This window comes from Heliconius melpomene, chromosome 9, assembly GCF_056956725.1.
Source record: "Heliconius melpomene rosina isolate 202511_hmr_F chromosome 9, ASM5695672v1, whole genome shotgun sequence".
Lineage (NCBI taxonomy): Eukaryota > Metazoa > Arthropoda > Insecta > Lepidoptera > Nymphalidae > Heliconius > Heliconius melpomene.
In genome coordinates this window covers 536030-1689462 of record NC_140397.1, presented here as the reverse complement: position 1 = coordinate 1689462, position 1153433 = coordinate 536030, and the positions used below count along the sequence as shown (strand labels likewise).

The 1153433-nt window shown below is 33.2% G+C and overlaps 41 protein-coding genes and 1 long non-coding RNA gene across 93 annotated transcripts; 19 read left to right on the top strand and 23 right to left on the bottom strand.

Annotated features, from left to right (window-relative positions):
• Positions 1–57462: 57462 nt before the first annotated feature.
• Positions 57463–58752, bottom strand: LOC146536132 (uncharacterized). The gene has a single exon (XM_085190418.1). The coding sequence runs from the start codon at positions 58750–58752 to the stop codon at positions 57463–57465; it is 1290 nt and encodes a 429-aa protein (XP_085046544.1).
• A 26280-nt stretch (positions 58753–85032) lies between these two features.
• On the top strand, positions 85033–169839 carry LOC146536131 (uncharacterized). Its single transcript, XM_085190279.1, has 3 exons — positions 85033–85858; positions 147996–148309; positions 169095–169839. Exons 1-3 carry the CDS (start codon positions 85708–85710, stop codon positions 169239–169241), a joined length of 612 nt encoding a protein of 203 aa, XP_085046405.1. The 5' UTR covers positions 85033–85707; the 3' UTR covers positions 169242–169839.
• Positions 169840–186668: 16829 nt separating this feature from the next.
• Positions 186669–188773, bottom strand: LOC146536130 (uncharacterized). The gene is made up of 4 exons (XM_085190510.1): positions 188540–188773; positions 187682–187798; positions 187014–187118; positions 186669–186818 (listed from the first exon to the last, which is right to left on the bottom strand). Exons 1-4 carry the CDS (start codon positions 188771–188773, stop codon positions 186669–186671), a joined length of 606 nt encoding a protein of 201 aa, XP_085046636.1.
• A 1250-nt stretch (positions 188774–190023) lies between these two features.
• Gas8 (Growth arrest specific protein 8) lies at positions 190024–195122 on the top strand. Its single transcript, XM_085190190.1, has 6 exons — positions 190024–190706; positions 190789–190976; positions 191543–191661; positions 191956–192067; positions 192469–192611; positions 194174–195122. The coding sequence occupies exons 1-6, from the start codon at positions 190046–190048 to the stop codon at positions 194256–194258; spliced, it is 1308 nt and encodes a 435-aa protein (XP_085046316.1). The 5' UTR covers positions 190024–190045; the 3' UTR covers positions 194259–195122.
• Positions 194849–210006, bottom strand: tipE (temperature-induced paralytic E). Of its 2 annotated transcripts, XM_085190191.1 has the most exons (4): positions 209837–210005; positions 202069–203229; positions 201633–201676; positions 194849–200496 (listed from the first exon to the last, which is right to left on the bottom strand). In XM_085190191.1, the coding sequence occupies exons 2-3, from the start codon at positions 203031–203033 to the stop codon at positions 201649–201651; spliced, it is 993 nt and encodes a 330-aa protein (XP_085046317.1). In that variant the 5' UTR covers positions 203034–203229; positions 209837–210005; the 3' UTR covers positions 194849–200496; positions 201633–201648. The 2 variants fall into 2 exon arrangements, with proteins under 2 accessions (XP_085046317.1, XP_085046318.1); XM_085190192.1 differs by lacking the exon at positions 201633–201676 and having other exon boundaries at positions 209837–210006.
• A 7014-nt stretch (positions 210007–217020) lies between these two features.
• Teh2 (tipE homolog 2 phospholipid transfer protein) lies at positions 217021–221193 on the bottom strand. The gene is made up of 2 exons (XM_085190035.1): positions 220427–221193; positions 217021–219704 (listed from the first exon to the last, which is right to left on the bottom strand). Exons 1-2 carry the CDS (start codon positions 221191–221193, stop codon positions 219653–219655), a joined length of 819 nt encoding a protein of 272 aa, XP_085046161.1. The 3' UTR covers positions 217021–219652.
• Positions 221194–221789: 596 nt separating this feature from the next.
• Teh3 (tipE homolog 3 phospholipid transfer protein) lies at positions 221790–223094 on the bottom strand. The gene has a single exon (XM_085190033.1). The coding sequence runs from the start codon at positions 223092–223094 to the stop codon at positions 221790–221792; it is 1305 nt and encodes a 434-aa protein (XP_085046159.1).
• Positions 223095–232493: 9399 nt separating this feature from the next.
• LOC146536125 (B2 protein-like) lies at positions 232494–234097 on the top strand. Its single transcript, XM_085190200.1, has 4 exons — positions 232494–232643; positions 233091–233201; positions 233292–233406; positions 233765–234097. The coding sequence occupies exons 1-4, from the start codon at positions 232599–232601 to the stop codon at positions 233893–233895; spliced, it is 402 nt and encodes a 133-aa protein (XP_085046326.1). The 5' UTR covers positions 232494–232598; the 3' UTR covers positions 233896–234097.
• Positions 234098–236351: 2254 nt separating this feature from the next.
• Positions 236352–239635, top strand: LOC146536124 (B2 protein-like). Its single transcript, XM_085190338.1, has 4 exons — positions 236352–236480; positions 237703–237813; positions 238849–238963; positions 239332–239635. Exons 1-4 carry the CDS (start codon positions 236436–236438, stop codon positions 239460–239462), a joined length of 402 nt encoding a protein of 133 aa, XP_085046464.1. The 5' UTR covers positions 236352–236435; the 3' UTR covers positions 239463–239635.
• A 2351-nt stretch (positions 239636–241986) lies between these two features.
• LOC146536123 (odorant-binding protein 10-like) lies at positions 241987–243979 on the top strand. Its single transcript, XM_085189801.1, has 4 exons — positions 241987–242110; positions 242362–242487; positions 243018–243132; positions 243692–243979. Exons 1-4 carry the CDS (start codon positions 241997–241999, stop codon positions 243826–243828), a joined length of 492 nt encoding a protein of 163 aa, XP_085045927.1. The 5' UTR covers positions 241987–241996; the 3' UTR covers positions 243829–243979.
• A 28890-nt stretch (positions 243980–272869) lies between these two features.
• Positions 272870–369469, top strand: ss (aryl hydrocarbon receptor spineless). 2 transcript variants are annotated; one of them, XM_085190081.1, is made up of 10 exons: positions 272870–273806; positions 328124–328314; positions 357410–357504; positions 358366–358455; positions 363460–363669; positions 364084–364271; positions 365202–365308; positions 365425–365566; positions 365791–366472; positions 368105–369469. In XM_085190081.1, the coding sequence occupies exons 1-10, from the start codon at positions 273670–273672 to the stop codon at positions 368105–368107; spliced, it is 1845 nt and encodes a 614-aa protein (XP_085046207.1). In that variant the 5' UTR covers positions 272870–273669; the 3' UTR covers positions 368108–369469. The 2 variants fall into 2 exon arrangements, with proteins under 2 accessions (XP_085046207.1, XP_085046205.1); XM_085190079.1 differs by having other exon boundaries at positions 365791–369469.
• A 3463-nt stretch (positions 369470–372932) lies between these two features.
• On the top strand, positions 372933–378481 carry LOC146536121 (uncharacterized). The gene is made up of 2 exons (XM_085190368.1): positions 372933–373123; positions 377213–378481. The coding sequence occupies exons 1-2, from the start codon at positions 373088–373090 to the stop codon at positions 378302–378304; spliced, it is 1128 nt and encodes a 375-aa protein (XP_085046494.1). The 5' UTR covers positions 372933–373087; the 3' UTR covers positions 378305–378481.
• A 14-nt stretch (positions 378482–378495) lies between these two features.
• On the bottom strand, positions 378496–380297 carry LOC146536120 (uncharacterized). The gene is made up of 3 exons (XM_085190369.1): positions 380064–380297; positions 379410–379613; positions 378496–379258 (listed from the first exon to the last, which is right to left on the bottom strand). Exons 1-3 carry the CDS (start codon positions 380295–380297, stop codon positions 378971–378973), a joined length of 726 nt encoding a protein of 241 aa, XP_085046495.1. The 3' UTR covers positions 378496–378970.
• Positions 380298–384244: 3947 nt separating this feature from the next.
• On the bottom strand, positions 384245–435461 carry mtg (mind the gap). Of its 2 annotated transcripts, XM_085190078.1 has the most exons (8): positions 435164–435461; positions 391449–391571; positions 389007–389146; positions 388030–388291; positions 387525–387864; positions 386875–387049; positions 386254–386476; positions 384245–385838 (listed from the first exon to the last, which is right to left on the bottom strand). In XM_085190078.1, the coding sequence occupies exons 1-8, from the start codon at positions 435216–435218 to the stop codon at positions 385042–385044; spliced, it is 2115 nt and encodes a 704-aa protein (XP_085046204.1). In that variant the 5' UTR covers positions 435219–435461; the 3' UTR covers positions 384245–385041. The 2 variants fall into 2 exon arrangements, with proteins under 2 accessions (XP_085046204.1, XP_085046203.1); XM_085190077.1 differs by having other exon boundaries at positions 387525–388291.
• Positions 435462–444422: 8961 nt separating this feature from the next.
• Positions 444423–495766, top strand: LOC146536118 (uncharacterized). Of its 14 annotated transcripts, none has more exons than XM_085190072.1 (20): positions 444423–444616; positions 459067–459242; positions 460519–460542; positions 472531–472733; positions 473710–473748; positions 479907–480001; positions 480338–480358; positions 481575–481658; positions 484524–484661; positions 485361–485501; positions 486034–486107; positions 486334–486423; positions 486639–486728; positions 487427–487595; positions 488020–488134; positions 489112–489250; positions 489500–489709; positions 490077–490520; positions 491129–491257; positions 491767–495766. In XM_085190072.1, exons 1-20 carry the CDS (start codon positions 444556–444558, stop codon positions 491974–491976), a joined length of 2652 nt encoding a protein of 883 aa, XP_085046198.1. In that variant the 5' UTR covers positions 444423–444555; the 3' UTR covers positions 491977–495766. The 14 variants fall into 14 exon arrangements, with proteins under 14 accessions (XP_085046198.1, XP_085046195.1, XP_085046191.1 ...); XM_085190069.1 differs by having other exon boundaries at positions 484524–484685; XM_085190065.1 differs by having other exon boundaries at positions 481575–481727.
• Positions 495767–496083: 317 nt separating this feature from the next.
• Tk (Tachykinin) lies at positions 496084–536735 on the bottom strand. Its single transcript, XM_085190417.1, has 3 exons — positions 536599–536735; positions 497437–498181; positions 496084–496639 (listed from the first exon to the last, which is right to left on the bottom strand). Exons 2-3 carry the CDS (start codon positions 498164–498166, stop codon positions 496599–496601), a joined length of 771 nt encoding a protein of 256 aa, XP_085046543.1. The 5' UTR covers positions 498167–498181; positions 536599–536735; the 3' UTR covers positions 496084–496598.
• Positions 536736–540292: 3557 nt separating this feature from the next.
• LOC146536116 (uncharacterized) lies at positions 540293–545851 on the top strand. Its single transcript, XM_085190509.1, has one exon. It carries the CDS (start codon positions 540293–540295, stop codon positions 545849–545851), a length of 5559 nt encoding a protein of 1852 aa, XP_085046635.1.
• Positions 545852–549446: 3595 nt separating this feature from the next.
• Positions 549447–550456, top strand: dod ((peptidyl-prolyl cis/trans isomerase) NIMA-interacting 1 dodo). Its single transcript, XM_085190059.1, has 2 exons — positions 549447–549588; positions 549801–550456. The coding sequence occupies exon 2, from the start codon at positions 549808–549810 to the stop codon at positions 550276–550278; it is 471 nt and encodes a 156-aa protein (XP_085046185.1). The 5' UTR covers positions 549447–549588; positions 549801–549807; the 3' UTR covers positions 550279–550456.
• Positions 549447–574898, top strand: LOC146536113 (COMM domain-containing protein 4). Its single transcript, XM_085190061.1, has 7 exons — positions 549447–549588; positions 557982–558038; positions 568595–568622; positions 568866–568988; positions 573498–573537; positions 573866–574069; positions 574570–574898. The coding sequence occupies exons 3-7, from the start codon at positions 568620–568622 to the stop codon at positions 574767–574769; spliced, it is 570 nt and encodes a 189-aa protein (XP_085046187.1). The 5' UTR covers positions 549447–549588; positions 557982–558038; positions 568595–568619; the 3' UTR covers positions 574770–574898.
• LOC146536114 (uncharacterized) lies at positions 550989–560860 on the bottom strand. The gene is made up of 2 exons (XM_085190058.1): positions 560785–560860; positions 550989–552348 (listed from the first exon to the last, which is right to left on the bottom strand). Exons 1-2 carry the CDS (start codon positions 560787–560789, stop codon positions 551358–551360), a joined length of 996 nt encoding a protein of 331 aa, XP_085046184.1. The 5' UTR covers positions 560790–560860; the 3' UTR covers positions 550989–551357.
• A 627-nt stretch (positions 574899–575525) lies between the features above and the next one.
• nopo (TRAF interacting protein no poles) lies at positions 575526–582998 on the top strand. 2 transcript variants are annotated; one of them, XM_085190057.1, is made up of 9 exons: positions 575526–575791; positions 575944–576069; positions 576393–576605; positions 577209–577367; positions 577933–578034; positions 578425–578538; positions 579714–579876; positions 581893–582015; positions 582465–582998. In XM_085190057.1, exons 2-9 carry the CDS (start codon positions 575957–575959, stop codon positions 582771–582773), a joined length of 1296 nt encoding a protein of 431 aa, XP_085046183.1. In that variant the 5' UTR covers positions 575526–575791; positions 575944–575956; the 3' UTR covers positions 582774–582998. The 2 variants fall into 2 exon arrangements, with proteins under 2 accessions (XP_085046183.1, XP_085046182.1); XM_085190056.1 differs by having other exon boundaries at positions 575527–575795.
• A 1900-nt stretch (positions 582999–584898) lies between these two features.
• Positions 584899–601129, top strand: LOC146536111 (C2 domain-containing protein 5). 2 transcript variants are annotated; one of them, XM_085190038.1, is made up of 22 exons: positions 584899–585500; positions 586993–587149; positions 587628–587768; positions 588784–588944; positions 589223–589334; positions 589989–590055; positions 592745–592935; positions 593489–593635; positions 593924–594083; positions 594631–594716; positions 594922–595045; positions 595117–595208; positions 595659–595774; positions 596157–596282; positions 596913–597003; positions 597235–597350; positions 597432–597530; positions 597650–597787; positions 597889–598071; positions 598866–599021; positions 599222–599326; positions 599642–601129. In XM_085190038.1, the coding sequence occupies exons 1-22, from the start codon at positions 585321–585323 to the stop codon at positions 599690–599692; spliced, it is 2799 nt and encodes a 932-aa protein (XP_085046164.1). In that variant the 5' UTR covers positions 584899–585320; the 3' UTR covers positions 599693–601129. The 2 variants fall into 2 exon arrangements, with proteins under 2 accessions (XP_085046164.1, XP_085046163.1); XM_085190037.1 differs by having other exon boundaries at positions 590471–592935.
• A 203-nt stretch (positions 601130–601332) lies between these two features.
• Positions 601333–625601, bottom strand: Ms (neuropeptide receptor myosuppressin). 2 transcript variants are annotated; one of them, XM_085190040.1, is made up of 3 exons: positions 625510–625601; positions 602510–602706; positions 601333–601979 (listed from the first exon to the last, which is right to left on the bottom strand). In XM_085190040.1, exons 1-3 carry the CDS (start codon positions 625518–625520, stop codon positions 601891–601893), a joined length of 297 nt encoding a protein of 98 aa, XP_085046166.1. In that variant the 5' UTR covers positions 625521–625601; the 3' UTR covers positions 601333–601890. The 2 variants fall into 2 exon arrangements, with proteins under 2 accessions (XP_085046166.1, XP_085046165.1); XM_085190039.1 differs by lacking the exon at positions 625510–625601 and adding an exon at positions 609763–609908.
• A 1250-nt stretch (positions 625602–626851) lies between these two features.
• Positions 626852–635607, bottom strand: LOC146536109 (chymotrypsin-1-like). The gene is made up of 2 exons (XM_085190508.1): positions 634721–635607; positions 626852–626939 (listed from the first exon to the last, which is right to left on the bottom strand). The coding sequence occupies exons 1-2, from the start codon at positions 635605–635607 to the stop codon at positions 626852–626854; spliced, it is 975 nt and encodes a 324-aa protein (XP_085046634.1).
• Positions 635608–636061: 454 nt separating this feature from the next.
• Cortactin (cortactin) lies at positions 636062–652541 on the bottom strand. The gene is made up of 12 exons (XM_085190055.1): positions 652310–652541; positions 651364–651503; positions 647976–648062; positions 647605–647714; positions 647111–647265; positions 646750–646915; positions 646345–646466; positions 645653–645826; positions 645262–645330; positions 644864–645118; positions 644332–644505; positions 636062–638666 (listed from the first exon to the last, which is right to left on the bottom strand). The coding sequence occupies exons 2-12, from the start codon at positions 651501–651503 to the stop codon at positions 638583–638585; spliced, it is 1536 nt and encodes a 511-aa protein (XP_085046181.1). The 5' UTR covers positions 652310–652541; the 3' UTR covers positions 636062–638582.
• LOC146536107 (uncharacterized) lies at positions 652431–653576 on the top strand. The gene is made up of 3 exons (XR_014878247.1): positions 652431–652569; positions 652798–652931; positions 653437–653576. It is a non-coding gene; the product is annotated as an uncharacterized LOC146536107 (long non-coding RNA).
• LOC146536106 (acyl-CoA synthetase short-chain family member 3, mitochondrial) lies at positions 653184–662908 on the bottom strand. Its single transcript, XM_085190054.1, has 12 exons — positions 662699–662908; positions 660162–660312; positions 659553–659697; positions 658872–659016; positions 658448–658544; positions 656813–657012; positions 656216–656447; positions 655712–655871; positions 654880–655027; positions 654374–654519; positions 653880–654111; positions 653184–653703 (listed from the first exon to the last, which is right to left on the bottom strand). The coding sequence occupies exons 1-12, from the start codon at positions 662811–662813 to the stop codon at positions 653426–653428; spliced, it is 2049 nt and encodes a 682-aa protein (XP_085046180.1). The 5' UTR covers positions 662814–662908; the 3' UTR covers positions 653184–653425.
• A 6984-nt stretch (positions 662909–669892) lies between these two features.
• On the bottom strand, positions 669893–679070 carry alphaSnap (Alpha-soluble NSF attachment protein). The gene is made up of 6 exons (XM_085190052.1): positions 678850–679070; positions 677825–678021; positions 674127–674206; positions 673535–673720; positions 672567–672740; positions 669893–672213 (listed from the first exon to the last, which is right to left on the bottom strand). Exons 1-6 carry the CDS (start codon positions 678939–678941, stop codon positions 672064–672066), a joined length of 879 nt encoding a protein of 292 aa, XP_085046178.1. The 5' UTR covers positions 678942–679070; the 3' UTR covers positions 669893–672063.
• A 1261-nt stretch (positions 679071–680331) lies between these two features.
• Positions 680332–721716, bottom strand: lap (phosphatidylinositol-binding clathrin assembly protein lap). 18 transcript variants are annotated; one of them, XM_085190472.1, is made up of 17 exons: positions 721441–721716; positions 711946–712088; positions 704628–704703; positions 697209–697229; positions 695806–695908; positions 694647–694814; positions 694199–694337; positions 693551–693696; positions 693048–693225; positions 691848–691913; positions 690658–690835; positions 688852–689049; positions 687895–688179; positions 686914–687025; positions 685815–685908; positions 684816–684887; positions 680332–684229 (listed from the first exon to the last, which is right to left on the bottom strand). In XM_085190472.1, exons 1-17 carry the CDS (start codon positions 721589–721591, stop codon positions 684119–684121), a joined length of 2241 nt encoding a protein of 746 aa, XP_085046598.1. In that variant the 5' UTR covers positions 721592–721716; the 3' UTR covers positions 680332–684118. The 18 variants fall into 18 exon arrangements, with proteins under 18 accessions (XP_085046598.1, XP_085046599.1, XP_085046602.1 ...); XM_085190473.1 differs by having other exon boundaries at positions 688852–689046; XM_085190476.1 differs by lacking the exon at positions 684816–684887.
• Positions 721717–721963: 247 nt separating this feature from the next.
• On the top strand, positions 721964–728381 carry LOC146536103 (uncharacterized). The gene is made up of 2 exons (XM_085190491.1): positions 721964–722468; positions 723586–728381. Exons 1-2 carry the CDS (start codon positions 722235–722237, stop codon positions 725443–725445), a joined length of 2094 nt encoding a protein of 697 aa, XP_085046617.1. The 5' UTR covers positions 721964–722234; the 3' UTR covers positions 725446–728381.
• A 1096-nt stretch (positions 728382–729477) lies between these two features.
• Positions 729478–801404, bottom strand: LOC146536101 (IDLSRF-like peptide). The gene is made up of 6 exons (XM_085190367.1): positions 801302–801404; positions 775277–775310; positions 741311–741431; positions 735739–735867; positions 731471–731623; positions 729478–731248 (listed from the first exon to the last, which is right to left on the bottom strand). The coding sequence occupies exons 3-6, from the start codon at positions 741423–741425 to the stop codon at positions 731055–731057; spliced, it is 591 nt and encodes a 196-aa protein (XP_085046493.1). The 5' UTR covers positions 741426–741431; positions 775277–775310; positions 801302–801404; the 3' UTR covers positions 729478–731054.
• LOC146536102 (uncharacterized) lies at positions 750393–755951 on the bottom strand. Its single transcript, XM_085190507.1, has one exon. It carries the CDS (start codon positions 755949–755951, stop codon positions 750393–750395), a length of 5559 nt encoding a protein of 1852 aa, XP_085046633.1.
• A 5428-nt stretch (positions 801405–806832) lies between the features above and the next one.
• LOC146536100 (uncharacterized) lies at positions 806833–808286 on the bottom strand. The gene is made up of 2 exons (XM_085190306.1): positions 808165–808286; positions 806833–807297 (listed from the first exon to the last, which is right to left on the bottom strand). Exons 1-2 carry the CDS (start codon positions 808187–808189, stop codon positions 807020–807022), a joined length of 303 nt encoding a protein of 100 aa, XP_085046432.1. The 5' UTR covers positions 808190–808286; the 3' UTR covers positions 806833–807019.
• Positions 808287–810437: 2151 nt separating this feature from the next.
• On the bottom strand, positions 810438–819338 carry LOC146536098 (transmembrane protease serine 9-like). The gene is made up of 7 exons (XM_085190506.1): positions 819235–819338; positions 818270–818453; positions 817548–817803; positions 816855–817149; positions 811881–812055; positions 811056–811311; positions 810438–810765 (listed from the first exon to the last, which is right to left on the bottom strand). Exons 1-7 carry the CDS (start codon positions 819272–819274, stop codon positions 810460–810462), a joined length of 1512 nt encoding a protein of 503 aa, XP_085046632.1. The 5' UTR covers positions 819275–819338; the 3' UTR covers positions 810438–810459.
• Positions 813119–815573, top strand: LOC146536099 (achelase-1-like). Its single transcript, XM_085190346.1, has 4 exons — positions 813119–813209; positions 813381–813525; positions 814130–814385; positions 815248–815573. Exons 1-4 carry the CDS (start codon positions 813167–813169, stop codon positions 815488–815490), a joined length of 687 nt encoding a protein of 228 aa, XP_085046472.1. The 5' UTR covers positions 813119–813166; the 3' UTR covers positions 815491–815573.
• Positions 819339–850576: 31238 nt separating the features above from the next.
• Positions 850577–853871, bottom strand: LOC146536097 (transient receptor potential channel pyrexia-like). Its single transcript, XM_085190447.1, has one exon. It carries the CDS (start codon positions 853869–853871, stop codon positions 850935–850937), a length of 2937 nt encoding a protein of 978 aa, XP_085046573.1. The 3' UTR covers positions 850577–850934.
• Positions 853872–877233: 23362 nt separating this feature from the next.
• smash (smallish) lies at positions 877234–1029126 on the top strand. Of its 8 annotated transcripts, none has more exons than XM_085190364.1 (18): positions 877234–877395; positions 914574–914606; positions 949016–949191; positions 983495–983695; positions 987253–987392; positions 1014456–1014588; positions 1014819–1016276; positions 1017983–1018285; positions 1018940–1019260; positions 1020966–1021130; positions 1022692–1022745; positions 1023020–1023477; positions 1024669–1024789; positions 1025272–1025382; positions 1025807–1025839; positions 1026214–1026389; positions 1026835–1026932; positions 1027051–1029126. In XM_085190364.1, exons 3-18 carry the CDS (start codon positions 949093–949095, stop codon positions 1027236–1027238), a joined length of 4059 nt encoding a protein of 1352 aa, XP_085046490.1. In that variant the 5' UTR covers positions 877234–877395; positions 914574–914606; positions 949016–949092; the 3' UTR covers positions 1027239–1029126. The 8 variants fall into 8 exon arrangements, with proteins under 8 accessions (XP_085046490.1, XP_085046484.1, XP_085046487.1 ...); XM_085190358.1 differs by having other exon boundaries at positions 1014819–1016450; XM_085190361.1 differs by having other exon boundaries at positions 1014819–1016450; positions 1025272–1025383; positions 1025811–1025839.
• Positions 1029127–1029881: 755 nt separating this feature from the next.
• On the bottom strand, positions 1029882–1032993 carry wtrw (ankyrin repeat domain 61 water witch). Its single transcript, XM_085190357.1, has one exon. It carries the CDS (start codon positions 1032979–1032981, stop codon positions 1030075–1030077), a length of 2907 nt encoding a protein of 968 aa, XP_085046483.1. The 5' UTR covers positions 1032982–1032993; the 3' UTR covers positions 1029882–1030074.
• Positions 1032994–1038162: 5169 nt separating this feature from the next.
• On the top strand, positions 1038163–1075036 carry unc79 (UNC-79 domain-containing protein). 6 transcript variants are annotated; one of them, XM_085189805.1, is made up of 52 exons: positions 1038163–1038398; positions 1038479–1038592; positions 1040932–1041051; positions 1041594–1041755; positions 1042033–1042203; positions 1042571–1042663; positions 1042949–1043134; positions 1044201–1044360; positions 1044485–1044557; positions 1044695–1044777; positions 1044956–1045087; positions 1045473–1045598; positions 1046058–1046179; positions 1046646–1046835; positions 1047059–1047158; positions 1047430–1047585; positions 1048300–1048402; positions 1048724–1048872; positions 1049237–1049342; positions 1049656–1049756; positions 1050107–1050274; positions 1051572–1051652; positions 1052655–1052792; positions 1053403–1053549; positions 1053857–1053993; positions 1055638–1055977; positions 1056313–1056523; positions 1057047–1057217; positions 1057353–1057469; positions 1057738–1057870; positions 1058242–1058373; positions 1058835–1058940; positions 1059250–1059550; positions 1059821–1059902; positions 1060556–1060661; positions 1061089–1061181; positions 1061776–1061855; positions 1062396–1062502; positions 1062806–1062883; positions 1067183–1067315; positions 1068102–1068193; positions 1068478–1068703; positions 1068837–1068946; positions 1069240–1069341; positions 1069884–1070171; positions 1070483–1070610; positions 1070925–1071545; positions 1071710–1071888; positions 1072418–1072559; positions 1072866–1073081; positions 1073427–1073549; positions 1073963–1075036. In XM_085189805.1, exons 2-52 carry the CDS (start codon positions 1038532–1038534, stop codon positions 1074200–1074202), a joined length of 7722 nt encoding a protein of 2573 aa, XP_085045931.1. In that variant the 5' UTR covers positions 1038163–1038398; positions 1038479–1038531; the 3' UTR covers positions 1074203–1075036. The 6 variants fall into 6 exon arrangements, with proteins under 6 accessions (XP_085045931.1, XP_085045928.1, XP_085045930.1 ...); XM_085189802.1 differs by having other exon boundaries at positions 1068466–1068703; XM_085189804.1 differs by lacking the exon at positions 1038479–1038592 and having other exon boundaries at positions 1068466–1068703.
• A 318-nt stretch (positions 1075037–1075354) lies between these two features.
• LOC146536093 (uncharacterized) lies at positions 1075355–1086215 on the bottom strand. Of its 3 annotated transcripts, none has more exons than XM_085189808.1 (7): positions 1086104–1086214; positions 1085962–1086003; positions 1082405–1082904; positions 1079367–1079570; positions 1078989–1079088; positions 1077506–1077939; positions 1075355–1077267 (listed from the first exon to the last, which is right to left on the bottom strand). In XM_085189808.1, the coding sequence occupies exons 2-6, from the start codon at positions 1085990–1085992 to the stop codon at positions 1077524–1077526; spliced, it is 1251 nt and encodes a 416-aa protein (XP_085045934.1). In that variant the 5' UTR covers positions 1085993–1086003; positions 1086104–1086214; the 3' UTR covers positions 1075355–1077267; positions 1077506–1077523. The 3 variants fall into 3 exon arrangements, with proteins under 3 accessions (XP_085045934.1, XP_085045937.1, XP_085045936.1); XM_085189811.1 differs by lacking the exon at positions 1075355–1077267 and adding an exon at positions 1078663–1078688 and having other exon boundaries at positions 1077851–1077939; XM_085189810.1 differs by lacking the exons at positions 1075355–1077267; positions 1077506–1077939 and having other exon boundaries at positions 1078727–1079088; positions 1086104–1086215.
• Positions 1086216–1091773: 5558 nt separating this feature from the next.
• Positions 1091774–1103540, top strand: LOC146536092 (ribosome biogenesis factor Nop53). The gene is made up of 8 exons (XM_085189958.1): positions 1091774–1091988; positions 1092197–1092371; positions 1092608–1092821; positions 1093549–1093730; positions 1094733–1094852; positions 1101513–1101736; positions 1102690–1102886; positions 1103294–1103540. Exons 1-8 carry the CDS (start codon positions 1091867–1091869, stop codon positions 1103461–1103463), a joined length of 1404 nt encoding a protein of 467 aa, XP_085046084.1. The 5' UTR covers positions 1091774–1091866; the 3' UTR covers positions 1103464–1103540.
• Positions 1103541–1103856: 316 nt separating this feature from the next.
• On the bottom strand, positions 1103857–1149172 carry LOC146536091 (uncharacterized). Of its 2 annotated transcripts, XM_085189956.1 has the most exons (7): positions 1149092–1149172; positions 1148272–1148352; positions 1115795–1115874; positions 1110515–1110561; positions 1110132–1110294; positions 1108730–1108845; positions 1103857–1108227 (listed from the first exon to the last, which is right to left on the bottom strand). In XM_085189956.1, the coding sequence occupies exons 3-7, from the start codon at positions 1115865–1115867 to the stop codon at positions 1104673–1104675; spliced, it is 3954 nt and encodes a 1317-aa protein (XP_085046082.1). In that variant the 5' UTR covers positions 1115868–1115874; positions 1148272–1148352; positions 1149092–1149172; the 3' UTR covers positions 1103857–1104672. The 2 variants fall into 2 exon arrangements, with proteins under 2 accessions (XP_085046082.1, XP_085046083.1); XM_085189957.1 differs by lacking the exon at positions 1149092–1149172 and having other exon boundaries at positions 1148272–1148375.
• Between the last annotated feature and the right edge of the window lie 4261 nt (positions 1149173–1153433).

Here is a 1153433-nt window from a genome sequence, read left to right as displayed (position 1 = left end):
GCTACTTCAAAACCAAATCACGCAGCTTTGATAAGACATGCAGATGGAATTATGATCTGGACTTGATTAGGCCTACAGTTTGTAAGCCTTTGTCTATTACTAGTTCTGTCTACATCGATTTGTGCTAAATTGGCGTACGTCTGCTTAGTTAGCGGCATTAGGGAGGGTAGTTAGATACAAATTAGTTACTAATGGTTACGTGACTTCAGTGTTATAATCCTAGTGCTGATTCAGATTGGTATGGCTGTTAGTGCTGTAGATTCCGTTTAGTTTAGGAGTATTTATGTATTTTATGTCCTTGCTTTAAAAAGGTGTTCAGGTGGACAGCGGAAAATGGAGATTCTTGATATTAGTTTCCGTAGTGGCGCCACGGCACAAGGGTGTGACTGTAACGCGACGGTTGAGGGTTCGATCCCCACTCGAGGAAGTGAAATATTTATTTACGTTTATATTTCCATTTCTTCACTCTGATATCGAGGCAAAATGCGGCGTTGAGTTCTGCCACTCAACATGCAATACTTCCACAATTCGGTAGAAAGTGGGGAACGCAGTGTTTTAACACCAGGTTCCTTCTGCCTTGCTAGGACTTGCAGGACCTTGCTATGTGCGGGATACAACGTTAAGCTAATTGATTTTTGTTAGTTATCCTCCGTGATCCTGCCATATGCGGGATAATGCAGATTATAGCTTGCCAGATATTGATTTAATATACAGAAAAAAAATGTTTACCAAATTACATTATAAATAATAATAAATATATTTTTTTAATGTATTTATGACATTTATATATTAAGCGCCTAATGAACTAAGAAAGGCAAGATGAAATCTTTACTTCGGTATCAGATCATCTTTGTAGGCGTTTAAAACGTAAGCTCTAAACTTCTTATTCACAAGTCCTTATAATATTTATAAGGTAGCGCATAAATGTTTATTATAAATGCTTTTATTTTTCAACTTTACGCTGTATGTAGAAAAGTAATTAGTAGTCGCGGCGTTCAGTTTCGCCACTTAATTAATATACAATGTGTCAAAAATTGAGCGGGAAGTAAGAGACGGAGTGTCTTGACACTAGATTCGTCCTTCCGTCGAAATCTCAAGGCACTGGGTGTTGAATAGCGGAACTTAATTAAGCGCTGCCTCATTACCATAACATGAATTTAATTTGAAAATATATAATATTTCATTCTCCCCAACGGTATTCGATCCCATAACACAGTCAGTGCCTCAAATACTTTTAACGTAGAAAAGTAGCTTAAATCATCAAGAATAGCAAAGAAAAGCCGCGGGGTATCTATTAGGCAAAATTATAAACCCCTCGATCCTTTAAACATCTTGAATCAACATACATTAGTTAAACGACTAATATATTTAAATATTCAATTGATATACAAATAAAATAGCTTGGAGCAAAATTCACAATTAGTGGATTGGCTTTTGAGAATTATATTTAATTTGCATAAAGTTTTAAGACAATATTTTGAGTTTGAAGGGACATTTATTTTCGTTTAAATTTTAACGATGGCGTCTGACTGTAAAAAATGTCATGGTTGTAAGTTCAAATCCTACTCCAGGTATTAGTTACTCATCTCTCCGTTTTGGTGACAAGACAAAACACAGTGTTGAGTACCGTCACTCAACATGTAATGCCTGAACAAAATATTGTAACTTGGAGAACGGATTGTTTCAAAACTAGCTTGCCTCTACCCACCCTAATATGTGGAAAAAAGCGTATTTTTTTTTTTATTTTCAATATGAGGGGACTAAGAAATATTTTCACACATATTTCACTTCAGTGAATAATGAAGCTGAAATTCTAAGTTCAGAGGTCTTTATTTAGACACCTTTGTTATTTCGTCTTCAAAACCATGAATTAAATGTGCCGTGTGATTGTAAGCACGTGACAATGTTAGTATACACCAATGTTGTAAAGAGTAATGAAATAACAGAGAAATAAAACTACTTGTATACGAGTATATTAAAATTATACTATTTGTTTTGTTTAAATATAATGTAATTATATATGAGATAAAAACATAGTAAAATTATATTGACAATATAATTTTTTCAATTAGAACAAGTTGTTCCTGAGGTTAGCGCGTTCAACCAAACAAATAGTTTTTTGTCGCTTCACGCTATATTTGGCACATAGCGGAGTATATAGTGAGAAGTTAGCATTAACACACTCTATTCCCAACGAAATCTTGTTATACCAGAGGAAATAAAAATATTAAATATTTGATTCCCCCGAACGGGAATCGAACTCTCTCTCTCTCGAACGAACGAACTAACCAAAGCGAACTCAACAAACTTGATATTAATAATATAGAAGAAATCTACAAAAGAATTACTCTATAATACAAATGAGTTGGGCGCGGTGACAAAACTAATTATTGTTATGAAATAAACGACTTCCTCTTACTTAACTTGAGGTTAACGCATCATTATCATTATTTTCTATAATGAGTAGGGTTTAATTATTTTTGTTCTATAATTATTTACTATAGGTTTTAGTCGAAAGTGAGATAATTTTAGAAATATTTAAGAAATTGTTGTTTAAAATGTGTTGAGTGGTGGATTTTCTCTCAATTTTTTACAATATAAACTGTATTGTAAAAATTATACATTCATATGACGAGGTTTGTACTAGGTTCAAATCCTGTTAATTAGAAGTCAAAAGATTTAAATTGCATACTGTACCTACTCTATTACAAACAATTCATAAGATAGTAGCGCCTAATATTATTTTTAACACATAGGTGCTATTCCACACTATAAAGAATATTTTTGCTTTCCTACAATTATTAAAAACTTTTCACTTAGCGGGATTTGAACCCGCAAACTAACGATCAGAGAGCTTGAACGGCTTTTTTTCCACTTTCTTGAAAGAAAATGCCACCATCGGCTCAAAAGGCAGTCTACAAACGCAACAGTTGGTTTTTTAAAATGGTAATGCTATAATTTAGTTCGTCCTCCATTTTCCGACCAACTTTGGAATCATTTTTCTTGAGCAGAACTTAACGCCGTATCTATGTTGTTTGTGCTCGTATTAAAAAAGCTACAAAAATCCTTAAATCTATTTACATCTCCACATAGTGTAAATTAGGTCAAGTAACAATTCAAGTATTTATGCTCGTATAAGATACTTGACCTTAATTAATGCTATAGTAAAAGTATGTCGCAGTTCACTCCGCACAATGAAGCCCTATAGCCCTACTCTACCAGAGTTGTTGTCATTTTACAACTTAATAAGCTCTTTTGATGTTCTAATATATAAAAAACTGGTTAAGTGCGAGTCAGTCAGGAAAATTTCATTTTTCACTCTGCCCTTTGACGGTCCCAAATATTACATATTTAAATAAAGAAATTATAAATTAAATATCTTTAAAAAAATAGAAAATTTTGCGGTGCCTGATCACAGAGTGCCTTAAAAGCAGAGCGGAATGTCTTAACATCCTTTTATTAACCCCACATCTTTCCCTTTCATCATTTTCATATCATGGTCATGGAGACTCTTCCGTTGGAAACATATTCCCAGGTTCCCTCTGCCTACCCTGCTATATACAGAATATAACGTAAAGCTAAAAAATAATATATTTATAGCAATCAAGTCCCAAAAGCACATGAAGTCACGAACTAATCAGAGATCATAAAATTAAGGCAACTATAAAACAAGGTCTAAATCCTCGATGTCGTAAACCAGATGAGGGCATTCGTAATCCGATGGGCAGATGAGACAATGTGATAAATCTTACAATTTGCCGAATTTTGTGTGAAAACACTTGAGTCATAAAAATCTGGTGATTCTAAATGGGGATGTTTATATTGCATACTTTTTTGACTTAAAGCTGCATTTTTCCACTCGGCGATGGTACTGACTAATCATATTTTTTATAGCTGCACTCTGTATTCTCCACATTGCAGAGAAGACAGAGGAAACCTGATAACCTAATGTCAAACCCTCCGTTCCCATTAAGAAACATTCGTTCCCCACTTCTCACCGAATCCTGGGATTTTACATATTTCATTTCCGTGAATGAGAATCGAATCCACACCTGTCACATCCATGAACCCATCCTGTCACGTCTAAGATTCTGCCCCTGTACCACGAGTGGCCTCAATTTATTGATATTTTACCAATAAGAAACCTAAAGTTTATACCAAAAAGTAATTAATCAAAAGCCCACAACACTAAAAGAGTATTACAAAGAACATTTTCTCTTTTCCCCTGTAAAAGGGAACCAGAATGGTAAAATTATACCCCAGTCTAGATAACTCTCATCAGCGAGACAATAAAGTATTCCAGATTTTACAGCGAAAATTTGCATGAAATTCATCTGGGCAGGATTTATGAGTGGCTGTAATTTGAAGTCCTCGCCAGCATATGCAATATGCATATCAGTTGGGAGACGGTGCTTTGGAGGGCTTAGTTTTAGCGATTCCGCTTGATTTTTTTTTAGTATTGTAATAGAAATGTTGGAAGTGAGAGTTTTTTTCTGGTGGGGGATGTGGGTTTAATCCGCGGCAAATGATTATATCGGTTTTTTTCCTATTCCTATTTGAATAGCACAAAACGTAATGTTGAGATTCACATTGGGAAAAAATAATTGATTTGGGGCCAGGTAGGTTCCACTCCCATTCGAGGTAATTATATTTAATATTGTCATTTCTTCGCTCTGGTAATTTAGTTGAGTTTAGCCACTGCCTCCAGAATTTGGCGGAGAATGTAAGTACTCTTAATGAGAACAAAATGTCTTAAAACAAGTTTCCTTTGCCTACAAATTCCTAGATTTCTAGATTATATTTCTAGATTTCTGACTTCCCTGTATGCAGTTTCTTTATACTACTTAAAGTGTTAAGTTAAACAATATTAAAGTTCACATTAATTATTTTCGAAACAATCCGAAATATCATTATTTTAACATTAAAATGCTTAAAATCTTAAACTTTCGAGTTAATTTTATTAAAAAGTATATATTTTCACGCATTTTATCTAAAATAATTATGTACCATATAACCAACAAACGTGTTAACATTAACACTTAATGATACAAAGTACAAAGTAAACAATTCCTAAAACTAATTCTTCGAGATTTACGATAAATTGTTAACTTTCTTATTAGTTCGTTACCAAATTTGTCACTGAAATTTCACGCTTATTATTAAAGTGATAAGGTAAAAAATTGCTTAAAAAATCTGAAATAGGGTGCACAGTATGTGAAGATTCAAGGATTAGGGAGCAAAATGCATTTGATACGTTTTACGAGTATGCAAATATAAAGGAGAATTGAACGATAAAATGTAAGCCTTGACTTATTACTGGTGCGCTGTAAAACTGAGCTCCTCTGTCAACAGTACGGTCTCTAAAAATGCATATTTTCTGTTTATTCTACAGATTATAATTGTATTTTAAATTTTATAGGTTTTAATAGTTATAATGTGGGAAGGTATTGGATGAAATTTTATGATAAAAGTGCAATATTGACAGTGATAATGGCAATGATACAACGTGGGGTGTTGAGTTACGCCACTTAACGAGCAATGTCTTGAAAATATTAGTGAAGTGAAGAACATGTCTTAGAACTAAGCTCTTTCAACCCATATGTTGCTATGCTACTGCTAAACAGCCAAACAATTAACGAAAGTAATAATTGCAATTTGCTATTAAAAGAAAAATATTTACGAATATAATTCAACGCATAATTAATTTAAATTGTCAATACCATTTTAAAACTGAATATCGTAAAACTTCTTTAATTCTTATTTCAACTAATATAAAGTTAAAAATACAAAATTTCCTTACTAAAATCCAATTTTAAAAAAGGATGATTTTTCATTTAGCCCATTATTTTTGTTCCATTATATCTAATATAGAACTTAAAACTACAGTAGTAGAGTTAACTATACTTTAAAACTATAATCGCTAAAGTTTTAACTTTGAAAGCTCAGGTGCGTAACGAACTAATTAATTTCAATGTCCACATTTGATTATACAAATCAAATAGTTTACACTCATTGGGGGGTTGATATGAGAAATCACTAAGAAATTTAGACTGTCACGTTGCCCGTACTTCCGGTTGTTTTTGTAGGTGGCTATTGAAAGGACAGGGGTTTCGAAATTATAGATGTTGTTTTTAAAAGAAATGCGTTTTTATTATATTTTTAAATATTTTCTTTCTTTTAGCTTCTATTTGTATCCTGCTTATAGCAGTGCAAGCAGAGGGAACCTGGGAACCTTGTGTTAAGATATGTGTTCCCTTTAACACTAGAAGCGCCGCCGTCCCATTTTTGACCCAAACGCAAGGTTGATTGTATATAACTTTTTTATTTGTTAATTTATGTAGATGATTTTTTTTTACTATTACCAATTTTACACCTTTATTTAATTAAAAATATAAATAATTTTATAGCAGTCATACTTTTTGAAAAAAAATTAGATTTACCTAGAACTGCCGCTGGGTCATTTTTGTCCCGCCATTATTATTTTATTATTTGAGGATATAGTTTGACATATTTTCATGGAAAATGGGGGGGAAAGGGCAATGTAGGGGCCGGAAAAAAATTTAATAGTAGGTTTAGCAGTCAATGCCTAAGTTTTTAGGGTTCTGTAGCTTTTAAGGAAAAAAAACCCTTATAAGATCATTTTTGTGTCCATCCGTCTGTCTGTGCCTTTATCTCAGGAATGCTTGGAGAAATCGAGTTGATATTCATATGAGTATATGAATATGAACTATATGACGAACTACAGTCCCTTGATTTCCTGAAAAAGCGCCCTTAAAAAAAGATATGACTATTTATATAGTAAAAAACATGTATTTCGACACTATAAAAGGAATCAAATTAATAAGGTACTTTCAGTTAACTTAGAATTATGAAATTTGGCAGCTAGCATCTGCATGTAGTACTAGTACAGGAAAAAATCTGAAAACTATAAATTTATGTATAAATCTTTAAAAATAATAGCCTGAAAAGTGGGGTAAAATTGGTGTCAATACTAAATTTTGCCGCTAGTCCAAGTGAGGTATCAGATGAAAGGATGAGTAAGCTAGGCTTGAATTTCAGAAAAACACTTGATACCAAATGTGGGCAATTGTAGGGTAGGTGGAGGGAACCTGGGAACCTAGTGCTATGCACTCCGCTGGCATTTTCCGCCGAATTCTGGAGGCATTACCACGCAATGTTATAAATCATCTGTGATGTATCACTGATGAAGAATATATTAATGCATTACTTGGCCTAATAATAATATTAACTAATTTCAATAACTTATAATTTTGTAAGAGTTATTCAGTTAGTTGTCACGCCCTTAGAACGTATTAGAAATATTTGATTCTTTTTTTGTATTTTATTTTTTGGTACTTTTATGTTTGTAAAAGAATAAGAATTGATTATTAAATATGGTCTACATATTTTACGAATTATTTTAATAATATTTTTTTTGTATTATACCAACAATCAACGTAATAAGTAGAATGGGACAAATTTGTCACGACGGCGGTTCAAGGGGGGTATCAATCTTCGGCACTTCTAGTGTTAAGACACTTGCATTCCCCACTTTTGGCCATTTCTTCAGAAGTCATTCTTCGGAAGTCATTGTATGTTGAGTTGCAAAACCTAAAGAAGTGCTTTTTTGCTTTCTTTCTCAAGCCTGCTGTTATATGCAATACAACGTGAAGCAAAAGAAAAAAAAGAAAAAAGTAAATAAATAAAAATATCATAACTCTATGGCGAATCGTTGCCCCACAGGTGTTGTCGTTTCACACGAGCCCACCGCCTCTATGGGCAATTGGGCATTCATTATTGTGTCCAATAATTATTAGATGGGCACCCACAGTTATGATTATAACCAGTTGGTCATTGAGTAAAGTATATATTATAAACAATAAATTGCTACGTCCAATTTGAAACGTTAATTTTATTGGTTAAGTCAAAATATGCAGGTGTTTTTATTGATTTTGAGTTATTTTTGTTACGTTTTTGTGTTGTTTGTAAAGTTTTTTATTATAAGAGTTATTGATTTCAAATAATATATTTTTTTAGCTTCTCGCTGTATCCCGCAAATAGTAGGGTAGGCAGAGAGAAATTGAGAACCTAGTGTCAAGACACTCCGTCCCCATTAAGACACTTCCGTTCATTAATTTTCATAATCTCTCTATTTCACCTGTCGCACTAAATTAAGTCGCACTTTAATTCGTCATAAATGACACTATTTGTTTATCAACATATTTTATTCCTTATTCCGTCTATAACTAAATATTATTTTTTTTGTATATACTATGAAAATAATGATAAATAAGCAAAAATACTATTAATTACTATAATTATAATAATTAAACTGATTTCCCCTTGACCATCGGAAGTAGTCTATTATTTACCGTATTATATTGTAACTGACCAGTAACAGCGATAATTGGGTGAAAAACTGTTTGTGGTTTACTTGTTGTTAATTACAACCCTTAAATATTATTTTTTAATATATTGTAAACAGAATAATTATGTTTTTTATCTTACATTTAAATTCTTTATTAAATAATCTAAACAAAAAAAACTGATTCACGCTGTATCCCGCACACAGCAGGATAGACAGAGGGACCCTAGTAATAAGATACTCCGTTCCCCACTTTCTGGCGAATTCTGGAGGCATTGCGTGTTTTAATATTTTCATATCCTCGCTCTGGTAAATAGGCAGAGTGTGGCGTTGAGTTACGCCACTGAGAAACGAAAGTCTTAATGTGATCAGAATGTTTTAGCGTTACTCAGGTTCCTTCTACGATGTAGCGTGAAGCTAAAATAAATATATGAAAAATATGAATATAATTTTTCCTTTATGTCAAAAAATAAACATGTGAATAAAACCTACGATCTTCCCCTAATTTCTTTTGTGGTTTCACAGCATTTATGATGCTATAATATACTGAGTAATTATTTTTGTAACAAAATTCAGTTTAGATATTATAGCATTTTCGTTGCGTGTGTTAGATAATTGTGTGAAATTAGTGGTTCGGGGGCAACTGGTCAAGCTTCGTTTTTATTGCCATTAATATTTAAATATAACAATTATTGTTACTGACCAGTATTTATTATTACTAAAAAATAAAAAAATATCAACTTCACGCTGTATCCCGCACACAGCACAATAGGGAAAGAGGACCTAGTGTTAAGATATTCTGTTGTCCACTTTCCACCGCATTTTGGAGGCATCCGCTCTCATTGGCCCTTATTTATTCTCTCTGGTGCCGAGGCAAAGCGGGGCGCCGAGTTCTGGCACTCAACACACAATGCCTCCAGAATTAGGCAGAAAGTGGGAAACGGAGTACCTTAACAATAGGTTACATCTACCTACCCTACTAAATGCGGGAAACAGCGTGAAGCTACCCAAAAATAATTAGGCATACACCTAACACTCAACCTGTTACGTGATTACATCAAAAACATTGGTCCGACGATACGCTTTAATTAAATTAATTGTCAGCAGTTGCTATATAAATGACCAGCTATGAAATGCGGGGAAAAAATGTTGATACTAAAAGATAAAAGTAATAATAAAGCATTTCCCCCCCACGTGTAGGGGCTGGCTTGCTATGCACGTTTATTTGTGTGTATTTTTATTATTTTTTATTGGTCAGAAAATCTAGTAAACCCCTTTCTCCACTTTCATTCTAAATAAATATATTATATGTTAGCTGGCGGAACTCAACGCCGTACATAAGGTAACTAGTGGTACCCTCAAATGTACTCAAATGTCTAAATAAAGTGTAAATAAAGTGTAGTGAATATCTCGAATATAAAATAAATTACACAAAATATTGACAATTCCAGCCATCTTGAACTTACGACAGTCGTTTCAAATTGTATTTGAATTATTTTTTTTTCTTATATGTCTAACTACGAAATCCTATATCTATATATATAAAAGGACTTGTCCTCGCGTAGAAACGTGGAATATGGACAGATGTTTACTTTCATAATCTGGACATCCACTAAGAAGGGATTTTGAAAAATTTCAACACTAAAGGGGTGAAATAAGGGTTGAAAGTTTGTATGGAAAAAAAAATAAATCGGCACCGATTATTGTAAAATTTAGAATTTAGATTTTTAACACTATTTAATTGAACACGTATTTCATCGTTTTCTTGAATTCACCCCCTAAGGGTGCAAATAAGGGGTTGAAAGTTTGTATGGGAAATTCTTTAAATCGCCACCGATTTTTATAAAATTTGAAATTTAGACTCTTAAAAATATTTCATCGAATACATGTTTCATGGGTTATTAGAATTCACCCCTAAATACGCAAGCGAAGCTGCGCGCGTCCGCTAGTCTTTAAATATAAGGCCTGTTGTGACAAAGGAGCACAAGCGAGCGGCTATAAACGCCACAAGTTGCGGGTTCGATTTAGATTGCAGAAAAAGAAGGAAACGAATATATTTAATAATTTTATATCTTCTTCCTGGTAACGAGAGAAATCACTGCGTTGAGCTCCAGAATTCAGCAGAAAGTGGGAAACCGAAATGTCTTAATGAGATCAGAGTGCCTTGACACTAGGTTCCCATGTTCCTTATATCTGATATGTATTGGATATAGTTAAAAACTAATAAAAAATACAAAAAATAAGAAATATATATCTCAATATTCACAAAAATCATAGTAAATGATACCAACAAGCCCGCACCCAACCCGCATAGATGCGTCGGACACTGCACGTGTATAGATGCCAATCATGGCGTGCCACCCCTTGTGGGAAGTGCTAGAAAATATTTTAGCTTTTTTATTATATAATATACGAATCTGATATAAATCACAATGTTACATTATGTTTTGGAGTTATTTACAATCAGGTATAATATGTAATTAATAAATTTATAAAAAAATACTCTTAATATTAAGTAAATTGAGTTAAAAATGTAAAATGAAAAAATTCTGTTTTTTTCGTCCCCATAAACGATGTGGGTTTGATTCTTAGTTGTGAAAATTATTATGCTTTAATCACTTATTATGTTAGACAAATGCGGTGTAAATTTCCGCCCCATAATACACAATTTCTCAAAAATTGTTTGAAATGTGGGGAACTGCAGTATGTTAAGACTTTTAGTTTCTATTTTCTAATAGAGAAAAACAATAATATGGACTATTACAATTATTTTCAAAGTAAACACATTTTTAAAGAAAAACTAAACACTAAAACAAGTGTTACTGACAAAAAGGTGAACATTAAAACAATTATTTGCATAAAACGAAATTAAACAAACAAAAATACCTATTTTTCTAACACAATACAATATACATACAAAAATAAAGCCGTAGACAAGACATTAGTGAAGAAAAATACTTCACAAAGGATCCCACCCTCTGAATAAATAAAATCTGTCAATTGAAGTATGTCAGTGTTTGCCTTTACTAAATTTAGTATGACGCAAAAGTTCAAAAACTCTATTTTTAAGAGTTAGAGCTCAAAATTGTATGAGTTTTACTTACTTAAAGTTTAGTTTAAGTTTGTTTCTCATACAATATGTGAGAAGATGTCATTTGCATCAATCTACGTCGTGTTAACGAATATTCGACGTCAGTGTTACTTAATATTGGGTGTGGATGAAAAATTACTAACTTTACTAGACGTATGGCACCTAACTATTATGATTTGGCACTTACTTATAAGTTTAAAATATTTAAGAATATAGGCCTCTTAGAATAAATAATGTATTGTGCTAAGAGGCCGTCCACGTCTGACTGGAATCTGATTATGGGCTCGTTTCCCACTCGTTTGAATTGTCATTTCTTCGCTCTGGTAGATAAAGCGTGGCGTTGGGTTCCGCCATCCAACATGCAAAGTCTTGAAAATTGGCTAAAAAGTGGGGAACGAAATGTTTTATGACTAGGTTCTCTCTACCCTGATATATCAGGAATATAGTGAGAAACTTCAGTGAATTACATAATTTAGATGATTGAAAAAAAAACAATTTTTTGTTTTTTTTTTCAATCATCTAAATTATGTAATAATATCTGTTAAAGACAGCTAAAAGTAAAATAATGAAATTTAACATAAGAATATATCGATCAGTTATATACGAATACACCTTTTCTAGTACTCAAAACGATTTAACTATAGAGTTTGTATTTCACATGAATATTTCAGAAATTAGTCAACGGTGTGGCACAATTATTTGGATGACTCATACAGAAATTTTCCAAAATGAACCTTATTACACGGTAATAAAAGCTAATTAATTATTTAAAATTAGTATCATCGGTCGACTGGCCATACAGGTTAGTGCACAAAGAACGGTTAAATGCAATAGGTACTTTAATTTTTCCGGTTAATATCTCATTAACTTTGTATTGTACATTTTTTTTAAATTTTATTACTTACTCATCACCGAAATTAGTTTCAATTTAGTTTAATAGATAAAATTAGAAAAAAATATTGCTTAAATATAATAGTAGAGGGAACCTAGTGTTAAGATACCGGGTACACTAACTTAAGACACTTCTGTCAATTGAGACATTGCTTGTTGAGTGGTGGAACGCAAGGAAACGGGTTCAAGATTTTGTTTTAGTTTTATCTTGTTTCACGTTCAGTTTCAAATATTAATATATAATTCACTATAATTTTTTATACTTTGTCTCTATCCCTCTGTCTACCCTGCTATATTCTGCACAGATTAAAATAAAAAAAACTTATAAAAATCTCCATGAGACTTGAATTCACTACCATCGCTGATATAGTGAAATATATACAAAAACGTCTGAAAAGCGACACAATGAAGACAGTTTACAGAAATAAAGTATATTTATACTAACTTTAAATAAAAATAGAACCAAATGAATAATCTTTAAACGCCAACACACTGTTCTTCCTTAAGTGTGGAACATTACAAGTGATTATGATAAATACAGTAATTGCAGCTATCGTGAAGAAGCAAGAAAAATGTTTCCCTGTTCGTAACGGAAGTGAGTAGTTAATGGTTAGAGGTGTTTAACTTTATCCCGGATAGAGCAGAGAGATGGCGTATCTCAACGCCGCGTTTTTTCTTACTAGAACGAATAAAATACTTTTTTACAGAGTCGGCAGAGGGAACCCGAGTTCTGCGTATTAAGTTCTCATTAAGATACTTCCTTTCTCCACTTTTCGCTAAAATCTTGAGAAAATGTGTGTTGAGTAGCGAATCTCAACGCCGCACTTTGAGTTTACACCAGAGTTTATGTTTAAGGTTAAACTTTGTGCCCCTTACACGACTGGTCTCGACTTACTAATAAACTAGAGTACATCCAAAATTTATTTAAATTTTATGCACCACCAGTATTCTATATCAAAAAACAGATCAAACACTTGTTCATAGAAACAAATGTTGTCTTTTTACAACAAATTATGAGAAAAATGTTGTTTACGGTCAATTTGGAAATTTATAGCCGCTGTAAAAACGGGCGCTAAACTTTACGCGATACTAATTAGAACTATTAGTCTTCTGTTTTATATTACCTTATTACCTTAGTTGTTTTGATAAATTATGTATGTTATAGTGCACCCCATCGTGGTGTAGGGGGAAAGCGTCTGTCTGTGCGACGGTTGTGGGTTTGATTTCCATTTGAAAGATTAAAAGATGATTTTCTCTGCCTATACAAGGTGGAAGAGGCAGCGCTCCTTTTACTGAAACTGCATATAAAGTAAAATATTTCAAACCCAGAATTAAAAAAATTAATCAAGGTACCTCAACAGTTTGGACGTAGGATTTTTTTTTCATTTCACGATTTTTATCCATATCTGTATTTCGTGTGACGCACACATACGTAAGCGACGTTGCCGCTTTGACAGGTAAGTGTGTGCGTGCTTATGTGGTACTTTACAAATGGCGTTTTATTTTAAAAACCATAATTTTATTATTTATTTTGTTTGAAAAAATAACTTTTTCATCTTTGGGAATTATTTTTTTTCTGAATTATATTAGGCTTTTATAGAGTAGTTAAAACTGTGGTTTCATTTAAAGTGGTGCTGACAATTCCACCCTGTATATACTATATCTCGTATAGGTTAGGCAGAGAAAATCTACTTTAGTTAATCTTAGACAAATGTCACAATCCTGGCTCAGTGGAAACGCGTTGAGACTGTTCATCTATCCTCAAATTTGGCCTCAGCATGATCAGAAAATTTAACAGAAAAAAATAATTTCTATTTCTACAGGCGTACTAAATTACTGGATAACTTTTGTACTTAACAAAGTAAGACCGACCAACTAAAGACTGTTTACAACTTCCATTGTTATTTCAATCTATAATATTTTACAACTTTATCGGCCACTCTGTCACAGAAACTGTTTTTACAATAACTTTTAAAACGCCGACTTACGTGTGGTCTGTAGGCGTGACCAATTTGAACGCAAAATTGTGCTTAACATACCTTTTATGTTATAGCTAATTTATGTCTCAACTAAATAGTTTTTTGTTGCTAATATTTTCATTTATTTACGCAAGTATTTTGTAAGGTAAGAAGTAAACTTTGTTAAACGTTGCGTTGCACTGTGCATACTGCGAGAGGGAAACCTAGTGTTAAAACACTCCATTCTCTGCTTTTTGCCTAATTATAGAGACATTAAATTGTATAATAGAAAAAATAATTGACCCTATCATCTGTAATCTCCAGACCATCTCGAATCCGGAGAAAAAAAGAGAGATAATGTTACACATATTGTGTACTAGTAGTACGTAATTATGTTACGTCAATACGTCAAAAAAATGTAGTTAAAATATTATTTATTTGGTATTTATTGAAATGAGACGGAATAAAAAAATACCATTTTAAGGATTTTCAAGTGCTACAAGATTAAACAATAAACCAGAGAAGAACAGGCTGGACTACGCTTTGTTGGGTAAAAACAATTAGAAACAACTTCCTGTTTCACCTGTATCAGTTTATTGATTTGTTAATCACACGTATAGATTACATAATAATATTACCATTTAAATTATAAAAAAAATCTAATTATTCATTATTACAAAACCTTTAAAAGCTCCAATCTAAAGTTCTAATAGAAACCAAAATATCCATAAGAGCTTTACAATAACTATAACTGAGCTTTTTGTATTTAACGATATTTATTCAACAACCCTAAAAAAGCTGGGTAAATAGCACTAATCTTACACTAATCCGTGTAAAAATAACAAGGCGGCCAAGATCACATGTGCTCTATTTCAACCACTTAGCTCCCCCAAAGTATACAAATTTAAAAGGAAATTTTTAAATCCGCAAAACCATCCCTCGTAATTCACCCTTCAGTTATATTGTAGAGATTGATACTTTGTTTTTGAGATTTTTTGTGTTTAGTATTAAATTGTATTTAAATATTTGGTAAATTATTAATGATTATAATTATTATTTATCGACGGTTGTGTGATCGATTGCCACTCAAGGGCACAAATATAATATTTTCATTTAATTTCATATAGCAATTAGATGCTATAATTTTAAACTTCTATTCTCCATTTTCCGCCAATTAGAAGACATTGGGTGGTGAATCTGAACTGTTTCCCTAACCTGATTAGGAATTGGGACTATTATTCTGTGAGCCTAATCTCCTATAAATTGTTTTGTTTCCCCGCTTTAGATTAGACAAAATGCAACGTTAAGTTTTGCCATTCAAGATGCAATGTTTGGAACTTGGGCAGAGATGGAGGAGAAGTGGAGGTGGGATTATCTTGTCATTAGATCATCTGTTTTGCTCGAGCTTGAATCTGAAAAATATTAGGGAAAGTAAAATATTATACCTATACAAAAATATTTTGCGAGAAAATCCAACTATATACACTGAAATTGTTAACTGTAGACTGAGCAGTTTCAACCATACCATCCATTAATCAATTTTTATCAGAAAACAATAAAAATAATATGTCCATTTCACCCCATTCATGTAAATATCAGTCAAAGTCAAATCATAATAACAGGTGAGCTTATTACGAATTACTTACGGGCTATTTACGTGAAACGCCATCTGTTGCGAGAGATTACGATCTATTCAATTGTGAGTCATGCATTTTTGCATAATTATCTAATTATGCTATCATATGCGTGGATTATTTTTTTGATTTTCATATCACGCTGTATCCCGCACATGTTAGAGTAGGTAGGAACCTGGGAACCTAGTGTTTACACTTCGTTCCCACTAAGATACTTTTCTTTCCCATTTTCTGCCAAATTCTGGTGGTATTGCGTGTCGAGGGGCTCTACTCAAGAAGTCCTTTGCCTCGTTAGCAGAGTGAAGAAATTTAAAAAAATTTAATTTTTTAGATAGGAATCGAACTTTAATATAAAAACTAAAAATACTTTATCTAAAACGACCTTGACAGAAATGGTTTGCTATTTTCATAATTATAAATGAGTATAATTCTTTTTCTTTTTCATATTTCTAAGAGAAATCTTACTTAGACAGAAATATTCCAAATCACGCCTATGCGTCCATAATCTTCAATATCATCCTATATATCATACAATGATTTTCTGTTAACTTATTTTGCCTTCTTATTCGATTATAGTACAGAAGCATTAAGAAACCGCAAAGTCATTCAACTAACCATTTCTCTTCCGCACTTAGGTACGGACCCCAAAAATTCACTCGCAGAATTAGTCTTCATAAGTCGTGATTAATTCATATATATTCATAGGATGAAATGAATCAGAAAAATATTGAAAATCTTATAGTTATACATAAATACTTTTTTTAGCCTGTTTTTTTAACTGTGTTTTTTTTTTGTAGGAATTGTCTTCAATTAACACTTTCAGGGGAATGATAATATTCAAACTATCATTGCCCAGATTATTATTTTTATTTCTCTACTATTTTATTTTCACTCTGGTACACAAAGAACGGCGTTGAGTTCCATTACTGAACACATAGTACCTTGAAAATTGGGCCGAAAATAGAGAACGGAGTGTTTTAACACTAGGATCAATATGTCTACGTGGCAAGTCAGAGAAAAGCGTGAAGCTGCAGTATATTATATATTAGTATATTCTCACTTTTAAATTAAGATCGATTGGACCTTTTATCAGGAGCATAGAAAATAAATTGCTTAAGTCACTTAATGATTGAAGAGTCATTACTTTAAGTGAATGTCCATGCTTTTCTTCATAGGTTTAACATTTAAGTTCATTTATAAATTTATTATCTTAAGAGAATAAACTGTTATCTATGTTATCAAAATGTAAAAAATTGGAACTGCCTATAACATACCATTATCATTATCTAATTACAGATATATTCGGACCCTACAACTTTACTCATTTCCGTGGAAAATCACATTAAAACCAATAACAAAAAACAGAACAAATATAAAATTACAAACCATTTGACATCTGACACCGCGAATATTCAAATTAATGCATTATCGATACGAGCAAAGGTGCATTTGAGTGGAACAAGGGATACTTTATGACACCTCAGTGCTGTACACACCACGCTACTATAACAGAAATAATGCCACAGCTTAAAAAAATACTATACAAAAATAACATAAACGATCAGTATAACAATATTAATAATAGTTAATTTTTTAGGCTGTGACACAAAAAAGGGGAGGTTGGGGTAGTATGAACGTGCGGGTTATGACACGTAATTTACGCGTAAATCAAATTTGACCGGTGGGTGTGCTCACTTGTCTCGCACATATGTCGATGTTTCTATACAACGATTGTTTTATTTCTAAGTGCTTTCGTGTGTCCTGTTCGTGATGAATAGATATAAAGCTTATGTTTTAGCTTAGGCCACTTAGAGGCACGCATCGGTTTGTATTAGAGTATTTTCTTATTGATGGTAATTGTTTGCTAGATTATAAGAATGGTTGGAAAAGTGATTTTGATTGACTAAAATCTGTGGTTATAAGAAAGAAGATTTTTGTATATAAAAAACAATAAAAAATACAAAATTTTTGTTTTAATAAAATTATATATAAAATATTTATAATAACGTGTTTTTTACGGATTTCCCTCATTTTGCACAGTAAGCAGTAAATACTGAAGGCAAGATCGCTTCTATAAAGAACATTTCATTACCATTTATCTTTTTTCAAAAACAAATTACATAAAAATAGAGTAGAGCATACTAAATAACAATATTCAAACTTTCCTTTTGTCAGCTCATTCATACAAAATAAAAGACTTAAGTCATTATAATGCTTAAAGGTAGATTATATAAAATACATAATACAAACTAAATAGTCACTATTAGAGTCGGTTCGCGTTTAACGCTGTCATAAAAACCAACCCTAAGTTAAGTCAAAACGAACACCTGTGCTGTTCACATCCAACTTGTGTAATACGATGGGCTGCCACTTGTATTGTTATCCATTCGTTACAATGAGATGCACTTACAATTACTTACATATACGTACAAAATAATTATTTTTCTATGTTTTTTGTTTTTTTTTTTTCATTTATTTTGATTATTATTTTTTATTTTGCAAATAAAATGTATGTTTTTTTAAATTTCACACTGTACGCTACTCCTCTGCTTAAGTTGATATGTGCAAACTTGAGAACCTACTTTTAAGACTCCGTTCCCATTAATTAAGGCTCTTTTGTGCTCTAAAGGCTCTTAAGGTGTTTGTGTTGTAAGGCTGTTTTGTTTTGTTTTGTGTTGTCCACTTTCTGCTGAATTCTGACTGACTTCTTCAAATTGTGTAACGTATTAAATACGATTTTAAATTAAAAAAAGCTATTAAAATAATTTCACTAATTACGCCCCAATATATTTTGTATTTTTTTCTTTCAATCAACAGTAAAATTTAAACCAATACACCACATTCATACACACGTTTTAATTCCACCCCCTGTCGAAATTGTAACGAAGAATTATTGTTTCTGGCGTCACACCAGTATTTGTATACACCCATGAGTCCTTTTATTCTTGACTAATCACGTTTGCACTTTTGACTTGTTTTTATAGGTGCTATACAAATTTTAAACAATAGTTATGTTAGTTTTTTTGCAAAACGGCACGTATATGGTTTTTGCAATAATTAATTTTTAAAGACAGTCAAACTAATTTATTTGCAATGTGTTTGAATTTTTGGAAAGAGGCATGTATGTTGCTTTTTTTATATAAATATCGGTATGACTACTAGTAAAATATTTTTAGCCTTGACTACTAAGTAAAAAATATAAGTGCTAACATTTGTAAAAAAATATTTAATTTTTACTTGTTTTTTTAAATAACGAAATTCTTATAAAAATAAACTTAAATATATTTTAATTATATAATTTAAACGAATATAATAAAAATCATCAAATATCTAATGAAGCATACAAAAATTCAATAGAAATTACTAAGCCCATGCATTACATGGTAAAAGTATGGCGACCAACATTATCTACCATGACTGGTGATACTGCCCCCTTATAAAGAAGGCTGACAAATAAATCATTGCTAATGCCATTTTACTATAACATATTTTACCCCGACTTCCCCTTAGGATGACTGCGTGAAGAACTTCATCTCGGTATCTTTAAATCAATTTATATGAAAGATTTCTGTAGTAAATTTAAAAGGACCATAAAAACTAAAGGCAGTACTATTGATATTTAGCAAATAGAGTATATAATATAGTTTGTATATGATAAGAAATAGTAAATTTATAATAGGATATGAAATCATAAGTAAGTAGGAAACGGAAGTACTTTTAATGGGAACGGAGTTTGACACTAGGTTCCCAGGTTCCCACTGCGTACCCTGCAGTGTACAGGATACATCATGAAGGTAAAACAAACATAAAGTCAGACAGTATATACATATGTAGCTTGTATCTTGTTTACAAGCTAGCGGCGATATGAGGTGCATTAGCTGAATCAACAGCGTCTTGCTTAATCCGCTCTCCCTATGATCAAAACAAACACACCCTGTAGATTGAATATGTATGGAAAATTATATATAGCTGTTAAATTTTAGATGTCATTGACAACACCAGATCGTCGGGGCGCATCGGCTTAGGCTTTGATTGTAAACGTGGCGGTAGTGGGTTCAATTCCCATTCGGGGGAATGAATTATTTATATTTAACATTTTCGTTCGTTTCGTCTAGTCTGCTATTTGTGAAATACAGTGCACAGCTAAAAATATGATTATATTTCAGACGAAGAAGTGATTTGCGAGGAGACTTTTATCCTTAAGAGAATATATGAGAATATTAATAATTATAAAAAATCATAGAATTAAAATTCGCTATTTCTCAATAGGTATATGCATTCTAATGATTCAACAAAAACAATGAATTTTCACTTTAAAATAGAGTCAAAGAGATCAACACAATTGCTAATGGAACAGAAATTGATAGACATAATTACAAGCAAACTGAAATCTTCTTTGTGTTAAATATTTTAATGTCTCTAAACAAGTGAAAAATGTGATAATAAATAAAATAATACGATATATTTCACATTTTTTAAAATTTAGATTATGAGAACGATGTTTGGTCATTTTGAAAAACTTTATTATTATATTTTTATTATAAGCGCAGAAAATCACACAGACTCAAAAAAGTTGACTAAAAATATATATTATTTTATTATCATTTAGGTAAATGTAAAAAACATATTTACAATAACATATTAATATATATTACTCTTTACCTAAAGACTATGACTTACTGATCGACATAGTTATATTATAGTAATATTTCGAAGCCTAGGTCCCAAGTAAGCTCTACTGAAATACGGTAACTGCAAACATATGGATAGGAGCTTCAATCGTGCGTACTGTACGCTGATAAGTGCCTTTGTACTGTTAGCCGGAAAAGTATTCAAATATAAGTTTATTTTTCAAACTTCACGCTGTATCCCGCATATAGCAGGATTGGCTGGAGGTACCTTGTGTTAAGACACTCCGTTACCGAATTCTCCGTGCCGAATTTTCGGGATAGCCGCCGAGCTTTGGCTTGTTACCAGAGCGAGGAAATGAAAATGTGAAGAAATAATAGTGTGTAGACATAACCCCCGTGTGTACATAACCCCCAGAAAACTTACATTTCCTAAAAATTACCATATACACATATCTGAGAAAGTAAAATAAATAAAAAAAAATAATTGAAAATTACATAAATTAATAAATTAGCTTAGCACTTTTGTATGCGACAGTACCATAAGCCTGCTTAATATCGGTTTGCTTACTTTGATATTTGTACGGAAGCTTAGCGTGCGGACGTATTTGCGGCGGTGTTCAGCTCAGTCAAAGGTTTGATTTAAGGCGATCCACTGGTCAATTATTATGCATGTGCAATGTGCATTGTGCATGTTGACATTACCAAATCGCTTAATTGGTAAAGATTTGGCTTTCTCAGCTGTTATGGTATATTGGGTATTATAAGATTTGTGCGAGTCTTTAGTTTTCTCTCTCTCTCTGTTTCACGCTTTATCTCGTAAATAGCAGGGAAAACTTAATGTCAAAACATTTCCTTTCCAACGTTTTATCTTGTTATAAGATCAAATAAACGGAAACAATTGTCCTGATCGATAGTCGAACTCCCAACTATCACGTTTAGAGTCACACTCTGCGCCAATGCACTACAATGGCCTCGATAATTATATTAAAGAGTTTACTATACTCCTGCTATTTATTTACACGAACAGTAAACAAAATATTACTCAAGAAGCAAAACAACTAGAAATCATACAACTATAACCCACTTTACTATAACTATACTACTCTATACTTAAATCATAATCATCCGGATTCATCAAATTGATTTATTAAACATGCATCAAAAGTGCATCACGGGTTGCTGACCTTAGGCAATTGTTTCAGCTAATGCGCAATAATCGATGCAACCTATTATAAGAGATGCTGTAATCTGTGGACCGGTCGCGAAGTCACGCCTATTTCTATACAGGATGATTTATTTTAGTGAAACATCTTTTTAATGATATATTTGAGGCCGCTGTTTCAAAGAAGCACAGCGGTTGCTAGGGTTGTGGGGTTGACTTCCACTCGAGGAAATGACATCAATATTTTCATTTCCTTGCTCTAGTAACTAACAAGTAACCCTCCAAAATTCAGCGGAAAGTGAAATAAATGCACAAGGTTCCCAGTCAATATAGTCAGTCAATATAAAAAAAACTTAATAATTAATGCACCTGGTAGTTATTGGTTCAAATTGTAATTATTTAATGCTATGAGTATGGAAATCTGAAGTTAGATAAAGTACAAGAAATATATATATTTTAATTCATTTCACAAATAAACAACAGGCTGTATAACAAAAGTTAAATCAGGGCGTAGGTCCGTCATTTATCATCGCTGAGATTAACTGGCCATGTGTGCACTTGTTCTATTTGAGATGTACTCACGAGTACTTTCACGTTTGCTTTGTTCAACTTCAACTTCAACTTTAAATATATTTTTGTATTATCTTCACGCTGCATCTCGCACATGGAACCTGGGAACCTAGTGTTAGAACGACGTTCCCTGAAGACACTTCTTTTCCCCACTTTCCGCCGAATTCTCTAGGTATTACATGTAGAGTGGCGGAACTCATCGTCCCTTTTGCCTCAATCTATTCGACCCCCTAAGCGACGACGGCCTCAATTATTATTTTAATAAGAATTCTCCCAATTATTATTAAATAAGAAAAATCCTTTTGATACATGGAACTTAACATATCCGATTAAAAAAAATGTTTCTGTTTTCAATTTCACAAAATTTCCCATACCACCCAAAACAAAAAAATATCATTACAATAATTAGGTGTCAAAATTTCGATCCATATATTAATTCAATATAAAACCGTAACCAAAACGAGGAAATATTAGTAAAGCTCAAACGTACATTTCCTTTCTTAGTTAATAATTATAATTAAATCAATTATTCTTACACTCTCAAAACAACTTGTTTCCAATGATTCAAAGCCAAATGCTTCCTGTTAAAATAACAATCATTCTGTCATAATAAATAAGATACGGTCTAACGCGTTATGGTGGGGTCAAAGAGTAACCGACTTTTTCTAATACTTGCAGGTCAAAGGGCTCTTTGTATGGAGATGTAATGGATTTTGTTTGTTTATTTGATTTTCTTATCTTATCTGGTAGGTTATTTGTAGATATGTGGTCACTTTTAGGGGTTCATACTTCAAAAGGTAAAAACGGAACGTTTATAGAACGATTTTGTGGTCGGTCTGTCTACATCATTATCACACATATCCCGAGATTGCTTTGAGATATCAAGCTAGAATTAACATAAATATCCCAGGTCCTATGATCCCTGTGCCATATGAACGATGGAACTAGTGTCAAGACACTCGGCTTCCCGAATTAGCAAAATAGCTGTTGTTGAATAGTGGGGGAACTCAACCCCTTGTATAGTCTTGCCATATCAAACAAACAAAAATTCCTCCATTTTTAGATATGAACTTCTAACCCCATAACAATAATAACAATAAACGATTTTAACTCAATTTTGCGGTTTTTTTTCGCAATTAGACCCCAAAAAGTCAATAGGCGTTATGTTATAAGGGTAGGTTTGTCAATGTTAAAATATTTTACGTTTTTATTGACTTTAATATCGTGAGAAATACGTTTTTTAACAATTTTCGTGTCGTAATGATGACATTCATATTTTATTGTGCAATTGTAAGTTTTAAGTTAATCCTTTACTCTGGGGAATTGATATGTGTGTATTTGATTTATTTGATTTTGTATTTTTTGAAGAAGCGTGAAATCTGTTTTCTGCATATAGTAGGGTAGATAGAGAAAACCTATAACTAAAACACTCCGTTCTACAGTTTCCGAAAAAAAAAAGATTTTCTGGTCTCAGTGGAATTGAACCTTCTCGTTAACAGTTAGACGCTGTGGTGCTGGTACAAGGCTTGAGTCTTAAAAACTTTTATGTATAAATTATGTAACAAAAATCAACCTAATGATACGTTCAACCTGAAGTCGAGACATTACACATTAATTGGCGGAACTTAACGCCGAAAATTTTTAAATTCTATACATTTCCTAATTATATTCAGTTTCAATATGTCAACCACCCACTAACTCCATCTTTAAGATAATGATTATAATAACGCTAGCACAATACTAGCTGATGGCAGTCACAGGCTATTCAAAGTACAATTACAGCTTTAATAGAATAAATGGAATAATCAAGTCACTTAGAGAGACTGGGTTAGGTTAGTTATGTTAGTTATAGTTATCTATAGAAAATGCTGGTAATAATTGTTAATAATGTGTGTTTTACTTTGTGGTTAGTGTGTGACTTTTTTTTTTAGTAGTGAGTTCGAATTTTCTAATTAAATATCTATATATATTATACTAGCGGACCCGGACGCGGCTACGCCTGCTTGAAATATAAGAATATAATTTCTATAGAAATATAATTTCAATCTAGATGAAATGCTAAAAGTGACTATTATATTTATTTTCATAAGGATGAATATCAAAACGACGCGGTAACGAACGCGGTCGCGTAGCGACGACGGTTGTTATTAACATGGCAAAATAAATTGCATGTCAAATTAGAAAGTATTTTAATTTATTAGTATATATGTGTAATGTAATATTATATAGCCTATAGCACTTCTGAAGAATGCAGCTTTCATACAAAACAAAAACAAAGTAAATCTATCCAGTAGATCCAGAGATCTTAGCGTTCAAACAAACAAACAAACAAACAAACAAACAAACAAACAAACAAACAAACAAACAAACAAACAAACAAACAAACAAACAAACAAACAAACAAACAAACAAACAAACAAACTCTTCTGCTTTATTATATTAGTATAGATAGATATTTTGCCAACTTAAAATACCGATCAGGAAATTCTTTCTTAGAGCTCTCTTACACTCTTCAGAGAGAAAAAAAACTTTAACCCACGATGTAGCTCCATTGTTTTGTTTTCCACATAAAAGTGTAGGCAGTAAACCCTTGTTTTAAGACAATCCGTTCCGCACTTTTCGCCTAATTTTTAAGACATTGCTTGTTGTTTTATCTGGTTACCGGAGCGAGGAATTGCAAATAATTTATACCCTCGATTGGGTATCGAACTCATAACCGTCGTATTTTCGTTTAGATGCTATACCCCTACGCCATGACTGTCTCAATGCACGGCGCATTTTATTATGATTACAATATTTGTAATTAACTGAAATAATATAAAAATTCGAGATTGCATCTTATATGTTGAAATTTACCCGCCAGAACTAATTTAATTAATTTAACTATAATCATCAATCCAAAGAGAATCAAACTCGCAACCATCAGGTTCACGACGAAACACAGCCCAACTAAGCAACAACGGCGTCAAAGCTCCAACCCAAAAGTATCAATTACATTTTATTTTGACGTATAATTTAATACGTCAAAATTTCGATCTCTCACAATGAAAAGAATCCTTATTAAAGGTTCCAAAGTTCGTGACACGCTATTATCTATCACCCCATACATCACTGTAGGTTCCCTCTAGGTAATAAAAAGGAATCTAACAAAAGGCGAAGTTTACAAATTTTTAGTGCGACATATTAAAATTTTGTTTTTTAACATACCCACTTTTTAGGCTCGCCTTTATATTCATTAGGGGTAATAAAAAAGTAATGCTGTATTGTAATCGATTGATGAATCTTTAAGATGATTTTGCGATTTTATTGCCGATTCTTGTACTTTACGATGGGTTCTTTAGCGGTTTTGTGTTCGTGAGAAATGCGTAATTGTACCTACATACATACATACGGACGTTAACGCCAGATGGTTTGGGTTTATTTGGTATTTTCAAACTGTGCCCTTTGATTTTAATCAAGATGGAGGTAATAAAGTGGTTTATTTAGTTTTTGGTTCAGACTGTACTTAGTAAGAGTTTTGGGTTGAATTTACACTCTTATATCTCAAATATTTTGATATATATATATATATATATATATATATATATATATATATATATATATATATCAATATGTCATATACTTTGAGGCTAGTCGTACAAGCGTGCGACTATAAGCTCCACGGTCATTAGTTCTATTCCCTTTAGAGGGAACTATTTAATATTTTGATTTCCCTGCTCTAGTAAAGAGGCAAATGAGGGAAACGGAAGTGTCTTAATGGGAACCGAATTGAGAAAATGAAAATCATTTATTTCCCGAGTGAAAATTGCACCTATAACCGTCGCGTTTACAGTCTGATGTTGTCCTCTTGTGTCAAAACGGGATCACATATAACCTAGTGTTAAGACACTCCATATCTCAATTTCCGCCTCATTGAATACATTATGAGTTGAGTAGCAGAACTCAACGCCGCGTTTGGCCTGGACACCAGAGCGGAGAAATGAAATTTAAATATTTCATTTAGTATAATAATAAAAAACCTACTATAACACCTAGTTAAAATGCAATAACATACATAAAACGCCCGCACAAAATCAATTTAACTTAATCACGGTTAAGAATACAGTTATGTTTGAACTCATAATAGTTAAAAACCATTCAACATACTTATTTTAACTAATTTATGATACTCACACACGATATGTAACGTTTTGTTAACATGATATTTGTTAACTAGATAGGCCAGTGGTTTAGGGGCACGCACGAATTGTGGTTTTAAATGCGATAGGTTGTGCGTTCTATTCTGACTCGAGGGAATTAATTAATATTGTGATTTCTTCGCTCTGGCACCATGGCAAAAGAACGGCGTTGAATTTTGTCACTCAACACGTGATGCCTTGAAAATTTCCGCTGAACGCGAGGAATGGAGTGTCTTAACACTGGGTTCCCTCTGCCTAACCTACTGCGTGCGAGATGTAGCGTGAAGCTGTATTATTAAATGATACCATTTCCACCAACAAAGGGTTTTGTATTTTTTTCCTAGAATTGCGAGAGTTCAATTCAACTCTATCTGTTCGCTCTGTCTTTTCCGCCCGACTTGTTATTGATGGAAATACAAGTATTTCTTATGATTGATTTATTAAAAATATTATTCATATTTAAAATAAACCAAAAGCTATTTAAAAATATCAGTTTCTCAAATGAGAATCGAATACACAACCGTCACGTTTAAAATCGCACGCTAGTTCCTCTGCGTTACAATAGTCTAAACAAGACTAATCTCATAAAAAATGTATCCAGACGGGCAGTTATGTTAGAAAGAGTACTTAGCAAGCGGACACAACAAATTAATTTTAACTACCATCATTTAATAAATTAATTAATAGACCTCTTCGTTTACTGAACATTAGAAGAGTTGTTATAACACCTTTTGATGTAGAAGAGGGATTTAAGTTTCATTGTTATTTTCTGTTTTTAATTTTACGCGGTATCTCGCATACTGCAGGGTAGGCAGAAGGAACCTGGGAACCTGTATAGTCTGGAAGTGATGGAATGAAAATCGAACTCACAAAGAATGAGTTTATTCGCGCTACGTCTAACTAATATTAACTGACCTTACTTACTACTATTATAAATCTGAAAGCTTGTGAGGATGGATGTTTGTTTTTCTTTGATGCAAAAACTACTAAGCGAATTCCGATAAAACTTTACAGTAATATGTAAGGATTTTTATAATTTAACTATATTTTAGCATTAAGTTAAAGCGGTCGAAGCCGCGTTCTGATTGCTAGTATAATTATATTTAAGATACTGATATTGTATATTCTATGAAACATATTAACATTCTCACATTTCTAATGTATTAGTAATCCTTTAAAGTTTTACATGTAAAATTCGTAGAAAGAAGGTTAATAAGCTACGAGTAGTTGCAACTTGTATTATGTTTCATGAGTCAGTTTTATTGATTAAATATTTTAGTGGACTATGTCTAAGTGGCTTGGCTTACGACATTCATTTTTTTATAGTGTAATTGAAAAACTCTAGCTATTTCATTTTGAATACCATGAAATAAAATTCTATATGTAAATCATGGACCCGCCAAAGAGACATGGGCTTAAATCCCGGTAGTAATATAGAAAATCCTTTTTTTACGATACATATTTATTTAATATAGAACGTTTATTTATCGTATAACGCAAAAGTTATTGAGTTTCTCCACTCAACACGGAATGCCTCCGGAATTCGGCGGAAAGTGGAGAACGGAAGTGTCTTAATGGGAACGAGTGAGAGTTTGTCTTTGCCTACCCCATACTGGTTTCGAATTAAAAAAAAAATATAATTTACTATATAATATTTAATCAATATCAGTCTATTATTTTTTCAGTTCAACTTTAGTCATATTACAGGAGGTTACTTTTACCACCTTACAAATATAGGAGTTATGTGAAAATAAAACAAATATATGATATAAAAACATTTATTTTTTATGAATAAAATAAGTACTAATACAATTAAATATTAGAAATATTTCTCTCCTTTGACTAACGATGTAGCCTCATTATTACTTCTGTACTTGAATCGTAATGATAGAAAATTGTTTCTGCCATACTCTTTGAGAGATACTATTTCAATCAGCGCTATTACAGAAGTCACTTGCAATGGAAATAAATACCTAGAAGTATTCGTTTTTTACTTTTTTTTATAAATCAATAATAATAATATTTTTGTTTATAGCAACATTTTTTGTTACATTTTATTATTATTATCCTCCCTTTATCACGTAACTTACGTTACGTTTTTTTGATCTTAACTTACGATGGCACAAAATGCAAAAAATAGAGAGATATAGAGTTTAGACCCCTAATTTGAGAATGAATTGTGTGACCCTATACTAAGTAAAATATTATTTTAAAAAAATATTCTTAAAAATAAGTTTCATAGATGTTTTTGTTTTTATAGTGTACTGTAATTTATAAATAAATCCCTTTCATTTGATACCAATCAGGTGGATTGTGCAAAAAATTGTAATCTGCCATCTTGTTGCGGCGGCCATTTTGGATTAATACGAAAATTGATTATATGAAATTTCATTGAACTGGCAATATTGTCATATGCAGGAAAAAACGTGAACCTAACAGCGTGAAGAGTAAATTTTAATTTTTCAAAATTAATTTTAAATTACTTGAACTTTTAATTTCATTTTTTTATGTACAAAATCCCTCAAAGCTACGATTTCCATTGGCATTTCTGCGATGATGCATCTACGTCGCTTAAGGAATTAAAGAGAGGTATAAATATAATCTTTTTGTATTCCTTAGAATACTCAGTAAATGATACTAATTGAGCCCCGCAGTAATACTTAGTAGCGATCGCGGTGAGCTTAGCGTATGTTGACTGTAATTTAATGTAGAAAAAGAAAATGGAAACAAAAGACTGGAAACAGAAGACAAAAAAAATGGAAGAAAAAGAAAATGGAAAGATTTTAATAGAAAACTATTACTGTTATTATAAGAATATAAGATTTTTGATGCTAGTTACTTAGAATATGAATAAAATTTACGTAGCGGGAATTGCGGGAACCGTCCAAGAGGAGCGGGTTTAAATTCACGCTACGTTTAAACGAATTCAGCTTAAAGCCATTTTTAAAGAACTGCATAATTTTAGATTGAATGAAATATTCATATTAGGTTAATTTAGATTAACAACATTTTTTTTAAATTATATTTTGCATATAAATGTATGTTCATTAAGTTAACATTACGTTAATATGTTCATTAAGTTTAAGCGGGCGAAGCCGCGCTTGGATCGCTAGTATAACTATATTTAAGATACTGATATTGTAAGTAGAGCAGGGTAGACATGGGGAACTTAATGGAACGAGGAAATAAAAACAATAATAAATATTTCAATACCTCGAATGGAAATCGAACTCACAACCATCGCATTTAGAGTCTGACCACAAAGCCCTAAGAAAAACAGAGACCCGTTTATTTACGAGACTTAGATCTACTTATTAAATTTACTTGCAATAATCATCTCCATACAAGTTAGTTCAAAGGAAATGACGTCATAAGCCATCAAATAAACATAGTTTAATCAAAACCTAAAACATTTGAATACAAATTACATAGAAAGCGTTTCCCATAGCAATGTTCGTGTTACATTTTAATATAATGTGTGTTCTCAGGAAATTACACTATATAGTAAGAGCTTTTGTTGTAACTTGGAGCTTTTCGCTTTAAATTCTGATTTGTAATACAGACATGGAATTGGAATTTATTATTATTGAAATAAATATAAAATATACATTTATTATAATATACTGGACACTTTCGAAGTTCACGAGAAATGTTCTTTCATTAAGTGGTAGTCAGAGGGTACTTAAAAACATTCCGTCCCCATTAAAACTCTTCCGTTCTCTAGTTTCCGCCGTTTTCTAATGGAATTGCGTGATTAGTAGCGGAACTTAACGCCGCGCTTAGCTTTGTTATCAGTGCAAGGAAATGAAAATATTAAATATTTCTGGTTATATTATGAATTATAAATACGAGTATACTATCTAGTTATTAATAACAATTTGGGCTGTTTTCTGAGTATTATAATTTAAAAGTGTTTTTAACGATTAGAAATTATTAAAAACACTGACTTTTTATTCATCTGTGTATTTATTCTGTAAAATAAACGTAATACTAAAAATAAAATATATACTAAAGTGTTTTTCTATAAAAAATTGTAGTAACACAAAGTTAAAATAAAAAGTAAGTAAGTATAAACGAGGAGCAAATAACCTCTAACCTCTGATTCCACGTGTACGTACAGTGGGCTCCTGTCAGTTATGTCAGTTGTCAGATTTAACAATACTTCTATACTACAGTCACAGTTAAAATAGCTTAAACTGTCTCATTCATCCATCTCACTTTTTGTTGGAATAAATTGTTAAACCTTTTTTCGTATCATGCACATATCACGATAGACAGAGGGAACTTAAGGAACCTAGTGTTAAGACAAAAAAAAAAAGTATAAAAAAATTTTTAAGTTAAACGGTTTTATATTGCAGATAAATGTACTAAAAGCTAAAAAATAATTTCATAGAAATTATGATTACTAAAATTTAATCGTGGGGCACGTCCAATATCTACAATTGAAAGACATAGCGTGAGACTTCACCCACCTAGTGGTAAGTAGCAAGTGTCCCCACGATTTTATTTTAGTAATCATAATTTCTATGAAATTATTTTTTAGCTTTTAGTACATTTATCTGCAATATAAAACCGTTTAACTTAAAAATTTTTTTATACTTTTTTATTTTTAAGTTTTTAGTTTATATTTCTCATGCTATTCAATTCGTTGAAATGAGGCTCGATGTCTCATTATTGCAAGGTTAATGGAGAATGTTACGAACGACCCCCCCAGAGGTCCAATAGAGGGACAAGGCTATGTACAACAAGATGTGCCTGAATCTTGAGGGGAAAACGCTAACGACATATCATTTTTATCCACCTAGTGCCATACAGTTCTCGGCGCGCTTTTACCTTTTACCTTGGGTGGTACCCCTAGCGACGTATCATTTTTAGGCACCCTATAGCCACACAGTCCTCGACAGGATACCAGATCTTGACTTAGGTGGGAGATTCATATTGTAATTGTGTATAGTATACTGTATTATACTTACCAAGCCCTTTATTTTGATACCCATATTGATGGGATTGAAAACTACATTATCCGCCATTTTGTAGCAGTGGCCATCTTTGATTTTGATTTTGTATAGTGCACTGAATTCTACTTGACAAGCCCTTTCATTTGATACCCATATTGATGGGATCGGAAAAACTAACTTGTCCGCCATCTTGTAGCGGCGGCCATCTTGGATTTTGATTTTGTATAGTCCACTGAATTCTGCTTGACAAGCCCTTTCATTTGATACCCGTATTGATAGGATTGAAAAAAACTAACTTGTCCGCCATCTTATAGTGGCGGCCATCTTGGATTTTGATTTTGTATAGTCCACTGAATTCTACTTGACAAGCCCTTTCATTTGATATCCATATTGATGGGATTGAAAAAAACTAAGTTGTCCGCCATCTTGTAGCGGCGGCCATCTTGGATTCACAATAATATTGAATATGGATAATTGTATTGTCACCAGAATCAAAGGCGTATACCAAATTTCAGATCAATCGGTTAACGGGAAGAGGGTTAAATTTCAATTACTAAATTTGACCCAAACAAACAAACGGGGTGAGCTAAATAAAACCGTTTAAAAAATGTTAAAAATATTAAATATATCTTTCCCTTTAGTGGAAATCAAACCCACAACCTGTCGCGACTGTCGCACGCTTGAGCCCCTACACTACGACTGGCTTTAATCTAAATGATTTGTATGTCTGTTTCATAGACAAAAGCTACTGAACTTAACCTATGATTTTATCTTTCGTGTGAAATAAACGTTGTGCTTAAAATATTTTTTTATTTCAAAAATGATAATGATACACTTTTTGTAATTAAACGTATCAAATAAAAAAGTCGTAAAATTAAAAATCGTAAAATTTACGTAAAATATGAGTCGGTGTAAACGTTTTACGACTTCCGGAACTATAATTGATCTGTAGATTTGTGAGAGACATTATGACAACGGACAACGGAAATAGGGAAAGAGGTTCTTAAATACATATGCCAGAATAATAATATTGTTTCTTTAATATCGAAATGATAAAGGAGAGTGAGGGCGGAGTATAATGACACTACATTTGCTATATCTACCATGTCTACGGGATATAGCGAAAAAGAAAAGAATTCCTATAATTTCTAAAAAGAATTTCTATAGAAATAATCTTTAATATTAACTTTAAATTACTTATTTCCAACAATACTTTTTTGAAAACCTAATATCCCTTTCATCACAATATAGAATGCCGTGACATTTTATTTATACTTACTTCCCGTAAACCCAGACGCCATTGTCTAGATACATTGACCGTTGAGTCAGACCCATAGCGAATTAAAGTTAATTTCATCGTAATATTTTTTTTACTTTCACGCTGTATCCCGCATAAGAGTAGGTAGAGGGAAACTAGTGCAAAAAAACTCCGCTTCCTACTTTCCGATTCATTTTCGAGACATTGTGTGTTGAATTGTGGAACTTAACGCCACGCTTTGTCTTTTAATCGTAATATTGTTTTTATAATTGTAATGTTACGTTTTTGTAGAATTTTAGTATATCATTTTATCATAAATCAGCTTCACGCTTTACGTCGAATTCTAAAGGCATTGCGTGTTTGGTGGCGGAACTAAACGCCGCGTTTTGCCTCGAAACCAGAGTGAAGAAACGAAATAATAAAAGTAGATAAATATATTTCCCACAAAGCATGGCAGGCTAAGGGAATGTAATTTAAAGACACTTCGTTCCCTATTTTACGTCCAACATTAAGACATTGCGTGTACCACGCTGTTACCAAAGCAAAGAGAAAATAAAAATAATTAATCCCCTAGTGGAAATCAAACCCGAAACCCCCACGTTTACAGTTTCTCGCTGCGCTATAACGGTCTTTTAATAGCTGAAGGTATAAATAAATATTATTTGAAATTCAAAACTTGAACAAACAAGCCTCTGTTTTATCCAATTGTAATAAGAGACGAAGTTTTTATCTACAGTTTGCAGCGAGAAGTGATAAGAATCGTGTAAATTAGTCATTTTATTTGAGCATTTAATTTTATATTATTAGAATACTAAGAAATTTACATGTTTTTTTTTTGTTATTTGTATTAATTAAATTGTACTGTACCTACTGATTTTAGCTTTTTGCTCATTTAAGTTGTATATATTTTTTAATTTCACGCTGTTTCCCCTTGCATTCTAAGTAGGCAGAGCCTGGAACCTAACCTGGGAACCTACGACCTAACGTTCCCATTAAGATAACTCATTCCCCACTTTTCACCAAATTCTCGAAGCATTGCATGTGGGGGTGACGGAATTAAACGCCGCGCTGTGTCGCGTTGACAGTCGCACGACGGGCATCTTTCATAAAATTTTGTGAAATAATTTATTCTATTTTAAAATTATTGTAACCTATTGCAGGTACCTGCTGATTGTATCACTTAAAAATCCATAAAAATAAATCCATTCCATTTATCCACGGAAGTGAAACCGCAGGTTAAACTTAGTCAACATAGTCAAATCATCCTATATGGCTGTAAATACGGCAGGTTACGGGTTCAATCCCCTTCGGGGAAATTAAATATGAAAATTGAAGCTGCTACTTAACTCGCAATGCCTCTAGAATTCGGAAGTCGAAAAGTAGGGAACAGAAGAGTCTTAATGGAAACAGTGTCACAACACTAGGTTCCCAGGGTCCCCCCGCCACGTGCCATATAAATAAATTTAAAATTACCAATTAGTCGCACATATACAAGGTGACATTCGTATTTACTTGTATAAGGAAGTGCTACATTCAATTAATGAGAGAGAAGCGACTTGGCGACGCCTTTAGTTTATATTTATGGCATACAGTTTGCAAGTCAGCTTTATAAACTTGTAGTGTGTTGTCTGGTAATGTCAACTTTTAGGTGTTTGCTTACTATGTTTATTTTCAGCTCCAAATTCGTACTTGTATATATCAAATTCGCGTTTTTGTAATTCTTATTCATATTTTTGGTGATTTAATTGATATTTATACACTTTAAAACCAATTTTGTTATTTTAATTCTCAATTATTTACTTTTAATTCAATTATTGTTTTGTCTATTGTAATTTCACCTAAAGGAAATTTACTGTTCAGACACACCGCTCTATGTTCTAGATATTGCCGGTTGAATGGCGGAACCCAGCACTGAATTCTTGCTATTCTTAGGAGTTGTAACAAGAAAACATTTTTACAAGAACTATGAATCGAAAGGAACCGAACCCTAATAACAGTGTTATCTAGTCTAGCCGCTGTGCCGTGATTGGCTCGCGTTGTTTTTGATTCACGCTGTATCCCTCATATAGCAGGATAATTAGAGGAAACTTAGTGCTAAGATACTCTGTTCCCTACTTTCGTTACTTTTCATTACTATCCCATGGAAATTAGCATAATTTAACTCCATGTTATGTCTTTATCTGGGCGAGAAATTAAAACTGATTCGTTCTCCCTACTGGAATCGAACTCACAACCGTCGTGTTTTCAACCTTACTCTGTACCGTACTGTATAATAATATAATTATCTATAGTTCCAATAACATAAAGCATCTGCAATTATGTATGTGTTTCTTCAAACCACAAATGGTTCTTGGTATAGTAAAGCGATATCGGAAAGCGATTGTTAGTATGACGAATAGTGTGAGCGTAGGTTAGTAATAATATAGAGAAATTGGTCACTAATATGAAATTATTATATTTTTTCTTGTTTTTTTTTGTATATAATTTGTAGTATATATATGTATAATTTATTCAGTAGCAAAACTCAACGCCTCGTTTTATCTCGAGTGGAAATCGAACCAAAAACCATCGTGCCTATGGCCAAACACTATCTCTCCGCCACGACAGTCACTAATTCTTTATACTTCATTGAAAGACAAATAAAATACATTTAAATTTATTAAATCTCGTTCCATTAAAATATTTGTTATTGTTCTGCTAATAATTATTATTTTATTATTCAATATCCAAAGAATAATTTAATTAAAATAAACTATATTATGAAAAAAAAACGTTTAATGTTTAGTATAAAATTAGTCTGTATCACTCTCTAGACGCTATTATTTTAAAATTAAGGTTACACTGTCTCTATGCGAAATTAGTTTGTAGGAAACATTATAAAAAATATCTGTTCTGTTCTGTTCTTTCTAATATGGCGTTCCGAGCGTGCCAGTTGAGCACAAAATCACTTCGCCAATAAAAAATATCATGTATTTATAAGCTATGTCATTTAGTTTTTTTAGCTAGAAATTGACATTCACACTGTATTAAAATTTTTTTTAAATTATTTTTAGAGTCAGGGTAGGCAGAGAGAACCCAGTGTTAAGACACTGTGTTTCCCATTTTTGTGACTCATTCATTCATCATTTGTTTTTTTACCAGATCGAGAAAATGAAAATTATTCTGTCCACTGAATGGAAATGGAATCCATAACCGTCACGCTTACAGTCACGGTGTACCACTACACCACGTGGGCCTCTATGGCGAATAGTTATAATTTTTATACATAATATAATGACACTACAAAATTACCAGACACTAGTTTAAAGCAAATAGCTAGTTGATTGATGACTGTGATTTTCATGTAGGTACGATGAACACGAACTTTTTAAATGTTTTTGGGGTTCAGTACTTTTTTAATATTTTTAATCGATGAAAAATGGAAGTAGTTTCTTAGTTCACGTAATTTTTACGAAGTCGGTCGATTGTAATTATCATTTAATTATTTTGTATGTAATTTATCATTTAATTATTTTGCTCGTTGCTTTTTGTATAAAAATATTTACATATATCTGTATATTAATATAGTTAGTAATCACGTAAATTAAATAATCAATGAAGAATAATCAATCAGAGAAGAAGGAGGTCTTAACACAACGTTCTCTTGGCTTCTCTATGTACTATTAAAATTAAACAAACTCATATAAAAAGGAAACGTTAAAAAATATCTGCAATAGCACAAAAAAACAAAAAAAATAAACTACAGAACCCTCTTTTAAAATGCACTGTATCATAAAATCGTCGTATTATTTTTCCACAAATCGTTATACAGACTGGTATCAAATCTATACCCTTTTGTTCACGGGACACCTGCGCAATTGAGCTTTGGGTGCCCTTTCCTATAGCACAGACATTGTAAAAGCTTATATCTCATGTAATTAATAAACCAAAATATTCTTTAATGCCAATGAATAAGGTATAATTTTGAGTGTATAAATGATGTATTGTAAAGATAGGATGTTTAGCAAATAAGAAAAGAAAATTTAGCGAGGTTTCATTTTAATTTGATGAACAAATATGAATAATTAGCTTTTTAAATTTCAAAAAAATAGTTATTTTAGTTAATCTAGCGGGTAGCCAAAGAGAATCCTCAAATCCTCATCTAAGCTCTCCGAGGGGTCCTCATTTTTTTAAATGAGCTTGTTCCAGTATCATTTCGTATTCTGCAAGGACAAACCCCGTGCAATACCAATCTTGTTTATAAATTATTTTTCAGAGTTTCTCTTTCATTTCTTCACTCATTCTCTGAGCATGCTCAAACCACCATGCTCTTCTTCATTCTCACCTTGACATCCTCGGTAGTAAATGCCATTCTACATATCTCTCTTTATTGCATCATATCTCCACAGCATCCATCTTTCCTATATTCTAAACATACAAATAGATTTTGGAAACCACCTTCAACTATGGTTAACAGAAACCGCTACTTACGTAAAAATATCCATTTTAAGGTCTCTAAGATATCATAAACTATAAGATCTAGAACCTATAGATATTATAGAACAGAATCGCAGTCAGGTAGTTGTATGAAAGTAAACAAAGGTGACTCACATCGAATCGATATCGAAATGGATGTATAACTGACCCAGTGCCAGTTTGTCTTGTAAAAAAAGAAGTGAACCGGTTGGAACTTGGTTAAACAGAAAAGTCTACAGTCTGAATAAAATGCCGTTATTTTATTTATTATCCTACTAGTATAGAGGAATATGAAAGTTTGTGTTTTAATATTTGTTTAGAACTTATCCTAATAATATATAAGGAATATGAAAGTATGTATTTTAATATCCGATTAGAACCAAAAAAATATAGAAAATATATAAAAAAATTGGTTGCTAATAATAAACACAATAGTTGTGGGTTAGATTCCCATTCGGTGAATGAAATATTTAATATTTTCTTTTCCTTGCTCTCGTAACAAGGAGTTTTGCGAGAATTCAGCGGAAAGTGAAAACGGAAGTGTCTTAATGGGAACGGAATGTCTGAACACTAGGTTCCCTCTGCCTACCCTACTGCTATGTGCGGGATACAGTGTGAAGCTCAAATAAAAAAAATACATTCTTCGCAGTCTCTTTACATTAAATTAGGAAATCAAAGCATGGTACTGAGTTCTACCACTCAACGTGCATTGTAGGAAAGTAGGGAACAGCTAATCTTGATATTAGGTTCCCGAGGGAACCACTTCTTCCCAGAAATATCGTGATAATATTTTTTTTATTACTAAGAAATATATCAGAGAACAACGGCGAAAGAATGCTCGCTACTTCCGTTGTGGCGTCATCGCCTGACTTTTGTTTAACGTAGCAGGTTTGACCTGAATATGTTTTTAGTTTTGTTGTGGAAGAATAAATAGATAGTTAAGAATGTATAGATCTTGTCAGTCACTTCTTAAATATTTTTCGATGTTCTTTTAGCTAAGAGATCGATAATTTAATTGGATCCTAACTTTTATATCTAAATCGCTTCTTTACTTGGTTAAAAATAGCCTAATATTGAATTTCGTGACCCGGTGCGATATGAAAAGGTATCTGTAATGCACAAAAAATTGAAAAGCGTAAATATTAAAAAAAAAACAAAATTCAAAACATTTTTTTACTAAAATCTACACAGAATTTTTTTTTTTAAACACAACTATTATCTTAAAACCAGTTTTTAAATTTCATCGCAAATATCCCACAATAACCCGACATTTCGATATGCAAAACAAAATTCACTTTTTCAACTATTCCCACAATTAAAATTCGCAAAATTTGAATCAAAAATCGATATACAAACAATTTAAATCCTCACCTTTCCCTATTGTGGTTACCTGCCTCATTGACCATGAGAATATTCAAATGAGACTTCAACGTCATTATATTATTGAATTATATGAGAAATTAAAAATTATATGAGAATATCATTTATTTATATATTTTTATTTCTTATTTATATATTTTTTTTTGTTTTCCGCTGTATCGCGCTCAGGTGTAGGGTAGTTAGAGAAATTAGTTAAAATAGTTGATTCTCGATTTTTCACTTATATTCGATATAATACTATTGAATTATGAATTAATTAATAAGGTCGTTGTGATGTAGTGGCACAACGTGAAAGAAAGACTTGTAGGTTCTATTCTCATTCGGGGAATGAAGCTAAATGCGGCATGGAGTACCTGAACTTGACGTGCATTACTTTATCGAAAATTAGATGGAAAATTGGGGAACGAAGTGTCTTATCACTAAAAACCGTAACTAATAAAGAAAAAAGGCGTCAAGCTACTTCTTACAATTATCCCATTATAAATTTCAAACTGTAAACACCATTAAATTCATTAATAATAAATAATAATGTTTCAGAACTACGAGTTTTTTTACTTTAAGTTTTTTTTCTCTAAACAAACTTCAAGAATGTCAATCTCCATCATTTCTACATTCAAATTAACCGCTACTGTCATTTTCACATCATAATTTTTTATAAATTTGAATAAGAAATCAATAAATGCTTTCAAAAATGTATTTAACAAATAAACTACTTTGTTAGTATTCCAATCTCTCTACCCTCTTTATCTTTTACCTGTCTAATTGACCATGTGAAATATTTTAATGTAATCAACAGCTTGAAAAATTGCATTGCGAAGTGCTAAGGGTGTGTTTTGAATATTTTAATTTTTTATTTGTTAATAGTATTAGCAATATGTATTTTACTAACGATAATTTAGTTTTTATACTTTTTTTTAAAATTTCGAAGCATTTTTTTCTTAGCGGGTTAAGTAGAGTAAACTCTCCGTTATTCATATGTAAGGTAGGACAACGCATTGGCATTATATATAGCATTTATGGGTAGGGAACCTTAGTTCTTATCCATTTTATCCCGATGTATGTTTAACGATTCTCAGTGGTTTAACAGATATTTGAAAGTTTCTAATTTCTTGGATAAACTCGGATTCTTAGAGAAAATTGGCAAAGATAGCCCGACTACGCTTGTGACTTAGTTCTTCAATATAGCTAATGAATCTTGGAAAAAACATCGAAATAATAATCATTTTTCAAAAAAACGAGTGGAAAAAGGTAGAAAAGCTTACATTCTTTTATCTTTTAATAAAATATAAATTCCACTATAAGAATTATTTTTGTTTTTTAAATAATTATTTTTACCTGGGGCTTCGTCCTAATGAAAATAAATAAAATAATGGATAGTCGTATGTATGTCACACTTATACATAGAATTCCTGAGACACCAAACAAACTCTCCAAGTTAATAATATTCTTATATATTTAACTATATAAAATATCCAAAAGGAACCCGTCATATCACAATAACACTAAGTATACCGAAGTCTAAACAATACACGAACTATCCGTCAACTTGCATTCGCTGCAATATTCATTAGTAGACGCTATTAATACGAGCCAACACTGCAAGTTGATGCTATTGTACTAAGGTTTGTTTAATGTTTATGTAGGGCTGGTGGAAGTTTATATTTGAAAAAGTGTTTTTTTTTAAGGAGAGCCTAGTGTTAGGGCTCTCCATTTTCCGTTTTCCGTCTAATTTTATAAATATTTTGTGTTGAGTTCTGTAGGTCATCGTTGCGTTTTATCTTGTTACTAGAGCGAAGAAATCAAAATAATTAATTCTGTCGAGTAGGAATCGAATCCACAACCGTTTGGATTTACAGTCAGACCCTATGCATATAACATAACTTTGGACATTGTCACATAGCACCTAATTTCTAAATAGATAGAGAATCATGTATTTTTTTTAAGTAAAAATGGTGAAAAACCTCCACACATACAAACTAACATACAAAAAACAAATGAAAGGCAGAGTGTGTAAACTATTTTTAAATTTAAATATATTGGCACAGATATTAAATTCACGATTCATGATTCATCTGATCTTGACACCGTTGTTCGTTACGTCAATACAAAATTGTTATAGTACGATCGACGAGTCGTGGCCGCTGATGTTTCTTACTTTTTATTATTTCTCCCCGAGTTAACAATATACAAAATGGCGGCCAGGACTCGTCAACCGTACTATAAATAGGTATATACAGAATGTGGTCAACGGAGAAAGCTAAGCAGAGCGTTACGGCCGTGACTGTGTGAATCATACATAAAATTTTGCAATGTAAGTGGGTATTAGTTAAATATGTTATTAATCTTTTTAGAAAGGGACACTCAAATTGCAAGGATTCCTCACTCTAGTATCGAGGCAACTCACGGTGTTGAGCTCCGCCAGTGAACACACAATGCCTGTAGAATGTGACGAAAAGGGGGAGCGGAGAATCATAACTCTAAGTTTCCTTTGCTTACCTGAAACCTGAAAAAAATATATTTTTGCATTACATTAATACTAAATTAGGGTAGCAGCCCTGTTCCACATCAGCTTTTGTTCAGGACCGTCCGTGTAACCAATGATTAATGGCATCTATGAAGTCAGTAATTTTCAGTTGATTCCACTGAAAGGCTAAAACTGAAAACTGGTGAATTTAATTAAATATATACGAAATACGTCACGGACACAAACCACCCCTTTTGTGTTGACTATTTTTGTTGCTAATTGAGTAATCGTGGTTTTAATTTACTTGGTACCTGTGGTAATGTTAATTTCAATTTAAAATTTAGTTGTTCTCGTGGAGCAGTTATGGGTTCGATTCCCTTTCCGCTTTAGTAGATGAACGTCTTGAAAATTGGCGAAATATGTTGAACGCAAAGTTTAAGTAGGTTCCCTTTATCTCTGCCTATTATTTACTTGGATTAAAAAAAAATGATTTCAATGATAAATGATCTGTCAACTGATTTCCCACGGAACCTACAAACTGCTATATAACTAGCATTTTGTATAAAATAGTCATTTAGACACTGATCGAGCGTAAATAGCGTATACAATTTGCATGCGTATGCGCATCCAAATCTTGATAATTTAAATAATTTGAAATTGAATAATTTCATTCGACAATTGTGTACCTGCCGTCTTATATTTGTTATATTGATTTGCACTGTGTTATGTAAATGCGGTTATTGATGTACTTATGTAAATTAAAGATTATCATGTTATTTAAAATGTGAGAATATTTTTTGTTAATATTTCCCAAAGTGATTTTAAAATTTGTTTCGTATTTTATTTATTTACGTCAATAGAATGAAAAGGACGGAGTGACTTGTCACTTTGATCTCTCTGTGTTCTGTGTCTATATAATAAACTGACCCTTCGTGGTATAGTTCAGCAGCTCCAAACTGTAATGATTTTGAGATTGACCATTATTTTTAGTCCAATTTTTAGTCCAATAAATGAAGTAAATGTTATATTTTAATATTTTTATTCAACTTTAGTATAGTACCATTCAATGTGTTAGTAAAGGTGGAGTGGTCAAATTACTTTCATAAAACTTACAAAATATATTTAAAAAAATATATCAGAGAACGAAGTGTCTTAACACTATGTTGTCTCTGCTTCTTCGCCAAAAGCGGAAGTAATAAATTCTATAATCATTTTTCCTATCTTATATCCATACTAGGATAGGTAGAAGGAACCTAGGAGCTAGGTACACAATTTTTGACGTACATCCCTCAAAAAAAAAACATTTTCCTCAAACAAACATATTAACTAAAACCAAGAAATTTAAATATAAAAAGGCACTACCAACCAACACTAAGAAACAATAATCGTTAAAGTGCTAAGCGGTTGCCACAGGCGCTATTGTCTCACTATTGTTAGAAATTTACATTTCAGTTGAGAAATGAGACGCCGTTTATGAAGCTTTTAGGTTGCAGTTGCCATTAATACTAGTTATTACGGCATGTTACTTTTATATATTTATGGTAGGTTTATGTTTCTTACTGTATCCTACAAATGCCAGAGTAAGGCGAGGGAACCTGGGAACCTAGTGTTAAGACAGTCCATTCCTATTAAGACTAGCTGTAAGCGTGTTTCGCGTGGTTCGATTTTTAATCGGAGAAATGTTTGTTTATTTCATTTTTTTCTGGTAATAAAATAAGAGTTCTGCCACTTAACTCACATTGCCTTCTTTCTCCCTGATGATAAAAAATTATAATCTATGAAATCAATTCTAATACCCTAACGGTATTCAAATATACGATCAGTATAAAAGAGTCCAAGGATAGTTTTCTATTCAATGCAGTATTCATATAACATAATCTTTCTCTAGGTCATACACGTGTTTGTGCTATTCTATGTTTGTGAATTCTGGAGGCATTCCGTGTTAGTGGCGGAACTAAACGCCGCGCTTTGCTTCGATACCAGAGCGAAGATCATGTAATGTTGAATGGGGCCAGTCGTGGCGAAAGGGTACATAGTGCGACTGTAAATGCGACTGGTTGTGAGTTCGATCCCAACTCGAGGAAATCTCTAAGTACGTAAATAAGTAAAGATTCGTTAACTTCTATTATTCGTACCTTTTGATGGCGTTTACGTTTAAGGTGAATTTTTCTTCAGCTTGATACCTGTTCTTGAGATAAATGGCCTTGACTGATTGACAAACATACAAACAAACGGACAACAATCCTATGAGGGTTCCGTTTTTTTCTTTTTAGGTAAGGAACTCTAAAAAAAAAATTGAGATTTTCGGGTTTATTTTTGCGAATTTTTCACTTCGTCATTATCCTCATCACGCTTATCAGGATATCTTCAAAATTGTATGCACAAATACGAAACGTATTATGTTTAATAATACTAAGGTTATTTAGTTTTTGCATTAAAATCCTTTCGCCTCGGGCCAAATGCACAAAAACTTTTGCCCAAAGCAATATAACCTTTATAACCGATAATTAAAATTCAAATTTCTATATCATTTATAATTGAATACTAATCAATACACGAACTGTATTGAAATCAATCGCAGGTGTTCGGGTGATGAAGCTTTTTTTTCCAGACGTACGTGTTTTGGACTCATTGTGTGTTTACTATTGTCAACGTAAAGCTTAATTTATACGAGCTTTATTGTTATGTTATATTTTCTATGAAGTCCTTCAATTATTTATCCCTTTTCCTTTTTTTTGCTACACGCTGTATCTCTGGTGGGCAGAGGGAACCTTGTGTTAAGTACTTCATTTCCCACTTTCCGCCGAATTTTCAAGGCATTGTATGTTGATTGGCGGAAGTTAACTCTGATTTTCATCTTGCTTTCAAAACTAGGAAATGAAAATAACTATTTTTACTGAGTCGGAATTGAACCCACGACCGTGGTGTTAGCCGCTGTGCTACGCTGCGCCACGATAAATACAAATAATATTTTATTTAACTTCTACCTGCATTTAATTTAAACACGCATTAACCCGCATATAACGTATATACGAACAAAAACGACCTTCGAATCCATACAATATATTTATTCTATTGAACTAGTATTGACCTTGCACTACTATGCAGTTACATATTCATAGGGCACAATTTTTCCATACTACAATCCACGTGTTTCCAACGTACGTCGACTTTAGTACTTATATTGGAAATAGTATATGTAGAAAATGTGTATGTATGTTTGTGTTTATATTTATAGATTCTTTTGATTTTTTAAATTATTATTTTTAGTTTTCCCGCAAATAACAGGGTAGGCAGAAGGAACGTAGTGTTAATAGACTCCGTTTCTCTCTTTCTGGCGAATTTTCTGCCCAAATTTTAAAGTATTGTACTTTAAGTGGCGTAACTAAACGCCGCGCTCTCAAATGGAATAATTCATTCATGAGTGCTACTCGAACCCAAAACCGTGGCGTCGCGGACACTGTTCACACAATATTGGTAATTTAGTGAATTTGTGTTTTGGTAATACATAATTAATAATTTAGATTTTAAACAATTGTTTGTATGAAACTATATTTACTATCTATCTTTTAAAGATAATAATTAAAGTAAAAATTTAGCAACATTTTCGATTTATTTTTTAGCTTCACGCTCTTTCCCGCACACATCAGTGTAGACGAAATCGCAAGCAAACGCTATACTATACTACTATGTTTATTATGTGTATGATTTCACAATATTACGATAGCGAAGAACAGTTTTGCCTTGTAATACTTGTTTTATCTACATTTTCTCACATATAGCCCAGTGGTTAATAGCTTGGACTGTTATGATAGTAAATTCGATTCTTAGTCACAAATTAAGACGTTATATGGAGCAATAATAAAAAAGATATAATAATAATTTATATTATAAACTTTTAATTCCATCGTGTAGAAACATGCGAATAGTGATGTGATAATGGGGCAGTAGTGGGTTCGATTCCCGCTCGAGGTTACTACATGTTTAATAATTATTTTCATTTACTCGCTAGGTACCAAGGTACAGAACAGTGTTGAGTTTCGCCACTCAACGCAATACCTCAAAAATGCGGCGGTAATTAGGGAACTGTAATGTCGTAATGGAGAACGGAGACACTAGGTTCCCCGGATCCTGCTGCCTACCCTGCTATGTGCAGAACAGCGTGAAGCTAAAAAGCTATCAATATTTTTTTTGTTAGTTATTCGATTATATTAATTATTCTATTATATTAATGAATCTTCCTTATAATCAAAGCCGTCGTAACCAGTAACAGCGTCTTACTACAAACGCGACTGTTGCGAGTTCGATTCTCACTCGGGAAAAAAAATACTTTTTCAAAAGCGCGGCGTTGAATTCAGCCCCTCAATATAAAATTAAGTCTTCTATATAACTTAGTGAAAAGTGATGAATAGAATTATTGTTAACGCTAAATTCCTTGTAATTACCCTACTATATTTCAAATTATTTCTTTATAATTTAATAGATTTTAGCTCCAAGCCACACCTCCATGTGTTATCTTAACTCATTTGCTTAATGACGACTAATATAATATATGCTAATTGCAACAACACTAAGGACAAGTGTGAATCATATATTTAAAGTAAGCATTAGTTTTTTATGATTTTAATGGAAAATAATAATATCGTTTTCTTTTGTTCTATTAAAATGACTTGAGAAATAGTATAAAAAATTGCGACTTCACTTTTTTCCCGCATAGTGTTTAGAAATAATCTAGGGTTAGGATCGGTTCCCTGCTTCCACAATATCCCAAAAATAATTATGATTTGATCCCGAGCGTGATTCTAATCTCGGGATCCTGTGATAGTCCCGGGATTGTGGATAGGTAATGAAAACTCATATCAAAAATAGAAGTAAAAATGAACCTAAATTCGGAAAGTTCCTAAGTACATACATAATATGGATTATCACCCAAAAAACATCTCAATTCACGTCAATAGTTCCTGATATGAGAACGATTAACCAGACAAAAACTCTATTTTCTAAGCCTTATTAGTTATTACCTACATAAATATAACCAACAAACGCAATTTTTACAAAACCACACCATTTCAAAGTAATCTAGCTATTTTTCATATCGATTACAATTCCTAAAAAAAAACACTATTAGCCATTAGATGATTCAAATTTATGAAATGTCAATATATGTAGGTTCTATATACACTATAGTATGAAACAAAAGCGTCGTTATCTAAATATTTCTACATACTAACAGGCTGTCGCCATAAAAATTACATACAAAGAAGTTTTTAATAAAATTCGATAGAGCTTACCTATTTATAATATGGTGTAAGTTGTAAGCGAATGTGGAATTATCGGAATGATAATTCTATACAAAAAAAATAAAATCAAATTAAATCAGCTTCACGCTGTATCCCGCTCACAGCAGGGAAGGCAAAGGGAACCTAGTGTTAAGACACTCCGTTTATAATTTAAATAAATGAACCACTCGTTCTATTACCCACAAATTATTAAAAATATATTTTTTGTTTGTTCCTATAATTATGCCGGTGTGTGAAACCCAGTCATGGCGTAAAAAAATCGACTGGTAGTGGGTTCTATCCCCACTCGAGGAAAGGAAATATTTATTTAAATATATATATTTATTTCTTCGCCCTGGTGTCGAGGCAAAAGCGCGGCGCACTCAACACGCAACGCCTCCAGAATTCGGCGGAAAGTGGGGGAGTGTCTCAACACCAGGTTCCCTCTGCCTACCCAGCGTGGCGCTGATGTGTAGACCACACAACACTGTTATCTCCAGCAAACATTTGGTATACATCAACCGGTTTGTGGACACTTGACGTCTTTCGTCATACTTCATTAGTGATAAGGAATCTTTTGTTAGAACGATATCGGTCGATATACTTAAAATGAAATAGCTTTTTATTATAATTGCTCGCTCAGTGTTGTTAAAGTATGTGATAATAGTATTTAGTTGCTTATAGCATGGGGGCACGAGTAGTACGAGTGTACACGTAATGGTTGTGAGTTCGATTCCCAGTCGGAGGAATGAAAATTTTAATTATTTTATTTACTTACTCTGGCAACAAGGCTGCTACTCTTATTACCAGAACTGTTTCGCTCAAGAATTCAGCGGAAAATGGGGAATAGAAGTATCTTAAAAGAGCGTCTTAACTTGGTTCCCAGGTTCCCTCTGCTTGACTATGTTAATTTAAATCATCTAAACGTTTTATTTTTACCACCACCATTATATCATTTTTTTTATTTATTAGCATAAATAAAAAAAATGATATAATATATCTTTATACAGTCATACATACCCGTAAATAATAAAATAGTCATTTTAAAGCATAATAAAAATTTTGCTTACGTAAAATATAAATGTGAAATAAAAGAAGGTCTTTCATAAAAAGTTTCAAAGAATGAAAAAATAATAAAATACTTTGTAACTTTAAAAAATCAACCATTTCCCATCAGACAGTGTGTGTTCGTTCGTCAGAATTAACGTCTAAATGATTTAGGAGCTATAAAGTGACACTATTACGAGTTGACATTTTGAATCGTTAAATAAGGTATTATAAAGAATCACGTTTGGTCCGTTATTTTGTAAGTAATGAATGATTTAATGGCGATTAAGTTATTAAAGGTTATTTTTTATACCCCTTTATTGTGGGGTTGGTAGTGAATTTAAAGAAAATGACTAATCTCTCCGTTCTACACACTTGTTTTAAGTACGAGGAGAGAACCTAGTACCTATTGAGATCCCGTTCCACTTTTTCCTTTCGATTTTCGATAATGTAAGTTGACGGGTGGACATCAACGCCACGTTTTTTCTTCATATCAGAGCCAAGAAAAGAAAATAATCAAATTTTCCGAGTGGAAATCGAACCCCTAATCGTCCTATCTCGAGAAGCTGTAAAGTTAAAAAAACGTCCATCGCTTTCTGTTACACTTTTGAAACGATGAACTATGCCACAATAGCATTAGTTAATGTCTAATTTGTCATGTCACAATAAAAAAATAAGGAATGTTAACGTTCCTATATAATTATGTTTCTACGACACATATTATTATTTAACTTTTGTTATCATATTAACATTATAATGGATGACATGAAATGATTAATATCGTTCATTTGGAAAATATTTTTGTTGTCTATTTAAAAAAAAAATGTGACGACTTTTAGTATAAAGTTGACCATATTTAAAAAAAAAAATACATCATCTAGATATAATAACGATAAGAATTAATTATTTTAATTTTCCCACTTCTAAAACAAATCCTGACGTAAGTCGAAATTCAACGCCACGCTGTTATTGTTATCAGAGCTTAAAAATTATTATACCTTTACATTTTTCTAATATATTTTATATGATATTATATCTATATTATATATATATATATATTTAATACCGAAGGGGAATCGAACTGCAAACTATGGCGTCACAAGACCCCCTGCACCAAAACGGCAAGGAAATAAGACATAATAAATATAATGTCGATTGTTAAAGTCATCATTACGTAAAAACTGTCCTAATTATAAAATGAATCGTTTAAATGTTAAATATTTTCGGTACAAAATGAAAATAAAAAAATTTGTTTGAAGACATCGTCTGGAGTTTGGTCAACGCAGTAAAAGAGCAAAAGTTCTGTAGAGTCGATTCTTATAAAAATTTGCTAATTTATAATTAAATATTATAATAGAAAATATATTTTTATAAGTTTAATAGCTTTTATAAAATATTTTTTATAAAAAAAATAATTATTATGAATTTAAAATTAATTTAATAATCGTGGTAAAATGAAGTGAGAGAACGCTTTAAGTAAGAACATTTAAAAATAATTATAAAATTGCATAGAAAAACGATTGTATAGAACTTTTTTTGTTGCAAGTGCACTTGCACAGATATTATCCATATTTTTGAAATTATCGTAGTTTTTGAGAAGTTTAGTTTCATAAATTTTACATATAACATACAAAATTATTACAAGTTATTCAGAAAAAAACAATATTTACAAAAATCTTTCCTATTTATTAATTAAACGATCATTTAAATACACAAATTATTTTAACCCCACACTTGAACCCCTGCTAAAAACAAGAAAAACTACAACCAACAACACATAAAAAAAAATCCGCAAAATATCACAAAAAAAATACCAAACTTATTATAGCTTAATATTCTAACAGCATCTCGTTATACGGCCTTATCTTGATGAGTCACACAGTGCTCGGCGCGGGAAGGCACGGGAAGGCACCGTGAAAAAAAAATATCTCATCAGATTACACTATGACTCACCGTTACTAGGCCGTTACTTAACTTATAGTACGGCCAACAAGTCGTGACCACTTGGAAATTAGATTTTCTGAGTTTAAAATTTAATGTGCGCAGTCATCTACAACTAACCTCAGCGGCCATGGCTTATTGGCCGTACTATATTGAGATGGAAGCTCGGAACGATGACTAGGTCTCATTGTCTTTGGACTTGGGGGTTGAATAATTAAGGCTTTAAAGGGTTGTGTAATTGTGCTTTTTTGCAAGCTTTTTTCGCTATAATATGTTTTGCCTCTGAGACCAGTCGTGGCGCAGGGCCAGAAGTTCGAGACTGTAAACGATTGCAGAACGACCTGTGGGTTCGATGCACAGACGAAGGAATAAAATATTTATTTTTTATTTTTATTTCTTCGCTCTGGTGTCAAGATGAGTTCTGCTATTCAAAAAGCAATGTTTCAAGAATTCAGCAAAAAGTGGAGTATGGAGTATTTTAACACTAGGCTACCTAAAAAAATAATTTATTTCCCTGAATGGGAATCGAACTGACATCCGTAACGTTTCTGTTACGTCGTACCAAGAAAGCAATAATATTTATATAATTTTTAATATTTTTTTCTGTTGCATTAATGTTAATTAACAAAAAATCAATTCAATTTAAGTTCTATTTTTTTCTTTTATCAATTTGCAGCTTTCATATTTTTTATTTTAAATTTGAACTATTAAGCTCATATTCTGTAGAAATTAATTATTTCATTCCTATATTCTTAATCAAAATCAAATTAAATAAAATATGAGGAAGTTTCATGGAAAAATATAAAGTTATATAATATGTAGGTACACTAGCACATCAAATGCTCTCATTTAATAAAAAGATAAGATAAAACCAACATATACCAGAAAACTAATTACCACTAATTTAAAATCGACATGTATAGCAACTTTACAAACATTTAGTAAGATATAAAAGATAAAATAGAACCAATATACATACAGAAATAAGATATAAAAGATAAAATACTCTACTAGAGCAGATGCACTCTTCTAATTTAACCCGAGCACACACTGTCTAGACCTGTCAGTGTCTGTGTCAACTAACCGTAAACGTAACAGTTTACTACAGTCCAGATAGAAAATAATTAAAATTGTTCGATTGTACCTACTTTTATATATAGCAGGCAGCATATCCTTTTGCCTACCCTACTGGTAGGCAAAAGGATCTGGGAACCTAATGTCAAGACACCCCCATTAAGACAATTTCCCATTAAGACAATTTTAGAGGCATTATTGTTGATAGAGGAAACTCCACGCCGCGGCGCGGTTTACCTCGTTATCAGAACGAAGGAATGAAGATATTAAATAATTTATTTCCTCGAGTGGGAATCGAACCAAAAACCGTGTGTCGCGTTGCAGTCATGCCCTTTTACTACTGTGCCGACTGACCTTAGTGGGTTATTTTTAGATATGTGATAGTAGCAATAGAATATTTTACATAATAAGGTAAGTTGATTAGGTATGATTCAATACATTGAAATTTTTATTTGAAATCATTTTTCTTCAATAAAAGTTTATTTTAGATAAAATCTATTGAAAATTATTTTTGTCATATACGAGTATGTATATGTATAGTCATTAATTAAACGAATAAAATATTTTAATTTCCTCTTTCTCTTTTCCCTTTTCTCTTTTCCTTTCGCCACTCAACGTAATGTCTCGAAAATTTAGGTAGAAGTGAACAACACAATATCTTATAGATCACACACTAGGTCCCCTAGGTTCCCGAGGCCTCCCATCGTGAAGCCATATTTTACATTAAAAATATTACAAGAAATCATTATATAATTAAAATAAAACTCGTTCACAACCTGTATCACGTAACATTGATATTACAATTTCATCAGCCCATAGCTATTCCCCGTACTGCGCCGGCGCATGAGTCACTCGCTTACAAAGGAAGGAAAAAAAATGTGTTAGAATTGACCGACTATTTATGCGCATGTTAATTATATTACTGTTACATGATAATGTTTTAAATTTGTATGTATTTATTTTATATATATAGGTATACTAGCGGCCCGCCCGCGGCTTCGCCTGCGTGAACTACATTATTATTAATTTCTGTCTCCATGAGTACCTATGTCCTATAAGTGACGTCCATGCAAAATTTGAGACTCCTAGCATTTGTAGAATAACGAAGTTTCATATAAACTTTCGACCCCAAAAACAACCCCTTAGAAGTCGAATATTGCAAATTCCCGTCTTAGCGAGCACCTACAGTCCTATAAGTAACTCCTATGCAAAAATTGAGATTCCTAGCACATGTAGTTACTGAGATTTCGTGATGAGTGAGTGACCTTTCGATTTTATATACAGGGTGTCCCAGGAGTCAACGATAAAACGAAACCAGGTGATAGACCAAGTCGTGACAGTTATGAGAAAAATATAAAAAAAAATCTTTGTCATGTATTTTTCATATTATATTGATTTTAAAAAATATCGGAAAAACCGACACCCTGTGATGGTTTTTCAAGTCCCAGGACTACAAATATTACTCTTTCTTCATTTTTTTTCTGTAATGTAATCATAAGTAATCCTTCTGTGAATTACAGTTTAAGATTGAAACATACCTGCATCAGTTTTCAATAAAATATCGTGTTTTTGCCAAACATTAAATTCAAAATATTTAGTACACCCAACTTTAACCGACTGTACTGTAAAAAAAATATACTACACTGTTTTTGCAAGTAACTTTAAAAGTTGGCGCATTTAATCTGGATTCCGAAATGATAGGATACTTGCTGGATTACTTCTTTGTTGAAGAGAGAAAAATCGAAATACACGATAATCGGGGTGACATTGAGCGTTTTGGTAACTTTTCCGGTACATTCTAGCTGCAGCATTTGCGTTACATAACCATTCTCCATGAATGAAATGCATATTGGCAATATGTCAAAGACCGAGTATATGGCCTGCGAGAGCCCGGACTCGAGCACTGTCCTTATAAGTCCTCGGCCAACCCCTAAGTCGGATAAGTGTTGCCTGGGCTAAGTGGCGGGAGGTCACTGGTGTGGTCTGTGATCACAGGATACCGTCCTAACTCTTATCCGGCCAAGGAGATCGTGATCGATGCCTCCAGACTCGTGCATGACGGATCCAAGGTACCTGAACTTTTCCAAGTACAGTGAAGAAAATGAAGAAAGAGTAATATTTGTAGTCCTGGGACTTGAAAAATCATCACAGGTGTCGGTTTTTCCGATATTTTTTAAAATCAATATAATATGAAAAATACATGACAAAGATTTTTTTTATATTTTTCTCATAACTGTCACGACTTGGTCTGTCACCTGGTTTCGTTTTATCGTTGACTCCTGGGACACCCTGTATATATAGATTATACATTTTTTTTGTTTCACACTGTATCAGAGTAGACAGAAAGAACATAGGAACCTAGTGTTAAGAAGTGTCTTAACGGTGTGCCGTTCACAAATCCAGACATTTTTCACTATTCGACATCTTGAGGTTACCAGGAAAATATTAAATATTTTATTCCCCCTACTGGGAATCGAACCCACAACCGTCGCGTTTACTAACAGTCGCTTGTGTAGTGTGCTACGATGGGCTCACGGCTGTCTTTACATAATTTGTATTGAATTAATAGTTTTAATAAGCTTTTAAGCTTTATAAGAAGTGAAGTTAAACGCCGCGTTTCGCCTTTTAAAACCATTAAGGCGAAAATATTCTGTTAATAATATAAAAGAAACAAAAGCTATTATAGTTTATTATAAAATATAATAATTAGTCTCACAATCAATACCTGTACTATGGTAAAAAAAATATTTTATATTGTGGTCTCTTATAGCAGTTTGTGGTTTTAATTGATATGCTACCTAGAAATTGACATGTAGGTAAAAAAACATAGATTCGTAGAATAAATATTTTAAAAAATTTGAGAAATAAGTTGTTGAAAACAATTATCATAGTTAAGAAGTACAAGCATGTGACAGATATGGGTTCGATTCCCACCCGAGAAAATTAAATACTTAATAATTTCACACCTTGTTCTGATAACGAGGCCAAGCGCGGCGTTAAGTTCCACCAGTCAATACGCAAAGCCTCCATAATTCAGCAAAAAGTGGGAAACGGAAGTATCTTAATAAGAACAGAGTGCCTCAATACAAAATTCTCAGGTTCCCAGAGCCTACCCAGCGAGAAGTTAAAAAACACTTTAAACCATTCCACTTCACACAAAACGGGGTCTTCTCTTACAAAGCTAATTGTGCTTTTAAAGGACATATGTATGTACAAATGTCAGGAACACTTGTTCAAATATTTAAAACGTCCGTTTGTACGTCATGATATGTTTGTTCGGTGGAAAGCTTTAAGTTTCGATGTATCTATGGAGCTTAAATAGTAATTAAATTAGTTAATGTATTTAAAAAAACGTGGGTGTGACTGTAAAGCGACGAGTGTGGGTTCGATTCCTTTTTTTTATTTCTTCGGTCTGGAATTAAAGGAAAAAAGCTCGTTGAGTGCTGTCATAAACACAAAATGCTTTGAAAGTGGGAAACGGAGTGCCTTAACACTAGGTTAGCCTTTTTCATTAAAATATATTAAAACCCATAAAATTAACAGTTGAATAAGTAATGCTGTCTTGTTAAATAACTAGTTGATAGTTCAAAAAATATGTAATATAAAAAAATTGGATTGAGGCTTCAGAACTGTCTGACTGTAAGCTTCGTAGTTGGGGATACGATTCCCATTGGAGGGAATAAAGAATTTTCATCTTACCACTTTAGTTGAAGAAAGCGATCTACAAAATCAATGATTATATTTAAAAAAAAGAATTAGAAGAAAAGAAAGAAAGAGAAGAATAAATTAAATATAACAATCGGTCAACACAGGCGTCGGTTTGATCCCCGAGGTATATTACAGACATTACGAAAACGGAATCGAACTCACAACCTGTCACACCTTGTACCTTGTATTTACAGTGACACCTTGTACCCCTGCACAATTGACCTTTAAATTCTTTTAAAACTAAATAAACAGCCCCGATCCATCAAAAAAAAATTAAAATACTTCAAATATAATTCGTCACTAGTTCTATTCAAATGTAAAATTTAAAAAGCCGCGCCCAGGTTCCCTATAATGAATCATCAAACGATCGCCAACAAACGCTAAGTGAGTCATTTTATTACATAATATAAAACGTTAATGTCATTTCATATTTTTGTTGCTAGTTTAAAGAAATTCTTCATTTGGTCGTCGCCCGCACCTTTGTTTACTTTAAGGCTTAAAATGAAATAATCCTTGAGGAAAAGAAATGTTCAATATTGAGGTCGTCCAGCAGCAGGCCCAGTGGCACTTGGGTGTGACTGTAACGCGACGGTTGTAGGTTCGATCCCCACTCGAGGAAATAAAATATTTATTTATATTTATATTTTCATTTATTCGCTCTGGTGTCGATGCAACGACCGACGTTGAGTCCCGCCACTCAACACGAATGCCTCCAGAATTAGGTGGACAGTGGGGAACAGAGTGTCTAAACACTAGGTTTCCTCTTCTACCCTGCTGTGTGCGGGATACAGCGTGAAGCTAATTATTATTTCTTCGCTCTTCGGCAAAGCGTTGTATTGAATTCATAATACAAAATACAAAATGGAATTATCTTAATGGGAACGTAGTGCCATAACACTAAGTTGCCAGTTTGTTAAGCTATAAAAAATATGTTTTGGTTTCTTCATCTTTAATAATACAGTGTCTAAAAAGATTAAAATTATTTTACTTTAGATATACATCCTTCTATTAAAATTATTCGTATATTATACATACGAACAGACGGACTCTATAATATGCTACAGTATTAAAATTGCCTTAAAATAACTAATAACAATTTTTATTTGTATAATAATATGATTATCTTAAAAAGAAAAGAAATTTCTAAGGCTTCGATTTTAGTGCACAAGATAGAGTAAATGCTCACAAAGTTTTACAAGGCGTTAACAAAATAATTTAACATAAGATATTCTAATATGTAAATAAAGACGAATATTTTTGCTTATTACCCACCAAAGATACTTCCATTTGCAATTTAAAATAATAAAAAATCTATTAGAATCATTACCCACCATCCTTAAATAAAAAAATATTGCTAATTTTATCAACTTCACGCTGTATTCCGCATATTGCAGGTTCATCAAAGGGAACTTAGTGCTAAGACACTCCGTACCCTACTTTCCACCCAATTTTTCGAGGAGTTACGTGTTGAGTCGCGGTACTCAAGATCGAGATTTGCTTTGTTGCCAGATCGAACAAATGAAAATATTAATTAAAATTAATTAATTTCTCCGTGTAGGGATCGAACTCACAACCATCACGCTTACAGCTACACACTTGTACCATTACGCCATAAAGGTATTTAAAATATACTTGAATTTAAATAATTTTACCAATATTTTCCATACATTTGGAATCAATATGAACCCATCGATAACATTTGATTGTCATTACCGGTACTTACGCGGTTTTATCGAAAAGACCTTGCAATATATCGCGTTGCAGATAAACACTAGCGTTGTTTTGCATCAATTTGAATAAATTAACCAAACACATATATTGGTCATATATCGTTGCAATGCTATTAGATAACGTTATTTAAAATGTGATATTAATAGGTTAATTCGTGTTTAATGTAATTGTAACTGATGGTTGTGGGTCACTTGGGAAAATATATATTTTTTAATTCATACTTTCAGGTCTTATCTAATCGCGCATGCAATTTCTCGTATAATAATCCAGACGGAAAGTAGAGTACGAAGTGCTAAAGCGAAGCTTCTTTTTAGCTTCTTGTTGTCATACGCATACCTACACCAAGATAAGTAGAAAGAACCTCGTCCCGTCGAATCCGTCGCGAGCTAGGGGAGAGCGGGATTCAATGCCACGTTTTATCCCGTTGCCTAAGATAGGAAGTAAAAATATTAAATATTTAATTCCCCCCACTTGGAATCGAACCCACAAACATCGCGTATTTTGTATTTTGTCATTGCAATAATTAGGTAACTTTCACACACAATTTGTATCTTCTAGCAGCAAGTTTATATAGAAGAACTGACACGACATTTTATCTTCTATATAACAGATCGATGGGACGTGGCTTTAAACTTCGTAAAAAAAATGCAAAAATGCTAAGAAATTTCTCTAATAATCATTTCTTTAGCAAAGTTTAAAAAGATTTAGTTTTCCCATGAAAAAGAACAGAACAATACACGAACAGCACAAGATCCTTTTAAATGTCCTGATAACGATACTTATTCACGCTCATGGACCATAACGTGTAAATTACGAATGTCAAAACCGCACTAATAATTACAATGATTGTATTTGAAAATCTTTATATATAAACAAAAAATACGAATTCGAACCTGTTGCCTTGAGATACAGTCCATTTTAGAACCACCTGAGCCTTGGCCACGTGACACGCAAGTAGTGTTAAGCGAATATCGCAAATGATGATCTCTTCTTGGAATTGTTTTCTCTGCTTGTTTTTCAACTTGGAAGGCTTATTCTGTTTATAATTTGTTGTTAATATTATACATTTTTAATGTCTTATACGTAAAGAAGGGTAAATTACCTAAACAATTGTAAGTAATTATATATGTTTTTCTATAACTTACTAATTAGGATGAAAGATTAACGAAATTAAGCTGGTTTTAAAACTTTTTTGTGGCATTTTTTTATATTCTTCGTAAAATAAGTCAGTAGATGAGTTGAAACTTATGATTGTTTTTAAGTGAAGTGAGTAGATGAAAATGAGGAACGAAGTGTCTTAACGCTAGGTTCCCTCAACGGGGTACATGAAGTTGTAGCTGTATGTAAGAGTATTTTATATTTTATACAATTGCATTTAATTAGCAACCGGCGAGACGCAACAAAAGAATAAATTAGGTATGCCAGACTCGTGATATATCACTTACCGTTCCACGCGTATTATTCAGAATAATGCACTTGTGATTCATTTACTACCTAAATTAATTTCAAATTAAAATGGTGACCTGGTTGTTTGAGGTGACTTTAGAAAGAGAAAGTTTATATTGTTTTTTTCTGATCTCGTCGTATTTATTTACGTTATTTTTTATATAATCAAAAATGCTTTTAAAGAGTCCAGTTTTGGTTATAAAAAAAGGTTTTACCAATATATTGAATTGATTTTTTAAGTTCAATAATAATCCTTGTAACACGGTTTCTTACAAGGCTTGTAGCTTCCCTCAGAACAGAGATAAGCGCGAATTTTCTTTGCCAAAGGACAATCCAACCTCCCGCACGGACCGTGCACGTCTCTTTTGTTAACGAACTGCCCATGCTGGTATTTACCTTTATGCGTCTCCCCATATATAAACTGATGCTGACTACCTCTATATTCCATCCTTTTAGGGCAATTAGTACCACCACAAGGACCTTTGGGGAATCCCATTGCAAGTATGGCCAACTCGCTAGCAGTAAAAGGGGCAACGAAATCATCATAAACCCTAGGTTCCTCTACGGGCCTTATAGGTTCACGAACTATGTCTGGAGCTCCAAAGAAATAGGCGACGGGTGGAACAGCGTCTATAGTAGTTTGTTCCCAATGTCTAACCACCTCAACGTCTTTTAATTTTAAGTCATCCGACAAGTATTTACGACCAGGCAGTCTCTCCATTTCTGGCAGCGCGATAAAATAACTTATGACCCTATTGCCCAAACACGTCAATCGAATGAAAAATTCGATTTCACCTGATGCTTTCAAGTCTTCCTCACATTGCAGGGGTCGGATCAGTTCTACCGTATTCGTTACCATTTCTGGTCGCGTAGTATCTCTGTATTCGGCTTGGTCCATGTTTACTGGATTCAATTCGGCAGCTTGTTGTAGGCAATTGAAAAATGACTCGTGCCATTCAACTATACAAAAGCCTACACAGTTCATCTCTTGATCTCTGTTCCAAACGGTTATGTAAATAGGGGTTTTTTTAAGGACTTCTTCTAATTTCGAAGGTCTTGATAGGAACATTATAGCGTTTCCGACCCCAAAGTAAGGTGGTTGCGGTAAGGGTTCTGATGGAAGGGGCAATTTAAATACAGGGGCTTTTTTACCTTTTTTACCTTTGGGCTTGGGGGGTTTTTTGCCTTTTTTTCCGGGTGGAGGAGGTGGTGGAGGTTCTACGAAGTTGTCATGGGCAACATAAAAATCAAATATGGGTAAACAATTTACTTGCATGGTGCATGTCTGCATAAACTTCATTTCTTCCTCCGACGGCATAGGTGGCTCCTTACCTTTTTTACCCTTCTTAGGTTTAGGTTTAGCTTTAGCACCTTTTTTACCCTTTTTTGCCGCCTCTGCAGCAGCTAATGCTTCGGCTTCCCGTTTTCTTTCCTCTTCTTCCATGCGAAGTTCATATTCATCTTTTTCTGGTGGTTCGATTTTTAATACAATTTTCTTTACAAACACTTCAAACATAAATATTTGTTCCATGGCTATCGATCTGTAATATTTAATAGTATTGTTATAGTTCTTTTAACAGAATAAATAAAATAAAGGTGTATAAAAATGGATCTTATTAACGAATTAGTTGGAATATGGATATGTAACTGTACTAAGGTTAAGAAAAGTAAATAAAACCAGCCAAGTACGAGACGGACGGACAGACGTACACGAGGAGTACCACTATCTACAAAATCGACAAATATAACAAGTTTCTTGCATTGAAGCCGTCTTAAATTTATTTTAATCTGTTTTTCGTATTTGTTATTATAGCGGCAACAGAAACATATCATCTTTAAATATGTTAACTGTCTAACTATCACAGTTTATTAGATAAAGCCTGGTGACATACGGATAGACAGCGAAATCTTAATAATAGGGTCCTGTTTTACCCTTTGGCTATCGTACCCTAAAAAAAACTAGATATCTCTGCTTACCTGCAAAATTAAAGATATATGTATGTGTAAACTTATGTAAGTATTATCTGTTAATGTAGCACAAACTATTATATATTTTCAGTTTATTGAACGTAAAATATTGCATATTTTTATATGGAAGCTCAAAAGCACTGATAATTTACTTTATTATTTCATTGGTAAATGATACGCAAAAATTTATTTACTTAAAAATTTTGACATTAAAACCATGTGGACTCGTAACTATGGCAATTATTTAATTTCAAATGTCACTTCTTACTAAGATATTTTGGCTCTATGGCTATAGCTAAACGAACTTGGATGTTGTCACTAGTTTATAAACATACAAGTTCTTTTCCTATAGTTTTACAAAAACTTAAATATAATTTTTTGTCATCCTTTTTCACATCTTTTACGGCTCTCCAATACTCGCCTCAATAATTTTTTTAAACGTTATACGTCGCGTACAATTGGCAATCTATTTATATACTTGTATACTGTTGTAGATATATTTCTGTAACTCTATTACATATTATATTTATTAAATTCAAAATCACAACAAATAGGAATCGAACCCACTTATCGCCACCTTCTAGCATACTATAACTATCTATCTATTTAATGTTCTACCAAATTCAATTAACCAGAGAAAATTAATAGTAATCTAACAACAATATAAAAAAATCCAATCAGCTACCGATTAACAATAAAACTACAAACATAAATACACATACATATATAACTGTATATAAATAAAAGATAAAAGAAAACTTGCTGCGTTGAGTTCAAATGCGAGGTCGCATTTACGCACGCGGGTAGTAGTGGGGAGGGGGGGGGAGGTGGGACGAGTCTGTTTGTGCTTGATGTAAAATGTACTAGAATCTTAAGTTATTTTATTATAAAACTGTAAAAAAATAAATTTCATTTCTAATTTCTTCTCTGTTATATATCTTCGTTCTGGGAAGAAGGCAAAGCGCGGCGTTTAGATCCATTCAACACGCAATGCCTCGAAAATTCGGCAGAACGTTCAGAATAACGTACATTGTATAAAAAAAATAACATTGTATATGAAAAAAAAAAGCAAATTCAAACTTTTTTCCTAATGTCAAGATAAGTACAGGAAATTTAGTAATGCTTAGCTTCCGCCCGTTTTTCGGGATAATGCGTGTTGAGTGGCGAAACTCAACGCCGCGTTGTGTCCTGTTACGATTCTGGAAATATTGCGAGTTGAGTGGCGGTACCCTCGTTTATTTCGACACCAGAGCAAAGAAAGGAATAATTTAAATAAATATTTCATTTTCTCGAGTGGTGATCGAACCCATAACCAGTCGATTTTACAGTGACACTGTGCGCCTGCGCCATGACGGCCTCTTCAAAATTAGATTTCAACCAAATAAAATCGCTTAAATTATCTCTTCCAGTCCAAAACTATAGCAACGATGCGCACGAGCACTCTCCCTGTCTCGCTCGCACTTTGATATTTAAATTTAGAATCGCGATGCACGTTGTACCTCTTGCGGAGTATTTAACTTTACACTACTATTAGGTATACACTTATATATAGGTACCCTATAGGTACCCTATAGATATATATGATACCTATAGGGTACCTTGTAACAGGTTATTTTAATGTAGATATATTATGTTGTTTTTGTTTTAGTTATTATTATGTGTTTTATAGTATTTTGTTTTATAGGTAGTAAAATCTAATATTTAGTAGTAAACCGTCGTGGTTCCGCGGAAATATAAACACGGTAAGTGTGGATTTGATTAATATATAAAAAAATGAGTTGTTGTCATTTACTTGCCCTGGTAGTTAGTTTTACCATTAGTATCTTTTACCATTTTACCATTCAAAAGTTTTACCATTCAAAGCTCAATGTTTTGTAAATAATATCGAGAATTTGGATACATAAGGTGGAGTGTCTAAACACTAGATTCCCTCTGCCTAACCTGCTACAAGCGGGTTAATTTACAACATACAGAGGGAATTTAATTTTAAAACACCCACACTTACCGTCCATTTACGTTTTAAGTTGCGGAACCTAACGCCGCATTGAAATATAAGCTTTAATATACAAATAAATGACTTGATAATATAAAACGTGTACGCGTACAAAGTCACGTAGCATAAGCAATTAATTAAGGAGCTTGCCGTGGACTTGCTGTCTGCAATAACTTGATATACCTACCTAGGAACTACTACGAGCAACCTATAACTAAAGGTACCTACTTTTAGTAGTAAACGTAAAATTACATACAAACGTATAAATTATTGTATTTATTTTTCCTCTATTGTTTGAAGTAATTTGATGCTATGCGGCGTTGAGATCTGCCACTCAACACCCAGTGCCTCCAGATTTCGTCGGAAAGTAGGAAATGGAGTGTTTTGACAACGAGGAAGCGTAAAGCTAGCTTTTTTACTGTAATGACAGTGAACGAATAAGATACTCCGTTCCCATTAATACACTACACGTTCCCTACTTTCCACCAAATTCTGGAGGCATTTCGTGTAGAGAATTCAACAAGGTTCGCCTCGTTACAAGAACGTGAAAATGTTAAATATTTCGTTCCCCCAAGTGAAAATTGAACCCATAACATGTTGCTTATACACTACTGCACAACTTATAGCTTCTTAAATAAGCTAATGTCAAAATAAATACCTATACAATACGGAAAATATAATTTTAACATAATAAGATTATCTAAAAACAACACTCCCTACCTAAGAAGATACCTACCTACAAACCTACCTACCTAACTATCTACCTACCTACCTACCTACCTACCTACCTACCATAATACAAAATACTGGGCCCAAAATCTCACATCAACAATCATTAAGTTGATCGTAATAAGAAAATGCTAGTTGAGTCGATCGATGCGCAGGAGCCGAGAACTGGTAGCTAGCGCAGCTGCGCTCTAAAGATACGTTTATATGGACATATTTAGTAGAACTATTAGTTATATGTATTTATTATATTGTACACTAACTATTTATTATATGAATTAATAAAATATTTTTATATAATTATTGGAATAAAATATTAAATTTATCGTTGTTTAGTGGAATAGCGTGTGACTGTTAACGTGACGGTTGTGGGTTCAATTCGAACTCGGGGGAATTCCTGCCAGACAATACACAATGCATCAAGAATGTAGAACAGAGTGTCTTAACACTAGAACCCAAAGTTCCCTCTGCCTGCTCTGCTATATGCGACATATAGTGTTGAGGTACTCTGTTCCCATTATGACACTTCCCATGTTAAGTAACGGAACTCAAACCCCCTAATTACCAGAGCGAGCGGGAATCAAGCCCATAACCATCACGTTTACAGTCTCACGCTTGTGCCACTACGCCACAACTAGCATCTTTAGTAATTATTCTAACTTTTTTTTCCAAAAATACAGTTAGAAAGTCCTGAACGGACACCGAGATATAAATGTATTTATTATTAGCAACAATTAAAGCGTAAACGAAGTCACGGTACAACTATAACATGTTATATCTAAATATTAAGTATTAACTCATGTAAATCACTCAATGACAGTGCGTTATTATTTTAATTCGAACCGAGCTCTTGTTACGAAGAGAAAAAAGCCTTCAAACCGTTGTCAATCAAAAGCTAATAGGCTTTATTAGAGGTAATAACCAATAGAATAATATAATAATTGCTTATAAATATATGATGGGTTAGATGTATGGGAATTTAATATGGAAAATACGTTTTTGCTTATTGTTTTGGGATGTCTCAGTCCGCCATGGCCCGGTGGTGGTGGGATTGTAAACACGACGGTTCTGAGTTCAATTTCCTTTTAGGAAAATTATATATTTAATATTTTTATGTTCTCGCTCCGGTAACGAGGCAAATCGCGGGGTTGAGTCATGCCACTCAACGCGATGACTCAGAATTGAGCGGAAAATGGGGATCGGAAGTGTTTTAATCGTAACGGAGTGTCTTACCACTTAGTTTCCCTCAGCCTACCTTGCAATTTCTTTCTTCTTGCATATTTTCTATTTTCTAGAGATAGAGGAACTAAACGCCGTGCTTTGTCTTAACTCAGGGCAACCTTCATGCCGAATCGAGGCCTCAACTGGAGTAATAAACAATCAATATGACCAAATAGTATGTAAGTATCAAAGCAACATCACTAGGGATGGGGAACTCAAATGTTTTAATGGGAACGAAGTGTCTTAACACTAGGTTCCCCAGAAAAAAAAAAAAAAATAGTTCGCTCTGTGGACAAATCTTTATAAAACGTCACAAAAGTATACTTATTACAACCGACGTTATACATTTACAATGCACTGATAATATGAAATTACGGTCGCTACTACGCTTAAGTGTTGATTTTAAACTTGTTTTTTTTACTAGAAAATAATTTAATATCTTCTTATTGTAGAGTAAAATGAAAAATAATGTATATTGGAGGGTATCGTGGTGTAGTAGGCGACGGTTGCGGCTTCATTTCCTGGATCTAGTCTAGAGAAACTGCATCAAGTTCTATCATTTAACAAGTAACACCTCGATAATTTGGCGGAGAGTGGAGAAAGGAGTATCTAGATTCTCTCTGCCTAACCTACGAGATACAGTGTGAAGTTATAATTATTCTAAAACCTTTACGTTTCTCTTACAACTGAAACATAGGAAACTCGTATTAATAACAAAAACTATGTGCTTTGAACCAGCAATCATAATGTACAGTAAGCAATACGGTTGAGACATGTTACATTTCCGATATACTCGTATCTTGTCTTCATACATTTTGAGAGAATTAAACGAATGAGAACATCGTGGAGGCACAAGCGGTAAAACGTGATGGATGTGGATTTGATTTCCACTCCTGGGAATAAAATATTTAATATTTTCTCGCTCTGATAACGAGTGACAAGAGAGTTTTGCCAATCAACACGTAATACCTTCAGAATGTGGTGGAAAGGGAGGATGGAAATGTTTGAATGGAGAACGGAGTGTCTTAACATTAGGTTCCCGACTTCCCTCTGCCTAGTCTGCAATGTCACGTCCACGTTCCTCCTTTAAATACAAAACTCCTACAACATTTTCATAATATTAAACCAATATTAAAGTTCATAAAAGTCCACAATAGACGTTTTTAATATAATAATATGCATATTTTTGTAATAAAAATGTAATATTCTTCTATTACACATAAACTCCACAATGTTGCTTTATAAAGAACTTGCAATGAATGTTGTTATAGTATGGTGTTTGTTTTGATTTCCTTTCCTTCTTTCACGGTTAGAGGAAATTAAAATTGTATCAAGAAATATATATGAGATAGAGGAAATGCGTGAAGCGTGATGCGTGGTAATGGTATATATAATATATGTAAATAATACATAATATTAATCTATTTTTTTTTTTCAGGCAGAGGGAATTTGGGAACCTAGTACCAAGACAAGTGGTGAAACTCTACGCCGGTCATTGCCTAGTTATCAGAGCGAAAAAACGAACATTAATGGTTTAATAGTTGGAAAATAAAAAAGGACGTATATCTCTATATTTTTTATTTTCTCTGCCCCTCTGTGCTTCCGCTTGTGTTGTTTTAATAAAAATCCTAAGAATAATTGAGAAAATGATTGCAGAAACTTTTGGTATTAAATAAAAATATTAATTTTATCGTAAATAAATTGCGAACATAGGAAAATCGTAATTTCAGTGTCACGCAGACGAAGTCACAGACATGGCTATTCATTTAAATATAGTTTTTTCCCAATTTGAGAACTGAAGCGGCAATTATAGCGTTTACGATCTCACTGCACTACAATGGTCCTATACTACCTACATAATACCAAAAATAAAAAAGAAAAGTTTTAGAATTTTTAAAATTAACTAACTCAAGCACAAAATTACGTATTTTGTTCGAATTTTTAAGTATATTTTCAACTTTGTCGTTTAAATTGAAATTGATGCGATCATATTATGGGTGAAACTTTTGAAAAACTTCAAAGTAAGAAGGATCGATTATATCGAAAATTTTATAGAAAAATTTAACCTCGTTTTTTTAATTTGCTATAATAATGTGGTAAACGTGTCATTTTGTTTACATTTTCCCGAAAGTTTCAACAAATTCTATTGAAAAAGGAGAATTAAATATTTTTTCCCCAAAATGACTTTTAAGTGTTTCTTGAATTATTCATAATAATCTTTTCAACTTATTGTTTTTTTAGTAATAACGCATCACCGAATTTTCAAGACAATGAGTGGTGGAATTCAACGCTGATTTCTTAAAATTTGTTATAATTTTTACATTTGAAGCTCTATGCTGTATCCCGCATAGCAGGGTCGGCAGAAGGAAACTGGAATTCTAGTCTAGAACACTCCGTTGAGTGGCGGAACTAAACGCCGCACTTTGCCTCCACACCAGAATGAAGAAAAGTAAATATTAAATATTTAATTTGCTAGTCGGGATCGAACCTACAAGCAGTCGCGTTTACAATCACACACTGTACCCCTACGCCATAACTGGTCTCATATATCAATCAAGAGTAAGTATAGCTTATTATTTCTTAAATTATTATATATATATATATATAACAAAAATGTTTTAGTAATATTTTATATGGCGCTGCCATACAATTTTGTATTAAAAACCAAAACACATGTTTCATTATAATAACAGTAGAACGATTCGATGCTTAAGATATTGATTTCATGATACAAAAAAAACTAAAATTTTTAGCTTCATATTTTATGCCGTGTATAGCAGTATAGGCAGGGGAAACATAGTGATAAAACACTCCGCACGCCCAATTCCGAACAATTTTTTGAGATATCGCCTGTGTAGTGACAGAACTCGACACCAGGCTTTCTCTCATTACTAGATCGAGGAAATGAAAATATTCCATTCCCTCGAACAGGAATCGAATCCACAGCTGACGTCCTTATAGTCAAAAGCTGTACAAAACGGTCTCAATAAATCGCTCTAGTTTGTGCCTTAGATCATAAATCCAGGATTAAACTGCCAAATTTATTAGGTATGATTGAAAATATTGTGCCTGAGCTCGTTTTATGTGTTTTCTCGCATTACGTTAACGTTCTTTGATGGCAAATTATACATTGTATAAATCGTGAACGTGACTTTAAACAATTTTATATGGACTTCCTTACTAAATTGAATGTTGGATTTTTGTTGAAGATATATATATGATAAGTTATGATTTTTGTAAAATCTATTTTTTTTATTAAAAAAATAGCGACCCACTCGCTGTTTCGTCCGCTTCAACTACAGATTTTTTAATTTAACAAATACTTACACGGAATTACGCCCACAGTAGGGAAGGCAGTGGGGAATCTGTTCCCCATTTTTTAACGAATTCTCCAGGCATTAAATGTTGAGTGGCGGAACTTAACGCCGCGCCTTGCCTCGACACCAGAGCAAAACGAAAATATAAATATAAATAAATATTGCATTTCCTCGAGTGGGGATCGAATTATTATTTTTTTAATATTAATTGAATTTAAAACACTTATTACATTTATAAATCCTTTATTTACTCATCTAAATATCCAATTCCAATAACAATATTTGGCTAGAAAACAATATACAGAAATAACTATTTAATTGACAGCCAAACGACCCTTCTGCAAAGTTGGTAACTTGCTGAGCGTATTGGGCAATAGTTCGGCTTGTATAAGCAAAGGTTGAATTAAATAAAGCTGGCCTTTTAGTATAGTTACGTGAAGAACTAATAACGATTAATTATGTTATATTATTTATTTCTGGGATTTTTTTTTATAAATTTATAATTTATTTTATAATTTTTTTGTTTTCTGATAACAATGATAAGAATAATATAGAAGGCAGTGTTACTTGAGATGGTGCGTATTGTGCGGAGGTTCCTCTCTCTGGAGCCCTAGCCACCGATGGCTTGTACCCTTGTCCCGCGGAAAGAGTGGTTTTTTATACTTTTAAATGTATTTTTTTATAATAATTTATATTTAAAAATGTAATATTGATTCACTAATTTAATAAAAGTATATTCTAATGCAATATTAAATAAAAAAAACTGAGGTAAATAAAAATGTTATTAACTAGCGGCCCGCTCGCGGTTTCACCCGCGTGAACTATGTTATTATTAATTTCTGTCTCCATGACTACGTCCTAGTGACGTCTATGCAAAATTTGAGACTCCTAACATTTGTAGTAACGAAGTTTCATACAAACTTTCGACCCCAAAAACAACCCCTTAGAAGTCGAATATTGCAAATTCCCGTCTTAGCGAGCACCTACGTCCTATAAGTAACTCCTACGCAAAATTTCAGATTCCTAGCACACGTAGTTTCTGAGATTTCGTGATGATTGAGTGACCTCTTGATTTTATATATATAGATAAACGCAACAGTTCTTGGTTTGAGTTAGTGGTAAAGACAACGCGGCGGTGAGTCCCACCACTCAACATTAGACATACAATAAAAAATAGGTTAGAAATGGGGAACAAAATATCTTTTAGGTTAACATTAGGTTCCCTCTGTTACCGGATACAGCGTGAACCTAGAAAAAGAGTAATAACTATCAATGTAAACACTCATTTCACGCGGTTCGAATACATAACAATCGTTGATTAAAATAACGTTACTTTGAACTTACCTCAAAATTAATATTAAACACTTGTCTACGCGAACGTGCTACCATCGCTTAATCAATAGTAAAAACACTTACTTCACTTTGCATATGCAAACAATATGCGGTTGGCATTATCTTTCATGACATATTAAATAAATGAAATTGAACTTTATATTTGGGTCATAGAATTGAATTTCGCTTGTCATTTTTTTATGTTCAAAGGCTAATCCTGATAGCTCTAATGTGTTAGACACAAATTGGAAAAGATGTTTTTTTATGTGATTTTTTAAAATGTTTTTAAATATTAAATATTATACAAAAGTTAGAGATGGCCTCATCTCTCAGTCCCGTCACAAATGCACAAGCATGTGAGTAGTAGTGGTTATGGGTTCAACTCCCATTCAAGGGAATTAAATTAGTTCCGCCAACACAATCAACACCCATCGGATCACACCTCCGGAAGCTTTCTCCTGCCTTCTCTTAGCGGAAAATTGAAAGTGAGGTGTCTTAACTGTAGATATCTTCATTCTTAAGAATTCTCAGGTTGAATCTGCTATGTGTCAGTTACATCGTAAAGCTAAAAAGAAAAAAGGAAAAAAAATAAGAAAATACAGAAAATTAAATTACAATTTAAAGAAATACATATTTTTTCTATTTTTATAATAATGAGATGAGATGTCTGTTTTAGTTTGCTCTGCACTAACTAATTGGTTATGCAAAATTTGAGTGGCCATCCAAGTCCGCTGCAGAATATCACCTCGAACACGGGGGTAATTGGGTTGGGGCCTCTCGAGTTTTTGTGGAGATTCTAAGTATATTATACTTGATTTTTTTTGTCTTTTTTTTTTAGTTTAATTTTATATTTTTGCTGCTCGTATCCTATATATAGCAGAGTAGGCAGAGACCTAGTGTTATTTTTGTGGAAGATGTCTATAATTTGGCGCACAGATAAAACAATGGATACGGGTTTAAATTTGCTTCAGGGATATGTTTAAGTATTATCTATTTCTATGCACAATAGTTTGAATTATTCTAATATGTCATTATAACTATTTTTCTGAAAGAAACCGTACGCAACGTTTCAAAGGCTGCTAGCACAGTGCAACAGTCTGACTGTAATTGCGACGAATGTAGGTTCGATTCCCACTCAGTTGAATTATTATATTCATTTCCACGCATCTCCTAACAAGATAAAGCACAACGTTGAGTTCCTTCATTCAAATTGGGCAGTAAAGAGAACGAAGTGCCTTAACACTACACCTACCACGCTATATACGGGATCCAGCTTAAATCCGTATCCATTTTAATAAATAATTTCAAAACTCAACCGAAATACGAAACACGTGCAAACAGACGTGACAAAATATAAATCACTATTTACAATCCTACACCGGCACCCGTCCCCCCACAAACAAATGACCGAGTATAATGACCCAACTATTGTGTTCTCCCTTCACCAAGTCTCATTTATTTTTACAACTCTATGGTTTTTTAACAGGAAAGTGAAATGATGGACATCGACTATGGTGAAATGTCTCGTAAATATGGGGATGATTCATTTTTTTGAGTGGTTTTTTTAGCTTGTTTTTTAATAGATTTATAATATAATATTGTAAATATATAGCAGGATAAGCAGAGAAAACCTAGGCTTAACACCCCGCTCCCCACTTTTCACCAAATTTCCGAAACTTAAAACATATTCATATTTAAATACGTTTAAAACGGACGGAAAGCTTCTTTATTTATATTCAACAAATTTATATTAATTTCGTTAAGACCTTTTTGATGATTGGTGGAACTCAACGCCGCGTTTTGTCTTTGTTACTAGATTAAAAAAAAATAATTTTCCCAAGACGAAATCGAACCTACGGCCGTTTTATAGTCAGACACGGTACCTAAACTCACTCATCAGTTTCAATCCTACAAATACGAATATATAAAGAAAAATGGTTATTTTCCATTTAATTTGTCCACAATTAAACCATCCCTACATTTCACTAACAATTCCCTGAAATACATCCCAATAACGGCGTTCAAACGATACCGTATATCGTTACATTAATTTTAACGATAAAACCCTAAGCTACACTTTTAAGGGGACGCCAAAAAGGGCCTATTTTGGCGTAACCATAAAAATGTATACAAAAATTTCTCATTCCACAATAAAGGCAACGGTAATTGTAATTCTTTCAGCGGAATTTTCTGTAGGTACAGCTCGTTTGACATTAAGATGGTTTTGCGAGAATTATTCGTTGCAATATGCTTACCCTTGTGGAATGTAAATCTTTCTATAAATGGAAGTAATGTGTTTAAAAAAGGATGGAGAAATTATGAGTGCTAGTAACACTTCAAAAATATTTTAAAAAAGAAGCTTCTCTGTTTTTTTCCTCTTTTTATTTAATACAAGGTTCTCTCTGCCTAGAGTACGCAACCTAGTGTTAACACTCTATTCCCCAAGTTTCACCAAATTTTGATAAATTTCTTGCCGAGTGGCGTAACTCATCGCCTTTATCGCGTTATTATAAATATTTTATCCGTACCGTCCCTTTAACCCTATATATTCTTTAAAGGCTATACAGTTTACCTTTACAACTAAAAACTAAAAAAAAACTTACATAGTTTGTTTCAACCGATACGGATGTAGCGCGTGTCATAATTAATATATGTAGCATTCATTTACAAATTGCCAAATCAACGAATCTTGTATGAAAACACTGATGAACCATATATCTCTAGTAGTAAGAACTACAATTCTATACTGCTACAGTATAAAAACGTAGAAGTTATCATTGTAATTAGAAGAAACGGTGTGTACGATGTTTTTATCGACAACAATAAGCGTGGGAAAATTCTTGTATAACTAACTGTATGAGGGAAAGCAAGAAATAGTAATTGTTTCATGAATCATAAGGTCCGTGCCCACCTAAGTATGTAGCTTGCCGCTTTCTTGATCGCAAAAGCGTATAATATTGTTATATTTATTATATTTTCCCGTTTTTTTTCTTTACTTTTCCATATATTTTTCATAGAGTCACTAAAGTATGTAGTGATACATCACTTTATTCATATATTTTGTAATAAATTACAAATTAGTAGCCGTCGTGACGCAATGACACAGGTGTGACTGTTGAACACAAAAAAAGGTAAAGGTTGTGGATTTGATTATTACTCAGAAAAATTGATATCAACACAAAGCGTGTCTATGAGATCCGCCACTCAACGTGCATCAAGCTTCACGCTTTATCCCGCAAATAGCAAGGAAGATAAAGGAAAGCTAGAGCTAAGACACTTTCGTTCTCTGCTTGTTCCAATAAATTTTACCAGAAAGAGAAAAAAGTGCAAATGTATATAATTATTTTCTATTTTATAATCATGCTTACTTTCTTAATGCAGTTCTATTAAATCAATATTATAATTGTATGCAAAATTACAATATTAAATAACCGGATGTTAGTTTATCGACGGCTAATTTCCTTTAGCCAAGTGCGGTTATCTAATATCCGTTATCAGGAGTGAATGTGCGAAGAGCATAATGGAGATTGAGTTGGATTGGATAATATTTTTATTGGGAATCTTTACTTAAATTTAAATTAAAAAATATTTATTATGTATATTAAAAAAAAAATAGGTAATCTTTATGAATGTTTAACATTTTTATTATCTTATGCATTTAGTAGAGAAAGTGAATAGTGAACAAAAAATACACACATTAACAAATACACTAAGCTTTATATATCCAAAGTTTAAGGCAAAAATTATAGCAAAAGCATTTTTTCTGATCACGCAGGACAGGAAGAAAGAGCAGTGTCAAGGCACTCCTCTGTTTTCGCATTAAGTGGCGGAACTTAACGCATCGCTTTATCACTTCAAAGAGCGAGGAAATAAAATTTCACTCCATTGAGAGGGGATTGAACTCACACACATTTCGTATACATATAACTTTACTTTTTATCATATTATTCATAATGATTCTCTTCTTCCTTATCTCTTACTTCTCTTCTTCAGCTATCCTAAGCAAATCAATAACCGAGAACAGCATCCTATTGTCAATATATTTAATTTGCTAATATTATCTCAGTTTCGAGACATTACGTGTTGGAGGGCAGAACTTAACGCCGCAGTTTATCTTGCCAGAAGTTGAAAATGAATTTAATTTATTCTTCTGAATTCCTCCTCTGGATTTTATTTTTTACTGCATTATTCATAATGATTCCTAATAACAGTAACTCTTTTATATATATCTTGAACTTCACGCTTGAATTAAGTGCGAATCTGAACTTGACCTGACTTACGATAAAAAACTGACGCTACAGTTCTTAATAGAAAAAGTTTCAACTTTATGTATGTAATAATAAAGGTTAAATTAGCTTAGGTAATAATATTTTCATATTGTTTATGTATGAAGTTTTTGTATGAAGTGCATACTAATTTTGCAACTTTTTGTATAATTTAAATGATTCTTGAAAATTATGTCTTTGGTGCAAGAAAATAATTAATTTTGTATGTCTTCTTATAATATTATCATTGCTTTGATTGTGTTTTTTATTTTCACGCTGTATCCCGTATATGTTATGAAATAAGACATTTTCAGCGTGAAGATTTTTTTTAAAAAACAACTTTAAAGAAATTTGAAAAGAACTTCCAAGAGCGTTACGTGTTGAGTTGCAGAACTTACCGCCGCGTCTTGTCTTTTACCAATGCGAGGAAATAAAAATAATTGATTCCCCAATTGGAACCATGACCTAATTAGTACTTTTATAAAATGCTTCTTTTGGCAATATTTTTTATGTAAAAATTATCAGTATTTACATCCCTAAAAGATAATAAAACTAGTAAAAGTAATAAATACATAATTAATAATTGAAAATAATCACAGTAATACTATTAAAATGGGGAACGGAGTGTCTTAACACTAGTTTCTCTCTGCCTATTCTGCTGTTTGCAGGTTAGAGCGTGAAACTGATTTTAATATTATTAACAATAGATTTTCAAGTCTTTGTTTAGAACTAGTTTGTTATTGTAATCACCAGGTTAATTATCTTACGAAATCTATCTCCTAATTGGGTTTATTGCTTGACAATATCTAATATAGATTGGTGCGCAGTTATTACTTGTTTTGGTTAAGTTGAAATATTTTGATTTGTTTGTTGCGAAATTGTTATATAGAAGCACAGTCACGGCGTTCGACTATATAGCAATGGTTGTGGGTTCGATCCCTACGCAAGGGAATGATTCTATTGGACGTGAAGAAAACGTTTGAAAAATATATTAAAAAAGCAATTAAATGTATTTTTTAAATTCTGATCAAATATATGTTAACGATAAATTTTATTTTATCAGATTTTTTTATATTTTCACCTTGTATCGCGCACATGTTGGGGCAGTCAGGTGGAACCTGGGAACCTGGTGTCACTCCTTTCTCATTAAGACACTTCCTTTCGTCACTTGTCTCCGAATCCTGGAGGCACCGCGTTTTAAGCGGCGAAATTCTTTACCTTGTTACCAGAGCGTAGGACTGCAAATACTAAATACTTAATTGCATCAAACCTACAACCTGTCGGACTTTTATGCCCCCACACCACAACCAGCCCCAATATTATTAACTAATTATCATTTAAATACCAGCTATAATAATCCAGATTGTAAATTAAATGTCAAAGCAAATAAATCCTACTATAATTAACGGCTACGATAAAACCAAACAACAGTTTCCACCAACAGTCAATGTTTTAGAACATAAAGTACCAAAATTAGAATTCTTTTGTCTCCATTTCAACCTTTATGCATAGTAAATCGTATGAGCTTTAAAATCAATCACCGTTGCCCATATAAATACAAACAAATTAAAGTATATTATGGGCACATTAAATCTTATGGACATTCTTAAGTAGCATCAAGAATTTTTTCCCCCCTCTCCTTTTTCTACATACTGCATCGTGGCCCAGGTGCATAAGGATGTGACTCGAAAAATTCCGCGGAAAGTGGAGAACGGAGTGTCTTAATTCCCTCCGCCTTTTCTGTTATATACGAGATATAGTGTGAATATGTATTCATACGTAATATGTTTAATACACATTAATTCAAAATATTCTTTATTCAATATGGCTTTTATCGTCATTTTTTTACATCTAGTTACATAAGTTGAGGCACAAGCCTGAAGCGTTGGGTTCTGCCACCCACGAAATGCCTCCAGAATTCAGCGGAAGGTGGGGAACTACTACTACTACTAGCTAGGTTTCCAGGTTCCCTCTGTCTACACTGCAATATGCAGGATACGGCGTGAAGCTAAAGAAAAAGCTAAAAAAATATTTAATGGTATGAAAGGTACAAAATTCTCAAATTTTCGTCTCGTCACCTACATCAGATTTCGCTGCTCAACCTAACGACCTAGTGGCGTATCACTTCCCATTTATTAAAAGAAATATATAATACACCCTATATTAATAACCATAAATAGAATTAATAATATAGGCACCTCTGAACGAAACTGTTATTAATAATAATAAAAAGGCAGTGTTAAATGTCACACCGTAAAGCTTCCTATTATCTTAAGTTTCGAATGAACCGACTTTAATTGCCGATAAAATGTTTAATACCGTCACGTTCAAGTAGCTAGATCAATGATACCCTGTTTTTTGATACTTCCACCACCATCGTAAGCTGGTCTCACAGATGTTGGATTTCCTATGGGGATAGCGCAAACATTTATAAACTTGTAATGTAATATTATTTTAAATATAAGCATTATTATGAAAATTGGAAGCAAGGTAAGGGTATAGGGGGAACAGGTGGTCCATGCCCAACCTAGGAGTGTTGTGCCCATCCTAAGAACAGTAACTCTAATTAATATTTCATTTGTCCACCCCAGTACAAAAAATGTGGCTGAATGTGGAGAACACTGGACTCTATTTATCCCACCATATTTGAGACATAAAGGGGGAAGCTAAGAAAAATACAAAAAAAATGTCTCAGTTCTGTCTTTAGTCTGTGCCAACCATCTTTGACAGGTCAACGGTCTATGTGAAATACAAATACATAGAATGTTTTTATGTTACTATTTTGAATATAGCGGCCTAAACGACACCCGGGCTAACAATTTATGGCGGCCGTGTTTCTTTAGACAATAGCTTAATTATATTGGGCTATAACTTGTTTGTGTAAAATATTAATTATTTTTTTTTGTTTTGGCTTTGCTTTACGGTGGTTTAAATGAAGATTTCTGATGATAATTCTTCGCGCCATGCATTTCAGATATAAATATATTTTTAGATAAATGTAATATAATAAATTTATCGTGGCGTTAGGTTACGTCGCTCGAAACACAGTGTTTCCAAGTGGCAATTGGCAATAGACGTTGTTTTAAAAACGTTTTAAAGTATTTTTATGTCTAACTCTTAAGTATCAATACACTATGTCATACTTAGAGCCACCTTGATCCCTTTATTGTTAAGCAAACACATAAAACTAAAAATAAGCTAACACATAAACAATGTGTTAAGAACATCTATGGAATAATATTGTCATTTTGAGCGTAAGGGGTACAGGCGTAAATGAGACGACTATAGGTTCAATTCCTATGGTATGAAATATTTTAATTTTTTTTCTCGCTCTGCTTAGTAAGTAGGTTAATAGTAGTAAATATTTTAGAGGAGGAATTTGCTGTATATTTTCCAAGACAATTTTTTTTTTGTTTATATTGACCTATTTTTGTGTGTTTTTTATTGGTGTTTTTATGATTTCTCAGTGTTTTTAATTTTAATGGACACCAGATATTTAAAGGATTATAAAATCAATTTTAAATAAAACTTACAATATTCTATATTACATAATATGTAAGTATAGGAACTCTAATGACACCTCCATGGGAAAACCAAAATGATTCCATAACAAAACCATGGATCGTTAGATTAACGATGTCCCATAATCGAATGTTCCATGCAATAATATAATTATTAACTGTGTCCTGTCGTTATATGAAATGATGCTTTTAAATTTTTTTACATATTTTTTACCTATAAATGTTGATATATCGAAGGGCAATATTTATCGATTTTTGTTTGATTTAAACAAATGTTATATATGTTTCGTATATCATTTTCTTTCTTTTTAGTTTCACGCTGTTTCCCGCACATAGCATGGTAGGCCGAGGGAACCTGGAGAGCTGGAAGTGTTATTTGTGAGAGGGATATAGATATATAATTTTTTTATCGATATCAATTTTTTTCAGTTTTAAATGTATTTCATGTTAAAATCGCAATTAGGCTGTAGAACAAATACAGACATTTTCAACGCCAAATTGATATCTTCCTTCAAATCGTTACAAAGTGTGTAATTTGAGGGGACATTTTGGTAGATTCCAATCTTGAATCTATATTAATCAGAGGTCGTAGTGGCACATTGGTACAAGCTTTTGACAGTAAGCGTGACGGTTGTGGGGTTCAGTCACCATTCGGAGGAATCTATACAACTGATCGCTATCTAACAATAGAATATCGGGATCGGGATACGGAATGTAGAAAACGGAGTGTATTAAAACTAGGTTCCCAGGTTCCCTCTGCCTACCCCCCTGCTGTGTGCGAGATTCAGCGTGAAGCTAAAAAATTATATATTCTTACCATTTATTTGGTAAAATACCTGAAACCTGTATAAAATGAGCATTAATGTAAATTTTGCGTGTTCCCATAGAACTTTTGTAAACAGTATATGTGTGTAGGTTTAGTGAAATTGAAATTTTGATTGTCTGTTCCTATTCGCAAACGCGACGGTAATGGTTTCGATTTCGATACGGGGAAACGATGAAATATATTAATTTCACGCTATTTCCTGTTGAACGTAGAGAGAGCGTAGAGATACGTCACTGGTGTTGGCTGTAGTGGTAGGTTCTTCTTACATACTTTTTAGTGACAGAATTAATTCAAAGCCTTGTGTATTCCCAAAGCGTTTTATTCATATTTTCATCATCATTTATCATTTCTACGCAGTATCCTACATATAGGTAAGCAGAGTCGACCTGGGAACCTAGTATCAAGACTCCGTTTCCATTAAGATCCTGTTTCCCCAAGTGGATATCAAACCTATCCTCTTCCTCATCCAGCCCTATAACAGCACATGGCTTTTGAGGTTGGGCACCCCAAAAATAATGAATATAACCTGTTAAAACAAATCATTATTGTATTACAACGCACAATATAAGGTACTCAGTTAACTTTCTCGACAGGATATGAGGTCGCATTTAGCTAACGACTCATTAGACACAATGTATAACTGAATTCTGTTTTATCGGCAAAGTAATAATTATATCCGGTTTGGTACGTCACTATTGTTTAGTATTTCGGTTTTTACCGGTTGAATTGTGGAGGGTATAAGATAATTGAAAGATGAATTACTCAGAACGATTAATTTTGATCTTACACAAGGAACTTTTTTGGTGAAATGGGAGATTGAGAATGACAAGATAGCGTGGAAGCGTGGAAGATTCTTTCAATAGAGAGTACCAGCATGGGCACGAATTTCAGCTATAAAGGCAAATTAAAAAATGATATTGGTCTTAGTTCACTCGCGTTCACACTGTATCCCGTACGTAACGGGGTAGGCAGAGAGAACCTGGAAGCCTAGAGTTAAACCACTCCGTTCTCATTAAGAAACTTCCTTTTTTCAGTTTCCTTTGAACTTTTGGATACGTTGCATAAGTCAAAACATAAAATATTTCATTCCCCCATGTGGGAATCGAACTCACACCTCTCGCGTTTATAGTCGCTTATTCCCCTTTGCCGCGCATGACCTGGCCTGGAGTGATGAATAAATAAAAACAAATATGCATGAATCATTTCTTGTATTAGAACATTATCAAAACAACAAAATTAGGGCATCCATGTAAATTCCCTTCAAAAACCATTACAAATTTTATTACCTAAATAATGTAAACGACTTAAAATCTAGACTAAGGTCCTCTAATCAACCTAGATTTTTGATTCATGATATTCCTTTGTTCTGGATCTCAAAGTGATCAGATTCTAATAACAAAATTATCTTTGATAATATTATTATTAACTGTATTATTTATTGTAACATATTGGCAAAATTCAGCAAAAAGTGGAGAGCGGAGTGTTTTAATACTAGGTTTCGTCTGCCTACCCTCATCATCATTTTGTTAATATTACAATTGTAAAATTTAAATTGCGCGTAAAAGTGAAATCTTCATTAGCCACTATCATCAACCGCCACAATAAGGAAATACATATTGTTTTTAATAATAGAAACTTATCTCGACTCTAATGGGGGCTGCCTTTATCTGTTAATAGCTTTACAAAGTTTTTTTTTAATTTTTTTTTTTCTTACATTTTTTTCATACAAAATCCTCGACACAGGTCAGTTTTTTTTTCAATATTGTACCTACTATTTACGCAGTAGGAAATAGTTTTAGGGTAAACGAGCCTATTATTGTATTCTTTTTTATTGTGTTTTTGTTTTATTTCTTCTCTGCCTATCATGTTATATGCAGGTTATATTAATATATAAAACTAAAAAAATCTATGACGGTTTTTATCTGTTAAGTTATCAGTTTGTCTTACCGTTAAGTAAGATATTTATTTTTGAAGATTATCTATTTTTATGAACAATAGACATTGTACAATATTTCATTTCGTGTCAAATTATATACAATTTTTTCCTTTAACTTACCATAGCTTCACGCTGTATGCCTAGCAGGGTAGAGAAAGAGAGCGTACTTTTTCCCTTAACTTAGTTTCAAATTATTTTATATCGTACTAAATACTCCTACTGTGCCCTAATCGCCCCAACTACCCTAAGTTTTAGCCACGGCCTGTCCAAACCTGAGCTCGGGTGAAAAAAGTGTTTACATTTTTTATAATGCCCAGCTGCGAAGATTAACCATTGGTTGCTCTTTATACCCGACCCTTAGAGGCAAGAAGTGTTATTTGTAAACACAAAATTATCGAAATGTATAAAATAGTAGCAAAGTCAAGCTGTTATTTTTAGAAAACAATAACTAAAAAGCTAAATACTTAGCTATTTAACTTGTTGTCATAAATATGTAAATTTAAAATAGAACGGAATATCTTAATAATAGGTTCTTTTTGCCTACATGGGACTGCTCGGGATACAGTGTAAAGTTGAAAAAAAATGGACAATCGACTCTCAAAAAAAATTTTTAAATCGAAGTAGTTCCTGAGATTAGTGCGATCATGTAAACAAATATTTCATTTTTAAATGATTTAAAATTAAATTATTTAAGTAACAGTTTCAATATTAGTCTATTGTCTAACATCATTTACCTTAAATCCATCTAAATCTTGTTCAAGCTTGTCCATTCGTGACAAATGTTCGCCTTTTTGTAGGTTCCCAACAAAAGGTTTACTTTTTCAAAGGTTTACTTTTTCTGTTTTTTGTTTACCCAAAACTGAGAATAGAAATGCTATTCGGATCCACACTCTAATTTAAAGTAGTCAAAGTATTTAAAGTATGCGTAAAACGATTGCTTAAATAAATATTCTTAGATCTGATAGGATTCTTATTTTTCATTGTAAGCGCGATGGTTGTGCTTTTTTATTTCCTCGCTGTGGTAACAACGGCAAAGTGCGGCGTTGAGTTTCGCATCTCTACAATCAATGTTCTGAGAATAGAGTTGAAATAGAAATTGAAATATTCTATAATTCATATAAGTTAAATTATTATTATATAATCTAATTTTAACACTAATATACCAATCAAAGTATGTTCAAAACAAAACTTTCATTGAAAACAAAAACTTTTACATTTCCCACAGACAACGCGACTAATGAAAGTCCGAGTAAATAATATGAATTTGAAATAACAGGTGTTGTATGACAATCTGCCTTCATAACTCTAGCGCAGTGGATTTTGTATGGAATGTATGGAGATGTTAAAACGTTACGATTTAAATAGCTTTTTTTTAGATTGATCTATCGTTGAGGGAACCTAATATGCAGATACTTTCTTATATTTGTGAGATATTGCGTATTGAGTGGCGGAACTCAATGAGCAAGGATATAAAAAATATCATTGTCACGAGTGGGAATCGAACAAACGTAGCGTTTAAAATTGCACTATGCTGCTGCGGCACGACGGCCTCTTCTTATGTTATAGATCTTTTTTTTACAATTTATTACTGTAAAACGTAATGGTTGTAAGTTAAAATAATTGATTAAAAATATTTAAAAATATTTTTTTGGTAAGAACCTTACATTGAGTACAAACACCGTGTATAGCATACATGCATTAGAATCCTAACGGGAAGTTAGGAAACCAGTGTAAGGACACTACGTTTCCATATAAATACTTCCTACCCCCACTTCCCGATTAAATTTGAAAAATAATAAAATATAAAATACTTCATGTTCTCGACTGGGGATCGAATCCACAACCTATCGCGTTTAAAATTACACGCTTATATATGCGACGACTGACTAAAAAAAACCTATATATTAATAGAAATGATCCAAAAATACTTTACCAGCTCTATATAAGCTCGGGTTTTCCAGCAAAAAGTTAGGATCTGTCGCTAATCTGGCAACGAATTGCTGCACGTAAGCTCCCGCTGTGAATATACTAACGTGTAGGCACGTCATGCAAATGTAAAACACTGTTTTAACCGACCCTATAGAAAAGAGGTATACACCTGGAAATTGATAAGAAACTTCTATGAATAAATTTTAAGAAAAAATATTTAAAAAGATATATTTGTTGAAAAGTGTACTGATTTTATTTAATTTTTATCAAATAGATTAAAATTGTTTTCACATTTTACTTTGCACCTTGTCATGTAAAAAGAGATCAATTACGTTATAATAAATAATAAAATCAGCTTCACGCTGCATCCCGCACACAGCAGGGTAGACAGAGGGATCCTAGTGTTACGACATTCCGTTCCCCACTGTCGAACTCTTGAGGCATTGCGTGTTGAGTGGCAGAACTCATACGTCGTTTCCTCAAATAATCAGCATATAAAAATATATAATAAAAACATAAAAGAAGGCCTTTTCACATAAAAAAACAAGTACTTTCATCAATATTCGTCAACATTTAATATGTAAACTATTAAAAACTGTTCATTTCACTCGCTATATTGGAAAGCATTCTGACTGCCTCCCCCTACATATTGCTTGTTTTAATAGTTTTTAATCCAGCTTCAATCCAGTGATGGGAAATTTGAATTTTTCATAAATCACGTATAGACGACTTGACAAGTGTTTAAACGCATCTGTGTCCGGATGAATAAATACTAGCTGTCATAATTTTTTTTATTAATTTTTTTATTTTTTATTTTTGCACAACTGGCCTCATTCTTAATAATAAATAGGTAAATTTGAAAATAAAATTAATATAAGTATTATGGTGCGATGGCTTATAATATAGTAGTTTGTTTAAGGCGGTATCCCTTAGAAGAATAATTATATTTAAATTATTTTTATTTCTCTGCTCTCTCTGTTCCGCAACAACAAGCGTTGAATTCGGGCAGGACTCAGAGAATAGAATGTACACAAGGCTCTCTCATTCTACATAAAACTGAAAAAAAATCCACAAATGGAAATCGAATCTAGATTCATCGTATAGGTACTTTCACACTCCCCAACTGCACTACATCAGTGTTTTTACGTAATATATTTATCATATTCGCTGAAACTGCATAGTGTTCCATACAATCTATTTAACTCAGCAGTCGCGCGGAAAATCGACGATACGATGAATTTATGATTTTAAAAGCATTTTTCATTTTGTTAATGTAAGCTATAAACAACTGGGTGCGTTAAATGGTAATATATTAATAATTTAAAATATTATTAAAATTCTATTTGAGGCTGAGATAGCTCAGCACAGCGTTTCACTGAAAAAGCCACGGTTATGGGTTCGATTTTCTTGATATTTCGCTGTAATAACAAGATTCCGTCGCAATTTAACATGCAATGTCTAGAAAATAGAGAGAAATCCGCAGAGAGTGGGGAACGGAGAGTTTTAACACTAGGTTGTCTCTGCCTACTCTGCTTTGTGCGGGATACAGCGTGAAGCTGATTTGATTTAATTTTTTAATCTATCTATACTTCTAATTAAACTGTACCTTTAAAAAATATTATTGGTGGTATTTAATAACTACACAAAATTAAAGTAATGATAATTAAAATTTGTTTCTTATTTCTGTTTGTTTTTTTTTGTTCACAGCTTCCTATGTTACTTATGTTACATACATATTATAATGGTCATATGTCATACACAACAAGTATGTAATTCCACTCCACTATACGGGCAAAGCCAGATTTGAAAGCTAGTATGTTTATATAAATTCATGCCCTGAGTAGGAACCAAACCCACACACTCGTCGTGAGAATCTGCGGCACTACAGCCTCTAATATGTTTATATTTCAACAATTTCACACCAAAAATCGTAATTGGCGTACCAATGCAATCATTTGCATATATCCATATCCGGTTGTAGTATGTGAAATTGAAAACGAATATTATGGTAATGGAAACCCCATAAATTAATTACTGCGAACACTCACGTCAAATGAGATGTTTTAACACGCGCATAAATCAAGTTTTCCTATTATAATAATTTTAAAGTGCTAATAGTGGTATTGGAATTTAAAATGTTTATTTACGAATTATATGAATTAATTAAAAAAAGTATGATTTTTTTATAATTTCATTGTATTGTATTAGTGGTACAGCATCTGACTGTATGAACGTCTGTGGGTTCAATTTCCATTCGGCTGAGTGAATTATTACCTAGCTCTAGTAACTGGACAAACCGCGACGTTAAGTTTCGAAAGGCAACACGGAATGTCTCAAAAATTTGGAGGAAATTGTTTTAACACTAGATTGCCTTTGCCTATCGAGGTATATGCGAGATACAGAGAAATACAAAAAAAAAACCATTAATTAAGTAATAAGTGGACTACCGTTTAGGTTAAATGGTTACGGCAGCGCCATCTATTAATACTTTTACCATCACTGTTTGTCTATTATATTAAATGGTAAGATTTTTGTGGTTACTTGTACTTATAGTTGGTACATAGAAAAATATATATTTTTTATATTTGAAATTTGATAAAGTTATAAAACGCAATGCCTCCAGAATTCGGCAGAAGTGAAGTGCAGAGTGACTTAACACTATCCTTCTGCCTACCTTGCGTGCGGGATACAGCGTGAAGTTGATTTTAATTTAATTTTTTTAAATAAAATTATATAAGTTTAATAAAACACAAGCACAATATCGGAATCGTTTACATTACTCATCGTTCCACTTCCAACAAAGCGAATTTACCTGAGACCAAGTCCCGTTGTACGAGTATGTAAGATGTAATGTTGCGTCATGTCGATTTGTTTTATGTAGAAATAGATTTTTATTATGTTATTTTATATAATTAATGTTTATGTTTAGATTTTTATTGATTTTTGTTTTTTTTTCTTCTATTTATATTTCTACCGAATACGGTAACTTAATTGTGTGATAACTTAATGTTTAGATTGAAGCGAGTTGTGCCGCTAGGGCACAAAATGTGTCTATAAAATAATCTACAACCAGTAGATTATTGGGTTCGATCCCCACTCGAAGAAATGAAATATTTATTTAAATATATATCGTAAATTTATATGTCAAGTGGGAATCGAACCCTCAACCAGTCGCGTTTATAGTTAGGTTAGTTACGTTATTATTGTTATAATACAGAATTTTGACATTTTGCATATATAAATATACCTAGGTGGCATATTATATTTATTTTTATTGAAAGGTTAGAAAAATGTAAATAATGGTCTGCATTTAAAAATGGATCTGTAGGTAAATTTGTTTATGCTCGAATGTAATTAACTTTTTTTAGTAATTATAAAATAAATTCTAAAACATCATATTATTATAGGATAAGTAATGAGTATGTAAGCGAATTTTTGTTTGGATCGATCATGTTACAATAATGAGGAATATGTGTTATTACTTTCTATGTTTCATAGTAAATTAAAAAATAATAATAACTTAATGCTGTATATTGCTAAAAGCACTGTTTACAGAGGAAACCTAGTATACCAATTTCTGATACATCACGTGTTGATTGGCGAAACTCAACGCCGCGGATAAGTAATGTATAGCTATATAAATGTAAATTTAATTTGTATCAATGTGTAAATATGTACTTGTATTTAACGGCAAATATACCAACCTGTGATGGTACCTGAAAAACATTAAAAAATTTCGTAGTTTTGCATACGTTTCTATACTTTTGTAGAATTGCGTTTTTTTTTTCTCGATTATGTTGAAGTGTGTATTTTATTTGATTTTATCTTCACTATTACGTTGCTTCATATATTTTGTGTTTTATAATTGACTGGATATGCGAAACTATATTTTTTTATATATTTGCAAAAATTTATCTAAAATCGAGTTAAATAATTCTAGTTATAAATCTACATTATTATTACTTTTAATTTTTAATTTGAAACACAATTATAAAAAATACTCTATTTTATATATTACACTTCTATCAAAAAAATCTTAAACACTTTTTAAAACGCCACAGAAAAAACTAAAATCGTCACAATTACGACATCACGAACATTTTTACTCAACCATTTACATCTCAAAAGCAGTTATCATTTTTATAGCCGTAGCATAAATCTAGACAAAGGTTCCCACTCGGTTCTAAACGCCAATAAACCCAAAAACACCTTCACAAACCTATCGATGGCAAAACCGCAACCGTAAAACAGTTTATACGAGAGCTCTACTACAAACATTAGTAAATTACTACTATAAATAGTACTGTAAAACGCACGCGTAATCTTGTCCTAGTATTGGCCTAAACTCACATTAAACCGGCTTACGAGAACAAAGAGCAGTTAAATTACGTCACGAAAATCGCTTGTAGAGTCACACTCGCAAGCTGACAGCCGAGTGAACGGCTCTCGTATACCAACCCCGTGCTCTACCACTCTGTCCTCACGTCACCTCACCCCATACGAAAAAACCAACCCCATTGGTCCATTCGCTTTGGCGCGCTTTCTTCATACAAAAACAAAAACCCTCTACCCACTCTCCATCCCTCTTGTTAAGGGATACCAACCTAACAACAGACTGAGAAAGCATATTTCAAGTTATTCTGTTGTCGAAATGATGTAACCGATTTGGAAAGAGATGCTAAATAGTCTAAAATATGAGAGGGAGAGAGAGAAAATATCGGTGTCGCAGTTTATTGTGATGGTAGAGTGCGAAGGGAACGTGCTACCGTGCGTTCAACTATTAGTGCTTACATTATCCACGCACACATGTAAAGCTGCGCGAGGCAATGATGTGTACGAAGTATTATCCCTTATTACACGATCCGCATCCGTGGAGGCCGCACGTGCAGAGTGCAGACCTCTTGCAGTCGAGGTGTCAGCTTGTTTACATCGGAGAGCTGCCCGTGCACGTCGTGCGTTAGTTAGCGCGATTGTGTCATCGACCGAGCGTCGATTATCGTTAAATTGCGAGTGATTCACGTACTATATTCCGTATTGTGGTCTTTCTGACTGAAAATATATGTGAAATTGTGAACTGAATTATTATTGCAAAGTGCATTCTGCTAGCCAAATTGAACTGTGAAGTTTATTCAATTTTTTTGAGCTGCATAAGTGTTTTTAATTATTAACGAACTCTATGTAGAGAAAATATTTTTTTAAAACATTTTCCTGACTTGTATTGTTTTGAAGATTTGTTAAAAGTTTTTCTGTGTCACTTGACCTACTCTTGTGAAAAATCCAGACGAGACGTAAATTGTACAAAGTAATCCAGTAAAAAATTTAACACAAAAAAGTGGACCATAAAAAACAGAAGGGAGTCGAAACCCAAACGCTCGCAAGCATTTATGCATACAAAACAAACCGCAATCTGTCCACGCTTCTTTCGTAGAAAAAGGCGTTGTGAGAAACAAAGATGGCTATAGCATTCAACTTGCCGAGCGAGAGAGAGGCTGCCGAGGAGAACTTTTCACGATTGAACCGGCTCCTTGCCGAGCTGTACGAGGTCTTATGCCACATCTTGGTTTCACGGCAACCTGGCCAAGAAGTTCAGGAGAACCGGCGAGGTGAGTGCCCTCGAGAGCCTTATATACCACCTTACCACTTAAGATGCAATTCGACCTACATCGTGAATTTGGTTATGGTAGTCGCCATCCTTAAAGTGTCTCTCGCCTCATCTCTCTTCAACGCGGTCAGATAAAAAGAAGACAATTAGATAAGTATTGTTAACGGTGATACTGCAAAGCAGGTCTGGACAGTTGTTACGTATTTTTAAGTCCAATGACAAGTTCTTTTGTAATTTTTTTTATTTCTGAGATGTTGTGTCAAACTGCACTTAAATTGTAAATGGTGGTCCGAAACGAATTAAAAATGAAAGAAATTATTCGAATCCCTTCATTTTTCGTTTGTTTCCGCATTTTTAATACATAATCGCGCTTTTTGATGACTTTGCTTCTCGATTCGTAATTTGAGTGAAGTTCGACAAAACGACTCTACAATTGTTTATATTATGATGGATATTGTAATAATAAACGTATCGTACGTAAGTTATACTATGCATTTAATAAATAGCTTTTATCATATTTGGAAATGTACTTAAAACCAATTTTTTTTTGTACAAAAAATCCAATTTGGTCCATTTCAAAAGTTCAAGTTCAATTGTAATTTATTCTTGTGTTTCTAATATTTTCATGACCGTTTAGTGTTGTTAAGTTTATGTATTTAGTTATTTCAATTTGATCTCTTTATTTTGTTTTATTTGTTTTTTAACTAGCGTAATTACTACTAGTTTAATTTATTTCAATTAAAAAACATTATTCATAGAGCATTTAATTTTTAATACTAAGATAGTAAGAAAATTGACATCCAAGGATCTCTAATTTTATATTAGTTCCAAATATTTATAGTCATGTCTATATATATTAATTATTAGGTTTTTTTTGTGCTATTGTTTCATTTCAATTAGACACCAAATATTAGTTGTATGGAATCGTTAAAAGCTTTTACGGATCTCGACACTTACGCCGCTTCTATAGCGCTAATTTAACTGAAATTGTAAATATGAAAAAAACTAAATTCTGACAATTATGTTAGAATCTAAAATTTGTTCAATTATGTTTTGTTTTAATTATAAAAAAAATATGTAGAAAAATAATTTTCATGTAAAAATGAAATGTGTAGTTTTAAAATATAATTTTGTAAATATTGCATTTTAAATTTTGTGATGCTTTTTGTAAGCAATTTCTACTCTACCCATTTAGTGTAAGCCGCATGTAACCATTTATAAATAACTAAATTGTGTTATACTCTACTCTATGTCCCTTGAGATAATTGTGAAATAAATTTATTATTTTTCAAAGCAATGAGATTTTTCATTGTACGCCTTTCTCGCCTTTACAAATATAAAGCTTCACCTACTTAGTATATATATTTTTAAATGTTTGAAGAGAAATCAGTTTAAAAAAAACATTTCTAAACTACAAAAAAAATTATAATAAAAAATTAGTTATTGAAAACATTTAAGCGAAATAAAAATATCACTTATAGCATCATTTATTAAATCTTCATATTTATTAAATTTATAACATAAACTGAAAGTCATTACAGTTTTTAAAAGATTCAGTACATACTCGAACACAAACACAAATAAAAAAATAAAAAATCAGCTTCACGCTGTACCCCGCACACAGTAGGGGTAGGCAGAGGGAACCTAGTGTTATAACACTCCGTTCCCCACTTTTTGCCGAATTATAGAGGCTTTGCGTGTCGAGTGGCAGAACACTAACTAATTCGTTTGATGTGCCCTTGCCCCACGACTGGCCTCATACACACACAAACAAATTTAAAAACAATATAATACAAATAAGATATAATTAGACGAATCATATAAAAGTTTACATCTCGCCAAACATAATTACCGTACACCCTTTATTAGTATATATGAAAACTAACATAAACTGTCAGGCGGTCGGTCTGTACGTCAATCGAGACGAAAATATCTTGTTTACTCGAGAGCCTCAACTTGTTTAAACATGTTCGCTGCAATAATTATTGTTTTAACAAAGCTTATTGTCTTTTTAGTAAGAGTTTACTAGGTAATAAATTGCAGAGACTTGCAAGATATAGAGACTAGAAATATGTCTTTTTTATGGCACAAGAATAAAAGTAATGAGTAAATAAATAATTTTTTCACTTGTAATAACGTTTTTAAGTAATTTTTATTTATATCTAAAAACCTAATATACAAAATGTTCGGTGATACTTAGTAATATAGCAGCTCTATCATTTTATTCAAAGTAGTACAGTGACATGTAAAAACGAGACGGTTACGAGTTCGATTCTCAGTCGGAAAAATGAATCACTTAATATTTTCCGTTCCTCGCTATGCTAATAAAGCCACACAATACTAAACGTAGCGTGGCGTAGAGTTCCTCTACTCAACGCGCAATGTCTTGAAAAGTCGGTGGAAAGTGGCAAATAGTGTTTTAGCACAAGGTTCCGTTTTTCACCCAAAAAAGTATTCTTTTTTTTCTTCACGCCGTATCCCGCAAATAGGATAGAAGATAAGGGCAACCTGGGAACCTAGTGCTAACATAGTGGCGAAATAAAAATATTAAATATGCCATTCCCCCCATGCCATTCCAATTTGTGGGAATCGAACTCACAATCGTCGCGTTTACTTTCATATATATAAACAATAAATATTTGTATAAATAGATATATTATATAATATATATTACGACAATAGAATCTCTTCAACCCAGTACCAGTAGTGTAACTCCTTTCCAAAGGACCAACGTAAACTAGTTCAAGCTTGAATTTAAACTTGCTCTGTTTCTAGTCACGAACGAGACAGCCCAAGTTCAATATAACAGCGGAAAATATATTTATCTATACTAAACATATATTTCTTATTTATTCTTCATGACTTTAGTATAAAAAAGTCAAAAAATATTTTTCATCAACGAATTTGCAAATATTGATAGTAAATACTGCTATTCTTTTAAGATTAATATATATTTTTAAATATATTTCATGAAACTCAATAAAATATTTAATATTTTCATTTCTTCAATTTGATAATGAGGCAAAACGCGGCGTTGAGTTTCGCCACTCGTCACAAAGCCTTCAGAGTTTATAGGAAAGTTGGGAACGTAAGTGTCTTAATGAGAACTCCCAGGTTCCTACCTCCTATGCAGAATAAAAAATACATAATAAATGCTAAATACTTGACAATGTTACGATAGTAAAAATCGATTATTTAGCGACCGTCGGTTACGTGAGTAATCCTTTAACTTGATACAAACCTCGGCTTTGTAGTGTAAAACGAGTCGACTTCGAAAGTAAAATCGATATTATACAATGTTACTTGGACAAAGAAATCGAAAACGAGTGAATTTCACTTACTACGTATTGCTATATGTATATATATATAATTATATTATATTATATGGTCATAAGGTCCGAAGGTTGTATTTCTTTTGTGTTAAAGGTCAAAGGTCAATTCTTATCTTAATTGATTTCGAACTTTTTTTGCTATTCTCTGGATCTACTGGTTTGATTTACTTTGTTTTTGTTTTGTATGAAAGGTGCATTCTTCAGAAGTGCTATAGTAAAATATGAAGGTAAATTTTATTGAAAATGTTTGTTTAATTAACTTTTAAGTAATAGGAAATTTCACTAAATCCTAATCGAACATAAAAAATACACTATAATAGATAGAACTTGTTTTTAAAATAAGTTTTTAGATTAACACATTATTATTTATTATATTAAAAAAAGAACAAAATAATCAAAACCAATATATACAATATCAAAAACTAAACTTACATTTAATGTAAAATAAAATTAATAAAATTTATTAATATGTGTAACATAATCCATTTATTATTAAAGTAAAATATAAAATAAAAAATCCAATTCGAATCGAGCTTCACAATGTCAATCGTAAGCAAAACTCATCAAAAAGCTGTGTGGTCTCTACAATTTTTAGAAAATAAGTTTTTTTTTTCTTTAGAAAATATAAAGAATTATAACATTTTCTACTTAGGCAATAAGGTGGAGAGTTTTAAGGTAAGTTTTTAAGGTAAGTTTGAGGTAAGTTAAGTAAGTCCTAACCGTGACTACGGTAATTACAGATCAAGTGGGAAGGGACGCTTCGGTAAGTCCAATGGGCATAATATTTTTTGTTCAACTATCAATTTTTAAATGTTTTTTGTTGATGGGACAATTTTTGATTGTAGAGCTTAAAAGGTCACGAAGTTTTAAATAGAAATTCATCATTTTGTTGTTAGAAATATATGTAATTGAATAAGAGGTTATCGTGGCGTAGTCGATTGTGGGTTCGATTCCCCTAAGGGAGAGTGATGGTATTGAATTTGTTTTCATTTTCCCGCTCTAGTAGATGAACAGTGGTGTTGAATTTGGCCACTCAATACGCAATTTCTCGAAAACTTGACGGAAATTTAAAAAAGGAAGTGTCTTGACATTAGGTTCCCTCTGTCTCCCCTACTACATGCAGAATGAAGCTAAAATCTTTATTTTAATGAGACAGATGTCGTTATTATAAAAATAAGGGTAATGATTATTTCTTGAAATAAAAGAAAAAAGCGGAAATAAGTTTTCCGTCGCTCAACTCGCAATGTCTTATGTTTAGGCAGAAAAAGGAGAACGGAGTGTCATCACACTATATTATGAAGGATAAAGGTGATGCTGAAAAAAAAATATTTATATATTATATTAAGACATTTACTTATTAAGTTTAATTTTAATTTTAAAGTTTATTTAGTTATTGAATCAGAATAAATATCGAAACTATATTATAAAAAGAACAAAAAGTAGGTACGAAACCTTTCGTCCACAAAACTGAATAGCACTTGACTGGATTTTTTTTATAAAAAAAAAGCTCCATACTTGATGTGAGGGGATAAAATATTTTAACACAGGTGTTGTTTCAAACAGGTGTTTGTATTATGATCGTTTAATAATAATAAGGCCGTCGTAGCGCAGTGGCACAAGTGTTGATAACGCGACGGTTCTGGGTTCAATTCCCACTCAGGGGATTGAATTATTATTTATTAATTATATTAATTTCTTCGCTCTGGTAACAATTAATCACACAATATCTTGAAAATTTTGCTGAAAATAGAGAACAAAAGTATCATGGGCTCCCAGGTTCCCTCTACCTTCCTACTTATCCTACCTACCTAACCTACTATGTACAGAAAACAACTTTTGACAGCTATAAAAATGTACGCCTAAAAAGTCTCATTGATAGCCTTATTTACTAAAAGAGCAAACGACCACGTGTACAAAGTTATTATAATTCTAAATATTATGTATTTACTTTAACTATATTTCAAATATACAGCAAAAGATATATCTATACAAATATTGTTCAGAAGTCCTTTAAATTCTTATCACGTACATATTTGGTTATTATTATTCGTCTCACCTTATAGATAAAAAAGTTAACCAATGATACCTTACTAAAGAACATGTTTGAACATGTTCATTTCATGGCCCATATATATCTAAAATGGTCATATTACAGTAAACGATGATTATAACTTCTATAAAGGCGGTGATTGTGGTTTTCTATATACTCCTGGAAACGAGTAACTTTCATTTGTTCGCTCTGGTAAGAAGACAAGGTGCGGCGTTAAGTTCCGCCATTCGTTTTTAGTCAGGTTTAATATTATATTATTAAAGGAATATATTCTGAAGTTCGAGAATGAATAACTAAAAAAATTTTTCAATTCGAACTAGTACTTACTGAGATCAATACGTTAAACCAAATCAACAATATATGTATATTAGATTTTAGTATTAAAATATGAGTACGAAATGACTTATGATGATAGCAACCCAAAACTCTAGCAAAAGCTCAAAAATTATGAGCTGTACGTCACAAGTGGAAATTTACAAGAAACCAACTCATATAAACAAACTTTAAGCTCATAATATTATTACAACAATCGTAAACATAATAATTTAGTCAAGCTAAACCACCATATAATAGGGATGTACATATACTAAGGCTCCATAATAAATTACTAAGCGAATAACGGTATTACGAAATATGCTCAGATAGTTAGAACGCCTGTTGAGAACTGGTTTTAGCTGCTGCTTTATGTTCTAGGTCTTATACGTGGTTGGTTAAAGTGAGTGTGAAATATGGTTAAATGTGTTTATTTTAAGTATTAGATAGTATAAAATGTTTTATTTTAAATGTTGCTACAATAAATGAATTGAAGTGCGAGATGAAATTGTGTGATGATGGTTCCGTATTTTTAACCGACTTCTGTAAGAAAAGAAGTTATTAATTTGACTGTATTTTTTTTTATCTTATATTTTACTTGAAAATTATAAATCGGAGTATTTAACTGTAAATCCGACGATTGTGGGTTCGATTACCAATCAGGGTAATTAATTATTTTCCTGGCTTAGGTAACGAAGTTGACTGTTTAGCGGGGTTGCACTCCGCCAATCAACGTGCAATGCCTTCAGAATTAAAATATGAAACATTTCATTTCCTCAAGTGGGAATAGATCTCACAATCAGTCGCGGTAACAATCGCCGAATGAAAAAAATGCTTGTGCCTCTGCGCCACGACTAGCTTCAACAAAAAAAACGGCCTCATAAAAAATATTATTTGTTTTATTCGTAAGGAACCCTAAAAAGAGTGTAAATCCTCTTTGAATTTAAATTAAATTGTAATTTTTGATTAATTTTAGTTCCAGTGCGTGTTGAATATCGGAATTCAGCCGACCAGAGCGAATTGCAAATAATTTAAAATAATCGTTTCTTGACTTGGATTCAAACCGACAACTACTGTGCTTTCTCCCATCTTGTGTATTAATTAAGCTACTACAAAATATTAAAATATAATAATAAATAATAATATTCCTTAAAACTTTGTAATAAGTATCTAAGGAGCATCACCTTAGGGTCGATGCACTAAAAGGTCAACAGTCTCTGTAAGGCAAAGAAGAGTTTTTAATAGGTTAGTATGTCATTTGATATTCCATAGTATATTTAGGTATTGCTTTGTGATAAGCAATTTTGTATGACGATTATATTTTATATCAATTTTAATAGTAATAAATTCAAATGTGGCTGTAATTGCAACATTCGTGGGTTCGATGCCCATTCGGGGGTTTGTAAATGTAGTTTCGTTGAACCAAGCCAAAAGGTTAATTAAAAATTACCTAGCTCGATTGGTCTGCTTGGTGCTTTTCTTTAGAAAAATTTTCATACACAGAAGAAGAAAATAAAATTAAAAATATTTTTTTAAATATTTAGTCTAAAACTGAGAATTCAGTGATTAATCATTCCGTTTTGTCTTATACAATGTCGAGTCACAGTCAGATCGGTACAATATATAATTCATATGGCCGTCATGGTGCAAGGCCACAAACGTAAAGTGGTTGTGTGTTCAATTCCCATTCGTTATATATAACGAGGTAAAGCGCGGCGTTCCACCCCTATACACGCAATGCTTCAAGAATTCAGTGAAAAGTAGATAACGGAAGTATCTTAGCACTAGGTTCCAAGGTTCCCTCTATCTACCATGATATGTGCGGGATACAGGGTGAAGCGAATAAAACAATATACGACGTCTGGCTAAAATTATTATTAGTAGACTGGTTTTAATTTATTTGAAATCATAACTAATAAAAGAAGGAATATTTACTTATTAATTTGCCCCAGGTTTTCTTTATAATATCTGAAGCTTCCTCATATACTCGATAGATGGCGCCACTATACAAAGCTATGATTAAATAAAATATGTTTAGCTATTTTCAATATAACCTTTCATGATTATTTTTTCTTTTAAAGATGTTGCTTTTTAACTAAACCTTATAATTACGGGTTTAAATCTTAACTGATATTGTATTTATTTTTAAATTAAATATAGTTATTTAAAAATAAATATGCTTCACTTTAAAAAAATATTTAGTCTATTTTCCGGAACGATGGTATTTGATATACATTATGGGTTTATAACCCATAATGTAAAAAATAATTTGAAGGTAAAAAATTACCTTGTATAATTTGGCGTATAGGTTCCTTGTGGAGTGTAAGGAAAACAACAAGAGAAGAATTTCCGGAAATTCTTACGGCTACGGAAAAATCTGGAACTTACGTTTTATAGTTCATACAAACGACGCGTGCGGGCTCAAACCCGTAAACACTATAATATTTATTTACAAATGAGCTTAATCAGCTTGGAGTAGCAGTCATAAAGGAAGTCAATCCCATAATAATTACCATTGATCTTAAATGTAAGTTGGTATTATCATTACTATTTCTAATGAACATCTATATATAATATATTTTATTATGTGATATAAAACTTTTCCGTTACTGATTAACTGTGTCCTGACAGAATCTAGTGTTAAGACAAGACTCTTTTCTCTACTTTTCGCCCCAATTCGAGACATGTGTTAAGTTTTAGCTCAACACCAAAAACAACACTGATGAAAATAAATAATATGATGATTTCCCTAAGTCAGATCGAATTGACAACCACCGCAATAACAGTCAAATGCTGTACCAATGTGGGGAGGGTAGGGGGATCCTGGAAACCTATTGTTGTTATGAGTAACTCTATTGCCATTGAGAAATTTTGCTTATCTGCCGAATTCCGGAGCCATTTCGTGTTGAATGGCTTGTTTCTGCCATGTGAAGAGGCAAAGCGAAAAAATATTTTAATTAAAAAATATAAAAATTGGGGTCCCTCAAGTGAGGATCGAACCCACAACCAGTGGCGTTACAATCAGTAATTTTTCCACTGTACCAGAATAATCACAATTATTACTCAATATTACTATATAATTACGTGGTATTACCAGATGCTTTAAGCTCGTACAGCTTAGCACGTGTAAGCAATTATGGGACAAAGGCTATACGTAGTGTCGTTCTCGCGGACATTAGGAGATATTACCGAGAAATAGTGATGGGCTCGGTTTGTTATGTTTATATTGTGATTATTATGCTTTATGTAAACTGGTTATAGATAAGTTATTTTTTTGTTGAGCCTGTCGTCTGGCGAGGACATAAGCGTTGTGGGTTCGATTACCATTGGACGAATGATATATTTAATATTTACATTTCCTCTTTCTTGTAATAAGGAAAAGCGTGTCGTTAAGTTACGGCAGAGGAAAGTGGGGAGCGGAGTGCCTTAACACTAGGTTCCCAGGTTCCCTCTGCCTACACTGCTATGTGCGGGATACTAAAAAAAAACTCATTAATTGCTATTATAAGCACTGTGGATAGTTCGCTTAGAAATTGATGGGAGTGCTGTTTTCCATTCTATAAATCGTTATATATAAAAGATTTTGCAATTGACAGTAGTCAACACGAGACTCGAACCCGCGGTCGCCCAATCGCTGGACTCAATAAGTCCTCAAGTTTTATGTACATTCTAGAAGTACATTTTGGATATAGAAATATTTTTAGCTCTACGTTGAATCCCACAAATAGCAGGGTACATCAGGGAACCTGGGAATGTTCAGACATTATTTACATGATAATTTCATTTAATTTTCTACAAATTACAGGAATTATTTATTCAAAATTTTACAATTATTGTTACTATTAGATAATTAACAGGAACGCTACTCTTATATCATACTATAAAGTTCCTACAATCAAATTATAATTTCTTATTTCATTACATATAGTCCAAATTACGTGGGAAAGACAGACATGCACCATTGCATGAGAAACTAATGTTAAAAAGTCTTTAAAGTCCAAATGTCTTCATTATAGCGCTTTGTTTTATTGACAATTAAACTCTAAAATGTTTTTGTTACTTAGAATCAGTACATAATAGTAGTTGTGTTATTTCATTTAATATGTTAAGTACGTCATTATAATTTTAAAGCTATTATGGCGGAGCGGAATAGTGTTTGGGTAATGGTTGTGAGTTCGATTCCCAGTCGACAGCAATGTTTTGTCTTTATTATTAGATTCACTCAAGTCTATCCTGGGATGCGGGAAAGAAGTGAAATGTTCTATTTTTGGTTTTAGGTTATACCCCGCACTTAGTACAGGCAGAGGGACCCTGGGAACCTAAAGTTCAGACACCTCGTTCCCATTAAGACACTTGCGTTCCTCAATTTCTGTTGAATTCTGGCAAAAGGCAAAATATTATATATTTTTTTAAGAAACATGCTTTGTTAGTAATACGATTAATGAAAACCGGAGTGTCATAACACTATATAAAAAAATCACTTAAAAAATTAAAAACGAAATAACAAAACGAAAGTTTTTACCCATATACAAACTTTTATGACGATTTCTTGTAAATAATCAACCGTTTGTTGTAATCAAGAACCGGTTTTTGAAGTATTTTTTTTATTATACTGATTTTGATGAACTTAATTTAGGTGTTCCGATTCTTTGGCCGTTTGGAGAATAAATGATTGTTTTTTTTACATTTTTTTTCTTTTTTGTATTTGCAATTTAGTCGGGTGTAGGCGACCGTCTGGCGCTCTTATGTTGGTTGATCTCTTTGTTTTCGGTTGTGGCGATTTAGCACTGCTTTTCAATTTATTTATATAATTTATTATTATTTAATACTTATATGTAAGCATAAAAAAATAAAAGAAATAACAACTATTTTACTTTATGCTAAATGAAAGTAGTTTTATAATATTTCAATTAATAGGTGAGTCTAAATGTTATGAATATATATTAATAAATGGAGTTTTTAATACTTATTCAATAATTATAACGTCAAGATATTTTTATAGCCTCACGATGGATCACGTTTAGAGCATGATAGACCAGAGGGAATGTAGTGTTAAGACACTCCGGTCCCCACTTTTCACCCAATTTACAAGACTGACTTGTGGAAGAACTCAACACCTAACATTCCCTTGTTATCAGAGTAAGGAATCTTGAATGATATGAACACATATTATAAGATTTCAAAAAAAAAAACGAAAAAATCGTGAATATGTTAACATATAGTTGCAATAAAAGTAAATTTTATAAGTAATAAAATAGATAACTAAATAATATATAATAAACGGATCATTTAATTATGTTATAGGACCTCAAATTATTAATGCGTGACCGTAAGATGTAATTTTCGATGTTTTCTTAGTAACCGCGTTTGATTTTCCTGTCGTCCTTCCGAGAATGATTGGGTCGTTTCTTAGAGCTATTAGTTAGCCTACTGTAAGCTATGTTGATTCTGATGACTTTCCATGTCCAGTAGTTTTGAGTTTTGAGTTTTTAAGCTCTCCTTTTCCATTATGACACCATTCCATTCCATTCCATTCCATTCTGTTCTATACTTTCCGCCCAAATTCTCGAGGCATTGCATTTTGAGTGGCGTAACTCAACACCGCACTTTGCCACGTTACCAAAGTGAAAAAAGGAAAATGTTATAATTATATTAATAACATTCTCGTTTGCAGTCGCACAAATGGATCTCTGCGTCATGACGGCCTCCTGGGTAATTACTTTTACCAAAATATTCTCTCGGAAGTATTTCGCATAGAAGAGTAGATAAAAAGGACCATAGTGTCAGGGCACTCTTTTTCCGCTTCCCAGTCAAATTCGAAAAATTGCAATACTTACATATAAATTGAAATACGATTTGGCCGAGTCAAAATTGAACCCACGAGTAGTCACCTTTATACTGTTCTACTGTGGCATGATAAAAAAATATTTAACAAAATATTTATAAAATTGTACTATTTTATACCTACTGATATCATACAATAATAACTTATATTAATTTACATTATTTTGTGTTTCAGGTAAGTCCGATTTGGTCGCTTAAAATTTACCATCTCAGAGATACTGGTGAGTAAATGAATAAAAACTATATTAATGTATATAACTATAAGATTTATCTTGACATCAATGATATTTGATAAACCTAATAGATACTTATACTCTCCAATTAGACAGGATGGATGTTTGTTTCACGCAAAAGCTACTAAATTATTTTAGATGAAATTTTACATTAATATTACATTAGAATAACACACATTTTATGTAAGAATTTTGCATAATTTGGCTGTAATATAAAAATATATATATATATTGGGAATTGAACCCACAATCGCCACCAGTACCACCAGTCCCACACTGTACCTACTGCTGTACGTCAGTTTTAATTTTTATTTAATAATTATCATAGAATAACTAACAACTAATATTTTAAACTAAAAACAGGTCGTACAATGAATTAAAAATAAGTCAACCATAAAGTTCAATCACTTTTTCTAATCTTATCATATTTTTAATCATTTTGATCATTATAGCTTGGTAATAAAGACTATTATTGAAAATTATATAGTTTAGTGTAGGACAATCGATCAAGTTATGTAAAACGTCAGATTAACTTTCTTCCACCCTTTTTTTTGTGATATGACACTTTAGTGAAGGTATTGTCCACTATATTAATAATCATGAAACGCATTCGTAATGAATTCAAAGGTAGTAGGTTCGTTTTTCTATGGAAAAAATAAATTAAATCTGGTTCACGCAGTATCCCGCACACAGCAGGGTAGGCAGAGGGAACATATTGTAAAGACACTCCGTTCTCCACTTTCCGTCGAACCCTTCGATACATTGCGGGTTGAATGGCGAAAATTAACGCCGGGCTACTGTCTTGGTGTGCGAAAAAAAAAATAATAATAATACACTACCTCGAGTGGGGATCATTATTAACTATTTAACCCAATTCTATCTCTTAACTAGTAACATTTCAGTTAAGTTCAGTTCAGTAGAACTTATAGTAAGCGTGACGATTTTCTTACTCTAGTAGGCGGCGTTGAACTCCACCACTCAACATACAATATTACAAAAATTGATCAGAAAATAAGAAACGGAGTCCTTAACACTAAGTTCCTTCTGCCTATCCCGCGTTACGGGAAAAAGCGTGAAGCCGATAAAAAGAAATAGTTCACCATAATCCAGTACAAAGCCCTACAGCCACGCTTCATTTAGCAAACGTATAACGAATTCATCTTCTATAGCCAGATACGTTTTTACTAAAATGTACTGGAATTTAATGGGAAACTTGATGTGTATAGAAATTAGTGTTTGGGTACGCTTCTTATGGGATATTGACAACATTGTATAAAGTTATTACAGGAGATATGTTCCTTTAACTTAAGAAAAGAAAAGACTTTTTATTTATACTGTTGTGGAACCTAACGCCCAGTTGTTTTCTTTTTCATCCAAAGTCATAGAGTTGAAACAAAAGCATATTTCTGAATGGAAATCGAACCCACAACTCTCCCTTTTCATCCAAAGAGTTAAAATTGGGAGCAGAAAAGAGCATTTCTATAATAATTTCGAAGAAAAGAAAAGACTTTTTATTTATAATCTTATGAAATATTGTCTGTTATGGAACCTAACGCCGAGTTATTTCCTTTTTCATCCAAAGTCATAGAGTTGAAGCAAAAGCATATTTCTGAATGGAAATCGAACTCACAACTCTTCTTTTTCATACAAAGAGATAAAATTGGGAGCCCAAAAGAGCATTTCTGTATTATTTCGACTGAAAATCGAACCTATAGCCTACAGCCTTTGAGCTTACAGTTCGACTCAAATCTGTCAATCAAAACGTAGAGCTTTTAACCACAATTTCTAATTTCAATAAAACATGTCACCCTATATATTATTGTCATATAAAACAATAAAAAGATAATGTAATATATGAACCACGCTTACAAAATCGTGATAGTTCATCAAGCTCAAATAAAAGCTCAACTTTATGATAAGACACTGATGCCACTGTCTTAGTCGTGACTATTAGCAAATGTCCAATATGGAGTGGACCATCTCTCCATATTTTTAATATGTAATTGATATTTTTTATTCCATTTCTTAATTGCTTTTTAGTTGGTGAGAAGGGGATGCAGGTTCGAATATAATGGGGTTAGAATATTTGTTAGAGTATTTAAATATTTGTGCTTACAATATTTCCATTCTTATCGTTCAGTTAGAGGAATGTCTCGAATGTCTCGAATGTCTCGAATTTGAGTGGTATGCACAGAAAGAGGTGTCTTGAGTCTGCCTACTGTAGTATATGGGGGTTAAATCTTGAAACCATACCTTAAAATTAAGACATATATATTTTCCTTTTTTACTTAAATTTGATTTTAAAACTATTATTAGTTATCAGGTATATCTACTTTTGTTTTTTTAACTCTACGCTGTATCCTGCATTGCGGTATGGCAGAACTCCACGCCTGGCTTTGCCTCGTGACCAGAGACAGAAAAATAAAAAAATATTAAATATTTAATTTCCTCAAATGGGAATGGAACAATGGAATTATAACTAATACATCTTTCATAATTTAAACAAAAAACAAAACAAATAAACTATCCAATCTAAACACATCCAGAATAAGCTAGCGCCATCACACAAAACCCATCAAATACAACCATATTATTACACAACCATTATATCTAACATTATATAGTAATAAGTAAGTTCTGACGTTTGTAAATCATCTATTCGAAATGCATCTAGGGCAACCATAAAAATTTTTACAAGTGACTTTTAAGCTTTTAAGTTCGTCTTCAATATTGTTTTTGTATTAATTTTTAGTTATTAATATGCTTTTTTCTGATTTATTAGTGTACTTAAATATTTTTAGTATATTTAATTTAATTTTTTACGTTGGTATACAGCGAGACATTTTCGTTTTAGAATTGCAACGTCTAAGTATTTTTTAGCTTCACGCTGCATCCCGCATATAGCAAGGTAGAGAGAGATAATTTTCGAGATATTATGTGTTGAGTGGCGTATATGAACGCTGTACTTTATCTCCCAACCAGACCTAAAAAAATAAAATAATGAATTTTTCGGAATAGAAATCGAATCTACAACCGTCGTTATAGTTTAAACGTCCCACTGTACCAAGACGGCCGTCATATAAAGATTATTTCTTTTATTATCAAGTGCCATCACCATTACATTAGCGTCTGTCACGATGACGATGCGCAGGCGCATCGTCGCGTGTGTTATTTTGTATTGTGGACAGTTGTTCAATGGTATGTTATATTTTTGGTTCTGTATAGTTAGTATGGGAATTATTTTAATTCTTTTTATTGTAATAATTGAAATTTAAAAAAAAATTGAATATTTTTTTCTGCTCAGATTCTTGCTAATTATTTTTTCAATTTCTTACTTATAAAAAGATGAATATAAATCTAACTTACAGATTTCATATTCACTACTTTATTCTTCATTTATAAAAATAATAATGATTTCATAAAATTAGAGACGTCAGTCTCCTTTTTCCAAAGAGTTTAATGTGTAAAAGGGAAAATTCTCTCATTTTTGCTTCTGCAGGAACTTCGAGAAATCCTTTCCCCTACACTCCCTAACCTACATATATTACATTTTCAACTTCTTAAGTACGGTACATTCGTCTGTCCATTGTCTGTCAATCACACAATAACGGAAAACTATATTTAATATATAGATTTTAAAATACTCATATAAAATATTACATGTACATCAATAATAAATCTACCCTACATAACAACCAGTATACACAAAAACGTTTATCCCATACAAAATTATAAAGTAACAGAGTTCATTTTACACTGGTCTTCTTCCTACGTCGTAGTAGACTATTATTAACAATAATCTAGGCTTAATTCGTTGTAATAGCTGGGCCTAAGTGCTAATACTTAGCTTAGCTTGTAATATAATCTTAGTTTTGTTGTGAAATTTTTTCCAGGGTTGCGTGTATATAATTATAATGTTTTGCGAACGTATTTCATTTAGTGGCTTATATTGCGGACGAAAGGAGGAAAAATAATAAAAAATAAATGTTTTTGGTGTCCATTACGTAGGTTAAAAAAAATATGTCTGCTTAATGAATATATTTGTGAAATGAATGTAGAGATATTAAAGTACTAAAGCATAAATATTACCTATATTTTTTTAAGTTTCATATTGTGTTTGTACAAGTTTATATTCGGATCTAGTGGATGCATTTGAATATTTTATTTGTCTTATAACTACACAGGACCAAAGTACAAAGAAAAGGAAAATATTACACTCTTTATTTTCTCTTTTCTTTTAAATGAAGTTAAAATGTTCCTTTAAAACCCTATAATGTCGGGCAATCTTCACTTGTTAAAATATTTAATTATATATTCGTCTCCCTAATCTAGGGTACAAATAAGGTTTTGAATATAGTAATAAAAAGCAAAAACACAGAAAAAATTCAATTTTTGTATAAACTTATCATTATGATAATGTCGCGTTCTGGTAAGACAATGGGCGGCGTTGAACTCTGTTGTCTGTAAAATTGGGATAAAGAATGTCCTCAAACTTCTCTTTATATATAAAAAAAGCATTGAATTAAAAATTTATCCCAACATTGTTAAAAAAATTAACCACAAAATATATCACGTATCTCACTTAAACTACACTACAACACAACAGTTAAATTTAACCGTTACTTAATGAATAAAGTTAACCATCGTTTAAGTTATGATTTATGTAGCCATTAGTATAGAGATAACAGTAAGAGAACTTTTAAATGTGGTTTCTGTGATGCATTGTGAAAAGTATGATGCAAGTGTTTAGAACACCTACACAGCTAGTATTTATGTTTATATTTTATACTAGCGGCCCATCCGCGGCTTCGCCCGCTTGAAATATTTAATTATAAATAAACAAATTCAAAGTTTTATATAGAACTAGTGGACCAGAACGCGGCTACGCCCGCTTAAGCTATACGAATATTTATTAAATATATTTATCAATTTTTTCAGTTTTCAATAGAGAGATGCGTTAAGCAAGCTCATTTTGGTTGACGTTTTCTAACAACAAACTTTGCAAATCGTTGCAACGGTCGACGTCGACGGTTGTTATTAACATGGCGGAATAAATTGCATGTCAAATTAATAAGTATTTTAATTTATAGTATGGTATATACCATCGAAAATATTACAAATATGAGAAAAAAAAGTATCCTATGTTCATCCCGAGACCCTCAAGTATCTCTTTATGAGTATTTTATCACAATTAAATTAGCGGTTTGGCCCTGATTGCGTAAAAGACAGACAGACAGACAGTGTTACATTCAAATTTATAATATAGGTATGGATACTATAAGGCTGTTGATGACATTTAATAAATTCTTTTCATTGCCTCGATTCCTGATCGATAAAGCCCGTCGTTGAGTTTCGCCACTTACACGCAACATCTTGAAAAGTGGAACAAAGGAATAAAGGAAAACGAGGTTTCAGATATCTACCCTAGAGGTTCCATCTTCCTTGCAATTCTGGAATAATTAAAGCTACAAAGTAAATAGAGATACGAAGATCTTTTACATACATAAGTAAGGTAAGGCAATAAATACAATAATATTGAATTACAACTGGTGTTACCGCATCGGCGCGTGCTCTGCTCTAATCTAACATCTCTTATAATTCAAAGGTATAAGGGATTGCTTTGTCGATGGAAATGTATCGATGTTTTTAGAATTATAGTTAATTTATTATTAATTTTCATTTATTTTTATGTAGGATGAGGTTTGAGAATTTTGTAAATGAATGTTTTATATCTTTATACATTTTGAGGTAAAAAAACTCAAAGTGGACCATCCATCCATACATCCATCCATCAGCCTTTTAACGTCCACTGTTGGACATAGGCCTCCCCTAATTCTCGCCACTCCGTCCGGTCCTGCGCCCTTTGAATCCAGCTTCTTTGAAAGAAGCACAGGCCGCCCTCCAACCAGGGGGACCGACGACCTTACAAAGACATCGCGGGAATCCGCTGGATTCAAAGTGGACGTTTCATTACCAGTGCTTGGAATGATTAAAAATTTTTTTTGTTTCCATAAAAGTAGGAAACAAAAAAAAAAGATTTTTTTCAAAAGTAAAATCCAACGGCATAACCTATATTAATTTATTTTGAAGACAGACAGAAGAAAAAGTAACACATAAAAAAACGATAAAATAATATTAAAACATCGATATAACATATAAAAACACTAACATCACTAAAAAGCTGTCTCAACAACGGTCTCGCGGCTGTAAAACATAATATTATGCGGTCAAATAGACGCAACCGGATCGCGGCGAGGAAAGTTAATATAATATTGGAATAGCTTTATATAATACTATTACTATAATATACCAGCTTGGAACAGTAGCATCAGGTTTTATGGTAATTACTGAGACCTTCTTCGTACAGCGTTTGGCTGTTAGTATGACGGTTGTGAGTTCGATTACAATTGGGGGTAATGAACTATTTTCATTTGGATGTTTTAGTTATGCCTTCACTTAACATATATTAGTTATCTTGAAAATTGGACTGGCACTCCCGTCGTGTAACTTAACGCTGCGTTTTATCTGGTTACCAGAGCGAGGAAATGAAGATATTAAATACTTCATTCATCCGAGTGGGTATTGAACCCTCAAACGCCTCTCACCCACTTCTGCCCCTGCGCCACGATGGCCTCAGTCATAGTCTATAGTCTCTTTCATCAAATGGACTATCCTAAACAAAATAATTTTTCAATTCGAACCAATAGTTCCTGAGATTAGAACGTTCAAGCAAACAAAGTGTTTGCTTATCTTAACTAATCTATAATAAACATAAATTTTAAACAAAACAAAGCTGACCTATCGATTTCAACATCTATATAAATCGTGTATCGACGATAAGCTTTTAATTTACAAATCAGTATAAAGTAAACCTTACAAATTATATTATATTATAGTTTGTTCAATAGAAAACCACTTGAAAGACTAATAAAGTGCCCTATCTGTACTTGACGTTTTTATTTATTGTCCCAACACGTGGGCAGCTTGTTTAAAATAACCTGTGTCTGTTTGGTTTTTTTTAGCTTTAAACTGTATTTCATACATAATAGGATAGGTTGAGGGAACCTGGGAACCTAGTGTTATAACAATCTGTTCCATTTAGGACACTTTCGTTCCCCATTTTTCACGAGTTCTGAAGTCATTGCGTTTTGAGTGGCGGATGTTACTTTTTTATTTCAATAAATTTTGTTTGCTTCTTGTACTAGTGTGGCACATGAGGATAAAAATATATTAATGAAACATATTATAAAAAATGATATTAAAATTACATTGACGTTAAATTACAACATGTAGTATGTTCTGGAACATTAGACGGAAAGTGGGGAACACTAGGTTCCCTCAGCCTACCCAGTCAAAAGTGAAATAAATTCAAATTCAATGTCATGTTAGAATAAAAAAAATGTAATTATTAAATTAAACTTGAGATGTCTACGACAGTTGTGAGTTCTATTCCAAAAAACATTCTAATATAAATCATATAATTATTAGTTCGTTTTTTGTGTTTTTTTTTCTTCATTCTTTTGGCTTTCAAAAATTAAAAACATAATCTAAAATAACTATTTTTTTTTTCTTAAATAACAATAAAATATTAATTTCCTACGTAATTTTAAGCATAAATAAAAGAGAACGTGGAAATAAGGTCGAGTGATCTAGCTGATTCATTTGTACAGGCTATACTGAAACGTCGTACACGCCTTTGTGTGGTTTCCTCTGATAACGCAATTTCAATTTACATTTTGTTTGTATTTAATTTTTAATTTAAGGCGTATATTTATTATGGTTTTGTTTTTAATTTTGGAGGAACAGCGGCTGGCTGGCAATAAGAAAATATATTGCGGGTTCGATTCAAGCTTAGGACATTGATTTTCTTTATTCTCTGCTCTGGTAAGTTCTGCAGCTTAACACAAAATGTTTGCGAAAAAGGCAATTCTGAAAAAGAAAAAGAGAGGGCGTTGACATTAGATTCTCTATACCCAACTTGATATACAAAGGGATAAAACATGGAGTGAAATAAGCTAATAGAGCTGTGGGTTCAATTCCCATAAAAAATTATATATTTTATGTAGAACAACTTGTCCATTGAATAAGAAAATAATTTTAACTTCTCCCTGTATCTCGCATGCAACATTATAGGCAAATTGAACCCAGCTAAAACTCCGGTCCCCAAATAAATGTTCGAGACATTGCATTTTGAATTGCGTAACTTAACGCCGAGTTACCAAAAGTTACCAGAGCGTAGAAGTGAAAGAAATAATTCCCTAACAAAATAAACTTACCCTTAACAATATTCAATAAAGCATAGTACTACACTTATCTCATTCAAAGTTATCACTGTCCTAACAATGTTTGTGCACAATACACGCGTTTATATATTTATCTCATACTATATTCTAATAATAAATATTATTGAATGTATGAACATCGTAGAATAACTAACTTATTCATATATATTATATATGAATCATATTGTTTTGAAAACATACTATGTTTTAAGGAAATTGAAGGATTTAACCCTTAACTGCTCGCACGAAGAAAATCACTTAACTGCTCGCACGGGGTCCGTGGTGACCCCAATTCGTATGGATAAAATTTGATGATTCCTTTTTTTTAATGAAACAAGCGAATAGTAATTATGAAAGTACTTTATTTAATCTATAAGACATAAAAAGCACACCTTAAAATAAAATCTTCTAAGGCATAAAAATAATTAAAATGTAAACTTCTACAATAAGGAACATTTTTGGCACAACATGAGATCATGCATTAAAATTTCATGAATATTTAGGAACTATGGCAATCATCGTTATTGCAGTTTTGGCAGTAAATAATGAAGTGCTCATTACACAAAAACTTTTTGCCTTAACTGCATTTTGTGGATACTTTTCGGTCACTCTTTTTCATGCACCGCACCGCCCACGCCCACGCCCAGCACTGCCCACGTTTAGTGGTAGGTAGAGCAGGTGGAGTTTCCAAACCATGTACTTCCAATAGCCGCGTGGTTCGACGTTTTTGATGATTTTCAACAAGTTCCGTTGCAAGTTGTCGCAAGAATGTTTGATAACTGAGGAATAAAAAAAGACCTATGTAAATAACATATTTGTACGAAAAATACAAAAAAAAAATTCTAAACCAGTAAAACGATAGAAATTATCATTCACTATAATATTTCATTCAAAGTTATATCAATATCTAATTAAAAACAATAGAATATAAAAAGCTTACCTTTCTCAAAAAAGTTACGTAAGTACTCGCACGGGGTCACGGCTCAAGATAGCAGAGGCTTAGCCTTCACCTGCAGCGGCCTAAACGGTACTAAAGTATGTTCTTTAGCGCATATTAAAAGGCTAGCGGGCGCGCGGGGAGGTTCCAACCGTTGCAAGTGCATTTTTTCGATATGCGAAAGTGCTTTGACCCCATGCGAGCAGTTAAGGGTTAAGGAAATAAAATAGAGTGATGATTTATTTTGTCTTTGTTTTGAATGAGCAGCTTCTTTCTTTTCTTGCATCTCAGAGAAGACAAAGAACCGAGAGATACTACTAAGTGGCGGAACTCTACGCCGCGCTTTATTATATAGGTACACCAGAGTGAGAAAATGAAAATAATGTAAATATAATTTACGTTCTTTGAAATGGGAACTGAATTGACAGCAGGGTAGGCATAAAGATCCTGGAAACCTAGTACTTAACCCATTAAGATACTTCTGTCTTTCAGTCATTTCGTGTTTAGTGGCTGAACTTAACGCCACGTTATGCGTCGTATCTAGAGCAACGAAATTAAAATATTAAATATTTCATTTTGTCAAATGGGAATCGAACCCAACATACCACAATATGTACTACGACTGGACTCAGGTATATTTCGTTTTCTTATAGATTATTTTACAGTTACCGGATCTTAAACGAATTTAATATACATAAGAATTTTCATATCTATTTTCACTAACATTATTTAGAATATGTTGTTCATCATAGCTTAAGCTTAGCCCCAGTTATGTTATACTAAATAAACAGAAATACACGTAATTCCTGGCGACCAGGAACCTTAAGAAATATCTCGCTTGAGGAGGACAGCTACTGTCTTTGTTGTGGTCTCAATTGTGGAAGCTAGCGATTTGTATTTCAGCTTTATTTGTACAAGCTAAAATCCCATGGTTTAATACAAGTTTGATCCTCATTTCGTTCTGGGGATTGTTTGGGGGAGACAATCATTTGCTTACCTTATTTCTGGTAACGAGACGTTGCGACATTGAATTCTGCTATTCAACTCTGGCAAATAACTTGAGAACTGTATGCTGCGTATAAAATGGAATATTTTAACACTAGGCTTACTCTGATTACCAGAAACACAGGGCGCTTCATAATATGAAATTATTTATTATAAAAAAAATCTTTTTCTTTTAGTTAGCAGTTAACTTGATGAAAACTAAAAGCGTTAGCACTATAAAGTAATAACTATAATAAAAAAAATACGAAAGAAAATAAAAATAGCCTTTTATTTATTTATTTATTTTTTACAAGAAGTGAAATAATGCATCACTAGGCTTCCTTTCCGCCTATAACTTACACCATACACCAGCTATAGTATTACAAACTACAGCCTGCAGTATACTACACTGTAGAATAGTATATAAGTTTTGCTGGCGGAGAAAAGGAGAAGCGGTTTTGAACCGGTTTCACGAATAGTGCACGTTGACTCGGAACAAAGTTGCCTTCGATAGTTATTCGTCATTTGCTATTCATTTCAAGGGGTTATTGTTAGGGAATAATATTAATTTGTGTATAGTTATTTTATTACGTATTTTTTGTTTAAAAATTAAATATTATTACAATTAATAATTCTAGAAAATTTCCCATATTATTATTACTAGAATTTGAAGCTCTGTATGAAGTCATTGAGATATAAACTCCCATTTTTATAAATTTATCTTCTATGCCCCTAATTTCACATTTATTAATTAATATCATTTTATCATAATAATAATTTTTAATTTTTGTTTATTTTAATCTAAATATAATGGAATATTATTTTTTGTTAAATTTGATCCAAACAAACAAACGGAGTGAGCTAAATAAAACCGTTTAAAAGGGGAATATGTTGTTTCGTTTATATGGTAAGTGCAATCAATATATATTGTAACTTACCTTAGCAAATACTAATAGTATTTGGATACTACCGCCAGATGCCAAACCAGGAGTTAGCAATCGCTATTGCTATGTCAACTAGAGATGCCTCCAGGCCAAGCATAAGCAACCTTGGAAAAGTAATCGATTTTATGTTATCTAGATTGGTTACATAGATAGATTATTTAATCTTTTTTTTATTTTAATACGTATCTATCTGTATTGGATAGAACGGAGTGTCTTAACACTATATGCTGCATATTTATTTATTTATTTATAAGGCCAACCAACAATTGATACAATTATTATATGCCATTATCCTATATCTTATAAAACAAAGTCGCTTTTTGTGTCTGTCTGAACTTTCTAACTCTTCTTCTTCTAAGCCACCCAACGGATTTGGATGTGGTTTTCACCATTAGGTCGAGTATTTCTCAGGGAAGGTTTATATATAGTTTATTATTTGTACATTCTTATGTAAATTAACATAAATACGATAAATGTGTATAAAGTCCTACCCGCTGAGACACTTTGGCGCATGCGCTGCTTTAATGGTAAATGCTACATAAAAAAAAGGTACTGGAGTATTGTTCCTCTTAATAAGATCTACAAAAAAGTCCGCGATGGCATATTCGTATCTTTTAAGAATAACGTGTAGTGATCATATTTCTGTCTAAAAATAGTAATTTCAATATATTTTTTATTGTGAGGGATTTCTCCATAATGGTATTAATCCTTATCCTTTAAAATACTTTATTAAATTTCTACGTTAAACGAGGATAAAATTTGCTTTTTAAACTATTTCGAAATTGCGAATAGTTTTAGAGAAAAACGCATTTAATTATTGACACATCACGCCGTTCACACATCAACTGTATCGAGTCAAGTTTCACTTATCCCTTACTCTCAGCATATAAATAAGTATATTAGTTACGTTGGCCATTTAATGTAGATCAAAATTGTCTTTTCTGTTTTTCATTTTAATAAGTACTTTAGAAGTTGTTACAATATCAAAAAATCCTTGCTGCGAAACGCGCCTTGCGACGTTATGCTTATACAAGCGAGTCCGCCGCGCCCGCCTGCCTTACACGCATCGGTGGTTCAGTGGTAGAATGCTCGCCTGCCACGCGGGCAGCCCGGGTTCAATTCCCGGCCAATGCATTCTATTTAATTTTCGTCACAGGCAGCCACGTAGTGCTTGCTTTTCATCAGGGACAGAATACCCTCTTCAGCTCTTAACCACAAGCTCGAAAAAAAAAACCCGCCTGCCTTTATAGCAACGAAGATTTAGATGAGCTTACACGTATTGGATAATTCGAGTTGAATGTATTATTTAATGTCATTTAACTATCTAAAAATAGTAATTTAAATATATTTTAATAAGTACTTGAAAAGATTAGTATCACAGATATAAAATTACGGTAGCTACTAAAAAATCTTTGCTGTAAAACAATTGGATAATCCTTATTGAAACTACGAAAATGCGGATTGCATTAGGGTTTAATTAATATTCACATTATCTTAAGTGCTTTGTAAACATACATTATATGAATAATCCAGTAGTAAAAGCGGGCGAAGCCGCAATAGGGTCGCTAGTCCTCTATAAGTGTGAGATAGTTAATGCTAATTTTTAACATTGTACGCACTTCGTATATATGGATATGTACACTTTTATAAGAATTATGAAACAATTGAAAAAAATCTAAAAATATTATTTTAGGGGGAAGAAATGAAAATAAATTAAATATAGAAAAACTTTAAATATTCCTGGGCCCTTCCCCGACTAGGGATTAAACCTACAACTGTTATTTTTACAGTCAGACGCTGTCAATAAGGCATAGAAGCTTGTCTGTTTAATACATTTTATTCTGGACCAGAGACAATTAAAAATTTGAATGTATCGAGAACCGCCTCTTGGAAACCGTCCTAGCTTAACGCATCTCCTACGCATAATAGGGTAGACAAAAATATAAAGCTAAGAAAAGGAAAATAAGTCTCATTAGGGTTCCGTACCCAAAGAATAAACAGACCATCACTAAGACTGGTCCGTCTGGTTGTCACCAGGTTTTATTTCTTTGCCTATATTCTATTTTGCTATTCGTTCTTTTGTTCGAGCTTTAGATATAGGCAAGTATCTGTTATTTAATATTCTGCAAGATCTCAAAAACACCCACAATAAGTTTATAATTATTCATAAGTATTAAAATTATGCAATATTTTGAAACGACAAGTGAATAATAATTGTAACTAAAACCAATTATATTAGATAATTGAGCTTTGTAAATTAATGAGTAAACACTAGATCAAGGTCTTGTAATTTAGAAGTAACTAATTGAATATAATAAATCTTACTTTTCATCTGAATGTATTAATAAAATCAACTAAAAATGTTTATTTTTTCGCTGTGGCACCAGCCACTCAACACACATTGCCTCGAAAAAATTGACGGAAAGTGGGCAACAGAGTGTCTCAACACTGGTAACCTCTGAAGAGTTTCCACTATCCAGGTCCGTCAACAGACTGGATAGAAATTGACAAAAGCATATTAATGTAATTATATTTCGTCATTTATTTCGAATATGTTATAACTGAGGAATAAGCCTTAACCTCTAAAGTTGCGTTCAGCTATCAAGATATCGACTCGAGAAGAACTCGAGGTTGGTTAGAAAAGGAAGACTGTTATTCTTTCCTCTCAATATAATAGCTAGTTCGTTCTTCTTAGTAACTCAGCACAAATCAGTCTCAAATAGTCTCAATGTTTAATTTGCCTTTAGACGTTATCCAAGATGTGCGAATTCAAATCCCGCTTCGGTCAAATGTTCATACGTTTTCTGAAACAAAACTTTAATGAACTCATGACCTTATTCCCTCACCTATTCACTTTGTTGCAACTAAGCCACAATGGTGTAACAATCCTCAGTAACATACAAAATAGGTTCCAGCTCGTGCCCTTGCGCAAGACCTGAGACAAACTTTAAAAGATCACGAGCAAAACTAATTTTCGACCTTAAATCTATAATTTTAAAGTCTAAATTAGTAATAAGTATAGTTTTTAAAGTTATATTTGGTTAATGCAAGAACCTAACTTGATATTTAACGACATCCACATAGTTTATGTATAGGAAATTAAAACTTATGGTTCTTCATGCAGACTATTTGGAAAGAGGAAAAATATATTTATTATATTCTTCTTTTGTTTAGCTTTTATCGATTTGACTTATAAATAGTGTTTATATATTATTTTCTTACTGGCAGTCGTAGTGCAAGTCTAAGCGTGGCAAGTAATGAGTTCGATTTCCGCTTGAAGAAATTACATATTTAATATTTTCTCTTCGCGGCTCTGGTATCGATATACGAGGCGTTGAATTCATCCACTCTACACGCAATGCCTCCAGAATTTAGTGGAATAAGGGAAGTAGACTGTAACTACTTAACATCAGGCTCCTATAAAAGTGTACATATAAATATATACAAAGTGCCTACAATGTTAAAAATTAGCATTAACTATCTCACACTTATAGAGGATATGAAGCATATAGTGTTAAGACACTCCATTCTCCACTTTCTATCCAATACAGATAGATACGTATTAAAATAGAAAAAGATTAAATAATCTATCTATGTAACCAATCTAGATAACATAGAATCAGCAAAAAAGTAAAGAATAGAATTTCTTAACACTGGATTCCCTCAGAATATCCTACTAAGCGGAAAAAATATTAAAGCTATTTACTTGCTGGCTGCTTGTAATAGGTAAACGATAGAGAAAGATGAGTCAATATAACATAGGAATATAGATATATTTTTCAAAGCTAGGCTGCACTTTAGCTTTGAAAAATATATCCAAGTAGGTATACCCGTTTTTTCTCTTCCCGTAAAACTTTTTTTTTATTTTAGAGAACAATTTTTTTACTACTTAAATTTGGGGGGCACTGCCTACCTGACCACCCCTCTTCCTACGTCTGTTTAAGCACTTATTATTTACTCGTAAAACTAGTATTTGTCTAGTATCCTCTCAAATAGGCTATGACCTATTTGAAGCAGTGTCGCAAATCTTAATCAGCATATATTAGAATGATTTGAATTCACATTTATTACACTCGTATAATTCCGGCATAAATTTAGACCAACGCAACGCCTTACCTACAGATTTGACGCGCTAAATAAATTTGTATATAATTATAAATCAAAATATTATTATATAATATACTAGCGGACGCGCGCAGCTTCGCTAGCTTATTTAGGGGTGAATTCATGTAAACCATGAAACATGTGTTCAATGAAATATTTTTAAGAGTAGTATTTCAAATTTTATAAAAATCGGTGGCGATTTGAAGATTTTTCCATAAAAACTTTCAACCCCTTATTTGCACTCTAGGGGGTGAATTATAAGAAAACAATGAAACACATATTCAATTAAATATTTTTAAGAGTCTAAATTTCAAATTTTATAAAAATCGGTGGCGTTTTAAAGATTTTTCCATACAAACTTTCAACCCCTTATTTACACCCTTACGGGGAGAATTCCAGAAAACGATAAAACATGTATCCAATTAAATACTTTTAAAAATCTAAATTTCAAATTTCATTAAAATCGGTGCCGATTTAAATTTTTTTCCATAAAAACTTTAAACCCCTATTTGACCCCTTTAGGGTTAAAATTTTTCAAAATCCCTTCTTAGTGGATGTCCAGATTACCAAAGTAAACATCTGTCCAAATTCCACGTTTCTACGCACAGCGGTTACGGCTGTGCGTGCGTCTTACCTCAGTCAGTGAGGACAAGTCCTTTTATATATATAGATTATATACTAATATGAAGAAGACGAAGAGTATGTTTTACACTGTAACCCCCATATAGCAGGGTATTTCTATCTACCAGAAGTCCAGAATGGTAAAAATGACAATAGCATCAGGTTAGGGAGTCAAACCCACAATCGTCGTGATAAACTCAATAAGTCACTACGTCCTTAATTTTTCGGCCAATTTATCGATAAATTCAATATATATTTTAAACTAGTCATTCTGGAGATTAGCTTGTTAAAACATACAAACTCTTTAGCTTTATAATAGTACTAGCGGACCCGGACGCGGCTACGCCTGCTTGAAATATAAGAATATAATTTCTATAGAAATATAATTTCAATCTAGGTGAAATGCTAAAAGTGACTATTACATTTATTTTCATAAGGATGAATATCAAAATGTCGCGGTAACGAACGCGGTCGCGTAGCGACGACGGTTGTTATTAACATGGCAGAATAAATTGCATGTCAAATTAGAAAGTATTTTAATTTATTAGTACATATGTGTAATGTAATGTTATATAGCCTATAGCACTTCTGAAGAATGCAGCTTTCATACAAAACAAAAACATAGTAAATCGGACCAGTAGATCCAGAGATCTTAGCGTTCAAACAAACAAACAAACAAACAAACAAACAAACAAACAAACTCTTCCGCTTTATTATATTATAGTAAGATAGTAATAGTAATAGTATATATAGTATAGATAGAATGTTATGATTATATTATGAAGTCAAATGACTTTGAGAAGTACTTCTAAGCTAGGCCTCATTTAATTCTACACACAGCTGTTTACACCTACTCTTTAGTGTAGGAGGTAACAGGTTCAAATCTACCGGTTTATACATATTTAATAGAGCAATTGACACTATTGTAGTAAATTTTATATGGAAATTGTATTTCATTGTTTAGAATATCAAGTATTTAATCTTTCTAGTGTAGTTTCATCTATATTTCTATACTAATATTATAAAACTGAAAATTTTGTTTGGTTAAACATGCTAATCTCATGAACTATTGATTTGAATTTAGACATTTATTTTGTGTAGGATTACAAATTTATCGAAGAAGGTTACCTATATGCATCGTGTTAATTGTTTAATTTCCAGAGGCCAATCGTGGTGCAGGTGAATTAAATGAGGCTCGCGACAGGATGTAGGTTCGATTCCCACTCGCTAAATTAAGAATTTAATAATTACAGTTTTTTGCTTTGCTTTGATGCGTTAAGTTCCGAAACTCAACTGGCAATGCCTCCAAAATTCGGCGAAAAAGGAGGAACAAGTGTCATTAACACTAGGTTCCCTCTGCCTACCCTGCAATGTGCACTAAAACAAATATTTAAAAGGTTATTACATTACATTTTAGTATTACTAACATTATAAATTAATCTAATATTCAAAACATAATATTAACTTTAAATGATGTTATTACAAGACGAATTTTGCAAATTGAAACGAATGGACGAATTAAGTAGAATACGATATTTCCTTACATAAAGTAATAGCGCAGTAGTTTTGCGAAAAAATTGAACGTAATTTACTTGTTCTTGACCTAATTGTAGGCATGCAAAATAATCTAGATTTCTTGAAGTTTGACTAAAATCAATCTTAATACTTTAAAAATAAGACGCAATTTGCATTAGCTTGGCGTATTTGTTAAGAAGTTGTTGAATATTTTAAGTTAGTTACTGTGACAGTTATAGGTTCAATAAACTACTCGTAAGTGCAATTTAGGCTTATCTGTTCATTATCTTGTTAAGGATAGAAGAGAGTGTTTTATCACTATGTGTTATATTTTTCCTATTAGGATTAGTTTACAGCGTTTAGATTAATATTAAGAAGTCCTTCATAATTACTTTCCTATACCTCTCAACCTAACACCAAGTTCCTGTCTTCTATGATAAGATAATTCTGTCACTAAGTAAAAAACAGTTTTATATGCAAGTTTATATATTTTATTGATTATATTACTTTATTGAGTTGCGACGATGAACCGGATGATGCTCAGTTGGCAATTCTGGTCTGGACCAGGTGGACCGATGTTCTGAGGTCATAGGATCTGGAAACGTAAGACCTATCGTGGTGGAGATCCTCTGGAAAGGCCTTTGTCCGACAATGCATGTCAAAAGGCGAATAATGACGATAATGATAGATGCTTACAATATGAAACCTTCAAATAGCATTAAATAACAAAGATGGACCTAAATGTGAAACATTCCGTTCTTCCTTAAAATGGACAGACCATTTTAAGGACAATGAAAAAAACTTGAAATGAACTTGTTATATTTCATGAAATTAAACTCTCGTTTGACCAGTTCTTGCAAGTTTTTACCGTTGTTTCAAAAAAGGCGACGCAATTATTGTCCCAGGTCGGAATGTCTGGAAATTGATGAGGATTTTCTCAATGAAAATTCAATTTTAATATTCAAGACATAAGTTTTAATTTTCTTTGGCGTTTTACGGTGCGTGATTAAGGCCTGTATCAATTTATCTTTTCATACAAAACTTTGTTTATTTAAAAACTGCTGCTTTTTCATGTCAGTAGGTGTATTTTTAAACTGTGGCTTTCGTTTTCTTTGTTGTTCGTATTAAATTAAGTTGAAGGGAATATTATTGTTACAACTTAACTTAAACTTAACTACCTAACTTAAAGTTAAATGTAAGTTACATTAAACTTATTTTAGACCATTTTGAACCGAATTCAAAAAAAGGTGATTAGATCATTAGATAAAATTGAAGAATTGCAATTTATTAAGGCTAGAGTATGTTTGTATGCTTGTCCACAAATTTAATGTTGAAACTAAAACTTTTGATTTAAGTCTGATATATTCCAACGAAGGGAATATTAAATACTAGCGGCCCGCTCGCGGTTTCACCCGCGAGAACTATGTTATTATTAATTTCTGTCTCCATGACTACGTCCTAGTGACGTCTATGCAAAATTTGAGGCTCCTAGCATTTGTAGTAACGAAGTTTCATACAAACTTTCGACCCCAAAAACAACCCCTTAGAAGTCGAATATTGCAAATTCCCGTCTTAGCGAGCACCTACGTCCTATAAGTAACTCCTATGCAAAATTTGAGATTCCTAGCACTTGTAGTTTCTGAGATTTCATGATGAGTGAGTGGCCTTTCGATTTTATATATATAGATTTCGGATGAAAGTCTCTCTTTGTTCATATGTATTTATTTGTAAGTGTATGTATGTACATATATTTGTAATGTATCTATAATGCCGTTAACTCCTAACATGATCAACGTCACGAAACCTAACGGTCCGCATTGATATTCATTGTTCGACACGAGCATCGAACCTAGAACACGGCCTAGGCTCAAACGTGTCTAGGTTACTAGTTACTATCGCTTATTAAGTCACGATCTATGGGAAAATAACTGGCCTATATAATGACTTTATCATCTATATATATAAAATCGAAAGGTCACTCACTCATCACGAAATCTCAGAAACTACAAGTGCTAGAAATCTCAAATTTTGCCTAGGAGTTACTTATAGGACGTAGGTGCTCGCTAAGACGGGAATTTGCAATATTCGATTTCTAAGGGGTTGTTTTTGGGGTCGAAAGTTTGTATGCAACTTCGTTACTACAAATGCGAGTCTCAAATTTTGCATAGACGTCATTAGGACGTAGTCATGGAGACAGAAATTAATAATAACATAGTTCACGCGGGTAAAACCGCGAGCGGGCCGCTAGTAATCTATATGTGTAATATGAGACGTGCATGGCGCAGTCGGAAAAGCGTGTACCGTAAACACGACTGGTTATGGGTACGATTTCCAGTCGGGATAGTAAAATATTTAATATTTTCATTTCTTAGTTAGCTTGTAACGAGGCCTAGTGCGGCGAAATGTTTTTAAGTATCAAAAATGAAACGGAATGTCTTAACACAAAAAAAACTGCTTCTTCCTCACGCCTATCAGAATATGTAAAGAACGTAATGTTAAAACACTACACCATTTTCCACTCAAATTATTGACAGTGCATGTTAAGGGATGTACCTCAACCCAACCATCGACCATCTACTAAAGCGGGAAAACTAAAATACTTCATTTCCCCGAGCAGAAATCGAACTCACAACTATGAGTTTACTAGAATCAAACACCGTTCCACTGGGCCATGATAACTTGATCACGGAACTATTATAATATTATATAAATTTTCAAACACTAAGCCTCTTAGAACACGTGTTGAAAATAATCAAAGTGTATTACAATTTAACGAACTATAAACATTAAATGCAGGTATCATTACAGAAATTGATAAATAATTGTTCTGGAAGGCGAAGTTCTGTTGATGCTGTCATGAATCGTGATGTCGGTACTAGCTTCTCATACTAAATGTTTAATCAGTTTTGCTTGTGTATTATAATTTACTAGATTATTACCTGCGGCTTCGCCTGCTTCGTCTAATGGTGATAGCTTAAGTTGTGATACATGAATGATACATGAATCAATTGAATGGGAAATGATAATATTAAATATTTAATTTCCCCCGAGTTGGCATCAAACCTAAAGAAAAAAAATTGGCAGATAATGAGGAACGGAAGTGTCTTATGAGGAACAGAGTTTCTTAAGTTTCAATGTCAATAAAACTGAAAATGGAAAGCAAAGTGATGTAGATACTTATGAATGCACGTAAATTGGAAAAAATATATATAACAGAATAAAACGTCTAATTTTAGTCTACTGGAAAATATATCTAAATACACTTCACAAAAAAGAAAGTGGAGAGATCGAGTGACGCGTCACTAAATTAGTCACTAGACGCATCAAGATTAAATTACCCAATACTACAATTACAATAAACACTTTTATTTTTAACTATCACCCGTGACTTATAAGCACGCTTCGTTCAGTTCTTTTTGTTTTTTATTCGATAGTTTAAAAAAATCGAGATACTGTGATTAGATAATAACCTTTGTCATTAAACTTTGGAAGCAAAAAGTTTTGATATTAGGGTTGCCTATAGACGAACAAAATATTATATCTAGTATTTCCCATGCGCAGGCAGGTGGGAACCTAGTGTTAAGTAAGACTCTCCTTTTTTTCATTTCCTTTAAGATAATTCACCAAAAAAAATTGCTTACGAAGAATATATAGAATTGAATATGTCGTGATGTCGGTACGGGCGTGTGTAAACCTGATGGTAATGGGTTTGCTTCCTACTCGAGACAATAAATGATTATAAATCTTGGATCTGATAGACTAAGTTCTGCAATGAGTTCCTTAAACTTTTTCAAATTTACACTACCTTAAAAACAGTTATTAATTGATGAAGAAATACACTTCTATGTAACAAATGTTTTTTCATATTATCGAACTTCAACTAGCCCAAATTATAAAATTATATATTTAGAATAATATAAAGAATAGAGTGGTAGCCCTAACCAAGTAGGCTAGCTACTGTGCGGTAAAGCAAGTCACGACTTAAGAAATAACTAATAATGATTGTAGTTTGAATTATCGTTATGTATAGCCCGCGGTTTGCCTTCGACAAATTTAGTTTTTTTGGACTTCTCATCCCAATTGGGGTTATATTTATGTGTATAACATATTTCTTTGACCTGATTTAAATAATGTTTGTAAAAAATGTAGAGCAAAGTAATAAAAACCATTATGTGTAATAAGAAAGAAAGTATTTAAAAATTAAAGGAAAATGTGGAAAGGAATATTTTAATACCAAACTCTTTCTCCCATAAGACCCAAATAGCATCAATTTTTAAGATGGCTTATTTTTTTCTTTTTTTTAGCTTCTTGGTGCATAACGCCAAGGGCAGGCGAAGGGGACCTAATATTAAGACACTCCCTACTCCGTCCCCCCACACGCCACCTAATTTTGGAGCGTGTTGATTGGTGGCAATCAACATTTCTTACCAGAACGAGGAAATAAAACTAACTTATTCTCTTGAGTTGGAATAGAACCTACAGTCCCCAGCCCCTTATACGTTTTAAGTAACAGTTACTTCCCTTTTAAATTTCCTTCCAAACCGCTTAAATGATCATAATAGATGTTAAACTATTATTAATTCAATAACAATAAGAAAATACACAAACTAATTATATTTCAATACGATACAATATCGTATTACAGATAACATCGTGAAACAAACCTGGGGTTTCTTTGGTTAATTAGGGACAAATTGAACGTTTACAGCCAACTCTCGTGTGATATGTCACAATTTATACGCTTAGGCGATTTATTACTAATCATTTTTGGGAAGCCATAAAATTTTAATTTGGCTGAAAAAACTGTCATTGTTATTTTATTTTAATTTGAAATATTTTATCAATATTAGTTTTAAAATAAATACATGTTATATACAGATACGAGTACGAGTACTCAGAATGTGTCACGGGTCATTATTTTCATCTGTCTGTCGAAACCATAAATAAAAGCTAGTTCCTATATATCACAAAATATTGTAGAAAAATTGTATTATAAAATAAATAGTGTTTTGTAACCTTAACCCCATACCAATGTTACTGAACAGTTATCACTATTCCATTATAACACGATAGCTAACAAAGTACGCGACCCAAACACCATAGGTTCCCACATACTATAGCTATCTCCCATATATTGTACCACAAAAACTCGCTATTAAAACAGACGTTCTCTTTGATAGTGCCTTGGAATCGGACACCACTCGCTTGGTGAACCGACTGAACTTTTACTGAAGTCATAAACGCTACTAGTGAGTATTATGTGAAAATCTTATTTAATATGTGTTACATATTTGTTATTGTTTTTTGTAATTTATTTCAAAAAAATTTTTAATAATATTTTTATTTTATTTTCAAGTCTGTGGCGACTTGAGGCAATCGAATATTTAATATTTTCGTGTTACTCGTTCGGGTAAAAAGGCGGCGTTAAGTTCCGCTGTTCAACACGGAATGCCTCCAGAATTCGGCGGAAAATTGGGAACGGAAGTGCTTTAAATTTCTCCAAAACGAATTGCGGCGTTGAGTTCCTCCACTGTCCAAACAAAATCTCAAATTAGGGTAAAAAGTAGAAAACGATTGTCTCTGCCCACTATATAAGATAACAATTAAATAATCAAATATAATTTAAATATCATGGAAAGTCCAAAAAATATTTAAGCAAATATTTCGTTCACAATCACTCCATTACTTCGAGACAAAAGCTAAAACAATTTCCAACATAAATAACAAACTGTAATAGACCTAGCTCCAGGCTGAACATAATTAGGTATCAGAACAATGGTAACATTAGACTGCAAGACCAACTTCATTACTCAAGCCACCACAGGTGTTCTAAACATTGTCTAAGCTCGAACATGTCAAGGACATGTCCCTTTTAAATATCCCTTAGGAAATAACTTTGTTTATTGAATATAGTATAGGGTGTTTTGTGGTCACTGATTGTAAATGTGAGGTTGGGAGTTCGATTTCCACTTAATTTATTAAAATATTTTTCAATTTCTTCTCAGTAGACTGACTTCTAATCAGCAAATATGAACCAAACATGAAACCTCCCAGAATAACCATCCAAAAAATTAAGAAGTTCAGCTCATACCATATATTTATGTATATAAAATCGAAAAGTCACTCTCTCATCACGAAATCTCAGAAACTACATGTGCTAGGAATCTCAAATTTTGCAAAGGAGTTATTTATAGGACGTAGGTGCTCGCTAAGACGGGAATTTACAATATTCGACTTCCAAGGGGTTGTTTTTGGGGTTGAAAGTTTGTATGAAACTTCGTTACTACACATGCTAGGAGTCTCAAATTTTGCATGAACGTCGCTTATAGGACATAGGTACTCATGGATAGTTGGAGACAGAAATTAATAATAACGTAGTTCACGCAAGCGAAGCCGCGGGCCGGCCGCTAGTATATCATATATATAGAATAACTGAACATAAAAATCCTCGTCATTCCCTAAAAAAAATGGATAAACAAACAAGTATTAAAAACACAGTATAAAACTATTACCTTATTTAAAACCAACCGCACCAGATGTTCGGCCGTACTTTTATAGCGTCGTACGGTACACGTGCCACCAAATGCATTATATTAGTGTAAATAAATATGTTTGGACCTTATGGCTTGTAAACAATGGTGTGCTTGGTTTCTGGAGTTATGGAGACTTTAGAGGAAATCTTAATTTTTGTTCTGCTATAGTTCTTTTTTGGATTTAATGTGGAGGTCAGTTGTTGAGTACAAGTACGGCTTTAAACGAGGCAGGTTATGATTTCGATTTATAATTTCCTCAATTCAATTCAATCAATATTTAATAATTTCATTTCTTTTGAGTTCCCCCACTCAACACGTATTGGCGGAAAAATTCGGCGGAAATTAAAAAGAGACCTAAAATGTGTTAACACTACGTTCCTAGGTTTCCTCTCCCTATCCTGCAATAAGGATACAGTATGAAGCTAAAAAATTATTTATTTAAAGAGACATTTGTAAGCATATTTTGAATCGTCAAATGAACTTAAAGCTACCAGCTGTTCTGTAGATCTACTCAGTAAAGCTTGTAAGGAGCTCTATAACAACTATTCCCAATATAAAATTGATATTTTCCTGCATGAAATTTAAATCATTTAATTGTTAATTCCGTATATTTTTAAACCTAAAGAAAATAATAAGCCTGATCACCATTGTTTTTACTATTATTTTAAGTGTATGTGCTGGCCAACTAGAAATCGAACCCATAACCATCCCATTAACAGACTGCACCACTACGGCCTCACATATAAGTTGTAAATAGTTTATTTTTTTATGACAACAAGGAATTTCTTATACAAACAAAATCATCTTCAAAGTGTGCCACACAACGTGCTATACAAAAAAATAGTAACGTAAACGTGACCTTTGTTCCACCGTAATATAAATATACGTATTTGAAGGGATAGCTCGTAGTTTTAATGAATTATAATTATACAGGCCAGTCGTGGCCTTGGGGCATAAGCAAACGCTACTGGTTGTGGATTCGATCCCCAGTCGAAGAAAGGAAATGTTTATTTAAATATATATTTTCGTTTCTTCGATCTGATGTCGAGGCAAAGAAGCTGCTTTGTTTTGCCACTCAACACGTATTGCTTCCAGAATTTAACGACAAAAAAAAGGAAATAGTGTCTTGGCACTAGGTTCCCTATTGCGTGATGCAGCGAAGACAATATTAAACATTTTCATTTTCTCGCTCTGCTGAGAAGGTAAAACGCGACCTTGACTTCCGCCATGCAATACATCCAGAATTCGGTGGAAAATGGAGAACATAACTTAATGGGAACGTAATCTGCTTTGTACGCTTTAAAAAAAATACATTCTCCCTTCTGGAATCGAACCTACAAACATCGCGTTTACAGACAGACCGTGTACTGACTGATAATATATTGGATATATCTGTACATTTGTGATAAATCGATTTACATTCCAACTTAGATTATTGTTTCACTTATATTAATAGAGCTGTCTCGATATGGACTGATTGCAACTGTCAATGTCTTTATATGGGTATGTTTTAATCAAATTTTGATATTGAAATTGGAGCATTTTCGATATTATTGAAATTGGTTTTGTATGAATTGTTATTTCTAGGTTCTCCTTAATGGTTATAGGTTAAATTTCATAAGATAATTTTTAATGAATTAAACATTCTAATTTTCAAGATTACGTTGAGAGTTTCATACAAAATGCATAAACATTCGTATATTTTGATTACTTTACCTTAGAAACTTATTTTTATGCTCTAACAGACTATAGGGCTAAATATTTGACATAATTTTTAGGCTTTATACGTCTTTAAAGACGATTCCTTACATTTATTTTAAGGTACTAAACACTAAAAAGTAAAAAGACGGAGAAATCCAACACAACGTTTACAAACAATACACTAAAAATAACATTTCAAATACAAATGTTAGGTATATACACTCAGTCAACGCGAAACTTAAATTAAGCCACTACCGTAATCTGTAATTGGGTCGTCTAAATATGGTCCTATAATGACTGTTCCTTGAAAATAGTGTTTGTAAATCTAAACGAACTATTATAATTTTCTTTTAAGTTCATCGTGGTACAGCACGTGATTATAAACGCGATGGTTCTGGGTTCGATTCCCTAATAATTAATTTTATTTCCTCGATCTAGACTAGACGGTCGGATGGACATGACCGTCTCCACATATTCTTGACATTTTTTTTCATCAGCCTATCGCCGTCCACTGCTGAACGTAGGCCTCCCTCATCAAGTGCCAACCCACCCGGTCTTGGGCTTCTCGCATCCATCCGGTGCCAGCCACCTTCTTTAAATCGTCTGTCCACCGTGCTGCAGGGCGTCCTACACTACGCTCCACTCTAGCACATATCGGCTCCATCGACCGTCGGTACGTCTGGAGAAACGGCCGACCCAGTTCCACTTCAGCGTGCTGATTCTTCGTGCAATGTCAGTGACTTTGGTTCTCTGGCGAATCGCTTCATTGCGGATTCTATCTGCCAGGGAAACTGACCATTCTTGTCATACGATAATGTAATCATACAAACATAACACACTACATAATATATGTATGTATATTCAAAGCTTATTACTTACAAGGCCGAGACAATTAAAATAATTATATCAATTATTATAATATGTACGTTTGTATGTAATATAGAAACAGGAGCTTCGACGTAAATGCTTATATGTGCAGTTGTCATAATTGTTGCTAACATATCAAGTTATTGATAAGGAAAAAGCTTTATAATAATATTTATTTATCTACAATTCTATATTAATGTTATAAAGCTAAAGAGTATTTTGGTTTGAGCGGGCTAACCTTAGAAATTGCTAAGTTAAAAAAAAAAACTGTTGGAAAAAGGGAACCTGGGAACCCAGTGTTAAGACATTTGATTCCCATTAAGACATTTCCGTTCCTCATTTTGCCAAATTCTACAGGCAGAATTCAACGTCGCAGTTTACATATTAATGATAATAAATAAATATATTCTTAGGGCTTGAAAGAATTGAATAGAATTGTCTATCCGATAGTTACCACTATTTATGTAAATGTAAAATACAACCATTATTCAGCGATTAGATTTGAACCTACTACCAATAAGTCCCTTTTAGATCTATCAATTCAACTAAACAATAATAAGCTTTATAGAACATTTACTTACAAACTTATCCAAAACTTTCCCACCGTGTAAAAATAAATATTTTATCTACAACTCAAGTTTGAACATTAAAAGAAAATTAATTTAAGCTAATATCGATTTAATCATAACGAATTAAAGGCTAAAATTGTATGGCTATATATATTTTTATTAATTTCAATATAAAGGGCTTTCGTCAAGATCTAATAGTAAGAGATTCTTTAATTAGATTTAATTTTATTTAAGTGGTAATACAATAATATTTGGAGTGGGCTTTCCCATGTCGATAGAAATAGATTTTAGTTATAAGTTACTTATAAGTTGTTAGGTTGCTGCAAACATTTTATTAGAAGATTGTTCTAGAAAACTTAAGATTACTTTGTTTAGGTATAGAGTATAGAGAAAATGAGAACTAAGCTTCAAAATAATATATAGATGACAAATATTTCTTATTTTAACATTGCCCACGTATAATAGTGTATATAGAAAGAACTGATGATAAGACGCTTTTTACACATATCTTCAATATTTCCATTTCTTCGTTCTGGTGACGATTTAAAGCGAACTGAGATCCCCTACTCAATATGCCAGACCACCAGAATTTAGCGGAACGGTGTCTTAATGGAAACGAAGTATCTAAATACTAGGTTCACGCTTTATCCCGCATTTATCAGGCACAGGGAACCTAATGTTCTCCCGAATAGAAATCGAAGCAGCAACCACCAACACATGGACTATATTCCAACCAGTTTCTGGCCTGCGCCACAACGCCCTCAACAGATATTTTAGTCCAATTTAAAAATCCAAAACTATTCCAAACATATCCATTAACCTATCCATTTCCATGCCACTTTGTCTTCTTACAAATTCCTTACATTACTGAGGAACATGACAAGTTATTTAGGATCCGGGGGAGTTCAGGATTGAAATTAAAATGTCCAAAAACTATGTAAATGTCAATGTCAGTTTTAAGAGAAACTGGCGTATATCTAGTTGGCATGAAACATTTTTCGAATTGGCATTTTTAGGGAGAGACTTTAAATAGAGTGGCCATTGACAGTTCAATGGTTAATTGGTTTCTAATTTTGTATGGGACGTTTTGTTTTTGTCGGTGTTTTTTTTTTTTTGGAGGTATAAATGTAGCTTTGTTTTTTTCGTTGGTGTGTTAAATATACATGTAGACTGATACGACTGATAAGGTAGAGAGACCAGTTGTCGCGTAGGGTTTGAAATTTCTGACTGTAAGCTCGACAGGTTTTGGGTTCGATTCCCACATGAGGAAATTAAATATTAACAATTTTCACTCCTGCGCTCTGATACCGAGGCAAAAGTGAAGTTAAAAAACCTCTTTCTTCACTTACTCCAGCTTAATCTAGCGAAATCTCATGATGATGGACGAAACTTCGGCCAAAGGATTCGTGGGACAGCGCCTAACTGAAAACGTTAGTGGGTTCGATTCCTATTCGGGGAATGCTAATGTTTAGTTTATTTTCATCTTACCAATCTAAAAAATCTCAAGACTACTCTATTTCAAGTTCAAAAAACTTATGATTTACATTGTGCATATAAACTAATTCCCATTACATCATTTCAACAGCTTGTTAAACTAATATAAAGCCGTCGAGTGATTCAAATATTTCTAACCCTATTAGTAAGAAGAAATAAATAGTAACGATATTTCAAAACGATCTCGAAAACAAAACGTTTCTATGACGAATGGGTCGATCCCCGAAATAGCACAATGAAAATGTGTATACTTCAAATTTGGGAACAGAAATAATGTTTTTTTTTTGTTTATAGCAATAGTAAAGTGGTTATGTTGTTGCTTCTCTAATTAAATATTGCGAATTCTATGTTTTATTCTCGTAATATTAGTCAGATGAAGAGTTTGCTTGCCTGGACGCACTAATCTCAGGAACTAATGATTTGAAGTAAAAACATATACTTTGGCGTGAAATAAACAGAACACATTTATAAGACGAATGTAATGAGCACAAAATTGATATGTTTACTAGCAGACAGTCCAAGGTTTTACCAGCTATCTTCTAATTCCATCATCAGACCAGCTCGATGGTATCGTTATATTGTCATCTTATCTACAAATAATTGCCAAGTTTCATGTATTAATCATATTCTTAGATTTTATTACATTTTTATGTTGCCATAGTTCCAGAGACAACGTCGCCAATTTAAGCGAAATGTAGAGAACGGAATGTTTCAACACTAGGCTCTCTTTTCCGATCTATGTACTCACAAAAGACGCCAGCTAAAAAACAAATCCACGGATTTCTTCCGTAACAACAATAAACTAGCAAGGGATAAAAAGATCTAATTTAAGAAACTTAGTTACGTCAAATTATAAGCTACCATAAGTCGTCAGTAGGAAATTGATGATACTTTTTACGCGGGGCTTCCCCTAAACTTTATATATATTTAGGTGTAATTATTTAACGACGTTTTGTTGAAAGGTAATTTGAGTTAAGAGCCATAGATTAGATTTATTTGGAAAACAATACGTTACAGTCGTTTTGGGGATTATTTGTGATAAGTTTGTAGTGTTGTGGCTACTTATTTTAAGTTACGATTTCAATGTAAAATGGTTTATGTGGTGATTATACTTTTTTATTGTATTGTATATGGAATTAGTATTATAATATACATACATTATTATTATAATTTTATTTTCATATTTAAGCTGTCGTTGCGCAGTGAAACAGCGTTAGGCTGTAAATATGAAGTTCATGGGTTTTGTCTCCGAAGAAATTATTTATTTTCATTTCATTTCTCAACTCTGGTAGATGAAGCGCTTAGCGCATTAGTTTCTCCAATCAATAAGCCGTGTCTTCGAATTCGGAGGAAAATGGGGAACGGAATTTCTTAGCTCTACGGTCCCTTAGAATATCCTACTGAGCGTAAACCTGCTTTTAATTCCATGAATTGCAAGAGCTTAAAGACGTTTCCAATGCATCTAAAATTCGGCGGGAACGGAAGTGTTTAATTGAGAACGGAGTGACTTAACACTAGGTTCTCAGGTCTGCCTACCATGCTTGCCTGTGAAGTTAAAAAATAAACTAAAACTTAAAATTAAAACGATCACGTGTCGAGAATATCTATTTTGCTTTACTTCTATCGAGAAAAAGATTTAATTATATTAAAAATTCAACCGTTTCCCAACGATAAGATTCCTGCAATAACCGTTGGAACGGAACACTACGAATTAATGGCGTTTAAAAGAACTTCAGTCTATATCAGCTTCGGTGGCTTTGCTAAGCTGCTTCTGAACAAACTTTAGTCATATTGATGTCAATTTAGTTGAATAGCTGTCGTTACATAAAATGTTATGGGGTTACTACGCGCAGATGCTACTAAATGAACGTTAAATTTTGGTTCATATTTTTCTAATATTTTAGAAATTATATGTAATTTTATCTTTTCATTTGAAAATCTTAGCTTTATTGTAATACATATATAAAGAAAAACCTGAGCCCTTCAATGCCCTTTGTTCTTTTAATGTCATCCATCGATTTAAAGGATTGTAGTTACAAAAGTTTTTTTTTAACTTCATGCTGCATCCCATATAAAGTAAGGTAGTTAGAGGTGAACAGAGTTAACATTAGGTTCCCAGGTTCCCTCTGCTTACCCTGCTATGTGCGGGACCTAGCGTGAATTCAATCGCCTAGAAATATATTATAGTGAATTTGCTTAGTATTGAACATTTAATTTCTAATAATGTATTTCAAGCCTTGGCCTAACCTTAAACACCAATCGTGATCACCGCGATTACCTTAACTACATATTAATTGGTTAATGTATGTACCTAATCTGTAATAGGGCTAACTATTAGATAATTTATTTTGTGACATATTTAAAGAAAAACTATAAGGCTTTTTAACTTCACTAGAGCAGCAGGGGAATTTTTTATGTTGAATGACGGATCTCAACGCCGCGCTTTGTCCTATTATCAGGACGAGGAAATGATAATATTAAATAATTCATTCTCATGAGTGGACATCGAACCCACCACTGTCGCGCTTACATTCAGTCACTGCCGCTGTGATATGAGGGTCTCAAAATTAATATCTATAACATATAAATGTTAGTCATACTAATATTATAAATATGAGAATGTAAATTTATTTGGTACGCTTTCACGTCAAAACTACTTAACCAATTTTAATGAAACTTTATAAGCATATTCTTAGAGTTATTAGTAAGTCCACTGGATATTTTTTTTTTAAATATTATTTTTAAGCTAAAACATAAAAATAAGATAAAACGAGCGAATCCGCGTTTGAATGTTTAGTAAATATTAATTTCACAATAACATTCTTATACAAAACAAAGAGATTCTCAATAATATTTGCAAAGGCCGACCTTAGTCCTTGAGACTTGTACAAAAGAAGACGTGAACAAAGGCTACTGCGGCGCAGTACGACTATGTTTTACTTGTAACGTGATGGCTATGGGTTCGATTTCCATTAAAGGTAATTATTTTTTTTAATTAAAATTAACATCAACATTTTGCGACAAATGTAAAGTTCTATAGGAATAAAATATAAAGTTATATTAAAAAAGCTTATACCCCTCATAAATATAATTAAACAGAAAACAACAATAATAGCATACGATAGGGATGTAGGTTCGATTTCCAGAAAAATATTTTTTTCATTTGCGTTCTAGTTACAAGATAATGTAGGGCGTTGAGTATCGCCACTCAACACATAATTTTCTCAAAATTTGGGTGGGGTGAGGAAAACGGAGTGATTCAATACTAGGTTCCCTATACCTACCCCGCAATTTCCTGAAAATTTAATGACAAAACCAAATCGAAAACTAATAGTATAATAGTTAATAATGCAATAGTAAAAAGATATAATTAAAGTAAAGTAAAAAGATATAATTAAAGTAAAGTAAAAAGATATATTATATGCATCTTAGTTTAATTGCATAAATAATAATAATAATATGCTTAGTACATATCAAGTAAAAAGTTGTATATGCATGTATGTGCATAATAATTTATGCTACTATTATATTATTATTATTGTTTAGTTGTTATGGTACAATAGTATACGATCTGGCTATGAACGCGATGGTCGTGGGTTTGATCCCCACATATTTAATGTATATTTTTTAAATTTCAGCTCTATCTATATATATAGCAGGATAGGCGAAAAAAATCAAGTGTTTATACACTCCATTTCCCATTTTCCTACGAATTCTTTGACTCAACCCTTTGGCTTGTTACTAGAGCGAGAACGATGTGATGGAAATATTAATTGTAATATTCCCTCGAACGGGAATCGAATCCACAACCATCGCGTTTACAATTGTCTCGCTAGTGCCTCTGCGCGACTACAGACTCAATAGGCAATTAGGTATATATTTGGAACTTAATTACGTTCCCCTGAATAGGAATCGATCCCAGAAACCAACTGCTGTCTTTTGGAACATAGATATATATGTACATATGTATGTATTAATAATTGAATCATACAAAAACCTAATAAACAATAATGCGTTATTAATGATATTTTTTATACATTACATATATATGTATTTATATAGAAATGTAAACAAATGTTAATACTCGAGATCCAACTTGAAGACCTTGGTTACTAGAACTATATAAAATTTTGTTTCGAAAACGATATAAAACGAGAAAAAAGTCAATGAAAATGTGACCTTAGACAATTGTTATAAAGTTCTTTTTTAATTTTCCCGTTAAAGAAGATACGTCTCTATGGTTTGTGAGAACTAGTGCACATACGAGGCTTATATCGAAACGTGTTCTTACTGAAAAGGGAAACTGGAAAATCGCTTAGCCGAATGCCCTTGACATTACTTGGATTGTGCATTGAATTATAAATGCTATTCGAGGCTGTAGTGGCACAGGTACGAGGGTGTGACTGCAACGCCGGTAACGACGATTGTGGGTTTGATCCCCTCTTGGTGGAATTAATTTATATTTATGAAGATTTTCATTTCTTTGCTTTAGCACCGTGGCAAAAGCCCGGCGTTGAGTTCCACCACTCACTACGCAATGCTGTGCCTAGCATGCTGTATGCGGGAACCGGGTACCTGGGAGCTGATTCTTTTAAATATATATAGCTTATCATCAGAAGAGACAAGAAATGTCTTTAAAAAACTCTAAATAAATTTAAAAAAAAATTAATTAAATCTGCACCGATTTTTATAAAATTGTAAATTCAGAAATTCTCTTAAAAATATTTGATTAAACACGTGTTTCATCGTTTTCTAGAATTCTCCCCCTAAGGGTGCAAATAAGGGTTGAGAGCTTGTATGGAAAAATCTTTATATCGCCACCGATTTTTATAAAATTTGAAATTTAGACTCTTAAAAATATTTCATTGAACACATGTTTCGTGGTTTAATAGAATTAACCCCTAAATAAGCAAGCGAAGCTGCGCGCGTCCGCTAGTCTCATATATACACAAACAGGAAGTGCATATGTCATACAAGCAATTGCAATCAAAAATACTTTATATTATTTGTGCATCGACGTCACCATATAGGGACCAGTCGCTACTGTATTTGAATCCTAATGATTCTTAGTACGAAATTAACGGAATTGGAGGTACGAGGTTCAATATTCGAAGAGTGTTTTTTGTTTATTATTATTTTGGTTCCCTTAACACATCAATTAACGTATCGGTCGTATATTCGATTCCCACTCAGAACAGTGAATTATTTTATTTTTTTCGATTTAGTAACAAGATTTTATGCGGCGTTGAGTCCCGCCACCCACCCTGCTATTAGAGTAGCTAATTTGAAGTAAATTATTTAAAATATATTTTGTTACTACAAGCTTCACGCAAATTCAAGCAAAAACAGGGTTCCTTTAGAAAATAATTTCTTTAAATATTTCATTCTATATAATAGAAGGCAATAAATACATTTCCCTACAGTATATGAACCGACAACCACCACATGTCATATAACGGGCCTAAGCTGTAATATATTTTACTGTTTATTTTCTCTTATCGTTTGTAACTTAAGCCGAAATCTTATAAACAGGTTCGCGTCGATCGCCAGTCTTTACGATTTGTTTACATTTTATTTTTAGCCTTACAACTAAGTACAAATTATAGTAACAGATACAAATATAGCTTTTAAATTTTAATAAACTTCTAAGTAAAGTAATATTGACTGAGACAGTTGTGAGTTCAACTAGTAATAGTGTTTTAACACTCTGTTTCTCTTCCACTGCGCCACGACGAACTTATCTCTCTCTCTCTCTATCTATATCTATACTAATATAATAAAGCGGAAGAGTTTGTTTGTTTGTTTGTTTGTTTGTTTGTTTGTTTGTTTGTTTGTTTGAACGCTAAGATCTCTGGATCTACTGGTCCGATTTTCATTGTTTTTGTTTTGTATGAAAGCTGCATTCTTCAGAAGTGCTATAGGCTATATAACATTACATTACACATATATACTAATATATTTTAAAGTACATTCTAATTTGACATGCAATTTATTCTGCCATGTTAATAACAACCGTCGTTGCTACGCGACCGCTACCGCGACGTTTTGATATTCATCCTTATGAAAATAAATATAAAAGTCACTTTTAGCATTTCATTGATTGAATTTCAAGATTGAAATTATAGTTTACTGTATAACATACTAATAAATAATTAAGGAGATGTCACTGATTCCAAATGACCTAGCCACCTAGCGGGCGGCACAGTATGACCGACGCGAACGGGCAGATGACGTTGACGGTTTTATAAATTTTCATACATTTTCGAACTTTATTTGTTGTTTATAATTAATTTAAAATACACTTTGATTCTCTTCTTATTTTATTTGATATTGCCCGCTAAAATTATCTTACTTAATAGAGAGAAATGTTTAGTTATTTCGTAGAGTCGATATCTATGTACGCACGTACGGAAAACTTTAGGTACTTTTTCTAATATTAAGAATACCTATCCTTTAGTTACTTTTAATCCTTTTGTTAGTTCATTTCAATAACTCAGATATTTTTTTCTAATAATGTGTATCTACTTATTATTCTTTTTGATTATTTGAGCTTATATTTTCTTACTAATTCTATTGAGAATTGAAAATAATTTCATGAATATATTTAATAAATATTCTTATAGTTGAAGCAGGCGTAGCCGCGTCCGGGTCCACTAGTCTTCTATATATATAAAATCGAAAGATCACCCACTCATCACGTAATCTCAGAAACTACATGTGCTAGGAATCTCAAATTTTGCAAGGAGGTTATTTATAGGACGTAGGTGCTCGCTAAGACGGGAATTTGCAATATTCGACTTCTAAGGGGTTGTTTTTGGGGTTGAAAGTTTGTATGAAACTTCGTTACTACAAATGCTAGGAGTCTCAAATTTTGCATGGACGTCACTTATAGGACGTAGGTACACATGGAGACAGAAATTAATAATAACGTAGTTCACGCAGGCGAAGCCGCGGGCGGGCCGCTAGTATTATATAAATATAAGTATATAAATTTTGATTTCCACCACGTATCACCGGTCAATCGCTCTGGCCGTAAATGGAAACTCCTGCACCAGAATACAAATGTGCATGAGAAAAGAATAAACTAACAAATATTTAACTAATACGCGTCAAATGTGTATGCGAAACGTGGTTTACGGGGCCGGCTTCTTGTATTTTGTTTTAGAATAGATAATATAGGTTTTTTTGGTAAGTAGTAGGTAGTGGATTCGAATCGGAAATAGGGAAATGTTTGAAATTTTTATGTTTTTTGATTAAATTTTCGTTTTATTTCGTATTTAGTAAGATAATAGGGAAAACCGTGTTGTAAATATGCCATTTGTAAATTTTCGAAGTTAGCCATATGGGCTAGGTGATCGAACTTAATGCTCTACTTTCGATTCTCAGCCTGCAGACTCAGTGACTCGGTGAAAATTGAGGAACGGAAGAGTTCTGGGTGTCTGGGTTCCCAGGTCTCATCTGCCTACCCTGCTATGTGCGGGATACAGTGTGAAGCTAGAAAAATATTTAAATCTTTTCTTGTTATCCTTCAAAATTAACACTAAAAATCATTTATAATATAAAGCCACATTCACAGAACGAGAAAGTTTACGTAAAAAAAAATAATACAAACAGTTCGCCAGATGTTCCTGACCTGCGTAACGTGAGTGTAAAGCTTAGTACACAATGACATATATTGATTTAGTTTATTATTTTTCATAGTGATGGTACTCTGTTCTCTACTTTTTACTTAGAAAATAATATTATAAAGAGATCCGATTAAAATGCTGTTTATTTAATTTGCAGCAAAAAAAATGCTTTACTCTTTATCCCGCACATAAAAGGACCAGCGGATGGAGCTTGGGACCTTGCTTGCAGCATAGGGTAAGCAGAGGGAACGTAGTACTAAAACACTACGCACCACCAGAGAGACGATTGAAGGAGAAGGCATATTAATGGCAGAAACTATGGCCAATAAAAATAAACATCTATAATCTACTATTATATTCAAAAACTAATATTAATAATTATTTACATTTCATATATGTACTATTCTCTATACAAACAGTTTAGCGCCGTCCGTCTATTTATATACTGCTCTACCATTTGTTCTGTACTTGTATAATTTTAAGACTAGTAGGTGCCTACTGTCTTTATATAGTATTTTACGACAGTTGACACAACCGTGTGACTATAAACGCGACGGTTGTGGATTCGATTCCTACTCGGTAGAGTAAAATATTTAATATTTTCATTTCTTGGCTCTGGTAACGAGGTAGTGTGCGGTGTTGAGTTCCGTTACTCAACATGAAATGCCTTCAGAATTTAGAGTAAAGAGGGCAATGAAAGTGTCTTAATGAGAACGAAATGTGTAGACATTAGATTCCCAGGTTTCCGTTAGCCTACCCTGCTATGACTGGACTGAATAGAGAAAGAGAGAGAGAGAGAAAGGACTCATTATCACCAACAAATTGGAATGCAGTTTGAGTCGTGTTTAATGAGGGAACTCCGCACGTTGTCGTACCAAATCGGGGAAATAAAAATAATTATTAATAATCATTCCCTCAAGTGAGACTCAAACCCGAAACCATCGCTTTAGCTATACACCCAACCAACTGAGCCACGATACCCTCCAATATGAAACGTGTGAGAAAATTATCCCAAGAAGTCCTCATGAATTATTCAAAACCATGAAAAAAACATGCATAATTTAGGGACCTGTTACAAGTAAAAAAATGACCCTTAGCTACCGAATTCAAATGACTTTTTTGCTCTTTTTCTTTTATTATAAAGATACTACTATTAAATTGTGGATGATAGATCGTTTTTTTATACAGATAACTAGTTTCTAGAAGCTAAAAGCTTGTGAATATTAATAATAGTATGTTTATCTAACTATTAATAATTGACGTACAAATGTAAACGCGCCGGTTGTAGGTTCGCTTCCCACTTGGCAAAATAAAATATTTTAATGTCTCGCTCTGGTAAAGCGCGGTGTTGGGTTCCGCAATTCAGAACTCAGCCTCGAGAATTCGGCGGAAAATGCCTTAACCTTAGGTTTCCATATTCCTTTTGTCTACGCTGCTAAGTGCGGGATGGACAGTGTAAAACTAAAAAAAATAAGAGAAAAATACTTAATTTTAGATACCAATAGAAAGAAACACAAAGAAAAAAATATTTTTTTATAACCAAAACTTTTATACTAATTGATTGTTTTCTTAAGCAATTAAGATTTTTTATCTTCATTTCCATATGAAAGACGCACATGTGTTAGAAATATGTATAAAATATGATAATAGTGTAATATTATACGGGCGAAGTGAAAAAAGTTTAAGAAGTTAAGGTTTAGTTGAGATAATTATAGATTTACATTTATTTCAATGTACGTTACGTTGTTAAATGAATTGGGTGTCATTTCTTAGGTGTCGGAGTCGGATATTCCCAAAAAAAAGCTTTTATTTCATTATTTACACAAAGGCAGGCAGAGGGAACCAGGAATTAATCTAATGTTAGGACACTCCGTTCTCATTAAGACACTACCGTATCCCATTTTCTGTATAGTTCTGGCGGTTTTGCTTGTTGGGTTGTGCTACGCTTTGCCCCATAAAATATTGAATATTTCTTTTCTTCTTATAGTCGCACACATTCGGTCCTCATACGAGGTAACGATTGTATATAAGTTATACATATTCCGAGTTACAGGCAAAGCGCAATCTTGAGATCCGCTACTTGACGTCTGTGTACTATGTTCCCTCGGTCTATCCTGTTATATGCGTGATACAGGATGAAGCTAATAAACTTTAAAACGTATTCAAATTACATACACAGCAAAGAAACGTTAGAAATATGTATCAATAATTATTGTGTAGTTACGGCGTAGCGTAGGTGCATTACGAAGTGAATACGATACGAAATGATAGGAACATGTTGTGTTAACCGATTTTGAACAAATGAGGGTTAATTTAACAAAAAAATAATATTTTTTTTTTGTAATTATGAAGTCATCGTGGCTCAGCGGCTAAACGTCTGACTGTATACACTACGATTGTAGGTTCGATGTCCATTTATTTTATTACTCTGGTAACGAAACGAAACGCGACCAAAGTTCTGTCACTCAACATACAATGTCTTGATGGAAATGACCCTAGTGTCAATACTAGGTTCCCAGTTCTACCCTTTTATGTGGAAAAAGCTTTTGCATTTTTTTTTTAATTAGGCAGGTATATCTTCTTTTATAAAAGTAAATTTGATTTTCATTAAATAAATTTTATTGAATTTTAGGAAAATTATAATACGAAATAAAAAAAATACAATAGTAGAATTTTAGATATCACTTATTCAAGAAATTATTTATTTTATTAAACTGACAATTACCTAATAACAAACTCGTAATAAACTCAATAATTTAATATCAGTCAAATATTAATCGACGTCTCTGTTACAATTTATTCAATATTTTTTAATTCTCGTCTTATCTATACAAATCTTTACAACTTTTGTACGAAATATGATCGTCGTTAATAGATGTTCAATAACTTTCACGTGCTTACTGGTACGGAACTTTTTTAAGGGGTTTATAATAGTAATATCATATAGAATTTAATTTTTATATTACATTGACCTTTGAGAATACAGTATCTATAGTACAAGATGGTCACGGGCTTCTCGGAGGGCATGTATGAAGAGGTGGATGACAGTGGACGAGCCGAAAGAGGTTTGTAGAGGCGGTTGCCTTTGGCTTTCTTTTCTCTCTTGCTAGAGATGAAGCTACCATTATGTATTTGGTTGCGATAAGCATCTATCTTAGCTTGGACGTTCAAATAAATAAAAAAATATATATATATATTTACATATTAATAATAAAAATGTAACTTATTTTGCACTTCCGACCGACTCTATTATAATATTTTATTAAGATGACCAACAGATCATTCTCTATTTTACTCTATTTGGGTTAAAAATAGAGTCTTCTGTCATTATTATAATCATCAACAATTTCACCCTTGGACGTCTACCAATATCAGTAAAAAAAAACTATAATCGCACAAAAAAAAAACACAAAAGTCGCTCCATATGTGGAAAAAAAGCCAGCAAATTTAGGGTCCTAATTTACTTCCCAACAATGGGATTACTGAACAGGTGTTCAATTTTCATTATTATTACAAAACATTAGTTTACGTACCTAAAAAAAAACCTACGAATCAAATCTGGGTACGACAATGATTGCTTTACGTTGAAGAATAACGCATCTATAATTATTATCAATTATAACTCTTAATACTTTATTATAGAGTCGAAATTTGATAATCTCTATAATCATATATACGGTGTTTTGATTCTGTGTGATTCTGAGGTCGATGGTACTTGGGGAAGCTAAGGCACAGGTGTCCAGCGTTCGCTTCAAGAAAGGGATGGGTATATGAAATTTGTATAAGAGTGAAAGGGACGCAACCAAAATAAACGTTAAACTTGTTTACAGATTTTTTTCTTTTTCCTCTCCCTAGCCTATGTTCGTGACGGTTTTTTTTTATTTTGTTTTGTTACTTTGCCTTTTTTGGATTAATCTTATGCATTTAGCTATATTTTTGACGATTTTTGTTTTTATTATAATTCTTTGGTTAATTTCAATTGGTTCAATATTGTAATAACAGCGGCGTTAAGTTCCGCCACTCAAGACGCAATGTCTCAAAAATTTGGAAGAATTTCAAGATTTGATCTCGCAATCCTTGCAAGTTGGGTAGCAGATTTCAAAGCGAACAGAATTCTTAAAGCAATGCGATTTTCCTATTTAGAAGCCTTTTTAGACATTTGGCCATTTGGTACAATAATGACGTATTTGCACTTTATGACATATTGCAGGCGACGCAAAATTTTCAAATAGTGATTCCGTATATATTTGAACTTTAACTTGCAATGTGGACAGAGGGAACCCACTCTTAAGACAGTCCAGCCAGAATGGGAAAAACATATTTAAGTATAATTATTTCTAAACTTCCCGGGAGACAATCGATCTCGTTACCACCATGTTTATAATTATCCGATTTCCCACTGCGCCATGACGTCTTCTAGTATTTTATTTCAGCTTCACGCTGTATCTCGCACATAGTAGAGTAGACAGAAGGAGCTTAGTGTTAAGACACTCCATTCCCCATTTTCCGCCGAATTCTGGAGGCATTGGGCGTAGAGTGGCGGAACTCAACGCGGCGCTTTACCTCGACACAAGAGCGAAGAAATAAAAATATTAAATTTCTTCGATTGGAGCTTCAATTACATAAAGAAAAAATAAATAAATGTTTATATTACAGCCATAAAAAAGAAAAAAAACAATAAAATTTCCCTTTTGAACAAGAATTATGCCTATTACTAGAGGATTAGCCGAGTTTTTGTCACCCTAATGACATTTCTAAGACAATCGCATTATAGAAGATTATATTGTGCCAGCTCTGCGATAAGTCGTGTTATCTTTGAAACGGAATAAAGTAGCTTGGTATATAATTAAAATAATTTTCGATTTTATATTTTATTGTACTACGATGGTTGCGGGTTCGATTTAGGTAGGAATGATTTATTTTAATTTTTCTTAGCTCCTCTACTCACCAAACCATTGGGAGAGAAGTCCAAAATCCCTTTGCTTATCGGGAAATAGCGTAAAACTGTTTTATTATGGGTTTATTAATAACCCTCCCAGTTTTGTACGGAACCCTAAGTGGGCGAGCCCGACTCGCGCTTGTCTGGTTTTTTTAAATCCTTAAAAAAATTATTACAAAGGTTCAAGTTTTGTGTGTTTTTATGCTTAAAGTACTTTAACCAACTATCTTAGCCATATATAATTTTACAAACAACAATCATCTCCAAAAACACTTCCTTATAGACAGACATTATTTCACAATTCTCTCTACACTATGGGTATAATTTCATACTAACTTTTTATAATCTAAGTATCAAATCATGTTACATTACACCCATACAGCCATACATACATACATACATACATATACATATACATATATATAAATATATATTTAAATGCACACAGAAGCAACGCGTAAGACCAGTAGTCGACCAGCTTATACGTAACCGAACGGTAATAATCGTGGCATTGTTGGGTAGCGTCAGCAAAATAGTATAATTTTAATATTTTGTTTTAGTGAAGCTATACCTAGCGTATCAGGGAAGACAGAGGGAACTCTATGTTTAGATATTCCGTTCTCCACTATCCATACAATTTTCAAGATATTGCAAATTAAGTAGCGTAACTAAGCGCCGAATACGAATCTAACCCACAATCATAGCGCTTAAAACTAGGCTCTGTACCCAGGCGCTGCCTGTCGCCACAATGACCATAATCTAATATTCCTATGAATATTGTTCTTATTTGCAATAAATGGGAAATAGTGTCTAAACACTAAGTTTTTTTTTGTTTTCAGTCGGTGTATTTGCTCGGTCATTGTTAACATAAAAGTACATTATTATATCACAAAAAACTATAATCCTTACTAAAACAATAACACTTTCACTTAAAAATTTTATTAGAAAATTACAATTTCATGCCAAAAACTTATTTTCTATCGGTACCGACTCGCCAAGTCTTGCTAGCGTCTCGAACACGTGGTACGAGAAAGAGAGAAAACATAACTCTTTAATTTATGCCACGATAGTACTTGTATCTCGAAAATAAAATATCATCTTATTCTTTTTTGGGTCACTGGCCCCTAGTGTTGCTCTCAAATTGTCGGGGATATATCGACTGTTAAAAAAGCTATAGTAGCTATAGTGATTTTTGTTATTGAAAAAATGTGAACTGACTTTGTAAATTCAAATTCAAATCTAGGAGATCCAGAATTATTTTTATTTCATCGCTTTGGTAACAAGAAAAAAGCAGCGTTGAGTTTCGGCAGTCAACACTAATTTCTTGAAAATTGGGCGGGAAGTGACAAACGAAGTGTGTTAACACTAACTTCCTTCTGGATTCCCCTGCTATATGTGAGGTACGACTGAAGCTGAAAATTAAAGGGATACAGCAAGCAAGCAGGTGTGTCTCTAGACACACCCATAGCTCCATAGGTGTATCTTTATTTTCGAATGATTTTTCATACAAGGTTTCTTTTTTATAATTTTTATGCCTAACTTCTTGTTAGGAAAGAATCTGCTATGGGCTTCAGACTAATCAGAGATGGGCGCGGACTACCTGGACTTCCTACGCCCATAGATACAGCAGTGACCAAATTTCATTAAATTCAATTCTGATCATAAAACACATACTAATAATAATTAAAAGATATTTAATAAAACTATCGACAGTATCAAACTCTCTACAACGGTAGCACCGTCTGAGCTGACACACGTTACAAATCACAACATAGGCTCTCGCTTTTGTATTTTATAACGATCATAAAACGCCACCAACCGATAACTATCTAAATTAATAATTCAATTGCTTTAAAATATTTCAGGTGAATAGAATTAAATTACAGCAAATTTATAACGTTGATAGTATTGATGATTTGAGTACATGTTTTGGTGCAACTTTGTATTGGTTAAATAAAAGTGGACCTAAAATTAAACCTTGCGGTACTCCGTAGAATTTTTTTTTAAACCTATCAATTTACTTTCGTAATCTAATTTCTAGATTTAATTCTTTTTTTTAGCTTTATAACTTATATTTTTGGTATGCTTTGTTTTTTTTACTTTTTTAAAACTTTTCTAAATCCTCGTAAAATTGATGGCTATGGAGGTCAAAAACCGCAGTTACTGGAATTACGCATAATACGGGCCCCGAAATGTTCAAGGTTGTAAAATTGCAAAATTCGGGAGCTGATTTGTGGTAAGCGTGGTTGATAACAATAAATTTAACTTAAAGATACGGGCAGGAAATTCAGCAAATAAAACCTTTGCAAAATTCCCACAAAATCACTACAGTATTTTTGACGACACTTAAGAACAATCTCGGTGCTACAAAATGATAAAGAAATATAGTTTTTGATATATCTGTCCAAATATAAAAATAATTTTAGTTTATTATAAATCTTCCATAAGTGCAATAGTAATATCAATTTCATTATCATATTTGAAATATGACGCCTTCGTAGCGCAGGGGCACAAATTTATTCTCAATCTTTGTACCTTTCTAACAGCAATGCAAAGCGTTAAACTCCGCCAATCAACACGTTATGCCTCCAGAATTCGGAAAGTGGAGAAGGAAACATTAGGTTCTCAGGTTCCTCTGCCTTTCGTGCTCCGTGCAGGATACAATGTGAACCTAAAAATAAATATAAAAATACATTTATCATTTACTACAATATAAGCAGAACTAAGTAATTTACAAAAAACAATTATTCAAACGCATCACACTAAAACTCCAATATGTCTTCTCAACAGAGATCATTATCTCAGTCACACCTGCCCCCCACAAAAAAACCAGCCAGTTCTGTATTTACGAGTCCAATGTTAAAACAAGTCCAAAGTAAAGAAAATCTTGAATACAATGTAACTAGCATTCACTGATGTGTTGAAGACGTTTTAAGCAATTATCATTTGAAAGAAGCGTAGTACGGTAGCCGGGGAACCTTTGTTTCCTACCGTTAAGGTAATCATAGTAGTTTTTTTTTTTTTGGTGTCTATGTGGCATTAGGAACCACTTAAAATACAGATAAGGTATCTGTGAGCTTCAACTATGAATATTTTATGTTGACCTGTCGATACATTAGGAATACTATGGGAACTAATGTTGATCCTTGTTAGACACGTTTACGTTTACTATATTAAATTAAAGCTTTAATTAGTATGCTTTTCTAGCTTCACGCTTTTTCCCGCACGTGGCATGGTAGAGAGAACCTATTGTTTTTGCACTTTCTGCCGAATAGTAGTAGTAGCTCAAGCCTACCACGCTTTACCTGATCGTCCAGCGAGCGAACGAATGAAATATTAAGCTTCATTTCCTCGAGTGGGAATCGAACCCACTATGTTTCCAATCACACGCTTATACCCCTGCGTCGTTACTGGCTTAATAAAATGGAAGCTTTCATAAAAAACAATATCATTACATATTTTTATGTTTAACTCTTCTTATTTTTGTGTCATTATCAATTAATATTATATTTTATTCAAATCTATCTATATATAGCCTGCTATAATATGATACAAAACATAAACAAACAAAACTAAAACATAATTTCCAACACTTGCCACGCTCATTTCTGTTTTACAAACCATTATTCATAGTGTGTAACGACAATAATTAATAAGTTTGGGTCTCGGGTATTATATTTGCATACAATAGATGTCAGAACGCGACCGCGTTTCGAAATGCAATGAGACTCTGAGAAATCGGTTACAAATTTACAATAATTACTTGTTTTGTTGAAAAGCTTCTGTGGTAGTGAAGCTTTTGTCATATTTTTTTTGGGTTTCGTACTTCCAAAGGTAGAAACGGAATCCGTATACTCGCTGTGATGTCCGTCTTTGATTGCGATGAGGATTGAAGATGAAGATTGCGTGGAGGTATCAAATTGAAATTAATATTTAGGTCTACGGTTCCTTGGAGCACAGAAAAATCAAGCTTCTTAATTTTATTAAGTCAATAAAAAGATACGAGCATTTATGCATTGATTTTGCTGTATTTTGTATGAAATTTATGGCAGACTCACCAAGTTATACTCTTAAACTGACAGACCAAAATGAACTAGGTAAGTTAGTGACAATTTTTTTTCAACTTTTTTAGAAGTACTTTTTCAATTAAAAGTAATAAAAAACAAAATCCTATAGTTCAGTGGTTAAACCTGTTACAACCCTACATCTTATTACTTGAGAGGCCAAGATTAACTGTACTCAAATTAACAAGACTTTTTAACTAAATAGTTAACTATTAAAATAAGTTAAGCTTATTTAACTGTCTGTTTAACTGGAATTGAACCGACTATCACCTTTTGTTATAGATACAGGTTCAATTATCCAGTTGGTATGATTTAATTATGTCGAGTCACTGGCAATGTAAAGGACAAATGGAATGACAAACCATTTCGTGATTAACTCCATAGAGATGCGGTGAGTTGTGCTTATGAGATCTGTGGGAATTGTTATTGACCGTTTCTTGTAAAAATTATTTAAATTGTACAGATAAATGATTTTTTTCAGCTTCTCGCTGTATGCTGCATGTACTGAATAGGCAGAGAGAAGCTAGTGTTAAGACACTCTGTTCTTATCTCCTTGATATTTTTTTTCATTAATTTCATGTTGATTGACGGAGCTCTTAGCTCTTTGCCTTGGTGTCACAACAAATAAATGCAAATACTAATATCAATAACTGACATCGATGTTGAGAGCGATCTTAAGTTCGATTCCCGGTCGAGGCAATTAAATATTTAATATGAAAGTACTTCTTCGCTCTGGTAACGAGGCAAAGAGTTCTGAATTCCGTCGCTTTGAAGTGTCTTAATGGGAAATGTCTTAACATTGTTTTCCCAGTTTCCCTCTTGTTAAGTGCGGGATACAGCGTGAAGTTTAAAAAAAGAGAAAGATATTATTATTTTTATTTCCACCATGCGTTCTACTTGACGCGGCTATCTCTGATCGATAATGATTTATGAGGGTCATAAACTGACCATTTATAGTCTTGCGCTTAATGTTAGCTAACCTTTGTTTATTTTATCATCTTTTGGATTTCTTTTGTTGTGCTTTCTCTTACGTTTGTGGTACAGATATTTAGTTTTATTAGTATTAGTAAGTAATATTTTAGTAGTAAGTATTTTTGTAAAATAAATTATTTTTTGTAAAGACAATTTTTTGTACTTTAAAGTTATCTAGATGACTTTTAATTGATTGACTTCCAGACTAGAACTTCCAAACTAGAAACCACAGATAAAGTTGTCAAAGTTGATGTTTTTTTATATCTTCACGCTATATGGCGCATATAGGCAGAGCAGGCAAAGGGAACCTGGGAACCTACTGGGTTTACAGACACACGCTCGTGTCCCTGCGCTGCGATAGCCTCAAAATTGTTGTTACATTATAAAAATAAAAAAATCTTCGGCTTCAATAGTTTTAGCTAACAATATAACTAACCATCTAGTGCAAGTCAAATTGTAATAACAACTAAAAAAACTTTTGGACGAATTAAAATGTGTTCATGTTCTTAAATTTAATCTTCATTTATATGTATATTTCTTAGTTACAACTATAGCATGAAAGTTATAGAAAATGAAATAATGATCTAAATTACAGTCATCCATGGTCCAGGTCTAAGATCCTGGTGTCATCCAATACACTTTCCAATCAAGGTCTTTAACAATCATAATATCTATCTATCTTTGAAAGCCGACATATCTTCTGATGCCAATAAATTACACCCTTCTTGTCATCTCTACAGAAATCCTAGGTCATTTTGTCAGATTGGCATATTAGTAGGCACTTTAGACTATTATATATAGACTGGATATCTGTAATTTATAGTAGTTAGATGATCTTTTTAAATTAGATGCTAGGCTATTAGATGATATAGAAAGTATACTAATAAAATGCAAATCTTGATCTTCAATTACTCTGTTTAATAGAGAAAGCCACATTAAAATCAGTTCAGTTTTAAATATCTAAGGTCGTTGTTGTACGCGAAAAGATAGATGATTGAAAACTTTAGTTATTTGAATTATTCTAAGTTTTTGTTAAATTTAATTTAAATACAGTTAGTAGGCTAGATAGGAAACCGGGAGACAGATAAAAATAACAGATTTAATGTTATTCTATGTTTTAGAATAAATAATTTATTATCTAGTAGTTTTTTTTGAAAACGAACATAAATTTTAACTGGACTCGAACCCGTGCTTCTTAAGACAGGGTGACCGAGTTTAAAGCCCGAGGGGAAATAGAGTTAGAGTTTTCTAAGATTTTTTTTGATATTTAATATGGAATAATATTTTCAAACTAATGAAAAATAATTGAATATCTATATAAATTAGATAACAAATACCTAAAACTACTATATAGTTTTAATATAAACATACAATTATATATAAAATATATGAAACAGTAAAAACTATAAATAATAATATTGTGTACTAGAACACCTGTGTTACGCATCCAGTGAGGAAAAAAAGCCTACTATTGTATTGTAGAGCATAATATGGACATGGCTACTGGTACTAGTGGAACTGTTTATCTTTAGTTCTTCATCGATTTGGTTTTTTTATAGTTTTACACTGTATTTTGCTTATAGGAGAGTAAGCAGAGCTAAGACACTCCGTTAACCATCTACCATCCAATTTTTGAGATATTACGTGTTGAGTAGTGAAACTCGTAGTCGCGTTCGACTTGTCACTAGAGCGCAGAAATAAATATAATTCATCCCCTAAGTCTGACGCGAACACTAAACCGTCACGATTATAGTCAGGTGGTGTGCCGCTGTACCATGATGTTCTCATTAATTGTAAAATAAAAATAATCTCATATTATGACACTTTCTTCTTAAGGTTTCGCCTCTTTTCGTGATTTTGGATGCTAAGTAGCGTTGTTCTTTTTGCTACCCATTATAGATATAATTTTTAACCCGAGTGAGAATCAAACTCACTGTCGTAGAGTTTCGTATCAGTTTTAATATTTTGCTTCTAAATTAAATGTTATATTTGAATTAATTAATTTAACACATGTATAGTATACATATAGTACCTACAAAATATGTTCGTATAAGATATCATTTTCCAGTAAGATAACATATTCATTGATAAAAAACTAAAATCAACTTACAAAGTAAATGATGAAGTAACAACATAATTATAGTACTATAATATTTACTATAAAATTTTCTTAGACCATGTTAAGTCACTTCAAGTTCACTGATAAGGGAGATAAGGCTAATGTACGTCGAACGTAAAAACAAGTGTTTAAGATAAACAATAGAGTTTCTATAGCATCACGTGCCATTATGCGTGATGTTATTATGCACTTATATGTTTATGTTGCAGTTTAACTCTGAAACAGGAAAAATATTTTTAGCTAATAAAAAAAATACATAAATTAATTAAACATATTTTTTAAAAATAGATACAAAGTAAAAACAAAAATCAAGACAAATCCAATGACATTCAATTTCATTTACTATAATCAGTTCTCTAGTTTAACGTTTAAAGTGAAATTTAATAGTTTTCATTAACCAATTAATAGCTATATTAACTGATCCAGTGGTTCAAATAATTTCACTAAAAGTTCAGTTAACTGATTGTAATTAAAAAAAAATGATACATCAAGCTCTTCTCAAATTCTTCCAATAATTTCGGAAAAAACTATTGTTCTTTGTAATTGTATATTTTTATTGAAAGAAACAGTTTTGAATACTAACGAAGTTTGACTGCGACGTAACCACATTATGTCTATCGCATCGTAATGTGCAGTTCCTTAATAATTTCTTGTAATTTTGTAATATGACTCTGACTTAGTACAGCTTATGTTTAATTACTAATTTGGTCATTTAAATCCTTTGTTTATATATATAAAAAAACTTTATTTGTTATATAGATATTCTATTGTTTATGTACTAAATCTTAAATGTGTATAAAACTCTTGGATTACTGAGTTACTGATAAACAAAATACAAGCGGAACAACCCGGCGTAGAACGCTGCAATTTCACATACATGCACACCACAATAATAAACGAAAAAAAACGGAATAATATTAAAAAAAAATAGAAAATTGTCCAATTGATTGTGAGTTCGAATACAAAATTATTATCATTTCCATCTCTTAGATAAATTAAATACATTATAACTAAAAGTTTTAATACAACTCTGATATAAACAATAAGTAAATAAACAAACATAAATGTATTTATATAATATAAATATAAAACGTCCACACTATGACCACCATCACACACATCTCTGACCGGTCCATGCACGTGTGTTGGACTCATGACAAAACGGGTTTCGCAGCACCACCGTGGGCTGTGGAGCTCTTGTAATATTAGTTAGTAGTTTAGTTTACTTTAGTTATATATATATGGGATATAGGTGGTATTTGACTAAAATGAACTATAAAATTGTAATTTAGTTTAGTTTAGGTATAAATTAAGTGGTTTTATTATTAAATTATTTAAGATGTCGGCGTGTTATGGCGCAGCGCTACAGGGTCTGGTAATCATGATGATTATGGGTTCAAGTCCCATTTTTTTAATAGAATTTAAATATATTAAGTTTCAAATACAACTAATATTTACAAAAATGTTACAAGTCTCCGGTCAAAAAAAACTAAAACTTGATTGCATAAACAGAAATGATACAAAAAAAAACATAAAATCTTTGAGAAACAAGGAACCGAAACGTATGTATATTTAATAGTTTCTTGAAAAGATTTAATTTGCGATTGGTTAAAGAATCAAAGCAGGCGTTGTAGAGATCAAATGTGCAACAGGAGATATGTTAGGAACAAACATACATACATAGGCCATAAAACACATTACCCTTCTTTGCCCCACGCAATCGAATAAAAAAGTAAATATAAACAAATGTATAGCATCGACTTTATGTAAATATAGCAAGTAGCTGCTACCTACTTATTCATACGAGGTGACACTACGGCGCTTTGTTCCCTCATCATTAATCTTACTTAAAGAAATACATTTCAAGTGTTGTTCGTAATGATTAATAAAAAATACTGTCTTAGTTGACGTTTTTAGTTTACTTTTTAGTAGCATAGTAGTTATTTTATTTATTATAAAAGAAGAGAATACATAATAAAAGAGAAAGGAGAAAAAAGTAAAAAAATAATTTTTAAATATCAACATACATAAGTACACTTTATTCATAATTTACGATTCCCTGAAAATGACTAACAAATTTCATTTCTCTTTCAGATCGTCCATACTCAGAATCGGACATTCCAAGACCATCACCACCACCACAGCAATGCAGGCTCTCCGCGTCATCACCGCCATTGACACTAAACTTTGATAGTGACTTAGAAGATGATGTGTTCACTAGGAGTGATAGTGGCAATGATAGATTTTCTACAACAAATCTAGAAATATTTAGATATGGTAGATCACCAGCTGGAGTGCTCTTGAGTCCAAGACGAGAACGGTCTTTCAATTTTTCGGTGACAAGTGAAAAACACTGGCGGGATAAGGGCGGGACGGATGTCGCTGATGGTGTGATCGATGCTGATGTGGTAAGTGCATATAAATTTATATAAATATACATAAATAAATATAAAATTGTATAATAAATATGTAATATTGATTTTTTTACGAGGTATAATATCAGAAAATAACTTAGAAAATCTTTGTAATGATTATAATTATAGAAGCTTTAGGCTGTATCCCGCATATAGAGTAGGAAAATGAAATTTACTAGTAAGACACTCCGTTCCCAACTTTCCACCTAATTTCTGAGATATTACGCCTTTTGAGACATTAGGGAAATACCTACCATATTTTTATACAAAAGCTTTTTTGAGCCTATTGAAAAATGGTCACGTTAGGTATACAGGTGAACCTGAAAAATGCATAAACAATTATATCACTAACATAGTTGTTAGTGTTAATTTGCAAATACGCTGTACCACATATTAAATACGGCTTTTCTAAAAAGTCACACGTGTCTCCTTTGTTCGCACAACAATGAATCATCACGGCAGTCGATGAACCGTATATCACTTGTGAAGGGCCTTTAGTTTACACTGTACGGCGCATCTAGAACGATTGTATTCAAGACATTTATATTTTAGAAAAGGTAAATTCATTTTGCCTCAGTGGCTTAGTGGTACAGAGAGTGATTGGAGACCCAACGGTTGTGATGTCCATTCCCACCCCAGGAATTAATTATTTATTCGTGTCATTCTTTGAATATTTTAAAACTCGAAAATTCGCCGGAATATGGGTAACGGAGTGACTTAAGTCTAGGTTCCCTTTGCTTATCTTGCTATTTCTATATCCTGCTAATCCGAAATTCAGCGTAAAGCTGCCGTGACTGGTCCTGTCATTTAAGTAATTCGTATCCCCGAGTGGGAGTTGAAGCCATAATCAATACATTTAAAGTCAATCGTTGTCCTACCACGCCACACGGCTCCTTATTATATAATAAAGCAATTTATAGTTTAAGAGTGAATTGCTATTCGAAACGATCAGGCGCTAAGCAATAATATTTCTAAGAGCAACATAAATAGAAAGGTACAATTATATTATATAGTTAATGTCGTTGTAAAATAAAAAAAGGCGCTGACTCTTAAGGAATTAAATCTTTCCAATACTAACGAATTTAAGTGCGAATAAAATTTAGTAGTGTTTTTGTTATTGCTATACCGTTATGGAGGCGGCTTTCTATATTGGTTTTTGTTTCTTATCGCATGTAACAAAATAAGTAGAGGGAATCTAGTAATAAGACATTCCTTTTCCCACGCAATCAATTTACTTTCCTTCTTATATGACAAACTTACAGAAAATATAACTTTAAATATTATATTTAGAGAAAATCTAATTCTTATAACAACACGGAAGCTTATATCAATTGTCAACCCACTTATTATTCTCGTATCGTGTAATACTAAAATTTATACTCACAAGTTGGCAGATGCGCGCGCGCAAGTTGGCGACGAGCCAATAAATGTTTATTTTTACTATATTTTTACAACTAGGACTGTGTCAGTGTTGAAATTGTATATACCAAATATAGAAAGAAATCAGTTGGAAAAATGGTTATTTTCTCGCTTTGGTTAAAAGACAAAACGCAGCGTTGAGTTTCGCCGTTGAATGTGCGATGTCTCGAAAATTGGGCAGTATGCGAAGAACCAAAAAGAACACTAGGTTCCCTTTGTCTGCTTAACTATATGAGGGATTATGAAAAAATCTTGCTCTTCCGTGTGAGATTTGAAGCTACTTCCATCACGTTGTCATATGGTATATTACAAATAGAATATAATCTCTATTAATTTAATCTAAGACTTAGATAATTCTATAGGATTAATAAAGTTATAGCGCATGCGTAACAACCCGAGAACATAGTACTGAAGTATATTAATTTGTTTTGTTTAAATGTAAATAGGTCAGCTATGAAATGTTTATGCATATTTACGTGTCTCTATACATAGCTTTATATGAAGGTATGAATGTATTCGAGGTGATGCTCTTTTGTAAGAGGGAATTTAATTGAATAATTGAATAAGAAATAATAAAAATGTGTATATAATTTGAATCTTACAGTCTTAGTAATAATTAGTAATGTAGGTAGATAAATATAGTACTTTATTAAAGGATAGGTTCAAAAACATAAATACAATTCCAATAATTTTTTTTATCTAGAAACATTTTTCTAGTTTATTTATAAACAAGAAGACTTTACCTATGTTTTCTTTGTGTTACTTTTTTATATAAAATTAAAGAATAATCTTTTTATACTGAATATAAAATGATGCAATTAATATTTTATTTTCATATTATTTTCTTAACGTTCTGCTAATTTATTACGAATATAATCAACGTATATTTTCCATTACTAAAATATCAACTCAGTCTTTATGTTTATTTATTTTGATCTATAATCTCAGTAGGTGTTATTTGAATAAGTTACTCCTAACTGCACCACAAATTATGTAAATTACATATTTCATGATGATGTAAGATTGCTATAGCTAATCTTCCATAATTCTTAAATAACAGCTTATATCACTATAGTAATAAGCATATACGAGTATTTTATAACAATAGAACAATGTTAATTAATGTTATTGAAATAATGCAAATAAAAATTGTCTGACTGTACCCGAAAGAATTACTTCTGGTACTTAAGACCGTATTTATAAGTATCTCTCAACTCTGAGATCGATCTTAAGATACCGTTTTCATACATAGATTATTATTTATAATTTATGAACACTGGCCTTAGAATTTGTCTTGAGTCATATACAATTCTTACTTGCATTCTTACTTGGGGTACAGCGTAAAGCTGAAGCAAACTGATATAAATAAGATCATTTTCTTTTATAACGGACCGGACGAATAAAAGTTATTATTATTTTTTTATTAAATAATATGCAACGTTACATTGAAATTTCAAATCCACCTACGATAAAAAAAAAACAAATAAAAAAAAAGCCAATTCCATGCAAAAACTAACGATGATTTTTGCTACCACTTGAAATTTAAGAGTGAAATAAACTTATTTTAGTATTTAGTATAGGATTAATTGCCCCAAACATTAGGGGATTCACGCATTATTGGATGGATCTGGGATCGCAGTGAGTCATTCTGAAGTAATAATGCTTAATAAAATGTTACGGCTACTGGTACTGTAATGAATTGTTTTAGATCTGTAAGAGATGAATGGATGGTTGGTATAGTATTTAAAAAAAAGGGGGGTGGAGGGGCTTGTATGAAGAGGTTAATGACAGACGAGGCGAAAGAGGTATGTAGAGGCCGTAACGTTTGGTGCTCCGTTATCTCTTACCCCGCTAGGGATAAAGCGTGAAACTATGTAAGTATGTATGTTAAGTTTTTCTCTCAAGTATAGAGAATTAAGAGTATTTCTGCACGATTTTAAGACTTGTGAATTGTGTAGAACTCAACGCCGCGCCTTGTCTTGGTAGAGCCAGGAAAAGAAAATAATTCATTGTTAAAATTGAAAGTCGAACTTCACAACCATTGATTGATTTTACCTTCTAAATGTGTTCTAATGCACCAGGATAAAAATTACAGTTTTTCATAGCAGAATAGACAGAAACCTGTTCCAATTAAGACACTTCCGTTTCCCACTTTCCGCCGAATTCTACAGGCATTGCGTGTTGAGTGGCGGATTTCAACGCCGTGTAAATATTAGTGTAAATAAACGATATTTACTACCATAATACGTAGTCTCATTAATGTGAAATATTCCTAACCTTCTAAGTTTTAATGTATGTATATTTGAGCAGTAATAAAGCGCACGCGCAACTGTCAAAACATCGTTATTCCGTTAATGGTAGAACTGACTACATTTGATAATATATGTTCTTGCAGAATATTGCTTACCACCCAGAGGTGTATTTTAAATAGTATTGGAATTAGATTTAAAAATAAAATTAAGTGGGATTTGAACCTGTGGTCCTTAGAATCTTTATAGTTTCTGCTACTTGTGCTTACTTAGCTACATAGGAATTGCCTAAAAAAATTTTAGTCTTATGAGTTCCTATTAATTTTAAAGAAAAATTTATTTCATTTTGCTTTAATTATAGAGTTATTTGTTGCTAAAAAAACATCTTAGCGGCCCAACAATATCTCATCAACTTAGCGGCGGAACTTAACGCCGTACTTTGTCCTACCGTAGCAGGGAAATGAGAATAATTTACCTCTAGGAATGGTAATCGAACCAACAACTATCGTGTTAATACTGCCGCAATGGCTTCAAGGCAGATTAATGGGTAAAATGGCAATAAAGAAACTTAAGTAAGTAAATAAATAAATTAAAGTGATAAAAGATAGTGTTAGAAGAGATAGATAGTGATAATTATAAAATATATATTTATATATTTCTTAAATTTTCTTAAAAAACAATAAAATTCATAATATATATTAAACGTCTGTATATTTGTAGAGGGAATAGTAATAAAATGGGAACAAATGCAACTGTCATAATATCAATACCACGTTAATGACCGACTGGTTTATAGGCGGTGTGTTTAGAATTGGTTGTTGTGTTATTTTTTTAATATACCCTTTTTCTCTCTGCTCTCTCATTTCTTTTTTGTCTTTGACTTTGTAACTTTGTGACTATTTGTTAAAATCTAAGAAAAAAAAACTGGTCTGATGATGTAGTCCCTTCGTGAAGTAGACATTTTTATATTATTCCTAAAATCGGCTAACTAAAAATTGTTTCGTATCTCAAAAGGAAAAAACGGAACACTTATATCTTTAGAAGATCTCTTTGTTAAATGTCTGTCCGTCTGTTAAGACCATTTATCTTAAGATTGCGGGGAGGTACCAAATGTTTAGGTTTAGGGCTCTAAGAGATTAGAGCGCAGAAAAAAAACGCACAACATAAATGAAAATTTGGTGAAAAATAAAGAAGGAAAGGTGAACAATAAAAATTTATAATAACAAATAAAACTTTTAAAAACTTAGGTATATTTGTAGTTCAATTCATTCACATTATTCACAAAATGAGTGAGCTCTCAATTTTTATAAATTGTACTTTCCATTAACCTACAATTCTGAATTTGGTACGGAACCCTTGGTAGACGAATCCTATATTCGTTGGTCGAGTCGTACACTTGTAAACGAAAACACCGAAAAAACCGTCTTGAAAATTAGGCGGTTCTTGGAGCATAGCATAGTTCATTATTAATAACAAATTTGCATTCAACCGATGCACGTATTGTTATATTCAAGGTCGCATACAAAAATACACCAACGTCCAATACTCAATGCACCTCGTATAAAACATAAATATACCTTATTAAAGTTACTTACGAATTATTTTAGTATGAACTGAATCACAGCGGGAGTCGAGTAAAATCGTAAAACGCAATTACAAATGCAACCTTGTCTAAGTAACTTGTGTGCGATTTTCAATACATTTCAGTTGAACGGTGTGGTGTGACACAGTCCTATGTTTTATTAGTCATTTTTGTCTATATGTATGTATATTTATGTTTGGGTTGTATGGGGCGCTATTTACATACGATTGTCGTGTTATGATTTAGAATATAGCTACTATATGTCTTTGTTTAATTTTTAAGTTCATATTATCCTACTAAAGTGGGAAAGTTTGTGAGGGTGAATGTTTGTTCCACCTTTACACAAAAACTACTGAATAGATTTGGATGTAATGTGCCTTTACATCAAAATAATACATAGAGGATAATTTTTGTAAAGATTATATAATTGTTATCGTATGATTGTATAATTTATTTATTTATATCTACAACAAATTAAACTATATATGCCGCGCTTGTCCTACATATATAGCAGGGTAGGCAGAGGGAATTTTGTGTTAAGGCACTCCGTTCCCGGAGAAAAAAACTTCAGAAAAAATTAGACATTTTTTCTTACTACATGAAAATAATTTCCTTACAAAGTAATATAATACAAAAGAATAGTTATAAAGCTAAAGAAATTTTTTGATTGACTCAGAAATTACTGGTTCACATTGAAAGATTATTTTGCATTAAATAGTCAATTTACCTATTGTCAAAATTAAAGTAAAAATCAAATCGTATATCTTATTTCCATAAGACCACACAAGCAAAACCGCATCTAAAATCTTGTATACAAATAAATAAAACAGAACGGTGTATAATTCACTAAGTCGCAGTAACAGAACGAATTTTCCGTATTACAGCCATCCACATTGTCCATTCACGAGATGGACAAAAGGGCACATTAAAATTGAAAATCTTGAGGACACTCTCAAATATTAAATGCAAGATCGCTTTCATTTTTTCTGTTTTCCCATCCACCAAAAATGTATTTCGCGTTTCGAGGATCACTAGAGGGTCTTTTTGTTAGCCGTGTTCCCCCCCAACCTCGTATTTCTTACTCTTTTAATATTCATAAGTAAATTGGTGGGATGATCCGACATAGATACTTAGATTTCTTTTTCCATTTATTTCCACCTACTTTAATAGGGCGTCTGCATCGCATTCGACTTTTTAGTCATTTGGGAGATATCCTTCCTTTTGGTCTCTCTTCCTTTTTGCACCTTGGTGTTGTTGGTTTTATGTGCTATGATGAAATGTTTATATTGAAATTGTTTATATTTCTTATTCTTTGAAGGTAAATATATGCATGTATAATGATATATTTCTCAATGGGAAATTCAATCAAATGTCATTATTTAATCCTCCACTTTCTGTCCAATTTTCGAGTGTTGAGTGAACACAATGCTGCGCTTTTTCTTGATACCAGAAGTAGAGAATGAAATTAATTCATCACTACAAATTAAATCCACAATCGCTTTTACAGTCAAAATCAGTACCCGAGTCACTAAGCCACGTCGGCCTCTGTGTTTAGATATCTAAATTATAAAATAATAAATGAAGTCAGAAGTAATACTTGGTTAACATAAGTTAGTTTTCAGGTTTCATAAACAAACATAACCCTTACTAATTTACACGTACTTATTAAAATTTTATAAATCTAGTGTGCATAGCTACTAGTACCTAGGTTATTTCACATTATTTCAAAAACACTATTTCTTAAGAAATCTTCAGACAAGTCTTGATACAATCTCAAGACAGGTAAGCTGACTCATTTAAATATCCAACGCGGTGTTAGGGTTTAAAAAGAGCATGGCACCACCAGACCACTTGAACGCGAAGCAATCAGCCGAGACGTTGGCAAAAAATGGAAAACAGCAAAAGAAAAACAAGACAAAATCAAGGAGGGTGGGAAAGCAAATGGAGAATTTCTGGATTATTTGATCACTGAAGTGCCTGGTGACAGATCTCGAGACGTCGCTTCTCATCGCATAAAATTTTGTATTTAATGTAAATTTTAAATTCTTTTAAGATGTTTAAAATTTTGATGTAATGCAGCTCTGAGGCAGTCATGGTGCAAGGGCACAAAGGTGTGACTGGGAAGGGAAACCCGATGGTTAAGGTTTCGATTATTTTTATTTAATTTGTCTTTCTGTGAGAAACGAGTGTCTTTACAGCTGATTCCTGCTGCTTAGACTGCTTCGTGAAAAAAGCAGGAAGCTGTATAGGAATCGCAATTATATTCTAAAGTATAATAAGAGGATTTTCATGACATAGTCGTAACTCTTGATTTCAAATCTAAAAATAATTGCAACATCAGTCTGTTTACTTGTTATTTGGGAACAAGTTTTGCCTACAATAAATTTTGAATTAAATGTATGTATTTCATAATGTATTTATATTATTGCATTTCGTATTTGTGGGTTAAATTTAAGTATTATGCAATTTGAGTTACTATGTGATGACAGTCGTCTCTCGGCAAACAGTTTTATATGTATAATTCTTGCTTGATTCATATAATATTGTGTAACATTTAAAATCCATTTTGAGGCCAGTGGTGGCGGACGGACACAAGCCTGTCACTGTTAGCGAGACAGGTTGTGAGTTCGATTCCCACTTAATGAAATTAAATATGTAATATTTTATTTTTTCGCTCTGGTGTCTAGGCAAAGCCTCCGGGATTCGGAAAAAACCCATTTAATATTTCTATCAAAAATTGAATAGAAAGTCATGTATAAAGCGTCTTAAGACCAAATTTTCTCTGTTAAACTCTCTCTCTCTCACTCACTTCAGCATTCCTACTAATGTAAATCATCAGAACTGAAACCAACTCTTAGACAGGATAATTACATCTAAAATTCCAGCCACAATATTACAAAGATCTTGATTGTTTCCCGTTGCACATTCAAAAGTTGAAAAACATTTTCAAGTATAAGGAGTTTCTTATATTACTATATACGGTATGTTCTAGTACTAGCTTTGTATTTGACTTTAAGAATGCTCTATAAAAGGTATTAAAACAAAAATACTCCACAAAGCCCTCGCCGATGAAGAAGCTGAGCTAGACGTTTTTACGGACTACAGGAACGGATCGAAAATAAAGTATAAAGAATCGAGACATCCCTACAAGAGGTTTCCAGCTTGAACCTTGAAGTTTTTGGCGGCTTTGTCTTACACCGTTGTAGAAGAATATTTAAATTTTTATTATTTAGATTTTTTTAGGTTTACACTGTATCCTGCTCATAGTAGAGTAGGTATAGGGAACCTGGGAAACTAGTGTTTATCTATATATATAAAATCGAAAGGTCACTCACTCATCACGAAATCTCAGAAACTACATGTGCTTCTTTTTTCTTTTTTGCAGCCCCACGATTTTCCCAAAAAAAAAAGGTTTTCGTATGCCATAAAAAGAAGTCTAACACTACTTTATTTCTAATCATACCAAGACAATACCATATCTATAAACATATTATAAAGCTGAAAAATTTGTTTGGTTCAGCACAATAATCTCAGAAACTACTACTTGCTTAAATTGATTTTATTTGTGTTGAAAGACCATTTGGACTGGACTATTTTATCCTACCCACTATAGTAAAAGCTAGTGATAATATATTATTGTCAAAATATTCTTTACATCAACATAAAAATGTCTATAGCGTCAGTCCTACAAGAATCTACCACCAGCTCAAAAGGCAGTTCTTCTGCAATCCCAATAAATATAAATAAAAACGGTGTAACAAACAGACAAACCTTTGTTTTACGTCTCTCGCCATACCGTATCATTAACTCGAAGTGGATGAGATTTTTTAGACTTTTTATCATTAATCCTTATATTGTTTTTTATTTTATTTTTTAACCTGGTGTCATCCGTCTTTGAGACGTCGAGGGGGTTCGCGCGAACGATAATATACGTTGATTGCGATATTAATTAGGAGCCTTTGAAATTTTATGAAGAACACGGCTTGTTTTGCTGTAATTGCCTTAATTTTAATTTGTGTTGATGAGAAATGAATGAAGGAATGAATGAAAAGCTTTTTTTTTTCTTAATTATAAGTGTTGGTTACTTGTTGCTAGATTTTGCTGGTTCTTTTATGATTATAATGACGAAAATAATAGAGAAATTATTTTTCTAGTTGAATATACATTGTTTATATGTTAAATATATGTAAATATATTTTTCAACTGTGAAAAAATAACTAAAAAGTAGGTACTATAAAAGTAATTAACTATTTTCGTAAATGGAGAAAAGAGTGGGGAGAGAAAAACATTAAGTTCTGTTTGCCTATCCTGCAAAAAATATCAAATACACTATAATATAATATAATATTATATTGGCACATAAATATTTTTTTAAGTTGGTTAAATTTCAAAACAGGAAAGAATGACAAAAGATGTAATTTCAAAGATTGTATTCTTCCACCCGATTTCATTACGATATATTTAAAAATATTGCAGGGGCTTGTTCTTTGTACCTAAACAGAGTTCATGAAGATTTTCTTCTTTATATTGAATGGTTCATTAATATATTACTTCTGGTTCATATTCTAATACTAAAAGTTCGTTGAGAGATGACACCGCCATAACGCAGTGGAAATACCTCTGAGTGTAAACGCAGCGATTTTGAGTTCAATTTCTACTCAAGTGAATGATTATATTTTAATTATTTTTATTTCCCTGCTCTGGTAGATAAATCACGGCGTTGAGTTCTGCCACTGAACATGCAATGTCTCTATGAGTTGGCAGAAAATGAGGAATATGAGCGGTTATATAATATCTAAGAAAAATTTTCTACATTTCCACGTACGCAATGTTTTGCTATATCAAATAGAAATAAATATATGTATGTAAAATCACATTATATTTGTACCCTCATATAAAACGTTTAAAGCCGTCGACTTCGTAAAACGTTTGGATAACAAATATAAGTAGAACATAAAATATTATTAACAATAACCCGCACGCGTACATCAACGAATCAACGCGTATGATCGTAAAACGCATGCTTAAATATTTGTATGGATTTAAAATTTTACATTTTGATACTTTTTTTCGTACAGGAGGAAAAAAAAAGAGAAGCCTCAAAACAGGCGAAGAGGACGTAGTTTTAAGACACTGTCACCCACTGCGGAACTCAACGCTGCACTTCGTCTACTAGAGCAGGCATTCGAATAAATTAAATATGATCAATCTCAATCAGGCTTTTTACCAGAACAGCTATCAAAAATATTTAATAATTATCTATATATATAAAATCGAAAGGTCACTCACTCATCACGAAATCTCAGAAACTACACGTGCTAGGAATCTCAAATTTTGCATAGGAGTTACTTATAGGACGTAGGTGCTCGCTAAGACGGGAATTTGCAATATTCGATTTCTAAGGGATTGTTTTTGGGGTCGAAAGTTTGTATGAAACTTCGTTACTACAAATGCTAGGAGTCTCAAATTTTGATAGACGTCACTAGGACGTAGTCATGGAGACAGAAATTAATAATAACATAGTTCACGCGGGTGTAACCGCGAGCGGGCCGCTAGTTTTTGTATAAAAATCACATTATGGATTTTTAAATTTTACTTATATACATACCTATATAACATACATATGTATGTTATTCCAGCTTATTTTAAAGACCCCCATACACGTAAAAATAAAGCCCCCACACACCCCATCGGCGTTATTGTAATCTGTGCAATAAAAAACGATATTAAAATTACTGCGTTTTTTTACAACGGCGGATGAAAAATGCGTTTTATATCAGTTGTTAAAAAAACTGGTGGATTTAGATTGTAACATATAGAGAAGGTATAAATTTTACCATTTTAAAAATAAAATGTGTACTATCGTCTTATCTTATATTTATAGTGTCAAGACACTCTGTTCCCCATTTTCCGCCGAATTCTGGAAGCATTGCTTGTTGCGTTGCGTAACTCAACGCCGCTTTGCCTCGACATCACGAAGAAAATGAAAATATTTAATATTTCATACCTTCGAGTAGAAATCGAATCCACAACGTGTCGCTTTTCCAGTCACTTGTGCTCCTGCGCCCTCAACAAGGAATAATATAAAATTAAAAAGAGAAAATAGTTTTTTTTCTTAGTAAAACACACGCTTTTCTCTACCAAGTAAGAATGAGACTAAACTAGACTATTTTACTAGTTACTTCAGAAAAGTTCCAATATTCATATCCTGGCTTCATCATCACACCAGTTTGTTGGTACTATAATATTGTATTGTCTTCTATTCCGTTTATCACGCACCGCCAAATAATCGACACATTGCGGAACCCAACGCCACTTTGATCTTTTTTACTAGAGCTAGGAAATAAAAAATAGTTAACTTCCCCGAGCGGTATTCGATCCTACAACCGTCACGTAACGTCACAGTCTAACGATGTAACCTTATATAATAACTAGTGGACCCGGACGCGGCTACGCCTGCTTGAACTATAAGAATATTTTCGCGTCGGTCATACTGTGCCGCCCGTAGGCTAGGTCATTTCGAATCAGTGACATCTCCTTAATTATTTATCAAACTTCATAAGGATGAATATCAAAATGTCGCGGTACCGGTTGCGTTGCGACGCGACGGTTGTTATTAACATGGCAGAATAAATTGCATGTCAAATTAGAAAGTACTTTAATTTATTAGTTTATATGTGTAATGTAATGTTATATAGCCTATAGCACTTCTAAAGAATGCAGCTTTTATACAAAACAAAAACAATGTAAATCAGACCAGTAGATCCAGAGATCTTAGCGTTCAAACAAACAAACAAACAAACAAACAAACAAACAAACTCTTCCGCTTTATTATATTAGTATAGATTTAATGATTCCCATAATAAAAAAACATCATTTGTTTCTTCATTTTTATTGTAAAGAAAAACAATTCTGATATCTCGTCTTTTGCAATAAAAAATACTTTCAAATGTTTTACGTTCGTTTTACTTTTTTACGTTGCTTTTTAAAAAACGCGCGATAAGACGTACCTATTTTGATGCGATCATCTCGAGAATAATAACAAAAACGTAATGGCCGCCTTTTATTTAAAGGAGATAACAAAAATTTAAACTCTTGTTTTACATATCTATTGCTTATGTTGGAAAAAATTGTAAAAAATTATCTCGACTATAAAAAGGTAGGCTTTTTCTACTCTGTATTCACAAATATTTTTTTAGGCAGAAGGAACCTGGGAACCTATTGTAAAGATATCCCGACCCCATTAAGATACTACGTTCCCCACTTTCTACAAAATCTAGATGCATTCTATGTCGCTATCGCCTAATTTTTAAATATTTTTGTGTTGCGTGGTGGAATTCAACACCCCCTTACGAGATATATACCTCAATCCTTACCGGAGCGTGAAAACGAAATAATTAATGGGTCCCCCGAGTGGAACTCAAACCCACTAAAGCCTTAAAATTTTTCAAGTATCATAAAATAAAATTAAATTTTTATAAAATATATTTAAGCCTAATTCGTCCCGTCTCGTTTAAACGTGTTTATTGACAATTTGAGTGTTAAATAACTACAAATGAGATACTTAAATTTTGAACGCGTTAATCTTTATGACTTATACAGTCTTATTAGTTCCGGTACTTTAAGTACAAAGGGACCAAAATTAGTTTTGAAAGTTAAATGAAAAAAAAAGAGAGAAAAAGGGTAGGTAAGGAACCTAGTGTTAAGACTAATAAGGCATCACTCAAATATCGAAATATTTCATATTGGGCGGTGGAGTTCAACGCCGCCCTTATTCCTGTTGACTGAGGAAGTGAAAGAAATACTATCCCTCATACAAGATGATAATCAAACGCCAATGACACTACGCCACAATAACCTTAAATATGAATTAGAAAAGTGAAAAGCGGATAATTTATAAGTAACGTCTCTCTGATCTCTGCTAATATATCTTATACTGTCTTTACTTATATAATAAAGCTGAAGAATTTGTTTGGTTGACCGTGGTAATCTCCGAAACTAAACCTTGTTTTAAGCCTCTCACTCTATATCCCTCATATAGCAGGATATGTAGAGAGAACCTGGTACCCTAGTGACAACTCCGTTTCCATTAAGACTCATCCTTCTCCAGTAAATACTAGTTCGAACTGAAAGTTGACAAGTTACAAAGCTACGACTAGAAATTAATGAAGTTAATGAAGTTACAAAGCTACGATTAGAAATTAATGTAGTATAGTACAATCGTCGAGTCGTGGCCACCTCGTTGTTAGGATTTTCCTTATTTTTCATCATTTTCCTCCCTAGTGAACAAGGCGCAAAAATTCCCATAGAAAAACCCAATTTCAGGGCGACCAATACTCACCAATCGTACTGTGATATACGAAGATTTATTTCGTAAAAACGATATAATTTGTTATTTTACGGGCGACGCGTGCGCATCTAAAAATAATGTTATAACTAAGAGTTGTTTTTACGATCGTATAAAATGAATAAGGACCCGCCCATTACCAGTATTTAGTGCAAATTATATTTTTTACTATATAATAAAAATTATTGTTATAGTTAACTTTATATGTAACAATTGTTATTTTATTTATGCCGATAGTTTATTGCTTATATGTTTATTAGTTGGATTATTTTTTTTCTTTATAAGACAAAGACCATCGTGGAGTAGCGGCACAGTGTCTAAAGGTATTGGGTTTGCTTCTACTCAGGGGAAATAATTATTCTGTTATATACGTTCTCGTAATGTAAGTTCTGTGTGTTTTAGTAAGCAATGGAATGTATATATAATATACTAGCGGCCCGCTCGCGGTTTCACCCGCGTGAACTATGTTATTATTAATTTCTGTCTCCATGACTACGTCCTAGTGACGTTATGCAAAATTTGAGACTCCTAGCATTTGTAGTAACGAAGTTTCATACAAACTTTCGACCCCAAAAACCACCCCTTAGAAGTCGAATATTGCAAATTCCCGTCTTAGCGAGCACCTACGACCTATAAGTAACTCCTATGCAAAATTTGAGATTCCTAGCACATGTAGTTTCTGAGATTTCGTGATGAGTGAGTGACCTTTCGATTTTATATATATAGATTTTATTTATTTATTTTTTTATTACAAAAAAATGTTTCTTTGGAATAACTTTTAATTTGAATTTAGAATTTACCTCATTTTAATCAAAATTGATATACCTATTTGTACTTTTTGAAATATTACAGGAAACAAAATTTGTAAATATACATAGAAAAAAAAACATTACAAACTTATATTTTGTAGTTTATTTTATACAAAATGATTGCACATGCCTGTACTTAAATTTGTAAATTTTATAAGAAGCCTTAGTGAGTCCAGCTCGCACTTAACCAGTTTTTTTACTATATGGTATATATAATAATAAAGATATTATATTAAATAAATATTCACAAAAAAATCTCATACAACTATACAAATAAAATATACTATAACTAAAAATATTGCTTCAAGTCAAATCGCACACTAAACTGCATCATAACTGAAATACTTTACGATATATTTACGATGAATGGGATCACAGTTTATAACTAAGCGATTAACCAATACTTTCTATGGTATTTTAACCGATTTGTAGAAAAAGATGTTATTATTTAAGGCTCTATTAAAAATTCTAGCTTTTATGTGTAAGGGTAATTTTGAAAGATTTGTTATTTACTTTCTCTAGCAGTAATTGAGATTATTTCATTTACGTATATATTTTTCGTAGTGACTCCATTAAAAATATTTAACCTTGAAAGTAGATGATTACCTATTATTTACTTAATAAAAAGTAAACTAAGTAAAGTAAGTAAGTAGTACTAGTAAATATTAAAAGAAAATAATTAAACATATGAACATACGAATACAATCTTTAGGGCAGTGAATATATGAAATTATGTGTGATTCTACGAGTCTACGAGAGCAAAAGAAAAGTCTACAGAATGATAAAAGAAACAAAACTAAAAAAGAGATTCATGCTTTTTACCTTATACCAAGGGGTAAACAGAGGGAAGAATCATTCCGTCTATTTTTAGACATTGATAGGCAAAACTCGACGTCATGCGGAAATGAAAGTAATAAAATATAAAACTCTCCGAAGAAAAAAGTTTATCAAACCCACAATCATCGTTTTTACAGTCAAACGCAGTTCCAACAAGCCACGGGTGAAAGTGAGAGTGAAAGAAAATCGTATATTATTATATTAAAATAAAACAAAAACATATATAATTGTTTGCTTAATAATACAAATAGATATTTAAACAAAAAAAGAAAACATTGCAAAATATGAAAAAAAAAACAAAATAAAATAACTCAACTTTTTATAGAGACAGACATTTATTTATAGTGATGCGACACGCGTCGATACGAGTCGATATTTTTACGATCGCATTTAATTTATATGATCGTAAACGTCAATGTAAGGCCTCGGTCGGCGGTGGTGCTTTTTTGATATTATTATTGACCCACGCGATTTTTAACGATGCATTACAAGATTGCTTGTGTGAGCGTTTTGGAATAGTTAATTAGAAATATGTATTCTAGTTAAATGTTTTTATGTGGAAGTAGAGAGGTTGCAATAATATATTAAAAGGGCATCAAAATTAATGAGTATATTTTGGCCATATTGAAGTTTTAATGATATTATTACATTTGCGAAAATGTCATTTAAAAAAAGTATCAATATTTTATCGATTTATTAATAAAACTTTAAGCATAATCGAAGTTTACAAGTTTCAACAAATCATACTTCTAAAAAAATATTACTAAGTATTTTTTTCTGATTAATAATTAACACAATATCGTAACGTACAGTGGACAACTGAATGATAATATAAGATTGCCGAGATCACTGCCGAGTTACTTGCCGAAATCATAGAAAGAAATTTAGGAAATAAATCTTTGTAATATTATTTATTTGTAAATAAGTATCTTTTGCATTTCTAATGAGCCATCCAAAGATATAAGATTAGCAATAAAAATACACATAAAACATTTACTTTTAAGTTCATTTAGAATTCATAGTTTAAGTGGTAAAACTGATGCGCTTGAGATAAAAATCTTGACGACGTATTGTCATTTTATTGTCAAATCTCAATGTAAACGGTTGAAACAATGTTTGTTTATTTATTATTTTCTATGTTTCTTTTTTAGCTTGTGAATGTAACGGCATTACACGACTAGTCATGAAGGTTATAAGTTCGATTTCCAGAAGCGTAAAGAAATATTTATTTCCGCACTCTAGTAAGGCACAAAGCACAGCATTGGCTACCGCCAAATTGCGCAGAGAGTGTTTTAACACTAACTTCCCTCTTCTTACTCTTCTTTATACTAAATACTGCGTAAGGTTATTTCTTTTCTACGCTTTTAGTAAATATTTTATTCTATATTTTATTTGTTTCTTATATATCTTTATAAAACTCTAGGTATATCACACAATAAGATAACAGCAACATTGTAAAATTCAATTTTCCACGATCAAAGATAAACGTATACGACCGTCATCTAGTCGCAATAGTCATATCGATATCGCAGTTTTACGTCACTGATTTATATTTTTCTTATGGTTATATTTATATTTCCTCATAAATGGAAAATGTTTATATTACTTAAGTTAAAGAGGTTGCAGGGGCACAAGCGTGTCACGAGAAGGTTGAGGGTTCGATTCTCACACGGGGGAATGAAATATTTAATATTTTCATTTCTACGCGTGGCGTAGAGTTCCGCCCCACAACATGAAATGCCGGGAAAATTCAGTAGAAAGTGGGGAGTGTCTTATCACTAGGTTTCACCTATATACAATAAAAACCGGTGAAGCTTAAAAAAATGAGTATTACAGTAAAATATACCTATGAAAAACAGTCTTCCAGTTCATTTCCTAATAATCTTCCAAGCCGTTCTTTGAACGGCAACGACAAAAGATCCTTCATTTCGTACATATTAATAAATAATTTATCTAATACACCTTACCTTTGATACTAAAAATTAATAACCAACTCCCAATCACATCCGAACAAACATTCTTTATAAGCGGAAAAAAAGTATTGCAAAATTAAATATAACTCATTTCGTTTCTCCTTTATAAAATCTTTTTTGCAGCGACACTGTAAATAACCTATCGAATTGTTTATATAAAATAAACTTAAACTTTCCAGGAATAAAGTTGAAATTCAATCGAAAATGACACAGCTTTTTCCAATCTCTTACTCTACATCTTATGTTCGTAGCTTTATATTTTACAATCTAAAATATATTTACACACAATGCAATAGAGTTCATTTTTGTTTCTTACATTTTTAAGTAGCAAGTTAGATATCGCGAAAATTATCCACCCCCCTATCTCTTTGAACCGATTTGTCGTAAGTCCTTTTGTTAGCTTCAAAGGTATTTTTTTGTGTACTTTATTATTACGCTTGCTCGCTCCGTTTCGATGCGATTGCGTGTATTTGAATATCGACAAATTGGATTAGATTTTAGATTTGGTGCGATTTTAATTATTGAGGAGGTAGACTGGTTGGTTTTATTGTTGTTTTGAGATGATAATAATGGTAGAAAATGATAAAGGTAGAGCATTTTACCTTCTTTTTGTGGCCAAAAGTTTTGCGGGTTCAATTTCCACCTAGGGAATAAATTATTTTCACGTGCTTCTTCTTGTAACGACAAAATGCTACTTTATATTCTATTTAAAGAACACCGCCAGGGTGATTGGGGAGCGCAGTCTCCAAGCACTATGTCACCTTTTTCTATTCTACTACGTGTGGAATATTACGGTATTAAAATAAATTTCAAAGAAATATTAAATTGGAAAACTTTTCATTTCAAAGTTTAAAAAATACACTGAAACTTAATAAAAAGTATAGATTATAATGAAAAAGATAAGATAAGATTCCAGATATTTTTGGTAACTAAATATTTTTTGTGCCTCCACCATTGCGAATACACCTTATTTGAATAAATGTAAAATTTGAATTCGCATACAAATAGACCCTTTAATATATGCTGTTAAAATTTACATTTTATCTTTTGTAGAAGTGATCTTTAAATTGGCTTTCTGTACCGAGATTCTAATTTGGGTTTTTATTTACTCTATGAAATGTATGGTAATGTTGCCATCAGCGGTTTTGGCACAATTTCGGGGAAAGTTATATTTAGAGTTGATTAGTTGGTTAAAATGTGCTATTAGTCTGTAAATATGACTGTTATGGGTTCGATTCCCACACGTAGAATTGAATTAATTTCATTTTCTTGGAAGCTCTTGAGCTTTGGAAGCAAATCAAAGCCGTTGTGTTCCGCCACACATAAAAATTGGGGGAAAAGTGGAGAATTGGGTGTTTTAACACTAGGTTCCCTCTGCTTGCTTTACTATATGCGAAATACAGCTAAAAGCTCTATAAATTTAAGGATTTTCGAGAAAAAACACCAACTTAATGAAGCTTCTAGTATACATCTAACCTTATCTTTCCCCCCAAACAGTAATTTATCGGTCGCGTATTCAATTTGGTTTAGAAAATTACGCGAGCATAATAAAATTATACAGATCACATCAAAAATGTAAGAGGATTTTACTTTTCTAATTTGGAGGGTGCATCGTACCTGCGGCTTGTAATCCGTGAAGCAGTGTTATATAAGTGACATCTGTCGATAAGCCTCAGGTTCAAATTAAGTATTATTAATTGTTAATAGTGACATCCCTCCATTGTGGGATAGTTGCAACCACGATAGTAAAAGAACGGCGTTGAGTTACGCTTATCACCATAGAATATTTGGGATTTATTTTGGATTTTGATATTGAATGAAGAAATAGTAGATGGGAATCGAACCCATAACTCATTCGTAGCCGTATAAAGAGAGAGAACGAAGCGCTAATGTCTACATACATACTTCTTTCATCTCATTCTCTGTCATCATTTATTTTAATTCTTGCCAAATTTCATAATTAACCCTATAGGTTTTGATTCCATGGTGAATTTCATACAAAATATAGCAAAATCGATGGTTTAATGCTCGTATCTTTTTATTGCCTTTCTTATAAGCTTGATTTTTTTGTTTATTGACATTGATGAGAGTACCGTTTCTTCCTTTTTGGGTACGGAACCCTAAAAAAGGTTAATGAAGCATTACAGAAGTTATTAACGTATAAAACCAAACTATTTCACGTTCATAATATAAATAGTATAGATTAATGCTATTAGAGCGTCCACAAAGTGCGCTTTTACAGTGTGAGATAAAACGATAGAAATGCGAATTAGATTTTATTAAAGGAATCAATGGTTTATTATGTTATTTCAACGGTGTTTTAATGGGTGCTATTTAAATTTTGTTGTTTTGAAGTTATATTTTTTATAGACTTTTATCGAGTAGGTAATTTTTAGGCTCGTGCTGTTACCCGTTTGTAGCAGAGTAGGCAAGAGAAATCTAATGCTAAAACACTCTTTTCTCTACAATCTTTTATTAAAAAAACATAAGAAATTTACATAAGAGTAACGGTATTTGAACCTGCGTCTCTTGGAACTATCATCCTTGAACTGTATCCAAAAGGCAATGGTTCTAATCCCCGATATCTTAAAATTCTTTTATAAGCTAACACTTATTACATATTCTATACAATTGATGTATATCTTTCCTTGGCAATAAAAACCCATTCAAATTACGTTCTCTACTATAAAAATAAACCGTATCACTCACTTGGATTACTTTTAATGGTAGCTTTATTATCGAATAACTTATATATTCAATTCTCATAGATTTTCCAATCCCCCTTTTAGACTAGTTCTTGAGGCATTTCGAGTCGAGTGGCGGATCTGAACGCCGCGCTTTGCTTTCGTTATCAGAGTGAGAAAATAAAAATATTAAATATTTCATTTTCTCGCGTGGAAATGGAACCCCGAACTTGTCGTGTCTTGTTAGAACATGTCATATATCATACACAAGTAGTAGAGAAGCCCAAGACCGGGTTGGTTGGCGCTTGATGAGCGAAGCCGCGTGTAAAAACTAGCAATTCATACAATTTACGAGGGCATTGTTTTATTAATATCTATAAAAAGTACTTTACTACAGCTTTAAGTCTTATAGGTGCATTTCAGTGTTCACAAAGTTTATAGATTCGCAAATTTTATTACTGTTATGAGTTACGTTGTTCATGCAATTATATATATTATGATTTTATTTCTTTCATTTATTTATATGGATTAGAATTTATCATTTAAGAATTGCTTTCCAAATTTCTGGTTATTGAGGAATTTAACTTGCATTCAACCAGACCGTACCTGATAAGGAGGGAAGGAGTACGATTCCCGCTCATGGGGATAAAATAGCAAGTAGTAAGATAACACGCGGAGTTGAATTCTGACACTCAATACCATGCAATGTCTCAAAAATTCAACAGAAAATGGAGAAGGGAGGTGTCTTAATGTCTAAGTGTACTATCTAAGTATTAGAGCATTAGGTACTCTACAAAATACAGGTGAATTTTAATTCCTGTAGCAGAGAAAGTAGATGATTTTTTACTATAACTAAAACTATTTAATTTTCCATTCCAGACTGACGCAGCGTCTCCAGCGTTACCAGAAAAGGAAGCATCATCAGAAAGCTCCATCTTCTCAATCCTACCGGACAAGCTATCTGGCTCAATTTGTACTGCCGTTCTGTTCATGCTTGGCTGGAAGCTACTCTCTAATAAGCGGTGAACTTAAAAATTGTTAAAATTGGCCATATTATATACAATTGTCAATCAATATAATTATATGTATATAAATATACTAGCGTCTATATATATGAGTTTGTATTGATTAGAACGCTAGCGGCATAACTCCTATAAAATAAGATGTGGGATATTTATTTTTTAATATAAAAAAAAATGGTTTTGGATTTAGATATAATTACGTTTAATTTAGAATTATATACAGTGTTCTATAATATTGTAAATATATAACGATCTCATATACATACATATATGTACATCATCTTTCCTTTCCAAATATATATCAACTTTGTAAGTTTGATATTTGATTTTGAGAATTGATTTTGAGACGTATATATATATTTTCGCCTAAAATGAAATATATTTAATATTTGTATATTCTCATTGAATATATTGGAGAACGGAGTGTCTTAACACTAGGTTCCCTCTGCCTACCCTGCTGTATGCAGGATACAACGCGAAGCTGATGAATATATTGTATTATATTTTAATGTATTAGGCAACGCACTTTGTAGATTTTTTCTAATAATTGATATTAAAATAAAATTAAAAGTTATTATTAAAAGAACAAGTACTAAGGAATTTACGGTTACACTAAATTTATTAAAAATGTGGTTAAATAAAAAAAAACGCACAAAATATATATCACATATAGACTTCTATAAGACTTCAATTAAAACTACTTTTAGAAAAATAAACTTGGACTTTTTATATTGTCAATTTACATTCCGCTTTGGATATTTTATAAGTAAATATTTAAACAAAATATATTATATAGCTTCGTTAATCAAAGAAAAAAGTATCTTCAAACATGTAATAGAGAAAAGTATCTCCAAACTTCTGTCTACTTTATACCTAGGATACTTTTTAGCCTCTTTGAATGGGGAAAAAAGTAACTTTGTGTCATATATTCTACTTACTGCCAATTAAATTTAAGTAATTAGTTTAATTGTAACCGTCTTATTAATATCGACCTACATTTATACTGCCAATACGTGAAAAGTGAAAGAAATATTTTTTTTAATATACAAATAATTCGCATTTAGTTAAGCTGTACTTCGATATAGATTTATAATATTGCCAAGTTTTTATACAGAAGTTAAATAAGGGTTTATAATAAAAAAATGTTTAAACAAATTGACCAGGTAGAGGTGTTATATCAAAATAAAGAAAAAAAAACCAGAAAATCATAGAAATTAACGTTTTCTACCCAAGAAATTGTTCCAAAGAGCTGCCTAAAATCTGTCATTGTTTGATCTCATTATTATTATAATATATTTTTTTATTATAATATTATTTTATACTCTTTAGTAAGTACATTATATATTCGTTTTGTTTATTATTATTCAAAAACGGTATATACATAGATACATATAAAGCTTATATAGTTATGTAAAGTAAAATGATTTTTTGTTTAATTACCTTCTAATTTAATGTGAAAGCTCAATGTGCTTAAACATGCATGTAAAATTTAAATTGTATTTAAATATTATCAGAAAAAAATGGACACAAATGTCATTATAATTAGCCAAAAAATAAAATTAAAACTTTTAAGATTTAATATTGAAATTCATAATTGTGACAATTTTAAGCAATTATGTAAAAGCTCCAATTGTTTAAATACATCTATAAAACTTAAATAATGCTTAAAATTAACTTTTAAACATTGTCAGAATAAATGAACACAAATGACACAACTTTTAAAATTTCAGGATTTTTTCATAATTGTTATTATTTAAAGCAATTATGTGAAAGCTCCAAATGCTTAAATATGTTAAATAATTATGTTAAAACATTACTTTATGAAAAATTAATGCAAACAAATGTCATAATGTGTAGCCAAAAATATTTAATATGGCCTTTTTAAAAAATTAAAAATTATCGGATATTTAGAAATATTTGTGAAGATTTATAATATAGCCATTTAATAATTATTTCTCATATATTATTTACTCAAATAATTATTAGTAAATACATGTAATCCTCAAGATATAAGTGACCTAACTCAAGAAGCAAGATTTTTTTGTTAAATCACTTTTATTCTTAGGGTGTGTTACATAATGTAAACATATTTGAAGTTTATTATAACTTGAATTTCATTTTATATTTTAAAATTTTAGTTGAAACATAATTTTATAGTATAAAAGTTAAGCAATTAGACTGTATGATGTAAATAAACAATAATATAAATTACATTGATAAAAAGAAAGCTAACGGCTTAGTTGGAAAAAAGTTATAAAATTTGCAAAAAGATTCGAATTCAATCGAATTCTCAAGTTCTTTTAAGTTTTAAGATTACATAAATACTCAAAAGATTTTCCGATATAAAAAAAAGGTGAATTCAATTTTCATAAAATATAGCTAAGAACTAACTCGATAAATAACGCTACGGTGATATAACTTATAACACTCATATTTTACCATGCGAGTTACATATATTTAAAAATATACAAACGTACATGAATGAGTTGAATTTTTGCAAATTCTATAGCATTTACAATACTTAATAAATATTATTGAAATTCTATTAGTTGAAATTAACTTCGTCCGTTACTAGAATAATTACGAATAGATTCTAAACTGGATAATTTATTTGATAGCCTTTTATCCATGTTTTTTTTAGTTTACGTCAAATATAATGGGATCAAAGAAAATAGGGAGCAAATTTTTTTTCATTTTCAAGATGTACGTAGTTATTATTTAATATCTTATTTTAGGTACGAAAATAAGTATACAGAAGGATGTGTTCAAATGTGATATGTATTTATTTAAGGAGACGATTAAATAGAAACAAAAAAAAATAAAGTTTTCCTAATGATCTCTTAAAAACTCTTCATACTTTTGTCGCTAAATGCTAGTAAATATAATATAATTTTTAATATTAAATTATAATATTATATCATAGACAAATTTAACTTTCCAGTTTTTTTTTCATGAGTAAAATTTAAAATGTTGTATCTGCTAGCAGTTAGCTTTGGAACTATATAAAAGAAGGAGAGTTTTGTACATAAATTCAAATTGGTATGCTTATTCTTTATAATTATATAACTATGCAAAAAAATCTAAATTTTCCTATTAATGCTTCATATTTACTACTAGCCATTGGGAGAATATGGAAATTGAAAATTTAAAATATAATTATTTAATGATTATAGAATATTTTAAATAATAATCATAATTTCACAATCAGAATTTTATATATAATAAATATTATGGGATATCCTTTCAATAAATACACTTGTTTGGTTTTCAAAGTATATTTCCATCTCCTCCGAATAATACCTACCAGTAAAAGCTTACGCTATAGTATAAACATTGTTACTCCTAATAATTCCAAATTAAGCAATATAACTGTACTCATAGTTTATAAGAAAAAAAAACTTTTTTATATTTCCATTATAAAGAAATTATAAAAATTTCAGTTTTTCTTTAGTATAATTTTTTTTCCATAAATATTATAAAAAAAGTATTATCGCTTAGAATAATTTCATGGCCTGTAAATTTTAGAATAATTTAGGTTAATTAGTCTTAATTATTTCGTACCATTTTTTTTAAACTGTGTATTCATTTAGATTATATTATTTTAATCAACTTAGAATTTTGTTTACTATATCTGTTTTATATTCTTTATTTAAATAATTATAATTTTATAAATAAATTTTTGTGTTTTATTTAACTATATGGTACTTTCCTTAATATTCGGTATTTCTTTTTTTATTTTCCATACGTATAAAAAGCCCCCCTCTATAAAAAATAAATAAAAAAAATGTATATAATAGTTTTACTATATTATTAATAGTACTATAATATTTTCTCAAGACTAATACTAAAAAAATCTGAATTAGATAAACAATAAAAAATAAAAGTAATAATTTAAGGACCCATTTAAGTTTTATGAGCGATCTTTGAGAAGATTTAATTATATATATAATCCCATGTATAAATCTTTTCATTTTTTTAATATATACTAACGACTTAGGATTAATTAGACTCTTATTATAAAGATTATAAACCTATATATTTCAAGATATATCATGTTATATCCCATACATATAAGGTAGGCAAAAGGAACCTGGGAATCTAGTGTTAAAACAATCCGTTCCCATTAGTACACTTTTGTCCTCCACAACAAAAAAAATAAAATAATACGGCTTAATAATATTTCTCTTTAGCTTAATGCTTTAAGTTTACAGTCCTCTTAACAATCCATTGGGAAAGGTAAAGCATCATAAATATACACCAATTAAGTGACAAATCACTATACTAAAAAGAACTACCACATTCCAAACAACGACGGCTATCCATAAATTTTCTATAAACATTAAGAATTTTACTACATTCATTGGAATAATTACCTAATTTGGTTCAGCTATATTGGTTTAGTGACATGGGTGGCTCCTTACGTCAAGTAGTTTTATTTTTAAAGTCATTGTGTGGTTTTAAATAGCTAGGACGTCTATAGGACGAATCTACAGTATGGGTATACAATTGCTTTATAAAGATTAAGTTTTTTTTTATATATATACTAGGTTCCCTCGGCCTACCCTGCTGTGTGCGGGATACATCGTGAAGCTGATTTAATTTTAATTCCCACTCGGGGGAATAGTTTATTGTGATTTGAAGAAGCGGAGTGCCTTAACACTAGACTCGTGCCTATGAGAAAATGTAAAAAAAAAATATAAACTTAATAAACTGTATAAAAAACCATAAGAAAAATTACGAAACTGAGAAGCTTTTGATAAACTTATAATAATTTATTGTTACCATCAAAACTAAAGTCAACTGAAGAAAGAACAGTTTCTGTCAGTCGTAAAACTATCAAAGTCACGTTAGATCCAGATACATCAGTGAGCACTTTATATGAAAGTTTGTAATGGGGGGCGTTACAAAGGTTATCTAACTGAAATGGGTAGTTTACACAGAAGTTTAGGAACGAATTTTATAAAGTACTCGAAAACTTTAACTTTGGGAAGTATATTTTTAAAACATTTCAAATTGGCAAAGTTTGGATTTAGTCATTTTAAGTTTAATATTTTTAGGGTTCCGTATCTTTTAAGGAAAAAAGGAACCCTAAATAAGATCACTTTATTGTAATTATGTTACTATTAGATTATAATAAAATAATATTATGTGAATTAGCGACTAAATTATTATACAATTATCTTATACTAATACCTAGTTACTCGTATATATTTCCTTTACTAAAAATACATTTCTTTATATTACCAATAAATTTCATAATAAACTATAGCGTAGGTATATCAATCAAAAATCGCGTCACCAAAATCTGGCATCCATCAAAAATCCAATTGTCAAACAAAAATTGGACAGCCCGTAGCAAAAAGTAATAACCCCACAAATAAATATTTTTGCATATGAAACATATTTCATACAAAAATTGTATGTAAATTTTAAATACAAATGTGGGAACAAGTTATTTGCATATAGACAAAGTGATCGATCACTAGACATAAAGAGTTTTCTACCGTCGATTAGATATGAGGGATTATTTTTTTTCATATATTTGTTATATTACCTACGTTAATATGACGTGTGAAGACGATGACTAATTTGATTGAATTGAAAAGAAATAATTTATCATTTTTTTACAGTATCTATAGGAACTAGTGGGTTCCGTACATGGTGTCTTGCTCGGAAAAGAAAAGACTATAAATATGATATTTTATATGTATTGTTTGCATTTTTTAATGCATGGATAGTTTTTTGGATGGCTCACTTCTACGGCTATATAATATATAAAATTCTCCGTTTTCTACATTTATTGCATTACCAATTAACTGCACAGACAACGCATAGATGAAATAAATGGACTTCGAAAATTTAAGGTAGGTAGAATAGGAAGTATTGGGGAATACTAAAACAGGTATTCTGAAAATTCCTACGAGAAAGGTAAAGTATGGATTATTCCAATTTACGTCCTAAAATTACGAGTAGCTACCGACTTTCTCGACAAGAAGATATTTTCATGCAACGCCTTGTGATTCAGGGAAAAGTTGAGGGTAGCAGGCCACGCGGTAGATCCTCCATGCGATGGACAGACCAAGTGAAGGCTGCCCTCGATGACCCTCTCTACGAGTGCACCAGGCAGACAGTCAACCGCGTAGAATGGCGTCGGACTGTGTGGCGCACCACCAACCTTTAAAAAAAAAAAGACAACCACGACCGCTCTGTCAAGAGCGAAACGACAAAGAAGAAGAATAAGACTTTGTAATATATAATTATAAAGCTATAATATATAATTACAGCATGAAAATATGTATCCCACGTGGATTTAATTACCATTTCTGGGATTGAATTAAAAATCTAAATAGATTTCTTCGCTCTAGTAATAATAGAAAGCGAAGTTGAGTTCCATTCTGAGCGCGGAAAAGTGGGAAATGTAGTGTCTTAACACTAAGATACCCCGCAATTTACGGGATAATGCGTGTTGCTGAAAAAAAATCATTAAATATGCGGAAAAATAAAGCATTCAGATTTCCAAAAAAGACAAAAAATCGTATCAAAACGATACAACAAAGGATGGCATTACGAACTCGAAAACGTCCAATACATATCGAATTTACCAAAGCGCCATACAATTCCTATGGAAATAAAGAAACAAAACATGGAAAGGGATTTTTGCAACAATATCAAAGCTATGAAAGAAAACGTGTTCATAAGCTTTCATTTTTAGAGTCTCGTCATTGAAAAAGAAAAAATAATTAGGTATATATGAAGCTCGTGCTCGTGCTTGTGCGACTGTAATCGCGACATTTGTGAGTTCGATTCTCACTTGAGGAATTCATTATTTAATGGTTTCAATTTCTTGCTCTGGTAACAAGGCAAAGCGCGAATTAGATTCCGCCACTCAACACGCAATGCACCAAGAATTCGGTGGAACTGAGGAATTAGGTGTCTAAAAGGGAGGGGAGGGTCTTAACCAGGTTCACAGGTTTCCTCTGCCTATCCCGCTATGTTGGGATGTTTAACAGTAATTTTCAAAAATAAACGAAAATATGTTTATTTGATAGTAACATAGTTAACGTATTATCATTTTATTGTTTTACCTTTTATCTATTGATGGGTATCCGAACAAGTTTCTATAGTATTTAGATTAAATATATTTAGAAAAAATACTTTATATATAACTAACATATCATAAGATTAGAACTCCTAATCATCGCGCATGTCGATATATAACAACTGAGCCACACCGAAATAACATCCATAAAAAACCCCTTCACGACAGTAAAAAGAGTGTATTCGAAATAATAAAGCCGCAAAACAACGTTTCATTTGGTTTTGTCGCGTCAACGTGACGGGTGTATGCAAAATTGGTATGAAATTGAAAAACAAATTTGTTACATATTGCTTTTTTGATTCGGGGTTGGTTAGATCGGTGGGGTCCTTATTCTAAAACTAGTTAAATATTTTCTTTTGGGTTCACGCTGCATCCCGCACATACTCGTAGCAGGATAGAGATACCTAGTGTCAAAACACTCCGTTGCTATTAGTTAATAAATATTTTAATTCTTCCAAATATTTCAACTCCAAAGAGTGGCGTTGTATTCTAATTTCTAACTCTACACGGAAAGTGGGGGACGGAAGTGTCCTAATAAAACCAGAATGTCTTAACAATGAGTCCCCAGGTTCCCTCTATCTAATTCGCTATCTAGAGGATACAGCGTGAAGTTAAAAAAAACAGTTAAAATATTATAATAAATATTCAAAAATAATTTAAGTAAAATATTTCGGAATATCTCAGTTACGAGTGTTTCATTGAAAGGGGTTGCGCCATGCGTTGTGTTACTTCATTACAGCGGCGCGCGTTACAATGGCCATCATGTTTTTTTTACTGTTTACTTTGTTTTTCTTATAGGATTTGTGGTTATTTTTTCGTATTATTTTACATAATACAAAAGTAGACGAGTAGATATAGGTTCGATTCCTAATTAAAGGTATGACGATACTTAAATTATTCTTCGAGAAGTGCGGAAAAATGAAACAGTGATCTTTTTTCTTTTAGGTGCCTATACTTTACATGTCTTTAAATGTCAATCAAAGAAAACGAAGCAGAATGGCTGTCTAACACCTCTAAAAGAGCAAAACATTTCCAAATTATTTTCACCTGCCTGGAAAAATATGACAATTAATTTAAATAGTATTATATATTAAATTAATTATTAAATATTATTATATATTATTTAAATTAACTTTATTTTTTTTGTCAATACAGCAAGTTGAGTTCAAATTGTGATAGATCATAATATCACAATTTTTTTTTATTTCTGAAATATGTTTAATGTTATTCCACGCTTATGAGAGAAGACTATTTTTCTAGGAAACGTATAAAAAAATTTACGTCTTTTGCTTTATAACTAAACCCACATCCGCTACGCCTATAATAAGTATATTAATTTCTGTTTCATATGTATGTATGTCCCACAGCTATATCTAGGAAACCTAATACATGCCTAAACACTAAACCCAACGTAAAGTCTAATTCGACACGTCAACGTACGTAAATTGCCGAAATCAATCATGACGCGTACATTCGCTTCTAATATCACTTAAACACGCTACTCCGCTTTAAATGGGAAGCCTTAATGATATTCCTGATGAACAAAGATTATGCTAATATGTGGATGTTGATGTTAAGTTACTTTGAGTTTGTCGGTTTTTGGATGGGTGACCGTTTTTAGGGTAATATAAAATATGACTTTCTTTCATCTTTCCTGCGGCAGTGTTTCCAGGTCGATACGACATGGGGGCCTTCAAAAAGCGCGTCTATCTCCCTTAAAGACCAGCAAGGCACCTTGTTTCTGTGGTGTGACATGGGATTTCATGGTGGCAATGATCACTTACCATCAAGTAACACGTACTTACGCGACTTTGCCTTGTTTTCCATAATTAACTTCATATTTATCCCGCAGGTGGCTGTTAAGTAACAGAGGAGTGCCTCTATTCTTCACCTTCCGATCGATCTCACCCAATGTCGAAGACGAAAATAACTGTAAACTATTTGTAATTCTTACAATATCTATTCTTATTTTAATTAAATTTATGCCTTATTGAGAATTATCAACCCAAATGCAGTACTCAAAACTTTTAACACAACCAACTATTTATTTAACTAACTTTGCATATCTAAAATATTAATCTATGACATGTAAGTCCATCTCCCGATTGTACCAGAGTACGGTGGACATTCAATATCGATGCAAATGTCTGGTAGGGGGGCTTCCATATTGATCATTGGTCATTTATGTAATTATATTAATATTGCGGGTTTATTTTGGTTATTAAAGTGGGTAGAGTGGAGAATTGAGTCACTAAGAATTATTGCTAGGTATGTGGCGAATGAGTAAAATTTCAATATTTTGCCATAGTTTTTTTTAATTCCAAGTTGTATCCCGCATATAGCAAGGCAGGCAAAATAAAAGTAAGATTCTCTTTTAAACACTTTCCGCCTTTTTTATTTCAAGATATTGCGTGTAGAATGGCGATTTGTCTTGTTACTAGAGGAAAGAAATGAAAATAATTAATTTCCTCAAGTAAGAATCGAATCTACAACCATTACGTATACGTATTGCAGGTTTTTGTCCAGTCCGCTGTGCCATTTAACATAATATAAACGTTCCCCTAAATATGATTAGAACCCACAACTAAATCGTTTAATCAAGGCTACCACACTAATGATACTAATATTCATTTTTTATAATAAATAATGAACTAAAAAATTAATAAATCATTAAACTATTAACCTAATCTCAAACAACAAAATGTTCCCACAATCAGTGTTTAGTGAAATGTGGAGAAAAAATTCACTATATTTTTGACGCGTGTCCTCTAATTGGTATTTTTTGATGAATCTACATGAAAGAGGGTAGTGTGGCTAATATGGTATAAAAGTAGGTTATTGATAATAATTTCGATCATATTGTTATATTAATTGAATATTAGATAGATCATCTTTTATATCTTGTATAAAAAGGGTGAAAAGAAATTTAAAAAAGGTGTAGTGAGGCTAGTAGTGGTGCTGGGGCTTAAGCGTGACAACGTGATATTTTCCCATTGGGGATAATGAAATATATAATATTTTAATTTCCTCCCTCTACGTACCGAGAGAAAACGCGGCGTTAAGTTCCGCCATTCAATACACAATTCCTCCAGAATTCGACAGAAGATGAGGAATGAAGTATCTTAATACTAGGTTCCCTCTGCTTACCCTGCTATGTACTAGATAGAGCGTGAAGCTATCTCATCTCATCCTAGAGTGTTCCTGAGATTAGTACGCTCAACCAAACAAATTATTCAATTTTATAATATTACTATAGTTTTCTTAAGAAAAACTACAATTAATTTCCAATGATTATATTCGAACAAATGGAAAAAATATAATATAAGTACAGTATCTAAAGAAACCATGTTTTTTACACACAATTCAACAAACATCCTTGTCATACCCCTATCTATTACAAATCCAATTTGGACAAACAATATAATGCGTACGGAAAAAATAATCACTCCTCCCTACTCCTCCCTAATGACGATATTTAGGAAATTATTACGAACCGATCGCTTTTGCTTTTCACTAAAGCCACGTGGCATACACGTGTCGAAGAAAATAAAAGAAAACTAGGAATATCTTATGAACTAGTATAATTTGATATATTTTTATTCGTTTTTCGTTTTTCGATTGAGCAGTATGCTGTTGGCCATATCGGCCTCTACAGCGTCACCGGGCTTGGGGAGGCCGAGCTAGACGAGCTCTGACCTTGGCATGGCTACCGTGGAAGGTACCAACAAAAGAGAACACAGTGGCGCAAGGGCGTCTCCTTTGAGACTCGGACCGCGACTTGCGAACACCGTTCGTAGTGGGGGGCTTTGCTTCGATCGGTTCGACCAAAGCCTACTGGGGAGGGCTCTTGATGCCCTATTGGATTAATGAGTGCGGGCTCCTCTCGCGCCGAGGCGCGATTGGGCCACAGTAAAGCTGGGACCTCGTCTCCACCGGCGGGGACGGTGTGCGTAGCGTGTATGTGTGCGATTGTGTGTGGCCCTACCTACAAATTTAGGGTCGTTCGCTTTAGTGATGGGGTCAGCATCATCGGTTAAGATATCCCGGGGTCGACGGCGATCCCACGGGCGACGTTTGGCGTAATTACACGAGTTTACCACCAGCGGATTCGGATGCGATTCGGCTTTAATGAAATAACTACTAGAGAGCTTGCGACAGTGCTCTTTTACTGAATCTAATTTGACGTCTCTATGGAGATCGGTATTACGCATGTACCACGGGGCACCAGTAGTATTACGCAAGAAACGGTTTTGAATTACTTGTAATCGGCTAAGGTCTGTCTGTGCGAACACAACACAGGCGTAGGCGAAAATGGGTCTGACGCATGCTTTATAGAGTCGGATTTTATTTCTAAGAGAGAGTTTGCTTTTAGCACAAATGAGTGGATACAAACAACTTAGGACGTAGGCCGCTTTGCGGCGAACATAAGTAATGTGGGCTTTAAAGGACAGTTGACTGTCGAGAATGACACCTAAGTATTTGGCCTGTTTGGCCTCGGGAATTATTTTGCCTAAAAGGCGGACATGTGGCAGGTAGTCTGTCCTACGAAGGGGGAAGTAAATGATGTTACTTTTATCGGGATTGACCTCTATGCGCCATTGGAATAGCCACTGACCTATGCGGTCCATGGACTTTTGGAGTCTGTTAGCTATGCAGACTGATACACGGCCGGACGTATAGACGGCGGTGTCGTCTGCGAAAAGGGCTAGGTTTGTACCTGGGGTTTTGGGGATGTCGTGGGTGTACAGATTGTACAGAAGCGGGGATAGTATGGAGCCCTGAGGGACTCCAGCTCTAACTGGCCTACTGGAGGAAAGGGTGCCTTCTACCCTATATCTAAATGAGCGGTTTGATAAGTAGTCTCGAATGATGTGCACGAGTCTGTCAGGTACGTCAGTCTTTAGTAGCTTGTAAATCAAGCCATTGTGCCAGACTTTATCAAATGCTTTTGCAATGTCTAAGAAGATTGCCGCTGATGGCATTAATTTGGCTCGGGATAACAGGAATTCCGTGAGGCGGTGTACCTGGTGTATGCTGGAGTGTTTGGCTCTAAAGCCGAATTGTTCGGGGGGGATTATGTCATTGGCCACGACTGCGGCTTGGAGACGAGTGAGGAGGATACGTTCGTATATTTTGCCCATTGAACTGAGAAGGCTTATGGGGCGATAACTGGACGGGGATGTGCGAGGTTTCTTAGGCTTGTGAATACCTATGACTATTGCCTCTTTCCATTGGTCTGGGAATGAGCACTCTTTTAAGAGCGTGTTAAAAATGGCAACGAGAAGCGTTAGAATGTGAATGGGAAGAAGTTTAAGGATCTTATTCGAGATGCGATCGGATCCTGGGGCTTTCTTTGGCTTAAGGCGCTTTATAATGTCTTGTACCTCTTCGACAGAGGTCGGTCTTATAGGTTCGCCCGCTGGTGGCAACGGTGCCCACGTTTCGACCTGTGTGTCCACCGCGGCGACGTGAATTGGATCACACGGTTGTTCCGAGGGGGAGCATTGACTTTCTAAGTTATCCGCTAGGCATTCGGCCTTTTCGAGATCGTCTGAGGCTAGTGTTCCGTCCGGACGGATTAACGGCGGTAATTCGACTACGGTGTCGTTTTTGAATGATTTAGTTAATTGCCAGAACGCTACGTGCGATGGCGTAAGCTCTGATAACCTATGATCCCAGATATATTTTTATATGGATTTTTCTATTTGAACCGAGATCAAGCTGAAATGGTCGAATTAAAGGTCATTATTTAAATCATTCGAATTTTAAATTAGCTAGAATAGTTCTTATAGCTTCTAAATTAAGGGCCAAAATGATCTAGAAGGAATATTTGTAGAAAAGCAAAGATTGGTTTGCGTTGAACAATATGACAATTCGTTTATACCGTCTATCTAAAGTGATATAAGTTGTATTTTATGAAAATAGTATTTAAAATATTTTTATAAATGTTCATTAAAAATTTCAATTCAAGAAAAAAACATTATTAAAAGACATCTTACGAACTCTGCTCGTACTTTTATTATTTATTTTTTCACTTTTTTACTCTTTTTCAAAAAGAAGCCGTCCTGGTACAGTGGCAAATGGGCTAGTTATGGATTCTTTTCCAAGTCAGAGGCATGAATTATTTGCTTTACTTCAATCTGGTAACAAGACAAGAAGTGTGCAAGAAGTGACAACAAGTGGCTTTGAGTTCCGCCACTCTACATGCAATATCTTGAAAAGGGTGAAAAATGAATGCTTTGACACTACGTTCCATATTTTTTCTCTATGCGCTGTAGCGCGTAGCTGAGCTGCGTTGAAGTTAAAAATAATGCAGGAATTGATCTTACCAGTCAATCAAACCTTTTTTACATACAAAATTAACAATATACATACAAAGAGAACAGTCAAATCACTCATTTCATAAAATACAATAAAATCTACCTCAAAAAATGAAATAAATGCAGTTACACCATTTTACATTTAAAGAACGTCAAACAACAGTTGATTACGAATGGTAATATCTCGTATTGTCGATGCAGTATTTGAAGGCGTTACTAGCTAAGCATGTTTCGTATATATATGTAAGTAAGTATAAAGGGTGTCGATGACAATGGTCTTATTTAAACAAATAGGAGGGTAATCACTGAGCTGTCAAAGTCGTTAATAGACTACAATTATGCGGCCAAAATTTGAATTTGTAAAATAAGAGTTTATTTTGTAATGTTAGTTTATATGGTTGTTGTTGTTATCGGTTGAAAAATAAAAAAATAAGAAATCAACTTCATGCTGTATCCCGCACATAGTTGAGGTCAGTCGTGGCGCAGAGGCACAGAGTGTGATTATAAAACCGACTGGTTCTGGGTTCGATCTCCACTCAAGGAGATTAAATATTTATTTAAATTTATATTTCCATTTCTTCGGTCTGGTGTAGAGGCAAAACGCCGCGTTAAGTTCTGCCACTCAACACGCAATGCCTTCTGAATTCGCCAGAAAGTGGGGAACGGAGTGTCTTAAGCTTAACACGAGGTTCCCTCTGCCTACCCTGCTGTATCAATTACTCAGATATTTACTCAGATTATTTAAGTTACTAATTTTATTGAAAACTAAAAATAATTTAATAAATATATTTAATAAATATCCATATAGTTCAAGCGGGCGAAGCCACGTCCGGGTCCGCTACTTAGTATATATATACATTTACATGTAGTAGAATCAGATATCAATTCACCCAGCATTAACACAAAAATCATAATCACCGTAGCGACCAGACCAGACCAGACGAAACGTGTCAAAGAATAAAAAAAAACAGAATGGGGACAGTGCCAAGTATAAAAAGACCTCTCAAAAGGGTTCGACGGTCTCAAATCTAACTTTTCTTTCACGGAAGATTGGAAGTTCTTTTTATACTGGCCTTGATTAATGATTGTGCCTCGAAATTTAATCTTTCACGCAAAAAGTATTGAATCGGGCACAAAAAGGGGTGTGATAAATGGATGGTTCTGGTCATCCTGGTATACGAGTACGATGTCCTTGATTCTTGATGTGGTAAAAATAAAATTTGGTTAGGTTAAGTATTAGAAGTTTGTTATAGAAGTATGTTGATACATTTTTGTTGTTTTTTTTTTTGTTAAATTTGGCAATGTTGGTGCACAGTTGACATAAAAAATGTTAAAATTAAACTAAAAAAACAACCAAAACAGGGAACCTGGGAACCCATTGCTAGGACACTGCGTTTCCAACTTTCCATTGTATTATTAAGACATCGCGTGTTGAGTAGAGCGAGGAAATGAAATTATTCAATTTTTAATTTCCTTGTAAACGTCGCGTTTAAAGTGGTACTCATTTAGATTTTTATTTTCATATAAAATTAAATGAGATTTCCCGCCTGTAAACCTGTGACCTATGCCATAGTACGTTACTCTCTACAAAATTGGCTTTTCGCCCATCTAGATGAGAATAGGATGTAGGTAGATAATAGATACATAGATATATTCTAGGCTATGTCTGTCTAGTGATAAATGATGAAGTTGTCAATATCGTCTGGATTGAAATTTAACGCGCCCTTTGGAGTGGAAACCAGATTAAATTGTAAATTACAAGTAGAAATTCAGTTTAAAATTTTAAAAAATTCGTGGACCCTGGCCACTTCATTAAAGATTTTTCGCTGTATCCCGCATATACCAGGGTAGGCAAAGGAACCTAGTGCCAAGACTTTCCATTGTCTACTTTCCGCTGAATTCTTGAGGCTTTGCATGTTAAGTGGCAAAACTCTACGCCGCGTTTTTCCTCCTTACCAGAGCAAAGTAATGAAAATATTAAATATTTCATTCCTCCTAGTGGAAATCAAACCCACAGCTATCACGTTATCAAACCACACCATACTAAAAAAAATCGCAAAAGACGTTCCCAAAGGGTACCAAAAAACGATTAGCTCCCAAAACGTATGGGCGTGCGGTCATCTATCATAAGTTGTGTATTATATTGTAATTACAGTGGAACCAGTGTTCCCGGGCACGTGCCTTTTGTTTGGTGAGGAACCAAATTATATATGGAAGGACGGGGGGCTTAAAAAATTTATACTTGATTTGTTTTTTATGTGGGTAGTTGGAGATTGAAATTCGATATATGATTTGGCTTTCATTATTTTTGGAGAATAAAAACATATATATATATATATATATATAGGTTTTTCTTTTTGTTCTATCTATTTCTTAATCATGTATATTCGTTTAAATACACTGTAATCGCAAAGGTTGTTGTTTCGATTCCCGCTCGAGGTAATGAAATATTTGATATCATTTCCTCGCTCTGGTAACGAGGTCAAACGCGGCGCTGAGTTCCGCCTCTCAACATGCAGTACCTTGAGAATTCGGTAGAAAGTGGAATACGATAATATAATAATAGGTACAGAGTGCCTTAACAGGTTAGGTTTGGTTTCCAGGTTCCCTCTGCCTTTCCTGCTAAGTGCGGGATATAACGTGAAGATATATAGATTCCAAGATTAAGTGGGAATCAAACCCACAACCTGCATAACATATACAATATATATATTTTATAATAAACACATCCAGAAGTGCTCATAACGCTACAGCTATCTCTTTGCCAGAACAAAAGATGAAAACAATTGAAACCCCCGACTGAAAATCGAACCCAAAACCGCCGAACTAACGTCTGAATGTTAAAATAAGTATATCAAACTTCCCAAGTAATAAATAAATAACTATATTTACTAATTCTTAGTTCACTGAAACAGTACTCCAATATACGTAAATACCACAAACGCGTACTAAATAGTTATAAGAAGCGTAAATCCGACAGATATTAATTTAATACCACACCTAATCTAAAAACTTTCATGAACGTCATTTTGAACTCTATTTCTTAGGCAATAGAGGTTTTTATAAAAATTTCCTGTGTATACTGGCTTAGGGTCGCTTTGATCTCGGTCACAGCGGGGTGTTTGTGGGTGCTGTGTGTGCGAATTTAATAATGCACAGTATTTTTATTAAGTATCTATAGGTATAATAGATTTATTGATATAAACTTCGTGTTGATACTACGTGTTGAGTGCTGGAACAAGGCCGTGCTTATCTTGTTACCAGAGCAGAGAAATTAATATAATTCCTTAATTGAAGTGAAACTCGAACTCACAACCATCGTATTTAAAGGCAGATACTGTGCCATTACAGCTTAAATTAATTTATAATGTAAATCACAATTTTGCTACAAAAGTACTTTTTTTTTTCAATTATCTATCAAAGCTGTACATATCTTATCATCCAAAAGCCGATAATAGCCAGACCTTCGTTAAAGTTTCTGTTCGCATCCACCCCCCACTAATAAATACTATCAGGGAATAAGGAGTTTGGGTGGGGGTTACTTTGGTAACTGTTAAGTTAATAAGATGCAAAAAATAGTACCTAACTTTCGTTAAATTATAAAGCTCAAATTGTTTTATATTTTCTTGGGAATAATACCGACGACCTGAAGAAGGTTGCTGACTTCGACTGGATGCGGAAGTTGGAGGATTGGGAGCTTTGGCGCACCCTGGGAGAGGCCTATGTCCAGCAGTGGACCCGAAAAGCCTGATTTGATTGATTGATTGATTGAATACCAGAAATTACGTTGTCCAATGCCAGACATCTAGCATGTTTGCAACCCACCTGTCAACAGTAGGGCCTGTCTGGCCCTACTGTTTTACTATTTGGCTCTCTCTCTCTCTCTCTCTCTCTCTATTAGTATTTAATCTAATAATAATAATAAATATTTTATTACAGACATAGAACACATCTAACCAAACATTTTATTCGACCAAAACACCAAAAAAACAACCATTTTCACATAACAACATTAAATATCAAGTTTCTCATCGCTTGGAATATCAGACATGGATTGTATATCATCGAGCAGTGACGTCATCGATAAGAGAGTGGAGTCTGTGAAGTGTATAGAATCACCCGCATCTCCTCTTTCCAGTTGATTCCTTGATGTGCCTAGAGTCTAGAATGTTAGAAAAGCTTATTATTACTATATTTATTTATATACAAGTCGTCGATTTATAAATTCGATATATAGAATAATTCATTTCCTCTACCACATGTCAGAAAATTGGGCAGAAAATGAAAGAAGTGTGACACTAAGTTCTCTCTGTATAGATGTCTATGAATAAAAGGCGAAGTAAAAAAAAAAACTTACATCAATTATGGCCAAATGTAGTACAGGCAAGTCGAGCCTTAGTGGTTTTATCTCCTGCGGCTCTTCATCCAGATAAGAATATTCGTTTTGTGTCTGCCAATTTATCTGTAAAATAGTTATAGTTAAAAATAAAATATATCTTTTGAAACTTTATTTTTGTTTTAGGAAATTAAGAAACCCTTGGTTTTACTTTACTTTTTATTACACATAAATTTTCATAAAAATCATTGTACGTCAGACATGGTTATATTGCTAAAAGAAATGCCAATAAAATATAGTAGTTCCACATTTGAATTTTTTTTTTACTTTTCAGTGTTAAAATACTCAACGTTTTCGAGGCATTGCGTGTTGAGTGACAAAACTCTACGCAGTTACCAGAGCGCGGAAAAGCTATTTAAATTCATTGACGAATCCTTAACCATCTCGTTTATAGACAATGCTACAAGGAATAATTCTGATTATTATACTAAATTATAATTAAATATTATTTATAATTAATTATACAGAAATTGAAAAATTTAACTCATTAGGTACTATTAACTTATATAAATTATTATCCTACTTTTTCCAAGTCACATTAGGACTTTTTAACAATATTTCATATAACTTTAAAGTTTTTCTATAGTTTTAAAAATGAAAAATGTATGTATGTATATTAAACTTTTTACACGTCTCAACCGCCATTTCTCAAGAAACTCGTTGGTCTGCTGCAACGCCTCCCTGCTCTGCTGCAGAAGATCATCAATTTTGTCTTTGCCGCGAAACTGTTTGTATTTGTTCAGAAACTGAAATATTATGATACTTCATTATTTTTTTGCAGCTTCACGGTGTATTCTGTACCTATATAGCAGGGTAGGCAGAGTGTTAAGACACTCTGTTTTCCTTTTTCCGCTGAATTCTGAATGCATTGCATGTTGATAAGCGGATCTCGACGCCGCGCTTCGCCTCGGCACTAGAGCGAAGAAATGGAAATATAAACGTAAATAAACATTTCACTTCCTCGAGTGGGAATCGAACCCACAACCATCACGTTACAGTCACACCCTTGTGCCGCTGCGCCACGACGGCTTATTATGATACTTCATTGTTTTGTATTTTTAATTAAATTTTAAACAATTATTAACTAACAATTAATTTAAATAAAACAATAGAGAGAACCTAGAGTCCATTTACCCTGTTTTTCGCTTTTTACGAAGTTTTTAGTTTTTTTTCGAAGTTTTGCGTTTTTTTTTTTTTTAATGGAAAAAGGACAAGGCAAACGAGCGTTCGAGTCACCTGGTGGTGATCACCGCCGCCCATGACCCCGTGCAGCACCAGAGAAGCTACAGGTGCGTTACCGACCTTTGAGGTGGAGATAGACACGCTTTTTGAAGGTACCCATATCGTACCGACCTTGCGTGTTCAATGGCGGTTCTTAACGCCGCTTACTAACTCAAATGTATATAATTTATTCCCACAACTAAGGATTGAAGCCACAACTACTACGCTACGTTAGTTTCACCAATATAAAACAAAAACCATAATACCGATATCGTCAATCCAAGCACTATAATTTCAACCACCAACAGAGGTAAATTAACATCATTCCCTATTTCTTGCAAATTTTTCTCTTGTTTCAATATTTTATGTATGGAACATACAATTTTGCATAACATCTTTCGGCAGGCGTCCACAAAACCGTTGCCGAGGAGGTAGTCGATGAAAATTAGACTTAGAAATGATAAGGTATAAAAGAACACGTTACAAGCTTCCGCTAGCATTTTGTTTGTAAATCTGAAAATAGTTTATTAATAAATTAAATTAAATAAATAATTTACATTTTAATTCATTATGAAACTTAAAATTTGACTGAATTGAGTGACATTGACTTATTTGAAGTTTGTTTGGGAAATATCGATTTTACAATAAATCTTGATGCAATAAAAATTGGGAAATTTTACAATGACATCTAAAACATGATAATTTCTTTCTAAAAATATTTTTAAAAGAAAGGGATGCGTAAGCTTGTTTGATAATTTATTTCTAGATATATCTGAACTGAATCGTTTAACCAAATAACATTAATTGATGATAAAGAATTAAATTGCTATTTTAATATTAGGTTCTGGGTTCGAATCGTGGGAATTAAATATTTATTGTTTTCATTTCTTCGCCCAGGAACTAGAAAAAATCAGCGGAATGAGGGGAACGGGAGTGTCTTAATGGGCACGAAGGTCTGGCTTCTCAGGTTCTCTCTATCCACCCTGCTATAGATATGGAATAAAGCGTTTCTAAAATATAATATTTTAAAACTTTTATTCTTCTTCGAATCGATTTTCACTTTACTTATCTATAAGTGTAAATAACTACGGTTGCTATGGTTACCAAATATATTGTAAACCCTGACAACGGTTGTCTTCTTTATTTTTATAAGGCGTCATTTGTGTCTTATAAGTTTTTAATTACTTTATTCTTATATTTTTAACAAAAATGGTAAGATATCTAAATTATATTTAAATTTAATTTACGTAAAATATATAACGTGTGTTTTATTCAAGCGCTATATTATTTTCAGGCGCCAAAAGGGGGAAAAGGTGGCGGTAAAAAGGCACCTGGTAAGAGTCAAATAGATTGTATAGTCATATAAAAAATAGGAAGCCTTCGTGGCGCAGTAGGATAGTGTGTAACTGTGAATGCGACGATTGTTGGTTCAATTTTCACTCTAAGGAATTAATTATTTTCTCTTCATCGCTTACAAACAAAGCACGAGTTCACTCGTTTATATGCAATATCTAGGTTCCCTCTCACTATCCTGCTATGAGTAGGATACAGCGTAAAGTAATACAAGGAAACGCACATTTTAAATTTTTACTAAGAAAAATATTTATTTATGACATTTATGCCATCAACCTACTACTTCTCTTTGATATTTTGTTTCGGGATTCAACATTTATATTTTATCTTGGAAAACGGTAATTATTCTATATGAATATTTACTTAACAACGTAATTTTTTTGTTAGCTATCATCATAGATGGAGTAGACACCTCCGAGATGACTCGGGAAAAGCTGGAACAATTCACACTGAGAGTAAAAGAAGAGTTAGACAAAGAAAGAGAAGAGCGAAATTATTTTCAATTGGAAAGGGATAAAATACGAACATTTTGGGAAATAACACGCCAACAACTGGAAGAAGCGAAAGCTGAGCTACGGAATAGAGAACGTGCTACAGAAGAAGCTCAAGAAGAAAATGAAGCACTTTTAGAAACGGAAAAACAAAAGATTAAGCATTTAAAATACGAACAGCAAGCTGCAGCAGCTGCTCTTAGAGCTGAAAATTTAGTAGCTTTAAAAGCTGCTAAAGAAGAACATACGGAACAGGAGTTGGAGCTATTAAATGACAAGAGAGCGCTGCGACAAGAAATGAGAGAAAAAGGTCTAGCAGCGCAAGATGAGCTTAGAAGGGCTAAGCTTATTCATGCCGAAGAATTATCTAAAGCTAGAGAGGAGTTTGAAGAACAAGCTCGACAAATCGAAGACAAAGCTGATAAGAAATTACATGAAACAATAGTGGAATTGACTGTCAAACATCGAACTGAAATCACTGAAGTGGAGGAGAGGAAAAATAAAATGTTATCTGAACTAATCGCACATCACGATAAGGCTTTCTTTGATCTGAAGAACTATTACAATGATATAACTTTGAACAACTTGGGTATGATTTTTTTTTATAAATATTAATTTTCAATTAATTCGTCATTGTTGCACCAAAAGAGCAACGTGTATTATAATTATAGGTCTTATAAGCAGCTTAAAGCAGCAAATGGAGGATATGCAAAAGGTAAAAGAGAGAGCGGAGAAGATAGCAAGAGATGCAGTGGCTGAAGCAAAGAATCTACGGGGGCCCCTGGAAGCAGCTATTGCCGATAACAAGGAATTCAAACGACAAATGTCAAATTATGATCGTGATAAGGCAGCTCTAGCTGTGAGTGTTGAATTGTAAATAAATATTTAAATTTATGATGACTCTATTAGCGTGCAATTGGGGAATGGAAAATGATGGCTTATGGCTTGGCATGAAATTATTTAATTTAATCTTTATTTTTTCGGCTTCACGCTGTATCCCGCACACTGACAAGAGTAAGCAGAGAAAACCTGAGAACTAAATGTTAATACACTCCATTTCCAATAACCACTCCTCTACTTTCTGCCTATCTCTGGAGGTAGCTCGTGTTGAGTGAAGGAACTCTACGCCACGCTTTTGCCTGGATGCCAGAGCAAGAAAATATTAGATATTTCATCTCCTCGAATGGAAATCAATTCCATAACTTAAAGTGTTTACAGTTATGCTCCTACACCACGACTGGTCTCAAATTTACTTTAGTAATTCTTTAGTATTTTTAATTCTCTGTCTTATTTGTAACTTACTTAGTCTTTGGTATACGTTACAGAAATTAACCGATGATGGTTTCGACAAGAGAGAGAGAGAGAGGTCGAAACCTTTCGAGTATATTTAAAACATTTAATAAAGATAATATTATTAAATTTCAGTCTAAAACCAAACAACTGGCGGTTTTAGAAGAACAATTTGGTGTTCTAAAGTGGGAGTATGAAGTGCTACAAATTAGATTTGATCGTGTTGAAGCAGAACGAGATGAATTGAAATTGAGGTAAATATTTTAAATGAGGCCGTCGTGGAACAGGGGTACAAGGGTATTATTGTAATGCGACAGTTATGGGTTCGATTCCCACTCGAGGGAATGAATAATTATTTATTAATATTATCATTTCTTCATTCTGGCAAGGAACGCAACATGCTACGCTACTTAATATCATGCAATGCCTCGAAAAATTCAGCAGAAAATGGGGAACGGAGTGTCTTAACACTAGGTTTTTATTATGTTGCCAAAGCTTTGATTTTTTTTAATTTCTTGCACAGAACAATAAAGAGTATGTAATTATAGATTCTCGAGGGCGGTCATGGAAGTCCAACAAAAGGCATCTTTGAAAACTGCACTTTTGGAAGCAAAGTTGAAGAATATGGAAGGACGAGATATGGGTCCTAGAGAAATGCATGTAAGTTAATAACATACTATTATAGTTGTATTAATAAGAAGTATAGATACTTTATTTTATAACTCTTTATTAATCATATTTAACTGCGTTTGAATTGTTTTCGAACTAGGAAATTTAACTCATTCATTATAATATTTATGTTTAAAATACATTCGTTGTCCCATTACATTAAAAACGTATAAAATTTTATTCATCTTTCATTTTATACATTATCAAGATAAAATACGGCGTTAAGTTCCGCTTCTCAAAAGTGCCTTAATAAGCCAGAGTTTCTTACCACTAGGTTACCAGATTCCCTCGGCCTTAACTTATAAAATCTGCCTACAGCAGAAATAATATGAATATTTTATTTTATCTAAAAAGATTCTCTTTTGTAATTAAAACAATATTAACATTTACAGGATCTTCTCAAATTAAAAGACACTCAAGTCGAGGACTTGAGATATGAAGCGGCGAGACTCAGGAAAGCTCACGATGATCTATTAGCCACTTACGAAGCGAAATTAGCTAAACTAGGCGTGCCACCTGAGGAACTAGGGTTTAAGTAAGTTTTACTATATTTTTGTACCAATTATCTATATATATAAAATCGAAAGGTCACTCACTCATCACAAAATCTCAGAAACTACAAGTGCTAGGAATCTCAAATTTTGCATAGGAGTTATTTATAGGACGTAGGTGCTCGCTAAGACGGGAATTTGCAATATTCGATTTCTAAGGGGTTGTTTTTGGGGTCGAAAGTTTGTATGAAACTTCGTTACTACAAATGCTAGGAGTCCCAAATTTTGCATAGACGTCACTAGGACGTAGTCATGGAGACAGAAATGAATAATAACACAGTTCACGCGGGTGAAACCGCGAGCGGACCGCTAGTTAGATATAAAACTAGCTTTGTGTTAACCTGTGGTTTTGCGCCGGTGGTCAAATTGAAATAACTAGGGACTGTGTGAATTCGACGAAAAGTGCTATGTACGAATATATATATATATATACAAATACGAAATACATGAGTAGAGCTAAAAAAAAAACTCTGTATGACATGTGACATTCTGGAGGAAACTCGAGCTGCAGGTACAGTGGTCATTGGTTAGTGGAGGAAGTGAGTACACTTACATCGATGATCGAAATCTTATATTGGTAACAAGTAATAGATTATTAAAATTATTTATCGAAGAAGACTAGGTATTTCCCGTTAATATTAATAATTTTTCAGTTTCAATCAATTGTTCCTGACATTAACTCTTTAAACCTAACAAACTGTTTTTCTTCTTCTATATAATATTATAGATAGATAAATGGATTTTATACTAATAATTAATAAACAACTTATTTCATATTCATGGAATGTTTTAAAATATACTAAAAATATGATATACAAAAAAAATTTTACTTTGTCATCTACATTTTTATCTTGGAACTAAACAGATTAAATTTCAATAAAGCGTCATCTAGTGTGGAAATTGAATACTAAATCACTTTTACTGTTAGTAATGATAACATTGTCGTACAGTGACATCTTTTGCCAAAGTAATTAACTTTAATAATATATGAAAAAAATAATTTCATATAATACTTTTAATATAATATTATTTACACTCTTTACTTTAAATTAAAATGAATTGAAATTCTCATATAGTCTAATTATAAAGTCTGAATTCTTTACGAATGTCACCACAAGATGGCGCTTATAAATTTGTTTTACAATCGTCTAAGCTTTTAATGTTTATGTGTTCAAAGATTTTACTATTATAGCATAATAGATACATATTTTTCTGTTATCTTTTGGCCTAATTTTCGAGACATCGCATGATAAGAGGCGTAACTAAACGCCGCGCTTGCCTTGTTGCCAGAGCGAGAACTTGTAAATACTTCAATTACTCAAGTGGGAATTGAATTCACTACCGTCGCTATTACAGTCAGACGCTGCTGCGCCACTACGGCCTCAATCATAATTTGGCTTAAATTTGGATAGAAAATATTTAAATGGAGGAAAATTGTAAGAATTAAAAACTAAAAGAGGAAAAAAGTAATTTATTCTTTATATATATATTTATCTGCATTTTGTAACATAAATTGAAAGTCATTTCCTATATTTTTTCTTTTCAGACCATTAAAAGCAGTTGCTGTAGCTGGCCTATCACCTGTTATCGGACAAGGCCCAGCTGGTCTTGTTACTAAGGAACCTGTATAATAAAAGAAAACAGAAACGAATCACTCCCTTTTATAAAAAGGAAAAATAACTAACCAATTACTACTTGTAGATATAAAATTTACTTACTAATAATATTTCAATATTTGTATTCATATTTTTGAGAAGAAGAAGAGATGAATCTGAATTTGAATCATGTTATATAAATATTTTAGTTAATAAAAACCATAGTTATAAATATATTTTGGAGCTTTTTTTATTATAGTAAGAGTTTTGAACAAATCTATAATAGACAAAGGAATCGTGGCGAAGGGGTAGAAGGGTGTGACTGTAACAAGACGGTAGTGGATTCGGTCCCCATTTGGGGGAATGAAAAATTATTTTTTTTCTTTTTTTTTGCTCTGGCAAAAGGGAAAAGCTCAGCGTTGAATTCCGCCACTCAAGGTTAGACAATTTAAAAATAACTAACCATACAAATAAAAAATTAAAACACAATTTATTAATTATTAAAAATTGTCTAATCTATAGCTGGGGTGGCGTAAGTAGGTAGGTTTATGGTTTAAATTCTGCTGCTCTCCGCATACCTGTGTGCTGTAAAAAAATAATAGCACTAATAGAAATAAAACGCCACATCGAAGCCAATAAATGTTTTTATTTACTACTAACCTCCATTTATATTTTTATATACAAAACGGTCATAAGGCAACAGTTCAAAATGAATGGATGCTATACGATGAAGATAAGATCGCGTAGCTTTTTTTATGCCACACTCAATTTGAAAATTTTACATACATAATAACAATAAGTGCCTCAACCGGGAATCGACATGACGACCATTGTAATGGGATATTGTGCACAAATTAAAACTTTTAGTTCTTTCAACACTAAATCATCAATTTATATATATATTTTTAAAAAACTAATATTTTTTGTTAAAAAATATACATTTTTGTCTGTGCTATTTTGTGCTTGAATATTAATAACTTGATAGTAAAAATAACAATTTATAATTAAATATAGTAAAACTAGATATTCACATAAAATAAATTTTATTATAATATTTTTGGTTTATATTGAAAAGATTTGTGCTATGCAGATAATCTATTAAACAATTTAAAATCTTAAACTTAATTTAATAATAAATAACAATTTCAAATAAATAATTTAATTATCAATTTAAAGAAAACAAAGTTTTATTTTCTAGTATATAAATGAGAATTTAGCTGTAATTGAGTGCACGGCAGCGCATTTGCCAAGTCTGCAGTCTACGAAAAGCTTCAAAAAAGCAATTGAAATACTTAAAACGACAAGAAAGTAAAAAAAAATATGAACATCGTTTTTTAACGTGGACATCTTAATATTTTGTTAGAACACACCAGTAGTGCAATATTACATCAAAAATCAACAGAAAAGCTTCTAATATACAAATTATTTCTCACAAATAATATTTTTATCTCCCATTTTATTCGATATATATTATATACCAAATTTTATTCAAACAATCATTTTGTGCCCTCTACCGTATATTTACAAAATTATGCTCAGTTTTATTAGCCTGGCACAAAGCCTATTGCATTATTATGACATACATTCTCAAAAGTGGACTATGTCCTTTTGAATATAAAAAACAACAAAGATTGATATTTTTAATAAAAGAATTCAAATTCTAGTCGTGCGTTTAAGTTTAAAATATATTGAAATTACATACAACATTTTCATAATAGCAGCAGATTTTAAATGGTATTACACTATACTTAAATAAGTGTAATGTTAACGTTACACTTAATTAAGTGTTGTCTTCATTTCTGCTAATTTTTAATAAGAAATTTCAATACAAATTCAAAAACAATTTTCTTTCTTTAAAATCGGTACCATTTATAGGTAAATCGTTTCACGTTTCCTCTCAGTAATATAAATAAAATTAAAATTATCTTACAATTGTTATATCTTGATTGTAATATAAAGTAAATAAATTTATGTGCCTTTTACAAAGAAATATAGTCTTAAGCTTATTTTGATACGTAAAGCGGAGATTACAGGAAAGTGATTTTTTTAATTATTATTTCAAGGGTTTTGGACAAGTTTCAGAGAAAGTGTAAAGTGATAGTGACCACATTTATTGGCAGTGACGTGTATCTAATTTATTATTTTTTTCTTCATCAAAACCAAAATTATCGTTTAGAAGCTTTTATTTCAAACGCAATTTAGTCTTTCATTGCAGGTTGTTTTACAGATTATATTACGTATATAAATTAAATTGACAAAAACTCATGAGTACAACCATTTTCATAATTTAAAATAAATGGGTAATAATTGAATTTTATATACAAAAAGCTCCTAACTAGAATCAACGATAGCAATATGAATAATTTAAAATTTATTTAATATTAAACAAATTGTGTGAAAAATCAACGCCAACAGACATTGTTTTTTTTAAATTATCACAGAAAACCGTTTAATTAAAAGTGAAACTACAATTCAATACACATGCACATTATGAATGTAATTTCATAATGATGATGTTTATTAATTTAAAAAAATCTATTTAGACCTCAAATGACACAATTGCCACTAAGTCACTTAGAAAATGAGTAATTTAAATAGTAAGTAATTTAAACAAAAAATAAATTTTAGTATCTTAATAAAATATAATACAATTTTTAAATTATGTTATGTTTCAGTAATAAACAAATCAACAATGGCCGTTGGCATCTATAATAACACGTAATTTACATTAAAACGATGAACATCCATTTCACTCTATACATTTTTATCACATCGCGATTACAGCAGTCATCACATTGAAGCGAATATTCGAGACTTCATAAATTTGAAATTACTTTAATTATTAAATATATTATGCACAAAATGTAAGCTTTACATAAAGTTATATTTAGAAAGGAAAATATTAAAATAACGATCATTAAGATTTAAAAAACGAATATACTTAATGAAAATGTTTCATCACGCCCATTTTGATCATTAAAATTTAAATAAATTAGAAAATTTAAAATAATTTGACTTGATTACAGAATGATATCAATAAATTGCTTTTCGATTTCTTAAATTAGTTATTATAAGCCTTTTTTGTTAACGTCAAGCTTTTAAAATGTATGAAATTCAAGAAGATTATCGAGAAACTGCAAATACCTTTGAAAGATTAATTTTAAATTAAAAATACTTTAACAACTTTAAATTTAAATTAAAAATATATATAATTTTAATAATTTCGAATGAAGTAATTAAAATGGAAATTTAAAAAAAATATACTCAAACTTGGCAGTTTCTCTTCTTTTCACGTAATTTCATTGAATCTCATTAAAATGTAAATTTATGGTTCGGACGACAAATGAACGAATACACATATCAATTACTTTATCCCTTGTATTTCTAACAACTAATATTTATCTAAAATGTTGCGTGATATTTACATTACAGGTAAGAGCACACCGAGGGCACCTTGTAGAATCCAAAAGATTTTGAAATTTTAAACATAATGAATTCAGGAGAAATCTTATGTCATTAGGAAATTGAAATTATTATATAGTTTATGTGAAAAACACTTCAGTAATTATATCTTAAATAAGATCGGATTTAACTAGATTAATCAAGTATATTACAGACACACATGTACTGAACATTTCGATGTTAACTTGACTACCCGTGACCACGGAGTACTTGCTACAAAATATTTGAAACGTCAGGTTTCCAAGAATATATTAAACTATAATATACGTTATTATAAGTTATTAATTTAGTTAAAAATCTGTTGTTAATCTGGTTAAAAATACGTTATTAAATTTCAAAATCTTTTGCATTCCACATAATAAAAAATAAGCAATTATTACTTTAGTCTACAGGTAGATTAACGAACGGCTCAACGCTGGATTCTTATACACTAAATGTGCGTGGGCATTGCAAGATCTAAACCACAGTCTAAGCCGTCACTTACATTTTACTTATACTAAATAGAAAATATAATATGATCAAAATTAAATCGGAAATTAGAAAGTAAATATATATATATTTCCATACACTAAATAGAATCTTAGAGCATTAAAAAGGTATAATAAAATGTTTAAAAACAAACGCCCAAAAGCAGTATTAGTAAAGCTTAGTAAATCATAGATTTTTTTTTTTCATTTCGCATCGCCATTTACTTTACGTTTAGTATGGGAATTATTCACAAGCCTTTAAAAATATAAATATACAGAATTTTTTTTTTTGAAGCGTTCAGTTACAACCATGAAAGCCTTCTCACATTCAATTAATTTTGAATATGAAAAAAATATGTATAATTTAGGTTAAATATTAAGCACTGTCCTCGTATACGACAGTGAAAGCTCAATATCGCCTGTTTTCTATACTCTACTATATATTAAAAAGGAAGAAAATAAATTTCTCATTTTGAACCTGTTCCACACTTTGGAATAAAAAATACTATTTAAGAGAACGTATAAAATTTTAATATGGAGGGACTTGAACCCATATCTTTTGGAAACTGTCCAAGCGCTCTGACCACTAAGCCATATAATATACTTAATTTTTTATACGTTATCTAAAAAAGTAATCAAATATCTTGTTATTTAGCAGCATGCTGTGTACAAGCATATGAAATTTAGCTTTTCGTGCGAGGTAAAGCACATTTAGGGCTGTTTCTAAGTCGCTATTAACTCTGTGATCAATTTTGAGAGAGATCTTAAGATTTCGATTTTATTCACAGATTATAATGTATAAATGGAAACGGCATCTCAAGATCGATCTCAGAGTTGACAGTCATTTATAAATACGGGCTGTATTGCTCGATACAAAGTATGTCAAAAACGATTAATTATTAGTGGAATTAATTCGTTTTCCACGGAAAAGACAATTTTTCTTTCATATTTTGGTCACTGTAAAGGTTGCTGTGGACATTTACCGATGAATTTTTAAAATCTGAGGCGCGGGACGGAAGAATCAATATTCTATAGTACGGCAGGGACGACATAATTGATGGATTGTAACACATTTACCATATAACATTACTCTATTTAATATGTAGGTACATTTTCTGTATAAATCTTACCAATTTATATACATATTTTAATTGGATTGCAAAATAACTTTCAATAAACTAGCTAATTTGTTATATTTATTTTTCAAAATATTTTGTATAATTATTAATTATACATAATATAATTATGTTATTTAATTTCATATTTAACGGTTTTTTTTTGTCTTGTCTAGATTTTTTTTTCATATTCATTTATGCTTTAAAGTAATTTGCTAACTAACGCTTATTTGCAGTGACGAGTGTCTATTACTTATTCGATGGGTCTACAAATGTCTAAACATGTACAATATTATTCGTTTCTTCCTAAATTATCTCTCGATTTCATTTATTTTAATACATAATTTATTATTTATAATATTTAGCCGTATTGACGCCACCAAGCAATAAAATCGTAATTGCCAATTTATAAAATTCGAAAAAAATACTGCTTTACAGGATTTTCCACTTGTAGTTCCGAGATGTGGTAGGAAAAGAAATTTCTTATTTCATTTTTTACATAAACATTATATATTTTTACATAATGGTTGTTTTCCATAGACTCACGATATTATAGCTTGGCACCATCGACTAGCTCGTACGACGCGTGCGTTTGACACAATCAGCATGAAAGGGCTAAATATTCATTTTTCATATAACTAGAAGGTAAAATTTCTTCCTTTATAACTAAGCACTATTGAGTTTGAGTTGATTTTCGTGACAACACCGCGTATCAATCTATGTATGTATATATAAGTATGTATTTATGTATTTTTGAGCAATTCCAAAGGGTAATTTAATATAAAAATGCAACGTCTCTCTATTAACGCAACAATTATATCAATAAGAGTGGACGAATTTCATTTAGAATTTTTTTAAGGTATCGCTTATTATTTTATAGGAAATATTACATATATTACACAATATGTAGTTACGTATAAACATCTGCAATATCTTATAAACAAGTAAAAAGAGTAACTTAAACCGAAGAGGCAAAACTTCCAAGAGGCGAACATTAAAATCTTAGAGCTTAGAAATGTCGAAAACAATTACAATATCTATTCATATATTATGTTGTCACGAAAACACCTTGTAACGTCATAATTCACAACGCTTTTAAATATTAGCTTCTTTCGGAGTCTGTCCTGTGGTCGAAGCGAAGCCTGTGATTGGCCTGAGATTATTCAAAAATGTTCATTTCATCTCATTGTATGTACTTTGTAACCAACGCCTCTTCAGGAGCACTGTCATCTGGAAAATAAAATTTTACTGCTATAGTAAATTGTAGAAATTTATTTTCTTGTCTAATTTAGTAGGTTATATAAACTTTCTAAATAATATATTAAGTATTTTATTTGAGATGTAAATTGTAAGCAGCAAAAAAGAGGTGCAATAGTACAGCATGTGATTGTCAACTTGACGGTTGTGGGGTATGAGTTATTTTCATTTCCTAGCTCTGGCGACAAGGTAAAGTGCGGCGTTGAGTTCCGCCACATAACTTGCAATGTCTTGAAAATTAGCTGTTACATAGGGAACGTAGTGTCTTAACACTAGGTTTTGCTCTGTATATTCTGCCATAAACGAGATACAGTGAAGCTAAAGAAATAAAATTAATTATTTTTTATTTCAATTCTTATACAATTGTTTTAGCATTGGCGTGCAAATAATTCATATAACATATTAAGATAAAAAAAAACAAAATATTGTTCATTTATATACAGTTGTGGGTAAATTATGTTTTATACTCACTTTCATCTCCTATAATTTGTCAGTGTGGTAGAAAGATATTACTAAAGAGAATTTAATGACTAACTTTGTCTATCTCAATCAGTGAAACCATTATATTATAAAAATATTCTCCATTCCCCATATTCCCCAATAAGATAATATTGGGTTTAAAATTACTACTGGGGAGAACATTCTGTCGATCTAATATATATGGATCAGTTATCTAAAAATTAACTAAATGGGCAAACAAGCAAAAAAAAACATGCTCGAAACTTAAAGCTTGTAAGTATAATTTATTTTACCTCTTTTAAAATTTTAATCGCTCTAAGGAAAGAAAAATATTTTGAAACGTAGGAGAGGTGCAGGTTCGAATTGAGACAATCTGTTCCCCAATCTGTGCCCAATTTTTTGAGGCATTAAATGTTGAGTGGCGGAACCTAACGCCGTTGCTTATTATCCTAAGTGGGAATCGACACCACAATTTGCTGCCCATGATGGTCTCAATAAATTATTATACGTTTTTAAATATTTTTCTTTTCCATGAACAATTTATTTTTGTTTCATTTTTAAATAGATAGGTGTGTCGTATATATTATTTATACGTTTTAGTTTATATAATTGTGCTTTTCCAAATGATAGAGCTTTCAAAGCTCACGTACCTCTGTGTGCGTTTCTTTAGGCGTTCACGAAAGATGACTTGGTCCTGTCAAGTTGCAATTTTAGTTTATTAAAAAAAATATCCATCTTTTTTTAATTCAAATTTAAATTGAAATATCAATTTATTACTTTTTAAAACAAATTTAGTGAAGCTTTTAATACAATTAATGCATACAATTAAACATGCAATTAACTAATACTAAAGAAATAATCTGACATTTTGGAATATCTACATTCTAGTTATTTCAATTACATTAAAACATCAATATTATTTTTTTATCTAACAGTACTATAATATTTTTAAACTCTAAATTTTGATCATATTCTTTAAAATTTGTAAAAAAATCCAAACCCTCAACCACATAACAATATCCACTATAATCTACATACACTAGCATACCACTCATTAGAAATTAATGAAAGAAATGAATATCTTACCCAGATAGTGAAGCAGAATTGGAAATTGGGGGGCTATTGGACTCGAAGCCCTCTTTCGGCTTTTCATTAGCCAGTTGCATCTTCAATTGATGTCCAAAACAAGCAAGGTCTTCCCTAAATGTGTCTGATCCTGGCGTAGTGGGTTTCCCATCATCACCCGTTGCCATAGCCTCAGCGTCACTTTGCAAGGGAGCCTGCTCTGATTCATCTTCAGTATTGTAGATTTTAAAATATGCAAACGTCAAGTATATCACCGATATAATGAAAGACGGTATCGGTATAGCCATAGCGTATACCAAATTCAAAGTGTTTTGCCACATATCCAACTCAGTTATAACTAGGCCAGGGTCCACCCGGCTGTAATAGCATGAGTAATTGGTACCTAGCGGCTTATACTTGCCATAGAATATAGTACAATTAAGTATGGGCGGATAACCACACCCCTTCACGTTGGGGAACAGCCTAGCCCCCGTGAAGTACCATTCGGAGTCATTTCCTTGCAAGCCTGTTGGTATTGCCTCCTGTAATTCTTGATTCTCCATATCTGTATCTGGTGGTTCTAGCGGTGATTCGTAACTATCGTAACTATAATCAGTTCTTAAAGACCGTTCAGCTCTTATTAAATTCTCATACTCGGTCGCCGTTATGTTCGGTGCGTATCCTAGCTTGTAGTTAACTCGTATTTGAGTGCATTCATATAAGTCTTTAGTGCAGCCTTCCCTACAGGACGCCCAGGTGCAGTTGCTGGCACCCACTAAATGTTTCACTTGGGCGGTCACACATAGCGCTGGTACAACATCGAATTGCATAAATATTGTTGTGAATGCAGGTTCTATTACGAATGGGACTAAAAATAGGAAGGCGAAGAGACTAAAGATCGCGAGCAGAACGAAAGAAGCTGTTGTGTAAAATAGTACTTTTTCGAGAAATGTTGGGGGTATCGGCAGCTTTTCCTCGTCGGCCATGTTGGCGTGGACTCGCTATTAGCGACCATAGCGCTTGTTTCAGCTCGGCTGTGTCATTTCAAGTTGCCTCAGTCTTTTACACTTCACTGTTTTCAAGATTACCAGGTTTGCGTTTAACGCCACCGATTATTTACATTTTCATTTATAGTATTGATTTGTGAAGGCTGGTTCTTCTTTATATTAGCTACTAAATTGACTAATTTAAAAAGTAATAAGTTAAAATATTGTAAATATTGGAAATAGGAAAAAATAGTTAAAAAATTAAACGAACTTTAAATATTTGTCTATCTAAATAATACATGCCCTGTTAAAGTCCATGGAGGATACCCATATCTCAAAAATGACTACACCAATTTTGATACAATTTGAACATAATTTTTAGTTTTCGGGAAATTTGTGAGGAAACCTATGTTTGTTAAACCAGAGACGAACAGAAACAAACGAAACTTAGCATACACTCTTGGAAGCCTAAATAGAACATATTACTTAAGTATGATGGATACATAAATTTAATTTTCCAACCATTAAAATATTTGACTTATAGTATTTGCCGGGATTTGAATTCGCTACCAGATTTAAATTATACAAGCCATTTAAAATATATACAAATACACTTTTCCAACTACCTAAGAGGTATATTTTCTTAAAAGCACATGCACTCAGTACGTTTACTTTTAATTTAATCGTACTTCTTGAAAGGAAAAATCTTGTTTGAAATAAAATTACGAGCCCCCGGCCAGTCTATTCAATTATCCCGTGTAATTGCATGGAAGACTATAATTTATGATGAAGTATCCTTATTCTGAATCGGTTAAGAATATTTCTCCCTCTACTTTAACATGAGTTTTTTATAGTTTTACACTGTACATGCAAAACATAGGTTGTAACATGTAGGATAGGGAACACTGAGGGAACCCAGTGATGTAATACTCTATCCGTTCCTTTGGTGGTGGTAACATTAGGTCTTGGGTGGTGGAATACCGTGTTTTATATTGTTACCAAGGCGTGGAAATTAAAGTAATTCTCTCCCGCTTCGCCTAGACGCGACGGCCTCGATAGTCTATAGACTTTTTTTTTAACTAGTTCTACAATTTTTCTGTCTATATAAAATTGGAATTCTATCATCTTGTAAACATAATAGACAATACAGTATTACTCTTAAATAAATATTTCATACACACAAATTAGAAGCAGCCGAATCCAGGTGTTAAAGCTAGTATAGATATATTGCTTTAAGGATGTCTAAAGCTTTCATAGAGTTCCGTTTTCAGAAATTATTGAAAGAGTTTCGTAATTATGAATGGTGATAATGAGTATGATGGTCGCTTTTTAAAATTAATTATAAAAGTTCGTTAGCTTTATGGAACGGTAGTTTAATGTTTACACCGTGGTTTAGTTATGGGTTCGATTTCAATCGAGGAAATATTTGTATTAAAAATTAACACTTAATTAGTTGAAAATCACATAGTGCGACGATACCCCGTTCACCATTTTCCAACGAATTCTCAAGGCATAGCGTGTCGAGTAGCGGAACTGAACGCCGCCATTCAATGTCTAGAAAATAACCAGAAAGTGGGTAACGGAGTGTCTTAACAGAAGGTTCCCTTAGTCTCCTGCTCTGCTGGGAAAAACGAGATCCTTCCTATACTTAACTTATTTTAGTTATCTTAAAACAATGTAATGTTTTCAAAATACATTTTAGAATTTGTAAAGCTTTCAACTGGATTACACGGTAAAAAGATCGAAATCATTCACGCAGTAACAAATAGTAGGTTACATTTTAAAAGGTTTCTATAATTTTTTAAAAGAATATCAATATATTCTTTTAGCTTCAGCCAGCTATCCAACACGAAAAAGAGTAGGTAGAGGGTACCTGGAAACCTAGTGCTTAAACACTCCGTTCCTATTACGACACTACCGTTACCTACTTTCTACGCTATTTTTGTGGCGTTCATGTTGAGTGGAGAAACTCAACGCTGCACTTTTCCTCGTTACCAGTTCGCACGCTCATATCCTATGCCAGGAGTGCCTCAGTAATAGATTTCTTTCAAATATTTTTTTTTATTTTTTTTTTGTCAAACAGGCGAAGCCGCAGGTAAAACCTAGTATTATAATAAAATAACAACAAAGTAACCCACATTTTCAACGTCGCCGGATTGTCTAGCTAAGATATTCAGGGTATCGATTCTCTACGTCTAGATATAGCCGTGTATTTCAGAATACTGGCATCTGATGCTATGTGAATCGTTCAGAATATGCTTGGAAACTACGGGGATTATCTAACTGTAAACATATATAATATATACCTACATATATATTTACAACGTATGAATAAATGTAGAAGCCTAGCTCGCTTTCGTAACGAAGGAGAACGCGGCGTTATGTTCCGCCACTTAATACGAAATGTCATTAGAATTTGGCGGAAAGCGGGAAACGGAAGTGGTTTAATGGCAACAGAGTATCTTAACTCTAGGTTCCCAGGGTAACGTTACCTAACGTGATATGTGAAGGATATAAGTGTCAAACTAAAAAAAATGTATAACAACATAAATAAATGTAGAATTTCGACTCGTCTTAAAAAGAACGTATGGGCTAGCGATAAAGTTTTTTTTGAAACCGTGTCTAAATATTAGGTTCCCCCTGCCTCTGCCACATTGTCCACCTAAAAAAAATAACTTAAGCATGGACAAGTTCAAGCAATTGCTATATACTTCCCATATACATATAATAACAATAAATAAATACACTTTTAGCCGCCGACTTCATACGAGGAATGAAAATATTTTCTTTTCGAACATTGTTTATATAAAACAAGCGTATATACATGTTTTTAGTATCGCGTTGTTTTTACTGGAAAACCATTTATTATTTTTTGCTTAAATGTTATATATTAAGATATATAATTCTTTAATAAAATTTAATCTTTTAATAAATCGCATATAGAATATACAGAGGTAACCTAGTCTCATAATGCATACATAGTAGTTAACGTCTTAATAAGAGGAACATTGAGGTTTTCATGGCGCATGACGGTTGCCAGTTCGGTTCCCACTCGAGGGTAATATTTAAAATTTTAATTTCCTCGCTCTGGTACCGATGCAAAGTAATTTTATAAATGCATTTTCTCTCGCAAGTTTAAAAGCTTGAAGTTAACTTTTTTCTAGTTTGTGGCTCAAGATGAATAAGATCCATGTAAACTTTTTCTATGTCAACTTCCAACATTATAAGATAAAACAAGAACTATGTTTAGACAAAAGTTGCATGCGATAGAGCGCGAAACTGAAATGAAAATATAGTTGAGGGAGGGAACGCGACGATTGTGAATTCGATTCCCATTGGAGGAAGAAGACGACGACAGAAGTGTATTAATGGGAGAGAAGTACTTCAACACTAGGTTCCAAGGTTCCATGTAATGAATATAGTAAATATAATAAAGAAATCAACTAACTAAAAATAGTATAAATGAAATAAACGCAGACGTAACAATAACGTCATGTAAAAAAGGATATACTAATTTAAGCAATTTTACCATCATTTCATAATGAGGTGAACATTGCTGGTGTTTTAAAATTGACATAATTTGAGGTCGTTTTATCACAGGGGCACAAGCGTACCACTTTAAACGCAACAGTTTTGGGGTCGATTCCCACTCGGGGTAATATTTTTTTTTCCCTCTGCTAAATACGCAACTCGCAATGCCTCGCTAGTTCGGCAGAAAGTGGTAAACGAAATGCCCCAATGGATACGGAATGTCTTAACACTAGATATTAAAGTATTTATTAATTTTAAGAGTCCGTAGATTATTTCGTACCGGGCGGAAAATATATAAAGAGAGCAAGCAGCCAAAGCCATGAACAGAAAGCTTAATTTTTTAACCAAACCTTGCAGATTTGCGAAAGATAATAAAGAAAAGTTATTTTAGCTTCATATTGTATTCATAGCCGGGTAGGCAGAGGGAACCTGGGAACTTAATGTTAAAATACTCTGTCCCATGCCTTTAAAATGTAACATAACTCTGCTCCCCACTTTCCGATAAATTCTGAAGGCATTCATTGAGTTGCGGAACTCAACGCCGCGCTTTACCTCTATTTTATATACCATGTAAAACACATACTAAAGATCAAACTAAAATAAAACTAATCTTAGTTTTTTTTACATTTTTCCAACTATATACAGGTGGAATCTTTTATTTTGTACGTTCCATAGGTTTTTTTAGAGAAACGTGGTGGCTTTTCATTAACTGAGATACGTTTACATTTACTTTAATTGTGAAAGTGACATATGTAGGTAGATAGTAGACTGTACGTTCTAAACATGGCGTCTGGTTTTTAAAAAAGAATAAAAACTAGATCACAGTTTTATTGTTAGAGATGTCTATTATATTAAGAAATGAAGTAAAACTAAGCGATCAGTGATGTTGTGGGGTTGATTGTGAGCGCGAATGTTTTGGGTTCGATTTCTAATTGAAGGAATTAATTATTTTCATTACCCATCTTCGGTAAATGCGGCGTTGAGTACCGCCACTCAACACGGAATGCCTTGAAAATTCGGCGTTCCATTACGTTCATTAACACTACGTTCCCTCTGCCTAGTCTGCTGTTTGCGGGATACAGCGTGAAGCTGATTTTAATTTTTTTTTCATTACCCTTAAAAATCGTGTCGTTTTTTATATAAATAATATTATTTTGTTAAAATTACAAACGAAAGTGTTTCATAAGCGTTCTTTAAAAGCAATACAATAACGTGGCTTCATTCATAAGGTAAGATCCATTGACAATGTAAAAGTTTGAATTGTTAAATATTTTATTTTCATTTTCTTGCATATTTTTTTCAAATAAGCAATAAGTAAGACCGATTTTCTTTATCTTTTATATCTTTAAAGATATACATTTTTAATTTCCTATAGAATTGTATTAAAATTTAAACGTAGTGTGATTTAAACCAGAACGGAAAATGTCGTAAATGAAGAACTGAACTGTATTCTAACGGTAAGTTGTGCGGGGTACTTTGAAACGAATGTCGTAGCCTTTAGAATTCCTCGATAAATGGACTATAAAAAAGATTTTTTCAATTCGAACCAATAGTTCTTGAGATAAGCGCATTTAAACAAATAAACACTTTAGGTTTAAAATAAAAGTTTATTTTAATTAATTATAAGCTCGCAGAACAGAAACTTATACCTTATAAAATCCCCTTTATATTTGCGACAAAGTATAAAAATATTTTACAGTCAATATTTTAGGTAGCTGAAAAACACTTAAGTTATCAAGGGATGGATCACCCCCTTATACCTCTCGAAACGCTCATCAATTAATAAGTCCTATAAGTATTTTTCTTTTTAATTTTGCGTTATATTCGTATATAGCAAGTAGGGTACGCAGAGGGAACCTAGGGTTACGATGATTTCCACTCTTTCTGGCAATTTTTTGAGACATAACGTGTTGAGTAACCTAATTCAAGGCCATGCTTTGTGTTGTTAATAAAGACATGTTTTCCATTTCTATCTATATAATATAAAGCTCTTCCTCTACTGATTGACAGACAAAGCACAGATGAAACTTCTAGACTTAGAATGTCGAAGCTTGGCATGTGAATAGGTTATCGAATATATGGAGAGAGAGATAGAGAGAGAGAATTCTCTAAAAGAGAGAATGTCGTCAAGTTCCCGTGGAAGTGCTATAACAATAAAAGCTGAGATTAACTTTACATCTTGAAGACAAACAAAGTTGCGGGCAACGAGCTTATATAAATTAAACTTTTTTATATTTAACGTTATTTCATTTCCTATTATTTTACGTAAGTGAAAACTGTCATTTTGAACCTTATTTTTACCTAAATCTATGAAAAAATATTTAATACAAAAAATAAAAAGCTTTTGAAACACAAACGTATGAAGTATGACGTGTCGTCGCTACTACAGTGTCTGTAGTTACATAACTGTAGAATACTATTTTTTACTATTCTATCGAACGATTTTGTAAAGTAATAACTAAATTATATATATATATAGAGTAGTAATATTTTATTTTTTATATAAATAATGATGTCCATTATTTAAAAATTTATTGATCCAATTTGACAGGCTCAAAGTACTTTTTAAAACGTATACATTATCTATTTATAATCAGCTTCACGCTTTATCCCGCACAGCAGGCTAGGCAGAGGTTATCTAGTGTCAAGACACTCCGCTTCCTATTCTCCATCGAACTCTAAAGGCATTGGGTGTGAAGTGGTAGATTATCTATTTAATATGGTTTTATTGTGAAAAAAGCTTAATGAAAGCTTATTACTTTAATTGTAATAAAGTTTAAATTCGTGGAACATGTTATTGAACCTATACGCGTCCTTGATAATTGACACATAGAGGAGGAGGAGGAGTATATAGTATAAGTAATATATATACATACATACCTATATACATATATTATAGTAAAGATTTCTGTATGTACTCTTTATATTAATAAGAATTTACTAATACTTTGTTTTTTTAATATATTACATAACCTCAACCAACATCGTCCAATTGACGTCACAAGTGAAATATCCTTAAATATCCTTTATAAAGGCAACTGATAAAATATACTATTGTTATAGAAACATTCCAAACAAGATATTTACATATAAATCTAATTGATCTATTATAGATCATTTTGTCCTTAAAAGGATATTCCATCAACGTTTTCATGATCACGCATGTCGACATAATGCAGTAATATCAAAAATACCAATAAAAATGAAAATTGTATGAAAAATCGTTATAATTTACAATATTTTGTGTTAGAAATGTATTTAAAAATAAGAACCAGCCTTCTCCAGGATATTCGAGCACAAAGAAAACGTTGTTTCACACTACACTTCTATTTTAGCACTAATCCATTGTTTTTTTGAACGTATAAATAGTTATTCTGTAGCGTCTCTGCGACGTCAACGCGTGCCCGCGGCTGAGTGGCTACTGGGCGCTGAGTCGAACGAAAAGCCTATTCAAAATGTGTATTTATACTGAAAATAAATATACATACATATTTAAATATAATTATAGTTAATTAATATGAATTTGTAAATTTATTCTTTAGAAATATTAAAAATAATTCAACAAAAATTGTATTTTTGTCGCAATTGCATAGGTTATAAATAAATATTTCATCATTGTGTAAATTTTAAATGAAAATATAATACATTTTAATTAAATTTCAAATTAAATTTATATTTATTTTGAGTTTTATATAAAAAATATTAGCAGTTTTGTATGCGCGCGTCGCCCACCGCGGTCGATACAGCCTTGTCGTGCCCGACTGTATGGCGGCCTGACTTGTTCTACGATTCTTTAAAGCTCTGTCGGATTAGACACCTCAGAGCTTTTACTATATATATAAAAATAATACTTCACGCTATATCTCTCATATAGCAGGGTAAACAAAAAGAACCTAGTGTTAAGTCACTCCGTTTCCCAGTTTCCGCCCAATTTTCGAAACATTACGTGTTGAGTGACGAAACTTAACATCGTGCTTCGTCTTGTTAAAGAGCGAGGAAATTTATACTCGTATATTTCAATCCCTTAAGTGGGAATCGAACTTATAACCATCGCATTACGGTTTGACGCAATGCATTATACATTTTACATAAATTAACGACAAAGAATTGAATTATTCTAAAAAAAGCGAAAAAGAAATTGAATTATTTTTAAAAAAGCGAAAAAGAAATTGAATTATTTTAAAAAAAGCGAAAAAAAATGAATGATTCTAAAACTGTATTATTAAATCAAAGAATCTAAACTTGAATAACTTTCAATTATTGTATCGTCTGAAACTTGGCAGTCATACTTAACTTAGGTGACAATACAATATTATGGTATCAACAAGCTGGTGTGATGATGGAGCTAGGATCTGGATATTGGAACTCTTCAGAGGTTACTAGTAAACCTTTCTAGTTTCCTCTTGCAATTAATAGCTTCGAGTACATTCTACAACACTTGTATTACTTGGTGTAAAAGTGTGTTTTTAGCTTTTTTGTTCTTTTTTCTTTAGTTATTGCGGCCTGTGCACAAGCCTGTTACTGTAAACGCGTTAGGTTGTTGCTTCGATTCCCAATTGAAGGAAAGAAATATTTAATATTTTATTTTTTAGCTTCGGTGTCGACGCAAGCCGCGGCGGTGAGTTCTGACTCTTAACATGTAGTGCCTCTAGAATTTGGCAGAATATGGGGAGCGGAGTGTGCTAACACAAGGTTGCCTCTGCCTACCCAATATCCCTACGTGCATAATACAGCATGAAGCTGAAAAAACTATATATTATACTTATACACATGTACGTCATTAGTTTCGGTACTTTTTTTAGTTGCCAAATAAATATATACATTTTTCTTTGTAACCAAAATATTGCGAAATTTGCACAAAGAACCATTTTTTATATTTTTAATAAATCAATGCTTTGCTTTTTACTTTGAGGCCAAAAAGCTGTTTGGCTTTAAGCCAGTGGTTGTACATGCAAGCTGTAGAAGCTATTACATGGTAATAATCTTATATAATATTTTTTCTATCTATATTTTATAGTATCTACGTATTGTTAGTATTTGGAGATATTTTTAAGTGGGGGGAAGATCCGGCGGTAGGTGTGGGCATAAAGTTGCGGAGGGGGGTTGGTATTACATAAGTTTTTTGGGATTTTTTTTTCAAGTACCGCTTTTCACAGCATTCCAGGGAAGGCGAGAGCCATCTAGCATCAAAAAACTCGATATCCTTTCCTTCTTTTCCTTATCCATCCTTTCTCTTTATTAAAATCGAATCCTGATAGGTTGTAAATAAGGCAAGTTAGTTGAAATAGCTTTACAAGATTTTCTTTAATTCACTGATTTTTAGGTTCACATTGTTTCCCATAGTAAAGGAACCAAGAGGAATCTAATGTTAAGATACTCCATTCTCCCCTTGGGCGTCGAAATTCGAGACATTGCGAGTTGAGTAGTGAAATTTAACACCACAGATCGTCTTATCAGACAGGAAAATGTAAAGTTGTGCGTTCTCCCATAATATACTCTCCTGATTCTTCTTTACGATTTAAAAAATATAATATTTAAAAAAAACTAAGTCTTATATATAGAATTTATTATATAATTCTTAGTACAATTTAGAAACCGTTTTTTCGCAACTAATAGCCTCAAAACTAATGGCACAAAAAGCTTTTGCATATTGAATGAAAAATTTGACAATCCATTTGAGGGTTAAGGTGAAGGTTGCCTTACGTAAACTGTATATAAGATCCTATTATATAATATACCCGTATAATATTATACTAAGTATATTCCCGAGTAGCCCGGTAGGGGTAGAGAACCTAGTGTTAAAACACTCCGTTCCTCACTTTCCCCACAATTTCCAAACATTATATACTAAGTGGCAAAACAAGACGTTTAATCATATAGCCGTGTATGCTCTATTTTAGACCTTTATCATAATTCTAATCTTATTTCAGGAACTAATTAGCTAAGTTAGGAAAAAAATAAGTTGGAATTTAAAAAATATTTTAGTGTTACTTTTCGTTATGTGTTCATCTATGGACGTTAGGCATACTATATGATATTAATTTTTTTTTTGTGAATTTACTATAACTCTCGGTCAGAGTTACATTACATAACTTTTTTGACGTGTTGAATGGCGGAACTTAACGCTGCGTTTTGCCTTACCAGAGCTAGAAAATGAAAATATTAAATATTCCATTTCCTAAAGTGTAAATAGAACCCACAAACTGTCACCTTTATAATTGCATGTCTGTACCCCTGAGCAAACACAAACTCTTCAATTTTATAATATTAATTTAAATGTATATAGTAACATAAAACTAATATATATTTTTCTTGAATATAAACAATGGAAACACCACCAGTATGCGACATGTCAATACAAAACAATAGAATGTATAGAAGCTACGCCATGATGGACGTTGTATAGAAAGCTTCATTTTATTATCTTCTCGTCATCCCAGTTTTAGCGATTTAAAGTCTATTTAAAAAATTTGCTTCACGCTGTATCCTGCACATAGTAGGGTAGGCAGAGGGAACCTAGTGTTGAGGGGACCAGAAGAAATGCAAGCATTATATGGCTGTCTGTGAGGAAGTTGACGACTGTAAGGGCCTTTATATAAATCACAATTTATTTTAAATAATGGAAGTAACTTCCAAAATTCACCTTTTGTCATGAAACTACCAAAAGCTCAAAGCTTAAAGCACTAACAGTTGAAAATGTTAATTATAATTGTCTACTATTTTCAGGTACAATAGGCACCGTTGACTCTTTGTTGGTGTAAATTGGGACGAACCACTCGTTTTTATTGTCTCCTATAGGGGTTGCTACCTTGAATTTTCTCATACTTTTTTTTTGTATTTCTTAGCGGATAGGCGGAGAAAGTGGTGCTAAGACACTCAGTTCTTTATTTTTCGTGAAGCCATAGTGGCAGTTGTGGGTTCAATTCCCACTCGGAAAAATTAAATATTTCAAATTTTTATTTGCCTGCTCTGGTAGTTAGGCAAAGAGCCGTTCTCGAGGCATTGCAGCGGCGGCGGCGCTCCTTTGAGTCCTTTTTTATATTTCTGCTTTCTTTCTCTGGTAGACAAAATGCGGCGTTAGATTCCACGCAACATCTCAAATTCAAGCGGAAAATGGCGAACGGAACATCTAAACCCTAGGTTACCTATTAATAATCTAATTAAAATAGTTTTATTTCTTTAAAATTCAATTATAATAACCAATAAAAATAATATGTGTCATATGTACATTCATTGATTTAAATTATTCAATCATCAAAAAATAAGAGGGAATTGAAGCCATAACCATGAAGCCAAGTAATTACGTATACTATTTTTGGTATAACCATTACATAACCTCAACCATTTTTGGCTCGCTTGTTAATTGCATAACTTCCAATACAAATCGATACTTCGAACCATTAACGTTAGAAGGTAGAAGGAACAAATGGTTTCTAACAATGGTGGAGGACGAACATTTGACCTAATGCCATGAAGTAGGTAATTCTAGTAGCAGTAGAAAAAAACTACGATCGATATGTAGCAATAATTTAGAGTGAAAGCTAGGGTTGGGTTACGTTCATAAGCTTAGCGGTTTAATTTGTAACAGCGGATAGAGTTTTAACTTCTTATTTGTAATTTATCAAGACTTAATTTTTGTTTATTCCCAAGATATCGGACATTAACGTTTTGTTATATTATAATGTTTAATGTACGCCGTATTGGCGCAGCAACATACAACAACATGACTCTGAGTTCCCCACAAAAAACCTGTCTCCAATAAAAATAACATAAACCGGGGAACGAGTGTCTTAATTAACACCAAGTTCCCTCTGGCTGTCTAGAATATAGCGTTAAACTAAGAATAAAAACTTATTTTAGACAATGTAGTTCAGATAGCTGCGTTCTATTGAAAAAGAACATAAACATATTTTAGGTACAAATATTTTATTCTCTTTCATTAGACAACCATAGCCTTCAACAGAAAGCCATCTTTTAAGAGAACAAAATCTCGAAAATTACCCCAAAAATGGGGAGCTGACTACTCTACTATAGCAGAAAATTTAAAAAAAACATTTTACATAAGAGAAGCGAGTAGCGATTTCATAAAACGCAACCCTCTCCTCATATGACGATAAACAAAGTTTAGAACCTATAAAAGGGTTGAACGACCTACCGCACGGAATATTGCGTTCCACTGCATTGCTGTAAACTAACTTCCATGTTACCTTACCACTAATTATTAGACCACCACCACACTAATGAAAGAAAAAAAAACACTTTCAAGTTTTAATTTTAGGGTATGGATTTAATTGCACGACCTATAGTGATTATCTATCTATATATATACATATTGTAGAAAAGTTTGTTTAGTTCAAGTGTGTTTAAGTGGAGGAACTGTACTCCGCGCTTTGCCTTCTCTTTACCAGAATGAGGAAATGAAAATAATCGACTGAGTGGGAATCGAACGCACAACTGTCCCATTTTAGTCAGTGACTGCAGCTGTGCGACGACAGGCTTAGCTTTACAAATTCAAAAGCAACCTGATGGTAACTAATTATAGGAGAAAGTGAATTATTCACTTCCTTCTAGAATGATAAGATTTTTAGATTTTACATTATTTTTTTATTTAAAAAAAAGTCATTATACCTTTCAAATACAATAACCTACAAACCGTGTATTTAAATACTTCTTTATTTATAAGGACACTGGCGATCCACGCTTTCCACTGAGTTTTTGAGGCATTGCATGTTACTGCAACATTGTAATGGGTTACAAACTTAAGTTTGCGGATACATGCATTCATTTTGTATAAAATGACTAAATATAAATTTGTAATTATTTTTTTTACGTCCTTAAAAGGCCGAGGCCGTCATGGCGCAAGAGCACAAGGGTGTGACTGTAACGTGACGGTTTTAAGTTCGATCCCCACTCGAGGGAATGAATCATTATTTCTAAATATTTTCATTTCTTCGCTCTGGCACCAAGGCAATAGCCCAGTGTTGATTTCCACCCCTAAACACGCAATTCCTCAACAAAATTTCGCGGAAAGTGGGGATGGAGTGTCTTGTGAAACTGACTTAATATACCACTTCACTAAAATTTATAATCCTATATCTTATAAAACAAAGTCGCTTTTTGTGTCTGTCTGAACTTTCTAACTCTTCTTCTTCTTAACCACCCAACGGATTTTGATGCAGTTTTCACCATTAGGTCGAATATTTTTCAGGGAAGGTTTATATATAGTTTATTATTTGTACATTCTTATGTAAATTAACATAAATACGATAAATATGAATAAAGTCCTACCCGTTGAGACACTTTCGCGCATGCGCTGCTTTAATGGTAAGTACTACATGAAAAGAATGTACTGGAGTATTGGCATATTCGTATCTTTTAAGAATAACGTGTACTGATCATATATCTGTATAAAAATTGTAATTTCAATATATTTTTTATTGTGAGGGATATTTTTGCATAATGGTATTAATCCTTATCTTTTAAAATACTTCATTAAATTTCTACGTTACACGAAGATAAAATTTGCTTTTTACACTATTTCGAAATTGCGAATAGTTTTAGAGAAAAACGCATTTAATCGTTAACACCACGCCGTTCACACATCAGGTGTATCGAGTCAAGTTTCACTTATCCCTTAGTCTCAGCATATAAATATATAAATAAATATATTAGTTACGATGGCCATTTAATGTAGATCAAAACTGTCTTTTACTGTTTTTCATTTTAATTAGTACTTTAGAAGTTATTACAATATCAAAAAAATCCTTGCTGCGAAACGGCTCGCCACTCGCGTCCCTGCGCGCCCCGCGACATTTTGCTTATACAAGCGCGTCCGCCGCGTCCGCCTGCATTACACGCATTGGTGGTTCAGTGGTAGAATGCTCGCTTGCCACGCGGGCGGCCCGGGTTCGATTCCCGGCCGATGCATTCTATTTAATTTTCCTCACAGGCAGCCACGTAGTGCCTACCCAACCGGTGTCGCTGTTTTAACAGCATTAACCACAAGCTCGAAAAAAACCCCTGCCTGCCTCTATAGCAAAGAAGATTTAGATGCGTTTGCACGTATTGGATAATTTCAGTTGAATGTATTATTTCAGCGCGATATATTTGGTTTCATATTTTTTATAGTAGTTATTAGTAGGTAGGTTTTTGTTTATCATTTCTTCCGTTTAAAAATACTTAGTCATTTAACTATCTAAAAATAGGCATTTAAATATATTTTAATAAGTACTTGAAAAGATTAGTAGCACAGATTTAAAATTACGGTACCTACTAAAAAATCCTTGCTGTGTAAAACAATTGGAAAATCCTTATTGGAACTACGAAAATGCGGGTTGCATTAGGGTTTAATTAATTTTCAAATTATCTTAAGCGCTTTGCAAATATATATTATATGGATAAGCCAGTAGTTAAAGCGGGCGAAGCCGCAAGAGGGTCGCTAGTAAATAATAAAACATTATATGAAAAAAGCTTTATTTGTCATAACACTTTGTGTTTGCTCGATGCCGATTTGTAACTTGAATAACAATCCATGGAATAAATGAAATATTTTTTTTTTCATATTATTTACAAATAATAAAATAATTACGTACATAATATTATAATAATATTTACAAATATTATTTAATTAGGCATTTTTGGTAATTTGAATTTGCTTAGCTAATATTACTTAAGGAGATTTGTAATTCTTTGAAAATGATTTTTTTTTATATGTAATGGATGTCTAAGGGCTAGTGAACATTTTTTTAAAATAAAAATATTTTGTATTGACAACATCAGTTTTGTACAGTCAATAGACTACTAACTATGTTTATTTCAATTTAATTAACTTCTCTTTAATTATAAAGCAATAGCAAATTTAAAATAGATTACTGTTTGTTTATAAAAAATAATATTTAACTAATTAAAAATCATTTTGGTACACCAGCTCTTAGACTATACATTGTAATATGTTAAAAAAAATGTTTTTCTTTGGTTTTTAAAAGTATATAGAGTGACATCTAGAAATACAATGATCAATAAATAAATTTATTTATCTACAATAAATAAAGTATTTAATCCACTATTTTTAGAACAATATAATTATATATTCTTTCTTTCTTCTATAATAATTTCTTCATTCTGAATATTTCAGTATAACTTAATTCATACGAAATTAATTTACATAATTATTTATTTTAAAATACTTTTTTGTTGTAATTTTTTTCAATTACTTAAATTAAAAGAAATAATCACAAATTATTTCCCTATTACTTACCGCCTTTTCTAAATTAGAGATTCTTAGTGACAAAACGAATACTTTAAAAAAAAATTGCAAAAAAAAATACTTAAAATACTAGAAGACTACTTGTGACATTTAAAAGTGTTATTCCACATTTACAAAAGAAAAATATATTTTTAAAAAATATAACGGCTTCTAAGAGGTGCGGGTATTTGTAAAAAATTATATCACTAAATATATATTTCTTTATAAAAAGAATAGTATATTTAATGTTTCGCATTTTAGGGCGGAAAGTAATAGGTTAAAACAATTCCAGAAATATGTCAAAATAAACAATAAATACTCTTTAAAACAATAATAAGAACAAAACATACAAAAAAATATATGTACATTAACGGCCATACATTTTAATTTTTTTTGACATTTCATAAACAAGTCCATCAAATATAAGGTTTTTTTTATAGTTTCAACAATAAGACAATATTATAACAAGCTTATAATTAGTGGGTACGATTGAGACTCAAAAATAATACATTTACCATATTAAATACCTTTAAGCATTAATATCACACGAGTATGGCAGATGATGTAAAGGCGTAATTACAAGATCGAAATTGTACATCAAATTTCTATATTATTAATGATAAATATTATTAATAATGACGAATTTCATCAATCAAATAATAAAACATGAATGTCGGTAATATAATCATTATTAAATTAATGAACGCTTCCTAAACTAAAAAAATACAAATTAATCATAAAATAACTTTGACATTAAAACAAAATTGTAACATAAATAATTATAATAATAAGTTATTATTATTAATATAGTTATTTCAAATAAAGTTAGATTATTGAATAGTAAATACAATAACAAAACGACAATATACAAATATCGACAATTATGGATTAAAAAGTGAAATTCAGTGCAATTTAAATATTTGACCTACCATCTACATACATATTATATTGCAAAAATTACTTAAAACGCTAAGCTTGAAAATAAGCTAAATTTTTATTAATAATTATTGAGAGGCATATAAAAAATTACTTATTTCATATTTTATAAATCGAGAAACATGCAAACTAACAGCTAATATCATTAATCAAAGTTATAAGTTTTTGAGCTTTAAAAGTAGCAAAAATGTTTATTATTTAAAATATTACTTGAGAAACTGTACAAAATGTAATTCAGTTATTTTTTTATTCTAGAAATTTCTTTATATTATTATTATTGTTTCATTTATATTAATATTACAATAACATATTTTTGTTTTTTGTTAATAATAAGTTATATTTTACAATTATTATAAAAAAATTATGGCAAATAATACAATAATGATCTTAACCTACCCGGCCTAGCTCCAATTTAGAATAAAGAGACGCTATTTTTATTGTTTTTTACACATTTTTTTTATATCGCAAAGCTTCGCTGTAATAATACTGTAATAACCTTCTTCGTCAAATTTACTGAAGACAATTAACTTTTAATTATAATTATACTCACAGATTTAACGTTAATTAACAAATTATATGTTCAATAATTTCCAAATTAATTTTGGATTTAAAACGTATTAAATAAAAATTGTTTCATATGAACGCTGCCCTAGCTCAAACTACTGCGGATACCTAGATCTGAAGAAGGAAGACGTTTTTTTCTAATATTTCAATATTTATGAATATTTCAAATGAAGAGTATTAAATTTTAAGATATGTAATTTTTAAAGCGATGATGCTATCATTTTGCTTTCAATTGTTTTAGTTATATTTGACTCGCTTTGTTGATGAGTAAGAGGATTCATAGTTGTGTGTACCCTTCAGATCGAGGCGAGGCACGGCGGCGCGCGGTGGTCGTCGCTCGGCGTCAGAACACATCGTCACTTGGGTCCTCGTCCAGCTCACATAGCAATTTGCTACTGTAATAGAAATAAAAAAATAATTTTAATAAATTTTATGGAAAATGTCGATGAGAACAAGATGTTTTTTATTTTTCGTCTGTGATTGGACCCGGAGTTTTACTATAAAATTTTTATTTCATTATTCACTTCAAAATATTTCTACAAAATCTTGTTGTAATTGAGTCGTATTTTATATTTTTTAGCTTTAGGCTGTACCTGCACGTAACGGGGTAGGCAGATTGAACCTGGGAATATACTGACAGAGGACACACCGTTATTTTCAACGCCGTACTTTATCTCAAACCCAGAGCGAAGAAGTGAAAATATTAAATATTTCATATCTTCGAATGGGAATTGAACCCACAACCTGCGCGTTTACAGCCATACGCTTGTTTCTCTACGCCATGACTGGGCTCTCATCAAAATAAATATAGTCATAATATGCACTAGTAAGCAATGAATGAAAAACAATGCTATCAAAATGGATTTGTGGCAAAGACTTGAAACGTGTCGATCTAGAAACGGACGTTACACACTGCACGTGGTCAACATAAACGTACTTGAAAGTAATTACTAGTTCCAATATAACTACAGCAATGCTATGAAGCTCCATCAGCAAACTTGAAACCGATATTCTTCCTGTAAGCCCATTTCATTAGTTTATGAGTGCCATTGCTAATTGAAATAAAATATTATAATTAGGTACTACTGAAGATATTAGAAATCAAATGAATACGTACTCTTCTTTGCTCGCAAATGATTCGGCGTGCACTCGTCTGTTACAGGCTCTGTCACAGCAGTGGCAATGCCAGTATGCGAGCACACTGAGGCTGAAGATGAAGACCGTTGTGGGTAGCACCAGAGCTAATATTAGACCACGTATTGTTGATTCCCAAGAGTACCTCGCCACCACCAGTTCTGGACGCGTCATGCTGTAGTAGCAAGGGAAAATTTTAGGAGCTTTCTTCCCAGCGTAATCACTTGCAAATTCTGAACAGTTAACTCGTGGAGGATAGCCACATCCTTCTGGATTGATGAGGAATTTTAAATCTGTTGCGTTCCATTCTTTTGGAACGGGTGCATCTTCAGTGAAAGGTCGTCTTGCAAGGTTGACGCGGATTTTGTGACATTTTGTAGGTGTAGTCGTACATCCTTCTCGGCAGGAGGCCCATGTGCAATTAGTTAAAGTTTGAGCGTAGACGTGTTCAGATACGGCACATATACCAGCTTCTGGAGCAAATTCGGCTAAAATTGTTTGTATCGCAGGCTCTACCACGAATGGTATTAAAAACAAAAATGCAAATACAGCGAGTATAGCTGACGTGCCAAGGCACAGCGAAGTGTAAAATTTAAATCGCTCGAAAAAATGTGCAAGCAGCTGCTCCCTTGTCGGTTCTAGGGGCTGGAACTCTGGACTTCCAGGTTCCGCAGATGCGCCCATAGGTAGAGTTGATCTCTCCGATGTTGCAGGCGAGAGACTCGTCCGAGATCTACTCATCGATGACATTTAGGGAGTTTTTTATAAACAGCACAGGAAGCAATTAGTCGTCTCTTAGTGAACTAGCCGGGCCCTCGCAAAGGAGGGGAACGCCTGGAAAGAGAGAAAATATTATATTAATCATTAAGTAAATGCAAACCTAAGCATTTATATTAGATGTACAGAAAAAATGTACAGTAAAAAAATGTGGATTAATATTATAAAATATGGGCTACGGATGTGTACGTATATAATAAGAAAATAATTTACACATCATATTTAATTTCATTCGTGTTCAGCGTATCATAAATAGGTTTGACATAAATTCTTTTCACTCATATCGTATTCATGTCAAGGTCAATACGTAGCTTTCGCTTGCGCGTGTTTAAAATAAAATATTTAACTTTTAATATGAGCACGATAATAATTTAAAAGCATATTGTGATAGTTATTATCCATATACGGCGTTACCATATAAAGAATTCTCGGGCTTAAAAAAAGTATTAAATTTTAATTATAATAACTTAACAGTCACATATATTTTGCATATTGTTAAATAGGTAACTGATAAAGATTAGTATATAATCCTATATTTATAATTTAGTCAATAGCTCACGTGACTGATCTCAGAGGGGAGACACAGGATCGTTCGGTGTAGTTTGCTTCTCTGATGATGCACTACCGCATACTTTGAATCTCATCTTAGCATCTTCACCCACTTCTACTGTTGTTTGACACAACATCAAAGTAATACACGAAACTACCACTAAAACTGTCGGAAGTAGCAAAGCTACGATAAATTGACGATAGGTGGCGTCTAAATCGAATCTAGCCACAACTGTATCTGGATTGTTTTCTGTATAGAAACATGGGAATCTGGCTTTTGCGTTATGATCTGTGCCATCACGACCATATGTTTTTAAGAAATCTTTGCATTCATCAGCAAGTGTGTTGACACATCCTTCTAAGTTAATCATCAATCTACTGTCGTTGGCTAATGTTAAATCTAATTCAGATGGTGCTATTGATTTATTAGGTACAGCTCTCATGGTATATAAATATTGCAAATAGGTAAAGTTAGTCAAATCAGCAATTTCTACTCGTGGCAACAAGGCTGCATTAATACAGTCAATGGCAACCACCCCTGAAGTGCCATTATGAACAGCATGACATGACAGCATAAGGACTTCTTCACCTGCATCTGTCCAAACCACACTACCTCCTTCTTCCTGAGCTAATTTAGCACATTTAGCTAGAAAAACTCTATCGCCACTTAACACTATTACATTTTTATTACGAGTAGGGATATCGACGCAGCGACGATCGCAATTATATGGTGTTCTTATTTTCCTACAAGTGCCTCGACTACAAGAGAACAACCCGTGCACGTCTATACAAGTTATTTTTCCTCTTCTGCCAGAACATTTTAACGGTGGATCCGTGTCCCTGAAGGCGCATTCAAAAGCGTCGGTTATATTTATACACTTTCCTTCAGTACAATTGAAAGTGCCCGTCAAGTTCCTACACTCATCTCTGATGCAATGATACTTCTTTGCGTTCTCTTGGTCGATACCGTAGCAAGTTTTATTTGCAGCACTACCGCACTCAGATAAAAGCAAAGATGATCCATTCTTCCTAACGTTTACATAGATTTGAATGCATGCTCCAGATGTTTTGCTCAAGCACCATTCACCACAGGAGCCCCAATCACAATTCTCTTTGTTCACCGCCCTTGTTGTTGTACACATAATCGGTGTAGGATCGATTCCTGAAGCGATTGCTCGAGTGTAAGGCATGTATATAGCTACAGTCAGATACACAATGGCCACGCAGCTAAGAACTGCTGTCATTTGGCAAACACATATCGTTCCACATATTTTTTGGTCTTGCGGTGGTATTATCAGATCCTCGACGGGGGTGGGTTTCGGCATGGCGGAGACCAGCTACCTCTCGCGACCTGGCACCACTGACGTGTGAGGGGGTGGCGCGCATGCGCGGTGACACGATCGATTGAGCGCAGTGCAGGCAACGCCAAGTGCGCTATTTTTCTAATTGATGTCAATGTACGGTGGCGTCACGATTATGAATAATATATTTACGTAATTCTTATAATGTTTAAATGGAATCTAAAAATAGATGTTAATTTCCAATTTTCATTTGTAACTATAAGTAGAGTATTAAAAGCACTTTATATTTAAAATACAGAATATTTATATTTATGTAACCAATAAAATACCTTGTATTCGAGATATTTCAATGATTTCCTCAATATTTATTATAATAAAAATCATCTAAAAATATCATTCACTTAAAAGTCATTACAAATTTTCCACAATCATTATATTAACATTGAAGTAGTTCATAAACTATATATTCTTAATACTTTTGATTATATATAACATTTTAAAAAAATACATACGTATTATAGGCACTCTTCACCATATTTTACATATCAATAATTTACAATACTAAATTACAAGTATATATTTAACCAATCACTATCGAACTTACCCTTCAAGCAATTTTGCTTTTCTCACGCCCAAATTAAAGACTTATATAGAACAATTAAACGATAAAAGCAAGATAAAACAATATTTCTCACAATTTTTCACAATATTTACAACAATTTCTACTAAAATACTTGCATACAAATTTCTAGTGTTTTGTTTGGATTCGTGTGAAGTTAGTTGCATTTGAAGTCTGCGCAATGCGGTGATTCTGTACCATTCTGAACGTAGCTCCAAGGCCACTGTCACTTTTTTTTTGTATTTTCTGTTAAATAAATAAAAGTATGAAATGAAAAAAGTAAAAAGGGTAAAAGTAAGTAAAAAAGTATGAAATGAAAAAATAAATCTAAACTATCTTACTATATTTATAATGTTTACATAATAAAATACAAATATTTTAGATTACTTTAAGCCAAACCAATGTGTACAATGTTAAAAAAACATATAGATGTGTCAAAATCTTAATATCTATAGTAAATTTAACACAAAATTACAAAAATATCACATAAACATAACTATTTAACATATAATACGACTACGTTTGCAAAAGAAAAAAACTTTTTTACCAACTCAAGAACTAACACAAACTAAAACAACGCTATATACAGCTATAGATAAAGATAAAGAAGAACCGACTGAAAATATCACTAACCAATTGAGATTTTCAATGAATATTATAGAAAGCATTGTAAAATCACTTCACTTTGGACACACCACACGTGTCCCCCCCAACATGATGACAGGACTGTGTTTACCCCCTGTACCTACAAAAGTACGCGTGCGCGAGAAAGTGCCAAATTTCTTTAATATTTACTTCAGTTTGCAGCGTTTTCATCGACCTTTGTTGCGAATTTTCACTTGTTACAAACACTAGAAAGTTCAAAAGCTAAATAAAATTCTACATGGAAAACTTAAGCTTTTAAATTGTCTAAGTTAATTACATATATTAGTCACTAGAGGTCAGGTCGTAACTGTAAACGCGTAGGTTGTGAGTTCGATTCCCTCTCGAGGAAATTAAATATTTAATATTTTCATATCCTTGCTCTGGTTAAAACCCACCATTCAACACGCAATTCCTCCAGAATTTGGCGGAGAGTGAGAAATCAAAGTGTATTAAGAGGAACGTAGTATCTTAACTCTATGTCCCCCTCTGCCTACCCCGCTATGTGTGAGATATAAACAGCAAAAAAAATCGTCACTAAGTTTTATCCGCGGCTTCGCCCGCAAGAAGCGGAAGAAGCGGAAGAAGTGATGAAAAAAATAAGAAATTCAGCAAGTACAATGAGTTACATCGAAAAGATTTGTAATGAAGACATACAAATTTCTCGATACATCAACTCTAAAAAAACATAAAAAGAAATTCCCATTCAAACCAATAGTTTCCGAGATTAGCACTATCAACTAAACAAACTCTTCAGCCTTATAATATTAATATAATGGTATGATTTATAAATAGAAGAATCTTGGCACAATTTTTTTTTTGCTCACTGATGATTTAATGCGAGAAATTCACTTAAATAAAGGTAAAATAAATAACAACTTAATGTTTAGAACAATTTAAGCAAAATACAGGTACGTATCGTCGTAATACGTGTTACACAGAATACTGCGCAAATTCGACAAATTCTGCGCTAACTAGTAGCTTCCGGCGGTTTCACATGGAATTGAATTAAATTTCCTGTTTTAAAAGACACTTGTTAGTCTCGAAATTAAAATATATTTAATTTTCAGAATATCTAATAAAAAGATATTGTTTATTTTTATTTAAAACTAGTGGGCCCGTGCGGGGCTACTTTTTTTTTATGAACCGATTGTAATAAAATAAACCCTATATGTTTTCTTGAGATTGAGATTAGCGATAACAAACGCACAGACGAACGGACAAAGAAACAAAAATTTTAAAAATCATTGTTTTGGGTTATTTTTGGTTAATAAAGGTTCCCAATAACATTTTTTTTAAATAGTTGTGGATTCGATTACCGGCGTTTCACAGTTACTCTGTGCCCCTGTGCCACGACTGGCCTCAAGAGATCTAGTATTACATTGTCGTATCTAGTCTAATAGCGGTCTAAGGTCACCCGGAGATTGCTTAAGTAATACCTAAGGTCTTTCCTCGATAATAAAGATTTGTTAATAAAACTATTATTCTAATAAAATGCAGTTATTTTTTCTTAGAACTTTACACAGGATTTATTGAGGTGTTATTGGATAATTTCTTTACATTGCATACAATTTAAATAATTGTTATTTTATTGAAGGTAACTATTTAGTAGATACATAGTATGTGACTGTACTAGCAACGGTTGCGCGCTTGATTTCTTTTGTTTTTAGGGTTTCGTACCTCAAAAAGTAAAAAAAGGTAAAAAAAGATCTGTCTGTCAAGACCATTTATATCAAGCTGAGATTAATATCAAATATTTAAGTCTATGGTACCTTGAAGCACATATATATCAATCCTCTAAGTTAATGCAAACAAAACCTTCGGACGTGATTTTATTTTTTGCTTCACGCTGTATCCCGCTCATGGCACGGTAACCAGAGGACACCGTTCCCATTAAGAAATGGATGGACAGTGAAGCACTGGAATAGGAATCATAGGAACCTTGTTTGCTATGTACAGGAAAATAATGAGGCCAAAAAAATATGACATAAGCATACTCTGAATCATGTTTTTTTAGTTTCTTTTTATTAAATTATATGAGTAGGTATATTATAGATGCAAAAGAAACGTTAATGTTAAGGTATAAATCATTATGTTTTTATTCTTTGAAGCCTTTTAAGTATAATAGACATAAATAATTTGGTCATATATAATTAAATAAATGAGGTCATGTTTTGAGTTTTTGTATCATCATCAAACGACTTCTCCGTCACAGTAGAAGGTCAACCCATGGTTAATGGAATGATTGAAGGGCTATTTTTTTTAACATATGGAAGTATTTGAAAATATTAAAAGAACGCGCGAATAATATTTTAAAAGTTTCGTTGCTATATACGCAGTGTCTCGAAATCCGTAGTAAAACGGTGAAGTGAGTGTCTTTACACTATGTTCCCAGGTTCCCCAAGCCTTGCTATGTGCGGAATATTCTGTATAGCTAAAAAAAAATATAAATAATAGATAAACTCGATATTTGTATCCCGCATATAGCAAAGTAGGCTGAGGGAACCTAGAGTTAGCTGCTTTGTAATTTCTATTTATTATTACTATAGATTTACCGCTAAAAGGAGAAATTTTAATGAAAATTACTAAAACTAATAGGTTAACTAAATATTATAGTGCTCTTAGAGACCTAGAGGCCACAAGGGTCAACGGACAACAATAAATCAATGAAGGTGGGAGTTGCGGACAGTTATTGTGTTATACACTTGTTATGATTGTCGGCAATTTATCATTTAGGTATCTCCTCGCTGGGACATTCTACATGGCGCGGTTTTTGTTAGCATGCCATTAAATTGGCAAATAAATAAGTTTTTTCTATGTAATCTTTATATATAAAAATCTTCATTGAGTCCCGCCACTCACGCGATGCCTCCAGAAATTGGCGGAATGACCAGAATAGAGAAAGAAATCTTTAGAAGAATATTAGGTTTCTTCTGCCTACCCTGCTATGTGTGGGATACAGTGTGAAGCTGAGTTATTTTTCATAAAACTCTTCAGTGACTCTAGCAACATTATAATTTAACATTATAAAATGTTTATGGGACCAAATAGCCATTATTCCACATCGACAAAAAAAGTCTTTTTATATTACGTCCATATGTCAAAATCGTAATAAATCATAATATTATATCACTTTAAAAACTTTATGTAGTAGGTACCGATAGAAAAAAACCTCAAGATTTTTTGTGATTTCTTTAGTAACTAAAAAGACTATTAATTAAAAACTGTTAAAATATTTTCTTTGTACCGGATTTTTTTCATCCGCGCTTTCGTCTCTTATTTTTTTATTTTAAGTTTTTGTGATCTCTTAATTTTTTTACCTTCGCTTGTTTTTTTATAGTTTTTGTTAGGCTTGAGTAACTTATGAGGTAATCGTGGCACAGCGGTACAGCGTCTGTATGTATATCTACGGTTATGGGTTCAATTTCCACATGGAAAGGGGGAGGGGAAAGTATTAATTGTTTTCGTTTCCTTGCAATGGTAATAAGATAAAGCAATACCTTGAGAATTGATCGTCGTACTAGGATCCTTCTGTTTACTATATACGGTATACAGGGTGAATATAGACTAAACAAAGTTAAATATTCTAAAAACACATAGTGTGAATATAAAATGCATAAAAAACGATTAATACAAGCGCAGCCCAGATCTTTCTGGAGTGTACTTCACAGGCTATGAACATTTTTTTCTAATCCATTTTTTTATTAAATATAAATATATATTTTATTTTCATTCATTTCTTATAAAATGAACGATTGTAATATCGAGTCAAATTCGATTTATTTTTGTCATAGAAGGGTAGAGAATGATAGTATAGGAGGAAGACAGAGGGAACCTAGCGTTAAGACACTCATTTCACACTTTCCCCCTAATTTCATCTCCTAGAGGGGCAATTGAACCCACAACCGTCGCATTTACAGTTAGAAGGAGCGCCTCAGCGCCACGAAGTATTTTCTTAATAATATAAATTTTAGTTTTTCCAATTCTATTTTTTTTTTCATATATATTTTTTTATCTATTTAATGCTGTGATCTTATAGATCTTATAGATTAATTCTTAAGCAATAATATAATTATTGCTTAAGAATTAATCATGAGAATTGTAGCAAAAAGTTGAATCATATTTTTTTATTTACTTTTCCTTATAAGGAAATCTATCTACATATCTAGATATATAGATATATATAGAATAATAGATGAATAATTACAAAATATCTCACTCTAGCAATCTGTTACTGAGTTACACACACACACACACAGTCGAAACTATGAAATATTAGTTGAAACTTGGGCATGTAGTTATTTTTTTTAACTTCTCTATGTATCTAAAATACAAGACGCCAGAACGAGAAAACTATTCATTTCTTCGAATGAGAACCCACAACCGTCACGTTTGTAGTCACGCTAAATGTCAGGATGATAAACCAGACTGCTTTCAGTCCGTTACTGATGGACTGGCAGTCAGGCAAAGATGAAGCTACTGCACATATAGAGAGAGAAATTTGGCTTACACTAAGTAAGATTTCTTCAAATTTCTTCAGTAACGGGTAAAATTGGATTTTTAAATCTCAGAGTATTAGTAACAATAATATCGTTACAACAGTTTTTGAGGGTTTTCTGGCTATCCCGTTAGTGGAAAAAACGTAAATACGCAAATAAAATTGCGAGCGCCAGTCTACCTAATAGGTATATTTTGAGAATTTCAATAACACTTGTCCTTATTTGTTTTTGTTCACTTCTAATAAGAACTTTTAACTTTTTTACACGGTCCTAACAAGTTGGATACATAAATGATAAACCTTCAAAAACATCGACAGTTTTATTTATTTTGTATAACTAATGCTTACTGATGTAATTTATGATCAATTTGTTATGTACAGATTAGCATATTTTATTAACTTAAGAAACTGGTTTTGGTTAAATCTTACTAATATTCTTAACGTGATAAGTTGTCAAGATGGACTGTGTGTGTCATTTTTTACAGACATTTGTTTTTTTGTTTCTGCCACTTCGCAAAGTGGAATAATGAAAGGCATAAAATCACGTCTTACTTTAGATTTGGGCCTTACTTTATTTAGTGTCTGGACTCTCTGTTTCAAATACATTGTTAAATAATTACAAATTTTAACAAAAAAATACCGACTTCCGCCGGATTCCTTAATCAAAACCTAACCAAATTCTCATCAAACTACCCTTGAATTGTATCCTTTGCAGTAAAAGAATCATCGAAACCAGTTTGTTTGATATTAAGTTATTCGCCCATTTGTCGCGCACTTTAACGTTTAATAATTAAATTAATAATTATTAAATAAGTAAAAATTATAATTTGTTTTAATAAATTTAGTAAATAAATATGTGTATTTGTAATTAATCTTAGGTAACTAAGACTTCAAATATTTTCATATCCTATCCTATCCTATATCTTATAAAACAAAGTCGCTTTTCGTGTCTGTCTGTTGTTTCTAACTCTTCTTCTTCTAAACCACCCAACGGATTTTGTTGCAGTTTTCACCATTAGGTCGAGTATTTTTCGTAGAAGGTTTATATATAGTTTATTATTTGTACATTCTTATGTAAATTAACATAAATACGATAAATATGAATAAAGTCCTACCCGTTGAGACACTTTCGCGCATGCGCTGCTTTAATGGTAAGTACTACAGGAAAAAATGTACTGGAGTATTGTTCCTCTTAATAAGATCTACAAAAAAGTCCGTGACGGCATAGTCGTATCTTTTAAGAATAACGTGCAGTGATTATTTTTCTGTCTAAAAATTATTATTTCAATATATTTTTTATTGTGAGGGATATTTTTCCATAATGGTATTAATCCTTATCTTTTAAAATACTTTATTAATTTTCTACGTTAAACGAAGATAAAATTAGCTTTTTACACAATTACGAAATTGCGAATAGTTTTAGAGAAAAACGCATTTAATTGTTGACACATTACGCCGTTGACACTTCAGCTGTATCGACTCAAGTTTTACTTATCCCTTACTCTCAGCATATAAATAAGTATATTAGTTACGTTGGCTATTTAATGTACATCAAAACTGTCTTTTACTGTTTTTCATTTCAATAAGTACTTTAGAAGTTGTTACAATATCAAAAAATCCTTGCTGCGAAACGACTTGCCAGTCGCCATGCGTCCGCCGCGCCCGCCTGCCTTACACGCGGTGGTTCAGTTGTAGAATGCTCGCCTGCCACGCGGGCGGCCCGGGTTCGATTCCCGGCCGATGCATTCTATTTAATTTTCCTCACAGGCAGCCACGTAGTGCTTGCTTTTCATGTGGCACAGAATACCCTCTTCAGCATTAACCACAAGCAAAAAAAACCCGCCTGCCTCTATAGCAACGAAGATTTAGATGCGTTTCCACGTATTGGATAATTGGAGTTGAATGTATTATTTCAGCGCGATATATTTTTTGTAGTAGTTATTAGTAGGTAGACTTTTGTTTATAATTTCTTCCGTTTAAAAATAGTTATTTAACTATCTAAAAATAGTCATTTAAATATATTTTAATAAGTACTTGAAAAGATTAGTAGCACAGATTTAAAATTACGGTACCTACTAAAAAATCCTTGCTGTGTAAAACAATTACAAAATCCTTATTGAAACTACGAAAATGCGGGTTGCATTAGGGTTTAATTAATTTTCACATTATCTTAAGTGCTTTGCAAACATACATTATATGAATAATCCAGTAGTAAAAGCGGGCGAACCCGCAAGGGGGTCGCTAGTGCATATATAAAACAAACACGTTGTAACATTGACTTGGACTCCATCGATGAACGATCTTTTTTCCCTTTTTTATTTGATATTTTTTAACGTTTCTCGAATAGAAATTTCAAATAGAATTGACAAATGTCTTTAAATAATGTACCGTCACTAAGAACGAAAAACTCTCTATTTTCCAAAGAGAGAAAAATATTGATTTTTAAACAAACGAACGACAAACGAAAACTTCACTAACTCATTTGAGTCAGAATAGAACTTTGATTATCTATTATACTCGTACAAACATTTTATGAAGGCGTAACAGAAACATTACAATGACCTTATTATAACCCGTCTTAAAAAATATATTATAAAAAAACTAAACTCTTTCTGCGTGTATTTTTTGCGGTCACAATTATATTATATAATTATAAACTTCTACTTAAAGGTGTACCTGTATCCTAATACTTTGAAGAAGACACAAAGAAATTAAAAAGACAATGTATTCATCTATTTGTGGACGTTATTCTTAGGAATACCTACTGATAGTTTACGAGTATACCTTATTTCTATAAGATTTTATTATATCATTTGTAAAGAGCTATTAATATTAAATACCAAAAACCGGTCGAATGCAAGTCCAAGGGGTTCCGTACCAATTTCAGGATTATAATTATGATGAATTGATTGTATGGCGAGTATATAAAAGTTGCCAAATTTGAATTTGCGGACGTAAGCATTAATGTTTTTTTTTCTATAAAATATCTATAAATTGTTACTTTTTGGATTTTTTTCTATCATTTGTATTGAAAAATCTCACTTTTTACCAAATTTTATAATCTATGAGAAGTATAATTAAGTTTTTGCTTACCCGGCGAGTTTCATACAAAACCCGATACACGAGCGTATCTTTTTATTGCATTGACTTTAAAGCTTGATTATATCAGTTTCAAAGGACGTGGTAGAATATTTGACATTGATTTCAACTTGCTACCTCCACGTGATCTCGAGATAAATGTTCTTGACGAGTGGATAAACGAACAAAAAAATGATCCTACAAGGGTTCCGTTCCTTTCCATAAGGATCCCATTCCGTTTTCAGTGTTCCGTACTTTTTAAGGAAAAAAGGTACCTTTATAAGAGATCACTTTGTTGTCAGTCCGTCTGTCTGTCTGTCCATACCCTTTATCTCAAGCACGCTTGGAGATATCGAGTTGAAATTCAAACCATATATCCAGATCTACTGCCCCTCGGAACCCTCGGTGGGTGAACCCGATTCGTGCTTGTCCGGTTTTTTTTTATTTTTCGTTCTGAGCCCTAAAAAAATTAAATAATTCATTCTCCAGAGTGAGAAACTAATCCACAACCATCACAACAATCAACAATCTATAATTAACTGATTCTCTCCCTAAAGAATCTAATCAGATACAAATAAACAAAATGTTCACAACCCACGGGATACCTCGTTATCCTGTAAGAAGGATCAACAGATTGACTATAAAAGGAGTGAGCTCTGAACAAAGTCACAGTTGTGTACCGACTTGCATCATGAAGACATTCATCGTTCTCGCCATCTGCTTCGTCGCGGCTCAGGTAAACTTTTGAATTTTATTAAATAACCCTTCTGTAATCTTCGTATACCAAATACAGGCTCTCCTTCAGTTTAACCTGCAAGACGTGAAGCTATTATTTATTTACATACATGTTTGTCTCATTTAAAAAATCTTGCAGAGAATCTCGAGCTCGGCGGTTATAAGTAGATTTCATGGCTCTTTTTTGGAGAATCAATTTTGAATTTATATCTGCAGAACTAGCCATAGCAGCATTCCATAAGATAAAATGCTATGAAAATAGCTATAGTAGCCTATTCAGGCAACTTCAACGTCCATCTACTGTTCTTCTGGCATTCTACTGGCTCAAGAATTAGCCAAAAAGTTCGGAAAGGGTGTCTTAAAACTCGATTCCCTCTATCTACCACGCAATATGCGGGATACTGCGTGAAGCTATATATAATTTTTTAAGTTAATCCTAATGTCGCAGGCGCTAAGTGATGAACAGAAGGACAAGCTCAAGAAACATCGATCGGAGTGCCTCGCTGAAACCAAAGCTGACGAACAACTGGTGAACAAGCTGAAAACAGGCGACTTTAAGGTAATTTATGCGTACCCTCATATTAGTTTTTAATATATATGTAATAATTTTATTTTAGTAGCGTTTTAATAAATAGAAAATATTTTATAGACAGAAAATGAGCCCTTGAAGAAATACTCCCTGTGCATGTTGATCAAATCCGAGCTGATGACCAAAGACGGCAAATTCAAGAAGGACGTCGCCCTCGCCAAAGTACCTAATGCAGGTCTGCAAAAACTATATAAATATTATCTATATATGTATATGTACGTATAAGTAAAAAACATAGGTCACTTAATAGGAAAAAAATAAGCAGCTTGATGCATAGTAATAGTAGGGTAGGCAAGGGAACCTAGTGTTAGACACTCTTTTTCCCACACACCACCCCATTCACGAAAAAATGCGTGTTGAGTAGCGAAACTCGAATTCATCGTGGTCTTAACTACCCCGAGTGAGAATGAAACCCACAATGCTGCCCCTATACATGATCTCATTATTAAAAAAAACAAACTGAAATAGATCTAGATTTTGTTACTATCAAAATAAAAATTAAATCTTTAATATATTTTTTATTCTTTTAATAGCGGACAAACCAGCAGTAGAAAAGCTGATTGACCTATGCTTGGCCAACAAAGGAAATACTCCTCACCAGACCGCTTGGAACTACTCCAAATGCTACCACGAGAAGGACCCTAAGCATTCAATTTTCCAATAAATCTGTAATTTTGTCTAAAGATCAGTTAAATTGTTAAAATTTGTGTTTTTAGGTTGCATTTAATATGTATTTTGTTCGTTCGTTCACTCTAGAAAATGTAGTTACCATGCGCCATTTTGATTTATAAATTCATATTCGTTTAACTTAATGTAAACTGATACTGCCTGCACGAATTTAATTGAAATTAAAAATTTTAATCTAACTGTACTGTATTTATATTTTACACGACCAAAATATCATAAATTTTATACTTAAAGAATTTATCTCTATATACAATAAAACAGTAAAAATAATTTGTCTGTACATTTAGTATTTTTGACTGAAATGGATAGAGAGACACTTAAAAACAATAATAGAAGGCAAAAATATTTTTTTTCAATTTCTTGTCTGTCTGTATGTATGGTCACGCTAATCTTAGAAAGTACTGAACCGATTTACGTCAAACTTACACTAATTGCTTTGTTTTAACTCAATTTGACATCTTAAGTTTGTTTCATCAAAATCGATTCGTCAAAAAAAAGTTATCGGCATTTGAATTAACACAAGGCGTGAGTTTGCCTGCAAATATATAGCAATCCATATCTATACTTATACTTATAATAAATCTGTATTTGTTTGTGATAAATCTGTATTTTTAACCGACTTTCAAAACAAGGAGGAGGTTCTTAATATAATATTTTCGATTCGATATGATTCCAATATCATTCGTTTATTCTATTAATTATTTTGGATTCGATTTCGATATTGGATTATTCGTTTGGATTTGGATATTTTCTGTAATATGCAATCATTATACATGGTTATTTTACAAAGAATATTATAAATCCTTACCCAAATCAATAATTCAACATTTGAGGCTGTTTCTGAACGAGTAAATTAAATTATTCATTGACATCAACACATTTGACTGTCAGTCAATTCTGTTTATTAAATGAATAATCATGCGGGCGAAGCCGCTGGCAGACCGCTAGTCGAATAATATGTACTATTATACTTTTAAGAAAACTTTATGTTTTGTATGGATCTGAACTTTTGAGTTTCTGTCGTCAAAGTCTAATATGAATTATAAGCCTAAGTTTTCTCTCATTTCTCTACTGGACACATCGTGAGCGGAAACTCTCTCAATGATATCTGCCCATCTCATCTTTGGTCTTCTACGTTCATGTAGGTATCAGTTATACCTACATTTTAAATACTAGATTTATTATAATAATATGCAATTGCATAATAAATTCAATTTAATTATTAATAAAAAATAATTGATTGCGTGTCTAATTCTTTTAATTTATTATTAAACAATGTCTTGCTATTGTCAGATAATATAAATAGAACAATTACATTGTAAGCTTGTTTAAAATGTTGTACGAAATTAGTATGTAGATTTGCACCTTTCATTTTGATGTAGGTAGTTTTTATTCTTACGATGAATTAGAATAAATATTCTAAGTACGTTTCCCTGGTTTGGTAAAATAAATTCAGTTATACCTATACGTTTTTAATTTATATACAAACAATAATAATAAAAAAAATATTACACTATAACAAATTGTAATAGTGTTATTAATTATTATTATTTACATGATTCACCTATAGGTACATTTTATTTGTTACAATATGAATAGAATATAATTATTATGATTACCAAACAAAAGTATGTTCTAATTATTTATTTATTTTTTAAGGTTCACGCTTTATTCCAAATACAGCGGGGTAGGCAGAGGGAATCTAGTGTTAAGACATTCCGTTCCCCACTTTCTGCCTGATTCTGGAGGCCCGCATTGCGTATTGAGTGGCAGAACTCAACGCCGCGCTTTGCCTCCACACCAGAGCGAAGAAATGGAAATGTGAACGTAAATAAATATTTCACTTCCTCTAGTTGAGATCGAATCCACAACCGTCGCATTACAGTCACACCTTTGTGCCGCTGCGCCATGACGGCTTCAAGTATGTTTTATAATTGTATAAATTCGACAATTTTTAAATAGAACTTTAACTTTAATATAATATCCATTGTACGAGTATATAAAACTCTACCATCACTACGACAAACATAGCAAGCTGAAATGTATTGTACATACGAAAATTATTATATATAGGCTTCCTTAAGGAAGGTCCCTATTTTCCCAGGAGAGAAAAATATTGATAACTAAATGATACTACATATGATTCAGTCGCAGTTGTTTTGTTCACGCAGTATCCCGCAAATATCTGGGTAGGCAAAGAGAACCTAGCCTTAGAACACTCCGTTCCGCATGGCGGTGCTCAACATCGCAATATGTCTTGAATAGGAACCAAACACACAACCGTCGCGCTTACATAGCCACAAACTGTACCTCTGCACCACGATTGGCCTCTTTAATACATAAATAAATATATATATAAGGAAAAAATCTATCTATTATTTATTTTTATGATACCAAAAAATTTTAATCAAATAAAAATAATTCACGAGATATCTCATTATCCTGTAAGAAGGACCAGTTTGACTATAAAAGGAGAGATTCTCTTAACCAAGTCACAGTTGTGTACCGACTTGCATCATGAAGACATTCATCGTTCTCGCCATCTGCTTCGTCGCCGCTCAGGTAATATTTGTATTTTATTAATTAATCTATGTATTTTTATATACTAAATCAAGGCTGTCGCGAAATATGTTCGTTCGATCATTTTGATGACAAGGCAAGGAAAATTAGACGGAAATTGGGGAACGGAGTGTTTTAACACTAGTTTCCCCCTACCTATCCTATCTTAGCTTAGTGGGAAAAAATGTGTAGCTGCTATTTATTTATTTACAAATTTAATTAATTTATCGTGCCTTGTGAAAGTTTCTGTTAATGAATCTATTTATTAAAAGTTCTATTCATATTTCTCGAAATTCCTACAGGAAAGGAAAAAAACGAAATTTTCCATTTCTTTCTCCCACAGTCAACGAAAATGTTGATAATTAGTCTCATAAATGATATAATAAATTTCCAATTCACCTACAATTAATACAGTCGACATAGTAGGTCCAAATCGTCTTAAATACAAAAAATAGACTTATTAACAACAGGTTCTCTTTAAGACAACAATTTATTCGTTGTTATTCTTCGACTTCTTAAAACTTGTTTAAGTTTACTTTTTGTGTCATTCATCGAACAATGACAGTCTTGCAAATAGCTTTTAGCTTTTAAAATTTAACTATGAAATACATTTGATTTAAAAAAATAAGATTTTTAGCACCCATAGCGGGATGGTCAGAGGAAACCTCGGCGTTTAGCATATAGTGTTAAGAAACTCCTTTTAAGACTCCGCGGTTGCCTACCTTGCTATATATTTGAAACTAGCGGACGCGCACAGCTTCGCTTGCTTATTTAGGGGGGAATTCCAGAAAACCATGAAACACATGTTCAATTAAATATTTTTAAGAGTCTAAATTCCAAATTTTATAAAAATTGGATTTAAAGATTTTTCCATACAAACTTTCAACCCCTTATTTGCACCCTTAGAAGGAGAATTCTAGAAAACGATGAAACACATGTTCAATTAAATACTTTCAAAAATCTAAATTTCAAATTTTATAAAAATCGGTGCTGATTTAAATTTTTTTTCCATACAAACTTTCCACTCCTATCTCTTCCCTTTAGGGTTAAAATTTTACAAAATCCCTTCTTAGTGGATGTCCAGATTACGAAAGTAAACATCTGTCCAAATCTCACATTTCTACCATCGGCGGTTATGGCTGTGCGTGCGTCTTACCTCAGTCAGTGAGGACAAGTCCTTTTATATATATAGACTATGTATAAATTCTTAATCCTAATTTAACAGGCGCTGACTGACGAACAGAAGGACAAGCTCAAGAAGCACAAATCGGAATGCCTCGCTGAGACCAAAGTTGACGAAAAATTGGTTGACAAGCTGAAAACTGGTGACTTTGAGGTAATTTCTACCTATTTACAATCTAATTATATACGTCACTTTATTAATTAACCTCATTAACCATTATCATTAACCTCATTTTATTATTATTTGCAATATTTCTCATTGCCATATATTATCTAGTATTTATTATATTATCGTTTCACGAAAATATCTATACAGGGTGGAAGAGGCAGCGCTTCTTTTGTTGAAACTGCATATAGGGTAATATATTTCAAACCCACACCTAAGAAATTAATTATGGTACCTCAACAGTTTGGACATAGGATTTTTTTTTCATTTCACGATTTTTATCCATACCCGTATTTCCTGTGACGCACACATACGTGTGCGACGTTTTCTATTTGATAGGTAAGTGTGTGCGTGCCTATGTTATACTTTACAAATGGCGTTTTATTTTAAAACGATAATTTTATTACTTATTTTGTTTGAAAAAATAACTTTTTTATTTTTGGGAATTATTTTTTTCCGAATTATATTAGGCTTTTATAGAGTAGTTAAAACTGTGGTTTCATTTAAAGTGGTGCTGACAATTCCATCCTGTATACAAAACTAACCTAAAATAAAAATATATATTCTTTACTATTACATATTCTATAGTCCTCTATTTCAAGGAAACACTAATTCACATCACAATTTAATGAATCTCCACAAGTACACAAAGTATTTTAAGAACGATCTAATTCTTGGAGGCATTGCGTGCTTGACACCAGATCGAAGAAATGAAAATAATCATAAATTTAAATTAATGCTTCATTTCCTTGAATGGGGATTGAACCCACAAGCAGTCGCGTTTAGTCACATTTTGTTCCCCTGCGCCAAGAATTGCCTTTCTAAGAACGAAGTAACGTGTAAATATTTTTAGAAAATCTATTAAAGTTTTAATGTAGCGAGAGTTGGACCCACGCCTTAGGAATACTTCTTCGAGAGTTCGTGGAGTTCGTGGAGTGCGAGTCTTAATTAGTTTCAATTTTTATGACTTTTCTATAATATTTTTTGTATATATATCTACTCAATAAAAATAATAATTTATAGATAGAAAATGAACCTTTGAAGAATTACACACTGTGTATGTTAGTCAAATCCGGGCTGATGAGCATGGATGGAGAATTCAAGAAGGACGTCGCCCTCGCTAAAGTACCTAATGCAGGTCTGTTGAAATTATATAAAAATAATAATATTTATAAATACATCTTTATACGTAATATGTATATTTGTATAAAATCATTTCAAAGTTAAAAAAAATAAGTAACTTCATGCATACGTATAGCAGGTAGGCAAAGAAAACCTTGTTCCCCATGCACTGCCCAAATTTAGATACATTGGCTGTTGAAAAGAACGAATACGTGTTGAGTTATGGAACTTCCCGTCATCGTCTTAATATCCCCCGAATGGGGATCAAACCTACAGTCATCGCGTTTATATTCAAACGATGCCCCAATGCACCATTGCCTCTTAATTATAAAAAAATCTAAGATAGACCACTTCTCTAATCCTTAATATATATGTTTCCAATAGCGGACAAACAACTAGTAGGACAGCTGATTGATTTATGCTTGGCCAACAAAGGAGATGCTCCTGAAGAGACAGCTTGGAACTACTCAAAGTGCTACCACCAGAAGGACGCTAAACATTCAATTTTCCAATAAACGACTACTTTTTCCTTTAAAAATCAGTAAAATTGGCAAAATTTGTGTTTTTTCGTTGCAATTAGATATTTTTTTGTTCGTTCACTCTAGAAAATGTAATTACTGTTCTTTAAATAATGTAAACTGATACTGAGCCTGCACGAATTTAATTACGAATAAAAAATTTAATGTGACTTCGCTGTTTTTTATTTAAATTTTTATTATAGATAATTATTAAATCTATAATATTCAATAGATAATAATTATTCAAGACGCCATAATGGTGCAGCGGCACAAGGATGTGAAGGTCGCGTTACGACGGTTCTGGATTCGACCCCCACTCGAGGAAATTAAGTATTTATTTACGTTTATATTTCCATTTCATAGCTCTGGTGTCGAGGCAAAGCGCGGCGTTGAGTTCTGCCACTCAACACGCAATGCCTCCAGAATTCGGCAAAAAGTGGGGAACGGAATGTCGTAACACTAGGTTTCGTCTGCCTACCCCGCTGTGTGCGGGATACAGCGTGAAACTGAAAAAATTTAACATTCCTTATAAAAATTACGATAATGTCGTAAAAAAAATCTACAATTCACTGTATTAAATGAATAAACATGTAGTTCAAGCGGGCGAAGCCGCGGGCGGGCCGCTAGTTGAAATTAAAAGTAAATATCATGTAAATACCTAGGTTTTAAACAATAGGATTATTAAAACATTTAATATGCAACTGTATAATAATAATTGCAGTTTAATTTATAATTATAAGTAGGTAATAAACAATGTTTTGCCCTAATCAGGAAATATGAATAGAACAATAATATTGTTATTTTTTTTTTTAATTTCTTTTTGATTTAATATTAGCCTCAACCGTTTAGTTGTGTAAGTACATTCTTACAAACACAAAAACACACACGTACACACAAACACACACACACAGATATATACATTCTATGTGCCCGTGCAGCAGGTTTGACGGGATGTGCTACATTATTAGCTATGGTAACGAGGCAAGCCTCGGCGTTGAGATCCGCCAGTCAATCCGCAATGTTCCGGAAATAGAATTCGGTGGAAAGTAGGGAATGGAGGTGTCTTAATGGAAACAGAGTTCCTCAACATTAGATTTCCTGGTTCCTTCTACCTACCCTGCTATGTGCGGGATACAGAGTGAAGCAATAAAAAAAATGGAATGGAATGGCCGAACAATGGACTTTATAGTACAAAAAAGTCAGAAGTTCCTGAAACACGCATGCAGCAGGGTACACAGAGGGAACCTAGTGACAATACATTTCACTTCCCATTTTCCGGCGAATTCTGAAAACATTGTGTGTTGAGTGGCGGAATTTGGCTCGACACCAGAGCAAAGAAATGAAAAAAACGAAATATTTCATTTCCTCGAATGGAAATCGAACTCACAACCTTTAACCCCTCTAACCCCACTTCTTGTGACATCTTGAAGCTTGTAAAACACAATTCAAGAAGTTACCATAAAAACGTCGATAATATTCAATAGAGTTGATTTAAGTATTTCATAGAACATATAAATACCATTGTTCTAACAAAACAAGTATTGTAATTATTAAACAAACCGCATGTAATTATTATGGCTATCAGGACTATCTATGATAATTATTTAATATAGGTTTCTTTTAATAATTATTTGATTGTGAATTCAAATTTACGATACCAATTGTGCGTGGGGCATAAGAATGCGACTGTTAACACGACAGGTTATGGGTTCAATTCCCGATCGGAGAAATGAAATTTTTAATATTTTTATTTCCGTCTCCAAGGAGTGAAACAAACTGGCATGGGAGTGGAATTAGGTCACTTGAATGTAAATTGCCTGATGTAAGCAGATGATGCAGTTCTGGTATTTGAAAGAAATGACAAAAGGACGGAATGTGAGATCAGTGTAAATGGTCAGATATAAGAACCAAATGAAGTGGTATATTTGGGAAGTATGTTCAGTAGAAATGGAAGACACGAGATGGATGTGGAAAGGCGTATTGCTACTGAGATATTGAGATGGCGAAATCGTACCCTTTGGCCGAACTCCATACAGTAGCAACAGGTACCGATGCTGTTATATATATTATGAGATAATAAGTGACAAAAGACTGAAAAAAAATATATTTATAAAGCAAGAGTAACAGTAAAAGAGGTAGGGAGAGACCTTATTTGACCTACGAGAGCACACTGATGATACTGGAGAAAGTCACGTAAAAAACATGAGGAACGCCCAGAGATTCAGAGTAATTGACGAGGCAAAAAAAGGGTGGTACGTGTCGAGAATAAACGGCCTGAAGCAAATAAATAAAGAGTAGTGTCAAGATACTCCATTCTCTCATCCCTTAGTGAGAACATTATGCGTTTGGATAAAATATATTAAATATGGATATCGAACCCATTACCATCGTGAGCACAACTAGTCTGTCAACTCCACCTCTATATGAATAGCCTAGATATTTCAAAACATTAAATTACCTATTCGTCCATTATTCTATCTTAGTCATGTTCTGTTTACATTTGTACAGTAGTCTAGTATAAATTGGTTTGAATGGTTCGTTATTTGCCATTTTTCTTCCTATCGAATTGTGGAATTGTCTTGAAAATGAGAAAATGTGTATTTTTTTTCTATTTCTTTATGTTTATTATAATATTTTATGTGGAGGTAAGTTTATATATAACTAAACTAAAACATAAGCTTATATAAACATTACCCGCGGGTAAAGTTACTATGGTTATTTAGAATTTATCACCAATTTTTATTTGGTGGGGCCGGATCTCAAGTAAATGCTGGTTTTCATTTAGTTTTCAACTTCAAGGTGTATCCTGCACACAACATGGTAGGCAGAGGGAATCTAGCGTTAAAACACTCCGTTCCCCATTTCATATTAATTCTAAAAACAAATTAATTTACAGGAGAATAAATGTGATGAAGATGTACCACCAACATGTGTTCCTTCTGTAGATCCCATTGAAGAGTGTATTGAAAAACTCCACGTGAACAGAGCTCTTGTGGAAAAGTTAAAAGCTGGCGATTCGAAAGTAAGTTTTATGTTTCGCGCTACCCCTTTTTTTATCTTGCTATATGCAATAAAGATATATGGAACTTCGTTCCCAATTTTAGCCCAATTTTTGAGGCATATATTGAACGGCAGAACTCGACCGCGTTTTGTCTTGTCACCAGAATACTCTTGAAATCCAATATCCAATGAACCATCACATTTAAAGTCAAAGTCTGCACTTACTAACTGAAAAACTAATGATATCTATTTTTTATATTTAATCTAAAATGAAATCGAATCAGCTTCAGGATGTATCTCACATTCTACAGCAGGTTAGGCAGAGGGAACTTAGTGTTAAGACACTCCGTTCCCTACTTTCCACAAAAATTTTTGGGCAATTTCGTGTTGAATGGCGATACTCAACGCTAGGATTTTGCCTTACATCTAGCAAATGATAATATTAATAAATAATAATTCGTTCCCTCGTGTGGGGATTGAGCCCACAACCGTCGCGTTACAGTCACATCCACGAACACCTCAAATATTTAATAATTTTCTTATTAATTATAGTTATTTGATAAGAATTTGAAGAGATGGCTGCTCTGCTTCTTCGAGAAGACTTGTGTGATGACACCAGACGGCGTGTTAAGACAGGATGTTGTGTTAAAAGATATACCGGATCAAGGTAAGATATATAAAAGAAGATTATAAAGGCAGGCAGAGTCAACCTAGGAAGCAAATTGTGGAGGCATTTTGTGTTGATTGGCGGAACACAACGACGCGCTTTGCCTCGTTACCAGAGCAAGGAAATTAAAATATTAAATAATTCATTTCCTCGAGCAGAAATCGAACCCAAAATCTGTCGCGATTATACCACGACTGACGTATAATAAGAAACTTAGCTAGTATTTGATTCAAAGCGGGGAAATTAAATAATGTATGCCCCAAGTGGAAATCGAGTCCACAACCGTCTCGCTTGAAGTCACACGCACGTGCCGCTGAGCCACAGTTACCTAAAGATAAAAAATCAATTAATTTTAATATATCTAATTTTATTCTGCAAAATATGGCAAGCAGAAAGAACCTGAAGAAGACGAGACATTCCAATCTCCTGAGTGGAAGTGGAACTCAAAATTCAAGCTTCAAATGGAAATCGAACCTACAACCATCGCATTTACAATTAGTCAAGGTCTATGACACGACAAATTTAAATATTTTTAGTATAATTCTTATATAAATTTCAGATAAATCCAAAATTGAGAAGATAACAAGCATATGTCTATACCAGAAACTTCACTTTGCGGTGGACACCGCGTGGAATTATTTAAATTGCTTTCGGGAGAAAGATCCAAAATATTCTGTAATAGCAAACAAAATTTAAATTACATGAAAATATTGTAGACTAGTGCTCCATTCGCGGCTTCGCCCGCTTGGACTGTACTCATATAATATGTTATGTTATATTATACACTAGCGGCCCGCGACTGCCTTCTTCCCTGACCCTCTTGGTATATACCATTATTTATTTATTATTTAAGAATATTTAGGGGAAAATGATAGATTTTGTATGGTTATCAATACTGTGAATATCTACACTAAATAAAATTTAATTTAAATCTTTTGGGTTTTTATTTGATTTTGCTCGTATTTACATAAAAGATTTTTTGTTAAAAACAACATTTTCATAAATATATATAGAAATAGAGACCTGACATCAGAACGAAGAAATGGTAATATAAATTTAAATAAATATTTAATTTCTTTGAGTGGGGATCGAACCCACAACCAGTCGAGTTTACAGTCACACTTTGCGCCTCTGCACCACGACGGGCTTCCAAGATTTTAATATTTTAACAATATTTTTTAAATTAACGCCATCTGACAATTGTACTACGAACTACTTATTAAAACATATTAACGCCATCTGTAGAACAAGCTAGGAACCACTGAACTTTGAAACGCTATATTTAGTTATGCATGTAAAGTATGGGTGTCGTTATACATATATAAAATTAAACAACTCGTGGCGCAGAGGAACTGTGCTTGACTGTAGACGCTATGGTTGTAGGTTCGAATCTCACTCAAGACAATAATTATTATATATGTACAATTATTTCCATTTTCTCGGTCTGATTAGACAGTGTGGATTATGTTAGGTTCTCCTCCTCGATCCTCGATCCTAGATCGGTCATTCGTGATCCTTAATTCTTAATTTGTGATTGATAATCGAGTAACTTCTTGTGGTTTGAGGTAACTGGCAGAACAGACATTGGAAAATTACACTGGCTTCTAATGAATGGTTTTCATTATGATTCCATTGCCTTTTATCCAAAATAGAGAATGTCTCTCTCGTCTCTTTCGTCTCTAACACTCGTGCTAAGTGAGATATGGGAGTGACAATCTTTTACCTTATTGGTAAAGTTAATTTTCTGAGTATTGAATATTCTTGTTACCAGAGCGGGAAAATAGAAATAAATGGTATTTTTACCGGGCTGCGAAGTCCAAAAGGGTTCTTTAGTGCGTATATATGTGCGAGTATGTATGTATATTCGTTCTTTTGTACCTAACTGTTAAATCAGTGAACAGATTTTAACAACTGGTCGTTGGATTTATCCTGATGGCTGATGATCATGGCGCGGGTGTTACTGGATATATTTATTTAGTTTATGCAGTTCGTTTTAATTTTCTTTATAATTAATTCAATTGTTTTAATTTACATTTCTATATGCACATTAAATATACACATGTGGTAGGTGTCAATTATTTTCTACTTGCTATAAAAAGGAACTGCCATTACTGTCTTCACTCGCTATCATTAAACAATAAATAAAATAAGTACTTTAATAAAATTATAATGGAATTTTGATTAGGTTCCATTTACCTAATACACTGTAATAGCTAGGTATAAAAGTCATATGCACTTTAATAATATTTTAAAATAGGAAGTTTAATACTTCTTATAAAATATTGTACTAGTAATAAAAATAACTTAACGTTTAACTTTCCCATATATAGCAGGGTAGACCGAATAAACCTAGTGTTAATACAGTCCGTTCTCCATTTTCCGAAGATTTTTCAATTCATTGTGTATTGAGTGACGTAACTCATCGACCACCTTTCGTCTATCAGAGCCAGAAAATGGAAATAATAGCTTCACGATGTAACCTGGCGCTAGGGAACCTGGGAACCTATTGTTAAGACACTACATTTCCATTAAGACACTTCCGTTCCTCACTTTACGCCGAATTCTGCTCGTTTTGAGAGCGAGGAAAATGTAAATATGAAATATTTTCATTTTCCTCGCTCGTCGCGATTCGGTGCAATAATGACGTGTTTATTTGCAGTTTTTAAAATATTGGAGGGGATTCAATCAAAGTTTATAAATATTTTTTCCTCATAATAAAGAAGCTATTTTCATTGAGATGGATTTTAAAGCACAAATTCAAAAATGAGTAAACTACCTAAACTTTTGTTAACTTAATTTTTTCTTCTCCTTAAATGGACAGTTAAAATAATATAAAAAATAAAAAATAGACAAGTAAAACCAAACTAAATCCCTAGTTTCGTATAAAATCAAATAATTTTAAAGTTCCATAGATATATCAATAATATGGAACATGTTTAACGCCATATTGTAGTGATAACTGCACTTTGCCTTTCGAATGAACGTGTTTAGATTTTTGTTGGTGATAAGATAATTGTACTGACCTGTATATAGGTATTGTATGTAGGTAGGTAAAATATATAAATGAGGTTTTTTTTATAATATAGGTATCAGGTATTTGTATGTAGAGGTATATTTTTATGTGGAAAGTTTTAAATCGAAAAGTGGTGTAAGCCTTTTTTTGCAAATTTTGGAAATTGGAAATTCAAAAGTTAAAATTAATTAAAATTACCGTCTCTCTATGCAGATATTTACAAATTTGCGATATTTTTTAACACACTTTCGTTTCCCCACTTTCCTTTGTATTTTTGAGTGTTGAGTGGTGGAACTCAACGTCGCACTTTGTCCCGTTACCACAGCGAAAAAGTAAAATATTTTTATATTTTCATGCATGCAGTAGGGAGCCTACTGTTAAGAATTTTCTTATTTTTTTATTCAAATCCAAGACATTACGTTTACGATTACACTCTATCAAGCGTCACGCTGTATCCTGCTCACAGCAGTGACCAAAACCTAGTGTTATGACACTCTGTTTCTATTTCCATTTTCCACCAAATTCTAGAGGCATTCCGTGAATAGAGACGGTGACACCCGAGCTAAGACAATGGAAATAAATATTTAATATATATTTTTCTGTTAAAATAATCTCTAGTTATGTCTGTTTTGCATTCAGAGCTGACAATGTGTTGTCATTAGTAACAGATTTGCGGCTATTGTATTGTATGTAGGTAGGTGTGTGGGTTTTTTTATATAGATAATATTACCTATATAACATTGTATTACTTAGGTAATTATTTAGGTAATTGAGGCGGTCGTGGCGTAGTGGCACAAGCGTGTGATTGCAAACGCGTTGATTGTAGGTTCAATCACCACTCTTACGAATAAATTATTTCATATTTTATTCTTTTTGCTCTGGTGAAGAGGCCGCAGCGCTTAGTTCCGCCACGCAATGTCACGAAACGGTGGTGAACGCAAGGGTGTTAATGGGAACTCAGTGTCTTAGCGTAAGGTTCCCTTTGCCAACCCTGATATGTGCAGATACCCTGATGTATACCTAACCCTGAATTTAAACCCTGACTTACATTGGAAAAATTATTAAAATTAATTAAAAAGTGACCTAAATATCTTAATATAATATAATAGAATCTGTAAGTATCTATTATTTTAATTCGAATTAGTTTATCCGTAATTTATTTTACCTTGAAAAGTCAATTTCTTAAATTATTCTTCGCCCGTAGCGTTTGGTGCTGCATTTTTTTGAGTAGGTACCCCGCTGGGTATAAAACATGGAGCTTAAAACGTAGATATTGGCAGCTTTAAGTTATGGGTTTGATTCCTAATAGAAGAAACTATTTTCATTTCACCGTTCAAGTAACAAGACAAACTGCCGCGTTGAGTTACGCGTCTGAAGTCTCAACACGCAATGTAATAATCGGGCGAAAGGTTGAGAACTCTAAAACCTTCATGTTTATCTTCTTTTGATTATAATGTAGGATAGACAGAAAGAATATTAGCCTTTCCTTTCTCCACAGAGACTCTGCTCCTATAAATAGGTGACCTATATTTCTATATATTTTTTCTATAATTTTCTATACAAAATTAAGTAATTTTAGTAAAATTCGTAGTCAAGTCAACCCTCCATTACCATTTCCAATTTACTTTTTCGATAGCATCAAAACGTTTGAAACATTTTCAAAGTTCGAATTCCTATTGCCCCGCCTATAGCCCGATTGGCTACCGGTGTTATGCATTATGGAAACAACAAAAATGCATCTATCTTTTTCACACCTACTAAATAATATTATATCAATCATCTATCTCGCTCTAACACAGGGATTATTATAGATTATAGAAAGTTATTGTTAACGCGCTTTTTCTAAGTATTTTAGATTGTATTTTTTTCTAGATTTCAGTGCTTTTTTGTGATTTTATAATTTTAAGCTCTAATACCTTTGATTTAAAGTTGAATTTAGTATATACAGTGAGGTCACTTATTACTTTATAGTGAATTATAATGTTTAGTATGGGGTTTTTCGCCATATGCTATAATCACCATAGAAAAATGGCGTCATAATATTTTTAACTTTTTAAAAGTCCGAACATTGCAATTGCCTGGTGTTAGTTATTATATTGTTATCAAGATTATTGATAAAACCTTTTTCATTTATCTGTCTGTCCTTTTTTCTACAAAAGTACCTAAATATAAAAAAAAACAGTTGTTACGTTATTTTTAACGTTTAATGTTAAAAACTTTTCTTAAGAAAAGGAATTGAGAAATAAAGATTGAGATGAATTTTTAATAACTAATTTTAATTCGAACAAGTAATTCCTCAGATACGTGCGTCAACCAAACAAATTCTTGAGCTTTGTAATATTAAAGTAGGTACAAATTAGGTATCGTACAATTAGGTACCTACCTATTTTAATAAATTCGCTTTCAATTATTAAAAATATAGGTTTAGTCCTTATACATATTATCATTATTTAATTATACAGTTATATAAGTTTTTTTCAAATCTTCATTCGCACGGAATCGAACGGACGACCTTTTCATCCATTAAGTGTTATACGCACGCCACCATTTTGAATTTCAACGTGTTGCTTATAATTGAGTATCACTTTCTTTATAAGGATAAAAAGTTTATTTATGGGTTCGAATAACTAAAAGTTGTACCTAATAGAAAAAAACGTTTAAAGAATTGTAAAAGAAATCGTTATTTCTTCAAAGAGTGAATAAATCTATATTTATACAAATATTATAAGACTGAAGGATAAATACTGAATAGTTCGTTTGCTCGAACGCTCTAATCTCAGAAACTTCTGGTAACACTACCAATTGAAAAAAAATTTTATACATAAATACAATATAAATAATGTTCTTGATTATATATGCATATATAAACTATGGATGTCATTTATCTATGTGTGTATGTCTGTACGACTGTGCAAGCCAATCTCAGAAATGGCTTAACCGATTTACCTAAATGCAGTTTTTACTATTATACCTAATATTCTGATAAGCTTTCCTAAACATTTCTTGTTTGTTTTATTTAAATCAATTTAAATTGTACCAATATAAAGTATATACTTTTATCCATATGGATAAAATTACCTGCTACGAAATAATTGTCTATTGAATTTTCTGAAACTTTAGTTTTCAATTTATTTTTATTGTTATTGTTATTGTTATTGTCATTAAAATTATAATGTAGGTACGTAATTAGAACACGAAAGTAAACTAGATTAGTGAATAAATAATTGTGTAGTTTTAGCCGGCGAAGCCACAAACGTCGCCGCCGCTGCCGCCGTAGAAACTTATGTCAAATATACCTACCATAAGGATCCAGTCTACCGCACTATTACCACGCTTTACCCCGTATACAGCTAGCCTAGGCCACGAAGAGCCTAGTGTTATGCCACTCAGTTCTCCACTCTCGACCCGATTTCGTTACCTTGCGTTTTGAATATCGAACTAACTAACTATTAATCAAGATAGACAAATGAATAGGACAACTACCTATTTGCACCGAGTGGTAATTGAACCCGCTACCGTTACATTTGCATTCAGAATAATCATTCTATTATTAAACTGCTTAAAGCAAAAAATATAAGAGATCGTTAAATAATTTATACATTCATTATAATTTATGTACTCGTATAGGTAAGCAATATTTGTATCCTTTTACGAGTGAGTTGATAGGTTATTATGAAGTCAGGACAAGTTCTTACAATTTCTATGGCTTGTATTTTTAATTTTAGTATTATTATTTAATAACAGTTATTGCATACTATAAATAAAGATTTATATTTTTCAATGTTTATTTTGAAAAGATATATCGACAAATGGACTATGCAACGCAAAAAGTTACTTTTTCAATTCAAATCAGAAGTTCCTGAGATTAACGCGTTCAAATAGACTAAATAATTATCTTCTTAAAAGTTATAAAAGTAGATTTTATTAATAAAAGTAATATCAATTAAAAAGAAACAAAATTGTTACGGATCAATGCAAAATAACATGCTACTTTGTTTAGTACTAATGTGGAACATGCCCACATACACAGACATACATACATTGATATATTCATAAAAATCATGATATAAGAAAAGCAAATTACCGGACGGTATGTGTGATTAGCATTACATTAGTCTACGCTTCATACACTGGCTAGTTAGAAATCGTGGTAAGAATGTTTTTAATAATTATTCATGAGGATTCTTTTGTAATTTTTATTGAGAATAGTTAGGAAAACAATTTGAATTAATTTATTTGTTTTTTTTTTATTTGAACGATCGATTTGAACCTGTGCCTCTTGGAAATAGCCCAGCGCACCTCTTAGGACTTAGGTTTCCAAAAGGCGTAGATTCAAATTCGGCTACTTTGACATATTTAAACGTTTCCAAATAAAAAGTAATAAATTGACGTTGGATACTTAAGTATTCTTAAGAACAGTAATATTTCTTGTTTTAATTTTTTAAAGTGTTATTTCACAGCCCCACACTAAGCTACGATTAACAAGAGGCGCGCGTTCAAAGCCGTTGCGTGAAAATGTTTAAACGTTTTCAAAAAAAAATCCTCTTCCGGCTTCATCCGCCATGACAGCCTTAAAATAATTAAGTAATATAACGTGAGTTAAGTAAGGTAACTGAGTGACTAAACACTCTTTTTCCCATTTTAATTAAAACAGCCCATTGATCTCTAAAAAGTACGTCACATTCGATCGACTTGGATTTTCTCTTCATTACATTCGAATATAGGCATATATATGTATGTATGTATGTTCATACATTATTCTTGGAATGTAAACCACTTTGCATACCTACGTTGTAAACAATTACTTTGTTATTGATTAGTACAAGAACTGTTATTTTTTATTTTTTTTATTGAATTTCATTGAAATAATGATTAAGGTAACCTATATTGAAGATATTGTTCTTTTCTATGATGATTTCGTGGAGAATATTCTTCGAATTTTATTAATTGGTAATTAGTAAAATTACTCGATTTTCATGATATTTTCCATTTTAAACGACCTGGTATTTATTGTTAGGTAGGGTGAAAAGTAAAGTGAATTAAAAAATTCAAAACAGTTTCATTATTTTTATTTAGAATATAAGTAAGTATATAAAATTAAGTTTAAAACGCGTCTGTCTATGAACGCGACTGGAAATGGTTGTGGGTTTGATTCCCATTCGGGAGAATGAATTATTTACATTTCCTCGTTCGATTCACTTACCTTTTTGGTAAAAAAATATGAAAATTGGACAGAAAATGAGAAATGGAGTGCCTTAACACTAAAATCTCTCTATCAACCCTACATATAGGATACAGCGTGAACGAATTTCGATAACGCTGTCAACGCAATACTATTTTACCCTTCATTATAGAGAACGAACTACTTTATAGTAGGTATTACATGATGAAGACCTCAAAGGAGCGATCCTATATAGCATTAATGAGATAATAAGCCGGTACATCTTTGTGTGTTTGACATCACTCTAGATGTTGATGAGACGACCAGTTTTGTCAGAGCTTGAAGTTTTAACTATTTTATTTTTTTTAGATGTAATTTTATTGTTTTTTTTCTCACTTCTACCTTCTAATATTTTAAATCTTAATAAAGAAATTAAAGAATTAAATTTTAATTGTTATATGAAATATTAAACATAATTCTTGTATTATTTATGTGTTACAAAAAAAGATACGATAAAGATTCATATTTTACAAAGATATTCAATTGAAATTTAATTATTTTTTGAATGAATTTTAATACGGTATTTATACAAATAAATAATGTATTTATTACTGATTGACAATTAGAAGATATGGAAGTTAAATAAGCAATTTTTCAATTATAAATTTTAACTAATAATTTTATTAATAGTTAAAATAACACAAAAAATATTTGAGGCGTTCATAGCGCAGTAAAACAGATTGTAAATTGATAGAATAATTTTCTTCTTGCTCTGTTATCAGCAACAAAACAAGGTACGGTCCTGAGTTCCATTACTCAACACGCAATGTCTCGGAAATTGTTCAGTTTTTGGGAAACTGAGGGTCTTAACACTAGGTTCCTTCTCTCTAACGTGAACGCATCTAGCGCGAATCTTTTTTTTAATATATTGAATTTAGAAACACAATTTAAAAAATGCCTAAACGATTAGTTTTCTTTGCCTTTTCCGTTCAAATTTTAAGCAATTTTTTTTATTAATTTGAGTATTATACACTTACGACAAATTTAAACAAAAGAAATATACACATTCATATATATTTTTTCAATAAAAACATAATACAAATAAATAGTAGTAAAAGATCATCCCAAGCTGGCCGGCACTTCTTTTCTAATAGCCGAGACGAATCGTTCAGCCGGCGTCTTTGATCAGTACCGGGAATGAGGGAGTTCTATAATTGTAGGCGGTTCAGTTCGTTTGTTGTTGTTTTTTTGTATTAGAAAGAGAAATTATTTGAAATTTCTTGGAGAAATTGTAAATTAGAAGCTTTTTTAAAGTAGGTACCTACGCATTTTCTGTTATGATGAGAAATTATTTTTTATAAGTGATTTTAGCTACACGCTGTATCTCGCGCATAGCAGGGTCGGTAGAGGGAATATGGGAACCTAGTGGTCCCCACACTCCGCCGTATTCTCGAGGCATCGCGCGTTAAGTGGCAAAACTCAACGCTCGTCGTCTCGTTATCAGAGCGAGGAAATGAAAATATTAAATATTTCTTTTCTCCAAGTGGGAATCGAACTTACAAGTGTATTAATTTAAAGTCAGTTAATTCCTTGAGAACGCACAGCCTGTTGCGTTTACAATCGTATGCTTGTGTCCTTGGGCCACGACTGGTCTCAATTTTTTTTATACTCTCTTTAACAAAGAAAGCCTACTTTAAATATCACTACATCTGCTTTTTACAACGCACTTTTTTCTTTGACTAGAACTTTAAAGAATTTCCAACGAGCATTCCTATATGAAGAAAAATAATTAAAATTATAAAATAGTATCACTAAGTTATAAATATAATATTAAATACCAGCTCCTGTAGGTCCTTCCTTTATATGAAGCATGTAAGTAAATAAGTCGGCAATTTTAATTGTGCAGAACGCAAAAAGGTGTGCCCATCGTAATTGAATAGAAATTATAGTACAATGTAAGTCTATATAAATTGTGAGGATAATAAAGTAATTTTTTTAATTAAGTTTAATTTTTGAGTCTGTCATAGTATAGAGCCTGATTGTAAACGCGACGGTTGTGAGTTCGATTCTCACTTGGTGAAATTAATTATTTTCATTTTGCTCGCTCTGCACTCCGTTCCATACTTTCCGAAACAAATACAAAATACAAATACAAATTTAAAATAAATATTTCATTTTCTCGAGTGGGGATTGAACCCACTAACCAATCGATTTTACAGTGTACGTCTTGATTCTAATTTCTGCTACATATACGAAATGTGGAATACCTGTGGCAGTGTTCTCTCGATATGTCTATCTTCTCTGTCTATCTCCATCTTAAAGGCCGGCAACGCACCTGTAGCTCCTCTAGTGGACGACAGTGGCCACTTACCACCAGGTGACCTGTACGAGTTTAACTTGCTTTTTTTTTATAATAAAAAAACAATAAAAATAAAAACAGAAAAACTACACAACTTATTTGCTTATAATTTACTCATTTCAAATAAAATTCTTTAACAAGATTAATAGCGAATATTTAATATTATAAATTTTTGACAACAGAAACATCACCAAAAATTGAAAAAATTCAAAACACTATACTCTCTTTCAATTTACAAAAAAAAACAAAAAATAACAACTAAGTAAACGCCCAATCGACTTATCAGTTTAACTTAAAATTTTCAAAATTTGTACCTCCTTTTTTCATTTTTTACCCACAAAGGTGCAAAATGGTCGCGTGTACAAGCTCGCTTCGCGGAATCATTTGCCGATCGGTATCGAACAACTGCTGTTATTAAATGCAATTCTTAATATTAGTATTATTCTTATAATTTGACTGTGTTATGCGAGAGGTTGGACTGTTATTTTTTTTAAAACGGTGATCCTATGGAGTGATACATCTCTCCTCTTTCGAACTAACATTAGATAATTTTTCTATTTACTTTCTACGAGAAATTATATGTTGAATGGAGGAACTTCATGCTACGTTTTGTTTTGTTCTCAGAAGGTAACGAAACTAATAAATTCCCGCAAATGGGAATCGAACTCAGAACGTTGCATTCACAAAATAATCATAATAATTAATCTAAAAATGTACCTACATTTTACGTCTATAATATCTTTTTCCCTATAATTTCTATAGCAAATAAAACAAACCCTTATCAGGTCATTCATATTTAAATGCAATTAACTTTAACTATCGTTAATATTTATTTGAAAGAACAAATAAAAATAATAAGCTTTTATGTCTTGTTAGCGATAAGAATAATGTTAATTGTGATATTGAATGAAAAAGGAATACGTATTGCATTACGCTATCTACAGAGCGCAGCAGGAAATCGGTCCGGTTTTATAACAATTCTACAGGTTATTGGGACTGTTGACAAAAAAAGTTATTTAATATTACTTTTTAGTTTGTATTTTTTTATACTAAAAAAAAGCTAAAAGCTTTAGTAATATTTTTGAGCTTGACTCTTTATCCTAGGTATAGCAGGCAGAGAGAATCTCGATAATATTCTTCGTCTTATTCCTTCCACCTATCCTGATTTGGAGACACTAATTTGTTGAGCTCAAGCCGTATTTTCTGTTACCAGAGCGGGAAAATAAAAAACCTCCAGAGCGAATGAGAAATCGAACCCTCTGTTGATTTTAAATATACTTAAAGTTAGACGTTAATTTACAGCTATTAATTTATTTTATGTTATTACTAAAAAATAAATAAATAACGTAATAATAAAAAAAGCCCCAACATTTTTTACGCGTACAGTACATATAAAAGTGGTTATTAACTTAGGCGGTATCATTTCGCAAGTTTGCAATGTTTTAGCACTAATTCAATGTACAACAGCGATAAGGATATCATTTAAAACATACTTCCGTGTAACTCACCTTGCCTTTCATTTCTGTTTGGACGGGTTTTTGGCTAATTCTTTGATTTTGGGTTATTACACTTACGGCCGTGGCACCAGCTTCTCCATGCAATCGCAACGATTGTGGATTCGATTACCAATTTGGGAACCAATTTTAACTCAAGACTTCTCTGGTACAAGACAACTCTACATGTAATATCTAATAAATAGTTTATTACAGGACGTGGAGGTGGTGGGTTCAATTTCCAAAAATATTATCATTCCGAATTTTGACGAAAAATTAATAAAAGTTTCTCACTCAGAAAAATAAACAGTGCAGTGGTTATGTGGATTGTAGTACGGTTAATAAGTATACTTCTGGCTTTAGATGGTGTTAATCGCTACTAAAATATATATAAATTAAAATCAACTTCACGCTGTATCCCGCATATAGCAGGGTAGACAGAAGGAACCTATTTTTAAGAAATTCCGCTACCCACTTTCGCAGAATTCTGGAGGCTTTGCATGTTGAGTGGCGGAACACCGCTTTTACGTCCAAATGAAATTATTAGATATTTCTTTTCCTCGAACGAGAATCGAATCCACAACCTGTCATGTTTGCATTCACAAGCTTGTGCTTCTATGCCACGGCTGGCTTCTATATTATATATTAAATTATTTCAATTATTCTATTAAGTGAGAATACGAACGTCCTATGACAAATTGTTGAATGATTTGTAGCGTTTAAAATACACTTGCTCTTTACACATACCGGTCCTTTTGTAAGGTTTTTATATAAATATATTTTTCCTTTTTTTTTTCATCTTCACCTGTCTTCCGATATTTGTTATTTGAATGTACCTATAGACATATGCGAGTTGTTGCCTACATGTTTTTGAGCTTTTGGGTGGCGTAACATAACACCACATATACAAATATAAACCAAACCATTTCAGACAGATTTTTAAGACAATTTCTCATGCTCTAGTCATGCTTACTGATATTTTTTTTTGCCTCGTTACCAGAGCGAAGAAAGGAAAATATTATAAAGTTAAATATTTAATTCTCCTGAAGTAGGAATAGAAGCCACAACCGTTGCGTTGACAGTCGCATACTTATAGGGCAAAGGGAACCTGGGAACCTAGATAAGACAGTCTGTTCCCCACTTTCCATCGAAGTCTGAGGCCTTCCGTGTTCTCGTTAGCAGAGCTAGGAAATCAAAATACTAAATATTTTATTAGCGGGCTTTCAATCCACGACCGTCGCGCTTATGTCACCGGGCTACGATGGCCCCATTTATGTATGTACATATGTATAATTCACAGCTTATATTAAACAAGGCCAGGTGCCATCGATGCAGATAAAATAAAAATAAATATAAAAATACCGGCGGTATAGCATTTTGTATTGAAGTGTCAAAATGACTGCGCAAGCGCAGATGCGGCTCGTGCCGACGCGGTAGGAATTTATAAACGGTTTTTACGCTATAAGGATATGTACAAACTATTGTTTTTTTTTATATAAACGTTCGTTATCTTTTTTTTCGGTGTCGAGGCCAAAGCACGGCGTTGAATTCCGCCAATGTCTTGAGAATTGGGAGGTAAGTGGGAAACAGAGTATATTAACACTAGATTCCCTTTGCCTACTCTACTGTGTGCGGGATACAACGTGATTATTATTAAATCTTTTTTGGTTACGCATTAGAAAATGAAGTGTTTTAACACTAGGTTTTCCTTGCCATCCGTGCTATAAGTGGACGAAAATAGGAAAAAGAAATACTAACAGATTCTCGAATCGACATCAAACCTGCACCTATCCAGTGTAAACCCAGTTTTGCATGGCACTGCGGTGGTCATAATAACTACATACATATTTAATTGCTATGTAATGAATAATTAATTAATTTATGCTAAAATAATGTATTTTTTATTTTGAAATTAAAAAAAACTATTAAAATATTTATTATATTATCGGAAGCTTTCTTATCTTTTCAACGTTTTGAAAAGGAAAAAGAAGAATGATGAAAAGGAAAAAGAAGAATGAAGAATATAATCTTATTTCGTTAATAGCAATGTTATGTTATTTTTATATGGCTAAAAGTTTGTTTAATGTTTAATTTAATCTTAAAGTCTACTTTCTAATTTCAATTGAAAAATTGATTTTCTTACGGTTAGTCCACTTATGGAAGAAGCTACAGAAACCTACATACAGTGAATATTAAATGAAGACTTCACTTCCTTCACTTCTTCCACTTTTTTTTCTTCTATCTATCTATCTATTCTATCTTTTTATCTTTTGATAAGTTACTGTGTACTTCTTTAATATACCTATGCATATAAAGTAAATATGAGCTTTCTTAGGAAATCTTGAATTACAAATTTGCTAGAACTAAAAATCGAATCTTTAACCATTGAAAAGTAATAATAGCCTGATGTTAGCCTAAGGAGTCATAAATGAAAAGTCATTTTCAAATTATTTTGATGAATTATACCCATCACTTACGAAGTCGGTAAAGACTAATAATAATAGGTATTATGTATTTTATTACACAATTTAACCTGTTTTACTGTTAATATTACACGGTCATTTCAAAGAAATTATTCTTAATTGCTTATAATTAATTATAGTATTTTAAAAGCTCTAAAAGGTTTTAATGGGCTTTTGAGTGATAAAAAGTTGACATCGTTGTTAAGTAGTTAATGTCTGGTTGATGATTGTGGGTTCAAATGCCATGCTTTAAAAAACCGGCCAAGTGTGAGTCGGACACGAAGGGGTCCTTCTGATTATCCATAAAAAACGATAAAAAAACTCAGGTTTGTTTTCTGGGAGTTCCCTTAAATATTTATTTTATCCTGTTTTTTAGTATATATTGTTATAGCAGCAACATAAATACATCATCTGGGAAAGTTTCAACTGTCTATCTATCACAGTTCAGCTTTTGCAGGATCTCGCACATAGCAGTGTAAGCAGAGGGAACCTGAATGCTTTCAGAATTTACCAAAAAATGGGAAACAGAAATGTTTTAATGGCAACGGAATATCTTTACTATAGACTTGAGCTTACCTCTGCCTACCCTGTCCGTGTTAATTGGTGGAACTCAACGCTGTAAGAAAATTAAAACTTCATAATATTAATATAAATGTTAATGTATTTTTCGATTTAATGATGCAAATGAAAAAGCAAAAAATAATTCTAATGAAACAATAATAAATATATACGATATGGTCTGGTGCGTTAATTGAAGCAAGCATTAACGGTAGTTGCAATTAATTTAGTGACGCCATGTCGCGGTGACGTAGTGTCTGAAAGTACACGCGATGGCTGTAGGTTCGATTTCGATTCGGGGAATGTTTATATAAAATTGGATTCAATTTTTTCGGTATGATAATGGCTCTCTCTGGTAGGAAATAGAGAATGGAGTGTTATAACAATAGGTTCTAGGAGATTCCTAAAGTAAATTAATTTTTGCAATTTTCTACCTTTATCTGCAATTTGAAATAAATTAAAAAAAAAACAAAATTTTAAAAAATGCAAAAAGAAGTATAAACTTGCAAAAGACGACAGAGATTTATTTTGAAAACTCGTCCTTTTGAGTTTTTCAAATTTCAGCGTTCTACACAGCGTACTTCTGGCAACTTCTTCCCCACTTTTCCATTGTCTGTCAGTAACGAAATATTTTATATAGATAATTGCATGTTGGTACTTCTGTTGTGCGTTGGGAATGGAACCTTAGCGTTTACAGTCACAGGCTTGTGCCTTTGCGCCATAATGCCCTCTATATATAGGCACATATGTATGTTTATTCTAAGTGCCGTTTATCTATAAGCAAATGTCATCATGCCATTTTTTTATGGCTTTAAGTTAATACCGTTTATATTTGTAATAACTACATTTAAAATATTAATTAATATGTCTGTTTGTTGAACTGACAGTACTGACATCAAATGGTTTTTGTTTGGATGGGGTTATCTATCTATAAAATTAAATGAATGAATACTAAAATTTATTTAACACATTTTTGTTTTTGATTCTTTTTTAGGTGAAAACGAAACTTTCTTGAGATCATTTTGTTGTCCGTCTGTCCGTCCATTAAGACCATTTAATTTAAATAAATTAATATAAAATATTCAGATATATGGTCCCTAGAAGAATAGTAAAAATTAAAGTAGGTACCTAATAAGTCAACGTTATCAAAAGAAACAAGCATTTAGGCTTTAAATGTGATGAAATTACGCACAAAGTTAGAACTTACATAGAAGACTTAAGCGGAGCATTAGTATTGTTTCATATGGCGTGGTGTACCACCACTCATGCAATATCTTCAGAATTCGGCGAAAAATGGAGAACGGAGAATCTTAAAACTAGGTTCCCTCTGCCTATGGTGCTGCGTGTGGGATACAAGGTGAAGCTTAAAAAAATAAGAATTAATCAGTAAAATAGCGTACCTATATTTAAACACGTTTAGAACTTAAATGTTCTCTCTATCAATATTATATGAAAATATAATTAAAAATACAATTTTTCTTGTTCCATTCATTAATTGGTCACCTTTAGAATAACAACATTCATTTATCATATAAATTAAGTTTACTATTCGTTTTATATGAGAATTAATAATTAATAGTGGTATAAAATTTTAATTCAAAATAATTGTTAAACAGCTTCACGGTTGTGGTTTGATGGAGAGGTTGTCGATTGCTACTAGGAGGAGAAATAATTTTTAAATATCTATGGAGAATTGTTATATTTAAATTATTTATATTTCAACGTTCTAGTAGACAATACGCGACGTTGAGTTCCTCCACTCAATACGCAATGTCTTGAAAATCAATGTCAATGTCCGGAAACTGTTTGTAATGTCTTAACTAAGTTCTCTCTGGCTTCATACAACTTCCGCCACTCAGAACTAAATGTCTCCAGAAGTCGATGGAAAATAGGGGACAGAGTATCTTAACACTACCTAGTGTTCCTTCCCACCTTCCCAGGTTCCCTCTGCCTATCTTGATATGTGCGGGATACAGCGTGAAGATAAAAAAAAGTTATGTTCAGTTTGCATACAAAATATGTATGGAAAAACGGTTAGATATATGTTTATTTATTAATATACTTACAATATGTCTAATGAACTACTTTAAAGATAACTACAATACTTTACGTATATTATTATCGATTCATTATTTTATTATTATTAGTAAACTTTTTTTATCCGTATAAATGTCAATTGCCACCCAAGTTGTATGAAGGCAGAGGGAGTTTCCGCTCAGTTTTCAAGATATTGCGTAATGAGTGGTGAATTTACTAGAGGGAGAGAATGGAAATAATTCACTACCTCAAGTTGGAATCGGGCCCACAACCGTCGCGTCACAATCGGGGGAATGTAGTATTATTTATTGGATAATATTTTCATTTTTTCGCTCTGGTACCAAGGTAAAAGCGTGGCGTTCAGTTCCGTCATTCAACACGCAATGCGTCAAGAATTCGGCGGAAAGTACGGAACGGAGTATCGTAACAATACTCTCCAGATGTATGCGGGATAAAAAAGAAACTAACCTAACGACCTTTTTGACATCCGGTTAAATAGTTTAATTTAAAATGTGTAAAAATTCCTAATATTAAAGAAGTTTTTAGGGGAAAATTTCCCGATTTTTTTAGGTCTTACGTATTGGATTTTACGTTGTCAACGACAACGAAGTTGCAGGCTATAAGTTATAGTGTACGGCTCTCTCAAATAAGACACCATCTTGGATGAGTGGTGGTGTGCCTGCTTAAATGGGTCGGTTCCGAGTTCAAATCCTCGGAGTGCTAAAATATTCCCTTTCACTAACCATCAAAAATTTTTATCGTTAAATAAACGTACTTTAGTAGTTTATCGTCATAATTAACTTAAACACACCTTTTAAAATTTCTAGTTTTTTACAATTTGCCTTGTTGGATATACAAAAAAATATATATAAATATTTATGTAGACTCATTTTCTGTTAATAAATAATTTTTGATTGGCATAAATGAACACAAATTGCATTCGTAGCTCGAAGGCATATCATTGCTTCACTTTGAAAAGTAGGTAAGCTTGTGAATGTATGTACCTACTGTATCTATTTATATACATTTTTATATAATATTTATGAAGAAGACCAGAGGCCGGTGGTGGTGGAGTGGTGCAAGGGTACAAACGTGTGACTGTAAAGATAGTAATGGATTCGATCCCCACTCGGAGGAATGTTTTTATTTCTTCGCTCTGTTCCCAAGGTCATAGTGTCTTAACACTAGGCTCTCTCTTCCTAACATTCTACATGCGGGATACAGCGTAAAGCTGAGAAAAAATAAAGATCTTTCCACCCGGAAAAGCGGTCATTCTATCGTAATCATAAATGTGAAATAAGCCAAGTACTTACTTGCAGCTTGAACTGGAACATCTGGTACTTAACAATAATTTAAATTATTTTCAATTATTTTCTCTGGTTGTCAAACAATGTCTCAAGAAAGTGACTTAACACTAAATTCCCTCCGCCTATACTACGCGGAAAAAAGAGTGATTTGTGCGTCTAACTAATAAACCAATCGAACGATCGAACCTATAAATATAATAACACGAAGCTAGCACATATTTACGCAAAAATGGTCTAGTATCATAATTTTAACATTTTTTTTAAATATATACTACAAAATATAAATTTACAATAGCTATGAAAGAAAAGTATAAATATTTATTTTTGACTTCACTTATAACTTTTCGTGGGCATTAAATTAAATTAATACATATAAATTGCATACGCACCTTGAAGACATGTTTACTTACGTTATCTAGTGTATACTCACTAGGGTAGCGAGTTCATTTGTTTTTTTTTAGTAGGAAACCTAGTGTTAAAACACTTCGTTCCTGAGTTTTAGAGGCATTGCGTGTAGAGTGGTGGGAGTCAACGCCGCATTTTAATTAATTAAATTTACTTTTACATTTTATTTAAGCTTAAATAGCTTTTACAGCATAAGAAAGGAGAATATGGAAATATGTTACTATGTCAATGGGTTCTACCTATTGTCTCTAATACTATATCTTGTGTACAGTAGGGTAGATGGAAGAAAACTAGTGTTAAGACACTCCGTTCACTACGCACTGCCCAATTTTCTAAGCACGCATTACATGTTTTGGATCGAATAGTAAGATTTGCTTAGTAACATATTTTTTATTAATTTTAAGCGCAGAACGCAGTGTCTTAACGCTAGGTTCCCAGGTTCCCAGGTTCCCTCTGACTACCCTGGATAATATAAGGGATAAAGCGTAAAGCTAAAAAAAATTGCAAAAGCTCAACTTACTTAACGGTGTCAAAAATAAATACTTTAAAATATTGATTGGACATGCAGGTGGTGTCCTGGTTACGATTTTTTTTTAAAAATAATGCAATTTTAATTTTTTTTGTTGGAACCAACAAATGTATATTAAAAACATCGAAAGTTTTAAGCATTATTATCTGATATATGACGTGGGCAATAATAAATAATTGTTAGTTATATCGATTTCGTATATTATATGTAATTTTTACTCTTTCGGATTTACACCTGCGTTTCCTAATTAATGTGAATTATGTGTTGATTTTTGATAGAACAGTTTAATGGTATGTATACGTGATGGTTGGTTGTGGATTCGATTCTCAATCGGTAAGTTAAAATAAAACCGAACCAAATCGAAGAAATAATAAATATTATTTCTTCGATTTGGTTCGGTTTTGGTTATAATACAGCGTTGAACTCCGCCGTATATTACATACTCTATATCAGTAAAGGCGTGAAAAGTAGTGGTAAGTATGTTAATATTAGTTTAGTAGATGTACTACCATGCAAACATACGTTAAATTAACCTATGCGACTGTGATATTTTTCTCAACGTCAATTTTATAATGGTTGAAATTTTACACGTAGCTCTTTAATTTATTAAATTTTTTTTTAGTTTCACGCTATATCCCGCATTTAGCTAGATAGGTAAGGCAGAGAAAACCTAGAGCTAAGACACTGGTGAACCTAACGAGAATGAGTGTTGGAGCACAATGGTGCTTTATATTTTATCGCCGGAGCGAGTAAATGAAAATTACTCATTCTCCTGAGTGCCTTTGGAACCCAAAATCGTTCCACTGCACGACAATGTAAAAAAATGTAATGTCCATGTGACAAACTAACATCACCTTCAGAGTCACAAAATTCTGCAAAATCCTAAAATAACACTTATAAAGTTTTTAAAAGCCGACCAAAGTCACAATACTAGTACTAGTATAGCAAAGTAAATTCAGCTTACAATAAATAAATATTAATAGTAAAAAACGGTAAATTTCTCGTAAAAAATAAATTTACAGAAGCATCGTAAATAATCTTTTGCTCGTGTACATGTCATACGTATTGGCTTGAATATACATTTATTAATTGCGAGTCTGTTCTCTTTGCGAGTTGCAGCTCGTGTAATGAAATAATATTTTATACAAATATCTGGATTTTAAGCAGTTTTAATTCAAAATTATACATAGTTTTACGCTTTTGCCGTAGAGTAGAAGGAGGAACCTAGTGTTAAGACACTCCTTTCTTCACTTCGCCCAATAGTTGATACATTTGCATGTAGAGCGACGGAGCGGGTTTAAATAAAGACAATGTCCACCCAACTATACAACATCAATTTATGGTTGTCAATGTAAGAATTAGTAAATAACGATAAGAACATGAAGAATGATCGTGATTTTTGTGTTAAATTTTTAATCATTTCATATTTGTTTTGGAACGACAAACCACGGCGTTGAATTCCGCCACTAAACGCGCAATGTCTCTAAATTGAAAGGAAACAACTACGTGTTACACAACTGTGGAATGGTCTTCCTATGGCAGTGTTTCCAGGTCGATATGCCATGTAGGTTTTTCAAAAAGCGTGTCTACCTCCATCTTAAAGGCCGGCAACGCACCTGTAGCTCCTCTGGTGTTACATGAGGTCGTGGGCGGCAGAGACCATTTATCTCCAGATGACCCGAGCGTTCGTTTGCTTTATCTTTTCCATAAAAAAAGAAAAAATGGGAACATTGTCTTAATAATTGTTAACAAAAAAACATTTAGATAATCTAAAAAACTATTGTATTTTTTAACTACCTAGTCATTTCGTAAAAATATCTAATTAATATATAATCGTAACTTATCGGGAATGATTTCAAAGAAAGTATGTAATAAGTCGCGTGAACGATTTGATAGTATTTGAAATATTTTATTTTTTCTTTTTTCATGCACATTGTCTTTTATGTCAAGAATTAATGTATTGTTGTTTGTATTTTCATCTTTATCCAATTCCTTATTTTACTGGACAGCCAGAAAAAGCTTAGATATGAATTTTCTGCTCTGACCGATAAATGAAAATTGAAATATTTTTTTAACCTCAAGCTTTATTCCGAATATGAAAAGGAAGTCAAAAGAGAAGACTTAGTACTGAAACACTTTGTTCTTCACATTTCACATTGAGTTGGTACTGAGAGAAGAACCAGCGAAAAGAAAATAGCTTTCCTCGATGAATATAATTCAAAGTTATTAAGTAGTTCCTGAGATTAACGCAATCAAACAAGCACTAACGTTATAACAACAAAATTATAAAGAAAACATATTTCTCAGTCTGATTTACGTATTTTAAAATTGACAGAGAGAGAGAGAAATTCTTTCTATATATACAATAGTGTCTAAAAAAGTGAGTTACAGTAATTTAATACAAGATTATCTTTGATTACAGTAACACGTAAAAAATATATAAAAAAATATTATAAATAAATAAAAAAACCCTAATAATCCTAAAACTTCGTAGCATAGTGCGGTTGCGTGTCGTCTCCATCAATTTACTTATTTAACTGATTAGTTTCAAGGAACGAAATTCATCCGGTGGCGATATATACCTCTATTGACGTCTGTAGAGCCGTTTGTTATGTTATTGTTTTTTACTAATCTCATGCATATTGTAGACCCTAGAGAGAACCTAATGTTAAGACACTACGAAAGTAGCAATAATAATATATGTGGAGGGAACTCCCACTTCTTCTTCTTCTTCCTAGCATTAATCCCGGAATTGTGGGGGGAATTCCCACATCTATTTATAATATTTAATAATTTCAATAGTAATATATATGGAGTAAAAAATCTTATTAGTTGAGTATTGTTTTAATATTGCCTTTTAATATCTTGTTGTATTGAAAATATTTGTAATTTCATCAGATAAGTTATCTGTGCTTATTATCAATTAAATCTGATTTACTTAATAAAGTTCTAAAGTATTGTCACGTATTTTTTTTATATGCTTACGCATAATTTAATCTATATCGGGACGCAAATAGATAGCCTCTAGTAACCATGACGGTTGAGGGTTCGATTCTCACTCAAGAAAACAAAGCGCGACGTAGAGTTCCACCACTCAACATCCAATGTCTCACAATCTCTTACTTACCTTGATGTGTGCAGGATACAAAGGGAAGCTAAAAAAAGAAAAGTCCTACATATAAGAATTGAACCTACAACTCCCTTGCTAAAATTATTAGACATTCTAAATAAAAATATTTTAAAAACATTTACTAACATTTTATAATAGCCACTCCATAGTTTTCAATATAATATTATCATCGGTACAATATTTCGGCCTCATTACTGTGTCAATGGGAGATTAGGGATAAATCCGAAACAAACAAAAACTAAAAAAGGTAATTTTTGTATTGGAGATGTTTTTTTTTTATATTACTTGAGTCAATTACTGCCGCAAGACATAATACAATTAGGAGGTGGTGTTAAGTAAGAGTTTTTTTTGTTGAAACGAGTGTTCTGTATACATATTTTTTATATTTATAATTATTTATATTATAGAAGTAGGTACCTATATAATTTTATTGTTTTCTTAAAGGTTTTAAGTTGTAAGAATTATTGATTGAAAAAATTGTAATTTATTATTAACTAAATTTTCATTGTACCATTGTTTCACCATTTTCTAATAGATTTTATTGAAAATCTTATCAGATTAATAATTCTAGATTTATTATTATTATAACCTGGGAACCTAATCTGAAGACACTCTGTTTCCATTAAGATTATGCAGTTCCCCATTTCGAATAGGTAATTTTAATCCTAGTCGAGTTAGCAATTAGTATAGAGAAATTATTAAAATTACATGACTGTTTTGTACTTTCCTGTTCTTTCTTGTATTTCTTTGTTTTTAAAAAAGGTATAGGTATGTAAGGTATCTATGTAGGTATCTATGTAGTCACATACTTACTTATTACTATGAACGATACCTACTTAGAATGTCCCTTTTATTACTTCTAAGTAATAAAAGGGACATCCTAAGTAAAAAATATATAAAGGGCAGTGAACCCGTCTGTGGTCATAATTAAGTGCAAAATTTAAAAATAAATTGGTCAAGTGTTATAAACAGGGTTTTTTTTCAAATAAAAATCATAATATTGATAGCTAAAAACAATGACTGAAATAAATAAATAATTTCTGATTTGTTATTAAAATTAAACATAGAAATGAAATAAATAAGAATCAATTAATCGATCAGCATCACGCTCTATACCGTATACAGTAGGATATATAGACGTAGTGTTTAGACTTTTCTTTTCCTATTTTCCGCCGAAACATTGCGTGCTTAGTGGCGGACTTTGGCGCGCTTTGCTTTGACACCAGAGCGGAGAAATGGAAATATTAATAAATGAGAAATTACACAAATTTACAGTTGTATTACTTTTGTTCTAAGGCTATGATATAGGTACTTTTAATGTTATTACTAAAAAAAAGAGTACAACTTAGAAATGGATAAACAAGTTAATTTTGAAATCCGTTGTTCTAACCCGATTTAGGCTAGTTCAATGAATGGTGAAATAAATGAAAAAAATAATCCATAATATTGTAAGAAAGAAATAATATACCTTAGTGTTAATAATAGTAGAGCCCCCGGAGCGCATGTACGAAGAAGTTGATGACAGAAGACGAGGTGAAAGAGGTGTGTAGAGACCGTAGCTATCGGCTCTCCGTTCTCTCTGACTACCCCACTAAGGCTAAAGCGTGAAAATATTAGAAAAAACCGGATGCAAAACACAAATTTACCGACAAGTAGATATTTATAATTTGCGGGGGGTCCTTACGATATTAGCTTCATAAAACTCAAAAATAGAAGCCGCCCTCATAACAAAGTATAAAAATAAGGGGAAAAAATTAAAAATTTCTTGCTCTACAATCCTAAAATCAACCTGTCGATGTCGAAATTCTTAGCGATTACAAAAGACCCGAATAATAATAAGTACTGTAAACCACTTGATTGACAGTTCTCAGTTGTAAACGGTCGCGGCGCCGTAGAAAAAAATTCGGACCGATTTTGATTAAAATTCGATTCAAATTAGGCGACGATTATCGAGAAATTCGTGGCATATGTTGGGGTTTTTGTTCGGCGAAATAAATTTCAAGTTAATTTTTTGGTGGAAATCGATTATTATATTTATAAGATTGCAACAGCATGTTTTTAGTCATTATAATAATTTAAAATTTCACAATCTACTCGGTAAGTTTGCCTTTGTAATTATATAAAGTAACTGTAACATTTATTTTATAAACAAAAGAAAAAACTCCGACAGTATAAACTAATTTAATATACCAATTAACCCAAAGTCCTTGATATCAGAGCCAAGAAAGAAAATAATAATTAATTAATTTCCCCGGAGAGTGTGGAACAGTGTCTTAACAGTAGGTTCCCTCTGCCCTGTGCGGGATACAGCGTGAAGTTGATTTAAATATTTCATTTTCTCGAATGGGCATAGAACCCACAAGCCGTAGTAATACCCGATTGAATAACTCTAATAATATTATTTAATACTTGCGCTATATATTAATACTAGCGGACGCGCGCAGCTCCGCTTGCGTATTTAAGGGTGAATTCTAATAAACCACGAAACATGTGTTCAATTAAATATTTTAAGAGTCTAAATTTCAAATTTTATAAAAATCGGTGGCGATTTAAAGATTTTTCCATACAAACTTTCAACCCCTTATTTACACCCTTAGGGGGTGAATTCTAGAAAACTATGAAACATGTGTTTAATTATATACGTTTAAGAGTCTGAATTTCAAATTTTATGAAAATTGGTGACGATTTAAAGAAAACCTATACAAACTTTCAACCCCTTATTTGCACCCTTAGGGGGAGAATTCTAGAAAACGATGAAACACGTATTCAATTAAATACTTTTAAGAATCTAAATTTCAAATTTTATAAAAATCGGTGCCGATTTAATTTTTTTTCCATACAAACTTTGAACCCCTATTTCACCCCTTTAGGGTTAAAATTTTACAAAATCCCTTCTTAGTGGATGTCCAGATTACGAAAGAAAACTTTTGTCCAAATTTAACGTTTCTACGCACAGCAGTTACGGCTGTGCGTGCGTCTTACCTCAGTCAGTGAGGACAAGTCCTTTTATATATATAGATGCTAAATATTTCTTATATTATACTAATAGATATATCTAATTATTCAAATAGTACCTATGTTCTTAGCAAAAATTGTATATATATTTTTTTCAAATTATAAATACGTAAAAGGAGAATTTTAAAACGAATACTTTTATAATATTCCTTTATAAAAATACTTCTAAAGCTTAAAAGCTATTGATTTCTAAGTGACAGCAGACGCGAGCTTATAACGAAACTTATAGCAGAAAGTTCAGCCTTATTTACATAGATGTCGCTGTAAGTCTTAAAATAAAGAAGAAAATTTAAGCTTTTTTGAAAAAATGAGTTTTTTAAGTCGCAACTGACACTTAGCATGGTACAAGCACAGGGAACCTGGGAATTTAGTGTTAAGACACTCCGTCCCCCATTTTCCGAGGAATTCTGAAGGCATTGCGTGTTGAGTAAAATAATTTTACTTCGAGCGAGAATCGAATCCAAAGAGAGCTTACTAATTTTATTATGTAGGTACAAAATTTATGAAAAAGCCAAAAAAACTCTTATTTAGGCATTGCAATGCCGACACAATATTCGATGCATCGTGTGTTAGTGCAGAACTCCACACCAAGTTTTTGCCATGGTGCCAGAATGAAGCAATTATAATATTAATAACTAATTATTAATTACTCGGAATTGGGATCGAACCCACCCTCGGTTAGTTAGTTAATTTTCTATATTAAAAGTGCTCCTTGAAAATGTTATTAAAAAAGTAAATATAACATAACCATTGTTTACTATAACTTTAACGTTTATAGAATTTTATACGCTAACTATATTAGATATAGGCGACAGCGGGTTGTGCTTACACAATTCTTGTATTTTATGATTTTTTTCTATAGGTTATTTTTTTTTTTTTTACCTTTGGTTTTATCTACTGTAAGTGATGTATTTTTAAATTCTATCATATGGGACTAATTTAAAATTGAATTTCATTTATTGAAATTTTAATATACTCAAATATGAATTTATATATTCGAAGAAACAGCAATAAAAATAAACACGACTATAAAAAAATACAAAAAATGAACCCAGAACACTTACTTGTAATAGTTGTACAAAAATTACAATTGACAGTATCATTTTACGTAATTTATATAATATAGTATCATCAAGTTGGTCTAATGATGGAACTAGGACCTGAATCTTCAAAACGTGGGTACTTGTACTGTACTTGAGTTTAGACTCCTATAAATAATAGTTCTGAGTACATTCTATAGTATTTGTAGCTTTTAATGTTCAAGAGCGTGTTTTTTACTTTTTTTTTCATTTATCTTTTACTAGCATCACGCTGTATCCCGCACCTTTGTTGTTAAAACACTCTGTTCCCATTAAGAAACTTCAGACATTTTGTCCCGTTAACAGAGTGATAAAATAAAAATACTATATAATTTAATTTCATCACGTGAAAATCGAACCTACAATCTGTCGCATTTAAAGTCACAGTGCCATTGCTGCACGACCGGCGTCTATTTTTTAACTAACCTCTTTTTTTCAACTCTCTTCACCTATATCTTGTACCACGCCCATAATCAGAGTAGATATTCATGAATGCGTGATTTTCGGCAATTCGTATATGATTTACGGGATGTCACGACGCGGGGTGGTGGGTGCACCCACCGGTATAAATCAAAGCTTTACTAGCTGTGCCCGCGACTCCGCTTTATTCTTTATAGATAGATTGTTACTTATTCCTTTATCGATGTCGTTTAGTCTTGCTTTGGATTTGAGATTACAGTTAGAATTTTACTATTGTAGTTGCGTAAATATTGACTGATTGAGTGGGAAGTTTTGTTTATTATGTTTTTAGGTAGAATATTATTTCTTGTTTTAGATAGTTGGGAACGATTTCTCCGTTTTCTCTGGCTATTGAAGTGTGAAGCTATAAAAATGTAAATTATTTGTATAGGTGTGTGTGTATAAGAAACTTTATGCTCTTACATAAATAGCAGAGACAGACGGCACCCAGTGTTATAACATTCTGTTTCCCACTCTCTGAATAATTTTCGTGATATTGTGTGTTGAGTGATGTAACTCAACCGCCTTATCTCTATTCAAGCGTTGATATGAACGTAATTTAAATATAATAACTTCCTTGAATAGTAATCGAACCCAAAGCCATCGTGTTTACTGAACTACGACGGACTCAAAAAATATATTAAAATGATTTACTTACTTACAATCATTAGTACCTATTAAAAAATAAAAGCACTGTTGTTACGACAACGTAGAGTTCCACAAGAACGTTTAAGATAATATCTAGAACAAAATATTATTTTAGTTACTTAATTGGTACCTTGAAAACGTGATTATAAATTAAAGCCAGCTTATTATGGCATAGGACATCGTCTTATTGTACTGACATGATGGTTGTGGGTTCGAGTCCCGTTCGGGGACATCTATTATTATTATTTTCTCTGATTTAGTTCCCAAGTCAAAGTGCTGTATTGAATTTTATATGTAATCTGTACGTAATATGTATATATTTCTATAGTATAGAAGATATATGTATATATATTTATAAAAAAGGTGCATAAGCCTGATATGGTCGAAAGTAAGTTTAATGATATATAGAAAAACATTAAACGATTACTTAAAGTTACACCTGTTTATAAGTAAAGTGAGCATTAAGTTCAAATTTCAATTAATTTTAAATATATATACCTTCATGTTTACAGTTTGAGATCAGTTGTGATGCAAGGGCATAAGCCTGTGACTATGACAGCGACAGGTTGTGAGTTCGATTCCCACTTGAGGAAATTAAATATTTAATATTTTCATTTATTCGCTCTGGTATCGAGGCAAAGCGTGGCGTTGAATTCCGCCACTCAACACGCAAAGCCTCCAGAATTCGGTGGAAGTGGTGAACAGAGTGTTTTAACACTAGGTTCTCTCTGCTTACCCTGCGTGCGCGGAATACAGCGAGAAACTGATTTTATATTATATATATATATATAATATAAAATCAGTTGTTCGCTGTATTCCGCGCACGTATTTTATATTTTATATACTATTAATTAAAAATAAATTAAAATTATTTATAATAAATATACTTTTTAATAAATAATTAAATTTAACTCCAGATTTATATAGGGCATATAGGGGTATATAGGGCAGTTGTGGTGCTTTGGTACATCGCCTGTACGGTTGTGGATTCTATCCCCACTCAGGGTATGATAAAAGAAAATAATATACACACAATTTTATAGTAGCTATAGTTTTAAATTTAAATAATATTAAGATAATATAAAATAAATTGTTTTATTTGTGCGCCCTATCCTATCTTTGAAAACAAATAATACTTTATAAAAATATAACGCCCAAAATGTAGACCAATATTTGACTTATTTTAAAGACATTGCGTACTGCAAGGCGTAACTAAACGCCACGTAATTCTAAAATGATGATGATGAATGTAATCTAAAAGGGCAAATAATAATTATAATGAAAGTAAAAATTGCCTCGCTTCTGCATTGAACCTATAACCCCCTCGCTTATAATAAAATAATATTTTTTAATACCGTGATATAAAAATATTTAGTTTTCTTTTCATTTAAAAAAACTAACTTACTAACTACTTTTGAAATTGTTATGTAGAAGCAAGTTAATTTGGTGACCGTCCGCGCCGACGGTCGAGGGGAAAATGCGAAAATTCTCCCCTAGACGGCAGCCATGTTGTGACGTCACTGCGCTTCACTGGGGGACGTATTCCAATTTTTTTTGATGAAGACCTCGCCCTTTTTTTAATAAAACGTCTATTTATATATATTTTTGTGAAAAAAATATTTTTTTCAATTTAAATTGTGTTCGTATTCCATCGCAACAAACGGCGTTATGTTCCGTTAATAAACCCGCAAAGTTCCGGAAAAATTGGTTGGAATGTGGGGAACGGAGTATCTTAGGACCTAGATTCCCTCTGCAGAAAAAAGCGAGAAGCCTCTTAAATTTCTCAATTGTATTTTTCAAGTGAGCTATATTTGAACATATTATTATTAACTAATTAATCTAAATTTTAAATACGACGAAACTCACATATTACAATTAGCAACTAAAGTAACAATTAACTTTCAATAAAGCATATAAAAAAAGCATACAAAAGAAATCGTACAATTCCTTTAAAAATAAACGCCAGTACGTCCCAGTGTGCGCTTCGATCGGCCTACCCCCATTGGCCGGCTGAGATGGGTGGGCGGGGCCAGGATACGCCACGCCCACCACGGTTAGGGCCTTTGAAGATAACCCGCCACATCGAGGCAGGCGCTTGGACGCGCCACGCGTTGCCTTTTAATATAAAAATACGTTATTTTAATTCAAAAATCGTGAAAAAAACTATTAAATACTATAGAAGTGATGAACAATGTGTTTGTGACATATTAAGAGGATAGTCGTGTGTTGTGATGTGTTTTTTTTATTGTAAATTAATAGATACTTCCATAGATAATATATCTTCCAAACTGTCAATTTGATTTGTTTTTTTTTATTATGGAAAAAAAACTTAAGAGTGGAATCTAAATTAATAATCAAGTGATAATTTAAGCTGGAACAAACAGTAGAAAAAAAGAAACACCGACGGATGTACTTATGAACGGATCAATAACTCTATAGCGCGAAATCAAAATCGAGGCCAGATTCAATCTAATACCTATACGAATTTGATGCAATTATGTAGGCAAATAACAATTTACATAGCCCTTATTATAGTGTTTACCTTAGTTCGTTTAACTATTGAAAAAAAATCGCAATAAATAACAGTGAAACTGTAAAAAAAATGACTGAAAACTATAAAAAATCGCCGAAGTAATAAAAAATTCCACTAAATATATCAAAATAAAATTCCGCAAATCATAATCAATGTTTAAAAACAGAAAACGCACTTAAACAGTGACCAGTGAGTGGGTGACCTATTATGATACCTCCTATCATTTTAGTGATAACATAACATAGTGTTAAGACACTAAGTGTAAAAAGAAGAAAAGCTGCCGCCCAATCAAGTAGATTCTTCGCGGGGTGTACCAACCGGCAAGATAGCCGCTGATTCGAAGTTACAAATGTGCGGCTGGGGCGGGCAGGGTGGCTACGCACTAGAGGGATGCGTGGACACTGGCCTGCTTCGGCCGCCACAACCCCATACAAGCCAGCTGGGTACAGTTTATGCGACGAAACGACGACGGAGAAATGGGAAAAGGTGAGAGATTGGATTTTTTTTATAAATAGGTAAGTATGCGGATTTTTTTGTGCTCATGCGGAATTTTATAAATATTTCTACTTGTAAGTAGATATTTATTTATGTAACGATTTTAAATCTATCTAGAGGCTCATATTATTCATATATTATAGATTAGGTATGCTATGTAATTCTTGACAATTTCAGCCGATTTCATAATATTGTTACTATATTATCCGTTATGATATAGAGTACCTAAACGTAAGATGGTAAAATGGTACCTATGTTAGGCTTAAGATTACTTTTTTGACTAGAAAATTTCGCAAACCATATAGACACATTGCGGAATTTTTCGTTTTTGCGGAATTCTGTATATAGATTCTTGCTTCTATATAATTGAGTTATGTTTTTAAATACACAAGGTGAATTAGAATATGATTAGATTTTTGATTTTTAAACGTATAAAGAAGTAAAATAAGTTTTAATTTAAGTAGGTTACAATAACAAAAATGTAGTCATAAAATAAATATAGTGTCAAATCACTCAATTCTTATCACATAGGTATATTTTTTTACATTATTATTTCAAGTCCCAATATATTGATAAATGTACCTATTAATTATTTAAAAAACAAAATTAACAAGATAATTATACATTACATTATAGGTAATTAATACTTCTGTAGTAATATAATCAATAAATTAGTAGTTTTAATATACATAAATATATATGAATAAAATGCTTGTAATGCATAAATTCTATCCTTAAACTGAAAAAAATTCTTACAAAAACATATGAATAATTTATGCATTCATCATCATCATCATCATCATCAACAGCCATCTTTTGTCCACTGTTGGACATAGGCCTTCCCCAATTCTCGCCACCACACTCGATCTTCAGCTTTTCGGACCCATCCGCTTCCCGCCAATCTCTTCATATCGTCAGCCCATCTGGCAGGAGGTCGTCCCACCGGTCGTTTTGTACGGGGTCTCCACTCTACGACACGTCTGCCCCAGCGGCCGTCGGCTCTACGACAGATATGACCCGCCCATTGCCACTTCAGCTTACCAATTCTTTGGGCTATGTCGGTAACCCTGGTTCTCCTCCGGATTTCCTCGATGTTAGCATCGAAGTTGTCCATGAATACATCTACCTAGGCCAAACTATACAACTTGGTAGGAACAACTTCGACAAAGAGGCTGACAGAAGAATACGTTTGGGCTGGGCAGCGTACGGAAAACTTTGTCAAATCTTCGACTCGCCACTACCTCAATGCCTGAAATCTCGGGCATTCGACCAGTGCATTCTTCCGGTCATGACGTACGGGGCGGAGACATGGACTCTAACGAAAGGCCTCGTCCACAAATTTCAAGTCGCTCTCGTATCGTCAAGTGTATCTCTTAAATTAATTTCAATTATTTTTTATAATTATTTTCTTAGGTTTAATTAAAAAATACATTTATCCTATGTATTTCATATCAACTTTATATTTTTTAACGTCGTCGTATCAGTTAGACTGGGTACAGTTGTAACATTTGTACCCATGTACCTATTACCAGTTACAAGTTCGCGGCTTCGCCCGCTTGAATCAAACAATAATTTATTTACTTATCTGAATTACTTTCATGTTCTGATTACTTTGTTATTTTAAAGAAATGAATGGAATTACATAAAGGTTTAAATTCCATAAATATATTATTTTGTTGAACCACATATTTCATATTGATATAGCTGTTTTATTTATGAAACCATTTTAATAAAATAAGCACTAAATGTTAAGGGAAGCTTGCAAAAATATAATAGTGAAATCTGCACTCAAATAGGTTAAGCCGATTTTGAAACATACCTACATTTTTATTTAATTTTAGGTTATATTCATTGAACCTAAAAAGTAATAAATTTTCTCATATATCTTCCATATACAGACATTTATAATTTTTTTATATATAAAAAATAACTTATTTACTTACTGCTCTATCTTTTTCTCTTTCAAGTCTCTATTCTTTATTTTCTAGTACAAAACTCTAAATTACAACTCTCTACAGACCCAATATTGCCAAATTTCTAATAAAACTTAAACCAGCTTGCTTTCAATCGTTAAATCAAAGAGCATATCGAATATTCCGTTCAAAAATTAGTTTCGGCATATTAAATAGATTTTATTAGCAATATATGGGGTGAATAATGTTTAATCGATGGTGCTCAATCAATTTGGGCCGTGAAATGTGACGGTTACGAGTAACGGGTATTAAAATGTAGGTACACCAAGAGCAAAGCGTCTATATAACAATTTTTTTTTCAAGCTTATATACCAGGCTAGGTATGTAAGCTTAGTAGGTAGATGGAACCTAGTGTTAAAACACTCCTTTTTCCATTTTCTGCCGAATTCTGGGCCATTACATGTTGAATGTCGGAACTAGACTAGATCAATATACCTATTGGCTTTTGACCTGGACCTGGGAATTTAGCTAAAATACAATAGTGACTCTACATTTAAATCGATGATAAAAAAAATGCCCCAGTAATAATTTTTCTCACGTATCTTCCATGTACAGACAGCTATGAGTTACAGTTTTCATATATGGAATAAGTATATGTAAAATAAAAAAATATATGGAGATAAAAAAGGATGGAATGTCGATTTTTTTTTATGTATTTATTATTACAGGATATGTCGAGTCTCTTATCTAAGTAATTCTAAGGTTTTATCAATTATTCAGATATTCTGTGTTATTGTATAGTAATATGAACTTAACGCCTTGCTTTGCCCCGTTAAGGGACCGAGGAAATGAAAATATTCGATATTTCATTACCTAGAGTGGGCATCGAACCTACAACCTGCCGCGTTCACAGTCGAATGCTTTTGCCTTTGCGCCACTGGCGCAGTCGAAAGAAAATTACCTATATGCTAAATTAGATCCGTTAAGACAAAACCGCTGACAAAAAAATGTCATAGGTAGATAAATATTTTTTTTACTTAGAATTTGAACCTATAACAACCGATTTACTACAACTACAAAAACTAAATACATAATCCATATTCCACAAATATTATACGTACCTACATACATTTTCCATTATTAATTCATTATCGACTAAAAAGGCAAGTCTAATAAAGGTGGTATGGAAATAAAAAACAAAGGTTAAACCGAATATTATGCTTAAGGCACTCAATAAATTTCACTTAAGTGATAGGTGATACGTGCTTATTGTTAAGTAAGTGGGAGTTCAAATACTGGAGCATTTTTTTATAATTTCACGCTTTATTATTAGAGTCCAAACGTAATTCTTAAAGTACTAATTTTATTTCAACTTAACGCCCATAGCAGGGTGGGAACCTGGGAACCTAATTTTAAGAAACTGTCCTAACTTCCGAACCGAATTCTCCAGGCACTGCATGTTGAATGGCGGAATACAACGCCGTGCTTTGCCTCGTTAGCGGTAGCTAGTTAGAATCGAATCCATAACCGTCGCGTTTACAATTGCACCCTTGTTGCCTTGAATTATACTATTGGCCCTGGTCTATACATATATAGGAGAATATTTAGAGGGAGCCTAGTGTTAAAACCCTCCGTTTCCCATAACCGTCGCACGTAGATACCTACAATAGAACCTTATCATACTGTACTGCAACAGCCTCATTACACGTTACATTAAAAAGCACTTGTATTAGACGAGGTGGAAAAACGGAGAGCAGAATATTTTACCATTACATTTTCTCTGCCATATTTGGTTCATGCAGGATCTTTTAGTACACGGAGAGACATTAGGTCCCGGTCGGTATTCTTCCGTCTTAGCCTATGGAGAATGCTTCTAGAAATTATTTCATTTACCACCATACTTATTTTGCCATCGCATCTCAGGTGGAAGACAGAGGTAACGTGGGAACCTAGTGTTAAGGGATCCGTTTTTACCTTTTGAGGTACGGAACCTGAGACAATCTTTTTTAATCCCATCGATATCGAGACAATCTTTTTTAAAATGAATAAGGTACAATCTTACTTAAGCCTAGGTAACTTAGTGAATACCTAGAGTAAGTTTCATCTAAAACGGCTTAGTTTTCTTAGATATAATCTATCAACGCATTTCTGAAGAAATATATAATACAGTTATCAAATAGATAGATAATTGACATCTCAGAGAAGCTCTTTTAATATTTTTTTATACTTTTATACTAAGTTTGTATTTTTAACGCACTAACTGCATTATTAATGTATCACTATTAATATGGAATAAGTACCTCCTTTTAATAAAAATCGGTAAACATATATCTAAGGGTCAACCTACTAGTAAGTCTAGAATACTTAACATAACGAATGTTCACAAGTGAATGCCTGTTCGATTTCCTGTTAAGGTAATGTTTATAGATACTATAAAAAAGGAGTCTATAACGTAATTTATTACACTAGTTTATGATACATTGTATAAATGTATTTTCGAATAGCATTAGCTTTAATCATTTCCGGTATACAGGAAGAAGTTAGTGATAGGACACTCGTCTTATTCATGGCGGGTCGTTTCAATCTCGTTTTGTTAAAAAAAAATGTTTTTTTAGCTGCACGCTATATCCCGCACATAACAGGATAGGCTGGAGGGAATCTGAGAGCAAAGACTATTTTTTCATGCAACGGCTAAGAGTTGAATTTAATATTTTCATTTCCTCACTCTGGCGGTGTTGAGATCCGCAAATCAACACGCAGTGCCTCTAGAATTAGGGGAAGATGGGGAAGGGAAGTGACTCCTCAGGGTCTACCCCCAAGTTCCCTCTCGTGTTGAAATTAGAAAAAAATCTACAAAACCCTACACAAACAAACATACATCGAAACTCATCACCATATCCTTAAACTAGTTTTTAATAAAAACTTCCTTTAAATACAAACACAGTTTTATAAATATTTTTTTCTACATTTGTCGAAGCAGCCAGCAGGCACCTGGTGCAGATGCACAGACCTACGTACCTACTTGCCATTTGAACTCTTACCATTTCTTTATATTAAATTATTATTGATATAAGATTATTAGCTTACATACATTGAATTATTAAACAAGTTAAAATACCAACTCGATTGGTTTATTTCTACGATTATGGTTATTTAAATTTTAAATTTGCGGGATTGTATTGTTAATTTTTTATGGATGTATGTATATTTTACTAACTTCCAGTGTTTAACCTTTTTTTAGGTTTACGGTAGATTCTATACATAGCAGGGTAGGTAGAGAATGGGAACCTAATGTTAAGTCACTCCATTGTCCACTTTCCAGAGCCAGACCAGAGCGAAGATATGGAAATATAAATTTAAATAAATGTTTCAGTTCTTCGAGTGAGGATCGAACCCACAACCAATCGGTTGACAGGCACACTTATATATAACTGGCCTCGATATATATTAAAACAAATAATATTTAATTAAAATAACTTGATTAAAAAAATTATGCAGTAGCTTTTAAAGTTAATTACTAAAACATTGTTACTTAAGACAGGAGGAAAGTAAATTTGTGATACATTCTTGCCTCAAGGTGTTCCATAATAGTACAAGAATTACTTTTATATAGAATAATTAAATACTAAACTAAATAATAGAGGTTAAAGCAAAAATATTTATATTGTTAATGCTTCACGCTGTATCCCGCATATTGCAGGATAGACAGAGAATCTAACCCCCGGAACCTAATGTTAAGATACATACTCCGCTCCCCTTAAGACATTTCGAAAATATTAATATAATTGGTGGCTCCTCAACTCCTCATTCAAGGGAATGATTAAATTAAACTATATTTTGTTTATTGTTGATTCTCATCAGTCAACAGGCGATGATCTGAACTCGAACTGCAGAAGTAGAATAGTGTCTATACACTAGGTTCCCTTTACTTACCCCATTTCTTTTCTTCTTTTCCTAGCTTCACACTGTATACCTAGTGAGACAGCCAGAGAGAACGGAGCGCTAAACGATAATTTCTGCATACCTCTTTCGCCTCGTCCATAGTACTTAGGTACCTCTTCATACATATCCTCTGGGGGTCATCATGCTTTTTACTTGACCTTCCTGTATCACTATTTATCACTTACCATGCTATGCGAAATAATGTAGATTTTTTAATTTTTTACTTATATTAAATTAATATAAGTAAAAATATGAATATTATTAATATTTGCGTTCTGCGTGTGATCTCTTAACGTTTAATAGGGAATTATACATAACTAGCGGCCCGCTCGCGGTTGCACCCGCGTGAACTATGTTATTATTAATTTCTGTATCCATGGCTACGTTCTAGGGACGTCTATGCAAAATTTGAGACTCCTAGCATTTAGTAACGAATGACAAAGACAAATGTCATTAGTAACGAAGTTTCATACAAACTTTCAATCCCAAAAACAACCCCTTAGAAGTTGAATATTACAAATTCCCGTCTTAGCGAGCACCTACGTCCTATAAGTAACTCCTATGCAAAATTTGAGATTCCTAGCTCTGGTAGTTTCTGAGATTTCGTGATGAGTGAGTGACCTTTCGATTTTATATATATAGATTATGACAATATCACATTTTTATAATGAAAATGACTGAAATTAACATTTATGGGTTATGTCTCTTTCATTATAAAACTGAGAAATTGCTAAAAAATATTTCAAATTTCACTTCCTCAAATGGAAATCGAACCCACAATCGTCGTATTTACAATCAAATGGCCGCATTAAAACAGAAGGGAAATAAATTCAAGAGGCATTCCTGTTTCAAGGTGTTCTTTAATAATACAATTACTTCTTGATTACAGAATAATTAAATACAAAAGTTTATAAAGTTTAACGAAAAACGGCCGTTTAAAGATTTTAAGGTTGTAACGACGTTGCTTTAATATGAGGCAGATGTAATTTGGTGTTGCGTTTGAATTGGCGAGTAACTGGAATGATGAGACTAAATTATATATTATATGGGGAATAGGTAGTATTTTTTAATGATATTTACTAGGTGTATTAAGTTAGTTATTACCTATGTAACAAAATTAGCTTATATATAAATTATCAAAATAAATTATCTTAATAAGCAAAAATATCAAAGAAATTAGTGGTTTATTTTGGTGACCGTTTGTTTATTTACTATCCATGGCGGGGTAAGCAAAGAGTTCAGAGTGCTAAATGTTCCACTATCATCAATCTCTATTTTTTTTATGTTCATTGGAGGTCCTACTCAGTTTCACGTGACCTTCCTCCAGTATTAGCAATACTGTCTTTTCGAAAGTCAACCGAGGTATTCTTTTGCCACTCCTACCACTCACTCTTGCTTTATAAATCTTTTTTACAATTTTTTCGTCACTTATTTTCTTCACACATCCAAATCACCCAGGAACGAGAACCCGCCTTTTTAGTGGGAATTACAAAAAATATACATACAAGTAGATGTATAGACTTAAAATAACTTAAACCTAAAATCTAGATCTATTTAAAATCGAAAAATAGTTTCAATATTTTAGCATAACCCGTACTAAATTATAAGGGGAAAGGCAAATATGCACAGTAATAAATATACTTTGCAATACGGCAACATTATAACATTCTAGTCAGAAAAATAACAGAAAAAAACTACTACGGCTCATTAATTTAATTTGCATGTGTGCTCAATTTTTTTTATTTTGTTTATGTATACACTCTATTGATTAATACATACTAAGAATAGTTTATGACCGTTTTCCTTTGTTTTTTTTTTAACTAACTAGTTCTATGAGTAATGATAGGTTTAGAATGGAACGTTATAACACTAGGTTCTTCTATTGAAGTACTATATACTAAATGAGAAAAATATCCGAAGTTAAATTAGACTATTTATAACTATGTCTATTTATACAGTGTGAAACTGTAAAAAAAGCAACCGCCTTTATTTAAAATTCTTTATGTTTTTTGAAATCGTTTATTTCAAAAGTAGGTAGGTATAAGTTTTTATGCAAAATTCCAATAATAATTGAAGACCTTTCGCATAAAATAATCGTATATTTATTAAACAAGAATACAATTACCACACATTGTTATACTATAGTGCGTTCGAATAAAAAAATAAGTTTCCTTATTCTAAACAAGGCATGAGGTCTGCAATGGCGCGTGGACACCGGCTTGCAATAATTACTGAGAACATTTTGATTGAAACACTATAGTGGATTAATGGTTAATTATTAACTGGGATGTTTGTGGGTTCGATATTCATTTACTGTATTTTCATTCCAGCTTAGCGCTTCATCCCGCATATAACGCGGTAGGCAGACAGAATCTAGTATTGAGAGATTTCTCTCCACATTTTTCTCCGAGTTCTTGAGGCCTCAAAACTCAACTCAACGCCATGCTTTGCCTCAAGAAGATATAAATATGAAGAGATCGTAGTAGAGGCGGAGGGTTCACGCACACGAAGGACGTGGTTCTTCGTATGTAAATTTCGATGTTCCAGAATCCTTATATTTTTTAGTGTCAGTCTCATAAAAATTGATTCAAGTATTCCAGAGATTAGCCAGGACGAAAAGAAAGACCAACAGATAAAATCAAAATTATAATTGTACTCTGTGTTCTTTGTTTTCTGGTATCGTGAATTTAATGATATGCATTTGAAAAAACACAATATATTGAAATCACAGATAGACCTTTAAATTTTATTTATATTAATAGTTAATTTTTTCAAGTTCTATTTGTCTTCATTCTAGAAACACTTTCCTGTACTAGAGCTACAGGTACTTTGTTGCAAATTATTTAATTTATTAACTGAAAATGACGAACAATAAATAGTTATATATTTTAATTACCAATCTATTTAATAAAATAATAAAAATTATATCGAAGTAAATCAACATTTCATTAATTTTACTGCGATGGTTACGAATTCGATATCCATTTGTGGGAAACGCACATAGCAGGGCAAGTTTGGGAGGATAGACGTTTGTTACACTTTCACACAAAAACTACTGAACTAATTTAAATAAAACTATAAAACTAATTAAACAGATTTTATGTAATTTGACTATAATATACAAATTAATTTTAGCGGGCGAAGCCGCATTTCTGTCGCTTGTAAACATCATAAAGTATGATTAAGTATTTTAAATAAAAACTTAAAAACTTCGTTTATTATGCCAAATAAGGCATGTTTCCAGTAGCGCGTGAGACGTGACCTGTGAGCTTATAGCATAGTTATCAGAGATATATATAATAGCTTAATTTCTTTATTACTATAAAGCTATTTTTTTAAGAGGGATAATTTAGACGTAATGGTTGGGGGTTCGATGTCTGCGCTGGAGTTAATTTATGATTATGTTAAGCAGCGTTTAATTACGCCACACTAAACGTTATTTCTCAAAACGGAATCTCGAGTATCTTGACACTAAAAAATGAGAATTAGATGAAGAAATTATTTAATATGTTTTAGCTATTGAGGTAACTCGTCGGTTAGTCGTCACGGTAGCGCGTGTGTTTTGTTACTATAGCAAAAAAATGAAAATATTAAATCGGGAATCGAACTCACAACCGTCGTGTCTACAATTACAATTGTAAATTAAAATGATATTGACATTTACTTAACGCATGTATGTAAGCGCGACAGGTTATGTATTCGAATGCTACTCAAATTCACTCTGGATTCGAAAGTGAGGATCGTAGTGTCCTAACTCTCTGCCTTCCTGCTGAAAAGGATAGAGCTGAAAAAAAAATCTACATATTACACAAATCTATGAATATGCTAAGTAATTTAAACATTATCCATTCCACTAATTGGAAGCGATAGCGAAAATTAGTAGCATTAGAAAAAAAGTATAGAAAAAAAATAATTAAAAAATCAATGAATATGCGTTCATATATTTGCTATGTAAAACGAGAGTTATTTCAATACTGTAACATGTACTTATAGTCTACGTGCCTGATTTAATTGGATAATAACTGAAAAGAAAATATTAATTATTATTATTACCTATAATTTAAATTATTTATGCTAATTTTATGTAATATTTTTTTGTAACAAAATATGGATATCTATTTAATAATTAATTATATGGTAATACCGACAATCAACACGCGGTGTGTTGAATTTGGCGGAAAATGGGGAACGGAAGTGTCGTTATGGAGAATGAATTGTCTCAACACTAGGTTCCCAGGTTCCCTCTTCCTACTCTCCTGTGTGGGATATAGCGTGAAGCTAAAACAAAGGAAGAGCGTTATAATTCACACTGCCGCAAATACCAGGGTAGTATCTACCTCACCCAGAAAATAGCTCATTTCCCTAAATGGGAATCGAATACACAACCTTCGCCTTGGTGAAATGAAGCATTCACATTCTACATATAGGAGCTAACTCTGATCGCAGATACAAAATGATAGATGGAAACTATTAACTTTTAATTTCCTGATGTAATATAGCCTTCCTCTTTCAATTCAAACTAGCAGTTCCTTAGATAAGCTTGTTCAATCAAACACACTTGTCAACTTTATAAATCAGCTTCACGCTGTATCCCGCACACAGCAGGGTAGGCAGAGGGAACCTAGTGTTAAGACACTCCGTTCCCCACTTTCTGCCGAATTCTTTTGCGTTGAGTGGCAGAACTTAACGCCGCGTTTTGCCTCGACACCAGAGCAGCCTCAAATTTATAAGATTAGTATAAATTATTTAGTAATATTTCTTCTAGGGATATATATAAACTTTGATTTCATTGTATTTAATTTTAAGCTTTCACGAGTCAATTCAAACAATGATGTTGTAAAAGCTTATGGGCAAGCGCAATAACAATTAAACAAGCCCCCAGACCGTGGTCGGTACTCGACTTTGAGAAAAGAAAACTAAAATATACAAAAATTCCATATAAAAACTTTATAATAGATACCTATTAGGTATAAGAAGTCTATTTTTTTCGCTTCTGGCAACCCCGGTGCTAACAGCTGATTCCGACTGAGAATTTTAATTTAATGTAATTTAATTCAATTTGAAGCCCATTTCCACAATAATTGCTAAATTTAATTAAGCAAATAGTGTTACTTACGTAATTATAATAGTTTTTATGTTTTAAATAGATATTATTGTGAATTGTAAAGTGTTCTTTGTGTAAGTGACTGGTAGTGTGCCGGCATAATATTTAAGTATATTTTACTGTAAGTACGCGTTTTTATCATTGTTTTTAATTATTAGGTGCTATAGAAACCATATAACGTTGATTTAATTGTGGTTTACTTGCGTAAATTAGTAGTTAAAGCTTAGTTTTCCGTCGTGCATAAACTACCCGTTATTTGCATATAATCCAAATCCTTAACGTTACTCAAAAAATACTTTACTCAAATGATGACTCGCAGAGCACTATCTCGTCAGGAGGAGTCCAAACTCCAACTGACTTTACAAGAATTAAAAAACACTAAGGATTTGTGTGCCCAATTACAGTGTGAAAGGCAAGATAATGAAATAGAACTTTTACAGTTATTAGACAATAACACTAGGCTTAAGAAAGAAATGACTGCTATACACATAGAATTAACAACAATTGTAAAGGAACGGGATACTCTCAAAGATTTAGTAGATAAGTTTGACCGGTGCAGCGATGAATATGAGCAGGCCCTTATTAGGATAACTACCTTGGAGCAGGAGCTGCGAGAGGCTCACACACTCATTACTAAGTTACAGGAGGATGCTCAGAATGCTACCGTGTTACATAATATTAGCTTGTATAATGAGTTAGTTGAGAGTGCCCCGCAGTTGGTTTCTCCTGTGTTGGACAGACATAGTCACTCAATTATTGATCTCACCAAGAATGACACATCATTATTCAATCTTAAAAAAGGATCAAGTCTGCCTCACTGCAGTAGAAACAAACTAAAAAAATACATAAAAATCAATAAGTTTATTGTCAAAACTAAAAAATTAATAAAACAACATAGTTATATGTCCAAGTGTGCAAAATTAAGTAAGGACAAATTGGAACTATATGATGATTTAGAAATGTGCACAAAAAAACTAGATAAGTGTAGGTTAAATTATGAAGCTGATACACAAGCACTACAAAGTGAAATTAATTATTTAAAAGACTCCCTTGATATACTCAATAAAAAGTATGTCAATTCATTGAACGAAATACAAGAGTATTCCAAGGCGATGGACAATCTTATTACACTGTCCACAAATAATACTGAACGTTTTGATTCTTTAATCAACAATCACTCTTGTGATTGTGCCCGTTCATCACAGCAATCGCCTGCAAGTACTCCGGTGTGTGTCCCCTTGACCGACCCCTTGTGTGACAGCCTTCATAATAATAGTAGTAGTAGGTTCAGGTCACAGCAGTCATTTGGTGCATCAATTCATGAACCTAGTTCATTAGTTAATGCACAAAACATAGTTTTATTTAGTGATGATATTGGAAGGAATATGGGTTCAATTTTGAATTCTTGTTTACCGGGACAGTCAGCTGTTAGTTTTTGTTATCCGTCAGCATCCTTTGAAGTTCTCATGCAAAGAAGTTTAAGTTATAAATTTAATAAGTGTGACAAACTTGTTATATTATCAAGTAATAGGGGAAATTTAAACAAACAACAGTTAAATTACTATTGTGAGTCATTATTAAACTTAGATATAAGTAAAATAATTTTGTTTACATTTCCTTATTGTAAAAATCAGCCAGAAGCGGAAAATAATTACAGATATAAGCTAAACTCTACTCTGCACACCATAAGCACATATAATGACAAATTACATTTAATTGACACTAACAAAATAGTTAGTAAAACTTTATTTCTGACTCAAAGTAAATATTATTTTGGTCATAGGTTTAAGAGACAGATAGCTTCTGTGCTATCCTATTATTTTGACTTATCAGCCAAGAACTTGGCTACTACTTCAACTGCTTCTATTGAGCAGACTGACATTCCAATTTATTCTGACATTATGTCTAATAATTTACACTCTGTTGACATTTCTCAACATTTAAATTAATTTCTAAGACAACAGAGGTAGAAACCTCTAGCTCTAATTTATTATTAAATTCCAAAAATTTGATCCAGCCAGCTTTACAATTAAATTACAATAATAACGCACATTGCACATCATCACAATATCAATGCAAAAATAATAATAAAAATGTTAAGTCCATTAGATTAGTTCATCAGAACATCTGTTGCTTGACGGGGGGCAAGCAGCTAGAGCTGGAATTATTCATGAACTCGGAGGAAATTAGTATTTTGTGTATTACTGAACATTGGTTAAAGGTGAACCAGCTCATGTTTAATTTCAGAAACCACCGGGTAGGAAGCTCATTCTGCAGAATCAACACAATTCACGGGGGGTCGCTTATAATATTAAACAAGAACCTTAAGTTCAAGGAACGGAAAGATATTGTGTCCCTTTCTGTAGAATGTTCTATCGAATTAGCGTGTGTTCAATTAGAGCAATTCATTGTTATATGTGTATACAGACCTCCCTCCGCCAATTTAGAATTATTTTTAGAAGTAATGGATGAGGCCTTAAGCAAACTTACCAAGTCGGGTAAGCCTTTGTTAGTGTGTGGGGACTTTAATGTTAATATTTTGGAAAGTTTAAGTCCCACCTTTAATTTATTAAGTCTTTTTAAATCACACAATTTACTTAATTTATTTATGGAGCCAACCAGAATAACTCCTACGACTAGTACTTGTATAGATAACATATTCACTGACATTATTCCATGCTACAAAAGCATTATTAATAAATTGGATTCTGACCACTCTGGTCAGCTAGTAGAATTCTATAGTAAGAAAAAACAGGTGGCTAAGAAAAGAATTGCTTTTGTACCTGTCACAGCTAGTCGTTTGGAACGTATGAGAGTTAGTTTACTAACTAATTTACTAGTTTTAGATATAACTTTACCTCCCAATTCTTTGTACAATTCTTTTTTTTACTCTTTTATTAATAAATTTCATTCAATATTTACTCCCAAAGAGATTACAATTACTGATAGACCTATCTTTGGAGACTGGGCCACAGCAGGTATTTATAAGAGTAGGGAGACACTGTATATGTTATATTATGAGAAACAGTTTAATAGTGGTGAAGAGTTTAAAGAGTACTTAAAATCTTACTCTAAAATTTTCAAAAGTGTTTGCAAAATTGCTAAATCTTTATTTATTAAAACAAAAATCAGAAATAGTAATAATAAAATTGAAGCCACTTGGAAGGTTGTTAATGCCGAGACTGGGAGAACTAGGGTGAAAGATTCTAATTTTAAACTTAGTATTGACGGTCACATTGTTGATTCCGATTTGGAAGTGGCCATTGCATTTGAAAAGTTTTTCTCTACTTTCCCAGTCAGTCTAACAAACGATTTAGGTTCTTCCACCACTATTGCAGAATCGTTAATTAAAGACAATGTTCCCGAATTTTATAATGGTTTCGTTTTCCGTCATGTAAATTATTCAGACATTAGTGTAGCTTTCAAATCAATTAGTATGAAAAAGACAGCCGACTTGTGGGGTGTCTCAGTTAATATCATAAATTCTTTAATTGATATTTTGATTCCTGATTTAGTTACAATTTTTAATAGATGTATTGATTGTGGAGTGTTTCCTGATTTGATGAAATATAGTAAAATAACTCCATTGTTTAAATCAGGTAGTACGCAAGACCCCACAAACTTCAGACCGATTTCAGTACTACCTACGTTTAGTAAAATTTTTGAAAAGCTGATACTCAGTCAGCTTCTTACTTATTTTAATAAAAATAAATTACTGCACACAGGTCAATTTGGTTTCACTCGTGGAAGGTCAACATCTGATGCTGGGGTCAAATTATTAGAGAGTGTATTCGCGGCTTGGGAGGAGTCACGTGATGCCTTTGGGGTGTTTTGTGACTTGTCCAAAGCATTTGATTGTGTGCAGCATAAAACTCTTATCAGGAAGCTACACCACTATGGTATAAGAGGCATTGCTTTGGATCTTCTCACTTCTTATTTAAGTGATAGGATTCAAAAGGTAAATGTCAACGGGAAACTATCACACGGGTCACCTGTAGCATTGGGGGTGCCACAAGGCTCTATTCTGGGTCCGTTTTTGTTCCTTTTGTACATTAATGACTTACCTCACCTTATGAGAGATATCTGTGAAATGGTGTTGTTTGCAGATGATACATCTTTAGTTTTTAAGGTTAATAGACGGCAATTGGAAATTGACGATGTAAACAATGCTCTTTCTAGGATATTACACTGGTTTAGTGCCAATAACTTGCTTTTAAATAGTAGTAAAACTAAATGTATCAGGTTCTTTACTAAGAATGTTCAACAAGTAGAAACCAGGGCTTTGATGAACAATAAGGAACTTAAAGTAGTTAATGAAACTGTTTTCTTAGGTATAACATTAGATGCTAAGTTACAATGGGGTCCGCATATAGAAACTTTATCTGGTAGACTTAGTTCGGCAGCGTATGCTGTCCGTAAGATTCGTCAACTGACCGATGTTGACACCGCGCGTTTAGTATACTTCAGCTATTTTCATAGCATTATGTCTTACGGCCTATTACTTTGGGGCAGTGCCGCTGATATAGATACCATTTTTGTGCTCCAAAAACGGGCTGTCCGAGCAGTCTATAAAATGGGTCCACGGGAGTCACTAAGGAATAAATTCAAAGACTTTAACATCCTCACACTACACTCCCAATATATTTACGACAACTTAGTATATGTGCATAAGAATATTAATAAATTTAATAAAAACAGTGACCTCCATCAATATAATTTAAGAAATAGAAATAAGCTTGCTGTGCCCTTCTCTAGGCTCCATAAAGTGTCTCACTCATTCGTAAGTCAAAGTATACACTTTTATAACAAACTTCCAAACGACGTGGTTAATTTATCACTGAACAAATTTAAAAAAGTGGTAAAGCACAGGCTCTGCCAAAAAGCTTATTACTCTGTTAAAGATTATGTTCGCGATAAAGATGTTTGGAAATGAGTTGCTCTATTTCTAAGTTAAAATTGTTAATTGTGATTTATAACAAATGTTGGCATTTAAAAAGAGTGGCCATGAGTTTCTTTGCCTGTATCTTCTCATGAGCTCAACCATTTGAACGGGCTTTTTTCAAGTCAAAATTGCACATTTTTTTTGGTTATTTTGTTTGCATTTTTTTATCTTTTATGACATGTCCAAGTGAATGTTAAGCATTTTTATGGAATAAAGATATTTTGACTTTGACTTTGACTTTGATTTATTCGTGATGGTTCTGGGTTTAAATTTTATGGGGGGTACTGTTTTTATCTATCTGTATTAAGATATAAAAGGGAGAGTTTGTTTAGTGATCGTGTTAATATTGGGAAGTATTAATTCGATTTTGAAAATTTTCCAGTATTGGTTTCCACTTATCGAGGCAGGTTGTAGACTAACATTCTGTACCTGCGAACTGAGATATCTCCCTTATATATAATTTCTCATGTGACGTATGTATTTTACAAACAGCAGTTTTCCTAATTAACTAATTTTACTATGTACTATTACTTTTACTACCTGACATATAAAAAATTAAATCAGCTTCACGCTTTATCTCTAGCGGGGTAAAATGTGGAACTGACTGTTCACAAGCACCATGCACTACGGTCTCCGCATATCTCTTTCGCCTCGTTTACTGTCATCAAACTCTTCATAATGCTCTCCGTCCCCTCTATCCTCTCCGTCATCCTCTTTATGCCATTTACGCGACCATCCTCCCGTACCTATTATTGATACATTTTTCAAATGTCAACCGATTTCTCTACTATGTGACATATTTGAAATAAAAAAAGGGGTTGTAATTCAATGAAATTTATATTATTTCAAATACCAACATTATATTACAAAAATAATAAATTTTCATGAAGTACTCGTATATCTACTAAATAATTAAAATTCCTTCACTCAAATATAATTGAAATGTTATAATAGTAACATTTACTTAATAAAAATGACAATTGCTAGGAATGTTGTCAACTGAAAAAGATAAAAATAAAAGCATATTATTTCATTTAGAAACAGTCGTGGTGCAGTAACACAAGCGTGTGATAGTTATCACGACGGCTGTGGGTTCGATTCCTATTGGAAGAACTTAATTATTTAGTTTTTTCATTTCTCAACTCTGTTAACGAAGCAACCATAAAAGCGTCAAGACGGAAAGTGGGGAATGAAAGTCTTGATGGGAACGGAGTGTCCTAACAAAAGGGTCCCTGGTTCCCTCCGTCTATCCGGTTATATGGGCATGAAACTAAAAAAAATAACATTTTTAATTGTTCATATTTTGCAATTTGCCGTCAAGAGTCCTAGAAGGAGCCACATTTTATTCGTTTAATTGTAAATGGCGATGAGCTTATCGTCTCTATCAAAGTTTTATCGGAAGCTTTATCTTTATATATGTATTATACATTCCGTATTTTCTTTATTGCATTTTTAAAAAGAATGACGTTATCATGATGCAATTAAAATGTGTCTACATACTCGATGGTTTTACGTTTGATATTCATTTTTATTTTTATATTTTAAATATATTTAGTGTTAGGACACTAAGTCCAGCTCATATCGGCCAATTTATGAGACATTTTTCATTATGTGGAAGAACTCGATGCCGCTGATCTCTAAAACTATTTAATTCCATAGATTTCATAAACTGCGGGTACCATAGGCGTAGCTAGAAATATTTCTAAGGGGGACTTTCTGGACTTTAATTTTGAACTTATTTATGGATTTTTTATTAATTATTCAGGTTCAAAGGTTTGTTAATATAATTCCTGGAGTGAGCGCAGGTATAGACTTGTGTCCACTCCAGAATAGTCTGAGGCACCGTCGACCCGGCTTCCCTATTCCTACACTCGTGATGGGGCATTGTGTTAGAAGGTGAGCAGCTCAGAACAGTGCACTTGGTACTATTTGGGTAGCAAGGCTTGAGGAGCTACTTTAAAATTGCACCAATGCTTACCTCAATTGACAGACCTCCTTCCACCTCTACCGACACCAAATTCAAAGTGCCGCCTTCGAAGAGAATTAAATTGATCATATTTCAAGAAAGCCTGAGATCTTGGCTGGAATTAAAATATGTCACACCAATTTCGCACATTTTATTTCATACATACTACATATATATATATATATATCAAACTACATGGATTTCTTATCTATGACTTGAATTGGTCATTTCTTTCATCTCAACTGTACTCTACTTCTTTTATTTTTGAACACAGTATTAGTCTACTTTATAAAAATTATGTTAAATATATTTTTGAAGTGACAATCCAAATTGCAATAAAAAAATTAAAAAAAACAGAGGCCGTCGTTGATTTCCGCTAGTCAACACTCAATATCTTGAAAATTGGCCAGAAATTATTCAACGGAATTATCTTAATAGGAACGGAACATCTTAGCATCAGGTTCCCAAGCTCCCTCTGCCAACCCTGCAACGGGATACGGGATACACCGTGAAACTAAAAATCCAACATAACAGACAGAATTAGCTGTATAGATGTGAGCAAATCTATTATTCGCGTTTCACCACAGCTATGGGCGTCACGGTGCCCGCGCCCGCTGCACTGCCTGCACTGGCGCGATCAATGCAAGAATGCGCTTAATGATTTTGTACCTAATATTTTATAGTGTTATATGGTGTGCTTTCACGCTTTATCCCGCAAATTGCAGGATAGGTGGATCTAGTTTTGAGACTCTACATTGTCCATTTTCTTTTTTTTTATCATAGCTCGGAAATGATAATGAAGGATTCCCTCAAAATAGCATCGAATCTTAACCTGAGTGAGGATCAATCATCGCTCACAGTCAGGGGTTTTTAAGAATTAAGGAGGACAGAGTGTTTTCCTCTGCCTACCCTGCTATATGGAATACAAATCGTGAAAGTTCAAAAAAGTAAATGCTTTGAAATTATAAATTTAATTGAGATTTCCTCGATAATATCCTTCCCACGCAAAGATGCTGGCATTATCTTATTAGATAATCTTTTGTATCGAATAAAATATTTTCATCCTTTTTTTCTTAAAAATAATATTTTAAAAAAGTTGTTCTGAGCTGCAAAAATTGATATTAATAAATCCGTTTAATTTTTAACTATGGCAATACGTAGCCCTATACTTCCCTCAACCTCCCTCTTCTTCTTCGTTTTTCGTGGACTATAAAAGACAAAATCTATATTTCTATATCATCTATTTTATTATAAAAGGAATTTAGGGAATTCCTTTTTTACTAAAAAAATAATTGAAACTAAAGTTAAAAAGTAAGTTAAAGCTACAAAAAAATAATTTAATTTAATTTAATTTTAGCTAAAAAAAAAACTAAGGCAAAATCGAAATGAAAACATTATGAATTAAAGATATGAGAATGAAAAAGACATGATAAGTTGCATAAGGTAGAAAATAATAAAAAAACGCCCGAATTGTAAAAGAAGTCGAGGTCGTCGTGGAACCGCGTGACAGCTCTAAACTGCTATCACAATAGTTGTAGGTTCGATTCCATTATCTTTATTATACTCTTGTTTGAATTCTACATTAGTCTTACAAGAAAATGCGTGTAATTGCCTATTTTAAATAGTGTTCCTAACCTCTCCAACAATAGTGCGTGACAAAAATAGAAAATAGAGAAAATCTCTGTCAAACACGCGTGAACACCAGGGTTCTTGTCTACCAGATATGCTGATTTAAAAAAAAAACACCAACGATTTATACCTGATAAGCCATCTATCTCCACGATTCAGTGAATGTATTGGTTTTTATTTACGTCTTGTCAAAGTGGCAGTAGAAAACGACTCATTTGCATAAAATCGCTTTTTCTTTTTCCTTTGCGTGGAGTTCTTGTGTTTTTTTTTTGGTTTTAAAATTTCATCAGTAGTATTTCTATTAATTACTGTTTGCGATTGCAGCAAGCAATTTTTTTTGTTGGTGATAGGATGTTTCCGGGTGTTATATATATTTTTTTTAGTTTCTCGCTGAATTCCGCACAAAGGAAGGGATAGGCAAGGCAGTGGGAACCTGGTGGTAACACACTCCGTCTTCCATTCAATCACTTTCCGCCGAATGCTTGAGGCAATATCGCCACTCAAATGTCTCCAGAATTCGGCGGTAAATGGAAAATGGGGTATCTGGACATCAGGTTCCTTCTGTCACCCCTTGCTATATGCTTGCCCTGCTGTATTATCAGTACTACCAACTTTGTAATATCAAAAACAAAAACAAATATTAATTTAGTTAACTGTATTCGACCTTTTAATAAACAATCGTAGCTGACATTGACTGATTATCTATAATCATCTTAGCAAGAAAACATAGAGTTACTTATTACAATTACGTACAAACAGACATACTCTATCTAGATTATACACATGAATGCAATCTTATATTATTTTTATCAATTTCTTACAAATGCTTTCTAATTTCCACCCAAAGGATTATTATTTTCTTTGAACGAATATTATATCTATTTCATAGGGAATAATGCTTAAAATTCGATGGCAAATAGAAAGTAGAGTATAGATGGTAGAGCTACCATACATTAATCATAGAAACCAAATTGTTTAACAAATATTTCTTTTTTATTTTAAATTGTACTTTGTGGCTTAGTAATAAAGTTTAAAATATGTTAGCAGTATTGTCTTCTTAAGGTGAAGAATACGTCTTAAGATTGACATTTAAATAGTTAAGTGGAAGTGAAAGGTGATATTTTTGATTAAAATTGGAAAATAATAGCGACTCCCACGAGTTCAGTGTTCGTAATCGTTTTAGTTTTTTTTTGTTTTAGAAATATTTTGCTGCAATTGTGTGAACTGGATTGCCCTCTTTCTAATATGTTTATATTAGATTTTATTTTTCTAAAATTATTTTTCTATTTTTCTCCACTTTTATTTAAGAGGCCGAAGCTATATAGCTATGTTCATAGGTAATTTAGAAAAGATTTTCAAAAAATCCTAAAGAAAAAGAGGAAAATTCCTTCCGAATTGTTGAGATTAACTGTTTGTCTGTGGTATTTTTTTAATTGTAAATGTATTATATATGTTGTATAATTAAGAATATAAATAACAAAAGAAATCATTATACTAGAAAAAGAAAAGGAGAGAGAGAAAGAATAAATATTGAAACAGAAAATAAACAAGTGACACAGTAAAATCGACAATTGTGGCTTTATTGGCCGGAGGAATGAGTTATTTCGCTCATTTCATTTGTTCGTTCTGTTAATAAGGAAAAGTGTGACGTCGATTATTATCGATAATTGGGCGGAAAATCGGAATCCTCTAACACTAGGTTCCCTTACCCTACCCTATTTCGCGGGATGTAGCGTGAAGTTAAAAAAAATAAACTGATAATAGCAAAAAAACTTCAATTCTAAAACAAATTTTCATAAAATGGAAGCTAAAATATTAAATACTAAAGACTCTCTCTATCTTAAGATGATCAAAACTACTAAAGAAAATGTTTTTAATTTTCTCGCTTCACTCAACCGAGTACATTTCCATTAATTAATAAGTAATAATAACTGTAGATAAAAATAGCTGTAATGACCATAGAACAGTGATTGCAGTAAAAGTAGTATAGGTTAGAAAAAAGTTTTTTTATGCTTCACGCTTTAACCCTAGCGGGAAGCCAGATAACACGGGATGCCACATATGGTCTTCTATACCTCTTACGCCTCGCCTACTGTCATCAACCTCTTCATATGTGTGCGCGTTCTAATAGCATCAAAACTATGTTTTCGAAGGTTAATCGAGGTCTCCCGTTGTCTTGTCTCTACTCACAAGTAACACCAGAACATTCTTCTTCATTCTCATTATGACATCCTGGCTAGTAATTAGTAAAAACAAAACATATTATAATAATTATAGGTATTTCATTTACTAAAGCTTACTGTTATATTGCGAGAGGCTGTTATGACAATTGTATTTAATAATTTAAAAAAACAAACCACATAAAATATGTTTTTTTATACAATGAATGAAGTGAAGTTACAAAATTCAAATTTGGCGTATAAAGTAGGGGAATACTGTAGAGGAAATTTTGGAAATTGAAACCAGAACAATCAACAACTAACTACTATTAACTTAATCTAAGTATAATATATATTTCTACTTAACTGAACTGAAGCAAAATGAAAATATAACCATATTTTAATTAAATAATTATGTTTAAAATTATCAAATATATTAAAATCACTTGAAAAAAATATTTTAAAAAGATAAAAAAAAAACGTATACCTAATATAAAAAAAAAATAGCATTTCCATATAAAAATATTATTCTCAGTGCTAATAGCTGTTTACAAGTTTAGACCACATACTATGAAACAGTATTGCACTTTTTCTTACAATTATCCCTCGACTGGAACATCCGCGAAGTGACGTTGCTCAATGATGAATGAATCTAAAAACATTTATAATTCTTTTAAAGGGGGTTCAAATCTGTAAAATATATACTGAATTTATATTTTTGTATTATTTATTTGGTAATTTTATTAATTTCACATTATATTCTTTATAGCAGGGTAGGCGGAGAGATCCTAATACAAATAAAATCAAAACTCGTTTTTTATTTTTCGCCCGAATTAGAGACATTACGCATAAATTATATATATAAATTAGAGACATCGAATGGTGGAGCTCAACGCTGTGTTTTGTCTTGCTTGGAGCGTAGAAATAAAAATAATTCTCTCCCTCGAGAGGCATCGAATCTACAATCGTCCGTTTACAGTCAAGGCGTTGTTCCACTGCGTGACCTCGTTATATTATTATTTGGTATTGTAAAAATTATTTAAATTTTTTAACTTATTAACTAACGTTAGAGCAAAAAAGAACTTAAATCATCAATACAGCTCATAACAAATAAAGGTTGTAATTAATTTATTTATTTGACTTAAAGTTGATTATTTCTCAAGAAAATTATAAAATATTTGAATGACATTTTGTAAAAATGCATCTGCCCGCAATTATTATAAGTATTATCGTGGGCGGTCGCTTCGTTACATTAGAATGGTACTAAATTGATATGAATATTATTAATTTTAACGATATTCTATTAATTTTATTAATATGTGGTTTTTTTATGTCATAAGGATATTTTTTGTCTATATCTTTTAGTTTTTTTCGCTTCCGGGAGTAAAGCAGGGTAGGCAAAGGGAACCTGAGGACCTCGTTTTAAGACATTTTATTCGAATTAAGACATTGTGTGTTGAGTGGTTAGGCTCAACGCCGAGCTTTGCCTTGTTACCAAAGGAAATGAAAATATGAAATATTTAATTTTGTCGAGTACGAGTCGAAACCTGTCGCTTGTGCCCCTGGGCCACGACTAGCCTAGTATTGAGCCTATAATACGATTCTGTGGTGTTTTCTCAAAAAAATATTTCTTTTAATTAATTTTTACTTTCATTTTCACGTTGCAATTTAATTTAAATTTTAAATTTACAAATATATAAACATGTAATCTTTTATAATATCAATAAATCTTAAGTAACATACGAGTACTTCGTAACAATGAAAATACAGTTTTTATATTTTTCCACTGCAATACAATAGTTTGTATGAATCATTACTATTTAGGTGCAGTTGGCTGTAATTATTCTATCTTAGTCATCAATATAAGGAAAAATTAAATATATATGTATTTTTTTAGTGGATGGGACATGTGTTCTTTGCGTAGGATATCCCATAATATTTTTATAGCGTCACGCTATCTAACAGAGGAAACCTCGTAGTTAAACGCACCGTTTCTCGGAATTTTCGGGAAATGGAAATTTAATTATTAAATAATTCATTCCGCAAAGTGGGAATTGAACCCAAAATCCCTTTTAGATGCTGTACCACTGCGTTGCACTGCAAAACATATTATTTTAATAATAGTAATAAAATATCTCGCCCTCGCTAGTATAGCTATCAGAAAGAGGAGCTAGGACAGCAGTGGCTGATTGAAGACTTAGGATTCTCCTTCTCTCCCAGCGGCACAAGGGTGTGACTGTAACGCAACGGTTGTGGGTTCGATCCCCACTCGAGGAAGTGAAACATTTATTTCCATTTCTTCGCTCTGGTGTCGAAGCAAAGCGCGGCGTTGAGTTCTGCCACTCAACACGCAATGCGTCCAGAATTTGGCAGAAAGTCGGGAACGGAGTGTCTAAACACTAGGTTCCCTCTACTGCTGTGTGTCTATACTGCTGTGTGCGGGATATAGCGTGAAGCTGAAGCCGATTACTAATAATAAATATAATATATAAGAAAATATTCTCATAAATATACATATATACATATATCATAATTGATCCTTATTACACAACATCAAACAAATGTTTTGGAATTCATTCCACGAAATATATATGGGTAGCGTCGGCAAAATTATCCTATTCACGTTTTGGTAATTACACCTATTATTTATGATTATTCCTAAATGCTTTACATTTCTTTTTTTGTATTGTTGTCGGTACTATTTCACGTATATAACGAGTTATGATTAAATGGTTGTATATTTTACATATTTCGTTTTGTATAGCAAAATAGTTTATTCATATTGTTATTGAACTCTAAATAGACAAAATTTGAGTGATCGTACTCTCTGTTTTATACTAGCTTGGAGGCAACATCTACGTTATATTTTATAGAAAAATGTATTAATTAGTGATTGATCACCATATAGTATATTATTTTTAACAAAATGCAATTTTCTATACTTTTTTTTTATTAAAAAAGTACTTGTTATATATTTTTTTGTCTACGGTACCACACACCCGCACCGCGGGCAACGTTTAAATAGCTTATCATTATGTAATTACTATCATTGTTACGCACACTCGCATATGGTGAGGATGTGGGAATAAAAACCTATATTGAGATTAAGAATATTTCTGAAGATGTAGAGTGCTTAAATTTTAGCTTTCACGCTTTATCCCTAATATTAGTGTAAACGAAGAGAACACAGAGTGTTAAGACGCTACGTTTAATTATATATATTTACTCTATTAAATAGATGCCTTTCCGCGTTGCTGGGTTGAAAGAGGGAACATTCTGTCACACACTCCGTTACCTTCGTAATATCTATGTACATTTTGATTTTAACCGACCTGAAAAGAAAGAAGGAGATGTTATAAGTTTTATCTGTCTGTGCGTCTATCTATGGCACCGTAGAAACGATATGAGTGTGATGGACTGGATCGATATGAGTGCGATTTTCTTTAATTGAAAACCTTGTTCATCGCAGTGGTTCTTAGCTATGTTTTATGAAAATCTGATTAGTAATTTATGAGCTTCAAGCACTTTCCTAAGACGAAGAAGCTAGTTTTTAGATATTTTTATATCAGCTTTTTTATTAGTTATTATTAGTGTACGCGCTACCGAACCTACAACTATCACATTTACTCATAGACGTTTACACCACTAGGCCATATATTTAATTATGTTTGATAAAATAGAAATATTCTTATATTCAACAATCATTAATTCGTTTAATTAATTCAGAGGAAAGCGTTCATTGTTTAAAGGGCACCGCTTCGAAGAATTGTAACGACCAATAAAATGATTTAATTTTTTACATTCGTAAAGAGATTGGCTTGATAAATGTAATGATTTATATATTATGTACTAGTTGTTGCCCGCGATTTCGTTTATTTTGACTTTAAAAATTAAAATTAGAAAACCCCCTTTTTTCTTTAGATCACTTAGTACCCTGTACTTCCCTATACACCCTATACTTCCCAAATTCTTTACATTAGAAATTTCAACTAGCACTTTGAGGATATATCGCGATCTCGGCCGGAACCTGGATAAATGAGGTACCTACTAATCTTTCAGATACTAACCTGTCTCTATAAAATGGCAATTGTTCTTTATTAGGTTTATTTTTGTCAACGGTATCTTATGATTTTTTTTTTCAGCGTCATGCTGCATTAAGCTTATAACAGTGTAGCCACAGGGAACCTAGTGTTAAGACATTCCGTTCCCCCTGTGACCAGACCCTCAATGTCACGTTTTGCCTTAGTGCCAGAGTGAAGAAATGAAAATGTTAATAAATAATGATATAAGGGAACCTATCCAATTTCGAGACATTAATTGCTTGAGTGGCGGAACTCAACGCCGCTGCAATGCACCCAGAGCGAGAAAAATTACAAATACTAAATAAATAAACAAAAACCATATAAATTTACTGTTACAGCAGTTACTACTAGAAGTAAGTAGTAGAATTTAATATGTTATAATCCATACGTCAAAGGAAGTTCACATTTTACTTTGAACGCTAATAATGAGTTTGTACGTAGATGACACCTTGGCTCGCCTGCAATTAAATAAGTCCGGTTAAACCATTATACGTAGGTTTCTTATATCTAGTTATAGAGTGATATTGACTGTAGTTTGTGGGTTCGATTCCCATTCGAGGAAATGAAATATTCAATATTCTTCTCTCTGGTGTCGTGGCAAAGCGATTTGAGTTTCTCCATTCAAAACGCAATGCCTCCAGAATTCAGCGGAAAGTGGAGAACGGAGTCCTGACATCAGATTCCCTTTGCCATTCCAGCTGCGTGTAGGATAGAGCGCTATTGCTTTGCACCTAATCTTTCTCAATTCTGTACAGTACTTGAATCTACTAAGAACTAGTATTAACTGCTTGTTTATATCAATATTTTTTTCAGCTTTTTCGCATATCACGGTAGACAGGCAGATTTTGGTGTTAAGACCGACCGAATACTCATATTGTTTCAAGTGAGAACCCGACGGCACTCTTAGTCTACGAGAGCGGAGAAATTAAAAAAAAAATGATTTAGGGAATCTGGGAAGCTAGTGTAAAGACACAGAAAACGAAAATATCAAATACTCTCCTCAAGTGGGAATCAAACCCACCTCACGCTTACACAATCTGCGGCAGAATCGGCCTCATATTCGACAATAATTATAACCACTGACTCCAATCCCACAACATTAATGTGTAAAACCTCCACCAAAACGCCTCATAAAACGGTCAATCGCGTTTGACGTACAGATGTTAAATGTTTAATGATATGGAAAACTCTTTGGTTTAGTAATCCTATATGGTCTATACCATTCTGCGGAACACTCGTCTTAATTACTCCAGTGATAAGAATCAAATTTCTTTGAAATTTTGACGGTGTTATATCAATTTTGGTAGTCCTTATTTTTTGGTGGTTAAGGATGAGGTCTGTTCAGCAAGTTTTGGTTATTTGATAAGTTTCAAGCCACTGCTAATATCGGCTTACATTAAGAGTCCATGTCCAAAACGAATGGCTCCTGGTTTCGGGGAATTACCTCAGTATCAATATTGACTGGTGCTAAGAAAGTTGACCGAACATTGGTCGAATCCGACTGAGTGAACTGCAAGTTGCTTATTAGATTTTGTGATTTTTGGTGTCATTTTACAGTGTTTCGTGTGAAGGGATGATTTTTTTTCTCTATTTTCATTTGTTTCTCTTACAATGTGGGTAGAAACAGCTAGTTGAATTGTGCCGTTGTACTCTCCGCCTAAGCATATGATCATGGATGACAAATTGTGTCATATCATCGAAGTATCAAACTTGGGACGGAAAGGACAGACAGACAGACGGACAGACAGAAAGGAACCTCCTTCTGCCCTAAAAGCAAGCTAGCCAAAAACTTTTTTCATTGCTTGACTTGTATCTTGTCTTATAGCTTTAAGAAAAATATATAAAGCCAGTCTTTTCTTCTTTCGCGTTTAGCAAAGAATTCAGTGTATTTTAATTTTTTTTTCTCCCAATACACCTGCATAGAACACTTAATGCATAGGTATTAAAAACTACCTAGGTTTTAACCTTTAAATGTAAATAAAGAAAATAATTACAAAATGCACCAGACTTTATGGTACAGCCACCATATTGAATGTTATATCCCACAGAGAAGCCCAGTACGTTAATTGAGACATATATCAGCGCTTGCGTCCACGATCGGACTACAGCCTTAGGGGGTTAGCAAAATGGTGTATACCATTTTTTAACGAATTTATAGTATTTCTTTTGTATTATGCATTAGTTAACTATTTTAAAATTTACTTAAGTAATCTAGTACATATATATTACTAGTATATAATCTAGGATATATTTGTTTGCTCAGCGGCACACCATCTAATAAACATAACGGTCTTGGGTTCGATTTTTTATTCACCTCGAATGAAATATTTTTATTTTCACACTCTGGTAATAAGGTAAAACGTGGTTGAATTCAGTTCCACCACTCAACAAAAGAAAAATCGAAAACCAAAAAAATCATAATAATAAAATTCTCAGATATACCCTTTTACATTGCACTGTACTGAGCTAATACACACACTACCTTCAAATTGAGATCTGCACAAAGGTTATAAATAAAGAGATATTTATAAATAGATAATAAAGTACGTACGAGGATCTAATGATGCCTCGTATGAAGAGTGTTTATAGTCTTGCTGGTGATGCATTGTTTTAGATAAAATAAATGGTGGAAATAATTGTTAATTGAAATATTATTTGCGATGAATTTTAGAACCCGAATACTCTTTGTCGACGATATCGTGGCGGAAAGCGCAGCGTTAAGTTCCGCCAGCAATCACGGAATGTCTCGATTTCGGACAGGCAGATGAGATTTTTACAAGTTCCTGCTATAAAAATTGTTGCTAACAATGACATTATTAGGCAGGTCGTAACCGTAACGCGATAGGTTGTGGATTCGAAGCAATGTAATATTTAATATTTTTATTAAAACGTTCTAGTAAAGAGTTGAATTCTCTTACCGCCAGAAATGCGTGTTGACGAAATACCTCCAGAATTCAACCTTAAGTGGAAAACGAAAGTGTCTTAAGGGGAACTATGTATCTTAACGTTAGGTTCCCAAGTTCCCTCTGCCCACCCAACCAAGCGCGGGATACAGCGTGAAGCTAAAATCTTAAAAACCACGCAAATAGTAGTGTATATATATATATATATATATATATATATATATATACACCAATATCAACATAACAATGTTTACAAAACCTCTAAAAAGCTTCACGCATCGCGAGCTTTCCTCTACAAATCTAACATACAAATCGTTTTCCACTGCGTGTCGCGCTTGCGTGTGCACCACACATAACGCCCGACCACGTGGTCGGATCACGCAAACTGAAACACTGAATGGATAGCGTGTTAGCAGTTTTCGCGTGACGCTGGGCGTGGGCAAGGTCGGAGGCTGAACATGGCTATCCTGGACAATAACCTATGTGGTGTTTTTAATGATTGTTTAATTTTGTGTTTGTACGAGTATGGGTTGGTGAGATTGTGTTTGTTTTTGTTAAGTGGTGTCTTGATAAGATTCTGGTATTTTTGGTTTCTTTTGCGGTATCTTCATCATATTATGGGATTGGGTCTTTGAGGTTTCGTCCTCGATTTATTAACTTAGAGGCATGTTATACATATATGGAATAACAACTATAGAATTATGATTTGCATAGCTAATGCCTTTTCCGTACTGATTAAAAAAATATATTTATTCAAAAAAAAAAACTCACAGTATCTACAATAAACAGTCTAAGATAATTATTATAAAATATTCTGTTTTATACTTCCCGCTAACTTAAAACATCGCGTTTTGCTCCCCAAGCTAAGGAAATTAAAATAATGTTAATATTAACGTTCCCCTGAATGTGGATTGAACCTAAGTTCTAAATGGACACTAATGGAGCCACAATGTAATAAAATTGCATCTTTTGCTTTTTCACGCTTTCTCCTATATATTGGAGTTCACAGAAAGAAACCACTGCTAAGACACTTCGTTCCTTACTTTTAATCCAAGTTTTGGAGATAGTAGATGTGTTGAATTGAAGAACTCAACGCTCCATTGTGTCTGCCAGAGCAAATAAATTAAATATAACTTAAATATAAACATCCTCCATGTAAAATTGAACCCATTACCATCGAAAATTCCACCAAATTCCTTGCCCTGTATAATACATTCCTTTGTTATACCATATGTTTAGTAAAATTGGTTGAATAAAGAAAAGACGATCCCCAGATTAGTGTCGTGTTACTTAATCCTAATCCTACGAGGTGTTTGTGTTAAGTAGGTGAGAAAATCACTTGTACTTTCTATGAGAAGTATTCAATACTACTGATATGTCCTGGCTTTACTCGGAAGGAAGAATTATTCTAGGATCAGAATGAACTAGAAGTTACTAAACTTCTAATAGAAGACTACTTCTAAAATAGATTTTTATCTATGTCAAGTGCATTAAATTTATTGGTGTATAAATATACAGACAAACAAATAATTGTTTTTATAAAAAATCTCAGATACATATAAAAGTATATGCAATTAATAAACTTATAATTGTGCTTAAATTACAATGTCGTTTTTATGACATTTAGCATATATTTTTTTAATATTATCGTTATAAAACCTTATATAAAATGAGAAAATAATTCCCTGAACCTAAGTTACATAACTCATTTATATTATTTTAAAAGTAAAAGTAAAATATTGTAACAGATAAGCAAAAGATATCTCTATTACAGATCAATGAACCTAAAAAAGAATGTTTTATACCTACCAATTTTTTTATTGGGAACCTAAAAACAAAAAAAAAGAGTTTATCCATCATTAAAAAAAGAATTTGACCTTGGAAAATCAAAATCTATAATAAGCAGAGAGTAACGCATCGTAATGGTAGCCCGGTGGTCAACATTTGCATATCTCATTGTTAGTTTGAAACAATAATTTTGCCTTTATACCGTTTTTTTTTCATATAATCAGTGGTTAGGAGAATTTAGTGATTATCGGCACTTTCTAATAAAGCCTCGTCGAAATTCTAATTTATAAGCATTTTTTTTCGTCAAAATACAATTTTAAATATATGTGTACTAGTGACCGAAACGCGGCTTTGCCTGTATAAATTTATTGTTATATAGAATACCAAATTATATTTCTTTTATAGAAATGGCAGCCTATGCGCTATTCTGATGTGTATTCTATATTATTGCAAAACTTTTTCTAAATCCGTTCAGTAGTTTTTGCGTGAAATACGAACAAACATACATCTTTACAAAATTTCACATCTGTATTTCATTTACCATCTTTAATATAAAAAAATATTAAGCACTACATTCCGTTTTCATATAGGTATATCTACGTCATCATCTAAAACATCGGTTGTAAATGTATTTCCTTCCACTAGTAGGTAACGAGACAAACGTGACGTTAAAACCCGGCATTTATTATATACTATCCCTAAAACTGGACGAAAAATGGTTAAAAATGGAAAACACTAACAAAATTTCATACTAAACTACAAATAAGCAAACATCTCTAACATCAATCTACCCTACATTACTTCACCGTATAAACAGCCATATAATTACAAGCATTCAGCAAACATAAGCCAAATGACACGTATAAAGTTGTCTGGTGGGGTGAACACCCTAGCTATCTGCCCATCTCGGGAGTCAAACCCGTCAGCTGAAGCCAGCGTAGCGTGACGCGCGTTGCGCATTCGGTCCTAGTTGCCACGCTATCAATATTATCTGGTTACTTAGTTAACGCACAATAGAAGCGTTTGTGCGCATTGAAATTGTTTTAATTGTTGTAATTTTAGTTTTTTTTTTTTAAAATAGTTTAATTTTAATATATATAAGAGATATATTTTGCATTGGAAAAATTGTTTTTTCAATAATAATAATAATAATTTTCAAGAAGTGGTTATTCGTATACGTTTACGTTTCGTTACTTATTTCTGCTATTTATTTTGTTTTTTTCGACTTCATACTGTATAGTACAAATGGTAGAGTAGGAAGACAAGTGTTAAGACACTCCCTTCGTTCTCTGCTTTCTGCCAGAATTCGATACACTATATGTTAAGTGGCGGATCTCAACGCTGAAAGACCAAGAAAAAAGAGTGAAAAAATTATAGCATTTAACTCCGGAATGGGAATAGAATCAATAGCAGTCAAACTACGACACGATGACCTTCAATTTATTAGTTTTTCTATAGAAAGAGAAATATAAGTATTAGCAGGATTTGTCTGTTCAAACTTGAATTACTACAATTACCAATTTGACCGCCTTCGATACCAAAAAATCAATAAGTCGTAGAGAGCATGCCTTATCATTATTATATATATTCATTAAATAGAATTGGGCATTAGTTTCATTATATTTTCACACCATTTTCAAATAACTTACTTGTTAAGTATTAATGTAGCAACTACGTATATTATACAGACTTTTTTCAGATATACTATTTTTACTAATTTATTAATATGAAACAATTAACTTTCTAATACACTATTCTTTTTCATAATAAGAAAGATTTCACTAAAACAAAATATAGAAAGAAAGAAAACTTTGTAACAAAGGTATACCTATACCTTTACTTTTCGTACCAATTCAAGACCAGCGAAGAAAAATCGAAGCCAACAGTATCTCGAAGTGAAACAGATATAGAGCACTTCTGTTTGAGTTAGAAAAGGATCGTCCACCACGCCCCCTTCTTCTAAGCTACTCTAGGGTAAATTCTTTTAGGGAAGTCTATAGCTATACCGGTATTATACCGGGGAGTATTTGATTATAGCATATTACAAGCGATAGAGACCCTTAATGTTATTCAATGTAGAGACAGTTTTGTAGATTTTCGCTTGTAACTAATTTTTCGGTGTCAATTTATAAATTCCGCCTGCCCTATCACTGTTAGCTTGTGGTTCTTGAAAAATAAGGGGGCATTTGTCATATATACTTTGAAAGGAATGGAAGAATGGGAATGTTCTGAAGTTGGACGTTTTCGTGACTTGTTAGAAGAAAAGTTTATGGAATTTCTTTTGAGTTTAAAAAATGTCTGTTGCAGGTGTCATTTGAGTTCAGGCACAAAGCCTGTTTCAAATAAAATAAAAAAAAATAGTCATATTTTTTAAAGGGTAGATCCTAAGATATACATTTATGTGACTCTATATCTAATGATAAATAATCATTCTTTCAAATTATTTCAATCATTAGCAATTTTTCACCATATTTGCTGTAAAAATAGTTTAGAAATTTACTGTATTTTATAAATGCTTTGGGGAACGGAGTGTCTTAACACTAGGTTCCCTCTGCCTACCCTGCTGTATGATTCCCCTGCTTACCCTTACCATATGCTATACCCCGCATGTTACAGGCAAGCATTTAGCAGGTATTTCACTAAGACACTCCGTTGCCAACTCACCTCTCAATTTTTAAAACATTACAGTTCGAGTCACGTAACTCAACACCGCGTTTATCTTCTATCTCATCTTGGGTCTCATAGAGAAAGAAAACGAAAATTTACTTATTCCCCCAGTAATCGAATGTATAACCATCGCCATTACGATCATATGTGCCATATGGTAAAATAAATGTATAGACTAAGAAATACTTGTTAATTCGCGTTCGCTATTTGAATGGACACTAACCTGAGGGGTTATTGCGTGAGTAATTATCTACCAGCTAGCATCACGTGACCGGAGAAAGGGTAAGGAAAAACTCCAAATACAATTACATTTTCAAATTACTTTCGTAGCCGGATTTCTGTATTGTAAGGTGAAAGGTATTTTCTTTTTGTTATAATATTTTTTTTTAGGTTCACGCTGTATCACCGTTGAGCAGGGTAGGCAGAGGGCACCTGGGAACCTAATGTTAAGAGTTTCATCATCTCTCTGCCTTCCCTTATATCTTCTAACCATTCATAATGTAATCTATACATATAATAAAATCTCTCTCTCTATACATATAATAAAATCACTCATCGGTGTTTGGACATAGAAGTTATTTGAGAAAACCTATTATAAGGGATATTTATCAATGTAATGGAATTCATAACAGTGTTTTAAAAAAAATTTTTTTCAACATTTTTGTATAAATTTATTAAATCACGAAAATTTAGGGTTTCAGATGAGGAAATAAATAAATAATTATATAGTTATAACAGACAAAGCCACGAGAGGGTCGCTAGTATACTATTATGAACACCAATCGATCACGTCTACCGTAACTTTCTTATACCATTCATCACATAGAATCATCTATAGGATTTCTTATATTTTTCCCCATGTCTTTGATAAAAACTATACTTTAATTACGGATTTATGGTTAAGTGTCAACTTTGTTCACGGTCTAACTAACAATGCGGTGAGAACTGCGTATTAACTATGAGAGAACGTTTAGATATAAAAAGTTTATCCGACAGTTAAATATTGATCTACCTTCTTTTCTTCGAAGAATTGAACTTCTAGACCTTTGTGGTGTAATGGAATAGGGTTTATCTGTAATCGTGATATTTGTGGATTCGATCCTCACAGGTCTCTGACATATAAGGATCGCTGCGCGGCGTTGAATTCCGTCGCTTAACACGTAATTTCATGTAAAATTGTTAGAAAATATTCTAAATTCTATGTTTCCTTCTGCCTACTATATTATCATGGAACCAAATAAAAACGAGCTAAATTAAAGTATCTTAATTTTTTTTCATAATAATTTGGATTCGTATACATGACCTCAAGTTAAACAGTCAATCACTGACTGACTGACTACATACCTAACACAGTATTCAACCAGTCATATTCAACAACACCACTATTACTAGAATAAGACAAAAAAGTCAAAACGCAGAGTGTTTTAGCACTCAACATATAAAATATCGAATTTGACCAAAAGCGACGAACGGAATAACTCAACACTAGCTTCAACCTACCTTCCCATCCAAAAAAAAGGTGAAATTGATAAAAAAAAACAACTAACAATTATTAGTACATTTCAATCGGAATTCCTTAATAATCTATACAAAACGTTAGTTTAGAAAGCACTACTAAGAACACACAAAGTAATTATAATATCTTGACAGCACTCGCTTGTGACTAATCGTAGTAATATCATGACAATAAATCATTTAGTACGCAATTGTTAACAAATATGTCATTTAAATTGTATTTAAATACTTTCTACTGAAAGAAATAATAATTATTAACATTTTTTTTCTGTTTTAATTATAACAATTATGGCGAATATGTAAAGTAATTGGTTAGTCGTGGCGCAGGGGTACGAGCGTGTGACTGTAAAAAGTTGAGGATTTTCTTTCCGCCCGAGGTGGCTGGCGTTGGTTTCCACTACTCAACAAGCATTACATCCAGAATTCAGTTGAAAGTGGGGAACAGAAGTGTCTAAATGGGAACGGAGTGTCATAACACTAGGTTCCCACTGCTTATCTTTCTATTGTCAGCATACAGTGCGAAGTTAGGTTGCTAGGCCCTGAAATGAACTCAAAACGCCTCTAATACGGGCGGAAAGGAGAACAGAGTGCCTCAGCACTAGTTACTCTTTTCATTCTCAGATGTGCGTAGAAATCATAAAATAAAAAAATATATACATATTACTACTGAAATATCTAACAAGCAACTTTGATGCAAAAGTATGGTCGATAATAATTTTACCACTGCGGTATTTTACAGCGCCTGAAGTCTACGGTTAATTATCTATGGGTCATAATCAGAAAAAGTGCACATTTTGTGTCTTTTCTTGTCCCGCTACTTTGAATGCGTTTTAAAAATACAATTTTAAAGATAATTTAAATATTTTGCCATTTAAGATAAATTTACTTATTAACTTAAAGATTTTTGTAATATTTTAAATGTATTAAGGCTTTTAATAGTATTTTTTGTTAGTTGCAAAAAACTTTTCAAAATGCTTCCATACAATTTTTCGTGTCCCATTCACCACTTTACTTTTTAAAAATTGATTTGTTACGAATATTTATGGTTTTATTTAATTTCAGATAAGTTTATATTACTTTACTTTATGCATAATATTAAATAGAACTACTTTTATTGATACATTATTTAATAAATAATATATATTAATTAACTAAATTTGTCCCAAAATATTGTCTTTTTGTTACTCAGGGCTAGTAACGTACAATTAAAATATGAACGCAATTATTTTGGATGGTATTTAATATTAGTTTTTATTGTGGCACCATTATTCTAAAAGTCAATGCTGTCGTAGCTACAACCAGTAGTGTTCTCGCTGCAGTTGAGGGGTTCAAATGTTTTAAAGGGAATGCGTAAAATTACATCTCAGGGTTATAAACGGCTTTTATTTTGGTAAGTATTCTATAATTTCGTTTTCTTGTTTATGTTATTTGCTTCTTTTTACAAAATCTCAAAAAAGAACGTCAGTGCTTGCACATGCAACACGTGGCTTATGAGCAAATATTTAAAAAGGTTAGAATTTCTCAGATTTCATTCTCAATTTCGTTATATTTCGTTACGAAACGAAACTGAGAAAATATGAAGCCTAGTTCACAATTACGGTACCAATGTTTTCTTATATATGTTTATAATAAAATTTTATCGAACCGGTGCTTGTATATGGAAGATATGTATATAAGAAAAAAAAATTGCTGGCATATGAAAAAAACTATTGGTGACTTTTCATAACGTAAAGTAACCAAAAATAATGATTTTTAAGTTTTTTTGCTTGTTTGCTTGTTTGTCTATGTGTTTGTGCACGCTAATCTCAGAAACAGCTGAACCGATTTAGTTACAATTTATTTTTATTCTTTCTGAAATTAGTTGTGATTTTGTGATTATTATTTTTTGATATATATTTTTGTATTTTCAGTAAGCGTAAGCTCCTATGTCAAATGCTGAAACAAATGCTTTTTTTTTTTTAGATATAGAGAACGTCTTAAAAAGACCAATCCTATTAAATATGAAGATATGCGGAATAAACACTTACAAAGAATTAAACTTAATTCCAATGATAACGACTCAAATTTTGATACATTTTAAAGTGAATTTAATTTTATCATTAACTTTGTGATCTCTAACTAGAAATATAAGTTTATTACGTTACGAACTAGCATTATTATATTGTTAATATTTTCACTTTGTTATATTTTCTTCTTACATTTATAATCTATTAATTCAACGATTGAACCTTTAAAATTTTGATCTGTGTCTCATTAAATAAAAAAAACAATAGTTTTATTCATATAATATCGTTATTTTGTTGTGTATAATGCCTTATGTCATCAGTTTCGTAACAAACTTTATCAGTGTTGTTACTTATCAGTTACGTTACGAATTCGAAAATGTCCACTTTTCTGATTATGACCCCTATATCGTTTTATTTGTTGACTTTATTACTGATATTTAAAAATAAGATATTTCAAAAGGTCGCCCTAGTGCAGTGGGACACCGATTATAAGCGCACTGGTTGTGGGTTCGATTCTGAGTGTTTTAACACTAAGTTCCCTCTGCCTAACCCACTATATTCAAGATACAGCGTGCTGCAGCTTATGGGTTCGAAACTGAAGTTAAAACAATAACATTTTCATTTTCCTCGATCTGACAACAATGCAAAGCGCGTTGAGTTCCACCACTCAAGTCGTCGCCTCAAGTCGGCAACAGACGTATCTTCTTAGGTTCCCAGGTTCCCTCTGCCCACCCTGCTATACACAGAATACAGCATGAAGCTAAAAAAGGAAAAACATACACAAAATATAAATCTCCAACTAATAATAATATACATGCAATTATAATGCCTCTATAATAACAATTTTAGTACGTCCTTCAACTAATTATTGATTCTCGATAACAACTAAGTTTTAATACTTAAATGCAAGTAGTTGTTTTTTTTTCTTTAAACAAAGGCATTACCTCTGCTTATTGTACAGCGAGCAACTGTGTCAGTAATTAAAATGATTAGATGATGCTGTGGAGTGCGTTTGTAAGCGATTTTGTACTATAGTGGAATTTAATTTAAAGTTTTTTTTATTGTAAGTAATAGTTGAATATTATTGCGGTGGTGAGGTCTTGTTGTTTGAAGTGATATGAGTTTTTTTTTAATTTCTTTAAAAATAACAAATATCGTCATAATATTATCGTTCCCATCCCATATTATTCCCTATGACAGCATATTCTATGATTTTGAATTCGATATTTCCATTATCTGTAGATATTTTTTATTGATTTTGATTTATGTTAATCAATTTTAAATTACGCCATTGAGACAGTGTAGTAACATGAAAATAATTTTTAGCATTCTCAAGAATCAATAGATGAACTCTATACATAGAAATATATATAGCTACTAAAACCTATCACAAAAACAACATATCGCCAAGTTACATTATTTCCAATAAATATAATCAAAAATATAATACAAAAATCAAGATTTCAAGCATCTTTGTTAATCCCGCTAACACTACAACCACACAAAAGTGTTATAGCGTTTATAAATTATGTAAATTATAAACGTAGAGCCGACTAAGAGGTTGTTGAGGCGATTTTATGAAAAAACTATACTCTACGCTCCGTCTGGTGCTCATTAAAATAATTGATCCCTCCGCCTTATCTGTTGTTGGCGGAGAAATGGCTGGTGCGGATTGCTTTTGCGAAACGGATATTTAGAGATTTAAATGTTGTTTTAGTTACGTTGTTGCTACTTTGTCTGGCTAGTTTTTTTCGGTTTCGGTTTATTTTTCGGGCTTTATAATGTACTATCAGGGTAGACAGTGGGAATTTGGTAACCTTTTGGTACGTTCCCATTGTGACACTTCGGGTACCCACTTTATACCGGATTTTGGATGCACTATAAGAGGTACGCCCAAAATCTTTTAGGTAACTAGCCTATGTAAGATTTTGAGCATACCTCTGTTCTTACAGAGGTATGTATGTCTAAATCTGTTAGAGCTCTTAGACGGTTGCAATTCCGCTAAGTTAATTTTTTTGTCGTTTTTGAAATACTTTAAAAAATATTGTAACAATGATAACATATAACGATAATTTTAAAAACATATTTAAATTTATATAAATGTCCAAAAGTCACTACTATTTATAAAGAATAAATATAAAAAAATCTAGAAACAAAAAACTAACTTTTCTAGAAATTTGAAATTACTATGGTGATGCTATGTTATAACATTTGTATCGCTAGTTGTTATCGCTCTCTCTATCAATTGAAGTTGACCTTTTCAGTTTTTGCAACCATTTGTAAGGTACGAATTAAAAGAAAAATGCTTTATTCTTTATAAATAATTTATATTTGTAGAGATACAAAAATATTTGGATTAGAAAATATTTACAATCTTTACAATCATCATATCAAATAGAGAACTTTTATGTATCTAATTTGCTGGAACATTTAATATCAATAATTATCTATTAGTAATTTGAGAATACGTTAACAATAAATTATAACTATACATTTCATTTATATAAAAAAACAACAAAAGCTGCGTTACGTTTTCCTTTGTATACCAGGGTAGGTAGTGAGAACTTGTCTTGTCCGAATTCGAGAAATAGCGTGCTGACTGGAAGCACGCCGTGTTCCATCTTGCCAGAGCAATTCACTGACAATAATCCAGTTTCTCCGAACGGGAATCGAACTCATAACAATCGCGTTTATAATTTTTTTTTTCGTTATGATAATCATCCACACTTACATATTTTGTATAATTAATATCAACACACAGTAGCTATAACCTTTTATAAATATAATAGAAAGAATGCAAATTCAAAATGAGCGAAATCATTTATACGTCTTTTTTATGTATAATATATATAAAAAGAGAGAAATGAAAGTATCTTAATGAGAATACAAGGTTCCCAGGTTCCCCCTTCCTATCCTGTTACGGGATAGAGCGAGAAGCTAAAAAAATATTTGTAACAACTTTTAATTAGGTACACACACATTAAAAATATGTCCGTCAAAAGCTCTATCATACGCCAAAAGCTTATACATATCGTCATATAAAATAAATATCTCCAAACACAGACAGACCGAGGGCCGACCACTAGTCTGTGTATAAGTAATCAAGCCGTATGAAAAGTAAATCCGTACGTATACCTTAATTCAATATACGCTCTTTACTAATCAAATAAGCTGCGTTTAACTCTATCTAAGCGGGACGTACACTGCGGTTGAAAAACGCCGAGTCATATAGGAGCGGGTGATTGGATTTATTTAATTTGTTAAATTTTTTGTGTTAATTGATAAATTACTATTGGAAGTCGCATATAATGGGCTTTTCAGTAGTTTTTGTATTACTTTTGTATATATTTTTTGAGAATTTGATCTATAATTAATTCATCAATCATTCATTTGTAATTTCTTTATAAAAATTATGTTATTATTTATTGAGAAATATTACGTACGTAATAAAATAATCGCTTCAGCATAAACATATACATATGTCATATGACGAAAGCACCAAAATCAGTTAAGTTATAAATATATCTAAAAAATCGTATGTAATATCTAAAATCGCGTCCATTTCACTATATTTTCGTCAACTAAAAAAACCAAAAAACTTAATTTTTCAAATACAATAACTAAACTGACGTCACGCCGCATTACTGTCCGTCGCTCATCGCCGATACAAAATGCATTGGCGGGTCGTCACCGAGAATCCAATAGGTTTTCATTTAATAAAACCCTTTTATTGGTTTAACTTGGATTTAGTTTTATACTATACTAAGCGCTTTATGCGGCCTTTATTCATTAGTGGAAATAAGCCTAGTATAAAGCTACCATACAAACTACTAGATACAATTCTAAATTACAGTATTAGATTAAAATATAAATTATATATTAAAACAAATATTTTATATATTTCGTATATATAGTTCCTTGTATGCGTCGCTCTTTAAGTTAGGCGGATTCCCCGGTGTTTGGTGCAATTCATATACGAGACAACCAATTAGAATTGCAATGAGATGATCCCGTTTTATCATTTAAAACCGTAACACGTCGATTTAAAATTGATTATTGCTTGTATTATATTTATTGGGTAGAATACAATGTCTGTTATACCTTCTAAGTGTTAGAACGTAGGAACAAAAATCTACTATGATTGGTTGAAAGGCGTGGTCCCAGTTCGATTTTTATAAGGAGCTAATGAGATAAAGCTACTTACAATGGTATAAAAGTTACGCCTACAGGAGATTATGAAATCCTGGATTAGTGTAATCGTGTTTGTACTAACAGTTTTAATTATATTCATATGAATAACTATAGAAAAACCGCCAGCAAAAGGTGGAGCGGCAGTTTGAGCGTTTTTCAACGTAAATACATTGTAAAGTAAGTATTAAATGTCATAAAAAACAAGGTGTCAAAGAAATACAGCGGTTTTGAAACCCTACAGTTGGTTGTTATTCGTGGCTGTTAATGCCGCGTGTAGATTAGTAAATGAAGTGGCGATTACTATACTAGTGAAGGATAAAAAATTCAAATTTACTATAGCTCCATGTTTTTCCCGGCATAGCAGGTGGATGAAAGAACATAGTGTTAAATACTCCGTTCTTCACTTTCCATCCAAATTTAGAAACTGTGTGAGTGGCGGAACTCAACGCCATACCTTAATGACATGTAGAAGACCTCAGTCCTGCCAGAATCGGGAAATGAAAATATTTCATGGCCTCATGCTTATAACCTAAATAAGCTTACTTTGATATTCTTATACATACCTAAAAACTTAATTATAATAAACTCCTACCATTACTTACGTTAGATAGTAAGGATTTAACTAACCAATAAAAGTCTTGTCTAAAACAAACTCTCCATTTACCACATATTGAATAAACTAACGAAATATAAATCAAAGATATTTAATTTTATTTAAATGTTAATAAAAAAAAATTAAAAACGACTTGTGCTATCCATAATTTGTATTAAATACTTCTCTAAAATACACTACTAAAAAACAAGCAAAATTTTCAATTTAGCAGAAATCTAAACAAATTTAAATATCCCATGTTTATTTTAGGACAACGAGTAATTAAAAAAAAAAAGTTAATATCAAAAAAAGCAGACACCTTGTCGGTCTATCAAGAACTGCATCAGCTGTGATTTATAACGAAGGCTTCACTCGTGTGGAATTGTTCGAACTTCGACGAATCCTAATTTCGTTGAGGTGATGTTACATTATAATTTGAATATAACAAGTTTTAGCCCTGGCTTTACTTGAAAAAAATCGCTTCACGCTGTACCCCGCAAAGCGGGCTATCTTGAAACACTCCATTCCCTACACACGGACGGATCTCAACGCCGCTTTTATTTTGTATACCGTAACAAAGAAATGAGACTAATTCTTTCTCTCAAGTGAGAATCGAGCCCATGCTGCACTATATAACTAAATCAATATAAATAAAATAAATAAATAATTTAGCACAGAAATCGAACTTAGAACCTTCTATTGATATAAAGCTAAACGGACACAGAGGCATGCAGTGTAAAATCTTCTTTCGCGATCGATATCGTGTTGCGCCGTTTAACTACTGTTTGACCGCGTCTCCCCAACTCGACTTTTTGTACTAAATCGACCGAAAGTGAGTTTCTTTTGTTTTAAATATATAGTATTTCTTTTTCTTTTGTTATAACTTTTTGTTTTAATTGGGCTATTTAGTGTTTTGAATTCCATTGGAACTGGTCCTATGATATAAATAAAAGTCAGTTGGCTTTTGGCACAGGGAACCTGGTGTTATGACTACCGAATTCTATTGGAGTGGCGGGACTCAACGCCGTGGTTTGCCTCGACACCAGAGGGAAGAAATTTCATTTCTTATTACATATTTCAAAAAGTGTGTCTAAAATATATGAGAAAGATCTTTTAGAAGTTTATGAATTTATATTACCTCATCAGTAGATTATATGTGGGGTTGAGTTTCTACACAGTTCCAACTGTTTCTTTCAATCGAGAACAAACCTTTGCCTAAACAAATTATAATGGCATCCTAATACGTAAATTGATTAAATTATACATAATAACCAGTAATTATTAATATAAGTAGTCGTATATAAGTAGCTATTCTCACACTATACTGGGGCAAGGTTGCAAAAAAACTAAAAAACAATACTCCTACAAAAAAATGACGATGACTTAAAACAATGATAAAATGGCTTCTAATTGGTTAAAACAATTGAAAATTATACAAATGTATAAGCGAATTTGTTTAAGTCGACGCGTCTATTGACACCGATTGATCATAATTTTCAGAGTTAATGAGCTATTAATTTTTATTTAAATTGAGGTTAAAATTATATTTAATTTTATAACCTTTTATGGATTGATTGTATTAGTAATTAGTTGATAGAAAATATATTTTTTTAAGCTTCACGCAAGTAACAGTGTAGGTAAGGGGGAACGTGGGAACCTCGTGTTAACTTCACTTTGCCAAATTATTGAGACATTACACCGAGCGAGGAGTGGGAATCAAATCCACAACCGTAGCGTTTACAGCCGCGCACCTGCGCCATGACTACCTCAAAAGAAAAATATACTTATATGATATATGTATATTAGTTATTATGGCGCAATGGAAACATTAAAGACACGACATCGATAGCATCTGACAGTAAATTTGACTAAGCGTAGCGTTTAGTTTCGTCACTCATCACGCAAAATTCCAGAAAAAAAAAGTAATTATTCGATTTTTTCTTTGAATGTGTAAGAGAATAGAGGTAAAGATAAAGATGGAGAAACATCATATAAAATAACAACGTATGGTTTCCAAATTTATATAAGAGGTGCGGATTCGACTCCGGGTTGTTTAATTATTATATAGTTCCCAAAAAAAAAAATTACAGCGATGCTGAAGTGACAAAACCTTTTAACCGAGATTCTGGCCATTTTATGTATTTTTAAACTATAAAAATATATATAAAATAAATATAGCTACATATAGTTTTAAAAGCAATATTTTTTTGAAACTTCAATTTCAAACCAATCTTCATATGAATTTAATTCCCAACATGTAATAGTCTATTCAATCCATTACCCGTCCCTCATACAGTATAAACGCGTTAGGCACGCGCGTGTGCTCTACCACCGGTAACCGATACCCCGTAGTGGTCATTGTGCGAAATTGTTTGACCATATGCTATTTAACTATTACTATACGTACGGTAGTTAATACATTTTGTGGTCGTCGTGGTACAGGTTATGGGTTCGTTTCTCATTGAGGGGAATAAAGTATTATTTTTTTCTTTTCTTCGCTTCAATTCGATATAATTTTAATATGAATCTATGCTTATTAATTGACAGTTAAATGTTAAAATTATAACTTCACTAGGTTTTACCTACGGCTTCTTCCCCTTGGCCTTATAAGGATAAGTAAAAGACATTAATATAAGTGGCAAACTAAAGAGATTTAGGTATAACCTTTTTTGATAAACGGATATTCCAATACAAAAAAAATATATTTTCAATACAAATCCGCAGTTTCCGAGATTAGCGCGTTTCACCAAACAAACTCTTTAGTATTATAATATAGGTTTATAATATAATCTGTACTAGAATTTTAAACGCAGTAGCGTATACAGATGAGTGTAATCAATGAAATTTCGGGTTACTTACAAAGTAGACTAGCTCAAACAAAAGTCATCAGATGAGGCCAGCTATTAAAATAGTATTAGGAGCGCTCCAGGGCAGGCCTGATGCATAATGATGGTATGGACAAGGAGATTTTTGTTTATAAATTATCGTATTATACATTGTACAGTTTTGGTTTCTTTGTTTTGAATATTTAGGATATTTTTTATAGCTGGATGCTGTAGCCTAGGCAGAGGGAACCAGGGAACCTAGTGTTAAGATACTCTTATTCCGTTAAGACACTTCCGTTCTCTATTTTCCGTCGTTCTGGAGACATCAATGCTGTGATTTTATTTATGTGTATTGAAAATTTTGTTAGTGAAAAATTTTGGCTATGCTGCAAATCGCTGCGCTTTCGCCACTTGTTGAGAGCCATGTCTCGATAATTGGGCAGTGAATAAACAAAATGTCTTAAATCTTAACACTCGTTTTCTTCTCCCTACATTCCGGATACAGCGTGAAACAAGAACTTTTTCCATTATCCCATTCACGCATCTTAACCCTTCCATAGCCATAGAGTAATAAATAAAGTAATAGTAATATAACATTAATTTAATAAACTAAAATAACAATTAATATACGAGCTCGGCTAAGGGGTAGTTCTGCTATAATCCGATTTCCAACCCCAAAACGTTGGTACATTATACCCCGCTTTGTTGTGACAGGAGTTAATGGTTTGGGGTACTGATATCTTTACCTGAGAATTGTATGATTGAGAAAAATACGAAATATTACTGATATTTATTATTTCTTTGTTATTTAGCTTTATTCTATATCTTGTACATAGCAGGGTAGGTAGAGGGTACCTGGGAACCTAGTGTTACGATATTTACGTTCCCTACTTTCTGCCAAATTCTGCGAAACTCTATGCCCACTTTGCCTCGTTACCAGGAAAACGAAAATGTTAAATATTTCGTTTCCTCGAGTGGGAATCGAATTTACAACCCGTCGTGTTTATAGTGGTATGCTCGTGCCCCTGAGCCAAGAGAGGCCTCATATAAGTAATAAATAAAATATATAAAAAAAAAAAAAACTATTTACTGGTTCCTACCTAGTCTAACATAGCGTTAAGATTTTTTTCCCAATAACATCAATATTTATATCGTAATACAACACTATTTATTACCGTTTTTAGTATGTGTCTAAAACAAAAAAAAAATCAATAAGTTTTGGTCTAAAACAACAGAAATCTTAGCAAAAGATATAAAAAAACAACAAAATTCAATACAAATGAACTACAAAACACGTATAAACACCCTAAACGATACACATTACCTACAGTTTTCGCAACAAAATGGCTCGCATTGTATTTTGACAGGAGTGACATCCACCTGACCCCCGCCACGTGCGTTGAGAGTAACAATTGCTATTTATCCTTATAAGGATACGGATAGGGATAGGGTGACTATCATTGGATTGCTTTATTGGCAAGGGACTGATATATTGTATGGAAGTGCCTTTAAGTAACGCTTTAGTTAGTATAATTGTTTTATTCTGTACTTATAAATATATTTGATATTTAGTTAGTTGAATTATGTGGAACTTGAATTTGAAATATATAATGTAATTTTACCATAGGAAGATAAATAATCCGGCCTGATTTCTTAAAATGAATACAAACACTAGAAGAACCTAGTATATGATACTCCGTTTCCATTAAGATACTTCTGTTCCCTACTTTCTAATAAATTTAAAAGGCTTTGTGTGCTTAGTGGCGAAACTCTACGCCGCGCCGCTTTGAATCATTTATTCAAATTATCAGAGCGTCAACAGTCATACGCTTGTACCCTTACACCACGACCAATATTTTATCAAATTTCAAGCAAAATTCGGAAAATGTATATTTTTCCAACATTTTTCTAGTTACAACCTCAGCCTATTAGCATAATCTCGCATAAAATAACTATAATACCGAAGACCGCGTCTAGTTTCACTCACAATGATAAACTGCGCAATTCATGACAATTGCAATGATTTACGACAATCAGTCGCTATTACACAATATGTAATAGGCGACCTAGGACTAGGGCTAGGGTAGAATGCTAAATTATTATTGGATTTGTTTACTTTGAACAGAAAAATTGTCTGCAAAAACATTATACTACTAGCTGGAAAAGGTGTTCGTTGGTTTGCTCAAATTTAGGAGCCATCGAAATTAAAATATTTCATTTTGGTAATCGAACCCGCAACCTGTCACGTTCTCTGTACCATGACTGGTATGTTACTACTGATTTTTGTCAATCAAAATTCTGCAGCCTGCTTTTCTAATTGTCGGCCCACCATCGTTCCGACAAAATTATAGATTGTCTTCCTACGTTTCATTTACTCAGCCTAGGTCTTTAATTAAGAATTTTTCATCTCCATCATCCACCAGCTCTTTGCCACACATCATTTTTTATTAGTAATCTTCAAACATGTCAATTTTCAAATCATCATAACAACTTCATTGAGAATCACAATCAGCTTCCCCAATCACAACCTTGTGTAGAATAGAAATGTGTGTAAATTATACGAGAAAAATCGACGGAAAACGGTTATTCAAACGAAGGCTAAGCGCAATGAAGCGAGAACACTTATGATATTGGCATACTTAATTTTGCTTGACACACTTGCCCAGCGATGTATGAACGTAATTCATTTGATTATTTTAAAATGGATGTTAATAATATTGATTTAGAGCTTATTCTTGTTTGTCTATTTTATTGTTAGTTAGGACGTTGTGTGGAGGTGAGTTTTCACAGAATCCTATGCTGATGCTGGTATTTAGATTTCAGTTTGGTTTTGTTCTTATTAACAGAATTGGTATTTGTTTTTATTTTTTAATATATTCAAAATTTATGCATTAATAGTTTAAAATGTTATAAGAAACTGGAGTTTTTTTATTGAAGTAATATTTTTCTTACTTTTATGAAGTAAATTTTAATACAGTATATACTTTGTTACTTTGCTTATAATTCAGCAAATTATCAGCCTCACCCTGAACTCTTATATTCGTTTACTTAAGTGCTTCAGAAGGTTATTTTTTGTTGTGTACAGGAATATGGATAACAATACCGTTAGATTTTCCCAGAACTTCATACACAAGGTCAGCTATTTAACCCACACCTTGAAAAAAGCTGTATTGTGTGATAAAAGGCTTTTTTCATTGTCTATTTCTTTTTTAGTTTTACATTTTCTTTGTTAATTTCCTTATTTTCACAAGTATCTACTCGCTTAGTAAAATTCAACAGAGCGGAACTCAACGCTGCGCTTCGCCTCACCAATTATAGAAGATAAAGATATGAAGATACATATATTTAAATATGAACATTAGCGTACTTACTTACTTTTCTCTTATTAAAAAAGTATATGGCCTATAAGAATAAAAGCATTTAGTGCGTCAAGCTGCTAGATTATTACCTTTTCTCTTTATTTTTTTCTTCTTTGTAGAACAAATAAATCTTCTGCATAGTGAATAATTACCTGCAAAAGAACTAGCTACTCCTTCGCTCTGCAAAAACGAGATAACTTAATTAATTTGATGAATTGATCCATCTGTTAGTGTACTTTATTATTTTTTGCCAACACCTTTAAATTTATTTGCGAATGACCTTTTTACTTAGTGATCAAAATAATATTGACAGAAAAGGAAATTGTGAACACCTGTCCCTTGCCTCTTATTCCAGCTATAAGTCTGATAAGGTGAAATTGGATAAATTGGCTTAAATAGTGGTTAAGTATATTACTTTTTTTCTGTGTTTCATTTTTTGTAGGAAAGGACTGTTGAAACAGTACTTTGTGTTTTTTACCTTCACTTTTCTCATATTAATAAAAATTGTTTGCTGTGCAGCATAATTATTGCGTTTTTAACATTTTTAAGTGTTCTTCCTTTACTAAGTATCTATACTCAGATCGCATAGGCACAGGTGTTTGACTGTCACGCGATGATTGTAAGTACGATTCCTACTTGGGAGTTCGATATCTACTGGCAATTATTTTTTGTTAATATTTTCATTGAGCGGAGAAGAAGTAGCGGAGAAGGAGGAGCGAAGAAGGAGAAGGAGATTGATCAAAATTACTGTCTATAAAAGATTGAATTATTGTAATTTTACATATTTTACTCATCTTATAACCGATTGTTTCTTATTAGCATTCCAAAGCTATTGTCTAGAATAATAATTGTTTAGTTGATTATATTCACAGTTTTTTGCGTTTACCCGTCAATTTCCCTACAATTTACAATTATTACGTAACTAATTACGTCTGTTTATTATTTAATAATCGTTGTTTGTATTAGTACTTGACTGTTCAAGTATTTGTTAGGATATAATGATTTATCGCGTTTATATACTTTTTTATATATTATTAATATGATAAATATATAGGTTAGCTTCATAGTTTTCTCCTTATCAGTGGCAGAGAGAGTCACCAGAGGGAACCTAGTGCTACAAGAGCCCGTTTCTAATTTCTACAGAATTTCCGTCTAATAGAGTGGAGAAATGAAACTAAATTAAATTTAAACATTCTCACAAATGATGATGAAACTCTTACAAATGTTGCGTTTAGGGACACTGTCACAATTCACCAAGACGGACGGATTGACTTTAATTAAGTGATTTTCTATATAAATCTACAGAAACATCAAAACTTCTATTTATCTTCTATTTATAATTGATTAACAACACAGCACCTAAAACACTACCTTGAAGGACCCTTCATAAATCATTATTCTATATTTCCTCTAACCCAAAGCTACCATTTCAAAATATTATTTTCTCGAACGGCCTTAACCCTTAGTTCGTTGACCTAACTAATACGATTATAATTACATATACCACACATGACGCGTACATTTGTAAATATAGGGTGTGTGACGTAACCGGGCAGTTTTTGTTTTCATCTCGTTTTGGAGGTTGGGTGGGAAAAAACAACTAAAAAAAATAAGTTTTAGGTGATTTGATGATGCTATAGTGGTGTTCTATGTTCTTTTCTTATGGGACGTGAATACGATTTCAGTTTTAGGATATTTTCGTTATAAATTAATATTGAGCAGAATAATATAGCTATTATAATATACAACAAACTACGCTTACTAGTATTATACTCGTATTTATATTTTCATCAGTAAGGTCGCTTTTATGTAATAGAGAACAGAATAGAGCTATATAATTTAAGCTGAAAAATTTATGATTTGTATATATTTTCATTTCATAAGATATAAAATATTAACAATAGTAATAGCAGCTCAGCATACAATTAAAAATATTGTTTTTAGCTATAAAACACTCTAATTTCAGTTTGCCAAAGTCGAGGCAATCCGTGTTGAGTGGCGAAACTTAACGCCGTATTTTTATTTACCAAAGCGAAAAAAAGAAAATAATTAAACTCCCCGATTGGGCATCGAACCCAAACTCATAAGATTAATACCAATATTTTTCCAGTATACTCGTATTTATCCTTTTCCCGCATTTCACGTGGTAAGCATGAAGAATGTACAGTTCTGTTTATAACTTTCCCCCCATATACAGATATTGCGTGACAAGTAGCGGAACGCCATACTTTGGTCTTTGTCTTATTAGATAGGAATTTCTCAGTTAAATATGAACTTGTTACTAATTAATTGTATTAATACGAATATATACATATACTATTAGTTTTACATTTTTTTTTGTTTCACGTTTCTTCCCGTACAAAAGGGAAAATCCACCCGAATTAGAGACGTGTGTTGAGTAGAGAATGTTGTCCAATTTTTTTACGACTGCCCCAATTTAACCAATTAATTCTTTAAATTGATTTTCATTTTACCTATTAAGACTAGAATATATATAAACATTGTAATATAATAAGTAGGTAGTATATGTTATCAGTCATCGTTACATTTAGTCATGGTGGCGCAGCGGCACATCATTAGACTATAAACGCGACAGTTGTGGATTCGACATCCACTCGAAAAATAAACTATTTTCATTTCCTCACTTTTATACCAAAACATAGCACGGCAATAAGTTCTACCAATGAACAGCATTTTTCTACAATTGGGCAGAGCCTAGGCAACGGAGTGTTTCAACACTAGGTTCCCTTTACCTTACCTACTAAAGGTTTTAACTCCATCTAACCTGAAGGCCCTTGACTCGTGACCTGTCTATAGTAAGATTCATTTTCGTTAGCGTGCTCGCATGTCAGCACGACACCCATTCACGTCTTGGTCAATGACTCTTGCAGCTATAATTGTTCTGTTGATAATACTTACGGAGATGGCACGCGACTCCTTGTTTTGACGTAAAAACACCTTTTACGGATGTCATTATGTTGTTTTTTTACGGATTTACTATTTATTTATGTGGTAGATAGAAAAGTAGCTGATAGTTTAACTGGTAGATTGAATGATGGGTAATTGGCAGGTTAAATAATGAATAATTGATAATAATTAAAGGTTGGTGTAGAATGGACGATTGCTTTAATAGTTGATAATGAGTGTAGGTACGAATTTTAAGTTGATGATTTTAAGTTTATTTGTAGTTAAATGATTAAAGATTTTATCAAACGCATGTCTATAGATAAAAGTTTTCAATTCTTTATATACTTCTTGCAATAACTTTTTAGGCCAGTCGTGAGTCAGGAGTACAGGAGTACGACTGGTGTCTATAAAGGCGACAGGTTATGGATTCGATTCCCAATCGAAGTAATAAAATATTTAATATTTTCATTTTCCGTTACTTTCTGGCAATGAGTCATAAAGAGGCAATAGGGAATGCTAAAAGTAGGGAATGGAAATGTCTTAATGGGAACGGAGTATCTTAACACTATATTCCCAGGTTTCCTCTGTCTACGTGAAGCGAAAAACAATAAACCTTTTACGTTTTAAAACATGTACCTTTCCAAATAAACAAGTACCACTCAGTAAAGATGTTGCGATAAGATGGCCGTCGTTTATATGTTCGTTAGATGTTAGAAATTATACTTAAATATGAGAAATGCGATTTAAGCTTTTGTTTAAATCGCCCTGAATTACTTTAACAGTTTCATTTTAAAATCGTTTAAGATTTAGTACAGTGACCTCTAAGGTTATTATTTTGGCAGGTTTTTTTTTATTTTGCGATAAGGTATCGTTGGAAACGGAGGTCGGCAGTTCAAATTCATTTACAAAGGTAGAAAATTGTGTGTACTGCAGTTCTTTTTTTCTAGCATCACACAGAGCAGAGAAGGCAGAGGAAACCTTGTGCATTCCAGACATTCCATTTCCCACTTTCTGCCGAATTTAAAATGATTTGATTATTGTCTCCGCTGTGTTTTTTTTCTAAAAGTTATAAAGTTACACCTAAATCCGTCCAGTAATATTTTCGTGGAAGCCTCCTCACATTTCATATTATTATTATAATGCAATATTTTTAAAAAACTTTACAAAAAAGATAAAAAAAAATAGATTTTTCCTTATCAAATAAGGAAAATCAACACAATTTCTTGTTTTCTCTTGTTTATACAAATTTCTTGACATTCGCTATAGAAGCGTTACGTTCCAATGATTTTATTACAAGACGCAATGTTTATTACAATTGGTTTAACCGTTAAATGCACTGGCCGATGCAATTTATATTTTTTACACAATTCTTTTTAGATTTACGCTGTATTCAGTATATAATTCAAATTCAAATTCAAATTCAAATTCAAAATATTCTTTATTCAAATAGGCAATTATTACAAGCACTTTTGTATCGTCGAATGAACATATGAACAAAAAGCTACCACCGGTTCGGAAGGCAGTTCTGCTGAGAAGAGCCGGCAAGAAACTCAACAGTTGCTTTTTTCAAAATCAATGGTACAATCTATTACACTAGTTGGCAGCTATTCTGCATATACCAAGGAAGGCGAAGGGGATCTAGTGTTAAGACACTCTTTTGCCTACTTTTTAACAAATTTACGGAACTCGCCTCACCGTGTTTTCTTCCTAGAGCGAATGAATGTAATTCGTATCCCCGAGTGGGAAGCGAACTCCCAACTATCGCGCTTACAGTGAGACGCTATGCCACTATGCCACAAAATAATCTTCCTCGCTTTTAATGTATTTTGTATAAGTATTGGCCAACAAATCATATCGGAATAGGCAACAAAAGGAAAGAGGCTGATGTGGCCGACTATTGCGGCTTCTATTCCCACCCGGATGAAATGTTTAATATTTATTTATATTAATATTATTATTTTATTAATATTCTCATTTTTTATAAAATTTATTAATATTATTATTTTATTAATATTCTCATTTTGTCCCTCTGATAACGAGGCAAATTTGGCGGAAAACAAAAAAAAAGCCAGGGTCTTAATGGGAACGGAGTGTCTTGACACTACGTTACACTACTCTGCCTACCCTATTAAGTGCGGGGATATAGAAAAATAAAACACTAGATCCTCAATGAAAAACCACATAAAAACTCGTAAACTCATGTGTCTAACGTAACTAGGCAATTCGATACCATATCCAAATAATCGAACATCGATTATAACTTAATCGAGTTACAATTTATAGAAATAATCGGTCATTGATTTATTTTAACGCCACAATCTTGTGTTACAATTTGAACTCTATTCCACACATTTTAGGGTAGATTTTTAAATAAAATTTAATATGTGAATACAATTTGTATCGGAAAGATATCAAAGGCAAGTTACGTTTGATACCTTTGAATAAATCAACAAAAACGACGGGCGGCAATGAGTAATGTTGGAACGTAAGTTGTAATTCTAATAAGGTAGGCTATAGGGATTGTGGAAGTTACATAAAAAATATATTGTTAAAAAGAAAGTTAAAATTAATTTGGATTTGTATTTGTTTGTTTCAAAGTGAAATTTTGTATGGAATTTAAAAAGTTAGAAATCTACCATTTTCTGCTATGTCCCCTAACACTAGCTTCCCAGGTTACCTCTGCCTACACTGCTATGAGCGGAATACAACGAAAATATGAATACCTTTAACAAAAATTTTATCTTTTGAAGAGCCTTCGACTCTATAGCTTTTTAGGTCTTCTTTAACTAATTTACTCAATCGAAATGTGAATTATAAATTAAGAAAAACAAATATTTTTTATATGTAAATTGTAATACAGCTTTTAATAAACGATAATTAAAATAGATTACTTTTAAAATTATGATAATATCTTTGTAATGATTTTGTGTTAAATTACTACGAATTAACTAAGAAAGATAAGGTAAATATGAAAGGAATAGTTTGTAATTCGAGAGTTCGTGATGTCAATATAATATAGCCTGCTCCACGGTATATCCCGCATATACCTAACAGATTAGGCAGGGGAACACAGTGTCAAAACACTGCGTTCTCCATTTAAAAGAGGTCATCATATACCACTCGGAAGAATTAATCAATATCATCTTCTTGCTCTGGTAACTACTGCCTACCCACCTATGCGTAGGAAATATTGAGAAAACATATAATATAGATCATTCATTATATTAACCACAGTCAAAAACACTTAGAAATACAATTATATCTTAAATTCCCACCCCCCATACAAAAGTCTCTCCACTAAATCACACTAACAAAACTATATTTAACGTCATAGATTCAAACAGCTAAAGACAATTTACTAATTTATTCCAATACGATTTATAATTTATAAACGATAGTGGAATAAATTAGTAAAATAGATTATTATAAGCTAGTATTTATGATATGTCCCCTATAGTACAGTAGTTAACGACGAGACAGTCACGCGACAACGTGGAGAAGGTTGCTTGAATGATTTTTGTAGAAATATATGAGAAGCCAGTCATGGCGCAGCGCAGGGGCACAAGTTAATAAAACGATTTACTTAATACATCGTCGGTATATATAATCTCTCTCTCTCTCTCTCTCTCTCTCTCTCTCTCTCTCTCTCTCTCTCTCTCTCTCTAATATATAATATATATTTATTAATAAGAATAAAAATAAAATGTAATAATATTAATGTTTACAATAATATTCTTCACATTAGAGTTTTTTAATTTCGTCTAAAAAAGTTTCAAAATTCAATAAAATACCAATCTAACAATATTTTTTGTTCCCAGCATCAAACCCCCATCAAAAGACGGTGTCACCAAGAGCAACCCCAGTAAGAGACACCGAGAGCGACTCAACGCTGAACTAGACACGTTAGCATCACTTCTGCCCTTCGAACAGAATATCCTTAGCAAGTTAGACCGTCTCTCTATACTGCGGCTGTCTGTCAGTTACTTGCGAACTAAGAGCTATTTTCAAGGTAAGTGGGGGTTCTTTTTTGTCTAAGTTGTAGGTGTTTGTGTATTTATGAAGATGAGAAGTTTGGTTTTGACTATATGAGATTTAGATTGGAAACCATTGTGTGTAGACTAAAGATATTATTTTTTTCTTATGAATAACCGAATAAAATTGATGAAAATTTATCTAATGAATAACAGAAATATTTAAAGCAAGCTTTTTCTCCTCAATAGTAGAATAGACGTAATCAATACTTATTCATGACACAATAGGAATCATGACACTAAGTATTACAAGTAACACAAAAAGATTTTTTCAAATCGAACCAGTAATTCCTTAGATTAGAGCAATAAACCAAACGGACTGATTAGTTTTATGTTATTACAAACTAAAAAATTGTTTCTCTCCACTCCATGCAAAGATAACAAAACACCAGAAATCATAAAAAATAACTAATTATTTCTTATTAATTGATAATTTTCCTAATCGATTTTAATAATGGTCTTAAATATTATTAACTGTCAGATGTGTAATACAATTTATGATACAATAGTTGCCATTTTCATAGAAAAACTGTGTGAGAAAAATTCCTATCAACAATTGTAACGAGAGTTACTCAAGAAGGATAATTATATTATGTTGCTTTAATATCCTTATATTTGAAACTAGTCGTCGCCGGCAATTTTGTTTGCGTAGACTTTAACGTAGAATAGGAAATCCCTTTTCTTCCCGTTAGTCTAGGCATGGACGTATCTATAAATATTTTCTGGAAAAAATATTCTAACGGTTAAGAATATTCGTCTAACGGTTTTCAGGGCATATTTTGTATTTTTGTGTTATGTTGTTTGTGGAGTGGGCACAAGCCTATTCTTGGTTGGGCACGGTACCATATATTCCAAAGACCATGGGCAAATCCTCACTTAGTGATGCCCTATACTAGTGAGTGACCTACCTATTAAATGAAAGTTAAAATGAAATATTTTCTTTGGTGCCTAGTCCTGGAAAATGGCCTATAGAAAAGTTATATGTCATATTTATACATTTTTTTAACAAATAATTAATAAGAAGAACTTAATGTTAAAAAAGTCATTAGAATCAAGCTATTATGGAACAACCTTTGACTATAATAGCGATGGTTGCAGGTTCGATCGTGGCTCAGGAGAAGCTTCATTTAATTATTCACAACTCGGTGCTCTGGTAAAAAGGGTATTACTGAGCATCTTTCTTAAAAGTCTCACCTCCTTTAGCTGAAGTCGGTCAACAGTTAAAACAATAGTAGCAAGAATCGAACCCAAGGTATCAATTACCTTCCAGCAAATCTGGTCTTCATTTCAATTCATTTATTAATACCACGACGTAATAAAGTTTGCTGACACCATTAAATACGCACCAGCACCACCTCGTTGCTTATACATTAATAAGAAATTTTATACATTGGTGTTTATTTCTAAGTTTAGTTTTGTATTGCAAGTTACCTGGGTGAAATGATTTACTTGATTGTGATATTATAGCCGTATTGGTTTAGTGGGATAGTATGGCCGGTGGTGGTAGATTCGATGCTCAATTAACGTAATTATTTTGGTTTCGTTGTTGTGGTGAGATTCGGAGCAGTCGTGGCGCAGAAGTACAAATGTGCTATAATCGCGAAGGTTGTGAGTTCGGTTCCCATTCGGAGAATTTAATATTTTCATTTCTTCACTCTTGTAACGAGCGTTGAGTTCGTCTGTTCGTTTGTCTCAAGAATTCGATGGAAAGTGTGACCGGAAGTGTTTTAATGGGAACTAAGTGTCTTAACGGGAATAGAGTCCCTGCTGTGTACGGGATACAAAAAAGGGCAAGCGCAAAATGGTATTGAGCATAACTCCACCATGAGAATCAGTGTTAAAACACTATATCCTCAGCTTTTCATCCAAATTCGTAACAATATATCAGGGGCAGAAATCAAGGGCGCGTGTAGTCTTTCTTAAGAAACTAATTTAATTATAATCACCCATGAATTCTTAACAACAGCACTAAACAAACAAGCAATTATACATATTTAATTCTTAGATATCGATAACAAATCAATATTCGATTAATCGATAATTGGAACTGTAAATCGTAAGAAAAACACCACTTTGCATACGCTACTAGAACGTTTATCATTTGCTGAGTTATTAATGCTCTTTATAATTTTATTCTGAACGAGATTCGAATATAAAAAACAGTGGGGGGCGATTGGTATATGGTTTATAGTGGTCCAGGTCTCGTGGTCGACGACGTGCTGTACAGATATCGAGAAGTTATATATAATTTTTAATTTTTATGGTTTTTTTTAGGGTGAAGTGGTGCTGTTAAAAGTCTAAACGATGGTTGTGAGTTCGATTACTACTCGGGAGAAAGACATATTCAATATTTTCATTTCGCTCTGGTAATGAGGCAAAGAGAGCAAAATAAAAGCCGTGCTTTGCCTCAACATCAGAACGAAGAAATGAAAATATACATTTTAATAAATATTTCATTTTCTCGAGTGGGGATTGAACCCACTACCAATCGCGTTTACAAACTTTGAATCTACATATATAAGAATTTAAAAAAAAATGTATACTTAAAATATTTCTCATCAGAATATCCTACTCTACGTATATAAATTAAAAAAATATCGATAATTCCAATTAAAATGACTGTTCAAGCATCGATTACAAAGTCTCACGAATCGTAAGGTTTTCGCCACGCTGCGGGACGCGGTACCCACATCTACCTACATATACTACCTACATACACTACCTACCTAAAGTTAAATATAAATACTCACGCCATATATTACTCAGTACCGGTAGCTGTAAATTATGAGGTATTCTTAGTTTTTTATTGTATTTACATATGTGTTTATAATGAAAAGTAATTTTAGTTGTAAGATTTTGAGAATGAAATGCGAGGATGGATGTCCTAGGGAGAATGAAGAAGACGAGCTTAGGTGGTTTGTGCACGAAAAATGGCAATAAAGGTTTATGAAGCCAGAGTCAGTGGGAAGAGAAACAGGGAGAGACATTGGTTAATATTTGAGAACACAATATCGATGTTATGGAGGAAGAAGGTCACGTAAAAGCGTGGTCTTGTCTTCCAGATACATACCCTCGGGAGTATGAGAGAATGAGAAAAAAATGTTTAATATGCCTTTTTATCCATATTTCTTCAGTAAAAGAAACACATAGATTTAGTTTCAGAATTTAACACCGCAGAGGATCAAACCCACAACCAGTATAATCGCAGTTGAACGCAATACGGCAGCCACACGACTGACTAAACTATAACATTTACTTTTATTATATTAAATTATAAATACAGATATTCCCTTGAGTGGAAACTGAAAAAAAAAATTAAATACTTTATGGATAATTAAATTTAATTACCTTTTTATTAAATTAAATATATGTACATAATAAATATGTAAGGATCGAATAAAAAAGAAATATAAATTGTTGATTAAGGTTATGTTCCATAACAGTAAGTAACAGTGTAAACGTGACGGGTTATGGGTTCGATGCTCACTCGAGGATATATTTAATATTTTAATTTCTTCTCTCTGTTATCGATGCAAAGCGTCGCGTTCTGTTCCACCAATCAACTTGCAATGCCTCTAGAACTTGGCTGAAAATCGAAAACGGTGTGCCTTAACACTAGGTAAAAAAATATTATTATTGCTATAGACGTATTTCTATACTATTAATATATGAAGAGTTTATTTATTTTAAAAAAACATAATAAATTAAACAAGTATTTTACGTAGGTATTACATAGCCCATTTATAGCTGAAGGAGAAGCCGCAGTTAGTAAAATATTATTAATATAGCTACATGCTATATCCCTGACACAGAAGAATAGACAGAGAGGACCTGAGAATTTAGTGTTGAGACACTCCGTGTTGCCTGACAATAACCCATTAGCGAAAGAGTTCTATATAAAAGCTAAATGAAAATATTACTGTATTTTGTGACTAAGCCAATTTAAATCGATTCAATCCACCAAAATATTCGTTTATAAAATATCTACCTATATATAAAATACCTACCCACAATTTTCGTCATCTAAGGTAGTAAAAATAACAAGGAAGTCGAATACCTACGAGTATATAATGTTTACACCGTGTCTGCCCGGGTAAGGCACCGGCCGGAAGTAGTATCGACCCATGCTAATTCTGAGGTAGAAACGTAACAGGGAAAAATGGCTTTAAGGTAATTTTGTTTGATTTTAATTTATGGGGGTAGTTTTGTTGGAGATTAATTGTGTGTATTGATTTATGGTGTATGTATGTTTGTGTGACGTTGTAGCGCAGAGGTAAAGCGTCTGGCGGTTAACGGGTCAATTGTGAGTTTGATTCCCGCTTGAGGAAATTCATTATGTTATTTTTAAAGTGATTATCTATACTTAAAAGGAATTTTATTCGAAAAAATCACAATCAACAATCAATTTTTTATATATTTTCTAAAAAAGTATTATTATTTTAATTGTCCTGCTCTGGTAAAATAAAAACTTGCAAACTGCGAAAAATGGGGAACGGAGTGTCTCGAGGGAACTTAGTATAGGTTCCCTCTGCCTAACCTTTATCCCTTATAATTATTAAGTGAGATACAATTTTAAAGTAAAAAATATATAACTGACTAATATATAAATATACATATATCATGAACTGGCACCCATCTCACACATGCTCTATAAACGTCCATTGTACCACAGTGTTAAACGCCATTACCGGCACTCAGCTGTTATCAAATGGAAGGCAGATTTCAAAAACTATTAGCGACAGCGACAGCGATCGATGTGACAAATTAGTATTTTTATTACTAACAGTTTATGGAAAACAAAGCGAGGCAATCCATCATGGTAGATGTTTCTTTAAAATTAATAATTCTTATACGTTATAGTTCAGTAGATATTTAGGTATTGTAGGAAGTGGTTTTAGCTTCGATTTTCGGTGATTTGTCTTGTTAAAAGAGCGATTTATTCTCAAGAATGGGATTCGAACATATAGTTGTCACGTTTACAGTAGAACCACTGTGCTACGACGGTCTCGTGAAAATAAAAAAAAACAATATTTTAGTTGGTCTTGTATGCAACGATTGTGAATTCGATCCCTGGTTCTACTTTCTCGCTACAATCGAGTTTCGTCGGCGTTGAGTTCCGCCACACATAACGAAAATTAAAAAAATAGGAAACGGAGTTAAGTTAAGTTAACACTAGCTTCCCTTTGTCTTCCCTTCCCTAAACCGTGAATTAATTCTAAACTAACAATAAAATAAACTCAAAGCTGAAGTAAAACAGTATGCAAAAACTAGTTTTATAAACTTAAAAGGTGTTTTAGTTACGTTTTATCAGATCAATTATATTCGTGGCTGACTCACGGGCGCACGCAAAATTATATTTTAATATGAATTTTTATTAGGAACAGAGGAGTGAGTGGAGCGGTGTTTATTCATGCTGTTTAAGGGATTACATATTATTTTTATAAGGCTTTTTCACGATATATTTTCTATTTGGTCGCACTTTGGTTTGATATTAATTGTTAATTATGATTGGGACGAAAAAAGTTGTGAGTGGTGATTGTAGGTTCGATTCTCACTGGGAAGTATTACTGTATTTAAATCTTTTTTTTTTGGTACGATAAATCGGAGCTTTCTATTCCGCAATTCAACTCGTAATGTTTCGAAAATGGGCTGTAGTGGAAAACACAGTCTGTTAGCTTCACGATGAATCCCGAGTATAGCCGAGTAGGCAGAAGGAACCTGGGAACCTAATGTAAAGACACTCCCCATTAAGACATTTCTTTACCTTATTTTCCGCTGAATTCTACAGGCATTGCGTTTTGAGGAAAATGAAAATATTAAACAATTAATTATTCTGAGTGGAAATCGAACCCAAACGCGTCGCGTCTACAGTCAAACGCTTGTGCCTCTGAGCCACGAGGGCCTCTGTAATAACATTTTAATAAAGTTTTTATACGATAATTTTATGATTTCGTCGTACATTGGTCAATTATGAATTATAATTACAAAAAACCTGTAACAAGGTGCTTGTAAATTCGATCCCTCTCTAGCAGATTATATTTTTAAAATATTTCACTATATATTTTTTTATTTTTTTTTATATTTACTTATACTATATTTATTAATTCAAAATTATAGCGTCGTTATGTATTGGTTGCATCATTTATTGTATATGACACATGCCACAACTAACTTCTTCCCATTTGACCACAATGTGGCCAAATAAAAAAAACCCTAGTAAAATACAAATTTTCATATAAAAACTTTTGACAACCACATTTAGAACTATATTACTTGACTAAGTAGAGTTATAACAATTAACATAATATTTACGGTTCTAAAGCAAGTGGCGATTACACTACAGGTTGCTATTGTTTAATGAGTTCAACGTAAACTCACTAAGACGTGTATCGATTGGTTATACAGGCTGTTTCTTTTTAGAACTTTTTTTTATTTTTAATTATTTATTTAGAATTGCACGGAAAGTGGAGAACGGTGTCTTAATGAGAAATGGAGTGTTGTAGCATTAGGTTCTCAAAACTCCTCTGCCTACAGATGCCTACTGATATGTGCGGGTTATATAAAAAAATCAATTTATTTTAAATATCGAACAATCTTGTTAATCTTTTTGATAAGCGATTGTCTCAGTCAAAATAATATACAGTTTTTTTCTTTTTCTCGCTCTGGTAAAACAATCTGCAGGGTTGAGTTTCGCCACTATCTCGAGATGTCTCGAGCAACACGCGATATCTCAAGATAGGGAAAACATAGCGCACTAAATTCACTTCAAAAACACCAAATTCGTTATGTGTGATAGCATACGCTAAATATAAAATTTAAAAAAAAACTATATTTTTTATTAAATATTTATTCCTGAAATGTTATTTATTATAAAGGATAATGAAACCTTCTGTATAATAGAAAGGGGCGGTACCACCCGCCCGCCATGCGCTTCGCTCTTGTAAAATATAAAAATACTTCGTAACCACCGTGTAAAAGATCCTTTGAATATTAAAATCGTATATTATTAGAAAAAAATATCAAATTTTGTTTACTAAAAACTAATAATTAATATAGCAGGGTAGACAGAAAAAACCTAGTGTGGAGACACTCTATATGTTTTGAATGAAAGAACTTAATATATTGCTTAAAATTGTCAGAGTGGCGAAAGTATTTCATTTACTCCTGCGGGAATCGAACTCACAACCAAAGCTACAGTCTCGTTAACTAAATCAAAATTAAAACCAAATCAAATCAGCTTTACACAGTAGGCTAGGCAGAGAGAACCTAGTGTTAACACACTCCGTTTCTCACGTTCCGCCGGATTCTAATTTCAACGCCAAGCTTTAGCAGTTAACTCATACCGTCAAATTAAGTTATTATAAACATCTCAACGATTTTATTTTATTTTTTAAATTAACCAAAACAAAATTTATATCTGCCACTAAACTATAAGAGACAGAATGCTTCACTCTATATCAATAGCATTATAAAAAATCACAACAATAAAATTGCATCGTAAAATATCCTTTTTTACAAACAGCCAATGGTATAAAAAGCTTTAGGGGCGCTTATATACAGGGGGTTCGAAATAACGAAACGGAGGGTAGTTTATAAAATTCGCCGAGTCTACAAGGGGGTAGAAACGTTGATGGGTGGATCGCGTGACTGAATTTCGGCAGTGACCCGGCCGTATGTATGTAAAAGTGAAAATAATAATGTTGAGCTGATGATACTGAGCTTTGAGCTTTTAAAGTTGTGTTTTGAGTTTTTGAATTTTTTAAAGCTTCATAACTTACCACGCTTAGAAAAAAATTATATTTGGAAAATGTATAATTAAATTACTGTTACGGGATTTGAACCTGCGCTTATTATACACTTTTTATAGCTTCACGCTGTATCCTGCACAACACGGGGTTAACAGAAACATTAAGACATTGCCATACCTCACTTATTACTACGGTCCCTAGAACTTGGTGTAAAAAGTGGAACGAAAATGTGATATGGGAAGGGAGTGTCTTGACACTAGTGTTATTCTGTCTACCCTAGATTCTTGTAATAGCGAGAAGCAAAAAAAAGTATTTAAGGCCCATTGGTTAGTTATTTTAGTAAAATTGTCTGCACTGCTAAACACTAAATAAATTTCCCTTTTAGGTTTTTATTTATTTTTGCTCTCAAATATTGTAAAATAAACGTATATTATTTGCTTATATTAATAAATATAAGAATATTTTAGATAAATATAAGAAATATAAGAATATTTTAGTAAATTTCTTATCAACTCACAGTAATTCCAAACGGCGACGTCGTGGCCACGTAAATTTCGTTAGAACCAATTTAGAACAATATTTTCGTAAATATTTTCTACAAAACTTGTTTGTGTAGCTTTCAGTTTTCAGTGAATGGAGTAAAAAGCTGCGTGTTAAATAAAAGCTGGGACAGGCGTGCTCGAGGATTAGTATAGTTATTGTATTAGTTGGAAGGATTAGTGTTTATTCAACTAGCTAACTTAGGGAATTAAGATTGATTATTTAAAATACTTTTAGAAAACATATAAAATTTTTGTAAAAAGTATTTTTCAGTCCTATATATTGTTTTTTATATAAAAATATTGATTATTTTAATTTTAATTTAACTTAGGCTTAACTTAAAGAAGGAATAAATGTGTTTTATTTTTACAGTAAATAATAATCAATATTGTGATTAAGAATAACTTTTAATCATTCATTTATAAAATGTAAATACTATGTGCTTAATATTAGTATGTTTTTCCCACTGGTTAAGCACAGGGAACATAGAGACAGGACACTCCGTTTTTCGAGCTATTTTCGAGATATTTACGAGCTTTGTCTTGTTACCAGAGTGAGAAAAGAATAAAAATTCGACTCAAACGGCGATAGCCTCAAATCTTTAAGATTTTTTATTTATATAAAACTTTAAAAACTAAAATACTTTCAACACCGAAATCGAATCGACTACCACTTCAATTTTATTTTCGCTACTAATAAAATATATAAGGCTCTATAATTTTAAAAACGGTAGTAGAGTAAACAAAGGATGAATTAACACACCCTAGAGGGCGCTGCCTACAAGGCAGTGTCAGGTTAATATTTTATTACTTATGTTAACCTCATTTGTATGTCAAATTTCGTAATATAATGTGGTTATGTTAATTATAATGAAATTTATAAAGTATGGGGATACTAAAAATATATATTATTTGTAGAGAAGTGCCCTAATTTCCTTTCTTTTTTTTTGTAAAAATTGCATTTAATTCCGTAAACATATGAATTATAATTTTTATAGAATGGTCTTCTTAAAATTCCTCCAAACTCTATGATATGAAGAAATGTGATAAAAAAGGCACTCAGTTTTCCAAGTTCGACGCATTTTATAGATTTAGATTTATTTATTTTTGTAGGTCATTAGTTCTAATGAAATTGTATAAGCTGCTCTATTATAAATGTTAGTATTCTCCAAAAGTAAATTGAACTTAAGATCGTCATATGTAACTCTGTGGTTGTCGAGGCACGATGGCTTTGGGATCTATGCCCACTCGAGAATACAGTAAGAGTGTCTTAGCACTATGTTCCCTCTGCTTTCCCTGTTGCGTTAACAAGCGTGAACTTAGCTATTTTGTTACATATAACTCTTTTATGTAATGATAATATAGATACACGAAATAACTAACTTACACGATATTTACCCTAAAAATCACCCCTAAATTATTTATATATTAAAAATATACCTAATAATAACTTAATTAAGCAATATTATAACTATGCATTGGTCTCATTTGAATAATCACATAAGTCACCGTTGGAACTGTCGCGGCTGTCAGCTCTCATATAAATTAACATGAAACATTATTTTTCTATGCAACTTACTGTTTATAATTATTCTGTATGGAACCAAATCATATTTTTCAAACGATTTTTTTTTTATAGTTAGCAACGTCTTAAAATACGTATCTTCCGTTTTTAGAACGATCTCAGAATTTAAAGAGGTTTATAGATACGGCCTAATTTTCGCAGCGTTGAATTCCGCTTCTCAATAAGCAATGTTTCAAAAAATAGGAGGTTGAAAGTGGAGAACAGAAACTAGGCTTATTTTGCCTACCCTACTTACTATATCTTTATATAGGTTTTAACTTTACCTAAGTAGCTTGAATAAAATTTTAAGTTTAATTCACTTGAATATTTATTAAAATTACAATAATATATTAGTCATATAAAATGTCAGTTTCGTCAGTCAACTATAATTAAGTAGTGTATTTACACTACTTATTTATTGCTTACTGAGTAAATGATCGCTATTCAACACGCAATTTCTCAAAGATCATACGGAAAGTAATTTAAGTTTTTACCACTACACTATATTACTTGTGTCTTAACACTAGGTTCCCAGGTTCCCCCTATGGCCTCTCCTGCCATTTGCGGGATTAAGCGTGAAGTAAAATATTATTTTGTTCATACCAAACTCTAACATTAAATCTTTTAATTTCTATCAACTTTTAAGCAATTTATTGAAGACGCGTAATGCAAGCGCATACAACTTTCCTAACTCTCACGTTATTAACAGCATTAACTGCATACAGCGTAACGGACTCTACTACAAATGTTGTCGAAAATTTGTAATACGCTACTACAGCGGTGACGTTACAGAAATTCCGTGATTCACTTATAATGTGAAATGTGTGAGACAAGATAATTTTTTATGCGTAAATATAAAACGCATTTATAAAATAAACTTAAAAATATTAATATTTTCTTATAGGACTTAGGTATCTATGCATATAAATAAAATAAAAGGGTCTGTCCGTAATTTATATAGGTCTCTTTTCAAATGCATATGGTTATTTCTTTTTCTTATTTTGGGTGCCACTTCAATACTGAAACTGACCGATAGTTTCCCGATACTCTGTCCAACGCTAGATTATTTATTTATTTATTTTTTTACATTTTTTTTATCTATAACGCCCTCGCGACATTTTCTATGTCATTAAGAAACCTAATATCTCATTTTATATACCAGAGCAAAGCTTAACAATCTCATTTAAATATGTCCTATAACACGAAAATGAGTCGAATGCACCTACGCTAGTATTAGCCGCATGTATCAAAGTACGTCACGCGTTCGATATCGATTATCGTATCACAAACATAGTAGCGGTACATATCCTATCTCCTAACATAGATCTAACAAACAGTAGAAAAATATATATCAGATTTATCTTAAGATTTATCTCAAGTTTGATGTAGAAAGTGAAATAAATGCTGTACATTTAATAAAATCATTATAAAGATGCACATGACTGTGCTAGTCTTACTTTCATAGTCTCTACAAGAAGTTGTTTCATTCATATGAAAATAATTTAAAAAAGGAAATAATTTACATTTTTTTAAATTTTACTATAGGACTCGAACCCATGCCTATGGGAAAGCATCTAGCTCATTCAAATTAATAATAAAAAGAAAAATTTGCTAACTTTAATAAGAAATGAAAACGAAAATATTTCAAAATATATTTGATTTGATTAAATAGATGAAAAAAAGAGGCTTCACACCTGTTCATATAAAAATTTAGGCAACCTAGAGTACGAGAACCTAATCTACACTTCGTTCTACCCTTTCCCCCCTTATTCCACACATTTGTATTGAAAGATAAAACTCAACACCGCGGTTTATCAAATTAAATTGTCTGGTATTTCTAAGCAGATAAAATAAAAAAAATCCAGCTATTACGAATAACGAATATCTAATTGCTTACTAGCATTTTGACATCTGACAGCCATTCCGCAAAGAAAAAATAAAAGAAAATTAAAAATCGATATAATTACAATCGAATTAACTGTCAATAAAAGAAAATAGAAAGTCGATAAAAAAATCGAATTACACAGTCGGTCGGTCGCAATGAAATAGTCGAAACTGAAACGTTACATGATTTAACAGTTTTAAAGTTAATTGAATGTGATCGTGCGCGTGTTATATGAGACTTGGTTTTATTTTTTTTTTCACAATTAATAAAAGAAGGCCGTTGTGGATTAGTTTCACAGCGTCTAATTATAAACTCGATGGATGTGAGTTTGAATATCAATTTGGGGATCGATACATTTTCGTTAACTCGTTATGGGATTCTATTGATCCCAAAAACGTCAACGATCGAGGCCAGTCGTAGCGCAATCGCACAAGCACAAACAGATTGGGGGTTCGATTCCCACTCGAGGAAATTAAATATTTAATATTATCATATTCTCGTTCTGGTAACGAATTAAGTAATTTTTATATGCGGAATACAACTTAATAACAAAAAAAAATCAAATATAAAGACAAATACAACTAAACAAACACTATTAAAACAGTTTAAGAAATAAGAATTAAAAATAATATATATATAAATCAACAGAATGTTATAAGCGTAGTTGCGAGGATCACAATCGTATTCAAATGAGAGACTCGATTTATGACTGTGGAGGGCAATGAGTGAGACATTGTACGTAGTGTTAGGAATGTATAGACAGTTCACTTTTTTAGTTTCACGCAGTATCCCGCAGATAGTAGGGTAGGCAGAGGGAAACAGTGTTACGACACTCCGTTCCGTGAAGACGTCTGAATTTTCTAGATATTGTGCATTAAGTGATATAACTCAACGTCATCGCACTGTTATCTTTTCACTAGAGCAAGGAAGTGGAAAATTGATAATTTTCTTCTCAAGTGGGAATCGAACTTAAAACCATCACGTTTTCATTTGTTTTATATAATTTTTAAACATTTATAGTCACGTTTAAAGTTTTTTTAAATATTCTTTCATTAAAAAAATTCTTTACATTCAATTTGTTAATTAGCTAAAAAACTTCTCACCCATTTAGATCTTGCAATTACAAGTGTTTTTTTTTTTTAAGAAATTGTCATACGATAGACATATGTTTAAATACTGGATTAGAACCCACAACGATAGTAAATGATATCTAATAAATAAAACTATAATTATTAATTTCTTGAGGTCTAAGTCTAGGTCTTGTATTTAAGCTAGTACCAATATATCTGCAATAATTCAAGCTAACAGGCTCATTTTGTTATCTTCATTACATTATAGCCTAATAGGAGTAGTTTATTAACTAGAAGTAAAGCAAACGTGAGGAAAATACATTTATTTGTCAATCTTTAGTTATTTAAATTTTAATACGAAATTTCTATATTATAATGCAGTCGTAGTGATAAGTATTGGTTAATGATGTTTGTGGGTTTGATTCCCGTTCGGAGCTATGATTATAATAACCAAAATATCCTATACAAATTGCAATACAGGATTTAGTGTAACATTTATTTTTATTAATTTAATTTACTAGCTTTATATAAGTAAAAACATTAAATATTTGCCAAAATTTGAACGTGTTACTATTGTAAATTGTAAGCATTAAACATACCGGAGCTAGCATGAAATATTTTAAATTCAAGTCACTTTAATCACACGCAAAAGTCCTCAAGCAAACCAAAAAATAATTTATACAATTCGAATTTAAAATCGATATCTCATTACAAAATCGAGAATTTAGGCAATTAACGGAATGTGTTTATTTGATATTTATCACTAGCCGCCAGCGACCGCTCATTGATAAAATACACTGAAACAAAAACAATAAAACAAAACAAAACAAAAACAAAATAAAGTAAACAAGAGAAAAGGAGTAAGACCGGTCACGGAGCGCGATATTGGTGACAAAATGTTTTTACGCCTGTGCTACCTCATTTTATTTCTTTATTTTTGTTTTGTTTTGTTTTTATATACTTATTTTGTTTTGTTTAAACATTATGGAGTTTTAATTAAGGCTTAATTTTATCTCGCTGCTGTTTAATTGAGTTCGCTTGGAATCTGACCGATCGGATGTCAACGTGAAATATGTATGTGACAATTTTGTGTTGGGATTTTTTTTAATTAGTCTCTCGTGTCTCTAATGATAGTGCTATAGCGTTTGTTTAATTGATTATCTGTTGTTTTACGGGTTTGGCTATTTTAATAACAATTTTACCATCCATGTTAGAAAAATAATATTAATATAGTAAAAAGGCTTATTTGTATTTCTTCAGCAGTATAGCCAAAGGGAACCTAATGTTAAGACTTCATACTCCACTCTCCGCCGAAATTCGCTATGCCTTGATTATTTGTAAATAATATAAACAGTTTTTTTTTGTATTTCTGTCAAATACGACCGCATAAAGAACGAAACTGAAAAAACAAACCAGTAGCTTAGAATTTTGTCAAAAATAAAAAGATTAACAGTCGAGATCCATTTTCAACCAATTCAATCATTCTAAGGAGCCCTGTACAATTTAAATGTTTCCGGACTGTTAATTCTGTCGTAAAGTGTAATAGTAAAATAATCCCGTCCCGTCACCCCGGTGGTGTAAGTGCGTAAGTGCAACGGTTGTGAGTTCGATTTTCAATGAAAGAAATGAAAGAATTAATATTTTCCATTTCTGTTTCTCGTAATGAGGCAAAGGATGGAGAGAGATGTCCTCCACTCAACACGCAATGCTATTCGGCGGAAAGTGGGGAACGGAAGTCTAAATGGCAACAGAGTTAATGGGAGAACTTATTCGAGCATACTCATAATTTTTTTTATGATAGAAAACTGAATTATGTTCATAAACTTTCTAAATTGTAACGTAAAATACGTACATAAAAGTCAATTGTAAAAGCGAGATAATTGGAAATATAAAACTGCCGAAGCGCGAAACTTATTCAAAACATTAAATTTTCTTTTAATACTTTGATACAGAATATTAATTGCTTCACGCTCTTTCCCACATAACCTAATGCTAAGACACTCCGTTCTACGCTTTCCGTTAAATTTTGAGTTTGATGAATGGCGAAAGTTAACGTCTTGTAAAAACGGAAAAAAGACAAGAACTCAGTTCCTCGAACTGGATCGAACTCACAACCACCTCGTTTACAATCACACAAGACGATGTCTACATACATTTACTTACAAGTATAAATTTATTTTAGAAATATGTTTCGTATTTGAAATATTAGAACGAATCCGACATTTGACAAGTTCCACAGAATAACGAGATAAAAACTGTTTCTTAAAACAATGTTCGTGATACGTCTAACGACAGGATTTAAAAGTCCAAGAAAAGAAAAAAAAATATATATCTGTACTAAAAAGGCTCATTTATAGAGAATATGTTTTTTTTTATTTCTTGTCAAAATTATTTTCGTTTAATTTAGTTATTTATTCATAATTGAACTAAGAATTAACAGAGGCAGCGTACCATTCCGTCCTTTTTCTTATTTCCCCCCCAATTTCCTTTATCTTGCGACCAAAGAATTCAACCCATAACCATCACGTTCACAGTGAGACGCGAAGCCGCTGCGCCCCGACGATTTCTAAATCTATACACATATATTTCTCTTTAAGCGTGAAAAATCTTTATTTAATAAGTTTCTTATCTTGTCCATACATGTGTAAATTGAACGGATAAATATGAATAATTCTTTCTATTATAAAAAAAATCTTGTATAAATAATCGAGTTAGTCTTTGAATTCATTTTAAAAACTAACTACTAACAAAAAAATGACTCTATTAATTAAAATATAAGGTTTATTTCTTTCAATTTGTTTAAATTTGTTTTCTTTTAATATTAATTGACAGATGAATATATTGGATTGATTTTAATGTCAATTTATTGGATTTCTCTAAAAAATTGATACTGAAAAATTATTCTAGAGTTTGCCGTTCTTAATTTTTAATACAATGACATTGGGTTTAGGTAGCTAAATAAATATACTGGTCTACTAAAGAGCTTTCCCTTACTTAAATTCTCGTTTTGATAATTTTACAGAAATCGAATGTTGGGTGATAATAATTCTATTTCTATTCTAAGCCTAGAGATATTGTAAGATATGAGTATTTTTTTTTTGTATTTTTTTTTCTTTTTGCCGTAAAAATACCGTAAAAAGGAAACGGAACCTAGTGTAAGAATACTCCGTTCTCGTACTTTTCACCCAATTATCGAGACATTGGGTGTTGAGTAGTAGAACTCAACGCCGAGTTCTAAGTTCTTATAGCAAAGAAATGAAAATATTTTATTTTACTTACTATACGTACTTCCCCGAACAAATAATGAACCCACAACCATCACTCGTATTTCCAAATTTCACTGAAGATATCTTCGTTAAATTGTCATGTAATCTTATAAATATATAAAAAATATTGATAAAACTGAGACAGCTGACACTGAACGACATTTCAAGATGGTATTTCGAAATGCGAATGTCAGAAATTAAGAAACAGGTGCCGAAAATTAAAATATATTTTTTTAAAAAGGAAGCTTTATTACGTTTTTGGATATAATTCCGTATTATTTTGCTTTATATATTTGGTTTAAGGTGAACAAGAGAGTATACAGTGATACATAAAAGCAGCATCGATGATTTAAATAACCCTAAATATATAGGATTCGTTACTCGAGCATGGGTATATTTTGATATTGACAAACTGAAAAGCGAAACTTAACGTCGTATTATATCTACAAAATCTAAATATTAAAAAAAACATCACTTGCCACACCACAGATTACAAATACTTCAAAGCTGTCAACGCACAGACTATCTATTCCATGTTCTAGCAACTTCATACAATCAGCTCGAATGATTTAAACAACCCTAAAGGTAAGGATTTAGTACTTTAGCAATCAATGAGTATATTTTGACAGTTCATTATGGTATTCGACGTCTTCATATCTTGGTTATTTACGGCGTTAAGACCCGAGGGTGTTCGCGTTTGGTCAGGATTCACACTATTTTAAAGTTGTTAGACATGTTTATTGGGGATTTTGCATAGTTTTGCTATTGTAGAATGGTTTTAGTTATTTGGAAAAACGATATATTATAGAAAGTAAATTGTAATCATATATAAATAATAAGATAAAAAGAAATCTGGAACCATTACATGTTGAGTAGGGAAATTAAACTTGGCGTTTAGTCTCGTAACCTGAGGAATATATGAATTTAAATAAATCTTTCAATTCTTTGAGTGGGGATCGAACCCACAACCTGGCCTTATACTCGTATAACGTAACATACTTATATAAATTTCTTATTAAATTTAATAACATGAAAATTACAATTTCAGTATTATAAAAACAAGTATTTTCCCCCAAATTTAATACAAATTTAACATGAAATACTTAAAAATATTTCACCATTCCGCTCTAAGTATTCAGAACAATGACATATACCAAAAAAGAAATTACAGCTGCGCACAATTATCGATTACAATCAAAAAAATCGAATACGATCATAATTGATTGAGCGCACGAGCCTTATTTCGGTATAACCTACATTTAAACACAAAACCGCATGCCAATTTATCCTTTATTATAAAGTAATAAATACGAGAATACCATAAAATTTATATTTTTTACGAAAACAATGAGTAAATCAGTTTTTAACCTTATTGTTTGAGTAATAAGATTGAAAATCGATTTTTGTTAAATAGCCATATAAATTTTTAACACCATGTGATATATCGATATAAGATAATGTGAGTTTTGGTAACTGATTCAGAATAGTTATAGCCGAAACCGAGACGTATTGCAGTGAAATAGTTTAATCGATTCATTTTATATCGTTAATTTTTAATTGTTACTTCTATTTTACGGTTTTCTGTTATAAGTTTACGATTTTTTTTGTTATAGATAATAATAATTTGAAAAATCGTAAAGTTGTCTGTAACGTTCGTTTCTTCACACATAAAGATGCGAAACAGTTCCTAATGTAACAGTGTAAAATTCCTAAAGAGATATCACGGTAAAAAAATATATCTGGAAACCTAGTCCTAAAACACTCCCATCCCGTTGCCATCAAGACTTCCAGTCCACAGATTCCGCCGAATTGAGACGTGAAAAGAAAGACGTGTTGAGTGGCGAAACTCAACGCTGCCCATTGCCTCGACACCAGAGCGAAAAAATAAAAATATTTAATATATCATTTCCTTGAGTGGGAATCGAAACCACAACCTATCACATTTAGAATCACACGCTTCTGCCCCTGCGCCACGAGGTACACTTAAAAATACTTAGATACGAACCCGCACCATTCAAACAAGTGACAACTGAACCTACCCACCAATGAATCACAACCAAAAATAAACAGTTGACAAAAGTATTTAAAAAGGGTTTACGATATATCTTTGGAAAAATAAAAAGCGCCTTCTGGAACAGAAGTACATCTGATAGAGGCCTTTTTAATTGAGCTACACTCGTACTGATTTATAACTTCGCTGCGCCAAAAGTTATTTTCATTTCGCGTACGATGTTTTGGGACACAAGGTTTTTTTCGTTTTTTATAAAATAATATTTTTTTTTGGAGTTTCACGCTCTATCCCGTAGATAGCGGGATATGTAGAAGATATCTGGGAATCTAGTGTTAAGACACTCCTTTCTCATTCATATTTTTTTAAAATATTGTAATGTATTTGGATATTTTAAAGAAATAAAACTACTTTTTTTGCATCGGTGTTTAACATCATTGGTTTCGCAAGCCAGTAAGTACAGTGAGTTAAAACGACTAATATAGCTTAGGCCTTTCTTGATAAATGGAAACTTTTTAAAATTTCTATTAATATTATATCACCATATTGTCTTTTATGAAAATGCATCACGCTGTATTCCTCATATAGAAGGCAGATTGGCAGAGAGAAACCCTCCACACTCCACCCAATTTTCTATACATTGCATATTAAATATATATTATAAAAAACGACTTATTTAATATTTTCCATAGCGGTATGTATCGTTTAGAGATCTTAACATTAGATACGACGCTGGCACCCACTCTCGGTAGTTTTGCTCCAGCGCATTCTAAAATATAGTTCCATCTCGACAGAATGTCATCACTTAGAACTTACTTGATGAAACGTTGGTCTAATTTGTTGTAAACGAAGGAAATATTCGCTTATGCATTAGTCTTTTATTATATTTTTTTAGTATTAAGGCAGTCTTCACTTTCTGTCGGATCTTAACGCCGCGTTTTGAAACGCCGGAAATTGAATATATTGAATATATATGAATTCGATTCCCACGCGAGGAAATTAAATATTTAATATTTTCGTTTCCATACTCTGGTAACAGAGCAAAGAACGGCGTTAAGTTCCACCACTCACCACGCAGTGCCTCCACAATCGTCAATAAACAAATTTCGTCAATATCACCATTTTACAAGTATCAGTAACACCATATAAAGAAAACTAAACTAAAACCGGGCCATTCAAAAAAAACACGTACAAAGTTAATCAGTCTATATTCGTTAACATACAGCAAACAGACGAAGGTAAGGAAGGAGTTGTGTTAATGCAACTTTTTTTTATTTGCAAAGCGTGACCTGACGGGACTTCTGGCTTTAAGAGATGGTTTATATGCTGCTATTGGATTTTTAATTTACTTTTTTTTTGAGTAAACGAATAGTTATAAGATATATTGTAATATTTTTTATTTACTTATAGTGTAAATGTCTAAATATACAATATTGCTTAAAAAAGTATTGTTCGTATGCGTGCCGATATCAATTGTGCTAGTACCTAAAATATGTAGAAGAATTTTGTTGCAATTTACTCTTTTAATTATTAGCGTAATTGTTCATGTATAGGCTATTCCCCACTTTCTGCTTATTTTCAATACATTCTTCTAGTCAAAAATATATCATATAAACATAAAATCTACCTCAATTAAAACTCGAACCCATAACCACTCCCACCAAACAGACAAAACATCCAATTTAAAATGTCAACAGCATGTAACCGGAGCATGTACCAGCGGTGTGAAATCAGTATTGTGATAAGCTAACGACCGTTTCTTCAGTTGGATTCCTCCGCCGTATCAATTAAATGGCGGTACCAATCTCGCGAGAAATATTTTTCACTTCTCTAATTAATGGACAGTATGGAGGTTTTGGATGGTTGTCAATTTTTTTTTGTAATAATGTTAGCAAGCAATGCTTTATATAATATAGGTTTTTTAATGTAATTTATTATATTTAGTTTCGTTCTATGCTTTTTTTATAATTTAATGATTGATTGACACAAGGTACAAGCGAGACTACTGGACTTGAGAAGTTAAAATTTAATATGTAAGTTAAGGAGTGTAGGGGAGCACTAAAAGATGCTCTTTGGAATTTTCTACGGGAACTCCTTTTTTATTCTTTTCTTTTTAAGTCCTGAGGTAGGCAAAAAGTTCGTATTTGGCATGTAGAGAGCGTAGGAGAGCACTAAGAGGCGATATTTCGAAACACCTACGGAAACAACACTGGAGATTTTTTTTACATTATTATAAGTTTCCGTTCCATACATACATACAAACTACCAAAGCTAATAAAACACAAAACACCACAATAAAAATAATAATAATTATAATATAATTTTCAATTTAACACAGAATTGCCCGCGAGCCATGACAGTCGGCTATCGTCATACAATCTCGATTAGCGGCCGTGACGTCCCTCAAACGTCATACAACTGACGCGGACAGTTGGCGCTGTAGATTATCTGTGGAACGAATATGACATTTGGTATTAGCGTCAGAATACTCTAATGTCTTTGCTATGCCAGGTTAATTATTGCAGAAATTATTTCATTTTTAATATGTTTATTGAAGTTCAAAATGGCGTATTAATTAAAGACAAAAACTTACAGTTTTAACATTTCTATAGAATATATTTGATATTGGTAATAAAAAATAATTATTTTCCCGAATGGGAATCGAACTCATCATCATAATTCCCAGTCCCAATGCGCCACTAGAGCCTCACAATACTATTTCTTACAGTTAATTAGCATAGATGTAAAGTTTCTATTGAAGCGGAAAGAATAGAATAAATTGACTTCCCATTAAGTTTAATCCAAAAAAAAAAGAATTTAAACAGTATTAAGGAAGTAATTTAAATATTACGAGCTATCGGAATTCCCAAATGAACCCCAGAGACCGATCCGATACAGACACCACAAAACATACATCGTAATTTAAAATATTGTGAACAAAATTGTAATTGTAAATTTAGAATAAAGGTGCCTATAACTCTTCAGGATTCCCACAGGGAGCGCTGACAGACAATGATTTAAATCCACGCTCCTTAATTAATACGAAACGAGAAAGTATATCTGTCTCTCTCTTCACTAAGTAAATACAACTAAAGAGTATACCTGTCCTTGTCACGTTAACCCTAAAATTCTATTGAGACATCTTTTAACATTTGATTTATGAAATCGACAAATATCGATTTTATGTTTACTTTAGAAATTAGTAGTTCACACACTCTCGTAGCAATACAATATGTAAATCGGTTGTATTTCATACTTACATACATATTTAATAGGATTATGAGATATAGAACAAAATGGAACATTTGACTGGTGAACGGTCATAAATTGGGAATATCGTTTGAATTTTTGTAAGTACCAATAAAAATTGATGTATGGCTTATTTCTTTTTTCTTACAAGTAGATAAAAAAAAATAGCTTCACGATGTATCTCGCATGTAGGAGGGTACACAGTAACCTAGTAGTAGTAAAGGGAACCTATTGTTCAGATATTGCGGTTTTCTTCGTCCGCCAAATTTTTCGACATATTGCTTGTTGAGTGGTAGAGCTAAACGCGGAGCTTTTACCTTGGTGCCAGAGCGAAGAAATCAAAGTATTAATGAAAATATTAAATATTAATAAATAATAATTCCTTCCCCCGAGTCCCACAATCTTCGAATTACAGTCACAGCCTTGTACCCCTACGCCACGACGCGACGGCCTCAGACAGCCCCTCAAGGATATTAGTAAAAAAAAGGTTTATTACAATTTTTATTAAAATCATATTTCTATTCGAACATAAAGTAGAATATTCTTTTCACATACAAATATAATTTACGATTCGTTATATAAGTGTCAAAAAACCCTCAGAGCTTTCTTATCGCACTCAAAACTTCCCTCAAAGGGCCAAAGTGACCCCTTCTCCCAGTAATTAGTTGAAAACCTTTGTCTAAACCCGTTGAGCGTTAAACCGATGTTGACACGACTCGAGCTATGTCGCGTGTCGGGGACAGATTAAATAGTGATATTTAAATATAATACATGGCAGCGTGGCGAGGCAATGGTTGCGGGTTCGATGTTCTATTGAAGGAATATGTTACTTTAAGAATTATATTGACAGCACATCGTTTGATTACGTAAGCACGACTACTGTAGGTTAAATTCCTATTCGAGGAGTGCATTATTTTAAATTTGGTGGACTTTGGGGAACGGAGTGATAACACTATGTTGCCCCTGCCTATTCTGCTGTTACTGTGAAGCCAATCTAATATGAAATATTACGCATTTTTGCAGTGCCCTAAGACTAATTCCTTACTACTAATTGTGTAAATTAAAATTATTATGCGTTAATAAAAAAAATGTATAAATTCATGGAAATTGTACTGTATAATGTTTCTTTTTTAATCTATATGATAAAAAAATAGGGCTTACCAAATCTACAATGTCAAAATAATAAATTACCCCAAGGACTGGCTATGATATCTATATCTTTAAATACATATATGTATGTATATTCGTATATCGTATGTACTAGACGTAGACAAAAATATTATTTAGATTTTTTTCTTTAATTTAAAAAAAAATAGATACATATTAAAATGGCTTGTGATTTTTACAAAAAATGACATTTAGTTTAAATATTTTATCTATGTTTTTCTATCCACTTCTATAAAATATAAACAAATATACTTTATAATATTTTTATTAATAGCGTAAACTAGAATTACGTCTTTATTTCGTTTTAATATTATTAACCTTAATTTTGACACTAATGTTACAAAAAGATCACTAACTCTTATTTTTTAATCATTGTTGTTTACTGAAATTATTTCTTATAATAAATACTCATATAAGAACATAACTTTTCTAATAACCAAATCTAAAATCCCTTAGTATTCTCTTTATAACAATTATGGTAAAATATTCTACAAATTTCAACTAGATCGTATGTATACACTGTTGACAGCGAGTGTCGCGTGTCGTGATGCAGATTAGAGGTAGTCACGATGACTGGTTATTGAGCTTGAGCTTACTAAAGAGGTTTCAAGGTGCTGTGGTACATGTTTTTTTTAGTTTCACGCTGCATCCCGCAGGATTTTTTTTTTATCCCGCATAGGAATTTTTAAGACATAGTGTGTTGATCGGAGAATCTCAACGACTTGTGTTTTACGGTTTAAAGTATTATATTAAAAAGAGCTTTTAAATGTAAAAGTTGAAAAAAAAAATTTGTAAGTCTTTTATTCTTATTTGGTTTTTTTATTATGTCAGTTAAAATTGTGAAATTTAAACGTATTATGCACCTATTTACTAATAAGTGGATAATGGGAATTTGAGTGTTTGATACTAGGTTCCCACTTCCCTGCTTTTACAAGGTACAGAGTATAAAAGTTTCTCTTTTAAAACAAATATTAAAATACTTTTTATTGAATTAAAAAAAAATATAAATATATATTAATATTTTTTAATCATAGTAGCGAATTTACGGGTTAAATAAAGATACATAAATAAATAATGTCAAAAAGTAACTTGTTGTTTAAGTCAAGCGCCGTATGCTAATAACATGTATGATATGTATTTTTAAATTGTATTAAGTTATAGATAAGCAATCGTTGAACTTAGTTCTGGCTGTCATTAAAAATAATTCGAAATCTATTTTTTTTAAGGATTTTATCCTCTTTTTTAGCTAAAACTACTTGATTCTCCAGAATTCGCTTGAAAATGGGAAACGGATGAGTCTTAATAAAATGTCAAACAAATGTTCTAGTTCTACTTAACACTAGGTTCCCAGATTCCCTTTGCCTACCTTTTCATGTGCGGAATATAGCGTAAACCTAAAAATAAGGTTAATATCAAACATATAGTCACTTTGTAGAGTTGTGAGTTCGATTCCCACTCAAGGGAACAAATTATTTTCATTTCTTCTCTCTAATAATAAGGCAAAGCGCTGCATTGTGTTCATCCAATCAACATGCAATGTCTCGAAAATTGGGCGTAAAATGTCTTAAAAGTAGGTTCCCTCTGCCTACCCTGAAGATAAAAGAAATTCTGTTTTATACTAGAAAATTACCTAAAGCAATATAAATTCAAAAGAATAATACCAAAAAGGTGGTAACCGACAAACAAGCTAATAATTCACGTTAAAACAATTAAAAACGAACCTACATCTGTCGTAACGGTCTACAATATGGCATTTACGGTATAGCACCCCATGCTTATACCTTAGGGGTAGCGAGGTAGAGCAAGCAGTCGGGCGAGAAAAAAAAATTATAATATTATAATTCATTTCTGTGGTTTAGTTGGTAAAGGTAACTATTTTTTAAAACTACAAAGTGCGGCGTTGAGTGCCGTCAGTCATAATGTCTCGAAAATTGAACGGAAAGTGAGAAACGGAGTGTCTCTACCTTCCGTGATGTATGAGGGATGATGGCCGTGGTTGATTTAAGTCAAGACAGTACGTATATTTAAATTTATTTACGTTTTCTGGCTGTAGAGAGCGGCGTTAGGTTCCGCCGCTTAATGTCTTAATATGGGAACAAAAATTATGATTTTCTTGAAGTAAGATTTCTCTATCGATATGCAGAATATATGTTTTGATTATAGAATCATTCCATACAGATTATAAAAAACCATTATTAGGGGTTTCCTACATAATATGGAGAAGAACCTTGCTGTTCCGTCCAGTTTTCGAGACATTGCCTTGGGATACTCCGTCCTGCATTACCGAATACCAGACATTATGTATTGATCGGAACACAACGCCGCACGAACTTGTGTCTAATAGAGCAAGTAAATGAGAATAGTAACTTAAATATAATCCCCCCAAATGAGAATTGAACTAACAACCTGTTCAATCAAGTCAAACGCTGTTACACACGACGACGGAACCCTAATTACAGTCAACCAAATTGACTAAAAAACCTAAGTATGAAATAATTAACAAGTAATACAAGTAGGTACCTAAGAACAAACAAGCGTTCGTGTTGTTAACCCATAAAGGTAGTGTAAAGATTGCCGTGGATGGGTTTAACTGAGTGGTTAAGTTCATTTTTAACTAACTTTTGTTAACTATATTGTATTAGAAGTTTATATTATAGTAAATATCGTTGCTTTAAGGCTATTGTGACGCAGTATAGCCGTAGATGTGACGGTTGCGGGTTTGATTCAAAATTAGTAATTTAATATTTTTATTTTATCGCTCTGGAAGCGCAATACCTCCAGAATACAGCTAAAAGTGGGGAACAGAGTGTCTTAACGCTAGGTGTCCAGAATGCATCTGCCAACTCTGCTATGTACGGTATTCAACGTGAAGATAAAAGAGGGACATCTTTCCTGTTCTAATATTTAAAAGTGCCAGGTTCCGAATTAGGATTAAGTTACGACATAAGGTTCCTTTGCGTGTTAAGTTAAGGAAATAAATACCTAATGCACTTTTTTCAACCAGGCCGAAAAACTAAATTGTATTTTATACATTTTATAATATTTTTTTGAATCGATCAAATATCATAGACAAACCTAGGTTTTTTTGTTTGGCCACGCGTGTGAAACCACAGGTAAAAGTAGTCTTGAGAAAATCTTAATATCTCTAGCATTTTAATCATCATCATAGTTCTTCTTACTAATATTATAAATATTTATGTAAGCTTGTTTGTTATGCTTTCACGCCAAAACTACTCAACAGTTTTTCACGAAACTTTGTACATATATCCTTAGAGGAATTAGAAGGGACATTACATTCTATGTATAGAAAAAAATATAAATTTTAAATATATATTATAAAAATAAATTTCTCTATTACTTTATACAATCAAGATTTATATAATTAATATTTATTATAAACTTTAATTTTGAAAACAAACGTTGTACCTATATAATTAATTACTTATTCAAAACATAGCATAATTCTTACTTGACAAGTAAAAAAAATGCATTACCCAGTAAACTATACTTGCTCGCATAATGTATGCACAATTTATATTAACGTCCTTGGAAAATAACAAAATAATAAATTATAATTGTATAGAAAAATTATAATAACTAAGTAATTTTATAAAGGTGTCACGCGAGCTTATAATGTCTATGACACCCGATATATTATTGTTGTTTTATTTTTTTATACATTTTTTTCTTTTATAGCTTATAGAGCAGAAAGATAGATGAAGGGAGGAAGAGTGTTAAGACACTACGTTCCCTATTATAAATACAAATCATTCCCCGTGTGGAAATCTAAAACCAAAGAACTAACAACAAATCGAATAAATCGATGAATGTTTGTTCCACTCTGACGCAAAAACTACTGAACGGATCGGATGCTTAAATATTAATGGAACTTTATAAATATGTAGTTTATACATCAGAATAACATGTATAATTTCACAATAACTTTAAGCGGGCGAAGCTGCGTTTGGTAGCTAAATGTGAAAATTTGTAAGGATTTTCGTTCCTCTTTCACGCAAAAAATAATAAACAGATTTAGATGATACTTTACGTGAATATAAATTATAGAGTAGAATAACACTGTAATAATTTAGTATAGTTTGGCTATGACATAAAAATAATTTTAAGCAGGCGAAGCCTCGTTTAGGTCGTTAATACGTATAATAAATTCATTGATTCCTTCGCGTGTCATATTTTCCATTTTAATACAAATATCCCATCAATAGAACTACAACGCGTAATGTAAAGAATAAAGGAATGATTGTTTCAGTTTGTTTGTTTTTATTTTAATTATGATTAATTGTAATCATTTGGAAACCTTTAATGAGGAGTTATGTAATGATGATGATTGATTTGAATAATTTATTCGTTTGTTAATAATACAATTGTTAATAGTTTCTTTAACACTAGGTTGCCTCTGATACCCTACTATATGCAGGACAGCATCAAGCTAAAAATATTCAGAATTTTTATATTTTCATAATACTTAAAAGTTAACCAATTCCTACAATATCACACTCATACATACATGTCGATCTAATTACTACCTTTTTTACGTAAGTTAAAAATTAAAACATTTAAACGATAGGTACACAATTTTATATTTTCTTTTCAAATAAACATTGACCATTTCGAACCATACATTTATAAATTAGCCTCGATTTATACATAAAAAATTGGTTAAGAGCGAATTGGGCTCCCCCATCGATGGTTCCGTATCCATTTTATGATTGTAGGTCAACGGATATTGTATGAAAACAACTTAAAAAAGTTAGTTTTTACAATATTAGAGACATTAAATTCCAAGTTCAATTTGATAGTTCCCCGTCATCTTGAGAAAAATGATCTCTACGGATAATATAGATGGAAAATAAAAAATCATATAAGGAGTCCTATTTCTTTTTTTGAAGCACGGAACCCTAAAAATGGAAAACAAAAAAGCTATTCACTCGATTTAAATATTCAATTCGCAGGAACAGTTTTATTAAAAAATCAGTAGTTATTCTATGGACGGTCGACGATCATAAAGTACGATAAGAAGCACTGTGCTCGATTAGTGATGTATTGAAATACACTATCAGTTTATCAGATGCTATAAATGTTAATATAAAAAAATAAAATTAAAATCAATAGATTTATGGCGACACTTTTGTTAGGCTTGTGTTTTATTTAGATTTACATATTTTACATAATATGTAGTGGGTAGACCAAAAAGAACATAGTGTTAAAACTCTCCATTTTCAGCTCGTTTCTAAGCACCTAGCTGAACTTGAAAATTGCTTGATTATTTAACGTAGGCAGAGAGAACCTAATAATAACACAATAAAGTGATATCAGTTTCGTCACTCAACGCATAAAACATAATGGAGACAATAAATATATTACACGTAAAGCAACGTACGAGAACGGAGTGTTTTAACACTAGGTTCCCTCTGCCTACCCTGCTGGGTGTGAGAGACAGCGATACTGAAAAAAACGTAAAGTAATAAAATAAAAACGAACCTACGATCATCGCATATAGTCAAGCAATCCCTAACTAACCTACTATAGGGATAAAATTTAATTGTCAATTAAAAATAATGACAGCGATAAATTCGATCTTATCTATCCACCATAGATATAAAATAAAAATGACCTTTCAGTATAAAAGTGGCAACCATATCTATGGGTTTATTTTGTTTTAATTTTTTTCACATCCCTGGAAAAGTAGTAGAGAATCAAGTCAAGATTTTGTATGTTAAATGGCGTAACATAACGCTGCACATTCTCACCATCCAACTATACTAGGAAAATAGAAATAATTTAAATATATTCATTCAATCAGAAACTACTACTTAAAAATGAAAGTTACTAAACTGTTAGCATTTCCCACATTTCAATAATAGAATAAAAGTAAAGGCAATTGACCAACCCAGACGGCTTAGAATTCGGTGGAAAATAAAGAACAAAAACATAGGAAATAGCAGGTAAAAACAAAATAGAAAAGCTGAAAAAAGCTACGGACCACGTGTCTGTAGTTAAGATATATATATATATATATATATATCGAAAACTCATTTTTTAAATAGGGTGAACACCCTATACTATAGTTAAATAAGTAGGTAGCTACCACAAGTGAAGCAAGTGTCACAGCATATACTTGCTTTTTAATCATTACTTACATTAACTATGGAAAAGGAACCTTATATTCCTATAATAGGGTTAATTTTAGCTAAAATGAACCACCCTTACACAGCATCCCTAACTGAATTACGCGAGATGTGATTTGTCGCGTAGACCACGCCTATTTACAAATTATATAGATAAAACACCCCTTTGAATTGGTTTGCTAAAATAATCAGCAAATTCTTATACGGGGAAAGTGTATATTTTTTACTTGATGCTATATCCTGCATAGGGTATGGTAGACATATGTCAAATATATGTATTTTCTGGGAGAAAAAGTGACCCCTACTATATACGATACGGAATATATAGAGAAGCTCAGAGAACAGAAATATTAATATCTAAGATTTGAACCAACACCTCTTCCACCTTAAGCTTCAACTAACGTTAATTTCATAATACATTTTTGTTTCAGTGGTAATGCATAAAGAAAAAGAGGATCTCCACTCGCACAGGCGGGACCACACGCACTACGATCATATCATGCCTGATGGAGAAATGTTTCTACAGGTAATACTTATTTTATTCTTTTTCATCTTCACGCTGTGTCCTGCATGAAGCAGGATCAGCAGAGAGAGCCTAGTGTTAAGACACTCCGCTCCCCAAGACCAAAAAAAGCAGCTACTTAAAATAAGCTATCTAAAATAAAATTAAATAAAAACCAGTAGCAGTACAGAAGAACAGACCATTTTTTATTCTTTCTTATTGCTGTAATCACATAAATCGTTGTTTCGCCTGATAATAAATCAATAGCGTCTAGTCGGCTATAAATAACATTGCCTTACAGCCTTATAATAATACATTACTGTTTGTTGCCATTGTTGCGGGGTCGAAGAAAATTGTGTTGAGATTCTTACCCGTGATACCTTTTTTTATGGGTGGTGGGTTTACTGTAATTATTTTATTTAGCTTTATACACTATCCCGTATAAAACAGAGCAGAGGGAACTTGGGAATCTATATTACTAATATCAAAATTATTTCAACAATTGAAGTTAGAGCCAGTCTTAGCGCATGAGCTCGATTGTGCACGTGTCAGGTTGCGGGTTCGATTCCCACTTGAGAAATGAAATACTTAATATTTTAATTTCCTCGCTCTGATAACGAGGCAGAGCGCGGCGTTGCGTTTCTTAACTCCACAAAGCAAAGCCTCGAGAATTCGTTGAACAGTGCGGAACAGAAGTGTCTACTACCACTAAGTTCCCAGGTTCCCTCTACTTAACCAGGTTTATGCGGGATACAGCGTGAAGGTAACAAAAATAACACTACGTTCCCTCTGTCTAAACTGCTGTATAAAATATATGATTTTTTATACATAATATATTTATATTTAAAATTCCAAATCTTCATATTGTATAACACTATTTTTCAGGCACTCAACGGCTTCTTGATGATCTTAACATGTGAAGGAGAAGTTTTCTTCGCGACACATAGCATCGAGAGCTACCTAGGCTTCCATCAGGTTAGTATAATACCAAAATGAAAATAAAAACTAAAAAAACTGTCCGTATATCGAGGCCAGGCCAGGCCAGTTTTAAAAAAATTGGTAAGTAAGCTACTGAAATCAAGAATGAATAGTGTTAAGTAACTTAATAAAGTTACTTAAAACCTACATAAATAATAATATAAACATAGTATAGTACCTATATAGAAAAACCTTAAAATTGCATAATATATCACGTTTTTATCACATTTCAGTAATTAATTACAAACATTAGGAAAAAGTCGACTTTCCATACAAAACGTAAAGGCCGTTATATTAATCATATAAAATATATGATACGCTCGAGGGTCGAATTTTCCACAATTAATTCTGTATTATATTAGGCTGGTTCTATACTAGGAAACTCATACTTTTATATATTAAAATTTGCTAATTTTAAGCTTCCGATATATCCTTAGGTTTCTCTACCCATTAAGTCCAAATTTTGAGAAGTGCAAGTTAAGTTGCGTTACTCAACGCTGTGCTTTACTAGGAATTGTCCTGAAAGAAAATCAAGTCTACGAATTCAAATACTCTCTAGGAACCGACTTCTTAATTTTTTTTGTTAATCAAAATTTAAAGTCGATTTATAGGATTTTTAAATAGCAACTCAGTTCATATTTAATTTTATTTACAAAATAAGATCTGTTTCAGATAAACAACAGTTCAAATAATGAATTATAACAAAATAATTGGCAACGAGGCCATCTAATAGTGAACAAAATTATAATGTGATCGATTCTCATTCGGGGGAAGGATTATAATCTAATTATTTTCATTCCCCCTTCTAGTACAAAAACCCCGAGGCGCCTTCAACCCGCAAAGACCAAAAATTGCACAAACAAATTTCACAAAGTGAGGCTCGGAGTGTCTTAACACTTCTCTCTCTCCTACCTTACTAAGCTGAATACATGGAACTACTTCCATTTACAAAAGAAAAACAGCTTTAAGCAAGTAATAACCAAAAATAATGAAAACATATAGCAACAAAACAACAAAAAAAACACATATTCAAACAAGCTAGCGTGTCCAACGCCTAAAATTCGGGGTGACTTCATAAAAATATTAATTATCGCGATAAATGGCACCAAAAAAGTTTCTTTTACAAGACCACCCCGTTAATCGCCGAGCTTATCGCACTAAAAGGGCTATAAAAGTAGATATTTTTATTAATTTTAAAGGTTTCGCGACGTTATGAGTCGCCAGTTAAGTCATAATGCCAAACGAATAGTGAAGTATTTATATTAAACGACTATTTTTTTTGTTGTTTTTCGTTAAGTTGAAATACTTTTTGAAATTTTGGGTAAATTTCGTTGTTTGCATTCGGTTTTATGTGTTGAAACTTGATGGAAGGAAAATATAAGTAGTGTTTAGTCCTATCTCTATTTCAAACTAAATTATTTTCTCACTAGTTGTGGCACAGACTCTGAAATAAACCATACCACTCTATACGCAATACCTCCAGAATACGGCGAAAAGTGGGGAACAGAAGTGTCATAATGCGTACGAATTTAAAAACTAGGTTCCCAGTTTTTCCCCTCTGTCTAAGCTGTTAAAATACAAGAAATAAAGAAGGACAGACTTGCCATAACAAGGATTGAAACGATCGCCATTTTCAGGAATCTGTAATCTAGAAACCAAACCAGAAAAAACACCTATGATATACATTCTTTACATTTTTACCATAATGAATTATAAATTAATTGAACCCACAACCATCAACCATCTAATGCTACCATAACTACGATAGCTTAATAACAATCTTTTAAATAATCAATTCATTTCCATACTATTAACAACAAAGCTTAAAAAATTATCGCATATAAAATATAATAATAAGCTATTACAGCCAATAAAATGACTTTGAATTATTGTTATAGACGAAACGTTCAGCACAAGCCACCTCCCCCTACACCCCCCACAATAAAACACAATATCAAACTTTATGCCTTCTTTCTTTTTCCATATAAATCAGATTGTTCTACGACATACATTAATTGGGTTGGATTTTGGTTTTTAGGGTTTTGTTTTGGGTGAAAAATCGCTTTGTTTTTGATTATGGGCTTATATTTTTATTTAGCTTCACCTGTATCCCGCACTTAAAAGAGTGCACCTGGGAACCTAGTGTTAAAACACTCCATTCCCAATTAAACATTTCCGTTGTCTACTTCCCACCGAATTTTTGAGTCATTATATGAAAAAAATAGAAAAAATATTTTTTTCTATGAAATGCCTTTTAGTTCTTAGATTTTTTATTATATTTTAAGATTGTTAGACGAACAAAAAAAAAACAAGCGATGCTATAAGATTTCCTAAAGGTACCTTTATCGTGGCTGGCTCGAGGTACGAAACCTTAAAAAAGACCAAAATTAAAATCCACACAAATGATCAACAAAATCACAATGCAGCTATCCCAATCACCAACAATATACAACCATTATCTATCTATCCATGGAAATAATTCCAACCTGCACTGAATGGTATATCCACTGGTATCTACAAATCTTTGCTTGAAATAGCAATAAATGAAGGGTAGGCACCGATTAAACATCGATTTGAGAACATAAAATCGGCGTACTGGCTCGTGACGCCACGTGCCTTGGAATGGGGCAGCGGTTCAAATAAACTTTAGTTTGCTATTTGGTATTATGGTTTGCATTAATCAGGTTAGTTTAATATTGACTGTGATAGTTAAAAATTTATGGTTTATTGATGAAATGTATCTAGTTAGTTGATGATAGTATGTTTTATAATGTTTTTTTTGAGCTTATTACGCTGTATTGTTAAGGAGAGTAGGTGGAGGGAACCTAGTGTTAAGACACTCCATTCCCCATTCTCCACTGAATTTTTGAGGCTTTGTGTGTTGACTGGTGGAGTTAGGCACTTTAATGCAATGCATTTTTACAATAAATAATACATGAGACAACTTCGTTGTTAGATTGCGTTTTCTTGTTCAATCATCTAAAAGTCTAGCTCTAATTCGATACAAAATGAACAACGAAATTTTAGGCTCGCTCTATGCTTGCTTTTCACTTTCATTGGTGTATAGTATATTATTAGTTATATATACTGTTACTAACGATTTAAGGCTTTTGAATATGTCAAATTTTATTATTGACCTAAAAATACTTTTTCTATTTCACTCAAAGATGAAAGTTGCAAAAAAACCTTCAAGTTATCAATTCTGAACGTTCAATATACAAACATACAAATAAAAATCGCCAACAGTACCAAAAGTGAGTCAACCCGAATTCAGCCCCCAGCTAATTATAGTCCGATTTAAAAATTACAATAACGCACAACCCCTGGCTGGGGTCGAGTAGATTAACTTCGGAACGTCTCACCAGGTGGCCTGGCTCGTTCCATTACCCTAATGTAACATGTGGCGCAACGAGCTAAGTTCCAGGTGAAATAATTCAATTACAATAAATAAAGATCATTGTAGTGCCCAATTTTTGTTATTTTGTATTAAATTAGAAGCTTATTTGCACTTAGTTAATCAGGTCTGAGTAAATACTGATGTTGAAGCCTAAGATCAATATTGGGTAAGTAGTAGTAGGTTAAGTGGAGGTCGTACATTCAATTCAACTAGAAGCAATATTAGTATCTTAAGCAAAGTAGTTCTTTAAAGTTAGTTTAGAATTTTAAAGTAAAACAGTTCTCTACAATGAAATAGCAATTACTATATTTTAATTTATATATGCTTTCTAAAAAGTACTGAATTTCAGTTTCATGTTAGATTCTCCATAGGACTCTTACTCTCTTTTTTACACTTAATGGAAGTGTGTAGTGATTTTTTTTATTTATATTTATTTAGTGTTCGTGATAATATAAATAAAATACCTATATACGTTATATAAAACATAATGTATGTATAATATATTTAGCACTAATACAAAAAAACAGACCAAACGCAAGACTATCATCAATCACCAAAAATATGGCAAAAATAAAAACCCAGCCAAAACAATAGCGTATCAACAAAACACTACGAATCCATAGCAACTGCCCCCGAACTGAACTCAGAACAAAAAGTAATTACGAAACAAATCATCCTCTGACATTTAATGCCATCGCAATATGTTCGAACCCACATTCGGCAAAATAGAACCCCATTTTTACTAAAACTCGTGGTTATATTTTTCTACTTGTATGAATCATTAACATGTTAGTTCAAAAATAGGGGACGTAGAGTGGTGCCTAGCGCAACCCCATTGATTATCAATTAGTTTTTCTGCTCACATCGTTTATTGTCGGTGCATTATCCACACTATTTACACGTCTCTTTGTTATACTACGTGTTAAAATTCATAATTTCAATTGTACAATCAATTTTCGGCTATATTTAGTATCGATATACGGTCGATTGCCTTATATCATAGGTATCGAATTAACACATCCATCTTTGTAACAGATGATTCTTTAATGATCGGTTTCGAATCGATTTTAGGGCCATCGATGGTTTATTGATTTACGGTTCAGTTGTGACTTGCTCTTTTTCATGATGAATAGATTTAGCTGGTTATCAGATCATTATCTTGTTATTCTAAATTAATTGATTGATTATCTTTATTGATTATGTTAAGTTTTCCATGCTCAGCTTTATAAATATTGTTTTTAATATATTTTTATATATTTTTAAATAATTTATATCAATAAAAATAAAAAAGAAAAAAATAGTTATTTACAAAGTAGCACTCGTATATATTAAGTTATTGTAGCATGAGCTTGACGCCATCTTGGCACAGCGGGACAGCAGTCTGTCTATAACACATTGATTATGGATTCACTTTCTACTTGGGGATTTTATTTTCCCACTCTGATAGACAAAACACTACGTTTAATTACAACACTCAATATACATGTTTCGTGTTCATAAGCGAAAATTGGAGAACGGAATGTTTTGATAGTTATCTACCTATCCTATCCTATCTATGGTATATATATGCTATAATATTTTAATCATTTATTTTTTATTTCCAGTCAGATATAGTCCATCAATCAGTGTACGAATTAGTCCATTCGGAAGATCGGGAAGAACTTCAACGACAACTATTATGGAATTCCTTTCTACCTCCAGACGTAAACAATTTAACTCTCCAAGACGTGCTCAGATCTGAGAGAGCTCATCTCTTAGAAAGAAGTTTCACAGTTCGATTTCGATGTTTATTAGATAATACTTCGGGGTTTTTGGTAAGTTTTCATATATAATTTATTGTAGAAGAAAAAAAATTACATTTATATTATTTATTTGGAATTAATTTTAAGTTTCAAATCAGTAATATATTAAAATAATTTTAGTATATTTTACATTTATAACAAAAAATTGTATATGCAAACATTATAATAAAATGAGAGACTTTTTTAATAAGATTTATGTCAACATTAAAAAATATTACCATTTATCGCTCACATATCTGAAATTGGCGAAGTGATTAGTGCTGAACTGGCACGCTCGGAGCGCCATAGATAAAGAACAAAAACAACACAAATCTGAAATATCTAGTGATTGGTAGATAGATATTTATCTATTTAATATAATCATTAAACTTATTTAACTTACGTATTTGATTTGTTCTTTTCTATTATAGCAATTTTTTTTTCTAGAGGTTAGATATCAGAGGTAGAATTAAAGTACTCCATGGTCAAAACAAGAAGACGGAAGAGCCGCCTCTTGCGTTATTCGCTATCTGCGCGCCGTTTGGACCTCCGAGCCTTCTAGAGATACCACAGAAAGAAGTCATGTTCAAGAGCAAACACAAGCTTGATTTATCTTTAGTTTCTATGGACCAAAGGTAAGAAAAATGTTTTTATTATTGTATTCATTTACTTGACGTGTCACGCGAAAGTTAACTATGGAGTGTCTTGGCACTTCTCGGTCTACCTGCTACATGTGGACGACGATGAAGGACGTTAAGGGGGGTAAAAATTATAATAGACTTATCGGTTTTAAATTTCACTTAATGGCTTTTTTCTAATTTGAAAGAAAGAACTAATGATTTGTAATCCTCTTCTCCAACCAATTATGTCGACAATTAAAAAAAATGCAAAACATACTCAAGCTACCACTAAAAATGTGTTGACAAGTAAAGTAAGTGTCATTGAGTTTTTGCCATAATCGAGACCAAACCTGCATTTCTATCATCAAAATCTATCAATGCACCTGTGCCTATAGCCATAACTTTTAATAGCTCAAAAAATATTCCCGTGTCGGTGTATTTATCCCTTTTAGACAAGTCATTTAGTCGATAACTATCAATAAATCCATTTGTCACGCTGTATGTTTATCAATTATACATTTTCTATGGAACATGGGATTTTTTTCATATAACATCCGCGTTGTTCAAAGGATTGACGGTTCATGGTAACTTTTTGTATCATAAAGTATGATGTGACCAGTCGTGTTGCAGGGGCATAAACGGGACGGGTTGTGGGTTCGATTCCCACTCGAAGAAATTAAATATATAACATTGTAATTTCATTTTCGCTCTGGCATAGAACAACGTTGAGTTGCGCCACTCACAAGAATCACAAAATCAAAGCAAATTAAGACGTAGAAAATAATAAGAAAAGAAGGACTATCAAAATGAAATTTTCGAATTCGTTCGAGAAGAGGAATGTTTTCTCTACTTACTTAAAAAAAGTAAACCAATTAATAAGTATTCCTCCAAGAGGTATTTAAACTGTAACCCCAACTTTACTTATCTATTTCATTCACTTTTCAGAGGTAAAATGTTGCTGGGATATACCGATGCGGAGTTAGCTAACATGGGTGGTTACGATCTGGTGCACTACGATGACCTCGCGTACGTAGCGAGCGCTCATCAAGAGTGTGAGTATTGAAAATCAAAATTTTTATACTTTCAAAGATTTTTTCAGGTCATCCCCACGTTATAGAATATCAGCTCAGAAGGAACCATTATGTAAACTATTATTATATATTTACAGTGTTAAAGACTGGCGCATCAGGAATGATTGCTTATCGCTTTCAAACCAAGGATGGCCAGTGGCAGTGGCTTCAAACGTCTTCGAGGCTCGTCTACAAGAACTCCAAACCTGACTTCGTGATTAGCACTCATAGACCTCTTATGTATGTATAGTTTAATATTTTGAGACATTACGTGTTGAGTGGCGGAACTAAACGCCGTTTTGTCTAATACTTAATATTTGTTTTTTTGTGTTATTTAATATATCAAAATCATTGTAATGTTACGCCTTCATGTATAATTTGGCCATATCAGCAAAGAATAAACGTCCATTATCGATACACGGTGTTATTTAAAGAGATGTTTATATTAATATTTTTATTTCCAGGGAGGAAGAAGGACGTGATCTTCTAGGAAAACGTACAATGGATTTTAAAGTCAGTTATCTAGATACTGGCCTGACCAGTCTATACTTCTCTGAAACAGAACAACTGTCTTGCGAATCCAACGCGACGCCTCCTCGGGCGGCGCGACGGTATAAGACGCAACTTCGGGACTTTCTATCAACTTGCCGAAATAAGCGACGTGTTCCGCCTACTCCTGCTCCTCCCCCTGTAGACTATATCCCAGCTGATGCTGTAGCTGCAGCGTATACTAATTTAAATGGGGCCTATGCTGCTCCATACGGGGAGTACCCGCCAACTCCAGCATTACATTACGCCCCGCCTTTAGACGACCGGTTCTTAACAACTGACAATCTCTTCCAATACAAACCTCTATCCTACCATTATACATATCCTCCAAATGGCTTCCTTGAACCTGCTCCTCCGGGATACGAAGTGCCTCCCTATCACAGACCTCCATCCCGGGAATACACTTATGTGGATAGTAGATATATGAGTCCAGTGACAGAAAGAAGGTCTCCCAGTGTAGTTGGTCCTAGTCCCGCTGGTTCCAGTGGTTCAGCGGAACAGGATAGAATGCAAGCGGATATGCCGCGTCAGACCGTCCTGATGTGGGGTGCGGGAGGAACAGCGCAGGAGGTCCCCGTGGAATACTCTCCCCCACAGGTTTGGAGATATCCCTCCCACTACCACACTGCTGAAGCGACTCAATGAACGTAGATTATAGATTTTTGTGCAATAACGTACTGAATGATATGGCATTTAGCAAAATTTTTAACCATTTATTAAGGAAAAAATTGATAAGTTCGTTTTTACCCGATTATTTTTACCAATTTTGAAAATTGTTTTATTTATTTTAAATATATATAATATTATAATTCCATAATAATCATTTGATATGCGATATCATTCGACATGTACGAAATGTCCTTTATCTCAGGACTTCGGGCGCAAACATAAAACCACCAAAGAACGCCCCTCTAATCCGAATTTGTTTCTTTAATATTTTACTATAATTAACTTTGGAAAGGATGTTCACTGGTCATCCTTCGCACAGTTCTTAACTAGTGCACTATGCGATGCAGCTTAACTTTTTTGTTAAATAACATTTTATCAACGATGCCTCGCTCAATGATTTCATCTTTTTTTATATTATATTTTATGAAAAACTATTGGTTCAATAAAATGTTAATCGAAACAAGTATTGACAGATTAAAGCCAGTGCTAATTTAATTATAAAGATTGTTACACAATATTATATACCATATATCCATACTTATATATAAATTATAAATAATTTAATATGATTTTCACCATAGTATATTAGCGAAGATATATACCATATGATATTAGCGAAGTCGATTCAATAGTTTCTCATAGAAATATTCTACTCTCAATTGAACTTCCATTATCAACTGTATATAATTTTATGTATTATAAACGAAATATCCAAAAATATTATAAATTAGAGTAAATATAGTTTAATTTAGCTTCATCATTGCCAAGCAGTGCAATGTGGGGTGCGATGTAAATATTTATTTTATTAGCTTAAGCTTGGTTTTTGAGTCTGGTTCGTGATTGCTTAATGTTTTTTGTATTGAAAATTAAACGAAGAGGATCGACTGGATTTTACAATTAAATTATATTGTGTTAAATAATAATTGGACTTACCCTATAATATTTTATAAAATAAAGTGATAAAACTATTTTAAGATCAACATATCATAAATTTGTTGTTAGATCAGTTGTTTTTCTTCGTTTTCTCATATGAAAAATTAAACGAATTTCTTTTAAAGTTAGACTAATGATTAAACATATCAATAATTGTAATAGCATGCATTATATAATTTACACTTTAAATTGTCTTCTTATAAATATAAACCTTATTTGAAACATTTTATAATTGATTAATATAATAGGTTCCCTCAGCCTACCCTGCTATATGCGGGATACAGCGGTAAGCTAAATTAAATAAAATCAACTTAACTTCATTAATAAAATGATAAAAGATAAAGTATTTTTCATTACTTCATTTCCTAACTTACCACATATATGGTAAATCTATTATGACAAAAGTATATTTACCAAAATGTTTTTACCAAATTGTCAAAAAGTTTAATATTTATATGGGAGACAAACACTGCCATGCCAACACGTTCTAGCACCTGTACATACACAACTGCGTGCCTTTTCATACAGTTACTGTAGTAAAGTACTACTAGTAAATTCTTACTGGTGAAATATTACTAGTAAACTACTACTAGAAGAGTACTACTAATATATACTATTGTGCTTCAGTGAGCGGTTGGCCTGGCACCGCGTCGAAACGATCTTCCGACGTCGTTAGTATAAGAATAGTTAAGGTTTTATTAATCGAAGAGCACTTTTCGTTGAAAGTTTGGAAATTATTGAATTTCATATGAAATTATATTATCAGTCATAAAATTTAAACTATTTATATGTTGTTATTTAACTGTCACCATTTAAATGTCAATACACGATTACTCTTATAATATAGTAACTTCTCATATAAAAAAACATTGTCAGACATTAATATGAATTAAATTTTTAAACCAGAATATTATAGGTTACCATAGAATAGATAACCAGAGGCATTATATATATTTTACTTAATGAAAAATGCAAAATGAAGCTAAATCGTAAAAAAAATTGGTGAGGTTTTATTTGATTTATCGTATTAAATTTCTTATTGCAACTCCTTACTGGTCACTTAAACTTTATACGATTTTAAACCATTTATAACACTAAGTAAATTAATTATCAGATCTTTATTCAGATTTCAATATAACGATATTAACTTTTTTTTGTATAAGAGATGTACTACATACTAAATGTCTCGAGTATTCGGCGTTATGTGGGGAACGGAGTGTTTTAACACCAGGTTCCTCTGCCTACTTTGAAGAAATAAAAATATAATGTAAAAAAAGAACTCAAATCACAGTGCTCTTCGTAATTTGTCTTCGCATTGTATATTAAGAAATTGTATTGTCCATACATACGGGTTAACCGATTAGATTTTTTTATAATAAAATAAATCGAGTCATTAAGCGAATTTATCTTCCACTGTGAGTTCCATTAATGTTTGTTTATAAAATTATAAACTATTTTAGTAATAAGGTGCAAAAAAGTTTTAAAAAAATACACTTTCACCAAAAGAATTTATAATGCTAGGTCCTTATATATTTACTCGTGAAACTGATATAATAAGACATACTTTTGTCAAAATACATTATAAATTGAGCGATGGTTGTGGGTTCGATTCCCGTTCGGGGGAATGATTATATTTAAATTATTCTCATTTCCTCGCTGTGGTAGATAGCAATACGCAATGTCTTAAAATTTATGAAATAATTTTGTCCGGACCTAGTTATACAATACAACGAATTATAAAATACCACATTTTCAAACACCGTTTTTTAAATTTATAAACAATAAAAAAAATCACTTGAAATTTTTGAATTTGTAAATAAATAATTAGGTTAGTACGCTTTAACTATTATCAACTATTGTTTGAATAAACTTAATTATTTAATAAATCTATGTTTAAGGTGAAAATATTGAGACAATCTCTTGTATTTATTTTACTATAGCATAATTATGTAATTAAAAGAAAATCAAATAAATTTTTTCAAGCCACTGATATGTTTGCGTTTTTTTTACTCATTTATAGTAGGAGCAGTGATTTTTCTCTCTGTTCTATTTATCAGTATAGCCATATAGTACAGCCATGTAGTAAACGTGTATTTTACACAAACGAATTCAGCTTGAAACTTTTGAGCCCCTCATAACCAATTAGTGAGTAAACACAGAACTTTACACCCATATAGATTTCCCATTCTTTTTGTCGGTGAAGTCGAGAGTGATGCATTACTTAACATTTAATTTAGGTCTTCTTTCACATTTATGTTTTTTCATCGAATCTAAATAACTTCTAAACATGCCAAAGAATCAAAACGCCCACAGCTTTGCTAGGAGAGGAGCTTGGTAGGCAGAGGAAAACTTCTGATAAGACACTCCGTTCCCCATTTTCCGCCGAATTCTGGAGCAATAAATATACAGGTTTAAAACTCTTGAATTTATCTTTAATGATGAATTATCAATTAATTCATTCATTTACATGAACAGACAGACAGACAGACTTAGTCTGTCTTATGTCATTATGTAATATTTTTTTTAGCTACGTGCCGGATGCCGGTACTTCTCATTTCTCCATTCTCATTTCTCCATTTAAAGACTTCCGTTCTCCCCTTTATTATTATTAGACTCTACAACATATTAATAGTTGGTTGGTGTATAAAATGTTTCAATATTAAATAAGTAAAGTGCTGCCATCTAGTATGTAACTAAATTACTAATTCACTAAACATACATATATATCTACGTAGAGGCAACGGTAGTTTTATAAAACAAGTAAAACAGTAGCTCCATAACAGATGGCGCTTATATCTTTGTGAAACACAATTTGCTTAAAAGCCAAAAAGGAGAAACCAAAAAGAAGTAATTTATATTTTAGAATTATTTTTTTCACATTTTCCACTGGGGAAATCGAACGCACAACCTGTCGCGATTAAAGTTACACTCTTATACTCCTGCGGCATTACCGACCTAAAGAATTCGTAGGAAATTGGAGAATGGAAGCTCTTAAATGAGAAAAGAGTGTCTTAACATTAGGTTTCCAGGTTCCTTCTGCCTACCCTGCTGTCTGCGGGATACAGCGTGAAGTTAAAAAAACGCTATATACCATATCGTACCGTGTGAAATCATTACAAATAACATAAGTGGCTAAGAAAGCCTACAAGATAATTGACCATAAACAAATTAAAATTGCATATCGAATTGATGCATTTAAGAAATCGAGCTTTTAATATTTAAATTTTAAAACTTAATCGATGTGAAATTCTTCATAATAAAAACCTGTTTTTCCACTTTTACTATCGAGAGAAAGAATATAATATAAGAATTATTTAAAAAATAGCCTTTGTTTCTGGTTTCGTCGCGTGAAGTATATGAGAAATGACATGTTGGACCTTGATCACAGGTATAGTAGGTTCATTTTTTAGCATTACGTTGTATTCCGCTCATAGCAGGGCCGTTAGGTCAAATACCTTGTTATCGGATCTAGAAAATGGAAATATTAACTATTTCATTTCCTCGAGTGGGAATCGAACCTAGAACCTTTCGCGTTTACATTTCCACAATACCTCCAGAATTCGGAGGCAAGTGCTATTACAGCGTTATGCTGAAATAAAAAGTATAATCAAATATTCTAGTGTCGGAATAACCCCTTTAATTACTTTGAGTTCACTTGATTAAATAAAGGTATTAATATAAAACCTTTAAAGATATTAGATATATATACATATTTACACTTGAACTTTTCTCGTATAGAAAATGTTTCAATTACACAATAAGATCGTTCTATTAACAACTTTATCCATACAAATGACATCATTTAAAAACGTACCGTTCATAAATAACTTTCAAGTATTACGAAACCTGGTGTAAGTTAATTTAACTGACGATTAAGGCATCATTTTATGGTGTTTGTTATATCAACTGGTACATTGACCTGACTTCACTTAGTATACATTTTTTAGGTTTACGCTGTTTCCCGCACACAGCAGGGTAGGCAGGGAACCTAGTGTTAAAACATTCCATTCCCTACTTTCCACCGAATTTTGGAGGCTTTGCGTGTTGAGTGGCGGACTCAACGCCGCACTTTGCTTCGACACCAGAGAGAAGAAATATAAATTTAAATATTTTTTTTCATTTCATAGAGTGGGCATCGAACCCACAGCTTTTATTTGTATGGTCTCGTTAAATATACAATTAAAATTAAATAAAAAAAATTATGTAAAATTTCAATGAATATAGTTTCACGGACGTTGTTGCAGGAACAAAAGGAACATTATGCTAAGCTACGCAGTTCCCCACTCTCAAATTTGCGTGACATTGCGTGTTCCGCGGAACTCAACGCTGCGTTCGTTCACCGTGAAAGGTAATGATATTAGTAATGATATAAATAAATAAAATATAATCATTGCCCTGAGTGTACACTCATACGCGCTCCCACAACGCAACAACCACCTTAATTCTTTATTTCACAGCTATAACCTATATCAACTCTAAACTTGTAATAGAATCGTGACGGATCGATGTCTGTGCGTAAAACATACATATATAAGAAAAAATATTATTAATGGCATTTAATAATGTAATTAGAACTATTAAGATAATTCCGTTCCCCGATATTCCATTGAATTCTGGAGGCTTTGCGTGATGAGTGGCAGAACTCACTCCGCTTTGCTTCTACGCCATATCGAAGGTATAAAATAGAAAGGAATCCACAACCTGTCACATTTACAGTCACGCTCTTGTGCCATTGCACCACGAGTGCTCTCAAATTACATAATAAAGAGAATTAATCACTCTTAACATTACCCAACCTCATAGTGATCTAAATGTGTCACTAAACACTTGTAGGATTAAACTTGCAAAGTTGTTTGTATGAGAATTAATAGATGCAGAGATGAGAGAGCGCACGCGCAGCCCGTGAAATGTTTACTTTAGAGATGTTATGACCACCTTATATTAATTTTAATTACGAGTTAAAGCCCCACCCGGAGGAATGAATATATTCTTTTCTACGTTATTGCAAAACAGATCGCCCCATTGAGCTTCAGAGTCAGGGTAGAAAGTGGAGAACGGAGTGTCTTGCGAATCTATTAAGATTGAATTGACACTGACTCTGTTCTCACTGACATGAGAGACAAGACAGTGTTTAATTCGCAGTCAGGGGAGTGAAATATTTATTATTTTAATTACCTCACTGTGCAACCGCATTAGAATGATCTAAATTTCTGAGGCAACTCTAATAATATAATCTAACCCACCGGGTTACATTACTACGATTAACATTATGTAAGATAGCCTTAAATTCCCCGATAAATGAACTATTTAACACAAAAAACAAAGGAACAAGTAGTTCCTGAGATTAGTGTGCTTAATCTAACAAATTAATATAGATAATTAACCTTACACAAATGTAGTGGTAATAACATCTCTACTGAATGTTTCACACCTGAACGCACTCAAAGTATCTGGAGACACGCACCGCACTACGGCGCTAACTTTCGAGCGAATCCAACGTATTTTATACTTAATGTTATTTTAAATTTAAAATATTAAATTTAAACTTTAAATTTCTTGTGTTTTTTTTAGTGATTTTGTTTAAAATATCGTGATTTTAGGAAATTCAAAATGCGTACAGACTGGACAGTTTATTTGTTTGTAATGGTAAGGATTTCTTTGTTATTTTTGTATTATTGGATACCAAATTGGACATTAGTTTATTTCGGTCTATATATAATATTTCGAAAATAATTCAAAACAATTATACTGTATACTAATGGAATATTTTGTCACTACTTTTCATTTAATATACCTTATTCCTTCATAACAAATAATTTTGCAGTAAAATGTCTATATTAACAGCCACAACTATACTATAGCTAATATATTTCGTTATTACTTCCTCACATCTTCCGCATCTTGCGGCTTATACAAAGACTAACCTGACAGTCCCGTATAAGCTAGAAGTAAACTAACTTGCAAATTTAATAAAATCTGGGTGTAAAAATATATTATTGTTTATTGCGACCAGTCGCTTTGGTGACAACGCAAAGCGCGGTGTTGTGTTCCGCCACTCAACACGCAATGCCTCGAGAATTCGACGGAAAGCGGAATGTCTTAAACTAGGGTCCCTCTTCATGCGGGATACGATCCCTGCTACATGAATAAAGAAAATGTATTATTGAGAAAATAAAAAAAACCCGACCGCTTAATTAAATAAATATATCCAGTATCATTTATTAAAACCGTTACACTACACTGATTTAACAGTTACAACGGAACAAAAGAAAGGACATACATACGTGCGCGCTAATAACACAACCCTCCTTTCGGGCTCAAATAGGTAAAAAGCAGTAAAACGCACGTCGTTGCGTGTCTCGTAAGTCCAAAGTGACAGCCACCTGCATACTGCACGTGATTTATCGTATATACAATTCTAAAGTGTTTGTTGTTTTTTCTAATCTTTTGCTGCATCTCTTTGATAGAAAGAAAATGACAATAGAACTTTCTTTTGTATATTATTAAAGAATACGAGGAAGATGAATAGTTCCGTTAGTTAAGCTTTTATAATTTTTTTTAAATATTATTTTACCCTAATGATTAACGAGATTTGACAATGCTGGCACAAAATTTTAATGTAATTTAAATATAATTAGTATAACATATTTGCTGATTTAATTATTTTTTTAATTCAAAATAAAAATATAAACAATCATATTTAGTAAGGAAACCCATCAAATACGAGTCACACTCGTCCATGTTGTTAAAATATTTCTCAATTGCTACTTTTCTCATCCATAAACAAAATCTTTCTGTGAACTCCCTTTGCGTACCGCTTTAATTCTTCTTTTCATTTTATCCCCTAGTGAAACTGTTGTAGGTGGCAAATCCTAAATTATGTTTTAAAATACAAGACCGGATTCTCGTCTCCCGAGTTAAAATCTTTTAAAATCTTTCGGAGAAATCTTGTCTGTAAGAGACAAGATTTCTCCGAATTCTTTCCCTTCCTGGTTTGACCACCATTTTTTTATAGGTGGACGATCAGATCTGTTTCTGTCACAAACAGAAGATTTCATACAGCGATGTTGTTCTCTTTATACCAAAATATTGTATGATATTAAAATAAGGTATATTTTATCATCACAAATTATTTTACCTTACTAGTATATCGGTACGAAAATACTATACATTTATATAAAAATCTATTTTTTTTCTAATTCAGAAGTAATATTATTAATATTTGTTTATTTTCATTCCAAGAGTATTTCTGGCCAGATTTACGTTATGTATATAAGAGGCACGTAAAGTATGTATATCTAGAGTATTTAAATACCGTTACACATATTTATTTACATTCGTATTTAGAGTAGACATACCGTTTTAGCCATAAAACGTAAAAAAAATAAAGTTATTAAACTTTCTAGAAAGTAAAATTTAGTTTTTATTGCTATAATATATATTTTTGTTTGTTGTGCATTTTCTCTACTATAGAGCTTTATCTTATCTATTCAAATAAGTATAATAAATGAGAAAGTCACTATTTCCTTATGTCTTTCTATTATAATATCATTTTAATATTAAAATATTGAACTAATTGTAATAATTAAAAGAAAATCTTTTGTGTTAGTAATTGTAATAGAAATAATGAAGAATGCAAAACGCGGCGTTGAGTTTCGCAACACAACACGCAATCCAATTTTTTTTAATAATAAAATATAGAAATAATAACAGACGTATCGAGTCAAGGTGCAGTGTGACACAACGTTTGACTGTAAATGGACAAGATATAGATTCGATTTCCATTCGGGGGAATGAGTAGTAGTACGGAACGGAAGGTTTTAATACTTGATACTATCTTGCTATAAGCGGGATACGCCAAAAGAATATAGAAAACAATAACCTCATTTTGCAAAGTCGGTTAATAAAAGGAAATGTGTCTATTACTCGCGTAGTCATGTGTTAAGTGGCACGATCATCTAGAACGAGTGCGAAATAAGATACTAATTCACATATGATATTAATAATATTTCCTTAGCACGCTGTAAAGAGCCCGCAAAGAGCCTATCCTAGGCAGGGGAAATCTAGTGTTAGGACAATTTGTTCCCCATTTACTCCCCAATTCTGAAAGCATTGCATGCTGAGTGGCAGAAATCAACGACGAAGATTCGGCGGAAAGCGTCTTAATGAGAACAGAGTGAGCTAAGTGTTAACACTAGGTTCCCAGGTACCCTCTGCCTCCTATGCCACGTGCGGGATACAGCGTGAAGCTAAAAAAAAACGAAAAGACGGTCTCTTTATATTTTTATACGACAAATATTTGCTGAATCACTGCAAAACGCTAAACAAATATGGAAGTGAAATATCTATTTATCAGGCACAGTTCACATCTGTCAATTTAGTAACACCCTGTAGTCTGTATATATAATTACATAATTTTACACATTGTCATTCGTTATAACAAGAAATTCAATTGAAAGTAAGAATGGATTCGCCACTTCGTCCCACAATTAAGTGAAATTCAACGTCAGATTAAACAATTTTTAATTACGTGAGAAGTACATACTCGTATATGTTAGTATGTTTGTTTCGAGATTCTTTTATTGCAAGCATAATAGCCAATTTGTATGAAATTTGAAAATTAAAATTATTATTGTATTTTCAACATAGAATAAAACAAGTGTAAAAACACTCCATTCTCAGTTTTCTACCCGTATTCAAGTCTCGCAACGTTGTACTTTGTTTCGCCAGAGCATAGAAAATAAATACATGAATTCTCCAAATGAATATTGATCCCATGAACCTTTGCTAACGTAAATCTAAAAAAAAGAAACAAAAACTTTAACACTAAAACTAAATAGAAATTACAGAAAATATGTATTTAAAAGAAAAGTTAATTATTATTCTGTCAGTGAATGGCATTCAACCCAGACCTAAGACCCCTGAGGAACTATCACAATATGAGAAAGTCAACGCAAATGCAAATGGGGGTAACGGAAAAATAAACATCTTTTTGTATGTTAATATATATGACATGTTTATGAGATATATGCCTATGCAAATAAAATTAGAGAAAGTATGTTTTTAAAAGAAATTTCTTTTATTCTCGTACTATGCTAATCTGTAAAAAGGTCTCTGGTAAAGATTCTTCTTCCACTACTCATTCCGCAATGCCTCTAGAGTTAGTGAGACTGTTTAGTTTATCATGATTAAAACCTGCGCCTCTTAGAAACCGACCAAGCGCTCTGAGCACTAAGCCATACGTCCTTGTGAAGCTACATTGAAATTCTTCTTCACTTCTTACAACTCATTAATGTTATTAGTACCTTGGTTGGGGATTTTTCTAAGAGACACAAGTTCAACTACCGCTACGTTCAAATTTTTACAATTTTTCTAAAAATATTTATCTATTCATAGTATGCGGAAACACTTCAAAATTTTAAATATAAATTAAAAAAAAGTTTTTAAATGATAAGCATTATTGAAAATATCGTTTGTTTGTCAATCGAAAAACGATTTGTTCAATTAGCAGAAAAGAGAGACGGATTTATATAACTTTTTTCTGCATAACAAGGTAGACAGAGAAAACCTAATGTTAAGATACACCGTTCCTCAATTTTCAACTTCCGTGATATTGCGTGTTAAGTGGTACTCCTTAACGCTTTTTCTTGTAACCAGAGTAAGGAAATGAAAATAATTTATTCCCCCTAGTGACTTTTGCAATAAAATTTTATTTTTTTCTCTATTTATTTTCAGGTAACAATGGCTACATCCTATTTATCACACGCAGAAGACCGTACACATGACTTATCAGAGTCAAAATCAGATAAAAGAATATCGAAAAGAGATGCCACAATCTTTATTGAAAGCTATCCGATAGAGCCAATATACAAACATAGACCTAAAATAATTTACAGAAGGATATCTAAACAAAGATATACAAGTAAAAGTCCAAAACCAAAGTATGGCCCACCAATACACTATAGAAGTAAATCTAGGAAACCAGTAAAAAAGTATAAGGGTAACACGAAGCCAAAATATGGACCACCTCATAGTTACAAGAGACGTCCAACAAAATCCAAATATGGTCCACCCAAAATGAAATATAAGTCAGTGTATGGTCCACCTAAACAAAAGCCAGTTAGTTACTATTCTCACGAACCTGCAGGTTTTGGAGAGCCTCCAGCAGACGAAACTATTGATTATCCACCTAAAAAGCATTTCGGAGAGCCACCGCTTGACTCCTATGGTTCCGCCGTAAGCGCAGACGTGATCGACCCTTACATTCCAGATCATTTCTCTCCACCTTCTTATTCAGATACATCGAGTTTTGACAATTTAGATACTAATTTCGATCAAGACTTTAGACCTTGGCAAAAATTCCACGAGCAAAGTTACGATAACAGCGTTTCATATTCTAAGAAACGACCCGTGTATGTCCGACCTGAACCATTCGATTTCCATGAAGATTTCGACTTGAATCCTTATTATTATAACGAAAAACATAGCGAAGCTTTTGATGAAGAACCAATAGAAAGAAAGAGACGACCCTACTACTTGAGTGAAACTGTCAAATTTAAACCTAGAAGACAGAAGCCAACTCCTGAACCCGATGATGAAGTATTAGTTGGAGGCCGATATGCAGAACCACCAGCAAGATTCGTACCTAAATACCAACAAACCGTTTCTTTACATTCAGAAGATGACGACTTCGTACCTTTGAAGGGATTTGTTGATCCTGATATTGCAATATCAGCAACTATTTCTCCTTACGTAAATTATAAACATAGCAATGTAGCTTTTAGTCCTCAGAATCTTAACGATGCATTTAGTATAGTAGATAAGTAATCAATATTACATTTAAAATGTATAGCTTTAATTTGTATTAAGTTATTTATATTACTGTGCTTATTTATCGGTATAAAATTGTATAGAACTTAAAGAACAAAAATACGTTTGTATAGAACAGCTATCACCATAAAGCACATTTCAATAAATTGAAGTATATACTCGTACTTTCATTCATTCAATTTCTTTTGTATTGTCCACCACAGTCACTCTATGAGGTAATGTGAAAAAATAAAAAGAAATATTTTTGTATTATTTAATTATATACCCACAATTTGAAATATCTTACAATAAGACTAATACGAATGTAAAAAATCCATGAAAAAACAATCATAATAAAACTAAAAGAGTTACAATACCTGTTCGCAAATAATTAAGTTTAAATTTTTAAAAAGCTATAAATAAACGTCTATCAACTATATGAATCAGAAGCTTAAATAATAAGTCTTAATAAATCTAAAAAACACAGTATACAGTATCATTCTAAAAACTAATATTTCTTACACCGCTTACATCGTAAATACGTATTTATTATAATGTTAACTTTAGTTTACGATTTGATTGCAAGTGGTTTACGAGTTGGTTGGTTGGTAGATTTAAAAACGGACTAAGCTTAAAATTGGCAACGAGAAGTTATTAAACAAAATTCTCGTTGCCTATTTTAAGCTAAGCAACTTTTTTGTCACTAACATTCGCTCTCGGTAACCGTCTTCTCTTCCTTGCATTGCCACAAGCAGCTCTTGCAGCTTCACACGCTGTATGAGCAGCTTGCTTAGTAGCTGCACACTCAGCACAAGCACATTGTAACTTATGCTGGAGATGAGCTAACCTTGACCTAGATTCGGCTAGATTATGACATTTTTCTTGCAATCCATATTTAACTTTCTCTAACACACAGTGAGTCGCTTTTTCCAATTGGGCTGATAGTTGCACTGACTGCATCATTATTTTATGCTGTAAAATTACATGTAGTCATTACGCATGTCTAAAAATATTTTTAACAAATAGTAAAATATGAAGGAAATATCAAATTGAGCTACCAAAAAATTCAAATAAAATGAAAACGCGGTGAAATTTTCATAACAAAATAGCAGGGAATACTTACCTGTGCAGTAGCTTGCTGAGCAGCTTGGACAGCGGCATTCACAGCTGCTTGTTGCTGATGTACTGCTGCAGTGTTCTCTGCAACGACAGCCTCTGCTTCCTTTACTTCTTGTTGGAGTTGCTCAACGACAGCTTGTTTGCCCGCAAGCGCTGCTTCAGCAGCTTTAGCAGCTTGAAGTGCCTTCTCTGCTAATTGGGTTTTAACCTGTAATAAAAAGGAATTAACATTTTTTTAAATATTTTGTGTTTATGTAAAATATAAGAAAAAAATAATTAAATCAGCTTCACGCTGTATCCCGCACACAGTAGGTTAGGCAAAGGGAACCCATGGTTAAGACACTCCGTTCTCCACTTTCAGCCGAATTCTAGAGGCATTGCGTTTTAAGTGGCAGAACTCAACGTCGCACTTTGTCTCGACACTAGAGCAAAGAAATGGAAATATAAACGTTAACAAATATTTCAAACAAACGTCGCGTTACAATCATACCCCTGTACCGCACCGCCACGACGCGACGGCCTCATGTTAAATATTACATTTTGTAAATTAAGATCAGTTTCAGCAGCTACTAAAATGATATAACCGAATTCCAAAGTAAAAAAAATCAAAGATTCGTAACAAAAATTATGGAAAACACGAAGGCTTATTAATACGCACCATATGTGCTGCTTGAGCTCCAGCTGCATTTTGTGCAGCTTGAGCAGCCTTGGCCTCAGCTGCTGCTTTTTGAGCTATACTCGATGCACACTTGGCTTTACAATCCCGAGGTGCTTCTCTCACTTTATTGTCGTGTCTTTTAGAAACAGATAAATTACTATCTGATGATTGTAATGTTGGATATCCTTGCACTGACACGAGAAGCGTCACAAAGAATAACGTCCAAAATTTCATTCTTGAAAATCTTGTCTCCTGACGTACATTTAGCAGCAATATTGAATTGCCTCAAAAAACCTGATTTTGTCGTCTACATAAGTGGTACTATCAAAAATAATAATAAACAAATGCTTTGTAAACTTGATAACAAACCACAATCTGATGACACTATATTTCTGTGACAAGCAGTGACTGACATGTTCCAAATTGAAATTATTATTTTTTGCAAAAATTATTGAAGAAATTGCGTGAGGAGTTATTGCGGAATACAAATAACATACATAACATGTTTTTTTTTAATACTTATTACTATGTATATATTACTATGTGAATACAAGAAAAATAACATACTTAGACACTATAGAAATAATCAATAGTTATACACTTATAGAGAAATAATATATAACTCTGGCATGTTAATAACAGAAGAAAATCTCCTTTTAAATATTTATGACAATTAATTTGTCAATGTCCTTTTGTGCTGTAATTCCTTTATGTAAAATTATAAAGTTTTCATTTGGAGAATTTAAAGGAAATATGATTTTGAAAAACAATTGTTAGAGGTAAGGTATACTAATAATTGTAGTAGTATAGTAATAATAATTTAGCAAAAAATATCTGTAGACTAAAACTCAATTGTAGATTATAGAGGTAACCTGATGCAGAAGACTACGGTCAACCATATCCACAACCATTTATGCGTTCAGTCATAAACCTAACTAGGGAAACCAAAATATTTTCAATAAATATTATATCTAAGCATTTTCCAATATATGTTAATAAACAACTTACAACCATTGCATGGAAAATTAGACACTTGTTAACTGTATCATCACTTTTTAAACAAAAATATTTTGTTTAGCAGGATGCAGCTATCCTGCTCATAGCAAGGTAGGGAGAAGAAACCTGGGAAACTAGTGTCAATTCCCCACTTTCCGCCGAATTCTGGACGGATTGCGTTTTCTATCGAGCCAGAGCGAGGAAATGAAAATATTAAGTTTCTTCTACTAGAAATCGAAACCACAACTTTTCGCGTTGTCGGTTCCTAGATAATTAAAATGTATAAATGTTTCAGGAGCTACATCAGGTATCAGGAACGTCAAGCCACGTCGAAGTGTGGAGAAATATAAAAGATGATTTGCCTCTCACTCTACGCCTTCATCGCTTCAGCCACACTGCTCGCTTGCGTCCCCGTCTGCTATCGTCAGTTTGAAATGAATAAGCTCATCAAATGTCTAAGAAAATAGAAATAAAATAGGATTTTTCTAAAATGGTCATATGCCTGTCTTTTGTCACAGCCTTTGTTGCGGCTGCCTGTATATCTTGTGCCCCGATACTGTTAGATAGTTGCTTAAAAAAATCTTGCAGTAAAAGTAAATCCCCTTGTCGAAGTTCATGTCGCTGAGGAGTTTGTTTCCAAATTAAATGTTTTGCCTAAAAAGGATATTGATAGATATTGGAAGATTAATAAAATTGTATAGTTGTTAAGATGTTGGTTTTATTTTGTTTATTTAATTAAATAATTTAATTTCCATTTAATGTCATATTGACGAATTGGTCAGTGCTCAGCCGGCACGCTCGGAACGCTACAAACTAAGAACTGAACTGAATAAATAAATCAAAAATATTTTTCGTGAAATAATTTGTTTTTATAATTTATAAACTTTTTTTATTACTATATAAACATTTTTTTGATCAAAGTATTGTGCTTTTTTTCTTTCTTTTACTTTTCATTAACAATAATATCAATATGGTATTGAAAATATGAAAAATTTCTATTAAATAATATAATATCCTTGTATAGGATATCTACCCTACACATATTAAAGAAAATAAGAATTGCAAGTAACCAGAATGATCAACTCGAAGGACTTAAATAATCAAAGTAAACGAAAAGCTAAGAAAACTTACACACTAATTGAATTAAATATAAAAAGTCTCAATATTTATGACAGATATAACACAGAAATTTAAATTTAGAAATATGATGAAAAGAAAAAACTTACATATTTGTGTCAAATTTGACAAAAGTGATGAAATTTTGAGCGAAATATTTGTGAATTTAATGTAATCATGAGTATTAAATTACTGTGGAATTGCGCCAGAATAATTCTGTTGTCAGGATTGTCGTTTGGCATTTGAAATTTTATTCCAAACTTTTCTTCTGTAGTACGTACGTACATTTGTTTCTTATTATCTAATGAAATTCTGCCTGTAAGCGCGACGGTTGTGGTTCGATTCCCACTTGGGGTGACGAAATATTTTCATTTCCTCAGTCCCGTCCCGACAAGAGAAAACCTAATATCTTAAAAATAAGGCTAAAAATGAGGAACGGAAGGTCTTAACAATAAGTTGGGATAAAATATGAAGCTTAATTCCGTATAAATTTAATATAATTTAATTTGAAATATTTTATTACGTTTATATTTCCATTTCTTCGCTCTGTCTATTGAGTACTGTCACTCAACACTCAAAGCCTCCAGAATTCGGCAGAAAGTGGGAAATGGAGTGTCTTAACACTAGGTTCCCTCTGCCTACCCTGCTGTGTGCGGGGTAGGCAGAGGCCGTAGTAGATACAGCCTGAAGCTGATTTATTTTTAATTTATTTTTTTTTGTATTACTGTTTTGTAATATTATTCAAGTCGCTGCTGCAATATATTAGCAATAAACATAAAATTAACATTGCTGTCATGCATTTTGTACTTCTCATCTCAGCAAAAAACCTTTAAAGTAAATAACTCTATGACACTTAAATATTTTAAATAAAAAAACTTCATATAAATATTTCCATGTAATTTTGTTCTTCAACATGTTACAGGTTCAATTCCATCAGCCTACAAGTCATATGATTTGTATATCACTGCTAAGTCTGTTAACAACCGCAACGCTCATAATCTGCGTGCCCTACTGCACTCAGGGGCTTTTTGCCCGTAAATGCGCGTGCCCTACCGTACCCTTATGCCCTGATTGTGGGATGCCCTACTAGTGTTCTATAGAATAAAGTTTTCTATAGGAGTAATTCTACTTTCAACTGACTTATGTAAGTTAAAAATATGATTAACATGATTAATATTATATTATTTCGTAATCAGTTTTATATTATAATATTATGTTATAAGCCCTTTTTGAATGCGAGATCATATGTATGGATGTTAGATCTCATGTGTGGGTGCGAAGATATGGGATCACATGTGTCACATCCAGACAGATAAGTAATATAAAATGGAAATTTAATTTCTTCGAATGGGAATCGATCCCACAACTTGACGCGTTTACAGTAGCACTTTTGTGCCCCTGCACTACGACTGGCGTCAATTTTATTACGTGTATAGGTAAATATAGATAAGTATAAATTTAGATAATTATCCAAAGTAGTGACTATTTTTATTATTTTTTAATACTTTTCTTATACTTACAGATGCTACAAACTGAAGACATTTTCATGTTGAAAATTTATTGTATATAACAAAAATCACTATAGTGTACGATGATCTGTCTGTCCGCCTGCACCGCGCTCGTGGCGGCCGGCATGATAGCGATAGGGCCCATACTGTGCGAGAAGTTTTGTGGCTGTCTACGGAAATCTAAGAAATAAATTATTATTTATATTGTTATTTATATATATTATAAAATAAAATATAAATTATTATAAAAATGTATGTTTCTTTGATAGCTTCTATTAGTGGTCTTGAGATTCCGTTTTAATTATCTATAAATATATTGAGATGAACATCTCAGAGTTGAGAGAAGTTTATCAATACAGGCCTGAGTGCGGCACCTAACTCTAGCCGCAAGTATTGTCAATTGAGCCTATGGCTGGACTATGAGACACAAAAACAAGTTTTGGATTCAATTTAATAGTTCTTGCGATTAGCATGTTCAACCATACAAACTTAATTACAAAAAAAAACAAAATTAAAATTATAGAAGTATATTTTAAAGAGATTAAAAGTAAAAGTCACATAATAAGGAAACAATTTTATTTCTAAACTAAAACATACACCGTAATATCACTTGACTGATTCAACTAGAGCTATTGAGCAAATATTCCTACATCGGCCGGAAGTCAACAGGCCTAACTCACAAGTCAATATATATTTTTTATTTTATATAAAAATATAAAAATAGATTTATATGAAAAGAAACCATTGTCTTTCCTTTTTTTATTCTTCGTCATTTCATAATATTTAATAATAAAAAGAAATAAGTCATGATTGATGATTTAATTTAGGTTTTTTTATAACAAAATTACTACTAATGACCTACAAAGCCTTTAGTAATACTTGTTATTAATATTATTTCTTTTCATTACCAAATCTAACTTAAACGATATACAATTATTAATTAAATAAAATATGTAAGTTAGGTCTCTTTTCAAGCCTCGATATTAAACTCAACGCGTAAAATAAATAAGTTAACAACGCCCGACGTATGACACAAAGTATCATTAGTTTGGTTGTTTCGGTTTAATGAGGTTTTTTGGTTGTTTTTTGTATTGCGTGGTTGTTTATATAAAGATACTTATTTCGTTATACTATATACATCATTCTGGTTCCTAAATTGTAGATATTTTTAATAAAAAAAAATAATTAACAAAAGAACACAAGTGTAAACAAAAAAAGTATCTCAACACAACACAACCTAAACGAAACAACCACAAAGTATCCCGTTCTCAGTTAACCGTACAACAAAAGTATCCGTAACCGAACTATTGATACCAATAAAAAAACTAAGCTTATTTGACTATAATTTTTATTTACTACTACGATCTGTTTCGTCTATACTTTGTAGGAACAACTATAGTTATAGCTTCCTTCTTAAATCTTGAACTATAAGGTCTTAAAGTATCAAAACTTTTTGGTACTTCATACTTATTTAAAGTTTGTGAAGCCGGTCGAACTATATGAACTTTTTCATTATTTATTATAGTTATTTCTTTTTCCGTTTGTGTTTCAGCGCTCGATCTGTAAAATCTTCTAACTGGAGGTAAACTTTCTGTTTCTTTTAAAATCGATGGGTCGATTTGATCAAAATTTTCTAATTGATCTGTTAATTTTTCTTGTTTTATATTCTCTAATGGCTGTATTTCTTGTTTTATTATTTCTATAATTGATGTAGCTTCTACAGGCACTTGAACAGTAGTTGTAGTAGTACTAGAAGTGCTTGTAGGTTTGTTTGTAGAATAGTTATTTCTTGAAACCATTCTTCGTCGCTTCCTTTCGTCGCTTTTGTTTTCGTCTTTGGTATTATTGAAGTTAATGTCTGCATTTACTTGTATTAATTTGTAAGTATCATTAGTTTTGTTTGTTTTCCTTCTATTTCTGTCAGTTGCGTTATTAAACTCCCTTGTCCCGCGATAAATTGGACCTAAGTTAGCATAATCATTATTGTTATTTATGTTGTTGTTGTTATTATTGTTGTTGTTATGTCTTTCATCGATAATAGGTAAAGATGTAATGATCTCAACGTTTTCATTGGCAGCTGGTTTTGAATCTTGGTTCTCTAGTATAGTTATAGCTTCTTTGATACCATCAACGTCTTCTGGATTTGATTGTTGTCCTGGAAATTACATTTATAGCGATTAAAATTAATTATTGTGTATTTACTCGTTTCTACATGCAAAGTAAATTTTTTACCGAAATTTTTATTTTAAATATACATTAAAGCAAAGTTATAATAGTATTGTATATTTTTTGGGAAAAATTAAATTTACTGTCTGTTTCTGTGCAAATAAACTAGGTTTATAGTAAGTTTTATACAAATTAGTTCAGCCTTTTTCTTGAACACTTAAGCTATCCATTCATTATCAAATTTATTATTTTATATCCACCCTCTGTTAACAAGACATTGCACACCATTGAGTTCCGATACTTAACATACAATCTCCAGAAAATTAGACGGTTTGTAAGGAACAGTAGCTTGACACTAGGTTCCCTGTCTCTGGATAAAATAAAGAATAAATATATAACTTTACCTTCTTCCATCTTCTTATAAGACGAGAAGAACGTCAGAGCCTTCATTAACTGGTAACTCTTAGATACCGGTATATTAGTATCATATAAAGAAGAAGAACTCGCACAGTCCACGTAGAACCACCAATTACATTTTAATATGGTTTGATCGAATAAAGTAGATTCGGGGCAGAGGAAAGATTTCATTACTAAACCGTCGTCTGTTAGTGCGCATACGTGGAATACCTGGAATTTTGAAGTTTACTTTTAGTTATTGTCTATAGTTGTTATATTATGCTTGTGAGTTCAAATTTTATTTTGTTGTGTTTATTGTACAGCGGATATTCATTTATTTGCAAATATAGTTAACTTAGCACTTTTAGTAACTTTCAGTTAGTGTGTTATATAAATAGCACTTGATAGTTAACTTAAAGTTTATTAAAGGTGCCTGGTTGGTTAAAAAATGGAACTGAAGCCAGAAAGCAGTGTTGCGGTGGGTACTGTGCGGGTAGATCAGCTTAACTATAAGAAGTCATCTTTATTATGTTTATATAAGTTTAAACTGTTTAAGTTTAAACTTATATAAAGTTTATTTAAAGTCGGGCGAAACCGCAGTTTGATTGGTAATACGTAATATAACATACCATACATCCTAAACTCTCATCTCCATACAGTCCTGGGAAGTATTTCTGATCCCCACAATGGAAGCTAGTATCAGGAAGGTCCACTTTAGATTGAAAGTGATCGTCGAAGTTCTTCTCGTAGCCCACGGGGTAGTATTCTCGAGGAGCGTTCATCACTTTACCTGTTGTTGGGTTTCTGGAAAATATAGTAGGTATATAAGGAAATATAAAGAAAACTTGCTTGTTATGTAGAAAAATATGAAACTACACTGTGTATATTTATATTACTAATATTTAACATTTTCAGACACTAGGTATCAAAAATTTGATTTTCTTGCATAATACATACAATCATTCAATTAAACTAAGCCAATTTTAATAATTCCAAAGGTATATAATATGAGTTTACATCAGTTTTTAATTGTTACATAAATAAATGTAAAATATCGTAAATACCACTGGTAGTTATTAACAGTAAAGGCAGTTGTAGTATTGATGTAGGTATCGATAAGTAAGAAAATAACTTATTTTCATTTCTTTTTCTGTGCAAAAACAACAAAACAAAGGGCGTTCGCTCAACAATACGTGGAGAATGGAGAGTCTCAACACTAGTTTCCATCTGCATGCCCCTGCTACATGCGGGATACAGCATAAAACAAAAAAATACTCACCTCTTTGGTTTCTGAGGTACAGGTGCCACAATAATCTCTGGCTCAGGTTCCAATTGCAACACTGTCTCTGTTGTTGTCGTTGTCGTCGTAGTTGTTGTCGTTGGCATTGGAATGTTAGCATATTTACTCAATAATTGTTGTTGTCTCAACATGATGGCCGCTTCCACCGCTTCCATAGAAATATTACCCGCTTTGGCTATCTCCGCTATTTTAGCATTAATATCTTCCTTATTAAATTGAAGAGTTATGTCATCGCTATAACCACTTATACTGTTGTAATCATCATTCTTCTTCGTGTTACCATAAACAGCCAAATCGTGGACTTGATGAGGAACGGTATCTAAAAATTTGTTAGTATTAGGATTAATGGGATTTTTAAATGTGGGGGCTGTTATTATAGAAATGGCTTGTGATGGCATGGGGACGAAAGGGTTGAGTGATGGTTTGTGATATGATGCGGTCATGTGTGATACCATGCGTGATATATTATCTGATGATTTCTCACTTGGATATCCTATAGGCTGGGAGGCTAAAGGTAGGACTTTTAGCGTTTCTTCTTTAGGAGGTAACGGCTTGAAGGGTGGCACTCCCATGGGCATGGGTTTCGCCATGGTGATAGCAGGTTTGAATTTAGTTTCAATAGTGGGACCGGGACCGGGTATGGTGGAAACTCTGTGCAGCGAAGAGAGTTTATCCATAGCAACTGGGTTTGGACGCCCTACGGTTGGCATTGGTCTCATCATGATACGGTTTTGCTTGGCTCGTTTCTGGAAATGAAAAAGATGTTGGGATAAGTTTGACTTCCATTATTAGAACATTATATTTTTTAACAATTTAACAAACAATTGTAGATTTATAGTTTTATTTATTTTTTAATCTATATTAATAACTAAATTAATTCATAACTTAGTTTATAGGTTAGACACTTTCAAATATTTTGTAGTGTTCTGTAACACATTATGAACTTAATTATAATTGTAAAAAAATTGAAAAATGTTTTAATTCAAATAACATTTCTCATAAAAATTTGAGGTAATTTTGTTTTGTTATATAAACGGTTAGTGTAAAACACCAACATGATTCATGCCAAAATTAACTAATTACATAATTAAGTAGCTTCATTTAGTATTTAGTTCACACGTTTTGTAAATAAAATTTGTAAACTGTACAAAGTATTATACCACAATACGATAAAACACTCATCTCTCCTCCTCTCACATCTTTTTTTCTCATATAGTGTCAAGACACTCTACTCTTCTCTTTTCGCCAGAGTTCTGAAAATTACGTGTTCAGCGATTGAATACAGAGATCAGTACCGCGTTTTGTCGTGACAGAGCGAGGAAATGAAAATATTTAATATTTCATATCTGCGAGTGGGAATCGAAGCCACAACCTGTCACATTTACAATCACATACTTGTGCTCCTCCGCCATGATTGGCCTCAAAAAACATAAAGGTATAATTACATTAAAGCTAACTTACTTCCTGTTTAGCACCCGTCCTATTAGGAGAATCGACGAGAATGTTGGGCGCGCCGTTCTTAAAACTAACGGATCGACGTCTACTGGGATCCTGATTAGTTAACGACTGCTCGAACCCAAGCTCGTCACCGAGACTAAAACCTGGAAATTTTAAAAATCGTATGTAATATATTTTTGTACTTAATTTATGTTTTACGCTCAGTGTTGATTGTTGATTGGAGGTGACCTTTGAAGCATTCAATTATGAAAAAATATATGTTAATTTAATAGTTAATACATATATTAACATATTATAATATCGCTGTTATGCAAGGAGCAGAACTCAAAGAACAAATTCAATTCTATATAAATAAATTGATAATTTTAAACAAATTTTCCTTTTAAGCGATATTCTTAAAGAAAAAATTAAAATTAAAATAAATTCTCTCTGAATATGACAAATAGAAACCTTGCATCAAAACTACGGAGTATATTCTAAATTTACAATAATATTCTTCTTCAATAATGTTCATCATTCTGCTTTCATTAAATCATAATATGCCAAGAGTCACTACACCGGCACAGATTACAGCACTATACGGAAATATGTATTAACAATAAAATGAATGGTGCTTTCACAAATGATGATGAATGATTCTTTGCCATCTCAACAAAGTGGCCAAGTGCGAGTCGGAATTGCTCCCCTACTCTTTCTCCTCTTCCCTACCCACTCAGTGTCACTGTAAAGGCAAATCGGAAAAAAAACTACTTGGAAACGAAATCATAAAAACCCAATAATATACTCTTACTTTATTCAATAATTATAATATATATGTTCTTACGTATATCATTATATACTTTTAAAGTATTGCATGGCAGAACTTTGAAAGTGTGATGATTCAAATCAAATGCTAGAAGCGATTGACCTTAGGTCGCCTGTCTTACTATGAAAATATATATGTATATAGATGCTTTGTGTGTGTGATTTTGAAACAAATTAAACAATTCTTTTTTGGGCTTTACTCTGTATATTGCATATAGCGGGGTAGACGGGAGGGGACTTAGTGTTAAGGCACTCCATTCTCCACTTTTCGCCTAGTTATCTGAGACATAGTGTGCTGAATTTAAAGGGAAAAACTAATAATAATTCATACCCCAAATGGGAATCGAACCTATAATTTTGCTATATGACGACCTCTAAAGTCTATAAGTATAATTTTAATATAAACCCAATTTTATTTCATACAAATAGTAATTTAGCTTCAATACAAGCGCCCTTAAATATATTTTTATTACAATATGCAAGTAAAAAATATATATCAAAATAATATTTATTATATAACAAGGTTCAAAGAGCTAGCGCAGAACCGTCGCGGTCACTAACATATAGGTACATATAAATATGTATTCAAATTTTAAATTAAAATATGTTGTTCGTCAAAATTGCTAATTGCTGAAAGCAGTTATTTTTGTACAATTGTTTAATTCAATAATTTTTTGACGGCTGATAAGAGGCCGCTAGTATAAAATAAAATCCCAAAATAATAATAATATCTAACTATGGAGAACATTAACAAAATGAAGTAATTAGAAATGATTACCAACTCTGTCTCAGCTCTTACATTGCTAACGATAATACATCATTACCCCTAATTTGTTTGAGTAATATCTATTAAATATTTAAGTCGTTTTTGAATAAGTCATAATTAAATTGTGATGCAAGTGGTCACGCACCTACATATAAAAACATAGTAAATTTATAGTGCCAGGTCATGGAAATTTTATTATTTTATATACATATTTTTATTTTTTACGCTGTATCCCTAACGGGTGTGCCTCTCTGGCCTCGTCCATAGTCATCAACCTAGCGGTAGGTAATCATTCATAACTTTCTTCTATTATCGTCGACACTGTCTAGTTCTCCGAAATTAACCTCCACCTTTCTTACCAATCACTTTTGTTAGATAGAAGATTCAGAAGCAAAATTAAAAAACAAGATTGCTATACTAATAATAAATATAATCGTTGAATAAAATAATCACTCCTTTTTAATAGTCGAACCCATAACTATCGCTTTTACTATTACAGTCACACGCTGTCTCACTGCGCCATAATGGCTTCTATCTATATATATAAAATCGAAAGGTCACTCACTCATCACGAAATCTTAGAAACTACATGTGCTAGGAATCTCAAATTTTGCATAGGAGTTACTTATAGGATGTAGGTGCTCGCTAAGACGGGAATTTGCAATATTCGACTTCTAAAGGGTTGTTTTTGGGGTCGAAAGTTTGTATGAAACTTCGTTACGACAATTGCTAATAGTCTCAAATTTGGCATAGACGTCACTAGGACGTAGTCATGGAGACATCCATTAATAATAACATAGCTCACGCGGGTGTAACCGCGAGCGGGCCGCTAGTATACCTATACTTAGCATAGTAATATATCTATATCTTCTTACCTAAGCTAGCATGAGCTTTGATCCCTCCAAGATTCCGCACCCGGAACAATCCAGCTTTTTTGAAGGCACAGTTTATTTTGAATCCGAAGTCTGACTCGAGAACACATAGCGGCTGTGCGACTTCTGTGAAAAACACAAAATATTTATTTATTCTGTAAATATGACTTTAAGTTATAACTTAATATAAAAAAATTATAATAAAAAATATATTTTTTAAGAGTTTTATTGAAAATTAAGCATTTTATATTACAACTAGTCACCACACTCAACTTCGTGAGCATAGAGTTTAAGATGTATAAATGATCAATGCTCTCCTAAGGACGAGGAAATTCAAGTTCTCTCCCAGGAATTTCAAGCTCTCCTTTCTTAAAGCTTTTCTATCTTAATTTACCTATGTGTATACCAAATTTCAAGTTAGTAAGTCCAGCAGTCTGTGCGTTTTTAATTCGGCGGCAGGTAACAGGTCAAATAATTCCCCAGAATACTCCCATGATAAATGCTGTAGAGAACGCAGACGAGACGTCTCTATGGCAAGTGTCAAGCCTTTCACATATCATTGGGACCCCAACGATTTGAACGGCGTTGTACCCAGTAATGAAAAAGTTTAATGTATAGATTCACAAAATCGTTAATTAAAAAAATGCAATTAACTAAAAACAAAACAATAGGATATTGTATTGAGATTGTGTTAAGATGAATGTCTAGCGACTAGTGAAACTTTGTAAAACTCTTTGTACAGATATGCTAATAGTAAAAGCTACAATAAAGGCAGTCACACACTTAGCACTTTCGCCGTATAAACGATATAAACGTAAGACTTACCCAAGGTATATATATACATATGTATATTCATATATGCAATATATAAGAGACACAAGAGATCTAATCTGGCTACTTAGCTACTTCTTTTTTATGTAAAAAAATATAAATGAATGTTCTATATTTCTAATATTATAGTATTCTGTTGCTAAATCTTAATTTACACTAGTTGTGAGCTATGAGGGAAAAGGAATTATTTCCTCACTCTGATAAAATCTCTCTTTTTTTGGCATAGACTTACGTTAATCGACAAGTAGTATCTCGAATTCGCGTGTAAAGAAGAGAAAAGAGTGTCAAAATATCTTTGCATACTCTACTACCTGCAAGATAATGTACGTATAATGAAACGTCCATAAATTGAAAAAAAAAAAAATTCTACAACTATAAATTACATTAATAATTTATTAGCAAGTATTTAGTAATGTAGTACCGTTGACCCTCGAGCCCTTTATCTAATTACTCCGAACATTAACTATTGTGTTCCGTTATACGCGCGTTACGAAAGTCCAGGATCTGAGTCGGCCTAGATTTCACCTCGTCCTGCGCATTGCCACGCGATCTGACGTATTTGGTTATTTTAATTGGAAGGTAAATAGTAAGGTCAGTTACCTTAATATTATTAACCTTCCTCAATTGTAGTGTAAAAAGCTATAAATATATGTGTCTATGAAAATGTTAATTAGAAATAAAAATGTATATTTTTTACGACTGGCCTCAACAAAATTATTACCTTTCATAATTTTTTTTCATTTTAAACACGAGAGTAGACTTAAATACTTATTAAAAACTTTTCTTACAAATAAATAAAATAATACGTCCATTTTACATATAAGAATAACAATAAACAAAAACATAAAAATAAATATATCTTTACATTTCTAATCTATGTAACAAACACTTATAAACAACAGAATATTCTAAGATATTCAATTTCACTCTCTATAATAAAACTTTTCATTTCATATCACATATAAGATTATGACTAAACTCTATCTATATATTATAATACAATTTTGTCATCACACTACCGACACTTTCCCCGGTCAACGTCCTGGACGGTCAAGCATCGAATTGTGAATCAACGACCGGTCGCTGCCGGATGCGTGGAGAAAGGTCCCACTTACTAGGTTAGGTAGGGTCAGCAAATTATGTAGAATAGGTGTTTTGTAATACCGTGCGTCATCTTCAAGTAAATGACACGACTAGGATAGAAAATTGAGGATGGTTTAGATTATATCTTTCTTTTAACATTTTTATTTTATCAATTTTGTCAGTCAATTACAAAGAGTTGATAGTACCCCACTCGAAGAAATATTTATTTAAAATTTACAAATCCATTTCCTCGCTCTGCTATCGAGGCAAAAGACGGCGTTGAGTTCCGCCTCTCAATATACAATGCCTCCAGAATTTAGCCGAAAGTTGAGAACATTATACAACGTGAAGCTGATTTTTTAATTTTCTTTTTCTATTACAAAATAGTATTAGTCTTTGTTATAGAAAAAGAAAAGTGTAATCACTAACTAAATGATAGAGCAGTGCACATAACAAATATATTAATAAAATAATACAAAAAATTACAATAGGTACAAGGTACAATACAATTGTGTTTGTACCTAAACAATAAATTATTTTATTGTTATTTACATTTTCATGCTGACCTTACTGCATAATAGATTGCAAATATTACGCACTTATATGTCACGTCCGAGAATGATCTAAAACCTGCTCTGTAAATGTTTTTTAATTAAATATATATTATAAAAATTATATATTATGGTATCATTGTGTGACCTTTTTTCTTCTTTTTGCTACTTAAAGAATTTGACCTTTACATGTTATTTTATGAGATGTGAAGTAGCAGATAAGATTATTTATTCTTATCGAAAATATTAAACATTTCATTCTCCCAAGTGGTCATTAAATCCACAACCGCCGCTTTTGCAGTCGCATTATTGTGACGCTGCACTATGACGACCTCTTTACTTTTTCTACTATAAAAAATATATATTAATATTTATATAAATAAAAATATATATTAATCCATACTTATATTATAAATTCGAAAGTAACTCTGTCTGTCTGTCTGCCTGTCTGTCTGTCTGTCTGTCTGTCTGTCCTTTACGCAATCAGGGCCAAACCGCTAATTTAATTGTAATAAAATACTCATATAGAGATACTTGAGGGTCCCGGGATGAACATAGGATACTTTTTTTTTCTCATATTTGTAATATTTTCGATATATATCAATATATTAAAATAATTAATTTGACAAGCAATTTATTCCGCCATGTTAATAACAATCGTCGCTACGCGTTGCTAAGCAACGGCTTGCAAAGTTTGTTGTTTTAAGAAAACGTCACCCAAAGTGAGTTTGCTTAATGCGTACATGGCGCGCGCCGATATAGATTTGTATACATTAACAAAAATTAGATGATTTCTATAATATCAAATTCATCCTTATGAAAATAAATATAATAGTCGCTTTTAGCATTTTATCTAGATGGAAATTATAGTTTACTGTATAACATTGTAATAAATAATAAAGATATCACTGATTCCAAATGACCTAGCCTACGCGTGGTATAGTATGAGTATGACCGACGGGAACGGGCAGATGATTTTGTAAATTTTTATATATTTTCTAATTATTAATTATGAATTACTATTATTTTTTATGTAATTATTTGCTGCTTATAATTAATTTGTCTCAGTTCGGTTATCTATACCGATGTTATACACTTAAAATATCGTAATTTTAATAATTTGGGATTTTATTTAATATTGTTCGCAAAAATTAATAATTATTTAATATAGAAAAATGTTTAGTACGCGCGCACGGCAATCTTTAGGTACTTTTTCTAATATTAAGAATTTCCTTTAGTTACTTTTACTTCTTTTGTTTGTTCATTTCGGTTACTCAGATATTTTTTCTAATAATAAATCTCCACTTATTATTATTTTTTAACTTTTTTAAATTTAGGCTTATATTTTCGCGGGCGTAGCCGCGTCCGGGCCCACTAATATTAATATAATTATATTACGTAGCATTATCTTCGGCGTTGTCGTCCGCCACTTTCCGCTGAAAGTGGCTAACGCCGTGTTAACACTAAGTTAGGCAAAAAAGAAACGAGAACTGGAAAAACACAATCACTAGTTTAAATATAAAATAATAATATGAAAAAATTATGGCTATTTTATTATGAATGTTTTGTTCTCTAAATCATAAGTTAGTGTGAAAGTTACATCAATCAAAATGACGGCCTGAGTCACTTAATAATAAAGGAGGTAACACTTTCTATATTTTGTTTAGATTCTAGAAATGAAGCCTAATCTTGTCGTTAATTTTAGCCAATATTTTAAGAAAACGTAAAAAATATTGACCGTAGCGGGACCCTAACCCGCGCGTACCTTCAAGCGCTCTAACTAATCAAGTTATCAGTTTTTAGAATATACAGGAATAACACTTAAAAACATGTTAATTGTTTCTTTCAAGCTTATCTTAACCTTATCCCGCATATATAAGGGTAAGCAGAGAGAACCTAGTGTTAAAACACTCCGTTTCCCACTTTCCACCAAATTTTTGAGACATTGCATGTTGAGTGGTGGAACTCAAAGCTGCGATTTTTGTTAAAACATTCGTCACCTTCTTGTTACCTTCGATTATATTATGAAACATATCAAATTGCCGGTATTATATAAGTATAATGTACATAACGAAATCTGGTTAATTAGGATATGTACAAGCAATATTAGCAGCTTCACGCTTTTTCCCGCACAGCAGAGAAAACATTTAGAACCTAGTGCCGTCATGGCGCAGCGGCACAGAGTGTGACTTTAACGCGATGTTTGTGCATTCGAATCCCACTGTGGAATTTCATTTTAATTTCAGTTGAGTTCTGAAGGTAATTAACAACTCGGATACATAACAAAAAAAAATAACCATTTTAACTACAATTTGAAAATATTAAAAGAATCGTATATGACTATTACAAAACAACACAGAGTAATATAATATGTAAATGTGTAAGCACAATCACATCCTTGTTTACGAAATACCATTCAAAAAATTACCTCCATTGACCATGCTCGTTGGGTAAGTTCCATTTCAGTCTTCCTTTGTGGGTAGACTTAAGTAATATAATGCAATAAGTACCGTAATAGGCTTCTAACAGCCTCTGTCGTTTGCTTTGTCTATGTTTCAACGGCAAGTTATTATGAATTATATATTTTTTTTAATTATTTAATTATCTGATTTAGAAACTGTATTAAAACAATGGATTCCCTTTAAGACACTGGATTCCCATTAAGACACTTGTGTTACACACTTTTCGCCGAATTCTGGAGACATTGCTAGTTGAGCGACGGAATTTAACGCCGCTCTTTGCCTTGGTACATGAGCTAAGAAATGAAAATATTATATTTTTCGTTTTCTCGAATCGGCTTGTGTAGAATTCTCTAATATTTCTTCGCTCTGGTACTAAGGCAAAGAGCGACTTTAAATTTTGTCACTAAATACGCAATACCTTTAGAATTCAGCGGAAAGTGGGAAGCGGAGTGTCTCAACACTAGGCTCCCTATGTCTACCCTGTTGCATGAAGCTGCAAAAAACCCCTATAGGTTATACCATATTACATAACCGTGAGTAAATTGGCGTAAAATCCGTTTCCACGTCCAATCGATTCTCAACATTGTATTGTTCTATAATAAGTAGTTAAAGTTAGAGGAAAAGTGTTTTTTTATCACAATTTAGACAGCAATCGTGTATAAGCGAGTGATTTACGTATCGCGTTTCTGTTTTCTATTAGCTATTGTTTATCGGTAACCAGCTTTCTTTAGCTTTAGTGAAAATCCGCTTATTGGTTTCCTTATGCATTATATGGTTCATACAGCAAGATGAGGTGTAAGTAGAAGTGTTATTATAATGAAGGAGATAGAGATAGATAGAGGATAAAAAGGAGAGCTTCCCACTTTTTTCAGGATAGCACGATAGAAGAATTACATTATTCTCACATTTGGCTTAATTTTTCGAGGCATTTAGTGGCGTAAGTCAAGACATTGCCTTCTTTATCAGAGCTGGAATATTGTGTTCTACCCTGCTAGATGAAGCGCGACGTAGAGTTCTGCCACCTCAATAAGCAACGTCAATAAATGGGAGCGTTTTATCACTAATTTCCTCTTGCTTTCACGCTATATAGCTAAATGTTAAATTGTTTTAAATTGTACTGATATATATATACTATTGCTTGAAAATAAAAATAGTGACACGAAAGGAACAAATATCCGATCAGCATAACATACATGATTTAATAAGCGGTCGTCACTTTCGTTTTCACGTGAGAAAGTGCCCGTCACGCGTGGTCAGCTAGTAGCGATGTTAAACATATTGACGTGAAAAATTGCTCTATGCTCATTTGTCACGCTGTTTTCTACACGCATCTCAAGTATTATGTTTACATACTAGAGACTCAAATGCGGCTTCGTTCGCTTAAACTTATTTTGTATTTCATAGCCGAAGAATAATACCAGCTACGACCAAGTTACTTATGTTAAAATATCCAATGGTAACGAATAGGTATTATATGTACCAAATATATTAAAAAAACTGTTTTTGCTGTCGACGGTACGATGGTAACAGGAAAATAGATTTATATTCTATCGGTATATATGTATTTATTAATATTTTCAACTTTTTTATAATACATTTTTATTGATATGCCATGGCATTTATAGAACTAAAACGATTAACATATTTCTAAAGAAGTCCGCTATTACCGTCTTAGGCAGCACGCATTTAAATTGGCTTACCATATTTGATTTAATATTCAAAAGGGCAGTGTTGAGAGCTTTAAGACAAATCGCTCTATTTTCTATTATTCAAAACCTAATCAAATCATGCCGCATGTAGCAGGGTAGGCAGAGGGTGCCCAGAGTTAAGACACTCCTTACCCCACTTTTTGCCGAATACTGATGGCTGGAGGAAATTAAATATTAATATTTTAATTTACTCACACTGGTAACGAGGTAAAGGTAACGTAACGTTTGAATTCCGTCACTCAACACGCAATGCCTCTACGGTATATCTTAACACTAGGTTCCCAGGTTCCCTCTACCCACCCAGCTATGTGTGGATATAGCGTGAAATTAAAAATTAAATAAAAATAATATATAATCAAACTTATTTACTTTCAGTATATTACCTATATAGATATACCTCACTAGGCCACTCTAAGTCCAACGAAGGATGTTAATCGTTTTGTGATGATGTTCTCTTACGCAATGTTTGTATGTATGTTACAATTTCTTTACCCTGAATGGAGACATTTATATGAAATAGTATAATTTTTCACGCACTATTTATCGTGATTGCTTGTGAATGGAGTTGTTTATTATTGATCTGTCATTAGGTCTGTGTTACTACAATAGTTTAATATAGAGTGGATATACTAATGAAACCTTGATTGTAGTTTGTGCTCCTTTAGTAATATAGTACTTTTAGTATTACATAGAATTGTCACTTGCCCCCTATTTTCAAAATATGAAATACTTTACGCTATAAGTTAATTTTAAATGTTTAAAACGACTCATGTTTATGTCTTAGGAAAAGGTCTTATGTATGATCCGAAATGAAAAATAAAGACTCTAAAAACTCTAATGAAATGAGATGGGTAAAAAATCTAATGTGAACTATATGACCCACCCACTTTCCACACAGACACAAGACGTTGCAATACCTTGAGTGGTAAAACCCAAATCCATGAGGAAAAAGAAAGCAATCCTTTCTCTCGAATGGAATTGGAATCTACTACAGATATAAATTAGTCATATTTGTACCTACGGCGCTATAATAGTCTAATGTTTAATTTTACATATACAAAAAGAGCTACTAAACTATCGAAACAATAACATTTTTTATAAGAACTATTCTCGTAAAATGTAACTCCGAAGAAGCCTCTACATCATTGATTACAGATAGTTAAAGTTAAAAGGTGGGTATTACCAAAGATCAACTCACGCTTTAGCTATAAACGTATATGAAATACGACAGCCATGCTGCTGACCTTATGCACTTTTGTCTAGTTTCTAATTTATGAAACTGTTTTCACGACAATGTGCTGTGCTTCTTTAGAAATTATCGTTTATACACTCCTTTATTCGACATAATTGGTTTTAATATAGAAAGCCTAGTAATGTATTACGATGTTATTTCCTTTTCCATACATTTTTTAGTCAGGGAAGGCAGAGGGAACTTAATGTCAAGAATCTTTCAAATTTGAGACATTGCACGTTGAATTGCAATCTATAGAACTTAACGTCACGCCTTGTCTTAACAGAGCGAAGAAATAAAATAACTAATTCCCTCTAAATGGAAATCGATCCCACGAGCATCGCCTTTACAATACAATATTTAAGTATATATTTGTAAAAAATAGTATAACATTGTTTTAGTAAATATCTGCTATCTAAATTCTAATACAAGAAATCTAATACAATAATTTTCTATACTAGTATTTGAAAACTTTCTTTGCCTACACTATAATTGTAGCCGCTTACGTCTGTACATCAATCAATAACAATAAAACCGTAACGACCTTTCTTTTATTTCTTTGTAACCATGACGTATGTAGAGCAATTGAGATATTAAAAATGGCTTGTTTAATATTCCTTTCGTGTATACTTTATTACTTGGATGCGAGTAGAAAGTAACATTTTTAATATCTCATATATAGTATTGCATTGAGGCGGTAGTCGTGATGTAGTAGAGTATTTGACTGTCATTATTTAAGTACTATAATTGTGGGTTCAGTTCTCCGCTTTAGTAGGTAAAAGAAAACAAAAAAGCCTTGTTATTTTTTTAGGAAAGTCTAAAAAAGTTATATTAAGTTATGTTGTCGTTTTGAAATACCATAATATATGTTATACTGTTTTTTGCTTCAGTATTTATTTCTGTGAAGAGTCGAATGTTCTATATAATTTTTCTGACTTACTATTCTCTAAGTGAACTTATAAAAACCGGATAAGTATCTCACGTTTATTTTGTATATTTAAATGAAACTCAACCCCACCCCTTGCTTCGTTATCAGAGCGAGAAAATGAAAATATTATATATTTCATTTTTTCAAGCAAGAATCGAACGTACAACGTACCGAGTCTATACTCACATTCTTTTTCTTGTTCTATATGTAACTAAAAATTTAGAATATTTAGTCTACATTTATAAATGTTTAAACTAGGTACGTAACCATATAATAGTGTTTAATAGCTCCAATCCACATTAAATAAATAGTGGTTTTGACCAAAATAGTTCTCGTGTAGATAGCCTTACCACTGGAGGCCACGAGCGATACCCACATGGAATTCTAATAATGTTTACGAAATAAATAGAGTTGTATATATTTTGTCATTTTTTATCGGCAGAGGCAGAGGAAACCTGGGAACGTAGTGTTAAGGAACTCCGTTCCCATCAAGCCAGTGGCAGATCTTAACACCGCGTCTTATCAGTTACCAGAGCGAGGATATTAAAATATTAAATATTTCATTTCCTCGAGTGGTAATTGAACCCACTACCTACCTGTCTCGTTTTTGTCAAATGATATTTCTAACTACATAAGTGTAATAGTAAATGCGTAATAACCTGTGAAAGTTACTGGCGTTGTCAAACAAAAGATTTTTTTACTTAACTAAAGAAACGTAATAAATCATAAATAATTTATTATGATATATTTTTATATATTATAGTGATCAAACGTAACGCGAAAACTATGAAATATAAACAATAACATTTTCCCATAGAAAAGACATCAACGAGCGTCTTTCCTATACACATTTACAATGGTGTCATTTTCTCTAATATAGAATATTTAATATTATAGAAATAATAATAATAATAATTTGATTCACAATTGCATTCTTGTCAATTTTGACGAAGTACATACTTAACAGCGTCACAGACGCCGCCTATACTGCTGAGATTTGGCAACAGACTTACATGAATATATATCTAAAATATATTTAATATAAGGAAAAAAAATATATAATTTTAATTTAAATTCACACTTCAATACATAATAAGCATGATAAGCACAGAGAACTTTGAGTCAAGACAATCCGATTTGTACTAGCTTCTCGAATTTGTTACGTATACGTCGTACGTATGTGTTGGTGACGGAACTCTACGCCGCACCTCGTCTAAATTTAAAAAAACCAATCAAATATAAATAAATCAATTATTATAATTTTGTAATTAACATACCATTTTATATCATTAACATAAAGTCTAATTCTAAGTGGTCTAGTTGTCTATCCGTCCATCACTTGTACGTACTACGTCACAGTTTGATGTAATTCCATATCCACAGTTTGCACGTTCTCAGCAAAGCTCGAACGTGTCGGCAATCGCAAGGCCGGCAGCACTTTCAAAATACACGATGACCGTATGAACTATTTTAAACGGATCTTTCATGTTATTTTAATAAAATTCTTTATTGAGAATGTTTATATAATTATACTAGCGACCCTATTGCGGCTTCGCCCGCTTTTAATACTGGATTATTCATATAATGTATGTTTGCAAAGCACTTAAAAGATAATGTGAATATTAATTAAACCCTAATGCAACCCGCATTTTCGTAGTTTCAATAAGGATTTTCCAATTGTTTTACACAGCAAGGATTTTTTAGTAGGTACCGTAATTTTATATCTGTGATACTAATCTTTTCAAGTACTTATTAAAATATATTTAAATTACTATTTTTAGATAGTTAAATGACATTAAATAATACATTCAACTCGAATTATCCAATACGTGCAAACGCATCTAAATCTTCGTTGCTATAAAGGCAGGCGGGTTTTTTTTTTGAGCTTGTGGTTAATGCTGAAGAGCGTATTCTGTCCCTGATGAAAAGCAAGAACTACGTGGCTGCCTGTGACGAAAATTAAATAGAATGCATCGGCCGGGAATTGAACCCGGGCTGCCCGCGTGGCAGGCGAGCATTCTACCACTGAACCACTGACACGTGTAAGGCAGGTGGGCGCGGCGGACTCGCTTGTATAAGCATAACGTCGCGAGGCGCGTTTCGCAGCAAGGATTTTTTGATATTGTAACAACTTCTAAAGTAATTATTAAAATGAAAAACAGAAAAGACAGTTTTGATCTACATTAAATGGCCAACGTAACTAATATACTTATTTATATGCTGAGACTAAGGGATATGTGAAACTTGATTCGATACAGCTGATGTGTGAACGGCGTGATGTGTCAATAATTAAATGCGTTTTTCTCTAAAACTATTCGCAATTTCGAAATAGTGTAAAAAGCAAATTTTGTCTTCGTTTAACGTAGAAATTTAATAAAGTATTTTAAAGGATAAGGATTAATACCATTATGGAAAAATATCCCTCACAATAAAAAATATATTGAAATTACTATTTTTAGACAGAAATATGATCACTACACGTTATTCTTAAAAGATACGAATATGCTCTCGCGGACTTTTTTGTAGATCTTATTAAGAGGAACAATACTCCAGTACATTTTTTTCATGTAGTATTTACCATTAAAGCAGCGCATGCGCCAAAGTGTCTCAGCGGGTAGGACTTTATACACATTTATCGTATTTATGTTAATTTACATAAGAATGTACAAATAAAAAACTATATATAAACCTTCCCTGAGAAATACTCGACCTAATAGTGAAAACCGCATCCAAATCCGTTGGGTGGTTTAGAAGAAGAAGAGTTAGAAAGTTCAGACAGACACAAAAAGCGACTTTGTTTTATAAGATATAGGATATGGGTATTTCTTAGTGTTATTTTTTTTGCTTCAGCTTGAGTAGGTAAGTACATATCTATAAGCAAATAAAAGATACCCTCATGGCGCAGGGAAACCGATTATAATTGTAAGCATACGGTTGTGAGCTTGATTCCCACCCTGATGAAACTAATAATTTTCATTTCCATGCTCTTCTATTAAGACAGTGTGGGCGGTGCGGGCGTGCAACACGCAATGTCTTAAAAAGTGATGAATAGACACAACACTAGGTTCCCTCTGCTTAGCCAGGATACAGAGTGAAGCTAAAATAATCATATTAAATATGATTGTACATATATATTACAGTTTAACAGAATTCAACGCAGTGTGATTTGAATTTAAAGAAACCATTATTGAAACAAATTCCCTTTCAGTTTCCACAATTAAAATTAAAAATAATTTCTTTGGTAATAGTAATTAAAAATAATTTCTTTGGTTGTATTCATACATTAAGCAATATTATTTTTTGGGTGAACAATTTTACCAACCGACTAATATATTTAAGTAAAATAGCAAAAGGGAGATTTTTTTACGAAGTCATGTAAGTCGTTATATTTAGATTTACTTCGTCCACAAGTTGTCAAACTACTTTCATTTAACAGGAACTATCGGTTAAGCTATGTCGTAATTATTATATTGACTGGATTCATAAATATTTCCTTCCTCTAACATCGTGTTTACAACTTTCTTGCTAAGTGTGGAAGTAATTAACTTGCATTCTTCAGGTTCCTTAATAAAAAATGTATTAACTTCACGATGTATCCCACATATCTCGTAGAATAGGAACACAGAGGGAACCTGGCACCTACTGTTAAATAACTTCGTTCCTATTAAGACTTCAATTTCCCATTATCTCCCGATTTCTGGAGACATCGTGTGATGAGTGGTGGAATTCAACGCCGCATTTAACATTTATAGCTATAGGATTACATAGTAGAATATACAATACACAATTTACAAATGTCTAACAACAGCAGACTAGGTTAAGCAACATCTCCACTGCTAAATAATAGGCTGGGTGTGGATGTGGAACCTCTTTGCTCCCAAGGGCACATGAAGAGGTCGACCATGGTTAAAAGCCTATAAATCTAGTATACTAAGAATCGTTACGGGTGTAAAACATGTATATGTACTGACGACTGGTTTTACAAGAACATTACAGATAGACCCAATAGGAGAACACGGTATTTGTAGAATAGATACATTTTATGTCAGAAGATAACTTTTCTAGTGATGAGACACTCCGTTTCCCACTTTCTGCCAAATTAAAAGCAGGATAATCTTAACAGAAGGTTTAGTATTTATTTAACTTTTTTTTACAATTTTACAGATTACATTTTGAATTCATATTTTACGTTTATTTACGTACAAGATTAGCTGTAGCTATTCAGTAGTAGTATTAGCTTGACTAAAAAAAAAAACAAAAAAAAAAACGTAATTCATACATTTTAATTATTTTCACTGTACATATTTATTTAAATAACACTTTTATTAATAAGGAAAACACCAAAACTATATACATATTTGACAGTATTATTTAGTTAAAAAAAATCACACGATTATTACACGCACGCGATACTTAAGCTATAAAATTCCAAGCGACGTTGTTTATGTAATAAATATTAGATTTGTATGACTTTATCCTTGTAGATGTTTTTTTTTATTATTTTAATTGACAGTCGGCATCGTTATCAATGCCGCGACAACTGCGTGTGTACATATACATGTGTGCACTTATGTATATGTGTGTGTATGTGTTAATTTAAGATACATGTTTATATATTAGATGTGAGTATTCTTTTAAGTTAAGCCGTCAGAGTGCATAGCGTCGGTTGTGAGTTCGATTCCAGTTCGGAGTAATGAATTATTTGTCGAAGACAAAGCACGGCTTTAAATTCCAATACACAATAGGTAATATCTGAAAAATTGGGGAACTGAGTTTTTAAACACTAGGTTTCCTCTCACTACCGGATTTTCAGTGTTAAGTTAAAAAAAAGAGTGATTTTAGTGTGTAAAACATAAAAAACAATAGAAATTAATATGACACGACATATTCATAGCTTTGATGAAACAATATTTCATTGTAAAAAAACCAGATCAAGAGCAAACCACAATTTATTATTATACTTACTTACATAATATCTTTTATAACTCGTTAATATTTCATAAAGTAAGCAACAAAGATAATAAAATTTCATACAAATAAAAACAATCGATTCACAAGCTTTCACTGGATTTTCCCATATAAGTCTATTACTACATAGATCACATGCATTATATTATAACATTATTATATTGTAATTATTTCGTAATAAAAGATAATAAGAATGTTATAGAAATATATTAATTATTAATATTAAATAACTTTAATGAGTCTCTAACTAAAACATCGCTGCAACATAACCCTGCTATTGTTTAACTAGGGAACTGTTTTTATAAAAGTTGACATCTCATTAAAATTATCTATACGATTATAAAAGAAAATAATAAAACTGGCGGTCGGACCTGAGGCCAATCTTGGCGGAGGTTTCATAACACCCGAGAAAATTCGTGACAAAGCGCGGCGTTCAGTTCAGCGCGCCATTTAACACGCAATGCCTCCAGAATTCGGTGAAAAGTGGGGAACGGAAGTGCAGTGATGCCAATAATCTGACTATGCTAGTTTGTGCGTAACAGAGCAAGAAGCTATCCTTCCCGCATACATAGACTATAAAAAACAAAAATAAGTCAATTTGAAATCATAGCTTGAGATTAGTACGTTCAACCAAACAAATTCTTCATGTATGAGTAAAAATATCTTAAACTTTGTATTTAAAAACTATTTTATTAAAATAAAATACAATTATTATTAAAACTAGTTCTTAACTATAAGAGTGCTGGTAGTGGAATTGCCTTATCCCTAAGGTTGGTCGGCTTTAATACAAATTCGGGTGTCCCCACCCCTTTGGCTCGTTTCCCACGATGCTTTGTTTCTCATGGAGTTATTATATGAAATTCCCTGGAAGTCGGAAATCAGCGAGCCTATTGTCATCGACATCCAAATGTTCATGTGCCCCAACATGTGCAGCAGGGTTCTCGTAATGCTTTTATAGAACTTTCTCTCGGAGTCATAAATCTACCATAGGCCCACATGCCGTCGAGCTCTTGTTTTATATTTATTATCTTTTATTTAAACCATTTGTTACAACAATGCTAGACTAGGTTGACTTATGTATGCATATATATAATACGTACAAATAATATAGAACAAGAAACTAATATATAAAATAACGGGTCTAATAATAAGTTACTATTTTCTTTTGTATATTTCCTTTCACAAAACCCATTTGTCTGGAGAGTAATTTCGAAGTCACATCGCACACTCTATTGGCCTCGTTGGTCCATTTCTTGAAAGTATCTTTTTGTTATATAGATTGAGAACCACTGACACACTGCTCCACTGCCTTTGATATATATCGATTTTCTTTTAATGTCGTCGTAGATATTAATAAAATAGTGTAATTTAGACTAATGTGTACTTAGATATGTTGGATATGTTTCTCTTTAAACTATTTTATGATGATTATTTGTGCAACTTTAAACGTGACTTTTGTGGGTTCGATTCCTATTCGAGAAAATTAAATCTATATATATAAAATCGAAAGGACACTCACTCATCACGAAATCTCAGAAACTACATGTGCTAGGAATCTGAAATTTTCCATAAGAGTTACTTATAGGACATAGGTGCTCGCTAAGACGGGAATTTGTAATGTCCGACTCCTAAGGGGTTGTTTTTGGGGTTGAAAGTTTGTATGAAACTTCGTTAGTACAAATTCTAGGAGTCTCAAATTTTGCATGGACGTCACTTATTGGACGTAGGCACTCATGGAGACAGAAATTAATAATAACGTAGTTCACGCAGGCGAAGCCGCGGACGGGCCGCTAATATTAACTATTTTCATTTTCTTTGCTCTAGAAGTCGACGGAAAGTGGAGAACGGTATCTTAATGAGAATGGAGCGTCTTAGCCACCAGATTTCCAGGTCTCCTTTGCCTAGTCTGCTTCCTACAGAATACAGAATACAAGATGGTGCAAAATATTTTTTTCAAAAAAGAAGAAAGAACGTGACATCCAAAGCATATTATTAAATTAAAACACAAAAATAATTTTAAGGAAACCCATAATTATCGATATTTCATAATAATTGATTTAGTAATTTCCATATTAAACGCTACTATTTAATTTGACCGACGTTAACTAACGTATAACGAAATACTTTGGAGATATATAGATTAGCGCCTATGTAACCTATAGATTAGCGCCTATGTAACCTTATTAGGTACAGGCGACGAAAATAAACGCAACGCTCTCCTTATAAGTATTTACTCATCTCTTAAATGGTTCAAGTTAGTAAGATTTTTTTCAAAACTGAGTATGCAGAGAGAATTTAGTGTTAAGATACAGCATTTGTAATGAACATAAAAAGTAATAAAATGAACTTGAAATAAAAAATAACTGAGTATTACTTAATATTACAGAATGTATTTAATGATAATGTGACGTCATTATGGCAAAGTAGACGCGATGTCTATGGCTATATACAATCTTAGATTCCATCTGCCTGCCAGGTGATAGGGAGATTTCTTAGGAAAAACCATATAATTTTTTCAGCTTGCCACTTTACCTCGCAAAGTAGGCAAAAAAATTTAAAAGAACTCTTTTTGACACAAGGCTCAGTTTTAAGGCAGATTTCAAGGCTGCATTTTTTATTTCCCGAGCAGGAATCAAACCCACAGTCATCGAATTTACAATCACTCATGAAAAATAAAATTAATTACTCCACATTATAAGGATGTTCATAATGATAATAATAACGCTTGCAACATTTTCTTCATTATAACGCGTGGACGATGATACCTTGTTGTACGGTGAAAGTGATTTCGCCAAGAGTGCTTTATGTTTGAAGGTGGTATCTCTTTATATTTGATAGACAGATTATAATAAATTTAAAATTTTATATTAGTTAAGAAAGTTATAGTATGGATTTTTTTTTGAAAGTGTTAAGTATAAGCGTACGATTCCTTACAATAAACAATTTTTTTAGTTTTTTAGGGTGGCAATAGATAATACTCCGTTTTCTCCATCACTCTCCATTTTCCAAAATTCAACACTTACCAAAACGAGGAAGTGATAATAATTTAAATATTGCATTCCCCCACTAAACTTCAAATCCACGTCTTCCGCGTTGAATGTTAAAACGATATCCCTGCTCTTTAACAAGACAGACAGCGGCGTTAATTTCCGCCAGATGACATGACAGTTTTAACACTAGGATCCAATCCCTATCCTGCTATAGCTAGCTATATATTACAAGTTATTTCCACCGTATCCATATATCGCGCATCACACCAATACTGGTCGGTCAAGGCTATATCGGGAGTCGAGACGGCTAAAACAAGTAAAGATATAATATAGTCAACGAAATTTCACTCACGGCATTCTGCTTCACCTTTCCAATTTCATTAAAAGTGTAGGTATATTGCTTTCTTTGACACGTTTTTTTTTATTTTTATTATGTAAAGCTATTTTTAAATGTTAAGGAAAATTTTTCGATTAAAAATAAGTCGATTTCTTTTTAATGTTGTTTACTATATTTGGTTGTTACTGTTTTTTTATTTTTAATCTGCGAAGGCAAAATAAAATTATACAATTTATTTTTATCATCCACATGTAAGGTATAACGGAGACAATTTCTCTGCTATCTATATATATCTATAAATAAAATTAATTAGTATATCTGTCTGTAATGTGAAAAAAACACGGTTGATGTTTTTAAAAGTAGTATATTATATAGTTATTTATATGATACTAAAACACAATTAAACAATTTTAAATTTCTGTCTGTCTGTCCGGGCTAATCTCCGTAGCAGCTGAACTGTTTTTATGGAATTTTCAATCATTGATAGAAGTAGTGGTAGACCAACGTAGAAGTTGGCTGTTTTTTATCCCGGAATAATAAAAATATTTAATATTTTTATTTCTACTATAATATGTATAAAATTAAGAACAGACTTTTTTTGGCTATTAATATAAATCGAGCAAAGCTATACATAAATATTGTTTTATCCAATAAGCAACATAACATCACTTTTACCGGACAATAATCGAACTCACGACCGATGTCTTAACAGTTTGATCTCCAGTCAAAAGATCAATAAGCCATAAGCCAACTTTCACAACTTTATTGCATTGTATAGTAGTAATTTATATTAAAGATTTATTTCAATAGCTATTTGTATGGTGTGTTTAGTAATTTTTATGCATATCATAATTTTAATGATGGGTATAAAAATTGCTAAATATTAATAAAAATAACTACTACTATACTACTACTCAACTACTACAATTACTACACAGCAGAGACCGTCATGGCGCAGGGTTTCAAGGGTGTGATGTAACGACAGTCGTGGGATCTAAACCCAATCGAGGTAATGCATTATTATATCTTAATATTTTCATTTCTTCGCTCTTGCACCAAGGCAAAAGCCCGGCGTAGAGTTCCACCACTCAACACGCAAGCCTCGAAAAATTCGGTAAAAGTGGGGAACAGAGTGTCTTATACAGCGTGAAGCTGATTTAATATTTTTTTATTACTCAACTAACGTTAGCAACCTTTACCTATTTATCTAATGTACTGCAATAGTAGAATATTTCGAAATATATGTTATTTTAATATGAAAAATCATGTTTCACTTTAATCATTAAAATCTATGAAGATAATATGCTAATGAACATTATGCAGTATCGCATTTACATTTTGCCCTGTTAGAATAGGCAATGAGGCCAGTCGTGGCTCAGATGCAGAAGCGTGGGGCTGTAAACACGACAGGTTCTGGGTTTGATTCCTAGTCGATGCAATGAAATATTTAATATCTTTTGCCCTGGTGTTGAGGCAATGGCAATTTGAGGCAAATGCAAGTTGTGCCACTCGGGGAGTGGAGTGTGTTAACACCAGGACCCCTCTGCCTACCCTACTATATGGGGGATATAGTTTGAATTTGGGAAAAAAAGAATTGCAACTAGATACAAGTGCGTTAAATCTCATAAAATAGCACAACAAGTAAAATTGTCTACGTCTTCGTAAAGTCAAGAGATAAGCGTAAATCTAAAAGAAACTATTTATTTCTTCAGTTTCATACTTTTTCCTCATAGTATGGCAAACAGAAAATCTAATATTAAGAGAATTTTCCTCTGCCTATACCCTACTAAGTGCGGGATACAGCGTGAAGCAAAAAAAAGGAGCAGAACTTAACTTGTTTAGCAATAGGAAGAAATTAAAATAATTTTAATATAATCTATCATATTCATAATTTCAGTAGCAACTTCCTTGGAATATTTCATCCATGATTTTAACACCATCAATATCTATTAACTTTCCTTGTCAGTCAGTGCCTATTTGTATAATAAATTATATTTATCAATAAGATACATGAGGACCATCTTGGTATAGTATCTAACTGTAAAAGCGGTGGTTATTGGTTCAATTCCACTTGTACTTGTATCCCACTAAACCGATTGTTTTATTGTTAGATTCATTTCGGTTGGGATCTCATATAGGAAAGTAAGAAGTAACCTAGTTTTAAAACACTCCGTTCTCCATGAAAGCCCCATTTTCGAGATATTGCATGTAGAGTGGTAGAACTCAACGTTGTAAGAACTGAGAAGTTAAATTATTCTCATTTCTTCTCTGTGGTAAGTTCAATCAATGAAATTGAAGTTTTAATACCACATATATAATTACGAATACCTTATTATATAAAATCAATTTGTTATTAAATACAAATTAACATATAAAATGTTTGTATGACACGCACATATATACTGGATAATTATATTTTTGTATGCACCCTTCCCACGCCCCTTAAGTCATGGTACTTACATCTTGTAATATACGGTATTAGTGTTATCAATGCTTGTTTGTAAAATTATTCAGTTAATATCAGTTCAGGCTTGCGTAACTATATTGATACTAATGAAAATTGAAATTATCGTTAAAATTATTGTTTTCAGGTTATTATATATTTTTTTTATATCTGCGCCGCCACAGGGCCCTCGTCCTAAATACCATAATTTTTTACTTGAATTACATAAAAAAATAAGCTCAATGAGAAAATAATTATCACATGTAATTGCTTAGCCTACCTAGATTAAGCAACGTTTATAATTCTTAGTTAGTACAAAAATTAAGTTAAACCACAGAATGAGTTTTAGAAATTAGGTGGCTGTCACTGCTTCCACTTGCCAGTGAAGCTAGTTAAAATATTTTCTAGCCTAGATGAAAGCTGACTTATTTAAAAATAAATATAAACAGTACGCTCTGAAAGACAAAACGTGGCGTTGAATTACGCCATTCCATATGCAATGATTTGAAAAGGGCTTGGGTTGGGGAACAATGTTTTAACAATACGTTCCTCACGTTTAACCTCTGTCTACTCTATTATGTGAGAAAAGGTGAGATACAGCTTTTCATTGTTCGAACAATTAATGAAAATATTAAATATTTTATTTCCTTGAGTGGGAATCGAACCCACAACTATCACGCTTACAGATGCTTGAGCCCCTGAGCCACGACTGGCCTCAATCACCTACTTGTAGAACTCAAAATCGATAATAATTAATAATAATCAATAATGATGAGGCCATACTTTAATTATACACATATGGGTACTTAGAAAAAGTAGCAACTAAAGATTACTTAAGGCAATTTCGTATTATTAATAATTAATTGCCTTTAGAGTGCTTCCGTGTTAGTGTAATACAAAATTGATATTGGAAATCTTTTAATGTTTATGAGAAATATGGGGGAAATTAACCTAAAATAAACTTTATACTATTATATATCATATATGGCCACGTTAAAATTGATGTACATAATCGTGATGCAATATCGTAAATATTAAGTTCTTCAGTAAAAACTCGGTGTTGAATTCCGCTGTTCGATGCGAAATGTCTCGAATTAAGCAAAAACGTGGAAATTGGAGTGGTTTGACTATTGAAATAGCATAAAGCTGAAAGAAAAGTGTTTTTGAACAATCTTAGACTACTTAACTCTAAGTTGGAAGATACTTGATTTAGTTTCGAAGGTTCCTACTATACTACACTGGGTTTCCATATCTGATACCCTAGGGGTGAAACACTCGGCACCTATTAAGACACTTCCACTTTTCGCTGAACTTAACGCCACGTTTTGTCTCGTTACCAGAGCGAGGAAATGAAAATATTAAATACTTAATTTCCCCGAGGGAATCGAACTCACTACCTGTAGAACAGTCACACGCTTGTATTCTGCGCCACTACTGGCCTAAATAGATTATCTTACATAAATAATAAATATATTACCCATTTTCATCAACATCAATATAGAAAATATGATAAGAACTCAAAACTAGGCATCAAAATACTTCAAGTTTCTAACTACTAAATTAACAGTTGATTACCATGTCTAAATTACAAGTGGTTTTGAACTTCAACACTTCGGCATAATGTTATAATAATTGCCATAACGTCCTTAGGCCTGAGGGCACAAGTCAACTTTAATGATTGAACACTATTATTTATGTTTAGGCACATTTTCTACGTTTTAAGTAAATTTACGAGTATATCCGATTTTAGTAAATCTATGAAATTATTTATATTTAAAACGTATATTAGTCCTTATTTTTAAAAAAACATAAAAATCAGCTTCACGCTGTATCACGCACACAGAAGGGTAGACAGAGGGAACCTAGTGCTAAGAACCTCCGGTCCCTACTTTCTGCCGAATTATGGAGGTTTTGCGTGTTGAGTGGCAGAACTCAACGTCGCTTTAATTCATTTGATTTAATTAATTTCATTCTCTATAATTACCTAAAATATAAAAACAAGTTTAAGCGGGCGAAGCCGCGATTGGGTTGCTAGTAATATTATATGCGTATGCCGAATTGTTAAGCATGAACTTTTCTATTTTAATATAGATAAAAATATATCAAAGATATTTATCATTTATTTATAATATAATCTCTGTCCTCGACCAAAATTTAAATTCTTACAACAATATCTAACAAAACGACGTTATCATACAGTAATCTTAGAAACGCTTCCGGAAATATTTTAATATGCTAAATATATTGCAGTAATATTAGTGTACAAGAACGTGTGTACACGCATTTTTTTATTTTCTAAGGTTACGACCGTGAGTTGGGCAAGTTTTAATGTTAATATTATTAAACAGTATACTTACTCTATATATAGCTTAGAAAGAAATACGAATTTATTATTATTTATGTTAGAACCTCATTTCTAAAAATTAAAAATAAATAAAATGAAATTTAAAGTGAAATTGAAGCCATCTTGGCACAGTGGCTCAAGCGTAAGGTAACTGTAAATGCGACGGTTGTCGATTCAAAGTCGAAAAAATTAAATATTTAATGTTTTCAATTTTTAGCTCTGGTAAAAAGGCAAAAGTGCAGCGTTGAGTTCAGCCACATAAAACGTAATGCCTCCAGAATTCGGCGAAAAGTGGGGGACAAAAATGTCTTAATGGTAACGAATTGTCTTAACAGTAAATTCCCACGTTTACTCCACTAACCCTCCAGAATTTGGCGGAAAGTGGAGAACGGAGTGTCCTAACACTAGGTTCCCTCTGCCTACCCTGCTATATTCGAGATACAACATAAAGCTGATAGATACAACAGATATCTACAGATTTATGTAATTTGATCTTATGCCATAATATCGATCCCTTGAGCTTAATATCGATCGATTACGAAGCCGCTAAGTATTAGGTTAATACCTAACTGAGCCATTAATAAGTATATTAGAGGAGAATGTTGTGATATGACAGGATGGAGATTAAAGATTGCAATAAAGAAAGATCGATTTCATTTTAAATTATATTAAAAAGTAAAACTAAAAAACATGAGTTTTGAGTTCGATTTCCACTCGTTGGAAGGAAATGTTTAATATTTTCATTTTCTCGCTCTAGTAACGAGGCGAAGCACAGCGTTAAGTTCCGCCACTCGACACTCAATGATTTAACTACTGTGTCACGACGGCCTCAGAAAACGGCCTTAAAAACGACACTTTTTTTTATAACACAAAAATCAGTAAGGCCTAAACGTGGGTCAATCATAGTAAATATTGTATTGTAAAGATATAAAGTACCATTTTATAAAAAGTTATCGTTATGAAAGTCTGTTATTTCTTGTCACTACTAAAAATAATAAGAAATTATCATTTCCAGGCTTATTAATATAAGAAAAATAACGATCCTCATTTACTCGAAGCGTCATTTTTCTTAAATTTGAATATGTCGTGTTCCCAATGTCTGCAATGTCAGTTGTAATGTAAAATATTAAATTGATATAAAATTATAATTAAACTAACAAATCACCTGGAGTAAAAGCTTTTTTTTTTACTTATGTACCATTAAAATAGAAATAAAATTTTAAATAAACTGTATTTATTGCAGAAACCCAACTTGAGTTTTTATTTCAAGAGTGAAATAATTAACATTATTATATTAATATAAAACACACAAAGACTAGCTAATAATTTTATGATAATAATATAATTAGGTTACCTCACACATTAGCTATCTTATTAACTAAAGAATCGCATATTTTTTTTTAGCAGGGTAGCAGAGGTAACCTAAAGTTAACTCACTGCATTACCCACTCATCACCTAGTTTTTAAGACAATTCTAGCTTATCAGCAGATATCAACGCCGCGCTTCGCCTTATTTGCCTGAACGATAAAATTAAAATAATTAATTTCCCTGAGTAGGAATCGAACCGACAACTACCGCCAGATACTGTGCCGCTACGGCACGACTAATTATCTCAAATTGTAAATCTCCGATTACACAATACACGAGTGTTTACCGCAGTCTTAATTCGCCATATTAAATGTACCTGTAACAATTACATCATATTTAATTTTAATAATTTAATTTAAATTATAAGGAAACATCAAAGAGAACAAACTTTCTACTACAATTAGATGAATAACTTTAAATTGTAATTTATTATTTCACTTTCTTTGAAACTGGCCGTGGCGTAGTGGCATAGCTGTAACTGTAAATGCGATAGGTTGTGGGTTCGATCCCTATTTGAGGAAATGAAATATTTAATTGGTTGGAGCCCGCCATACCTCCAGAATTCGGTGGTGGTGGTGGTGGGGAGCGGAGTGTCTTAACACAAGGAGTCTTGTCTTTTGCTAACGCGGGATGCAGCGTGAAAATAAAAACATATTTCACTTCACTTTCGAGAAACTACAATTTTGTTTGACATTATAATTACGCTACCGTTTCTAAGAATCTATTAATTTTATGCTGTCATTATTAGTCCGACTTCACTTAATGTCATATTACAAGTATATGACAGTAATATCAATTTTATACTCAATAATAATTTATTAACTTCACTTGCATTGATTATAGAGTCGTTACGGTACAGTATGGGTATCTATACTAATATTATCACGCAGAAACTACTGCTTAGAAATCAGATTTAAATGATTCATATATATTATATTCATTTCCAAGCTCTGTTAAGGCGGTGAGGCAAAACGCGGCGTTAATTTGCGCCACTCAACACGCAATGCCTTCAGAATTCGGCGCTTTCCTCTGTCTAGCCCGCTACGTGCGGAATACAATAAGCTGAAGATAGAAAGGTTTTCCTAAAAAAATATATAAATCATAGCTATATGTATTTGAGGAAATTTTCTGTAAAATACAAGAGTATTAAATGGCAAATTTAATTTATATAACAATATAAACGAACTGAATACTATACTATATTAATAAACATACAGACATTACAATACATTGTAAATACATAATATATATGAAAATTAATTGTCCTTTTCTTAGTAACATTAGGTAACGTTACTTCTGAAGCGTTACTTAAGTATAGAGGAAACATTTTCAATAAAACAGTTAATTCATAATCTCTTCATTTTCACGTCGCACGCGCATCTCTCATTAGACTTAGAACACAAAACATGTAGAAGTGATTGTTTATATAATTGGTAATATGCTATAAAATATCGTACAATATTATACATTATTGTTGCTAATATATTAATCGTAAAAGCCAGTTGTGATGCAGTGGCATAAGCGCATTGGGGGTTCAATTTCCACTCGAGGAAATGATATTTTCATTTTCTCGTTCAGGTAACGAGGCATAGCGCGGCGTTGAGTTCCACCATTTAACACGCAACGACTTCTGAATTCAGTTAAAGGTTCTGCCTAGGTTTGCCTATCCCGCTATGTGTGGGATACAGCGTGTAATCAAAAATCAAGAAATTGGCATGAAATAGAAAACAGAGTGTATTAACATAACGTTCCCAAGGTACCTCTGACTATACACCGTGCAACTAAAAAAAAATGACTTCAAGCTAAATTAAACACAACCATTATCTTCCAAAGTTGCAAAGTAGATTTATTATCATTTAAATAGTCGGACGTAACCAAGCATATACGTATACCATTTCTAACATTATTGTTCTAAGTCTCAAACATTGTAAATATTGGCTATTGTTGTATAAGGTGAAACGTAAGGTACCGCGTACAAACTCAGAAATTCTAAGAGAAATTTCATGCTCAGGTATTCTCATACAATGGACATGCTGATATTTATGTATGTATGCACATAAATGTCTGTATGTTTATTTCTATTATTTTTACTTAGTAAAAGTTGCAACATTGTATGTTAGACGAAAGTTAAACAAAATCGCTTCGATTGAACTATAATTTCAATAAAAAAGCGAAATTGCTAAACTACTGTTAATACAAAAATTTGAGGAAATGAAAAAATTTAATATTCTCATTTCTTCGAGTGGGAATCGAACCTACAACCTATCGCGATTATCTCATCTCATCTCATAACAGCACTTACTATTTAACTATAGCAAAAACAATTATAATAAAAAAAATAATAAAAAGATATGAAAGATATATTATAAATCGTACCTACTTAATAAATAATAAACAAAACCTCACAATAATATAAGTAATTAGTATCAATTTCTGTGTTTTGAATTTCAATCTATTAATATAACCACAACAACAGTAGCATTAGAAGATCATTGAATATATCACAAGTACAAAATATATCAAACTAGCGGCCCGCCCGCGGCTTCGCCTGCGTGAACTACGTTATTATTAATTTCAGTCTCCATGAGTACCTACGTCCTAAAAGTGACGTCCATGCAAAATTTGAAACTCCTAGCATTTGTAGTAACGAAGCTTCATACAAACTTTCAACCCAGAAAACTACCCCTTAGAAGTCGAATATTACAAATTACCGTCTTAGCAAGCACCTACGTCCTATAAATAACTCGTATGCAAAATTTGAGATTCCTAAGACATGTAGTTTCTGAGATTTCGTGATGAGTGAGTGACCTTTCGATTTTATATATATATAGATAACCTACGAGTATAAATGCATAGATATCGTTGTAATTATTACTTCAGGCTAAGGGCTAGCCTGAAGTAATATTTACTTTTAGCTCTTTTATAAATTGTATAAAAAATCATGTGAATTTGAACCTAGAACCACCGTATAAAAACGGTCGATATACATTCTAGACTGTGATATAACTTATTTATGCAACAGTTCCTATATAGTAATGTTTGTCACATTAACATGCAGAAAAGGTGAAAGGTCTTACATACTATCTAAACCTTAATACAATGTTTTTAAGAATAGAAAATGCGGAATTTCATAGTTAGGATTAACAATACATCTTCTTGGGACCAGTCGTAGCGAAGGGGTAACTGGAAACCCGACAGGTTGTGGGTTCGATTTCCACTGAGGAAATATTTAATATATTTATTTCTGCGCTCTGGTAACACGCAATGTGTTCAGAATTCAGAGGAAATTGGGGAACGAGTCTCTTATAGGTAATGGGAACCTGGGAACCGTATATCAAAACATGTGATTAAAAATATTATTCCACAATTTCTATTACGCATAATATTTATAATTTCGTTTACATAGTTTAATCTGATTTCACAATATTAGTCATAGTTGTTAGACTGTTACGACGACCATAACCAGTTATCAACTTTCGAGCATTAGAAAAACCCACCTGTTGAAATATTTTAGTACTAAGTTAGTAGCTTCGAGACCCAGTTTGAGAAGGTATTTTCAGTACAGAGGAATCAACGTAATTCTGTCTCCCATAACCAGCAGAGTAGACAGAGGGAACCTTGTTTAGGAGAACCTATTCCCCAGTTCAATAAGTTTGTTTAGCAGGATAGTGTTAAGTTGCAGAAGTTAACATTACGATTTCATATCAAAGCACCGAAAAGAAAATAAACTTAAAAACGAATGAATGGGCATCGAACTCATTACCATCGCCACGCTGGCGTTTAATGAATAGATATAGATATTTTATATTCATAGTAGAATTTAAAATAGATAATTAATTGTTTATATTTAAAACACAAACTAAAACTAAGTAAATCTAAGATAAGACATTTTTTTTCTTTGGGTACCGCTACGTATAACGGATTTGCCTCAAAGCAGACAAGGAAACAAAAAATCTAAGATCTAGGAATACATCTAGATAATCTAATATGCTCTGTTAACTGCATGTTTGAAAATTGTTAATTACTTTAACTATTAACAGTTGTATTCGAAATTAAGCTCTCATTGTAATAAATTCTTTTTTACAAATTTTAATCTAGTGAATAAACACTCCGTTTACTTACTTTCCGCCAAATTCCAGGCATTGGGTGTTAAGTGGCACAACTCTACGCTGAGCCTTGTTATAATTAGTCTAGTACCTTTATATTTTTTATTTTTAAATAATTTTCACACAGCTACAGTATAGCGTTCTATGCTGCTTAACTCTCTTTCCGTTCAGATGAAAAGCAGAGAAAAGTCAACGAAATAATATTTATTACACAAAACCTTTATCTTTTTACATATCACGCGTCATACAAAAGATGCACACAGATAAATAAAGTATAAAGTTAAGTAATAACACAATATATAAATAAAAGAATTTACTTAATTACCGGAAACATAAAAATCTTGTATGTTTAAATTATAAATATAAAATGGAGCATTCATTGTGTTTTTGTTTTAAGACAGTTTAGCGGAACGATTCTTTCATTGAACGGAACGGCTTTCGTTATTATTATTGTTTATAATAGGTGTATCTTTTGAGGCAGTCGTAGCGAACAGCGGGTACAAGGGTGCGACTGTTTCGCGACGGTTGCGGGTTCGATCCAAGCGAGGAAATGAGTTATTATATCTTAAAATTCTCATTTCTTCGCTGTAACAACAAAGCAAAAGCTCGTTGTTGAGTTCCGCGAGTCAACAAGCAATGCCTCGAAACATTCTGCGAAAGTGGGAAACGGAGTGTCATAACACTAGATTCCTTCTGCTCTGCTGTATACAGCGTGAAGCTGATTATATCTTTTAGGTTCACACTATTTCCCGCAAGCAAAGTATCCACAGAGAAATGAACCTCAAGTTTTCGCATTGTGACGAAATGAAAATTTTAAATATTTCATCCCCTGGTGGAAATCGAACCTGCAACGGTTTACAGTAACACGCTTGAACCACTGTGCCACAACGGCCTACGAACGACTTTATTTCGTTATAATATCCACATATTATATATGGATGTCATAACATCAGCATCGTATTACGGTACTTGCACCGTTATATCAGTATTAAGGACAAAATAAACTGAGTTACACAAAATTTTTGAAATACTTTATTTATGGTAAGTGGTGTTTTTTTTTATATTTCTTATTACAAATGTTACGAGCGTATACGTTTTACAAATATATTTTTTAATATGTACCTACATTATGTACATACATATTTTATCTTCTTTCTTTTGTTTAGACAATAATAAAATAAGCTAATTGTCGGGTAGGTCGACAAGAGTACAACAAATTCGTGTTACGTTTTATATTTTTCGTTTAAATTTAATTATATTAACAGTTTTTACATGTATTTGCTATAAAAATAATCAGTCAAGCCTACATTACCTGGTTTACATTTATTCCTTACAATTACTGTGCAAAATAAGAAGTTATCACAAGATGGATATCCATAGTCAACTTTCTAAGAACATGGACGACATCGTGGCACTGTTTCAAGCACGTATGGATAACTTTGACAAGGTACTATCACAAACACAAAACAAAAGTCCAATCCAGAATTCTCAGAAAGTCTTTGGTGATCTGGCTACATTGTCTTCTGATTATACCAAATTCAAAGACTTTGTTTGCAAGACGTTGTCTATGTTGCGTCAGCAAATTCAGCTCCTCACAGAAGGCTACGATATGCAAGAAGCATGCTCCCGAAGGAACATTTTACTGTTTCATGGATTGCCCGAGACTGCAGATGAACGCCCAGAAGCTGTAGTGTTGAATGTGCTTCATGATAAATTAAAATTATCAAATATAGACAGTTCTATGATTGATATATCACATCGCCTGGGTACGATAAAGAGTAAGCCCAGGCCCATACTGGTCCGCTTTTCTAATTTAAAGTCAAGAAATTTAGTTTGGAATACCAAAACTTCCCTTAAAGGTTCCAGTGTAACAATGTCAGAATTCTTGACAAGACCAAGACAAGAAATCTTCAGTGCAGCTAGAAAGCATTTTGGCATTAAGAATTGCTGGACGGCTGATGGAGTGGTTATGGTGATACTGCCTGACAAAAGTCGCAGAAAGGTGGTAACAGTACAGGAACTTCAGATCCTTGTCAGCAATCATCCCCAGCCAATTAGTTCCAAAGATCCAAAGCCTTCCAGGGTTCGTCGGGGTGTTAAAAACGTTAAATAGTGTGCTTACTACTATATTTTCCTATATAAGTAGTTATAGTTTCTAGACCTTGTATTTGTGTTAAATTTATCTTCTATACTTCATTAATACTCAAATCTCGTTGGCGGCTTACGGACGACTTTTCCATATCTTGTTTTATTAAAATCTTTTCACTCAACACATTTTATAAACGCACCACTACAAAGTGTATACATTTGTTTTGACGATCACACGCGAGTAACCTTTGTAATTGCTTTGTAACTACTAACTTGCATTGTAATTGTATTATAGTCGTGCCGCTGACGTCATACTGTTAGCTAGTTCGGATAGTCGTAGTTCGGTAGATGTGTATGATAAATGTATGGATAATCGAAATATATATACTTATATATATGTATGTATGTGTATATGTATTTATATATGTGTATTGTGTGTATATATATTTTGATAAGGAATAGTATAGGTTTAAATGTGTTTTACTTTCATTGTTCTATTAAACAAGGTACAAAAAAGATATTATATTTATATTGCTTGTAATAATATATCATTGTACTGTACCAAACTTATAAAGTTACGCTTATTGTTGTTTACATTGTGTGTGTTTGTTTACACACAAACAATAATGTGGTTTTTGGTGTTGTTAATATTGTAATTTAGCATCCTCTCTTCCGAACTGCCAGTGAATGTGGGTTTGATTATATTAAAGTTTTTATTTTTGTATAATTATTGGTGTTACTGTAAACAGTAGCCGATATTAATATTTATTATTTATATATTTGATCTATTTTAATTATATATTTTTATCATTTTATATTTGTTCTTATATAATTTTATTATTGTTGTAAGTATATATATACATATATAAAGTTCATAAATTATGTCAGATATTGATGAAGCCTTAAAGGATAATTATTTTACATGTTCCTCGTCTGAAAGTTTTCATAGTGTAACAACTGATGGTAGTGATTTGGGAGTTAGTGATTTTTCTTTGGATTGTTAACTTCAATCAGTATTCAATGTGAGCTCTTGCTTGAATCTGGTGCACATCAATGCTCAAAGCATACCAGCGCACTACACCGACCTTCTTGTGTCGTTTAACAATGTACCCGTCGACTGTATCTTGGTCTCAGAGTCATGGCTTAAACCTTCTCTCCCTTCTTCTCTTTATTCCATTTCAAACTTTAATCTCATCAGAAATGATCGTATTAATAAAAGAGGCGGTGGTATCTGTATTTACCTTAAAACTGATATTTCTTATAAGATCTTACAACATTCTCCCAATGAATACTCAGCCAATTTAGAATATCTCTTTCTTGAAATTAATTGCCGCCATACTAAAGTCCTTCTTGGTGTTGTTTATAGTCCCTCTATGAATATTAATTATTTCCATACTTTTGAAATAGTTCTTGAAAGCCTTGTCTCTTCTTATGAACACACAATCATTATGGGCGACTTGAACACTTGCCTTCTAAAACAAGACTCCAGAGCTAAAAGGTTACAATCTTTAATGTCTTCTTTCAATCTCTCTATTCTTACCCTCTCTGAAACACATTTTCCTCCAAATTCTGATCCCTCTTTGATTGATGTCATTATGGCCTCCAAACCGGAGAACGTACGTGTACATGGTCAACTGACAGCCCCCTTCTCGTACCATGACCTCCTGTTTGTAAGTTACACTTTATCACTACCTAAGCGAAGAGGCAAAGTGTTAATGCGTCGTAACTATAAGCATATTGATCACGACTCGTTTGCTTCAGACGCTAGTTTAATGGATTGGTCTCATTTTTATTCATCTTCTGACATTGACGAAAAAGTTGACATTTTTAACAATAACTTATTATCTTTATTTAACGCTCATGCACCACTTAAACCAGTCCGTTTTAGACGCCCGCCTGCCCCTTGGCTAACTTCGTACATAAAGATAATAATGAAGAAACGCGACAAAGCCAAGAGAAAGTGCAAGTGGCACCCGAGTCCAGAGAATGTTGCTGTCTATAAAAAGCTGCGAAATCGGTGTAACAGGTTGTGTAGAGATGCAAAACGCCGGTATATAACTTCCTGCATTGATAATTTCTCTCCTTCTCAAACTTGGAGATTCTTTGAGTCACTAGGCGTGGGTAAATCTCGTAACATTTCTTATCAGTCCATTGATTTGAATTCTCTAAATAGTTACTTTTCTACTTCCCCCGTGCGTATGGCCAAATCCAATAAAACTTTATGTCTTCGAAAACTGGCTCAGGCCACCCAGCCTAACTGTGATCCTTTTGCCTTCCATGAAGTGACAGTAGAAGAAGTTAGAAAGAGTATCGTATCTATTTCCTCTAAAGCTGTTGGAAGTGATAACTTAAGTCGTGACATGTTGCTGCTAGTGCTACATCTTGTAACTCCTATTATTACTCACATTCTAAACTTCTCATTCGAGTCAAAATCTTTCCCTACTGCCTGGAAAAGTGCACATGTCCTTCCGTTACATAAACAATCTAATCCTATTCATTTTTCACACTTTCGTCCTATTTCTATCCTTCCTGTCCTTTCGAAACTCCTTGAGAAATCAGCTTTTCAACAGCTTTCTAACTATTTATTCCAAAACAATCTTTTAAATACATTCCAGTCCGGCTTCCGTCCATCACACAGTACATGTTCAGCGTTAATTAAAGTTACTGATGATATTCGTTTCGCGATGGATAATAAAAAATTAACTATACTTATTTTACTCGACTTTAGTAACGCGTTTAACTCTGTGGATTTTGATGTGTTACTTGGTATCCTTTCCACACTTAACATCTCTCCTGCTGCCACTGAATGGTTTCGTTCTTATCTTCGGGGTCGCAAGCAAAGAATCTACACCGGAGAGCTTTGCTCTGACTGGGTTGATTTGGTAACTGGTGTACCTCAAGGCGGCGTACTCTCTCCTCTGCTCTTTTCCATTTTTATAAATGAAATTACCAAAATCCTATCTTGTCAATACCATCTCTACGCTGACGATTTACAGCTATATAGACACGCCACTCTTGAAGACTTAAACACTGCAATTTTGAACATTAACACTGATCTCGCTCATATTAGCGAGTGGGCGACTTTGTTTGGCCTTCTTATTAACCCCTCCAAATCTCAAGCTCTAATAATTGGTAGTAGGCAACTACGTGCTAGAGTAGATTTTAACACCTTACCTTGTATTAAATTAAACGAGACAATAGTACCGTTGTCTGATTCAGCAAGAAATTTGGGTCTCATAATTGATAGCCAGTTGTCGTGGTCTGCGAACATTAATGTAATCAGTAAACGTATACATTATTCTTTGCACTCTCTTAAACGCCTTCAAAATTTTTTACCCATTCGCACTAAAATCATTCTTGCTCAATCTCTTCTTCTGCCACTGCTAGATTACGCTGATGTTTGTTATCCTGATGCTAATGAAGAGGCTCTCGACAAACTTGACCGACTTCAGAATATGTGTATTCGCTTTATCTTCGGATTACGCAAATTTGACCACGTGTCTGATTTCCGTCGACAACTGAATTGGCTTCCTGTGCGTTTACGTCGTAACCTGCACATTCTCACTTTGCTTTTTAACATTTTAAAGTCATCCTCTCCTTCTTACTTAAGGGAGCGTTTTCAACTGACACTTCCAAGTGAAAGACCTGTACGCTCATGTGTAACTCAAAGAAAGCTTGAGTACCCTATATGTAATACCTTTTTCTATGAAAAATCCTTCACAGTTCAAGCAGTGCACTTATGGAACTCACTACCTAACTCTATACTGTCGGGCAATCCATCTCTAAATACTTTTAAAATCAAACTAAAACAACATTTTCTTCATCTTAATTAGAATCTTTAGTAGTCGCTTTGTCTTTTTCTTTATTAATTTTCTTTTTCTGTTTCAACTCTTTTATGTCATTGTATATATTTATATGTTTGTATGTGTGTATGTTTGTAAAAGTATATTTATGTAGGTATAGGAATATTGATTAATATTATGTATATTTGTATGTAGGTTTATTATTATTATTATTATTAACATAACATTAAAATACCGCACCCGAATTATTTCTTATAACATCTCCTACATTCAAGGGTTTCTGGTAGAGATCTCTATTAGAGATAAGTTATCCTTTGTACACTTTTTTACCTGTTGTTTTAAGTTTTCTGTACATTCTATCACGTGTGGTACATAAATAAATGAAAAAAAAAAAAAAAAAAAAAAAAAAAAAATACAACTTATTTAGGAAACGTAAAAAAAATTAAACGTAGCGCGATTTGAACCTGTATTTCTAAATGGGATTTTTTCTTTGTAACTGAGTTGAGCAGGGACCGAAGTGTCTTGACACTAGCCACTACCTACTCTACTAAACACAAAAAAGAGGAAATAAAAACAATAAGTAATTATTATTACAAGTGACAAAAATCCGATTATTAAAGACAGTCGTGGCGCAGGGGTGCAAGCGTACGACTGTAAGCGCAACAAGATGTGGGTTCGCTTTACACTCAAGCTGGTCGTCCTCATGTTTTATTTACTTTACATAATGCATTTCTATGTCTAAAATAACAATTGTAACCAATAGTATTATAGGTTTTATGTATTGGTCCAATACTAAAAGCAATTTAAACTTGTTATTTCCACGTGTACCTACTGGACAATGTCATTTAACGTCAAGGCACATTTACAATATTCAGATAATTTTAAGCGGTATCAGTTTATAACTGCATACAAGCTTAAAAATTGTAATACAAAATTAACGGTAGTTTTTATTTTCATAAGCACATAGCAAGATATTCAAAAATATTCTAAAATTTTATCAGAACTAAAAAAGATGATAATCTGTCCCAAACTTATCATATCAAGTAGATCAATATCAACAACAAAAAGATCCTAGGAACGTATTTTTAATCCACTTCCGTTCCCCTCTTTCCACCTTATTCCGGAGTTAAAAACAATTAATCTATATATATAAAAGGACTTGTCCTCACTGACTGAGGTAAGACGCACGCACAGCCGTAACCGCTGATGGTAGAAACGTGGAATTTGGACAGATGTTTACTTTCGTAATCTGGACATCCACTAAGAAGGGATTTTGAAAAATTTTAACCCTAAAGGGGTGAAATAGGGGTTGAAAGTTTGTATGGAAAAAAAATTAAATCTTCACCGATTTTTATAAAATTGTAAATTCAGACTCTTAAAAATATTTAATTGAATACGTGTTTCACGGTTTTTTAGAATTTACCCCCTAAGGGTGCCAATAACGGGTTGAAAGTTTGTATGGAAAAATGTTTAAATCGCCACCGATTTTTATAAAATTTGAAATTTAGACTCTTAAAAATATTTCATTGAACACATGTTTCATAGTTTATTAGAATTCACCCCTAAATACGCAAGCGAAGCTGCGCGCGTCCGCTAGTACATAATATAACAAAACTTTTACTTTAAACAAATTACTATTCCGTACAAAAAAACATCTTTCTACAAACATAATTTCGATAATAAAAACTCTACCAAATAACAGAGTCAATGTCAGATTGTCACAGCCAATTTAATTTGTACGCTCCGTTTCTATTGTACGTTTCACCGTAGACCGTAAATTATTGTGGACGGCAAGACGACAATGATGCTCTAATAGCGTCATTGTTGGTCGTCATTGTCATCAGTTGACCGTAGAAAAGGTCAATGCTTGTGAATTAATTGTAATTAAACATAATTGAGTGAAGTTACACTCAAAGACGGTAGTTAGTGATAAGTGTAATTAAATCGTAATTGTAACTATTTGTTTTAGTGTAATTAAATCGTAATTGTATATATTTACTTTTTGGATTCATATTAGTTTGTGTTTCTTCAAAAGTCATGCAATAAAAGTTGTCGTGACCCAGCGATACAATGTTTGACTGTTAACGCGACGACCGTAGGTTCGATTCCCCAAGTGGAGACGTAAGGAATGGAAAATATTAACACTGAGTTCGCTGTACCTGCGGGAAATATCGTATATAATTATATATAATTGGAATTTAATATATTTATATACGATATATTGGAATGTTATACATCCGGACAAGGCCATTTAGTTAATTTATAGTCAACATTTTAATATTAAAATGTGGTAGTATATTTCAACCAGCATTTCTTATCCTCTTATGAAATAACTTTCACCATTAAAATTCTAGATTAACTTTTATATGAAATTTAAATAAGAAATTATAATAATCTTTCTATATTATATAAAATTGAACAATTTAGATGATAATTACCTTCATAATATGAAATTAAAACAAAAGAAACTGGTAAGAATCCAAACGCCGTTGTTTTCTGCCATTCATGTCTCGAAAAATAGACTGTGCATGAGGAAGAAAATTTCTTAATAGTAGCTGCTACATACAAGATGCTCAGTAAGGATAAAAAATATAAGAGACAATTTCTATTTTATTAGTAAACAAGGCAAAAATTAAGATCATTCTAAGTTATCTATTACACTTATAAGGTTAACGATATTTAATAACGTAATCGAGGTTAACGTTCCTCATAAGTATATAAGGTTGTTGATACATATTACATCTATATGAAGCGGATCTTTTGGATGATTCTTATTCTTTATCTGATGTGATTTAAGTGACCGTGTTTCACTCAATACACAATGCCTCCAGGATTCAGCGGAATATGGGCAACAAAGTGTTTTAACACTAGATTCCCTCTGCCTTTTTTCTCTGATTTTTTTATGTATTAGACTTGTGCCACGACTGGTGCAGGGGCATAAGCTTGAAAACCGATTGGCACTCGAGGAAATGAGATTTCTTCGCTCTGGTGTCGAGCCAAAGCGAAGCGTTGAGTTCCAGAATTCAACGGAAAGTTGGAAGCGAACTGTTTTAATACTAGGCTCTCTCTGCCAATCCTGCTGCTACATGTCACAGCGTGAAGCCCATAAAAAAAATGTCATATTATTTCAAATAAACATTTCATTTTTAAATTCACAAAATATGAGAATATTTTTTTGTTCCCAAATATTAATAAACATTTTTATTTTTATTTTATTTAAATATTAGTATCCTATATTCCTAATTATGCTTAAGCCGCAATTTCATAACCACATAAATATTTCGTTGTTGATTATAAATCATAAATGCAACTATTAACACTGACTTAAGCTGAAAAGATTAAACGTTTATTTAGGGGTAATATGACTTTCATCATACACACATACAATTTAGCAGTACTCGAACATTTCGTCACGTGTCATAGTGCTTGCACCAACCGAGGTGATAAATAGTTAGCAAAATGGTGTTCTTCCAAAATCTTTCATAATATCCATATATATTGGTAAATATTTAATATACAAATAGAAAGATAATGTGGAAGGCCGATTTTGTAATGCTTTAACTACAATGTTTAACATTTTAACTAAAATTTACCTATTTATAATAATATGTTTAAAGCTTATTGTTTGCTTAGGAAAGATAAATTTTAATGAAGGACTTTTAGTATTTGGCCATCTTTGTTGTTCTTAAGTTATTGTTACATATTTGGTTATTAATAAGTAATTAATGTTTCATACAATGTTTGGTTATCACCAGTGCTATCACACTTTGTTATTACAACGAAAATTTAGCGGAAAGTGGGAAACGGAGTGTCTTATCTATTTACGGTTACCTTTACCCACCCTTGCCGTATACAGCGTCAAGATGCTTTCACTTATTCATCGCATTATTTAAATAGTAAAAGTTAGGTTTATATATATATATATATATATATATATTTTCGTTTCATACTTTTCTCGCATATATAGTAATCGAAGAGAATCTAGTATTATATAGTAGTGTTCCCAACACTCTGTCTTCGCTTCCCGATTAACGCGTTAAATCGCAGTTTTTGAGTATAAATTATTCATAGGGAGAGAAGTATACTACTATTTATATTATTTACATATATTATTTATTTATATACTATTTATATATATTTATACTATTTATAAGGCCAGTCGTGCCTGTAAGTGCGACTGTTTGTGGGTTTGAGTTTGTGTTGGTATGCGAGTGGGGACTCGAGGAAATGAAATATTTACACACAAATTTGTTTAAATTGTACCTAATTTTATAATTTATATCTACGTTAAATTGCGTTATACATTTAAATTAGTATTACAAACGACCAAGCATTAGTAATGACACCTTACATAACACGAGGCTATCTTACTTGATCGTACTGTACGGGCCAAGTTAAGGTCAAGAAACAACAATTTGCGTAAGTGACACTTTTAAGTAATTTTGTGAATATTTTATTTATAAACCACTCTCAACTCTGAGATCGATTTTGAGAGTAATTTTAAGATACCGTTTTCATCTTTATATTATAATTATGGAATCGAAAACACGTGGCTGGTTGTGAGTTCGATTCCCAATGAGGAACTGGTTGAGTTCCTCCTCTCAACACGCAATATGCCAGAATTCGGCGGAAAGTGGGTAACGAAAGTGTCTTAATGGGAACGGAGTATCTCAACTCTAGGTTCCCAAGTTACCTATACCTCCCCTGTAACGTAGGGGACACAGCGTGAAGCTAAAATAATATTTATAAAGACAACCTTACAAACGCACGAGAAGGCACGAGTACATAGTACCAGAAATCTATCTATTTAATATTAACGCGCATTTCATGCAAATTTGTACGTACCCACCCTGGCGGCGGACATGTCGTGGGATTTTTTAAACGAGACCGTCATCGCTTCTTTTCATCGCTTCGCCCTTGACTCTAATACATGGGCATTAGAAACTTACGGTTTTACGACTTATTATAATCGCTGGTGACATAATAAAAGTGTGTACAGTGTTGAGTTGTAAAACTTGGAAGTATATTTGATATTTTCTTTTATTAATTGAATTGAACTAAAATATTTCAATTGTTAGGAATATTGTAGAAAATAAAAGCCTAAATTAAATAATTAAAAAGTAGCTCAGAAATAAATATATTTCATGACATGTTAAATTACACCAATTTTCAACTCAAATGTACAATGAGGTAACTTTTCTAAAAAAACTTATAGTTTATACGAAAACCACTAGAATTTTATACGACATACTTTCTCCTAATAAAGATTAATGAAAAAAGAATAACATGTAAAAATATTATCGTTTTATGTGAAAATACTTAGTAATTTGCTTTAACAACTTTACTACCTGTTAAACCGTACAACTTTCATTCATTTTAAAATGGTCATCAAAATATTGTTTACATTTTTATAACTATTATTAACTTTCTGATTTATAAATAATAGTGATTTGTAATATCTATAAAGATGTTTGCCAAATATTTAAATTAAAAAAATATGTTATATTAAAGCAATTTCTTTCCAAATATAAAAAAAAATCCCAAACACAGCAGGGTAGGTACCTAGTATTACGACACTCCGTTCCACTGAATGTGATATCTGAATGCATTGCGTGTGGAGTGGCGGAACTTAACGCCGCACTTTACCTCAATACCAGAGCGAAGAAATGAAAATATATATAAATACTCGAAAATTATTTCCTAGAGTGGGAATCGAACCCGCAGCACTCACACGTTTAAATATAATTTAAATAATAATAATAATAAAAATTCTACCTATTTATCATAGATTACATACAAACGACCGGAACAAATCCGTGTAAAGACCTTCGTGACGTAACAACAAATTATTTAATTGCTTCCGATTGCAACAGAATGAGTACTCCATATCATACATTCTTCGTAGAAGAAGGTACTATTCAAGGTTTTGTACTAATAAATAATAGTTAATTTGTTTTAATTATTTTTTTATATTATAAGATAGATGGACCTTTATGATTTTTTTAAAATTTAAATATTCAAATTTTGAAAGGGCAATAAACATTGATAACAACGTTATCAGCGATTTTAGTTATAATATTAGATTAAAAGCAATTAACAAAGTGATACTTGTAATAAAAAAAACTCTATACTCAATTTAATTTAGAGATGTTATATATTTATACCAATAAAAAGGTTATAGCCATCGAGAATTTAATTTTAACGATACAATCCAACGGAAAATTGTTGTTAGTTTCAATATAATTTCGAATGAACAGATAACTAATGTTATCGTAGATCTTAATTATTTGGAAACATGCACATTAAAATTGTTTCATTGAGAAACAAATACTCGGTATTCAAGCTTTCTAAAATATATGAAAATAAGTAATAAGCCTAAAATTATCTTAAATCTAAATATTATTAATATAAATAAAAAAGTTATATCAATTTATTGTTTAATACTACAGTACTTAAATTTAGGAAATGTATAGTTAGTTTTACAGATATTTAAATTTTAAATAGATCATTTTGCATACTATATAATTATATAATACAATATATAATTTTATATATTTTAAAACAAGAAACAATTGACTTTCAAAAACAAAACTGAGATAAATCTTATATTCTTGCTCTTAATTGAAATTCTCACATAGTACTAACTTTCATTTTCAAATCTGCTCGCTTGGAATCATCTTGGTTGTTTAAAGATGCGCCTACACCACTTTTACTCTACAAACACCGACGCCGACAGATGGACAAGCCTAAATTATGTTAATTAATACGCGACAAAAATGGAAAAACTTTCGTTGGCAGGGAAAGTTGATGGAATGGGCTCACTACTGTTATAAAGATTGATTTATGGCAGGTAGTTTAATCGAAATAATTGGGTGTTATAGGATGTTCTTCGATGGAATATTTTAACCAAAGCCATAATATTAATGCCAATATAAAATATTGTAGTATTCCATATTTTTTTAAGCTTATTGATGAGTTCTACTATGTGTATTATCTTATTTCTTGTTTTTATGTTTAAACTGCGGCTTGTTTGGAAATTTACTATAAACTTAAATTTCATATGTATAAATTAGAGAAATATAATAAGAAATGTCTAAAGGAAAAGGTCAATAATTTGATTTTGAAAGAAAATATTATATAATTTATGTTATCTAAGTTTAAGTTTAACATATTTGGCTAGAGCCCTTACGAAAATTTTATATAAATCGATAATTAAATGTAACATTTATTACATAAATGTGTTATAAACCAAATCAGTCATGTTAATTTTCAAAGTAAATTAACCTAATTAGGTAAAAATGAATATTTATATATTGATCCGAATTTATAATTTATTTATCTGTAGGCACTGATAAAATCTACCGTCTCTTCAAATGTACCGTGGGACCGTCGTGGCACAGTGGCAAAAGTGTGCGACTATAAACGCGAGTTGTGGGTTCAATTTTTACTCGTGGAAATGAAATATTTAAAAAGAAAAGTGCGACGTTGAGTTCCACCACTAAACATGCAATCCCTTAAGAATTTGGGGTTATAAATTTTCATTAATGCAAATATTACGCATAATGTCTCTACAAAATAACAATAAGCTTAAACGGGCGAAGCCGCGAGTGTGAATAAATATAAATCTAACAATTATTACATTTCGTTAACGCTCATGTCGGTCGTTCAAGTATTTGTCACAGTCTGAATAAATGTTACTTTCCGCGTCAGAGTGTACGACGTGTCTCGTTACTTACAATTACAGTACATACAAAACATATCTTCACGCACCTGTATTAAGGTGACCAGAGTAATAATTATCTAATTATTATTTTATTTTTATTAAAAAATCAATATCTAGAATAGTTAATAGTTAAAATGTAACTTATCTTAAAATGTAACTTATCATTAACAATGATTTCAAAATATTGTTGTTTTCCTATTTTTTATGTAGCTCTTTAATTTAAACGAGAAATGGCTATTGACAAACATAAATGAAATAGAATTATATATGTTGTATATAAGCTATAGATAATCAGCATAACGGGTCTGCAAAATACTAAGAAAAGACTTAAACGCGCTCTTTGCTATAGTATAAAATAAGCAAATAAAGATGGCTATATCTACCTAGGTAATATCAAATAACTTTTTAAATACACAGTTTTAATAATTATTTGTGTAGCCTATACCCGCCCTAATATGAGCTAAATGTACCGTAAAGCTACAAAAAAGAAAAATACTTGTAACTCATCTTAAATCGATCGAGTCCTATATGAAACTAGTCAACATGTGTCAGAAGCATTCAAGCTTGCACCGTTATAGGCATAGATTCCACAACCAGAGTGCCTTATTGAGTAAATTGTCATTTTCAATCATAAATATGTTTAAAAACCCTCCAAACTTTCAATAAAAAAATTCCTCTTTCATGAGACATGAACATAACTATACATTTTTAACAATATTATTACTACATTTTGGAAAAGCTGAAAAATTAACCATTATGTTTTTTCGCCACACCTGGCGTTTAGAAATCCTGATCTTAGCTAAAAAGAGAAGATAATACTAGTTCCACATAAAAAAACAAAATGACAGAAAATGTCAAACGAAATACTAATGATACTTGTCTTATTCAAAGGTGACATACCAACTGGTCTTGTTTCTAGGTACAATAAGACCACGTTTGATAAAAACTTCGTACTTTTAATTATATTAAAAGACATTTATTGACGCAAAACAATATTACTTCTATGTTATCAAATCAGGTTCACGCTGTGTCCCGGACACAGCAGGGTAGGCAGAGGGAACCCAGTAACCTGCCGAATTTTTAGAGGCATTGCGTGTTGAGTGGCGGAATTCAACGCCGCGCTCTGCCTCTACGATTTGTTATAATAGCAATAATTGAAATTAATCATCTTTTGAGACAATTAACAGTCAACTTAAATGATCACTAATTAGAATGTTAAGTCTAATCATAGTCATTACTAAATTATTCCTATAAACATGTTCTCATAACAATAGCTAATACATATTGAAAGATAAATTTGAAATATTTTTTTATTTCTTCACGCTTTATCCCGCACTCAGCAAGATAGGCAAAGGGAACCTAGTGTTAACACACTCCGTTCCCCATTTTCCATTGTTGAGTGGCGGAACTCAACGCTACATTTTGCCGTGACACAAAAGAAGTAAAAATATTAAATATTTAATTTCCTCGAACCCAGAACCTGTCGCGTTTACAGTCACACTTTGTGCCCCCGCGCCACGAGTGGCCTCAATGAAATGTTTAATCATTCATATCAAATATAGGAGGGTCAGTGAATACCATCATTAACAGATAATAAATTATACATAGGGCATAGCTGCTTTCACTTTTGTCTATGGCGGTGAGAAAGTATGCTGATTAGTTATGTTTTTAATATTTTGTAATATATCGTCGGCTTAGTAAACAAAGTAAGTATAAGAAAAGGTGTTAAAACTAAGAAAGTTTTTAGAATTTCTAAAATTTATTTGTATTCACTACTATATAAAATATTTTAAATGTCAGTTTTGTATGCTTTTGTAATTCTGAATTGTATGAAATTATACGAGTATGTCTACGGAGGAGCACAGGCCGCCCTCCAACCAGGTGGACCGACGACCTTAAAAAGACAGCGGGAATCCGCTGGATTCAAAGGGCGCAGGACCGGATGGCGAGAATTAGGGGAGGCCTATGTCCAACAGTGGACGTTGAAAGGCTGATGGATGGATGGAGTATGTCTAGTCTATGACGCTAAGTTTAGTTTACACTCTAAGCCGACGATACTTTTATATATTTGCTTAAACAAATATTTTAAAAAGCTTTCCTTTTAAGTTGTAATATTTTGTATATAAAAAATAAATAAATATAAGTTAAAAAACTGTAAAACTTTCAATTTATATTTACTTATTACGTTTACTAAAAAGTATTGAGCTTTAAAGCAGCTTGGGAAATGATTATAAAACCAAAGTCTAACGAAGTACGCACAACAAATGAAACAATTGAAATTCATTCTAATCTTTGTTCCATCCATAGATAAATTATAATTCGTTCAATTCATTAGAATATTGTTTTAGAAATTATTTTAGTCATTCTTAATTAACTTTGGTATTTTTTTTACAACTAATAATTCTCTAATGTGAAGATAAAGTACAATTTTAAAACGACAAACATTAAGCTTAAATAAAATTTACCTACTGTAAAGCTAAATGTCGATATTCGTGTCGGAAACGCCATTACATAATTGCGCAAAAAAATATCAACATGTTCATGGACTTCATGGTTAAAATCATTAAAACAACAGCTGGCCGAGTTTCTTTTTTTGCGTTTGCTTTTTTACAACTTACTATTTACTTATATTATTTCAAAGTTGTGGAGCTTATGTTGTATGTTTTTATAATAATCCTTAATAATTTCGAGATAACGCTAAACGAAATATACGTAATACTAAAGTAAGATGTAAATAAAAATCTAGACTCACCTGTTAAAACAGCCAAAAGTAATAGTAATCCACTGAACAATTTAAACGAATGCATTTTTAAAATATACACTTTCACTAAAAAAACACTAGGAAATTCACTCAAAATCTTTCAGTTTATTTACTATTTCAACAAATATAAAAGCTAATAACAATACATTTTATTTTATATGTATTATATTCACAAATAAATAATTAAGACATTTTTTTTCATTTAACGTCAAAATATGTCAAAAAATGGCGGTAAAATAGAACAATATCCCGCGCGTCGAACGCTTCGTTCGAAAGTCAAACGCCTACTGGTGCCAGTCTGTCAGGTGCACGCTATCATTCGACCGATTCGAAAAGCTATTAATGAATTCAGCATTTTTATATATCGTTCGACATTTTAAATTGGCAGGATATACGCTTGTACTATCACTCGACTGATTGTAGAAGCTATTAATTAATTTAGCATTTTTATATAAATTAATTGACATTTCAATTTGGCGGTATATTCATTTTGCAAGAGTGTTCCAGATTGAATGGCCAGTAACATTGAACTCGTATGACTATTAAGGTATTTACGTATATTATTGGGTTATTTATTTTTTTTAGTTAATTTCTTAAATATTTTATGTGAAACCTGTTTGAACTGATCAAATTTAGTTAAGGTATTTAGATAAATAGGTGTGTAATTGTCAAGTGTTATAGACAATATTCCGTAGCAAAATTAGCTTAATAATAATCAGCTTCTCGCTGTATCCCGCATATAGCAGGGTATGCGGGGCGAACCTAATCCGCCCCCACTTTCTGTCGATTTTTGGGGCGTGTTGGATGGTGGAACTCTACCCCAAATTTTTCTGGTGCCAGAGCGAAGAAATGAAAACATTAATAAATAATAATTCATTACCCTGAATGGGAATCTAATCTACAACACGGGTCACGCTGTGTCCCACATACAGCAAGGCAAGTAGAGTGAACCTAATTTTGGGTTACTCCTTCTCCTTTGCACTTTATTGCCAAGAAATAATAAGACATACTTAAATATAAAAAATCTTTGGAATTTTAAAGAATTATAATAATATATTCATCGAACCACAATCAGAAACAATTTATCTCTTTGTAAGTAATTAAATGTTCAATAACAGGATCTACCGATATATTTGAGGCCACTCGTGGCGCACCGCAGAGGCCATTCGTAGCACATTAATGTAAAAAAACGTGCGAAAATACGCGACAGCTTGTGGGTTCGATTTCTACTCGAAGAAATAAAATATGTAACATTTATATTTCCTCGCTTAGGCTTCGCTAGCATTAGGTTCCCAGGTTCCCTCTGCGTAACCTGCTGTGTGCGGGATACTAAAACAAAAAAACGATATATCTACATAATATTATGTTTTTAGCAGACTAAGAATCAAGGACAGACACTGCAATCATTCGATTTGCATAAAGCATACTTTAAAGTTACGAACGTTTAAATATTTATCTTACTATATACTAAATTGTGTTGATTGACCTACCAGTATAATTGGTAGGTATTTTATATTACAAAACTACCGATTTTTTACTTCCTTTTACAAAACATCGTTATTCAGTTTCCTCTATTAACCAAAATAAATTCAAATTACGACTAAATTGAAGTCATGGCGCTTGATGAAAACGTCAGAGTGTAAATGCAACGGTAGTGGGTTCGATTCGATCCCCACTCAGGGAAAAAGAAGAAAAGTATTGTCCGGCAAATGCAAAAGGTGACGTTGAGATCAGATCCAACCAAAAAATTGAAAACGAAGTGTCTTGACGCTATCCACTCTCGGCCAATTCTAAGTACTATGCGGGCAGTGGCGTAGCAAAACAAAGTGATCGTCGACTTTGATGAGTTCTAAAAAAAAAAACAATCGTCGACGTTCATGAGTTCTAAAAAAAAAAAAACGTGATCGTCGACTTTAATGCCCCTTTCCTTTTGATGCCCGGTGCGGCTTAGGGGACTTGATGCCCTTTAAAATGGTCTAAAGTCTAAAAAAACAAAGAAAAACAAAGTAATCGTCGACTTTGAGCCCCTAGCTACGCCACTGTATGCGGGATCAAGCAAGAAGCTAGCTAGATTGAAATTACACTAAGCAATTGTTTACATTTTTAAAGTGGACCAGAATTAGGAAAGAAAAATTTATTTTAAGAAAACGTGTAAAGAATTGAATGTAACGGTCTTTGAACCCGGTCTTGTTTACCGTTTAACGCAATTTATTGTTATTAGCATGCCCATAGGAAACTTTTACAAAATATCTTCTACCCTTCTTATCTTATCTTACTTAGACTTATCGTTTCGCAAGAGAGAATAATTTCATATTTTTGAAATCTAATTATATTTTTATTAATTTTTTTTTTACATAGATGTTGTAGCTTGATGAGTACGTACGGCTTAGTGGTCAGAGTTCATTCAGTCTTGGGCGGTATGAAAAAGACGCGGTTCAAATCTAGTTAGTTTTTTTTTATATAATTTAAATATTTTTTGCTATGTCCTTTCACCACGACGCGCGACGTAATTATTTATTCAATTCATATATAATTTTCGAACATTTCACGATCAAAATAAACGGTAGTTACAGAATTCGCTTTATTGCGTTAATCGCTACTAAAATTATGACTGTGAAATATAATAAAATTACTATCACAGCTGTATGGTTAAGTTGTTTGACGCAATATTGTAATCGTTAAATGGAGATTTATTTGATCATTAATTATCTATATCCTTTAGTTATTTACTCTATTTTTAAGCTATACTATATATTTTTAATACTTTTCTAAGCCTGTAAGCGTAGTGGTGGTGAACTCGAGATAATTTATTATTTTATGGTATGTTTTTTAAATCCGTTTATGTACGTACTGTACTACAAAAACGTTAATCTAATTTTGTGAAGAAAAAACATTCAGTATCTTCATGACATCCACACACTTTCAAGAAAAAATACCATCTAGATTTTTTTTTGACTAATTTATTTACATACATAAAAATTCATTTAAAATAAATTCAAGTTATATAGAAATATTCAAATAAACTACAGGTTAATCTCAATACTACATTCCATTCTCATTTTTTGTTTCACAGTAAACACACACCCAACAAGTTGGGGCAAAAAGTTATCTGTAAATGGCTGAATCTGTTTAGGAACTTTTTTAATTTAGACTTTTTTTTGCCCGAATGAACACTGCGTAAAAGTTCAGAAAACTTAACTTCAAGACGGCCACGACTTACTGACCGTACTGTACGAAATTTTTTTACTCGTGTATGTAATAAAAACGATTTCGCACAACTTCTCAAAAAATAAAGCAAGAATGACGACGATGGTCTAGTTTTACAGTGCAATTTATATATATTTTTAAATTAATGGATAAATTAAGGTTGTTAACACTTGTTTACAGTCGTTAAAGTCGGTTGTTAACCCATATAGACCCGCCGTGCCCAAATGGGTACACCTACAATAGTACCCTTGTTTTTTTTATATTTTTATTTTTATGCAGTTTATGTCTAGGATTGTAAAGATAAGTAGTATATCCTTATGTTGTAGCCGTAAAATCCAATTAAAAATTTTTTACAATCGTTCATTTCGTGCCTTTTGTAAAGCTGTTTCACGAAATCTGTGAAGGCAAAATGTAAGTATATTTATTTTTAAATTTTTCTTCTAAATACATTTCTTTTGGTACAAAACATACTTAAGTACTTAGTCTTCTTCTTCTTCCTCCTGGCATTAATCCCGGCTAATTGCCAGGGTCTGCCTTCCTACACAACCTACTCCACTTTGCACGATCTTTTGCATCCTCGGTGGTTAGACCATTGGCTCTCATGTCCTGCATCACGACATCCAACCAGCGCTTCCTTGGGCGTCCGGGAGGTCGCACCCCAGGGACTGGTATAGCAAGGCACTTGCGTCCGACATAGTTCTTAGGCCGGCGCGTAACGTGGCCAAACCATCTCAAACGACTCTCTTGGAGCTTATCCGCTACGTCACGGACCCCAAGACTACCTCGAATGAATGTGTTGCGTATGCGGTCAGACCGCGTTACGCCGCACATCCACCTCAGCATCTTCATTTCCGTGACGTGAAGCTCCTGAGTGTGCCGAGATAGTGCTGGCCAACATTCGCTGCCGTATAAAAGAACCGGTCGGACGATGCTCTTGTATATCAGCCCCTTGAGCTTGGGCGGTATTCTGCGGTCGCAGACCACACCAGTGACCTCCCGCCATTTGGCCCAGGCAGCGCTTATCCGGCCATGGACATCGTGGTCGATGCCTCCAGACTCGTGCATAACGGATCCAAGGTACCTGAACTTCTCCGACTTAACGGCTGGCTCAGGACCTATAAGGATGGTGCTCGAGTCCCGGCTCCCGCAGGCCATGTACTCTGTCTTCGACACATTTAGTTTAAGACCGCCGTTCTCAAGCGTACCCTTCCAGAGGTTCACTTTACGCTCCAGCGTCAGTCGGTTCTCGGCAATGAGTGCTATGTCGTCGGCATACATCATCAGCCATGGAGGCTGGTCCTGGATGTGAGCCGAGACAGTATCGAGCACTACATTGAATAATAACGGACTAAGAGCCGAGCCCTGGTGAACCCCCACCGTAATCGGGAAGGGTCTAGTGTCGCCAACAGCAGTCCTAACCATAGAAGCGGAATCGTGGTACATGTCTCTGATAATCTCAATATAGGCCTCAGGGATCCCTTTGGATCGCAATGCCCACCAGATACACTGACGAGGCACACAGTCAAAGGCCTTCTGCAGATCTAAAAAGGCCACATGCAGAGCTCTCCTTTTTTCCCTGTATGCCTCCATCAAAGTTCTGAGGGCGAAAATGGCGTCCATGGTGCCCGATCCTGGCTGAAATCCATATTGAGACTCAGAGACAGTACACTCTCGGCGGAGCCTGAGGTCGATCATGCGCTCGAAGAGCTTCATGGTATGACTCATAAGCTTAATGCCCCTATAACTACCACAATCTTGAACACTGCCCCTTCCTTTGTAAATAGGGGTAATGAAGCTAAGCCGCCACTGATGCGGCATCTTACCAGTGTTCAAGATATGGTTAAAAAGGTCAGTAAGCATGAGCACACCAAGAGAGCCCAACGATTTCCACGCTTCGATCGGAATGTCGTCAGGTCCCACCGCTTTTCCGTTCTTCATGCGTCGAAGGCAATTACGTGTTTCGTCAAGGGTTATTGGGGCAATAAGTCCGAGGTTAGGCGGTGGGTCGTGATGAAGACTGCATGGGTGCTGAGTATTCAGCAACTCCTGGAAGTAGCTTCTCCACCTCTCCTTCACAGAGGCATGACTACAGAGCAGCGTGCCCTGGGAATCTTTGACGCAAAGACATTTTGCGATATCTTGCGTCACTTTATCCCGGGAACGTGCCAGTTTGTAAATGAGCTTCTGCCCCTCCACAGTTTCAAGTTTATCATACAATGGTGACAAACTTTCACTGCGGGCTCTGGCTACAGCTCTTTTACAGGCACGTTTAGCTACTGTGTACTCCAGTCTGTCTTCAGGAGAGTTGGATTCCTGCCACTTCTTAAAGGCAGCCTTCTTTTCACGAGTCACCTCCTGCACCTCGTCATTCCACCACCATGTCTCCTTGTCGATGACACGTCCTCCCCTAGAAAGGCCAAGAACTCGCCTGCCCGCCGCAATGATTGCCGACTGAGCCCGATCCCAAGCATCCTGAGCAGTCTCGGTGTTCGTCGAAATATCGTGACTTTTCACCTCTGCCAGGAAGTCGGTCTGCATCGGTCCATTCAGCAACCACCACTTGATCCGAGGCCTACGTTTCTCGGCTACTTTCTTCTTCGGAGTGACGTTAAAGTCCATGACAAGAAGACGATGTTGGGCCGTTAGGCTTTCGCCTGGAATGACCTTACAGTTAGTTACCCTGCCCATATGACACCGTCTGGTCAATAAGTAGTCTATTTGAGTTGAGTGGGACCCGCTCTTATACGTGATAAGGTGCTGAGAATTCTTTTGGAAGAACGTATTCACGACGGCCAGATCGGACGCAATACAGGTTCTCAGAATGTTTTCTCCCTCTGCATTGCGAAGACCGTGCCCAAAACCCCCGTGAACACGTTCATACGGCTCAGCAGCCTTACCGACGTGCCCGTTCAAGTCCCCCCCAACTAAAACCACTTCGGTAGACGGCACAGCAAGTAGCACCCCTTCATACTGCTCCCAGAATGTCTCCTTTTCGGCCGCGCTACATCCCGCCTGGGGAGCATAGGCACTGATTAAGTTTGTGATAACGCCCTCAATCAGTACCCTCACTCGCATCAAGCGGTCGGAGCGACGGTCAACTTCAAGGAGCCCATTCTGAAGCTCTTCAGAAAGCACTACCGCTACACCGTTTCTACCCGAAGGTGACCCAGTGTATATAAGCCGGTAACCCTGTCCGATGTTACGGGACTTATTGCCCTTCCAGCGAGTTTCCTGGAGGAAAGCACACTGGACCCGACGTCGCATGAGTACATCTGCGAGTTCCTTGCATCGTCCGGTTAGAGAGCCAATATTCCACGTTGCAAAGCGGAGTTTTCGTCTGGGTACTTGCGTCTTTAACCGTGCCCGTACTTGACACGGTAGCCCTTGCCCACTTGTCGCAGGTGTAGGGCGATGTGCCTGCGCGTCGTTTTGCGGCGACGCCCTAGCCGTACCCAGTCTTTTCTTAGTCCGTTTCATGTACTGGCGGTTTGCGGTTTTCGTGGAGCGACTGCCGTCTGACCTCCAAACCCCTTTATGGGGAAAACCGAAGGGAGAGGAAAATAGAAGGGTAGGATAGGAAAAGGGGGGAGGGAGCTAAGGAAGGAGGAGAGGGGGGGGGGACACCATTCTTACGGACTGGATGAGGATATAAGAGTGGCGGCTCGAGGATCCGGGGTCGCGTACCCGTATGCCCACAAACCAATATCGGACAGATATTAGTCTGGACACCCTCTGGACTAACACCCTCTGGACTTAAGTACTTAGTATTCTATGTAATATAATTACATTTGATTAGAAAAGAAGAGTCGTAATAGGACAAATTCAACTTTTACGATGCTGTCCCCAATTGGGGCCAATGGGCACATCAGAGGTCAATTTTTATGTTTTTATATGCATGTCCATCCAAAGTTCATAATGACTCTTAGGATATTTAGCGGTCGCAATGAATATAAGGGTCTTCAAGAAGCAATCGCAGTTGTAATTATTGAAGAAAAAGACTTCGGAGAGGTATATTTAGTTGCGCTGCCTGTAAAACCAGGTGTGGTAATCGACGAAGAAGAAGATGTAGATATACAAAGCACTGCTAATCTGCCTGCTTACTAATAGAAGCATTTATCAACCTTTTGCTAAGAGACGTGAAGGAACCGTAATCTTGAGCAACCCCGTTGGTGTAAAAGTGATCCAACTACGAGTAATATACAAGGTCGTCTTGAGAAATTTAAGAATTGTTAAAAGATGAAACTCACCAGTAAAGGATATGAAAAGAAAAACCGAGACGATTTTGATTACTGCTTTTACCAAGTTAACTAAATTTTATTAGTGCAAAGGTTTTACAGTGTGGTATGGGAGGGGTTGATCAGGCTGATCAATATTTTTACCTATATAGCAATGCTGTACATAGCAAAAAATGGTGGTGGGTTTTATCCACACATACATAGGATCTTGCTGTTGCAAATTCGAGGCACCTGCGCTTGCTAACTAATATAAACAGGATAGATTAGCTTGATTTTTTCGTTACATCGCTCGTCACGATTTAAGAGACGAAAACATCAACGTATTTATGCGACCAGCAGCTTCTGCAGTACCAAGTCTGCAGCACCACGGGGTAGACCACTACTCACAAAAATTTTGCTAGCAACTGAGACGTGCAATGTGCCATAAAAAAAACGCGTTGATAGTGTAAAAAGTGTTATAAAACATTTCATGTCGCAAAAATAGTTTCGAAAATTTAGATACTACATGTGCCCATTGACCCCATTTAAGGACGGCATTTTTTTATATTTAAATAAAAAAAAAATAATTTTTTTTTTACGTTTTTTATTTTCTTACATCGATATCTATCAATTATTACCTAAAAAACCTTTTATTTACTGCTAGTTTGGCTATGGGTCTAAATGGGTTAAAATAATAAATTCAATAATTAAAATACTATTCTGTACTATTTTAATTTTTCTTTCAAGGCCATCTACTTCTAAACGTAAGAACCAAATTTTCTTTATCAATTACCACGCTAGATGGCATTGCATAGAAAATTCAATCATAATTAATGAGAATTATTCTTATAGGAGACATTTAAAAATATATACTTAATAAGTAATAAATACTTGTGTTTTACTGTATATAAATATTATGATTTTTATAATTACTAAATAGCTTGGATATTTTTTCCTATGTCAGCATCAACATTAAACGGTTAAATAAAATGACATTTTCTACCACAGATATAAATACAGTAAATTCAGTGTTTATTTTATATTCCGATTTAGGTAAAAGAATAATATATAGTATTTTAATATTTAATTTTTCTTCAATTTCTGCTTTTATAATTATAATTATGAATCTTTTATATTTTTTAAATAACACTGTTTATTTTATTGACGCCATTTTAAAACAATTTCGCTTTAGTGATACCATATTTATAGTATTTGCTTACATTTAAGGTACAATAATAAGATTTACTTTGAGAAAACTTTCAATACAATATTATAAAATAAATTAATGTAAATAAATTTAAAGACATCAGAAAATAAAATGTGACGGACGAAATTTATCTAATTAAAAAATATATATTTTGTAACTGTTATTAAGTTTTAATTTTTTTCTCTCTTTTCAATGACTAATTGTGTTTTAGTAGTTAGTCACTTTTCTATTTCATATACGTATTTTATATACAAAAAGAAAACAACATAAAACATATCTAGTTAAGTGTCAATAAGAAAAGAAACTAACATTGCTACAATTTGAGTTTACAATAGTGTACACATTGTGACTACTCTATGCAATTGAATTTAAAATCGGATCGAGTAAATTTTTGTATTTAAAAAAAATGTTTATCTACATTAATTACATATTTTTTTATGCTGATACGTCATGTACAAAACACCTCTTACAATATATATAAAATAAATAAAAACAAAAAAAAACAACCTATTCATAATCACAATAAATAAATAAATTTAATTAACGGTAGGAATGCAATAGGTAATAGTTCAACTTCCAACAAGGCAACACAATTATCAACCTGGCAACCCTACCCGGGTATGGCAACTGCGGCAGTGAACGGAACGAAGTGCCGTAGTATAGATCGCTGGCAGGCCGCCTGCCCGGACTCGCTCTAACAACTATGATTTATCCAAATATGTTCGAATAGTAACCGATAAGTGCACAGTGAGTGAATGTCAGCGAGCAAAATGGTCGATGACGCGAAGGATTTAGCGGAAAAAGCTGAGAGCAAAGGTATTACGCATTTACAATCGATAGATTTAGTTTAACGTGAACGTCTGTCTAACCCTAAACCGCGTCGTGGCCCCACGTCGCTCACAGCTTTCGAGAATGTCCACTGCTGCTCCGCACTCCAGTGGATTTCATTTTGTTTTTCATCTCGTTTCGGACGTTATTTGACGTCGCGGCATGTTCTAAATTTAGAGGAAAGCCTGCCAGACGGTGCGCTATGCAATAGCGAAATAAGCTAAACCATCGGACCTCCTGTCATTTGTTGCCGATACCATTTTACCGGATTCCTTGCATACTCACCGTTATATATTATATTTATAATTAATATTGCGTTATTTCGGCATTTCACTATGAATGTAAAATGTAAATGTCTTATGCCTTTACACAGTAGGATGATGTGTATTTGAGTCATGTCTTACATTATCAATTGCGGCTCTGACGTAAGTACTTATTTTGCATGTATGTGCATAAATTTTTCGAGACAACAGCACACATTCGCACTGCAACTAGTTCACTTTCTACTTATCTTATCAATTTGTGTATCAAATTCCATTTTTTATGCGCAAATTGCTCTGTTTATTACTTGGCTATCTTAATAAAAAATCCGTTTTGTAAAGGACTATGGAATTAAAATTATAAGTATATAATAGTAAAAGTTCATTACTTATATATTGTAGATATTGCAATTTGTATGCATGAATGTATGTATATAGGGATTATAAATATTTGGTATGTTTTTGAGGTTATCTATGTTGACCTTGGATGGAATGACACAAAACCGATGGACTTAATATACTTCAACAGGCAAAGAGGAATTTATTATTTTTCATTTTAGTTTGCTTTTAATTATTAAATAATTTGTAAGTATTTGGTTAACAATAAATAAAGGCAGATCTAGTTCAAAAATTAATACCAATACATTAAATTTGACACTCCCTTTTTTATTGTCAATTTCATTCATAGTACCTTTTAACTAGGGTTTTGTTCTCATGGTCAAATTGAAATGACAGAGAGTAAAATGTGACACATTCATACATTACCTCAATATCATGTTTGTCATGATGGCCTATAGCCTTCTATGATAGACGGAATCTATCCAATATAAAGACAACTTTTCTGTTCAAGTAATGCCTGAGATTACTTTCAACCTTATAATATTAGTATAATGAATGATATTTTCTTTTATTTTGCTTTCATAATTATAAGTATATAAATTGTTAACTTACAATTATTTAAAAAATAAGCATATGAATAATACTAGATATTACACTTTTATGAATTCTCATCATAGATCTTCATTAACTAAAAATTATATTTTAAGAAACTAAACACATAAGTATATGCTATCTGCATGTTATTGAAAGACATCTGTTTTATATTTTTTCTTTTATTGAGTTGACACAATAACACTGCTTAACCAGACCTATATTATTAAGAGAAATATGTGAAAAAAATCTTCAAAATCCAAGGTTTCAAGATAGGCAGAGGGAACCTAGTGTTTTGTTCATGTAGTCAACACCTCACATTGTGTGGGGGCAACTTAAGTAAGTGGGAACCCACTACCATCAAGTTTACAGTCACAAGCTGCCCCATTGTTGTGTGTTTCTTGCCGGCTCTTCTCAGCAGAACTGCCTTCCGAACTGGTGGTAGCTTTTTGTTTATATGTTCATAAGACGATTCAAAAGTGTTTGTGTCAATTTGAATAAAGAATATTTTGAATTTGAAAATGATTTTAATTAACACATAACAAAAATTTCTCTAAAGTAATTCTAAAATGTTTTATTAATATATACTTTTTAAATATCCAAATAATCCTATTTACATAATGTGTGAATATTAATTATAAACCTAACACGCCCAAACAAGAATTCCTTATGCAAAGAAATGACTCAATCTGTGTAGGAGCTAATATTACATTAATGCTTCGCATCACTCGGCCTCATTCATTTTGACTAGCTAAACTAAATTTTGATTATATTAGTATATATACTAATATTAAAAAACTTAATGGTTGGTTGAATGCACTAATCTCAGGAACCACAGATTAGAATGAAACCATTTTTTTCTGTTGGATAGTTTTTCATAATTAATGAGAATTAATAAAATATAGAAAAAATACTTTAAAACTTTAATTTGTGGACAATTCTATACTTCTTTGTTAATACGTAAATGAATTTCAGGTTAATAATTTCACTTACACAATATACACAATATTTTCCAAAAAAATGTTTAGTTAACGGAGTGCCTTTAGATGTCAATAAAAAATCAATTAACATTGCTACAATATATACATTTTAATCTCATTACAGTTGATATTTACTTACATTGTAACTACCATATACTACTGCTGTAATAGTGTATCTGCTTTTGAATTCACAGCTGCACATATAGGCAATAAGTAACAATTATCAATTATAACAATTATCTTTTAGGGTTTTTTTTCATTCATCAGCTCCAATTCAATATGTCTCATATCATACACAATTCTTAGTTATCTCTATTTGGGCAACACCAACAGAAAAGCTAGTCTATATATATAAAATTGAAAGGTCACTCACTCATCACGAAATCTCAGAAACTACGAGTGCTAGGAATCTCAAATTTTGCATAGGAGTTACTTATAGGACGTAGGTGCTCGCTAAGAATTCGCAATATTCGACTTCTAAGGGGTAGTTTTTGGGGTCAAAAGTTTGTATGAAACTTCGTTACTACAAATGTTACGAGTCTCAAATTTTGCATAGACGTCACTAGGACGTAGTCATGGAGACAGAAATTAATAATAACATAGTTCACGCGGGTGTAACCGCGAGCGGGCCGCTAGTATGATATAAAATTGAAGTATAATAATCTTAATATGATGAATTTGGCATTACATTATCTTTGGCAAGATGTCAAATTGTATTTGTTTTAATAATAATTTCCAAGCTTCAATATTTAAAGAATATTCTTAATTGTTGCAATATTAAGTGATGTATCAATATGAAGATATTTTTGTATTGCAGCATAAATAAAATAATATTAGCTATTGAGGATCTCTGCTCTCACAAGACAGAGTGTTGTTGAGTTGTGCTCAATATTGAGGCAGAACATGGAGAATGGAGTGTCTGGACGCCAGATTCTCTTTTCCTGCCCTATCATATGCTAGACAAAGTGTAAAGAGAATACTTTTATATATTCTTTGTAAAAAGTCTATATACAATATGTATGATATAATATATTTAAGATTTATAAAAATTTCACATAGTAATTAGAAAAATAAAAAATGAATCAACTAAGTAAATTTGTTTTTTAATAAATTAAATAACTAGCAGCCAGAACAAGGGTGAATAGCCTGACAGGCTGAATTCATAGGTTTATTAACCTTAGTCTTGTATCTTTATACTTGGCTATCTAAGTAATAATCCTAAGTTGGTTGCATTTTTTTTTAGGTATTTAAAAAATATATGCCTACAGGTTTACTCCTCACTTTCCTGTTTAAAAATGTTATGTTGCAATACAATTTATTTATGGAGTAAGATTTATTATTTATACTTTGAATTGTCATATTTTAGCTTATTAAATTCTGTGGTTTCAGTTGAGAGGCATAGTATATAACTTCTAACATGGTAATGTTTTAGAAATTTTACAATACATACAGTATGCAATATCTGCCCAATTTGAAAAACAGAACTTGTAAAGGTTGACAAACTTGAGTGTGCTGGTGTATACACTAATTTTGTAAGAAATGTATTGCAAATTTAAGTTTTAAATTATACTTTTCAATGAAATCGTAATTTCAGCTGATACCTCCAAGGGATCTCGAAATAAATGGTCTTGACAGACAGCAAAATGATCCTAGAAGTGTTCTGTTTTTTCCTTATGAGGTACAGAATGCAAACCTAGAATTATCTTTCAGTTTTTTTTTCATTCATCTGCTGCAATTCATGCATTTCTCGGGTAAATAGAGAGAGACATATCAAATTACTTTGTTGCACTCATTCCAGTACATTACCTGCTAGACAGCTTAACCTAAAACTGCGGTTTGTCTGGCCGTGCTGAGGAAGCACCTCTGCTACAAATATAAACAAGTTCCCAAATCAAATTTGAACTGGCATTTTTTCATTTGCCCTCTGGTAAATCTCGATAGGTATACTTATAGGAACAGAGAACTTTACTACAAAGTTTCCTTTGACTTTCCTGCTATATGCGGGATAAAGGCGTGAAGCTGCAGATTAGTTAATCGTCGCTGATATTAGCACAAAATGTTGACAGGCCTTTTATAGCGCGTTGACCTTTTCATAGATCAATATGCGACACTGACTGTACGTTTATTTTTAGAATATTACGAATTTATTATATTTAGAGATCAGTCGTGGTGTTGGAGCATATCGTGCGACAAGTTGTGAGTTCGATTTCCACTCGAAGATAAAAAAATTAAAATTTTCATTTTCACGCTATGGTAACGAGGCAAAGCGCGGCGTTGAGCTCTGTCAGTCAACACGCAATGGGAACAGAGTGTCGTAACACTGGGTTCCTTCTGTCTTTCCTATAATAATATTAATATATTCAGTATAATTATATATGTACACTGAAACTGAAATCCATCTGAAACTGTTTCACAATTAACTTTCTACAGTGTAGACGTAACGGTGGTAAAATCTTAAAAGAGCTTTCTATTTTTTGCTGCCAATTTCTATCCGAGGCTTGCTTTTATCTCGCTGAAGATATACAGTACGATTGACGAGTTGTGGCCGAACTGAAGTTAGTTTTTAATTATCAGTAGATGGCTGGGCAGTTTTGATTTTAGAATTTTTCTTAATCTTGGTTATTTTCTTGATGCGCAAAACTTCAGAGATCCTAACTTTTGCGGCCAAGACTCGTTGACAGTACTGTACACAGATTTTAAATTTTCTTTGTAATTTTGTACTTTGTCTCGGTGCAACGACTGCGGGTAATTTTAAATTTTCGTGACATATTATGGTCTTATTAAGAAACGACCTTGCAGTGTCTCTAATACAATGAACTGTGGTTTCACTCAAATATGTATTCTGTGTCCATGAGTTAGTGTTCTTTTTGAGAAGTAACATAGTGTTAATATAATTTTGTCACTTCGTCATAATAAGGAGATTTCCATATGTGGAAAATGTAGGCGATGATTTGGTTTAATATTGTTTTTTTTTATTGTTTACATACTAAATGTTTTAGTTAATCTTTTTAGAATTATGATTATAACATATTTTTGATTTCGAGACCCTCTAGGCAATGTGTCACTATGATGATTGTGGGCTCGATTCCCACCCGAGGGAATGAAATATTTAATATTTTTTAAAAAGAAAAGTGTGGAACAGAAATGTCTTAATAGAAACGGAGTGTTTTAAAACTAGATTCCCAAGTTCTCTCTGCCTGTCCCACTATGTGAAACTAAAAAAAAGTATAAAGGCAAGGCAAGGCAAACTGGTATTTAGCGTAGTATTTCGGAAATCTTATAAGGATGGGGAAATGCGGCACAGAATATTGATTGAAGCCCGCTGCTACGCGAATTCGTGTATTGAATAACTGAAACAACTTAACATGCAGGTTTTAAGTTTTTGTGACTCATGACGCCCGTTTATCGATTTTTTTATATTGTCCACGCCTTAATGATTTTTTAGTTTTTTTTTAAATTAACATTTTTTTTTTAGTTTTTTTATTTATTGGCTTATTAACTGTTTACTATAATGTAGGCTAGGCAGGTGGAACTGGTGAGCACTGATGAAAGAATCAGCCGATTTCCACTAGGTGTCAGTTTTTAATAGTTTTTCATATTGTGCTCACCTGTCCCATTGTCTATAACTGTTTTCATACATAACAAAATTATATATAATTAAGTAGAGTGCGTTGTTTTACATAAATATAAGCATTTATTACTAATTTTGACCCTGAGCTGTATTTTCACATCGTTATATCAAACAATGTATATTATATGTAAACAGCCTGCTGTTTAAATATTCGCATATCTGATAATTTTTAATTATTATTAAAGGCGCACTATAATGACTAACTTTTACCCCCGATTGCGACAAAAAGGTTCCCTCTGCCTACCCTGCTGGATACAGTGTAAAGCTGATATATTTTTTACCCCCGGTTTCGCCCCCGTGGTCAAATGGAAATAACTAAAGAGTTGAGTATGACCGTGATACATTCTAATTGCCCGGGTAACCCTGACCGCGGGTGGGTTCCTACATTGGCTTCCCCAGATAAATGGATTGTACAGATTCATGCTGTATCCCGCACATGGCAGGATAGGCAGAAGGAACGTAGTGTTAAGACACTCTGTTTCCAACTTTCCGCCGAATTTTTCGAAGGATTGTTGGTTCAGTGGCGGAATTCAACGCTGGGCTTTTGCCAGAGCGAAGAATAAGTATTTTTATTAATTTAAAATAGTAGTTTCTGAGATTAACGCAACCATCCAAATAATTTTTGTATGTATTGTATAGAAATAATATAAATTAAATTACCTTTGACTACTATTTTAAAAGTGTTTAAAAATAAAAAATAAATTAAATCTTATTAGCCGAGTTAACGGTGGTGGGTCGACATCTAAAACGCGAAGTAATATGTATGCAACATGTTTATACAACGAGCTATAATCCAATTTCTCCGTGATTACTTGTTAGTGACATTGTGAAAAATATTAAACATTGTTCCTGAGCTATGTCGTCGAAGACATTATGGCTTAAATTAGCAGTAACTGATTGTAAACGCGATGGTTGCGGGTTCGATCTCTCAAATTCGGCTGGAAAGTGGAGAATGGAGTTTCTTGACATTGACTTTTTACCCTGTTATATGTGGTATTGCGAAGCTTGAAAGAAGAATAGTTGTGAAGCTATTGTATCTTTATTTAATAATGTCTGATTGCCCATTCGAAGGATTCGATTCTCTCTCTTCTTCTAATCTAATATTCCCAATTTTGATCTTCTAATTTCCCAATTTTGATTGAACAAAATCAATTTTATATTCCAATATTCCAATGTTTTCTCTTTGTAAAAATAAGTAGCCATAAAATAGGTTCCCTCTGCCTATCCCGCTGTGTGATGTGTGATACAGCGTGAAGTCGATTTCATTTGTAGCTTAACACTAGGTAGCTGTTTTATCGGGATAAAGCGTGAAGCTAAAAAAACGCCTTAAAAGTGAAAAATTCGCGTCAGTCATATAAATTGTTTGATTGCGATCAATTTAGTCATATATTAATAATTTGATTGCGCATACACACGCCACTACTAAGTAATTGTTTTATAGTTAGTTTTACACTTTGTTATAGGAATGTCACTTTTTCTACCATTTTCTGGTTAATTAATTGTTAGTTGCGCTTTATTTTATAGATTTTAAAAGATATGATGAAATTGAATGTTTAAAATCGCGTAGACAATATTTAAATAAATACTAGAGCCGTCTTCGTGGCGCAGCGGCATATAGTCTGGGGTTCGATTCACACTTGAGTAGATAAGCATAAAGAAATATTGCCTTGTGAAAAGTTGACATATTGCTTTTTTGACAGTTCTTAAATCTAAAAGCAGGTTCAAATCCGTAGCGTTTGGCGTTTTGTTCTCTCTGACTACCCGCTAGGAATACAGCGTGTAGCTATTATTATTATAATTAGTATTTATGATACAGTAAAAAAAAAAATACGTTTCAAAATTCAAGAAATTCTTTCATTTCATTCTTTTCCATTAAACAACGAATGAAATTAGATCAAACCAGTGCATTAGATAGGTTGGATAGGTAGACGGATATATGACGGATATTGACCTTTTATCAATTTTTTATCCGCCTTATCGATCTTAGGGTAATATTTGATAAGAGCTTAATCTTTTTAATTGATATCCTATACTAGTTTTTTTATTTTTTGTTTTTATTTAGGTATGTATGTGTATGTATAGTAATGTTACAGTGGCTTCACGCTTTTTCCCGCTAGTTGTAGTGTTCAGATAATTTTTAAGACATTGCGTTTTTATTGAAAACTCGACGCGATTGTTTTTTGTATACTAAAGGGGGGCAATTAAAATAATTAAATGTAGTTGGGCATTTACTTCAAAATATTTGTTTTCACAAATTTTATACGCACTAACCAAAAATATTCCATTAAAACTTAAGTTCTTGTCTTTCGTTCTTACTTCGTTACCAGAGCGAAAGAATAATATTATTAATTATTTAATTTCCGCAAGTGGGAATGGAATCCACAACCTTTCGCGTTTACAGTCGCACGCTTGTGCCTCTGCGCCACGAATGGCATCACCAAAGAAATTTGCAAAGACTAAAGTAACATTATCGTCAAGTCTTTTAAAATTAGGTTAAAAGCGACGCGATGCGACAGATGTTTCGCTCGAGTCGTTGCGCAAAGTTCAACACTGCAAAATCTGATTACAATATCTCTTGAGGTTGACATTTTCCTCCTTTTTTTTTGGCTTTCACCCGAGTAACCTTTACAAGGAAGGCATACACCTTGTGAATGCATCGACTAAATAATTTGTATAGAATACTGTTATACGTTCATTAAAATGAGGATGTTATTTATAAAGTTAATTAGACCAGTTGTGTACCAGGGGCGCAAAGTGTGAGAAGTGAAATATTTAATATTTTTATTTTACTCGCTCTGGTACAGCGTTGGCTTCTGCCACAACACGCAGTTCCTCCAGAACTCGGTGTAAAGTGTGGAACGGAAGTGTTTTAATGGGGGCAGTGTGCTAGGTTCCTAAAAAAAGAGAGTAAGTTTTTTAATTTATATTCTAAACTTTGTTTTTTTTATTTTGAAACTTAATTATGATAATTTGATGTATATGAGACCGGCTCTCCAAAAAATTGTTTCACCTCTCGTTATCAGTAGGTACATTGGTTTTAAATAGACTTATCATGTTTCATTTTATCTTTGCATGAGATCATAACATGTTTACTTGCCTCGTCTTAATGCAGATTTCTCTTTTATTCATCAAATAAAGAAGATTGAAATAACAGCAACATCTAGAAAAGCAATCTTTTTACTCTCTTTCTGGATCTCACTAGAGTCACAGTTCGTTTTATAATAAAACTGCGGCGTTGAGTTCCTCCACCCATTAACAATATCTTTCTTAATTTTAGAAAAGTGGGAAAGCTGTCTCTACATGAAGCTCTTTGTAAATCTTAATTTACCTGACATTAGTCCATGCTTTTGTTGCTAAGCTTAATCTACTCTGTTTTACATGGTCTTCAATATCCTCGGTTCTTAGTCCATTGGCTCTCATGTCCTGCATCACGGCATCTAGCCATCCCTTCTTTAAGAGTCCTGAGGGTCTAACTCTAGGGACAAATATAGCTAGGCACTTCTTTGCTATATTTCTTTGTAAATATGCCAAATATTTGAGGATATAAAATAAGATAATGTTAAAACTCCCCCAGAGCGTCGTATGTTTCTACCGTTTTACAGAAATAAGGAAAAAATATCGCCAGTGGGTACGAAATTTCAACATCTTCTAGACAGTTTTTATCTCAGACGACGCTTTTTATACCAAATCATTATTAACCGAAGTTGGGCGTTTGTAGCAAAAAATGCAATATGGCTGGAAAAGTCCATCGAATCGTGTCGTGTGCGGAGAAACTAGCCTTCGTTACTTATTTAAAGAATATTTTATAATCATTTTATTTATATTTTTGTTAGGTTAGTCAGTTTTTGTCGTTTAAATTTTTGAGTTTTGAATTGGTATTATATTTTGTCATTTTTAACCATCTCTTGCAAAGTGCAATATTTGACCAGTGCTGCATTTTATTTACCAAATCTATTAAAAGTTATATACAGTTATGGAACTAGCTTTTACGTGCGGTTTTGCCTCCGCAATCAAATTGCAATAGCTAAGAGTCACATGTATGACACATTCAAAATGCCTTAGGTAACTTTGACTGCAGATATGGTGGGTTTTCATCAAAACAATAAACGTCATGTATTAGATATGTATAACCTATAGATATATCCATTCCTTTACTAAATCTATGGTCAAACACAAAAATATTTTTCAATTTTAACTAATTTGTAGTTCATGATATTAACACATTTTATGATATAAAGCAAAGATATGCACAGTCCCCTGAGTGACAATCGAACCTAAAACTATCTCGTGAACATAAACAACTGTACCACGACGGTGTTCTAAACTATATCATTCAAATAAAACGACATTTGTCACAACAATCAATGTTTGTTTCTGTCTTTCACTGTGCTGGCATTCCTTCATCGTGACCCCATACTGTTTACAAATGTATAATCAATAATAGATATCTATTGATTGTACTGCATTCCAGCTTATATTATTCTACATACTTGCAATCAAGGTAATATTAGGTGTGAAATATTTTGAAATTCCTAATTTTATTAAGTACTTAGGTATATGATATAAGTATTGTTTAAAAACTAAATTACAATAGGACTTAGTACTTTTATAGATATTATTAAATATATTCTCTAGAAACTGAGGTTAGAGAGAAAAATCCATTTTTATATAAAAGTTTTTATACTTTCTTTCGGTCTCGGATCTTGTTGAAGAAATAAAAATGATGACTATAAAATTTTCTAAAATTGGTAAAGTGCTATAAAGTGGCATCGATGGTAGTTTTACCAACTAACCAAGTCTTATCCACCTGTTAAGAATGCAAACTCCAGCATAATAGAAAAGTCTGCATTATTATTACTTCTGTATAAAATAGTCTTACATACGTTTAATAGCATTTCATCTTGCTATTGTTTTTTCCATACAAACAAAAACGGGTCACGTAGCTAGTTGTTGTATTTTTAGATATCACTTGTCGTATACACCTGCAGTCTAGTTTCTTGTTCTCAGTACAGATGTTGATAAGATATAATATACTATTTTTATGAAATATTCGCTATATTAAATAACTTTAACTTGTGTTCTGTGGTTTTTAATTGTTAATATGTTTTGAGGCCGAAAAGTGAGGAACGAAGTGTCTTAACACTACGTTCCCTTTGTGTACCTCGCATATTCGAGATACAGCGTACAACTGATTCTTAATTTTTTTTAGCTTCACGCTGTATCCCGCATATGTCATAAATTTAGTATATATGTATTATATATAGTTTGTATTTATAAATTTAGTGTATATGTATCTATTTATGTATTTGGATATGTATTTACTCTTTTTTTGTGATTATTATTTTTTATTTAAATTCTTAGTGATTTTTCTCCTTTGATAACTGCACTGTACTCTCTTCCCGCTATTTGACAGTCACCCACTTCCATTGGTTGGCTGGAAGAGATTTCTTTTAGAAATAAGCCCACCTTTGCTAACTAAACTTTTAATTTTGTATTTCCTATGTGTTTTTATGTGCAATAAAGAATATATAATATAGCAGGGGTAGGCAGAGAAAATTTTGTGTTAAGTCATTCCGTTCCCCATTTCCCACCGAATTCTTGAGGTATTCCTTGTTGAGTGGCGGGATTAAACGCCGCTAAACACTACTATATCTTCAGGAACTTCGTATTTTGCTATAAACAAAAATTAATTCGAAATTTATATAGGTACCCATACAAACGAAAGACGAAAATTGAATTGGATGATAAAGTTTACTTATTTTTATGATAAATACGTTGAAAATTATACAAAAAAATATAATGTTTTTCAAATTGTATAATTTCTTGTGTCTAGAAAATGACTTGCGTACGTGGTTATTTTAATGATCGACATCTGTGAGATGAAATTCAAAGTATTCACTGATAACATAAATAGATTGACAGCATCTCAGACACGCACTAAATGGCATTTCTAGGTTTTTTAATTATGTCAATAACTAGCGAGTCGTTCGCGGCTTCGCCCGCTGAAAGTTAACCATTATTTAATTAGTAATCTAAATTAATTTCGTGTTTTAATAGCATTATAATTTTAGAGATATCCACACCCATACATTAAAAACTAAAGTTTTAACCAATCCTATAGAATAATTATTTTGTAGCAAGTTCGTCGAAACTAATACTCTATATTGATAACGTTTTTCAAATAAAATGACCAATTTAAACTAAATGTTAAGGAAAGCTAGTAAAAATAGAATAGTGAAAATTGAATTAAAACCGTATAAGTCTTTTCTCAGATAGCCGTGCACTAACGCACAGACAAATCAAAACATTTTTTTTAAAAAATCATTGTTTCGAGTTACTTCCAAGAGCCTTCCAAGAGCCTTCTAAGAGCCCAACAAAAATATTATAAGAAAATTAAAATAATTGATTTCTCCGAGCGTCAATGGAACCTACACCATCGCGTTTACAATCAATTGCTTTCCCGCTATGTCACGAAAACCACTTACATTGTTGGCCAATTTGAAAATGATCTTTTCAAAAATTAATAACTTTAACGTTGTAATTAATAACGTTAATAACGTCTACTATTAATAAGGTCCCTACTTAATGTATAAAATGTAATAAATAAATTCCTATACGTGACATCTTCTATATAAAATCTTCTGAACAACTAAAGCGTAATAAAAATGCTTGCTTCACATATTATTACTAACACATTCAATTATACAGTTTTCTATATATAAATGAGCATACCAAATCGTCTAGTGGGCTGGTATACCAATGCCGGTGTGGATTGACCTTTGTTGCTTATAAGGCACGGTGTAGGCGTACGTGGTGCTCAATAATTGGGTCAAAACGGTAGTGGGTACGACGCCTATTGAATAATTTGGTTTAACAATTCTGATCGTGTCAAAGGAAAGGGTTGTTATTGGGGGGTTGAAGGGTTATTTAATTCTAGGTTTCGTTATCGTGAATAATGATAGGTAGATTATTAAATAGGAACGTATTGATTATATATAGGCAATTGAAGTATCTATATATATAAAATCGAAAGGTCACTCACTCATCACGAAATCTCAGAAACCACAAGTGCTAGGAATCTCAAATTTTGCATAGGAGTTACTTATAAGAGGTAGGTGCTCGCTAAGACGGGAATTTGCAATGTTCGATTTCTAAGGGGTTGTTTTTGGGGTCGAAAGTTTGTATGAAACTTCGTTACTACAAATGCTAGGAGTCTCAAATTTTGCATAGACGTCACTAGGACGTAGTCATGGAGACAGAAATTAACAGTAACATAGTTCACGCGGGTGAAACCGCGGGCCGCTAGTATGTATATAAAAAACGAGAAAAATCAGATGCCCTCATACTCCTTCATCAGCAGGCAGAGGTGTCCTAGTGTTAAGACACTCCGTTTCCTACTTTCCGCCGAATCAATATAAATTATTATTTTTTTTTTTTTATTAACAATCACTTTCCCTTACATGTCAATCTCCAATAAAACTGAACTCGTCTTCTGATACTACGCTAAATGAATTAAATTCATTTAGAATCAACCGAAACGAAACGAAACGGCGCCGCTGTAAAATCTGACGAATATTAGAAAGGAAGATTTTTTGAATGCCCCAGTTTCTTTCTATTTATTATTTACTGACAAAATTGGGTTTAATAGAATAAAAAGTTAGGTATAATTATTTTCTCTTTATAGTGAAGAATTGTAAAGTATTTTTTTTTATTTCTATTTATGACTGGAAAAGGAAAAAAATGAAATATCATTGGAGCAGGAATCGAACTCACAGCTGTTATGAGGCCATCATGGCGCAAAGAACAGTCTCTAACTGTAAACTATTTTTGAATTATTTTTATTTTTCATATTTTCTTTTATCTGTTGAAGTGACAATCAGGAGAATAGTATAAATATAACAAAAAAAATATAAATAATAATTATTATATTCAATATTCCCACAAATAAGATTCGAACCTAAAATCATCGCTATCACGTCTCACATTTCAATGGGCCGCGACGACATTTAATATTCTTTTTATAATATGCAGCTTCTACTTCAGCAATTTTATTATAGACATAATGTAGGTATGTAACTGCGCATAATATTTGTTTATTAATGTCACAATCATTAGATATTAGATATACTACTGTATTAAAACATGGGAATTGAACTTACGTGTCCATTTATATACGAGTATAGTATACTAGTTTCATTAACGACCTTGAGTGGAATCCCGATATTATATTGACGTTAGTACGTTTGATGATGGAACTGCTGTAGATATTGTACAAGTTCTTTTAAGGTGAACCAAAACATTGAATATTTGATATACCATAATTAAAAGAACTGGTCAAATGAGAGTCGGAATTTCTGGATTGTATGTCAACGGGAAGTACAATTTGAAGTTGACAATCTTAACTTTGCGTACGTGTGTACTTATTTTGTATAAAACTAACTACAATTATAAGTTTCTTCGCTTTGGTAACAAGACAAATCACTCATTGACAACTGATGACCAATTGCTCATCAAAATTTGGGCAGAAATTGAGGAAAGGAGCATGTCCACTAGATTCCCTCTGGTCTGTCCTACTATAAGCGAATACAGCGTCAAACTAAAAGAAATAACTTCTAAAGCTAACAATTTCTCCCACAGAAGCCCTAGACCGAGCGAGATTAGCTCGCGAGCGTCGCGAAGCAGAGCAAAGGAAGCGCCTGGACGAGCTGCGCGCGCACGCGGCGGCTGCGCAAGCGCAACGCGAGAAACGAGATGAGGAACGCAGGAAACGACAGGCCGAGCAGCGCGCTAGGGATGACGATAGACGGCTTCAGGTATTTGTTGTTATATTTTTTATATATTGTATATATATATATTTAGGCTATTATAGTGCAGTGGAGATGTTTGATTGTGTAAGGTGGTTGTAGGTTCGGTCTCCGAAAAATATTATTTTAGAGTTAGGTGGGAATTGTAGGACTGAGTGTCTTAACACTATGTTCTATCTTCTTCTATATTCTACAAGTAATCTCTTTCAGATACTTTTGCTAATAAAAACTAATTATAAAAAAAATTAAGAATAAGAAAACTACGGTTCTATTGTTATTTCTTTAGAATTAATAAGCAATTAAGGCTTTATTTTTTTTTATAATATATATTATTATAAAAAAATAAAGCCTTAACTGTTGGTATTTTTTTGTTTAAAAACTGCGCTGGTCAAAAAAAGTAAAATTTATATAAAATTATGAAAATTAAGTTATATTTATAAGTGGACAGTATCCTTCTAACAGAAGCTTGACCATCTATAGGCCGCTTGAACGGGTGAACGGTAAATGTGAATGCGAATAAGAAATAAGGTAACAGTGAGGTATGCAGTAGGTATATTAGATACCTATACTTACGTAGTGTTATACCGACACTAGGATTTGTTTTGTATCGATTGTAATTTTATATGGTTTTTAATTATTTTTTTCTTATATTATGTTATGTCATATTTATAAAATATTTTTATATATTTTTTGCGAAAATTTTAGTTTTGTTATATATTTTAAGTTTTATTATTTTTGTGTCAACGGTACTTGTATTTGTTAAACAGTCGCACTCCAAGTTGTCAATTAGCAATTAACAAACATATAAACGATGCGTACATGCGAGTTAATGCTATTTAGTGGCTAATCAATATCTCTGAGTGCGACGAAATTTCATTGATACTTTGCAAAAAAATATTTCGCATTCTCTATCCACCTACGCCACGAACCGAAATTGACCTTGAAGTGAAAACGTCTGGCGTAAACTGACATCACATCTATTTTGTATCAACGAATATATAACATTAATACTAATAAATAAAATGAAATCTATAGTGCTTCAATCTACATATTAATTAGTATGTAGATTGGGAACATAGAGTTAAGACACTCCATTTCTGACTTTCCGTTGATTTTTCCAGACGCTTTGTCTTGCTGCCATAGCGAATAAATGAAAATATAAAAAATATATATGCCCCCGAGTGGATATCGAACCCACAACCGTATTAACAGTCAGTGTTTACAGCCTTCATAATCTATAACAGTGGATCACCAAAATATTTACTTTTAACTCCGTTGTCTGCAGGTGGGGGGGACCTCATCGCCCAGGGTTAGTTTCAAAAATTTTTAGTTTGCCTGTTTTTTTTTGTTATGTTGTTATGTCTATTCTTTTTTTATATAATTTCCTTTATATATAATTTTCTTTTGTATATAATTTGTATATAATTTTCTACGCTCGTGCCCGAGTAAAAGTAACATTGTCTAAAACAAAGCGAAAACTTCCGTTACTAATAATAAATGTGCACTGTAATGCTCTCGATACTACCAAAACGTTTATTTGGCAAGCAAAGTTATACTATGAAAGTTTTAAGGTCGACAAAATCTTCTTCGTCGATTGTCGCTTAGCTACTTTTTTGCTATGACTTTGTCTGCTTTTTTTGTATGAAAAATGCAAGATTTTGTACAGCAAATGTTTAACAGTTATGGCTTGAGTTTATATTATTGTTTTTTTTGTATAATCTTTATTGAATGTGTATTTGAAATTAATTATTTGATTTTCTATTCATATTAAAAATAATTTTACCTCAAATAACTCTTTATGGATAGGTAAATCTTCACCTCTCGTTACGTGACGCCAGCATTATAATAAAGTTTTACAGTTCATCGATCATATATAATATAAAGTAAGTGAGCCAAGGTCTTCGCTTTAATCTAACCCGCTTATATTGTAAAACGTACGCAAGCTGATACTTTCTCCACTCCACTCCACTATATATATTATATTATGTTTATGAACGCGTACTGGTGAAAATTAGAAAATTTGAAAGTGTTATTATTTAAATGAACAATAATACTGTATTCTATATTGTATGAGGTAGGTATCAAATATTAGTTGGGGGCGTCGTGGTGCAGTGGTACAAGCGGCGACTGTGATATGGCGGTTGTGGATTCGATTCCTATTGAGTGGAATGAATTATTATTTATTTATTTTTTTCATTTATTCGCTCTGGTAACAAAGCAGTGTGGTGTTAGCGATTTAACACGCAATGCCTCGAATATTCGGCGGAAGGTGGGGAACGAAGTTTCTTAACTCTATCCTATCCTGCTAAATGGGGGGGACACAGCATGAAGCTGGAAAAAAATCAAATATTATGTTGAGACGTCAGACCAGTTGTCTAAAATATATTTTGTTTCGAATATATGGAAGTCTGCATCATATGAATGGTTCTTTTATAAAATCATATTGTAAAGACACTCCGTTCTCTACTCTCTGCTCTGCTACTCAACACGCAATGCCTCCAGAATTCCGCGGAAAGTGGGGAACGGAGTGTCTTAACACTAGGTTCCCTCTGCCTACCCTGTTGTGTGCGGGATACAGCGGGAAGCTGATTTTGATTTAAAATGTCAATAATTAAATTATTAATTTAGATTCATGGTAATTTATTAAACTAAAATGGCCTGTTTATAGAAATACTATTTCGGTCCGCCGCAAATACGTGTCTCCATTGTGATTTGATTTAAGAGAAACCCGGTCATCGGAGACATCGTATTCATAAGTCGTACTCATCAACAACAATCTTTATCCTTATTCGTCTTGTTTGTAATTTCAACTAAAACATATTGACATTTTATTAAAATAATGATATTTCATTTAAAAAATAGTTTATTTTTACATTAAGGCATTCCGTGTTGAGTTGTTGAACTCAATCAGCCGTTAAGATTTCATTTCCCCAAGTAGGAATCGAATCGACGACCTGCGCGACGACTGGCCTCAACAATAATGGAAAATCAATAATTATGCTTAATTCATTTATAACATGCTTTTATTAAGTCCACCTGTATGTAAAAAACTAACTATGTAATGGAATCTAAAAATATTAATTACACACACTTTTAATTATGGTATCATCATGAAACTTGACTATTATATTTAGATTAGGTGACAATATAATATTATGATACCATCGAGCTGGTCTGATGATGGGACTGGAAGGTGGCTGATGGAACCTTGAACTGCCTACTAGTAAATATATCGAGATTGGGCTCATTCGATTCGTCTTTTACGTGCACTCTAAAGGCATTGTCTCTAATCCGAGCGGAGAACGGAGAATGAAACTGTATATCGCAATTAACCCACGAAGGTTTCGAACGTACATTTAAAAGTAGCATTCATATTAAAAGTACTCTACTACTCTGTGCATATTAGCTGCTCATTAAGTTTTATAGCACGTTAATTTAACACGCGCTAACGTAACGAGTCTGGTGATATGTGTTCTAGTTTTCATTTAAGATAATAGATTACTAGTTGTATTTGTACAAATTTTTTTTATAAACTTCTATTGAAACTAAAGAATTTTGTATTATATTGTTTTATTTTATTTAACGGACTTCTGTAAGAAAAGGAGGTTATCAATTAGACTGTTTTTTTTTATGTTTGTTACCTCAAAGTAAAAAATAATTTTACAAAGATTTTATAATTTTGAAGTCGGTGTCAAGCTAATGCTACAACACCTTTACTACAATATCTAATTACTAAGCCTGTTTGTTTTACTTGGCACCGACTTCAAAATTATAAAATCTTTGTGAAATTATTTATCACTTTTTAGTTCGTTGTTAGAAGTCGGTTTTTCTTTTTGTTAAAAATTAATTTATGCTTATTAGCGCATCTCTTTCATCTTTTCTTTATTATGAAATTGACAGAGAATTCGACAAGCATAGAGTTTGATTCACTCTGTATTCAGTCTGTATATAGCACAGTAAGCAGAGGGAACCTAGTGTTAAGGCACTCCGTTCCTCACGAATGGGAATCCAGCCACGCTACTGCGATCTCTTATAGAAAAAAAATCAGAGAAAATATTTACTGAAACTCACTCCGTTCTACGTTTTTTCTCCTGTTATGTTATAAATACGGATATCTCTCTCGATCTCTCTCTCTCTCACCAATTATATCACAGCGGCGTCAATAGCATTATTCCAAAATGATGTACAAAATCTAGTAATAACCGGAATGCACCAAGATATGACTGCAATCCAAGTACAGAGGTCAACCTCGGTCGTTCAAAGGAATTTACAGCAGATCGACGATAACCAGAAGTTATTTTCTGACACACTTTAAGAATGTAGCGAATAGTATAGTAAATAGTAATTTACCAGTGCCCACACTCGGCACGGGTGGTGCCGGTTCAAAGACTGCGTAATGAGAATTTATTGCTTTGTTTTGCACTTGGTTTTTGTTGTGGCTATGTCTGTTCTTATATTTGAGTTATTTTATTTGTTTTGATTGAAAATTGTTTGTGGTAATAAAAAGATTACGGTTTTTTGGTTGATTAATACGTGTAATATATCCTAATCAAAATCGATTTAGTATTCTTTGTCTTTTAGTGAAATACTTCAAAATATATAAATTTCGCTGAATGCGTCGTATTTATCTATACACATGTTATTTAAATATAACTTTCACAATGACAATTGTAATTTTGGAGTCTTGAAGACAACTAGGAAAAGTAATATATTTTTTTATTTGTTTACTTATTCAGTTTCACAAATGTTAATTTTTCTCTAGTGAAATTTCATAATTTTTTAACTTTTTTTTGAGGCCAGCCGTAGTACACGGGCACAAAAGTGCGACTGTGCATTCGACGGGTTGTGGGTTCGATTCCCACTCAAGCAAATTAAATGTTTAATATTTTCATTTTGCTCTCTGGTAACGAACCGTCACACATAGTGCCTTTAGAATTCGTCTGAAAGTGCGAAATGGAAGTGTTTTAATTGGAACGGAACTTCCAAATTGCTTTAACAGGTTCCCTCTGACTACTAAAAAAACTTTGCAATTTCCTAAGTTATTTTTACTACAAAACATGTGATAAAGGGCACGGTCTTTAACTTGTCTGATTAGTTTAGGATTTCCTTCGATTGATAGAAATAGGCACGGCTTGGCGGAAATCGCTTTCAAGGGATAAAATAGCGTTTGTATAGGAAAGTACTCCCACGTGTAACACTTAGTACGCTCCTTACGTACCTATTCATGATTATAGAAGAGAACGATAAGAAGAAAGAATCTAGCGATAGGTAAATCTCTCCGTTTTTCTCTATCGATACTGCGTGTTTGGTGACGAAACCTGGTGCTAAATTCTATTGAACCAAGCCTGAAATACGTAACTTCATGTTATTTCTACAAAGTAGAAGCAGAGGGAACAGTACACGGTAGTGTTTACACACTCCGAGCGCAATAAATATGTATATGGTTAACAATGTCGTACCACTAAGCTAGCCTACACTGTTATATGCGATACCTAGTAAAATAGTAGGTATATTAAAATATAAACCACGTTTAACATTATAATATTTTAGGTAATTCTCGAGCCGTTTGTCATCCATAATCAGATGAATATCTTAGATTCGCGTACAAAGTGTACCTAATGATGCGGAATGCTCCGTCGGCGCCGGTCTCTCCAGTTGAATCATTGTTTATGATTCTTTATTTTACTTATGATGCATCAAGATTTTATAAATATTTCAAAATTAGTGTAAACAACTCGAGGTCGTTGTGGGTTCGATTTCCAAACGAGGGAATGAATATTTATTATTTTCCATTTTCTCCCTTGTATATTAAATTGTACATTTCGTCAAGTGGGAATCGAAACCAGAACCTCTCGCGTTTAACGCACTCTTGTACCCCTGCCCCAAGATTGGCGTCAAAGAATATAGATAGAATTACAGTAAAAATTGGTACCTACGTACATATGTAGAGCGTTGATCGCCATAATTCTGTATGATGAAGTGGCTGATATCGTTATCAGTACTGATAAAAAGTAATATCGTTCGTATAGGTAATTCTAGAAACGTTGTACTAAATTGTTGTTGATTTTTTTGTATATAGACACTTTGGCGTCATTACGTTAATCTTTGATATTATTATTAATATTATATATTATTTGATAACTATATAATAATAAATAATAAGGTTTTTGTTTTTTTTTTTTAATTCTTCTATAAGTAGGATGTTGATATTTGATTTGGTGCCTGGTGGTATAAAATGGCCAAGTCAAAAGAGCTTGAATTTAATCCCGAGTAAACATAGAACTAGAAAAATGGCAGTTAGATCTCCTATTCTTTTGCCAGTGAAATCGAGAATTACTTATTACGTAAAATTTTACTAGTCTTTTATTTTAAAGTGTATTTCATAATATATTTTATATGAATGGACCGTACCCTTTCGTAAAAGGCTGACTGAAGAAGTAGTCTGCCAGCACAAAACACAAAATTAGCCGGCAAATAAAGAACGAGAGTGTTTTAGCACTAATTTATAGTCGCTACCCTCTTATATCCTCGGCGAAAGTTAAAACATGCCCAACAATACTACCTACTCTGTAAGACGGTAAAAAATAAATTTCATACGTACTTGCATAATGCAGTCTCGGGATTCAATTAGAGTCTCGATATTGCATTCACAAATTATGACATTGTGCGCACTGGTCGGGCAAATGACTCTAACTGCTTCTATATCCGTTCTTAAATTTTCATTTTGTATTACAAATTTAATTTAGTATACGTATATTTATTTTACTATTTAAGAGATCAGCTTCACGCTGTATCCCGCACACAACAGGGTAGGCAGAGGGAACCTAGTGGTAAGACACTCCGATCCCCTCTCTCTGCCGAATCGGCTAGGCTGTTGCGTGACCGTATGTCAGGCTGGTGGTCGGGGCGGTTAAACTACTTACGATAGACGCGGGTTCTAGTCCCGCTACGTTCAAAACATTTTACGTAAAAATATATACCAATCTTGGTAGGTACTTGTCATTTTCTTTTTGTTTTCTTTTATTTTCATTCTTAACCTAATAAGTTAAGTAATTACTTAATATTTAAAACAAGTAACGCTTAAAACACGATATAGTAATTAGCAACGCCCGCGTTGCATAACCGCGTCCTTGCCCGGTGATGTCACAACTCGCGGTCTCAATGGCCGGACGTCAAACTTAGGTATTTTACGGTGTAAATATATGTATGTATATATTTATTTATTTATAAGTAGGTAGGTAGGTAGGTATAGTATGGGTAGGTAGGTATAGTATGGGTAGGTAGGTATTGCTGGATAATTAAAACTGTTAGCTAGTTTTATTGTTTGGTTTTTCCATTTTTTTTTCGTGGAGGATGGTCGCAGGTTCGGTTGCCTCTTTCTGAGCATGCCGTTGAATTCCGCTACTCAACACAATAAAAATTTGGGGCAGTGCACGGAGAACGGAGTGTTTTAACACCTCATTTCCTCTGCTTATTTTTATATTTGGTAAAGAGTTAAGATATTCTTTTCCCCTCTTTCAAAATAAATTTTCAAGAATTGATTGAATTAAATGAATTGAACTTTAAATACCTAAAAATATGTTAAGTTTTATGTCATAATTTAATTAAAGAGAACGCAGTCTTTCTTCAAAATATAATTCAAAATATTTTCAAAGTAAAATGGCATATATTATTTCATTTCAGTATTTCTATTTCATATTTTAATAAGCAAAGCTGCAAGCACTACAGTCAAGTAAATGACCAAGTTGTTGGCCGTCGTCCAGTACCCTCGTTTAATGTCAAGAGTTCCCGGCGAACGCTTTTTCTTAGGAGAGAAAAAAATCTTTTCTTTTGAAAATGTAATATTAGCTATTTTAATTAATAATTGTTTTTGTATATTATGTAATTATAGAGTTCGTTTATATTAAAAACTAGTATTCGTTTTTACTTGACTCTTCGCAAAGGACAGATGCAAGTAACTAAGGTCCATATGAACTCTGAGATCGATGTTGAGATGCTGTTTTCGTTCATAGACATATAATTTTTTAATGAAACCTGCATTTCAAGGACAGAATCAGAGTTGAGAGCGATTTATAAGTACGGACCTAACAGATGTGTATAAAACATTCATAGTGAGGGAAGGAAATTATGTCCTCGAATAATGGAATATCCAACTTAAAAATATATTTTATTATTTCGAAGAAACAAAACAAACTTTTCTTTTAAAATATTAGTAATTGTACAATATGAAATATAATTTGGTATTTTCTAAAGATGTGTATTTGAATCAATAACCACCACGTGTTTATATCATTCTAGATTCTAGGATAACTCAAGTAAACATGCGTTAAAAGAACACCGACTCCCACCATACATTCCACATTCATACAGACATTCATATTTCATACGTGAACGGGTGACCGGGTCATCTCTTATGTCTTATATAATGTACGTCAATTATGAGGTCGGAGACGGACGGTGCTCGGACTGTGTGGGTACTTAGGGAACCTCGCAGTGGTCTCGAGTGTTTTGTTTATTGTTTATGAGATAGGTCGCTAACAGAATATTTCATATCTTCACGCTTTATTCCTTATGTATCAGGATAGGTAAAGGGAGTAGTGTTAAGACACTTCGCTCCCAACTGTCCACAGAATTCTTGAGTCGTCTCTATCATTTATTCTAACTTTAAAATAATATAACAGAACACATATCTACTAAATGACGCCCCAATTAAAAACAACACAGCAGAAGTTAATGATGTTAAAAATAAAATATGTATAGTTTGATTAAAACAAAAAATAAACTGCTTTATGTTGTATCCCACATAAAGCAGGACAGAGAGAGAGAGAACCTAGTACTGAGACAGTCCGTTCGTCATTTCCCGCTGAAATTTCGAGACATTTGATTGCCTCGGCACTAGGGTAAAGAAAAGAGAAATCTGGATTCCTCAAATTGGGATCGAATACACAACCTATCGCGTTCACAGGCGCACATTCGTGCCCCTGCGCCACAGCCAGACTTCTCCATAAGGAAAAAAAATTACTATGAAAAAGTATACATATATGTAAAGTGTGTCCCAATTTAAAACAAGTTATATTCGACATTTACTCGGTAACTTGAAATTAAAGCTAAAATTCGAATTATGATACTCAATATAGGGTGTAGTGTTACAGATTTTGTTCGCGTTGGTCCTTTCGTTTTGTTTATACGTAGCTTAGTGGTTAGGTCAACTTCTCCGTTTTTAGGTTCAATATTACTTTTTTTTCTCCTTTAATCCCTCTCTTTATTTATTTATTTACCTTGTGTAAATTTCGGAACAGTTAATGATGTAGGTAAATATTTTAATAACGAACGCTACATACATACTCTTTTATAGAAAACTTTCTACGTAAGGCTTAGTGGTCAAAGACCGCGAACGGTTTCCATCGGCCGTAAGTTCGAATCAATATCAAAATCAATTTTTTTAATACGTTTTCTAAATGAGTATCGTATTATATTTATTTAACAAAAATACAATATGAAATTACATTTAATTATACGCTGTCACCTTAACTAAAACTCGATATCTGACACCAACGTCAGAGAACTATTCTGTATATTCTCATTATATTCTATGTGAAACATTCTAAGCACGCCGCTATTATTGGTGAGTACTAAAATACACTGGGCGCGTTGTACTGCATCAAAAATATTTAAATTTAACCTCTTCTCTCCCAACAAAGCTAGCTAAGTAAGTGGTCGCGACGGAAATAACGATTTCCTTCAGGATCGGTGGCGTTGCTAGTTACTTTGTTAGTTTTTACGTAAGGTGCTTTTGGTTTTTTGGTGGGTTTGGTTGGATTTCAGGTCGTAGTTTGGTTTGGTGGTTGTGGGGTTCTCGCTTGGGGGTTGTGAATTATTTTCATTTTGTGTCTCGAAATAGAACGGAAACGGTCTCGTGAGTCTGATTGCCACTCGAGGAAATAAAATATTTAATATTTTCATTTCTTCGTTCTGGTGTTGAAGCAACACATTAAGTTTCGCCACTTAAAACGCAATCCAGAATTTCGCGAAAAGTGAAGAGTGGAGTGTCTTAACACTAGCGTGAAGCTGAAAATAAATAGCTAATTATTTAAATGAAATGCAAACAGCCCGACGCTAACTACAAGTAGTTTGCAATGCAAAATGTTTCAATATGGCTTAAGTTCTTTACTATTACAGTTAAAGTATCTATAGTTTAGTAGATGTAGGGTTTAAGACCACCCATTCAGTGTATTTATAATTTAACTCGAAACTTTTATGGAGAACATGTGTGAAGAATTGCTTATTGGAATTGTATCTTTGTTTTATTTTTTTCTTTGTGTAAAAGATTCATTTTATTATAATTTTTTTTTTGATAAGCGCGTTCAACCAAGCAACAGCTTTTAGTTAGAACCTATTAGATATTAAATTCATTAACTTCAAGTGGGATTTGAACCTTATAACCGCGAGTCAATGCAGTCAGTAATGACATAATTAAGCTGACGGCTCTATGCTGTAAAAAAATATTACCATCTTCATAAACTTCTTGCATCATTCTATACTAAATCAAATTAATCTTAAATCTTTATAGATCATGTCTAAGATCTTATATGGAATAACTCTCCCAAAAAGCACTTCCTACTTTAGTTAGAGAGACGGTAACAGGAATTAGAATTTGACACCCTCTTCTTTCATCTCTTACACTTATGTCTGTTATAAAAATCAAAAATAAACCTCAAGATATGGCCATTAAAAACAGTTTTATTATACGGTTTTTATAGTACACACTTGCGTAGTTATCTTTTTTATTTGGTTTTTTCTTCACTTTCTCGCTTTATCCCGCATCAGCAGGAGACACTACACTAGAACATTCATAACTAAGGGCTAAGGCTGACAATGAACTTAAAGTTAATTATAAATTTGATGTTGATGTGTTGATGGCAATAATTTATTGCCCCGAGTAGGAATCGAAGCTACAACCGTCGCGTTTATAGTTAGACACTATACTGGTCTGGCTGCTGGCATTCATTCAGTTTATTCTAGTTAATGATTGGTTTCACGCTTTTGGACGTGCGTCCATGCGTGAGTTACTAATCACTGAGAACTCCGACTGAGCTCTGTTGACAGTGAAAGTTTGCTGATAAGCGTTGTGTTTTCCTTTCTTTTTGTTTTAAATTCGTAGTGTTTTTTTTTTCTGTTTTAGTATTATTTTGTAAATACTTTTACCTAAATAAAGCGAGGGAACGAAAACATTAAATATTTCATTCCCTAGAATGGGAATCGAATCCACAACCGTCGCGTGACCCTGCGCCACGATTGGCCACAAGTGACATTCCATAATAAAACGAAAATAATTTTACAATATGAATAAAGTTAGCATAATAAACAATTCTGCCATAACTGCAGTAACTAATTGATACAACGGCAACGTGGAAATAAGAAAAAATATATAATCTAATTACTTGAAAATCTCTCGCTTATGTGAACACGTTTTATACCTATCCACCTACCTACTACCTAAGGTAGCTAATAATTGTATTTGGTAACTACCGCGTATAACCGGTATTTTCTATGTATGTATTTGAAAAAAACTTGTAATAACAAATGCTTTGCAAAGTCACAAATAAAAATAACACTTTGAATAAAAATAGCTGAGCTATTAATTATAATGTTGATAGGCATCTTCAATATAGAGTTTATATTTAGTCTCTTATATAGGTAGGTACTATGAATGCTTGTTATGTATTATGTTATACCTTTGTTATTATTAAGGACATAAGATAATAGTCGATATTAGAGGTCGATTATAGCAGTCGCGACTGGTTCGATTCTCACGAACGCAATGCTTCTAGAATACGGCGGAGAATGGGGAACGAAAGTGTTTTAATTGGAACGGAATGTTGACATTAGATTCCCAGGTTCCCTCTGCCTACCCTGGTATGTGCAGAATACGATGTGAATTATCTTAAAATATATTATTTTCAACACCAGTGCAAAGGATACATACCTTTCTTTATTATAAGTTAGTAAAATCAAGAACTAAATAACCTACAACTATTTTCTCTATTAAATGCTTCGGCTGTTAGGTATAGCAATTTAAAATTATACCTATAAGAAATTAATATGTAAATTGCAAATCAAAACCCCATGTAAGACTAACTAACGGACGTATCTAATAACATAATGAATGTCTCCCGCGATTTACCTTAATGATTTTAAAGACTAGTGTTTGTTTCGTGACTTTGAATGTTGTGTCTATGAAAATATTCGTTTTATCGATTTTTAAACTACAGGTGCACAAGAGTGTGACTGTAACGTTACGGATGTGGGTTCGATCCCCGCTGGGGGGAATTAATTGTTATTTATGAATATTTTCATTTCTTCGGTCTGGCAACAAAGCAAAAGCCCATAGTGAGTTCCGACGCTCAACACGCAATGCGTCGAAAAATACGGCGGAAAGTAAGAAAAGGAAGAAAGAAGAAGAAGAAAGTCTTAATATTTGCTTCCCTTTGCCTACACTGTCATATGCGGGAAAAAGCGTGAGCTGCTTTTTTAAGTCAATGTCAAGACAATCGCGGCGTTCAGTTCCCTTATTCTACACGTAATGGCTAAAAGTAGGGGATGAAAGGGTCTTAACAATTAACACTAGATGGCCAGTTTTCACCCAGAGTTAAAAAATAAGTTAATGTTTAACTTGTACCTATTAGATAATGGAATTGAGAATTATTTTATGGCTTTTTTATCGTATCGAATATAATAAAGATGTATTATATTATGCGATATAAAAAGAAAACACCCAGTAGTAAACACGGGTAATAACATGTATATATAGCTATGTGCGAGACTTATTTTTTATAATAAACATACCTAGATGGTGATGATAGGACGTGAATGTAAATTTTATTTTTAATCGTCTCTTACAGAGCGGACGAAACAAGAAAATAAGCTACTTTTTAGAAAACATACAGTTTTTTTTTGGTTTCCAAAACGTAGCATATAAAAATTTCGACGTAGCTCGATGAGAACGTATGGCTTAGTTGGGCAGAGCGCTTAGATGGTTTCCAAGAGGCACGGGTTTAAATCCCGCTACGTTCAAATTTTTATGTTTTAAATAGATGTATATTGTAAAATTAGAGAAATTACGTTTATTCCAAAAACTGATATGAATGGAGGTGAACTTCGAAGTCGTAGTTGTTGTAAATCGTATAGATATTTAAATAATTAATAATACAATGTTTATTTCGTTTTATTGAATATCATGTAATAACAACCAGTGTATAAATCAATTAAGTTTTTTTTTTTTTTACTTCTCCTTCAGGTGGAAGAACGAAAACGTGCAATATGGGAGGCGTCAGTTTCCCGCCGGGAAGCCCTCTTGCAACGTGAGAAGGATCGCACTGAGCGTTTAGAACGCGCGCGTGCGGCTCGCTCGGCGCCCCGGCCGGCGTTCGCCTTCGGTTCATCCACACCCCGGTTATTAGAGCCGGTGGATTCAGCTGGATTCTTTTGGGCTGCGCGCAGGTATGTCTTAGTGTAGATTTTCTTGGTTACGTCGATTTTTTACTGCCGAGGATTTTATATTACATAGGAGAATCGCACTTAGCGTCCAGAACGCGCGTGCTTCACGCTTCATAATATATAGAAACTAGGTTTTTTAAATAATTTTTTAGGTAAATTTAATCTTGTTTTCCTTACATATTATTTTATTTTGTATGTAGGTATGTTTTATATCTTAATTAGAAATGATACAATAGCTTCAACAGTCACCTCGAATTGATACCTCTTTATCTTTCTTTGTTTTATTACATTGATAATATTATTTATTGTTTTATCTTTTGATTGATAACGAATCCCTATCACCGAGATAGTCCAATTATTGCTAACTTCACAACATTTTAAGTGAGGCTAAATTAATGCTACCGGATGTATTCAATTAAGCTATTGTATTTTGACGACCCCAAGCAATAAGTTGGTAATTGAGATGTTTTAAAAAAAAACTAAAAACATAAAAAAATATATAATAATACACTTGCTTTTGGTCAATCGTCCTAAAATATTCTAAAACTGAAGTTTTCTTGTGCATGAATAAATATATTTTAGAAGTTGCTTTCAGGATTATTGCTTGGGGACGTCGATGTCGACACAATGTTGTTTTCTTTACTATTTTTAATTTATAAATGAAAAAACTTACCGTTGCGTATGATTTCGAAGTATATAGTTAATAGTGATTCATTATTTCATAATGTCTTATTTATTGTCAGATATTTATAATTAGAATGTTATTTACTTTTTAACTAATGTCTCTGAGTATAGTATTTTTATAATTTCGCTTGTACGCAACGGTCTTGTTTTAATAAAATTGGAGTTTCTCAGACCATTTTTAGTAGAATTTTGCTTTGCTTTATTTATTTCAAGTCCCATCATGGTGTCGGATTTACCTAATTTGGGAAAATTTTGTTTCTTGCACTAATTTTTTTTATGTTTTTTCCACCTCCAGTACCAACCCCATAGATCAGATGAACTTTTTTGAATCACTGTAAGCGATTTTATTTTTTATGTTTTTTTTATTTCTTTACTATTTTTTCAGATTTCTTTTTTCATTAAATGCACTTTATTTTTGCAGCAGTTAAATTGCATGTTTAGCATGGATTTGTATGTAGTGTAGTTTAGTATTTTTTTAATCTGTTCTCCAAGTTTTGTATATAATTAATTTTAAATGAAGAAACCTATTAGAATAATTAAAACTTATAGTATTTTTATCGTCATGAAAAAAGTAGTTAGAATCTTTCTGAAGTAATTGTCAATAATGTTGAGTGCAGCAACGAAAGCCTCTGTCTAGTAAACTTATAGAAAGTTAATTAATTCTATTATAAAAAATCCTCCGAATCGGGCCTACAACCATCGCTTATATAGTAACACTTTCCAACTGTACCACGTAGTAATTTGTTTTTAAAATATTCATTTTAAGAAGTGTATACGTAAAATTTTTGAACGTATCGAGATTTGAACTCGCGTCTCTTGTAAGCTGTCTAAGCGCTCTGACCACTATGTGAGAAATTCTTATACGCGTGGCTTATAGAGGCGCCGGTTCAATACTTCTTCTACTTTCCTTAAATCCTACTTTGTCCAAACTTTAATAATCTCATGTATTACTAAACTTTTACCGTATTTAAGCCTATTTACCCTCTAACAATTAACATATTAACCCGATTCGTGTTCAGACGCCATAAGCCCACCCTTGATAACTATTTAGCACCTCCGCCGGTGGTTTAATTAAGCATAGTGTTATGTTTTGTTGTATTAGAATTATTCAATTGTCACTCTGAGATTAAATTAATTTAATAGATTTAATCTATGATTATAGTTTTAATTAATTATTAATTGGAAGGTATAATCGATTTTTTAGCTAGCCTGAAGCTATATAAAAACCATAATACCCGTATCCCGCACATAGCAGGCAGAGGGAAACTGGGAGTCTAGTGTTAAGACACTACGATCTCCAATTTCCGCCGAAGTCTCGTGATATTGCGCGTGGAGTGGCGGTTACAAGTACAGGGAAACGAAATATTTGAATTTTCTCAAGTGGGAATCGAACCCACAAGCTGTCGTCTACTTATATTAAAAAAATATACAGGCAAAGTAAGAACTACATATGTAAGTTAAGTATATAGCTAACTATACTACGGGCTAGAATTTTGTTTGAGGAAGATTATTTTCTGTGTACATATTGACACAAATATTTACTCTGTAAGGTTAAGCTGTCATTTCGCTGCCAAATAAAAGTAAGGAAAATGAATGGAATATCCGGTAACAATGTATGTAAATAGTTATTTGTTATATTATGTCAAATGTTTATATATATGTTTATATTGTTAATATCTGCTATACACTACGATTATTTTTCATTATCCATTAAATCGTATTATTCCGTGTATAGCAATATAGACGGGGATAACTTCGAGTTTTAGTCAAAACATGTCGTTTTCCAGTTTTTCTCCGAATATTGGACAGCTGCTATCGCACTGCGCCACTATATCCTTTTAATCACTTAGAAGTAATATTTAATAATTTAATAAGGCTACTTGGAAAGCAAAGTGATTTGTCACTATTTTCTCCATACAGACTAGATGACAACAACCCAAATCGCTATTCCATTTTAAATGATCACTCCGCAAAAGCAAAACCCTCCAAACCCCGAAACGGTGAAAGTATTAACAGTGAATCGAATGTTTAAATAAATACACTTTAAGTGGTCGTTTGCTTATTTTACTCTTCCATTGAGACTACTGTACTTTATTTATCTACTTTAATATTTAAATTTCAAACTTAATTCTATGGAAAATAAGGCTCATTTTAGATTGGGCGTTTACATGAAATTTGCGTTCCGCTTTTTCCGGACTATGACTTAGTCACAGTCTGACACACAGAATAATAAAGACAGATAATCTATTTATACTTTATTTACATATACATATTATATTTTATATTATTATAATGAAATGTATTTGAAATCTGCGTTAATTAGATTTTTCAATGGTTAGAAATTAAATTTCTGACGCCATTTTAGATATATTTAAAATTTATTAAAGTTAGACTTCTCTGTTAAGTTCCGCAAGTCAACATGCAAAGCCTCTGTCTATTCTTGCTAAAGTGCATACAAAAAGAGTATCTTGACAACTGTTTCTCTGCTAGATTTTGTCAAATCTGTAATCTCTATGTAACAACTCTTTTGTAACTGATAATGAACTTAGGTGGATTAGAACGGGTAATTAACTGGATTATCCATTTTATATGAAACTCGAAGACTAGTTACTTTGCGTGTGCAAACCGTCTATTGTTTTTTTTTATTAATTTAACGATGAATTATCATTCATTACTTCTTGGCGCCGTAGTATTGTTATAGTTTCAATTTAACTTCAAGAAATATTAATAGGTATTTTAAATATTGATGTTTCCCCTTTTGTTTGTAATATCGACCTTGGGTCCTACCTATCACGCGAGTCTTAATGGACGGAAGGTGGACAGTGTATGTGTCATACATTAGTCCTATAATAGGTGAATAGAGCATTAAGTGTGTTTACTATACTAATTGAAACGTGTTTTATGTAATTATTGTAAAAGTAAACGCGACGGTTGTGGATTCCTTTTCCGCTGGGAGAAATAAATTATTCTTCATGTCTTCGCTTTGGGAACAAATCAAGGTGCGGCGTTTAGTTCTGCCTGTTTCGAAAATTTGGTGGAATGTGTGGATCGGAGTATCCTGTTATATACGGGATTTAGCGATTTAAAATTGTTGATTGCCTTACCTTGTTAAGCTAATAAAGTAATAAAGAGTTTATAAGAAAATTGTATATAAAATTTGCAAGATGCTTATATCTTCTCTTATGAATAAAATTAATAATTTTCAAAAAAATATTAGTTTTTGCCACTTAATATTGAAATAAACTAAGTACTTGTATTGTTCTATGCACTCGAGTCACCATTATATGCACTCGGGGCACTGAGCTGAATACTCAATTGACGCTTACGCCGAATCTGATTAAAACGACCTAAATTCCAAGCTAATGCAGATATAGATGCGCCACTTATTCTACCTTAAGCGGGACGTTGACTTGAGTGGAGTGTCCGGACACTACGTACTTAACTTTGCGTCCAAATGTGAGACAATGTTTATTCAAGTTTGGGAAAATGAGAATCATTTTCATGAGTGGCAATCGAGACAACCTTATCGTTGATAAAAATCCAATGAAAGTTTTCATTAAACTATATACTCTCAAAAGTATCATATTATGACATCATTATTATTTTATGTAGATAGCTAGTTTTTTTTGCAGTTCTCCAAATGAATACAAACTTCTTTAATATGTGCCCATGTACCCTAGACTGTCTAAGTGTATATTTTGTATTTACTTAACACAATTCTTACTTATAATATGGCTCTCAATCTGTATGAAGAGGTTGATGATAGTGGACGAGGCGAAAGAGGTATGTAGAGGCCGTAGCATTTAGCGCTCCGTTCTCTCTGACTACCCCGCTAGGGATAAAGCGTGAAGTTAACTTTAGTTAATATGGCTCTCAAAATTTTGTTTTTGTTACATATAAATTAAATATGCTTCCGTACGAAATTTTCCACGCAAATCGATACGGATCGTTTTTATCTAATCGCTTACCTAGAATACGTGTGTGTCATATAAAATGTATATTGTATGTTTTATATTTATGTGTAAATTATAAAGTAAATAATATGTATACGTAGACGTCTTCGTGACTGATTTTGATGTTTGATTTCAAATTGGGAGTTTTTTTAGCATCACTCTGTACCCCCCACATAGCAGGGAAGGAAGGCGGTGGGAACCTAGTTAAAGTATTGTGAAAAACAAAGGAAATAGAAAAGTTGTCTTGGCGATGGTTGTGGTTTGGATTCCCACTTGAATGAATTAATTATTTTCATTTTCTAGCTCTGCCTAGTTATAAGACTGGGCGCAGATTTGAGTTCTGCCACTCAACACGCGATGTCTCCAAAATTGAGCAGTGCGTGGGGAACTTAGTATCTTAACACCTTTTCCTTTCCGTACCCTACTATATGCGGGATACACCGTGAAACTAAAAAAAAATATGTAATAACCCTTTTTTTAATGAAATGTTATCGACATAGCGACACCTAAGCATTTACATATAAATTAGCATCGCTATTGTTTATTAATAGCTGATGGAACACTATCATGTGTATGGCAGATGTGAAAATTATCGCGAAAGTTAATACTTGGCTCGTCCTATTTAGTTATTTGTTTAGTTGTTTCGTCAAATACTATTTATTTTTTCAAATTTTCAAATGTAATTTTTTTGCTTTCTTATATCATTGTGGAATTGTGAAGGCTTTGCCGTTTCTTACTTTTCAAAATATTTTTGTCTATTTTTATAAGCGGGTCAGGTTGTGGATTTGAATCCCAGTTGACGAAATTAAATATTTAATATTGCCATTTCCTCCCTTCGGTAATGAGGGGCGTTGAATTATGCCACTCAACACGCAAATACCTCCAGATTGCGGCGAAAAGTGAGGAACAGTGTCTTAATGGGGAATGGGTCTTAACACTAGGTTCCCAGGATACCTCTGCCTAGCCCGCTATGTCGAGACAAACATATTAACTTGTATTGACATATTATTTTATTTACCTATTCGCTTTACATAAAATAATTTCAACCAATCTTCATCAAAGACCTATTTAAATATTATAATGTTTTTATTTCTATCACGGTATCCTGGCTTTTGCCATCAAACGAACTCATAAATAAAAACAAAAGTCCCCCTTCCTCTGCCGTAACATCCAAAATGACAGTAGGTTATTGTTTGGAAAACAATGGAAATAAAACGTGGCGAATTTTACATTAACTCATTGCGTTACAGATTACGTCATATTGGAGTAGACTGGGTTTTGTCATTTACATTTATTATATAGTATAGAGATTTTTACTACTAGAAAAGAAAAATTCAAAGAAAGCGAGTGGAATTATCCTCAGTAGATCTTTAGGTTAGGTAAATATCTATTAAATATACACTAGATTGAAAAGCGAAAAATGAAATTGAAAAATATTCAAGACCATCCGTAACCGCCCTCCACCTGCGGGGTTGTAGCTTTGCTGATGATATTGAAAACCAAAACCGTGGTTATTAATTATTGAAAGATTCACATACAATATAATAATTTACTTCTGAAAAATAAGTCAAGTAATTTATCACAAACTAGTATTAGAAATTAAATTAAATGCATATTATTACTTCGTTAACAACACGTATGTATGTATGTATGTATAAAGTCATTTACTTGAGACCTAGTTATTTTATCTTATGCAGCAGTATCGCGAGTCGACGTTTGCAATTAATTTAGTTCAATGTATAATAGTTAAAGCCTAGTAGGTACATACACTACTTATATTATGTTTTTAGAATAGCTTAAGTAAACAGGTCAACATGTAAATTAATAAATAATTTTAAAAAAAAACAGCTTCCCGCTGTATACTGTATAACAGTGTAGGCAAAGGGAACCTAGTGTTATGGCACTCCGTTCGATCGAAGTTCAAAAAATTAAGCTTGTAACTTTTGTTTTTGAATGAAATTTTAGTTTTAGAAAGAAACTATTAATTCAGTTACAGAGGTTCATTTAAAATGTGTAATAATCAAGAAAATCGTAGAAAATCAAAAGATTTTACTTTGTAACTACAGTATTTTTCCTGTCTCGTATTCATCTTACTAATATAATATTATGTAGGTAAATATAGAAAAAAAAACTTTAGTACTAGACTAATATTATTCCACATTGCATGCAGCATCTTGGGTAACACTCTCTAACCAATTTTTTTTACACTGTGTGGATTTACATGTTTTTACTATTAATGTGAAAGAAATAACAGTGTTAATTGTAAGAAAAAGCAATTTTTGTTTGCTATCTTTGTTTTCTACTAATCTAATATGATTATAGCAATTACTTAGTTGTATATGAATGTGTCCTATAATGTGATGTTTTAAAATATTGTTTTGTCAATTTCTTTTTGTTTATGTGTTGAATATAATATTTAACTAACTAATAGCATAGTTTGTAATTATGTAATCAATCTTGTAGTTAAAGAAATAACATACTAATAGTTAAAATTAACTAAAATTTAGTTTTAATTTAACGTAATAATTACTGTTTTCAGGGCGGCATCAACAACAAATGTGATGTTCGCGTCTGCGCCGCTCACGAGACGCGCGTCCGCACTGCAACTGGACACGTCCGATACTGATACTAAAGGTAGCTTTTTTTTGTTTTTTTTTATTAGTTGTGCTAAGTGTATAGGGTTGATGTTTATTCAGCCTTATATTAAAAAAAAAATTCACTATTGGATTTATTTTTAAACTGTATAAAGATTCTGTTGTGTAAGACTTTGAATAATAATCATTGATTTATTTCAATGCAATAGAATATTTTATAAAACATAGAAACCGTAGTGTCAACTCACTAAAATTTTCTTACCATTTACTTCTAATAAAATATAATTGCAATTATATACTTTAGTGAGATTTCTCTCAACCACTCGTTGTGATATTTAATTAAGTATTTAACCGTTTGTCCCATCACGCCGCTAAGGAGTCATGTTCATGAGTCTCTGTAAGTAATTATGCAAATCACCTATAAATATTACTTAGTCATTCTCAACACGTAGCTTGTTAACTTGGCTGTCATTTTTTGCACTTTAGCCTGTTTTAAGATTTTCTAAATGATTTTGTTTGATTGATTTTTTTTTGCTTATGGCTTAAAATAGTATTAGGCGACTATTTTATGGGGGCTTTTTTTTAAATTTGTAATATATTGCTAAAGACGGAAAAATTAAGGGGAAAAAGTTATTTTTAGCATCACGTTGTATTCGACATTTAGCAAGGTTGAGGAAACGTAGTGTTAAGCCACTTTGTCTCCAATTGATTAAGAATCATTGCTTGTTGAGTGGCGTAAGTCAATGCCGTCGTCTTATTACCAGAGCGTGTTAATAATTTATCACTCCCCCGTGTATTTCAATAAAGTTCTCTACTTTCCACCTATTTGCATATTAACAAATTGGCCCATGTTCATCAGTTTTAACAGTTAAAAAAAATACCGGCCTAATTGAAAACCTCCTTCTTTTGGAAATCGGATAAAAACAATTATATAATATTCCCCTTTATAAAATTTGAACTCTACATCACTATTTCTATTAAACTATCAAGTATTTCTATAAAAAAAAAACAAACAGTCGGTATCGGTACAAGAACACGGAATACATAGGCGCGTCAAAGAAATGCCAATGACAACCTTGCTTGTCGAATATGGTAAAACGTGTATGTAATAATAAACTTATTGGCTAGAATTCTTTCTAGTTAACGTCATCTTGGTTATAGTTTATTTTTGATTTTATAATATTATTATTCTGAGTATTGAGGCCAGAACGCGACAGGTAGTTGTGGATCAAAAATTCAACGGAAAGTGGGAAACGGAGTGTTTTAACACTAAGTTTCCTCTGCCTAGGGTATATTGTATGCGGGACAAAGCGTGAAGCAATTTTTTTTTTATTATAGTCACGCGTAAAGGTTGTCAGAGGGGATTCTAGTGTTGTGACGTCATTGTGGCGCATTGGCAGTGTTCGACTGTAAAGGCGACGGTTATACATTTGATTCTCAGCCAGGGAATTAATTTCATTTCCTCGCCAGTCCAGGCCAACGCTAGGTTTCCTCTACATGCCCTACCATACCATATATTAGATGTTATATTTAGAATATTTTTTCTACTCATTCTAAGTCAATCAATCTTCTGTTGCTCTCACTTTAAGTTAATCTCCTATGAATGTCTCCAGACGAACCCGACCGCTCCCCGCAGCTGTGGTCGTCGGTGGCGCGCCGTCGCACCGACCTGGTGCCCACGCTGCCCGCGCGACCAGGTAGGGCCCACTCCATGACGCGCCTCGACCGCCTGCGCCCCGCCGCCTCCTCGCAGCACCTCAACATACGTATGTACCGGGGTTTGTGGGGTTTTCTGGGGGTTTGGGGGAGTTGGGGTGTATGCATTTGATTAGTTAGGGCCCCATTTAGGGTTTTTGAATGTGCAAGTAGGACAACTTATACTGATATCAGTACTTTTACGTCGTATGCATTTAAACGTTATCATAATCAATACTAGCTTGTTGCATTTTTTAAAAATAAAGAGCCAGATCCATTGTAATAGGCATATTGCAAACCAATTTGATTCCAGCCAGAGAATAATTTTAAATATTTAGAATAAAAATTATATGTGAAAAATATAATCTATATATCTATATTTTACACATACATAACATACATACAAATATACATACGTATGACGTGACTTCTAACTTATTACCATACTACAGTCATTTTATGTCTTCCCATAAAATACCATCGATAGTTCGATAACATGGCAACACGATATATGCTCAACTTACGTAATGTTGACGTGTTTGTTGCTTAGAAACTGTACTGAAATATCGGAATTTGCCAGTGTTTTTACTGAAATTATATTATAAATTTATGAAAGATTTTGTTATTTTTCGTCTTTTTTTAAAGTTTTTGTTGTTTTGTGTTCGAATTTTTAAAAACATTTCGTGTTTTTCCCTGTTAATTGTCATGGTGCTTAGCTGTCCGAAATTATGTAATGATATAGGTGGGTTTTGGATAGCTTTTCGTTTTATTTACGTATTTTATTAGTATTTAGATGAAAAATTGTTTTTTTTTATTAGAAGTTTATAAACATTTAAAAAAAATTGTGAAATTTTCAGTACAGATATTTTTTTAAGCGATTTCGTACTATGATTCGCATTAATGATTAAGATATAATGGTTAAGATTAAGGTATACTTTTACTTATTTTCAGTTACTTTATAATATATAATATATCGATAAATCGGTATATTTAAAGTATAAATATTATTTTCATCTTTTAAGGACTTTTATCAAATGCATACACCAACACCATTATTTGCTTTTCTCAAATAAAATTCTTTGTGTTAGTAAAATTCTCACAAATAATTTAATGCCTTAGAAACTGTTATATCAATAATCTCATAAGCTTTATTTTGTTTTTGCAATAAAGTTCTAAATAGAACGTTTAATTTATAAAATGTTGACCTTTTTTTTAAAACGAATGAATCCAGTAAATAACCATTTAACTTGTGTTAATCAAAAAATGTTTTTAAATTCTTTTAATTTAATGATTTATTACATAAAATCACTGCTTTTATCCATATACTCTATTGTTTGTTCCACTGACGCTTTTGGGTGAAGCTTTCAAGATTGGTCTAAACAGCTTAAAGCTTTGGGAAACTTTGCTTAAGAAATTAAATGCTTTATATGATTTTTTTAATATAACCCATAAAATTATTAATTAAAAAAAGAATGAACTAACAAGTCTGAATAGGAACTGCCTTCTGAGTTAGTGGTAGGACTGACACTACTGACATTTTAATATAACTTGACGACTCAATAGATTTTGTTTTCATATTAAATTAATTGGCTTCATAATAATTATGCTTAGCTCTTATATTCATTATATTAAATATAACTGAAATCTATTTTATGTATAAAAATATAATATGCTTTCTTTTTATGTATATTTGTTGCCATTATTTTTTTGTGTGAAATTCATAAAGTTTCACATTCTTTCAGTAGATCAAAAGTTTTTTTTGGCACAGTGACCAATTACTCTGATTTTTAAGTGATTATTATATAATATTGTTAGGTTTTAAATTATATATGCTTCCTGTCTTCGTGGTATTGGTATCAAAATTGCAACACACGTGGTTTAACAGGTAACTTCTCTGTCTTTTCCCTCTTCTTACACAGAGTGTTTCAATACAATTAATATACAATTAATATATTATTCTATATATGTTTTAATTGCTACCCTAAATCTAATACTAAAACTGTGTTTCGTAATATAATAACTAATAATTTTCCTGTTAAATTAATTTATTTCATTGTAACACTCTGTATAAGTAACTCTGGTTATGGAACTACTTGACTTACTAAGGTAAGTTTGGTCTTCAATCTTTTTTTTAAATATCCATTCATTCATTTAATTTTATACTTTTAAAAATTATACTGTAATAATACTTATAAAGAAATTTAACTATGTGCCTTATGCAATTTTTATTATTCCACTTATTTATTTGTGGCACTTTATTGACCAGATCGAAGAAATGATATTACTATAACTGGAATTTGTATTGCTAACATATAGTAATGAAAGTTACAAAAAGTTAAAAAGTCTAATTGAAAAGAATATTAAAAAAATAATGTGTTTACTAAGTATGTATATAATAATTATAAATTATATTTAATATGCTATGCTTCAATTAAAAATAATGCATAAAAAAAAGCTAGCACTAACCACCACAAAAATGCGAACACAAGCGAAATACAAACTCATTAACTTATCAATTAAAAAAAAATACCTTATATTATTTATATTTGCATTTTAATAATCATGCTGTATGTCAATGTCAATGTGGCCGAGGGTCTAACTTCGCTTAAACGAAAAGTTATCTTGAAATGTGAAAGTTAATTTGGAATTTGTAAATTAAAAGTATTTTTTTACCTTTAATGATAATATTTAAAAATAATTCAAATGATGACTTAATGTAAATAAGAAAATTATAAGAAATTAGAATCTCGTTTTCCATACGACAAAACATACTATATCGCCTTCATTCGCTTTCCATCACCCCTACCTATTCATCAAAAACTTTAGAACTCTAAATTATGTGACTAAACAATTGCTTTTTTGTATAGAAACTCGATCAGGCGAGACGACACCAGGTTCGAGGCCGTGCAGTGCAATGTCCAACACGAACACGAACACCGCCACCGGCGCGGTTGTGCGCCGCGCCTCCTCCGCGCCCCGCAAACCGCGCCCCGCCTCTATAGCCGGTACGGGTGTTAACACGCCGCGAGGTAAATGTGCATGATGGGTGACCGCTTTATGATTGATGATTTTTGAGATGGTTTGTTTTTATTTTTGTGTTTCTTTTTGTGTGTGTGTGTGCGTTTTGTGTCTTTTGATGTTTTTATATACAGTGTGTTTTTATCGAATGTTTGTTAATTTTTTTTTCCTTCGTGTTCAAATTGCTGTTAAATCAAGATTTTTGTAGAGTTTTTTTTGTATATAATTGTATTATTCAATTTTTTATGCCAGTAGAAAGATATTTTAAGTAGTAATATATAATTTAAGTAATAATATTCTGATTATTTGATTGTTTAATATAATGATAGTGGTGAAATTTATGTATTTTATTATGGCTTGATGTTTTTTGTTAATAATATTATTAATAATTGTTGTAATTATATATTTTTGAGTGTGACTGTTGCTTATTAACGTTTAGATATAGATATTGCTTAAAAGTAGCTAAAATATTAACAAATTTCGATTTTGACATGTTTTTCAACACATCATTCATATATCACATTAAAAGTATAATATTTAACATATTAGATGAATTAAGCTCTTAGCCTCCATGATTAAAGGTCATTGTTAATAATCATGATTATTTAGCTTCAATTTATCACTACCATTGCACTCTCACATTGCTAAAATCAAATGACCTATAACAACCATTTATAACCCCCCAGGATCAGAGACAGGTGCCAACAGCCTATCCACCACGCCCTCAGTGTCGCGCGACGCTACGACGGTAGTGAGCCGCGCCGCGAGCACGCCGCGACGTCCGCGTCCACTTTCCCTGCACGTCCAGCACGCTAAGTCTGCACATAGTTAGTCATTTTTAATTAAAATATTAATATTTTTTTATGGTTTTAGGTCATTGCAAGAACTTTTAGATCGTTACATAGATATATAGATATTCATTTAAATTTCCATTTCTTTGCTCTGGTGTCGAGGCAAAGCGCGGCGTTGAGTTCCGCCACTCAACATAAAAGTGGAGAACGGAGTGTCTTAACACTAGGTTCACTCTGCCTACCCTGCTGTGTGCGGGATGCAATATGAAGCTGATTTGATTTTATACATTATATGGAAATATTAGTTGTGTCAGTCCTACAAGAAGTTACCACCAGTGAGGAAGGCAGTTTTGATGAGAATATCCAGCAAGAAACTCAACAGTTGCTCTTTTTAAATATATAATTTACAATTAAGGTTTAATTATCATCAGTGATATAGCTTAAACATGCAAATAATAACACATAAGGTACAATTTATGTAACAATTGAAGTCTAATACTCCAAATTTTGGGCGTTGACGGATGACTTTTTTGGTGTTATTTAAACACACTGGTTATTATTTTTCCAGCTACGCCCGTGGGTCCGGGAGAAGGCAAGCCCCCGCTACACAGAAAGCCAAAGCCATCCAAAGATCATGATAAGGTAATGTTTAAATTATTATTACTATTATTTATAAATCGAATTCGATCATAGAGGCCACGAGGTTTAAATTATTAATTTATTACGTACGGTGTTAAAAAAATAACTTATTCAATGTTTTCACTTATGTTTGACATGTTTGTCTGTATAAATACTAATAAATAAATACTAATACTATACTAAAAAAATTTTCTAAATGTTAATAGTATATTTTGTCCTGTGTTTCTAGAATGCGGGCAAGTCGTTATCAGCGTCGCCGGGACGCGCATTGTCGCCGACCCCGTCCAAGGACCCCAGTGTGGATAAGGAAGTGCCTAAGGTAAATTAATATAAACAACAAAAAAAAATTACAATCAGTCTAAGAGTTGTTAAGCAAACAAAAAAATTGTAAGAACTTGAGAATTAATTGTCTATTACAATAATTAAAATCCTGTTACTATATTTTTATTAAATAAAGTTTTTTTCCTGAATTTAGAATAACATCTAAAAATAAAATTATATAACATTTTATACAATAAATGCTTTCTCTTCCAGAGTGTCCCACAACCTGTATTAGACAAGAACCAAGTGAGTGCTATAGAGGTCACCCAGAAACTGGAAGCTTTGCAGATAGAGGACCGCCAGGTAAATTATATATGGATTGTAATTTTTTTTGCTCTTTGTATTTGCAACTATATAAAAATATCCTTAAAATAATATTAATGATAACTTGATGAGAGATGAGAGTTTTGGGTTCGATTTCACTGAAGGAAATAAATCATTTTTATTTCCTCATAACGCGCGATATTGAACCTCTCAACACGAAGCACGCACGCCGGATACAGATTTCGAGAAACACCTGTATAGCAGGGTCGATGGAGAGAATTTAATATAAGGTATTCCATTACGGCCCGAATTACATCATAAGGTGGTGATTAATGAAATCCAATTATACATTTATCTTTTATTTAACATAAAAGAAGCAAAAATTAAAATAACTTAAATATAAATTTAATAGTTTTCCCTAAGTGGGAATCGAAAGTATTGAAAAATCTATATTTAAATAACACTAGCAAGCCAAATGCTGCGTCGCCAACTTAAACTTGCTATTATACTATAGCGAAACTATAAAAAATCCTTACATAAATTGTGGCTATGCGTTATCCTGATGTATAAGCTACATTACTCCTAACTTTAAAATTTTTAAATTCCTTTGATATCATTATCATTACCGTTGGTTTTCCGTGGAAGTTGAACAAGCTTCCACTAATTTCACAAATTTTTAATTCACAAATTTTCCTAATTTACAATATTAATTAAGAATATATATTCTTGTATTTCAGCAAAAAACCGAAAGAAAAGAACCAACAGACAACAAAATGTTAACGAACAACGAACAAAATGTCGTAGAAGAGAAGAAGAGGGAGAAGGAGAAGCCCCAAGAAGTACAGAAGCCAGAGAGAGAAGAGAAGGGGCAATCGCAAGAAAAGACTGATGATAATGAAATGACTGGTAAGGAGTTATTTGATTTTTTTAAATTAATTTTTCTTTGTGTTTGGATTGTCTGTAAAATATAAGGTACGTTGGAGTAATACCGGAAAATTTTTTGATGTATTAGAACAGTGTAACAAAAAAATATTTTCACACTGTTTACCCAAAATTAATGTTATATGGCGTCAATAGGCACAAAGACATTAAGTAAAAACCACGACAATTATGTATTTAATTAAAGAAACCCTATTACTAATATGGTTTTAAATAATATGTAATTTTTCCGGGTGGTTATCGAATCACAAATGCTATGTTTACAATAAGAAACTGAGATAAAGAAAATAATGTGGTACTTAGGGACCCCATTCTCCACTTTTTCGCCTTAACCCTAGATTCCCTCTGCCTACCCTATGTCAATAACTTCATAATTACCAACAATTTTCAGCGTCAATGACCGCGCGGCGTATAACCACGGAGGAGGAAGCGAAGGCGGCGCTGGCGGAGCGCCGGAGACGCGCCAGGGAGGAGCTCGAGAGACAAGCGGAGCTCGAAAGACAGAGGTATTATTCTACAACACACTAAGATACAATACAATACAATATACACTACATTGATATTTTAACTTTTTATTTATTTTTTTCGTTTTAAGAATTTAATCTTTAAACTGCCATATTAAAAGTTATTTATATATTATAACGTAATAATAAAAATAACTGAAGGTTTTGTCTGTGCAATTATGGACGAAGTTATCAAGACACGGAACTACCAGAGACATATTATGAAAGATGGCACTATCGACATCTGCCGGGCGTGTCATCGACCTGGGGAGTCCCTCAGACATATTGTCTCTGGTTGTTCTCATCTTGCTAATGGTGAGTATTTGCATAGACACAATCAAGTAGCCAAGATAATACACCAGCAACTTGCTCTTCAATATGGCCTTGTAGAATTGGAGGTGCCTTACTACAGGTACAATCCCATGTCTGTTCTTGAAAATAGCTGTGCTTTGCTCTACTGGGATCGGTCTATTATTACTGACAGGTATATTGTTGCCAATAGACCTGATATAGTATTAGTAGACCGAGTGGCGCGCCGCGCAGTGATTGTTGACGTTACTATCCCACATGATGACAATCTCGTGAAGGCCGAAAAAGAAAAACAATCTAAATATTTGGACCTAGCCCATGAGATTACCGCCATGTGGGATGTCAATGCGACTATCATTGTACCGATAGTGGTTTCGGTTAACGGTCTAATAGCGAAAAGCCTCGACCAACACCTTAAGAGGCTATCGCTTAGCTGTTGGATCAAGAACCGGATACAGAAGGCAGTGTTACTTGAGACGGCACGTATTGTGCGGAGGTTCCTCTCTCTGGAGCCCTAGCCACCGATGGCTTGGACCCTTGTCCCACCCTCGGAAGAGTGGTTTTTTATATTTTTAAATGTATCTTTTTTATAATAATTTATATTTAAAAATGTAAAATTTATTCACATATTTAATAAAAGTATATTCAGTAAAATAATTATACTACCACAGATTGCAACGCGAAGAAGAATTAGAAAGAGAGAGACAACGCATAGAGGAAGAAAGACAAAAGAAGGAAGAGGAAGAGGCTAGGGAGCTAGCCGCGCTACAGCGGCGCATTGACGAGGAAAAACTGAAGAAAGCTATTGAGGTAATGCCAAGTATAAAGCCATGTTAAATATTATTATATTTAGTTTAATATTTTTTTTACATATTTGTCGTGAAGAAAACACCATCTAGGCCATAGAGGCTGTCGCGACTGCGATTGTAAATGTTGTGGGTTCGATTGAAACTCGGAAATTGTCCCTTTGAACGAACCTACAAACCTCACATTTTAATTTAACCATGATATAATATTTTATAAATATTAGTTTGTAATTTTTATTTTTATACATTTCAGGCACAACAACAACTAGAGAAAGAGGAAGCGGAACGCCGCCTCAAAGAAGAAGAGGAGCGCAAAGCCAAACTCCGAGAAGACGAGGAGAGGAGACGCGCCGCTGAGGACGCGGAGAAGTTGCGGCGGGAAGAGGCCGAGCGCGAGGAGCGCGAGAGGCTCGCCAGGAAGCAGAGAGTAGAGGCCATCATGGCCAGGACTAGGTTGAAGAAGGTAGGTACTAGAGGTTCAAAAGATTATTATGGCTTGGGCTAGATTGTAGATATAAATTAGTGGAAGAGGGCAACGTCTGGTAAAAACCTGTTGTCCTAACCATGATATATTCCTGAATGATATGAACCTGCACCTCTCACTTTCCGTCCATTTCAGGAGGCAATAGCGTGTTGAGTGGCGCTTGTGGTGCAATAGTGGAACTTAACGCTGTGGGTGGTTATTGAGAGAGCGAAGAAATTAAAATATTAAATATATTGTTTCACGATCGCACCCACAACCATTCGCATTTACAGTCACACATGCCCACTGCGCCACGACTGGCCTTAACGACTATATATTGTATTTAAACATATTTTCAATCCCACAGCAAGCAGAGGAAGACAAAAAACAACAAGAAATGAAAGCGCAACAAAATCCAGAAGTTCCCGCTAACAACAATTCCCATATTTCAAATAATACAAATAACAGTAATTCTAAAGATATACCAACCATAGTGCCACAAGCTAAAGAAAATGAACCTCTACCTACCGTTCCGTTACCAGAGAACAAAGAAAACAATGGTATCAACGAAAATAAAAATAAAGTAACGGAATTAAATGAAGTCAATGAAAATAAAAATAAAGTAGCAGAGTTAAATGAACTTAATGAAAATAAAAATAAAGAAACAGAATCAAAGGAAGCTAGTGAACCGTCGTTAACGGAAAGTTTGTCCGTGATAGTGAATGAAGTTAGTGATACAAAAGATGTTAGTGTATGTGATAACGGCAACGGAATACAAACAGGAGATTTATTGCAACTTGCCACTAGTCAGGTATTATTATTATAATTTTTTGTTACGTTACATTAGACTATAGTCTTGATACATTAAAGCCGTCGTAGCGCAGTGGGAGAGAATCTGACTGTTAATGCGTCGGTTATGGGTTTGATTCTCATTCACCAAGAATGATTTATTTTCATTTCGTTGCTCTTTAATGAAGACAAAAATGTAAAATTGTGGACCCTGCGGCTCTAATGCTTTGCCTATTGTACTACAATGTGAACTTGAAAAAATTACATAATTCGTCGTTTTTTTACATTTGTGTATTTACGTTGTCTGCCAATCATATAAAAAATGACAACAGAACAAAAAAATCAAAAAATCAATAGTGGCTAGTCGTGGCGCAGGGGCACAAAGTGTGACTGTAAACGCGACTGCGACACTCGAGGAAATGAATTCTTATTTAAATTTATATCTTCATTTCTTCGCTCTGGTGTCGAGGCAAAGCGCGGCGTTTAGTTCCGCCACTCAATGCCTCCAGAATTCGGCGGAAAGTGGGGAATGGAGTGTCTTAACACTAGGTTCCCTACTCTGCTGTGTGTGGGATACAGCGTTAAGCTGATTTATTTGATTTTAAAATCAATATATTTTTTTAATTCCAGGGCGATACAAATCAAGAAACAATACAGCAAGTGCACACTTCAGATGCAAATAGCAACAGCAATACTAATGTCAATACTAACAATGGCAATGAGATTGCAGACTTGCTGGGACTGTCCCAACAACATGAGGTTAGTTATATTTTAAAAAAAGTTAAATTTTGAACGTACCGGGATTTGAACCCGGGCCTCCTATTTGCCGGCCAAGCGCTCTGAACACTAACAACATGAATAAATTGTAATTGTAACATGAATTATTGTAGGATTTATATATTTTCACTATATGGTTAGTTATGTTTTTTCCGCTTCATGCTATATCCCATATATAGCAAGATAGGTAGAAGGAGCCTAGTGTTAAGACTCCGCTCCCCACTTTCCGCCGAATTCTGGAGTCATTGGGTGATTGCTTCCTTATATGGTACTGGGAACCATATAAAGTAGCTAAGTAGTAAGCTAGTACTGAGACATTCCGCTCTTCGTTTTCCCCCGCCGTTTGATTTTCGAAACTCAACACTACGCTTTTGTCTTGTTATCAGAATGAAAAAATGATAATAATTCATTCCCTCTGAGTAGCATGTATCAAGAAATATTTTTCTTGTTATAGGATATCATCATAAGCCATTCTTTTAACAATTTTCCAGACAAAGGACAAAACAGAAGAGCAATCACCCAAAATCGAACCAATAATCGACGCTAACAACGGGAACACCACACCCACAACTCCAAACACGAACGCGGGGTTAATTTCCGCAAGTTTCATACACAGCGAGAGGCTCCGAGGCGCCGCCGACAAGGACTTTGCAGCGCACAACGGTCACCCACACCCTCTGACCTTGCACAATGCGATATAAACACTCCCCAGATACCCCCTGAACTTATATTTACCCCGAGATTTTATATCTACTCCGTCGGGATTTTATACCTACCCCCAGAGATTTTACGTTATGTTCTTTGGTACATATTGGCTAGGAGCGGTTAGAGTGAGATAGATAGATGTGATAGCTTAGGTGCGAGGGAGATAGAATGATTTCATTTATTAATATGTTTTTAAATTTTGGTTGGACAGACTCGCGCCTAGAGAGAAACAGCTAGGCTACTAGCTAGCCTAGGATATCTGCGCCTACCTAAGCTTGGGTGCGAGCGAGATGGCACTATTTAGTTTGTACTATACGTGCATATTGGCTAGTAGCGCAATTAGAGTGATAAAGCAATATATGTACGAACAAAATGGAACGGTTTCGTTTATGAGCTTTTATTTAATCATACATATTGGTTAGTTAAGTTCGTGCCTAGAGGGAGATAAGTAAATGTAAAGGTATAGGTGCGAGCGAGATGGAACGATTTCGTTTGCCTACAGGCTATTTGGCTTAGACTAGTATCTAAAGCAAAATAGAGAGATGTAAAATGCTCAAGTGCGAGCGAGATAGCACGTCTATGTGAAGGAGACAGTAGATTTGAAAGCCTGGGTGCGAGCAAGACAACGATTAGTAATGCTAAAGTGTTAATTGTGACAAATAATTAATATATTGATTATTTCTACTTTTTGCTCTTTTGTAAAACATGCTTTTTGCTATATATTTAATTTTTCATCTAAATATTTCGGTATTTTTTTATTATTTAAATTGATTACAAATTTATAACGCTAATGGTGCCTTTTGAGATGTCTCGTTTATAGGTGCTACAGTATATACATTATGAAATTTGATTTCGAAAGTGATAGTACAAAATTTTCAATATAATTATGCACAATTTTAGAAGGTAACGTTCGAATTGGAATTTCGAATAAAAATAACAATGTAATTTCGCCCTAGCCAATATGTATGAATAAGAGCTATCGGTATATGGTACTATTCGCCCCAAATTAAACTTTAAAATATAAAGACTACTTAAAAATTTTTTTTTTAACTGGCACCAATAAGAGTAAAAGAGACAAATATCTCTTACAAAACGTAAGAGCGAGACAGCTACACTGAAATCATTTACATTCTGTATTTGCGCCTTGGCGGATAGTCATGAGTGTGGGCACATTAAAAAAATAAAACATATTATTGCATTTATATCGCAAATCCAGGATTCTATAATAAAAATATAATAGCTTGTTTTGTCTATTTGTAAGAAGATCGTAATCACCGCTTAACGTTCCTTGTTTTAGGCGTATTTTTCATATTATTAATAATAATAATAATTTAAAAAAATAATAATTTGTTGCGTGTAGTTAGATATTGTGTGACAGACGGACATTCGGAGTAATGGATCGTAATTAAAGTTCCCTTATTCAAAAACTAATGCAGTATAATAAATTATTCTGATTTTTGTCTTTTTTATATATATTTGTATGTATTTGGTTTGTCTGTATGTCTGTCTGTCACACACAAAAAGGCGAGATAATAATGAATTTAACTGATTAATCAATTGTATGCATAGAATGGTTTAGGTTGTGTATAGGACGCAGTTATTGCAATATTTTTAATATTTAAGTCCCTTTATTTATTGTGATGTGTTTTTTTTTTTCGTTTTTTTAGCCAATTCGGTCAGATTTTCATTTTTTTTGTCAAAATAGGTTATAGGAATTTTGAAATATACAATAATTGACACGTATGCGTAATGTGAACGTTATTTGTTTGAATATAGCCTATCCCTTTTTAATATTTGTGTTTGTTCTAATGCTAGAACGAGACAGAACACGATTCATTAACGAAGTAACAGTATTGTACGGTCGTGAAGCAGATTTGACGATTTTAGATTTTTCTTACTTTTGATTAATTCCTTTCCGAGCGAATAATGTCTAAAATGTAAATTTAGAGCAGCCACGACTCGTTGACCGTACTGTACTTTAGAAATAATTCTTTTGAATTTAATCAAATTTCGCTATATATTATCAATTTTTATTTAAAAACAATGCTTTTTTCCTTTCCTCCAAGTTCATTGAGTAAGGGAGACAGACATATGACTAATAATGTGTGCGAGCGAGACGGATATACAATGCGTAATTTTATTCCAAGGTTCTTATTATATGTAATGAAGAAAACATATATAGATAGCTACGTTTAGAGAAAAAAATGCCATTAGTTATTGCAGCTTGGTAATGAATTTCGAGTAAATTAAGCTTAAAGTGAAATATTTTTTATATATAATTAATAACAATTAAATTTTAATGTGTCTCTTGTAGTTTTGATTTGTCTTACGTTTGATGTCTTCATGTCTAAAACCTTGATGTTGAATGTATTTTTGAATCAAGGACGGATGTGCACACTTTTTTATATATATTTAAAATTAATTCAATACTTTATTTTGATTTAAATATCTTTGTATTTTTTTATAATAAACTTATGTTATGTAAAAATAAATTTATGTTCATATTATGATAATTAATAAATCCAATGGTAACTCCAAAATTATCTCTATTTGTATATTTAAAAAAAAAAAAAATACGATTAAAATTACCAGAAATTTCCAAATAAACTATAAATACATATCTCTTCTAAATATTGATATCCTTTTCATGGTCATACAAATAGAAAAAGATAGATAGACACGAAAAATCCCATACATAGATAATCTTTTGTATTATATTTAGTTAGCAAACAATAATGTTTATACTTATTTAATCTTTGTGATTTTTTTTATTTTATTCCTAAATATCAAAATTGCTTGTATCTAATAAATAAAAAATTTATATAAGAGTCGGCGTGTTTTTTTATATAATGATCAGTTATTACAATATTATATAGTTTGAGTTATTATATGTTTATATAAAAGACACATTAGGTATATATGACATATATAAATTAACAGAATTGTTATTAATTATTCTTTAATTAGTTATCATATTTTTTCCTCATATAAAATGTAATGTTTTGACATATTCTTTTTGTTTAATAAATTATTATTAATAATACTGTGTTGATAATAGAAAGCATTTTAAAACACTCGCCGGCCCCCATGCTGTAAAGTTAACATTTTCAACCAAAATATTTTAAATTCCTATTCATCTGTTTAGCAGTTATAATATCAAATTATGATAAAAAATGGATACTATTTTCCAGAAAATGTATATTCCTTTATTATTATTTTTTCATTCCCTCATCATGACTGTTTTTGAAAGTATTAATTTTTTTTTTCACACAATTGTTTGGTATTTTTCTATTTAACTCTGAATTAATAAATTATTTTTCCATATGATTTGTGAAACATTTCAAAAAATACTTGTCAGTACTATTAAAAAGTCAGTAATATCAGTGATATTATATATTTTTTATCGCTTATTAAAGTTTCGCACATATATTTCATTGTCATTTTGAATTTTTAACGGCCTTTGTAATATTACAGCTATTTTTTTATTTACATTGAGTTTTGTATGAAAGTTTCGCAAATTGTTTATCGTCGCCATTTTATATTCTTATTTTAATGAAATCGTTATAGTACAGTGTATAATGGAGGAGGAGGTTCCATGTTCATTCTCTATTTTGTATGGGACATACAAATATGATGTCTTTTTTTCAAGATGGCGGCGTGTCTGTTTGCGCGTTTGTTTGTTTGTTGTCATATGTATATGTATCATGGCTTCTATGTACGTTCTTTATGTTAGCATTCGATGGATTTATAAGGAGAAGTTTTAATAAAAAATATTATGAAATTAAATGTTGTTTGTTTTTTTCCTTTTTAATCTTGGGTCTTATTTAGGGTATATTTACCCAACATAATAAACAATATAAAAGTTTTAAATATTAATGAAATTTACTATTAATAAAAATTGCAAAAAACGTAATTTGTATTCCATTTCATCGTTTTGGTGTCACAGCAAAGCGCGGCGTTAAGTTCCGCCTAGTGTCTTCAGCACTACGGCGCTGCTTGCTTGCTTGCTGCTCTGGGTGCTTTGCTGTGCGCGGGATACAGCGTGCAGCTGTTTTTATTTAAAAGCTTTTTTTTAAATTTTGAAAATGAGTGAAATAAAACCATTTTGAAATTGACAACTGCCTTTATTGTTACTCCTTTGGTATTTTAAGTTTCGCCAGCCCTCGCGAAATGCGTACAGCAGCAAAATTTTAATTACAATTAAGTGTTAATTACAATTAGAATATATTGCTAAGTGTCTAACAAGTTTTATAACCACGATATAATTTACTTTACATAATATATATTAGGTTTTTCATACAAATATATATCTAGAAACATGTTTTCTCTGATTTCTAATAGAAATATAACAATTTAAACATGTCTAATTGAATAATTTAAATTAATCAAAACTATATTTTTTATTTACTATAATATGTGACTAGATAATATAAAAAAGAAGCTACAACCACAAGTTAATTATTATATAAATTTTATAGGATATTGAATCAACTATATATTGGTTACATTAGAATAACGAACGCTAGAATAAGCCTTTTCCGAAGAAATAGTAGTTTATTAGGTACGCACTTATTACGATATGTTTTTGACTAGTCTTTGTGAAAATAACTTCTGGGGTTTAGTTCGGCGCGGAGACTTCGCTGGTTTCCGGTTCTGATTCTGGAATGTGGAGAAATATGATACATTAATGCAGTGTATATTAGATAACGTCACTTATTTTAAACACTTTTTGGGTACTTTTTTATACGACGTATAAAGCAAAAGACCGTGCAAAGTGGAGTAGGTTGAGTAGGAGGGCAGACCCTGGCAATAGCCGGGATTAATGCCAGGAGGAAGAAGAAGAAGTATAAAAAAAGATTTTGTAAGTGTGATTTTGTAAGTGTGATTTATAAATAACACTTTTTTTTACTTTTTTGCTTCTACTTATATTACAATGGCTTAAGCCATTTTCCTCATTTTATTTTAAACTAGCGGACGCGCGCAGCTTCGCTTGCGTATTTAAGGGTGAATTCTAATAACCCATGAAACATGTGTTCAATGAAATATTTTTAAGAGTCTAAATTTCACTTTTTATAAAAATCGGTGGCGATTTAAAGATTTTTCCATACAAACTTTCAACCCCTTATTTGCACCCTTAGGGGGTGAATTCTAGAAAACCATGAAACATGTGTTTAATTATATACGTTTAAGAGTCTGAATTTCAAATTTTATAAAAATCGGTGCCGATTAAAATTTTTTTCCATACAAACTTTGAACCCCTATTTCACCCCTTTAGGGTTAGAATTTTTCAAAATCCGTTCTTAGTGGATGTCCAGATTATGAAAGTAAACATCTGTCCAAATTTCACGTTTCTACGCACAGCGGTTACGGCTGTGCGTGCGTCTTACCTCAGTCAGTGAGGACAAGTCCTTTTATATATATAGATATTACAAATTAAAAAAACTGTATATCCTCACCTAACGCGTTATCGTTGTTAACCCATTTCTTTCCACGTACACCCAAAAACCCAGTTTGTAGCCTCCGCTTAGACCAGGGCCCGTTCAGCAGGAACCTGATCTCCTGAGCACCCCTGTTATTCAAATCCTTCTTCCCGCGGACACCAATAAACTTCCCCCTGAACGACACATCGTAAGGTCTTTTCGCCTGCATTGATTTTTTTCCTCGAACTCCAAAGAATTGGTGTATATTTGCTCGTTTCTCGATCTCATTATCCAAAGACTCATCTACTTCACTAGATTCTGTGGAAACTTCACCTGAACGTAACTTCTGCAGATAGTCATTTATAACTTCGTCCAAAACAGGGTATTCCTGGTTATTACCATTTTCATCTGTAGAATAATCAATCTGACCGATTAAAGATCCGGATCTCTTCGGGACGTATTCATAATTTTCAGGGTAAACCATAATGTCGGGGTACATGAACTCCTTCTTCCCCCTCATTCCCATAAAACCCATGGGGGCGCGTTTCGAGTCCATTTCGGAGGATATGTCATAGTCCTTTTTGCCTTTCACCCCAACGAAGAACTGAGGTTTTCGCTTGTAAAATTCGTTTTCGCTTATTTCATAGTATTTTTTGCCGCGCATACCCAAGAAGCCTTGGGGCACGCGTCTCACCACCTCTTGAGCAGTGATCAAATATATCAGGTGGATGGTAATCAAGAGGATATAGGTCTTCGTAGCGCCCATTTGGATGGTTTTAATCTGAAAACATATAAGAGATATAGATTCAAGAATTATACCTATATAATGTCTTATAACTTTCTGTCTATAAGATATAGCATATCCCTGACTGATATATATAACATTGATATCGAAAAGACAGAGCTAGGACTATGATTGTATCTCTTCAGAAATTATGCAGAAGATAAAAGTTACGGGGAAACAGCATTCAGTTCAATGGTCAAGCTGTCTGTGACTTAACCCACAAGAAGTATAGGAAAAAAAATCAATCAATATTATATTAGGTATATAAGTACTTAAGTGTGAAGTTTTTAATCGATTTAATGTCATATTCTCATGTTTTTACTTTCACTCGCTTTTTTATACACATAAAATATCTATAGGTATATGCTATTTTGGGTACCTAATAGAAGACTGTAGAAACCTATAAGGTATGTAAGGTCGTAGGATCGTATCGCAGTAGGACAGCGTTTGGCTGTAAAACAACGGTTGAGGGTTCGATTCCAAATTGTTTAAATAAATAATTTTCTGAGAATTTAAGAACTAAATTATTATAACTTTCATACTAAATGGTCATGAATCCTATGAATAAGGTGAGAAGACACACCCCTGATATTAATTCACTTTTTTAACATTTCTTCCCACTAGTTACAAGCCAAAACGCGGCGTTAAGCTCCTCCAATACCTTCAGAATATCCCTAGAATTCGGTGGAGGGTGGGGAACGCAACAGTCGTAATGGAAACGGAGTGTCTTAACATCATGAAACTAAAATAAAATTTACTCGCAGCTTTGTTTCTCATATGTGACACGTGATCCAACTAACATTTGAATATCCAAAATAACGAAACGATTCATCTGATGTCAAATGACATAGACTTCCACGATAAATTGACTAATCAACACAAAAAAAATTGTTAGTTCCTGAGATTAGCACCTTCAATCAAACAAAATGTTCAGCTTTATCATTGCAGTAGATATATTTAGATAAAACTCAAATCTTTGAACCCGTAGTTACGTCTACATATGAAATAACATAATTATTCACTTTTACTAGCATTTTCATACAAAATACACGTACCGGATACACAATAAATACAAGTAAAGTAGTAACTATCCTATGAGGGTACCTAGAAATGGTTTATTAAAGACATTTGGCGAGGTATTGTTTGTACGACGACACTCCCGGGACCGGCGTTTGTTGGCGACGTGACGCACTTTTACTATCCAAATAATAAAGGCATACGGGTAGTAAAATCAAATACGGCAAATGATAATGAATTCTTCTTATTTTATTTATTTATTTCTGCACTAGCGACTTGCTCGCGGCTTCGCCCGCTTGAGCTACGCAGTCATTTGTTTACTAATCTGAACTACTTTACTAATAACATTAGAATTGTAAATAAAGTATACACACATTGGAAATTAATGTTTCAGCCAATTCAATAAAATAATTATTTTCTGGTAATTTTGCTGGTTTTTTATGCAACTCAAGACGCAATGTCTCCAGAATTCGGCGAAAAGTGGGGAACGGAAGCGTCTTAATGGGAACGGACTCTCTAAATAGGTTTCATCTGCCTTGCACTGTATCCTGCACTACGTGCAGGATACAGTGTAAAGCTTAAATAATATTTCCTGCTCCGCGGTGTTTAATTCCACCACACTTCACGCACTGTCTCGGACTTGTGGATAACGGAATGTCTCTACAATATCTAGTTTGATACTAAAATAGGCTTAAAAATATATTTCTTCTATATAAAACTAGTATTGTCTTCATACGTCCTCGTCCTCGTTAGTCGTGCGCCGACAGCTAACAACAAACACTATCAAATATGCATCAGGCATTTAGTTCGTAGTGTCCTTTTATACTTTATATGAAAAACTATTGGTTGTTTTTATTTTGACATGGACACTGGACATTCTAAGGTAAGTTTAAGTAAACTAATCGCTACTCATAATATATGAGTGACTACAATAGATACCTCTGGACCTAATGTTAAGTCACTCCGTTTTCCACACTCCGCCGAATTATTTTAGGCGTGTTGAGTGGCGGAACTCAACGTTGGGGTTTTGCCTTAGTGCCAAAGCGAAGAAATGGAAATACTAGTAAATAACAATACATTCCCTCGAATGGTGACCAAATCCACAAACGTCACGTTACAGTCACACTCTTGAGCTCCTGCGCCACCATGGACTCATATTACTAAAATGGATAGGAAGAAAATACACCATACTACAAAAAAATGGATGCCTTATATTCCGTAATTTCTTACATAATATTTTATTATGAATGAAAAACTAAAAATAATTTAACATTCTAGTTACGTATACAAGAATATTTTTTTGTGTAAATTTCGCAAGACAAAGTTATACTTGTAGTATGTATTGCAACAAGTTAAAAGTTAAGAAACTTAAATTAAATTTTACCTCAGTAAGTAATAGTTTATTACAGTATTGTAGTGTAGCGAAATTATATAAAAAAATCTTTAGACAAGTTCATATAAAACATTTTAAATAAAGCGAATTAAGAATGGAAACGTGTGTCGTAACACTAGGTTCCCTCTGCCTACCGTGATATGTGAGAGATTTAACGTGAAACTAAAAGAAAGTAAAAATAATTAAGATCGTAGATAGTAAGACTTGGTATTATTAAATTCAAAATATCTATACAATTGGTGTTATACGGAATTTATTATGAACCTATCTTCTTTTCAGCTCTTTTTCTGCATATAAGCAGGTTTTTATAAGTCACCCCGTTCTTCATATTTCGCCTAAATTCAAAACATTGCGAATTGATTGGTGGAACTTAACGCCGCACTTCTTTATGTCTTTTAATATTTTGAGATCTAAACAACCGAAAGTAAACAACAATTTAGGACTATCCTATTTTTTACATATTTCTTTGTAATTTTATTTTTCAGAGACATGTAATTGGAGAAAACAAATGAAATCACTACACAATCTTCTATGAGCAATAGAAAACTGCGCTATTTCCCAACACTTTACTTAAAACACTGAAAAACTGAAGTTTCAGGGAAGGATTTATTTACGAATTTTGCCTTCCATTAAGTTTTAAGTGCTGCGCGATATATTGCATTTGATATACCGTCCTGTAGAAATACTATAGTGCAATCTATGTTTTTTCTTTCTAGCTACATCTTTCAGGTTTAGCTTTTCGCTTTATCCCGCTTTTAGCAGGATAGGAAGAGGGAACCTACGCACTGTCTAATTTTCGATCACTTTGCGTGTTGAGTGGTAGAATTCAACGTCGCTTTTGTATTGTTACTACGAGAAAATGAAAAGAAAACATAATTTCTTCGAAGATCGATATCGATAAGTGTAGGTCAAGTCTGAATTAAATAGAATATATTATTATCATCGAGTCCCCCGAGTGAGATTCAAACCTACACTACAACTGTCGCGTTCGTAGTTAGTGGGTCAGTCTCGGAACATATTATTATTTATTGTTATTAAATTCACGAAATTTTATGTTATAATAAAAATCTCTACGAGATAATTGCTTAGGTGTTATAAAAAGTCAATTTTGCAATAAACGTTAAAATTTTATTTGAAAATCACTTTGTGTTTCTAAAAGAGCAACACTCTCATTATTTCAGACGTCTAAAAATGGAAGCGGGTTTTTTTAAAAATTCTATTTAAAGACCGGATGCACTGTGCCTTAAAAATATTTTTTATTTATATTTTTATCAGCTTCACGCTGTATCCCGCACACAGCAGGGTAGATAGGCAGAGGGCACCTAGTGTTAAAACATTCCGTGTCCCATTTTCCACCGAATTCTGGTGGCAATGCGTGTTGAGTGACGAAACTCAACGCCGTGCTTTGCCTCGACACCAAAGCAAAGAAATGAAAATATAAATTTAAATAAATATTTCATTTCCTCGAGCGCTGATCGGACCTACAACCTGTTACGCTTATGGCCCTGTGCCTATCTGAGCTTACTTCTTTTTATTTTTTTAATGACATATTTTAAATTCCCTTGTTCCGGCAAAAAAACAAGGCGCGGCGTTGAGTACCACACCTTACCTTTCACGAGAATTGAAGGACGAAATATCTTAACATTAAGCTTCCTCTAGCCAGTACTAAAAACCATTTTTCAAGTAAATTAACTTCATATATGTCAGTTACATTTTAAATTTAGTTAAGTTAACTTAAAAACTGGCCTCGTTACAAAACCCAAGTGTACTCCAGAACAGCCTCGAAGAGAACACGCCTCGTAGGAATTTCGAGCGCCGCGGAAATACCGAATTTTGTTTAATTTTTCATAATTTCTATAGTTTTTTACAATTTTTCATTGAATTAAATCTTTATATTCGTTTCTATTTGCTAGTTTGTATGCAAGAATGATGTAAACCAGGTTTGCTAAGGTTTTAAATTCGATCCCCGCTTGTGGGAATGCTTTTATTTGCCAACATTATATATTTCAGGACTGATTAAGTATAAAAAATTACTTATTTCTTTAAGCTTGTCGGGTCTATTAGGAATAGACATCTCCCATCCTTTAAATATACAAACAAAGTTTCATTAAAATCCGTCCAGCTATATCATATGAGACTAAACTTTCAAATGAAAGATTATATTTAAACTATTAAATTTTCCTCTTTCCCGCTCTTTATTGCGGCGCTGGGTTCAGCCACTCAACAGGACGAAGCGTGGAGTGCCTTAACACTAAGTTCCTTTTGCTTATCCTTCTACGCAGGAAAGAGCGTAAAGCTGCTGTTTCCGGGTGTTAAAGTGACAAACAAACATCCATAAGAATTATATTATCTACATATAAGACAAGATAATGTCTGTGCAAGTTTCCGGTAACATTCGTAGCACGTAGCGAGTTAATGAAAAGCGAAACAAATGTGGCCCTATATTTGTATTTATATAATATAATGTTATATTATAGTAGGCTTAATATCGTCGGCGACATTGTGTTAGTTGCTTTTTGTTTCTTGTTAATAGTTTTGTTATCTGTGACGGAGAGTGTAGGTTTGATTTTTTAAATTGGATTGTGTGTGGGTGACGATATTAGCTGAAGATCGACTCAGTTCAGTGGCGTGCCACTGGAGAAGCCTATGTCCAGCAGTGGACGAGGACAGGCTGATGATGATGATGATGATTTAAGAATCTGTTTTTAAACTCTACGTTTTAACATTTAGTTAGAAGTAAGTCGTGTTTAGAGACTAAGGAAGACTGAGGTGATATTGGAATGTCTGATTCGATATCATATTATTAATATCAAATGAACAGAGTGACCTAAATGTATCCACCCACCTTCAGGTATGATGGGTTTGGACTTTAAAGCTTTTAAAGGTAAAGAGACAAAAATGTCCGGCATTGAGTTCATCCACTCGAGAATTCTGCAGAAAGAGGGGAGCAGAGTGTCCTGACACTAAGCTCCTTCAAGCGTGAAGCTGAAGAAAAACAGAATATATATATATCCACAAATTCTACGCTTAGGTAAGCTCTTCCCAGCGATACTGTAACATGATATTATAAGCTATATTTATATATTTTTTTAATAAAAACTAGTAATAATCTCCATATAAGGTACATGTTATTGCAAATTTCATATGAGTGCTCTTAAAACTAAATATACAAGCCAGTTATGGCATAGTTGATGCGGGTTTTTATTGGGTTATATTACTTTTTAAATTTTACTCCAAGTACACTTGATAACAATTTCTTAGTAATATTTAATAATGATTTTATGTTCATTCGGCGTTGAGCTCCGCTATTCAATATGATATAATGTTAATAATTTTGTTTTTTTTTTATTTTTTTCTTTTTTAGCTTCACATAATATCCACATGCATATAGCAGAGAAGGCAGAGGGACAGAAGGAACCCGAGAGTCTAATACTAAAACACTATGTTACCATTACGAAAATTCCGTTCCCAATTCTTTGATTGTTGGACTATTTAACACAGCAATATTTTAATTAATAGAAACCAATAGTTCCTAAGATTAACGCCTTCAACCAAACAAGCTTTTAAGCTTCACTATATTAGTATAACCATACATTATAATATAATTCGTTTACATATACATGTATTTAGCAAGATTTTCTCTCATTCCAATTAAAATATCTTTAATTTTTTCTACCATCTCTAAAGAAAAGAAGCATTTAAGACAATTTATTTCTCAAAGATTCCTTAAAAAAAGGTCGCCAATTAACAAAAGGCATTCCTTTGTATCCTCTACACGTGTGAGATAACGGAAAACCAATTAATACCATATAAGGAGGTCCAACAGAGCAAATATTGAACGAACAAAGTAAAAAAAAAATGTCAAATAAAAATATTTAGGTACTTTTTTGCTTTTTATTTTGAATTAATCGTGTGTGTGATATTTAATAAATGTATGGACCTTTTTAGTATGGATTGTTGATCCATAATAATTGTTAGCTTGGACAAGCGTGAACGAAAGGGTTGTAAATTGGAAGTCTATTTAGTGTTATTTATATTCTATTTTTCTGATGCCGCCGTAGGCAATGACAGCGTCTGACTGTAAAAGCGACGGTCGTCGGTTCGATTTCTATTAAGTGAACAAATTAGTTTCGTTTTCTCGCTCCGGTAAGAGTTCTGCCAATGAATATGCAATGCCTTAAAAATTTGAAACAGAAAAGTAAGGAACAGAGCGTTTAATCACTAGGTTTCCTCTGCCTACCCTGCTATGTGCGAAATATCAAAAAAATCTTTTAAAACGCAGAACTTTCGCAACTACCCACATAATATATAAGAACTTATTTAAAGAAAAGAATGTAATAAGCCCCCAGTCTTAGCCGCACAGTAATTTCTATAATCGAAAGCGATTACCTTATATACCGTATATGGGAATTTTAATCAGAGAAAAATGTGATCTTGGTACAGCATCCCACTCTAAATCCTCTTATTGGTGGGTATTAAGATGCGAAGTTAAGACCCACTTGATTGCATTGAACGCCGTATGTAGTTCAAGATTATAAGAGGAGTTCTTTGAGATGGGCAGGTTTTAAGATTTGAAATTTTTGAAGTGGTATTTAACTATCTTTGGTTTTTTTTCAGGTTCACGCCGTATTCGACATATAGTAGGTTAGATAAAAGGAACCTAAGATATTTCTGTTCCCCATTTTCCGTTGAATTCTAGAGGCATTGCGTGGGAAGTGGTGAAACTCAAAGGCGCGCTTGCTTCATTCCTAGAGCGAGGAAATGCTTTTTCCTGGCGGAATTTAACCCCGCACTTCATTGTGGACCGTTACAAACACATATTGCGTTTTTTCTACTACCTAACATACAATATCTAGAATTGGGCAAAAAAGTATGGGGGAGAGAGTGTTTTCATATCAGGATTTCTCTTCTTACTTATTAGAAAGTTAAATAATAAATACACCTACACAAAGTGGTATACACAGAAAGCTTTTACATATGTAACATTCTTTTTAAAGTAGTTACTATTTCATTAGAATTTCCATATATTTCATATGATCTCAAGCTCCACCGAAAATAATTCAAAAACCAAGCAAATATAAAATCCAACCACATAATATTTTTAACAATAGAAAGATCCTCGCCCAATATGAGACGTGCTATAGGAATAAGCAAAGTAGGTATATCGGATCAGTACTGCATTCTATTCCTTTGGATAGAGAAAAATTTATGAGTTCAACCCTTAGGTGTATAAATGTAAAATACTGAATATATAAGAGTAAATTGAAATTGCTTTTCAAATGTGAAAATGGTTTAACTAAATTATATTTTTAGTTTATTCTATAAAGAGAAATACAGAAAGGCAGGTGCCAGGTGGGAATGAAAAAGATCGTGCTCTGGTTGTTTACTCTTACATATTTGCCTGAGGTAGATTCGAACCCACTATCCCCCGATTCAATAGAAGGACCTCGTGTCCCTGAATAGCTACCATAATATTAACTTATTGGTATATAAATATAAATGTCATGAAAATTATAGTAATCAACACATTAGGCCTATCGCATTTGATAACTTATCTCAATGAGCGTATTGTTCTAGTAATCTTTTGAAAGTCATTTATTATGTTTAATAGGGTTATATTGGCTTTTACTAATCCAGGCTTTCAAGGCAAAGGTCATAGGTTCAGTTCTATACAGATAATTTTTTTTTGTAGTGAGTAAATATACAGTTAACTAGGTTTTCTTGTGGCTTCGGCTGCACGGCCAAACGGAAATAACTAGCAGTTGTGTATAGTTCTTTCCTCGACAAATGGAGTAGTTCCTGAGACCACCATCTCAGGAACTGTCTAAAACAAAAAACGCTAGTATTTTACCAAATAAGTTATTTTTTTAGCTACGCTGTTATGCTATGAATAAGTACACAAGATAGGCAGAGAGAGACTAGTGTCTAGATAGTCCGTTCTCCATTTTCCGTCATATTTTCGAGTGTTAAGTGACGAATAAATTAAAATAATAGGGTCATAATCAGAAAAGTGGACATTTTCGAATTCGTAACGTAACTGATAAGTAACAACACTGATAATGTTTGTTACGAAACTGATGATATAAGGCATTATACACAACAAAGTAAGGATATTATACGAATAAAACTACTGTTGTTTTTATTTAATGAGACACAAATTAAAATTTTAAAGATTCAATCGTTGAATTAACAGATTATAAATGTAAGAAAACATAACAAAGTGACAATATTAACAATATAATAATGCTAGTTCGTAACGTAATAAACTTCTATTTCTAGTTAGAGATCACAAAGTTAATGATAAAATTAAATCCACTTTAAAATATATCAAAATTTGAGTCGTTATCACGGGAATTAAGTTTAATTCTTTGTAAGTGTTTATTCCGCATATCTTCATATTTAATAGGATTGGTCTTTTTAAGACGTTCTCTATATCTTTTATGTGTTTCAGCATTTGACATAGGAGCCATGACGCTTACTGAAAATAAAAAAATATTTATCAATAGATATTTAATAATATTTTATGTTTATTGTTTAGATCTTTAACAACGCTAGTACAGAATGTATTTGTTTTTAAATAAAAGCTTCACCCACTTGAACTACATATTTATTAATTCACTATCTCGAGAAAAAAAAATTGTAATTACAAAATCACAACTAATTTCAGGAAGAATAAAAAAATGTTTTTAACTAAATCGGTTAAGCCGTTTCTGAGATAAGCGTGCACAAACACATTAGACAAACAAGCAAACAGGCAAAAAACTTAAAAATCATTATTTTTGGTTACTTTACGTTATCAAAAGTCACCAATTATTTTTTTCATATGCCAGCAACTTTTTTTTATATACATATCTTCCGATGGTAACGTAATTATGAACTAGGCTTCATATTTTCTCAGTTTCGTTACGTAACGAAATATAACGCAATTGAGAATAAAGTCTGAGAAATTCTAACCTTTTTAAATATTTGCTCATAAGCCACGTGTTGCATGTGTAAGCACTGAAGTTCTTTTTTGAGATTTTGTAAAAAGAAGCAAATAACATAAACAAGAAAACGAAATTATAGAATACTTACCAAAATAAAAGCCGTTTATAACCCTGAGATGTAATTTTACATATTCCCTCTAAAACATTTGAACCCCTCAACTGCTGCGAGAACACTACTTGTTGTAGCTACGACAGCATTGACTTTTAGAATTATGGTGCCACAATAAAAACTAATATTAAACACCATCCAAAATAATTGCATTCATAATTTAATTGTACGTTACTAGCCCTGAGTAACAAAAAAGACAATATTTTGGGACAAATTTACTTAATTCATATATATTATTTATTAAATAATATATCAATAAAAGTACTTTTGTTTAATATTTTGAATAAAGTAAAGTAATATAAACATATCTGAAATCAAATAAAACCATAAACATTCGTAACAAATCAATTTTTAAAAAGTAAAGTGGTGAATGGGACACGAAAAATTGTATGGAAGCATTTTGAAAAGTTTTTTGCAACTAACAAAAAATACTATTAATAGCCATAATACATTTAAAATATTACAAAAATCTTTAAGTTAATAAGTAAATTTATCGTAAATGGCAAAATATTTAAATTATCTTTAAAATTGTATTTTTAAAACGCATTCAAAGTAGCGGGACAAGAAAAGACACAAAATGTACACTTTTTCTGATTATGACCCAATATCATAACCAAAAGAGAGAATGGAAGCCACAACCATATGCTCGTTTGAACGCGCCGTTCTTAGGAATCACTGATTCAAACATCACAGGTGGTTGTAAAATATAATACATCTCCGGCGCTAAGTTCCGCCACGTAACCAAAGGTGTCTCTAATTAGGTATCTATCAATTCGGATATAATAGATAAGCAAAAGTTTATTGCTAACTCATTTAAATAATGAAACATGCATATGTCAATCGATCTTCCTTCTATTGAGCTCATCATGGATGCATAATGTACTCATAACTCTTCAATATCTGGCACTTTATATGGATTTTAGGTAAATCATTGTTATCATTAATGTACAATAAATAATAAGGTAATCTACATATTACACACACAGAGGTAGAAATTCGGGTCCCAGATTCAAATTAGTTAGTTAATTACTATTAGTGTAATCGCGATGGTTGTAGGTTCGATTCCAATTGGAGGTAATAAATTATTATTTATTCATATTTTCATTGTTTTGTTCTGAGGCAAAGCTCGGCGTTGAGTTCCACCATTCAACAGAACCTCGAAAACTCGGCGGAAAGAGGAGAGCGGAGGATCTTAACATGAGACTCCCTTTGCCCACTCTGCTATGCGGGAAAAATCGTGAAGCTGGTAAATCAATAAATATTAATATTTCAATAGGATAATTAAGGAATTTACCCTAATTTAGGTACCTAAATATACCATACCTTTTGATATGCCAATTAATTTCGGCTTTCAAGAATATATTCGGAGGTAACAAATACACTTCAGGATCGAATCCTATATGAACTTTGGCAAAGTTTACTCTCGTTGATAGTATCGATATTTTGTACAAAATTACTCACAAGCTTTCGATACAGCTTATGAGCACGTGTCGATTCGTTTTGTATTAATTATATTTTCTTTTACAAAATATTTCTTTAACTTCATGCATTCTTAGAAGGGTAGATAGAGATACATAGGGGTAACCTTTTCCACTTTTCTCTTATTTCAAGAGACATTGAGTGTGGATTCGAGGAATTTTACGCTACGTTTTGTGTTAAAGAACCTCGAATATTTCGAAAGAACCTAGTGCCTAGTGTAAACACTACGTCCCCATTAACAATACCGTTCCTAGCTTTCCTCCAAACCAGATCTAGAGTGAGAAGCTGAACTCAACGTCGCGCTTTGCCTCTACCAGTGCAAGGAAATGAAAATATTAAATATTTCATGTCTAACCCTTACTTCCGTATTTATAAATTTAAGGACTCAATCTTTTCACTATAAAGGTACCTGCAGTTAACCAGACATTCACTTAAATACCTTTCAGAGCGTGTACAGTGTATCGGACAATTAAAGAGGTTATAAAACGAGACGTCGCCGCGTTCTCAAGCTGTTTTACAGCTTAAGGTAATAAAAGGGTAACTTACTTTAAAGCTAACAGGTATTTAGGTTATGAGAGTGAATAAGAAGTATAGGTTCAAATAAAGTTTTTTTATTGTTAACTAATTTTAATTGCGAATGACGTGGTTCTCTCTCTCTTGCCTAGGCCCTAGCGTCGCGATCTTATCGTTATCTACTTATCATAGTATATTAATAAAAACTACATATGAATCATCACCATACTTCTTATTATTATTATATTCATTTTCCCGTTCGGAAAGCAGCGTTAAGTTCCGCCACTCACCAGGCAACGTCTCGAATTTTCTTGACACTAAGTTCTGCTTCTATATTTAATGAAACCGTAAAATGTGGTTAAAATCTTCATCATTAATAAAACTTAAAAAGGACAAGCGACAATTTGAAACATTTTCAGAAACTTCGAAGTCGGGACGAAAATGAATTTCATTTTGAAATAACGTTGAATTTCATGAACCACCTGCAATACTTATTTACTTAGAAATTTTGGTGAATTCAACCTTTAAGTTAAGTTTTTGCAAGATTTTTTATACATCTACGAATATCACTTCGTTTTTTATATTGAGTTTACTTAAAAGAAATAATTTATTTCATATTATTTTGTTATATAGAGGCCGAGGCCGTTCGAAGCTGACGCCTGATTGTAAGCGAGATGGTTATATTATCGCTTCCGCGCTCTGGTACAGTAAAGATGTTAAGTTTGGTTACTTAATAAACAAGATTTTCAATTTAGATACACTACCTACCCTGCGACATTCGAAATAAAAAAACCAAATTCTAGAGGCATTGCGTGTTGAGTGGGGGAACTCAACACCGTGCTTTACCCTGACATCTGAGCGACGAAAAATATAAAATATTCCATTTTCCAGAGAAGTCAAGGCGCCACCACTGACCACATTACTGACAACGTCAATATTATCATTTATCGAGGACTTCTCATTTCAAATAATGAAAAAATATAAAAGAAAGAGAAATGAGTCTCTAATATCGTCAAGTCGTCGTAAGCCATGTTCAATGTGTGAAAATATAATAATAAAGGGAAACATAATAATAATGAATTTACAAAGAGAATTAAATTTGTCGTTTCGTTAATATTTCATGTTAGAGTACTGTAAAGCTTTTGAATTAAGCTTACAATCTTTTTAACTGAAATATCATATAACCGTCAGTTGTTAAACAAGGCATTCTAATTAACAACTAGTTTTAAGTAAAATATATGTTAAAATACTGCATTAAAGTTAAAGCAATATTAAGAAACAAAAATATTATTATTTAAATAACTTCACGCTGTACATAGCAGGGTAGGAACCTGGTATGTTAAGACTCTTTCTCCACTTTTCTCCAAATTCTGGAGACAATGAGAGTTGATTGCAGAACTCAGAACTCAGGGTGGAACAAAACGAGTGGGAATCGAACCCACATACCCATTTATTTTCTATACGTTATTAGTAGGCATGGAAAAATCTCATGCAGTGACTTCATTCTCCATTAACGAATAAATGTAGTGGCAAAATTCAACATCAAATATAAATTCAAAATACCTCCAGAACTTTGCAGAAAGTGGGGAAAAAAAGTGTTTCCTCTGGCTGCCCTGCCGTACGCGGGATACAGCGTGAAGCTAAAAATAAACAAAGTCAGGGCACATAACAAACAATAACATGAGGTTACCCAATAATCACCGTTCCACACCATTAGTTTAGGACTAAGACTAAAAGAAAGGACAGAGCCTTTCAAACCTCTATACAAGGTGTGACATTGAAAAATGCTCCATTCATATTTTGTATGCGGAAACGGCCATTTGAAATATGAATACAGTGTATTGACATACAGATATATGTTACGTTTGAAATGGTTAAAAAATGGCTCAAAAATGGTTTTTATTTGTTGTTGTTATAGTTATCATAAAGATTTATATATGTGGATTTAACAAGGTTATTTGAAGCAAGAGTGAGTGATATCTTTGGCAGAAAAAGAGACTTCGGTTGACCTTCAAAAATACAGTATAATACTGGAGGAACTATGAGGACCCAATAGGACTTGTATGTGCGATACGAGACGAGACGAGGCCAGGAGGGTATGTAGAGAACAGAGATCGTTGAGTGAAAAAAATAATAATAAAGCAATCGAGTGAACTATGGTCTTGGGAACATGAGACTATTAAACATAATTTTGGTTTTGTCAAGTATTCTTAAACCCACTCGTCTTGAAAAATTAGCCAGATTCTTCAGCATTTCTTCTAAGTCTTGTAGTGAATCTCCCTGTCTTCGAAAATCGCAAATATAACATAACTATTGACCATTAATATTGAAAGTAGCAATAGTCAATACTTCCCGTCTATTTCAGTCTAGCATCTTAGAGACATCCTCTTGACAGTGGTAAACAATTTTAGAGAAATGATATCTCGCTGTCCTACTTTGCGGATTGAATTGGTAATTTTTATTTTTATACTTAAACGGTCATGAATGCGGCCTCTAGCGTGTTATGCGGGAAGAGTCGTGAAGCTCACTAAAAAGGCAGCTAATATAACTAAAGTAACGCAAGAAACCTGTCTATAGATAGTTTTCGTGTAGTAAAAACATCATTAAAATTCCCCACAGAACTTGGCTCTACATGAAAATTCATATTTATTTATGAAAGTCATCACCCTAAGACAAATTGTATGAGCTTTGCCAACAAAAAGTTTGATGACACATGAAACTTTTTCACATTATAGCGTAATCTAATATTAGTTTTAAACAGACATTAACTTGTGGTTATTTTTGTAGGCACCATTTTTTCGTGTCGAAAACTTGGTATTTACAATGGATTATTTAAAAAAACCTAAATACGCGTATAAGAATTTCGACGTAGTTCGCTAAGAACGAACGGCTTAGTGGTCAGAGTGCTTAGACAGCTTCAGGTTTAAATTCCGCTACGTTAAAAGTTTTATACGTTTTCTTAAAAAAATATATATCTTACTGAGTGTGGAATAATTGGTTATATTATATCGAAAACATGAGTCAATGTAAATTTTTTAGGTCTTGCGAGGCGAGGAATTGAAAATTAATTCCCTCGAATGGGAATTGAACCCAAAACCATCATTAACAGTCACACTCAATGTTGCCCCAAAAAATAAGTTAAAAATAATAAAAATAAACGTAAGTAGGTGCCCCAGCCCAAGTGGGCGGCTAATCGCGTTAAGTGTCAAGATTGCAACGCTCGTCCATTTAAATTGACTAGCGCTAAAAACTGTCCGTTTCCTGTATAATAATAATTATTATTTTTAATATTGTATTCGTAATAATTATGCAATTATATTAAATTTAAGGTTACTTTAAGGATATTTTTGCATATACGCGGAATTTTCAAGACATTGCACGTTGAGTGGTGGAACTAAGCTCCGTGTTTTGTCTTGGTACCGGATCGAGGTAATGACAATATTAAAAGAATCATTTCTTCGAGTATGAATAATTTGCTTTTTTATAGCGACGCCACAGTCGTGACGATGTTTCCCGAAATCTGGCGGAAAGTAGGGAATGAATTCTGTTAACACTTCTTTTTGCCTAAGCATATACAGGATATGGCATGAAACTAATAAAATAAACTTGACATCAAGCAACTTTTTTTTCCATTATCTGTGTACGCAGGGAGGCTAGTGTTAAAACACTCCTCATTTCTTTTTTCGCTAGCTGACAATAAATGCTTCATATTACGTATTTCTTTATCGTCCAGTCTATAGATAGATTCTTTCATAGTTTCAGTCATTATAAAAATAATACGTAGCATTTCACTGAAACAAGTTTTATAACCAATTATGATATAAATATATATATATATATATGTACTAACAATATTTTAAATACAGAAATAACAATCATATTATGACAATAAAAATATTTTCTTTAAAATAAAAATATATCTTATTTCTGTCCTTGCATTTTTCATATATTTTTACGTTCTTAGAGCCATTTTGGCGCAGTGGTAAAGGGTCTGACAGTAAATGCGGTGATGATGGGTTTGGATTTCGACTCGGGGCTAGAAGTAATTTCGAACCTAATATCGTCATGATATTAGGTTAGTTTTTTGTTTGGTGAGTTAACACACATTGTTTTAGACAGACTAGACATCCACAGACAAAAATGCTTGTACTGGCCGAATTTGTTAAAGATAGGAATAGATCTAAAAAATATATAATATTTATAAGCTTTATTAACGAATAAATGTAAATCATATATTTACTTTTAAAAAATTCCATAGAATTTTTCCTTTTTGGTTGCGCGTTTGAATCACAAAGGGGACCCGCTTCAAACATGTCACATACGAGTATATCGCCCTGTACCGGATAATTATAAATTATAAAAAAACAGCTTCACCCTGTATCCCGCACACAGTAGGATAGGCAGAGGGAATCTAGTATTAAAACACTCCGTTCCCCACGTGCCGACATATTTTTCGAGGCATTCCGTGTTGAGGGTTTGGGGAAGCGAAGAACGGAGTGTGAAGACAGACTACATTCCTATATTCCCTCTGTCTATCCTGCTATGAGCAGGATAAAGCGTAAAGTTTAATAAAATCTTCGAATAGTCTAAATAAAATACTATTATCTAACAGAAGTACTTAAATCAGATAAAGGCTTGCTATAAATTATCAAAACACACCCTTTTTAGCAACGTCTGTTTTAAATTATGCAAAATTCAACATAAATATTTTATGTATGTAATGTTGCTATTCAAAATATTTACGAATTACGTTTGTTTGTCCATTGCTAACTAATTTCACAATGAATATGGATTTAGTTCGCATAGTGCAATCTGATATACGAGGTGGAGGGGAGGAGGAGGAGCATCGATTCCCTCCCAGGGGAATTTTTAAAATCACTTCTGGAGAAAAAATAGATACTAATATTTTAATATTCGGCTATAGGTACTAAGAAAAAAAATCACAAGCACAGAACTCACACTCGGGTTATATTTGCCAATTTTCTTCAAAAATCTGGTCTAGTCCAAAAAATTAAAACTGAAAATCGCTGAACATACATATACATGCGGATGAAACGTGAAGGTACATGACGTTCCCTACCCATAGACCACCGTTGGTTTGATCGAGTCATATTTTGTATAACTTGTTATTTAGTATTTTGTATACTTATTTGTATAACCAAAAAAGTAATATATAAAAAACATCTTAATTATACTACACGTAGCTTAACGCAAACGTACATCCCAAAATATAACAAATATAAAAAAATAAACAATAATTAAATTAAAAAGTAGGGTAGGAAAAGGGAATCTAGTGTTAAGACACTCCGTTCTCCATTTTCCTCCGTATTCTGGAGGCATTACGTGTTAAGGCAGAACTCAACGCCGCGCTTCGGCACCAGAGCGAAGAAATGGTAATATAAATTTAAATAAATTCACACTCTGTGCCCCTGCGCCACGATTGGCCACAAAATAAAACAACCAACAATTTTCATTGTAAACAATAAATCTTGTAATTAAATCAAATAATAAAGTAGAAAAGTATCCCTATAGCATTTTACAGCGATTCGACTTACGGCGTCGGACGGCGTCGGCTCGTAAACCAATAAATATTATGTTTGTATGGCGGTGAAGCATTATGTCGGGAACGTAAAACTGGCTTAGCACTTTATTTGACCATATTATTTGCTTTCTTGCAGCGAATTTGTAATAAAGACAATGAATGGTTTGTGTTTTAGGAGAAGATTAATTGTGTTTGGTTTGAGAAGTCGTCGTGGTATATGGGTGCAAGTCGTAGGTTCGATTTCTATTCGGGGGATTGAAATATTTAATATTTTCATTTTCTCACTCTGGTAACAAGGCAAAACACGTAATGCCTCAAGAATTTGGTGGAAAATGGGGAACAGAAGTGTCTTTATAGAGAACACAACAAACATAGTGTTTTAACTCTGGGTTACCAAACTTCTGCCTATCTATCCTATGTGCGCAATACAGCATGAAGCTAAAAAATAGCAGGGTTTATAGTAGATGCTGTCCCCGCCGCGCCGGTGCTGTTTTACTGATGCTGTTTTAATAGAAATAGTAAATGTAAGGCGGTAGGTTCTATTACTATTCGCAGTAATGATTATATTTTGAATTGGTTTCTTTTACCCGCTCTTGTAAACGCGTTATTGGGTCCGGCCACTCAACCCGTAAATGTGTCTTGGAAATTGGAGAGAAAAGGGGAACCTGGGGTAAGACCTCAGGTGGATAATGGCGGTCATTACGTCAATACAAAGTAAAAAAAGGGATTTTAAGACTTTGAGGCAAGTGACAGATTTAAAACCAGTCACTTCAGAGACTGAATGGGAACGGAGTGTCTTAACGCTAGGTTCCCACTTTTCCTCTATCTATCCAAATATGTGAGGAATATAACGAGAATTTCTCACAAGACGCAACGCAGAAATATATTTAGCGACAATTTATTTGTTCAATTTAAAAAATATAACAAGTTATCTCAATAAAACACTTAAAAAACTTAACACCTTCCGCACAACAAGTGCAAAGAAGTTAAAAATATAAAAATTTAAAAAGAACTTCGGCCAAACTAAATCAGGAAAGCAATGTTTTCTCAAACAAACAATCTCACAACAAAGTATAGGAACAGAAGTTAGCAGTAAAGTAGATTTTATTAACCCTATATAAATCTAATAAGAGTTCGCCGGACATGGTTAACTTTCAAACTGAGAAATGAGCCTAATTTTACAAGGTTCCTTAGAAAACTACTACAACATATTTACTGGTGAGGGTCCGAGGGGCTCGAGAGGAACGGACGAAATTTGTTTACCGGAACCGGAAATAAGTAAATGTACATATATATGTTATGTTTCTTCTTTATAAATGAAATTGAGTTAAAAAAAGTTAGTAAAAGATCGTATGAAGCGATTGTCGAATCGAATTATATGAAGTTAAGAAATTTACAAAATTTTCGTTTCGTTCGTTTTCGTATATAGGCAATAGTAAATCAATCAATCTAGTAGGCATAGCCAAAGTTTTTTTTTTTGGTCTCCCGTTGTATCCCGCAGACAACAAGTTAGGCAGAAGGAACCTATTGCTAACACATTCTCTTAGCCATTTACCATTTCTGGATGCATCATTGGAATTTGCCTTGGATTGTGCCTCAATACCAGAGCGCGAAATAAAAATATTAAATTTCCTCAAGTGGGAATTGAATTCACAACCTATAGCGTTGACAATCACACGCTCATGCCCACCACGACTGGCATTTTAATTTTTGAAGGAATAATCCAGTATTTAACAGAAAAAAACATAGTTTTTCTACTTATATGTGTATATAAACATTTTATATCCTACTATTCCACTGATTGCCTTTTAGTTCGGGCAGCTTTAGTTAACATTCGCTCAATCGGCGTTGATTGGTGGGGTGCTACTTTTTTGGTGAAAAAAATGACGTAATTACAAGATAGTTTCTTTTATTCTTTTAAAGTGGGCTTGAAGTGACATATTAGAATATTTTTTGTAAATATCTGAAATTTTTCTTTATTTTTTATTTATTTTAGCTACATCTATATGTATGTAGATTATGGTAATATCTCCTCACTAATTCCTGATCGTTCATCTATAATAATATATTTTTGCAACTACCCCCCTGTCTATTGACTTCAAAATAAAACTTTACCCAAAAATAAATTTTCAAAGAAACAACTTGAATTTACCTTTGAAAAGTTCATATCTTTATTAACAAGAGAAGAACTCATAGGACTTATTCAAGTGAGCAGATTTTCTTTAATATCTAAGAATTATATTATTAAATCAAGACGCCTTCAGGGCAGGGACGATTATATCGAGGGTACCGGCATTGGGACAGTGTCTGACTACACAACGCGATGGATATGGGGTCAATTCCGATTCGAGGAATGCTTATGTTTGAATTATTTTTATTTTCCCTTTAAAGCATGGCCTTAGTTCAGTCATTCTACAGGGTATGTCTAGAATTTAATTTGTTTTAAGTCTTGATACTAGGACCCGCATTTATAGACCGCTCCCAACTCTGATTTCGATCTTGAAACATCATTATAATCTATGAATGAAAAGGGCATCTCAAGATCGATCTCTAAGTTGAGGTTGTATTATTAATGAGCCTAGGATCTCTATTAACCCATGCAGATAGAAAAAAATAAAGCAAAACCTTTCATGAGTATCTATAACTATAGTGCCGTAGATAGAAACTATAAAATATTTATACCCTACGATATTTTTATTTATAATTATCAATAAATAAAATACACACATATTTAGTTAAAATTACCAAAGAAAATATGATTAGAAACCAAGTAAGGCTGCTCAGCACTCAGTTAAAGTTAATTATTATATGATTCTCAGGTCAATCGAGTTATATTTTATGTCAAATTGTTTACGTATTAGGGGTAACGCAGTGGGGGTGCGGTTCAAAAATTTTAAATACATTTAAAAAATATATATAAGTCATTGACTATAGAGGCGTAATGATCGTAGGTTCGAATTACTGAAAGTTGAGCAAATATTAAAAATAACTTTTTTTCTTATCTGGTTAAATTAAAATGGAAAAAGCCTGCGAAGAAAAACTACCAGTAGGGGCGGTGTAGATGCGTAGACGTGTGTACCCACGTATAATGTTTATATAAGTAGGGTATTTTTAAGAATGAAAAACTCAGTAATTATTCAATAAGGGGATATCGTTATTCTTGGATATCGTTTTTAGATTTACGGAAAAAAGCGTGAAGCTGCTTTTTCTTAAATTCTCATCATCAATGTGAATCTCATTGTTTTCTCTAACATCTTTCTAATAACAAACGTTTAAAGTAAAACAAAACTATTGAAAAATTCACGAGTAAGAGAAAAATGACATTTATAAAAGTCTTATTTATGTTACAAATATTATGTACATATTGGTATGTATAAATAAATATTTATTGGAACTCTTTCACTCTTGAAATGTTGTGTTAGTTTCATTGTGACCTATTTTCTTCTTCTTCATTGTTTTTTCAGCGTCACTACTTTTTAATTTTAGAGGTATATATTTATAGATATACACATATATTTTGTCCAGAGGGCGTCATGTCAAATTCGAAAAGGGAAATTCGTCAATGGGAATTCATCAAGGGAAATTAGAGAACAGAGAAGAGAGTTTTAACCCTAGTTTCCCTATGCCTACCCTACGTCTAAGTCGCTTCCATTTATCCTGTATACATTATTTATCTCATTAAATTGAGGTCATTGTAGCGCAGGGGCACGAAAACGTGACTTTAAACTCGACGGTTGTTGGTTCGATTTCCACTAGGAGGAATGAATTATTTTTTGTTAATATTTTCATTTCTTCGCTCTGGTACCATGGCAAAACGTGGCGTTCAGTTCCGCCAATCAACACAAAGTGCCTGGGTGGAGCGTCTTAACACTAGGTTCCCTTTGCCTGAAAAAGTATCATTGAAATATTCTGAAATTACAAAGGTATATTCAATGTCGGACTACTTGTATTAGCTAAAGTTAGATTTAGTTAGAATGCATATCGAGCGATGTTTAATTACACGTCCCCCGGCAGTCACGTCAGAACTCCTAAACTTATACTGGACGACGAAATCAACCTAATATTATACAATATTTAAAGGTAACATAGATTTTACGTCATACTACTTGTTTGTGGTCGTAGTGGCACAGTGGAAAACTGTAAACGTGATGTTTGTTGGTTCAATCCCAACTCGTAAACATAGCGCAGCGTTAAATTTTGCCACTCGAGATGTAATATCTTGAAAATTTAATAGAAGGTTTGGGCGTTTGACATAAAATAAAAAAAATCTTGAGAAAATCTTTTACAACTTCTACTTCTAGTAGAAAGAATATAGAGGTACCTTTTTACACTTTAAAATCTATAGCCAAACTAAAATAAACTCGAAGAAGTTCCACCGCAGGGTAAGGCACCCCCTACCACCGGACAAATATAGTTGATACGTGATGTTAAAAATAAATTTTCTAATATACAGGCTTACTTATATTTGTCTCCCATTATATAACCTAAATTTGGTATAAAATATTGTTTTTTAAAAGTACTCTGTGAAAAAGGGAATAGTTTTTGTATTCATACAATACTTATTTTTAAAATGCAAAGTTATTTTGAGCTGTGAGTGCGTGAGTGACGCTAGAAGAGGATTTTCTATAAATAATTAAAAAAACACATTGAAAACATGCTCTTGTATTATAGAAAATATGGTTAATATAAAAATATTACTAAATTAAATTGAAATGGACTATAATATATCTATATATTTTTTTATTTGTAGGGCTTTTTTTACTGAGAATATATTTATTTTAGCCTTTGAGCTGTAAACCGAATAGGCAGACGAAACCTAGTGTTCAAACACTGTTCCCACGCACCGCCCAATTTTCGAGACAATAAAATGTTGAGTGGCGGAACTGAACGCCGTGGTTTTTAATTATACAAGAACGAAGAAATAATAATAATTCATTAATCTAAAGGAGAACGAACCCTCTGTCTCTCACGCCTTTTCCTGAATCACATGGTCGACAGCGTGAACCTCCAAATGGAAATCGAACCTACAATCATCGCATTCACAGTAAGTCGAAAACTTACGCACTCGAAATAGCAGCGAAAGCAGTCGAATACTATTAATTATTCATTTAACCGCGTCTAAAACTAAATGCATAGTTGCTAGCCGCATTTTAGTCTAATGGCCCCTCTGTATAATTAAGATGAACTATTAGTCTTTTCTTTTTTGTTTTAGTACTGACAAAGTGGGTTTGAATTCCACAAAGACGGATAATTATGAAGAAGTATTTTATAAAGAAGTGTTTGTTTGCGCATTTAACGATGTGATAGTAGTCTATTTGTTGTTTAGTCGCGGTATTTGTGGGTTCGAATCCTTGGTGAACCTGGTGAAATGATCTGGTGTATCGATTTTAATAGAAGAAAATAAATATCACTAATAATTAAATGAAAATTAAATCAAATAATAAAATTTATTAAAGCAAATAAAGTTTTCAGTTGGCATAAAGTAATGCTGAACTGTCTATTTAACTCGAGGAAACTGACAATATTTAAAATATTCGCGAAAATCGAACCCCCAACTAGCAATACAATTAGACACTACCCCACCGTACCCCGACGACATGACACATAAGCTCAGCTTCAAGAAAACCAATAGTTTTATGTTATTTCAAAACCGTTATAGCTGAATTACAATATTTATGAGAGTGACTTCAAAATACAGGGTTCACGGAAACGACGGACGCGTGAGAAATGCAAGCTGTAAAAACTATGTTGAAAAATACTACCACTATTACGTATATGAATAGAATGTCTTAAACCTCACTCTATTTTACGAGAATCAATGAAACACTCTTGGTTTCACGCTTTATCCCGTATTTATCGGGATATTGAGCCTAATTTGTAATTTCTCTGACCTCTTCTTTTCGCCCACGTTCGAAACATTGCATGAAGTAAAATTTTGATAAAACTTAAAAAATGCAAGATAAACGACTGGAGACTGGTAAGCCAAAGGGCAACGGAGAGTTCTGCCACTTGCAGTTCTGCACTGCCACTTCTCTGCAATTTATGCGATATTGGGGAACGGAATGTCTTAACACTAGGTTCCCTCTGCCTCTTAGATATAAGTCGAACCTAAAAAATACTGCTTTATTATATTAATTTTATTTATTTTAACACGAGAGCCACATTTGAAAGAGAATCAAGTGTCAGCTAATTTAAATGTAATCGAACCCACAATCATCGCGTACCTACACAACTGAGCTTACAAGTCAAAACAATTTAAATACTTTGAATTCAGATTTTCCATGTTAATCCCAGCTATAAAGTAATCCACAAAGTTCAGGATTCATATAATTTATAATCGTTAGTTTGTATTTGGTTCGTTTTGCTAAGCTGAGGCAGGTGGCGTATTATTGGCAATTCAGTTAGAGTTACATTAGGAAATTGTAAGTTCATTGATTTTGATTAATGTTTTATATTATTATATATTATAGATAAAGGCTACTGTGGCTCATTGGGACTGTATCTCAGTGTTAACCTGATAGTTGTGGGTTCAATCCCCTGGTAATCAGGCCCGCTTGCCTCTTTTTCCCCACTTTCCGCCTAATTATCGAGACAGACCTTTACCAGAGTTTGGAAAATTAAAATAATTTTAAGTATTCCGTCTCTGAGTGAGAATCGAACCCATTACGCCACGACGAGAAGAAAATACACAATTTTATTCTAAAAAGCACTCAAACAGTCGGTTAATCTAAAAAACCAAGTCCTATTGACGATGTACTCAAAAAGGTAGCAAAAGCCCGCAGGTTCCAAATCGAACGGCAATCATTTGCCTATATAAATAAGACCGGTAGTTTACTATAGACACCTGTGTAGTGTAGGTGAAGCGTGTGTTTGTTTTAGACACATTGTATACAGAATTTATTTATCTAAATTGTCTTTGATAGATGTTTTCATGGATGGGACTGTGTGGTGTCCTTATAATAATATTTTAAATGTGAAAGTTCGTGAGGTTGAGCGGATGTTTGTTTCATTTTACGAAATAAATGCTGAACGAGTTTAGATGAAACTCTTCAATTATTTACAACAAAGCGATTATACATTATTATTCTCTAGAAAGTAACAATTTAGTACTGCAATTTCAAAATTGTAAGTCTTGACAATTTAAAATTTGCAATAGTTGAAACAGTTTAGTGTTTAAATATTTTATTCAACCAAGTGGGAATCGAATCCGCAACCTATCGCTTTAACAGTAACATTTAGTACCCCTGCACCACGACTAGCCTGAATCTATAACATCTATAACATATTATTTTAATTAGCATTAATTTTATAGGCACATCTGCACGTACAGGTCTACAATATACTTAGAAGGGAACTTTGGGAAACAACAATGCTAATTAGTATCAAAGTTTGTTAGTCCAAGAAATGTTAAAATTATTTATTGCTATTACAGAGATAGCCACACGTTTTACTTAACTCTTATACTTAGTACTTAACGTTACTTATTACAATTAATAAATAAGATTTTATTAACAGCTTCACGCACACAGCACGGTAGGCAGAGGGAACCTAGTGTTAAGGCACTCCGTTCCCCATTTCCTGCCGAATTCTGAAGGCATTGCATGTTGAAAGGCGTTACCAGAGCGAGGAAAATATTTAATTACCTCGAGTGGGAACCCAAACCATATATATTAATATAGGGTACATTTATATTAATATAACACCCGAGGGAGGAAAAGTTCATCGTCTAACATCGTAATAATTAACTAATAGCTCAAGTATAGTCCAGTTAAGTGTTTGATTACTGTCTTAATTATTAGGGATTTGAATAATAAATATCATTATTATTATTATTAACTTTAATTATATTATAAGCAAATTGCTTCTCGTAATTATATTACTCTAGCAACTATGAACGTAGCTATGTCGAATGTTAAAGGTGCTTGCTGTTAGGTTATTCATCCATTCGTTGAAAATTGAAAAAAAAATAGTTTTCTAATATAGTTAAACATATTTTTTAGAAATAAACCCAATTTTACTAAAGTACAGAGTTGGGTTCCGGATATCCAAACTCAATGTATCTTAATGGAAAGAAGAGAAAGGAGGGTATGCTAAAGCAGAAAATGCGTAAAGAAAATGGACAAATAAATTTGGTATTTAAAGCCGTCGTGAAGCAGTGGAAGGAACAATGTGTAAATGCAAAAACGATAATTGTAAATTTGATTCCCATTCAAGAAATGAATTATTTTCATTTCTTTGCTCAATAAGAAAGACAAAGCGAAAACGTTTTGGTGGAATTAACACGCAGTATCGTTAAAAGTAGGCGGGACGTGGGTAACGGAGTGTTGCCAAATTTGCTATTCGCGGGTTAGAGCGTGAAGAAAGAAAACTAAAATTACGTTTCAGTATCTTTATTTTTTATTTTACGAGAAAACTATGCTATCTCGAAACTTTAACACAAATTAGTTTGCACGTTTAAACACTTTTTTATGAGAAGCGTAACATTTCATGATTTTAGAAATAAAGTTTAATAACAATAAAAATAAACTGAAGGGAAACTAGTGTGTACTTTATAAATAACTATGTTTTATTTTTTATAAATTTGTTTTGTAGCTATAACATTAAATGGAGTGATTTTTCACTACGAAGTTGCTGTGGTATTTATCCTTGCCCACGTTTATTACAGGTTCGATTCTCATTTAGGTCTCAAGGTATATCATTATTAATACATTTCATATATTTTTATTATCTTGATCTTGAAAAAAACCATATTATGAAGTTAAGTCGTCAACAAAATCGACACAAAAATGCACACACCTAAATCGTATAGACACACCCTATCCCGCGGGATTCAGAAACGTGATCGGGGGTTATTCTGGACCTTGTGATTTCCAACAAAAATGGTTAACGTGTGGTCAACTCTTATCTTCATTGAGAATGTTTTTTAACAGAATTTACTAATATAGATTTTTTCTTATTTTTTTAGTGATGAATAGCAGCAGGATAAAGAGCGTACCTGGATCCTCCACAAAGCAGGGTAGGCAGAGGGAAATTAGGAACCTAGTGTTAAGATAATTACAGCGGGCGAAGCGAACAAGAGTTGGCAAGCGAAACTACCAGGTTTCAAAGCCTTTTATTATTTTATAGAAATTTAAAATTTTCTTAACATAATTATCATCGCTTTATATAAAAAATATGATAATTAAAAAAAAAGTTCAATAATGAATTAGATTTGTAAATTTCAATGTAATTATGTTCTATTGTTACAAAATGTTAATCTGGAGATAAAAGTCAACGAACTCAAACATTGTTAGGGGTTACAAAACCATGCATTATAAAATCATAAATTAGCCTAATTTCAGTCGTCACAAATATTAATATTAGTGGTAATTAGAACATATTCAAACATTTTTTTTATAGAAGACACAGAGTGGTTTAATTTGTTTTTTATTCTCCGCCCAAATAAGAACTGTGGACATGTTTATCACTGTGTATTTTAATTACTTAAAACTGAGTTTTTTTAATAAATAATATCAGAGATATCGACGAAAGAATCCTGCTTTTTATATATAGTAGAAACTCGATTATCCGGCCCTCAGTTATATATATTCGCGATTATCCGGACTATCAAACGCGAATATTATTTTATAGAACCTACTACAATGAAACCTAAGATAATAATTATATGTACGTAAATGCGTACGTTATTTATATGTATATAAATCGTATGTTGGAAAATGTTAATAATTTCTTAATAAACGTAGATTTTTGTTAATATGTACCTGTTGCTTTTAATAAACATATAGCAATTTTCTTTCATTCATTTCATTTTCAATTATCCGAATGACCAAAGACAATTAGTCCGGTTAATCGAGTTTCTACTGTATATAAAAAAATAAGCATATAAAATATGAAACATAGAAATATATTCAATGTTGAATAAAGTTCCAAGTCTGATATTAGTACAGCAAATTTACTTTACTTACAAGCAAGAAAGATCTTAGACCTTGTTAATTAGTGTAGGAGTAATATAAAAACTTCTTAATAATCAAGCACAATGCTTATTTACTTTGAAGTAGTGTTTTTTTATGTGAAAAAAAATAAATTAGTCGGTGCGTGTGAAATGCAGAGTAATAACTCTACGTTCTCTCTGCCCTTGCTATATTTGTAATAAAATAGCTAAAACAAACAAAATATCTATAATTTACAATAATTTAATATTACAAACAAACTGAGAAAATGATAAACTCGAAGTAGAAATTGATACCACATAGTCAAATGGGGGGAATGGGTTAACTGTGAAAGTTGATGCAGTGGGCTAGTATAAAACTATTAAAGAAATGTATTTTTCCAATATATGGACTATCCAAAACAAAAACCTTTCTATTCGATGTAGCAGTTCCTGAGATTAGATCGGTCAATCAAACAATCTTAGCTTTATAATATTAATACAGATTTACAATTTTCTTCACACATGCAATACAATGTCAACATTGCTAGAATTCACTTCGAATTAATCCACATTACATCCGCAGTACAAGTTATGCATAACCTGAAGGAAATAACAACGAAATGCCGTCATGTTTCAATCAACCGCATCTATGAAGTGACGAACCAATAGCCAATATCCATCTTTGTTAGGTACTTGATTTGTAGTTTAGATATCTCTTCACGCTTTATCACGCAAAGCAGGATAGGCGCAAGGCAGTTAGAGACACTCTTACGCACTGTTCAATTTTCGAGACTTTATGTGTTGATTGAACTTAAGGCCACGTACTGGTTCAAAACAAAAAAGGAAAGCAGAGAACAGAAGAACAGATTACTGGACTCTTATTTCACACTATATCTAAAACACTTCCGCTCTCTTCTCTCTACTGGAGGCATTGCGTGTTGAATGGTGAAACTCATCGCCGTGTTTACAGTCGACCGCTTGCACCCTTGTGCCTGCGTCTATCTGAACTGGATTTTTTAAACATGAGAAAATTGTTATATCGCAATAATATTAGCGACATATTATTTTTCTATAATAATAAATGTAAATGTCGACATACTCGTATAAAATACACAGAAAAATAGCAATTCTAAAAATTTCACACGCACCGCCAACAAACATTCAGTGTTAAATAAATATCGAATGTTTACTTTCAACAAATTGTTCTATTACACGTATTTTTCTTGTGAATTAGGAAAACATAGCATGAAATTTTAAGATAATATTTACTAATTAACTTTGAGGTTTTTGAGAAAATAAGAAATTGTTATAAATATTTTTTTTGAATACGTATCAAAATTTGATTTCTTTTAACTTAATTTCAACCACCCAAGACGCTTTCCATGATGCGTGGGTCAATCCCCACTTTCCTTTCTTACTTTTTTAAAATAATTGACTTACATTACATTGTTATATGGCCAATAATATATTTTCTCATATATATTCCACATATAGACAGCGATCAGCTACGACTATATTATAACTATATATACATATTATAATAACATATTATTATTATAACAACATATTGTAGCATTTCCAAAAAAGTTTCCAAATAAATACCTTAAAAAGTACTTAATATAAAAGAAAACGTTTATTCGCACCATGGCATGGGCCAAGGAGCAAAACTAAAAAGGATGTGACGTTACTATCGACCAGCATGTACCGGTGAGAGGACAATCGATAGTTTTTTTTTGTTTTCCGCCCACTGCTGCACATCAAAAGTTATTTTGTTAGAAATTTTGAATAGCTCTATTGGTGAATTGGGTTTTTTTAAAGTATTAAAAGAAAATTAGGAGGGCATGTACGAAGAGATTGATGATAGTGCAAGAGGCAAAAGTGGTATTTAGAGACGCATTCGCTTAGAGTAACAGCTTATAAAAAAATGTAAAGGAAAATTATTATTCTTCTAATTCTAGTTTGGATGAAGAATAGTTAACTTACGATAATTAAGTTCCATTGGCATCTTCTTATGTTTAACAATATCTCTATAATCAAAGAACGAAACTAAAAACAAATTCATAATGATTATTCTTCATATAAGAGAAGTGAAGGCAGTAAAAAATGTGATATTAATATTTTTCATTTTTTCACATACTATCATAGCTTTACCATTCAAAATTGTATTCTCAGCCATTTCTACTAAACAACAACAACAATGGTAACAAAAAACTATTTTGTATGATGCATCGCCGTCACAACTGTTGAGGTAACAGAAGTGACATTATCGTGGAGTACGCAAAGCTCCCTTTCATGAAAGAGATAAAAATACTTTTTTTTATATTTAGTTTTTTTCATACACTACTGACTCGTGGTCCGTACTTTTCGTCAAATTAGTAAATTATTTTTTGTTATTAATACAATAGAAATATAGTGTGTGCCTCTAAGAGACGAAGGAGGGTTCCTTCTGCCTAATCTGTCATTATTATATACTAGACTATGAAGATGAAAAAAACATTTACTCAATTGTTGATTCTAAAATTTAATAAAATTAACCATCCTTAGGGTTTAAATGAATTAATCTGCGGTCGTCGCGTCGACATCTGTCGCAAAGTTGTATAATCGAGTTAAAAAATTTTGTTATTTTGCTGTCTCATATAACCAACCGTACGTCAATCCGTGCGAAATGCGTGACTTCATGTATAATTTTATATATATTTAATTTATTAATTATTTTATTATTAAACTAGCGACCCTCTTGCGGCTTCGTCCGCTTTAACTACTGGATTATTCATGTAATGTATGTTTGCAAAGCACTTAAGATAATGTGAAAATTAATTAAACCCTAATGCAACCCGCATTTTCGTAGTTTCAATAAGGATTTTCCAATTGTTTTACACAGCAAGGATTTTTTAGTAGGTACCGTAATTTTAAATCTGTGCTACTAATCTTTTCAAGTACTTATTAAAATATATTTAAATGAATATTTTTAGATAGTTAAATGAATATTTTTAAACGGAAGAAATTATAAACAAAAACCTACCTACTACTAACTACTACAAAAAATGTGAAACCAAATATATCGCGCTTAAATAATACATTCAACTCCAATACGTGCAAACGCTTCTAGCTAAATCTTCGTTGCTATAGAGGCAGCCGGGTTTTTTTTTTCGAGCTTGTGGTTAATGCTGAAGGGGGTATTCTGTCCCTGATGAAAAGCAAGCACGACGTGGCTGCCTGTGAGGAAAATTAAATAGAATGCATAGGCCGGGAATCGAACCCGGGCCGCCCGCGTGGAAGCGAGCATTCTACCACTGAACCACCGATGCGTGTAAGGCAGGCGGGCACGGCGGACGCATGGCATTCGCAGCAAGGATTTTTTTGATATTGTAACAACTTCGAAAGTACTTATTAAAATGAAAAACAGTAAAAGACAGTTTTGGTCTACATTAAATGGCCAACGTAACTAATATACTTATTTATATGCTGAGAGTAAGGGATAAGTGAAACTTGAGTAACATACAGCTGATGTGTCAACGGCGGGATGTGTCAACAATTAAATGCGTTTTTCTGTAAAACTATTCGCAATTTCGAAATACTGTAAAATTGATAAAGTATTTTAAAGGATAAGGATTAATACCATTATGGAAAAATATCCCTCACAATAAAAAATATATTGAAATTATTATTTTTAGACAGAAAAATGATCACTACACGTTATTCTTAAAAGATACGAATATGCTCTCGCGGACTTTTTTGTAGATCTTATTAAGAGGAACAATACTCCAGTACATTTTTTTCATGTAGTACTTACCATTAGAGCAGCGCATGCGCGAATGTGTCTCAACGGGTAGGACTTTATACACATTTATCGTATTTATGTTAATTTACATAAGAATGTACAAATAATAAACTATATATAAACCTTCTACGAAAAACACTTGACTTAATGGTGAAGACCGCATCAAAATCCGTTGGGTGGTTTAGAAGAAGAAGAGTTAGAAACAACAGACAGACACGAAAAGCGACTTTGTTTTATAAGATATATAGGATTAGTAATTTCCATCCGTTCAATGTGAGAGAAGGAGCTAGCTGTCGTGGCGTAGTAGGGGCAGAAGCGTTTGTCTGTAAACGCGACAGTTGTAGGTTTGATTTCCACTCGGGGAATGAAATATTCAATTTTTCATTTCCTTGCTCTGGTAATGAAGCAAATCACTGCCTTGACAAATTAGCGGAAGAGGGGTACGGAAGTGTCTTAATGGGAACGGAGTGTCTCAACATTAGGTTTCCAGATTGTTACCGTTTGTCTACCGTTTTATGTGCAGGATATAGCGTAAAGCTACAAACAAATAAGGAACTTTGTCAACTGTTTGCTTCGCTCGAAAATACTAGCTCGTTTCGCTTTCTATATTGATAAAAAATCTTTGAAAAGCAACAATGTTATTTACCACTTACGACAATGCCTTTTATACATGATGTTCGTTATTAATTAAAATTAAAAGCTTATATATAGGCAGGATAAGTACAAGGGAGTTGCGAACCTAATAAAACACTCTGTTCCCTTTAAGACATTTCCATTTCCCATTTTAAAGTTTCCCGAAAGTTAAATTTCCAATATAAGATTCTTTCAAAAGAAGAGTTTTTTCGACCATACAGATAAGAATTTAATAAAACTTATTTGGTATACCCACCTACATACGGTAACAATCTTTCACGCGTTTGACGATATCATCGTTGAATACTCTTTATGCAAACTATCGAACCCTTGCCAATACATTAAAATAGAGTACGATACGGATCTTTGGCGACCTTCAAGACGTTTGACACTCATGGAAAAAAGTCTAAGGGTATTTTTTTATAATAAGAGACCGTTCTGGCGCAGTGGTACCTCGTTTCACTGTAAGCGCGATGTTTGTGGGTTCGATCCTAGTAAGTGAAATTAATTATTTTTATTTACTCTGGTAAGACGATAAAGCGCAGCCATTGTTTGCCAGGCTTGGCGCAGGGGCACTAGCGTGTGACTATAAACGCGACAGGTTGGGGGTTAAATTCTCACAAAGACATAAAATCATGGTAACGAGGCAAAGCGTGACGTTAATCTCAACACGCTTTGCCTAGGTGTCTAAATGGGAACAACGTCACTAGGCTTCCTCTGCCTACCCTGCTATGTGCGGGAAAAGATTGATGCATTGTTACTCATACTAGTAATATGAATAGTAGCTCTAATTAGAGCTTCGCAAATATTGGCTTATTACGTATGGACATATCATGATTACGAATAAAGGAAATGACTATGAAAATACAAAAATCCCTTTTTGCTACATTTCTTTTCAAAGAAATATGTATGTATCTCGGTTAAGCGGGTACTTATAATTTTATCACCAGAGGCTTGAGATGAGGCCACTTTTGCCTCAGGTGCACATAGAGTAAACTTGACTGGGAGTGGGTTCAGATCCCGTTTGAGAAAATGAAATATTTACTTAAATTTATATTTTAATTTCTTCACTCTTATAGATATAAGAGTTTGTATTAATCCTTATATATTATGCTTAAACCGCGATACGTTGAAGTTTTTCATTTCTCCTCTCTTGAAATTTACCTCCTATATAAAATTCAATAAGAAAATTTAAACGCAAAACTAAAATAAGTATTTACTAACACTAAGGTACTGTTCTAAATATATATATAAATTTCAATGAGTGGGCGAAAAGCATTGCGTATGGACGTCCGTCCGTTGCAATATAAGGTGGTGAGTTAGCATTTAGCTGGGTGCAATTTTACATAATTCTCTAATATTGTTTACGATATTTGTTTGTTTTAAAATATATTTCGTATTACTTCAGAGATATAAATTTAAACGAGAATTATTAACAACTTCATGGGTATTTATGAAAAAAAAAATCAGAACATAATTATAATTACTTTCAATTGACAATAATGTTAAAATAAATTCAAGGAAAAGCGCCAATATGGATAATATGAAATATATTTTTTTTTAAATTTCTCCGCTTTCATAAAGAAAGGGCGGCGTTGAATTTCGCCAATTGATACAATGTCTCAAAAGGGCGGAAAGTTGACAGCAGAGTTTCTTAATACCAGGCTTTACTTTGCCATGTAAGAAAAATGCGTAGAGGAAATAGATTTTTTTGTAAATAAATTGCGCTAAATATAAGTTTTGCTTCAAATTGAATTTAGATTTGAACTTACAACGACCATATTCCGTCAAGAAAACGACAACTGTGCCACGAGTCAGCACCGTCTTAAACCAATCATCATTTTCATTACTACAGTTAAAAATAAACTACATTTAGTTAGAGTACCCAGTTTATAGTTAAGTTTTCCCTTAGAGAATAACATTCAGTATAAACAATCTAGGTGAGCTTAATTTAACAATCCCGTTAATTGGCACTATAAAGACAAGACGTGGTCCAGAACAAACACCCTGTATCTGGAGCCTAAAGCAATATTTTCTATAACGATGTTTCATAGGAGAAAATAATTTATCCGAACAAATAACGAATAATAAATATGAAATAATATTATATTCCAATTATCATTATTCCAATTAATTAATGAATAAACTTATTTTTTAATAATATGATTTTCATTTTCTTGCTCAGCAATTCGCGGCGTTGAATTCTGCCATTTCACATGCATCGCCTCCGAAGATTGGCGGAAAGAAAAGAAATTCTGCAGGCATTGCGTGTGGAGTGGCGGAACTTAACGTCGCCCTTGGTCTTGTTACTAGAGCGAACATTTTAACCTTTCTGAGTGGAAATCGAACACATAACCAAACTCCCTTACCCTCGCGTCACGAAGCCTTCGTCTAAAATAAACATAATGGCAACAGTACGTATAGTAATAACTGAAATATATTTTCAAATACTTCAACTGATTAGGTTCCATGATAGTTGTATAAGCCCTTCAACAAGTGAAGTGACTTTTTCGGGTATTCGGGTTGACTTTTGCAAGTTCAAGTGTATTGCCGTTACTCTCTTTATTTATTATAGTTATTGATATTTTATTATATATATTGTGAGGGAAAAGCTAAAGGCGCATTTTTGGTGGGCTGTAAAGTATAGATTTTAATTGTATATGACAATTTTTTAATGACTGACGAGTATGTTACGTATGGGTGTGTGTGTGTTTGTTTGTGTGTGTCAGTGCCTGTGTATGTGAGAGACAGAGAGTAGCATGGAGAGTGTAGAGTTAGATCACTTTTAATTCGTTCTATGAAGATGACAGAAACTTAAGTTCGTGATTGTAATTTTGAGTCTATATAAATGTTAAATAACTACACCTAGCCTACCTATATGTTATTTTTATTTCATGCTGTACCTATCCCGCGTATTTCATAGCTGGATAGGCAGAGAGGACTTAGTGTCGAGAAGTGTCTCAAGAGTAAAAACAGCTAATGGAGATTTTTCGAGTCATCGCGGAACCCAAAGCTACGTCTTATTACCAGAGCTAGATAATGAAAATCATTTATTACCCTGAAAGTAAATCGAACCCACAATCTACGTTTACATTTCGACCTATGCTGCTGAGCATCTCTACCAAGTGACTACTAAATAGAAATTAGTTAAAATTTAATAGTTTATTTGATAGCAACAATTTAAACTAGAATCAAATTGAATCACGATGACACGATTTTAGTTAATTATGCGACTAAATTATAACATTATAATTTAGCTGGTTCTGTTACATTCAGATTAGTTGGTCAGTACAATTATATTAAGCTGTTTTATTTTTTGTATTTTAATTTTTTTTCGTTTTATCTTTATGTTTTTTTCCGCGCAGCAGGACAGGCACAGTTGATAGTACTTAATGTCAATACACTCCGTTCTCCACTGTCGAATTCAAGACATTGTGAGTTGAGTGGCGTAACTCAATGTCGCGATATATATTGGCATTTCGTCTAATTTATTTTTTTAACCTAAAACAATAAGTTATACAATTATGCAGGATTGGAATGATTAACTCACTCTACCAATTTAACCTGATTCTCAATAAAAAAATAATATTTATTAATACTTTATTTTTATATAAGAACTACTATAATAATAGTAACAAAAATAAAACAAATGGTTTTCGAAAACACACCGAGACACATATTAAAAATATTCTAGATGTTAGTGACCTAACACTACATTTTATCAGCTCATTTCACAATAGGCGTGCAAACAAGTTGTAAAAGTAAAAAAAAAAACAAAAATTCATGTAAAACGGCCGGGAGGAAATCGAAGTTGACATTTACTAAGCTTTCGCTTTAACGGCAGCAAAGTGTACCCAAAGCTTTTTACAATGTCAGATACGTTTAAGGTTTGAAAAATATCCAGGGGAAATCCCGGTGTGAGGGTTACCTGCAGTTTAGAAAATTCTTATAAAAATATTTAAAAAAAAATGTTTTAACTTTACGTTAAACGTGGGAACCTAGCGTTAAGACACTTTGATTCCCATTATGCCAATTACCGCCGAGTTCCACCAGAGTTGCGGAACTCAACGCCGGGATTTAAGCCAAGTTACCAGAGAGGAAAATGAAAATGTTTAATGTTTCATTCCCCAGAGTAGCAATCGAACCCATAACTCTCGCGTTCGCAGTCGCACGCTTGACCCTCCGCGCCATAATGGCTTAAAAAAATTAGTCAAATTAAATAATTGAGGCCGTTGTTTCACAGTAGAACAGCTTCTGGCTGTAAACGGTTATGGGTTCGATCCCCACTCGGGGGCTTTCATTTACGTACTCTAATAACAGAGCACGCCATTATGCTGAGCTACTTAACACGCAATATATCAAAAATTGGGCGAAAAGTAGGAAAGGAAGTGCTTAACACTACGTTTCCCTCTGCCTACTCTATTGTACGCGGGATACAGCGTGAAGCTCAAAAAAGTTTAACAAATACTTGTAAGGCAAAGCTATTTCTGTTTCTCAATTTTTTTCATTTTCGTCTACTTTTAGATATTTTTTTCCGTTTTTCCTTATTTCCCTTATAAAATATAATTGGTTTATTATTTTAACGCATACCCACTTTCCTCGTGACGGTCAAATCAAATAAATAAAAGGGGTCAGTGTACCGGTGCCGGTGCCGGTGTGTTGGGAGCTGAGGTGATCTTTTGCAAATTGTATGGACGCAAATGACCCGAGAAATATATCAAAGGGATCGATATTATTGAATTTATACATATTTTTGGATTGATCACTACTTGATATAATAGATTGTCTTCCTATATAAGACTAGCCATCGCCCGCAATTTTGTTCGCGTGGATTTTAATTCGAGTAAGATTTAAGTTCTATTTTTATTGTCTTTTTTAAAATTTTTTAGGATCTTTATCCTGAAAATAGCTCAGTAGCCGTATGTGGTAATCTAAGATTAGCAAATCGATGGAAATTAAAAAAAATAACAATTAGTAATTTAAAATGGTAAAGAAAAAGATATTTTCATTTTGACATTATAACAGTCTCTTTTTCTTTTCAAGCTTACGAGGCCCCCAGTGCCATATGTGGAACAACCACTTTTATTGTTCCTATGGCTGTAAGGACCAGATTTATTAGACCCTCGTACCACTGAGGCTCCAGGGTTTAATGAGTCAGACCTGTCTGGAGACATGACTTTATAGACATCTTCAGTCATCAGCAGACAGCCTAGAATCCTATGAGTTAGGACCTTCACTAAAAGATCTTTGACTCTAAGTCAGAAAATAATAAAATTAAAATGCGATTTTTTTTTTATTTTATTTATATAACTGGTTATGCACAAAATAATTTCTAAACAGAGGACACGTACTCTTTTCTGGTTTTATTCCTTATGATAAGAATAATATTTATAAGAATTTCGACGTAACTCGATAAGTACCCGTAATACTTAATTGACGACAAGAAGGTATTTCGACGCTGAACGAGAGGCACGGGTTCGAGACCCGCTACGTTAACAACATAAAGTTCTACGAATTTAATCAACATAAGAATATAATATAATATATCTAACCTACGAGTATTTCGTCTATGTTCTAAAGCTGGCTAAATTTAGTTAAATCAAAACAATATCTACATATAAAATTATAAATACCAATAGCTGTGACCTATTGGATATTAGCAAGGATGATCGCCTGAACAATTTCCAATGGTTACCACTGGAGGCTGTTTGCTGTACAAATTATAATTTATAACAAGATCATCTATGTAATAACACTAGCGCCCCGCTCGCGGTTTCACCCGCGTGAACTATGTTATTATTAATTTCTGTCTCCATGACTACGTCCTAGTGACGTCTATGCAAAATTTGAGACTGCTAGCATTTGTAGTAACGAAGTTTAATACAAACTTTCGACCCCAAAAACAACCCCTTAGAAGTCGAATATTGCAAATTCCCGTCTTAGCGAGCACCTACGTCCTATAAGTAACTCCTATGCAAAATTTGAGACTCCTAGCACATGTAGTTTCTGAGATTTCGTGATGAGTGAGTGACCTTTCGATTTTATATATATAGATAAATGCTTGGTAGTGTTATATTTTGTTATAAAAAGTATTTTTTGGTATTTTTTTTATTTTTTAATATTTATGTCAATTTAGAGATACGAGGCACAGCTTAAATTACGCGGCGCTGAACACTGAAATTTGGCATTTGAATCTTGGAGAGTATAAGGGAATACTAAGAGATGTTTCCCTGACATTCCTACGGAAATAGGAGAACGAAGGAAGGGAGCTTTTTCGCTCTGTAGATCACACAACGAAGTTGTGACGTTCTACAATCACTTTAAAATATTACTTAAAAAAAATTGAGTAAAAAAATTGGATATGAAACTAAAGAATCATATATTTTCTTGTTTCTTGTTATATATAAAGCACATTACGGCATGTTACCTTGATTGATTGATTCTTTACAATTGTGAGAACTAAAAATGAACACACTTTTTTAAACGGAATTTTTCTTTAAATTTTTAATTTTTTGTTTACTATTAGATACAGGTAGTCTCTAGGAGGTGCAGGTTTGTGACCCGCTACGTTTAAATTTTTAAACGTTTTTAAAAAAAACACAAAAGACTTTTTTTTTTAAATTATTATTTCATAATATTAAATATTATGCCATGATTCCATTATATTGAAATTTATCAATTGAAACGTTATAAAAATAATGCAGAAAAAATAACGAGTACCTACTGAGGAAAAATATAAAATTGGAAAAGTATCCAATTTTAATTTTGTTATATTTTAAGCGTAACAATTTTTTAATATTCTTTTATATATTAAGTATTAATTTACTTTTATAGTTTCTTTACAAGATTTACAAATAATGTCATATGATTTTCTTACAATTCATATTTATTTTTCAAACTCAATTTATCACAAATTATCATATTTCTTTAAGTAAAAAATCCACAATAATACCCTAAAAAAAGAAATATAACCCAAAAAACAATTTTATATATGTGATTGGTTAAATAATATATACAAATAATTACTTACCTGTAATTTCAGCGAAGTTATAGAAACATAACCAAAGTTCGTCGGGCGGTCGCGTGAAACTCACAACAGCATACTGATGGAAAGCGCGCGAAAACACCGCTACTTACGTCAAACTCCCGCCAATGAGAAGCCGGCGTTCTCTCAACTCTTTCCCATTAAAAAAGCTAGCCAATCGCCATTTACTACACTTGAAAACTTTAATAGGCTTTTCATGCTATTATAATGTATTTTATTACAATATATCTATCTATTTGTTTTAGATAATATTTTTGATTGTTAATGGCTTTCGATTTTTTGTATATTATGATTCATATGTCAATGTCATTATCGAGTTTTTTTTATATATTTTTTTTATGTTACATCAGATATGTTAGGTGTTGAAGTATTCAGCCAATCAATCTATTTAAGTAGCCATTATCGTCGTTTTTATAGGCTCGATTTTTATAAATATTTTTGTTGTTTATATTTTGTTCTTACTTTTTGTGTTACTTTTTACTGTGTGCGATGGTTGAGAATTAAAATTTATAAGTATCTATATCTGGCTATACATTCATAAGCTACAGTATTAGCCCAAAATCTTGTAAATTAATTTAAGCGTGGAAAACACTCGATTTTCTGTCATGAATTTGTTCTGCATTCTGATCTATTGAACAGCTACCTAATAACTTAAAAATAAATAAATAGCTAATATAATAAAGTTTAGTATGGCACTAATAATAATGTTTCAGTAATTAAGCAAACATCTGTACATTCTGAATCCGAATTACTGTACTAAAATGTATAATAACAATAATTAAAGTTAATATTATCTTAAAATCTTTGTGGACAAGTCTGTAAAATTATATTAATATTAACATAATATACTTTAAGTGAACAGAATAACAATGAAGAAATATTTAAATTTTCCTGAAATTCTATCTTTTGAACAATTGTAAGTTATAAAATATGATAAGAGAGAATTAAACAGCGATCGCTATCAATACTTTACAACGAACATTTGAAACTAATCTTGGAGAAGATTGACTCAACAAGTGAAGTTAAATAAACTCTTCGTTTACTTAGATATATTGAAATTTTATATATAATATAATGTTATGTCGCTGTAGGCGTAGGTCCGTTTCTCGATGAATTTTCATTGTAATTGATACATATACAAGACTTTGATGCAAAATTAACTACCTGCAAACGATATTATTCATACAAAACTTCAACATGGATTCAAGTTCCTACAGTCCCACAGGAACTACGTATAATATACCTACAGTTTATCATTGTATATAGTATGTATATAAACAAGTTTCGTGTTAGTCCTTTAGTTAGTTCCTGCGCCACGACAACCTCATTTAAAAGTAACAAGTAAATAAACAAAACAAAATAAATTAAAATATCTAAAAACAATCGCGCCATTAAAACAAATCCAACGATGTATCAATTATCAAAATAAAGTTACTGTTTAAAGGAATAAACAACATTTACAAGGAAATAAAGGAACGGATATACATATATACACGCTAAAAACATAACGCTCCTTTTGTGCTTTGTCGCAGTCGGGTAAACAGATAAAACAATCGTTGATTTTGTGATACTATCCTGTTTATTTATTTACTTAAACTGTTCGCGACAACCGACGCGCATCATCGGCTGTGAACTCGTCACAACATGTTAGAGACTGTTTAGTTTGGCAAAAAGTGACGTCATACCACTCTCGTAATTTTGAATGTTATTATTAGTGTCTTTTCTAAATTAATAGTGTTTTTTCCTTTGTAAATAAGTAATTACATTAAATAATAAATATAAATAGATTTGGGTTCCGTTTTAGATAATAATTTTCGACTTTATATCTTATTTGTATAGTTGTACTATGATTTGCCGCATTAATCGCTTTTTATATAATAGTAACTTCCGTATAGTAAATTTTATTATTAATTATTGTTTGTCATAGTTTTCTGTAACAAAATAACAGATTTGTATATTCCTAATGTGTGTAATTAATTTTAGAGAGAATTTTCATTGTAAAAACTCATGTAAAATTCGTCATCGTAACAGCATTTTTCGTAATTTAATAATAGATAATACTTAAATAGTATAATGTTTTATACATAGATAGATAGATATTTTTATGTTCTTTTAATATGTATAAATTGTAAAAACATCCGATTTTTAGTTATTAAAATATAAATGTAAATGTGTGATAATCATAGTAAAAATATTGTTGTAAATAAAGATAAAACGGCTCGGTGGCTCGCGGCTCTCGTTACCGTTTAGCTCCGCGCAACGGAGGTGCGCGTCGGGCGAGACAGAGACAGTCGGCAATCAACGGTGAGCACAACAGGAAGAAGATAGAATCGGAACAAGACACGAATAGAGCCGACAGTCACCGACCGTTATACAGTGATCAACATCTTGTTTCAATATCCTGTTTCAACATCCTGTTTCAGTATCTTGTTTCAATGTATAGCAAGAACGTCTCGCAAGAACGTCTCACAAGAAGGACTCACAAGAACGTCTCACAAGAAGGACTCCCAAGAACGTCTCACAAGAACGTCTCACAAGAACGTCTCACAAGAACGACTCACAAGAACGTCTCACAAGAAGGACTCCCAAGAACGTCTCACAAGAACATCTCACAAGAACGTCTCACAAGAACGTCTCACAAGAACGACTCACAAGAACGTCTCACAAGAACGACTCACAAAAACGTCTTGGGGTCTCAGCATACTCCGTGTTCCCATGATCTGGAACCTATAGTGTGCAGGGCGTCAGCGGCTCATTCACTTGAGTTCCGCCCGTCCGGTACAACGTGCTGGTCCTTCGAGCTGGATCTGGGGACTCCTCACCGAAGCTGAAGCATCATCCGTCATCGTGCAAGTTATCGCAGTGCTCCGTCGCGCAAGTGCTCCGTCGCGCAGTACTCTATCGCGCAGTGTTTTCCGTCGCGCTCGCAAACGCATTCGCCGTCGCGTTTCGCATCCGTATCGACTGTCGCGCTCGCAACTGCGCTGACGTCACATATCCCGTCACGTCGTGAGTGTTTTGTGCATCCGCCTTCGTGAGTCTTCGTAAGTGCTCCATCGCGTAGTGCTCTCCGTCGCGCCGTGCTCCATCGCGCAGTATATTCCGTATTGACTGTCGCGCTCGCAACTGTGCTGAAGTCGCCTTACTCGCCTGTAGTCTTCGTGAGTGTTCGTGCATCAGCCTCTGACATCCGCCTTCGAGTGTTATCGTGAGTCTTCGTGAGTGTTCGTGCATCAGCCTCTGACATCCGCCTTCGAGTGTTATCGTGAGTGTTCGAGAACCTTCGTGCATCCGCCTTCGAGTATTATCGTACTACATCGCGCAGTGCTCTCCGTCGCGCAGTGTTCTCCGTCACATAGCGCTCTCCGCTGCGCTCTCCGCCGCCTCCGTTGGCGTCCGCATTGACTGTCGTGCTCGCTACTGCGCTGACATCTATCGCGCCGTAAGTCACGTCGTGAGTGTTCGTGCATCCGCCTTCGAGTATTATCGTAAGTCTTCGTGAGTGTTCGTGCATCATCCTCCGACATCCGCCTTCGTGTGTCGTCGTTCGTCTCCGAGAATCTTCGTGCTTCCGCCTTCGAGTGTCGTCGATCGTCTCCGAGAATCTTCGTGCATCCGCCTTCGAGTATTATCGTTTCGTCTTGGTGAGTTTTACCAATTATCGTAGGTTTTTACTAAGATGCCTATCACAAGATCAAGAGGTCGATCCGAGGGATTGAGATATGAAGCCGACCCTTCATCTAGTCACACAGAGGTGACACACCCGCCTACGAATACACAAGAGGATTCCGAAATAGAAAAGAACTTAATAGTACCAAGTGACGAAAAGGAAGACTCAAGAATTATTTCAATTAACAAGGAGGAACAATTTGAAGGCACACAAATAAAGTCGACAACTTCGAAACGTGCAAACTCGAAGAAGTCTACGAAATCCAGACGTAGAGCAAGAAATGCTCGTGAAGAAATACTTCGCATCAAGCTTGAACTCGCGCAAATAGCTCTGGAAGATGCTGAATCAGATAGTTCAGAATCCCAGGAAGATAATATATCGAAAACCGACTACGTTAGCTCCTGGATTGAAGATAATGCACAAATCGTACAAAAATCACTTACACCATGTGCAGATGTTCCGAGGCAACCACATCCAGTGCCGTCATGCTATAGAATGCCTCAACATCCGAATATCGGCAACAATTCCGAAAATCAACAAGCAATACAGAGAGATTCAACAAAGGAAATAGAGGAGCTAAAAAAGGAAATAGAAAATTTGAAGAAAAGATGCGAAAAAGCCGAAACCGCTCCTACATCGTTGTGTATGAAAACAGAGGTACCTAAACCTACAATGTTACCTCCATCATCGTCATACAATTTTCCCGTCGCGTCCAAAGTCATCATGGATCTTCCTACATATAGTGGAGTGTTAAATGAATGGCTATCATACAGGGCCATATATGAAAACACTAAGGGATACTTCAATGAAGTTGAAAATACAGCCAGAATTCGAAGAAGCCTAACTGGAAAAGCATTGGAAGTCGTCGACACACAACTCATAGCTCATTCAAAACCGGATGCCATCATAGAAGAGCTTGAAATGAATTTCGGTCGTCCAGATGCAATCGCATATAGTGAATATGACAAGCTTCGATCTCTACCTCGTTGTGCTGACAATCCAAAGGAGATACATGCATTCGCCAGTAAGGTAAGAAGCAGTGTCAATCTGTTTCGCGCCCTCGATTTACACAACTTTATCACTGCGCCAGATATAACGAGGGCCCTTCGTGAAAAGCTACCATCGTCGTTATGTACCAGGTGGTACGAGGAACAAGCATCTATATTCAAACCAGACCTGACGCACTTCAGCGAGTTTCTCACCAAACAAGCAGCATGTCGCACACCTTATTCAACAGAGATCCCGCACTCAGAGCCTACTCGTCGTGTGATACATAGAACGCACAATACTACCGAAGAAAGGAAAACTAATAGATTTCATGGAATGGTGAAAAGTACGTGCAAAATTTGTAACAAAGAAGGTCATCACAGTATTAGCTGCAAGAAATTTCAAGATGCCAACTCAGATAAAAGATGGGAACTCGCCAAAGAACACCGACTGTGCTTCAGATGCCTGCGGTTCCGACAATCAGGACATTCCTGTAAACCACAGAAGTGCAATATTAAGGGATGCATCGGTACTCATCATCGATTACTACACTATGATAAAAAGGAGAAATCAGAAATTCGAAATCAACAAGAAGAAAAGGAAACCGTGGCCAACGCATGGGTACCGTCAAAGGCGCATGCTTATCTTAAAATCATACCAGTCAGAGTTCATGGACCGGCGGGAGAAACCTCCGCATACGCTCTATTAGACGACGGATCAACTGTATCTCTCATAGATGAAGCTTTGGCAAAGGAAGTCGGTGCTGAGGGACGGCTGGATCCTTTAAAGATGGAAGCAATCGGGGATATAGTTATTGAAACGCCGGGATCAAGGCGTGTTACCGTGACACTTGCTAATTCACAGAAAAAGAAGATTAGCTTTACAGCTCGTACCGTTCCGCATCTTAATCTTTCCCCGCAAACAATTCGTGAAGAAGACTTAGCTGCCTGCGATCATCTAATAGATTTGAAGAACCAGCTCACCTACGACTCAGCCACGCCTAAAATTCTAATTGGTCAAGACAATTGGAATTTACTACTCGCCGAAGATGTCCGTATAGGACCGAAGAACCAACCAATCGCTTCACTCACGTCGCTCGGGTGGGTGCTACATGGTGCGCACAATAGGACATTGGGTCAGAAAATCCATTTCGTCAATCAAGTTACTGCTATTGAAGATAGAATGGATGAACAACTGAGAGATTACTTTGCCTTGGAATCTCTTATCATTAATCCGCGTCGGCCAGACTCTGATCCAGAAATAAAGGCTGAAAACATTTTGAAGAAACACACACACCGTTTACAAGATGGGCATGTTGAAACCACACTTTTATGGAAATCAGAGAACAGCATCATGGTTAATAATTATGAGTCGGCGCTGAAGAGGCTCATATCAATAGAGAGAAAAATTGATCGTGATCCTGAACTGAAAAGGAGATACACCGAACAAATGGAATCACTCGTCCAGAAGGGCTACGCTGAGGTGGCACCTAAAAGTATCTCTCCAGGCAGAACATGGTACCTGCCACACTTCGACGTGCAAAACCCGGCTAAACCAGAGAAGCTTCGCATTGTTCACGACGCCGCTGCTAAAACCAAAGGTATGTCACTAAACGATTTCCTCTTGACTGGACCAGACCTTCTTCAATCGCTTCCTGGAGTCATGATGAGATTTCGCCGTCATGCTTTCGCTGTATCAGCCGACATAGCCGAAATGTTTATGCAAGTCAAAGTAAGACCTCAAGATAGGGATGCCCTTCGCTACCTGTGGAGAGGACACCGGCGGGAGGGAACTCCTGAAGAATATCGCATGACGTCGCTTATATTTGGAGCTGCGAGTTCACCATGCACCGCGATATTCGCTAAAGATTGGAACGCAAAAAGGTACATCGACACGCATCCAGAAGCAGTGGAAGCTATCATCCACAACCACTATATGGATGACTACCTAGACAGTTTCCGAAGTATAGAAGAAGCTATAGAAACTTCCAAAAAGGTCCAACATATCCACGGAGAAGCTTGTTTCAAACTCTGCAAGTGGGTTTCAAATATCCCGAAAATAATAAATGAACTTGAAAAACAATCAAATATGACAGAAACTATTAACCTGGGTACCAAAGAAGAAAAGATTTTGGGTTTAATGTGGAGACCGTCAACCGATGAATTACGATTCAATTTAAAACTAGCAAGATTACCGCCCAGTTTATTAAAGAAAACAGCTCCTACGAAGAGAGAAGCTCTGAAGATAGTTATGTCACTCTATGACCCACTTGGTTTCGCTTCACCCGTTACTATTCGTGCTAAACAAATTCTTCAAGAATCTTGGCGAAGAATTATAGATTGGGATCAACATCTGGATGAAGATCTTTCCAAGCAGTGGGCAGAATGGATGCTACACCTTCAGAAATTGAAAAATGTGAGCTTACCTCGATGCTACTCTGGTTATAGTGATGCCACATCTGTACAACTACATATATTCAGCGACGCCAGTGAAACAGCCTACGCAGCAGCTGCCTACTGGAGGGTGGTTGCTCCGGATGGAAAAGTCCAAGTCAACATGATCATGGCTAAAGCGAAAGTAGCCCCGCTCAAGGTTATGTCAATTCCTCGTTTAGAACTACAAGCAGCCGTCATGGGAGTTCGCATAGCAGAAGCTGTCATAAAAGAACATCGTATTGCGCCGGAATGCAAAATCTTTTGGACAGACAGTAAGACAGTTCTGACGTGGATAAGAAATGGAGCCAGGTCTTATAAGCCATTTGTCGCACATAGACTAGCAGCCATTGAAGAATATACCAAAGTTGAAGAATGGCGTTGGGTACCTTCTAAGCTCAATGTCGCCGATATAGCCACCAGAGAAGTACCATCTGATTTTGGAGCTGATCATGAATGGTATCACGGGCCTGCCTTCTTGAAAGAAAATCCGAGTACCTGGCCTATCGAAAAACCGGTCGTGTCAAATAATACTGGTGAAGAACATACTTTTACCGTTAAAGAACTCCAGCTGAAGACAAAATTACGTGAAGCAATTCCTGATCCACAACGCTTCTCAAAATGGGAGCGACTACTTCGTGCCACAGCTAGAGTCTTGCAATTTTTAGATATTTGCAGAAATAAAAAAGAGAAGATCTTTTATAAGCGAACACGTAGAAATATGGAATCAGATCCTACGTGGAACAAACGAAGAGAAACATTGCAAAAGAAATCTACTACTCTACATAGCAAGAAATCTATGGATTCCAACAATTTTCTGATATTGGATTCGAAGTACATTACAAAAGCAGAAAATCTTCTCATCCGAACATCTCAAGAAGAATCTTTCAATGAAGATATCACAGACTTAAGATACAACAGGACTATTGCCAAACAAAGTCGCCTTCATTCATTACCCGTAGAACTCCGAGATGACATTGTCGTTCTTCGCAGCCGTATAGCCGCCGCCGAGGGAATAAAAGACGAAACAAAGAAACCACAAGTCTTAGATGGAGATAACTACATCACACAGTTATATATTGATTGGACCCACCGTTGTCTTCACCACAGCAGCACCGAAATAATAGTAAATGAAGTACGTCAACATTTTTGGGTAATTCGTCTTCGTCCCACCGTGAAAAGGATAGTTCATCAGTGCCTCAAGTGTCGTATTCGCAAGGCACAACCCCCACAGCCTTCTACGGGTGATCATCCTAAATCCCGTCTCGCTCATCATCGAAGACCATTTACATACACCGGCTTAGATTATTTTGGCCCTCTCACAGTAGTCGTCGGCAGACAACACGTGAAACGTTACGTCGCACTCTTCACGTGTCTTACCACTAGAGCAGTTCACCTGGAAATCGCCGCCAGCCTAAGCGCAGACTCTGCCATACTTGCATTGCGAAGATTCGCTGCACGTCGAGGATGTCCTTCCGAAATTTACTCAGATAATGGTACAAACATGCATGGAGCAGACAAAGAACTTCGAGAAGCATTCAAAGAAGAAGCCAGTCGTCGAGGCATCGCATGGCGTTTCATAACACCATCTGCACCATTCATGGGAGGCGCATGGGAACGTCTTGTTCGCTGCGTGAAAACAGCTCTATACACTATTCTTCGTGAGAGATACCCCCGAGAAGAAATTTTGGCTACATTACTCTGCGAAGTAGAATATACTGTGAATAGTCGTCCCCTCACACATGTTTCTGTAAACAATGACGACGAAGAATCTATAACACCCAATCACTTTTTACTTGGGGGTTCAGCTCGTCTACCTGTACCTGGCACATTTAGTGAGGACGACATCGATAGCAAAAAGCAGTGGAGACGCTCACAGATATTAGCAGACATGTTTTGGAGACGCTGGGTTCGCGAATATCTCCCTGAACTTCAACACCGGCGGGAGCCTCATGGTCGAGGCCCTACTTATGAAATAGGTGACCCGGTACTTATAGCCGACTCACAACTTCCAAGAAATACGTGGCCAAGAGGACGCATAGAAAAAGTATATCCAGGTGCAGATGGACAAGTGCGAATAGTTGAAGTACGCACTAAGGGTGGTCTTCTGAAAAGGCCAACCAAAAAACTCGTTCCGCTTCCAAAGTAAGAAGACGTCGTCGCTCACCGCGGGAAAGATGCAGCATCACATCGAGACCTGATTCTGCACGGCGGGAGAAATGTTCGCGACAACCGACGCGCATCATCGGCTGTGAACTCGTCACAACATGTTAGAGACTGTTTAGTTTGGCAAAAAGTGACGTCATACCACTCTCGTAATTTTGAATGTTATTATTAGTGTCTTTTCTAAATTAATAGTGTTTTTTCCTTTGTAAATAAGTAATTACATTAAATAATAAATATAAATAGATTTGGGTTCCGTTTTAGATAATAATTTTCGACTTTATATCTTATTTGTATAGTTGTACTATGATTTGCCGCATTAATCGCTTTTTATATAATAGTAACTTCCGTATAGTAAATTTTATTATTAATTATTGTTTGTCATAGTTTTCTGTAACAAAATAACAGATTTGTATATTCCTAATGTGTGTAATTAATTTTAGAGAGAATTTTCATTGTAAAAACTCATGTAAAATTCGTCATCGTAACAGCATTTTTCGTAATTTAATAATAGATAATACTTAAATAGTATAATGTTTTATACATAGATAGATAGATATTTTTATGTTCTTTTAATATGTATAAATTGTAAAAACATCCGATTTTTAGTTATTAAAATATAAATGTAAATGTGTGATAATCATAGTAAAAATATTGTTGTAAATAAAGATAAAACGGCTCGGTGGCTCGCGGCTCTCGTTACCGTTTAGCTCCGCGCAACGGAGGTGCGCGTCGGGCGAGACAGAGACAGTCGGCAATCAACGGTGAGCACAACAGGAAGAAGATAGAATCGGAACAAGACACGAATAGAGCCGACAGTCACCGACCGTTATACAGTGATCAACATCTTGTTTCAATATCCTGTTTCAACATCCTGTTTCAGTATCTTGTTTCAATGTATAGCAAGAACGTCTCGCAAGAACGTCTCACAAGAAGGACTCACAAGAACGTCTCACAAGAAGGACTCCCAAGAACGTCTCACAAGAACGTCTCACAAGAACGTCTCACAAGAACGACTCACAAGAACGTCTCACAAGAAGGACTCCCAAGAACGTCTCACAAGAACATCTCACAAGAACGTCTCACAAGAACGTCTCACAAGAACGACTCACAAGAACGTCTCACAAGAACGACTCACAAAAACGTCTTGGGGTCTCAGCATACTCCGTGTTCCCATGATCTGGAACCTATAGTGTGCAGGGCGTCAGCGGCTCATTCACTTGAGTTCCGCCCGTCCGGTACATAAACTATATAACTACATATAAATTGATTCCATTATAGGAATATGGTAGAAATGGTAACTCACTTGGCCGCTATTATTTGTTTACAGAGCAACGTTGGTATTAAAAAATAGAAATGTTGTCTCAGATCTAGTTTAGACAACACTAATTTCATTCTATAACTTTGTCTATATTACATTTAAAAGAAAGTCCATCAATAACATACATAATATTCATGTATTTATAGAATTAAACAAATACCAATTACTTACTGCATGTTATAAAAAAAATGGATTCGTAGTACGTTGGAAACAAAACTAGAGTTCTGCCACTCAACCCATAATATCTTCATATTAGATGGACTTACCTAAAACGGAGGGTCTTGACACTAGGCTAGCTTCTTGTCTATATTATGTTTGTGTTGTTATGACAAATATTAAATAATTAATATGACGAGCAAATAAGCGACGTTCACTTCAATTTAGTTTTCTATGTAACGCGACTTAATAGCTATGTATAAATATTTCAACATGAAGACCCAACAAGGGTATCTACAGTAATATTTCATAAATTTCGTAATATACCTACATGGTGGGTACATTGATTTATTTCTTTACTTTATAATTACAAAAAATGTTTGTAAATTTACTCATCGCTGTCTGTAAATGGAAGACATATGAGAAAATCTACTGCAATAATAAAGAAAAAGAACCCATAACAGTACATATTTTAAAATTTTTGTCTGTTTGTCGGTGCGCTTGTTCACACTAGTGTCAGAAACGCGTTATCTGCTTTAACTGAAGCTTTCACAGTGGTATTTTGGCAAACGTCCCTAAATTTTTTTATTTCAATCAGTTCATAAATAAAAAACATGTTAATATATTTTTTTGGCTTGGGTAGGCAGAAGGAACCTAGTGTTAGGCATTGCATGTTAAGTGGTGGATCTCAACACCGCGCCTTGCCTGTTACCAGAACGTGGAAGTGAAAATATTAAATATTTCATTTCATTCCGATGAGAAAATAAATCATTGTGTAGTACAAGCGAACGAAGCCGCGGGCGGGTCGCTAGTATGTGAATATATGTAGGACTACCGAAGCGAAAATAATCAATTTAAAACTCTAAATATGTTGCGACGACGATTTCCACCACTCAACACGCAATGCCTCCAGAATTCGACGGAAAGTGGGGAACGCAGTGTCTACTGTCTTAACAATAAGTTTACAAGTTCCTTCTGCCTACCCTCCTACATGCGAGATACAACATGAAGCTAAAGAAAAGAAAAATATAAATAATACTTTAAATCCATATCTTAACAATTCTGTTTTGTATTTACTTTGTTCTCGAAGCAAGTAGGTAATTGTTGCGCATTAAAAATTCAACTTTTCATTATTCGCCGATTACTGCCGTTCACATTAATCTTTTAATTACTCTTTATATTTGTATTTTTATATTATATGAAATATGAATTGTTTTGTTATTCATGTTAAGCATTTTTCGTTTTAGAAAATAAAATAAATAGATAGATTTTTAACTACTTTTTTAAAAAAAAAAATGATTTTAGAAAAATCTTTAAAATAAAATAATTAATATTTTCTTGTAGCCTAATATTACATAAATAAAGCTATGTCTATCAATTAGCCCTTTTCTTCAGACATAAGAGAAATATGCATCTACTACCAACCAAACCCAATGTTCCAATTACGGCTAGTAGCAGAGCATTATAGAAATAGAAAAACATTTCTATAAAGCTTCATAAGTTCATACGAAATGCCTCTTTTCTATTTAGTTAGTTTACTAGTGGAAAGCGCCGGAAAACTGTCGTTACAACTTACAACTTAGTTCCTTTTAATTTTCTTAACCTCTTTTTACATAAATATAATAGATGGCGCCTAGTATTTTGGCCATATTTAATATTTTATAAAATATTGTATAATTTGAAATTAACAATTTCAGTGTTTTTAAACTACGAATTCATTATTGACTACTATTAAATATTCTTAAATTGTCATTTGCGTTTTCTTAAATTATCTGCACAGAACCCATTTACTCATTATCTGTGCCTCCAATGTTGCTGCTGTATTGCAGCGATCGCTATCGATTCTCTCGGAATCGAAATTAATTTCCTTTAAATTGATTTATACCGATAATAAGAATATAATTCTAAAAATTTAATTAAATTTTTTTCAATAAAATATAAATATAAATTTTCCAAATGTCTGTTTAATTTTATCTATTTTTTATTACTGTATTTTAAAAAGTCATATCTAGTAAGTAATCGATTCAATATCAATAATCGAATTACTAACATAACGCATTTCTAATCTGTCATTATGTTTGGTGTTGGAAATTTATAATTTCTTACGAAAAAAAGTTGTTATAAAAACAGAGCAAATAAAATAAGATACGCTGAGCTTGGAAAATCTCAACTTTTCATTTAATATATTTAATTCTATTATCCTACTATTACCTACTTGAACATCTTGGGATACATCTACGCCCGAGGTGAGTACTTTGTATTTAATTTTTATTTAAAAAATATAGTTTTCTCTTCAGTGTTTTAACGTATATTTACAATATTTATAGTTGAACTAACTTATGATGAACAAAAGAATTGTGATTTATTCTTAAACGCGTTCAAAACGGCGTATAAATTTGTTGGGTTATTTTTTATTGTGTTATTGTGAAAAGACATCAAAACTCACGAAATATTGCAGAATCAGAATGTCTAATGACAACGACGCCCCGTTGCCGGAAGGATGGGAGATGAGGACCAGCCGCTCAACTGGCATGACGTATTTCCTGAATATGTACACCAAGAAATCTCAATGGGAGCGACCTGATGCTCCAGCTGATCCCGGTGAAGTACGCTGCAGCCATATCCTGGTAAAGCATGCTGAAAGTAGACGTCCATCGTCTTGGCGCGAAGAAAATATCACTAGAAGTAAGGAGGAAGCAATGGAAATGCTTAAGAATTATCGGAAACAGATTGTAGCCAACGATGCTGCATTTACTGATATTGCAATGAAATTTTCTGACTGCTCGTCTGCTAAGCGAGGTGGGGATTTAGGGATGTTTGGACGTGGTCAGATGCAAAGGGCTTTTGAGGAGGAAGCTTTCAAACTCAAGGTCGGGCAGCTGAGTAAGCCAGTGGAGACTGACTCAGGAGTCCATATTATATTGAGGACTGTCTAATTTGTTCCTTTTTCATGCATTTATGTTTTGTTTGGTTATAGGCATAACTTTGTCATTGTTAAATTTATACTAACTACATGTTTTATATTTCTTAATTAGTGTGGATAATGAGTTTTCTTAAAATATCAAATGATTGTAAAATTGACCTTTTAATCAAATAAACTATAAAAATATAAAAGTTTTATAATTTCTTATTATTTGTGGTTGTTGTAATTCAATAGGATAGACTGTAAACTTGGTGGTTGTGGGTTCAATCCTACTTGGAAGAAATATATAAATTATTTTTATTTCCTCACCTGTAGACAAACCAAGTATTGAGTTCCCCATGTCTAGACTAGACGACTAGACTAGACGCAATAACCCAAAAATAGATTGAAAAATGAATTGACTAGATTCCCTCCGCTATTTGGTAATATAAGAAATATATCAACGCTACTTTTAATATTTTTAACAAATCTTGTTTTCTTTGGTGATGTGGAGTATATTATTTAATTTGAATTAAATTCAGCAAAAGTCTGTTTTATACAACAATTAGATGAGAAAATGCTATTCATTTCTGATATATATTCCTTTGTTCATCATATTCATACTATGTTTTTATAAACTTTCTTATTCAGATTACAATATTTTTTATTTTAAGTGAATTATGAGTAAGATCCAAAAATTTATGGTTATAAAAAAGTTAAATAAAATTAGTAAAATAAGTAAGACTTTAAAAATTATATTATTTAATCAAAAACAGCATAATAAATAACACATAAAGATATAGGCGTGTATTTTGGCCTCTCACCAATAGTTACATAATCAACAATACATTTGAAAATAACAATTGACTATAATTTAATTACAATTTGTATAATATAAGTATCGCTAGCTGTCTTCTATGAATCCAGCCAATTCAACGAAGACACTACATTACTTAGACAATCTTGAAAATTAATTTCCTGTTATGGCACTTACATAAAAACAATTGATTTATATGTAAATGCTTGTATCACCATTTTATAAATATGAGTATCAGAAAATGTAGCTAAAAGGTACCATGAGCCACTTGCTAGGTCAATTGTAAACTCTAGACTCTAGACTTCATCTTCATTGTGATTATTTCGTACTAATACTATTGTGTCGAGAGTGGAATCTTTCACATCTTCAGATGCTGGGGTCCAGATTGGTCCTATGATTGGGGGAGACCTCTTACCGCCCCAAGCGCTGAACTTCACTTTCCTCTTACCATCTTTCTTAAGATTTACATCCACGTAAGGATGTCCTGGTTTGTATAATCTTGGTATATTGTCCAAAATAGTGTTGAACGGTAGAGCGTCTCGTAGAGTCTTGTCTTCTACTCTTGTGCTCAAAGCTAGGATTTTAATCGGATGTCGTTTGTCCAAAATCGGGACAAACTGGAAACCGGCCACATCTAACCTATTGTTGGAAGGCGAGAAATTTGATACAATTCGAGTCAATTCTGGTACAGATGCAGATAAGATGATTTTTGAACTTTTACTTCCTGGCTTGTACACCATTTGGCCGCTTCGTTTTCCTCCCCATGGACTAAATCGAACTCGCTTGGGCATACTTGGTTCCCGAATGTTGGCAGTACGTTTCCAAGACCACATGTGTTCGGCAACATTTGGTTTATCTCTTTTACCACCCCAGGGACTGAAGCTTCTTTTTTCTGCCGCAGTTATAATTTCAGTTTCACTAGAATTATCTTCTCCGGTTGGGGTTTCGACTAAAAAAGGGTTCCTGTCGTTGGTCTGCACGTAAATGGTTTTGTCGGTATCAACTGAGGGTCTCCAGCGATTGTCATCGTCTACTTCTTCAGCAGTTCGTCTTTTGCGTTGTTGTTCAAGGTGGTCTTGCTGGTAGAAATGATTACGTTCATCGTTTTGTATATCGTAGTTTCTAGTCGGATGGTTATAGTAGTTGAAATATGGTAGTGGTGGATAATGTACAGTAGAATCTAAGGAGTCCACGATGGTTCCAGATTCAGGGCCTTCAGTGTTGATATATTGCAGGCTGGCGGAGCCCAACCATGAGGCGATGAGAATCAAGAAGTACACCATGGTTCTGTAATGAAGATATTTTTTATTAATATAAAAAAATATATTTACTTATCCGTGGCAGAAGCCATCAAGCTCAATGAGCTCGTGTCTGATTGTTTTGGGTCATGAACCCGATGGAGAACGGAGTGTCTCAATACTAGACTCCCACTTAGGTCGGATGGTGATATACTTATATTGGGATATAGCGTCAAGAAACCACGCATCTAAAACAGTTACTACAATAAGATTAAGTTTCTTTTCTTTTATATTTCTTTCTTTATATATTGTAGGGTACTTTATTAAGAATAAATTAATTATAGGGATCGCAAACATGGTGTGAACGGAATAATATTTAATTATGACCCAAGACATTATGCCTTTTTTATGGAACGCACACTTATATCTTTGAAAAGTAAAGAATATTTGTTTATTTCCACTTTTCTCCTCAGCTTCTTTGCTTAGGCAGAGAGAATGTACAGATATTATTAAGTTGCTGTCACCACACCCTGTTCGGAATTGAACGCCGCATTTTGTACATTAGGATTTACATCTTAACAGACGAACAGGCGGACGACAAAGTGATCCTATAGGTTCCGTTTTTACCTTTTGAGGTACAGAATCCCAAAAAGAAGTCATGCTTACTATACATTATTGTATCTATATACTCGTATGTATTCAATACATTTATGTATTTATTTATTATGTATTTATGTATTCTTTAAGTTTATAAAATGATATAGAAAATCAACAGGTAACTTTATTTCTGTTTCCAAGAGATATAATCTGATTTCGCAAAGTTTTTAAAAAACTTACACGACTGTTAGAACTAAATACTTTATCTAAGTTTTGAGTAAAATCATGATTGCTTTCTGCCTTTGGATAGTTATATTTTTTATATTTAAATTATTAAAGCCAGTCGTGGCGCAGTGGGTGGGTATAAATCCAACAGGTTGTGGCTTCCCTACTCGAGGAAATGAAATATATTTTCTTCGCTCTGGTTCGCTCAAGGCAAAGGCGGCGTTGGGTTCCACCACTCAACACACAATGCCTCCAGAATTCTGCGGAATATGAGGAACGGAATGTCTTAACAACAGATTCCCCCTGCTTACCCTGCTGTGTGAGGAATAGAGCGTGAAGTTAAAAAATATAGATTACAATTGGAAACACAAAACACACTTTAGGTATATTTACTTAACTTTTACCGCTCCCAAAGCTCAGGTAACGCTGTACTAAAGTTATAAGTCAAAGCTTTCGGGTTCCCGTCTGGGGATGTATTATGCGCGTGTAACGGTAATATTTCCGCATTGTAAATAACAGCTTTTGAATAGAAAAAATATAAGTTCGAAAGGAACTTGTAGATGGAAGTGCTTATATTAATAGAGCATATTGCTAACGAAATATTTTATTTCAGCTTCAGCTTCAAGCTGTATCCCGCACACAACAGGGTAGGCAGAGAGAACCTAGTATTAACTCCGTTCCTCACTTCTGTAGGCATTGCGTGTTGAGTGGCGGAACTCAACGGCGCGCTTTGCCTCAACACCAGAGCGAAGAAATGAAAATATAAACGTAAATAAATATTTCACTTCCTCGAGTGGAATCGTACCCACAACCGTCGCGATACAATCACACCCTTCTGTCGCAGCGCCATGACAGTCTCATTTTATTTTATTTCAATCATATAAATAAATCTACGTTGCGGGTGTGAGCGCTTTTGCTGGACTTTGACTGGTCATTGATCTAGATTTAGTTCTTGCTGTAACTTCTTAAAAATTACTTAACGATTTAATCTTTTTTATTTTATTACTTCGTAAAGAGGCCCCACTCTTTCACTCACAGGGTAGGCTCTGGGAAGTTAATGTTAAGATACTCCGTTCTTCACTTCCCGCTATGATTTTGAGATTTTGCTTATTGAATGGCGCTTTGTGGAACGGTGCGGGGAAGTTAAAATAATTTAAATAATTAGTTCCACAAATGAAAATAAACCCAAAACCACTGCGTTCACAATCACACTCAATTGTACATTGTCATGACGACTTCCGAGATTGTATAGGATTGATGTTAATTGCTTTCTATTCTGAATAAAACCACAACCACCATACGCTCACACTACCGTGATTTCAATACACAATTGTATATAATAATTGATGTTTAAAATAAATTGAGGTCGTGGGGACGCAGGGGCACGAGGCGACGCGACGATTGTGGGTTCTATCCGTACTCGGGGGAATGAATCATTATTTATTAATATTTCCATTTCTTCGCTCTGTCACCAGCGTTGAGTTTCGCCATTCAACATGCTATGCCTCGAAAAATTCAACGGAAAGTGGGGAAGTGAGCGTCTTAACACTAAGTTCCCTCTGCCTACCCTGCTATATGCGTGATCCAGCGTGAAGCTGTTTTATTTTTAAATTAATTATTTTATATCTACATACACTTTTTAGCTTCACTTTGTATCCCGCATATAGACAAACAGACGAATGTTAATTCTATCTATAGGTACTTATAACAGCTAGGCACTAACTACACAAACATTTTTTCTTCAACAAAAATATTCCTAATAATAGTACTAATAGCCTGTGCTTATCGAACAGTTAAATAATTGTCACCATTAAAAATACTTAAGTCTAGGACCACCAGTATTTGTGAGAACCATCAAAGGGATACAGTAAAAATATTGTTTTTACAAATGAATGGAAATCGTTCGCCCGGTGAAAGAATGACTAAAGATAATTTAATAAGGTGTTGTTTGCGATTCGCTTTTTACATTGAATTGTTTGGAAATTATAAGTAACTTTTTTTTAAGGTTTTAAGTAGGTACTTGTAGGAACAAAGCAGCGTTTTGTTCCATTATTCAACGCAATGTCTCGATAATTGAACGGTGTGTGTTTTAACACTAGGTTCCCTCTGCCCACGCTTCTTTATGTGGGATATAACGTGGAGCTGAAAGGTAGATAGAGTTCTTTCTGCCTACCCTAATATCTCCTGCTCCTGGTCCTGATATATTCTGGTCGCCCTATACCGGTTTTCTGCCCACAATCAAGAAATTGCTTATTGAGCTGTGAATGTGAACGCCACGCTTTATTTTTTCCATTTATTAAACAAAATGGGTTATTTGACTAAAAACAAAAAATCTGAATGATGATGAATTTCTTCATATTATAATTATTTATTGACATCAAACAAGGCAAAAAGTACCCTACTACTATCATGTTAGGGGACCTTTATAACAATATACCTGCCTTGTTTTTCTAATAATATGTAAATGCATCGAATAGGCAATAATAGAAATTTTCGCGAAACCTATTTTTGTCTGTATTTTGGGCGTCCATGTTTATTTTTTTCATAACCTACCCTCATAGTGCCTTTAAGCGATTTAGTTTCGCGTGATTTGAATTTATATACAACTAATGTAAGATGTTTGAGACCTGTCATAATGCAAGGGAACAAGCTTGTGACTGTAAACGCTGCCAACTTGGATTCGATTCCCGATCGATGAAATAAAATATTTAGATACCGAGGCAAAGCATGGCGTTAAGTTCCGCCACGCAATGCCCTCAGAATTTAAAAATTAAACCAACTACTAAATACTTTTTTAAATCTTAAGAATAAAACATCTAGCTAAGATTGTACTAACCGCGCGTTACTAGGTCTCATTTCCTTTTGAAACCTATGAGTAATGTAGGACATAAGCGATTGTCTGCTATATTTAAAGTCGTTATGGCGCAGGGGTACAAGGTGCGAAGCTGTCGTTGCTTAAGTAAATATCCCTGAGAAGAGACGCGTGTTGGTCCTGGCACGTGGTCAATTATTGGAAGCTATAAAAAGAAGAAGTGCTTAGTGAAACAAGCAACTGCTGCGAAGTTGCGGTAGAGTATGAAAGTGTACCCGCGGCTTCGAAAAATGCATAATGATGGACCATCGTGGGGTTTTAGTGAGTAGGATGCAGAAGCATGAGTCTCACATAATCCGCATCGCATTTCACCCGGCATGTGGATACCCGTAAAAGGGTTTCCCCACGGAAAAAAAAAGAAAAAAAAAAGGGGTACAAGGTGTGACTGTAACACCTCGCACCACACTCTGTCACTAAGGCAAAAGCCCGACGTTGGGTTCCGCCAGTCAAAACGCAATACCTAGAAAAATTCAGCCTGAAATGGGGAGTGTTTTAACACTGGGTTCCCTCTGCCTATCCTGCGATGTGCGAGATATAACGTGAAGCTGTATGTATGTATATGTATTTGTGAGCTATATTTTAATTGTGACTGATCTTAAAGTTTTACTCAACAAACATAAGTAAAGAGGAAAGTGGAGGTTTCCATTAAGTCTTTTAGGATCGTTGTGTGATTTTGTAAAGTTTTGTATGACAACTATTGGGAAGATCAACCTCACTTCTGTTGGGTTGATCGCTGTTACGCCTATACGTTTTGGTCTTTGAATATATCAGAAAAGTTAATTATAGAATTTACATACATTTATATGTGCTAAAATATTCCTACTGAAGATAAACTATACTTCATATAACACTCTTTCGTTTTTAAGAATTAAGCAAAGTAAAAATGTAGTGATAGATTCTCTTCATGCTACACCCATTAGGTAACTATATCTGTAACATTAAGAGTTGATGCCAAGGAGACCTAATTTACTAAAAGGTTAGAAGCTTACCATTAATGATATACAGAAATATACAGGCACTCAAATATCATAAAAATAATAATTCAACAAAACCCGGCTGTCGTGACGCAGTGGCACAATCGTGTGTCTGTAAACGCGACGGTAGTGGATTCGATTCTCACTCATAGGAATGAACTGTTATGTAATATTATTTTCATTTATTCGCTTTAGTACTAGTAAAATTTTTCCGTTCTGCCCCTCAACACGCAGTGTCTCGAAAATTCGGCAGAAATCGGGAAATGGAGTATACAGACAGAGAAAAGTAAAAAAAAAAGCATAAAAAAACTAAAAACAATACTATATTATATTGTTTAAAAAAAAGGACTAAAATAAATGAAAAACATAACCCAACCACCAGAACGCCCAACACTTCTAATTCAGAACTTCCCCACACATGTTCTGTGTGACAGAACCAGGACCACTCGTGGTCGACCGCGTCCGACCACAACGTTCGAATCGCCCCAATCGTAATATCACTTGGGCTATTTCAGTTTTTGAGTTTTAATACATTTTGATAAAGTTACTCTTTGAGTTTGATTTAATTGGCGTTTTTAAGTAGATATTTGATTTTGCTTGATTGGCTTTCTTTATTGGATAGGCAGAGAGAACCTGGGCACCTTGTTTTAAGAGACTCCGTTCACATTAAGTCACTTCCGTATTCTGTATTTAAGTATTATTTTAAAAGTGAAGAAATTAGTGTCTTAACTCTTCGCTTTGATCCTATATGTAAAAAAAGGAACGCGCCAGAAAATATCATTACGTTTAGCATTGATATTGTCCTATCACTTTGCCCAATATGGTCCATGTTTGAGAGTACATCTTAATTAACTACAGTGTTCCTACAGTAACTTAGCTATATGTTTAGCTTCTAGTTTAGCTGTTGACGTTGCACCGAAAATGACTTAAATATTATTTATTTCATTAAATAAAGTATCTAAAAAAGAGAGCAATACTTATTTTGTTTAATTCAAATATCTTTGTTTTTTTTAGATAATACCGACGGACGTTCAAAAGCTGTAAGGGAGTAATCCAGTCTTTGATTTACACGTAAGTAAAATCATATGTTTTTTTTATTTTTGTTTATATTTATGTTTTTTACTGCTACGCTGTTTAACTAAAAGGGAAAAAAAATATTTGCTGTATACTTCAAGAAAGACAGAGATAAACTAGTGTCAAGACACTCTTTTCTTCGCTCTCCGCCTGAATTCGAGACATTATGCGTTTTCACCGGTGACAAATGAAAATAATTCAATCCCTAGTAGGGGTAGCAAAACCGCAACCATCTCGTTTGTCATACTGTCTGTCACATTGGCCTGTAGGATTTGACCCCACTATCACAACGCAGTTTCAATTCAACACAACGATAGCACGAATTGGTTAAAATTAAAACTTTTACAAAAAGAAAAATCTATATATATATATATATATACGAGTAACTTCTGTTTAAAATAAAAATATATGGGCGCTTTAAATATTGCTCGAGGACTTTCAAACTAAATTATTTATATGTCCATTATTATTTGTATTACAAAGAGTTACTGTTGAACTGACGTCTTTTGATAACTCCTCATAGATCTTTCACTTTTGAAATGCTTTCAATTGTCTGTCGTTTTCCTTCTGATTGTTCTGAATATAGTTTGTGGTTCTACAAGTGTCAGAAAAATATTTATATTTGATCATTGTATTTTATACTAGCGACCCACTTGCGGCTTCGCCCGCCTGGAATGCACAATTATTTATTCACTAATAATAATTTTCATATTTTAATAAATAATTAGCAATTAAAGAACTGCACTTAAAATAGTTAATCCGATTCTGAGATTAACGTGAACAAACGCACAGGCAAATAGTAGTTCCCAAGATAAACGCGATCAAATAACTAAACAAACATTTCAGCTTTATAATATTAGTATTGAACTATGAAATAATATAAAATAATTAGCAATTTCTGCGACTTTATATAAAAGCGTGCGTGAAGAAAGAAGTGGGGAACGGAGTGTCTTACCACGAGGTTCCCTCTGCCTACCCTGCTGTGAGCGGGATACTGGTTGAAGCTTTTTTTTTGTGAAGAAAAAAATCTTTTGTATATTTAATAACTCTACAAACATTTGTTTTTTGTCTCGGAATATGTATAAACAATAACAGTTGTAATCTGAATCTACATACCTTTATTGTTAGTAAAAAGAAACGAATCTCATAATATTTATCTAAGCTAGAGATTCTTAAGAGTTCGCCCAAAGAATGATATGACAAGAACATTTATATAACAAAACAAAAAAAATCCCTTTGATGTTATTCATTTTTTTAGAGAATAATCAATCCATGTATCTTCCTTTCGATTGTTTTCATACTTGCCGTAACTATTGATTGACAACGTCTCCTTGTAATTTGTAACTCAACTCAACTGATCAACAAACTCACTCAACAAAACTGATTTCAATCCCATATAAAAAGGTGCCTACAATTAATCAACACAATTGAAATTATTCTAGGATTATTAGTCATTAAAAAAGCTTCGGAAAAAAGTTTAAATATCTCGACATTTATCCTTATAGACACACATAAGGGATGCGCTTTAAATTTAGATTTTAATTTTGTATGATAATACAATTTTAACAATTTGTAAATTATTAATATTGCTAGCTTCAGTTAGTTGCACATAGCAGGGTAGGCAGAGGTAGGTTGTCAGTTCGATTTCCACTTTTCCACTTAGGTTTTTATTTTAAAATGAAAATTTAAAAAAAATGTCGGGGTTAGGCTCCGCCACTAAACGTGTATGTATGAAAATTGGATATTACACAAATTATAAGTAATATTTTATTACATATATGTATGTATATTATATATATATATATAATAATTTTCATCAGATCTTGTCCACACAGTGGCTATTGTAGTAATAGAAATTGGTTCCTTCTTTGAAAGAGTTAATCCCTATAGAAATCATATAGTAGGCTTCTTAGTGTTCCGTAGATGGTAATTAAAAAATAATCCTATAAAATATTACATGTACGTTATACAGACACTCCGTTCACATTAGGAATCTTCCGTACCCCTTTTTCCGCGGGAATTCTCGAGGCAGAACTCGACGAGCGAAGTATGAAAATATTAAATGTTTCATTCCCCTAAGGGAGAATCGAATCTATGACCGTCGCGTCACCTGCGCCACAATACAATTAATTATATAAAAATTATTTTCATTTCACCACCCTGTTAGACAAAGCAGGGTGATGAGTTACGTCAACACGTAGTGGTCTTTGAAGTTAGGTGGAACGGAGAGTTTTAGCACAAAGTTTCTTCTGCCTAATCTGTGCTGTGGGAACAAGCGTGAAGCAGAGGTACACTCTAAATTATTTAATATGCAATAGTGTTTATTTATGAAATGAATTGTTTCTCTTAACACAATATGTACTGAGCGTGCGAATGCATTGGGTTGGACTCTCTGAAAGGTCTGCCTGTTGCATAATATGTTAAATATATAAATATATATAGAAATATTATTTAAAATGTATATAACTATATTATATATAAGTTGTTTTAATGTAATTTTTTGTCGACTCTACTTTTTATTCTTTACGCGTCTCCACTTTAAATAAGGAAATTATTACTTTAAAAACAGTACGTTTTATTTTTAAGATTATTTTTTACATATTATACAATTAAAACACAATTTTAATTATAAATCTCAAATATTATAACAAAAAAAAACTGAAAATTTTCGAAAAAATAAAAATTAAGATATCTCAAAGGTTTTTGACGTATTAATAATATGAAAAATCAAATTGGAACTTACCTCATAAAATATTATATCATTCCTATCACTCCACTCAACACACTATGTTTACTGGTTGACAATCCACCGTGCTATGGTTCCGTGGGACGCCACGTTCCGTTTATATACTGTTGTCGGTGTAGCGTCAGAAACGAACGAGTTTCTGGATTAATTTACATAACTATTGTATGTTTAATTATTATTTTTATACTATTTGTATTAATAAAGCGAATAGATACATTTTGTTGGGAAATTTTATTAGCATTTGCTGGGATGAAAATTTTCAAAATTATTAAGTAATTATAAGAAAAAAGATAAATAAATAGCAGATTATATATAGTTTTCTTTTCTATTTATTAATAATATAAATATTTATATATAAAATGCATTATAAAGGAATCATGATTTTCAGTAAAATATATAGAAATGATTTTACACTATATTTAATGATGCTTTAATTTTCATTTTCAAAGGAAATTTCTTTATAAGTGAAATCAAACTCGCTAATTGCCGCGTATAGATTGAACTATTATAACATCATGCACGTAGCAGAGTAGGCAAAAGGAACCTGTGAACCTAGGGTAAAGACACTCTGTTCCCATTAAGGCACTTTCGTTCCCTACTTTCCGCCGAATTCGGGAAGCATTGCATATTGAATGACAGAACTAAATGCCGCACTCAGCCTCGATACCAAGGAGTGGAAATTGCGTTTACCTGTTGCTTTTAGAGTTGGTTGTACGTATAAATTTTTAAACTACAGCACCAATTTTAATGCGATTTTTTTTGACAAAGTTAATCGTGAGGAAGGTTTTTTTAGCTTCCTGCTATATCCCGCATACAGCTGGGTAGGCAGGGGGAACGTAGTGTTAAAACACTCAGTTCTTTATTTTCCTCCGAATTCTAGAGGCATTGTGTGTTGAGTTAACGCAGCGTCGTCGTTTCAAACATCTCGTTAGAACATATTTCTGTGCGTGTACCCATGTAAACAGGAAATAACAAAATATCTAAGTAAATTCTAGAACTCCAGCGGGCGAAGCCGCGAACCGCACTGTAGGATGATAAATATAATATTTCAGATATTTTCCAACTGTCCCTCCTGATCTCTTTGTACATTAAAATTGTAATTTACGCAGCTGGTTTTGGTCTTAGGAGGCTCACTCGCGTGCCAATTTTGATGACAACACAATTAAAAAAAATAAACAGTCATATTTTAGTATAAACAATGTAGAATTAATTTTTCTCTCTTTCTCTTATATAAGTTTGTGAGGTCGTTGAGTAATAAATAGAAAATTTGTACCTGAAAACGTTTGTGGCTTCGAATTACAGTTGAGGCAATACTTTTTAGCTTTATGATATATCCCTAGCATGTGGTAGCCAGAGAGAACGGAGTGCCCAACGCTACGGTCTATGCGTACCTCTTTCACCTCTCTCTATCAACCTTCATACATCCTTCCGGGTGTTCTCTTGCTGATTAGGTGACCTTTCTCCAGTATTATGGGCACTGTGTTCCCGAAGGTGAAAGATTAGTGTTTCTAAGTGTATAAATATTTAAAGAAAACAATTGTGTTTTCTGCTTTAGTTGAAAGAACTACGATGTTTCTGTGGAGCATTGTGTAGCGCACAATGTCTATGATAACGAATATCAATTCATTGAAAAACTGAAAAAGAGAGCGCCAGAATAAATCATCAAGGGCAGAGGCACCAAGGGTGACTGTAAACGCGACTGGTTGTGGGTTCGATTCCCACTCGAGAAAATGAAGCATTAAAACATTTTCTTTTTCTTACTCGGGTAACGATGCAAAGCGCGGCGTTAAGTCCCGCTACTGAAGACGCAATACCTCTAGAATTCGGCGGAAAAATGAGCACCGTGTTGTGCCTCTACGCTACGACGACCTCTAAATTAAAGCTTTTTAATTTAATTTAATATGTTATAAGTTTAAAAACAAAAAAAAGAAAATAAATGTAGACGTAGACCTTCGTAGCAAAGTTGGAAGGTATCTACGTTATAAATAATGGTTGTGTGATTGTAATATTATAATGTAGATTTCTAATCGAGCCATTTTTGTTTGCTTCACGCTGTATCCCACACAGCAGGCTAAGCAGAAGGAACCTGGGAACCTAGTGTTATGACACTCTGTTACCAGGACTATACTTCCGTTCCCTACTTTCCATGCAATTCTGGCGGCAATTGCGTGTTGAGTGGTGGAATCTGGTGTTCCAGAGCGAAGAAAATGAAAATATTAAACATTTAATTTCCTCGGGTGAGAATCGAATCCACAATCAGTCGACTGGCCTCTTTTTTATAGTAGGTATAAATTAAAAGTTTCTCACCAAAGTAAACGTATTAAAACAAAATGCACCTCGCTGTGTAACCTGTTGAATTGCAAAGGTTGTGGTCTCCGGTGAAACATTTCCACCTCCACCTGTTCCATATTCATCAGAACTCCATTCACGGGCTAGTGCTGTTCTCGGTTTCTTATAGTGTTTTGAGCTTATAAAAACAAATCAATTGTATATTGAGTGAATGAATGGGTTCTAGTTTATTTTAATGGGTTTGTAGTTTTTTTTTTTATTTTTATTATTGTTGTTGAATTTAAAATTAGGTTTTTTATGAGAAACGTTGTTTAGTTTTTATTTTTTTTATTTGTGATAGTGATCTCCATTTTTGCTTGTATTTTACATTAATTATTATACATATTATATTCGTTTTTTCGTCAAAACCCGCTTCGATAATTTTTTTTATATATTTCCAAATAAGTATTTTTATTCTAATGTATAATAGCACTTTGAAAATGTTAAAAATAAATCCGACTCATATATATCCTCTTAAATCACTGTCTTTTCCTAGAAATCACATCACAAAACTTTACTCGTAGTTTGAAAGTTGTAAGTGCATATGAATGAAATATGACACCGATTATATGAAGATTCAAATCGTTAGTAACAACGAAGCAAGGATGTTTTTTTTAAAGTCATATTACTTAAATTCACCAAACAGGAAACGAATCCACAACTGTCGCGCTTACAGTCAGATGACGATCTCGATGGTTTTAATTCAAGCTATAATTGGATAAGACGATTAGATATTCATCTAATGGCGGGCGTGACGTCTGTTTATAATAAATGTTCAATGTATTTGTGCATTCATGACTTTGTCCAAATCGTGTTTATTAACTGCGCCATACTCAATAATTTAATAGTCTAAGTTACAGACAGTCGCGTCGTGGTGTTTGACTGTAGGAGCAGTAGTGGATTCGATTACCACTCGGGGTCATCAGACATTTAGATTTCTTTACCTTCACCCATTATCCCGCATATAGAAAGGCAGGCAGAAAGATTTTAGTGTCAAGATAGAGTGTCTTGATAAGTTCCCTTATTCCAAAATTCAAGTCCTTGATTTTATATAGGCTGTTCAACTTTAAAATATATTTTTTAAATAGCCTGATCGTAAGTTAATGAATCGATTACTAATTTTCGAAACTACGATTTTGTAGTTACATTTTATTTAAGGTAGGCACAGGGAACTTAGTGTTAAAACGCTCCACTCCCCTCTTTCCACCGAATTCTAGAGATATTGCGCACTTCGCATTCCAATAAATATTTAATTTCATTCATTACATGGGAATCGAACTCACAATCTGTCACGTCTAACAATTACACACTTGTGCCTCTGCGCCATGACTGGCCTAATAAATGTTCTCGTAAGTAGGTAGTAAAGTACTAGTAATTATGTTAACAAAAGTATAAATGCCAGCTTACGGCATTATTTTCTTTCTTAAATTAAATTTCTGCCCTCAAGTGTAGAACTTACCCGTTTCTCATTGACTTTAGAATTTCTTTATAAGTTGTGGCTTTCAATTCCTAATTTGTTAAACTTTTACTTTTCTCAAATGCAGCGCAACAAACATTGAGTTCCTTCTGCCTACCCTGCTATGCAGTAAAAAGCGTGCAGCTAATTTTTTAACTAGTTGTGTATAAACCTCCATACATACGGAAATGGAAACATAAAAAAAAACTCCACACCGTATCCCGCACGTAGAAGAGTAGGCAGAGAACTTGTCGAGTGGAATTTCCATAGGGAAATGGGAACATTAATAACTTATAATAATCATTAAAAACCTTATATATTTTTGAGATCACGTTAACGTCATGTAATCAGTGGTTGCCATTTAAATAATAATAAGGTCAACAAATCGTGGCCACGCTGAAGTTAGAGTTCCTAAACTTTTAAGCTTTGTTCGCTCGGGAAGAAAATAATCATAAATAAGAAGAATCCTAAAATTAAATCTGTGCCGCCAGCTAACTTTAGGGCATCCATGACTCGTTGAACTTACTTTACGTTACTTTTGAGTTAATAAAATAGTAAACAAATGAATAATACGTTTACATTTAAGAAAATAACAATCCCCGAATGGGAATCGAAGTCACTACTATTAAAAGTATCTTATAGCAACAATTTTTGTTCACAGAATCATATTGTTTCGAAAGAAAATCCCCGGGCATTGAAAACATTTATTTACCAACAATCTTTGTATGGAGATATTTTCGAATTCCTTGCATAATAAGATTTCGATAATGAGTTTCAAAGTCTACATATTTTTGAGGCTTCTCTCGTGGTGCAGCGGAGCAGCATCTGACTGTGAACGAAGTGGTTGTGCAATCGAATTATTTTCATGTCCTCTTGTTTCCATGACAAAACAATAGAAATTGAGCAAAAATTATGGAACGGAGTGTATTAGGTTCCCTCTGCCTACCCTGCTACATCCCAGATACAGCTGAAAATATATGTTTTAAATTTAAAGTTATGGTAAAAGATGATTTTATACTAGTAACTATAAAATTTACTAATTATAATATTTGGCACTGAGAAAATTGGGCTTACCTAGCCACTTATTTTCAATAAACAGAAAAAAGATTTTAAATTCTCTCTCTTGTAGGGGCTTTGAAAATTTAGCTCGCTAGAATCTCTCTTTGGATCCAAGCTTATAATTACGAGACGTGGACGGTCGGTTACAGAATCGGAACTTAACGCTGCGCTGAACCACGCATACGAATATGTGTCATTATTAAAAAATCTAAATGAATCTTAGTTAAAACTATTCTAGGTATTTTATGTATTCTTATAATGTTTTTTTTTGTTTTTACATGATTCGGCCATTTATAGTAAAGTAAAGAAAAATATTTAAATAACTGTAAAAAAAATACCACGGAAAAAAACTCTTACGTCTATAGTAAAAGTATTTTTTCCCAATTTCTTTTTCTCTTATTCTTATTCCCAATATCTTTTTTCTCAATTCCCAATTGATTTAAATGAGAAAACTCGCTAAAAGCCATCGAGAGCTAATTCGATAAGCGCTACAGTTTTGACGCACCTGCGTCGGCCTGATGGAATGAAAACATGCGTCGAGATCAACTGCGTGGGTTATACCAAGTAATATTACTAGTATATAATAGTTATTTTGCTTAGTAACTGGTTTATTAACCCTTTTAGTTGATATTTTATTAATGAAAGTTAAATTTAAAATACTAGGGTAATTTCTCTTTAACGTAAAAAATCATTGATCTATAGATCTACTCGTAAGCCAAATTCTGTTCAGATGTTCTTAAGCATGATACGTTCACATTTTTTACTCTGCTGTCGAGGCAAAGCACGGTGTTGAGTCTTTTTAATTCGGCGTGATATGATGTACGCGGGATACAGCATGACCCTAAAAAAAATAATTAGCCGTGCGTTATCGACGAATTTAGCATTTATTTTGAATGCGAATTTAAATCTCTAGGGATAGAGTTTACCGAATTCGAAAATTCAGCTGCAAACATTAATACTCTGTCCAAATAAGAGTTACAATTCGATGACTCTACTATTCAGAAATGATAAATTTTGAAGCTAATAGCTAAACAAGGACTTTAAACTTTTGATTTTCGATTTCAAATTGGAAAAGAAAGAAAGTTAAAATGTAGAAAAGTAGCACTTCAGTTCTTTTATTATAGATTAATAATGACTTTACATCTTATTAACAATTTTTATTTTAAAAATATGATTTGAAATTATGATTGGTCTCAATTGGAAATGGAATCGCGTAAAACTGAAAAACGAAAAATTTTCAAGTTTTAACAATATAATTAACTTCCTGAATTATCTTTTTAAATGTTATAACATTGGATTTTTCAAAGAAAAAATTAAAAGGGTGATTCCTTATTTGCACAATCCGTTTGCTGTCCCAAATAAATAATATAAAAAGGAAAAGTTTATATTTAATTTGATGATAATTAAATCTACGATTCACTTTCTTCTGCTGCTTTGACGAAAAGCTTAGGTTGTGGGTTTGATTACCACTCGATAAAATGAAATATTTAATATTATCATTTCTTCGTTCTTGTGTCGAGGCAAATCACGGTGTTGAGTTCTGCCAAACGCCAAAAAGTACACTATTATAATATGTAGTATTTGTATTGGATAAATATTTATAAAAAAATCACATAATTCAGTTTTCACATTATAAATTAGTATTTATTCTATTGTAAATATTTTATAATGTTGACATAGCATAGCAAGCTCTGGGCCTCAATGTGTTTGTACAGCATCCTCTATGGACCCGCGATATTAAAAGCCTCAACTAATCTGTCAACAACGATCTTATGAACTTGTGGTTCATTCAAGAGATGATGATGGAAAGGAAAGAATAATAGGAAGACATGGCTTTAGAAAAGATTTTTTGATCTTTATGGTTTTTTTTTTATTTTAAAATACTATCGCACACAATGTCTGTGAAATAGGAATGGAACAGAGAATAGAGTGTTTGACCTTTTGGAAGAAAATGGAAATATTTTTATTTATACCTAGTATAAGAAGTAAAGAGATCTCCTGATTTCTTCTTTTTGGACTGTAAACGAAACATACAGACAAAATTAAATACTTGATATATTCCTGTTCTCACTCTGGTAACAATGCAAAGCGCATTGAGTTGCACCACTCCGTATGTAGTGTCTAGTCAGTGTCTTGTCAGTAGATTCTCTCCGTCGACCTTGTAAAAATTAATCTTTTTTATTCGATTTTATTCAGGAAAAATTCACAATTTCCATCCAATCATAGAAGCACATACATACAAACATACATACATGTATATACACTCACACAGTACAATAGTAATATTTAGCTTTTAAATATTTATTAGGAAACTAGCAGCGGTGCGATCTTTGCACTTGCAACTGGAAAAATAATGGTATAAAACTACCATTCTAGAGTTCATACATTAAACATTGTTTTGTATTGAGAGCTTACGTCGAATGGAACGTGTTGTTTGTGAAATGATCAGCTATTTTAATTTCGAATAGGTATAAGAAGCTAATTAAATATGTTACTTAATTCTTTTTCTTTTCTATTTTTTTTTCTTTTAGCATCAGCCTGTATACCGCGTATAGGGTAGGCAGAGGGAACCTTGTGTTAGGACACTCCGTACTTACTTTCTACTCAATAGTCCCTGTATACAGGTGACGCTAAAAGAAAAAAAAAGGAAAAAAAGGGAAATAATAATATGCGGAAAAAGCGTGAAGCTACTTTTTTCTTACATAAATCAAGTGGAAATCTAAGAGATATAATACAAAATGCAAAAATCTACGACAGCAGTTGCAGGAATCCACTAGTTGCTTAATAAATAGTTTATGATATATCCTACTAAATCTAAACATACATGCAAAATCTCTTCACCCCTCATTACGTTTCCGGTCGAACCATTAAACGCGCGCCATTGACCAACAAGACAACTACAGTACACTATATAGGATGTTTTATTTAATTTTCATGCTAATTTTATATGTATATTTGTTACAGTTTCGACGCCACCTAATATACAGCTATGGTGAGTTGGAATTTACGTAGTGTAGGTGGTTATTGATGTGACCTTTGGTGAACTCTAGTTATTTTAATTTGTGTTACTAGCTTTTATCTGCGGCTTCGCCCGCGAGGTTTAAAGGAATAGGCTTCTAGATACCTGTAGCTTAAGTAAATGTTCCAAGTATATATATAATACAATATACTATATATAATACAAGTAAGTAAAAGTAAAAAATAAAACATGTTCATGTAAAAATTTTTTCTGCAGAAATTCAAATTTTGCTCAGACGGTGACTGTCCTTTATGGGCTTTAGCTGCATTGCACGCCTTGGGTAGCCTCCCGGCACCAGTCTTCAGGAATTTACTGCATCATGTTGTAGAAGAACAGCCTGTGAGTATAAAATAACAATAACTTACATCAATAAAAGTATGTATTACAATTACTAAACAACTTTATAAATTTTCTTAACTTGATGCCAGTCGTGACGCATGGACAGAAGCTTGTGTGTTGAAATATTCAGTATTTTTATTTCCTCATCCCGTTTTTGAGATAAAGCACGGCGTTGTGTTCCGCCATTCAACACGCAATGCTTCCAGATTTCAGAAGAAAGTGAGTCTTACTTCTAGGCTTCCTCTGCCACGGGATACAGCGTAAAGCTGATTTATTTTCAATGTATCCAACCATTTCTTATTTCTGTCTTTCTTATTTTTATTTAGTGTTATGCTTTGTCCTGCATGTGGCACTTGGTGATAAAGATTCTTCATATTACGATTTTGACATCTATAAATACCTACAGTTACACTAAAAGTTAAATTATTTATATAAATTTTAAACAAATAGCCCAGCATAAAGTCAAGCTGTGGCCAAAATAAGTTTTACACAATATTCATTCAATATTGTTCCAAAAGAATTAATTTTCACTGAACATTTCCAGGAGAATACTCTCAATAGTAAAGTTTATGAGATGTTGAAAATGATCTCGATTGGTTTCGTTTCAATGCACTTAAAGAAATAAATTCATTAAAATCTAATTAGATATCTGTCGTCGGCAGGGGAAAATAATTGGGAAGTATTTAATAGTAGAGCCTATCTATGTTAATTATTCATATAGAATAAACCAAGATAAAATCAAATCAAATCAGTTTCACGCTCTATCCTGTACACAGCAGGTTAAGCAGAGGGAACCTAGTGTTACGACACTCCGTTCCCCATTTCCTGCCGAATTCTGGTGCCATTGCGTGTTGACTGGCAGAACCCAACGCCGCGACACCAAAGCGAAGAAATGGAAATATAAACGTACATAAGTATTTCACTTCCTCGAGTGGGATAGCGTTACAGTCATAGCGCTGCGTTGAGGTCCGGTGTTCAATATACCTACCATGTCTCGAATTCTGGCGAAAACTAGAGATCGGAGAGTTGATACTATATTGTCCCGTTTACTCTGATAATATAAGATAAAGTATGAAAATTTAATTTTTACATAGATATTCTTGTATTTTTAGCAATGTTTTACAATATGTTTTTTTGGTAAATACTCGGAGTGCTGTATATTTCATGATATTAGTTATTTGGTTTTGGTGTTGTCTTATTCGTCTGAAGAGAATCACATTTATAACCTTTTAGCTGGTCTTTGACTGTAATATCATAAATGAATAAGTTTACTTCTGTCGCGTTTGGCTTGGGCATACATATACTCGTATCTAAGTGTCTCTAACATCATAAACGATGAAGTTGAAACTATGTCTGTGAACTTAGCAGAGCATTGTCCAGCAGATCAAAAAAAAAATGGAGTTCTCTTCGCATGCACCTGAGTTCTATAGTTCCTGATAGGTTTTATAAATAGTTCTGTCGTTTTTACCCCTGAAAAAGTTATGTAAAAAAATGATCTGCTAACTTCCCTTGGCAGATCATTTTTTTGCAAATAAAAATCGGGGCGAGATCTGCACTCATAGGGATGTACGAGGTGTGTTCAAAAAGTAAGGTGACTTTTCAAATTTGGCGGGCAACGTACTTTCGATTATCGATTTTTTTATTTTGTTATGTTGGTACACTCTTCCCGAACATCTGTACCAAGTTTCAAGTGTATAGCATTTTTTGTTTGGTTGGGAGAGGCGTAAAGGTTATAAGTGTTTTGCGTGCTCGGCGATTTCTTGCTATCGAAAAATATGGATCAAAGGATTTGCATCAAATTTTGTGTAAAAAATAACATAAAGTGCTCCGAAACACTTAAAATGTTGACAGTGGCATACGGTGAAACTGTTCTGAGTAAAAAAAATGTTTACAAGTGGTACAAACTCTTCCAAGATGGCCGGGAAGATGCCAATGACGAGCCTCGCTCTGGACGCCCAAGCACGTCAACAACTGATGAAAACGTTCAAGCAGTGAAGAAATTTTTTCTGGAAAATCGTCGAATCACTATCAGAGAAGTTGCTGAGGATGTTGGTATATCGCTTGGCTCGTGCCATGAAATTTTTTCTAACGTTTTGGGCATGAGACGTGTGTCAGCGAAGTTTGTTCCGAAATTGCTAAAATGCCCCTGCTCACTCATCTTTGCTGGTGAGAGATTTTTTGGCCAAAAACAACACCACAATCATGCCTCAGCCACCATATTCACCGGATTTGGCCCCATGTGACTTTTTCTTGTTCCCTAAAGAGACCTATGAAAGGTCGGAGATTTGCAACGATTGAAGAGATAAAGACTGCATCGCTGGAAGAGCTCAAGGCTATACCGTACCGTTGGCATAAGTGTATTGTATCTGAGGGGGATTACTTTGAAGGGGACAACATAAATATTGATAAATAAATAAATATTTTTTCTTAAAAATACAAAGTCACCTTACTTTTTGAACACACCTCGTATAAAATAGTTCCTGATAATTTTTAACAATAGTTCTGTTAATTTCACGGAGAAAAAAATTTTTAAACAAAAAAAAAGAACGTTCGTTTCGAAAATAGTTCGAAAGGTAAAGTAATTTTTAAAATTAATAAAATGATACTCAGACGCGAGAACTCTTTATTTTACAATAGAATATAAGTAGTTCTACGATATTAAGCCTGAAAGAAAACCAGAACTCTGAAAAAACTGCCAGCAGAGCATAGTTGATTGTATGAAATATTGAAAAATGTCCATTTCAACTCTTCATATGATACAGTACTAAATAATTTTCTATTTTAATGTGCTCAGACACGGGAACTCTTTGATTTCTACTAGAATATGAGCAGTTCTATTATACAAAGCTAACTACAAAACCAGAACTCCTGTAAAAATGCCAGCAGAGCATAGTAGAAAATTCGATTTGTGGAAAAATATCAAATTAACTTGTTGCGACGAAAAATATTTCTTAAAAATATTAATATCATTCTCAGAAGCGAGAACTCTTTATTTTACAATAGAATACAGGTAGTTCTACGATACCTAGCCTGAAAGAAAACTAGAACTCTGAAAAAACTGCCAGCAGAGCATAGTTGAACATACGAAGTATAGAAAAATGACGTTTTTAACTCTACATATGTAAAAGTACTAAATTATTTTTTTTGAAAGTGTTCAGATACGGGAACTCTTAAGTTTCTATTAGAATATGAGTTGTTCTATTATAAAATGTAAATTATAAAACCGGAACTCCTGTAAAATTGCCAGCAGAGCATAGTAGAAAATTCGATTTGTTGAAAAATATCAAATTAACTTGTTGCGACGAAAAATATTTTTTAAAAATATTAATATCTTGCTCAGAACAGAGAACTCTTAATTTTTCAATAGAATATAAGTAGTTCTACGACATTTAACCTGAAAGAAAACCAGAACTCTGAAAAAACTGCCAGCAGAGCATAGTTGTTTGTATGAAATATTGAAAAATGTCCATTTCAACTCTTCATATGTAAAAGTACTAAATAATTTTCTACTTTAATGTGCTCAGATTCGGGAACTCTTTGATTTCTAACAGAATATAAGTAGTTCTATTATAAAAAGCCAATTATAAAACTAGACTATCTCGCTTCTGAGCAAGATATTAATATTTTTAAGAAATATTTTTCGTCGCAACAAGTTAATTTGATATTTTTCAACATATCGAATTTTCGACTATGCTCTGCTGGCATTTTTACAGGAGTTCTAGTTTTATAATTGCCTTTTTATAATAGAACTACTCATATTCTGTTAGAAATCAAAGAGTTCCCGAGTCTGAGCACATTAAAATAGAAAATTATTTAGTACTTTTACATATGAAGAGTTTAAATGGACATTTTTCAATATCTCATACAATCAACTATGCTCTGCTGGCAGTTTTTCAGAGTTCTGGTTATCTTTCAGGCTAAATATCGTAGAACTACTTATATTCTATTGAAAAATGAAAAGTTCTCGGTTCTGAGTATCATTTTATTAATTTTAAAAATTACTTTACCTTTCGAACTATTTTCGAAACGAACGTTCTTTTTTTTTGTTTAAAAATTTTTTTCTTCGTGAAATTAACAGAACTATTGTTAAAAATTATCAGGAACTATTTTATACATCCCTATGAGTGCAGATCTCGCCCCGATTTTTATTTGCAAAAAAATGATCTGCCAAGGTAGCAGATCATTTTTTTACATAACTTTTTCAGGGGTAAAAACGACAGAACTATTTATAAAACCTATCAGGAACTATAGAACTCAGGTGCATGCGAAGAGAACTCCATTTTTTTTTGATCTGCTGGACAATGCTCTGCTAACTTCACAGACATGTTGAAACTTGGCAACAAGACAATTTTTTTTATATTTATGCTCTTTCATAATTTTTTGTTAATTTAATATTAATTTCCCCGATTCTTCAGTTTAATAATATTAAAATAGATTAATAATACAATTAAAATAATACAATTAATAATAAATTTTAATTAGAAATATATAAATTAAATATTTTTGCAGGACGACGGCATCATGGATATATTAAAAGACACGAGCTTGTGTGAGTACTTCAGTCTCTAATTAAGATCGCCTGCAGCTCTTCTACCTGATGAACATTTCTAACGATTATTACATTTATTTCTACTAATTCATAATTTTAAATAAATATAAAAATGTATTTTAACGATTATAATATTCGCGATTTTATGTAAGCATCTCTATCTTATTATTTTTTTGTTTATAGAAAAATCATTTTATTTTGATATGACTGACAAGAGAAAAGAATTTTCTTATTAAAAAATCTCTTAGTTCTACTCTCTGTAAAAAAGAGCTAACATTTTACCTACTAATATAATAATTTTAATATTTTATATTCTACATCGCTAAAGCCTCTCGAGATGAATGCGCTCGCGCCGCAGCGGTTTTACGCTGGACGTTAAAACAAGCGCACCGATGCGGTTGTAGCGGAGTGCAACTTGCCCGGGATCTTCTAGTCCTGGGCGTTCCTCGAGCTCACGCGTCTGCTTTGGCTGATGCTGCAGAGACTTCGCGGGAAGCTTATGAGTCACATGTCAAGGCGAATGGGTTTATGAGTATGTATTGTTTCGTTTTGATGTATTTTTGTATGTTGCCTTTTGTGGGCTTTTCAGAGAGAAATATAATAGATTCTTAATAAAGTAGAAATAAACTAGAGCAAATAAATAATAATAATAAAATGTTAATGTTGTTGATGTTATTGTTATTATTGTTAAAGTTGCTTCTACTATATATATTCAATAGATCAGCTTCACGCTGTATCTTGGACACAGCAGGGTAGGCAGAGGGTATCTTAAGATACTCCGTTCCCCACTTTCCGCCAAGATTTTGCCTTGGTGAAAAATGCCCAAAAATGAAAATAATAAAAAAATATAATTCATTCCCTCAAGAGACCTACAACCGTCGTGTTACAGTCACACCCTTGAGTCCCTGCGCCACGAAGGCCTCTATATTCAATAGAGATTGTTTATAACAGAAATATATCTTTATAAGACTGTATATTTACACAGATTTAAATTATATTTATGAGACTGTTAACAATATATATCTTTTGCAGTTAATAAATTGACAGATGTTTCGGTGTCTCCTGGACCCGAAGGTACCGTAGATACAATAAAAGTCACGCTACAGTCCGATGAAGTGTTTACAGGAGAACAGAATACAGCCGAGCTAATCATTGACAAGTCCCAAGCTAAATCTATTTTGGAAGAACTGAAGAAGGCAAAAAAGAAAATGGATGAATTAAACTTAGAATGATTTTATACATTCCAAACCAAATATTTAAAATGTTAGACAACATATTCATTTTAAAAAAAACCTTACTTCAACTGTGTGTGTGTCGGTTTTTTTTATTTAACTCTTAATAAATTGTCAAAGTTCAGTCGATCTGATGTATTTTTATTGCAAAACTATCCGGAGTAACGTTCAATCTTCTTATTTATATTAATCTACATATTATTATTATATGTTAACTAAAATAATCTATATATATAAAATCGAAAGGTCACTCACTCTTCACGAAATCTCAGAGACTACATGTGCTAGGAATCTCAAATTTTGCATAGGAGTTACTTACAGGACGTAGGTGCTCGCTAAGACGGGAATTTGCAATATTCGACTTCTAAGGGGTTGTTTTTGGGGTCGAAAGTTTGTATGAAACTTCGATACTACATATGCTAGGAGTCTCAAATTTTGCATAGACGTCACTAGGACGTACTCATGGAGACAGAAATTAATAATAACATAGTTCACGCGGGTGAAACCGCGGGCGGGCCGCTAGTATAATATATTTTTTTATCTTTAATCTATATATCTATACACATCCAATAGTTAAATCAATCCAATAATTTAATATAATATAATAAAATAATTTAATGAGCACAAAACTATTTTATTAATGAAATATACCTATATGAAAATTATTAATTCCAAAGTAACTAAAATCGATTCTCGATTTCTCGAACATAACATGTTACTATACTAAATAATTTAATTAAATTTAGATAAGGGCAGCACTGTGTTACTTCCGAGATTCGAATTTCGAAAGTAACACAGTGCTGCAATCTTTATTCCGAAATTCAAGAAAAACATAGCTAAAACTTTGTAATTTTAAAACTAACTGTATTATTTTTATCATAATATACGTGACACTGGCAGATTTTTTTGCGTCTGTCATCGCAAAAACAGACCATTCATTAAAAATAATAATTCGGATCGCCATAATTAAAGAACAACAACAACAAAATAATAATAAAAAAACACAACATTGAGGGTGTAGTGTGAGTGAGTATTATTTTTACAGAAATAATTCCTCCAATAAGTCAATACATTAATTTGAATATACGTATGTCTCTAATATACGTAATAAAAAAAATAACCTATTGGTTTAATAACAAACAAACGCTATACACTTAACCTTTGATTTTTTCAGTCTTGTAATAAAAATGCATATAATATGTACAATATGCAGTGACTTGGTGAATCCGGCGGAGAATATACATGTGACACAATGTGGACATATATTTCATTATCAATGCTTATCACAATGGATTTCCAGGTATAAGGATTTTGTTTGATAAATTAATTCCTAATTAAGTAACAAAGGCAGTTAGATATCAATTAGCGCTTAAAAAATATTAATTTCTTAACAATGTATATATTTAATAACTTAAATACCGCTTGATCAAATTCTTTGTTTTTTATTAAATCATATTTATAGAATTTTTGGATTTAAATAAAAATAAGTCGAAACTCGTGTTTTTTTATATATTTTTTTTACTAAAGACAAAGTTTAATTAAAACAAAACTTAATCAACTACTGTGCAATGCTCACCTTCACACCTGCACGGTAAATCTACAGAATTCTAATTACTAATGCAGATCGAAGTCCTGCCCACAATGTCGTAATAAAGTGACAAATAAGGGTACATATCGGTTATACCCCACTGTATCAAATGAGATGACTGCTGATGATGCTGCCACATTACAATCTAGATTGGATGATGCTCATTTACAACTTAGACAACAAAAAACTGAATTTAAGGAAAAAGAAGAAAAATTAATGGTTATTGAGAAAGATTTAAAGAAAAATGGGTATGTATGTTTGAGTTTTTATGGGTTTTTATGAGTTTTTATGGGTTTGTTTGAGTTTGGGTGTGTTGTTATGATTTTGTGAGTGAAAATTCTAAAAACTGAGGCTGTTTTAGCAGTAGTGGGATGTGGGAGTTTGCAAACATGATGATTTTAGGTTCTATACTCGGAGGAATAAATAATTTTCATTTACTTTTGCTGGACCAAGAATACTATTCAGTAGCTCCACTTAACACACAATGTCCCAAAAATTGGGTAATGAGAGGATTGAAATATCTTAACACAAGGTTTGCTAAATGCAGAATGTGTAAAGCTAAGAAAACCCAAATGGATTTCTGAACAAAACAAAGTCTGCTGGGCTTAGTAGTAGATCATAATATTATAGTTTATTAAAATTTACTTTTTATATATGAGAAATTTAATTATTGAAAGGAACAGAACCCAAAATGAATTTTAAAATTTGTTTGTAAGCAATCTCAGAAATTAATTAATTAATTTAAATGCAGTTTCCCTATTATATTTTGGTAAATTTCATAAACAAAGAAGATATTTCACTTTACTGTACAGCTAGCATAATATTTGTAATTTTCTTGTCTTTTTTTGCAGAGCCCTTTTAAAAGCAACAGAAAAAAAATTAGAAAGTAAAGAATCAGCTGTATCAGCATTAAAAGACCAATTGGAATATCTGAAAGTTCAAAATAGAGAGACGCAGAAATTAAAAGAGGAGAATGACATTTTAAAAAATAGAATGAAAACATTGACTGGGTATGGTTTTTTTATAGTGTATCTATATTGTATATAGAGGGCGACAACATACATGTAGCTCCTCTGGTGATCCGCAAGCTTGCTTGCCTTATCTTTTTCTATAAAAAAAAAACTAAATATTTCTTATTTCTTTATAATATTTCTAATTTTTGTAGTTTTTTGATATTTTTTTGAATACACAGTCTAACAACACTCTCTTTGCTAACTGAAAGACATTGCATATTAACTAGTGGAATTAACACTGAGTTGGACTTACCAGAAATAGAAAATAGAAATTATTTAAATTAGAAATAAATGAATTAAGCTTTAATTTGTTACTTGTGCTTAATTGTACATTCACTATTCTATCTAATTTTTTTAAGTAGCTTCACACTGTGTCCCGTACACAGCAGGGCAGGCAGAGGGAACTTTGAAACTTAGTGTTAAGACTCTACTCGCATTTAAACACTTCTGTCTCCGACAAAAATGAACCTGAAGTTTCCGAGATTAGCGCGCTTAACCAAACAAACTACTCCAGCTTAATAAGACTATAATAAATTTTAGGTGTTTACTTTTTTCTTTTTAGTTTGGAAAAAGTTCTAAATGCAACAAGTGATGAAGTGGAACAGTTACTTGAATGTTATAAAGATGTTAAAACTGTTGCTACATTTGCTACAGCTTTGAAAAGGTAATTCAGGTATAAAAAAATATAAATTAAATCAGCTTCATGCTGTATCCCGAACAGAGCTGGGTAGACGGAGGGAACCTAGTGTCAAGACGCTCTGTTCCCCACTTTCTGCCGAATTCTGGAGACATTGCATGTTGAGTGGTGGAACTCATCGCTACCCTTTGCCACCCAGAGTAAAGAAATGGAAATATACATTTTAAATAACTATTTCATTTCCTCGAGTCGGTATCAATCCCACTACCAGTCGGTTTACAGTCACACTTCGTGTCCCTGCGCCACGACTGGCCTCATCTCTATTGACATGAGGCCTCATCTTTTTAACAAATCAAATGAAGGTATTTCTTACAAATCCTAAAAATAAATATTATTTCTACTTTGTTTATGTTTCAGAGCATTATGTGAATGTGAAAGCAAAAAGAATCAAATACGAGATGAATTACAAATTCTTAAACAACAACTTGCCGCGGAAAAAATTGAGAATGCCAGATTGGAAGGTAAAATAATGTAAGTTCTTTTTTTATTTTAGCTTCACACTGTATTTGAATTTGACTTTGTATAATATAAATAAAATGTTTTGGCTTAAAAGGCTCTAGACCACGGCTTCTTAAACTTTTGTCATTCACGACCCCATTTATGATTGCTAGTTTCTTAACGACCCATACAAATATAAAAGAAAAATAAATTAATATTTTTTGATGATTTATTTATTAGGTAACAATATACATATACATATGAAAATATATAGTTTTAGAATTCGTTTTGAAACATACAAAAATCTGCCAACTCTAGTGATGTTATAAAATGATATATATAAATATTTGACATTAAAATCTCTCGCGACCCCAGAATTTTGCTACGCGACCCCTCTTGGGGTCGCGACCCATAGTTTAGAAACCCTGCTCTAGACGAATAAGCATGGGAAAGCTGCACTGTGTCTTAATTAATTATTTTTAATATGATTGTATCGCTTTTATCGGAAATAGCAACACACCATATTTTTGTGTCTAACCCTTACAGTAAGGGAGATATGGGGGTAACAACCCTTAACGTTAAAGCTTATTTTCTCGGTATCTATTAAAGATATCTTCATGAAATGAAAATGGCTATCTATAAGTTTATTATTCTATATTTTTTCCTGAATTTTTACAACATTATAAATTGTAAAAAATATATATTTATTTTATGAGAGCGCTTTTATATTCCACCCCGCGAATTGACTCACCAAAATTATATTTATTATGCACATTAGTTAGCTATCTATGCTATAAGTTAAAAAAAATAGAAGTAGTGGAACATGTTTCAAAATAAAAAAAACCGTCTTATGACGGTACGTGCACTCGTGAAGCAAACTTACATAGAAATCTATTAAAATAATAATATATATACTGGACGATGAAAGCCGAGACCAATCCTGTGACAATAAACACGACAGGTTCGATTCCCACTCTGGGAAATATTTAATATTTTAATTTCTTCGATTTGGGGTCGAGGCAAAAGCGCGGCACTCAACACGTAATACTTGAAGTATTGGAATTAGGCGGAAAGTGACAAGTGGAAGTTTCATTTCATCACCAAGGAAATTTAATGAAGATAATCTTCGGCATGTATTTTGGACGTATAGTTTTTTTTTTATGATTGGATCATAATTTGTTTGTACCAACTAAAATGTTTTTTTACAGTAAATTTCAAGTATATATATCACAAAAAGAAAATGAAAACAAGAATTCTGAAGGAAAAAGGAAATCATTAAATGATGACTCCTGGCAAGCCGTTAAGAAACCAAAGACTAATGATGATTCAAGCAATTCTGAACAAAAAAATAATGATAATAATATTAGTATTGTAAGTTTATTTTTTATTTCTTTTTTTTTTACATTTATAAAATGTTACAATACTATGTAAGAAAAGATTCTTTTTATGTTTCCTAAAATATTTTATATTAATACACATAAGTCATTTTAAAGTAATTTGATGTAACTTAAATATACTTATATAGGAACTACTAATTTAATAATAGACAAACTCAAGCTAGGATTTAAGATTATGAAGAAAATATATATATTTTTAACTTCACGCTGTGTCCCGCATATGGCTGGGTAGACAGAGAAACCTAATCTTTGAAACATAACGTGCTTAGTAACGGAATTCAACGCCGCGCTCTGTTGTTTTTTTAGCAGATCGGTAAAGTAACAATAATTCATAAATCATTCCTATAAGTACTACTAATACTGCATAGTAAATGTATGAGATATTGCATCTTGTGGAAATTTTATAATTTTATTTTTATTTTTTTATTACATAGAAAATAACAGCATATTCTTAATAACAAACAAACAAAAATTTTATACAAAGAAAATAAAGCCAATTACAGTCAGATTAAAATTGGTTTTTACAGTCTATCAAATGGACATGATAGAAGTACAAGTTTCAAAATACAACGGGAGTCGATGTCCAAGGGTCATATATTGTAAATATTATAATCATTTAAAAATGTAAATAAAACTCGACGAAAGCATATTTATTTAAGCGATAGCATTATTATTTTTTTTATTATTTTATTATTGTGTAGGTTGTATTTTGTGTTATTTTTAATTTTGAAGACCGAGGCCGTCGTGACGCAGCGGCACAAGGGTGTGACTGTAACGCGACGGCTGTGGGTTTGATTCGCACTCGAGGAGGTGAAATATTTATTTACGTTTATATTTCCATTTCTTGGCTCTGGTGTCGAGGCATAACGCGGCGTTGAGTTCTGCCACTCAACACACAATAAATTCAGAATTCGGCAAAAAGTGTGGAACGGAGTGTCTTAACACTAGGTTCCCTCTGCCTACCCTGCTGTGGGGGATACAGTTTTTAATACTTTAAATATTTATTTTACGTAGATAATATTGATTGGATAATATAGCTAGTTTTGTTTAGTTTTTCTTTTGTTAATATTTTTCTTTGGTTAGGTTTACTTATTTTTATTTATTTTAATTAGTTAGTATTTTTTCTAATAATAAGAATTTTCTTTACTTATAATTCGGCTTATTTTAATTATGTAGGCTTATATTTTCTTGCTAATCCTATTGAAAACTGAAAATAATTTCATGAATATATTTAATTCATATACGCATAGTTCAAGCGGGCGAAGCCCGCTAGTTTTTTATAAACATTAAAAACTAAAGCTTTAAGCAATTCACTAAAATAGTTTCTTCAAATAACTGTAACAATTTCTTAAACATAATACAAATAGGAAATACTTTATATTATCACCGCTTTATTTATAAACCAATTGAAATAAACTAAACATTAAACATCAAAGGAGGATTGTGAAAACATTAAAGTGAAAACTGCATTTAAATTGGTTAAGCAGTTTCTGAGTTTAACATGCACAGACAAACACCCAAAATTATTAAATATCATTGTTTTGGGTTTCATTAAATTGATTAAATTTTATGATTAAAGTTTTAGTATATTGATTATTTATTCAAACAAATATATATAAGTCATTTCAAAAAATTCTTCACAAGACAATAATTGAGATCTGGTAAGAAATTGTATTATGTATGTATATTAGTGTAGAAAAAAAAGTTATTACTATAGTTATTAGTTACTTTAATTAGTTTATTATCAGGATTCTTTTTTTTGATTTCACGCTGCAGCGATAGGCAGAGGGAAGCTAGTGTTAGAACATTCCGTCCTCAAAGCACCGTCCTAATATTGGAGACATGGCGTGTTGAATGGCAGAAGTTAACGCCGCTTTTTGTTTTGTTACGAGAGTGTGTAAGGAACGGTATCTTCCAACGTTAGGTTCCCTCTGCCTAACTTTATGCGCGGGATACATCGTAGCTAAAAATTTTTTTTGTATGCTTACAGACATCAATGGTAAATAGAATAGAGAATGCAGACTCTCCTTATTTGTGTCTCAAGCAGAGTAGTTTAGCTCTAACCGCCTTACAAAGACATCCTACTCATCCCTTGCCTGAAAAAAATCTTAAGGTAAGCTTGTTTTTTTTATATGTAAGAAGATTATGTAAAAAAATATTTCTGTAAGGCTAGGGCAAGTTAGAAAGAGGAAACCTAGTGTCAAGACACTACGTTTCTACGCACTGCCCAAGTTTCAACAGATTGCGTTTTATGTGGCGGAACTCAACGCTGAGCTTTGTCTTGTTACCAGGGCAATAAAATGAAAATTACTCATATTATCTAATAAAAATGGAACCCACAACAGTTAAACATTATTTACATTTCCCCGTTCTTGTAGACAAAGCGTGGCATTGATGCGCCACTCAAATCACAATGTATCATGCAAATGGGCGGTGCGTGGGAAACGTAGTATCTTGACACTAAGTTTTATCTATCGATCCTTCTTTTTCTGGGATACATCGTGAAACGTAAAGAAATACACAAAATTTTTAAAAATCATTAATTACATAATTATATTTCAGCCATCAGAATACGCCCTACTTAAGTCAGCGAGAAACGCAATAAAGACAACCGACATATCAAAAACAAGCATTTTTCACAAAAAGGAACCAGTTAAAATACCATTATCTCAAGAAAACGACCCCAATATGTCTTTATTTAATATATCCTACGACGGTCTCGGGGGTCATTCCAAACATGATAATTTTCCTAAAAATAAAAGTTTAGTACCCAAATTAAGTGCTAAGCATAAATTAAAAAGACCTAACCCTGTTGGAACACAGGATATTAGTAAGATGCTGAGTAAAATTAAAGATAGTTGTGATTTTTAAATGGAAATATGTTGTTTTTTAATATCCATAAAAGGTAACCTTTAGTCGAACTTTCATTTAAGATACATATAAAAATTAAATTAACTATCTTTTAAATTTGGAAATAATTTCATAATATTGTTAATTATACAATTTGATCGTTGTCAATTAAACTTTCTCTATATTTCTTTGGCCTAATTAGACTATTCACTAGTTAAGGCTAAATAGGCTCTAGAGATAAATTGACCTAAATAAAGTTGATATTTGAAATTATGTGTAAGTATAAGTATGGATTTTATAATATTTATAAAATACTTGATTTGTATTGTTATTACAATACAAATCAAGTATTAATGTTAATTATTAATGTCAAAGTAATGTTATTACTAGTAAGCTAGTGGATGAAAAATAAATAAATATATTATATATTTTAGGAAACCTATGTATATAATTTGATGTTTAATTTGTGAAGATTACTATGAATAATAATAAGAAGCATTAATACAAAGAAATTAATCTCTCTTTCTCACAAATTTTATAATTTGAAACAAGTTTCGTTTAGACCTATTAAAATGAAAAAGTTTAGACCTATTAAAATGAAAAAGTTGTGGCACAGTCGCATTCGGTTCCCAGTTGGCGGAATGTATTAATTTAATTACTTGGCTCTGGTAACGGTTAGAACGCAGTGTTATGTTCCGCATTTCAAACGCAATATCTCGAAAATGTTGGGAACGGAGTGTCTAAACACTAGGTTTGCCCTGCCTATGAGGGATATAGCGTGAAGCAAATATAATTTATTAATGATATTGTAAATTAATTGTTTTCTAGTACTAATTTGCTAGCTTATTGTAGTATAGCAGCATTTGATTATTTATTTATTCAAAATTTTAAAGACTGAATTTATATTTCTAATTACAATGTTTTTTATAAGTAGTTTTAAGTAATTTTAGATTTTGTCTATTTTTATTTAACTGAAATTTCTTAATCTTTAATTTGTTTTCCCACCATCACTTCATTTTACTGCAGTGCAGATAATTGTTATTGAATAAGTTGATTATTACTTATTAATTAAATTAGATTAAATTAAATTAGGAGGTTAGTTGTAACGCAGAGGTTGCGTCCCTGTTAACGCGACCGGTTGTGATCGACGTGGTTTGATAGCCACTCTAGGAAATGAAATTGAATTTTTTATTTCCATTTCTTTCTTCATGTTCTTTTTAACTGTAAAATAATAAGAGAAATTAATTGTCTTTAATAAAGCAGCTATATATATATGTTAAGAGAAATACAAATATTTTTTTTTTTAATTTTTTTTTTAAATAAATATTTCACTTCCTCGATTGGGGATCGAACCCACAACCGTCGCGTTACAGTCACACCCTTGTGCCGCTGCGCCATGACGGCCTCTAATTTCTTAATTGTGTTTAATAAATGTTTATAAAAACTATTTTGCCTTTTTTTCTCCTTAACTATTTATTAATTCTAAAGTAGATAGTTGCAGACTCCCTAAATAATAACAAGAGAATATTATTAAACAAAATCACGGAAATAATTCACCACATATCCAATATGAGGGTTGAATTACTTCTGTGCAAGTATCAATCGATAGGTAATAGATTTCTAAACACTACCTGCCGATCATGCCAATATTAGGCGCGTCAATTTCTTTTTCGTTTTACCCTACAATTAATTTATTTTCGATCACATAAAAGGCGACACGGACATTTTATAGGCAGTTCAGGAGCCCCTAAAGCTAAACTACCTGTGGTGGCGAGTCCCAGGCGCTGCTCCGAGCTTTATATCATTTAAAGTGAGTAGACATTATTACTTAAATCTACCATCTACTTCTAACTACCCCCTTATTAATTATTCATCATTCTATATTTTATTTTGTATTTATATATTCCTTGCTTTGTGTATGACAAAATATATTTTAAATTAAAAATATATCAAAATATATTTTACATTAAAAATATATCAAATGGTTATCATTAACAGCATTTATTATATTTGGTTATATTTTTTTAATAAAGACAAAGAGTGAAAAAGTGTATGGCATTATTATTTATTACATTTTTGTAATCGATGACAAATATCGATTTTGACTCGATACTTTGACATTTTCATTGACATTTCGTTACAACTGCCCGAGGCAAATGTCGCCCGCGTTTCAGGATTATTTATAAAACATTCAAATCTATAAATAAACATTGGTGAAATTTATAACAACACACTTTCGCTATTACAGAGGCGTTTAAGGTGTTTTCTTAAAACTGATACGCAGCGTCAATGCGTCTTAAATTTACAATGTTTACAAAAAATGAGACATTTATTTGTGTTTTTGTATTAAAATTAATGACTTATTTGTAAACGGTACATTGTGGCTCGAAGTAGTGGCTGAAATTAAAGCAGCACAAATATTAATTTTAATAATAAATAGTACTTGTTTTTTAAAGTGATTAGACTTTTTATGGAAGCGCTAATTTTACTTAATTAGATCCATATTGTGATAACGATATCGTGTATTTTGGTGTTTTAAACTTATTTTTTAAGGTTGTATAAGCGAAAATGCCTGGTAAAATTAAAGTGAAAGTGTTGGCCGGTAGAAATTTGCCGGTCATGGACCGGGCGAGTGACACAACAGATGCTTTTGTTGAAATAAAATTTGGTGGAGTAACCCATAAGACCGACGTATGTCGGAAATCTTTAAACCCACAGTGGAACAGCACGGAGTGGTATAGATTTGAGGTATGTGATAAAAAAACGTCTATTTTTGTATTACACCTTATAGGTTTTAATTTGTAGTATGGTTCTCATTAAAAAATATATATTGTTCTTTAGTGTATTATACATAATTTTTTTAAGAAAAATAAGATTTTTTCGTATAATATTGATCATATAATATAGAACAAGGTATAATTTGATTAGAAAGGAGCTTACATTGAAAAGGTTATGTTTTCTTACTAAATAATAAACAGACAATATGAAATTTTTAAGCTAAAAACAAACAAAAAGTTGACAGTCATATTCAAAAGCATTAAAAATATATATTGTTATCACATGTCACAGGCAGTTACAAAACATGAAAAAAAACATGCACTCAACATATACAATTTGAAAACATATAACATTGTCCAGGGAATAACAAGGTCATTTCATTTCTGTTGGCCAGATTACAAAATGATACCAACATATGCTAATAATAAACAGTGTCTGGTGTTTGTCTGCCTTCTAGTATATGACCACATTAATCAAATGAAAATAGTAACTTATAGTAAATTATATTCATAATTTAAAGCAGTAGTAACATAAGTGAGGTTCTTGTGGTATAGTGGAAGAGACTCTGATTGTAAATGTAGTGTTTTTAGGTGTGGTACATTGTTTTCTAATTGAATCATAATTGAATAATCAAGTGTCTTAACATAGGAATAAAAAAAATGTTAATATATTTAAAATAAATTCTATTCTTAATATATTTAAAATAAATCAGTAATTTTTATCTAACCCCAATATGATAAGTGATTAGATATCACCAAATCATGACACTACTGTATGTACTGTACTGTATGATAAACAGGACTAGTAAAATTAGAATTTAGACTTTTTATATAAAAAATATGTCACAAGCATCACTTTTATATATATATATATATATATTATTATATTTTATATATGTGAAGAAATAAAATAAAATATACCTAGTTAATTTAATTAAAAAAAAATTACTTTTTTGGGTCCTTTTGTTGAATTTTCACTTTACATATACTTTATATATATACAATAACTGCTAATTAGTATTTAAATTTTTATAATTATAAAAAAATACACAAAAATAATAATTCATATAATAAAAACTATGTACCTACTTCATTATATTTATGATTAATTTTAATTCTTGTATGTTACCACACTTATAAAACAAAAATAACTATTGGATAATGTCATATAACATTGAATTGAATGGAATGTTTCTAAAGTACAGACCTCCTTATCATTAGATTCCTCTGCCAGATGCATGACTCCAAAATGGACAGAAACATTTGAGGAAAAATTAATTATTTAATATTTTCGTCACCTCGCTCTGGTAATGAGACAAAGTGCGGTGTTTAGTTTCCCACAACCAAAACCTCAACAAGCAGAGCAACCAATAAGCATCAAATACACCATGAGACAAAATAAAATAATTTGACAATGACATGAAATGCCACTATTTAAAACAATTTCTCTTGTACCCCACCAGGTAGACGAATCAGAGCTCCAAGATGAACCTCTTCAGCTACGTCTGATGGATCACGACACGTATTCTGCTAACGACGCTATAGGCAAAGTCGTTATAAGCCTCGCACCGCTGCTGGCCAGAGAGGCAAATAATGTTAATGGTACTACACCGCCTGGAGGTAAGAAGGTCCTAGTTGTAGTAGTTATAACTAGAAATCTATCTGTAATCTAAGAAAATTCAAATATTGCATTGTTTGTTTCAATAATATTGTATTCAATGCTATTATATTTGAATTTGAAGTAAGGTCTGGTAAGAAAATGTGCCGTCGCCCACTTTAAAAGGTTAGAAAGTAGAGAGTGGGCAATTATTAATCAGCTCTCACTGCCGAATCTTATAAACTGCGGAAAATGGCTGAAAATAAATAAAAAATCTAAATTGATCCCCGAAAAGGTAAAGCGCAAACGTCCGTGCATGGATTCCACTTTCACTTAAAGAAATGTCATATTTAATATTTTCATTTCCTCACATGAGGCAAAATGTGTGTTTTAATAGGAACGTAGTGTCGTAACACTAAGTTCCCAGGTTCCCTCTGCCTCCCATGCTGTATGTAGAATACAGCGTAATAATAGAAATTTAAGTAACAATATATTGCACAGGCGCAGTTATGTCCGGCTGGATACCAGTGTTCGACACAATGCACGGTATACGCGGAGAGTTGAACGTCATAGTGAAAGTGGAATTATTTTCCGATTTCAACAAATACAAGACCTCCAGTGTTGGTGTCCAGTTCTTTCATTGTAAGTTTATATTTTTTTAATATAATGTACAGTTAATATTTAAAATATTCTATGACTGTTGAAACTTTTTTTCCTATTTATCAATGTCATAGTCGGTTAGCTTCTGATTGTTACTACTTTGGCCGTGGATACGAATCCCATTAGAACGATAGAACAAATTATTTTCATTTCCGCATTCTGGCAATATGACAAAGTGCGGCGTTCAGTTCTGTCATTCAGCATGCAATATTTTAAAGTGTGAGCGGAACGTGAGGAACAAAATATCTTAACACTATGTTCCATGTGTCGGCGCACTATGTTCCATATATGCGAGTTACAGTGGCAATTCAATGTAATTGGGACGGACCGTTTTGATTGTGGGTTTGAATCCTGCTTCAACAAATATTGATATATGCGGGATTTCTAACCCGCATATAGCGTACAATGAACTAAAAAAACGATGTCAGCTTACTAAATATCATCATGTACAAGAATAGAGGCATAACAATGACGACATATCGTCAAAACATATTTTGAAATATATGTTTATTTATAAACAAATATTTGGGTCACACAATAATTACCTTCAACTTCTAGGTGTTCAGGGACTTATATTTTTGGTATAATATAATTAATAGATATTCTTAGTGACTTTTGTGCCTGTTGACTGTTTGGCGTAGCTTTCTTCCTTTTATTATTGAATAAAATCTGTTAAATGAGGCTAATTTTATAGCTTCACGCTGCATCTTGTATATAGAAGAATAGGTACAGGGAATTCGAAACGTTGCGTGTTGAGGTGGAACCTAACGCCGCGCTATGCCCCGTTACCAGAGTGAGAAAATGAAAATATTAAATATTTCATGATAATTTTGAATGGGGATATGAATTATTTTTATTCCTCGCTCTGGGAAAAGGACAAAAAAAAAGAAAAAAGCTTGGCTATTATTTCCACCATTAAAGACTTAATATCTGTACAACTGGGCCTATGTGCGGGAAAGAGCGTGAAACTGTTTTTTAATCATACTTTACACATCAGGTCCAATGATACCACCTGGCTATAGAGCAACAGCAATTCACGGATTTGTCGAAGAGCTAATAGTGAATGACGATCCAGAATATCAGTGGATAGATAAAATTAGGACACCTAGGGCTTCTAACGAAGCGAGACAGGTGGCTTTTATCAAGCTTAGTAATCAGGTAATTTAGTTTTTTTTTTTTTTTTTTTTCAATTTTTCACTGTATCCCACATCTAGAAGGGTAAGCAAATGGCATTGAGTGTTAAAACAATTAAAAAGACATTACGTGTTAATAGACGGAAGCTTACAATGCCTTTTGTCTTGTTACCAGGTATTTATTACGAGGTAATAAAAGTAATTTATTCCTCCTCATCGTCACCAAACCTACAACCATCGTGTTTAATGTCAGATGTCCTCATAAAATTCTAAAATAATAATAACACATATAACATATTTTAGGTCCAACGCTTAGTGGGACTAAAAGCTGCCGAATTAGGAGCAAACGCAGTAGTTGGATATCAACAGGACTTCGATCTAGAAGGAGAAGCTGGGGTCGTGGCCAGAGCGATTGGTAAGATTTATGTCACTCTTTGAGGAGTTGGATGAATGTTTGTTCCACTTCCACGTAAAAATTGCTGAACGACTTTAGATGGAACTTTACAGTGATATAAGTTATTAGTAAAGATTTTGTTTAATTAGGCTGTAATAAAACAATAAGTGTAAACGGGCGATGCTGAAGGCGGGCCGTTACTACAATATATTTCGGCGGAGAGTGGCAAATATTGAAAATTAAGAAACTTATTGAGGATGGAGTCTTTCTTTCACATTTCAATTGTGAAAAAAAAGAAAACTAATTACTATTATTGTACTTATTCGTGAAATTATTTAATGACAGTGAAAATAATTAACTTCTTAGTATCGTGCTCAATTTACAATGGCCCCTTTAAATATATGTATAAGTATATTTCCCTTAATGTTTTAAAACTGAGAATTCTATTATAATTATATTCTATTGTCGAACTTCGTCTAAAAATGAAAATACTTATTATTGAATTAATAATTTAGCCGGGGAGCAGGCCAGCCTGCTTTGACTATTTTACAGCATTAGATGTCTAAATATATCATAACGTATTCATAATATTTACTTATAGTTTGTTTAACATATTATATTTGTATTTAATCTTTTAATGTATAATTTTATACATATTTCTTATATTTCGTACAGGCACAGCTGTCAGTATAACTCCACTGCCAACTCCAAGTCTTCCAATTAATATTACTTGTTCGCAACAGTGAGTATTATTTTCAGATAATATTTAATTTGAGCTTCAAGCTGTATCCCGCATATATCATGGTAGGCAGAGGGAACCTATTGCTAACATCCTGTGTCTCCCACACATCAACCTAGTTTTGCGTGTTGATTGGCGGAACTCTACGCCGCGGTATTGTATTGTTACTATTGAGGAATGAAAATAACTCATTCCCTACTTTTAAATGAATTTGATGCCGAATGATGAAATATTTTCTTTATATACAAATTTATTATGAAAGGCTTATAAAGATGATTTTAGATATTTTATATATAAAATGTACACGCTTTTGATGTACTCGATGTTGTTACATAATATTACTAAGATTTGATTTATAACTAAGTATACTCATGGACATATGTTTGCATGGTTTGTGTGTTGTCGCTACTCGAATTAGACAATTAAAAAAATATTTGGACATTTTGGCAACCAATGAGGATAGCGTGACTGATTTAAATCAATATTACCAAACTCATCAAGACGAATTACTTAGAATTGTTAATATATTGAATCCGAAAACAACAGCGCTTCTAGATGAACCGGATAATTTTGATGAGGATGATAAAAGCGTTGAATCAATTGCAACAAAACAACCGATTCAAAAGAGTTACGCTGGTGACTTGTCTATATATCAAGATGAATATGTAGCTCAAAAGAGCTTAAGACATTTGTCCGAAGATCAAATCGATATTAATAGACTCTTGAATCGGGAGGAACCGACGGATTCTATCGGACCATTAAAGAAAATTAAGCAAATAAAAGATAATTTGTTTGCTAGAAAGTTTCATAGACGGCCACGAAAATCTGATGTGCAGGATGATCAGATTTCACTTAAATCAACATCATCAGATACATCACGTTTGTCTATAAATGATATAAAAAATGAGATAAAAAGAATTAAAAAGTTGAAAGTTGCAAAGCTTCTGAAGGTTGACAATAAAGAAGAAGAAGGTATAGGAATGGCGTCAATACTTGCACGATCGGTTATGCACGCCGATAGAAGTTTGGCTCGTATTTCTGAGACTCAAGATTCAGAGAGCTCCCCTAGTTCTACCTTGAGAAGAACTAGCGAATCTGAACCGGTTTTAAGTACATCTGACAATGACAAAACGACGGAAACAATTGATAAAGATAATACAATCAGTAACGTGCCCGAAATACATTGTGGTTCGCTAGAAAACTTAAGTAATTTTGAAAGTGTACAGCCGGAAAGAAAAATATCTGAGTCTTGTCCGCCTACTCCTATGACAATAAGGACTGAAAATCTTCTTAAATTACCAGGCGATTTTGAATATTATGGTTCAATTTCATCAGCACTTTCTGCTGATAGTTCAGAAATATATACGTCTTCTGATGAAGATGATGAGAGCTCCGATATGAAAAGTGATCTCGAACCAAGTTTAGAAACTACTAGTTCTGTTGTTAAATCTGTTTTAAATCAAGGAGCAGATCCAAATTTTATTGCACAAATGAAGAGAAAATTAACAGTTCTTGAATTGGCAAATAGGGAGAAGTCTAATGAACCTTTGAACAATAAAGCTATAGAGAGGTCTGCAGAAAAGCCAGTTGAAACAGACAGTGAAAGTGATATCGTAGACATTTCTAAAGCTCAAAATGAATCTCTCGAGGATCCTGAAAATAATACCATCGACTTTCAATCATCGCCGCCAAAAGAAATGTGTGTAACGAAACCAAATTCTCATTTTATTAAAATTCACAACCCCTTTAGTCATAAGAAAGCTTCAAAGAGTATTAGCGCACCTTCATCGCCCGTAGAAAAGAAAGGCTTTATGTATCGCTCCTCAAAGCGGATCAAGCGACAAATTTCGAAAATTTCCAAAAGTAGCATGATCAAGAGCTTATCCCATTATTCGCTGTTACCAAAGAAAAAACATGTAGACCCCAAAACCGCTTTTAGTCAACCAGGGTCCGCATCTGATGTTACATCCAAAGCTCCCAGCGACACGGTGTTAGGTTCTCCCTTTCTATCGTATACAGATTTGATGAGCTTAGACAAGGAAGGGCATAACTCGTTTAATCGTTTTCACAAAAGTGATGAAATTGTTACTTCAAACGTGTCTATGTATATTGGATCTGAACCTGTATCCAGAGCTTCCTTTAGTGGCCTATCCAGCGTAAAAGACTATAGTCACTTACGCGAACAAAAATCTTTTAGGAAAGATAAATCACGTCTCAAGCCGACAGGTCTGATACACACTGCAATGGAGACTATTTTAATAGACAAAGTTGATACTTTATTAATACCAACTAGTCCCGACCCAGTTAAGAATAGTGACCAAAAGTTTTTCGACGATGTCAATGAAAAATTAGAAAAAGTAGAAGAAGCTCAGATAAAGCAACTAAAGCTCGCCGAAAGCTCCAACAACACGACTAAAGACAGCGAAAAGCTCAATCGCAAATTGGTCAGACAAGATAGCATTCACTCATCTGGTTGTGATTCACGCAAAATGTCCGAAGTAGAATCTAATATCGTCATTCCATGCAAATTAACAAACGCACCGATGTTGCAACACTTTCACCCAATGCACTTAGAGACGATACCATCTTTGCCCGAAACCAGCTTCGATAGGACCGACAGCTTAGACGTGAATAGTTCGACTAACAGTGTTAGTGTGTGTTTTAACTCGCATGCAGCGTGCAATTTTGACAGGGACAGGGATAGGTGCGAGAATAAGTGCGACAAGGATAGAGGGTCTCCGAAACACGCGAGGCACGAGTCATACGGGGGAAAGGAACCTGTGGCTACCGTTAATGTACAAAATGCTTCCTTGAACTCGTCGTCTACGCCTATGGGCATACATAGGAGGTCCTCGGATTCAGATCTCAGTGTTACGCCGAAAGGTTAGTGTGTTTGATTCTTGTAATGAAAAATAATAATAATTTTGGGTTAAATTATAAATATTTGATTTAACAATATGAAACCTGTTTCGCGTGTATTACATCATTAAAATAATATAAAATACAAATTATGTTAATACTGAAATGTCGGATATGCTCTTTAAGGGCTTCGAAATTACATAATAGCACCTTTATAATTATAGAGACCTAATTCAAAAATGTCAATTTTTGAATTAGGTCTCTATAATTCTAAAGGTGCGATATTATGTTCATATCGTCCTGAATAGTCAAAGTCAAAATAGACAAAAGTCCTAACTAAATAAAAACTGATGAAAGAACCTCGGTGACTGTTTTTTTTAATCAAAGTACTATTATTTTTTTTATATTCTTTATTGCACATATAAAAAAAATAGGAAAAAAACAATTGAAAAGTTATGTTCACAATGGCGATTATTGTTAATATTTAAGTAAAATTATTAGTAATTATAAAAATATATATATTTTAAATATAAATATGTAAAAATTGAGAATATATGTGATTTTATAAAAATTGTAGGTAGTTCTCTAAACGCGTCAGCTGGCAACACGGGTAATGGGGGTGGCGCCATATTGCGGCCTTCCATGAATAGTAATAACTTAGAAATGTTGGAATACCCATTTTTGACCATGACTGAGTATCCGGCAGGTTTTATTGTTCATATTGGTAAGTTTTTATTTTAATTGACATATTTTTTTCTCTTCACGCAGTATCACGCGTTTTGTTTTGTTACAAAATCGAAGAAATTAATCTAATTTATTCTGGCGGTGTGGAAACCGAAACTACAACCATCGAGTTCACAGTCTGATATTATCGTTGTGTCACGACAGCCTTGTCAACACAATGTGGTTTAAAGATGAAATTTTAACTGTCATTGGCATTTCAACTGTAACAAATGCAAAAATTAATTAAAATGGTTTACACATTTTTTCCTCAAATAATAGTGAATTCCAGGTGGCACAGTGTGCGCCAGGTCCGTGAAGCTGGTCGATGGCGGAGGAGAGAGCGCAGCGCGCGCGGCGTGGTGGGCCGAGCTGCGAACCGAGCTGCGGGCGCACGCGCGCGCCCTTCGCTGCACCGCCGTGCTCGCCTATGCGGAGCGCGCGTCCGTGCGGTGAGTGTGGGGGGAGGGGGAGGGGGAGGTGAGGAGACAGGGGGAGTGCGGGGACATAGTGTGAAGCTAATTAAAAAGATAAAGTGAACAAAGGAGATATATATTCCACTGACACTTGCGACAACATTTAAAAACAGTCTTGCGATAAGTATGGCCAAGATAATTTTTAAAAAGGAAGCTCATAATCTAGATTGCGAGGCTTTACTGTATTAAAAAAACCAAATTAATTCAAATCTGCGAGCTGGAAACAAGGAAACTAAGGAAAATAATACATTTTTCAATTCCATTCATTCCCCTTTTAGTTCCTTCCATTCAAGGCGACCCAGTATGCGCCAGGTTTGTTAAGCTAGTACATGGTGAGGGTTAGCCGTTTGAGAAGAGTATCATGACAAACACACATACAAACGATTTATATGTAGATAAAGATTTAATTCGGGAACAATTTTTGGTTGACCTTTTTCGACAGTTTTCTTTATTTGAATTAGTCACAAAATTTTGATAGTAGATAACAATAGAATAAATACTAATTATACTAATATTGTTTCAGGGAAGACGTATGCGTTTTGTCTGCTTCTGGAACGGCCGCGGTGATTAACTTAGATTGTGATTTTACATCGGACGAACCTACTATAAGTGAGTTTTATTTATTTATGTATATTCTTGTGTTGTTTTGTAAATGCGTGGTTGTGGATTCAATCTTCACTGGGGGGAATTTTCGTTTCGTATCTATGGTAGACACTTTCGCTTCGTTCCTCCACTCAATACTTTGTATTTCCAGTAATGTTAAAAATAACCAAATGCTAAAAATAATTACATATCATTATTTTATCGTTTCCAGTAACAACAGGCTCCAAAAACACATTGGATGAGGCTGAAATCGAACCTTGTTCCATTGCACACGTACCCTACACGCCTGGATCTGGGCCTTACCGCGCTGAACTCGCTACTTGTGGTGGATGCAGGTATTAATAATAATTATTCTTATTCCCTTTTGTGCCTCTAAGAACTTAATATGTTTTTTTTTCGTTTCCAGACGTGCTCGAGTACCATCAGTGCTACTGGCGACGTGCGCGAAACCCAACAGGCTCGCGTCCTACGCCAAAGCTATCACTTTGACAGCTGTGGGTTGGTGGCCATTTTGTTTTTTTTTTCAGAATTTTAAGTTCTGAATTATATGGAAAGTAGACGACTCTATGGGAAGATTTATTTGGTTGAAAAATGAGTTTCGTACCTTAAAAGGAACATAGGATCACTTAGTTGTCGGCCTGTCGAGACCATTTATCTTGAGATCGTAATCAAAACCTATAGAGTACATCCCTACAATTATAAAAATAGGCACGGAGTGAGATCTTACAGTACAAATAAAGAAAAAAAATGTAGATTGAAGAAAATTGTAGTTTATTTCATACAAAATGCGTATTTACGACCGCGAACTTAAGTTTTTCAATTTTCGTAGATTATATCTTCGGTTGACCTATAATCTTGAAATTGTTTGCCAGTCTGACTTGCACTTATTTGTGTTTTTTTTTTTTTAATAGTATAAAATATTTTGTATATATTAATTTCCATTTACAGCGGCCCGCGGTCGCCGGGCAGTCGGTTCTGAAGCTGGTGCGAGGGACTTATCAGATCAACTACCTTTCTTAGAATATGAATTACATAAACTTTTGCTAGCTAAACTACGTATGCAGGTAATTATTATAAAAATGTTATATTGTAATCTAGGAAATCTCACCAACACATCAAAATTTGATTATAACAGTAACTACTGCATTTAATGCGGGTATTATTGCATATAATAATAGTTTTTGTTTCATCAAAATCGAATCAGGATTTCCAAAGTTAAAGCGTTGCAAAATTTTACCGCTTTTTAAAAATGGCATTCCTTCGCCCGTGCTGCGTGACGTAACAGCATCTCGTATATGTCCAATTACGGGTGGTGCAGGCGCAAAAAAAAATGACCTGTGAAGTGATTTGCACTTAATGTTTTATTCCCTTCCATGTTTCCCTTTGACTATCATGCTTTATGCAGGATACAGCGTGAAGCTACATAAACAAACAATGATGTTGCAGGGTGCGAACGCGATCTTTGCACTACAAACGCAAATAGCTATAGGAGAGCGCTCCGTGATGGCGCTGGCGAGTGGCACTGCCGTGCGTCTCGCGCACCTGCCGCCCCCCACACCGCCTCGGATCAAGGTGCGTACTCATGTGAGACTTTGTGAGGATTGAGGCTTATTACATTTACGCTAAAACTTCTGAATGGATTTAGAAGTATAACACATGGAGCGCTTGTATTTCGAACTAGGTATCTATATATATAAAAGGAGAAGTTCCCACTGGATAAGGTATAGGGGCACGCACAGCCGTAACCGCTGGGCGTAGAAACGACGCTGATTCATGGATGCACGAGTCGTGTTTTATGGTTTATTAAAATTCACTCTTTAATTAAAAATAATTTCATAAATATATTTAATAAATATTCGTATAGTTCAAGCGGGTGACGCAGCCTGAGTCCGCTAGTATAATATAAACACATATAATAAACAAATTTAATAGTAATTTAATATTATATATAGTTACTTGACATCGTTTTAAATATTTTTTATTATGTTTAAATAATTTAATACTATTTTATTTATTTTTTTGTTACTATTTTATCAATCTATTATAATATGTTTAATTTTGTTAAGCTGTATACACAATAGTTGTGACTGTCCATGCTTAAGTGAATAATTTTTTAAAAAATTGTTACACGTATTATTTTTTGCGTAAACAATAAACTTACATTTTAATAACACTTAAAACGCATATTTTTAAATGTTTCAGGCATCCGAAAACGATAAAAATGCTATTGAAATTCAAAAAGCCCTGTGGGACACCTTCACTGCCAATAAAGCTGCTAATGGATATGATATAGGTGAGCATTCTTATAGTTTATTTTTAACTTTACGCTATATTCCGCATTTAGCAAGTAAGATCAAGCAAAAGAAGGAATCTAGTGTTCAGAAACTTCGTGGGGAGTGCCCACAACCGTCCCATTTACAGACAGACGCTTGTGCCGCAGCGCACTACTGCTTCACATTAATTATATATAAAACATAAAAATTATGCATAATTAGCATTAAATGTCCTTTTTTGTTTTATTTAGGTCCAACAGAACACAGTACAAACGGATCGTTACCGGAAACGGAAGATGAACCTCCCATATTAGATCTATGCGCGGATAAGGACGCCTGCGTTTTGGAATTAGATGAAGCTGAAGATGTAATGTTTTTTTGGTTGTTTATTTCTCTTTAGTTTCACGTTACATAAATTTACAACTTTTTACATATATTCATTCACCAGGTTGAAACAGCTCGAGCATTAGCGGTCCGTCGTACTCACATGCAAGTGTTCACTAACACTCTAAGACCGGCCAACGCACCGCCTCATGCGTTTATGCAGGTAATCATTTAATTATTTTAATAGGTAAAGAAAAATGTTTTTTGCCTACAATGCATATACGTGATAGTGCTTGAAGCTAAGAAAAAATAATTAAACGATATTTGGTGTGGTCTGTGCAGGTGTGGCGAGCGCGGCTGTCGGCGCTGCACGGCGCGGAGCGGCTGGCGGGCAGCGCGCTGTGCGGCGCCGCCTACAAGCTACGGCGCCTACAGCCCGCCGCGCTCGCGCCGCCCGCCTTCCAGCTCGACGCGCCAGAGGTACGTCATTTATTTATTAATTAAACTAAAAACAAAACTAATCTAAAATATACACAAAAGAAGGGCTAAACGCTTAATTCATTTCTACAATTTTTTTTCAGGATGAAATTCAACTAGTGGTATCCGGCACAGCAATCCCACTCTACGATCCGTCTAAACTAGAACATGCCAATGGAACGGAAAGAGACGGACACACGGACAACGATGATGATATATTCGCCTTAGACGAAGAACAACTTGTCAAACCCGCGCCTGAAGTAATGGAGGATAAGAGTAATGGACCTGTGAGTAGTTTTCAAATTCAAATTCAAAATATTCTTTATTCAAATAAACTTATAATAAGCACTTTTGAATCGTCGAATGAACATATGAACAAAGCTACCACCGGTTCGGAAGGCAGTTCTGCTGAGAAGAGCCGGCAAGAAACTCAACAGTTGCTCTTTTCAAAATCAATGGTACAATCTATTACATTAATTGGCAGCTATCCTGCATTACATTCAATAGACATTAATTCCATACATGTTTGTCCTCTAAGTATTCTTGAACAGTGTAATAAGCTTTACATGTTAGAATTTTTTTTACTGATATTTTAAATTTTGGAAGTGGCAAATCTAGAATACACTGTGTACTTTTGAAAGATTTTTTGTGTTTTTTTAGTCTATTTAGTTAGTTTAGAGTATATTTTTATAGTTTAGAGTATATTTTTATATTCTAGTTTTATTGGTATGTTTTAACTTATATAAGAAGCTGTGCTGATTAACAATTGTGTATTTTTTTAGTTAACATCCGTTCTATACGCATATAAATAATTTGTAACCCCGTCGTAGTACAGTTGCATAGTGTGTTACTGTAAACACGACGGTTCTGGGTTCGATTTCCATTTTGGGAATTGAATTACATTCACTTCATTCAACACGTAATGAAATTGAGCGTGGATGGTGATCGAAGGTCTCAATACTAAATTCCCTTTAGTGTTTTTTTGCTATATGACAGAATAAAATGGGGAAAATTAAAAAATATATATTGTATATTTTATTTTCTTGTCAAATAAATAAATAAAAATAAAATGTTTTCACAGGCGGCGGGTCGCGTCTCGTTAACGACTCTTGGAGCAGTACACGGTACTAAAGTAGCGCGGAGAGTATGTGCTCTGCGGCTGCTGTTCGTGAGAGAAACCACGGCTGTACGAGAACTGGGTGGTTTGAGTGGTTTTCTGCATACTTTTACTTGTGAGGTATATTGGGTATTTTTTGTATTGTTATGTCATTTTATTGATAATTTGTTTTTAGTTATTGTTAGTATGTATAATATTTTTCTCAATTAAGCAAAATTTAAAATCGTATCACAATACGAGTTGAGTTGGATACAGCGTGAAGCTGGAAAAAATATATGAAACAAAAATGAGTTATAAATATGTATTCGTTAACGTTGTAGGTGCTGGCCATAGTGCGCGCGTACACGGCGGCGCTGGGCGGCAACGCGCTCACGTCGCTGTACCTGGCGCACCTGCTGCTGCACCACAACGCGCACAAGAACCAGGTACTTGAACCAACCACGGTGTTGAGTTCCATCATTTGTCCCTCTTGATCAGCCTCTGTCTAGACCCAACACTTTTATTAATTATTCGAGCTGTAACAAACTGTAATAAAATCAAAGAATCTAAATTACATGCACTTCCAACTGTTGTAGCATCTTGAAACTTGGTAATTACACGTGGATGGAGACGACAATAGAATGTTATGGTATCACCGAGCTAATCTCATGATCTAAGATACTCGTAGAGTATTGTACTCATTCGTCTTATTTATGTTTAAAGTGTGTTTTTAGTTTTTTAAACAATCCAATCTTTTTCAGGGACAATGTCTACTCTCAGTCGGCGGCGACGTGGTTCATATCACATACTAGATATTAACATATATTTCATATATTTATTGTTTTATATAAGAACAATAATAAAACAAAAAATATTTAACTATAAAAAACTTTTGAGGTTATATAAATATTATAATTGTAAAAATATTTTTTAACATTAAGATTTAAAACTGCCTTTGTTTTTTAAGCTTAGCCACTGTAAATTGAGCTCTGTGACAATGTTGTTAAGTTCGTTTTTTTTAAGTTTATTAAAACACGAAGCACAAATAAGTGTTTGTTAAAATGGATTGTTTTTTTGTATAATTTGAATAAAAAAAACACTCTTGTATACAACTCATTAAAATTTTTTATATATAATATGACATTCTCACCTACACAGGAGCTATATGCGTATAAATATTTATTAATAGTAAATTTATTATTTCGACGGTTTGATTTAAATTTTACTTGCCATGTATAATTTTATATTTTATACCTAAAGTACTTTCTAGATATGTATTTGTATTTGATATAAAAGTTATCGTAATATCGTCGGATTGGAATGTAAACCTACTACCAGCCTCTTAAGCAAATTATCAGGATACACACAAAACGTCTAAAAAACTATTAAGTATACATGTGTATATATATAGGGGTTTTAATTTTTTTTTCTTTATTTTCTTTCTCTGGTATCACAGCGTTGAGTTCCGCTACTCAATATCTTGAAAATTGGGCGGTAAGTTAGGAACGGAATATTAAGATATTAAGTAGTTTGATATTAAGATGCCTACCTCCTCTTACCCCATATCCATGTTAGTGGTAAAAAAGCGTGAAGGTAGTGTTTCTTGCTTCCTCTCAGATAGACGGGTAGATGAAAAGAATATTATAATATTACCCTCCGATTTCCACTTTCGATCGATTATTTTATCAATTAATTGTCTGTAACAAATATTTTTCTGTTGTTATTTCCGTTGATATTCAATCACTAGTTTCTACGAAGTGAGTTCTACTGGACTTTGGTGCTACAAAGGTTTTTGGAAATGAATGTTATTTCTGAAAAAAAAATAGGTATTGTACAGGATTTTGAGCCAATTTATATGCTTTTCATGCTATTTTTCACTGTAGTTTTTTCAACATAAGTCAATTGTTTGTAACATTTTTCAAAGTGTTATTTTACACTAAGGATAGAAAAATATTTTTAAAATACGTATAAAAAAACTTAACGTCGCAGGAATCGAACCCCTGCCTCTTTAAAGAGGCCACAGATGCATCCTAAAACCATTTCCAAGCCTTGCAGGTTCTAGTTCCGCTACGTTTAATTTTATATACGGCTTCTAGAAATATAAATAAATTGATTGAAACTTTTTTGTACTTTTGACTGACGAATAATTTTGTTATAATAATTACTATTTATATATTGTATACCTTTTGCCCATACATTTTTTCTATTTTAAATGTAAATTGAAAATTGAAATAAATGTTTTCTGTGAATGTTGATGTTTTTTATTTGTTCCAAATTTTTTATATAAGTACCAAGATTATCTACTTGGATTATTAAGGCAACAAAATATTTTTAAAAATTATCAGTTTTTCCTGCCTTTTATTATTAGTAGCCCGAATTTCGTATTTATAGTTAACGTACAGTAGTTAACTAACATTTTAAATGAATAGAAAATATAAATAAAAATCAATCAGCTTGTCACAAATATGTATTTATTTAAAACGTTACAATATTAATTAAATATTTCGATAATCAAACGAAACTAAATGTGGAAAAATTGTTGACAACAAGAAAATTTTTACTTAAAACTATAATACTTTAGCGATAAGTACACGCGTAACCTATTTTCGTTCGGATACTTTACACAATTCGTTTAAAAGTTATAAACTGACAGTTGATTTGAGAAAAGCACAGATAAAATATAGATCTATAATTCTATTTAATCTGTAGTGAAATTATATATTACAAAAGATTTTTTTAAGATATATTTACTAAAAAAATAGTTAATTATTTAAATATTAAACTCATCTACCATGTAAATTAATTTACATTTATCAGTTTAAAACTTTCAAACAAATTCTATTACGCTAAATATAATAAGGGACAAACATTACTATAATATGCAATAACTCCTAAAGGGATTTACAATGGTTTAGACAAGTAATGTGGTTAAATATTAATTTAGATCGGTAAATTGTACTAGCGTTTGAGGAACTTAGTGGTAAGAGAGACGGTGGGTGTAGCGAGGCGGTCAGCGGCGGCCGAAGCGGAGGAAGGAGTGGACCACGTCTTGGCGTTTCATACCGGTGTCGAGGAGTTGTGGATAGTCGCGAACTAAAGCTGAAATAAGCATTTAAAGATTAGCTTCACGCTGTATCCTGTAAAGGAATGATTAAGACACTCCTTTCCATATGTGACATGTTCCGTGTTGGCGAACTTATCATCGCGCTTTATCTTGTTAGCAATCGAGGCAATGAAATTCGTCTGAGTGGAAATCGAACCCACAATCGTCGTGATTTAAGTTAGAGCCTATATTAGAATATATATAATTTCAGATAAATCTGAAAAATCGCGGCGCAGCTTAAAATTAATTTATTAATTTAATTCTTTTCTGAAAGAAAATAGACCATTAAAGCAATAGGGGTAGTATAATATAATGATATGTTTTATACAAAGTATATAATATAGATAGGCATATAAGTTTCATTACGATTTAAAACAAATTCAGTAAAAGTTCCTATAATCTGATATAGTAATTCAGTTTATTTCCATCAATTTATTTGTAAATTAACCAATTGTAAGAAAACAACATCGATCAAATATCCTTCTTATTATTACTCACAATTATATAATGACTATTGTCAACTCACCCTGGTATTCCGGTACTTGTTCCCCAGCAGCTTCAGCATATAGTTCCAGGAAAGTGTTCAGCGCCTGGCAGAACCTCGCCGCGCGGGGGTCGTCCTCTGCCGCGGCGCACAGCTGCGCGGGCGCGGCGCTCACGTACGCCATGCCACACCATGATAGTACAGCGCACAGTACTACTACGCGGTAGGTTTCTACACTTCTGTAATAGAAGGAAATAAATAAGGACTTATTTGTATAAGATTTTAATAAACGTGTCAAATAATACATAAAGAATGGGATGTATTACTATTACGTTTTTAGTTGTTTTATTGTTGAGATATTGTTGTTTTCTTTAAATTGTTATTTCACACTAAGAAAACGTGAAACTAAAAAAGAAATATCATTTTCATTTTCTAAAACAAATAAAATACTTAAACAGACATATAAACATTTAAGTTTAATATTCAAATTTAATTTGTAACTATTCCTAAATTAATAAGACCTGCCCACTTCGTCTGGAATCTAGATTATATTAGATGATTCTATTAAGAAATTGGGTCGTGCACCAATTACGGGCGATGGTGATTGGTTACCTTGTGTTATTACACACAAGTCTCTTTGCTATAGTACGGTCAAAGAGTTGTGGCCGCTCTGAACTTAGTTTGAATGATCTTTTGCGCATTGTTCATTCAGTAAAAGATTAGAAGTAAGAATATCGGCGAGAAAATATTGCAAGTAAAATCAAAGTCCTGAAAGTTCCCGAAAAAATCCTGCTCTATAAAAATAAATGGCAAATTTGATCAGATCTAACTTAAGAACTAAACCGCGAATAATTTCACTTTAAATACTACAAATATTTTATTAGAAACTTTATTTATCTTTACACTATATGTCGCATATATAGCAGGGTAGGCAAAGGGAACCTTATTAGGTTACTATTGTAAGACACTCCGTTCCCCACTTTCCTCCGAACTCAAAGCCGCGCTTTTGCCTTGATACCAGATCGACGAAATGAAAATAATAATTCATTTCCCCCGAGTCGGAATCGAACCGATAAGCGTCGCGTTACATGCCCCTGCTCCACGAAAGGCTCATTGTATCATAAATAATAATAAATAATAAGAGTCTTCTATCCCTAAACAAAAATCATGTAACATTTTTTGTACCTCGTTACTGAAAGTTCAACATCGGAGACAGAATGTAAGGAAAATTAGGAAAAATGAATTCGCTAAGAGGTTTATATCGTAGATATTGCTATCGAGAAAGTCACGAAAAGCGTTGGACAATATTTTACTAAAATGTTATAGTATTATTAACGGCTTAGTTACAGTTGTGGGTTCGATTCCTACTCGAGAGAATGAATAATTTTCATTTCAGTTGAGTTCAGCCTAGCCTTAACTTAACACTAGGTTCCCTCCCCCTACTATACCAAAGTAAGTATGTATATAAGGTTAATAATTAATAATTACTTTTGTAATCTAACCAGTAATCTGGTAAATTAAAATATTTAAACCGTTTTAAATACCAACAAACTAGAGGCACAAGTTCATCAATATAAACACGACTGGTTCTGGGTTCGATCTCCATTCGAGAAAATTAAATATTTATTTCAATTTATATTTTAATTTCCGCTTTAGTGTCCAGGCAAAGCGCGGCGTTGAAAATGGATAACGAAGTGCTTTAGCACTAGGTTCCCTCTATCTGCACAACTGTGTGCGGAATAAAGCGTGAAGCTGATTAAAGAAAAACAAATTTATTTTAAAAACTATAGTTCCCAAATCCTAGAGCAAAATAGTAATAAGTAACAAGGCCGCGCCAAGTATTCGGGACAATCCGCGTTTTGCAAACAATAAAAACCCCCAAATCGTAAGTCGATGGTGAAAACCGCAATATCGGCATACCGCTGATAGCGCCAAATTTATTAAACTTTTTGTTTCCCGTAAAATGAATCCTACATTCAATACATAGTTTATTGTACGAATGGGATATATTTTCTTTTGTTATTTATATGTGAAGAAAATTACAAAAGAAAGTTGTGGATTCGATTCCCACTAGAGGGAATGAAATATTGAATATTTTCATTTTCTCGCTCTGATAACGAGGCAAAGCACGGCGGTGGGTTCTGCCACTCAACACATAATTAATTCTTCGGAAAGGGAATAACAGATTATCTTAACACTGAGTTTCTTTGCCTATCACACTATATGCGGGATACAGCGTGAACCGAAAAAAAAAAAACAAAATCTAATACTATTCAACATCAAAATCTTCAATCAACTAAGTCAAAATCTCCATATTAAACACAACTTATTAATAAACCTAAATAAATATAGACTACGCCTCAATAACGTCTACTTTGCGTCCATTGTACTATCATTTTGAAGTCCACAAACAAGATATATATTATAATATACAAGTATATTACAATATAATACTGTGAAATCCCCATAATCTGTTTGTTAGGGCTATAGTCTGTAATACAAGTATTAAATGGATTTAAGTTCAAAGCCGAAAGCTCTATCACGTATGAATTATAAGCTCATTAAAAACTTTTTTGATCGATCGCCATTTTTTCGCAAGGTTTTTGTTTTTGAAGTTTTTTGGGGAGTTTTATCGGATATAGGCTTGAATAATGAAACTATAGCATTTTTGAATAGCATGGTAGGAAAGTACCGAGTGTCAAAATTCTACGTTCTCCGCTTGTTCCGCAATCTTTAGGTGTTGAGTTAAATATGTTCTAAAAGTAAGAACTTGTGTAAGCCACAGAAAACATGGAAAATTAGAATTTACTATAATCTTAGAATATACTGCTTACTTAGTTATAAATATGAAAATATTATAAACTAGAAATTTATTTTAAAACTTTTAACCTTAAATACGCTAAATTAAGTTAAATTTACGTTAAAAATGCTCATTTTAAAAAGAAAAATACATTTCTTTATATAAATATAAAGAGTACGTGTAAAATACGAACATGAGCTTTTAAAAGAACTATATTTAATAATGCACTACATACTAAAGCTCTTTCCTCCTTATATGAGTTAGATTACTCTAACTTCTTTTTTATTTAGCTTCATGCTATACCTTGCACATAGCAGAGTAGAAAAAGGGAACCTGGGAATTAAGTATTATGACACTCTGTTTCTATTAAGATCCACTTTTCACTAAATTCTGAAGGTATTCTTTGTTGAGTGGAGGAATCCTCGAGAATGCCTCGCTTTGCCTATGCGAGGAAATTAATATTCAATATATGATTTTATCGAATGGGAATCGCACCCACAGGATGTCGTATTTACAGTCGCACGACTGGATTCCTTAAATTATTCTATTTAAGGTCATGTTATTATAATTAGTTATTAGTAAGTATAATATGTTTATAATAATATCCTAGTCCTCACCTGCATTTGATGTTATTTTTCATGGATTAAAATGGATTTTCCTGATCCATCTTTACTATATAATTATCATATACATTTTTATTTGTATATATATATATATATTTTAATGTCTTAATAAGCATAAAGAAAGTTTTTATTTATGAAAATTGAAGCTACACTACAAAAATTAATACAAACATACATTCAAGTAATTTTTTAACTGAGCAGTTAACGTTAAACTGATCACGATTAGTTAGAACTGGTTGGAGTTTTTGTGTTCATTCCGGATCTCATGTCGACAGTAATGAGATGAAATTTGAGGTATTCGAACTTTGGACGAGCTTTTTTAGGTACACCTTTATGTAAAAAAAATTAAATCACCTTCACGCTATATCCTGCACACGGCGGAACAGAGGGAACCTAGTGTTAAGACACTCAGTTCCCCATTCTACATCAAATTCTGGAACTCAACGCCGCGTACGCGCGCTCTATAGGTGGATTTGCATTGCAATTGCAAGCAGAATTGACAAAAAAGGAGACATTGAGGGCATCGTGGCGCAATTGTAGTGTCTGATTATTTAACGTCTAATATCTGATTATTACTGAAATATACGCAATTGTTTTGGGTTCAATCCCCACTAGGGAAAATTATTTCTATCTCATTATTTTCGAGACAAAATAAAAAATTCTATGTTACTTAAGAAAACACTTTTACACATTTTTTTTATCTAATACTAGAGTTCCACAAGAAATCATGATTTACTTAGTAAAATATATAAATCGAGGGTAAAACGACCAAAGTCTTGCAAAACCTAATAGAACCAATATCAAATATATAATATGAATCTACAATATCTAACTAGAACTGCTAAGGCCTAACGTTATAAGAACTTATGAGAGTTATCGAAGAATGCGTTATTACGTGACATATGTATGAAGTTGTATGTAGCCTGGTAGTGGTTTAATATAACTTAGTATTACTTTACTAGGCTGTCCTGGCGCAGGGCACGAGTGCGCAAATGTTAACGCGAAAGGTTAAGGGTTCGATTTCCATTCGAAGAAATCTGTCTCAACGCGTAATGCCCCTTGAATTTGGCGAAGAGTGAGGAATGGAAGTGTTTCAATGGGAACAGAGTATCTTAAAACTAGGTTCCTAGGGTCCCTTTGCTCACCTTGCTACGTGCGGGATACATAAAGTAAAGCTAAAAATATTTTTAAACCCTCCTTTTTCCATTAACTTAAGATTTCATACAGTATTACGAAATTTTCGTAAAAGCTGTGTTATTTCATAGAAAAAAAAAACATCAATATGTTAACAAAAACAGTAAACTTACTTATACCAGTAAGAGCAGTGTCGGGTAGCTTAAGAGCACATCGTTCGCCCTTTTGACGTACACTGTGTTAATTTACCTTTTGTACGGCTTTCGCTTTTTTATTAGATTCCTTTTAGTAATATAATACTTTATTTTTCTTTTTAAATTATATATATTTACATATATATAGGATAAATTTAAACTAATGTCCCAATATTTCGATATAAGCTTTTGATATTGCAACATTCGTTTGAATCACTACAGAATACTCAGAATATATGTAGATTTTAATCATATTAATCATCTTTTTGTATACTAGAAGAAAATATATTGACACAAAAAATTATGACGCATTTAAAAAACATTAAAAGTTCAAAGAAATAAGATGACCATATAATGACGTATCCTGGGACAATCCTGACACATTGACTACCGTTATTTTAGAACCTAACTGCAGTTTAACGGAAGTTAACCAGGGATATATATTTTATATGTAAAACCCTGGTGATGATGAAGTAATGTTATTTTTTATAGGGTAGGCAGAGGGAACCTGGTTCAGACACTCCGTTCTCCACTTTCCGCTGAATTCTGAAGGTATTGCGTGTTGAATGGCGGAACTCATCGCCGTCCCTTGCCCTGATACCAAAACGAAGAATTGGAAATATAAATTTAAATAAATATTTCATGTCTTCGAGTGGGGATCGAACCCACAACCAGTCGATTTTATAGCGAAGCTAAGAACGTAGGTATAAATCCCATAAAATAATGGTAACCCTACACGAGAGTCCATGGTATAATATCAGCACAAAACTCGTTTGACCGCAATTCGACATGTGAATGCGTGTTCGGGGAATTTTCCCGCAGCCAGCGGGCAAACCCACGGGCCTTTGTTAGTCATACTTAAAGTGTAACTAACTTTTGTATGGTGAAATACAAAAAAAAAAAAAGTTTTGTCACCGGAACAGTCGTGGGGCAGGGGAGTTAGACTATAATGGAGACAGGTTGTGGATTGGATTCCCACTTGGGGACAAACATGTCACTCATCACGCAATATCTCGTAAATAGTACGGTCTGTGGAAAGCTTTCTCGCCTACCCCCCTACGTATGTGCGGGATGTAGCGTGAACAAAAAACAAAAAAATTGTAAAAAAATTACAAAAAGTGGTAAATGGAGGATAAAGGATTCATAAAAAATATTTTTAATAATACTACTTGTAAAGAGAGTATAGATGCCAGAGAGAAAAATCCTCTTGTCCTCATTTAAATGTTTTAAGTGTTAGATTTAAAAATAAATAAGGAAGCTCTTTCTAAAAAGCTAAGTGGGTTTTGAAGTTTATTCCTTTTATAGATACAAAACATCTTCATCAGCCATTAGATGGTACTTCAATTTACCATGTACATTTATTTCTATAAGACTCTTATGAAGAAGTCTGCTTAAAAATAAAAATTTCAAGAATTAGAGTATTTAATGAATAATTTTGTACTCTATTCTTTTTGCAGATGGAAAAAAGAGTAGAGAATATGGTTCTGTATATATCCGCAAACTTATCGACTTTTTTAAGTTTGTCAAGTTTGAGAATCGAACCCAAAACCGTCACACGCCTGTACCCGTGCGCCACGATACGACTGACCTCATAATAATATAATTATTATTATACAATTATTAATAATAAAGTAATAAATCGTATAACAATTAATCGAATGTATGCAAATCAAAATATATATTATGTTACATAAATCGTTCGTTGACCGTAATTGTGATATTTATACATGTCTATTTATACAGCGCGTTGAGTACTTTAGTGAACTGAATGTCTAATTTAAGATATATCTTAAGAACTCTTCAATGATTTATGGACTAAATAACTTATATTGCATGAGACGGTTGTGAGTTCGATTCTCACTCAGAGGAATTAGTTATTTTCATTTCCTCTGTACTCGCAATGTATCGAAAATTACGATGGAAAGGGGAAAAAAGTGTCTTAACACTAGAATCTCTCTGCCTAAAATAGATAATATTCAATAATAGAATAGATAATATTCAATAAACATTTATCAGGCAAGTTTAAATTACTTAGGAAGTAATTCATTGTGAGATTACTCGTAAATATACAAATTCAAGTAATAGTTTGGAAATATTTATGTTTCCACTAGAGGGCTTCTTTCTAGCTAGCTTCGCTCTAAATATTAGTGGGTTATCTTTCTAAAATGAGAGCAATGTGTGTAAATAAAAAAGTATAATATAATAAAATAAGAAGCTATGTTTCATTTTGTTGAACTGTAATTACAAACAATGTACTTACTTAATATTTACATATTCAATTTTTTTGTTATTTTTAATATTATTTTAAATGAATTTCAAGGTTGTAAGTATAAGAAGAAATATTGTGAAAAATTAAAAAAATCACATTTCAAATAAGGGATAAGCTGTTGTATTTTCCCGTGAAAATTACCGAAAGATCTTCATATAATACGTATAAAACAATCAAAATCGAAACTTCTCTCAACATAACAAAAAAAAATCAAAGAAATAATATTCATTAATATTCTTACAATAATATTAATATTATTTTATTAATATTCTTACCTCAAACAAACCATGAATATATTAGTCCTTGTAAATCAACAAAAAATCACTTTTAACACGAAACACGGAATTTACCATTTTTTAAATTAAAAATTTACCACATTTTGTAATATATTCTATAATGCTAATATTAACAATTAATTTTATATTTCTTCTCTATTATTAATAATAAATCTTATATTTCTATATAATTATTAATATAAAATAACGTATTTTTGTATATATTTTAGTGGCGCGCGCGCATCGCGAGGACGACGGAGGCTGACTTGGGACCCGCATTTGGGATGACTTAAAGAACGCCCGTATTTTAGAGATGCACTTTTGATATCGAATTTTCCGATACGCATCTTTTAGTGATGTGAAAAAGTGCGATGAATTTAACAATACGAAATAATAATCATTATTTTATCGATTACTATATATATCAGGGTTATAAGGAAAACTTATACATCTATATCTATACTTATAATAAAATTGTAACCAATTGTTATCCGTACATGAAAGATATGTGAGGAAATTTATTATCTAGGGATTTATCAATGTGTAATTTGTCTCTGTTTGTCTGTGCGTTTATTCACTTCACGCTAAACTGAGAATCGGTTGAACCGATTTAAGCAGGGTTTTCACTATTATATTTAAGCAAACTGTTAATTTTATTTAAATGGCTTAAAATATAAAGTATTTGATTTTTCAAAATTGCTTTAAATTTTTGCTTATTTTATTAGCTTAATTGAAATTTTACCAGTTTATTATTTATTTTCATACTACTTACATACCACTAAATGGTTATAAGTTATTCCTTCAAATAGAATCGAACCTACATCGTCACATTTAAGTCAAACTCTGACCCACTGCGCCACCATGGACCAAATGATTAACAGAATAAATTAAATCATATATAACACTAAACAAAATCTTAAATTAACAATTAAAATTGCTATTTTAAATGAAATGTCTAAAAATATTAAATTAATTAGGTTTTATTTATTTAGGACGCGGAAACCAGTGAGTATTTAATTTACTTTAGTACAATCTTAGCAGAAAAGGGTTAATAATTTCATTATGTTACATGATGATTAATAGAGACGACGGTTGTGGATTCAAATTTTGTTTTAAAAAAAGACAGTTTTATTCCAAGGAATATGTATATAGAAGTCGATTCAAGAATTCTTCTTTATTTCTTCGCTTTAGTAATGCGTGTAGAATCGCACACTATTGCCGCTACGCCTCAATTATTAATATTGAATTTTAAGATTGTTTTTTTAGTGTTAAGAAGATTTTTTTGTTTAAGCGTTTGAAAGTTTACATATAAAATCGATATTATCACATCACTATTGTGCGTACGTGCAAATTCGCACGTAAATGATCTATAAACGCACAATGAAACACATCACTATTAATAAACGTCTATTTTCTATAACAATGTTCTTAGTGAGGTTATTTTAACTCCATTCTTTTTTCTATGACATGTAAAAGCAACAGTATGTGGCTTCGATTCCCACTCAAAGGAATTAAATATTTAATGTTTTCATTTCCTAGCTCTGGTAACGAGGCAAAGCGCGGCGTTGAGTTAAGCACGCAATGCAACCAGAAATCGGAGAGTGGGGAACGGAAGTGTCTTAATGGAAATGGTCTTAACAATAGGTTCCCAGGTTCCACCCGCCTATCTTACGTATGTAACTATATCCCAATAGTATGAAGTTAAAAAATTACTTCACTTCTCACAAAGAGTACTCTATTAAACCGTATATCATATTTCTGCAGGAATTTATTATGAAAAAACTTCATTTTAATATTTATATGTTTAAAAATCGCCCCAAAACTCGTCAAAGGCTCATGGTGTTGTGACGTCAAGTCTGAGTAATCTGTCAATACCATAGTATACAATAAAAATTGCGAATTCGTTTGTTTACTAAGGCGTGACGTAAATCGCTTTGACTGGCGTTCAACATATTATAATGGCGGTTCGCTGTATTGTCAAGTTTCTTTTTTTTATTTAATAATTATTATTCCTACACTTAGTAATTAAATAAATCGAGTTTTGTAATCTAATAGATTACATTATATTCATTCAGATGCATCGACGACATAAAGAGGTTGACGGGAAGCGGATGGGTCCGAAGAGCTGAGGATCGAGTTTGGTGACGAGAATTGGGGCCTATGTTCAGCAGTGGACAAAAGATGGCTGCTGATGATGATGACATTGATTCAATAATTAAATACATAATTTTAGTAATTTTTACCATCTGCTATTATACATATTTTATATAGATACTTAAAAATACTCAACCGTCGCCGATAAGGCTGTAAACGTGACGGTAGTTAGTTCGATTCTCGATGATGGGTAAATAAAATATTCTTCACTAGGGAAACAAGGCAAAGCGTTGAAAAGGCGTTGCGTATCGCCCCTTAACACACATTGCCTCGAAAATTAAGCGAAAAGCGAGGAAAGGAGTGTCTTAACACTAGGTTCCCTCCGCTTACAGGGTACGAAAAACAGCGAGAAAAGAAGCTCAAGAAAGTACTCAACTCTGTATCAATGCAATAAGGTATGAGAAAGTTCTCCACTATTTATATGAAAAGTAGAACTCTATGAAATTGTAATAAGGTTTATTTTCCTTGGTTCGAGGGAGATATTCGATTGATAATAGCCCATTGTATGATGAAAGAAATAAAATTGAAAAGTCCAAATTAAATTAGACCTTATTACCTAAATATTAAGATTGATTTTTATGTAAAGAGTAAAACTTCTTGGTAATAAGTTGCAATTGTTGATTTTATAAAAGTAAGGGGCACAAACGTGCGAATGTAAACACGATGAGTTGTGGGTTTGATTCCTTCTCCTGGGAATGAAATATTTTTATTTTTTTTTACATTTTCGTCATTCTGGTAATGAGGTAACGTTCATTTGGTGCAACAATGACATATAAATTTAAATAAAAATTTAACAACGACAAAAAAAAAGTAAAAAAAAACAGCTTCACGGTGTTTCCCGTATTAGTTAGTACGCAGAGGGAACTTAGGGGCCTAGTGTATAGAGACTACGTGTCCATTAACACGATTACTGAAAAAAAAGTATTCTTATTTCTAAAATTAAATAACAATTTAAATAAATTGCAAAACATTACTAATAACTTTTTTCCTATAATTTTCTTTCTAGCAGGTCCACTGCATCTTCTTACAAATTAACAGTTACCTTGTTCTTAGAGGAACTCCAGTAATTTAATCTTCTAAGTGCAGTTAATGCGACAATATAATTGTTACCTACTTCGAATCTAAATTGAACTTTTGTATCGTTTGCTTTTTTTTTTATTTAATTTGTATGTTGTAGAATTTAAATTAACTTATTTCAAGATATTTTTTTTGTTTTTATTGGCATTTTTGCACATTGCAATCAAAATGAAAATATTAATTTCAACATTACCTCGAATGGAAATCGAACTGACAACCTATCGCGCTTACAGTCGCCTTGTGCCGTTGCGCCTAGACTGGCCTGGAAATTGATTACAGGTTCAAATCCGAACATTAACACTTTTTTCAAAAACGTTTTCTAGTTGTAGTATATTAGAAAAAAAATCTACATAATATATGGTAAAGATGATAAAAAATAAGTACGAAAATCTTTCTTACGTATTATATTAGACGAATTAAGGCACCCTATGCTTAAGTATGCACAAACGTGAAACAAATTGATTGATCGTTTATAAAAGGCAAGTCGTTCGAGGATTTCGAGATTGATGGTACGAGTATACATTGTTACGTACAGATTTTTTTAAGAAAAGCAGCCCCAAGCATTTTCCCGCATAGTTAGGTAAATAGTATTTAGTGTTTAGACACTCCGTTGAAATGATTGCAATTTTCGTGGCATTGTGTGTTGAGTGGTGGAATACAACGCTGTGCTTGCTCTACCAGAAGGGGAAAATTAAAATAATTTTAATATAATAAGGCCCTCGAGTGATAATCGAACTCACAACTATAATGTTAACATTCAGAAGCTCTCCCTGTGCCAAGACGGTTCCAATATTAATTTCAATTACTTGTCTACAGCGTACCTACTATAATCGATTCAAAATGCAGGAAAATTAGAAATAGAGTGTCTTGACACCAGTTTCCCTCTGCCTATCCTGCTGTGTGCGGGATACAGAAACAAGCTGAAAAAGGAGATTGATTCTTTCTATGCCTCAAGGGCTGACACCTCCATGATCTCAAGATAAAAGGTTAACAGACGGACAAAATTATAATTACAATATAATACAAATAGTGCGAAGCAAAAGTATCTTTAGCTTTTAGCAACTAATCTTACAAGCTTTGACGTCAAATGAGCAATTTGTATTATAATTTGTTACCAAAAATTGGGACATAACAATTACTTCTGTAATAATATTTTAATATGAAATGAGAAAATTTTTGTCTTCTATATAATTAGAAAAGTTAAGCTGAGTTAAGAATAGGGACAAATTTTCTAGAAAGTTCACACAAAATTATGAATAAATAATGTATTATGTTCAGTGGTAGCGCAGTGGAACTGTGTACGAAAGCAAACGCGATGATTGTAGGTTCAATCTCCAGAGAAAAAATAACGAATAGATGTTATTTTTACTCACATTTTAGTCACAGTCGTTTATTTTGTAATACGGAATGAAAATATAAAATGTATTAAAGCGAGCATCGAATCCATTACTGGCACCACAAGAATCACACACAAAACAAGTACAAAAAACATTAAACTAAAATATAAACAAACTTCTTTGTTTTAGGATCATAATGAGAAGATATTTCGACAATATCCTGGACTTAATCGACTCTATAAATAAGGTACTCGGGTATTCTCCTAGTAAATAGCTGCTGACCTCTTCCTTGATGTTTCTGTTTAACTATTACATTACTTGGTGGGTGTATGGAGGTAATCACACAGTTTTCTTGTCTTTCGAGTTATATTAAGACGAATGGAAGATAAAAATCAGTATCTCGCACACAACAGGTTAGGCAGAGGAAACCTATTGTTTTAGATACTCCGTTCCCCACTTTCTGCCGAATTCTGGAGGCATCGTGTTGAGTGGCAGAACTCAACGCTGCGCCTGGACACCGGAGCGAAGAAATGGAACTATGAGAGTAAATAAATATTTCACTTCCTCGAGTGGGGATGGAACCCACAACCGTCGCGTTACAGTCACACTTTATGCCCCTGCGCGTTGCGCCATGATTGGCCTCTGTCGTTTTACTAATAAATAATTATTAAAAAAATCATATTCTCAACAAGCAAGTATCGCAAAAACTAACTTACGTTTATACGAATACATAATACTAAAACTAACTTGAGTTCATTTTAAATTGTATGCACTTTGTTAGTGTAAATTACTGTGAAATACGTGACTCGAATGAGATAAAACTAAAATTATTTCTTTTTAATGATGTGACTTTTTGATTGTTTTCATATCGATATTATTTTATAGAATGAAAAGTTTTATAGCATTTCATATATTATAAAAAAAACGAATTTGAAATCGATATTTTACTAAATAATCGATTTTTTTAACAATATCCGATACACTTATATTTAACTATATTTACTCTTATATTATTATATTTTTATATACGAATCGATTTTGCCGTCTCGTAAGGTCGTATTTCGAAAAAAAATCTATAATTTTACTTATATCATGTCATACTAAAAGCAGGGGGGCTTTAATATAAAATGTTCCTGTACAAATAAAAACATATAGGCACATAGACTTCCCGAAATATGAACGAGGTAATTTGGTTGAGATAATAGCGTGAAATTGAGTATTATGATGACATTACAGCCTGGCTTACAACCCTTACATATGCTGGTATAAGTATATTTAAATTAAAATTTTTTGCTTGAAATTGTATACTTAAATTAAAAGGACTTTATTAGGAACCTGGGAACCTACAGACGTATGCTTATGATCTATGCCTCTGTTGACCTCAAATAGGAATATAATTTAAAAAACATAACACAATTTAAAAATAGCTTTAGAACGAATTTAAACTGTGAGACTTGTAGAGACGAAGTTAAAGTTAAATAACTAGTGTGGGCTGCTAGTTCCATAAAAAAACGTTATGTTTATACATACATACATACATACTACCTACGTCAGTCATGCATAGAGTAAGAATACGGACACCTGTTGTTGCCTTATTGTTATAAATCTATAAATTAATAGTTTTCGAATGTTTTTAATTATTATAAATGTATATTTTTTAATTTAATTCCATCATCAGACCAGCCGTTGTATTATCACCTAATCTACATAAAAATTCCAAATTAAATGATGATACAAAAATTGGAAATGCATGTAATAGATTTTTTTATTTTTACATAATTACTTAGTTAAAGCTCGACCTACTAAAAGAATATTAAAATCACAACTTTCATTATAATAATATTTTTTCAGTAATATCCTTAGCTTGTTTAAGTTTCACCCTAAATAATTAGATCTGGTCAAGAGAATCTTTCAAAATTTACGTTCATTAATGAGAAAAGTTTAACATTGTCAAAGGGGAAAGAGTGGTAAATTGCCATTTAAAATTATGCAGATGTAGTACAGGAGCTATAGATGTAGGAGGACGTGGGCTATATAATTGCTAACCTAACTTATGAAATGCCGCAATTTGCATCTCAAACGGTTTTTACAACTACCTGCAACCTGGCCAGGCCTAAATTGCTACAGGATTTCTTTTTTTTTGGTCTGTTTATAAGTTAATAAAAGCCAAGGTTGCTTTTTTACACACGTTCACGCAAGTAAAATGCTGTGTAATATAAGTAAGTAATGAGAATATTCTTTAGCATAATATTTTTCGCGATTTTCTTCCACGCTACATATTTTTTGTAACGCGTAGGTGTTTTTGTAATTCTACTCGCCTACATTGCATATTTTTCTTGTTTTGTACTAAAATAAATGAAACACGGGCCTATGTTCTGCTAAATATACCTACCGTTGTTTACACCAAAAAGTTCACACGAAACAAATGAAAAAAATAGTTAAAAATTTAAATTAAAATAGTTTAAAATACAATTATGAAAAGAAGTTTGTTTAATTGTTTTACAGTGCACATTGCAAACACTTGAAAAATTTGATTAAAAATGCGCGCGAAACACAAAAAGTGACATCTGACACTTGACAGTTGACATGCCGCCATGATGGATAGTGACCGCGTCCATTATGCCGCGACACGATCGCGTTCAGCCTTGTTAATTATAACTGCTAATTACTCGGTCAAATAAATATGTAAATAAGTTCGCGATGCGCTACAAACGGGTTGAAATTTTAGTGGGAATGATAAATTTGTCGTTTTGTATCTAATTAGTGTTTTGGCGAAAGCATGAATTTTGTAATGCTTGCTGATAATCATATTAGTTTGTTTTGCATGACGATTGATTCGATACGGAATATTTAATTTTGTAAAATATAACCTTTTTTTTTTATTTTAGCATAATAATTGTATGTAACTACACTCAGTAATATTATATTTATAAATGTTATAAAAAAGCCTGTAAGTCTGTCAAACTATAAATGCGATAGTTGTGGGTTCGATGCCCACTCGGAAAACATTATTTTTAAATTATTTCCATTCCCCGCTCTGGTTGCGGCATTGAGTTTTAGCACTTAACAATCAATGTCTCAAAAATTAGGGGGAAAGTGAGGAACGGAGTATCACACTAAGTTGCTTCTGCCTACCCTGTTATACGGGAAAAAAACTGCTTTTTTATACAAAATAAGATTCGGATTAAGAAGCATGTCGCTTATAAGGTGGGTATTACTATGGCAGAATTATTACTTGCAGCTATCCCTAGCTATATAATAATTAAATTATCGCGTACGTGCCGCACAGCACGTCACTATAACTGTTTGTAAATTCGATTTACAGATAATACTATCAAAAGAGGCTCTCACGGTGCAGTGGAGCAGTGTCTGACTTTAAGGACAAGGTTGTGGGTTCAATACGCATTTGGCAAAATGATTGTACTTAAATTATTTATTTTCCCGAGACCTAGAAAAAAGATTTTTTTTTTTTTTCACTTAAAGTCGTCGAGTGGATAGTGGGTAGCGGAATATTTTATCACTAGATTCCCTCTGTATACGGTTTGTAAAAGCTGTTCTTTTATAATATTTAAAAGTCTCGTATTTAAGATTACAAAAATATATAACAAATTATTATAAAAATATATTGTACAGAGTAAGAAATCAATCTCGGTAAGAATATCCACGGGGATCTTTGTATAAACAGTGATTATTCTGTACCAATAACTGATATTGCACAAAGCGAGACCCATGAGGGTTTTTCCAAATTAAAAATGAAATATATTATAAAACCTTCGGTGGTATTAAAACTTAACTTCACACTTTTAAAAAGAACCTTTAGTGTTAAGACACTCTTCCCTTTTTGCCCAGATCTTACGGGAAACGATACTCAACGCCGCGCGCGTTAGTCAAATAACAAGCGGAAAACATATTATATTTATTCAATCGATTGAGAATTAAACTGAGAATTGGCGCTTATAGTACTTATACAGTATTTTCAGAATTTTCCGACGCCTTGCTTGTTAATTGGCGAAAATCAATGCAGAGCTTTTTGCCTTGGTGAAAATATTGCTAGAATAACTCATTCCCCATAGTAGAGATCGAACCCATAACCGTCGCGTTACACTCACACTCTTGTGCCCTTGCGACGCAACGGAAATTTTTATACTGAGAATGTATGTAATTCATATTTTGCAAAATTTAAGTGTTCTAAACCAGAATAACGTTTGAATTAATTAAGTTAAAAAAAATACACAGTTTACAAATTTTAATTAAAACTCATATAAAATCTAGTTAACTCGTGTAGTAAGAAATCTTTACGTTCTAGCAATAATTATATCTTCTTGTATCTAAAATGATACGAGGACGTCGTGATGCAGCGGCACAGTGTTTGACTGTAAACACGAAGGTTGTAGATTGAATCCAACTTGCGAAAATTAATTATTTCTTTTTCTCGATCTGGTGATGAAACAAAGTGCGGCGTTGAGTTCCGTCTCTCAACACGCGATGCTTCGACATCAAGCGGTGCCTGGGTAACGAACTGTCTTAACTTAACACTAGGTTCCCTCTGCCTACCTTTGCTGTACGTAAAAACGCCTTCTAACAGTTTAATACCAAATATTTATATAGAATTTATTTTTATATTTGTATTTAATTTAAAATCAACTTATATAAATTAATTTAACAAATCCAACATGACATGTTTCAGTCAAATGCTAATAATGTTAATTTTAGTGTTATAAATGATCAAAAACATTCACCGAGTCCCCTCCAGCCATTCAATGTACAGAAATATACATCAATCAACAATATATAATAGATTTTAAAATAGAAATAACAATTATTATTATAATACTGTTAAAATTTGCTTACTTTTGACTATTAAAGCAAGGAAATTAATATAAATATAATTACATCTTCGTGAGGCCAGTCGCATAGAGGCAAGTGTGTGGGTGTAAACGGAACAGGTGCGTTCGGTTTCCTCTCTCGAAAATGAAATATTTAATATTTTCATTTCTTTATTCTGATATCGAGACAAAGCGCGGCGTTAAGTTCCACCACTCAACACGCTACTTTTAGGTTAACACTTAGTTATCACTAATTCACTCTACCAACCCCGCTATACAAAAAAAAATGTGAAGCTGTTTTAGTGTAGCTTCACGCTGTAACCCGTACATAGCAAGTTAGGCAGAAGGAACCTGGGAACCTAGTGTTAAGATGCTCCGTTCCTATTAGGACACGTCCGTTTCTAGCTTTAGTGTATGTATATAAATAGTATAAATATATATAGGTAAGGTAATCCAATAAGAAAATTAATTTGTCAAAATATAACGACTGACCTGAGATTGTCTTGGGACTTAGCGGAATGATGTTCGTTTTTCTTTCATTTATATTATTATTTATTATAATTGTTGTTATTGTACATGAAGATTAATTATAAGATTTTTTTTTAATAATTTGGAGTTGAATTAAATTTAAGTTTATTTTTAAAATACTCTGTGGCACCCTGATTGTAACGCGACAATGGTGGGTTCGCATCCGAAATAAGATACTTAATTATATTCATGGGAATTAATTATTTCTTTTCCTCGCTTTGGTAAGAGAGCAAAACGTGGCGTTGCTTGGGTTCCATTACTCGACATGCAATGTCTTAAATGTTGGGTGGGAAGTGGGGAACGGAATGCCCTGATTAGGTTCCCCTGCTAAAGTATATCAGCAGGTATCTAGCAGCATTTCTAAAATGCAACTAATACAATTTTACTTTCTTTTAGTTTCCATAGAAAATGGTTAATATAATAATAATATTGAAAACGTCAAATTTCACGGCAACATCGTTATGGCATCGGATTTCCTCGTGTTTCTTTATAACGACCTATTTAAGAAAATCACGCCGACAAATTGTTTCATAAACGAATAGACATATTTATAAAAAATGTACAAAGAGAGAAAGGAAGAGAGGTCTTTCCCTGTTGAGTGGTCCGTGATCTTACAAGAGGAGAAAATAATAATAATTTGTATATTTCTCCGAGTGGAATCGAACCCACAACCGTCCCGTTTACAGTGCCTTTGTGCCTCGACAACCTCAATAATAATATTTATTATAATCAAATATCGAAATAAACCGAAAATATTCGGGCGGACATTGAAAGTTTGACAGGTGATATTAAAGTGAATTTGCGTAGGCTTTATTAGAAATTCCTTGTTAAACGTAATTTTAGTATGATCTATTATATTATACATATTTATACAACTTCACGCTATCCCGCATTTAGCAGAGTAGGCAGAGGGAACCTTATGTACCCCACTTTCCGCCGAATTATCGAAGCATTACGTGTTGAGTGGCGAATCTCAACACTACGCTTTAACTTTGGTACCAGAGACAAAAATGTAAGTAATGTTAGTACACAACTATTACGTACAATATCAGAACTGCCTCTTAAAGAAAATTTCCTCTCAAATATTTTCAAAGATAAAAAAAAACACCAAAATCCAGCTTTATAAGGAAACGAAAACAACATTCCGCTGGCAAAGTTAACATTTTTAAACGGTTGTAAATCCTTGGAATGTGGCCGCTTTAATTATGGTGATAAATTAAATTACCTAATAACTATAAGGCGACAGGTGTTTTACGTTTAAACTGCATTTGGATGGTTTGATGTGTCGCTAAATCTTTTTATTTGTGGAATAAGGTGAAGATACAGGCATCTTTAAAGTAAGCTCGTAAGTTCGATTCCCGCTCGGTGACAAGACATAACGCGAGGTTGAGACCTGACAGTTCTACTAATATTATAATTTAAATTGTTATTTAATACTTCAAATTAAAAGAAACATACTTTTTTAGAAAAAAAAAAATACTTTTTCAAATAAGTATAAACAGTTATTAAAATTGTTTAGCTAACTATTGAACTAACTATAGTCGATATATAGGAATAAAAAATATTTTATATATATTTAAAGATATAAACCTATTTGTATATTGTAAATATTATTGCTTTCCTTACTGTTTTTATTTGTATGCAGAAGAAGAAAACTAAGAAAATAAAATGAAATTGCAAATAATAATTCTCCATTATAAACTCAGATTAAAACTAGTTGACATATTTTGTATTGTTTTCACCAAGACTGTTAGAATGAGCCGCCGGTGGCAGTGCCGCTACTCTCATTAATGAACTAGAAGTTAAATCTAACTCTAAAAGATTTGAGAGAGAATCCGTTTAAAGGCGGAATAAATTAAAATATTATATTTATGAGGCCGTCGTAGCCCAGGGGCACAGTGTTGTTACTGTACCGCGACGGCTGTGGATTCGACCCCCACTCGAGAAAATAAAATATTTATTTACGTTTATATTTCCATTACTTCGCTCTTGTGTCGAGGCAAAGCGCGGAGTTGAGTTCATCTGTGCGGCGCAATGCTTCCAGAACTCGGTGGAAATTGGGGAACGGAGTGTCTTAACACTAGGTTCCCTCTACCTACCCTCCTGTGTGCGGGATACAGCGTGAAGCTGATTTTATTTGATTTTTTATTACCTGAAAAATGTCAGTTTTTTTTATTTATTTTATTTACATTGTTTACAAAACACTTAACGTTACGTCCGGTTTGTACCGATATTTTATAAAGCAACTGCTATATTTGTGGCATTTTACTTTATTTCTCACAGTTTTATTAAAAAAGTAAATACTTTTAAATTTAAAACTTACTTTTTTTAATTGCTTAAAGTTTTTTAAAACTTTAGATTTACATTTTACTTTTTTACCAGCATAATAGACTAGCCTAGAATTAAAAGACTTACATACCTACCTATTCGGCTGAAATTTCACATTGTATGATATAAGACGGAACCCAACGCCACAAATTTATACGGGACCATCTCTAGAGATTTATATGGGATCAGCTATAAAATGAGAAAAGCAAAACCTCCTCCGGTTTTGACATCAGTTAAAAATATTAGATAACTCAAAATATTGAATTGAAAAGTTTCAAGAAAGTTAATTTGAAAACTAAACTATCAGTTAAAAAGTCTTCATTGTTCAAATAGTCTTAGTTTATTTAATAGTAAAAAGGGACCCTTCTGAATATAAATGAGGGACAACTTAAAGATAATAGTTTATAAGAAACATTAATAGTTCAAAGATCTGAGAAAATTTTGTTTATGTTATAGTTAGGTTAGTTTTAGTTTATGCTGTAATAGTTTATCCTACCCCGTTAAGGTCGTCGTGGCGCAGCGGCACTAACTCGGACGGAAAATGGGAACGGAGTGTCGTAACACTAGGTTCCCTCTGCCTACTTCTGTGTGCGGGATACAGCGTAAAGCTGATTTGATTTATTAATTTACATTTTTTTAATAAACTAAATAGGCTAAGGTTTAATGTTGTTGTGATGTAGAATTTCGAATTCAAGCAGTTAGCGGAGAGTGACTTGAAAAGAGATTTTCTTCGCCTATCATGGTATATGCGGGATAAAGCGTGAAGGTTAAATAAAATAAATAATTTTCGATATGTGACCATTTTTGTTGTTATATATTAAATGTTTATCACACAAAAAAATCGTATATAGTGATTGATCACCAACTTTAAATAAAAATGTAGAGTCAGTAGTAAATGGCGAATATTTTTTTTCATATGGGAGTCCATATGAATGTTAGTCATATGACTATAGTATTGTATTTCAAAGTCACGTCTTCGATATTAAAAAGTTCTTAGAGATCCCCTTTTGGAATTCGAATCCATGACTATTGAACTGCGAACTATTGACCTTTTACGAATCCTTTTTAATTCTAGTTAAGTCTAGATATTAGAACAGATATAAAATATATTTTAAGCTAAGCGGTTTCCAAGAGGCGCGAATTCAAATCTGCTACGAATGATAAATAAAGTTATACGTTTCTAAATGTTTTTACATATATTTTTTTGTTCAATGCTCTAGTAAATAAAAATTTGAAAGTAGCCGGGAAAAAATACGTTTTCTAAAAGTATTTTTTTATTCCTAACTGTGGAGTAACACTTTAAACATTATCAAAAAGCTTTTAAAAATATTAATAAATAGCATTGTCTCTTGCCAAATGATAATTCTTAGGAATCTTTGGGTAGCGGAAATTTGTAAAAATCTCCCTATGCTAACAACATAAATAATTTGTAACAAGGGTGTGAGAATTTCGACGTAGCTTAATGAAAACTTATGGTTTAGTGGTTGCTTGAGCCGTTTCCAAAGAGGCGCGGGTTTAAATTCCGTTAAGTTTTTTTTCGGATATCAAATATTATATAGTCTAGAAGAACCCCCATAATAAATATATCATTTCTATAATACATTTGTAATATATTTTTTACGAAATTGCTGATTAAATACCTATTATGATCTCTGTCTAAGTCTTATGGGAAAAGATTGAGAAAGAAGTTTTCAAATCTTTTCTCACAATAAAAGCAACGTGTCTGTAAAAATACATTTTTGTCGGTAAGTGTAATTACTTACGAATGCCTCGCGTACATTTTGAATTTAATTTACATCTCTTTCCTCTCTTTTTCCGGTAATATTTATAAAAAAATCGTATACTTATTTTTACTTAACACATGTGCTGATTTGGATTTTTTAATGGCATTGTAGTGATAATTTAAACCTTTATTTTAGAGGCGAATCAGGCCAGTGAGGCCAGCCACTGACAACAGAGTGTTTTAACACTAGATTCCCAAATTCCCTTTGGTACAACGAAAAGCTAAAAAAATTAATTCTAAAGTAAACGTTGGATTTAAGTTTTAGCGTAATACTAATGGAAATAAATTACCATTTTGCAATTAAGTTGTCAAAGTATCAATTTTCAAGAGCTTTTTTGAGAATTACTTTGTAATTGTAAAGTCGTAGTGTAAAATGATTTGCAATGTTATAATCTCTTAGGTAGACAGAGAGATTTTAGTGTTAAGACTTCCCACTTTCGGCAGAATTTTGGAGGCATTGCGTGATGAGTGGCGGAACTCAATCCCTTGCGTTCCCTCGACACTACAGCGATGAAATGAAAATATGTAATATTTCACTTCCTCGAGTGGGCATCAAACCCAAAACTTGCCGTATTGACAAGCACACGCTTGTGCAACGCGCCACAACTGTCCTCAATTTTTTTCTACGATTGGTTTTAAATTATTTTCGTTTATCTTATTTTTATTCTTTTTTTTAAATGTCTAGAAACATTGCATATTGTTGAAAAATAAAGTAAAACACTAAAATTATAGCGTGAACCTATAAAAGAAATCTTGTAAAGAAAAATCACTACAAACCTACACTATAACATAGTTTCTAGCCGTTTTCATTAAAAACAATTGTATTGAAAAGTAAACGGAGTCTCTGCGTTAATTTTACTGTTTGAAAAAGTATATTTCCCTCGAGAAAGAGAATAAACGTACAGAAAGTGAGTACTACAGGTGGAATTATGTTAGAGAGCAAAAGTTTTCTAAAAAGAATGTGCTAAAATACATAAATACTTTTGTAAATGAATAAAACGGCTAGGGTTATTTTTTTAAAGGAAAATTTAAGGAAATTGTAATTTTAAGGCTGACTAGAAGTTTACAAAAGTTTATTTTTTACTTTAAGAATAAAATAGAATTTTGACGTTATGGCTTAGTGGTCAGAGCACTTGCACGTAAATAAGAGACGCAGGTTTGAGTTTATAATAATATTTATAGTTTTCTATGAACAAGAAAAAAAAAATTGTTATTGAAATTAATATTTTTTTAACAGTTTTGGTTTTTTGAATAGGAATTGATCTATCTTATTTATAGCGACTTTCTTAAGATCGTTTGCATTTTTAAGTACGTATTGCATTTAATTTATATATTTTTCATATATATTCTTTATATTTTTTAATAACGTATGCATCAAAATTATTGACATCAAGTTACTAAAAGGACGAAAAGGTAAGAAAATATTTCAACTCATTTTAAATACTTTAAAATTTCAAAATCGTTTAGTAATCTAATAAAACTACTAAAAATATCATATGATTCTTTTTCACAATTGCATTATTTTTTACTTTATATTAAAAAAATATACTCCTTTAATAGCTGAATATTTTTTTTCTTCAAAACCAGATATTCCAGAATAAAAAAAATCAAGATGTCCATCACATACAACAGGATCATCCTTCTCATTAATAAAAAAAAATCCCTATACAAATTACATGAAGAAAAAAAACTTTTGCCAAAATCAAAAACTTACCCGAAAGCCATTGCTACGACAGTATCTACGGTGCTACGGTGCTACGGAGTTGAGTGCTACGACACGAGTGAGCTACGGACACTCTACGGGCGTCTTATATTGGGCGGGCGGTGACGCCCTACGCCCAATGCATTATAGTAAAATTATCATATATCTTTTTTTTAAGTTATCATATTATTAACTAGTGGTTTTTTTTGGGTTTGCCCGTTTTGATTTCTTTATTTAACGTTACTTTAAATCTTTCTGTTACATATTTAATGGTGTGCTCGGATTTTTTAAGTATTATATTTAGAAATATAAAAAAAGAATATTGTATATAAGAAAATACTAACGTGAGTGCAAAAAGACACAAAAGAATATTTTGTTTGTTAAGATTTTTTTTATCATTAACTAGTGAGCGAAACGGCAAATAATTTAGAGAATTAACTTGAACTTTATGTACAAATTTGTTTTAAAAAGAATAGACTAAAACAAACAAACGAATAGAATAGAGAACCTCCTTAAAAAACTACGATCATTGAAGCAATTAATATAAACATTTTTACAAATGCAATATGAATGCCATCACCATCGCACTTCTAACGATTATTTATTTTCAAAAATACTACACACATTTATTACAACGTAATGCATATAGAATTCACCGTAATGGCCGTAAATCAGCATGGTTCTATATAAAACGCATTTCCTTAATATTTCTGAGGTTAATTTTTTATTAAGTAAACATAATATAATAGCATAATATAGAAGTCAGCCGTGGTGCGGTACAAGCAAAGTGGTGTGGAGTGGTACAAGCGTGGGACTGTAAACGCGGCAGGTTATGAGTTCGATTCCTAGTGGAGGAAATGAAGTCTTTAATATTTTCATTCCCTCGCTCTGCTAATAAGGCAAAGGGAGTCACTAAGTTCTGCTAATCTACATGGAATGCCCCTATGTTGGTCGACAAATAAGGAACGGAAGAATCCTAATATCGTTCATATTAGGATACTTCTGTGTGTGTCTTAACACTAAGTTCCCAGGTTAGAAATTTACGAGATTTTACGTCGAAATACTTTCAAAGGATACTTACTTACCTAAGATTATTTATAGGAAATTGCTTAAATATATATTTTATGCTCATATTTTTTCACGTTCATATGTTTTCCTTGCAATAAAAAAAATATTCTATTCAATTCAATAATAGACTTTCCCGAATTCATCTGTCTGTATATTAAACTTAACAAAGTGAAATCATAATTACATAAGTACATAAAATAGTTGCGAAGTGCCTAACATTCTTAACATTTTCAAAGTATTATTCCTTGCTAGGAATAGAAAAATATTTTAGAAAACGCAGAAAAAATTAACGTATTGGAGTTGGAACCTGTGCCTCTTGAACGATTCTGGCAGTTCCAGACCTGCATTTATCTAGATGGCGTGGAGGTATCAATCTGAAATTAATATAAATATTCAGGTCTTTAGATATGGTCCATTGCATCACAAAAAAATCATATTTCTACGTCAACGCAATCGATAGATACGAGCATTTAAGCATTGTTTTTGCTGTATTTTTTATAAAGTTCACCGCGTATGCAAAACCTATAGGGACTTCCCGTGGACCTACAATAATGAAATTTGGCAAAAAGTACAAATAAAGGCAAGAAAAATCTAAAAAGTGAATACTTACGGGTATTTCACAGAAGAAAATCGTCATAAGCTTAAGTTAATAGTTCAAACTTAAGTTTGTCAACTTTTATAAATTGTAGGTACTTCCTGTAGATATACAATGTTGAAATTGAGACGGTACCCCGGGTATAAGATTATTTAATTATTAAGATATTTTTTATATACAGATTTTACCATCCAACATACTCTCATAATCAAATAGTGTATAGTAGTAGTAGTCGTAGTAGTAATGTAGTTATTGCAAAGAAAAATATTAAACACAAGTTAAATCCAAAACATCTATTATTTCTAAATAAAACAAGAAACAAAACAATTATAGAATTACAAAACTAAATTGTAAACTTCCAGTGACATTTAATTAAAATATTAAAGCGAAAGCGAAGCGAAACACAAATCACGGCAGGTACCTGGTAGGTACCCGAGAGCTCAAGCCATCAAATAAAGTGTAAATAATACGGCGTGAAGCACGAAGTCAATCCTGTCCTGCTGACGACAACCCATTTGTTCTAATTTGCACTCGTTTTGATACAACCTTTAGCTATTTGTACGTATATTTGTTTACTGACGTTATATATGGAGATTTTCCTTTTCGTTGAATCAACAAAGTATGAGCTTAGTGTTGAGACACTCCGCTGCCCTCTTTCCCTCAAATTCTTGAAGCATTGTGTGTTTAATGGAGTAACTCATCAGTCTTGTTATACAGGAAGAAAATAATTTCATTGCCACGAATAAGAATCAAACCCGCAACCTTCGCCTTTACGTTCAGACAGCTGTTGTGCCATGACGGCCTCAATTAATATTGTGTAATTCTAGTTCAATTAAATAAAAATACTTAATAAAAGCAAGACGCTGGGAGAACCCTAATCCTATAATATAAAATCGTTTAAATCGACGGTAAAATACTAGAATTTCTACAGAATTAAGACTGTATATGGGTTTTGCTACTTTGTTTAACTATATAAAACACTGTAAATGCTACCTTTTAATATAATTCAAAAGGTTAGAGTTAATTTGAAAATTCCAAACGTAGGAAGTGATATAGGATTTTAAATAACGCTACAATAAATTTGAATTTATTCTTGTCCAATATAATAAATATGAAGATTTTTTTATTTTCATTGCTTCATTCTTAGAAGATTTTTATTTTTTTTATCTTTTTTCATAGTTTGGCGCTGTATCCCGCATTTCAGAGGATTCTGTTAGTCAATACTAAAACATGCTAAACGGATAACTAGAGAAGAGAATGAAGACCAATTAAAGATGCTCTTTTTTTTCAATTTCATGCTTTATCACGCATATAGAAGGGTAGATAGAGCAAACTGTTACCGATGTTACTGTTACTGTTAAGACACTCCGTTCCTCACTTCCCACCGAATTTTCGAGGCATTACGGGTCGACAACAGAACGGAGAAATGAAAATATTAAATTTAATTTTAATTTGACTTGTTACCAGTGAACACTCGAACGAAAATATTAATTAAGAATAACTCATTCCCCGACTGGGAATCGAACCCACAACCGGCGCGGTTCTCGTTGTCTCGAGATCATCGAGGGTAGGCAGAAAGATCCTATAAATTACTGCATTTATTACATTTACCTACGTCACACCAACGCACAGTTTCTTTCCAAATATAGACGAATAGTGCTCAATATAAAAATCTGTAAAGTTCCATCCGCATTATATTTGGTAAAAGCTCTAAAAAACGCAGTGAACTATCACTACTTATTTTAGTTACCATTTTAAAATTATATAATTTATTATATTCTTGGGTTCTGGCTACCAAGTGTAAAGGACTGAAAGAAAACAAACACTCAGTATTAAGCTTGCCAAAATACACCAGTGAAAACTACACGAAAATCAGTTAAGCTGATTCTGAAATTTCGATTTGAGATTCGTCGAAAAACGCACAGCCAAAATTCTAAAATCTTGTTTTTGGTTATTATTACATTATAAAATACTACCATTTTGACCTAGAATGAAATTCCTGACCTTGAATAGAAAAGATGTTAAAAAAACTACGTCTAAAATCGAATCGACGACCATTTTCCACTGAAACCACGATACCCTCTAATATTATATTATAAACAAATATTTCATAAGGGCAGGTACGTACTCGTAGGCCAAACTTTAAAACTAATTAGATTGTTTGCTTAGCAAATGAGTGTGCGATGTGAATAATTTTGTTATTTAATGCAATATACAGTACGGTGAACGAGTCGTGACCTCTTTGAAGTTAGCTTTAGAAGGCTGAGTAGATTAGATTTTAGGATATTTCTAACTTTCGATTTTTTCCTTCCCATGAGAGTAGGCAAGTTATAAGTTTAGAAAACCTAAGTTCAGGTTGCCACGACTGGTTGACCGTACTATAGTAGACCTAATGCATAGTAATTGTATCTGTTTAATTTAAAACTAAATTTAAGTAACCAAGTAGTAGTAGTGTATACAAATTACAAGTTTTGAACTTCTTATTATAACTTTTGTTAGAAGTGAATGACCCCTCTCTGGTGTTAAAAAAATTAAATCAGCTTCACGCTGTATCCTGCCCCGCACGCACACAGCAGGGTAGGCAGAGGGAACCTAGTGTATGGGGAACGAAGTGTCGTAACACTACATTCCTTCTGGCTACAATTAAATGCGGGATAGAGCGAGCAATTAATCAAAACTAACAATATTTTTTTATAACATAAATACGCGTAATTATTACGTTAATTTCATTAAGTAATTTGTAAATAAAGGTAATTCACATCCTCTTATCACTTATTGATAACAGCACTTCTACTTGTCAAAAACCATTAACACATTAACATAGAAATGATTATCACAAATACTTGTGTCGTGATAAGTGTGACGCACTTCCTCCTGGTTTTGTAGAACTCTCTGATAGTGTAAAGTTCTTATGTCAAATTAAGATGGTAGTGAGTTCAAATTCCTCCTTATTACAGGACTGTCATAATATAAACTAATGGTATTTTTGTAGTTTCATATCCTCTTTTTGACATGCATTCTCCTATTGTGTAATATAATATATTTTTTACCGTTCTCCATACGTTTTGTGTGTTCGCCATACAACGTGACATTAGCGAAGTGATTAGTGCTCAACTGGCACGCTCGAAGCGCCATAAATAAAGAACTGAACTGAACTGTAGCTTCATATTGTATCCTGCATATAGAGGGAGCGTGGGAACCTAATGTTAAGACACTTCCACTTCCCATTTTACCCCGAATTCTGGAGGTGCTTTACTTCGTTACGAGTGGGAATCGAACCCACAACCAGTCGCGTTTACAATCTCACACCTGTGCCCCTGCGCCAAGACGGCCTACAAATATTAATAAAATACTAGATATTAATATTGCATAGCAGGCACAGCAAGTATGCTACTTTCAATATAGTAACTCATATCATTTAAGACGAATATATATATACATGTAGGTATAAGGTCTCGATATGAAATAAATTCTTCAGATGTGGATTCAAGACTACAATTATTTATTGTAAAATCTTTTTTTTACTTCTTCTATTGTTACTTAGCGATATTATGTTAACAATCATATGGCTATAAACGCAATAGTTGTAGGTTCCATTCCTATTTATGGACGATTTTTTTTTAATGAACTTCATTATCTCGCTCAACTAGAGCGCTCGCTCAATTCTCACCCAGCGAGGTAATTTTTTTCTCGCTCTGGTAACAAGACATAACACGACGCGGCGTCCAGTTCCGCAGTGTAATGGTCAGCATAGTTGACTTCCAAGCAGTTGATCCGGGTTCATTTCCCGGCCATCGCACACTTTTATCTCACAGGCAGCCACACAGTGCCTGCATATTTTCAGGGACAGAGTACCCTCTTCCCGGTGTCGCTGTAAAGGCTAATAGGGCTAACAGCATTAACCTCAAAACCGAAAAAAAAAAAACCAGTTCCGCCTCTCAACAAGTAATATCTCGAATTGAAATAGAAATTGGAAAAATTTTAAATTATGCCCATCCCACTACATCCAGTAAATCTAAAAGAAAAGTATAATAATAAGGAACCCTAACATTTACTATTACAATTATCATATAGATAGAGTTATTATAATACTTGAATGCACGTTTTCATACAAATATACGACAATGAATCTTAAAAGGTGTACTAAATATTTATAGCGTAAGATCAATGCATTAGTTTCGTTTTACCTGAAGAATTTTTTCACTTTCAGTTTTACCCTACTAGGGAAGCTAGTGTCAAGACACTCCGTTCTCACTATCCACTCGAAGTGGTATTACATATTTTTTGATTGTTTATTTTTTTGAGATATTCAATTCTTTTCAAGTTTACACCTTCGTACCTTCCACCCGTTGTCGCCTAGTCGACTATTATCCACAATTTATAGGGTTGCAGAAAAGGCTGTAGTAGTGTCAAGACAATTTCAATTTCTCATTTGCTGGGTCGAGAAGGTTATACTTATATATTAACTATACAAACTGTGTTAACTATACAAAAATGTGAATTGTTTGTTATTCCAGTAATAATCTTCCTATTCACAAAAACAATAGAAATTTCTTTAATGAAACTAGGAAAAGTTTCAACTCCCCCGCTAAAACTTTTCTTATTGGAGCTTATAAAATCATAATCTTACTACAAACCTATCGATTTAATATCAGTTAAACGGTAATTATCATCTATTCTAAATACATTGTTGAATAACGGAATGAAAATTCTTATATAAAAAGGAATTTATTGTAAAATAACAGAGTTCGCATAATATTAAAAAATGTTAACTTTCAATTTGTCTCAAAGGAGCGAGTCATTTGAGTCTCTTTCATTATGAATGTTAATTACTGCATTTAATAATTTCATAACATTTTATTCAGGAGTTAGAAAGTTACGTATTACGTTGCTAGGTGGTATATTGGAATCTATGGTATAAGAGAACCTACATATTTATTTTAGCTTCTCTGTGTCTCGCATATAATAAGGAATCTGGGAACATAATGTTAATACATCCCGTTCCCATTAAGACATATCCCTTTCCCACTTTCCGCTTAATTCTGGAGGCATTTCGTTTTCAATGGCGGAATTTAACGCCGCGCTTTGTCCCGTTACAAGAGCAAAGAAATTAAAATATTAAATATTTAATTTCCTCGAGTGGAAATCAAATGCACAACCTGTCGTGTTTATAGTCGCACTCGTGTGCCCCTGCGCCATGACTAGCCTCTAGGTATATATTTTTTAAATTCAACAATTTAGCTCAACTACTTTGCTGTCTCTGTGGGCGATCATCGACTGTCATAATATAAACTAATGGTATTTTTGCTTGTTCATATTGTATCCTGCATATAGAGGGAGCGTGGGAACCTAATGTTAAGACACTTCCACTTCCCATTTTACCCCGAATTCTGGAGGTGCTTGACCTCGTTACCAGATTCATTATGAGTGGGAATCGAACCCACAACCAGTCGCGTTTACAATCTCACACCTGTGCCCCTGCGCCAAGACGGCCTACAAATATTAATAAAATACTAGATATTAATATTGCATAGCAGGCACAGCAAGTATGCTACTTTCAATATAGTAACTCATATCATTTAAGACGAATATATATATACATGTAGGTATAAGGTCTCGATATGAAATAAATTCTTCAGATGTGGATTCAAGACTACAATTATTTATTGTAAAATCTTTTTTTTACTTCTTCTATTGTTACTTAGCGATATTATGTTAACAATCATATGGCTATAAACGCAATAGTTGTAGGTTCCATTCCTATTTATGGACGATTTTTTTTTAATGAACTTCATTATCTCGCTCAACTAGAGCGCTCGCTCAATTCTCACCCAGCGAGGTAATTTTTTTCTCGCTCTGGTAACAAGACATAACACGACGCGGCGTCCAGTTCCGCAGTGTAATGGTCAGCATAGTTGACTTCCAAGCAGTTGATCCGGGTTCATTTCCCGGCCATCGCACACTTTTATCTCACAGGCAGCCACACAGTGCCTGCATATTTTCAGGGACAGAGTACCCTCTTCCCGGTGTCGCTGTAAAGGCTAATAGGGCTAACAGCATTAACCTCAAAACCGAAAAAAAAAAAACCAGTTCCGCCTCTCAACAAGTAATATCTCGAATTGAAATAGAAATTGGAAAAATTTTAAATTATGCCCATCCCACTACATCCAGTAAATCTAAAAGAAAAGTATAATAATAAGGAACCCTAACATTTACTATTACAATTATCATATAGATAGAGTTATTATAATACTTGAATGCACGTTTTCATACAAATATACGACAATGAATCTTAAAAGGTGTACTAAATATTTATAGCGTAAGATCAATGCATTAGTTTCGTTTTACCTGAAGAATTTTTTCACTTTCAGTTTTACCCTACTAGGGAAGCTAGTGTCAAGACACTCCGTTCTCACTATCCACTCGAAGTGGTATTACATATTTTTTGATTGTTTATTTTTTTGAGATATTCAATTCTTTTCAAGTTTACACCTTCGTACCTTCCACCCGTTGTCGCCTAGTCGACTATTATCCACAATTTATAGGGTTGCAGAAAAGGCTGTAGTAGTGTCAAGACAATTTCAATTTCTCATTTGCTGGGTCGAGAAGGTTATACTTATATATTAACTATACAAACTGTGTTAACTATACAAAAATGTGAATTGTTTGTTATTCCAGTAATAATCTTCCTATTCACAAAAACAATAGAAATTTCTTTAATGAAACTAGGAAAAGTTTCAACTCCCCCGCTAAAACTTTTCTTATTGGAGCTTATAAAATCATAATCTTACTACAAACCTATCGATTTAATATCAGTTAAACGGTAATTATCATCTATTCTAAATACATTGTTGAATAACGGAATGAAAATTCTTATATAAAAAGGAATTTATTGTAAAATAACAGAGTTCGCATAATATTAAAAAATGTTAACTTTCAATTTGTCTCAAAGGAGCGAGTCATTTGAGTCTCTTTCATTATGAATGTTAATTACTGCATTTAATAATTTCATAACATTTTATTCAGGAGTTAGAAAGTTACGTATTACGTTGCTAGGTGGTATATTGGAATCTATGGTATAAGAGAACCTACATATTTATTTTAGCTTCTCTGTGTCTCGCATATAATAAGGAATCTGGGAACATAATGTTAATACATCCCGTTCCCATTAAGACATATCCCTTTCCCACTTTCCGCTTAATTCTGGAGGCATTTCGTTTTCAATGGCGGAATTTAACGCCGCGCTTTGTCCCGTTACAAGAGCAAAGAAATTAAAATATTAAATATTTAATTTCCTCGAGTGGAAATCAAATGCACAACCTGTCGTGTTTATAGTCGCACTCGTGTGCCCCTGCGCCATGACTAGCCTCTAGGTATATATTTTTTAAATTCAACAATTTAGCTCAACTACTTTGCTGTCTCTGTGGGCGATCATATGGTCAATATGGAAAGTAAGTAAAAATAGGCTTACGCCTTAGAGATAGTTTTCTTGTATAATTATATGTACATTTATATAATTATAAAATTATAAATAAACAAATATAAACACAATTTAAATACACAAATTTTAAAGGATTACAAAATCCCTCATTCCTAGCGATCCAATCATGATATTCAGATACTCTAGTATAGAGGGTTGTTCTGTCAAAGTTTTTTCCACTTACTATACCGACTAATAAATCTTTATAAGGCTCCTCCGCCGGATCCAAAGTGTTTCTACAAACCAAAGGACCTCCAGAATCACCTCTAGAAACGTCTGTGAAGGACGAATCTGAACAAATATATGTATTCATATTCATTTCCCACAATTTATTGCATTTCCATTGGCTTAAAGTATTAATTCGCGCGACCAAAAGTATAGGAGATATATTATCGCGAAGGCTGTAACCTATTCTGCCAAAGCCAGCTGTCATACACGATGTGTAATCTGTGTTTTTTGTTGCTACGTTTATATAATCTACGTTATTACTAAATTTCCACTCACTTTTAATAAAAACTACTGCGATATCGTTTTTTGGAAAATAAAAATGTTTGTGAAGGACGACGTCTTCGATTTCTCGCCATTGGTTGATGATATTGGTTTCCGTGTCACCGCTGTGAGCTAGGTTGGTGCGAAGGTTCCCTGCTACAACGCGGAGATGCTCCGGATGCCTTTTATAGTAGAAATTGGAACTTTCGAAACAATGTGCTGCTGTGAGAATCCTCGTGTTGCTTATAATGCTGCCTCCGCATAAGTTTATCCATATCAGTCTCCGTTCTCCAATTTTGTGAATTGGTTCCTTTATGGACACTAGATATGGCACTTGCCCGATGGTTGCCGGTTTCCCGTTGACTATAGTCGGTTTTACATAAAATTTGGAATATTTCAAAGTGGTTATGACTCGCCTGTCTTGTTCACATTTGATGTATATTGTAAATGCTAAGTAAAATAACAAATTTAATATCATTCAGATTTGTGACCATTATACGGTTTCTGAAGTATTTGACATTTTATGTTGATAGATTTTTTTTCTTGCTTTTTAAGAAGTTTTAGTTGGAAGAGGTTACATAGAAGTCTAACAATTTGTTAAATTATGGTATTTTATACAAATTAATAAAAATTAAAGGTGTTGTTAAAAATAAAATTTTAACTTTGTGTTAATACACTATACTTTGGATAAAAATAAGTATTTTTAAAGTTCTCAATCACTTTACGCTTTAGAACGTTATCGTATCAATACTCATATTATATGTAGACATAGTAGAAAAATGTGTCAGTGCATTTAATGTTTTTAATACGATCGTGAAGCTAAAACCGCACCAAGACAGCCTTATTTACTGTTTTTTTAGTTTAATTATATTCGAGCTACTCTTCAAACTTTTAACACTAAAATGTTATAAAATAGAAGAAAAACACATACAAAACTTACAACATTTTATTAATTACATAATATATAAAATGTTAAAACATTAACTGTTTTAATAAAATATTTGTTCGAATACTTCTTATAATTAGGCAATACGTAATATAATATTCGTAATTCCTTATACTGAGGTTACATTTAATATGTTCCGTCAAATTCGCTTTACATATCTTAAATACTTCTAATAATCTTAAATAGCCCTTCTAACTGTAAACACGACTGTAGTAGATTCGATTCTCTCTAGAGGGAACGAATTATTTTCATTTAATCGCTCTGATAACAAGACAAATCGCGACGCTGACTTCCGTCATTCAAAATGCAATGTCTCGAAAATTGGGCAGTACGTGTTGAACGCAATGTCTTATCCAGGGTGTCTAGACACGCCGTTCTCGACTGTCTCGTAAGTAAAATAATGCGTGTCAAGTGGCGGTACCCAACACCGCATTCTGTTTACCAAAACCAGCAAATGACAATTGTTTATTGCCCCGAGTACGTATAGAACCCATAACATTGCGTTTACAATCAGACGCTATCTCATTGCGCCATTATAGCGTAGCTCAGAAGATTCTTCCCTAAAATTATGAACTATCCTGAAATTAAACCTACACTTGCCTCCTTTAATCGAAAAGATGTAAAAAATTATGTATCAATATTATTACAAGATTAAAATTACATTTTACAAAAAAAAATCTTAGAAATAATTAAGTAAAATAAGGATACAGTTTCATTATATTATAAAAGTTTATAAATTGTAGTATTGTCATTGTTTAATTGAAAAAAAATGTTATTTAGTCACTTTATTTATTTCTCAATTCAGTATTAAAAAAGTAATTTAGTAAAGTTACAAGTAAAAAAAATGCAAAAACAAAAAAAAAAGCAATTATCTAAAAAATATACATAAAAAAACTAAAATAATTTGTGTTTACTTTACAGATGTAAGAGAAAGTGTCTAAGCTACATATTTGGTGTTCTGAAAGAAAAAAATCATAGAAAAAACTTAATAGAGCCTAAACTATACAATTCCTAAATTCCCATAATAATGTCAATACAATTCCTATTCGTCAAACATTATAATTTCTATATAAATTTATAATTACTAATTAAATAATTACAATATAATATTATAAACAAATTACAAAATATTTATTAAATTCTTTGCTTATATTCTCTATGATATGAATCTAAAAAAAAATAATATAAAGTGATCATCACTTTTGTTGTGTGTTCGATTCCACTTAGGGCAATAGTTAAATATCAATTCATATCATGAAATATCTTCATACCATTCTATTATGAGTATTCCCCTTAATGGATTTTGAAACCACAACTATTATGTTCGATGGTGCCGTTAAATCTTCAAAAAAAGAGAAGTTATTAACATATTAAAAACACCATAGAGAATATAGTACATATACTATAATTCTGGATTGCATTCATTTTTTTTAATTAAAAATAAGCTGTTTATTTAGACAGTCATTCACAACAATTACTTATGATTTAGAAATTCATAACAACAATCTTTTTTTTTTTAATTTTTGTGAGGCTGCAGTAATAAGACTTGCATTCTCCACTTGTATTAAGAGACTATACTTTGTCTAAGCCTAGCTATTCAAACATTTATAACGGATTCGAACCAACAACCAATGTACTTAGATCTCTAATTCATTCACTAATTTATTTAATCAAGTAAGCCAACTATATACTTAATAATTTTAATCGTTCTTTCATTCAACCTTGGAATGTTTTCACAAAAAAATAAAATTCTTCATAGTCCACAACAATCATTAAAATAGTGGATATAAAAATATTTACTAAATCTCTACATATATGAAAATCCCACATCCCACATCCCACACGTAGCAAGCGGGGTAGGAAGCGGGAACCTAATGTTAAGACCATCCATTCCCCACTTTCCGCACAATTTTTAAAAGATTGCGTCTTGAGTGGCTAAACTCAAGGTCGCCTTTGTGTCTACCAGAGAGTGGAATGAAAGATAATATTAATTTAATAATTTCGCCAACTCAATTTCTCTTATCATTCTTGTGATTTAAAATACCATACATTTTTTTTCATTTAACATATTGAACGAATGCAATCCAAAATAATTAATTATATTAACATTTCTATTCATTTATTTAATACTTATTTTGCGCTTTTAAAAAGTTTTCATACATCTAACACTATTCACTCATTCAAATCATATACAAGGATGTATCAAAAGCATACATTCTGATTTTTGTTTCTCATTATTTAGAGATATTTAGTAGTGTTTATATTTTAATATAAACATTCGTTAATTCGATGATTTAAAGAATATTTCTAAAATATAAATTCTACTGAAACTATAACCATTACCTAGTAAATTCTCCAAATGAAAATGAACAAATGAATGAATAAACGAATACCAATACATTATTTTTTTATAAAAACTGAACGCAACAAAAAAAATACGAATGTATAAGTCATATACATAATAAAAATTAATATAACTAACTAAATAGTTATAATTAAACGTAAATTCATTTATCTTGTAACTGTACATAGTTAGCTGGGAACAGTCCATAGGCGCCCTTGCACAAGCCCTGCCACCAGCCCTCGTCGATCTGTAAACAAAACTTTATTATAGTAAGTGTTGTAGGCTCAAATCTTATTTAGTAATATGAGAAAAAGTTTTATTGGGATCATTTATTGATTAACAACATTTAATGTTATATGATTAATCTAAACGGCATAACTGATTTAAATACAGTTTTCACCATTGTATTTAATAATATTAGTATATATTTCAAAAAGTTCTAAACTACAACCTTCCTTTGACTTCACTTATACCATGACTAACTGTGACTCCCAAAAACTCATCGTAACAATAGTAGTAATAATAATAATAACAATAACTCTTTATTGTACACCCAGGAAAAGACACAAAAAAATACAATAAAATTATATAAATGTACAATAGGCGGCCTTATTGCTTAATAGCAATTTCTGCCAGGCAACCTTAAAGCAGAGGAAATAGCAAATTAACATATGGGTAAGGTGCAAAAATATATATATATATATATATATATAATTAAAGGTATAAAATAAATAAGAATATATTTACCATACATAACATACAAAGCATACATAAATACATATAGCCGTATCAATATACATACATATAAATAAATATATATATAACTACTACATACATACATAGATAAAGATAAGAACTAAATGGTAAGAATAAAATGTGTAATGGCAGAAAAAAAAAAAAAAAGGAAAAGAACCTAAATCTTAAAGTGACATGAAGTGTAACTTTGAAAGTTAGAAATGTTTTGGCATTTCTGACATCTAAAGGAAGGGCGTTCCACAATATACACACAGTTACAGTAAATGAACTGCTGTAGAAGGAAGAAGTGTGAGAAGGTATTTTGAGGGTAAGATTACGTCCAGAGCGAAGAGAGCGAGAATGTGTCTCGCCCAAAAACTCAAAACGTTCTTTAAGGTAAGGAGGGGGAATTGGATTGAACAGAATACAGTAAAGGAGATGAAGGATGTGAGTATTCCTGCGAAGGCGGATAGGGAGCCACTTGAGTTTTTTACGGAAATCACAGATGTGATCAAATTTGCGAAGGCCAAATATGAACCGAATACATAAATTTTGAATACGCTCAAGTTTATTTAATTGCTCCTCTCTTAAGTCAAGATAGCAAGTGTCAGCATAATCGAGAATCGGTAGAAGGAGAGTATTTGCTAACGAAATCTTAGTAAGTATAGGAAGAAAATTACGCAAACGTCTAAGAGAACCTAAGGATGCAAATATCTCTCTGCTAACCTCACTTACCTGTGAATCCCAAGACATATTATTATCCAGAGTGATACCAAGAACTTTTACAGTTTTGCTGAATGGTATAATATCATTATTAATAAGTACTGGTGGTACAGTCGATACATCTATTTTTGAAATAAGTTTTGCACTACCAATTAAAATCAGTTGAGTTTTTTTTGAGTTAAGATGCAGACCAAATGACTTACTCCAAGAAGATATACTCTCCAAGCTTTTGTTAATGTCCTTGATTGCAGTAGGTAAGTCAGATATTTTAGCTTGATTGTATATCTGCAAATCGTCTGCATATAAATGGTAGAGAGAAGAAATAGTACCAGAAATAGTATTTATAAACATAGAAAATAGCAAAGGAGACAACACGCCACCCTGCGGAACACCAGCAACGACAGGAGACCAATCAGAGTACGAATCTTGTATTCGCAAACGTTGCCGGCGTCCGTACAGGTATTCACGAAGCCAGTTAATTGCATCAGGAGATATGTTAAGTGACTTTAAGGTAGCCAGCATGATATCAAAGCCAACGGAGCCAAAGGCATTGCTGAAGTCCAGCAACGCCAAGACTGTGACTTGTTGCCTTTCCATGCCAGAACGAATGTCATCAGTAATTTTTACTAATGCCGTTGTTGTACTATGACCAGGACGGAAACCGGATTGCAAAGGGTTCATAAGGTTATGTTGGTAAAGGAACTGAGTGAGTTGGGTCTGAATTAAGCGCTCAAGGACTTTGGATAGGAAAGGAAGAATAGAAATAGGACGGTAATCAGAGAAATCAACAGGATTAGGTTTTTTGAGTAAAGGAATTATTTGTGCATCTTTCCATATTGAAGGAAATTGCTTAGATGATATAGAATGATTAAATATATATGTAATCACAGGTAATAAAATATCGAGGATGGGACTGATCATTTTCCGACTAATGCCGTCAGCACCAACAGCATCAGATTTAGTGGCTAAAATTGTCTTCTTAACATCACTTTCTGCAAATAAACTAAAGAAAAAACTAGGAACACAAGGAGTGGATAAAGCATTGAGATGGTTAATAGTAGATAATTTTGTTGCGTTATTAATAACAAAGGAAGAAGAGAAATGTCTATTAAGTTCATGGCGTCGTTGGTTATCTCTACACATCATATTACAGCGATTGCGAGCTTTGTTGTACTTTTGCCGATTGATATCATTAGGATTTTCTTTGAGTTTCATTTTTGCAGTATTCTTTTTGTGTTAAAGCTTTTTAATTTTGTCTGTTAGCCAAGGAGCAGCATAATGTTTTATTCGTACGGGACGCAATGGAGCATGCTGATCATATAATTTTATTATGTGCGAATTGAAAAGAGCCAACTGATCATCAGCTTCAGTACAGATTAGTACACTCGATCAATCGATTGCAGCCGCGTCCTCACGCAAGCAATTTAAATCCATACCACCAAAATTACGTTGCAGAAGTATTCTTGATTTAGCTTTAGTGGGCCTAATTTTATAAGATAAATATATGAGATCATGGTAAGAGAATGCTAAGGCAGGATATTGGCCATGTTTTTCAACATGGTCAATAGAAGAAACAATCATAAGATCAAGTAATGAGGGGACGCAGTTAGGGAAGTTATGAGTGGCGGATAGGGGGAGTAGATGTAAGTTAGCACCATCAACTATAGATTTTAAGCGGGACGAACGATGATTTATCTTCAACATACAAGTATTAAAGTCGCCCATTATAATAGCGTGATCGTAGGAAGGTTTATAGTTTTCTAACAGGGTTTCAAATGATAAAAAGTAATCGACCGCAAGGTTAGGATTATAGTAAATACCAAGAAGAATCTTAGTATGAGTAAAGCAGACTTCAATAAGAAGATGTTCAGGTCCAAAGCTTGGGTCACTTTTGGAAAAGTCTACTAAGCTATAAGGAATGTGTGTGCGTAGATAAATGGCAACGCCACCTCCTACTCGGCATATACGATCGTTACGGATCAAATGAAACCCAGGTAGTAAATAAGAAGCCGAAGGGAGGCATGGTTTTAACCATGTCTCTGACACTAAAATAGCATGTACATTATTATTATTGAAAGAAGATAAGAAATCTGGGAAGTGTGCAGGAATACTTTGTGCGTTCAAATGAATATTAAAATTTTTCAGTACGTCTGAGAAATTTGAATCTAATGTTTCACTTAGCGTGGGGATACTAAGAAAGCTGTCATTACTGCTCAATTCAACAGAAATAGCCGAAAAGGAAAGGAAAGAATCATTGGAAGTATTACTGTTGATTGCCATTATAAATATAAAAAAAATATATTAATAATAAATAAGTTAAATAAAATAAATAAATAAATAATAATAAATAACAAAAATGTGAATAAAATAAAAAATATGATAAAAAATTATAATAATAATGATAAAAAAATACTGATGTAAAAAGTATAACGATAACCCGTTTTAGCTACTAAATTTGCTAAGCCACCCGCTAGTTGCAAAGAGAAACCAAAAGAGAGAAAAATAAAAATAAAACAAATAAAAAAAAAGTTAAAATTAAATAAAAACAATATAAACAATTCAGTGGTACCATGAACACAAAGAAATATGATTAATAAGAACGAAACCTATATATAAAAAAAAAAATACTTAATTAATAAATAATTAAAAATAAATAAATAAAAACAATGTATGACAGAAAGAAAAAAAAAACAAGTACAATTAAAAACTAACGACAGAATTACAAAAGAAAAAAAAGTAAAATAAAATAAATAAATAAACACTAATAAGAAAAAAAAAACAAAAAGAAAAAAAAGAAAGTTAAAATTCTTTAAACCATTACAATAATTAAATAAAATATGAGACAAAAGTCAGCTATATAATGCTATAGAAGCCTATTAAATTCTGTCATACATTATTAATACTTTCTTAAGCGTTATATGTCACTTAAAACAATGACAGATCTTAATGTAGTGTAACAAAACGCTTGATATGAGAAATAAAAGAAATAAGTATAAAGTACAAAAATAAAGTAACAGAAAGAGAAAAAAGAGAAAAAAATTAGAAAACAAAGACACAAATCATAAACTTAGACAATCTTAAATAACTAGGCCCATGTAACTTAAAAATATAAATAAAAGAACAGTGAAAATACAACAACAAATAAATAAACACAATAATATAACAGTTCAATAAACAGTTACTTCTTCACCACTCGCTTACATCTTTGGACTGCTATTTTATTATTGGGGCACATTGGAGCTGCAACAGTGTCCGGCACGACTGGTGGAGGTGGTGGAGGTGACCTTGATGGAGCGACGGGTATACTTTGAAGTTCAGACATGCACTCAACACGATAACGCAATCCATTGGGGGCAATTACGTTGATGGAACCATCCCGCGTCCAACACTTCCCTACACCAAAACGTTGTCTTGCTAGCATGAAAACGTCGTGACGATTTTTCGTCAGGTATTCAGAAACAGTGATACCTGAACCTTTCAATTTAGTTTTCGAAAGCCAGACACTATGGCGCACATGCGCATTAGAGAATTTAACTACTATTGGTCTGGGTTTATTTCCAAGCGCACGACCCAACCGATACGCGGTTTTAATGTCTGAGGAGGTAAAATCGGCCACGTCCAGATTTTTCACTACTAAATTAGTAACGAGGTTGTTAATCATTTCCGTTTTTTTTTCTTCGACCCCATGGAAGAGGAGCATTTTGCATCTTCTGGACATCTCGATACGGTCAACATTCCGCGCCAAGAGTTCCACCTGTTTTTGCAACGTAGTCAGTGCGGTGTGGATAAATTTTTTGAACGAATTAAAATCAGTTGCCAACGATGTAATTGTGGTTGGAGAAGCAGATTTGTTCAAATCTTGTTGGAACTCGTGCATTCTAGCATCAAACATTTCAGTCATAGCAGTTATAGACTCCTTGAGTGCGTCCATTGTATGACGTGACTTATTAAAAGAAAATACACAATAATTCACAGGGAATTTATAGTAGGATAACACTAGCGGCAGGTTTATTTACTTCACAAGCATATAAATCACATTAAAATATTCGTAAATATAGTAAAATACAATAATTAATGAAGAGCTCGAAAATCAGATGTTTCCTTATTCACGCCTACCCTCGCTCAGTAGTGACATCTTCGGGGATGATGAATATCCGTCGGGTTCATTCGATTGAAATCATACAAAGCCAATTTCAGCTTTTCACCAACCTCTGGAACTCTTAACCCTTGAAAGCTCCAAAATCTTGACTTCCATCAAAATCCCACTCACACACTTACCATAACAAAATTAGTCAGGACATCATCGGAGTCGAAGGATATCTCATCCGGTCCATTCAGCTGGTAGTAATACAAAACTCACTCACACGCTTCACACTCATCCCTATAACTCCTAACCCTTAAAATCCCCGATATAAGCGACCCCAAAACCTTGACCCTTGACCCCAAACACTCACCATGACAATATTAGTGATAACGTCGTCAGGATCGAAGGATATTTCATCAGGCGCGTTCGCCTGGTAGTCGTAGAGAGCGCGCGCCGTATATCCGTCCTCGTCGTCGGCGTCTGTTTCCGCCATTTCACTTTCCCAACCCACTGGTGATACCACTATTGTGGGTTGGCGGGTCACCTGAGTTACAATTAGAATATTAATGAAATTTCACATTTTAAAATACAAAAAAGAGAAGGAGGAGGAGGACCTTCGAGGATATAGTATCGATAATACTATATCCTGGATGGTTTTGAAGCCGTCATGGCGTAGCGCGAAAGCGGCAATAACCATGAGGTGCATTCAGGGGAATAAAATATTTACATTTCCTCACTTTGATAACGATACAAAGCCTATTTGGTAACCAGCAAATTGTACCCACAACAGTCGCGTTTACAAGCTTGTGCACCACTGCACCACCAAAGCCGCTCCAAACTTTTATACCCTATATCTTTCCAAAATGTGGAACATTTTAAAAACTTTAAAAAATAACAACTACCTCTTCCTTTTCATCTTTAACATCCGGTTCTCCAACTAAAGTGACATCGGGTAAAATAACCTTTTGTTCTTCTTTCTGTGTCTCCACTGACGTCACTATATCTGCTTTCTCTTCGGTTTTTGTGTTCACTTTTGTGTCTGCTTGGATGTTTGTGTTTGTTTCTGTGTTCTGTGTGTTTATGCTTGTGTTTATATTTGTGCTTTGTTCGGTTTGTGTTTGGGGTTCATCTTTGTCTTTTGATACACGCTCTTTTTCCTGTGAAAGATAAAATTCAATTTATATTTATATAATTTTAATAAAAGTTATGTAGCAATTTAAATAAAATATATTAAGTATTAAAAACACTATTTATAATTTTTTTTTATTAGGCTACTGATCCAACTACATTTTACTATTACCTTTTCAGATAAATTTTTGTCCAACTGTTGTCTCTCTTGTCGTATCCTCTGTACAGACTGCAAGGCTTCCTGTGACCAAAACATTAATATATTATTATAACTAAAATATGTTATATCATCAGCGAACTGCTCACGGCTTCGCCCTCTTGAACTATTACCACTATTTATTTATCAACCTGACTTACTTCCGTGTTCTAAAATTATCACTTTAAAGACAATAATCTACATATTAAGAACTAAAGTCAATTCAATAAAACAATTATTGTTCAATTTTTTCGAACAACTTAACTTAACTTAGCTTCACGCTTTATCCCTAGCGGGGTGGTCAGAGAGAACGGAGCGCTACGGTCTTTTACTATTATTCCAAACATATATAATTAATATTTCTAACCTGTTCTTTCTCTTTCGCCATGTTTTCAAACTTAGCTCTAATAGAGCTGGGTTTAGCGCCGCCAATGTCCGGTCTCTGTTTAGTGTAGTTGGTGCCCACTTTCTCCACTTCGTCGAATCTATGGGCACATTTGTCCACTCTGTCTGTTTGGACACCGAATTTACCTCCGAAACCCTGTTGACGGAGAAATTCAAATTATTTAGAAAAAAACATATATACTAAAATTCTGTGATTGTAGTTTTGGTTGCAACTATAGGAAATGAATACATAATTTATTCATTTGTTTGCTCTGGTGTCAAGAAAAAAGGACACTCCGTTTCCCATGCAGCCCAAAATTTTTAAGACATTGCATGTGGGTGACAAAACTCATCGCTGCGCTTTATGTTGTTACCAGAACAAGGAAATAATAGTTTTATTTCCTTGTCTTCCAAGTGAAAATCGAATCTTCGAACAGTAAGCTACAATTAAAAAATATATTAAAAATAGAAACTATATTTTTTTTGTATACGACGAAATGTTAAAAATATAATAGTAATATCGAATATATTGTAAATATTTAATTTAAATACTAAATTGATGCCTACAAAATTATTGCTCAATCACAACCGCCTATACCATATTTATATAGCAACGACTTTATACTCTGTTAAAAAAAATACCACTAAACTCAATATTACACAAAAGGAACCCACCTTCTTATGATCAACTTGACTCCCGTGAGCTGGTGTTTTCTCTTGATGGTCCCAACCTACGGCAGACGCGTCTTGTCTGTCCGTTTGCACACCGTATTTACCTCCAAAACCTATTGCGTAGTCTGGAAAAAATATATAAAAAATGATAGAAAAAAGTTCAAGTTTTGATTGAAAATGGGTATAAAAGTTTTGAGAAGATATTTTTATAGAAAACGTATGTCTTAGTGGTCAGAGCGTTTGGGCGGACATACGTCTGTATGAGTTCAAATCTCTCTTTCTGCAAAATTTTTAAAACAAATTATGACGCAATGGACTATTTATTTAAAAATGTATGGTTCCATTATTCTGCCTACCCTGCTGAAAGCGGGATACAGCGTAAAAAAAAGAAAATCCCAACGCCCATACCTTTCTGTGAGTTATGTGATTCAGCTGCCTCGTGGTGGTCCCAGCCCGCGGCCGACGCGTCCTGTCTGTCCGTCTGCACACCGAACTTACCTCCGAAACCCACCGAATAGTCTTTTTGGGATGGATGTTTCTCTACTTGTTCCTTATGTTCCCAACCAGCTGCACTCTTTAAAGGACATAATATAGAACAAACGATTATAAAATATGTATTTTAAGGACATATTTTAATTATAAATTAAGAACAAACACTGACTAATCACTAAGGTTTCCTTTTGTCTACGTATAACTTTTCACTAAATATTTATAAATATAAGTACGATAAGTTAAAGTGAAACTATGAAAGTGAAATAAATAAACAAACCTTATCAACTCTGTCAGTCTGTACGCCAAACTTTCCTCCAAAACCTTTAGCATAGTCCGACTGAGAGGCGTGTTTCTCCACTTTCCCTACATAGTCATGCCCCACTGCGCTCGCATCCATTCTGTCGCTTTGCACACCGAATTTACCACCAAAACCTTGAAATAATATTGTATTAACTTCTTAGGCAAACTATAATTATTAGGGGCCAGTCATGGCGCAGGATCACAAGCCTGTGAGTTGTGACTGTAGACATAAAAAACCTAGTTTTACGACACTCCGTTCCCCACCAGGTTCCCTCCTTTCCGCCGACTTCTAGAGGCACTGCGAGTTGAGTGGCAGAACTCAGCGCTGAGCTTTGCCTCGTTACCAAATATTGGAAATAAAAATATTAAATATTTATTCCTTCGAGTGGGAATCGAACTTTTATAATTTCAAACTTTTTTAAAAAAAATAAAGTATTATTATTTTTTTCAATACAAGTACACAACCTTTACCTTGCGCATAATCTTTTTGAGAGACATGCTTCTCCGTTTTCCCCACATAGTCATGGCCGACCGCCGACTTGTCCATCCTGTCTTGTTGCACGCCGAATTTACCGCCATAACTACGAAAGTTATTATATTTAATTTAAGCATTTAATTTTTTAAATTTAAGCTCTGCGTTGGGAACCTCGTTGAAACACTCCGTTCCCCACTTTCCGCCAAAATTTCGACAGAAAAGCGGAGCGAGAATATGAAAATATTATATATTTCATCCCCCTATATTCGATCATTAGATTCGAAACCATAACCGTTACGTTGGCAGTCACATTTTTTAACAATTCTTATAATTAACTGAATAAACTAAAAACAGTTTATATGCTTACCCGAAAGACGGTTTGGGACCCGCCTCATACTGCTTTTTCTTCTCTTGTTTATCCGCTTCAAACACCTCCTCCCTCAACTTCGCCATGCTGTAACAAAATATAATAAATAACAAAAAGAAAAAAACAAAAATAAACCTATTAACTTCACGTTTTTTCCAGCATAGCACGGTGCAGATTGAACTAGTTTAGTGTTAAGACTCTACGTTCACGCACTGCACAATATCGTACGGGAATGCGTGTGTTGCGAGTGGTAGAACTCAACGTCGTGCTTCGTCTACCAAAGCGCGGAAATTAAAATAATCTCCTCCTGTGGGAATCAAACTCACAACCATGTTTTTTTATAGTTAGACGCTGTTCCACTACCTCTAACCAAAAAAATACAAAGAAATGGAAAAAACATTTAAAAATCTGCCTGATATACCAACTGTCGAATTTTTTCCATGGAAAACTCCAAAAGGCTACAAACTTACAATATTATAATTATAATTATTAATATATTATTGTTTAAAAAATGTTAACCCTAGGTCTAGAACAAAAACAAGTCTAGACAGAAGGAATGACAAAACGTAACTGATTATAAATGGGTATAAAATTAGTCGATTTGAAACGTACCCCTATATAGAGGTATCAAATTAATAGCTTAAGAAACCTTGTCAAATGAAGGGGGCTAAGTACTGTACATTTTTAGTCGTTATACGCGCGAATGAGCAAAGACGATACTGATTAATACCGGGTTCAATTTCATTAAAATTTCTTAAAGAGTTACAGAAACAAAGAGGAAAGTTTAAATGATTAAAAATATGTATTATTTTCACATGGTCTCGTGGCGCAGCGACACAGCGTCCGACCGTTAACGTGACTGTTGGGGGTTCGATTCCCACTCGGGGAAAATGAATAATTTTTATTCCCTAACCTTGGCAGCAAGATAAAGCGCAGCACTGGGCCAAAATGTGGTTACATATATCTGTCTACACTGTTTTAAGCGGGATAAAGATAAAAAATCAGAAACTAGTGTTATGAGAACTGACATTAGGAAAGACAATGGAGAAAAAAGTTCTCCATTATTGATTGGCGAAACAACGCCAAACTTTGTGTTACCAGCTTCACACTGTATCCCGCACACAACAGGGTAGACAGAGGGAACCTAATATTATAAGACCCTCCGTTCCCCACTTTCCCACTAATTTTGGAGGTTTTGCGTGTTGAGTGAACGCTTAGCCTCGACACCAGAGCGAAGAAATGGAAATATAAATTAAATTCGTCGCGTTACAGTCACACCTTGTGTTACCAGAGCAAAGAATTTAAAATAATTCCGTTTGAACACGGAGATTGAACCCGCAACCATCACGTCTACAGCCACAAACTGTCCCACTGCGCCACCACGGTCTCGAACGAAAATACAATATAAAATACAAATACAACAATAGGCATTTACAACAATTAAAGTGTATGTATGTTTATTCATTTCACTGATACACCTACACAACTTCCTTTTATTTTAATATTTATATTAAACGGTGAATGCACTCACTGTGTTCGCAGTATGAATCAGTTTCCGATTTATTTAAAAAATATATGAAAATATATTTTAAATTTTGAAAACAATTTTATCGAATAAATAAATTCGACAAAACATGATTGCATATATATTTTTCAATAAAAACTTTGGTTTTGGCTAAGGCCAGGTATTATTAATAAATATAAATGTGAATAAATTAAAAATATTAATATCACATACAAAGAGGTCGTGGGTTCGATGTCCAACAAATGGAGTGTAAAACAAGAAAAGGGGGGGGTGGGGGGGGGGAATATGCATAACAATGGAAAATGAACTAAAAATAATTATTGTATTGGGGCAACGTCGGAGCGTAAGCGCGATGATTGTGGGTTCAATCCATACTCGGGGAAATTTATTAATACTAAAGAACCCGAACACGTGAAGTACGCGATGCCATATCAATGTTTATATACGTTATACAAAGGTGTAAATAAGTATTGTCAAAAAAATGGTAGTGTGTGTTTTATTCATTTCATTTATTTAATGTAAATAAATTAAATAAAACATAACGGTGCCATAAAATCTTCGTTCTTTTTGCTTACGTATTGATACAGAGGTCTCATTTCTTCAAATTTAAAATGGCAATAATGTCACAGGATACGCATATGGATGGGGACAAAGTGGGACGTTTAGTTCCGCCATCAAACACAACGTTGCTCTAAGTCGAAGGGAGAGACGAGACGGGAGTGCAAAATAACACGCTATATGCGGGATAAAACGTGAAAGGAAAATAATATACAAACATGCGACTTTAAACGCGACGGTTGTGAGTTCTATTCCCACTTGATATTTTCATACCCTCGCTCTGGTAACAAGATAAAGCGCGTGGTGGCATACTTCCGCCATGCAACACGTAATATTTGAAGCAATGATTGAAAATGGGAAACGGAAGTAAAGAAGAAAATATAATACTATGTAGTATTATATTGTTACACTTGTTTGTTTTATCTAAGCCAAGCAAAAGCCAACGAAAATACCAGAGGAAATTCTCTATTCCACGTGTAATCTAGTTATTAAAAAAGAAATATATAATTATTTATATATTTCTTATAATTATGTTTAAACTCGCATAACTTTTACTGGGTTACAATAATGATACAATACACACGGTAGATGGTTCCATGTAAATTTTATGGCAATTTCTTTTGTATCTACTTCGTAAATAATTTAAAAAAACTTACACACTTAAGGTCACTATAAGGTAACAAAAACTAAATATAAACACAATTCAATAAACAAAAACAAGTAATGTTTATTCATACTATTACAATCAAATACATATGTATTTTGCAATTATTCTCTTTTGTTACATTATAAAAATTATTCAACTTTTTAGGGAAACAGGAAGGTAAATTTGACCTTTCGTAACTTTAACAAATATTGATAAGCTGAATATATGTTGGTTGAAGGCCATCGTGGTGCACAAGTGTGTGATTGTAAAGGAGACAGTTGTAGGTTTGATTTCCACTTGGGGACATGAAATATTTCTTATTTTCATTTCTTTGCTCGTGTAAGTTGAGCTCCACAACTCAAAATGAAGACTGGAAATGTTTGGAACTAGGTTTCGCCTTCAATGTATAATTACACTGCTATGCGTTTAAGATAGGCATGCAGAGGTACAATCTGAATGTAAACACAATGGTTGTCGGTTCAATTTCTAATTGGGGGAATGAATTATTTTTACACTATTTGACAAGCAAAAGCTTGACATTAGGTTCTGCTACTCAACATGACAATAACAGTGTCTTAAAAGTAAGACAAACAAAAGATTACAAACCCTACACTGCTAAATACAAGATAAAGTATAAATCTGAAAATAGCCTAACTTACTCTATAGCCTCAACGTGTCGTCCACCAGGTCCCCATCTCTGTTCTTGCTCAGTGACATCATTCAAAAAGTCAGGATCTGTCTCCCAATCGTCAGCTTCCACAGGGGGAGGAGCTGTGACGTCAGTTGCCGCTTTCCACATCTAAATAAGCAGAGAAAATAATTAACTTTAGCCGTAACTATATAAATAATATTACTATATAAATAATGATTTTTTTAAATAAATTTTTATCTTCAAGGAAGAATATATATTTTTTCTAAAATCAAACAAATGTATAAACGATACTACTATTTTGTTTTTATTAATAAACAAGTTCATATAGCTAGTTTTGTACCTCAAAAGGAAATAACGGTATCCTATAAGGGTTTACTTTGTTGTCTGTCTGTCAAATTATATCTTAAGATTGTGTGAAGAAAATTAAGCTATTCTCTTCTATTCTAAGTTAACGCAAACAAAAGATAAAGAATTTATAAGTATTTCAAAAATAAAAAACTTCTAGAATAGGTCAGAAAGTTAATAAATTATATGAAAATTCACATGGAGATAATATATTAATTTCTTAATGGAGAACTGTAAGACATTGTTTTATTCTATTACTATTTCTACAGTTCTTGTTTGTGTTGGCCACATATGGTGCCCATCTGTTACAGTGATGCAGTAAGACCAAATTTTATTAATTATATATTCTTTAAAAGGATTACTTAAGGATAATTTATGACAAATTGTATAAAAAAGATATGTTTCCATACATCAAAAGATTTATTTACTTTCACATATGACTAATATTCGTTATCTTGGATATTTCATTATCTTATTCCACATTGATAATATAGTGTTTATATAATATTAATAATACGATCAGAATCTAACATTTCTTTGCTGTCTATATGAATGTATTTATCCAAAGTGAAAGTTACAATATTAAGGAAACGTAGAAAATATCATACCTTAGTAAAAGCCGGTTTGACGTTTGTAAATTACAAGTTAAGGTGTGGGTGTGTTATTGATCCGCTTTTAATGTACACAACATACACTTCTATATATAATTATTACTTAGAATTAATTCAAAATTTTAGTTTCAGGTTCAAAATGGTTGGAGCTAAAGATCAAAACAGGAAAAACAATGACTAAAATACGGGAAGTAACACTATGCGTCATGATAACTTTACGTATTTGACATTGACAGATGAGATGACACTGGCATTTGGTGACGTTTATATTGTTTATGGATTATGCAACAGATAAACAATAAAATATCGTTAGATTTGTAAATTAACGAACCTTGTAACTCATATTGCTAAATTAGTATTATTTAATTATAAACATATAAAAAGGAATTAATACTTGTTCAATTATTATTTAATGTAATTACAAGGGTAAAAATATATGCATTTATGCACAGGAGTACGTAGATATCAAAGTATTTTTTTTTTAGCTCTGCGCTGTATCCCGCATGTAGCAGGCAGATCTAGCCTAGTGTTAAGACATTCTGCTCGCCACTTTCCACCAAATGCATTTTGAGTGGTGGAACCCAACGCGCCGCTCTGCCTCAAGCAAAGATATGACAATGTAATATATTTTATTTATTGATATTATTTAATGTTTATTTACAGTCGTTCTATTTATTTTATTTCAATAACATCACAACATCTAAAGCACCTTGTACAGTTATCTACTGTTTTTTTTTTTCATTTAATATAAAATAGGTATATAAGTATGTAAATAAAACTAGCATTTTATTTAAACGAAAAAATATATTTATAATAAAAAATATACAACAAATTAAAACTTACACAATTATTTTATTATACCTATACACGATTATGTATTTTTTGATCTTAAATAAATGTTACAGTTATTATCAAACTATCAGCTACAAACAATCACATTATAAATATTAAAATTATATTACAGCATAAATCGGTTTCGAAATACAATAAATATTTCTTATATTATTTACTTTCCTTACAATATTTACAATAATGCCATATACTTAATATGATCACACATAATAATATTGTAAATATTTTACATACTTTTTATACTATATTATGAATTATATTTTACATTTCAGGGTCAGGCGCATCAATTGCATATCCAAATTTCTGTAGAGCTATCTTTATTTCCCCGAATACACTGGCATCTTCTATAGTAGCCGGCAGTTTTACTTGTTGAGATCGCGCTAGTTTTGAAATGGCACCTCGTAATGCTTTACCTGAACGGGTCCTTGGTAGAGCAGGAACAGCAACCGCTTTTCTAAACGCAGCAATAGGCCCTATTAAGTGGCGTACCAGTGCTATCAGTTCTTGTGTGACGGTACTTTCAAGTACGATCTCCTCGTCTGAAATATACACAAAATATAAAATAAACGTTCTTTGAATATTTATGAAAGTTTACTTGTAGGTATATATTTATTGAAATATTTCTGTGTTATTATGTATATATAAGTTTCTATGTTAATTTTAATATATTCTTTATTGAGTTACTATTGTAAACTATGAAAAACAAAATGCTAACCATCCTGAGGCGGTCTCATTACGTATAAACATAGTGGTACGTCTCCTTTTGTTGGATCCGGTGCACCTACAACTACAGCGTCGGCCACCCTGGCGTGTTTCAGTACGACATCCTCTATAGCAGATGTTGAGAGTCTGTGTCCAGCTACGTTAATGACGTCATCAGCTCTAGCCACGACCCAAACAGCGCCTTCTGCACTTATCCAGCCCACGTCTTGTGTATCGTAGTATCCCTGTTAACAATTTATTTCGAATGTTAAGTATAAAATAAACTATTCTTACGGTCAGCACTGAAAATTTTTTTTTAACAATATAATGGTGAAATATCAACTGATAGACATTATGTTTCCAAAAATATTTAGTACTTAATTTAAGAGTTTTATTTTAAAGACTTTAACTAGAGAATAAAAAAATTACGTCTTTCTGCCTTCACCTACGTTAAAGATACTTAATACACAAAACAAAACTAAATTAATTATTTAAAAAAAACATTACACTGAAAGTGCTGAAGTATGTATTCATGTAGCGCTCATCAGACTGCCAGAGAGTAGAAGCGAAGCCTGGTGGTAGCGGTAGCTTTACAACGAGACGGCCTACCTCTCCCGACTGACATTCTGAGCCATCGTCCCTCAATGATCGCACTGTAACAAATTTTTAATCAATAAATAAAACAACAGGCTAGTCTACAGGTTAATAATTAAATATACCTTAATTTTTATTTATGCCACAGTAAGGCACGTCCGCCTGATAAGGCAATCGTGTAATTTAAACACAAATATTATTTGTGTGCCGTAAGATACCCGTAAGTACCGTATTATAATTGAGAAATTGAGAAAAATAAACTTTTGCTTTGTTCTTAAATTTCTTACCTAGTGGTTATTTAAGAAATTTAAGAACATTTTATAGATTTAGTTATTTAAGAAAAACAACAAAGATACGAAGATAGAAAAAGAAAATAGAAAAATACCTCAAACTTGGTCAAGTATTTTTTGTCAACTTACAATCATATCCGGGAACAGGGTAGCCAGTGGAATGTGGATGTACTCCTTTAACTCCATATCCTAAGCAAGCAGCTGTTATTGGGGATCCTGACTCAGTTTGCCACCAGTGATTTAGGACTGGAACGTTAAAAATGTTCTCGGCCCAGTGCTGTAAAGAAATTAACATTAAAATGGAAAAAAAATCATTCCATAGTAAGTAAATATTAGAAATATTAATTTATGCTGTAAAGTATTTAATTATATATAAAGACACTTGAGAAATTGTTAAAATTTGTACAAAAAGTGTGTCGCTAGGAAAAAGACAAACCTATTAAAGGAAAAAAAAGTTTTTCCAAAAGGAAAAAGTGACTTTGTAAATTGAAGTGAAAAATAACGAATATAACGTATTTACAAACATTACTTTTTACACGGTCTACATTTCCTGAACAAGAAACTAAGAATAATTTGCATCGACCTTAGACCGCATTATGTAGATTTAGAATTTTGTATATAAATTGTAACAAATGAAGTAAGCCAACGTAACGTTATATTGAAGTTAATTATAAAATAGAACATTTATTTCAACTTAATAGACATTTTTTCGCTCTGGTGTCGAGGCAAACAGAGTGGCAGAACTCAACGCCTCCAGAATTCGCAATGCCTCCAGAAATCGTTAGAAAGTGGGGAATGGAGTGTCTTAACACTAGATTTCCTCTGCCTACCTTGCTTGCGTGCGGGATACAGCGTGAAGCTGATTTTTTTTACAAAATACAATACATTTTATATAATAAGTGACGAACGCAACTTATTTAATAAAACTTATCTTATAAGAAATATATATAACCAATTTTACCTTCGTATCCTGATCACAATGTTCTCCTGCAATTACTATAGTCTTCAACGTCGTACTGCAATATCTTCGAGCGTATTTTCCTAGAGGATCCGTCCTCTTAAGTACACGGAACGTGGTGGGGATCGTAAACAAAGCGTTTACACGATGTTGCTCTATGATCCTATAAAAATGTTTATTTATCAGTAAATAATACTTTATAATTAAGTATTAAACATGCAATTACACATTTTGTTATATTTATTTACACGTTTTTTTTATAGCTTACTAATATTATGTTGATAGCATATGAATATGAGTGGCGCTTTTGTCTTGGTACCAGAGCGAAAAAATAAAAATATCAATAAATAATAATTCATTCCCCCGAGAAGAAATCGAATACACAGCCGTCACGTTACAGTTGCATGCTTGAGCCCCTCGACCTCAGTATATGCATAAGTCTTCCTGCATAAAAGCATACCTACATATAAATATTTAGGAAGCAACAAACAATATGCTTTACATTACCTGAAGTACTGTCCAGGATCAGGAGTTCTGTCAGGTTTTCCCTCGTATAAAATTGATGTTAATCCAGCTAATAAGGGACCATAGCAGATGTACGAATGTCCAACAACCCATCCTAAATCTGAAGCTGCCCACCACACGCCTTTTTTCAAGCCGTACACTGCATCCATTGACCAGCAAAGTGTAGCTGCATGACCACAAGGACGTTGGATGCCCTTAGGAGCATCGGTGGTACCTATATACATAAAAGCAACTTTTACATTACTACATTTTTATTAATTTCAATAATATTGTAAAAATAAGAACTAAAATACGAAAATGAATAAAAATAAAAAGTATAAGTCCCAACCTATAGGTTTTGATAACTTCGAGGAATTTCATACAAAATGCAATAAAAATGATGCATAAGTACTCGTATCTTTTGATTTTCTTCTGTGCTCTAAGGGGAGCAAGCTCCAGATAAAAGGTCTTGACAGACGAACAACAAAGTGATCTTATAAGGGTTCCGTCTCTTCCTTTTCGATGTACGGAACCCTCAAAACGGAGTACGGCGTCCAATACGCAATGTCAAAAATAAAACAGAGAGAATAGCCAGTTTACCAGATGTATACAATATGTAGAGGGCTTCATTGGCTTCTGTTGCAACACAAGGCACAGGATCAGCGTTCAGAGCTTCATCCCAGCAAATGTCCCTGTCTTTTTCCAATGTACATTCAAGGACACGTCGTCGTTGGTATATTATACATTTGTGTGGCTTGTGCGAACTTTGGCAAAGAGCTTCGTCTAAAATATCTTTATATCTAAAAAATAAATAAAGTAGAAAATAAATTTTATTATCGAAAAACGATCAGTGTCATAAAATATGAGTAACATCACGCTGTATCTCGCACACAGCAGGATTCGACCGTTTAGACACTAGCCACCAGCGGACCTGGTGGGAATCGAACCCATATCATGTCGCGTTTACAGTCATAATTTGCGCCCCTGTACTACGAATGGAGTCTTAATTGTTTCTTTTGACATATTATTATTGATTCTATATATATTTTTATTATACAAGAGAATAAATTTTACATTTTCAAATATAAATTGTTTTAAAAAATAAAAATAAAAATATAAAAAATTCTTAAAATTTATTATTGATTTATTATTACATTGCTGAGGTGTACAGACCTGCAGACAATGAATATAAACAGTTGTATTGCTTTTTTTAATTTTTTCTCCTTTATTCTTATGAAAAAGAAACTTAAATATACTCCAGTATTATTCGTACAAAAAATAATTCTAATATTATAAAATTTTTATTCCTCAGTAAACGACATCCTTGCGAATTTATAAATTATTTACTTTATTTTTTATTACTTATATTCTAATAATTTATATTACCAATATAACTTAGTACCGAAAAAATTGTAATTATTATTAATATCTTGATACATATTTTTAAAATATTTTTTGCAATAATTTAAATAACGTCTACAACTTGTCTATGGAAATTCGAAACGCAATAATTAAAGAACAACTAAAAATTATAAAAAATAACAAAAACTACCACATTTACCCTGAAAGTCATGGTCAGAAATCATTGTCCGTTGATTTGATGAAAAGTTTTAGTTATTTAAATAAAATGTCATAAGTATATGTGTATTATAGTCAATATCATTGAACAATAAACAACAACAAAGAAGAAAGTGTGTGACTGTAACGTGACTCTCACGCGACACTCGAGTACTAAGGCTAAAGCGCGGCGTTAAGCTCCACCATTCAACACGCAATATCTCGAAAATTCGGCAGAAGGTGAGAAACGGAGTGCCTTAACACTAGCTTCCCTATGCGTACCATGATATATGCGGGTTAAAGCGTGAACCTGAAGAAGAAGATTGAATAAGGCCGTCGATAATGTAGTAACACATATTTATCATAATTTTGTACCGTATATTTTATAATGTTGTAAATAAATATATGGTTGAGATTTTTATATTTGAGTTTTCTCTAAATTACCTATATTTACCTATTCTGGGATATCGTGGTTCACATAAGTAATTATTTAAATCTTGAACCAAAGTATGTGTAAACTATGTCCAAATTCAATCAATTAAAAAAATATATATTTGACGGATTTAACCAATAGCTTTTATTTATAACCTTTATATAACTAATATAAAATAAGACAAAGTGTTTGAAAATTCATCTTTACATAGAATAAAGACATAATAAAATATTTTTTTCACAAACCTGACTATTTTATTAGGTTCAACACCGCAACTAGCAGCTATAATGACAGTTGGTTGAGCGTGCTCTATTCTAGTCCTTAGTTCTCTTGCAGCGAATCCTAAGTAAAATTACAATAAAGTTAATTTATAATAATAATAAAATTACAAAAAAGCCTCTTTTTAGGCATGCTATTGGCCGTACCATTATAAGTCATAGAGTAAGGATTTGTATTTTTTTTTTAAATTACGTGCAATAAGTAAAGTTTGCTAACTGTCAATAAGCCACTTTGTTAATACAATTGGTCCGTTTTAAAAATATATATTTATTAAAACAAAAACATACAAGATACGCCCGAAAAACATAACCCATCCTTAGCAGTCGGAAAAAAGTATCCAAATAGAAGAAAATTCATATAAAAATGACAGCGTTTGCTATTTCTACCTACCGCCAAAAACAACAGAATGTACAGCACCGATCCTGTTCGTAGCCAACATGGCTACTACGGCTTCCGGTATTAGCGGCATGTAGATGACGACACGGGATCCTCGGACTACGCCCAAGCTGGATAGCTTACCAGCAAGTCTTGATACCTAGACAATAAAAATCTAATTAATATTTTTCTTTAGTTTCATAGCAGGGTAGGCAGAGGGAACCTAGTGTTAGGACACTCTGCTTCCAATAAGACACTTCCATTCCCCTGTATTCATCGATCTTTGAAGGGTTGCGTGTGGAGTGGCGGAACTTAACGTCGCACTTTGCCTCGTTACCAAGAACTTGCCCTTGCGTCACAACTGGCTTTGGGTGTAGATACTAAATGAATAAGTTTTATAACGTGTAAATGTTTGTGTAATAGGCTAGGTAGTAGGTACTTATTGAATAAGAGCATTACAAAACCCAGAAACAATATTCGAAATAAATTTAAATTCAATTAATACATTTGAATTTGTTTTGAATTTAAAATAATGCCTAGTTTAAAATGTGGTTTAAACATCGGGGATGACTAATTAACCTAACTTCCTTATAAGAATTTGAAACAGGTTACTTCCTTGGTTAAAAATTAACCAAATTTTGAGGCCTTGCATAGAAAAAAATGAAATACATCAAAAATTTGAAAAAGGATTTTTACCTGATCTTGTAATTCAGCATAAGTAATCCTTTTGACAGTGTCCGTTACGGGAGAGTCGTACACCAGCGCCACCTGGTCCCCCCGACCGTTCTCCACGTGACGGTCTACCGCGTTGTAGCAAACTGACAGTTCTCCACCTACCCACCTATAACGAAATTTCTTTAAACATACCTACAATAAAATTATTTTAAGCATATTTATAGTGAAGAACGGAGTTTCTTATCACTAGCTTCCCTCTGCCTACCTTGATGTGTGCGGGATACAGCGTAAAGCGCATTTAAAAAAAAATGTTTATTATAGAATTATTCTGAGCATCTTCACAAATCTCAAATTTATAACATAAATTTAATTAAAGTATAGACCATAATTTTCTCTTTTTTTATATGTTTTTAGCGTCCCGCTCATAGCATGGTAGGCAGAGGGAACCTGGTAGATTCCCTCCGCCAAATGTTATTTCTTTTATAAAATAATATTAAACCATCCATTCGCACAACTACCGAATTCCAAAAATAAATATCTTAAGTCGATTGGAAATGTAAGCTGTACACTATTGCATTATCTACTAATACTGACTTAACTAAAGTTTTTACGTTGCAATTTTCATCATACCATTTAGTAAATGGCGGGTTGCTGTCATCCAACACCTTGTCCCACGGTCGAATCCAGTCCAAATGTTTACCAACTTCGCCCCAGAAACCCTCAGGATCTTCTAAAGAACGTCTGTACTGTCGCTGGTATTCTTCTGTCACAGCACCACCTTCTACAGAAATAAGTAAACGTAATCAATATTATTTTAAAATTCGTTCGTCTTTTCGTTCCTTCACATCGTGGCGTATGTGACTGTAAACGTGACGGCTGTTAATTTGATTCCCACTCAGGTAAATGGATTAGCTATTATTTATTGTTTTTGTTGTTTCCTCACGCTGTATCTTACACATAGCAGGGTAGGCAGAACAGACCTAGTGTTGAGACACTCCGTTCCCCACTTTCTGCCGAATTCTGGAGGCGGATTGCGTGTTGTTTTTTTTATTTAAACGAATAATTTAAACATTAATTAAAAGAATATGTGAAAAATGATGGTTCATTAATAAATATCTAATTGTTACAATTCTAAGATCTCTATGCTAAGTGTGGGAACTGCTGTGTGAAGTCGCTGATGAAGAATCTGCGTTTTCCGGGAACGATGTTAGATAAGATGTTTGGGAACCTAACATGTATCTATACATATAATAAAATGGTGACTGATCAATGTCTGTACATCGTGTATTTACCTACTTATTTACACGATATCAAAACACAAAAAAAACAGCATTTTTATCTACAGAAAGATATTTCTGCTGAAGCCGAACCGATTATATTATTGGAGTAACACTGAAAGATAGCCTCTCTATCTTTCAGTGTTAGTCCATTAATATAATCGGCTCTGGAGCAACAGTAAAGTCATTCTTTATTCCGTATTTTATCTGAAATCAGAACTAAGAATTTAGAAAATAAATTTTCAGAAGATTAACATTATTATTTCTTTAGTGCATAACAGAAAATATAGATAATTGTACTCAAATAATTAATATTTCTTTCTTAAATAAATTTTAAAAAATATCCAAAGCCGCGGGCCGCTAGTTGTAATTGTAATTTTTGTATAAATCCGTTATACAAGAATTATATTTAAAAAAAACACGTGATAGAAAAAAATATAATTAAAATGTTAATTTTTAAAACATTTAAGTTGTTACATTTTTTTTGTTTTATTAGAATATTATATTTTAACAAATTATTTAATTATTCTTGCGTTACGGCTTTATATTAATTATCTTTTGTTTAGTTATTTTTCTATTATTTAAACTTTAGATTACATATAAGAGGGGGCATTACAACAAATTTTCTTTGAATTATTTTTCCTTTTCTTAGAATGTCATATCTAAATGATATACTAATACTTCACTGTGTGTCTGTCCGTCTATCACCAGGTTGTACCTCATGAAACAAGATAATTAGACAGTTGAAAGTTTCACAGATGATGCATTTTTGTTGACGCTATAGCAATAAATATGAAAACACTAAAGTAAATAAATGTATATTTTATTATATTGTGGTATTCGATGATGAAATTTATATTTAGATTTTAAAAGCAGCTGAAGGAAATGGAAAAGGAAAAAGTTCCGCTTTCTGCAAAATTTTCGATATTTTTTATTATTCTGATCATTCCTTATTATTATTATTTAAATTAAATCAGCAATATTGATTTTTCATGGGGCCCTCCCCCAAATCTGTCGTACTGAAAATATAGTTCAGGTGTCCAACTAAGCTAATGGTCCCTTTGCTAGAATATAAGTCATATTTATGTAATTAATACTAAATGAATAAAAAGAATAAAATACGAAAGAGTAAAAGTAAAGTATCTTAACAATTCTATAACTTCTGATTTTGTTAGGTACAATGCTTCGCACATTGGCTATTATTGTATTTTTTTTTTAAATATCAAGTTTCTCAGTAAACAGTTTGATTTGATAATGACATTCAATATCATCGAGTTGCACATTAGGCATACTTCCCTTTTTTATCAGTTTTTTGCTTTATCACCTATAAATAATAAAATAGGCAGGTAGAACTTAGTCCTAAAACACGAATTTGGATCATTGAGCGTAGGGCAGTGGATAGATCGTGGATAGTGCTTTATCTTGTCAAATTAATAGAGTTCATTTTTTCGAGTGGGTTTCGAACCAGTAGCTGTCGCGTTTACAGTAAACCGATGTATAACTGTGCCATAGTGGTCTCATGTTTTTTTTATTTAGAAAATACTTTCCTAATTGCTAATGCTGATAAAGTGATCTAACACAAGGTTCTCTCTGCCTACCTCAAAATATCGAAATATGTAGGTACGTCTAGAGAGGCAAAGGCCATTTAGCTAAGAACTGAAATACATTTATAATTGTTCCAAGACGAACGAATTCTGAAGGGATTGTGTGTTGAATGGCGGAACTAAATGCTGCGCATTGTCTCATTACCAGAGCAAGGAAACCAAAAATATTAAATATTTCATATCCTCAAGTGGGAATCGAATCTTTAGCCTCTGGCGTATACAGCCGCACGCTTGATTCCTTGATGCACGCTATAACAGAATTAATATCTGAATTTAAATAACTTACCATAATTCAGCAAGTCAGTTTGTGTCACAAAACTTTTGCTCCTCAGTTCACTTATAGAATTCTCAAATCTATTTTTATCCATTTTGGATTTAACATCTGAAGTTTCTTGGTACATTTTTAAATTATTAAAATATTTTAAAAAAAATGTAAAAAAATAAATTAAAATCCTATACAAGAGTCAATACTTTTACGCGACGCAACGTAGTGGAGTGACAACGCCAACAAACGTAAGCACACGTTCATTTGAATTCTTGTATATGAATGAGAGACCTTTGGTCCACTGAATTATTTATAGTTCAAACTGAAAAGAATATTATGTATAAATAAAATTGAAAATTATTATTGTTAGAGATGCCCCGTGCGATATCCTGATCTGACGTTAAGAGTTTAGCTTTATATATTATTTATTTTGCATATATAAATAAAATTACATCTTTGAGCTTTAAGAAAAATAATATACAACTTGTTTGTGTATTTTTGCAGGATGAGCAGATAATTATGTTAATTTAAGAAAAAAAGAAAATCTGAACAAAAATCAACGGTTGAGTTTCCCGCTGACTTTTTCAATGGAATTGCTTTCTTCACCAATGGTAGATTACTATAGTAATCTAGATATGTCTATAGTCTATAGGACTATAGTCTATAGACTATAGACATAGACTAGACTATAGTATAGTCCTATAGGACTGACAATACTGACATATCTAGGTAGCTTGACGATTCAAAAGTGCTTGTAATAGACTAATTTAATAAATAATATTTCGATTTTATTTTGAAAGATTACCCTCATCTGTGTGATTTTGTCCCTATTGCCATGGCGTTTTTTAGTTTTTAAATTATCGATTAACAATAGAATTTTATAATATTCAAATATTTTTTAAAAATATTATTTACACAATAAAAATATAATAATAATTTGATATTTTACAACCAGACGCCTGTACCCCTGCCTGAATAATATCTTGATAGCCTTAATAATTAATTTCTACAGAAACATTTTGCAATGAACAAATTTTATTATAAAAGAAAAACAAAAATTGAAACGTCTATATCTAAAAAGTTTGTTTCGCTGAACACACTTTAAAAACTCTTGGTCCATATTGAATATTTCTTATTCTGTTGAAAAATCCATTTACTGAGGAAGGCTTTAAAGTGGGGAACGGAGTTTCTCAACACCAAGTTCCCTTTATTCTGCTATTCTGCTGTGAGCGGGATACAGCGTGAATCAGATTGGCTATAAATACCTACTGTACCCTGGGAAATTAGAATTTGGCATGTGTTATATACTACTCTTAGTTATATGCGTATATCGACGCAGATGAAACCGCAAATCTAAACTAGTGACTTCTAATAGCTTGGTTAAGCATAGCGCTATATCCCTTTTACTAAAAAAACTGGTTAAGTGCGAGTCGTGCTTATCCACCAAAACACTCGCTAACAAAAATGATGCATACTAATTATTCTTATCTTTTAATTGCATTGCATTAGAAGCTTGACTTTTTCTGCCCTCCAAAGGATTTTAACTCTGAATTTTTGGTATTACGCGATTTCGAGATAAGTCTCGAGATAAGTAATAAACGGGCACACGAACAACAAAATTATCCTATAAGGGTTCCGTTATTTTCCTTTTGAGGTACGAAACCATAAAGATAAAGAACTTGAACGTATCATCTAAGAAGTGCGTATTCGAATCTTTCCTTTCAGATTTTTTATATGTAATTTCAATATATCGATAACGTTGTTCAACCCTAGAGTGCCTTAATTCTACACAAGGCATGTTTTACCTTTTACAATAAAAGTATTAAATGCAATGACGCACTGATTCTTTAGTGTTGTTTAATTTTTTTAATGTTGTCGTCATGTTGTAATTGAAAAGTCATTTTCATAAAGTTAGTCTTCAAATTTTGTAATTTAGTTCCTTTCTGTACTTCGTACAAAAGGTACATATTAACTTTGATATATTATCCTACTGTTGAGTGGAGACCGCGGATCGGCAAGCGTAGGATAGGGCGCCCTCCAGCTCGCTGCACCGATGACCTGACCTTCGACTGGATGCGGAAGGCGGAGGGTCGGGAGCTCTGGAGCACCTTGGGCGAGGCCTATGTCCAGCAGTGGACCTGAATAGGCTGATTTGATTGATTGATTGGATCCTACTATATTATAAATGTGATAGTTTATGAGGATGGATGTTTGTTCCACTTTAACGCTAAAATTACTAAACGGATTAAGATGAAACTTTGCTGTGATATTTATCTTATATATAGGCTACAATTTATCTTAAGAACATATTTTGTGTACTTTAGCTATAATATAGTAATAAGTTTAGGCAGAGGAAGAGATAGTGTTTAAATTTTTCCTATAAAATATTTTTTTTCTAATAATTGAGAATGTAAATGAATGAAGGAAACTAAGCAATTTTTGTCCAATAATTAGGTTCTTATATAAAAATACATATTTAATTTGACACACGAAAGAAAATGAACAATAAAATAAATAACACAATACGTACAAAATGCATTTATTTTATTATTATTTTTTAATTCGTAAAAATTATAGTCAAAGAACCCATAAAACTTAGAATTGACAAACCCTAACAACTGTCAACAGATCATAAAAAATACACAAAAATACAATAAACGATAAACTTCAAACACGATAACATAAAAGTTAAAATTAATTAAAAGTTTTTTTATAAACAGTGCATTTGTAAAACACATTCAGAATTGCAAAATATTGGTAAAAAAGTAATTTAAAAGAAATAAACTTGAACTCAAATATCTGGCAATAAGGTAGTACGTATCATATTTTACATATCGCTAATTTGCTGTAAACAATGGTTTGCATTTTTTTTAAATACGAGGCTAGTCGTGGAGCGGGGGCTCAAACGTGAGGTTATTTATGGGTTCAATTCCCACTCGAGGAAACGAAATGATTAATATTATAATTTCCTATAGAATTTCCTCGGTCTGGTAAATAGGCGAACCGCGGCGTTGAGTTACACCACTCAACACTCAGTCAGTGCCTTCAGAATTCGATGGAAAGTGATAAATGGGAACTTCAACTTCAACTTCTGCTGAACTTTCAAGACAATGCGAGTTGAGTTGTGGAACTCAACGCCGCACATCTAGTACCAGAGCATGAAAATGAAAATAAATTATTAAGTTTATTTCTTAACATTCTTCTAAATGACATTGGAGTAAGTAAATAAATAACTCTTACCTTTTATGGATGTCATTCTCTAAGTACCTACCAATTAAAGTTTTTATCATATTCTTTCCTAATAATAATTGGAAGATAAATTTCAGAGGACAAAGTTTCTTTAATGACAATAAAAGACGTCACAAGTGTTTTTTTTTATTTATTTATACTATTTATCATACTAATATTATAGAAGCGAATATGTTTATTTATTACGCTTTCACTCGCAAAACTACTCAACCGATTATCATGAAACTTTGTACACATATTCTTAAAGGTATTAGAATACAGAATACTTTTTATTTAAAAAAAATCTATTACTGAGGGCATTTGTCGATATAATATATTCCACAATACTTTTTAAACTATTTATCTGTTTGTCTGTGCGTTTGTGCACACTAACCTAATTGCCACATTAAGTATTTCTACAAAATGAGTTTTTTATTGAATTCGCTGAAGGTGTCATCTATTATTATAGATATTATCTTTAAAATGATATTGTTAATAGATCACAACAGTTAGATGAGAATTAAAAAAAATTTCAGTACAAGCAGGCGAAGACAATAAAATTATAAAAGACTAGCGGCCCGCCCGCGGCATGGCGCTGTGAAATATGGTCTTATAAAAATAAAACAAAAAAGATATATAGATATATATATAGATTCTTTAACAGCGCGGTTTCAAATCCTAAGTAGAATTTCTTTATAGATTTTCTATTAAATATGTTATATTTATAAGACAGGAAATAAAAAATAGGAAAATACTACTATAGAGCTATAACTACTTACTGCTACAGAATTGCTTTTATTTATCATAATTTTTCATTGTTCAATCACAGAGTTGCGTGATAATACAATGCTTAGTAATTGTTAGTAATTCATTATTAGGTATTGTTATTTAATCAGTTTTTTCTTCTTTAATCTACGTTTTATCTTGTGAGTGTCGAAACTCAACGCTTCAGGTTGTGTTGCCAGAACAGGGAAATGAAAATAAGATCTAAGTATTTGTTAGTTAAATTTCTTTCTTCGGGCGTCCGATTATTTTAGGGTGGGCGCGGACCACCCGGCCTCCCTTCTTCCTACGCCCTTATAAATCGATTGTCCCTTGGTACAAAGTATCGAAAGTGAAAGTAAAAATAAAAAATTGCATTTTTCTTTTATTGCTGTTTTGACCTACTAACAAGGATAGGTTTCGATTACATGCACATTTAAAAAATGCATAAATACTTACCTTTTTTACCCATTCCCATTCGAGGAGATATTAAATATATTTTTTATTTTATTTCGCTCTGGTGTTGAAGTAAGAATCGGTTGGTATGATATTGAGTTATTCGGCTATTTGACTGTATGTAATATTAAGATTTAAGTGATTTCCTCACGAATATCATTGTCGGTAAGGAACCGAATTAAAATGGAAACGGAGTATCTTATCTTCAATGTCGCCTAACTTGCTGTGTGCAAGATATAGCGTGAAGCTCATAGAAAGAAAAAATGAATGTATACCTATATGCTTTTTTTCATTTTCTTATTTTTATTTTTATTATATAAGAAAAAAAGACACACATATCGCTGCATTTATTGAAATTATATTTTTATATTAACATATTTATATTTATTATTTTTCAAGACGTGCTGTCCATACAAGTGTGTTAAATCATCTTTTCTCATAATTTCTTCAATGAATGGTATTTCTTCCTTTTCAGTTACATCTTGATTTGAACCTCGAACCTCCTTTTCCTCCTTTCCCATATAGGAACTAGCCAACTGGCTTTGGAGAAATTTCAACAGCATCGCTATATGATCGCCCATTTCAACTTGTCCTTGCACTTTTATAACATATGAATTTGATAAGCTTGGCAATACTGTAAAATAACAGTTATTCTTATGATAGTTTGTTTCTAGATATATCCTGCAAATAACAAGGTAGGCAAAGGGAACCTAGAGTTAAGTGTTTTATATATTTCAACTAAGTAAATGCTACAGTCACGTGGTCTGTACCTTTTAAGGGTTCCGAACCTCAAAAGGAATGAAAACGGAACCCATATAGAATCACTTTGTTTTCAAATATTAAGGTCCCTTGGAATACAAAAAAAATCAGGCTTCTAAGTCAAGGCAATTTCTATGACCAATACAACTAGGAAAATGGACGAAATAACTAATTATATATGCAAATATTTAAAAAACATATATTTGTTTAAAAAAATATATATATTTTAAAAAAGGTAATATCTCATTTAAGTACCTATTATAATTACCTATTGGTTAGAATCATCTGATGCTGAATTTGAATAATTGCAATTAGAGCCTATTATTTACGTTGTAGAATTAACATTTACCTACACGTAATAATAGTGTTCACGTACCCCACACACAGCAGGGTAAGCAGAGGAAACCTATCGTTAGGACACTCCGTTCCCCACTTTCCGCCGAATTCTTCGAGGCATTCCGTTTTGAGTTGGTTAGCGCAACTCAACGCCTCGCATTTGCTTAGGTGCCACAGAAAAGAAATGAAAATATTATTGAATAATAATTCATTCCCTCGAGTGGGTCACCAACTCGAGTCGAGACAGTCAAGCCGCAGGGGCACAAGGTGGTGGAGAGTCACCAATTTGTGCCCCTGCGGCTTGACTGTCTCGACGGTAATTCAAATTCAAATTCAAATTCAACCAAAGTACTGGTAAAAAACATTAAAAATACAAACGAATTAATAACCTCCTACTTTTACAGAAGTCATTTATAAATTAATGTAGTTCCACGTCTTAAAAGTGCTAAATAAAAAAAGGAATTTAAAAATAATAGAAAAACTTGTTATAAGAAATACAAATGTAAACTCACGAATTATCATAAAACACAACATGTCCATTATCGCGCTATAAATTAAACAATTAAGTTAAAGTTCTGGTTTAAATTAAATACTAATTAATATTAATTGAAAAATTTTATTACTCGCAGTTTATTTTCTTTTAGCATAGTACTTAATTCTTAACGCCGCATTGCGTCTACTAAAATCATAGAAACAAACATAAATATGAATGAATGGAATTCGAATCCACTTCTATCGAGAACAGTTAGTGTAACTATCAACAACTATCTGTCTAAAGAAATGTTAGTAATTTCAATTTAAATTGTATTGATACTTATAAATGTATAAAACGGTTACGTCACAATTGTTTAAATGCATAATCAAACATTAAAAAAATAAGGTACAAACAAAAAAACAAAACATAAACAAAAAATAAATATATATTTTACAACGAAACCGTTACATAAAATTAACATACATATTTACAAACAAAAATAAAAAATACAAAACAGAATTGTACAATAACTAAAATACTTAAGTAATGATTCAATTCAATTTTAATGAAATTTAGAAAAAACCAATCACTAACTTCACGAGTTCAGATAAAAAAGATAAATTACAAGTATCTCGCAAACATCCGGGTAAGCAGAGAGAACGTAGTGTTAAGACGTCGCTACCAGAGCGTGAAAGAAAGTGAACCCAATTTAGTAATAAGCATTCCTCCAAATGGGAATCGAATCCATAACTAGACGTGTATAATGTAGTGTATTTAAATCTTTATGTAAATATTTGAACACGATATAATTTAACTATTTAATTTACACGATAGATGAGGGTCCTTGCCTTACTCTTTGGTAACAAGACAAGGCGTTGAGTTCCCTAATATCTCAAAAATCGAGCAGTGCATGGGGAACGGAACGTAACAGCAGGTTCCCTTTGCCTACCCTGTTATGCGGAATACAAGATAAAACATAATTTGTTTCTTTTACAATTTAATAAATAAAAAGGACGAAATGTTAACACATTTTATTTTCATTTCCATACACGGTAACACTGCAAAACTTTCAAGTTGTTCTGTACTTAATTAATGCGATAAACTTCTCTACTTTCATTTAACAAATGTTGCCTAGTTGAAACTTTATCCAAAAAATATTAAAAAGTTTTTTTTTAATTTAATAAATAAAAAGGACGATATTGTAAGTAGTAACATATTTTATTTTCATTTTCATGTATGGCAATACTAAACATATTTCATGTGTTGCTATACTTAATGCGATTAACCACAGTGTTGCCATGATAAAACGTGAACCATAACAAAAACATATTAAAAACACAATTTGTTTCTTTTACAATTTAATAAATAAATCGGACGATATTTTAACATATTTTGTTATCATTTTCATATGGCAAACACTTTTAAACTTTTGAGTGTTCCTATACTTAATGCGATATCATCTCTTCTTCAATGTTGCCATTTAAATATAAAACAGCAAGTGTAGCCATGTGTACTTATAATGTATGGAATATTTTGCGGTGCATTATTTTTATTATGTATCTTAGAAAATCGACTTAACCCGCTATATTAATAACTAAATCGTACTAACTGTTTTACATGACGCCATTTGCTAAAATATTAATTATGCTTAATTTAATTAATAAAAATACACGTTGACAATATAATAACAGTAATAGTTTATAAGACATTTTCATTATAATTATTAGTTTTATTTAGTTGTGTATAAAAAACCTACAGTGAAGAGACCATAAGTTTGGGCTTAACAAAATGTAAACAAAAAACAAAGCTTCTCAAACCTTTATTGATAATATCACATTTGTACGGAAACGAATCCTTGGATCACGTACATGCACTCGTTTTTAAGCACAAAAACATCATAATAACAAAAAACCAAACATTCAATAAATAGTTCAAAGCTTAATAAAACACGACAACGAATTAACAAGAATAAAACGAAAATATCTGGAAACAGTTCTCTTGTATCAACACAAGTCGTTCTATTGTAAAAATGGCGGCCCGACCGATGACAAAACGTCACATTTTAATGTAAAATGTTCGAAGTGTCTGCTCTATCATTATTAAAAAGCTATTCAAGTTTTAAATGTCGAAGTTCAAGTGTCTTTCGGGTGTTTTTCTTACTATTTATTTAATAATATTTAAAAAAAAAAGAGAATTATTAAAAGTATTTATAATATGTGATTTCTATCAAATCTGAAAGGGTTTTATAAGTTCTATAGACATAAGTTCTTAGTATTATTTGCAGTGCTATCAGTGTATTACTGCCATATTTATTTTTATAAAATAAATTAACTTTAAGAACCGCGGCCTTTATGACCGTCGACGACCAAGTAACCTTTTCCTGGTGTGTTTACATTTTATCTCATGGCTCCCTGAACAGAATATAGCTAAATAGGGCTAATAATAATAATCAATTTCTTCTTCTTTCTGTTAACGTCATTTTCATATAATAAACGTGTAGTGACTCTTGAATTATAAATATTACGGAAATATAATATTATCATTCTTTCAAATAGGGATCGTGGTTTCGAACCATCACACTGCATTAATATTAATATAAATTTAAATAAATATGTAAACACTTGAATTATTAACAATAATAAAAATATTATCTCAGGATCCGAATTAATAATCACTGCCTCTATATGAATATTAACATAAATAAAAAAAATATAGTAGCAAATGACGTCACACTCTCCTATCCTATACAATCAAATATAATGAATAGGCATAAGTATATCAGAGCTAAGAAAAGAACACCACGCCGTCTCTACCTTTGAGCTAGTTCCCAATGCCTCAATATAACTAACGAACCTGCACTTACAGTTTATAGTTAACTATTCAACTAGATTTTTATTAAGAATTCAATCAATGTACTGCTTTTAAAGTCAAAAGTTGATATTTTACAATTCCATTATTAATTATGTATGTAGCTTATGTCATAATGCGGTTTTATTTTTTCTGTCTAGTATTGATAATTAGAAAGGCATTGATCCTAAATTACTCAGCCACCGAGACTCCATTGTCATATTTAATCTACATATTTTTTTTATAGTCTTTAACTAATAATCTAATATTTCCAATTTTAATAAATAAAAACAAAGTTATTTAAGAAAAAATCTTCAAATTTAAATATACCCCTAATTTTAATAAATAAAGACTTTAAATGTTACATAATTATAAAAAAAAACAATAACAAATACAACAGACTATCTAACACCACAGAGTATCACCATCAGTATGACACACAACAAGACCACAGACAAACACATAAAAACAATATGTAGATTAAACACGGCACCTACAGGTGTTGAACAAAGAAATAAGTAATTTAACGGAGATCCGGATTATCGTTGATCTGTTTCTTGATGCGTACCAAGATGGCGGTGTACCACTGGTCGAGGCGGGATATGCTGTCGTAGGTTTTAACGGACTCGGTGAACGCGTCTATGTTTTGCTCCTCGAGATGCTCGATTAGTTCCTGTAATATAATAAATAAGTGTTTGAGCTTCACGCTGTATCTCGCATATGGCGGGGTTGACAGGAGGGTACTTAGTGTTAAGACGCTTCGTTCTCCACCTCTCTATTATAGACATTGCGTGTTGAGTGGTGGAACTCAACGCCACGCTTTACTAAAACGGACCAAACGGCCACTCCCTCATGGCTTATCTAATCTAAACATAATCTATATATATAAAAAGACATGTTCTCACTGACTGAGGTAAGACACACGTATAGTCGTAATCGTTGAAGGTAGAAACGTAAAATTTGGACAGATGTTTATATTTGTAATCATATTATATTATAAAAAAAATATTATAAATAAAAACTGACCTTAATAAGCTTACACTCCCTTGTATCAGCAAATGCGGGGTACAACCCACAATACTTTTCAACGGCGTGTTGGGCATTCAAAATGTCGACGCAAAGATGGCATAATGCAGCACGGAACATATATTCCTTTGCACTATACTTTAGAAGACTATTGTCCAAAGACGATTTGGCTATCTGGTGAGAAAATATTAATATTAAATAAATAAATAAATCAGCTTCATGCTGTATCCTGCACACAGCAGAGTAAGCAGAGGGAACCTGTTAAGACACTCTGTTCCCCTTTCCAACGGACTCTGGAGGCATTGCGTGTTGAGTGGCGGAACTCAACGCCGCTTAGAAATATAAATTTAAATACATATTTATTTTCCTAGAGTGGGGATCAAACCCACAAATAATTGATTTTACAGTCACACTACCTCTGCGCTACGACTGGCCTATTAGTACAATAAAAAAATAAGAAAAAAAGAAGCTTTACGCTCGAATATAGCAATATAGGAACCTACTGTTAAGAGACTCCGTTCTTTAATTTCCCCCAAATGTACGAGATTATACGTGTTAAATGGCGGTACTCAACATTGTGCTTTGTCTATCAGAGCAAATATAACCCACAATTATCATATTTAAAGTCCAATGCTGTTCCGCCGAACTACGACTGTCATAAAAAATACAATTCTTCAGTGTCCTTATATAAAGGTAAACTGTATAGAATTTTTTTGATATCTAAATAATCGTAATTTGTCTTTAACAGTGTAGAATCTAACTGATCCAGTTATCAAGGACCAGAGGGTGTCAAATTATTAAGATGCTTTTTCCCGTATGTTGCAGACAGAGGGACCCAAGGCTTTTAAGACACTTCATTCATCACACACAATGTTCCTGAAATGGATTTTGGGTTCACATACAAGGTAGTGGACCTTACATTTTTTTTAATGTTTTCCAATAAAGTAGTTAATTGAAGTCACGCTTACTTGCTCATAAATCTGTATAGCTTTATCATAATGCTCCAACTGAGCGGCGTATTGAGCCAGTTTCAGCATACACTTGTTTGCTGAAGAAGTAGATTCTTCTCCGCGGAAGTAGTCCGCAGCTTGTTCGTAGTGTTGCATTGCACGTGCGAGGTCTACGCATTCCGTTTCGTAGAGTTCTGCTATGTTCTGGTGTTAAATTGTAGAAAAAATATTAATATTAGAACTTGGCACCCAAACCTTGTTGTAGCCTTAAGTTATTCTGATGTACATATATTGTATAAACAAAACAGTATATAATAAAATAATTCAGCTTAACACACATGGATATTATATAGAGAACCTAGTGTTAAGTGTCTTAATTTCATTCCCCACTCTCCAAAACACTCTTCACGACATTGCGTGCTGAGTGGCAGAACACAACGTCGCGCTTCATCCAGCAGAGCGAGCATATGAAAATATTTAAAACATAATTATTCCCACAAATGAGATTAAACCCACAACCTTTGCGCATACCGTTAGACGTTATATCACTGCTGCACAGGGAGCAATAAGCATTTATATAATGAAATCGAAAGTTTCTTATATAACATACCTGATGCTGCTTAGCAGCTACAGTAAACCGACCCATGTCGGTATAGATTTCGATTGCCTTCAGTAGACAAGATACTGCCTCTGTTAGGGAAATTTAAAAGATATCTAATAAAAATATTTCTAATATAATACGTAGCTCTGTGTGTTATACAGCTAGACTAAGCGACAGAAAATATTGGCGCAGTTTGGACGAATTCGGATAAAATCAATGATTTTGCTTTCATTTGAAGACAAACTTATATTTTTTTCAGCTTTACGCCGTATCCCACATATGGCAGGGTAGAGGTAGATGTTAAGATACTCCATTTTCCAGTATTCGCCGAATTTTCGAGGCATTGCATGTTGAGTGGCGGAACTTAACGCCGCGCTTTTGTATTACAATACAATATACTTTATTGCACATAAAATTTACACAAATTATATACCAAATAATAATTAATTTCCCCAAGTGGAAATAGAACCGAACGATAAAATATTAGGTATCAATTATTCTTCTTATTAATATGTTTATAGGACTTTCAAAGTTCCTGCAAAGCTATGCAATGCAGAGAACCATTTCCATTAGGATACCTCTATATTCATTTAATTAATCTAATTTGCATGAGCATGAGGACCTCTCGAAGGGCATGTATGAAGAGGTCGATGGCAGTGGACGAGGTGAGAGAGGTATGTAGAGAGCGTAGCGTTTGGCCCTCCGTTCTCTCTGACTACCCCGCTAGGGATAAAGCGTGAAGTTATACAGGGTGAGTCATATTGAACTTTCCGGTTTTGGAAGGACGTTGCACGAAGAAGGGAAGGAGTAGAAGGGTGGGGATGGTGTCATTAGACGCGCCATGACATGCAGTTTTAGTGTGAGCAATGGCTTGGTCGGGACAACATCGTGCGTTCGTAGTTGAAGAGTTTATTAAAAATGGCGGCTCCGTGATCACAACACAGCGTGCGTTCCGTTTACATTTTGCTATTGGTCGACGTGATCCCATTCCCACTGGACCAACAATCAGAAATTGGGTATCAAATTTTAGAGCAACATCATCAGCATTAAAAACAAGACCACAAGGCCGAATTAGGACGTCAACGTCAGCGGAAAACGTGGATAGAGTGCGGGCTTCAATTCAACAATCCCCTCGGCGTTCTGTTCGGAAACATGCCGCTTCACTAGGATTATCTTTCAGTAGTGTCCGCAGAATACTGCATAGAGACCTTAAATTTCACCCATACAAGATTCAGGTAGTGCAAGAATTAACAGTTAGAGACTTAGACACACGAACAAATTTATGCCGCGACATTCAGCAGATCCCCCGCACTGCTGTTTTGATCTTCAGTGATGAGGCACATTTTCACCTCGCCGGAACTGTCAACAAACAGAATTTTCGATACTGGGCTGAGAATAACCCACGAAACCTACACGAACGACCACTTCACAGCCCTCGAGTGACAGTGTGGTGCGCTATTGCAGAGTTTGGTGTGTGGGGTCCCTATTTTTTTGAAGAAGATGGTCAAGTCGTCACAGTTACCTCTGCTCGGTATTGCGACATGCTTGAAACTTTTCTGAAACCGAAATTGGAGGAATTAACGCAGAATCATGACAACGATAACATCTGGTTCCAACAAGATGGTGCTACAGCCCATACATCCAGGCGTTCAATGGAAATCCTGCGACAAATGTTTCCCGGTCATCTCATTTCTTTGCGAGGTGACGTTGGGTGGCCGCCGAGATCACCTGATTTAACCCCCTGCGATTTCTTTCTTTTTTCTTTTTCTTTACCTGAAGGAAAAGGTGTACACGCATCGTCCCCGAACCATCGATGAACTGAAGGCTGCAATCACGGAAGAAATCAATGCTATTCCGCTGAATATGACTCGACGAGTAATGGACAACTTCCGGGAAAGGCTTCAGCAGTGTGTGGTCAATGGAGGTAGACATTTACAGGATATCATTTTTAAAACCAACTAAATTAAAACTGCATGTTATGTGCTTTCAAACAATAAAATAATTTTTACTGCATGTCGCTTTGTTTTTAATACACACCTTATTGAAATCGGAAAGTTCAATATGACTCACCCTGTATATGCATGTATGTAATCTAATTTGTAAATAGTCGATTGATGCATTTATTTCTTATTTTATTAAACCTAACCTATCAAGTGTTAGATACTGTTTTATACACTATACATCTTTTAGTGCATGAAACTGTGCCATACGATCTTTTAATTAAATTTATTTACGGTAAGAGGCAAAGCGCGGCGTTAAGTTCCGCCACTTAACACGCAATGTCTCCAGAATTCGCCAGAAAGTAGAGAACATTATTTTCATTTTGCAGGACAAAGCCGCAGATCTCAACTAGTTATAAATATACGTAAAAATATTTACTAAAGAAAAACAAGCATAATAATCTAACCAAACAAACTATAATGAATAATGAAAGGGTGTTATCATCGACGCAATGACCAATATCTCGTGTGGCCTTGTACGGCTGAAGTGCACAAATTTTCCTTAGTAAAATATTTGAGAAAGTTATTAACAATAACATCTATTACCACTTTCACATAGCAGGTTACGCAGAGGGAACCTAGTGTTAATATACTCCATACCTCATATTTCGCCGAATTCGGGAGGCATTTTGTGTTGAGTGGCAGAACTCAACGTCGTTGTGTCCAGGGTTTACATTGATAATATTTTTAAAATAATTATAATGTTTAACAACAAAAAACCCACTTTCATCAGATCCCATAAACAGAACTTAGCCAAACACTTCAAAGTAAATATAACGAAAAAAAAACCAGTTGAATTATTAACCACCTTACGGATATCGGTTGAAAAGAACCATCATCAACAACTCAAATTTTAACTTTTAAAGTTTTCCTATAAATTTGTCGGTTTTCACATGAATGTGAACATCTAGGGGCGCTATGTAAAATGAATGAGTAGATTGCGCCGCCTAGTATGTGCCACGTCGGCGTCTCTCAGTTAATATCGGTAAGTAAAAATTTAGGACAAATTAATGACATGACACACTATGGTAACTAGTGAGTGCCAAAATATTCTAGTGTACGAATATATGTGCAATTTTGGTTCGGTTAATGGTGGGTGGGGAGACAAATGGAACCGTAGTGTTAAGACTCTCTGATCCCCACCCATCGCGTGTTAAGTGACGGAACTCAACGCCGCGCTTCGTCTTGTTACCGAGGGAACAAACGAAAATAATTTATTCTCTCAAGTGGAAATCAAACCCACAACTGCAGGGTTTACAGTTAATCAGAGATGACGATGACCCCTAAATAAATGATAAATACAATAAGCCTCAAAAATAAATTAAGGCCGAAATACCAGTCTGGCTAGACTGAAAATTGATCTTAAATGGGGCATGGTGGCAGAGCATTCTGACTTAGTCGCTAGTTCCACATCCCATAGTTATTAGTTCATATTAGACTAGGATTTTTTTAAATATTATATTTTTTAACTTACACATTATTTATGATATATTTTTTAGTTTCTCACTTTACCCTGCAACAGGGCAAACAGACTGAAACTAGTCTCAAAAGATTCCATTCTTTCATTTGCATCAGAATTCAATACATTGCATGTTGAGTGGCATAACTTAACTCTACCAGAATAGAGAAATTAAGTAATTCCTCCTAAGTCAGTCCCATTATACCACAATGAACTAGATTATAAATATTTAAAAAACAAATACAAACCATTAGGATCACACTTCTTATAACAATTAGAAGCATCAACAAAGTTTGTAGCTGCATCATGACGGACTCCAGCCTTCAGGTGCAGTTGCGCTGCGTTACAGAAGGCCTGTCCAGCTTGAGGCCACTTTTTGGCCATCTTGAAAAGATTTGCTGCTCGGAGATAGCAGTCGACAGCTTCTTCTACTTTTACTGATCCACTGATAGATAAATGTAATATTAAAATTTTATTACAAAAGAATACAAGTAGTACTCCCACTAGTTGCAATTGTTAGATATTTTGATAATTGAAATTCTGGCTTTTGCATTATCAATTGAAAGTTATCGAGAAATTAAGGCGGCATGACTCCCTCGGCCTCTAAAAATTTCCTAATTCAGTTTTTTGTTAGTTATCTGGACAAATCTACATGAAGTATGGCCAATCAAGTTTCCTACAATGGAAAAATGGTTTCATCATGAATTGTAATATAACACAAAGCTATAAATTGTCTTAAGTATATGTAAATATTTTATCCAAGAAAGATAAAAAGAAAAGTCATACATACATTTCACTGACCTACTTGACTTCCTTTTATTAAAAAAATCAGTAAAAACCACAAAAGATTCTAAATTACAAACAAAAATTGTAAATTGAATTATGTAAGTGTATTTCTATATTTTAAGTAAATTTTCTTTATAATAAAGAATTGCAATAAAGAAGGATAAGAAAGATCAATAGCTATTGTGAAATTACCTATGATTAAATGAACAAATAGACACAAATTGAGTGGGAAATGCTTTTTATTTTGATTTTACAATCAGATACACTTTCAATGTAATTACTTAGCCAACTTTTAAAATTTTCTAAAGAAATAATATGTCTTAATAAAAACAAAGTTAATTAAATTTTTTTAGATGAGACTACAACACTTCTTCTAGCTTATATACGTCAAGAATTGTCTTCAAATTAATAATAGTAATGGAAAATAAGATACTAAAATATAAATTAGGCTAATATCAACAAAATAATGACCAATCATTGTTCTTACCCGAACAGTGATCCCAGGAAGGTTTTCGAAGAGTTCAGCTTTTTCTCGGCCTCCGCCATCAGCTGCATCGCTTTTTGCTCGTTATCTGCCATTTTTATGGCTTTTAACACTAGAAACAACAAAAATTTACCTACAAATTTAGAGAAAATTAACAATTTATTGACAAAATGTCGTCACTCCTCCCGACTGAAAAACCCCGTCGCTGTCATCGATTTGTTGAATGTTACCAGTACATATAAAAGTCAATACGTTTCATACATGTAATATAATTTTTATGTACGGTAGCTTATAAATATTAGAACATTCTTAAATATTTGAATCATTAAATTTATTACAATAGTTGCTTTAGTTTCTTATATTTTTAAGTAATTTAAATAAATGAATATTTAAGAATTTATTATTCGATTTTCAATGTCAAAGTTGCCGTATGAATAAAAGTATTCGAATACAGCGTACTAATATTAAAGTATAGTTAAATTTTAATTTTAGGATAAAAATCAACTTTTTTTATATCCTTACACCATAAACTTCTAATTAGAATTATTAGAGTTTCTAAACGTAATAAGAGTCCGTCGTGGCGCAGCGGCACAAGGACGTGACTGTAACGCGACGCTTGTGGGTTCGATCCCCACTCGAGGAAGTGAAATATTTATTTACGTTTATATTTCAATTTCTTCGATCTGGTGTGGAGGCAAAACGCGGCGTTGAGTTTCACCACTCAACATACAATGCCTCTAGAATTCGGTGGAAAATGGGGAACTTAAGTGTCTTAATAGGAGTGTCTTAACAGGTTCTCAATAACTAATAAGTATAATACGAAGTGAGAAGATAGCAAAAATTTATATATATAAGTAATATTTCAGTACATAGTAATATTTATGTATTGTAATTTAAATAATCTTTATAACTGAAGACGATACATTGTGTGAAATATTTTTTTATTATTAAGCAACTTTGCTATGGTTTTCTTAAAAGGAGCTACATACCGAGTAAACTATACCATACCATAATAATTTAACATATAATATATATTAATAACTGAAAATACTGTTTGATAAAATTGATATTAGTGTTTTGAGAAGGGTACGAAGCTAAGTGTGGCGTTAAGTTCCGCACTCAATTATGAGCGGAATCTCAATCTTAACATAGTGCTAAGACTTAGAGCAGCTTGCTAACAAGAGTTTAATTTTTATTTCATATTCTATATTAAATATATATTTTTTTTAATTTCCTAGCTTTAAATATATGTAATTATAAGTATTTTTGTATGTCTCTTTGAGACATCAAACTTTAAGTCACAATAAATTATTTCACTTCATTTAATACCTTTTTTTTTCAAATATTCTCCAAATTGGTTATAGGTTAAACACTCAATCAGTAGAAAAGAAGTAAGGCATAAAGTCTTAACTTTTAGATTATTTACCTTTAATAAATTAATCAAAAAATAGGATATAGCAGTGATAGTAAAAAAAACTCACAAAATAACTTTAATTATTTATTATATTATACATATACCGCTACTATTGCGGTGTAACAACACACATACACTTCAAGCTTGGATGGATTGCCTTCTACAAATACTTATTACAATAGAAAACAATCCATTTTTAACAAAAATATATATTTCTATATAACATGGGGTACATTTGTCTTATAAATAAGAGGTTATATAGATATTTTAGGATATACATAACTGTTTTAACTTCTAAGTAGCTAGGTAAAAATTGCTTTTAACGTCTATCTTACGCTCGTATTATACGGTGTTGTATTGAAAATTACTCGACTATATCTTATTTTTTTGGCTACAATATCTTTTTTTTTATTTAAACAAATTTCCGAACATATCACTCATAGGGTGAAGTTGAGAAACTTTCTAGAAGTCACTATGAGTATCGATATTAATATATCTAACAGAAACACTACCAGCATTAGACATTTATTTACGGTAAGACTTTACATTTATTATGATATTTATTAATAATCTGCTTTTAATATATTTGAAAGGACATTATGACTCATCAAAAACAGTATGGTACATATATGTACTAAATAGTGAAATTTTCTTTTCACTTGCGGTATATTTTCAATTTTTTTTGATCGGTCCGCAAATGCAAAGACTAAACCGTTACTTAAAAGTATTGTCATTGGAATAGATTATATACGTATTAGAATGATAATTCTGATACCACTACTTAAGATGACAGATATCTATAGATAAAAAAATATTAATGTATTCTGAAGGCTGACGATGGACCCTGCGATGAAAAAACATAAAAATAAAAAAGAAAATTAATTAAAAAAAAAAACAAAAAATACAGTACTTAAATCATTTTATTTATTTCATAAATAAACTAAATTGGGTGTCTAAAGGCACGACATCTAGCTAGACATAGCAGAGGATATTTACATAAAAAAATACCATATAATATTGATTAGAATGCTCAAAATTAAATGTACAACTTAACGATTTTCATGAGTAAAGTTACAAATAAAATAAAAAAGAATAATTCTTAAAATAATATAAAATCGCATTATACTAGTTTCATCCTGCGGTATCCCACCTAAAACGTATCAGTCGCATCCACTAAAGATCACAGTATAAATTAATATATAGTAGTTGAAATTCGGTTATTTATTTCGTTAACCAACAATGGTTATTCCTGTTAACTTGAATAACCATGATAATATTTGATTTAATTTAAACAAAAATAATTTAAAAAAAAACATAATGTATACAGCAAATGTCAAAATAATTTTCTCAATTAATAATAATTTTAAAAAATCTGTTGTTATTGAGACAAAACTCTATTATAGTTATTTTATCTATTAAAATTATGTCTTTTGGTTAACCAGTTAAAAACCGAGAAACAAATACTAACCTAAATAAAATGAATGGCTGAATATCTATTAACGACAACTGGCAAGTCGATTTAAACCGACCAAAAAAAAGATTAAAGGGACAAATAAATTTTATTGCACGACGACTACCAACAGATCATACACCAAATGATATTATATACCATTAATTTTATTCTTAAAAAAACATAAATTCATAAGTAAATGTAATGAAAATAGTCGTTATATTGCTTTTTAGGCAAAAGATAATTGTGTTACTCAAGATTAAAATATATATTTTTAAATTAAATTTAGAATATTGTCTAAGAATCATAAAAAGTATGCAGAGGGAAGTATCGAGATACTTCGAACCCCACGCACGGTTATCAGACAAAGGAAATAAAAAACTATTTATTCTCCCCAATGGCAATTGAGTACGGCCGTTTTGCCGCTACTCCACGAGGGCCTCTAAAAAAGAACTTAAGCCTTAAAATGCCTTTAAAAAGCAGCAAAACAATTAATATACATGTCTACTATATATTATATACAAGTATTATTGTTTTTATTCAAGAGTTTACAACATTATGTACTATTATTAACATTTATTGATTACAGAAAGCATCTACAAATACATATTAAAAAAAGTGGTCCTAAATCAATTAAGCATACACTAGGGTTGCCATTTAAACAACACTTTTCTACCAAAACAATTTTATACACCTATATATGGTAAATAATATAATAAAATTTAAATGGCAACATTTGAATATAATTGATAAATTGGAAAGCACTCAAATGATGAAACTTGTTAATACTTTGACATTTGGCAGTCTTACGAAATCAATATCACACATTTTGTTTTCAAATTAATTATAATTTCGTAGAATTATAATGAGCCGTATATTTTTTTAAGAAAGAATAAAATAATAATTTAATAATACAAATAAATATAAAATTTTAATATAATACACAATTAAAAGAATTGATTTATAAATGATGCCATTATTCAAAAAAGAAAAATCCATATTACAGCAAATAAAATGCATCAAAATTATAAGCACCTAGTCCGAATACGACAGCCATTTTTCGAAACATACACCCCGTTCTAAATTTTAACAGTATACTTTATATTTATAAAGAATGCCAAGATTTATAAAGAATGCAAATTATTGAATATATATTGCTATCTTCAATATTCTTTATTGTATACATAATTTAAACAATTTCTAAGCATTCAATATAAGTTTACGACGTTCATAAGTGTATCATATTTCTTTAATTTACATGTACACAATAATAATAATAAAATATGATTATATGACAACTAATTTTTTTTATTAATTTATTATAAAAACAAATATTTATTAAATTACTTTTAATTCCAAATCATAAATGCTGACTATGGACAAAAGGTAAGAATAGCTATGTTAAGCTAAACATTGCCGCATACCGAAAGGGCTAACAGTGGTTTAACTACCGATTTAATGTTGTTTACAATTATATAAAATATAATAAGCCAGTTAAAAATGTACAGTATGTGACAATTACTAATAAGTTGGGCCAACTCAGGGCCATGCATTGTCCACATTAAGTTGGCCCAAAATGTACGGACAGCACAAAACTGAAGCTAATTACACAAATTTTGTACATAAATGGAATGTGATGTCGTAAGTTAATAAAAAAATTGGCAAATAAAATATAAATTCTATGCACCATTTCATAAGATTTTCTTAAAATTATTATTCAATAATAAGATAAGATGGTTTGACTACAATTGTATAATTGCCTATTAAAAATAAGAAAAAAAAACCGAGGGTAGGGTAACTTAAATTTATTACGAAATTAAATGTATATTTTTATTTGGGCTCAGTCGCTAGAAACATTCAAATTGTTATATTGTTGACATGATTTTTAAAGTAAATCTAAAAAAATCTATAGCATTCGACTAAGCCACCACCTACCTGGTTCACATGTCAGCGTAATAAACAAGGAACCACAGTGTATATCGTAACTTTTTATGTACATACAATGCAGAATAACTTATTAATAAACGCAAGTGATATAATATAAGAGATCTTTTTTTATATAAACCTCAGTTTAAACCACACTTTCAGCGTTTATTATTAAGATCGTACAAATCACTGGTAGCTATTAAGTATAAGCGCTATCGAGATCGGATTGATATTGAAATTTGAGCAAATGAAATTAAATTAAAATAAGAAGTTAAATATAAGCAATGTCCGAGATGCCGCCACACAAACAAAACACAATATTCCACAATTTTCCAAATTTAGATCATATAATACTGAAAAAGAAATAAAATGAAACCTATATTTCTAATAACCTCTATAAAATAATAATATCAATCCGATTTCAATAAAACTAAACCAACAAATACATACATTTTTCATACAAATTACATACAATGAAACATTTAACTGAACTGATTCGTCGGCTGTGGTGGTACCGCCGGCCGCATTGGCTGCATAGCGCCCATCGGCATCATGGGACTGGGGTTCATTCCCATTACCATGGGCGGCTGTTGCTAGAAATTGTTAAAAAAAAGCTAAAAAGAACTACTATAATTAAACAAAAATGTTTTCTGTACATTTTTTTAGGTAACACATTATTTATTTAACCAATTATTTATATAACATGAGATTTTTTAAATGTTACGTTTTAAATTTAAAATAAAGAAAAGAACGAACTCAGAAAGAACAATAAAAAAGCCAATCATTCAAGAGTAAACTCAAGCACAAAAGTTTTTAGAAAACCATTCAATGGCATTCGTTCAATTCATTCAGTTTTAATGATTTATATGGTATGGATAATGATGGTGGCCATGCAACACACACGTGCAATGGCATTCAATAAAAATACTTTACCTCATAAGAAGATGTAACCTGCATTTCATTTCATTCATCAAAATTAGAAGAAAAAAAGTAGTTTTCTATACTTGACAAAATTACACAATTTCATAATTCAAGTAAAATTTTTGGATTTTTTTAAATTTCAAAGTAACACGCAATCTTATTACTCTTACAATCTACACAGGAATAAACAAAAAAAGGGCTACAGAGGAAGAAAAACAAAAACAAAAAAAAGGAAAAATAAAAAAAATAGCAACTTACCAGTACAAAATGCGAGGGGTGATACGTATGGGGTAATGTATGGGGCATTGGTGGCAGTGTCATGCCGGGACCCTGGAAAACGCAAAATAAAAGGAAACCTGCATGCTATAGCGCAGCGTTGCCAGACGTCCCGATTTTTAGCTCAAAACCATAAAGACAGTACATAGTCCCACTTTTCCACGTTCTGTGCGAAACGTTTCCCTTTTTATTTTTTTTAATTAGTCCCTAACAAATTAATAGAGAGATATACACTCTGAAGACTTAACTGCCTTAGGGGCAGAGTAAACCAAACAGTTATTGTTTTAAGTAAAGTGTTTTTTTTCCATTGAAAGAAAAAAAAAGAACAATTTATATTTCTACAAGTAATAAAAACTACTAATTATTTATATTTTTTATGTCCTGCTTTTGGCAAATATATCTGCTTTTTTATTTAAAACGCATAGCAATCGCTCTTTTTTCCCACATCTAAAAACTGGCAACGCTGCTATGGGGGTAAAAATAAAAAATAAAATAAAAATACATCAAAAGCAATGGGTTCGGAACTAGCATTTCGTAAGAACATGGAAGATTGCGGATAGGATAGATTTGTGCAAGTAAAATTAGAATCACTGAATAACGTTAAAATGTTATAATAATTAGATAGTTAAGTTATATATTTACAATGATTTTAAGTTCTCTTTGCTTTTTATTTATTTTGTAAAAGTAGTGATTATAACAAAATCTTAACAATAATAATACCTATAAATCTTTATTCAGTTCTAATTATCAGATGGAAAGAAATGTGATTCCAAATATTTTATGATATTTCTCGAAATTGTAAGAATAGTTGAATAGTAATTTATTTTCTAATCTACCTAACATTTTATGCCCCTGAAATTCCCCTACCTTATATTATATAAGGTAGGCAAAGACCTACCTAACTCTTTAAGCCCCTGAAATCCCCCTCCCTATTACTATTTCCATTCCTACCTAACCATTTCAACCCTCCCATATCCTTACCATAGGTCTGTATCCAGCCCCGGTGGTCGCTTGCATCGGTTGCGGACTCCACGCGGCCGGTTTCGCGTTCTTCGGTGAGCTCCACTGCATCGGTCTAGCACGGGAGAGGCATGCGTGCGATTCAGATGTTTCGTTTTTGTGGATATTTATATGTATTTATAGATTTTTACATGATTTTATCGTTCCAAAATATGTTTTTTTTTGCTATGTTTGGTGTTGTGGATTTGCATTTGAATTTGTTATCAATTTTTACAATATTCAATAATATAATATGTAATTGTTAAGTTTATTTTAAAATCTATATAATATTTGAGACCATTGTAATATATTTGAAAGAGAGATCTATATAATAATACATTTTAAAATATGAAACAATAACAAAAAAATTACAACGATTTGAAACAAATTTTGGAATTTACACAATTTAATTTCTCTCATTTATCTATCCACTTATAAAACATCTGAACAAACTAATAAAAAAAAACACACTCGTGAAAGCATCTACATAAACATATTATAAACGAAAATCCCGATTTACTTTATCTACTTCAACTCTACTCTTTACATTACCACACAACGTGTCTACAATTTTTATAAGTGTGACAAAAATGAAATGAAAATGATACCTACTACCAAATATAATTCGACAATACAAAAATAACTTTTTAATTTTTTTTTTGTATAAATGTCGATGCTTTCACCAAAAAGTGGCGATAAAAACTCTTATTTAAAGAATTTCAATAACAAATATTTTTTTGCATGATATCATCCAAACAAAATGATCACGATAACTTCACTTGACAATGATTTAAAAATTTACAATTAATAAAAAAATCTAGCTACTATATATAAGAAAATTCAAATAATGTTCTTTGTACTAGTAAATGTATATTACACGTTTAAATAATTATGACATTTATTATAGGTATTAAAATGTGATAATTATTAATTATCAATGATACAAATTATATTATCAAATTTCAATTCAATTATATCATCAATTTCTTTATTATACATTTGTTCAAAGAACATTATCAATTACAATTTCATTGCAAAATGAGCTCTATTCTACGTACAATAAGAATAAAATACTACTCACTTTTGTGCCGTGGCCGTCTTATTGATAGATAGATTGTTAGCAAGTTGGGCGAGAGACGAATCTAAGTCACCAGTTAGAACTTTGTTTGGCTGTGGCTGTTGAGGTTGTTGGCCTAGAATTTTAGAAAAAAAAATACAATAATACCCTCAAATAAAATATTCCCGGGCATCTATAGGTTACAAGCTAGCAGTATAGCTCTAGTTAAATAATAAAAAAATAAAGATTAACTATAAAGAATAAATAACGAAATACACCAAAAACATTATTAATGAATTAAGACACATTAAAACTTATGCAAACGACAGATCACAAAACATGCTCACTTTTCACAAATTCAATTATACTACATAAATGCTATAAAAAGCACTGACTTAAATAATAAAAAACGACGAAGAAATAAAACATGGAAAAGTTATGTGTAAATCAACGGCGTCACGATAGTGATGGGATTATCTGTTAATTTAGATTTCACAGCACTGAAACGATCTTGAGATGAAAAAAATATATATATAAATCCGGTTACAACATCTAAACTAAAATGTATACATGTACAAAAAATATTAAGTAAATAAAGTTAATAATGGCAGTGATACAACGCAGTGCAATTTATATAATCTACTCTATAAGAATACCCCTACGCGCGTGATTTGAAAACGACACAAGCTTACTCGCCATAGACCATATTCTTTTTTTAAGGGACTAATATGAAAATATATTAAATTTAAAAAACAATAAGACAGATTCTCAATTATATTATAATTATAATAAATACCAAATAAAATTATTTTTAATAGTTACAATCCATGTCGATGGTTAAATAACTATGTGACCATAGACTGCTCCAAAGAGTACGAAACTATTCAAAAATAAAACTTTTCTAGCAAAAATAAAAACAAACAAATTTGTGAAAATAATAATATTAGTCCCTCACAAAAAAAACGTCTAAACAAAAAAAGCCCAAATCCAAAACACAAATCGAACCCATTGCCATCATTGGTTGCCGCGCAGGCGAACCAAACATCATCGGTTGCACCGGCATCGACATGACATCACCGAAAACCGACGCTTGTGGTTGGTTGGCACTCGGTTGTGATTGGTTAACCGGTAACGATGGTTTCGGTTGTGGTTGCTGGGTTATCGGTTGGTTTTTGGCTGGGGAACCGAGGGACATTCTCATAACGTCCTCTAGATCGTCGAAGGCGGATTTCGGTTTTGCTGGAGAGGATGTTACGGGTTCTCCCATACCCATGAATGGGTTTGCCGCGGCTTGCACAAGAATTTACATTGTAAATATATACACTATTTTGATTATATATAAAGGAAAATAAACAAATATACAATGAACCTTCACCAGAAATTATTTATTTTATTAATATAAGAAGGTTGCCATGTGTAATACAATTTACATAATGGAGATCTATACATATTAGCTGACTGTCTGCAATTTTTGGTCAGTCATGGAACTAAAAATATATTAAAGAATTACAGATGACAACTCATTTGGTTGGATTGAAAATAATAGTTTAAGGCAAATAGTACAAACTGTATAGTTGCAGTTACTTCATAAAAAAAATATTTTTTAAATATTTCGAAAAAAAATAACAAAAGTAAGAGATTTAACTCTTACTTTTGTTACTTTAGTAAGTGGAACAAAATGGCGATAGTTTTTCATGTTATTGAGCCTACAAAATATACTTTGGCCATATTAATAAAATTTCATATAGATATCGATTTCATATACACTTTAGATTTCTTAATCGCATAATACCTACATCATTTATAAAAATATTCAAATACTAAATATAGTTTAAAAACAAATAAATGACAAAAAAAAAACCACCGCCATTGGGACGCACATTATAAATGTCAAATAAATATTTAACCATAATAAATAAACCGCAACCAAAACAGTCTGTACACTATCTACAACCATCTCACCTGCTGTGTCAGTATTGAATACGTTAGTGAAGCTTGCATCTGAGACGAACGAGTTCGGTTGCGATGGGAACGTGTTCGGTTGCGGTGGGAACGAATTCGGTTGCGATGGGAAAGAGTTCGGTTGCGATGGGAACGATAGTCCATTGGTTTGGGTTGTCCATGCCGGTGCTGCGCTTGTTGGCGCGGGTTGTGGGGCTGCTAGAATACGTGTTTTATTTGAGATTACAGGATCGAAGCCGAATGTTAAATATTATTATATTTTTGGACTTTATTATATACGAAACTTGGAATGAAATGATAGTTACACGTTTAGTTGTTTTATTTTGTTATTACTTTTATTCCTAGGGACTATAATATAATGGAAAATTATTAAATAAACTAAACAATATGAAAATAAAAAAAAGAAAACAGTTTCACGCACCCAGAAGGATAGGCAGAGGGAACATAGTGTTAAGACACTGTTCTAAATTTTTTGCTGAATTTTTCGAGGCATTGCGTGTTGAGTGACGGAACTCAATCGAACTGCCCTTTGTAGGCTTTTGTCTTGGTAGCCAAGAAAGGAAAACATTTATAAATATTAATTCATTCCCTCGAGTGGGAATCGAACCCACAACCGTCGTGTTACAGTCACACCCGTGTGCCCCTACGCCACGATGGCTTCAACACGCAATGTAAAAATCTTGTTCATGTAATTTATAAATACTTAAATAAAATAGTGATTTCAAAAAATATAGCTTATTTTTTTATATAAAATTTATTAGTTGCATCCATATAAAGGACATGTGATTTGTGCATCTATTATACAGTGTAGGTGCTAGAAAAAGGCTGTCAAAATAAATATAATGTTTCTAAAAAAAAAGATATAATTAAATCAGCTGTAGAAATGACCAAGCCGTGAAGTTAGTTCTAGAAATACTGAAAGAAACGCACATATTATAATTACTGTCATCAAATATACATAACTCAACTGAATTATCATATTTAAATATGTACAAGTTACACTGAAAAACATACATACATAGAATTTTATTTTATTTTTTACTTAAATTAGCCCGGTCACTAAAAACTGTACAAAAAGGTCCATCATCAATTTAAACACTTATTTCAGGTTCACGCTATATAGATGTAGAGAATTTTATGTCAAGAATTTTATTTTATTTTATTTCCATTGTGCATTACCAACCTGAATTGCGTAATGAGTGGCGAAACACAATGCTGCACTTTGTGTAACCAGAGTGGGAATCGAACCCACAACCATCGCGTTTAAAGCCACAAATTGCCGCACTACACAAATCTAAATTAAATAAATTTTGAAAAAAAAAGAGTATTCAACTATTATCACTATGGGGTCGAAAATTCACAATATATATTTTTTTAAAATAATAGAGAAATACTCTATTCACCTTCAAACATATCAGTGAAGGGATTACATGTTAATTAATGATAATAATCAAGGAAATAGGTTACTAAACGATAACCAGCAACTTTGTTTGTACTGATATCATTATGGGGTAAGAAAAGACTTACTACGGTATAAAAAAATATATTCAATCATCCTTACTAAATGATAACAGGTCACCAAACTTGATTTAATGTTGTTAAGAGTGGCGGCCAAAAAGATCCATTGTGGACTGTTTTTGAAAAAAAATAATAGTAAATCCCATCGCTCTACTTACCTCCAAACAACGACGGAAAACTTTCCAAATGACAACAGATCGTCCATTTTTATTGTACTATTACCATTATGAGCTCGAAAAGACCCACTAAGAAAAATATAAAAAAATAGAGTTCAATCACTCCACTTACCCCCAAACATATCCGCGAACGGGTTACCAAGCGATAAGAGGTCATCAGAAGCCTTGCTTGCCGTATTGTTATCGGTTGGGGCGGGACCAAAGAGGTCCACTATGGACTGATTTTGGGCAGGCGGAGCCGATGATAGGAACGGGTTATTCGCTGAATTAGTCGGCGATTGCACTTTATTCTGTTTGACATAATTTATTTTATTGAAAAAATGTTTTTATAGTTATATGTACAATACATTGAAATTTCATATTAATTTCAAATATAGTTTAAATTTGTTTATGAAATTCTAATATATTATACATATATCGTAATGGAAATGAATAACCTTATTTTATAGATTATTTAGCATACCATGTAACTATGGAAGGCGACGTTAATGTGACGAATACACCGATTTAATAAACATATAATTAAGGCCCAATAAAAATGTAGAGTAAATGTATTTTATATACATTTTTATCTAAAAAAATATTTGCATATTTCTGCTTCCATAAGATAATTTAAACATATTTATTTACAATTACAAATAAAAAGTTTAAAAATTAATAGTAAATGCCGTATTTGAATATAATGACAACACTAAGCACCCATTCCTTATGAAAATGATTTTTAAACACTCTATGGATTTAAACATATTTAGAATATATGTAAAACATCACAAATGAACATTTCTTTAAAGAAAAAGCGACATATCTATAAACCATGAAAAATGAGTTTTATATTAAAAAAAATAAAGATTTTAAATACATGATGATTCAAAATTTTAATAAATTGTGAATATTTACTTGTTTATTCAATAGTAAATGAATGGAAAGAGTTCTTTCGTTCTTGAAAAGTAAAGAAAAATATAAAATTATGAGAAAGTAATATAACAGTTTATTATTTTTATCATTTTCATTTAAATGATAAAATAAATATTATTATTTTCTGCTTCATGCTTTATTTTGCCCTAAATCGATACTACTATTAATATGAATAGTATGATTTGGTTATACCACCTATAATTTAAATAACAACACAATTACCAAGTAAGTATTCACAGATTAAACACAAAAAACGACCATAGACAATAACCCAGAGACGAATCCAAAGCTTTGTAAAATAATAAATAAAAAACCAGTCCCAATATAGACAATCCCGAAATCCCACGGAGAAAAGAAAGCTTTATTTTTTTATTATTAAAATCTTACGAATTTCTCCGATATATGAGTTATATCCTCTTCCCCTGTCAATTCTACGCCTTGGTATAATTGCACCTGTAATTATCCACTTGTTTTACCACTTTAAGTGAAAATACACCTTATATATATTAAAAAAAAGTTTTAGATATTACAATTTAAAAAATGTCGTGGGTAATTAATAATTCTAAATATTTTTTGTGTCGAATTGCTTGTACTATTTTATTTATACCGTGGGATATATGTTTCTGGTCTATAACGCAAATGATAAGATAAGCATAACATTTAGGTTTTTTTCCTTACATTTAGTGTGTATAAACTTTTCAAAGATAATAAAAAAAGCAAATAATCACTTCGTAACAAAATTAATGTAATTAAAAATATATAAATATATATTTTTTATTTATTTATAAGTTACAAAATGAAAGCCTAAGTCCGTCTCTGGTAACTAATCTAAGCTACTACAACATAACCAAAATTTGGATCAGGGGTTTAGCAGTTAAAAGGTAACAGACAGACTTTTGCATTTCCATATATTTCATATATAGAATATATTTATTTACCGTAATGGTCGGATTATTAAATTCTTTGTAGCATTAATAATTTACCTAAAATTATTAAAGTTGTATAAAAAATAATTAACTAAATAAAAAACAAAACAAAATGTCCATAATCCCATGTTTTATGAATTGTTCTTTACTTCTGCATTACTTCTCATATACGAAAAGTGTATTTTTTTTTAAATGTAAGTATTCTATGTTATATCTTATTAATTAAACTCTTATTTCTATATTATTTATTAATATATTTAAAGTTAATTTCATATGTATATGACTATTAAAAATATGTTATCTTTAGAATCTGTTTATCAATACACATTTATTTTATTACTAAAACAACTTGATTGCCATAAAACTCAATTATGAATCACTTAAAACATTGCTGTAAAAATCCTACTAAAACTTAAAACAGCCCACTCTATAAAACAACCTATACAAACCCCACTTAAAACCCTCTTACCTATAAAAAACCATTAACAAATATAAATAATAAAAAAAATAAAATACAAATAAACAAAACTTCAAAGTCAAAACATCAGTTCACTCTCAAAAGCGTTCCGAATACACTCTTTCTTATGTCAAACACCACCTATCATCTGTCAACTGTCAGCTGTCACCCGTCAAATGTCAACACAAAACGTCTGTATATCACCTTGTACTGGTTCATGGCCGCCTCCTCCTCGGCCAGCACCTGTTGCTTTAACGAATCATCAATGAATATTCCATTTGCCTGGTCATGGTTGTCGAGACGTGTTGAGGCGGCCGCGTTGCCGAAGGACGAGGAGGTCGAGGATAGCGCTCCCATAACGCTGGCGACGTTTTTTTGGGCACTGGAAATATATTTAATGTATAGGTAGGACAAATGATCATGGGCGTAGGAATACGGGGGCTGGATGGGTGGTTCGGTGCCCACCCCAGAATAGTCTTGTGCCACATTAACCCACAGTGACGGAATGAGGCAGTGTTTGACTGTAAACTTCTCCATCATCTCCTCACCAGAACTGCCATTCAAGCAGTTAGTAGAGTGAGTCCTATAGGACTAATGGTAAGTGATCACCGCCACCCACAGCCCCGTTAACAACAGAGGAGCTACAGGTGCGTTGCTGGCCTATATGATGGAGGTACTGCTTAAACTACAATAAATAAATAATTCACCTGGCAGTCTGCGTAGGTGTATTAGCTGCTGATCCCTTCTTGCCTTCCAAAGAAGCCAGGTGTCCTTCGAGAGCGTCAAGGAGGCTGCTCGGTGCTTTAGTTAGATCTGGGATATCACCTTTATCTATGCCCACATTTTCTGCTACCTGCGAGTGGTATTTGGTTTTATATTCGATGTATTTTTTTATATAAAGGCACAAACGTGTAACTCAACCCATTATGACCCTAGAATTCGGCGGAAAGTAAATGTTTAGAAAGGATTGCAACCAGAAAGGTGTCGATAAATTATACCAATGAAATTAACTCTTATGTTAGTTGTTTGTTTATTTTCTATGAGTTAGAAATTGGAAATTTTGAAGGACTAATCTAAATAAATTTAGAATATTGTATTTTAAATGATTTTTTTTTTAGTATTTTAAATATATGTTATTTTATATTGTGCAAATGACACTTAAAAATTTTATATATGAAAAAAATTATATAGAAAAACATATATACAGTGTGAAGCTGTTTTCAATATAGGTAGCAAAACTTTGGAAATGTAATCTTTCTCAAGATAAAACCAACTCTACTAGGGTCCAGATTTTATAAGATTTTTATTGTACTAATACAAGAGTACACATACAACTTTAAAAATTAAAAACATACCTTCAAAAACTCTCCAACTCTATCCATCCTAATGAGGAACTTCTTATAGAGGTCGAGAGCTTCGCGGCAGTTCTTTTTGTTCATATCGAAGTATTTCTCAAGGAGATTGATTATACCGTCGTTGTAGCACGCGAACAGCCTGAAAGTATAAATGAAAAAAAATATATCTATTCACCATATATTTAAAAAATATTTCTTATAGGCACATAATAATTATATTCTAACTAAGACAAATCCTGTAGTTTTTGATCTTCTAAAATTAGTGGTCAAATTTGGCAGATAATTTGATATCTGCATGAATGAACCTGTGGACCTAATATAAAGATCATTTGTGGCCTCGGGTCTGTCTGACGACTGATGTCCAACGATTCTATATAAAATATTATCATATCTGTCTACCCAAAATACTGCATGAAAAAGTATTATTGAGATAGTATAAATAAATTACCTTATAAGATCCCTGAACAAAAGCATAAAGCACATATTAATAACTCCGTTGGTCAAATCGTTGGCGGTGCAGTCGAACTCAAGGAGCCCGTCGAGCTGAGCCTGTAGTACCGGCAGGGTTTTGAGCAGTTTCTCCGCATTCATCATACGAAGTGAACCTTCTTCTTTGCTGAAATTAAAAAAAAGGAAAATTTTTAATAAACATTTATATTATTCTTAATTTTCCGCTCTGATAGACAAAGCACGGCGTAGGAGTATGGAGTAATAGTTTCTAACTGCTAAGGTTAAAAATATAAGAAATTTTAAGAGACTTATCAAAACCGGCCCAGCAAGATCATTATTAACATTAAAAAAAGAGAAATTATCTTGTTAGTTAATTGACAAATTGACCATTTAACAAGTGCTAAATTCATATTTTTACTCACAAATCTTATTAAAATTTTAATTCAATACAGAACATTCTTAAAAAAAGGTGACAAGGTTAAATAATTTAAGCACATAATAAAGTCAATTTTATATTTAGCACATTACATTAACAAAGTAACGCGTGAGATAGTTAAAATTACTCAACCGAGGTGGATAAACTTTAATAGCATAGACTGTCGATATAGAAATATGTTTATTTCATTTAAAATAATTTCTTTTTAGCATGCAGACTCAGGGGGAACCTAGAGTTTAGACACTCCGTTTCCCACTTTCCGTCCAATTTTTCAAGAAAATAAATAGAAATATAAACAATACCCCCCCCCCCCCCCCATTCAAGTTTACAGTCACACGCTGTCCTACTGTACGACAATAGTGTCTGAACGTGCCATTATTTCATTTTAACAAATTTAAATGAAAGTGAAGCAATAATATAAGCATAATTACAACATTTTTACGTAAAATGTCTGTGCTGTCGAAGTTTGGACGTGACTTATCCCGCATAGACTTGAGTAGACATAGGGAACCTAATATCCGTTTCCTATTCCTAATTTTCAAAACATTGAGAGTTGAGGGGCGGAAGTAGAAGAAACACTACGCTTTGTCTTGTTACCAGAATGTAGAAATGAATTTTTGAATTTGATATTACATAATTTTGTTTCCTTACAAAAATACAATTCGTATAGGAGCAATATAAAAAAAAAGTAAATTAAAAAAATGATTATTATTGGACTTACCCCCTCTTCACTTTGCAGAAATCGAAGGCAACAGTTCTGTAGGAGAGCGCCTTCTCATTCAGGTACTTGGCGTACCGCCGGATGAATGGTGACATGTCATAACCTATATTCATAATAAAATTAGTGTTGTTTTTAGTTAAAAGATTTAATAAGTAATGGACTATTCTAGCAAAATAAGTATTTTTTCTTCAAATATAACTGTTCATTTAGTTTCTAAAGGCTAAAGGCTGATTCAATGGCTATCAAGAACATAAATATATTATACGGCATTAAGCGACGCATCGGTTGTTCGACGAAGTGTAAATTTTTCTATTTATCTATTTTAGAAGAATATACGTTTATGTTTATCAATTGTCTGTGACCATAGTACAAATTGGGCTTATTTTGAGATTGGATACTTATTAAACAATAATAAATGGAATTTATCTACAAAAATAGATATATCTACAATTTTCACTTAATTTCTAATACATAAAAAAGTGCACTCAAAAAACGTAACAGAAGCGTGAAAGACAACATTTCATACAAACAAAAAAAATACGTGCATTGTGTTTGTGCATATAAATATACACTACAGATATATGTACATAAAAGTGCATAGCCTAGGTGCCGCTACGACCTACAAATGCAAGGTTATGAGTCAACACTCAGCTATCTGTATACATAATAATTTTATTACTATTAATAATTAACCTTAGGAATTAATAATGCTAGGGGTGATTGTACCATCCTACTAATAAAAATAGTGTGAAAGTTTGTAAGGATTTGTTTCACTTTCTCGGAAATATTGAACGGATTTAGATGAAACTTTTCAGTAATATAGACTTTTTTATCGCTTCACTCATAGCACGCACCTAGCAGAGTAAGTAGACGTGTTAAAACACTTGTTGGTGAATAGTGGAAATCAACATAGCGCTTTCCTTTGGTACCAGAGCGAGAAAAAGAAAATTAAAAATTTCATTTCCCCGAGCGGGGATCGAACCCACAATCTGTCGCGTTTACGGTCTCCCTCTTGTGCCCCTACGCCACTATTGGCCTAATATAGATTAAACATCAAAATAACACGAAACTACAATTAATATAAAGATTTTGTATAATTTTGCTATAATATAACAATAAACTTAAGAGGGCGAAGCCGCGTTTTGATCGCTAGTAATTAAATATACAACGTTTTCTAACCACACTCTTCGCTATTTGACTTTCTAGCCATCGTGTATCCTAGTACAACGGCAAGCTGGCATATGCCTAAAAATGTAAAAAAAAAAAAGCTTTTAAAAAAACCGGAATAAAAAAAGCTAGACTTAAGCCAACATTTCTATACAAAAAAAAACACAAAACTAACATAACTGTGCAAAAACAATACATTTGCACCCACATCCAAAGCATTACACTTATAAACTCACCGATTCGGGCCCCAGCCGCGCCTTGTGCGATGAAAAAGAAATTTATATATAGATTTTTTTTTAAATAATAAGAAAACGAAACGTCTAACTTAAGTAAGTAGGTCCTAGATACTAATTTAAATAACAATTTTCTATTATATACACTCGTGTTATATATAGTGATAAATCACTATATTTTTTTTATCTGACGAATTATATCTATTAAAATATAACTACGAAAGTAAGGCTAATTAAAAACAACCTTTGCATAAGAAAATATGTAAGTTACCACAGAATATTTCTTAAATATTTTTATATAATATAGTTACTTATTAACAGAATGTTTTATAAAATAATATAAAATAGTTCTTATAAGTGGCTTATTGGCTAAAGTTTGACGGAAATTAATTCGGTGCGGGTTCGCATCCTGCTACGGGCAATTTGCAATTTATCTCACACTTGTAAACCAGTGAAGTAAGGCCTACACGGCAGTAAAAGTAAAAATAGAGGTCAGGTAGGTGCATAAAGTTTGCAAGAGATGAACAAATCCATGTGATATTTAGCGGAAATGAACAGTTCAAGGACATGCATTTTACCATTACTTCATATTTTTTATAAATGTGAATTTATTATAAACATAAATGAAAATTACATATTATAAACATTTGTTATTGGGATATTTAAGGGTAGACAGAGAGAACCTGGAAACCTAATGTTAAAAACCTCCGTTCCCATTAAGACACTTCCGTTCCCCACTTTCTGCCAAATTCTAGAGATATTGCGTGTTAAGTGGTGGAACTCAACGCCGCGCTCTGCCTCGGTACCAGAGCAAGCAAATGAAAATATTATATCTAATCCTCGAGTGGGAATCGAACCCACAAACAGTCGTGTTACAGTCGCACGCTTGTGCCCCTCCGCCATAAGAGGCCTCTTCTGTTGTTATAACGTATGAATAAGAACATAATTTCCCTAAAAAAGTCATAAAAATCACTTTTACACTTATGTAAATACAAATACATAGTATTTGTATATATTCATTACATATAAAACGTCAAGGTTTAGAATAACCCTTTAAAGTTAGAAAGGTCTAAGGCAATCAACTTAATAATCATATTAAAAGTGGACATTTTAAACAGGACCATACACCATTTTTCCACATCAACTTCTACCAGACGCTTAAGTTCTATCCTATATTACTATAGTATACAAAAATAATAATACTAATATACAGAGTGTCCCAGGAGTCAACGATAAAACGAAACCAGGTGATAGACCAAGTCATGACAGTTATGAGAAAAATATAAAAAAAAATCTTTGTCATGTATTTTTCATATTATATTGATTTTAAAAAATATCGGAAAAACCGACACCCTGTGATGGTTTTTGAAGTTCCAGGACTACAAATATTACTCTTTCTTCATTTTTTTTCTGTAATGTAATCATGAGTAACCCTTCTGTGAATTACAATTTAAGATTGAAATATACCTGCATCAGTTTTCAATAAAATGTGGTGTTTTTGCCAAACATTAAATTCAAAATATTTACTACACCTAACTTTAACCGGCTATACTGTAAAAAAAATGTACTACATTGTTTTTGCAAGTAGCTTTAAAAGTTGGCGCATTTAATCTGGATTCCGAAATGGTACAATACTTGCTGGATTACTTCTTTGTTGAAGAGAGAAAAATCGAAATACACGATAATCGGGATGACGTTCAGCGTTTTGGTATCTTTTCCGATACATTCTAGCTGCAGCATTAGCATTACATAACCACTCTCCATGAATAAAATGTATATTGGCAATGTGTCAAAGACCGATTATATGGCCTGCGAGATCGCGGACTCGAGCACTATCCTTATAGGTCCTGGGTCAGCCCCTAAGTCGAAAAAGTTCAGGTATCTTAGATCCGTCAGCCACGAGTCTGGAAGCATCGATCACGATCTCCATGGTCGGATAAGCGTTGCCTGGCCTAAGTGGCGGGAGCTCACTGGTGTGGTCTGTGATCGCAGGATACCATCCAAACGTTTTCCGACTTAGGGGCTGGCCCAGGACTTATAAGGATAGTGCTCGAGTCTGGGCTCTCGCAGGCCACATACTCGGTCTTTGACACATTGCCAATATGCATTTCATTCATGGAGAATGGTTATGTAACGCTAATGCTGCAGCTAGAATGTATCGGAAAAGATACCAAAACGTTGAACGTCATCCCGATTATAGTGTATTTAGATTTTTCTCTCTTCAACAAAGAAATAATCCAGCAAGTGTCGTATCATTTCGGAATCCAGATTAAATGCGCCAACTTTTAAAGTTACTTGCAAAAACAGTGTAGTACATTTTTTTTATAGTACAGTCGGTTAAAGTTGAGTGTAGTAAATATTTTGAATTTAACGTTTGGCAAAAACACGATATTTTATTCAAAACTGATGCAGGTATCTTTCAATCTTAAACTGTAATTTACAGAAGGGTTACTCATGATTATATTACAGAAAAAAAAATGAAGAAAGAGTAATATTTGTAGTCCTGGGACTTGAAAAACCATCACAGGGTGTCGGTTTTTCCGATATTTTTTAAAATCAATATAATATGAAAAATACATGACAAAGATTTTTTTTTATATTTTTCTCATAACTGTCATGACTTGGTCTATCACCTGGTTTCGTTTTATCGTTGACTCCTGGGACACCCTGTATAAGGAATAACACGATAAATACAATGTAAAAAAACGGACGAGATAAAAGAAATATATTAAAAGATCAATGAATCATTATAACAACAAGTTATTTATTTATTGAATGCTGCAAATAAAATTATCATAATTTTACAATTATACTAACATATCGATTATAAGATATATAAAAGATATATGATAACACTGTATTATATCTTTAATGGATTGTATTTGATGAAAAAAAATAGTTCATAATAATAATTTATTATAATATATAGTACATTCGAATAGTCGTGGCTATCCCGTAACGTAAAGGTTATGTTTTTCTTATTTGTAAAGTTTTCCAACTTAGCTGCCTAAATATTTTACTATACAAGAATTAAGTAAATATAAATTTATTGGCAAGACACTCCTTTTTACACGCAGTGTCTGATTTCGAGATATTGTGTATAAAGCGAAGGAAGTCAACGTCGATTTTTTTTACCCCAAAACGGAAAAACGACAATAACACATCACCTTAAGTGGGGATCGAACTCACAACCATCACGTTACGTTACGTACAAAATACAACATTTTATATATTACCTATTCATATAAAAGCATTTACAATAATACCCTAAGCTTACATCTTCTGAAATACGTAAGATGAGTTCGAAGGATTTATATTCAAACAATTTCGTTGAGGCAAAGCTGAAGAGCCCGCTAAGCCCTTCATTATAGCATCGACACTTCAAAGGTGTTACAAAACACTAGTAACTGGGTCGAGAGTAGGTACCTATCTAATAGGAGTACTGAGACAGTGTTTTTTTTATGTTTCACGCTGTTTTATCCCGCATTAGTAGGGTACGCAGAGGGAACCTAGTGCCAAGACTATCGTTCCCTATTTTCATTCTTGTTTTTGAGATAAATTTCATAAGATAATTCACTATCCATACCTATATTATAAATTCGAAAGTAACTCTGTCTGTCTGTCTTTTACGCAATCAGGGCCAAACCGCTAATTTAATTGTGATAAAATACTTATATAGAGATACTTGAGGGTCTCGGGATGAACATTGGACACTTTTTTTTTCTCATATTTGTAATATTTTCGATTTATATCAATATATTAAAATACTTATTAATTTGACATGCAATTTATACCGCCATATCACCGCCAACAACCGCCGTTGCTAAGCAACGATTTGCAAAGTTTGTTGTTAGAAAACGTCACCTAAAATGAGCTTGCTTAACGCATCTCTCTATTGAAAACTGAAAATTATTTAATAAATATTCCTATAGTTCAAGCGGGCGTAGCCGCTTTCGGGTGCACTAGTTTACTATATATTAATGCAACGTTTACACATAACAACTTTATACGTCTAACATTTTTAAAGTGTTATTCTACACTTAGGAAAGAAAAATACTTTCTTAGAAACGTATAAAAATTTGAACGTAGAGGGATTTGAACGCGCGCCACTTGGAAACCATCCAAAACGAGCCTCTTGGACGATTCCCAAGGGGCGCAGGTTCCAATCCCGCTAGGTTAAAATTTTTATAATTTACTAAAAAAAAGTAACTTTACACGTAATTTGGCCAAGCTTTCTGCCAAGCGGCGGCCGCCATAGTTTTATGTATTCTATGATTACATATTGGAGTCGACCTTTGAGTTCGTTGACTCGACACGACCCCGCCATGTCCTTCCTCCTTTTAGTGCAGTTGCTATTGTTCGTTCGTAATCACTATGGGAAATTGTATTTGTGTATGTAATTTGTATGGCTACTTTGTGCTACCAGTACAGACGTAAGTGACGATAGTTGAGGGTTCATATCTAGGACTCTGGGTATCATGAAATTGGGTTTTATATGATACAAGATTTTAATTGGGGCTGCACTCTTGTGCCCAAACACACATAACGCGTTCTAAGCAATAAAAGTTACATTTTCGAGACATTAGGTACTGTGTTGGAACTCAACGCCGCACTCCGTCTTCTTACCAGTGCAAGGAAATGTTAAAATTCATACGTCCGGGGAATCAAACCCACGATCATGCATTTACAGTCAGAGCTGTATCCCGCACGTAGTATGGTAGGAAGAGAGAACCAGGAAACCTACTGTAAGGACACATCCTTTACCCACTTCCCAGTTTCCCAGACAAAAGAAAACAAAAATAAATAAAATACATTACAAAACATTTCTACCATTTGAACAACCTTCATAGCGGAGATCGACCACTTTGAAAGATAAAAGTGAATCTCACGAGTCTACTCAGGCTTACATAACAAAAAAAATAGACAAAACGAGTTTCGCTGTTATTTCGTAAGTGTACAAGTAACTTATAATTATAGAAATTCAGCACAACGACACAAGCGAACAAAACGTAGGTCTGGCGGCTCTGGGATGTTGGGCTAAATGGAAATCGAACCCATAACGGTCGCGTTTACACTTAGATGACCAGACACTACGACGGCCTCAAAGAAGAACACTTTCAAGAAGATAAACGAATATGTCGAATATATCTCGGTGCGATGGCCACTTTTGCATTCGACCCCTTAACCTAATTCGAATGAGGTCGAACATAGAATATAATTTTGAACTTGGCAAGTAAAATAACATTTTAATCTGATCTGATCGAAAGTACTTTACTTAAGGTACTTTATGTATAACGTAAACACGTAATAACTAACGGAAATTTTTGCATTTCCTTAAAATGAACCTTTTTGGACCTGGATCCTGAACTTTACCGTAGAACAAAAATGTTTGTGTAAATGTTATTTTTTTTAGTTCGGGGCGAATTTTTTATCAGAACAATTACTGGTGTGCTACCACAGACTATTCTGCGGTGGGGACGGCCCACTAGCTCTCCCTCTTACCCTTACGTCCGTGTGCACACTCTATTCATTAAGAAACTTTTCCACTTCTCACCAAATTCTGAAAACATTACGTGTTGATTCATGGTACTCAACGCCGCGCTTTGTCTCATTATCTGAGCGACGAAAAGAAAATAATGAATATGTATTTCGTTTCCTCGAGAGGAAATCAAATCTACGACATCTCACGTTCACAGTCGCACGCCTGTGCCGCTGCGCCACGTGTGGTCGAAAGATATGACTAAAGCAAAAATGAAGAAACTCTAGTACTTAATAATTAATACTACTAAACTACCTATATTATGACCCGCTTACAAAACTGGTGGTCTAAACAAATTAAATTTACAACGTATAATAATTATAAACCACGAAAACGTTGTTAGAAATGATTACCATCGTCCTTCCTCCCTAATTGCGTGCTCCGTTAGAGAAAATTTATAGTGTGCTATATATTATTTACTTTACTTACGTTGAAAGAAATATGTAAAACTAAAGAAAGCTAACTCACTATTTTTCTCTTTATTTATTAAAAAAAATAGCTTCACGCTGATATTATGCCTACCCGCAGAGGGAACTTAGTGTTAAGACATTCCATTCTCTACTTTGCGCCGAAATTTCCAAGCGTTCAAATCCGTCACACAACACGCTATGCCTCGAAAAATTCGGGGGAAAGTGTGGTAACACGAGGTTCCCTTTACCTACCTCGCTATTTGCGGGACGCAAACGCTGTAAAACTGATTTGATTTAATTTTTTTATTAATTAATGAATATTTCTAATACAGTCGTCTTTTAAAATTACTTTGTTTATTTTAAACAAACTTAATTGTTACATATACAAAAATCAGGGTCCTTAAGTATCTATGACAGGAAATTAAGTGATCGATTTCAATATAACCTTATAAGAGTTTTACGCCATTGCCTTTACAAGTCAAGCAATGCAAACAAACAGTTTCATAACGAGACAAGTTTACACGTAAAAGACACTAGTGTTAAGGAACTATATTCTACTTCCACTCTCCCCATTAATTTTACACACTCCGTTTTGAATGGCGGAGTTCAACGCCGCGATTTGTTTTATCGGAATGGAGAATAAAAAAATATAATCATCCACCGAGTGAGAACCATAACGTTTACAGTCAGAAGCTGTCTCACTGTATGACCTCGAATAGACAATGCTATGCAAATACTATGTTAATAATATGTTGATTTAAAACATTATTATAACAATAACTTAAATTTATCATTCGTTTTGTTTTTAAAAATATTAAAATTATAAACATCGTGGTATACCTACGACATAGCCTATAATATTATAGGTAATTTTATAAATTTTTTACATACATTCCCAGGAATGACTTTGAAGCCATTATCTAATTAATACAAATCATTTAAATTTCAAAAACTCATGTCCACTAAGCTACAATAGCTCTAAAGTTCATAGTTTTCGACGGCCCTTTGTATATTGACGCTACAAGGCACTTAAACAACTCGGAGAGTACATGGGAGCAATAAGATCCGTATTTTATATCGATCGATCTCAAGAGTTTATAATCAATGTCAACTTGCCGTTTCCATTCATAGTTTATAATGTATGAATGAAAATGGCATCTCGAGATCGATCTCAGAATTAAGAGTGATGTGTAATATAAATACGAGCCTAAATGAGGTCTTCCGAAAATTACAATGGAAATGGTAAAAAGTAAAATTTAACAATTTATTTCATAAAATCCACATAAACGGAGTTGTTGGCGGTTTAATTAATTATAAATAATATATTCTATAGATTGTAAAATTACTTAGTTATTTTTCCTATTATTATCATTAATAATATAGTTCAATAAACTTATAATAATTACAATACATTTTATTTGCAGCATTTTAATCAATATAGTTTTAAATAAAATGATAATAAATAGTACGTACCTTGCACTCCGCTCTTATCTAGAAAATTACTTAGTTGAAATGTGGAATTACTCGACGCCAAGTATTGTGTGAACCTCTGGAAACAAAATAAAAACCATTATGTAATCTTCGTAATAATAAAATATATATTTTTAACTAAAAAAAATCAGTTTCATCAGAATTTTATTTTGATGAAACTGATTATTATTAGTAACCGAAAATAATTTCGTATTTTATTCAACCACGCCGAGATAAATTTCCCTAGTGAACGATTTAAATCCAGAACAATCGCGAACAGTCAGCCAGATCCCAAATGCGCCACGATAGCACTAAAAGCTACAAAACAATTTCCCGTGCCATAATCTATAAAAATGGCAAAAATCTTGTTAAAAACCCCCTTAAGGGCTTTAAAGCAGACAACGAAATACGGAACAGTAAAAACTAGTATTTTTTAGCTTCACGTTACACATAGCAAAACTGAGAAGTCTGGGATAGCCTAGTGTAAAGAATCAAAATATGGTGTGTTGAGCAGCGGAACCGAATGCCACAGTTTCTCGTCAAAAAGAGGAATGAAGTTAGCATCGAACTCACAACCATCGCTTTTACAGACGCTGAGCCGCTATGCCACGATAGCTTCAGGTAATATCAAGCCAGTCGCTATCAAGCGAAAATATTTAATATTATAGTAATACCTTCTTCAATATTATGGTACCTACATTATTTTTTAATTAACCAACTAACACACTTTGCCATTAAAGAATATATAAAGAAATCGTTTTATGAACTTGGTATCGAATACCTAATGGTGTTACTTGGGAAAATAACTATAGGGCAGAAAGAACCTCTGTTCACACTCTCTGGGATACTTTTGTTCCCCACTGCCCACCGAATTCTTGAGGCAGTTTCTCGTTTCAAAAAAGTGGAGTGAAAAGAAAAACATTCCTCTGAGATAGCATCGAACCCCCAACCATCGCGTTTAAAGATGCTGAGACGGTCCTGATAACTTCAGTTATTATCAAACCGCAATCACTATCAAATATAAACATTTAATGAAATACAAAATTCAAGTAATGGCTTGTTTAATATTTTAGTACATTAAAAAAACCAACTATTTAATATACACTGCCATTAAAGAGTCATTAAAGAAATAATTTTAATGATTTCTTATCAAACACGTATTGATGTTACTTGGTCAATTATCTATATTATTAACTTCACGCTGTATCCCGCACATAACGGGGTAGACAGAGGGAAATTAGTGTTAATGCATTCCGTTCCCCATTAATATTCTTCCATTTTCCCACTGCCCACTTCGTGAGGCATTTGCGTCTCTCATTAGAATGTGCGAGGGAACTAAACGCCGCGTATTGCTTTGTTACCACGATGAAATGAAATATATGAATACATATCTTAATATTTATGTTTTATTTTTATTCTTATAAGGCGACAATCTGATATCTATTTCGACGGAGAGAGACAAAAGAGTGATCCCTCCTAATACTTACTATGCGAAATTAGCAAAAACTGGAAGATATGAATATACGCTGATTGACCAGTTAAAGACTACTTTGAAGTACCATATCGGTACCTATAATATGCATATGTGTTGCATTGCCGACAATCCAATTAGCGTATTAATTCTGAAATGCTATTTCTACACTGGGTCACCCATGAGAATAGAGAGAAGTGTCTGACTTTACACGCTTATTTTGTATATTATGTTATTTTTTTCCTTAAAGAGATGTTCAAAAATCCTCATAAAATATAGTTTCTAAAACATTTTTGAGGCTGGTCGTGGTGCAGACACAAGCGTGCTACTGTAAGCACGAGAGATTTGGTTTAGATTTCCACTTGTGGAAGTTTACTTTATGTAAAATGAAAATATTAACTATTTTATTTCCTCGAGTGGGAATCGAACCCGCAACCTTTGTTCTTGTTTACAGATTAATCGCAGTCAGTCGCGACAGTCACTTTCAGTCAGCGTATGTCAAAAACGTGTAAAAACGTGTACTTAAATTGATGCTTTTAAAAAAGAGGTCCGAAATTTCAGAGAACGAAAAACCATAGCATTGTATACATTACTTTCTTTGTTTATATATAATATAATGATAGGTATAGTTGCCACAATTTAAAGTATCGCGAGTGACAGACAAACAGGAAAACATCAATCATATTTACTGTGTACCTATACGTAATATGAACGTATAAATCACACGGAAGTCGAATCTTTATGTTAAAATATCGATCAAGTGCTAGTCGGACTCGCCCACCGTGGGTTCCGTAACAGTTTCAGGATTGTAGGTCGATGGCACTCGTTTTGTATGAAATAAACTACAATTAAAAGTTTGATATAGTAATATAGTTATATAATTGTAATTAATTTCGTACAAAAAGAGATTTTTATCTATAATATAAATTTCTATATTTTGGATTTTTTTTCTTTAATTATACTGCAAGTTCTTACGATGCAGAGATGCTCATATATTTTGATTGCGTTGACTTAAAAACCTTTTGATTTTTTTTTGTGCTCCTAGGAACCGTAGACATGAAATGATAGTTATTCATTTCAGCCACGCGATCTCTAGATAGTCTTTTTTTTCCTTTGAACTACAGAACCCTAAAAAACACCGTGCAATCGTGAAATTATGTACAACATTAAGATTTTACAATTATATTGCGATTTTTAAGAGACATGCGTGTCTCTTAGAAGAAAATATTTTCAGCTTCACGCTATGTCCCGAAAAAAGGCAGGCACAGGGAATATAGTGACAAGACACTCTGTTCTCTGATTTTCATATGAATTGAATCCACCGTGTGTAAATAAAAAGAAAGAACTGAGAAATAAACAATAATCCATCCCTCGGGTGAGGATCGAATCCACAACCACCATGTTTACAATTGGACGCCAGTTCCACAACGTCACGACGCTCTAATATATAATTTCAAAGCATATTCTTATCAAACGGCAAATGAAGTGAAACCACACGTAATGCAAAAGGCAATTAATTCCAGTATTTTAATGGAATTTCGCGTATGCCTCTACGTACTTGCTTGTATAATACAAGAGTTACTGACTGATAACTGTACTTATCTAGATGATAACAAATATTATTTTTAAATATAATTTAGTGACCTCCAAAACCTCAATTTACTTTCATTTCATCTTCATCTAGCCGCTTCACCTGTTAAATTCTCGTCTATTGTCATATTTTTCTTTCACGCATTGCTCCTTTTTTTATTTCAGAGTAGGCAGAGAGAACCTAATGTAAGTACTCTATTCTCCACAAAAAAAAACTTTAAAATTCAATAGTATCAATAGGCAATACATAAAAACACTAAAACCCGACTAGAATAAGAAATTGAAAATTTTAAATTAAAATTGAAGATATGAGTAGATAATATAGAGTAATATAAAAAAAAACACCTGAAATCTCTACTACGGTGATTAGAAGACTTTTCACATTTATCGAGCCAAGGATCGAACTCACGATCTTACCGTTAACCACTAAGTACACGGGCCTATTTCACCTATATATTAGCATATCATTAAACCTTATTAAATCTAGGTAACCTTATAACCTTTTAATTTTAAGCTATTTCGGCGTCGCCTGTTTATTTCATTATAAAACCGGTCTCCGCGCTATTTACAAATGTACTTAGAAGTAATACTGCTCACAATGTAATCGCTAGTATCGCAACCAGAATTTTTCGTTTATTCAATGCTTAAAATTAATATTTTTTTTCAGCTTTTCGCTAATGTTAAGTTAGACGCAATGCGTGTTGATTAGTGGAACTTAACTCAGCTTTGCCTCGTTACCAGATTAAAGAAATGAAAATATTTAGTATTTCATCTCCTCTACTGGGTATCAAACCTACAACCTGTCGCATTACAATAGCACTCTTGTGCCTCTGCGTCACGACAGCGCTCACCTCAAAAAAAATCTTAAATAAATCTTTTCAAATTAAAAAATATAGGCAATAATATATGTAAACCGTATCTGACTAAAATATAGTGAATTAGGTTACACAGCCAGTGATTTAATTGGTCTTGATTATACCAGCGTAAGTAAAGTATGAGTAATCGGCTGGAAACAGGATTTATATATCTACCATACAAAATTAGTAAATACGTATTTAAGATTTAGATGACTTGAATTCTCGAGTTTCTTAGTATGGGGTCTACAGCCGCACTCATAGATATCATTTTTATTGCAATACATATACAACTGTAAGGGCGAGGTTGTGGATTTGATTTACCGTGGAGGAAATGAAATATTCAATATTTTTATTTCTTCGCTCTTGGGCGTTGAGTTTCGCCACTCAACGGGCAAGAAGCCTTTCCGCCGAAGCCTCAAGCATTCGGCGGAAAGTAGTGTATCTTAACACTAAGCTCTCATCTGCCTACCCTGCTATGTACATACAAAATATAGCGTGAAGCTTACAAACAATTCTACAATTTCTAAATTACCCAATTAAAACACAAAAAATAGTTTTATCCACCAATCTATTAAGCAAATTCCTGTGTTGGGTTCCACCACTCATACTAGTAATCTCTTAATGGATGGAACGTGATATACCTACGTATCGATGTCGCTACAATCTTTCCCTTTAAAAAAAAAACAAGCAATTTAAACATATATAAACATTATATTAAAAAATAAAATAAAAAAGTTTAATCGTCTTCACGCAGTATCCCGCGTACAGCAGGGTAGGCAGAGAGCACTTATTTTAGAGTAGTTAAGAGCGTAGCTCAACGCCGTGCTTCTTGCCTTGGTGCTGGAGCGAAGAAATGAAAATGTTTATAAATAATAATTCATTCCCTCGTTTGTGCGTTGCGTTGACGCAACAGTCTCAAAAGTTTATTTCGATTAATAAAATATAATATTTTTAATCGAAATAAACTCTAATAATATTTTATTTCTTCATATAAGTCGTGCTATGTACATAATATATAATATAGATATATGTATATAAATGTCGTCAATGCAACCACTTGAATCAATAAACGTTTCGCTGTTTAGCGTTGTTCGGGCAAGTATTGTATTACTACGGCCAATATCTTCATGTATAGTATGACTAATGCAACCAGACGTAACGTATTGGACGGGACTGTCCATATGTCCGTTGTCCCGAAACATGGCACTCGGGACGTACAAATGTCTTTTTTTTTTCAAAGTGGCGTATTTTATAAATTTTAATAAATTTTAGTAGAAAGTACTCAAAATTGTAGTCAACAATTATAATAAGTTGTAAGTAAGACTGAAAAAAAAACCATTCCTCTAAAAATCATGAACAAGACAAATGTAACTTTCTTAATACAATAATTAAAATTGAAAATTATAAAACCGATGTCCCGTTTTGAGCCGAATAAATAGTGGTCACTTTAAGTATGACTATCAATCATTTAGAGGCTGTTGTTAAGCGCTATTCTTTAAGATACCTAAATATTTTCTTCAGCCAGATATTTTTTTTGAGGCCAGCTGTGGCGCGCAGTGTCACAAGTTTGTGACTGTAAACAGGACAGGTTGCGGGTTCGATTACCACTCGAGGAAATGAAATATTTAATATTTTTATTTCTTCGCTCTGGTGTCGAGGCAAAAGCGCGGCATTGAGTTCAGTCACTCAACACGCAATGCCTCAGGAATTCGGTGGAAAGTGGGAAGTGGAAGCCCATTGCCTGGGTTACTGAAAAATCTGTAAATTTTCGGAATTGGCTTGGCAGAATGCTTATTAAAAAATAATGGAAAATTACTTAATTTTCCCGCACTGATAATCTCAATAGGAGATAAAGCTTCATGCTTGAAAAAAAAATAGTCACGTTTTATATAACTACACATACCTATCAGGGGAACACCTATCTCATAAATATGTTTTATAAATATAAACTTCTCTCAAGTGAGAATAAAGTGTCTCTCGAGTGAGGGTAATGTTGAAACTTTTTCAAGTATACGAGGCTCGTATAACGTACATGAGGTTATATGGAAAAAAATATTAATTTTAAAATAACTAGCCATATTTGTGTATCTATCGAAAAAAATAATATCACAAGGTTATAACAGACTAGTAGAGGTCAATAAAATACAATTCTATATTGGCAATAAATGTAAAGAAAAAATCTTAACGCATCGTTCACTCGCGAGCGCGACTAGGATCAAATTTTATTTCACATTTAATTTCTTTCTTTTAATAAAATTTTTTTGGGACAATCCGTGACCCGTCGGAATTCAACGGGTCCAAGGTTTGGATCGATATATATAACGAATCAATACAAAACTTGACACTCATGTAGATTTTGAAAATTTCGCTGATGAAATTGAGAACAACGCATTATACAATATTGAACTTGGCTCTAATTTCACATTTATATTTTAGTTGGGATTATTTAAGCAGTACCTCTGTTACTGGCAACGAAAAATGTATCACATCCGTCAATTAGAACAATTAGGTAGTGTCAAAGCTAGTACTAAAATTATTGAGTGGGTATTCAAGTTAGATTGCGTTGTGACAAAAAAATTAAAATCACCATTGCGGTATTAATAGTGGGTATAATAAATTTTACGGGTACGTAACTTATATAAGGGTCTAATATAGAATAATTTTTAATAAATAGAACATAAAAAAAGTATATAAGTTAAGTAAACATAGTTTCGTAAATGCTACATAGAATCTCCTATATTTTGACGTCAATGCATTAATTAACACATGTTGAAAAAATAAGTTCAACCAAGCACATACAGTAATTTTTTTTTAAATGAAATAAATAAATAATGGTCTAATATATTAGTTATATTACCTACTATATTTATATTTTCTATATATCTGCTAGAAGATGATGCACAGGGAAAACCAAAAAATATATACATAAAAATATGACAAAGTTGATTTCTCATAAATCATTTAGTTATTTAGTGAAACCAATATAAGCGATTAATAGAAAATATACAATCTTCTTTGTATTACAAAATACAATATTTATCTCTTTGAATCCCCCCATATAAAATATAGTAGTAAATCTTTTATCCCATCCCTCTCAGTCTGAATAAATGGCTTGACTCTCACACTTAGAGTCAAGCCATTTATTCAGACTTGGCGGTGATACAGTGTGGTCTTTATACATTGAGTATATTTTGTACACTTTTCACCTATTTATTTGTTTTTAAGCTTCACGCTGTATCCCGCACATAGCAGGATAAGAAACTTGGGAACCTAGTGTTATGATAAGGAGGAAATATATGAAGGAACCCTAGTACACTCTGTTCCCCACGCATCGTTCACATTCTGAGACATGGAGTTTTAAGTAGCGAAACTTAAAACAAAACAAACTTAAGCACTTTCTTACCTCATTTCCATACGCCAGCAGATGATGCACTGTTATCAGAGCTTTATACACCACCACCCAATTGGTGTTCTGTGTGCGCTCCACCAGCAGGTTCGCCAGCTGCGGTATTGACACGTTCGGCTCGTTTGTGCAGTGGACTAGATCTGTGAACAACAATATAATAATATAAAAATCTAATCAAATCACCTTCTGTTGTATCCCACACACAACAGGGTAGGGTAGAGGGACCCTAGTGTTAAGACACTCTGTTCCCCACTTTCCGCCAAATTCTGGAAGCATTGTGTGTTGAGTGGCGCGACTCAACACCACTGGCCACAATAATAATATAGTAAAATATAAATGAGCTAAGAAATTTTTAGTAGAGTAGTAAGAAAACCAGGGAGAGAACTCTAATAACACAGTATGGATGATACTGACGAAGATCAAGTAAAAAGGCATGAAGCCCGTAGTAAAAGTGGTAGCAGTAGTTTATCCCTCCGATTTTTCTGTACTTATGATCATGGATTCAATTTCCAGCACATGCGAGATGAATTTGTATAAATAGAAGTTATAAAATAAACTTGGACACGCAAATCTGGCTGAACCGATTAAAAAAGATGTCTGTACAGACAGGTATACTATAATACTTCTTATACAGTTATATATAACATTGCTTGATGATGTAAATTATATCATAATTATATTTGTCGGTGTTTTTGTGAGTCGAACCAGAAACGCACGCCGACAAAATTAGGGTCAAACGAAGAGGCTGTTTTTGTTAAAGTATATGAATATGTAATATATTTCTTCTTAGTATCTTTCAAATTGATTCTCACGCGTGGAATGTTTGAAATAAATGTATTATATAATATTTATATTACTACAACAAGTAGATCAGGATCTGAACACGAGTACCTACTCTTAGGTAACGCAAATAAGTGTTCTCACTGAGCTATAGGTACGTTTACATTTTCCTAAACAAAATTGCTGACACAACTGTTACAATATTAGTTGTTTGAAACTTCTCTAGAAAATTTTTATAATAAATTTAAATGACCCTAAAACCTTTTCCAAGTTGCGATTACGAACTACTTCACTGTTGGACTTTAAAAAATATTTAATATTAGATACTCTATATTGGTTTAAATATATCTTCATAAAAACACAACTAACTTAACTTTATATTTAATAGTTTCAAAGTTTAGCGAAGATTTGTTGACAAAAGTTAAATTTCAACGTTGTTGTTGCGAACAAAGACTTTCCTTGAAATACTTAGGCTATTCATATTTCATCCATTAGGTATGTGGGGTAATTTACTCGGTTTATAAGTAATTTAATTTAAATCGTTTTGTGATAATTCAAATTAAATTCTTAATATTAATTTAAAACAAAATTAATAATACAATTTTTTTGTTAACCTTCACGAGGCTATTTAAATATTTTCTATACCTACCTATATAACCTGTACAAAAATTAATGAAAATATCGACTATTTTAAATTATTACTAAAGCTCCGCTGCCTGTACGTCTGTTATCAGGCTCTATCTTATGAACCGCGATATTTGAAAGTTAATATTTTCACAGATGTTTTATTTGTGTTACCTTTATAACAAGAAATACTATAAAACTAAACGAAATAAATACTTAAGAGAATCTCCATATAAGAGACAATTTTTGTGGCGTTTTTACAGATAATTGGTACGGAATCTTACGGGCGCGACTCAGACTCGCACTTGGCCGGTTTTTATATCAACACCAAAACAAAATAATTAAACAAAACCTTTGATATTTATATTCATTATCAAAATAAGTAAGTCCATCCACTGCATTTCGATCCTTTCAATTAGCGATATTAAAAATTAAGAGATATCTGAATGCTGGTCTGATATAATACTATATTGCTACTATAAATATATACTTTTTGAGGTCATTCCTTTTAAAATAGAAAATTTTGCCGTCATATTATTCATCCAATTAAGGCCGTTGGACCATGTCTGACTAAATGATCACGTCCAAAACTAAATTAAGCAATAACTCAACCGTCAGGTTTTTACAGACTTGCCAGAAAACCAAGAAAATGAAAATAAGTCCCCCAAATGGAATTCGAATCCGAAATCGTCGTCATATCCTAACGTTTACAGTCAGAAGCTGTACCACTGTGCCTCAAATACAACCTATTCAGATGAAAATATACCTATAGGTATTTTCTAGCAATTTGTAAGAGTACATATTATCGTTCCTAACTTATCTATCAATTGATTTAGCATCACGCTGTTGCTCGCACAAAGCAGGGTAGGCAGAGGGAACCGAGTATTTTCAATTCTCTCCATAAATGAGATGATGAAAACAAATAAATTTATGGACACAATCAAATTTGATACAGAGCCAACTTTTTATATATATAATATTGCATTAGTCCTCCTCTTGTATGTTTAATGTATTGCGAAATGCATCAACGTACAGAATTATTAAGTGCCATCATATCCACCTGAGTAGGTATTAGATAACTGAAATGTTTTTTTTTTAATCTTTTATGGTGCAAATGGACAAAAAGTAGTGATACGTCACTTCAGTGTTCACTTTCTGTCAATTTACATAAATATGTAAGGTCATAACGTAAAAGGTAGACGTAGGTTATGAGTTCGTTACCCACTCGGCTTTTCAGTCAATTCAGGCGAATGAGGAAAACAGAGTGTATTTGCGTCAGATTCTTTCTGCATATCCTGTTAAATGCGGATACAGTATTACTTTGACATGTGTTGCACTATATACGTGAAAGAGCGTAAAAGCTAAAAAAATAATAATATACAACTTCAATTTTACAATTTTTAAATCAGATTGTACATTTTAAAAAAAATTACACCATTACACATACTAGAACACAGAACACACAATCTCTCACAACCAAATACAAGTGTATGTTTAAATTAAAACGTTTTCACATTTTTTTTTAAATTAAACAAAACTTGTCGCCGAAAGCGTTTCAGTCTAATGGGTTCGGTCTAACGTAACCACGTGTAGAGTTCATTGTGATGCATCACTGGTCGAACGGCGTTTTTTTAGGTACTAATGACACTTAAATATCAGAATACGAATATGTGACTGTTTTTGTGCTATAAGTGAAAGTGTTATGGGTTCGATTCCCATGCGAGGAAATGAAGCATTAAATATTTTAATTTTCTCGCTCTGGATATGAAGCAAGCTCTAGTAACGGTAGCGCTGCGTTAAGTTCCGTCACTCAAAGTAAAATGTCGAATTCTGGAATCACACCGTATCTTTAGATTTCAGCGGAAAATGGGGAACTGAAGTGTCTTAAAGCTAAAAAAAAATTGTGATTTTTTAAATATTTTTATGTGTTGTTAAGAATCGTATTTCAATGGTATTAAATATTTTAATAGAAAACCTATTATTGGTGTCGATGCGAACAACTTTTTACGATAGATACCTACAATTTCTCCCATTTAATTTTCATGGAAAATAATCAATCTCAATCAAAAAAAAAAATCTAAGTTGTAAGTTAACATAACACTAAATATAACTGTTAGAAAAAAAATCATCTATAGTTGTGACGTAAGACTTTAAAGAATTTTTTCTCGAAATCCGATGCGTCCTGCATAATATTATAACCAAAGTAACAATATAATTCATAGGTCCCAAGATGGAATTTGAACTCGCAACTGTCGTCAAACAACGTGCGTCATTTAGCTGCTATTGTGGTTAATTAATGTTATTAGTATGTTACGTGTGGTATTTATACATGTATAATTTCAATATAATGTATTTATTATCAATCTTAAATTCTATAATTGCCCCCATTACATAAAAGGTAAAAGTAAAAAATAAAAATAAATTATGTTGAGGTCGTTTTAGCACAGCGGCCCAACATCTGTCTGTAAACGCGACGTTTACGGGTTCGATTCCTACTCGGGGGAATTAATTATTTTAATTTCCCTCTTTTTCCAGAAAGTGGGGAATCCTAACTCATAACGCTATGTTCCCGTGCCTATCGTGCTATAAAAAATATTTCAACAGACAGCTCAACGCAGCGAATAAATAATTTACATTTAAGATTTTTTAGAACACAATAATAAAAAGTTTAGTTTAAAGAAATCGTATTCGATATCGGATTACATCGGGGACTCCCCGATAGTGTAAGTTTCTACATTAGTAATTTAGGTCATACTATGTCATAATTGAATATAGGTTTGCATAGTGCATGCGCTAATTTTGCTACCAGTTCGAATTAAAAAAATATTTTTGTAGGATACTGATTCGATTTACCAAGAATGGCTATACTATATCACATTTCGATGTACCTCATTGTACAGAAGGTACGCCCTGAAGTTATCTGTAAATGGCTGCACTAATTTCAAATTTAAATATTTTTATTCAAAATAAAAAGTTACAAGCTTTATTTTTTGAACGTCAAATAATTTACCATCAGTTCACAAAAGTTAGTGCCTCAGACCTGAGAAGAACCGGCGCAAGAAACTCAGGTTTTATTTTTTTTTAAATTTAAACAAATACATATTTAATTATTTGTAATTTGTATTTACGTTATTTTCTTTAAAATTAGTATTAAATATGTTAATATGAAATACCTAGGACGAAGGTAATATAAAAGTAATTTCGGATTACGACGGCGAGGCTCGTTGAGGATGAGATACAGGGGTCGAATGGCAAGTGAGCGAAATTAAATCAAAACCTGACCTGCTTTACGTATTATGGAGTTACGATACTTACATATACCTATATGTATATTTTTTATATTTATAATTGTATTATTAAATTACATACTATTGAAATAAAAACATACAATTTTTAATTTAAGAAGAGGAATAAATCAAATATGAGAATGTTGAAAATGAAAATTACTCTAAATGTTAATCATTAAAAATATATAAATTCTATAAACATCGAAAACAAAAACGCATGTGTCGTGCTAATTTTATGAGGCAATGCGTGTTGAGTTGAGTTTTCGAAATTTCCACGGGAACAGGAAAAAAACGGTAATTTTACAAATTTTTGAAAGTCCATGCTACAATTTGTGGGGCAACGACTAATTATCACCATGTCTTAACAAAAGGTTCCCTCTACCTTCCCTGCCACGTGCGTGATAGCGTGTGATGCTAAGTATACCTAAACATCATACATTTCCCAATTAATTGAATCGTCCAAAGGTCATAAAGCCATCAAGCGTGAGGTCGTTCGGAACCAACAAAGTCATTGTACATTCGCACTTGACCCAATAATGCGTCAATTTACTGTCTATAATGAAACTGACTTAACTTAATTATATTCTATTAGTACTATTTTTAGTTTCACTAATTTTTTTTTATATATCTTATTATATTTATTACTAGTGGGGGGCGTGCGGCTAACCCCGCTCAAAATATACGAATGTAAATTTAAGGAAAAACCAACCGGGCGATTCGGACTCGCTCACCACAGAGTTCTATACCAATTTCAGGATTGGGATTGGTAAATACCTTTTTAGGTTTTGATGATGCAGCGAATTCCATACAAAATGAAGAAAAAACGTTACATTAGTGCTCATATCTTTTAACTGCGTTAACTGTATTAGAAGCTTAATTTTGTGCTCCATAGAACTGTAAATCTGAATATCTCTAATTAACTTCAGATTTATTGGTGTTGACCTATAAGGGTTCCGTTTTTTTTCCTTTTGAGGTACAAACAGACAGGCAGACTGTGTTCCGCACACAGCAGGGTAGGCAGAGGGAACCCATTGCTAAGACACTCCATTTCCCACTTTCCGTCGAATTCTGGAAGCATTGCGTGTTGAGTGGCGAAATTCAACGCCGACACCAGAGCGAAGAAAATAGGAAATATAAATTTAAATATTTTATTTCCTCGAGTGGGGGTTGAACCCACAAACAATCGTGTTTACAGGCACACCAACTCAGAAAACATAATCTAAATCGCCACGTGAGTAATAAATAAGCCATATTACAATTATACCAACAATATATAACAGGTAAATTAAAATGCACAGGTAGGCACGTGGTGAGACGAAAACTTTTATTGATTTTACAATTCCCCCAATACAAGAATATCGTGCTATATACCCGTTTTAGAATGCGAAATGGCACATTTTATTCTTTATTATTTAATAATTTTAACCAGTTGAAATGGTTCTAAATATTTCTGATGTTTGTAGGTTCGAAGATCATATGTGATAACTTTATAATATTAAATACAGATAACACATATTTTAATTAATAATTCTCTTCTCCACTTTCAAATACTTGGGTTCGATACCCACTCGAGGAAATGAAATATTTAATATTTTCATTTCCTCGTTCTGGTAACGGGGCAAAGCGTGGCGTTCAATTCCGCCATTCAGTACGAAATGCCTCGTGAATTCGGCGGAATGTGGGGAACGAATGTGTCCTGATGGGAACGGAATGTCTTAAGATTGATTCCCAGTTAAAAAAAAACCTCCTACATTGAATTCAGCTTCTCGCTATGTTGGGAGTGCATCACATAGGGTAGCAGATACATGGGTACATCGGGGTAGCAGAGTGAGCTGTTACTCGATTTCCGCCCGATTTCAAGATATTGTGTGTTGAGTTGAACCTAAGGCTTGTGAAACCTTTGATTTGTCACAACAGTAAGGAAATGAAAATAATTCATTTCCTCGAAAGGAAATCTAATCCACAACCGCCGCGTTTACAAACGCTTTGCAGCTACGCAGGATACAGTTATTTTATTGTTAGAAATAATCCAAAACAATCTTTATATTTTATTCAATTATTAAAATAAAAGGGGGTATCTAGGCAACCGAGAACATATGAGGGGCTACCTATTAGTTGACAAAAACATGTTACTACGGAGACACTACAGAACTTACATAGGTTTTCCCGCATTTGACAAAAGGGGTGAAATACGGGAAGTATTACTTCAAAATTGCCCCTCAACCTCATCTGCAGTCTAATTGCCTCGTGCACTATGAATACGAACAAGTTACGGCATACGGTGCCAAGTACTTAACGATCGTATGTTCCATCCTTTTTATTTACTTATAAATTTTAAATAGTCCAGACTGCTAAGAAATATTTTTAAAAGTTCTATTAAGTTAAAGTTAAATTATTCAAAATAATAAGTTTAAAATTTAGAGATCAGTTGGTGGCGAAGGGCACAAGCCTTCGACTGTAAGTTCGACAGGTTGTGAGTTCGAGTCCCATTAGAGGAAGTGTAATATTTAACTTTGATAACGAGCCTTGAGACCTAAGCGATAGTAAGTAGTAGATTCGATTTTCTTTAAATGTGAAATTGAACAATAATTATAGATTTTTTCTCGGTGTGTCTGCAATTTTAAAACATCGTGATAGATTTTTTTTTCTTCCCTATAAGCAAACGCTTACCACAACGCTAACACAAACCTAAATATCAGACGCGTATATGAAATCGATACAAATATAAAAAGGGAATTAATTCGAAATATCATTGAAACCTGTCATTATTTTAAGTAATATTCTCAGTCAATATTAATAAACAAAATTGATAACACAGGAAGCGGCGGTGTCCGCCCTTTTATCGTGTTTCACTACAATCAGTGTCCACATTGTATTAAACACAGTTGTCGAGAGTGAACAGCCAACCAGACTTACACATATTATCTGCAACAGATGGCCAGAAATATAACACTGTTGTTGGGTGAGGGTATTGGTCAAAAAATTTGATGATATACTTTTTTTTTAGCTTCATGCTGTACAAAGCAGGGTAAGCAGAGGCAACATAGTGTTAAGGCACTCCTCCATTCCTCATTGCAGGATACTATGTGAGGCTGATTTAATTTATTTAGATTTAAGTATTTCATTTCCTCAAGTGGGACTCGAACCGACACAACCAAGCGACCTGTCACATTTAGCCACACAGTACTGTTGGAGACTAAAACACCTCTGAGAAAAGGTGTGAAGATGAAATAAAAATATTACGCTTTCTGCCTACAAAGCTGACAGAAAAAACCTTAAGGTATCGAGAAATATATCCTGGTGGCAGAACTCAATACTGCTTGCTGTAACTAGACTAGAATAATAATACATCTTCATCTCAAAGTGGAATTAAAACTTATAATGTTGCTACTATATTTTTTTAATAAACAAAGCCCCAGCCCCCATGACCCAGTTGTCATGGCTATAGCACCTGACTATATATACAATATTTGAGGGTCTTTTCAATGTCTTTTTCAGCTCTGATAAAACCGAAGCACTGGCATTGCATTCAACAACTAAATTCAGTAGTTAGGCAGTAAACAGAGTCTTGGCACTATGACTAAATACTGAAATTAACAAGATGATAATGTTAATAGGGTTGATGTTTCTTCCAGGTAAAATATTTTACCACATTCAGAGGACATTAAGAGTTAGAATATAGTTTGAATATACTGCTATATACTGACTTGACTACTACTGACTAACCTTCAACATTCAAATATTTTGGAATAAAATATAACTTAAAAATGAAATAGAGACAAAGTAGCACAGTGGGACAGCATCTGCTGTAAATGCTATGCTTGTAAGTTCAATCCTCACCTCACAGAAAACACTTATATTTAATTTATTTTCATTTCTTTCCTCTGGTAGAGAGAATGGAGTTAGGTTACTAGTTAATTCACAATATGTTGAAAAATTGAACAGAAATTCAGAAAATGTTGCTAATGCTTAATATAAAATCTAAGTAACAATATGAGGAACAGTGGGGAACGGAGTGTCTTAACACTAGGTTCCCTTTGCCTACCCTGTTGTGTGCGGGATACAGAGTGAAGCTGATTTGATTTAAGTAACAATGTACAAATTGCTAGGAAAAATATCAATGTGATACACAAAAATGTATTAATTCATATTAATATATTAATACAGAAACCAATCAATTATTGCTTATCATACCATTATAATGAGTAACAATTAAAATTTATTTGATACAAATCATTTAAAATCATTTAATTTCTTAATAAGCCAATAATTAGTAATTACCGATTACATTTTACATTTAAAGCACAAAAAAATTAAATTGTGTGATAGAAATAATTGCAATGAAATAAATCATGTTTATATTTTTTATTTTTAGATATATTTGTATACTTAAAGTACTTTCAAAAGTATAAGTTAATATCCCAATTATGGTACATTTGTATTAGAATGTTATATAAATTCTTATAAGTAGGTAGGTAGCCAGTTTTTTTGCTTTGACATCGTCTTGCTAAAGCCGTGTTTCCAGTCTATTCAATATAATAGTAGGTAACATGACATAATAGAGAATGTGTCAGGTCGAACATCGTGGGATAAAATTATGTAAAATGTTTTATTATAGACTCCTCATACATTTCTTACAATAATATAGCGGCGGAATGTGCCGTAAAACATTTGACACCGTCAAGTAGTAAGTAAAACTTATCGACCAGAATGATTCTGCCAATGTCACGAACATCGCATTAAGAAATGTACACTAGCGTGACGTAATTGATAAGGTGTTATAATTGAAATTAATACTTACAATCTAAATGTTTCTTTTTAGGTGCGATCATTTCTTCGGTTGTGGCTTTACATACAGATTTTGCTAATCCCTGACCCGCGATACTGTGACGAGCGGCAAGAAGCCTGTCGTTTATCGTTTGTCCCGCCATCATCACGTTCAGCCCAGACATAAACTGAATTAATACACTTTTAAACACCGATTTAGCGTTTTATCAAGTTCACAAAATTATGTAGGACGATGACGGGTAAAATATGTCACCGCCCCCCCGACTGGCACAATACTAAATTCAAGATGGCTGACTATAATATTCCAGATATTGCCATAGCTTAAAAATATTATACGAAGTTTGTTTTATTTATTTGACAGCCAGTGAAAATAATTTTATTGCTTAAGCAAGAGCCCACTGCCATTGTAATATCACCTTCTATGACTATGGCAAAAAAAAGGATAATTTTGCTAAATATTAATTATAAATTTCACTTCACAATTCATATTGTTGTTTAATTATAAAAACAAAAAAATCCTCAGTGCGCGCAGGTAAATAGTACTCTTACCATAGACAATTAGTGGAAAGCAGTTTCTCGATTCGTATATTCATTCCCGAATATTTTGATATTTTTATAAAAAATATTTAACTATTACAAAATAATGGTTTTAAGAAACTTAAGTATAAATTGTTAAAACAATGTTTATATTACAAACCCTTAAACTTTAATACTTTTATATACAAATCAAAGTCAACATGGCTGATTCCTAGCACTAGGTGCTTAGTGTGAATAAGTGTTCTTTATATTTCAATTAAAAAAAATACAATGGGTAAAAGAAGATATGCGAAAAGGAACAATTTAAAAAAGGCTGTGGATAAAACCTCAGACATTTCTGAAAAAATTAACAATGAAGTGATTGCGGAAGCTCTAATTTCCTCAAATCAGCCCGTTTTTGTGAAACTTTGCAGACTGTGTGAATCGAAAGATGGACCTTTTCTTAATATATTTGATCCCGATATGATAACTGCTAAAAAGATAGAAACTCTTATGCCGTTTGTGGTAAATATTTCTTAATATTTTTAATTATAAATAGCACATAACAACATATCAACATACCTCTGCTTGTGTTCAATTACCAAAAGAAGCTTTTTTAAATTTAATGTAAACAGTTAAATGCTTATTAAAGTCATAATTTTATGTAATATAATGTTGAGCCTATGAAATTAACTATGTGTTCTGCAAGCCTACTTAACTGTAAAAAGAAAAATTGAATATAACAAAAACAAAATAACCAGAAAACAACATTACACTTAACAAAACAAAACAACAAAAGCAACAACAGAATCGGAATTGCAAATTTTAAAATATATTATATAATTTAAAATAAAATCATTTCATCATTGAATAAATTGATTAATTTAAATCATATTTATTATTAACTAACAAGTTCTATAGACATTGTTCAATAATATAATTTATCCATGCCCACCCTAGAAAATAATTTATTCCCAAAAATGATAATTGAACCCACCGTCATTGCTTGCAGTCAAACATCGAAACTGTTTCACAATTAATATATATATGTGTATATTTTTAATCAGCCCATTACCATCCACTGCTTGACATAGGCCAACCAAGCGCCAACCATCCCGGTCTTGGGCTTCTCGCATCCATCCTATTACATTACAATTACTTAATATACATAAACATAATTCAAAAATATTTTTTTTCTTCACATTGTGTCTCACACATCATTTGTTCCGTAGTTTCCGCCCAATTATGGAGACAGCGCTAGTCAAGTGGCTGAACTCAACACTGCGCTTAACCTTGTGATCAGTGCAGAGAATTGAATATAATTCATTATTTTTAGAAGAAGTACATTTCCTAAGTACCTATGGACTAACATTTAAAAAAATTTAAATATGTAATTAATTCCTTTGAATGGAAATTGAACCCCTAAACACTTATACTCACACACTTGCGCCACTGCACCATGATAGCCTCAAGTTAATAATTGATATACAAGTAAACAAATTGTATGCAAATAGAAAGAAAGATAAATAGTCGGGGTCCATATTAATTCAATCTAAAATATTTCAATCTTTGGTTGCTGAATGGACTCTATGTTTGTAATAATGATGTTAAGGTTTTAAATTTTCATATTTTTTATTTTCAGGTTGCAGAAAATGATGATCTTCCACATAAAATTTGCTTTAGATGTTCAGCTAAACTTGAAGAGCTATATGAGTTTATACAAAAATGTACTCAAGCCCAACATAATTTACGAAAAGTCCTCAGTAGCAAAGCACCTTTTGTAGCAAAAACTAAACATCGTGACATTTGGGAAGAGAAACTCAATCAGTCTAACATATCCAATGATGATATATGTGATGCTCTTATTAGAAAAGCTATGGAAGGTATTAAGGATATACCTTTTAAATCCTTTAAGCCCTTAGATGACTTGGTTACAAAGAAAACAGGTAAAAATGTTCCTGAAAAAATTGAACCAGCAAAAAATTTGCCTGCAAATGATGATGTCTCAGATGAGATGCCTTTAAAAAATTTTAAATTGCAACTGACTAAAATCGATAATATTTCAGAAAACAAGAATTTACGTTCTAATTCAGATAGTAAAAAGGTTTCTGAAAAGAAATTAATTCAAGAAGCGGAAGTTACTAAAGAACCTACACCTGAAAGAAAAATCGAGCAAATTCAGAAACAGCCTGCCCCTATAGAAACTAAAATTGACACTAAGACTGACAAACCTATTGAAAAACCACCAATGACTAATACATTTAGCATAAGCGAAACTACACCACAACAAAATACATTCAATATAATGGATCATGTTAGCATGATAAAAGTAAATGGCGTCGGCGTTTTGTTCCAATGCAAACTTTGTAATAGAAATTTCCTTAAAAAAGAAGTTGTAATGGCTCACGCGTGCGCCAAAAATGGCCCGACCAAGTTGGCGCCTAAAACGCCGACTCAACCCGAACCACCGAAAATACCACTAGTTAAATATATTAACACAAGAATAAATAATGAGTCTATGAAACCTATAAATGATAAGCCCATAGAAATAGACGACGACGATGATGATAAACCATTACATACAAAGAAATCTAAACCTAAAATAGGTCCAGCAAGTAAAGTAAAAAAAAATACTACCAATCAACCTTCAAAAATAAGTGCAAGCAATACTAACCAAGGGCAAGTAACTTGTATTACGAATACAAACATTCAAGCACCAACTATACAATTCCCGTCATTGCCCAGCTTAAGCAGTCGTTACAAATTGATGCCCGGACCAAACAATACGTTTACGTTAATCGAGGAAAAAGCTAATGAACTTTCAGTGGAAGTTCCAGAAAAAATAGAAATAACCGTTCCTCCTTTAGAACCTATTAAGAACCGGCCTGCAGTAGGTGCAAAAAGTATCGTCAACGCAAGTAAAGCAAGCAAGCAAGTACAATCGAATAAAACATCTATATTGACAATTCAGCCGTATCCAGTAGGATTGTTTAAAACATTACCAACAACAAGTGCTGCAAGTGCACCAATAGAAGCACCATCATTAGTTCCAGTTACGAAGAAACAGTCGTACACTGTCGTACAAACGGGGAATCCTAGCAAATTGTTGATATCAACGAAACCACAAGCACAGTTGCCAAGGAAAAGGCAAAGAAAAACCCGACATGACATACGGGAAGATGAAAAAGAACCGTTTTCGGTCACTTTAGAAGATGAAGCGCGTCCAAGGGACACTGAATTTTTCACTTTTATCAACGTAGATCCGTTACTGCAGCCATCTTATGTTTTACCGACTAACAATATTATACAAGAATCGCAAATTTCGACCTCAACTAATGTACAGAATAAGGAGAGTGATAAAGAGCCGAGATATACATGCAATATGTGTAACGAATCCTTTTCGCGTGAAAAGAAATTATTAAGTCATATACAGTCTCATTATAATAAAATGGATGAAGAAGACCAAATAAGAAAAAATAATCCTAGAAAACGCAAGAAGTGAGTGTTTAAGTTACTTTTATAGTTGTTATTATTATAAAGTTAATTTTAGTTCGTATGATTAATATATATATAGTTCTGATTCAGATTGGAATTTTCAATAGTGATGAAGATCTGAGTGTTTTAACGAATGAAAGGTTATTTTTTTGTTGTTTGAATTGATTTTTCTATGGAGTTACATGGAAGAGAGCAGCCATAGGCAGCCTATGCCATCAGTCTAAGTATAAGACTACCTGGTCTTACGTATAATAAAGCTATATGTAGGTTGACTGTTTACTTGACTTAATTTTGCTTCTCAGATAGGAACAATTCTGCATGTCGAATTACTCTGTTTTTTTCTACTTTGATTTCCATCAGGAAATGTGTGTAATGTAATATATATTTTATCTGTATTGATAATTTTGGAAACACAATTTTTTTTGTCAAATAACAACTTCACTCCAGTCCATAGTAATCTATAAGTTTATTTTTGTTATACTAATTTTAAATTAGCCAGCTTATTCGTTCGTGATATATTTAGTAAACAAGACTATATCTAAATTTGATTTTTTCTTTTAGAAAATTCCTCAATTCAATGTTAACTACAATTATTTCTAGATAATTCATACTTATTATGTATTTAAAGATAAACTTGCAATTTGGTTCTACAAAAGTCTGTCTCAAGAAATAGTATATTTTTCTGTGAACACAGATTTTAATTTCAGTGATATTTTTATATCCACTACTATTATATTTAGTAGGATAAGTAGATTGGTGTGGGACTCTTTATTTAGATGCAATGCCGTAATTTGTATTATCTACAGGAAATAATAGAACATCTGAAATAGAAATCTTTCCATAACCTTAATCAAATCCAGTGTTCGTTGATCACTGACTCAGATATTATATACTCGAAAATATACTTATATAACGGAGGCTAAAAAAACTTACTACGACAAATATTTCGATTTGTTGCCCGGCCTAGACGGGCTATACACAAGTGTAAATTTTTTTAAATATAAATTTGTGAAAAATGTATCTATATAGGAGTCCAGAGTAATTTATGAGTCACAAATTATAACAAGGTCTCAAGCTCTCCCTACCCACAGAATAAAGATTAAAGCAAATCATCGAATTTATGTTAACTAACTTAAATAAAGTACTGGTGATAATTTAGAATATGAGTAATTCTTATTTCGTCAATACTGTTTTATTTTTTTTTTGTCCTGGATTTTATATAATACCTAGGTAATGTCAATGGACAATAATATTCATAATGTTTCATATATTGCCTGAACACTCCCATATATGTTATACATTTCTCAGGTATTGCTTATGTAGACACCTTAAGTATACAGGTTGCAGATACTGTAACTTGGTATTAAAGTAAACCTACATAATTATGATTGTCTTATTCTAATTATTTAATGATCATATGTTTATAAAGCATTCCAATTTATCATATATTATAATAATAAGATTCCTTTTTCATTCTTTTTTTATTGCAATACTTATTTCTTAATTTTAGCAATTTTGCACATATTGCGTTTTATTTAATATCTTTTTAGCTTAATACCTTACATTAGGCACTGTTCTGCACTTTCCGCCCAATTTTAAAGACATCGGAATTCAACGCCGTGCCTCGTCTATTTACTAGAACGGGGAAATTAAAATAATTTACTTCCTCAAACAGTAATCGAATCACCATCATCCATCCACTATCGCGCTGTTATCTAACAGCAGCAGCACTTATCTATGTGCCGCTGCTCCACGACGCCTTCCACCGCCTGATTTATAGTTTTAAAATGATAACATGTTTTTGTGGTACACAACTAACTGGTACTAATTTTAATTGAAAATGTAAATCGTGTATATAATAAAGTAGAATAAAAAAAAGAGTAATTTATGTTAGAATCTCTTTATTTTATGATTATTATTGTTTTGTGTTATCACATAATTTTATTCATCCCGTAAAAAATAATATATAAGTATTATTTTGTTTTGGTGCCAGTGGCGTAGCCAGGGCGGTCCGAGCGGTGCGGTCGCACCGGGCTTCAAAAGGAAAAGGGGCATCAAAGTCGACGATCACTTTGTTTTTTATTTGTTTTTAGACCTTAGACCATTTTAAAGGGCATCAAGTCCCCTAAGCCGCACCGGGCATCAAAAGGAAAGGGGCATCAAAGTCGACGAACACATTGTTTTTTTTTTAGACCTCATCAAAAGGAAAGGGGCATCAAAGTCGACGATCACTTTGTTTTTTTTTAGACCTTAGACCATTTTAAAGGGCATCAAGTCCCCTAAGCCGCAACGGGCAGCAAATATATATAGCTACGCCACTGTTTGGTGCTCTTGATTTGTCTTATTTTTATATTATTTAGGTTGATGAAAATAAAGCTGTGAATTCTTTAATGTGTGTAACTTGTTTTAAAGTTAATTTACTTTTTTATTTGTAAACAGTAATATACTAAAATATTATAATTATAAACACGTAATAGAGCAACTCAACACTGCCATTTGTCTGACAAGGAGTAAGTAATGAAAATATGAAATAACTCGCAACAATCTCGTAAAAAATCAGGCGTTTCCATTTTAATTGATTTAAAAAAAACGCTCAAATAAATAACTATTTTGTATGATTGGACATGGTCTTATAGTAGTTTTTGAAATATAGTTATTTTTACTATTTTTTAGTTTGGGGCTGTATCCTGCATAAGACACACCCAACTAACTTTCTATTACATTGTGTCTTGCTTAGCGGAATTCAACGCCGCGCTTTGTCTTGAAACCAACATCAAACTTGTCGTCAAACTTCCAAATGCTTTGTTTTATTTATGTTATTATTTCAATATTAATACAAAAAGTAATTATAATTAATTAGTAAGTCTTGTATGTTTTTTGTGAAAGTACGAGTGTTGTGTACATATAGATAATTGAGTAATAAATATATAAGTTACATTTTTATATGTTGTATTTTTTATCATTTCCTTTATAAATGTATTGTTTTTTTTTTTTTCATTTACTACCTTAAGTTCATATCAAATTGTTCTTCACTTTTCACTTATATCATTAATAGGCTCTATACGAGGGTAGGAGGCTCCCCCCTAACAACTCTGCTATATATGTGATATAGCAAACTTGGTAGGGGGAACTTAGGGTTAAGTTGTTTACTATCAGCTCGAATATTACAGGTATATGTGTGTTGAATGGTAGAATTTAGCGTTGCGCTTTTTTATCAGACCGACAAAATGGAAATAATTAAATCCCCTAAGTGAAGTTGAATCCACAACCGTTAAATTTACTGTTAGAGGCTATGCCACAACAGTCATAACGTTACAACAGCAGTGGCGTAGCTAGGGGGGTGCGAGCGGGGCGGTCGCACCGGGCCTCAAGAGAAAAGGGCATTAAAGTCGACGATTAGTGTGTTTTTTCTTTGTTTTTTAGACCTTATACTATTTTAAAGGGCATTAAGTCCTCTAAGCCGCACCGGGCATCAAAGTCGACTATCACTTTGTTTTTTTTAGAACTCAACGTCCACGATCACGTTTTTTTTAGAAGTCAACGTCGACGATAACGTTTTTTTAGAAGTCAACGTTGACGATCACTTTGTTTTTTTTTTTTTAGAACTCATCAAGAGAAAAGAAGGATCAAAGTTGACGATAAGTATGTTTTTTTTTTTAGAACTCATCAACAGGAAAGGGGTATCAAGTCCCCCAAGCCGCACCGGGCAGCAAATACCCTAGCTACGCCACTGTACAACAGTATAGCAATACGGCGTGCGAAGTGATTTTGGATAATTATATTGGAAAAAATATAAATATGTTGTCATTTCATGTTCACTTTAAGTGTTGAATACAGGTTCGAAGGACCAAATTTTGCAATCCACCACTCGAAAATTCGGCGTCGCTTAGATAACGGAGTGCCTTAAAATACTAGTCACTCTGCCTACCCTGCTATATACTAGATACAGTGCGGGGCTAAAAAATAATTATTTATTTTGTGAGTTGACTTTTTACATATTATAATAAAAGGAAATTTAGGATCAAATAAAAGTCCAATGTAAGATGATTCATTTATTTCTCTTTATAGAATAGATAAGCCATATACATAGATCAAAACACATTAACTAATAGATTTTAAAGATTCAAAGACAACACAGTCCTTACAACTAAGTATATATAGATATCTGACGCAAGTTAAATATATTCTATTACCCTTACTTTATATTCTACTTCGTTTTGCATTCGCTACGAAATACTCCTACGTGACGCTAAGGTAGGTAAATAGGGTAGATTGATAGGTTAACTTATGACAAGTACAGGCTTTCCCGCGTATTTTGACATTGACGTTTGGTTGCCATAGACTATTTTATTGTATTGTTTATATTTTATCTGTTTTCCGTTTCCTTACCTACCTTCCTAAGATATTTCCGCTCCACCAAAATTTTATTTATTTACTTAAGTTATTATTTTTACCTATTCGCTTAAGTTATTTAACTTATTCTGAACAGCATTCGTTGTCACCGTAGCCCGCATTGCCAAAAGTTTTAAAAAACGACAAACGTCAATAAGAAATTTAACGACTATAGCCATAAAGATGGAAAGTTAATGCTCTACATAGTATATACTATTTATTAGATAACATCTAACGTTTAATCACATATTTTTTGATATGTACGTGTCAAAAGCACCGTAATGCTTGATATGTATCGAATTCTAATACTAAAAGGATCTAAAAATGTTTCATAAACACTACAATACCGATATTAAAATAATTGTATTTTATCCACTACTGGTTGTAGATAACTAGTCATATAATTATATTCTAAGTTATGATATGTTCTCGTGGTCCTACATTGGATTTTTCCAAAAGCCAGATACAAAGCGCATGCATTCTTTACTTGTTCTTTTTTATTTACTACTTAACAATTAAATATTCTTTACGTTTAGCTTTATATCTCGCTTAACATGGACACGTATCCGTGGAGTCGCCTCTGACATCGTCTTTTGTGGGAGCTCTAGGTTTTTTTAAATAGGGCGACATTCATACACTCAATCGTATCCGTAATTAAATTATGAACAGAGTCATGAATGGCAATAATGTTGGAAAATCTGACCAAAAAGTACGTAATGGTAATTTTTAAACACGTTTTTATAAAAACTTGATGTTACCTAACTGCTTCCTCAACCATTACAAAATCCATCATGAAATAGACGCGAGAAATTTCCCTGCTCATAACTTCCCCAGTTTTACAAACTGGCCCAAAATGAATTTAAAAGCTTTATAAAAATAAATAATATACCTAATTAACCTACGACTATTCAAAAATCAGTTGCAATATGATATGTTTAGAAGAGGCGATTTACACCGTACTTATTCGAGTTGAAATAATATAGCGAGACAATCGTTCGTCTCGGATCGAGTCCACGTGGCCGGTTGCAGAAGTCGATTTCGATTACGAACGAGGGCCTCTCGCGACAGAAACCTCATACACACATCATTCTTACGTGGGAGGCTGGAGAAATTTCAGTTTCTCTTATATTTAAAGGAGTCGTATGGAAGGTAGCTGTAAAACGAAGAACTGATGGGACCGAACTGGACGACGTGGTAGTAATCAGAGGCTGACTCCGGCGCTATTCAGTCGAGGAAACCGGTATTGACCAGCTTTTCCAGGAAAAACTTGACGTCACCTAGCTCGCTATCCTTTATTCCCAAGGATTTCAGCATTCCAAGGTCACCATTCTCAACCGCCATGAATACAGAGCGAAGATGCTCCAAATCAGACCTCATCAAATGAAGGGCAGCACCAAAGTCTTCAATGGTTTGCGATTCTGTAAAAATATTTAAAGTACTTTGAGTATTATTATTACAAACACGATTATTAAAAGGTTTTGTTAGAAATGTTAATTTATTACAGAAATTGTTAGGGAGGATCAAATTAATTCGGTAAATAAGGTTCTTCGTAAAGGTTTAATAAAATTTTCAGTTTAATTAAAAATCTTTATAATATTTAAGTAAATAAGAATCGTGTTGAATATTCAAAGCTTTCTTACCAGATAGGGCAATAGCCACTTTCTCGACCCCCCCGAGAGGTTCAAGAGCATCTCTGGCCTTGCTCCCAAACAACTTCTCCAAGTAATTAGGTCCGTGGGAAGCAATTAGAGATTGTAGGAAAGATGCTGTTTCTTCTACTGGAGGTCGTTTAGCTGGAAAATACATCAAATTTTATTATGTACCTACATATTATATTGAAATTATTTCATACATTGATCAAATATGGTTTAATAAATGTTCTATTTTTTTTATCTTCAATAAATATATAGATATAGTTAGAGTTAGTCAGAGTAGAAATATATAGTTTCTCAGACTTTAAGATCAAATGCACTGTTGAGTTAATTATTTAGTTCATAATGTTTTTTTTAGAATTCTAATAAAAGAAAACACCCTATTTGCTAAGTGTACTTAGGGGCATTACATGGGTAATGGGTAATGGGTTATAAAACCTTCACAGTCTGATGAAATGCTAATCAAATAAAACAGAGCTAATGAGAGAATCGGGATGAGTACTTGAGTAGCAACTCACGTAATTATCTTGGAGATAGATTGTATACTGTTGGTACTACGGTTGTATAAGGTTTATTTCCATAAATTAATTTATTAAATAAATAAAATGAGTCTGTGGTGGCGCAGTGCCACAAGAGTTTGACTGTAATGTGACGGTAGTGGTTTCGATCCATACTTGAGGGAATGATTTATTATTTCGTAATATTTACATTTGGTGGCAAGAAGGCAAAAAGCCCAGCGTTGAGTTCCGCAACTTAGCACGCAATGGCTTCAAAAATTAGGCGGAAGGTAAGGAACGGAGTGTTTTAACACTAGTTTCTCTCTGTCTACCCTGCTGCATGCGGCATACAGCGTAATGCTGATTCACTTTGCGCGCTTCAAGAAATGAAAATATCAAGTCTTTCATTTCTCGAGTGGGTATCGAACTCACAACCTGTCGCGTTAACAGTCATATTACCAAGAAACTGTAAAATTAATCTAAAATAGATATAGGTATTGTCATTTATCTGCTATGGGGGAATTGGAGTTGTGGGAGAAAGAGATCTATCATATCACGTTTTGTCAATCCCTAACCATTGTTCAATATTGGCAATCTTTGGGCCAACTTAAAAAATGTTTCTTTAAACTAAAGTAGTACCTAACTACCTACTACTCCTAGAATTGTTTTAAAAAGATATAAATTTTCTCAACAACGAATGTTCTTGGGTAATTTCACGTTTAAGAGAATAGCAAATGGTGTGAAACTGAACATAAAATATACTCATGTATACTTAGCTGCTGAAGAAATATAACGGAACTTCTTCAGCAGTTGTTTGTCTTGATTGTTTTATTACTGTTTTTTTTCAGCTTCACGCTGTATCCCGCACATAGCAGGGTAGGCAGAGGAGATCTAGTGATAAGATATTCCGTTCTCCAATTCCAACTCCAATTTTTGAAGTATTGCTTATTGGGTGACGACTCTACGCCGCGCTTTACCTTGTTATCAGAGCTAAGAAATGATAATATTAATAAATAATAATTGATTTCTCCGAGTGGAAATCGAATTCACAGTCACACGCTTGCCACTGCGTCACGACGGTCTCCTTTTACAAAGTTACTTAATATTATTAATAATTGTGTATGTAAAAAAATATATTACCAAAGCCCAAAAGTTACCAAAACCATTTTATATTACAATTTTCTTGAAAATACAAAAAAACCCCTTAAAAAGAAACGTCCATTATGCAGAAGTGATTCTCCGGGTCTATTTACCGACTACGGACCGTTATTTTGGTTACTCGAAGAATCCCAAATACATTCAAATGAGCTCGATCCTCACTTTTCACATTGATGTTGGTGTAAAATGAATATTTTATACGAAAGTTAGTTATGGCTTGTGATAAATTGTGTTTTAACAGCTGTTCCATAATGCATTTGCATTTGCGAAGTAGAAGAAGTTTAATTTTATGACCCAATTTTTGCTTAAAGGTTATTTTTTCAGCTTCACGCAGTATCCCGCATGTAGCAGGGTAGGTAGAGAGCCTAGTGTTAAGACACTCCGCTCCTCACTTCCTGCAGAGTTTTAGAGGCATTGCGTATTGAGTGAGTATTCAACATCAACTTAATTTATAGAAGAAATTTGTATAAAATAATTTCTAATAGACAGTTTGTAACTAAATATTGATTTAAATATAACCTTGACTACTTTCGTATGTAAATGTACCCGTTTTTGTGATTTCGTTGTCTCTTTTTATTTCCCTTAAGGGCCACGGCCTACGTAAGTTTACTGATTGTTAGCAGTAAATAAAATATTTTGATCCTATTTATTATCTATACATATAATAAACTTGTAACGGGTGTGTGGTTGTGTCTGTACGTGTGTTTTGTTATTAACATATCTATAAATACAGATAATTAGGAAAATAAGATTCTGATCAAATTTGCATCAAATTTTCCATTTTTCATATATATTTTTTTTATATTACGCTTTAAGGCGAAGCTCAGTTTTGAGTTCACGCTACACCCCATATATAGCAAGGTAAAAAGAGGGAATAGACACTACGCTCTTCCTTTACTACTTTTCTATATGCGGAATACAGCGAAAAAATATTTTATAATTTTCAATTAAAGTTCAACCAACCGTAATAAGAGTTACTAACGAAAAAAATATCTTCCCTACATATTACGATGAAAAAAATAGATCAATTTACAGTGTCGGAATATACATTTAAATTACAAAGAAGCTATCACTTGAGTAGCCTTAACTTCAACAAATATTATTATTTCATACTAGCATATTGGGTTTTTATCCTCGTCCTATAATAATTCTATAAACGGGGTTTGCTCAAGAGTTTACAGGTGACGAGGGTCGCTACATTTATCAAACGAAAACATTATGGCGTAGGCGTTTGCTTATACAATTTTTTATATAAAAGAAGCGTAGAGTCACTGTTTTTCAGCCTCCCTCGGATGAAGAGATCAATCTTAATAAAATATTGAAATCAATAAAGTGTATGGACGAAAAATTCAGGACGTTTTCATGTATTTTTCATATCTTGAAAGGATGTCACTTGATATATCAATATTGTGATAAGTATATATTTTGCCATTCCCATTAGATATATAAATACTTTTCAAGTTTCTACTATTTTTGGTAAAGTAGGCAGATATTCCGTTTTCCAAACTCAATTTCCAAAATACATTACGTGTTGAGTGGTGGACTAAACGCCGCATTTTTTCTTGTTATCAGAGCAAGGAAATGAAAATAATTTATTTTCCTCAAATGGGAAAAACGCCATGTTTTCAGTCCGACATTTTAAACTGTGCTACAATAACTTCTATAATAAATTTCAAAAAGTTTTTCCGCTTTTTTTGTCCTAGGGCTATGATATTCCAATCACGATTTTTCCTTATTTTCCTAGAACATTCTGCTAACGCCCACAACACGCCCACTCAGGATGTTTGCGTGGGCTTTAACCGGTAAAAATATGAGAACACCTCTCTTAGTGTTCCTCTTCCACTCCCTAGCTCCCTTACCTACGTACATGCCAAATTTCAACGTACTAAATCCAGTAATTTTACACATTACACTACCACACATACTAACTCGGTAAGTTAAATAGAAGTTGGTAAAAATAAACGTTAATTTTTGTTCCTCATTCCAATAAAGCCTTCTCATAACTCATTACTTACCAGCTTAACGAAACGCGATAAGCCCTAGCAATCGCTTAAGATTATAACGACAATGGAAGCTTAAGGTAACTGGTACGATATCTAAATATTTTATATAATAAATGTGATTTTTCTTTTAATTGTGTGTGTTTAATTATAGTAGCAGTATACGTGTAGTAGTGGAAACCTGGTGTTAAGACGCTTCGCCTCGTTATTGAGGAAATGAAAATATGAAATATTTTATTTCCTTGAGTGGGAGTCGAATTTACAACCGGTCGCATTTACAGTTGCGCCACTGAGCTCTTGCGCCACGTATGGCCTCAACTTCTATCCTAATAATAGCTATCATTTTCGTGGAAATAAATGGAAATAATTAAGAATTGTGTAAGGCACATGGACACACTCTAAATGCCCGAAGTAGCTCAGGCTGTACTGTCTGTGTAGTAGATAATGGGTTACATCGAAATGATTAATATCCTCGATAAATGGACTATCCAATACATTTTTTTCATATTTCAAACCAGTACTTCCTGATATTAGAGCATTCAACCAAGCAAACTCTTCACCTCTATAATATTAGTATAGGATTATTATTCAGCAAACCTACCTGCTGTACACAGCTTCGAATCCTCGTCGTAGCCATCGATGCAGTCCGGAGCCCCGTCACACAAGTACTGGATGGAGATGCAGTGCCCGTCCACCGGACACTTGAATGGCTCATACGGATGACAGTATTCTGTAATTAATATTAGAAATATAAATTATTAAATTATACTTATGATATCATTTATAAATATATTAAAATAATAATTCAAAATTATAACAAAACAAATATAACTTTGCAAAGGATTTATATCAAAACGTAAAAAGTTGTCACATGTCAGAGACACCTACGCTACGCCGCCAGCATCATGTAAGTAAATCTGTCTCAACCGGTACCTAGTAGATAGAATATTATATATAATGTTATGAGATTTTTGTTTTTTTTAAGGTTGCCCACTGCATTCCGCATATAGTAGGGTAGGCAGAGGGAACATAGTGTTTAGAATCTCCATTATCCACGCACCGCATAATTTTCGGCTTTTTGCGTGTTGAGTGTCGGAATTAAATATCTCACTTTGTCTTATTACGAGAGCAAGGAAATATAAATAATTTATTCCTGCGAACGCCAGAATGGTCTCAAAAATAATTTTAAAAAAGCTATCTTGACAGTGGGTTCTCATACGGCTTTTGCACTTGACGTTTATACTTGAAAGAATGTTTTTTAGAGTAAAAGAATTGTACAAGAAAGTAGGTAATATATAGCCGTTCTTCTTCTTTTTTAGCTTCCCGCTGTCTCTGCCTACCCTGCATAAAGCAGAGGGAACCTAGTGTTAAGGCAGTTCGTTCCCATTAAGACACTTCCCTCCCCAATTTTCAGTCGATTGAGTGTAGAGTATAATCGTTAAGGTACTCGTATAACCTAACTGTTAATTATCGATCGATCTTTTATTGAAGTTTCCTTCTGAGCGTTACACAGTTAAATTTTACAACTAAAAGAACTTAACCTTTAGTTCTTATAGTGTAACATAATTTAAACCAAGTCTTTAGGTTTCTAGATTAAATTTTTAAACTTTTAACTACTTTACAGTTTACAAAGTGCTTCGCTTTTGAGTGCAAACAACATTAAATATATTTAGTTAGCTGTAGCAACTTTTAGAGCAATTTGTGCGGTTTACAATAATATTGAATGAAATATTTCTATTTGATGGTTTAATTTGATGAGTGCAAGCTCGATTTTCGTTCTATAATTAATAAAAAGATAATGATTGTATTAATATAACGTTTATTCATATCAACATTACAAAAAAACTAATTATGGCGGTTATACTCGGTTTGTTAAAACTGTGTGACAGTTATTAACGCCCGCCTTATATGTGTCGTCGTTTTATAAAGTAGTAGGTAGTAATATATTTTAATGTGTAAGTAGGTATTTTATTGTATAGCAGGATATGCAGAGGGACCCTAGTGCTTAGACACTCCGTTACCCCAGTGGAAAAACTCAACGTCCTGATTTGTCTTTACCAGAGCGAGTTTGCAGAAATATTATAGTCAGAAGTTGAACTGTTGCGCCATGACAGCCTTTATATAATTTAGTTTCAGAAAAATTCATTACAGTTTTAAATTGATGTTTGATGAAAGCAAATATTAGTTTTATAACATTTTAAAATGAACGTAATTGCGTATAACAATTTATACAAATATTAATTTAAAACAGAATTTGCTGAACATATTTATAATTATCTATTCCTATACATATTTTCTATGTATATAAAATACTGGCTCCCTACGAGATGTTGACATTAAATTATATTGTTATTAGAATACGAAAGTAATTTAAATTTGTAGTAACGAAGGTTTACCTTTCTCAGCTCTAACTCCCGTCTTGCCCTAACTGATAATGTCCTGGAAATACCTTTGTGTCGTACCCGTTGCTACAGTGAATCATTCACCGTCCAAGCCGCGAAGCTATGGAATACCTTACCACGAGCTATAAGACAGTCTAAATATATTTAAATATAAAGTTAAAAATTACTACCTTAGTATGTAGTATTTCTTATATAAATATCGACGTAATTATCATGTAGCTAAGTGATAAGGCCGGATTTTAACATTTTTTTTGTACGAATTAATTTGTTGAATATGTAATTTTTCTGGTGTGAAATAAAGAGTTTTTATGTTTATTAATCTTTTAGAGTAATTTTTTTGGTAGTAAAATTCATGGACCATCCGCCCCCCTCTTCTTTTATACGCTCAAACATATAGTAGAGAAATGAAAATAATTTATTTTCCCGCGTAGATATCACAATTACAACCATCCCATTTGCAATCAGACGCTGTCACATTGCAGCCCAATGGCGTACAGTTATAATTTATCTGTAATAACCATTTTGATGTAAAATATAATAAACTAGAGGTCGTTAGGTCGTTGCGGTGAAGCAGCGCTACATGTGACTATAATCAGAGGGTTCGACTCCTATTTGGGGTAATGGATTATTGTCATTTCCAATTTGGTAGCAAGACAAAGCACGGCGTTGAGCTCGGAAATTGATCGGAGTACATAGTGGCAGAGGGAACCAACCACTAGGTTCCCTCTGCCTACCCCTCTAAATGCTGGTTACATTGTAAAGCTAAAAAAGATAATAATTATATTGTTCAAATGTCAATTGTTTTATCCTCAAACAAGACCTTCATATGTCGAGCTAAACAAGCTGCCAAGATCTTATCTTATTTTATGCATGAACTTCCTCTGCGAAGTTTTTCAAATTTAGGCACTTGAAATGTGTTTCGCTTAGTTTATTTATTTTCACACTTGTATCTCTTAAATAATTTTGCAATGGAATTTTGTATATTTTTAAGTGGTTGTTAAAAATTTCGAATTAAGTTGAAAAGCATACTTTCGCTTCACATTGTTTTGTGTTAATATTATTAATATATGAGGCCAGTTATGGCACAGTGGGTTCGTTTTCCACTCGAGAAAATGAAATATTATATTTAATATTTTCATCTCGCTCTGGTAACGGCATTGAGATCCAACATTCAACACGCACATAATACCTGAATTGGGCGGAAAGTGGGGGGCGGATGGGTCTTATTGAGAACAGAGTGGTTAAACACTAGTTAAGTGTGGAATTCAGTGGGATGCAAAAAAAAGTATTTTAAAAATCAGGAGAGGCAGACAGAACCTAGTCTAACAATATGTGTTGACATTAATTTAGCGCAAAGTTGACCATTTTCCATTTAGCTTTCAAGACATTACGTCTTAAGAATCTTTTAGTAGAGCGAGGAAATGAAAATATTTTCCCCCGAATGAGAATTGAATACACAACCCTCGCGTTTACTGCACCACGACGGCCTTAACTCAATTTATTAAGTCACTGGTAATAATTTTGTAGCAAACTCACGTTTCATCAATTATAATAAACGTACTCGTATATTGGTTGATCAAACAAGTGTCGACAAACGACGCGTTTTCGTTTTAATTGACAACGGTTGATTGCAGCTTTCATTTATACTTTCAAAGCTTTACTCGATTATATTGTGGTTTATATAATAAATAGTGATTTTTCTCTTAAATCTTTTAGTGAACTTGAATTTTTATTCATATCATGACACCAAGTAAAAAAATTGGAAACCCGCAATGTGTATTTTACATGAACCATTTCAAGCTACTTTTGACCCATAACTCGTAAGTCAATTGTTTTACGTGTATGAAATATAAAACAACAAAATATGAATGAACACAGAACTCGGCACACATAAATCTCCCTCGTACCTTGATTCCCTTATATATGGTCTGAATTTCAACTCGATATCTTAGAGCGTTCCTGAGATAAAGGTTCTTGACAGACAGACAGATAGACAGACAAATTGACGGACGGATAACAAAGTGATCTGATAAGGATTCTTTTTTTTCATAAAAAATGCATATAAATAGATATTAGAATCTGTCGCCCTATAGATAAAATGGATAAATGGGGAGAAAGTTAACTAAGTGTCTAATCAGTATTTTCCCCGTCTCCACTACAGAGTACGATAAGTATTCAATATTTTTGAGACATACCTACTTCATATTCAAAATCTTGAAATTTCAGTACAAACCATCTTGCAAGACTTAAGGCTTTATAAGAATAATATATTAAACCAGAGAGCTTTATTACTAGCTTTTAAGAACTTAGGCAATTTACGTCAAAAGAAAAGCAACTTGTTTAATAAAATTAAGATAATGGCAGCCAAAAGAGATAAGAAAGTGCTTCATGAGATTTGGAGTTCTAGTGCTGGAGCTGTCATCTAATTAGGGAGTAAGTGGCGTTTCTAAATTTTAATAATAGATAAAGCGACCGAGGAGGTTTGATTTTTGTGTTTTTTTTTGGTTTTCAGAGTGTTAAGACATTCCGTTCCCCACTCCCCGCAGAATTTTTGGAGGTATTGTGTGTTGAATGGTGAAACATTGAGTGTTGAGTGGTGGAACTCAACGCCGCGCTTTGCCCCGACACAAGAGCGAAGAAATGGAAATATTAAATATTTCATTTACTCAAATGGAATCAAACCCACAATATGTCACACGCTTGTACCGAGTGCGCCACGGTTGACTTGAAATCTTTCTTTCACTTTTCGTAACCAATTGTATATTTTCACATTTCAATATTTGTAGGAATCATAAATAAGCAATCAATTTTAATAATTTGCGTACGTTCTGTAAATAAAATGTGAAGTTAAAATTGTATGTAAATAAGTTGAAAGTACCAATTCATTTTGCAATGCAGAGTTGTTTAAAGCTCAAGTACTTATGTACATCGCACTGTGCGATATCAATATAAAATGCAAAATTTGATTGTTTTCTTTAAAAAAAATACTTTATTAAAAAAATTACAAATACTAGCCAGAAATTAATAAAGAAAATATAAAATTTTGTTGGTTTACTCGTATCTAATCTTTTATATTTAATTGTATTAGTGACATAATAAAAAGACAATTTTATATTTTTTTCACAGAATAGGCAGGAGAAACCTTGGAACAGACACTCCGTTACCATTTAGACATTTCGGTTACCCACATTCCTCCGAATTCTGAAGCCACAACCGCCATGTTTACAGGCAGACGTTGCCACTGTCCCATAACGGCTTCAATGTCGTACTTTAATGTTATAATCTAAATTAATACACATAAATCCAAGCTTAACATCCATTTTAAACTTAGCAAAACCTCTAATGGCTATATTATTGAGATCGTTCAGTCGCTCGCTACATTAAGTAAATTGTCTTAATTTGAGATGGTTACGATCCTATAAAGGTTTATTGGTTGAATCTTGTAGTTTGTTAGAGTTTATATTATATCTTTTTAATATTTTTTTTGTTACCTTCACGCTTATCCCACGCGTACCAGGGTAGGCAAAGAAAACCTGGTGTTAAGACACTCCGTTCTCATCAAGATTCTGGAGTCTATGCGTGTTGAGTGGCGTAATTTAACACCGAAGTTTTTGAATTTGGTGTTTTGGACCAGAACTAGAAAAGTATTCGATCACGTTCTAGGACGGTTTCTAAGGGGCTCGAGTTCAAATCCTGCTACGTAAACTATAAATAAACTTATTTTACTCCTTTTTGTTATAAAAAAATATCTGTATAATTTTTAAGGCTTACCAGATCGCTTAGTATGATGTCCGTATAGTCGATTGAGGTCTAGGGACAGGACTCCCGGTGCCACAGCTGCCGCCACCAGCGCTACCACGCACGCTGCCACTCGACACGGCGACATCTTGTACTGGAAAATAATCAGATAATAGTTTCAAAAAATAAAACTAGAATTTTTTGGCAGTTTTAAGGCATTATTTCGCAATTAATAATGCAAATCCAATAGTATTGCGATAAAAGAAAAACCAAATTTCAATACGCTATGAATAATTTAACGAAACTAAAACTCCACTCGAAGATGAAAGGTTTTCAGATTTCGTATTACATATATTTGATTAAAAATCGAGGGTCGACCTGTGAAACTGTTACTGGTACCTACCCATTTACCTGAAGTACCAAAACTTGAATTTCCAATATAGGACTTCATGATTTTTATATTGTTTTTTTTCTATTTATCGTAGGTTATTAATAGATATTGAAGCCAGTCGTGGCGCAGTGGCAGATGCTCGTCTTTATTAAAGCGAGGAAAATGAAAATATTTCATTCCCTCAACTGGGAATCGAATAACGACCTCAAGTTATAAATATTGTTGTACCTATCTATTACTAAAATAAACAACTTACTAAGTTATCTGATTAAAAATAATCAGATAACTGATAAATTATTAAAAATAAAAATATTTAATTAAGTAAAGGAAATGAGATAAACCAACGTTTTCTCAACCCACAAACCCTTTCATTCCTTTGCAATAAAATCTTCTAAGTTTATTGAATTGTAAACAAAGGCTTTACTCATATAAAATGAAAATACAGAATTTCTACAGATCAAAGTAAGCAAATACTTACTTATATAAATATAATTTAAATATCTATATTAAGTTACCGTGGCGTTAATCATCCGAACGATGAACATTGGATATATGGAACGGTTTTCTAGGTTCGAATCTCTGTTATAATTTTTATAGTTTCTAAATATTTTCCTTTATTTAATGCATAAATAAGACTAAAAATATTAAACAGTGTTTTTTTAAGTATTTCTTTGTTTAATAATTTATTTTGGCGACGAGCGGTGCTAGGTTACGCTAAATACCTATATTTTTAATATAGACAGAAAATCTCTATTAAAAAAAGTTAAATCTTAAACTCATCCATACGGAACTTTTACGTTTGATAATAAAAAGCAATTACATTAGAGGGTTTAGTGGGTACTTGAGAAGATTCACAGGAATATTGCTAAGAGCTCGTAAAACTAGGTTTGTGGTGCGGACGCTACTTAGTAAGAAATAAAGAATAATTACTTTGTACCTGCTGTAAATTATTGTATAAAAATAAATATTTATTATTTTTATATCTATGTTAAAAAACCGTAAATACATATGTGTTTTACCATTCGCATACACGTGATGCTTGGACAGGATTCCATAAGGAGAAAAAAAAAACTGCTTTGGTAGTCAAAAGGCGGCGTTAAGTTCCGCCACACGATATATGAGGCCGTATATAGGAGGGTAGGCAAAAGAAACCTGAGAACTTAGGGTTAAGATATTCCGTTCCCATTAAGATTCTTCCGTTTTACACTTTCTGCCAAACAGAAATCAATATACAGATTGATTTCCTCGAGTGGGAATCGAACCCACTACCGCTACCAACCAGTCCAACTCTCGTGCCCCTACGCCACAACTTTCCCCTAACTGACTGTATTTTCTCTGCCTTATTATATCATTTTTGAAAAAATAAAAGGCATTTTCAAATTATACTTAATTAAGATATCAAGCGTAATCTAAAAATACTTAACGAGGCTATTCTCAAGCAATTTACAGTTGTTAATTAAATATTACAACATTTTAGTTCGCCAAGTTAATTAGAACTGTTGTCGACAGCCTCATTATGTTGTAATACAAACATTTATATTTTGTTTTTCAAAAAAGACTACTTACTTTTGCTTTAATAAAATTTGTTTTTAGGGTTCCGTACCTCAAAGGTAAAAACGGAACTCGAGATAACGTAAAGGTATCAAGCTGAAATTAATATCGAATCCTGTTTAAGGCTTCTTGGAGCACAAGATAAGAGCGTTTATGCATCGATTTTGCTGCATTTTAGTATGAAATTCGCTGCGAAATCAAAACCTATAGAGTACTTCCCGTAGACCTACAGTTCCGAAATTTGACAGGAAGCTCGTGACGCAATTACCGAAAAGTATAAATTTATAGCTATTTTTATAGAAAATACAACTATTATTATCTATATATACTAGTCAAAACAAAATAAGGGCCACTACGTATTTTTGCACTTTGGGTTAATTTATTCACAGGAATGCAATCTTGAGTGGTTGATACTTATGGTACGTTCAACTTAAGTGTTGACAAGTCCTATTTGAGTATACTCCCAGCAAAAAAATGTAAAAGTAGGAAGATTTAAAGATTTTTATGAAGCACTTGATTTGACCCTTATTTAAGTTGATAGTTAAATTCAGTCAAAGTTTGGAAGTAGTCGTGCATAGTTCAAATATTGTTTAGCTATCGTTTTAATTGATCTTTACCGAACACTATGCCACGTATTCGACGACACATGGACTTGCCAACCACAACCAGAGCTGTAACTTTAATTCAAGAAGGACATTCACAACGTTCTGTAGCTCTACAGCTCGGCTTTTCACAAAGAGCGATACAAAATGCTTGGAATCGTTTTCAAGAGACGGGAACGGTATCCAGAAGATGAGGATCAGGCAGAATTAGATCCACCACCGCACAAGAAGACCGCTATGTTCGCTTGACTGCGCGAAGAGAGCGTTTTATCACCGCTCACTGCTTACAAAATCGCTTGCGGCAAGCCACAGGTACCCGCGTTAGTGATCAAACGATTAGGAACCGGTTGCACGAAGACCAGCAGTTCTCCAGAAGACGAATAGTGCGAATTCCACTAACAAGTGCTCTTCGTGCAAATCGTTTAGCGTATGCAAGGCAACATCTTGCATGGGACATAAGTGACTGGAATACAGTGTTGTTTACTGATGAGAGTAAAGTGAAATTTTTTAATGATGATAGACGCATTAGGGTTTGGAGACGTGAAGGTGAGTGATTTTCGGATGCTTGCATCCGAGAAAGTGACAGATTCGGGGGTCCCAATGTGATGGTGTGGGGAGGCATCAGTCTATCGGGCAGAACTGAGCTAATAATCCTAAACGGAGGCACTGTAACAGCTCAGCGATACATTGAAGAGGTTATCAGACCTCATGTGGTGCCTTTTGCTCAGAGAATTGGTGCAAGATTCAAGCTGATGCACGACAATGCACCCGCACACACCGCTCGAGCCGCTCAAAGCAGCTCTAGAAGAAGCTGATATTGAGGTGTTACCTTGGCCCGCGAACAGTCCAGACCTCAATCCGATAGAACACATGTGGGATCTACTCAAACGAAGCGTTAGAAGTACTGACCGGCCCGTACATAACGAGCGACAGTTAATTCAAGTGCTCAAATCAAGCTGGGAGCAAATTCCTCAAGAAACAGTACGACACTTGATTGAAAGTGTCCCTTCCAGGCTTCAGGAATGTGTACAAAAAAGAGGAGGGCACACACGATACTAAAGACAACAAAAAAAAAGTTTTACAAATGCTAAAAGTTTTTAAAAGCTTCATGAGCGGGAGTGAATTTTTTGTCAAAATTGGATAGTCAGTTAAAAAAATTGTAGGTTAATTTTATTGTACCGATTTTAATTAAATTTTAAGTTAATTATATTAGAAAATAGTAAATCTAACGAACTTCATTATTTTCTAACACCTAAGTCCCAGTAACACATAAATATACTTGAAAATTGCAGTGGCCCTTATTTTGTTTTGAGCAGTATATATAAAAGGACTTGTCCTCACTGACTGAGGTGAGACGCACGCACAGCCGTAACCGCTGATGGTAGAAACGTGAAATTTGGACAGATATTTACTTTCGTAATCTGGACATCCACTAAGAAGGGATTTTGAAAAATTTTTACCCTATAGGGGTGAAATAGTGGTTCAAAATTTGTATGGAAAAAAAATTAAATCGGCACCGATTTTTATAAAATTTGAAATTTAGATTTTTAAAAGTATTTAATTGAACACGTGTTTCATCGTTTTCTAGAATTCTCCCTCTAAGGGTGCAAATAAGGGGTTGAAAGTTTGTATAGAATTTTTTAAAAATCGGCACCAATTTTTATAAAATTTGAAATTCAGACTCTTAAAAGTATTTAATTGAACACATGTTTCATGGTTTTCTAGAATTCTTCCCCTAAGGGTGCAAATAAGGGGTTGAAAGTTTGTATGGAAAAATCTTTAAAACGCCACCGATTATTATAAAATGTTTAATTTAGACTCTTGAAAATATATAATTGAACATGTGTTTCATGGTTTTCTAGAATTCACCCCCTAAGGGTGTAAATAAGGGGTTGAAAGTTTGTATGGAAAAATCTTTAAATCGCCACCGATTTTTATAAAATTTGAAATTTAGACTCTTAAAAATATTTCATTGAACATAAGTTTCGTGGTTTATTTTAATTCATCCCCTAGGGGTGTAAATAAGGGGTTGAAAGTTTATAAAGAAAAATCTTTAAATCGCCACTGATTTTTATAAAATTTGAAATTGAGACTCTTAAAAATATTTTATTGAACACGTGTTTCAAAGTTTATTAGAATTCCCCCCTAAGCAATAAGCAATAAGCAAGCGAAGCTGCGCGCGTCCGCTAGTATACTTATAATTGTAGTTCATTGCATACAAAATAGATTGAAACTTAAGTTTGTCAACTTTTATAAGTTGTACTTTCGTTGAACTACAACCCTGAAATTGGTACAGAAGACTCGCACTTATACGGTTTTTTATTTGTATTATGTTCTCAAAAGCTCTTGTAAAAGAATATACTAGTTTAGAATTTGAATAATAAAATGTTACTTCAATTAATTACGTTTTGTATCTTCTTATCATTGCCAATTATATTTTCGGATGCTTAAAAAAAAATGTCGTTCAGAAGTATGAAAAATATGTTGTTTTGACAAGGTAATCTCAAGAACTGATTTGAAGTGAAAAATTATACCGAACAGTCCATTTATTGAAGAAGGCGATTAAGACAGTTCTTTGTCCCATATTCCGTAAAATTCTGGAGGGATTGAGTGTTAAGCGGCGGAACTTAACGCCGCGCGATATTTCTATAAATAATATCGAAAATATATATAAAAGCTAATTTTCGTATAAACAACAAACGATATCCAGTTCAAAGCGAAGTTAGAGATTGGCTTTCATTCCGCATTAACAATTCAGTACGTCACAAAGACTCCCTTCATCTGAACGAACACTTATTATCTTAATGAGATGAAATTTAACGCCGACAGCGGCCTTGTCTGTCCTCGTCGGATATATTTTCATCTATATATAAAATGGAAGGAATTAAATATTCTTAATTAAGCTTAAATATTGTTTATATTAGAGTACTTGAATATACTTTTATTAAATTAGTTAATCAATTTTACATTTTTAAATATAAATTATTATAAAAAAGATACATTTAAAAATATAAAAAAAAACACAGAGTACTTATTATTATATTGTTTATATTAGAGTATTTTTCTTATTAGGGTTCCGTATCTTAATAAGGAAAACGGAAACTTTTTAACGGATTATTTCGTTATTCCTCTGTCAAGATCATTTCGAGATCACGTAGAGGTATTAATAAAGAGTCAGAGTCTACAGTTAGAGTCTACAATCCTTTGGAGCGCATTAGCACATTATTATTGCTATATTTTGTATGAACTATGATATGGGGTACTTTCTGTAGACCTAAAGTTATGAAAGTTGACACGAAGTTAAAAACATCTGAATAAAAAAAAAAAAACACTAGGTTCCCGGGTTCCCTCCACCTATCCCTCTACCTGTTATGTGCGGGATACAGTGTAACGCTAAAAAAATATAAAATATAGGTCTTATATACCTATATGTATGTGCTTATTCTGTTAAAATAAATAAGAAATGTATAAATTTATAAAAGTACAAAGGTAACATTTAATCTATCGATTTTAACGAATCGATTGTGAACTCCATTCGCTCAGTAATGTTCGTACGTTTTATTTTCAAAGGAAATCGGAACAATTTACTAATTAGCTGGTTAATTGACCAGATCACTGTAACGTTAAGGAAATAAAAAGACTTAACGTTTTGCTTAATGAAGTAAATTGAGTAAGTCGTAGGTTTGATTCCCGTGTTAAGTAATTTTGAGTTAATGTTAAGGTAAAGTTATTTGTAGAATAAAGCAGTTTCACGCTCTGTATCCCGCAGAGTAAGCAGAGGAAACCTAGTGTTAAGACACTCCTCCAACAATGTCTCTCTGATTTTCGACAAATCTATTTTCAAAATAATTTGTTGTATTTTTTTTTATTTTAAGCTTTTTTTGTATGTTCATTCGATTCAAAATGTCTGCAATTCTATATTAGAAAAAAGATTATTTTGAATTTGAATTTGAACATAATTCATATTACCACAACACTAATTACCTCAAACTATCTTTTAGTTTGCATTTATTATGCATAACATAAATAACATTGCGTTTATTATCTCATTATATATTCACTTCGGCCTGTTAATTATTAATTTAAATGAACAATTGTAATTTTATATGATTATGATATGGGTTTATATGTAAATTTATACGTTTACATGTAAATCGAGACTGTCGTGAAGCAGGGCCACAAGTGTGGGTTCGATTCTTGGGTGACTAAAATATTTATTATTTTTATTTATTTGCTACGGTAACGAGGACATGAATTCGTTAGAAAGAGGGTGTCTTAATGGAGAACGAAATGGCTTAGCACTAGCTGCCCAGATTCCTTCTAACTACCAGAGACCATACGGGGTGCAGTGAAATAGCCTGTGACATGGAACGTGACGGTTGTGGGTTCGATTACCACTTGGGTGAATGAAATATTTAAACTTATCCACTCTGGTATAACAAAGTGAACCATTATTTGTGTGCCTGTCTGCTATCCACCAGAAGTAATGGAACAGATTTAATATCACAAGACATACTGCGGCGTTGAGTTACCCAACGCAAAATGCAATATTTCGATAAATAAGCAGAAAGTAGCTCTGCATACCTTATTCTCTGCAGGTTACAACGGGAAGCTAAAGAAATATCCAAATTTCAAACCTTTAATTTTATTGTTAAAAAAAATACTGTCACTTACTGGTATTAAATTTATCTGATATTCGCAATTCATTTTCCATTTCTTATCTTTTAATCGTGAAAGCTACTGATTTAGTAAATTTACATAAATACATATGTATGAATAATATTTATATTTTATTTTCATTAAGTTGATCGAATTTTAAAGACATATACGGCACCTATATACATTTTCGTATTTTTTTATTTTTGTAAACAGCTCCAAGCGCGACCACGAAGCCATACGTTACAATTAATCTACGTCGACATTTTATGTAAAAATTAAGACTAAGTTTAGAATTATTTGTAACATGTTATGTAAATACAAATATTTTGCAAGCACCAAAAGTAAACGGAGCTGTTGAAAATCAATACTTGGCAATCAAATGCAGAAGCACCTTGACAGTCTACTTACTTACTATGAGGGTAGGTATTGGTATTTCCTAATGGTTCTATATATTCTGTATACCTTAGTTAAAATTTACATACTAATGTAAATATATATTTGTTTGTTTATGAAAACTTTCTGCCGAATATAAATTTGGCAGAAAGCGTGCAACAGAAGTGTCTGAATGGGGAACCGAGTGTCTACACAATATTTTCAAGTTCGCTCTGTCTATCTTGATATGTGCATGTTGTACCGGACGGGCGGAACTCAAGTGAATGAGCCGCTGACGCCCTGCACACTATAGGTTCCAGATCATGGGAACACGGAGTATGCTGAGACCCCAAGACGTTCTTGTGAGTCGTTCTTGTGAGACGTTCTTGTGAGTCGTTTTTGTGAGACGTTCTTGTGAGACGTTCTTGTGAGACGTTCTTGGGAGTCCTTCTTGTGAGACGTTCTTGTGAGTCGTTCTTGTGAGACGTTCTTGTGAGTCCTTCTTGTGAGACGTTCTTGTGAGACGTTCTTGTGAGACGTTCTTGTGAGACGTTCTTGGGAGTCCTTCTTGTGAGACGTTCTTGTGAGTCCTTCTTGTGAGACGTTCTTGCGAGACGTTCTTGCTATACATTGAAACAAGATACTGAAACAGGATGTTGAAACAGGATATTGAAACAAGATGTTGATCACTGTATAACGGTCGGTGACTGTCGGCTCTATTCGTGTCTTGTTCCGATTCTATCTTCTTCCTGTTGTGCTCACCGTTGATTGCCGACTGTCTCTGTCTCGCCCGACGCGCACCTCCGTTGCGCGGAGCTAAACGGTAACGAGAGCCGCGAGCCACCGAGCCGTTTTATCTTTATTTACAACAATATTTTTACTATGATTATCACACATTTACATTTATATTTTAATAACTAAAAATCGGATGTTTTTACAATTTATACATATTAAAAGAACATAAAAATATCTATCTATCTATGTATAAAACATTATACTATTTAAGTATTATCTATTATTAAATTACGAAAAATGCTGTTACGATGACGAATTTTACATGAGTTTTTACAATGAAAATTCTCTCTAAAATTAATTACACACATTAGGAATATACAAATCTGTTATTTTGTTACAGAAAACTATGACAAACAATAATTAATAATAAAATTTACTATACGGAAGTTACTATTATATAAAAAGCGATTAATGCGGCAAATCATAGTACAACTATACAAATAAGATATAAAGTCGAAAATTATTATCTAAAACGGAACCCAAATCTATTTATATTTATTATTTAATGTAATTACTTATTTACAAAGGAAAAAACACTATTAATTTAGAAAAGACACTAATAATAACATTCAAAATTACGAGAGTGGTATGACGTCACTTTTTGCCAAACTAAACAGTCTCTAACATGTTGTGACGAGTTCACAGCCGATGATGCGCGTCGGTTGTCGCGAACATTTCTCCCGCCGTGCAGAATCAGGTCTCGATGTGATGCTGCATCTTTCCCGCGGTGAGCGACGACGTCTTCTTACTTTGGAAGCGGAACGAGTTTTTTGGTTGGCCTTTTCAGAAGACCACCCTTAGTGCGTACTTCAACTATTCGCACTTGTCCATCTGCACCTGGATATACTTTTTCTATGCGTCCTCTTGGCCACGTATTTCTTGGAAGTTGTGAGTCGGCTATAAGTACCGGGTCACCTATTTCATAAGTAGGGCCTCGACCATGAGGCTCCCGCCGGTGTTGAAGTTCAGGGAGATATTCGCGAACCCAGCGTCTCCAAAACATGTCCGCTAATATCTGTGAGCGTCTCCACTGCTTTTTGCTATCGATGTCGTCCTCACTAAATGTGCCAGGTACAGGTAGACGAGCTGAACCCCCAAGTAAAAAGTGATTGGGTGTTATAGATTCTTCGTCGTCATTGTTTACAGAAACATGTGTGAGGGGACGACTATTCACAGTATATTCTACTTCGCAGAGTAATGTAGCCAAAATTTCTTCTCGGGGGTATCTCTCACGAAGAATAGTGTATAGAGCTGTTTTCACGCAGCGAACAAGACGTTCCCATGCGCCTCCCATGAATGGTGCAGATGGTGTTATGAAACGCCATGCGATGCCTCGACGACTGGCTTCTTCTTTGAATGCTTCTCGAAGTTCTTTGTCTGCTCCATGCATGTTTGTACCATTATCTGAGTAAATTTCGGAAGGACATCCTCGACGTGCAGCGAATCTTCGCAATGCAAGTATGGCAGAGTCTGCGCTTAGGCTGGCGGCGATTTCCAGGTGAACTGCTCTAGTGGTAAGACACGTGAAGAGTGCGACGTAACGTTTCACGTGTTGTCTGCCGACGACTACTGTGAGAGGGCCAAAATAATCTAAGCCGGTGTATGTAAATGGTCTTCGATGATGAGCGAGACGGGATTTAGGATGATCACCCGTAGAAGGCTGTGGGGGTTGTGCCTTGCGAATACGACACTTGAGGCACTGATGAACTATCCTTTTCACGGTGGGACGAAGACGAATTACCCAAAAATGTTGACGTACTTCATTTACTATTATTTCGGTGCTGCTGTGGTGAAGACAACGGTGGGTCCAATCAATATATAACTGTGTGATGTAGTTATCTCCATCTAAGACTTGTGGTTTCTTTGTTTCGTCTTTTATTCCCTCGGCGGCGGCTATACGGCTGCGAAGAACGACAATGTCATCTCGGAGTTCTACGGGTAATGAATGAAGGCGACTTTGTTTGGCAATAGTCCTGTTGTATCTTAAGTCTGTGATATCTTCATTGAAAGATTCTTCTTGAGATGTTCGGATGAGAAGATTTTCTGCTTTTGTAATGTACTTCGAATCCAATATCAGAAAATTGTTGGAATCCATAGATTTCTTGCTATGTAGAGTAGTAGATTTCTTTTGCAATGTTTCTCTTCGTTTGTTCCACGTAGGATCTGATTCCATATTTCTACGTGTTCGCTTATAAAAGATCTTCTCTTTTTTATTTCTGCAAATATCTAAAAATTGCAAGACTCTAGCTGTGGCACGAAGTAGTCGCTCCCATTTTGAGAAGCGTTGTGGATCAGGAATTGCTTCACGTAATTTTGTCTTCAGCTGGAGTTCTTTAACGGTAAAAGTATGTTCTTCACCAGTATTATTTGACACGACCGGTTTTTCGATAGGCCAGGTACTCGGATTTTCTTTCAAGAAGGCAGGCCCGTGATACCATTCATGATCAGCTCCAAAATCAGATGGTACTTCTCTGGTGGCTATATCGGCGACATTGAGCTTAGGAGGTACCCAACGCCATTCTTCAACTTTGGTATATTCTTCAATGGCTGCTAGTCTATGTGCGACAAATGGCTTATAAGACCTGGCTCCATTTCTTATCCACGTCAGAACTGTCTTACTGTCTGTCCAAAAGATTTTGCATTCCGGCGCAATACGATGTTCTTTTATGACAGCTTCTGCTATGCGAACTCCCATGACGGCTGCTTGTAGTTCTAAACGAGGAATTGACATAACCTTGAGCGGGGCTACTTTCGCTTTAGCCATGATCATGTTGACTTGGACTTTTCCATCCGGAGCAACCACCCTCCAGTAGGCAGCTGCTGCGTAGGCTGTTTCACTGGCGTCGCTGAATATATGTAGTTGTACAGATGTGGCATCACTATAACCAGAGTAGCATCGAGGTAAGCTCACATTTTTCAATTTCTGAAGGTGTAGCATCCATTCTGCCCACTGCTTGGAAAGATCTTCATCCGGATGTTGATCCCAATCTATAATTCTTCGCCAAGATTCTTGAAGAATTTGTTTAGCACGAATAGTAACGGGTGAAGCGAAACCAAGTGGGTCATAGAGTGACATAACTATCTTCAGAGCTTCTCTCTTCGTAGGAGCTGTTTTCTTTAATAAACTGGGCGGTAATCTTGCTAGTTTTAAATTGAATCGTAATTCATCGGTTGACGGTCTCCACATTAAACCCAAAATCTTTTCTTCTTTGGTACCCAGGTTAATAGTTTCTGTCATATTTGATTGTTTTTCAAGTTCATTTATTATTTTCGGGATATTTGAAACCCACTTGCAGAGTTTGAAACAAGCTTCTCCGTGGATATGTTGGACCTTTTTGGAAGTTTCTATAGCTTCTTCTATACTTCGGAAACTGTCTAGGTAGTCATCCATATAGTGGTTGTGGATGATAGCTTCCACTGCTTCTGGATGCGTGTCGATGTACCTTTTTGCGTTCCAATCTTTAGCGAATATCGCGGTGCATGGTGAACTCGCAGCTCCAAATATAAGCGACGTCATGCGATATTCTTCAGGAGTTCCCTCCCGCCGGTGTCCTCTCCACAGGTAGCGAAGGGCATCCCTATCTTGAGGTCTTACTTTGACTTGCATAAACATTTCGGCTATGTCGGCTGATACAGCGAAAGCATGACGGCGAAATCTCATCATGACTCCAGGAAGCGATTGAAGAAGGTCTGGTCCAGTCAAGAGGAAATCGTTTAGTGACATACCTTTGGTTTTAGCAGCGGCGTCGTGAACAATGCGAAGCTTCTCTGGTTTAGCCGGGTTTTGCACGTCGAAGTGTGGCAGGTACCATGTTCTGCCTGGAGAGATACTTTTAGGTGCCACCTCAGCGTAGCCCTTCTGGACGAGTGATTCCATTTGTTCGGTGTATCTCCTTTTCAGTTCAGGATCACGATCAATTTTTCTCTCTATTGATATGAGCCTCTTCAGCGCCGACTCATAATTATTAACCATGATGCTGTTCTCTGATTTCCATAAAAGTGTGGTTTCAACATGCCCATCTTGTAAACGGTGTGTGTGTTTCTTCAAAATGTTTTCAGCCTTTATTTCTGGATCAGAGTCTGGCCGACGCGGATTAATGATAAGAGATTCCAAGGCAAAGTAATCTCTCAGTTGTTCATCCATTCTATCTTCAATAGCAGTAACTTGATTGACGAAATGGATTTTCTGACCCAATGTCCTATTGTGCGCACCATGTAGCACCCACCCGAGCGACGTGAGTGAAGCGATTGGTTGGTTCTTCGGTCCTATACGGACATCTTCGGCGAGTAGTAAATTCCAATTGTCTTGACCAATTAGAATTTTAGGCGTGGCTGAGTCGTAGGTGAGCTGGTTCTTCAAATCTATTAGATGATCGCAGGCAGCTAAGTCTTCTTCACGAATTGTTTGCGGGGAAAGATTAAGATGCGGAACGGTACGAGCTGTAAAGCTAATCTTCTTTTTCTGTGAATTAGCAAGTGTCACGGTAACACGCCTTGATCCCGGCGTTTCAATAACTATATCCCCGATTGCTTCCATCTTTAAAGGATCCAGCCGTCCCTCAGCACCGACTTCCTTTGCCAAAGCTTCATCTATGAGAGATACAGTTGATCCGTCGTCTAATAGAGCGTATGCGGAGGTTTCTCCCGCCGGTCCATGAACTCTGACTGGTATGATTTTAAGATAAGCATGCGCCTTTGACGGTACCCATGCGTTGGCCACGGTTTCCTTTTCTTCTTGTTGATTTCGAATTTCTGATTTCTCCTTTTTATCATAGTGTAGTAATCGATGATGAGTACCGATGCATCCCTTAATATTGCACTTCTGTGGTTTACAGGAATGTCCTGATTGTCGGAACCGCAGGCATCTGAAGCACAGTCGGTGTTCTTTGGCGAGTTCCCATCTTTTATCTGAGTTGGCATCTTGAAATTTCTTGCAGCTAATACTGTGATGACCTTCTTTGTTACAAATTTTGCACGTACTTTTCACCATTCCATGAAATCTATTAGTTTTCCTTTCTTCGGTAGTATTGTGCGTTCTATGTATCACACGACGAGTAGGCTCTGAGTGCGGGATCTCTGTTGAATAAGGTGTGCGACATGCTGCTTGTTTGGTGAGAAACTCGCTGAAGTGCGTCAGGTCTGGTTTGAATATAGATGCTTGTTCCTCGTACCACCTGGTACATAACGACGATGGTAGCTTTTCACGAAGGGCCCTCGTTATATCTGGCGCAGTGATAAAGTTGTGTAAATCGAGGGCGCGAAACAGATTGACACTGCTTCTTACCTTACTGGCGAATGCATGTATCTCCTTTGGATTGTCAGCACAACGAGGTAGAGATCGAAGCTTGTCATATTCACTATATGCGATTGCATCTGGACGACCGAAATTCATTTCAAGCTCTTCTATGATGGCATCCGGTTTTGAATGAGCTATGAGTTGTGTGTCGACGACTTCCAATGCTTTTCCAGTTAGGCTTCTTCGAATTCTGGCTGTATTTTCAACTTCATTGAAGTATCCCTTAGTGTTTTCATATATGGCCCTGTATGATAGCCATTCATTTAACACTCCACTATATGTAGGAAGATCCATGATGACTTTGGACGCGACGGGAAAATTGTATGACGATGATGGAGGTAACATTGTAGGTTTAGGTACCTCTGTTTTCATACACAACGATGTAGGAGCGGTTTCGGCTTTTTCGCATCTTTTCTTCAAATTTTCTATTTCCTTTTTTAGCTCCTCTATTTCCTTTGTTGAATCTCTCTGTATTGCTTGTTGATTTTCGGAATTGTTGCCGATATTCGGATGTTGAGGCATTCTATAGCATGACGGCACTGGATGTGGTTGCCTCGGAACATCTGCACATGGTGTAAGTGATTTTTGTACGATTTGTGCATTATCTTCAATCCAGGAGCTAACGTAGTCGGTTTTCGATATATTATCTTCCTGGGATTCTGAACTATCTGATTCAGCATCTTCCAGAGCTATTTGCGCGAGTTCAAGCTTGATGCGAAGTATTTCTTCACGAGCATTTCTTGCTCTACGTCTGGATTTCGTAGACTTCTTCGAGTTTGCACGTTTCGAAGTTGTCGACTTTATTTGTGTGCCTTCAAATTGTTCCTCCTTGTTAATTGAAATAATTCTTGAGTCTTCCTTTTCGTCACTTGGTACTATTAAGTTCTTTTCTATTTCGGAATCCTCTTGTGTATTCGTAGGCGGGTGTGTCACCTCTGTGTGACTAGATGAAGGGTCGGCTTCATATCTCAATCCCTCGGATCGACCTCTTGATCTTGTGATAGGCATCTTAGTAAAAACCTACGATAATTGGTAAAACTCACCAAGACGAAACGATAATACTCGAAGGCGGATGCACGAAGATTCTCGGAGACGAACGACGACACTCGAAGGCGGAAGCACGAAGATTCTCGGAGACGAACGACGACACACGAAGGCGGATGTCGGAGGATGATGCACGAACACTCACGAAGACTTACGATAATACTCGAAGGCGGATGCACGAACACTCACGACGTGACTTACGGCGCGATAGATGTCAGCGCAGTAGCGAGCACGACAGTCAATGCGGACGCCAACGGAGGCGGCGGAGAGCGCAGCGGAGAGCGCTATGTGACGGAGAACACTGCGCGACGGAGAGCACTGCGCGATGTAGTACGATAATACTCGAAGGCGGATGCACGAAGGTTCTCGAACACTCACGATAACACTCGAAGGCGGATGTCAGAGGCTGATGCACGAACACTCACGAAGACTCACGATAACACTCGAAGGCGGATGTCAGAGGCTGATGCACGAAAATTCTCGGAGACGAACGACGACACTCGAAGGCGGAAGCACGAAGATTCTCGGAGACGAACGACGACACACGAAGGCGGATGCACAAAACACTCACGACGTGACGGGATATGTGACGTCAGCGCAGTTGCGAGCGCGACAGTCGATACGGATGCGAAACGCGACGGCGAATGCGTTTGCGAGCGCGACGGAAAACACTGCGCGATAGAGTACTGCGCGACGGAGCACTTGCGCGACGGAGCACTGCGATAACTTGCACGATGACGGATGATGCTTCAGCTTCGGTGAGGAGTCCCCAGATCCGGCTCGAAGGACCAGCACGTTGTACCGGACGGGCGGAACTCAAGTGAATGAGCCGCTGACGCCCTGCACACTATAGGTTCCAGATCATGGGAACACGGAGTATGCTGAGACCCCAAGACGTTCTTGTGAGTCGTTCTTGTGAGACGTTCTTGTGAGTCGTTTTTGTGAGACGTTCTTGTGAGACGTTCTTGTGAGACGTTCTTGGGAGTCCTTCTTGTGAGACGTTCTTGTGAGTCGTTCTTGTGAGACGTTCTTGTGAGTCCTTCTTGTGAGACGTTCTTGTGAGACGTTCTTGTGAGACGTTCTTGTGAGACGTTCTTGGGAGTCCTTCTTGTGAGACGTTCTTGTGAGTCCTTCTTGTGAGACGTTCTTGCGAGACGTTCTTGCTATACATTGAAACAAGATACTGAAACAGGATGTTGAAACAGGATATTGAAACAAGATGTTGATCACTGTATAACGGTCGGTGACTGTCGGCTCTATTCGTGTCTTGTTCCGATTCTATCTTCTTCCTGTTGTGCTCACCGTTGATTGCCGACTGTCTCTGTCTCGCCCGACGCGCACCTCCGTTGCGCGGAGCTAAACGGTAACGAGAGCCGCGAGCCACCGAGCCGTTTTATCTTTATTTACAACAATATTTTTACTATGATTATCACACATTTACATTTATATTTTAATAACTAAAAATCGGATGTTTTTACAATTTATACATATTAAAAGAACATAAAAATATCTATCTATCTATGTATAAAACATTATACTATTTAAGTATTATCTATTATTAAATTACGAAAAATGCTGTTACGATGACGAATTTTACATGAGTTTTTACAATGAAAATTCTCTCTAAAATTAATTACACACATTAGGAATATACAAATCTGTTATTTTGTTACAGAAAACTATGACAAACAATAATTAATAATAAAATTTACTATACGGAAGTTACTATTATATAAAAAGCGATTAATCCGGCAAATCATAGTACAACTATACAAATAAGATATAAAGTCGAAAATTATTATCTAAAACGGAACCCAAATCTATTTATATTTATTATTTAATGTAATTACTTATTTACAAAGGAAAAAACACTATTAATTTAGAAAAGACACTAATAATAACATTCAAAATTACGAGAGTGGTATGACGTCACTTTTTGCCAAACTAAACAGTCTCTAACATGTTGTGACGAGTTCACAGCCGATGATGCGCGTCGGTTGTCGCGAACACATGTCATAGCGTAAAGTTAAAACTAAACAATCAAAACGTATGTATATATTTTTTTTTCAGCTTCACGCTATAACACAGCAGGGTAGGCACAGGGAACCTTGTGTTAAGTAACTCCGTTCCCCACTTACTGCCGAATTTTGGAGAACAAAACCTTGGCAGAACTCAACGCCGCGCTTTTGTCTCGACAGCAGAGCGAAGAACATGAAAATATTAAATATTGCATTTCCTCGAGTGGGAATAGAACTCTTAAGCTGTGTTTACAGTCGCACACTTGTGGTCCTGCGCAAACAGAACACAAAAAGTTCGAACCACTAGTTCCTGAGATTACCGCGTTCAACCAAACAAACTGCTACTTAGATCAATTCCCATTTCCAGGAAGATAGACGGACATTAAGCTTTATATCCGTTTAAAAAGTTTTTTATTCCAACAACAAAAACTCGATAAGTCCAAATTTGATACTGATGCGTGCACCGTGACTCGTAAAACAGGGACTTTACCCATTTCCGGTACGATAATAACTTTTGTTATAACTGCCTTTTATTATGTCCTATAATATATAAAATTGTTGACAAAATAGATTACTTTTCTTCCCGCACACAGTAGGGTAGGCAGAGGGAACCTAGTGTTAAAACACTCCGTTCCCCACTTCACAAGGAAATTACCATATTAAATATTCCATTTACTCGAGTGGTGATTGAATCCACAACATTGCTTCTTTTACAGTCTCACTTTTACTGACTATCCTCCAATAGTTATTATTCTATTGATATGACAAAAAAAATCATACGTAACAAATGTCAATACGAAACACACATATTTCCGGAACTTTGCCAATTCGCAATCACTTGGGAAATTTCAGTTATATGAACTAAAGTAAATATTAGACAAATTGGTAGAGTCTCTGAGGAACGTCTGGATGTTGGCGCTCGAGTGGTTATGGGAGGTGACGTCTCTCTATAATCGATATTATGCGAAGGACTAATGTGGAATCAGAATTTTAGAGCAGAAAAAATATGGTCAGTAGTTTCATATTCAACCAGTTATATAACGTAGTTTTGCTTGTGTGGGCTGTGAGATGTAAAATGGGAAGCCTGAAGAATTTGTTTTGAGAGATTTTCACTCTTAGTGCTCTCCTATACTCCCCAAGGAATCTATGGGAGATCATTAAAATTTCTAAGTCCAGTAGTTTCGTCTTTCCGTTGTCTGACAGTCACTCAGATAGTTTTTATATAAGTACAAATTTTAAATTTTACTTCGCTAATTATTTTGAAATAAAAAAAATATCCTGGGAAAGATAAGATTCCATTCCCCATTCCGACGCCACGTTTACTCTTGATATCAGAGTTAGAGGATGAAAATGGTTCATTTCTCCCAGCGGACATTGAACGCACAACCGTAGGGCCTAGAATCAGACATTATGCTGCTGCGTTTATAAGTATATTTATAAAATATAAATATAAAATACATATTTTTAAATTAAGTTATTTTACTCATAAATGATACTTGCTTCTCTATATTACCAAATATAAAGCTTTGCAAGGTGGTAAGGATAAGGTTGAGTAAGCTCCTGTACACCTACAGGTGCGGTACGAACTAAACAAGATTATGTGAGATTTAGAAATGTTTATGAGATGAAATGTTATGGTAAATAGAAACATTGTATATAAAATCAAATTAAATTAAATAATTTTCACGCTGTATCCCGCACACAGCGGGGCAGACAGAGGTAACTCAGTTTAAAGATGCTCCATTTTGACCTGTTACCAGAACGAGGACATGAAAATATCAAATAATAATTAATTCCCACAAGTAGGGGACGAACTCATAACAGTTCGGCTTCAAAAAATACAATTTAAAATATATTTTATTCACGTTATCCTAGTACGTTACTTAGAAACATGACGTGACAGTTACCTTTCTAAATACTCGTTTCATATTTACCTTTTATTCTGAATTCTAAACCGAGTTTTGTATTTTTAAAGGGTTTTTATTTCATAAAGGCTTAGAAAATATTCGATAAAATCCACAATAGGAGGCGGTCGGCCCTTTTATTTACAAAGTAGGTTTTTTAACAAAGAAATTTCTGTTTAATTAAGTATCCTATTACACAATTAAATGTGCTCAAAGTTCTTTTTGTAATAGTATTTTTCTTTGTAGGTCATTTGATCTATATGTTTTTTTCGTTTTATTTCGTTCATTGTTATAGTAAATAAGAAACAAATACTAAAAAAAAGTATATAGATATTTCGCGATTCTTTTCCATCTATCAATTACTAAGTATGAATTACATGGAAATGGTACGAAAGCAATTAATTTAGCGAGACCGGGCGCTAATAAACTGTATATAATGTTTCTTAGAACTACCCACTTGTTCTATATAAAATGTCATTTGGTCTGTCCTTGACGAGGAGGAAAGGTCACATGACGGTTCTTGGTATAATCCAGTTAATGCTTTAGTACGTATATTATGGTGGAATATGATGGTAATATTTGTATAATTATTTTTTATAACTTTATCCTGTATCTCGCATGGGTTGGCGGAGGGAACCTAGTGTGAACCTAGTATTGAATGACAGAACTTAACGCCATGTCAGTTCTCATTAAGCATCTTCTGTTCTACTAAAATATGGTCTATACTATATAGTCTTCCTCGATAAATGGAGTATTCAACAAAAAAAGTTTTTTTCTATTCGAGCCAGTAATTCCTGAGATTAACACGTTTAAACAAACAAACTCTTTCACTTTATTATATTAGTATCGACTATGGAATCAAGTAAAATAAGTAAGTATTCAAAGTGTTTGATAATTTAGGGATCAATTCGATAATGTGGGTTTGCCATAAATTTGAAATGTTTTACAACTTCTTAGGATGAACCTAAGGGTTGAGGATAGTTTTATGCCTACAATGAATAAAGAAAATTGGTAGACCCAAATATATTATGAAAATTATATTAGGTAAAGGTAAAAAATTGCAATAAATATTTTATAATATAATAAATGTGAATTAAATTCTTCGACGGAAAAAATATGTGAAAGATTTTATTGGCTCTATGAAAGAAGATAAAACACTCCGTTCTCCACTTTCCTCTTAATTTTCTTATGGGAAAAAATGTGATTTTTATTTTACGTGTAAAATCCACAGAAAGTTGCAAGCGATGACTACTATATTACAAAAAACTAAACTTCGCTCACAAAACTATTATAATATGGAAATGAGTATATTAATTTAATATAAGTTCTGAAAACAAAGGAATTCGGGAAAGTTTTGACGAAGTAGTTTCGTAAAACTTATAATTATTCCAACTAAAGTTATACTTGTAGAAGAAATTTGAAATTATACTTATAATATTTTTACAAAATATATTTCATTTATTCATAAATTCAATGAATATAAGAAACTTCAATTAACAAGCTAGGCCGCCGAGACGTAGCGGCACCGCGTGTACGCGACGGTTATGGGTTGGATTCCTATTTGAGGGAAAGAAATATTTTCATTGCTTATTAACAAAAAAAACCGCTGGGGTCCGCCACTTAATATGCAACATATTGAAAATTGAATGGAAAATAAGGAACAGATGTCAAACAGGTTAAAACTCGCCACTCAACACTGCTTAACCTCTATAGGAAACCGATAATTGAAAATAATAGTAAATATAATCTCCCTCCAGAGTGAGGATGACAGGCATTTTTTAATCATTTAAAAAAAATAGCCATTTTCGCGCAATCGGTTAAACGACTTAAGAAATATTAGTATATTCAAACATGAATAAACCCCTCACGTAGCTCGTTCCTTTTCACTGCCGTGTTAATGAAAGCTTATAGAACGGTTTCTCAATATACCACGTAATAACGAACGTACACAGATATAAAAGAATTAATTTATAGCTTATGAATTGTATGATACGAAATACGAACGCAGCTTCTAATTCCATGTTTTAAGACTAGGTTACCTTTTCCCCCTACTTTTTCTTCATATCCTCTTTCAAAAATCGTGAAGCTGCTTTTTGTTCACACGAACAATATACCCTTAAAGAACTACTAAAGCTATATAAGATTATTATAGTACAAAAACAACTTTAATCGCTTATACAAACTTTTTCATACAATTTACATTGAGAAATTGTTTTGAATCTATCATCTGTTCAAAATTCGGGGCCAAATTTGGTAGCGCTGGCAAAAACAAACGGCTTCACAAATTAGATGATTTGTACTAATGCCGGGGACACGGTTTGTAGGTAATGCTTTATTTTTTGTTATATCATTAGGGAATTATCAAAAGTTTTTATGATTTTGTGTAAATAAATACTCTAGTAGATTAGACCCACGCGCGGCTTCGCCTGCTTAAATATATTGTTATATTATAGTCTTGTATCTATGTCTTATTCTGATATATAAGCTATGTTATTGTAAAGTTTTATCAAAATCCGTTCATTACTTTTTCCGTAAAAGTAGAACAAACATGAAACATCCATCCTTACAAACTTTAATTAAATTATTTTCTGCTATACAATTTAAACCATTTTCAAAAATAAATGAAAAATAAAAAATTTAAGACTAGGTTCTCAGGTAACAATGTGAAACTAAAAAACAAAACAGAATTCTACTCACAGTTAACATGTCATATATATATTGAACATACACACATATAACATATACACATATAACTTCATATACAATTAAAAATATTTTTTTGGAACATAAACCAATTTTTATAATGGAAAAATAAGGGCTTTTTAAAATAAGGGCTAAGCTCGTTTCTGTAATTACATTTAATTGCATCCGTATTAACATTTTATTGTTCTTTTATTATTCACGTGTAATTTTACATTGAATTGGGTTTTTATTTGTTCGAATTAGTAGGCAAACAACAATAAATAGCTTTACGTTCTATCCAGCATTTATCAAATAGGTAATGCGAACACAGTGTTTAGACTCTCTGTTTCTCAACCGTCCAAGCGTTGTGAACAATCAAGCCATAGTTCTGATCGAGCGACGCCGAAATTCTAATATGCTCGTCACATCTTCTTTAATATTGTTTTCTAAAAAACATTTTTATTTCCTAAATATGGATCAAATTTATAATTACAGAAGTCGGTTAAAAATGTAAAAAAATATGTCATGTTTACTGACAGACGCTGACAGCTTAAGCGGAACCCAACGCCGCACATTGCCTAAGCAGAGGCTCTACTATTATTTATAGAAAATGTATTGTATGGAACATACGTGAATTTACAACGACTCTAAAGCTTTAAGTAAAATGAACGCTAAAACCGCTACACTCTACTATAAATTTCTATCAAACTAGGCCACTACAAAACGTGTACTAAATAAACGACGCAACGATTTACATTCTATGTATATGTAATCTTAAATCGACTACAATTTATGGACGTTGTTTACTAACTACAGGCAGTAACTATTTTTAACAGCGTTTTGGGTTAAAAAATATAAGTGATAAGACACTACTTTTTCTATTTTGAGGCATTATAAGCTATGCTATCATCGGTGAGGCCATCGTAGCTTAATAGTTATCTTTTCTTGGTTGGGTTGATTTTTTTCATTCTTTAGCATTCTAAATAAACTTAGTGTTAAGACACTCCGTTCATTACTTTCCGCCTATTTTACGATGTATTGGGTGCGGAGTGACGGAGCTCTAGTCATGGTTTTTCTTTTAGAGTACAAAAATGAAAAAGTGTCAGACCGCAACACGATGGCTTCTAAACACTTGCATATTTGTCCGAGATAAAAATAATCAGCTTCACGCTGTATCCCGCAACGAGATATAAACTACTAATCTCTATTTAACTTCTTTCTTTTTAAATCTGTTTCCCACGGTGCCGCAGTGTACAATATCCTTTAATATTATGAATTTTCTCATATAAACCTTTATATTGGGATAGAACTTTTATAGGGATGTTATTACTTCGTAACGCTTTTGGTAGCTAAGGGGAAGGGTAGACTATAGAGTCATATATTTAAATTTTTTATTTTATATATATTTTAATAAAGATCTTCGTCTTCTCTGCAACATTTAGCATACGAGTTCATATATTTTACTAAGAAACATTCGTGGCATAACGTCTGATTGTTAAAACAACGGCTGTGAGTTCGATTCTCACCTGCGGGAATGAATGTAATTTCGCTTTGTTAACAAGAAGAATAACTATAAAAAAAGCGACAATAAAACCCACCATTAAACTTGCAATGTGTTAGAAATTGGACGTAAAGTGAACGACGTAAAGCAAGAGTCTTCTTTAGTGAACACTAGATTTCCTCTTTTTATTCCGCATAAAGCAAGGAAAGTTAGTGTTTAAACGCTCCGTTCTTAAATTTCTGCGTAATTTTCGAGGAATTGCGTATTGAGTAGCGGACCCCAATGCATTTTGCCTTGTTACTAGAGCGAGGAAGAGAATTGAGTCCACAACCAATGCATTTATAGTCACAAATTAGTGCCACTCTCCAATGATCGCCTTCAGATCCAATATAATTTCGTCCTCCTTTTAAAAATATCGTTTTTAGTGCTTAATATTAATAAATGTTATAAAATCAGCTTATTTATAATTCAGAAAAAAACAGCTATAATAATATAAGCTGTGATTTGAATTTAGGACCTATAGTAGTTATTTAATATATCTATACTACTATATATTCCATACTAATAAGGCAATCAATTTCCCTCGGGGTTCTCGTTATGTCAATTTGCACAACAAGATTGATGTATACAAAATTAATATCCAACATTAAATCAATTAATTCGGTTCTAGAAATTCAATTGTATCGCCGTTTCAAGGCGCAAGGCTTGTAATGAGATTAGTCTTAGTAGGTTAGTTTAGCATAGTGCTGCTGTTCTCCAAGTCTTAACTTCTCGAGGTCACAGGATCAGGTTTTTTTTAGCTTCTTAGCACAAACTTCAGGTGATGTTTTTTTAGTTTCATGCTAAATATCGCGTCAATGTCAGCAGAGATCGAGAGGGAGAGAGAAAGAGAGGTTAATATACTGCTATCTTAACGCAACGTATATTATATTATATTATATTTTGTAGATATTGTCTGTTAAGTTGCGGAACACACCGCCGCGTCACGTCTATAAGAGAGGGAGAATATTTTCCTATCTCTAATTGAACCTACTATTATCACTTTACAATCAAACTCTGTGCCAATACGGCCTTGTATATTGACATTTTTATAAAAATCTAAAAGAAAACACGTTCGTCTCTACCCTAATATGGTAACGCGTATTCATTTTATTTGCATTCATATTGTGTGCCAATCCGCGTTACAGGCAGTGGAGGTTCCTCTCATAAATCCATTTATTCTGAGCCTTTATTGTATGAACAGAATGTTTACTATAACAGCATATTACTTCCATCTAAAAAGCTGTAAAAGCGACAGGTTGTGGATTCAGTTCCAACTGGAGGAATATATCATATATTTAGTATTTTCATTTCCCTGACCTGGTTACGAGGTAAAGCCTGGCGTTGAGTTTCGCTACTCAACACTTAATGTCCCCAGAATTTGATGGAAAGGAAATCTTTATTTTAACTCATTAATATGTAATTATTTTAAAAGTAAATTTATTCTTTAAGCTACCTAATTGTAACATAAAACGTATTAAATATATGTTTTAAAAGTAAATATTTTGTAGAAAGTCAATATCAATATTTCACCGAAATTCGACAGAAAACCTTGTCGATTTTATTTAATCTCGCGAAAGCTTTACTGAACGAACTCTATACTATAAAATAATGTTATACGCTACGAAGTGCTACGAGAAGCTACACTGCGCTACATATATAAAGATAAGCTTAGAAATAGATTGTGCAATATTGTAAAGTAAAAAGAAATTCCAATCATTTTTTGTTTAAGCATAAATTCTTCGTCTTTTGCTTTTTAAACAATTTTTGTTTTAGAAAATATATATATATAAGTAGCTTCTATATTTTCATTTCCTTGTAAAATGCGGGTTTAGTGTCACCCTTATTTTCATGAATTTCTCGATCATTTTTTAGCTTCACCTGTGTCACGCACCTTAAACCGTATGATAAGACATTCCGTTTCCCACCCGGCAACTTCCGTTCCCCACTTTTCGCTGAATTCAGGGAGAGAGAGAGAGAGAGACATTGTTACTGTGCCAATAAGTAAATTGTAACTAAAATAATGTTTTGAGATATAGCATAAATATTTTGTTTTACGCTGTATCCTGCGTATAGCAGAGTAGGTAGATCGAAACTATAGTTGAGACATTCCATTCTCTACACTTCAAATTTCGAGACTTACTTTAAGATTAACTTAATAATTCATTTCCCTAAATGGAATACGAGTCCACAACCTCCACGTCTGAAGTCAGACGCCGCGCTTCTGGGCAACGATAGCTTTGTTAGAATGATGCTTTGTAGAATTATTATTGAGAGTAAAATACATTTTATTCAGTGTATACAGGCACAATATTGTAAACGCGTAGCACCTTGCTACGGGATGCTACAAACATGCCTAAGGACATTTCCGGTTCAGATGGCATTTGAGATGTAAATTTGTATTTGTGCTTGTCCTCATATATTTATGTTATTGTGTACATACCAGGAATATACTCGTATACTTTATGGCTTTAAATTCTGCTGCTCAAAAAGCAATATCTTAAAAATTGGATGGTGGCGTGGGAAACGGAGTGTCTTAACGCTATGTTTAGATTGCCTATTCTGTTATATGCGGAATAAAAAGACTTTTATTATTTATAATATTAAATAACCATAAGGAATTTTTTTTATATAATCTAATATATATATATATATATATAATTTAAAAAGCGACGTTGATATCCGCCACTTAACATAAAATGCCCCAGAAAATAGTCATGAAGTTAAAAAGAAATAGTCTAATCTATTATTTGTACTTTTAAACTTCATATTTTCATATAAATAATTATATAGAAATTAAAAGTTAAGAAAAGTAAAAGTTTTACGGTTCTATACGTGTAATAAAAGTTTCTAATCACAGAAGTTTTCGTTGTACATACTTTTAATAGTATGACATTAGCTAAATTATAAATTTTCTGTGAAACTTACTCGTATGTTGGCAAAAGTAAAATATAGGAGCTTAATTAAAATGTAATCCTCTGTTATGAATGGCTTGGTCGTAGGTTCGATGTCTATCAGGGGAAAAATATGTGTAATGCCTTTATAGTATTTTCGCTTGGCTTTGGCTGAATTTATTATAATACTTAAATGTAAATTTTAAATTTGAGGCCAGTCGTGGCGCAGCAGCACAAGGTGGGTGTGGATTGTGGGTTGGGGATCCCCACTCGAGAAAATGAAATACTTAATATATTAATTTCTTCGCTCTGAAGTCGATATAAAGCGCGGCGTTTAGTTTCGCCATTCAACACGCAATACCTACAGAACTCGGCAGAAAATGAGAAATGGAGTGTCTCAACACTCGGCTCTCTCTGCCTACCCTGTAGTGTGCGGGATAAGAAAAGAAAAAATATAGCTTATAGATTTCCTTTATAAATGGAAAGAAGAATTTAAGAAAATCCTGATTCCTGGGGTTACCACGTTCAACCAAACCAAATGTTCATCTAATACACAAGTATAGATATAGGCGTTCGGTTAAATTATTAGACGAGAGATTATTTGGAATACAATTTGTGGAGAGGTCCTTCGATCCAATCAACCCTAACACGGCAAATCTGGTAAACACGAACTTTCTGAACTAGTTATTGGAAGGGACTAAAATTTGGGTCTATATTCCTCTAATATTTATATTTTGTATATTATTTATTAGTAAAAAAAAGAAACCACTCATGGCCCACTAAAGCGATTATAATGCGGCTGGTTTCGTGATTTTAATTAACTCGTTTTGGTAACGAAGCAAGGTGCGGCGTTAAGTTTCGCCACCCAGCACGCATTGCTTCCGGAATTCAGCGGACGCTGGGGAACAAAAGCGTTTCAATGACAACGGAGGATCATAACACTACCAGTTTTCAGTTTCCAGTGAATCCTTCTGCCTACTCTGCACGGCGCGGGTTACAGCGTGAAACTAATTTAATAAGATTTTGTCTACACTAATAATATAATTTAATGTGTCAAAAATTCAAAATTTTATGTTATATAAAATGTTATATTTTTCATGTATGTTTTTGACAAAAATGCCACAAACTCAAATACTCTCGATCAACAAAATTTAGTTAGAAACAAGAGCTTTTTAAAAGCAAAATAATTAAAAAGTTTAACTCTATCGAAGCTTTTCACTCAACGAGCCAAAATTGAGTTCTAAAATTAAAATACGCTAACAATTTGTCAGTGAAACTGTGTTAATAGAATTTCAAAGTGGCTTCACGTGGATGCAGCATCAATTTCTAAATTAAATGCATTATTTTCATATTTTTAGATAGGTAGAGGGTTTTTAGGTAGGTAGAGGGTAACCTAGTGATGAGACAATTAGTTCCTCACTTTAGAGGCATTGGCTGTTAAGTAGCGGAGCTTAACGCTGCCCTTTTACCTTGTTACCATAGCGAAAAAATGAAAATATATACATAAATAATAATGCATGCCTCCAAGTGGGAATCGAACCCACAACCGTCACGTTTATAGTCACACGCTTGTGCCACTTGGCCACGACCGCCTCTTACCACATTTGTTTCATAATAAAAGAAAAACTTAAACGTTTACAAAGCTTTCAAAGTGCACTTTCTGTGTAAGAACTTGTTATACTAGAATAATACGTTTGAGGAACGCAAGCGAAACAGAAAAATAACATCGACAAAGGACTAGTAATATTATTATTTTTACTTTTGTAACAAGTTTTGAGTTCGATTCCTATTTGGGGGAATATTTATACTCAATATATATTCATTCTCTCAATCTGGTTTGGTGGAAAGTAGCTAACGGAACAATAGACCATACATGGTTTTAGTTATATTTTCCTTCTCTATATAAACCATAACTGTGCCAGTTAACCATTTCATGCTCCTCCTTCCGCAAAAGTTTCATAAAAAGGGGTAATAATAATGTATAATACATGCAACACGTACATTATAGTAGAACATACTTTACTTTATATTTTCCCGAGTGAAAATAGAACCTTGAACCATTGGGTTTACAATCACACTTGCACCATTGCACCCATACTCAGATAATCAGACGATTTTTTATAAAAATATAAGTATATTTTTGTCCGTCTCGAATTCGAATCATGTACCATTGAAGGGCTAATCTACTCAATATTTTTTTCATTTTATTTCTGGAATATTCCATTACACGAAATAAGAATATAAAGAATCGTCTTGAGAGCGCTTTAATAAACTTTTTTGATCATTAACTTAGAAATAATCTTATTTATGTTATGCCTTAATTAAATTACTTAACAGAATTACAATCTAAAATAACATTTAATAGCTTGTAAATAGAGTCTAATATAAGTTGTAATAAAACAAGGGTCGAATAGGTAATAGCCGCCATGGGAAGGAACTCGTAGCAAAATGGTTTCACTCAACATTTACTCTAGTTGAGATGTTCGTAGTAAGAATGTTGGGATTAGTTTGAAAGTACGTAATGCATAGTGACAATTAGTATCAACTTATTAGGTTTACTTAGCGTATCGTGCATTCAAATCCCTGGCGGGGGTAAAGGTAATTTTGCCTTATATTTTAAAGTGATCACTTTTTATGGGAAATCAAACTGATTCGTTACATAACGTGTCGTTACGGCACCAGTCTGACTTCAGCGTCAGGCAGGCTCCTCCTCTATCGCCATGCTAATTCAACACCAAAAAATCAGTTTATATTAACAGTAAAGATATACATATAAACATACATGTGGTGTTGAGTGGCGGAACTCAACACTTTGCCTCAAACAGCGCTTTGCCTCTCGAATCCATTGGGTTTGGACTACATATGGTCTTAACAACTTAGCCTTAAAAAAATAGAAAAAAATTATTACAAGTAATCATATCAGTCAGTCTTGAAATTCAAATGCCAGTAGTATTAAGTAGAAAGTGAGGAACGAAGTGTCTAAACACTAGGTCCCCTTCGCCAATTAAGCTAAAAAAATAAATATACTATAAACTATAATTAAATGATTTTATTAATTAGCGAAAAAACAACTGTTACATGATACACAATGGTTAAAAAAACAAGATATCTTGTTAAAAATAATGATCCCACAGTTTACATGTCGCTTAGTCATTTGATATTGCTTTAGAATTTACATCTCAACAATCTTTTTCCCTTACTATTTATTTATAACAAGTTTGTACGCATATTTTTAAGGTTCCTTACCGCAAAGTAAAAACGGAACCTTTACAGGATCAGATTGAAATTAATATCAAAAATTTAAGTTATAGGTTCCTTAGGGCACAGTGAAAATCAAGCTTCTAAGTTAACGCAATTAATCTCAGTCAGCGAGTCCGATGAGAGAACTTAGTGTTAAGACACTCCGTCCCCTATTTCCCATCGGATTCTAGTGGCATTGCGTGTTGAGTGGTAGACTCAACGTCGCGGTTAACTTCGGCACCGGAGTAAAGAAATATAAATATTCAATATTTCAATTCCTCGAGTGGAGAAATCGAACCTACAACTGTCGCGTTACAGTCACACTCTTGTGCCAAGACGGCTTCAAGCTACAAATAAATATTCATTATATTATGTAAAAGGGTTAAATACTTTAGACGCGTCATGTCGTCGCGAGCTTTAACAGAGACCTAGAGCGTTTCACATATTTACATACGACGAAGTCTACAGTCCTTGGTTACGGTATATTAGGGAAAGTCTTGAAAATATGTATATTACAGATAAATATAGCTGAAGAGTATATTTTTTACTATATTTTTTTAGCTTTACGGTGTATTTCAGATATAAAAGAGTTGGGAGAACCAATGCCCAAGGCCGTCGTGGCACAGAGACACAAAATGTGGATACTATAAATACGACCGTTGTTGCTTCGATTCCAATTCGAAAGAACGAAATATATATATTTTCATTCCTTTAAATTGGGCTGATTTGTTATTTCCCAAGAATTTCGTGGACAGTGAGAACTGAAGTGACCTAATATACTATTTAGCGTGAAACCAAAAAAAATATATTTAGTATTTTAGTTGTTATCGTAATAGAAAAAATCTTTAAAAATCTAAAAAGAGTCATTTAACAAAAAGGAAATATCACATTGAAACATAACTTCCGTAGAGTCCTCCTGTCGTACGCGACATTAGCTAAGTAAGCCTCATTTGCATTAGGCGTGGCGAAACAGCTTTTAGCTGGAATATGGTTTTTGCTGAGCTATTTTTTATGATTTTTCCTTAAATAATACTATTTCAAAGATTTATAATTAGCAAGCAAAAAGCATCTAGGCCGTTGTGGCGCAGCGGAACAGAATTTTGCTTCAATAGTAAGTACAATAGTTGTAAGTTTGATCGATCGAGAGGAAGGGCGAAGTTGCATTCCGCCCTTTAACATATAATGGCTCAGAAATTTGTCGAAATCGTATCACAAGGTTCCCTCTGCCTACTCTGCTATACGTGGAGTACAGAGTGAAGCAGAAAAAAAATGTAATAAGTGGCAGAAGCCAACACTGCATTTTGTCTTAACGGTACGAGAAAATCAAAATTATTATCATTTATTAATTATTCCCAGAAGTCAATCGAACTCACAATTATCGCGTATACATTCTGGTCGTACTCCACTGTGCCACAATAGCCTAAAATAAAATAATCACTAAATAGTAAGTTATCTCTATATCAAGATAATTTGGTCTAAAAGAAATAACCTACAAAACAACCCCCTAAGTCCAAGCACGTACTATGATACGGGTTGAATACCAACTAAATCTGAATTAGCAAGAAAGAAAGCTATTTTGTTTATTGTTCCAGCGAAAATATAAGACATTCTCGGGTTTTTAATGTTATACATAATTGTAACAAAATGAGAAATAATGTATCTACGGTTTCAAAATTCGGCCTCAATCGTAATGATTTGAATAGGCTAGAAAATACAAAACGAAGAGTGTTTTAGTACTAGTTTCTCTCCGCCTGGTCATCTATGCGGTGTGTATAGAGAAGCTAGTGTTTTGTTAAAAAAAAACCTGTTAACATTGACAGTGTCCCATATCTAATATTTGACCTGGTTCCAAATCGAAACAGTGTGTCCAATTTTATTTCAATCAGACTAGTACCTCTTGAATTTGAGCATCGTTTGACCCTCACTTGTTTTAAATGGAACAAGGGCGTGTACGTCGATACTGTTATATGAAATTTATTTAAAGAATTGACTAATATAAATGATTTTGTGTTGTGTGGCGGAGTTCAACGCCGCGCTTTGTCTCCTTAGCAGAGCGAAGAAATGAATGAGTTAATATTTTACATTAAGTTAGTATTACATTCCCCTGAAAGTGAATGGAGCCCACAACCTTCGCATTAAAAATTATCACATGCCTCTGCGCCGAGACTGTTCTCACTAATATCATAGTTTATTTTAAAAAGCAAAACCACAGTAAACAACTAGTTTAATCAAATCAAACCCAGTAATATATTCGTCTCAATTACACCCATTGTCCCGTTGATTGTACTGTTACCGTATTTGGCATTGTTGGCTGAACCGGCCCTCTTTGTTTGAGATTCATGACTTTATTATTTGTATACCTTGGGCTGGGCTGGGCTGGGGTGAAACGATATGGGATTATGATTGTAGAATATATTTAGGACTAGTAATTTTTAAATTATATTACCTGATAATTTCTATAGGCTCCTTTCTACTGCGATGCGATTTCAGTCCAATCATTGAAAAATCACATTCTCGAATGCTCGATGCTTCCACTGCTCCTCGCGATTTTTTTAAATCTATGTATATATATAAAACACTTCCGTGTCTGAATCACTTAGAGATAACGTACAGACGAAAATATTGGACTTAGAAGCTTAAAAAAAAAATAGAGAGTTTATAGGGGCACTAAGACGGGAATTACCAAAATTTGTATAGGAGCGAGGAGAATATTTTTTTTTAATTTTACGTCTTAAAATCCCCCCACAAAAATTAAAAAGGCATTTAAAAAAATCTATTTCATTAAAACCTTGTTTTTTGCTATTATAATTGTTTCCTATTACTATAAAAATAATAAAAAATACCAAAACAAAAAGGACACATTATCAACAAAAGTACTGGAGAGGCTAATTTAATGAATACCGTCGTAACATATTTTATTGCTTGATGCCTAACAGTATATAGAGTGGGCTCGTAAAGTTGTGACGCATTTAGTGCCTGGACAAATAAATGTACTATAGATGAGGATTGTGGGTTCATACTACATGTTTGCAGTATCTATGCGCTATAGTTTATCTGTATTAAATACTGGTTTGTTTAACTTTTATCTCATGGCTCTCTGAATAAGGTATAGGTTATCACTTATCAGGATGAGATATCCCGATAAGTGATAACCTATACTCAGAGATAACCTATAAGCAGAGATGCTTATCCTGCTACGTGCAGGGTACAACGTAAAGTTAAAAAATTATAATATCTTTTTAGCTAATCTACTATAAAGCTAAAGGGTTTATTTGGCCATAAGCGTTAATCTCAGAAACTACTAATTCGAATTGGAAAATTCGAGAAAAACCATAAACAAAACATGAAAAATGTTGGGAAAATAGGAAACCGTGGCACAAAATCATTAGATTTTTCCATTCAGCGAAGCGGACGGAAAATATATACTTTTATGAATTTATTGAATTTCGAATCAATCATTTACATTCTATAATCAGATTATAAGCACCTTTACAAAGACTCCTCGTAAAATATTCAGTACTTCGCCGGCGTAACGATGTTTACACCACTTGCCGAAATTAGGCAAATATTGTGAACGCCAGTTTTCGTCAAAATTAAAAACAATTTACTTAGAGAGGTTGTTTGTGACCTTTTTACAAGTCTTACTATTTGGTCGCTCACTCCTCAAATTTGGCGGAAAGTGGGTGACAGAGTGTCTTAACATTCACTTCCCTCTGCATACCTAAATAAAAGCTAAATAAGGCATACAGCGTTAAATTAAAAAAAATACTTGCTAAAAACAACAACGAGTCAGTGATTTAAAGTGGGTAGTTCACGAAAGTTATTTTGTTACGCCAAGTTCTAATTAAACAATTTCATATAAGAAGCTGTATGAGTAACTGATAAAGTTTTAATTAAAATGTAAACAATTTTCATTTGATGCTAAAACTTGGTATCTGGTTAAGGAGTTATTCTTCAGTTTCCCGCTGTATCCCGCATATAGCAGGATAGGTGAAAACCAATTTTCGAAATATCAGCTCAACGCCAGGCTCTAGCAGCAGCAGGAGCTGAGCAGGGAAATGATAAGTTTGTTTTAGTCATTTCCCCAAGAGAAAACCTAAAGTAAAGAATAACAGAATAACTTTTCTCCATATCCTCTCTTCTTGCTTATCTCCCAAGATATACCTACAAGAATTATTTAAAAAAACATAGGGTTTAAACAAATTACTTCCCTTGGGATAATACAGTGAAAGGTGAGAAGGAAACTTAGTTTTTTTTGTAGCTTCTCTCTTCCGTTCGTAAGCAGAGGGGGCGAAGTGTTAAGACACTCCGTTTTGCACTTTGTATACTTCCTTTACTCTTTAAATAGTATCTCTCGATTAACCGACCGTGCCAACATCAACCCAATACCAAAAAAAACCACTACCAATATATCTTATACTCATGAAAAAGAAATATATTATATCAATAGTTGTCCACTGTGTTCCGTTTTTACCATAATGCATATTAAATACAAATTATTTTGTACGAGACTCCGCGTTGGGTTCCCAAAGGTGTCAGAAATTTTAGTTAGTAACTTATTCTAAGTTCGCATGCACTTCTATTAACACGTTATATATCTTTTTTTATGTCATCACGCTTTATCCCTTGCGGGTTAGCCAGAAAGAAAGGAGCGCCAAACGCTACGGTAATTAATGTTAGTTTTAAATAAATTAGTTTATTTTTAAGTGTTCGTGGCGCACTGATACTTGCGTGTGACTGTAAAAGCGACGGTTGTGAGTTCGATTCCCATTCAGATTAATGAACTATTTAATATTTTCATTTTTTTTCGCTCTGGTAACAAGGTAACACGTAATTCCTCGAGAATTCCGCGAAAAGTAGGGAACGTAAGTGTTTTAACATTAAGTTCCTATATTCCCTCTACCTACATCACTATATGAGGGATACAGGGTGAAGCTGATAAAATTTTTTTTTTTAGTTAAAACAAAAGGCTCCCGAACTTTTATATTTTTATAAAATATTTTTCGCATACCTGATTTCTATTTGGGTTGAACTCCACAGCGTATCTGAAAAAGATAAATATTTGCGTCAATAAAATATATACGGTAATAATATAATATACATTTATTCTTGTCTTGTTTTTTTTTTCATATTAAATTAGAGTGTATATGTAACATTTAATTACTGAATAAACCATTTATTTAAGCATTTATTTTATTTATTCTATATTGCAATAGGTATATAAATATGATTTTTACGTTTTACATTCCTTGTGACCTTAAAACATGTTTAATCGTATTTTATTATTATTTTTTTTTTTTTTTTCGCTTTGTTAACAAGGCGACGGACGGAGAGTGTCTTAATAGTAGTTTCCTTTGCCTACTTGTGAATGTAAAAAAATAAAAAACCTTTTAACTAAATGAAAATGCAACCCTTGGCATTTACCTTATCTTGCCTATTACTAAGTAAATTCATTTTTCCATTAAAACAAGTCGGCTTCCTGCTCCGTGAAGGCAATTTAATTAAAAACTCTTTTAATTCTTTCATACCGTTACTCTTTTAATAGGATGGTTTAGATTACAATTGGGATATTATATTGGGATATTATCTTTTATAATCTTTTGATCAATTGTTATATAAATTAGTCTTACGTTTTTCTTCAATGTTTCAGTGGAAGCGAGATGTTTTCACGCTAGGTTCCTAGGTTCCTCTGCCAACCCTGTTATAGGCGGCATATAGCATGAAGCTAAAACAAACGTCATATATAACAGATATAGCGGAACCTAACGCCGCGTTATGCTTACCCAGACTGTGAGACATTTTAAAATGAGGAAAATATTTCAAGGAAATAAAAATATCTAATATTTAATTTCCTCGAACCCATAACCTCTTGTGTATGCATTCACACTTGTGCCCCTGCGCCACAACAGGCCTCATCTCTTCATCATCCTTAAAATAAAATATATGAAAATTTATTATTTAAGTATTTTTTCATCATGAATATGATAGTCCATAGACCAGTCAGCGTGGGCGCTCCAATAAATTCGAAAACGCAACAAGAATATTCCCTTCCATATAAAACGTGGGGGTGTCGCGTGCCCGGAATATATTATATATAGCTTTGTTTGCGGCTTATTTTTCTGGGATTTTTGTATTTCTAAACGAACTGATTGTTAGGGTTCCGTTCTAATTCCGTTCTAAGTCTAAAAGGTCTTGATCCTTAAAGTATTTTTTTTTAATTTCATGTATATAAAGTTGCCCAACTCCATAAATAGGCCAATCATGGTGCAGGGGCATAAGAGTGAATAGGCATTATCTAGGCAAGCATGCTCCACCTTCGTTCGTATCGTCACTTACCACCAGGTGAGATAGCGGACAAATGCTTGCCTATCTACAATAAAAAAAAAAGAGTGCAACTATAAACATGAAAGGTTTTGAGTTTGATTCCTTCTTGAGGAAATGAAGTATTTGACATTTTCATTTCTTCGCTCTGGTAACTAGGCAAAACGCGGTGCTGTTTAGTATAACTCAAGATGCAATGCCTCCAGAATTCGGCTAAAAGTAGGAATGGAAATGTATTAATGCGAATGGAGTGTCTTAACACTGGGTTAAAAATTTCCTTCTGCCTACGCTGCTATGTATGGGATAAAATGTGAATCTAAAAAATATATAAAAAATTTGTAAAGGTCCAGAACATATTGCGTAACAAAGAAAAGTCGAACGATCAAAGCCACTGTGAATACAAACATAATTCTCCCACATCAAATACCGGGGGCGGACGTTCGCGTCGTTTCATAAAAATATTCCTAACTTCATAAATATTTTAGTTTGTCAACTCTTTTTTTATATTTTTTGCGAGAACATAGATAAACTTTTTGTTTTTATATATAATTTAATATAGCGTAGGCGTGACGGTGATCTGTGAGGAAATTAACTGTTGTTTTTTATCTTCATTAATATTCTGATTTATTATATTTTTTTACATTATAGGGTATGAATTTACACCCGCAAAACATCCAGGGAAGCGATAGCTGATTTACGTGATGCAGAGCATAAAAGTCAATGGACTAGGTGGAGAAGGTCAGAACTACTTAAGGAACACACCCTGACATTCTACTGAAGATAATTTTTAAACAACAAATACCTTGTTCATAACAACTGTTTAAGCGGTAATATTAATGACTTTATTAGGTTCAGGTTCTCGCACATAGCTTGTTAGGTAAGGGAAACCTAGGAATGTAGTGTTAAGACACTCCATTCGCATTAAAATACTTCCGTTATTCTCGACTTACCTCGACTGGTAATCGAACCAAAACTTATCGCATGTACAGTCGCACGCCTGTGCCCCTGCGCTAGGACTATAAAACGAAGTTACGGTAAAATTCCGGATTACGGAAGCGCATTCAAAATACCTTTGGCTTAAGAAGCATTTCCAAGGTGGAATCGTGACAAAGTGCTCTATATATCAACACTTGAAATTAATTACACCGTTCACCCCAATTTATGGGGTAGGAAAAGATTCCACGCGGAAAAACATTTAGTTTTCCTTTAATAAATTTGATGAAATATGAAAAAAATTACCTCGAACACGTAAAACATTACAGTTTATTATCACGAATAGATAGTCCTGGAGAAGTGAAAAAATGTCAATTTTTTTATTAAACATTTTTCATAATTGCATATGTTAGTTTTTTAGAGTTTGACATGTTTTACTCTGAACTCTCTTTTCCTTTACTAAATAAGTGATTTTTTGCAAGAAAAACCTAAAAACCCTATAAATTCCACCATTTATCAAATTCAAAAGGCATTTCTCTATAAAATATCTATTAGGCGACACCCTTGTAATCTAATACAGTGACTTTACGACAAGTGCGGGTCAGGCCCCGCGGGCGGGGGCTTAAAGTACCCCTGCAACTGAAATAGGTCAACTGTATTGAATTTACTAAACATATTTTCTTTTAAGTAAATGAAAATAATACTGACCCTTGATGTTGATTGCTCATTGTATAGGTAGTTGTGGGTTCGAATCCATCCGGCCGGACAAAGTTAAAATTTTTGTATAGCTATCTCATACAGGATAGGAAATGAATTATTTTAATTTATCTTTGGAAAAAGACAAAGCACAGCGTTGAGTTCCGTTACTCAACACGAACGACTTGAAAATTTGTTTTCATTAAGACTTTTTGGCTTCCCTCTTTCAACTGATTTTTTAGTTACAAACAATAAGTGCAATATAGGCAGTGCATGTCTTCGTGTAATTAAAAAATTTCAACAGAAATGTCTTAATAGGAAACAGAGTATCTTAACACTATGTTCCCTCTGCCTTCCTCGATATACAGGTGAAGCTAAATATTTATATAACTTATATAACTCCTAAGTTAAAATTTAAAACAAACTACTTTAATTAATAATTCATAGAACATATAGCATATTTTAATACATAGTATATAGTTATGCCCACATGAAGAAATAAAGTACTCATACATATTTTTATTTCTTTGCTCTCATATAGAGGCAAAGAACGGCGTTGAGTTACGCCTATAAACATACAATGGCTTAAATTCGTTCGATAATTCCCTCCGATTCCTGCTTTAAGGGATGGAAGGGGGATGTTGAGATCTTTTTCTATATTAGTTAGGATTTTTTTATTATCAGTTGAAATTACGATAAATAGTAAAAAAGACGTGAAAAATACGTTTAAAAATTTAATATTCACTTCAGCACCCACTAGTCTCCTCCTCCATAAAATCTATCAAGATTTTTATTAAAAAAGTTTTAATAAAGCTTTTAGTATGGAACGGCTGGTTTTTTTATCGTATTTCTTATAGTTTCGAGTTTTTTGGCTGAATAATAAACGTAAATACCTACTTTGAAATAAAGTGAAACATTCCTTAACATTTTTTTTAATCTTTTAATAAAGATTCTAATAAAATGCCTTTTATTTGTTTATCATGTCATAATTTTGAATTTAACTAGAATGCTTTGAATTTAACTAGTATGTACAGAGTGTAACTGTAAGAGTGATGGTTGTAGATTCCATTCCCACTTGGGGAAATTAAATAATTCATTTTCTTGCTTTGGTAAGAAGATTTTTTATTTAAAAATAGAGTAAAATGACTATTTAAAATTATTGTTTCAAATTTTCATAAGGATGTTAAAACTTTTTATAGCTTATCTATTTATTATAAGGGACACATTTTATTTTCATTTTCCGAGATATTCTGTATAGAATGACAGGACTCAATGTAATATATAACTTATACAACTCCTAAGTTAAAATTTAAAACGAAATAATGCCTATCAAAAAGTTTACCTGAATTCATTTTAATATTTTATTGTAATTGGGGGACAGAGTGGAAGCTTTTAAGCGGGTTACACTTACATCGATCTCTGATCGGCCTTGGCCCAATTACTGGAATTTGATCATGATTTATTTAAGGCGCTTATAATCATTTAATAGCATGATTTTCATATAGCGTGATAGGAAAACGGAAATTAATATTAAGACATTTCTTCACCCAATTTTTAAGACATTACTTATTAACACTTTAAAAAATGTTACAATTTGAGAAAAACATTTGTTAAAATAAAATAAATACTATACTGCCATTAAATATACATAATAAAATGAATAATATAGATGTATTAAAATATTAATTTCAATAGACAGAATGGTACTCATTTAGTTTATTACGTATTCAGGTCGCCGCTCACGAATAACTCAAAGTTAGATACAAAAATATAAAATCGATCAGTCTGGTATATATTGTAAGTTATCTAACTCCCTTAAAGAAAAATTATACTTAAGCAGTTTCACGGTTTTTCCCCCAAAGCAAGGTAGGCCGAAAGAATAAGACTCTACGTTTCCCATTTTCCGCCCAATTTTCGAGACATTGGATGTTGAATGACTCATCAAGAACTCATCTAGCATCTACAGATAAGTACTAATGCAGGAAAATAACTGAAAAGTATATTTATGATTAAATCTTAAAAAATAATATCCTTAAAGGGGGGGGGTAAAATTTGATATTAAAGCCGAATTTCAAGTGAAGTATCAGATGAAAGGGCTCTGGCTAAGCTGAACTTGAATTTCAGAAAAAGCTCGAGACCTTTAATTTTTGTACGGAACCCTCGAAGGGCGAGTCCGACTCACGCTTGTCTGGTTGTTTTTTCGTTTTCTCGCTCTGAGAATTATTATTATTATGCTGCTATATCCGGAATACAACATAAAGCTAAGATTTTTTTTTAAAAAAGCACATTTTGTAATATATATTTTGTATATCAAAATGTTTTATTCACTAGCAACAATCAGTAAACTTACGCAGGCCTATAGGGTACAAAGGAGACGATGAGATCACAGAAACAGGTACATTTACATACTAAAATAGTCAAGGCTTATATTTAAATCGTTGTTTTCTTCAAAATTATTAAAATCTATTTATATAACAAGATAGGAGATTTAATGAAATAGTATTAATTAAATAAAATGAATATATTAACATATTTAATTTACGTAATTTATTTTATTTAGCTTCGTGCTGTATCCCGCATTTAGCAGAGCAGGCCAAGGCAACTTACTGTTAAGACACTTTTCCCCCACTTTCCACCGAAATTTCGAGGCATTGCGTGTTGAGTGGCGGAACTTAATGCCGCTTTTGTGCCTTGGGGATCGAATCCAGAAGCGTCGCGTTATAGTCACACGCTTGTGCCCTGCGCCACAACAGCGTCAATTACGTCGTTATTGCACCAAATAAAAAATAATATATATAAAACTTCCGCAACAGTAAATAAGATTTGAGTGGCGGAACACAACACCGCGGTGTTGCTCGCACTTCCGTCGTTAAAGGCGGAATCTGCCAGCTACAGACCAAGTCTAACGTTCAAGCAAACGATATTGCAATTTATATTCTAGAATGCATTTTAAGCAGCATACTGTAAACGTAATATAGTCAAAGATAAACATTCTGATCCTCTCCATAACTTAGTTTGCACGAACCAACCTCATTGCTGTACAAACAATTCAAAATATACATATAAACATATAGCAGGATAGGTAAAGGTAATCTGTGAACATAGTGTTAAAACATTCCGTTCCCATTAAGACACTTCTGTGTCTCACTCTCTGTAGAATTCTGGAAACATTGCGTTTGAGTGGCAGAACTCAATATCGCGCTTTGCCTCATTATCCGAGCGAAGATATTATTTTGTTAAATATTTTATTCCCCCGACTGGGAATTGAACTCATAACTTGTGTCACCGTGCCACAACGGTTTCCTAAACCTAATACAGCGAAATATAAACATCCGGATCCTCTCTATAAGTAAGTTGTCACGTTCCGCTTTCACTGTACAAACAATTGTGAGACAACACTCTAGATTCTAGGTAATTGATAGTATAAAAATATATTTTAAATATATATTTATATACTAGTGGGCCCGGACGCGTCTACGCCCGCGAAAATATAAGCCTAAATAATTAAAATAAGTTAAAAAATAATAATAAGTGGAGATTTATTATTAGAAACAATATCTGAGTAACCGAAATGAACAAACAAAAGAAGTAAAAGTAACTAAAGGAAATTCTTAATATTAGAAAAAGTACCTAAAGTTTGCCGTGCGCGCGTACTAAACATTTATCTATATTAAATAATTATTAATTTTTGCGAACAATATTAAATAAAATCTCAAATGATTAAAATTACGATATTTTAAGTGTATAACATCGAGATAACCGAACTGAGATAAATTAATTATAAGCAGCAAATAATTACATAAAAAGTAACAGTAATTCGAAAATATATAAAAAATTACAAAATCATCAAAGTCATCTGCCCGTTCGCGTCGGTCATACTATACCACTCGCAGGCTATGTCATTTGGAATCAGTGACATCTCCTTAATTATTTATTAGAATGTTATACAGTAAACTATAATTTCCATCTAGATAAAATGCTAAAATTGACTACTATATTTATTTTCATAAGGATGAATATCAAATTATAGAAATCATCTATTTTTTGTTAATGTACACAAATCTATATCAGCGCGCGCCATGTATGCTTTAAGCAAACTCATTTTGGGTGACGTTTTCTTAAAACAACAAACTTTGCAAATCGTTGCTTAGCAACGGCGGTTGTTATAAACATGGCGGAATAAATTGCATGTTATATTAATAAATATTTTAATATATTGATATATATCGAAAATATTACAAATATGAGAAAAAAAAGTATCCAATGTTCATCCCGAGACCCTCAAGTATCTCTATATAAGTATTTTATGACAATTAAATTAGCGGTTTGGCCCTGATTGCGTAAATAGACAGACAGACAGACAGAGTTACTTTCGAATTTATAATATAAGTATGGATTTTATATTTTATTGAATTAGAATAGGAAACTATATAGAAAGTAACAAATCAGATTAACCGAACAAATGCCTAACTTAAATCTCTTTACAAAAGTTTAACAAGGGTATGACGTGTTGGTCGATAGACAAATTGACACGATGATACCATATAAATTGAGAAGTTTGAGAAGATGAGGAGGATATACAGCTTTTGTATATTTTTACCGAGGCCAGTCGTGGTGTATGGGTATAAGATAGTGACTACAGACGTGATAGGATTCGATTCCCACTTGAGGAAATGAAATTTCTCCATACTGGTGTAGAGATAAAGCGCTGCATTGAATTCCACTATTCAACAATACCTCACCTCACAATACCTTTAAAATTCGGCGGAAAGTGGAGGACGGAGTATCTTAGCACTAAAAACAAGAGCAACAAAAAACAGACCTTCGAACCATTTTCTTCCACATCAAGTTGATGAAGGAGATAAAATCTCTGAGAACACATAAAAAAACACATTCAGATTCAACCAGAAAACCAAACGGAGAAAGTGACTAACGTGAAGTTTTATCACGCAATGACGGGTGCAGCGAAGTTATTTTTACGAAGTTATTTTGCTTCAAATCCGATTGAACCTATAACCATCGCATGGAATCTTGACTTTAACGTTTTTAAAATAGCCTCATATATTTTAATATTAAATGAAAATGAATATGTATTTCATAGAAACAATACAGTACAGTAAATACATACATACATATGTTATTAAGCTGTAAGCTTTATCCCTTCCGCTTTGCGGCTTATAGAGACTTAACTTATATTGAAATATGTTAATATTAATTGAAAATTGTATCGTGAATTATAGATTGTTTCGTTTACGTCAATTATAAAACAAAATGTTTCGTATTTTTCCGTTTCCGGAAGAGTTTCGAGACCAAGGTGGTCCTTAATCTCTCCTCTCGGCGTTCTACGCCGCCGTGCGTTTTCCGTCATTTATTAATAGATTTTGATACAATGAACTATAAAATCGAGGCTGACGTAGTCCAGTAGCACAAGGGTGTGACTTGGATAGACGTTAGTTCGATTTCCACACGAGGAAATGAAATATTTAATGATTTCCCGATTTTAAGCTAACAAAAAGAAATATAAAGTGGAATGGTTAACCAACAACAAATATAATTTTAAAAAAAAAATCTTAATAGAGAGGAAATCTCGATTCCCAATTGGGAATTATTTATTTTTTACTAATATTTTCATTTCATGCTCTGGTAACAAGGAGAAGCGCGGCGTTAAGTTCTGCTCAACGCCACGAAAGGCTTAGAACAATTTGGCGGAAAGTGGGAAAAGTAGTACCTTAATACGAGATAGAGGCTACCTTAGCACGTAAACCGCGGGATACAGCGTGAAAACAATACAGAAATTATATGCAAATTTTACTAATTGACTGACAAAGCAACATGTTCTGAACACGCTGAGAGCATCCCACTCGTATTTATGATTCCATTCTATTGAATGAATAGCAGCAGATTGAGATGCTTTGAATACTAATCGCTCTATTGATCCGCTTCTATTGAAATGCTCATTCTACATATTCTGTTTGATTTATGTCTGTTAGCATCATTTAATATTTGAAGAAGTAATTTTGCTTAACGCTTTATCCCGCGTATAGCAAGGTGGGCAGAGGGAACCTGGAAATCTAGTGGTAAGACACTCCGTTCCATTTAGACACTTTCATTATACCCACTTTGAAACTTTTTGAAACAACAATCGAGGAAACGTAATATAAAATATTTTATTAGCACGAGTGGGAATGGAACCCATAACCTTCTATGTGCGCTATGTATGTGAAATTATGCTTATTATATAATGCCAGCCATGACTGTCTATCATAAGAAAAAGCATTTTCCTCATTTTGTGGATATAAAATAAAAATAAAGAAGACTTTCATTTTTTCCATTACTTGCCCACGAGAAAATCATTATTGTGTTCTAAAGCCCAGTATCGTAATTTGTTTAAGCTTTCCTATAGCAGTGTACGTAGAGACAACCCGGTACCCTAGTGTTAAGACATTCTGTTCCTATTAAGACACTATCCATCGAATTCTATGAAAAACACTAACAACTAGGCGCTGGTGTCCCACTGCGCTACAATCACTCTATTTCCAATTATCTTACGTATGTATTATTCAGTTCGATAGAATTCTAAATGCGAGCCTTAGATCTTAACGAACCTGATTCGTGCTACGAAACGAAACGAATTGGTGAAAAAGTAAAATGAACAAAGAGATCGATGGTCCCCGACATGCTCTGAATACCAAGTGCTTGGGCTATGCAAAATAAAAATAATATTTCAATATAGGCCAGTCGTGGCACAAGGGTGTCTGTTAACGCGATAGGTAGGGGGTTTGATTTCCACTCGAGGAAATTAAATATGTATTATTTTTATTTCGTCGCTCAGGTGTAGAGGTGAAACGCGGTGTTGAATTCCGCTACTCAACACACAATGCCTGTAGAATTTATCAAAAATATAAGGTACAGCGTGAAGCTAAAAAAAATCAATATTATTTTTTTTCCCCCTTTTTATCCAATATAGCTTTTTTTCTTTAATTGGTATATTGGAGAAAACACGAGAGAAAGCATGAAAACTCTCTCTCTTAGTATAACACAATGAAATATCGAAAGGTTTACAAAAGAAAACTAAATAAATAAAACAAAAACAATAAAAAAAAACACTATGCAATACAACAGACCATTAAACAGTGGGTCACGAACTATTTTCACGAAATATTTCTCTCTTAACATCATGACTTATGGGGGGATGTAGAGTATGTGAAAACGTACATAATATTATGCTTTTTTATTTGTCTTTTCTGCCGAGAGGAATTTATAGGACTATTACATTTATCCAGAATACGAAGGAAAGTGGGGAGTGGAGTGTCTTGACACTAGGTTCCCTCTGCCTACCCTGATTCATGCGGGATACAATGTGAAGCTGTAGAAAAACAATATTAATAGCATGGGAACAATCTGGCAGTTGAAATAAATCAAATGGTTCCATCAATCCGTTTGGGCTTAACGTCTCTATATCCATAGATCAATCATCTTTAGTATATATGTATATATAAAAATATTAATGCCTAAGTATCTGAATCTAATTGTACACGCTTTGATAGTGGGTTCCATTGTCACTCGAAATATTGCTATGTTTAAAAATTGCAACCGTCGCGTCGTGATACAGTACAGCTCTGGGTAACAGCGCAAAGCGCGGCGGTGGGTTTCGACACTCAAAATTCAATTTATTTAAATTAGACGGAGAAAGTGAAACGTAGTGTTTTAGCACTAAATTATATGCTAAAGCTATTTTGTGAAAAAAAATAAACATTTTCTTACGACGTGCCCATACTTAGCATTTTTCGATATCCTCTTAAAAGAAAATAAAATTTTGGCTTAAAATGCTGATGAGCATGCAAGGTCAAAACTCATAACCTTTGAAGACTTTCGACATCCAGTTCAATAGTCCATTAACATTGGCCTCTTATTTATTGATTTACGTTATAAATGTTATGCTGGAAGTTGACCTCATTTTTACTTTTTATTAGTACGATAAAATATATAGTTTTACACTGTACATAGCAAAGTAGGCAAGAACTTGAGAACGTAGTGTTAAGGCACTCTGTTTCCATTACGACACTTCCGTTCCTTACTCTCTGCAGAATTTTCGATTGAGTGGCCTTAGCATCATAAAGATCTTCGACTGTAATTTCTAATTTTCCAGTTCATGCAACTTTTTGCGGTGACGTCTATTCAATTGACAGAAATTTATTAATGTCGAGACACTTTCTTTTTTACATTCGGCCCACTGAGTGCGACTAACTCAACGGTCCGATTTGTCCAACTAAACCTGGGAAATGAAAATAATTTATTCTCCCGAAAGGGGACCGAGCCCATTATAACGCACCATATCATCAAAATCTTACTTTAATAAAGATTATTTTATTTCTAAAACAAATAAAATAACAGTTTCTTTTATTTTCAGCTCTTACCAATAAAATAACATCTAAAAGTAAACTCCCTAGAGGATTCATTTCAAGTCCTATACATCTAGTATGGTTCGGTTTGTTTCGTAACTTGTCAGTCAGTCACGTAATATCGTATAGAAAAGTATAAATAAGATCATGTCACTCAATAACACGCTACAAGGAACATAACTGCTGTTTTTGGGGTTCCGTACTTCGAAAGACAAAAATTAATCAAACCATTTTTCTGTTCTGTCTTTTTGTCAAGACTATTTACCCTCAAGATCACATGGAGGTATTATGTGGAAATTAAAATCAAATATTTAGGTCTACGGTTCGTTAAAAAAAAAAAAAAGCAAAGCTTCTAACACAATCAAAAGCAATCAAAAGGTACGAGCATAAATGTATGGTTTTTGCTGCATTTTGTGAATACAAATTAGATAACTCCCCGGAAAATCTAAATCTAGTGTACTTTCCGGGTACCTACAGTTATAAAATTTGGCCTTATAATACAAAAAAAAGGGAAAAATCCCAAAAATGTTAATACTTAGATATTTTATAATAAAAAAATTAAAATCTTATCAAGTACCGCTAAATGATGCGTACATTCCAAATATGGTACATTGATATTACAGATAAAAACTATTACAAAATTATAATTTTTGTTCGTTTCATATGAAATGAGTGCAGACGCCCGTATCCTAAGTGTGTCAACATTTATAAATTGTTCACGTTGACTTAAAATCTTGTAGTTTATACGGAACCCTCGATGGACAAATCCGAATCGAACTTTACCGGTTTTTCCAGATTCATACATGTACACAGTACATGAAGACCGTCATGTCTCAGAGGGTCAGCGCCTGACTTTAAAGTCGATCGTCGTAGATGCGATTCCCACTTGGAGAAATGAAATATTTTCATTCGCTGTGTAGAGTTCCACTCCTCAACACGCAATGTCTTGAACACTAAGAAACACTAGGTTCTCTCTACCTACCCCGCGATATGAGGAAATAAGGGATCTTAGCCTAGAAAATACGAGCACATCGTAGTAGCGATTCTAAATTGTCCGTGTTGGGCTCGTTCTACATATTTCATATTGTTCAATCAATACCCATCGGAGATATGAATTCTGTTATTTTAGGAATATTGATTTTCCACGGGAAATATTTGTTATATTTATAAGCGAAGCGGCTTCGTACGTATAGATAATATATCAAGGTTTTCATTGTATATGCCGTCGTGGTATAGTAGTATATGATAGTTTGGGGGTTCGATTCCCGAGGATGATAGAATGATTATAATATTTAAGTTATTTTTCATAATAGAAAGCGGGATTGAGTAAGGCACGGTGAACATTATTAGTTCTAATTTCAAGAATTTAATTAATGTCAATACATAATGTCTCTATTTTGGACGGAAAATGGAAAACATGAAAACAGAGTCTCATTACTAGCATCGCTCTTACTGAGCCTCTTATGCGGGAATTAATTTCACGCTGTATCCCGTACATAATAGCATAAGCAGAGGGAACCTGGGAACCTAATGTTAAGATACTGTTCCGTTTATCACATTCCGCCGAATTTTGATGGCATTCGAATCCACAACCTGTCGGGTTTAGCTGTATTTTAATAGCATAATTTATAGTAATTTATGTTGTATATATACAGTACATAGGTATATTATATTTGAATAGCAATCAGAAACTTAACTAATTACTTGTTGAAACAGCTTTTAGACGAAATACGTCAACTGTTGAATAGTTGAATTCTACGCTGTGAAGTAGCTTTTGAATATGTATACGAAAATTAGTAAGTGAAGTTAACATGAGAAACGATGTATGTAGATCGATAATTGGATGGACTAGAGTAGTAATTTAAGAACGTGTTTACTTTTTGCAAATAATAACCTTTCTTTTATAGAGTGGCAGAACCTAGTGTCAAAATACTCCATTTTTTTTGTTAGAGTTCGATAGGTGAGTGGTGGAACTCAATATCGAGTTTTGTTTTATCAAAACGGAAAAGGAATAAAAATTATTCCCTAAGCTGTAACTGAACCTGTCAACTTGAGTTTACTGTCAGATTTTCCTATTACGCCACGATGGTCTTTACTGTTGCTGTTTTTTGAAGTTAACAATTATTAGTTCGTATTTAAGTATTAATTGGCAAATTAGCAAAAACAAAAATACATTTCTAGTTAAATGGCGGAACCCAACGCCGCATCCCAATACCGCGATATGATTATTTAAATTAACTGTATTCAGAAACAAACACTTGCAATTGTATATATTCGCACATTATTTTGATTGGTTCACACAGAATACTAAATAGAACAACTAGAAATAGCAGCGATAATGAAGCTATTATTTTATACTAATTTTAAGTTAATTGCTAGTTTCTAAATGCAGTATAATACTATGTTTATATATTTCCTTTGTGTTTGAATTCGTATATAAAGGCCAATTTTCAACTGAGATATTAATGAGTGAAAAGGAATTAGAAGGAAGAAGTCGTCGTGGGAATGTAAACATAACGGTTGTGGTTTCGATTCGCATTCGCTCTGGTAACGCGGTATTGAATGCCGCCAAATCAACAAGCAATGTCTAAAGAATTCAACGGAAAGTGAGGAACGGAAGTATCTTAATGACAAACGTAATGGCCTAACACAGGTTCCTGGTTCCCGTTTTTCCCTCCCTCACCCTCTGTCTACCATATTTTATTAAAAAAAAATATAGTTACTTAAGAAAGTAATAGAATATCATAATATAAAAATTTATTTCCGAATACAATAGAATATACTTTTTAAACTATTCAACTTGAAAGTAATTTGTCGTTTTAGAATCTAGAACTTCTGTTGCAGCAGACAGTCTAAGTTATTGAGGACAAATGAGACGGTAAATTGTGAACTAATGGTCTGTTAAGCTGAGACTGGTACAAAAGATAAGAATAAGAGAGTAGTTATAAAAGGTAGAGTTGATATAAAAGATAAGATAAATGTGTATACTTCACACTCTATTTTAGAATGATCAAAGAATTCTTAGAATGTTTGAACTATATATCCTATCCTATATCTTATAAAACAAAGTCGCTTTTTGTGTCTGTCTGAACTTTCTAACTCTTCTTCTTCTAAACCACCCAACGGATTTGGATGCGGTTTTCACCATTAGGTCGAGTATTTCTCAGGGAAGGTTTATATATAGTTTATTATTTGGACATTCTTATGTAAATTAACATAAATACGATAAATGTGTATAAAGTCCTACCCGCCCCTACACTTTGGCGCATGCGCTGCTTTAATGGTAAATACTACATGAAAAAAATGTACTGGAGTATTGTTCCTCTTAATAAGATCTACAAAAAAGTCCGCGATGGCATATTCATATCTTTTAAGAATAACGTGTAGTGATCACATTTCTGTCTAAAAATAGTAATTTCAATATATTTTTTATTGTGAGGGATATTTTTCCATAATGGTATTAATCCTTATCCTTTAAAATACTTTATTAAATTTCTACGTTAAACGAAGATAAAATTTGCTTTTTAAACTATTTCGAAATTGCGAATAGTTTTAGAGAAAAACGCATTTAATTATTGACACATCACGCCGTTCACACATCAACTGTATCGAGTCAAGTTTCACTTATCCCTTACTCTCAGCATATAAATAAGTATATTAGTTACGTTGGCCATTTAATGTAGATCAAAATTGTCTTTTCTGTTTTTCATTTTAATAAGTACTTTAGAAGTTGTTACAATATCAAAAAATCCTTGCTGCGAAACGCGCCTCGCTACGTCATGCTTATACAAGCGAGTCCGCTGCGCCCGCCTGCCTTACACGCATCGGTGGTTCAGTGGTGGAATGCTCGCCTGCCACGCGGGCAGCCCGGGTTCAATTCCCGGCCGATGCGTTCTATTTAATTTTCGTCACAGGCAGCCACGTAGTGCTTGCTTTTCATCAGGGACAGAATACCCTCTTCAGCATTAACCACAAGCTCGAAAAAAAAAAGCCGCCTGCCTTTATAGCAACGAAGATTTAGATGCGTTTGCACGTATTGGATAATTCGAGTTGAATGTATTATTTAATGTCATTTAACTATCTAAAAATAGTAATTTAAATATATTTTAATAAGTACTTGAAAAGATTAGTAGCACAGATTTAAAATTACGGTACCTACTAAAAAATCCTTGCTGTGTAAAACAATTGGAAAATCCTTATTGAAACTACGAAAATACGGGTTGCATTAGGGTTTAATTAATTTTCACATTATCTTAAGTGCTTTGCAAACATACATTATATGAATAATTCAGTAGTAAAAGCGGGCGAAGCCGCAAGAGGGTCGCTAGTATAGATATATGAAAAAGATAGTGAAAATAATTCTTACAGACGTCAAACGTTTTTGGGAAACTAAATGTATCTTGTTTTTTGACTTAGAAAACAGTCCAAGCTTCATAAAAATGGGTTCAGTAGTTTTTATGATATATATTTACTGGACTGGAGCCGATACTGAAAATACGAAGGTATAACATGTACTCGTTCGTATTTTCAGATAATATATAAGTAAGTAAGAGTATAATGGTCCCTGCGCCGCTACGGCCCAAAGCAATATAAATTAATAAATAGTTTAATTAAAAAAATATATAAATTAATAAAAGTATAAAGGCGACAAGTTGCGGGTTCGATTCCCACTTGAGGAATTGAAATATATTTAATACTTTTATTTCTTCGCTCTAGTGTCACGACAAAACGCAGCCTTAAGCTCCGCAACTCAACACTCATCGTCTCCAAAATGGGGAGCGAAAGTGTGCGATACAATGGGAACGTAATATCTTAACATAAGGTTATCAATAATTCTCTGCTACATAAAAGAGAAAATTCCAACATAAAGAAGAACACTAAGAAGAAGATTCCTACATAAAAAGAACATCAAACACATTTTCCCATAAAAAATGCTATTACACTAAGATGAGATGGTTTCTTCAGTTATAATTCACAATTTCTATTATTTTACATTGAATGTCGAATATTTTCATCAGAAGAATTCTTTTTAAACATTTCATTGAGGAAAACCACTGTATTTTATAAAAAGACTCTCTTTGTGTTTTCCTCAAGGTCGTACTGTTATATAATATTAAAATTTTAATTGTAAAAAATTCAGTTTTAATTACAATTACTTCATTTTGTAAGTTGTTTACGTTTGATATGTCTGAATGTTACACGCGATAGTTGTTAGTCATAATGAATAATGCAAATTTAATTTTAGGTTTATCATAGAGAAAGCCATTACAAACTTATATTTGTAATTGGTTCCATACAAAATAAGTGCAGATGCTAGCAAACATAAGTTTGTCAAGTTCAGCACGTGAATCTACAATCAAGAAAATATGAAACTGATTTAAAACTCGGTGGGCGAATGCGACTCGCACTTGACTGGGTTTTTTTCTTTTTTTCTTTTGATATCTTTCAGAGGAGCAAAAAACTTTTTAAAGTAACCAACATCTGTTAGATATGGTTATCTACTAAACTTAAACTCGGCAAAGTATAAAGTTTATTCAGACATGAAACTCAACATCACGTTCCAACTTTGAAATAGTTCGCCGTTTGAATTTGTAACACTCTATATATCTTAGAAAGAGTTGGTCCTTTTTTTTACCTTCACGCTGTTTCCCGCACATAGCGGGGTAGGCAGAGGGAATCTGGTAACCTAGTGTTAAGGCACTCCGTTGCTATTAAGACACTTTCGTTTCCCACTTTCCAACAAATTTTGGAAACGTTGCGTGTGGAATAGCGAGACTGAACGCCGTGCTTTGCGTCGTTTCTCGAGTGGGAATCGAACTCACAACCTATAGCGTTTATTCCTAGTAATTTAAGGCCCTAGACAGAGATAAAGTCATGTTAGATCACTCTATTTCTATTTTATTATCAACTTTAGAAATGTTATGTAAAGAGTGGCGTAACCCAACACCTCGCTTCGTCTAAGCAAGCCGAAGAACCTTAAATTATATTAAATATATTTTTTTGAACATCCGATTCGGGAACGAATTTATAACCATCGCAGTAGTAAAGAGTTAGCTACTTTACCACTGCGTTACGATAGCACTTGCCTTTTATAAGCCTTTAACACTCTACAAATCTTCAATAGCCATAAATGTCATTAATTTTCACATGTGTTCAAGAAATAAATTGAAAAGAGTTAACTTGAAGTATACTCAAGTGAACACGTATACGTATTCATATATTTAGTTCAAAGTTTAAAGTCTATATGTAAAAAAATATGAAAAGAACCAGTTTTCAAACGATAGGCTTTACGATTGATAGTCAACCATCTAAATTAATGTGGAATGAAGGTCACTCAGAAAATATATCAGTTATCAGAAATATTTAAGAAATTAGAGAAGAAAGAGCAGAGGCACAAGCGTGCGATTGTATACCTGACGATTGTAAACGTGACGCTTATAGGTTCAATTCCCGCGCGGAGGAATGAAATATTATTTTCAGTTCCTCGCTCTGGTAACTAGGCAAAGCTTAACGTTGAGTTCTGCTACTCAACGCACAATGCCTCGAGAATTGAACTGAAAGTGGCTAACGGAAGTGTCTTAATGGGAACGGAGTATGTTCACGCTAAGTGTCTAGGTACCCTTTGCTTACTATGACATGTGCGGCATACATCATTAAGCTGGAAAAAAAGAAAATGAAAGAAAGTTTTTATATACCAAATAATAACAACAAGATTATATTATTATATTATTTTTCATCATTTCCTATATAAGAACCTCTCAGGACCAGTTTGGGTATGATAATAACAAATATAAAGAAAACATTCTTGGAATAACTCTTGAAACATTTTTGGAATAATTATACTGTTGTACTAACTCTTTCATATTATTATTATTATTTTAGCTTCTTTGGCTTACAACTTTTTTATAATATACATATGTTTCGTCAAAAACAATAAGAAGAAACTGGAAAACAAACAAAATTCTCTCCCTCCATCTTGCTTGGCGTAATGGGAAAAAATTCAAACAATATTTATTTAAGCTTCATCTGTATCCCGCATATATCAGGCAAAGGGAACCAAATGCTAAGACACTCCGTTCTCCACTCTCGTTCACTTGAGCGACAAACACCAACGCCGCGTATTGTCTTGTTACCAGAGCGGAAATAAGACATGTCCCCGTATACAAATCGAACCCCGTCATTATCCTTATATGATAATAGTAAGACGAGCACGAGCATGCAACTTCATAAATACGAGGACTTCCACATTATATTTCAAGCTGCATTCGTACGAAGCATCAGAGTGCTCTCGCGTTAACATGCCAGCTTTGATCTCTCGAGCACTGTAGTGTACGCTGTGGCGGAAAATGTATGTGGCATTTAGATCTTCATTATATTATGAGGGAATATATGAAATATGCTTCAATTTTTTTTTATTATAAATAATTTATTTAGGCCAGTTGTGGCGTAGGGGCACCAGCGTTTGACTGTAATCGAGACAGGATTCGATTCCCATTAGAGGAAATTAAATATTTATATTTTCATTTTATCGCTCTGGTGTCGAGCCCGCCATTCTACTTTTGAATATGGCGAAAAGTGGGGAACGGAGTCTCTTGACAGTAGGCTTCGTCTGCTTCCTTATATGCGGGATATAGCGTGTGATGTGAAGGGATGAGGGAACCTAGTGCTAAGACACTCCGTTCCCATTAAGACACTTCCATTCCCCACGTTCTGTTGAATTCTCGCCCGCCTGAGCCCCTCCATCACGACTACCATATTTTGGCATCTAAATCCCTAATCCCCTAAAAAATTAAAATAATTAAAATTGCTATATAATTTAATCAATTAAAAGACAGTGCACGGGGTTATGTTCCGTTACCCAATACACATTACCTCGAATTCGTTATAAGCCAGTAAGAAATCTGAATAGAAAAGGAAAAAACAAACAACGTGCGAAGTTTTTAAAGCAACATAAATAGCACTTAAAAAGAACATTTCTTTAACCTTTTAATTTAGTTTAAAACTCAACTTTATAACTTGGATTAAATTCTCACATCTTAATCTTGATAACGTTAAATAATTTTAAAATTTATTGCTTAATATAGTTTAAATTTAAATTAAAGAAGCTTTAGCTATTTTTGGTGTTCAGTTCCGCCACTCAACACGTAATGTCTCGAAAATTGAGTGGTGGGTGCCAAAATTGTATTTTGATATCTCATAAATAGCTAATTTTATATTTTTCATTGGGTTCACGCTGTATCCAATATAAAGCAGGGTAGGCAGAGGGAACCTAGTATAAGAACACTCCGTTCCTCTTTCCGCCAAATTTTCAGGACATTGCGTTTTTTGCTTCGATACCAGAGCGATGAAATGAAAATATAACATATTACATTTCCTCTAATGAGAATCGAATCCACAACCTGTCGTGTTTCCAGTCACACACTTGTGCCGCTGCGCCAATACTGGCCTCACATTTAATTCCATGACTAAACTAAAAAATATATGTTAAAGCTTATCAGAAGTTTGAGACATTGACGAAGGACAGTTTCTGATTATATCTTGTATTTCGTTCTACTTGAATTATAATTTATGTGGAAAAATAACTTTTATTCTGGAAGAAAATGTTTTGTGTATTTGTGTGTAAAAACCCCGGTTAAGGACGAGTCGGGTCCACACACAGATAGTTCCGTACCAATTTCATGAGGATTGAGAGCTAGAAAAGAAAATAAAAAAAGAAGATTTTTAACCATATTGTCTTGATAAAAGAAAAAGTAAAAGAAGAAGAAAGAATAAGGTTTATACTCTTAATATAATTCAATATTCATAACTTAGCTAAGTAAGTGACATATCCTGTCATATTAATCACCAGCCCATCAACGGGTCACACGAGACCCTCGTGCATTTGAAACACGCTATACTCGTATACTGCATTTATGTAATAGAAATTGTTTTTACTACTAAATTTAAGCATTACAATTAGAAAGATAACTTTAAATATAATGTGGGTTTGATTCCCACTCCGGGGAAGAAAGAGGAAACGATTCTAATCAACTCATAATATAGTTCTGTATCTTGAACATAGCGGGACAAGCAGAGGGAACTTAGTGATAAGACACTCCGTTCCTATATACCGCTCAAGTTTTGAAATATTTCGTAGCGAAACTTAACGCCACGTTTTATTAATAATGCATTCTCTAGAATAGAAATCGAACCTACAACGTTAACAGCCATACGGTGCCCATATGAAATGTACAAAATATATCTATAATATAGAACAAACAAACTTCCTTAGCTTACTCGTATTTACATCATGTATAGCGTATAGTAGGAATACAACCTAAGACGCAATCTAGGTTCAAAGTAATATGCACTAATATAATAACTTATGACGAGATGAGAATGTTCTAGAATATTCAAACTACCCTCCATGTCGGTCTTGTAGCTTATTCCATGAGTTTAATAAACGTTGAGATTAATTTATTATGTTGTTACGTCACTGTGGTTTGTACGGAATTTTCTATTATAGAGACGGAGAACATAGTGATAAAATATTCCGTTGTTTCAATCTTACTTTGTATCTGAAAAAATATATCTATATATATATATATATATGTTTTGTATATAATAATTGAAAATATGAATTCAATTTAAATATTTAAACTGTCGTAATTATGCGAAAGCGGTCGTGTGAAATCTTGTAATTCAGATTTCCATATAACGCGTTAAGCTGTAATTGCTGTAGAAACGTGCTTTCAATTTAGTACGTGTGTATGAAAGAAGTGTGAAATAACACTTAAAAAAATCTATATTAGTAAAGAAACACTAAACACTATTTTTCCTACTTGCTACAAATGACAACGGGTAGTAAATGAAAGTAGCATAGCATAAAGTCCACGTAAATAGTATTGCGGGAGAAACCTAGTTGTTTGTAAATCCGGTACTTATAAGCCGTTCTGAACTCTGAGATCAATCCTAAGATGCCGTTTTTATAATTTCTGAATGAAAACGGTATCTCAAGATCAATATGAGAACGTTTTAAAAATACGGATATAAGAATATTATTACCATTACATGAAATAAGATCACAAAAAACTATTTTCTTCTATTGTCCAATGATCCAAAGAGTGTTGTTTTTAAAAAATTTCCGTTATAATTCTCGTTAAAATCTTTATAGTTTACCGTGGGGGAATATTTATATTGAGGATCTAGTGTTTAAATACTCCATTTTCCACTTTCCACCGAGTTTTCGAGTGTTGAGTAGCAGAACTCAATGCTGCACTTTCTCTAGCAAAACAAGAAAATGAAAATAATTTGAATATGTGGAGATCGAACCCTACTACATACCTGAATAGAAACCTTCACCTTTCTGAATATAAATGTATCTAGATGACCTTCACCTCCCCGTAAAAAGTAATTAAAAAAGGAAAGGTCCATATAAAAATATCTCTTTCAAAATAAAAATCTAATTTTCATTTGAATTTTGTTGCTCTAAATATGTAAAATTATATTAAATTTTAGCATAAAATATAAGACTCGCATAGTATTATGACCTTTTCGATATCACCCAACCTTTAAAGTTCACTGGCTCGCATCTAATTCGACAAAATACATGTTAAGCTCTTGTATAAACAGTATTTCAAACGATGCATTTTTTAATTTCTTTCTCTATCGTGCATAAAGCAGTTTAGGCAGAGGGTACCTATTGTTAAGGCACTCTTTTCTCCTCGCACCGATAAATTTTCGAGACATTGCATTATTGAGTGGTGAAACTCAACGCCGGCCGCGCTATTTCTTGTATCCGTTGCATTTACTCGGCCCGAAGCATCAACAATGTATTTTATTTATTTTTTCAGTTTCACGCTTTGCCCTAGCGCTGTGGCCAGAGAGAACGGAGAGTTAAACGCCAAGATCTCTGTACATATCTGTTCCGTACTGGGGCAATGATGCTCCTGCCCTCGACATACTTATTGTTACGTGACCTTCCGTAACATCAATACTGTGTTGGCGAAGATCAAACGAGCTCCCTCTACTTCTCTTACCACTTATTCTTGCATCATGTCACATTTTTTGTCATTCTTTCTCCATAGGATATGCAGTCAGTCAGTATAGCTGACCGAATATAGTCATTTTATTATATACATATCAAGCTATTGCATAAATAATATTTCACATGGAATCAACATTAACATCCCATTTATAAACTAAACTGATAGACAACGTACAGGCGAAACTACTAGAAATTTGCTAGAAAATTGAGAATGCTACCAGGAAAAACTAAGAACCTGTACGAACCTCTGCCAAAAAGATTCATTTCTAGCAAAGTTCCATTCATTTCATATTTCGCGGTAATGTAAGAGATATTTATATTCACATCTCAGGGGAGTACTTTGTGTAACGATGCGTTTCTCACATGATGTAGGATGAGGTCATTTGTCTTCTGTTCTTTCATTTAAGACGTGCACTGTGTCAGTAGAAATGTCACTCTCGCTTTTTAGCAAGATTATTTTTTTAATTCACGCTTTATCTTGAATATGGCAGGTTAGACAGAGGGAACTTACTTTTAAAAGTATGTATGTATTTTTATATGGAGTATATTATGAATAATTTGAATTATATATGTGGATATCGTGTTTTTTCTGTTAAATTTCCTTCTTTTCTTTTGCTGTTAATGCTTTGTGCCCTCTCTTCGCTGTTTGGTAGATATTCAGTTCCACTGTAAGCGAAATACTTGTAGGTTCCCATTAGGGGATTGAAGTTGAATATTTTTATTGCTATGCTCTAGTAACGAGCCAAAGTGCGGCGTTTAACTCCACTATTCAGCATACAATAGTCTCGATAGGAATGGATTGCCTTAACACTAGGTTCCCAGATTCCCTCTGCCTAACCTGCTATGCGCAGAAAACAACGTGAAGTTAAAAACCCGTTTGTTAAAAAACTCTTCATTACATTAAAACTCGTATAAAAATATTTTAGTTAATTGAATATTAAGATTTTATGTATGAACATCAGCTTCTAGAGAGAAACTATTTCACCATACGTCGTATATACTCGTATATAGTTTCGAGTAAGTTTAGTTATTTATTAACGAAAGCTCATGCGACGGTAGCTCTTAGATTACATAGATAATTCAGTAATATCATTAAAGGCAGCTTTTTGTGAAGAGTTGTTCTAGTTACGATTTTCTATAAAATTTTCTCTTTGAAATTATTTAAAAGTAATATCTTATCTATCGAGTCGGGCTCACCCACTGAGGCGTCCGTACCAATTTCAGGATTGTGGGTCTTCCCGTATTTGCAACTTATAAAAGTTGAAGTCAAATTATTAACTTATTATTATTATTATCTATATATATAAAAGGACTTGTCCTCACTGACTGAGGTAAGACGCACGCACAGCCTTAACCGCTGATGGTAGAAACGTTAAATTTGGACAAAAGTTTACTTTCGTAATCTGGACATCCACTAAGAAGGGATTTTGAAAAATTTTAACCCTAAAGGGATGAAATAGCGGTTCAAAGTTTTTATGGAAAAAAATTTAAATCGGCACCGATTTTTATAAAATTTGAAATTTAGATTTTTAAAAATATTTAATTGAACACGTGTTTCATTGTTTTCTAGAATTCTCCCCCTAATATTCATAAATGCAAATATTCATAAATTTTCATAAAATTTGAAATTCAGACTCTTAAACGTATATAATTAAACACATGTTGTATGGTTTTCTAGAATTCACCCCCTAAGGGTGCAAATAAGGGGTTGAAAGTTTGTATGGAAAAATATTTAAAACGCCACCGATTATTATAAAATTTGAAATTTAGACTTAAAAATATTTCATTGAACACATGTTTCATGGGTTATTAGAATTCACCCTTAAATAGGCAAGCGAAGCTGCGTGCGTCCGCTAGTAAACTTATAATTGTAAAGAACTACAATTATAAGTTGGTTTTTTTCTATGAAATACCTATTAATTTTCACTTTTCGGACTTTTTTCTTTAATTAATTATATTGTAAGATCTCACTTTGTGCCAAATTTCATAACTGTAGGTCCACGGGATGTACTTTATAGGTTTTGTTTAAATTTAGTTTGTATGTTACATATTCGTATCCTTTGATTGCGTAGTAGCTTAATTTTTCTCTCTGCTTCAAGGGACCACAGAACTGAATATTTTATTGCAATGTCAGCTTCATATCTTTATACAATTTCGAGAGAAATGAAAGAAAAAAAGTCTTGACAGACGGACAACGCAGGGTCTCTATAAAGGTTCTGTTTTACCTTTTGAGGTACGGAACCCTTATAGAGTCCCTGCGTTGTCTATCGAATTAAAAAAACTGCGAAAATTCAAAAACTAAACTTAAAAAAATATTAATCCAAACAAACTGCAATAACCAAGTACAAAATAGAACTTACAAATATTCTATTTCCTAGATATTATCTATAATACATACATACAAACATATATATACAACAATATGCTGATACTAACATGAACAGGCGTTATAAACACGCAATGCTTAACACGCGAAGCAACTCACATACCTATTTTTAATCACGTAGTAGTTACTCTGTTATATTACACCTAAGCTAGGTTTTAAATAAAATAAATCAGCTTCACGCTATATCCCGCACACAGCAGGGTAGGCAGAGAGAACCTATTGTTAAGACATTCCGTTCCCCACTTTTGCCGAGTTCTGGAGGAATTGCGTGTTGAGTGGCGGAACTCGAGCCCGAGCTTGAAACTAGGTTTTAGAATAAACTATTAAACGCTAGCTTCGTTTGCATGAACCATTAGGCCTTTAAATCTCCTTTTTTCAAATCCGTAATAATTTCGAGATATCCTCTATCATTGATAATTATCTGTTAAAAATCTATACTTATGTTATGCTTTAATTGAGCTGAAGAGTTTGTTTGGATGAAGATACAAAACTCAGTAAGTACTAGTTCGGATTGAACCTAACCTTAACCTATAGTTCCTGGGGAGTCACTTAGAAATTAATAAAATAGGAAGCAATTTGACAGTCAAGAGGCGTGGTACCATTAGGGCCAATATAGCGCTATAAGACTTGCTTGTGATTTTATAGTTATAATAAATTACATAAATCTTTAGAATAGAAATTAATTAATATATTGTTTCTTTTTGTCCATCCCTTCCTGGTGCCGAGGCAAAGCACGGAGCTAAGATCCGCCACTCAACACGCAATGCCTCTAGAATCCGGCGGAAAGTGGGGACCGGATTTCGGTTTCCTCTGCCTACTCTGCTTTGTGCGGGATACAGTGTGTAGCTGATTTATAAGATATACAAACATTTTAAGTACCAACAATGCCGAAATATAATTGTATTAATATAATATTTCAGTACCAAAAATGGGTGCCTGAAAATCAAACTCACAACCACGACGAATGGTTGACCCTACACTTAACAATGAAGCCATAACGGCATGAGTTGTGAAAATGGGGGCAAACATTTTAAAGCATTACATTCTATTTATTCTCAACCCCACGAGAGGACCTTTCATAATCCTTTAGCTTATTTAACGTGAAAAACTTTCTACTTGTTGATACACGTGCGCAACAGTTGATTTTCTTTGTTCGGTTCGTACTTATTATAAATACGACCTTAGAGGGTAGTTTCTACGAAAATTACAAACAAAAAAATATATATCGGTAAAATTTTACTATGTAACTACAAAAATATTAAAGAAACTTACCAATATGATGAATGGGGATCGATTTAATTACAATTTCAATATAAACACACAACGCTGTGTTCGCGAGCACACGTCTACTCCCTTCGGCTGTCGGAGCCAAACTGAAATTTTCGTACCTTTACCTGTTACAGGAAGAACTGGGCGGGGGTGGTTCATAATGGCGGTTCCACATTTGATTCTGAAGTGAAAAGAGACAGATATATATGATTTTCTATAAAAACGAGCGAGACAAGCAACAGAATAACAAAGAAAATTTGTTTCAGTTAAATTTTCCCTCAAAATGAAGCTCGTGTGAAAGCAGCTTTACTTAGTGACGCTACATTCGATCACTGATATTAAATTTATGAAAGAAATAAATATGATAATTTTATTTGTTTTCCATATGTTTTTTTGTATTTTATATTTAAATTTAGTATAGAATAATATATGTTTTATTAAAATTATAAAAGAAAGCTCCTCATATAAAATTAAAGCTAAAGTAAGATTTAAGAATAATAATGTCAATAAATAGACACTATTAAGACTTTTTCTTAATATTCATTAAATTTAGAAACAAAATGCCTACATTAAAAATGTTAATGTTTATAAATAAATTTCTAAGAAGTTTTTTTTAATAAAATACAAATAAATCTGTTATTATAACAAAAATTTTAAAAAATATAAAAAATCATTAAGAGCATATAATTACCTATACTAATTGTACATGATTTTATTTAGAATTAGCACTTCTTCATTTCATTCATCTTTGACGATACCATATTTCACGTCACACTTCCCCCCTCCTATTTCTGTCCTTGTCACGTACACATATTGTACATATATATCAATAAGAGGGAAAGAGACGAACATGTTTTACCAAGTTATGAATGGAAGTGTGATTTTGTTTCTTTGTTTTCTTTACAGCTTGAAATGTACACGTTGTACTAAGAGTAACATCGAAATGGCATCAACTCTACAGAAAATTAGAGTACTTTGCTATCCTGCACGTAGCAGGGCAGGGAGGATCTAGTGTTAAGACACTCTATTTCCGTCAAGACACCACTTCCACTTTCCGCTAAATTCTGGAGGCATTGCGTGTTGAGTGGAGGAATGGAACGCTTCGCCTCGTTGCTAGAGCGAGGTCGAGGTTGTTCCTCCTTCTGGTCTCTCTGGCAACCCCTCAAGAGATACAGCGTGAAGCTAAGTAAGTGAATCTCTCTGCATCTCTCTTCGCCTTGTCCACTGTTATCAACCTCTTCATGCTCTCTGGACGACTCTTTATGTGACCTGCCTCAAGTATCACCAATATTCTGTTCTTGGAGAGTCTATCCCTATATTTTTCCCTATATCCCTTAATATTACCTAATAATTATAATATATTCAAAATGAAAATTTCGCAGAACTGAGGGTAATTTAGGTATATTTGTCACAGTGTCAATAAGTCCAGACGTCACATCTATACATTTTCATTCTATGAACATGCAACCATAAATCGTATGTCAGCACAATAACAGCCTACGCCGGAATATTTCGTATTGTTTTTGTTATAAAATACACTCGTAAATTTACGTAAATAAGGACTATAACGTCATAATAACCAGTGGGACGTATGCAGGTTCGAATCCCGCTGACGGGAAAACTTATATTTAAAATGCAGCTTCAGCTTTACAGCAGTCGTGGCGCAGGGGCACATCGGTGTTACTGTTCAGGCGATAGTTGTGGGTTCGATTCCTCCATTCGAAGGAATTAAATATTTAATTTCGTTTCCCCCTCAACATAATCCGTTCTTCCCATGAAGTAGGGAACGAAAAAATTATTACGTAGTTAAAGGTACACTAGGTTCCCTCTGCTTTTCCTACCGAAAAATACTGCACGAAGCTTAAAAAAAGCTTCAGCTTAATTTTTTTTACATATTAATATAGGTTTTTCAATTCCAGTGACGAGAGTCTCCATTTTCTACCTAACTTCAAGACATTGCGTGTTAAATGGCAGAACTTAACGCCGCACTTCCTCTTGTTCCCAGAACGAGTAAACGAAAACAATTAACTCTCCCGAGTGGCTTTACAGATACATAAGTCAGTATGGATTTATTTGTTAATTATCCTTACTCATAAACTATTCAGTGCCAGACGTGACCTAATACAAAATTTAAAACGTAAATTATTGCATACTAAAATAGTCATTAATAAATGTTTGATGAAATTAAATATTGAAAACGTTGATAAAAAAGATAGGATCTGTCTGATTTACTGTAGTAAGTAATACAGAAAGAAAACTAGCAATAAATAAAGACCACAGAGGCCAGTCGTAGCGCAGGGGCTTAAGTGTGTGACTGTAAACGCGACTGGTTGTGGATTCGATTCCCACTCGAGGGAATGAAATGTTTATTTAAATTTATATTCTGTGGGGTTGAGGCAAAACGAGGAGTTCATCCGCCATTCATCAATTCATCATTGAAACATCGGCGGAAAATGGGGAAAGCAAGTTTCTCAATGAAGAATGGAGTGTATGTATGGCCCAAGTGGAAGAAGTGGGTATCATCATAGGAGAAGGATAAAGAAAAGATGCTTAATTAATAAACCAAAAAGGAATGGTAAGAGAGACAAACGGAGATCGCAGTTGACATTTGAGAACACAGAATGAAGATTACGTAAACAGCATGAGGTACCTCGCCATGAGTAGCGCATGTATGAAGAGGTTGATGATAGTGGACGAGGCAAAAGAGATATGCAGAGACGGTAGAGTCAGTCACTCAGTTCTAGCTACCTCAGAAATACAGCTTGAAGCTAAAAAAAGAAAAGAGTAATTGTATTTTATTCCAATCTACATATATAACACTATTAATCAACTCGACGTTGCATTTTCAACAACTTTATATATTTTATTATTCAGTGAGAATATTAAGTTTAATACGTAATAAAAACTTTTAAGCTATTAAATGTTGGAGCTTTAATTAAAATTGAAAAATATTCTCGTTCTCAGTTTTGTTATTACTGAATAAAACTATCTATCTCGGGAATACTTTATAATTGGTTGCGAAATTGGTCAAGCGTGAATCGGACTTGTATATTGTGATATTAGTTAGACTATTCACGTCTATTTATACCTATATTATAAGGTCTAAATGTTCGTTTTAAAGTATAGCTACATAATCAACTGTTTTTATTTGTTTTCAAGATAGGTTAAGCATGACATTTCTATAATTTCAGCTTTACGGGATGATTGCGAAGAATACAGACCGCATTTATCAGGGAAGGCAGAGAAAACCTAGTGTTCAGAAACTCTTTTCCTTTTTCTTTTCAAGACATTGCGTATTGTATTTTTACCACAGCAAGGAAACAAAGATATTAAATTAAACAATCATTCCTCTGTAAATGGAACTGGCAACCAACGCTTCCACAATCACACACTTCAACCACTGCGTCACAACGACCCCTATTCTTTCAAAGGTTAAAATATTTCGTGGGTGTAAATAACGGGTCTCTAAATGTAATTAGGTAGCGCGTTTGTTTCTAAAATTATAATAGTACTCCCTAATTTAAGGCAATTAAAGCATACAATGTATAATATTCTGCTTCGTATTGTGCAATTAATATAATTATGTGCTTATTTATTCATTTTCGTCTCGACACACTTTTGATTATAATTAAAATGTTAAGCTCAAAATGGTTTTGGTTGAGGGTTATTAGTTCGAATCTTATTTAGGGGATGACAAAGTATAAGGGAGGATCGTGAAATCCGAAGCGATGTCTCTAAATAATAATAAGCGCAAAGTACGTACAGATGACTCATAAAAGTTTTTTAATTCAATATAAGTAATAGTATTTCTTTTGAAACAACTTCGGAGGAACAAATATTTTTGCTTTCCAACTGTAAACACGCGGATTCGATTTTATAGTTGCTTATTTAAAACAAATCGATATGATAATTGATATTATTGTTTTTGTTTATTTTAACGTAATACGTTATAATATATTTTAATTATTTAATTAATTTTAATTATTTTCTACTAACGAGGCAAAACGCAGCGTTGAGAGAGCCATTCAATACGATGGAAAGTGGGGAGCGGAGTGTCTTAACACTAGGCTTCCTCTGCCTATACTGCTTCAATCGGCGTGAAGGTGAAAATAAAAGCTGCGTACGTAAATAACTGGTCTATAAAGGACATATTTTCTTGCTTTTTTTTACTTTTCGCCTTTTCGAGGAACCCGAAATCACATTTTGTCAAGTCAGACATTAAAATAAATAATACAAGCAACATGAGTCGTTACAAACTTTCTTCCTGAGTTCATTATAAGTTTAAAACATCCAAAAGTTTTTGTTTGACAAACATATATAACTTTTTTATTAACTAAACAATATATGAATAACGTTTTTATGTTTATAAGTCCCGTATAAGTGTCAGTGTACATATAAAGAAGAAGTAGTGTTACGACTCGCCTGCTTTTTGGCCAAATTGGAGACAGTGCGTATTGTATAACAACATAAAGCTCAACGCCCCACTTTATTTTACCAGAGTAGAAAAATGAAAATAGTTCAAAATAGAAATAGTTAATGCATTTCTTCGCTCTAGTGTCGAGGCAAGGGCGCGGCGTTGAGTTCCGCCACTCAACACGCAATGCCTCCAGAATTCGGCAGAAAATGGGGAGCGAAATATCTTAACACTAGTTTCCCTCTGCCTTCTCTGTTGTGTGTGGGATACGCCGTGAAGCTGAATTTAATCAAACGATGAACATAATTATGCGGTTAAATCAAAACGTTATGGAATACCAAATGAACAGATATGTGGTTTTGACATCTGCTTTTGATTGAAGTGCTAATTGTAATTGAGTGACGCGGACGTGATGCTCTGTTGAGTCTGGCTTCCACCGCGAAAGAGATAGAAAATAGGTTTACATTTCCAGCAATGGAGAGTTGTGTACTTTGGCATTAACTCACTCCGCTCCCTAGAACTAGATAATTTCAATTCTTTCTGCTCGCTCGAGCTGCAATGTTGTCCAGTCGTACATCTATCTTGGAACTTTAATCACAAACAGTGGAAGTTGCAAAGAAGAGATAAAGAGGCGCATGGCGATGGCTAGAACTTCAATAATATGTTCACATGCGATAATAAATATGTTATATAAAAGATTTTCAATTAATTTAATTAGAGATTCCTAGTATGGGTAATTATATTTACTACACGGTTTATACCTCTAGTTTTTTAGCTTTCTGCACATAGTAGGCAAAGGAAACCTGAGAGCCGAGTGTTAAGGCACTCAGTTCTCATTATAGGGAACCTAAGTGCTCTCCACTCTCCGTCAAATTTCGAGACATAGCTAATTTTTTTCTCGTTACCAGAATGAAGAAATGAAAATTTAAAATATTTCATTCCTCTTAGTGAGAATCGAACCCATAAGAGGTTCAATTCGAGGAAATGAAGGCAAAGTGCGGCATTGAGTTCCGCCACTCAACTAGCAATGCCTTAGTTTCCCCCTACCAAGCTATATGCGGGATAAAGCATGAAGCTATATATTATATTTAAAAATAAAGGTTGTTAAATAAAACACAAATTCCATTAATTATCAAAGAAATTGATCACATTTTATTGGCATCCAACATTTCTAAACTCAGCGTTTGGCTACGAGTAGTCCACATATATATTCTGTCACTCTCCCCCATATAACAAAACGTGTGCGAGAGAAAGAGAAGGTATTCAATTAGGATATGAACCTTAGACCTACAGGATTAAAAATAAATTTACAATTCTGTATGAGTGGAAGGGAACTTCTTTAAAACCGCGTGGTATAAGTTATAAAAAGCATAAACCGATACACTTAAGATCACGACCAAAGAACCTCCGAAGACAAAGCTGAGGAAATTCCCGTCAATCATAGTAGTTCCTTGGAGACTCGGAGCGTGCCCTTGGAACAGATCCTTGGTGCCGGATCCGGCTGCCTTTCTTTCTTCCATCATACGTTTCATGGAAGACAGTCGTTCTTTCAGTTCATCTATTGACTCCAATACATCTTCTGACTCTGCAAATTAAGTAATTTACAATATGTTTTAATAGATTCGTGCTTTATCCCGCATATAGCCGGGTAGACAGAGGGAACCTAGTATAGGTAACCTATAACCTAGGCATTCTACTTGCCTACTGTGCACCTCATTATGAAACTAACATAACACCATGCCTTGTCTTGTTACCAAAAGTGAGAAAATGAAAATAATTCACTACCTCCAGTGAGAATTGGACCTACAGTCGTCACGTCATTCGTTATACCGCTACACTATGACGGCCTAAATACTACCTAAGAAAAAAATATGTTAATAATATATTAATTTATAAGAACAAATTTAAAAAAAAATTACAATAATAAAACAATTTTATAAAATAGTGGGTCCATTTCATTGTTCATATAAAACACATTTTATCATCTATGTGTACACTTAGTAGAAAAAATTAAGTTTCTAAGTTAAAGCAATTAGATCAGAAGATGCGTTTGTGCATTGATTTTGCTGCATATTGTATGCAATTAGCAGCGTAATCAAAATGTATAGGGAGGGTATTTTCTAGAGACCTACAGTTACGTTAATTTGACACAAAGTGAGAACTTAAAATACAAAAAAAGAAATGTTGAAATTAATACAAAATATTCATTTCATAAGCGCATATGCCCGCAAACTTAATTCTGTGCACTTTTAAAAATTGTACTTCCCGTTGACCTACAAGACTAAAATTGGTATGGGAGCTTCGATAAGCGAGACCGACTCGCACTTAACCACTTTCTTATGTAAAACAATAAACAATGACATAAAATGAAAACAAATCATTTATCAAATAAACTTAACACTACTTTCCAACACACACGGACCACCATTAAGTAAAAAACACATTAAAATACCTTGAGCTTCTCTTTCAGGGCTCATTTTCAACAATATTTACACTCTGTTCCCAATACGATGAGGATGTTTCACTAATGGCCGCCGCGCATGCGTGGTTACAACTACGTAGTATATCTCAGGGTCTATTGATCGCACCCCGGGACGCGGTCTAGATGCTCCTAGGTACTATTTTTGAACTATTAAACCTAGATTAAGCCCCTGTAGCGCAATTAAAAAAAATATAGCCGATTGTACGTGTTTTAGACGTGGGGATGCTTAAATATTTTATTTTTAAAGTCCTGTGTAAATGTTACATGTACCTATTTGGATTTTAGTAGGGCTATTATGAAATAGATAGAGATTACACTCTGTTTGTTTTTGTTTATTTACATAAAAGATTACATTATTTGAAAATATATTTTTATTAAGTTAACTAGTGGCTACCCGAAACGTAAAATCTTAATATTCCCTTTTTTGGTCATTCTGTACTCACAGTCACTTATCCTACATGCCAGAAATCTGAGATTTTTTTTACACACACGTGTTGAGTGGCGGAAGTCAACACCACATTGTGTCTCTACCAAAGGCAGAGAAATGATAATAAAACTTCCTCCCGAGAGGAAATAGACCCCACGACCATCATGTTTACCGTAAGATGATGTTCCATTGTGTTATGATGGCCACAAAATCAGTTGATAGAAAAATATTAAAATTAAGATCTCTATATATACTAAGTACATATTTAATATAGACTCAGCACTAAACATACATATTCAGTTTTATTTAGTATAAACTATTTACTTTTATTTAGTGTAAGCTGTCCTCCCAAAGGCGACTTGGGAAGAGAATCGAACTACTCCGAACGTACCCTGGTTTCAGGCTGATACAACTTTATGTACTACCCTAAGAGAGCAATACGAACAAAGCTCAATTTATTGAAGCTTAGTGTTCGTCTTGAATTCCTAAATCTTTTATGGGGCTCTCGTAAATGTTACATTTTACTGAGAATTTTACGACTTAACTTTTTCAGATAAAAGGAATAAACGGAAAAACAGCCTTTTAAAGATCGTATCAAGATAAATTTATATATAGTACTACTTGTATATTATTGTCGAGTTTCTTTCTTATATTTATTTTATTTTTATTATACGTCTAATACTACCACTCCACGAAAGAAAGAAATACCACAAAATCGCATTTAATTCCTTGGGGAGCTGATTAATATTGTGTCCTGAAGATAGCAGAGAAGACCATAGGGGGACCTGACTCTTGATATCCTTTGTCAATCTTCCTCCTAAAATCGATGTCGTCGATGTCTCTACCAAAGTAGAGAAATGAAAATAAACATTCCCCAAGTGGAAATAGAACCCACAAGCCCCGTGCTTATAGTAAGACGATGTGCCATTGCGCCACGATGGAAACAATATTAGTTGATAAATAAATTATTTAAAATAAAGATCTCTACATGTACCGCCACCTACCGGATCTACTAAGCAACTTGAATAATGTAAAATAACAAAACCTTCAAAAGTGGACTTTAAAATATATTTTACACATATTTTATATTAGCTGCAAACAATAATGCGTGCAATATCCCGCATACAGCAATGTTTTATATTTGATTGTGTCAAAATAAAATAAATATTTTAAATAACTACATTTTAAATGTTACTGCCATCTAGCACCAATAGTACTAAACTAACTATAGAACTTAAAGTGTTATACTTCAACAAATCTGATATAGATATCGCTTAAATATACATATTATTGATACTTAAATTAATTCCATTTTTTTTTATATAATTTAATTTGAATATTGATTTTTACGTTTTATATTGAAATAAACTTGTTTAAATCCTGTCATTTTAGTTAAAATCCTGTCATTTATTATTACTTCTGTATGGTTTTTATAAAACCTGGCCTAGACAAACATACATATTATAAAAGTGTAGACGAACTCAATATCAAGCGTATCTTATTTAATACTCTGATAAAAGAATTAAGAATAAATAACATTATATAAAAGATATGCTTATCTCGTTGTAAAATATTATTAAAAACATAAATAAAAAAAGATATAGATAACATTTTAACATTTAATAAGTTTTAATTTTGTATTTAGAAAAAAACATTAAAATTGGTCTTTACAAAATATAATTTAAAAAAATAGAATCCCTCGAATATAGTCTCTTGGCGGTAATATAATTATGTATAATATAACAATTATTAATACTTTAACATTTGGCTTGACAATTTAAATGACATATTTTTAAAATAAAAATTCTATAAATTAATATCTTTTTCATTTATATAAGTTATATTGCGGTTTCAAGGATCCAATCAGTATACGAGGCGACAGCAGTACTAATACTCGGCCAAATGGGATTACCACATTCATATCCTGCAGAAATGATGCCGACCACGACTTGGTTGACATACATGGGACCCCCAGAATCATCATGGCAAGCATCTCTACCTCCAACGTGAAGGACCCCAGCGCAAATCATATTTTCCGTGATGTTTATTGGAATAGACAATTCTTGATAGCGTTGGGCACAAAGTTCGTGGTTAACGGTTAATACTTGGACGTGGCGGAGAACGGATGAATGAGGCCCTCCTGACTGAAATGAAGAAATTTGTTTCAACTTGAACACATTGTATTCAGAAAAGCATTGTCGCATCCTATCGCCTAAATTCCCTTTGTCTTGTTGACAGAGCAGGGAAACGAAAATAATTCATACCTATGACTGGGAATGCATTCCACAATAAAAAAAATAATTTTATACGAGACCCAAAAAAAAACAGTTTTCTTCTAAATACATTTTTACATGGCCTCATTTAAGGATCAGAAAATAAAAATATAATTATACTTATGACTCTCCGACAACATAACAAAATTTACAATACTCACAAAAACCCTTCCCCAACCAGCAAATATAACTGGTAAATGATCAGGTAACACAGACCCTTGGAGCACTATAGTCGCCTGTTGAATATTCGGCTTGAGTACCATCCGAGTCGCCAGTCTTACCACACTGATGTCACCGTCTACACCATTGCCGCCGTAACTTGGGTGGTTGAATGCCAAGTCCACGTAGAATATCTCACCGCCCACGTGACGGTAGCTGGAACCTGCTCTTATTCTACGGAAAGGCGCTTCAGAGTTCCTTTTAATGAAAATGTTAAGAAAAAGTTAGTTGAGAAAAAAAAAATATGATAGCTATATGGTGTATGTGTATGGTGGTAGTGAAATTAATATTTCCCATATATAATTTTTAGACAAAACGTAAAATTTCCAATCACTAGGTTCCTTCAATTAGGTACTTCCCGAAGACGAAAATATTAAATTCTTCCTTCCAGCCATCATATTATTGATATTAGAACTCAATCTTTGGACCGAAGAATTTCCTTACAATTAATTGAATGTCACACAAAATATAATTTTATCTTCACCGCGATATGCGGGATTAAAGATTACAATTTAGTATATGATTCTTTCGATTTTAATGTTTGAACAAGATAAACACACTATAATTATTTAGATAATCTGTACCATATAATTTTAAATATACAAACCCTAAGAACCACAACCTAAGAACGTAGTGATAAAACACTTCATTCCCCATTCAAACATTTCCGGTCCCCACTTTTCGGCGAATTTTGCGTTTGGTGCGCACGTGCAATGATAATTGTTTAAGGGGGTTCCTACGAAACCAACATCATATACAAGACATACCATCCAGAAAAGCATTGTGCAGCAGACAGCACGTATATAGAGTTCAACACACTGCCGGCACAATTTTGGGTCCATATGCCAGAAACGGGACTTAGAAATTCTACTTGAACAATCGATGGGTATTCCTCGATAGAGGTCGTTTGTCCACCCATAATACGATTAGCCATACATGATGCTGTAAAAGATATAATTTACAAAAGCTGTTCTTATAATATACGAGTTCTATTGGTAATAAAGTAAAGGTTTATCTATTTAATTTTTCAACCATCTCTCTCTCTCTCTCCCTCTCTCTGATCAAATAAAAAGCAATTCGTCAGCCCAAAAAGAAAAATAGATAACATTTTTAATTTTGAGGCCGTCGTAGTGCAAAGCATGCCTAAAATCGCTAGGGTTATTGATTTCCACTCTATTTATTCTCATTTACTCGCTCTGGTAACAAGACAAAGCGCAACGTGGAGTGACAAAAACTGGAAGAAAAGTTAGGAATGAAGTGTCTAACATTAGGTTTCCACTACTTTGCCTAAATGTGGGTTATAGCGTGAGGCTAAAAAATGAAAGCAACAAAAGTTGCAAAACAGATTGAAATGATTATGCAATTATGTTAAATAATACCTGTGTAAAGTAAAAATATAAAATTCCACAACCACGTCATGTTGCACCAGATAACACACTATAAATGTGTTACATTATTTTTTTATATTTTTAATATTGGGGCTATAAATATTGATACCCCTATATCATTGGCACTAAATATGATGTAGAAATTTTAGGAATCATCATCGTTATCAAAATTGTCATCATAATTTAAACTTTGCCCAGCTTTAGAAGAAATAAGACGAATTTAAACTTGTGTCTTCTGTTGAGGTATCCCTGTCTTCAATTCAAACATCTTTCAATCCACAGAAGAAACAAGTTAACCACTAAAATAATACCATATTTGTCGTGTTCCCTGTTTTTGAGAACGACCGTATATCAGCATTGGGCGTTAACATTTCGAGTGACTGCCAGTAGTTACGAATTTCCTCCAAATGAGTAGTTCAACTCAAAATTAGATTTCTAAATGCTTAATCTAAGTTAAACCTGTTTTACTTTATATTTTAATAAGAAAATTGGCCAACATATTTATAAACGGAAGTCTTAATAATAGTTGGTGAAGCGGGTTTTTACGACAGATTAAAAGTTTAAAATTTATCGTAAAATAAAATTTTATCAAAAAAGATAACGATAGATACAATAATTAATATATAAGTAGTATTACAGATGTTGGTAACAGAGTAATTGCAACAATGGCACTGTCAGCTGTATTGACCCTCAGTTTCTTTTTAGTTGGTACGGTGTTCTTATCTATGGTTTTTATGATTTTTTTTTATATAAATAGTTTTATTTTAATTGTAATTGATAAAACTAACATAAAACTTCGGAGCCCAACTTAAAAAAATATTACATGCCATAAAAAATTGTAAAAAATACTTTTAATTTTTATTAACTACCTTTTTTTAGGTGTTTCCTCTTCTGCAATTTTGGAGAGGTTCCCATCAGTGGTACAAGTAGAGTCCCTCATTTCGGAAATATGGATTCAGAACTGCGGTGCCAGTATTATTAATAATAGATACGTATTGTCTTCTGCCAGCTGCTTTTCTGGAGCGTGAGTTTTTATTCGTTATCAAATATTTGTGTTTTTGTTTTAAAGTGCAGAAAGACAACCTTTTGTTAAGATACTCCGTTTCCAACTTTCCTACATTGAGTGGTTGAACTCAACGCCGCCTTTAAGAATAAAAGGGGTGTCGTTTCACAATGACGGCCTTAAATTTAAAATTATTATTTACTAATTCCAATAATTTTTGGAAGGCCTAAGATAAATTTAATAAAACTATTTTTATCAAATATATTTTAGATCTTGTCATTTAATAGGCCTATCATAATTTTTTACCTTTTTTTTCAAGTGCAAAGAAAAATTGGGAGACTAATTCCCAAAAACATTTTAAAGAGATATGACTTTTGATAACATACATAGATTTTTGCTTATCTACAAAAATATCAGACGATTAATCCTAAGATATATAAAGATTACAGTCAGTATCGATATTGGGGTTCCCTCTGCCTACCGTACTATCGCTGCGTGCTGCATAAACACAATGTTAGCATGATTATTTACATTGTGCATAAAAGGAACAATAATTTCACAATGACATATAATTCTGTCTTGTACTTTATATACATTATATATAGAACTTCCGTTTTTCCTGCAGAAACTATAGCCCAAATCTTCGTCGTATCCGTGCTGGTTCAGCCCAAGCTCAATTTGGAGGTGACCTCTACTATGTAGAAAGAGAGATCAATCACCCAGAATTCGTTGTGGGTGAAGTTGATAACGACCTTTCTGTAGTGAGGCTCGCAAGCTTCATTCAGTACAGCTCGCTTATCGCCAGTAGCTCTATCGCTGGTCCGACCACTTCTCTTCCTCTTGGATTCCCCGTTATTCAAGCTGGATATGGCAGCGCTGGTGTGAGTAATCCTTGAATTTTTATTTATAGAATTTGTGTGTGTTTGAGGAAATCATTATGCAATGGGACTGGCTCAGAATAGTTTTGGTTTCGGTCATGTAGAAAGGAATTGTTGTAATTTCTGTGCTATGGCAAGACAAATATCTGCATACTGTCTATTCAATTTTCAAGACATTGTGTGTTAAGTGGAAATATAATTTCCGATTGTATTGCCTGTATACAGACGGAGTCAACAATATGCGGCATTAGATTCCGTCACAAAATAGGCAAGTCTTTTTAAATGAAAAAACTATATACTACTAGAAAATCTGCGTATTAATATTGTATAATATGTTTTTTTAGCTTCACGCTTATGCCGCATGTGTAGCAGGTCGGGCAGAGTTACCGTTACCTTAGCCTGACCTGCTACATGTGTGAAACGTAGTGTTAAGATACTTAGTTCCCATTAACGCCCGATGTTAATAATGTATCTCCTATCTCCAGTTAACGTCAATCTTGGATTGTCCGACATATCTATCCAATCTCTAACCTGCATGCCAATGAAAGTGAAGTACTTCGATAGGTTATTGGCAAGCTAAACTCAAAAAATGGATTGATATTTCAATCTATGGTTGCAATTTATGGATTAGGATTGATTATTAACATCGGGCGTAAGACACTTCCGTTGCCCACTTTCCGTCGAATACTGTCTTTGCGTGTTGAGTAGTGAAACTCAAGGCCACGCATTGCCTCGTTATCAGAGCGAAGAAAATAAAATATTCTTTATGTTTTTTTCATATATTAAAGGCCATTCTGATCTATACTAATACAGTTCACTCAAAAAAATCAAAACGTAAGTACATAAATACATAATTTGTTTCCAGTGGAGAACCAATCTAGCCATCTACGGCATATTTATGCTTAACAACAGCCAATGCAACTTGAGCTCCGTTCAGGAAGTGCTATGTGGTGCAAGATATGGCAGTGCCAGCTATAACCAAGACATTGGATCACCGTGGTACGTCAATAACGTTTTAGTCGCCGTCGTGTCTTCCAGTGTAGGGTCCAATATCGTAGCAACACCAGTCGGCCCTAATTCACAATGGATTGTGGAAAATGCCGTTTAATCTTTGAAGATATTAAGATATTAAGTTTTAAACGATTTTGATAATAAAATTCTGCTGATAAATACAACTTTGTTGTCATGTAATTTTTGTTTATTTTTAATTGACCTTTTTAATTCCAATTGACATCCTGCTTAGCCTACGGCTAGTCGTGGCGCATGAGCACAAGCGTGCGTGATTGTAAGCGCGATAATTGTGGGTTCGAATCCCATTCGACGAAATGTAGTATATAATATTTATAACTACTCAATTCGGAATGACTGCAAAATTCTTGAGAAAGTGGGGAAAGAAAGTGTGTGATAGAAACGGAGTGTTTTAACACTAAGTCCCCAGGTTCCCTACCCTGTCTTTTACAGGATACAGCGTGGAGCTGAAAAATGAGACAACTTATTTAGTTTTTTTATCCTGGACCTTTATCGAATATAAATATAATATTCAGTAATAAAGTGTATCTATATTTTTTTAAGAAATGAATACAATTATATCTAATTTATAAAAAATAAATAAAGTATAAAAAAAATCAAGGTATTTATAAGAGGTAACAAATTATTAAAAAAAATAATAAAATCAATTCCTCTCTTTTTACCTTTACGCATTTTTCTATGAAGGGTAGCAGAGGTAAGAGAACATATGCTACTGCTTCATATATGCCTTCCGGGGGGCTCCTCTCCAGTATCATCAATACTGTATTCCTGAAGGTCCAATGTTGTTTCCACTTGCCTCAATTACCATTACTCATAAATCATTTTTATCGTCCGTTGTGACGCAGCGGCACAAGGACATGACTGTAACGCGACGGTTGAGGGTTCGATCTCCACTCGAGGAAGTGAAATATTTATTTACATTTCTTCGCTGTGTTGTCGAGGCAAAGCACGGCGTTGAGTTCTGCTACTCAACACGCAATGCCTCCAGAATTTGGCAGAAAGTGGGGAACGGAGTGTCTTAACACTCGGTTCCCTGCATCGCTGAACCGCTGAACTCGAACAAAGTCGAGAGGGCGGAGAAAGGAATGTCTTGATACTATGATATTATATGAGGCCAGTCATGGCCGGCCTAGCAGGTGTACAAAAAGTGACTGTAAAACCGACTGGTCGTGGGTTCGATGCCTACTCGAGGAGATGAAATATTTATTTTTAATTTATATTTACTCCAGAATTTACTCCAGAATCCGGCAGAAAGCGGGGAACGGACTGTCTTAACACTACGTTCCCCCTGCCTACCCTGCCATTTGCGGGATACAGCGTGAAGCTGATATTATGTTATGACATTATCTATACCAAAGTGCGCGCTATAAATAACGCAATAAAGCATGAATAAAAAAAATGATTTATTTAACAAAATCTTTATTAACAAACAAATCACCAATTAAGATATTATAGATACAATCCAATCGCTATAAGAAGAAACTGCTGTACTAATAGCAGGGTAGGTATGGTTGCCGCATCCCAATCCTGAGGATACCACTCCAATAACTACATTCTGATAATACATAGGACCACCAGTATCTCCACCACATGCGTCTACACCAGGAAGACCAGCACAGATCATGTTCGCAGTTATGGGAATCCGCTCAGGAAGATTGCCATAATTTAAAGTACAAATTATTCTATCTACAGTGAAGACTGAAGCATCTTGCAGAACACTTGATGGACTGCCTCCTGCCTGGAAAGTTGAATGTTAAAATTTATCATACCTTTGTTTAGTATATTAAATTATTTGGTAATTTGGCAGTAAGTTAAGGAAGGTTTGACAGCGAATATCGGAATTTTTAAATATAAGTTTCCTTTCTTTTTTTTAAAAAAACTCCAAAATAGATGTAATAATAAGAACAGAGTATTTTAGGAACAGATTCTATTCAAATATTTCTTTAAATAAATAGAACATATTTGAAGATATAGTTACCGATTGATTAGATTATATTTATTTTCATTTCCCCACTCTGGTGCGCATCATTGAGTTCTAAAAGTTTAAAAGTTAAACGGAAAGTGGGGAACAAGTTATCTAAACATTAGGTTCCCTGCTATACGGGAAAAAGCATGAAGCTGAAAAATAATAGTTACCGAAGTCAACCCCCATCCTGCATAACTGACAAGCAGGAATGGTGGAACCTCTACTCCTTGCATGACAATATTAGCCTGCTGTACAACAGGAGTGTAGACTAATGACGAAGCTAGTCTAACTACACTTATATCTCCATCGCTGCCTATCAAGCCGTAAGAAGGATGATTGTAGGCACCCTGGGCATAGGCGATGACACCACCAATACTGCGAAGACTACTGCCAGCTCTTATACGGCGTAGGTTGATGTTGAAATTACTATAAGAAAGTATTATGTAAGAATGTTAGGATGAACTTTATATTAACTAGCAGCCTCCCGCGGCTTCGTCCGTTTGAACAACATGATTATTCATTTAATAAACAGAGTTGACTGACAGTCAAATGTGTCAAATGTTAATTAATAATTTAATTTACTCATTCAGAAATACAAAATGTGTGCGGCGCAGCTTATTGGCGCGCTTTGTCATGTTATCCGAACAAGAAAATGAAAATAGATACTTCCCCGAGTGGGATTCGAAGCCACAACCGTCACGTTAACGGTAAGACCCTGTACCACCGCGTTACGAGGACCTCATATAATACATGTCCCCTCCAGAAATTAGAAGTTACCCATAACTCAAAAACTATCATCTGTCACCCATTTTAATTACCAAATTATTATTTCACATGCATATATGTATGTCAAACTAATAACTTTATTTTTTGAAATAAGTAAAATTCTTACCTTCCCGAAAAGCAAGAAGCTGCAGAAAGAATATATCGGGATGTTAAAATGCTTCCACCGCAAGATTGGGACCACACTTGCGAGAAGATGTTCTGGAATTCAACCTGCACTAGCGACGGGTAGTCCTCTATCCTGGCGGCATTGCCTCCGACGACGCGGCTCGATGAAGAAGCCGCTTGTGCACCTATCATTTAATTAAATATAATGTACCTATATGTATACCGGACATAGCAGGGTATTCAGGAGGAACCTGGAACGTACTGTTAAGATACTGCGTTCTTATTAAGAAATTTTTGTTTCCCACTTTCCGCTGAATTCTTGAGGGATTTCAATAAATAATAACCATATATTAAATTTCTTCCTCAACTTTCACATTGCAAAAGATTTAAATGTAATTAAAACTATTAGTGTTCCATCGTCTACCGCTTTACTGATTTTTTCCCCCTTCGTGCTCTTTGCTAGTTAGCAAGATAAATCTAACCCAAACCTAGTGTTAGTTAAATTTATCCTCAACATTCTGTCCGACTTCGCCACGTTTTGTCTACAAGAGCTTGGAAAATTGGGAAGCAAAGATATAATAATGGGCCCTCTAAACTACCCTATAGCGTGAAAAACATATAACAATAAAAAATGAGAGTATAATCTGTTCTCTATTATAATGTGGTCTCACTGTTTTAGTCCGTATGAGGTTGTCTGCAGGAGCACAGCGTTTCATTGTAATCGCGAGGGCTATGGTTTCGATTCCTACTTCAGTTCCGCCCCTCAACACGCATCGAGAATGCGAAATTAGATGGAAAATGGAGAAACGAAAGAGTGTCTTAACTCTAGTTTCTAATTACCTTGCTATGTACAATGACAGCATGTAAAAAAAATGTTTTTAGTATTAAAATTGTGTTTAGTCTTCTTATACAGCCATGACCGTAGAAAACTCAACGTCACATTTTAGACAATAAATGAAAAAATACCTGCAAATATAGCCAAAGCAAATAACCAAAGGGAAGCCATGTTGTCACCAGCACCTGTCGATCGACAAGAAAATATAATTTTGTATAACTCTTAAATACAATTTAATCTTTATGACTATAATACAGTTTGTAATCTTAATACTTTAGTGTTTTTCTGTAACTGGTGGCTCATTGTTATATAGAATTATAAATTTATTGATAAAAGATAAGCCCCATAAATAATATTTAATTTATATTACAATAATAATTATTTCTTCCAGAGAGAGGAAACTCGAGGAAATGAAATATCTAATATTCTGACTTTTTGTCGCGTCGCCAGACCAAAGAAATGAGTAAGAATCGAATCCACAGCCGTTGCATATACAGTCGGACTAGCCAAACATAAAAACCTAGAAGTAGACAAAAAAATTGCCTGTTCTCTCTTTTTTTTTCACGTAGCAGATTAGTAAGCGACTAGTATTAAGACATTATTCTACAAAAGGAAAAGCCTAATGTAGATAGATGACCTTAAGCGATGATAACCACTTACCATAAGTCCGTCTACTCAATTACCTTCTTATCAATAAAGGAAAAAACAACGCCTAAATAATTGTATCGAAACATATATATAATGTATATATTTACATCGAAATGCATCCAAATAAAATTAAATTACGTTATTTTGACCAATTTCGTTCTAGACGTCTCGAAATGATAAGGCAAAATGCATATTTATATTAAACTAGCGGACATGCGCAGCTTCGCTTGCGTATTTAGGGGGTGAATTCTAAAAAACCATGAAACACATGTTCATTTAAATATTTTTAAGAGTCTAAATTTCAAATTTTATAATAATCGGTGGCGTTCTAAAATTTTTCCATACAAATTTTCAACCCCTTATTTGCACCCTTAGGGAGAGAATTCTACAAAACGATGAAACACGTATTCAATTAAATGCTTTTAAAAATCTAAATTTCAAATTTTATAAAAATCGGTGCCGATTTAAATTTTTTTCCATACAAACTTTCAACCCTTATTTCTCCCCTTTAGGATTAAAATTTTTCAAAATCCCTTCTTAGTGGATGTCCAGATTACTAAACTAAACATCTGTCCAAATTTCACGTTTCTATCATCAGCGGTTACAGCTGTGCGTGCGTCTTACCTCAGTCAGTGAGGACAAGTCCTTTTATATATATAGATGATATGATAAAAAGCGCATATAGAATCTGTTTTTAAAACAAATGGAATATATCGTGACGAGTGACGCAATAACGCAGATCATGACAAAGTTTCTAAATATATTTTTTTTTGTGGTAAAAGGACCAGGCAAACGAGCGTTCGGGTCACCTGATGGTGATCACCGCCGCCCACGACCCCGTGCAAAACCAGAGGAGCTACAGGTGCGTTGCCGGTCTTTGAGGTGGAGATAGACGCACTTTTTAAAGGTACCCATATCGTACCGACCTGGAAACACTGCCGCGGGTAGACCGTTCCACAGTTCGGTGGCGCGTGGAAGGAAATTTCTACGAAACCGCACAGTAGTGGAGTGTAAATTAAGCAGAAGGTAGCTACCCTATTATATGGGGGATACAGCGTGAAAGTTATAAAAAACACAAATTTAGCGCTTTAAACATATGTGGGTCATAATCAGAAAAAGTGTACTTTTTGTGTCTTTTCTTGTCCCGCTACTTTGAATGCGTTTTAAAAATACAATTTTAAAGATAATTTGAAATATTTTGCCATTTACGATAAATTTATTTATTAACTTAAAGATTTTTGTAATATTTTAAATGTATTATGGCAAATAATAGTATTTTTTTGTTAGTTGCAAAAAATCTTTCAAAATGCTTCCATACAATTTTTCGTGTCCCATTCACCACTTTACTTTTTAAAAATTGATTTGTTACGAATGTTTATGGTTTTATTTGATTTCAGATATGTTTATATTACTTTACATTATGCATAATATCAAATAAAACTATTTTTATTGATACATAATTTAATAAATAATATATATTAGTTAAGTAAATTTGTCCCAAAATATTGTCTTTTTGTTACTCAGGGTTAATAACGTACAATTAAATTATGAATGCAATTATTTTGGATGGTGCTTAATATTATTTTTTGTTGTGGCACCATAATTCTAAAAGTCAATGCTGTCGTAGCTACAACAAGTAGTGTTCTCGCAGCAGTTGAGGGGTTCAAATGATTTAGAGGGAATGCGTAAAATTATATCTCAGGGTTATAAACGGCTTTTATTTTGGTAAGTATTCTATAATTTCGTTTTCTTGTTTATGTTATTTGCTTCTTTTTACAAAATCTCAAAAAAGAACTTCAGTGCTTGCACATGCAACACGTGGCTTATGAGCAAATATTTAAAAAGGTTAGAATTTCTCAGATTTCATTCTCAATTTCGTTATATTTCGTTACGTAACGAAATTGAGAAAATATGAAGCCTAGTTCACAATTACGTTACCAATGTTTTCTTATATATGTTTATAATAAAATTGTAACGACCAGGTGCTTGTATATGAAAGATATGTATATAAGAAAAAAAATGTGCTGGCATATGAAAAAAAATATTAGTGACTTTTCATAACGTAAAGTAACCAAAAATAATATTTTTTAGGTTTTTTGCTTGTTTGCTTGTTTGTCTATGTGTTTGTGCACGCTAATCTCAGAAACAGCTGAACCGATTTAGTTAAAAATTTTTTTTATTCTTCCTGAAATTAGTTGTGATTTTGTGATTATTATTTTTTGATATATATTTTTGTATTTTCAGTAAGCGTCATGGCTACTATGTCAAATGCTAAAACACATAAAATATTTAGAGAACCTCTTAAAAAGACCAATCCTACAAAGAATTAAACTTAATTCCAATGATAACGACTCAAATTTTGATAAAGTGAATTTAATTTTATCATTAACTTTGTGATCTCTAACTAGAAATATAAGTTTACTAGCAGACGCGCGCAGCTGCGCTTGCGTATTTAAGGGTGAATTTTAATAACCCATGAAACATGTGTTCAATGAAATATTTTTATGAGTATAAATTTCAAATTTTATAAAAATCGGTGGCGATTTAAGAATTTTCCCATACAAACTTTCAACCCCTTATTTGCAACCTTAGGGGGTGAATTCCAGAAAACCATGAAACATGTGTTTAATTATATACGTTTAAGAGTCTGAATTTGAAATTTTCTAAAAATTGGTGACGATTTAAAAAAACCTATACAAATTTTCAACCCCTTATTTGCACCCTTAGGGGGAGAATTATAGAAAACGATGAAACACGTGTTCAATTAAATACTTTTAAAAATCTAAATTTCAAATTTTATAAAAATCGGTGCCGATTAAATTTTTTTTCCATACAAACTTTGAACCCTTATTTCACCCCTTTAGGATTAAAATTTTTCAAAATCCCTTCTTAGTGGATGTCCAGATTACGAAAGTAAACATGTGTCCAAATTTCACGTTTCTACCATCAGCGCTTACGGCTGTGCGTGCGTCTTACCTCAGTCAGTGAGGACAAGTCCTTTTATATATATAGACTAGTGGACCCGGACGCGGCTACGCCTGCTTGAACTATAAGAATATTTTCGCGTCGGTCATACTCATACAATGCCGCCCGAAGGCTAGGTCATTCCGAATCAGTGACATCTCCTTAATTATTTATTAGAATGTTATACAGTAAATTATAATTTCAATCTAGATGAAATGCTAAAAGTGACTATTATATTTATTTTCATAAGGATGAATATCAAAATGACACGGTAACGCGGAACGCGGTCGCGTAGCGACGACGGTTGTTATTAACATGGCAGAATAAATTTCATGTCAAATTAGAAAGTATTTTAATTTATTAGTACATATGTGTAATGTAATATTATATAGCCTATAGCACTTCTGAAGAATGCAGCTTTCATACAAAACAAAAACAAAGTAAATCGATCCAGTAGATCCAGAGATCTTAGCGTTCAAACAAACAAACAAACAAACTCTTCCGCTTTATTATATTAGTATAGACTAGCGGACCCGGACGCGGCTACGCCTGCTTGAAATATAAGAATATAATTTCTATAGAAATATAATTTCAATCTAGATGAAATGCTAAAAGTGACTATTATTTAAAACGCGCGGAGCGCGTGCCAAGTTTCTGGGTTTCAGAACTGGCGAGCAGCACCGTGTGTTATTTTACACGAACCATTTGAAGCCACTTTTTACCTATTCGTAACTCAAAAACTATTCCACCTAAAGCTGTCATATTTGGCTCAAATATTTAGACCCCCTACCTGTATACGTGCATAAAATTTCATAAACACAGCTCAAACAGTTATTTAGATAATGACGTCCAAAAATCGTAAATTTTTAGGGGGGTGACTGACCTATAGACCTTAATGTTAACCAAGTTCCAGATGATCTAGAATGGTGAAATTTAGCATCCGGGTAAGTAATTGGGTGTATGTCAAGGGAAAAATCCGAAACTAGTATTTTTTTTAATATTTTCTTATAATTTTTCAATAAATAGATTCAATTAGGAACATTTACTTATAGCACCTGTAATGAAAGCATAGCAATCAAAGTTAATGATAACTGATTTTTAGGCATAGCGCCTGCCAACAAAATAAGAGCAATGCATTATTTATATATATTTGCTTTTATTTATGTCACACGTTAGTAAATATTTTATTTGTTTTGTAGACTAACTTCACTATTACTTACGTAAGCCATCTCAAACAACACGATGCTTTCAAGCATATTTTAAGATAAGATATGTCTCCATTTGTAGCTGAAAATGACTCTAATTTATGTCCTGAGAAAGCCTGTTATCATGTGGACTTCAAGGGCTTCACGTAAAAATATAAAAATATAATAAATGGATTAACATCTTTCATTATTATTTATTACTAGCGGACGCGCGCAGCTTCGCTTGCCTATTTAAGGGTGAATTCTAATAACCCATAAAACATGTGTTCAATGAAATATTTTTAAGTCTAAATTTCAAATTTTATAATAATCGGTGGCGTTTTAAATATTTTTCTATATAAACTTTCAACCCCTTATTTGCACCCTTAGGGGGTGAATTCTATAAAACCGTACAACATATGTTTAATTATATACGTTTAAGAGTCTGAATTTCAAATTTTATGAATATTTATGAATATTTGCACCTCTAAAGGTTCTCTCTAGGGGGGGAATAATAAGAGGGGAGAATTCTAGAAAACGATGAAACACGTGTTCAATTAAATACCTTTAAAAATCTAAATTTCAAATTTTATAAAAATCGGTGCCGATTTAAATTTTTTTCCATAAAAACTTTGAACCGCTATTTCATCTCTTTAAGGTTAAAATTTTTCGAAATCCCTTCTTAGCGGATGTCCAGATTACGAAAGTAAACTTTTGTCCAAATTTAACGTTTCTACGCACAGCGGTTGCGGCTGTGCGTGCGTCTTATCTAAGTCAGTGAGGACAAGTCCTTTTATATATATAGATAATTTAAACATTTTAGTACTTATTATACTAAGAGCATTTGCATAGTCGATTAACGTATTTGATATTAAATACCTGAAGAACTTTTATTAAATTAGTGAATCACTTTTACATTTTTAAATATAAATTATTATAAAAAAGATACATTTAAAAATATAAAAAAACCACTCTTCCGAGGGCGGGACAAGGGTCCAAGCCATCGGTGGCTAGGGCTCCAGAGAGAGGAACCTCCGCACAATACGTGCCGTCTCAAGTAATACTGCTTTCTGTATCCGGTTCTTGATCCAACAGCTAAGCGATAGCCTCTTAAGGTGTTGGTCGGGGCTTTTCGCTATTAAACCGTTAACCGAAACCACTATCGGCACAATGATAACAAATAACAAATTATTATAACAAATTATTATTACAATATTTAAGTACTAAGTCCTATAAGGGTTCTGTTTTATTGCTTTCGAGGTACAGAATCCTAAAACAGAAAAAAATACACTAAAAAATAAATATACATAAAAGCTTTTAAAAAGTAATTATATTGATAGAAATATATATAAAATTTAATAATAATATACTATCTGTAAGGTCAGTCGTGGCACAGGGGCATAAAGTGTGACTGTAAAACCTGACTGGTTACTGGTTACTAGTTACTGAGTGTTTTAACACTAGGTTCTCTCTGTCTACTCTTCTGTGTGCGGGATACAGAGTGAAGCTGATTTGATTTTTATTTTGAAACATTGTCAGCCTACCAGCTATCTTAACAGAAGTAATTATAAAGTAATTATTAACAGTAAAAATTTAAGTAATTGTTAATAAAAAAATAAGAGAAAAAAAGAGAAAATTAAAAATTACTTAAACAAAATAATAAAAAAAACCAAAATGTGGTGTCGTGGGACACCAGTTAGGAACGAAGTTCGACGAACGACGAGTCCTTCGGCTAATGTAGAATCGACACAAATTGCAAAAAAAGTCGTGCTCAATTTTATGTAGGTTTTCTTGATTTTTCTCTTAAATTTTGCTGATTTGTTTTTATTTAAGTACAAGAAAGTATTTAGAAAATTCAGTATTTTAGGAAATAATAAATTACTTAAAATAAAAAAAACATCGTAATTCAAATTATCAACTAAAAAAAGAAAGAGGGAGAAAGAGAAAGGTATTATACATTACTCGTCTGTGTATGCGACTGTCGCGCCTGCGCACGTCTCATTTAACGGTTTTATTCCACGCATTTTTCTTACGGTTTTACTATCACATTTTTTTCAGTTCGTTCACGCAGCGAAATCCCTATCCCTTCCAAGCCTGCCGTAAGGAACTTCGTTCCAATAAATAAATCCGCTTTACGGTGTATCCCACACATAGCGGGGTAGACAGAGGGAACCTAGTGTTAAGACACTCAGTTCCCCTCTTTCCATCGAACTCTGGAGGCATTGCGTGTTGAGTTATTCCAACAAAATAATAAAATTATAAAAAAATAATAATAAATTTATCAGATTTCTAAACGCAGCATACATTAATTACTTTATAATCTGACAACTGTCATTTAATCAACAAAATAAAAACTATAGTCGAGATTCATAGATAAATATAATCTAAATTCATATATCATTAAATATCATCTTAAGAGTAATAAAACATAATATTATTGACTATAATAAAAAAAGTAAATACCTAATTATATTAGATACATTTTATTGTACGAAGGCGCTCATATTTTAATGGTTTTTTTGGCCTGGGTTTCATGATTTTACTGATTTTAGGAACACTTGTGAAAACGGCAGAGAACGAAGTAAACCTTGGGATCATATCAATTCAGATTGGTACCGTCAGCACTTAATAAACTTATTGTTTATATTTTTTCCAAGACATGTTGAACAATGAATCGTTCAATAGAATTGCTTGTGGGTGAAACAAGAACCTTACACCGAATTGTTCCAATGCCTCCCGATGGGAGCTGTCTCTTCCATGCTTTTGCATATTCTTTGTTTGAGCGTATTGATATACAACAAACTAATAAATTGCGCGAGACTATAGTAGAGTACGTATGTCGTAACTGGAATGATTTAAGTATCTACACTAGCGCTCGAAACGGGAATCCTTACTCTTCTAAAGAAGACATGCTTTGCTTAACTACGTACGGAGCTACTTCCGAAATAAAGGCTGCAGTAGATTTGTACAATATTAAGATAGAAGTGTATTATCACAATGGTGTCCTACTTGGTTTATTCGGCGAAGAGAAATGTCCTATGAAGCGCTTACTCTAAACTATGTTTTAAAAAGAGCAACTCTTGAGTTTCTTGCTATAGTAGCTTCCTATAGGAAAAGTACTTGTAATGGCCAAATTGAATAAAGAATATTTTGATTTTGATAACATTATGAACCTTCCTACTTATAATTTCTGTACAAAAAGTAATGATATCCCATCAAAAACATAAATGTAAAAAGAAAGCCAAGTTCTGTAATAAAACGTATGCTGTCAGCGATAAAAGAAGTGAGATGTAAATGTATGCCAAGTTCAATGGTCAGTCCTGAAATTTATTTTTAACAATATAAAATATTTTATAACAACTGAAAATGCCCATTTTTCTTACAACTTGGAGACTTCATTTATGTGTAATATCTGACTTGGCTAGTTTTCAAATTAATTTACATCGATATTAATGAATGTATTCAAATTCTATTCTATTCTATTCAGATTCTATTGTAAATTTATATGAAAACTAGCCAAGTCAGATATTACACATAAATAAAGTCTCCAAGTTGTAAGAAGAATGGGCATTTTCAGTTGTTATAAAATATTTTATATTGTTAAAAATAAATTTCAGGACTGACCATTGAACTTGGCATACATTTACATCTCACTTCTTTTATCGCTGAAAGCATACGTTTTATTACAGAACTTGGCTTTCTTTTTACATTTATGTTTTTGATGGGATATTTATTTTCATAAGGATGAATATCAAAATGACGCGGTAACGAACGCGGTCGCGTAGCGACGACGGTTGTTATTAAGATGGCAGAATAAATTGCATGTCAAATTAGAAAGTATTTTAATTTATTAGTATATATGTGTAATGTAATATTATATAGCCTATAGCACTTCTGAAGAATGCAGCTTTCATACAAAACAAAAACAAAATAAATCGATCCAGTAGATCCAGAGATCTTAGCGTTCAAACAAACAAACAAACTCTTCCGCTTTATTATATTAGTATAGATTACGTTACGAACTAGCATTATTATATTGTTAATATTGTCACTTTGTTATGTTTTCTTCTTACATTTATAATCTGTTAATTCAACAATAGAATCTTTAAAATTTTGATCTGTGTCTCATTAAATAAAAAAAACAATAGTTTTATTCATATAATATCCTTATTTTGTTGTGTATAATGCCTTATGTCATCAGTTTCGTAACCAACATTATCAGTATTGTTACTTATCAGTTACGTTACGAATTGTCCACTTGTCCACTTTTCTGATTATGACCCGTGGGTCATAATCAGAAAAAGTGTACTTTTTGTGTCTTTTCTTGTCCCGCTACTTTGAATGCGTTTTAAAAATACAATTTTAAATATAATTTGAAATATTTTGCCATTTACGATAAATTTATTTATTAACTTAAAGATTTTTGTAATATTTTAAATGTATTATGGCAAATAATAGTATTTTTTTGTTAGTTGCAAAAAATCTTTCAAAATGCTTCCATACAATTTTTCGTGTCCCATTCACCACTTTACTTTTTAAAAATTGATTTGTTACGAATGTTTATGGTTTTATTTGATTTCAGATATGTTTATATTACTTTACATTATGCATAATATCAAATAGAACTATTTTTATTGATACATAATTTAATAAATAATATATATTAGTTAAGTAAATTTGTCCCAAAATATTGTCTTTTTGTTACTCAGGGTTAATAACGTACAATTAAATTATGAATGCAATTATTTTGGATGGTGCTTAATATTATTTTTTGTTGTGGCACCATAATTCTAAGAGTCAATGCTGTCGTAGCTACAACAAGTAGTGTTCTCGCAGCAGTTGAGGGGTTCAAATGATTTAGAGGGAATGCGTAAAATTATATCTCAGGGTTATAAACGGCTTTTATTTTGGTAAGTATTCTATAATTTCGTTTTCTTGTTTATGTTATTTGCTTCTTTTTACAAAATCTCAAAAAAGAACTTCAGTGCTTGCACATGCAACACGTGGCTTATGAGCAAATATTTAAAAAGGTTAGAATTTCTCAGATTTCATTCTCAATTTCGTTATATTTCGTTACGTAACGAAATTGAGAAAATATGAAGCCTAGTTCACAATTACGTTACCAATTGAAAGAAACATCTATTCACTGGGTAGATCAATTATAAACCTTCACTTTTTAAATCGCTTTATTATGAACACTTTCTACTTAGGACTGACACTTAAACACTCAGCACTTAAACTATCACTTAATAACGTTTGCTTAGAGCTTGCTGGCAGTATTACAACGTCGGGAAGACTGTGCTCATTTCTGTTTTTGGGGTGTTTTTATAGGTTACAATTTCCCTCCAAAACTAAGCTTACCGGATGTATCTCATATTCATAATTCACAATAAAGATAGTTTCAGTGCTGCCATCATTTATAACATAACATAACATAACATAGTAACTTCCTATAGTTATAACAATATAATGTACAATCACTATCAAAATATATTTAATTGAAGTCAAATTACTAAATCATTTTGACAATATTTATTTTAAAATTATATATTAATAAAAGTACTTCATTTATATTTTTATCTTCAGTCATAATAACATCATAACAACTTCTCTTTATTTGAATACACAACTTACACATTTCGTTTCATTCTAATTAATCATATTCACATTTTTACTATAAACTCATAATGAATTCTACCGCTAACATTATTATATATTAATAAAGTACTTCATTTATATTTTTATCTTCAGTCATAATAATATCATAACAACTTCTCTTTATTTAAATACACAACTTACACATTTCGTTTCATTCTAATTAATCATATTCACATTTTTACTATAAACTCATAATGAATACTACCGCTAACATTCGGCCAATCCTGACGTAAACGCGCCCTCGCGTTTAGTAGCGATTAAACAAAACTAATAAATAATACATAATACATAATTTAAACATAAAATAATATAAACACTAGAGTTTTTAAGTTTTATAGTCAAATCACTAGTTATCACTTTTACTATTTTTATTACTATTTTTAACCGCCATACGTACCTACTAACACTGACTCTTTACTAACACTGACTCTTTACTAACACTGACTCTTTACTAACACTGACTCTTCACTAACACTGACTCTTCACTAACACTGACTCTTCACTAACACTGACTCTACTAACACTGACTACTAACACTGACTACTAACACTGACTACTAACACTGACTCTTCACCGACTTGAAGCCTTCTGCAAGGCTTTCACTTTTCCCTGGTTTTGATGAATGTACGCCGATTGCATGCTTTGCAATCAACGCACTAATATCGATTGCAGATCACTGCAACCGACCCACTCGGCCGGCACCGACCATCGAATGTAACCCTGAAAAAGACTCATTATTCACTTATATCGAGTGCAACTTTGCACACGACTCTCTTATTCACTTATATCGAATGCAACTCTGCAAACGACTCACTTATCGAATGCAACCCTGCAAACGACTCACTATTCACTTATATCGAGTGCAACTCTGCACACGACTCTCTTATTCACTTATATCGAATGCAACTCTGCAAACGACTCACTATTCACTTATATCGGATGCAACTCTGCAAACGACTCACTATTCACTTATATCGAGTGCAACTCTGCACACGACTCTCTTATTCACTTATATCGAATGCAACTCTGCAAACGACTCACTATTCACTTATATCGAGTGCAACTTCTGCAAACGACTCGCTTTTTACTCACTATTCAATACAATTGACTGTACAAAATTCACTTGACACATTACATTCATATTACACTACATAAATATAACATTAACACCATAATACATTATTATTTTCTCTATTTTTATAAATCACTAAAAGCATATTTCATACGAGTACAATTAATCAAATGCATGTTTATACATTTCAACATCACTGTATAGAACCTAATGTAATATTATATTACATTTACTTTCAATAAATCATTAAAAATATGTAACTTTGATCACTAAAACCAATATCTGATGAACATTTCCATATCATAAGTACAACATCAAGTATAATATTTTAAATGAATTAGAAAAACATTATTATTTTCTCTATTTTTATAAATCACTAAAAGTATATTTCATACGAGTACAATTAATCAAATACATGTTTATACATTTCAACATCACTGTATAGAACCTAATGTAATATTATATTATATTTACTTTCAATAAATCATTAAAAATATGTAAATTTGATCACTAAAAACAATATCTGATGAACATTTCGATATCCTAAGTCCAACATCAAGTATAATATTTTAAATGAATTAGAAAAACATTATTATTTCCTCTATTTTTATAAATCACTAAAAGTATATTTCATACGAGTACAATTAATCAAATACATGTTTATACATTTCAACATCACTATATAGAACCTAATGTAATATTATATTATATTTACTTTCAATAAATCATTAAAAATATGTAAATTTGATCACTAAAAACAATATCTGATGAACATTTCGATACCCTAAGTACAACATCAAGTATAATATTTTAAATGAATTAGAAAAACATTATTATTTTCTCTATTTTTATAAATCACTAATAGTATATTTCATACGAGTACATTTCAACATCACTGTATAGAACCTAATGTAATATATTATATTTACTTTCAATAAATCATTAAAAATATGTAAATTTGACAACTAATAAAATATCTGATGAACATTTCGATATCATAAATACAATATCAAGTATGAATTAGAAAAAAGCACCATTTTATACACCTATGAATTTTATTATTATCCGAATCACTAAATATTACATCGTTATTAAAAACTAACCAAGGGTGGAATTTATCCACTTATATATTATCCCTTTGTAAGAAGAACTCCCTTCTTTTAATGGCGATCACCCTATGTACCCTAGTCGCACGAAAGAAAGGTCTACACTACATTTAGGCACAACCTTCCTACTTTGACCTGGTTCTGATCGAACAACTTCTTCCACACGAACCAAATCTCTGGGTTCATTTTTGTTTATAATTCTATATAATTTACCATTCTTTTCTAAATCATTTTTATAACCTTTTGTAATATCTTTCGTTTTTAAATCTTTACCTTGTATTTTAGAATCTTGACTATGTAACGACTTTAACCACGTGTTTTCGTCTAATAACAATCTATACTAATATAATAAAGCGAAGAGTTTGTTTGTTTGTTTGAACGCTAAGATCTCTGGATCTACTGGTCCGATTTACTTTGTTTTTGTATGAAAGCTGCGAAAACATTCTTCAAAGTGCTATAGGCTACATTACATTACACATATATACTAATATATTAAAATATTTTATAATTTGACATGTAAGTTATTCCTCCATGTTAATAACCGTCGCGACGCGACTTTTGCTAAGCAACGGTTTGCAACGCTTGTTTGTTTTTAAGGAAACGTCACCCAAAATGATCTTGCTTAACTCATATATGGCGAGTGCTGACTCAACCTTATGAGATGCATACAAACAATGTTTAACAAAAATATTGTTCTACATAATGTTTTTTTTTTTTTTTTTTTTAAAAAAACTCCGCGATGTTAAATGTTTATCTCTGAAGGTTGAACAAAAATAACTATTTTGATTAATTTACTTTAAAATTGGATTTTTGTTAATGTATAGTTTTTTATATTTTGATATTCATCCTTATGAAAATAAATATAATAGTCACTTTTTGCATTTTATCTAAATCGAGATTATAGTTTACTGTATAACATTCTAATAAATAATTAAGGAGATGTCACTGATTAAAAATTACCTTCTGGCGGCACATTAGGTATGACCGACGCAAACGGGCAGACGATGTTGACGGTTTTATAAATTTTCATACATTTTCGAACTATTGTTAACTTGTATGTAATTATTCGCTGTTTATAATTAATCTAATCTACATTTTGGTTCTCTTATTTTCTCTGATATTGCTCACAAAAATTATCCTATTTAATATAGAAAAATGTTTAGTTATTTCATAGAATCGATATATATGTACGCACGCACGGAATTTAGGTACTTTATCCAATACTAAGAATATCCTTTAGTTATTTCTACTTCTAACCAATAATTTCAAGATTTTTTATTCTAATAATAAATTCAAAATATTCTTTATTCAAATTTACTATCACAAGCACTTTTGAATCTTCGACTGAACATATAGACACAAAGCTACCACCGGTTCGGAAGGCAGTTCTGCTAAGCAGAGCCGGCAAGAATCTCAATAGTTGCTCTTTTCAAAGTCAATGATATAGTTTACTGTTACATTAGCTGACATCTATCCTGCCTGACATTTAATAGACATTAATTCCATATACGCTTATCCTCTAAATATTCTTGTACAGTGTAATAAGCTTTACTTATTAGACCTTTTTTTTTTTTTACAATTACTTAAAATTTGGGTAGTCGCAAACTTAGAATACACTGAGGAATTTTATTATATACACGTATACTCAGACCCAGAAAAGATTTATTAATTTTTTGGAGGCGAAAACTTGGCGTAACAAGCTTATCTTTATTTCTCGTTCCCGTCACTATTTTTACTATGACAGTGTTTATTTTGTAGGACAAAGAGAATATTATAATATAATATAATATACAAATATGTCTCCATTTATTCTCTTGATTATTTATATTTTCTCACTATGTCTATCGTTAACTGAAAATAATTTCATAAATATTCGTATAGTTCAAGCAGGCGAAACCGCGTCCGAGTCCGCTAGGAATATATCTCTAATTTAACTACACTTCTCTTCTGAAATAGAACTTCGTGATAAAGCATCAACATGCATCATCCGCTCGGCTATTACGGTGTTCAACAATAAGACGACATTCTTGCATTATAATATACCACCGGGCACTTGTAGGTAATAAGTCCCATAACGCTACGAATTGCAAAGTAATCAGTGATTACTTTTACCTAACACTAACAACTTCAGTAACCATTAACAACAACGTCTGCAGGTTTAGTGCTTCGCGGTTCAATAATTCGATATTTTACCGTATGAAGTTTAAATTTGTCACTGGCCACAATTTATATTAGGGACTTCAACGAATATAAAATTTGTATTTGTTTTGTAAATCATTATATACATTTTTACAGAAAGTATGTCCAATTAAGGTAGGTACTTTTAAATAGAAAACACCAACTACTAACAAATTTACGTCCGCACTTATTTACTTGCAATCTTGCAACAAAATTACCTAACGGCCAATCACATCGTCAATGTCACGTATGGAGAACACACGAAGGAGATTGTGCAGTAAAAAAAAGACTATATCACACATTAAGAGAATGCATGTCAAGAAGTAGTCTAGTCAAAGTACTACCTTCACCTATAAAACTAAAACATTTAGTTCTAAGTCAACGTAGGTTGTTGTATTGACACCATTAACGTGAACGTTTGTAATATTTATCATAAGTATCATTATTAATACTACTATTGGAATCATATACTAAATTTCGTTTATAGCAATCTTGTTTCATGGCCTAATTTAAAATAATAGTTACTTGTTTGAATTAGTCGATTACATTTGATACTGATATAGCATTTGATAATGAAAATGTTATTACAATTAAAACACCTTAATCCTTGAAAATTTCCCCATATTACTACAATTTGAAGCTCTGTTACTTGTATTGTTATCAATATTTTTCAACCGGTTATACTGTATAAAGTCATTGAGATAAAGTACTTAAATAATTTAAAACTTGTTCAGGTTCTTCAAATGTGCAAGTTCCCGCTCCCATTCTTATAGATTTATCATGCCATGTATTAACATCCTACCGCCTTAATATCCTTAATTACACGTTTTTTTTTTTTTTTTATTAAAATCATTTTATTATAATAATAATTCTCTAAAGATTGACCAATTTTACACCTAATTTTTAGCATATCCGTTAAAAGATCACCGTAATTTCATTTAATAAAAACACTAATTTTAATGTTTGTGTCAATTCTTCCCAAGAAAACAACAATGTGGGTAATCCTTTGAACCACTTGTCGTTCATTTTTTTGCCTTAATGATATTTAGGATTAAAACACTACATAAAGCAGGAAAATTATTGTGAGGGTAAATATCTCGCACATGATTATTACTAGTAGGTAACGGTACAACTTCGCTTATGTTTCCCCATTTTAAGTATAAGCAAATCCTATAGTTTTTACAAATGTAGTATTATAGTGATTCAAACCAGCATATAAATTTAAATATAACAAATACCCTAATAAGAAACAATTACTTAATAAAAGTAACCACAAAAGTAAAAATAATAAGAAGAACAATAGTCACTTGTGAACAACAAAATTCAATAGAAAAAAAAATAATAATATTATACAATATATAACACTTCTAACCTTCAGTCTTTAATGGGCGTTATTTAGTCCTGCGTCCCGCTTCTGAAGTGAAAGAAACATCTATTCACTGGGTAGATCAATTATAAACCTTCACTTTTTAAATCGCTTTATTATGAACACTTTCTACTTAGGACTGACACTTAAACACTCAGCACTTAAACTATCACTTAATAACGTTTGCTTAGAGCTTGCTGGCAGTATTACAACGTCGGGAAGACTGTGCTCATTTCTGTTTTTGGGGTGTTTTTATAGGTTACAATTTCCCTCCAAAACTAAGCTTACCGGATGTATCTCATATTCATAATTCACAATAAAGATAGTTTCAGTGCTGCCATCATTTATAACATAACATAACATAACATAGTAACTTCCTATAGTTATAACAATATAATGTACAATCACTATCAAAATATATTTAATTGAAGTCAAATTACTAAATCATTTTGACAATATTTATTTTAAAATTATATATTAATAAAAGTACTTCATTTATATTTTTATCTTCAGTCATAATAACATCATAACAACTTCTCTTTATTTGAATACACAACTTACACATTTCGTTTCATTCTAATTAATCATATTCACATTTTTACTATAAACTCATAATGAATTCTACCGCTAACATTATTATATATTAATAAAGTACTTCATTTATATTTTTATCTTCAGTCATAATAATATCATAACAACTTCTCTTTATTTAAATACACAACTTACACATTTCGTTTCATTCTAATTAATCATATTCACATTTTTACTATAAACTCATAATGAATACTACCGCTAACACAATGTTTTCTTATATATGTTTATAATAAAATTGTAACGACCAGGTGCTTGTATATGAAAGATATGTATATAAGAAAAAAAATGTGCTGGCATATGAAAAAAAATATTAGTGACTTTTCATAACGTAAAGTAACCAAAAATAATATTTTTTAGGTTTTTTGCTTGTTTGCTTGTTTGTCTATGTGTTTGTGCACGCTAATCTCAGAAACAGCTGAACCGATTTAGTTAAAAATTTTTTTTATTCTTCCTGAAATTAGTTGTGATTTTGTGATTATTATTTTTTGATATATATTTTTGTATTTTCAGTAAGCGTCATGGCTACTATGTCAAATGCTAAAACACATAAAATATTTAGAGAACCTCTTAAAAAGACCAATCCTACAAAGAATTAAACTTAATTCCAATGATAACGACTCAAATTTTGATAAAGTGAATTTAATTTTATCATTAACTTTGTGATCTCTAACTAGAAATATAAGTTTACTAGCAGACGCGCGCAGCTGCGCTTGCGTATTTAAGGGTGAATTTTAATAACCCATGAAACATGTGTTCAATGAAATATTTTTATGAGTATAAATTTCAAATTTTATAAAAATCGGTGGCGATTTAAGAATTTTCCCATACAAACTTTCAACCCCTTATTTGCAACCTTAGGGGGTGAATTCCAGAAAACCATGAAACATGTGTTTAATTATATACGTTTAAGAGTCTGAATTTGAAATTTTCTAAAAATTGGTGACGATTTAAAAAAACCTATACAAATTTTCAACCCCTTATTTGCACCCTTAGGGGGAGAATTATAGAAAACGATGAAACACGTGTTCAATTAAATACTTTTAAAAATCTAAATTTCAAATTTTATAAAAATCGGTGCCGATTAAATTTTTTTTCCATACAAACTTTGAACCCTTATTTCACCCCTTTAGGATTAAAATTTTTCAAAATCCCTTCTTAGTGGATGTCCAGATTACGAAAGTAAACATGTGTCCAAATTTCACGTTTCTACCATCAGCGCTTACGGCTGTGCGTGCGTCTTACCTCAGTCAGTGAGGACAAGTCCTTTTATATATATATAGACTAGTGGACCCGGACGCGGCTACGCCTGCTTGAACTATAAGAATATTTTCGCGTCGGTCATACTCATACAATGCCGCCCGAAGGCTAGGTCATTCCGAATCAGTGACATCTCCTTAATTATTTATTAGAATGTTATACAGTAAATTATAATTTCAATCTAGATGAAATGCTAAAAGTGACTATTATATTTATTTTCATAAGGATGAATATCAAAATGACACGGTAACGCGGAACGCGGTCGCGTAGCGACGACGGTTGTTATTAACATGGCAGAATAAATTTCATGTCAAATTAGAAAGTATTTTAATTTATTAGTACATATGTGTAATGTAATATTATATAGCCTATAGCACTTCTGAAGAATGCAGCTTTCATACAAAACAAAAACAAAGTAAATCGATCCAGTAGATCCAGAGATCTTAGCGTTCAAACAAACAAACAAACAAACTCTTCCGCTTTATTATATTAGTATAGACTAGCGGACCCGGACGCGGCTACGCCTGCTTGAAATATAAGAATATAATTTCTATAGAAATATAATTTCAATCTAGATGAAATGCTAAAAGTGACTATTATTTAAAACGCGCGGAGCGCGTGCCAAGTTTCTGGGTTTCAGAACTGGCGAGCAGCACCGTGTGTTATTTTACACGAACCATTTGAAGCCACTTTTTACCTATTCGTAACTCAAAAACTATTCCACCTAAAGCTGTCATATTTGGCTCAAATATTTAGACCCCCTACCTGTATACGTGCATAAAATTTCATAAACACAGCTCAAACAGTTATTTAGATAATGACGTCCAAAAATCGTAAATTTTTAGGGGGGTGACTGACCTATAGACCTTAATGTTAACCAAGTTCCAGATGATCTAGAATGGTGAAATTTAGCATCCGGGTAAGTAATTGGGTGTATGTCAAGGGAAAAATCCGAAACTAGTATTTTTTTTAATATTTTCTTATAATTTTTCAATAAATAGATTCAATTAGGAACATTTACTTATAGCACCTGTAATGAAAGCATAGCAATCAAAGTTAATGATAACTGATTTTTAGGCATAGCGCCTGCCAACAAAATAAGAGCAATGCATTATTTATATATATTTGCTTTTATTTATGTCACACGTTAGTAAATATTTTATTTGTTTTGTAGACTAACTTCACTATTACTTACGTAAGCCATCTCAAACAACACGATGCTTTCAAGCATATTTTAAGATAAGATATGTCTCCATTTGTAGCTGAAAATGACTCTAATTTATGTCCTGAGAAAGCCTGTCATCATGTGGACTTCAAGGGCTTCACGTAAAAATATAAAAATATAATAAATGGATTAACATCTTTCATTATTATTTATTACTAGCGGACGCGCGCAGCTTCGCTTGCCTATTTAAGGGTGAATTCTAATAACCCATAAAACATGTGTTCAATGAAATATTTTTAAGTCTAAATTTCAAATTTTATAATAATCGGTGGCGTTTTAAATATTTTTCTATATAAACTTTCAACCCCTTATTTGCACCCTTAGGGGGTGAATTCTATAAAACCGTACAACATATGTTTAATTATATACGTTTAAGAGTCTGAATTTCAAATTTTATGAATATTTATGAATATTTGCACCTCTAAAGGTTCTCTCTAGGGGGGGAATAATAAGAGGGGAGAATTCTAGAAAACGATGAAACACGTGTTCAATTAAATACCTTTAAAAATCTAAATTTCAAATTTTATAAAAATCGGTGCCGATTTAAATTTTTTTCCATAAAAACTTTGAACCGCTATTTCATCTCTTTAAGGTTAAAATTTTTCGAAATCCCTTCTTAGCGGATGTCCAGATTACGAAAGTAAACTTTTGTCCAAATTTAACGTTTCTACGCACAGCGGTTGCGGCTGTGCGTGCGTCTTATCTAAGTCAGTGAGGACAAGTCCTTTTATATATATAGATAATTTAAACATTTTAGTACTTATTATACTAAGAGCATTTGCATAGTCGATTAACGTATTTGATATTAAATACCTGAAGAACTTTTATTAAATTAGTGAATCACTTTTACATTTTTAAATATAAATTATTATAAAAAAGATACATTTAAAAATATAAAAAAACCACTCTTCCGAGGGCGGGACAAGGGTCCAAGCCATCGGTGGCTAGGGCTCCAGAGAGAGGAACCTCCGCACAATACGTGCCGTCTCAAGTAATACTGCTTTCTGTATCCGGTTCTTGATCCAACAGCTAAGCGATAGCCTCTTAAGGTGTTGGTCGGGGCTTTTCGCTATTAAACCGTTAACCGAAACCACTATCGGCACAATGATAACAAATAACAAATTATTATAACAAATTATTATTACAATATTTAAGTACTAAGTCCTATAAGGGTTCTGTTTTATTGCTTTCGAGGTACAGAATCCTAAAACAGAAAAAAATACACTAAAAAATAAATATACATAAAAGCTTTTAAAAAGTAATTATATTGATAGAAATATATATAAAATTTAATAATAATATACTATCTGTAAGGTCAGTCGTGGCACAGGGGCATAAAGTGTGACTGTAAAACCTGACTGGTTACTGGTTACTAGTTACTGAGTGTTTTAACACTAGGTTCTCTCTGTCTACTCTTCTGTGTGCGGGATACAGAGTGAAGCTGATTTGATTTTTATTTTGAAACATTGTCAGCCTACCAGCTATCTTAACAGAAGTAATTATAAAGTAATTATTAACAGTAAAAATTTAAGTAATTGTTAATAAAAAAATAAGAGAAAAAAAGAGAAAATTAAAAATTACTTAAACAAAATAATAAAAAAAACCAAAATGTGGTGTCGTGGGACACCAGTTAGGAACGAAGTTCGACGAACGACGAGTCCTTCGGCTAATGTAGAATCGACACAAATTGCAAAAAAAGTCGTGCTCAATTTTATGTAGGTTTTCTTGATTTTTCTCTTAAATTTTGCTGATTTGTTTTTATTTAAGTACAAGAAAGTATTTAGAAAATTCAGTATTTTAGGAAATAATAAATTACTTAAAATAAAAAAAACATCGTAATTCAAATTATCAACTAAAAAAAGAAAGAGGGAGAAAGAGAAAGGTATTATACATTACTCGTCTGTGTATGCGACTGTCGCGCCTGCGCACGTCTCATTTAACGGTTTTATTCCACGCATTTTTCTTACGGTTTTACTATCACATTTTTTTCAGTTCGTTCACGCAGCGAAATCCCTATCCCTTCCAAGCCTGCCGTAAGGAACTTCGTTCCAATAAATAAATCCGCTTTACGGTGTATCCCACACATAGCGGGGTAGACAGAGGGAACCTAGTGTTAAGACACTCAGTTCCCCTCTTTCCATCGAACTCTGGAGGCATTGCGTGTTGAGTTATTCCAACAAAATAATAAAATTATAAAAAAATAATAATAAATTTATCAGATTTCTAAACGCAGCATACATTAATTACTTTATAATCTGACAACTGTCATTTAATCAACAAAATAAAAACTATAGTCGAGATTCATAGATAAATATAATCTAAATTCATATATCATTAAATATCATCTTAAGAGTAATAAAACATAATATTATTGACTATAATAAAAAAAGTAAATACCTAATTATATTAGATACATTTTATTGTACGAAGGCGCTCATATTTTAATGGTTTTTTTGGCCTGGGTTTCATGATTTTACTGATTTTAGGAACACTTGTGAAAACGGCAGAGAACGAAGTAAACCTTGGGATCATATCAATTCAGATTGGTACCGTCAGCACTTAATAAACTTATTGTTTATATTTTTTCCAAGACATGTTGAACAATGAATCGTTCAATAGAATTGCTTGTGGGTGAAACAAGAACCTTACACCGAATTGTTCCAATGCCTCCCGATGGGAGCTGTCTCTTCCATGCTTTTGCATATTCTTTGTTTGAGCGTATTGATATACAACAAACTAATAAATTGCGCGAGACTATAGTAGAGTACGTATGTCGTAACTGGAATGATTTAAGTATCTACACTAGCGCTCGAAACGGGAATCCTTACTCTTCTAAAGAAGACATGCTTTGCTTAACTACGTACGGAGCTACTTCCGAAATAAAGGCTGCAGTAGATTTGTACAATATTAAGATAGAAGTGTATTATCACAATGGTGTCCTACTTGGTTTATTCGGCGAAGAGAAATGTCCTATGAAGCGCTTACTCTAAACTATGTTTTAAAAAGAGCAACTCTTGAGTTTCTTGCTATAGTAGCTTCCTATAGGAAAAGTACTTGTAATGGCCAAATTGAATAAAGAATATTTTGATTTTGATAACATTATGAACCTTCCTACTTATAATTTCTGTACAAAAAGTAATGATATCCCATCAAAAACATAAATGTAAAAAGAAAGCCAAGTTCTGTAATAAAACGTATGCTGTCAGCGATAAAAGAAGTGAGATGTAAATGTATGCCAAGTTCAATGGTCAGTCCTGAAATTTATTTTTAACAATATAAAATATTTTATAACAACTGAAAATGCCCATTTTTCTTACAACTTGGAGACTTCATTTATGTGTAATATCTGACTTGGCTAGTTTTCAAATTAATTTACATCGATATTAATGAATGTATTCAAATTCTATTCTATTCTATTCAGATTCTATTGTAAATTTATATGAAAACTAGCCAAGTCAGATATTACACATAAATAAAGTCTCCAAGTTGTAAGAAGAATGGGCATTTTCAGTTGTTATAAAATATTTTATATTGTTAAAAATAAATTTCAGGACTGACCATTGAACTTGGCATACATTTACATCTCACTTCTTTTATCGCTGAAAGCATACGTTTTATTACAGAACTTGGCTTTCTTTTTACATTTATGTTTTTGATGGGATATTTATTTTCATAAGGATGAATATCAAAATGACGCGGTAACGAACGCGGTCGCGTAGCGACGACGGTTGTTATTAAGATGGCAGAATAAATTGCATGTCAAATTAGAAAGTATTTTAATTTATTAGTATATATGTGTAATGTAATATTATATAGCCTATAGCACTTCTGAAGAATGCAGCTTTCATACAAAACAAAAACAAAATAAATCGATCCAGTAGATCCAGAGATCTTAGCGTTCAAACAAACAAACAAACTCTTCCGCTTTATTATATTAGTATAGATTACGTTACGAACTAGCATTATTATATTGTTAATATTGTCACTTTGTTATGTTTTCTTCTTACATTTATAATCTGTTAATTCAACAATAGAATCTTTAAAATTTTGATCTGTGTCTCATTAAATAAAAAAAACAATAGTTTTATTCATATAATATCCTTATTTTGTTGTGTATAATGCCTTATGTCATCAGTTTCGTAACCAACATTATCAGTATTGTTACTTATCAGTTACGTTACGAATTGTCCACTTGTCCACTTTTCTGATTATGACCCATGTTCTTTATTATTCGCACAGCCAGACAAAGGCAATCCCTTCGTAAATCGAGGGAGAAAAGTTAACATCAGTCTTTATGTGGACAAATGTAAGCCTATCATTCACACAAAAAAAGATTATCCATATAAAGTATTGAGGCCAGTCAGGCGCAGTGGCACAAGCCTTCCACTGTAACCGCGACATATGTGGGTTCGATTTCCACTGGAACAAATGAAATATTAAAAATTTTCTTTTCCTCGCTCTGGTAACAAAGCAAAGCGGCGTTCAGCTCCTTCAATCTACACACAAAGCCCCAAAAATTAGGCGATACGTGGGGAGCCAATTATCTTAACGCTAGGTTCCCTCTACCTTCTCTTCTTTATTTTCATAAAAGCAAAAAAACTAAAACATATATAAATATCGATAGCTGATTCCGTGGTTATTCATACGCTGCACTGACTGATTCACGTCTCGTAAATAGATGCGCGTACGCATCGGGCGCATGCCATTTTTAGTGTCAACATATTATGCGTTACAAATAGAATAGAGTTTAATTAGCTCTTGTGTAATTATTATAAACTAGCTTTTGCCGGCGGCTTTGGCTTCGTAGTCAAATGGAAATTACTAAAAGTTGTGTATAGCATATGGCATTCTAAGATTTCTACATGTACTAGCTTACTCTGACAGAAGGTATACCGAAATTATCTTTTGTATGTAACATAGCTTATGGGATTCCTCGTTTAATGGATTATCCAACGTAAAAAAAAACCATTTAAATTCGTACACGTGGTTACTAACTTCACTGGCAAAATTGACCTTTTTTATTTATCAATCGTTGTGTCACTTAAGAATGCGGCGGAAAATGGGAAACTGACTTCTTAACACTAGGTTCCCTCTGCCTACCGAACTGCGTTACGATAATGTTACCTAAATACGTTGTGTGCGAAATACATCATGATGCTGTTAAAAAAAAATAGATAATTAAAGTCAGAAACATAGTAAAGATAATGTTACAGGCTCATAGTTCCAACTTTTACCTATAAATAAATTACCTACAATTGTTAGATTCAAACCCACTATCATCTAGTAATATTAACTTCTGGCAAAGATTTGTTATAAAGTTAAAATATATAATAAAAAATCTGTAATACTATAATATATACGTAAAAGAAGTTAGTGATACTTCTTTCACATATGACATTGACGTCTCTTAAAAACTAAGAAGAAAAATATATTTAATATTTAATTAATACGAATTGGTGAAACAATAGCTTTAAATGTTGTTTCTCTTTTCAGATGAGTTTGTGATAGATTAATGTTAAAGAATGTTTGTAAAGTGTAAACATTTATTTACGTAATATTTACATTTATTTAAGCAACTCAATTCTAGTTATAGTTTTACTGTTCACCCTAATATTCAAGGATAATTATAAAATACATTATATATATACTAGGAACCATCGTATCGTTTCCGTTGATTATTATTTTCAAGATATGTATGTATGTATGTGTATTATCACTTATGTATTAACTGGGTTTAGATAATAGAAGATATTAAAGTTGGATTATTCAGGGACGGTTCGATAGTAGTTTATATTTGAAATCATTTTAAAATATTTTTGGAGTTTTTTATTTGTATTATTATATTAAGGCCAGCTAAGCCATGATACAGGAGCAAAGCGTGTGATGTATAGGTTCGATTCTCACTCGAGGAAATGAAACGGAGTGTCTTAGCACTAGGTTCCAAAGTTACCGACCTTGCTATGTACAGAATGCATCGTGAAAAAAATATATTTATGCTCTACAATAATAGAATCAGGGCTTTTCTTGTATTATCTACATACATACATATATTATGATTTTGAGACTTTCCAATCGCCTGAGATTATGTCACTTCCTACCTACTTCATATTCCCTTTCCAGATATATATCGATACCCATATTTCATAAAAACTAATACTAATACTCGACTAACAAAGTAAAGAAACTTAGACTGTTCCATATTCGGTATATAATTATGTCGTTTAAGTCATTAAGGCTCATCGCGATAAAGCTCTTAGTTTCCGATATAGTTGTATACCTTCACAGCCTAGATAGATCATCATACAAAGATTAGCTAATTCCAAAAAAATCACATACATTCATGCCAAACATATAACCATCTTTTATTGAGTCGGTTAGAACAAGAGTGATAACAAACGAAGCCACATCTGTAGCGTGCACCGAAATAAAAACAATACAACGACATTTGATGCACTAATTACATCACATACTTTCAATATAGCTTCAACACACGCACAGACCAACGTGACGCAGTATCTGAATAAAAAGGCAAGGGTTCTGGGTTCGATTCCAACTCGAGAAAATAATTATTGTCATTTTCCTCTCTCTAGTAATCACACAACAAGCAAAATCCCAAAAACGAAAGATCGAAAAGAGGGGAACAGAGTATCTTAACACTAGGTTCCCTCTGCCTAACTTACTATATGCGGGATACAGAGTGAAGCTATAAAAACATTAATATAGGTGTATTTATATATGAATAAGACAGGTGTGGGCGTCCGGTGGCTCCCGGTATGCGAACTGAATCCACGGATCAAACGTGATGGATTATTACACGAGTTATTTCGTACTGGATAAAAGGTGAACTAGGTTAGTCATTTTATATCTAGATCTTCCTTAGCTTCCCGCTGTGTCCCGCACATACCACTTGCCAAAGGAATCTAGTGCCGTTTCCCAAACACCAGACCCATTGTTACCCATTCTGGCGCAGTGTGGCAGCGTCTAGCTTTAAGTAGCCCTGGCAGGACAATGCGCGGCGTTCAGTTCCGCCACTTAATATGCATTTCGGGCGGAAAGCGGTCGACTAAGTGTCTATAGCTAAAAGCTTTAATTTTATACCAGCTTCTTTCTGTCTACTCTGCTATATGCGTGAAACGGACAAAAATATATTTATTTTTTTAGCTTCACGCCTTACCCGCATAAAGGGCAAAAATAGGCATAGGGAGCCTGGGAACCTACTGTAAAGACACTTCCGTTCCCATTTTCCGCCGAATTCTCGACGCACGTGTTGCGTGTTGAGTAAAAAAAATCATTCCTCCAAATGGGAATCGAACTAACAATCGTCGTTTGTGGCTCTGAGCCAGGACAACCACATATATATCTAATATTTCTACAATATAAATATATTAAAATAATATAATGTAATTTTGTCACTAAGACTAAGTTTTGAAATTTCATTCAAAATAGATTGCAGTCGAGGACCGGCGCGGCGCGCTGCTCTGTCAGAGTACACATACTGTACAGGGATACGAGCAAACGTTCACATCAGTCACTTCCAGGGCTGGTGAGAGACACACCTGTGCTTACAATTGTAAACTATTTGTTTATAGTTGTATGGGATTCGATTTCTATTCAGGGTTCTTTACATCCCGAATATAAAAAGGTAGATTCTACATAGAGACAACCGAGTGTTGATGTAGATTCTCCATTCGAATTCGAAATTGTAATTTGAAAGCAAAATTGTAAACGTGACGGTTGTGGGTTCGATTTCCACTTAGGAGAATTCTTTATTTTAATTTCCCAGCTCTGGGTATAAGACAAAGCACAGCATAGAATTGCGCCACCGGCACCGCCAGTGTATCGACAATTGTACAGTCCATGGGAACGAAGTGTGTTAACACTAGGTTCCCACTGCTTACCTAACTTCTAATTACAGGTTATATTAATATACAGCGTACCTATATTCTTTCTTTAAATATAAAAAAAATAGGCAAAATACCAAAAAAAGTCTTTGCTATTATTTATTTCAAGGCACTTTTTAAATATTCTACATAAAGTTTTTAAATGCATATTAATGTTCTTACAAAGACAAACTATCGTTTTTACTTAGAAGCTTGAGTTTAAGAACTGTACTCTTTTTAATTGATTTGTGATATTTTTTAAAGGCGAGGTCATATAATTTTAACTTTGGGATAGATTGAGGCCAGTGATGGCGCAGGGGCACAACCGTGTTACTGTAAACGCGACGGGTTGTGGGTTCGATTCCAACTCGAGGAAATGAAATATTGAGTATTTTCATTTGTTCACCTTGGTGTCGAGGCAAACCGCGGCGTTGAATTCCACCAAACTGAGGAGTGGATTATCTTAACTCTAGGCTCCCATCATGTCATATTATAATTTGAATATAATTTTTGGTAGCCCTCGTACAGGTAGAAGACACGCGTGGCGCCATCTATTCCTGGCGGCATTAATCAACGGAATGCACGATTTATTAAGATCTGACGACGCGCGGTATGCGCCATGTTCTGTAACACGACAACCAGGTATTCGGTTGGTTATTTTGAATAAAACTAATATTTACTATTAATACATTTGTTCGAGGCCAGTATTGGCGCAGGAGCACAATGTGAGACTGTAAACATGACTAGTTGTGCCTTGTGGGTTCGATCCCCATTCGAGGATATGAAATATTTATTTAAATTTATATTTCTATTTCTGCTCTCTGGTGTGGAGGCAAAGTGCGGCGTTGAGCTCCGCCACTTAACATGCAATGCCTCCAGAATTACTTCAGAACAGAAGAAGCGAAAATGGAGATCGGGGTGTCCCTCTGCCTACCCTGCTGTGTGCGGGATACAGCATGAAGCTGATTTATTTGATTTATTTATATATCTTTATTTTCACGCTCTGACAGACAAAGTCAGAAGATATGTTGTTTTGCCATTCAATACCCGATTTTACAAATTCGGGCGGAGAGTAGAAAACGAATTCCCTTCGAACGAACACTAGGTTCATCTTTCATCATTTTCACCTACCTAAAGCGTGAAACTACTGCTTTTTTATTATGTGCTTAAGGTAAATCTCTTACAAACTCGCAAAAAACAGAAGATGCGTGACAATATAAAAAAGTTACCCACATCTCTATGGGTGGCAGTAACTCAGTGGGCCAATGATAGAAAACCTCCGTCGAATATGTATACACTAACGGAGTTACATAGTAACATATCGTCACTTTGATAGTAAAGAGAGATAACTCACATATTACAAAAAACAAATAATAAAATAGTACTCCGGGGGGAAACGGTGTTGAACATAACAGAACGAAGAGATTTATAACCTAGAATGGGAATCAAACGCACAACCATTACTTTTAATAGTCAGACGCTGTACCACACGCCATGCCATAAAATTTCATTGCCCCCGTTCCCCCTTATTGAAATTGAATTTTTAAAAATCCTCTTTAAATGTTCCACTACTTAACTAATCTATATGTCTTTTCATCTACGCGTTATCACACAAATAACAGAATAGAATGAGAGAACCTGGGAAACTAGTGTCACACTTCGTCCTTGTCTCAAAACATGTACTATGTGGGTTGACTCTCTTCACCAGCAAAGCGAAGGTATTGCAATACGAAGGCACCTGCCCGGGTAGCCGCCGTTTGATAAAAAGCGCGAGACGGCGCCGCTTGTACGATTACCGCGTATATATGAAAGTACACCCGCGCGCTATAATGTATCCCGCATATAGCAGGGTAGGCGGAGAGAGTCTAGTATTAAGAATCCACTTTCATCCTCCATCATTCGATTTCTGCGCGTAGAGTGGCAAAGCACAACGCCGCACTATGTACCAGAGCGAGGCTATGAAAATATATCATTTAACGAGTAGGAATCGAACCACCATCCATCAAGTTCAGTTTCCGACGCTGTAATACTACACCAATAAAATTAATGCTCTATAAATATAATTTTTAAAAAATAAACCGACGTCAAATAATATATACTTAACCAAGGTAATTGGGAGGCAATTACCTTGGTTAAGTATATATTATGTTACTCTATGTCAGGTATATATATATATATATATACCTGACATAGAGTTCCCCAGAAATCGGTGGAAATCGTGGCGTTACACGGGGTCGACGGCAGCAGTGATCACTTACCATCACCACCATATCACCACCATATCAGGTAACCCGTATGCTCGCGTCGGTTTAAAATTAATCAGTGCGTGTAGAACTGAATTACTTAAACCCTAAATTCCCTCTATCCATCCTGCTAAGGGGGAAAAAACAGAAACCAAATTAACAAATTAATTATTTTTCCTATCTCACAATCACTTTCCTCAACGACAGTACATTCAGTTCAGCCGCCGCACAGCGACGCGTACAGCATAGCTGGTTAATTGTTATCTGCTCTTGAAGACGCGAGACGCCGGCGCGCCCTTTATTTATATATCTGGAATAAATCCACATCAAATGTTCTTATAGCTTACCAGTAAATCTTTCCTTGTTACTTTAGATTTTATCTTTGTTTGTATTAATAAAATTATGATTGAAGCTGGTTGGAAAATGGGGATGTGGTTTTTGGTTCGATACCACTTGAATATTTATATTTTAGTAGGCAGAGTAGGCGGTGGTTAGAACTTAGTATTAACACTTCGTTTCCATAAAGACTCTTCCTTTCCCCACTTTCCACCGAATTCTAGAGAAGGAAAGAATGAAAGAAAGGAAGAGCGAGGAAAGTCAAATTATTAAATATTTTAAAGTGTACCTTCGGCGTCTTGTAACGTTTATAAGAAAAGAACAAAAAACACATTTTTCTCTCATCTATTAGCGTTAGTTAGTTAATTTAACGTTTACCGCCTATGTAAATCCTAAGAGGAACAAGGAAGGAAAACACGCTGTTTTATTTTTTTGCCTGCATCTTACTCAACGTCATAACTTTTCCTTTCAAGAAAAACTTTTAAGCTAATTATTTTGAGCTAGGGAACCTCTGATAGTACCTACTGCTCGTTGTAGACAGAAACTAAGAGGGAAATCACGCCGATTTTCTTTGCAAAAAAACTATAAATGATTTAACACTTTTAAAAAAATCCATAATTATCACATAATTCAAGGGTTAGGCAGTCTATCCAAAAGTTCCAGGCGAGTGACGTTTCCATTGTTTTCATTCCAGATTAATTACATGCTTGTAAATACCAGTGACCTAGGTTGCCTAGGTAGTAGACGCTAATGCCTTGGAACGTGAATAAGCAAGAATGCGGACGTCAGTCTTAGCCGTATGACAAAGTTCATAATTTAAACAAAATTTCATTTTAGAATGCCTCATAATTTATATGTATATCTATTTGTAATGAAATTTATTTTATTTTATTTCTACGGAAGGCAGAGGGAACCCAGTGTTAAGATACTCTGTACCCCACTTTCCGCTGAATTCTGGAGACATGTTGAATGGCGGAACTCAGCGCCGCTCTTTGCCTCGAACTATTGACATGACAAGTACTTTATTAAGTATTGTTAATAATTTAAGTTCTCTCTGGTAACGAGGCAGAGCGTGGCGGAATACCGCCACTCAACACACAATGTCTCCAGAATTCGGAGGAAAGTGGGGGACAGAAGTTTCTTAATGGAAATTGAGTGTCTTAACACCAGGTTCCAAGGTTCCCTCTGCCTACCCTACCCTGCTATGCGGGAAGCTAACTGTGAGACTAAAAAAGCACTTACGTTTAATGGAGGCTATTTCTATTCTATTTTATTTTATCGAACTATTTTTCTGCTATTTCAAATTATGAAAACATATGTTAGGTACCTACCTACATAATATGTTATCAAAAAGAATCTAAACAAATACACCGCATCGTTGTAATCACGAGCCTGCGTCAGCTACAAGCTACTGCAAACAAGACATTATACTATAAGAGTAAGACTGACAACAAACATCTTATCTAAAGACAATAACTATTTAAAATTTTGTTAAATATAATTTTTCTTAACAAATGTATACTTCAGCGTTTGACTGTAAAAACGGTTGTGGGTTCGATTTCTACCCGTAGTAATGAATTTATAATTTTCTTTTCACATTTTAGTAAGTGAATTAACTTAAATTTAAGCCAAGACAACAAATGAAAATATTTTTTAAGTTTTGTAAAATATTTATAAATTTCTTTAAATTTTACATATTCAATGGAGGAAAATAAAACTAAAATAATACTTTTCTTACTTTATTAAAAAAAATACCCTGATGGCGAATATCACATCCTCCCTCTAATGGAAATTCGATATTATTATTAAAGAAAATTATATAATTAAATCCTTTACATTTTTTTAAATATATGTATAGTCATCGCTCGCAATTTTGTTGAATGGATATCAAGACGTAAAATGGATAGTACTCATTTTGAAGTAACAATTACCCAAAATAAAAGATCTTTCTTTGCTTCCCCCCTTCATCTCTAACCCTCCACGATATGCCACTTGCCACTTTCCACTAACAGTTTCGTCAGTGCGTCAGTCACTCAGTAACTAGATTTAAATACATATTTTACATATCTGTTTTTATGCAAACATATTTAGGGGAAGAAAGTTAATGGACATAATTTAGGTTATTTTGGTGAAACATCGGTAACATTATTGGGAAAGAATACCGGAGATTCTACAGTGTACTGGGAGTAAGCAGATCTGTCGACTGATTTCAATAAACTCTGTAACAAGTGAGTTTGTTCCAGCAACAAGTTGTTCAAGTGTTTCATTTCTTGGTCTATCTTTTTCAAATTGAACGTCGTGTGGTCGATCTTCTCTTGCATGCCTCTTATTTCTATGTTAAAGTTTTGATCATTCGATTGATTTTCATTTTTATATTTCGACGCATATTTGTTTTTATATATCATTTCCTTAACAGATCTACCCGATTTTAGCTTATTAATTTGAGCCAGCTCGTACGCCGCCATCATTATATCAGTGGGTAATCTCTTTTCGTGTGGATTCAAGGGTTTTACACTCAATATAACTTTTCCAGCTTCAGGAGACACCAGTGCAGTTCTGTATATAAATTTTTGTAAACACTTAGGCAGCCAAGTGTTAAACATACCAACTTCAACAAATAAGATAAGCTTTGTTTGACGAACAAGCTTTGAGAGTCCCGCTGTTTTTCTAAGGCCTTGAATATCGTGAACCGCAATACCTACCAGTAGGTTCATTAGTATAATCGTTACAAACATAAGGAATAGAATAAAAATCATTTGGCACGATAATTCTGAAATTAGTGGTGGATCATCTAAAATAGGATCGTTTATTAATATATTCAAGTTAAGTTCTCCTACCATCATTGATAACGTACTGATAAAGCCCATAAGGGGATTTGAGAACATCTCTTCATTGGGAAATACAACACAAAAACATATTGTGAAACCAAGTAATAAACAAATGTATGCCAACAATAATTTAAGAAATTCAGTCAATACTTTTTGATACATAGCTACGTAATCCCCAAACATAGGAAGCTGACCCATCATTAACATTAAGTTCGTCCACGCTCCAAGCACAGCGTATCCACCTACATGGTTCTGCCATCCATATTCCTTTTGAATATTATACAAGGAAAATACAGAAAGGAGAACAAACCATTCCATCAAGTTCTCGAAACTCGTAAAATACTGATACATACTTGAGTAGCCAGTTATGCCAGCAAGTTTTCGGACAATTTCAAATGCAGTTATGCCTATTAATACCCATCTTTCAAATTCAATAGGATTGTCTTCTAAAATGTCACCCAATAATGATTGCTTTTGACAAAGTTCATTTGGTACACCATACTTTTTTGAATTTACTCCGTCGCAAGTTTTTACTACTGCTGTTAGTACATAAATAGATAAGAACGTTACAAAGAGAAAACAAAAGATTAATCGTGCCAAGTAAAATTTTCGTATTTTCCTCCACTTCATAAACAGAAACGCTGCGCATAGTGGATGTTGTAATATATCTTTTTGACCTTCATCAATCAAACTGTTTAAATATGTGATCTCACGAGGATAAGAATATTTTAAAAGTTTACCAAAATCAAACTCGATTTGTACTTCCTCGTTGCCTTCTGTAGATCGACTCAGTGATATACCGCTATCCAAGTTGTGCCTCAATATACTTAACGATTTTGGTGTTTTTCTTACTATGACGTTAAGAGCAGAGTGGCCTTTCTTTGATTTAGACGTAACGTCTGCACCTAAAATGATTAAAGTTTCCACACACTGCGTTAAACCATCCATAGCTGCTAAATGTAAGGGGGAATAACCATATTCATCTTTCTTATTAGTCTGAGCCCCCCAACTTACAAGCATTTCAATAATATCACAAGCACGATCGGAATGACAAATGGCCGCATGTAAAGGTGTTCTTTTGTCGTGGTCTTCTGCATTGGGATCCGCACTGCCATCACGTAAAAGCACTTCAACGCATTCTAAACTAGAACACCTTGCAGCGAGATGTAAGGCTGTAAATCCTCTATAATTTCTTACGTTAGCCTGAGCACCTTCTGATAATAAAAGTTCAACGCACTCAGCATAACCTCTTGAAGCGGCTAAATGCAAGGCTGTACACTCTTTATCTCTTTGTTTTGTTGATCCCTTCACACTTAATTTTGTTTCTTTTAATAAGAAAGCGAGACATCTTAACGCACCAAGCTCTGCTGCTAAGTGTAACGCGTTAAGTCCCTCTGAGGTAGCGTAACTTGGATCTACACCCTTTTCTATAAATAATTCCATACATTCCAATGCATCATTTCTAACAGCACAATGTACAAGATTGTCTTCGCATCCAGCTCGCTGAACCACTGCATGCAAGGACGCACCATTCGCAATCAACAATTCCCCTACTTCTAAAGAATTTCCGAAAGCGGCACAATGCAGCGGAGCAAAATATTTTGGTGCATAATCAACATCAGCTCCAATAGATAGCAGATATGCTACAGATCGACTCGCGCCACTGAAAGCAGATAAATGTAAAGCTGTCAATCCCGCCGGTTCTGAGTAATGTATATCAGCACCCGCTTCCACTACGGGCGGTAATAGTTCGTCTCGCGTAAGAAATGCTGCCCACAACAAAGTTAAATTGACAACGACTTCTGGAGCAGAGGAAATGTGTTCTTCTATGTTGTCAGATGTGATAAGACCACATTCTACGTCATCAAAGAATCTTGCGGCTCCTAATGTGAATGCTTTTTCACATAACGACTTCCTTATCATATCTTCGGTTAATCTGGCTTCAGGGTCAGGAGCCATGATGTCAAAACTGTGGTACATGTTTGATCCATCTTCAGCAGGTGGTGAAGGGCCAACAAACAAATATTCTTTAGCTTTTCCATGTTCAGACGCTGCTTCCAATAAATCGATATTTCGCACATGTTTGAAGAAGCCTTTTAGTGGAAATTCTTCTGGTTCCTTTGAACTCCTCGAACTATAAGTCCTTGTTAGCCGAGCTCTATTCATAGCAGGGGTAGGCGTCTGAAGAGGAGAAGGCCACCCCATTTCACGGTAACCGAAGTTGTCCATGGTTGGACGTCGACTAACTTACTGTAGGCTTTATCTTATCACATTTCACGAGACAGCAAGATCTTGTTTGACATTGTGATTTATTGCGCTATTTTTAATGCGCGTAATTAACTAAGTAAATTTTGGTCGTAATAAAATAATATGTATTATGCAAGTTTCCTTTGTTACATTCTTGTTATGTATTTTCTGAATACAATTTAACTAAAAATAAATATTTTTGCAAACTTCTTATATGGACTACATAAAAAATAGTAATGAACTCTAAGTAATGAACAATTATAATTAAGTAATTTTATACGGTATTTCTTATTATTTCTTATCAGAAACAAAATTTCTTTGTAACTTCACGGCCTCGTGGCAAGTATTTATAAACAAACAATATAAACTTTGTGTATTTAGATACATACGAGTATAGGTACATAATGTGTCGCTTTAACTCACTACGAGTACGTACGCCGTTGATAAAGACAAAAATATTTTTGTTACCTAAAAAAATATAATTTTTTTCGTATTTGAATTATTATTATTCATAATTGTGCAGCTGTACAGTATATGGCTGTAAGTGCAACGGCTATGGGTTCGATTCCCACTCAGGGGAAAACATTTTTATTTCGTCGCTGGTACTCACGTTTCATGAGATAGCTTCTTGCTAGGAAGCGGGGCATTAAGTTCCGCCTTTTAACACACAATATCGGGAAAATTAAAAGGAAAAACATGACGTCTTGCCTAAGGATAGTACGTTCGATTGCACACTTATTATGACGTCATATTTTTGTTTTTCAACCTATGAAAATAACAAAAAAATGCCTAGACGAATTCACTGGACATAACCTGGACGAAAGGTGAAATTTGTATCTATGTAAGGTTTGAAAATGTATGGGTTAAACAAACATACAGTAGCTTAAAAAATTAACATATATCCGCTACCTGTCTTTACTTAATTACCTCATTAACATAATAATACTTGATCATTCTATTTCATGAACAACATCAATAATCTTCGCTTTCCGAGAAATGTATCATTTATTCTGTAATTTAACTGGAAATATGTTGCCGGCGCTTCACATTGAAAGCGATTAAACTGATTTTTTAGGTCGATTCTTATTGTTTTCCTTGTTTATTAAGAAATTAAACAACAGTTTTTAAAACACACAAATTTCGACAAAACGAGACATCACTAAACAAACATTTAGTGATGTCTCGTTTTGTCGAAATTTGTCTGCAACAAAATGAAAATAGTTTATATAAATGCAGGCCATCTAGCGGCACTTGCTAAAATTGGTGAAGTATGTGACGTGAAGTCGAGTGGTGGAACTCAACGCCGCGCTTTGCGTCGACACTAGAGGGAAGAAATGAAAATATAAATATATTTTTCCTTTCCCCGAATGGGGATCGAACCCAAAATCAGTCCATTTTACTATCACACCTACTAATTGTGAATATGCAAAGATTTTTATGAAAAACAAATAATACGTCTCACACTATACGATCTAATTTTCTTCTTCCATAAATAAAACTTAACAACCGCTATTCATGTGGCGACACCCTAACAGTACCGTTCATCGCGCTGACAGTGTGTCAACCCATTTACAATGAGAGAGCAAACATAAATATTTGCGCCATATAATACCATTGTGGAGATGACAGTTTGTTTGTCACGTCAAATAGACGGAGGGCCTTGACCCTAGTAAAAATGTTTTATAAAAAAATAATAGGTCGTCGACTTTCTTTTAAAGAACTTTAAGATCTAAAATAGAAAATCTCTTTTTTTCTGTTTTCATAGGAGTATAAGAAAATCCTTTCTAAATGCTTCCTTACACTGCTCAACCCATCTACATGCCAAATTCGAACTTTCTAAGAAATTTCTGTGTCTAATAACATAATACATTTGTAGTTCCTAATAGTGCGTGAAAAGGAACGAAGACTTTTCATAATATTATTTTTGTTAAAAAAAACTGCTTCACTCTTTCTTCGCATAGCAGAACAGGAAGAGCGAATATAGAATGATTTTCTCAACTTCATGGAGTATTCCGCACTTAGTGGGGTAGGCAGAGGGACCTTGGAATCCTAGACACTTTGGTTTCATACTTTCTGCTGATATCTGGAGCTATTACGTGTTGAGGGCGGAACTTAACGCCGCGCTTTACCTCCACGCCAGAGCATAGAATTAAAATATTTATTTAATTTCCTCGAGTGGGAATCGAACACTCAACCTGTAGCGTTTACAGCCGCGCCACGACTGGCCTTTAGTAATATATGTTTATATATTTAATAATTAATATAATAAAATAACGGTTGGTGGTCTGCCAATATCATTCGAGGGTTGGATGATCAAATGAACTGTCCATTTAAACGTAATGTAGCGGAAAAGTAAGTATATTACACGGACTATTAATAATGCTAATATGAGGACTAGGATTTTTGTTAGTTAATAATGTTACTTGAGTTTATTTATATTATGTAGATTAAGACGTGTGGGCTATGTTTTTCTAGAAGTTGGTAGGTCTTTTGATATCTTTATTTTTTTTGTTGCTTCATATATATCCGTCATATAGCAGGGACCCTAGTGTTAAGAGCCGTGCCCCACGTACTGTCCAATTTTTAAGACATTCTTAATTAATTAGGTACTCCGACTAGAAATCGAGCCCACAACCATCGTGCTTGTAGTCGCACTGCGCTACGATGGCTTCAATACTGTGATCGAGATTTTCTAAACTACTGCTACAATTAGTCACTTGACACGTATAGGTAAATGTCTTGAAAATTGGGTAGTAATCGGGATGTCTCAATACTAGATTCCCTTGCCTGTTGCAAGCGGAATACATCAGCTAACAAATATCTATAATCACAATTTTTAATTTATTTATAAGCAAGCTTCTTAAAATAAAGACAATTTATAACCAGTATAATAATATGGAAGGTTTAATGTCCGAGCGACGTGTCACGTCTAATTACGGTGTTGGTACTATAATTTTCCTTGTAAAAGTTCACTCTCTCGCCGTAAGTAACGGGACCGACCGACCGCGACATCGTCCGCGACCGTAGCCTGATCGGCCGTGTAGGCAAATATCAAGATATATTGTAGTATACTATAGTAGTAAGTTTTTTAGATGGTTGCTAAAGTTTCATTTGAGTGGAGAATTAGGAGTTATTCGCACATAGCGGGTTAGACAGAGGGAACTTACTGTTAAGACACTCTGTTTTCAGGAACCGCCCATTTTTCGAGATGTTTCGCGTTTTGTCTTCTTTACAGAGCGAAGAAATAGAAATCGCATAGACACTCGCGTAGACATAGACTCCCAATTGTTACTTTTACACCAACACACTGTATCGCTGTCACAAAGACGTATTCGTAAGGTTTTTTCTTGATTTTACGTAAATCTTTATCGTTATAAAAGGAATATTATTTCTCTTTATGTCACACCATCGAGACCACCAGGCCACCAGGCACAAGGGTAAGCGTAAATTGTGGGTTCATCTCCCATTTTATATGTAAATAAAAAAGCAAAGATAATATGAATAAATCTTAGTCATTATTCTATTCTTAATTATTAATAATTTTGATTAATAGACGAAAAGGGATGTAAAAAATTTCACACATTGATTATTAATGTTTATATTTACACTTATAAAAGTACTTCCTAATAAAAACACGTAAAAATAATATGAAAATAAATTTCTCAGTAGCAACCATTACTTATAATTTTGAAGTTTATAATATTTTTGTTATTAACTTTGAACAAAAAACTGTTTCCAATAATATTTACAGCAGTCAACTTTGAGATGTAACAGAAGGTCAATCAAACAAAGACCAGCAAAGATAATAAATCAATCTATATATAACTTTACTTTCATGTCTTCTTCGTACATTATCATCAGGAATTCTTGAAATTTAACACTAAAATGCATTTTTCAGTTTAAAAACAATTGTTTAGTGATTTTCACAAAGAGAGTAGAACATAAAAATGTTGATAGCATTTTAATTTGCGGTTTACCTTTGTAATATACCAATTTTATTTTTTTTATTTTTTTTAAAGCTTGGCGTTGTGAGTACGCATACTGTATTAATTACATATTAGATTAATAGTCCACAAAATTTCAGCTTTACTAAAATGATGTAGATCTGGGGACTCTGGGATTTTGGACTATATATTAATATAGGTAGGTAATGCTGGCTGTCAGTGACATCATGAACTGCTCTGCGTGTGACATACACGAAACTGTCGTTATTTCATCACATATAAACTATTAGAATGATAGATAATAAGAAGCGTTTCAGAGAAATCTGAATAAATCTATATCAATTTTATTAGGTCTTAATATTTAAATAAGGTATTTACACACTATGCTTTAAATGAGATTGAAACAAGTCATATCGCAGAGGCACAAGCAAGTGTTCAACAAGGTTCGATTCGCACTCGAGGAAATGAATATTTCCTTGCTTTGGTAGCGATCAAGGTCGAACACTTCAACATGCAATACCTCCAGTGTTTTACGGAAAAATGGGAACGAAAATGTCACGGAGAATCTTAAAATTAGGCTCCCAGAATCCCTCTGCCTAACTTGCTATGTGCAGGATACAGCGTGAAGCTAAAAAAAGCTGTATTAGTTATTTTACCAAATATCTATAGCTTATTTTTAGCCTAAACCCATTTGAAAGCACTAACTACTTGAAATGATTAGTCACTTACATTAATGAATACTATCGGCCACCAGTCTTAAAATAACCTAATTGTGTCAAGCGATTCATGCTAATATTAGTTTGTATAATAACATGTTTATTATATTTGTTGGGTATGATAGAAATTGTTTTAGCTCGATCTATCGTAGGTTTCATTTTTTGTAAATTTTAATTTAGTCCAGCAGTAATTATTGGAATTTCCATTTCTCCGGCAGAGCGCGGCGTTCAGTACTGTATTACTCAACAACTCTGAAAATTTGGCGCAAAGTGGATATTTTAACACTAGGAGTCCCTTTGCCTGCAATACTGTGCGAAAGAAAGTGTGAAACTGGTTTTTGATATATTTTTTAGATTCACGCTGTATTCCGCACATAGCGGAGTATGCAGAGAAAGCCTGGGAATCTAGTGTCAAGACGCTCCGTTCCCATTAAGACACTTCCGTTTCCTAATTTTCGCAGAACTCTAGAGATCAGAGCGAAGAAATCAAAATCTTAAATATTTTATTTCGTCGAGTGGGAATCGTACCCACATCCTACCACGTTTACAGTCACACACTTGTGCCCTGCGCCACGACTGGCCTTTAATGATTGATAGTTGTTTTTTTTTCTTCTTTCATCTCACCCGTTATACTATTTAGATATTCCATGGCACCTAATTTGTCGGCACGGTGAAAGTATTTTACTATAATTAATGAATCCTTAATTTAGGTATCTTATCGATACTAAGAAAGTCCGCACGTGTCCAGCTTTCAGCTTTAAACCGTTTTTAATTCCATATTAAGGGGCAAAAGGAACAATCGATTGTAAATCGATTTCCAATCAAGGGCCGACAACCCGACTTTAGGGCTGTATAAAATTAAATGCCTATAGCAAAAGGCGTGTTCACAGTTAAACTTTTATATGGTACAAAGTAACTGGAAGATTATTGAGGCAAATCGTGGAGTTAAGTTTCGTCACTAAAATATAATTCTCGATAACCCCTTACTACCAACGAGTAATGTTTTTAACACAAATAAAAAATATACAATACAGTTACAATATAGTAGATTTGACGAGAGTTGTAGTTTGTAAGCCTACTAGTAAACCACTTGAATTTAGACTATATAATAGTGAAGAAAGGAGTGTCTTAACACTAACTTCCCTCTACCTACCGTGCTATTTGAAGGATACAGAGTGTAGCTATATATTTTTAGTGGTTTTTTTTTATCATTTAAGGGCGCTAAACAGGGCAAAGTCCTAAATAAAAACACCAAATAAAATAAAAAATACTACATTTTTTTAATATTATTCAAATAAAGTCCTGAGTTCGGATCTCGCTACGTATATTTTTTTAATATTTCCAATTTATTTACTTATTTGATAGTAGCGTCCTTACAAAGCTTAAGCTATAGCAAATACATAAATGCGAAATAACCGACGAGCCAATAAACCCCCATTGTTAGGCACGTGCCGGGTTGACGTTTTGTTTACTTTATTCCGTTTTAAGTAAAATAGGTTTCTGGTGGCTTTTATAAGCTTATTCGGTTGTCAAGACCGTTTTTACCAGGGCAAGTAAATATTTCATTTCCTCGAGTGGTAATCGAACCTACAGTTACACCTAGGTTTACAGTCGCACTCTTGTGCCCCTGTGCCACGACTAAGCTAGGCCAGGCCAATTGAGGCTTTCTAAGTGTAAATGCGGACACCGCGGTGTTGGTCCCTGGACAGCCTTCACTCCAATCTTATTTATTATTTTTGCATTTTTTACGATATACGAAAAAAATCATAAAGTGTTTTAGAATCTCAATATATCTTAGCAGGGTAAGCAGAGGGAAAACGCATGTATTAGGGGAAACAGACGAAATTTTCCTTTTTTCACTCTGCGCTCCGGGTTTGCCGCAGTTTCTGGTAAACTGTTACCAGGTAAGAGCGAAGAAATAATTGATTTAACCTAGTGGTAATCGAACCCACAACCGTCGTCTTTACAGAGGCTGTGCCAGTAGGCCCACGCGCTTTTAAGCGTGAAGATAAGAATGTCTAATTTGTCTACACTCTACATGAGATGCAAAGGAACTATGCTTCAAGTTCGTGTATATTTTACTACTACAGTAACAGAAATACATTGATTACAATCTGAACTGGTACAACTGATAAGGCAAGGAAATTGGAAAGTAGTCTGAAATTTTAGATCAAACGAAGGCTAGGAAATCTATTGTATCTTTATTTATATCTATACTAGTGGACCCGAACGCGGCTACGCCCGCTTGTACTATAAGAATATTTATTAAATATATTTATGAAATCATATATTTCAGTTTTCAATAGAGAGATGCGTTAAGCAAGGCCATTTTGGGTGACGTTTTCTAACAACAAACTTTGCAAATCGTTGCTTAGCAACGACGGTTGTTATTAACATGGCGGAATAAATTGCATGTCAAATTAATAAGTATTTTAATATATTGGTATATATCGAAAATATTACAAATATGAGAAAAAAAAAATATCCTATGTTCATCCCGAGACCCTCAAGTATCTCTATATGAGTATTTTATCACAATTGAATTAGCTGTTTGGCCCTGATTGCGTAAAAGACAGACAGACAGACAGACAGAGTTACTTTCGAATTTATAAAATAGGTATGGATGGATAACGTATATTACGTTATATAACTATAGGAATATATTTCTAATAATAAATAACTGTGATAGTATTTTTGTATATCTGTGTGCTGTTATTTTTTATTATGAATATTATTAGATAGCTACTCTTTAGATTCACGCGCGAAAAAACGCGAAGATAAAAATAAAATCACTTATGAAATTATTATTTTTTAAAAAATCTTTCTCTATTATTTTTTAAGATTCACTTTGCGTGCCGCACACAGCAGGGTAAGCAGAGAGACCTAGGACCAACCGCGTTAGTTCGCGTTCCCAGGACAAGGAGATGAAAATATCAAATATTGCATTTCCTCGAGTGGAAATCGAACCCAAAACCTGTCGCGTTTACAGTCTTTAGTTAATTTCTAACAAAATATATTATAATTTGTAAAATCAACACAAAACCAAGTGCAGGTGCTTGTATCATAAATCAATCGTAATTTACTTCAGCCAGATACCATCAGACCAGAGCTGCAGGGTTGGCAGGTGCAAATTAATATTTATAGCTGCCTTAGAGATATTGTGTGCAATATGTTTCTGAAATGTGTTATACTTTAGTTATGGTTGTAGCCCTTATTGTAATTAATGATTAATTGATTTATTTATATAATTATATTTTTATAAGTCTCAATTTTTATATTATAGTATCCAATGTCTCAAGAATTCGGCGGAGAGAGGGAAACGGAAGGGTCTTAATGAGGTACGGAGGTTGCCAGGTGTACTACTGTTCCTATCGCTCATGTAAACGTCACAATTATAATGTTTTCGTTGATCCCTGGTATGGTGAGTAAGTAAATTAAGGCAATCTTTCTCTTGCATCAATCCGCACTCAAATCGGCGTTCAAGAGACCGTCGTGCAGTAGCACTGTGTCTACCTGAAAATGTAACGATTTTATATTCGATTTCCACTCGGAAAATAAGTTATTTTCATTTTCTTGCTCTTTTCAGTTTCACGTTCTACATGCATAGATGCTTGTGTATATAGCAGGGTAGGCAGAGAGTAATTGTAGAGCACCTAGTGTCAAGACACTACGTGCTCTACAATTTTTTTTATATATTTTCTAAGTGTTAACTTCGAATTATACATTTTAATTGCAATTTACCAATGATATATACAAAAAACCTAGGTGTTTGGTATAAAAATCCTAGGTTTTTTATATGTCAATGTCATTTACTGACAACCTTAAGAGCTCTGCAGTGTAGTGTCTGTATTGAAAGGAGCTGCAATGCGGAACTACCGATGGAATGCCTTATAAAGGATAATAATGTAAAAATATACATAAATTATATTAAAATATGCATACGTAAGTCGATTATTCTTACAGTCGTTGCGCAGAGGCGCAAGCGTGCGTCTGTGACGCGAAAGGTTGTGGGTTCGATGCCTATTCGAGGAAATTATTTTTTTTTATATTTTCATTTCCATGGTTCGGTAACGACTGACGAGACAAAACGAAACACTGTTGAGTGTTTCGTACTCTACACATACCTCCAGAAATCGAGGAAAAATTTAGAACAGAAGTTTCTTAATGGTAACGAAGTGACGACTGTCTTAGATCCCAGGTGAGCTCTGCCTGCAGTAGGGTTACTGCTATGTGCAGAATATAGCGCGAAGATTTTTTTTTACTTTTGACTGTAGACGTGATGGTTTTGTGGGTTCGATTTCCACTCAGCGAATAAAATATTTACATTTCCTCGCTCTGGTTCGATTAGTTTTTCCTCTAAGACAGAGTGCTAAGTTGAACTCCGCCAATCAACCCAATGTCTCGAAAATTAAACAGCGCAAAAGGAAAGGAGTTAAATATTTTAAGTGATCGATGATTGTAATTATTTAATCATACAACCTGCTAAAAATGTTTTCGACATAATTAAACTCATAATAAAAGATCAAAGAAGATTACAGCCTTTGGAGAATTAAAAAAATTGCCTTAAATTATTCACAAAGTTATAAAGTTTACCTCTTTATAACCCTTTCGTTTATGCCTTTCATATTTTTAGTCCATTGCGGTATATGTAAAGAATGCACTGTATTTTACTAACGTTTATTTTTAAAGATGTGGAGACTTCATCCTGTTTGTATGTGGAATGAATGTGAATTCTAAGTCCACTCCAGGATAGTATATAGCTGAAGAGTTAGTTTGGATGAGCGCAGAATCAAGCACATAGCGCGGTATGAAGAGCACACTTGGGAACTAATGTTATGACATTCCATTGCTATTATTATTGACACTCGTACCCAACTTTTCGCCAAATTGGGGCCAAATGCCACCAGAATTCGGCGGAAAATGGGCAACGAAGAGTCTCAACACTAAGTTCCCTGTACCTACCCCGCTGTATGCGAGATACAGTGGGAAGCTAAAAAAAGTGTATGGAATTATATCTAAGACGATCTAAACTCATTAAAAACTAAATTAGCTCCATCCAAATTCCTTACATTACGCAACGCGACCCGTCAGCATCTCAGCGTCTCCAACTTTAAAGCAATATTCTATGTTGACAGAATGATGCGACTCTTGTACTACTTAAGCGTGGGTTCAATGCATAACATTAAAATATATTTTTTAATATATTAGTTATGGTTGTTTTTATTATAATTTTGTCAATTTTGGTGATTGAGATTAGAGAATTCAAAAAAGAATGTAAGGCAATATGCATAAAGGATAATTTATTTGGCAGATTATAATGATTTTTTGTCAAAAACTACATTTTACACATCACTCGTTATTTACAGCAAAAATAATCAGCTTCACGTTGTATCCGGCACACAGTAAGATAGGTAGAGGAAACGTAGAGTTTAGACACTCTTCAGGCGGAACTCAACGCTTCGACAACAGAGTGAATAAATGGATATGGATCGAAACCACAACCAGTCGCGTTGGCAGTCACACTTTGTACCCTTAGTTACCCACGGGTTACCTCTACTTATTTTCCTCTCCTTTATCTAATTTACAGTAAAACTTCACATAAAATACTTCGATCAACTATATATTATAATAATTGATCGAAGATAAAATATCACAAAAGAAATTTATTTAAACGCTACGTCTCCTAATTTACACCATGTCTAAGTAACGTTATAAATCAAGCGGACGCTACACATAGCCCGCTAATACGACACTCGGGATGGATATGCTCATTCGCAGGAACGCTCTAGAGCCAGGATTTATTGTGAACTTTAATTATTAATTGTATAGTTAAAAAGGTTAAAGTTAATAATAGAATGTTTTTTATTAGTTAATTTCAATGTGACATATAGGATTGAGAATACAACGAAATAGTTCCACATTTAATTCCATTATCATTCTAGTGAACGACAGTCGAATAGAAACAGAACCCAGAACGTCGCCTTTACATCCAAACTTGGACACTGCGCCACAACGGCGCTATATCTAATATTATATTGCAAGACACATTAATAGTTAAGTAAAATATATGTAAGAACCAGCATTAGATACAATCTTCACACACGTTAGAAGCAACAGTAATATGAGGTTGATCGAGGAAGTTGCCTCATAGCAGATTGCTTATACTCGAGTATTTCAAATGAAAGTGCATTTGAAAAACTCTATAATCCTTTATTTTACAGCTATTTTAATAGTATAGGAAACAAAGAAAAATCATTTGACTTGACTGGAGTTTAGTTCGTGATTCTGCAAATTTAGGGGTCGTGGGTTCGACAACTAGGACTGATTATTGAATGAGCATAAGTTTAAAAGTAAGTGGATTATTTCATTAAATACAATCTGTTCCTATACCTATGCATTGATAATATAATTTATATAAGTATGAATATATAATGGCTTGTAAGTGTCTGATCACTGTAATTCAGAAGTAAAAAAAATTTGGTAAATTAACTACATCTCTGAGCAATATAGCAAGCAACGACAGGTTTAGGGTTCGATGCTCACTCGAGGAAATTAAATATGCAAAGCACGGCGTTAAGTTCCACCACTCAAAACGTAATGCCTCCAAAATTCGACGAAAAGTTCAGAACGGAGTTTCTTTACGATAGGTTCTAAGTTGGTTATATAAATATATTTTTTATTTTCCAGATACAGCAGATAAAGCTCGGTATTGAGTTATACCACTCAATACGCTATCTCTAGAAGATTAGGAAAAATGGAGAGCAGAGTGTCTGAACACTAGATTGCGATGCCTTCAATGCGGGTAAAAACTTAAAGCTCTTTTTTGCCTATTTGTAATTTTTTCTTTTAGTAATTAGAGATTCTGTTAAAGCACTGTATTTTATAAGTTCTTATCTTCTACTTATGTTGCAAATGCACAAAGAAAAAAGTTAAATTCCTTTACCTTGACATTAAAATAAACAAGTGTTATTTAATTATATGCATTTTTATAATTATTTTTATACTGGGTGGTCAAATGCACTGCATATTAAATAGCAATCTTTTAATGTAGTTTGTTGACAAGGTTGTCCAGATTGAGGCTAATAAAAGTGGCTTAAACTTAGAATAATATATTTTATAACTAGTGTAGTCTTTATTTTCTATATTTTAATATATTGGTATATTTGGAAAATAATACAAATATGAGAAAAAAAAATATCCTATGTTCATCCCGAGACCCTCAAGCACCTCTATATGAGTATTTTATCACAATTAAATTAGCGGTTTGACAGACAAACAGAGTTACTTTCGAATTTATAATATAAGTATGGATAAAATATTTATATTCGAGGCTATTGTGAATTCATAATGTTTTATTGTAAAAGCCATGCATGTGGGTTCGATTCCCACGTAACGCTCAAACATCGGGCTGTGTATTGAGAACGGAGTGGAATACTAGTAAAGGTTTCCTGTCCATGCCCTGCTATTTAAGGGATACAGAAGCTAAGCAATGGTATACTTTTTCTATTACGTTTCCTTGAGTCTAGATCGAACCCACGACTATTATAATGAAATACTTAATATTATACTTAATTATTTCATAAAACTCTGAAACTCGGTTATACCACTTTTGTTTTACTAATCTCAACTGTGGTATTTAAAAAAATTCCACATAATATTAGCGTTTTAACGTGTATCATAATGAATAAGTAATAAAAATGGTTTCTTATTAACAAAAAATATCAGTGTTGAAAAGATAATGAAAAACTTATAATGTGTAAAGATAATGAATAACATTTTATGAGTAGGCTGATACTGTTACAACTTTCATTTTCTCGCTCTGGCAAGAAGTCAAAGCGCGGCGTTGAGTACCGCCACTCGACACACAATATCTTGAAAATTTGGCGGTTCATAGAAAACGGAGTGTCTAACTTAGGTTCTTTGTAAAACGCTACGAATTTCATACAAAATGCATTAAAAACTATGCATACACATACGGTCACACGGAACAGAATGGTTCTATAAGGGTTCTGTTTTTACCTTTTGAGCTACGGAATCCTAAAAAATCTACACTAGATTCTTTACCTTCTTCTTCTTCTTTACCCTTCTAAGCGGAATACACCTTGAAGCTACACCAAGCCCCCTCTCCCCATAAATGATATACACAATTAAATTGGTACATAAAGACCGTGCATGTATTAAAACGTCGTAAATAACCATTACGAGTTCCGAGACGAATCAAACGGTAGCTCTACTGATAAATATGTAAATTAAGTACTTTCGAACGCTAAAGTGATTATTAAAATATTAATTAAGTATGTCATTTCTTTCAAGGACGTTTATTTTATACAATATTTTAAATTTTCTAGACTATTTTGATAGAGCGCGGCGTTGAATTCCGCTTACAAAAATTCTCCTTGTGGGAAAGTGAAATAGTTCCATTTTCTCGGTTTGGTAAAAAGAAAAAGAGCAGCGTTGATATCTACGATTCTATTGAGATCGCAATGTCTCGAAAGTTTTTAAGTGCATTAGAAACGGAGTTTCTGACTATTAGGTTCCCTTTGTCTACCTTTTTCTTAACACTAGGTTACCTCTGTCTAATATGCCGTATACAGGATAAGTGTAAAGCTAAAAAATATATTCTCCTTGATTGTACTTTAGGAACTAAAAAGTAAAAAAATATTGAATATAAAATTGCTGTTTACAGCAGGTATATGGAATACACACGCGCTTTATAAACTATGGGTGAGCATAAAATATTAGCAAATATTTGTTGTAAAATGTCTACTAAATTTTAATTGTAAATTAATGGGTAAAATTAATAAAATATATATTTATTTTCTTTTATTCTCAGGCTTATTAAAATATTTTTTAGTAGTCTTTTCATTAAAAAATATATTACTAAGCAAACTTACTACTTTTATTTTATCAGAGATTACTATAATGATAATAGTGCGTGGAAATAAAATTGTTATTATTCATTCGTGAGTTGACTGATTGTAAAGTTATATTTTAAAAGAGTAACTGTTAAATGTCTTGGCTGCTCGAAAGCTCGAAAGCTTGTGCCCTGCGCCAAGACCCACTTTTCCCTCATGGGGCTTTACATGTTGGGCGGCAGAATTTAACTCTGCGATTTGTTTACCAGAACGAGAAAATAAAAATAAATATATTTATGCTCCCAAATAACGGATCGAACAAACAATTTTAGTTTACAGTCAGATGCTGAGCGACAATAGAATAGCATGGTAAACAGAGGGAACCTCGGAATTTAGTATTAAGAAACTCCGTTCGTTCTAAGATAATTGCACCTTCCGCCAACTTCTTGAGGCATTACGTGCGGAACTCAACGCCTTGCATTGCGTAGTTACCAGAGTGGGGAAGTGAAAATATTAAAGATTTAATTTCCTGATGTGGGAATCGAACCGAGAACCTGTCGCGTTTACAATCACACGCTTGTGCCCCTGTACCACGACTGGCCTCAATTAAATTATATATATGTACGTAACATTTAGTTAAGCTTTTGTATTTATTATAGCATACATTATTTATTATACTATCGATACAAATTACTATAATTTGATTAACTATGTAATTGTTTCTAACAGGTTCCAAATTTGGTCAAGGGGTTTATATATACAGAAACTATATCTCTGTTAAATAAATAAACTAAGAAAGAACACGTCTTGGCATAACTTATGGCTGTAAGCGCGATGGTCGCGGGTTCGATTCCCATTCGTGAGATAGGATTTGTTATATTTTCATCGTTTTCAATAGATGTGAGATTGAAAACTTTTGTATTATATTAAAAATTATCTATCTTGTTTATAGAAATAAAAGACAAATGTTGATAATTTAAATTCTAAAATATTATACTTTTTTATCATTTTCCGGCTGAATTCTACATATAGCCGGGTAGGCAGTAGGAATCTAATGTTAAGGATCTCCATACCCCACTTTTGTAAAATTTTTGGACATATTGCGTGTTGAATGGAAACGAAACTCAACACCGGGCTGTTGTCTTGGTGCCAGAGCGAAGAAATGAAAATATAAATAAATAATAAATCTCCCGAGTAGGGATCGAACCCACACCCTTGTGCCCCTGCGCCACGACGGCCTCACTCAACATTATACTACATAATTTTTAGTTGGTACCTACTAGATAATTAATGTACGATGTAGAAAAAATGGTGAGAGAGGTCGTGGACTTAATCTATTAATAAGAGATTAACCTTTATTTTGCTCGATTTTACTATCAGTAGCGAGCAGGCTTTAAAGATATTTTCTATTTTTTTTCTATTTTTAATGTTTTTATATTTCTATCAGGTGTAGCGCAGCGGCACAGGGTGTGACTGTAACGCGACGCTTGTGGGTTCGATCCTGACTCGAGGAAATGAAATATTTATTTACATTTATATGTTGAATACTTCGAGGCAAAGAGCGGCGTTGAGTTCCGCCACTCAATACGCAATGATATGTTAATATTATTTAATTTTCACATTAAACAAAGAAGACCTAGAGTTATCAAATCAAATCAAATCTTAGAATATCTCTTGTAGGGTGGAGGAACCCAACGCTGCTTTTTGTCTTATCAGAACGAGAAAAAAGGATAATAAATGATAATTCATACTCACAGAAGCGATGTTTTAATAAATAATATACTAGCATAAAATAAATACAATAAACATCAATCTCCTAGTAAATGACTATTATTACAATTATTTTAATAAAGATGAGAGGTACAAGGAAGTGAGTGATGAAATGTTGAGTAATGAGGTAAGAGGTCCCATGACACATGGCTAGTGACCACGAGTGGGTTGTGTCACTTTGTTATTAACGTTTAATAATGCATACTTAATGCATACATATATGCTTTAAGAATACATACTCGTTATTAATTTGCGGAAAAATATACATATTTGTGAGACCAGTCATGGTGCAGAGCACAAGCGTGCTATTGCAAGGTTCGATTTTCAATCTAAGAAATTAGATGATATTTAATATTTTCGTTTCATATCGTTATAGTTTTGTTGAATTCCGCCTCAACACACAATGGCTCGAAAACTCGGCGGAATATGGGCAACGGAAGTATTTTGATGAAAAAGAAGTGTCTCCATACTAGGTTCCCAGTATCTATCCTGCTATGTGGTAGAGTAAAGTGAAAAAATTGCTAAGTAAAGAAGAAGAGAAGTAGTAAGAAGTAAGAACTATACGTTCTCATCAAACTACGTCGAAATCCTTATACTTGCTTGCTTGTTGCAACTTATGTTGTTAATTCTATAGAATACTGTATGCCTATCTAGTATTCTTACATATTTTCGCTACCTAAAAATAATTCTTTAGAATTATCATTTAAAGAGAGAGAATGCTATTAGTAGACACTGCGTTTCCATAAAGACATTTCCGTTCCCGCAGATTTTTGGAGGTATTTCATGTCAAATGTCGAAACAAAATACTGCGCTATTCCTCAATACCAATCAATAGAAATCGAACCTACAGCCTGTCGCGCTTGCCGTCACATTCCTGGGCTTATGCGCCACGATCGATAAATATTTAGATATTACAATATTTTTTATTCCAGAGTTAAGTAAGAAAATGCGAACACCTTACTAACCGTATGCCCTTTTCCAAGTAATTAGGACAAATTACATGAAGTCACAACTTGTTGACTCACTTCACTTGTTGTGTCGTGAGAGAAAAAATATCGATTTAATAAGTTACATCGTCTGCATACTTAGTGTTATGACTCTATTATATTGCGTTTTAGTTTTACATAGTATTGAGAGGTGCGAGTTCGATTCCCCACTGAAAGAATAAAATTAAATAGTGCGATGTATGTCTTGATAATTTGGCGGAAATTGGGAAACAGTATCTTAACACTAAAGCCCCCTTTACTAAAAGCGGGATGCAACTATAATAGATTAAGCTTTATAAAGCAAATATTTTAATTACATCAACCAATCTTGTAGAATCCAAACAATTTTTATTCTTTTTGTCTATTTGTGCACGCTAATCTCAAAAATTGCTTAACCAGTTTAAATGAGGTTTTCAGTATTTTGGAAAATTTCCTTAATAATTTGTATATGTTTTGTTCCTTTTCTATAAAAAATTACGGGCACAACTAGTATGTACATATTTATATAAAGATACGTAAATTATAAATAAGGTGTCATTTTTAATTGGCTCTATTTTTCACTCATACAATTTTCACTCAATCTTCTATCTGATATAAGTAATTAAAGAAACATCTTTTAATATAAATAAGTTCTATATTCTAGACCTAGAGGATACCTTTAGATTACCTCATCGGTGCATGTGATTAATATATAAAATTAAAACCGATTACGACTACTTTTGCAATGTAACACTTCCTTCATTGCGTTACAAGAATCTCATTTCTTCATCATTTATCTTGTATTTGTATTGGTTTTGTAATGTGGTTGTACTTGATATTCATTTTATTTATTTTTTTGTTGATTTCACGCTTAATCCCGTTTTTAGTAGTTAGTTGTGTTAAAATAATCCGTTTTCGACTTCCTGCGCATATTTTTATATTAGGTATATTGCGTCTTGAGTAGTGGAATTTAACGCCGCGCTTTGCCTCGTTACCAAGGGGAGGAAATAAAAATCCCAAATATTTCGATTCTTCGAGTGGGAGTGGAATCCACCCGCGCTTGCCGCTGTGCCACGACTAGCTTTAGCTTTTTTTTTTGAGGGTTAGATCTACCTCTGTTACTATTTAAAATATTAAAAAAATACCTTTACGAAAAAGTGAGAATTTTATGAAAACAGAAGTATTCTTATAAAGTAGAATAGAATAATTTTATAATATGAAAAATTTTAGTATCACACTTAACAAACGCCTAACTGAATAAAATAGCAATAATTAAATTACAACAATATACGTAAATGTTTTTTCGTATTTTGAGAGATATAAAAATTGTAATTTTTATTTTATTAATGAATTACTATATTTTTTTATCAGTTGATAAATACATTTATAATGATAATTCTACAATAATTCTGTGCCTATTAAGACACTTCCACCCCCCACTCTCTGTCGTTCTTGAGGGATTGTGTGTGGACTGGTTGATATTTGTTAGGATTCCGCAGTCAAAAAGGAACCTATATTAAATAAGTATCTGTCTACTTATCTAGTATTTTTTTATAACTTTACTCTATCCCCGTGGCATGTCTTGTTATCAGAGCGAGGAAATTACATAATTCTTCCCTTTGATTGGGTCGAACTACAATTCTATAGAATGAAGACTATGAAGACTTAAGCGTAAGATTAGGGGGAGAAGGAGTGGGGGTTTTATATTCAGAATATTCTTGTGCCCACCACAGAGTGGTGTTACTAAAAAGATTATATCTTCAAAGAAAAGTCAAGACCCCCCAGCCCCATATACACGTAACAAACAAACAAACACACACTCTATTTTATATTAATACGAACACAAGCAATGCTCGATCTCGAGGATACAGATACAAAATCAACAGGAAGAGATCACATCATATGACGAATGGCATCCTACATACTATAATTCGTTTAAAGTTATCATTTATCTCATACTCGTAGCTCATCGATTTTGTTTTATCTGTTTATTTCTAAGCCATATGTTTTTATGGTTTAATCATTTTTGATTTTTTTTTAGTTGTTGAAGCTTGTCCTTGGTTTTGGGTTCTTTTCCCATTCGAGAAAATGAAATATTTAATATTTAAATTATTGAATTTAAATATTAAAAATTTATGATTAAAATTAATTATGATTGAGATGCATACATTTTTTTTCACATCATGTAGGTAATTCGTAAAAGAATGTAGTTCCATATAAACATTTATTTACTAAACAAATATGAGACAAATAACTCAACAACGAAAAAAAGATACTTTTTTGTATATAAAAATATATTAAAACATTTATTAATTTTTTTAAGCTGGTCTTTATATTCTATATCTCGATAGTAAAATAACAGTAAAATCGAACAGGAAACCGTAATATTCAAACGGAAGCAATAAAAGGCGCGAGAATTCGACATTTTGGATTCACTAACTTGTTTTTTTTATAAAAACAAACTTTAATTTTAATATATACTTATGTATCCAAATCAAGATAACGGGAGATCAATGTTCTAATACACAAGAAATATCATATTATATTCTGTTGAGGCCAGTCGTGGCGCAGGGGCAGAAAGTGTGACTGTAAACGCGACTGGTTCTGGGTTCGATCCCCACTTCTTCAATTTATATTTCCATTTCTTCACTCTGGTGTCGAGGCAAAGCGCGACGCTGAGTTCCGCCACTAAACACGCAGAATTCGGCGGAAAATAGGGAACGAAGTGTCTTAACACTAGATTTACTCTGCCTATCCTGCTGTATGCGGGATACAGCGTGACCGATGTAACCCACAGTCAGTCCATTCACGATCACACACTTGTTCTCCTGCGCCAAGTGTGGCTTCAAGTAATATGTTCTCAACAAGAAATCTAAGAATAATGGAATGATAACCAGAGTGGGCTTAAATATGCAGACATGTCGGTCACCTTGCCAAGGGAACGGCGCAAATTAATATATTTATACTGTAATATATCCTATTTATTATGTTGTCTGTATGTAGGCGATGTTATTAGTGCGAGTACTTGATGTTGTTTACTTAAATTACATTTTTTTTTACTGTTTCACGCTTTTTTCTGTGCAACAGGATAGAAACAGGGGACCTAATGTCGAGCTAGCCCATTTTTGACTTTTTGAGCAAACTAACAACCTACCCACACGGCCACACACAAGTTATCTAGCACGTAGTAGGCAGAAGGAACCTGGGAACTTGGTAACCTAGTGTTAGAGCACTCGGTTTCTGCGAATTTTGCTGGCATTGCGTGTTATGTGGCGGTAGTCGGCATTACCAGCGCGAGAATATGAATATGTTAAATATTTCATTTTTTCAAGTGAGAATAGAACCCACAACCTATAGCGTTTAAAATATTCAATTGAAATTATGAAATAGTATTGTTTTATCAGTTACATGCTGTATAACTCACACAGCAGGATAGGCAGAGGGTAGTGTCAAGACACTCCATTCCCCACTTTCCGCCGAATTCTGGAGTCATTGCGCATTGAGTGGCGGAACTCAACGCCGTGTTTATCCTGGACACCAAGACTTCGAGGAAATAAAAATATAAATTTCATTTCCTCTAGTGGGGATCAAACCCACAACCAGTCGCTTTTACAGACTCACCCACTTTTAATTATTATTAATATTGACTATTTGCACTTTACGCTCACGTTACCGGCCATACATTTAAAATTATTGCACAATTTAGGATAGCGCAATAAAATTTAACGAGTGCCTCTGATGTTAAAATAGTATGGTAATATACATATTGCACAATAATATTAAACGTCTATAATGGGCCGCTAAAATAGTTTACCTGTTTCTGTTGGGTTGCGGAACTTAACGCTGTTAATGTTGTCTAATTTGATTAGATTATTTATTTTGATTACTATCTGTACTATTTGCGTATCTATTATATTCCACAAATAATAGGTAGACAGAGGGAGCATGGGAGCCTAGTTTTAAGACACTTCTCCCCCTTTAAGACACTTCCGGTTGTTACTTTCCGCCGAATTCTCGAGACATTGCGTATTAATTGGCGAAACTTAATGGCGCGCTTTACCCCGTTACTAGAGCGAGCAATGAACGGAATAGAACTCACAATAGTCGTGTTTACACTCGCCTGCTTGTGTCACTGCGCCAAGACGGCCTCAAACTCTTAATATTAATAAAATAAATATAACACATACTATCATATTTTGATAATAGGTCAACAAACACATTGTCAAAAGGTCGTCTAATCTATACTTAGAATAAAATTGTAATCATCGCTGTATTTACATTGAAGGAATATGAGAAAAATGGTAATGGGGGGCATTTATATATTACAAACCAAAACAAAGAATTTCAACATTTTTGTCTGTTCGTTTGTTCACGCGTATTTCAGAAACGGGTTGACTAAAAATAAATGCTTAAGTAAATTGGCTAAAACTTTATCAATATGGACATTATCTTTATATGATGTGTTATTAGATCCCAAAAATAAATCAGATGAGAAAATAATAATAGTGCGGGCGAAGCCGCGAACGGGTCGCTACTACAATATAAAAGGCAGAATATGCAAAACACTTCAATATATAATTTAATTACCATCTAACATTAGCGGTTCGTATAAAATGTATTTCTAGCATTGAAATAGAAAATGCGGGTCACGCCGGTGCCGGTGCCGGTGGTGGTGGCTGGTGGGTCGTAAACACGCCTATAAATCATTTACACGTTATATTGCTAATGCACTCTGAAATAGATTGACAGATTACTGCGAGCAATACGTTTCTAATTATTATTGTCGAAAAAAACAAAGTTTCACGCGTTTTCCCGCGTGTAGAAGGTTAGATAGAGGGTAATTAAGTCCCTCCATTTCCCTCGCATCGACCGATTTCCGAATTATTTCATTGGACGACGGAACTCAATGTCACGCTTTTTGTTGTTACCAGAACGAGCAAATGAAAATACAAATCTTCTTTCCGATATGGAATCAAACCCTCAAATTTAATATTTTTCTACATATGATTTGATTTGATTCTGTATCCCGCACATTCTAAGATGGGCAGAGGGAACCTGGGAACCTAATGATTAGATAGTCCGTTCCCAAATTTCCGCCGAATTCTGGAGGTATTATGTGTTGAGTAGAGTTCAACGCCATACGCCGATACGACGTGACGCTAAATAAAAAATAGGTAGAGTAACGATATCGAAAGTAAAACCTGTTATTTATTTACTATAACAGGCTCGGGTAAACTATTAACATTTCGGTACTAAGCAACTGGATATATCAGGAAACATATGTAATTAATTATGTATAATTGAGTATATTTTCAGTTATCTTCCGCCTTTACAAGATAAGAAACAAATCCATGATATTGAACTCTATTCATGTTTTGTTTTTACTTTTTTTAAACTTCATACTGTATCCCGCATATAGCAGGATAGATAATTGGAGGATAAATAATGGGAACCTACTGTTGAGGCACCCCAATTTTCGGCTAAATTTTGGGACATTGCGTGTTGTGAGACGGAACTCCCCAAAGTCCCCATTTTTTTTATGGAAAAGACAAGGCAAACGAGCGTTCAGGTCATCTGATTTTCTTCACGCTGTACCCACACTGTACATAGCAGAATAGGCACATGGCGTGTAAGAATCCCAATCCCCTTTCCCATTAAGACACTTTCGTTCTCCACTTTCCTTTGAATGGTAGAACTCGACGCCGCGCTTCGTCTCATTACCACAGCGAGTGGGAAGCGAACCTACAACCTATCACGCTATTGCCTCTGCGACTGGCCATAATGCCATCTGTTGTCGCCATCAATACAGAACAGCAGTTCTGTATTTATGGCGTTCCGAGCGTGCCAATTTTTTTTATCAATAAATGTCACCATTTAATAATGTGTCATTAATATTTCATAATATGTGGGTAATGCGGGTGTGAACTTGACTTTTAAATGATAAAGAAAAGTTACAAGTATATCGATTTTTATACATATCTGTAGGTACTCGTATTACATATATTTATCTTGCTAGGTATGATTGTAATCTCAACGGTTGTGGGTTCGATTCTCTCAAGCGGACTTGATTATCGACTGGCCTCAATATTTATTACACAATAATTATTTTAAGATAATACCTATATTTATAAAAAACTTTGGTTACCAAATTTACATATTTTCTGAGTGGAAGTTGTCATTAGTGTTCATATTTATTAAAATTAACTGAAATTTTTAAAATGTCTGTATTTTTATTAACCCTAAGCACATATGAAATAAATTAAAATCAGTTAATTGGACTTCGTAACATGTTTATTTTTATTGGTACTTTTTTATATTTAATCTTAATTGAAGTAAGAAATTAAATGTTTTAAACTTCTTAATATGCTTAGCAGGCCAGTCGTGGCGCAGGGGCATGAGCACGCGACTATAAACAAGACTTCCGGGAGACTGAGTTCGATTTCTACTCGAGGAATTAAAATATTTAATATTTTTATTTCTTCTCTCTGATAACAAGGCAAAGCGCGGCCTTAAGTTCCGTCACTCAACACGCAATGCCTTTAGAGTTCGTCAGGAAACGGAAGGTTCTTAATGCGAATGAAGTGTCTCAATACTAGGTTCTCAGGTTCCCTCTATCTACTCTATTATATATGGGATACAACGCAATTTGAGACACAAGCCAAATGTAGTAAATATGAATAATTGGATATATATAAATATTGAGTACTTACTGATATGGTATTAAAATTTATTTTATGAATATTCATATTCGTTAATTTTTCTTGTACAAACGTGTTATTAGTTTAATTTTCCATATTTTAATAAAACAAAAAAAATACACGACACTTTCATATGATTCGCATATTTAAAATAAATTTTAAATTAAAAATAATTATCAGTTATTTACCAAATATTTTTTTCGGTACAAATTTTACTCATATAACACCAAAAATATATTTTTTTTACATTAAAAAAAATAAAACCCTATAAAATAAAAAAATAAAAGGCAACAGTCACACTAAGGTATTACAATATAAATCCAATCCGAGCTAAACACAGATACCTTAGAAGTATCCGAACGGTGAGTGGGCTGAGATCTCAAGATCGTCCCCTTCCCGCGCTTCAGTCCGCCGCGTGCCACCGTTGCGTACAGACGTTCGTTAAACTCTCTAAAAACAAATTTAAAAACTGTGTACCGTGTTTTAAACGTGCTACAGTGAACTGAAATAGTGTTTTGTGCTTATAATCTCTTTTGTACGTCCACTACTAATATTAACGTAAGTAATTTTTAAGTTTTTTTAGAGTTAACTGTAAAATCCCACCATGGTTTGAGCTATGCCGCTTCTAATGCGTATTCGCGGAAAAACCTGTCGTCTCAAATCATTGGACATGGACTGTATTTTTTTTATTTTATAAATCTAGGTCGCTACCTGTAATTTAGCATTTAAATAATCTATACATATAATAAATATGAAACTTATTTGTCCATACATTTATCAATGTAATAAGATCCAAAACAGTAATTTTCAAATTTTTGCTTATAACGGAAACAACTCGCTACTATATTTTGATAAACTTCGCTTAACATTTGGTGCTTGTTTTATTTCATTCGTAAATATGTTATAACAATTTAGTTTCTCAAGTAGAAGTCGCGATAATACAAGAATATTATAAAATGAACGGCCACAACTTATAGTAAAAGTAACGGTAGCCACTGCAGCGCCAGTGAGTGACCTATCACAATAATTCAATTAGTATGTCAGACACGACCTTAAATACTTACTATATTTAATAAGTTAAAACACGTGAGCTAAAAAAATAAATATATTAAAATAACTAAAGAAAATTATTTTAATAGATCGAATGGAAAATGGATGGAGTGTTCACGAAAAGTTTTTTTTAAATCCTGACACCAGTGCGTTCAATCAAACTCTGCTTTCAAAACAGCTTTGTATGGTAATGAATGTTCTAGAATATAGGAACAACGATAGTGTCCCTAAATCGTAAATACGTCATGCCTGTTACCTGTCTTACATCAGTTGGATGTATAGTTTAGTTTATATTGCTTAAAACAGTTAAAAATGTTGAGAAATATGTTAACAATATATTTTACATAATTATTACACATTAAATTAAATAAATAACTTATGTAAAAGTAATATTATCATATTAAAAGTTAATACAAAATAACATAAAAGTGCTTTTATTAAAAGAATCTTTTATACTATAACTTAATACGACAAATATTAATTAATAGATTCTTATTTATTTCTATTACGTATTAAAATAACATTAAGGTGAGTATAAAAAACAAGCCAAATACCTGGAATGTCTTGTAATATATATTTTTTAGGAATAGTTAAAAAAGGTAGAGACAATGTCTCCGATCTGAATTAAAGAATTATAGTAAAAATAAGAATTATTTATTAAGGCTGCTGACTACCTGTACGAGCGTTTAGGCGACTAAGATTCGAACCTAAACAAATCGTGCCATTTCCCGCAAATTCTCACGTACGTTCAGTATTACAAACGCTTATGAAACCAGGTTCGTACCTACTTCATAGTTCATACCGACACTGTAATGATTGAGCCATCATTTTCTTTGAGATGTAACATATAGATACGTAACTGTGTTAGTTTATTATATTTGTAATTTTTTTTACTGCATACTATGTTAGAATAGGTAGAGGTAATTTGGGCTTGTATTTGTAGTAGCTATAATTCATTCAGCTATAACAGCAGTGAGAATCTAGTGTTAAATTACTCCGTTTCCCATTATCCATACATTACGCAAAGTTTCAGATATTACGTGTTGAATAGAAATGAACGCCGCATGTTGTCTCAATTGACTGGAGGAACGAAAAAAATAAAAATATATTAATTCTCCTTAATGATTTCGAACCCATAACCGTCGCGTACAGCCAGACACTGCGCCATGATGGCCTCATTAGATATATCTGTAGTATTTAATTTTTTATTATATTTCATAGTATGAAGCACGCGTTTTGTTTGTAAATAGCGCGTGTTGCAAATACTTTTGTCATTTCGTAGCGTTGTGATTTCACTTATTTTCCTGTTTATTTGGTAAATACCAAATTGTATGTATTTGCTTATTATTTGTATACATATACGTAAATCGTTGATATTTAAATATATGTACTTAGTTTTAAATAATCTTTTTCATAAAAAATCATATTCTTAAAGCTGTTTAAAATTATATCAATAACGTAATGACTGAGTGGTTGGAGTAACCAAAAGTGTTAACAGTGTAACAGATTCTATTTGCCAACGATTTAAATAATTGAAAAAAAATATTCTCCTTGTCAAAAATAACAAAGAAGATAATTATGTCTTTACAAATTAAAATTAATTTAGGTACAGGGGATTTTTGCATTGTTTTATTTTCTATTCGTGTTACATCCCGTATATGAGGATAGACAAATAAAAATAATATTCGAGACATTGCGTGTTTAATGGCGGAACTCACCGCTGAGCTCTGATTTGCTATACATTTTTATATAAATACTTTTTTTATTTCATCTAAGAAATGTCAAAAGTCTAAGAAATATTTTCTATGTCATCTAAGAAATAGCAACATTCTATCGAAATCTACGCGTATTTAACCAGTTAGTAATTTTAATGTATTTAAATAAATTTCTCTCAACAATTTCTAAGTAAACTTGCATACCGATACGTTAAGTAATGTAATTTAATCGAAACCAACAGCCGAGTGTAGTTTTTAGCGCTTAAGCAATATTGCATTCCAGTAGCGAATGCATAGGTTTTATACTATTTATATTTTATACTATTTTAATATATTATTTATTTGAACTCGAGTGCATCTTTACCCGACTTCGGCGAAGCCCAAACGAAGGGTTAGGTTTTTAGCGGGTACGTCCATATCTTTGCTGCCTTGTAACTGTTAAAACAATGTATCTATTTTGGTGATTGGTACATCGTTGGATTTTTATTGTTCATAATTATATTCTTAACAACCTTTATTTGTGAATAGGTACTATAAGAAATTTTGAACTCGTGCCTCTAGGGAAACGTTCAAGCGCATTAACCACTAAGCCATACGTTCTCTTCCTCCTATAATGTTTCTCTACTAAGGAGTCTTCAAATATAAATACAAAATAATTTTACCCACATGCATAAATTTCTGTAACGATTGCTTTATAATTACATTCTAAGTACAATATTCAAGGTTTTACTTGCCGCATGATTAATAGACCGAGCGAGTGTGGGATGCAAAGTGGTACTTCTTTTAGTTAAATCTACAGGTAATTTGGGCAATACCACCACCACCAACGTGACCTTTTACACCCACGAGTTTTCGTTGTTTCCATGAAACACTATTATGTTAATAAGCCTGAGCAAATTGAGGCTGCTGTAATCAATATTGTTGATGTTTTTGGCAAGAAATGTGGATATATAATAGGTAAGTTAAATTTTTTTGAGCTTTACGTTGTGTCAAGTCGGGAACATCATAGGGAAATTCGAGGGAAGGGAGTCATAATTAAAACAATTCCGTTTTCCACTTTCCGTCGAATACTCGAAAAAGGCGAAACTTAAGTTGATACCAGAGCGAGTAAATGAAAATATTAAATATTTCATTTATTCAAGTAGGTATATGTGCATATATTTGAAACATGCATACTTGCATGTTATTCAGTGTTGTGTTGTAAATAAAGAAAATTTATATCTCACATTAATTTATATCCAAACCTCGTACCACCATTGTTTGCAAATACCCAAACCGATGCATCGTGGAGAACATTTTTGTAAGGCGTCCTATGGAATGCTAATTTTTATTAAGTTGAAATAGTACTTTGTGGTAACGCTGGTGTAATGTTATGACGTAAATTAGCTTGTATTTTCTCCTTTTTTGTGATCTTTCCTTAACTTACATAATATACCAATATACATACACGTATAAAATCGAAAATTATCGTCTAGAATTCGGCGGAAAATGGACACAGAAGCCCCTAACTGGAACAGAGTGTCTTAGCACTAGGTTTCCTGATTTTGTCTACGTACCCTGCTGCTGGATATAACGTGAAACTCAAAATATATACATCAATGTTTATTTTATGTTAAATATGAAATTTCATCAGGTGTACCACAAGGCAGTCAGCTGCGGCCACAACTTTACAAACAGCCCCATTATACTATCTTTTATTTGTACAAATCATGAGAAATTCAAATAAAATCATCATTCACCTTTATCTGTGGGAACTGGGTTAACGCGCTATCATGTTGTAATTATTATGACTCGATTGTTGTATAATTAGTTTTCTATCGGCCTACAATGTGTGTTTGTCTTTGCAACTATAGCTACGTACCTCATTAGGTAATTTATGAAATACGCACTGGGTGTTGGAACTTGACATGTGGAGCAATAAATGTGTAATTGCGTAGTAGAATAATATTCCAAGGGCACAAACGTGCTGCTAAATGTGACAGGTTATGGGTTCGATTCACAGGAAAGGGAGAGTCTCTTTAGTCAAGCAGTCAAGCGCTATTCCATTGAGCAACGCTAACCTTAAGTACCTACCAACTTTACTTATATATTTTTTGTATTCTTATAAAGAATTATAATTATAATGAGAAATGGATAAATTATTAATTATTTTTACTTTATTATTTCTTTTACTAAGTACTTGTTTGTTATGTCGCAATGCTGACATCATTATTTTCTTGCATTGCTGCTATGTTTTTATAATATTATTGTCATTGTATAGATAGTTGTTATAACAATTAACTTGCTAAGGCTTTTGATTATATTTTACTATCAATTTTAGTTGATAAACTCAAACAAACAGGAATTAAAGGGATTCTCTTTGAGAATTTATCTCTTTATGCGTTTTCATTGCATTTGCATTAATGATTGTCCGTCCAGTCTAGTCTTGTCTTCCTATTGACTGTACCCCAGGTACCCCACCTTAAGGTAGAATGTTTGGTCTTATACTATTAGGACAAGGAGGATAAGGAGCAAATAAGATCTAAGTAGCTACACAACAAAAAAAAATATGCGTAACTAACTGAATGGTTTATTGATATAAAGTATTCAGTAGTACTTGTTAAACAGCGAAACCTTAGTGTCAAGGCACTTCGTTAATCGCTTTTTACTTGATTTCTACCGTGTGTTGAACAATGGAATTCAATTTCGCCGTAATATCTAAGCATTTAATTTAAAAAAATATTTTAAATATAACTATCATGAAATTTGTAGATCACCTTAAAATCGAGAAATATAAAACTTCCACTAAAATGTTGTTTCGAACAGTTATGTTACACAAAAAACCTATACGAAACTCGAGTAATCATTTTTTTTATCAATTCCACTTTTTGCATAACGCCAATCTATTCTAATTTTTCCTTGACACACCGTTAAAATGGGTTTTTGCGCAAGAAATTGTACAATAGTGTTTCACGTTTTGTGCTTATCTAAAACAATTATAGAATATAGATTAGATACTTCTATTGGTTTCCCGTAAAATACCTAAGTTTTAACAACTTAAGTCGTCATTGTTCTATTGTAATCGTTTTTTGTAATTATATGAAAAATATAGTAAATAATTTTAACGAATTTACTTTGCAAATATACATTTAACTTAATATTAAACTTTGGCACAGCGTCTAACTTGTGGGTTCGATTCTCACTCGTGAGCGCGACGTTGAGTTCCGCTAATGAACGTACAATGTCTCGATTATGCGACAAAAAGTGAGAAACAAAGTGTACATTAAATTTTCTCTGTCTACCCTGCTGTGACACAGCGTAAATGAAAAAATGTAATGAAATTCCAAACTACGACCTTCACAGTTCACGTTATACAATCAGACACGAACTGCCATATTGAAGTCATATTATTATTTAACAATTTTGTAAGTACCAAGTATAACACGATCAAGGTAATTATGATTGTCGCTAAGGTTATACACTCGGAGAGCGGAGATTAAAGTAGGGTCCGCAAAAACATGTCAATTCGTTAAGCACACATCCTGGCGACGCTTTTTGTTAGCACAATTGATTAATACGCGTCTCCTTTTTAACTTTCACACGAAAATTATTTGAAATTACAATTGATTTGATCGTTTGTTTTTATGTTACATATTACTCATGAAACACGCTTACTTAACTTTCAAATTTAAAGTCATCTGAGTCATATTATATTTTTTTTGTATATTATAACTTTGGGTACTTAAATCATTTTAAAATATTAATAAGGAAAATCCTTTATCCATACAAGAATATTCGAGATTCACAAGAGAAAAAAGAGCTGTTAAACTCAGTAATTACTCAAATTATTTAATTGCTGAGAATTATCGTTATTCTTTTCTATTGTAATAACTACTTTAGATTGGTACTTTCAAACAATAGGCCACTGCAAGGGCGAGCATTCAATTATTATAAAATACAATGTGCATTTAATTTTTTTATATCACCCTTTTTTTGCTGACCGTCCTTTTATGACCTTGCACGGCGAAGTCTTAGTTTTTTCAAATCGCTTGTACGTTATCTATACGTCTGTTTTAATTAGCTGAATTAATTATGTTTTGTTTAATTGAAATATCAAATGCTAAATATTCTGGTTGATTAATCCGTATACTAATAATACTAGCCTTTAGCTGTCTTCGCTTCCAGGAGCTAAAAATTCTTATCAATGTTATTGTCATAACTGTAGTATTCAAAACAAAAACACAGTATACGAGAGTAATGATGAAACAGTCCAATTCTCTAGCTTCATAATAATAGTATCATAAATAGGGAGATTTGAATAAAGCAATAAAAATCAGTTCAAAATTTCTGGAGATTAGCCGGAACAAGTAAAAAGACAGACAGAAAAAAAATACAGACGTTTGTTTGTGTTTCAGTTCATTTGAGAAAACAGCTATGGAATCACAGACATACTTTTTAATTTTATTCATATGTGTAGAATACGATAACAATACAAGAACTATCGCCTTAAATTTATTAAGCTATCACGAAGTTCAAGGATGGTTATTTGGGGTATCAAAACTCGACATCTTAATTCCACGGTAAGTTGTATCGTATGATAAATAAGTTGCAATCAGTTCCGCCGTAAACATGTCGACTTGGGTTTTGCGTATCGGAATTGGGTCACTCCGGACAATGCACCAGTGAGTAGCCTACGTGTCAAGATAAGCTGGTCTGTTATTATGTTGTCTTTTATTAAAATAAGAGTTTTCTTTTTTTTTAGCTTCACGCTGTATTACATTGCAGGATAGGCAGAGAGAACCTGGAAACCTTGTGTTAAGACATTTTGTTCCCATTTAGACTATCCCGTTCCCCATTTTCCGCCAACGTCTGGAGGTATTGGAGTAGTGGGATTCAACGCCTCGCTTTGCCTTGTCGCATGGTCATGTCCTTACGCTACGACTCTATCAACTTCTCGATAAATTAATAAGTATTGATATACCTACCTTGTGTAAATCAAAAATTATCTCGAATTTTAGTTTGCGAGAAATATGTGAAGAAATATTCAAAAATTATTAGGTACTTACAAAATTTTGCGCAGGTGCTTGAAAGTAAAAAAATACCCAATTCCAATATCGTTTGTTAAAAAATCAAGTTGGTTAAAAAATAATATTTAATTGTATGTAAAATCCGGCATTTGATGGTGAAAGTTGGTGGGAACTTTATGGGAAGGAATGGTTAATTCATTTTAATATGTAAATCTGGACCTATGAGGTAAGATACGGTCTTTTGCATACTCGTATGTCATTTTTAAATGTCGCATAATTTTCTTTGTTATTTGTACTGACAATTTTATGGGACAAGCCTTCGTATGATTAAATAATTTTAAAGAATAATTCGAATTGAGATCCCGTAAACACGGTAAAATGGAAACGGAATGAAAAAATAATTATCATAATTATTTCACCAATAGTACTGTTGGTATACCTACATTATTCTTACGTCTAACTTGTATTGTTAGACTATTTATTAAAATAAATCAGCGTTTCTTTGCTATAAGACCCGAACTATGTAGTTCAAAATATTCATTTCAGTATAACCAGTCTCAAAGATAATATAACTATAATCCAAGAATCTCTTCTCTCGAAAATAAGTCTTTCTCTTAATAAGGATATATTTTTAAAATAATAATGAAGTTTAATAGTATTCTCCTTTTCTGTAGTAAATAAAAATTCTGGAAAAAAACCTTTAATGCATCGAACAAAATATTTAATATTTTTTCTATTAATTCTTCAACTGTCTAAAGAATTGGTACCATATATATCTGTCTGCTCATTAGGTATAAATAATATGAAATAATTTCCTTTTCCCATTATAACCAGTAACTAAGTGAGTTACGGACCAATCAAATAATCGTGATCAATCGGTATTAGAAACTCATGCAGTCATGTCCTCTTCTCTACCTTATCTTTAGATAATGTTCCTGAAAAGAAAATATAATTCTTTAGATTGAAATATCTATTTAGTTTTGTATTCATTTATTTTTATTCTTCTGATGGTTTTAATTATTCGACAAAAACCATTCCTTGAACGACATTGAACCCACAACCTGGATAAGATTTCCCCATCTGCGCCACGTTATCTTCGAATAAAACAGTATTCTACACTAGCCAATGGTTCTTGTATATCACTTATGAATTCAGGCCAATAATAATTTTCTCTGATCATCTATGCATTTCATCTTCAAAGGAAATGGTGATCTATTGTTTAGTTGTCAAAGTCCAAGTTTCCTTGCGCTGCTATCAAATGAAGAATTAATAGAAACTGCGTAACAAGAAATTAGTTTTCGGTTCAAGATGAGCTCCACGTATGGTAAGTACAGGATGTTTATTTTGCCATCGCTAGAGAGATGGAAACGAAATTTTCTATTGAATTTAAATCTAAATTTATTACTATTATAGATTTAGGTCTATCGACGAATTGAAAATGTATGTGATTTTTTCTTATATAGTAATACAAAAGCTCTTAACAGTTTTCTTTTGGGGTCACAATTATATTTAGACACAATTTTGAAACAATATAAGCACGGTTTAACCTGCGGCTTCGCCTGCATAATTAAATGATAATTAATAACTAAAAGTTGTGAATGACACCGTAACTGTAACTCGGATCGTATGTAAATTAGCACAAGCTAGAAAACGAAAAAAAATTTCAATTCGAACCAATAGGTAGTTTCTGAGATTATAACGTTCAACCAAACGAACTCTTTAGTATTATAATATTAGTATCTAAATATAGATTTGCAATGCCTCAATCTAGAATGAAAATGGGGAATGGAAGTGTTTTAATGTGAACGGATAACACTAGATTCCCTCTGGCATAGCAGGGTTGATATGTGAAGCTAAAAATAATATATATTCGTAAGAATTATGATGTAAATTATTCGTTCAGGCAATACTAACTGTAACATAAAATATGCGACTAATTTTAATAGTTTGTATGTGTGGTGAGCAAATCTCATGACTTCCACAAACCAGCTAGTTCGGTTTTGCATAAATATGAAGCATAATTTTAACATTTACACGTCAGAATGCTAAATACGTATGTCATTAAAATTAAATCTAAGCTATTTTAAAATAATAAACGTACATTCCACTGTCTGTTGCGCATATATTATGCATAATTACTCAAGCATTTCATTATGGAATTCGTAAAATTTTTCGATAAAAAGTAAAAAAAAGCCGGAAGAAACCTAGTGTTATGACTCTCCGTTCCCTATCCTCCGCACAATTTTCGAGACATTGCGTGTTGAGTGGCGTAACTCAACGCCATGATAATATAACACTGATAATAAACAAAATACGACTAAAGGAAGCCAAGAACCAGTTGTTAAACATTTTGTACGGTTCTAAAAGTATTCCAAAGTTGGGTCAAAGTTTAAGATTAATTTAAAAGATAAGTTTTTTACTGCCTCATCTCAAGGTGACGCCCACGACGATTATCTCATTTCGCATAAATATTCAAGTTTTTGAAATTGCAGATTTATAAGTTGGTCTTTAACTACCTTTTACTTTTTTTTATTAAAATTCTGTTTCTAACGGTATTCAATAGGTGCTATCATCAAGATTATAGAGGCTTTCATGGCGCAGTGAGGGACGGTCGAGTGTAAACGCGATGGTTATAGGTTCGAACCTCATTTATGTACATTAATGTACATAATTAAGTCTCCCGAGTGGGAATCGAATCTCCAACTGTCAGGTTAACAGGCTGATACCGCCTCTGCGCCACGACCAATGACACTTAGATATTATAAAAGAAGTGAACGTAACCCATTGTACAATACTTACACAAACGAGCTATACCCCGTCTTTAGTTGTACAGTTTTTTATTTCAACTAATTCGACGCTTCATTGAATTACGTATTACGTAAATCCACTCACATTGTTACTGCTAAGTCGTCGCTTTTGATGTGGGAATATAGTAACAATGGAACTTTAATATTTTATACACCTGTTTAATATCTGTGTCTACTCGTATAGCTTCGTTCTGTGAGAATGTGCTATAATGATCTGTTATTATATGTTAAATGCATTTTTTACTAAATGCACTAGTGCAGTCAGACGGTGTTTCTTCTAAAAGATTCTTTATGCTTTTCCTGGGTTTTTGTTTTCGTTACGTAATTTATAGTCGTAAGAATCTTATATAAATCTTATTCTATCCCTAATATTCACAGTCCACCCAACGTTCTTATACAATGACAATTTTTTAAGAAGAAAGAAAGATATACAAATCTAAGCCAAATAATTGTATTCAAAATATTAGACATGAGTTGAATATATTTTTTAAAATATTTTAGATTACCAGATTTACAATTATTTATTAGTGACAATAATACATTTGGGGACAGTAGTGGCCAAAGGGTACAAGCGTTACAAACGCGACAGCAAGTGCGATTCCCACTGGAGTAAATTAAATATTTAATATTTTCATTTTCTCGCTCTGGTCGTTAGGTAAGGATAATAGAGTTCCGCCACACAACACTCAACGGAGTGTCTTAACATTAGGTTCCCTCTGCCTACCCTCTAGTGTTCTAGAAGCTAAAAAGCAATTATAATAACAGTACGTTTGATCGTCCACTGGAACGAGCATTATTATTCTGGTTAAAAATAGTACGTGTAATGTTTTTGCTGTATTTCGGAACACAAATCGAGAACTGTTATGATTAATTAAATCTTAATTTATAGGTTCCCCATAACTTCACATATTGATTTCGACTTTACTACCCGAGTTATGGTGCGCAAAATAATTTTATAGTTTGGACTATGTTGTGAGCATTAAAATTGATTTAAACGAGTTACTTTTGTCGAATTTGATTTATTTTGTTTGACTTTACGCTATTTTTGGATAACATATATATTTTTTATTTTTTTTTATAAAATAAACTATATTAATGGCCTTAACTGGCCGCGTCACCATAAGAATTTCGAGAAAACTCCTATTCACTCCTTGCCCTAAATATATACCAAATTGCAAACTTCTAAGTCCAGTAGATTCGTCTGTGCGTTGTCTCTCGAGTCAGTCAGTAACAAAAAGCATTGTTAAATTTATATATAGACAGTATATGCAATCAATATAATGTAGTTTGTATGTTGCATTCTTATATTACATATGAGACGTTTAGATGGGTATCAGATTTAGCAAGACCTGAATGGGCAACGTAAAATGATACCACGATCAGCATTTAGTAAGCAACGATGACCAACTAGGACAAGTGAATTAATAAGATAAGAAGAATATATTTTTTTTCTCTTTTTTTTGCTTCACGCTGTATCTAGCACGTAGCATTGTAGTCAGGGGGAACCTGGGAACCCAGTTTTAAGACACTCCTTTCCCGTTCATTCGTTCAATAAAAACAAAAGCCGTCGTGGCACAGTAGGACAACATCATCTAAATAAATGTTCGATCTCCATTTGCGGGAATAAATAATTTTCGTTTTTCCTCCTTTCCCGTCACATCATATCTTAACACTATACCCTGCCTATCCTGCTATGTGGAATAAATCGTGAAACCTACTAAATATTACATCATACATGAATATTTTTTTAAGTGGAAATCAAACGCACAACCATCTCATTTCACTCACAAAGGCGACAAAGTGATTTCTGTTTGCCCATTCTGTTTTACGTGAGAATGACACGCCGGAAGGGGTGGGAGCGTGTTTGTTCCGTTACGGCCAAGACTTGGAGGTTTCATAAATTATCTATAATTAGTTCGAACTGATAATGTAACCGGTTCGAGATGGTTTGTTGTAGCGTGTATTGAACTTGTGTTTTTGAGATTTTTTGTGGGTAAATAAATAAATGGGTAAATTTTTTTATTATATTAATATTTATTTTTGTAAGTATCGTTAGACATTTATTATTCGAAAATTAAATTAAAAGAAAATTAAATCAGCTTCATGCTGTATCACGCACACAACAGGATAGGGAGAGGGAACCCCAAAGATACTGCGTCTCTCTTGTTCCATCGATTTTATTTAGTAAACCTCAAGGAAATCGAACTCCGGTAATCAGAGTATTTTGATTTTTTTATGGGTTCACTCTTACCGCACATATTCTCAATGAGGAGAAGAATGAGAATCTGGGAACCTTCATGATATTCATCAAGTTTCGGTTTCGAAAATCAAAGTTATAGTAGTATTCGATTTTATTACTACTATATACAAATGTAGGTTAACATTACATCGTCCCCAATAAACTTAACAAAATATATTACTTCCAAAGGAATTCCTTTGATGATCACAATTTACGTGATAATAAGGAGAAATCCATATAGGATTTTTAAGTTTATGCGCGCATAAAATTAATTAGTCGCGTGTTGAATTACGAAGTGTTTAAGAAAGTTAACTGTTCTTATATATTTTTATGTAGGTATGTTGTAACCGCAATATCGCTTTGTGTTGGTATTGTTTTTGTTGATTTTTTAATGTTGTTTTTTATGGTATTATTTTGTGTTTGGATAATATATTTTAGGTTATATTTATTAGTTAGTTAGATTATTTTAGTTATGTTTCTTAGGTTTTTTTTTAATGTAGCTCTGGCTCTCTTACCTGTACTGTAAAATAGGTTACGTCAAAACGATTTACATTGTAAAATATAGTCTCGATAAATGGATTATCTATAACAAAAAATATTTTTCAATTCGATTCAGTAGTTCTTGAGATTGACGCGTTCAGATGAACAAAGTCTTGTGTCTGATTTAATTGATTTTCTACTATTCAAACATAAACCATCCTATTCGAAACCATTTTTCATTAATAAAAAAAATCTAACAACATAATAATGTTGAACGTAAAACAGCCATGTTTACCATTCCACAGGCAGATGTCTAAAATTAGTGGGAACACGAGTTACGGACTTCCTTACTGTTACTGTTTATAGATTTTATTACGGCACGTGGGTCGTAGGGTGACAGAGTAGGGAAGTATGTATGGGAATGGCATGTGTTAAAAAGGGGGAAAAGGGAATATAGTAAATATTTATGTTATGGAGGTTATGGCTGTTCTAGTTTTTTGGTTTTTTGTCTCGAATATAAATAGAGAACTAGCTTTTAGGTCGGTATGGCGAAGGGACACTAGCAAGCGGCTGTTACCGCAACACGTTGTGGGTTCGATTCTCAATCGTGCACATTTAATATTTTCATTTTATCGCTCTGGTAATGAGGCAAGCGCGACTTCGAGTTCCGCCACTCAGCACGCAATACATCTAAAACTTGGCGACCTTAACACTAGGTTCCTAAATTTCCTCTGCCTACCTCGCTATGTGTGGCATATAGCGTAAAACGAAAAAAATGAAGTTATAAATTAATAAAAATACATCTTTAGTATATCAAAGATTGAAGTAATATACAATTATAATTGAAATAAATGTGAAATGGTCTTGTGTAGTACTTTCTCTGATATTATGTAGGTTTTTCTATAAAATTCTTTTATTTATTAATATTTAATTATTTTAATAGTGTGTGACTATCGTTTACACGATTATTGAAGTGCGACGGCTATTGTATATAATATAATTAATAACTAAACACCGTCGTGGCGCAGGGGCACAAGCGTGTGACTCTAAACGCGCCAGGTTGTAGGTTCTATTCTCACTCGAGGAAATCAGATATTTTATATTTTCTTTTCCTCGTTCTGGTGATGAGGTTATTTGCGGCGGAGATTTGGCAACGGAGCTATGCCTGCTATGTGTTCTAAAAAAAAAACAACTAAAACCCGCCGTGGCTACTTATTATGAACGCGACGAATATGGGTTCGATTGCGATTCCGAGGAACGTTTTTTTTTCATTTCTCCGCTCTGGTCCCAAGACAAACCGCAGTTTCTTGGTAATTAGGCGGTGCGTGGAGAATGGAGTGTCCTAGCAAACGGTCCCTTCTGCATTTTTTCAATTAAAAATTGCATTGGCATCTGCCAATACTATTCCTGATCATTCTCAAAGAATTTTTCAAAGATCAGCATCTGCTGATGCTGATCTTTGAAAAATTACTTTATCCATGAAGTATAATTCTATTTCCGTTTGCGTCCACAACCGGAAGCTGCAACTATTAGGGGGCTGAGGAAGAAACCTCATAAGGTCCTTTCGAAAGGATAAGCTATGTATTATGTTACCCACATCTTTCCTGACTGTATGAACATAAGTTAGTTTTGAAATTACATTGAATTTATAGATGAACTAGTGGGCCCGGACGCGGCTACGCCCGCGAAAATATAAGCCTAAATCATTAAAATAAGTTAAAAAATAATAATAAGTGGAGATTTATTATTAGAAAAAATATCTGAGTAACCGAAATGAACAAACCAAAGAAGTAAAAGTAACTAAAGGAAATTCTTAATATTAGAAAAAAAAACCTAAAGTTTGCCGTGCGCGCGTACTAAACATTTTTCTATATTAAATAATTATTAATTTTTGCGAACAATATTAAATAAAATCTCAAATGATTAAAATTACGATATTTTAAGTGTATAACATCGGTATAGATAACCGAACTGAGATAAATTAATTATAAGCAGCAAATAATTACATAAAAAATAATAGTAATTCGAAAATCTATAAAAATTTACAAAATCATCAAAGTCATCCGCCCGTTCGCGTCGGTCATACTCATATTATGCCGCCCGAAGGCTAGGTCATTTGGAATCAGTCACATCTTAATTATTTATTAGAATGTTATACAGTAAATTATAATTTCCATCTAGATGAAATGCTAAAAGTGACTATTATATTTATTTTCATAAGGATGAATATAAATTATAGAAATCATCTAATTTTTGTTAATGATTTGTATAAAGAGATTTGTATAAATCTATATCGGCGCGCGCCATGTATGCATTAAGCAAACTCACTGTGGGTGACGTTTTCTTAAAACAGCAAACTTTGCAAGCTGTTGCTTAGCAACGCGTAGCGACGATTGTTATTAACATGGCGGAATAAATTCCTTGTCAAATTAATTATTTTAATATATTGGTATATAACGAAAATATTACAAATATGAGAAAAAAAAAGTATCCTATGTTCATCCCGGGACCCTCAAGTATCTCTATATGAGTATTTTATCACAATTAAATTAGCGGTTTGGCCCTGATTGCGGAAAAGACAGACAGACAGACAGACAGACAGACAGACAGACAGACAGACAGACAGACAGACAGAGTTACTTTCGAATTTATAATATAGGTATGGATTGAGAAATCTAATCTCATTGTCTACATAATAGGCATTTCTCTACGAATGAATAAAAAAAAATAAAAAAATATTTTGCTCTTTTTTAGCCTCACGCTTTACTTCACATAGTAGGCAGTGGGAACCTGGTGTTAAAATACTCCGTTCCCCACACATTTAAATTTTGAGTCATTGTGTATTGAGTAATAAAATGCAATGCCACATTTCGTATTGTCACCAGAGAGAAGAAATAAAAATAACTCATTACCTCACGTGGGAACCGAACCTGCAACTTAACAATCGTCTCAGTAACACTTATGAAGTATAGCTATAAAAAATGTACGTATTGTATTATTTTTTATATGAAAAACGCATAACTAAATTAACAATCGGACACACAAATGTTTTTTGCGAGTTCAAGTTCAATACTAATTTTGTGATTAGCAGTCACCGGCTACCTACCTACTTGTCAAACAGGAAGTGTATATTGAATATAATTTACAATCTGAACAAGCTGTGTTGTGTATTTAGTTATCGATATTTAATATAATTGATAAGAAAAGGTGCGGCGTTGAGTTACGCTACTGAATACGCAATTTCTTTATAATTCGAAGGAAAATGAAGAACAGAGCCTTCTAGAATTCTGCCTATCTTGCTATGCGCTGTAAGCTAAAAATACCCATATAATTGCAATTTTTTTATTTAATGTATAATATTATTAAATAAACACATATATTTATTATTTTGATATAAATGTATCCACTCGTACTTTTTCTTATGAATATATAATTATAATCAACCTTGATGTCGCAATTGTAAGACGAATAGTTGCAATTTATTTAAAAGGTTTCTAATGCTTAGTAATTTTAAATAAGTATTGTATGTAATGTATAGATGTAGAAGTGATAATTGTTGTATGTCGGCACTTCGTCGAAATTCTAGAATAGTTATTATAAAATATATATACTTTTATTTTTAACCGACTTTAAAAGCAAATGTCGGCTTGCAATGAATATTTGAGTTAGCGAGTCTAGCACTTGCGCAAAAGACACACCGTTCCCATCCCACTTTCGTTTTCCATTTTCCGCAGAATTCTTTTATTAAAATTTTGAAATTACACATCATACCTTAATCTATTTGTACTGTATTTGACATTATATTTTATACATATTATTTGACTTTTTGTACTTACATATTTTATGATTTTTACATAAACTATTTGTAAACTGAAGCCTTTGAAGTACTCTAGAAATTATTTTCTTTGAAAGACTTAAATATTTTTCAAGAAATTCCTCTAAATAATACCCTACCTGATCTACCTTGAGAGCTAAGTTGTTAACTATAATAATAGGTTCATATAGTTAATTGTCGTGTTTACAGCACTCTCATTACCTTCAAAAAGGAATAAGACAGTAATTGTTGTGGTAAATGTATGAGAAGCATCTATTTTCTACGAAACCGAATTATAAGAATATTTATGTTGGTGCCATTGTAGGTGGTATGTTGTAAACATTGTTTGTGAAATGTTTTCTTTGAGTATTTTCTTTATGATATAAGCTTTTTTTGTTTTTTATTCCAAGTGGTGTTTTTGGTTTGATTGCCATTCATTGAAAGAATAAATTCTAGGCAATATCTCGAAAGCAGGGAACGAAGTGTAATAACCGTATGTTCCCATTGCCTACCCTGCTATTCGAGAGAAAGCGTTAAGCTTAGTTTATTCAATAAAAAAATGTAATCGTTCCTTTTATTGGGATCAACCCATCACGTTTACAAACCCACACTCCCCCACTTGGCAACAACACCCTCTAAAATACATAAAAGAATCCAATCTGATATTTCCATTTGATCCCAAAGTTATTTCTGTCATTTTATTGTCCACAAGTACAAAAGATTGTTGCTTTAGTGCGGTATTAACATACAGAATAATTATCAATCCGGTGAGAGGTGTGGTAATGGCAAGGTCAATGGGTTGTTTGTATAATAGATTCATATCTACCTACCTACAGGTAGTACCTGCAGTGTGCGATGATTGCTTTGGGTAGTATGGATAATTAGAATATGTTTGTGAATAGGCTATCGTGGTTTTCTGGTATAGTGTCTGCTGGTGCTGTGAATATGAGGGTTGTGGGTTCCATTTATATTTGGAAATAAATATTTTGATTTCCTCGCTCTCTGGTATCAAGATCTCGGAAATTAGACTGCGAAGGAATAGGAAAAGTTGGAGAATGCAGTATGTTGAGACTAGGTCTGCACTGTCTTGCTATCGAGAATGCTACGCCTGGAGCTGAAACAACTGTTATTACTATTATTCTTTTACATTTTTTAACAGACGTAACGATAAAAGCATATTATATATTTATTTATATTGGTGGGATATTTTGAATTTTCTAAAATATCTGTTTTAAATATGACATATAAAAAAATAATGCTTAGCAACTAAAGAAAATTAAACACGAAATTAAAAGTAAAAAAATTACAAAGACATTACTTTATTAGCTTTGTATAGCTTCTAGTGTACAACAAGCACGTATCTCAGTTGGGGGAGACAAAAATAGATTCAATTGTCTTCCGTATTTCACACGACGGTGATTCATAATGAATAAATACCAAAACTAACTTTGGAATTATCTTTTCTAATAATTATATTTTTTCAGTTAGTTTTTTAAATTCTAAATCAGATAAGATTTTGTATAATCAATAGGTATTTTTACCTATGTTTAGTCAAAGAATTATTCTTGAGACACTCTTTCCGCATTTCCCTCCCACTTTCCCAGACAATGCGTGTTGTCTGGCGGAGCTCAACACAACACTTTGTCTTGATACCAGAATAGGAACATCATTTTTCATCGTTACTCCGTTACTTTTCACATATTTTTTTTTCACAATATTCGAGAAAAAATAAAAATAATTCATTCCCTCAAATGGTAATCGAACTCACAACCGTCGCGTATCCCGCCAGAGGCTGTGCCGCTGTACCACGGAGTCAGTTATTTTATTTGTTTTACACTCGATAAAGTACCTGATTGGAAGTTACGTCACCATAAAAGTATTTAACCTGTCGTTCTTGATACGAAGTCATTATATTACCTATTATATGTAGGTGTTAGCTGTAATAAGACCAGAACGTTATATAATTTAAGTCATTAGAAGCCGCATTAACAGAGGTCAGTTTGTTTTTAAATGATATTAAATTGCTTCAAATACGCCAGTAAGGCCAGCCGTGGCGCGGGACACAAACATGTGACTGTAATTGCGTTAGGTTGTGGGTTCGATTCCCACTCGAGGAAATGAAATATGTAATATTTACATTTCTTTGCTCTGGTGTCGAGGCAAAGCGAGGCGTTGATCTATAAGAATTAATGAGTGCCCATCCCTCTTTCCTTTAGGGATTTCTCTAGGAGCTCTATATGATACCTACTTATTACCAACGAACCAACCCTAAAGAATTTTACAGTTCAAATAGCAACTAAAAAAAGAAAATATTTAAAACTATCCTTCCACTCATTCCCAAGACACGCACAAGGCTTCATGCGTCGTAGTTCTAAAGAGCTCTCTACATTTGCAAATGAAAATCCTTGTTTTTCCACACTGAAAGCTCTACAGTAAAGGGTTATTCACAACTCATTCCGCCGTCTCTAGGGTCCCTCACAAAGGAACCTAGCCGTTCCTTGGCGCCGACGAAAATTGTAACAAAGACCAGACAAAACAGCTGTTAGGCACGTACTTTATAATAGTTTCTTACTCGATTTTGCTGAAATTTATCCTAAATGTTGGGTGTTAGAGTTGAAATTTCAAAAAGTGTACACAAACTTTAAGTTTGTCATCAATTTTCAACTCTAACACATTGCGATAGAGTTTATTTTGTGTACTTTCGAGTCGTGAAAGGTAATTTTTGCTATGGCAAATGTCACCGGTTGTGTTCCAGGAAGATATCATTGATGGGCTCGAGACGGTCTGGGGTGCATAAAGCTCTTGTTTAGTTCAAACTAATATATCCTCTATTTGCATAATTTTAGAGAACATTTTCGTATGAGTGAAATTTGCACACCTAAGTGCAGTAGCTTATGCATAATGAACATTTAAAGCAAGGGAATATATGCAGGTAGTGGTTACAGAGATACTTTGTAATTAATGTTTTCATTCACTCGTCGGGTTAACACTAGGTTCCCTCTGCGTACCCTGCTTTATGGGACACAGCGTGAACCTAAAAAACAAAAATACTCTAAAAATATTATCATTCCGCCATAGCTCAAATCAACCAACAGCGAAGAATAGTAGTGAAATGATGAAATAAAAAAGATAAAAAGTTTATTTTATAAACGCAATTACCTTCTATGATTCATAAAATACGCAAAACGCACGTATTAGACGCCGCTACTGGATAACGAGCCTCTAAATATTTCTTTGTTAGTCCAATTTGACGCAATATTAAATTTACCATTTTATGACCAGTTTCTTTGTGATCGTATTTAACAGTCGGATCCGGGAAGTCTATATATGTATATGTATTAATTTAGTACCGCGGGGAAGTACGCAGAAATACCTACGCATAAATAGTTATATAAAGAATCCCATCTGTTTTTAATTCACGGTTTATCTCTTATGGGGTAGAGAGAGGTAACGAAGCGGTCAGTGGACTCTACATTTCTTTCACGTCTTCCACTGTCATCAAAATCTTCATATATTATATCCTTCAAGGACCTCCTCATGCTACTTATGCCTCCAGTTAATACTGCAGGAAAGTCACGTAAAACCATGAGGTATGTGATCAATACTGTGTTCTTGAAGGTCAAACGGGGTTTCCCTCTTGCTCCCTCATCACTCAATCTCGCTTTTATGAAGCGAGATCTTTAACATTTCATTGCGGATTCCACTAACTTGACACCACACTTCCTACGAAGATATCGAATTTCTACTTCATTCACTTTCTGTCACTCCTCCAGTCGAAATGTAACAAATTAAATACATTATAAATAATTATTTACAACTAATTTTATAAACAATCCTGTTCTCTAAGACATGTTCCAGAGTGCATGTACCAGTAAGTACAAACAGATATTTGCATCCAGCCGTGCCAATGTCTCTCTCTCTCTCTCTCTCTCTCTAATAATATTTCCCCTTTATCGTTTTTCAAATAACCATCTCCATCACATCCAGCTCAGCCTTCAATATTCATGGCGTCAACCGTAAAAGCCCAACAAAAACTAAAACTGCACATAATAAGATGCGTTCGCAATGCATTATGTATGCGGCGGCGCGACGCTCGCACAGTATTAACATGACTAATGTTACGTTGTTGTCATCTTCGCGGATTTGGTATTTTGATTGCGAAATTGTACTCGACTTATTGTTTTGGTTGGTATGGTAATGTTGGAGCTGTCGTGGTGATAGGAAAAGGCGTCTGTTATGGGTTATAAAGTGTCCTAATACTAGCTGCCTATCCTCCTATATGCAAAATACACCGTAAACCTATAAAAACTATAGCGACTGGTCATTACTTAAATAGAAAGCACAAGAACGACGGCTTTATTTTAAAGGACATATTCTCATCTAGAAGGAAGGGACATATTGAAAATAATTCCAATGTTCGATTAATTTATAGTAAGCATTTTGATTTAATTTGATTTATTCAGTGTTGGGTTAGGAAGTTGGCAGACGGCATTGTTTATTTCCTGAAATGATCCGCCCAAGATTCGAAGACGGCTTTAAGGCATAAGCGTGTTGAGAACTTGCACTCATTCATGAACCTTTCCAAGTTCCACCACTCAATACGTAATGTCTCTAAATTTGGGACACTACTAATTATACTATTCGTTTCCCAGAAGGATTTTTTTTTCAAATTTCTCGAAAAAAGTCATATTGAGATAAATTTTTTAACTATTAATTTAAATGTTTTATATTCCAACTTAAGGAACAGTCCAAGTTTCATCAAAATTGGTTCAGTAGTTGTTTATTATCTATGTATTCCTGGAGGGCACGTTGTGGAACCGCACCTCTTGACAGCTATTCCCAATTGATTTAATATTTTCAAGTAACTTTAATCCGGTGTTCCCATGCACCACACGCCATACTAAAACGTGTTGCATAAAAATCGACCAATATAACTGTACGCTCCCAATTCCAAACAATAGCTAGCAGGAATTTTATTTATGACAAAGCCAACGTATTTAGAATTAGCGATGACCTTTCGACAATTTTCAAAGTAATAGGTAGTTAAGTATTTGGAAACGAAATAAATTGGTGGAACAATTTTGCTATTGGGGCCAGTCGTGGCGCAGTGGTACAAGCGTGTACAGTAAACATGATAGGTTGTGAGCTCGATTCCCACTCGACAAATGAAATATTTAATATTTTTATTTCTTCGCTCTGGTGTCGTAGCAAAGCGCGGTATTAAGTACCGCCACTCAACACGCAATGAATCCAGAATTCTTTTTTTTAATTAGGCGGAAAGTGGAAGAACGGAGTGTCTTAACATTAGGTTCCTTTTGCCTACTCAGCTGTGTGCGGTATACAACATGAAGCTGAAAGTGAACTTCAAATTTTTTTAATGCAAACCCGCATTTCGATTCTATCTAAGCATATTTAATATGTTGAATTGACAATGTGCATATACTTCCCCCATCGTACATTCCTACACTTATATAGACTCATACATATATGGACATACATTTTCTTTACCAATGATATTTTTAAACTGCATTTCAAAGGAGCAGCTGTGAAATTTTTCACCGCACCGGTAGTAGCTTCCTGTCAGGCAGACAATACTGACATTACTATGGTAATTAGTAATTATAAAATAGTTGTTTAAACGTAATTTAATTTTAGCTTCACGCTTTATCCCGCAGATATTACTGTAGGCAGAGGGAACCTAGTGGTAAGCCACTACATGGACCACCAGCGGACCGCAATCTTGCGCTTTGTCTACGTTTTACAGTAAAGAAATGAAAATAATTCATTCTCCCGAGTGATAATTGAACCCACAACCGTGGTATTTACAGTTAGAAGCTGTACCACGATGGTCTTCACCTAATTTAATGTTAAATTCTATTATTAGTTTTTATATGCCGTCGCATTTTTTGAAAGTTTTTGTACCAAATCTTTAAAAAAGAATCGTTAATATATTACAAGTATGTATTTACATTATATATAACTTGAGGAATGCAGGCTGTTTTATATTGATTAGGTGCCAACACACTATAAAATTTATTGCAATGCAAGAATTTAATACTAATTATCAGACATGTTTACCGTCTGACAAATGCCTTACTTCCAACATGTTTAAACAACAGAAAACATAAGGCTTAAAGGTTTTGCTACAATAATTTATTTATATCGAGGCACTCGTGGCGCAGGGAAGCAGCGTCTGACTGTAAACACGACCGTTGGGAGTTTCATCCCACTCTGAAGAAATGTTTTTTTCCCGCATGTAGAATTGTAGACAGGGCCTACTGTTAAGACACTTCACTCCCTAGTTTCCGCCGAATTCTGGAGGATAGGTGTGGAGAGGCAGAAGCGCTGCTCTTTACCTGGACACGCCGAGCGGGAACCGAACCCAAAGCCCGTAGCATTTACAGTCACACGCTTGTGCCTGTACTCCACGGCGGTCTCTTTATTTTTTCCTCGCTCTATTAACAACACAAAACGCAACGTTGAGTTGCGCAATTTCCATTTAGAATATGGGGAACGGAGTTCATACAGTGAGTTTAAATAAAAAATAATTTATTACTCAATCAAGTCAAGTTCAATGTCAGTCGACAAAAACTTGGCAGAGCGTTGTATCACTAATTTCTCTGAAACTCCACTGTACTGACAGCTCACTGACAGTTCTCAATTATATTACTCGTTTGACACGTATGTCACACGGTCATTCAGTATCTGTGACGGTTGCAAAAAAATGTTTATGGTGTATTTTTTTGCTGATGTCACTTGTTTATGTTGTATGTTTGTTTATTGATCCATTATAATTTAATAAATAGATAATAAAATTAGATAGTCATTAAACATTGTGCTTGGTAGAGTATCAATCATTCAAAAATAAATTAATTTATTAATTACATATATTTTTATATATTTTTTATTATATATATTTTTTCATTATGTTAACAAAACATTACAGACAAGTGCTCCGTAACTTCTTTGTACTTTTTCTAAGTAATTACCATTGCTTACCTATTTAATTTACATATGTAGTTTTTTTGCCACAGAAACTAGGCTAAGAACTAGACATAATTATCTCTAGATATTGAATTCTCAAAGGAATTCAAATATTTGTATTGCTTTTTCATTTCTACATAATTATCAAATTTTAACTTTCAAAATTTTATAGCCTATTTGAATAAAATCGAAAGTGTTATTGGTGCCCAAAATGAGGTCACCGCGGCCATATATTTGTCGTTGACGTGTTTTCCTCTTAAAAATTATTATCTCTCAAACCGTGAAATATGGTTCTGATTGTTTTATGTTCATTCAATTTACTCACGTCAATATTATTTATTTTTGAATACGTTGGAGTGACGAAATGGAGATTCGATAACGGATGCCGTTTCGTATCCGTCATTAGTAAATTTATATTTGTAAATATAAATATTATAAATTGTACTGACATTTGCTTGTCTGTTTCACGCTCTATCCCGCAGCTGTATAGCAGGATAGGCGTATAATAATAACATTATTGTGGTTTACTAATCCCTGTCTGTACATGAAACTTAGGTGAGTATAAGTATTTATAATAGTAATAGAACCCAAAACAATAGTTCAAAAAAATGGCTGGTTGTTGGTTTGTTTATTTGTCTGTGTCTATACGTCCGTTCATCCTGATCGGCTTAACCGATTTATGTGCAGTTTTCACTATTGATTCAGGCAATCTTGCTTCGACATTTAGTGTTTCTTTTATTTAAATTGATGGAACAATAAAAAAATGATTTAAAATTAGGTAAGTTAATATATTCGACAAAATTCCTGGACAGTAATTGTTTTATTGAATTGTATAATAGATTATTCACAGATATTTTCTTTGAATATGATAATGTTATTGGAACATTTAGGTAATTCAGATTAGTAAATTAATAACTGTATAATTTAAGCGGATAAATCCGCGAGCAGGTCGCTAGTTTGAAATAAATGCATAATACGAGTTTGTACTGAGATATAAATGTAATCTTATTATTATAAAAGGCCATTATAAGAAAATTTAGCCTTTTTTCTAAATTTATCTCGGGTCGATCTCGGTGTCAGTTTTAGCGTTCACGCACCATGAGCATACTAACGAGTTGCTTTCTTACTATAATTTCACCCTGATTTCACCGCGTCTCGGATTTTTATCCAACTGATTAAATTACAAAAGTATCTATTACTTTACCTACATGCTATTAAATTGTTAGGTATTTAGATCAAGTTTTATATATAAAATGTAGAGTTCTACTAATATTATAAATATATGTTTGTTGCACTTTCACGGATTAACTACTGAACGGATTTAGATGAAACTTTACAGTAATGTAGCTTATATATCTATTTGTATTTCTTCCTTATCATCAAATAGTATCAAACTGAAGCCAGTCTTGTCCACTTGTGGTGCTCCACACGCTGCTGCGTGTGCCCATAAACGCGATAGGTTGTGGGTTCGATTGCCACCCAAAGAAATGAAATATTTTATATTTTTATTTCTTCGCTTTCAAGCGCGGCAACGCATTGCCTCCAGAATGCAGCGGAAAGTGGGGAACACTGGGTTTCCAGGTTACAGCGTGAAGCTATTAAACTGTTCAAGCAACAGCAGTCTATAAATAACAACTTATATATTAAGTTACACCGCTGTGAAATATTATAATATTAATTATTTTATTAAAATTCAAAAACCGCCTACACCTAGCAATTAATGCGTCCAATTAAACTTTCGCCGGCAGTGTCTCGAGATAATCGATCAAAGAGCGTTCCGTTAACGGAACGACGCGACGGTTTATCCCGTTTGACGTTAAACGTGAAAGTTCATTTTCTATTTATTCCGTTTAATTAGGGATTAATATTATATTTTATAAAAAGTATTTTATGATCAGACCAGACCAGTTTCTCGTATCGTACTCCACGGTACGAGAACGAAAATAAAACGAGACTGGTTTTGAGTTCGATTCCTACATGAGGTAATTAAATATTTAACTAATATTTTCTTTTATTCTTAGCTTTGGTATCGAGGCAAAAACGCGGCGTTGAGTTCTGCCCCTCAATTCCAAAACTCCAGAATACGGTGAAAAGAGAGGAACGGAACTTCTCTTAACTTACTGTATTTAGTCAAACCCACAACTATCAAACTAAATGATTCAAATTCACTGCACTGCAGTAGCGTAATTTTCTATTCCTTCTAACAATTAACTGTATATTGCGTGTCGAATAGTAAACTATGAAATTTAAACAGTAGGCAGCCAGTATATTCTCTTTATTTATGGCCCTCTCAAAATTAAATAATGTTAATTAATTCTTTACTGATTAATTAGAGACTTTCGACTCGACGGATGTGGATTCAATTCCTACTTGGGAGAATTAATTATTTTAATTTTTTTCGCTCTGGTAAGAAGGCAAAGCGCGGCGATGATTTCCGCAATATCTTGAAAATTGAACGGAATGTTAAGAACAGATTGAGTGCCCCGATTCTAGATTCCCTCTGCCTACCCTGCTTATGCGGGATACAGCGTGAAGCTGATAAAAAAGATAAGAGTGATAATGCGATGAGTGCGATTACGAGCTGTACAACCGGTTCTGTGCTGATCACACCGGGAAGATATATTATTTAAGTTTAAGTTTAAGTTGTACACCAGTATACTATAAACAGATATGGTTATTATGTTTTAAATCTGCTAAAATATATTAAAACTTTTTGATTTCATTTTGTTTATTATAAATGTCTGCCTACCCTTCTATGTGTGGGATCCAGCAAGACTCTTTTAAAAAAAACCTTTATTTGAGCTATCTCGCACATAGCAGAGTTAGCAGAAGAAACCTAGTGGTAAGATTCCCATAATTTCCGCTGAATTCTTCAGGCACCTTTTGATTGGTGGAACTCATTGCCGCGTTCTGCCTCGTTACCACAACGAGAAAATGAAAATATTAAATGTTTATTTTATTCTCCCGTCAGGGAATCTAGCCCGCAACCGTTGCGTTTTGCGCGTTTTGTACACTTGTGCCCCTGCGCCATGACGACTCAAAAAGTTTTCAGTTTGGTATATTTCCAATCCAATTACATATACTGTCATATAAACAAACCTTGTGTCAAAAAGTCTGGAAACATAATTAAAAATATCAATCAACACAAAGTCGCGTTGTCGTTATAAGCGGAAACAAAATGACTCATTAATTCTGACTGTAACAAAAGGGATTTTTGGACCAAATATTTGTAAAAAGTTAAATTTATATGAAAATGTTATAAGTGAAATCGTTTTAAATACTACAAATGAAAATATCAATGAAATACTATAAATATTTTTTGCGATCTAACAATAAACGTGTTTAACACAAAACATATTTAGATGAGAAAATAAATAATTGTAACATATAAGCGGGCGAAGCCACGAGCGGTAAAATACCCTCCAGATCGATCTAAAACAGTCCTTGTCACATCTACTTAAAATTCACATATAAACCGATAAATGCCAAAGTTATTAGCTTACTTTCAAGCAGCATTACGTTGTCGTAATATGCCCTAAATACTTTGCTTTTTTTAACTGTATCATTATTGTATTATGGCTGTAATGTTGTTCGGATTTTTATTTTCACAATTATCTTTTTGTATAACATTTTTGAGATAAGACCATGTATTATTAATAAAGGCAATTTTAACATGGGTTTTAATTTTAATCCAGCTCGGGGTAGTATTTGTTTTATATAGTTTGACGTTTGTAGACGGAACCTAGAATTAAGACATTCTGTTCCCCAATTGGTCTTTAACGGTTTTCATAATTATGTACTGTATAGGTATTTCATTTACTATTTCCAAATTAATTTGATATAAGTAAAAACTTTAAATATCAAATCAAATTTTAGTCACTAAAATACTTAGTACAAAAATATATAAAAACTTATGCAATACACTCAGATTATTTAGAATGGCAGAAGAAATCAATTTATATGTATCTTTAAAATCATTTATTAATTAAATCTACTTTTGAGGTTTCAGGCTCTATTAAAACAGACACAGTAAAAACTACTATAAAAGCCAGTCGTGGCTCAGGGGCAAAAATGTTTTACTGGGAATGCTACAGGTTGTGAGTTCGATTCCCATTCGAGGATATGAAATATTTAATATTTTTATTTCATCGCTTTGCTGTCGAAGCATAGCGCGACTTTGAGTTCTGGACTTCCGCTAAAGAAGTCAGCGGAAAGTGGGAGTGTCTTAACATTAGGCGCCAGCTGCATGCGGGATGCATCGTGAAGCTAAAAAAAAGCAAAAACTATTACAAATGGCATCGATAGGATGTATACAGGATGTCTAAAAAACCTAGCTCGAGCTCTTGATGGCTATATATAGAAATGTACTGATGTAATTACCAGATGTCTGTCCTTTGAAAATCTAATATAACTAGATTTTATGTAGGTATGTCTGCATGTTACGTGTATCTCTTTTTTCTTATGATGGGCCTCTAGATTTTTTAGCTCACATTCTAAGTTTTTAATGTTATTTTACGCGGGTATTTAAATAGTGTTTAAGAAAATTACTCTTGAAAGGGATTGTACGAGAAGTTATTTTATAGATTTGCATTTTATACTCCGTATAGCAATTAGTAATGTAAATAAAGGGAAACCAGGGAAATAATCGAAGATACCTACGTATGCTTTAATTTAATCAATATTGCAAATATTGATGCTATATAAAATAAGGAACATGTCCTTCCATAACATTTTAATCAATTTTATATAATGAAATGACAAAAAAAAAACTAAATATGCGACTCGAGTGTCGACGACTTCTGAGAACGTAGCGGAACTCGTAAAATTTTCCCAAAATTTTTGTTCTAAATATTTTTATTTATTATAATAATCATTATATATGTTTTAAAAGATTTCACGGTTTTTTTCCTACCTCTGGCAACAAGACAACGCAACGTTGAGTTCTGCCACTCAAAACAAAATCTCTCGAAACATGAGCGTTCTATGAGAAACGGAATGTCTTAACACTATGTTCCTTTGCCTCAGCCAGGATTCGAGCAAGAATCCATACAAAAAACCGATACTGTAATATTATTTACTTAATAAATGTATAATGAACAAGTTTTGTATATTCTAAGTTATTTTTTTCACAAAATCAATCGATACGACCTAAAGCCTTCGATGTGGCAAATTAATTTTGACAGCGTAAATGTTCCAATTAAAAGAACACATGGTTTTTTGTGTTATTTTACAATATTAGAACCAGTTTGTTTATAAATGTAATAAAAAGAAACTGTTATTACTATTTATATCTATTATTATAGGACATTAATCAGGGTTGCAAGTTCTTATAAAAGGAAACATGTTTACGATTATTTAAAATTCTTAAGCGCTATGGTAGTATGTTCGATTTCTAGGATTGATGAAATTATTTATTTTCATTTATTCGCCCCAGTAACAAAACTCAACACCCAATGTCTCTAAAATTGGTGGTTGGTGTTGCCTTGAGAACGGAGTATTTTAACACTAGGTTCCCTCAGCATTAGGGCCATAATAAACAATTTGTTTATACCGTATTTTGTCCATTGCTTAAATCGACCTAACCTAATAGTGTGTCGTGCCAAACTCTAATAACTGCGGAATTCGACCAGCAGTTACTTGCATCAATCATACACTTAAAATTAATAGAATTCACCTCGTTCCGTCGTGTGGTCATAGCGAGAGCGAGTTTGTTATTTATTTGGCAAACATATTTTACTATTATATTCATTGCAATTATTTTTTATAAATAAAATACTAGATTACTATGTTCTCCATTTTCCATCCACTTTAAGAAATACTGTGTGTTTGAAATAAGAAAAAAAAGGCATCTTATTTGCATCGTATCTTAACTAAATTGAATCAATACACACATATTGACTACCCAGCGGTGGTACTAGATTGAAAAACAATAACATTCGTAGGTAAATTACACTTTATCCGCACAGCAGCTGACACTAGTATCGCTCTCCTAACTACATTTTGCTCAATTTCGAGACATTACGTATCCTGTGATGGTCTTCAACGCCGCGCTTTGTCTCGTCACCGGAGCAAGGGAAATGGACAAAAGAAAAACTATAAAATAATACATTTATCTGAGTGGGAATTAAACGCACGGCCGTCGTGTTACAATAGCACACTGGAACTGCACCACACCGGTTTCTATTTAATATATAAAAAAATATTTATAGAAATATTCTAACCATTCCTAAACTAGCACCACGCAGGCCACAACTAGGCCGCTGTGTCATTCGTGCGCCACAATTCGCCGCGACCGACCCGACAGCGGCGCGTGCGCACATCCAATTTTTTACTCTATAGGTTATTGTGCTAAATGCTGTCAGTATATAAAACAATTAACTACAGACTGACAAATCGCTCGAGCAAAAACGTTGATTTTTAAGTAACCGTAAAATTATTGCTTCTGTTTTAAATTGATTTATACTATCTACGTATCTACGAATGTATGTATGAATGAGATCATCGTGACACAGCGACAGAGTGAGCGAACGAGCTGTCTGTAAACGGGGCGGTTGTAGGTTCGATTCCCACTGGAGGTAGAGCATTTTCATTTCCTCATTTTAGTGATAAGAGAAAGCGCGACGGTGAGTTCCGTCACTTAACACGCAATGATTTAAAAATTCGGTGTAAAGAACCAAGTATCTTAACATTATGTACCTTTGCCTGTCTCGCTATTTGCGGGATACAGCGTGAAATTATCTCTCAATACTTTATCTATCTATTCCACGTTAGATATCTATCTATCTTTACAAAGTAACCCTGTCACGAGGACGGCCAACATTCTAACGTCACAACGCTCATTACGTCGCCGCAGTTTTTGTTGGTAACGTAATTGGCCAGCATTCTGTACGCATCTGCGTTTGCTTTGTAGGACTCGCGGAGATGGGCCACTTGTGTGACCCCGAATGGTGGTAAATACTAGTGGTAGCCCGTAACTTCGTTGCACTTTACTATTTGGTTTTCTTGCTGGTATACGAATCACAGATAAAAGAATTATTTGAACTCATCTTCATCCCTTCATTCTTGCTGTATCCCGCTTGTGTATGGGTGTTGAGTAGCGCAACTCAACACCGCGCTCTGCCTCGACACTGAAGAAAAGAAATAAAAATATTAAATATATCATATCCTTAAACGGGATTCGAAGTGAAGTGACTTTTACATATAATACATAAATTTAGAACAAAATACTTCAACTTATATTTGTCGTATAGAATATATTTTTAGTTCCATTTTACCTCGTACAAACAAAAAAATTAGGCCAAAACCATTAGATAATAAAATTTAACTAAAGGATCGCAAAAAAGATTTTTTTTAAAGTATACACCACCCATTAAAACCAGCACAGCAAAAGCAACCATCTTGAAATACCATCAACGTGATGCACACCGTCCATTATAAACCATTTTACTTTACACTAACAACTTCATTTATGTTAATAGTTGCTTTAGTCGTCGATCCATCTCCATACGTTACTAAGAATGACGACCGAAATGATGAAATCATTTATCACAACAAACTAAGTCATTTGTAGCATCATTGCGAATATGTTGCTTTCATTCTGTATGAGAGACAGGAAAATATTGTGCATTCATATGTTTTACATGTTTTATGTTATTTATAAAGCGGTTGTGCAGCAGAGGCACGTCTGATTGTATGCGCAACGGTTACAGGTTCAATTAATTCAATTAATTATTTTCATTTTCCCGCTTTGGTATCAAGACAAACTTATATATTGTTAAATGTATACAAACTGATAAAGAAATGCAGAACCCACTGACGGCTATTGAACCAACTTTATTCTCACTCATACTCACTATAATAAAAAACTTTAACATTATTGCAATGAGTGAGTTGAGTGGCTTAACTGAACACAGCGTTTTGTCTACCGGAGGAAAGATACGAAAATAAACACCGGAAAGGTTTCCTCGAGTAGCAATCGAACCCACACCGGACGCTGTCCCGATCATACCAAGATCTACCATAATAAAGATAGGCTATTAAAATAATCCAGCACGGCTACCAATATGCCAACGTCATTGATTTTGATTTACAAGCGTAACCCGATTGAGTAATGGCCGCCATTTAGTTCCGCTAATATGTGCAATAAATAACAATGTATCTAGCTGATTTTAAATTAGCTACTTTGTTCTTGAAACATTTGTTATCTGTCGTCTCTACCGGGCAGTTTGAATGTGTGATCTTGTATGGAATGAATGACGAAATTGGCAAAAAGGGGTAATGAAGCAAGAGAAGCAGAGGGAGATCTCGGTTGACCTTCGAGGATGATGATGACGGTGATACTGAAGGAGTCACGTAAAAAACACTACACTCTGGAGAGTATGTGCGGGTTGATGACAGTGGACGAAGCGAAGGTTCTACTGAAGACAATCTTTGAATTGCGTTGATTAGTAAATCTCAACGTTGCTCATCTTCTATTATAATTATTTGTAATATCATACTTTTATATTATACAGGCACTAGGTGTCTAGGTATGTTTGTATATAACAAAGAATTGTTATATATATAAAGTGTTTCGCGTTCAACTTTACAGGATTACAGCGGAATCCGATTTAAACAATGTCATCACTCTATTAGCCTCCCTGTGGTGATATTTACGTGGCTTCCGCTTTATTCTATCAATTTTGTATATAAAGTAGCTCTTACTTGCGGCTTCGCCTGTATGGTCAATTGGATATGAATAAGTTACATTGAAATTATTAATGCTCTTAATGGATTATTAAATACAAAGTCTTGTTCTGTTGGAGGCCAGTCGTGGTGCAGGGGCACAAACGTACGACTGTAAACGTGGTAGGTAGTGGGTTCGATTCCCGTCTTGGGTTAATTTACCCATGTATTTAATATTTCCAGTATTCGGTGGAAAATTGAATGAGATTGTCTTAGTACTATTTTCCCTCTACTTATCCTAAGATACAAAAAATCAATTTGAAACATACAAAAGTATTTAAAAAGAAAATATTTGAAATATCTTTCAGGTAAATATTATCTAAATCAATATAATAAAACAATATTATAAAAATACATCTCAAACTCATAACCTCATTTATTTAAACTCATTAAATTGTTTGAAAAATGTAAGCTATTTGAAACGTAACAATAACGTAATTATTAGTAAGTATTAACGTAAACTATTTGAAAAATGTTTTAATTGCATTAAAATTAACTCAACCAACATTTACTGAAGACTTAACTCGTTGATTTGAAACCATTTCTTAATTTAAACCACTATTTCCATAACCGATAGGTGCAGTTCACATAAGCGTGTTACCGTTGCCATGTTTATGTGTTGCTATTTATATTAGACTAGTTGGTGCTCACGATTTTGTTCGCATTGAGACTAGTTTTTTTGTAGCTTTAAGCTATATCCCGTATAGACGGGTAGACAGAGGAAACCTAGTGTTAAGACACTCAGTTTCCCAGTTTTCCACTTTTCGTTCTGTTTTTTTAAGTAAACTGAAATGACTGAAATATTGAATTAGTACTAGTTTATTAGAGTTCCTCATAAGATGTTTCGGACGTTTCTGGACTTTGATAAATATATATTAGGCTAAATATTTTTTGCTAAGAAACTAATTGTTAATTTCTATAGTTAACCCATTTAGACCCATAGCCAAACTAGCAGTAAATAAAAGGTTTTTTAGGTAATAATTGATAGATATCGATGTAAGAAAATAAAAAACGTAAAAAAAAAATATTTTTTTTGTATTTAAAATAAAAAAAAACCGTCCTTAAATGAGGCCAATGGGCACATGTAGTATGTAAATTTTCGAAACTATTTTTGCGACACGAAATGTTTTATAACACTTTTTACACTATCAACGCGTTTTTTTATAGCAGCAAAATTTTTGAGAGTAGTGGTCTACCCCCGTGGTGCTGCAAACTTGGTACTGCAGAAGCTGCTGGTCGCATAAATACGTTGATTTTTTCGTCTCTTAAATCGTGACGAGCGATGTAGCGAAAAAATCAAGCTAATCTATCCTGTTTATATTGGTTAGCAAGTGCAGGCGCCGCGAATTTGCAACAGCAAGATCCTATGTATGTGTGGTTAAAACCCACCACCATTTTTTGCCACGTACAGCATTGCTATATAGGTAAAAAGATTAATCAGCCTGATCAACCCCGCCCATACCACACTGTCAAACCTTCGCACTAATAAAATTTGGTTAACTTGGTAAAAGCAGTAATCAAAATTGGCTCCTTTACTGCTGAGTTTTATCTTTTAACAATTCTTAAATTTCTCAAGACGACCTTGTATATTAGTCGTAGTTGGATCACTTTTACACCAACGGGGTTGCTCAAGATTACGATTCCTCTACGTCTCTTAGCTAAAGGTTGATAATTGCTACTGTCTCAATTTTCATTCCTTCTATTGGTAAGCAGGCAGATTAGCAATGCTTCGTATATTGTTATCACCTCCTTCTTCGTCGATTACCACACCTGGTTCTAGGGGCAGCGCTACTAAATATACCTCTCCGAAGTCTTTTTCTTCAATAAATACAACTGCCATTGCTTCTTGAAGACCCTTATATTCATTGCGACCGCTAACTATCTATAATATGGCCCCAATTGGGGACAGCATCGTAAAAGTTGAATTTGTCCTATTACTACTCTTCTTTTCTAATCAAATGTAATTATATTACATAGAATACTAAGTACTTAAGTATGTTTTATACCAAAACAAATGTATTTAGAAGAAAAATTTAAAAATAAAAATACTTACATTTTGCCTTAACAGATTTCGTAAAACAGCTTTACAAAAGTGTATTGTATGTGTATTGTAACATTTATTTAAAATATAACTATAATTGTAACTAACCTAGTCTGTAAGAAATATTGTTTACTAACCATAATGAGTCTCTGGTCACTTAAATAAATGAAGTATATTATTATTATGTATTTAACGGTTAGATATCTCAGGTAACACCTGGTAATATGAACCAGCACGGGTATGTACCAAGTGCTGGATCAGGTCTGGCTGATTTGGTTTATAACTGCATCACTATCTGAACCCAAATGTAAAAATTTTCTAACTGTTCTACACGTATTTAAGAGAGCCGCTTTTTGAAGAGTCAAATAAGTAAATCTAGGTAAATTAATAACATTTAAAGACCATGTTAAATTTTTCGGAATAACACCCGTTGTTGATATTACTATGGGAACTATTGTAACACAATCCATTTTCCATACTCTTTTAATTTCTTCTTGTAATTCTGTATATTTACGTATTTTCTCACTTATCGTTGATTGTAAATTGTTGGTGTTAGGTACTGCTATGTCTATTATATATGTATGTTTATTTATTTTGTCTACAAATGTAATGTCTGGTCTGTTATTATATATAGTGTGATCAGTTAAGATAGTCCGATCGTAATATAAAGTATAGGTTTGATTTTCTAACACTGGGCGAGGTGTGTATTTATAATATGGAGTATGTGGATCGGAAGTGAGCTTAAATTTAAGAACGAGTTTCTGATGAATAATATTTACTAATTGATTATGTCTGTGTGTATAATCGTTTTGTGTTAATGAGATGCACCCGCCGGTGATATGTTGTATGGTTTCTGGCTTATTATTGCATTTACGACATAGATCGCTATCTAATGTTCTGTCTTTTATGATGTATTTTCTATAGTTTTTAGTTGTAATAACTTGATCCTGGATTGCTAACATAAAACCTTCCGTCTCCGGAAATAATCCACCTAAACATAACCATTTATTTGAAGCATCTTTATCTACATGTGATAATTCTAAGTCATTTGGATGTCTACCATGGAGCTCCTTCTTTTTCCAATTATGTATTTTTTCCTTGATAGTATCTAGTTTATTTATCTGTACAATAGTTTCGTTTTTAAGATTTAGTGGTGTAAAGTTATTATCTATTGCAATTATACTTTCATGGAGTTTACTTTCAGATTTTTTAATATAGAAAAACTGCTTAAGATTTATTAGTTGTTTATAATGTAAAAATGTTATATCAATTAACCCTCTTCCTCCATCTTTTCTGGCTAAAGTTATACGCTCTATGGCAGACTTTGGATGATGGTATCGATGTTGTGTAAGAGTCGTTCTTGTTTTACTTTCTAACTGTTTGATATCTGTGTTTGACCATTTGATGATGCCGAATGAATAGGTTAGTACAGGTATTGCGTAAGTATTAATAGCCTTAAATAAATTTTTACTGTATAGTTGCCGTTTACTTAATAAATAAACTCTATTAAAATATTCCTTTCTTAATTTGTCTTTTATATTTTTGTGTTCTATTAGCCGTCCCTGATTGTACCCTAAGTATTTATATAATTCGTTATCCTTCATAGCTGCTATACTATCTTGTTCATTTAATATATAGTTACCTTCTGTTATTTTACCTTTTACTATATTTAATTTTCTGCATTTATCTAAACCAAAATTCATCTTGATATCTTTTGAAAAATTTGATGTTATATCTAATAGCTGTGTCATATGAGTTTCTTTGTTAGAGTACAACTTCAGGTCATCCATATATTTATTATTATTATTATTATTAAAAGGCACGAAATGAAAGATTGTAAAAATTTTTAAATTGTATTTTACGGCTACAACATAAGGATATACTACTTATCTTTACAATTCTAGACATAAACTGCATAAAAATAAAAATATTAAAAAAACAAGGGTACTATTGTAGGTGTACCCATTTGGGCACGGCGGGTCTATATGGGTTAAGCTGATGTATTCTGGGTAAGTCAGGTTTTCCAACACCCTATGTCCTTCCCAAGCCTAAAAAATTGTTTCTCTTTAATTCTGTTCAAGATGTTCGTGTAAAACTAGAAACACACAGACCAAAAAAGTAAAAATCACAGATTTGAATTTATTTTTCTGTAACTTACCTCCATATTTTTTTCCTTAAAAATATTAAATATACAGACATATTTACCAACTATTTTATTATACTTATCATAGTATAGACAGATGAATCTGACCCACTGTCGCTTCCCGTCGTCTGTACGTTATTAAAATAGCGTTACCAATTCATTTGCATACCGATCTCTATCATTTGATTATTTATAGCTTAAATCAATATTTGATGATGATTAGTGTCATTGAGGTAGCTTTCGATTGTAGATGTGACTTGAAATTTAGCAGCTTCACGTTTTACAACAACACGGTAGGCAGAGGGAACCTGAAGTAAGAACTCAAAGGCGCGTTCTGTCTTATTACCCTAGCTGAAAATTAAAAATAATTAATTTCCCCTAAGAGTGGAAATTGAACCTACAATCGCTGTGCTTACAGTCAGACGCGTGTTGAGTGGCGTAACTCAACCCTGGGCTTTTGCCTTGATGCCAGATGCAAAATAAAAATATTAATAAATAATTATTCATTTCTCCGAGTTGGGATCGAACTTATTTTATTATTATTTTTAAATATAAATTATAATAAAAAAAAATACATTTAAAAATATAAAAAAACCATTCTTCCGAGGGAGGGACAAGGGTCCAAGCCATCGGTGGCTAGGGCTCCAGAGAGAGGAACCTTCGCACAATACAACAGGAATATTATTTAAGCTTTTCTTCTGTTCTGTAATAATAAAATTTGTTTTATTTACAGGTATGTGCAGCTTTAAGAGATTCGAATTAATTGGTAAGTGGTTTTAACTAGCTCATTAAAATATACAAATAATTTAAAATACGATGAATGTTATAATCGCGTTTTTCCCAACTATAAATAATTCCCTTAACAGAATTTCAAGCCAGTTATCCAAACTTACACTGTCACGTTCTAAACACATACTTAATAAGTATTTGACAAATGATTTCTTATATAGCATATTGCTAAGGGGGTCAGGTTCCCAGTTTCGTACCATACCAGCACAATGACACGAGTGTCGTCACGCATAAGTGACAAAATCGACGACATTCCGTCACAAACTGTATGGCACGTAGCTGGTAGCTTCTTGTGGGTCATGTCATTAAGGAAAACACGTACGTATGGTATGTACAATCTATGTATTTACTGTGTTAGAAGTTTGATTTTTTTATAGCTTCACGCTGTATTTCGAATATACAGTAAAAAGAGGAATAACAGTGTTAAAACACTCCATTCTTAACGCACGCCTATATTTTGAAACATTGATTGAGTGACTCATCGTTGCGTTTTGTCTAACAGAGTCGAGGAATTAAAATAATAATGTTATCTAGTAAGAATTGAACGAACAACGATCACGTTTACTAGAGGAACTTAGGCAGCGGGAACCTGGGCACCTAGAGTTAAGGTACTCCTTTCCCATTATTAACTTCCCTGAATTCTGACGGAACTCAATGGAACACTTTGACTCGTTACTGGAGCAAAGGAATGAAACTATTAAATACTCCCCAGAGTGGGAATGGAACTGACAACCGTCGTGTTTACAGTCACACGCTTGTTCCCCTGCGCTACGTCGGCCTAAAAAGCTTATGTAAAAAGAATAAAATAAAATGAGTAGATTCGATATCAAGATATGTATGTAACATTAAAATGTTAATAAATGAAAACTGTTTCCAGTATCTAATAATCCACGGGTCAAAAATAGATGAGATCTAACATAAACCTAAAAAGAATATTACTTCAATATTATGTTATGGTTTATTTACTCATATACTATATTCCTATTAATATTACCGTAACGCAATAAAGATAAAGATTTAAATGTAAGCTTTGGAGTACTACAGGAAATGCGTACAAATAAAATTATAAAACATATTATAGAGGCTGTCGTGGCACAGCGGTAAACGCGAATGTGGGTTTGATTCCCACTCGGGGGAAATTGGAATTTAATAACGTAATAGAACTAAAGACTTTTTTTAAATTTTATCTCTATTCGTCTGTGGCTTTTGTCCATGCTAATCTCAGAACGGCTTAACCGGTTTAATTACAGTTTTCACAATTGGATATAGCAAGGTTCTCTTAACATTTACATTTACATTATACCATTTTAAAATAGGTTATTCTACAAAATTACTATAAATATCCGTTTTTCTAAATTGTTTGAAACTACTTTTCAATATGTACAGATATGGTTTTTAAAAGGATTAGTAGAAAACAAATACAGACTCGTAAATTAATAATTATGTAGTACAAGCGAGCGAAGCCGCAGTCAGGTCGCTAGTCCTCAATATAGTACAATGTTTAATAAGAAATTCGACCTACTAACTTGACACTGGTACAAATAACATTATTATAATATTTCTGTCGCATAAACAATGAAATTACGACAGTACATTTACATTACAACTATGAAAAGCACCTTTTACGGTCGAACGTTAGGAAAAGTAGTTTATTAAAACATTTCTCGTATTTTACGGAATTTAATGTAATATCCGTTGGTAAAGCAGGGACCTTTTCAGGTTGAATAACGGAAAATAAGTAGGCAATTTCAAGTGTCTAATAATAAAAAAAATCTGTAATATTAATTAACAGATGGATAGAGCGCAGCGTTGAGTTCCATATCTAAATATGCAATATGGCGGAAATTTTGCAGAAATTTCGAACACTGAGTGAGTTAACACTAGATTCCCCTCATCCAATCCAACCATATACGGGAAGAAACTAAAAAAAACCCTTTATAATACCTACAAAAAAATAATAGAATTAACTCCCCAACTAACCCAATAACGTACGGACAGACACAAAAATGACACGACGCGTGGTTAATTGATATAAATAACATCGTCAACTCGTGGCATACTGCTACGGGCGGACCGACCCAAATACCGGTAACGGTGCAGCCGGGCGTAGGGTACATCTGATCTGTTTTCATGTATCTACATACTGTTGTATTGTTTGAGCGTCTTATTTGATAAGAACGGCGTTGAGTTGCGCCAGTCAATAGGCAATGTCTGAACAATTGGAAAGAAAGTAGTGAAGTGTGTCTTAACTCACTAACTTCACGATACAGCGGGAAGCTGGGAACCTATTGTAAAGATAGTCCGTTCCCATTAAGACACTTCATGCTAAACAAAGATTTCCAATACGTAAAATGATATAAAGGTACTGTTATGCTAAACAAAGATTTAATTTGTTCAACAATTATTATTATAGTTACTATAACAGTTACCCATTATTATACGGAATAGGTTTTACCATAAACAATAATTTTAATGGAAAGCTTTAGACTTTAGATATTAGAAACAATGGTATTACACAAACTGAAATAGATATAGATAGAGCCAAGCCCGGGAGCGTAAATTATTGAGAGGTGAACAATTTAGCTAATTATGGTCCATACGCTACCGCTACCGTTATGGGAACGGTAACTTTGGTTCGACGTCACACTTGACGCTCCAGTGAAATTTGTAATTGCCACTCAACTCTACAAAGCTTGAAATCAAATCTCATTTTTAAATTTGAATCGTCTTAAAAGACAATACCTGGAGGTAGATTGTTTTTTTAAAGCAATTTAAAAAGTGCCTAAGATTGATCAAGTTTTTTAAATAAGTGATTGGTGGATTCGTGAGACGGTAAAAATAGTTTATTCACTGAAATTAATGCTGATTTACATTTTTTCAGAGGGAACCTAATGTTAAAAAACTCCGTTTCCTATTTTCCGCTTATTTTTGTAGCTTATAAATGTCCATCGTGGCCAAAGGATACGTTTAAACAATTTTCATTTCCCTGTTCTGATAAATAAAACGAGGCGTTAAGTTTCATCATTCAACATGCGAGATATAGTGTAACCTAAAAAAATGCACATTAAAATCTAAAGAAAAATCCTTTAATATCTTCCGCCACGGCTTAAATTAGAATAACATATTGTTTCACATGTAGCTACTGTATATATAAATAATAAATCACCAAAGTACACGACGTAGATACGTTATAAATAACACAAGGGCAAAGGCTTCTTTCGCTATAACAGAATTACATTTAACAAGATAAAACAGTGTAATAATCTGAAGCAGGAGAGGCAGAAGGAACCTAGAATTGAAAAATTCCGCTTTCCATTTGCTGCCGAATTCTGGAGACATTTACCTCTAGTATACTATATACTAAAATTCTATTATAAAAACCTGTGTTAATGAAAAAAGCACTGATATAAATAGATAGATAAAGAGAAAGATTATCAAACAGCCACAAGAGCAAGGATAGAGCACGACAAGTCGACATCAAGCAGGACATATTTACTGCGTCTTGACACTGCGTATTCACAGTTCGTAATTCTCGGCTATTTATTACGTCTGCGACCAGTTGTTGTTGGGTGCAAGTGATTTACTGGTGCATATGGATGGTATTGAAATATTTAAAAGATTAATGGAATTTTGTTGTAGTAAAATATATTTATATTATAGACTTACTTGTAATCGTTATATTTAAAAAGAATTCAGTTATTAAGGATGACATATAAAAGTAACAAAGAGAAAATCAAATTTAAACTGCTCATAAAAAATCTAAATACATGAAAACTTTCATTTTTACTTTAATTCTGCAAAAAATGTACATGTAATATGTAATAACGAGTTAAAACATAAGAATAAAATATCATAATAATACTAAAATGGTAATGCTCTTAAAGTAATGGAAAGGTAACATTAAATTTCACTTCTCGAAAACTCACTTGTCAAAGGTATGAAATAACTTGAGCCAGCGCACAAATGAAGGAACGCGTGACGGCTGCACCGTGACCTTGCGGATCTAGCTTTGAATCACATTATGTGGTGTATGGTTCTTACATGTCGCTTGCACTGAATGATGATGACTGTATAGTCGTATTAACTATGGAAATATTATAATATTCTCTTTCTGAGTCGTTTCGTAACAGAAGATAACAATAAACTTTTATCTTGTTTATTTAGAGTACCTCAGGGCATTAATTTTGGTCCGCTTTTGTTGCTCATATATAAATGTCACTATTATTATAAAAATACATTGTAAAACCTTAACATCTCCATCAGAATTTTATAACCGATACATGTCTTTATTACAAACTGAACCTCAAGTGTGTCACAGTAAACGACTAACTGTACTTAATCTCCGTTAAATACGACCAATTTGAATACTCTCAATAAATCCTATCGCTGGCAGCTTTGTACGTGCGACATTGTTACCAATTTATGTGATATTGCCACGGACTTAAACTCAATCAACAATCGAATTGAAAATGGTGAGACGTGACTAACAAAACTATTATTTAGGATTACTATTGAGCTTAAATAGAATTATCTATGTGTACGTCTGTTTATGTTACTTTTTTCATATCTTCGTCCCTTTTGTAAGGACGAATACGTCAGATTGCGATATTTTAAAATAGTTAAATTTTATCTAATTAAGATTGTCCAAAATAATAAGCAGCACACATTCCATTCCCGAAGCCGGCTTGGAACACTGCACAGCTGATCACCATATTAGATCAATTAAAGCTACAGATATACCAAGAAAGGGCCATAAATCGAAACCGCTACAGACACATTCTATCAGTATTCTAACAGCGCAGGTATTAGAGATTCCATGTCCAAGCGACGAGGACAACTTAACAAACTTACAAACAGTACTTGACTTTATAGAGATTAAGCTTATGTATGATATTTTATAACTTATGTATGAAGATTTAACTATCGAGGATAATTTATATGAAAGAAATGAATGAATTATTAAATGATCTATGTTTTTTTCATCAATTCTTTATACTAATTCGTGATAAAACGTGGGAGTGTCTGTGCACGTGGCGTGATGGTCGTCAACATCATCATTATATTGTATCCTCGGTCACTTTAAATTAAATTCGCTGCTAGATTCAGACGTCTTTTGCTACAATTGCTACGTGTACTTTGTAATATATCAGTGGATTCAATATATTTTTTAAAAAATATCGTCAACAATTCAATTATTAAATCCTTATCGTTTTGTAAAAATGACAATATTGTCAGTGATACGGGAAGCTACCATAGACTCGGAATTCTGCTTAAGAGCCGGCAGACAAGAAATTCAAGAAATTAAAATTTCTCTTCTTAAATAAAAATAAAATTTCATCAACCATTAATTTTCCGATGAGACGTCAACCGCATTTAATATCATTCCTAATTTTTATTAGTAACTGATTCTCTTTACCTACGCAGTACCAAACGATCTTTCGTTTGCGTAAAAATAAAAAATATTTTTGTTTATACGATTTGTCTTCTTTATAGTATTTATACATACATGTTTTAGATTTTAGTACACTAAAGTAAACAGAATTGTTCAATATAAACATTGAATTCTGTTAGCAAATATCAGTGACCTCTGTGTAGCCAACGCCCACTGTACCGTCATCGCGTTGTACTAGAAGTACGAAATAATTAAAATTGTATATTTACACTTTCGTACTTCAAAGAATTGTTTTGAGACCGCTGTGGCATGGGGCACAAGGATGTGACTGTAAACGCGATGGTTGTAGGTTCGATTTCCACTCGAGGGAATGAAATATTTGATATTTTCAGGTCCCCACTCTGGTAATGTTGTATTGAGTTCTGCCATTCAACAATCAATGCCACGAACCAATTTCGGCCGAAAGTGAAGAACGGACCAGGTTCCCTCTGCTTACGCTGCTGCGTGCGGGATACAACGCTAAAAAAAAGAAATGTTTTATTTAATTTTAGTGTTTTCAAAAATGGAACATAATTTCTGGAATAATTTCTTTTGTATTCTTTACTTATACAACTATACATCTGTTATTACAATGGACAATTAAGTTCGAATCTAAATATTTTGTACAGTTAGTTGTTCATTTTCGGTACAAAGAGGTCTCTCTATGCTCAAATTAGCGGAGGCGGTGCTAACGTTGTTTACGTTAAGTTTACTCGTTCATTTCACAAAGGAATGAAAAACAAAAAAAACAGCATAAAATGTCGAGATTTTTTGTGTAAATTGCTAGAAAAAAATACAAATACGAGTAGAATTTATATAAGTAAATAGACCCCATTTAAATTAGTAATTTGAAAATTACATACGTACCTAATAATGAAATTTCAATATAAAAAAAAAAAAAATGTGAATATCTACATCCTTCATATTTTTTATTTAACTTCACATTGTATACGGATGCGGATATAGCAGGGTAGGCAGAAGTAAACTTGTGTTAAGACACTCCGGCTTCCCACTTTCAGCTCAATTTTTGAGACACCGCGTGTTAAATGGCGAAACTCCACGACACGCTTTCCTTTATTATCAGAGAGAGAAATTGTAGATAATTCATTCCCACAAATAAGAATCGAACCTTCAATCGTCATTATAGACCTATACACATTCCAAGATGAAATTTAATATAATAAATGATAAACTTATCAGTCGCAGTTCGATCATTTCCAATCTACAAACCATACAGCCATCTTTATATGATAATTTCAATAAACTCAAAGAGCACTCGGCTTTTATGAATAAGTACAAAGTTCACATGCCTGAGATAGGATAGTATATTAATTTTAGCTTTTAGTCGGTAGTCAGTAGTTACGGAGCATTGCCCTTGAAAGTTTATTTTGACGTCTAAATCCGTTCGCCATACGCCCGCCTTTAGAATATACCTTCGAAGAATAAGGTACATCTGGTGATGCTGCTGATGGTTAGGGTTGCCTTTCTTAAGTGGTGAAATGCTAATGTTATATATTTAGTGTAAGACAATTGTCAGTGTGAGGGTATTTTACAGAAAATAAAATAATAATACCCACATAATTATTTATAAAAGAGGAAGGGAACGGCTATAAAAAGTGACGTTTTTGATGGATTGAGTCAGTACGTCGTTATTCTGCCTGTCGTAAGGTGTAAAATTGTGACAGTGTTCAAGTATTTAAAATCAGTGTCATTGTTGGAACTATGCGTTTTAAAACGTGTATAAGTGTAAAGTGTTATATAGAAACAGTGTTAGAAGTGTGTATATGTAAAAGAGGAACAGTAAATTATGGTTATTTAAGTATTTTCTTATACTTACCACCTGACATTTTTACAAATGTCAGAAGTGGGATCCAACACCTAAAGATAACTGGTGTTGTTACTACGCCCAAAGCAGACCAACCGGCGCACGACGACCAACACGGTACGTCTGCGACGGAACAGAAGGTACAGTCGAAATCGCAGAAGACGTGAACGTGAGGAACAGGGACGTCTCAGCAGGCGTAGGTGCGTGGTAGCAGGCGTGCCCGTAGTAGTGTTCAACAAAGCAACAGCGACCATGTTTATAAGCCGAAGCGTGAACAGTATGTTTGCGGCTAGCGTGACAGCCGTGCAGATGACAGATGACAATGAAAATCGTCTTCCTTGAAGTAAGCATCGTTATGAAGGTACGAGAATTTTATTAATAGTAACAGTAATATTAATCAAGTAGAAGTGCAGAAGCCGCACAATATGGTAACAAAATTCTAATAAGATATTAAGATTCAAAGTCAAAATAGTCGCTATAATTAAAGTCTCCTTTATAACAAATCTAACAGTGTGCTAAATGTCATCTTTTAGTTTACTTGGTTAAAGTCTGTAGAAAAGTGAATCGCGTAAATGAAGTGAAAATGTAATAAAAAAAAAAAAGTAATACAATTAACAGTGACGTGGTCTCAGTAAACGGCATTGTTTTAAATTCTTTCATTAAACTAGGAAGAACTTTAAGTGAAATAAAAGGTCAGTAGTATATTAAGTAAAATACGGATAAAACGGAGCCTTCGATAGGTTTTGATAACTCGACAGTTACACCCGTAGATAGTTATGATATTTAAATTATTATTAATAGCATTTTTGCAATAACGGAAGTGCTTAGTGTCTAATGAATATTTACTTAGGTTATGCTGTTACAGAACAAACATTTATAATGTTTATGACTTACGATACTTTTAAAATAATAGCTAAATAAAATTATAATACCCGCAGTATTATCATTTAGTAGAATTGAACAAAAAAAGTCTTATTAAGTCAAAGCATCAAACAGCGGTTTAACAATGGTTAGTGTATAGCAATGGTAGATGTAATAAACTTATAGACGTGTAAAGAATATTTTGTTTTATAAGAATTAAATGAATTTAACGATAAAAATGGCAAACTTATTCTAAAATAATTTGTTGACGACAAAAAGAAATAAGCTTTCAAAATATAGTTTAAAGATAGTTATAATGTGTTTCAAAAATTATAAAAGTAATAATAGTAATTTAAATAAGCAGACCAAAACTTAAAGTAACTAAGAAATAGAAAAGGAAAAAAAATGATAAGCGTTAATATAGATGTTTCATTAAAGGAATACATATTGAAATTGTTTTGCTTGTAATTCAAGAGAATTAGGCGGTGATCTAGCAAATTAAATTAATTGATATTAGTGCAGTAGTTTCTGCGTTACAGTGCTTTAGATTTTATTCACTCGTCTAAAGGTTAAAATGGTGACATATTGTATTCATTGCGGGCAACTTTTGAAAAACGTGATGTTAATTAAAAAACTCGAGGGAGTTACTCGCTGGTAGCGCCAGATTCCATAATGTAATTGGCACATTGAATAGTATGGCTAGTAAAATGAGCCACGCGGATGTTTTAAGTCTTAATCCAGTTTTAAATGATGAACAGAACACTGATGTAGTCGTTTATGTTTCAAGTAAATTCAACAAAGTGCAAAAAATACGTACAGTTATGTTTATATTGTGTTTATCACAAAACTGATGCAAAACCTAAAAGATTAGTAATAAAAATAGTTAATTGTTGTGAATCATTGATATATTTTCCTAAACTATGAAATAATACAACCAGTTAAGAGGAACAGATGCTAATTATGTAAATACAATATAAAATGTTATATTTTATATTCACTACTTCAGTTAGACTGACCAGATAGTTGACTTATAAGACAGACATTTAAAAACACGAATTACGTGTTAAGTCTATTGTTACCGTTATCTCTACTCCACGATCTAATGAGCAGGTGGAGAGGATAATCGTATGTTCCAGTAGTGGTTTGAATATAGGAATAGTAAGGCGAGCAGCGTCATGTTCTGTTGGACTCTCATGGCTAAACAAATTGTTTATTTGTATATTTTCGAGCTTATTGTCAAATGAGCTACTTTTATATTTTAAATTTGTACAATATAGAAAGTAAATATATTTGTCACAGTATTATTTACTGAGTATTATGTCAGAATGTCATTAATTATTAGTTCTAATTGAATTGAGTATAACAGACTGGTTAGAGGTTTTAGAATAAAAGTTATACAATAGGAAATGGAATACAGTGTTGCTGGTGCTAGTTACAAGTGCTTTTTACATAGTAAATGAATCTACTTAATTTAAAGTGTCATTACTATTATAATAACATACCCTTTTGATGTATAAAAAAGATAATAAATAGAAATATTCTATTTAGTATTGCTAGTGCTGTTTAATACGTACTTTAATTCAATCGTTAGCAATTGCAGACAATAATTGTGTTGTTAAATAATATTCATAATAAAGGAATCGGTTGAACGCCGACTGAGGTTTAAAAAATGAGTAGCAACTGTGAGAGTCTTATATTAAAGTCATTAAGCGTAGATGTAAAGAATAAAATAGAGAATCAATTCGTAATAAAATTATAAATGAAGTATTTAAAAAAAAGGGGTCAAATATATAATAGCATAAAAGAACCGCCGTGTAAGTACCAAAATGAATTTGTCGTTAGAGTTTTTCGTAATAAAAAGGTTACAAGTTTGTAACAAAAAAACAAATGACATTTAAGATCTTCTTCCAATTACAAAAAGTGTACTGGTGTTTATAAAGCAATAATGACCATAGATAAAGTTAGAGCGTGGGTAGTGTTGACCATCTTTCAGACGATAGTGATTCTCAAGTCAAATCGGGTAGTCATGATGATAACGAATGTCAGTCTCGAATTATTTAATTTAATGAAGTCTTGTATAAGTTGATAAATAGTCTAGATAATATTTTAGTACTATTATGGATAGACAGATAGATAGATATATGCTAGGGAGGTATGTAGGGGCCCGTGGCGTTTGGCGCTCCTTTCTCTCTTGACTGCCCCGCTAGGAATAAAGCGTGGCGTTAAGTGAAGTTAAAAGTATAGTATACAGTGTATACTTATGTCACGTAGATAAAGTATACATGTATATGGATTTATTTACTTCTAAGTGAATTGTTATGTTTAATGTATAGTTTTAGATTTAGCTTTAGAGCAATTGCCCCAGCTCAAGAGTGGCAGATTGCCCCAGTTCAAGATGGGCAGATTGCCCCAGTAAAAGATGGGCAGATTGCCCTAGTAAAAGATGGGCAGATTGCCCCAGTAGATGATGGGCAGATTGCCCCAGTAGATGATGGGCAGATTGCCCCAGTAGACGATTGGCAGATTGCCCCAGTAGAAGATGGGCAGATTGCCCCAGTAGAAGATGGGTAGATTGCACCAGTTTTAGTTGGGCTGATTGCGCTAGTTTCAGTTGGGCTGATTGCCCTAGTTTCAGTTGGGCAGATTGTTCCAGTTTCAGTTGGGCAGATTGCCCCAGTTTTAGTTGGGCAGTTTGCCCCAGTTTCAGTTGGGCAGATTGCCCTAGTTTAAGTTCGGCAGATTGCCCTAGTTTAAGTTGGGCTGATTGCCCTAGATTTAAGTTGGGCTGATTGCCCTAGATTTAAGTTGGGCAGATTGCCTTCAGTTTCAGTTGGGCAGATTGCCTTCAGTTTCAGTTGGGCAGATTGCCTTCAGTTTCAGTTGGGCGGATTGCCTTCAGTTTCAGTTGGGCGGATTGCCTTCAGATTCAGTTGGGCGGATTGCCTTCAGATTCAGTTGGGCGGATTGCCTTCAGTTTCAGTTGGGCGGAATGCCATCAGTTTCAGTTGGGCGGAATGCCTTCAGCTTCAGTTGGGCGGAATGCCTTCAGTGTCAGTTGGGCGGATTGTCTTCAGTTTCAGTTGGGCGGAATGCCTTCAGTATCAGTTGGGAGGAATGCCTTCAGTATCAGTTGGGCGGATTGCCTATAGTTTCAGTTGGGCGGATTGCCTACAGTTTCAGTTGGGCGGATTATCTTCAGTTTCAGTTGGGCAGATTATCTTCAGTTTCAGTTGGGCAGGATGCTGCCAGATTCGGTTGGGTAGATTGTGCCTAGTTTCGGTTAGGTAAATTGTACCAGTTTCATGTAGACAGATTGTACCAGTTTCATGTGGGCAGATTGCCCCAGCTTCATGTGGGCAGATTGCCCCAGTTCATGTGGGCAGATTGCCCCAGTTCATGTGGGCAGATTGCCCCAGTTCATGTGGGCAGATTGCCTCAGTTCCAGGTTAACAAATTGCCGCAAAGCTGATCATCTACCAACTTGGGCCAAGTAGACGCGCAGGTAGCTGCCGCGTGCTACCTTAAGCAGACCATCAATGATGACAGCATCACCTTTGACCCCGTGAGGTGCCTAGCAGACTTCTGCCGCCACGTTTCACGGAGGATTCTAATCTTCGCTGACTCGCAGCCAGTGGGAGTCGAGGAGCAGCACTGTGAGGAGGGACAGATTGCCGCAAAGCTGATCACCTACCAACTTGGGCCAAGTAGACGCGCAGGAGCAGGAGCACAGGAGCACTGTGAGGAGGGACATATTGCCGCAGGTTCAGGTTGGCAAATTGCCGCAGGTGAAGGTGAACAGATTTCCGCAGGTTAAGGTTAGTAGATTTTTGCAGGTTTAGGTGAGCAGATTGCCACAGATTAAAATGGGCAGATTGCTGCAGCTTAAAATGGGCTGATTGCCGCAGTTTAAAATGGGCTGATGGCCGCAAGTAAAGGTGGACAGTTTTCCGCAGGTTAAGGTGAGTAGATTTTGCAGGTTTAGTTGGGCAGATTGCCACTGATTAAAATGGGCAGATTGCCGCCGCTTAAAATGGCAGATTGCCGCAACTTAAAATGGTCAGATTGCCGCAGTTTAAAATGGGCAGATTGCCGCAGCTTAAAATGGGCAGATTGCCACAGCTTAAAATGGGCAGATTGCCGCAGCTTAAAATGGGCAGATTGTCACAGCTTAAAACGGGCAGATTGTCGCAGTTTAATATGGGCATATTGCCGGAGGTTAAGGTTAGCAGATTACTCTAGGTTCAGGTGGGCAGATTGACCCAGGTTACGTAGGTAAAAATTGGCCCTAGTTTAACATGGCAGATTGCCTTTAAATATTGTTTGTGAAAGCTGTAAATTATTTTTGTAAGAGACATTGTTACAGTCAATTATGTAAGATTTATGAACCATAGTTATTCTCTTTTTGTTTTGTTTTTTTGGAAACACGAGGTCGTGTTTCGGTGCAGGACGGCCGAACTGTAAGACAATTGTCAGTGTGAGGGTATTTTACAGAAAATAAAATAATAATACCCACATAATTATTTATAAAAGAGGAAGGGAACGGCTATAAAAAGTGACGTTTTTGATGGATTGAGTCAGTACGTCGTTATTCTGCCTGTCGTAAGGTGTAAAATTGTGACAGTGTTCAAGTATTTAAAATCAGTGTCATTGTTGGAACTATGCGTTTTAAAACGTGTATAAGTGTAAAGTGTTATATAGAAACAGTGTTAGAAGTGTGTATATGTAAAAGAGGAACAGTAAATTATGGTTATTTAAGTATTTTCTTATACTTACCACCTGACATTTTTACATTAGTAAGGTGTTATAGATAAGTAATATAGATATGATTTTAATGATTCTAAGATTTGTAATGCAATTATCATAAATTCAGAATTGCCTTCCGTGGCGGTGGTAGCTTCCCAAAGGAAGTAGGCCCGCAGGACTTCTATGTGATTTGACTCGACTTAAAATTGCATGTAAAATGTTTAGATTTTTTTCGCGAATTCTTTATTTTCTTTTACAGCTTTTTCAGAAATATATTCTGCCTCTCAGGGAAGAATGAAGGGGAAAAGCTGATGGCGAACTAAAAACCTTTATCAACATTTTGATATAATAAAATTACGCTTAATGTTAATTTATTAGGCATAAAAAGTTAAAAAAAAAAAACAAATATCACCGATATAAAAATCAAATCTCCCAACCCTATTACAACCACTAATTTATTTGACTACAAGCGTGTTCTCAATTAGGAATAGCCGACAATATTTGTAAAAATTGATAGCAAACAGCTTGGAACTGGTTCTAGATTAGTCCGTATAGTTTTTCTAGTATAAAGTTCATTAACTTATTTTTTTAAGACTTTTTTAATATTGTTGAATATAATTAAGACTTTCATACGATCATTGCACATATTTTTTAACACCTAATCCACATTTTCCACCGACTTTCGGAGATATTGCGTGTTAAGTGGCGGAACTGAACGCTGCATTTTGCCTCGTTACTGATTTCATGTCCTCGAGTGGGTATCGTATCCGAACCTGTAACCCTGCACCACTACTGGCCTTTGTTAATACATTCTTAAAATACACAGAGATTGAATTTACAACCCTCGAGTTGTAACAGCTATCCCTTATCTATATAAGCACTAACCTTCCACCAACACCAGCTGAACTACAAACTAAAACACTATATTCAAGGAAGCAATTTCACATAAAGACAACTAAAAACCTCGTTAAGATGCTAGATGGACCGTAAAAGTGTTTAATTGCTTCACTAACTCCTGAACTCTCGTACTAAGAGTAAGGCTATTTTAAGATACAACTTTGATAAAATCTTCAGATTTAGCTTTGACCATTTTTGTACCGTTATTTTGATAGTTTATATCTTAATAGAGCTACCGTAATACTGACAGTGTTACTGTAGTGGTATTAAGTGACAACGATAACGTGTTGTGCTGTGGAAGCACCGTTCGATGGGTGGGTTCGATTCTCACTCGAGGGAATCAAATATTTAATATTTTCATTTTCCCTCTGGTAACCAGGCAAAGTGCGGCATTAAGTCGTCACTCAATGCCTCCTTCTGAAGATCCCTCCTCGGTGGAAAATGGGGACCGAAGTGTCTTAACTCTAGGTTCCTAAGTGCCCTCTATCTACCCTGCTATGTGCCCGCGCATACAGCGTGAAAATAAATTATCTATGAGTTCAGGATGTCTAATATGGCAGTTAAAAAAGTTATGTTATTTTTTTATAGCTTCCCACTATATTACAGATAAAACAAGGTAGGCAGAAGAAACCTATAATATTAACACTATCTTTTTCCCATTTTGCGCGCAAATTTTGTGATGTGTTGAGAGGCGGATCTCAACACCGCGCTATGTTTTTTTATAAGAATGAGGAAGTAATAACAATGCATTCTAGGTTATTCCTATCATAAAAAATAAGAATTATTGTAAACATTATCAAGGAATGCCGATGTGGTATATTTTTTAATAATGTTTTTCTAAACAAATCAAAATGGTTTACCTATGCCTACATACGTACATACAGTAAGGTCGACGAGTTGTGACCACCTTAAACTTAGTGTACACTCAGTACACTCTTGTGCACTCGTCGCCCGGGAAGAAAATAATCAAAAGTAAGAAGAAAATCTGCCATCTACATAGAACTTCGTTGAATTTCCCTGAAGGCCACGACTCGTCGATCGTACTATACGTAAATTCATTGATCACTAACAGCTCAAACACGTTAAACAAAACATACGTACAAGCAACACGTCGAGTAAACACGGCGTGTTTATACTATGTTTACATTGAATTATTTTATTTTGAATACCATCGGGGCAAGGAACTTCTTTAAACATTTGAATCTCTGTAAGGTTCTCTTTTTTCCAAACAAACAAAATAACTTGTAAATATTAAAAGGTTTCTGTATCCTGATATATGTCAACCCTACCTACTCGCTGTTGGTATACCTGACAATAATAACAAGTATTATTAATAATTAGAACAATACCGCTCTATCTCGTCACAGTCACCGAGCAGATCTGAATGCGTGACCATTGTCGGTGTTTATACCTGTGGCTGTGGCATTAGCACTTTCGCTTGTCCTCCGACTGTAATGATTTTTGTATGTATGTATGTCCATAGGTATGACGCCAGTCGTGGCGCAGGGGCACAAGCGTGCGATAGGTTGTGGGATCAATTCCCAATCGAGGAAATGTAATATTCAATATTTTAATGTCTTCGCTCTAGTAACGAGGCAGAGTTGAGTTCCACCATTCAACTGGCAATTTCTCTAGAATTTGGCGGAGAGTGGGGATCAGAGTGTCTTAATACTAGGTTCTTAGGTACACTCTGCCTGCTCTGCTATATGCGGGATACAGCGTGAAGTTAAAAAAATTATACCTCGGTAGGGAGGAATCTAGTGTTAAGTTATACCGTTCTCTACAATTTGAGTGATACATCTATCTATACATATATATAAAATCGAAAGGTCACTCACTCATCACGAAATCTCAGAAACTACATGTGCTAGGAATCTCAAATTTTGCATAGGAGTTACTTATAGGACGTAGGTACTCATGGAGACAGAAATTAATAATAACGTAGTTAACGTAGGCGAAGCCGCGAGCGGGCCGCTAGTTTAACAATATGCTAAAGGCGACCGCAAGTTAAAGGATATATGTTTACAATTAAAAACAAATACGAAATCCTAACCCAGTTCTTAAATGAACAAGACCAACACATTTACCTAAGAATTACATCAAATCCTCATGGTATGCGCAAATGGTGTTTTACTCAGAAATGCTCTGAAAATACCTACTGCCCCAGACCGTTATTTCATTTATTCCATTACATGTAAATCTGTTACGAGTCCAGAGTTTCTGCTTGTCTTATGCTACTGATCTATATGTACTTACCTTCGGAAGACTTAGCTATCATTAATTGGAATTTCTTAGATTGTCTGTAAAACTTTTGGTCCCAACTCTGGGAATCAGTACGAGATCATTGTGCGGCGTTTAGTCCCACATTCAATGTCTTGAAAATTAGTCAGTTCGTGGGGAACAGAGTGTCTAAACATTAGGTTCTCTGCTGACCCTACCACAGCATGAATCTGAAATAAAAAAATAAATTTATAAATCCACACACGAAAACTACTATTCTAGCAAAAAATCTTTATACATATCACCTTTAAAGTGTAAAACATAAAGATCATTATAGACAAATCGTTAATGAAATCCTCGTAAAAGTTGTTCGAGACTAGAAAGCAATCGGAATTAATAAGTAATAGCTTCTAATTGTTATTTATAGTTTGTTATTTGGCTACTTGTAATGTTTCTATTTTTTTTTTTCATTTTATCCCATAAGATATATATATATATACACAGTAGCGGGCGTTGTAAGTTCGATCTCCACTTAAGGAACAGAATTATTTCATATCCTTATAGAATTTATGAGATAAAACAGTTTTCCTTCAAATTCGGCGATGGCTGAAGGAGTGTCTTAATATTGTTATAGTCAAGCGAAAAATCTAAAAAAATTCATATAAGTAGGTCAAATGTTATTACCGCCAACAAAATTACGACAACGACTAGATACTTACTAATTAGACAAAATTATGATTGTAATGTCTATAACATTCAGTTAGTCGGTCTCAGTGAGCTATAAGTCATTTCTTATTTTTTACATATTTAATCGTGTTAACATTTAGGAAAGGAATATATCTTTTCTGAAAACGTTGCGTGTTGCAAAGCCGTGTTTTCTTGCTAGAAAGACCAAAAGAAATAATTCATTCCCTCGATTTATAACCTACCAATTTCAATCACGACTGCCCGAATGAGCGACGTTGGCGATAAATACATATAAATTTAATAATCAAATATATAATAGAAATTTGATACAAAATGACAATTTACTAAAGGGCGTTTAGAGATAAAAGAAAGAAAATTTCGAAATTTCTTATCAAAGATAACCAACCTGTTTGAAAAATGATAAGCATTCACTTGTGTTACGTATGCGATAGTAAGTAGGTACTTCTAGATGGAAGAAAGTTGTGTTTTCGAGTGTAGATAAATACATATGTCGGCTATCTCAAGTGCTCGAAACGCGATATTGCAACAAAAAATACACATGTTTCATAATATTTGTCATTTCTAATAATATGTATGATAGTTATGTTCAATGATAATATAATTTAATATGTTTAAACTTTGAAATAACTTTAGCTAACTAATGTTAAGTATAAAGAAAACCAATTTTTTTCTCTCAGCTTTCCTCTTTATCTTGCGTATAGCAAATCCTTTTTACCTACGAATTCAAGATATTGGGTCTTGAGTGGTGGTTCTCACTGCCGCGCTTTGTCTTGAAAATAATTTAGTCCCACGGGTGAGAATCAAATTTACTCTTATCGGACTAACAATTATTACTTACTATGTGCCTCCAAAATTCGGCGGAAAATGGGGACGGGAATTGTTTTAACGAAAACCGTGTGCCTTGCTACTAAATGCCCAGGTTCCCTCTGCCTACCCATCTATATGCGGGATAAAGCGTGAAGCTAAAAAACAGAATAAAAGAAAAATATTGCATTACATCATAATAAACACTAAAATAGAACAAACTCAAACATTATATCACGGCGACGTGAATGTCTTACATAAGGTAACATACCTTAGATCTAGATAGTGTTCAAATGCCGCTGACATTGGATAATGCTAGGATTTAAATCTAAGTAGATATAAAGATTTATAATTTATTATTTTATGTTGTATTTCGAAACTAGAGCGAGTACGAGATATGTTTTTAAATTATTTTGATTTTGATCGTAGATATTAATTCTTGTTTATTTCTTTTTATGTTCTTATATATGGACCGTTTATTTTAAAAGTGGTGTAAGTCCATTTTTGAGAAAAATGAGCTATCACGTAATTCATGCTTCATTTAATGTAATTTTTTTATATATAACTAGTCCGTGTCTAATTTCTCAAAGAAACCCATGTTTTGAACAACTTAAAATCGGACGGTAAATGAAATTGCATAATCATCGACATATTAATCTGTAATTTTCTCGAAACAAAAGAAAATGGACTTACACCACTCTCAAAATAAGTGGTCCATATATTAGGACTACTGCAGGCGATAATTAGCTTGCAATACTTAATCTGATAATATTATATTCCACTTATGAAGAACAAAGTATCTTGACACGATGTCATAATGGACAGAGAGAACCAATCAAGACCAGGTTGGACTATCACCATGTATATGGGGGATGCAGTGAAAAGCTGTAAATAATAATAAAATTTATTGCATCCGCTACTTAAAACATTTCCATTTTCCTGTTTCAGTTAAACGTAAAAAAATTGAGGATCCACCAATTCTACCAACATCCTATAGCCATTCTCGAAATCTATGTCGTAAATCCTGTCCTTTGAGTCACGATCGATAACTGATTACCAAATCTGCATACGAGTTGAGGATAAAAACTTAAATTGTGGGCATAAATTGCTATAACAATACTTTCGTCATTGATGCTTCACGCCTATATAATAAACAAGACAAGCCACAGTTTATATTATTGCCTGCAGATAAAATCCAATATAACTAAATACAGAAGTTGCAGAAGCTACACAGGATTTTGAAATAATTCATAAAACGGAAAATGAAACAAAGTTTCTTACGAAACTATTTTGTAGAGACCGTTTTTGTATAGTTATATGGTAAGGGCGATGAGCTACAGGTAGTTTAAATTTTACAGAAAACTTTTTCGGTTCACGCCATATCCCACATATAGCAGTGTAGGCAAAGGGAACCTAATATTAAGACACTCCTTTCCTCAATGATCCCGCAATGTTCGAGATATTGAGTGAATGGCAAAATTCATACCGAATTTTGTCTTGTTACTAGAGCAACGTAATAAAAATAATTCATTCTTCCAAATAGGAATCGAACTCACAATCATCACATTTACACGACGACCTCAAATATACTTATCCACAACTCTGGTATGCATATACTTATATCCATACTAGATTTCAACCTGCTATACGCTGTGTACTTGTGGAATCTAATCTGACCATATTGGTACGTGCCGATCCCTAACTATCAACCTACATTCTAGCTAAGTGAAGTCTCGAGTTCGTTGTACATTACATATTTTTTTGCTAATTTCACTAACATTCTATAGTTTAAATTTTAAATATATTTTTCGTTAATATTTTGTAATATTAAATGCAATCTTTTTACTAATTTCTACAATTTGAAATATATTATTTATACATTAAATTTCTCCAAGCCTCTTGAGAAAGTCAAATTTAAAACTGAAATTTATATCTACGATAAGGCACAATATTCTATTAGAAACGTCGGCGATATTGAATCTATCGATAAATTCCAGTAGTTTCCTATCCAAGCCATTGTTGGGCGCTGTTAATAGGTATCTCCTATAATATTTCCTATATAACAACACTCAATGGAAGTCCGACATCTTTCAATTCGTCCATTACCGTCAACAACATCCCTTAAGACGTCAACTTATCTACTTTGCCCTTTTATCTAATAACATCTTGAAATTCTCATTAACTTCTATTATAAGGGTATAAAGTTGATATTTGTTTGTCGAGAAAACTTTTTACTGTTACCTCGTTAAACTTTTTAGCGGTGTGTTAGTCAGTTTCACCCACACAAGCTCCTAAATATTGTGAGATAGGTAGTGGTATTGCCAATTGTGAAGGTTATGATAGGACTAAAACTATAAACTTAAGAACTTGTTACAAACATAAAGTTTGTCAAAATATAATCTTTAATGATAGTTTAAAGTTATAGCCAGTCGTGGCGCAGGGGTATAAAAGTGTAACTGTGAATGCGACCGGTTGTGTTCGATTCCCACTCAAGTAAATGAATTATTTACTATTCATTTCTTCGAAGTAAAGCGCGGCGTTGAATTCCACCGCTTAACACTCAATGCCTACAGAATTCGGCGAAATGTGGGGAATAGAAGTGTCTTATAGAAACGGCGGGTCTTTACACTACGTTCCCAATTTCTCTCTGCCTGCTATGTGAATACGATTAGGATTAGAAATTATTTCTAAGCCTAGTGTCAAAGCACAATTTATTTTAGTACTGTTAGAGCAATTATTTTTAACCTTTATCTTTACAATTTCCGTCTGTCATAACAAACAAACAAAATATAATTTTTCAGTACATATAATGCTATTGAGGACGGATTTATAAAGTAATGTAAATTATATTATAAATTAAATCCCAGCTTAGGCTTAGGTTGTTCAGGCATATAAAATTAATTCAATTGGCTAGCTCAGGCCCGACCACAAAGGAGGTTAATCTTTGAATGTCAGCGCGGTCTAATAGTAGGATCAGATTCAAAATCTGTCACATTTTAATTGAAAATAACAAAATCGTAAAATTTGTAATTATATCTTAATTGACTTGCATTATAAGATTGATTGTTTTATTAGCTTCACGCACATAGCAAGGCAAGGGGAACCTGGGTACTAAGTGTTATCACTTCATTCTCATTAAAACATTGTGTCGGGCATTTCAGCACTATAATTTGTCTCGTTATCAGATTCAGAATCGAACCTACAACCTGTTTCATTTACAGTCGAATGCTCGTACTCCTGCGCAACGATTGGTCTCAATTGTTTGATTTGTAAAAATAATAAACAAATATGAACAGTAAATGACGTGCATTTCTTAAACTGAAAACAATGGCCATAATTATGCTATGCAGGATAAATACCGCATAGCATAGGCAGAGGGAATCTAGTGTTAAGACACTCCGTTCTTTCTATCGTTAAATTTCGAGACATTGCGTGCGAATAGCGAAACTCAACACCGCAGTTTATCTTGTTACAACATCTATAAAAATAAGTCATTAAAGTAATTTACTTACAACATATTCAAACAACCATCAAGGCACGTCATATTTTTAAGTGAATTGCAGTTTAAAAAAATAGAAAATAGCCTCGAGTTGTAAATGTCGGACAATTTGATTTGATCTGTTACGTTAATGACGGCGGAACAGGCATAGAGAATGTTAATTTTTGTTGCGAACGGTACGCCGGTCGTTGATCTCGACCATATTTGACCATAGACTATGGCCGCTTATGGTCTATAGTTAGTTGATGGTCTATAGTCTATGGTTTTGGTTGTTGTTGGTTAACAGAGCGTGCGCGAAGGCCTTTTGAATGCTGGTGTAGTATAACGCATCAGTGAGTTTGTTTTGATGAGTGCGGGTACTGTGCGAATTGGGTTTCTGTAGTTATGAGCTTTTTGATATGTTTAGGTTTATGGCTATTTATTAAAATATTCTATTAGTAAAAATGTTTATACTTCATTTATTGAGAAAGGCTATACGATAACATAAATGTAACATAAATTTCACAATGAACGTCAATTTGACGCGTCCTTACAAAACCCGCTATGAAATATTCAACGAATGCTGTGATTTTTAAATGTCTATTCGTATTCAGGTTGAGATTCTGTATCACACCTGTTTTGTAAGCAATCTAAATGGCAAAGTGCCCAAACACTGACATAACCATTTCGCAACTTAACCCCACATACTGATATAATCGTGGTTATGAAGCGTTCGACTCTGATTGAAGTGATTTTTAAATTTGCAAGGTGCCCAAAAAGTTTACTGAAAATGTGTTATTATTTACCAGACAAAATAGAAAATTCCGTTTTTCCCGTTCCCGACAGGAATTTCGACAAATTCTCTCTCAATACTCTCCTACACTTCTATAGGAACATACATACCTATTTAAATTTTTCTTTCAGTACTTTGGTCCATGCCCAATATATATAATCAGTCAATCAGTCTGTCATTTTTATATTCCTAGACAATAAGTTAAGACAGACCTCTTTTGAATATGAAGCTATAAGAAATAAAATATATCGATTTTCCCAACTATCGTTACTGTTTCACGCCGTAATCGATTTACAAACTATGTGAATATTTCGACTGCGTTATAATGAAGCGGTTACCAAAACTGTGGAAAAACACGACGAATGCTTAGAAATATGATTTGTAAATTAATATATTAAACATTTAGAATTAAATGTATAAGTATTTTATGAATAAAACTGCACATCACAACCAAGTTGTTAATCAAGGAATCTAGTATTAACACATTTCCTTCCCACGTATCTTCTGTTTTTTGAGACATTGCATATTTAGTGGCAGAACAGCTTCTATTCTTATTCCCAAAACAAAGAATGCCAAAAAATGCAAAAAAAAAGCAATTCTCCAGCGTGCAAATTGAATCTATACCCATCACCTTTTAAGTCCTAAAGCCTCAACACGAACAAATCCTACAGGAGTTCCATAAATAGAATGAAATATGATTGTTCATAATTGCCAACTATTAGTGTTAATAGATGATAAACCTAATTCCTTAAATCAATTGTCTCAATATCAACATCGTAAATAACTTGCGGTCGACATAGTTGGATTCCTCAGCATTGGTTCATTAGTATCTATTCTATTAGCTTTTATTGGGAACAGTACAGTACGGTTAGTTTATTGGTGCTAGCTTGATTGTTTCTAATTTTAGACTTGCCTTCTATTTAGACTTGTATATTGCAATTAATGATACTATAACTATACTATAGCTGTAATTGTTGTAAGAAATGCATGGTGGCACAGTTCAAACATTTTAGTTTACTATATATTAATTAAAACGCCTTCGTGGCGCAGTCTCACTGTAAGATAATGGTTGTGAGATCGATTCCCACTTGGGGCAAAATATATTTTTATTTTCTTACTCTGGTAACATATTGAAATGTGATGTAAATAATTAATTAAATTAGGTGCATTGAGGGTAAATTTTTGGTCGTTCAAAAAATGAAGCATGTGCGGTTTCTTACTTTTAATTAAATAATTTTTTGACTATGACTTTTACTTTGTTGAGGCTCTCTATAAACAAAACACTCGAAAATTGAAAAGAACGGAGTAGCTTAATTTTAGGTTCCTTTCACATCCCCTGCTATGAAAGAAAAAGAGTCAATCTGGTTTACATAAATTAAGATAAACATGGTGTCACTTGCATTTTAGTGGAACGTTAAATATTTGTCAAGTGGCTATAACCATACGTTACACTTGAATTGTTTAACAACAGTTGCCTTTAAAAAGGTTATTTTTTTACAATTATAACTTCTGTATAAAAACTTTCTTGACTTATTTCGATACAATATTTAAAAATAAATAGTATTATTTTGTTGTATCCAATCCCAGAGGTCATGTATGGCGAGGTTGATAACAATGGATTGTTGGAATTTCCGAGTGGGAATCGAACCCTCACCTTATGCCCCTGACAGACCAGGACACGATCTACCCTCGAAATCTAATTTCCCGGCGTAACTCGTAGACGTGACCCCATTGTCGTTGAAAATGAATCCACGGCGTACAATTACAAATTGTAACATAATAAATGTCCGTGATAACCTCAAACCCCACACACGACCAAAACCTAAGATGCATATCGCTTGTCTAAAATTTCACCGCGCTACCGCACGATTGCGCTTTCTACAAACTTCCGGTATCTACCTATGTTTTATGGGTATTTTTTTAATATTAATTATATACGAAATATGTTAATTATCTATAATTGTTAAGAAATTATTGAAAAGAATTAAGAAAAAATCTTAAGTTAGTTTTTTGTTTTAGTATTTAATTTGTTTTTATTGATTTTATTTATGTAGCTTCACGCTGTGGGAAATAAAAATATTAAATCATTTATTTTCTCGTGTAGGAATTGAATCCACAACCTATCGTGATAACAGTCGCATGTTTGTGTCCCTGCGTCACGACTGGCCTCAATATAATTAGTACTTAGTGCACATATTGCAATTAAATTAAATTGTTAAAATTAACTAAATTCAATTACTATAATTGTAACCAATACTACCACATACCAACTTTTATGTCGTTAAATTGTAGCTTTGAGTATTTAACGTCAAACATTAAAAAGTAAAAGTTCATAATTGCATAGAACGATGCGCTAAACTGCTGACGACGACTGGTGGACGAGGCGTGGTCAGGGCCGAAAACATCATAATCGAGAATAGAGAAAGTCAATAAACGACAGTTATTACATGTAAAAATAGTTGACTTACCTGTTCTGATCTCGTGGTTAGTGGTACTATATAAATTGTTAAACTAGAGGTCGTGGATTCGAATCTAACCTAAGGTAGATAATTGTATACGAGCAGTTTTATGATTATACAAATATCTGTAGCAGTCCAGAACTAAAAAGTTTATTTCATCTGTTCATTTAATATGAATATGAGTTCGTAATGTAATTAACCATAAAGATGAATCGCTTGATTGAATAACTTTTTAGTCCAAATATTCAAAAAATCGTTGTACATAATAAAAAACATTTAGTATGAATACAATTAACAATTATTTAACGTAACTTCTGTATACAAATTGAAATAAAATCATAATTGAAATCTGAGTAAGAAGGACTCCAACGTACTCAAAATCAAGGGCCTCAAAATCAATCCATCAAAGCGACGGGAGTGGCCCTATAAAAACAAAACCGGCCGTGCATACCACCGTCCTAAGGAGCAACAGCCGGCATGTGGCCTACAGTTAAAACCAAGGTCGTTTGTGTACCGCTTTACAATCATATTCTTCTCTTTTTGTACCACCTTTCTTCCTTGCTATTTCTTTAACGTAACAAATCCCGTTAAAGGATAACCTAAAAGCTACCTAAATGTCAGGCATCAAGATCCCAATTTAATTGAACACCAGTAAAGAATTTCAAAGGTCATCGAGGCTACGCGTTGTGTTCTTTTTTGCAAATGTTTTTTCTTAAGTCCAAATGATAGGTTACGTTAGCCCACTTGAGCCCGCTTCTTTAGGCTGATTCCGGTTTGGCTCCATTTTAACATTGCTATCACCGATTTTAATATTTGTTTCTTTATTAATTTTCTAGTGATACAAATATTTCATAAAACAACTTATAGTGCAAATATGTTAAAGTAATTAATTATGGATTTATATTAAAAAATATATTTCTATGTATTCAATCAAAATTTCTCCACCATCGGCACAGGTGTTGATGTCGCCAAAATCAGAGTAAGCAAACATTAATCCTCTTAATGTGAATATAATTAAAACTCGTTCTTATATCGAAACGTAATTGGTCAATCTAGAAATTCTATATTGAATTTGCTCAACTCCAACGTGTACTAACTAGTGCCGGCCGTCGGGCAGGTAGTGTTTCGTCACCGGAATGTCTACGAACGCACACAAATGCCGAGAGAGCATGTGCAACACCTTGTAGGGACCTCGACATAACCTACGTTTGAAAGGTCTGGAACTTGAAGAATTTCTTAAATTACCTCATTTGGATCATTTTTATTGCCCTGTTTGTTACTTGAATTAGAAAATTTACTTTTATAAAACGTTTCGTGTTAAAAATAGCTAGCGAGCGTATAAACGTTGCACGAGAATATATTTCAAAGCTGTATTTATCGACGTTTTTGATAATGATGATTGCTCTCTCATTGGCCATTAAGGAGTGAGCTGCTACCTAGAAACCAATTAGTGTATCGCGGCAGTAAATCAGCGAAGCATTGGCTAACTAAATTGCATCTATTTATAATAATTTAACTATTAAATACTTTATTTATATCATCGTGTCCTAATGAGCATGAGGATTCGGAAACTTACTCTCACATTAATTAAGCAAATCAAAATCAGCTTCACACACAGCAGGGTAAACAGGGAGTAAATGTGTTAAAGCATTCCTTTCCCCACTTTGTATTGAATTCTGTAAGCATTGCATGTTGAATGGCGGAACCGCGCTTTGCACCTTGACGCCAGACCGAAGAAATGAAAATATAGATTTAAATTAATATTTCATGTGTTCGACTGGGGATCGAACCCACAACCAGTTGCGTTTACAATGGTACATTTGTGCCCCTGCGCCACTACTGGCCTCAATTAAAGAAACTCTTTAAAGCTCATTATATTTTGAGTTTACTAAAAAAGCAGTCAGATCTTTTCGACTGGCTTTGACCAAGTCTTGGTGTTCATTACCGTTTACTAATTTGGGTATCCGAAAAATCGAAAGTTGCAGCTGTTATACTAATTTGAATTTTAATGGTGCAGTGTCGTGTGGTTGAAACCGTGGCCGAGCAGGGCCCAAGTTGCGGTCTCATGAAAGTCACAGGGAAAGTGGTTTATCGGGATCGAAAGTTAGCTTTAAATAGTGAAGTCCTTCGCGTTCGCTTCGCTTTGGGAAATAGGTCTTTAATTGTCGTGTACCTCGGTTCTGCTAGGGTAATAAATCTTTGTACGATATCATCAATATAAGTGATTTATTTTATACAAGTGTCGTTGGTTTAGAATTGCGTATTTAAAGCAGTGCCCTTAGAGAGTAAATCATTTTGTTGACTAAATGTATCTGTTAATGAGAAGGCTATGAACCATTTTTCATGAACGTTAACGTTGATTGTGTTAAAGTTGCCAAATGTATTTAATTTTGCTTGACATCTCTATTCTAATACATATATGTATTACAATACATTTAATTTTATCAATGATATTGCATTGAGCCATACTCAGAAACATTAATTTGTATTTGACTCCATCATCATCATCATAATCTACAGCCATCTTTTGTCCACTGCTGGAAATAGGCTTTCCCCAATTCTCGTCACCACACTCTATCCTCAGTTCTTCGAACCCATCCGCTTCCCGCCAACCTCTTTAGGCCGTCGGTCCATCCAGCAGGGGTTGTCCCACGTATTTGACTTACATGAATATTAAGTTAACTTAAATAACAATTTTGGCGCTTCGGGATTGTAAAAGCTGTTGTGAGTTCGATTCCCACTCGGAAGAATAAATTATTTTTTCAGATAACCAAAAGGTGACATTGAGTTTCACAAATCAAGACGCCAAATCATTGTCTTCAATTCGGGCATTAACTAAAGTAAGGGTTTTTTGAGGTTCTTCGTTCTTAATTGACAACTGAGTATGGCTAGATTTACATATTATTAAATCACCCCTCATTTCACAACTTGGCGGTGAAACTATTTCCGCCAAAACTCATGGCAATTCAGTTGTTGCGTATACCGGTATGCCTACTGTCTCTATAATAATTACACATTTGAGAAGTTGTAATATTTAATGATATATAATAAAATTAGTATTACTAAACAAATTGTTTTATAAATATGTATTTATAAATGATTAATTTACGTAAGTAAACTGTCATAATTTATAATATAGACTGTAAATATTATGTAATTTAAAATTCACCTTCTATTTTATAAACAACGTTGTCCTACTATCTGTATCCCACAAACAGCAATCTGGGAGCAATCTCAGAGCAAATCTGGGAACCTAGTGCTAAGTAAGATACTCTGTTCCCATGAAGACACTTATGTTCCCTACTTTTTTACAACGCAGAGTCGAAGGAAATAATTATTAACTTTTCTATTAACTTATATAAGCATAGTAAGTTATAATTTATATTATACACTGTAAACATAACATAAAATAATTTGCTCTACAAGTTGCATATCAACAGAGTGACAAAGAGTGACAAAGTATTAATTTAAATTATCTCATACATATCCTATGATCATCGACATAATATAATGAATTAGTATTATCTAATATGAAAGTCCTTAGCAGTTATTACGGTTTGTGTGAATTTCCGACGTTTTTCATATAGTTGTTTGGTTTCCCGTACATTTGTTAATATTTGTCGATAATAATTGATATGTATGATAGATTATTATACGAGTATTTTAATAATTTTGAACTAGATGTTTTTATTGATTGGGACAGTAAAAAACATAATTTTCCATTTAACTTTAGGACAAAGTAAACAAAATTGGGAGCAACTACTACTTTCATATATGACAAGAAACATAAAATCACATCTCCAAAGTTTATGTAACAGCCAAAAATACCAAGAAAACATCGACCTTCAAACGTTTGCCCGCAAATCCTTTATGTATGACAACGACTGGTCAACAGCCAGCTAGCATGCGCTGCGCGTGCGCATCCCGTTACGCTAGCGTTTTTGTTGAATACAGCTATATATTTATATACGTATAGCTTGGCTAACTGGTTTGCCGGTAGAAAAAAATGATGTTACGTTCGTGATGTTGTTTTGTGTAATTGTAATATATTTTTTTATATTCACGCTATATCCCGCATCTTGTACTGAAGTATTATCAAGACACTGATATTGCGTGTTGCGTGGCCGTCTGGTGATGTGCTGCTACATCGAAACAGCTTTAGTTGAATAGGTTCGATTTCTACTTAAACGAAACGAATTCCTTTCCTTTCCTCACTTGGGCAAATAAAAAATGACACTCAACACGCAGTGCTTCCAGAATTTAGCAGAAAGTGGCTAACGATACTTCATCTTAATAGGAATAAAGTATCTTTAAACTAGATTTCCAGGTTCCTTCTACCTAGCCAACTTTGATAGGGATACACCGTGACGCTAAAAAATAATAGATTTGTTAGATTAATTTGTCAGTTGGCAACCCTATCGAAGTTATGTGTCCTACTCACGCTTCACACAAACACATGACAGTTATCAGCAGATCTGGTGTACGAACTGAATAACAACTTGAAACGTGGAAACGCGTAATACGAAAAATTTGCTCGCGTTGTATATGCCTGGTGAACTATTAATAATTACTTTTATTAATAAATAATAATAATTTAAGACGATCGTGACTTGTGATGCAACGGTATAGAGCCTATAAAACTCGGTAGACTATAAAAGCGACAGTTGTTATTTCGATTCCCACCCGGGGTAATGTATTATTTATTTTCATATTTACGAGACAAAACACAATGTCTCGAGACATTCGGTTAGAAAATTGGAGAACGGCTTATCTTAACACAAAGTTCCCTTCTGCCTACCTTGCTATACACGAGATATGACGTTAAGCAATAAATAATATATCTTACACATACGTATGCATAAAAAAGAAATAAAAAACTGGATTTTATTAATAAATATTTATAGTTATTTTGTAATAATACAACGTACCTATAGCTCAATGTCATATGTTCACCTTGAAATTAAAAAAGGTTTCACCTTTCTCTGTTGCAAATACATAGTTCCGTCAACTATATTAAATTAATTTTATATGTAAAATAAATATTTTCTAAACCCCTTAGCTTGTGATGTACATTTTTGTGACTAACCCAGTAACTCATCAAAATCCTAATCAACTTCTAGAAGACCTGAAAGCTTGATATTTGGTACAAATTGAACATACATACATACACACAGGGGAAAATAAAATTTAATTCAGCTATTTTTACCTAAGTTATTTTTTTTAATAATTATGGTTATATGTAAGCACCTAACTTTCCTCCAGCCCCAGATATTTCTGTTTCGCTCCATTGTGGCGGTCTCAATGTGTCACGACACTTGATAACTGAACAGGATACTACTGCAATGCTTTATTCTGATGTCAATGCTATCTACTGCTACTGTTTTCTTAGAAGAAATTACCATTTTCTATTAAATAGCTATTTTTAACTACTTTTAGGACGTCATGGCACAGTGGGGTAGCCTCTAACTGTAACATGGTGGTTGTAGGTTCGTCTCGTCTGAAACTAGATCCCATCTGTATGCGGAATAAAGCACGAAACTAGGAAAAAAGTAAGTCTTATTGTAAAGACAAAATGTCTCTTTAAATGAAAAGAGAGATTTGATTTTGTGGAAAATTAATTAACTTGTCACTACAGTCACTAGATGTTCAATCATGCATGTAGGTACTACAGACAGACAAAAATAGACAGAAAAACGACACTACTATAGACTACTATACTAAACTACATTAGATAAAAAGTTACATTATTGTGCCATCGACTATTGAAGAATATATTGAACAGGAGAAGGTCTTTTATTTACAGAAAAAAACACTTTCACTTGTAAAATTTAATATTTGTGAGTTACGCTAAAACAGCTGTAATGGCTTATAGCACTATAAGTATAAGGGGTGACGGTTCTATTACATATTGCTGTTGAAATCGAAATCCACTATTATTGTCATAAACCCGAATATGAAAAAACGGAGTGTCGTATCACTAAATTCACTTTGCCTATATAAAATATTTTCATTTTGTGGACATTTATTAACAGGAGTTTCTCGTCTATCTGTGTATAAACCACGGCGTAATACAATATTAATACTAAAGCTGTTATATACGAAACAAAAGCCGCATTATTCAATAGCAGCTATTGTTTTCCGGTACATTGTAACATTTCCAAACATCGGCTTAGTCTACATTCTACATTCTTAGATATCGTTCGAGTATACACTACACTACACTATAGAGAGGCCAGTAGTGGCGCAGGCGCACAAAGTGTGACTGTAAAACCGATTGGTTGTCGATTCGATCCCATACTCGAGGAGATGAAATATTTATTTAAATTTATATTTTTATTTCGTTGCGTGTCGAGGTATAAAGCGGGGCGTTGAGTTCCGCCACTCAACACAAAATTCCTCCAGAATTCGACAGAAAGTGGGGAACAGAGTGTTTTAACACTAGGTTCCCTCTACCTACTCGCTGTGTACGGGATATAGCGTGAAGCTAATTTATTTTATTTTTATTTATAGATTACATACTGTAGACTGCAGTAACTGTATGAAATGACGGAAGCTGCTATAACGCAATCTTTGATCTACTTTTGAGTGGTGAATTATACAATGTCATAATATAAATCATCGAGGCCGTCGTAGTGCACTGGCACAGCGTGTAAACGTGTGTTGTGGGTTCGATTCCTATGCGATGTAAATAAGTTTATTTATTTCCCCGCTCCAGTAGACCTAGAGCGACTCAATTCAACGACAACTCTACACGAGTTTTCTTTGAGTTCTAAAAACGAAGGATGAAGTGTAACTTACATTAAGTTCCCTCAGGTACAAGGCGTGAAACTAAAAATAATTAAAAATAACTGACTTACCTAAATTAAAATTATTATAAATATAATAACTTAACACATCACTTTAAACTTTAAGAAATCAATTATTATTATATAAGAGCTAAATCACTTCCGGTGTATCATTGTGCATAATACATCGAACCTGTAACCTTTTGTTAATTGAAGGAAGTTGTTAGAGTGTATTACAATATCGATTCATATGGCACTATCGACTCACTACACTAATGCAGTGTCATGATATATAAAAATATTTCAAATAATGATCAATTATGAACATGATAGTGTAAATAATGATCCGAGTACAATCGCAATGGTAGATATATTTCGTAAATCGTTTGTTTTTGTTTTATCGTGTGTGTTGAGTGGTGGAACTCAACGCCGCGGTTTTGCCTTGCTACCAGAGGGAAGATTTCAAAATATTAATAAATAATAAATCAGTCTCCCGAGTGCGAACCCACAACTATCGCATGACAGTCGCAAGCTTGTGTCCTTGAGCCACGATGGCCTCGTAAATTCGGTGGAAATTGGGGGACGGAGTGTCTTATAAATAGGTTCCCTCTGCTTACACAGGAATATGCGGGATACAGCGTGAAGCTAAAACACCATATATGGTAACACACCATAGAATATAATATGCACCTACACAAGAAGAATAACAGATGGTCGTCCCTTCAAACCACACAATGCAACCCAAAAACATTTAAAAAAAAAAAACATTTAATCGCTTTTTTAATCGCTCATATCTTATAAAATAACATTATCTTATCTTATAAAATAACATTTCTTTATCGATTATTTTGTTACGCTGTATCCCGCACATAGCAGGGAAGGCAGAGGGAACCTGGGAACCTAATGTTAGACTCCATCACGTCTACTTTGACATTATTATAAAATTCAATCTTATTCGATCATCTTTTTTTATATATTATAGTCTTTGACTTCTCATTCTTAATTTGTCAGTGTAGATCGCGAGGCGGCGGTGTGCGGACGTATGCTATCGCTCGAGCTCGATACGTGCGCATAGTACGGCAGAATTAATTATATTATATTAATATATATTTGTTTTTGTCAGTGTTTATATAAAAAACAGTGTTGTGCAAAACTATTTTTGGATGTTTTTCTTTCTTTCTGGTAATTAATGTGTTAATATTTTGTGAATTTTGAGCGATTTTAGGTGTAGAGTGTGTTTTAAATCGAATATCTTTTAGAAAGTACTTTACAAGTTATAATTTACGGAAATTTCTTTAATTTTTTTATAATTGTATTAGTATTAAAGTGCAATGTTAGAGGCCGTCGTAGCCCTGTGGGACAAGTTCCCACTCGGAGAAATTAAATATTTCATCTCAGAATTCGGCGAAAAGTGTCGAACGAATTATTTTAACGGGAAGAGGTTATTTTAACATTAGGTTCTCAGGTTCCCTCTGTCCACCCTGCTATGGGATACAGCGCGAAGCTAAAATAATAAAAGTGGTCCAATTCCAAAAGAATTTATATTACAAAGTTATGTTCCTACTATTATCAAATAATCGCTATAATTAAAACGAACACGTAACTATTACTTACCCAACATAATGTTATTTAATTATTTTCTATTAGGCGTAACAATAATGAATGATGATGCTGAAATTAATGATCATTAAGTTTAGGTATCATTAAAACCAATTGTCCATTTATTTTGAAAATTTCAAAGTGAAATGTGAATCTTGAATAAAAAAAATGCATTTTATAAAAGTAGTTCATTTTTAGCAGATAATTTGATGATTTAATAAGAACGAAAATTAAAGATCTTATTACGGGTTTAGTAATAATTTTGAACGACATTCTTTTTCTTAACACACTTTGCTTCGTTTCGAGAACGACGAAATGAAAATATTTTTGTTTCATTAGTGCAAATCGAACCCACAACCATCGCGCTTACAGTCGCACACTTGTGCCTCTGTACCGACGGCCTCAATTTCTTAACAATAATCACAAATTATTATCTAAATTTCAATAATTATACTGATATTGAATATTGAGGTCATTTTAAAACAAAACAAAAATTAAATTTAGTATCAAAATAATATTATATTTTATATACCTACCTGTATTGTAGATACATTGATAAGATTTGACAAGATAAAAAAAATTGGTTTATCATAACTCACGTTATCGTTGCACAACAAGACTCTGAATTACGCACCTAGCTTTATCTTTGACAGCATTTTTTTAATAAAACCATCTAGAATTTTTCCACATTTATCACTATAGAATTTTTTACCTAGAATTAATTTCATTTTTTATACATTTTAGCATAAAGTACAGAAGGATTTTTAAAATTTTATACAGTACGGTCAACGAGAACTAATTTTCAGCTAACTTCAGGGCTGCCACGACTCATCGACCGTACTGTACATCTTAGTATCATCCATTATTTGAGACAAAATAAATAGATTTTCTTATAGGTACCTATAACGTAAGTAGTAAGTAAGAAATAAGTATAAAAAATATACTCAGTCGAAAAAATCGATATTAAAATTTCCACACAAAACTATGTTTAAAAGTAAATAAAAAACTTCTATGCAAAAAAAATACATCTTTTTTCGTATAGAATCAGTGAATAAATACTTTTACTAAAGCATTTCCAAAACAAAAGGTTTACTCTCGCAAACAACTTCACTGTCAGCCTGAGCCTTCAATGACCTCACATGTAGCTGTCAGTCAGTCAGTCAGTCAGTCAGTCGCTGTGAAACAGATTTTTACAACAGACACAAAACAAGATTGTTTAATGTCTTAAACAAATGCTATATCACCCTCGTTATGGGTAAATAATGCTGTGTGATTTTTTAAAAGTATTTATTGAAGAAAAATTTTAAAAGTAAAGAAGAAATAAAATGGACTATTCAATATATATATTTCAGTATGAAATAACCTTTTAAAATAACCCTCATTACCTTAAATAGTTAAGTACATACATAGTAAATTGACAATACAAAGTCTAGGCTTAGTAAAGTACGTATTTGACCTACACCGCCTTTACGTGGGAGATAGCTGATTAAATTGTTTCACGCGGCGTTGTTTATTAAATACCTATACTAAAGTGCAACGGTAGACCTTGGAGTTAGTGTCTTAATTAAAAAAAAAAACGCGTGTATAGTGTTTCGTCACTATAATTATAAAACGAAAGTAAAGATTAAAAAAAATGGAAAGAAAATTTTTTTTTTACCTTCACGCCGCATCCCCCAATCTCCCAATTTTTAAAAACTGCTTTTTTAACATCTGATTTTAACGCCGCGCTTATCTTGTTAAATAATGTAAAACTAAACATCTAACAGCATTTCTCTTATTTCAGGTAACTAAAATGGACACAGTAGTCGAGTGAAGTGCGTAGTGTCAGTTGTAGTAGAGTGACGGTACAGTGATGTCAGCATGCCGTCAGACGGCACCACGTGGTCTCCCCCGGCGCCCAGCGAGCGGCGGCTCAGCAACTCCTCAGATGGAAGTGCTGGCAGTGGATATTCTAAGGCGGTGAGTTTTATTCTATCTATCTAGCTATCCAACTTAATAGAAATTTATCCCTAAAAAAACATTATATTTCACGGTTATCTGGCGAAGGGATTTGTTAATTTAGTAATACATATTTAATGTTTTAAATAGATTTCTCTAAAGGATTATCTTAAATGGTATATACAGAACTGAATTAGAAACAAATATATTACGAAATGCAACATGGCCATGACCGGCAGAATTTGTACTAATCTTTTAACCCGTAAAACTTTATGATGCACAAACCAATGCCGTTTTAAATCTAAATAACAATGTTGTGTAAAAATCAGAGATCAGAACCAAGATCTATGAGATTGCTAAACATATATTATCTTAAGCACGTATTGTTTATGGAAAAGTTAATTTATTTTAAATTTGCCACTTCTACCATTTCTCTTCTTCCCTTTTCATTATTCTCTTTTAAATAATAAACCGGTTAAGTGTAAGTTAGTTTCGCCTTACGAGTAAGTCCATAGCAAATACATAATATCAATTTCAGCTTGATATCTCCACGCAATCTTGCGATACATAGTCAGGCATACAGACAGATACAGAACAAAGTGATATACACTGACTTATAAGGGTTCCGTTATTTTCTTTTTATGTACGGAACCCTAAGAAATAATTTTGTTACTTGTTCAATCCAAGCTAGCCGGACTAGCGTGGTCAGTGCGGTCGTGGTTCGCCATAACCACACCATGTAAACAATAAGGTTACACCACATCGACTCGCCTGTTAGTTACCAACCATTGGTATTGGATCACGAGGCTTGAGAGAGGTCACGAACGATTTTGAAACTAGCAATTTAATCGATTTATTTTAAATTGCCATTATAATTAATACATGGTCTCTCGTTTCCAGTAATAGATTTGTGTTGTTAATATTTTATGAATTATGGCATTTTTTAAGTTTATTGGTTCTATTCTTAAGACACTTCGTTCCCATTAAGACACTTCCGAAAGCCAACCCCTCCCACCTTTTGTAGGCGAAACGGAAACATCCGGAAGCTGCCTTTACATAATAATAATATTAGAAGCTACCTGTACATAGTAAAAATTAAATATATAATTATTATTATAGATAAAAACATATCTATTGATATAATAACTGACAAAGCTACTTCCCGTTAGTGTTTTTTAAAGTAAATGCAAAAATAAATATAAAACGCGTCACTGGCGCGTAAACTCGGCTTTCACTTTCGTTATCTTCATTCTTATTGTTTTGGTTTTGTTGTCGTAAAGTAATTATTTTAAAGTCAACTTTTCATCACTTATTTTGTATTTTTTTGGACGATTCCTACTTTAGCTGCTTCACGGCTTATGCTGCATCGCAGGATAGGCACAGAAAACCCAATGTTAAGACATTCCGTTCCCTGTCTAATTTTCAAGGCATTGTGTGTTGAGAGAGGAAACTCAACGCCGCTTTCACCACAGCGGAGAAACAGCCTACAATCATCGCGTTTACAATCAAACTACATACATCTGTGAATGTAAGCACGACAGGTACTGGGTTCGATCCCCACTCGAGGAAATAAAAATTTTAATATTAATTCGTTTCACGATCTGGTGAAAAGGTAAAGCGTGGCTTTGAGTTCCGTCCTGCAACACGCAATTCCTCCAGAATTCGACAGACAGTAGAGAACGAAACGGTGTCTTAACTAGGTCCCCTCTACCTACTCTGGTTTGTGATGATACAACGTAAAGTTAAAAAAAAAGATAAGTGTATTATTTTAGCAAATCGAGTAGTATGGTGACATTCTTGACAGCTCTTATAATGTCAAAAAATAAAACTCAATCAAAGCACAAGTTAATGTCGCAGTACTCGTATGTGGAATGTTGACCTTTTCGATAGCAAAATATATTACATTTTTCTTATTTATAATAAATACTACCTGATTTTTGTCCTTGAGTACGTATTTACGTTAAAATAGATTTAAAATGAATACAAGCTTTCATTTTTTTATGCTTAGTTATTTTTTATTAGCTTCACACTGTATCCTGCACACAGCAGGATAGGCGGAGGAACTCCATCCCCTTGGGAACCTATTATCCAGATACTTTCGTTATCCTTTCCGCCGAATACTGGAGGGAAATTGGGGAATCGAGTGTCTTTACACTAAGTTCAATCTTATACTATAGTAATGTATATATATTAGAATAAGCGTAAATAACTCATTTACCTAACTCATATACCTACTTAACAGTTACTTAACTATATACATTATATATTTCTTAATCACGACATAAATTAAAGAATCAATACATAAGTATTTCCGATTTCGCGACACGAGGATGTTGTCAATCAATCACAGTTAAAGTATCCTTAAAAGATTCTCACGCTTGGCCCATCTCACCCAACAACACTTATCGCGACGGTACAAGGTTCAAATCCAAATACCAGATAAACAGCCTTATTTCTTCCAAAGGTCGACCGGTTTACGTGCCATTTTATAGAAAATATTCGACCTTACTTTAGTATATATAGTGCTGCCTTTTTTCTGCCTTTCGCTATATAATTGTCACGTGCCAAGGGCGACAGAAATGCTAAACGGAACCACATTCTGGATCTCTTTGGTTCTTTTTTTTAATTGATTTGTTTTTACAGTAGCTACTTGCCTGTAAAACCCTCTTTTAATTTTATACCGAATTTTATATCTTTAAAGATAATAATAATAAAATTTTTAATGTTGATACAATAAAAATGTGAAAACATATATGGTACGTATTAAAAATGTGTAACTTTCGCGAAAATAAGTATTTCTTATAGTATAAGAGCTTTAACATTATGTATTTGTTCTGTCAACAACGCGCTGGCTTAGTTATGCTTTTGAAGGATAATTGTTGGTTCGAATACCCGTTTAGGGTTTAATTAACATTTATTATTCTTCAATAAACTTCTTTTAACTTAATTTGTTATACAAATCTATAATCAATTTTATATAGAAATGTAAAATTACATTGTTTGACTGCAAACGCGATGGTTGTATGTTCAATTTCACTATAAGGGATTAAGTTTTTTTATTTCCTCTCTCCTCCACGACAAAGCACGGTGTTGAATTCCGCCAGTCTCGAAAATTGAGCGGACGTGGGCAACAGAGTGTCTTAACACTAGTTCACAACTGCCTACCCTGCTTGCTATATGTGGGAACAGTCTGAAACAAAAAAAAATAAAACTGCATTATATTAGTACATATGTAAATGTATATACTATTATTATTTTATATTCAAATTTAAAAGTCGATACATCAGTGTGCCCAGCCTCTTGATCTCCGGCTATTAGGGTCGCGTCACACAAAGTAGATTATAAAGATATAATTGGTAAAAGTAATATCGACTTATTTTTAAATTTAATTGAATATAAATTAGTTCGGATTTATTATATTTTTGATTATATATTAAGTATTAGTAATTATTTTGCATTAACTAAGTATATTATATTTCTAAGGAACGTATAAATCTAAAAATATACTTATAAGAATATTTGATGAATAAATTTTAATCTCAGCTTAATTAACAATATAAAAGAAATAAAAAATTATCATATTGAAAATATCGCTAGAAAAATCACATTTTGATGATATTTTATTTGATTACAAATGTAGATCTAATTCTATAGATAAACATGCGACACATTTTGTAGCGTTCATTTGCCTCTACCAAATTATCATTAAATGATAAAATACTTCCATATTATACTTTTTTAGCGTCACGTCCCGCAAGCAGCATGGTAGGCAAAGGGAATCTAGTGTTAAGAGACTCCGTTTTCCATTTTCCGCCGAATTGTAGAGGTAATGCGTGTTACTCTAGCGGAGCTAGAGTTCCGGGAGACATGAAAATATTAAATATTTCATTTCTTTAAGTGGGAATCGAATCCACAACCTTTAGCAGTTACAGTCACGCTGGGCCCGCGCCACGACTGGCCTATGAATACATATGTGTATAATATATTATGTTTATTATAATGAGATGGCGAATTACTGTTAAAGTATGCATTAATACATGTTAATTTACACTATAATATTTTATATTATAACATATTATTTTAATTAAGACATATTGATTTTTGATACAAATATATTAATATATTATTATGTTAAAATATTATTCATTATTATGCATTGTGTCCATACATATGTATAGGATTGTATTTAAGGCCAGTCGTGGCGCAGGGCACGAGTGCGTGTAAACACGATAGGTTGTTGGTTCGATTCCCACTTGAGTTCGTCGCACTCGCCACTACTGAACTATGGCAGTATCATAATGGAAACGGAGTGTCTTTAATTCTAGGTACCATTTGCTTGCATTGCTATCTGCAGGATACAGATAAGGCTAAAAAACATGATATTTAGTTAATCGGCCAGACTTTTTGGACGTTTTATAAAAACATCGTGGGTTCAAATCCAGCTCCTTTTGTTTTCGTTTTATTTCCTTTCTTTACTTATTCTCATACGCACAATTAATTTAAGTTAGTGTGGCGCTTCCCTTACATACTTTATTCCGCACCTGCCTTGCAGCTGACATTTTGGACGACCTTCGACGACTCTACAGATTTCGATATCTCGTATACAAACACAACATCTACTATTTACGACTTTATAATATAATATATAAGGTTTAATATAGTTTATATACATTTATGTATATCAAAATTGAGATAAATGTTAAGATGATCAAAAGTTAGCTTTAGTAAGAAATCAAATTTCTTATAACCTTGATATTTTTATGAAATTGTGGCACATTGTCTGATTGTAAGCGCTATGGCTGTGGATTCGATCCTCACACGAGGGAATTGTTATAATTGAAAATATTTTCATTTCATTTGCGCTGGTAGATTACGGCGTTGAGTCTCGTCACTCAACTCCTTGTTAAAAAAATGAGCGGAGGGAGAATTCCTATTTATACCTAGCTTCGTGGAAAAAATTGTGTGAAAATAAGAAAAAGAAAAGCCGCTATATAAATAAAATATATAACCTTGTCGAGTAGGTACTAGTAGGTACGTCAATTACTTTTTTTTGTATTTCCTTATATATTTATTACTTGCATTAATAAAATTTAACAATATGTCTGTTCGTATTCAATAGTTAATAATTAACTGTCAATACTGTAAAGGTTACTTTATAATTTATTTTATAATGTAGTTGTATCGACATTTAATTTAAAAACAAAATAAGCACGAGGAGTTGTGAAAATAGCTATTTTTATACCTTTGCTTAGGTTCACGTGTGTAGCAGGGTAGACAGAGGGAACCTGGTGGTCAGATATTGACTGTTGAGTGGTGGAAATTAATACTACGCTTTGTTTTTGTATCAGAAATGATCGGAAAAGATAACACTTTATTCCCCTAAATGGAAATCGAACCCACAAATGTCACGCTTACAGTTAGACACTGTGCCACTGCGTCACTACGATGCCTCAACATATAATATGTATATAAATATATATTTATCAGACATGTTTTTTCGATTCGAATCCATAATAACCTTGCAACTAATTATAACTACCTACCACATTGACAGTATTAGTCATAATTCATACCTGCATGTTGAAACTGCAGTAAAATGAAGTAATTTACAACACATACATATATGGAACAAATTGTATATTATATTACAAAAAAAAGAAACCATAAACCATCCAAGGTCTTACCTTTCACTGTACAGGAGTTTGTAAAATATGAAAATTATGTAAAAAATTATGCGCGGCTGACTGTAAATGCTATGTGGTTGTGGGTTCGATTCTCACACGGGGGAGTGCATTATTTTCACTTCCTTGCCTTGTTAACATGACAAAGTGGCCTTTAGATCCACTAAATCAACACACAAGGTCCAAGAAGGGAAACAGAGTGTCTTAACACTATGTTCCCCCTGTCTACCTTTGTATGCGGGAAAAGGCGTGAATCTGCATTGTTTTTGTCTCTTTTTTTTAAATAATACAGCCTCGAAGGCTTTACCTTTCACTGTACTTAGCCGAGCTGAGCTTGTAAAATATGAAAATAATGTAAATATGTATTACGGACGAAAACTACGAAAGTTCACTTGATGACTTTTAAAGTGTAAACTTTTGTATTTTATTTGTTCAGCGTTTACCGACTATGCGGAAGGCGTTTACTTAAGTTTATAATATTTTACGTCAACAGAACATATTTATAGTAATTAACTGTTATTATTCATTTTTTAACGTGTATTGAATATAAATTACAACTATTATTTAAATTGTAGAGTCCATCGTGGCGCAGTGATACAGTTGTAAACACAATAGTTGCGAGTTCAACCCCTATTCAAATGCATTCATTATTATCAGCGTAAGTTCTGCTATTCTAGACGCAATATCTCAAATAGGCCGGCAAAGAGATATCAGAGTGTCTTGTCACCGGTTTCCCTTTGATCATTCATCAAAATCGAAACACTCAATTGTATTACTAACGTATTCCATATGTCAAATAGACAAATCTGCATCTATTTCTTATCTATTAAGGAAGTAGGGTACAGCTGGTTTCGAACTCGCATTATCGATAGCTGGCCTTACTTTCAATCATTGTTATACGACAAGATCTCTTTAGTCTATGCTAATATAGGCAGTAAGGTTCAATTTACAGTGGCTTATAATTTTAAGCAACGGTATAACGGTATGCAAATTTCGTTGAGTGACAACTGCTTTTATTGTAATATACACTTAACTAGTGTTCGTGTCTGTCTTTCTCTGCCTCTGTAGGTAATGTTTATTGTATTAAAGTTGATGTTTTTTTTTAAGACATGTTAAATGCGACAATTTACTATAATAAATGTGCATTATGCACTTTTTACACCCACAACCGTCGCATTTACAATCATCTGTCAAAAATATCTAAAACAAACAAACAGACCATCTTATTTCTATATTAAATACGTTCACCAATAAAAAAACATTACGCTACACCAATAAAAAAAATGAATTGTAATTTTTTTTAAACAGTAATTTGGTCGTTTAATTAGAGTAGAAGTGTAGAACCAGTCCTATCCAGGTCAAGTGCGATACTGAGTTTCCTTATTACCCGTACCGGTCACCCACTTTGTTTTGTATAGCGATCGATAGATAGACATATAGATAGATAGATATCTATTTAATTGCTTTGTAAATATGCACCGTTAAAAGGTATTCCGTGGATGGATTATTTTATTAGTTATTGTATGAAATGTTTCATAGAGTTTGTCATTTGCGGCGTTTAGTTTCGTTATTCATCTTTCGAGACATTTAGGTGGAGAGTGGAGAACGGTTTTTTTTGTTATCAGCTTAACGCAATTGCGCTTAATTAAACAATTAATGTTTTGCATATTTATGTTTATTTAAACATAGGTACTAGATAGTTATAGCTCGCTGTGTGGATCCAAAAACGTTCTTTTGCCGTTTCCGTAGAAATCGTCTCCTAGGGTCGTATCTACACCTCTCCCAACTCTGAGATCGATCTTGAGATGCCGTTTATTATTCATAGATAAAAATTTGTAAATAGTATTTATAGTTATTAGTAGTGTTCAACTATACCCTCCACGGATCCTTCATCAAATATCAGCGTTCTACTCCGCGTAGTTTCGCCTGTGCGTTGTCTGTCAATCGCTCTATAACGGAAGAGCTTTATATAATAATATAGATATTCTTTGCATCTCTCATTAATGTAACAGTCTTATATCATAAAAACAAAGTTAATCCATACGCATAAACAATAATAATATCTCGCTGACGTAACCCGCTTTCCTTCCGAGGTTGCCTAAGGTACGTAACACAACGCTTATTGCATTTTAATGTCCGACATTTTGGTTGCGGCACAAAAAAATAACTTAAATTGATGTATTTAATACTTGTTTTACTAAGCGAAAGTTTAGACGTATTGGTTGCGTGAGAGAGTTAGGGCTGGTACTTAACTAATGTTAGGTTATTAAGAAAAATGTTGAAATTATGGTCTATTTTTTTATTTTTTATTATAAAAAGTAACCTTAGTATATTACAAAGTATAATTATCCTTCTTGATGCAGGCGGTTAGGCGTACAAGCACGTGACTGCGACGGTTGCAGGTTCGATTTACACTCGGGGGAATGAAATATTTTAAAGAGTCAAAGCGCGGTGTAAAATTCTGCCACTCAAAACTCTGCTTCCAGAATTCGAGGGAAAGTGAGTAACGGAGTGACCTTTGTCTACCATTTTATATGCGGGATACAGAAAAGAAGATGAAGAAAAAAAAAACAAAAACCTAAATAATACATAACAGATATTCTTTAAGTAGGATTTGAATCACACACAACTACCTATGCCGATAAAGAATATAACTGCATCATTATATTAAAACGTAGTATCTGGATACCTAACTCAAAGGCTTTAGATAACCTCCATAATTACTATACTCTATGACTTTGCGAGTAATATCAATTAATATGGCGATATAATTATATTAGTGCTCTGGAAAGTTACCATTTAGTATAAACAAAAACAAACGTTGATAAACTTTTGTGAAGTTAAATGTTAACCTTGTTAGGATAATTAAGGTCAAAGCTATGAACTTTGATGGAATGGAAGTTAAGAGAATATAAACAGAAATAAAATTATATAATTTGTTGTTGTATTCTATGTAAATCTGGTATTATTTTTCAATTTATTAATTATTTAATATTTTGGTTTTATTAGAAGGATTGTATTTATAGATTTATTGCTTTGCTTATTGACTGCTTCCCGTTTAGGGTGCTTCCGGTAGTCTGCAATTATGAAATTTGGCTAGAAGTAACACCTTATAGTGTAACTATTGGAGGAATAATGGAAATTTATAGAGATCTTACAGAAAAAACTACTACCAATGTAAATTTGTGCCTCAAACTTAAGTTTGTCAATTTTAATGACGTTGCCTTACAATTATGAAATTCGTTGAAAAGAAGTCTCGGCGACCATTTCCAACTCACATTTGACAGATTTTTTTATTACACTTAAATCCGAATTTCTCCTGCTTATCTAAGATATCTATCTAAAATACTTTAGAATACCACAAACTCAAATCTAACCTACAATTTTGAATGAATGAACTTATTTGCTTCTAAAATTCAATGAAATTCACACCTATTGAAACGACACACATTTTAATGTACACAGTTCTGACTTACTCGTGTTCTTAATGCAATACGCAAACAAAACTAAGTGGAGCGACCCAGTTTAAAGTAAAAATTATATTATTTTATGAATAGAGATTAATTTTTCTCTGAAATGTTTCGTATTAAATAAATAAATATAGTTTGACAGCTCACGCATGACCTTGTATGAAAAATCAGGTTAAGCCTATACTATACTGGTGGTCAGATAACTGATAAATGTATGTAGGTACTACAGTACGGTTGGCAAGTCGTGGCCAGCCTCAAGTTGTTTTCTGAATTTTTGCGCATTGTTCACTAAGAAAGTAATGAGGTATAAGAAAAATTGTGAAATCAAATCTGCTGCTGCAGTTACAGTACGGTAGACAAGTCGTGGCCTGAAGTTAGGTTGTCTGTTTTTTTTGTGCAGGAAAAAGATAATTATTATCTGATAATTCGCAATCGTGTATATTTACATCGCTTTTAATTATGACAAGTAGTCAACTGTAAAATTATTTTAAAAAGTGTGAAGAAAAATTATAATTAAGTGTTTTCTCATAATAACAATATCCATTGTACCAAAGCCCTATTGTCAATAATATGTATATGTAGGTATGTCCATACATAAACAAGATATAGCGATAAAATGCCATTGCAATTAACGATAATAATGAACGATAAAGGTAATTTATTATGTATTTAATGTTATATGCAATAGTGTACCTACAGTGCATAATTTACGGATAGGTTTATCTGCTTATGCATGCTTAGAATTTTATTTAAAGGTTATATGAGCTTATTTTGCATATTATTAAAATGTTATTGTATTTAGGATAAAAATACTTTCTAGACTATTCTAGACGTATACATTAGAAGCGAAAAAAATTTCGCGCGATTTCCAATCCCGCTACATTTAACTTTCACGCTTTTTACGGATACCATGGTATCGAAAAGGGAGCTAGTGTTAAGACACTCATTTTTCCCACTCCCTTCCCAATTTTCGAGACATTATTGAGTGGACGAACTCCAAACCTCATCCTCTGTTATCAACCTCCTTCATACATGACGTCTAAGGTCTCCTCATGCTTTTGACGTGACCTTCCTCCAGTATCATCAATAACTACTGTATTCTCGAAGGTCATTGGAGGTGTCTCTCTTACTATTTAATTAAAACAAACCAATTAACATGCCACAAACATTCTAATTGACGGCTCATAATATTAAATTGCATAAAAATACCAAAATTTTATAAATAAAAGAAAAAAAACAATAACGGCACTAATTTGCGATAATTTAAATACGTATTTACATAATGCGGAACAGCTAAGGACGATTTACAATGAAATTTAAAAATCGTGACCAATTTAAATGAGTTTGATTTTGTATAAGCCACTTTTAGGGTTCCGTGCCTTGAAAAAAAGACGGGACTCTCGTAGGATCACTTTATTGTCTGTCTGTCCGTTTGTCAAGACTATTTCTCAATATCCAGACCTTCAGTTCCTTGGGGCATAGAATCAATTAACGAGACTTAATGAAAATTAGTCAACTTTTATATTTGTACTTCCCTTCCTTAATATGCAGTCATGAAAATGATACGGAATCCTCGATTTAAGTCAGACATGATTTGACCGTATTTTTTTAGTTTTTTAACTAGGTGTTAGTCAATTCATTTCAAAACTGGTGTTAGTCAATCGGAAATAACGTATTTTTGACCTTTGATTTTATGATAGCTATCATAAATATGCCTCTTTGAGCTACTTCGAAACCTTGTTACGAATATCAATAAAAAAATATTTAACAAAATATCTAAAGCAAAATTTTGAAAACCATGCTCTTTTCTATTTAATTTGTCTTCTAAAGCAAGTTTGACGTTATGGTACTTTGTAGCAGTACCTTTAGCATTTTTCCCCCATAAAATGGTAGGCGTAGTGTTAAGACACTCCAATCTCAATTTTTTATACGGATTCGAGACATTCGTTCGAGACAGCGCGACATTTTGAGACATCATTTCGAACGAGTTGAGTGGCAGAAGTCAACTCTACCAGTACGTACTGTAATTAATATCAAACAGTACATTCATATTGATATATGGTTTCAAGAGAAATTTTCCTCAGAAATGATAAGGTATTATCACAGAACATTCACTGATAAAGCAGATTGACATTTATTGATGTGTTCTATTGTATAATACTGACATGTTATGATATGATTTTCTTATGGTAAACAACATAATATCAAGACATTTCTACACTGTCTATTTTGAGCTTGAATTTGAGACATTGCGTGTTTAGTGGCGGCACCTAACGCCGCACTTTTTCAAAACGCTGAAATAAAAACAATTCATTTCCCCAAATGGTATTTGAACCTACAGTCCGATGATTGTCATGGAATTTACACTGAGAAGCTCTCTTATTTCGCCATGTTGGCCCTGACACTTCTGTGGACTGTTTTTTTTGTTTTTTTTTTCTATTATAAATTTTACTATACGAACTAACAACCTTCAAAATCTATAAAAAAATATTAATAAAAAAATGCTTACTTCTAAGTAATATCTGACACCTCTATCAATTTCCCGTCAATCTTACAATCAAAAATTTCATTTATAATATGTTTTTCGCAACATTTCTCATTGAATTTCCCAATTCTAACAAATGACTTAAACGAGGCTAAAGTAATTTACAAATCGGCAGCTGACAGCTCGAAAACACAATGCTTGTGTAAATTTTAGCAAATTTTCTAACACTTATACTATTGTGACACTTGTTAGAGTCGACCTTTGGTGTCTGTTCATCATCAGTTTACCTGAGAGCTGACAGTCGCGCTGTTGACAGCGGTGATGATGAAATTGAAGAAACAATGCTAAATATATTTAAAATTACGTTGAATCTATTACTAATATTGTAAACTTGGTGAGTTTGTTTGGTAGACTGCGCTAATCTCAGCTACTACAGTATTGAATTAAATAGGTTTTTGTTTTGGATAATCTTTGATAGATTTATGGAGGAAATGGAATATGGTTAACGGGGAAGGAACGGAATTTGAGGAATAGGGAGGAAAAGGAATATGGGCAACGAAAGTGTCTTATTGGGAACAGAGTGTCTTAACACTAAGTTCCCAGGTTCCCTCAAATCCTGATTTATGTAGAATATTGTAGTTGTAGACTATAATTACATCACTAACGTGATCTTTAAGTTGTAACTCACCGTAGCTATCAGAGTTACTTCCCTGCCATTTTTGTCAGATAAAAATGCGGACGAAGCCGCAAATAAAACATAGTTTTAACTTTTAGAATAAGGCTTAAATTAGGAGGTCGATGCCATCATATATCATTCTTAGATTCTAAATGAATTTATTAATATTTTATAAGATCTATTAGTTGTTTTTTTTGACTCTCGATATGTAAGTTACGCGTGCCAACGACAAAAGAATATCTGTACCATTCATAATTTGCAATTTCTTTTCTTAAATCTATGCCATACAACGGTATCGTAAAATTAAAACGTGTTTAGATTAACCAATCGGTTGTGGGTTCAAATCAGGAATGTGTAGAGTTCGTGGGTTAGAAAATAAATTATGTAATGTAAATATATTTGTACACAACTTAAACAATAAGCAACTAATAAAACTAATGATTTCACGATTGTTACACGTTTTAAAGAAAATCTTTTTTAATCGGAATATACGCGAATAATCCAGTTAAAATTGTTTCATTTAAATATAAACAACTATTTTAACTTGTTACATAGTTTTGAAAATTCCCCATAGTATTTATCGTTGAGTCTGGATTTCTCTCTGGCTACCTCATAAAAATACAGCGTCAAACTATATAAGGCCTATGTCCAACAGTGAACGAGGATAGGCTGATGATGATGATGATGATGATGATATAAGACTTGCAATAACTTTGGCCACAACCAATTGTATTATATGACTTTTCATTTTTATTCATATTGCTGAGACTCGAACTTAAACTAACATTCATATTTTACAAAGCCAAGTATAAGTTTACTTTAATACCAGCACTCATTAATATAAAGTATTGTTCTATAGCGCTCGTGCGTCCTGCCCACAATGGCCGTCCGCCGAGACTACTCTCACATCGCTGCATTATTCTTAACGCGTTACTTCCGTTTCATATTTTATGGCGTTGCTTTGATATTTACTATGGTAAAAAGCTAAGAGATTGTTTTAATATGTTCTTTATTTTATACTTTAGGTGTTTAATGGGTTTTATTATAAAATACTTTTTTAAATTCAAACTGAGTTCGGGACCATTAGGGTATTTATTAGTCGCATATAGAAAAATAGACAGGAAACCTAGTGATAAGGATAAGGGAACCAGAGTAAAGAAATGAAAATTATTAATTCCTGCTCAGTGGAACTAGAACTCAGAACCATCGCCTTTTAAGTGTTACATTTTAATTTAACAATAAAATAATTTAACAATTCATAGAATCTCTACTTTAATATTTTAGTTTTAATTAATTTTAATTTTTTGTTCCTTTTATGAAATCTTGACAATTTTCATTATAAATGTATCAAGATGAAGAAAGCTTATTCACAATTTCGTAATTTCAAGACTATAAAAAAAGAAAATATATATAATTTTTATACCCTTTCAGTCCACAACTCTTAGGATTAGCTGAATCATGATACAATCTGCATAGGTCATATTATAATGCAATATAATGAAGGCCAAACGGAAGTGCCTTATTTGAAAGGGAATCTTGTTGATGGTGTCAATCTGTGAATGTTATGCATAGTTCAAGTGTTTCTGTAATTTTATAATATGCAGGTGTTTTAATTAATATTTATAATAAATAGTAATTATAGTTTACAGGTATATATATTGCGGCGTTGAGTTACGCCACTCAACACGCAGTGTACAAAATTGAACAGAAAATGGGGAACAGAGTGTCTCAACATTAGGTTCCCTCAGCCTAGCCTACTATATAATTTAACATAATAATTACTGCTGTAACAAGAAGTAACGTAAACAATAAATGTCAATACAGCATATTTGTAACACTTATTACCAAACATTAAAAATATTTAATATAATATAATAAAAATACAATCAAAATAACTAAAAATAGTGAGGTAACACTATAAAAACCACTCGTTTCACTAAAATTGAGTAAATTTTCACGTAAGTCATAAGTAACAATACTACGGTACTTGTAGTTTCGTTTAAACAAACAATAGTCTCAATTGTGTCAGATGTTTTTTACACCGTCTTTGTAAAAGTCAATCGTTTTAGATTTGGCAATGCTTTAGTTTACTTTTATGATTAAAGTTTATTTTAAATGCCCCTTTTGTGAAGGGTGGTAACTAAAATTAAAAACAATTGAAATGAAATTTTTAAGGTATGGAGATTAGTGGTTTTTACATAATGATGCAAGTGTTTTTATTATTAGATTGGTATTAGAATATTATTTTGTGTACTGTAGTTACTTGATATTGATACATTTGAAAGACAGAAATTAGGAAACGTATCATATCGTCATTCTAATTTTATAAAAACTAAAGTATCAAATTTTTCCAATCAACTATCAATATATCGAAAATAAATGATAAAGTGATTCGAATTCGTCGCTACGAAATGCATGAAAATAAAAATAATAATTATTGTTTCATTTTTTACCGTACACAACTTGAAAGTTTAACACGTAACGAAAGTTTAATTTATGCATACGAGTTGTAACATAGCTATACATATATAACTCTAGACCACTTTTCACCAATCATCAACGTCTACTTCAAACAAAGACATTTAAAATAACTTTATTAGAATGACATGCTAAAAGTCAATTAGGCCATATACCAGTATAAATTAAAGTAAATTAAGTCTTTCCGTCAGAGGGCAGGGCTGGTGTCCTTTACCTCAATATTGGTTTACATTATCATATTAACGATATATTTTTGCACGTAGTAACTAAATGAACGCGTTATATCCATATTTTTTATTTCGCTTCAGGCTATATCAAGAACAAAGCAGTGCAGCGGGAACCTAGTGTTGAGACACTCTTTTTAATATCAAGAAAATTGGGCAGAGATTAGGGAACATAACAATAAGTTCCTTCTGCCTATTTCATTACAAGCGAAATACTGTGGATATGCAATATTATATTTTTCGACCTTTGTTTTTTAGTCTTATCAAACGTCCATTTCATTTTCTTATCAATCTATCTACATGGAGAAATATCATAAAAAAAAGAATAGAAACCAAGAACATTCTACATAAAATTCAGCTAATATATGGATTGAGTCACAATAACAAATATTCTAACGCAATCAGGATTCCTCTGCGGTCAGCGAGTAAAGGTTAAGGTTGACTTCGGCTTGAGTGATAAATGGAATTCTCTTACCAATTACAGAAATACATAAATAATGTTTATTTTATAGTTAAATAATTATTGAATATGAAAATCATTTTCTGTAATGTGTGGTCGTGGTGCAACGATGGCAACTGTAATCACAGTGGTTGTGGATTCGATGTCTTACCACTTGGTCTTCACTGCCTACCCTGCTTTGGAAAAAATCTTGAATATAGTAGGATATCCAGAGGGAACTTAGAAACTTAGTGTTAAAACACTCTATTCCCAATAAGACACTTACGTTTCCCACTTTCCGCCGAATTCTTATCATCGTATTCATTATTGTCATTCGTACATGTGCAACTTTCCATATCTATCTAATACCTTATTCTTTATCTATGCCTATATAATATACTTAATCTTAACCTAAAATTAATTACACAATAAATACATATAGTATATTTAATCTTAAAATTAGTTTTGAAATAGATAAAAATCATAAAATTTAAAACCTTAAAGCATCTTTCCACCCACACCTCGTATCAAAAGCAGGTTTAAAAGAAATTAAATCAAACGACATCGCGCCTGACCTTTGATGACCGACACTAAATTAGTCTTATAGCATACTGTGACTCATTTCTTTGTTTTATATGGAAATTTATATATACAAAACTGAATGACTGACAACGCACAGACTAAACTACTGGATTTAGAAACTTGAAATTTGGATAGGTTAGGGAGTGCATCAAGAGGTTTTCTCAAAATTCCGACGGGAACGGCAGAAAACAGGAATATTCATTTTACGTGTAAATATCCTATACCGGCGTTGAGTTTCGCAATACCTCGAAAAGTACGGCAGAAAGTCTAGAATGGAGTGTCTTAACACTAGGTTACCCTCTGCCTATCCTAGCGTTAAGCTAATTTATTTTATTTTCATTTGTAAAAGTCTACACAAACAAAGTTGCAGGCGATAACTAGTGGCATTATAAAATACTTGTAAAAGCTATAAAGATAAATGTGTTAGTTAGTTACTGTTCGTAGAATCAACTCGATGTTTATGACTGTTATATCGTAATTACTGTTTATAATTAATTTCTATGTACCTGCGGCTTCGCCCGCTTAGACGAAATAACTAAGACTCTCGAAAGCTCTAAATTTTCTTTTTACATGTATTTTCTTTGTTATTTCGTTCATATCGTTCATAAAGCCTTCTCCGATAAATGGACTATACTATTAGTTCCTGAGGTTAGCGCATTCAACCAAACAAATTCTCTAAATTTATAATACTAGTACGTATAGACGTATACATCAGATTTTTTATTTTATGTTAAATTCGCTTATAATCTCTCTTGTACTAAGTCTTTGATGATTTTTATTTCATAGATTTTAAAAACGTATTATTTATGCTGCCCTCTTTTAAATAGCTGTAGGTTAGGTCATGTCGTTCCCTCTAAGTAAATCAAAACAATTTATTACACAAATATTTACTTAATGAACGCCCGAGATCGAACTCCCGACCCCGCGATGTTAATTATTACCATTCTCGTGACAGTCTACAACTGTTTGTTTTATTTATTGTATTCTACATCATATAAATTGAAAAAGTAAAATGAATTGTTTTTAAATGTTTCAACATCATATATTTTATAATAATTTGTTTTTTTTTATTTCGGGTGTTCGGCTCTAAATGCGTCGGTTGTGGGTTCGATGCACACTCGTGTGAAGGGCGTATTCTTTCCCGCAATTTGGTATATATATAAGACGCGGCGTTGAGCTCTGCCACTTAACACGCATTGTCTCTCCAAATTGCGCAATAAGTGAGAAACGGCGTTAAGCTAAAAAAAATTTCTTAGCTAGGTTTAATCTATATATATAAAAGGACTCGTCCTCACTGACTGAGGTAAGACGCACGCACAGCCGTAACCGCTGTGCGTAGAAACGTGAAATTTGGACAGATGTTTGCTTCCGTAATCTGGACATCCACTAAGAAGGGATTTTGTAAAATTTTAACCCTAAAGGGGTGAAATAGGGGTTGATAGATTGTATGGATAAAAAATTAAATCGGCACCGATTTCTATAAAATTTGAAATTTAGATTTTTAAAAGTATTTAATTGAACACGTATTTCATCGTTTTCTAGAATTCTCTCCCTAAGGATGCAAATAAGGGGTTGAAAGTTTGTATAGATTTTTTTTTAAATCGGCACCAATTTTGATAAAATTTGAAATTCAGACTCTTAAAAGTATTCAATTGAATACATGTTTCATGGTTTTCTAGAATTCTTCCCCTAAGGGCGCAAAAAAAGGGTTGAAAGTTTGTATGAAAAATCTTTAAAACGCCACCGATTATTATAAAATTTGAAAAATAGACTCTTAAAAATATTTCAATGAACACGTTTCGTGGTTTATTAGAATTTACCCCTAAATAAGCAAGTGAAGCTGCGCGCGTCCGCTAGTTCTTTATATAAATCATATAAACATCTGATATCGATGACCTATATGAATATAAATTGTCGATTAAAGAAAATGTTGCTAGTATAAAAAAATATTTAAAATCATCTGTTCGTAGCACATCTGTTCAAACATAACATATTCTCCTGGTACCAGTCTCTAGAATTAGTTCAACAGGTCAAGGAGTACAGGCATCGTTTATACAAGTTTTATCGTCTCGTTATGTTTCTTTAGTGAAGACGCACAGTTTAACATTATATCTGTCAAAGTAGGCAGAGGGAACCTGGGAACCTAGCGTTAAGACAGTCCCATAGAAGAAACAAGCTCATTGTTGAATTCTACAACTAAACATGCAATATCTCAAAAATTCGGCGCGGGTGGTGCCTAAGAAATGGAATGTAGGTTCCTTCTGCTGCGGGATACAGTAAAATAAAAAAAAATAATGTCTTATAATATTTTGAAATTCTGTATTTCATGGAATTTAAATTTGTTTATATAAATTTATAACTTCGAAATCGATTTATATAAATGTTTTCAATGAACTCAAAACGAGTCCTTTGTCCTCATAAATGTTATCACAGCGAAAACATATATTAGCATAGCACAGTAATAAGGAATGCTGGACTGATAACGATAAAACTACTTGCAAATATTATCTCGTAATCTGGGTATTGAGGACTTTGTATATATTGTATAATATAGTAACTTAATATGTATACATATATGTACACAGTGTATCATAGGTTTTTTAGCTGTACAACAGGATACACTTAGGGAAAGTAATGTTAAGACACTCTGTCCTCCAAACACCACCCAATTTTTGAAACATTGCATGTTGGCTGGCAGTGCAGCGTTTCAATGTAAACGCGAAGGTTATAGGTTTGATTTCAACATAGTAATATGGGTTATTTTCAATCCTTGCTATAATAACAAGAAGAAGTGCTGCGTTGAGTATAAAATAGTTTAAAGAAACGTTGTTATCTCTCAAATGGGAAGCATTAATTCCCTCCCAAAAACATCCATTATTATTTAACTAACATTAAACATAATTCTAATTTGTATCATACTAGTACAAGTAAACCATACCAGAACCCATACCCATAGCATTCTCAGTCAAACAATGCACAATAGATCGACCTTGGTGAAAGTGGCCTGCCCCCGTTACTGGCACGCGACACCCCACTTCTTTACAGATATCATCTTGGGGCTTATTAAAAGATAGGAATACATTAGAGAATTCTTTATTTGTGCTCCGTTGACATTTACTGTCGAGATCTATGGGTATTCATATTTTGATTGAATGTTTGGTTTTAGTTTTATGCTCTATCTTGCATATATACAAAGAGAAAGAGATAGAGGAAACTCTGTGTTAATTTACGGTTTGTTTAATTTTCGAGGTATTGTGTGTTAAGTGGCGGAATTAAACGTCACTTTCTTTTTTCTAAAGGGAGATAATGATTTTTATTTTCCGAAGTGGAACCCACATCGTTACATTTATAGCCAGACGATGTGCTGCTGCGCTACGACGGCCTCTATTTGTGTCAAACACTAATATTTTATTTATATTTGTACCTACTTATTTTCGCTGGCGTTAGTATCGCACGGATCGTGTATTCAAATCTCTTACCTCTAAGAGAATGTACGTAAACGTATTTTTTTTCATAAATTAATATATTTCCTTTTTTAAAAAATAACTTCTTTCAAATCTTTATAACAAAGATTAATTAATTATACTACTATTACTAAACCCTATTCACTCGTGCGTCTTCTTCTTCTTCGTGTCAATGAATGGAGAATTCATATCACATTTTGCCAGTATTTAGCCACGTCGACTGCGGCATCTGTTGCTTCCATCAGATCGTCATGTGAGCAGGTGAATGGACATTTCGGACAGGAGAGTAAGTGTGCCATCGTTTGTGGATCGGCGCCACAGTCACAGGGTGACCCATCCCTCAGTTCGTACCCCCATCTCACGAGAAGCTCTTTGCATCGGCCAACCTGGCTCCGTAAACGATTAAGTGACTTCCATGTTGGCCACTGCAAGTTGTAACCTGCGGGTAGGCACTCTTTGGGGGGAACAAAGCCTGAAGGTGGCGAGTAGATTGTCTGCCATAACCGTATCCTAGCGCGACTCGGAATGCAATCTAGAGCTTTGGTAGCTTGAATAAAACTGTGGCGACTTTTCAAGCGGGCACGAGGTGCGGTGTAGCCAAAGAGTGGGTGCCGAGGGTCTTTTTCCTGACTCGTGCGTAAAACAAAACAAATCACTGTTTTCTCTATGGTAACTGAACCCGCGCTAAGCTGCCTTGACATGTATCGATCGTACGTCATCAATCCTTACAACTGCGCTAATGGGGATAATTGGATATTTCCCCACTCCCATCCAATACCAACGGATAAACCTTCAACTAATTATGGCTAAGTCCTACCTCAAAACTACTAATTATGTATGTCTGTACGTCACATATATTATATGTATATTAGTAATTAGATTTGCGGTAATCAATATACCTCTAGAACTAAGGTATTTAGTGTTAAGTTCTTATGTTTTAGGTAAATATAGTAATTTGGTATTTTATAATATGAACTACAAATGTAGAGGTCAGTAACAAAGGCTCTGGTAACAAGACAGACGCGGCGTTGTGTTAAGCCAATTAACTTAATGTCCCGTAAATTGTATGGAAAGTACTAGACACAGTATCTTAAAACTAGGTTCGGGGCTACCTATATGCGTGATAAAGCGTGTTAACGTATCTCAGCTGTACATTTATATTTTATATATAAATGTACATCAGAGATCTTAGCTTTTACACTGATATTAGAATTAACTAAGCGTGAAAGGAAGTCTTTGTTGGAGACGTGGGCGGGTGTGCTTTGAATTAATCTCTCCTTATCGTACTACAGTTAACGTTACATTTAAATATAATGGAACTTATTATTTCACTTCTTATTGACTACTTTAGTAACAACTCTACTTAACTCTACTTTTTTTTACTGCTTTTATAAAAACCGATTCCTGAACTCAACGCCGCACTATACTCTTGCCTCGACACTACAATGAAGAAATATAAATGTTAAATATTTTACTTCCTCGAGTGGGCATCGAACCCACAACCCTTTACGTTTACATTCACACACTGGAGTCTCTGCCTTACTTGCCTACAATATAGCCCTTTGTAAGAGAAGTAGCTGGCGGGCGTTGACCCCGCTATCGGTCATGATTGTTTGTTCCGTGATAACACATCTCGACGTTTCCGTTTCTTGTGTTGTGGAGTTAAGGTGTTAGTGCATATAGGTAGGTGTAGATTGCATTTTAGTTTTATTGAAGTTATTTTTTTCTTTATTAATGAATTATTTAATATTTTACTTTCTTTCTTTGGTGTCGAGGTAAAGCGTGGCGTGAGTTTCGCTACTCAACACACAATGCCCTTATAATTACCTTAAGGTGGAAAATTGGGAAGAGTGTCTTATCTAACGAGGTTCTTCTGCCTACTCTGCTGTGTGCGAGACAGCGTGAAGCTGATTTAATCTAATTTAATTTTAAAATAATAATAAATATGAATGATTTATATTTGTAGCGCAGTCGCACATATTGACGACGTAACGTGACGATTGTCGTTTCGATCCATTCGGGGGGATGATTTGTTTTAATTTCTTCGCTCTGGTAAAAAGACAATGCGCAACGTTCTGTTCAGGAATAACGGAACGTCTAAACAATATCTTTCCTCTACCTTTCCTCCTATATATTCGAATAGCTCGCTTTTACTTATTGATATTAGCTAAAAATATAATAAGTAAATGGATGGATGGATGAATGGATAACTTTTTATGTATGGGTATACATAAAAAGTTAAAATTACCACTAGACCCCGTCGATCTCTCAATCACAAAATATCTTGACTAATATCAGGTAGGTACTTAGGTTTTATCTACTTTCTAGGAAGACTAAAACAAACCCTAGATGTTTCACATTTGTGTATACACAGCCAACACTACAATCAGCTAGAGAACTATACTAACATTGATAAGATTATTTATTATATAGATACTATAAATAGAAAATCTCTAAGAAAAACTATTTAATCTAGATTATTTTTTTCTATTAAAATTATTGTTGTAGTGTTTTCTGGTTTAAAATATTTGCATTTCTCAGATTTCGTTTCCCCAAATAAAGGTCGGCGTTAGGTTCCACCGGGTAAAATATTATTGTTTCTGAAATGATGTGAATCCAGATCATTAGAATTACATTCAGTATAGCTGTCTGATATCAGAGTAATATTGTATTAAATAATAAATTTGTTTTTTTCGATTCTTTTCATCAGAACGGTGGAAATAGTCTATTAGAATAACAAACAAACAAACAAACAAACAAAATACTCTTTATTGTACCATAGAAAAGACACATAGGTATACATGTATTTAATACATAGAACAGTGCAATTGGCGGCCTTGTCGCTAAGAGAGCGATCTCTTCCAGGCAACCTTTGGGTAGAAGAGAGAATACATTGTCTGAAAAGGGAAGGGGTGTACAGAATAACACATATTGAGAATTGGAAGAAAAAAAGTTTGTCTACTTCGCAATAAGCTGCAATACGTATAAAGATATCAAAATATATAAAATTTTACAGTTGCAACATTATCGAGTGAGATAAAAACTGGATGCTTTTGGAATTTAGATCAATACAGATCTCGAGACAGCCTCATTAAGAAAGTTATATTAGATAAAATAACAAAATCAGGTTTTCATTTAATTACCACATATTATATCAGAAATCAAAGCTCAAATATGCATAATAATATAATTATCAATCAACGTCACGTATTGACTAATCTGAGACGAATCAATGATTTTAATACATATCTTAAGAAATAATTTACAAAGGCCGTGGTGGCACAGTGGGGCAAAAGTACGACTATGCACGCGACAGGTGGTAGGTTTTATTCTTACACGAGAAAATTATATTTCATGTTTTCATTTATTTGCTTTGGTAAACAGGAAAAAAGTGGCGTCGTGTTGAATTTCGTCACGCTACACGAAATGTCTCCAGAATTTGGAGAAAAGTGGGGAGCGAAGTGTTTTAATACTGGGCTATCTCTGCCTACCCTGCTACATGCGGGATCCAGCGTGAAGCTGAAAGAAATCAAGTATTGAGTAATCTGAGACGAATCTATGATTTTAACATGTTGAGAAATAATTAACTTATGTCGAAATTAGATCTCTCGACCAGCTCATCATTATTTATATTAAACTTGAATTGGTTTAATGTAATATTGAATTGATATATTATTTGTTTCATTAGTTTTGTGATGAGCTAGAGCTATCAATCAAGTCATTTTGTGAAATTTTATTTAGTATACTTTTTTAACTTCTCCTGCACCCTGCACATAGAAGGGTAGGCAGAGGAAATCTGGGAACCTTCAATCTAGTGTTAAGACACTCCATTCCCCACTCTCCGCGTAAATCTGGAGACATTGCATATTCATAAATTCGCATATTTATTATAATGAACTTATGAACTAATATGAGAAAATATATCCATGATATTATTTTCTTTATTAAACTGAACAAGACGTCTACGCGAAACATATTTTTTAGTTGACGCGGTATCATGCATTTAGCAAGCTATTGAGACAAAGCCTGGCGGCCTAACCTCTACCAGAATTGAATTCGAACCCATAACCGTCGCGTTTAAATTGTCAGACATTACTGCGATTGACTATTAATTTATTATGCAAAATTCCTACCTACGTAGGAAAATATATAGTGTGCCATAAATCTCTTTGGTCTGTTGCTTCAACTTTAATAGATACCACTATCAGATGGTGACAAAACTGAAATATTTACATTTTAATAGTTTTATAATTGTCTAATGAAATCTATTTCGAAAATGTTTCGCAGGTTGAATGCCAAATGAATATTAAACTAATATTAATATTTAGACATAGGTATCTATTTTATGGGGCTAATGCTAGCATCGCAGCTTAGTAGACTCTATTATAGATGCTTTCTTTGGCTTTTCTTTTGTTTTTGCATGAGATTTTTGGAAAATCAATTATGTTGAAAGTAATAAATTCGATTTTATCAAATCCCACTCTTTTAGTGATAAAGAAAATTATAAACATTGTAACTTTAAAATATGAGTTAAAGCTGCTGATGTTATCTTTACCATTAAATAAAATTAATTTCTAATATCTAATCTAAGTATGAAAAATATTATTTCATAATAAAGAACTAAAAGTCAATAAATAAAAACTTACATTACAAGATACCAAATACAAAAAGTCGATAAAAGAATGCACTATGACTCAGTTTCGAACCTACATTAAAAGGCGTTCGCGAAGGTGTTACACCCACGCCACCGGCACCGGTAGTGACCGGTCAACGATGACAAATATTACGACATTTTTTCTTGTTTTTATTTAGTTTTAAGCTATATCTCGCAGAAAACCAAGGAATGGAGGCTTATATCGTAATACTAGGTTTCCAGGTTCCCTCTGCTTACTCTTCTATGGTGGTATATAGGCTGAAGTTAAATAAAATAAAAAAATAATGAATAAATAATGTTTATGCAACCTACGTCAAGTTTAAGACTTAACTAACTTACTGTCGATACCGACCTGGCATAGCGGTAAAGCATGGGGCTATGAAAAAATTATATTAATTTCCTTACGTTGCGAAAACCCGGCGTTCAAAACGCAATAACCTCTACTCAAAACGCAATAACTCGAAATTTGCGCAAAAAATGCAGAATGGAATGTTCTAACACTGCATTTCTTCTAGCTACCCTGTTCTATAGTGCGGGTTAGAGCGTGGTACTCACATAGTACAACACTCCTTGCATACTGTCTTTCGTCAATTTTATTTTAAAAAAAATGCCTATTTCTAAAAATCCCATTACTTACCCATTACACAGTGCATTTTAATTATTTATAATAATATCTTTATTAGTATTTAGCACTTGCCATACTAAAGTTATCTAATGGCGGCGTATAGGTAATTCGCATCGCGCTCGCTGTTACGGTGTTGGTTGTACATGACATACATACATATTTATCGTATTTGCAGCTTAAGGAGAAGTTGTTGCTTTGCCTTAGAAATTAAACATCTTGTATAGTAATACTCGTAGCTCGCAATTTTGGGCAAAAAAAGGAAAGTCCTGTTTTTTCTGGAGACATGTTCTGGAGGCATAGAACGCCGCGTTTTATTTCGCCACCAGAGCGAGAAAATAAAAAAATTAAATTTTTTCCTCGATTGGGAATCGAACCCACAACCTTGTGCTACGTTTAATACCTAGTTCAACACATTTACTATTTTATCATATATCATACATTTTATTATATTTAAATAAACTTATCTACCAAAAAGTTCTAACCGGCTACCCTCGCCTTATCTATCAATCCATATACAACAGATACCTCAACCACAGAGTAAATTCTCAAAAAAAGTCACGTCACGTAAACAGTGAAAGCACGCAGCGTGACGCAAACAGCGAAGCAACGACTGTTTAGTATAAGTTTATACGTTACTGTGATAGCTACTTTAGTTTAGCTAGTGTTTATATTGTGTTTAACCGTTATTTGTGAGGTTAGTGATTTTTTTTATTGTTTTATTGATAAATAATCTGTAATTGTAAATGTAATTATTACTATAATTTTTTACTCCAGATAAAAAAACTATAAACAAAGTCTGGATTGTAAAAGTTAAAAAAATATTTAGACAATTGTTAAGACTAGTTGTTTTTTGCTTCATCCTGAATCCCGCATGAGTGTCGAATCTTATGCAGATTAAACCCAGTGTTAAAACACTCCGTTCGCCATTTTCCATCCAACTTTCGAGATAGTGTGGTTAGAGGCAAAACTCGGAAACGTATTTAAAAAAACATTTATGTTATTTTCACGTTATATTTTTGCCTATTTCACATTTGACGCCGTCGTTTCACTGTTCTAAAGTAGGGTATAAGTATAACTAACTGTACAGTGGTTATGGTTATGATCTTCACTCGACTGAGTAGTAGTTTTTAGTTTTGTTTTCTATTGAATTTGGCAAAGTGCGGCGTTGAACTCCATCACAGAACAGGCTATGTCTGTAAATAATAGAGAAAAGAGATATGTTCACTGGACGTTAACTTTACTCTCCTGCATAGAGCACAGAAGATATGGAAAACCTAGTATTAAGATTTTATAATTTTCAAGACATTGACTAAAATTAATGGTACAATGTCTTCTTATCCGAGCGACGAAATGAAAATAATTAATTTTGCCAAACACTCATTTGGGAATCGAACCGACAAACGTCTCGTCTTGTCACACGACTGTCTCTATATTGGAAATTAACTATTTTATGAAAACAAACGCGATTATTTATTTCATTAAACAAATCTTTTACTATATGAGAAAACCTAATATAATATAGTTATAATGTAGTTATATACGAGTAATTACGACCCGCGATGCGGAAGAGTTATTACTGTGCCGTTAACAAAACAACATAACACCTGCATTCTTTGAGAACGAAAATAAATACATTTACATTCTCGAAGCCATTTTTTTTGCATATAATATTTTGTTTTAAATTTGTTATTTATTAATAAGAAAAATTCCAGTCAAGTGGAAATTGTATCACATACTAGGGGTTCCGTACAATTTATTGAACATATAACTAGGAAATTTAGAAAAAATGCACTGACTGTCTGACTGACTGAAGAATTCGGCGGAAAGTGGGAAACGACTAACACAAGGGAGAACCTGGGTTCCCTCTGCGTAACCTGCTGTGCAGGGGCGTAAGCTGAAAAAAAGTTAATTAGAGGAGATAAGTATGTGACCTAAATCTAGTAAATAAATTTTCCATTCTTTCCTAAGTATTATAATCACAATAATTCAAACTCAAATCTAACAAATATTTATCAACTCATAATGTGATATTCAATATAATTAATAAAACATGGTAGTTTCAAATTCTCTAATTAGACAAGCGGCCCCTTTCTAATTACTAACAAGTCTCACGATTTCGCTCGTCATTATGTCAAGAGGTATAATGTAACAGATAAACAGATAAACTGATGTAGAAATTTAAAAAATATCAACATTTTTATACCTAGGATTAGGCACTTAAAATATGTCTATATACATTTTTTAACCAATTACACGACGCAAAGGAGGATAATGTGTTTATCAGTCTATGTATGTATGTTTCTTCCGATGTAGCGTTGTGGAGACCAAACGAGCTGACAGATTTTAATGATTTTTATATAAATCGATTCCTCTTAACTTTGCGATTTTCACTAAAGACTGCAGACGTAACGTCTCTTTAATTATTCGGCTATAAAATGAAATATCCAAAGTCCAACTCTTAGAATCTAAGTAATATTTTAAATGAGTATCGACAATACCATAGCTAATTAAATTATGTACAGTTTCGATTTCATATTTTATCGCTAGCATTTTCATGAACTATGGAGCGGAAAATAATTGTGACGTGCTACACGACAATGAGAAGTATTTTTTTTTGCATACTGTACATACTTTATATGTACACGCTTCCGTTATAAATGTCCTGTCAAAATTGATTTAACTGTTTTTATAATTTACTAGAAAATGCATAATATAGATATAGACAGACGGAAGCATATTTTTTATATATATGTATATAAAACTAGCGTCGCCCGCAGTTATGTTTGTATGGACTTTAAGTGCAAAATTCCATTTTTTCGTAGGAATTTCTTTTTTTATTACTAAAATCTTCGTTTAAATGGATTTGAACTTAGAGCCATTGCATTTAGTTAATTTGTTTTTTTTTGCATAAATTATTGATTAATATTAGAAGTATACAAGTGACGAGTGGGCGTATGTGATAAGATATCTTTTGATGTAAATAACGTTTCAATATGATGCTCATGTTATCAGTAGGTTACAATGTTTTTTTACTTGAAATTAATGTAAAAGTAATAGATAGTCACTATTAGCAAATACAAAAATAGCATTCCACGTATCTTACTAAGTTAAGACACTTATTACATGTCTGTTCACACTTTACCCAAAAAAAAAGAACAACAATTACGTCATTGTTGCACAAAACGAATTATATGCATATTTATAACATAAACCAATCGCCATTTTACATAATATTAATATATTAATACATTACAAGTAATTTTAGTAACTTTTTACGGAAATAAGTTTTTATTGTTGACGTCTACGTAACAAACTCATCAATTGTTACTTCGAGCATTTGAAATAACGTCGTTTTAATTAATACTTTCCCTCGAGGAAAAGCGCGAGAGGCAGTGCCTTGGTGACTTAACTGAGGAACGCACGTTCTGAACTTGGAAATTATTAGTTATTATAACTAATATTGTTTTAGTTAAGTTAATTTGACGATTTAACTGTGTTTTTAACTTGAACTGGAGTTTAAGTTAACTGTTTGTTAAGTTGCTTGTGTGTCGTTGGACTGAGATTATATTAGCAGTATTAATAAGGGGCAAGTCTTTTCATTATTTTATAATATGTGTAAATTATGATTAAGTATAAATTATTACATATTATGTAAGTAAATATTAGATATATTATAAGAAAATACTATAAAAATATCTAAATAAAAATTTCTTACAAAGAAAATAGAGTTGAAACACAAAACACTCCGCTTTAACCAAACTTAAAGGTATTCGACAGAAAGTGACAATTTTAGTGTCTCGCAACACAGCGTCGTCGTTTCGTCGTTTCTAACGAGTATTTAATAGAAATTTCTATTTAACAGCTAATTGATAAGTTGCATTCTTTAAATGCCTGCCAATTGGCTTTACGTGTTAATAATTAGCGACTATTTTTGTGCTTCATATGTCTCTTCTAGTCCATTTTAAAGACATTAAATAGAAATTGAACCCACTACCGTAGGTAGATACATAAAAATTCTCGTGTGTTTTTCTGACAGGTTAGTCCTTGAAATTTAACTCCGAACTAGAGCGGAGAAAATATCATAATTCATTCCCCCAACTGGAAATCGAACCCAAAACCATTACATTTACAATTAAATGTACATATTATAGTTATAATATTTATCGTTATAGTTAGAATATAGTATTTTTTTAGTTATAATATTTAATAGTTTATATTTATAATATTTCGTATTAGGTATTCAAATGACGAAATTAGGTTACTATACGTTCAGAAATAGACGGGAGTGCCAAGTGAGAACAGTGAATAGTGTCTATTTATAATGTAAGGAAATTTAGAACGTATGCACTTTATATATCACGGCGCAGCTGTCTTGAACTTTGTACGGCCGTCCTTTTTATTAGGCTAAGTTTATTGGTCATATAAGTATTTTAAATGATGGTCCAGGGTTTGGTGAGAGGAAGAATTGGACAGGATGATGAATTTATATGTTTTATAGGACGCCAGTCGTGGCGCAAGCACAAGCGAGGAAAGGGATATTTGATGTTTTTAACTCGACCCTCTGATAAAGAGATAAAGCGCGTAATGACTCCAGAATTCAGTAGAAAGTAGAGAGCGGAGTGCCTTAACACTAATCTCAATCTGCCTATACTGCTACCAGAGAGATCTAGCGTGATGCTGTATTAGTATATACGAGTTACTTACATTAGACCACGCGGGCGAAGCCGTATGTAAAAACTGCAATCTCGGTACTAATATTTATTTTATTCACAAAAGTTGCTTCATTCTACATTAAAACCTCTCAATTTTATACGTAATACTGTGTAATAGGCAAATGTGGTTTCCTTCGTATAATTTAATAGTTAAAATTTCATACGTTGCGTACAGAACGTGAGTATGTAAAACTGTGTCGTATATGATGTACATATTGCATACTAAACATACTAGAAAGGCATTATAGTAGCGGCTTTGAAACTAAAACAATCGATGCTTTCTCTAACAAGTATTGGTTATATATAATTGAATATTAAAAGTTCCTTTAAGTTGATTTATAACATTGACTGAAAATGCGAAGAAAACATAAATAATTGTACGTTCGATTCTCACTCAGAGGAGACTGATTGCATTTAAATTATTTTCATTTCCAAGTTGCGATGAAGGAATTGCTATATTTATGTACATTAGGATTTTCTTTCCAATCTTTCCCGATTGGGAATTGAACCCACAACCTTCTTTACTACTAAAGGTCATAAAAGTATGATTAAAAAAATACTTTGTAGGAATATGCCGTGACTAGCTATATCTCTAGTCATATATTTGTTTATTGCAGAGGAAAAATATCAGTAATAGCTAACAAATGAGTTGTTCAACGTTGTGCAACCCATGTCTGACGCGATCTTGCCTTAATTATACCTACGACTATAGTAATGTCTAGAATTCTGATGTGTAATATAAAATTATTCATATATTAAATAAAATATAAGCAAAAAATTATTTTTAGAAAAAGCTTTTATTTAAACGCTTTAAAAAAGAGAAAATAAAATTTGTCTTTTAAATTTTAACTATCAACTCATAACTTCATTGTACACAATTTATATGATCATAAAAGCTTGTCGCGCGATTTACTTGTGTAACTAAACTAGTACTAATTTAATTTTGTAAAATCTGCTAAGTTTCAATTTTTAAAATTTCATTTTAATTAAATATTGATTAACGCGACAAGCTTTTATGATCATATAAATTGTGTACAATGAAGTTATGAGTTGATAGTTAAAATTTAAAAGACAAATTTTATTTTCTCTCTTTTAAAGCGTTTAAATAAAAGCTTTTTCTAAAAATAATTTTTTGCTTATATTTTATTTTTTACTTTTTAGTTACCACTGGTTAGGTTTCTCACACTAGAGACATGTACCACGATTTCGCTTCTATAATTAGGAATGCTGTTGGCGGCACTAGATCCTTCCCGATTACAGTGGGGATTCACCAGGGCTCGATTCTTAGTCCATTCTTATTCAATGTAGTGCAGCTTCCATGGCTGATGATGTATGCCGACGACATAGTACTCATTGACAAGAACCGACTGACGCTGGAGCGTAAAGTCAACCTCTGGAAGGGTACGCTTGAGAACGGCGGTCTTACTAAATGTGTCGAAGACCGAGTACATGGTCTGCGGGAGCCCGAACTCGAGCACGATCTTTATAGGTCCTGAGCCAGTCGTTAAGTCAGAAAAGTTCAGGTACCTTGGATCCATTATGCACGAGTCTGGAGGCATCGATCACGATGTCTATGGCCGGATGAGTGCTGCCTGGGCCAAATGGCGGGAGGTCACTGGTGTGGTCTGTGACCGAAGAAAACTGCCAAGCTCAAGGGACTGATATACAAGAGCATCATACGACCGGTTCTTTTATACGGTAGCGAATGTTGACCAGCACTATCTCGGCACACTCAGGAGCTTTACGTCACGGAAATGAAGATGCTGAGTTGGATGTGCGGCGTAACGCGGTCTGACCGCATACGCAACACATTCGTTTGAGGTAGTCTTGGGGTCCGTGACGTAGCGGATAAGCTCCAAGAGCGCCGCCTGAGATGGTTTGGCTACGTTACGCGCCGGTCTAAGAACTATGTCGGATGCAAGTGCCTTGCTATATCAGTTCCTGGAGTGAGACCTCCTGGACGCCCAAGGAAGCGCTGGTTGGATGTCGTGATGCCGGATATGAGAGCCCATTGTCTAACCACCGAGGATGCAAAAGACCGCGCAAAGTGGAGTAGGTTGAGTAGGAAGGCAGACCTAGGCAATAGCCGGGATTAATGCCAGGAGGAAGAAGGTTTCTCACACTAGATGTCATATTATTTTTCTAATTATTCTCGGCAAGCACTTTCATTTGAAACCCGTATTGCAGATGTGCATAAATAATAACTATTCCGCCATCTTAGATGTTCCGCCATATTGGATTTAGAAAAACGTCACATTTTTCGAGTTACTCTCAACGAACCCTTTCAATAGATATCCATATTGTAGAAGTAGACTAAAATTACCTATTCGGCTATCTTGGATGGTCCGCCATATTGGATTTAGAATGACGTTAGATTATTTTTCGAGTTGCTCTCAATGAGCCCTTTCATTTGATATCCATATTGCAGAATTGCAAAAATAATAACTATTCGTTCATCTTGGATGGTCCCCCATATTGGATTTAGAATGACGTCACATTATTTCCCAAGTTGCTCTCAAGAAGCCCTTTTATTTGATACCCGTAATGTACAAGTGCATCAAAAATAACTATTCTATTACTTTGGATGGCTCGCCATATTGGATTTAGAATGACGTTACACTATTTTTCGAGTTGCTCTCAACGAGTCCTTTTATTTGATACCCATATTATAGAAGTTCATGAAATATTACTATTCCGCCATCCTGGATGGTCCGCCATATTGTACTAACAATTAAGTCACAAACCTTATCGTGCATTGTCATCCAAACCAAACGTGTATACAAAATTTCAGCTCAATCGTACGAACATACCTTTCATTATATGAAAGCACAAAAAACTTGAGTCGTGTCGATTCTATTGGGTTTCAAGTGATGTCACATTATTTTTCTAATTGTTCTCGGCAAGATCTTTCATTTGATACCCATATTGCAGAAGTGCATAAATAATAACTATTCCGCCATATTAGATGTTCCGCCATATTGGATTTAGTACAACGTCACATTATTTTTAGAGTTACGGTCAACGACCCATTTCATTTAATATCTATATTGTAGAAGTAGACCAAATAGATACTCGGCTATCTTCAATTTCCTCCTTATGGGATTTAGAATGACATCACATTATTTTTCGAGTTGCTCTCAACGAGTCCTCTCATTTGATACCCATATTGTAGAAGTAAATTAAAAATAACAATTCCGCCATCTTGCCTGGTCCGCCATATTACATTTAGAATGACGTCACATATTTTATCGTGCATTGTCATCCAAAGTAAACGTGTATACAAAATTTCAGCTCAATCGGTTGACGATATCTACTTCAAAATTGAGCTCTAAGATTTCACCCGAACCCACATACATACATTGCAAGTTAAATAAAAGCTTTTAAAAAAGGTAGAATATAATAATAATTAAAAAATCTCAAATATCAGAAAATATATATCTCAAAACAATGTATATTTATTTAAAAATATTTCGTTACTTAGTAATTAAAAGTCAAGCCACAATTAAATTTCCCGTTGCGGCGTAGAACGTTGAATTTGGCAACACGTAAAGACAAAAAAATTATTTTGCGTTTTTAGTTCGCGTAGATATAAATATATAGATATTAAACTTTATCTATGCGAGATAAAGGAGTGGAGAGCGGACACTAGGTTCTCAGGTTCCTTCTGTCTACTGACAAGAAGCTAAATATAAATATATGATAGCAAAAAACAAGATAAAAACATTTCAGTTTCTAATCTAGTTATATAATATTGAAGAGTTACAATATAATTTCTAATTAGTTTGCTTAGAAAACCTTTAATTTTTGGTCTCCGATGGTGTCGCAAGACGAAGTCATTACTTAAGTGCGAATAAAATTATTCTATGCCGAATTCATTTACAATGCTATTATACAATTATTTTACGTTATTTTATGCAAATTATACTACTGATTGCTATTCTTCACTTTTTGAAATATTTTGTAATAGTAAGCGGTAGTGGCGTCCAACGGTAAAGGCGACGGTTGTGGGTTCAATTCCCTCGGGATAATGAACTATTTTAATTTCTTCGCTCTGGTAAGAAACCAAAGTGTGGCGTTGAATACCTCTGCCTCTACCTACTCTGCGATATGTAGGATACAGTGTTAGGCTAAAAAAATTATAATTAAATAAGATATCTCACATATGAAAATGTTTACTTATTTCTATAGTTCCTAGAGAATGATTTTGGATAAAAAAATAACTATTACGATTTATAATTTTATTCCAGACTAGCGGACCCGGACGCGGCTACGCCTGCTTCAAATATAAGAATATAATTTCTATAGAAATATAATTTCAATCTAGATGAAATGATAAAAGTGACTATTATATTTATTTTCATAAGGATGAATATCAAAATGACGCGGTAACGAACGCGGTCGCGTAGCGACGACGGTTGTTATTAACATGGCATAATAAATTGCATGTCAAATTAGAAAGTATTTTAATTTATTAGTACATATGTGTAATGTAATGTTATATAGCCTATAGCACTTCTGAAGAATGCAGCTTTCATACAAAACAAAAACAAAATAAATCGATCCAGTAGATCCAGAAATCTTAGCGTTCAAACAAACAAACAAACAAACAAACAAACAAACAAACAAACTCTTCCGCTTTATTATATTAGTATAGAAGTATAGATAACTGAAAGTTCCTCAACTGAGACATAGAACTTTTATATAAATCGATATTTGTAGAACTCTCGTACATCTGTATTTTAACTAAAGTTTTCTGCCAATTCTAAATACTAATTTCAAGCTATCTAAATTATTTTAATATACACGAACTCTAAACGAATTCCTCTTATTACAGACAACAGACAGCGCGGACTTCCTAGCGACTCGACCTCACACAGCCGCGGTGATACCAGGCAAGCCTGCAGCCAACCCTCTACAGTTCATCAAGGTCGGCCCAGCAGACCTCGGCACCAGGGCTCGGGAACAGCTGCGGAGAGCGGAACTAGCCAAACGTACTGAACCAGCGAAGATTGAGAGACAGGAGGACTGGCAGTCGGTGAGTGTAGAATTAAAACTAGAAACTGGGGTTGGAATAGCAATTTAGTGTTTAGACATTCCGTTTTTTACTTTTAATGTTTCTAGGTCTGGTCAAAATGATTATTGAATAATTTACGGCTTTGGTTTTAGATAAGTTATTTTTGCATATTTATATGCTTTTTGGGCCCGTCGTGGTGAAGAGGTAGAAGTGTGCGACTTTTAACGCGACAGTTGTAGGTTCGATTACCACTCAGGGGAATGAAATTAAAAGAATGCTTGTAAGAAAAAATATTAATTGTCTCCTTCTTAAAATGAGAAGGCTATCATCGTACAGATGTCATTATATTAATTCAAGAATCTTCTTATCTGTAAAGAAAAAGAAAAATAAAGAGAACAAGAATTAATATTTACATTAATGAAACGACATGAGAAAAATTAAAATTAATATTAATATTAATTAAAATCATAAATAATTTATATTCGATATCAATACAATGTTAAAATTATAAAGTTCTTTAAGTACAAGAAACAAGACCAAACATTTCGATATACACGAAACCGAATTTTAAAATTACAACAAAAAATATCCTGTCAAAGGCAACGCTTAAAATCATTGCTGTACCGGTTTTGAAAAAACATCTCTTTGAAGACAAATCGTAATCGCTAATAAAGCTCAACCGGATGAGCCATTTAATTAAATTACATACAATAAGCTTGTTTTCGCTTTTTGTAAGAATCGACAATACGAGCGGAAACACGTTGCATGCCGGCGCTTAAGCCTCGCGACTTCCGGTGTCGGGTGTGGAGCAAAGTACTTTAATGGATATGTGATCGTTAAATATCTCGAATAAATATATCTTCACCCTCTATCCCGCATATAGCAGGGTAGAGAAGGGAATCTAGTGGTCATTTTTGAGATATTGCGTGTTGAGTGGTGCTGCCTATCACACCCATGTGCTACCGGGCGAAGATGAGCTTACCTTATTTGTCACATTCACAGGTAAAAGTAAAAGAAAAGTTTTTCAAAAAGAATATACAGGTCAGGTGGGGTGTCTTAAGCAAGATGACGTGAACAGTGCTCCATCTTGTTTGTTACAAATTGGTTACTGAAAGGCCTACCCTACTTTTTGACGGCAGCGTAAGAAAAAGAAAAATAATTTACATATGCGCTAAACATTTATATTTGTTTATGAATTTTAAAAAATATGAGTGGAAAGGTTTTTTCGTATGGTTGGTGCAAATGTAAGTTTAAATAATAGCTAATTCTCCAATCTAACTAGACCTAGGTAGGCTAGGTACACTTAGGACTTAAATATTAACTTAAACTTTAATGTTCTCCACTTTCCGCCGAATTCTGGATGCGTTGAATGGTGAAACTCAACGCCGCACTTTGACTCATTACCAGAGCGAGGAAGAGTCGAACTCACATCAACTCACATGCACCAGTCGCGTTTACAGTCACACGTTTTTTATATACCTCTTATATATTTAATCCCAAAATAATTGCATACCAACAAGAAGTACCTAAATCAAAATTCAAGACAAATTACTTAATGAAACCAATTGAAGGACTCGTTTCGTACAGTTTTTCATACAGTACTAATTTGTACGTATTTTTACGGACGTGATCGATTCCTTGCGATTTATTGCAGTTTTTATAGTTTTTTCGAAACGGTCTGTAGTGTATAAATCTTTGATGATGATGATTGTTTTTCGAGAAATTTTGGTTGTTTCGTGGTTGAAAAATGTTATATCAACATAAATTTTATTTTAAATGCTTATTTTTGACACGTTTGTGTAAACATGTTTGTGGCATCGTAGCTCCCAAACGGATGAATCGATTTTGATCAAGTTTTTTTTTTGGTAGGTAATAATACTTGATGTCTTTAGCTATGATTCTAGAAAATAATATTTATTATTTATGTTCATCTGCTTAAAGATGATTCATAAAAATTCTAAATGCAAGGTGCGTTTCAAATCTGCGTTGTATTTTTTTTGTAAAGTATCACTGTAAAAGAACAGCGCTTTAAAATATTATGAAATGATATTACCAAAGTAAACAGCATCGTTGAATAATATTTCTTTGTAATAATCTGAATTTTATTATAAAAAGCCTTAGCAAAAATGTTCCGAGAGGTGCTAAAAACAGAATTGTAATAAATATTGCATTTTGTTAGATAATTTTAATATAATTTGATGTGGTATGAAATGACGAAATTGTGATTAACCCAAATGCTAACCTTCCGTGGAAACCTTGTACAATATAAACCACAAGTTTTTTATCAACGTCACGTGGATCCCGCATATTATAGATGAGAAAGTGTCGAGTGTCAAAATACTTCATTTTCGAGACATTGAGTGGCGGTACTCAACCCCGCGCTTCAGCGTGTCACAGCAGGTAAATGAAAAAAATCCCCCGAAAGGGACTCGAACCCACAAGTATCGCTGTCAGACTTTGTCCCACTATGTTTGAGGAATCTAGACTAAAAGTTAAATAAGAAATAGACCGTTATATAGGTGTTTTAGTTAAAGCTTAAGAGTAAGTTTTCAGAACTTGCGCCGCCCGCTGTATGTAATTAAGGCTAACTCTGCTAAGATAAATAGCATCTTTTTATATTCCGCTAAGGAAGTAACAAAATGTAAATACGTTTTCTAGTCATTAGAAACCCGAGTGTTGTAAGGAAGATATATTTCTTAAATACCTCCTTTTTATAGAAGGAAATATATATTTTTTTATATTAAGGCGATGATGTCATCATAAAGTGTTCAGGTGGTGTTTTTGTGGCGACCGTGGTGCAATTCTACCGTTAACGCGCTTGTAGGTTCAATCCCCGTTTGGGGGGACGAAAATTGAAGATCGAAGTGTCTTAAAATTACGTTCTTTCTATTTAAACAAAAAACGAAATACCATCCTATGAGCGGATCTAGAGATATTTTCTGTAATTAATCTTGACAATATATTTTTTAGTTACTTTAACTATTTTAAATACAAATTTAAAAACATACTTCAATATATTACAAAACGCGTAAAACAAAACGCTGACTTCAATAATAAAAGGTGAAATTATGAAAAACTTGCACGCAATGTCAAACACGCGACAATACACGCTCTAAGCATTCCTAGGAAATTGTGGTATTGATACCATAATAGATCTGTTTACTATGGAAGGTATCTATTGGAAGAAATTAGTAGGAGATGTAGATGATTGTTATGTAGGTATTACTGAAGTAGATTGGAAGAATTAAGAGCAAAAGTAGTGTTTTGGTGATTTTTTCTTTTTAGTTTTTGTTATTATTATATTATATTTTAATTCTAGAGAATTTCGAGAGCATTAACTCGGGGATCACTGTTAAGACATTCTATTCACTACTTTTCGTTAAATTTTTCGAGACATTGCATGCTGAGTGGCGGGCTTTAACCTTGGTATCACAGCGAAGAAATGACAATATTAATAAATAATAATTCATTTCTCCGATGGGGATCGAAACCACAATCGTCACGTTACAGTTACATCTTATCATAGTCGGCATTATTGTAAACAATATATAATAATAAAATAACATTCTAATTTCCAGAACTTGGACAACTGGAAGTCGTCGCGGCGGAAGCGCGTCGAGCACATCATAGAGCGCTGCGTCGAGGTGCGCAAGTACGAGACCGAGACGCACCAGCCGCGCGCCAAGTCGAAGACGTTCAACGAAATGCTTGAAGAACGGTAAGTTATTTATTGTATTGATAACTAAAGTTCCGTCGCGGCTTCGCCCGCTTGAAATAAAACAAACACTAAATATTAAGAGAAGTTTACCTAAATACAATAATCAAAACTGCTTTAATATTTTTATTTTGATTAAACTATTTCTAAGATTAGCGCCACAAACCCACAGACAAATAGGAAAAAAAACATTGTTTTAAGTTCTTTTACATAAAAAAATGTGAGACAAATAAATATATTTCAACTAATTAAATATAATATAAATATTAATTGACGATTCTCGGTAAGAAAAAAATTATCAACTTTGTTTTCGTAGTGCGTGAATATGAAAAATCTCATCATTTCCCATTCCCGTATACGCCATTTCTTAAATAGGCTGAATGGAAACGAATGTTTTAAGACTGGGTTCTTTTGTAAAGATAAGAATACGTTAGATTTTTTATTCGAAATCTTTTATACTAAAGTAGACTAATAGATGAAAAAATTGTCACGATATCCAAGAAAACTAAATAATATTATTTATTGATTGTTTTTTTACTTCTATCTAGGTTTTTAGGTTAGACGTTACTTGAATCTAGGCTTAGGACATCTAAGGTCGTGTTGTTTTTATCAATATTATAATCGGTATTATAAAAAGGAATCGAAGTAAAAAAATAGCTTGGTATAAGCTTGGTATAATAGCTATAAGTAATAGGTAAATTAGATTGGTATATAATAGTAATTCTATTGAGTCAAATAAGAGTAGACAACGGTGAATCAATTGCGTGTTAACTTTGAAAATAAGGATAGATTATTTAAAATATTTGCTTAAAACATATTATCTAATTAATTATTTTATATTTAAAGTTTTGTTAGCCCACAACTTCCTAATATAATCGCATATTGTCTGTTTCTGTGAAATTTTCGGGGGATATTCTCTTACTGGTCTCCCACACTCCTTGAACCACAATGAAAATTTTAAACCCAGCAGGTACATTAGTCCATATAAATGCGTTTTCTGCCCATCACTTAATAATGGAACTATTTTATCTATATACAACCAAATCGAATACCTTTATTAGGTAGTCAATATCAAGGTAGACCTTTACAAAGGTGAAGATATGAAAGTCAATCATTAACTATATCAACATCAGTGTAAGATAATATCTTCAGCATCTTCAACTCAAATTTCCCAAAAGGAAATCAGCTTTCCCGTCTCAGGCGGCTGCCCGGTGTCAGTTTAACCGTCTCGCTCGGTGGGCTGGTGCCACTACTGCTACTCGGGTTACTGTGCATGTGCATTTGTGCAGTGTGCATCCAGGTATCTCTAGGCAGACATGCTTCTTGATAATTTTATTTAAAATGACATTTGCCTGACACTAGCACATTGGAGTTATTCGATTATTTGGCCGTTCAATTATTTAGTTTTGCGATAAAATATAATCGATGTCTATAGACTATCTACTGGTTTGAGCTGAGTCTCTTAAAATTAGGTTCCTTCTGCCTACACTACTATACGCGCGATACAGCGAAATACAGCGTGGTGCTAATAAAAATTTAAACTGATTCTCTAACTTTGCTCCATTTAAGACACCTGTAAGCTAACTCAAGGTTCCCAACAAGGCTTATGCGAATTAGTCAACTCTAATCCGTACTTAAACTTTACAAAGGCGAATATCCCATTGTCATATAAAATGTTTCTTATATAACTGTTAGTGTGAATAGTGAAAGTAGTAATTAAATGAAACGATTCAAACACGTTGTGCTTACTGTAATTATCGTCGTTGAAGATTTTATATTATTATTATTTGTAAGTATAACCATTTAAAGTTTTGTATTTTTATATAAGGAAATGCTATTTAATTGTAAGCTTTATATTACATTCATTAACAAAATGTGAAATCCCCAAAAACATGCCATTCAGACGATATTAAAGGCTGTTTAGGCAGGCATTGCAGACATAAGGAAAAAAATAATGTATGCTGGTAAATCAATAAAATTTTCTTTGAGGCCGTTGTGGTGCAGGTGTGTGACTGTGTAAACGCAATGGTTATGAGTTCGATTCCCACTCGAAAGAATGAACAGTCATAACTTCTAATTATGATCGTTTCCCCGCTGTGGTAGACAAAGCTTGGCGCTCAGTTCCACCATTTAACTCGCAAAGTCAAGAATTCAGTTGAAAAGTCGAGAACGGAATCTCTTAGGTTCTCTCAGCCTATCCTGCCGAATATCTGTGGTATGATGGTGTCGTATATGCACTCCAATATACCTAAGTTTAAATTCAATATCTATTTATTTTATTATATTATATATAATATATTTTGTAACATTTTGTTAAGAAATTACAGGAATGTAAATAAAGTAGGCCGTCGTTTCCTCTTTTCCTTGAATTGTTATCTGCAACTTCTACACTATTATTATCAAGCTAGAGAGTTTGTTTAATTAAAAACGTTAATCGAACTATTTTTTTCGAATTGAACTATTACTTTTGTGTTGGGTAGACCATTTATCGAAGGAAGCTCTAGGCTATATTGTATAAATCTTCTGATGTACCCATACTGTAATCATTAGGTCCGTGCCCACTCCGGACTAGTTCTTTGCCCACCCCAGAAATTTTACAAACAAATATTTTACCCCAGACTATGATTCCTAGTTGTTTCGAGTTAACCACGTGGGCAAAGTCGCAGTAAAACGCTAGCAGTTAATAAAGTCAGCATTGCTTTACTTATAGTAAATTTATAAGTTTAATATACTGGTATTGAAAGGAAGTGAAATTAATTAGCGTATAATAACATTATACATTAAGTTACAATATAAATTAGAAAGCGGTTCTCTTACATTATCATTAACAAGTAATGAAATGTTTCATATACATAATTCTACCTTTATTAATATTCCAACTATTTTATGTGGAGTTACTATAAATGTAACGGTTGTGGGTTTGATTCCCACTGAGAGGATTTAATTATTTTTATTTTCTGTCTCTGATAACAAAGTCCGCCTCCACTCAATACGCAATTTTGTGCGGAAAATTCGGCGGAAAGTGGAGAATCTTGTCTTAACTTTAGGGGTCCTCTGTCTACACCGCCATGCGGGATTAAAGTAAAGCTGCTCTAAATAGTACAATTTTAGTACACGCGCGCTGCAAAACGAAAACAAAACTAGTCTTATACGAGGTGTGTTCAAAAAGTAAGGTGACTTTGTATTTTTAAGAAAACATATTTATTTATTTATGAATATTTATGTTGTCCCCTTCAAAGTAATCCCCCTCAGATACAATACACTTATGCCAACGGTTTTTCCAATCGTCAAAGCACTTCTCATAAGCACTTTTCGGTATAGCCTTGAGCTCTTCCAGCGATGCAGTCTTTATCTCTTCAATCGTTGCAAATCTCCGTCCTTTCATAGGTCTCTTTAGTTTTGGGAACAAGAAAAAGTTATGACCCTTTTGAGTAAATCTGGGTCGTCGTTGACGTCATTCAACAGTTCTTGAGCGATGCTCATGCGACGGTTCTTTTGGTCAAAATTTAGCAATTTCGGAACAAACTTCGCTGACACACGTCTCATGCCCAAAACGTTAGAAAAAATTTCATGGCACGAGCCAAGCGATATACCAACATCCTCAGCAACTTCTCTGATAGTGATTCGACGATTTTCCAGAACAATTTTCTTCACTGCTTGAACGTTTTCATCAGTTGTTGACGTGCTTGGGCGTCCAGAGCGAGGCTCGTCATTGGCATCTTCCTGGCCATCTTGGAAGAGTTTGTACCACTTGTAAACATTTTTTTTACTCAGAACAGTTTCACCGTATGCCACTGGCAACATTTTAAGTGTTTCGGAGCACTTTATTTTATTTTTTACACAAAATTTGATGCAAATCCTTTGATCCATATTTTTCGATAGCAAGAAATCGCCGAGCACGCAAAACACTTATAACCTTTACGCCTCTCCCAACCAAACAAAAAATGCTATACACTTGAAACTTGGTACAGATGTTCGGGAAGAGTGTACCAACATAACAAAATAAAAAAATCGATAATCGAAAGTACGTTGCCCGCCAAATTTGAAAAGTCATCTTACTTTTTGAACACACCTCGTATTGCCTTATCACACTACAAAATTACTATTTTCTTAATTTAAATAACTCTTTTATTTAAAGAAACATTTAACTTGGCTATTCGCTTCCATAAACATTAGCATCACAATTATTTCTGAATAATTACTCTTTTGTAAGTTCATACATTTTTCCCCCATTTAACTCGAAACAATGTGGTCCGACAAGAGCAAACAAACATCCGTAGTTTACACTAACTCACTAGAATGTGACAAACACGCCGAAATGACGCGGTACGCTTTGAACTACAATAAGTTTATAAGACGACGAATAGCGACTTTATTGTGTTGATTATAAGAATTGTAGAAGATAAGGAAATTACTAAATTCGGAGAGTAGGGAAAGGTGTCTTAATGGGAACAAAATGTCATTTAGGTTCAATGAAAACGTATTCTGCTATGTATTCCGAACTTCACGAGTTAGTTAGAGGCAACCTGGGAACCTAGTGTTAAGATACTCGGTTTACATTAAGACATTTCCGTTCACCATTTTCCGCTGAATTCTGGAGGCATTGCATGTCGAGTGAGGGAACTCAACGGCTCGTCTTGTCTAGTATAAATAACTTGTTATATATGACTAAATGCCACTCAAAACTGCAATTAATCGTTATATCGAGGACTTGGCTCGATTTGTTATCTAACTCACGGTCACCCTAAAGAGAGGTTACAAAAACACGTACTGTCCACCACATACGAACATACGAAATCTAAAATGAAAATGAAAGCCTTCGTGGTTGAGTGGTACAGCTTGTGACATATACGCAACGGTTGTGGATTCGATTACCTCTCGGGAAGGGTATTATATATATTTTTCTCCGCTCTAGGAACAAGACAAAGCGCGAAACATTTGCCATAAAGTGAGACGCGGAGTGTCTTAACACTAAGTTCCTCTTGCCTACAAAAAAGTTTTAAAAAATGTATGCAAAATTCTAAAGCATTGATTGACATGTGTTGCCCACCTTACGCAATTAACCATAATAATAGATGGCTGACACGTCAAATTCATGTATGCTGTTTCGCAAGAGAACTAAATTATAACACAGGGTTTCATGCTTTTTAGAAAGAAATAATTTGTAGAAATTGTAATTTGTCATTGCAGTGGCACAACGTCCGAAAGTAAACACGACGGTTGTGGGTTCGATTTATACTCAGGAGCAAGAATCATTTTCATTTACTTGCTTCATTTATAACAAATAAAGCGCGGCGTTGACTTCCGGCACTCTACAGTGGAATGTCATTTGTGGCACAGCTCTTATGACACGAAACGCTATGCCTATAGGTTCAAATTCTGTTTAGGTAGATGCAAAATTAATTGACAAGTGGATAATTATATTTTATTCATTATGGTGATATTTTTTACTTTTACGACTGTGTTACAATAAAACCCTTTTGTATTTAAAACCCAGTTCTAAATCTGGATATAAGGTATGATGTTCAACGTATAAAATATTCAAATTGTAAAGTAAACAAAAGCAAATACTACAACAAAAAAACCTCAACATAAAAAACCAATACAATTAACTTCTTCCATACAAATGAAAGGATTAACTTACAAAATCATGTAACAAAATCTTACAGAATAGTTTTTTACATCACATTAAAAGTACTGCGTAATAGGAATCACGACGCGTGACACTCTGTAACATTATAGGTGTAAGTAAAGTCAGTCAGTCAAAGACCTTTGCCCCATGGTATGGCGTTGGAACATTTTCCCATGGTAATCTACCTGCCCCCCTGGACGCTCGGCTGGTCTTGTATGACTGACCGCAAATGGGTCGTTTTTCTTTAATGTTATACCGATTTTAGTGAAGTTTGTTGGGTTAAACGCTGTTTTTTTAAGGTGGTGATTATAAAATAATATGTTTTAAGTTTTTTGTTTATCTCTAAATGCGGTTTTACATGTGAAATATTGTTTTGATTTTTTTGTTTACCTATCTATTTAAATACGTATTCATGGTTTTTTCGCACAGTAGTGCAAGCAGGTAGAACACTAATTGTAAAACATTCATTTACTCCGCTCAATTTCGATACAAAGCGTAAAGAATGACGGAACTGAACGCCGAGCTTTGTCTCATTAGAGTGAGGATAATGAATATAATTCAATCATCAATTCAAATGGAAAATGTTACAAAAAAGAACTGTTCATATTGTTATACAACAAGATAAACACGTGGCTATTCATTCAGTTTTAGAATTTCAGTTTGGTATTATATTACGGATGTTGAATCACTGGCTATGACGCCAATTGTTCGCACTCTAAATACAGATGCTGTAAACGTTGTATGGACGACGTAATCTCCTATATCTTTTGTTAGTTTTTTTTTTGGGTGTATTTTTGGTATACGTGGTTGTGATTCAGTAGTGATTGTATGCAGTTGGTATGAGTTTGAATCTTAGTTTATGGGAAATATAGCAAATGTTACATAATTTTAGTCTCCGTTCTTAATTTTTTTGCCGGAATTAGAGATTTTGCTTGTTGAATAACCAGAATGTAACGCTTTTCTATGTCTCTCGACATATACAACAGGGAAATGGAAATAATGCATTGCCCAGTCGAGATCGAACGTTGGTAGTGGTAGAGGTAGTGACACACTCACCATGTTACGCCACTAAACCCCCAGTGTCTGAAGAATTGGTTGTAAAGTGAAGAACAAAATATCTAAACCCTCTGCCTGCCTTGCCGGTTGCGGTTTTGTATCCCGCGTGACACAGAAAAAAATATATTATTAATCTATATATATAAAAGGACTTGTAATCTATATATATAAAAGGACTTGTCCTCACTGACTGAGGTAAGACGCACGCACAGCCGTAACCGCTGTGCGTAGAAACGTGAAATTTGGACAAAAGTTTACTTTCGTAATCTGGACATCCACTAAGAAGGGATTTTGGAAAATTTTAACCCTAAAGGGGTGAAATAGGGGTTCAAAGTTTGTATGGAAAAAAAATTAAATCGGCACCGATTTTTATAAAATTTGAAATTTAGATTTTTAAAAGTATTTAATTGAACACGTGTTTCATCGTTTTCTAGAATTCTCCCCCTAAGGGTGCAAATAAGGGGTTGAAAGTTTGTATAGGTTTTTTTAAATCGTCACCAATTTTTATTAAATTTGAAATTCAGACTCTTAAACGTATATAATTAAACATATGTTTCATGGTTTTCTAGAATTCACCCCCTAAGGGTGCAAATAAGGGGTTGAAAGTTTGTATGTGTAAATTCTTAAATCGCCACCGATTTTTATAAAATTTGATATTGAGACTCTTAAAAAATATTTAATAGAACATATGTTTCATGGTTTTCTATAATTCAGCCCCAAAGGGTGCAAATAAGGGGTTGAAAGTTTGTATGGAAAAATCTTTAAATCGCCACCGATTTTTATAAAATTTGAAATTTAGACTTAAAAATATTTCATTGAACACATGTTTCATGGGTTATTAGAATTCACCCTTAAATACGCAAGCGAAGCTGCGCGCGTCCGCTAGTATGTTATATTATTAATGATATCTTATTTTACCTAATAAAGTAATTCTATACACACAAGAGAAAGTATGAAATATATTAGGAATCTACTCTAAGAGCTAATATTACCATTACCACGTAACGTGCGAGTACAATACGTGTGTAACAATAGTTAAAGTGAAATTACGTCACTGGGTAAGTAGGTAAGTCGTGGTACTGTCATTTTGTACTGTGATTTGTGATCCATCTTAATAACTCTTGTTATATAGTTAACTCTAGTTAATGTTAGCTTTGTTGCCTTTTTCCAGCGTTTTTCTTATATATTAAAAGACTGCTCTTATAACACTTACATACATTGATTAAAGAGTGATTTGACACTATGTGTTCCTTTAACCTGAAGATATCAGATATACTATCGCTCCTACTATCGCTTCTTAGAAAATGATATGCCCAACAAAGTTCTGCGTAAAGCAGTTATGTTTTACCGTAATAAATCTATAATGGTAAGTTTGTTGCTAGTGTTGCAATCGTAAACACGTTGTATTCACTATTGGGACATAATTAATGATTTGATGATTGCGACATTTCATACTGACATCATTACAGGTCATTTTGTGAATGATATTTTAATATGCATAATAAATGTTGACTCGTTGTTATGTAGTTCAGCTATTTTTGCATGGTATGCTTCCATTGGATCGAAACTAGATTTTAACTTAACGATTATTTATTAAATACTAGCGGCCCGCTCGCGTTTTCACCCGCGTGAACTATGTTATATTTCTGTCTCCATGACTACGTCCTAGTGACGTTTATCCAAAATTTGAGACTCCTAGCATTTGTAGTAACGAAGTTTCATACAAACTTTCGACCCCAAAAACAACCCCTTAGAAGTCGAATATTGCAAATTCCCATCTTAGCGAGCACCTACGTCCTATAAATAACTCCTATAAAAAATTTGAGTGTAGTATGTGAGGTGCATATAGTTTCTGAGATTTCGTGATGAGTGAGTGACCTTTCGATTTTATATATATAGATTAATATGAACAAGAATATTGGTAGTAGGTTTCTAATTATTTAAGCCCAATGGTTATATTCTACCACTAAAAATATTTGCAGATTGTTTTATTTATCAAATTTTCAAATAAGAAAATACAATTACCAAACTATCTTTTCTTAATTTTAGGTATAACTTGATTTGTTTCGTATACAAGTCTTTAAGTTTTTTGGTAACCTAAAATACAAAGACCTTTATATCTATAATTAAAGTTGAACCGCGTTTGTAATTAACTTCGCAATCGGTAAACAATGATTGAAGTGCATCGATCCACCTTTCTAAATGCAACGTTTGCGCGTAACCGAATCCTCCACTTTCGCTAAAATCGGCTGATGCTAGGGTTACTAGGCTTAAATTTTTTGTAATGTGTATGTTTCTTTACTCAAAGTCGACATTTTTGAGGGAGTCATTTTTATAGCGTTTTTGAGCCAAGAGGGAGTTTCACAGAGGCACAAGAGTGTAACTGTAAAGTGACAAGTAGGAATACTTGGGGCATCTTGACATTGGCATCTTTAATTCATACTTGCATTTCTTCGGTTTGGTAACGCTGGCAAAGCATGGCGTTGACTTCCGCTACTCAATATGTAATGCCTCTAGAGTGTCTCCCTGTCTACTCTGCTACTCTGCTGTTGTGAATACAGCGTGAAGCGTTAAAAAAAATTGACATGTTTATCTATTATACTAAAGCAATTACGACTAACTTTGCAATTTTCTAAAGAAAACAATAATATTCATATATAAAAATATATTTATAAATATTTCACTTCAACCCTAACAAAACATCAATTGTTGGAAAGCGGCTAAATGTTAACAATTACGTCTGTCCGTTTGCGCTTTGAATGCACTTTGTATTGATCACGTTTGCGTCGGATACGAGTGCACGCAGAGATTACTGTACAAATACAAGGTAAACAGTAAATGCATGAGAAAAACACATTCATGGCGCAGGAGCAAGCGTGTGACTGTAAACGCTACTGGTTGGAGGTACGACTCCCACTCGGGGAAATTTTTAATATCCCCGTGAAACTGTGAATAGAATATCGCGATTAGTGCGGAAAGTGGAGATCGGAATGCTTTCCGGGTTTCCCCGTCTATTTCTCTACGCACGATACGACGTGACACAGTCAAATAAATGTGTACCCACTGAAATGGAAGTATTTAACAAATAATACATATAAATGCAAATCTACTATACAATTATAAAATCAAAGTAAACTAGAGAAATTTGCTTAAAAGAAATTACACCCTTGTCAAATAACACCCACGGCGTGATTAGCTGGACATGTCAAATTATAAGTTACTGATAACGTTTCCTATAGCGCTTTCTATTTCTATCTGTCGTTTGAGGGTGATAATTGCCACTTTCCCCGCCCTAACATGTTATATAGATAAATAGTCTGTATTGCTACTGGTATTTGGGTAGTTATTAATATGGTAGGTAGGTTTTATAATAATAGGTAGTTAGTTGGTTTTCTATACAGATTAGTTTCACTTTTTATTTTGTATGGGTGGGCAGGGGGAAATGTTAAGATACTGCGTGTTAAGTGGCGTAATTCAACGCCGGGCTTTGACCAGTTAGATACCAGAGCGACGAAATGAAAATAACTGCTATAAAAAACGTAAATTCGTCTGGTTGTTATCTACGGATTGATATACCAACGATCGATTTTAGGGCCTCTGTTATTTTTGATTTATATTAAAGATCTCCCGTTTTGATTTAGAATTTTAAAAATTCTTAGAAAAGATTTAGAATATTTATGTTAACGTGTATTGTGCAGTATCGCAAATACGCCACTAGTTCATAAAGCTTATTTTTCAATCCAAGAGTACTAAAATGATAAATATGCGAAGAATTAAATCAGACGCTGTTACACCAAGACAGCCTTAAAAAACTGAAATATTATCTTGGTTTTATCTTAAATTATATTGTATTACCTTTAAAGCTAATAGTAATAAAACAAATTATCACAAAAAGAAATGCCTATCTTAAATCCATTCAGTATAAAGTATTTTTTGATTCGCCTTATTGCGTGGAGTTATGACTTACGTTTCATAGACCGTATGATACTTGACCATATTGAAAGTGCCCTCTAATACATATACAGTGGCAGTATTAAACGCTATGGGAGACTTATCTAATAATCTATGGAATGTAGCTCTCCTTACCAGTGCAGCTATTAAAGTTACAAGGTTTTTAATTATTTATTAATTGAATTGTATATTTTATATAAAAAACTACTGGATTTCTCGTCGTGTCTTTAAAGTAGAACTGCCTTTTAAGCATACAGTTATTGCTTGTAGAGCTGACATTTCTATGAAATTAATTAATTAAAATTGTAAACTGTCTTTTTTATTAAATTCACATAAGAGGCCATAGCGGTCATAGCGACAGCGACAACTTGACGATTGTGGGTTCGATTCCCATTCGCATGTACGGATTAATTTCGCTCTGGTAGCAGAACAAAATATAACGCACATCTACTAAATATAACGCACTAACCTAACACTACGGATGTAGTGTTAGGTTAGTGCGTACTGAACGTGCGAAACCTTTGCATACTGAAGCTATAAAATGTCTTATAACACTTTAATCAAATTATATAAAAACTAGCGGACGCGCGCAGCTTCGCTTGCGTATTTAAGGGTGAATTCTAATAACTCATGAAACATGTGTTCAATGAAATATTTTTAAGAGTCTAAATTTCAAATTTTATAAAAATCGGTGGCGATTTAAAGATTTTTCCATACAAACTTACAACCCCTTATTTGCACCCTTAGTGGGTGAATTCTAGAAAACCATGAAACATATGTTCAATTAAATAGTTTTAAGAGTCTAAATATCAAATTTTATAAAAATCGGTGGCGATTTAAGAATTTTCCCATACAAACTTTCAACCCCTTATTTGCACCCTTAAGGGGAGAATTCTAGAAAACGATGAAACACGTGTTCAATTAAATACTTTTGAAAATCAAAATTTCAAATTTTATAAAAATCGGTGCCGATTTAAATTTTTATCCATACAAACTTTGAACCCCTATTTCACCCCTTTAGGGTAAAATTTTTTCAAAATCCCTTCTTAGTGGATGTCCAGATTACGAAAGTAAACATCTGTCCAAATTTCACGTTTCTACGCACAGTGGTTACGGCTGTGCGCGCGTCTTACCTCAGTCAGTGAGGACAAGTCCTTTTATATATATAGATATGAAATGGACAATTAATATATTTAATATTTAGCTCACTTTGCAAAGTCAAATACACGATTAGTCAATATGGCGTTGAACTATTTCGTAATTACAGGCGGAATGTGCATGTCTAGCTCGCAATGCTATAAATATAACGAATATTGAAAGACGGTTTTTATCTGTATAAATAATTATAATTACATATAACATTGACGCCGTCGTAGCGCAATGACAGCGTGATGTCTCTTAATGCGACAGTAAGTTGTATCCCGCACGTAGTAGAGTAGGCAGAGGGAACCTGGGAACCTAATGTTAAAACGCTCTGTTCCTCATTAGGACTAGACGATTTGTGTGGTAAGGGAACTCAACGTCGCGGTTTGCCTCGTTACCAGATCGAGGAAATGGAAATATTATATATTTCATTTTCTCGAGTGACGACTCAATAGTGAGTAGGAAAAAAAAAGAGAAGTCACATTTTTCTCTTTTATTTTCTTCTGCTTAAAAAATAAAACTATATACAACATTACGTACACTATCATTACAGTGTTGCTAACTTCCGACAAATCAATCAAAATGTAAATACTTTCATACATCATTAGTGTACGCTTCCTTTTTTATTTAAATTAAGTTCTCACAAGATAAGCCCAGGAAACAGTTGTTTAGAAAGCTTGAGTCTGTTTTAATGTCTACATGGTATTATATATATACGTAATTGTATGGAAAATATAATATTTATTTCTTCTTATGGGCAGAGAAAACTTAATGTTAAGAGTCTCCTTCCTTAGCTCTCCGCCAGAGACATTGCGTGTTGGGTTGCAAAACTCAATGCCACATTAATATTTCCAATACATCATCATCATCATCATCAGATATAATTATAATATACATAGATAAATTTAATTTCGTCTATCACGCACTAGCAAGTGAGTTATCAACGAGTCAACCTAGTCTAGCATTGTTGTAACAAATGGTTTAAATAAAAGATAATAAATATAAAACAAGAGCTCGACGGCATGTGGGCCTATGGTAGATTTATGACTCCGAGAGAAAGTTCTATAAAAGCATTACGAGAACCCTGCTGCACATGTTGGGGCACATGAACATTTGGATGTCGATGACAATAGGCTCGCTGATTTCCGACTTCCAGGGAATTTCATATAATAACTCCATGAGAAACAAAGCATCGTGGGAAACGAGCCAAAGGGGTGGGGACACCCGAATTTGTATTAAAGCCGACCAACCTTAGGGATAAGGCGATTCCACTACCAGCACTCTTATAGTTAAGAACTAGTTTTAATAATAATTGTATTTTATTTTAATAAAATAGTTTTTAAATACAAAGTTTAAGATATTTTTACTGGCGCCCACCGGTGGGGCCTAGCTAAGTGAACAAAACGCGCAATCATAAGTAATTCCGCAAAAAGTTTCGCGAAGTCTCTCAAGACTATGGCTAGGCAACGAAACCATATAAATACGTAAAAATACTGTTATCAGTGGAAGAAAATGATCAAGGAAGCTGCCGTCGTGAGCATTCTGTAAGTACCAAGTAGCATTATCTTTGTCACCATTCCTTCCCATCTGAAACTCCCAACTTTTGTATAAAATAGCTATAGGAATACTAGTAGTGTTATTCACTCTCCTTCTGATAGTGAGAGTAGTGAAAGTAGCGCGAGTCAGTCGTCCTACCATTTTAGAGTCCCGTGTTTACATTAAACAATGGATCCAAAAACCTTACTTTTGTTCGTCCCTTCGTATAAGGGCGACGCATTTACTTTATATAATTATATTAACTGTGCTAAGCAATGGCTACAAATAGTGGGTGGAGATACACCACAAAATGTTATGTTATTATTAAGTAAATTAGAATCTAAAGCTGCTACATCAATATCTATGATTGAGCATGATTTTAAATGGAATAATATAGAATTAGCATTAAAAAGAGAATGCGGAGATAATAGAGATTTAAATACGTTATTAATAGAGTTAGGAAATGTTAAGAGAAAAGGTTTATATAAAGATTTAATATTCGAATTAAAACAAAAGTTATTTTTTATTAGAAGTAAATTATTAGATAAATATAGTGAAAAACTTTTAGTAGATGAGGTAATGGAGCCGTACATAAATACCGCCCAGAACACCTTAAGAAATAGTTTACCGTATCATGACCAAATATATGTATCTAACTGTAATTTTAATGAAACGGCAACTAGAATATTGCAATTAGAAGCAGAAGGGAGATATGACAACTTTAAACAAAATTTTTATAGTGTTTTACCGCCGCCGCGTAATGTACATCACAATGGGTATTCGCAATATAAACAGAACTATAATTATAACCAGAGACATATTAATCCGTCTACATCGCGATCGAATAATTTTCCGATGCGACATAATTATAATAATAATTTTTATAATAATAATAATTACAACCATAATAAAAATCAATGGACTCCGAATGCAAATAATTTTTTTACTAGGCCGCAGAATAGTTATTTTAAAAGGAATCAATATCATCCTAATACAAATAGGATCCCGCAGGAAATGGGGGATGTTTCAATGCAAACTGCCCCTCCATTGCGTCCTGGTCAGGTCAATTTAGGGAAAGGTATTGTTGCTGAGGAAGTATTCCACCAAGAAAATAATTATGATAATATTAATTTAAATTTTCACGAAGTTGCCAACCGCGATAAAACATCACATAGTATAGAACATGTGAAAGATAAAGGGAAGCACGATGCAGATGCATTAAATGTAATTGAAATATTCCAGACAAGCTCGGATTCATTACAAGCTCATTGCGATGAGGAAATATCGTTAGACAGTACACCATGTAAAACGGACTCTACTGTAAATACTGAGTCCAATTCACTACTTTCAGATAATAAAACATTAAGTAATACAATAGATTCATGCCAACAAGACAGTGATAGTGGCATACCAATTATTAACAGTTATCCACCGAAACGTTTGAGACGTGTAGTGTTTGAAAGTGCGCCTTACGAAAACGCGAAATATGAAAAAAGTATGTGGTATTTTTATATTCCACCAAATAATGAGGAAAAAGTTATTAAAAATTTTATGTTAGAATATTTAAGTAAAGAAAAATATGCGTTTATAATTCCTAATGAAGAATTATTTTTTAAAGTTTCAGAAGTATATAGGAAATATTTTGATCATAGTAAGTTTAAGCCAGTAAGATATACTAAGTGTTTAATAGAGATAGATAATAAAGAGGAACGATTATATTTGATTAAAGAGTGTCATTTATTAAATAATAAACATGAAGGTATTAAAAGTGTTTATAAGCAATTACGAAAAAAATATTATTTTGAAAATATGCGAAAGATTATTAAGAAATATATTTTAAATTGTGAATTATGTAGGAAACAAAAGAATTATAGGAATGATAGATTGAATAAACGAATTCAGCCTCCAAAAGTATTTAAAATAGGTGATAAGGTTTATTTAAAAAATTCAATGATAGATAGGCACAAAACGAAATCAAGATTTCTGGGTCCATACAAAATCTTAAGTATAGAACCGCATAATAAATATAAAATAAGTAATGGAAAAATTTATCACGTAGAGGAACTAATTGTTTCAGAATCCTCTATACTTTCGGATATAAGTTCAAGTAGTTAGACCCTTCGGAAAATGTAGTAAAACCTACTCGAATATTAGATGGAAAGTGCTATACAATAAATATATAAGTTAGAAATAAAAATTATTATACATAAATTAGAAAGATGTAAATCACAGATATCAAAGTATAAATATTATTTTAGAACATATTTAAATAAAATTGTTTCAGTAAATACTAGATTGTATTGTAAATTTAATTTGATTTTTTTATTGATAATTGTGTAAAGTGGTATAAAGAAAATATGAAAAATTGTACCTATTATCCAATACAACCTTCCCTGTTCCTATCCTATAATGCGAACGGTAATTATAGCATACAATGGAAATGAAATATATGATGTCAAAGATTATACTGAACTAGAACATTAATATGCAAAGGAAATATTTAAAAAAAAAAGAGAATTACAGCTGATGAAGATGGAGAATAAATGAAATTCCAACATTTAACTATGAAAATCACGACATAGTATAATATGGTTGACAACTATTATAACTATTATTATATTACTATGCCTAATTTGAGCTTAAATTCTCAGATCCAGGTTTCGTTCGAAACATGTACTTCGAATTTGGAGGGGGACAGTCAACCTAGTCTAGCATTGTTGTAACAAATGGTTTAAATAAAAGATAATAAATATAAAACAAGAGCTCGACGGCATGTGGGCCTATGGTAGATTTATGACTCCGAGAGAAAGTTCTATAAAAGCATTACGAGAACCCTGCTGCACATGTTGGGGCACATGAACATTTGGATGTCGATGACAATAGGCTCGCTGATTTCCGACTTCCAGGGAATTTCATATAATAACTCCATGAGAAACAAAGCATCGTGGGAAACGAGCCAAAGGGGTGGGGACACCCGAATTTGTATTAAAGCCGACCAACCTTAGGGATAAGGCGATTCCACTACCAGCACTCTTATAGTTAAGAACTAGTTTTAATAATAATTGTATTTTATTTTAATAAAATAGTTTTTAAATACAAAGTTTAAGATATTTTTACTAACGTATGCATCGTAATTATAGTTATTAGTTTTGTACCGACAACTTTGATTCTGTAATTCTATTCGATGAAATAAGTTTCTTTTTATTTATATAAATAGTGGATAGGAGAAAACTGTGATTCGCAATTAGTTGTTAGTACCTGGTTGCTTATATATCGTTTCTTTTAATATCTTTTTATTTTTTATATTTTCACGCGCATATCCCGCATATGTCAGTGTAGGCAGAGGAAGCTGGTAGGGTTACGGCAATCCTTTCCCCATACGCCACTTGGTCTTCTAGATATTTAATGTTGAGTGGCTGAACTTAACGCTGCACTTTGCTTTGGTACCATAGCAAAGAAACGAAAATAATTCATTTACGCGAATGGAAATCGAACTTACGACCGTCGCGTTTACAGTCAGACGTCAAACGACCTCTAACATGTATCTCACGTTTCTAAACGTTTTAAAATTTTGCAATACTATAGAAAATGATCATTTTTACTCTATGTTATATAAATTCAATTACTGTAACTCGAAACTGTATTATTAGTTTTCGCTTAGAAAGCACCTACTAAGTTGAATATTAGCAACTTTGCAGTTTTAAATTTAATTTAGCACTTCTAGAGTTTCTAGAATTTTATATAGTCGGACTATTATATAACTGTATCCCGCTTATAGCTGATAAAACCTAGGAACCTAATGTTAAGACGTTCCGTTCCCATTAAAACCCTCCCGTTCCTCACTTTCGGCCGAATTTTGGAAGCATTGGATGTTGCTTGGTAGATTATACTTACATATTATGAAACATACTTTCTTACGTTACGTTACTTCATTTTTTATATACAAAAGTGAAGTAAGTGCACCTACGCAATAATAAAAATAAAACATAAAAGACCCACGCGGTTCCGTGCTTCAGCTTATACCTTTAACGACAGTAATCTCTTACTCTATGACGCACTTTTCTTATATAAAACAGTTTAGACTTCTGAAGCCATCGAGAGTGTTAATGCGACGGTTGTCGATACGATTCCCATTCATTTACCAAATCTGGTAACGAGGCAAAGCGTGGCTAATACTAAATGCCCAGGTTTTTCTGCCTACCCTCCTTTGTGCGGCATACAGTTACTATTTATATACAATTACTTTTTTCTAAAGAATTAAGAAGCCCAATAAAATGACAATAAATAAGCTAAATAGGTTACTGCGACCAGTATAGGCTATACTAGTCTAGATACTATTTAATGACGGACAAGTGTCACGTGTTAACCTGTCTGTCACGCCGCGACCTGCTTACATTACTTATGCAACTAAGACTAGACTAGACTAGACTACTCTACTGAACGAACACTAAAAATATTGCATAAATACTTATCTTTGTTCTCTTTTACGATTTGTATCGCTTAGTGAAACAATGACGTATTTGCATTTTTTGAAAAAAAAAAAAAATAGAAGACTTCACTTTTATAACTTTAGTGTAATAATAATTTTTACCTGTGTTTGCACCATCCAGGTCTACGATTATTTAAATTAAAAAATCGATTTCAAAATTAAAAACAAGAGTTGTGGGTTCGACTCTACCTGCTATAGTACGTACGTATATACGTATTTATACAAACTTATTAGAATATTTAAATTACCTTAAAGTAAAGATAAAAAAAGATAAGCCATTGTTATTCTTACAACTTTTTAATTTCTGTTCGTCTCACAATCAAAAATAGACAAAAACTGAACACTTGAACAAAATAGTAATACACTATTGATACGCGCTGACTCAAAATCATTGTCACGATTACGAAACTCTACATACTCTTTTACAAAGCTGCATAAATAAACAAATTCTTAACATTTCCATACTTCCCTTTTTCCCGGAAGCGGAAGGTGTGTCTATTACTTCCGCTGAAAACCTTATTGGGATTACAATCTTTATACATAAAGAATAGTTTAGAAAGTTAAACAAGGTATATTAAATCTTAGCTTTGGCTTAAGATTCAATGTTTTTGTGCTATGTTATTTACGGGCATTTATGTAGATATTTATTTTCTTATTTTTGGATTTATCCCAAATTACAGTAAATTATTACTAATGAATTATCGAAGGAGTCTTATTTACGTACAAACATTTGTATAACATTTTATTTGACATTGTTAAATTATTTCTTTATATTTTTTCAAAATATTCAAAAATAACGTTCGACGCTGTTGTTACACTGTGGCACGGCATCTCAACGGTTACGTTGGTTGTAGGTTCGATACCCACTTGGGTGAATGAAATATTTTCTTTTCCTCGCTATAGTGGTAACAAACATGACATACGAGACTCATATCTAGAAAATTAGACAGGGCTTTAGGCATGAAGTGTCATAACTCTATGTTCCTCTGTCTACACTGCTATATGCGGAATACAGAAGCATGAATTTACAATATCAATAAAACACAAATCTACCTAAAAAAAAGACGATAACCCACTGAACCACTCCCGCATATTAAACGGTTAGTTTAACTAACTTTTGATTCAAATGACCACTGGACATAACTTTCCCAAATAAGTTTATCTGACAGTTAGCTTTCTATCTGCACCTTACATGGTGGCAGATAGAGCACCATACAGGAAACGATGGGAAGATTCCCGACTTTTTACTTTGGAGCCACTTTCCTTATCAGTCACTTTACTATGGCGGTGCTTATATGTGCATGTATAGAAATTATTATTGCTCGCTTTATTCATAATATGTTAGCATTGAAATATATTATGTTACTTTAGTGTTTAATTGAAAATATAAAACGGAAGTTGTCGATTCGAATTGAGTATGTAGTAGGTATCTGTTTAGTAGCAAAAGTTTTAAATTTTGACAATTTCTAATATTTCCTTGCATTTTATAGTTTATATTTTTATCTTTTATAAATAAATAAAGATAACAAAAATCTAGTTCTTGTTGTAAATTGAGATTAAGGGCCTATTTAGTTCAAAATTGTAAATGTGGCTTAACAACCGATGATTACTCGATATATTTACGCGCTTTGCCACGTGAGCGAGGAAATGAAAATATATAAATATTTCATTTCTTCGAATTGGAATCGAACCCACAACCTGTGTGTCAAGTATGAACAACTAACTGGCTAATTTAAATTTTGATAATTATACTCGTAGTGTCCATTTACTTAGACTATATTACAACTAACTTTTTATCCACCTGTCCTTGTCAAGTTTTTTTATTCATTTAATATGAAAAAAATCCAAAAAGAAATTTTGAACTCTAAATATATTTTAAATAAGGACTAAGCAACGATAAATATTCATTATCATTCGGTTCATAAATCAAGACTATTGTTGCAAAAACATTGTTTCCGTCGCTCGTGGACCATTCGATTTGGATCTGGTGTTTTCAAAGGAAGTATAATATTGATAATTAAATTGATTTCTTTGATACTAAATATTACATACTCATAAGAGGTCAAAACGTACAATTATTAATAGTCCCTTATAAATTTATTTTTAAAATGTTTTAACGTGATGATTGTGGGTTCAATCCCCGGCATTGAATTCTGCCACTTTCCTCTCAAGTGCAAAACGGAGGGTTTGGAGTTTAGCTTTCTGCCTACCTTGCTATATGCAGAATAAAGCTTAAAACTAATATTTAAACATGTGAACTGTCAACGACGAATTACTCATTTTTACTTGAAATTACCAAATGTTAGTGCTAATAGCGTTCTCAAGCATTGGAACAAACTAACAATGGAATGAGGTAAAAATTCTCACCGACAAATTGCGACATTACACGCTGTCCGTACTACAATGCTTGTGTCGCTACTTGCTTTATGCAGGGGATTTAAGTTATAAGCGAACATACTGCATTATATCTAAAGTTTATGTATTTTAAAATTAACGATAAAAAATTGCAGTAATTTTTTAAGTATTCGTTTTAGCTTCAGTTTTGCTGTGACTGGCAGAGTAGTAGAGTTAGAGTCAATACTCCACGAGACATTACGTATTGAGTGGCGGAACTGAACGCCGTCACGGCGTTGAGTTCTGCCACTCAGGATGCCATGTCTTTAAAATTGGATGGAAAACGTGAAAACGAGTGCCTTAACACTAGGTACTATTTGCCTTACCTGTTTTTTGCGGGATCTGTATCCCGTTAAACTATAAAACTATATAATAAGAAAAAAGAAGAAATAAAAAAATTATGTATAAGTAACTTGAACCTAATGTTCTCTATAATTCCTTTTGCACACACAAACATAAATCACTCACAAACCATGTCGATGTTCATAAAAGAATGCGTACTTGGCTGTGGTCGTGCAAAAATTCACGAATTAGCGCTCTCGTGTGCTTGTAATACGTGGTATGCCTCTTATGTAGGTAAACATATAATTATTAATTCCGCCCCCATTTATATATATAAATATGTATGTACTTCTCTTTGTTTAGCTTCACGCTCTATCCCGCACATAGTAGGGAGGTTCATCTATGGTAGAACACTCCGTTGCCATTATGACATCTCAGAGCTCAACGCTGCTTTTTGAGCGACGAATTGACAATATAAAATAATTCATTCCCCCGATTAGGTAAAGAAAGCCGCAACCGTTGCGATTACAGTCACATTCTCGTACCACTGCGCCCCGACGGCCTCGATACCAGTAATATACTTGTACCACAGTAGTACAAAACGATAGCGATTATCGTATTGCGAGATCTACGTGGATATTCATTCATTTTTTTATATTAATTGTAATATTTTATGCTCTGTTAATTTTAATATATGTGGTTTTTGTGATGATTTCTTAAGAAGTTTATTAAAATTTTGGTATTTTATATAGGATATGTTATGTAATAGTGTGTTTTTGTAATGTAGTTTGTGAACTGAGAAATAAATAGGGCTTTCGTATAGGATCGACGTATCTTTCATTTTCATATTTTAGAGATTATGTGCAAACTGGCGGAGCTTACCGCCGCGTTATTAGTAAAAAGATAAGAAACTTAAAATTTTAAAACTAATCGTACACACTTTCTTGATTATTAAAGCAAGAGCTTACTATATACGTTAGTAAAAATATAATTAGGCTATATGCTAAGTTAAAATGAAGGTGAAATAACTTATTTAACGTGTTTCAAATTTTAATAATATTGTTCGTGACCTCATTCTGACAATGAGACTGTCTACTTTTTGTCGCCTTATTTTTTACTCGCTGTTTAATATTTTTTACAATACTCTGTTAAAGGAATTGGCAAAAGAATTTTGGTTTGTTCTCATATTTTTTGCTTAGCTTTCCTAAAGAAGACTCTCCGTTTTACATTGTCGTGGCATTGAAACCAGAACGAAGAAATTAAAATAATATATAAATAAAAAGAAATTATAAATTCTCAAGTGGAGAGAGAACCCACAATCAGTGACGTTTATCACACACTTGTGCTCCTGCGCCACGAACTACATATTTACACACTTTTTACTCGGTTGAATCATTCAATTAAACTCTCCTACTACTGTTTCTCTCTCTTTTTAAAATTTCTTCTACTTTTATATGTTTCTTCGTTTATTACGATAAATAAAAAATACAAAATGCATTGTATTACTTCTCTTTTTGAAGAGACTGTTTTATGCATTATATACACAACTAAGATAGACCAACCTACAGTCCCACACTAATTTAGTCTGGGAATAAATTGATTCGTGATTCATTGGGCGTGATCCGGGTTCGATTCCAGAAATTGCTCTCACGTCCGCTAAATTCCCAGGGAATTTTGTAATTTGCGCTTATACGAGTAGAGCGGTGTAACGCTTTGATTTGGTGTGGGATCGTGTGGATTGTTTTATATTGAGTTTTGTAAATGTTTCATTACATATGGCCGTTTCTTCTTCTTTAAGTCTCCTTTTCCGTTAACACACTAGACACCCCACTTTCCGCTGAAGTCTGGAGGCATTGCATGTAAACTGAACGCCGCTCTTGCCTCCTTCGGGCAACGAGGAAATGAAAATATTAAATAGTTCATTTCCTCAAGTGAGAATCGAACTCACAGCTGTATAATATACAGTCGCTCTTTTGTACCTCTGCGCCACGACTTCTTTCTATATGCCTTATAAGAATGGAGAAAATATATAAACAATGAAAAATATTTCTCTTAACAGTTTTGTATAAGAAGTAAAATTGCAAACGGAAAAATATTCAATTTAAAAACAATTTTACCCCATTTAAACCACATCATCATTATATCATCATAGATGTGGACGTAGCCTTAATATCTTAGATGTGTTCCGTACTAGACTCACTTGCGGGACATTTCCTTTTCATAATATAACTACATATATAATTTAAAACACGCGATGCTATTTGAATCCACGACCTACGTGCTCTTTGGTAAATAACGATATTATATTATGTAATGTTTCGTTAGAAGCCAGGCGTGGTGCAGAGGTTGTGGGCCTAAGCCAGTCGAGGAAATGAAATATATATATTTTCATTTCTTCAATCTGGTAAAGCGCGGCGTTGAGTTCCGCCAATCAACACGCGGTGCCTTGCAAAAAAATCTGCGGAAATTAGGAAACGAAGTAAAACACTCTAGGTTCCGTATATATGTATACAAATCTTTTGTCGTAACATACATTCGTACATACATGAAATTAATAACTACTTTGTTTTTAATTAACTACTTTATTTATGTAAATTGAATAATTTTTAACACGTTGTTTATATTTTTTTTTAGCTTTACTATTATAACAGTTAAAAAAATGTTTTAGTGATTCGTCTCTCTTCTTATCGCGACGGGTGCAGAGTTGAGTTCCGTTTGGGGGAATTTATTATTATTATTGATTTGATGTTGATTTATTGTTCTAATCACGCAACATCTTAACCCTAGGTTCCCTATGCCTACCTCGCCAAATGAGCTTGAACTTCACCTAGGAATACAAAAAAATCACCATAACCACCATAAATACCAAAACACCATAAATCCAAACGTCAAATATATCAGGCCCCGCCTTATTAAATAATACGAACGACGAATTATCGCGTTCGTATTCTACCGAAGCTTTCTATTCAAATGTCCAAAAGTATGACGGCGAAAGTCGGCGACGAACGCTGACGTATGTATATGTAGATAAATGTGTATGTTTGTCTGTGTATTATTTGTGTTTTTATGTTTTCACTTTCTTTTCTTTCAAATTTTGGCAACAGTTGCATCGTATCCATTTATTGTACCAATACGTACTACTCCGCATACAACAGAGTAGGTAGGACAAAATCTGGGAAACTGGTGTTAAGAGACTCCGTTTCTCATTAAGACAGTTTCCTTCCCCATTTTACCTAACTCACTTATTTTGAGACATTGTTTGTGGAGTGGCGGAACGTTGTCCCTCGTTTCCGGAAGGTACCGAGGAAATGAAAATATTAAATATAATATATTTTATTTCCTTAGTAGGCATTGAACCTACAACTGTCTAGCTTAGAGAAGCCACTGCGCCACAACGGACTCAATGCTTTATATTTTTCTCAACTAATTGTCTATATTTAACTTAGGTAAACACATTGCGTATGTAACGCGTGATATTTAGTGTTTGAAGTACGTGACGCGGTAACGTAACGCAACCTTCGACCTAACGTCGTGTCACATTCTAACTTCACTTTTACGGCCCGATACTTCCAAGTCGTGGGAAACTTCTTTAGCGTCACGCTGTACCCTGAATATGGCAGGGTAGGCAGAGGGAACCTGATGTTAAGATACGCTCCGCCTAATTTTCGTGGTGTCGCGTGTTGAGAGGCGGAGCACAATGCCGCTTTTTGTTTTTTAACCAGAGCGAGGGACTAATTAATTCTCGTCAGTGAGAATCGAACCCAGAACGATCGAACGAATCGAACGAACGACAGAGTTAGACGTCACGTCTCAGTGAGAAAATGGCTTAGTTTTGATATTTTTATATATTTTTTGCCATATTAAAATAAAAAAATATACATAAAATAAATACTTTTAATTAAAATATTTGAAATTATTTTCTAAATTATTCAAATTGCCTTTATTTTCTCTTTCATATGTAAGGGAAATTATATTTTATAACCAAACATATATTTTTTATATCCATACCAGTATCACATTTGCATAATAGGTACGCGTAAAAACTAGAGCAAGCTTCTCGTCACGTTCGTTAAATATGCGGCAAAACTGAAATGAGCATTGAACTCCCTAACTGCAAGCAATACAAAGCGCAGGTTTAAATTCCGCCATTCGTCACGCTAAGTTTTTAATTCAGGCGTAAGGCGTAGAATGTAGTGTCTTACACCTTCGTTACGTACTTTCTGCCGAGTTCTGGAGATATCGCGTGTAGAAAGAAAACTAAAACATTGACTCGACTGAAATCGAACCCATAACCTGTCGTGTTTAAATTATGGGTACCTACCATAAATTTTTCTTGTATCTAAATGATCTAAGGTAACTTTCATATCGCAAAACAGAACTTGTTCGATATATCAACAGTCAGCGATAGTTTGTTACGACATTACGTACATGTAATGACCCGCCACGCGTGTCACGATGTAGATACTGACTGACTTCTCCACTTTGTGAGAATGTTTGCTATATACTTCGTGGAGGCCGCTGTGCTGAACGCAAGTGGCTTAACACTGGGTTTCTAGGTTCCCCCTGCCTACCTTGCTAATATTTCCTCGCCCCAATTACAAGACGAAGTAGAGTACGTAGAGTTCAACATGCATATCTCCAGAATTAGGCTGAAATTAAAGTGTTTTTACATTACTAAAGAAAATTATTAAAAAATATGAAATCCAATGTAGTAGCTTACATTAATAAACAAATTATATGAAAATTGTTTTAAATGACAAAATAATCGTAAAAGTTAATTGATGTAATTTGATACGTTACCAGATTTATTACCGGAAAGTGTCCAATAGATTGACATTCGCCTTGAAAATACCCGTTCGGCTGGTTTCTTTAAACGCTTATATAAATATGTAAAGCTGTGGTCGCATTGAGAGAATTATTATTAAAGAAAGTAAAATTTGCATAACACGTGGGTGAATTGTGGTGGTTGTGAGTTCGAATCGTATAAACATGAATACCTATTTGTATTTTTTGTTGGGTTTTCTACCTATTTAATAAAGTGATTGGCAATGGCGAATAAAGTTAGGAAACATTTTAGCGTCACCCTGTGTCCTTTTTCTAGCAGAATAGGCAGAAGAACATATTGTCCGTTTTTCACTTTCCGGTAGTTTTTTAGATGTCGCAAGCTGATTGGCGAAAATCAACGACATGCTTACTCTATTTTCACAGCGAGGAATTGAAAAAAATATTTTATGTATTAACCCGAGTGGGAATAGAACCCACAACTGACGTGTTTACCATCAGACGTTGTTTGACTGCGCCACGAATCATTAATAATCTCATACAAAACAATGTTGACTAAATATATTCAAAACAAGTGTACACGTTGCTTTAAGAAGTTAATGAACTGTTAAAAAAATGAGAAACTATGCTTGAAAGCGTAAATTTAAAAACATAATATTCAAATGTTTGCATTCCGCGTCCACTCGTTTGAGGAAGGAAAGCCTTATCGCTGCGAACGTAACTTTGAGACTGTTACATTATTTCTTTTTATTTATTTATTTTTTGCTATGTATTTATTTATTTACTTACCTCAGGGTAAGTAGAGAGTACGGGGTGACATACACTATCATCATCATCATCGTCATCGATCATCAGTAAAGTACCTAAATTAATGCATATAAGATTTTATTTTACTATTCTTAATTATAAAAGATTTTTTTTTTCATAACTTTAATTGTCAGATTATATTGAAAACGCACGTCACATCAGCTTATTTTAATACCGCTTATTTTATCGTAGTTGCCCAAACATCCGTTTTTAAAAATTCCGCATCGATTGCAAAAGCAAGTATTATCTGGTTCTGTACCTACTTATAGTCGAGCTGGTGACTAAAAGACAAACATAGAAGTGAGTAATGTGTGACCTTCCGCGTTAAATATTTATAGTTGTTCAATATTTTCTTCGGCGAAATACGAGTAAAACTATTTACTTCAAAGTTTTTAAATGCAATTAAAAAACAGAATTCTTCAATTAAACATCTAACAGTCTTATTCTCTTTAAATATATTAATAATAAACGAAGTAATTCCACACATCTACCGTTACATCCTGCACAAATGTTATAAATAGGAATAAATCTAATAAAAAATACTCTGGAATAAACCAGGAACGCTGTCCATAAAATGAAATGAAATTTAGTAACAATCTCCGTTAGCTATCTATCAATAATGCAATGGCCGGCCGAGCCCCTAAAGGAAATCTCGGTCTGATAGACTAGGAAATCGTTACGTACATTTCTTTGTTCCAACACCGACTATGGGCTTTAACAATATAGTAAAAACCAAACAGAATAATCATTGTAAATCCTTGTGAATTTTATGTGTGAAACCGTTGTTTATACGACATGTGGATTTAATTCGCTTTTATTGATACCATTTATACCTTTAAAGGAGATTCTAAAAAGTAAACACACATTACATACTTACTTAACTACTATTGTATGAAATGATTTAATTTCCGAGTGAAGTAAAAGAAATGTTGTGTTTGAAATAAGCAACATTTCTTTATTTTTAGTTAATTAATAATATTTTCATTTGTTTCAGAGCTGGACGTAGAAGGCGAAATCCACTAGCTTTGTACACAGAAGACGATGGCCACGACCTGAGTGATTTGGGAATCGGTACCTCAAGTACCAAAAGTAGCCTCAGTGAGGACTGTGACACGCACAGCTTGGCCGTGAGTAATATTTTCTATATAAAATTATAATTCATAATAAAAGTCGAATGCTAAATAAGATATCTGTCAGAAATATATGATACATAATTCTTAATACTTACAAATATGTATATCAAGAAGTCTATAACTACAAATAAAAGTTTACAAAATATAACAGAAAACTTTTGAGCACTATATTTAACTACAATTATATCTCAAGGTAAGTTTTAACTACATTTATTTGATTTCAGAGCGATGGTATGGACCTCGATAAAAACCATTCAGATATGGATAATATTTCTAATTGCGATAATAATCGCAAGCTCGGTTCCAGTGCCAATGAATACGACACATGCACGACCACGACAATCAGTTCTCCGGAACCCGAGGAGTACACATATGAGGGCGCCATAGAAGGATACAAGTCACGAATCATTTCTCAAACTAACAGTAACATTGTTAAAACTGTCGTAAATAACAACATAAAAAACAAGTCACCGGAAAAATCAGATGGTGACGTGAACAGAATAAGGACATCAGTCAGTAACAAAATTGAAGAAAAAGTTTCCTCATTCCAGCAAGAGAGGGCAAATGACCTAAAAAATAATAATAAAAAAGATTTACCCAAAGTGGATATTCACAAACGAAGGGAACAGTTTGAAAGAGAAAATTCACAGGAACTTCAATTAAATAAGTCTAAATTACCCGAAATTGCCAATAAAAAGTCGATTAAAGAGAGACTGTCGAACTTAGAAAAGTTTAACGAAGAAATGCAGCTGCAAAAATCTTCGAGTGACTTGGCCAAACTACCAGTTGAAATGAGGCCATTAAAAGATCGTCTTTCATCTCTTGAAAAACATAAATCAGCCATCAACGATGCAGACAAATCAAAACGATTATCGAATGGAGATTTGAGCAATGCTTTATCGCTAAAAGATCGTTTATCGAGTCTCAAGTCACAAACTTCAGAAGAGGAAGTTAAATCAAGCAGGACAATGGTTAAAGACTTGTCTATGAGCCTCAAAGAGCGTCTATCTTGCTTGGATGCAGCAAAAAATAGGGAAATACCAAAAATTGCTATCGATGATGAAATCATCAATAATCATAAAATTAAGGACGAAATTGAACAAAGTGAACAAAATGAAATGTCTGACAGTTCTTTAAAATTAACTCTATCGGGTATTGAAAATCAAATGCAGAGTTTCTGCCGTTCCCTTGACAGCTTGGATATTAACAGCCAATCTTCTCCAAACTCTTTTGAAAGGGTTCAAAGTCTTGAGGACTTTGACTGCGCTGATATGCAAAACAATACTGTTCCAAGTGATATTGAAACTGAAGATAGTGGTATTCATACTGCCAGAGATTCTTGTGCGCCGGCTGATGACATCGCTGATTTGACTCAAGTAGCTTCTCCTATTGGAGAACCTATGGCTGAAGTTTCCGAATACGAGTCTTCGAACGAGGATTGTGCTATGACAATACCGAAAATACTTGAGCCTGTTGCTATGCACTCTGAAATAAAAAATGATACACAAGAAGATATACAAGAAGTTGATGATTTTAGTAAAGCGGACAGTGACAGCGCCAGCAATTATATTCAAGCAGTTTCCCAACCTGAAGAATTAAGTGTAACTGATGATGTTACTGAAATACAAATGGACAAAGACGACGAAGACACGTTAAAGAGCCTGGAAAATCAAGACTCCAGTGTAAGTCTCACTGAAAACCTCTCTACGTCTGAAGGTGACACGGTCGTGTTCGAAGGGAAAATGACTATTCAACTAAACTTGAATGAAATTTGCAACAATCTAAGCACTGGTGCAGGGACTAGCTCTAATACTAACGAAATATATAACGATTCTTCTAACAAGAGCATGCCAATGGTAACTGTCTCTAATATTACTACCACTACTAACATTTCACCTAAGAATTCCATTAAACCGCTAAAAACTAACATAAAACCATCCAACGATAATGAGCTATCTCATTGTATAGATAATGTAACTACTGAACTCGTTGTGACCTCAGAGGTCAAGAATGTAAACGATTCACCCCATGTTGATCATGTGTCATCTGATCACAGTTCACTCCCCAGCCCCGATGACGATACACTGGTAAGTAACCCACAAGATTCTAATCCCTTCTGGCAAAAACGAACTAAACGCGTAGAACCTAATAGTAATAGACGAAAGACTATTTTATTCATAAATAATAAAGTAACAACAGTAACAACGAGCAGTAAAGGTGATGACGAAAGGTCTAACTAAAATTAAGGTATAAAATACCATATTCTCTCATACAAATCCTCATATATTGCTTTGCAAGATAGATGAGAATTTCAGTTATGAGGTTAATTTTCTAGAACTTTTTTGATCTCTTTCAAACCGATAAGACGGTCTTCCAGCACCTCGTAAGCTAAAATCCTTTTTATTAACCTAATATACGTTTAAGGTATTTTTGAAATAGGACTATTTTTTGAAATAACGGCAAAGAATCGTTCGTACTTTCAGTTCCGTTATTTCAGAATTTATTATAACGATATTCGTATTGCAAAAATCCATTGTAAATCATCACAAAACCCCACGTAAACACTAATAGGTCACGTAACAGTACTCATTTATTATTAAATAGATTCCATTGTGTCTAAAATTGTGTGCTAAATTCATAAAAAATCAGGAACAAGAAATTTTGTAGTGCCTAGATTTAAAACAGGGTTTGTAAGTAGCTATGTAGACCCCAATTATTTTTCTTAGTATATCTGTACGTGATATTTGTATATTCATTATCGAAATATATGTTAAACTGTTATATATGGGTTTTATTTATGTAATCTATTATAATATTCTCGTTAAGATAGCTATTATTCGAATAGACAAGAATGTAAACGCTGTATTAAATGATAAAAACAATGTTATCTCAAGAGAGTCGTATCATATGCAAACTGGCCCTTATCTCGTGATTACCTTTCAGTAAAGTAATGATAGAGTAAGGCATAGGTCATTTATAGTGCTCATTTTAATGTTAAATATAATCTACATAAGATTTTCGTTAGATTTTTCATCTTTTGGTGATGGGTTGATAAGGTAAGAAGCATTACGTAAGCTTATTAACACGCATTTTCACTGCATTTTGTGCTAATTAGCTGTCACGCTATTTTCCTTTCGCATGTTTTCTTTTTGTGTTTCTTTTTTTATCTGTGACACTGTATTGTGGGATTTCTTTGCCGCTTTCGTTAATTAATTTTAATATTTTAATCGTTATGATATTATCTTGATTTTGTTTTATAATATTAGAATTTTTTGAATTGTTTTAATAAAATTATCTGTTATAACTTTTGTTTGCATGGGTTTAATTTTAAAGTATTTAGCAGATGTTATTTAACTATGAAATCTTTAATATTTTCTTCCAAATACAGGTAATTGACGCTTTAGAGCTAGCATTCAAAGAATTGGATTCGGAAGAAAGTGTCAATATTACAATGGGTAGCAATGATAAAACAAGTGATGAAATGAATGAAAAATTCCACAAGTTACTAGACTTCGATATGGATAAAGTGTCTGTGACGCCGTTGTATGAGAATATCGATATAATGAGTCAAAATAGTATTGTGGATACCGCCTTTCCTCTCGATCTACCAACGAATACTATGGAACCTCCGAAAGAGAAGCCTCCTCCGCCGCCCATGGAAGACAGCAATGACGATGAACTTCTTGGTAATGTAAGTCATCAAAAATTTAAATCTATTGTGAAATTTTAATTCACATAATATATATTTTTTTATTTAATCAGTATAAATTTTAGTGATAAAAATTAACTATTAATATGAAAAATATGCTTATATATTAAATGTGCGCTTATGTTTGATTTAATATTTGCATGCATAGTTTTAGAATTACGTATATAGTAATCATACTAAAGGTGGGTATGCTATATTATTTTAAATGCCATTACGTCTTTGGTATGCAATGCAATCATTTAAATTTGTCATGTTTGTTAACTCCTATATGCATAAAGATAATTTATGACCAATCTTAAAAGATTCTTGATTTTATGGAAAAATTCCATTTTGATTTCGACATTTATAAATATCTATGATGGATGTAAATAAATTACAGGGTAACATTCTATTTGTCTGACTGTAAACGCGATGATTGTGGGTTCAACCCCCACTCGGGAGAATAAATTGTTTTAATTTCCGCGATCTAATAAGACCAACTTGAGTCTGCAATTCAAACGTAAAACGGAAATCACACATAAAATGGGAACGGAGTGGCTTGACACTAGGTTCTCTTTGCTTTGTTATCTACGAAAGCAGAGACTATTCCTTCATCTATTCCTAATATATTGTATACATAATATACTTATATTTCAGGGTAACTTCAAGCACACCAGCTCCGCTCGTCGCATTAAAAAGGAAATTCGCAATAAACGAACTAGTTTCTTAGGAATTGAAGGTCAAGTGGACGATAGTTATCTCGATGTAGATCTCGCACTAGCACCGCGCCCTGACATCACATCCTTTTTACAAGAAGAAACTAAAATCGAGAAACTGCTATACAAAAAGACCTTGTCGCATGATATGGATGCAAAATTAAGGGATAGTAGGGATTCAGGAGTCGATATATCTGCTGAAGCGTGGTATAAAGGATCATCGCCAGAAATTTCTAACCCTCACAGCAGACAAAATAGCGAAGTAAGTTGATCTTAATTTTTCATTTGGTTTGTTATAGTATTTTTTATAAGTTACTAATTTGTTACAAATTGTATTAGATAATATACGTAACGCAAACACTAAATAATAATAAAATAAAAGATAATTAGGGATAATTCCTTTGAAGACAAAATATAGATAAAAAATTTTGGAATTTGACTTAAATAAAAGTCAGCCCAACTCCCAAATTTGAATCGTACTACATCCTATCCTATCCTATCCTATATCTTATAAAACAAAGTCGCTTTTCATGTCTGTCTGTTGTTTCTAACTCTTCTTCTTCTAAACCACCCAACGGATTTTTATGCGGTTTTCACCATTAGGTCGAGTATTTTTCGTAGAAGGTTTATATATAGTTTATTATTTGTACATTCTTATGTAAATTAACATAAATACGATAAATGTGTATAAAGTACCCGTTGAGACACTTTCGCGCATGCGCTGCTTTAATGGTAAGTACTACATGAAAAAAATGTACTGGAGTATTGTTCCTCTTAATAAGATCTACAAAAAAGTCCGCGACGGCATATTCATATCTTTTAAGAATAACGTGTAGTGATCATTTTTCTGTCTAAAAATAATAATTTCAATATATTTTTTATTGTGAGTCATATTTTTCCATAATGGTATTAATCCTTATCCTTTAAAATACTTTATTAATTTTCTACGTTAAACGAAGATAAAATTTTCTTTTTACAATATTTCGAAATTGGGAATAGTTTTACAGAAAAACGCATTTAATTGTTGACACATCAGCTGTATGTTACTCAAGTTTCACTTATCCGTTACTCTCAGCATATAAATAAGCACATTAGTTACGTTGCCCATTTAATGTAGATCAAAACTGTCTTTTACTGTTTTTCATTTTAATAAGTACTTTAGAAGTTGTTACAATATCAAAAAATCCTTGCTGCGAAACGGCTCGCCATTCGCCATGCGTCCGCCGCGCCCGCCTGCATTACACGCATCGGTGGTTCAGGGGTAGAATGCTCGCCGGCCACGCGGGCCGCCCGGGTCCGATTCCCGGCCGATGCATTCTATTTAATTTTCCTCACAGGCAGCCACGTAGTGCTTGCTTTTCATCAGGGACAGAATACCCTCTTCAGCATTAACCACAAGCTCGAAACCCGCTTGCCTCTAGAGCAACAAAAATAATTGCGTATTGATAAGCGTTTGCACGTATTGGATAATTGGAGTTGAATGTATTATTTAAGTGCGATATATTTGGTTTCACATTTTTTGTAGCAGTTATTAGTAGGTAGGCTTTTGTTTATAATTTCTTCCGTTAAAAAATAGTCATTTAAATATATTTTAATAAGTACTTGAAAAGATTAGTAGCACAGATTTAAAATTACGGTACCTACTAAAAAAATCCTTGCTGTGTAAAACAATTGGAAAATTCTTATTGAAACTACGAAAATGCGGGTTGCATTAGGGTTTAATTAATTTTCACATTATCTTAAGTGCTTTGCAAACATACATTATATGAAGAATCCAGTAGTAAAAGCGGGCGAAGCCGCAAGAGGGTCACTAGTTAAGACATATTACATTCCCCGAGTGAAAACCAAACCCACAATTGTCGCGCTTACAGTCGCACGCTCGTGTCCTGCGCCAGGACGGCATCAATTTTAACTTTAGATGACTTATAACTCAAATAACGAATCATTTACATTATTAAATATTCCAGCCTTACACCCAAATGACAGTAACATCAGATGAAGAGGATGTTACAAAGAGAAAGGCAGAGAAATTCTCACAAGATCTAACAACTAAGCTTACCGGCTTGACAGAAAACGGTGAAACTCATGAAAATAAAATCGATGACTTGGACAAGAAGTTACAGCACCAGCAGGTAAGGTCGGAGTAACGTAACAAGGAATGAAAGTAGATTGAAATAGGCGATTACGAATACTTATTGACAAAAATTATCTTTAAACTATTAAAATTAATTTATATCTTGTTACTTTATATTAAAATTAAGATTAAATATTAATTTTGAAAATTATTCATCTATAAGGTTTTACAAAAAAATTTAAGTTATTGTCAATGGTATTCTGAATATGTTTATTTACATGATAATCAAAATTTTGCTGGTACTTATTAGAATTATATATTCAATCATATTATTTTTTAAAATTAAATAAATAATGTAAATTAAAACTAATCGTAATCTTTTCAAAACTAATGGTGTTATTAATTTTGAAAATTTGATTTTCGTAATCGCCGTGTAGTTTGCATTTGAAATAAAATGGCTCTACTATTTTAGATAGCTCTTCTAAGTTTTCAAAATGTTGTTGATAGCTCGTTAGATATATTTAGTTATGTTTTTTTTATATTTATTATATAAAAAGTTGATTTTGATATAACTATATTTATTTTTATATTAAGCCTGTAGTTCCTTATTAGAATTTTTTTTAAAGAACTAAATGAATGCCTTTTTAGTTTCCAAATAATTAATTAGTTTATTTTTAATCCACTTATTATAATTGGCTGTTAATTTTATTATAAAAATATTTTATATCTAAGATTTTTATTTGAATTTTGTTATTTAAGTTAAAAATAACTAAAAAAATATATGAATAAGCTTGTATATGGTAATGGTATGTAAATAATGGTCAAGGGTTAACGCTTCACAAATGAACAAAAGTATATTTATTTGTACATTCGTAAAACAGAAGCTATGTTACTTACAAAAAATTATATAGTAATATTGTTAGAAATATATTTGATTTCACTTAGTTTTTATAGTAATTTGTAAGTTTTATAATATAAATGCATGTTTTACGAATACCAAAGACATTATTGGTTCTGGATAATATCATATTTCTATAACAGACACTGCTTTTTAATGCTAATTCCTTCAAACACAGTAATATCCCGAAATGCCATCGATAATTTATGAAAAAATAGTTTTGTTTAGTATTCAAACTATATGTATGTTCTTTAAATAAATAGTATATATTTGATTATATATTCTGCCTTTTTATTTAAGACTCCTTTTTGATGCTTACTATGCACTTCTGCATGCACTTTTTATTTCATTATTTGTATGTTCAATTGATTTTTGTGCTATTTTTTTTATTTGTTTTGAATTAACTTTTACGTTTCATGTGGGAACTATTATATTATTGTAGAATAAGATTACTTTTTAGATAATAATTAGTTAAAAATAAAATATTCTACAAAATTATATATATCTTGATCGTAGAGAAAATAACATAGATCATTTAACTTGCTTGGATTACTTACGTTAAAAGACATTTTTTTTTTAAATATTATTACAAATATAACTTTTTGATCATATTCATTAATTAATTTGATTTCATTTACAATATAATAGTTCCGTATAACAAATCATCCACCATTTTGTGTAAATAACATTAAACAAGATGGCCGCCAATATGCATTTACAGGCTGCCACTAACGAGGATTGGCCTGACGGGCACTTTGACGATGCTCACACAAAGGTGACTGTTTTTACACTAAACAATTTAATTATAAACGAAATTTTCGGTTTACACATTATTATTTTCAATGTAGACGCTAGAATTAGACGCTATATTTTAGTTGTAGCCGCCATTTTGTTTATCTCTTTCTTATTTATGTATGTGTAAACCGAAAATTTTATTCTCAATGTCATTATACATTAATAAAATTAAATGCACGCGCTTAACTTTCTCACTAAATGTACCTAATATTAAAAGTAAAAAATAAATAATTCTAAACCAACTATAACAATAGGAAGTTCTGCGTTTCGAACGAGAGCTGTTGCAGTTAGAGCAAGAAGAGTTACGAAGACAACGTGAAAATCTCTTAAGAGACAAGAACAGGATGATACAAAAATCCGTCCAAGATATATCTACAGTAGCACCAGAGAAGCCAATTATATACAGAGCGAATAAAACAAATGGCAATTATAGGCACTCGATGCCAAATTTACTAATTGAAAATTATGTTCCTGTAGTAGACAAGACTATTCCAGAAGTCAATGTAGAGGAAGAGATCAAAAGAAAACCATTCGTTTCTGAAGAACACATTCAAAGTCATTTTGGTGTTGAGGAGAGTCGTAAAGTGTTGTATGATGAAGCTAAAATAGTAGAAGTTAGGAAAGCTGTGCCAAATATGATGAAAGTCCCTCAACCTGTTCTGCCACCGAAGCCTAAGAGTCGGGATTCTATTGAACGAGAAATTACTATGAGGTAAACATAAAAATTACTTTATTACTTTATCTTTAGCTTCTCACTGTATGTTGAACATATGAAGCATTGTGCGTTCAACGCCGCGCTTCGCCTTGTTACTAGAGCGAGAGAATTTAAATATTAAAACCTCTAGCCTCAAGTTGGCCTGATTTAAATATAAGCATTTGTATATTTTTATGTAGGCACATCTCTTTATCCTAAACATTGTCGTTAACTTGTTGTTTAAACTGATAAGATTGTCGGACATTCGTTCTTTATTCTTTTCCAACTATTGCCCCTAATGTTTAGATACAGTCTATTATTTTATAGTAGGACTAGATTTTTTATAATTTCATGTACTAATTATGACTCAAATATTAAGCAAAAAACCAGATTTAAATAAAATGTATTTTCCACTCAACCTTTTATTTAATAATTCCTATTTATATTAGGTTTCTATTTGAATCTCAATGATTAAGATAACGTTGACAGTGCATCATCATTGTTTTTTGTCTTTCCCAAAGCCTAGTTGTATCAAGATAAAGCACGTCACGTTGTTTCAAGCTGAAGGTCGCGCATTTGATTCCGTGTTAGATAATTTTTTGTTTGTCCCGACCAATTGGCATGATGATTTAGGTGAAGTTTGTGTTGTTTGGACAAATTGGGCTTATAAGAAATGTAATTTTGCCACTAGTACTTAATGAGATGATCTTAAAGATTCTATCTAGTCTGAAGACGAAATATTTTCTATAAAATATAAATTTAAAGTCAAAATTTCCAGTTATTTAGTGCATGGTAATCTAAGAAATGGCTTATTCATCTATCATATCCCAGGAGTGGATTTGAATGCACTTTTCACTACTATATTTTGACAGATTTCCTAACAAATTTTGGTTGTTTTCTTTAAAGCGGTTCTTAAATAAAAGAAGTTGTATATATCAATATAAAATATTTAGTGAAGACAATATTGCTACAAAATATTTGTTTTATTAAATGGATATTGTCTTTGAAATGAGTATTTTATTAGAACACGAAAGTAATTCACTTAGTAGTAGTAAGTAAGTAGTAGTAGTATGTGTATCGTTCAAGCGCGCGAAGCCGCTAGTGGGCGCTAGTATATAATAATAATATAATATCTGTACATAAAATAATAAAACTGTTTTATCTTTACTTCTTATTTTGGGTATAATATGTGATATTTTAAATTTACAGAAGTAGTAGAGTCCCATCAGCTGTAGAATATGTTAACATTGACAGAAGTGCGGTCCAAATGCGTCAGAAAGCCGTCAATGGAAATGCGAACTATCATCCTATGACGAGACACACGTTACAGGTAATTATGTTTTCCGTAATAAATATAAATAGTAATATAGTAATGACAGATAATTTCATACTTTTACCTGGAAAAAGAAAAAAAAAGTTATTGGCATTGGAACCGAAATCATTTATATCGCTGCAACCAATACTGCAGGACAATTTCTGTACAATTTATTTTTACTTTCGCGCGTATTTCACACCCAACAAAGTAGGCAATGGGAAGCTGGGAACCTAGTGTTATATGTCTACTAAAAGCAACAAGTACATATCAACGATACTAAACCTTTATCAATAAATTGTTAACATTTTCCAACACGATTTATACACATATAAATTAGTGCGTATTTACGTACATATAAATTTTCTTAGCTTTCATTGTAGTAGGTTGTATAAAATAATAATCGCGGTTGATAGCCGGGATATACGCGAATCCGTATTATAACTGAGGGCCGGATAATTTAGTTTCTACTGCATTCATTATTCATTTGTATGCTCCAGGCGCTAAGTGCGGCTCCAACACCGAAACTGATCTCAAATACAGAATGGATGCAGACCCGCAACCAGAGGAAACCCGCCGGATACAATTACAATCAGCATTGGTTGATACAGGTATTGCTATAATAAATCATATTATTTATTTAGTTTCACGCTGAATACCGTAAGCACAGGGGACAAGGAAACCTAGGGTTGATACACTTCGCTTCCCACTTTCCGCTAAATTCGATAAGAACTGCGTGTTGATTTACAGAATCTACGCCGGGGATTGGAGGAAATGAATATGTTAAGCATTTCGTTACTCCGAGTGGGGATCGAACCCACTACCGTCGCATTCACAGATACTAGTGACTAGAGAACAGTTATATTAATAAACTAAATAAGTTTAAAGTCTTCTTCAGATATGTCTAAATTGGACCACATTGAATCAATAACTTTTATTGTTATATATTACTTTTATCACAAAAGTTTTTTAAATTGAGTGTATGTTTTCTTATTTTTTTTATTTTTCTTCTTCATGCTATACAAATATGATTAGGAAAAAAATAGTTCCAATTTGGATAAATATAATGTAAGTTGAAATTACACTTCTAACATAAATTTCCAAATATGTATATTTTTGTGGTGCATGCTGTATCGTGCATATACAAGCTAGGCTAGGTTCCCAGATTAGAGGAAATCTAGGATCCTAGCCACTGCCAAGTTAAGACACTTCTGTTTTCCACCTTCTGCCGAATTCTGGAGGCATTGAGTACACATAACTCGACACCGCGCTTTACGTCGTTACCCGTGCGAAAAAATAAAATGTTAAATATTTCAATTCCTTAGAAGAGTGGGAATTGAACACACAACCATCACGTTGACTGAATTATACGCTTGTACCACTATGCCACGGCCACCACGATTTCTTATTCTAATATACGATATTATAAAATTGTATTCCAGGAAGCAGAGCAAAGAAGGATACAGGAACAACGTGCTCGCACTCGTATAGCACCCCCTGCCTCCACATATCCCGCACATCATATGCAAGTTACGCATCCCCATACACAGACCCAGACCCAAACGTACCCCCAGACCCATTCTCAAACCCTTCAGCATCAGCCACTAACGCCTAATAAGTGAGTTTTTTTATTGTTTTATATGTGAAAGATATTCCATAAAATAAGTATAATACATAAAGAGAATGAAATGAAAGTCACATATAAAGAGAACTTGAACTGAAAAAACTTAAATGATGTATTCCTTTGAATTAATCAGTGTTATTTATTACCACAGACTTCTTTTTTATTGTTTTTGTTATTGAGATAGTTAAAAATAAGAGTTAGAGAGCTAGTTAAAATAAGAGCTCTATATATAACCTGTTTAATCTCGCTGAAGTTATTTTTGGGTAATTATTATTATTTGTATAATAAAATAATAACATTCTCTCTGGCTAACTTGCTATGGATAAAGCGTGAAGCTTAACAGAAAAGGGCCTTAATTTGTATTTTTTTTATTACAATTGTGTGCATCATATAATTTTAAAGAAAATACAAAAAATAATGTTTTTTGTAACATTTTCAGCCAAATCTCCCAAGAACGCCGTGCAAGAACCGAGCGTGAAGACAAAATGCTAAGTGTCAGTGGACGACGCAAGTGTTCCCATTGTGGAGAGGAATTGGGTAATTATATGTTTTTCTTTTTTTCTAGCGCGGCGTTGAGTTCCGCCACTCAACGCGCAATGCCTTCAGAATTCGGCGAAAACTAATAATTAAAAAAAATACGTGAATTGTCTATCAGGTCGCGGCGCCGCCATGATAATCGAACCGCTGTCCCTCTGCTACCACGTGCGATGCTTCGCGTGTGCGGTGTGCGGCGCGGCGCTGGGCGACGGGCGCGCGGGCGCCGACGTGCGTGTGCGCGCACGCCGTCTGCACTGCCACCACTGCTACAGCGCCGACGACGGCAGCAAGTACTCCTGTGTTTAGCAAATAGGACTACAAGTAGACACCAGCACCAACCTCCCCCTTTTTTACTCTTTTTGGGGATGAGGAGATACCTGACCCCCACAGACCTTTTTAAGACCCATATTAAAGACCTCCACCTTCCCTCACCTGTCTCGCCTCCGCACACATCTGTAATCCGTCTTCTATCCATCCCGTTACGATTAAACACTTTTTTCTATAACCTATATATAAATTTTATATTATATTATGTATTTAATTTTTTATATTTTGTCCCCGATTAATTCATATTTATTTTTTCTTAACTGTTATATTTTTATGTCAAATAAAATTATAGCAGATTAAGATATTTATTTACTTTTATATGAATTTCTGTATTAATATACAGATTTATAGGAAATTCATGTAACATTAAACCCTCACGTCTCTGGACTCAGCGCGATCTGAGACCAATTTTGCACGCTTTTGTTTTTACCTCTTACCTTATTATTATATTACCTATAATTATATTTATTACATACAATGTAAACTCGATTATGCGGTCCTCAGTTATACAAAATCTCGTTTATGCGGACTCTTAATCTGACGTAACCGCAAAAACTTCAAAAGTATAAATATATTTCTTAATAAAGAATGGTTCCTCTTAAAAAATATATTTTTTTAATTTTACTTTTGATTATCCGAATATATGACAATGCCAATCGAGTTTGTATTGTAATTATTTAATTTGTAATATATCATTTATATGTAATGTTTAATTATCATATTTTTTTAAATATTAATATAGATTATATATATTATTAAAATTATTGGTATAGATAATATACTTCAATAGGACATGGGGTTGCAGGTTCAAATCTTATACTAAGGAGCAATTTATAAAGATTGTTTTAATATATTAATATAAAAAACCTTGTCATTTGTTTTATATATTACTTGTGTTCTCCATAATGGAATTTATGTGACGGAATAGTTTGTAAGAACTAACAATTTTTCAATTTTTACCCCTAATATTACCAATTTTGGTTTTTTTAATTAACAGATGTTTGACTGACTCACAGCCTATAATCGAATATTGAATAATAAATAATCATTACTATTATTATTATCAAAGTTAACGTTTATATAAAAAATGTAAAAATAGTTTATTTTTTATTATTTTGTTACATGCAAACTATTTGATTTAAAAATATTAATATTTTTTTATAATGATCACTTGAGATCATTCAAGACTGTACTGTATAGTGACATAACTTATTTTTTTCGTGGTACTTAGTTATTATTATTATTTAAAAAAATATTTTTTTTGACGAAGTTTCTAAAAACTAACTTAACTGTGACTTAAAAATTTACACGTATATGTATTTAGATATTTTTGTTATTATAAAAAATGAAACTGAGTTTATTATATTTATTTATTGAATCAAAATGTTTGTATAAGGCTGTAAATTTAATTTTTGAAATTATGTCACTTGCACTAAAAGTCTGAGAAAAATAATTGAAATTATTGATTTGTTATCGAAATTGATCTGATTTTTTTAATTTTATATGAAAAATACACGTTTTTTCACTAACATTGTGCCATTACGTGTCTTATACTTCCGCAGTTTCAAATTATAAAAGGGAGTTTTGTATAATTTTGTAAATAATTTTTATTTATGTTAGTGTGTGTTTAGCTTTAATAGTTATAGAAATAAAAAAGTTTACTTTATGTATATTAACGGTATTCTAACTTAGTTCTAACATATTGTATGATGTACTAATTCCAAATGGATATGGGCTTCGGTTCCCGGTTGATGCTCATTTGGAATTCGTGACGTCATCGTGTTATATCAGTGTAATTATGTTAATTTTGAATGTACATTATGTAATATGTATGGCAGCTGTGTATCAATAAAATATTACAAACATTTTTTTGTGTTTAAATTAAAATTTTTTTTTTATTTTTTAACAGTATAAGTCTTGAACCAACCGATTTGGAAATATTATTAACTGTATTTCTATTTTCCTGTTTTAGTCTGCTATAGTATAAAAAAAACATTGTCATTTCAACAGAATGTCGAAAGTGTGATAGTTTTTCTTGTAGTCACCGTCTATCCCTTAAATTGGATACATATTCGAAAGTATATATTTTTTTCTGATTTTCTAACCAAATTTTTTAGTATTGTTTAGAAAATATAAATAATCAACAAAATTTAAAAGTACCTAGTTAGGGTTCACTAAGTACAAACAATCTGACTACTATATATTGGTAGCTTATGACTTAGTGGTCAGTGCACTTGGACAGTGAAAAACAAGTAAGAGCTAGAGATTTTTAAAAATTGAAAAAGTGTTGCGTTAATTTCTTGATTATTAAGGCCAGTGGGCCGTTATTAGCATCTGTTCTATTATTCATGGTGATATAATTGATTCATTTCTATTGTATTTCTACGGAGCAATTTGTTTTCAATAATTGATTAAATTAATTTATTTGATTTAATTAATAAATGATTACTTTTTTAAAATATTAACTATGACTACTAAAAGACTAGAAAAGGAAGTGTACCTTTAGTTAAGTAAAAAACCACTAAGTTATTTTTTTAAGAATTTGACAATTTCATTGTAAGTAGGTATAGATTTTAATTAGAAATATGAAGTTGAATCCATACAAAATAAAAAAAACACCAATAATTTAAAAAATAAATTTATTATCATGTTAAATTATCACAAATCTCTATCCTAACTCTACGATCACAGCATCCCACATACATCTCAGCACTTCTTAAGTTCATCTCCAATACAATCTATACGTGTAAAATACAGCAAAGTCAACAGTTGATTGACTGGTTAGTGGTATTGAGTTGAACGATGTATTATGTCTCTAGCGATTTTCTAGCGCGTTCGCCAGTGCCTGCTGTATCACTAGCTGTTGGGCACTAATAAGTTTTTTCAATTCTTTTACTTCTTGTGTCAACTGGCGTACGTTTTCTGAGGTCTCGTCTAACCTCCCTTGTATACTTCCCAGTCCAGATGTATAGCCATACTCCCGGTAGCCAGAATCATTGTTGTTTTCATACTTTTTAAAGCACGAATACGCCCCTGTAGTGGATCCGTTAGAGGATATGGTGTGCCCGTATTGCTTTCTCATTTTGGCAATGTCGTAGGCTGCCATCATTATGTCTCGTGGAAGACGTTTTTCGCTGGGGTTCAATGGTTTAACGCTCAGTACCACACGGTATGCCTGAGGTGACACCAGAGCTGATGAGTGCAATATTTTTAACAAACATTTTGGTAAATAGCCGTTAAATAAAGCCAATTCCATGTAAGAAATAAGTTTCGTTTGACGAACCAGCTTGGACAAACCTGCCGTTTTCCTCAAGCCTTGAATATCGTGAACTGCTATACCGACGAGCAGATTCATGAGGACGACTGTTACAAACATTAGAAATAAAACGTAGGTTATTTGTGCCGAGAATTCCAAAAGAACGGGCGGGTCATTGCCATCCGGTTCGTTTAGCAGTAAATCTAGATTGAGTTCCCCTATCATCATTGTCAACACTGTAATAAAGCCCATGAACGGATTCGCAAAGGACGATGAGTCAGGAAATATGACACAAAAACTTATGGTGAACCCAATTAGTATGCATGAATAAGCCATTAAGAGTTTAGCGAACTCTTTCTGCACTTTCTGATACATCGCCACGTATGTGCCGAAAACGGGCAATTGACCGATCATCATCATTAAATTAGTCCACCCCGCGAGCACCGCGAACGCGCCCACGTGATTCTGCCATGTGTACGTTATGTTCGTGTAGATGTAGGATATCAGGAACACGCTCACTATGACGAACCATTCTATAATATTTTCCGATTGCATTAAATATTGTTTGACAGTAGAGTACCCTGCGATACCGTAAACTTTCCTAAATATCTCAAATATAGTAATTCCAGCCAGAACCCACCACTGCATTTCTATTACAAATGGATTTTTCCTCAATAAGTCACCAAGAATAGATTGCTTCTGACACAATTCCTGTTCCTGTATCGTTTCCTCCATGTCTTTACTGCCATTATAGCAATTATGCGCGAGCGCGGTCAATACATACAACGTTAAGCATAATACAAAGATAAAACTCAAAAATAACCGTGCCACGTAATATTTGCGTATTTTCTCCCATTTTATATACAGGAAAGCGGAGCACAGAGGGTGGAGTAGCACTTCTTTTTGACCTTCATCCACAAAAGTGTTAAGATAACTTATTTCACGTGGGTAGCAATGCTGGAGTATACTGCGGAAGTCGAGTTCAAGTTCGACTTCCCGATTACTGGTCTGCGAGTGGTGTAACGTGATAGCACAGTCGAGCTTCCTCGTTATCATCGCAAGCGACGCGGGTGTCTTTCTGGCGATTACATTAAGAGCCGAGTTTCCTTTTTTAGATCGCGTCGTTACATCAGCTCCGTGATAAATTAATGTTTCTACGCACGCGGACAGACCGTCGAGTGCGGCTAAGTGCAGGGGTGTGAAACCGTACTCGTCTTTCTGGTTAACGTTAGCTCCCCAACTTATTAACGTTTCAATTATATCACAGGCACTGTCAGATTTTCCTATAGCAGCGTGAAGAGGTGTTCGCTTGTCGAAATCCATAGAATTTGGTTCAGCATTTCCTTTCCGAAGCAAAGACTCGACGCACTCTAAGCTCGCTGAGCGTGCCGCCAGGTGTAAGGCAGTAAATCCTCTATGATTTTTTAAGCTTGCATCTGCTCCTTTTGATATTAGCAGATCCACACACTCTACAAAACCACCGTCTGCTCCCAGATGTAATGCCGTAGATTCTCGATCGCCGACTCTCGTTCTTACGTTGGGGTCTGCACCTGGTGTTTCTAGAAGAATCGTAAGACATTGAATCATACCCAGATCGGCGGCGAGATGAATCGCGTTTGTACCGCCGGGCTCTATTTGGTTGACATCAATTCCATGAGATATGAAAAGTTTCAAACAATCAACAGAGTTGGCCCTCACGGCGCAATGCAACAGGCCACCCTCACAGTTTACGTACTTTACAGCGGCGTGAACCGACGCTCCATGAGTGATCAGCAAATTCGCCACTTGTACTGAATTTCCAAATGCTGCGCAGTGGAGCGGGACGAAGCATCTTGGCATGTAATTAGGGTCCGCCCCGCAAGACAGGAGATAATTGGCGCACTCCGTCGATCCGCTGAACGCGGCGGCGTGCAAGGGAGACAGCCCGAGCGCGTCGAAATACAGCGGGTCCGCGCCCGCCTCCACCAACGGCTGCAAAAAGTGGTCGAGTTTGAGGAACGCGGCCCAAAACAAGCAGACATTTCTCTCCGCTTCCGATGCTGTTGTGAATGTGTTAACGGTCTCAATTGTTATGACACCGGATTCTAATTCGTCGAGCAGTCGCAGGCGTCCGCCGACAGCTCGCATTTGCTCATATGCGCTCTGACGTAGCGAGTCGGCGCAGATATGCGCAGTTAGGTCGAGCGGGGGCTCCTCGAAGCTGTCGTACATGTTGGGGGCGCTCTCAGCGGGAGGTGAGGAGCCGGCCAGGACGTACTCCAGGTGCCCCATGGAGGGATAGGCCCTCTCCAGGGACTCCTCGTCGAGGGGCGCGGGTGGGGCGCGAGGGCGTCGGTCCATGCTGGCGGGGGCTTCGTCGACGTCCCCAGGGCGCGGCGCGCGGCGCGAGCGCAGCCAGCGCGCGGACAACAGGCGGCGCGTCGTGGGCATGCGGGCGGGCGGTCGGCGCAAGACTGACGCGCCCATTGTCCGCCAATTGCTGAGATGTGGATGGATCGCGCACCTTTGTTGTAAAGGGTCGTATTCACAGTGCAATATATTTATTCCTCACTTCTTTCGTAATTTACAAAAGTATTAGTAATAGAGCAGCTCCAGAACAGTAAAGGTTTAAGTAAGCAATGATAATACGCTAAAGCCTATATTTCTTTTATAAATATATATCCTTACAAATTAGTTTACTAATTATTATCTTGTTAATTACCTATAGGTTAAGGAACTAAAGGTACTCCTTTTAAGTACACCTATAATGACTGCCAATATTCTTTCTATCCTTGGTATACAGCTGTATTATAATACAGTAATCCCTCCTTGTTTTTCTGAATTAATATTAGTTTGTATAATAATTCCACAAGAGGGTACCGAGTGATACATCACATATACAATGAAAAGGTTTACAATTTTTTTTAGTTTGGCGCCAGGGCATACACAGATGGAATCTGGGACCTAGTGCCAAAATACTCCGTTCCCAATAAAATGAGATGTTAATAAAGTTATTTTTACGTTCATCGTCCATTGTAAAAGGTGCGTTACAGCTATCATCTACCATTAACAATGGTCAGCCAAACAGCTCGCAGCTTGTGCACGTATTTGCTAACATTTTTTCACCGACTCTGTTATTCACTTGATATATCTACTACAACTCATGTTGTAATACCATTTAATCAAAGTCAGCTTCACGCTTCACGCTATATCCCGCATATAGCAGGGTAGGCAGAGGGAACATAATGTTAAGACACTCGGCTTCCCACTTTATGCCGATAGTTTCTAGATTTATCGTGTTGAGTGGTCGCATTCAACATTGGGCTTTTACCTAGGTGATAAAGGGAAAAGATTAAAATAGATATTAATAAATAATAATTTATCTAATAAAAAGTGTAATAAAATACGAGATGAATTTTTTTTTTTCAGCTTCACGCTGTGTGCCGTACACATAGCAGGGTAGGCACAGGGAACCTGGGAACCCACTGTTAAGACACTCCGTTCCCTTCTCCTCCTTACGTCGATCTCTCGAGACATTGTAGGCTGAGTGGCGGAACTCAACGCCGCTCTCTGCCTCGTTGCTACAGCGAGGAATGAAAATATTTGATTTTCTCGAATAGGGATCGAACCCAGAGCCTATCGTGTTTACAGTCAAGTCTCAAGTTTGAGAACGATATAGTTTTCATTTATAAATTATGTATTTATTAATGAAAACGCGAGTTTAAGTACGATCTCAAACTTGAGAACAATAAGTAGATGGGCCTTAGATATGTTATAATAATATGGGTTAGTTATATTGAAAATATAGACAATGCTATTTATAACAAATATGTTATATATAAATATTTACAGTAACACGCCCTACAGGTGTTTATTGTAACAGCTGTTTAATAACAAACAAAACAATTGTTACACGAAACAATATTTGTTTTGTTTATTTCAGTAAAGAATACCGGCACGATGAGATTTTGGCAATTTCTTTATTAATTTGATTGCTTTGACATTCCTGCTTTCCCCTTTATTCAATTTTATACCGACATTCCGAAATATATTTTTAATGAGTTAAAGTCCTCGTATAATAATAATAACAACAACTTTAAAAATAATGACATTACTTATACTGATTCGCATTGTTTACAGGATAAAAATATAACTTTATCAATTAAATTTCATGCAGGACAACTGCTAGTCTGTTGTCCACTGCTGTTGAGGTTCTTGATGGCTTCTCTCAGCAGAAGTGGCTTCCGAACCGAGAGAAGTGGAGTCCAGTCCTTTTAATTTAATCTACATATCCTAGCGCCTATAGAGCGCCAAAGTACGGCATTGAGTTTCGCTAATCAACACACAATGTCCCCAGAATTTAGTGGAAAGTGGGAACGAAGTATCTTTACTAGGTTCCCAGGTTCCTGCTATGTTTGCGGGATGCGGGGTGAAATTTAAAAAATAGAGTGGCAAAGATGTAGGAGATTAATTCTCGGATCTTAACCTAGGTGTTTTAATCGTTAATCGTAATATCGTAATAAAAGGGGGCTTTGACTGTTAAAAGAATTGAAAGAAAAAAAAGAAACTAAATATGAATTAAGTACCTATATTATTATTAGATTTGATGACTTTCTTATAAGCTAAAATGAATAGTTAACGTCGTATCCCGCACAGAGTTGGTTACACACAGAGAAAGAAAACCTAACAACCCAGTGGTAAGTAAAAAACACTTCGCTTTCTATTGAGACACTCTCGTTCCCTTGTTAACGCCAAATTTGCTTCTCTTGTTACCAGAGCGTATAAATAAAAATATTAAATAAATGATCTCCTCAAGCGGGAATCAAAACCACAACCTGGCGCTTTTACAGCCGCACGCTTCCTGCGTCACAACTGTCCTCATGACCAATACAATGAAAAACCAACGCTGATGACCTATTAAATGTTATTTATTCACATGAAGTAAAACGGATGCAGTATACATACATAAGTAGATACATATATATTTTCAATTTCCCATAATCAAATTAGACTTTGGACGTCTGCCCGGGCCCTGGGACCGTCACGGCCTTGCACATTACCTGACCATTGTGATTGATTCAGGTTTTCATTTGGTTGGTAATAATAGTGACAAATTCATTGGCTTAATAATGAACTTCCTACGAAATGTTATGTAACTATCGAATTTCATTTCATTTTTAACTGATTATGGGTTCGATTCCTACTTAAGGAAGTGAAATATTTTATATTTTCTTTTCCTATCTCTGGTAAATAAAACTTGGCGTTGATTTCCGCTACTAACGAAAGCGGGAAACGGAGTGTCTTAGCACTAATTTCCTCTGTCTATTCTACTATAGCTGTTTTTATATCTAAAGCCATTAATATCCCCTACATTAAGGCTATAAATAAATCTCTAGTAACCTTAAACTAGCTAAGGTCAATTTCTGATCGTCCAGCTACCATCACGCCGCAGCCCGCAGTACGGAATGGGTAATGGCGACAATTGTCCACTTCCTATACTTACTTAGTGTTGGATTTACGTGTTTTATATAATAATTTGTTGTTTAAAGTGCGATATGAGGATATATGGGATGTCTAGATTATTATGGAAGGTTCTTCTGGTTTCCAATATATTAATATATATTCTTTTTTCTTAGAAGGTAATGTAATAATTATCTGACAACCAATTTTAATATATTCTCCTTGAGACGCCATAAATTAAGAACTGAACTGAACTCCTTAAGAAATAAATAAAGATATAGAAAAATAACAAAAAAAAATATTAGGGAATTATTAATAACAACTTTCAGGAATTTCAAGATGATACTAAGACACTTTCCTTCTCTACTTTCTGCCGGATTGGAGACATTACGTGTTTACTGGCGAAATCCAACGCCACGCTTTGTCTCGTTGCTCGATCGTAGAAACGAAAATATTAAATATTTCTATTCCTCGAGTGGGAATCGAAATCACAACTAAAAATAATTTTTGAGAAACAGTTTCGATAAAACATGCCAAAAGGGTGTTACCTAAGCATAAATACAAAGGCAGCAATGGCTATACCCAATGCCTCAAGAATTCGGTGGAAGATTGTAAACGGAAGTGTTTAAATGGGGAACTAAGTGTCACTATATTTTCAGGTTCCCACTGCCTAATTTGCTATCAATGCTGTGTGCAGCATACAGCGTAATGCTAAAAAAAGCAAAACAAAAACAATCGTTACAGGACTTACGTCAACAGAGTAATTAGCAATCCAGTACAGTGGAGGATTTTCTGGTTTTCTACTTAGGACAAGATGATTATCTTGTTATGAGCTGTGGGCGGCGTTTACGCTATTATAGGTAATAGGTACATACGTTCCCATTAGTTTCAGTACATAGAGGGGTGTGCAGAGGGAACCTGGAGAACCTAGTGCTCAACACTAGGTTCGTCCACACTTCGTTCTGCATTACGACAAATCTCTTCCCCACTTTCCACCGAATTTTTGAGGTATTATGTGTTCAGTAGCGAAACTGAAGCTGAAACTCATCGGCGCATTAATTTTCATTTGTTTTAGAAATTAAATATGATATTTTTACTATTATAGTTGTTTTTAGTTTGTTTTGTACTCAATTTTCTTATTTAGTAAATCAAAAAGAAATATTAATTACATCGTTTTTATAAGGCCATTAGACACGAAAAAAAAACTGCTTTTTTAAAGTCGCATTTGGATGCTAATTAATAAGTCACGCCAAGAAGGAAGATAAAAGAAATAAAACCTTGTTCCACTTTCATTTCCTATTCATTAGGGACATTCCTCGCTGTGATTATGTAAATAATATTATATATTCTTCGCTGAGAAACTTTTCGACGAATTCAGAACTGTACGACGCGATTTGCCTCGTTACAAGAGAAAAAAATATTAATATTTAATTTCCTAGGATAGGATCGAACCTACAGCCTGTCCCTTTTATAGTACGCCATGCCCTCTCAGATATATTTTAAGATGCTTATTTATGCTTTTCATTTTTTATAAGAAAATTACGATAGTCTCCAAACAGTGTTATTATCGATTATTATTTAATTTTAACTAAATATAATATCTATTAGCCTACCAGGATGTTTTGCAAAAAATTACACAAGTGCTTAATTTGTCAATAATATATGAAAATAAGACATTATAAAATAATATAATTTATCTTAACCCAAGCTATGGATATGCAAGGGAGATCTTTCAGTGTTGGCAAGTTGGTTCTTCCATTTTTTGTTCCTGTAGGTACTGAAAATATCATGACGCCATCACTAAATTTTCACACATGAAAACACCAAACAAAATTTCCGTTGAGTTGCGGGCTAATATTAGATTAAATAGCGCGATAGATTTCTGCGAGAGACTCAGATGAGACATCTTTTTTATCCAGGCAGATCCACAGTGCTCAAACTGAACTGTTTGTAACTAAATTGGTGTATTGATTATCGGCTACCCAACGACCAACCCAACGGGTTATACTGTTATTAGAAAAATTATGAATCATAAAATTGTTTAAACATTTAAAAAGAACAAAATTGATATAAAAACATACTTAAAATATTAATTTATATATTAATGCTAGCAAAACTTACAGGTACTACATACAAAAAATTATATGACAGAAGCAAAAACAAAACGCTGCAAAAATGACAGCTACTGTGACTTTTCTAATATGACAACACCAAACAATTTCACTGAGTTGCGCGCTAATATCAAATTAGTGCCGCGATCGATTGCTCGAGGAGGCGAGAAAATCTAGCTTCAGGTCTTATCTCTTTCGCCCAGGCAGACCGAGAGCGATCTGTACCTAAATTGTCGTATTGATTACGGGTTCCCCAACATTCCGCGTGTGTCATACCAATGCAGGGCAGTTTTAAGATTCAGCTGATAAACATGGGGACTCGGGCGGCGGCCTGTAAGTGAACATAGCTTGACCGCTCTTCGATATTAACGTAAAACGCCGCATGCATGTCCATTAACGCGTTTCTTTTTCAGAGGTGGCTCGATCAGCGGCCTCGCTCTTAGTGAAAGCTTTTTGTGTGTCCCTAATGCAGTCCACGCAGGCGTTCGATAACATGCAGCTTGTTTTGGAACCGCTGAACCAGAAAGGTGAGCTCGAGAACGGGCCGATGTTTGACTGTCGCACAGTTACACCTGTACCACGCTATGCTTCTCTCAACCTGACTATAGATGTCTTCTGACCCTTTCTGTGTCTTAGTATTGCCATCTACTCATCCCGACGACCTATGTCTCTATAGCGTAGGTGCTGACTGTCGCTCCTTCTGATTACCTACCTGTAGATTACTATATTAATATTATTTTATTTATATAATAATATTAAATAAATATTGAAGTTTAGATGGTTACACAATAGTTAACAAATTAGAGAATATTAGGATCCAGATGGCAATTCTAGCTTGTTTTGGGTGTACCCCTTTGGCATTTGGCTCCGTGCTGCACGTACATCCCGAGGTATGTCAGTGTTGACCTTTGCTCTTTGATGTTTGGTGTTGACCTTTGATTGACCCCCATTGATGTTGTATGGTTGAACAAATTGTTGATTTTCATAAATATTATGATTGTTGTTGCCGAGTGGTTTTATTTTAGAATGGAATATATTTGTAGAGTGTTCAAAATATGCCATTGTACTATTTTATTTAAGCCCCTATTGTTCAGGCTGTTTGTTACAAGATCATTAAGCTTTTTCAGCTAATATATGCTATGCATTGCAGTAGGGGCAAAACTTAAAACATACTTATATAACTACTAACTCAATTTTATAAAATATGTTAAAATTCATATTGTATAATTTATTATCAAATATAAATATGTTCAATTATAAATTTTATAAAAGAAATGATATTAGTAAATTAGTTATCAATGTATATTTCAAAAGATATATTTTAAATGTACTTTTTATAAATATGTAAGTTATGAGTAGAGAAAGAAACCAACTTTATTTATAAACAATTATCTTAAAATGTTAGAGACACAGTTCAATATTAATTTCAATAATTTTATGCTAATATAAACAAAAAAAATCACTTGAATTTTTAAATAATTTGCACTAAAATGCTATTTGCACAAGTTTATGTAACTAATATTATATACTATATAATTATAAATTCAAACAATTTTCTATAAATTAAATAAAAAAAGTAACAATATATTGTTAATTTTATTTATTTCCTACTTTACCTTAATAATTTATCTATAACAGCACCCAAATTCCATGAATTATTAAATTATATTTCCAAAAATTTACAAAATTAGTTAAAAATATATTTCAATAATACATAGGTATCTATAAACTCTGCTGCATTTCTTTTCTGCTGTATTCTTACCTATGTGGCCTCTGCATTGGGACATTATAGACATTTTCTTTATTTTTTAGTTATAACAATATATGCTTCTAGGAAGCATTCATATAATATTTTAATTGAATGTAAATGGATGTTGTAGGTTCAATTCCCACTTGGGAAATGAGAAATTTTCATTTTCCCATTCTTGTAACTAGATATAATTGGGTTGAATTCTACCTTTTAATTTTGATTGGGGATACAGGGCAAAGCTAATAAAATATTAATTAAATTTTGTAGCATGTTAACTTTTCTCTCATTTTAGTTGCTTTTTCATGTATATTTTAGATGTTTCTGTGCAAATGAATAATCTTAATTTTTGTAACATTTAGAAATGATAGGCAGGGGAACCTGAGGACCTAGTGTTGAGACACTTAGTTCCTATTAAGACGCTCAGTTCTCCACTTTCCCCTGCATTCAGGAGGCATTGCGTATTGTAAGGCGGAGCTAAACGCCGCACTTTAATCGTTACTAGATCGAACCAACAACCATCGCATTTACAATCGTACACTTGTGCCTCTGCGCCTCTCTTGAATTGTCTCAATGAAGTAAACTAAATGTAACAGAATAAGTAGTTTAATATTAGGTGAATTAAATGGTAGTAAGTATGCATACAAATAATATATGAAATTAATTTAATGTCTGTAGTATATAGTTTATGTTAGATAGTTTAGATTTAATAATATAGAAAGAATTACTATAAAGTATTATAGTGATTCTTATTTATTATTAAGCAAAATCAAAATAATGTTACCATTTAGGAAATATTTGTTTGTTATTCATTTTATTGTATTATTCAATTTAAAATGTATGAAGCAGAATATAAAATAACCAAGTTCAAATCCTTAAATTTATTTTTTACTAATATACAATGGATTTAATATAATATTTTATTATTCAAAAAATCATAATTTAAAGTTATACAGCAATGTTCGCAGAGGTTGCAACGCAGTGTTTCCGAATCCTCAAATTGACCCCACAACCAGCCGCGTTTACAGTCACACACTTGTGCCCCTGCGCCACTACGGGCCTCTAAAGTAATATTTAATTATTTATATTAGGTAGTAGTATTAACAAAGTAAATTACAGTCACGGCGAAAATCCGGAGCCTCTATGACTGCCAACTGCGGCTCATGCACAATATACAGCCGCTACCGTCAGGGACCGATATTGCCAATACTGTTAAATACTTTTCACAAACTTTACTGAGTAAGTATAAAATATTATTATTGTTTTATGTTCTGTGAATGATTGTAGTGATTTTATATAAAACATGTTTCTTTTTATATTATTTATATTTATGCCATTTAAACCGAATGTGGCAAAGCCTAATTCCAGAAGATGAAACATAACTACTTAAATAATAAAAAAAATCCTTTTAGATAAACCTGGAAATTCTCAGTAGATCTCTCAACTAAAGTTAAGGCTCGTTATAAATAAACGGCTCTCAATTCTGGGATCGATCTTGAGATGCCATTTTCTTTCATAGATTATAATGTACGAGTATGATTAAAACGGTTAATCGATCAACTCTGAGACCCCCTGTCTTAGGTTATCATCGAGCTATCCCAAAATGTCAAATCCATGAGTGTTAAATTACAGCAAATAAAAACATTTGATGAAATGAATTATTTTTTAGATATGAAATTCGATTAAGTGATTATAATCATAATAACCAATTGATTTAAACTAACTTATTGTTTTAACAAAAAAATATTAATAGGAAACAATAATAATAATAAAACTTCCAGGTGTCCTAAAAGATGTGCCAAGATCTCCATTAGAAATGATCCGCGATGCTGACAATGACGCTGAACGTATGAGCTTGTATCCAAATTTAGATTACAAAGGGTTGTTTAACGCTATATCACAACTTGTAGATTCGGCGCCACACTTACAATATGGGATACAAGGTGAGAGACGAAATTTATGAGATATTTTGGAATTTTTTACTTATAAACAGAATTAATCCTTCGAGCCGTAATTTTTTTTCTGCTATTTATAAAATTTATAAAACTATACAGCAAATTTGATGTTTAAAATATATAGAGATATTTTCTGGGGGGGCATGGACGTTAGCTTCGCACAGAAATGTTCGTGTAAATGTAGTTTTTTTCGAGGAAAATTTTTTGTTTGTAAAATTTCTGATGTGAATAATTAAATATTATTAATTTTATATATTTGTAACAGCGTTCGGGCAAGCAGTACTACAATGCTTGGGTTGTCTCTTACCATTTCTGGAGTACGACATGATCGATAACTTGCCGTACTTAGTTGCATACTGTGTGGCGGTATTTCCTGCTAATTTACATCAAGAGATATTACATCTACTCTGCTATTATATATTGCCGTTTACTATCAGTAAGTAGTTATTATTAGTTTTGATGTTTATGCAGTAATCCACCTTTCCCGAAAACAATTAATATTGAATGTATAGTGCGGATATTATCACGTTAAATACGATGGGTAGTGGGTAGTAAAATACATATAAAAATAAATAAATATCAAAATAACGAGATAAAGAACGGCAATTGAGTTCCACCACCCAACACGCAACGCAACGAAAGTGTCTGGGAAAAGAGTGTTTTAACAACAGGTCCCGAGGTTTCTTCTGCCTACCCTGGTATGTGCGAGATACAGCGTGAAGCTGAGTGAAAAAATAATATGTGCTGCCTTTCAAAATTTGTCACAGTAGATTCCTTGTTTGCTTTAACATAATAATTTTTAGCTCGTCGATACTCTGGACTGGAGGAAGAGAGTGAGGCGTCTCAATCTGTGGCTGCTATTATCATGATGGTTTTTCAACATTCTAATAATCCAGGTAAATATAAGATCAATTAAAGTAGTGAGCTTATTTTTTTTTGGTTTTTAGTTTATAATTAATGGTAATCCCCCTGAGTGGGAAGTGAACTCACAGCCGTCGCGTTTACAGTAGCACTCAATGAACTCCATTTGTTCCATAATTTACTTAGCATTTTAGACGCATAAAGTATTAAGCGGCCAGCTGAACACGGTTTAGATATTAACATTAATTTCCTATGAGGATTCAACCTCACAATCTTCTTCTACGGTCACCATGCTTTGAATATCTCGTTTCTTTCCCCAGCTCACCACTGCCAGCTCCTAGAATGCCTAATGTCGATGAAACAGTGGGTCGTAAAGGATGTGCTCTGCGTAATAGCGTACGGGACGTGCGGCGCGCGGGTTTCCGCCGCCAAGCTGCTGTTCTACTACTGGCCCCCCTTCGACGCCCAGCTCTTTGATAGGAAGGGGCTTTTGTGTAAATTTTCCAGTAAGTGATTTTTGAGGTTCGGTTTTTCATTTTTTCAACAGATAAAAGAAACCTGTAGTTAACACTTTTTTTGTGCTACAGGCCGCCTAACGACTAGTTCTTTGATATTGTGTGGTGTTGGATGTGTGATTTTTTTCAATGTTATTTATTTTTTATTATTTAATGATGTCTTTTTAAATATATAAGTACTTAATTTGCTTATTTTTTTTCAGTTCTGTTTAGTTTTTCACTTTTATTTTTTTAATCAGTCGAAAAATAAGAGATAAGAAAAATAAAAGGACCAGTGGTCAGACCACATCTCTCATCGCTCAAGATGAAACTTGATTCTTGTCGAGTTGGTAACGATATTTTTTTATTTACTTTCTTAATTCGTTAGGTAATACTATTTAAGAGTTATGTATGTTATTTAAGTTGTATGTTTATTATTTAAGTTGAGGCATGTTGAGGCCAGTCATGGCGTAGGGGCACAAGACTGTCACTGTAAAAGTGACAGGTTGTGGGTTCGATTCCCACTTGAAAAAACGAAACATTTAATATTTTCATTTCTTCGCTATGGTGTCAAGGCAAAGTTGAGTTCGGCCACCCAAAACGCAATGTCTATAGAATTCGGCGAAAAGTGGGGAGCGGAGTGCTAATACTAGACCCTCTACCTACCCTGCTACATGCAGGATACGTGATTGTGAAAAGAATTGAGTCATGTTTATTTTGGAATTTTTACTAGTTCCAAAAATGTTCTTGTCCATAATGTCCAAATTAGTATTTTTATATAATTAAACCGATATATTTTGAAAATTATCAATTGCGGCACTGCGTCTGATTGTAAACACTACGGTACTAGATTTAATGACCTGCTCGCTCTTGTAACAAGGCAAAGCGCTGGGTTAAGTTCCACCACTCAAATAGCAATCTCTCGAAAAATGGGTGGGACGAAATGTGTTAACATATGTGCAATACAGTGCAAAGTTAAACAGGAACCAAACGAATCAAATAAATCTTCTTAACCAAAATCCGAATTATGTTTTTCAATAAAAAAAAACTTTAAACTTTAAACTTTTTTCACACCCAGATGATCTAGTCCCGTTCTACTGCCAACGCGATATGTGCCCCAACGCAGGCGCGGCGGAGGCAGCCAAAGTCTGCTACGACCACTGCATCAGTGTCACCTTCGCTTCTGATTCACCACCGCCTTTGTATTTGTGTATAGAATGTGCTAATGAGATACATAGGTGAGATAATACTTTTTAATTTTTCTTTCTTCTTATATTGATTATGGAGCAGAATCAAAAATATTCCACTATGAAAGAAGGAATCAATATTTTAGTAATGTTAGTTTAGACTGTTTAATTTCAGGGAACACCCAAATCAGCGTTTTTTCGACATCTTGCACCCGCAGCAGCAAGTGTCTATGGTTTGTGAGAACAAGGTATGTACCTATTATAGTTATCCTTAAACATTTTTTAATTTACATATATATTTGGATAACACAAATAAATTTTATTTTTTTAAAAAGTACTTTTTACCAATAACATTCTAAATTGAAGTTTTATTAAAACTTTTCAGAATTGCCGTTCTACAGATAAAGCAGCTTACTCAATTTGCTTTTCCAACGAATGTGCTAGTTATAATGGCAACCATCCGATTAGGTAATTATTAAATACGTTTATTGAAGTACGATGTCTTTATTAAAAAACCGCTTTTTTCTAGCATTTTAAAATTAAGCGTAACTTAAAACATTTTTTTTTTAAACAAATCAAAGAATACTATAATATTTTATACTGCTCACTATTGATTCTTAATTCCCCGTTAATGTTTGTTGGGCAGGTACTGCCAGCAGTGCCATGGCAACCGCCACAACGTGCGGCGCGGCGGTGACCACGTGGTGCACACGCGCCTGCCGCTTGCCTGGCACATGGACAGTGACATGCAGACCAACCTCGTTGAGGCCATCATCAGGTCTGTTGAGTGTAGTAAGGGTGACGAGTCGTGCCCGCAATGAAGTTAGATTTTCCTTTCAATAATCAAAAGTACAAAACACAAAAACAGAGAAAACATGAAAAAAAGACGAGTACTACTCATTCGTCTTTTTTTTTCAATTCATATTTTTTTAATGTGCCCAAATTATACAAAAATATTCGTATGTATGTATTACTTAGAAATCTCATATTTACCAACTTTATGTTCGATTCGTTATTCTGTCGTGCACACATTCTTAAATTGTCTAAAAACTTCGGCACCAATAATGAAGATTAGAAGCTGCAACACGTATTCATATATATAATTATCATATATTTTGTTCCCATTTCTTAAATGAATCCTTACCCTCTTTAATATTTGACAGCCTACTAAAAGAAGCTAAACCAATAAACATGGAGGATCCTGATAGTTCAGCGGAACAGATGAAGTCGCCTCTAAGCGTCAACTTACCTGATCCCATCTCCGTTGAAGATAGGCAATTGCTTGGACGGTGAGTTTGAGGAATATATATTATGTAGGTGGATACTATGTATCTACATTCCACTTCCTGTAAAGTGAGTGCTAAATGTTAATGGAGTTACTATTTATTCATGAGTTTTAAAAAGTGAACTCATATCTTGTATGGACCAAATTGATATGTGCCTACGTAACACTATGTTTATTTACGATTTTATTTATTTCACTTATTGAAAGTAGAAGTGGCTTTTGTGATGCAACGGCTCAGCACCTTATTATAAACGCGACGATTGTGGGTTCGATTCCCATTTAGAGGATATAATTATTTTCGTTCCTCGCTCTTGTAAGAAAGAAGTTCCGCCAATGTTCTGAAAATTGGGCGGTGCGTGGGGTTGAAATGTTTCTAACATTTGGTTCCTTCTATTTATCGAGCCATAGGCGGGGCACAGCGTGAAAAAAAAGAAAAGTAGTATAAAGATTTTACTTTCTTTAGATATGGTGTGTGGTTAATGGTGGGTCTGTGCACACCGAACCCCGATACTCCGGATGAAGTGCTGGGAAGACTTTTGTCAGTGCTGTTCCACTGGTTCCATGTTACGTCTTTTTCTTATACCGGTAAGTATTTTTTAGTATTAGTAGTATATCGAACTTGTACCTGTACCTGTTTATTGATATCAATATATATATTTTGTAATATTATATGTCTTATTTATCTCTTTACTTACATATATTTTGTTTATTGTCTCTATGAATGTCTAATATACTTTAGTATACAAATAAAGTACAATACCTTCATTGAGACCAGTCGTGGCGCAGGGGTACAAAGTGTTCCTGTAAATGGGTGTGGTTGTGGGTTCTATCCCCAACCGAGGCAATAAATTATTATTTATTAATATTTTCACTTCTTCGCTCTGACACCAAGGCGAAAACCCCGGTGTTGAGTTCCGCCACTCAACACGCAATGCCTTGAAAAATTAGGCGGAAAGTGGGGAACGAAGTATACTCGATTGCCTACTCTTCTTTGTGCGGTATACAGCGTGAAGCTGATTTTTATTTTAAAATATACATTTTTATTTCATAGGTGCACTAGCTGATACAGCAGAGTCACTCAAGTCAGGTGCAGCATGTACCTACGTGCGTTCCCTAATAGAGTCGTCTCGTCGTGTCGTACTCGCTTGTTTGTTACCACACCCGCCTCCTCATACACGCCATGCTGGACACTGGGACACCTTGGCTAGTAAAGCTCATCACCTAAGAGATGGTCTTAATAGGTGAGTGTGTAAGGAAAAAATATCTCAGCATTTCATGGTTCATTGAGGCGTATCACTGTTAAGCAGATGTTAATGGGTTCGAATCTCTGATGCGTTTGAATGAAGTATTTAATATTTTGATTTTATTACTCACAAGGTACTCAATATGCTTCCTTTTCCTTCCCTCTGCTTACTACGCTATATGTAAACTCAATTAAAATTCAATCATATAAACTTGTTTTAGATTATACTGCCTTATCCCATACGGTATCATCACCCAGTCCATCTGGGATACAATCATGCCCGCTTGGATGGAGGCCATCTGCGGGGATGTTCCGGAAAAGGTATACAAATTAAATAATTTGAGATAAATACAAAAAATACATTGTACTAAATATTAGCTTAAAGTTGTAGATGCATGTTGCGAATTACTATGTTGAAAAAGAAAATTATTATCTTATTATAATAACTATTAAAGTGATTCAAATATTAATATGTAAATTGATTTGTCTTAACCTTGTGAGTTGCTATAAACATTGACGCAAACGGAAGTTGGGCTTGGACAACGTGGATTGTACTTATATACTTTAGTATTTCGTTCTTTTATGTCTACAGGAACTAATAGAACTTAAAGTGCCATTAGCTAAGATCCTGGAACCAGACGGTAGCATGGTGGGCGTGGATGAGAGGAATCTCTACAACTTCGCCACCCTACGCGTTACGGAGAAACCGAAACCACAAACCGTTATGCCTGTGTTGGAGTGGTTTCAGGTTTGTTTTGTTTTGTATTTATGCAATACCACGCTTGGGTCACGTTTGGGTCGCCAGGACCCATGTCATGAGAAGGGATGAATGGAACGCTTAAAGAACTGCCTTGATTGGTCCGGACACAAAAAAGTATAAAGGAAGACTACAGAGCACGTGGTGGACAACAATCGCTAAAGATGTGGCACAGGCAAAATTAGTTGTGGGGATAATCCAAGATCATCTGACTTGGTGCCGAAATACGACAAGGGGCCAATCCTAAATAAGGGGACGAGGCACGGAAGAAGAAGAAGATATTATTAGATAGTCTGTGCGTTCTGTTTTGATGTTTAGTTTAATTTTGTAAAATTTTTTCATCTAAAGTGCCATTAGCTAAGATCCTGAAACCAGACGGTAGCATGGTGATTACATTGTTATTATTAGAAACCAGGCTTATATTAAACATTCTTAACAGAACGAAGAATTGATACTTTGAATTGAGATGTACGATGAATCGAGTCGACAAACATCGCCTTTAAGTTCAAACGCTTTCTTATGCGCCACGACAGCCTTTTAATGTTAACTTACATTAACATTGTTTAGATGAAATTATAACTATAGTTAGAGTGAATTTAGTGAGAATTGTGAATTGTAAAAAGAAGCAGAAACTTCTTAACATGCAATATTTTTATTATTCTTAATTTAAATTCATTTTGATTTCAAAAAACAAATGTTTTCCAGACCATATCTCTATTGGAAGTCAAAATCCCGCTTTCCACATTATTTGAGCTGTTCAGTTTCTGTGTTATCAATATGCCTGAAAATTTAGTAAAAGCACCTACAGGTGAGTTATATGTGTGTGTATTTATGTAGTGTAAAATATATAAACCAAGTCTGTATATTTATTATATAAATTAGCTTAATAATCATACATGGTGCGGCTCGATCTGTCATTTTCAACCGACTAATGAGATACCAGTGTTAAGTGAATTTATAAATTATGATAATACAACATTACAATGTTCACAATAATTTTCAAACATAGTTAAATATCTACATATATATGCTAAGTGCTCTACATCATCCTTTATTATTGATGATAATTACATCATTTATGATTGTGTACTAAAAAATATCTTTAAAGCTATAAATTTAACAATTTCAGTGGAAAATAAAACTAATAAAGAAACAGACAAAACCGAAACTCCATCAAACAACGAGAAGGAGAAAGAGAGCGATAAAGACGAAGATGACCAGATGAAACCACAGAACCTCACTTGCTGTATACTTATGCTCGATATACTGTTGAAGCAGGTAAATAATATGGAATAACATGTGGAGACTGTATATGGAATGGTGGTAGATTCGATCGAGTCGTGGGTACTTTTCAGGCCACTGTCTACAATGCTGTGTATATATATATATATATATATATATATATATATATATATATATATATATATATATATATATATACATATGTGTGTGTGTGTGTGTGCTTTGACCTATATAGATATTCATGCTATCATGAAATAAATGGTCTTGACATACTTACAGGCAGATAATCAGACAACAAAGTGATCCGTTTTTTTTTTCTAAGTTCTAAGTTTTCCTATAGAAATTCAGAATTTGGCTAATTTTAATTTATAATTTAATTGTTGGTGTTTTAAATTATTAGATGGAGCTGCAACAACATCGTCTAAATGTACAAAATGTGAGCAGTGAAGTAACAAGGCTCCTTCGGCTTATGTTAAAGTCAAATCAATTGAACACTATTGAACATGGTGAGTGTTACATATTATTGGTTTAGATTATAAATCTGCTCCTCCGGTATTACACGAGGTCGTAGGTGGCGGAGATCACTTACAATCAGGTGACCCGTACGCTCGTTTGCCTTATCTTTTTTCATATTCAAATACAAATTATTCTTTATTCAAATAGACTTTTACAAGCACTTTCGAATCGTCGAAGGAACACAAAGCTACCACCGGCTCAGAAGGCAGTTCTTCTGAATCGATAAAAATAACTATGTTTTTATACCTATATATAAATAGCAAGAAAATAAAAGAAAGTATTTAAAATAGTGCGTGTTTACAGCCACGTGCGTGGCGTCTGGTGCGTGCGCGTACTGCTCGGCGGCGGCGCTGTGCCAGGCGCTCGCCGTGCGCCTTGTGCGTGCGCTGCTGCCCCCCAGAGAGGTACATATATGAGGGAAGCTCTCAAAGCTGACCAAGGAGGTAGAGGCTCCCCTCCATCTCCTCTCTATTAGTAGTTAAAGAGTAACACGGTCGTGTTGGGGCTCTACCGCCCATTTTTTAATGTGAATCATACTATAGTGTCATTTACAGTTCTTGATGGCACATCTTCCATACGCTAGTACGGAAAATGTGCTTGAACATTTTGATGCGTAGTAATTATACTTTCATTTAATAAAAAGTAATGTTACAAAGCTTAGAACTTATATTACTTACATCTTTGGTTGCTTTAAATCTTTTGTTACCTCCTATACAAACTATGAAAACCCCATTTAATATAGACGCTCTTCCAGCCATCTCTACAAGATTGGTCGGACCCACAGACCAAATCGAAACCTTCCGAAGATGAAAGAAGCAAATCTGGGGGCACTCCAGCCAACTCAGCAGACGCCTTAATGCCGATAGCCCATCCTCTAGTAGACAAGGCCAGTGTCGGTGGCGTCCTTGTACATATGCCGCATGTGAGTTGATGTTTAATACTATCTCTTATACTTTAATATGTGATTTTACAACCTAAGATTTTCTTTTTCCAAAAAAAATAATTTCCTATAAATCCCTATAAAGAAATGTTCCGTTATTCCCTTATTATGACAGTCCCAGATTTGTACATTGCCACTATTATACTTCTAAGTTATACTTTGGGTAAGGGATGAGGGTAGGGGGTTAATTAATTGTGAAACTAAGAGCCCGACGTTTTTTATTTGATTACAACTGATTTAATCATGTAGAAAGACTTACAACATTTTCGAGTTTCTATAAATAATGTAAAGATTAAAAAATATATAGTTTTAAAATCATTTAGAATATTATAGATTAAACGCAAATTAAGAAGAAAAGCTCTTAGTTTTACAGTAAAAATATAGTAAACGTAGAAATTAGTCGCGTTTTATCATTCTACTTGTACAAAAAAACATTATTGGCATCGCTTTACCCATTCTGTGTGTTCAACATGATTTATTTATGAATATCTTTATTATATTAATTTTGTACTAAATTTTATTAAAAAAATATGTTTGTAGCTTATACGGCTGCATGTTTATTGTTCATCGCTCCTACATTCGATGAAATATAAATAAGAATATAAAAGAAAAAATAAATTAACCGTTGAAATATGTTTTTTTTTATTTGTATAATATATAATAAATGTGGATGTGGGAGTGATTTTTTAAGAACGCTGCTAATTTCTTTCTAAAATAATTGTGTGTTTTAGATTTTTGTAAATCTTCCAAGTTAGAGATACAGCTATCCTATCTTATACACTACACTTTGCAATTTCTTCTTGTTATTATTAATTATTTTATTTATTTATATGTATTTTTTATCTTTTCCCTTTCTAGAACATTCTTAAAGCTGTGTTTCTATCAATTGTTTGCTATAGACAAAATATTTTGAACAAATAATACTCTTTATCCAAATAAATGTTGTTGATGAATATTTTGTTTGTACAAGGATTATTTATTTTATCTTTGCGATCGATACCAACTGTAGTGATGGGTCACTCGCAAAGTCAGTTAGCAGAGAGTTTTAGGAAAAATACACCAAATCAGCTTGTCGAGAGTTTTAGGAAGATCTAGGGAAAGTTAGTACCGTAGGCGAAGTGGGAAAAATCTGAGGTGGTGGGAAAAATTTAGTACGATAGACAAGGATATTTCGGGGGGAGTGGATGATAAAGGGGAGAGAGATTGGCAACATTCTAGGGGAAATCTAAGGGAAGGGGATGCTGGAGACGAGGCCAGTATGTACATAATAGATGTATAGTTTGTTCATTTCATGCAACTGTCACTAATAAGCGACGTCGGCTCGGACGCCACCCTCACTAAATCGTCTGGCGACACGCAAGTACGTTAATATATTTATATTATTTGGCCTTTTATAACGTAAATTTAAGTTGTTTTCAAATATGGTTTTAAGTATTGTTGGGTTGAGTTTGTATGGTTTTTCGTTTGGTTTTTATTAACATGAATGTTGTGGCACTTGGTGTTGTCAAAATTTTCATGAGCACAGCTTCTTCATCCTTTTTCTTTTAATTTTGTCACTTATTTTTGTTCATTTTGTAAAATTTTTATATTTTTTCTTTAAGATTTTATATATTCTATGGATAACATTAGATTGTGGCTTCATTTTGATTATGACTACTGATTAAATTGAATATAAATTGAATTATTTTCTTATATAATCCTTTTCAGCCTTTAAAAAATACATATTAAATTCATTCATAATGAAGCCATTCGATAATAATGTACGTGAATGAATTTTTCCTTAATACTTAGTTTCTAGAAGGATTTTTGTCATAAAAATATAATTAAACTTAGATACTTTTATACTATAGATTAAAGCAGAAACTAATGCATTTCTTTATGTTTTTTAATTTAACTTAATTTTTTATGCAGTTAGGAACTAACTAATAATGGTATTTTTAAATATAAAATCATTAACTTATTATTACTTACATTGAATGTAATTTAAAGGTAATTAGAATATTATATATAATTAATAGACAATTTTATGGCTACAAACCTTATTCTAGAAATCCATGTACATTTATAAACTAGATTTATATTTCGCCACATTGATTTCACAAATCCCTTAACCCAGTACTGATTAATTGACAAAGTTCTATGTAATCTATACTAATATTAACAAGCTGAATAGTTTGTTGTTTGTTTGTTTGCTAGAATGCCCCAATCTCAGGAACTACTGGTTCTAATTGAAAAATACTTTGTGTATTGGTTAGGCTATTTGACTATTATATCACTTGTGGTCAGTTACACTGGCATTTATAATGTGTCAGTGTCACACACAACAAGTAGGAGCTAGTAATAATATGAAGCGTGTGCAAAGATAATGACGGCGACGGTGGAGACGATCACGGAGCAGCTGGACATGGCGGTGTCGCTGCCACCCGCGGAGCAGCCGGCCGTCGCCACCGCGCATTCAATCACGCTCACCGACACCGACGTCGCCACGGCCACCGCTAATGTGAGATACGTTCATTAACCTTATTTCATTTAGGGTGTCGTATTTTAGGAAAAAACCAAACCTTTATATCCTCATATATCTCGAGATGACGTGACGTGGAGGTATCAATCTGAAGTTAATATCAAATATTCAGGTCTATGAAGCTCAGGAAAGATCAAGCTTCTAAATCAACGCAATTAAAAATCAATAAAAGTATAGTAATCAAATACATTTGTAGTTAATTTCATACAAAATGAGTGCATATACCCTACGAGTGTAAACTCAAACAACATTCATACAATCCTGAAATTGATGCGGAACCTTCGATGGGCGAGTCCTACACGCATTTGACTAGTTTTTTTTATGTGAGACAACTTAACTGATATTTTTTCTAAAAAGATTTTTGTACACTTATGTGCATAATTAAAATAAAAAATCGCATTCAAAATAAATACGACAATCGTGTAAAGACAAAAATAAGAACTATACATTTTCTCATTTCCCTCGAGCAACAAACTAACATATTTTTTATCTTTTGGAGAACATAGCGTAAAAAATGTTTTTCTTTTTGTAAAGATTTTTACCTGCGTTGTCTTTAAAGTGTTATATAATTTATTAATTTTTATAAAAGGTGTCAACACCAAATCTTTTGGGGGAACACGAAGGGGAATCGGTAGAAGATGATATGGCTAACTTTTGGCCTACTTCAGCTGGTAAATTTCACTTTTGCATTGAAGAGTTGCCCCAGGAACTGCAGTATATACATCAATTATTGCAGGTAATATTGGTTTATTATTTTAAATTGTTATTTTTGCATAATATATTTTACTTAATAAATATTAATAACCAAGAAAATATATTAGAGCAGTCGTGATGTAGTAGCACAGCGCTTGCCTGTAAACGCGACGGCTGTGTGTTTCAATTTCTACTCGGGGAAACTAGGCGGCACGTGAAGAACGAAGTGTCTTAACACTAGATTCCCTCTGCTCTGGATAGTTATTTATAAATAACCTCTTAATTAATTATTTTTAATTAATTAATTTATTAATTCTTAATTAATGTAAAAATGGAACCTTTATTTTCAGGAATTAAAAAATACTAAACGTCCAGACGTCCTATACAACCTCCTCCAATGTTTACAAGTGCTAGTGCTGAACACTGACGCGTTGGCTGAACACAAGGGGTTTTTGATATGGTGTCAGGAGAATTTGCTTATTGAGAAGTAAGTTTTGTCAACACCCCACAGGGTTCCGTTATCCGAACGTCGATCAGCTGAACGATCGTTTATCCGAATCAACTGCCCGGTCAATTTGCACTTCTTATATAGTTACTAGCGGACGCGCGCAGCTTCGCTTACGTATTTAGGGGTGAATTCTAATAAACCATGAAACATGTGTTCAACGAAATATTTTTAAGAGTCTAAATTTCAAATTTTATAAAAATCGGTGGAGATTTAAAGATTTTTCCATACAAACTTTCAACCCCTTATTTGCCCCCTTAGGGGATGAATTCTAGAAAACCTTGAAACATATGTTCAATTAAATATTATTAAGAGTCTAAATATCAAATTTTATAAAAATTAGTGACGATTTAAAAAAAACCTATACAAACTTTCAACCCCTTATTTGCACCCTTAGGGGGAGAATTCTAGAAAACGATGAAACACGTGTTCAATTAAATACTTTTAAAAATCTAAATTTCAAATTTTATAAAAATCGGTGCCGATTTAATTTTTTTTCCATACAAACTTTGAACCCCTATTTCACCCCTTTAGGGTTAAAATTTTTCAAAATCCCTTCTTAGTGGATGTCCAGATTACGAAAGTAAACATCTGTCCAAATTTCACGTTTCTACCATGAGCGGTTACGGCTGTGCGTGCGTCTTACCTCAGTCAGTGAGGACAAGTCCTTTTATATATATAAAATACTAGCGGACGCGCGCTGCTTCGCTTGCTTATTTAGGGGGGAATTCTATTAAACCATGAAACATGTGTTCAATGATTTATTTTTAAGAGTCTAAGTTTCAAATTTTATAAAAATCGGTGGCGATTTAATGATTTTTCCATACTAACTTTCAACCCTTTATTTGCACTCTTAGGGAGTAAATTCTAAAATATTGTGAAACACGTATTCAATTAAATATTTTTAAGAGTCTGAATTTATAATTTTATAAAAATCGGTGCCGATTTAATTTTTTTCCATACAAAGTTTCAATCCCAATTTCACCCCTTTAGGGTTAAAATTTTTAAATCCCTTCTTAGTGGATGTCCAGATTATGAAAGTAAACATCTGTCCAAATTTCACGTTTCTACGCACAGCGGTTACGGCTGTGCGTGCGTCTTACCTCAGTCAGTGAGGACAAGTCCTTTTATATATATAGATTATATTACTATTATTTATATAATTTGGCTGATCTTTTATGGTTCTAAACGTTCTATATGTTGTCAAGAAAGTTTTCTTTAAATCTCGTTTATTTTTGTAATCTAGACATCCACTAAGAGATTTGGAAAAAAAATAACCTTAAAGGTATGAAATAGGGTTTAAAAGTTTGTATGGGAAAATTTTTAAATCGGCATCGATTTTTATAAAATTTGAAATAGAGACTTTAAAATATTATAATGAATACGTGTTTCATGGTTTTTTAGAATTCACCCCCTAAGGGTGAAAATAAGTGGGCGAAGCTGCGCGTGTCCACTAGTAGGGAATATAAATGAAACTGCTTCTCCGTATAACTCTATATTACCAATTGAAACATGATATCGATACTGGAATGCAAAACATGCTTATAAGTATGTAAGTGTATGTGCACACGGCTCAGAAGTAATTATGAGAATTATTATTTTTATAAACAATAATATTGTCTACAGTCTATGGGGTGTATGTGACGCTGCCCAATCACACATAAGCGCAGTAGCCGCTCCCGTACTCTTACATTGCGCAACACTAGCTGGAGGGGCGGATGTCCTTTGCACGTTACTACGAGATGCCTTCCAGCACCCAAACCCAGCACATCGCTTTACAGCTGTAGAACGAGTAGCTGTGCTCGTCAGATTTGTGGATCCAGCTCCTGTGAGAGCCAGTTTGGCCCTGCAAGCTGCTTTGGCTGCGGCGTTTTGCTATTTGATAGCAAGTATGGATGATGTCAGCGTGTACGTGGCGCAGCGTGCTACGTTGTATTTGGGGACGATACATGACGATGCTATTGAAGTATGTTGATATTTTTTATTTTATTTATAAACTAGTCTTTTTTTCAAGGCCGAAAGAATAAAAAAAGACCATAAAATTCAGAGCGAAAATTAGATAACAAATGTTAAAAACATTTTGTATTCAAAATAGCCTCTTATCGTTACGTTACAGCATAATTATACAAAATCTTTACATAAATGTGATTAATAAGTTATATAACATCTTAGATGGAACTTTATAGTATAAAATATGAAAATTTCATCCAAATCCAAAATGGAAAATGGAACAAACATCCATCCTCACAAACTTTTACATTTATAATTGATAGGATAGCAGAATTACTTTCATTCCCTCAGCTCCTCCTCCACTGCCTGGAGACGCAGTTCGACCTGGTGGTGGTGGATCGGCCCATGGTGCTGCAGTCGGTGTATCAGCTGCACAACACCCTGAGCGACCGCCGCATCCTCACTTGGCAGTTCTTCCTCAACCGCTTCGAGACGCTGTTCCTAGAGGCGCACGCGCACGCGCAGGTGGCGGACAAGACCGTGGACTATACACATTTGAGAGGTTTGTTGTGCTTATGATTTTTGTCATATTTTTGTCCATTGATAATGTTTGAAACTATTTGATTCACTTATTATAACTAATAACAATAATTTATAACAATGAATCAAATAATTTTAACTGATAAAAATCATAAAAAGTTAAGTGATTAATTAATTATAACTGATAACCATTATTTATAATAAATGAATCAAATAATTGGCAACGAAAGGGACAGTTACAGAACATTTGACTATATGCACGACGATTATGTATACGATACTTGCCTAAAAATATTTATATTGACATAGTTATTTCTAATTCTCTTTATTTGTAAAAGAGGAATCTTCCATTCTGAATTTTTTGAGACATTATGTATTGAGTGGTGGAACTCAACGGAGAAATAAATATATGTTTAATATCATCGTTCTCACTAGTAAAGATCGAACCTATAACCGTCGCGCCAAAATAGCTTCTAATATAAGTATCTGGCAGCTATTCCTCTCCTGTTCATTTAGCATACATTATAATTTTTTTTATTTTTCAGATGTAGCGGGTAGTGCTCGTGTTGCTGCCTTAGCACGCCTCACGGCGCACTCAGGAACTGGTACTGCCAGGTCTCTGGCTGCCTCCTTTGGAGCTAAATGGCCGTACAAACGCACTGTATCGGCACCCGCCGCAGTGCCCGCTCAGGCTATGAACGTGCATTGTCATGCTGGTTAGTAATGTGGCATAAAATTCCTTCCTATAAAATTGTTTAAAAATTATTATATCAAATTATGTATTTATTATACTATTCTTTAATGATTCCATTCATTCATACATAAAATAATTTTATATCTCTTATCTATAGCAACAACGGTAGATCGTGAAAAAGTGTATCCTCGGCAGTACTCGGCACCATTACTCAAAAGGAAGACATCACGTTTTGGACTTGGCCTCGCTACACCTAGGACTAACAATACTCATGGTAATTTTATATCAATTACTTTGGAAGCTTATTAAAGTCAAATATTTATAATTATATTCATGAAAAATTATATAAAAGTATATATATTTAGAACTTAAAAAAAGTAAGACGTAGGGAAACTCAAACCTGAACCTCATTTATCGTCCAAGCGCTCTGCACTAGGCTATACGTTCTAATTAAGCTACATTGTTTGCTACGAATGATAATTTATTATTTTATAAACATATTAAAATATACATAATATATTATATGTATTTACTCATTCCAGATGGCATGCATAGTTTATCGGGAAGATCAGATGAAACACTAACAACAGTGTTACCCAAAGCAGTAGACGTGGAGGAGGCTGATAAAGAAACTAATAACTTATTAGTATTTTTATTGATGCAGTTTCTTTCCAGGTATTTTTAACAATTGTATTTTTTTATACCTCAGTATCTTTATAATAATATACTGAGAGTAAATGATGAGTTTGTTTGGTTAAACGCACTAATATCAAGAAATATATCAATGAAAACTATGAATCGAAAAAATATTTTTGCATAAGTAAAGCAGAGAGAAATTAGAGATAAATAGCTCATTTATACTTCCTCATTTCTTCTAATTGAGATAATAAAATAAATGTACCCATTGCAATTGACGAGTAGTAATCGCCCTGAAGTTAGCTGTAGTTGGCTGAGCATATTAATTATTAGAATTTATCTTTCCTTTGATTATGTCCACGGCCATGACTCGTTTACCGTACTGTACTTACCTCTAAACGTCGTTTCAGAGCGGATCAAGCACATCCAACCGAAGATAAAACGACAAGTAAAACACAAGACTTGGTGCTACGTCACTTATTCTTACTCCTCGGTTATAATACTGTAGAGAAATATTTTACTATCTCACCACATACTTTACGGTTAGTGACATAATATATTTTTTCAGGTTCACACGCTATCTCGCTGATACAAGAGTGGGTAGAGATATCCTGGTGTTGAGACATCCCATTCTCCGCTCCACGCTTGAATTTATAATATTGGATCTTGAGTGGAGGAACAAAGGATAACCATCACTTTTAGATTCATATGCTTTTCAGCTATTCTGTATTTATGTAGATTACCTCTTTTAAATTATTTCTGGTTCATTCACGTAATATCTATAAAACTTGGCTTAAGTATGTTAAGACTCTCTATATACATATATAAAATTATATATAAAAATAATGTAAATTGTTATCAGTATTATACTCGGGGAACGAATTATTTTAAATTTCTTCCCTCTTGGGGCTTGTTGAGCACTCCATGCGCACCTTCTCGAAATTTCGCAATGCAATAAATGAATATATTATTGCTTTTTTTTAATTTTAAATATCTTTTACAGACTATCATCAATTTTTAACGCATTCATGGCGAACTTGCCGCAAGTGTTGGATCAAAATCACGTGATGGGGGCCACCATGGTTGAGCCCACTTTGATGTTATTACAGGTTAATAGTTAGTTAGTTTTATACAGTAAAATGATAATGTAATTATTTGAAACTGTTTCACTAGAAATTTCTCAGAATGTTAATATTAATTAAAAATACTAGTATAGTATAACGCACTTTATAAGTGAAAGTGACTAAATATTATTTGTGAAAAATTACTATATTACTTTATAAACTACTTTATATGGTTACTTTTGAATCGATTTTAAAGAGGAGATTATCAATGCGACGTACGTTCGTTTTTGTATATTGCTTACGCGATTATTCAGCCAATTATGAACTAATTCAGGATTATTTTTCTATTTACAGCACTGCATCCGCCCAGCACAAACACAAACACACACTCAAACTCAACCAGCTAACACAGAACACACGACCCACTCGCTGTCAGCATTACAGCCACATGTGCGCCGCCATTGGCTCATGTCTCTATTAGTTATCCTCTATAAATATAATTATACGGAATGTGAGGCAACTGGTGCATTAATACGATCCGTGCTGGCGTCGGTGCAAGCGCAGCACCATAGCTGCAAGCGGATACCGCCCGTGCTGCTGTTGCAGCAACAGCAGCAGCAGCAGTATAGTCAGCAGCAGCAGCAACGTGGGCGTGGTTAGTTGTGTTGTTTATATTTTTTATTTGTATGGAGATTGATTAATTTGAGTGATTGTATTTAAAAAGAATGAAGATTAGTGATTGTTTTATTTATTATTTCTGTTTTTGTGGCTTAATTTGTTAGAATATATATTTTTTTTTTAGATTCTTTTTCTAATTACGTCGAAATATAATTAAAACACACACGAAGTACTTGAAATATTTGAGATAGAGTTTATTTTATATTTACAAAGCTACCTGATATAATAATATTGACGTATATTATAGATAATCGTGAAAACCCAATAACGGTTGAGGAACAGACAGCTAAGTCTCCAGCACACTGGCCCGACCCGCCGGAACCCGCTAAGTAAGTAATCAAAATTACATCTCAAGAGTATAGTGTCCTACTTTACTCGTTGGTTGTAGGATTAAATCCTTTTTTTATGCATTTTAAATTTACCACTCCTGATATTTCAAAATAACTAGAAAAATTGCTAATTATCCATTATCTAGTCACTCTGACCGAGAATATTTACATACATACATAGCTTCACGCCTTATCCCTAGCGGGGTAGTCAGAGAGAACGGAGCGCCAAACGCTAAGGTTCGCTCTCTACATACCTCTTTCGCCTCGTCCACTATCATCAACCTCTTCATACGTGCCCTCCGGGGGATCCTCATGCATTTTACGTGACCCTCCTCCAGTATCTTTGATATACTGTGTTTTCCAAAATCAAGAAGCGACGAGGTCTCCTCGTACCTCCCTTACCACTATTTTTTTAATATTACCGAGAATATTAAAGGATATAAATGTATGGAACTACCGCACATAGCAGGGTAGGCAGAGAGACCCTGAGATCCTAGTGTTATGAAATTTTGTTTCCCATTAAAACACTTCCATTTCCCTCTTTCCACCGAATCCTCGAGGCGATTCTTCTTCGATCTTGGTCATTATTTTTTATCTATAAAAGTTTTACAATTAATAAAAAAAAAAATGATATGACTGTATAACTTCCATAGATATCAGCAATGGAGCCTAGAGCAAGAATCATCTGAAAGTGAATTGATCGCCATACCTGAAACCAGCGACAAATCTGATACCACCGTGCATGGGAGTACTGCGCCGGTAAACTTTATTCATTCGTTTGCCGGCGGATTTGTTACTTGACGCTTTCTCATAGGAGAGTATGCGGGGAGATATTTTTATGTCAAGACACTATTTTTACCTTTGCTCCCTATTTCAAAATATTTTATATTGAGTATGTCTACTCAACGCGTTTTGTTTCACCAAAAGAAAAAAATAGCTTTATTTCGCATGTAGCAGAATGGTGGGCAGAATGAAATCTATACTCTGTTCTTTAAGTACTGCCCAATTTTGAACTTAACGCCACATTATGTATTACCAGCGGAGAAATGAGAATAATTCACTCTACCTATGCGAAATCGAATACATAAGCATAGTTATACAGTCAGATATTGTTTCACTGAGCCAAGATGACTTGACTATAAGTAAAAAATAAAAAAAAAGATAATATTATGTATATTAATTTCAGGGTTCCTTCGACGAGCCATCCCACTACGAGGACCCGCCCATCACCTGCTACCAGTCCACGGTCGTGTCTCCATACCCACAAATGAACAAAATTGTAAGTTTGCAAGTTTAATAACGGTAAAACCTTTATAGTTTTCTTAGCTTCACTCTGCATCTTGAAGGTACCAGGGTAGGCAGAGAGAGCCTAGTGCTAAGACATTCCGCTGTATTCTGGAGGCATTATGTGTTGAGTGGCGGAACTAAATGCCGCCACGTGCTCCTTACAATGTATTGAAATAAATGAGTACGCAGTCTGATGGAGGTTAATCGTGGTAACTGTCAGGAGGTCAGTTGACACTAGACTTGCGCCGGCCCCGATAATGCCTCGTTTTTTTAGCTTCACGTATCCCACTGTATCAGGGTAGGCAGAGGGAACCAGTAAACCTAGTGTTAAGACCTAGACTAGACCTAGTGTTAAGACACTGCTCTCAATATAATATATAATAGACACTTCCGTACCCCACTTTCCGCCTAATTTTGGAGGCATTGCATGTTGAATGGCAAATTCAACGCCGCGCTTTGCCTCTTTACCAACTGTGCCACTTACCATTCCAAAATGTGGTAAAAAAATTAATATGAATTTGAATCTAAGTCTTATATTTTATTAAATTACTTTTAAATTTTAAGTAAATGTTCTTTTATATAATAGCAGACCGCGGTCGGTTCTCGTTCAGCGCATCAGTTGTCCACAAGCTCTTCTGTGTCTATAGGCAGTGATTCTTCTAATCTGTATGTATATTAGTTTTTTTAAAGAATTTTAAACATAACTCTTTATTTCACACCAAGGTTACAAAGTATACGATTAACAAGAACTTAAATAACGTAAAAGCGGTCTTCCCATTGAAAGTGATCTATATTTATAGATTATTTATTTATTTATTTAATACTTTATGACACCAACATGTGTAGTCAAGTAATAAACACAAAAAGAAAAGCATAATTTCGATGTAAAGACGCTGCACGATAATCTAAACTACGATCGACGATACGTGGCCGCGGAAGTTAAGTTAATATTTTAATCAAAAATAAGAAAAATTCAGGGCGACCACAGCTCGTCGACCGTACTGTAGACTAGTTTAATTAAAAAAAACTTATTGGTTAGCCTTAAATGAAGTGTGATATTAGACTGATTTTATTTATAAAGCAAAAGAATTAAATTTTTTGAAGTTTATTTCTATGATATTTTTATAAAAATATTTTTTTATTTACAAAAAGTCATTTTTTTATTTATAAAAAAATAGTTGTCTTATTTATTTATTATCTGTTTAGGAAATCAACCCCCATGAGTGGTCAGTCAGTGGAGATCTGGCCTGACCAGCTCCACCAGCAGAATTCGCCACGCACTAAAATACTTGGAAAACAAAAGAGGATTGTGGGTATGATATTTATTTATACATCTGTAATTTTTTTAGCCTCACTCTGTATCCAGCATATAACAGGGTAGGGAGAGGGAACCTAGTGTTGAGACACTCTATACATCACGAACGGCCCAATTTTCGAGATTTTGCGAGTTAAGAGACGGAGGAGTTTAATATCCGTTTTTTGTCTTTTTACCAGAGAGAACAAATGAAAATAAGTTATACCCCCGAGTGAGAATCGAACTCACAACCATCGCGGTTACATTTAGACACTATGTTTGAGCTTGTATATTAATATCTTTAATTTTAATTTGAGTTTAGTGGGCAGCAGCACGTCCCCGGACACGGCGGCGTCGGCGTCGTCCAACGGCACGCACCATGCGCTGTTGCGCAGTCCGGGTAACTGTACTTTTTACTTTTAAAGTGAATTTAACTTACGAAAATAACGTAACCTTTTAAACATTTTTAAAGTATTATTCCACATTTAGGAATAACTATAATGTAACCTACCTAACCTAAATTACGAAAAATATGTAAAAACGTTATGTCTTTGTGAAATTTAAACTTGTATATAAACTCATACTTCATACATTTGCTTATTCCCTACAGTCACTCATTCATGCAAACATTGACTAGTATAGTGCGCTCGATGAGTCGTGGTCACTCTGAGGTAGCTGTACATTAAGAAATTATTATAATATGAGAAAATATTTGACTTTTATGGTTTTTATTATTTTCTTCTCAACACATGTACAATTCGGAAAACCTAATTTTATGGCGGCCACGACATATCGGCCTCACTCTAGACATTCCTATCGAATTACATATTTTTTTATGGTTTTAACATATTTTTGTTGATAGTAAATTAGTTATGTGACTTCAGAGGGTGTCCAGACTAATATCTGTCCGATATTGGTTTGTGGGCATACGGGTACGCGACCCCGGATCTTCGAGCCGCCACTCTTATATCCTCATCCAGTCCGTAAGAATGGTGTCCCCCCCCTCTCCTCCTTCCTTAGCTCCCTCCTTCCTTTTCCTATCCTACCCTTCTATTTTCCTCTCCCTTCGGTTTTCCCCACAAAGGGGTTTGGAGGTCAGACGGCAGTCGCTCCACGAAAACCACAAACAGCCACAATATGGAACGAACCAACAACAGACTGGGTACGGCTAGGGCGTCGCCGCGAAACGACGCGCAGGCACATCGCCCTACACCTGCGACAAGTGGGCGAGGGCTACCGTGTCAAGTACGGGCACGGTTAAAGACGCAAGTACCCAGAAGGAAACTCCGCTTTGCAACGTGGAATATTGGCTCTCTAACCGGACGATGCAGGGAACTCGCAGATGTACTCATGAGACGTCGGGTCCAGTGTGCTTTCCTCCAGGAAACTCGCTGGAAGGGCAATAAGTCCCGTAACATCGGACAGGGTTACCGGCTTATATACACTGGGTCACCTTCGGGTAGAAACGGTGTAGCGGTAGTGCTATCTGAAGAGCTACAGAATGGGCTCCTTGAAGTTGACCGTCGCTCCGACCGCTTGATGCGAGTGAGGGTACTGATTGAGGGCGTTATCACAAACTTAATCAGTGCCTATGCTCCCCAGGCGGGATGTAGCGCGGCCGAAAAGGAGACATTCTGGGAGCAGTATGAAGGGGTGCTACTTGCTGTGCCGTCTACCGAAGTGGTCTTAGTTGGGGGGGACTTGAACGGGCACGTCGGTAAGGCTGCTGAGCCGTATGAACGTGTTCACGGGGGTTTTGGGCACGGTCTTCGCAATACAGAGGGAGAAAACATTCTGAGAACCTGTATTGCGTCTGATCTGGCCGTCGTGAATACGTTCTTCCAAAAGAATTCTCAGCACCTTATCACGTATAAGAGCGGGTCCCACTCAACTCAAATAGACTACTTATTGACCAGACGGTGTCATATGGGCAGGGTAACTAACTGTAAGGTCATTCCAGGCGAAAGCCTAACGGCCCAACATCGTCTTCTTGTCATGGACTTTAACGTCACTCCGAAGAAGAAAGTAGCCGAGAAACGTAGGCCTCGGATCAAGTGGTGGTTGCTGAATGGACCGATGCAGACCGACTTCCTAGTAGAGGTGAAAAGTCACGATATTTCGACGAACACCGAGACTGCACAGGATGCTTGGGATCGGGCTCAGTCGGCAATCATTGCGGCGGGCAGGCGAGTTCTTGGCCTTTCTAGGGGAGGACGTGTCATCGACAGGGAGACATGGTGGTGGAATGACGAGGTGCAGGAGGTGACTCGTGAAAAGAAGGCTGCTTTTAACAAGTGGCAGGAATCCAACTCTCCTGAAGACAGACTGGAGTACACAGTAGCTAAACGTGCCTGTAAAAGAGCTGTAGCCAGAAAGTCGCCCGCAGTGAAAGTTTGTCACCATTGTATGATAAACTTGAAACTGTGGAGGGGCAGAAGCTCATTTACAAACTGGCACGTTCCCGGGATAAAGTGACGCAAGATATCGCAAAATGTCTTTGCGTCAAAGATTCCCAGGGCACGCTGCTCTGTAGTCATGCCTCTGTGAAGGAGAGGTGGAGGAGCTACTTCCAGGAGTTGCTGAATACTCAGCACCCATGCAGTCTTCATCACGACCCACCGCCTAACCTCGGACTTATTGCCCCAATAACCCTTGACGAAACACGTAATTGCCTTCGACGCATGAAGAACGGAAAAGCGGTGGGACCTGACGACATTCCGATCGAAGCGTGGAAATCGTTGGGCTCTCTTGGTGTGCTCATGCTTACTGACCTTTTTAACCATATCTTGAACACTGGTAAGATGCCGCATCAGTGGCGGCTTAGCTTCATTACCCCTATTTACAAAGGAAGGGGCAGTGTTCAAGATTGTGGTAGTTATAGGGGCATTAAGCTTATGAGTCATACCATGAAGCTCTTCGAGCGCATGATCGACCTCAGGCTCCGCCGAGAGTGTACTATCTCTGAGTCTCAATATGGATTTCAGCCAGGATTGGGCACCATGGACGCCATTTTCGCCCTCAGAACTTTGATGGAGGCATACAGGGAAAAAAGGAGAGCTCTGCATGTGGTCTTTTTAGATCTGCAGAAGGCCTTTGACTGTGTGCCTCGTCAGTGTATCTGGTGGGCATTGCGATCCAAAGGGATCCCTGAGGCCTATATTGAGATTATCAGAGATATGTACCATGATTCCGCTTCTATGGTTAGGACTGCTGTTGGCGACACTAGACCCTTCCCGATTACGGTGGGGGTTCACCAGGGCTCGGCTCTTAGTCCGTTCTTATTCAATGTAGTGCTCGATACTGTCTCGGCTCACATCCAGGACCAGCCTCCATGGCTGATGATGTATGCCGACGACATAGCACTCATTGCCGAGAACCGACTGACGCTGGAGCGTAAAGTGAACCTCTGGAAGGGTACGCTTGAGAACGGCGGTCTTAAACTAAATGTGTCGAAGACAGAGTACATGGCCTGCGGCCGGGACTCGAGCACCGTCCTTATAGGTCCTGAGCCAGCCGTTAAGTCGGAGAAGTTCAGGTACCTTGGATCCGTTATGCACGGGTCTGGAGGCATCGATCACGATGTCCATGGCCGGATAAGCGCTGCCTGGGCCAAATGGCGGGAGGTCACTGGTGTGGTCTGCGACCGCAGAATACCGCCCAAGCTCAAGGGGCTGATATACAAGAGCATCGTCCGACCGGTTCTTTTATACGGCAGCGAATGTTGGCCAGCACTATCTCGGCACACTCAGGAGCTTCACGTCACGGAAATGAAGATGCTGAGGTGGATGTGCGGCGTAACGCGGTCTGACCGCATACGCAACACATTCATTCGAGGTAGTCTTGGGGTCCGTGACGTAGCAGATAAGCTCCAAGAGAGTCGCTTGAGATGGTTTGGCCACGTTACGCGCCGGCCTAAGAACTATGTCGGACGCAAGTGCCTTGCTATACCAGTCCCTGGGGTGCGACCTCCCGGACGCCCAAGGAAGCGCTGGTTGGATGTCGTGATGCAGGACATGAGAGCCAATGGTCTAACCACCGAGGATGCAAAAGATCGTGCAAAGTGGAGTAGGTTGTGTAGGAAGGCAGACCCTGGCAATAGCCGGGATTAATGCCAGGAGGAAGAAGAAGAGGAGAGTAAATTAGTTATGTAAAGTCTGTTCTTTACTGTAAGTATTACAGGCTCTAGACACTCATTACACTACCAATTCGATACCCACTACAGCAGCGGAAATCTCCACCAAAATAGAGACGCCGCAGGATCGCTCGCACATGCCACTACGGAGCCTCGGAAGGCCCGCCTATTACAAATCACCATTGCTTTTAGGGTGCCCTAGAGATCCTTCAGGGGGATTCCACAACCTCCGTGATTTTGCCACTGGTGGTCTAGGGTAAAGGGAGTAGGAGATGCGCGTGCTGCCTTCTCCTACCCTCTGGTCTCCGACGGCGAACCTGGTCTGGTCTCTACATTCGCGCTGGACTTGCGCACCCGCTCCGCGGCCTCCTTCAATGCCATATTAGAAACTACCAACTTCTCCTACTAATGCTGTAATTATTTATTACTACAGCGAAAGTTATTACTGATAATGATATGTCAGGTTTTGAGTACGAGGTTTTGTGTACTTGTCTGTTACTATAATTTAATAGTCGGTCGACAAGTTATTTATTAAATAGTACCATATGAACGGTTTTTTCCCCGCAGGTGTAGCCTACGCGTCTCCAGAGTCGCCATTATCTAAAATGGAGGTAGCATGGAACACGCCCATCCCCCACCCCATGCAGCACCAACACTACCCCCATGGTACATTTCATATACCAACACCGGCGCCGGAAAGGTAAGAGAAGATATTTTTTGAAATATCACTAAAGGTCGTTTATGAACCCTCTCGACTTCGCCTGCTTCAATTTATATTTTAGTTAAGTTAAGTTAAATGTATATTGGTTTAGTAATTTTCGAGTGAAAGTGGAACAAACATCCATCCTCACAAACTTTTAATATTCATTAATTAATATAACAAGCAATTGGTAATTTAAGAATTGAGTACATTTTGTACATAATTTTAGTTTACACTATATGTCCCTTAATAACTAGATAATCTTGCACAACTTCATATTATACAACAGACTAACAACTTTATATTATATATAGATTATTATATTATTATTTGCGGGCGCTAAATTATAATTTTTCCCCTTATATGACTATCATACTTTGCTTTACTTTGACTATTTACATTGACACAAATATATTTTTCAGAAATAATATTTTCCATAGAGTACCTATACCAAAAGGTATGCAGAAAACTGTTGCAGTAAATGTTTAATTTTTTATTGAAATCTGAAAATTATTTTTCATCGTCAATTTTGAAATATTTAATTTTTGTAAAAGTCATACTCGCACATGGAATGTATCGGTGTTTAATAGTCATTTTTTATAAGCAGTTTATATGTGCTGAGAGTATAATGAAACGATTAAAGCCCAAATACAATATACATGTCTGAAATTTCTATGAATATTATTGAGAAATTCTTCTCCAAATAATACTGTTTAGAAGCTACTACATAATGTGTAGTATTTATTTTATATATGATATTATTTTATTTTAACAATCTACTTTCAGACTTCTACCTATAGGACCGAAGCCCAACAAAGAACAATATCCAGTATTCAATGCGTTAGTTGATAGAGTGAGAGAGGCTCTCAATATTCCTGGTAGGCACAAAAATTTATATTTTTTAAATTTTCTTTTAAGTACAGACAGTTAAAATATTTTAAACAGATGAACTGAGTTTCTGATATGTTAAGATATCTCAGTTATAAAGTTACAACTTATATTATTTAAAAAGGTTTAACGTCCAATATATGAATATTCAACAAAAAAGTTCAATATTCATACAATAAATTAAACTTCTACATTCAATACAAAAACGTTTAAAGTACCAAAAAAAAATAAACAAAAGCAATAGAAATGAACAGAATAGAAGACATGTTTTCAGATGACTCCACCGAACGCACCGACTCTAGTGAACTAGAAGGACCACCGAGACCCCGAAGATTAGCTCAGCGACCACCGCCTAGCCCGACTAACCCTGCTATCCCCACAAACCCCGTGAACCCCATGAACCCCGTCAATCTTGTAAACCCCGTAAACCCCACGAACCCGGCTAATATAGTTCATTCGGCACATTCTATTGATGGATATGATACTGGTGATAAGGAGAGGTAATATGATTTTTGTGTGATCAATAATGGTTAAGGATTTAGGGCTATAATTAAAAATAATTGCTAGAAAAACATTGTAGATATTTTGTAAGGAGAAATTATATTTTAAATCGCTATAATAATATATTTCCAGGTCTCCCAGAAAACTCGCCCGTCAAGTAGCTCAGCTGGGGTCGCCACCACACATACCACCGCCACCACCAGCGCCGCCACAGCCGCGACCAGCGAGACCACTGTCTACTGGTAATTTATGTAGCAGCTAATATCTTTGATTTTCAGTTTTTGTACCTTTTAAATAAAATTCTTAAAGCGGAATAATTTATTATTCTTACTGCCTGTATGGTTAACTATTATAACCATTTATGATGTTAATTCGAAAAGAAATCAAAATAAAAATATAATATTTGTATTCAGTCGATAAATCCGATTAAATTTTACATTAAGACATAATAACATTAAGTATATCAGTAAGATATTGTGTATCTTACTGATATACTTAATGTTATTGTATATAAGTGGAAGTATTTATTTTCCAGAATGTGGTCATGCGTGGTGGGGTGGGACCCGTCGAGCTGCTCGTCGCGCTGCGCACGCGCAGCCCTCCCCGCATCGCCCAGATGCTACTTTACGATATCGGTGTACGTTTTGGTCGGAACTAATATACTCTTAGTTTGTATTAACGCAATGCTGATAAGAAATGTTCATTTATTTATTATTTTATTTGTTTATTTACACTTTATTGTTCACAATTACTCATTAGGACAAAAAGAAGAGTATGAAAAACGACGAAAATAAAACAATTGACACACAAAAGGTCTTATCGCTAATCAGCGATCTCTATAACACAACCTATGGGTTAGTAAATTTGTGACAAAATAGAGTGGGCGGTGTAAATAAACTTACATATCATACATCATCTAAATCCTAATACATAAACATAATACATATATATTTGAAAAATACATAGTTCATTATTCTGTTAAGTAATATTTTAAGGATTAAAAGTGGAATTAAAAACATTACTTGAACGTTATTAGAATATTTAAAATTGCATTAAATAATAATTTAAAAATTTGTGTTGTAGAATTTTAGAAGAATTGCTGGTTTTGTAAGGTGGTATGTTTCCGACATTGCGATGTATGAAAAATACCTGAAAAAAATAATATTGTATGATGTGTAGGCGGCGAGTGCGGCGGCCTCGAGGAGCAGTACAGCGACGAGGAGGTGGGCCTCAGCGTGATCGTGCTGGCCACGTACGTGCGCCGAGCGCCCGCGCCCGCCGCCGCACTGCTGCCCGCGCTGCTCACGGCCGTGGCGCGCCTCGTGCAGCTGCGTGCCGAACCGGCACCGCCCGCGCCCGCGCCGCCCGCCAGCGCGCTGCGCGTTGCGCATCAGTTCCTGCGCTGCGTGCTACACCAGCTGGCGCCTAACAATGTATTCTTGCAGATATTTCTGCAAAGGACGCCCGGTAAGACAGTTTTTTTCTTTTTTGCCAATTTAGCCGCCGTGGGCCGCTTGTACAAATATGCACTGAGCCAGCAACACCAGAGCCGGCTCCGTTAGCTAGTGCACTGTGCGTAACACATCAGTTCCTCATAAGTTTTAACTTTACGTTACATTCCTAGCGGGATAGTCGGTAAGAACAGAGCCGACCAGTCCCTATTAAGTCCAATTTTTTGTCACGTTTATGAACTTTTTTTATGTACCTAGGACTACATACTATTTTAATTCTCTACTTATACAATAAATGTTGTTGATTATTTATTATTTATATTATAGAGAAGCAGCGTCAGATGTTTTTCAAGAGTATAGCGCAGGCGTTTGTGGATTTCAATGAGTTATATCCGTGTGGACCGCTGCAGTTATTGGTTGAACATCTCAACTCTAAGAAGACCTTGCCAATTGATGTAATATTTTAAATTTTTTGAAAAGTTTTCAAATATTCCAGTATTTTATTTTTATATTAAATTTTGCAATTTCACGTATTTATTAAGGTTTTAAATTATTGGAAGTTATTGGCTTGTTTATGAATATTTAAAAAAAAGGTATTTTAATTTACTAAATGACAAAAAGAAATGTAATTAAGTAAGTTTTTAATATTTTATAATTGTTTTTAATCGTAAATTAATTTATTAAATTAAATTTTAAATTAATTAATTTAAATTAAATATTATGATGTTGCTATATATTATTGTTTTAATACACTTGTGTGGTTTTGCAGCAAATGAGCATAATAGCGGGCAACATGGCGATGTACCTGGAGTGCCTCGCGCCCGAGGCCCTCGGCCCCCTCAGCGCGTGCAGCGCGTGGCTGAGCGCTCTCGAAACGTTGCTGCGCGCCCTCGCCTTACACGCGCCTCCTGAGCCAGCGCCCGCGCTGCGCCTCTGCGCCGCTGCCCTTCGTCTCCCCTCTGCGCCCCACCACCGCGCCCTCCTCCCCCCCGCCTCCGAGCTGGCAGCGCTCGCCCTCCGCGCCTCCCCCCTCCCTCTGCGCCTCGCCACGGAGCTGTGCGCCGCCGCAGCGCGCGCCTTTCCGCGCGACCGCGACAAGCTGCTGCTATGCCGCGTGCTCGTGTACGAGTTGCTGCACGCGCTTCGCAATAAGACGCCGCTGTCTACGCTGCCCGACGAGAACCTGTTCGTGCTGCTGCAGTTCGTGCTGCAGGGGCATGGGGTGCTGCTGCTGCTGCCTCCGCAGTTGGAGGCGAGATGTGCTGATTTGTTGGCTGGGGCCGGTGCGAGTGCTGGTGAGCTCGGTGCAGCGCCAGTGGATTGTATGAGACCGCATTTACCTGATATGCTCGATTTGCTACATGATCCGCATCTCCTTAATAAAATCAAGGTACCTCATTTATTTTAAAATTCCTGATATGATTATAATTCATGTCATAAATATTCTGAAAAAGGTCATGTATAGGAAGGATGATAACATTTTTTATTATGAAGGATAATATGAAAGAGGTATGTTACACTACAATAGAAATAATAAAGTAACATTACTTGCAGGGGTCAGTCTCCAAGTCAATAGTTAACCGTAATCTAGTCAGTCTGAACGAGGACACGCTGGGAGCGATAGTGAAGGGCGGCATCGCCCAATACGTAGCCATGGAGCTGGCGCTAGAACAGAACAGAGCTAAACAACATGCAAGACATCCTCTGCCATGGTTGTCTTCTACGTTGCCCGGGTAATGAACCATTATCACATATTAGATTGGAGCTAGGCCGAAATTTGTAATATTTCTTTCTGCCATGACTGATCTAATGTCCGATAACTTAATATTTAATTTTATAGTCTTCAAAAGTTGGGCGTCCGATAGCCTTATCCAATATCCCAGCACTCAGTTTAAATTAAGAGGTTATTTCAAGTTTTACCCTAGTCAATGTTAAATAAATATTTATTAAACGTTTTAAAATTATTTTTGTCCATTAATATATCATATTATCAAACACTAACATAGAATAAAATAAAGTTTCCTACCGATTGAACAATTACGATGACCACATAGTGATTATTTTAACTCCTATTAGTTCCTGTGCTTATGCGCCTGAAGATGGCCTACATGGTATCGCTTGTGCAAATACCTTACACTTTAAAACTTATTTTACACAATTTTCATATGTCATTTATGTACACGCTAATACAACATACTGGTAGGTATCCACGAATGCAATAATTAGCAATTAATATTTTAAATTTATTTCTCAATGTATCAGGTCGCGCGACATAACAGAGTGCGTGGGGCGCGTGCGCCAGGTGTCGTGGGTGGTGCTGGGCGCGCTGGCCAACGCGCGCCACCACCCGCTGCAGCTGCCCGTGCCGCTGGATGCCACCTGCCATCTTACTGACCTTGTTCAGGTGACACTACCACTATCTTATCTTTTATGTTGCTTTATCTTCGGCAGTGAGGATTTCTTGAGTGGCGGATCTTCACACCGCATTTTATCTTACTAGAGTGGAGAAACGAAGATAATTTGTTTTAAAGAGGTCTGTTAAATGGTTTTGTTCATAGTGAAACAAGGCAACAATGTTTGGCAACAAGTCGTTGTATTTTTGTTACTAAAAATAATATAAACCAAAACCAAAAGACCAAAAAGAAGAAGCAAAACCTAATTCTGTATATACATAGTTTCACACTTTTATAATAGAATAATTATTCTACAGACAATAATGTCATCCTACATCGATCAAACGCCTGAATCCAAATCGACACAAGACGGTACACCCGCAGGAGGTGTGCGCATGAACGCTCTCTGCGCCTCTTTTGTGCTATGTCAGCTGTGGACGTTGTACGCGCAACGAGCTGCACCGGAGCTGCTGCTACACTTCTGGTGCAAGCTGGTGCCGACGCTGACACAGCTTACACATGCTACAAAGCTGGTGAGTCTTTTTTCTTTTGTTATTTGAAACATTGGGAAGAATGAGACGGAGGAAAAGAGGAGGGTGCCAAGATTGCATCAGATCTAATGATGCATTTTTGATGCAAGCTTATTTAGTTATTTTATTTAGTAATTTAATTTTAAGAGGCATATCCCTGGATATGATATGATATTCTCCTGAGAAAAGAATGTGAAATTAGGACTAAAGTTGGGGAGTTACGGTGGGCTTCCTCAAACAAATTAATGCCCTTGGCTCGATGAGGCCAAAATTGAAGAAAAATAAGTACAAAATTTTAATAACAATTTTGTTGGTATTACCTACTTTAATTCAGTTAAATTTTCTTAGCTTGCAGAAACAGTGAACCTTCACTTCTTAAGTCTTCTAGAATCTTTGCTGGAATGTAACTCGACGGTGCTCAACAAATTGCTGCCTTTATGGACGCCAATATTACATTCACCGCTTTTTAATGTAAGTCAGCTGTATTCCGCACACAGCAGGGTAGGCAGAGGCAACCTACTGTTAAGACCTAACCTTAGCGTCTAACCTTTAGGTTAGCCTCTAACGCGCTCGCTAAGCCTTAAGTTTGATATACTCAGTCGCTAAGTTAATCTTTTAGCCTTAAGTTTGCATTTTTCGTAAGAAACTTCGTCCCCTTTGTATTTTCAGACCTCTTGTGTTGAGTGGCGAAACTTAATGTCGCGATTTGTCTTGTTATCGAGTCGAGTGGGTAGTGAACGTACATCAATCACGACTACAATTAGACTAGTGGCATTTAGTAAGATATTTCTCCGCCATGTAAATGTTTCACGTAAATTGTAAATATTATAATATATATTATTGTAATATACAATTACATAAATGTAATTTGGTAAACCACACAGATGCCGCGTCACGTCGCTCAACGATTAGAAGCGTGCAGAGAAATGAAACCGGAAGTAGTGACCACACCCTCTCCCCCCACCACTAGTGGGTTACTACCGTCACTGGGGTCACCAACGTCACTAGGGTCACCGACATCATTGGCGTCACTAGCCGCCGCGAGGGAGCATAGGCGTCTATATAGATTGCTAACCAAGCTGGCGCAATTAGAAATGCAACCGCATTCGTTTTATTTTATATAGATTAGCTGTGGTCAAATGGAATTATAAAAAAAACGTATATGACACGTAACAGCGCTGACCACAGGGGTAGAGGATTACGTTAAATCGATTATTGTCGTCATATAATATAGAATTTCTCAATAAATGGTTTATTCAACATTCAAAATGTCTCTAATGAAATTAAATTAATGAAATTAAATTAAAGAGTGGAATCTAAATTATTTTTAACTACACAGTTTTTAGCTAGAGATTAACGCTTCACGCTCTATCCTGTACGTAGTATCCTGTGTTCGTTCCTTAGTTCGTATCCTGTGTCCAAAGTAAGGGGAGGGAACCTGGAAAGCTAGTATTAAGACACTCCGACACCCCTTAATACACTTCCGTTTCCCATATTCCGTCAAATTCTTGAGGCATTGTGTATTGAGCATTTATTTTTTTATACACCTATCGGCAAAAATAAATGTATTTTGCATGATTGATTTCATAACTTAACAACATTTTGTAATAAATTAACTATTAATTATAGTGTCAAAGTTTGCTTGATCATTGAATCTAGACGATAGTAGTTAATGTTCTCATTAACTCTAGTATCAAGACTATCTTTTCAGCAACTACCCCCCGAATTCGAATGAAGCCAAAAAAATAATTTAATTTCTGGATAACATGTTCTATTCCAGTTCAATTAAAAACATAGAGTTGTTGTTATTTCACAATTGACAGAAGATTATTGATATGATATGAATGTATTATATATAGTAAATATTATTTATATTTTGTTGTATATTTTATTATAATAATTGTCTATTGATTTTAGATATTGTTATATATTGTGTGAATAAAGGTTCGAAAACTTTTAGCGTTTTATTTTATTATCTCCATTTGTAAATGATTGGATTTGTAACTTAATTACACTAGAATGATATAAGATATATAAGATTCGTGGTGCCAGTCTGATGAAACGAGGTACATATACGCCCAATATTAATAATGTATCTTCTATCTCCAGTTAACGTCTATCTCGTACTGTCCGACGTATCTATCCAATCACTAACCTGCATGCCTACCTCCATCTCTGTCTATTTCAATCTATGGTAGCAATTTTTGGATTAGGATTGGTTATTAACATTGGGCGATAGATGAAACGTGGAGCAAAACAAAGATAGGAAATAAAACTAATACTATAAAAATATTTAATAAACAAACAAATATATAATTAAAATATAATTAACAATCTAAGCTATCTCAATATTATTTAAATTAATTTCTTCTACATTTTTGGTCACTGAGAAGCATGATCTTTAACATGACACAAAGTAAATTTATTAAAGGATACCTAATTAAGAACAAGTTCAACGATAAATTATAATTACAGTAAGTAAGTATAATATAAAAGTGAGAGATAAAGTTTATGAATACAAGATTTGATAATTAATAATACACTATCAAAAATTATTATTCGACAATATTAAAAATAATTATTTAAAACGTTTGTAGGAAGATGTATAATATATGAGATTTACTAGTAATCTAAGCACATTTGCACGTTATATTTACATAAATTTATGTCAAATGAAAAATATTTTTTTAGTATGTAAAATGATGAATTTATGTAAAATGAAAAATTGTTTATTTTAACATGAAAAATAATTAATAAAAGCAACAACTTTTAGATATAACTTTTAAACAATATTATGTGACTTACGAATTCCATATATCGATGGTGCACTGCCTATACTTCCTAACTTTTTCATTTTAAATGCACACCTACTACACTATTGAAATATATATGAATATAATATAATTTATAAACCATATATTAATATTATTTGAAATAATAAAAATAATAACATTTTTAATTTGTCAAGAAATAAAACGTGTTAATAAAATTTTGTCAGTTGGATCTTATTGGCACTTCGCCGTCGATATGTATTTAATATGGACATTATTAAGTGTAAAGATAGCATCATTTTAAGTTGAAAATGGTTTCATTTGATACTCTAACTTTTAGTATCATCATGACCTTCCGTTTTGCATTATATATATATATATATATACAGGGTGTCCCCTGGGACAATTGATACTCTCTTTCGTTTTATTGAATACTCTCTTTCGTTTTATCGTTGACTCCTGAGTCAACGATAAAACGAAACTAGGTGATAGACCAAGTCATGACAGTTATGAGAAAAATATATAAAAAAATCTTTGTCATGTATTTTTCATATCATATTGATTTTAAAAAATATCGGAAAAACCGACACCCTGTGATGGTTTTTCAAGTCCCAGGACGACAAATATTATTCTTTCTTCTTTTTCTTTTCTGTAATGTAATCATGAGTAACCCTTCTGTGAATTACAGCTTATTGAAACATACCTGCATCAGTTTTCAATAAAATGTGGTGTTTTTGCCAAACATTAAATTCAAAATATTGATCCTGAAAGAATCCCGTTTTTTTTCTTTTGAGATAAAGAGACCTAAACTAATAAAATTCGTTTAAACAAAATGCCCCTTATGTTTACCCTGTATAAAAACTATATATTTTTCTTTTTATTAATATATAATATTAATATCTAAAATTAGATAACAAAATTAATTCTAAAAGAATTACAGTTTATTGACTATGTGTACTTGTTTAAATCAATTAATACGATTAAAGTATATTTTAATACTCAATATAGCTTTTCGAACATCAAAAATGTATCTTATATAAATTTCCTAATCGGATAATATCAAATATAATAAAGAATGTTTAAAAGTTAAATTTGAAAATGGTAAAATTTCTAATTTTAATTATTTAGCACTTAAGGACATAACAAAGAGTATTAAATAAATTATTATAATAAATAAAAAATGAGTTACAACAAAAACAATTTGAACTTGGCAACACCATTACAGTAACTAATCGATATTAATTAATCTATGCAACAGCTAGTTTTATATTTCGTTAACTCTTTTTATGATAATAGTCAAAATTCAGTCAATGGCATTATCCTAAGTAGGCGGTGGATGAATTATTCTTCACAATCTTCTTCTTCCTCCTCCTCTTCTTCTTCTTCGTCATCATAATCTACCAATTCTTCTCTTAGGTCTGTAAAAAAAGGATGTTTTGCATCTGGACTCTTATATTATCTATAATATAAAAAGAGAAAAAATATACTATTCATTAGAGATAAATATTCAACCTCTTCTACCTTTTGCTGGTACGCAAAAATATTTGGGAATTCGCTGCTTGTGGTTTCATCTATTCTAAAAAAATTACAGTGCATATACTTATAATATATAATTCAAAGCATTGCACAAAAAATATATAACGAATGATAACCTACCTTCCACAACTCGACGTCCTACCACTTGTACCCAAAATCACCCCGAGGACCTAAAGCGTACCCATTGTTGGCGAACATGGGAAAATTTTTCTTCACCTCTGAGTTCAAAAAAGGAGCTACCTTACTTTTGGCTATTTTTATGGGTCGACTTTTGACTACATGATACTCAATTTGGGATTTCGCTTTAGGATAGGAAAATGGCTGGGAGTATGTGGACAGGGGGAGTTCATTTATTGAGGGGATTGGGTCACTTTTTATTGCAGATTCTGGGTTTTCGTATAAATTTTGCAATTGAATATTCTCTTGAGGCAGGGAGTATGTGGACAGGGGGAGTTTGTTTACTGAGGAGATTGGGTCACTTTTTATCGCAGACTCGGGGTTTTCGTATAAATTTTGCAATTGAATACTCTCTTGAGGCTGGATTACACCGGATTCTGAAAGCAGGGAGATTTTAGGAATCCTTCATTTACATAGGAAGGGTGTGACTTGGAAGAGAAGGAAGATCAGATTGGTGTTGAAGTAAATAGGATAAATTTTTGGCCGAAATAATAAAAAAATCGTGTTCTCACATTAAAAATGAACTCGAAATGCTGTTGATTCTTTAAGATGATGCAAAAGAATGGAATAGGTGTTGTAAAAGTTAAAGCAAGCATGCAGTATCACTACTTCTATTGTATTATATAGTATAGGAAGGTGTGAGTCAGTCAAAATAAGTGAGATGTCGAGTCAGAAGTCAAGTTACGAGTCGAGTCATAGAAAAATAACAATATTTAACAAAAAATAATTTTATTAAATAATTCTCGTTCCATATTAACTTATTTTGAGACATCGCACTTATCGTTAGTTAGGTGTTTACTTAATTTTTGTCTGACAAAACAAATGTTGCCAACAAAAATGAGTGAAGTGAGATTTTTTATAAATATTACTTAAAATCGTAAAAAAATCATGTAAAAAATATATCACAAATAATCCTAATGCGAGTTAACTATTATAATTATTTACATAATATTTGTTGATACTGGAAGTAGAAGAAGAGTGGGATCTACAGAACAGAAATAAAGAAGTGAAAAGAAGAGAAACAATCATTTAAATTAATATAAATAGGAAAAAAATTAAAATATTTTTCCAATAGCAACAAATACATTGGATTTACGTACATACGCTTATACTTGCACCATCGGTCCTATAAGATTAATATTTTTTATGATTGTTATTCTTGAAAGCCAAACTAAATTATCTATTGATACTCCAAAATTAAATTCAAAAACTTTTTAAATGTCTTTAAATTGCATAAAATAAAAAAAATGAAAGTTCTAAAATACCAAAAAAATTAACAAAATGTCTAAAAACCAAGTAATTTTTCTTAATTTTTGTAAGAAACCGATGGCAAGTGTATCTGAAAGCTTATGTTACTAGTTCTGGTATTCCGACTGGTAGTACTCTTGTTGTTCTGGCGCGGCCTTATACTCTTCGTATTGAGTACCTTCGTGAGAGGCGTCTTGGGGCTTGTTGGCGGCGAGGCCGGCGGCTGCGGCCTTGGCGGCTGCCTCGGCGGCGTTCGCTTGAGCTTGCTGGGCAGCGGCCTGTAGATTGAAACAAATGTTTTGTGTGTCTTCTTGTTTATATTTCTTGTAATATCATATAAGGACTATCCTATATAAATTTTAAAATATATATCTCGGCAAATAATCATAACTTCTAAAAAGGAGACATCTGATATTAAAAATTATTAATTAATTAATATTAATTAATTGACAGTCAATCAATTTTTTTTACATGATGTGTTTGACCAATACTTTTTCGGACGTTCAGGTACAATTATTTTTTTTTTCAAATATCTTTAATAAACAATAACTCTTACCTGAGCTTTCCTAGCAGCAGCTTGGGTAGCCTCGAAATCAATCCTGACTCCCTTCAACTGTTCTTGCAGTGTCTGCAGTCTCTGTCTGGCTGCGCCCACCATGGCGGTCTGGGCGCCCAACTCTCCGGCAGCTTGAGAGGCAGCTTCATTTGCGTTTTCTGATGTAGCTTGGGCGGCGTTTAAGGCAGCTTGGATTACGTTCACCTAAGGTTATTAACGAAAATGTTAATGAAAAATTATTGTTTACAAAGACCGTAAGGCTACTTGGCGCAGTGGGACAGTGTCTGGCTGCAAAGGCGACGGTTATGGATTGGATCTCCGCTCACGCTACCTCCGGTTCCACTACGCAATACGCAATGTCTAGAAATTTTGCCAGAAAGTGGAAAATGCGCTGCTATACCTATGAGGGAAACTGTGAAGCTTAAAAATGAAGGCAAAATATTTTTCCACTATTTGCCGAATTCTGGAAGCATTGCGTCTTGTGTGGCAGAACTCTACGCCGTAATATGCCTCGACACCAGAGTGAAGAAATGGAAATATAAACGTAAATAAATATTTCGCTTCCTCGAGTGGGGATCGAACCCACAACCGTCGCGTTACAGTCACACCCTTGTGCCGCTGCATCACGACGGTTTAAATACCGAGAAAGGTATTATAAATATAAATATTCCAGTATTTGATTTACAACCATAACTAATGCACTTATTTATTATTAGATCTTACATAAAACCTACCAAAAAAGTATTTAACTATTTTTAAACGTCGACCGTCGCTATCGTAACACTTTAACAATCAAACGCAAAAAATACATAATTCTATACAAATTTCCGAACTAAAAAGCGTGTAGACACAGATAAAGCTAGATCCAAAAACTAATATACTTACAAAAACTATATAATAACCTTATCCTTATTTAAATGATAAATCAATTGAAAATTCTAAATAATCTATTGAAAGATATAATTAAAAACGTGTCAAAAACGTTTCTGTGTCACGTTTATTGGAGCGTGACATTACATCAATAGGAATTGACCGAACTCTACTGAGCTGTATGTCTTTGTATCTAATATGAAGAAATAATAACTTATAGTTGTATCTTTGTAATTGATCATTTATTTTGTAATATATATAAATAAGACTATTATGACCTAATGATATAGTTCTTATACGCCGCACTATTGGGAAGTGGGTTCGAATCGACTTATAAAAAAAATCTATACAGGTATGATCCGCTTAAAATATTATTTTATATTTTAATATTAATTTAAGATTGTTTTAAGGGAGGTACAAAAGTGAGTTACGGCACTCCGCTGCCCACGCACAGTCCCGTTTTTGTGTAGACAGACAGCAGTGTTAAGACATGTTTCGTTACTTAAGTAACGGAACATGTCTTAAATTAATTTGAAACATTGTATGTTGAGTGGCGGAAGTCAACAACCGCGAGTGGGTATCGAACCCACTATAGTCGCGTATAGTCAGTGAGGCACTATGTCGTCATTAATATAATTTAAATCAATTTCCTTTATTTAGTTATATTTCACCAAGTTTGAGCAACGGTTGCGATACTATGTCGCAAAGTATTTAAGATTTTTTGCATCTTTGCAACAATCAGGTGCAATCAACGCTATGATATTGAAATGTTTTTTTTTAATCGTTACAAAAGTTTTTTATAAGATATTTTTAAGAAAAGTTGGTTAGAATTAAAAGTTATAATTGATTTCTTAATTTAAGTAAGTACTTTATATATTTGTAAATATTTTTAATGTTGGCTTATTATTAGAAGGAATGCCTATTTTTCTTTTAAATGTTAAAATAAAAATGAGTATGTATACGAGTATGTATTTTGTTTCACTATATGTTATTCGTTAATAAAGGCGTTGCCTATTTTGGCCTAATGGATTAATTTTTAGCATTTTCCATTAAGTATTTAGTCATTATAACAGACGATGTTTATAGGATTCCTATTAAAATAAATAAATTAAAATTATATTATGTCTTTTACTTATTTAACTTGACAAATGAAATATTTAATATTTTCATTTCTCCGCTCATTTCGCAATACCAAATTTGACGGAATATGGGGAACGTTTCTTAATGGGTTCCCAGATTCCCTCTGTGGAACTGAGTGTGGAACTTAAAGCTTTTGAACTTAAATGGGCAACTTAAATACACAAACGTCGTTTCCGTCACTCCCCATAATAGTATCAACAACAAAAAATAAAAATTACATAAAAACATTTACTTCGCAATTTACATAACAACCACAATGCCATCACGTTTTATTTATTATAGAAAATAAATTTAATAACGGAATTGGGGCAACACTTACGTAAATTAATCGATGCCTTTCGATATTTGCTTCATTTTACGTTTTACGTTCTACGCAACGAGTTTCAAATCTAACTACGGTTTTATGGTTTATTTATTGTTATGAAAGTTTTGTAAAATACTTAGTTATAATTTATTTTTACCCGACTGCGCGAAGCTAAGTGAAGGGTAGTGTGTTTAATAATTTATGTACGTAATGTATGATTCTTACATAAATTAATCCAGCAGAGTAGTGATCTGACGCCATATTGTCAAAATAAAAATAATAAGAATCGACTAACCATTAAAATAATCGTCGAATTATAAATTTTTAATGATTTAAATATGTATAAACAATTATATTAATATTTCTTATTTATACGTCAAAATCAAATCAAAGTCACCCAGAACCGAAGACTAAAAAAACCCAGGAGAATAAAAACTCTTCATCAAAATTAAATTAATAAACAAATTTCCACTGCACCACTGTGGTGGTGGTGGTGGTGGCGACTGGAAGTATATCTAATATTTATTCAAAGTTACATCTCTTGTAACATTTATATTGTGTTGTGATGCGTGAAAACTATATAAGCATGAAAGAAATTTGTATGAACTATTAATATATAACCAATTTAATTGGATAAAAAGGTGTATATTGGTAACTAATAATGTAAATTCCGATTCCTAATATTTTTTTGGAATTATTGGCTTTTTCCTAACTATTGAAATACCTGGTGCATAGCTTGTTGGGCGGCCTGGGCAGCAGCTTGAGCTGCCCGTTTAGCTTGTTGCAGCTGCATCTCCTCTCCTTGTAGACCGACCTTCGCGTCCCGCACTTGCTGTTCCAACCCTGATAAGATAACCTGTTTCCCTGCGAGCGCTGCTTGCGCGGTCGCACTCGACTGAGCTGCTGACTGCGCCAAAGTATTCTTGGCTACATACGCTGCCTGATAAGCTGCAGCTTGCTGGTTGCCAAGAGCGGTTTTGGCTTGATTAGCTGATCCTACAGCTATCGTTCTCAAGCCACTGCCTCGACTGAAACCTTTTTTAGCAGAGTTTCCTCCAGTAGCAGCGGCCTGTACGTCTTGGATGTAGGCGTCGTAATGACTGGCGGACTCCGCTGGTTCTCTGGCCTGATTTGATTTTGAGCCATCGTAGTCGTAGTTGTATTCGGCTCTCTGTTGAGAGTTCTGTTGGTTGATCGGTGCTGACGAGACGAAGGCGAGCGTCCCTGGGAAGAGAAAAATGTTTAAGTAATTTAGGAACACAATTCTCTGTTTCACTTTTCATCCATTTAGAACCCATTTCTTGTCATAAAATGAACCTGACTTTACTAAGTTATTATTTTATAATATCCCAAACAATAATATTTACACGCCTATTAAAATAAATGAATATTAATAACATTAATTATAGCTATGTTTACACAATACTATTGATATGGCCTATCATCCGACCTGATGTACCGTGACGTCGGTAACGCAGTGGTTCGGAAGTGCACACGTAGTTCCGACCGTCTTAGATAACACTTATGAATGAATTGTTTCGCACCATTTCACTAAAACGACGCGTAATTCGCGTGTCTTGTATTGTTCGTCCCGTTACGTGGAAGGTGCGTTGGTTTTGGTAACTAGTTCATTGTATATATTGATTGATTTGAATGAAATTTATTGGAAGAATGTATTAAGTTAGTAGTTTATAGATCACTCGTGGGCCAGGGTCACAAGAATGGCACAAGAGGAAGTGCGCTCATCCTATTTAGCTAACACGGTTCTGAGGGTTGACGTGAATGGCAAGAAATCTCCTGTCATTAGGTAGTATGGAGGTCTCATAAAGGTCATTCTTGGTCCTTTTCTGTTTTTATTGGTTTTTCAGTTGGAAAGAATGTGCTAATATTATTTGCTGATGATACTTATTGATTTTTATAATAAAAAGACGACAAAACAAATATGACGAAATAAATAATGCTCTGTCGAAAGTAATACATTGATTTAGTGTTAATAACTTACTATTGAATAGTAAAAACACTAAATGTATAATTGTCAAACCACATAAAAATAAATAAAGCAGAATAAAGCAGCTCTTTAATGGTGAGGCCTGGGATCCCTTTGATTCAACGGTATTTCTCGGTATGACCATTAACACCGAACTGCAGCGGGGACCTCAGCAGCTTTTATGGCTAAAATCTAACAATTAAGTGACATGGAAATAGATCGCCTTGTTGACTTGAGCTACTTTCACAGTATTTTATTCTAATGGCATTCTACTTTGGGGCAATGCATACACACGAAACACAGTATCAAAGATACTGAAGGAAGGTCACGTAAAAAGCATGAGGACCCTCTCCGGAGGGCATGTATGAAGAGGTTGATGACAGTGGTCGAGGCGAAAGAAGAATGTAGAGTCCATAGGGTTTGGCGCCCCGTTCTCTCTGACTAACCCGCTAGGGATAGAGCGTGAAGCTGTGTATGTATGTATGTAGTATTACAACGATTACGATTAGCGCAATTAACAACACTACAGTAATCTATAAAGTCGTGTTAAACAATATTTTGTATTACATTTATATTACTTTAATAAAAATATTTACTCATAACATCAGTTAATGTAATAATCTATGAAATTACTCAATTAATTATTATATCGCTCACAGTATGTATTTTATGTAGTGTTGTAATATAACGAAAACATTCCATATCGAGTCTCACTTTTGAGTTCACTCAAGCTTTTTTGTCTTGTTATCGAATATACAGAATGTTCTCTTTGAAAAATAGGTAAATGTATCAACGCCTGAAGTTGCCAAATAATACTTTTTTAATGATGATCACAATGATCACATTCAGTAAAGTGCGTTTTTAAATTCGTCACTAAACGCAATAACGTAAATATGGCTGAAAAATGGCAACACTAATATACGACTATAGAGAAATTTTCTGTAAATATATTAAATATAAAGTATTGATTTTCTTGAGGTAACCTTTCAATACAAGTTCAAAGGTACTCGTAACATTATCCTTCCGACGCGACGTTCTGACATGTGTGAGAAAGTCATATCAAATTACATTATATAAATAACAAACCGCAACCTATTGTTTTACAAATATACAAATGATTGATATATTTTTTTAAAATAAAAAAGTTGTGTACGTAAACGTACATTAATATAACTCTAGTTCATTAGAATTAACAGTCGGGATCTAAAATTCATCGAGCCCCATAAAATTTAAATGGACCCGATTGTTAATCATAATGAACTATTGGATTTGTTTTTTACTTTTTAGATTTATGCAGTAGGGTTATATGTTTTTTTTTTATTATTTTTCAATTTGTAAGAGAACTTATGAATGTCCAATGATAACGTCAATTATATGTTTTTTTATAGAGTCATAACACCGGGTTCCCAGGTCCCCTTAGCCTATCCTAAGTGTGCGAGATACAGTGTGAAGCTAAAAAAAATATTCTTTATAAAATTCATAGAATGGGACACTCAATCTAGCTAGCTAGTTAGTTAACTAGATCATATCAGAGTCTTTCTTTATTTTTTTCACCATTCCTAAAGCTATTGATGTCAAGTCTCAAGTCAAGATATTGATATATTTTAGTTACCTCTAGAATTAGTCAATAACGTTCATAAGAAATACATTTTCTAATTCTAATTCGAATTTATAGAAACTTATTTTTTAAATAATAAATTATTAAATTGTAAATTTGATCGAATTAATTTCAACACGTCCAGATTATAACTTGTTACATTACTTTATTTTCAGTTTCAAACTTTATTCCACACTGCAGACTGATCTCATAGTTGAGGGCGGTTAATAACGGGACCTACTGTCACTCCGTTCTCCATTACCAGTTTAGCGGCGGAACTTAACGCCGCGCTTAAAGTAACATTTTTAATTATCTATACCTGTATTGTTATATAGCAAAAATACTAATAATATAGTATGTTTTTTATATAAAAATGTAATAAAAAGCAAAATTGAATTAATTGTGAGTAAAATAGTAGTAATGTTTAAATGGGTCCCGACTGTTAATCCTAATGATTTTTTTATGCAGTTTGAGAATAAGTAATGAATGTACAATGATATAAAATTTTGTTATACGTTTTTTATCATATATAGTTTTCTCTATTTATATTTAAAACTACGAAATTTACTAAATAATATTATTTTACCAAAGATGGCTTTTAGAAAAATATTTAAAAATATGTATAATTTGAAATAATTATAAAATTACTAAATATAATATTAAATGTTATTATTAAAATACAAATTTAAATACTCACCAACGCACAACAAAACCGTAAAAGACTTCATTTCCAGTTGAACTGAAAACACAATTTTTGATTATTAACACTATTTTTTCATAAAAAAAAATATTTTACTAGAAAAAAAAGGAATAAAAAATCACTAAAAAACACTGTATACCTTCCAAAACTTTCACAGAATAATTGTTTATTTGGTGTTGGGGTCCAAAGTACCCCTAGCTCGAGTGGTGAGGCAATGTGCTGAGTTACCGAGAGCATTCCTATTTATAGAGAATGTTCAACTGCAACCGTCCACAGTTAGATAAGTTCCAAGAGCTGCATTGTTTTTTTGAATCACGATATTTTTGCGTTATTTATTGTTGTGCCTTTGAAAATCCTAAATCCACAATTTATAGTGATGTAATTATCTTATTATAATTTATAGTTTTAATTTGTTTCGTTATGGTGATAACTGGTTGATTTGACCTAGTTTTCTTCTTTCTATAAAAATAATGTTTCTGTTCAATAATTAAAAAGACATTTTCGTTTTTACTTATTGTAGTTATTAAGTAATCTCTCTCTTTTAAAATGTATATACTAAACTTTTTAGGGTATAGATATTTACTATGCATTTACATAATAAATGTGAACTAATATATATATTTTTAATTTCTAACTAAGTATTATTTAACTTCAATCCAATTTAAAAAAATTCTAAAATTGTTTATTATTTAAATGTTGTATCAGCACCAATAGTGTACCAAGGGTGCAAAGTGACGCAAAATTATATCATTTGATAGATATTGTTGTAATTACAAATAGACGACAAATTACTTTGCATTACATTTGTGTATTTAATCTTTTTGGTGATGTCACAATTGAATTTGTGGCGAATATTAATTTGTGTAGTGTTACAGAGAATATTTAGTGGTAAGTCACTCCGTTGTCGTTTGCTTAGAGACAGTGTAATAGACAATGTCTTACTCACTCGTATTACTTGTGACTATTAACTTTTTTAAATTTTATTCATATTCACGTAGCAGGGTAGTAACATTTCTTCTTTTTCCACTTTCCGCCTGAATTATAGACATTGTATAGAGACGAAACTCACCGCCGATTTGTCGCAGGAATTAGTGGAATTATAAAAATATTTGTAGACATTATCCTTATGTATATTTCTACTCTCTACATTCAGAGAGAGAGAGAGAGTTGAGAGTTCAATGGGGTCATAGGGTACACCATAATCGTTATTTAAGAAAATTATACGTGTCATTTGTTTCATTTTATTTACAACGTTTGACAATAAATGAATAATTTTCTATACTTTAATAAGCAAATATGCCTTCGTAGATTTGTAATGAATAGTGAGAAAATCTTCTTCCTCTATAATAATTTACATTACCGAACATAGGAAATGTTAAGGTTATGATCATTTTAAACTGAAAGTTACACAAACAAATAGTTAATGCAAAGTTATAATTAAAGCGCATAATAATATGTATAACACGAGTACTCTACCTACGTCTACATGGCTATATAGATACAGATACTTACTAGTATTACTCTACCTGGAGAACAGAGTGTTTAAACACTACTAATTCATAGAATCTAGTGTCTCTTATGTGGAACAAAAAGCTTACCTAGATTGTTAACTAGACCATAGCAGATTCTTTCTTTATTTATTTATTAGATATAAAACCTATAAAATTTTAACGTAGTGAGATTAGAATCCGCGCCTCTGGGAAACAGTCCAAGCTCTCTGACCACTAAGCCATACGTTCTCGTCAACCTACGTCGAAATTTTTATACGCTTGTTAAAACTTATTTATGTTGTTAGTATCCAACCCAACGATAATTGCGCAGAATTATTATTTGGAGAGAATGATATTTATTAATTATTCTAAAATTTTTAAAGTATTAAAATTCAATGAAAAATTTACTATACTTAGAAAGAAAAATACTTATTTAGAAAACGTATAACATTATTTTTTTATTTTTGTGACCATCCCTAAAGCTATTTACGTCAATTCTCAAGTCTAGAGACTAGATATATTTTAGTTCCCTCTAGAATTAGCTAATGTCGTTCCAAAATATAATGAATACATTTTCTAATTTATAGAAACTGATTTTTCAAATAATAAATAACGAAACTGTAATTTTATCGAGTTCATTTCAACACGTCTAGATTATAAGATGTTACGTAACTTTGATATTCAGTTTTAAACTTTACTCTACATAGTTGGTTTCGCACCGTTAATTGGTGGTGCTCAACGCCGCGCTTAACGTAACATTTTCAATTGTCTTCCTGTATATATAAAGCAAGATTTGCTAAAGCAAACATTTACTTAGTATTAATTACTACTTAGGGTTAAATAACAATATTTAAACGTCAATTTAACATCTCTGCAGGTGGCTAAAGAGTAACCTTTTACTTTACTTACAGTAAGGTCAACAAGTCCTGGCCGCCCTGAAGTTAGGTTTTTTGAACTTTTGCATATTGCATTTAATTAAAAACAAGAAAATTCTTAAAATCAAAGTTCAAATTTTAGTTTTGATACCCACACGTGCGCCTAGACGCGAGTCCATTTTTTTCAGATCCAAGATGCCCTAAGCAAGTGTTCTGATCTGAACGGTAAGCAGACACTAAGCGGGATCTATAAGATGAATTCTGACTGTTAAACAAAAAATGTCTCCAAAAATGGGTGAAAATGACGAAACCCTCGAAAAAACGAGTGACCGTCTGCCTACCCTGCTTTGCAGGATCCATCATGAAGCAGATGCAAAAGCGTGTGTCTGTAAACGGAACAGGTTGTGGGTTCGATTCCCACTTGAAGAAATAAAATATTTAATATTTTCATATCTTCGGTCTAGTGTCGGTCTAGTTCCGCCACTCACACAACTCTGTCACAATACCTAATCCTTCAGAATTCGGCGGAAAATGGGGAACGGAAGTATTACCTATTTGGGTAACAGCATGTAGATAAAAAAAGGAATATAACATATAAATACGGATCAATCATTAGCATTGTCATCGTCAGGGACCTAAAAAAAGAAATGAAATTTATAGACAAATTGTGCTTAACTATTGCAAAATCTAGGAAGTACGCTTATTAAATAACTTGAAAGTAATAATATTATCAAATCGTGCGATAAATCGGCTACAATTGGGAAATAAAAAGTGTCCAAAAAGGATGATCGTGCTACAAAAATGTCTAAATCGGCATTCATTGTCGTTGATATCCGTAAAACTTGATATAATATTGTCTTGTGAAAGTTGTAGCTTCTAAATATATAAAAAGCAATTTCTTGCATTTTTCCGAATAGCAGGCAGAGTAAACCTAATACTAAAACAATTCGTTGCGTGTTGAGTGACGGTTAATGGAACTAATTTAAATATTATCACAGCCCTGAATGGGAATCGAACTCACAATCATCGCACTTACAGTGTTATAATGTTTTATCAATATGGGCAATTTATATTTGGGGAAAGTATGCATTGACCCAACCTTGGCCGCGCGCTGGTGCTATAAGAAATAGTAATTGAAGTAAATCTAAACAATCAAATGATATTTAATTTAAATAAATTAATAATAAAAACTTTATAATTGTTATAGATCAGACATTCATCCTTGTCCTGTCTATGGGTGACATTTTTTGTAACTTATGGACTCGAGTCTCGACCACTGTTCTGGTAGGACAAATGCTTTACAAAAAAAAAGGACAACGCACGGCGTTAAATTCCGCCACTCAACACCCAAATTGCAAAGAAAGCGATGAGAAAATAGATTGTTATAACTTAAGCTTGTTAGTATAGTGGTAGTGGTAGTTTAGTTAAAATATAGTTTTAACAAAAAAAACCGGACAAGTGCAAGTCAGGTTTTCCCACCGAGGGTTTCGTACAACAGCTGGAGCCGAAATTCAAGGTTACTTTAGCTAAAGCCCTTTTATCTGATACCTCACTTGAACTAGCGGCTTTAATACCAAATTTTGCCCCCATTTTAAGGCTATTATTTTTTAAAATTTCATAATTCTATGTCAACTAGAATACCCTATTTGAAATGAATTTTGATTCCCTTTATAGTGTCGAAATAAAATCGAAATACGCATTTTTTGCCATATAAACGGCCATATTTTTTAAAAGTAAATGTAGAAATAGTTGATTAGGAGTAAAATTAAGAAATATTTTTTGAAATTTATATTAATAGAGAACTGGACAAAATAAAATACAATACAGCGATTAGGGAATCGAACCGGCAACCGCACTTACGGAACGTCAGTTTCATAAACTGCGCCAGGTTGCTCAATGGAGCACGTGATTTAATTGCGATCTATTTTCTTGGCCGTGACGCAGGCCTTCGTTGTGCAGTGGTACAGCGTGTGAACGTACATGCGATGGTTGGGATTTGGATTCCATCTCGGGGAATTATTATATTTAAATTACTTTCATTTCCCAACTCTTGTAAATAAAGAACTTCGTTGAGTTCCGTCACTCCTTCGCCTCGACACCAGAGCAAAGAAATGAAAATATTAAATATTTCATTTCCTTGAGTGGAAATCTCACAACCTGTCACGCTTACAGTCACAAAGTTGTGCCCCTTCATCACGTCGACATTTATTTATTTATTAAATATTCAATTAAAAAAAATTACCTACTACTTTTATTATAATTAAGTATAATACTTAAATTATCAGTTGCTTGATCATTTAATATGCCGATTTTATATCCAGACAACGCCATTTAAATGATCAAAAACATTATTATGAAGTCGCAAAGCAGCTTTATTACATACTTTTTTAGTACTACGCTTATTTTCAGACCGATAGAGTTAAGCGGTTAACGCAACGGTCACGGTCAGTCTAAGGTTCAAGGAATGCGAGACAAGCTTTCCCTTCTTCCGCTGTCGTCAACCTCTTTAAGGCCCTTCGCGGTCCCTTAATTTTTATAATGATCCCTAAATTATATAATGATCCCTAGTTTTTTTTACCAGGTTTTGTATCCCGCACTCAGCGGGTTAGAATTTAAAAAGTCAAAGTTTTTTGTTACTACAATCAAATCTTATATTTCCAAGAATATGAAAAAGTTAATAAAGCTGTAAAATTCAGTACAAATAAAGAAATAGCGAAGTTAAAAGATTAGATTGCATTATGTCACCAACGCTCAATAAAACCAAAATGACGTTACTTTTTCTAACACTTCTTTGCTAAGATGAACAAGCCTAACATTTTAAATAATATTTTATCCATATATTTTCAGTTTCAAGTTTTTATTGACATTGCAATTAAGTGCTTTAACCGAGTAATGTACAACACCTAAGAATTTCGTGTTTCTTGAACCAGGAAATGTATTTTTTTGTCTATAAATCACAAAGCATTCACTTGATATGCCTTTGAAAAATTATATCCGCTAACTCATTTAGGGTCTCATATTTTGTTAAAGGTTGGATAAAATGTTTTTTGTATTCGTATTTACACTAAAGCTCTCGATTTTTTGCCTGCAAGTAGCATAAGTCATTTTAGTTAACCACTTAACTGGTGGCAACCGTAACAGGATATTTGGTATACAACGTACCAAATATCCTGTTACGGTATTTTATGGCATCAAAAACATAAAATGTTAAGCAAGAGTCAAGTTAAATATTAAGTAATGCGTAGTTCACAAACCTCTGCCACACAAACTGTACAAATGTTTATATCAGAGACTTTTTCACAAATTACACCAAATTAAAATTAATTACAATAAAAAATATAAAATTTAAATTATTTTTCCTGAAAAAAATTTTTGAGACGTTTCTACACTAGTGTTGCCACAAGAAAAATATAGTTTAAAAAATTGACTGTTTGACGTTTCTAATATGTCAATATGACACGTGATTAATACGAGTCTTTTCTGTGTTGTTTCCATGTGAGATATTTAGTGTTAAATAGTAAAGAATAAATAATAAAAATGACTATTGCTAAGAAAAAGAAACGTGTATCCAAGAAAAGTAAAACAGCGTGGCGGAAACATTGCGACATTGCTGATGTAGAAGAATTTCTTGAAGACCAACGGTTGGAGGAGAGGCTAGGGTGAGGTTATGTTTTTATTGGTACAATTAGAAATATTTACAGATAAAATGTTTCTTAACCATTATATACTATTTAATAAAAAACAAGATTAAATTCTTTCGAAATTTTTGCGCTGTCAACATAACAAATATCAAAAATTACTACTATCAAAAATTGTTGCTACTTGTTTTCAGTTGCGGTTTTTTAATTTACTTTTTATTATTTCCAGTAAATTTGACGCGAAACCGGATTCGGAGCTTTTCGTGCTAGATACACATGGTGATGGAGTATCCGATGAGAAACCTGATGTTAAAGATGTTAAACCCCTGTCAGCCAAACTTAGAAAAAGATCAAAATTATCAGAGACACCCAAGTGTTTTGAAATATTATTGCCAAGTTCAAAGGTAAAAAAATATTTTATTATTAATAAAAAATAATATTAATTGGAACTTTTAGGAATATATCAGGAATATATCAGGAACTTTTAGGAACTCCTAACTTTGAAATTAAATTAACATAAATAAATTCTAAAAGTTAATATTCATAATTTTACACTTAATAACACTTTTTTTATCAATTTTACCTATGACATTTAAAGTAAAACAAAATTGACTACACATTAAAAATATCCCTTTTGTAGGTTCCAGATCCTAATGCTAAAAGAAATCATGTGAGACCAACGGGTTCAAAACCATCAGATTTGTCAAAATTGACAAAACAAAGACAACTTGTAAAAGGAGTCTTGGAAAGAAAAGTTGAACACACTAAAATTAATAAAAGACTTGCTGCCGCTAGGAAAAAGAAATCAAAAACTATAAGACAGACCTTTGATAAGAACTTATGGGGGGGAGACGGTAAGAGAATTTGATTTTTGAAAAAAATGTTGTAGTTTCCCACTGTATTTCCAAAAAAATTGCAGAATAACCAGATGAAACTTAAAATAAAATAAATTAGCTTCATGCTGTATCCTGTACGGCAGAGTAGGCCGTGCAGGCACACCACCTTGAGTGGAGTGTTGCAGTCACACACTTGTGCTGAATTCAGTGGCGGCGCAGCAGCGCCACAACTGAATTCAACAATGAAACTGAGTGTTAATATTATCCACACACTTCCCACTTTTTAAAACATTACATGCAGTTTTATAAATTCAATATAATCATTTCCCCGAATGGCGATCGAACTAGAATTGAATTTGCATTTACAGTGAGATGATGTCACTGTGCCACAATGGCTATGCTATATTATGTTATATGGCAAATAGTTTAATTTACTGTCATTATCATTACTTATTGAACTGAAAATGTTTCATTAAAACCTCTTATCACATTATGTTGCTAAATGTCCAAATATTTGGCTGTAGCATGTTCTGTACCATAAAGTTAATAAAGTATAGGTGTTTGAAAAATGAAAAAAATATATTTTATTATTGTTTTGTTTATATTTATTTGAGTACTGAAATAATAAATATTAGTATCATTTCTAAGTTCAAAAGTAAATTAAGATTAATAAAAAGAAAACATATCATCTTCTTTCTTCACATTAAAAACCAAAAAATTATAGGTAATTTTATGATAATTCCAGAAACAGAAGCTAAAGGTATTCCAAAAACACTATGTGATGATTTCATATCAACTGAAGCACAATTACACAATGTGCCTACGTTGAAAAGAATAAGGCCCATGCCGCCACCACCAGAAATGGTGGTTAAAAGGAAAGCTGTGGAACTGCCTCACCCTGGTGTCAGTTACAATCCTTCGTTCCAGGTATATATTGACATATCTGTATAGGCCAGTGGTGGTACAGGGGCATAAGTTTGTTCCGTCACTCACCACGCAATTCCTCCAGAATTTGGCAGAAAGTGGGAAATGGAGTGTTTTATCTCTGCTTACCCTGCTTTATATGGGTTATAGTGTGAGTATAAATATACAGGTTGGAAGAGGCAGCGCTTCTTTTATTGAAACTGCATATAGGGTAATATATTGCAAACCCACACCTAAGAAATTAATCAAGGTACCTCAACAGTTTGGACGTAAGAATTTTTTTTCATTTCACGATTTTTATCCATACCTGTATTTCGTGTGATGCACACATACGTGTGCGACGTTGCCGATTTGACAGGTAAGTGTGTGCGTGCCTATGTTATACTTTACAAATGGCGTTTTATTTTAAAACGATATTTTTATTATTTATTTTGTTTGAAAAAATAACTTTTTCATTTTTGGGAATTATTTTTTTTCCGAATTATATAAGGCTTTTATAGAGTAGTTAAAACTGTGGTTTCATTTAAAGTGGTGCTGACAATTCCACCCTGTATACTATGGTAGGCCATAGTACTATAATACTAGGAGTAATTGGTACTAAGATTCATTACAAATAATTTATTTATTACTATATTATTACTATATTATTTATTTATTATTATTATTTACTTATTTTCAGATAATCAACTCTGTGATTTTAGTAACTTTATTTATTTTCTAGTGTCTTACTGTATCTCTGTACACTGAGATCTATACTTTTCACACTTTTCTGACACATTGTGCCTTAACAAACTTAACAGGTGCCAAATAAAAGGACTGAAATATAACTGAACTAGAACTACTGAACTATTTTTTTTACAACCGTTGTTCAAAACAAAATATAAACTGTAAAATTGATTTATTGCAAGTACATGTATATACTTGTAGTATCTGTACATGTATATACATCCTAAAAGTCTATTAGGTCTATAAATAATTATGAGTAAAAACCTTATGTCAATGTAGGAACATCAAGAATTACTTCAAGAAGTGGTTCAACATGAGGAGAAAATGATAAAACGTGAAGCGCACTTGCACAGAGTTACTACTGGAATGTTTAAAAAAGTCACCCCACAGGAGAAAGAAGTATGTATTTATTTAGACTTACCTTAACTCAACTTTTAGGTTAGTTAATTAAATATGTTTATACACTCACCCAAATCACAAATAATTACAGATTTAAGCTAAACTCTACTCTGCACACCATTAGCACATATAATGACAAATTGCATTTAATTGACACTAACAAAATAGTTAGTAAAACTTTATTTTTGACTCAAAGTAAATATTATTTTGGTCATAGGTTTAAGAGACAGATAGCTTCTGTGCTATCCTATTATTTTGACTCATCAGCCAAGAACTTGGCTACTACTTCAACTGCTTCTATTGAGCAGACTGACATAGCAATTTATTCTGACATTATGTCTAATAATTTACACTCTGTTGACATTTCTCAATATTTAAATTAAATTCTCAGACAACAGAGGTAGCAACCTCTAGCTCTAATTTATTATTAAATACTCCATTAATCCAGCTAGCTTTACAATTAAATAACAATAATAACGCACACCGCACATCATCACAATATCCATGCAAAAATAATAATAAAAATGTTAAGACTATTAGATTAGTTCATCAGAACATCCGTTGCTTGACGGGGGGCAAGCAGCTAGAGCTGGAATTATTCATGAACTCGGAGGAAATTAGTATTATGTGTATTACTGAACATTGGTTAAAGGTGAACCAGCTCATGTTTAATGTCAGAAACCACCGGGTAGGAAGCTCATTCTGCAGAATCAACACAATACACGGGGGGTCGCTTATTATATTAAACAAGAACCTTAAGTTCAAGGAACGGAAAGATATTGTGTCCCTTTCTGTAGAATGTTCTATCGAATTAGCGTGTGTTTAATTAGAGCAATTCATTGTTATATGTGTATACAGACCTCCCTCCGCCAATTTAAAATTATTTTTAGAAGTAATGGATGAGGCCTTAAGCAAACTTACCAAGTCGGGTAAGCCTTTGTTAGTGTGTGCAGACTTTAATGTTAATATTTTGGAAAGTTTAAGTCCCACCATAAATTTATTAAGTCTTTTTAAGTCACACAATTTACTTAATTTATTTATGGAGCCAACCAGAATAACTCCTACGACTAGTACTTGTATAGATAACATATTTACTGACATTATTCCATGCTACAAAAGCATTATTAATAAATTGGATTCTGACCACTCTGGTCAGCTAGTAGAATTCTCTAGTAAGAAAAAACAAGTGGCAAGTAAAAAAATTGCTTTTGTACCTGTCACAGCTAGTCGTTTGGAACGTATGAGAGTAAGTTTACTAACTAATTTACTAGTTTTAGATATAACTTTACCTCCCAATTCTTTGTACAATTCTTTTTTTTACTCTTTTATTAATAAATTTCATTCAATATTTACTCCCAAAGAGATTACAATTACCGATAGTCCTATTTTTGGTGACTGGGCCACAGCAGGTATTTATAAGAGTAGGGAGACGCTGTATATGTTATATTATGAAAAACAGTTTAATAGTGGTGAAGAGTTTAAAGAGTACTTAAAATCTTACTCTAAAATTTTCAAAAGTGTTTGCAAAATTGCAAAATCTTTATTTATTAAAACAAAAATCAGAAATAGTAATAATAAAATTGAAGCCACTTGGAAGGTTGTTAATGCCGAGACTGGGAGAACTAGGGTGAAAGATTCTAATTTTAAACTTAGTATTGACGGTCACATTGTTGATTCCGATTTGGAAGTGGCCATTGCATTTGAAAAGTTTTTCTCTACTTTCCCAGTCAGTCTAACAAACGACTTAGGTTCTTCTACCACTATTGCAGAATCGTTAATTAAAGACAATGTTCCCGAATTTTATAATGGTTTCGTTTTCCGTCATGTAAATTATTCAGACATTAGTGTAGCTTTCAAATCAATTAGTATGAAAAAGACATCCGACTTGTGGGGTGTCTCAGTTAATATCATAAATTCTTTAATTGATATTTTGATTCCTGATTTAGCTACAATTTTTAATAGATGTATTGATTGTGGAGTGTTTCCTGATTTGATGAAATATAGTAAAATAACTCCATTGTTTAAATCAGGTAGTACGCAAGACCCTACAAATTTCAGACCGATTTCAGTACTACCTACGTTTAGTAAAATTTTTGAAAAGCTGATACTCAGTCAGCTTCTTACTTATTTTAATAAAAATAAATTACTGCACACAGGTCAATTTGGTTTCACTCGTGGAAGGTCAACATCTGATGCTGGGGTCAAATTATTAGAGAGTGTATTCGCGGCTTGGGAGGAGTCACGTGATGCCTTTGGGGTGTTTTGTGACTTGTCCAAAGCATTTGATTGTGTGCAGCATAAAACTCTTATCAGGAAGCTACACCACTATGGTATAAGAGACATTGCTTTGGATCTTCTCACTTCTTATTTAAGTGATAGGATTCAAAAAGTAAATGTCAACGAGAAACTATCACACGGGTCACCTGTAGCATTGGGGGTGCCACAAGGCTCTATTCTGGGTCCGTTTTTGTTCCTTTTGTACATTAATGACCTACCTCACCTTATGAGAGATATCTGTGAAATGGTGTTGTTTGCAGATGATATATCTTTAGTTTTTAAGGTTAATAGACGGCAATTGGAAATTGACGATGTAAACAATGCTCTTTCTAGGATATTACACTGGTTTAGTGCCAATAACTTGCTTTTAAATAGTAGTAAAACTAAGTGTATCAGGTTCTTTACTAAGAATGTGCAACAAGTAGAAACCAGGGTCTTGATGAACAATGAGGAACTTAAAGTAGTTAATGAAACTGTTTTCTTAGGTATAACATTAGATGCTAAGTTACAATGGGGTCCGCATATAGAAACTTTATCTGGTAGACTTAGTTCGGCAGCGAATGCTGTCCGTAAGATTCGTCAACTGACTGATGTTGACTCCGCGCGTTTAGTATACTTCAGCTATTTTCATAGCATTATGTCTTACGGCCTATTACTTTGGGGCAGTGCCGCTGACATAGATACCATTTTTGCGCTCCAAAAACGGGCTGTCTATAAAATGGGTCCACGGGAGTCACTAAGGAATAAATTCAAAGACTTTAACATCCTCACACTACACTCCCAATATATTTATGATAACTTAGTATATGTGCATAAAAATATTAATAAATTTAATAAAAACAGTGACCTCCATCAACATAATGTAAGAAATAAAAATAAGCTTGCTGTGCCCTTCTCTAGGCTCCATAAAGTGTCTCACTCATTCGTAGGTCAAAGTATACACTTTTATAACAAACTTCCAAACGACATGGTTAATTTATCACTGAACAAATTTAAAAAAGTGGTAAAGCACAGGCTCTGCCAAAAAGCATATTACTCTGTTAAAGATTATGTTCGCGATAAAGATGTTTGGAAATGAGTTGCTCTATTTCTAAGTTAAAATTGTTAATTGTAATTTGTAACAAATGTTGGCATTTAAAAAGAGTGGCCATGAGTTTCTTTGCCTGTATCTTCTCATGAGCTCAACCATTTGAACGGGCTTTTTTCAAGTCAAAATTGCAAATTTTTTTTTTTGGTTATTTTGTTTTGTATTTTTTTTTTCTACTTTATGACATGTCCAAGTAAATGTTAAGCATTTTTGATTGATTGATTGATTTCTCGATATATGGCGTTTCGAGCGTGCCAGTTGAGCACATTAAGCATTTTTATGGAATAAAGATATTTTGACTTTGACTTTGACTTTGACACTAACTCAGTAATAACATAATGAGGTCATCTCTTAACAATGTCAGCAGTCCCAATTCCAATAATCCTTCTGTTTGGCTCAACGATTTTGCAAACAAATTGGCTCCTCCGTTTGTCCCATCCCAAGATTTATTTATATCCACGCCGGTTGAATCTTCGGAGGAAATGGATCTTCCTTTTTCCTTCGAAGAACTTAAAAACGTCTTAACGGATTTAAAGGATACCAGTCCAGGTGAGGATGGTATTTCTTACTCCTTTATTACAAGATTAAATGATAAATCTAAACACCATTTTCTAAACATGATAAATAAAATATTTCAATCAGGCAATATACCCAACTCATGGAAGTCCCAAATTGTTATCCCTATCCTCAAACCTGGAAAATGTCCTTCAGATTTTAATTCCTATAGACCCATTGCCCTGGCATCTACTATATCTAAGATTGTTGAACGGCTTTTGAAAAATCGACTGGAATGGATAGTGGAAAGTAGGAATATCTTAGCGCCCTCTCAGTTTGGCTTTAGAAAGGGGCTAAGTACTATTGATAGTCTCAGTATTCTTACTACAGATATTCGACGAGCCTTTGCCAAAGGAGAGTATTTGGTTGGTGTCTTTTTAGATGTCGCATCTGCATATGATAATGTTCTTCTTCCGGTGCTCAGGCAGAAATTGCGTCAGCTGAGTATTCCGCCGAGGATGTCCCATTACATATGTAATCTGCTGACCGGGAGATCGGTATCTGTAAGACATCCGCTTCTTACTATACCTTCCAGACTTGTCTGGAAAGGTCTTCCTCAAGGTTCAGCTCTTAGTCCGCTGTTGTATAACATATACACACATGACCTTGAATTATCTGTTAATAATTTCTGTAACATCCTTCAGTATGCTGATGACATCGTCCTCTATTACAGCTCAAATTCTGTGGAGGACATAACTTTTCGTTTAAATACTGCCTTGCACTATCTTAACCAGTGGCTCTCTGAGCATGGCCTGGCATTGTCGATAGCTAAATGTCAAGCGGTCGTGTTTACAAAAAAGAGAGTAATTCCAAATTTTAAAATCTTGTGTGATAATATTCCCATTCATCTAACAGAAAACGTCAAATTTTTAGGCATAATACTTGATAAACGATTGAACGGAGTTGCTCATGCTGAATATCTCAGCAGGAAATGTGAAAAGGGCATTAATGCTTTGAGAGCTGTGTCTGGTGTGTGGTGGGGCGCACACCCTTATACTCAAAAACTGCTGTACAATGCTATAATTCGCAGTCATATTGACTATGGATTATTTGTGTTAGACCCCTTTAATAAATTACCTACTGAAAAATTAAACCGAATACAATATAAATGTCTTCGGATTATCCTAGGTGCGATGAAGTCTACTCCTACCAATGCATTGCAGGTGGAGTGTGTAGATCCTCCACTTCCTATCCGCCGACAATTCCTTTCTGACCGATTTGTGAGTAAAATGTTGCAGCTGTCTTCCCATCCTTTACGGTCTAAGCTATCTAAGCTAGCTGATCTCATACCTCAAGGCAAACCTTTACCATACCTGCTTGATAGCTTCCTTAGACTTACCTCTCTCCCTAATCCTTTGACTTGTTTTCCTTCTAATCCACTATTCCTTACACCGTACAACGCCCTAGTTCATTCTCCTTGTATTGTCACAAATCTTGGCCTAACCAAGGGAGATCCTGGCACCAACACAAAATTTAAAGAAATAGTTCAATTCAATTGGTCGAATCACCTCCTCATCTTCACTGATGCATCGAAGCTCTCGAAGGAGAGCTGTGTTGGTGCAGCCTGTTGGATACCAAAATTCAAAATTCTTCTACAATTTAAATGCCCTCCCGAATCATCTGTGTTCACAGGCGAGGCTGTTGCTTTGTTAGAAGCAGTCCTGTTTACACATTCCCACAATTTTAAACAGACGGTTATTTTCACTGACTCACTAAGCTGCTTAATGGCCTTAAAGGGAAGCCCATTTTATAGTAGATTGAGATCTTCAATTGTTTTAAGGATTCGTAAAGAATTGTACTCTTGTCATCTAAAGGGTTTGGATGTTACGTTGGTGTGGATTCCAGGACATTCTGGAATCAGTGGGAATGAATCTGCAGACTCCTGCGCTAAATCAGCTATTCAGTGTGGCACATTAGACCATTTCTCCAATTCCGCCCAAGATCTGATGTCCCTTGCGGATATTCATCTGCATAAGTCCTGGAATAATTTCTGGAGTGAGTCCAAATCCCATAAAGGTAAGTATTACGCCTTTATTCAACCTGATATTCCTAGGCGACCTTGGTTTTATTCTCAAAGGTTTATTGAACGGAGGATTATTACAACAATCTGTCGCTTACGTCTTGGGCATGCTTCTACTCCTGTACATCTAGCTAAGATCAGGGTCAGGGACCACTCTCTGTGTGAATGTGGCCTGGACGACGGCTCCCCTTCCCACATCCTTTTCTCTTGTCCTAAGTTAACTCGTCCCTTATATGATGTCCTCCCTCATAAAGTCCCTCGTCCTTTAAATGTTCAGTGTTTGTTAATGTTTGTGTTTAGTCCTTTATGTAAATTTTTATGTAAATATATTAAACTTAACAAAATAAAACTTTAAATTAACACCCATGTAAAATATTATTTATTACTAATCTAATGTGTTGTGTATATATTGTAAATTTGTGTTTGTTTTGTTTTAGGTGAAGGCTGTACTTACACAGGATCTCTTTTTTTTACATGTATTCTATAATTGTGTATATTTATCTTTTTTATTACCGGTCAATTTCCTTCGTGTGTTTTCCATACAACGTGACATTGGCGAAATGAATTGTGCTCAACTGGCACGCTCGAAACGCCATATATCGAGAAATCAATCAATCAATGAGGTCATAGTGGCAATGAAGTCCAACTTCGACACAATGGTCTTATTATTCTGCAATGTGCATAAAAACATTAAAATATTGACGTAATTTTTAATTTCCAGAACCAATGGCGAGAAGAAATGAGCGCCGGCCTCCCCACTCCCTACAACCCCTCAACTGACCCCGAACCAGTGACTTCCGACAACGAATACAGAGCAATCAACCCTCCAGTACAGAACAAGAAGAAAGATCACAAGGCGAGGAGAAAGCAGAGGGAACAATTGGTAGAGAAGGAAAGAATCAAGCGAGAGAAGATTAATAAGAAGAAAATAACTGATTTGTATAAGTTAGTATTGTTTTTAGTTTCACAAATTATCAGCTTGGTAGTTAGAATAGCTAGTCTTACGCCCAATGTTAATAACCAATCCTAATCCAAAAATTGCTACCATAGATTGAAATAGACAGAGATGGAGGTAGGCATGCAGGTTAGTGATTGGATAGATATGTCGGACAGTACGAGATAGACGTTAACTGGAGATAGGAGATACATTATTAATATTGGCGTTACTAAATTTAATAGAATAAAGTAATATTGTTTTTACAATTTACAGTTTTACTAATACAGGTTAGATTAACATCGGTAGTTATAAACTATGTTTTTTTTTCCTGATTTCTCTTTTGTCATGCGAGATCTTACTACATCTAGAATTAACTACTAACCCGAATTATTATACCCGTTTCAACTTTCAACCCATTTATTAAACAATTTGAGGTTGTCTTAGGGAACAAAATTATATTATTTTTTAGCTTCAGTCCGTATCCCTCATATAGCAAGACAATAAGAAAGCTAGTGCTAAGACACGCCACGACAGCCTCGGCCATGAAATATAGTGAAATATCCATAAAATTCATAACTATATTTATGATTAATAACTTCTTTATTGATCATAAATATGATAATCAGATGCTGTCTTGCTTACAATTTGTTTTCTTTATTTTTACTGAGTTTAGAAATTTCTTATGTGGAAATAAGAATCAGATTGATGATTTTTCCCGGACAGCGTGACGGTCAGGGACGACACTCTGCTTTATTTATTATTAATGGTAGAACTCTCCTATTTATTTATAGTGGTTGAACTATGCCGCGTTTTGTCTACTAGAAATGAGAGAACATGAAACTTATGCTATTCCATTATAATTTCAAAGAGATTTCAATTCAAAGAGTTCAAAAGTTGCCAATTGTTATCGTGTATCACCTAATAAATCTCACATGTCATACTATAACAAATATCATTATAGATTACGCAAAATCCAAGCGTCTCTCACAAAGAAAGAAATTAAAAACGCAGAACTACGTGAAAAGAAGTTAACTAAGAAGAAAGAGATAAAAGAGAAATCTCTTCCCGCGCTCAACGCGCACAAGCCACCGGTCAAGGAGCCTGAGTTTGTTGACCCCGCTAAGTTGACTGGTGATTTAAGGAGTTTAGAAGGAAATGGTAAGTGGCCCACTATTATAATACACTCTTAATTTCTATTTATATTATTTGGGTTATGTTTTATAAGATCTGCTAATAATAACAGTAAACAATAAAAATAAGGAAAATAGTAAGAAAATAGACATGATGATAGAGGCCACTGGTGGCGCAAGGTCACAAAGTGTGATTGTAAGCCGATTGTTTGTGGGTGCAATCCCTCATCGAAGGAAAGAAAAAAATATTTAAAGTTTATATTTCCATTTTTTCCGCTGAGTTCCGCCATATTCAACACGCAGTGCCTCGAGAATTCGGCAGAAAGTGGGGAACGGAGTGTCTTAACACTAGATTCCCTCTACCTACCCTGCTGTGTGTGGGGTATAGAGTGAAACTGATAAAAAATTTTATATATAAACTCTTTTCCCCTATAGCAAATCTCCTCCGCGATCGCTACGAATCCCTTCAGCGGCGTGGTGCCCTCGCAGCGTCCAAGATTATGATGAAGAAGAAGAGGAAACTTAAGAGTTACTTTAAGGCTGGACACAAGGTAACCGATCAGGATGTCCAAAAATTCATTCAGAGGTCCGCTGCGAAGAAGTAATGAGGGAGGAAGCAGAGAAGAGGGAGTAGTGTTAATACACTATGTAATAAATGATAATAAAGATTTTTATGAAGTGATTGTTTTTATTTGTCACTACTACTAAGAGTTACTTTAAATCTGGCCACAAGGTCATCAGGATGAGGATGTCCAGAACTTCATTAAAAGACCTACTGGGACAATATAGTGTTAATACACTATGTAATAAATTTAATTATTTTTTAATTTTTTAAATGTGATGATTTGTTTTTAGTTTTTGAGCTATTTAATGATGTATGTCGAATAGCTAAGATTTTTGTTACCATTGGAATATCTTTTGGATAATATAGACATACATTTGAAAAACTTGATGATTATTATACAAGCTCTCTTTTAAGGTAAAAAAAAAACCACAAATCAAAAGATTTTATGAAAAAGTTTATTGTATAAAAATAATCTTAAAATACATCTTATTTAACCCTTAGCAATATATTACAAGTCGATTGGCAATGTCGAAGCTATAATAGGTAACTATATCCCAAATAGTCTATGCTTATGTCTAATTAGAATACTAAACGGCAAGTATTATTATACAATATTAAAACAATAAATAAAAAATTTAGACAACTTAAGGAAGCTGGTGCCATATTATATATAAAAAAGGTCTATTTTATAGGGATAGACATACATACATATCTACATATTTTAATAGAAAGAAATGGAAAGTTTCTCATCGCAAAGATATATTTTGTCCGGGGTATGAATTGAACCTACTACATACAAAAAATAATAAATTAGAGGGATTTTATAAAACTGTATGAAAATTGGCGCAGTCGTGAATATTATCTACAAATTAAGTTTATATTATGTGTTTATATCTAGGGTTCGTTCGATAGTTGAGCATTTTTAGATTAACATTTTGTAAAGAAACGCGTTTTCCTTTCAATTATAAGATTTTTTGACATTTGAGTGTACTTGGATATTTCTTTATACATTATATAAAATAATAAACGATTTGATTTCCTATTTAATAATATTTTCTTGCTGAAATCGAGCTCGATTATATAAATATAAATTTTCTGATATAATTTGAAGAGCTACTTCTAAATAACTTAATATTAAAAAAATACTTTCACGAATAATCCTAATTACAACAAAACGAGTCTTAAGCTTTAATAGTCTTATTTGGGAAGTAACGAACCCTAATTATAAATAAATATTATATTATTCTAATCATCCCCATCTTGCCGCGATTGTGTAAAGAGATCTTAATAATTCTAACGCGCGAGTATCAGATTGGACTTTTAATTCTCCTTGAGGTGCGATTCTTGCTTCTGCAATAGGCCGATCTGGTACCGTTGTCCTAAATTGTTCAGTTTCAGTGGTTTTAGCAACGTACTTCCTACCTCCTCTTCGGCTTGGAGTAGTTCTTACTGTAGTGGTTACTTCATATTGCGTTGTCTCCTCTGTTTGTAGACTTTCTGTTGTTGTTGGTGTATTTGATAAAGCATTGATCGCTTCAGCTTCAATATTTAGATTTTTACCTCGTCTTAAAATTGGCGTTCGGTCAGATCGACGCTGGTATTCTGTAGTCTTTAAAACCTCGATATCAGACGCTGTGGCTGGAGCTTCGGGTAAATCTTCGTCTTTAGCAATATCTTCCATATCTTTCTGAGAAACCGCCATTAAAGCTTCAAGTAAAGCTTTTTTGGACGCCTCTGCCGTTGAATTGTGATCGTCGTCACAAGTTTGCACTAATAACAATATTAAACGCTTTACAGTTTTTGATTTCGTTTTCTTCATTACGTTCATTAATTTTTGAGTCGTAGTGGAATTCATACCTCCCATTATTTCTTTAGCTTTTTCGACAATTGTATCAGTTACTGTTGATATATCCAATGCGGGTTCCGTGGATGTGGGGTCCCTTAGAAGTTTACCAGATCTTTCGTTTTGCTTGTCATCAGTAGTGATTTCTACATTCACAGTTGATGAGAAAACAGGTTCATTGGTTGTTAAATAAGATGATTGTGTTGTTGCAGTGTCGAGTGCCCACGTGTTGGTTTGTTGAGCAATTTCTGACACACCCTGTTCTGGTCCTGTGGGGCTAAGACCGTCGTTCAATGTAATTGGATCAAGTATTGTACTTTGCCAATTTCCGAATGTAGTCTGCCATTCAAAGTCATTCGTTGACTTTTCACTATCTGGAGATGTAAATATATTGCCTATTAGAGGACTGGCTGTTGTTAAAATTTCTGTTTGCTCACGAATTGTAGTAGTCGCTTGAGTGGTAGTTTGTGCAGTTGTTGTATCTACAGTAGATTGCGTAGGGGCTTCCAAATCTTCTGAAGGTCTTTGTATCAATTTCTTTTCATCTTGTTTTAATTGTTTTCCATGGCGTAAACTATTTGACTGAGGAGAAACGAAAGATTGACTGTGAGCTCTTTGTAATTCTTCTTCATTTTCTAATTCTATACTGTCAGTTTCCGTGAAATAAACAGGAGTTGTACTAAAGAAGGTGTTCGTGGGTTTTATTTTCTTGCTTTCAAACCTCTGATGGGAGTTTGTAATGGGTGATAGTGTCGACTCTATAACGTCTAGACCCCAAGCTGTAGGAACTGTTGTAATTTCTGATACCTCATTAAACGGTGTTACATCTGAGGGATTAGAAAATTTACCGAAAGTTGAGAATTTGTTACCTTGGCTTCCTTGCCTGAATGAGAAATTATTATCTGTAGATGTGATTTCACTATGTGCATTTGTTCCTAAGGTGTTTGTTTTGAAGCTACCAGTATTTGTAAATGGGAACAAGGTGGAATAAATATCTCTCGTAGTAGAAGCAGTAGTGTAAGACGCAGAAATTCTTCCACAACATCTGTATGGACTTCGAGGTGTTGTTGGAGTTGAAAATGATGTAGATACAATTTCAGTCACGGGTCTGATAGTAGTACTTGCCTCTTGAATTGTGGTTGGATAATCATTAATAATATTCAAAGCTTTACTTCCTCTTATAGAATTTTGTGAATCTCTTATCTTATGATCGTCAGAGAACCCCAGTATCTCTTGGTCTTCTTCGTTAACTGTTGTTGTTGGCTCAGTATTAAACGACTCTTCTGTTGTTGTCACCACATCCGCAAACGATGGATGTGTTGGCCTTATATCGGATAATACTTTTCTAAACTGTACCGGGTCTTGAAGATAAGCAGAAAGTGCGTGGGTAAATACCTGAGCAAGCTCTCTTATTTGTGGAGATGTTGCTAACGGGCCTTGACTCATTTGTGCTGTTAAATCTTCTGCCAATTCATTATAGGTACCATTGGGATCTAATTTAATATCTTCTAATAAGTCATCGTTATTATTACCGTGTCCAAACAGACTTCCATATTTTGATATTGTTTGAGGACTAAACAAAGCTGGCAAATTTTGATCTACAGATCCATATTGATTGTTAACACTGGTAGTAGTTTCGCTCTCTTCAGGAGGAGTAGTGGTGGATAAATTATCTAAAGCTGTTGCGTAGTAAATTGCTAAAGATTGTAGAGTTTTAGGACTTAACGATTGCTGTTCAGACTTGTTGAATTGATTTTTAATATATTTTTCTGTAGTACCTAAGGTAGGCTCCAAGGTTTCCAAAGTTTCGAAGTTTAATTTCCTCATTAACCTATCCCGTCGCTCTTGATATGTTTCTTCTGTTGTTGGTTGATTTAGGTCCAAAGTCAAATATGCTTCATCTGCGGTAATCTTAGATAGTTTATCAAAAATTGTGCCCTCTGGAATTTTAGTCACAGACTCGAAAGTATCTCTTGTGTCCACTGTAGCACTATTTTCTATATTTGATTGGCTTTCAAATTTATCACTTCGAGCTGTAGCCTCAATTATTTTATCTGTTGTCACTGAAATTGTCTTATTCTTTTCCTTTTCCAGAAAATCTTTAAGTGAGGACACTCCTGGCCTGGTATAAGGTTCACGTCTTTCATTAGTCGTGCTTGTATAGCTTTTAGTGTAAGGAACTAAAGTTTGTCTTTTTGTAGTTGCTTCTTGTAAGTATTGTGCTGCTTGTTTCGTTTGAATATCATATAATGTTGTTAACGTCGGATTGTTAATTTTCGTAGACTTTGAACTATGATTGGGTGTATAAACAGGGTAGGGTCTGAAATTTTTGCTATTATATTCTTGTAAGAACTGTCTATTCTGATTTTGAGCAAAGGAAGCTGTTTCTGCGGCTACTTGCATTTCCCTTAAGCTATTGTGGTCATAAACAGGAATAGTGGTTTTATGAGTAGAGCTGTCAAAGATAGGCAAAGTTGTTTTTGCGGGACCGTTTCCAAAATTATTTGAAATAAGCTGCACTAAATTCTTTCTCCTGTTTTCAAAAGCAGTGATGGTCTGCGCTCTTTGTGTTGGGTTCACTTCAAATAGAGCTTGGTAGCTTCTTGCAGTTGGCTTTCCATTTACTACCTCCGAGGGAGGACTGTCCGTTTGAAGCTTTTGTCTATGTCTCAAAAATCTTTCAGTAGTAGTGGGAACATTAACAGGTGCTCTTCTGGATTCCGAACGAACATTTGTATCTGTACCGATTTGTTGAAGATCAGGATTTTTTAAATTGTGGCTGACCCTTTGGGATTTCTTTTGTTCATTGGAGTAGTATTCTACACTGGATTCGTATAGGGCGGGAGCAGACGCGCAGTCCACCTTGAACCACCAATCACAGATGAGATGCGACTGGCTGAAGATGGTGCCGTTTGGACATAAGAAGGAGATCTTGCGTGACGTGTCACATATATGGAACACCTGGAAATTAAATATTTAGATCAACGACTGATGACATGATATGGTAAAATAGGTTTTTAAATACCTAATTTAATATTCAGACGAACAAATAAGAATAACATATAAGTATGCATCTTAATAAACATCGTTAAAAATTAAGTATAGCTTAAAATTTAGTTTTAACTTAATTATTAGGTACTTCATGAATATTTTATAAATAAATTAAAATCGGCTTCTCGCTGTATCCCGTGCCCAGCAGGGTAGGCAGAGGGAACCTAGTGTTAAGACACTCCGTTCCTTACTTTCCGCCGAATTCTGGATACAACGGGTGTTGAGTGGCGAAACCCAACGCCTCGACACCAGACCTAAGAAATTAAAATATATCCCCATTCGTGGAAATTACATTTTTATTTATTCAAATATTTAATTTCCACGAATGGGGATCAGATTCACAATCAGTCGCGTTTAAAGTCACACTTTGTGCACCCATGACTGGTCTATAAGGTATATATAATTAATATACCTGGCAGTCGGTCTCCAGGTCAGCGTAGTATCCAGTAGGCACATTCTTGCAATTGAAGCCAGTGCTCGGTATGTTGGGTAAAGCCGGGAAGTCCACGCCAACTCTGCCAATTACACCTGTAAAGAAAAGGAATTCAAATATTTAATTATAATATCTCCAGCTGCTTTAGTGACTGATAATATTGCATATTTTTTTAGCTTCACGCTGTATCCCATAGCATAGTAAGCAGAAGGAACCTTAAAGAAGGAGACTAGTGTTATGACACTTTCCGTCGAATTTTGGGGGCATTGCGTGTTGAGTTGCGGAATTGTGTCAACGGCGCGCTTTGCCTCAGATTCCCGAGTGGAAACCGAACTCCCAACCTATCGCATTTACAGTTGCACGCTTATGCTCTTTTAAATAGGACTATCTAACAGAAAAATATAACACACAGAAACTCCTCAGCTTTGTAATATTATTATAGAGGTATAAATAAATAAACTGAACTTTTCTTACAACAAAAATCTAAAATATCTAATTTACTTAACATTCTATAGCATAACTATATAACTATATATAGCATTTAAACCTATAAATGTACTAAATATTACCTAAATCCCTCATAAACGCTAGATGACACTCATATCTCCACTATCAACCACTAATCATCACTAAAGGACACCATGAATAGAAACCTAATGGCATTATACAAATGACATTAGAAAATCGTATTGTATTGAAGTAACGTATTCGACAACAATCTCGGCTTGTTCCTGTTCCTGCACTTTCGAGTGAAAGTAAGGATAGCGCAGGTTCTCACGTTCATACGCGGCGCTCGTTCAAAATGTTAGATGTAGCCCTAATATATTGACTTTCTCCTAATATATACGGTATTCTAATGTTTTGAGGCTGAAGTGTTTGTTTGGTTGATCACGCTCATTTCGGGAACTATCGGTTCGCATATTGCATATTGCAAAATATTTTTTTGTTGACCAGCCCCTTTATTTGAAAGCGTTAACGGTTTCAGTGTAATCCACTGTTCATGCTGTTGGAATTCTTTTGGGTACATCAATCATATGCCATATGCAGTTCTTAGTTGTTTTCATTCGAGTAAACGCCAGTTGTATAAAATTCGAACATGTTTATTACATTCTGTATACGTATTGAGTAAGAATATAGAAGTTTTAACGTATAGCTCAATTGGAAACGACCACATTCACTGTTTCAAAGAGACGGGGGGTTTGATTCTCTCTAGATTCAAATTTATATGCTTAACAAATAAGTGTAAATATTTCTAAATTCAGGCTCAATCGAGTATTTAATTCTCCTCTTTGAGACTCTCTTTTCCAAGGCTTCGCCTATCCACTTCCTCTATAATTGTGTGAAATATTTGTACATCGCTTAAATAAGTATTGGAACTCACCAAGATGTTCAACAATATCCAAGTCGTGGCTGTCACTGGGTATAAGGCGCTTCACGAGGGACTTCCCTTCAGTGTAATCTTCGAAGCCCGCGGCCCCCATCGCTTGAGCGATTGCTGTTAGCGACTCCGCGCTCGGCTCTGGTATGTAGAGGTCTGGGGTATCCTGTAATTATGAAAAAAAAACCACTATAAATATTACAAAAAAATCAACAAGACATTGTAAAAAAACTACAAAGAAAAAACAAGCCCAATAGTCTATTAAAACTAACAGTCGAGACTTATTTTTCAATCAATTTTTTTAGGATCTATAAAAACTAAATAATACTTAGAACAATAATTGTTGGACTTGTTTTTTCTTAAAAACTTTATAAATTTAGCCATACCTTTCTCCGCTGTGACCGTCTTGCGCCATCGCAGAGCTGCAGTGTATCTGAAAATGGATATAAATATTAAATAATTTTGTAGAAAATTTTATAAATAACAAAATCATCTTCCTTCTGTTCAGGCCTTCGTTGCGGATGGGCAGAAGCGTGTGGCTGTAACGTGACGGTTGTGGATTCAATGGCGCATCTTGTCTCGTGAGAGCGAGAAATAATCATTATAATTCGTTCGAGTTCTTCAATTTGAACCAAGTCCCATAAGCAGAACCTAACCAAACTTTCATTAGTGAATCATTTTCAATAAAAAAAGATAAATCAAAATCAGTTGGCGGGATATTGATTTATTTGTCTATTTGCCGCATACATACTTAATACAAATTTGAAACATGCGAGTTTCTCATAGGTATCATTGTCAGAAAAACCGAATTAAGATGGGAAGCACTACCTTTCAGATAAAACAGAACCATCAAAATTAGTTCACCCAGTCAAAAGTTCTGAGGGAACAAACATAAAAAATACAGTCGTATTGATAACCTCCTCCTTATACAGAAGTCGGTTAAAAATAATTCATAATCTCAACTCAATAGTCTCAAAGATAAGTTTTATAATTATTTTTAACCGTCTTTAATACGGCTATAAGCTTATTGCTTATTAAGAAATACTTAAAGAAACGCCTATTTACATGAATGCTCTTGTTTTGATAATTGGTGGCACTTCCGGCTGAGCTTCCATACAATGTCATACAGATTACAATACAATACTTCGATACTACACGATATACAAACTTAACAATACACACAAATGTAAGAAGATTATTCGAAGCTTTTGTACTTGTAGCTTTCTAATCGACGTGTCAGGTATATTAAATTAGAAATGTAGACTTAGGCTTTATGAGCATCCTTAATCACGGAGAGGACTAAGTGGTTTATGACACTGTTCTATGCTTTCTATTTTTTTATATTTCGTTTACAGCAGGCGAAGCAGAAAAACCTTGGGAACAGTAGAACAAGCAGAAATAACTTAGTGTTTAGACACTCACAGGGCACAGGGTCTGATTGTACCTCGACTGTCGTAGGTTGTATTCGCACTCGGGAAAATAGATTATTTTCCATATCATTATTATCAAAAATATTATATTAACCCCAACCAATACTATCATCATCTTTTGTGTGAGGCTATCAATGAATGAAGAATTAAAAAAAACGATAATTATGAGTAGTTAATCACGTCTTCACGTCTTCCTTTAGATTTATAGTACTTTTGTTTTTGTTCCAAGTATCCAAAGCTTTCATACTGTTTGAGACAGCGAGCTTTCACTACAAAGTAATACAACACACTTGTTATCCATTACTTCCACTTTATATGCAGATATTTTATAGAAATGTCAAGAAAATGTTAAATAATATAACTAAAACTTTCTGACCACTCCAAAAATAATAAAGCTATTATTTATTTCGTTAAACTAACTATATTTTTTCAGGGAACATTTACACTGGGAACCTGGTGTAAAGAAACTTTGTTCCACCTTCCGTCCAATTTTCCACATGGCGTGTTGGGTGGCAGAACTCAACCTGGTTTTACCTTGTTACCAGAGAGAAGGAAAGAAAATAGTAATACGTTAGTCCAAGTGGGAATCGTACAATTAAAGGCGCTGTGAGACTGTGTCACGGCGGCGATAGAGCTTGTGAGGATTTTCTTTAGAGATAAAATGAATACAAACAAATTGTTTATTCTAATATAAATCTTTTCATCATTATTTTGTAATACAATATATTCTTTAATTATTTGATTTCTTAAAATTGATAGACAGCTTGTTTTAACAATTATACTAATCCTAATGATTGCAATTATATAAATTGTCTTCATATGTTTGTCTGTATGTGTGTCAGATCTAAATGCCATATCCTCGTAATAAAGCTATAAACCTGACTAACAATAGTTACATCGGTTGATAATTATTATATAATGTGTTACATGTCATCTGTTGCTCATCTAAACTTTTTTTTCACCTTCACGTTGTATCCCGCATATAGCAGGTAGGCAGAGGGAACCTAGTTTTAAGACACTCCGTTACTCTTTTTTCGGCGACTTCTAGCGGAGTGGGGAATTCAACGCCCCGCTTTGCCTCGACAAACGAATATATCACATATATTTAATAAGTAACAAAATTATTGACACTATAAAAGTTCTGATACAATTTAAGATTACAACGTCTAAATATAAACGCGACAGTTGTGGGTTTGATCCCCACTCGGGGAGTTATATTTGATTTATTTGACTTCACTGCTTTCCTAAGTAACGTGCGGCGTTTAGTTCAGGTTGAGGTCAAATCGCAATGTCTCAAATATCCGGCGGGATATATCTCACATATTAATTAAAATTCAGACAAGATATACTAAAATCAACAAGAAAGTTACAAAACCAAGAGCAAGAACTAACAAAAGTTTCTCCAAACCTATTATTTATCGAGAACTAGTTTTTAAAGCTCATCTGTTGAAATTATAATTTCCAAATGACACTCCTGACATTTCCGCTTCGACTCGGGACCTACCCACCAGAATTGATGGTTGTCTACCACAAATTATGGGGTCACCAGATCGATCTTCGCTTTTTCACCATAATTTTCTGTGAGAAACGAATGGATGGACTTATTTACTTTGGATTTTCGATATTTTGTAACTGTGAACTATTATATAGATGCGATATTATAAAGAACACTGAATTATAGTTAATTATAAAATTGTTATAGTGTTGTGAAATAGTTTAAAAGCAAAAATATTTATAAGATACTTAAATATTTTAGTTAACAACAACTCTTGGTATGACAATCAAAATAGCCACTGAATTAACAAGTATGTTGAGAAAGCGAAGATTCTATCATGTAAAGTTATCGACAGGCATTTTTATTCGATTTTTTTCTTATATACATTATAACTTAATCGATTTTATATATAATATAAATATTGATTAAGAAAAAGTTTACTATATTTTTTTAATAGAACGTCTATTTTCATTAATATAATGTATATTATATGATTACATTTAAACTCAGTGAAGTGAATGTTAATTTATGACAAGAAATCGTTTCATATGTTTTCGATTAGACAAAAAATCGATTTTATTATTAATTATCTATATTACGTCTTGAAATAGCGATTTACTTCTTGCAGACTATTTTATAATATGTTTAAATTAATTTATTTTATCATATTTGAAAGAGTTATTGACACATTTTAAATTGAAATGTATAGCAATCGTTTTTTTCATTGAATTAAAAAAATCTAAATTGAATTGAACAGTCCTAGAAATTATTTATAAAAGTTGAAAAATTCTGTTTTGTGACCAAAATACTTGCAGTTAAAGTTAGTTGGGGCACTTAAATGAGTCATATACAGAACTTAATCCATTTAACCCCCTAGTAAGTAGAGGGAACGTAGTGAACACAGTAGTTAGAGGGAACGCAGGGAAAAGACAATAGTAAGTAAGTAAAAGTGGGCGTGGGCAGCCGTACAAGTGTCAAATGTGTCATTGTCGCCAGCATCTTTGAAACTGTCTTGATGACAACTTGAAATATTTATCATCATATTATTATAATAATGTAATCGAAAATAAATATATATAATACATGGTTTTAGTTAATTAATAAAAATTATGACCATAGCTGTCTTTGGGAACAGTCAACTACCCTGACTTCTTTCAAATTTTCAAACCTATATCCTTTTAGCTTAGGAAAGTAAGTAACAACTAAACCTCTGAAGATACTTGCGTAACGTTATTATAGTGACCTTTTCATCTTCTCAAGTCAATTACTAGTGTTATAAATCTAATATTTTGACATTTTGTTGGGTCGAAATGATTTTCTTCGTGACATTTATTGATCAATGGGATAATTTAGTCCAAATTATTGATCAAAATTATGTTTTTTATTTCACGCTGTATCCCGCATTTATGAAGAATGGAAGACTAGTAGTACACTCCGTTCTCCACTTTCCGCCTAATTTTCGAAACCTTGAATAAGTGGCAGTTAACTTTAAATATTTTACCCATGGCGATGGCTGTGAGCTCGAATCCTATGCGGGGAAATGAACTATTTAATATTTTCATTTTCTGGCTCTGGTAACGAGACAAAGGGCAGCGTTAAGTTTCGCCACTCAACACGGAATGCCTCGAGAATCCGGCGGAAAGTGGGGAACAAAAATGTCTTAATGGGGATAGAGTATCCTATAAGGTTCGCAGGTTCCCTTTGCCTAAAACAATATAATTACTTAATATGTTCTTATATTCTTATACGTATTTGCATATATCAAAGACGCACATATTAGTAGGGCGTCTCGAAACAACGTGATGCAAGTCTTTTGTTGGGACGGCAATAAATAAGAGGTTACTTCACGCAATTTACGTGTTGCATTTTGTGCCCCCCGTCCCGCTGCGTGTTGTTGCGTGTTTGTATTGAGCTTTTCATACGTTTTGTATTGGTAGTGTTACGTGATTGGGACGTAATGGTTGTAGATTCAAATTCATTTGAGTATTTTGTTGTTATATACGTGTTTTTATATGTGTATGTATGTGTATTATAAAGTGGCGTAAGTGTAAACGCTACAGGTTATGTGTTCGCAGTGCCGGTTTTAGCACTACCGGCGCCCTGGGCGAAATTTTTTCGGCGCCCCCTAATTACAATTCAATAACATACAAAACAGGAAATGAGTACAACGAAATAACCATGTATTTAAAAAAAATAATGACAAAAACTAATAAAATTTCACTTCTTCTAGCCTTTCTATCTGCGAACTCTTTTATTAGGCATTCAAAGTCTATGTTTTCTGCAATTTTATTTTCAAAGTTGTTAAGATCACGTTGTTTTTTTCAAAGACGACGATGACTTTGTTTTTTTTAGATCTTAGATCATTTTAAAGGGCATCAAGTCCCCTAAGCCGCACCTAAGCCGCCGCTTTTATCCGGCGCCCCTGGGCGGCCGCCCAGGCTCGCCCTACCCTAACGCAGCTAGTGTGTGTTCGACTCCTATTCGAGGAAATTAAATATTTCATATTTTCCTCTTCCTTTATTTACTCTCTCTGACGATGAGGCAAAGTGTGGCGTTGAGCTCTGCCCCTAAACACGCAATGGCTCCAGAATTCGGCAGAAAGTGGAAAACATAAGAGTCTTAAGGGAAACGGAGTGTCTTAGCACTTTCTAGGTTATCTCCGCATTATCTGCTATGTTCGGGATACAGCGTGTAAACGAAGAAGAGGGGAAGAAGATCGGCGTTTAATGAAGAATACTTACTTATTGCGAGTAGCATGAAAACAATTATCGTATGTGAAGACATTTTTATTTTCGACTCCTTCCACCACCGCATGTTCAATCTGCAAAGAATAAAAAAATATTAATAAACATAAAATAAGATGAAAGGTACCCGAAGATACCCATCTTCACCTATCTCTTCATCTCTCTCGACTTCTATGTTTAAAACGTGAACGTTTAAAAAAATTTTGTATCCTCATTCATTTTAAAATATATATAGGTATAACTTAAATTGAAATTTTGGCTATAAATATACATAAATGTTTATTATTTCCTTAAACATGACTTGGCACCTGTATAATTAATATAACTAATCATAAACCTTCTTCTTTGTATACTTTAGATTGTATGGAGAAATAAATTATTTTTATTCAAAATTTTTATTTATCTGCAAAATGAGATAAAACTTTAAAATAATATAAATACATAACTTCAGGTCTACTAAATATAATATCTCAAGGAACACGCGTCGCTTATGCAAAAATGAGCAAAAATCATTCTTCCGCCTTACATAATGTTTAGTCAATCGATCAAATTATACACAATTATAGTTTATACTATTTTTCTTTATGAAAATGTGGCATAACCTAAGTTAAAATATAATTTAAGTCTATTTTAAGTAAAAAATTAGAAATTTGTATTGTTTCAATTATATGAGCTTACTACGTAAAAAATAATACCGTCGTAGCACATCGATTGGCAAATTGTAAAAGTGTCGGATTTGGGTTCGATATCCTTTCGTGTAAAACGGGATGTCTTATCACTTATACGAACACCAAGCTTCCTTTGCCTACCCTGAATTATTGCCTGTTTGTTTGTTTACTGTTTATTTGTTTTTATTTTTTTTAGCTGCCACTGTATCTCGCACCTTATTTGCGAGATACAGTGGCAGCTAAAAAAAATAAAAACAAATTTGTCTTTAAAAAAACTTTACAAAATTCACTTGTTTTATAGTAATTGTATTGGTTAGGCCACTTCTATCTAGACTGCTATATTTATATAACGAAAGGCGAAAGCATGATTTCTTGAGAGGTCAGCCGACGGTTGAGAGGTCGTAATAAAGTTCGGGCTACCAGATAATTACATGTAGATCGAACGGCGAGCGGTAACTGTTGGCAGTTAGTTAGGTAAACCTTATAAAACTAGGTCTTTACTTAAGCGGAATGAAGGAAGTTGGAATCCTATTTGGAAACCTTTCAAATATAATTTTTCAAGTGGAATGAACTATTTACATTTTCTTGGGTCAAATGATAAAGCTCGGCGTTGAGATCCATCTCTGTCTACCGTGCTTTATGTAGATGAAGCTCAAGGAAGAGATAAAAAAGAAAAAAAATAGATAAACATGAAAGTATTCATGTTAGCGTAAAATACTTTGTAGAATTACATTAAAAGAATGGACAATATTAACTTTTTGACAAATTTTCGTTTTGCTTTTTGACAACAGTAATAACATAAATTGCTCAAATTAATTGTACTACGAAAGAATATGGAAGAAATATAATAAAAGAAAAATAATAAGAACGAGGTTATGATAAATAATAATTTTGTTTCTTCAACATACAGATAAAAAAAAAACTAATTTCTATTTTTGACGTGTATGTATGTAGAGCCACTTTATTCTATTAGGTGCATATGTATTTTTATATTATAAACTTTGTTGCAAATATTATAAAGCTTTGTTATGTAAATAAAAAAAACTTAGGCTTCTATTCTTTCGATTTATCCATGCAATTCATGGATATCAAATAATACGTTTTTTATCTTAATCGATGATCACAACAAGTGGTGGCCCTGGAGGAACATCGCACGGACCCCGCATGAGGTCGATCTATTAAACGTTGCAGCCAAATTACATTTATATAGCATCCATTGTTTATAGTGTAAGTTGCGCAAGCGCACATTAGCGGGAAACACGTATCTACTCATGATAGAGGTAGCCTTCGGAAAAACACTAAATTGGGCGTATAAATCTATATTTTGGTTATTATATTAGGTATTATAGTCTTCATATGTAGTATACATAACTCTCGTGGTATAGATTTGTTATGTTTAGAGACATGTTTTTGATTAAAACCTAGACATGAGTGAAGAATGCCACTAGATCTTCTCTGTAAAGCGTTTGTTTAAATGAAATTTGACCTTTATTTTTCCCACTGAACTAGGTATACTCATATTTTTTAAATGAAATTGAAAAAATATATAGAGATTTTTTTTCTTTCGCGGGGTAAAATGGGGGAACAGCGTTCAGAGAGTCAAAATGCAGAGTTTAATGAATTCTCTCCATTTTTAAATATCCATACGAAAACAAAATTTAACTTTAAAAAAATCAAAACAAACAAACAAAATACTTAATTCTCACGTCATATAAAGTGTAACTCAGAAGTTTATACTTAAAATTAATAGTACAATTATGTTTTCGATTATTTTTTAAATGTGCCCATTTTCTTTGAACATCCATTGTTCTAATAATATCCTTCGAAATATTCGTGTTTCGTAGATGTAAATGCAGTTTCGTAACCTATTGTGTTGGGATTATCAAGAAATGTTCAATTTTGTTATATATGTACATTTTCTAGATATTCATTTTATGGAAAACATAATTTCTTTTCAATATTTCTCTGTTTTTTCATTTAAGCTGGATAATATATGAAACTGGTTAGACTGAGGAAAAGTAGAGTTGTTTCAATAGGTACATCTCATGATGTACTGAAAATTCTCTGGTAATAATGGAAGTGGTGATCCACTACCGAATTAGCACCGACTTCAAAAATAACGAATTTTAAATTCTAACTAGGCGTATAAGTATCAATATTTTATTTTTTATTATTTAAGTTAGTGCCTTTAAATATAACTTTAACGTCGATTTTGGTTTTTTAAATAACTTTATATTAACTCACATACCCAGTCAAAACACGTATATATAATAATCATTATTACGCCACCTACTACTTCTAGGATATTATTATAGCAATATACTATTAGAAGGAACATAATTAAACATTGAATATGCACATAAATCGTACTTTCTAATAGAAAACTGGTGGACAAGGAGAAAATCGTTAGTGGCTAGTGATGATTGAATGTTTATATAAATAAACGTAAGTTTTGTTTACTTAGGTTAATGCTTTTTTTAACTTATCTTATAACGCTTTACCCCGCAGGGAGAGCCAGTGCTGAGACTCTCCGTTTCCATTAATTCATTTCTTTTTCCCACTTATCGTCGAACTCTGGAGTCTTAGATTACACAAAAACTACTTGAAAGATAAACATCTAGCCTAGACCGATGACCCTCGAAAATTGTCCGAAATTAACTAAAACGTTGTGTTGCCAACACTAACTATTTACTGTATGTAATCTCGTCACGGCAGGTGTAATGCTAGTGATTGATTACTATACCAAGTTATAGTAAGGTGGGCAGAGGGAACCTAATGTTGAGACACATCGTTTCCTACTTCCCATACAATTCTGGAGGCATTGCGTGTTGAGTAGCGTAATTCAACGCCTCGCTTCAACGACAACAGTAAAATAATTAAGTTAAACAATAAAGAATGAATAATAGTAGATTTTAAATTATGTAATTATTATTATTGGAGACGCCATCTTCTACAACGACGAAGTTCAATTGGTCAATTATATCTTTCACACTTAAATACAATAATTAAGTATTATAATTAACGTTCCCACATAATATGTTTGACCTGTAGGATAATAAATGATTCATAATATATAATCAAAATTTAAAACATCGAGTCAGCTTCAGGGTGCATGGTAGGCGGCGGGAACCTAGTGTTAAGACACTGCGTTCCCCATTTTCCGCAAAATTTTTCGGGGAATTGTGTGTTGAGTGACGGAATTCAACGGCAGGCTTTTTGTCTTGGTGATAGAGCGAAGAAAATAAAATGCTAATAAATAAGAATTATTTCCCTCGCGTGCGGATCGAACCTACAAACGTCGTTACAGCCACACCTTTGCGCCCCTGGGCCACGACCCCATTTTGACCTATCGTTAATAATATATGATAATTTGGGTTAAACAAATTAAAATGGTTGATGAGGTACTGTAATAATTTGACCTCAGAGGCCTCTGTTGATTATTTCGTGTTGAGCCTTAATGCAATTGTGGTTTTGTCGTACTTTATTGTGAAAAAACGTCATTGTCCTATACTAAAGCTGCTATTTTGATTATAATAACAAAGATCTACACTAAAACATTGTATTATATTGTTTCAAGGTCTTGGTAATATACTAATATCTCTTTAATAACATTTTGCAGGGTGGACAGAGTAAACCTAGTTTTAAGACACTGTATTCTATATTTTTCATCAAATTTTCGATTTTTGTCCCGAATGGGAATCGAACCCCCGACCGTCGTGAACCTTGCGTTCAATCAATTACATTTCAATTATCATATTAAATATATCTGCAATTTATTTTTAGTCAATTATTGTAAATTTATTAGAGGCGTGAATTTTGAAAGCTCAGAATAGTCGTGGGATCGATAAACAAGCTTTCTTATTCTTAGTTTAAGCTCGGGCGGAGGTCAAGCGTGAACTTTTACTTGTCTGTACTTGTCCACTTGTCCACTTGTCCATGTTATGTATTGGTACCTACTTGAATTTAAAGCTTAAATCTTTTAAGTAATAATAATAATAATAATAATAATAAAAACATTTATTGCCATAAACAACATATACACATTTAACAAACAAATTAACAATTTAACAAAAGAACATTATGGCAAAAGGTATAACTCAGCTAAATGATGCTTGAGTTTTTACTCTCAAGCATCGCTGTTTTTCAGTTACACCTTGGATCACGGACAAACAGACTCTCACAAAAAAGAAAAATAATAAGAATAGAATTAAGGTATCCGTTCATGGGTGTGCGCGTGTGTGTATGTGCGTGAGTGTGTGTGTGTGTTTGTGTGTGCGTGTGTGTGTGTGTGCGTGCGTGTGTGTGTGTGTGTTCTTATTTGTGCCTATATACACCTTTACATCCGGTTTGGAATAAATAAATAAGTTTTAGTACTACATGATTTATGATATTTAAGTGATATATGTGTAAATCGACGTACGAGTGGTTTGCAACGCAATATTTGCATTATTTGTTATGTGGGTTTAAAGCTTTTATGGGGATAATGTTCCTTTTTCTTTAAATATGAAAAATAACAAAATAAATAAAAAATAGAATAGGCTAGTAGTAGCGTAGAAGCACAAGCGTGTGACTATATCTGTGACAGCTTGCAGGTTCGATTCCCGCTCGAAGAAATGAAATATTTAATTTTTTTTTTCTCGTTTTGGTAATGCGCTGACACTCAATTCGCAATACCTTCAGAATTCGGTGCAAAATGACGTACAGAAGTGTTACACTAGGTTCTTAAGTTCCCCTTTTCCAAGCCTGCAATATGCGGGATACAGGTGAAGCTAAAAAAAATAAATAAAAAAATAGATTAAAAATAAATTGAATACTGAGACCGAATTAAAAAAAAAGCCATAAAAAATTACAAACAATAATCTCGTTAACTCTACAAGTAATTTAGCTAACGTTACATCTGTATAACGGACGGTGGGCTATGAAGCTATGATCGTACCATTATGTCGGATTACGTTAGCGACGTGATCAATTACGTTTCAATCCGTTACAGCGAGAAAGTGTTCTTGCGGTGTATGTGAAATTATGTTATACTATTATATTATAGTATATTTTGCTAGTAACCTACATATATTTACCTATTTTCATATATTAATTTACTTTTTGCTGCTATGCGGAGAAATCTTCCTTTTTAGCAGAGGAGACAGAGAAAATAAATATAGCATTAAGTTCCTTTCTGCTCAATTTCGTGTCTTTTCTTTTAAGCAGAACTAAACGCTTCGTTATGTCTTAACTTAAAAACCAGAAAGTTAATATAAATTAATAGCCCAAGATCCCAGAGCTGCCAGACCTACGTCATTTTAGCAAAGCTGAAATTTTGTGGACTATTAGTCTAACATGTAGTTAAGACAGTGTGCTTACTCACTAACTTGAAAGTGGGGATTCTTACAATTTCCTTGCTGAGGTACACCAAATGTGCTGAGTTCCACCACTATACACCCAATGTAACGAAAATGAGCGGAAAGTTGGAAAAGGAATGTTTTAACATTAGGTTCCCTTTGCGTACCCTGCGGAATTAAGCGTAAAGCTGTTATTGCTGAACATATTTGTATATGTTCTAGAGCTATAAAAATACCTTTTGCTACTTTTAGTACATGGATGTAAAATCTAGAGTACCTAATAATAGGTTATTATTGCTTATTTGCGCAGTAATGTGATATCATAATAATATTTAAATAATCTATTTTTATAGAATAATAAACATTTTAAAAATAAATATACAATTTAAAGTATTTTTATATTTCAACAATAATGTAAATAGTTTATTTTTTTATTTTTTATATATTCACGATTTGATACGGTATTTGTTATTTATAGAAAGAGAATGTTGACACAATAAAGTGTAAATAGAACAGGAGCACATGCATACAACCGCATGTTGTAAATGCTACAGGTTATGGGTTCGAGTCCCACTCGAGAAAATGAAATATTTAAATTTTCATTTCCTCGCTCTGGTACCGAAATAAAGCGCGGCGTTGAGTTCCGCCCCTCAACACGCAATGCCTTTAGAATTCGGTGGCAATTGGGAAACGGAAGTGTCTTAATGGGAACTGAGCGTCTCAACACTAGGTTTTTTTCAATTTAATTGATATATAAGTATGTATTGCATACGACAATATTGCTCGAAATAAGTGTTCTATTGACTGAAACCTTAGTTTTCAGTGACTTTAAAACGGTAATGTTATTAGATCACAAGAGTAATTCAGGTGAGAAAATAAATAATTGCATTATAAAAGCGGACGAAGCCGCGAGCCGTTCGCTAGTTATTTAATATTTTTGATTCCAGATAAGAAAGCTAAGAAAAATTATTAATTAAAGTCACGCGAAATGAAACAAACATCCATTGGGTAATATATTAAGTATATTAAGTAATATGTAAGTTAAATTGTGTAAACATGATGAATGGCGACGTATACCGCTCTATCGCGATGTTACTTACAAAGTTAAAGTATTTTATAATTTGGAGAACAATCGTAACTAGTGTAACCGATAACGGAGGCCGGGTGGGAAGGTAACTAGCCGTGAAACTTAAATTGCATGGTTTTATAATAAGCGATCATTTGGTTGAGTGCGGGAAAAATGTTTTTTTTTTTATCAGCTTCACGCTATATCCCGCACATAGCAGGAACGTTTTACATTCCACGCACCGCTAGATAGAGAGAACGCCGCGGTTAGTCTTATTACCATTCCCCCAAATGAAGATCCAACCTAAAACCATCGTCTTTACAGTCGTGACTGACGTGCCTTTGGTGATCTTAGTTTGAATTTTACTCGGTCCAATGGATAGAGAATATGTAGTGTTCAATTGAACTAAACGGTGCTAATCGTCTTTTAATTTTAATATAGTAAAAAAAGGGTAAATAACATCGTTCGTAACGTATCTACCATTCTATTCTGACTTCAACTGTAAAAGAAATTACGGCGTAAGTTTCCGACATACAAGAAATCCATAGACATTTAAATTAAGAACGGCGTTATGTTGCGTGTTACAAATTTCCCATAACATAATCTATCAAACACATCAACCAATAAAGTTAAAGGAACAATTTAATTACGGTCACGCACTATTTCCTTCGAACGGCGGATGATGATATCAGCGCCAGTGTTGGAGATGAAGACGAGGGTGGCCTTTCATTGTTCACCAGGCAGTCTGAGCAAGGTCTTATAGGTGTTGGAAAGAAGTAACAAAAAATAAGAATATATATAACATCTTTTGGTATTTATATGAGCCTGTCCTGGGTAAACGCGACAGGTTCAATGACAGAACTCAACATATTGTCACTAAAGCTAGAAAAATAAAAATAATTCTTTTCCTCTAGTGAGAATCGAACCCACAACCATTTCGTTTATACTTCTAACTAAATCTATACATAATCGTATTTGTAAAACCTATTGAATACGCTTGCATAACGCGCTCTTGAATCTTTATCGGAAGATAAAAAACAATTAAAGGCCAAACTCGTTTTATAAGCTTTTACGAAGTAATTGGCGTCAAAACAAATAGTTATCAATATATGTAGATTTAACAAAAACTACCTCAACCTCGACTAAAACATATTTAAATATAATTATTTTCACATATTTTTAAATTTATGACCAAATTGACATTGCACGATACGAGCCATATACATTTCTACGCTACAAAATAATTTTAACAACTTATTAATATTATGAATATACTATTCAATTCGATTTCCATTTTTGCCAATTAATTATTTAATATTTTCACTGCCTCGCTCTGGTAACAAGTCAAAAAACGAGCGGAAAGTGCAGAGCGAAATATCTTAATTCTAGGTTTCCTCTGCCTACCCTGTTATGCGGGATACAGCGTGAAATTACCAAAAATTATAAATAGAAGACGACGTCAGCAGCTACAACTAGTCCGTTTACAATTAACATAGATCAAGGAAACTCAAACAATTGTATCGCTGAGAAAGAAGATATAATTTAGTGTCTCGAGACGTTAGACGAGTACCGCCGGTCACGACGCGGTCGCAGTTAGCTTATGGTACCGAATAGTGAAAAGAATTACATATATATTTATTGTATCATGCTTAGTTTGCTTGTAGCTACACGCTGTATCCTGTACATAGCAGGGTAGGTAGAGGGAACCTAGAGTTAAGACACTCCAGTCCTCTTTTTCCGCCGATTTCTGGAGACATAACTTGTTGAGTGGCAGTTTTCAACGCCGCACTTTGCCGCTACAGAGCGAGAAAATGAAAAATAAAGATCTCATTATAACGCATATCGCCTTCTCAGTTAAGTCAATCAGTCAGTCATTCAATAAAATAATGACAAACACAAAACGTCAATTAGCAATATGAATCACAGCCTATCCATGCTTGTACCATCTCATTAACATTGATGATTCCAATCCTTTCTATTTTGAAAGTAAAGTTCGACTTTACATAACGTCCGTCGAAGCCTTTATTGAGTTACATCTATTGTTGGGAGTTGCTATAGTGATTTTGTTTCGAAGTTATTATGCTGTGTGATACTTGTAAGTGTCATAAATCTTTATTTAATCTTCTGTTTTCACAGCTTTGAAATGCAGGTTTATACTGTATCCTGTATATAGGGTAAGCAGAAGAAACTTAGCGTAAAGTACACTCCGTTTCCCATTTTCCACCAAATTTTCTGGACATTGAGTGGTGGAAGTCAATGTCACGCTTTATCTTTATTTGAAGGAGTAGGTGACAAAAATTCATTTTCCGAAGTGGAATCGAATCCACAAACGTCACGTTTACAGGCGGACGCTAGCCACTATGCCACGATGGCTTCTAAATTATTTTGATTATAAATGTAAAATATTCGTCAAATGGAAATATTTAACAATTGAAACCTTTTGAGGTCTCTCTTTATGCATCGTTTTTCACTATAATAACGCTCTTATCAGTTGTAGTTTTATGTGATATAGCTTTCCAATATTAATGCAAAAAATATTCAATTCGTAGTAATAGTTCCTAAGATTAGCGCCTTTAGCCTAACAAACTCTACAGCTTCGTAATATTACTATAGATATAAATTATATTAGTGGAAGTAGTGTATATACCACGTATAAAAGTGTATCTAGGACATCCGTCCTCAAAGGTCAACATCGTGTGACTTAGTTCTAAATGGGTAATGGCGGTCATATTTTAATTCAAGTAACGGATATAGCTTTTTTCACATATATTTAATTAGATAATAGTTGATTTCTCAATTTCATATTATTATTTTTTTAGCTCTTTGTTAAGACATTCATGTTAAGACATTCTGTTCCCCATTTTTCCCATTTTTTCATATAATGCCTTAAAAAATTTGAACCAGCTATGTCTGCCTTACAAGTCAAAGCCTACAATACAGAACAATCTAAATTATTACTCAATGAAATATCTATAGTTATCCGTAGCTTTTGTACTCTCACAATAGCTTGACCATATATGTATATGACCAGCTGTATTTGAACTCACGACCTATTTGTATGTTTGTCTTATTTATTACCACTGAGCGTAAGAGCTCGTTATTATGCATTGTCAACGTCAAATAACATATTGTATTGAGATAAATCACTGTTTATTGTGTTCGTATATAATAAGAGAAGCAACGTTTCATAATAATTTGTATGACAGACAGACATACTTATAATATATATAGTTTGTATTTATTTGTTTTCTTGTTGGCGTTGGCGCATATGACCGGAAAATCTGACAGTCGTGGATTCAATTCTTACTCAAGGGAATTAATAATTTTCATTTCTTCGCTCTCATAAGAAGACAAAGCGCGACGTTGGCCACTATATAGATTCACTTAAATGCCCAATTTTTAAGAGTTTTATGCTATTTCCTATATACTGGAAATCATGAGGAAATCTAGTGTTAAAGCACTCCTTTTTGCGGGTAGTTATCGAGAGATTGCGTGTGTGAGGGCAAAGAAATGATAAAAAGTGATTCCCATCGAGTGAGGATCGAATCCACCATCTCCATCTCATTAACTTAATTAAGTCAAGAGCTATCTCACCGCTAGTTAAAATTTTTGTAATTAAAAACCTAAAATATAATGAAACAAAATATTAAAACAACGTACGCCCGAATTATGAATCTAATGTGAAAATTTAATATAAATATATATATGTTAATAAAAATTCTCAGTTAAATATAGTCAGTTCTCAGCGGCGACCTCCCTGCTATACACAATGCGTTCATTAATTAACTTTGGTTACAAGATGGTATGCCGATTTTTTTCGGTCAAGAACGATAGTTATGACAAATGTGACCAGACGTCCCGTTTTTCGGTTACGTGTCCCGGGTTCCCCAATGGCGGTACAGTGACGTAGACTGTCCCATTTTTCGAAATGGTACGAAAATTAGTCGTTTGAATCACGACCTACTAGACCAACTTAGTAATATAAAAGCACTCAAAAATCCAAAAATCGAAAGTAAACTGTCGTTTTGTAAATGACAGTCAAATGTTACTTTTTAATACATAAAAAGAAATAAAATAAAAAATATAAAAAATGCATGCAAAAAGCTTTACGCTGTATTATGCACACTATAGTAGGCAGAGGGAACCTAGTGATAAGACATTCCGTTCCCCATTTTTCTCTTGTCTAAGTGCCAGAGCGAAGAAATAAAAATATTATTAAATAATAATTCATTCCCTGGAGTAGGGTTGATCCCCGCACAGCCTCAAAAAATATGAAATAAATAAAATTAATGTGAATAAGCAAAAAAAAAACGGTGTTCCGTTATGAGCCGAAAAAAGAATGGTCACTATAGTTATACGACGAACGTGTCATTGTTAGGTGACGAATCTGATATAATATAATGAGTTCTCTTAAAAAAATACACTGAAATTTGACTTAAAATTACTTAACCAGAATTTTTTTTCGGTTAAATTCATTCACAAAAGGTACTCTATTACATAAATATTAGTAATATTTGCTTAGAATAATCTGTACTTTTATTTTTATATTGGCTTAAAATTAAAACTGATGTATTGAAATATCATTAAGTAATAGTTAAACATTTTCTTCTATCATATATAAAATTTTACTGGGAGGCACAATGTAACGAAAATTAGGCGGTCCGTGAGGAAAACGAGTGTCTTAAAACAAGGTTCCCTCTGACTATCCTGCTATGCGGGAAGAAGCTTGAAGAGTTTCACGAATTATCTCACACAAAATAGGCTAGTTAAAGGGAACCTGGGAACCTAGTGTTAAGGTACTCCGTTTCTATTAAGACAAACCTCTAAATTCACTGGAGGCGAAACAACTGACAAAAGATAGTGTAATCAAAGATCGACGTCCAAAATTTACAACATGCAAGTTCTCATTGTGAATACATGTTTCAAAGCGACCTCATTATATAAGTGATGCCGTGAGACTTAATTAGTATTGGGACACGCTTGTTAGCTATTTTGATAAATTTTCACATTATTTATATATTAGTACGTAAAATAATATTTTAATCGTCATTTATATTCTTTTCCTATAAATCTAATGAAACGAAATTAAAAGTCATCGTGGTTAAGCTGTGTAATTAATTAATTAATTAATTGGTGTTAATTTTTCCTCAGTATATTAGTAACAAAAATAAATAATCCTGCATATAGCAGGGTATGCTGAGGGAACTTGCTGATAAGGCACTCCGCTCCTCACACCGTTCGAGACCGTGTATGTTGAATGGCACTCAACGCCGTGCTTTGTCTTGTAACCAGAACTAAGAAACAATATTCCCTCGAGTGGGAATCGAACCATGCTCGTCGCGTTGGCAGTCCGACTCTGACAATACGTATAAATAATAAAACATTACCTTGATACACATACATAATAATTAGATACATCAGTCATACAGTGTCGTTACAGAACACGATATGGGAAGATGGCCTTTGGATGAACATTAAATCATACTTTTTTAAAGAGAGTCAGCAAAAAATGTTTATAGAATACTTTTTATACTAGCTATACGTAGTACCGAATACAGGCTATTCTGGCATAGTAGAAAACTTTTTACTAGACAGATAAATATCCTATCCTATATCTTATAAAACAAAGTCGCTTTTCGTGTCTGTCTGTTGTTTCTAACTCTTCTTCTTCTAAACCACCCAACGGATTTTTATGCGGTCTTCACCATTAAGTCGAGTGTTTTTCGTAGAAGGTTTATATATAGTTTATTATTTGTACATTCTTATGTAAATTATCATAAATACGATAAATGTGTATAAAGTCCTACCCGTTGAGACACTTTCGCGCATGCGCTGCTCTAATGGTAAGTACTACATGAAAAAAATGTACTGGAGTATTGTTCCTCTTAATAAGATCTATAAAAAAGTCCGCGACGGCATATTCGTATCTTTTAAGAATAACGTGTAGTGATCATTTTTCTGTCTAAAAATAATAATTTCAATATATTTTTTATTGTGAGGGATATTTTTCCATAATGGTATTAATCCTTATCCTTTAAAATACTTTATTAATTTTCTACGTTAAACGAAGATAAAATTTGCTTTTTAAAATATTTCGAAATTGCGAATAGTTTTACAGAAAAACGCATTTAATTGTTGACACATCCCGCCGTTGACACATCAGCTGTATGTTACTCAAGTTTCACTTATCCCTTACTCTCAGCATATAAATAAGTACATTAGTTACGTTGGCCATTTAATGTAGACCAAAACTGTCTTTTACTGTTTTTCATTTTAATAAATACTTTAGAAGTTGTTACAATATCAAAAAAATCCTTGCTGCGAAACGGCTCGCCACTCGCCATGCGTCCGCCGTGCCCACTTGCCTTACACGCATCGGTGGTTCAGTGGTAGAATGCTTGCCTGCCACGCGGGCGGCCCGGGTTCGATTCCCGGCCCATGCATTCTATATTTAATTTTCCTCACAGGCAGCCACGTCGTGCTTGCTTTTCATCAGGGACAGAATACTCCCTTCAGCATTAACCACAAGCTTGAAAAAAAAAAACCCGGCTGCCTCTATAGCAACGAAGATTTTGAGTTGAATGTATTATTTAAGCGCGATATATTTGGTTTCATATTTTTTGTAGTAGTTATTAGTAGGAAGGCTTTTGTTTATAATTTCTTCTGTTTAAAAATAGTCATTTAACTATCTAAAAATAGTCATTTAAATATATTTTAATAAGTACTTGAAAAGATTAGTAGCACAGATTTAAAATTACGGTACCTACTAAAAAATCCTTGCTGCGTAAAACAATTGGAAAATCCTTATTGAAACTACAAAAATGCGGGTTGCATAAGGGTTTTATTAATTTCCACATTATCTTAAGTGCTTTGCAAACATACATTACATGAACAATCCTGTAATAAAAGCGGGCGAAGCCGCAAGAGGGTCGCTAGTAGACTATAAATATAGTCAATTGCATGATAATTTTATATTTTTTGTTATAATTTCTGATTAATTCAAAAGAAAATATGTAATTTTTCATAAACACCTCTTTTTAAACTTTAAACATAGTCTAGAGACTTTAAGTAGATGCAGGTTTAAATACTTATGTATGAATTCTCAATGTAATTAATTATTTTTTATTATTCTTTTTCTGACGCTATCTTACTAAATACTGGTACGTATTGCAATGAGGCTGATCTCTTAAATCTGTTCGACCTTGAACTTTGAGGGCTGGCATTTACATAAATGGACGTACGGTTATTTATAATGCATATGATATTTTATTATTAGATTATTTATGATACACGGCTGAAAGAACTTCACGTTATACATACGAGTACATCACTAGCTTTTCACTTTTTGCGTATTTTCAAACATTGCATAGTAAATAAATGCATATCGTACGACTAATTCATCTCATGTATTGTCTAACTCATAAAAAATACAGGCAAGCGCGAGGATGGTTCTGGTTTCCAGTTCCACAAGAGGGAAGGAATTATTTTCATTTTCTCATATTGGTAACAAGACAAAGTGCAGCGTTGAGTTCCGCCACGACAGTGGGGAGCTAATGCTTTCTCTCTTGCTAGAGAGAAAGAAAAAACCTACAAAGAAACCTCTAATACCTATAAAGAACCCAAATCGACCATGCACAAAGAGTGCTTGTTTTTCATTGTTTTGAATGTGTCTTAATTTGTATTTAAAAATATATTTATGGATATATAATAAAATTAACTAATATGCAAGATTGTAACGAGCTAACTTGTAAGCTTTTTTTAGGCACTAGCTTAATATATTAAGTATGTTAAAAAATGTTCTATCAAATGAAAGGCCTCTTTAGGTGACGTCTACCTCTAGAATCTAGACAGATTGACATTTTGAAAATGTTTTTACATAGTCGATTGCAATGATCTTTCATTACGTAAGTCCACGACAATTAACCTTTAAAATCTTTCACTCTTTATAGTTAATTACTGTATATATGTTAAAAAATAAAAAAAACAGCTTCACGCTTTTTTCCTATATATATGTAGGCCTCTGCCTAAGTTAATGTTAAAACAGCCGGTTCTCTACTTTACACTTAGTTTAGAGATATTGTGGGTTGAGGGCGGGGAAATAAAACATAATTATTCCCCCTCGTCGGGATCGAACTCACAATTGTCGCGTTTATAAATAGACAGCTGCGCCATTGCGCGACGACGGTCAATACATTTAAACGAACATAACAAACGATTTACGCAAAGAGAAAGGTGTGAATCATCCTTTTTTAATAGATGTGTTTTTTTTGTGTTATAATCTATTTTCCGCATTGGGACAGAATCTTTATAAAATACTTTAAAAACAAAAATAAGGGGTTATTCTATAATCTTCCTGGTTTCCATGGTTGATTCGTCCTATGAAATAAAAGTAATTGTCATCGAATTTGAATAACTGCGCAATGATCAAAATGGAAAAAGATGTTTTGCATAGATAAATGTGTTATAAATTAAAGCGTGATAAATAATGGATGTCATATGATAGAGGCCGTCGTTTTCAGGTTCGATTTTCGCTCGGGAAATTAATTATTTTCATTTTCTTCGAAACACCAAAAGTGGGGAGCATAGTGTCTTAACACTAGTTGGGTTACCCTACAGTGTTATATGCGGGATACATCGTGAAGCTTAAATAATATGGTTTATTTTTTATACTAAATTAAAATATAATTTCACAAGATAATGTAAACAAACTCATCTCTTAAGAAACTTTAAATATCAAACTGGTTTTTAAGAAATGATGCAGTTTTACAAGTTAACAACCTATATAAAGTGCACCATCTAATAACGCAAACAAGATGTGTAATAAAGGTATATGACGCAAGTTTATAATAAGATTATAGTACTAAATACCTTAAAAGACATTTTTTTAGATAATAAGCGCGATGGTTGTGGGTTCGGTTTCCACTCAGAGCAAACGCAATATGTACGAGAAGGATTTCTCTGCCTGCTCTGCTAAATGAAAAAGACGAGAGAGAAAATATTTTAAAAAACATGTGAAGGACTCGAAAGAAATATAAACACAAAAAAGATAATATGGTTTGGGGGGGTAAGTTCTGTTGTATTTTAAATAGGCAGGTAATTTCTAAATAAAAAAAAACACTAGTGAGTTATTGAGATTTTTTTTTGTTTTTTATCAGCTGTACAATATAAAAGAAATTAATAAGTAATAGTAATTTATTATTTAAGGTGAAAAACGTGTCAGTAGATAAAGTGCACTTACGACATTGCTTTTTGTATGAATTCCAAAGAGGAGGCAACTCTGAAAAGGTGTTGTAAATGTTCGTACTTGTAAAAGATGGTTTAGCGAATTTCGTTCCGGGTATCTGAGCTTCGAAGAAAGTGATCGATCTGGACGACCATTGAAGATCGATAATGTTTTGCGATCCATGTTGGTAAATAATGCACATTTAACAAGTCGAGATATTGCAGAACACTTTTTAGGTCTCTGCAAAATTATCTAACGGGAAAAAAATTCTTATCTCTTGAAACTGTTTCGAAGGTAGTTGCGTAAGTGTTTCTAAGGTAGTTTAACTCCAAAGACGAGATTTTCTACTAAACAAGAATTCACAGGTTAATTGAAAAATGGCAACAAGTTGTAACAAATATTTTTATAAATTAATTTAAGTATTTTCTTTAAAATACGACAGAACTTTCCTTCCAACCCAATATATTTAATACCTATTACTTGGGAACAGTGTGAGAAGTGTGAGATAGAGTACATGAAATAAACAATACATTCATATTTATGCTAAAATAAACACAAAATTTACACACATGTAAAGCAATCGTGACAAGTCATAATTTAGTCCAATTACACATTGTATGGAATACGCTCTTACTAAAATATAAATATAAAAATTTTAATTGGTTAACATCGCGTGCTCGAGTTCACAGCTAACGAGTGTTGTAGAGTAGAAAAATTCGTATGACTTAACGCGAGAAATGCTTAAAGATCTATTGTTTCGGTAATTATTACATCATAAAAATTTACATTTATCTACGAAAGTAGCTTAAATATCTATGCTATGGGAATCCGGGAACAATCGCGGTCAATTAGTATGAGAGATCCGTATCACTGTGTTATAGGGACAGTGTGGTGTGTATTGTCCAATACTGAATGTTACTTCTTGTTAATCTATCTATGAATGACATGTGAACCACTGTAAAGTGACGGCTGTGGATTCGATTCCTACTCAGGGGAATAAATTGTTTTTTTTTCCTGCTCTGATGAGCAAAGTACAGCATTGATTTCCTCCAATCAATATTCAATGTCTGGAATACGGACAGAAAATGTAGTGTCTTAACACTATGATACGGAATCGTTTGAATAGATCCAGTAAGTTAACATATATGTATTTTAAAAAGCAAATTTTTTTAATAGATGTAATGTAATCATAATATTGAAAAAAAGTAGCTGTCGACTCTGTTGCCGTCTCTCAAGCGAACAACCTTTCGAGCCTCTCTCGTCGATTCAAAAGTACTTGCAAAAGTCTATTTCAATAAAGAATATTTTATATTTGACTTTAAATTCCCTCAATTGATAATAGAACCTACAACTATCGCGTGCACAAGGGGACATTGCCCAACTACCACCAGCACTACGTGTCATGTGAAATAATACAATAAATGTCGCAAATCTGATATCACGTAAATGTCAGATGGTTTTGTTTAGAGCCGTTGATGAGGACACGGAGACGGAGACGGAGACACGCTCGTTTTCTTTTTTATACGACTTATCACGACTTTTTCTTATCTCTACATTTACTCGTAAATGCATCTAACATTACAATTATAATATGATTTCTAGGTTTCGTAGACTTTCTTTGTAAATAGATAAAGAAGTCGTGCCCAGTTGAGGTTACCTTTACTAAATTCTATGGTTTTAAATTCGATTTTAATTATAAGAATGATTGACTGCATTCAATTGGTTGAGGTCAAGCGCAAGGTTACAGGCCTGCGACTGTAAGGGCGACAGGTCGTGGGTTCTACTCCCATTCGAAGAAATGAAATATTTAGTACTTTTTTTCCATTGCTCTGGTAACGAGGCAAAGTGCGGCGTTGAATTTCGTCACACAACAGGCTATACCTCCAGAATTCGGCGGAAAGTGGGAAACGGAGTGTATTAACACTAGGCTTCCATATTTTTTCTTCTACCTTTCTATATTAAAAACAAATCAATCTTTAAATTCAAGAAATATAAATTTAAAACGAAATTATTTTCAAATTTATTTCATTCTACGAGTGACATTTCGACTAATGTGTGAAATTTTACATTTCTCAATTGCGCCAGCGCAGAGCACCGTGGCGTCTCTATAAGAATATCATTTGCAAAATATTCATCTACATTCTCTCCATATCTAATTTGACTGAAGTTGATATATGACGGGTGGTTTATGTGGAATAGTACCATGTGTGAGGAAATTCTCCTGTTACGAGAAAAAGTGGTGCTAGAAATGGATATTTACCTTTTTATATTGAGAAATATATTAAATCGTTAAAATGATTCAAAGTTACAAATAGTTTCTTATAAATAGAAAAAAAAAATACTGAAACAAATATTTTCTTTTAACATCTCGCTGTATCCCGCATATAATAGGGTAGAGGTAGTATAGTGTTAAGACATTCGATTCGCCGATCCGTGTAACTATTGAGACATTGCGTGTTGAATAGTGAAGCTTAACGCCGCACTTTTTCTTTAAAAAAAGAACATAAAATATTTATAATATTTTTATTAAACGAGCTTGTCACGAACTCTGCTTTCAAGACAACTTCGAAACAAGATAATTTTTATTCAATTGTAAAAATAACTGCTATTGCGTAATATACGAGTATGTGTAACATTTTATTATTTATTTTTATTGATGACATTAACAATTTTAAAATAGGGTAGGCAGAAGATAATATGTGTTCAGTCGCGTAACTTAACGCTGCGCCTTGGCTATTTCCCATATATAAAAAACCATCAAAACCTTTTGAGGAAATAATGAAAATTTACTATCAGTTGAAAATAGAATAAAATTTCCATTTTCTAAGAAGACGTAAATATAATTTATTGTATAATAAACAGCAAATTATGTTTCAAACAATATTCATATAATACCGTGAACGACGTGTTGACAAAAGTCTAATGCAATATACGAGTATGTAATGTTGGTAGGTTTATGTTCCTTTGTGATTCATGATGTTCTTGTAAATGATTTAGACATTTAGGTCGATAATATTTTCTAGCTTTTTCTAAGTTATATAAGCTTTTTTTCTATGCTAATATTTAAAGTTGAAGATTTTTTTAACTTCACGCTGTAACCCACACATAATAGGTAGGGAACCTGGGACCCTAGGTTTTAACCACTTGAGGCCGATTAAAACACTTCTGTTCCATACTTTTCGCCAAATTGCAGGATACAGTGTGAACTTGAAAAAAATATGTTAGATTTCGATTCTCAAAAAATATCAATATGAACGTTAAAAAAATGTATTGGTATACAATATAATAGTACAATAAGAATAGTACATTAATACAAGTAAAAATAAGTAAGTTAATACAAGTATAATCAGCTATCCTATATCCTACACACACATAAATACAAGTACAAACACATACACACTCACACAGATGTAAAGCTCAGTTTACACGTACGAGTATACGAATAACATTACTATTTAAAACATATTAAAATAACAGTTAAAATAAGTAAATCGATGCTCCAAAAAGAAGACAAGTATTTCAAAGCGCAGCATCTTTCATCTCCGCGTTCATCTCACGTTATGTCACGCAATAGAATTATGTCATAGCTGTTACGAGCCATCGCCGTTACGCCGTTACCAGTTACAACTGATTCCCATGCGATACCATCAATTCAGTTTCTGTCGGAGATCACAAATCGATAGGCTTTAGGGTTTGCACACACTGTTAGTCGAAAAAAATTAAAATATACATCGGGTATACATAAATGTATGCTTATTAATATCTATATAAATATATTTAAAAGACTTCTATAGCTGACAACACACATTTGAAATTGGTGGACTTAGAAAGTTGATATTTCATATGTGTAGAGGGTCCTGAAATTCCTAGAACGTCGAAAATCCTGTGAACGAGAATAAAGATGTAATTTTGCTAATTTTGTTTTTACTCGAGCGAAGTTTTCTGTTTATGAAAAAGACAAAGCTGGTTAGTTGCAAGAGTAATTTACTAAAATATAATAAAATTGAAACCGAAAACAATCTATCGTTTTAAATTTCATTAACATTCAATTGTCAAAGTGCTTCAGGAGCAGAAGAAATTAAAATAATATTAACCAAGCAACCAACCGCTCTAGCCATACTTTTTTTATTGAATCTATGTAAAAAATCTTATACGCTGGTCCAACTTATTTATTTTATTAGCATATCTCTAGAGAGAGTTTTAAAAATTTCCACTACACAAAGGCTAGAAGATTTTATTGTTAAAAATGATTAAGGTAATAGCAATATAGATTTTTCTTTTTTATAAATTTTGAGACAATGTTATATAGAAAATATTAACATTGTCTAAAAATTTATAAGAAAAGAATTAAGACATTTTAGACGCCCGTGTGGTCATCTCCCACCGTTACAATGCGGTATGTGTAACAACTTCACGTGGGAATTGTTACCTACCATACATACTCGTATATTATATGTATAAAATTTAGATATTGTTTGTTTTTGCTGCCTCTGATAGTTGAAAACAATTTAATTAGATTTATTTATAGAAACAATGAGAATAACTTGATTAAATTCGAAAGGAATTTTATAATTTTAAATCAGGCCGTCCGACGGTGTTGGCGATGGCTGTGGGGTTCGATTCTCAGTCGATGAAATAATTTATTTCTAAAACACAATGTCTCGAAAACCACTGGGAGTTGAGAATGGAATGTTATAACACCAAAGTCCCTATATCTACACATATGTCAGATTTAGATTCATAACCAGATTTTATTATTTTCTTACACTTTCTACGGAGATAACTTAGAGATACGGCAAATCAATTTTTTTACTTTCTAATAAAAAGATCATTAAAATAAACATTACCGCAAAAAGGAAAAGAACCTACAACCACCACGTACTTTCCAATTGCGCCACGATCGTATAATAAGAAGAGATGATTCAATTCAATTGTTTTTTTCTATCAATATCATCTATGATGTAAGGTGGGTTAAGCTTATAAAGGAAATTATAAATCTATATATATAAAATCGAAAGGTCACTCACTCATCACGAAATCTCAGAAACTACCAGAGCTAGGAATCTCAAATTTTGCATATGAGTTATTTATATAACGTAGGTGCTCGCTAAGACGGGAATTTGCAATATTCGACTTCTAAGGGGTTTTTTTGGGGTCTAAAGTTTGTATGAAACTTCGTTACTACAAATGCTAGGAGTCTCAAATTTTGCATAGACGCCACTAGGACGTAGTCATGGAGACAGAAATTAATAATAACATAGTTGACGCGGGTGAAACCGCGAGCGGGCCGCTAGTAAATATATATTTATAGATTTATGCACATTTTATGAGGATATTTCATAGTAATAATATTTTAAAATATATGCAGTGTCAAGTCACTTTATTTTCCACTTTTCAAAAAATAACAAGAAAAAATGGGCGGTAACAGAGAAACAACTTTGGCTCCAGATTCCGTCTGCTTACCCTGCTTTTGCGGGATACAGCGTGAAGCGAAACACAAAAAAAAACCAACAAAATGTCAATAACCCTCGCATATTATAATGATAATAGTAGTAAATTGACATACGTTTGTTGCCAGTGACGAGGGTGAAAGCCGCGCGGCCGGTGCGTGCTGTCACGGTACGGCAAGAATGAAAGTTGAGTCATATCTTGTAATTGTATTATACAAATAAATGTTACTTAATGTGCTTAGCCTTGAATTGATAGCTTGATAAATGTATGTACAGGTCATTTGGTTTTTTTTTGTAGAAAATGCGGCAGAAAGTGGGGATCTAGGGAACATAGTGCCTTGACACTAGGTTTCTTCCCTATGGCGAAAAGGCTCTACTACAAAAAAATATTGTCCTGAGTGGAGATTAAATTAACAATTAACAACTGTCCACTTTGTATCACTGACATGAATGACCTTAATAGAGTTGTGTATTAATATATAGCTTCAAATTATATTCCACAAACAGAAGGGTACGCAGACGTAACCTAGGAACCCATTGTTAAAACACTCTGTCCCCATTAAGAACTTCCACTCCCCACTTACTACCAAATTCTGAAAGCATGAAAATAATAAACATTTCATTTTTTCGAGCGGGAACCTACAACCTGTGCCCTGCAACTAGCCTCTTAATAAGTATAACAAGCGGGATAAAGCGTGAATCTACAAACAATCAAGCTAGTCCCAAAGAAGACCTCATATATAATCAACTAGTATGCAATCATTTATATGTACATATTTTCTTAGAAGCCTCTCGTTATTCATAATGGGCTAAGTGCCTGGTCATTAAGCCACCGCCAGGTTTTAGGACACGACGACGTGTTTCTTCACAGTATGTATTTAATTGACGTAATTTGACACATGCGTGGTGTTTCTAAGAGAATAATAATGTTAAAGTTGTATTTGCTTTGTAAGCTTGTTTTATTTTTTAGTTTCACCCTGTATACGTTATAGAACAGGATATACAGAGATACTGTGTGCTAAGTGGCGGAACTTAACGCTGCGCTTTGTGTTCTTACCAAAGAGAAGAAAGTGAAAAGAATTCGTACCTCAAACCATCGAACCGATCAGAGACCAGCAGAGAGAGGTTTATGGATAGACAAAGAAACTCTGTTTTCCGCCTTAATACGAATGGAACCTAACGCCGCGATTTTTTACCAGACCTATATATATTGTATACATAGTGAAATCCTCTGATATTCGAAAATGAAACTATAAATCCGTTTTTAAAACTATACCATGCTGGAACGGAAATCGAAGTGACATCCCTTTCGTATAAACAACACTAACTCACATTGCACCAATATTCACTAAGAGTGCATAGTTTTTTGCAAATTATAATCAAAATTATATTGTAATATACAAGTTTTTGCACTCATAATGTTTATACAAAAACGAATTTAATAATAAATTAGTACAGTTTGCTAAGTAATTAGCAGTAGACTCGTTTTCCCGCAAAGCTGCAGAGGGAACCTAGTGGTAAGATATTTGTTCCACGCGTTGGTGGCGAAACTTAACGCCGCGCTTTATCTTTATACCAGAGCGAGGACATGAAAATATTCTAACCGGTGGGAATCGAACTCATAATCGTCGCATTTAAGCCGGGTTAATAAAACGACCAGGGTTTATCTAAGCACTAGATTCTTGCCTATCCTGTTATGCGGGAAGAAGTGGGAAGCCGTTGTGTATTTACATATAGAAATTTCTCTCTCCATTTTCTTCTATTTTTTTTCTGATATTTTTACTACAGAGATAGTTTTAGATAGAAAATATTTAGTTATAGAAATACGAACTCATTTTTCTTCTATTCAATGTTTGTATGTATGAGTAATACAAATATGATTCCATGAAGTTTAAATTAAATATTAGTTTCAAGAAAGTTCTTAAAAGTGTTGACCGTGACTTTTGAAGAAGGAATACTAGTTAGCTCTTAAAAGCTTCATACTAATATAGCCTACGTTTTTTATTTAGTTGCATTTAAAACTCCAATAGTATGAAAATAAGACACAAAATAATTGTTTTTTGATGATTTATTATTATTTAAAAAGCAATAACTTGATTGAAATACCAACGTGAAAAAAATATTTTATTTGAATGCATTCTTTATTAAGGAATGCATTAATTATAGTGGCCGTCGTGGCGTAGCGGCACTGAATATGACTGTAATCACGTCGTTTGTGGGTTCGATTCCTACACGGAAATGAGGAAATATTAGACGAAAAATGGAGAATGCAGGACCTTAACACTAAGTACCATTTTGACTACCGTGCTATATATGTGGGAAACAGCGTTGAACATAGTGGGATTTAAAAAATATTTTTACGTTTTCTAAAAAGTATTTATTTTTCCTAAATATAGAATTACACTCGAACCCCATTATAAATAAGTAGTTTTTATCTTTCACTATGGAAAATGCAATATGGAGTACATTAGCAGTAAAAGTAAAAGAAATAAAAGCTTCTAAATAAATTACAAATCTCACGTACCTACTTACAGCCCTGCCTTAATGTGTTATCTCTCTATTGTTGTCTTATTATTTCTTTTCTACATTACAACATAGCACCTCTAAAACAACATAAGTATATCGAAACAAACAAAAAGATTGGCAAATCTTATTTAAACATTACTAGTATCTACCTGCGGCTTCGCTCCCGTAGGCCAAATTTAAATTATTATAACGATTAATGATATACCTTATATAGCCCTTAGACTATTGCTTTCCTTAATAAATGGACTATAAAATACTAAAAAAATATTTTTCATTTCAAACCAATAGTTCCGGAGATTGAGAGGCGTGTTCAACCAAAACAAATCCTTCTGCTTTGTACTACTAATGAATGAATGTATGTATGTACTATATAATACTAATACTATCTAATACTAATAGTATTATATAGTACATACATACATTCATTCCTAAATATATATGTAAATGTAAAAAAAATAAAACAATAATGAACATTGTATAGCGGCGCTCGCTATGGAACTAAGTAGGTCACGTGTTGCCGTGACCTTCCTCAACTATACTTAAATTGTAACAGAATAACAGACGCGTAGAGCCTTTATTTGAAGAGGAATATAATAATCACAAAAAAATATTTTTTTACGTTTTTTAGTTATTGTATACTTAAAATACTTCTTAGATAACTTATAAATGATAATTAATTTCAAATCTTAGAGAGACAAAATGAGAGAGAAATGAGAGACAAAATCTTTGACTAAATTATTTAACATGTTTAAACGGAAACGACGAAAGTACTTAAGCGATGTTTTTCTGACAAGGTATAAAAAGCTGTTACATCTATGTAAATTTTACAATAAAGTAAATAAAACTTTGTTCTAAGAAGAATTATATTTGGTAATAACCAAACATAAACTAATACATATTTATCTTGTTACAGCATCATTTATCATGTTGGAAATGAAAATTATTAATTTCTCAAAGTAAGAATCGAAACTACAACCGCCGCGTATTCAGTCAAATGATTATGCCGCTGCGCCACGAAGGCCTCATCTAATGAAATTCATTCATCATTTAATAGTTTTCAAAATATGCAAGCTATCAGTTAATGTAAATATAATATTAAAAATTTCATAAAAATATTCACTCTGTGCTCTGTAGTGTCGTCCTTTCCCACCTAGAACTGATTCACAATCGCCTACATTCACAAACGATTTAGCAAATGTACTTGCAGTTTGGTCATTTATAGTACGTACTTACTTTGAATGGCAAAATAAACACTTTTACTTAATTAATATTTACAAAAAAATATATTTATTAAAAAAAATGATTTAGTTATTTTTCTATAGAGGTCTGAAATATGATGTCGATGATATTAAGGTAGAAACTAAACGTTAAACACCATAAGCATTAAGTACTCTCTAGAAAGAATATAGCACAATTATTGAGATTTTGAGAGGTAGAACTCTCTCTTTTTACTAGAACAAAGAAATAAAAACAATATTTTATAGTCATACAGCCGATTCTTAAAGTTCAGGAAAACATATTTAGTTACAGCTACAATTAAAAATATATTTACAATTAATTTTACCTGTTAATAATACAGTAATTAATATAATATTTAAAACGCCATTTTATATTTAAATATAAATATGGACATTTAAGAAGAACCAACCTTGATTACCTTCACTTGCAATTTTACCTCAGTAGGTATACTGTGGATGATAAACATTTAAAAACTGTTGCTTTGGTCTCAAGAGAGTCCCTATATATATACAAGTTTTGAGATAATCTATACTAATATTGTAAGAAATTTTAATTTCGTTGAACGCTATACGCTAATAAATAAGGAACCACAGTTCAAATTCAATTTTTTATCGTATTTTTTAAAAGCTAAGCCGCAAAAGCTAGCGAACAATACTAGTGATTTGGTTTAAGAAAAAATAATTATTTCAATAAAAAAATTAATGAAAAATTATTAGTTATAGAGAAACAATCAATTTTCATTATGGGATTTCCCTCCAAACTTACAACTTTTCGTATTGAACGTCGCGCAACGCACTATGCCAACACTGCTAATACTTACCAAAACGAAGAAATTAAATTATTTCAATTCCCAGGCGGGAATCAAACCTATAATTATCACATTAACATTCGGGCGTAGCTCCAATGCGCCAAGACATCTTAAAATAAGATTTGCGTACATATCAATAACTTTCACTGAATAACAAGTAACTATACGTGAAGAACGATAAAATTTGTTCTCATACATTCAACTCTCTTGCAAAGGCGCCATCGCTAATCGATTTTAAATTCAAGTTAAACACCCATTACAACATTTCCCTTTGCGTTGAACTTTGACATACAACTACTGTGCGCTTACTTTTGATGCGTGTTCTAGAAATAGATAGATTCTGCTATAGTCGCGAAATAGGATGAGGATTTATGCAATTATTTTATATATTGTATATGAAATAATTGCGTATTGCAGCCTCATAATATACTTGCTGATATTATTAAACTGAAAAGTTTGTTTGGTTGAACGCTCTAATCTTAGGAACTATTGGTTGGAATTGAACAATGATTTTTATATTGGATAGTCCAAAAGGATTAATTTTCATATTTATGTATTAATCTAGTTATTAGTCTACAAAGAGAACATTTTAAAAGCCTCGATGTCATGCGTGTGCATAATAAACAATACTGTATTATACAAGTAAACAATTATAAATCTAAATATTTTGGTTGCTCTATAATTTACTTGTTATGCAAAGTGCAGATGAGACATAATCTACATATTAGACAATGTGTGTCATCGCTCGCCTATCATTACACTGATTTTGATGTGGTTTTTATGATCATACAATTATTACATAAGGTAGCGGATATATTTCCATATAATTTGTTTAACATAATTGTTCTTAAAGTTATGATTAACTCTCTTTCGTGCATTACTTTTTATGTATTTCATTTCACTTATAATTTAGGCGGGCTTGCTTGGTTAGGCGGTGACATGTTGAGACTTTTATATTATAGAAATATTCGTAGTTATGTCAAACGAAGAGGGAAGACACTCCACTCGGCTGAATGATTATATTTAAATAATTTCCATTTCCGTGCTAGTAGACAGAACGTGGCGTTGGGTTTCGGCACTTAAACTGGACCACGATGACAATCGGAGTGTTATAATACCCGGTTTCTACCGTGAGAAGAGCAGGTGATTTAAGGAACATTGAACTCCCTTCCCCCAAAGCATTACCCGCTTAGTTCCTCTACTATACAGGAAATAGTGAGAGACTGAAAAATATAGATCAAGTTAGCCTACGGTAGGTTAAACACAGTGACTAATATATTAATCAAAATTTGGGAAAAATAACTTATCTTATATCTCACCATATAAAATAGATAGATGCCTAAAAAAATGTTAACAGGCTCCCTATGCTTATCCTACTATACGTGAGATACAGCGTAAAGCTATAAAAAAACATTACCACAATAATTTTCAGTACTTGTTTAAGTAACCATCACATTTAGATCACAGGTTCAACACCCTAAAGTAACTACTCCCTAAAAGAGCCTAAAGTACTAACTCGTAACTACGAGATTACATAATGTTTTATTACATACACTTACATGCAGAAACATGTTAAATAACCATATAAAAATGACCATATAAGGGCATCTCAATAATAGGCAGAAAGTAAGTATTTAATTATAGACTTTTATATCACCGATTTGTCTCGAAACAATCGTTTGGTTACATACCTCCTTATTAAGTGTACGTTATAAAAATTGCTGTAACGATTTCTATAAAATTGTAGATATTTTAACACGTTAAATTTGCCTCGCCTTTTATTATGGAGGCTTGCGTAAAGTAGGTAAGAGCATATAAAATTAATATTATTCTAATATGCTTGCAGGTACACAATCGTGAATCGAAATGTATTGAATCCCGTAATTCAAAATGCCTCAAGAATTCAGAAAGAGTGGTTCCACACTGGCAGTCTCTTAACACTAGGTTTCTAGGTTCTCTCTGCCTTTTTTGGTATGTGTAGGATTAATTCGATTTGAAAATTTTATGTACTATTATGTCATTTTTAACGACATTCGCTTATAAACAAAAATACGAAGAACATCAATATTTCCCATAAATTTGTTATAACAAAAGAAATTTATATTTATTTCGCACTTAAACTACGTTATGCACTCTTAAAAAGTATTGGGCGTGTATGTCTAATGTTTTAAATGTTATAGCCAACGGTGATTGTTGTAGCTCGTGTCAATTTTATACATAAATGATAATATATTTAACTCTACTTTGCGTGGATTTTAAGACGCAAAATAAAAAAAATCTGTTTTTTATCCTCGTTTTTTTGTCTCCCACCATCATGTGTGTACTCGTATGTTCAACCAGAGCGGATGAATGAAAATAATTCTTTCCAAGAATCGAACTACGAGACCTTGCGTGTCGAGTGACATTTATCGTCTATAACGTCCACTAAAGCAGGAAAATTAAAATAATTTATCTGTAATCGTTCAATCAAAGTGGTGTATGGAAATGTAGTGTCCTAACACTAGGTTCCCAGTTCCCTCTGTTTACCCTGCTATATGCTGAATACATGGGACCGAACTCACAGCCGTCACGCTTACAGTCAGACCCTATAGCTCAAAAACCTCAATAGAAAATAACCATTAATTTTATCAATAACTTTACATCACACTTGTTCGACCAACCAATATTTTATTCTATAGCCATTATATATTGACTATCATCATTAATTAACTTATTATATAGCTTTCAACACTTTTCTATACCAATATATACTTATCTATACATTTGAAAGCTTATAAAGTAGTAATTTTATATGAATCATTATAGCAACGTCCACGGTACGTTAGGGATTTAGAGCGAAGGCGGCGGCACAAAGGTCGCGGTGTAATGACAATCAAATATTGCGAAATTGGATGGACCTATATTATTATAAAGCAACTTTGTATTAATATACAAAGATATTTTATTTATGAGTATATTTTGTCTGTTCGTAGGTTCTATTCCTACTGAGGGTAGTGGTTATATTTAAATTATTCTCATTTTCCAGCTCTGGTAGACAAAATATCGTTGAGCTCCGCCAGTCATCAGAATGTAGCACAAGGTTCCCTTTGCCTACTCAGCTATATACAAGATACAACGTAAAGCTAAAAATTTTTTTTAGAGTGCATTACTTGACATTTAGACCATTTGCAAATTAGTCAAAGAGTGAATTAGTTAAAGTGCATTACTTGTCACTTATCACTCATTACCACGCATCGGCGCCTATACAAAGAGACTACAGGTGTATCGAATTCTATTCAATATTATATACTTAGTGAACAATCAATGGAAACCTAGTGTTTATTATTAGTTCTGCATTATTTATAAAAGACATGTAACTAGAACAGTTCTGACGACATATTCTGAAAATTAACTTAATATAACATTCATATATTTAATAGCAATACTAAGTTCACACTTTTTTCCATATTTAGCAGTGAAAGCCGAGGGAACCTAGTATTAGGACACTCTGTTTCTCACGACCTTTCAACTTTTCGAGATATTGCATGTTGACTAGCGGACTTCGTTCTCTCGAGTAGGAATCGAATCCACAACCCTTGTGCTTACAGTCTGACGCTGTACCTACTCTTGCTTTTGTATATAGTACGTTAGAAAATATTTAAATTATGCTTCTTATAGAGTCTTCGTAAATGGCTACTATGCAGATAATTAATCCACATTTCATTGTGACGCACTGTTATGGAAAGCTGTTTAGTGATTTTCAATATAAACTGGTACTGGCATCACTATAAAAGATCTCTTGAAAATAATTTCCGCAATTCTTATATGTTTATTCATACATTTAATTAGTGAAGAAAATGAAGCATAAAACTATTTTACTATAATTATTAATACAAAGAATTTTGGTGGCCCTTGATTTCGCTTCCTACTTTCAAATTGTGTACATTAAATATCGCTTTGATTCTTTAAAATAACAATGGTTAAAGAAAATGAAAATCAGCTTCACATTGTACCCCGTTCACAGCAGGGTAGGAAACCTAGTTTTATGACACTCCCAACCCCATTTTCCGCCGAATTCTGGAGGTTGCATGTTGAATAATGGAACTCATCACCGCGGTTTGCCCCGATACCAGAGCGAAAAAATAGAAATTAAAATTATATATAATTTAAATAAATAATTCAGCACAATTTCAACCACGATTATGTTTTAAATATATCAAATACATATATGGAATTCGAATCCCAGAAGCATCACATATAATCAAAGTACCATAAGCAAGATTTTTTTTTATTGTAATAAAGATAATTTTTATAATGTATTCAAAATAAAATATTTAATAATTAGATATCGCAAATAAATATTTTTTAAGTATTGTTCTATTTTGCCTGAGATTGAACACACTACATCGGTTAATCAATTATTCATTAAAAATATCAAACTACATCAGGATGTCATACAATTTCAAACATAATTTACCATTTACCAAAGTGTTAAGTGCGCGTTGAAGTCTTTTGTATGACATTTAAAATGTAACCGTAATGTCTGTAAACAAGTTATTGATCGTTTCTTATTACTCATAGTATACAAAACCCGTGTAATAATTTTAATGTAAATTGTTAATTAACAAGAAATAGATAAATATAATAAATTTCTTACGTATTTTTAGTATTTTAAATAAAAACAAATAAAGATAAATGTCGAGACCTCTATTTTCCTTTCCATATAAAAAGAAGATATAAAGAAAGGATTGTATATTAATTATATAATTAAATAGAAAGAGATTGCCTATTTTTTCTAAAATTGGAATTCATATTTTTATATTTTCTGAGGAGAAAGTAAAGAAGAAGAAAAAAAAAAGTTATATATACGCTAAAATAATAATTATGAAAGGCAATACACTTATTTCTCGAAATCTATTTAAGCAAATATCAGACCTGAGTTATATAGTCCGTGTTTCTATCATGTTGAAAGATATAACGTAAAAAATGGAGTGACTTATCACTCTCACTCTTTACTATTGGTATAACGGCTTAATATTGAACTATTTATTCATTTGATACTATAAAAAAATCCTGTCATAATTTTTAATAATCCTTATATAGATCCTTGGAACTACTTACGTTCGGCTTAATTCAGTTATTATTGTTGTACAGTTGAAAAACAACCATAAAATACGATATGATGTAAAAAAACAAAGTTTTGTCGTCAGTTCCGCAAAATTCAAGTGCATACTATATTTGGGACATATGTTTGCTCATAATAAAGTAAACAACTTATTATCTGACAAAAACAAACATATTTTTTTCCGTTTAATTTTTTTTTTATTGTTTTGTTTGTGACGTTTACTATTAAGCATTTAATTTGTATGAATTATACAAATTAAACTGACTTCAAAGGCCTGTCAGCTACCTGGGTACCTATATTGTATAAGTAAATGCTCCGTCTAGAAATGTACCCCCATGTCTTGAAAACTACTAAACCGTTCATTCATCAAAAAGTTCATCAGAAAAGCCTCAATATGACTTTTGGTTTCAGAGAAATTTGTGGAAAGACATACATATGGTAACAAAATCATGCACACCTACTTAGAAGGCTAAGTAGATCGCCATATTCATATATTATTGTTATTCTAAAATATCGTTTACATATAGGTCAAACCAATAACCTCCTCTTTTAAAAAGTTGGTTAAGAATATTATTAAAATATCAGTTAGAGTTTTACAGCTGTTTTATGAAGAGCATGTTAAAAATTTAAAGTTTTTTTGTGATTCAATCGATATATTAACAGTATTTTTTTATTTTATTGTCAAGTTATATAATAGCGTTACAAAATAATCTTACATGATATTATAAAACAATCGATGGTAAATCTAGGTAAAAGAATTAATAGAAAGAAACGTTCGTTAAATAATAGTGAAAACTTTTATGTAATATTTATTTTACTTATAGGCAAAAATAATTTGAGCAAATTGAAATCATATTTATGAATTAATTAATGAAATACTCAAAATAACACTAAAAACAGAAGAAAACTCTTAATTTTAATTACATCTGAAGAAATGTGTGAGAATTTTTCTGTTATAGTTTTTCAATTATTATTATAAATAATGAAATAATAAATAAGTATATTTCATTTAATAAAATAAATAATTTTTGGTCTTTGCAAAATAATAACTTACCTCAGTCGATTATTCTGGTCTCAGCAGTTCACTGATACAAATCACTTCACACGATAATCACTATTAGCTTGTACTATGGAACTGTGAATTTTATTTATAAAAAAATATTATTTCAATATCTTTATAATACATAGAAAACTCTTATTTCAATACCTGAATAATAACTATTAAAAAACCCCTTTAATAACATGAAATGCTAAACACACTTAAAAGTATCAAAAAAGCTTTCGATAGCTTTTAAAAAAATGTTTTTTAGTTATTTATTTAAGATTTAAATATTATGATTATTATAAGAGAGCTCTAAAGTAAGAAAAAATAGGTTCCTATCTATTGTATAAGAGTATTCTGTATAACACGTAACGGGCAAAAACCGCGACGCGCGAACAATGATTCTCATGGCGTTACGCAAACGTCATTCGTAATTAAGCTTATTTTTCTCGAAACAAACATTTATTTGGGCAATTTTTTAGATTTTTTGACAATGATAAAATATAATATGTGTCAATTGCTTTTGAAGATTCACGTGGAGGACCAGACCTCCATTATTGCTTTTATATATATTTTACAAGTAATTTTTGGCTTTAGGTCTTAAGCTTTAACTCGTATGTTTTTCAATTATTTTATTATCAAAATGCAGAATTTTATCAATTATTTTACATGAATTTGAATATTTAAAAAAAAAATAAGAAGAATCTTATAAAAAATTCAATAAAAACACAATTCAAAAGCACAAGCCAAGCTTAACTACGAAACACTATGAAACAATTATTATTTAAAGAAACAAAAAAAAATAATAAAATTAAATTTAAATATAATATACCGTTTCTTTAGTATAGGCGAGGAGATGAGACGCGCGTCGGACGAAGACTGCGATGCTAGCGTGTAGAGCGACGAGGAATGCCGTGAAAGCAGGGTGGCGTGTCAAGGGCGGGATTTTATTTCATTATCTGAAATGAATGCGGAATATTATTTGTTTTTTTGGTTATTTTAATTAGATGGTCCGTGCTTTTGGTTTTAATTGGTTTGAAAGTGTCATCTTGGTAAAGTCACTTCACTTTTCCCGGAAAGCATAAAGCGTAGAGTTAAACTAAGACACTCCCTGCTCCATTTTCTCACTCAATTCAGGAATCTAACCCACAACCGACACGTACAGTCAGAAGCTGTGCCACATTACCAAGATGGCCTAAGACAAGCTTAAACATCCACATATGAAATCAAAAGTTATGATCATCGGTAAATATTTTATTCCCAAGACTGGCGAATTACAAATTAAGTATATATAAAGAAACGATAAGCTCGTGAGAGAAGTAATCAAAACATCATTACTATAAACTATGAATGCAAAAGAGTAATGTTACAAATTGTTATTTACATAGAGATTGTTGATAAGAGAAATAAATAAATAATTAACTGCATGCTGTATTCCGCGCATAGCGGGGTAGGCAGAAGTTGCTAGTGTACTTAGTGTTAAAATACTCCGATGTGGAGTGTTGTGGAATGGCGGATATCAACCTTCATCAAGGTGGAGAAATTAACATAATTATTTCCTTTGAATGGAATTGGAATTCACATATGTTATGTTTACAGTTAATCGCTGTGCTCTAGATCCTTCCCACCTTTTCTTATTTATGCGGAAAAAGCATAAACCTAAAAGAATTATAAGCGAGTATCTATTAATCGCTAGGGTCGTTTTTAACGTTCACTTTTAACTCATAAATCATGCAAAATGTTTCAAATTTTGAATTACGAGTATAATAAGCATAATAGTGTAAGGGAAGCCAAATACAGGAAAACTTACAAAGATCAATATAAGCTTCCTAGCTAATAAATAAAACGTAATTCGTTTTGCCGTCATGATGCAGCAAGGACATATTTTATTAGAAAGTATTTTTTTTTATTTACACGTGTCTAGCATATAGCGGAATGGACGGAGAGTATTTAGTACAAAAAGCTCTGTATTAATTTCAAATATATTTCGTGTTGAGTGACGCAACCAGATCAAAGAAATTTAAATACTTCATTTCTCCAAATGGGAATCGAACTCACAGCCATCGGATTACAGTAAAATGTTTTTTAACTGTACCACATATTATTATTAAAATTATTCATATTAAAATAAAAAAATAAATTAAAACATATATATGTTATTTTAATTGTTTTTTGCTCTACATTTAGAGTGTAATGAAGGTGGCTCTCGAGTGGCACACAAGGCCGCGGGCAATTCGAATATTCAACGGCTTTATTGGCTTTTATCAAACGTCTTCGTTTAAAATTGGTCGTCATTAATATATTTGAAAATAACCTTGCATTGACTATCCTGTTATAGTTATTGTTCGAATATGATTGTTTCCTAAAATAACTGTGAAGCCACCACAACTGCATAATATATTATTATACATTATATTTTTTCTATTTTCACATAGGTATGTACCAGATATATATATATTTTCATACTCTTAGTTTCACTAAATAAAGGCAGATTTGTATACAAAAGTACACAAATCTGAACGCAGCGATAATTAAAATATCTTTTCAACTGACCTAGAGTCGTATCCAAACCTAGAGTCGTGGGGTACTTCGTACGAGTCCCGCTGGGTTAAGATTTGTATACATTTCAAATTATTTTTTTATTTTAAAATAGAAAGAGAAATTAATGACAAGACACTTTATTCTTAACTTTACTACAAAGACTAGATCTTTTGGAGACATTAAGTCGGGCACGACTGGCACAGAATACAACATTTGTAATCAGGCTAGTAAATAAAAACAGTTAATAAGCATTTCCAAAGGTGAACTTTGAACTTATAACCATCGAGACTTTAAAACGTAACACAATTGAAGCATGCATTATATTTATTTTATTATTATTATATTATGTATATAAAAATATTTTATTAATATAAATCTTAGATTATGTAAGATTTATATTAATATTATACATTAATCAATGTAATAATGATTTATAATGACTCCGTTCGCATTTGACTTTTACTTAATAGACGTCATGTTTATAAAAAAGACACTTTCATTGCGCAGTTGAAATATTTAGTCAATACTGTCGATTTCACGCCGCGGGTCGTGGGTTCAAACGTCAAGAGGAAAATTATATTTCATTTATAATTAACATAATATGTTATAAATTGCGGATGGAAGTTATTTCCAAGCAAGTGTATTAGCAACTATATTATAAGAAAATACAACTTACATAAATAATTATAAAATGAAGATAATAAAAAAAATATTCATTTAACAAAACAAAGTACTACTATTATAACGGCTTGTAAAAAAATCATACACCCCATTTTCTATATAAAAAGATTATATTTTTTGTTTAAATTTAATATGCATAATAAGTAAGTGTGTAAACTACGACAATTTTTTTAGATATTACAATATGTTTTATTCAAGAGATATCATAATTTCTTAATATTTTATTTTATTTTAAAATTACTCATCGATTGTGAAACTTGACATGATGGTATTGCTTTTAATAGTGATAGTTCCAAAATAAAGTCCATACTAAGATGGCCGCGTTAGTAATATCCGTTAGTTATTTTGTGTTAACATTATCAATGAAGTATAAACAATGAGTTTTAAAAATGTTGTCTGTTTGTTTGTGCATTTTTGAACTTAATATCAGAAATTGCTTAACCGATTTAAGTGCAGTTTTCAGGATTATATTTTAACTAACTGCTTTTATTTAGTGTTTGTTTCATTTCAGTCGGTTCATAAATAAAAAAGTTACATAGCTATTGATATCAATATAAAATATTTTGTTCCACAAAATTTTTGTATCGAACTCTTTAATGAATTGGCTGAAACTATTTTTTTTTAGATTTAAGTTAATTATGTCGCAAGAAGGTTGCCACTAATAAATATAACTTAAATTTTAATTTAAAAAAGCCACGGTGAAGTTGAGAAATAACGATAGTTATAGAATAACAAAAAAGTGAAATGTTTTACCACTCGATTTGCCCATACTATAAAAGAGAAACGTATAATATTGTCTTGAAATTGGAAAAAAATATCACTTATTTTAATTTTGCTAAGCTCATATGATTTTTCGTAACAAATGTCGCCAAAACAAAAAAAGTATTTTTAAATATTTTTTTTTTATAATAATTATTATTATTTTGCTTTCTTGAAGATGTTCTGATTTTATTAAGCAACATGTTGACAGTAAAGTACGCACATTAAATTTGGTTAATTTTTAGAAAGAAGATTCACAATTTACTTTTATTTTGAAATTTATGAGTATACTAGTGGACCCGGACGCGGCTACACCTGCTTCAACTATAAGAATATTTATTAAATATATTCATGAAATTATTTTCAATTTTCTATAGAATTAGTAAGAAAATATAAGCTTAAATAATCAAAAAGAATAATAAGTAGAGACATATTATTAGAAAAAATTATCTGAGTTATTGAAATGAACCAACAAAAGGATTAAAAGTAACTAAAGGATAGGTATTCTTAATATTAGAAAAAGTACCTAAAGTTTTCCGTGCATGCGTACATAGATATCGACTCTACGAAATAACTAAACATTTCTCTCTATTAAGTAGGATAATTTTAACGGGCAATATCAAATAAAATAAGAAGAGAACCAAAGTGTAGCTTAAATTAATTATAAACAGCAATTAATTACATAAACATTAACAATAGTTCGAAAATGTATGAAAATTTATAAAACCGTCAACGTCATCTGCCCGTTCGCGTCGGTCTTACTGTGCCGCCTGAAGGCTAGGTCATTTGGAATCAGTGACATCTCCTTAATTATTTATTAGAATGCCATACAGTAAACTATAATTTCAATCTAGATAAAATGTTAAGAGTGACTATTCATAAGGATGAATATCAAAATGTCGCGGTAACGGTTGCGTAGCGACGCGACGGTTGTTATTAAGATGGCAGAATAAATTGCATGTCAAATTAGAAAGTACTTTAAAATATATTAGTTTATATGTGTAATGTAATGTTATATAGCCTATAGCACTTCTGAAGAATGCAGCTTTCATATAAAATAAAAACAATGAAAATCGGACCAGTAGATCCAGAGATCTTAGCGTTCAAACAAACAAACAAACAAACAAACAAACAAACAAACAAACTCTTCCGCTTTATTATATTAGTATAGATATAAAGCTAACTTTTCATAT

Bases quoted from the DNA above. Each gene is read 5' to 3' on its own strand.
- LOC146536116 (XM_085190509.1), top strand. From the start codon at position 540,293: ATGCCTATCACAAGATCAAGAGGTCGATCCGAGGGATTGAGATATGAA.
- LOC146536130 (XM_085190510.1), bottom strand. From the start codon at position 188,773: ATGCTAGCGGAAGCTTGTAACGTGTTCTTTTATACCTTATCATTTCTA. The intron at 187,799-188,539 runs GTATTATGGTTT...ATAATATTTCAG, and splicing joins TGCTTGGATTGACGATATCG to TTTCTGAACAAATACAAACA. The intron at 187,119-187,681 runs GTAAAAAGTTTA...ACTATTTTACAG, and splicing joins AGAAATGGCGGTTGAGACGT to ATAAATTGGCAGACACAAAA.
- LOC146536131 (XM_085190279.1), top strand. From the start codon at position 85,708: ATGGCTATAGCATTCAACTTGCCGAGCGAGAGAGAGGCTGCCGAGGAG. The intron at 85,859-147,995 runs GTGAGTGCCCTC...TTTCTCTTTCAG, and splicing joins AGTTCAGGAGAACCGGCGAG to ATCGTCCATACTCAGAATCG. The intron at 148,310-169,094 runs GTAAGTGCATAT...TTTCCATTCCAG, and splicing joins GTGTGATCGATGCTGATGTG to ACTGACGCAGCGTCTCCAGC.
- LOC146536093 (XM_085189808.1), bottom strand. From the start codon at position 1,085,992: ATGAAGTCTTTTACGGTTTTGTTGTGCGTTG. The intron at 1,082,905-1,085,961 runs GTGAGTATTTAA...TTCTCTTCCCAG, and splicing joins TACGGTTTTGTTGTGCGTTG to GGACGCTCGCCTTCGTCTCG. The intron at 1,079,089-1,079,366 runs GTAAGAGTTATT...TTCAATCTACAG, and splicing joins CTGCTGCTAGGAAAGCTCAG to GCCGCTGCCCAGCAAGCTCA.
- smash (XM_085190358.1), top strand. From the start codon at position 949,093: ATGCCGTCAGACGGCACCACGTGGTCTCCCCCGGCGCCCAGCGAGCGG. The intron at 983,696-987,252 runs GTGAGTGTAGAA...TCTAATTTCCAG, and splicing joins GACAGGAGGACTGGCAGTCG to AACTTGGACAACTGGAAGTC. The intron at 1,014,589-1,014,818 runs GTGAGTAATATT...ATTTGATTTCAG, and splicing joins GTGACACGCACAGCTTGGCC to AGCGATGGTATGGACCTCGA.
- ss (XM_085190079.1), top strand. From the start codon at position 273,670: ATGTGCGGCTGGGGCGGGCAGGGTGGCTACGCACTAGAGGGATGCGTG. The intron at 358,456-363,459 runs GTTAGTATAATA...TTTTATTTCCAG, and splicing joins GCTACCTAGGCTTCCATCAG to TCAGATATAGTCCATCAATC. The intron at 365,309-365,424 runs GTGAGTATTGAA...ATATATTTACAG, and splicing joins AGCGAGCGCTCATCAAGAGT to TGTTAAAGACTGGCGCATCA.
- Tk (XM_085190417.1), bottom strand. From the start codon at position 498,166: ATGGGCGCTACGAAGACCTATATCCTCTTGATTACCATCCACCTGATA. The intron at 496,640-497,436 runs GTGAGGATATAC...TCCACATTCCAG, and splicing joins TAACAACGATAACGCGTTAG to AATCAGAACCGGAAACCAGC.
- LOC146536109 (XM_085190508.1), bottom strand. From the start codon at position 635,607: ATGATATTAAATTTGTTATTTTACTTAGCATTTACAATATACATCAAA. The intron at 626,940-634,720 runs GTATTTAAATTG...TATTAATTTCAG, and splicing joins TGTAATCCTTTAAAATTTGT to ATTGATACCTCCACGCCATC.
- lap (XM_085190472.1), bottom strand. From the start codon at position 721,591: ATGTCTGGGCTGAACGTGATGATGGCGGGACAAACGATAAACGACAGG. The intron at 694,815-695,805 runs GTAAGTCCAATA...TTTTAATTTCAG, and splicing joins TTCTGCAAAGTGAAGAGGGG to CAAAGAAGAAGGTTCACTTC. The intron at 687,026-687,894 runs GTTCGATTTGTG...CTAAAATTCTAG, and splicing joins GCAACCAATGATGGCAATGG to GCCAACAACCTCAACAGCCA.
- LOC146536097 (XM_085190447.1), bottom strand. From the start codon at position 853,871: ATGGACAACTTCGGTTACCGTGAAATGGGGTGGCCTTCTCCTCTTCAG.
- LOC146536100 (XM_085190306.1), bottom strand. From the start codon at position 808,189: ATGAGCCCTGAAAGAGAAGCTCAAG. The intron at 807,298-808,164 runs GTATTTTAATGT...CTTAATTTGCAG, and splicing joins CCCTGAAAGAGAAGCTCAAG to AGTCAGAAGATGTATTGGAG.
- LOC146536099 (XM_085190346.1), top strand. From the start codon at position 813,167: ATGGCACTGTCAGCTGTATTGACCCTCAGTTTCTTTTTAGTTG. The intron at 813,526-814,129 runs GTGAGTTTTTAT...TTTTTCCTGCAG, and splicing joins GCCAGCTGCTTTTCTGGAGC to AAACTATAGCCCAAATCTTC. The intron at 814,386-815,247 runs GTGAGTAATCCT...ATTTGTTTCCAG, and splicing joins CTGGATATGGCAGCGCTGGT to TGGAGAACCAATCTAGCCAT.
- alphaSnap (XM_085190052.1), bottom strand. From the start codon at position 678,941: ATGGCAGATAACGAGCAAAAAGCGATGCAGCTGATGGCGGAGGCCGAG. The intron at 674,207-677,824 runs GTTTGTATTTGT...TTTCCCTAACAG, and splicing joins TAAGAAGTGTGATCCTAATG to AGGCAGTATCTTGTCTACTG. The intron at 672,214-672,566 runs GTCAGTTTTTAT...ATTATATTACAG, and splicing joins GGGAGTGTAAGCTTATTAAG to GAACTAATCGAGCATCTCGA.
- wtrw (XM_085190357.1), bottom strand. From the start codon at position 1,032,981: ATGGGCGCGTCAGTCTTGCGCCGACCGCCCGCCCGCATGCCCACGACG.
- Gas8 (XM_085190190.1), top strand. From the start codon at position 190,046: ATGACTCGGGAAAAGCTGGAACAATTCACACTGAGAGTAAAAGAAGAG. The intron at 192,068-192,468 runs GTAAGTTAATAA...TAACATTTACAG, and splicing joins TGGGTCCTAGAGAAATGCAT to GATCTTCTCAAATTAAAAGA. The intron at 192,612-194,173 runs GTAAGTTTTACT...TTTTCTTTTCAG, and splicing joins CCTGAGGAACTAGGGTTTAA to ACCATTAAAAGCAGTTGCTG.
- Ms (XM_085190039.1), bottom strand. The intron at 601,980-602,509 runs GTGAGTTGACAA...TGCTTATTTCAG, and splicing joins ACAAGTACCGGAATACCAGG to CTTTAGTTCGCGACTATCCA.
- Teh2 (XM_085190035.1), bottom strand. From the start codon at position 221,193: ATGTCATCGATGAGTAGATCTCGGACGAGTCTCTCGCCTGCAACATCG. The intron at 219,705-220,426 runs GTACGTATTCAT...TTTCTATTACAG, and splicing joins TCATTTGCGAGCAAAGAAGA to TAGCAAATTGCTATGTGAGC.
- LOC146536092 (XM_085189958.1), top strand. From the start codon at position 1,091,867: ATGACTATTGCTAAGAAAAAGAAACGTGTATCCAAGAAAAGTAAAACA. The intron at 1,092,372-1,092,607 runs GTAAAAAAATAT...TCCCTTTTGTAG, and splicing joins TATTATTGCCAAGTTCAAAG to GTTCCAGATCCTAATGCTAA. The intron at 1,102,887-1,103,293 runs GTAAGTGGCCCA...TTTCCCCTATAG, and splicing joins AAGGAGTTTAGAAGGAAATG to CAAATCTCCTCCGCGATCGC.
- LOC146536106 (XM_085190054.1), bottom strand. From the start codon at position 662,813: ATGTACCAAGAAACTTCAGATGTTAAATCCAAAATGGATAAAAATAGA. The intron at 660,313-662,698 runs GTAAGTTATTTA...TTATTTCTGTAG, and splicing joins AACTGACTTGCTGAATTATG to AAGGTGGTGCTGTGACAGAA. The intron at 657,013-658,447 runs GTTTGTGAAAAA...TTTATTTTTTAG, and splicing joins GAACCTAATAAAATAGTCAG to ATATAAAGATATTTTAGACG.
- nopo (XM_085190057.1), top strand. From the start codon at position 575,957: ATGCATATAATATGTACAATATGCAGTGACTTGGTGAATCCGGCGGAG. The intron at 576,070-576,392 runs GTATAAGGATTT...TTACTAATGCAG, and splicing joins TTATCACAATGGATTTCCAG to ATCGAAGTCCTGCCCACAAT. The intron at 576,606-577,208 runs GTATGTATGTTT...CTTTTTTTGCAG, and splicing joins AAAGATTTAAAGAAAAATGG to AGCCCTTTTAAAAGCAACAG.
- LOC146536125 (XM_085190200.1), top strand. From the start codon at position 232,599: ATGAAGACATTCATCGTTCTCGCCATCTGCTTCGTCGCGGCTCAG. The intron at 232,644-233,090 runs GTAAACTTTTGA...CTAATGTCGCAG, and splicing joins TCTGCTTCGTCGCGGCTCAG to GCGCTAAGTGATGAACAGAA. The intron at 233,202-233,291 runs GTAATTTATGCG...AATATTTTATAG, and splicing joins TGAAAACAGGCGACTTTAAG to ACAGAAAATGAGCCCTTGAA.
- LOC146536121 (XM_085190368.1), top strand. From the start codon at position 373,088: ATGCGTACAGACTGGACAGTTTATTTGTTTGTAATG. The intron at 373,124-377,212 runs GTAAGGATTTCT...ATTTATTTTCAG, and splicing joins CAGTTTATTTGTTTGTAATG to GTAACAATGGCTACATCCTA.
- unc79 (XM_085189802.1), top strand. From the start codon at position 1,038,532: ATGCAGTCCACGCAGGCGTTCGATAACATGCAGCTTGTTTTGGAACCG. The intron at 1,042,664-1,042,948 runs GTAAATATAAGA...TTCTTTCCCCAG, and splicing joins TCAACATTCTAATAATCCAG to CTCACCACTGCCAGCTCCTA. The intron at 1,044,361-1,044,484 runs GTGAGATAATAC...GTTTAATTTCAG, and splicing joins TGTGCTAATGAGATACATAG to GGAACACCCAAATCAGCGTT.
- mtg (XM_085190077.1), bottom strand. From the start codon at position 435,218: ATGCATTCGTTTAAATTGTTCAGTGGATTACTATTACTTTTGGCTGTT. The intron at 387,050-387,524 runs GTGAGTATTTTT...TATATTTTCCAG, and splicing joins GTACCTCAGAAACCAAAGAG to AAACCCAACAACAGGTAAAG. The intron at 385,839-386,253 runs GTAAAGTTATAT...TGTAATTTCCAG, and splicing joins TTATAAGAAGATGGAAGAAG to GACAACAATCAAATCCAGAA.
- LOC146536098 (XM_085190506.1), bottom strand. From the start codon at position 819,274: ATGGCTTCCCTTTGGTTATTTGCTTTGGCTATATTTGCAG. The intron at 812,056-816,854 runs AATTGGTGATTT...TATCTTTTACAG, and splicing joins GATTGTATCTATAATATCTT to CATCATGTATGGCTAATCGT. The intron at 811,312-811,880 runs GTATGTCTTGTA...TTTCATTAAAAG, and splicing joins GCACAATGCTTTTCTGGATG to GAACTCTGAAGCGCCTTTCC.
- LOC146536124 (XM_085190338.1), top strand. From the start codon at position 236,436: ATGAAGACATTCATCGTTCTCGCCATCTGCTTCGTCGCCGCTCAG. The intron at 236,481-237,702 runs GTAATATTTGTA...CTAATTTAACAG, and splicing joins TCTGCTTCGTCGCCGCTCAG to GCGCTGACTGACGAACAGAA. The intron at 237,814-238,848 runs GTAATTTCTACC...AATAATTTATAG, and splicing joins TGAAAACTGGTGACTTTGAG to ATAGAAAATGAACCTTTGAA.
- LOC146536113 (XM_085190061.1), top strand. The intron at 573,538-573,865 runs GTGAGTACTTCA...ACATCGCTAAAG, and splicing joins ATTAAAAGACACGAGCTTGT to CCTCTCGAGATGAATGCGCT. The intron at 574,070-574,569 runs GTATGTATTGTT...TATCTTTTGCAG, and splicing joins CAAGGCGAATGGGTTTATGA to TTAATAAATTGACAGATGTT.
- LOC146536118 (XM_085190062.1), top strand. From the start codon at position 444,556: ATGTCAGCGAGCAAAATGGTCGATGACGCGAAGGATTTAGCGGAAAAA. The intron at 481,728-484,523 runs GTATGTACCGGG...TTTTTTGTATAG, and splicing joins CTCGCAGCACCTCAACATAC to AAACTCGATCAGGCGAGACG. The intron at 490,521-491,128 runs GTATTATTATTA...TTTTAATTCCAG, and splicing joins TGCAACTTGCCACTAGTCAG to GGCGATACAAATCAAGAAAC.
- LOC146536101 (XM_085190367.1), bottom strand. From the start codon at position 741,425: ATGTCGCCGTGTCGAGTGGCAGCGTGCGTGGTAGCGCTGGTGGCGGCA. The intron at 731,624-735,738 runs GTAGGTTTGCTG...TGTATTTTCCAG, and splicing joins TTCGAAGCTGTGTACAGCAG to CTAAACGACCTCCAGTAGAA. The intron at 731,249-731,470 runs GTAAGAAAGCTT...ATATTTTTACAG, and splicing joins AGTGGCTATTGCCCTATCTG to AATCGCAAACCATTGAAGAC.
- LOC146536091 (XM_085189956.1), bottom strand. From the start codon at position 1,115,867: ATGCGGTGGTGGAAGGAGTCGAAAATAAAAATGTCTTCACATACGATA. The intron at 1,110,562-1,115,794 runs GTAAGTATTCTT...ATCCATTTTCAG, and splicing joins TTTCATGCTACTCGCAATAA to ATACACTGCAGCTCTGCGAT. The intron at 1,108,846-1,110,131 runs GTGAGTTCCAAT...TTTTCTTTACAG, and splicing joins GGATATTGTTGAACATCTTG to GTGTAATTGGCAGAGTTGGC.
- LOC146536132 (XM_085190418.1), bottom strand. From the start codon at position 58,752: ATGGAACAAATATTTATGTTTGAAGTGTTTGTAAAGAAAATTGTATTA.
- LOC146536103 (XM_085190491.1), top strand. From the start codon at position 722,235: ATGGGTAAAAGAAGATATGCGAAAAGGAACAATTTAAAAAAGGCTGTG. The intron at 722,469-723,585 runs GTAAATATTTCT...TTTTATTTTCAG, and splicing joins AAACTCTTATGCCGTTTGTG to GTTGCAGAAAATGATGATCT.
- LOC146536111 (XM_085190037.1), top strand. From the start codon at position 585,321: ATGCCTGGTAAAATTAAAGTGAAAGTGTTGGCCGGTAGAAATTTGCCG. The intron at 590,056-590,470 runs GTGAGTATTATT...TACTCGAATTAG, and splicing joins AATATTACTTGTTCGCAACA to ACAATTAAAAAAATATTTGG. The intron at 592,936-593,488 runs GTTAGTGTGTTT...TAAAAATTGTAG, and splicing joins TCTCAGTGTTACGCCGAAAG to GTAGTTCTCTAAACGCGTCA.
- Teh3 (XM_085190033.1), bottom strand. From the start codon at position 223,094: ATGCCGAAACCCACCCCCGTCGAGGATCTGATAATACCACCGCAAGAC.
- Cortactin (XM_085190055.1), bottom strand. From the start codon at position 651,503: ATGTGGAAAGCGGCAACTGACGTCACAGCTCCTCCCCCTGTGGAAGCT. The intron at 646,467-646,749 runs GTATGGGCGTTG...TATTTTTTCCAG, and splicing joins ATCACATAACTCACAGAAAG to ACTACGCAATAGGTTTTGGA. The intron at 645,331-645,652 runs GTTAGAAATATT...TTTTGGTCACAG, and splicing joins TGGCGAAAGAGAAAGAACAG to GAAGCCTTGCAGTCTGTACA.
- LOC146536123 (XM_085189801.1), top strand. From the start codon at position 241,997: ATGGTTCGTTATTTGCCATTTTTCTTCCTATCGAATTGTGGAATTGTC. The intron at 242,488-243,017 runs GTAAGTTTTATG...TATTAATTATAG, and splicing joins TAAAAGCTGGCGATTCGAAA to TTATTTGATAAGAATTTGAA. The intron at 243,133-243,691 runs GTAAGATATATA...TATAAATTTCAG, and splicing joins AAAAGATATACCGGATCAAG to ATAAATCCAAAATTGAGAAG.
- LOC146536102 (XM_085190507.1), bottom strand. From the start codon at position 755,951: ATGCCTATCACAAGATCAAGAGGTCGATCCGAGGGATTGAGATATGAA.
- tipE (XM_085190191.1), bottom strand. From the start codon at position 203,033: ATGGCCGACGAGGAAAAGCTGCCGATACCCCCAACATTTCTCGAAAAA. The intron at 201,677-202,068 runs GTAAGATATTCA...GCAACTTGACAG, and splicing joins AATTCTGCTTCACTATCTGG to GACCAAGTCATCTTTCGTGA.
- dod (XM_085190059.1), top strand. From the start codon at position 549,808: ATGTCTAATGACAACGACGCCCCGTTGCCGGAAGGATGGGAGATGAGG.
- LOC146536120 (XM_085190369.1), bottom strand. From the start codon at position 380,297: ATGAAATTTTGGACGTTATTCTTTGTGACGCTTCTCGTGTCAGTGCAA. The intron at 379,614-380,063 runs GTGCGTATTAAT...TTTTTATTACAG, and splicing joins GAGCTCAAGCAGCACATATG to GTTAAAACCCAATTAGCAGA. The intron at 379,259-379,409 runs GTAAGTATTCCC...GTAATTTTACAG, and splicing joins CTCAGCAAGCTACTGCACAG to CATAAAATAATGATGCAGTC.